The sequence below is a fragment of the Hemitrygon akajei genome, chromosome 11, assembly GCF_048418815.1.
Source record: "Hemitrygon akajei chromosome 11, sHemAka1.3, whole genome shotgun sequence".
Classification (NCBI taxonomy): Eukaryota; Metazoa; Chordata; class Chondrichthyes; order Myliobatiformes; family Dasyatidae; genus Hemitrygon; species Hemitrygon akajei.
The window spans coordinates 40,586,903-41,621,525 of NC_133134.1; the positions used below are offsets into that span (position 1 = coordinate 40,586,903).

The 1,034,623-nt window shown below is 41.6% G+C and overlaps 5 protein-coding genes and 2 long non-coding RNA genes across 27 annotated transcripts; 4 read left to right on the forward strand and 3 right to left on the reverse strand.

The window, feature by feature from the left end:
- Positions 1 to 34,682: 34,682 nt before the first annotated feature.
- LOC140735516 (uncharacterized) lies at positions 34,683 to 49,032 on the reverse strand. Its single transcript, XR_012100761.1, has 5 exons — positions 48,784 to 49,032; positions 48,582 to 48,699; positions 47,757 to 47,810; positions 45,388 to 45,572; positions 34,683 to 35,494 (listed from the first exon to the last, which is right to left on the reverse strand). It is a non-coding gene; the product is annotated as an uncharacterized lncRNA (long non-coding RNA).
- Positions 49,033 to 49,133: 101 nt separating this feature from the next.
- Positions 49,134 to 52,816, forward strand: LOC140735515 (actin, cytoplasmic 2). Its single transcript, XM_073060676.1, has 6 exons — positions 49,134 to 49,267; positions 50,422 to 50,557; positions 50,638 to 50,877; positions 51,356 to 51,794; positions 51,899 to 52,080; positions 52,187 to 52,816. The coding sequence occupies exons 2-6, from the start codon at positions 50,435 to 50,437 to the stop codon at positions 52,328 to 52,330; spliced, it is 1,128 nt and encodes a 375-aa protein (XP_072916777.1). The 5' UTR covers positions 49,134 to 49,267; positions 50,422 to 50,434; the 3' UTR covers positions 52,331 to 52,816.
- Positions 52,817 to 105,826: 53,010 nt separating this feature from the next.
- fbxl18 (F-box and leucine-rich repeat protein 18) lies at positions 105,827 to 151,287 on the forward strand. The gene is made up of 4 exons (XM_073060677.1): positions 105,827 to 106,326; positions 118,141 to 119,720; positions 128,410 to 128,628; positions 150,483 to 151,287. Exons 1-4 carry the CDS (start codon positions 106,024 to 106,026, stop codon positions 150,637 to 150,639), a joined length of 2,259 nt encoding a protein of 752 aa, XP_072916778.1. The 5' UTR covers positions 105,827 to 106,023; the 3' UTR covers positions 150,640 to 151,287.
- A 105,331-nt stretch (positions 151,288 to 256,618) lies between these two features.
- On the reverse strand, positions 256,619 to 429,957 carry tnrc18 (trinucleotide repeat containing 18). Of its 13 annotated transcripts, none has more exons than XM_073060680.1 (30): positions 429,897 to 429,957; positions 414,994 to 415,131; positions 413,224 to 413,554; positions 364,667 to 364,843; positions 347,327 to 347,452; positions 340,955 to 342,769; positions 332,903 to 332,993; positions 325,355 to 325,560; positions 324,098 to 324,244; positions 322,927 to 323,111; positions 321,367 to 321,781; positions 319,636 to 320,589; positions 316,614 to 316,810; positions 314,914 to 315,050; positions 314,350 to 314,478; positions 313,748 to 313,922; positions 309,562 to 309,937; positions 307,254 to 307,559; positions 302,887 to 303,090; positions 294,734 to 295,131; positions 293,624 to 293,773; positions 291,906 to 292,047; positions 289,706 to 289,823; positions 284,730 to 284,805; positions 280,961 to 281,069; positions 274,979 to 275,095; positions 272,737 to 272,922; positions 270,603 to 271,825; positions 262,419 to 262,655; positions 256,619 to 260,384 (listed from the first exon to the last, which is right to left on the reverse strand). In XM_073060680.1, exons 3-30 carry the CDS (start codon positions 413,423 to 413,425, stop codon positions 260,178 to 260,180), a joined length of 8,805 nt encoding a protein of 2,934 aa, XP_072916781.1. In that variant the 5' UTR covers positions 413,426 to 413,554; positions 414,994 to 415,131; positions 429,897 to 429,957; the 3' UTR covers positions 256,619 to 260,177. The 13 variants fall into 13 exon arrangements, with proteins under 13 accessions (XP_072916781.1, XP_072916782.1, XP_072916780.1 ...); XM_073060681.1 differs by lacking the exon at positions 429,897 to 429,957 and adding an exon at positions 415,461 to 415,595; XM_073060679.1 differs by lacking the exon at positions 429,897 to 429,957 and adding an exon at positions 415,289 to 415,356.
- A 19-nt stretch (positions 429,958 to 429,976) lies between these two features.
- On the forward strand, positions 429,977 to 690,306 carry LOC140735520 (putative sodium-coupled neutral amino acid transporter 10). Of its 4 annotated transcripts, XM_073060693.1 has the most exons (13): positions 437,445 to 437,648; positions 513,862 to 513,944; positions 648,658 to 648,775; positions 650,475 to 650,520; positions 654,347 to 654,440; positions 656,405 to 656,545; positions 660,203 to 660,327; positions 661,009 to 661,111; positions 670,081 to 670,263; positions 676,896 to 677,007; positions 678,896 to 679,002; positions 684,206 to 684,353; positions 688,015 to 690,306. In XM_073060693.1, exons 2-13 carry the CDS (start codon positions 513,867 to 513,869, stop codon positions 688,020 to 688,022), a joined length of 1,263 nt encoding a protein of 420 aa, XP_072916794.1. In that variant the 5' UTR covers positions 437,445 to 437,648; positions 513,862 to 513,866; the 3' UTR covers positions 688,023 to 690,306. The 4 variants fall into 4 exon arrangements, 2 of the variants coding, with proteins under 2 accessions (XP_072916794.1, XP_072916793.1); XM_073060692.1 differs by lacking the exons at positions 437,445 to 437,648; positions 513,862 to 513,944 and adding an exon at positions 633,803 to 633,972; XR_012100763.1 differs by lacking the exons at positions 437,445 to 437,648; positions 513,862 to 513,944; positions 648,658 to 648,775; ... (8 more) ...; positions 684,206 to 684,353; positions 688,015 to 690,306 and adding exons at positions 429,977 to 430,508; positions 431,756 to 431,947; positions 454,970 to 456,012.
- An 11,963-nt stretch (positions 690,307 to 702,269) lies between these two features.
- Positions 702,270 to 705,993, forward strand: LOC140735522 (uncharacterized). Its single transcript, XR_012100765.1, has 3 exons — positions 702,270 to 702,341; positions 702,579 to 702,650; positions 702,793 to 705,993. It is a non-coding gene; the product is annotated as an uncharacterized lncRNA (long non-coding RNA).
- A 1,397-nt stretch (positions 705,994 to 707,390) lies between these two features.
- Positions 707,391 to 937,243, reverse strand: slc29a4a (solute carrier family 29 member 4a). 6 transcript variants are annotated; one of them, XM_073060696.1, is made up of 13 exons: positions 937,120 to 937,243; positions 930,911 to 931,032; positions 766,657 to 766,858; positions 749,964 to 750,092; positions 748,396 to 748,509; positions 747,009 to 747,137; positions 743,154 to 743,228; positions 739,001 to 739,272; positions 735,752 to 735,875; positions 722,757 to 722,944; positions 719,179 to 719,419; positions 713,578 to 713,750; positions 707,391 to 709,112 (listed from the first exon to the last, which is right to left on the reverse strand). In XM_073060696.1, the coding sequence occupies exons 3-12, from the start codon at positions 766,823 to 766,825 to the stop codon at positions 713,608 to 713,610; spliced, it is 1,584 nt and encodes a 527-aa protein (XP_072916797.1). In that variant the 5' UTR covers positions 766,826 to 766,858; positions 930,911 to 931,032; positions 937,120 to 937,243; the 3' UTR covers positions 707,391 to 709,112; positions 713,578 to 713,607. The 6 variants fall into 6 exon arrangements, with proteins under 6 accessions (XP_072916797.1, XP_072916796.1, XP_072916798.1 ...); XM_073060695.1 differs by lacking the exons at positions 930,911 to 931,032; positions 937,120 to 937,243 and adding an exon at positions 845,602 to 845,702; XM_073060697.1 differs by lacking the exons at positions 930,911 to 931,032; positions 937,120 to 937,243 and adding an exon at positions 845,484 to 845,577.
- Positions 937,244 to 1,034,623: the final 97,380 nt, after the last annotated feature.

The following is a 1,034,623-nucleotide window of genomic DNA, read 5'->3' on the forward strand; positions in this document are numbered from 1 at the left end:
TTTCTTAGATTGTTCAGCTAATGGGCAGGTAGACAATCCAGAACCAAGTATGTGATGTATTTCCAAAGGTGCTCCTTTTTAAACCAAGAGTCCAACCTCTTAGGTAAACAGTAAGCATTTTTAAAAGTGCCGAGTATTCTCCCTGGGTCATGGCCAATACTTACCTCTCATTCAACATTTCTTTTTGTAGGATCTTGCTGAGCATAATTTGCCACTTCATCTCCAACCTTTCAACATTCTGTAGCTATGACAAGTAGTAAATAATTCTCTTCAATTAATCACTGTGGTCTCTCTTATTATATGCTTTCAAAGTAATTAATCGTAAAATTGCTATTGGATGAAATTTTCATCAATACATAGAAATGATGTGGTAGCTCATGCTAATAATTATTTCCAATGCTACTATTGACTGAGGATGAAGCAATTAACTTTTCTCCAAATTTGAATAAATGTTGATTGCTCAAATTTAAATATTCATCTTTCCAATCAGCAGGAGTGGCAGCAGCTGAACTCTGTGTTTTGAGTTGTGTTCAGGAGGAAGTTTACTGATTTTGTGTTCCCAGCATATTGAAGTGCTATAAGAGAGACCGTCTGAGTAGGGAGAGAACATCATGGCATTAATTCACTGATCCATGCTCCCTTACAGACCAGAATAGCAATGCTTGCAAGTAGAAAATTGAATCATAGAGTTGCAGATTGGTACAACAGTCCATTCAGCTTAGTTTGCTTGTGGTGACTCTTTGAAGGTACTATCGATTAAATCCTATAATAGTAAATACTTTCCTGTCAATTCCCTTTTGAAAGTTACTTTAAACCTTCATCCCAAGATCGCAAAAACACACTGAACTATTATCTTGTCAAAAATTTAATGATCCAATTTGCCAATTTGTCAGTAGGCATGCCTAACAGTATCCTTTATTCCTGCTGATTCTGGTGCCTTCATGACATTAACAGAAAAGCAAAATAAATTCTCACTTAAAATATCAAAACACAGTAAAACCTTTCAAGGTTAATTTCCTATTATATTCTTTAAAAATTTAGATTTTTACAGTGTAGTATCCTCGTATTTCATCTCACAGCAGCTTCATTTCTCCTCCTTCCCCCTCCACCATGATGTCAACAAACACTGAGTCTTTGCAGAAGAAATGTTTCGATGGCTGGGATCAATTGCGCCTTGCGCATTAGCAGTGGCTAAATCCATTTACTCTATCCTAGCTAGGAACATCCTGCTCTCCACACCCTGATATTGCACTGTATACAAACTGAGCACAACTGATTCATTTTCAACCAAACTACATATTGGCAGAAACGCAAATACGAACTGGAGAAATGCTATCCTGAGGAAGTAGATCTTGAATGAGTCAAAATGGTTTGCAAGTTGAACAGCTTTCCTAGTATGTTATTCACAACGCTTCCTCTTTGCAATGCACCCTAGTCACTGGATTCTTTTCAGAAATTATTTAAGAAATAATAGATAAAACCTTTACATGCAAGTTGTGCCAAAATACAATGAATTGCAATCATTGTGCCAAAAAGTAAATCAGCAGAATGGTTTCTGTAGTTTACTCCGGCACTCAGTTGATGCAGCTGGTCTTCATCAATGGAAATTTCAACATCTCATTACTTCCCCACTGGAATTGATACAAATACACTTTTTGGCAACGGTGACAATCAATGCAAGGGGGAGGGGAAACATCTGCCATAGTTGAGCTATAATCCACCTCCTTCAATTACATTGGACAACAAAGATTTCACTCTTGGGTGTACCTTATGGATTTTGGACTGCTGATTATGAAAATCACCATGAAATTTCCCTATCACACATCATTTTTAAAAATCTAATTAAATATTTGTTTTTAATTTAAATTATTATTTGTTATTTCTATTCATAATTCAAGTCAATTAAAATATTGCCTACAATGTAAACTGGAAAGTTTTCTATCTTGTTCAGGCATGCCTCGGCATGCTTAAGCAGGGTGGATGCTGCATGATAGGAAAGGTTTTAGAAAGGCTATAAAAGCATCACTCACACACCGTTCTATGCATTGCATTTACATATATATTGGTTTGCGATCACATTGATGTGCACGCTCCACCTGCACAGCATACTGTGTGTACTCATTATAATAAAGCAATTGTATTTTCAGGAGTATTTGTAATAGCAAAACATCTCACCAGTGTTGCAACAGCCATGATGTTTTCTGTTGTACTTGTGGTGAGTATACACTTAAATCTCAAAGATAGAGCATGACTTCTCTTACTAAGAAGCCAATCAGCTCTACTTTTGGTGTAAAATTGGTGACCAAGACATAGCCTGGGCTTCTCACTTTTGTTGTGCAACATGCGCTGTCAGTCTTACAGCTTGGCTCAGAGGTACTCGAAAGTCAATCCCATTGCTGTCCTAGTGATACGACGAGAGCAGAAGGATGACGTGACAGACTGCTACTTCTGTCTGACCAGTGTGTCTAGGTTGTCTGCTAAAAACAAGAAATCCATTGAATACCCCAGTCTCTCTTCAGCCATGAAACCTGTGCCACATGATGATCATCTTGCAGTATCAAAGCCACTGGAGACATGAAGTTTACAAGAGACAAAGATACCATGATGCACAAGCCAGGAATGGAAAACAACACTGTACAGGTTTTCAACCCTTTACGTCCTATAAGCCTCATCTAATAGCTTAATCTGAGTTAAATTACCTGCTCAGAGAATTGGGTTTGTCAAAGGCAAAAGCAGAATTACAGGGTTCAAGACTGCAATGATGGAATCTGCTGTCACCAGGCAGAACATCTTTCTGTAAATGATTTCAATATTTGAGACAGATGTTTCCCAGAATAACTGATGCCAAGATTAAGGAAGGCATTTTTGTTGGTCCACAAATCAAACAGGTCATCAATGACAGGCAATTCAAAGAACTTCTAGCGGGACCAAAGAAAATCACATAGACGTCTTCAAGGATGTTGCTAGAAAATCTCTTGGCAATCTCAGAGTACCAGATTATGTGCAGCTGGTTGACAACATGTTTCAAGCATACAAAACCATGAAGTGCAACATGTCACTAAAGATACATTTTCTGCATTCCCATTTAGACGTCTTCCCTATAAATCTTGGCGCTGTCAGTGACGAGCATGGTGAAAGGTTTCACCCGGGCATTGTGATCATAGAGAAACAATATCAGGACAACTGGAATCCATCAATGCTGATTGTTTATTGTTGGATATTGTTGGAGAATCAGACACCAAGTAAAAACAAAAGTCATGAACAAAACATTTTAGTTTTGTTGAACTATTGCAAAGCATCAGTACTGTTATGCAATTAAACACATTATATTTAATAAAAAATAATTTTCTTGTTTCTCCAAATTCCTACATGATACAAGTAGGCTGAAATAATATCTGTGTTCAGCTTCAAGTGGTCTATAATTTTTAAAAATCTGAGTAAGTAACACTTTCCCAAAAAAAACTGCTGTCCAGTGTTATGTTAACTGAACCTTCCCACTTCACTTCACACCTACCCTGTGTCTGTCCACCATTAAGCACTACTGGGTATAGGTCATATCTTTCTTTTGAATGTGATGTTAAACAGAAGTTGCATCTATTCTTTCAGATGGATGTAAAGGAAAATCCCATGGCCCTATTTTGAAAGAGAACAGGGGTACGCTCCCTAGTAACCTGGCCCTATTTGTTCTTCAGACAACATCTTTAAAAAGCAGATTTTCTAGTCATTATTATTTTGCTGTTCATGGGTTTGTGCGGCATGCATATTAGCTGCTATAATTCCTAAACTAGAAACGGGATTGCAGTGCAAATATACTTAATTGGTTGTAGGAACTTCAGGGTTTCCTGTGTTTGTGAAAGATATAACAGAACAACTTGGCTGTCTTTTGTTCATTCAGTACAAAATTATACAGCACAAAAGGAGATCAAATCTCATCTATTGCCTCCCAGTTTCTCACTTCATCTCCCCTCCCCACCCATTTCCCCCTCATCTGGTTTCACCTATCACCTACCCATTTATACTCCTTCACCTCCCTCCATCTTCTTATTCTGGCTTCTTTCCTCATCCTTTCTACTTCTGATGAGGGGTCTCAGCCCAAAACATCACCTACTTACTCTTCTCCATAGATGCTGCCGAGTTCCTCCAGTATCCTGTGCGTATGCCCTAGATTTCCAGCACCCACAGAATCTTGTGTTTACACACACTTCCCTACTTTCCCTACAGTTCTGTTAATCACACCTTTTAAATTCTAAATCCCTTTCCAAAAATTCTATAGAATTAGCTTCCATCCCCCTTTTCATTCAGGTTCTAATCATTCACTTCATTGGCAGGACTGTTTTTTCTAAATCTATGCTTCATTCTTAGAGTTTGCAAACATATAGTACATTCATAAGCCACAATTCATAGTATAATTTCTATTACTGCACTCATAATCAGCATGACATCAATTTTTCCTTTATATATGTTCTAGGACCAAACAGTAGAAGAGGTGTTTATTCTGGTTCCATCTTCTCAGCATGCTACAGCCGGAGGACCTTTCCCCATTTCTGCAATAGCTGCTTCAGGCATCAGTATGGCCTCATTTCTTGGAAAGTGGCAGAATGTAACATTCATTCGTGAACAGCTCCTTGCATTATAAGTTGAGCAATTTTCAGTCAGATTGAAGGGCATCTTCTGCCCACTTGGTGACCTTACAGCAGCTGTCAGTGCTTACTATTCATCACCAGGAATAGCTCATTGAACATAAAGTTATGTGTTACTGTGGTGAACTACATTTACCTGTCTGGACACGCCCCTCTGCTGACTGCTCCTGTGGCTCCTCCCACAGACCCCTGTATAAAGGCGATTGAGGCACTGCTCCTCCCTCAGTCTCCAGGATGTGGTGTGGTGGTCTCTTGCTGCTGACGGTGCTTTCTTCCAGCTAATAAAAGCCTATCTCAACTCACGTCTCCGAGAGTTATTGATGGTGCATCAGTTACATAGCTGTATGTCCGGACCTCTGTAAAGATCACAGCTTTTCTTTCTGGATATTCCTGGCAAATGAACAGTCCAGAAGGAAATATTGACAGTTTCATCCCCTGTTCAATCACTTCAAAGTGGTACTGAGACTCCAAATACAAGAAGTATCTGACAGCATTTTGCCTGTCGTCACAATAGGCCTACAGTGGATGCAATCTCACTGGCTCTCCATTCAGTCTTGGATCACCTGGACAATAGTAATACCTACATCAGGCTGCTGTTTATTGATTTCAGATCAGCATTCAACACCATCAAACCCTCAGTACTATTCAATAAGCTTCAAAACCTGGGCCTCTGTTCTTCCCTCTGCAACTGGATTTTTGACTTCTTCATTGGGAGACCATAATTAAAGCAAAACAGAAATAAAAACTCTACCTGACAAACAACAAAGGCGCACCTCAAGGATGCGTGTTTTTCCCACTATTCTACTCTCTCTACACCCATGACTGTGTAACTGGGCACAACTCAACGCCATCTACAAATCTGCCACAACACATGTATTTCAGATGGTGATGAGGAGCCATACAGGAGTGAGATAGATTAACTGGTTGAGGCAACAACAACCTTGCCTCAGTGTCAGTAAAACTAAGAAATTGATTGTGGACTTTAGGAGGGGGAAGTTGAAGGAACACACACCAATCCTCACTGAGGGATCAGCAATGGAAACAGTGAGCAGTTTCGGTTCCTCGGTGTTACCATATCTGAAGATCTATGCTGGGCCCAACATATTGACACAATTACAAAGAAGGCACAACCGCAGCTATATTTCATTCGGAGTTTGAGCAGACTTGGTATATCACCAAAGACTCCAGCAAATCTCTACAGAAGTATTGTGGAGAGCATTCAGACTGGTTGTGTCACTGTCTGGTATGGAGGGGCCACTGCAGAGAATCAGAAAAAGCTGCAAGATTAGCCATCTCTATCATGGACACTAGTCCATGCATTGGGAACATCTTCAAAAGGCGATGGTTCAAAAAGGCGGCATCCATCTTTAAGCACCACCTTCACCCAGGACATGCCCTCTTCTCATTGCTACAATGAAGTAGACGGTACAAGAGCCTGAAGATACACAGTCAACAGTTTAGGAACAGTTCTTCCTCTCCGCCACCAGATTTCTGAATGGACAATGAACTCTATACCTCACTATTTTTTATTTAAAATCTCTGTGCATTGTAATAACCTAATGCAACATGCACAAAATGAAACTGCTGGTACTGACTGAAGTGGTTACATTCCTGAAATAACTCTACTGTGGCATCTACAGGCAATAAGCTGCTATTACATCAAAACGCACAAAATAAAATTCAACCCAACACTGATCTGAAAAAAAATGCGCCTTTTAAAATCAGATAAATATGCAGCATTCTTTCTGAGTAGCTTGACAGGACAGATGTGAAAATTTTCCTTAATTACTTCAGACCATTGATCAAAAACTAAAGTTAGACTTGGGAAGTGTACCATTTTCCTCCCAAAACAAATGCCTTATAATAAATACCCTCGTCATTTTGGCTTAATTTCAAAGACTCTTTTTTTTCAGCAAGCTGAGTGTTTTTCTTTACACCAGCCACAAAGAAAGCAAGGAACAAGCTAACTGTCCATTCTGCAAAATCCAGCTGTCCACAAAATCTGAAACAAAGCCAAGTAGCATCTGGAAAGAATGAACTTAATGTTTTAGGCTAATGACCTTTCATAAAAGACCATGACCTGTGAACTATTTCCAATATTATTGTTTTTATTTCAGATTTTCAAAATCACTGTTACTTTGTTTTTGGATGGCGACATATAATTTCATAGTTGGACAGTACCCAGACTCCCCACATTAGAGTCTTAGGAGATTTGGTATGTCACCAAAGACTCTTGCAGATTTCTACAGATGAAGGGCAGCCTGGTATGGAGGCTCCAAACAGGATCATCAGAGACTGCAGAGGGTTGTACCACTGTCATAACCCTCCCCACCATCAAAGACATCTTAAAGTAGTGTGGTGAACTACATATACCTGTCTGGACACCTCCCCCCCCCCCCCCCCGCTGACTGCTCCAGTGGCTCCTCCCACTGACCCCGGTATAAAGGCGATTGGAGCCACAGGCCCTTCCTTAGTCTCCAGGATGTTGTGTGATAGTCACTTGCTGCTGACGGTGCTTTCTTCCAGCCAATAAAAGCCTACCTTAACCCACGTCTCAGAGTTATTGATGGTGCATCAAGTAGCACTGATGCAGGGTCTCAGCCTGAACCATCGATTGTTTATTACCCTCCGTATATGTGCCTAGCCTGCTGAGTTCCTTCAGCATTTTGTGTGTGTTGCTCAGTAACTTAAAAAAGCATTGCCTCAAGAAGGCAGCATCCACTATTAAGGACCCTCACGATCCAGGGCATGTTCTTTCTCATTACTACCATTGAGGAGGTACATGAGCTTGAAAACCCACACTCAGTGTTTTAGGATAGCTTCTTTCCTTCTGCATTCAGATTTCTGAATGGTTCAAGAACCCTTGAATACTACCTTGATATTCCTCTTATGCACAGTTTATTTATTTCTGTAACATATAGCAAATTTTATGTCTTACACTGTACTGCTGCTGTAAAACAATAAATTTTATGACATGGCAGTGATAATAAACCTGACTCTAATCGTGAAATATATTTCCTGTTTTACAGATGCTGATTGGCCTGCTGAGCATTTGCAGTATTTATTGATTTTATTTCAAATTTCCTGTATCAGTGTTTTTATTTTTTCATTTTTCCTACACCAAGTCAACTGAGATCAGGAAGCCTGCACCTAAACCAATCAACTCTTTGTCTCTCACTTGGAAAATGAAAATCAAAGAAACATTCACTTTGTAAAGACACTATCTTAATTTAGAATATTACTATTAACTTCACCTCTCTGTTCTACAGAGAACAACCCTGAAGCCCTTCACTGTTGGTACCATTATTGCAGATCATCTTTGATCCCAAGGGACAGCTTAAGAAGAACGCACCATTCTGATAAATATCTACGGCATTCTGCCCAAGCAACTTTCCTTAAGTGTATGATTCAGATTTGAACATAATATTCCAGCCAAGGCCATAGCAATAATTAATATAAAAATAGCAAAGTTGTAGCTAGTTCTCTGGATATTAACAAAGTGATCAATGTCATTTGTGACAGACAACCGAAGCATACCAAGTTATTAGCTTGACACAGCTTGATTCTCTTCGTCCTGACGAAGGGTCTCGGCCCGAAACGTCGACAGCGCTTCTCCCTATAGATGCTGCCTGGCCTGCTGTGTTCCACCAGCATTTTGTGTGTGTTGTTGTTTGAATTTCCAGCGTCTGCAGATTTCCTCGTGTTTGATTCTCTTCTCACCTTTTTCTGGTAAAGTTTATTCTCCAATGTGTGTTACTGCCCTTTATGCCGTTGCATTTCGGGCAGTGATGAAGGTCCTCCATCTCTAGTGGTGTTCAGGGCTTTCTTCATCATGTCAGTAGCCTCCTCTTAGTTTTCACTACTGTCAGTCATGCTAGTCCCGGGTGGAGACTCAGGAATACCATTGCATTCAGAAGTAGAAAGATTCTTTATTGCTGTTTTCGTAACAATTTTGTTTTGCCAGTCAGGGTTGTTAACCGTGAGTTGAAGCTTCAAACCTGGAGAACTAGTGGACCACTCTTAGTCTGGCCTCTACCCTTTGACCTGTTTGGCATGAGTAACCCTACCAAGAGCCAAAGCATAAACCCCCGACTCCAGCCAACATACTGTAGCTCTCTGGATCATTGAGGCACGCAAGCCTCAAGGTTGTGGTCCTCTTGGAGGTCATTCTCCAACAGGAATCATTAAATAACAGTTGAGATTGACAGCAGCAATCATAGTTTGCTCTTCCTAACCAGCACCAAGACCTACTTTGGCAGCCTATTTACTCAACTGTTTGACTGACCTATAGTGGAACAATACAAAGCAACTAGGAAACTGCTTGGAGTAGGTCTTATCTCCTGAGGAGCAGTAGGATCCTGCTTTACATATATAACAGAGACTCCAATACACTAGTAGTGGAGTAGGAATAACTGTACATATATACCAGGTCAAGAATAATTTTCAGCACAAATGTCTGATTTAGTGGCAGCTTTTCCAGGATGAATTTTGTCAGCTTGCTTACAGATTGAGAAAATTGACTAACATTCTATGCCATCCAAGCATACCTCTGGTTGCAAAGATGAGCAATTTTCTACAATGTTTTGCTAACTGGTAAATGTACTTAATCAGTTGTGAATTGTTCAGTTTTTATGGTAGACACCACATAACAAAAAGAGATTGCCAGGTAGCCCTTCACAATTCCTCCAGCATCAAGGTCATGGTTAATATGTGACATGATTCCAATATACCTACCTTTGCCTCATAGTCCTTAGTACTTTTGGTTAAGGAAGATCTATTAGTCTTAGATTTAAAATCAACATTTGATCTAGTGCAACTGAACTATATAAGTAAAAAATAATAAAACTGTAGATGACAAGGTGTTGGCAAGGAGAGGCAGTGACTAAGATAAGTTTCTGGTAATTTTTTTTTTCTTTGTGTATTCATACCTAGATAAAGTAGTAAGAACAGCTCCAAGGTCAGTGGTGTGTTCTTCTTCCCAGATGTGGGAGATCTGGAACACCACCAGTTTCCCTGATAACTAAATCTGCATGAAGAGCATTTAGCTACAGCCCCTTACAGACGACGTTAGGGAACTGGAGCTACAGCTAGTTGACCTATGGCTTATTCAGAAGCATGAGGAGATGGTAAATAAGAGCTATAGGAAGGTGGTCACCCATAAATTTCAGGAGCAGGTAGTGGGTGAGTGTCAGGAGAGAGAAAGGAAATAGGCAGACAGTGCAGAGTATCCCATGGCCGTTCCTCTCAATAACAGGTATACCATTTTGGATACTGTTGGGGAGAGGGTGAATGACCTACCAGGGGAAAGTCTCAGTGATTAGGTCACTGAATCTGGCTCTGTGGCTCAGAAGAAAAGGTGGGAGAAGAGAAGTGCAGTTGTGATAGGGGAATCAATAGTTAAGGGAGACCAAGATGGTATGTTGTCTCTGAAGTGCTAGGGTCAGGGACATTTCAGATTGGGTCCAAGGTATTCTAAAGGGGAAGGTGGGGGGGCTGAGCAACCAGAAATACATATCGGTACCAATGACATAGATAGGAAAATGGGCTAAGTCTTGAAGAGAGAACATAGGAAGGTAGATAAGAAGCTGAATAGCAGGAGCTCAAGGATAGTAATCTCTGGACTTCTGACTGTGCCACGCGCTAGTGAGAGTAAGAGTAGGATGATTTGGCAGATGAATGTGTGGCTGAGGATTTGGTACAGGGGACAGAGTGAATCATTGTGATCTTTTCTGGGGTAAGTATCACCTGTACAAAAAGAATGGGTTACACCTGAACTTGAGGGGTACCCATGTCCTTGTGAGTAGATTTGCTAGAACTATTGGGGAGGGCTTAAACTAGTTTGGCAGGGGCATGGCAACCAGAGTGATAGGTCAGAGGATGGGGCTATGCAGATATTTGCAGCATGTAGAGAGACGAAGAATAGGCATTTGACAGGGCAAAATTTCAGTCAGTGGGATGGGTTGAAGTATGTTTATTTTAATACAACAAGTATCAGGAACAAAGGTGATGAATTTAGAGCATGGGTCAGTACAATGAACCACTATGTTGTGGCCATTATGGAAACTTGTCTGTTCCAAGAGCAGGAATGATTACTGAATGTTCAGGGGTTTAGATGTTTCAAAACTGACAGGGAGGGAGGTAAAAGTGATATGGAATGGCATTGCATGTCAGGGTTAGTATCATAGCAGCAGAAAAGGAGGACTTCATGAAGGGATTCTCTACTGAGTCAGATACAGATACAATCACTTTATTAGGAGTATTCTATCAGTCCCCCAATAGCAACAGAGACGCCGAGAAACAAATGGGAGGAAGATTTCAGAAAGCTACAAAACTTACAGGGTTGTTGTCATGGGGGACTTCAACTTTCATAATACGGATTGGCACCTTCTTAGTGCAAAAGGTTTAAACAGGGTGGAATTTGTTAGGTGTGTCCAGGAAGGATTCCTGGCATAGTATGTAGACAGACCAACTTGAGAAGCCATCACAAATCTGGTGCCAAGCAATGAACCAAGTCAGCTGTCAGATCTCTCAGTGGGTGGGCATTTCTGAGAAGTTACCACTACTTCCTGACCTTCCGCATAGCCTTGGGCAGGAATAGAAGCAGACAGTATGGTAAAGTACTTAAATGGGGGAGAGGGAATTATGATACTGTTAGGCAGGAACTTGGAAGCATAAGTTGGGAATGGGTATACTCAGGGAAATGCACAATGGAAATGTGGACATTGTTTAGGGAGCACTTGTATGGAGTATTGGATAGGTTTGTCCCATGGAGGCAGAGAAAGGATGGTAAGGTATAGGAACCATGGTTGACAAGAGATGCAGAGCATCCAGTCTAAAGAAAAAAGCTTACTTAAGGTTTAGAAAGCAAGGATCAGACAGAGTTCTGAAGAGTTTCAAGGTAGCCAGGAAAGAGCTGAAGAATAGACTTAGGGGAGCCATAAAGAGCATCTTGGCAAGTAGGTTTAAGGAAAACCCCACATGTGTTCTACAATATGTGAAGAACAGGAGAATGACTAGAGTGAGGATAGGACCAATCAGGGATAGAAAAGAAAGCATGTAGTTGGAGTTGGAGGAGGTAAGGGAGGTCCTTAATGAATCCTTTCCTTCAGTATTCACCAGAGAGAGGGTCCTTGACAGTTGTGAGGACAGCATAAAATAGACTGATATTCTGGAACATGTTGGCGTAAAGAAAGAGAATGTACTGGAACTTTTGAAAAACATTAGACCAGATAAATCTCAGGGGCCAGATATGATATACTCCAGGTTACTACAGGAAATGAGGGAAGAGATTGTTGTGCCTTTGGCAATCACTTTTGTGTCCCCATTAACCACAGGGGTAGTACCAGATGATTGGAGGGTCGTAGATGTTATTCCTTTGTTCAAGGGATTGTTGCTCGCTGCCACTTACGCGCGGGAGGGAGGGGAGCTGGGGGGGACTTTGAGGTTCTTATGTTAATCTGCCATTCATTCTTTGGGGTACTTTTCTGTTTTTGTGGACGTTTGCAAAGAAAAAGCATTTCAGGATGTAAATTGTATACATCTTTCTGACATTAAATTGGACCTTTGAACCTTTGAAGAAGGGGAATAGGGATAACACTGGGAATTATATAGGTGAGTCCTACTTCAGAGATGAGCAAATTATTTGAGAAGATTCTTAGACACAGGATTTACAACACTAGGAGAAGCATAGTCTGATTAGGGATAGTCGGCATGGCTTTGGGAGGGGTAGGTCATGCCTCTTCAAGGTTGTGAAAAAGCACATTGATGAAGGTAGAGCAGTGAATGTAGTGCATATGGATTTTAGTAAGGCATTAGACAAGGTTCCCCATGGTAGACTCATTCAGGAAGTCAGGATGCATGAGATTCAGAGAAACTTGGCTGTGGGGATACAGAGAAGGCAGTAGTTGGAGTGTATACTGCCCAGAGGTCTGTGACCAGTAGTGTTTCACAGGTGTCTGTTCTGGGACCCCTGCTCTATGATTTTTATAAATGACTTGGATGAGGAAATGGAAGGGCAGGTTAATAGGTTTGCAGATTACATGAAAATTGTTAGAGTTGTAGATAGTGTAGATAAATAGAGTGGGCATTTTCACAGGATGGAAGTGGCTAACATGAGAAGGCATAATGTTAAGGTGATTTGAAGAATTAGAGAGGGGATGTCAGAGGTAGGTTTTTTTTTTACATAGAGAGTGGCTGGCTTGTGGAATGCACTGCCAGAGGTGGTAGTCGAGGTAAATACATCAGTGACATAGAGAGAGGCACCTGGATGAAAGAAAATGGAATGGTTAGATTATGATCTTAGAGTAGCTTAAAATGTTGGCACATTATATGCCAAAGGGCCTGTACTGTACTGTTCTATGGTTTATGTTCAATTAAATTTGAGGGCAAGGTGGATCTTCCACCACATCCCCACATGGCACTTACCAAGCACACACCTCTGTTTAAAATAAATGCCCTGCATATCTCCTTTAAACTTATTCCCTCACACTGGAAATATATGCCCTCTGCTATAAGGTATTACAACGTTGGGGAAAAGATACCAGCTGTCTATCTATGCCTCTTGTGATTTTGTGAACCTCTATCAGATCTCTGTGCTAAACTCCATCTGCCATTTCACCACCCAGATCTGCAATCTGAATTGGAGATGGCTGGAATTGGTTCATTATTGTCATATGTACCAAGGTATAATGGGTTCCATGTTGTGCATACAGATCAAAACATTGTACAGTGCATTGAGCTAGAACAAGGTAAAAACAGTAACAGAATACAGAATGAAATGTAGCCACAACAGGGAAAGAGTGTAGTGCAGGTAAACAATAAGGGGCAAGATCATAAATAAGTTTTTGTGAGGTCAAGAATCTTATCTTATCATAAGGAACTGTTTCATAACAGCAGGGAAAAAAATGTCCTTGGGGCCTGGTGGTACATGCTTTTAGGCTTTTGTGTCTTTTTCCTGATGGTATAGGGGAGAGGAGAAAATGTTCAGTGTAGGTGGGGTTTTTGATTATGTTGGCTGCTTTACTGCGGCAGTAAGAATTGTAGACAGAGAACACTGAGGGAAAGCTGGTTTCTGTGATGTTCTGAGCTGTGTCCACAACTTTCTGCAGTTTCTTGCAGCCCTGTGCAGAGCAGTTGCCATACCAAGCTGTTATGCATCCAGACATGGTGCTTTGATAAAATTTGGTAAAGGTCAACACGGACATGCCAAATTGCTTTAGCTTCCTTAGGAAGTAAAGGTGATGGTAAGCTTTCTTGGTGGAGGCTTCTAAGTGATTGGACCAGGAGAGGTTATTGATGATGTTTGCTCATAGGGATTTGAAGCTCTCAACCCTCTCAACCTCAAACATCATTGATCTACATCCTGCTGCACCCTTTGCCAGTGTACTGTGCTATCCACAATACCACCAATCTTCATATTGTCTGCAAATTTACTAACCCGCCCATGTACATTTTCATTCAGGTCATTTATATACTGTATATCACAAACAGCATCAACTCCCAATATGGATTCCTGTGGCATGCCACTAGTTTAAAAAACTCCAGCCAGAATAAATCCCATTTACCACTGCCCTCTGTTCGATGGCAAGCCAATTCTCAACCAAAACTGTGAATTCTCCATGATTCCCATGCATCTCAATCTTCTGGATGAGTCTTCCATGAGGGCCTTTTCAAATATTTTACTAAAATCCATGTAGATACTATCTACATCTCTATTTTCATTAATCAGCTGTCATCTCTTCAAAAAACTCAACCAAAATCACAAAATAAATTTATTATAGTAGTTATATGTACTATTAAAACCCTCCCACCATTGACTACACTTACATGGAGTGCTGCCACAAGAAAGCAACATCAATCATCAAAGTCATCATCACTATATACTATTTTGCAATTCATTTTCTTGCACATATTTAAGGAAAAAAAGAAATACCATAGAATTTATGAAAAACTATATAATCAAAGACTGACGTTGTGCAAAAGAAGACAGTGTAAATAATATAAAATACTGAGAAGGTGAGATGCAAAGAGTCTTTGAAAGTCTGTAGGTTGTAAAATCAGTTCAGAGTAGTAGTAACTGAAGTTATCCACAACAGTTCAGGAGCCTGATGGTTGTAGGGTGATAAATGTCCCTGAACCTGGTGGTGTGGGACCTAAGGCTGCCTCTTACCCGATGGTAATAGTGATGATGACTTTGATGATTGATGTTGCTTTCTTGTGGCAGCGCTCCATGTAAATGTACTCAATGGTGGGAGGGTTTTTACTGTGACGGACTGGGCTGTGTCCACCACTTTCTCTAGCCTTTTCCATTCCTGGATATTGGTGTTTCCATTCCAGACCATAATCTATGAATCAACTAGTTAGTATACTCTCGAATGTGCATTTATAGAAGGTGGTCAAAGTTTTTGCTGACTGCAACTTCTAAGAAGGTAGAGGCACTGTCCTCCCTTCTTTGTAGTGACACTTAACATGCTTGTCCCAGGACAGATCCTGATATGTTAATGCCAAGAAATTTAAAGTTACTGAACTTCTCACCTTCATTCACCCATTGACTTCTTCTTCCTGTAGTCAGCAGTCTGTAAGACACAACTTGTTTCCCCTCCACCTCCACCAAGCTATGCTGAATGTCTTAACTAGGCCATGGTTTTCTAATTGTTCATGAAACCTATCCATCAGAATCCTCTCCAGTAACTTCTCTATCACCAACACGAGATTCACCGGTCAATAATTTCCAGGAATAACCCCATTTCCTTTCTTAAATATTTGAAACAACATTAGCTACAGGCCACTCTTCCAGAACCTGGCCTGTCCCTGTGATCTTCTTGAGGGTTTGATTCCAGATGTGCTTTTGTGTGTTGCTTATGAATCTTCACATCTAAGATGAATTTCATTTTCATTTCGAAGGAAGTCTCTCTTGGTTTGAAAGCCACGGTGTGGTCAAAAGAAGAAGAGAAATCATTCTGCCACCTAGTGGTGCTATAGCAATTATAAAGCAGTGGCATCGTGCTTATTCTGAACCAAAGCAGCTGTGATAAAGGCACCTTTCAGCAGATCTGATTTCTACTAGTACCTTCAGCCAATGTGCTACTGCACTAGTATTTGAGCAGAATACCAACTGTATTCCCAACTATTAATATCAAGACTACAGTGAAAACAATTCCAGTGGACACACAAAAAGAGAGCAGGAAAATTAAAGGTTCTCTCAGCACTTGCTCTGATACACATAATCAAACTCTTTCAGTTAATCATATTATTGTGAGGATGGTATCAGAGTGGGCTGATGAGGCATCTGTACTTCAAACTCCACAAGGCCACCAAAGTGTTTTGTGTGTCAAGTAATAAAGGAAAACAAAAGAATTGGGGACTTACCACATGAAGCTCGAAGTCCCTGTTTTTTTTTAATTGCATGTGTTTGGTAAGTAATGAATGGGGATAATGGCTCTGGTTATGAACTGTGGTCACCATTAATATAGAACACATATTGAACATCACTGTACACTACAGGGTTTTCAGTACCACCATACTTGATCTCCTGACAATATCCCCCCCCCAACCAATCCACCGATATCCTAACTAGATCAGATCCACCATCACATCAATCGACCTCCAGCTATAGCCAACTAACACATTGCTTTCCCACCGTGACAGATTATTGATATAATTATACCAGTTCTAACATTACATTTTTCACTCTTGTGCAGAGGTTGCAGCCCTCCACCACCAATCCGTAACTGTAGATCTCTCCTCTATCACCAACGCTCTCACTCTTATCACCAGCATTACCAATTCCTGATACAGAGGTGTAGGATGGTGGGGACGGATGGGGTAGAAGGGTGAAGTGTTATCATAAGTGGACTCAATGAAATGCCATGTTAGTGAAAGCTCGTTGTTATACAGGTGACCAGCAATGGTCACTTCTCAGAATGATGTTGTCTAACTTCCCCAGTTATGTTCCATATATGTCTGAAGTGATGCAAAACAAGCCTTGAAAGGTTGTTATCACAACTCACTGAAGAATATATCATTTTAAAACACATGACAGTGAACTATGTATACTACTGTAACACAGTCAAAATTTCAGGCTATGCAATCAATAAGCACTCCCCAAATTCAAATTATATTGTTAGATTTTGAACACAAGTGGTTTTAACTCAGAAAAGGCACAGCTTTTATCTGCTTGTAGTTAATTGATATATACATGCATTAATATGCATATGCACAGGTTTGCTCACTTGTGCCCTCATCAAAATCTTTTGACAATAACTGAGAAATCAACTTTGTAGATTTTCAGTGTGCATGAACTTAGAATTGTGGCAATTCTGTTTCTATTGGAACACTAGCAAGTTTTTTAAAAAAAACTTTACCTGCACACCAAATGCTGGCTGATTCTAGAAATCATATATTCCAATAAATCTTGTAATTGATTACAAATGACTTAAACTGCTACACCTGTAATGCTGACCAGATTGAACCAAATTGACAAATTAGAATTCTGCTCTCACGTAAATGGTTCCAATGAGTGGAATTATCTGTAGGATCCTCAGCAATATAAACTTTGCCATGTGCCTATTTCCACCAATAGCAGTGTCCTTCTTTCATACTATGGTTATTGATAAAGCACAAAGTTATAATGGAACCACTCAAAGGCAATAACTGCTCTGATTCCTTGTTCTAGATGCTATTTCCAGAATCCAGGAAGAACAATTAACTTAAATCTATCTGCTACATATTTGATGGCTATCAGAATTTGATACAAAATCCCTCTAGAGTTTGTAAGGCTCTTCCTCAGCTGCTGTCATAAATTGTGTGTGTTTTGACAGTGTGGCACAATATTGAATAAACATAATCAATGAATGAAGCATGGAAAAGATATCAGAGTACAGGCTTCATTGTGGGTATTCATTCATATCATGATCTGATCTTCAAACTTTCATTTCTTTTACCCGTTACACCGCTGGAATTTAGGGCAGCAAATCTTCCATCTCTGGCGGATTTCACGGCTTCTTTCATCATGACAGTAGGTTCCTCTTGATTTACTGTCAGTTATGCAAGTCCCAGGTGGAGACTCAGGAATACTATCGCACAGAGATGTAGAAGGGTTCTTCATTGCTGTTTCTGTAACAGTATTGTTTGACCAATTAGGATTGTTAGCCCTGAGCTGAACCCCTGAACTTGGAGAATCAGTGGACCACTCTTAGTCTAGCCTCTACCCTTTGACCTGTTTGGTATGGTGACCCTACCAAGAACCAAGGCTTAAAGTCCTGACTCCAGCCAACATAGCCCTCTAAGTCATTAAGGCATGCAAGCCTCCAAACCACAACAAGGTTGTGGTCCTTGTGGAGAGACCTTCTAACTGAAGTTCAAATAGTGAGAGAAAGGAGAAAAAAAAATCAAAATTCATTAATGATTATTTGAATTAGAGACATGGCAGAAATTCAAACATACGGAGTGAATGCATTTAGTTTCTGAATAGATTCTGAATCAATAGGCACTGGCTTAAAGTCAGGTACACAAAGGATACTGTTAAAATGTTGTCAAGGTGTATGCTTTCACAAGTTTCCTGGAAGCTCTCCTGTAAAATTCAGGAAGAACTTGCATGTTTATTGCACCTTAAAGCAGTTCCATTCCATGTCACTTCAGTGGAAATGTGGTGTAAACATGCAAACTGAGTTGCCACGGAATCAGTAGTATGGAAAAGGAACAGTAGAAATTATTGGAAATTCATCCCATGTTACACTCATGGTGTACTAATCCTCCAGTGGCTCAGATGATTATACCATTAGTGTTACCAAAACAAAAGTGTATTTTTTTGTAACATTTCATAACTATTGAGGATCTCAATGGCTTCTAAAGCAAGTCCACTATTTATGTCACACCAATGCTTTCAAGCAAAATGTGACACATTATTGCACAGCAATATCCCATAATACCAAACACGAGGAAATCTGCAGATGCTGGAAATTCAAACAACAACACACACAAAATGCTGGTGGAACACAGCAGCCCAGGCAGCATCTATAGGAGAAGAACTGTCGAGGTTTCAGGCCGAGACCATTTGTTACTCCTAATGAAGGGTCTCAGCCCGAAACTTCGACAGTGCTTCTCCTATTGATGCTGCCTGGGCTGCTGTGTTCCACCAGCATTTTGTGTGTGTTGTTGTTCCCATAATACCATATGCTATAAAAGATCTTTGACAATCAATTGAGATTCTTTTACGATTAATAGAGATATGAACATTGACTTAAAACACTGGGAGAGATAAGTGCTTTCCTTCAAATAACGTCCATTTGTGTAGACAGGAAGGGCCTTGACTTAAATTAAAAATAATCTCCTGTAATGCAATAGGACTACATAACTTTCCCCATTAACCTTTTTCCCGTCATCAGAAAAGCAATGATTAAGATCATCAATAATGGAACAGCACTTATTTCCTACTTCTTAAGAAGGCACTGTTCAGATTCAACAAAACCACTCAGCTTCAATTCTTATAGTGCAATGATTTAGACATAAGCACAAGGGCTAATCATCAGAATTGAAATTTCTTGTCTTCAACATCAGCATGGTAGCCAACAAAGAACCCTAGAAATACCAAGCTCTCTGGGTTTCAAAGGGTAAAAGCCTCTGGTGGCTCAAAATATAACTGAAACAATGTATTGGTTGTTTTGAAGCAGTTGAAACACATCAGTCACTAAAAGATTAATATTGAGAGGTTGGTTGACAATTCTGTTCAATGCTCCAGACAATTCATAAACTCTGCAATACGTAATGGAACCATCAAAATAAAGTTAGCAAGTATCAGGAAAGGTCAGAATGCACAAGTATCTGGAATGATTATCTCCAAAAAGAAAATAACATGCTATCTCCTTAAAACACTACCACCAAATTCTCAATGTAGGAATTTTGGGGAATTACCACGATGAAGTTTATGTTAGCCAATATTATCAATATGCATTGCTACATAACAGGATACCTCCAGCAATTCCAATTCAAGCTTGAGTCTAATGCTATCCACGTGGAGTTTGCTCTTCCCTTTGTGATTAGACGGACTTCCCTGGGTGCTCTAGTTCCCTCCTACATCTCAAAAAAGTGAAAGTTGATAGGTTAATTGATCATTGTCAGTTGCCCCTAGTGTGCGAGTGAATAGTCAAATCTAAGAGAAGTTGATGGGAATGTGGGGAAGACAAAGTGCTGATGGTTAGAGTGGACAGTGGCTTAAAGGGCCTGTTTCTCCATTAATCTAAGACAAATTAGAACTCTAATAAGAAGCTCACTTTCTGACTCCCTCAGTCTGTTTATCATTCTGCGGTGCATTAAAACTTTAATGAAATATGCATAATTTCAATGAAATTATAGTTATTTTAACATTTAAGAGGTAACTTAAATTGAAGTTCAACCATGCATGAATACAGTTAAACCAAACAGCAATACTCTGGGGCCAAGATATGAAACATTTTACTAGCAGTCATACACAGCACAAGGCACATATAGCACATATAAAGTAGCAAGCACATATAAGAATGGAGTAAAATACAGTCACACAAAAATAATATATAGCCTAAGACCCTGAGTCCATGAATGTTGCAGCAGTCTGCAGTGGAACACATTATAGCTTGTATTCTGCCCAGTGAACACTGGGGGCAGCACTGACTCCAGCCTGGATGCTGCGCCACATCTCCTTTGGAGAACGCACTGACCTTGATGCCTCTCTCTTGATTGGCTATAAAGAGGCGACACTGAGACATGAGGTCCTGTTCTCGCTACAATTGGGGCCACACAGCTCCCCCGCTGTCTGCTCCTATGTCCACAAATAAATCAGTGAATTGGACTTGTAGCATTCCACATTAACAATGTTGAACAGGATGTTGTGATCACAAGAAAAGCAAGCAAGACAATCACTTGCTGCTAGATGGCACGCCACCTTTGCGCACCAATTCTCCTATGTCTTTCTGACGCAGGCAGCATCATGATCTGCACCAAGTCCAGCTTCTTGGCTTTCTCTGCCAACAAGCAATTCACTGATGGGGTAGACCTGCAGTACTAAGTCTTAATGGCCAGCAGGGTCTTACAATTGAAAAAAAAATACATTTAAAAAGGCCAATAACACCATTGGTTGACCTGTAGAAGCCGCTGTGATCGAGCATGCCACCATTGTACTGAGGCAGAGGTCCCAGGCAACTATTGGTCTCTACCTAAAGTATGATACTTGTCAGTGGATTTGATACTCTACTCTCTACCAGCTTGCTGTAGCTGCAAAATGTACTGAAAGTTGGTTCCAATACACTTCCCATTTCAACTACAATTACCACTAAGAACAAAATCATGGGAACAAGTTTCTTCTGAGACACACAGTATCCTGACTTCAGATATTCATGGTCTGTTGCTGGTTCAGAATGAGTAGAACATAATCAATACACACAAAGCAGAAGTTCACACAGAGGGATAGTCATTATGCACTGCAGCAGCTGGAAACAAGCTATAAAAATTGCAACTTCATGCTTAATGAATCACTGTGAATGTTTGAGATATGAGTAACAAATATGACTTCTCCTTTTTTTCCTTCTGATCTACATGGAGCCTGAATTCATTTTGCTAAAAGGGGGTACTTACCCAAGGCAGAACTTCAAGCAAATGTTAAGGGAATATGTTTTGAAATTGAGCCCTATGCCCAAAACTTCTAATATACCCTAATGATGGCCCCACAGCCTACAGCTGTTGCATTTTATATTAGTGGAAAATGAGGTATCCAAGACTGAGGCCAGATTTAGTGGCCTACAAGGGAGAATAAAGCGGTTGATGTGGGTAAAGGCTGCTAGCTACAGTCCAAGGATTATGATCTGTGGGTTTGGTCAGCAAGAAGGTATATAGCTGGGAAGGGATGAAGGAGGGGAGTCTAACATAAGAAGTAAGAGTTTGAGCCTTAATGGAATTATTACTAGCGTAGTTGATGGGACAGCACCATTGTTGTGTTAGAAGCTCTAAGAATTGTGGTTTGGCCCTTGTGGAACTAAAAAGAGTGCTGCTTGTGGTGAGTGACTGAGGGAAACTAATAGATCAAAGTTAAGTATCAGGCTTATTTTAGAGAGGTCCCAATCTATCACCAAGTAGGCAACAGTGGGAATTCTAATCTCCCTCACACTGCTGCAAATTTTTAAGCTTTTTCTAAGCTAGCACTCTCAAACATTAGGCTCCACTGATATTGATCTTAACTGAGAAGAGGCAGTGAGTGCTACAATTAGTCTAAAACATGTTGGCCATGATAAATGAAAATACTGTCCTTTCCAGAACGCATTTTACAATCTCAGAACATCCCAAAGCACTTTTCAGTCAATTAAATACTTCGAACATTAAGTCATTCTTCTAATGTCAGAAATTTCAGATTGTGATCATATAAAATGGAAAGTGACAATGATTTATGGATAGATAAACAGTGGGAATGACAATGGGAATAGCTGCCTAACTCTTCATTGAGATAATGCAGCAGGATCTTCTCCCTCTGTCTGACAAGGCTGAAGAGGCCATGTTTCAATTAGAAATATTACATCCCATTTAGAACTATAGTATGTTCTTGTAATAATCCTTTACTCCTTAAGGCCCAAGCATGAAGCCTGACCAGTTGAACAATGTAAATAAGTTCAGTTTAGAAACAATACTTAGCAAAAAAAAAACAGGAAATGGGAGAAAATAGAAAAAAAATGCCAGCTTTGTTGAATTGCAAACCCACTCCATTTTGTGGAATGCCAATAAGTCACTTCAGTTTAGCTATTTCAGAATTCTCAGCTGAGGAAGTAGTTAAGGGTAGATCCTTTGATCACCAAGCTTCAGGAGCTTACCTGTACTTTTCTTTCTTTTATGGTTATCATCTTGGATCTTGACAGAGTAATGACTTTAAGACTCTCTTAACCTCATCTTTTACAGGCCTGTGAAGACTCAAGTTAATGACAGTTTGTTAAAAAAGAACATTTTCCGAAAGGGTAGATACGGCTATGATGCCATAAAACAAGGCACAAACAATCCCTGAACTAGATGCATAGTCAAGAGTTTGTTGTCAGTTCATTCCTATTAACATATGGACTCCTTCTCAGTATATATTTTCCCATTATAGGAAAAAGCAGAGTTTAGTATCAGGCACCATGAGCAGTTAAGGCTCCATTGCAACAATCAGGTAGATTTAAGTCCACAGCTTGCATTGCAGGGAATGTTTGCAAGCCATGATGGTCAGAAGTGTGCTACACACAATGTCAGAAAAGGGAAAATAAATCAATATACAATGTCCATTTTTGAAATATGTAACAAAGAGCATTAGCACTTACTTGAGGTGGATTACCTTAAAGATGTTTTTAGAACCTCATCGATATAATAATGTTTCAAAATATGCATATCTGTATGTGGAACCGGGAGAAGCAGCAGCAATCTTCCTGACACCGTATTTGAAGAAAGTAGGTCCCTGGACCTTCCTGACTGGGTTTTTGATTACCCCAACCCTCAACTTCCACTATATCTCATGTTTATGTCTTATCTCTTCCCATTGTCAGAAATCATCCGTCCTCCACTGCACCCCCTCCCCCCCACCTTTGGCTTCTTTATTGTTCTTAACCACATCAGCAGCGTGATTTCTCTTTGATCTTTACTGACAGGTTCTTCACATGGCCTACCAGCTTGATGCTAATGAGTCTCATTCATGGGCATCTCCTGTCTGACTATTCCATTCAGGCATAGGGAATGTATCCTGCAAGGAACAGAAAGTCAAGGATCCAATCCTTTTCAATGCCCTGTAATTTCTGGAGACTCCACAAAGGGCAAGGTGAATTGAATACTGAGGCAGGAAGGAGGGTTCCAACTACCTCTGCACTTTTCTGGGCTGCTATGAACAAAACACACATTTTGAAAGTTATCTATACAGAGAGCCTAAGACCCCGCACTTAGTTCCTCCCCAATTACTGATCTGGACAGTCAAGACTCAAGAGAATGATTCCCTAATCTTAAATCAGATATTGAAGGCATTTTGGCTAATGCTTTCGACAACATTACACCTTAAGTTATCTTTCAGGACTGTAGCAGCTACGGTACTTATTTTCTTCTTCACACACCAAGCCATTAAAATAAAATGAATTTATGAACCCAGGACACTTCATACTTAAAGTCAGGAAAATCAGGAAACATTTAGGATAGACAACATCTGTTGAAAGAGAAACCATTAATGTTTCAAGTAAATGATCCTTTGTCAATGCAGTCTAATGAAGGGTTATCGACCTGAAACATTAACTCTGTTCAACCAACACATACAAAATGCTGGAGGAACTCAGCAGGCCAGGCAGCATCTATGGAAAAGAGTAAACAGTCTTTTCAGGTCAAAACCCTTCAATGTTATTAACTCTGTTTCTCGTTCCACAAATTCGATTTGACCAGCAGAGTGATTTCAGCATTTTATTTTCTTTTTTAAGTTTCAGATTTACAGCATCTGCAGATTTTTTTAAAACTTTCATCTCATACTTTATATTGCCATTTGCTTAAATTGCAGTCCAATTATTTGTTTTGTTAATCCCTCTGTGCTAACTGCTCACCAGTTTGGAATGTAAATTTTCATGCATCTTGGTATTTCCATGATTGTCAGATGATGGATTGTCCAAAGGGGAATTATTTATTAAATATTTTATGCAGCATGCTTTGGTCCATGAGAGTATGGCTCAATTGCTGCCTAGTGCCCAATTACGTGATCTCTGTACATTCAAGCAACAAAAAATTATGATTGACCTCAGATCTGCTTGTGTGCATTGATATGAAAACCCTCAGACACAGTAATTAAGTTCCCACATTTGTCAGCCACTGGATTGCCAAATCAACTATTTTGGAGTACAGTATAAGATATATTATTTGTCATACATTCAGATTCATGAAGACACAGTGCTATGCACTAACTAGTGCCCTTCTACCTCCTAGAAACACAATAACATTGATCTAATTAATCCCTTGTTTAGTGGGATTAGATTTTCCTTCTCTCTAAATGTAATGGGAAGTGTTTAACAAGGAAACTAAAGAGCAAAATGTCATTTGTCTGTTCACTTTGTTATTGCAGCATCATCACCACAACAGGAGCCAAGGGACTGAACAAATACTTATGACAGTTCTGAAGGTGTAGATCTGTGGAAATAATGACAGTCCCTTGACATCACAAATAAAACACCATCTTGAATAAAAACAAATAGGAGTCCATTGTAATTTTCCATATGTACATGCCTCGTGTAATAAAGTTTTTAAATCAAGAATTATTTTATTTTTCTTGCCAATTTTCTGTAGCCCTCCAACCAGCACAAAATAACTGACTTCTTGTACCTGGATCCTAGAGAAATACAATCTTTGGATTTGAGCAATACTGCTTAATTAAATGCAATGTGAATGGAAATGATTGAATGAAACGAGAAACATGATAACAATATCTGACTAATTTCCCAGCAATCTGGATTATTGGACTGATTACTTTTACAGTGAATTTAGGTGATTTTAAAGTCTGATAGACAGTATATCATCATGCAAAATTCTATTTGAAGCGTATTATTATTTCACATTATCTTGGGAGTGGCCATCATCAGTTACTTCTGAGACAACTGTGCTTTACTGGTGCAGCACAGGTCTAGTTCTTAGTGTCATACTCACTGATTGTCCTTTAAGCTTTCCCATCCTCCCATCCCCTCAGAAGTCAGTCGTTGATCAGCCCAAGCACAGACCCTGCTGACTTAGCCTTTTGATCTGCCAAGTCCTGAACCCCAATGTTCCGATTGCTGAGTACTAATAGCTCTTTCCAAACATCAGAAATCTCAGGCCCTCAGTTTCTCCTGTGTAATGCTTTACCCTTCCTGAACTAACTCCCATATTAAATGCAATTTACCCATATCAATGCTTTTATATATTAACTTAGAGATAAAATGCGAACAGGCTCTTCAGGCCTAAGAAACTGCACCGCCCAGCAACCCACCTATTTAACACTAGCCTAATCACAGGACAATTTACAATGACCAATTAACCTATTAACCGATATGTCTTTGGACTGTGGGAGGAAACTAGAGAACCCGTAGGAAATTCACATGGTCAGGGGGAGAATGTACAAGTGGTGCCACAATTAAATTCTGAACTCTGGAACGCACCAAGCTACAACAACATCATGCTAACTGTCTTCTATTCTCACCAAAATTCTATTACATTTATAATACCCAAATACTAGCCATTTTAATTAAGCACTTTTCTGCAATTCTTCTAAAATTTATGCACAGCCCAATCCTCTAGTTCACCTAAACCGTTTATGTTTGAATCCCTTTACATTGTCTGCTGATACACCTTATACTTTTTTACATTATCTTCTTATACCATGATGTGCACAGGAATTTAATGTCTCCTTTCTGAACATCTTCCAAAATTTGGGGTACACTCAGTGGCCACTTTATTAAGTAGATCTGTACACCTGCTCAGTACTGCAAATATCTAATTAGCTCAAAATGTGGCAGTAACTCAGGAATGGACAGTCGTTTTTCAGACCAGAACGGGGAGAAAGTGTGATCTAAGGGACTTTGACCATGGAATGATTGTCGGGGCCAGATGAGGTGGTTTTGTATCTCAGAAACTGCTAATCTCCTGGGATTTTCATGCACAACAATCTCTAGAGTCTACAGAGAATGGTGCGAACATCAAAAAACATCCAGTAAATGGCAGTTCTATGGCAAAAACACCTTGTTCATATGGCTAGACTGGGTACAAGCTGACAGGAAGGCGGCAGTATCTCAAATAACTGTGTGCTATAACAGTGATGTGCAGAAGAGCATCTGAAATGCACCACATGTCGAGCCTTGAAGGGGGTAGCCTGCAACAGCAGGAGACCACGAAAATATAGAAATATTCAGTGGCCACTTTATTAGGTACCTCTTGTACTTACTAAAATAGGCACAGAGTGTATCTATTCCATTGGTCTATTATTTTCAAGAACTGCTACTCTACATAAGGAAATATATCTAAATAATCCATGTTTTATTTTAATGCAGTTCCCAAAGACATTTTTTTTCCATTCATTTAGTGCACTGGTTCCCAAATATTTCAAAGGTTCAAAGGTTCATTTTATTATCAAAATATGTATGCAGAATACAACTATTGAGATTTGTCTTCTCCAGATAGCTATAAAATACAGAAAAGCATAGTAGTGAAAGAAAAACCTCAATCCACTCCTGCATGAAAAGAAAAAGAAACAAAAACTCGCAAACCTCAAAGCCCCCCCCCAACCATTCCCTTGTACAAAAACTAACAGATCACCCAAACCTCCCACCCAATCAGCAACAAGAAAGAATGGGTGAGAACATGGGAAAAAAACATAGAATTGAAAGAGGCCAAAATGAACGACAGTCCAATCCATAAATCTTAGTATTTCGATAACATCCCTGACAGCATTGGGACCCTACGGCCTCTCCAAGGGTAACGACTGAACCAGAGGTCTCTCTGAGAGCAGTGACACAGCACACCAGTGTACAAATGTCAGATGACATTGTGGGCTGTTCCTTTAAAAAAACCTGGAACTGCCCTGGAATTCCCAGGGTAAGATGGCAACTCTAAAATTAGTACGATTAACAGGGCAGGTATCTATTTTAACATTTATTGTGAACTTTATGTTTAAATTATCTCAATATTATTAAAGCCTCTTGTAATCTTTGCTGTCCTCTTTGTGGGGCTAGCACATTACTGGGTTGGAACGACGAGCTTTTATATTGAGGACAGTATTTATTACTGATCCACGTAGCCTTGAGGTGGTGGTACTGAGCTAACTTCCTGAATCCTTGCAATCCATCTGTTGAAGATACATGTACTCCAATTATTCTGGTTGGAAGGATTCTAGGATTTAGGAATTAGATCAAGGAACATCAAGAGAATGTCAATATATTTCAATGTCAGCCAAATAGCAGCAGTAGTAATTGGAAGGGAGAATGTGCAAGTAACATTTTTGCAGACTTCTTGTTCCTGTCCTTGTAGACAATTGTAGTGCTGTTGAGATGTTGCTGTTCTACTTTTTCTCCATTTATCAAGGATAGTTGGTTCCCAAATATTTTGATTCAAAGTTCCACTTATCAACATCTTGTAGAATTATGTGCATCCACCCCAAAAATGCCAGGAAACTAGGCAAATGATTTTACAACACCTTAGATGCCTGTAGTGGAGGAAATGTTTGCTGTATGTTGCTGGATTGGGTGCCAATTAAAGATACTGTTTGGCTTAGGTGATGTCCAACTACTTTGGAATTGTTGGAGTTACATTCAACCAGGTGAATTCAGGATATTCCATCACAGCCTTGAATTGCTCTTTGTAGATGGAAGAAAGACATGAGAATCAGGATATAAATTAACTAGACAGCCTGTGATATTATTTTACAGCTATGGGTATTCCATTTCAGTTTCTGTCAATGCTAATCCCTCCGTACCTGCATCATCCTCCCATTCTGCAACCCCCATCCTTCCCTCAACCCCCAGGATATTGATAGTGGACATGTGACAAAGATGAGGCCCTTGAATATCAAACTAAGGGGTTTCTTTTTTATTCAATTGAAGGTGATCATTATTATAGCACACGTGTGGTGTAAATGTTTTTTGCCACTTATCAGTCCACGATGAAAATATCATCCAATTCTTGCTGCATGTAGGCATGGATTGCTTCACTATATGATAAGTTGTGAATGGAATTGAAATCAGTAAACATTGCTACTTCCTATTTTATTAACAAGGCTTGTGGAGTTGGTTGGGCCTAGAACACTGCACCATCTCTTTAATGACCTCCAAAAACCATGAATTATCTTAATTTATGCAAAAGAAGGACATCACCAAGTGCAAACTTTTGATTCTCAAATTCTGTTTTGCTAGGGCTTCTTGAAGCTGCATGGTAAATACTGTCTTGAAGTTAGGTTTAGTCACTCTCACCTCAACTCTGAAACTCAGTATTTTTTGTTCAAAATCTAAAATTTAGCTCTTAACTTTTATTGTAAATTTAGCCATCTTATGTCTCTTGCAGATGTATTTTGGTCTCTTATCCTAACGTACATTCTTACTGAAGCATTTGTGGTATCTAAAAGAATGGTGCCTCATTTGTTTTTTCTGTAAAACTTCCCCTAATTATTTCAAATGCTATGGAGAATTCCAAAACTTTTTTTTTCTGGAAGAAGATACTTCCCTTAATCTCAGTCTTATATGACTTACTCTCTATCCTTAAGTCTGCAGAGTATGGTACTGGAATTCCCCAATATTGGGACCATCCTTCCTGTATCTAGTCCTGTTAGAATTTTGTAGGAATTAATGTGATTTGTTCTCATTCTTGTGAACTCCATTGACTATAAGCCTAATTCCCCCATCTTTCTGCATACATCAATCATATTATCCCAAGAAATAGCCATGTGTGCATTGACTGAACTTCCTTCATAGTAAGAATATCCTTCTTTATGTAAGACCAAAACTACACACAAAACTTAAGGTGCAATCTCACTAAGGCCCTGTACAATTACAGTAAGACAACTCCGTTCTTGTACTTGAAATCTATAGCTATGAAGACCAACATATTATTTGCCCTCTTCATTGTACACATTTAACTTCAGTGACTGGTGCACAGGGACACCGAGGTCTTGTTGCAATATACCCTTTCCCAATCTATTACCATGCATATGATAATCTGCCTCCCTATTATTGACACTGAAGTGGTTAACCTCTCATTTATCCATGTTCTTCTGCATCTGCCATATATCTGCCCTTTCACTTAATCTGTCCCAATCAATCTGGAGCTTCTCTGCATCCACCTCAAGGCTCGCTCTCCCTCCAACATTGTGCCCTTCACAAACCTGGAGTTATTACATTTAATTCCCTCATCTGCATATTGTAAGTAGCTTGACTCCCACTGTAATACGCCATTAGCCACTGCCTGCCACTCCAAAATTTTATAAAAATGTTTATTCCTATTGTGTCCTTCCTGTTAGCCACCCAGGTCTCTACAAAAGTGCCTAATCCCATTTGCTTTAATTTGGCATGCTAATCTGCACAAGGACTCTTTTCAAAAGCCTTCAGAGTGTTCAAATACACTACATCTACCAGTTCTCCCTCTTCTATTCTGGTTACATCTTCAGAAAATCCCTAATTTTGCATATCCATGTCAGTTTTCAAAGGTTCAAAGTACATTTACTATCAAACTATGTACGTAGTATACAACCCTGAGATTCGTCTTCCAGGATTTGTCTAATCCTGCTACTCTTCTCCAAGTGCTCTACTATTATATCTTATTATAAAAGGACGCTAGCATTTTCCCCACCACTGATGACTATAATTAACTGTTTTCTCTTAATTTCTTTTTTTTTAATATTGGGCTTACACTAGCTACCACCCAATCAGTGGAACTACTCCAGACTGAAAGAATTTTGGAAAATGACCACAAAACATCCACTATTTACAGAGACACTTTCTCAAATACTCTCAGATGTAGACTATTAGACCTTGGGGATTTATTGATCTTTAATCCCTTTAATATCTCTAACATAATTCCCCTTCTAATTGTGATTTCTCTTAGTTTATTTCTCACATGACTCTGTATTCCCCAACATTAATCTTGATCAGTTAGGGATGTAGGCTGAGGAATAGCAAATGGATTTCAATACAGATTAAGTGTGAAGCGATGCATTTTGTAAAGTCAAACCCACTTAGGATATACTACAAATGGCAGGACACTAGGGAGTGTAATGGAACAAAAGGACCGAGGTGTACAAGTACAAAGTTTATTGAAAGCAATGTCACAGATAGAAAGGCCAGTGCAAAAGGTGTTTAGTATGCCAGCTAGGTAAGTCCTTCCCTTGGGGTGAGGGAGATCAAAACTAGGGCCATAGATTTAATGTGAGAAGCAAAAAGTTTAGAAGGAACCCAAGGTGCAACTTCTTCATGCAGAAGATATTGAATGTATGAAACAAGAAGTGGTTGAGGCAAGTGTAATAGTATATTTAAGAAGCACTTGGATGGGTAGAGGGGCTGGGCTTGGAGGGATATAGGCTATACATGAAAAATTGGTACCAGACAGGTGGGCATCAAGGTCACAAACACAAGTTCTTCAGATGTTGCAAATCCAGGTTAACACACATAAAATGCTGGAGGAACTCAGCAGTTCAGGCAGCAACTTCTGAGACCCCTTTGGGCAGGGGTTGGAATCCCAATGAATAGCAGAAATCGATACAGTTTGGCACCAGTGGCATCACAGGTGTTGCCAGTGAGCATTGAATTCAACATACAACTGGATTAGGGACTCCAGCTTAGGATTTTTCCCCTTGGGGTTTACTCTTGAAGCCTCCTTCATGAGCGGGTATAGCCGCAAGGCAGATCATATTTTCCCTTCTCCTAGATGACCTGCCAGCCATGACTGATGAGCCTCACGTGCCCAGTGCAACTGATTTTAAGGCCAGTAATCTGCCTTTGCCCATTCTCCTGTCAGTAGAAATGGTTCTGCTGGGCTTACTAACTAAGCCACATGTGAAGGCCAGGAAATGGACGGTTGTCAGAGGCTATTTCAGACTTGTCATTGGGAGCATTTAATAGATAGTGGGAGCTTACCCCCACCAACCACCACCCTCCCCACACCCCAGCTATGACAACTTTAAGAAACTAAGGCAGGCAGCATCTAAGAAGAGGAATAAATAGTTGACTTTACGAGACAAGACCTTATATCAAGGCCAGCATGGACTCATTGGTCCGAAGGACCTGTATCCATGCTGAACTGCTCTGTGACTTGAACATTTTTGGAACATTATTTCTATAGTGCTTTGTGAAAAGTAAACTAAAGTATGTATTTCATTGATCTACATTTCTTTGTTCCCAATTAAACTTCTGTTTCTGACTTACAGGACATGCATTTGTCTAATGTTTTTTTCTCTTCATACATCTAGTTTTCATGATTTCAGTAATTTTACTTTTATGCTTTACATTCCTGTTCCTATTCAATCATATAGCCCTCCTTTGTTGAATCCTAAACTGCTCCTAAGCCTCAGGTTTACTACTTGTCCTAGCCTTTTTGTTCTTCTCCTCTTGGAACTAATGTTATTACTAATTTATTTTTAAATCAAAGGCGTAGCTAGTACAGGTGCTGCCTCACAAAACTCTAGCGATTTGGGTTCAATCCTAACCTCTGGTTGGACTGGACTTCCTGTGACCATCTGGGTTTCTCCTGGGTGCTAATATTTCCTCCTGAATCCCAAAGACTAGTCAGTAGATGGGTTAATTGGCCTCCATAATTTCCTTGGTATAGATAGATCGATGATAAAATTGATAGGAAAATGGGGAAGTATGGGTTAATTAGTGGGGCATAGGATTTTTCTGTGAGCCAGAATTGGCTTGATGGACTGAATAGCTTCCTTGCATGTCAAATAAAATATGGAAAAATAGTTGAGCTACGCTTTATTTTTATGCCGGACAGCAATGAACAATTTTAATTCATCTGTGCATACCTTTGTGCATCTCTACTTGCCATTGGCCATCTAGTGTTAATCTTTTATGTAACATTTCCCAGATGATCATAGGGAATTCCACCTGATACTTTCAGTTTTCTTTTAGATTCAGATCCCTAGTCTCACTCTCCATCATACTGAAGAAATACATCATTTTTCTATTGCTCTTCCCCAAAGGACATTACACAATAAGTCTGTTTATTAATCTTTTTCTCTTCCAGAGTACCTACTCTTGGAAGGCCTTTTATCTGGCTGATTTTTCAATATATTGGTTCAAAAGGCCATTACAAATACAAATCAGAAATTCTTTACCTACAGTATTATTGCTAAATTTAGTTTGCATAACATTTATGTAGATTGTAGTCACTGATAATTACAATTGTACACTTATCTTGTTTAATGCCATCTCCATTACGGCAACTGTTCCAGGATCAATATACAAACTAACATTTTCTGTCCCCCTGGTGTTCCTAAGCTCCACCCAAACAGATTCTACACCAGAGTTCTTGGAGCTAATATCCTTTGTCACTGTTGTGTTTTTGAATCTATGTAACATATGCATGAGTGCAGCTATGGAAAAATAACATACTTTCTTCGTGGAAAAAAAGTTGAAAACATGTTTATAGTTAAAATACCATATACTGCTTTGCTTCCAGATGAGCTTAATGTCTTCTATGCTTGCTTTGACTGTCAAAACATGGAGGAACCTTCATAAATTCCCCGATCACCCTGTTAGTTCAGTCTCTGAGGCCGACATGGCAGCTCCCTTCAGGAGGGTGAACCCACAGAAAGCATCTGGCCAAACACTAAAGGAGTCAACTGGCTGGAGTGTTCACCAACATCTTTTAACCTCTTGCTTTGGCAGTCTGAGGTACCTACCTGCTTCAAGCAGGCTTCAATTATACCAGTGCCTAAGAAGAATGTGGTAACCTGTCTCAATAATTATCATCCAGTAGCACTTATATCTGCTGTAATGAGGTGTTTTGAGAGGTTGGTGATGAAACATAGCAACCCTGCCTGAGAAACATCTTGGATCCACTCCAATTTGCCTACTGGCACAGAAGGCCTACAGCAGATGCTAGTTTATCACTTCTTCACTCAAACCTGAAACATCAGGACAGCAAAGAATGCTACATCAGGATATTCTTTGTCGACTACAGATCTGCATTCAACACTATCATCCCCTCAAAAAAAAATGAACAAGGTTCAAGGCCTTGGCTTCAATAAGTGCAATTGGATCCTTGATTTCCTGACTTGATGACCCCAATCAGTTTGGATTTGCAGCAACATCTCCTCCACAACCTCCAACAGCACAGGTGTGTACTTAGCATCCGGCTCTGCTCACTTTACACTTATGACTTTGTGGCACGACATAACTCCAATGCCATATTTGAATGCTGACATCACCACTGTAATAGGCAAATCAAATGTGGTGACAAATCAGCATATAGAAGGTTGGTTGAAAATCTGGCTGAGTGGTGCTGCAATGACAATCTCTCATTCAATGTCAGCAAGACCGAAGAGCTGATTATTGAATTTATGTGATGGAAATTGGAGGTTCTATGAGCCAGTCCTCATTGGAGGAATCAAAGGTGGAGAGGGTCAGCAATTTTAAATTCCACTGTGTTAGTTTTTTCTCAGAGGACCTATCCTGGGCTTGGCACGTAAGGAGAATTATGAACAGTGCATCACAGTGTCTCTACTTCCTTAGAACTTTGCAAAGATTCAGCATGACATCAAAAACTGGGTGCATCATGGCCCACTATGGAAACACTAATGCCCTTGAATGGAAAATCCTACAAGTAGTGGATAGGACTCAGTCTATCACTAGTACATGCAGCACTGTTGCAGGAAAGCAGCCTCCATTATCAGAGACCCCACCACTCAGGTCATGCTCTTTTCTCACTGCTGCCAATTAAGTAAAAGGTACAGGAGCCTCAGGACTCACACCACTAGGTTCAGGAACAGTTATTACCTCTCAACTATCAGGCTCTTGAACCAGTAGGATAAATTCACTCAATTTCATATGTGCTATCACTGAACTGTTCCCACAGCTTATGGACTCACTTTCAAGAACACTTCACCTCAAGATCTCAATATTTATTGCGTACCTATTTATTAAAGACAACAGACTGCAAATACAAAATAATTAGAAATAATAATGATTGTCTTTTGTATTTACAGTGTGTTGACTTTTGTATAGTAGTTGCTTATCTGTCGAGTGCCATCTTTCATTGGTTCTATTATAGTTCTTGGATTTACTAAGTATTCCTGCAAGAAAACAAATCTCTCCTCTGCCTGTTCTGTTCTAACACGTTTTAACACGTTGGTCCATGGCCTCCTCTTGTGCCAAGATGACACCACCCTCAGAATGGAGGAGCAACACTTCATATTTTGTCTGGATGACCTCCAATCCGATGGAATGAATATCCATTTCTCCTTCCAGTAAAAAAAAATTCCCTCACCCTCCCCTCTTCTTCTATTCCCCAATCTGGCATGTTACATCTTCTCACCTGCCTGTCACCTCCTTCTGGATTCTTTCTTTCTTCCCTTTCTCCTATGGTCCACTCTCCTCCCGTATCAGATTCGGGAAGGGTTTTGGCCTGAAATGTCAATTGTTTATTAATTCCATAGATGATGTGTGACTTGCTGAGTTCCTCCAGTATTTTGAGTGTGTTGAAACAAATCTTAGGGTTGTATATGGTAATATGCATGTACTTGGACAATAAATTTACTTCGAACTTTGTTCTTTTAACACAAATACAAAGGAAGCAGCTGAACTGCGCAATGTAAAAAGCATTAAAGTACTAACCTATTAAATACAGTGGAAGTAGTTTAAACATGCATAACCTTATTAGACATTTGTAAAATTCATGCAAAGGATTGCAATTTTACAAGGCAAATTTTGCAAATATAAAATTATAGAAAATCAAAATAGTTTATTTCGTAAGTTTAAAAGAGCTGGAATGCTTTATGAAATAGGTCTAAATAACAGCACTTTCCAGTTATTATTTATAGTTACTTTCAATGTTGATTACTTTTAAATTAATTGCCCTTTGAACAATTTGTGAGTATTGGTATTTATATGCCCCTGCAACAAGACTGAGTGATTCTACCATTTTATAGGCTATTTCTAGTAACGTGCAATATTTTAAAAAGCCCAACTCTTATAAAGCTGTAATTAAAACAAAATTTATAAATAACAGGCACAGTAACAAGTTAAGGTTTCCATTCTCCAAGAGATCATGAAGGATATTGTATCCCTGTCTGAGCTGAAAATTTCATTACCACAGGATGTGAGTTTCTGCTTGAAAGAACTTCTGGTTCTTTGATGATATTGATTGGCCGACGTACTTCACACCACCGCCTCCTTTTCAAAAGAAAACAACTTAAAAAAAAGTCCATATAAAGAAAGATTTTCACCAGTGTCTCCAGTTCATATCCTGTATTTGTCCATTTCCATGTTAGGGCTTTGATGTCAATTAGTTTAAATTCCTGAGCAACATGAAGCCAGTTTTGAATTACTTTGAAAAAGAGACAGATGAATTTTATTGACTTTATATATTAAATGTTTTTTGATCACTCACTGAACACTCACTTCTCTTACAGTTGTAGTATGCATCTAGGGAACATTCAAATCTTGCTGCAATTTTTCTATTATTGTATTAGTAAAACTGAGCACTGGAAACCTGTAAGCAAATTAGTTTATTTCCAGTACTGACACTGTAGATTGTGGAATACAGTTCTGCTAGTAGTTTTAGTACTCTTGCAGAATTAACAGAAATCACATTGTCCATGTGATCTTCTAAACTAATTTTGATCGCCTAGGGGAATTTTTCCAGAGTATTATTTCCCTTGGTACTTGCTTTTTCTTTGGATTTGGCCTTAGCCAGGGAGGTCACATGGGTGGGAGGGTTTAAGATTGGGGGTGGGAGGAATTGTCAAGTCATAATGCTCTGGCTACCATGAATGCTTAGTGATCATCTGTCCTTTCCTGCTTTCTCCTCTGTCTTGCAACATACAGTAGTTTCAATTCTCAAAGTGTACACATCAATGCTTGCTTTTCATTTTGCTGAGGCTGCCACATGGAACGACCATGAGCGAGGAAGAATTGTTGTCAGTCACTCATTTTGATGTTTAGCAACAAAAGCTTTAGAAATGGTGCATTCATTTACCCGCCAGAATCAGTTTGCAATTATTTTGCTGTCAGCTGACCAGCAAACACACACAGAATACCCAAGAGGCTTTTGAATGTGTACTTCATGGGTGTTGTGCATATCATTCACTTTAAAAGAACTGCTGGAAATCTTTCCCCAAAATTTTGTGGTTTTTATTAAGTTTTGGCAAGAAGAGTGCTTTTCTTGGAATTTGCTGGAATGTGTTTCTGTTCATTATTCAGGTTGCAGCTATGTTGGCAAGACTATTTACCCCTCCCTGATTGCCCTTACAGTAGTGGTGAGCCAACTTCTTGAAGTAATGCAGCCATTCCTTGGGCATGTTTAGAATGATGATAGAAATTCCAATGTTTAGACCAGTAATGATGAATAAGTAGCGATCTATTTCCGATTCAGGATGATGTGTGACATGTAAGGAATTTAGTAGATGACTCTGTTCCCATGTGCCTGTGTTCTTGGATGGTAGACATTGGGGATTTGATTGGTGCTTTGGAGCTTTTATTCACTTTGCACACCTTTTTGCAAATAACTAAAGCAGCTAATAGGCATATGCAACCACTGAAAGGGTTTATTACTCTTTCCAGTTGCATTTCTTCTTAATGCCAGATTGTGAACTTGACTGCAATGAGGAACTGGAGTTGCCTCTCTCTGAAGGTGTTACAGCCAAAGGTGAGAAAAAAGGAGAGGCCTTCCTTATACATAGAAAGCTGTTACTGGTTTCTTTAAATGTGCATAACTTCACATGGATTAAGAAACCAGTGAAAAGGGCATCAATTCCACGGAAGATCTGGATCCTAAGTATAAAGCCTCAATGACCTCACATCATTCAGAATATTTTGGCCAAATTAAGTAGCTGCTCCAATTTGCTGAAGTTTCATGGAAATAGTTTAAAAAGTATTTTAAAAAAGTCAAACTGCCATTTACCTGAGGAAAAACAATTAAGTATTTAAATGAAATACAGGACAAATTAGAACACCATCAATACTGTTACAGTACTATAAGACTGTATTAGTTCCTAGTAGTTATTGATGGAGGGATTCATCCAGCGTGCACTGGCGCATACTTTTGATTGACTGTAAATGAACAAAATCAGTGCAGACACTTAGTACAGATAACAGACTGCCTTCAGACAATGCTTTCGACAATTATATCCTCCAAATCTTCATTTTCATTGTAATATTCAAGGTAATTATCAATAACTTCAAATTCTTCATAGTTCCTAACTTGTTGAAGTAGTGAGATCATTTCATTTTCACTCCAGGCCGTTTTTGGCAGCTACAAACTTGAATGCTTGAAATCGCAGTGAGCAAAACATTTCTGAATTGTCTTACTGCTTATTTCTCACGACTAACAATGATTTTAAAAAATCATTGTTTTTTTGAACACAAGCACACACAACTGACACTATTTTAAACACTGTTCGCTCAAAGTACTGTGTAGTGTCTATTGGCCACACAAGTGCATTTGTCTGATGCTAGTTAGAAATTGTTTGGTAACAGTCTCTTGCCCCAATTAAGCAGCAAAATGGCCCAATTAAATAAAGGGAATTCTGGCTATTTTCATGATTAACTTTTGTTCTTTAAGAGTTGTCCCAAATAAGTGGTTGCCCTAATTAAGCGATGACTCAATCAATCAGAATCCACTGTACACACTATCTATCTGTTCACTACCTTCACTGTTTCTTATAGCACTTTCTTTACACTTGCTCTTTTAATTACCACTTATCTACTTAATATCACTTCTTCAAATAATACTTGTGATTAACATTTTTCATACACATTGCATGTAGAAGCTGCAAATATAAACTCACCTCTTTGCCACCTAAAACTCTCTACGTTGCAAAGGGAAGCACCAACATTGTGGCCTACATATGTATGGTGATGGAAATAATTGGGAAATTAAAAAACAGGCAATTTAGATATAGAGAAACTGGAGATTCATTAGAACAGAATAACTGTTTTTCACTTGTACCTCTTAGTGAACCACAGGCAATTACGAGTCGAGGCAACTTCAGAACACAGCCACTTTAGTCAATTACATATGGGTAAACTCACGTCGTCATTCCGACTGTTATTACTTTTTAAAATTATTTTTATGGGTCTGTTTCAGTATCACTATTTTGTGGCAGAAAATCAAAATGAAGTTACCTTTGATGATGACATCCCTCTGGAAGATATATCCCATGAGATGGGATTGGTAGTGAACTAAACTTGCCATTTAAAAGGCCAGACTGCAATCAGCAGCATTCTACACTGAGTTGCCAGCTACTGGTGTTTCATCTTCACTGTTGCCACTCATTAAAAATCAAAATGACTCCTCAGAATGATCCCTCTTGGTAAGCTTCCATATTGCTGACTGCATGATATAAGCTTTCTAGAATTGCACCCTGGGATGTTTCAGGGGTAAAATAATGATTATTACCTTAACAGCCACCAAAAAGCATGGTTTTGCTGTTCTAGAAGGAAGTTGCAAGGGCCAAAAATAAGTTAGGTCCTCGGGCACTGCTCTACAGGTCACTTTGGGCCCTAATGAGTGGATAGTCTTGTGTGAAAAACTCTCTTCTCAGAGTCAAAACTCTGCACAGTGACAGCAATGGATGGTTTCCAATTAAGACGGCATTGAGTTGTGATGTCAATGGAGGTAGTGACTCAGACTTAATTGTTTTTTAGATTTGTAAGAATGATTTTGGGTACAGCACAGGTGTTAGGTTAGGGTTTAGAGACAGGGATGAGAGAAAGTTAGAGGTCAGGAGCAGTAAATGAAGAGTTAGGGGCAGGTGCTTGAGGTCAGAATGTTCCACGTTTGAAGGCCAGCAGTCCCCAAGGGTGGAGGTTTGGTCGGGCAGGTGCTGAGGATGAAGAGCAATGATTCACGTGGTCAAGGAGTGAGGTCGGTAGGTCCCGAAGTCAAGAGCCGGTGACCCCCTCAGGTCAGCAAGTCCTGGAGTTGGAGATCCGTGCAAGCAGATGGCACGAGACCTGAACGTCCCGCAGATCGGTGAATTCCAGGGTCTAAGGGTCGCATGAATCTGGTGGTTGAGGCTCGAAGGTCAAAGTCCCGTGATCAGTAGTCCTGGAGTCAATATCCAGAGGATCACCAAGTCCAGTGGTCTCAAGTATGGAAGTTGAAGCCCAAATGTTAATTTCTCTGCGTCGGCTTCAGATATCAGGGGTCTGATGGCTGCAAATTCAAGCCAGCAACTGGAGGTCAGAGGTCTAGAGGCAGCCTGTCCAGGGTTGGAAGCCCGTCAATGTGTGCAAGTGGGGGTGGGGGTGGGGAAAGGAGCTTGTTCGGCTGTTGTTGGTGTTGCTTATGTTGTTCTGCTGAATACTGTGGGCACGTTATGTTGGTGCCGGTATGTGTACTGACATTTGCAGACTGATCCCATCTACATCCTTAAGTTGTGTTGGCTGTTAATGCAAGAGGCGCATTTCACTGTTTGTTTTGATGTACATGTGATAAATAAATCTGAAATATAAATGTGAATCTGCAGTTGTTGATATTCTCCCTGTTTGATCCAACACAATGCTGAGCAACAAATTAATATTTCAACTCCTTATTGAGTACAACTAACAAACACAATTTACCAAAAATAACCTATTTATTAAATAACTCAATTCAACTGTAACAAGATGGCAAAAGATAGATCCTACAAATATTAATTGATACATAACATAGTGGTTAAAATATTTGAGTGTATTCATCTTAAGGCGCAAGTCTGTGTTCCACTGTGGAAGCGGAAACTTACAACTCAACTCTTTAATAGAATGTGTAATTAAATTTCTAACCAGGCTTATAGCTTTTCGAGCAGGTTACCAGGAAAGTTGCTAAATTAAAGGCTACATGCACATGGGAGCAAAGTCCCATGGGAGACTGGTCAAGTTCACTAGCTTGACATTATGGATGAAGTAGTATATTGGATTCAACATTGACTTAGCAGTAGAAGCCAAAGAATGGTAGTACATGGTTGTCTCTCTGCCTGGAGATCTGTTATTAGGGATCTGTTCTGGGTCCATTGCTGCCTGCCACCTATGTCAATGATCTGCATGATAATGTAGTAAACAGGATCAGCAAATTTTTGGATAATACCAAGATTGGAGCTACAGTAAGTAGCAAGGGAGGCTATCAAGGCTTGCAGCAGGATCTGCATGAGCTGCTAAAATGGCAGAGGCATTTAATGCACATAAGTGTGAGGTGTTGTACTTTGAGAGGACAAACCAGAATAGGAAATTCACAGTGAATGGCAGAGCGCTGAGGAATGTGGTGGAACAAAGATCAGGAAATACAGATCCATAATTCCTTGAAAGTGGTTTCACGGGTAGATAGGGTCGTAAGCAGAGCTTTTGGCACATTGGCCTTCATAAATCTTAAATGTTGAGTGCAGCAGTTAGGACATTATGTTAAAGTTGTAAAAGACAAATTTGGCTTCAAAGAAAATATGAAGTGAGGAAGAAAAAAGTAAAAAGAAAATAATGGATTGGCAAAGAGTAAATAGAAAATTAAAGTATCAAGGAACAGAACACAAAAAGTAAATGGTTTTATTGACACATCAAAAATTAGGTTGGGATGGAAAAAGAAACAAGGCCATACCACAGATATTAGATAGGGAGATGGGAGAAATATTAAGTCATTATTTAGTTTTGGTATTTATTTTATTGTGGGGTGGCATGGTAGTGTAGTGGTTAATGTGATCATTTTATAGAGCTAGCAATCACCAAACGAGGTTTAATTCCTACCCTGAGTATAAGTTTATATGTTCTCTCCGTAACTACGTGGGTTTCTTCCAGGTACTTGTTTCCTCCCACATTTCAAAGACAGATGGTTAGGGTTAGTAAGTTGTGGGCATGCTGTGTTAGGGCCAGAACCATGTCAACACCAGCAGGCTGTTTCCAGCACAATCCTTGCTAACTTGAATTGTTGCAAATTATGCATTTCACTGTATGTTTCGATGTGCATGTGACAAGTAATGCTAACTTTATCTCTTCTCTCTTTATGGAGAAAGAACAGGTGGGCATGATGTTGGATGAAGAAATGAGTTCCTTCCTAATAGGAAGAGGGGATATATTAAATAATTAGGCACAGATTACTGGTCAAAATCAAAGATGATAAAATCCCTGAATTAAATAGATTACATCTATGTATTTACAAAAAAATCTAGATTAGAGATAAACAATGAACTACAGCAAATATTTAATAATTTGTCTAAGGGGTCATGCCTGATGACTGAGGGATAGCTAATGCAATACCTTTAATGAATAAGATGATTAATGTTCAAGGAATTATAAATAAGTCAGTTTAACTTCAGTAGTAGTATAAGTAATAGAATCCTTACTAGAATAAAACAATTTGCAGAGAGGTTTAATAATGAGTAATGAACATGGATAAAAAGGACTTTCGATAAGGTACTCCATAATAGATAAAGATCACAGAATGCTGAATCAAGAGACAAGTAGCAGAATGGAGTTCTCAAAGGAGTAACTGATAGCTAACCACAATAGATGGTAGTTCACAACTTACCTTGAAGCTTTAGATTGTGGAATCAAAACTATAATTTCTAAATTGCAGATGATATCAAATTGAGGTGATATAATCAATAATGAGGAGGTAAATGAAAATCAGGTGCAAAAAGGATTGGAAGAGATAATTAGGAATTATAAATCAGTCAGTTTAACTTCAGTAGTAGTATAAGTAATAGAATCCTTACTAAAATAAAACAATTGGCAGAAACGTTTAATAATGAGTAATTGGATCAGATAATAAGGATACAAGAAAATCAAAGATGATTTATGTACATATACTCCAAACCCAAGAAGCATACTGAACCTGACTGGTGAGTTGCAGGCAAAATTTACCAGATGGGATCACAATTCCATGCCAACAACAGGCTGGCAAAAAAAAAGTACAGTGAATATTCTTAGTTACAGGGTATTTGGGAAGGGGGGAGAGAAAGTGGCAGTAATGATTAAGAAGAATACTGCAGGACATAAGTAATCAATTTAGAGTTAAGGTAGAGATATGGTTGAGATCCTGGAATTGATAAACGATAAGGAGGATATATCAGAAAGTCCAGCTGTACTTAGACCTGGTTCTTATGGGATGCTATATCAGTTGTTGTGAATGGTGTGGCATGGCTTGCAGGGGTGAGGGCGGAGGGGAATGGAACTGCAAAAACCCTGGCTGCAATTTGCCAAACTTCTGGAGATTCAGATAGTAGTACTCAAACTACAAATGTTAAGACCCTTGTTCAAAAAAATACAGGGAACAAACTGCAGGCCAATCAATTAACCACAACAATGGAGAAGTTCTAACAACAATAATCAAGGCAGAATTACCCAACTGTGGTTTGTTTAAAGGCTAATCAAATCTAAATTTTTAATGAAGTAGCAAAGAGGATTAGTGAATGAAATTTGTTATATCAGTTTGTCAAAAAGGAGTTGGTTAATGTGCCACAAAATAAGCTGTAATCATAACTAAAGGTCATACAACAAGAGGTGTTATGGCAGGTGGAACAGCTATGTAAGAGTACTGAAGGTTATTTTTCATGCTGGACAAAATAATAAATTGGAGTTTCCTAGGACCACTGGTCTTCTTAATACAAATTAATGATTTATACATTAATAATAGTTATTATAAATTAATAACAGAGCAGAATTTCCAAATTTGCAGAATTTGGAGGTAAATTGAGTGCACTATGAGCAGAACAGCAATGGAACTTGAGAAGTAACCAAACTGGTGGTTTTAGCTGAAAAGTAATAGATGAAATTTAGTGTTAAGAAATATGAAGAGGACAGAAGAGATTAAGGATAATGATTCTGGAGATAGGGTACTATAGTTCTATGGATAGATTCACGGAACAGAGTAAGTTATTTTGTCTGTACTCTTCATGCCTTTAAATTGGAAGTAGGAATAGTGCTTCATTTGGTGAAGGGATCAAAAATCAAGGAAAGTATAATGAAGGTGTTGACAAAGATCCAAACCTGATACATATAATTTTATGCATGCATGCATGCACATATGGTTAAAGGTCTGAATACACTGCCTAGACTGGTAGAAATGGCTGATTTGATTGCAGTGCTTAATAGGGAGCTGGACAAGTATTTGAAAGAAAAGAAATTGCAGGGACATATGGTGACAGGGTAGGGAAATGATCAACATGTATCCAGTATAATCTGATAGGATAGATTGCCCCCTTCCATGCTGCAATAGTTTTGTGATTCAGTGCAATTTACAAAGATAATACCAGAAATGCAAGGATAAGCATATCAGGAAGGGATGGATACACTGGATCTCTCCTCAATGGAAAAGACCAAAGAATGACCCAGTGAAGGTGTTCAAAATTATGAATGGTTTCAGAGAAGGGATGCAGAGAAAGCATTTCTGCTTTTGAAAAGAGACAAATAGAGAACATTGATTTATGACAGTCAACAAGAAATCTGGTAGGAAATTCAGTCAGAAGAAACATGTTTACCTAAAGAGTGCTGAGAAGTAAGGTATGGTTGAAGTAAACACTATTTAAATGCAGGCTGCATAAGCATGCAAGGGAAAATGAGATTAGAGGTCTAGGCTGATAAACTTAAATGAGAAAATTAAATGGATACAAAACAGTGACATGGATCCACCTCTATTGATGCCTATTATCCTATAAAATGCTATATAAATGGCCAAATTGCTTTAAAACTGCTGTTAAAAAAAGAATGAAGGTGAGACTGGATGGTCCACCCAGCACCAACACAAGATTGAATTTCTGACTTTATCAGGTATTTCATTAGCATCTCCCCATGAAACTCTCCAAAACGGAAGGCAACAAAAATCAAAAATCAACTCCTGTCCAGATAACCTTCCAAAGTGCTCCTCATATACATCAGCACACTGCTGTCTAAATTAGTTACATTAGAGATTAGATCAACAACAGAATGATATCCGTTACTTTCAAACCAGAGACAAATCCTTTTTCTATGATGTATGCAGAAGAGCATGCTGGGAGCAGAGCCAAATATATTTACAATTGAGATGCCAACAGGTGAAACTGGAACACAAGACAACACACATGCTCAATAACAAATATTGCATGCAACAGACATAGTTAAATAACGCGCAAACAGATTAGACAGAAATTCTGTGGCCTTTCCAAATCTAGTCATCAATGGTAGTGAACAGCTAAATAGCTTATGACTTAAGGAGATTCCATAACATCTAAATCCTCAATGGTAGAGGGTCTCAGCACATGATCTATGAAAAATGCTGAACTGTTTTCAATCTTCTTCAACTACAAGTACCAATCAATGATCCATTGCAAACATATATAGATGTGCAGTGGAAAGTGTGTTAACTGGCAGCATTATGGCCTGGTATGGGAACACCAATGCCTTTGAGTAGAAAATCCTACAAAAGGTAGTGGATTTGGCCCAGTACATCCATCAAAGATCACCACCACCGAGGCCATGTAATTTTCTCGCTGTTGCCATCAGGTAGAAGGTACAGGTGCCTCAGGAAAAAAACCACCAGGTTCAAGGACAGCTACTCCCACTCAACCATCAGGCTCTTGAACAAAAGGGGACAGCTACACTTATTTATGGATTCATTTAAGGACCCGGTTATATTGTTATTTCATGCTCATTATTTATTGCTATTTATTAATATCTGCATTTGCAGTTTGTTTACAGTTCCTGACGTTTACAGTTTCTGTTCTATAGATTTACTAGGGATGCCCATAGAAAAAGTATCCCAGGTTTGTATGTGGTGACATGTATGTACTCTTGATAATAAATTTTATGTTGAACACTGAACATCTTCAGCTTCCTTGCGAAATTATCACCATCACAGAAACCAGCCTTCAATCAATTAATTTCTCTTCAAGTGATAGAAATCACTATGCCCAGAATATTGCACATACTATGTGACCATATATACAACATCCAGTTTTCTGTCCAGCACTCTGTCTAAGCTGCCAGTCATTACAACACTGGCATCTCCCTAACAATATGGAAAATTATCCAGCATGTCCTGTCCATAAAATGTGCAACAAATCCAATCCAGCTAATTACTCTCAATCATCAAAGTGATAAACTATATAATGTGTAGTACTTACTTCCGATAACTTGCACACCTCTGCTTAGCTAGGAACTGGAAGGACCACTTGACTCTAGACTTCAATCCAATCCAAACATGGACCAAAGAGCCAAGTTCCTCAGGAGAAATTACATGGCCATCCTTACCATCAGAGTAGAAAATGACTGAGTGTGTCATCATGGAGATCTAGTAAAACTGTAGTTACTGGGCAATGAGAAAACATTTCAGTGGTTAGAATCATTCCTCAACCAAAGGAATGTGGTTGTCTTATTGAAGTGAAACATTCTAGCCTCAAGACATTAATGCAAAGTACCAAGTATTGTGTTCTAGATGTAATAATCTTTCAAATACATGAATAACATTTATTTATCAGTTAGACCTGTGAACTTGTGAGGAAGGTTGGGGACAAATGTTCACTATTGCACTATTGTTGACTTCATTTGTGGGAGTTTTATAGGAGATGTTTCTAATGCTAATGAAAATTCTGATTGAAGAAACAAATTTCATATTTCCCATCAGGCACTGAGGCTGGGAAATCTACACAATATGACATTACCACTGGAAGGTCTTCTGAAAAATAACTGTTTTTGTTTGCCCACAAAACAATTAGCTTTCACCAAACTTGTTTCTCCACAATCATGCTGAAGGGCCAGTGTTAAAAACTGCATTGTTTATCCATCCTGAGATCTGTAGCCCCATAAATCTGAAATGCAGGCTCACACATGGATCTGAAATGCTTTTCCTATGGAGGTCAATGTTTTGTTACTCTCAGCTTTTGACCTTAAGAATCATTCCAAACCACTGTGTTGATCTCTATCATATCTGACAGATGGCTTCTTATTTCTGCATCAGAGAGATCACCTGAACTACATACCTAAGCAAAGGAGACTTAGTCTACGTTTCTTTTTGCACACAGCAGCATAGGGATTTATTAGAATTGCAGGCAGCCATCGACTGTAATTATCTAAAATGGTTGAGTGCCTGGCAACTCTCTGTGCCTCTGCACTGTTTTATCAGCCTGTCCAGGTTATTCTAAGCATTAGGAGCACTCTCTCAGACTTCTGTCTCCCATTAGTGCATCATCATTCTTTATGCAGAAGCCTGTCCCAGTAGCTGAAAGTATGCTGATTGTAGAGTGGAAGCTACTATAGAAGCGTGTCTGTTGATGTTGCAAGTTCTAGTCTAAGTGCCAGAAGCTGCAAGATCTAGCGACAGATTAACAAAGAATGAAAAATAACACAGGATAGTATCGCACAGGGAAGCAAGACTGGTGTGGAACACTTGCAACTGAAGATCATTGTCTTTGTGGGATTTTAGAAAACAACACTTATGTAATAAATGATACCATTTAAACATCACTAAAATAGAGTAAGACGTTGCTTAAGCCAACAATTCCTGGATCTAAACACTTCAGGGAGAAGAAACACAGTCTCTCAACATTTACCAGTCAGTCCCTAACAGTATCTCATGCTTCAGTAAGACCATCACTTATTCCTTTATTTTAATTGACTTATCTCATTCAATTTACCCTTACAGAAGCACCCCTTCTCTTCAGGAATGAACCTGGTGTATCTACCCTTCTTTGCCTCAGATGTAATAGCTTTCTTTGGCCACATAAAATATCAGTCCAATTATAATCTCAATAAATTCCTTTATAATTTCACCATGGTTTATTTACACTAATATTTCAATACCCTTACAATAAGACCTAATATTATCATTTGTCTTCCTAATCATTTGCTGTACCTGGATGCCGACTTTCTACATTTTATATACCTGCAAACCCAGATCTCTTTGTACACCAACATTTACTAGTTTATTATCTATTCTTCACCTTTCCCTATCTACGCTCCATCTACTATGGTATTGACCACTTTCAACTTCTCTGTAAACTGTGTCTTTTTTTAGCTCTTTCCAATAATTGGCAGTGCCTCAGATCTGGGTATAGTGGTTCAATTTTTTCTGCACATTGTTTGCAAGTTCTCTCTGTGGCCATGTGGGTTTCCTTTTGGTGCTTTGGTTTCCTCTGATATGTTAAACTGGCTCAAGTAAATCACTTACTTGTGAACCTAATGGCAAAATGAAGCATATGGGAAGCTAAAGCACATGTTTGAGAGAGAATCATTTGTAGGGGTGCAGGGAAATTAGAAGCAAGATGCAACTAATGGAATGCCTCCTCTTGATGCAAGCAAGGGCTAAATGGCTTCTCTCTGAATTATTATGAGATAAAATTACAGGCCAAAAACATGAAATATTAACTCTGTTCTTCTCCCCATGGATGCTCCATGACCTTCTAAATATTTCTAGCATTCTATTTCATTTTCCCAACAAGCTTTGCATTGTCGACAAATGTGAATACACTAAAAACCTGCGCTTTATGTACCGTACATGGATTGCAAATGACTTTGGTATGGTGATCTTTCTGCACTCCACTGGAACATCCTGAGGACAAAAAAGATGCTTCAGATTACACAACTGTCTTTAACATACTTCCTTGTTGAGAAACCTAAGCCCATAGTGAGTGTAGAAGTGAAAATGGTCCATCCTGGTATTGATAAATCAAGTGGTTCTCTTAGTTGACACAATTAATTCAACTGACTTTTCTATAATTATTGGAGATAGAACCCAAGCCAATGTTGGATTTGATGTTTTAGGTTGCTCTAATGTTGTAAATACTAGATAGTACCAGCTTGTTGACAAATCTTTGTGCATACTGGCTTACAAGTAGTTTAAATAATCGGGCAGCTATCTCACAAATGATTTTTAATCTAAATATTGATAGTAGCACTTATCTATTTGAATAATAAAGTATTTTTTAAAAAGTTCACACCCACTATTTTGATGTGACAACGAACAATTCCCAAGGTATTTTTGGTTACACTTCAGGTGAAATTTGAGGTTCTCTTGCTGATCAGATACTCAGCAAAAATATATTTAATGTATTATGTCTAACGTTTTACCGTTACCAAAATTATCCTTAATTTCCTCTTTTGCAACACAAGTGGTTAACAGATTCACTAGAGTGCATAAAGTAGTGGCTTATCTTCCCCACAGAAACATTTAAGAATTATTAGTTTAATATTAAATATATATAATGGTGGATTAATCTTATCCTGTTACACTGATTATAAACCATCTTTAGATAAATCATGTTAAAAGTCTAAACAGTAATATTTTACTACGTATTGCCGGTTTCCCATTTCAGTAAACTACCATGTTTTACAATAAGCCCCGATTGTTCAGTTCCTCAAGTGCGGCGCAGTGATCTGTGATTAATAAACGTGGAATCGGAGAGCTGCACCGTAAGATTTGGCCCATCGTGTCTGCAATACTGAAAGAAAAACAGTTCAGTTTCACACCGCCCTTTCTTTGGGATTCCTTTGTTTTTACATCCTTCAATTATTTATGCACTGACCTTCGCTAAAACTCTTAACGCATCCTGCTTCCACCTATTTGCATATTAGGCAACTACATGACAATAAAGGCACTAACAAAACGGGGGCAAAACCAACCTTCCCCATTTCACATGTATTAGGAATGGAGATCTATTGGATGGCAACGGGAGCCTTGGACATCGCAGGCGGGTGGCCACGAGGAAGGGCAATGGTCCTGGCCCGGTTACTGGTGGGAAGGAGTGGGGGTGGAGGGAAGGAGTTTGAGTGGGGGGAGTTGCCGGTGGGGAGGGGGGAAAGGGGAGGAGAGAAGGTGGTGACGCTCAGCCAATAGATGCCGAGCTTTCGCAAACCTTCCCTTTTATGGTTACAGAAGGGTGTGGGCGGGACCAGTTCACGGGGCCGGTATAAGAGAGACAGACACGCCGGCTTGCAGCACTCTGAGGCTTGATTGAACTCACCGGCTGATCGCCAAGCCAGACTTGCACCTGTGAAGGGAAACCAACGGTAAGGATTCAAAATGCAACGGAAAGATCCCATCAATGAGATCAGTTTTTTAAAAGTATAATTTGTGGCGTCGCAGGAACATAGTGGGGAGGGGACAATGAGAGATTCCATGGGAGCATCATGGAGTTTTTCATTCCCGGGAGGGGTTATTGGAGGTGGGTGTTAACTAAGCGTTACGTTAACGGGGACGAATTAAAGCTGGGAGTCTGAGAATAACAAAAGTAACGAGAGGAAAAAAAATTGACAATGGCGTTGAAGTGTGGATTATATGGGATGGTGGGACGGGCGGATGGAGGGGCGGGATGATGGTGGATCTTTCTGGAAGCGCCAGCCGGTGGGAGTCTTTATGTGCCACGGAGCGAGTGACCGACTGGTGACGGTATCCGGCCTGCTGTGCGCCGGAGAGGAGGTGATTGTGTGGGGGTGGGGTGTTGAACTACCCGCTGCCGGTCGGCCCATCCAGTGGTGCCTGCCACCGGGATGGGCGTTAATGCCGGTCGGTGAGGGGCATCTGCCGGCTGGATAATGGTCCCCACTCGGAGCACTTCGGGGCGTGGTTCTCCCTCAGGACTTTCAGCGGGGTGGTTGGACTGCCGACCGGGTCGGAGCGTCAGCACCCCGGATCGCGTCCCGTCGCCGGGCGGGTAGTGGAGCGCAGATCCCGATCCCCCTCCGCTTCGCGGCACGGCGCATGCGTCACGCCGGTAAAGCTCCACACCCGGGCGGGGGCGGGGGCGGGGTTGGCGTGGAACCTTCTAGCTCGATGTGGCTGGCTGGCTGTATCCCTCTTTCCTTGGGCGTTGAGTATCGGCAGCGTGCTCTGTGGTGCGAGGACTTTGTTCCGTTTAGGGAGTGGCAGAAGGTTGTGTTGGATCTGGCCCATTGCCTGCTAGTGGTACAAGCATTGCCTTTTATGGCAACAGGAGGGGCGGTCGGCGGCGTTCCTTTGTCTGCCGGCTGAACGCGGGCGCTGCAGTGCTAGCGCCCTCTGGCGTCCGGGCGGAGACATTCCGGAGAGGGAAAAGAACTTCAATCAATGTCAGATGGAATGGTTATCCAGCAACAATTAGACATTTTTCATAATTTCTCCCTGCATATTTCCCGTGATCATTTATATGAATTGGAACGCTGATCATTGTGCATTTCTTCTATAGGTAATAAACAGCCATGGATGATGAAATTGCAGCACTGGTCGTTGATAATGGCTCTGGTATGTGCAAGGCTGGTTTTGCTGGAGATGATGCCCCACGTGCTGTCTTTCCTTCCATTGTTGGTCGCCCAAGACATCAGGTACAGGAATGACTGCTTACATTCTAGTTACGATTACTGGTTACAACTGGTTACTAATAGATGCCCCTATGTTCTTTTAGGGTGTGATGGTTGGAATGGGACAGAAAGATAGCTATGTTGGTGATGAAGCCCAGAGCAAAAGAGGAATCCTGACTTTGAAGTACCCCATTGAACATGGCATTGTAACCAATTGGGATGACATGGAGAAGATCTGGCATCATACTTTCTACAATGAATTGAGAGTTGCACCTGAAGAACACCCAGTCCTGCTTACAGAAGCTCCCCTGAATCCCAAAGCCAACAGAGAAAAGATGACACAGGTACCGAAATTGAAAATGACCACATTATACCACCTTGTTGCCCTCTACCTTTCTTTCTGAAAACTCCCTTTCATTCTTTCCTATCCTTGTTCACAGGGAATCTTTCAAAGATGACATTCTTTCCTGGAAATTGCAAGGTTTCATTTGCTTTCTCACTTTTGAGTTCCATTAACTTATGCATGTTTTGTGTGCTATTCTAATCTTCAATTGTATACTGTTGGTATAACAGGTTGAGTTTGGGTATTGACTTTAATTAGTTTCCATCATTTCAGGAGTTCAGGGAGGAGGGATTTAAGTCCTTGTAAATAATTGCAAGAGTCTGACTAGCTTTTTACCTAGTGGTAATTTTGCTGTAAGTCATTGCATGCTTAACTGATTCTGCTCTACCACTGTGGCTCAAAGTTTAGCATGTTGATGCCCCTAATTCCTTGGCATTTAATTTGAAATTTTGGCCAATAACCATCACTGTCTTTTACAGATCATGTTTGAGACCTTCAATACCCCTGCAATGTATGTTGCCATCCAGGCTGTGCTGTCTCTGTATGCCTCTGGTAGAACCACTGGTATCGTGATGGACTCTGGTGATGGTGTAACCCACACAGTGCCCATCTATGAAGGTTACGCCCTGCCCCACGCTATTTTGCGTCTGGATTTGGCTGGTCGTGATTTGACAGACTACCTCATGAAGATTCTGACAGAAAGAGGCTATTCTTTCACCACTACAGCTGAGAGAGAAATTGTCCGTGACATCAAGGAGAAACTCTGCTATGTTGCACTGGACTTTGAACAAGAGATGGCCACTGCTGCTTCATCTTCTTCTCTGGAGAAGAGCTATGAGTTGCCTGATGGTCAGGTGATCACCATTGGCAATGAGCGATTCAGATGCCCTGAGGCACTCTTTCAACCATCTTTCTTGGGTATGTGAATGAACTGACACGTAGTAAATGTTCTAGTGGTTGAGTGCTGCTGATTAAGATACTGGCAGTTTAATTTGCTAATTAAAAATTATTTGTTCCAACAGGTATGGAATCCTGTGGTATTCATGAGACCACTTTTAACTCCATCATGAAATGTGATGTAGATATCAGGAAGGACCTGTATGCCAATACTGTCCTGTCTGGTGGTACCACCATGTACCCTGGCATTGCAGACAGAATGCAGAAGGAAATCACTGCTCTAGCCCCAAGCACCATGAAAATCAAGGTAATTACAGGCTTGTGAATCTTGTGTTGGTTAAAATTTATGGCTTTGTAGTTTATCTGATGTAAGCCATTTACATAAAGTGTACTAATAAATCTTTTGTTTCTAGATCATTGCCCCACCTGAGCGCAAATACTCGGTCTGGATTGGAGGTTCTATCTTGGCTTCCCTGTCTACCTTCCAGCAGATGTGGATTAGCAAACAAGAGTATGATGAGTCTGGACCTTCCATTGTCCACCGTAAATGCTTTTAAATGGACTGTAACTGTCACAAATGATTGCGCGAGATGAATTGGCATGGCTTTAGTGCTTGTCTCAGGAATAAAAACTGGAACAGTGAAAGTGTTGGTGGTATTTTTGGCAACAAGCATCCCAGAAGTTCCGCGATGAGTTTCAAGGACTGATTTGTACATTAGGCATTCCAAATATTGATGTAAAGGATTGCATTGTCTTAAGGTTATAAAGCCTCTGTGAAGGCTGCCCAAAAGTGGGAGCAAATACTTAACCTTGTGTGTAGTATTGCTTATATGTAAATTATGTAACCGAGAAAATGTCCCGTTTTGTACTCTTCCGCCTTAAATTTTCGGTCCTCTTTGATTTTGGTATGCAAAAGCTTTACCTTTATACAACACAAGTGAGGTTTACATCCCTGGGCACAAAACAAACCATTTAAAACTTGATGCCAGATTGTGGGACCTACACTGACTAATACAATAAAGTGCACATGTTTAAATGGAAAATTGAGTTTTGTACAGTTTTTTTAAGACAGTTGTCTATTGTGCTGACAAATTACTTATTCAGGTTTGTTTACAGGGTGGTTTAATCAATCTACTTCGTATCCATATTGCTGTGCCCTTGCCTGGCAATGTGGAGTAGGAGATGCATCATCCTTCACTTCAGGCATTATTCCAAGGGGGCAACTTTAGTACTAATGGTCAAAGAGTGGAGAGACAATGTCTTAATATTTAGATTTCACAGTAATAGTTCCCACTTCAGTGCTCAGTGGGAATGAGCTTGCCTTTACCACTTGTTGGCAGAAAGAAAGGTCCTTCTTGGGCTTGTTTCTGTAACAATTGCTTTTTGACCAGTCAGCGTTGTTAGCCAAACTGAACCTGGAAGACTGAGGGACCACTTGTAATCCATTCTCTGACCATGACCTGTTAGGCATAGGTGCCCCTACCAAGAGCCAAAATGGGGCCCTGACTCACTGTGTCATTGAGTTACACAGGCCTCCAAGCCCTATGACAGGGTTGTGGCCCTCTTGAAAGGGGAATGAGCTCAGCCTGCTTAATTGACCAACTTCTCCAGGCATTAGAAGCTTGGTGTTTTCTTCCCCCACCTGAAAATCTAGGCAAGTTTGGGCCTTTCTATTTTTGCTGCTCATTCAGGGATTAAGAAGAATTCTAACTGATTAATAGACTGTCACAGTAAACTTGACCTAGTTACAGAATATATGCCAATTGCTATTAATTCAGAAAAGTTAGCATTTGTTTGGGGGGGGTGGAGAGAAATCTCTGCACAGTGTAAATGTCAAGAATTAGATTAATACATGGGTTATTTTTTCCCAGTAAAGCTTTTTAAAACCTTCACCCGTTAGGAATGTGACACACTCTTAAATTGCCCATTTAATAGGGTGGTAAGTTGTGGGGAAAACTGCAAGAGCATATTAAAACTAAACAATGATTTAAAAACCAAGTAAAAGGATCAAGGTGCACTTGGGTATAGTTTAATAGTGATGTTTTCAGTTATTGCACTAGTTTTAGCTGGATTTTTAGTACCTTACCCTTCAGATTTGTGAAATTTGATCATATGTTCTACAGCCCAGAAAAAGGCCCTTCTAGTCTATTGCCATTGACTTACACCTGAACCATACTCCTCCATGCACTCACATCCATGTACTTAATCCAAACTTATGTTTAAATGTTGAAATCAAACCTGTGTCCACCAAATCTGTTGGCAGCCTGTGTATTCACCACCCTCAAAGTGAAGTTCATCCTCAGCTCTCACCTTTCACCCTTAGCCTATGACCTCTAGTTCCAGTCCCACCCAACCTCTTTTGGGGGGGGGGGGGGGGGACTTACTGTATTTGCACTATCCATGCCCCTACATAATTTTGTATATTAAATCTCCCATATTCTGTTTTGAAGCTTTCCTACAACTTGGGTCCTCCAGTCCCAGAAACATCCTTGGAATTTTCTCTGCTCTTTCCTGTAGGTGGGTGGCCTCATCAATAACTTGTACTACTATAGCATCCCAACTCTTGTACTCCCTCAAGGAAAGCCAATGTGCCAGCAGCCCTTTTTATGACACTATCTGCATGTGATGGCTCGCAGGGAATTACTGATCTGCAGTCCCAGATCACCCTACCACTCACAGTTCTTCCAAAGTGCAACACCTTGTCTATTAAATTTCAGCTGGCCTATATCCCACTGCAAGCTTCGATTGTCTTTTCCACTCTACTACACTCCCAATCTTGGTGTCATACACAAATTTTCTGATTCATGTTCATATTACAGACCTATGGAAATGTCATTTTCATTTTTAAATCTTTATTGAAGATTAACAAAAAATAGATTAAGTCAATATGTCATTATGTACAATAAGGAATTAAATTAGCAAATAACAGATTAATAAAGCTGAGCAATATATCAATAATAATAAGAGAAAATGAAGTGTTAAGAAAATTTTTTGAAAGAAAAAGGGGAAAAAAGCAACAAAAAAAATCCATTGGGACCACAACCCCGGAGCTATACATCATACGAGCTTTCATTAAAAAAAACATCAATCGGCCAACTCAAATCCATTTAAAGAAAAATCGGAAGGAAACCATATTAATTAACTCAAAACAGATGATAGTAGCGGGCGAATAAACACCACCTTTTCTCAAAATGAAATCGAGGATCAAAAGTTTGACTTCTGATTTTCTCCAAACTAAGACATAACATCACCTGAGAGAACTATTGTATCAAAGTAGGAGCAGAAACATCTTTCCATTTCAACAAAATAGCCCATCTGGCCAATAATGCAACGAATGCAATTAGATGTTGGTCTGATGGAGAAATACCATGAATATATTGAGGGATTATACCAAATAAAACTCAATTTATTAGGTTGAAAATTAATTTTTTAAACTTTAGAAATTGTAGAGAAAATTGACCAAAAAAAAGTTTCAGTACAGAACACGACCAAAACATGTGTCAGTGTGGCTGTCTGGGTTTTACATCTGTCACAGTGACTATCAACATTAGGAAACATTTTAGACAGTCTCTCCTTTGTCAAATAGTAACGATATACAATTTTAAATTGAATTAAAGAGTGATTGGCACAAACTGAAGAAGAGTTAACCAACTTCAAATCTGCGGGGTCACGTTAAGCTCTCTCTCCCAATCTTGCTTACTCTTAATTAAGGGTAATTGTGCTGTTGTAACAATAAGTTATAAATTTCCCCAATAAAACCCTTCACTAAAGGATTCATTTTAAAAATAATATCTAACAGGTCAGAATCTTGTATATATGAAAAATTACATAAATATTTTAAATATGGAAATGTAAGAACTAATAAATTATGGGAAAAAAGTTTGGCTACTCAGATCTGTCTTTGGGTATTTAAACCATTGACAAGCTAAAGAGATGTTCTGTTACATCTCCTTTACCTGCTATTTTGTATGGCAAAGTTCGGTTTCATGGGGCTTGGGATAATACTATATTTCTACAGGTGTAAAATTACAGCTGCTTTCAGTTCCCATTATTCAGCTATAGTGAAATTCTACACTGAAACTAATAATTGTATATGAAAACTACTGGAATATCAGAATAGTGCATCTACAGATAGCCATTAAAAAAGATAAAGAGTTACAAAGATTTTGTGCTTAGGTTTTGCAGTTTAACCTGATTCCATGTTCATTTTAATAGTACAAAGTTAAAATGATGCACAGACATTGATCATTAGAGGAGCAAGTTATGTCTTGTAAGACAAAAAGCAAGAGCAATTCTTGCAGATTTGAGCATGTTGCAATATTCAGAAAGTCATACCTGATGTATTATTGGACTTAAATTCCATTTTCCTGTGCCCCTAACCTTTTCCCTATTAACCAAAACCCATGTATCTTATCAAACCTCAGACTATTATGTTTAAAGAACATCAGTTCTCATTTTAAAGAAATAATTGAGTAGCAGTGCTCAACTGTTCATCATAAAGTTGCTTCATCTCAGGAATTCCACACTTTGAACTGCTTCCAAAGTAACTACATCACATATAGGTGATCACATCTTTACAAATTATATATCAGATTTATTGTGAAATTTCTTATTTTGTAGCAGCAGAACAGTGCGAAGTCACTTCAAAAGTAAATGTGCAAATAAAAGGGTTAACAAGGTGAGGTTCACAACTTTTCTGAAATAATGAAGGTGGATAGAAAAAGCTGCTTCTGTCAAGTCAAGACACTTTTTATTGTCATTTCGACCATAACTGCTGGTACAGTACACAGTAAAAACGAGACAACATTTTTCAGGACCATGGTGCTACATGAAACAGTACAAAAACTACACTGAACTAGGTGAAAACAACATAGAGAAAAAACTACACTAGACTACAGACCTACCCAGGACTGCATAAAGTGCACAAAACAGTGCAGGCATTACAACAAATAATAAACAAGACAATAGGCACAGTAGAGGGCAGCAAGTTGGTGTCAGTCCAGGCTCTGGATATTGAGGAGTCTGATAGCTTGGGGGAAGAAACTGTTACATAGTCTAGTCGTGAGAGCCCGAATGCTTCGATGCCTTTTCCCAAATGGCAGAAGAGAAAGGAGTTTGTATGAGGGGTGCGTGGGGTCCTTCATAATGCTGTTTGCTTTGCGGATGCAGCATGTAGTGTAAATGTCTGTAATGGCGGAAAGATAGACCCCGATGATCTTCTCAGCTGACCTCACTATCCGCTGCAGGGTCTTGCGATCCAAGATGGTGCAATTTCCAAACCAGGCAGTGATGCAGCTGCTCAGGATACTCTCAATACAACCCCTGCAGAATGTGATGAGGATGGGGGGGTGGGAGATGGACTTTCCTCAGCCTTCGCAGAAAGTAGAGACACTGCTGGGCTTTCTTTGCTATGGAGCTGGTGTTGAGGGACCAGGTAAGATTCTCCACCAGGTGAACACCAAGAAATTTGGTGCTCTTAGCGATCTCTACTGAGGAGCCGTCGATGTTCAGCGGGTGTCATTACGTGTGGGTCTTTAGGCGCCTGTAGTAACTCCCTGATGAGAAGAGGGAACATCCTGGATAGTGAAGGTCCTTAGTGATGGATGTCATATTCTTGAAGATCCTTTAGTTGATAGAGAGGTTGGAGCCTGTGATGGAGTTGGCTGAGTCTATAACCCTCTGAAGTCTCTTGTCCCCCATACCAGTACTCAAAACTACTGTTTGTAGAAAGTCTTTGGTACTATATCAACATTCCACTTACTATTATGTGCTGTGTCTGCTAAAATTTTGTTTCATATACAAAGATAATTAGAACATTGTGCAACATTCTGCAATAACTCTCACTTAAAGATTTTTAAGTTTTTGTTGACCAAAGTAGATCACATCAAGTAATTTGCTACCTGTGTGCAGCTACTTTATTTTATTTATTTAGCATTACAGCATGGAGTAGACCCTTCAAGCCACACCGCCCCATCAACTCCACAACCCGATTAACCCTAACGAAATCGCAGGTGAATTTACAATGACTAAGTAACCCACCCGGTACATCTTTGGATTCAGAGGAAACTGGAGCATCTGGGGAAAACCTGTGCATTTCATGGGGAGGACATACAGAGACTTCTTACAGAGCGGCGCCAGAATTGAACTCCGAACTCTGCAATGTCCCAAGTTGTAATAGTGGGATGACTAGGAAAAGAGTAAGTCCCTCTAGAGATCAGCAGGGCCACCTAAGTCTTCAGCTGCAGGAGAGGGCAGGGATTTTTTATTGAATATTCTTCCTCGGTGGTTACTGAGGAGAAAACCCTGGTTACTGAAGAGATAAGGGAAGCAAGTGGAGACGTTTGGGAGGACACTCATATTACCAGAGAAGGGATTTATAGCCTTACAAAATAAAACCCCAGGGCCTGACAGAATGCATCCTTGGACTTTGTAGGACACTCTTGCAGAGAGATTTGCTTCATCATTAGCCAGTGCTGAAGTTCCAGAAGACTGTTGGCTCATGGTTTCAAAGGATAGCAAGGATAAGCCAGGAACTACTGGCCAATGGGCTTGACATCAGTGGTGGGGAAATTACTGCAAAGAATACTAAGGGTCCAGGATCTACCAGCATTTGAATAGACAGAGCATGATTAGGAGGAGTCTGCATTAGGAAAGTCTCGGCCAAAACATAGGCTGTTCATTTTCCTTTATAGATGCTCTCTGACCTGTTGAGTTCCTGCAGAATTTTCTGTGCACTACTTGGAGTATTATGTCATTTTGGCCACCCTATTGTAAGAAAAATGTGGTTAACCTGGAAAGAGTGCAGAAAAGGTTTATGAGGATATTGCCAGGACTGGAGGGCCTGATATATAGGGAGAAATTGGCCAGGCTAGGTGTTTATTCCTTGGAACTTAGGAGAATGAGAATACTTATAGAAATATTTAAAATTATGAGGGGCATACCAGATAATTGGAGGGGGCAAATGTTATTCCTTTAGTTAGACCACACTTGAATTATTGTATTCAGTTCTGGTCACCTCATTACAGGAAAGATGTGGAAGTATTAGAGAGAGTGCAGAGGAGATTTACAAGGATGCTGCCCAGACTGGAGGGCATGTCTTTTGAAAATAGTTTGAGCAAGCTAGTGCTTTTCTTTTTGGAACAAAGGAGGATGACAGAGAACTGATTGAGGTAAACAAGATGATAAGAGATATACAGTAGATAGAGTGGATACCATACTTTTCCCTGGATGGAAATAGCTAATACAAGGGGACATAATTTTTTTTTGTAATTTATTTTTTTATTGAAGTTCATCATCAAACAAACATTTCCATAAGATGTATTTCAGACATTGTACATATATATCATATAATCATATATATCACAAATCTCCACGAAGAATTTATCTGGGGTATATACATTTATAGAAAAGAGTGGAAAGAAAAAACAAGCAAAAGGAAAGAACTATGTACAAATAGGGAGTGATTTTTTTTACAACAGATTCACTGATTTGTGAGAATAAAATCAGGCCTATGAGGCATTATGTAGTTAAACCATTTTTCCCAGTATAAATCAAATTGTTCCAGCTTATGGTTAACAGATGCTGTTACCTTCTCCATTTTGTAAATGTCCATTGTAATTTCCATCCATGTATTTAAAGTTGGGCTCTCCTGTGATAACCATTTCCTAGTAAGAGTCTTTTTTACCAGTCACCAACAGTATATTCATTAAATAATAATCTCTTTTCAACCATTCTTGAGGTATATATCCAAAAAGAGGAAGGTATGGGGGGGGGGGATGTCAGAGAGAGTTTTTTACTCAGAAAGTGGTGGGTTCATAGAATGCTTTGCTAGGGGTGTTAGTAAAGGCAGATACATTAAGGGCATTTAAGAAATTCTTAGATAGGCACATAGATGATAGAAAAATAGAGGGTTATGTAGGACAGAAGGGTTAGATTGATCTAGAGTGGGTCAAAAGGTCGGCACAATATCATGCGCCAAAGGGCCTGTACTGTGCTATGTTTTATGATTAAGGTGGATGATAACAGACTTTTCCCCAGGTTAGGGGAGATCAAATTTAGGGGCATAGAAGGACCTGTGGTGAAACTTTTCCACAGAGGGTGATGAATACAAAGATCTGCCACAGGAAGTGGTTGAGGCAGGTACAATAGCGTGTCTTAAAGAAAGACATAAGAGGGACATGGGCCAAATGCAGGCAATTGGGACCAGCAGATGAGCGCTATGGTCAGCATGGACTCGTTGGGATAAAGGGCCGATATCTGTGCTGTATTGCTCGATGATTCACAATACAGTAAAAGCTGGAAATACTCAGCAAATATAGCAGCCTCTATGGAGTGTAAAGTATTGTTAATAATTTCAGGTTAATGAGTTTTCTTCATGCATCAACCTGAAAACTCTGTTTCTTTCGTTACACATACTGCCTGATTTATGACATTACTGTAGTTTGGGATTTCCAGCATCTTCAGCTTTTGTTTTGCAACAATATGTTTGGGCCTTTCATCTAAGTCCTTAATGTAGACTGAATTGTTCAAGTCCAAGGTTGTATCATACTGATGTAAGAATGGAAATTGGTTTTAGACAGACTATATGCACTACAATCAGTAGCTTGTGTAAAAGATTGCTATTAAAATTCATACTTAATGGCAGGTGATCATTGTCAGTTTATCAAACCCTTGGACTCTTAGGAAGAGACCATACAGGATGATGTCACTGGCATTGGGCACTTCACTCACCTTCAGTGTTCTTCCATTAAGATAATTATCTGCCTTGTGATTTCCCTTACTGAAGTGTATGATTTAACATTTCCCCACATTAATTTTCATTTGACAGTCTTTTGCCACTCAGTCAATCCATATCCCTTCGTAAATCTACTATCCTTCTGGCTGTGACCCTAGACCTAACGTAATTAAATCAAATCGTCGAGCAAGTCCTTCCAACGTGAGGATTGGTAACAGCATCTTCTCTTTGCTGATCAACAACACAACTTGTACCCTGCTCTACTCTCTGAATACACATGAACGTATGGCTAAGCATAGCTGCAATGGCATCTTCAGATTTACCAGCAACACTACTGTTGTTGGACGACTCACAAGTGATGAGGAGTAGCACACTGGGGTGAGATAGGTCATCTGTATGAGTGGTGCTGCAACAACAATCTCTCACACAATGCCAGTAAAACAAAGAGCTGATTGCTGACTTCAGGAAGGGAAGGAGGGTAAGCATGCACTAATGTACATTGGGGTATCTACAATGGAGAGAGCTAGCAGATTTAAATTCCTGGGTGTTAACATAATAGATGACCCGTCCTGGGCCCAACACATAGATGCAATCATAAGGAAAGCACATTGGCATCTTTATTTTCTTAGGAGGTTAAAAAGGTTCAGCTTATCATCAAACACTCTAAAGAACCACAGATGCACTGTTGAACTAACCTTATTGGTTGTATCATGGGATGATATATTGAAGTTGTATAAGATGTTGGTGAGTCCTAATGTGGAGTATTGTGTGCAGTTCTGGTCACCTACCTACAGGAAAGACATCAATAAGATCGAAAAAGTGCAGAGAGGATTTCCAGGCATGTTGCTGGGACTTGAGGACCTGAGTTACATGGAAAGGTTGAATAGGTTAGACCTTATTCCCTTATTCCCTGTTGTTGTTGTTGTTGTTGTTGGTAGAATCTCAGGTGGGGATGAGAGGGTGTACAGGAGTGAGATATACCAACTAGTGGAGTGGTGCCACAGCAACAACCTGGCACTCAACGTCAGTAAGATGAAAGGGCTGATTGTGGACTTCAGGAAGGTTAAGACGAAGAAACACATACCAATCCTCATAGAGGGATCAGAAGTGGAGAGAGTGATCAGCTTCAAATTCCTGGGTGTCAAGATCTCTGAGGATCTAACCTGGTCCCAACATATCGATGTAGTTATAAAGAAGGCAAGACAGCGGCTATACTTTATTAGGAGTTTGAAGAGATTTGGCATGTCAACAAATACACTCAAAAACTTCTACAATTGTACTGTGGAGAGCATTCTGACAGGCTACATCACTGTCTGGTATGGAGGAACTACTGCACAAAACCAAAAGAAGCTGCAGAAGGTTGTAAATCTAGTCAGCTCCATCTTGGGTACTAGCCTAGAAAGTACCCAGGACATCTTTAGGGAGCAGTGTCTCAGAAAGGCAGCGTCCATTATTGAGGACCTCCTGCACCCAGGGCATGCCCTTTTCTCACTGTTACCATCAGGTAGGAGGTACAGAAGCCAGAAGGCACACACTCAGTGATTCAGAAACAGCTTCTTCCCCTCTGCCATCCGATTCCTGAATGGGCATTGAATCTTTGGACACAATCTCACTTTTTTCTTCAATATACAGTATTTCTGTTTTTGCACTTTTTTGGTAATCTATTCAATATATGTAATTGATTTACTTGTTTATTTATTATTATTATCATCATTTCTTTTTCTCTGCTAGATTACATATTGCATTGAACTGCTGCTGCTAAGTTAACAAATTTCATGTTACATGCTGGTGATAATAAACCTGATTCTGATTCTGAAATTTCACATCACAAAGGAGCACGTGGGAGATTTAATCAAGGTCTACTAAATTATGAAGGGGTACAGATAGGGTAAGTGCAAGCAGGCTTTTTCCACTGAGATAGGGTGAGACTAGAACTAGAAGGCATGAGTTAAGGGTGAATGGTGAAATGTTTAACTGGAACTTCTTCACTCAGAAGGCGTTGAGAGTGTGGAATGAGCTGCCAATGGAAGTGGTGGATGTGGGTTCAATTTCAACACTTAAGAGACATATGGAGAAGTATATGAATAGAAGGGGTATGAAGGGCTATGGTCTGGGTGTAAGCTGATGGGACTAGCCAGAATAATAGTTTGACATGGACTAGTTGGGCCGATGGGCCTGTTTCTGTGTTGAAGTGTTCTATGACTCTATGGTCTGGTATGGCAATTGGAATGTACAGGAGTGTAAGAACATGCAGAGAGTAATGAACTCTGCCCAATACATCACAGGAATATCCTTTCCCACCATTGGCATTATCTGTAGAAGGTGCTGCTTCAAGAAGGCAACATCTAGCATCAAAGATCTCCATCATCTGGACCATGCCATCTAATCATAGCTACCAACAGGTAAGAGTAATAAAAGCCTGTAGTCCCACACTATGAGATTCAAAAACAGTAACTTGCCTTTACTGTTACCAACCTGGTATCTAACCTGGTTCTTGAACCAACCAGCAAAGCCCTAATCACTACAGTTTTGCAACATTATGACATCTTTGACCATTTTGCACTAAAATGGACTTTTTTTGGTTCTTCTTTGTTTTCATGTAAAATTTTACATAGTTCATGATTAATTTTTGTTTGTCTTGTGAATGCTACTTATAAGATGCTATATATCCAAACAGTAACAAGCATGTAGGCTACAAGTTACAAAGAGAGATAGAAAAGCTTGTAAAAAGTGCAAAGTTGCAATACTTATGGGGAATTTCTATATATAGGTAGACTGGAAAAATCAGTTTGGTGCTGGATCCCAAGACAGGGAATTTGTAGAATGTTTATTATATGGCATTTTAAGAGCAGTTTGTGGTTGAGCCCATTAGGGGAACAACAGTTCTGGATTGGGTGTTATGTAATGGCCCAGATTTGATTAGGGAGCTTAAGGTAAAGGAACCATTAAGAAGCAGTAATCATAAAATGTTAGAGTTCACCCTGCAGTTTAAGAAGGTGAAGCTAAAATTTGATATATCAGTGTTTCAGTGGAGTAAAGATATTTGGGAAGCTGAAAAACCATGAGAGAGGAGCTGGCCAAAGTTGATTGGAAGGGGACACTAGCAGGGATTGCAGCAGAATAGCAATGGCTGATGTTTCTGGGGGAAAGTTGGAAGGTGCAGGGAAGATACATCCCAAAGAAGAAGTGGTATTCTGAAGGGAGATGAGGCAACCTTCCCTGACAATTGAAGTCAATGATAGCATTAGGGCAAAAGAGAGAACAAATAATATAGTGACAATTAGTGGAGATGTAGAGGATTGGGAAGCTTTTAAAAACCAACAGAAGGCAACTAAAAAAACCATAAAGGGAGAAAAGATGAAATATGAAGGTAAGCTAGCCAATAGTATAAAAGAAGATATGAAAATTATTTCAGATACATAAAGAATAAAAGAGAGATGAGAGGGGATATCAGACCACTGGAAAATTACACTGGAGAGGTAGTAATGAGTCACAAAGAAATGACGGATTAACTTAGTAAGTATTTTGTGTCAGTTATCACTGTGGGAAACACTAACAGAATGCCAGAAATGTGAGAGTGTCAGGGGGCAGAAGGAAGTGTTGTTGCTATTGCTGAGAAGAAGATACTTGGAAAGCTGTAAGGTCTGAAGGTAGGTCAGTCATCTGGATCAGATGGACTACACCCCAGGGTTCTGGAAGAGGTAGCTGAAGACATCCAGAAGACTGGAAAATTGCAAATGTCACTCCGCTATTTAAGAAGGGAAGGAGGCAGAAGAAAGGAAATGATATACCACTTAGCCTGTCTTCCAGTCATTGGAAAGATGTTGGAGTCCATTATTAAGGATGAGGTTTCAGAGTCCCTGGAGGCACATGATAAAATAGGCCAAAGTCAACACGGTTTTCATAAAGGGAAATCTTGCCTGACATATCTGTTGGAATTCTTTGAGGAAATAACAAGCAGGATAGAGAAAGGAGAGTCAGTGGACATTGCTTATTTGGATTTTTAGCAAGCCTTCGACGAGGTGCTGCACATGAGGCTGCTTAACAAGATAAGAGCTCATGTTATTACAGTAAAGGTACTAGCATGGATAGAAGTTAGGCTGACTGGCAGGGGGCAAAAAGTGGGAATAAAGGCAGCCTTTTCTAGTTGGCTGCCAGTGACTAGTGGTATGCAGCGGGGGTCAGTGTTGGGACTGCTTCTTTCAACTTATATGCCAATGATTTGGACGATGGAATTAATGGCTTTGTGGCCAAGTTTGCGGATGATACAAAAATAGGTGGAGGGACAGGTAGTGTTGAGCAAGCAGGGAGTCTGCAGAAAGACTTAGATAGAATGGGGAAATAGGCAAAGAAGTGGCAGATGGAATATAGTGTAGGGAAGTCATGGTCATGCACTTTTGCAGAAGGAATAAAGACATGGATTATTTTCCATGGGGAGACAGTTCAAAAATCAGAGGTGCAAAGGGACTTGGGAATCATCGTGCAGGATTTCCTAAAGGTTAACTTGTATGTTGAGCCTTTGGTAAGGAAGGAAAATGCAATGGTAGCATTCATTTGGAAAGGACAAGATTATAAGAGCAAAGATGTGATACATCCTTGGTCAGGCCACACTTGGAGTACTGTGAGCAGCTTTGGGCCCCTTATCTAAGAAAAGATGTGCTGGCATTGGAGAGGATCCAGAGGAGGTTCATGAGAATGATGCCAGGCATTAATGTCATGGTCTCAATTGTTAATTCCCTATCTTTCTCCTAATTTCCTTTGATTGTACCACAGTTCTGACTGTTAATTTCCCATTTGCTTCTAATTCTCTTTGATGACAGCACACCTGGTTTCCATCAAGACCTGCAGCATAAGAACCCAGGCATTACAACCACTAGTCGCCAGATTGCTGGTTTTGCCTGTGTGGTGATTAACGTTTCCTGGCCGCTTAGGACCATGTGTTCTAAGTTTTGCTCCAGTTTCAAGGTTTACCTATGAAACGTCTCTCTGAGTCAAGGCTCGGTGTCAAGATCCCTCCTGTTTGCTGTTCAATGTTCACATCCGTGTCAGCATCCTAACTCAATCTCTGTGCCTGTGTCCTGCACTTGGGTTCACTTCATTCGCTCATTGCAACAGAATGATCTGGCAACAAGCCCTCGCCAGCCAGGGCTCCCTACTGGGTCTGCACGATCAACTTCTCCGGGATGTCATGGAGAACCTCCATTCCCTGTCTGCTAACGTAATGAAGATCGGCGACCAGGTGCACCATGTATCCACTCCTGGAGCTCTGTTTAACCAGCCCAGACAGCCTGTAGCGACAACCCCCTACGTGTCAGCAACACCCCGGCCAAGACAGCCGCACGTACCTGAACCAGAGCGCTATGCTGAGGATTTGGGGAAGTGCCAAGCCTTCCTTCTGCAATGCTCCTTGGTGTTCAAACAGCAGTCATCCACGTACTCCACCGATAAGTCAAAGATAGCTTATATCATGGGGTTGTTTCAGGGAAGTGCCTTAGCGTGGGCTACAGCTATTTGGGATAATCAACTGGAGATCTGCTCTTCTTTCCCCACCTTTATCGCGGAAATGAGAAAGAACTTTGACTACACCATCCGTGGTAAAGATGCCGCTACACGTCTACTCACTCTCCGTCAGGGCTCACGCGGTGTTGCCAAATACTCTGTGGAATTCTGGACGTTAGCGGCTGACTCGGGATGGAACGATCAAGCACTCTAAGGGGTATTTTGGAATTATCTCAGCCACATGGTGAAAGATGAGTTGGTGGTAAGAGATGACACTGACAGCCTGGATTCCTTGATCTCCCTAGCCACCAGGTTGGACAATCGTCTTCAAGAAAGCCATAGGGAAAGAACTCGTCGTCCGCCACTTTTGGCCATTCCACAGCACTCTTTACCGTCTCCCACCAGCACAAACCTCTCTTCTCCTCCTGCTCCTAGAGTAACTCCCAGCCCGGCCATTTCCATCACCCCGGGAGAGGAACTCATACAGCTGGGATGGAACCGTCTTTCTCCCACAGAGTGACTCCGGAGACTGAGAATGGCGAAATGTCTCTATTGTAGCCTGTCCGGCCACTTTCGTGCTACCTGTTCCCTTCGGCCAAAAGGTAGGGCTCACCAGTAGAGAGGGGGACTCTGGTGAGCCAGACAACATTCCCTTCTGTCCTCCGAACCTGGATGTCGATCCAAGCTACTTTATGTTACAACCAACAGTCCCTGCCTCTGTCAGCTCTAGTGGACTCCGGCATTGAGGGAAACCTTTTGGATGAGAACATAGCTTCCCGGGACAGAATTCCTCAGGAGGCGTTGAGTACCCCTCTGGGAGCCCGGGCACTGGACGGTAGACTTCTGGCCCGAGTCACACATGGTACACCACCCCTGTCTCTTATTCTCTCCGGGAACCATTGGGAACAGGTACAATTTAACCTAATTTCCTCTCCTCAAGCTCCTATAGTTCTTGGGTACCCCTGGTTAAGCCGCCATAATCCCCACATTGACTGGTCCACCTGGAAGAAAGCCAGCTGGAGTCCGTTCTGTCACTTCAATTGTCTACAATCAGCCCTTTCCCCTGTGAAAGTCACCGCAACCTCGTCTGCCTCTGAAACCCCCGGCTTGTCCAAGGTTCCAGCAGAGTATCACGATCTGTGAGAACTGTTAGCAAACAATGGACTCTTTCCCTGCCTCCACACTGCCCTTACGATTGCACAATTGACCTTCTCCCCGGAGCCCCTCTACCCACCAGTCGGCTGTATAACCTGTCCCGGCCAGAAAGAGAAGCAATGGAAGCTTACATAAATAAATCTCTCATGGCGGGCATTATCCGACCCTCATCTTCCCCTGTAAGCGCAGGTTTTTTTCTTTGTGGGGAAGAAAGACGGCTCACTGCGCCCCTGCATTGACTACTGGGGCCTGAATAGCATAACCATAAAGATTAAGTATCCACTGCCCCGTATCAACTCTGCTTTCGAACCCCTTCATGGAGCCACCATCTTCTCTAAGTTGGACCTACGAAGTGCCTACCACCTGTTCAGGATAAGGGAGGGTGATGAGTGGAAAGCAGCCTTTAACACACCTCTTGGTCACTTTGAATACCTGGTCATGCCATTCGGTCTCACCAATGCCCCCGCCATCTTCCAAGCCCTGATAAACGATGTCCTTAGGGACTTAATTAACTGTTACATTTTTTCATTTCATTAAGATGGACAACATCTTAATCTTCTCCCGCAGTCTTCAAAAACACATCTACCATGTCCGTCAGGTTCTGCAGAGGCTTTGGGAGAACAAACTTCGTGAAGGCTGAGAAGTATGAGTTTCATGTCCTTTCTGTCAATTTCTTAGGTTACATCATCGAGACCGGGCAAGTGAGGTCAGATCCCGAAAAGATCCGGGCAGTGGCGGAGTGGAGGGCCTTCCCAATCCCGAGACCATCTTTCCACCATCCTGTGTAGTGGCTGCCCTCGCCTGGGAGATCAAGGCCATAGTCAAAGAGGCCCAATGGACTCAACCTGACATTGGACTCTCCGATCGCCTCTTCGTGCCTGACTTGGATCGGTCTCAGGTTCTCCAGTGATGGCGCACTCCTCATTTCACCTGCCATCCTGGAATCGATCAAACTCTGTCCCTTCTAAAGAGACATTTCTAGTGGCCCTCCATGGACGCTGACACCTGATCCTTTGTCTCTGCCTGTTCTGTTTGTGCCTGTGGAAAAGCCTCCCACCGACCACCTGCAGGGTTGCTTTGTCCCCTACCTGTCCATAGCCACCCTTGGTCTCACATTGCACTGGATTTCGTTACAGGACTACCCCCTTCACATGGGAACACTGCCGTACTCACTGTGGTGGACCGCTTCTCCAAAGCTGTGCACTTCGTAGCCCTTCCCAAACTCCCTACAGCCCGTGAGGCAGCCGACCTCCTTGTTCATCACGTCTTCCACCTTCATGGAATTCCCTCTGACATTATTTCTGACTGGGGCACCCAACTCATCTCTCAAGTCTGGAGATCCTTTTGTCAAGCCCTTGGAGCCTCAGTAAGCCTGTCTTCCGGCTTCCATCCGCAGACTAATGGTCAAACAGAACAAGCAAACCAGGATTTGGAAGCAGCACTGCGCTGCTTAACTGCCAACAACCCGTCATCCTGGAGTGCCCATCTCATTTGGGTCGAGTACACCCACAGCTCCCTGGTCAGCACCACCACCAGAATGTCTTCCTTCGGATGCTCCCTTGGTTACCAACCCCCTGTTTCCTGCACATGAAGAGGACATCGCTGTGCCTTCTGTTCAGGCCCATCTCCGCCGGTGCCACAAGATCTGGAAGGATGCATGCGCGGCCCTGCTCTGCTCAACCGACCACAACTGGAGGATTGCCCATCGCCATCGAATTCTTGCACCAAGTTATCGACCTGGGCAGAAGGTTTGGCTCTTGTCAAAAGACATCCCCCTCAATAAAGAACCCAAGAAACTCGCCCCTTACTAACTGGGACCATTTGAGATTGAGAGTGTCATCAACTCCTTGGTGGTCGGACTCAAACTGCCCGGATCCATGTATATTCATCCCACATTCCACATCTCCGAATTGAAACCTGTATCTGTCAGCCATTTGTGCCCTCCTGCCGAATCCCCTCCACCCGCCCGGATCATTGACGACCATCCGGCATACACCGTCCAGCAATTACTAGATGTGCGCTGTCGAGACAGGGGCCTCCAGTACTTGGTCAATTGGGAGGAATACGGCCCGGAGGAACGCTCCTGGATTCCCCGCTCCTTCATCCTGGACCCTTCCCTCATCTGTGATTTCCATTGAGACAATCCGGACAAGCCTGGTGGTTCACCTGGAGGCTCCCGTTGAGGGAGGGGGGTGATATTGTCATGGTCCCGAACGTTAATTCCTTATCTTCCTGCTAATTTCCTTTGACTGTGCCACGAGTTCTGCCCATTACTTTCCCATTCGCTTCTAATTCACTTTGATGACATCATGCCTGGTTTCCATCAAGACCTACAGCATAAGAACCCTGGCGTTGCTTACAACCACTAGTGGCCAGATCGTTGGTTTTGCCCGTGTGGTAATTAACGTTTCTCAGCCACTTAGGACCGTGTGTTCTAAGTTCTGCTCCAGTTTCGAGGTTTACCTATGAAACTCCGTCTCTCTGTGTCAAGACCCTCCTGTTTGCTGTTCAAAATTCACGTCTGCGTAAGCACCCTAACTCAATCTCCATGCCTGTGTCCTGCACTTGGGTTCGCTTTATTCGCTCATTGCAACAACTAAAGGGTTAACATATGAGGAGTGTTTGATAGCTCTGGGCCTTTACGCACTGGAGTTTAGCAGAATGAGGGAGGGATTCTTATTGAAATCTATTGAATACTTAGAGACTTAAATAGAGTGGATGTGGAGAGGATGTTTCCTATAGTGTGGGAATTCAGGACCAGATGGCACAGCCATAGAATTGAGGGATTGTGGCAACCCACTTTCTGCACAGGCGAACCGGCTCACAAATAGCCAGCGCACAGGGAGAGACTTTGGTAATGCACCTCTGACGTCATTTCTGCCTGGAGAGGGCAGGCGCTAGGGATTAAATGCCAGCGCCGCGAAGTTTGAATCAACTAGTCTCGAAACGACTTACTGACTGCGTGTCGTTGTCTCTAGCTCTGTATGTAGTACATCGCTACATTGGTGACCCCGATGGTGCAAACGGGATTTGGACCAAAGATGACCGACTCTTCATCTGTTCACGCAGTTTCGCTAAAACTGCTGACTTTCTGGACGCTGCGACCACGCGTGTGGTTTAGCCAAGCAGAAGCCCAGTTCCAGATTCGGCAGATATCTTCTGATTCCACGCGTTACTATCACGTGGTGAGCGCCCTTGACCAGGAGATGGCCGCTCAGGTTGCGGATTTCATACAGTTGCCCCCGGAAGAAGGCAAATATGAAGCATTCAAAGCGCTGCTCATTGGGACCTTTGGCCTCTCACAGCGTGAGCAGGGTGCCTGCCTGCTTCACCTGGACGGTTTGGAAGACAGGCTGCCGTCAGCACTGATGAACGAGATGCTGTCCCTGGCTGACAGACACAAGCCCTGCCTCATGTTCGAGCAAGCGTTCCTAGAGCAACTGCCCGAGGACATACATCTGCTGCTGGCCGACGCAGATTTCAGTGACCCCCGGAAGGTGGCGGCCCGGGCAGACGTGCTGTGGAAAGCCAAGAGGGAGAGCGTGGCGTCCGTCGGTCAGATTACCAGGCCACGCTCCCAGCAGCGGACCAGACCAGGCCCAGCAGGGGGGTGCACACAACACAGAGGCAATAGTGAGGAGGACAGTGAACAGTGGTGTTTCTACCACCAGCGGTGGGGCACAGAAGCCCGCCGTTGTCGCCCGCCCTGCAAGGGCCAGGGCCAGCTGCCGCTAATAACTATGGCGGCTGGCCACCAGGACAGCCTCTTGTACGTCTGGGACAAACAGTCGGGACGCCGCTTCTTGGTCAACACCATAGCGGAGATCAGCATCTTGCCCCCGACGGGGTACGACACCCGCAACAGGAAGCCAGGACCCACCCTGAGGGCCACAAACGGCAGCACGATACGGACCTACGGCACCCGCACAGTGCAGCTGCAGTTCGGCGCCAGCCGGTTCATGTGGGACTTCACACTGGCCGCGGTGGCCCAACCACTGCTGGGGGCAGACTTCTTGCGAGCTCACAGCCTGCTGGTCGACTTGCAAGGGAAAAGACTGGTACATGCCAAGACTTTCCAGACGTTCTCCCTGGGTGAAGCCAAGTTGCCGGCCCAACACCTGGACTCCATCACGCTGTCGGACAACGAATTCACCAGAATCCTGGTGGACTTTCCATCGATTCTGGCACCGCAGTTCACGGCAGCCATGCCCAGACACAGGGTGCAGCACCACATCCTGACCAGGGACCACCCCTCCACACCAGCGCACGAAGGCTCCCCCGGAAAAGCTCTGCCTGGCGAAGGAGGAGTTCAAGAGGATGGAGGAATTGGGGATCATACGGAGGTCCAACAGCCCATGGGCTTCCCCCTTGCACATGGTGCCCAAAGCAGCCAGAGGTTGGAGACCATGTGGCGACTACCGCAGACTGAACGAGGCTACAACTCCAGACCGCTACCCCGTGCCGCACATACAGGATTTTGCAGCAAACCTGCACGGGGCAAGAATCTTTTCCAAAGTAGACCTCGTCCGGGGATACCATCAAATTCCGGTGCACCCTGAAGACATCCCCAAAACAGCACTCATCACCCCGTTTGGCCTGTTAGAGTTCCTCTAAATGCCGTTTGGCCTGAAGAATGCCGCACAGACGTTCCAGCGGCTAATGGATGTGGTGGGACGCGACCTGGACTTTGCGTTCATCTATTTGGATGACAGTGGTCGTCAGGAGCATCTGTCCCACCTCCGCCAGCTCTACTCCCGCCTGAGTGATTTCGGCCTCACGATCAACCCGGCCAAATGCCAGTTTGGTCTCGATACCATCGACTTCCTGGGCCACAGGATTACCAAGGACGGGGCAACACCTCTGCCCGCCAAGGTAGACGCGATCCGCTACTTTGCCCGGCCCAACACGGTCAAAGGCCTGCAGGAGTTCATTGGTATGGTGAACTTCTACCACCGTTTCCTCCCCTCAGCAGCCCATATCATGTGCCCTTTGTACATCCTGATGTTGGGTAAAGGCAAAGACATTACTTGGGACGAGGAGGCTGCGGCCACTTTCGTTAAAGCCAAGGAAGCCTTGGCAGATGCCGCGATGCTGGTGCACCCCAGAATGGACGTTCCGACCGCACTCATGGTGGACGCATCCGACACAGCAGTCGGTGGGGTGCTGGAGTAGCTCATCGAGGGGCGCTGGCAACCCCTGGCGTTCTTCAGCAAGCACCTACGACCACCCGAACTCAAGTACAGAGCTTTCGACTGGGAGCTGTTGGCACTGTATCTGGCAATCCGGCATTTCAGGTACTTCTTAGAAGGCAGGCCGTTCGCCGCGTTCACGGACCACAAACCGTTGACCTTCACGTTCACGAAGGTGTCCAATCCCTGGTCGGCTCGCCAGCAGTGACATCTGTCCTACATCTCCGAGTACACGATGGACATCCAGCATGTCTCGGGAAAGGACAACGTTGTGGCGGACACACTCTCCAGACCAGCTATCCAGGCCCTGTCCTGGGGGTGGACTATGCAGCACTGGCGGAGGCGCAGCAGGCAGACGATGAGATGCCCAGATACAGGACCACAGTCTCGGGTTTGCAGCTGCAGGACTTTCTCATAGGCCCAGGTGAGAGGACCCTCCTGTGTGATGTGGCTACCTGCCAACCTCGCCCCATCGTCCCGGCAGCCTGGATGCGGCGGGTTTTCGACTCCATACATGGTTTGGCGCACCCATCTACCAGGACAACCATCCGGCTGGTCTCCAGCAAGTTCGCGTGGCACGGACTTCGCAAGCAGGTCAGTGAGTGGGCCAGACTGTGCGCGCAGTGCCAAACAGCCAAGGTGCAGCAGCACACTAAAGCCCCGCTGCAGCAGTTCGAACCCACCCACCGGAGGTTCGACCACATTCATGTGGATATCATGGGCCCCCTACCAGTGTCCCAAGGAGCGCGGTACCTCCTAACTATGGTAGACCGGTTCACGAGGTGGCCAGAGGCGGTCCCGCTCACCGACACATCTGCCGATTCCTGCGCCCGAGCACTGATCGCAACCTGGGTAGCACGCTTCGGGGTACCGGCCCACATTACCTCTGACAGAGGCGCCCAGTTCACCTCCAGCCTGTGGTCAGCTGTGGCCAGCCTGTTGGGAACGCAGCTACACCACACTACTGCCTACCACCCACAGTCGAACAGACTAGTGGAACGCTTCCACCGTCACTTGAAGTCGGCTCTCATGGCCCGCCTGAGCAGACCTAACTGGGTGGACGAGCTTCCCTGGGTCCTGCTTGGAATTCGCACAGCGCCCAAAGAGGATCTGCACGTCTCATCGGCCGAGTTGGTATACAGTGCACCCCTGGCTGTCCCAGGAGAGCTCATACCAGCCCCAAGGGGGCAAGAGGAAGAACCTGCAGCAGTCCTGGACAGACAGGCTTGGCAACCCGGCCCCTGTACCGACTTCACAGCATGGACGGACCCCGACCCATGTACCCAAACACCTGCAGAACTGTAAGTTTGTATTTGTACGAAGGGGCGGACACCGGGCACCGCTACAGCAGCCGTACGAGGGGCCGTTCAAGGTGATCAACAACAACGGGTCCACGTATGTTCTGGACATTGGGGGAAAAGAGGAGGTTTTCACGGTGGACCGACTCAAACCAGCCCATGTGGACTTGGCGTAGCCGGTCGAGGTTCAGGCACCGCGGCGCAGAGGCAGACCTCCCAAACAGAGGCTGATCCAGACTGTGGACATTGGGGGGTATATCGCCGGTTCTGGGGGGTGGGGTTATGTGGCGACCCACTTTCTGCGCAGGCGAACCGGCTCACAAATAGCCAGCGCGCGGGGAGAGACTTTGGTAATGCACCTCTGATATCATTTCCACCCAGAGAGGGCGGGCGCTAGGGATTAAATGCCAGCACCGCGAATTTTGAATAAACTAGTCTCGAAACAACTTACCGACTGCGTGTTGTTGTCTCTAGCTCTGTAAGTAGTACATTGCTACAGGATATCCATTTAGAACAGAGATACAGTACATTTCTTTAGCCAGGGAATGGGGAATCTGTGAAATTCGTTGCCACAGACAGCTGTGCAGGTCATGTAATTGGATATATTTAAGGTGGAGGTTGATAGGTTCTTGATTAATCAGGGTGTCAAAGGTTACGGGAGAAGGCTGGAGAATGGGGTTGACAGGGAAAATAAATCAGCTATTCCAAAGTGGTGGAGGCGACTCAATAAATTGAATGGCCTAATTCTGCTCCTGTACTATTTGGACTTATGTTGCTGCCAGTTCCTAATCCTAACCCTAACCTTGACATCAACAGCCCTAACTGCACCCCCAGATGTTAACCACATCCCCAACCCAGAGCAACCCTATTAATCTTGGGCAATGCTCCCATTAACACTGGGCATCCCTACCAAAACCCACTGACTCTCAAGACCCTCCACCTCCACACAAACACAATTTGAATCAAGAGCCCCCCACCCCAATCCTCCTGCCCAGTTCACCCCACCCCAACCTTGTACTCATAAACATATGACAATACCTAGCATTCCCTCCCACTCTAAATAAGATAAATGGTTAACAAAGACAGATTCCAAGAAAGGAAAGTGGAGTAGAACCAGATTCATGAAGGTTTGGATAATTCCAGAGGCAGGATCCAGAGACACTGAATCTTCACTATTGAGATTGACAAACACAAGAGGGGTAGTTTTCCCACTGACCACATACTAACACAGGGTTTTCATTGCATCTATGTTTACCTGTACTTGTGCATATGATAATAAACTTGATGTTGACTTTGATTTTGAAGATGGCTCACTATCATCATTTTAAGAGAACTTGGGGATGGGCAATAAATGCTGGCCTTACACACAAATCATGATATTACTTCTGCAGTAATGAATTGTCCCAGTGACACATGTTAGACTAACTCTCAGTTTTATACTTCCTCTGTCCTTTTTTTAACAGTGGTGTTGAGTGCAATTCTCCAGTCTGCTGGGATCTTTCCTGAATTTAGCTTTAGAAACATAGAAGCATAGAAAACCAACAGCACAATATAGGCCCTTCGGCCCACAAAGTTGTGCCGAACATGTCCCTACCTTAGAAATTACTAGGCTAAGCTATAGCCCTCTATTTTTCTAAGCTCCATGTACCTATCCAAAAGTCTCTTAAAACACCCTATCGTATCCACCTCCACCTCAAACTGCACACTACTTTGTGTAAACTTTTGGTATTTCATTGTAGGGGAGGAGTATAGAAAGGGCAAAACCTTTTTAGTACACAATCCATTTTCATTAGAAGTTACTGGATATATAAGGACTTTGTCCACAGCACAGACCAAATCTGGCAATATGGTGGTCTCTATAGCTCAGATACTCACTATATAAAATTGTTGAATTGCTTAAGTAGACACGTTTGATTCAACAAAAGTAAACAAGGTTTTAATGCTGTGAACACTACCTTAGACATCACACAGTGATATAATAAGACATTCGACTTCCCCTAAAAGTGTCTTTGTAGAAGGAAGAGGTAAATTTGTTCCACTCCCAGGCAATGGCAATAGCACCATGTACAAATTTAAGAAATATAACAGAGGTAAGACACATGCCTGTTCTGCCCTTCAACAGGATCTCAGCATTGAAGTACAGCAAAAGGAAAATATCTTCAGAATAGGCCACTTAGTCTAATCCACCACACTATATCACCCTTTGTTTCAGTGATGCCCTCCACCGACTTTCAAACATTAGACTCCCCCAATCTCCCTGTTTGTCCAGCTCTGTCATATCTGCTTTGATAAAGTACCTTTTCCACCAGTGTTTTGAGATGTTTTACTTTTCCTTATTGAGGTTTTCTCTATGCTGCTGTTAGTAAGTTCTACTTGTCCCCACTTTCATCTTACCAAGCTCCACATTCAATCTTCTATAATATCTGCCCCCTTCAACCTTTGCTGCCATCAAACACAAATTCCCTTCCTCGCACTTACAGCATTCCAGATAGACTTTTCCCATCATGACCTCCTGGCTTACTTTTCCTTTTCCACCAACTCCCAAACCTCCTCAGAGCACCATCCCAAACAAATGCAACAAACGTAACCCCTGCACTTTTATCTCATCCCTGCCCACTAAATAAGGAACCAAACTCTGATTCCGGATGAAACAGTGATTCACTTGTTAATCTTTAACATTTTAGTGCAATACATTTGGGGCAACTGCTTTCCAGAACACTTCCATCTGGTGCCCAAGAATGATCCTGAACTTTCAGTTACATGGTACTTCAATCCTCCATCTCAGGGTGTTGTTGGTGTAGAACTCTGCAAAGGACTTTATTAAAGGTCAAGAATTCATTGAGAACAGATATTTGTCACTAATAAACAGGATGATTAGAACCGGTTAAAGTAAAACAATGCATTCTGGACATTGAGTGAATACGTGGTTATGTTGACACAGTGATTCTGAGATGCTCAGGATTAACCGTAGCAAATTTGAGATGCAGCATGAGGTTAAAAGAAGCAGCACATAAAGAGACTGAGTGTTGACTAAAAGCCACTTTTACAGTGGAGTATCATTGTTAACGAAACGCATCTGACTGTGCTAGCTTCCGGGGTTTAGACACTCTGACTCTCCAGAATATGGATAGCTGGCAGCCATTAATTGGCAGACATGTTTTGGCACCAGTATTTTAATATTTAAAGAGCACCTGAACTAAAGTTTGGTCCTCAATCATCAGCTCTACTTTGGATTCTCACCTAGTGTCTAGTTTAGAACCTTGTCCTCGTTTCAGTCTCATATCGTGTCTCAATTCTAGTCTTGGATACGCCAACACTTGGGTCCTTGGGTCACAGTACAATTAAGCCTAACATGGGCCCAACATGACATTAGAGCCTCGTGTCAGCTATGGCCTTCCACAGCAAGAATATTTCTCAACAGAGCCTGGAGATACACAACCTCCAGGTCACCATGCACCAACTATGCAAGGAGGAAGCCAGAGTCACTTGGGTGATGTTGTAGGTCACTGCAGAGTCAGTCCATCTTCCAAACCTGGAGAGATTCGGCAGTGACCTAGGCTCTTGCCATGGCTTCCTCACTCTGTGTTCATTGGTGATTGAACTCCAGCCATCCTGGTTCCCTACGGAGCATGGAAAGGTGGGCTTCATGATCTCTCTCCTGACTGGAAGAGCCCTAGCCTGGGCCACCACGCATTGGTAACAGAGGTTGGAGATTTGCTTGGATTTGGAGGAATTCAGGAATGGCATGAAGAAGCTGTTCCATTATCCCGCCAGAGCAAACAGCGCCTTAGACCATTTAATGAAGGTGCATCAAGGTTGTCAGTCAGTAGCTGACTTTGCTGTTGAGTTACAGACTTTGGCCGAGGAGCGCGGCTGGAACAGGGAAGCCTTGGCCACTCCGTACTGCCACAGACTCCAGGGTGAACTAAAGAATGTCCTTGCCTTGGGAAAGCTGGGAGAAGTCTTAAAAGTCCATCTGCTTTGATAATCACCTGGCAGAGCCAAAGTAGGACTGTCTCAAGAGGTCGAAGGGGGCTAGCCCAAACCCAGCCTCAATACATCGCACTTCCACTTCCCAACCTCAGACAATGATCAGCCCATTTCTGGCACAAAATCCTATCGAGCCAATGCAATCGACTGCACAAGACTCTCTGCCAATGAGAGATCCGACCGTTGGAGTCAAGGTTGCTACTATTACTATGAGGGAGCATGAATCTGCAGCTGTCAAGTGGACTGTGGCTGTAACTCCCAACCCTACTGATTCTGGGGTTGTGCTATAGGAGGAGATCTCCTGAGGAAAGAACTGACAGGAGATGAATGCCCTTGTGGACTCTGGGGAAGCCAGAAATTTCCTGGACTTGGGATAGCCCATCAACACAATGTCCCTCTGCAGGAGTCGAGCCAGCATGTGACTGCAACTGTGCTGGACGGTTGTCATCTTCGGTCTGAGCAGATGCTGCAGCATACATCAGTTTTGTGAATGAGGACAGGGGTACATGTGGAGGACATCTATTTCCATGTCATCAATTCTCCTCACATACCCCTGATCCTCAGACACCCTTGGCAAAGCCTTCAGGAGACCCAATCCTGCCTCCAAGGCCAGACAAGCCAGCTCTGTTTAACAAGATTTGTGAGTCCCTGTCTAGTCGGGGATGCGCTGGAACTGGAGAGAGAGGGTCTCTAGTTCAGGAGCATGTCATTCTATCTCTGGTGTTGCCACAAACAGTGATCTCACTCTAAGAACTTGTTATTTCATGCTCTCATTATTTATTGCTTAATATTTATTTTTGCATTTGGACAGTTTATTGTTCATTGATTCTGTTTACAGTTACTGTTCTATAGATTTTCTGAGTGTGCCCACAGGAAAAAGAATCTCAGGGTTGTCTGATAATAAACTTTACTCTGAAGCCAAGAACGGAGAGGGCACGGAGCGACCACTCCCCGCTGAACATCGACGGCTCCTCGGTAGAGATCGTAAAGAGCATCAAATTTCTTGGTGTTCACCTGACGGAGAATCTCACCTGGTCCCACAACGTCAGCTCCATAGCAAAGAAAGCCCAGCAGCGTCTCTACTTTCTGCGAAGTCTGAGGAAAGTCCATCTCCCACCCCCAATCCTCATCACATTCTACAGGGGTTGTATCGAGAGCATCCTGAGCAACTGCATCACTGCCTGGTTCGGAAATTGCACCATCTCAGATCGCAAGACCCTGCAGCAGATAGTGAGGTCAGCTGAGAAGATCATTGGGGTCTCTCTTCCTGCCATCACGGGCATTTACACTACACGCTGTATCCACAAAGGAAACAGCATTATGAAGGACCCCATGCACCCCTCATACAATCTCTTCTCCCTCCTGCCGTTTGGGAAAAGGCTGAAGCATTTGGGCTCTCACGACTAGACTATGTAACAGTTTCTTCCCCCAAGCTATTAGACTCCTCAATATCTGAAGCCTGGACTGACACCTTGCCCTACTGTCCTGTTTATTGTAATGCCTGCACTGTTTTTGTGCACTTTATACAGTCCAGTGTAGGTCTGTGGTCTAGTGTAGCTTTCTCTGTGTTGTTTTTTTATTATTACGTAGTTCAGTCTCGTTTTTTGTACTGTGTCATGTAAACCATGGTCCTGAAAAACATTGTCTCATTTTTTCTATGCACTGTACCAGTAGTTATGGTCGAAATGACAATAATAGTTGACTTGACTTGACTTGACTTGAAGAAGCCCACCAAGGAGGTGGCCATTCAGTCTGGACCTCTAGAAGCTAAGGCCAAAGAAATCAGTTGCCAGGTCCCATTTAAGGTAAAAGGTCTCTGTTTACATAGACCCTTGGAGCCTAGTCCCAGGAGTACGAAGACCATTTGTAGCACCTCACCATCATCAAATGAGGATTTGGACTCTCATTAGGTCTCTATTGCAACAAAAGATTCACGTGAACCTATTGAAGAAACTCTGAGGTCTGCCAAGTTACCCCCACTACTCAAGGAGTCTCTTGAATCATCCTCGGACGGATGTTTGGGAGTAGTTGCAATACCCAAGCTGGTTGAAATCCCTTCTGTCTACAAGGATTTGGAAGATGTCTTCAGCAAGGGAAAGGCCCTTTCATCACACCTACCCTACGACTGTGCAAAATATCCACTGCCTAGTACTTGTCCTCTACGGGGGTGATTATACACGCTCTCAAGCCCAGAGAGAAACTCTATAGAGCAGTATGTAAAGGAAGCTCTTGCCATGGGATTTATTCGGCCCTCCACCTCACCAGCCTATGCAGGCTTCTTCTTCGTACAGAAGGACGGGAGCCTGCGGCTATGCATTGATTATAGAGGGGTGAATCATATAACAACCAAGAATTGTTGCCCCCTTCCACTCAGAAACACTGTCTTCGAGATTTTCCAATGGGCAAGAGTATTCTCGAAGCTAGACTTGTGGAATGGGTATAATCTGGCCCACATAAAGGAGGGTGACAAGTGGAAGACTGCGTTGAACACACCAGCAGGGCACTATGAGTACCTGGTCATGCGCTGTGGCCTTGTGAACATGCCAGCAGTTTTCCAAGCCTTTATAAATGATGGATTCTCTTCATAAGTATGCCTTTGTCTACTTGGAAGACATCTTAGTTTTCACGAAGTCCACGGAACAGCACATCATTCACATCAGAGATATCTTAAGGAGGTTTCTAGATCACGTACTTTACGTCAAGCTGGAGAAATCTGAATTTCATGTAACCACCATTTCATTTTCAGGTTTTGTCACATCTAATAGCAGTCTCAAGATGAACCCTACTAAGACACTGGCCACCGGAGATTGGCCACCACCATTCAATTTGAAACAAGTCCATCGATTCCCGGGATTTGCCAACTTTTACAGAAAGTTCATCAGGAAATTCAGCTCAGTGGCAGCTCTGCCTACAAGCACTAAGAGATCCACAGGCCCTTTTGTTTGCACTACCGAAGCGGAGGTTGCTTTTGTACAGCTCAAACAGTGGTTCACGACAGCTCCCATTTTGGTTTCACCTAACCCAGACCTTCACTTCATTGTGGAGATGGATGACTCGGACATTGGAGTGGGTGCAGTGTTGTCTCGATGGACACCTCCAGACAATAAACTGCACCCATGTGTGTTCTTCTCTAGGTGGCTATCCCTGGCAGAAGTGAAATACAACATCGGAAAGAGGGAGCTACTTGCAGTCAGGTTGGCTTTGGAGGAATGGCATCACTGGCTTAAGGAGGACAAGAACCCTTTTACTGTATGGACAGACTATAAAAGCCTGTCTGATACTCAGGAGGCCAAAAGGCTGAATTCCAGGCATGCCAGGTGGTCTCTTTTCTCTAGCTAGTTCAATTTTTTTCTGACCTAGCGATCGGGGTCCAATATCAAAAAACTTATGCTTTGTCTTGTCAGTTCGATGAACCCAAAAGAGAGGAGCAGCCTACCATCATTTTGCCCCAAGCTAAGGTGACAGAGCCCATTCATTGGGAAATCAATGCACTTGTTCGCAAGGCCCAGACGCAAGGGGAGATTCTCAAGAATGGCTTTCCGTGTCGCCTGTTTGTCCGAAGTTCTGCCAGGTCTAAGGTACTCCAATGCATCTAGAATGAGCCTCACCCAGGGGTTGCCAGGACCCTCGAGTTCATCAAGAGAAGATACCGGTGGCCTGAAATGGCTTAAGTGTCTGACAATACATGCGGGTAATATGTGCAAAACGTGCCAGATGTGTTCCCGGAGCAAGGAGCCCCACACTCAACCTCAAGAGTTCTTTTACTCTCTACTTGTTCCGGACAGATCATAGGTGCACTCCTCCATGGACTTTGTCACAGGTCTTCCACCTTCCAAGGGGAAGACTGTCAATCATGGAAATTGTAGATTGTTAGTCAGAAGCCTGCAAATCCATTGCAATGGACAAACTACCTTCAGTGGCTGAGATTTCCTGCATCAAGTCTTCAGGATCCACAGTGGACATTGTGTCAGATCGGGGTCCACAATTCACATCACATCTGTGGAGGGTGATCTACACGCTGATCAGGGCCACAGTGAGATTTTCCTTTGGGTTCCATTTGCAGTCCAATGGCCAGACCGAGCAAGTGTACCAGGATGTTGAACTAACACTGAGATACCTGGCCTCAGAAAAACTAGATGAGTGGTGCAACCATGTGATGTGAGCAGATGTCGCCCATAACACTTTACAGAATTCTGCGCTTGAAATGTTGCCATTCAAATGCCAATTTGGGTATTCTCTGCCACTCTTTCCTGAGCAAGAGGGCAAGGTTGGGGTACCTGTGGCTGAAGATCTTGTCTGACGTTGCAAGGAAAAATGGCAAAGGAGATTTTGTTGGCCTCTTCACGGAAGGCTGAAATGAAGGCGAACCACATGAGGTGACAGGGACCAGCTTTCCAGCCTGGGCAACAGGTCTAGCTGTCTACTCAGGATTTGCCTCTCCAGGTGGAGTCTAGGAAATTGGTGCCCAAGTTCATTGGATCCTTCAAAGTTCTCAAGAAAGTAAACTCAGTGGCTTACACCTTGTAGCTCCCCAAGGCTCTCAAAATCTATCCCACTTTCCACATTTCCAAATTAAAACCTGTAAGCACCAGTCTTTTGGCCACACCATCATCATCCCCACTGCCACCTAGGTTTGTCAATAGGGAACAGGTCTTCACTGTAAAAAAATTCTGAATTCACAAACTGTTTGGGGTGTTTGGCAGTTCCTTGTCGACTGGAACGGATTTGGACCTGAGGAATGATAGATAGATAGATAGATAGATAGATAGATAGATAGATAGATAGATAGATAGATAGATACTTTATTCATCCCCATGGGGAAATTCAACTTTTTTCCAATGTCCCATACACTTGTTGTAGCAAAACTAATTACATACAATACTTAACTCAGTAAAAAATATGATATGCATCTAAATCACTATCTCAAAAAGCATTAATAATAGCTTTTAAAAAGTTCTTAAGTCCTGGCGGTAGAATTGTAAAGCCTAATGGCATTGGGGAGTATTGACCTCTTCATCCTGTCTGAGGAGCATTGCATCGATAGTAACCTGTCGCTGAAACTGCTTCTCTGTCTCTGGATGGTGCTATGTAGAGGATGTTCAGAGTTTTCCATAATTGACCGTAGCCTACTCAGCACCCTTCGCTCAGCTACCGATGTTAAACTCTCCAGTACTTTGCCCACGACAGAGCCCGCCTTCCTTACCAGCTTATTAAGACGTGAGGCGTCCCTCTTCTTAATGCTTCCTCCCCAACACGCCACCACAAAGAAGAGGGTGCTCTCCACAACTGACCTATAGAACATCTTCAGCATCTCACTACAGACATTGAATGACGCCAACCTTCTAAGGAAGTACAGTCGACTCTGTGCCTTCCTGCACAAGGCATCTGTGTTGGCAGTCCAGTCTAGCTTCTCATCTAACTGTACTCCCAGATACTTGTAGGTCTTAACCTGCTCCACACATTCTCCATTAATGATCACTGGCTCCATATGAGGCCTAGATCTCCTAAAGTCCACCACCATCTTGGTCTTGGTGATATTGAGACGCAGGTAGTTTGAGTTGCACCATATCACAAAGTCCTGTATCAGTTTCCTATACTCCTCCTCCTGTCCATTCCTGACACACCCCACTATGGCCGTGTCATCAGCGAACTTCTGCACATGGCAGGACTCCGAGTTATAATGGTGATGGGATCCTGAAAGAGATATCTTGAATCTGGCTTTTATCCTTGACCAAGCAGCCAGGGCTATCAGGTGTCAGCCATAGGGGAGGGGTCCTGTTACAATATGCACCCGACTATGCCAGCTTCTGGGGTTTAGACACTCTGACTCTCCGGAATATGGATAGTTGGTGCAGCCCCTTTAAAAATTCAGGCCTACCCCACTAATTGGGGGGCATGTCTTGGCACTAGGATTTTAATATTTAAAGAGCACCTGAGCATAGATTTGGTGCTCAGTTGTCAGCTCTACTTTGGATTCTTATCCAGTGTCTAATTTAGAACCCTGTCCTTGCTTCAGTCTCAAGTTGTGTCTCGATTCTCGTCTCGGATACTCCAGCATTTGGGTCCTAACCACCCTCGCCTGGATCTCTCATCACAATCATTTCATCTCCATCTTAATAACATCATCTCACACCAATATTCATTGCAAACATCACATGTTTGTGCCTCTCAAACAGTTAGACTCATTTGAGAAATCTTTGATTTTATGTCCTTCCTTGTTATTCTCAGATTAAATAGTCAGCATAGATTTAATGGTATATCTTTCTAATTTTACAAAATTATTTTTATTGATGTACGTTAGATACCATCCTGTCTGGATGCATCATAGCTTGGTATGGCTCGGTCCAAGACTGTAAGAAACTGCAGAGAGTTGTGGACACTGCTCAGTACATCACAAAACCAGCCCCTCTTCATGGACGCTTTCTACATTCTTGCAGCCTCAATAAAGCTGACAGCATAATCAAAGACCCCACTCACCCCAGATACTCTTTCTTCTCCTCTCTCTTCCATTGGGCCTGAATACATGTACCACCTGTCTCAAGGACAGCTTCTGTCCTAATGTTATAAAACTACTGAATAGTCCCTATAATAACATGGACTCTTGACCACACAATCTACCTTGTTATGGCCCTGCACCTTCTTGTCTGCCTGCACTAACTTTCTCTGATTTCCCCTTATACAACCTCAATGCACTAATGTGATCAAATGATCTATATGGATTGCACATAAAGTAATATTTTTCTCTATACTTCATTACGGTTAACACCAAATCACTTTGTCCCACAAAGTGTCAGCTATAAGGTGGCATCTAAATACAAAATGACTGGAGATTATAAGGTAACTCTTAAAAAAGTGGTAGGTAATGAACAATGTTCCCTGCCCATATCTTAAAAGTTCTCAAACCATCAGTTCTGCAAAGATCATTCTGAGTGCAAAAACTGGTGCATGGTAGTGCAACAGCTAAATGAACACCTTACAGTACCAGTTATTTCCCACGGCTGTCTGTAAGGAGTTAGTATGTTCTCCCCATAATCGTGTGGGTTTCTTCCAGATGCTCCAATTTCCTCCCACATTCCAAAGACTTACGAGTTAGTAAATTGTGGGCATGCTATGTTTGCGCGGAAGCATGATGACACTTGTGGACTGCCCCCAGCACATCTTCAGACTGTGTTGGTGTTTCGATGAACATGTGATGAATAAAGTTACTCTAATCTTTAAGTATGTAAAATTTGTATATTTTAATTTTAGTTATCATTTCAAAAATTAACAATTAAGCAAAGTAATGTTGGCTGAGAACAATGATGTTATTTTAAAGTTACCATCCTTTTAAGCACTGTTTAATATAACTATCTTCTTTCTAAGTTGCAACATATTTTGTAAATGTTTCAGACAGCAGTCTGTGAAGGGGACTTGAATAAAAATGCACACTTCAAGTTCTTCATGTCTCACATATGTAAGCTTGCACTTTATGCAATGAATGTTCAGACATTAGGAATCAACTAAGCATATATAATTTTTTCCCACTTTTGTACTAAGGCTGTAATGAGGGCAAGAATCAAGATTTCTAGCAGAAACAAGAGCTTTAGTCAGCAGGTTATTGCTAAGTGCCACATTATAGCACTCTCCATCACAATACTGATGGCTAAGCTTAGAATAATTGACAGATGACATTTGTCTAAGTTTTTTTCAGATAGTTTTCCATTTTGTCAGTTAGATGTCAGTATTGTAACAATGGAAATTGGCTAGAGAAAATCCAGTGACTTCAGTTGTTTATTGATATGACATGGAGTAATCCATGGAGAAGGCAAATTGGATCACAGGATGTGACTGGCATGGATCATCCATTGAGTTGATAGCTGAATATTTGTCATTTGCTCCTCCTGCTGCATTCAACCATCATTGAGGATGGGGTGGTCTTGGAACCTTCTCGTCTCCTTGCTGGTTAATTGTCCACTTCATATAGGATTGGATGTTACGGGACTACTGCTCTTTAATTTCAATCCTTTCTTGTTCAATTAACTAGCTATCCAGAATATATGTGTATCTGTGTGGTAGCTTCGAAAGACTGGCAGCTCAGTTGTAGGTAATGCTCCTGAAATTGAACCAGAATTGTTCCCCTGTCATGATGATAATGTGGTGAAATGAGACAACCTTATTCAACTACTTTCATAACCCATTTTATAGATGCCAGCTTGAGTTGCTGGATGTGTTTTGAATTTGTCCTATTTAATACAGTGAAAGCAGACTACAATAGTGACCTAACTGTGAAGATTGGAATTCCATTTCCACAAGAACTGCATGATTGTCAATCTTACCAATATATTGTCATGCACAGTTTCACAGCTGCATTTACAACAGGTAAATTGGCCATTAAAAAAAAGTGAAACAAGTTCTTTTTCCATATTGATTTTCCCAGAATCTGCTGAAAGCACTTTTGATAGCCTGTCTTGATGATTCTGCTCGTGCAGTCTATGGTGATGCTCCCTTTGGTGATGGACATCATATTTCCCATCCAGAGTAATTTTGAGTCCTTGTCCTAAATATTTGTTCCCAGTTGTGTTCTAAATGACAGAGTATTGATACATCAGCTGAAGAGGCGAACCTGCCCAAGTTTGATGCAAGGCCATTAGATTCAATGAGGTCTGGATTTAGTTTTGGGAGCTCAAAAACAAAACTGCTGCCTTTGGTGGGTCTGTCATGCTAGGACAGGTCAAATCAAGGAATGTCAAGTCAAATTGAGTTTATTGTCATATGATTGTCACATGTGTGCACAGGTGCAATGAAAATCTTACCTGCAGCAGTATCGCAGACACATAGCATCATGTAAGTAGCATTTATACAAAATTATACAATTAGATCACAAAGAGTCCATTTTAGTACAAAGTGATGGAAGTGATCACTTTGCAGTGTGACTAGGTCACTATAGTGATAATGGTTTTGCTAGCTGGTTTAAGAACCAAGTAGCTGTTCTTGAATCTGGTAGTGTGGGACTTAAAGCTTCCGTATCTCCTGCCTAATTGCAGCTGCATAATGATTGCATAGCTTAGATGGTGGGCGTCTTTGATGATGTTGCCTTCTAGAGGCAATGCCTCCTGTAGATTCTACCAATGGTGGGGAGGTATGTGCCCATGATATACAAGGCAGAGTCCATTACACTGTGCAGTTTCTTACCTTCTTGTGCATTTAAATTGCTGTATCAGCCCATGATGCAATCAGTCAGGATACTGTCAACAGTACATTTATAGATGTTCATTAGAGTGTTTGGTCACAAGCTGAACCTCGTTAATCTCCTAACATCTCCTAAAGATGTTGCCATGCTTTCCTTATGACCACATCTATGCCCAGGACAGGTCATCCTTTATGTTAACCCCATGAATTTAAACCTTCTGACTCTCACCACTGCCAATCCCCTAATGTAGATTGGTGCATGCTTGCTCTCCTTCATCTTCCTGAAGTGAACAATCAGTTCTTTGGTTTTGCCAATGTTGAGTGAGAGTTAATTTTTGCGGCACTCAAACAGGTGACCTATCTAACTCCAGTAAACCGACTCATCACCACTTTGGATTCATCCAACAAAAGTATTCATAGAAAAGGCTGAATGTTAGCTGAAAGTTATAATTCTGCAAGTGTGACTATGGCAAGATATTCCTCGATTAGTTGGTGGGACAGCTCTCCCAATATTTTGATAAAATCGCAGATGTTTGTGAGAAAAACTCTGCAATGTCAACTAAACAGATCATATGATGCCTGAATATGATGCCGGATGATCTGTGTACAGTATTTTTATTTTTACTAATTTTGTTTTAACCAACTTGATAACCATTACCAATTTAGAGTTAAGTACATGACCAAATGTCAGGAAGCACATATAGGGGATATACTGTAAGGAATCCCTTAATGACATTGGTAAACCAGGTGAGTTTTTACAACTGGCTGATTTTATGTTCAGTATTATGGATACCAGCTTTCAGTTTCAAATTACCATAGGCATAGACGGTCACAATGGAGAAGTTTTCTCTTTCCCAGGTCTTCTTCATTTTAGCCTGTCCCCCAGAGGTGAAGAATGACTTGGCCCCACTAAACTGCACACAGGCTACCACTTTATCCTGAGAGAATAAAAATATTGGCTCAGAGATCCAGTGGTTAGGAGGCTTAATACAACTGGAGATGAGGCTCTAGTGCATGAATGGAACACATACAGATGCTTACTCATACTCTAACCATAAACAGACACACTTTGCACACGTACCCAGACCAACACAGGTATACACACACAAAGTGCTGGAGGAACTCAGCAGGCCAAGCAGCATCTATGGAAAAGAGTAAACAGTCAATGTTTCAGGTCCTGATGAAGTGTCTCGGCCTGAAACGTCAACTATTTACTCTTTTCTATAGTTGCTGCCTGGCCTGCTGAGTTCCGCCAACATTTTGTGTGTGTTGCTTGGATTTCCAACAACTGCAGATCTTCTTGTCTTTGAGAAACTTTCTTGTCTCACAGGTACGCATATTTCTGACTGCCCCCTGTTCCTTAGCTCCTTTACTGAACTGCTAATTTCCTAAACCTGTCTGAAGCATTTTCCTCTTTTATACACACGTCCTTCTCACTCTCCACCACACACCAGTCCATCAGTTTCCCTCTCCTTAAATATTTTCCACCCTTAATTCTTGCATTAGTTTGCACATAGCAAGGTCAGATAATTTGCTCATATATTTGGAAAAGGCAGAGTGATCTTTTGTTTCCACCCAAGACACTTGGGTTGTTAGGGTCACAAGGTCACATCACTAGTGATTCTCACTCCTGTCTCCTTTAAGGAAACTATCATTTATCTTTATTTTTACTCAAATCAATAGAATCAGAGGTTATGGTTTGAAACCCAGGTTAGCAATGAGATTAGTTATCACAGCTGTGATTGTAGATTGTGATAAAACCTACTCTCACCCTCCAATCCCAAACTGCCCACAAATAATTTTTATCACCTGTATGTTTCTGGCAATTTTTGGTGTATGCATTTTGAAATCATTCAAATGCTGTCCAGGAGTTTGAATAGCTCTGTGCTTAAGGGTGTGGGGGAGAATAGTCATCTTGAATTTTAATAGTAATGAAGTGAGGCTGATGGGAAAGGGGGGAAAGTGACAAAATTATTCTGTTTTCACTTTATGATTTTAGGAACAGGTGCTTGGAGATTCTTCCAGAGGCAGTCTCATTCCTTTTTGAAGAACCAGATTGGTATGGTGCAGGGGGGGTTTCCAACCTGGGGTCCACAGATCCCTTGCTTACTGGTGTTGGTCCCTGGCATAAAAAAGGTTGGGAAGCTATGTGTATTGTACATGGAAGCACATGTCAGCATAATTAGGAAGAATAAACATGGTTTAATTTGGAAATGAAGTCTGTATCATACTCCTAGGCATATTCAGAGGACTATGTTGGTTGCATTCTTATAGAGTTAGAGATGTTGATATATTTTTAATAACCAATTACATACCTATATTTAGATTTTTTTGTATCTCTTATTGATAACTAGGTGCTGAAAGACCAAAGACCATAAGACAAAGGAGCAAAATTAGGCTGTTCGGCCCATCCATCAAGTCTGCTCCACCATGGCTGATATTTTCTCCCTCCCGACCTCATTCTCCTGTCTTCTCCCCATAACCTTTGATGCCTAATCAAGAACCTATCAAGCTCCGCTTTAAATATACCCAATGACTTGGCCTCCATAGCCATCTGTAGCAATGTAGTTCACAGATTCATCACCCTCAGGCTAAATAAATTCCTCCTCTTCTCTGTTCTAAAGGGATGTCATCTGGTCCTACTGTAGGAAACATCCTCTCTGCATCCATTCTATCTAGGCCTTTCAATATTCAATAGGTTTCAATGAGATCCCTCCACTCCCCATTCTTCTAAACTCCAACAAGTACAGACCCAGAACCATCAAACGCTACTCATATGATAACCTTGTCATTCCTGGAATCATTCTTGTGAACCTCCTTTGCACCCTCTCCAATGCCAGCACATATTTTCTTAGATAAGGGGCCGAAAATGCAAAAATAGAAATAGTGTGAATATTATAAGCACCTTGTCATCTTTGCAAGTTTGGAAAGTATTACAATAAAAATATTTACTTACAACATTGACCAGAATAAAGAAGATAGAAGAAAGAAAATCAGTTATACTTTTATTGTTAGTAATGCTATTACATTTTGTGAAACCATGATTGATTCCTTTGATTAACCTAATAACAACAGGACCACTGATTTTATTGTGGCATTTCCACATTTTATTTTGTAGATAGAAATATATCTACTGTATCTAATAACTGTTACATGACAAGAAAAGTACCTTAGATTTCCAGAGAGTTTTTTCTAATTGTTCTGAGTTTTGATAGCCCAGGGATGGGTTTATGGATCTGGACAAGTTTAAAGCAAGCATCATCTTTAAAAACATACTGAGTAATTTCTGGCAAAGAATAATAAAATTCTACCATCTAATAACAGGATCTATAGCTTCATAATTTTTATTTAAGGGATGCTAACAATATTGAATTACTCCTGTTACTACATGTCAGGGGTAAGTTTTTTAACACAGAATGGTGAGTGTGTGGAATGGGCAGCCGGCAAAGGTGGTGGAGGCGGATACGATAGGGTCTTTTAAGAGACTCCTGTATAGGTACATGGACCTTAGAAAACTAGAGGGCTGTGGGTAACCCTAGGTAATTTCTATGGTAAGGACATGTTTGGCACAGCTTTGTGGGCTGAAGGGCCTGTATTGTGTTGTAGGTTTTCTATGTTCTATGTTCTACTTTTGAGTAGGAAAAATGGATGGTACAGATGAATATACAAGATGGTGAGATGGCTTTTGATTTTTGAGATATCAGGGTCAGTTTCAGTCAGGTGATGTTGGTACAGACCTGACATGTTGTATATCAACAGAGCTAGGATAATATTCTTGTGAAGAGATTTGCTTGTGCTGTTGCTGGGGGTATTTAAACCAGATTAGAACACTGAAAAGGAGAAAAAGTTGCATTGTGGACTGAAAGATAGCTAATGCTAGCGCAATAAATAGTAAATGTTGACATTTTTAAATGATGACAGGTTTTTGGGCTTGTGGGATTTTCATATGAGGAGAGATATAAGTAAGCTCGGCCTCTGTTCTCTCGCATTTAGAAGAATGAGGTAACCTTGTTGAGATGAATAAAATACTTAAAGAGAACTCAGAAGGAGGAAAGCAGGGAGGATATTTCCCCTTGCCAAGGAATCTAGAACTGGTCTAAAGTAGGGTTATTTTGAAATAAGATGAGAAAATGTGCTTAAATTATACAAATCACCAGATCTAGATAGAAACCATCATAAGTTGTGTACAGCACTAAAAGAGGAAAGTGTAAACACGTTGTTCATAGTCTTCTGACCATAAGGAGAAATAGCATCTATAGAGAAGGCAGCAACTATGGATAGAAAATTTGTAAAGTAACTGAAAACAGAGAGATGCAGTGACAGGTCTTTTTTCAAACTGCAGGGAAGTGTTCAGTGGTGTTGTCTGAGGATCAGAAAAGTTTCCAAGTTTGTAGAGGACATGAACGAGGAAGAGCAATGAACCAGAGAACTTCAAGGAAGATAGTAAGAGCTTTGAAGAGTTACAGATCAGTTGAAAGAACGAATGTGTGTGTGTATATACATAAATATATATATATATATATATATATATATATATATATATATATATATATAAAATAAGTGGTAGGTAAATCTTAATGAAAAAAGATGTATAGCACCAGGACCTTGTCCAATATAGGTGGATCAGAATAAAGACAACTTACAAAACTCCTCTGGAAGGACTGATAGATACAGAAATTCTCCAGCTCTGTCCATTATATTCAGAAATATAAAAATATATTCTAAATAAAATAAGCAATTTAAAACATAATAGTATAAGAAAGGCCTAAGAAAAATAAGCATTTTAAAATAATTAGAAAAAATATATATTGCAAGCACTAGCTTTTTAAAAATACATACCATTCCTTTTTTCCACAGCCATTAAAGCTCTATTAAAACGAATGGGATTGTTAACCAGCACTGTCTAATATGGTCCATGTTTTGAGATCAGGTTTGCCAATGTAATTGCTGGAGAATTTTAGCACAAATTTGTTAGACTATTGCACCTCATCCAAGGACCAGCCAGGAGTAGTGAATTTCTGATAGAGAATTACCAGTAAAGTTCAACCAATAAGTCTGGGATTCTGCAGAGATTAAGGGAGCTAAGGGATACCTGGATAAACTTTACCCAAATAAGGAGTTTTCTTTATCCAAAGGATTACAGAGACTCACCAGGCCTAGAACCGCACTAACTGATGGCAGTCCCTGGAAGCCTACCCAATGGAGAAGCCTACAATTCTAGCAAAGCCCTATGCTGTGGCCTAAAGGAAAAGTGGACAAACTCATCTCAACTTCAGTATAGAGTTCGAACAGTCTCCAAAATGCAGCAAAGAGCAATCTGAAAAAGCATAGCAGGATTCAATTGCAGCAATCTGGAATAATCCAAAGGCTAGGAAGCTGATAGTGACGTTACCTTGACCTCCATAGAATAAATAATTCAGATGCATATACAGTATGAGCTTGTGTTTCCACATTTCAGTGAGAGTAGAGAATATGCTTTCAATATTGGTTCTTTAAGAAGCACGATTTTAAGGGAAATAGGCTTAGCAAAAGCAAATTGTTTTGTGAGTAAGTAAGAACTATCAGAATCAGAATGAGAATCAGGTTTATTATCACTTGACACATGATGAAATTTGTTATTTTCAGGCAGCACAAGCCATAAAAAATTACAATAAAAAATAAAAAGAGTAAACTGTGCGAAAGGCCGACAGTGAGGTAGTGTTCATGGACCATTCAAAACTCTGATGGCAGAGGGGAACAAGATGTTCCTAAAAGATTGAGTGTGTGTCTTCAAGCTCCTGTACCTCCTCCTTGATGGCAGTAATGAGAAGATTACATGTCCCGAGCGGTGAGGGGCCTCAATGATGGGTGCCGCACTCTTGAGGCACTGCACTTGAAGATGTCCTTGATGTTGGGAAGGCTTGTGCCTACAATTTTTCAGAAAATAATCCAGTGTTTGGAGTCACACCTCATACAAAGAAAGATAGGCATGGGTGCTGAAGGACAAGCACCCCAGCCTTAAAACACAGGATAGAATTCCAAAGATTCTATATTCTTCAGTACTTTCTCAACTCATTCCGACATAGCCAACTCTGACTATAGCCTAAAAATTCCTCTGCAAAGCTCTGGCTAAAATAATGATGGACTGGTAAAAGACTTAACTGGAATAGAACAATTGTAGAGGCTTTCTGACTTCTTTGTGCCTAGTGGGAAATTTTAACCTTGAATTTCTGTCATGATTTCCATTAGTACTAGAAACTTGATTGTCATAATTCTCTCCCAAATGAAATCAATAATGCTGCAATTGCCAAAATTTGGCTCTAATCTCACTTACTGCCTCCTTAGTCACACTGATGATATACAGTAGTTGAACATGATTGGGCATCGGACAATACTAACAACTCCTACTATGATGCCCTGGGGCTGTGATGTTTGCTCTTTGGCAACCACAATCACTTTCTTATGCAAAGAATAACTCAAAATTCAGCTCATTCATCCATGTCTGGATCAAGCAGTGATGAGGACTGGAGCCAAGAGGTCCTGGCAAAAACTCAAACTGAGCATCATAGAATCTTGGACACATAGATATACAGCATGGAAACAGGCCCTACGGCCTACTCAGTCTGTGCCAACATACAACCAGCCATCCGTTTACAGCAATTCCACATTAATCCCCATTTTTTACTATTTCCCACATTATCTTCAGTTCTTGGATTTGGCAGTCCTTACACACTAGGCGCAACTTACTGTGACCAATTAATCTACCAACCCACATATCTTTAGGATTTTGGATGACAATAAAACCATAGGACTATAAGACATAGGAGCAGATTTAGGCCATTCAGCCCATTGAGTTTGCGCCAATATTCCATCACAGCTGATATATTATCCCTCTCAACCCCAATCTCCTGCCTTCTCCCCATAACCTTTGATGTCCTTACTAATCAAGAACCTAGCAACCTCTGCTTTAAAAAAATGACTTTGTCTCCATAGCTGTCAGTGGCAATGAACTCCACTGATTCACCACCTTCTGGCTAAAGAAATTCCTCCTCATCTCTGTTCTAAGAGGCCATCCCTCTATTCTGAGGTCATGCCCTCTAGTCCTAGACTCCTCTACTATAGGAGATATCCGCTCCACATACACTCTATCTAGGGCTTTCTATATTCAATAGTTTTCAATGAGATCACACCCCAGCAAGTACAGGCCCAGAGCCATCAAACACTCCTCATATATTATCCCTTTCATTCCTGAAATCATTCTCATGAACCTTTTCTGGCTCTCCAATGCCAGCACATGTTTTCTTACATATGGGACCCAGACTTTTCACAATACTCCAAGTGCGGTCTAAACAATGCTTTATAAAGCCTCAACTTTACATCCTTGTTTTTATATTGTAGTCCATTGCTTTTGTTATCCTTACCACTGACTCAACTTGCAAGTTAACCTTTAGAGAATCCTGCACGAGGACTTCTGAGTCCTTTTGCACCTCCAATTTCCGAATTTTCTCACCATTTAGAAAATAGTATATGCCTTTATTCCTTCTAGCAAAGTGCATGACCATACAGCTTCCCAACACTATATTCCACCTGCCACCTCTTTGCCCATTCTCCTAATCTGTCTAAGCCTTTCTGCAGAATCCCTGCTTCCTCAACACTACCTGTCCTTCCACCTATCTTCGTATCATTTGCAAACTTGGCCACAAAGCCATCAACTACATCATTTAAATCATTGACATATAATGTGAAAAGAGCAGTCCCAACACTGACCCCTGCAGAACACCACTAGTCACCAGCAGCCAAACAGAAAAGACCCACTTTATTCCCACTCTTTGCCACCAGCCAGTCAGACGATCTCCTATCTAGTATTTTTCCTGTAATATCGTGGGCTCTTACCTTGGCACCTTTTCAAAGGCCTTTGTAAAATCCAAGTAGACAACATTCACTGATTCTCCTTTGTCTATCCTACTTGTTACGTTCTTAAAGAATTCTCACAGGTTTGTCAGGCAAGATTTCCCCTTATTGCTTTTATTTGTTTGCCTTCTGTTGGCTTTTAAAAGCTTCATAAACAGTTAATTTTTGATTTGTTATTTGCCCTCTCTTTTCTTTTATGCTGTGTTTGATTTCCCTTATCATCATGGTTGCCTCATCCTCCCACTAGAATACTTCTTCCTCTTTGGGATGTAGCTATCCTGCATTTTCTGAATTGCTTCAAAAAACTCCAACCATTGTGTTCTGCTGTCATCCCTGCTAGTGACCCCTTCCATCAGCTTTGGCCAGCTCCTATCTCATGCCTCTAATTCCCTTTACTCCACTCTAATACTGATTCATCCGATTTTACCTTCTCCCTCTCAAAATGCAATACAATCTCTGCCTCCTATGGGTTACTTTACCTTAAGTTCCTGAATCAAATATGGATCATTACATAACACCAATTCAGAATTGCCTTTCCCCTAGTGGGGTCAACCACAAGCTGTTCTAAAAAAACATATTGTAAGTGTAATGCTCTGGTTAAGATTTTTACTCCGAATGTTGTAGGGTATTTCATTTAGTAGCTTTCTGTAGAAGCAGTGTGTCTTGCAGGTGGCATGTTGGGGTTTCAGGTAAAGATAAGGGCTATGATATTCAACTTAGGAATGTTGTGTCAGTCAATTAGGATGGTGGAATTGGGAGAAGGTTCTCGAGAAAGCTGGATGGAAAGAGATTTGTGGCAGACACTGATGGGGTTTGTGGTCTTTTTGGTGGGAGCTGCAGAAAGGTCAGGAGGGAAGATGGCTGAGGATGCTGTGGGAAGGAGCATCCTCATTGCACAAGGTGCTTTGTGCAGACGAGAGGCCTCAAGGAAGAAGGGCCAATACTCCAGAGAGAGTACCCATTTGTTCGAGATGGATTTCAGGATGTGGTGTGTGCTTTTACACAGACCATGGGTCCAGATCGTGAGTAAAAGACAACTTCAAAATGAGCTCCACCAATGTGCATATTTAGACTGGTTTAATTGTAAAGGGCCCTTTTATTTTTTCTGTAAATATACTTCCTTTATAACCTTAGACGGTGTATGACTTTTTATTTCTTGCCGACCAACAATTGTGTATGGGCTGTATTTACGTAGCATTTGCTCAAATTGAGGTTTCTTTAATCAGAACATCACAACGTTCATGCTTGGTTGAACCCCAAATCATACCAACCCTAAGCGTCTATTGTTTATGAAAGGTGGCTTTCTCACCACTGAGTCCCATGGCTGTCAGTGGGGCTGGCAATGAGCCAAGTTTCCATATGAACCGGTAAGGAGGCTACATTGTGGGGGCTTGTCCGGGATTCGCTGAATGCTGTTTAATTGCTGTTAAGAATTGATTATGTGGTTTGTTTGTTTAAGCCTGTGTGTAAGCTAATGTCAGGAAAGTGACTAAGGTACTTCATTATGGGTGCCACAGGAATTAAGGGTTGGTACAATTCAAAGAGATTATCCACAAATAATGCTTGTGTTTTGAGCAGGATGGATGGCTGAATTTCCAATGAAGCAGTGCTAAATTCTATAAATATTTTGGGGAAAGTTACACTGACTAAACGGCATTTTGACCAATTGGCTGGTGAGGATGTCATGTTAATCCAGACCAGCAATGACTGAAGTCATGCCGCATGATAGGTTGGGAGACCCTAGAGAGGCGGGACCATAGGCAGTCCATATTTTTAGAAAAGTGGGGCACGTAATTGAGGGGCAAAAACTTTAAAGACAAATTGTTCTCATTTCTGTGAAGTGAGGGAAAAGAGTTGGCTGATGTGAGAAGTCTAATGGGTCCTTCAGCAGTTGATTTAAATGCTGAGCTGGTTTTGGCTATTACATCACTGGTTGATAAATGCATAAGTGTATTTGAGGAGAGCCAAAGTTATTGTCAGCTTGGAGTGTTCTCTGGGGTCAAGCCCACACTTGATGGGGAAGAAGAACATGGGGCTTGGGCTAAGCAGACATCTCAGTTACTGCATGGATGGCAGTGCTCAGATAATATGAAAAAAACAATTTCTGGTAGAGAGCTTAAAGGGTTCAGCAGCTGATATAGTGAGGTTCCTAAAAGCAGAAAATCCGTTAGCCATGTTAGCTAATTTCCTGCAAACTCTGGAAGATGTTTTTGGCACTGCTGAAAGTGCAGCCAATCTTAGGATGAAGTTTAGGCACATATTCCAGGAGGAAGGAGAGAAGTTGTCTGCCTACCTTTTCAGGTTGGAGAAACTGCTGTACAATTTGTGCCACAAAGGGGACATTCTGAGAGAAATTGCTTGAGGATTGAGCAAGTTGTGAAGGGTGTGCAGACTCGTGACTTGATTGCTCTACATATTCAAATGACCTGCAAGGTGCACCCTCCTCCATCTTTTACCGAGTTACTCAGAGAAGTTAGAAAGGAGGAAAACACGATTGAGAAGTGGGACATTTCCAAAATCCGCGTAGTCTCTTCAATGCTACTTGTTGCCTCTGTTGCTAAAGTGGCTCTTGATGCCAAAGATTTAGAACTTCTGAGGAATGAGGTGGAAAACCTTTGAACTGAGCTGATTTGATGGATGTTTGCTAATGTTTCAACTAAACATGATACATCCGCTGGGAAACCTGCCCCTTCTGTAGGATTAATGATGAAGCAGACTGCTGCTGGAAAGGGTCTCTTGTCTAGAGAGGTGACAGGTATTTTCTGTTACATCTGTGAAGATGGGCATTTCAAGTGAAACTATGAGGGACAGGAAAATCCTTTAAAAGTAAGGTAGTGGTTAATCAAACAGAGAAGAAAAGAAGCAAAACTACGGACAAACCCAGTAAAGGAATGGGCTGGCGTTTTGGAGAGGATATTTTCTTATCAGTGTAGCAAGGGAAATTCTAAAGTACAAAACACTAATCCTGAAGGTTTAGTGGGATCAAGCTCTGATCAATCCATATGGATTGAAGGTGCTAGAGTCATACTTGTCACAGGTTCTCAAGTTACTTTGCTTTATAGATCCTTTTACAACTGGTATTTGGCACATTTACCATTGACGCCACTCAGTTTCTTTGAGATTTGGGGGCTTAGTACTGATGAGTACCCATATAATGGTTACTTGTCGTTGAAACTGGAGTTTTCAGGAATAGATGTTGGAGTAACTGAGACTATTGATCCATCAGTGTTGGTCTGCCTGGATCCAGTCAAAAAGGGTGGAGCATCCATTCTTGTGAGAACAAATACTTCCGTTATGACAGGGCTCATGGGAGCATGCAAGAAGAGTAATGGAGAGAACTTTTGGAAAACCTTGTCCATTCATCCTGTGTTCAGAGGACCTGTGTGATAAACCCAGTCAAACCCTGTCATGTCGTGTCCTGGATGAGTGGCTAGAGTGATAGGAATCCCCAAATTCCAGAATGCCTGATGCCTTTGGCCATCCGGGTGGATGCTCCTGTTAATCCGGAAGAAGAATCACGCTTACCTGAAGGAGTGCTGTTGAGACCTGAACTGCAGAGATCTTCAGCTGTCTACACAGACAGGATGACAGTGATTATCAGGAACACATCAGGGAGAGAGGGCACCCTCAGACATGGGGTGTTGACTGTCCCTCTTTTTCCTGTGATGGTAGTGTCTAGCTTTCCTGGGGAAATAAAAGTAAGTCGACATGCAACTTTGATGACTCGCTGATGCCTGAAGAATGGAAAAGGAGATTAACTGAGAAGATGATGGAATATGGAAACACCTTTTCTACTGACAAGTCTCTTGGTTGCTCCAAAAGTATTTGCCACACTATTAGATTGACCGAGGACAACCCTTTCTGAGAGAGGTCTTGACAGTTAGCATCAGTGGAGGTTGAAGATGTTTTGCAGCACCTGCTTAATCTGAAGGAAGCTTAATTCAGTCCTGGAGCAGGGGGACCTCAGCCGCCAGAAGGGTATGAGTGAAAGACAGGGTCAGGCAGCATCTAGCAGACAGAAAGGGTCACAAGGAGTTGTTGAAGCTGGAGAAGCTGAAGATGAGATAAGGAGGTGTCACAGAGTCATGAAACCTCCAGATAGGCTGGTATATGGTGCACCAAGGAAACAATTTTGTGCCTATCCCCATAGTGAGATAGGTTACTACCATTTATAAATGGGATGGGTGGTCCTGAAATCAACGAAATTCCTTTGAATACTGTGTTACTAATGATGGTTTGATAAATTTCAACGTCATGAGGACATGACTATTTTTGGTGGGCAGGGGTGGGGGAAGAATGGAATGCCCTGGTAAAGATTTTTTCTGCTAATGTTGTAGGTTGTTTCATTTAGTAGCTTTCTGTAGAAGCAGTGTGTCTTGCTGATAGCATGTATAGGTTTTGGGTAAAGGTAAGGGGGTGTGATATTCAACTTAGGAATGTCGTGCCAGCCAGTCAGGATGGTGGAATTGGGAGAAGGTTCTAGAGAAAGCTGGATGGAGAGAGATTTGTGACGGACACTGATGGGGTTTGTGGTCTTTTTGGTGGGAGCTGCAGGGAGGACAGGAGGGAAGATGGCTGAGGATGCTGTGGGAAGGACCATCCTCATTGCACAAGGTGCTTTGTGCAGATGAGAGGCCTCAAGGAGGAAGGGCCAATACTGCAGAGAGATTTCGAGTGATGTTCGGGATGTGGTGTGTGCTTTCACATAGTCCATGGGTCCAGATCATGAGTGAAAGACGACTTCAAAATGAGCTCCACCAATGTGCACATTTAAACTGGTTTAATTGCAATAGGCCTTTTTATTGTTTTCCCCCTTTTTTTCCTACTAAAGCTGATATTTGTAAGTATTCTTTCTTTATAACTTCATGTGGTGTACATTTTGTTATTTCTTGCCAACTGACCATTGTGTATGGGCTGTATTTATGCAGCATTCGTTCAAATTGAGGTTTCTTTAATCGAACATCACATAGATACCTATTGTTTATGAAAGATAGCCTTCTCACTGCTGAGACCTATGGTTGTTAACGGGGCTGGCAACAAGCCAAGTTTCCAAACAAGCCCGGTGAGGGGGCTTCATAGGCATCCTACTAATTCCCTCTTTGGGGATCCAGGACCAACCTGATTTTTCCAAACTATATGTATATTGATATCATAACATTGTTCTTTTAAAATCCCTTTTCTATCTCCTATTGTAATTAGTACTCCACTTCCAGGATACTGTTTGGAGGCCTGTATGTAACTCTCATCAGGGTCTTTTTTTTTACCCCTTTTATTCAAAAGGATTCAACATCTTTGATTCTATGTCACCACTTTCCAAGGATTTGATTCCATTTTTTTACCTACAGAGCCACCTCACACCTTCTGCCTACCTGCCAGTCCTTTTGATAGAATGTGTATCCCTGGATGTTAAGCTACCAATTATGATCTTCTTTCAGCCATGACTCAGATATGCCCACAATGTCATACCTGCCATCTCAAACTGCAATACAATATCATCTACTTTATTCTGTATATTCCAATATAACACCTTCAGTCCTGTATTCATCACCGTTTTTGATTTTGCCCCCATGTTACACTTCAATTCATCCCTCTGAATGCCACTTTGCCCAATCCTTTGTCTGTCCTTCCTCACAGTCTCACTACATACTGCATCAACTTGCATGCCAACTGCCCCATCCTCAGACATTACACTCAAGTTCCCACCCCCCTGCCAAATTAATTTAAACCCTCCCCAACAGCTCTAGTAAACCTGCCCACATGGACATTGGTCCCCATCCTTTTTGTACACGTCATACCTTCCTCAGAAGAGATCCCAATGATCCAGAAATCTTAAACCCTGCCCTCTGCACTAATTCTTCAACCACACAGAGAGGAAACTGGAACGCACGGAGGAAATCAAAGCAGTCACAGGGATAACAGAAACACAAGAGGTGCTGCAGATGCTGGAAACCTGATGATGCTACAGGTCTTGAAGGTCCTGATGAAGGGTGTTGGCCTGAAACGTTGATTATTTATTCATTTCCATTATGCTGCCTGACCAGTTGAGTTCCTCCAGCATTTTGTGTTGCGTTGCACAGGGATAACATGCAAACTGCACACAAACAACAAACAAGGTCAGTATTGAACCTGGGTCTCTGGTGCTTTGAGGCAGCAGCTCTAGTAGTTGTGCCAATGTGGCACCAGCAGCTAGATCATTTGTAAGTGCAACTTGAGAGCACTGTCAGTGACACATTCTGTTACTTTGCTAATGACTGAGAGTAGAGTGATAAGTGGTAATTATGCCTGTTTGGTATTGTCCTGCTTTTTGTAAATAGGTATACCTGGGCAATTTTCCACATTGTTGAGTCTAACTGTGCTGTAACAACTGTATTAGATTGCAGATAATTTTGGAGTACAAGTTGTCAGTGTACAATTGACACATTATCTAGTACAATAGCCTTTGAATCTGGACTAGATCACATAAAATGACACTGAGCTCAACTATTTCTTGATACCACATGGAACTGGCTTCTGTGATGGTGGGGATCTTGGGAAGAGACTTGCAGATCTGCAGATGATATGAAGGTAGGTGGAGGGGTAGATAGTGCTGAGGAAGCAATGCGATTGCAGCAGAACTTAGACAAATTGGAATAACAGGTTAAAAAGTGGCAGATGGAATACAGTGGGGAAATATACGATAATGCATTTTGGTAAAAAGAACAATAGTGCGAACTATTATCTAAATAGGGAGAAAGTTCAAATGTCAGAGGTGCAAAGGGACTTAGGAGTCCTCGTGCAAGAATCAGAATCAGAATCAGGTTTATTATCACCAGCAAGTGACGTGACATTTGTTAACTTAGCAGCAGCAGTTCAATGCAATATGTAATTTAGCAGAGAGAAAAAAAAATAAGATTAAAATAATAATAAATAAAAAAGTAAATCAATTACATATATTGAATTGCTTTCCACAGTACAACTATAGAAGTTTTTGAGTGTATTTGTTAACATGCCAGATCTCTTCAAACTCCTAATAATGTATAGCTACTGTCTTGCCTTCTTCATAACTACATCGATATGTTGGGACCAGGTTAGATCCTCAGAGATCTTGACACCCAGGAAATTGAAGCTGCTCACTCTCTCCACTTCTGATGGCATGTGTTCCTTCGTCTTACCCTTCCTGAAGTCCACAATCAGCTCTTTCGCCTTACTGATGTTGAGTGCCAGGTTGTTGCTGCGGCACGACTCCACTAGTTGGCATATCTCACTCCTGTACGCCTTCTCATCACCACCTGAGATTCTACCAACAATGGTTGTGTTGTCAGCAAATTTATAGATGGTATTTGAGCTATGCCTGGTCACACAATCAGGTGTATATAGAGAGTAGAGCCCAGAAGATTAATTTGCAGGTTGAGTCTGTGGTAGAGAAGGCCAATGCAATGTTGGCATTCATTTCAAGGGGAATAGAATGTAAAAAAGGAGATAATACTGAGCCTTTGTAAGACACTAGTCAGGCCAGACTTAGAGTATTGTCAACAGTTTTGGGCCCCGTAACTCAGAAAGGATGTGTTGTCATTGGAGGGTGTTCAGCGGAGGTTCATGATGATGATTCGGAGAGTGAAGGGATTAACATTTCAGAAGCATTTGGCAGCTTTGGGCCTGTACTCACTGGTATTTAGAAGAATATTGGTGGGGGGGGGGGGGGGGAGGCGGGCGGTGGATCTCATTGAAACCTACCGAATGTTGAAAAGACTAGATAGGGTGGATGTGGAGAGGATGTTTCCTATGGTAGGGTGTCCAGCCTCAAAATTGAGTGGTGACACTTCACAGCAAGGGTAAGGAGGAATTTTTTTAGCCAGAGAGTAGTAAATATGTGGAATGCACTGCCACAGACTGTGGTAGAGGCCAAGTCTGTGTGCATATTTAAGGTGGAAGTTGATAGTTTCCTGATCGGTCAGGGGAATCAAAGGATATGGCAAGAAGGGGTAGAGTGGGATCCAAGATCAGCCATGATGGAACGGTGGAGCAGACTCGATGGGCTAAATGGCCTAATTCTGCTCCTATCTCTTATGATCTTATGGTCTAAGAAGCAGAGATATACATCCATTAATGACATCCTCCTGCCTTTATACCACTATCTGCCCCTTTTGATGGATTTATCTAGACCTTTGATGAAGGAGTCTGTCATATTGCTTATAGGGTAAGCTAATGGGAGTATGGCTATTTCAGCCACTATATGACTAGTTTTTGTGAAATGTCTCCCAACTTAGTATAATTCTCTGGATATTTTGGAGAAATACTTTGTAATACTTTGTTGGCAAGGAAAATCAGTAATTAATCAAAGTCAAAGTAAAACTGGAAGTTCAATTTCATTATGCTTATATGGAGTTGAACATTAATTTTAAAATTCAAGTATTGAAAAAATGTGTGAGTTGTCACTTGATGGGCATTGGGGAAGAGATGGCATAGGAATGCGTAACAAGTGATATTTTATAATGAAATTCCAGATTTGAAAGAGATTGAATGACTTAAAATACAGAGAACAGAACTGTTTAAATTCTAACCATATGAAGTATGTAAATATTTATACCATAAGATATACATATATGATGCCCAACAACAGTTGAATACTTAGCATTCAAGAAAAGCTATTGATCCATGAACAATAGATAAAACATCTAATCATAACTAAAACATTCTCTCACAATTCAATTTTAAACTTTCAATGCCAATCTATAATCCTATGGACAATTCTAGTATGATAGTTTTGATGAACGATCAGACAGCTGAAACACTATCTGCTCAGTATTCCCAGCATTATTTATATTTCTTTTTCCCAGTTTTATAACTATATTTATGTAACTATATATTTATATAAACACATAACTATATTTATATTTCTGATTTCCCAGTTTTGTTTCTTGGTGAAAGTGTTTGTATTTTCTCTGACACCTGTAGGTGGCGCTGTGACACAGTCTTTAAAGTTCGGCTCTGCGGACATTAGCGACGTTATTATACTTAACTCTCACCGGAAAAAAAATCAATACCTGTTCAGAAATCAAGAAATCTTGCAGACACAAATAAGAATATTTTGTTTTAAATACAAAAGTTGGAGACCGTTAAAAAATATCAATGATAATGAGAAGGAACTCTGACCTCCTGACACATAATACAGATATTCATGGAAGTTCTCCTACCACCACCTTGTCTGAACTCATTTAACGCACCACCACTTGACTGTGGCGTTATGGATCGTCCCTAGTAGGTCATTCAGCATTGCCATTAGGAAAATTGCAGATTTCAATTTTGGTACAAGTCAAAGATCCTGATAAAGTAAAATGGATTGGCCTATCATTTATATAGCATTTTTCACATCCACTAGACACACAAAATGCAATTTAATGTCAGTGGAATACAATGCTGTAATGTAGAAATACTGCAGTCAATTGCACATAACATAATCTTCTGAAAAACAACCCAATAATAGTGACATAGCTTGAGGGATAAATTTTGGACATAATACTGGAGAGAATCTCTCATGCTTTTTTAAACTAATGCTTTTATAAAAATCTGAATGGACAGATGGAACTTAAGTTTAACACTGCAATTATGAGTTGTTAATTCTAACAGTACTCAGCACTCATTCCCAGACTGGGTGTCTGTAGTGGAGCTTGCGTTTGACCCTTTTAACTTTAATGGTTGTTATGATCTTGGAATCCATTGACTAAGTCAAAGATGGTGTCGAATCAGCATAAAGAAGGGAGACTGAAAATCTGGCTGAGCGGTGCCAGGACAACCTCTCACTCAATGTCAGCAAAACCAAGGATCAGAAGGAGGAAACTGGAAGTCCTCATTGGGGGAATCGGAGGTACTAAGGGTCAGCAACTTCAGATCCCTGTGTTATCATTTCAGGGGATCTGTCCTGGATCCAGCACATAAGTGATCTTATGAAGAAAGCATGGCAGCACCTCTACTTCCTCAGAAGTTTGCAAAGATTCAGCATGTCTTCTAAAACTTTGCCAAACTTCTATAGATGTGTAGTGGAGAGTATATTGACTGGTTGCATCATGGCTTGGTTTGGAAACACAAATAGCCTGGTAGAGAAAGCTGACAAAAAGTTGTGGATATGGCCCAGTCCATGGTGGGTAAAACTCTCCACACCACGGAGCACAAGTATACAGAGTACTGTTGCAAGAAAGCAGCAACCATCATCAAAGAACCCACTGTCCAGACTATGCTCTCTTCTCATTGCTGCCATCAGGAAGACATACAGAAGCCTCAGGACCCACACCACCAGGTTCAGGAATAGTTATTACCCCTCAACCATCAGGCTCTTGAACCAGAGGGGATAACTTCACTCACCCCATCACTGAATTGTTCCACAATCTATTGATTCACTTTCAAGGATTCCTCATCTCATGCTGTTGGTATTTATTGCTTGCTTATTTGTATGTTTGTTAATTAATCAATTCTTTTTTTTTGTATTTGCATGGTTGATTATCTTTTTGCACGTTGGTTGTAGTCCATCGTATTGGGTGAGGTCTTTCACGGATTCTTTTGTGTTTCTTGTACTTACTGCGGCAGCCCACAAGAAAATGAATCTCAGGGTTGTGTGTGGTGACTTTTATAATAAATTTATTTGAATTTGAGATAGTATGCTGGAAATAACTTCGATAGAAACTTCAAATGCAAATATTCACAGGTTGAATTGAGTATGACCAGCTTTAGCACGAAAGGCTGGATGTTCATTTACTGTGCTTTAGTATTCTATGAAAGTGAATCGGGCAACGGGACTACCTGACACCGATAAGGTGACACATGGTTCCTAACAGATGGCATGATTGTTGGACATCTCACAGACTGGAGTCCATCCTCAGTCGGAGACGAAGCCATATCGCAGGTATACTTTTAATTCAGTGAAACAAATTCCTACATAAGAGTGGAATATATCTCTAACCTGGGCTGATGAGTGCGCTCCTTTATTATTTTGCAGGCTTTCGTAATTTACTCTGCGCCTCACAAGAGGGAGGGAGGGAGGGCTGTCGAAGGAAGGGCGGCGCTGCGGCCTCGGTTCAAGGAGACGGGCTGAACAGCCTCGGACGGCGGCGCTGTCTCCGCGCTCGGCCGGGCTGCGTTCACCGGAAACAGGGCTGCGTGGGCGCCCATCAAGTTCCGGAGCGACGCCGTTAGTTTCTCCGTGCCGGGACAGTGCACCCGACGCTATTGTGGGTGTTATTTCCAAAGCCGTTCTAAAATATAAGCAAGCATAATTTGTTGTTTTTGAACATTTGCTTGGCTGGGGGAGGTCGCCCATCCCCGGCCTGCAGGTGCAGAGTGAGTGTTGAAGGGTGATGGAGAGCGGGGAGGACCCGGAGCAGGATTTGGAGCTAGATCTGGAGTTGCACCTGGATCCGGATCCGGACCCGGACCCAGAGCAAAGGCAGAAACCGACAGAGCAGGGACAAGAGCCCGAGCAGAAGCCAGGAGGATCCCTTAACCTGACCGAGTTTTCGGACGAGATCCTACTGAACATACTGGGTTTCGTGCCCAGCTGTGACCTGCTGTTGAATGTCAGGAAAGTGTGCAGAAAGTTAGCGGCCCTCTGTGTGGATAAGAGCCTGGTCAACTATATCTCTCTGCACAAAGAGTACCAGGTAAACACTCGTCCTTACCAGGCTGGGATCACGGTTCACTGCGACATAATTAGAACCCTGTGGCACCAGTAATGCAATTCTAGCTATTACATTCTAACAACTGCTTTAAATCAGGAAAATAGTCCAAGTGTTTTTGTTTCGGGGGTGATTACACAAAATCTGATATTTGTCTACATAATAATTATTTTACGACAATTGGCAAAAGTTGTATAAGTAAATTAGATTTTTAGATGCTTACAGAGAATAGGGGGGGGAAAAGACCAAAGGGTTTAGCGAGGGATTTTCTGAGTTGAGGGTCTTGGCAGCTGATGGCATATGTGGCATTGGTGAGTTACGACATCTAAAGATAAACAGAGGAGCATTGGTATCTTGGAGGGTTATAGCCAGGAGAATATAGACATGGGGATGGGTGTGACTAAGCTTTAGACAAGACAATAGGAATTTAAATAGTGTGGCATTGTTTACAGAAGCAATTCAGGTCAGAGGCAGCAGGGCGAAGTGTGAATAGGAAAATGTAATTAGGGCAGAGACAATGGAACATTGGTCCCCAAGTGTTGGATGAGAAGAATGAAGCAAGTCAGCCAGAAAGCTGTAATAATCAAGTGTGGGCAACACAAAAACAAGGATGGTTGTTTTGACAACAGGTAAATTAAGAGAACCACACAGAGGTTCAAATTGGCCGATTTTGATGCTAAGGTGTGCTGATGCTTACCGTGGCAAAGAGTCTGATGTTGCTCAATGAAAATGTCAGCATAACGAAGGGAGATGAGAACGAAAGAACTGTAGATATTGGGAACCTAAAGTAAAAACAGAAAACACTGAGCACTCAGCAGGTCAGGCAGCATCTGTGGAAGGAGAAATAAAATGAACTTTTTAGGTCAAGTGTGTTTCTTTGTCGAGGTAAATTAGGAACCAAAAAAGATAGCTTTGGAAATGAAAATAGTTGAAAAGTATTTCTATTTTTCTATTCCTGATTAGTAGGCTAATATTTGGACAGGTAGGAGTCAGTGTAGAAATTAAGTGAAGTAGTTGTGACATGGAACTTGGTGCTGCCAGTGTGAGGAAATTAACAGATTGTGACTGGGGGTAATGACTGTGATGAGGTTCTCTGAAATGCAAAGAGCAGATGCTGGAAGTGCTTGTTGGTCTGACAAGCCCTTCCTCCTGTGGAGGAAAAGTAGTTACTAACTAATTGCAACTTCTTGTCAGAAGTTAACTTCACCTTGTTTGCTTTTCATGCTGTTGGATAATCTAATTTTAATACAAAAATTGGAATGATCTGAAGAAAAACCAATTACTGTACTTAATGTCCATATTTCACATTCAGGAAAACAATTACTTGGGAGGGGGGGGGGTTTGAGGTTGGACACTTGTTTTCATTGTTTATTTCAAGGATTTTAAGGTCAAGGTCAGTTGTGCTGTCGAGATCATGTTGAGGTCCTTCATTTTGATTTTTAAAAACCTACAATTTTTTCCTTCTACGTTTCTATATTGTACCTGCTTCTCTATCTAGGCAACATCAAAAATATTGCCTATTATTCTTTATTTTGAATTGTTAATTATAAAAATCTAAAATTTGTCTTATGTAATATTGTTTCATTGCAGTTGACTTTAAAATCCACCAAACAGTTCCAATTAATTGCCAATTTTGCTTGTGATACCTAAATCATAGTAACCAACAATATGCTGTTTAAATTGAATGTGCTTTTTAAACAAAAATCTTTTGCTAACCTTGCAACTCATTTGTAAGCACAATGGATAGTATAAAATTATGCATACAAGTCTGGACACTTGGATGATGAGGTGCATCAAGCTTTTTATGATTTTGGGAAAGTGTTACTAGCTAACATGATTGTAGTATTAATAATATGGTCGTGAATGGGGAAAATGAATTCCTGATTCTTTACCCTACCTTAGGGAGGGGTAGGGGATGAAGTCAGGAGTGTAGGGTTATCAGTTTACAGGGACAGAAAGTACCTGCCCCATTGAGGGTTAGGAGGACTGGGCTTATCAATTACCTAGGATAGGGGGAGCAGCTGCCCTCCCAGCCTGTCTGGTGGAATGGCTGTACAGAAGCAAGGAAACTGCAGGCCAGTGAGCCTTGCCTCTCTGGTGGGAAAAGTTACTGCAATAGTTAGGGATGGGATCCATTTGCATTTGGAAAGACGAGGACTGATTAAGAATAATTAATGTGGCTTTGTGCAAGGGGAATTGTGTCTCATGAATTTGATTGAGTTTTTTTTTAAGAGGTGACCAAGAAAATTGAGGTTAGGGTGGTAGATGTTGTGGCTTTAGTAAGGCTTTTGACAAGTTTCTGTATGATGTGGAAGGTTAGAGAACATGGAATCCATGGTGAGTTTAGCAGACCACACTATAAGAAGGACATGATCAGACAGAGCGAGTACAGAAAAGATTCACAAGGATGTTGCCTGGAACAGCAGAAGAACATTGTTTGACTGTATATATGTACAGTTAGATGGCAATAAACTGGCACTTGATTAGAGGACTTGTGATATTAGGAGAGATTGGTTGGGTGGGTCTGTTTCCCTGGAGTGAAGTCGGCTAAGAGGCGACATGATGGAGGTATATAAAATGATAGATGTAATTGATAAGGTTGATGGCCATCTGTTTCCCATGATTGCTGTGTCTCAAATTAGTGGTCCAAGGGTTAAGGTGGAAGAGAGGTGCTTTAAAGGGAATCTGAGGGATAAATGTTTAACACAAAGAGTAATTGGTATTTGAAATAATCTGCCAGAGGAGATTCAGGTGAGGTGGTAGAGGCAGAAACAGTAATGACATTTTTTTTAAACGACATTTAAGAGGCACCTTGATATTTACAGGCCACCTCCAAGCTAAGAACGGGCTCCATTTTTATTGACATCGATAGGTTGATATTGTTAATAAATCTGAAAATGCACAACATCACTTAATATGGAAACCATGTCTCTTTGGATATGAATGCTGTTGATGAGAGCTAATTCACATTACAGGGGTACAGAATTGGAATGCCCCATGCTCAGTTTCAATAGGTTAATGGGTACATTTAATGTCAGAGAAATGTATACAATATACAGTGGCATGCAGAAGTTTGGGCACCCCGGTCAAAATTTCTGTTACTGTGAATAGCTAAGTGAGTAAAAGATTACCTGATTTCCAAAAGGCATAAAGTTAAAGATGACACATTTCTTTAATATTTTAAGCAAAATTACTTTATTTTACAGTTTCAAAATAACAAAAAAAGGAAAAGGGCCCGAAGCAAAAGTTTGGGCATCCTGCATGGTCAGTACTTAGTAGCACCCCCTTTGGCAAGTATCACAGCTCATAAATGCTTTCTGTAGCCAGCTAAGAGTCTTTCAGTTCTTTATTGGGGGATTTTCACCCATTCTTCCTTGCAAAAGGCTAGTTCTGTGAGATTCTTGGGCCGTATTGCATGCACTGCTCTTTTGAGGTCTATCCACAGATTTTCAATGATGTTTAGGTCGGAGGACTGTGAGGGCCATGGCAAAACCTTCAGCTTGTGCCTCTTGAGGTAGTCCATTGTGGATTTTGAGGTGTGTTTAGGATCATTATCCTGTTGTAGAAGCTATCCTCTTTTCATCTTCAGCTTTTTTACAGATGGTGTGATGTTTGCTTCCAGAATTTGCTGGTATTTAATTGAATTCATTCTTCGCTCTACCAGTGAAATGTTCCCTGTGCCACTGGCTGCAACACAAGCCCAAAGCATGATCGATCCACCCCCCTTGCTTAACAGTTGGAGAGGTGTTCTTTTCATGAAATTCTGCACCCTTTTTTCTCCAAACATACCTTTGCTCATTGCAGCCAAAAAGTTCTATTTTAACTTCATCAGTCCACAGGATTTGTTCCAAAATGCATCAGGCTTGTTTAGATGTTCCTTTGCAAACTTCTGATGCTGAATTTTATGGTGAGGATGCAGGAAAGGTTTTCTTCTGATGACTCTTCCATGAAGGTCATATTTGTGCAGGTGTTGCTGCACAGTAGAACAGTGCACTACCACTCCAGAGTCTGCTAAATCTTCCTGAAGGTCTTTTGCAGTCAAACGGTGGTTTTGATTTGCCTCTCTAACAATCCTACGAGCAGTTCTCTCGGAAAGTTTTCTTGGTCTTCCAGACCTCAACTTGACCTCCACCATTCCTGTTAACTGCCATTTCTTAATTACATTTCAAACTGAGGAAACGGCTACCTGAAAACTATCTTCTTATAGCCTTCTCCTGCTTTGTGGGCATCATTTATTTTAATTTTCGGAGTTCTAGGCAGCTGATTGTTGGGACAAGGTTTGAGGAGTCAGGGTATTTATAAAGCTTTGAATTTGCATCACCTGGCCTTTCCTAACGATGACTGTGAACAAGCCATAGCTCTAACAAGCCAATTAAGGTCTGAGACCTTGGTAAAGGTTACCTGAGAGCTCAAATCTCTTGGGGTGCCCAAACTTTTGCATGCCACTGTACATCCTGAAATTCTTTTTGATGGGCTTGAAGTATAAAAAGGAGGGCCGGAATGGCCTGTTTCTGTGCTGTGATTGTTATATGGTTATAAGTGATGTTATGTTGTTTAATAGAGCATCCTTGCACAAATATTAGTGGAAGTGATTGCTTGTCAATTTCCAAAGCAACTCTCCTAACTAAAAAGCCTTACCAAAAATGGTATCCAGTTATTGTGAGGAGGTCACATGTATACTTTTTTCAAAGCTCTCTGCTTCTTTCTCAATCAAAGAACCAGCCAGTTCCCCTCCACCACCACCCACCTCCATCTGCCAGAACTGGTCCTCACCCTTAACAATTTTTTCTTCAGCTCTTCCCACATTTTCTAGACTCACGAGGTAGCCATGGGCATGTGCGTAGGCCTCAGCCATGCCTGCCCTTTCCTAAAACAGTCCATGTTCCAAGCGTTCACTGATAATGATCTCCAACTCTTCCTCCACTATGTTAATGACTGCATTGGTGTTGCTTCATGCACCCATGATGAGCTGATCAATTTAAACAACTTTGCCTCCATCTTCCACCCTGCCCTTAAATTCACTTGGTCCATTTCTGACACCTCCCTCCCCTTATTTGACACCTCTGTCTCCATCTCAGGAGAAGCTGTCAACTGATATATTTTATAAACCTACTGATTCCTAGGGGTATCTTAACTATACCTCTTCCCACCCTGTCTCCTGTAAAAATGCTATTTCCTTTTCTCAGTTCCTTTGTTTCCTCTGCATCTGTTACCACAATGCGACTTTCTAGGACATCACAGATATCCTCCTTCAAAGAACGGGGTTTCCCTTCCTCCACCATTGCTGCTGCCCTCACCCACAAATCTTTCCATTTCCCAAACATCCATGCTCACCCCATCTTCTCGCCGCCTTAACAGTGATAGAGTTCATCTTTTCTTTACCTATCACTCCACGAGCCTTTGCATCCAACACATCATCCTCCGCAATGTCCAACGTCTCCAAAGGGATCCTACCACCAAACTTATCTTTACCTTCTCCCCCACCTATCTGCTTTCTTTTTTTATTAATTTTTTTGAGTTTCTACAACTACAAAAAAACCCAATAACAAAATGGAAATTTAAACAGTGTAAAACAAATGTCTAATATATAATTCATAATAATAAGGCAAAAGCACCCAAAATAATATCATATAAAGTTAGTATCCTCCCTAGCCTCCCACTACAAAACTTCAGGCCAACCACTTCAATGTGTAAAAGAAAAATTAATCGGAGCGTTCAACCCCACAGAGCTGTAATAAAAAAAGAGTTACATTAAAAAAAAAGAAAATATAAAGCCTACTACCGAAACTATAATGTAATTCACATTAAAAAAAACCATAAAACTTACAAAATAATCTGAAAGTAAGGGATTATAGTGCAAAAAAAGGGTAAACTTTATCTAAAGAGGAGTTACGAAAGTATTCAAGAAAAGGTCCCCACACCTTATGAAACTTTATGTCTGAATTGAGAAGTGAATAATGAATCTTTTCAAGGTCAAAACAGGACATAATATCACTAAGCCATTGAGTATGGGTGGGTGGGGCAACATCTCTCCACCTGAGAAGAACCAACTGTCAAGCCAAAAGAGAGGCAAAAGATAATGTTCGACGTTCAGTCGGACTCAAATGCACGTCTACTTCACCCAAGATGCCAAAAAGAGCAATCAGAGGGTTAGGTTCTGAGTGACAATTAAGAATATGGGATAAAGTTTTAAAAAAACTTCTCTCCAGAATTTCTCTAGACTAGGACAAGCCCAGTACATATGAATAAGAGAAGCCTCGCCCCCTTTACACTTGTCACAAACGGGACTAATGTCAGGATAAAACTGCGATAATTTAGTTTTAGACTTATGAGCCCCATGTACAACCTTAAACTGCAAAAGGCAGTGGCAAGCACATGAAGAGGTTGAGTTAACAGACTTAAGAATTGAATCGATAAAGAAATACTTAAATCATGCTCCCAGGCAGTTCTAATTTTATCGAAGGGGGCATGCCTCAAGATTACTAACTTATCACGAATAGTAGATATTAAACCTATCTGCTTTCTTCAGGGATCGGTCCCTCCATGGTTCCCTTGTCCATTCACCCCTCCCCACTTATCTCCCTCCTGGCTCTTATCCCTGCATGTGGCCAAAGTGCTACACCTGCCCATTCACCTTTTCTTTCACCTCCATTCAGGGCCCCAAACAGTGCTTCCAGGTATGGCAACACTTCACCTGTGATTCTGCTAGGGTTGTCTATTGTGTCTGATGTGGCTTCCTCTACATTGGTGAGACCTGTTCTAAATTGGAGGACCGCTTTTTCAAGCACCTCCACCAAAAGCAGAACTTTCCAATGGTCAAGCATTTTAATTCGGATTTCCATTCTGCCATGTCAGTCCATGGCCTCCTATTGTGCCATGATAAAGCCACACTCAGGGTGGAGGAGCAACACATTATATTCTGTCTAGGCAGTTTCTAACCTGATGACATGAATGTAGATTTTTTTTCCCAGTAAAAAATCAGTTTCCCTTCCCACTCCCCTCTTCTTCTATTTTCCACTCTGGCCCTTTAACCTCTTTTCACCTCCCCTTGGGTTCCCTCCTCATTGCCTTTCTCCTGCGGTCTCCTCTTGTCTCCGATCAGTATTCTTCCTCTCCAGCCCTTAATCTTTCCTACCCACCTGACTTCATCTATCACCTTCCAGCTATCCTTCTTCCCTTTCTCCCACCTTTTTTTCCAGTTGTCTTCCCCCTTCCTTTCCAGTCCTGACAAAGGGCCTCAGTTGGAAACGTTGATTCTTCATCCATTTCCGTAGATGCTGCCTGACCTGCTGAGTTCCTCCAGCAGTTTGTGTGTTGCCTTAGATTTCCAGCATCTGCAGAATTTCTTGTGTTTATGATTCTTTGACTAGTTCTCATTGGAATTTAATAATAATTATGGGAGTTTGTTTGTATGTCTGGGTGATCATAACCCAGGGAGGGTCTAACAATGACCTGCTTTAAATGATGGATTTAGCATTTTCTCAATGACAGATGTGAGGCTGACTGACCTTTAGTTTACTGCTTTCTGTTTCTTTCATTTCTTGAATTAAATTTATTGTTTAAATTTTCTTCACATCCAGAATCTAGAGAATTTTACAGAGTCAGAACTATTTGCATTGATCTTTCTCTTTTTGTACCCTGGGATGCAGGCTATTGGTTCTGGAGCTCTTCTCAGCCTTTAGGTCTGTTTGAATACTTCTTTTCTGGTTTGGCCTTTATTCTGTTTGCTTCCACTTCCTTTCTTCCCTCGATTTTCCACTTTTATTGTATTGCTTTTAATCTTCTAGTTAAACAGATTCAAAGTATATGTTCAAGGTCTTGCCCTTTCTCTTTCCCATTATTAATTCCCTTATCTCATCCTGCAAAGCTGCTTTCTTTTATGTATTTGTAGTAGCTCTTATTGTTGGATTTTATATTTCTTGGTACTTTAGACTTATCATTGATTTTCTCCTTTTAGTTATCCTTTGCTGAGCTCTAATATTTTTCCCAATTTTCTGAATTGCCACTAATCTTTGTAATATTATTTGCTGTTCCTTTCAATCTGACACTATCCTTCGATAGCTGTAGATGGATTGCTCCTCTTTTAATCTTTATTTCTCAATGGAATATATATTTATTCAAAACTGAAATATCTCAATGATAATGCCACTACTTATCTGCACTCTTATCTGTTAATTTATCTTCTCAGACCACTTTAGCTGACTCTGCCTTTGTACCTGGGAAGCTGCTTTTATTAAAGGTCAAGACGCAAGTTTCAGTCCTAAGTTCTTCACTTTCAAAGTGAATATGCAGTTCCATCATGTTGTGATCACTCTTACCCAGATGATCGTTTATTCTGAAGTCAATAATCCATGTCATTGCCTATAAAATGGCCTGTTCCCTGGATGATTCCAGAGCATATTCTTCAAAGGAACTGTCCTGAATATATTCTTTAGGCTACCTTTGCCACTTTGATTTGTATGATTTTTATCAAGGCTAAGTTGCCCACAGTAGTTGATAGAGCTTTCTTGCAGCTCCACCTTTACTTTTCTTGCTATCCCTCAGTGTGGCTGCCCTGCTGGTGATGCACCTGTAAATTCTTTCCTTGCTCATCTAAACTTATTCTACATCTTCATTTATCTGAGCTATGATAACGTCTCCTTGTTTTGTGTCCTCCTCCAAAGCGCTTAATGACAGCAGGGGCAGATCATCCAGTTTGTGATTTTGCTCACTTTCTCTTTGGGGTCATCGTCTATCCACTCATCACTTCCAATCTTAACGAAACATGCTGGCTATCTTTTCTACCAAGGTCAAAGGCTTGGAAGTGATCTTGTTAATATGAACTTGAAGATTAACATTGAGAACTAATATTTATGTAGTAACACCAATTCTATTCTGTTGCTTTCTTACTTAATGCAGGAACGGAGGATTTTGTCTATTCTGTTTAACTGGATAGATCTCTTGCAATAGTTCCATTTATTCAAAGCTAATCATCAAAAATGTGAATATAAAATACCCTCTGTTATCCCAATGTTTGTTACTGTATTTTGCATTATTGTACTTGCCTATGGCTGTGAATGGTGCAGGCAAAGATAATGATTACATATTGTTTGTGACCTTTGCAAGCCTGGAAAATGGAAGTGCTATTATTGGTGCTTTTGAATTTTGTCAGAATGAATAACTATTTGCAATGAATCCTAGAATATGGCATTGAAAGTTATGTTTTCAGTTGTCTTTGTAGACTATATTTGTGGGAAAGCTTCAGAAAATTCAGTTGCCATCTCACAGTGATGAACAACTGTGCACACGTCACTAAGTATGTGTTCTGTTGCATCTGTGTCTATGTGTGGGCCTTAAACCAAAATTAATCTGCTGGGATTCAGATGTCTGAATCCTCCTTATCCTTGTGTAATGAGGAAACATCGGACAATCCAAGCCTGAATCTGCTTAGGAGAGTGAGTATTGGGGCTGGGGAGCAAAATTGAGGGAATTGATTGAAATATTTAAGATCCTAAGCAGTTTTGGTGAGGAGAATTCAAAAAAGATATTTCTGTTATGGTAGAATCTGAAACTAGGTGTCTCTTTAAAAATAAGAGGTTGCCATTTAAGACAGACTGAATGCTCTTTTTTTTGCAAAGATAAATATTAAAGTTCAAAGTAAATTTATTATCAAAATACATGTATGTCACCATTTACAAGCCTGAGATTCATTTTCTTAATTACAATAAATTGCAAGATAAATGAAAAAGAAGAGAAATAAGAAGGTAATGTTCATCAGTTTATGGACTATTCAGAAATCTGATGGCAGAGGGGAAGAAGCTGTTCCTAAGTAAATGAATGTGGGTCTTTAGGCTCTTATACCACCTACCTAATGGTAGGAACATGAGGGGGGCATTGCTCAGTTGGTGAAGGTCTCTAGTGATGGATATTGCTGTCTTGAGGCACTGCCTCTTGAAGATGTCCTTGATGGCAGAAGGTTTGTATCTTCTTGTCCTTGATGTCCTTGATGGAGCCTCTTGTAATTCTGTGCATTGGAACATGTGATGCAACCTGTCAGACTGTGCTCCATCATACACCTGTAGAAGTTTGCAAGAGTGGTGACATACCCAATCTCCTCAAATACGTAATGAGATAGAGCTGCTGGCGTGCCATCTTCATGATTGCATTAAGTGTTTTGGCCTAGGATAAATTCTCTGAAGTGCTGACGTCAAGAGCTTTTTATTTTGTCCCTCAAAGGCATTGGCAGCAGTGAGTATTTTTAAAGAACAGGCAGATAGATCCCTTATTAACAAGAGCTTATTATGGGTTGATAGGAATTAACAGTTGAGTTTACATAAGAAAAGAGAGCAGGAGTAGATCATCTGGCCCGTCGAGCCTGCTCCGCCATTCAGTAAGATATCTGACCATGGACTCACCTCCACCTATGTGCCTTTTCCTCATAACCCTTAATTCCCCTATGCAAAAATCTATCCAACCTTGTCTTAAATATATGTACTGAGGTAGCCTCCACTGCTTCATTGGACAGAAAATTGCACAGGTTCAACACTCTTTGGGAAAAGAAGTTCCTTCACATCTCTGTCCTAGATTTACTCCCCCGAATCTTGAGACTATATCCCTTAGTTCTAACCTCACCTACCAGTGGAAACAACTTTCCTGCCTCTATCTATCCCTTTCATAATTTTATATATTTCTATAAGATCTTCTCTCATCCTTCTGAATTCCAGTGAGTACTGTCCCAGGTTACTCATAGTCTAACCCCCTCATCTCTGGAATTAACCTGGTGAACCTCCTCTGCATCACCTCCAAAGCCAGTATATTCTTCCTCAAGTAAGGAGATCAGATCCGCACGTGGTACTCCAGATGCAGCCTCACCAGTACCCTGTACAGTTGTAGCATAACCTCCCCTCTCTTAAATTCAATCCCTTTAGCACTAAAGGCCAACATTCCTTTTGCCTTCTTGATAGCCTGCTGCACCTACAAACTAACCTTTTGTGATTCATGCACAAGCACTCCCAAGTCCTGCACAGGAGCATGCTGCAGTCTCTTACCATTTAAATGATAATCTGATCTTCCATGTTTCCTTCCAAAGTGGTTGACCTTGCATTTACCAACATTGTACTCTGTCTGCCAGACCCTTGCCCACTCACTTAACCTATCTATATCTCTCTGCAGACTCTCCGTGTTCTGCTCAGTTTGCTTTTCCACTCAATTTAGTGTCATCAGCAAACTTAGAAACACTATAATTGGTCTCCTCTTCCGGATCATTAATGTATATCATCAACAATTGCGAGCCCAGCTGACCACCGATTGCCAACCAGAGAAGCACGCAGAATTAGCTGTAATCTTACTGAATGGCATTGCAGGCTAAAGAGGCTAAGTGTTCCTAAACTTGCTTTTAATTCATTTGTTTGTTTGACAGGGCATGCAAATAATATTCTTTATCCATTATTTGTGTTTCTACTCCCTAACCCAAAGATGCAGTGCTTTCAATAGTGGCTTGAACTATAATCCATGCTCTGAACTTGGATTTTCTGGATACAATTACAAACCTTTGTTACAATAAATGACCTTTGAACGAAGTTGCCAAGTTTTCACCTATTGGCAAGTTTTTTTTTGATGGCTGAGGAGTTGCATTTGTGAGGTAGTTAAGATAAAATGAATGCAGAAGTTTGGAACACAGCACAGACAATAATCAAATTGACAAAGTGTTACCTTGACCCATAAGGAAATAGTGATTTTTGTGATAAATGAGTTTCTTCTTAAAATATTTCTTGTTTTCATAGTACAGTACTAAACTAAACTCTTACTTTTCTTTCCTAGGAAAATGATGCAAAGGTGACCTCACTACTGAAAGAAATCGCCAGTAACATTCAGTTGTTGAAACTGAGTGGCTGCTATTGGTTGTCTGGCTCAACCATCGATCTGGTGGCAAAGTGCAAAAACATCCTGAAACTTGATCTGACGGGATGCCCCATGACATCGCTGCGACTCTCTAGGATGCTGTCTGTACTACGGAATCTCCGCTCGCTTGCTTTAGATGTCAACAAAGGATTTGATGTTGGCCAGCTTAGCAGTGAATGTAAGGCAACTCTTGGCAAAGTGACTGAGCTCAAGCAGACGTTGTTCACCCCTTCCTACGGCATTGTCCCCTGTTGTACCAATTTGGAGCGGCTGTTGCTTTACTTTGAAATCCCTGACCGGACTCGGGAGGGTGAAATGCTCTCGGGCCAGCTGATGGTTGGACAAAGCAACATCCCCCACTATCAAAACCTCAAGGTATTCTATGCAAGGTTATCGCCAGGCTACGTTAACCAAGAAGTTGGGAGGTTTTACCTGTCGGTCCTGAGCATTCGGACTCCTGAGAATCTGCATGCCTTTATCCTGTCTGTCCCTGGGATATTTGTTGACACTGGATGCTCCACGCGAAATTTCCTAGATTGCATGACCAAAAACTTCAGTCTGGAAGCGTTGCAACTCCCTCGTTCTTGGTTGAATGGGTCATCACTTCTGCACTCCTCACTTCTGCATACCATTACCTTGAGTAACCCAGTGTATTTAAACTTCAGCCACTGCATACTCTCTGGCTGCCAGCTGAGCCATCAAATAATTAATGGTGGCAAAAATGTTCAGTCGTTGGTTAGTTTGAATCTCAGTGGCTGTGTCCACTGCTTACTGTCAGACTGCTCTGTCTTTCGCAAGGCCAAAGATGATATTGATTTTGATGTGGTGGAAGCACTGGTAAACTGTTGTCCTAACCTGAAGCACCTGAATCTTTCTGCAGCTCACCACCACAGTCCCGAGGGGTCAGGTAAACACTTGTGCCTGCTGTTAGCGAGATTGAAACAGTTGCGTTCATTATCACTCCCTGTGTGCTGCATTGTGCAAAGTGCCAAAAATGTTGATAAGCTGCCAAATCACACAGTGTCTGCTCTGGGTACACAGTCAGTGCGGCGGGGTCTGGGGAAGAAGGTTCGAATTGGCATTCCGACCTATCCAAAGAATATTCAGGAGCAGCAGTTACTGAATGTACCTTCAACTGTTTTTGGAACTTTGGTAGAAAACCTTGCCTTTTTAGAAGAGCTTGAACTGATTGGGTCCAGTTTTTCCTCTAATGTGCCTCGCAATGAGCCTGCCATTAGGAATATGCAACCACCCTGTGAGCGAGCCCAGCGAATTCGAGATGAAGAATTGATGCTCATTGGAAAATTGCAGTACTTGCGCATTCTAACTTTAGCTCAGCTTCCTGGCATTGTCACTGGGTCAGGTCTGATCGCCATAGGATTGAAGTGTCAGCAGCTGCAGACGCTGTCTCTAGCAAACCTTGGTCTCTTGGGGAATGTTGCCTACATGCCAGCCTTGTGTGAAATGTTGAAACACTGCAAACAGTTGAAGGACTTGAGGTGAGCATATACAGTGTATTTACAGAAATCTGATTTGGAGATGTACTACAGAAATGATGGGTGAATTTTATATCTTATTGTTAAATAATTTGTAATCCTTCGTATGAAATGGAGAGCTCCCATTTTCATAACAATTGTTACTAAATACTAGGGTTGCTGCAAAGATATTAGAGCCTGTGATTTTAAGTTGTTTTCTGCATTGACAAGTGTGGCAGTAAAATGCATGTAAAGTCCCACATGTAGCACTGTGGTAAATAAAAAATATAATTGTGTTGTCATTACGATAGTGGTTTTGTGATCCAGAAGTTTGGATTAATCTGGAGAAACTAGGTTCAAATCTTTTCTATAGTGGCTGAAGAAATTAAATTTGAATTTAAATTTATGGGGAAAGGAGGTGATTTCATTAAAGCTGAATATATTTATGTTTTCGTAAAAAGGTATCGGTGAACTAATTGCTTACAGCAATTCTAAACAGGCCGCAAGTAGCCAAGTGCCCAGGCATTCCTATGAATCATTTCAAAAAGCCAGTTCATCTTTTGGTCAGGTCAGAAGCTTCCTTAGCTGTCAGCAGTCCACATGTTCAGTCAAAAATTTGGGTGAAGGAAAATTAGATGTAGAATTATTGTTACTGCCCATGTATTACATTCATTGTTTGACACGTTATGTCTTGGTCTTCCTTGTATGTCGGTCGCATTCAAAACTCTGTTCATCAGCCGTATCTAATTTTTGTGGCATGTTCTGTTTATGTTAAAAGAATGGAAAATGATATGACTGCAATCAAAGGGGGAGTTACTTTTTTTTCCTACTGCGTCTTAACTGTTCTGCTCTTGAGCAGTTTTGTTCAGTGCTGCTGTGTTCAATTTTGAAGGTTAATTTTACTTCACATACTTGGACCCCCAGGAGTAATATTTTTGTCCCAATAAATGCTTATTCATCTGGTGTCCAATTAACATAAGTTATACTGCACATTTAAATAATGTTTATGTGATCAGACTAGAGTTGTGGCTATGGGGAATTTTGCATCACAATCTGTAGGTTTTAATTGCCACAAATTATTAACTAACTGACCAGGTGGCTGTAGCCTTACTGCTACTGCTGCATGCTTTTTTAATTTATATAATGCAAGAGTCTGTTTTATTTGTTATGTGTTGCTATTTTTCTCTGTTTCCTCCCTGGCAGAAGAAAGCATTGCCAAAGGCCCGTTTTCTGCAATCTCTCCCCATTTAGGTTGTGTTTCAGTCTTGTCTTTGTCAGAATGTGGTTTCTCTTTGCCACGTTCTGATCACTTTCCCTCTCCTCATCCTCAAGATTTTTCCTTTACTTAGTTATGTCATTGCTTCCTCATTTTCTCCACACAACCACCCCACCCACATATTCTTTCTCCCTCTCTGAAGGAGTGAAATAGATGTTGTTTTTTGATAATCCTTTAGTTTCAGTTTACTAAGTGCTCGTCCATTAACAACCACCACTATACATTATATTGCCCCTAAAATGCCTTCTCCACTCTTTGTTGACCCTGTTGTTTTCCCTTTTTTAAGTACTCCCGGGCCTTGCATTTCTCTCCTCTCAGTGACTCAATTAAGTTTACAAACAGAAATTTAAATGCTGTCTTTGCATGTCTATCCATTGCTTGTACCTGATCTATCAGTAAGAAAATTCTGGAAGCACTGTTATCATGTTACAGGGATGGAGGGGGGGTTGGCTGTGCAGGTGGGAGAGAAAATTATGGGTTTAATCATTCAAGCTGTTGACAGCAGTCCCAACTGCTACCACGGAAACCAACTGCTACAGATTCAGGGTTCTGACAGGCACGGGATTAACAAAGCTGGGGAAGCTGCCTCTCCGATCCTGAACCTGCCACACCTAACCTCTTGTCAGTCCCTATTCACTGGAAAAGAGATTTCTAGACCGCAGATTAGGAGGAAAACAGTAAGTTTAAAAAATAAAAAATAAAAATTTGTTTTCATTTCAACTTAATTTTTAATTATTTCATACTGGCTTAATAAACATTTAATATTACTTTTAATTTATTCACAGCAATTTTAAAGTTTTAAAAATATTCTGCATGTCATAGTCATTTGATTTCAGATAATATTCCACCTATCTTTTACTTCCGTGAAAGGCTGATCTAGGTTAATTTTGGAGTGCAGGGAGGGAGAATGTTTGAGCCCTGGCTATAAATCCCGAGATCTTGCTGTGCCACGCTGCTCACCTCTCGGGTGCAGAGGCTGAGTTTGCTTGGTGCTCCACATCTGGACCAGGTAAGTGTGGGCAGGCAGCTGGTGATTCCAGATAGTGGCCTGGATCCAGTTTCAGCTGGACCAGCTTTTTAATTAAAATACTTGTAAACTGATACTCATGGTGCCGCTCGCTGCATCAAAGGGAATGTGGACAGTTGGGTTACACTGTTATATGAAATACTGTATACCAATGGGATGATGTAGGAGGAGAAGTAGCCAGTTATAGTAGGGAGAGAAAGAAAGAGATCATCTTAGATTGGTTTCTTTGAAGGTTAAGATAATTATGATTTTTGTGTTTGTGTGTATGAGACGCCCAATTGTAATAGGTGTTTTCTATCCAGCATTGTATCTTGTGTTGAATAACAGACTTAAGCAGAAGCAAGCAGGGACATTCGAGACATTCTGCACATTACAGATTGCAGGGTAATTAGGCACCTTGCAAGGGCCAATAAAGAGAAGATAGGTTTAAGCAGAGAGGCCATTGTTGGAGTGGGTCAGTGTTAGTGTGGGGAGTTGAGGCTTTGGCTCCTAGAAGCTCAGGAGGCTGTAAATAGATTTCAGGCAAGTTCCTTTCATTCTCATTGCACAATTAGAGCAGTGCGGGAATGCCAAGTTGGATAGTGGAATGCTCCTCTTGTGGGATGTGGGGAAGAAGGGAGACCTCTGGTGTCCCCGATGACTACACCTGCATGATGTGCATGCAGCAGCAGAGTCTTACAGGCTGTGTAAAGGAATTGGATCTGGAACTGGATAAACAAGAATCATTTGGAAAGCTGAAGGGTTGATAGGTGATACAGGGAGACAGTGACATCTAAGGCACAGGACACAGATGATTGTCAGGAGAGGAAAAAGGGTGGCAGCCATTGCAGGGTACCTCTGTGGCTGTTCCCCTCAATAACAAGCATACTGCTTTGGATACTGTTTGGAGGTGAGATGACCTAACATAGGAAAGCCACAATGGTTAGGAGTCTGGCTCTGTGGCTTAAAAGGGAATGGGGTAGGGTTGAGAGAGGGGACTCAGTGGTTAGGGGAGCAGACATGAGGTTCTATGGATGAAAATGAGAATCCTAGATGCTATGTTTATTTCCAGGTGACGGAGTTAGGGACATCTCAGATTGAGTCCACAGAGTGTTTAAGTAGGAGGGTGAGCAGAGGTCATAGTCCACGTCGATATTGATGACAAAGGTATGAAGGGTGACAAGGTCCTACCAAGTTAGTTCAAGGAGTCAGTTGCTAAGGTAAAGGACAAGACCTCCAGGGTTGTGATTTCAGTATTGGTATCCATGCCATTTGCTAGTGAGGCCAGAAATAGGAAAATTATACTATCTAATATGCAGTTAAGGAGATGGTGCAGGAGAGAGGGCTTCAGATTTTTGAATTAATTGGGCTCTGTTTCAGGAAGGTGGGTCCTGTACAGCGGGGCAATTTACACCTAAACCAGAGGGGGACTAATATCCTTGCAAGAAGGTTTGCTCGTGCTGTACTTGGGCGGGGGGGGGGGGGTGGAAGGAGTGGTCAGTTAGGGTCGCAGGAGTATGGGAACCAGAGTGCCAAAACAGATAGTGAGTTGGTTGTGACAGGTGGGCTGTTACTAGTGGTGTGCTGCAGGGACCATTGTTGTTTGTCATCTATGTCAATGATCTGGATGATAAATTGGTAAACTGGATCAGCAGATTTGCCGATAACATCAAGATAAGGCCTTAGTGGACAGAAAAGAAGGCTATCAAAGCTTGCAGTGGGATCTGGATTTTTCCATCTGAAAAAATGGGAAGATGAAATTTAATGTAGTCAAATGTGAAGTGTTGCATTTTGGGAAGAAAAACCAGGGTAGAATTTCCACAGTGAATGATAGGGCACTGTGGATTGTGGAAAAGCAGAGGGATCTGGAATTACAGATCTATAATTCCTTCATAGTGGTGTCAGAGCTAGATATGGTCCTAAAGATTTGATAGAGCTGTACAGAATTATAAGGGGTATAGATAGGGTAAATGCAAGCTGGCTTTTTCCACTGAGGTTGGATCAGACTAGAACTGGAGGTCATAGGTTAAGGGTGAAAGGTGAAATATTTGAGGAACATGAGCTTCACTTAGAGGGTAGTGAGAGTGTGGAACAAGCTGCCAGTGGAAGTGGTGGATGTGGGCTTGATTTCAACATTTAAAAGAAAGTTGGATAGTTACATGGATAAGAAGGGTATTGAAGGCTATGGTCCAGGTGCAGGTCAATGGGATTAGGTAGAATAGTAGGTCAGCACAGACTAGATGGGCCAAAGGGCCTGTTTCTATGTCGTAGTGATCTGTGACTCTATTTAAAAACAGTAGATTTTGCATTGCACAATACAAGCTGCTCTGTGATGTTCCAAGGAGAAGAGTGAGAAGAAAATCCTCTTACTGTTTCAGGTCTCCACTGTGTTCACTGTACTAATCCTTCACAGTTTTCAGAGTTTGGTTATCAGTGTCATTGTGGGCTTCGTTTTTTTTTCTTGTAATTATGTAAGTCTCTTTCTAATTTAATTTTTTCTGTACCTTTCTCGGTCGTTCCAATGTTCAGATTGTGCACAATTCGCTTAGTTTAAAACCCAGGATGCATAGCACAATGGCAACAGATTAAGTCAGATTTGAGGCGTGTTCTTAAAAAGTAGCTGCAATTGGTAATGAAATAAGTGAATTGTAAGTAAGGGAAGAAAGGACTTGGAGAAAAGCTGCTAGTACTGTGACTTAATTTGTGCATTGGAGTCAATGATAATGAAAATAATAGCTTTTGGAAAACCAGAATCACACAGTGTGATCATGTAAGTGTAAGTGTTGTTATGAAGATGTTTGTATCTGAACTACTTGTAAGGTTATCATTGCGCTATCTGTATCAAGGAAATTGGAGAACGTACAACACAGGCACAGACCCTTCAACAACACTATCTATGCCAACCATGATACCAGAGACAAGATTAAATGATGTTTACTACTACGTGGGAAGGTTATATAGGAGAGTTCAGGTGAACATTTGGGCAGCAGAAGTGGATATACGTGCCCTGGGAAAATCTGGAAGAGTCAATGTTGGTGTGGGAACATTGGAAGAAATCTAGTTTCATAATACCTATTTGCATATGTGAGCCTTGTCAAAGCCAATGTTAATTTTTATTCTTTAACTTCCCTGGGCAGAATGATTATCCATTTTTTTGAACTATTGCAGAGTGTGTAGTGAAGTCTTTCTGTAGTACAGTTGGGTAGGATGTTCTGAAATTTTAACTCATTTGTAGTGAAGAAACTGCCAGCAGTTCCGATAGCCAATTTGAAGAGTATCACTTACATCTCTTGGAGCCCTATATTTCAGGATAGTTGAGGAGCTAGGTTTGAAATGTACTTTCAAAGAAGCTGTAAGTTGCATTGAAATTTGTAAATGGAGCATAAGCAGGTACTGTGTAATAGTGGTGGACATAGTGAATGTTGATTTGCAAGTTTCCTGAGCTGTTGGTGCTATGATAATTCAAACAGGTTTACTTTTAGATGACAGAGAGGCTATGGTGAGTTTGGGTAAGGAGTCACTTGCCACTGTATATTCAGTCTCTAACTTGCTGTTGCTGCCATTGTGATGATAATCCAAGTTTAATTAAACTGGTCAATAGGAGCAGCATTGACCCCGACTGCTCCCCCAACCTCCTGTCAGGTGGCCAGTGGACTTGATGACAGCAAAGCCTGTGAACATAAAGAGGGAATGATTTAACTTGTTTGAGTTAAGTTGCTTTTCAGTAACCTAGGGGGCATAAACAAATATTATGTGTTAAGCATGAATTTGTGCAGACCTTGCTTCATGAAATATCCACTCCTCATGTTATGAGGAAGAAAATATCTTTGGAGTAACTAAAGACTCTTGGAGGAAAATATAGTCCTTGGGAAATTGTACATTGATATTCTGAGGTGAGTAGGTGACTCTCCAACAGGGAATACTTGCATTTGTGTAATATCTTTCATATCTATTTAGGTGTATCATAAAGTTCCAATGAAGAGCAATAACTCACACTTGTGGAGGGGGGTGGTGGTGGGAAACATTGCAGCCAATTTGTGCACAGGCTATTATCACAAGCAGCAATGTGATAAAATTATATAATCTCTTAATGATATTGCTTGAGAAATAAACATTGGTCCACTGGTCCTTTTCAAAATTGTGCCGTAGAACCTTTTCTCTATCCAAGAGTGGAGAAAGGGTTTTGTTTTAAAACCCTACCGTTGATTGCAGCAGTTCCTTGAAAGTGTATCTAGATTTGTGTGCTCCAGTTTCAAGACTGGATTTTAAATGGGCAGCCTTCTGAGGATACTGGTCATCTACGGAACAATAGCTGATATGTCTCTCATTATGTTCGGTATGATTTCAATCACATTGACTTCATTTTTACTTAGGCTCAATGCTGCCTTAATATCAAGGGGTGTCTCTCTTGGCTCTCCTCTGTAATTCAGATGTTTTTGCCTGTGTTTGAACCAAGGTAGGTGATATTTCAAATCTAGTAATCCTGAGAGATCCCAGATGGAGCAAAGAGTCCACGTTTTCAACTACTTCCTTTGTAGATTGTTGAGAGCAGCAGTTAAGTTAATAATTGTTTGGATTGGATTTGTACTACCATTGTGGGCATGGCACCACTGAATGGTCTCAATTTTGTAGGGTAAATGTTTGTGTTGTAGTTGCTTGGCGAAGCTTGGCTAGAGGTGTGGAGAGCAAGGCTCCAATAGATGGGATGTTATTGGAATTTATTGTTTTTGTAGTATTTGGGTTTTTGAATTTGGAATCTGTTTAGTGAAAGAGGCTAACTGCAGGCATGGTTTCAAAATTGTTCCTTCTCTGGTCTTTCTTTATAGGAAATGATTTAATGAAGAGTTCCACAGAAGCCAGAACCCTCTAACTTTTAAGGTCACATCCATCATCACTTTTACACTGTTTATTTATTTTTTTTGTAACTTGTGATTTTATGTTTTCCACTGTATTGCTGCCGCAAAACAACAAATTTCACAAAGTATGTCAATGATAATCAACCTGATTCTGATTGCATCCCTTTCACCTTTATTGCAGAGCATGTTGTATGTGAGGCACCTCACACGACTGTGCATGTTTACACTGCACTTCTGCTATGCTCTGGTTAATGGTCTTTGGATCCCTGTTTAACAGTAAAGTACTTCAAAACCATATCCATGTATGTTTTGAAATGGATTAACTGGACTGATGAGGTGAACAGAACAAGTTTCCCTTAAGTATAACAGCGTAACACCAAAAGTAGAAATAACAGTAGGACATTCTGCCCCTTTTACCTGCTTTGTAATTCAATAAATTGATGGTTTATCAATTACCTCAGTGCCACTTTCTAATTCTAGCTCCATACCCCTTGATTCTATTAACATCCAAAGTATGCTGATCTTTGTCTTAATGACTAAGCATCCATAGCCAACTTGCATCGAGAAATCCAGAGATTTATAACAGTTACAATTTCTTATCATCTCAGTCTTGAATGGCTGACCACATGTTTTGAAATTATGATCACTGGTTTTTAATATTGTAGCCATGGGAAACAATGCATCTGCCCAGTCAAATCCTTTAAGAATTTTGAGTAGTGCAATGACATTGTGTCTTTTTGTCGAAACTGTGGAGGTTAGATCCTGCCTATTTAATCCCTTCTTATAGGACAATCCTCTCATCCCCAGAAATCAATATATTATACCTTTTTGTCATAAGTGTATTCTTCCACAAGTAACACGACCAGACCTGTATATGGTATTCCATGTGCAGTCCTACCATGTTGCCAATATGATGCCTTTACTCTTGTATTTAAATCTTCTTGAAATAAAAACCAGCATTTTATGATAATGGGAGTGCTTTAAAAACAAGATCACAAAAATGAATGTTTTATCTGGGTCTATAAGATCTGAGGCATGCATAGTTTCATCCTCCTTCCAGAATTCTCCAAACATCATCTGAAGATTTTGACAGAAGCTGAGAAGGTGTATACCTGCAAGGCCCTTCCTTGCTCAAGAGGTTGGTCTTGCGGTATTCAGTAAGTTTTACCAGACTATTTCAGAGGCAATGCAACACAGTTGTGGATTATTCTCAATGGCTATTTACTCTTGGATTCAGGATGATAAAGTAGGAGAGGCAATTTTGAAGTACTGTTGCCTAATGAATTTCCATCAAAGATGCTAAAACTTTGGGTATTGGGGATAAGATTTAATTTGGGGTAACTGATGGAGATGTAAGATTTTTCTGAATCTCAATATGGTTTCTTTAGTCAGTTGGTACTTCGTTTCTGTACTATGGATGGCTCAAGATGCACATTTATTATTTTTCATTATTATTAGCCAAATTTTATGTGGGGTAGATCAGTGTAGATTTTTTTTATACTTAGCACTTGATAAATCTGTAGAATACTTCTGTAAGATTTAGATTTAATTGTTTGCTTTTCATTTCTCCTGCAGACTGGAACAGCCATACCTGTCAGCCTGTGCACAATTCTTCCAGGCGCTGAGCCACTGCTCATCACTGAAACGATTATGCATAGTTTCTCGTCATGGAACTTTCCAACATGATGCAGTTATCTCATTTATGACCAACTGCCCGGATGTCATCATGTGCCACATGTTTACAGGAGAAACCCTAGTGGCTTGCAAAAAGCTCCAGCAGGCACTGATTCGAGGGTAAGTGAAAGAGATGGCTCGTGTTCACCAGCAGTAAATTACCAATGAGATGCAAAAAGAAGCAATGAAGTAAGAATTCTTGATACCCAGAGGGTGGTATGTCCATTAAATGATAAACAAATTGCACTGATTAGCCAGCAGCTTATTTTTATATCTCATTATACATTTTATGGATTTCAAAATGCTTGCTAAAGGAATGAACCATTATTTTAAAATTCATAATTAGCACATTTTATAAATTTGCCACATGGTGGAAGTCTCCTATTCTAGTTTTTAGTTTTTCTGAGACTTGGTACTTTGACCAGGTTGTAGGCACCTGTACTTCCTGATATATCTAGGTTGTAGGCACCTGTACTTCCTGATATAGGAAGTATATATCTAACGAATTTAATATTAAACACAGTGCATATTTTCCTCGCATGAACATATAAAATGATTGCAACACACCAGTGAGAGGTCAAGGTAAGGGCTGGAGGTCCCCGTGCCGGGGCCGCAGCGGTCACAATCTGGAGAGAGCGATCGACTGAGCGAGCGAGGAGTGCAACAGGGCGCAAGCCTGCCCCCCTTGTAGGTAGGTAGGATCTATCGGCTGACAAAAGTTTGGCTCGAGGGATGACTTTCAGTAGATCGCAGCGAGGTAGCTGCTCTGCTACTTATGAAACCCTGAGCCTGAATTAGGTCGTCTGCAAATATTTTAGCACCAAGTTCCCCATGAACTTTCAATGTGGTAAACAATAGAGGTGCCGCCCATCTGTCCGCACTCCGAGCCAGTAGCATCGGCACTTCTCGCCGGCCACCTGAGGCGGCTGGTTACCTGACACCAACCAGCGATCCCTGGCACAAGGGTATCACTGCTTTTAGACGACTGATGACCTCGCGTGGGTAATGACTTTGCATGTGTAATGACCTCGCGTGCGTTCAAGTTCAACAGTGGGCGTGCCAGGGAATGAGGAAAGGTGCAACTGACTCATATCGTTTCATATCGCCAAATCATATCATTTCCTCGTGGCCTGGTAGCACTGTGTTTAGATTTGCATTGGTGAATTGTTTGGTTTCCAACTGCCCTACCCTTGTATTCATCCCGGTCATGTATCCTGTTATCACTGTTCAATTCCCATGAGTGAAGGTCACAGGCGATTCTAGCAGAGTACAGGTAGACCCCGAGTTACGAATGTCTGACTTATGGACAACTCGTACTTACGAACCAAGGAAGGAGAACACCATCCACCATTCTTAAGTCGGATTGCGATGCTGTCCGCCATTTTAAGTTGTTGCCGTTGACACTGTGTTGAGTGTTTAACTTTGTAATTGGCCTAAATTTTTCTTAGTAAGATTCACCCTGACCCTGCCCCACTCCCCGTTCCGGTCGGCTGGTGGCGCAGTCAGATCAGCACTGGGCTAGAGAACGGAGGTTCCCGAGTTCGATTTAGTGACAGACCGCTCCCGTGCTGGGTTGATGTTGATCCAGTGACTCCCGTACCATCCGTGCTAGGTTGATGTCGAGCTCGCAACTTGACCTCGTAAAAAAAACACTGCCACCTCCAGTTTAAATTCCCACATGGAATATTGTGAAGGATCAAATACTCAAACCCAGCACAGCCGCCATTTGTCCCATTTAGCCTGTCTCAGTGCGGTGGAGTTTAGGACCTGGGCAATTCAGTGCTGTGGTCCTTAGGACCCAGCGGACCTCGGGACTCACCGCCCGCAGTGTTTCTGTTCCATTGACGGGAAACGATCGCGATTGAAAATAAAGTGGAAATAATAAAGCGGTTGGAAAGAGGTGAAACGCCATCGGTCATTGGAAAAGCGTTAGGCTACAGTCGGTCAACGATCAGAACAATTTTAAAGGATAACAGATAAAGTGAGAATAATGGAGCATGTGAAAGATAGAAAGGTAAAATATATACTATATACTAAGACAAACGTTTGACTAACTGACACTAAATAATTACCAGATGTATTTGTTCCGACTTACGTACAAATCTGACTTAAAGACGGAACTCGTACTTAACCCGGGGACTACCTGTATAGCATATTCTTCAGCCTTAAAAACAGTGATGATGGAGCTTGACTTGCATGAGAAATTTTAATTTGAGGTCCAAAACAATTTTCTTTTGGAAATAAGTGGGTTGTGTTAATGCAATTGGCTCCTACTATTTGGATCTTGTACAGTCTATATCAACACTGTACGGTCATTACTGTGGGTGATGTGCATGTTCTATAGTTGGAAAAGATTTCTTGAAGCATGAGTGAGTGTATTAGGCTGTGTTTGACTTTTGTCGAGCCATTCTGGAAAATAATACCAGGCCAAAATGTTCTGAATTTCTGATCTTTCTGTTCTGCATTTTTAATTTGAACAAAAGTGATTTCCCTCCTTGAACCCAAGTCAAATTGGTAAATACATTGAGATTTATTTGCTTTGACAGCAGGGGGCAGCATTGTTAGAGGCATTTGTAGTTGCATTTCCATTTTCCATACATGGCTGTCAGTCAGTTGGAGCCTGTTTTTCAATCTCAATTCTAACTGAATATGAATGGGTCTAAAGTGTTTAACTGCAGCATACTGACATGTTGAACATATTCTGTAAGTGATGTTTCAGCAGAAAGGCTGCAAATAGCACGGAATTTTTCCCTTTACTATCTTGCTCTTGTACTGCATCACCCAGGCACATTTTTGTGTGAATAAAAGAGCAGCAGTGCTGCAAAGTTATTAGTGGATTGTTTGATTTATATGGTCGATGTGGACTCATAAATGATTCATGTGTACATTATCCTTTTCATAATGGATAGAGGTACTTAATCCCTCTGGATTTCCTGAAAATGTTATCTGTAATCTACATTCCTATGTGTGATGTATGTGCGTTTGAGGTAACTGCACTCTGCAAGGAGAAATAGGAGGGAAAGCAGAAATTAATGGCTTCAGACCAAGGAATAGTAAAATGCAGAAAGGAGGGGGAAAGGCTACAGTCAGAGAAGTGTTGGGTGAAAATTAACAGCTATGACCAGAGGTGCAGAGAATATATATTGTGTAGCAGCATGGTAAATTGCTTTCTTCTATAGTACTTAATTCAAGCCCTTAATTCAAAGTGCTTGAATTAGGTACGTTTTCCTCCTTAAGAAACATAAGGCTTGTAAGGCCAGCTTTTGAGTTCCTTGAGGTTTCATTGGAATAAAGATCTGTTTGGTGAATGTCTTTAGATTTTAATTCGTGTTGCCTTTGGAGAATCAATCACTGATTCAGTTATGGATGTCTTTTTGAAAAGATAGCCTGAAGCTGATTTTTATTTTATTTTCTTAAAATTGCATTCACCCTCTTTTTCCTCCCCCTCTGCATGCTATACTTTCATTGCAGTACAGCCGGTCACAAGAGGAACAGTGGGATTAATGAGCATCATAGGAAAAGGTATCTCTGTGCTGGCTTTAAGTCCAGTTGCATTCTTAGTTCACACTTTCTTCTGCATTGAAATTCACACCAAATACAGTAATGGGATTGTTATTTGACATAAAGCATGCTTTGCAATAGTTCTATTTGTGGCAATCCTCCTGCCAAGGCAAAATGTACTGATTACTGTCTTCTAGGGGAAATAAAATTGTGGAGGGGGTAATTCTTTTAAAAATAGAGCGCATTAGACTTTATTTTGAGTTTGATTGATCTTATTAGTTTATGGTGAATGTCGGGATGTAGCTTCGAATTCTTGAACATCTTACCATCGGCCCCTTGTGATTTTAATTTGCAGTAACTTCATGATACATGGTTTATTTCCTGTAATTTCACAGATCATTTGGTGGGAGTATGCATAGGAGCTAGTCAGGCAGGCTTGCCACATTTATCGGTGCATCCACGAGATGGGTTATCAGTCATGCTGTGTAGATCTGGCAGATAATTTTAATATGATGGTTGGCTTGGTACATTAAGCATGACATCTATTTATGTGAGAGCTTCTGCTTCAATAGAATTATAAAGGGTTAATGTAGAAAATAGATAAGAATTAAAAATTAATATGTAGCTTCACTGGCAAAAGAGAAAAATCCAATTCAGAAATTATGAATCAGATTTGTAATTCTTCCTCAGGCTTGAGATGAGCACTGCTGTTATTGCTCAGTAATTGCCAAGTTTTTTTTTAATTGTTTCCTCCCACTCAACAATCATGATTTAATTCAGTAATCTGTACCCAATTGGCACTCCTGTCTGTCGTTCATTTCCACCCTTGATATTTGATTGCTTTCTTTTCTAATGTTTTAGTCAGGGACAACTCTGATTTACCAACCAGATTCGTGTCAACAACAGATTCAGAAGAATAATGTCTTTTCCTCACCTTCCCAGCAATTTCAAACTAACCCATTTCCTCTTTCTCTCTCCTAGTTCTAATGAAGGTTATTCAATCTGAAATATTACCTCTATTTCCCTTTCTATAGATGCTGCCTGATGTACACATTTTCAGCAGTTGCTGTTTTATATTTTTCAACACAATCTGCATTTTTGTTTGGATCTTAACGTCCATACAGGGATTGATCAGTGTGACGTATTTTGAACACGTATAGTAGGCAATGATGATCAATCATGCTTCATGATTCTCCATAAAGACACGACAGCTGCGTCTTTTAAAGGCAGAGCAGGTGGAGTATGTTTTATGATTAACTCTTCGTGTTGCACAAACATGGTGGTTGTTTCTGGGTCCTGCTCACCCGACCTGGAACATCTAGCAGTCAGATGTCCATTTTATCTGCCGAGGGCGTTTTCCGCCATTATCCTGATAGCAGTGTGCATTCTACCTCAGGCCAACGTCAGGCAGGCACTGGAGGAGATGAGCAATGCCATCAGTAGGTGCGAAACTGCACATCCTGATGCCTTCCCAGTCATAGTGGGAGATTTCAACCAGGCCAGCTTGAAGAAATCTCTAACCAACATATCACCCAGAGAAGCCCATAGGCCACTGTTATACCACCATCAAGAACATTTGCAGTGCCATCCCTTGGCTGCACTTTGGAAAGTCTGATCATCTGGCTGTTCTCCTACCCCCAGAGTATAGGCAGAGACCGAAGACCACAGCATCAGTGGTGAGCACCAAGAGGTATGATCGAGGGAGGCGGAGGAGCACTTACAGTACTGTGTTGAGTCGGTGGAGCGGACAATGTTCAGGGAATCATCTTCAAGTCTGAATAAATATGCCACAGTTGTCAACGACTTCATTAAGACGTGTAGATGAGTGTGTGCTTTCGAAAACATACCAGCCATACCCAAACCAAAAGCTGTGGATGAACCAGGAGATTTGTAGTCTGCTGAGGGCTAGTTTTCTGGCATTCAAGACTGGTGATCCAGAACTATACAAGAAGTCCAGGTTTGACCTATGGAAGGCTATTTTAAGGGCTAAAAAGCAATTCTGATTGAAGTTAAGAGATGGATTTGGATGGCAGAGTTTGCAGGTCATTACTTCCTACAAAGCGAAACCTAACTTCATAAATGGCTGTGATGCTTCACTCCCAGATGAGCTCATTGCCTTTTTATGCACATTTTGAAATGGATAATAAAACTACACCTGGGCAAATCCCTGCAGCATCTGGTGACCCTGTGCTCTGTCCCAGAGGCTGTCAACACTGGCACCCCTTAAGGATGTGTGCTTGGCCCACTCCTCTACCCTCTCTATACCCACAATTGTGCTGATCAAGCATCATTTATAAATTTGCTGGCAACACAACTGTTGTCAGAATTTCAGATGGTGATGAGGAGGCATACATGGGTGAGATAGATCAGCTGGTTGAGTGGTGTCATAGCAACAAACTTGCACTCAGTGTCAGTAAGACCAAGGAATTGATTGTGGACTTCAGAAAAGGGAAATCAAGGAAACTCTCACCAGTCTTCATCAAGGGATCCGAAAGGGAAATGGTGAGCTGTCTCAAGCTTAGGTGTCAATATCTGAGGATCTATCCTGGGCCTAACATTGATGCAATTACAAAGAAGGCATGATAGCGGCTATATTTCATTAGGGGTTTGAGGAGAATTGGTATGTCACCAAAGACATTCACAAAGTTCTACAAATTTACTGTGGAAAACATTCTAACTAGTTGCATCACTGTCTATATGGGGGGGACTCTGCACAGGATCATGAAAAGCTGCAGAAAGTTGTAAACTGTGCCAGCTCCATCATGGGCACTAGCCTCCCCAGCATCCAGCTTGCCTTCAAAAGGCAATGTATCAAAAAGTTGGTATCCATCATTAACGTCTCCCATCACCCAGGATATGCCCTCTTCTCATTACTACCATCAAGGAGGAGATACAGGAGCCTGAAGACACACACTCAACATTTCAGGAACATCTCTTTCTCTGCCCTTTCTGAATGGACAATGAATCCATGAACATTACCTCAGTATTTTTTTTCCTCTTTTTGTGCTACTTATTTAATTAATTTTGTGTTTTTATTGTCATTTATAGCTTTTATTATTATGTATTGTAATGTACTGCTCCCATAAAACACCAAATTTCATGACATATGCCAGTGATATTAAACTTGATTCTGATTCTGCTTGTTTTAAGTTGAAGGTGATAGAAATGGAATACTCTGAAATAGGTTGGAAGGTGTGCTCGTTGAAGTCCTCTGCAGTGACTTTGGAATGTACTTGGTGATGGGCAGGTATGGAAAGGCCAGTCCATTAAATGATCAGTGATAGAAGTCAGTGCCATTTGACTGATTGATGAACAAGTACGCCACCTAGAGGATCAGCAGAACCTGACCAGTTAGAAATTTGCCGAACTGCATTAAGCAGTTTCGAAGATTCACTGATCTGCTGAGGTATCGACTTCTTAATGGAATTGGCTTTTATTATGATTAAGTTTTTAAAAATATCATGCAGTACTACCAGCATTACCTCTGTCTCTTAAGTTTCTCTTCTTCTAGTGCCATTTATTCACTAAGTGGGTATAAGCTTTCAACAGTGTTTCCTTCTTTAGTCACAATACAAAATGGACTCCTATCAAGTCATCAGGAAGTCCAATATAAATATCTTGTGGTGCTCTGAACCTATTTTGAACGTCTTGGGACTGTTGCCAGATAATCATTCTCTGGTGTCTCTATCAGTAACCTGCTGAGTGGGATCTGTTCCATTCAAATCAATCACATTGTATTCAAACAATCAGCTGAAATGGCTTCTTTTCCTGTGCCTGTGCATTTACCCTTGTGTTTACAAAGTTATGTCCTCAACCTCATAGAATTTTACAACATTCAAGCAAGCAGTGTCACTGTCTATATTTATATTGATGATACTTCCTCTCAACCCCACCAATAAGTCTCCAAGCTCTGAAGTTGTATTTAACATGAAAGTTTCCATTGTTTAATGGCTAAGTGTGGTACTTTTTCGTATTGATCAAGATCATGGAGTTAGATGATTATTGGGAGATGTGGAAGGTAGCAGTGGTGAAAGGCTGAGGTATATCTACTCACACAGGAGTTGGTATGAATGACAAAAATCTACGTACTTTGCTATTTCGTTATCCTGGCTGGAGATTGGCCACTGGAAAGAGACGAGGCTGCTAGTTCAGCAGTAATCCATACTGTGTTGAAGTTGCAGCCTCCAGAAGAGGAAGAAAGATGAGGAAGAGAAAGAAACTCCTGCCTTGACTATTATTAAAGTTGTAAATGCATTGTTCACATTCTTGTTTATTTCTGTTTTTTCTTTTCACTACAAATGATTAAGACTTATCTCAAATCCTGAAATATTTTTAGACACCTAGAATTTTGCATTCAAGATAAAGCTTCAATTTTGAACTGCTTGTTTACTATAGATTGGTATTAAGGACTACAAACTTTTATCTTGTAATTCTAATGTATATTTTTTTATTACAAAATGTCTGGAGCTATATCTCGTGTTACGATGTTAAACTTTTTAAGGTAGTTTTCCTTGGAAATTATATGTATATAAAATCAACAAGATTGTGAACCCAAGAGCGTTTAGCCGTACTGAAGAATTATAACACAAATACAGCATGCCCTGACACATGAGAAAAGCACAGATGTGCTCCTCAGTCATTAGCCATGCATTACGCCTCATTGGAGACCAGATTTCTAGGCCCAGCTAGCGGTGTCTGTCAACTACAATCTCGGCAGCAAGATGAGAATAAGCAAGAAAATAAGGCAGCCTTTGTTCTGCAGCATGAGCATCACTGGCAACTAAGTAAGTTAGATGGATTTACCAGTGGCGTACAAGCATTCATTTACTTGGGAAGTGGGGAGACACCTTCAACTGTCTGTGGACAACAGCGTGATTCTTGATTTTTCTAATTTAGAAATTGTTTTTTAAGTATTTAAGTATCTAAGTATTTTTAGCCCAGGCAAATCGGATATGGTAATGTTTAATACACCTTTTATGGGATTTTAATATGGTTATTGCTTCAGATTGTAAGGAGTTGGAAACGTGTCTTGTAATGTATCTTTTAAAATGTGACTCTAGACCAAAAGACCATTTTAGCTACAAATAATGGAGACCTTGTGCTCTTAAGACAAGCACAATCTTGAAAGTAGAGTTTAATTGTGAGACTCTTTAAATATGTGAAAGTAAATAAGTTTTTCAGGAGGATGTTAACTTCAAACAAAATGTTATAGAGGTGTAATAATTTTTATAACTTTGTGTTTAAAATCCTTCAATTGATGAATTTATTTAAATATAGTCTGTTTCATTTAGCAAGGATTTTAGCCACCTTTCCTCTGAATCTCTAAGTAACAAACAAAAGCTTACAGAGCAAAATAAAAGTCTCATGTTAGAATTTGGGAGGGTTGTTAAATAGTGGAATTTGAGTCCAAAAGGATTGCTTGGACAGTTTTAGAGAAACGGGAGCCTTGGGTGGTTTTGTTTTTCCGTCACCACCAAATGGATGCAGGGTGAAACATACAGTGGGAATTGGAAAATGGGATTATTTTAGTTTGCGCAGCTCAATGTTCATTTATCCATTGAACCACAGGAAGAGGCATCCTACAGTAGAATTCATAAAATGCAAATACCTTTAACAACTTCCAGCTGCTCCAGAGTGCTTTCTCCACTCTAAGCTCTCTTAAGCAGGTGTTGTGAGCAAGTAATTTGTGTTTTGGTTCTGGTTGAGGAATAATTATTGGCCTAGATACCAAGAGGAAAATTCCCCTGATCTTCAAGATAGCACTATGGAAAGTTTTATATCTACCTGAGGGATAGATGGTCCCCTCACCTTTTCTGCTGGAGGTGAGTGTGCTGCCATTAAGCCATAACTGACTGTTCTAAAAGCTCCTTATTGAAAGATAAGCAAGCCAGTGAGGGATTGAATTGTTTTTCATCTTCACTGTTGATGTGTGATAATAACCTGGTTAATGCTGACACTGACCGTTACCTCAAATCGTGTATTTTAATGCAGACTGCCAGTAAGTACTAATATAATTTATACTGACTTTAGAGAAACCAAACTAACTCATGTCTTCAGCCCTGCAATTGTAAAATATATCTTGACATGAATCTATTTGATCAACAGTGCAAATAGGAATGGATGGTTTTGACCTTATTTTGGAAAATCATATCGCACCAATTCTTCTAGGTAATGCATAATAAATTGAATGACCAGTATGTAATCTATTCAGTTGGCAATCAAATGCATAAATTAAAATCAAATTAAGTAACAGAAAAACAAGGCATCAGTATATAGTTCACTATAATTATTATTTGAATACTGGCAAAAGCAGCTGCTTAAGCAACTTGAGCTTGCTTGACCAATTTAGTATCAAGGTACAAATACCACGGACTGAAGCTCAGTAAGATTTCCATTTATTTAAACAATGATTCCTTTGTTGAAGTAGCTTGGCTGGATTGCTATGCTCATGGTGAGAGTGTACAATGTTGAATATGAATTTTGGCTTGCAGTATTTTGATGTTTCAATGCTAATACTTTAATGATGTCTAGTGCATGGTCTGGTCTAGACATCTTGACTGTTATCAATGGTCCTGGTTTGGACAAAATTTCAAATCAAGACATGTCAGTCCTGATGATGAATAAACTACCAATGATGGTTGTTACTGATAATATTATTGGAAACTAAAGATACATTGCCCAATCTTAAAATTGGGAAATTCCATCTGTGCATCATTCCATTAGTCAAATCTTGTAGTTCAGGGCAAGTCAAAGTTATGATCAACTGTATAAAACAAAGGCTTAGCAAGCTCAATATTTCAAACCAATATCACAAGGTTTATCGGGTCATCATAACATTGAAGTTTATGTAACCACACTATAGGCAATTCAGCTGCTGAAATTCTACATTATAGCAGTGAAGCACTTCTGAAGTGCTTAAATTGGCTGTAAAGACCAAAGGCAGGGGAAAATTAAATGCAAGTCTTCTTTATTGCCCACTGGTGAATTTTTCATTGTTTTTGTTTGTGAGCCAGTAGGATGTGTGATAAATCTGCTAATTCAAAAATTTTAAGAAGTTAAACTTCTTTGCATTAAGTGTACTGTTGGTGCTCAATTAAAATAATCATCTAAAAATACTAAATGTATGTGCTTTGTTTGATCTGCATTGAACATTAACTTAACAATAAATTCTTCCGGGTTATCCTGACATATACTATTTGATGTTTAGGTAGAAGATCTAAGGAGCTTGCAGCAAGTGAGGGAACTGGGAAAACTGTAATCAAACCCAGTAGTGTGTAACTGCATAAATTACAAGGATGTTTCATGTCTATTTTAAAGGTGAAAAACGCTAAGACTCAATATTTCAGTAGTTCTAGTCTAACGTTGGTTGTTATGCCAACACCTTTACCTTAGTAATTGGGCATGTAAGGTGTCTACCACAGAAGCCAGTTTAGTCCCAGCAATTTGTAACAGTAAGTATCCCTTTAAATACCAGTGAGTGGCATGGTTTAATATGTAGAATTTGATACTTTATACTCCAGTAGTGTAGTATGTGTTGTATACTTAACATAGTTGAATGAAATGATATTTCAGCAATTTTCTTTACCCCTGGTTTTATATGGATTTATTTAAAAGCTTGACAGCTAGTATAAAATGGATGTTCATGTACAGACTTTAACAGTAGAGAAAATAAGAATTTTCTGTTTTCAAGCAATAGTGGAAAATGTAATATTAGAAGGGAAATTCTGGTCAAACCCAAGAAAAGTTTGAATAACAATTTAAATCTTGTATGGAATTTTATGTTCAATTCAGATCTTGCATCTTATCAAGTCTTCATCCAAACGAGTGGCCAGATGGCTTGCTGCCAGAACACTGCCAGTGGCAGTCTGTAATTACTCACTAGGAGGTTGGTGAGATGAGCCAGGAAGACTTTCCATCGCTTCCTATGGGATGCACCATTAACAGTACTCTAGCCATGGTTAGCAATATATTGAATTAAATTATGTGCTGTGTTTCATACTTACCTCAAAAAAAGACCAATCCCTTTTGTGTTTGCTCCTTAACTAGTAAATAATTTTACAACCAGTTTGAGGCTAATTTACAGGAAGACTTACCTAAGCAGTTTAATGGTGTGTACAGTTTGAATTATATTTTAATATTTCATTACCCTTTGTCTTTTGTTCCACCCATCTCTCCTCTGCCAATCTTCTGTCTATTGTTTTTTTTCCTTTGGTTCTGAGGTGGACATAATTTGATTGGATGACATTGTCCACTCACATTTTTGGCACACTGGAACCCTCCCCTTGTGACCATTTGTTGTGTGTGTGAGTCAGACTATTGAGTGTCGGTTGGTTGTTTGAGCAGCTTCCAACTTGTTTTATTGCACAAGAGGTTCATTTTGAAGAGACTTGGCCTTTCAGCTGGACAAAGCAGGTCTAGCTATTGGTCACTGAGCAATTATGAAAGATTTGGAGCAATAATTTAACCTGTTGGAGCACAGGTACACTCTGTAAACAGAAGTGAGGAACGGTAGGCAGCTTTTTCATTTCACAATGTCAGTGTAATTAAAGCCTATTTTGAATAAGCATTTTTCAGCCTTTTTGCTATGTTTGAATTCCTTCTGTGGGGGTTTGCATTTCTTTTCAATCATAGGTTGGACCATGTATCCTGCAGACATTTGTGCACTCTCAATTGTAGGAATCATCACCTTTCTACAAGGCTTTCTCTCCACTTTATGTTTCATGAGGTAAGCTTTTTGGAGGAGGAGAGAACAAGAAAAAGCTGGTGTCCAAAAGTTGCTTCCTGTGACCCTGCTTTAGTTAGTTTCATTGATTTTTGAGCATTGCTGGTGAATACCAGTGGAAAAATTCCAACCTGAAATGTCATCCTTTCTTCTTCTGTCAGTGCAGTGAAGAAGTGAGAAAAAGAATGCTGGTCTCTTTGAACACAGATTAAAAGAGAGATGGTTTTTGTACTTCTAAATGATGCACACCCATGGGTGGGGCATAGTTCTTGAGTCCTGCATTCTTTTGCCTGATTCTGCACGTACTTTTCTAAATTTAAAAAATGAGCTAAAGATAGTAGAGAGAGAGAGAGAGAGAGAGAGAAAGCAAATGAGCTCAGAAAATCAAATGATGGCATAACTTTGGGTAGAAGTCAGAAACAGCAAGAGAGAGGAGACATTGGTAGTTGTATATAGGCTCCCAAGCAATCATGCATGCCATAAATATAATTCAGGAAATTAAAATTTCCTCTAACAAAGGCAATACAATAAATGCCTACATATAGACAAGCCAATCTAAATAATCAGTAATGTGAGGAGCACAAGTTCATTGATAGTATAAGATATGATTCTCTATATTAGTATATTAAGGCAATGAAGGATAGGCTACTTTGGTTCTAGTGTTATGTAATAAGAAAGGGTTAATTGACTACAGTTAAAGAGCCTTCAGCAAACCATTACAAATTCTATTTAAAGATTAAAAGTGATTCTAGTTCATTCTGAAATCAATCTTAAATATAATTAAAACAAACTACAAAAGCATGAGCTGGCTATATGGTAGGTTAAGAGGTATAGCAGTAGCAAAACAAAGTTCATATTTACTAAATATAGCTTAGCAGTAAAATGTATTAGACAAAAAAATCATTGGGGGACGTGATCCAGCTGTGGTTATCAAGAAAAGTTAAAAATAGTTAATGATGAAAGGAAAAAATGTATGATTTTGCCAGAAACAGCAATAAATCTCTGGATTGGGAAAAGCTCAGAATCCAACAATGCATCATCAAGACAGTGACAAAGAAGGAAGAAGTAGAATAGAAGGGTAGGATAGTGGGACAAAATAAAACAAACTAGAACATTTAAGGATCAATAAAAACAAAAAGATTAGCTAAAGTTAAAATGGTTCCCTCACAAAGTGAAAGAACACAGCTTGCGTTAAACAAAATTGGACTGCACTGAATCCTCACAGGCTGAAGATTGATAAATGGACAGACACCAGAGAAGGGTTTCTGTGACTATCAGGTGCGGCAGGGATTGATGCTGGGGGCCTGTATGCTCACCATCTATATTAATGACTTGGAGAAAGGTAAAAGGTTTGCTGATGATACAAAGCTAGATGGCACTGTGGACTATGGAGAGGATGCAGTGATTTTTTTTTGGAGATGTACAGAAGTAAGAAGAAGGACATGGCAGATGAAATACAATGTTGAAAAATATGAGGTCATCCACTTTGGTTTAAAAAAAGGCAGAACATTTTTTGAAAGTGTTGGAGTTACATACATAGAATCATAGAAATGCATAGCACAGAAACAGGCCTTTACACTTCATCTTGTCCATAACAACTGATGTCTAGATATACTAATCCCGTTTGCTAGCATTAGGCATATAACCCTCTACTTATTTTCTATCTAAGTGCCTGTCCAAGTATCTTTTAAATATTGTAATAACATCTTCCTCTACCACTTCCTCTAGCTGTTCGATCCAGATATTCACCATTCCCTGAATGGAAAAACTTAACCCCACATCAGTCTGTACTCTTTGGTTGTAGACTCTCCTGCTCTGAGAAAAAGATTCTATCTGTGCCCCTCGTAGGAATACATCTAGCCTATTCATTCTCTATAAGTACAGCCCATTCTCTATTGCTACCTCATCTTTCCTGTAGCGTAGTGACTAGAACTGAACACAGTACTCTAGGTGCAGGTTAACCAATGATACATTTGCAACATGGCGTCACTATGAAACCAAGTGTACCAAATGCCCTTTTTGCTACCTTGTCCGCCTGTGTCATCATCTTCAGAGAGCTATGAAATACACCCCAAGTACTGTACATAAATGCTCTGAAGGTCCCTGCCATTTATTCGCTATATGTTTAACAGAATTTAACCCCCAAAGTTCATCTTGTCACACTTGTCTAGATTAAATTTGATCTGTCACTGCATTTTAACCATATAACAATTACAGCACGATAACATGCCACCTCGGCCCTTCTAGTCCGTGCCGAACGCTTACTCTCACCTAGTCCCACCTACCTGCACTCAGCCCGTAACCCTTCATTTCTTTCCTGTCCATATACCTATCCAATTTTTAAAAAAAAAAACAAACTCGAACCTACCTCTACCACTTCTACTGGAAGCTCGTTCCACACAGCTACCTCTCTGAGTAAAGAAGTTCCCCCTCGTGTTACCCCTAAACTTTTGCCCCTTAACTCTCAACTTATTGACCTACTTTCCAGCTGAATGATATTCCATTGTATCTTTAAACAGCCTTCATTATTTACAATTACACCAATTTTTGTGTTGCCTATAAACTTATGAATCATACCCATGATATTCTCATCCAATCATTTATATATACGAAGGCCCCAGCATCATTCCCTATGGTACATGATATATTAGATTTCTAGTCAAAAAAAACCATCCATTCACTATCTCTCTCTGCCTTCTATCACCTAGCCAGTTTTGGATCCAGTACACCAATATGCATTAGATCTCTTGTCCCTTTCAGACTTTGTTGAAATCTTTACTAAGGTCCATGTAGACAACGTGTGCTGCCCTGCCTTCATCAGTCTTATTGGTTACTTCAAGTAAAATCTCAATCAAATTTGAGAGATATGATCTCTCCTGTCCAAAACTCTGCTGACTTCTAATCAGTGAACATAGATCTTGTCCACAACAGATTTCCTATTGCAGATGTGAGGCTCACTGGCCTGTAGTTTCCTGGGTTATCTTGTACTGTAAACAACTGAATATAAACAAAAATGTACAGCAAGCACTTTAGAAGCCAACTGATATATTGGTCTTCATTGCAGCAGGATTTGAGTACAAGAGGAAGGATGTCTGCAGTTATATAGAAACCCCAGTGAAGCAGCATCTGGAATATTGTGTACAAGTCTGGTATCGCTACCCAAGCAAAGTTATATTTTGCAAAAGAAGGAATGCAATGAATTTTCACCAGATAGATCCCAGAGATGGCAGGATTATCATGCAGGAGAAATTTAACCAACTAGTCATATACTTGAGGTTAGAAGAAATGTGGTGATCTTACTGAAACAAGCAAAATTCTTCTGGAGCTTGATGGGTTAGATGTGGAGTTGATATTTCTCTGACTGGGGTATGGTCTCAGAATGGCAGCTGGTGTTTACCAAAAGAGTTGAAAGAAATGGTGCAGAAATTGGAGTTGAGGTAAAAGGTTAATCATGATCTTGAATAGCAGAACATGAATGAAGGACTGAATAGCCTCCTCCTATTTCCTATTCTTAACCTCTTTTAGTCAAAGGTTGCTAAATAATGAAGTGGGCTATTTATACTATTTGAACTCATTCCGAGTTGAATTAGCACTGTGCTGTAAGGAATATTGCCACAGCAGGCTAGGGACCGCCAAGCAAAACAACTTCACTGGACCAAGGTGTACAACACAGTACATGTACCTCACACACATAACTCAAAATAAATAAATGAATACCACAAATAAATTAACAAAATATAACATGCATGTACAATACAAGTTAAAAAAGTAAACAGTATAACACTACTGGCACTTCATACTTGATGAGGTCTGTGTGGTAGCAGAGAGTTCAATAGTCTTACAGCCTTTGAGGAAGAAGCTGTTTCCCATCCTAACAGTTCTTTCCTGATGTTAAAGTACCTCCTGGCTATTGGTGGGTGTCAAAAAGATTGTTCAAGGTTACATCCCTGCTCTTAGCAGACTTCAAACTTCTAACCTCTCTACATACAGACAACAGTCTGATAAAACATTGCAAGTTTCTGAGGAATAAATGAGGTGGCCGAGTTGTTCTTTTCTCCTTTATGCAGGGGATATCTGTATAAAAACTTCAGTTGCTAAGGTTCTGAGAAAACCTTGAGGCTTTTGAACAAATTTTAAAAGCTTTTGATCAGCAACATGCAGTTGCTATCAAAGACTTTTAAGATTCACATATGGAATAATAAAAAAACAACTTAATTACAATTGCCTTAATAACTCATTTTAAGTTAATAAAAATGTAATTCCCCTCTGTTATAATAAATTCCACAATTTGCACAGGCGGGAACTATGCATTCCACACTTCTCGAAGTGGCGGAGAAAGGTCAAACTTGGGGATTGGTGGAGCTTGGCATTTTCATGGAGAGTACTGCTTTCAGTGAAACTTTGAACATCAAAGCTATTTCTCACAAAAGCTTTAAAGCATGAAACACTTTCGTCTAACCCTATTATATAAATACTCAAATTTTTATCGATCATTTCCTTCAGATTGATGTCCTTCATGTTGGTTTTTGTCCTCCTTAACACTTTGATGTTTCACAGTTAATCAGAATTTCTTTTTACTTTCTGGTGGTAGAGGTTAGAGTCCCAAAATTGCACAGTAACTCTGATCTTAAATACAATATCCTTAAGACTTGGTTTACTCAGAGTCAAGATAACAGCCAGAAAATTGTTAAACAAATCATCGTGTGGTGGCTGGAGAATGTTACTGACCAGAGAATTTTTAATTGTTGTTCTTGTAGTAACTGCTTGCTGTCTGATAATGCATTATGCAAGCGCAAGTTATGTTAATGGTGAAAAAAATTCATGATGTGTAAGGGAGCTTCAAAAAACAACTGGTAATATGGAATATCTTGGTTGACATTTTTTTTCATTGATGGCCCTGGCGGGTCTGGTAAATGTGAGATACTTGCCTAATGTATATTGTCTTATTCTGATCTCTGCAAAGTAAATCACCCAAACTTGTTATCAAGGCTGAATCCTGTGACCTCAGTAGGTAAAAATAAATTACTGAACTTTATGAACTTGCACTGAAACATATGGTACATTTCTAATGATGGGTCTTCAACTTGAACCATTAGGTGTTTCTCTTTCTATTGGTGCTACCTAATCTGCTCTGTTTATGGCATTTACTATTTTATTTCAGATTTCCAGCACTTTAAGTTTAAAAAAAATAGTACGGTAAAGATAGTTTATTCATCTCTAACCTGCTTGCTGGAAATGCATGTGTGCCCTTGGGTAGGTAGCCAGGATTTTGCATGTCTCTACAAAGTTGGCTCATGAATTAGTTAACCTTTAAAGAGAGTAAACTAAAAACTTCAAATGTCTGTTTACATTAATCACATTAAGGATTTTTAAAAAGTATGGCACTAAAGATGTTACAAATCTGAAATCAAGTCAAAATTATTCAACTACTCGGGTAGATTGTGGACCTGTATCATTAAGTTTTTTTTCTCTCTGTCTTCCACAGATTATACTTGATCTGGTCATTCTAAGATTTATGTTGATTCTTGGATTTGTTTGGTTCAGTGCCACTTCCCCTTCAGGAAGTTCTGCTGTTATTTCTGATAGGATTTTGCTGTGTTTCCATTTGCCATCCCACCTTTCCAGGACTCCTTTGCTGAAAGCTTGTCAATTTTCTAGCTTACTCAAGTTACGATGAAATGTTCATTCTTTTTCTCTCCCCACAGATGCTGCCTGACTAACATGTTTGCGCTATTTCTTACTTTAAGTAATTATGTTGTTAGTTGACATACTCACCATCTAGTTTGTTTATTTGAGTTGGTAAAATGATTCTCCATTTGGTCTCCAGCTTCTTTGAGTTTGCAGTGTGTGCTTCCTGTCACATGCCCCTCCTCTGCCGAATATAAAGTTCGCATGAATGTAGTTGGCTTGTCGTGTCATGCAGTCAGGACGTATTGAAGAAGATGCGCTGTGCATGATGTACTATGAAGTATTTGCATACTGCTTCAACACGTACTGTCAGTATTTCTGGGTTTTTTTCATCCTTAAATGTCAAATGAAAAACCAAAGTGGTCCTACTTGTGGAATGTTGGAGGTGTTTTGGGCTGTAAGCTGAACAATACTTGATTGATTCCAGGCCTTTGGTTGAAGCAAAAAAAGAATATCATCATGTTGTCCTAGATTTTAAAATGGGAACAATGGATAATTTCAGTGTTGCAAGTAAATGCCAAAACCATTAAACAGTTTTGCTATACAGTATTGAATGAAATACTAGCCTTAATATAGAGCAGAAAAATAGATTGCAAAATTGTTTTAATTGGTCTTAAATGTGAATTTCTATTCCAAAATAGCTTGGAAATAATTAATACTCTGCCTCGCTTATGATAAATTGGGCATACTTTGTACATCTGCAGGTATTTTTTTAATCCAGTATCTCCACAGGTGCACTATAATTTTGATATTTCATGTGATTGGGTTCTATAATTATTTGATGCTTTATGGCTTCTTCCATCTCTAGCAGTTTGATGTTCTTTGGTTACTACTGTCTCTATCTCTCATACTTTTTATGAAGGAAAAATACAGAATCTTTGCCAAACAAAATATATAACTCTGCACAAAATTTGGAACTCTGCTGGCCTGGCCTAAAAACAAACCCCACATGTAACTGATCCAGATTCTTAAAAAAAGTCCTGCTTTTCATGAAATAAGCCCTTATCTTGATTGAAAAGCTTTCTCAAATGTAATCTACAAAGAAAAGCAGCAATACTTTGGCCAGCAAAGGCACATAGTTTATCTAGTTCCTGTAAATAACTCCTGTAGTTAGAATCTAGTCAAGTCAAGTCACTTTTTATTGTCATTACGACCATAACTGTTGGTACAGTACACAGTAAAAATGAGACAACGTTTTTCAGGACCATGGTGTTACATGAAACAGTACAAAAACTACACTGAACTATGTAAAAACAACACAGAAAAAAAAACTACACTAGAATACAGACCTACCCAGGACTGCATAAAGTGCACAAAACAGTGCAGGCATTACAATAAATAATAAACAGGACAGTAGGGCAAGGTGTCAGTCCAGGCTTCGAGTATTGAGGAGTCTGATAGCTTGGGGGAAGAAACTGCTACATATTCTGGTCGTGAGAGCCGGAATGCTTTGGAGCCTTTTCCCAGACGGCTGGAGGGAGAAGAGATTGTATGAGGGGTGCGTGGGGTCCTTCATAATGCTGTTTGCTTTGCGGATGCAGCGTGTAGTGTAAATGTCCGTAATGGCAGGAAGAGAGACCCTGATGATCTTCTCAGCTGACCTCACTATCCACTGCAGGGTCTTGCGACCTGGTTGGTTCCAAATTCTCTAGATTTTTTTCCCCTTTCCATTGAAAGACTGCTTTCAATTTCTGTTCCTCCACTCAAGTTTGTAAACTTTCACAATTCCTTAATGTTTCTTGTTAAATTTTGCATTTTCCTTGAAGGAACCTTTATTTTAAACTCTAACTCTTATCCAAAAGGTGTACCTAACACATTGTTCTTCTGGATCCAAATCTAAATTTAAGATTGGAGTGCTGGCTTTTCATAGGCATCGTAAAAAATCTATTTGCATCATCAAATTAATTTCTGTGAAAGAGAATGTGCTCTCCTTGCCTGTAACACTCACTGCAATGTGGTTGACTCTAAACTGCCCACTAAAATGGTCAAACAATCAACGAGCCTGCTGAACTGCATATCAGAAGAAATTAAAAACAAGCAGTAATACACATCACATCTACTGTTGCAAGAAGTACGGTAGTTTGTGAATCCTTTGCAGTTACCTGGTTTTCTGCAGTAATTACTTATAAAATGTTGTTTGATCTTCACCTAAGTCACAATAATAGACAAACACAATCTGCCTAAACTAATAACACAAACAATTGCACTTTTCATTCCTTTGTTGAACACATTATTTAATCACTCACAGTCCAGGCAAGGAAAGTGTGTGAACCTTTGTATTTAATATTTGGTAGAACCTCCTTTAGCATCAATAATCTCCACCAAACATTTTCTGTAGCTGCTGATCAGACTTGCACAATGGCAAGGAAGAATTTGACCATTCCTTCAGTTTTGGTTCATCAATATTTCTGGAATACGTAGCATGAACAGTCCTCTAAAGGTCATGCCTCAGCATCTCAATTATGTTAAGGTCTGGACTGTGAATTGGCCATTCCTAAACATGAATATTCTTTTAAAACCATTCTGTTGATTTACTCTTGTGTTTCAGATCATTGTCTTGTTGCATCTTCGAGCCACAACTAAGCTTCAGGTGATGGACTGCTACCCTGATATTCTCCTGTAAAATGATACAATTTTGAACTCATTGTTCCCTCAAAGATTACAAGCTGTCTAGGCCCTGAGGCAGCAATGCAGCCCCAAACCATGATGCTCCTTCCACTATGCTTCACATTTGGAATGAGGTTTTGGTTTTGGTGTGCAGTGCCCTTTTTCCTCCAAACATTGTGGTTTGCATTTCTGCCAAAAAGTTCAACTTTGTCCCAGAAGCATCGTGGAACATCAAGGTTGTCTTTTGCAAACTTGAGACATGCAGTAATGTTTTGTTTTGGAGAGCAGTGGTTTCCTCAGTGGTGTCCTTCCACAAACACCAATTCAGTGTTTTTCTTATAGTGGACACGTGAACAGAGACTTTAGCGAGTTCCAGAGATTTCTGCAGGTCTTTTGCCATTACCCTTGGGTTATTTCTCACTTCCTTCAGCATTACATGTTGTGCTCTTGGTGTGATCTTTGCAGGATGCCCACTCCTAGAGAGAGTAGCAACAGTACTGAATTTCCTCCATTTGTAGACAGTTTCTCGTACTGTGCACTGATGAACACTCAGGTCTTTAGAAGTGCTTTTGTAACCTTTTCCAGCTTTATGCATCTCTGCAATTCTTCTAAGGTCCTCTGAAAGTTATTTTGATTGAGCATAGTGCACATAAACAGATCTTTCTTGAGAAGAGCAGGCTTTGTCAGTAACCTGACTTAACCTCTACAACCTACACTTCCAGTCTTACCTCATTGATTGGAACACATGCTCCTCCAAATAGCTTTTGTGGAAGGCATTACCTCAGAGGTTCACATCTTTTTTTGAAAAGATGATTGTTTAAATGGTGTGCTCAGTATTGATAATTACAATTGTTTGTGTGTTACTAGTTTGAGCAGATCGTGTTTGTCTATTATTGTGACTTAGATAAAGATCAGACCACATGTTATGAGTAATTAATGCTGAAAACCAGGTAATTGCGAAGGGCTCACAACTTTTTCTTGCACCTGTATGTGTAGTACAATAAACTAGTTGACTTTGTCCTGTTCTTTACATTTGTGAAAGACCATTTTTTTTAACCGGAACTTTCTGATGTTGATGAATATGTTAATGATCATAAGCAATGACCAGTATTTAAACATTGGATCAGTGCTGGGACCTTTGCCGGTCATGGTGTATATATAACAACTGAGATTTGAAGGTACAATTAGTAAGTGTGTAAGTGACATGAAAATTTCTGATAGCGAAGGAAGTCATAGACTACAAAATTATATTGATCAGTAGCAAATTGAAGCTAGTAATGTCCCCTCCAGACGTCTTGGGAGGCCATTATCCCACAGAATGTAAAAAAACAATCCCATTTCCTTGTACTCTGGCCTGTTAAGGATTTACCTCCACCATCAGCAATGCCATTAAATATTTAAAGGAGATAAATATCACTTTGCCACTGCTAACATGTTGCCTTATGTTTCCCTCCAGATTTCAGTCTGAGAGGCCAGCATTGAATGTGGCCATATTCCCACTACTACATGAAGGACTTGCTGATGTCATCCGGGATGTTCCAATGATGCATTTGGATGAAATAACTTTGTTTAAAAGTCGTGTTGCAGAAGATCCTCAGCATCTCTGGTGGTGAAGGAAGAGGAATTGTATCTATTGGTGTTGTGTAATCCTGTGTGTGATTATCTTCATGCATCTCCCCTGCCTGTTGATGATGCTGTCATTTTAAAATAAAAACGCACAATGTTTTCTGTCTTGTGAAAACTGTAAAAGTGTCAAAAGTTTGGAAAACTGCATAAATGTTTTGTGGTTTTTTTTTCCATTGCCACATTTTCCTGAAAAACTTTACAAAATTTGGGTCAGCACCAATAGTGATGGATTTTGTGAGGTATTTTTTTTTTGTTGTGCCTGCTGTAGCCTTCACAATATTAAGATTAAGAAGTCGTAGCCAAGGACAAGTAATAATCCATCAGCTGTCATCGCCCTTGTGCTGTAACTCTCCCAGAATAGCATTCCATTCTGTTTTAAGGGTAACTAATGTTTCAGTAGATAATATCCTCTGGTTCTACTTTTCTTGGCTGATCTTGTAAAAATCTAGATGAAGCCAAATTTGGCATGTGTCCCCATTAACTTTTCTAGACTGTGCATGAACTGCAGCCATTCTTCTGCTGAGATACTTTATATGAGGATCATTTTAGTTCTTTGCACACTCTTCAATATTTGTGTGTGTTCTTTGTGATTTGGTAACCAAATTAAATACACTTCAAGTGTGTTTTGATCAGTGTGTTGAAGTCTCTCTCTATTGTTCTGGCTAAATATCTTATTCTGTTTGGCAATTAAAATGCTTTTAATTTCATTGTCAATGTTATAAGTGATGATTCCTTCAATTCTCTTTTCAGGTCCCTCAGTACAACTTGCTACATAGTTATGCACATTGCTGGCAGTTTAGAACACAGCAAAAGCCATTTCTTCCAACCAGCACATCCCAGCATTCTATCCACATGACCTTCTTCCCACCTGCTTCTCATCAAACCTGAGTATTTCTTTTATTCCATTTTTCTTAAATGATTATATGGCTTATTCTTCAACATAGCTGATTAATCTATATTTCATACTTCGTTGTGCAGAATGCATTTTCTGTTTGTATGTGCAGAACTGATACAGTTTATTGCAGCATTTTTCTGTTAGTCAGCACTAGTGAATAGTGTTTTACTGACCATATTATTTCTAGTGTGGTGAGGCTCAGTTTGCAAATTGTTTATTGGATTCTGCGTTTTCTGCTCCTGAGATTTATAAAAGTTGAAATACTCAAAGTTCAAAGTAAACTTATTATCAAGGTGCACACATGCCATCATTTACAATCTTTTGAGATTCATTTTCTTGTAGGCATACTCAGTAAATCCAAGAACCGTAATAGAATCAATGCAAGACCGCATGCAGCAGGGTGGACAAACAATCGATGTGCAAAAAATGACAAACTCTGCAAACAAAAAGAGAATAATAAATAAGCAATAAATACAGAGAACATGAGATGAAGAGTTCTTGATAGTCCTTAGGTTAGGGACGGGATGAAGCTGAATGATGTTATCCCACTGATTCAAGAGTCTGATGATTGAGGGGTAGTAACTGTTTCTGAACCTGGTGGTATGAGTCCTGAGGCTCCTGTACCACCTTCCTGATGGTGGTGACGCAGCAGCGAGAAGAGAGCATGACCTGTGTAGTGGGGGTGTCTGATGATGGATGCTGCTTTCCTGCAACAGTGCTCCATGTAGATGTGTTCAGTGGTGGGGAGGACTTTATTTGTGATGGACTGGGCCGTATTCACTATTATTTTGTAGGATATTTCATTCAAGAGCACTGGTGCTTCCGTACCAGGATGTGATGCAGCCAGTCAATACACTCTCCACTACAAGTTTGGAGAAGTTTGTCAAAGTTTTAGATGTCATGCCTAATCCCCGCAAATTCATAAGGAAGTAGAGGTGCTGCTGTGCTTTCTTCGTATTTGCACTTGAATGTTGGGCGCAGGACAGATCCTCTGAAATGATAACAATGAGGAATCTAAAGGTGCAGACCCTCTCTGTCTTTGTTCCCCCTACTGGACTGACTCATGGACCTTCAGTTTCCTACTCCTGAAGTCAATAATCAGCTCCTTGGTCTTGCTGGCATTGAGTTGAGAGGTGGTTGTTGCAGCACCACTCAGCCAGGATTTCAGTATCCCTCGTATGTGCTGGTTCGTCACCATCTTTGAAATGGTGTAACTGCATTTCATTGTGGTAGTGGTAGTGTGTGGTCATTCAAGTCGAGTATGATTCAGATTCAGTTTATTGTCATTTAGAAACCACAAATGCAATGCAGTTAAAAAATGAGACAACGTTCCCCCAGAATGATATCACAAAAGCATATGACAAAACAGACTACATTAGAAAACCCACGTAACGTTTGGCAATCCCCAATCCAGAGTCCGGAGAGGCTGCTGCGTATTAATATCGCGCTACCGTCTAGCGTGTTCCCCGGAAAGGAGCTCTAAATCCACCAGACAAAAACAAGACCAAAAACTAAAGCTACAAGACCTGCACAAGACCACATAATTACAACATATAGTTACAACAGTGCAAACAACAGCATAATTGATAAAAAAAACAGACTATGGGCACAGTAAAAATAGTCCAAGATGTTAAAGGACTAAGTTCAAAAGAAATCACCACAGTTTCCACAAGTCCCCAGGGTCCTGACAGACTCGTCATCCCACGCCAGCGGCAGAAGGGAGTGCTCCCGCTATGGACTTCCAAGGCGCCGCCTGACTCAGCCTCGCAGACACAGCACAGACCGAAAGCAACCTGAGTCCGTCAAACCTCCGAGCTGACAACCATCCCCTCCGGCACAGCTTCTCCGAGCACCATCCTCTGCTGAGCGTATTAAGACGGCCCCGCCAACGGGCATCGGCAACGTGACCCCGAGGATGTGCAGGACTTCTTTTTAAATGTGTGGAGGTTGATGCATGGGCAGTCACATCATTGTCCTTGACAGATCAGGGTCAGGGTGCAGTGTCATGGAATGCCAGATGAATGGCGATCCTTCATTGCTGCAGCTTTCCTCTGCCTTCACTGCTATTGTAATATCATCATCTGCCAGTTCTGCTGTTGAGGTCTTGGTTGGATCACTCTTTGTCTGAAGCCTCCCCCTTGACTTTAACACCATGGTTGACCCTACCAAGTGCTAAGCTCCAGTTGGCATCGCTCTCATGACCTCAGGAACTTACAAGCCTCTCCACCTCAAAAAGGTAACGATCCTCAGAACAGAAATTCATTGTATGATGTGTGTGAATGGAGTTACTTGACTAATAACGAAACCATTTTCAGGTTTCCAGTGATAGACAAAATTCCCATGCATACGGACCAGCCAGTTTCCAGGTTCCACACAAGGTCATGCAAGGGCAGCCGGTCTTGGGGCCATTACCCGTGGTTACAGCTGGCTTCCTTGATCAGGGGTGGGGGGCACAATGCTGAAGTACAGAAATCCTGATTTGTATCCCAAATACTGAGATGTAAACATGTAGAAATTATTTGTGGTGATGGGAGCTGTCTCTTGACATGATTTAGTATATTTTGGATGCTTGTAGGAAGAAATTTCACAGGATGCTGAGATACATCCTAAGATGTGCTGGGACACATCATCAGTGATGTAACCCATGGTTATTGGGTGTTTGGATCTTTCAACATGTTTCACCCTTGCCCAGGCAACCCAGCTAGGTATGATCAGGCTCTGGCTTGTGTCTCAGCAACTTCGGTCCATGGGTCCACCTCTTAATCCACAGCCACCTGGAGGCTTGCACTGCAGCCTCTGTGATAGCCCTGATGGCTCTTTTTTTTTTGCAGCCCCTATAATGTCAAGGAGGGAGTACGTTTTGCACAGCGAGCAGCCAACAAAACTTCTACCCCCCCCCCCCCCCACCTCTATCAGCTCCCATCATGCCCACCACCTCTGTCTGTGGTACTGCTCTACCTGCTCCGGGTATTTGACTTTCTTACTTTCAAACACCTCCTCATTCTTATCTTCCCAAGGCACTGCCAGTTCCACAGGGGCACCTGTTAATGAGATTTGTGACAGAATGTCCATGTCAGGCCTCAGGGATGACGATGTGATGTAGTTAGGGAACTTTAATTGCTTGCCAATATTGACTTTCAGTTGCCAGTCAGACGCCATTTTGAGCAAGCCTGCTGGTGATTGGACTGAACTGTTGACAAAGGCTCTGGGCTTTCTGGGTTGGCGGAGGTGCTTATTGTTGTTAATGGCCAAGGAGGTACTTTCTGCCACTGCCTTTAGCACCTGGTCATGACACCAGCAGTGGTGTCCTTCTCTCAAGGCTTTTGGGTAGTTGCTAAGGATGTGTTTCAGGGTCCTTCTGTCAGAGCAGAGAGGACATGATGGTGCCTCACTTTTGCCCCAAGCAAAATGGTTCGATGGACTAGGCAGGAAGTCGTACACAGCCTGGATTATGAACTTAATGCATTGGAGTTCTGCCTGTCTGATATAGGACCAGGAGATCTTCTGCTTCAGCACACCCTCTCACTTTGTCCAATCTCCATGCTTGCCCCATTCCTACCATCCTGGTGGTAGGCACTTCCTCAATAGCTGCTTGAGCCTCTTCCTGGACCAGTTTGTGCCTGTCCCTGCTCTGGGCCCTGTCAAAGCAGGTTGAAGGAGAGCTGACCAGATGTCACTATCCTTACCAGATTCCTGTGCATCAGACATAACACAGCCATCTGCACTGTGTCCTAGGCCTTCCATTTCCTCTCTGCCTAGACCTCAATGCCTGCTGATGAGACCTTGGGGTTGCTGGAATCTCTGTACAGGAGCAATTCTCTTGTATGGGAAACCATGATCTCCTCATTCATACTGCTGAAGAGAAGCTCAGTTTATTCCTCTTCCTGTACAGAGCAATGCTGCTCAGCCTATGTGAGAGGGCCAGCCATCTTCAAATGTACCATGGATTTTTCTTTCAAGAGTCTTAACTGTTGTCATGGGTACCTCATATACCAGCATGGGCCAGAGGATTCGGGGGAGAACGTCATGCTGGTAGATCTAGGCCTTAAACTTGCCAGGTAAGCCTGGGTTGTCCACACTAGTGAGCCAAACATTAATATTAATCCAAATTTATTTTGGATTGGTAGCTCAACCTGTTGCAGGACTGTTGAGCACCCGAGCCATTAAATATCTGTGGTGTCACAGCAACATCACCTTGAATGTAATGGTATTGTAGTCAGTCAAAACCATTTACATTTTACATACTGCCTGTTTTATGGTCCTATTATTTTTCTGATGTATAGAATTAATTACATTATAAAAGGAAGCCATTTGGCTTATGGCTTATGTATCAGTACTAGCATTTCAGCTTCATAGATTTATTTTGCCCATTCTCTTTCTTAATTGTTTTATTAATTCCTTCAATTAGCTGTTCAGTGCAGATCCTGGATCAAACATTATCTGAAAATGGGTGAACCTTTTTTGCCTCTGTTCTGTCAATGTTCAGTCGTGATTGTAAACGTATGAAAATCACATTGAACTGACTACCATCTTGTATTAGATATGGAGCAACTACTACTAAATAGATCTGTATAATCCTTAACCATATAAAAGGGCAGAAAGAAAAGACCTTTAGCATAGCCATGGACAAGGATAAGAGCAGATGGTATGGGAAAGTATTTAATTGAAGGGCTAATTACAAGGGTATTGGGCAGGAACTTGGGAGCGTAAATTGGGGCAGATGTTCGCAGGGACACAGCAGGAGGTTGTTTAAGGAGCACGCGTGGGGTTCTGGATAGGTTTGTCCCATTGAGACAGGGAAAGGATGGTAGAGTAAACTTCACATTCATGATTGATTTCAATGCAGCATTTAATAATGCCCCCTCTCCTAGAGTAACTGGAAAACTTTTTTTGTCCCTAAGTGATGAATCTATGGAATTCTCTGCCCAATGAAGCAGTGGAGGCTATCTCAGTAAATATATTGAAGACAAGGTTGGATAGATTTTTGCATTGCAGGGGAATTGAGGGTTGTGGGGAAAAGGCAGGTAGGTGGAGATGAGTCCATGATCAGATCAACCATGATCTTATTGGATGGCGGAGCAGGCGGACAGGCCAGATGACCTACTCCTGCTCCTATTTCTTATGCTCTTATGAGTGGTGGATGTGGTGTATATGGACTTTACTAAAGTGTTTGACAAGGTCTCCCATGGTAGAGACATCCAGAAAATAATGAGACATAGGATACATGGAAACTTAGTAATGTAGATTTGGAATTGGTTGGTCCACAGAAAGTTCAGGGTGGTAGTAGATAGAGCATGTTCTCGCTGAAGGTCAGTGACTAGTCGTGTTCCACAGGAATCTGTTCTAAGTCTCCTGGTCTTTGTGATATTTATAAGTGACTTTGATGAAGAAATAGAAGGGTGGGTTAGTAAGTTTGCCAATGGCACAAAGGTTGTGGTGTTGTGCATAGTATGGAAGGTTATTGTAGGTTACAATGGGACATGGACAAGATGCAGAGCTGGGCTGAGAAGTCACAGGTGAACTCAGTTTGCAAAAGTGTGAGGTGTTACACTTTAGAAGGTTGAATTTTGAAGGATTAATGGTATGATTTTTAGCAGTGTGGAGGTATAGAGGCATCTTGGGGTCCAAGTCCTTAAGTCCCACGAAGTTGCCAAGTTGTTCAGGTGGTTAAGATGGTGTATGGTGTGTTGGCCTTTGTTTGTCAGGGGGTTGCGTTGAAGAGCCATGACGTAATGTTGCAGCTCTTTATATCTCTGCTTAGACCACACTTGGAATATTGTGTTCAGTTCTGGTTGCCTCATTATAGGAAGGCAATGGGAGCTTTAGAGAGGGTGTAGAAGAGATTTACCAGAATGCTGCCTGGATTAGAGAATTTTCTTATGAGGAAAGGTTGAACAATCTATGGCTTTTCACTTTGGAGCAAAGGAGGATGTGGGAGACCAGACTGAGGTATATAAGGTGATAACAGGCAGAGCTAGATTGGATAGCCAGCATCTTTTCCCCAGATGGCAATGTGTAATAACAGAGGACATCCTTTTAAGGCAGGGGTTCTCAACCTTTTTAATGCCATGCAACTCTACCGTTAACCGAGGGGTCTGTGGACCTCAGGTTGGGAACCCCTGTTTTAAGGTGAGTGGAGGGAAGATTAGGGGAGATATCAAAGGTAGGTTTTTATTACACAGAGAGTGGTTAGTGACTGGAACGCACAGCTGGGGGTGGTGGTAAGAGGCTGATACATTAGGAACATTTAATAGGCTCATAGATGTACACCTAGATGAAAGAAAAATGGAGGGTTATGGACTATGTAGGAGGGGAGGGTTATTTTGATTGTGGAGTACGTTTTTATATGTGGGCACAACATTGGGCCAAAAGGCACATAATATGCTATACTGTTCTATGTTATAGTCTCAGGCAGCAAGAATAATTCCTCTTCAACTCCCCTATTTCACCTCAATATCCTAATCTTAAAACAAATCAAAATTCCCAGAAATGTACCTCCAGTTTGGTATTTCCAACATTTTATTATTTCAGTCCTAGTTTATGTAGCATGTCCAGTTAATTGGTATCAGTTATTTCTAGCCCCAAGACATCCTTGCAGAGTGTCACTGGTAGGGCACTACTTTAGAGAAATATAGTGAATGTGTCAACCAAATACATTCTGGTTCCAATCTGTGCCAACTAAGTTGTATTATTAGGATTTATCTTCACACTTTACTGAGTTTTTAAAGATGCCATCCACAGCCAATATCTCAAACCACCTAGAGCCTACCAATCTCTTCCTTCTTTAAGATACAGTTAGACTGCAAATAATTTCACCTGTATTAAATCTGCATGTTAATGTGATAGCCCTTTTATCATACTTAGAATATTTGACATACTGGCTTATGTGTGTGGAGACCAAAACTGACTGACATGTACTGGATGAAGTGTGCATGTAAGAAGTCTTTGTATAGCCTGTAATTTTCAAAAAAACTTTCCAAATAATTATTTGATCTCCCTTTAGCTAACCTACAGCGCCTGTTCTTTTTGATGGAGCTGTCAACTAACCCTAAGTATTTCATACTGTTGCATGTTAATTAGTACCCCTCAAGGTGTAGACATACCTGAAGCTTTCACTTACCAAGTCATTGCTGTATTTTTCTTTATGGAAAGTTATCTGTCACACCTGGGGCTGATTTTCCTAAATTATTTTGAAGCATTCATCTATTTTGTGATTTCCACCCTCCAGCTCCCCCACATCCCAATATTACACAGAAAATAGGAGCATGAATAAGCACCATATCATTCAAGCCTGTCCCACCTTTCAAACTGAAAATGACTGACGTATGCTGATCTCAGCACTTGTACCAGTAGCCAGTTTTTCATCACTCTCAATTCTGTGATCCTTCAAATATTTAAGTACTGTAGCTTCTAATGATCTGGCCTTCACTATCATAATAGGAAAAAGATTTCAGAGATTCACTACCACTGAGTGAAGAAATTTCTCTGTGTTCAAATATTTAAATATCTTCATCTTCTATCGATCTGGCCTCCACTATCATTATGAGAAGAGGATTTCTGAGATTTACTACCCTCTTGAGAAGAAATTTCTATGTGCTCAGTTTTAAATGACTGACTTACAATATTCTGCTGCTCTGTCCCACTATGACTCCATTGAGTCTTCCTAGGATTGTGTATGTTTTAATAAGATCACTCTTCACTCATCTAAGTTCAAAAGCATACAGACGCAAAGTGTCCAGCCTCTCTTGACAGGACAGTCCTTTCTTTGCAGGAGTTAGGCTGGTGAATCATTTATACCTAAATGGATCAAAACTATACAGTGTTCCATGGGTAGCCTCACAAACACAATTAAACCTCAATATTCTTAAACTCCAACCCTTGCAATGAAGCCCTATGTGCTGTTTGTCTTTTTAACTGTGTTGGAACTGCATGCAAACTTTTTGCGATCCATGCACGTGAGTATTTTGATCTGTCTAAAATTCTCTCATTTTAATTCTCCTTTCAGATAATCTGCCTTTTGATTCTTACTGCAGTGCATGATCTCTCATTGCTTGCATTAAACCTCATGTTCCAGGTTCTTGCACATTCACTGAATCTATTGTGGGATCACAATGTGCCTTTCCTCTTTTTTTATATTATCAGCAAACTTGGAAGCCTTACATTTCATTCTCTCCTCCAAGTTAATTAATGTAAATAATTAAAGACCAAGAATCAATCCCTGGGGTACTCCACTAATTGCATCCATCCAGTTCGAAAAGAACCCTTTTATCCCCATTCTATGTTTTAATGTGACAGCCAGCTTTCAATATATGTTAAAACATTTCCTCCAATACTTGGGCTCTTAATTTATGCACCAGCCTTTTGTATGATACCTAAGTACACTACATCTACATAGTCACCTCTTTCAGATCTCCCTGTCACATCCTCAAAGAATTTGAGCAAAGTGTCGAAAACATGATTTACCTTTCAAAAAACACTGACTAGCTTTGACTATATTCAGCTTTTGTATCTGATTAGTTACTTCCTCTTTGATTATTGACTCTTCAGCTTGCCAATGAGTAATCTTAAACTGCTGGGCTTATAGTTTGCTGATATTTGTATTTTTTGAGCAAGGGAGTAGCCTTCTTTAAAAATTTGCTGAGTTCTAGAGCTGCAGTCTGGGTACAGTCCATCATGTCCTGGTGATGGTCTGCCTTTACACCCATGCGTTTTTCTAAGCCTTCTGTTTCTTGTGGTTGGGATGATTACAAGTTCTCCCTGTTGTTTGAAATAAGTCCATCTGCTAACTGAATAATAGCTTCAGTGTCCTCCACGGTGAAAATTAATGCAAAAGATTTATTTAGCATATCAGCCATTTCATTGTTTCCTATTATCAATTCACCAGCCTTGTTCTCTAAAGGGCCCACATCTACCTTAGTTACCCTATTTATATATCTATAGAAACACTTGCTGTTTGTTATTGCAAACAACTTTTCTCTCAAAATCAATTTTTGTTTTCACTTGAGCTTTTTTTTTGTTTTTTTGGTGCTTGATCCTGAAAGCCTCCAGTCCTCAGGTGTACCACCTGCCCTTGCCACTTTGTGTACCCTACTTTTTGAATTAATATTATCCTTGTCCTCCTCTGTTAACCAAAGATCATGCCAGTTATGTCATTGAATCTCTCTTTCTAACTAGAATAAATCCCTGCTGAATATTTTGGGTTAGCTATTTGAATTTATGCCCCCGTTCATTTGCTGACCTGTCTGTTAGCTTATTTACCCAGTTCAGCGTACATAACTCCACCTTTGTGCCATTATAATTGTTCTTATTTAAGTTGAAAACAGTACAGTAGTTTAGATTCTGTGATGTTTACCTTCAAACTGCATCTGGAATTCTTTCATATTGTGGTCATAGCCTCAGGATTTTTAACCAGATCTCTTTTCAATCCTTTCTCATTACTCATGACCAAATCTAATATGGCCTATTTCTGGGTTGGTTGTATAAAAGACTGTTCTATGAATCAATTATGATACACTCTACAAATTCTTCTATATACCCTTGCTAGTTTAGTTTGTCCAGTCAATAAGTAAATCTCCCTGGACATTGCAACACACACAAAATGCTGGAGGTAATCAACAGGCCAGGCAGCATCTGTGGGGAAAAAAAGTACAGTTAACGTTTCAGACCAGGACCCTTTGGCAGGACAATTGCAGTTCCCTTCAAGCGTAACCCAGATATTTCAACATTTATGTTCCATACTATAAAGAAGTCACATTTCATAGCTTTATAAACTACACCCACCTGTGTTTGCTGTGCTATTCATATTTCATAGTAAAACGTGATTGCAACTAAAATAGTGTAGATCTCTTTGACCCAGGCCATATGCTAAGAAGAACAAAGAAATACTGATATCTGCTCTTAAATAATGGAATCGTTCATGACTCCTGGAAATTTGTTGGGACCAGTCTAGATTATCAAATGATTGTGCCAATAGTTCACATATGATCTTCTGTATGTACTTTTGGATAAATGGAAAAATTGCAATCAGCTTTAGTTGCCTTAATTCTACCTAAGAAAGTTACAGTAATTCTTCCCATTGAAACAATTAGCATCTGGACTGGACTTCAAGTTCAAAGGATGAAGCAATCTTCCCAGTACTTGCTTCAGTTATCTTTGATTCTTTTTGCTTTTATTTTTTTGGTATATACAAACTTGGGCAGTTGTGTTAAGTTAATTTTTTTCATATTTACATATTTTAGCTGAATTTCCCCCAAAAGCCTGCTTAGCTATTTATCCACAAGTTCCAGATATTTACAAGTTTTCCTTGACATTTCACTGCTTTAAAAATGTATATTCTGCATTACTGCAAATACTTAAGACTAGCAGCATTTTGGTGTTCCTTATTTCTGCTGAAAAATAGCACAGGAATATTTTAGGATATGTCTATCCAAATGAAATGGAAAGATGAATTGTTGCTAGAAGATATTTTCCCATATGGAGATTGGTTATCCAGTTAAATCTCATTTGATGGCCATGCCACATGGTTCTGCTGTCTTTCTAATTTGACTACTGTAATGGAAATCAAGTTTCAAGGGAGCTTCTGTTTAGGTAAAGACCTTTGCAACCCACAAGGCATTTACAACCCACAAGGCATACCTTAGTTGTTTACCAATTGTTGCCTAATATGACACAAAACTGCAGGGATGTTTATTTTGGAGCAGATGAATCACTTGTGAATAAAAAGCAACATGGGTACATCTAAAAGTGCACATCTTGCTACACAGCATTTTTTGACTTATTTTAACAGGTTTAAAAACTATTATGCTTGTTTTATTGACAAATCGCAACCTGTATTATATAGACAAGCTACTAAGGAATGCACAGAGCTAAAAAGAAAGTCTAGGGCCCTTAAAAGCCTCATAGTTAAAATGCTCAAAGTTCAATTGAGTCCCCATTTGGTTTACTTAAATTTCTCACCTAATGTACAGAGCTTATCTTAAAGTTCCTAATGCTGTCTATCTCTTCCACTTTTCTGAATGGTCCAGTCCAAATCTTCACCACCCTCTTTCCCGAGTTGCTGTCTATGTCCTATCAGAGCCAGGGTGAGTCATTTCCCAGAGGGTTCAATTTAACATCGTGAAATGCTTCAATAAGCTCCATTCTCAATCTTCCATTATTTGAATGACTTCAGCACTTCTGGTCTTTTAACTCAATTGATTTATTACCCATATCCTTTGGTATGTTAAAAAACTGAAGTAGAAACTGTTTCCATTGGCAGAACAATTGGTAATCACAAAATGTAGGACTGAAGGTGATTTTGCCAAAAGAAACAGATGTGAGAGAAAAATAAATTTACTGAGTTATGATCTGGAATGCATTTCCTTACCTGAAAGGACAATGGGAACAACTTCAGAAATAAGTTTTAAAAGTGAATTGGATAAGTACTTGAGAAGGAGAATGTGACAGGGCATAGGAAAAGGCTAGAAAGTGGGACAAATTTTATAGCCTATTCTTGGATTGGGCATAAGCAGAATAGCTCAGGAACTCCTGTTTAGCATCAATGTATGATGTTATTTTTCCCTAGAGAAGGGTACATGTCCTTTAATTTGACAATTTAAGATGGGCTAAATTACATTAATATTTATTATTATGATCACACAAACCAACATCCTACTTCCTTTACCTATTGTTTCACCACAGATCTGATTCTGATCATCCATTAATTAACCCAATTAGAGATAAAATTAAAGATTAGCTTTATCTGTCACATGTACAATCCACAGATAATCTCAACTTCCATTCTCTACCTAGAGCTCCTCATTTTTTCCCATCTATGCCTCAGGAAGGTTGTCTGCTGCACCTTGTGATGCGTAAATCCTTATCCTTTTAGATTTTACATAATGCTGAAAAGTAGTCCTTGAAACTCAGAAATCTTCCAATTTATGTTGAATTCTTGAGGTTCAAATGTAGGCAGAAGACCTCCAGAATACCCACAACCTGTACTACACAGACTGAGAGCCTTTGTCCTACAGTTTCTAGGTTTGTACACTTGATGAAAAAAATAAACCAATTCTTTCAATGATCCCTCAGTTCACTATCTGTGCTGGGCCAATTTCAGAGCAGATAAACTTATAGCTTTCTTTTCCTGTAGCTGTAGCTTCAGCTTCTTTGTGATGTTTAAGATGACAATATTTTCCACAAAACGTACATGTACTGTGTAATGTTTCGTTAAAGTAACTTCAAACTCGACCTTTCTAGATAGTGCCAGCCTGAACTTTCACCATGATCACCAAAGGATAGTAAGGGATAAAATTGGTCCTCTTGAAGATTAGAGTGGTCGGCTATGTATGCAATCAAAAGAAATGGGGGAGATCTTAAATGGGTTTTTTGCATCTGTATTTACTAAGGAAACTGGCATGGAGTCTATGGAAATAAGGCAAACAAGTAGTGAGGTCATGGAACCTATACAGATTGAAGAGGAGGAGGTGCTTGCTGTCTTGAGGCAAATCAGAGTAGATAAATCCCCAGGACCTGACAGGGTATTCCCTCAGACCTGGAAGGAGACTAGTGTTGAAATTGCAGGGGCCTTGGCAGATATATTTTAAAAGTCAGTATCTACGGGTGAGGTGCCGGAGGATTGGAGGATAGCTCATGTTGTTCCATTGTTTAAAAAAGGCTCTATAAGTAATCCAGGAAATTATAGGCTGGTAAGTTTGATGTCAGTAGTAGGTAAGTTATTGGAAGGAGTACTAAGAGATAGGATCTATAAGTCTTTGGATAGACAGGGACTTATTAGGGAGAGTCAACATGACTTTGTGCGTGGTAGGTCATGTTTAACCAATCTATTAGAGTTTTTCAAGGAGGTTACCAGGAAAGTGGATGAAGGGAAGGCAGTGGATGTTGCCTACATGGACTTGAGTAAGGCCTTTGACAAGGTCCCGAGTGGGAGGTTGGTTAGGAAGATTCAGTCGCTAGGTATACATGGTGAGGTAGTAAATTGGATTAGACATTGGCTCAATGGGAGAAGCCAGAGAGTGGTAGTGGAGGATTGCTTCTCTGAGTGGAGGCCTGTGATTAGTGGTGTGCCACAGGGATCGATGCTGGGTCCATTGTTACTTGTCATCTATATCAATCATCTGGATGATAATGTGGTAAATTGGATCAGCAAATTTGCTGATGATACAAAGATTGGAGGTGTAGTGGAGAGTGAGGAAGGTTTTCAAAGCTTGCAGTGGGATTTGGACCAGCTGGAAAAATGGGCTGAAAATTGGCAGATGGAGTTTAATGCAGACAAGTGTGAAGTATTGCACTTTGGAAGGACAAACCAAGGTAGAACATACAAAGTAAATGGTAGGACACTGAGGAGTGCTGTAGAACAGAGGGATCTGGGGATACAGATACAAAATTCCCTAAAAGTGGCATCACGGGTAGATAGGGTCATAAAGAGAGCTTTTGCTACATTGGCCTTTATAAATCAAAGTATTGAGTATACGAGTTGAAATGTTATGGTGAGGTTGTATAAGACATTGGTGAGGCCGAATTTGGAGTATTGTGAACAGTTTTGGTCACCTAATTACAGGAAGGATATTAATAAGGTTGAAAGAGTGCAGAGAAGATTTACAAGAATGTTGCCGGGACTGAGTTACAGAGAAAGGTTGAATAGGTTAGGACTTTATTCCCTGGAGCGTAGAAGAATAAGGGGAGATTTAATAGAGGTATATAAAATTATGATGGATATAGATAGAGTGAATGCAAGCAGGCTTTTTCCACTGAAGCTAGGGGAGAAAAAAACCAGAGGACATGGGTTAAGGGTGAAGGGGGAAAAGTTTAAAGGGAGCATTAGCAGAGGCTTCTTCACACAGAGAGTGGTAGGAGTGTGGAATGAGCTGCCAGATGAAGTGGTAAATGCGGGCTCACTTTTAACATTTAAGAAAATCTTGGACAGGTACAGGATGAGAGGGGTATGGAGGGATATGGTCCAGGTGCAGGTCAGTGGGACTAGGCAGAAAAATGGTTTGGCACCCCCAAAAAGGGCCGAAGGGCCTGTTTCTGTGCTGTAATGTTCTATGGTTCTATCAAACATCTACCCATAATGGTTCTTTTTTTTTTGCTCACTCTTCCCTTGCATTTCACAGATGTTAAGAGATGCTATTTTTATAATTGAAACCAATCTTGCTGTGGAAACTTCACAGTAAATATCTTGAACTAATTTGTGCAAAGCATCTTCCAGTACATTTTTGGTCTTGCCTCCCAATTCCCTCACCCCCAGAAGATTCAAAAATTACATGCCCTGTTTTTTTTAGAGTTTGTGTTTTTATAAGATAAATGAGGAGAAAAGAGGTTCACTGGTAAAGCTGTTGCTAACCAAAGGATATGGCTTTAGGATAGTTAACAAAAGAGCCAGGAAAGGTGAAGATAATATCTGCAAATCATTATAATTTGGAGTGGCCTGAAAGTGAGGTGAAGTAGATTCAGGCACAGCTTTCTATAAGGAAATTGATGAAAACTGAAAAGCAAAGATTTGTTAGGAGTACTAGTGAAGAGAAAGGGAGTAGGACTAAAGGTTGTGTCATTCAAAGTGATGGGAACAGGCATGAAGAACAAATATCTATGCTGTTGCTTTTTATCTGTTAGTTGGACAAAGCAGTATGTGAAGTTTTAGAATTTTCAATAGGCTACTTACCTGCCATTCCCATCTGTTCACAACTAATACTTAATTGCAAAGTATTAGGGAGAAATCTCACCACTTATTGGCAGTTCGTACTCCCTAATTTACAAGAGTTCCTGATAGATATTTGAACCTCAATGTCTTTTATAATCCAACCTTTCAACTGCAAAGTTTTGTCATTTCATTATTTTCTATCTTGGAACCACATTTTTTTCATTATCAGGATTGGTCCAATTATTCCTACGATAGTTATATCTCACAACTCTTGTCTTTTGCAGTCCTGTACCTGCTCAGAAAATGGAGTCTTCAATATTTGGCCATGTATGAGAGAATTACAGCCTTTAAGTAAAGTTATGCAGAATGTCACTCATTGCTGTGTGAATTATTTTTTTTTTAATTAATCAAATTTCACTGCTAGTTTGGATCCTTAGGAAGGGGATCCTTTAAAAATGGTTGCTGTGAGTATTTTCTTCAAAATAAATAGCTGATATTTTTCAAGACACAGCTTTGATAATTTGGTCACTATTCCAAGCTGTTTGTATTAAAAGTAGTTCCATATTGATGAAATATTTTACATTAGATTTGTGTACTGTGTATGTATAAGGCTTTAATTCATTGGGCATTACTTTCTTAGATTTGTTTTTATTTATGCCTTCCTTACAAGCTGCATGTTAAAATGTTATTAAGGTACCGTAATTTAGTCTCTATGTCAGCTGAACCTCAAGCAGGTAAATTCTTTTCTTGACCTTTAAAAGCTCGACGACGGTCAATTCTGCAACAATTCACATTATAGTTGATTATTATTCAATGAATTTAGTATAGGGAAACCTTTGCCTTAATGCGCATATATTGCTATTTTTAATTTGTAATTACAACACACCTAGGTTGTGGTATATAGGTTCCTAATTCTACAATTAATTTGTATTGGTTTATTATTGTCCCATGTACCATGATACAATGAAAGGTTTGCCTTGCATACCATTTATACAGATCAAATCATTATGCAATGCTTTGAGGTAGAATAAGGCAAAACAATAACAAAGCAGATAAAGTTTAAGATTCAGATTTATTTATCACAGGCACTACCGAAGTTCTGCAACAGCTTACCGGTAGCTCAGAAGGTAAGAAATGTGACTAAAAACATTACTAGTAACACTTCTGAAGTAAATTGCTGGTGAGCCGTGCTGGTCTATCGCAAAGCCGAAACACATGCTCAAGACGGGGTTGCAGACGGAGTCCGTATCGCTGTCGCTGTTGGAGTGAACGATTTGGAGAGGAGTCGATGCAGAAGAGTTTCGATGCCCATCCACCTAACCTGGGTGTGAGGTTAGATTGCTCCAAACTGAGCTGATTTGGTGAGATCAAGAATGGCTACGGGCCATGTGGCCCGGGTGAGTCACTGTGCCGGGGCCTGGGTCCTAGAGCAAGGCACTACCTGGACAACTTAACTGCCAGCCCAGATAGACCGGAAAGCCTGAGTGTCAGGACTGAAGGCAAGGGTCGGACTGATTTTGCTTGCTCTTTTGCGATATGTATTCCTCTCTCCAGCAGCTGTCGTCTCTGTGAGTTTCACGGCATTTTTGCCCCACTAATATGTTGAACTGAGATCGAGGTTTGGGCCGACTCTGGCTCCTCCGGGGAGAAGATCTAAGGACTCAGTCTGGTTTGGAACACTGCTTCTTTTGTTTGTGTGATGTGTCTCTTTTTCCCTTCTTTTATGGTCTTTTTTTAAATTTGGTTCTTCATGTTTCTTGCTTTGTTGCTCTCTGTAAGCAAACAAATTTCAAGGTGAAAGATTTCTACATTCTTTGATAATAAATGTACTTGAATCTTGAATCAAAACACAGTGAAATGCACTGTTTGCATTAACAACCATTACAACCGAGGGGTGTGCTGAGGGCATCCTGCAATTGTTGCACACATTTCAGTGCCAACATAACATGCCCACAGTGCTTGACACAACAGCACAGAACACAACAAGCAAGAAAACAACAACAGAAAACAAGCCCATTTCCCGTCCCACCCACCCACACAATTGGACAGTCCTCCAGCCTCCAGGCTTCAGTCATCAGACTTCAACTTCCAGACTTTGGATTGTCCTTTACACTCCAATCTTCAGTATCAACTGATGATGAGGTGCCGAATTCCAGGCTCAAGATCGGAAACATCAACTGACCAACTCTCATGCCTTCTGCTCGCGTGGTCTTCAAGCACAGCTTGGTGACCTGGACTGAGGATGTCCTTTGTCACCCGCCCATGTTGCTGGACTGTATAAAAGCTACATAGAAAGCACAATGCAGGTAAACAATAAAGTGCATGATCATAATGACGTATATTGTGAGATCAAGTCCATCTTATCATATAAGAGGTCCTTTGAAGAGTGATAATAGCAGGATAGAAGCTACTATGAGCCTGGTAATAAGTGTTTTCAGGGTTTTGTATCTTTTTCCCAGTGGGACATGTCTGGATTGGGTGGGGTCTTTGATTATGCTGACTGCCTTGAGTCAGAAGTATAGACAGAATCCACAGATGGGGGTCTAAGCTTCGTCCTCAACTCCCTGCAGTTTCTTGTGGTCATGTGCAGAGTAGTTGCAATACCAAATCAGGCAAAGCATCAATGAACTTTCTGTTGATGCAACCATTGATTATCAGTAATAAGAAGTGAAATACACAGGAGACCAAGTGGAATATGTCGGGAAAGGAAACAAATTAACTTTTTTTTATAAGACATCATACAAAATGCAGCAACTTAATGGCTCTTGGGTTTAGAAGTAATAGATAGCGAATTAGTTAAAGACAGAAAACTGAATATGAATGTATGAATGAATTGTCTTTTAAGTTGTCAGACTTCTGTTAATGGACTGCCAGAGGATAGATATTGGCTCCTCAGCTGTTCACAATTTATATTAATGACATATGTGAAAAGTTGGGGAGTAATGTATTCCAGTTTGCTAATGAAACAATGCAAAGAAGGAAATTAAATAGTGAAAGAGGGAGCAATAAGTCTTCAGGGGAGCTTGTCAAATTTGGCAAGGGGGTGTCAAATGGAGTATAATGTGGAAAAATGCGAGGGTATTTTATTATGGTTCTTCTCATCATTAAGTAAATATTGGTATATAGAGGGATCTGGGTGTGTTGGTTCATGAAATGCAGAAAGTAATATTTATGTATAGCAAGCAATAAAGAGGACAAATAGTCTTTTGATATTTACTGCAAAGAAGACTTGCTGAGATTTTATAAGGCGATGGTGCAAGCAAATCTGAAGTAATGTATAGGGGCTTCACAATGGCACAGCATATACAGTTCCTGCTTCACAGCTTCATTCCTGACCTTCAGTGCTGTCTGTGTGGAGTCTGCACATTCTCCCTGTGGCCATGTGGGCATCCTCTGGGAGCTCACCATACCTCCTAGATCTCAAAGTATGCTGATTGTTGGCCACTTCAGTGTGAAGATGAGTGGTGCAATCTGGAGAAAATTGACGGAAATTTAGGCAGAATAAAATGGGACTGGTGTCGGTGGTTGGCGTAGACTTGGTTTGCCAAAGGGTCATTTTTGAGTTCAGGTTTATTGTCGTTCAACCACACACATATAGACATGAAACAAAATGTCATTCCTCTGGGGCCAAGGTGCATAACACAGATCGTATAGTCACATACAACACATATACAGTAGTTACAATCCAGCACATACAGTCAAAAAATAATAATAGCACAAGTCCCTGAGTGGTGTGGCCTGAAAACTGACTGGTTGACATAAAGCATGCTGTGTGGCACTATGACTCCATATTCAATTTTAGTCTGCACTGGAATAATGTGCGCAGTTCTGGTCACTGTGTAATTGGATGTGATGAAACGAGAGAAGATGCAGAACAGTTAGACAAAAATGTTGCTGGGATTGGAAGGCGTGAGTTATAATGGGAGACTGGAAAGTTGTGCCTACTTTCCATGGATCAAAGGAGGCTGAGGGGTTACATTACAGAGGTTTATAAAATCATAAGGCGCTTAGATAAAATGAATGGTCATAGACATTTTTTCTCCAGTGTAGAGGAGTCTAAAACTAGATGGCACAATTTAAAATGATAGGGGAAAGCTTTAAAGGGAAACTGAGTGGCAAGATTTTCACAGAGGGTGGATGGTATATGAAATGAGCAGAGGAAAGTGGTGGGCGTGGGTACAATAAGGATGCCTAAAGGACATTTGGGTAGGTTTCAAAGGATATGGGCCTAATGCAGGTAAATGGGGGATAGCTCAAGAAGGCACTTCGGTCTGTATAGACAAGATGAGCTGAGGGCTCATTTCTGTGCTGTAAAATTGAGGGTCCAACTAAGAGTCACCATGTTAGAAAAAGGATTTTAGGTTTGAACTTATGTTGTGTGGGGGTCTGTTAACCCTTAGATTTCAGAGATGTTATGATACCTGCCAATTGGAATATAGGGATTGGACCTGAGGCAGAGGACCAGTCCAATCTCACTGAATCTCAATTTCCTTCTACTTCTTAATTATACAGATCAATGGCCTTTCATCAGTACTGGAAAACCTTGAAGACTAAAGAGCACAAATTGGTAAAGAGAGTTGATTGACGTGGAAGCATCTGGACAATTGAAATCAGAATGATAGCTACTGTAAACCCAAAAAAATGATTTGGATTTAACTAAAACCTCCCTACAAACTTTTATAGTGTGTACATAATATCTATGGAGATCTGGGAATAATTACCAAGCAGTAGTCTAATTGAAGGGTTGATGTGATGTTCATGAACTGCATGAGGTTTGCACTTAGGCTTAATGACATCAATTTAACCCCATAATTAGATTATAGTCTTATAATCATTCCCAGGTATCCATTATTTTGAAATTATTTTGCCAGAGTTGGGTTTCTGTTGGAAGTGAGTTTTGGACACTGAATGCAGCTGTGCTTTAATCAGAACATATGTAGGCTGCAAAGGCTGTGTGCAGCCTGTTCGATCTATAAATAGTATTTTTCTTGGTTCAATCCATTAAGGGTTTGCATGTAGGAATTTCAGTTACTATAGGTGTAACATGAACCGGGTTCCCATTTACTCGTCTTCAATGAAGATATTGCCTTAGTACGTGCATGGATACCAGTCTTTTTACATCATCATTAGACCAATATTTTTACATTTACAACCTATTGGAGTGGAAAGACTCATAGTTGAGTCCCTCTCTGTTTAATGTAGAGTGAAGAGTATCTGAACTGGATGTATCACAGCCTGGTATGGAAACACCAAAGCCCTTACATGGAAAAGACGAAGTGGGGGAGTCAGCCAGTCCATCACAAGAAAAGCCCTCCCCACCATTGAACACATCTACAAGGAAACAGTCTGCATTATCGAGGACACCCCACCATCAAGGCCATGCTCTCCTCTTGCTGCCGCCATAGGGAAGGAGGTACAGGAGCGTTAGGTCCCAAGCCACCAGGTTGAAGAACAGTTATTACTCTTCAACCATCAGGCTCCCGAACCAGCATGGATAACTTCACTCACCTCAACACTGAACTGATTCCTCAACCTATGGACTGACTTTCAAGGACTTTACAACCCATGTTTTCAATATTATTTACTTATTTATTATTTATTATTGGTGGTTGTATTTGCAGTTTGTCTTTTGCATGTTGGTTGTGTGTGTGTGTAGTTTTTCATTGGTTCTATTGTATTTCTTTGTTCTACTATGAATGCCCACAAGAAGATGGATCTCAAGGTAGTAAATATATAGTGGCATCGGCGTACTTTGATAATAAATTTACTTTAAACTTTTCAACTTTGAAAACTCAGTACAGTGACAGCCATGGTTCGGTATTAACACACTCTGTCTGAGTCTACAAGTTTGTGGGGTAAGGTCCCACTGACTTTGTGGAGCAATGGGAATTAGTTTGCTAGATTAGCATAGTATTGCCAGACTCATGGGTTTGATCTCTCTTGTGCAAGTTCAGAAATTCAAATTCAGTAAATAAATATTCATTTTAAAACCTATATGTCTCTCTAATCACCCGAGGGAAAAAATCTGCTATTCTTAGCTGGCTGGCATACATATAACTCTATAACCACAGCCAAACAGTTGACCCTTAATTCCCTTCTGAAAAGTCATATCAAGCAGAAGTACAAAAAAATAAAATGCTATAGTAAGAACAAAATCAGATGAAACATTTAGAAAAATCTCACAACTCAATCTTGTGCATATTGGAGATGTGATATACACTTGTCAAAAGCTGTCATATGTAAGAGTACTGCTTTTCAGCTAATGCACAGGTCACAATTGCTGAGTATCAAGTCTCAGCAAAGGAGAGATTCATCAGAAATTGTCATTAAGAGCCCGGGAAGACTTCAGTCATGATTCAGGATGCCATGCTGTTATGCCTGCAGCCCCCTCCTTTGTGAGAATCGCAAGGGCACTAGTGGGTTGGGTCAGTGGACCCAGGAAATGGGAGAGAGACGTGCCGAATGCCTCGTTCCCCGGCGATGCAAAATAACGCGACATTGGCCATTGTCTCTTGGAGACACATTTGTGGATTGGGGACTATGCTACGTGCAAGCCCTCGGGCAAAGTGGGCTGGTTGAGAGAGAGATTGCATCACCCCCAACCTGATTGACATCTACTACCCTGTGAGTCAAGATAAAAGAGGGGCTGTAGAGACGGTCCCTCAGACGCACCAGAAGAAACGCTAGTGATCCCATAATAGCGGGAAGCCATTTGAAGGAAGCCACGTGCGTTCGGTTCCCTTGCCTGGGAACTAGTGGCTGGTACCACGGACAATGATTTTTGAAGTAACAACGGGGAACCAACTCCCCCGACTCAACGGATTGGCCTCATAAAAGACACGGGCAAGTTTAAGACTGTCTCTCTCTACAACCCCAAAAAAGCTGCACCTTTAATGACAATTGACTTTTATTTCTTCATCGGACAATACAGTATCCCCTAGACAAACGATAGAGTTATTTCTTATTGATGATTATGATTATACCCGCGCTTTTAGATTGAGTATTGACGACGTATATTATCTGAATGTTTGTATTAATCTTATTTTTGTGCCCCTTTATAAATAAAGACTTTTAAAAATAGTACCATCAGACTTCAACGGACCTCTCTATCTTTGCTGGTAAGTGACCCAGTTACAGGGTACGTAACAATGCAACCTCATAGCATCAAGTGAGATGTGGACAGGGAAGAATCAGCCCTTCTTCATGCTAAAGGCCATATGGAACAAGCCCTGATGGTAGTTAATAGAATCTGCATGCCGGTTATGCTGCAGCAAGCAAGATGTTCATTGTACCTGTACCTCACTGTACTTGTACATAGGACAACAAACTCAATTTGACTTGTCCTTTGGGTGGTGAACCTCAATGGCCACCAATGACCAAATTGATTGAGTGTTCTAGGACATTGTTGCCATGCTGAGCATGTGAAAGCTAAAGAGTCCATATATTTGAACTTAATCTTGATTAAGGATGCTAATATTCAATTCAAAATGTTTGTGCTGAATGCAAGTAGAAGAATTGTTCAATTTGATTGGTCGATTGGTTCAATGAAGTATTATCATCCAATGGCTTTGAGTGATCTATTTAGGTTTTGAATTTGTCATCTGTTGGCTGTTCATCTTGAGAACAGCTAAATAGATAAAACAGTAAATAATCTATACATACCATTTGAGATCAGGTCTCTTGGCTGTTTGATGCGTTTTAGCCCATACAGTAAAAAGGACTGGGTGGAACAAATTTTGCCAAATGTATTCAGGAAAGTTTCCTTTATCAATATGAGAAGGTCCTAACTAGAGAGAGCGTGAAACTGGATCTTCTCATAGGGAACTAGACAGGGAAATTGACAGAAGGTGTATTGGGGAACACTTTGGATCTAATGATCATAATGCCATTAGTTTCCATATAATTATGGAAAAGAATGGGTCTGGTCCGTAGGTTTCGATTTTAAACCTGATGCTAATTTTGATGGTATTAGAAGGGATCTGGCAGACATGGATTAAGATTGTTTCTGGCTTGGTAAGTGGGAGGCCTTCAAAAGTGAAATATTGAGAGTACAGAATCTTTATGTTCCTGTGAAAGTAACAGGTGAGGCTAACAGGTATAAGGAACTTTGGTTAATTGAGGGATATTGAGACTTTGATAAAGAAAAATGAGGAACATAAGCAGTTAAGACCAAGTGATGTACCTGAAAAATGCAAGAGATCACTTGGGAAAAAAATCAGGAGGGCTAAAAGAAAACATGACATTGCTCTTACCGACTATGTGAAGTGAAGCCCAAAGGCTTCTATAGTTATATTACATCAAAATAATAGCAAGGGACAAAATTGGCCCTCTTGAAGAGCAGCATAGTCATCTATGCATGGGGTCGAAAGAGATGCAGGGGATCTTAAATACATTTTGAGCATCTGTATTTACTTGGGAGATAGACACAGAATCTACTGAATTGAAGAATAAGAGTTGTGAAGGCATGGACCATATCTGGACTATGCAAAAGGATGTGCTTGCTATCTTGAGGCAAATTAGCATGGATAAATCTTCAGGGCCTGACAGGGTATTCCCTCGGATCTTGTGGGAGCCTAGTGAAGAAATCTTGTGAAGGGGCCTTGATAGAAATATTTTAAAAGTCCTTAACCACAGAGAAGTGCCAGAGGACTGGAAGATAGCTAATGTTGTTTGGTTGTTTAAGAAAGGGTCTAAGAATCAGCAAGGAAATTATAGGCTGGTGAACCAGATATCAGTCATGAGTAAATTATTGGAAGGTAATTTAAGGGACAGTATATATAAGTATTTGGATAGATAAAGATCGATTAGGGTGATCAACATGGCTTTGTGTGTGCCAGGTCATGTCTAACCAATTTTATAGAAATTTTCCAAGTGGTTGCCAAGAAGATTGATAAGGGAAGGAGGTGGATGTTGTTTACATGGACTTTAGCAGGGCTCTGACAAACACCTGCACAGTAGGCTGATCCAGAAAGTTAGTTGCTTAGCATTCAGGATGAAGAAGTCAATTGGATTCAAGGTTGGTTTAGTGGAAGAAACTAGAGAATGGTATTAAATAATTGTCACTCTGACAGGAGGTCTCTGACTAGTGGTGTAGTGCAGGGATTGTTGTTGTTTATCATCTATATAAATAATTTGGATGATAATGAGAATGACATGAAGACTGGGGGTGTAGTAGACAGTGAGGAAGGCCGTCAAAGCTTGTAGCCGCATCTGGACCAGCTGGGGAAATGGGCTGATAAATGGCAGGTGGAATTTAATGCAGATAAGTGCAAGGTGTTGCATTTAGGGAGAACAAACAGAATGAGACTTATGCAGTAAATGGTAGGAGACTGAGGTGTGCAGAAGAAGAGGGACTTAGGAATATAGATCCATGATTCCTTGAAAATGGCATCACAGATAGATAGGATCATAGAGCTTTAGGCATATGGCCCTTAGTAAATCAGAGTACATACAAGCATTGGGATGTTATGTTGAAGAAGATGGTGTAGTTTAATTTAGACTATTGTGTGCAGTTCTGGTTACCTACCTACAAGAAACATATCAATAGACTTGAAAGAGCGCAGAGAATACTTTCATGGGTATTGCTGGGACTTGAGGACCTGAGTTACAGAGATATGTTAATTAGTTAGATTTTTATTCCCTGGAGCACAGGATAATGAGGGGAGATCTTATCGAGGTGTGCATAATAATGAGAGGTATAGGTAGGTTGAAAGTACATAGGCTTTTTCCCTTCAGGCTGGGTGAGCCTAGAACTAGAGGTCATAGGTTTAGTGTGAAAGGGAAATCTGAGGGGGATCTTCAATCAGAGGTTGGTGCAAATATGGAATGAGATGCCAGTGAAAATGGTAGATGAGGTTCAACTGTAACATTTAAGAAGAATTTGGATAGGTACATGGATGAAAGAGGTATGGAGAGCTATGTTGGTCTACCTTATCTGTACATATGTTACATATCTCTTCCAGTTATTTCTCAGCCTTCTTTGCTCCAGAGAAAATAAGCTCAGCCTGTCCAAAGAGTTAAAAGTTTTTGCAACATTTTAATGTGGCTTTGGCTGGAGTATTGTGCCCAATTCTGCTTCCCACCTTCTATGAAGAATGTGAGGTATTAGAAAGGGTCCAGTAAAGATTTATGAAGATGGCTCCCAGGATGATGAAGGATAGATTAGAGAGAAAATACTGATAAGAGATTTGATAGAATTACATAAAGTGATGAGGGATCTAGATAGAGAGCAGAATAAAGAATTAGAGATCACATATAAAACAAAGAGGAAAAGGATTAAGAGTGACATGAGGATTTTTTTTTGTGTGCAGATTGTATTTGGAATCTGAATTGAGTTGCCTGCAGCTGTGGCAGAGGCTGGTTTCACTGTAACCTTTAATAAGGAAATAGATAAGTATATTATGAGAGAATGCTTGCCAGGCTACAGAGAAGGAGCTAGTGAGTGGAACTGGACTGTTAGTTTAATAGAGGATTCACATCAATTTGGACCATATGGTCTTTTTCTGTGCCATAACCATTCTATAATTCCACAATATGATGAACCTGACCCCAGGGGTTCAATGAGAGACAAATCATAAACACAAGAAATTCTGCCAATGCTGGGAATCCAAGGCAACACACACACAAACTGCTGGAGGAACTCAGCAGGTCAGGCAGCGTCCACAGAAATGAATGAACAGTTAATGTTTTGGACTGTGATTCTTCTTCTGGACTGAGAAGGAAAGGGGAAGATGCCAGAATAAAGAGGTGAGGGGAGGGGAAGGAGGATAGCTGGAAGCTGATAGGTGAAGTCAGGAGGGCCGGAATGGTAGAGGAATGAAACTGATAGGAGAGGAGAATGGACCATAGGACCAAGGAAAGGAAGAGGAGGCCCAGGGGGTGACAATGAAAGACAACAAGTTTGAGCAAAAATATTATTATTTGGTTTCCAATATGAGAAAAGAAGCAGCTTCTTCCTCTCTGCCATTCAATTCCTAAATGCACATTGAATCTTTGGCTAGTACCTCACTTTTTTTTTAATATACAGTATTTCTGTTTTTGCACTTTGAAAAAATCTATTCAGTATATGTAATTGATTTACTTGTTTATTTATTATTATTACTTTGTTTTTTTATTATTTTATTTATTATTATTTTTCCCTCTCTGCTAGATTATGTATTGCGTTGAACTGTTGCTGCTAAGTTAACAAATTTCACATCCCATGCCGGTGTTAATAAACCTGATTCTGATTCTGATACTTTAAAAACTCTTATCTTGTAAGTATCTGCTGGGGCCTGACTTACTGTGGTAATATAAAATCATAGCAAAAGTGCAAACAACATCACCAGCCAATTCTATAAAGATGAGAATGTGAGCAATAGTTATAGAAAAGAATACAAAATTGCATTAACAGATAGACCTTGGACGAATAAATTTGAGACCAATGACCACAATTCATCCAATAATGGATGGTCCTGCACAGTTTAACATCTGGTGAGAGGAATAGCCTCTCTTCAGTGATACTGAAGCTCAGTACCTGAATGATAAATACAAGACTGACTCATTTACGTTTTCAACTAGTACCTTATTATCCATCTCATTCTTACCATTGTAAAAAGTCAGTTTTGAGTAAATTCACATTATTTCTGCATGATCCTAAAAAGTTCCAAGAGCAGTGGATACGGCATGGCTGTGGGACCACATAACATTAGGCTGTAGTGTTGAAGACTTCCACTAAAGAATTATCTGCATCTCCAGTTATTCCATAACTGGAGATAACAATACATAGGAGTCTATCTTACTGTGCAGGATACTGTCCAATATGTCCAGTCCATAAGAGCAAGCAAAGCTCTGTATATTTACCCTCAATCAATAGTAGGTTGATGGACAAATCTATCATCACATCCTGGACATTAATTTGATCACCAATGATCAGCTTAGGTTTAATCAGATCCAGTCAGTTGCAGACCTCAGTTTTTATATGAGGGGAAAAAAGGCAAGTAAAGAGTGATTGTTAGTGACAGCAAGCCAGCATTTGTTTGATCATGGTATCAAGGAGCTTCAATGGAATTGAATTTAATGCGAGGCATGGTTGTTGGACATGATTACTCTCAGCTCTAGAATCTTGATGCAGAGTTCCATAGGGCAGTGTTGCTATGCTTAGCCATCCTCAGCTGCTTCATCAGTAATCCTTCCTGCGTCATATCACAAACAGAGGTATCACGTCACTTCAACCTACTCATTACTCCTCAGCAATCGGAGCAGTCCATGCCAGATAAATCCCAGAGAGATGCAATCTCTTTCAAGAGAAAATTGACCAGTTATTCAATATCCTTTACCATTAACATTTCAGGATCAGAAGCATAACTAAATCAGTTGCTTAAATATTGTGACAATAGAAGCAGGTCAGATGTTACAAGTGACTCACCTCCTGACTCCCCAAGGCCTTTTGACCATCTAAGGTGCACAACTTACGAGAATGTTACAATGCCAACAATCTTCAAGAAGTGCAACAACATCCCAGTGAAAGCAGATGAGTGGACTGACTCCAGTCTGAGCACTCTAAACATTTACACTCTCCTTGAAGTGAGCCATCTGATAGCATGGACCATCTATAAAATTTATTGGAATTTACAAGGGATCTTCAATGGTACCTTAAAAATCAAAACCATCTAGGATTATGGCAGTAGGTGAATAGAAATGCAGCCTGGAACAAAGTTCCCTTCCAAGTCATATACTGTATATGATAATATTTTGTCTTTCTTCTTTGCCATTGAGTCTAACTTAATGCCTGCCATGGGAACATTTTACACAGCACTACAAGGAGGGGATTCAGCACTATCCGTTCAAGGGGAACAAGATATGAAGAATATATTCTAACCTTGCCAATGATCACAGCATTTCTTAAATGTAAGATTTTTTTTATTACCAATGTAATCCCAGTGTAAACATGTAAAAAAAAGTCCCATACATGATGCACCAGCATAGTGGTTAATGTAACACTATTACAGAGCCAGTGACCTAGGTTCAATTCCACCATTGTATGTTCTCCCCATGACTGTGATGGCTTCCTTCACAAGCTTGGGTTTTGTTCCACATTCCAAAGGTGCATGGTTTAGTACTTCAGTTGGTCACATGGGTGTAATTGGTGGCATATGCTTCTTGGGCTGGAAAGGCCTGTTACTATGAACTATGTCTAAAAACAATTTTTTTTTAAATGACACATATTCATTTTGAGCCAATAACTTATGTATTTACCAGAAATGGTCAGCCTAAAGTCTAGGAAAACACCATGACAGGAAACCAAAGGAAAGTGTTTTATTCATACACAGAGCAATAAAGCTATGCCACGTGTTAGACTGACAGCTGGGAGAGAATATAAAATCACAAATACTTGGAATCCAAAGTGGAAACTGATGGAATTGTTAACCACGGCAAGGAAAACAGCAGGATGGTTGTTCCTGATCATGGCTCAGATGGTGAATTGTTTTCTTCCTACAGTCTCTGTCTTTTGTTTTATTTATTGATAGTAAAATTCATTACATCGGAATGTGAAATAACAAGAATTCTTTTTTTAAGCTCAGATTGTTGCACTACAAGACTGCAATGATGTACAATAGCACAGTGATTAAATTACTGGACTATTCATCTGGAAACTGGAGTTTGGAACCTATTTAACAGCAGGGGAATTCCAATTCAATTATCCAAATTGGAAATTAATAAGTTAGTATCAGTAACCATGAAACTACCAAAGTGTCATAAAATTTTAATTGAATGACTGCTGTTCTTCAGAGAAGGAAATCACTACGTTTACCCACTTTGGTTTACATGCAAGCCCAGGGCACATCAATGTTCACCTTTTCTTCTTTGGCAGTTCATTGGCACAACTGGCATCATCTCCAGTTCTGGGACTGTAAGGTGACTGATAACACAGATTTGATCATAGGTAGGCAGGAGCTGCTTGGTGGGGTGGATTGTGTATGCAATAGGGTGGGTGATCTGCTCCTACAGCTATTTTTAGTGGGTTTCTATCAGCTCCTGACAAAGATGCTCGAGGTTCTTAATGCATCTTCTCCATTTTCAGTGCTCATAGGTTTGGGATTTTCACAACTGCTGAGAATGCTATATTTTTTCCTCTGTCTTCCTTGTATTCTCATGGTTTGATTGAGGTCAAATGATCATACAATATGGTTGTCTCTTAGTTTCCCCCAGAAATAGCTGAGCAAGCAGTTAGGATTGGGTAATAATGCTGGGCTAACCAGTGATGACATCCAATGAATGACTAAATAAAAGAAAAGCAAGCGGCCATTGTAGCTATTGAGGAAGGTAGTTTGATTCTCATCATAACAACAGCCTATTTCACAACAGTTCTTAAAGAACAAGTAATGGTAGAAGCTCTTGGCATCCTGATAGTTAATAAATGCATTAAACCCTTATCTCCTGATGAATACATTCCTTTTCTTTCCAATGGGCAAGCTTTTAGATAAATTCAGGAAACAAGCTCCTGTTAGTTTCACATTTGACAAACTCCCACATGGGTTTAGTGAAGCAAACTGGCATTTGTTATCTGTAGCACATTCCATTTCTATACTTACTTTCACTTAAAAAATGAGAATTGGTTGTACTTTTCTGTTATAATCCAATAACCAGAGGTTCTTTCATTATAAAGTTATATTACTCTATGAAGGCTGTTCAAAAACTAGATTTAACTTTGGAAGTACTTATTGACAACATAATGCTTTATTATTAATATGTATTTTTTCCTCAGCTCAAGCTGGTTAAAGCTGAGGTATGGGCATAGCCAAACACACTCATTTCTCAATTACTAGGAAAATGTCAGACTATTCTAGTAGTCAGTATTGTGGCTTTCTGAAGATTTACATACATATTTCTGTGTAGCCCTAATTGTTTAATGCTATTGTGTAGTGCCTTTGGGATGGTACCAGTTGAAGATATTACTATCAGAATAATGCATACCCTGTTCATGTTCCAAAGTCTTTCAATTTCCTGTTTTGATGCAGCATATTTCTGGTGTTTTTCACTTACTGATTTCTGTATGTTTGGAATGGCTAAATCTATTAAGTAAATTGTTCTTATTTATTTATCCTGTATTATTATATACGGAAGGGTAGTGTGATTTGTCCTATCTGTAATTACAGATCAGTTATAATATAATTTGTGGGATTCTGACTCTAAAACTGGATCAGGCCTGTATTTATAGTAAGGTATGGTTTCTTTTATGAGTTTTTATTTTAAAGCAAGATTTTAGTGAATGATGTTTGCTACTTTATTGTACCTGTGTAGGTAATCAGATTGAGTTAAATTGCTGGAGGATCCTGTAATGTGTTGGATTGTTTCTGTTTTTTCTTGTCATTTTCTACATCTATCCACTTGAATTTGTTGGTTTTTTATTATATATTTTTGATAATTTTTGTGTTAATCACCTGGTCCTGTATTGCCAGAAGGAACCCTTCTGTTTCTTGAAAGAGGTCTCCAACATTGAGCTAGGCATTCAACACTTCCTTGGCAACATTTAGTCTGCTCAGATCGTGGGGATGTCTTCCATGGAGGGTCATGTTATTTCATTGGTCAACTTTTTCTTCAATAGTGATAATTCCTTCACTTTTTTGGGTTGTGCTCTCGTTTAAGTTTAGCGTGTAAGCTTGTTATCAGAATTGCATATTCTCGAGTGGAATGGTGAATCCAGTTTTCATTGATGAAAGTATATCCTTAAGAAGTTTTATCTGACCATTGTGTAGATTTTTAATGTCTGTTATTCCTCTCCCCCTTTCTGTCTTAGGTAGTGTTAATCTAAGCACATTTGAGTGTACATAATGTTTTCTGAAATTTGTAATTTCAGTTCTTATTTTTCTGTGTAAATTTTCCAGGTCGTTTTCAGACTAAGATATCATGGCAAATGAATACGCTTATATAAATATAGTGAAAATGTTTATTGCCTTCATTATATTTTTACTGTTGAGCTCTGTTTGGTAGATTTTCTTAAGCCTTGAAGTAAATTCTGTCAAAAGTTTTTCCTTTACTACACTATGATCTATTTTCTTGTTGATATCCCAGATATTTATATGTTTCATATTCATCAATCAGTTTTATTGTATTCTGCTGTTCTGTTGTGTATTCTATTAGCTCCTTTCTTTATATTTAATGTTCAGCACTTATCCAGTCCAAAGTTCATGTTTATATCTTTTGAAAATAGTTCCACTATTTGAATTAATTGCTTTTGCTTTCCTGATGAAGGAGCATATAATTTCAAATCATCCATATATAGAGGGTGTGTCAAGGTATAATTCATTTCATTGCCTCTAATTTGGTACTTAATTTTCATCTGATTCACTAAATTGGAGAGCAAGGTAAAGCTAGACAGAACCATAGTGGACTTAGAGGGTCACCCTGGAAAATGCCTCAGTTTATTTTGGTAATGGTGGTTGTTCTTTTCTGATGTTAATAGACAGGGTGATTATAGATGTAGAATGAATTTCACAAGTAGTACTATTATTATTATTTTCCCATAATAAACTAAAAATGTTCAAACTATTACTTCTGTATAGGACCATGAGTGGAACATCTTCACAGAGAAGGACATCAATCTGTCTGAGCAGCGTTTATTTAACTACCTTCACACACTCACAGTAAACCATAAACTAAAATATACATCCCAGCAAGCCAGTTACTAGAGAACTGTTTCTTTGTATCCTTAGTTTGGCAAAAGATTAATGGTAGAAAAGGGATACGAATAGTTCAAATGAGAATTTAGCCTTCAGTAAAATAAATAAAAGCCTTTGGATGTTAAGTCGAACATAAAATTTTATTGCCAAAATATTATTGCTTCCTTTTTTGTTTGGAACACTTTGCAATTGAATACAAGTTTAATAATGTGGGGGAATATGAGAAGGAAGGGTGAATCAGCTGTTGATTCTGCAAATTGGTTCAAACCGAGTTTAGATCAATGAGGTGCTCAGGATTGAATCTCTGTCAGTTCTGTGAGTATTATACCTGTAATTAGATTCAGTGCTGCTAGAAGACAACTATTCTTTGCTGCCCGTGTGCGCGTGCGTGTGTGCGCACCCACTTGTATGGATGTATACATGCATCTGTTTGTGGCTGCTTGCATGTAGGTGGCGATGGATCTGTGGAATTTGTGAAAACAGCTGTGGAAGCCAAGTCTTTAAGAAAATATACTCAAGTGGAGGATGATATGTTCTTGATTAGTCAAGGCATCAAAGATTACGGGGAAAAGGCAGGAGAATGGGATAATAAATCAGCCATGATGGAATGGCAGACCAGACTCAATGGGCTGAATGGCCTAATTCTGCTCCTATGTCTTATGTTTTTATGTCTACTAGTATGTGTCCATATATAGATGCCAGCCTCTGTGTGTGTGTGTGTGTGTGTGTGTGTGTGTGTGCAATAGCCTCCTCACTATCAAAGGCACCTTCAAAAAGTGAGGGTCATCTTGTTTGGATGGACCAGCCTCACAGTCAAGTGATCCTGAAGAACATCCATTTAGGCTGGACTATGCCAGCACCTACCAACTCAAACATTGGTCATGAGCTTCAAGGAGAGAAGGCAGCAAATTAGTCTGAGTCATGCTAACAGTGAATGACTAACTTTAAGAAGATGCTTATTTGCTCCAAGATAACATCATCCTGCAGGCAGCAAATGGTGGGTGAATTCTTCAACTTAACCTTTCTATAAACTCAGTCCGTCGTGGAATGGAATTCAATTTCAATCATTTGGAGATCTTTGACATACAGATAACATTTTAATCTTGCATCTATGAAGCATTCTTTTTCCATATTTTGCACATTACACAGACTCCTTTATCTATATTTAGAAAAAAACTTTCCCTATGTATGATGCATAATTACTCAATCTATCTAGCAGAGTCTAAATGTGCAAAATCAGAAATGAAAGAAAATCTATTTTTTTCCCTCAAGAGTAAATAAGTTGGTATTCAACCATGATTTTAAATATAATTCCAAAATGAAAGAACATATAAATTGGAGCCAGAGTAGCCATTTGGCCTTTTGAGCCTGGCGCTATTTCCCTGGATTATCCCCATGCCTGCTAATCTCTCTTTTGAACAAACTCAATCTACAAGCAAGTAAAACTTGCCATGACCTGTAAAACGGAGGGGGGGTAATGTTCTGTTTCTATTCATTCACAATATTAGTAAATGACATTCCTAAAATCAATTGTTGCACTCTGCAGCCGAGATGGACAGAGGATTTAACCATTCAGCTCCACCTTGACCAGAAATAATGTCTGTATGTATAGCCTTCCCTATGCTGTTTCAAATCTCCTGTGGTACAAAACCTCGTGTGTGTAAATCTCAGAGCTACATGAATCTGCAAAGCTGTGTTTACAGCAAGCAAGATCAGGTTTGTTTTAATTGTTGCTCCCCCGCCCCCATCTTAAACTTAATGAAATCAGAACCTTTTATCTCAAGAGCCACTCTTCAACACAAAGGGCAGCAAACAAACACTCCACTTAAGTTGAAAATGGTAATTTTTTCTGGTAATGCGTACAACATCTGCACCTCACATCAGACTCTATTTAAAAAACTTTGATCAGTTTCTTCTGACTCTTGTGTGATCAAAAGAAAGTTAACAGGAAATACAAACAGCATAATCAGGTTTCTGTTTTCTTAAAAATGCAAGTAACTCTGTTTGAGTAAATTTTTAACTTCAAAGCGGAGAAGTGGGATTTTTATCACCTACATTCTGCACAATCTGTTTTATAATTTTCCAAAACCACAGGCTCAGCTGAACACAATAAAGCGCATTTAGCTTATTGTGCAGAGCATGCTACTGATGTTTTGGATTATAAATGTGGAGAAAAACTTGGTTAGTGTAACATCAGATCCAATCCAATCAGAGAGTATGCACCAATTCACCAGACAGGGTAGGCAACTGTATTAATGAGGCCAGAGGTGAAAACAACTTGCGGGCAACTCCTAAGTGGATGCTAAGTTATAAGCTTTGTTTAAATCACAATTACAATACAGGGAGTTTCTAGGTGAAGGCAGATGGTGCAACTGTCAGATGTGGATGGACCACTAGTTTGTGATCACAATGGCAAAATATGTTCCTAACAAGACTCCTAGATCTGGCCGCAGGTTACACTCATTGTCATTTGCACATTGGGCTGTGGGTTTCCCAGTCATTACCAGGTTTTCTTCCTTGTCAATTGGCTCTGAATTCATATGGGCATTTCCCAGGTGAAAATTGCTCAGGTTGTCATTCCCCCAGCGGACATTGCACAGGTAGGCATTGTTCAGCTAGGCAAGGTTTAAATGGACATACCTCAAGCAAATATTGAACAGGTAGTCCTTATTCAAGTGGACATTCTCCAGGTAGGCATTGCTCAGGTGTAATCCTTGGCCCTCCATGCCCACAATCTATTAATTGCAGGGTTCACAATGTTCACAATTTACTCTGAATTCCACTCACTTTTTCTTTTCCGCTAAGATAGTGGCGTGCATAATCACTGTGGTCTCTCTGGGTCCAATAAATGGTGCAAATGTTTAGCTTAAATATTTTTCTTATGATCGCAGGTCCCTGTTGGACATTGCTAATATAAAACACTGCAAGTCCGGTTCATTGGTACATTGGTGAGACTGGTGGTGAGGGAGCTGCGTGGCCTTGGTTTTTGCACAGAAAGGCTATTGTGCTGCGCTGTCACCTGTTGTAGCCACCCAGAGGAGTAGGCACCAGAGGCGGGCTGGGAGAGAACAGAAGTGTGGCTGGCTTGCTTTCCAGTGTCAGCTCTTCTGAAGACAAGCTAGATTGCCTTCATCTGCAGCTATCCAGATGTTTTGGCTTGACCTGCACCCGACCCACAATGAGACAACCTTCTTCTGTGGCTGATCCAGTGTGAGACAAGCCTTCATCTGTGAGATGAGGAACTGCTGCAAACTTGTGCTTGCAGAAATGTGGCTTCAGGACGATATCCCATGCACCATCAATTTTCAGGCCATGACACTCAGCAACTTGTGCTCACACTATTTTGTGGCACTGTATGTATTATCATAACTATGTGTGATGTGTGTGATTTTATGTACTGTGCTTTACATCTTGGCCCCAGAGGAATGCTGTTTCATTTAACTGTATACATGTGTATAGTTGAATGACATTAAACTAGAACTTGAACTTTACTGTTCTTGCCGACCTTTTAATCTGCTCTTGGCAGCCTCAGTAATAACCAGGGATCAAGCCTGAAACTTTTCAACTTTGGATTGGCCACACCATGTGAGCCAAGTACCTGTTCTCTATTTGCATTGTATTCTGTGTTGTGTGTTTATTATTTTATTATGGTAATTAGTCACATGAGTGGGGGGGGGGTGGTAAAAGCAAAGTTACATATTGTTGCTTATTTTGTGGCAGTTTGTACTCGGGACTGGCGGAGGTCTATCTTTGCTGATCACTTAATATCGCTTCAAGATTGTGTGTTTGCTAATTGCTAATCAAGGATTGAACAAAGGGTCTGACTCTTGAGAACAATCATTTCATTAGAGTTGAGGGTGCATCATACAATTATAGCAGCCCCATGACGGTCGCAGGATAGCGGCAATCGCTTTGACTAGATTTTGGACTGGTTTTGCTGTTACATTTTGTCAGCAAAGATTTCAGCACTTATACTTATACCAAATGAACATCAGGACTCGGATGTGTCTGAGAAATTGGAAGCACCGGCCTGGAGCAGCTTATGGCGAGTAACAATCTCTTTTGTCATTTCCTGCTCTGTGTTTGGATTTGAAACACAGAGCATGAAATGACACAGTTTTGAGTGGTCAAACATTGTTGTAGCCAACTGGGTTGAGAAATGTTCGAACCTTGGTTCTGTTGAAAAGGAACCAACCCATTAGTTTTATTTCATTTGACAAAATGAAATATTGCTTCCATTGTTGAAAAGAAGAATTGAAACTGCCATTGTTTTGTCTGGTTTATGCACTTGGAAGGCAAAATGAGTTCAGCTGGAAGCAGTGACCTTGAAGCCAAGACTCAGAGTGAAATTAAACAATCATGTGATGCTGAAGGTCAGTTCTCTGGGGAAATGAAAATATTTAGAAACACAAAGAACAGACTGTGACTACATATAAAGTTGAAGACATGTGCGCAGCCAGTTCTGTTGCCAGCAGAACATCCCATGCATTTGATATCACATCGGTATGCATTAGAATGCAGACTGATTTAGCTGAGTTATACACAAGAGAACAGGTGCTGAAGGACATCCACGCTTTGGAAGAAAAATTGTAACAACTTCAATGAAGCCAAAATGCAACTTCGGAAGAAAATGGAATAGCTTGTTACAGGAAGAAATTGCAGCCAAGATTGCAAGAGTTAAAGTGGTGAGGGCTTTAGGACCTGTGAGTACTAAACATGCTCCAGTAGAGCAGTTCTCTCGTGAGAGTTCCTTTGTTGACATGGAACAGAGAAAATCCAACATACTCGATATCAAGGTGGATACGTTAGAGGATCAAATATCTATGAGCAACAAGTTTGAACCGCAAGGGGTAGTTCACTTTCAGCCTGTACCAAGGAAGCACACTGAACCTATGCCGTATCCAATAGCGCAAGATGCTGCTGAGGACATTGATTTACGGTATGATTATACTCGAGTTTCAGATGATAATGATTTAAATGCTGCATTGAAGGCAATAGGACACGAAAGGAAATAACAAGCACAGTGCTGCAGCATCAATGCATTGCATCCCTGTCCGAAAGAGAGATTCAAATCTGCAATGCAATCCATTGCAGTATCATTCATTTATGAGGGCTTTCAAGAATAGCATTGAAAGTAAGACGAAAGATTATGGTGACTATCCCTATTTTCTCAGACAGCACACTGGAGATTACTCTAAAGAGCTTGTCAAAATTTGCAATCAAGCCAGCCTAGAAGAAGGATATCTGAGGCCCAGAGCTTTACTACAGGAACGTTTTGGTGATGAGTAGATAATTGCTGTGGCCTACATGGTAAAGGCTATTTCCTGGTGGAATATTAAACCAGAAGACGCAAGAGCTCTTCAAAACTACAGTCTTTTTCTTAGAAGTTGTTGCAATGCCATTGAAGACGTGCAGGACATGCATGAGTTGAATATGCCTGCTAATACGAAGATCGTTGTAACTATGGGTACAATAGGATCTTTTAAGAGGCTCCTGGATAGGTACATGAAGCTTAGAAAAATAGAGGGCTATGCGTATCCCTAGGTAATTTCTAAAGTAAGTACCGGTACATGTTCGGCACAGCATTGTGGACTGAAGGTCCTGTATTGTGCCTATAGGTTTTCTATGTTCTAAATTGCCTTATGAACATAGAAAAGAATGGAGATTGGCGGGTAATAAACTGTAAAAAAAAAGCACAACCATCAGGTTACTTTCACTGGCATTGCTGATTTTATTGAAAGGCAAAGAAAGATTGTTATGCACCCAGTGTTTGGGAAAGTATACAAGAAGTGAACAATACTGGATCTCAGATGCATTCTCAAGCTAAAAGAAGCAGTTTTGCATCAACTGTGGAAAGTGAAGCTGAATGAGCTGGAGCTGATGAAAAAGATGCAGATTCAAAACAAGCCATGACTGAAGCAAACACAGCAGTGAGTACCGCCCTGGTATCTAAAGGTCTTATGAGGGCTGGTGATCATGTTTGGAGACTTCCTATCATTCCGGTTCAGGTGAAGTCTAAGAAAAGTAACAAGACAATGGTTACTTATGCTTTCATAGATCAAGGAAGTATAGCAGTGTTCTGCACAGTGAGCCTCAGGAACAAGTTCAACTTGACAGGAAAGGGAAGACGCATAGGGTCTTATGCACCATGTGTCAAGAGAAGGCTGTGAGTGGCTACATCATTTCAGGATTGGAAGTGGCTTGCTTGCATAGTGAAAACTATTGTGAACTGTCTAACGTCTATACTTGGGAATATATGCCTGTCTACAAAGGGAACAGTCCTCATCAGTGAGATTTTTAGGAATGATCTCATCTGCAGCATATTTATTTGACAGAAATTGAGCTGCTGATGGGGCAAATGTGCCTAAGGTATTGGAGCTGTTGCAAGTGATTCACAATGTTAATGATGGACCCTAAGCAACCAGAACGATGTTGGGTTGGACCGTTAATAGGTTATTGAAAGGAGACTGTGGTGGTGGAAGTGACTACCCTTGGCTAGAGCTGACAGTTAATGGGATTTCAGTTTGGCAATTCAATGAGCTTTGGCAGTGGCAATTTCCTCAATGCAGTCAAGAAGGACAACCTGGTTTGGCAGGAGAAGAGCACAATGCAGGATAGACTGCTTACCAAAAGCGGACATTTGTGTAAGCATTGAGATTTCATGTCTCTTGTGTCATAGTAATATGTAGTTGTAATTATTGTGGTATAATAATTAGGGGGCTGGAATGCAAGAGCCTTGTAACTGATCTCAATTTGCTTTGTATTCTGTGTTGCACATTTACAATGTTTATTTTGGTAACTAGTCATATGAGTGTGGTAACATCAAAGGGAATAAATTACGTATTGTTGCTTATTTCATGGCATTTTGTAGCTTGCGACCGGCGGAGGTCATATCTTTGCTGACCACTTAATATTGCTTCAAGGCCTTATGTTTGCTAATTGCTAATAAAGGATTGAACAAAGGATTTGACTCTTTGGAACAGCCATTTGATTGCAGCTGAGGATGCCTCGTGCAAGTATAATAGGTGGTCGCAGGTTAGCGGCAATTGTTTTGATTTCGGATTTGTTTCGCCATGACACATATGGTTCTCAATTTTATTGTTAATTAAATGTATATATGTTTTATATAAGTGCTTATCGGCTTAATTTACAAATTCTAACCTTGTTTTGAAATCACTTCTTGCCCTTACCCATCATTGCTTTGTCCAGCTTATCAACACTCTGAGGTCTCTGCATTCGTGGAGCTTCTTCAGTCCATCATTTGTAGGCATGCGTGCAGCTGCCTCAGCCCAGTGCTCTGGAATTCCTCCCCTAGACATTTCTAACTCAGCATCTTCTTTCAGATGAAAATCAGAGACCCCAAATCTCCAGCTAATCAGAAAACATCTGTAGAAAGAGGTCCCTTCATCAGAGCTGGGAAAGAGAGCAGGCAAGTTGGTTTTAAGTTCAAAGTGAAATTTGTTATCAGAGTACCTAAATGTCACCACGTAGATTCTTTTTCCTGCGGGCGTACTTAGCAACTCTATAGAATAGTAACTGTAAACAGGATCAATGAAAAACTAATGGTGCAAATGCAAATATAAATAAATAGTAATAATGAGAGCATGAAATAACAAGATAAAGAATCCTTAAAGTGATTTCACTGTGGGTGGGAACACCTGAAATAGAATGAGTGTTGTTATCCTCTTTTGTTCAAGAGCCTAATGGTTGAAGAGAGGATGGAGTCAAGAATAGTCAAATGGATTTACATATCTAAAAAGGTGAGGTGGAGGCTGTTTTTAAATGAAGTCAACTAGCTGATGGGTTAATGTGGGGTGGTTGAAGAGAGAGAATCTGAACAAAAGGGCATAAATGCCGAGAAATGCAGAACTGACAGAAATATTCAGCGGGTCATTGAATTCAGTATTGAATTGTGATGGCTACACTGTGTACAGACATGCAGAGTGCTGTTCCTCATCTTGTTATAACACTGCAGGAGGTCACAGACAGGTAGGTAATACTAGGAGTGAGATCAAGTATTAAAGTTGGAGGCATTAGACTCTATGGAATGAGTGCAGATGCATCAAAAAGCAGTCCCTCAATCTATGTTTGCTTTCTTCAGTGTAGTGCTAAAGAAACCCCAGGTGAATTGCTTCTTCACCCGGAAGGATTGGATCCTTGGATGGTGGGAAGGGATGAGGTTAAATGGCAGGCGTTGCATGGGGAAGTGCCACGCGGAATGACAGCTGGAGATGGAAGAATAGACCAGGGTATGATCCTTCTGAAATGCTACAGGGGATGAGAAGGAAAGGTGTGTCTGGAGTCTCTTTGATGGTGGCAGAAATGACAAAGGCTGATCCATTGAATGGCATAACTAGCAAAGAGGATTTCACTAAAATTAAACATTTTCCATTTTATGTGTGGAATATGTAATTTTGTATTTGTTCAAGCAATGGGATAAACCCAAACAGCATGCAGGAAGCTACTTCTCCCAAACTCTGGCCATAAATTCAAAATCCTAATTTAGCTGGATATTTGACATGGGTCTCGGCCAACAATTTGTATCCCTTAAGAAATCAAAATGTTGTAAATGAGCCAATCCTTTTTTGTTCTTAAATGACAGATGCATATAAATAATGACTGCCCCATAGCAGATTAAACAATCTAACGAGTTCTTTCTTGTTTAGATGTATTTAACGCAGGAATGCAATTGACTGTTCTCCTGTACTTGGCTGCACTCCTAAGTACGAACAGGCCAGGGAGAAGAAAGAACACAGATGGCTGGAAGCAGAATAAATCTATTCTGCCTTCAGACTAAAAGTGAATTTCAAAAGATAACTGGAAACGGAGCAGGTCATTCAGCCATTTGAGACTCCCTCCTCATTATCAATGAGTAGCCATTCAGCACAGCTCTCTGTTTCAGTAAGTTTTAATACTCTACCCTAGCAAAATTCTATCATTACCTGTTTTGACATTTTTAAAAATTTCCTGTGGAAGAGAATTGTTGGTTTGCCCATTTAGTGTAGGAACTAATGTCCTTAGATATCTATGGATCTTACGCAGCCTTAGCAATGTGATTGGTTCTTAACATTGACTGGTCATTGTCTGAAATAATTGAGAAAGGTACTCAGTTCAAGGAGAACTGAGAGATGCATATCGTTACTCATGGCCAGATTGTCACATATCTTGTTTTCTGGTTGCTACATAGTGTGTGCTGTACAGTCCAATAAATTCCTAGCTTAGGGAATGGGAGTAATGGAGTGAGAGTGAAGGAAGATTTCCCACCACATGAACAAATCAGAAACTTTCCAACGCCCTCTACGTGAAGCAATGCTTCCTCACTTCAAACTTGAACGGCTCTCAATTTATTCGGCCCCTTAGTCTGGAATTTCTCTCCATCTAATCAATTCAACAATTTAATAACGTTCTGCATTCAACACACATACATCCCCTGACTATCCAGAATGTGGGTTATAAACATGAGATTTCTGTGCAGGTAATTCTCACTGCTACAACCAGACAGGAGGTATAGAAGGCGGAAGTCCCACATCACCAGGTTCAAGAATAGCTACTTCCCTCGAGCAACCAGGTTCTTGAATGGACTTGCACAACACTAATCCTTCACCAGCAAAGGAATATCACAGACCACTACTATGGATGTCTCTGATAGTGAGTTTTTTTGCACTATTGTGCACAATCTTTTTCTCTCTTCAGTGCCTTGTTTAATTTATGTACGACTTACGTTTTATGTGTTATATGAACCTACATGCCTGTGATACTGCTGCAAGCAAGGTTTTTATTGTACTTCTACTTCACTGTCTTTGTAGTCATGGCAATAGACTTGACTTCACTTCACTCTCTTATCTACTTCATCCCCTACAAGCAAAAGAGAGAATAGGTTTGCTGCCACAAGCTTTGTGTTCTTTGTTCTGCAATGAGAATGGAGGGATCCAGGCCAAAAACCCTCTCTCATGCAGATTTACTTGCCCCACAGTGTGAGCATGAAGGACTGGACCAACTACTTTCCGCCTCACTCTTGCATAAATCTCTTTGAAATATTCCATTCAGTCAAAGTCCAAACATGCAGTCCTTTTGCGGATGTTTGGATTTGGTTGGGTTTCTAGATTGATCTTAACAAACTTATCTGTTCATCTCTTACATTCCAATTGAAGGCCAGTTATTATTAACTTAGCAGGGAGTGGGGGAATGAATGATGACATTTTGTCCTGCCACTGAGCCAGGTGTTCCAGATGCTTACCTCTAGTTCTTCCAAAACCTTCCATAACCTCTGTAAAAGATAGCAATATTCCTTCTGTACTGCTTTTGTGAAAATAGGAATGAACAGGCATTTGAATTTGCACTGCAAATATTTCAGAAAGGCATATACTCCAATAAAATAGAATAGTTCTTTTGTTTTTTGTAAAAAGAAATATGGACCTGTTCTTGGAGTCTTGTCCATAACATTCCTAGAAGAAGAAAGCAGATCAGCAGCAGAGAATTTAGTGCAGATTGATTAGAGCACCAATTCATCCTCCCAAACTCAACTGAAGAGTCCACTAATATACAAGGTTACTTCTCATCAGGCCTCAGTTAAACGCTGAGTATGCAGAACAAATTGCTTCAATTCAAAGATCAAAAGGCTCATAGTAAATTTATTATCAAAGTATATTTTCGCCACCATATACTGTAATACCATGAGATTCATTTTCTTGCAGGCATTTACAGAAGCACAATAGAATCAATGAAAATCTGCAAATAACCAATGTGCAAAAGACAACAAACTGTGAAAATAGAAAAAAAGGGAAAAAACAGCAAAAATTATAACAATAATAAATAGTGAGAAGATGAGTTCAGTGTTAGGATGAGTGAAGCTATCCACTCTGGTTGGAGAGCCTAGTGGATAAGGGGTAATAAATGTTTCTGAAGCTGGTGGTTTGGGTCCTGAGGCTTCCTGATGGCAGCAGTGAGAAGTGAGGATAACCAGGATGGTGGGTGCCTTTGATTATGGATCAACAGAACTCTTTGTAGTTGTACTCAATGTTGGGGAGGGCTTTATCTGTGATAGACTTGGCTGCATCTACTAATTTCTGCAGGATTTTCCATTCGAAGGCATTGGCATTTCCATACCAGGCTGTGATGCAACCAGTCAGTGTATTCTCCACCACTCATTTATAGAAATTTGTCAAAGTTTTAGAAGACAGATCTTCTCAAAACTTCTAGGGAAGTAGAGGCACTGCCGTGCCTTCTTTGTAATGGCACTTACGTGCTGGACCCAGGACTGATCTTCTGAAATGAGAAATCCAAGGAATTTACAGTTGCTGACTCGCTCCATCTCTTACCCCAATGAGACTCAAGGACCTCTGATTTTTTTTCCTCCTATTAGTCAATAATCAGCTCTTTGGTTTCGCTGACGTTGAATGAGAGGTTACTGTAGTGGCATCATTCAGCCAGACATTCAGTCTCCCGCCTATGATTCATCACCACCTATGACAGTAGTGTCATCAGCAAACTCAAGCTGTACTTTGCCTCACAGTCATAAATATAAAGAGAGCAGATCAGGCTCCTGTGAGGCACCTGCTTTGCACCAATTCATGTACTCATCAATATCGCCATCATTTATATCTCCAAATCAGAAATTTGCTGGTTCAAGTATCACTCCAGAGATCTGAGCAAAAAAAATAGGCTGCCATTACAGTACAGAACAGAGGGAGTATTTTAGTTTGGCGGCCTGTTGTATTTCAGATAGAAGGCTAAGCTGCAGACCTATTGTCTCTCAGAGCTGGATGCAAAAATATAACCAGGAATTATTCTGAAGTGCAGGGAAGCTACCTTGGTGAATGTTTAAGTCTTGATCAACAAAACTGCAATGGGTTAACAGCTCTCATAACACTGATTTTGGTTAGAATCAGAATCAGGTTTATTATCACTGACATATCTATGAAATTTATTGTTTCATGACAGCAGTACAGTGCAATACAAAAGAATCATAAGAAATATAAAAAGAAGATGTGCAAAAGAAAGCAAAATAGTGTTCACAGATTCGTGGAACATTCGGAAATTTGATGGTGGTGGGGAAGGAGGTGTTCCTAAATCTTGAGTGTGTAACTTCAGGCTCCTGTACCTCCTCCCTGTTTGTAGTAATGAGATGAGGGCATGTCCTGGGTGGTGAAGGTTCCTAACGTTGGATACCACCTTTTTAAATCATCACTTTCAATAACTCTCCTCAATGGGTGGAGGCTGGTGCCCATGATGCACCTAGCTGGGGTAACAACCTTCTGCAGCTTTTTCCGATCCTGTTCGTTGGCACCTCCCCCCACACCAGGCGGTTATGCAGCCAGTCAGAATGCTCTCCAAGATACATCTGTAGAAATTTGCTAGAATCTTTGGTAACATGCCAAATCTCCTCAAACTGCAAATGAAATATTGCCACTGGTGTGTCATCTTCATAACTGGGCCCAAGATAGACTGTCAGAGATGTTGACACCCAGGAACTTGAAACCACTCAGCTTTTCCATTGATGACCTCTCATTAAGGGTGTGTGTGTGTGTGTGTGTGTGTGTGTGTGTGTGTGTGTGTGTGTGTGTGTGTGTGTGTGTGTGTGTGTGTGTGTGTGTGTGTGTGTGTGTGTGTGTGTGTGTGTGTGTGTGTGTGTGTGTGTGTAACTTATTCAGATTACTAACCTTCCTATTTTCCACCTTTATTTTCCCTTTAATAAATATTTAATTTGTTTCAAGGGCCTTTGTGATGCTCTGAGATTGTGAAGTTGTGATATAAATACTAGACTTTTTATCTCTTTCCAGAAAGATGTAACTGTACTGAAACCTTAATGTATACCTACTGTACACTGCTCCTTGGTAGAATTCTCACTCTCTGGGTGCGAATGGTTCAGGTCACTGCAAACACCTGTATACACATTCACTCAGCACAAGTTAAAAATCCCTTATTTGAAAAAGAGTAAGGAAGTTGCTCCTGTGGTGCTGATGAGTATTTTATCCTGCAGTAAAGAGATTATTTGGTTATATAAAGCTACTGATTCATACTAGCTGTCTGCTGCTTGACTGTTGTGTGTCCTACAACAATGACCAAGCTCATTTCCGTTGCCTTTAAGTCATGAAATTTGCTTTAAATGTCTGTTATTTTCTTGGTCCTGTGCAGTCAGAATGTACAAAAACTGAAAATTTGTGTTCAGACAAATACCCTTGTAAAGTGCTCAGAATAGTCCAGCAGGTTCTATAATAAGTATCCAAACCTCCCTATTGGATTACCACCAGCCCTCAAAGATGAAAATCAGCTTCCATATCTTGTGTGCGATGAGTTATGAAATGTTGGAAGTATCCTGTAGTAGGTCACAATGCAAGTGACCTTCTCTTTTTCATTTTGTAAATTTCTGTTGCTTCTGCCCCCACATGAGATAGAATGAGTGGGAAGAATAACGAATATTTGCAATGACAGATGATGTGTGCACCACCAGAACTCACTGCACTAGACGCTTCACAGCAGCGAGAGAGGACAGGAGTACCATTGTGCATTTCTGCCCTGCTCCTGACAGATGTAGATGAGGGAAACTCAATTTGTTTAAGCGATAAGGGTGGTTTTTTTAAATGGTGAATTGAATGTTAGCCTTCCAGTGCAGACCCTGACACTATGCAAATGACATAACTCAATTGCAAACCCTCCAGGATTGTCTTGGAGTAAATATTAATCTCGAATACATTGTGGCAAGCAGCTAGGAGAAAAATTATTGATGAAATAAAAAGACATGCTTTTGTCATGTGCTTCAGTGCAGATGAAGGATCTTGACGCATAACATTGACTGTCCATTACCATCCACAGATACTACCTGACACATAGGTTCCTTTGCAGCTTGTTATATGTTTTTAATGTCACTGTTTACCAGCTTCATAAGTAATGCGATATTGTAACAATCAGCTTTGATGGCAGTCAAGCAGAACGAAAGTCGGTTGGTTCAACTTGTAAGTACTGTAATAGAGTTGGTTGTATTGGTTGATCGGTTGGAAATCTTGCTCTGAAACCTCCAGGAATATATTCCTTTAGTGTCAGTAACCTGAGCTATAGCTCATGCCAACTAGCCGAGATCACACAGCAGGGAATGTGACAGATTTGACCTGAACTACTTCACCTCAGCTGGAAGTTTCTTGTACAAAAACCCAGGTGTACATAGCTCAGAGTCGCAGGTTCTTGCAGCACAGAACTTTACACTCTGTGTACCTCCTGTGCCTAATAAAATGGCCATTGAGTGTTTTTCTCTATGTTTATGGTCTTCTGCTGCTGTAGCCCATCCACTTCAAGGTTTCAACATGTTGTACATTCAGAGATGCTCCTCTGCACACCACTGTTGTAATTTGAGTTACTGTTGCCTTCCTGTCGGCTTGAACCAGTCTGGCTATTATTCTCTGACCTCTCTCATTTTCAAGGAATTTTGGCCCACAGAACTGCCATTCACTCGATATTGTATGTTTTTTTACCACCAGCCTCTCTAGAGACTATTGTGTGTAAATAAGTAAGTAAAAAAAAATTTAAATCCCAAAAGAGATCAGCAGTTTCTGAGATACTCCAACCATTCCATCTGTCACCAACGATCATTCCACAATCAAAGTCACTTAGGTCGCATTTCTTCCCCATTTGAATGTTTGGGCTGAACAAAAACTGAACCTCCTGACCATGCCTGCATGCTTTTATCCATTGAGTTGCTGCCACGTGATTGGCTGATCAGATGTATGCATTAACAAGCAGATGTTAATGCTAATATTAACATAATAAAGTGGCCATTGAGTGTAAAAGTACATGCACAGTCACTGTTCCAAACTCTAGTTTTCTCCACAAAAACCAATTCATCTAACCTTTTTTCCCCTCTCTTTTAATAATTTTCAAATGGACATCTAATTTTCTTTTAAACCAACTGGTGGATTTTCCACAAATATTTGTTTGTAGTTTTAAAAATACTGTGAAAAGCAAATAATTGCAAGCCAGTTGATCTATTTTGTTGGTGCTCATCTCAAATATATTCCATCTTGCTACTGTCACAGTGACCACTGAAAACATTTAACACTATTAATTTTGTTGTGACATTTTGTAATCTGAAAATATCCAATATGTAGCCTTTAACCCTTGCAGCTAGAGTGCAAAGAGTTTTGCTTTGTAAGTCTCTCTACATAACTGTATCTGTTTGCTCATGATAACACTGGGAAATTGCCATCACTTTCATACTCTTCTAAAATGGGCTGATCAAAGCAGTGCTCAGTATTTCAACTGCAGGCTGCTTTGCACAAGTTTATATTAAAACCTGTGTCTACCATTAGTTTTAAATAGATTTAAATTTGCTTTCACTACAATCACTAGCATTCTGCAGATTTGAACACAAAGGTCGCTCAGTCCTTGAAACTCTTACTGATTCCTCTCTTTATACACATTTCCAAATTGTACTCCCAGAATACTACAGCACAGAAGGTCGTTGAACTTATCATGTTTAAAAGAGCTAGCCAACTAATCTGACATCCCCTGCTCTTTCTCCAGTTCCTAAATTAAATTGGCTTTTAATGACCACTCACTGAGTAAATTCGCACGTAACAGACAAAGAATAAACTGCTAAATTCATTCGCAATGCTGCAGTTTTTCACGTTAACAGTTCCCCGTACCTCCCAATTTTCTGCGAGGAGTATATTTCACATGGGTCTGGTTTTCAGATGAAAATCAGGTTTGACTGTGACAGTCAGCATTGTCCGTGAAATGCTGCTCCTTCACCTCTTCTGTGGGCAATGAGAGGAAAGCTGTATGTTGTTGGCTGCCATTGTTTTGAGTGTCATTGGTGGAAGTACAGAGCATGGGGCAATGCATTGTCGGCGGGACGATGAAAGCAAGTCATGGCATTGGGAGGAACAAAACAATCATCAATTCAATCAATCAGTCAGGTCATTTGTTACGTAGCTCTAACTGGGGGCTCAGGAAGCAAGTTATCCCCACTCTCTTTCAGTTGTGAGGAGGGCACAGAGAGGAAGAAGGAAAGACATACTTTATTCATAAAGAAACTGATTGTAAAGATAACGTTAATACTCACTGATAGCAAAGACATATCTCTGTTCACAGTTTTTTCCCTGATTTTATGGTAAGCAACAATTTGACTTCAGGCTGGCTTTAGAGGCAGAAATGTTGCCAAGGACCATTTCAGGGTGAGCCCCAGGCGGGATCTCTCACAGATTAATGTGATTTATGAATTTCATGGTGGAGTGAAAACAGATTGTAAGATTATATTTGGACTGTATACATCGCAACAGGTCAATGCCGAGTTTTGTTATTTCATATGTAACATGAATTGTAATAAGACTGAGTGCCTTAGCACCCTGAGCCAAATATTTCATTATGTAATTGAAGCCAGCATAGAATGACATTCTTTATCTTTGCTTCCCCAAGTATGTAAATGCAGGATAATAATGAGAGGGGATGAGTTACCAAGCTGTAATTCAATCAAACCTTTCAGATGACTTCATAAACTGAGTCATCATAAGCCATCAGCTGACTATACAGAATGAATTACTCACAAACTGTGTTCATATAACAAACCTTCTTTGTTAAATTAATCCAATTATTTTAATGTTTGTTAGGTTTGGGTGTTCCTTGAGAACTTTTCTGGGGGAAGGGTGTTAGACTCTGCTAAATCTGAAGCATTCTTTCAATGAATAATGTAAAATTGATTTCAAAAAACAGCTCTTGCTGTTTGGCTAACTTAAGCAGGTGGGCAGGATGGCAAGGTCAACAGCATGTGGATTCCTTCTACAGGAAATACAATTGATACCATCTGGGTAAAGGTACATCTGGGTAAAGGTACATCTGGTACATTGCTCTCACAAAAGTAACGCATGCAGGAAGTGTGTATGACCATGACCTTTAAGAACTGAATCTATCATGTGGTAAGATTCCCGATACATTGTTGTACCAGCCATTGCTATTGGCTTAGCATTGACGGTCTTCAATTAAGGATGGTGTCTCTACTTCTGTCACCTTCAATTCAATAGTGTCTCTACTTCTGTCATCTGTCTTGATAAGGAAAAATAACAGAAACCTAGTGACACCATACAAGCAACAAGATTCAAAATTAAAGTAAATATATTATCAAAATAGTAATATGTTATTATATAATACCTTGAGATTAATTTTCTTGCAGGCATTTTCAGGAGAATAATGAAGCATGTTGTGTATTTAATATTTCAGTAATATTTGAGTAATATTGTAAATGTATTGTTTGATTAAGCATTATTTGTTTAAATAATTCACTATGTGAAAGTACATGTTAGACATACATCATAAGTGTATGCCTTGCTAAAAGCAAGAAAAATGAAATAAAGAGTAGATGGGTTCTTCTGGGCTCCCAGCTTTTTTCAATTAGTTTTATGTTTTGGGATTAAAAATAGCAGTGGTGATGAGAAAGTTCTAAATGGACATGAGACGACTAGCTACCTGCTGAAGTGCAGTGAGATGATCAAGTTTTAAAAGGAACGCAGACATTCGAGTTAAAAAAAATAGCAACTCCTGTTCAGTGGAAGGATAGAGACAGTCCATTTTAAAAACAAGGCAGAAAAAGGAAGAATTCATGGGTACATAAATGATGAGAACCAAGTAATAGAAATAATAAATAAACGAAACCGGAAATGGCTGGCTACATCAGAAAGGTAAAAACATTTGATTGCCCAAGAGATAATGTCTTGATGTACATTGAATGAATTACGCAGTATTTTGAAGCAAATGAAATAACCAATGAAAAGTGAGTGCCAATTTTGCTAAGTGCATTGGGTGGAAAAGCATAAGTTTGCTTAGAAGTTTGACCGCTCCAACCAAACCAGCTGAAATGAGTTTTGCTGATATTGTGAAAATAATGTAGGAACTTTTAAAAACTGAAACCATTGTTGATTGCAGAATAATTTAGATTTCATAAATGGAATAAAAATGAAGGGGACTCCTTCATTTCCTCTATAACTTCTATAAATGTATTGTGGAAAGTGTGCTGACTGGTTGCATTATGGCCTGGTATGGGAACACCAATGCCTTTGCGCGGAAAATCCTAAAAAAGGGAATGGATTCAACCCAGTACATTATGGGTAAAGTCCTCTCAACTACTGAGCATATCTACATGAAATATTGACGAAGAAGAGCAGCATCCATCTTCAACGATCCTCGCCACCCAGGCCATGTTTTTTTCTCGCTGTTGCCATCAGGTAGAAAGTACAAGTGCCTGAGGACTTGCACCACCAGGTTCAAAAATAATTATTACCCCTCAACCATCAGGCTCTTGAACAAAACAGGATAACTACGCTCATTCTATTTCTGGTGTTCCCACAACCGATGGTCTCACTTTAAGGACTTGTTATCTTGTTATTTCATGCTCTTGTTATTTATTGCTATTTATTCATATTTGCATTTGCACAGTTTGTTATTCATTGATCCTGTTTACAGCTAATTTTCTATAGATTTGCTAAGTATGCCCACAGGAAACAGAATCTCAGGATTGTATGTGGTGACATGTATGTACTCTGATAATAAATTTTACTTTGCAATTTGAATTTCAGCATATGTGGCTGAATTGAAGAGACTGGCTGGGCATTGTCAGTTCAATGATGGGTTAATGATGCAATTAGTTTACGGAATCTTAGAAGAAAACATTCAAAAATGCCCCCTAACTGAAGCACAACAGACATTTAAAAGAAATTGCTGTATCAATGGAAACCACAACCAGAGATACAATTGAGTTGCAGTCAGGAATGAAAGTGAGTGTGAACAGAATTGAACATCTAAACAGCAGCCTGCCTGGCTGAACGAGTTGTGTTACTGTTGCGGCAGGGGCTCACATACACTAGAATGCAGGTGTAAAAGCAAAACTTGTAGGAAATGCGACAAAGAAGGACACATACAAAGGGCATGTCAGGCAGTCAAAAATAAATGGACTGCACAAGGTAGACAAAAAGATAAAAGGTTAAGTTGCATTTTCCAAAGAGGCATTAATCTGCACGCTGTTGAAGAAAAATCTGATAATGATGAGAGTGACACAGGTCGGTGTAGCCTTGAGATTTACAAACTGAAAACTAACAATAGACAAGCAACATGGCTTACTCCAGAAGTGAGTGGCAAATTAAATAAAATGGAATTGGTCACTGGCTCAGCTGCTCCTGTCATTCCACAAAATGAGTGTGAATAGCATTTCAAAGATCTCAAAAATATCCAGCTAAGAATATATAATGGAGAAAAGATAATTCCTGTGGGAATGATGTTTGTAACGGTGAAATACACCCATCAACAAGTCACATTGAGCTTGTATGTGGTTAAAATCAGGAGGGCCGGCATTGGGGGCCATGATTGGTTGTGAATTACAACTTGATTGGAAATCCATCATTACTTGCATGCCACATCCCCTGCAAAAGAGTCAACAGAAAGTGAATTAAGAAAGGTACTGGATGATGTCACAGGAGTGTTCAAGGATAGCATTGGAAAATTCAAACATATCAGGGGTAAAATAGAGTTAAATGAAAATGCCACACCCAAGTTTTGCAAAGCCTGTCCAGTTCCTTATACAGTACCATCCATGATAATGTAGCCAGGGAACTAGATCACATGAAGGTTGAAAGGGTTCTTTCCAAGGCTGAGTGGAGCCCATGAGGAATGCCAGTGGTCTAGAAGAACGGGTCTGTCTGGATCTGTGGTGACTTTAAGGTCACCATCTACCCAGAACAGAAAGTAGTTCAATACCCTCTGCCCAGCATAGAGGATATTTTTTCAAATCTTTGCAGAACAATTTATTGTGGAATAGTTCAGTCATTCCTGGAAATGAATGGAATAAGGTATATTCCATCTGAACCATACCACTCAGCTACAAATGGCTTGGCGGAAAGGTTTGTCCAGATTCTAAAGAGCAAGCTGTGAGCAAAGTCAGTAGAACACACTACTCTGACACTGAACCAGAAACTCGCCAATTTCCTCCTTGACTATTGCAATGAGCACACTTTACAACCAACAACTGCTGTTCCTGGGTCGTCCTTTGCATTCACATTTGGATCTCTTCAAACCCAACCAGCCTGCAGGACAAACAGCTGAAACAGATTGAGGGCTCCTCAAACAAGGAAGTTCGATGTTCTACTCCTGGATAAGAAGTCTTGGTGTGAGGCTACAGAGATGTTTAAAAGTAGGTACTTGAAAATTAAGGACTGGACCACTCTCCTATGGAGTGTGTGTGTGTGTGTGTGTGTGTATATATATGAGAGAGATGCATTCAATATTGAGTTGGAGCTTATACCTAAATAGGGAAGAGCATTGTCTATATTGTCTATTTAATATTTCATTAATATTTGAGTATCATTGTAAATATATTGTTTGATTAAGCATTCTTTGTGTAAATAATTCTTTATGGGTTATACAGTATGTAAAAGTACGTGAATGGCATATGTTATCACATCACCACATCATAAGTGTGCACCTTGCTAAAAGTAAAAAAGGTAAAACTGCAGGGCTACTTCATCAGTGAACTCCTCGTTGATCGGAGTAGCTGTACTGGTGTTGGCGGTGGAGTCGGGTGAGGTGTCAAAGGAGCTGGTTGGGATATCGGAGGAACCCATCCATATGTTGGAGCAACTAGGAGCTGACCTAGCTGCAGACCATGTTGCTGCCTGCTACTCAGAAGCATTGAAGTCGGTGCAAAATAACCGTGGGGGATGCTCTTGGATATTTCACTTGTGATTGCAAGACTCTGCTGGACAGTGATAATGTAAGTTGCCACAGACCTGTTACCCCTGCCTGGTGGAGGGACAGTCGACTTTGTAGCTGTGTAGCCTCCGTTGTAATGAGAACTAGGCCTCAAGGCTCACGCTTGCCTGCTGCTGCTGACCAGGTGAGAGATGCGCAAAGCTACAGTGTGGTTGAGCTTGCATAGCCTTACCCATCAGTGTTTGAGCAGTGGAATGACATGCTGGATTGTGTGCATCTGTACACTGCCGGGAGACTGTGCCATCAATTGCTGGACATTGTTGCTCAGGGTATTGGACTACATATGTTTTCTTTTTGAGTCAGTATGCTTCTTTGATCGATATTTTGAATTATGTTACTCGCTATTTTTGAATGTTTTGCACCTTGGCCCCAGAGGAATGCTGTCTTGTTCGGCTGTGTCTATATATGGTTTGAATGATAATTAAACTTGATTTGATTTAAAAACTAAGGGTAGACATGTTTTCCTAGGTTTCCATCTTTTTCTTTCAATTAATTTTATGTTTTGGAGTTACAAAACATAACAAAATACAATGGAATTTATGAAAAACTGTACATAACCAAAGACTAACAAACATCCAATGTGCAAAATTGTGCAAATAAAAAAGTAATACTCAGAATATAAGTTGGAGAGTGCCTAAACATGTTCAAGTTCAGAGATGTGGTGAAAGAAGTTATCCACACTGATTCAGAGGTCTGATGGTCGAAGGTTAATAACTGTTCCTGAACCTGGTGGTGTGGGACGGAAGGCTGTGGTACCTCTTGCCTGATGGTAGCAATGAGAAGAGTTGCATGGACTGGATTGTGATGGGGGGTCTTTAATGATGGATGCTGCTTTCTTGTGGCAGCACTCTATGTAACTGGTCCCACCATTTTCTGTAGACGTTGCTGTTCCTGGGCACTGGGAGCTGTCCCATACCAGGCCATGATGCAACCAGTTAGGATACTTTTTACTTTGCATCTGAGAAGGTTGTCAAAGTTTTAGGTGATGTGCTGAATCTACGCCACCTTCTAAGAACACAGATTGCTGCTGTGCTGTCTTTGTGAAGTTTGGGTCGTTGTTACTTGAGGGAAAATGAGGACCATAATCAAGTGTGAACGTAGCAGAGAACAGGATCCTATAGATCAGGGGTGTCAAACTCATTTTAGGTCACGGGCCGGATTGAGCAAAATGCAGCTTCATGCGGGCCGGATCAGTCGGACGCGTGCGAACGCAGCTTTCGTTGCCTCCGTTTTTTCAGCCTGCTCTCATGTGTCTCAGTCTCTGCTATAACTACAAAGTGTTTCACTTTACAAATTCCGTTTCTTATGAAGAAGACTGCCGAATAAACACTGAAAACCTGGTACCTGAATAAACTCAGCATTAGCCATATCATACGCCATAGGCACTTCGATTACTGGGGCCAGCTTTAATAGTAATTAGATATTATCTCGCGGGCCAAAGATAATTCCACCGCGGGCCGGATTTGGCCCGCGGGCCTTGAGTTTGACATATATGCTATAGATGGAATAGTGATGAATACAGATACTCAAAATGATGGACATGTTGGTGAGTTTGAGAACTACAGTTGGTTACAACCAATTGCCTGGTACTTGGAATGAGTGGCAATGTTCCTGAGTGTGAGTAAAGTGTTGCTCAGATACTGAGGGAGGACGCAGGCAGAGGAATGTGCTCATACCTAAGCAGAGAAGGTAATGTTAGCAGTGAGGTGGAAACAGTTAAAACACTGATGAGTCTATCAACAGCAAAAACTGTGCATGGAGTGCAGTAAAAGCCCTAAAATAATATTTTAATTCAGCACTGTCAGAAACTTTCAAGAACAATGCATCAGACACATGTGAAATGCAGTAACTGGAGAAAATAATTGGTAAACACATGGTTAAAGAGCACCCCATCACATGAAATCTGATACATAAAATGGCAGAGCACAGATTTGGGTGCTACAAGCTCACAAAGCAGACCTAAACTTCCAGGGTAAGTTCACTGCCATGGGTGAAGTCCTACAGATTACTGAAGTATAGTTACGATAAATGGTCATCCAGTGAAGGAAGCCATTAGCATGACTCCAGATTTGTTAAAGGGCCACAACATGAATATGAAGCTGATACGAGCGACTCCAGTAATGACCTGCAGTGCCATCATGTGGTTGTACTCTGGGAGGTCTTGCAAACTCTCAGAGAAATATCATGTAGAGAGTCTGGTACAAAAGCATGAGAGGAAGCAGAAATTGTGGCCAACATCACACCATGGCCAGTTCTAATGACCACAGGTTCTATATTTTGACAGGATATTAATCTATAGAGGTGGCAATGTAACCAGAACAAAATGAAATAACTTCTCACCAATTTGAACACCAGTTAATGTTACACCCACATTTGAATTTGTCCAGTAGCCAAGCCCATTATTATCCCTGTGCTTGTAAATGTAGCTTGAAGAGTAGGCAAATGAGTTAATGAGACTGGGTTTTTAGTGAAGGTCTGGCATGCATATGGTACTGAACGCAAGGCAGGCAAAATTATGCAATAATATAGGGGCTGCAAAGTTACCTCAGTAGAACTGATGACGGTGTACATAGTTTCCTACATTGTCCAATTTATTCATGGAGTCTTGGGATCCTGATACTCAAGGATAGTATTTTAGACTGAAGGAGAAGACTTATGCCCCCAGAGGAATGTTCTCTCATTCGGCTGTATCCATGTATGGTTTGAATGACAATTATACTTGATTTGATAATGTCACTAAAGAAGCTGGGTCGCCTATTTTGCAAAATTTTCAGAATTCAGCGAAGGAACAAGAAATCAGTGAGGAAAAGAAAACAGAATTCAAGTCTATCGAAAAACATAAAGATACAGGCAAAAATTTCTAGAGATATTAAAAAGGAAATTAAGAGAAATTATCAGAATCAGAATCAGACTTTAATCGCCAAGTACCTATGCAAATACAAGGAATTTACTTCCGGCAGATGTTGTCTCTCTGCTCATAACAATAATAATGATAAATATAAATGAAAATATAGATTATACATACAGGTAGTGCACTCCAAGTAATAGTTAGCCGACAGTTAACCAGCAGTTAACTGTTCAGCAAAGTGACCGCAGTAGGGAAAAAACTTCTCCAGTGCCTATTAGTCTTAGTCTGGAGGGATCTGAAGCGCCTACCAGACGGAAGCAGATCAAACAGTCCGTGCGCAGGATGGGAGGAGTCCTTTATGATGTTCCCCGCCCTCTTATTTTAATTCAGCGCTGTCAGAAACTTTCAAGAACAATGCATCAGACACATGTGAAATGCCTCTTATGTAATCATGTAATTCCTCTTATATTAAGAGGAATAGACAGAGTGGACAGCCAGCGCCTCTTCCCCAGGGCACCACTGCTCAGTACAAGAGGACGTGATTTTAAGGTAAGGGGAGGGAAGTTCAAGGGGGATATTAGAGGAAGGTTTTTTACTCAGAGAGTGGTTGGTGCGTGGAATGCACTGCCTGAGTCAGTGGTGGAGGCAGATACACTAGTGAAATTTAAGAGACTACTAGACAGGTATATGGAGGAATTTAAGGTGGGGGGTTATATGGGAGGCAGGGTTTGAGGGTCGGCACAACTTTGTGGGCCGAAGGGCCTGTAATATGCTGTACTATTCTATGTTCAATGAATATAGTACTAAAACCTGGTATAGATAGTCAAAATGATGGACATGTTGGTGAGCTTGAGAATTACATTTGGCTCCTCATAGTCTTTGCCCTATCATAGATCTCCCCCTCCCTCATCCTCCCTGTAGCTTATCCAGTATCTTTACTCAGATATAGTTCTGAGAAAAGACAATTGGATTGGAGTGCTGATTGTTGTTATTATTCTGTTTTTTTTAGTTTTAGCTTTCTTTACACTTGCCGATATGTTTGTATAATCACCTGTTTGTCTGTAAACTTTTAGTAACGTAGTATACCTTGTTCTATAGTTCTGTAGTTTCTTTATCAGCAAAGCTGAATTGACTCAGTTGGTACCTGTTTGCAGGTTTCTTACCCAAACCGGTTCAGATCTGTTTGCAGTATGAGAGGAAAGCATATGCTCAAGTTCTTTACCTGCCTTGCCTGCTGATACAGGCTGACCCTGTTGTGGTGAACTACATTTACCTGCCTGGACACGCCCCCCCTGCTGACTGCTCCTGTGGCTCCTCCCACAGACCCCTGTCTGGACTGCTCCTGTGGCTCCTCCCACAGACCCCCTGCTGACTGTTCCTGTGGCTCCTCCCACAGACCCCCTGCTGACTGCTCCTGTGGCTCCTCCCACAGACTGCTCCTGTGGCTCCTCCCACAGACCCCCTGCTGACTGCTCCTGTGGCTCCTCCCACAGACCCCCGCTGACTGCTCCTGTGGCTCCTCCCACAGACCCCTGCTGACTGCTCCTGTGGCTCCTCCCACAGACCCCCTGCTGACTCCTCCTGTGCCTCCTCCCACAGACCCCCTGCTGACTGCTCCTGTGGCTCCTCCCACAGACCCCTGCTGACTGCTCCTGTGGCTCCTCCCACAGACCCCGGTATAAAGGCGATTGGAGCCACAGACCCTTCCTCAGTCTCCAGGATGTCGTGTGATAGTCGCTTGCTGCTTGTGCTTTCTTCCAGCCAATAAAAGCCTACCTTAACCCACGTCTCAGAGTTATTGATGGTGCATCACCTGTACTTTGGTGAACATCTAACAAAGCAGCTGCAACCATAAGATTTTGTCTCATTCTTGGGTTCTGAAGATTCTTCAGGACACTATCAACTCTGGATTTAACGGGGTCTTTGACCTGAAACCTTAGCTCTGAATCCTGTTTTCCTTCCCAGCAACCCACCTATTTAAACTAGCCTAATCACAGGACAATTTAAAATGACTAATTAACCTACTGACCAGTACGTCTTTGGACTGTGGGAGGAAACTGGAGCACCCAGAGGAAACCCACAGGGTCATGGAGAGAACATAAAACTCCTTACAGACAGCACTGGAATTGAACTGTGAACTCCAACTCCCTGAGCATTAATAGCATTGCACTAACTGCTACGCTACTATGTCCTCCAACCTGTTGAATAACTCCAGCGTTTTCTGTTTTTGTATTATTAAAGGTTAGCAAAAGATCCTGTGGATTCTTTTAAGACTGAGACAGGAGAAAATATATTGTGCAGTAAGGGAGAAATTAAGTCAATATTTAGTGTCTATCTCCATGGAAGAAAAGAGAAAACTTTCTGGAAGTAGTGGAGAATAATGTCTCCAAAGTGAACGAAGATCTGATGAATGGATGCTGCTTATCGTCTTGGCCAGGTACTAGACATAAAAGAGATTTTAGTTCTACTGTCCTGTTTATTATTTATTGTAATGCCTGCACTGTTTGTGTGCACTTTATGCAGTCCAGTGTAGGTCTGTACTCTAGTGTAGCTTTCTCTGTGTTTTTTTTTATTATGTAGATCAGTCATGTTTTTTGTACTGTGTCATGTAACACCATGGTCCTGAAAAACGTTGTCTCATTTTTACTATGCACTGTACCAGCAATTATGGTCGAAATGACAATAAAAGTTGACTTGACTTGACTTGACTTAACTGGTGAGCAGCCAGTTGTCAATGCCTGATAGCCTGACATAATGCATTCATTCTGTGTCTGCCTGTGCACCAGCTATATTTGCACCACACTGGGAAACCAAATGTTGGCCGCTGGAAGACGATGATGATGACAATGGCAATGGGTGGATGCAGCAGACTACAAGCATTTCTATGCAAGCACGTTTGTCTGTCTTATTACAGTTAAGTATGGCCTTGGTGAGATCACAACTGGGATACCCTGAGTAATGAATCTAATTTTGATCTCATGACCGTTTTTCATATAAAGAATATAGAGGAGATATAGTGAAGACCCATCAGAATGGTAACCATTCTCAAACATTTGATCTGATTTTTAGGAGATACACAACTGTTTTTCCTGTTCCATCAGGTCTTGGATGCCCTATTTCCTTCAAAGTTCTGTTATCAACTTGCACTTTCAGCACCAGGCTTCTCAAAAACTTAAACGTTCAAGGCCAGCCCACCAACAGCACAATCTGCGAGATTTCCTTTGTAAATCCATGGCACAAAGAAGGAAGCAGCATGCATCCTCATATCTCCTTTCACAATGTCGGCTGATCTGAACTGCTTTTCGTGAGAGATGGACTTGGTTGCATCCTATAGGAAATACAGCGATCCATTTGTACACGGCAAAGCCCACAATTCACAATGGGTTAACTGATCAAATCAGGGAATCTGTTGCATTGATATTAGTTAAAGTACAAATATTAGCCAGAGCCCCAGTGTGGTTGGATCTTTTAGATCTATCCCAAACAGCAGGTGAGACCTGAATTTAATATAAGGCGACACTCTCCTTGCAAGGCAGTCCCCTATTTTTGCACTGGTGCGCAAACCTCGTATGCATGGTCGCGTTTTTGCAGTACACCTGAGCTTCTGACTCTGACAGGTGGCATCTGCGCAAACTGAAAATTATGCTGGTTTGAGGTTAGTATAAAATCAAATCCCACTTTCTCAGATGCCACTTGTTCCCAATCCTGTTAGAGGTGTGAAAATACATTGTTGTAACTTGTATTGACACCATTCTGGAGCTTTTGTTTCCAACCTGAAATAGTTTGTAATCCTTAAAGATGATATGTAAAACACATGTCTCTGGGCTGGGCAATGATGGTAGTGAATGATTTAAATTAAGTGTCCTTCTATCTGTTCCCCATTTTTGAAGGCTGATGTGTGAGATGCAAATAATTTCCAGTCTTGCCTGCTTCAACATGTATTATGTCAATGTGAGAGTGTCACTTATACATTCTTCACCCCTTGAAGGTTGTCTTTTGCTGTCAGTAACATGGCAAATCTCCGCTGCATTAACCAAATGAGATGCACTGCTCAGATCAGTCTACAAAATGGTGACATGAACGAGCTTCCATCCCTGCCTACTCCTCCTACCTGATAGCAGCATACTGTCATAATAATCATGGATAAACTGCTTTGGCCATTTCAATTACTGTCCCAGCTGCCCATTAACTCAATTGACAAGTAGCTTTTAAAAAGCACTATGTTTTTCAGATGCAACAAATGTTCTTTGACCTTTTCATCCATATTCAGTAAGGTGATCCATTTTCACTGGGATGTTTTTTAATGCCTATATTCAAATAAGGTTGGATACAAGGACTTTGTTGGATTTGCATGGTTGGTAAGTTTAGAACTGTTCTGAGCTTGGCAGATTGATTGTTACTCAGATCAGGGCTTGGAAAAGGTAACCAGGACACCATCTCTGTCCCCTCTCACATAAATTCAGATAACGAGGCACCATACTAAGCTGGTTTTGCTCATTAGGCACAGATACTTTCTTGTCTTCTGTTCTCTTTGTTCCGATCCTCTCCTGCTATTCTCTGAATCCATGGTGTTCGTGAATCCACCTGAGGATTTCATCCATGCTAACACTCAGGCCCAGCAGTGAGGGAATGTTTCAGTGTCTGAGATGCTTTCTTGCTAATGAAATGTCAAATCTTGCTTCTTTTGGTGTTCTGGAATATTCAGCCTTCAACTTACAATTGTAAATAGATTCTAGGTTTTTGTAATCTATCCAAAATAAACAAAGCCCCATTTCTATTAATTTTAGGCCATAACACCATAAGATATAGGAGCAGAGGTAGGCCATTCGACCCATTGAGTCTGCTCTGCCATTCAATCATGGGCTGATCCAATTCTTTCAGTCATCCCCACTCCCCTGCCTTCACCCCATATCCTTTAATGCCCTGGCTAATCAAGAACCTATCTATCTCTGCCTTAAACGCATCCAATGACTTGGCCTCCACAGCAGCTTGTAGCAACGAATTCCACAGATTTGCCACTCTCTGACTAAAGTAATTTCTCCACATCTTTGTTCTAAATGGACGTCCTTCAATCCTGAAGTCGTGCCCTCTTGTCCTGGACTACCCTACCATGGGAAATAACTTTGCCATATCTAATCTGTTCAGGCCTTTTTTATTCATTTTTTAGTTCTCTATTCATTCCTCGAAGTAAGGTTTCACATTGAGATCCAATTCTAACTCAGTGATACTCTTCAATATAAGATCAAGTGGCAATTCTTGCTATGTGAAATGGAACAACAGGTATTCACAGATCATTTGGTTTTGGAGGCATCAGCTGTGGATGATCATTCCAGTAATACAGTCCTGTGACTCTCACTGCCATGGGATGTCTTTATTGTGCATTTCAGTGCTTTATTTGAATTTTGTACAAGTGAATCTGAGGTTTTAGTAAAGCTTTCAAAAATATCTCACACCTCTGCATTCACCAAATGTCACTCTGGTTGCTAACTTACCTTGGCTCCCGATCACCTAGCAGCTTAAAGTCTTATCCTTCCATTCAAACTGCTTCTAGCCTTACAGATTCCTCCATTCCCCCACCCTCACACCCACACACTGTGTCCCACCATTTTCAGCCATGGTTTCAAATGTCAAGGCCATAGTTCTGAAATTCCCTCCCTACACTGCTTCCTTTCTCTCCTGCCTTAAAGCCCTCATTAAAACATCAGGTTAGCTACAGGTCTGGAGTAAAGGCCACAGTGCCTGACTCCAGCGATACTGAATTTGTAAGCAAGCACAGAAAGGCACTTCAAAAAGTACTGATGAGGTAAACTAATCCCAAATTTCAGACTGCCAAACAAACAAAAGCTCTGAAGCTTATATCTGAAGAGGAACAGATATAAAATGACTTGCTGCAAAGTCTGAGATGATTATTCTTGCTTTATGGATGAAAGCAACTTCGTTTTTTGTTCATTTGGTCACCATGCTAATGTTGCTCATTTAACACATTTATACTGATTTGTATGACACTATTAATCACATACAGTTTAATAATACTCCACTCCCTTGCCTCATCAGAACTGATAGAAATCACTGAGTTGGTTGAAAATTTAGCCCTTCTTACCAGTATTGGTGCTATCCCATAATAGCTGCTTCTATCAATGTCTTTAAGGGTTTTGTAAAGCTGTATTCCAAGTGGCAGGTGCACTTCAGGGTTCATGAGTTGTATGAGCCTTTGTTCAACAGGACAGCCTATGAATCAACCTCTCTTTTGCTTCTCTTTTCCATTTTACTGTTTGGACTCCATTTATTTTGCTTCAATTTGAAGCTAGTTAGGAACAAGTTTTAGAAATTTTCTTTACAACAAAAGTAGCTAGCTACATTTCCCTGTGAAGTGATATGGCTTTTGAGGGACACTGAATGAGATTCAGCTCTAATGACAGGGATTGGAACCTCAAATAAAAATGAACTTTATTCTGTTAACAAATGAGGTAAAGTTAGCAGATGTCCTTCCTCAAAGTTCATTAATGTACCAATTTGGTAGCTTCATAGTTATCTTTACTGATACTTGGCTGTACTTCAACACTTATTCCATTTTTTATTTAAACCCCCACTTGAAGAACTTTAGCACAGACCTCAGATGTTAGTTGCTGGGGTGCAGAACTATTAATTTAATGGGAGAGGCACGAGGAGTTAAATTAAATTGACTTTGTCTACTGTTGTTATTTTAAACCCATGATATTGTATTGTTATAAATACATTAACCAAAAACAAACCAATGTTTAATACATGTTTGACTTCCCAAATGAAGGTCAGATGTGGTGATGTCCATCTTCAAAGTTCAAAGTTTATAGTACATTTATTGTCAAAGTATATATACTACCTACAACCTTGCGTTTCATCTTCTTGCAGGCAGCCACAAAACAAAGAAACACAATTGAACCCGTTTAGAAAATTCACATATCAAAGACCGTCAAACCCCCAATGTGCAGAAAAAAGAACAAATTGTGCAAATAATAAATAAGTAAACAAATAACTCATTGAACATTAACTGCAGAATCCCCGAAAGTGAGTGCACAGCCACGGAGCCAGTTCAGTGCTGGGTGAAGCCCGTCCAGGAGCCTGAAGGCTGCAGGCCACAGCCACGGAGCCAGTTCAGTGCTGGGTGAAGCCCGTCCAGGAGCCTGAAGGCTGCAGGCCACAGCCACGGAGCCAGTTCAGTGCTGGGTGAAGCCCGTCCAGGAGCCTGAAGGCTGCAGGCCACAGCCACGGAGCCAGTTCAGTGCTGGGTGAAGCCCATCCAGGAGCCTGAAGGCTGCAGGCCACAGCCATGGAGCCAGTTCAGTGCTGGAGTGAGTGCCAATGGTTGCAGGCCACAGCTGCAGAGTCAGTTCAGCGCTGAGGTGAGTAAATCTCAAGGAGTAATGAGCTGAACACCAGTTCGTCCTTCACCCTCGCCCTTGACGCCTTGCTCTTTCTACTCTGGCTCTGCACTTAAATTGGCCAAACATTGGTTCGTTTTTGCTCTCGGGCCCAGACCCTGGTGTTTCGATACAGTCCAAGTCCACCAGCAATGGTCAAACATTGATTGTGGGTATTTGTTATGCCCTTGGTAATAGTTTTGGCCTCTCTTTCTCAAGGATGCAGTAATCTTCTGAGAATTAGTTTGCACGATGCATCCAAGTGTTTCCAAGTAGAAGGACCATTACTCTGACCTGCATGGGAATGAAAATGAGAGTGGATATGAGGAGTGAGTATGGTGGTGAATGGGAATACAGACACTGGGAGAAGTCATGCAGAGATATATAGAAGGCATGAAGTGTTATACACTTTGAGGCCTACAGAGGAATTTAAAGGCCTGGCAGAGAGGTAATTCTGTTCTGTTATTTTGAGGAATGCAAATGAGAGCTGAAATCAATTGCAGTGAGACTTTCATTTGACTAAGATGCAAGAAATTCTTGTAGGGCTAGGTACTTTTGTCGGACCTGGGTGCAGGCAGAAAACACATTAATATGTTATAAATGGTGAGGTCACTATCCTTCCTTCATCTGTGCCTGTTCATTACAGGAGAAATCCACCAGCCCTGCAGAGATTTCTGTGTAATCCCTGGTCAGCACTGACTTTAAGGGAGAGGGTTTTTGGATTTATAAGTGGCCTTTGCAGGTAGGGCCGAGGGGAGAAAAGGCAGAGTGCAAATCTGCATTATAAGAGAGGAGAGGATGTTGTTCAATAGCCTTCTCGCTAGTGTCAGTTGAAGCTCCGGGTGAGATGTTATCAGACAGAACTAGTATTGTAATAAACAGCTTTCAGCATTCCCTTATAAAGGTGACCTCAGTATCCCAGGTTTTAAGAAGCATCTTCAAAGGAGAAGGAAAAGGCAAAGTCTGAGAGGGAAATTATAGAAAGTACAGCAGCATTTAGGGTGGCACTGTGGAGCAGTGGTTATTTAACACTATTACAGTGAGATCTGGGTTCAATTCCTGTAGCTGTTTATAAGGAGTTTGCATGTTCTCTCCATTACCATGTAGGTTTCCTCCCAGTGCTCTGATTTCCTCCTAGATTCCAAAGACGTACAGTTAGGGTTAGTAAGTTGTAGGGATGCTATGTTGGTGCAAGTAACATGGTGATATTTGCAGCTGCCCAGCACATGTGATGTGATGTGATACAAAAATGACAAGTTTTTCTGTATGTTTTGAAGTACATGTGACATGTAAAGCTAATCTCTCTTACTGCCCAGAGCAAGGTCTACAGACAAGGGGCCAGGATTGTGAGTAGGAGGGGGTTGCACAGGTGGGACTGTGGTGGGATCTGGATGCACATGTGAGAATTTGGAAATTGAGACAACAGAGGCACAAAGTGAAAGCAGCTCAAGATGTGAATATAAACAAAGTTGTTGTGTTCCCGGACATTAGGGAGATAATCCTCTACTTCTCAAGTTTCTTTTGAAAAGGCAACAATTCAGAAATTTACCAGAATGTTTTTGGGCTCTCAGAATCAGCAAAAAAAAAGCTTTGCCCTTCCTCAGGTAATTTCATGATATCTTGCGTTGCTTGGTGGCCTTGTTAGTCACTGACTCGTGTGCAGGGCACGGACTGGCAGATAGAATTGGAAGGCTAGTACTGGAGAGCAGCTTGGTTAATGAAAACAATGAGAATCAGAATCAGGTTTATTATCACTGGCATGCGATGTGAAATTTGTTAACTTAGCAGCAGCAGTTCAATGCAATACGTAATATAGAGGAAAAAATAATAATAAGTAAAATTTCAAAATAATAGTAAATAAGTAAATCAATTACAGTATACATATATTGAATAGATTTTTTTAAATGTGCAAAAACAGAAATACTGTATATTTTTTTTAAAGTGAGGTAGTGTCCAAGGGTTCAATGTCCATTTAGGAATTGGATGGCAGAGGGGAAGAAGCTGTTCCTGAATCACTGAGTGTATGCCTTCAGGCTTCTGTACCTCCTACCTGATGGTGACAGTGAGAAAAGGGCATGGAGGTCCTTAATAATGGACGCTGCCTTTCTGAGACACCACTCCCTGAAGATGACCTGGGTACTTTGTAAGCTAGTGCCCAAGATGGAGCTGACTAGATTTACAACTTTCTGCAGCTTCTTTCAGTCCTGTGCAGTAGCACCTCCATACCAGACAATGATGCAGCCTGTCAGAATGCTCTCCACAGTACAATATAGAAGTTTTTGAGTGTATTTGTTAACATGCCAAATCTCTTCAAACTCCTAATGAAGTATAGCCACTGTCTTGCCTTCTTTATAACTACATCATTAAGTTGGGGCCAGATTAGATCCTCAGAGATCTTGACACCCAGGAACTTGAAACTGCTCACTCTCCCCACTTCAGATCCCTCTATGAGGATTGGTATGTGTTCCTTCGTCTTACCCTTCCTGAAGTCTACAATCAGCTCTTTCGTCTTACTGATGTTGAGGGCCAGGTTGTTGCTACAGCACCAGTCCACTTGTTGGCACATCTCACTCCTGTACGCCCTCTTATCTCCATCTGAGATTCTACCAACAATGGTTGTATCATCAGCAAATTTATAGATGGTATCTGAGCTATGCCTAGCCACACAGTCATGTGTATATAGACAGTAGAGCAGTGGGCTAAACACACACCACTGAGGTGCACCAGTGTTCGTTGTCAGCAAGGAGGATATGTTATCATCAATCCGCACAGATTGTGGTCTTCCGGTTAGGAAGTCGAGGATCCAATTGCAGAGAGAGGTACAGAGGCCCAAGTTCTGCAGCTTCTCAATCAGGACTGTGAGTATGATAGTATTAAATGCTGAGCTATAGTCGATGAACAACATCTTGACATAGGCGTTTGTGTTGTTCAGGTGGTCCAAAGCCGTGCAGAGAGCCATTGAGATTGTGTCTGCCATTGACCTATTGTGTCGATAGGCAAATTGCAATGGGCCCAGATCCTTACTGAGGCAGGAGTTCCATCTAGTCATGACCAACCTCTCAAAGCATTTCATCACTGTCGATTTGAGTGCTACTGGGCGATAGTCATTAAGGCAGCCCACATTATTCTTCTCAGGCACTGGTATGATTGTTGCCTTTTTGAAGCAAGTGGAAACTTCTGCCTGTAGCAGTGAGAGGTTGAAAATGTCTTGAATGCTCTAGCTCCAGCTCCTAACCCTAACCCTAATCCATCAGGACCTTCCTCCTTGCGAGGGTTCTCTCTCTTTAAAGGCGGCCTATCATCGGCCTCTGAGATGGAGATCACAGGGTCATCAGGTGTAGCAGGGATCTTCACAGCGTCCATAGAAGGTGTTGAGTTCATCTGGTAGTGAAGCATCGCTGCCATTCATACTATTGGGTTTCGCTTTGTAGGAAGTAATGTCTTGCAAACCCTGCCAGAGTTGCCATGCATCTGATGTCGCCTCTAACCTCGTTCGAAATTGTCTCTTCACCCTTGAAATAGCCCTCTGCAAATCATACCTGGTTTTCTGGTACAGACCTGGGTTGCCGAACTTGAATGCCACAGATCTAGCCTTCAGCAGACAACGTACCTCTTGGTTCATCCACGGCTTTTGGTTTGGGAATGTACAGCAAGTCTTTGTGGGCACAAACTCATCCACACAGGTTTTACTGAAGTCAGTAACAAATGCAGCATACTCATCCAGGTTCGAAGATGAATCCCTGCATACAGTCCAGTCCACCCATTCAAAGCAGTCCTGTCGGCGCTCCTGTGCTTCCCTTGTCCAAACCTTCTTGGTCCTCTCTACTGGTGTTGCAGTCTTCAATCTCTGCCTATACTCAGCGAGTAGAAATACAGCCCGGTGATCAGACTTCCTGAAGTGAGGGTGTGGAATAACACAGCAGGCATTCTTGATGGTGTTGTAGCAATGGTACAGTGTGTTGTTTCCTCTGGCATTGCAAGTGATCTGTTGATGGTAATAGCTTAGTGAGTTTTTCAGACTGACCTGGTTAAAATCTCCCAAAATGATGGTATGCTGTTTCGTGCATGTCGATCCCATTGCACAGATCATCTAAAGTCTGCTTGACATTGGCCTGACGTGGAATGTAAACTACTGCCAAAATGACCCCAGAGAACTCCCATGGTGGGTAAAAAGGATGACACTTAACTGCGAGATATTCCAGGTCTGGTGAGCAAAATTGGGACTGCATTGATATATTTGTGCAGCAAGAAGAGTTGATCATGAGGCGTACTCCTCCACCTCTGCTTTTGAGAAGACTCTATAGATCTATCCTGACGGTGTGTAGTAAACCCGTCGATCTGAATCGCTGCATCCGGTACGGAAGGGGTTAACCAGGATTCTGTGAAACAAAGGACACACGTGGTCCTAATGTCCCTCTGATTCAGCACCCTGGCTCTGAGATCATCGATTTTATTCACCAGAGACTGAACGTTTGCCAGCAAGATAGTCGGTATAGGGAGTTCAAAACCCCATTTCCTCCAACGCACTTGTAACCCTCCTCTACACCGGCGCTTCCACCGAGGTGTTCTACGTCGGCGTTCCCGACCACAATCGGTGTTGCTTCCATTGGTTTTAAGCAGCGATAGTTCGTTTAAACGCATTAAGACATCTTTGTTGACTGCACCGACCTTGGAAGCAGTTGTGCTTTTTAGCTGTATCAGGCTGAAACGGGAATATTTAATCGTTTCCATTGAGAGAATAGCTGAAGGTATATTCGATTTGGATAAATAATAACAAGCTTCCAACACTGTTGTAGATTTATAACTAAGATATAATGTATGTTTAGACAGTCGAAGGCAAATACAGCGACAAACTTTATGTGAAAACTTCCATAAAAATGAAAGAACTTGCTTTCAAATCCTCTTCTTTTATTCTCAGGCAGCCTCTTAGGGCTGAAGATGACTTGCTTTCACTCCACTTGTTCTGAAGCGACTGAAAGGCGATGCGGGTCCCGCAGACTGCGCCACAGATGGGAGGGGCTTGGGTGGTTAGCACGATGGGAGCTGGTGAACAGTGCTGTCACTGTGCCACCTTCTCTGGGTTGAGCGGTCGTGGGCCCGGGGTGCCCAAACATAAATGAAAATGTTATATATGTTCGTGGAGGTTTTGAGGACTGTCTTTGAAGTGTCTGTTTTCTCTTCCTGGTAACCTCTTACTGGGTCACAGATCAGAATGGGGGGGGGGGGGGTGTTCGGGTCTATTTTGGGAGCCTGGTAGATCGATGCGGTCTGCCTATCGAAGCTGAGCAAGAGTAATTAGATCTGGAGGCATGAGCCTGGGCAAGCACACTGACCTTATTTCCCTGTCCAGTCCATGGATTTGATGGGTTTTATAATAATGGTCCTCTATTTCATGACTCTGAATTGTGTAGGAGAGTGGGGATCACCGTTGCCCAGCAGGCCATGAGCTTGGTAGCAGTGCTGTGTCTTGGTCCTATGCCACAGGCTGAGCTGTTAGTCATCCTAAGGGCTAAAGGACCAGGCCTCTCCTCCCTTTGGTCAGCTTCTCAGCTCTAGTTTCCAGACTTCCATACCCCCTCAATATCCTGACCCAAAGAAAAAGTAACAAATTAATAGAAATTGTTTATGTAAGCAACCAACTCATTATTGTGGTGCCAGGCCTGATCGGTTTCATCATACAGGTAGAGGATTTGAGATCTTAGCAGATGAGTGATAGGTACATTGATAGAAAGGGTTTAGAGAACATGGGCCAAACACAGGCAAATTGGACTAACTACAATAGACAACCTGGTTGGCGTGAATGAATTGGGCTGAAGGGTCTGTTTCCATTTGTAGATCTACAACTCAATTTTGCAACCATAATGATGGAATTGGGCTCCCTGTCTGCCAAACCTCAAACTCAAAAGAAGATGTTAAGCCCTATCGGGTACCTTCACAGGAGGTTATACTGTATCCAGCTACTTTTCAAAGATGAGCTTACTTCCGTTTTTAGCCTCTGCAGTGAGGTTTAACTGCCAATATCCACTACTTTAGCAGTGGGTCGCTCTTCCCTACCAAAGTATAGATACTTCCAGCTAACAAGGTAGATTAAATACAGTTACGTAATTTATTTCAAATGATACACATTTGAATTTAGACAAATAGTTCTTAACACGCATTTAATGTTCACACAGGATTTCTACTTTATAAAAGATTTTCAAACTACAAAGGATTTCCATACACAATTCATGCGAACTCCAAGAAGAGTTGCAGAAAAATGAGCCATCTGTCGCAGAAACAATTGAATTCTAGACGAGGGAAATCCGAGCAACACACACAAAATCCTGGAGGAACTCAGCAGACCGGGCAGCATCTATGGGAAAGAGTACAGTTGACGTTCAGCAGGACTGGAGAAAGAAAGCTAAGGAGTAGATTTAAAAGATGAGGGAAGGGAGAGAGAAACACAAGGTGATAGGTGAAAGTGGGAGGGGGAGAGATGAGGTCATGAGCTGGAAAGTTGATTGGTGAAAGAGATACAGGGCTGGAGAAGGGGGAATCTGATAGGAGAGGACAGAATGCCATGGAAGAAAGAAAAGGGGGAGGAGCACCAGAGGGAGGCGATGGGCAGGTAAGGAGATATGATGAGAGAGGGAGAACAGGATGGGAAATGGTGAAGAGGAGGGCGGGGGGCCATTACTGGAAGTTCGAGAAATCGATGTTCATGCATCAGGTTGGAGGCTGCCCAGATGGAATATAAGGTGTTGTTCCTCCGGACTGAGTGTAGTCTCATTGCTATAGTAGGCCATACTCAGTTTGGAGGAACAACACCTTATATTCTATCTTGGTAACCTCCAACCTGCTGGTACAAACATTGATTTCTCGAACTTCTGGTAATTCCACCCGCACCCTTCTCCATTCCCCATCCCCTTTTCCCTCTCTTATCATATCTCCTTACCTGCCCATCACCTCCCTCTGGTGCTCCTCCCCCCTTTTCTTTCTTCCATGGCATTCTGTTTTCTCCCGTCTCTTTCACCGATCAACTTCCCAGCTCTTTACTTCATCTCTCCCCCTCCTGGTTTCACCTATCACCTCGTGTTTCTCTCTCCCCTCCCCCACCTTTTAAATCTACTCTTCCTCTTTTTCTCCCCAGTCCTGCCAAAGGGAATGAATTCTAGTTCTTCTTTCTGTAACCCCCATCTTTTTGTCATTCTCCGAGTCATTCCTAACAATCTGCAATGCTGCTGATATTTATACTGCTTTCTACTAAATGACATCATCTGCATGTGATGTTTTCCAGATACCTTGGAACCTGGATACCTGTGATGGAGATCTCAATCTTTTACATTTGAAGGATGACCCCTTGAGTACACAAACATCCCAACGTGTAACCATGTTTGACATAACCCCGTTGTCTTGCATTTGACTAATGCAGACAAAAAGTTTCTTGGTCACTTCCCTTTGTAAAGCAGATCTGCTGTGGGCTAGCAGCCTGTATTCTGTAACACTGTTTGCAAAGCTATACCTCCAACTTCAAACTGATCGCTGCTTGCAATTTACATTAAGAACTGGAGACCAGTTCTTCTTTCCATCAAAAAGCTGAGCAAGGAATATTTGTTAGAAGTTTAACTTCATCACAGGCAACTCTGACCCTTTGGAAAGGTTGTACTACTGTGCTCGAAAGCTGAGTTTAGGAATAAGCCTCTCAGGGCTTGGAAAATGAACATCCATCACACATTGAACTGACCTCCGTACTCAGCAACTTTGTGGGGAGAAAAACAATGCCTCTGTACTTGTAGTGAAGCAGTAATTACCTGGGTTTCGTACCCCAGATCAAGCAGCAGCAGCCTGGATTTAATCATAAATCCTGACTCACCAACACACTGAAAGCTTCTTTCTAACTGCCTTATCTAATCCCTTAATCATTTAATTAGATCATCTCTTAATCTTTTATACTCAAGAGCACAGTCTGCACAAGAGCAACCCTTCCTCATTATTTAACCCATTTTAGCCTTAGCGGCCTTATCTTGTTGCATCCCATCTAAGGATAAAGCACATTTCAATGTTACCTCAAAGTCTGAAGGAAAATTTATTATCAAAGCACATCCATGACATCACACACAGCCCCTGAGATTCTTTTTCCTGCGGGCACACCCAGCAAATCTATGGAATAGTAACTGTAAAGAGGATCAATGAACAACGAATGGTGCAAATGCAAATATAAATAAATAGCAATAAGTAATGAGAGCATGAAATAACAAGATAAAGAGTCCTTAAAGTGAGATCATTGGTTGTGGGAACATCAGAATAGAATGAGTGTAGTTATCTTCTTTTTGCAAGAGCCTAATAGTTGAGGGGTAGTAACTGTTCTTGAACCTGGTGTGCAAGTCCTGAGGCTCTTGCACCTTCTACCTGATGGTACAGTGAGAAAAGAGAATGGTCTGGGCAATGAGAATCTTTGATGATAGATGCTGCTTTTCTACAGCAGTATTTGATGTAGATGTGCTCAATGTTTGGGACCAACCCTAAATCTGGAGAGTCATAAAGAGTCTGATTGGAAATACACATACATAACATAATTTCTTTGATGCTTGTCAGCACAGTGGCAGATCTGGGAGGGCCTCATCGTGCTCTGCCTCATCACCACATCACACTCACCCCCAACTGCTCCACCTCATTGCACCAGAGATCCAGGTCCAGTCCTGATCTCAGGTTCTCTCTGTGTGGAGTCTGCACATCTGCCAACATGGGATTTCCTCTGGGTGCTCCAATCTCCCATTGCATCCTAACGAACTGTGAGTCAGCAGGTTAAAAGGCCACTGTAAAATGTCCTTTGCGTGTGGGTGAGTGGTAGAAACTGGGAGGAGTTGAATTAATGTAAGATTAGAGTAAATGAATGGTTGATGGTCAATCACACCTAGTGGGCTGGAGGGCCTAATCCCATGCCATGTGACTCTATGACCTGTAGAGTAACATTCTATTAGGCTGCTAAATTACTGTTCAAGGGATCTGTAAATGAAGAGTCACCTCAGGTACAGAAGAATCCTTGCTCGAAAAGAAAGGGGACATTTGCAATGAAATGACTCATTTCTCTGGAAGCTATGTCTAAGTAGCCTGGGAACAATAGCCAGGCTCTTGAGATACCAGGCCAGAAAAGTCATGTCACCGACTTTAGCGCCAGCCAAAAAGGAAGCATTGAGAAGTGTTTAGTGCTGAGCTGGCCCTCAGCTAAATGAGGCTGGATGGAGATCATGGTTGAGTCAAAGTTCAGGAACTTGGAGTCACTGTGGGTTGGGACTAGAGGTAAGGCGGGCAGAGCTACTGGAGTTTATAAAGGGAGACAGATTGTCACTAGTCAGTGATTGGTGGAGAGGACCTGGGTCTGAGTGTTGGTGATGCAGTTTGGACATGTGAGATCCATTATCCTTGACCTAATGGGGTAGAGAGTGGAGGTTGTGTTGGGTTTGTAAACACAAGGGGTCACTGTTACATGATAAGAAATCACAGTGGATAACATCATGATGAATGGGTGGGGTTGATCGTAGGATGGGTGTGTTGTAGAGTGAGCCTAAGAGACTGTTTAGAAGGCTGAGAGAGCCATTTTTCAGCCAGCACATTTGTTTGTAGACTATTAACAACATATATTGAGGAATGAGTGATAGACTGAATGTTTTACTGCATTCAAAGTGATGGGAGCTCTGGCACATCTGGTTAATTTTACTTAGCTCCTCACCATATGTTTTAAGTTTCTTTGAATAAATTCACTTCAATAAAATGAAAACTGCTGTGAGTGTGGCTACGATGCTTTATTGTTTACTGAGTGCTCAGTGTGTGGTGGTGCTGCAGCTCCTCAATTAATGGAGAAAAATGCAGTGGCCTGGACCAGCAAATCCAAAGACTCAGTTTAAAACCTATTATGGTAGATGGCAGATTTTAAACTCAGCTACGAATCACAGCTGGTCATTGGTAGTAATAAACTCAAAACTGAAAAAACCATAAGCAAATAAGACATAGGAGGAGAATTGGGCCATGCGGCCTGTCGAGTCTGTTCCAGCATTCCAGTATGGCTGATTTATTATCCCTCTCAACCCAGCTCTCCTGCCTTCCCCAGTAGCTTTTGACATAAACCAATTTGGTGGCTATTACTCTTCAGGGGAGGAAGTATACCATCCTTATGTAGGTCTACAGTGTGGTTGCTTTTATAATGGCCGGTAAACCTTCAGTTGTACCATTCCTGCTATGTTGAAAGTAGCCAACTATCATTGACCAAGACAGAGAAATCAGATCCAGTGAAATCCCTCCCAAGCAAACCTCTGGGGACTGGTCTCGGCAGAGCTGTCCCAATCAACAAGCTAGACAGGATCATAGTCATAAAATTATACTTACTTCCCAATTTCTGTTGACATCCCATTCTATTGGCAAGGCAGACCTACCTGTTGGAGGGTTTTACCCTGGAAATCCTTAACCAAACCCTGGACTGAAGAGAATCTGCAGAAAATTTTGCAAAGCTACAGACAAAGGATCAAGGGGCTGAACTAGTGAGCTGCTCTGGTAGTGAACTACAGTGATTTGGTCCAATTGGCCTCTTCTTCTGTAACCATACTCTGATCCTTGATTCTTCACCATTTACCCTCCTCTTTCAACTGATAAGTCAGTGGTTTTCCACATTGAACTACACTTGGAAGAAGCACTGAGAGTGAACGTAGTCTGGGTGGTGGACTTTGATCCATCATGAAAGGTAGATTGGAAAGGCCTGTTAGGAGCAGCACTAGGCAAATTTAAAAATGTGAAGTTGAGACACAGGACTTCTTGCGTGTTATGCAACATAAACTCTATGTAAAAGAGCTATGCAACCTCACAACTAATGGACAAGAATTTTGCAATCCGATCACAATCCTATAGTCACTGTGACAAGAACTGAGAAGAGCATTCTCATCCTTAAGAAGGATAGAGTCCAGCACATGAATGCTAAAGAAGACATTGAAGCATTCGCAGCCAGATTTCGCCAGATGTGAGTGATCTAGCTTGGCTCATGGCTCAAGTTTTCAGCCAGTTTGATTCCCTCGTGATATCAAGAACCCGTTGTGAGCACATGGCTATTGGACAGGACAACATCCCAGCTACGGTACTGAAGACTTGGACTCTAGAACAAGCTACACTTCTTGCCAGTCATCTCCAGTACATTTACAACACTGGCCTCGATCCAACAGTGTGGAAAACCTTTTCTTCAAAAACAGCACAAATCCAATCTGATTAATGACTACCAACCAGGCTACTCTCAATCATCAGGAAAATGTTGGAAGCTGTCATGGACCTTCCTGTCCAGTGGCATGTTGTTCCCTGATGCCTAATTTGGATTTCATCCAAAACACTTAACTCCAGAGCTCATCACAGCCTCAGTCAAAACATGGAACAAAAGGCTGAATTTCATATACGAGATGAGAGTGTCAAAATCAAAGTTGAAGTCAAATTTATTGTCTTATGCACAAGTACACATATGCAATGAAAAACTTAATTGCAGCAGTATCACAGGCACATAGCATCAAATAAGCAAAGGCCATACAAAAAAACATAAATTAAGCAAATGATACACCATTTTTACAAGAAAGAACACAATTAGAAAAACAAATGCAAAGTCCATTTAGCCGCAAAATGATTGAAGAGGTCGTAGTGAGGATGAACTGTAACTGTGAGGCAGAATCTCTACTAGCGGCACCATTGTGCCTCCCAAGTATTTGACTCAATGTGACATCAAGGAGACTTTGTTAAGAACATCACTGCCGGAGTTTGTCAGGGCAACGTGCCAGCCCAATAACCTCTAGCTCTCTCAGCACTGAGCCTCTTTCTATCATGAAGTTATATTTGTAGATGTAAGGTATTCAATTCCATTCTCAGTAAATTAAGCAGCCCATGTCCACATGCAGAAAGACGTAGATAATATTCACGCTTAGGCTGATGATTGACAAATAACATTTGGACCATAAGGTACCAGGCAATAGCCACTTCAACAAGAGAGACTCTAACCACCTTCCCTTGACATTCAATGGTATTCCCACTATTGGGTTCCCAGCATCAATATTCTGCAATCGTTACTAAATAGATACACAGCTGGACCAGCTACATAAGTTTAGAGGTTCCAGAAATATGTCATTTCACTAACCCCAGAGAATAAAAGTTCATTTGTAGATTTATCAATGAGATGAAATGGCCGAATACAGAATGTTGAAGGAAACTTGGCTCAACAATGTCTTTAAATAACTCTGACAAAATGAGAGGATCCAAATGTTGTCCTATGATGTTTGACTCTCTGTCTTTACTGACCTGCTTCTCTCTTGTATCAGTAATGTCTCCATTTTTAATTTTTCAGAGTTATATCCAAATCCCTCCTTGATCTCATTCTCAATGCAAGAAATTGCTTTGTCCCTTTAATCTCCTCCAGCCCTTCTTCTGTCTGTTCCTGCCGGAATCATCCAATTGTAGCTGCTGGCACACCCTTTGTAAACACCCGGCATCCCTGACAGTTGTGCCTTTAGCTGCCAAGACTTGAAGATGTGGAATTCCCTCCCGAATCCTCTGCTTACCTTGTTGCTAAGTCTACCCCCTTGACCAAGATTTTGGAGCCTGATTAGCATATTGCAGACAAGGCAGGACATGCAGGGGTGAGTCAGATCATTGTCTTCCTGCTATAATTTCAGTGTCCAAAGGTTCCCCTCTGTAACTTGAATTAAGGAACTCAGAGTGTGTGCTACATATGAAGGACTTGGAGTGTATGACATTTGGTCTACATACTGGAGACTGGCGTTTCAGTGGACCAGTGAATTACAGCAACAGTAGGGAAGAAAATTTGACTGTTGTGGTTGTAATAATACAAAAAAAATATGAACTTCAGTAAGCTTGGTACCTCAAACTGATGAAGATATAAAGTTGAAAGAATTGATTACGACACTTGCTTTGAATTTCAAACTTCTGATTATTAAAAAAGTTGTTATACAGGTCACTTCTAATTGTTAATTCATCAAAGGATTCAGAATTATAAGGCAACAGCCATAATTATAAGGCACTGCTGGTTTTGAACTCCATGTAGTGTGGTATAGTAAGGAATGGAATGTATGTGGAGAGTGTCTAAATGCTCCCGCACTCCGGATCTTTTGATGCCTGTAGCACTACTTTGCTTTAGGAGAGTGGAGCATTTCCTGTGCTGGCTGCTGAGAGACAGCAGATGTTTCCTACCTCTCTGTGGGGGACACCGTGTTGGCTGCAGACTTCTCCAGGTGGGGAGCTTTTCACTTTTGCTCCAATAGCTAATTTATACCAAGGAAAAGGAACAAGTAACAAACCTCCTTTAATAGTCCATATTATTTCCCTTGAGAGTACTCCAGGATTCTAAGTGTCATTTTGAATTTTCACTTCACAAGGATATTAAGAGATACTTTCACCTGTGGTCAATTTTTTTAAAAACAGAGCACAGAAATTCATCTACAGTTGCTAAACATGCAAGATATCAGTATGTGTGCATTCTGCTCTCATTCTGAAATTCAATTCCACTGACTTCAGCTGTTAAATCCTGTCTCTCTGCACAAACAACCAAGGACAATTTTCCACCCTTATTTATTAAAGGCATGTTTGCAATACATAAATTCTTATGTTTCATTTTGTTATTCAAAACTCAAAAATAACTCACCACACCTAAAAATCTACCATGTGAATAATAGTCTATCATTTACTGTGGGAGTAATCTTGATTTAAGGGCATGAGAGCATAATGGTCATGTTTCAGACCAGTAATCCAAAGGATGGGATTAATTATTATTTTTCTCCTTCACCCATTTTTTTTCAGAACTAGGGTGTGACTGGCACATCAGTGATTGACCTTGAACTGAGCTTTTAAAGAACACTTCAGAGTTAACTGCAAATGCACCTCGATGGCTGAACATTTAAGTTTGTTTGCTTGGCTGAATATAAATCATAGATAAAAATCGATAATGTGCCCATGAGACTGCCATTTTGTTGCGAAGAACCCATCTGCTTCAGCAGAATAGGAAGCCAGTCGTTGTTCTCCACAGGTCTGGCAAACAATGTGGCTTCATTGCCACTGTGATGTGGTTACACCCATGGTGATATGGGTGATTGTTAACTGACCTCTGAAATGTCCAAAACAATGATTCAGCTGGCAGTAAATTCTTGCGTTGCCACCAGCGACCACATCCTTTCAATGAATTAAAAATAAACCTTGCTCTCAGTCTGTCAGAGTTGTTGTTTCATGCTTAGGCATTTACATATATTTTCATGTCAAGTTGCCAAAGGTGTGAACTGGTAGCTTCACAGCAAGGAAAGTCAGGCATCTGGGACTGAGCAAAGAAGACAAGGAAGCATGCTCCATCTTAAGCAGTTCGGCTGAAATGCTGAGAAGTAAGTAGCGCAGGTGAACTTAAGTTAACGTCAATTCATCCAATACAAGTGAAATAGTAGGAATAAGAAATATATAATCAAAAATAAGAACTAAGGCTTGTAAGAAAAAGAAACAAGAGTAGGTTACATGACTCCTTGGGCCTGCTCCAAAATCTAATAAGATTCTGGTTATTTGTATGAGAAGGTGATTTGTATGCTCGCCTTTGTGAGGGTATATAGCATTTACCTCAATACCACTCTTCTTCATGAACCTCTTTCCTCTTGCTTCCATAAGACTATAAAATATAGGAGCGGAACTAGATCATTCAGCCCATCAATTCTGCTCTGCTATTCCATCAGGTCTGATTTATTAACACTCTCAATCCCATTGCATAAGACCCTAAGATATAGGAGCAGAATTAGGCCATTTGGCCCATTAATTCTGCTCTGCCACTTAACCATGGCTGATTCAATTTTCCTCTCAGCCCCAATCTTCTGACTTCTCCCTGTAAGCCTTCATGCCCTGACCAATCAAGAATCTATCAACTTCTACCTTAAATATACATAAAGCTACCTGTGTCAAAGAATTTCACAGACTTACCACTCTCTGGCTAAGGAAATTCTTCCTCATCTCCATTCTAAAATTATGCTCCTCTATTCTGAGGTTGTGTCCTCCATAGGAAACATCCTCTCCAAATCCACTCTGTCAGGGCCTTTTACCATTCAATAGGTTTCAATGAGGTCGCTCCTCATTATTCTGATTTCTAGTGAATACAGGCCCAGAGCCTTCTTCATATGATAAGACATTAAATATTGGAACAATTTTCATGAACCTCCTTTGAACCCTCTCCAGTTTCAACACATCCTTTCTAAAATAAGAGACCTAAAACTGTTTACAATACTCCGGCATATAAGGACTCACCAGTGCTTTATAAAGTCTCAACAATACATCTTTACTTTTATATTCTAGTCCTCTTGAAATGAATGCTAACATCACATTTGCCTTCCTCACCATTGACTCAATATGTAAATTAACCTTTCGAGAATCCTGTACAAGGACTCCCAAGTCCCTTTGCATTTCAGTTTTTTGTATTTTCTCTCCATATGCACAATAGACAAAACTTTAGTTTCTTCTACCAGAGTGCATGACCATACATTTCTAGAGACTGTATTCCATCTGCCATTTCTATGCCTATTCTCTTAATCTGTCTAATCCTTCTGTAGCCTCTCTCTTTCCTCAAAACTTCCTGCCCCTCCACCTATCTTCATGTCATCTGCAAACTTTGCAACAAAGCTATCAATTCTATTGTCCAAATCATTGACATAGAACGTAAAAAGAATTGGTCCCAACACAGACCGCTGTGGAACACCACTAGTCACCAGCAGCCAACCAGAAAAGGTTCCCTTTATTCCCACTCTTTGCCTCATGCCAATCAGCCATTGCTTTGTCCAAGCTAGAATCTTTTGTAACTTGTTAAGCAGCCTCATGTGTGGCACCTTCTCAAAGATCTTCTGAAAATCCAAGTACAAAGCATCAAGAAATTTTTCTTTGTCTATCCTGCTTGTTAGTTCTTCAAAGAATTCCAACAGATTTGTCAGGCAAGATTTTCCCTTGAGGAAACCATGCTGGCTATGTGGTACCAAGTACCTTGAGAACTCATCGTTAATATTATCAACTCCAACATCTTCCCAGCCACTGAAGTCAGACTAACTGGCCTGTATTCTTCTGCCTCTCTTCTTTCTTGAAGAGTGGAGTGACATTTGCAATTTTCCAGTCTTCTGGAACCATTCCAGAATCTAGAGATTCCTTAAAGATCATTTCTAATGCCTCCACTGCTGTATTCCCATGATTTCTCCCTGTAACCTTTGACACACTTACTAATCAAGAACCTATCAACCGCGGTTTTAAATACACCCAAAGACTTGGCCTGTACAGCTGTCTGTGGTAATCATTCCACAGATTTACCATCCTCTGGCTAAACAAATTCCTCCTCATATCTTTTCTAAGGGGATATCCTATTTTGAGGCTGTGCCCGCTGGTCTTAGACTCCCCCATTATAGGAAACATCCTCTTTACGTCCACTCTATCTCGTCCTTTCAATATTCAATAGGTTTCAATGAAATTCCCCGCTCATTCTTCTAAATTCCAGCAAGTACAGGCCCTTAATATCCAAAACCTTATTAATCTCTGCATAGAATACAGTTAGTAACTAAGCATATTATATAGAGAATTCCAAAAAAAAACCTTCATCTCAACTGTGACTGGCTAATAACCTATTTGGAAAAGATGGACCCATGGTTCCAAGGGAAAGGCCATCCTGTTACTAGTCTGCCAAGCCACCTGTGAATTTTCAGAACTCCAGTAAGATCTCCTCCCTCTCTTCAAAGCTCGTGAGGATATAGTTCCTGCCTATTTAATTAACTCTTCTTCTAGGAAAAACCACCCGTTCCAGAAATAACCCAGTGAACCTTTATTGCTCTCTCTCACTATTGTAAGAATATCCTTCCTTAGATAGGGAGACTGGACTCCAGTTGCCATCCCACAAATGTCCTGTGTAAATTGCAGTAAGACGTCTTTATATCTTAGCTAACTTCTGCTGCTATAATAGCAAACCTGTCCAATGAGACATAGAAACAGGCCTTTCAACCCACCAACTTCACACAACTGTAACATCTCATTTCCACTAATCTGACATGAACGCCATTTTATTCTCCATTATTCTGATTATCTTGTCTACTACATCGACATATTAACATAGTGATTGGTATACAAAGATACCCCAGTTCCCCTGAACACCAACACTTCTCAATCTCTCATATTTTAAAAAATACTCCATCTTTATTTTTTACTAAAGTGTGTGACAAAGTACCCAGGACCTCTTCTGGGAGCGGTGTCTCAGAAAGGCAGTGTCCATTATTAAGGACCTCCAGCACCCAGGGCATGCCTTTTTCTCACTGTTACCATCAGGCAGGAGGTACAGAAGCCTGAAGGCACACACTCAGTGATTCAGGAGCAGTTTCTTCCCCTCTGCCATCTGATTCCTAAATGGACATTGAACCCTTGGACACTACCTCACTTTAAAAAAAATATACAGCATTTCTGTTTTTGCACATTTAAAAAAATCTATTCAATATGTGTAATTTACTTGTTTATTTATTATTATGATTTATTTTATTTATTATTACTATTTTTGTTCTGTCTCTGCTAGATTACATATTGCATTGAACTGCTGCTGCTAAGTTAACAAATTTCACGTCACATGCGGGTGACAATAAACCTGATTCTGATTCTGATTCATATTTTCCCACATTATATTCTCTTGGCCATGTTCTTGTCCACTCACCTAATCTATTTACTTTGCTTTAAAGCCGTTCCTACAATTTGCTCTGTTTATCATCAACAATTTCAGAACCATGATATTTCATTCAGATCATTGATATAGATTGTGAATGGCTGAATCACATGCACTAACTTCCATTACCCCAGTAGTCATAGCTTCCCAGAACTGAAACAGCAGTCTACTCCAGTATATTACCCCAATCCCATGTACTCTCATTTTGTTCCTTCTTATCTAAAAGTCCAAATATATTCACTGACCCCACTCTCTTATTCTACTAGTAGCAACCACAAAAAGCTCTAATGTGTGTCAAACAACATTTGTGTCTCATAAATTAGTGTTGACTATAGCCAATTCTGTTATTCTCTAAATGCTGTGTCCTGAAATGAGGGAAATGGTGACAGATGGAGTTTAACCTAGCCAAATGTGAAGTGTCGCCCCATAGTTGGTCAAACGTAAAGTGACGGTACACTGTTGAGGACAAGACTCCTAACAGTGTTGGTGGATGTAGTGACCTTAGGTAACAGGTTCATACTCCCTGGAAGTAGCTACGTGGGTTGATATGGTGATGCGACTTGCCTTTACTTGTTGAGGCATTGAGTTCAAACTCAACCTGCAAGTTATGTTGCAGCTTTATAAAACTTTAGTTAGGCCACATCTGGAATATTACAAACAGTTCTGATTGCCCCATTGTAGGTAGGATGTTGAGCCTTTGGAGAGGGTGCAATTGCTTCTTCAGCAGTTTGAACGGGGTACGACTGCGCGAGCGCGTGGATGTCGGCCAGTGAGAACAGTGGGACGAGTTTAAAAAGAAGACAGCAGACCGGGCGTCAGAGGAGCGGGCGACGGAGTAGTGGGAGACAGAGTAGGAAGACTTTGGCTCAAAGGGGCTTAGTCAATAAGGGGTCGAGGCCAGGTAGGTTCTCTGTTTAAAATAAAGACAGTGAGTATGTGTGTGAGGCCGGTTTTCTGTGCTCGGTGTCAGATGTGGGAGGTCCTGGAGACTCCTGGCCTCCTGAACGACCACATCTGCACCAGGTGCGTCAAACTGCAGCTCCTTAGAGACTATGTTAGGGAACTGGAGGTGCAGCTCGATGACCTTCGTCTGGTCAGGGAGAGTGAGGAGGTGATAGAGAGGAGCTATAGGCAGATAGTCACCCCGGGACCCCAGGAGACTGAGAAGTGGGTAACAGTCAGGAGAAGGAAGGGCAAGAAGGAGGTACTAGAGAGTACCCCAATGGCTGAACCCTTAACAATAAGCATTCCTGCTTGAGTACTGTTGGGGGGGACGGCCTACCTGGGGGAAGCAACAGTGGGCGTACCTCCGGCACTGAGTCTGGCCCTGTGGCTCAGATGGGTAGGGAAAGGAAGAGGATGGCAGCAGTGATAGGGGACTGTATAGTTAGGGGGTCAGATAGACGATTCGGTGGTCGCAGGAAAGAAACGCAGATGGTAGTTTGCCTCCCAGGTGCCAGGGTCCAGGATGTTTCTGATCGCGTCCACGATATCTTGAAGTGGGAAGGAGAACAGCCTGAGGTCGTGGTACATATTGGTACCAATGACATGGGGGAGTTCCTTAAAAAAGACTACAGGAAGTTAGGAAAGAAGTTGAGAAGCAGTACCTCAAAGGTAGTAATCTCAGGATTACTGCCTGTGCCATGCGACAGTGAGTATAGGAATAGAATGAGGTGGAGGATAAATGCGTGGCTGAGGGATTGGAGCAGGGGCAAGGATTCAGTTTTCTGGATCATTGGGACCTCTTTTGGGGCAGGCATGACTTGTACAAAAAGGACGGGTTGCACTTTAATCCAAGGGGAACCAATATCCTGGCAGGGAGGTTTGCTAAGGCTGTTGGGGAGAGTTTGACCTAGAATTGCTGGGGGGTAGGAACCGAACTGAATTGATGGAGGAAAGGGAGTTTGGCTCACAAATAGAGAAAGTTTGGAGACAGTGCGAGAGGGAGGATAGGCAGGTGATAGAGAAGGGATATGCTCAGTCCGATGGTTTGAGATGTGTCTATTTTAAGGCAAAAGAGTGTGGCACTGTTGGTCAGAGATAGTGTCATGGCTGCAGAAAAGGAGGAAGTCATGGAGGGATTGTCTACGGAGTCTCTGTGGGTGGAAGTTAGGAATAGGAAGGGGTCAATAACTCTACTGGGTGTTTTTTATAGACCACCCAATAGTAACAAGGACATCGAGGAGCAGATAGGGAGACAGATTCTGGAAAGGAGTAATAATAAGTGTTGCTGTGATGGGAGATTTTGATTTCCCAAATATTGATTGGCATCTCCCTAGAGTGAGGGATTTAGATGGGGTGGAGATTATTAGGTGTGTTCAAGAAGGTTTCTTGACACAATATGTAGATAAGCCTACAAAAGGAGAGGCTGTACTTGATCTGGTATTGGGAAATGAACCTGGTCAGGTTTCAGGTCTCTCAGTGGGAGAGCATTTTGGAGATAGTGATCACAATTCTATCTCCTTTACCATAACATTGGAGAGGAATAGGAACAGACAAGTTAGGGAAACGTTTAATTTGAGTAAGGGGAAATATGGAGCTATCAGGCAAGAACTTGGAAGCATAAATTGGAAACAGATGTTCTCAGGGAAATATACCGAAGAAATGCGGCAAATGTTCAGGGGATACTTGCGTGGGGTTCTGAGTAGGTACATTCCAATGAGACAGGGAAAGGATGGTGGGGTTCAAGATCAGTGGTGCACAAAGGCTGTTGTAAGTCTAGTTAAGAAGAAAAGAAGAGCTTACGAAAGGTTCAAAAAGCTAGGTAATGATATTAATCTAGAAGATAATAAGGCTAGCAGGAAGGAGCTTAAGAATGAAATTAGAAGAGCCAGAAGGGGCCATGAGAAGGCCTTGGTGGACAGGATTAAGGAAAACCCTAAGGCATTCTACAAGTATGTGAAGAGCAAGAGGATAAAACGTGAGAGAATAGGACCAACAAAAATGTGACAATGGAAAAGTATGCATGGAACCGGAGGAAATAGCAGAGGTACTTAATGAATACTTTGTTTCAGTATCCACTTCAGAAAAGGATCTTGGGATGACTTGCAACTGACTGAAAAGTTTGAAAATGTATATATTAAGGAAGAGGATGTGCTGAAGCTTTTGGAAAGCATCAAGTTGGATAAGTCACCGGGACTGGATGGGATGTACCCCAGGCTACTGTGGGAGGCGAGGGAGGAGATTGCTGAGCCTCTGGCGATGATCTTTGCATCATCAATGAGATGGGAAAGGTTCCGGAGGATTGGGGGGTTGCGGATGTTGATCCCTTATTCAAGAAAGAGAGTAGAGATAGCCCAGGAAATTATAGGCCAGTGAGTCTTACTTCAGTGGTTGGTAAGTTGATGGAGAAGATCCTGAGAGGCAAGATTTATGAACATTTGGAGAGGCATAATATGATTAGGAATAGTCAGCATGGCTTTGTCAAAGGCAGGTCGTGCCTTACGAGCCTGATTAAATTTATTGAGGATGTGACTAAGCACATTGACGAAGGTAGAGCCATAGATGTAGTGTATATGGATTTTAGCAAGACATTTGATATGGTACCCCATGCAAGGCTTATTGAGAAAGTAAGGAGGCATGGGATCCAAGGGGACATTGCTTTGTGGATCCAGAACTGGTTTGCCCACAGAAGGCAAAGAGTGGTTGTAGATGAGTCATATTCTGCATGGAGGCCAGTGACCAGTGGTGTACCTCAGGGATCTGTTCTGGGACCCCTAGTCTTTGTGATTTTTATAAATGACCTGGATGAGGAAGTGGAGGGATGGGTTAATAAATTTGCTGATGACACAAAGGTTGGAGGTGTTGTGGATAGTGTGGAGGGCTGTCAGAGGTTACAGCGGGCCATTGATAGGATGCAAAACTGGGCTGAGAAGTGGCAGAGTTCAACCCAGATAAGTGTGAGGTGGTTCATTTTGGTAGGTCAAATATGATGGCAGAATATAGTATTAATGGTAAGACTCTTGGCAGTGTGGAGGATCAGAGGGATCTTGGGGTCTGAGTCCATAGGATGCTCAAAGCAGCTACGCAGGTTGACTCTGTGGATAAGAAGGCGTGAGGTGTATCAGCCTTCATCAATTGTGGGATTGAGTTTAAGAGCTGAGAGGTAATGTTGCAGCTATATAGGACCCTGCTCAGACCCCACTTGGAGTACTGTGCTCAGTTCTGGTTGCCTCACAACAGGAAGGATGTGGAAACCATAGAAAGGGTGCAGAGGAGATTTACAAGGATGTTGCCTGGATTGGGGAGCATGCCTTATGAGAACAGGTTGAGTGAATTCGGCCTTTTCTCCTTGGAGTGACAGAGGATGAGAGGTGACCTGATAGAGGTGTACAAGATAATGAGAGGCATTAATCGTGTGGATAGTCAGATGCTTTTCCCCAGGGCTGAAGTGGCTAGCATGAGAGAGCACACTTTTAAGGTGCTTGGAAGTAGGTACAGAGGAGGTGTCAGGGGTAAGTTTTTTACGCAGAGAGTGGTGAGTGCGTGGAATGGGCTTCCGGCGGTGGTGGTACAGGTGGATACGATAGAGTCTTTTAAGAGACTCCTGAATGGCTACATGGAGCTTAGAAAAATAGAGGGCTATGGGTAAAGACTAGGTAGTTCTAAGGTAGGGACATGTTCGGCACAGCTTTGTGGGTCGAAGGGCCTGTATTGTGCTGTAGGTTTTCTATGTTTCTAGAAGAGATCTACAAAAATGCTGTGTGGATTGGAGAGCGCGCAGTGGTGTATCTAAGGTGTATCTAAGGCATATATGTCAAACTCAAGGCCCGCGGGCCAAATCCGGCCCGCGGTGGAATTATCTTTGGCCCGCGAGATAATATCTAATTACTATTAAGGCTGGCCCCAGTAAGCGAAGCGCCTATGGTGTATGATATGGCTAATGCTGAGTTTATTCAGGTACCAGGTTTTCAGGGTTTTTAGTGTTTATTCGGCAGTCTTCTTCATAAGAAACGGAATTTGTAAAGTGCAACACTTTGTAGTTATAGTAGAGACTGAGACACATGAGAGCAGGCTGAAAAAACAGAGGCAACGAAAGCTGCGTTTGCACGCGTCCGACTGATCCGGCCCGCATGAAGCTGCATTTTGCTCAATCCGGCCCATGACCTAAAATGAGTTTGACACCCCTGATCTAAGGTAAGGTATCCACTGAGGAAAAGCAGGTATGGCACATGCCCTGGGCGCCACTTGAAGGGGGGTGCCACTGAGCAGCTTCTATTAAAGTCAGACAAGCCACCCTCGGATAGTGAAAAAAGAATTTTCTTCAGATGTATAATCTGTCTGATTATCATGGGTGAGAAGCACTAGGATGGCCTTATTTCAGAGCATTGTGTAAGAAGACCATGAAACGTTTCTTCACGAAGAAGAAGGAAAGTAGAGCTGAAAGACAGAAGAGACGAAAGTTGGAGGCGGAGGAAGCCAAGAAGTCGAGCAAGTTCTTCATGCCCTTCTTTTAAAAGCCCGGAATAAGTAGTTCAACACGTTCCATGGAGTCACCTGCACCTGCTACAAGTTTGTTAGAATCCGAAGGTGGATCAAGTACAAATGCATCAAATGCCGAGGAGGAAGTCAAGTCAGATAAATCCGAGTATGACAAGATTAAGAGTGACACAGAGAACATGGACATGGCAAGAGGGGAAGACGATAGTGGTGGTGGTGATGTTGAGTTTATTGACGAGATTTTATCTGACAAGATTGAACCTGATGACACTGGACCTAATGAACTGGATGGTGTCAAAGAGCCCGGAACTGTCATACCAGAAGTGATTGAACAGCATGACATTAGACTTCTGAAGTTCAACAAGGATACTGGAAAAGCAATTCTGCCCGACGTGTTGAGAACAGAAATAATAAAGCTGGTTCGATGTATTTCCAGAACAGTGAGGGGCCTTTCCTATCAACAAATAACCGCTCAATGAACAAAACTTGGTTCAAGAGGAAATTGGAAAATGGTTGTGGTGAGGAAGTGACTCAATCATGGCTGGTCTATTCCCCTTCTAAAAAATCTGCATTTTGTATCTGTTGTCTTCTCTGTTCCCAGTCAGACCATCAATCCTCACTGGAGCAGGAAAATGGACTCAACCAGTGGAAAGCACCTGAAAGGATTAGAGTTCATGAAAATGCCAAGAATCATCGGGAATGCTTCACACAGTGGAAAGAAATGGAAAGAAATTTAGCTGGAAACAGAGGAGTTATTGACATGGTATTTCAGTCACAGATTGAGGAGGAAAATCAGAAGTGGCGTGATATCTTGACGAGAATCCTTCACTGCATAAAATCCCTGCGAATCAGAACCTGGCTTTGCGAGGACACAGGGAGTCACTTCAGCTAGACGACTCCAATGTGGGAAATTTCCTTGGCTTACTGAAACTACTGGCCATCTTTGATGCTGGCATAAAAGAGCACCTCACTCATTTGGAAAGTCATCCTGGATCCACGTCTTATCTTTCACCAGGTATCCAGAATGAATTGATCCACATGATGGCATCCACTGTTCGCCAGAGTTTTACTGAGAAGTATTCATAGAGCCAAGTACTATGGTCTCATGTTTGACTCGACTCCTGATCAGGCACACCATGAGCAGATGTCAGAAGTAGTGAGGTATATGGAAGCTGATTTTGAGAGGAAAACAGTCTGTGTTAGAGAGTCCTTCCTGGTTTTATCCAGATAAGCCAGAAGGATGTTGAGAGCTTGGTTGAAGACATCTTGAAATAGCTAGTGAAGGACGAAATGGAGCTACAAGATTGTCGGTCACAGTGCTATGACAACACTTCTGTGATGGCTGAACACAGAAGTGGTGTTCATCAAAGAATAAGTGTGAAAAACAACCTGGCAGTGTTTGTGAATTGCGACAATCACTCACTCAACTTGGTGGGTGTACATGCAGCCAAGCAGGATACAATGATGGTCCCGTTTTTTGGATCCATTGAAGCTCTCTATGTGTTTTTCTCTCGTTCAACACAGTGCTGGGAAAAACTCAAAAACGTCATGCCTGTGGTTGTTAATTTGGAGTCTGAAACCAGGCGGGGTGCAAGGACAGAAGCAGTGAAGCCCATCAACAAGTACCTTGAGAAGATACTTCAAGTTCTCTAGGACATGATAGACAATGAAAACGAGACCAGTGAAACAAGAAGTGACACAAGGCAGCTGTACAACCGCATGTTGAGTTGTGATTTTCTGATTTTGCTAGTATTTTGGAACAAAGTACTCATTTGCATTGACCGTATTCGGAAGAGGCTGCAGGATCCTAGCATGAATTCCTCAATGCTTCCCTGGATGTGAAAGCCCTCCAAGATCATTTTTATGATGAAAGAGAAGTGTTGGTCAGTGAGTCACTCGAAGAAGGAGTCGGTCTCTGTCAAAAACGGAATATTCAAGTTGAAAGACGTCAGAGACGAAAGAAATGAGTGGCTGATGAGAACTCGAGAGACGCTGGGTTAACAGCGAAGGAGGAAATGGAAAGAGTCATGAAGGAAACACTCGACCGTCTTCACAGAGAAATAGACGAAAGGTTCGCTCGGTTGCACAACACTGACACCAAGTTTGGGTTCCTTCTCGATGTCGAGGGACTGTGTTACAGTGCCGACAATAACGACTTGAAGAAGTGCGAAAATTTGGGTGAATTGTACAGCTCTGATGTTGATGGACAGCAGCTACATGAAATTTTGGATTGCAGAATGTTGCTATCAAGGCGGGTCAACATGAAAATATCAAGACCTGAAGAGCTTCTTGAATTTATTATTCTGTATGGAGATGAGAGTGTCTTCCCCAATCTTCGCATTGCTATTCAGATAATGCTAACCATCGCAGTTTCCATCGCCAGCTGTGAGAGATCATTTAGCAAGTTAAAACTAATACTTTCATATTTGAGAGCCTCCATGGGTCAAGGCAGACTCTGATCTTGCTCTGCTGAGTGTAAAGAAACTGAAAAAACTAGACTTTGATCACATAATAGACCAATTTGCATCAGTGAAAGCAAGCAAGGTGCAGTTATAATTTTCATGTAGTGCCATAATTAGTTAATTAAAAGATTAACGAGCTTGACTTGTATTTTTGAGCTGATATTATGGTAAAGTTATCTAAAAGATGGGTGTCAGATGTTTGGAGAGGGGCGCAATTTCAGTGCTTGCCATTGGCGCTATTTTCTGTAGATACGCCCCTGAGAGCGCGAGCTATTAGGAGAGGTTGGTCAAACTTATAGTAATGGTTTCTTTTCTCTAGAGTGGCGGAGGCGAAGGGGACATTTGATAGAGGTTTATAAGATTATGGAAGGCATAGATAGAGGGTAGACTATACCAGAGGGTGTGCGAGTGTGAGGGGCAAGTGTTTTACACAGAGAGTGGTAGGTGCCTGGAATGTGCTGCCTGGGGTGATGGTAGAGGCTGATACATCCGGCATTTTTCAGAGGAGATGAGATAGCCACATGAACGTGAGAAAAATGGAAGGAGATGGACATTGTGTAGGAAGAAGAGATTAGTTTAGTTAGCCATTTGATTACTAATTTAATTGATTTGGCACCACATTTTGGGCTGAAGGGCCTGTTCCTATGCTGTACATTTCTATGTTCTATAATAGATTCCAGCATTTTGCCTACTACTGTCAAACTAACCGAAATGTGGTTACCTGTCTTCTCAATCCAGGTAAGACAGAAACATTAAAACGTTTCATTTTGAAAATCTCTTTTCTAGAAGGGTACAACCACAAAACTAAGTCTGGAAAGAAATATCTATTTCCATTTTATTTGCTGTATTTCAGGATATCTGAATGAGACATGCCTGCACACTGTTCCTCTCTTACTTGGCCGTGCATGGGAACTGTGACATATGAAAGTTTCTGCACTTTAAAAGTCCACTCATGCTCAGTCAGGTGTGAGGCAGCACTGTGCTGTCTCAAAGAGTCCAGTCCCGACTTCAGGTTCAGTCTGTGACTCCATGGGTTTCCTCTGGACACTCTGCTTTCATCCCACAGGTGCAGGTTGTGTGGGTCAATTGGCCGTTCATCTGTAGGGGTATGGTAGGATCTAGGGAGGACCTTGGTGTGAATGTGGGGAGAATAAACAACTGAGATTAATGAAGGATTACCATAAATGGATGGTTGACGGGTGGAGTGGGTTCAGTGGGCTGTCAGGCTTGGTTTCACACTCTAACTCTCTCTGTGCCAACCAGCCGGCGGGAGTGTTCAAGGACATTTGCAACCTCTCACTGCTACGGGTGGAAGTTCAAAAAGGCAACAATTATACCAGTGCCTAAGAAGAATAATGCGAGCTGCCTTAACGACTATCGCCCAGTAGCACTCACATCGACAGAGTTGAAATGTTTTGAGAGGTTGGTCATGACTAGACTGAACTCCTGCCTCAGCAAGGACCTGGACCCACTGCAATTTGCCTATCGACACAATAGGTCAATGGCAGACGCAATCTCAATGGCTCTTCACATGGCTTTAGACCACCTGGACAACACAAACACCTATGTCAGGATGCTGTTCATTGACTATAGCTCAGCATTTAATACCATCATTCCCACAATCCTGATTGAGAAGTTGCAGAACCTGGGCCTCTGTACCTCCCTCTGCAATTGAATCCTCGACGTCCTAACCAGAAGGTCACAATCTGTGCGGATTGATGATAACATATCCTCCTCGCTGACAACGAACACTGGTGCACCTCAGGGTTGTGTACTACACCCACTGCTCCACTCACTATATACACATGACTGTGTGACTAGGCATAGTTCAAATACCATCTATAAATTTGCTGACAATACAACCATTGTTGGCAGAATCTCAGATGGTGTCGAGAGGATGTACAGGAGTGAGATATGCCAAGTAGTGGAGTGATGCTGCAGCAATGACCTGGCCTTCAATGTCAGAAAGACGAAAGAGCTGGTTGTAGTCTTCAGGAAGGGTAGGATGAAGGAACACATACCAATCCTCATAGAGGGATCAGAAGTGGAGAGAGTGATGTAGTTATAAAGAAGGCAAGACAGCAGCTATACTTCATTAGGAGTTTGAAGAGGTTTGGTATGTCAACAAATATACTCAAAAACTTCTATAGTTGTACCATGAAGAGCATTCTGACAGGCTGCATTTCTATCTGGTATGGTGGGGGGAGCTACTGCACAGGACCGAAAGAAGCTGCAGAAGGGGTTGTTAATCTAGTCAGCTCCATCTTGGGTACTAGCCTGCAAAATACCCAGGACACCTTTAGGCAGCATCCATTATTAAGGACCTCCAGCACCCAGGGCATGCCCTTTTCTCACTGTTACCATCAGGTAGGAGGTACAGAAGCCTAAAGGCACACACTCAGTGATTCAGGAACAGCTTCTTCCCCTCTGCCATCGGATTCCTAAATGGACATTGAATCCTTGGACACTACCTCACTTTTTAAAATATACAGTATTACTGTTCTTTGCACTTTCTAAAAAAAATCTAGTCAATATTGTTACGAACCCCGTAACTGGGTTACTTACCAGTAAAGATAGAGGCGTCTGTTGGAGTCTGGTGATACTATTTTTAACAATATTTATTAGCAAAAATACACAAAAATAATATCAATGCAAATATACAGATAATATATGTCATCAATACTAAACCTAAAAGTGTGGGTATAATGATCATCAATAAGAAATAAGCTCTATCGTTGTCTAGGGGATAATGAATTGTCCGATGGAAATCTAAAGTTCATTTCAGTTCATACAGGCTGCGGCAGTTGTTGATCGCTGTGTTGCAATTGTTGGAGAGAGAGAGAGAAAGAGAAAAACTTGCCAACTTTCCTTGTTACGATCTTGATCCGTATCCGTCCTTTAGCTAGACCATTCCATGGAGGACTCGCCACCCAGGCAAGGATGGACACACACACAAGCCCCCCACCGGTCTCGTACGTTTCTCCTGGTGTGTCTGAGGGGTGTTCCCCAGACCCTCCTTTTATCCTCACTCACGGGGTCTCAGATGTCAATCAGGTTGGGATGATGCAATCCCTCAACCAGACCACTCTGGTTGTCCCTGAGGGGTTTCGATGAATAGTACAGTACTCAATACACAATTCCTTCTCCAAGAGACAATAGCAGTAATCTCTCTTTTTGTCAATAGGAGACAGTCCACCTTGTGTATTCTGCGTTGTCTATAACAACTGCCTTTGCTGTGATCCTGCGTCTCTCTCTCTCTCTCTCATTTCTGACATGATGTGTATCTCTCTCATTTCCTGGGTCTCAGACCCGAAATAATAGCGATCCTGCAATTCTCAAAAGGGGGGGGGGGGGCGGGCATTGACGATTCTGGACCCTTCTGTCCATCAGATTTGCTCCTCATTCGTAACAATATACGTATACTATAATTGATTTACTTGTATATTCATTATTATTATTATTTTTATTTTATTTATTATTTTTTCCTCTGCTAGATTATGTATCGCATTGAACTGCTGCTGCTAAGTTAACAAATTTCACGTCACATGTCGGTGTTGATAAACCTGATTCAGATTCTGATTCCGTGACAAGAACAGGAGGAAGTCTTCAGTCATTTCAACTTGCTCCATCTTTTAATTAAGTTCTGGCTGATCATTATCATAACTGCATTTACCCACGAATCACATAACTCTCTGTACTCTCACCCAGTTAACTCAGCCTTGAATGTTCTGATTATTTTGAGCCTCAGCACTGATTTTCAGGAGAACTCAAGATTTCCCCTGCACCACCCCGTGTGTGGAAGTGTTTGCTGATTCACTGCTGGCCTGCCTAGTTGTGATTTTAAAATACTGCACCTTTGTTCTGAATTCACCTCTATCAGAGGAAATTGCTTCTCCCAATCTGAACACTTTTAATCATCACAAACCTCCCGCTCAAATCACCCTATAATCATCTATATATAAGGGAACACGTCTAGACTATGCAATCTCTTCTCATAATTTCACTCTGTTTGCTCATGAAGAAAGGCTCTGGTTCAATGTGTTGTCTTGCTGTAGGAGTGGGTTGTTTTCATGTCAGGGCTGAATAGTTAGGCTGGTGGATATATTCAGTCATCGTCTTTAACAGCAACAGGCGATGGGATTGATTCTTGCCATAACTTGCTCAATCTACAAATTGTGGAAGGATTGATCCTTTGTTTATAGCCTTCAGTACATACAAAGACATGTCAGCTTTAATTAACCCTTTCCCTTCACCAGAAAAGCAGTTAATGGGTAGAATGCCTAGAGGCTTAAGGATGCTGCAGCTTATTATGGTAAATAACATACATTGACATAAACATCCTTTATCAAAGGCAGTCAGCTTCCATGTACCAGCTGTGGCTACTGAAAGAATGAACAGAAAGTCATAATGTATGGAATTTCCAGTTCTGAAAGGTACAGTGACCCTTTTGCATGTTTCAATGTGAATGGCATTTACTCTCAGTGTGTCTCATAGCACAGGAGCAGTCTTTTAACTCTCGCACCCCTGCCACTTCTTTGTAAGAATTACCCAATGAGCCAAACTCATCTACTTCATTGTTGGAGTCCAGCAAATCCCTCTTCCTCAAGAATTTTTTCTGTTGTATTATAATGGTTACAGGTCAGTCTTTCAGTCTGTGCATTGCAGATCATAACAGCCTTATGAATAAAAACGAAAGCTTGAAATTCAGTATCTTTCTTTCAGGGCCCAAGTGAATGACCGGACATTTGACTGGGCACTCCCTGGCAGGTTTTGCAAATCTGGAATGAAAGGTTAGCTTTACTTGTCACATGAAAGGTCGCAGAAGAGATTTACAAGGATGTTGCCTGGGTTGGGGAGCATGCCTTATGGAATAGGTCGAGTGAACTCGGCCTTTTCTCCTTCGAGCGACGGAGGATGAGAGGTGACCTGATAGAGGTGTATAAGATGATGAGAGGCATAGATCATGTGGATAGTCAGAGGCTTTTTCCCAGGGCTGAAGTGGCTAGCATGAGAGGGAACAGTTTTAAGGTGCTTGGAAGTAGGTACAGAGGAGATTTCAGGGGTAAGTTTTTTACGCAGAGAGTGGTGAGTGTGTGGAATGGGCTGCCAGCGGCGGTGGTGGGGACAGAAACGATAGGGTCTTTTAAGAGACTCCTGGACAGGTACATGGAGCTTAGAAAAATAGAGGGCTATGGGTGAGCCTAGGTAGTTTTAAGGTAAGGACATGTTCAGCACAGCTTTGTGGGCCAAAGGGCCTGTATTGCGCTGTAGGTTTTCTATGTTTCTATGTACTTCAAAGCAACAAAGCATATAGTGAAATGCGTTATTTGCATTAAATCAGTGAGGATTGTCCTGGGGTCAGCTCACAAATGTCGCCATGCTTCCGTTGCCAACATAGCATGCCCATAGCTTCCTAACCGTAACCCGTATGTCTTTGGAATGTGGAAGGACTCTAAGCACCTGCAGTCATGGGGAGAATGTACTAACTCCTTACAGTGGTGGTAATCAAACCCTGTTCGGTGATCACTAGCACTGTAAAGTGATTGCGCTAACCGCTGCCCATAAACACCATGAAGTGTTGCAGAAAGAATTGCCATTGTGATTCTGGAATCACTTTACTGGGTAGGGGGGGATGTCCTTGGACAACAGTACTTTCATTGCACAAAGCTGGATTGGAACCACATCAAATATCTATTACTGATGAAGAACAGGAGCTTTTCTCCTTCATGGGACTGCTGACCTTGACTCTAACAAACCTGCCTCCTTCTTGATTGCCTCTGGCAGTGACCTCAGATTGTTGCTGGTGTGAACCCCTCGTCCCACATTCTGATGTCCCATTTCTCCAATCACCATCACTGTTGTAAGCCCCAGCTCTAGATTGCTCAATCAGTAGGAAAATTGTCCCTATGTCCAAACTGTTTGGAATTTTGCAAACTAATTAAATCCCTCTCCAAAATACGTGTTTAATTTGTGTGTTACAGCCTGTATATGTTGTGCGGTGGCAGAATCATAGGGAGATGCCACACAAAAGCAGGCCTGATTCTGATTCTTCCAGCTCACAGAGTCGGTGCTAACCATCAATCACCCATTGACATTAGTTCTACATTCCCTCAATTCAGAGCCTAACAAGGGATTTTGTTAACATCCCTAAACTACAAAGGTTGGTTATCAGACTGTCTAAATCTACAAATTGGAACACATCATCCATCTAGACTGAGATCAGTAGTTGCCTGCATTTCTCCTGTTACCGTGGTCCTAAATGCAGTTTTTCACTGGCAGAGAGGGCAGGAAGCCCAGCTCATTGATTGGCCATGGCTCTGCTTCCTTGGCCTTCTGCCTTATCAGCAGTCAGAGCTGTCAGTGAAGTGGCAAGTTTGTCATTCAGAGCACCTGAAAGGGCTCATCATTATTAAAAACAAAATACTAGTATTAAAAAGACACTTATCAGAAAAAGAACTCAAAATAAAGATATTTAAACCTAATGGGAAATGAAATAAGTAGACAAAGACTCCATGACCTTAAATGCTAATGTTATGTTTTGTAATTTCAAAATATTAAACTAATTCAAAAGAAAACACGGGAGACCGGGAATGTAGGTTTAACTTTGACTTTATTTTAAGCGAGGTGACATACACAATTAAAGTATTTTACATATAACCCATAATTAATTATTTAAACGAACAGGAAAGCTTAATCAACCAATGTATATACAAGATTACTCAGATATAACTGAAATATTAAATACACAACACTCCTACCTGCTTAGACATAAACTCCAACTCAATAGAGAGTGTATCAACCATATACACAGTATGTCATACAGAACAACTACGATACAGACATCCACAGTGTAGTAAACTTTAAGTAGTTCAATTCATTTCAAAAGATTTAATCACAGTGGAGGATTTCTTACTCGTGGGATAACCTTTTTCCTGACAAAGGAGATCACTCTGCTTGGCAGGTGAGACTTGTGGCCGTGAAACAATCTCAAGTTCTGGGGCCTCCTCTGTGGTGTTTGTAGGAGTTGACTCTGAGACTGCAGGAAGTGGTTCTGATAGCAGTAGCCAACTTTCCGCTCTATTAATTATCTCTGCTCTCCTCAACTGATTGATGTGTTGTCTCCAAGTGATATCAGACTCAATCTCCACTGTGTAGGAGAACGGTCCAGTTCTCTCTTTCATCTTTCCAAGTACCCACTTTTGATCACCAGGAGTATTTGTTCAGGAGTGAAACATTGACACTCCTTGTTTGAGGAGCCTGCCATTTGTCTCGGCTGTTGGTCCTGCATCCTCCTTCTGAGGCTGGGTTTGAGGAGATCCAAGCGTGAATACAAGGGATGGCGCAGGACCAGCGAAGCTGGTGAGTTGTCGGTTGTGGTATGCGTCGCATTGTGACATGCAAGGAGGAAATTGGCGAGCTTCTGATTCAGTGTCAGTGTAGCGTGTTCTGCTCGCGTTGCTCGCAGTGCGTTCTTTAGACTCCAGACAAATCTTTCCAGTAAGTTATTTGTAGCTGAGCGGCATGGTGCAGATGTAATATGTCTTATTCGATTCTTCTTTAGGTATGATTGAAACCGTTCTGCTGAAAACTGTGGTCCATTGTCACAGATTAGTGTTCTGGAACGCCGGTCCTTGAGAAAAGGCTTCTCAACATATCAGCAGTGTGCGAGGTTGTAGTGGAGGCTATTGAGAACATTGCTGGCCACTTTGTAGTTGCAATAATTTGTGCCCATGAACTGTCTGGCAAAATCCACATACACTCTAAATCATCTGCTAGGGCAATGCAGGCCATTCCCAGGGATGGAGAGGTGCTGTTCTTGGCATCTTCTGGACATGTTGAACAGTGCATGACAAGCTGATCAATCCATCATTATGGGCCTGCATCACTCCCATCATTATCAGATTTTTCATTAACAGCAAGCAGACTAGTGCTCTTTTTGAAACTGCACCCTGACTTCTTATCTTTTTTCTCTTCTCTGTGCAGTCCATTTATTTTTATCTGCCCAGCATGATCTTTTTATGTGCGCTACTTAATTGTATCTCTTTTGCGAGTTTCACCTTTAAGTCTGCATTGATCTGGTGTATGTGAGCCCCTGCCACAATGGTAACACCATTTGTTCAGAAAGGCTGATCTCTGTTTAGACATTGCAATTTTACTTACGTTCACTTTTATTCCTGACTAACTCAATTGCATCTCCGTCTGCGGTCTCCATTGAAACTGTAGTTTTCACTACTCTTTTAAATATAAGCTGTACATCAGTCGGGACTGTTTTTGAATACTTTCTTGTAATATTCCACAAACTAAACAATCTCTCAGTGCATCATTAAGCCCATCACTGAACTGACAATGTTCAGACAATCTCTTCAATTCAGCCACATTTGTTGGAATGGACTCTCCTTTTGACCGCGCTTATAAAACCTGAGGTATTCTAAAATCAACAATGGCTTTGGCTCTAAGTGTTCTGGCATTAAATGTGTACAATAGTAGCAAAGCTCATTTCTGCAGGTTTAGTTAGAGTAGTCAAACTTAGAAGCAAACTGTGTGCTTTTAAACCTAATGCACTCAGCAAAATTGACCCACACTTCTCGTTGGTTATTTCGTTTGCTTCAAAATACTGTTCCAAAAGCTCAGTATACATGAGCCAATTACCAATCGTGTAATCAAACTTGTCAATCTTTGTCTGGTACTCATGGTTTACGAACCCATAAGTTCTTCTGTTCTCTTTATGAACCTGTGTATTCTTCTAGTTACAGCTTTTTTTTGAAACTTGATCGTGTCTTCCCTTCCAAAGAGCATGAGCTGGCTGTTTTTGTTTTAAACTTGTGGGGCCGTATCTTTTAGGCTCAGCCATCCCTCGTCGCATTTTTTTTAGTTCAAGCACCTCGCTCCGCTTTAGCAGGTCAATAGCAGACTTGAGTTTGTTTTAAAAATACCTCATCGCCCATGTTATGTTTTGTAACTTCAAAATATTCAGGTAATTCAAAGGAAAACACGTAACCCTGTCAATGTGGCTCGTTAACTAACCCTGGCTAACAGCCATGTGACTCCGCATTGCATGGGTAACGGTGAGAAGGCCACCTTCAATAAGCAGCGCATGTCTAGGATCAGTTTGATTCGGGTTCGACCCAACAGGAAAGTTCCCGATAAGGGAACGGAAATTATGGTGAGTGCTGTGTAAATGTAGCCCCATGCAAAGTTATCATTCACCAAAGAAATAAGACCTTACACCAGTATAAAATTAAAGTGGAAGTTTATTTACAGATTTTTCAACTTTAACAAACAGTTAACATAAAAAGGAACGAAAAAGGACCCATTACAGTTAAACCAGTGCACGTAACATTGGAGCTCGTTTCTGAAGTAGTTGGGTGTATCGCTTTACTCATGGCACTGTACAAACTTCCCTTGAAGAACATTGCAAATAAACCGGCTAACTCAGAAACATGGGCACTCCCTCCTTGGAACCATTCCTCTGCACCAAGCATAGGGTCTTCCCTGGTGCTCTTCTCACACCTCCCAACAAAAGACCCAAAACCAGATCAACGTCCCTCCGAAATCTCTTGCAAGTCCCATAGCATCCCACTGGACAGAAGGTTACAACAACGCTACCAAGCGAAACCTGATTGGCTGACACGACATTCCTAAGTCGGGCAAATGGCTCCTTATCTCAGCTGAAGCCAAAACATTAGTCTATGAAGCTTAATAACAGAAAATGCTGCATTTGCAGAAAACTGCTAAAATAAGATGCCTAACAGCATAGCAGTAGAAATACAATTTTAACCAGGGCCTTACATGCGGGAGTCCAGGAATGCAGGTTTAACTTTGGCTTTACTTTAAGCGAGGTACGCACGTATCAAGTGGTAGCGTGGTGATGTATGCAATTAACATATTTTTATATATAATCCATAATTAATTATTTAAATGGACAGGAAAGCTTAATCAATCAATACAGGATTACTCAAATATAATTGCAATATTAAATACACAACAGCTAACTGTTTTCCCATATATGCTGACCGGTTGAGTGTTTCTAGGATTTTCTGTGTATGTTATACGATATTAAACACAAAGGTGTTCTGGTCACACCCATTTGGCCCCTTCCATTTCCATGTGACCACTGTATGCAGCAGGTCTCATCTGGTGTGGACGTAGCAGGCACGTTACCTGCAAACCTACATTCAGTGCCCCTCCTGTACCTCATAGACTGAGCACTGAGTGTACGTTCATGATCTTTTGTTGCTGTAGCCCATCCACTTCAAGGTTCAATGTGCTGCGTGTTCACAGACGCTGTTCTACACGCCACTGTTGTAACGCGTGGTTCTTGGAGTTATTGATGTCTTTCTGTCACCTTCGACCAGCCTGGGCATTCTCCTCTGACCTTTCTCATTAACAAGGCATTTTCACCCACAAAACTGCAACTCACAAGATGCTTTTTTTGTTTTTCACACCATTCTCTGCAAACTCTTGAAACAGTTGAGTGTGAAAATCCAAGAGAACAGCAGCTTCTGAGATACTCAAACCCACCCTGTCTGGCACCAACAATCATTCCACAGTCAAAGTCACTTAGATCACACTTCTTCCCCTTTCTGATGTTTGAACAACAACTGAACTTCTTGTCTGTGTTTGCGTGCTTTTATGCATTGAGTTGCGGCCACATAATTGGCTGAATAGATATTTGCATTAGCGAACAGGTGTACCTAATAAACTGGCCACTGAGTGTATGTGAGTCTGTGCTGCCTCGTTGGACTCTGATATGAGTTTTCCAGGCAGCTCATGGGGCCAGGGTTCTGGTTCAGCTGAGAGGAAGCCTGCTCTTCTACTCAGTGGAGTACTTGTCAGATGACGTTTCACTGTAGTGCCAAAATCCTGTTGCACAGGGGGTCCTACCTTTCACATGAAATGTAAACTGATGTCCCATCATCTCCGAAAAGCAACCAGCTAGAATAGGGTGGGCAGAATGAACCTGATAGACCTAGTGTTTAACCTTTAACTCACATCAATAAAGCCTATCATTGTTATATTACTGATGGTGGAAGATTGGAGCATGCTATATGAAAGTTAGTTGTCATGTGTCCTATGTTAACCTCCTGGCTACATATCAAAATTCATTGGACGCATAGGACTTGGCCCTGCTCAGGGTTGTGAAAGGTGCCATGGAAATATAACTTATAAATAATTAATTTTAACCAAAATTTATTAAGCTATCAATTGTTCCACATCAAATCTCATGCACAGAAAATCCCTAAGAATCATATTGCAGGGTTGGACTTTATTTATAATATTTTGCAGATATGTGGCACATTTTGCATGTGTCGTTAAGCTATAAAACAATCAAGGTGTCTGTTTGATGTGATAAATCAGTCATGTGTATCTTGACAGATTTATGAGCACCACCTGGCCCCAATTTGTCACTGAATTTCACTTCTTGTAGGGATATACTATTTTATATAACCCAAATGTTTTTAAGGAGAAGTATTATGTGACTGGAGTAAAATAGTGACTGCCTCTCCCAGTAGTTCAGTTAAGCATGGCCCGAATGCGAAGGAGCATATTCCAGTGAGAGATAATACAGCCCTTCAGTGGTGCACTCCTCCCAGTGAGACTGAGTGAAAGTTATGTCCCTGGTAAGGTAGTGGTGTTGGGAGGAACCAAGCCACTGGATCTAGGAGGCTCAATGTGAAATGGATATCTGAGCAAAGTTACTTTACCTGAAATGTTCCTAGACAGGCACCAGTCTTGCAGTGGCAGTGAAACCGAAGGGAGCCAAAGAGATGCGAGAACATAGAGTCTGCCATACGTCTGCAGCTACGTAAGGGCCAAATTAGCCCGTTATTCATCCCTAAGCATCATTATTAAAACAGGTGAGTTTTACAATAGTATAGCTTCGTAGTCAGGGATGTTTATCATCCCGGAATTAATCTAATTAACTAATTTACAGTCCCTGGCTGTTCCGATAGGATTTCAACCTTTGCATCCACATCATTAATGCAGGTGTCTGGATAGCAAGTCGAGTAACACAGCCGTAGCATTCTGTAGTCCTAATGCCGAGAATGTAGTCCATCTGTGCGAAAGTGGTGAACTGAGTGCATAGTGCTCGATTTTTACCCATCACCAAAATACGGTCAGGCATGAAGGTGGTGAGGTTCCAGTCCCAGAGCAGGCTGACATCAGGCTTCAACAGCAAAAATAGTGAGTTACATCATCTCACGAGCCGATTACCTCAATGCGCTGGGACCGCTGAACCTTGGAAAGCTGATATCATCGCCTCGCCCTAAATCTTTAGCCAGGTGAACCGCTTGCCTTGTGAAGCCTCTGCCTATGGGAGCAGGGCGAGTCTAACGAGATAGGCAGAAGGCCAGGAATTAGACCCATTTGTAAGACTATTAGACCCAATTTTATCTCTTCATTCACTTTCCAGCATTTGGAGGTTGCTGGCAAGACCAGCATTAATTGATGTTGCATTTTGACCCTGAGCGGTGGGAGCAAGCCTGAACTATTGGATTCTGAGAAGAGTTCCAGGACTAAACCTCAGTGACAATGAATTACTTCAAGTTGTGGTGTTGTACACCTTGGTGTCCCACTGGGCTGCTGCCCTTCCTCTCCGCGTTAGAGCTTGCAAAATTGGGAGATGCTGCTGGACTAACCTGGGCGAGTGTGGATGAGACGTACTGCAGGCACTTGTACCGGAGGTGAATGGAATGAATGTTCACGGCTGAGGATGGGTTACCAAACAACAGGGATGCTTCGTTCGATTTGGCCAGGGCTTCGTAGTGCCACACTTGATCAAACTCTGTCTTGATGTTTTTGCCTTCCAGTGGTGGTGGGGTGGTAAAGATATCACAGTAATAATCCAGAGGTTTGCACTAACAATCTGAATTCAGATCACACCACCTGTGAACTCTGCATTCAGTTAATATCGAATGTGAATAAATCATCTCACTAAAGTGAGCATAAAAAGTACAAAATTGTCAATAAAATTCCATCTGGTTCATCAACGTCCTTCAGGGGAGGGACTTTGCCTCCTTACTCCTCCTGGTCAATATGTGACCTCCCCCAGCCCATGCTCAGATCCATTCTCCTTAGTTAGCTCTTGCATGTCTTCCACTCAGTGCCATTGCTACTATGTTAAAACTCAGAAAGAAAAAAAATAAGCAGATCACCTGACTTCAAATTCATTCCCACCCCAGTTTGACCTTGCAAAGTCCTCTCCATGAACATCTGGGATCTGTTGTCTGAATTGGGATAGCTGTCATGCAGAATATTTGAACAGCAGCCTGGCATAGTTGCACTGACAGATTCACATTTATGGATAATATGCCAGATTTGTTCGTCAAAAGCCTTGGCATTAAGTCTAATATGGACAAAGAAACCTTTTCTTAATTACCAACGCAGCGATTCTTTGACCATATTAGAGCTGATATCACAAGAGTTCATGGAGCTGGAGTCAATGTCAAAGATGTCCAATGCTACTCCTTCCACTCCATCTAGATGACATCTGTGGGGCAGGACATACCAAAAGGACGGGTGACCCCACCTCACACCACTTGCTTCTGGGCAGAGATCTAGGTTAAAATGTACAGAGAGCTGTCAGAGCGGGGGAATGAAGACATCTGACTGTGGGGGGAGACCAGAAACTTGTGACGGGTCTAGAAGGTAGAGAAGCTCTGTGTTTGGAAGCTGGCAGTGGAGAAACTTTGGAAAACTCCCTCTTGCATGTGATGCACATATAAACATTGGCTGCAACAATCCCATTTCTAGACAAGTTACAGTGCCTATAAAAAGTATTCACTCCCCTTGGAAGGTTTCAAGTTTTATTGTATTATAACACTGATTAACAGTGATTTAATTTGTTTATTTTGACACTGATCAACAGAAAAAGACTCATTTGTGTCGAAGTGAAAACAGATCTCTACTAAGTGATCTAAATACAAATACAAAACATAAAATAATTGATTGCATACATGTTCACCCCTTCAAATCAGTATTTAGTAGATGCACCTTTGGCAGCAATTACAGCCTTGAGTCTGTGTGGATAGGTCTCTATCAGCTTTGCACATCCGGACACTGCAATTTTTCCCCATTCTTCTCTACAAAACTGCTCAAGCTCTGTCAGATTGCATGGGGGTCGTGAGCCCTTTTCAAGTCCAGCCACGAATTCTCAGTTGGTTTGAGGTCTGGACTCTGACTTGCCACTCCAGGGAATTAACTTTGTTTTTAAGCCATTCCTGTGTAGCTTTGGCTTTATCTTGGGGTCATTGTCTTGTTAAAAAACAAATCTTCTCCCAGGTCGCAGTTCTCTTGCAGACTGCATCAGGTTTTCCTCCAGGATTTCCCTGTGTTTTGCTGCATTCATTTTACCCTCTATCTTCACAAGCCTTTGAGGGCCTGCTGCAGTGAAGCATCCCCACAGCATGATGCAGCCACCACCATGCTTCACGGTAGGGATGGTGACTTTTTGATGATGTGTGGTGCTTAGTCTGATGACTAGAAAGCTCAATTTTCATCAGACGTTCTTCCAGCTGACTTCAGAATCTCCCATATGTCTTCTAGCAAACTCTAGCTGAGATTTCATGTGAGTTTTTTTTCAACAGTGGCTTTCTCTTTGCCACTCTCCCATGAAGCTGTGACTGGTGAAGCATCTGGGCAACAGTTGTTGTATGCGCAGTCTCTTCCATCTCTGCCACTGAAGCTTGTAACTCCTCTAGAGTTGTCACAGGTCTCTTAGTTGCCTCCCTCACTAGTCCCCTTCTTGCACGGTCACTCAGTTTTTGAGGACAGCTTGCTCTGGGCAGATTTACGCTGTGCCATAATCTTTCCATTTCTTGATGATTGACTTAACTGTATTCCAAGGGATATTCAATGATGGAAATTTTCTTGTATCTGTCTCCTGACTTGTGCTTTTCAATAATCTTTTTGCGGAGTTACTTGGAGTATTCTTTTGTCTTCATGCCTGTCAGGTGGTAAGAGTGGACTCCCTCACCTCTGTCCCTCTGACCCTCAACACAGGTGCCCCTCAGTGCTGTCCTAGGCCCCCTCCTTTACTCTCTGTATACCTATGACTGTGTCGCCACCCTCAGCTCCAATCTGCTAATTAAATTTGCTGATGATACTACAGCAAATAGTAGCATTTAATTGAATTATTTTTTGGATTTTAATCTCAAATAATAACAAGGCAGTCTACAGAGAAGAAGTCATCACCCTGACACAGTGATGTCAAGAAAACCACATCTCCCTCGATTTCGCAAAAACAAAGGTGCTGGTTGTGGACTACAGGAGGAATGGAGACAGGCTAATCTCTATTGACATCAATGGATCTGGGGTTGAGAGAGTGAACAGTTTTAAGTTCCTTGGCATACACATCATTGAGGATCTCATGTGGTCTGTACATATTGACTGTGCGGTGAAAAAAGCACAAGAATGACTCTTTCACCTCAAGACGGTTGAAGAAATTTGGTATGGGCCCCCAGATCCTTTCTACAGGGGCACAATTGAGAGCATCCTGACTGGCTGCATCACTGCCTGGTATGGGAACTGTACTTCAATGAATCGCAGGACTCTGCAGAGAGTGGTGCAGACAGTCCAGTGCATATCTAGATGTGAACTTCCCGCTATTCGGGACATTTACAAAGACAGGTGTGTAAAAAGGGCCCGAGGGATCATTGGGGACCCGAGTCACCCCAACCACGAACTGTTCCAGCTGCTACCATCCGGGAAATGGTACCACAGCATAAAAGCCAGGACCAACAGGCTCCGGGACAGCTTCTTCCACCAGGCCATCAGACTGATTAAATCATGCTGATACAATTGTAATTCTATGTTATATTGACTGTACTGTTGTACATACAGTTTATTACAAATTGCACATTGTACCTTTATACAGAGATGTAACGTAAAGATTTTTACTACTCATGCATATGAAAAGATGTAATAATGTCAATTGGATTTAATTCAATGTAGTTTTTGCCAGGATACTGACTCACCAGCAGTTGAACCTTCCAGATACAGGTGTATTTTTACTACAATCAATTGAAACACCTTGACTGCACATAGGTCTTCAAAAACAGATCTCCAAATGACTAATTATATGATTCCTAAAACCAATTGGCTGCACCAGTGATGATTTGATGTGTCACTATAATGGGTGGGGGGGGGGTGTGAATACTTAAGCAATCAATTATTTTGTGCTTTATATTTGTAATTACTTTAGATCACTTTGTAGAGATTTGTTTTCATTTTGACATGAGTTTTTTTCTGTTGATCAGTGACAAAAAAGTCAAATTAAAACACTGTTGTAAAACAATAAAACATGAAAACGTCCAAGGAGGGATAAATACTTTTTCAAGGGAACCGAAGTTACTAAAACTTAGTTAGTATATCCATTTGAAATTCTCCCATGTCACTAATAATAGGGATTTTAATAACCTGTTGCTTTGCTTTTCAATTGAAGTGGAAACATCACAAGAGTGGGTGACCAATAGTAGGAATGACAGAGTTGGGGGACGGGGGTAGGTTAGGTCAGTTGGTGGTTATGTGGCGATTCTCCCTTTCAAAACCTAGAGCAGACAGATTGTATCAAAGGCAAGAAAATAGAAAAGGACACGGTTCTTTCTAGCCACAGAGACCAAATTTACATGTGTATCTCATATTTTCACTTTTGGAAGTTAAGGGAAGGACATTGATAGATTTTCGCAAGTGGTTTTAAAGGAAGTAAAGCAAGGCTGCTAAGGCCCAGTCTAGATACACTGTGATTGAGATTCTCAAGTCCTCGTTCTGTCCCTATCTATTTTACCTTGTTAACTGCCTGCCCTGCTAACAATAATAAGCTTGCCACTGTGGGGTTCAAAGACCATTGACTGATTTAACCACTCACTATAAATGTACATGAACACTCATATCCAAAATACATCAGGTTAAAGTCCTTTGGTTAACGCATTCACCTGAAATTCTCCAGACTCCATTTTCAAGCACACACAAACCTGCCTTAAGCTAGATAGGATCAAAGAATGCTTAGAGAAAACTCACCTCAAGCCCTTCTATTCAAGACCTGTAGTGGAAATAAATTGCCCAAGATATATTGGGTGATTTCCTCTCGTGCCTTTCTTCATGAACACAATATTCCAAAGATCAAACAGACATGCTCACACAGACACGTACACGTACCAAACATGTTTATTTTTATATTCTGTTTATTGATGAATAAAGTATAAAAATCTGAGTTACTAAAATGCTTCAAAAGGAACACTTTGTAAAACTCTGACGTTTCAATAAAAAGTTCCACATGAGTTTTATACACTATCAGTGTTTCCCCCTTTCAAACGCAAGATTAAATGTTTATACAAACAGAATCAAACATGATGTGCCCACCACTGCCCACCCCCACCCCCCCACAGCTCATTTACAAAATGGTTTGATGCTTTTTTTTTAATTTCCAAAATAATTTTTTAAACCCCTTAACTGTTCTTAAACTGTTTTACACATAACAGGAACACACTGACTGTTGAAGGAAATCCACAAAGCAAGGACTCATGGTGGACCAGCCTCCTGCCTGCTTATGTCTGTCTATTTTCATGGTAATCAAAATTACAAAAAATCTTTTATCGTCCACTAGCAGCTACTTTGGAGAATCCGGTCAGTCAACAGTATTGCACGTTTAGAACCGAGGAGCTTGTTTTCTTTAATAAGGGGTATGTGTGGACCAGGATAAGCAAAATTAGGAACAGGTAGTGATTTCATTGTTACAATCCTCTTTTTAAAAAATTAGTGGCTTTTTACAAACATGAATACAATCCTCCATATTATAGCAGGAATTCATTACAGATTACTTACTGATTAACAGGAGGGAGTTAAAGTGTCATCGTTTTTAAACTATTTTCTTGAAGTACGCTACCCTAGACATTACTGAGACTGAAGTTACCTTAGAATAGCTCAATCATCACAAAAATGCGTGTAAGCGTCATCGGATCTGAATTCAGCTGAAGGTATTTTGTCTCCTTACCACCAACCAAGTATTTCTCCGGTTGAATGTGCCATTGGCAGATCCAGTGGGAAGACCCCACCCTCTGTACCCCTGAGCACTTCTGACCACATTGGTGGGCATTTCCATCTCCAGTTCTACAGTGCTCTTTACCCGCTTTAGGGTAATCCATTTATGGTCACTTATCTCAGGCAATCTGCCCAGTGATGTCAATAAAATAACAAACTGTGTGGTGATTTAAAGCTTATAAAGAAGACCAGATGAAATTTTAAAAATATAGACATTCAATATTTGCTGTAAGACCTTTGCAAAATGGTCTTTGAAATCATGATGTCATTGTATGCACAATGACATCACAAAACACTGAACTTTTAGTTTCCCTTAGTATTTCTACTTCTTTTTAATAAAAAAAAACATGTGATTATTTTTTTATAAGGTGAACCGGGGAGCTCAAATTTAAACAGACTATTCACTGACTAATGAAGTAGATACCAGCATATGCTTTGAAGCAATCCTCATCGATCCCTCCAGTGACCAATAAAGTCTTTAATTAGGTATTGGGTCAGGAATTCAACATGGGTGACTTTGTATCTGCTGTCTGTTTTACACTGGCTCCACAGACAGTGTTTTTGACTTTATGATGCTGCCAAAGTCAAATTTCAATCACAGTTCTTCTTTTGTTTCTTTGTGACTCTGTCTGACCAATATTTTTATTAATTATTTCCCCCAATTTAAAAATAAACTTTTCTGAAGTCTTTGCTAATTTTATACATTCTATGTGCATTTCTTTTCTACAATCCCACTTGAGGTGCAAACCGTTGACGAGCTCAAACAAAAAGAAGGGCTATGCCGCAAAGGAGCTGCGGCGGGACTCCAACCCGGCAGTGTTAATTAACATTGTAATTGCAGCTTCTGGGGAATCCAGAGGTTAATTAAAATGCGGTTAAGCATGATGACAATCTCACTACACAAACCGGTCGCTATAGTGACAAGTGTGCACTACATTCAGTGAAAATTGTCTGCCTCAAACAATATGATTGAAAACCCTTCATGTTCCAGCACCTTTGACACAGTCTGCTCTTCTTTGACAGGTGGAAAGTGCAGAGGCTCAAGCACACTTTGCCTGTTTGCTGCCGCCTGCCATTGTCACTTCCAACATTTTTTTACATTAAAAGAGCATCACACTAAATTTTTGCTTCAAGGTAGCATCACAACTGAACGTTCAGTTCAAAAAACAATGTATTTTTGAAGAAGTAATTTAGAGAACTTATTGGTAAAATGAAAAGGAATGGTAAAATCACTTGATTTGTTTTAAACAAAGGGCTAAAATGTTTTATTTGTTAAAACAATCTTCACTGTAAATTTCTTTAAAACTTATTTTTAATGCACTTAGAAGCCCAGAAAAATAAAACACAATTAATTTATAGTCAAACTCGAGTGACTTTTAAATGTAACTCCCGACATGGAGTAATTTGTTCAACAGGCATACTTTCGGTGCATTTGATATTTGCTGATGTTATTTGATACAAGCTCCCATAATATTTTGTTTCAGATGTATCTGTTTTAAAAGGTAATTAGCTATGAGCCAAAGATAAATCTCCACGAGAGATCTGATGAATTTTCAATTGGTGCTGGGCTTTAATATCAGCTGTGTCTATTAAACATGCTCAGTAGCATGGTGCATTGTGGGAAACACATGCCTTGGGCTCCATTGCAACAAAGAGTGTATACTGTCGTTCCACTGACGTGGGTTCAAGTGCAAGTGGTTCGCATTTTCGCTGCGTAAGAGGCCTTACATGAATCTCTGCAGTTGATACCAATATGGAGTGAACTGCAAGTGGCATTCAAAGGTTTGTTGTAATTGACTGTACAACACATATAAGTATCTATGTACATAAAAACAATGTGAAAATCTCCCTCCTCATTCTCGATTGTCAGCAATCAGCTCTCCATAGAAGGCATTCGGCAGTGAATAAGTGCTTTCCATCAACACTATAGTTTTCTTATTTAGTTGCCATCTAGGCAAAATACTGCTCGAGTTCACTGTGAATTTACATTAGTCCATCTAGAAGAGTTCATTGATCTCACAAGCTATAAATAGAGCTTAACCCCCTCCTATCTCTTTGATAGGTCATATTTCACAGTCCTTAGAAAAGACTTCAATTGGATATTTGATACACGACATTCGTAGAACAATTTGAAACTGTACATTAAAGTACTTCCCTTGTCCCAACTGAACACAGTTAGGTTTGAGAGGAAGCAATCTGTGCTGTAGAAAAATACACTAATATAGTATCTCTTCTAAAACTTTTGTTTCACTTTTATCGACATGCTCAACATCCATCTCTGGCCTGATTTGAAACAGAGTTTATTGGCCTTTCTTATATGGGCATGGTGCTGATCAGTATGGAGTAGCCATTAGCATGCCACCCAGACAGCACTGACCAAAGATAATGCAGACCACACACAGAAATAATGCCATCCTCTTCATACATATTAAGTGCATAAAGCATGCTTTGCCCGTGCCTTTGGGGAGTCTGGCTGGTTCTGATTGCAGGTCAGCTAACTTCCTCTGAACTGGTAGGAACTGCAGAAGTCCTGCTCTTGAGAAACAAAAGCTACCCAAGGAAAGTGAGAAGGCCATTTTAGCCAAATATTTCCTGGTTTAGTTCAACGCTTTGTTCTCTCTACACTTAGACTCTTGTCTTTGAAAGGCCTTAGACCCCAGTTGGCATTTCACCATTGTTACTAGTCTAGCAAATGATGGGCACGCCATCCGTGTTGAAGATCATGCCTGTTGTTGGTTCATAGGTTCCTGCCAAGTGGTACAAGTCTTCACTGTCTTGGTATTTCTTGGTCTTGACCATCTGCTCGTACTGGTCAAGGTTGACCACCTGGCACTTGTGAGAGATCGTCTGCACATCATTTTCATCAATATGTGAAGACTGGTACAAGGCGCGCTACAGGGGACAAAAAGGAGGAACAAGATTACAGAATCTGAAAGCACAGAAGGAGGCCATTTAGAACACAGTACCTATAAAGTTCCTTTTTCTCCTTCTCCAACCCAAAACGTTCTTTATTTTTTTCTTAGCTGGTTAAGATCTGTTGCACTAGCTCAGATCTATCTTCAGGGCTGTGGATTATGGTTCTTACCCCTCTTGCTAAAAATAATCAACACTTTTATATTAGGAGAACACAATGACTGTGACATTCCGTTCCATAGACTGAACACAATGAGTCCATCTGAAATCTTGTCTTGGCTATGGATTTGCGTAAACCTGCAAAGGGCTTGTAAAACCTAGCCGGCTCAAAAAAAAAGTAGTAGACAAATCTTAGAAACATTACAGCGTGGAAGGGGGTCATGCAGTCCACTTGTCCAGTCTAGCTGCCCCAGCAAGAGGAATCCAGTTCCCTCCCCAACTCCCATTCATTCAAAGTTTCCTGCAGTTCCTTTTGCAGCAGATTGAACTTGACTTCACTATCTTCCCTGGCAATGGAAACATTTTCATCATGTTCACCTTGGTGTTTTTTTTTACACGAATCCCTCTGATTCTGTGGCTCTTGATCCTTCTGCCAAAGCAAGAGGTTTCTAATATCATTTCCAAAGTGCTTTACCCAGAATTGGACAAATATTCCATTTATGGCTGAACCATGATCAGGTTCCAAGGGCTTCCTTATTTTTGCTCTCTACACTTTGTATATTAAGCCCAAATCCTGCAGGTGTTTTGAAACGCTTTCTTAAGACTGCCTTGCCATTTTAAAATGTCTCCGATTGTTTTGTTCCTGTAGTCCTTTGAGAATTGTGCCTGTAGTTTATGCTGTCTCTCCTTATTCTTCCAATTGAGATGTAGCTGTCTGTAATTTCCGTGTTAAATTTCACCTGCTACTTGCGTGCTCGATCTACCAACTTGTATATTTTCCCTTGAACTGTAATCATAAGTTTTACTTTTAAAATGGATGAAATGTTTATTTTGCTAGCTTTTCTGGTTTAAGGATCATAATTTAGTGATAACATTAAATCCAAACTACAGCAAAAGATATGTATCCTATGGTGATGCCCTTAACTCCTGTGATGATGGGGCTCAAAGCTCACTGGCACAACAGCCTTTAGTGAGAACTGGAGGCTGCACAGTGTCATAACTAGAAGAGCCGATATCTCACAGCACCAGGTACGCAGTTTCAGTTCTGACCTCTGCTGCTGTCTGTGTCTACACATTCTCTTTGTGACCACACTGAGTTTCCTTGCACGTCCCGAAGGGTGTATATTGGTAGACCCTTCAGCCGTATTCACTGGCGTAAAGCCGAGTGGAGAATCTGGGGGAGTTGATGGGAATGCGGGGAGATGAAAGGGGATTAGTGTCGGTTCGAGATGAGACCAGCCTCATGTTTAACTGGAGCAGTAAGGATGCCACTGGCATTCTTGACTTGGGGAGGTGGAAATTTACCTACAATTCCTGGTGCCCTGAAATGTACTCGAACTACATATGTGAATGTAGAGGGAGAGGAAAGACCCACATTCAGCTCATTGATGGCTAAAAATATCCAATTTCATATGATGCAGATGTAGACGGGGAATTAGTAGTTTATGTGGAGCCATGCTGAAGGCAAGTATAGGCTTTCGGGAAAATAACAAAGGAAAGATAGTGTGGGAGGAAGGAAAGGGGGAGAAAAAGAAATGTCAATAGGTAAGTATCTAATTATATTGAGATGTTAAATTATTTAATACATTTTTTGCATGGTTTTCTGTTAAGGTGTTGCAGTTAGCAGTGCGATGACTGAAGAAACAGGTATAAATCCACAAGTCCTTAATCATAACTTGTGGATACATTATATGGAAAGAGGCTCCTGAAAACTACACCCCTCAAATTCAAACTCCAGAGTCAATGAGTCAGCTAGAAAGCATTGCCGACAGAGAATACCTGGACTTCACTGAACGGTATGAATGGGTGAAGACCCATTTCTGAGACAAGTCAAGATTTGTATTCCAAGCTCACCTTCCCATCGTTAAGTTTCTTGCCAAGGTTGGTCTCTTCTGGGTGGTAGAACCATTTCACTCGTACCACCATGTTGTTACCCCAGGACTCCCACATACTCTGAATTCTACCGATATAAGGCAAGTTGGGGCGTCCAGCAGAGAGAAAGACAGCGCAGTCTCCAAGACGAATTATTTCTTTGCCCCTGACAATAGCCTTGTAGAAGAGCTTCTTGGCTTTTCCCTTCATTCCTCTCCTCTGCAGAAAGATGAGATGTTAGTCATTCCCTGCAAATATCTGGCAGTGTCACATCTGATTCAATCGCAAGCTGATGTTTCACTAATATAAAATTTAAAGCTAGCTTAAATAAACTCATTTTATCTGTACTTTAAGGTATCAGGACACTACAGGATTGATATTTTTCAGACCTTTCATTTAAGAATTGGAAATACAAATGCAAACATTGCAAGGCCGTTCAATAACCTTCCTTCTCAGACTCTGATTTTCGGTGTAAGGTGGTATTGTAATTTGTACTGGTGAGGGAATTTCCATTACTAAATGCAGAACATTTTCCATAGAACGATTTCATAATCATTGGACTGAAACAGATCCCCATGGTTCATCTCATCCTCCTCCGATGTCCATCTAAACCAATCCAATTTGGATGCATTAGATCTGTATCCCTCTACACCTTTACTGTCTAAGTACCTGTTCAAACGCTTTTAAAGTGTTGTAATTGCATCTGCAACTTCCCAAAGGGTCACACAGCATGGAGATTACTTTTCAGCAGCTATCACTCAATTCTGTTGCCTGCTGAAGCAGGTCAACATGGCCAGCTAAATAACTACAAAGCCTACAAGAGCACACTGGAGTCTGGGTTTGTCCCACAGTGCACTACTGACTTCCGGTCTCCCGAGGCATTTCCATCATCGACAAGGCACAAACCATGACAGGATGAAATGCTCCTCACTTGTCTGGATGAGGGCAGCTCCAGCAATTATAAGAAGCTCAGTATTACCCAAGACAAAGCTGTTCACTTGGCTGGCATGCTACCAACCACCAGCAGTGCACAGTGGTCGTGCTATGTATAATCTGCAGAACTGACGGCAACTACTCAACCAGGCTACTCTAACAGCATCTTCCAAACCCCCAGCTTTCAACAGCAGAAGGGACAAAGATGACAGGAGCATGGAAACATGGAACCTGCAGGTTCTCCTCCAAATCCTACATCATCCTGACTTGCCGGTCCTTTATTGTCACTGGGTCTCAATCCCAAAATACACTCCCACCAGTGCTGTGGCTGCTCCTTCATCTGAACATCAACGATTCAAGAAAATGGCTTACCACCACCATGGCAAAGGCAGTTAGCCTTACTGCGCATGTCTAGATCCCCAAAAAATGTATTTGAAAGAACTTGTATGATCAGATTAGATACAAAAATTTGAGTTTTAAAAAAAGTCAATTTGTCACTTAAGTAAATTTTAAGATTTTTTTCCTCCTGCATTTACATTAATTTTCCTCAAACCCTGCCATTAGTTAGTAAGTAGCCACTGTTGATACGGAGGCTGACGTTAAGAAAAGAGAAGATGGAACTGTTCTGGGTCAGAAATCGATATTGCCCTGTCACAGGGTAAGGCTAGTTCCAAACGAGAACATCGTTTGTACATCAGGCTTCCGAGCTTGGATTACTTGGCTCCTTTTACTGGGATTCATTTGAGTGTTAAGGATATTTTTTTAAATTTCCCATAACTGTTTAGTATGGCTTCTCATTTGTGAGCTGAAGTTCTGAGCACTTTGCCTGAATGATTAAGGGAATGATAGGCTAAGTACAATACAGGACTATGATCCAAAGACATGGACTAATGATCTAAAAGCAAAGGCTGTAATTGAAGAACTCTTCTCAGGCTTCCAGCCGGGTACAGGTATCAATTTCAACTAATGTTTTGATGACAAACTCTGCCATCTTCATCAGGGATGATGCCTGAACATGTCTAGTCTGGGGGTATATATACCCCCATCATCCATCCCTCCTGATTGGTTAGTCCTCATCCAATCCGTTTTCAGCTGTCCCATCTTGTTTTCAGCCGAATTCTAGTTCTCACGTAGAGCGAGATCTTCCTCTTCTTAAAAATTATCTTTCTCCAGTTTTATTTCAATGGCTTCCTTCACTAGGCGGTCGCAAAAGCCACTGGCGTGGCACAGTAATTTTGTGCCGCCGTCGATCCCTAGCCATTGCAAATGCAATGTTCTGTTACTGCCAGTTCCGCCAAGTAACTCAAAAGGATACACCTCCTGTGCCCCTTTATGTGAGTTTCCGCCGTTTCTGGCCAATATACACTGCTCCACCAGACTAGACGTGCCTATGCATAATTCCTGATGAGGAATGGCAGAGTTTGTCAACAATATATCGATTAAAATCAATACCTGTACCCGGCTGGAAGCCTGAGAAGAGACGATTCATCATATCAAAAGTAGATTAAGGATTGAAATTCATTTTGAACTAGAGACTGAAATTTCACCCTTTATTTTGTGTGCTACGTTGCTCCTGCATATGGGGCTAAAGCACAATCAGGCCTCCTCATATGTCCTGAAATAGCTTAAAGACGCATCAAAGAAAGCACAAGGATGTGAGGGTGGTTTACACCAAAGAACGTGCACTAAAACAAGACTCCTGACTGGACTCCAGCTTTTGTCATTTCTCTGTACAGCAATCAGAGGCCATCAGTCCTTAAAGGCAACTCCAAATGGCAGAAATACATGCTATGGCTACCACAGAGGATGACAGCTCCCCCACTCACTCCAGAGAATACGGCAAGAGGACATTCCAACTGCTTCCTCTGGCTGTGAGAATTTATTTTTTTTAAAATTGAGCTCTAAGCTATTGAAAGCAGTTATGCAAAGGTATTTTACTACATGGATCAAGGATTCATTCACTGAGTTATGATCAAGTTAGGTAAGAGTGAATACAAGGGATAAGTTTGTATCACACGGAATCTCTCAGCTGTTTTATTAGAATTAAAGATTGGGCATGGAGCAGGGCACTTTTTCTGGATTTGAGACTGTGGTTTATGAAAAGTATCGACCTATCTGGGCCCCTTCCTTCACACCGCTGTGAGATAAGGTATTGGCTGAGATAGCTCCCAGGTAACCTTGCTCATTCTGTCACTTCCTGCTGCTCCTCTCACAATGCTTTGTGTCCCTCATGCTCTGCTCTTCCTTCAGCATGAGCAGACAGGCTAGGTTGTGTAGTGATGGAAGTCTCCACACTCAGTGCACATACACAACATGACAGCCCTAAGCTGGCGCAGGCACTGGATATGTAACTTTTGAAGACACTTGATCCTGGTACCAGGGTGGCTCAGTTCCTCTGGTAACTGGTGTGAGGGATCAGTCAAACAGACTGTTCCCCTTGTCCTGCAAGTCAAGTGCCCAAACCAATTCTGTTGAGTAAATTATCACCCACAAATGGTGGCTAAGGTGATCTAGTCTGAACTGCATGATTTAAAAGCAATTTTCTCATGAAAATGGACAACAGCCTCTGCCTGTTCTGGTCTAGGACCAATAACTGTGGCCACAAAGCCACTGGATTATCATAAAAACCCACCTAATATAACAGACTGGTCTCCATAGCAACACGGCTGGCTATTAACTACTGTCTGAGGTGCTCCACAAGCCTCTAACAAGCTTTATCAAACCACTTTCAATAAGATACCATATCAGTACCTTTGAAAGGCATCTAGGGAAATGCTGAAACAGAGGGTGTTGCCCACATCCCATGAAAAGACTAATAATAATCAGTCTACCCCATTTCTACAAACTGATCTATATGCAGAGTTAGAAGAAGATGGTTAAAGTATCTTTAAGGAGCTTTCAAGGGTTCACACAACATACTGGACATCTGTAAGGCCAGGCTGGGTCCCAAAGGCTGACAGTGCAGCATTCCCTCAGCACTACAATGGAGTGCCGTTGCATTTGTGTTCAACTCACAACTCAGAACTGATTGTAGGGTGTGACTGAGGCTGACAGGAAGCATGTGTTAACCACTAAAGACAGTATTGGTAGGAAGAGAAATAAATGAAAATAATTGTGGTCACAATGTAAGTATGTTTGCTTGTTGTGACTTGATTCAATTTTAATGAGTTTTAGACCCAAAAGAAGTCAGTGAAGAGCTGCACAGAGAAGGAGCTTCAGCAATTATTTGTACTGAATAACCCAAACAGGCCTGGTGAGGACAGCCAGTTCAGGCCAGACCAAACATAGGAAAAGGAGGTTAATTAACCCCTGGGTGTGAGTAAGTTCCACGTTTTGTTCTCCATATCTATTAATATCTTTTTGGTCAATAAGAATCTATCTGTGTTAGATTTACAATGACAATTTATCCAGGATTAAATGCTTGGATGAGGAGAGTTCCTAAGTGCTAGCACCATCTGTATGCAGAAGTGTTTCTGAAACTTAACTAAAAATTCAAGAATGAAGGCTCTCAGTTCCAAGTGCCTGAACAAGCAGCAATAATTTCCTCTCGGTTCACTCTTATAATCCCCTTAGTAAATATTTTGTAAACTTCAGTCGAATCACCTCAAACTTACCAAATTCTAAGCAAATTAAGAATCTATTTGTGAATCCTAGCAAGTCCAAGTAATTTCATGGTTATTGAAGAATAACAGTGAGACACACTCACATTGGCCAATATATACTTTGTAAATATATGGTGTCCGGACTTAATCTCAGTAAACCGCTTGCTGTCTGGATAATAATAGTGAGTATATCATTAGTCACTTTTTGTTCCTATCCATAGCATATTCTTAAAGTACATAGATTGAATCTTCACTTTTATTGAACTTCTCTTCATCTGGACAGAATTTTGTTTTATGCGTTTTATGTCCAAATAAAATGTTTTCATATATAACCACATCACAGTATATCTACCACGGTTTTGCTTACGCACTTCATGTATGTGTAGGGTACGCTAATGCTTCCACCTACACAGTTTACAAAGGCACCTGTCTTTGTGTTATAGTGAAGTGATTCTATGTGTCTTTCTATCCAATCATCTGGTTGTTTATAAAAATGGTGGATAGCTTCACACCCAACACGGATTCTTAGCTGCACTCACCACTTGCCAACTTGGCCATTTTCCCTTAACTCCTATTTTCTGCCATTCACCCAATCAGGCTTTAAACTGGCTTCAATTCTGTCAACTTCAACCTTAGCTAACAGGATCTCATGAGGGTCTTGTGTCTCTGGAAGCCCAAGGAAGAAGCATCTGGAAATATTGCCCTATCCACTGCTTCTAACACTCTGATCAGATGTGTCAGGCAAGATCTATAACTCTATGCTGGCTCTGTATAATCAATTACCAGTCATAAGTTAGAGACAGTAATTTAATGTAAGTCAATCAATTAACAGAATTCCTAATTCTCCAAAGACTGAAACTTGGACTTACACACTTAGTTTGAACTTGGTTCATTACATGTTCAGCCAGGGTTCAGCAAAATCTAGAATAGTTTTACAGTAAGTCTGGCAATATTTATCTTGATCTGGCGGTGTAAAAAGATATGGTGAGGATCAGCAGAGGCTCATTAAGAGTGCACGTGTTTGTGTATACTTTTCTGAGTGACCTGATTGAAGCATAGCGACTGGTTTTGAGTCGGATTACAGTTCGGTAAAGCTTTTACATTTCACATTACAGATACAAGTAAATCTTTTACATTTTGGGCCACAAGGCAATTCCGCTCACAGTCTATCCAAATGCTCTGTTCTTTTCATTAAACCCTGCAGACTTTCCCCTTCAATTATTTATTCAATTTCCTGTTAAGTGTTCTATCAGCCTCTCTAGCAGATCCTAACAAGTGATTACACAAAGAAAATACATCCTCCTTCATCTGACCTCATTCTTTTGCCTTGCGTTTGATTGGAGACTTAAATTGCGTCTTGATCAATTATGTTTTCTGAGATAAACTCAGTTTGCAGATTGGAAACATGTTACAATTTTGAATCAGTCTGAATCTAACACCCTATAGCTGTTCTGGACTGGGATTATTATTGGGACAGTGTATCTTGGATGCATTGTCGCCTGTGTTGCTGCAGGCAGCAGGCCGATCTGGACTACATGATCTATACTTCAGCTTGATGTTTCTGGCAGCTCCTGCTTCTGGTGCTCTGATCAGACACACACTTGGGAGCATTCTCTGCTTACGTCTTGTGTGCACTGGCCATGCATGGAAATGGAGAAAAGAATCCTGATAGACAAGGACAGGATGCCGTCACGGTCCAAAAGACATTGCCAGCAATCGATAAGAAAGAGCACTTAGACAAGAATCTACCAGGAAGAAGATGGAAACCCTGGGCTCTCCAGCAGCTGTCTATGTGACATAAAGACATTTTCTGCCAGGAGCACTCAGCAGGTCAGGCAGCATCTGTGGAAAAAGAAGCAAGAGTTAACGTTTCAGATTGTAGACACTTCATCAGAACCAGGGAAGAGTTAAAAAGACTTTAAGTTGCATAGCAGGAGATGGTTTTAATTTGCAACTTAAAATCAATAATTTATCTCATTCCCAGTTCTGATGGAGGGTCTCCAACTTGAAGTGTAACCATTGCTTAACTGCCCATGGACACTTCCAAATCTGTTGAGTGTCTGTACAATTTAATTATTTTTAGTTCAGATTTGTAACCTTACAGTTTATATGACTTTCATAGCCTACATGAAGTTGGGTCTCCCCCTAAGTAAGGGTCGCACTTTAACCTTCTAACTATGGTTTCTCATTGCAAAGCCAATAATCCTCACAAATCTCACGCACAGTGTTTTATTTTGCATTAATCACACCAAAATGAGCAAAGTGGGCGAGCAGATTGCTTGACGTTGCTGTGTATTTGTAGCAGCTTCTGTGTATAAATGCATGGTGCACAGAAAGGATCTGAAATGAAAGTAAGAAAGCGTGGTTCTGATGCATTAAATACACAACAGTGCTCAGTGATCTGGCTGCACAGCACAGCTTCCAGCCCAATATTCTGTCATCCGGATGAAAGCACATTGCACCTCAGTGTTCGCAACCCATCCAGCCCTCACAATTTCATACTCCTCAAGTCCGTGATGTCCAACGCTGTGAATGTATTCCATTTTCTTGGCAGGTCCATCACTCTCTACCTTGTACACACCCAGATATTCCAACAGCTCAGCCCCTCCCTCACCTCCATAACTATGCAAACTCCAATGCACCAAATATGCCAAAGAAATATAAATGCCTTATTAAAGTCTGAACCTCATGAAAACTTTTCAGTTTTTATAATCTCTACCTTGCTTTAACTGGTGGTCCAGGAATTAAATTCGTTATGATATTAGGGTGGAGCTTAGGAGGGTTAATGGCGCCTAATGGCGACTCCTTTGCTTACAGTTTTGGAACCAGCTCTATTTCCATCTTTAATATCTCTATTTTTCCCATTTAGGGTTCTTTGGCAGACCCTGACCTGGAGTTATACACTGACTATGGTTCTTTGCATGAAGGGGACCCACTCTCGGGGTTCCAAAGCCGGTCATTGTTCGGCACACCAAAGGCGTGACTTAAGAATTCAGCTCGAATTCGGAAGCCTAGGACCTCGGAACTCTGGAGACGGGCGGATCAACGGTCAGTGTCAAGACAGGAGACCCGTGTGTCGTCGGGGGAGTCAGGATATCTGCTGTGTGCCTGGAGACCCGGGATCTTTGGGATCTTCAGGCACAGAGCTCGAGAAAGGCAACGTAATGGACTTTTAACATCGTAAACCAGCGAGTGGTTTGTTATGTCAACCCTCTTGCTGGGAAAATGGAGATACCTCTTTCTCCCTTATTAGGGAGAGAGAGAACCTGTGGTATGTCGAATGCCGGGTGAAACGGCAAGTCTTTGGGGTACTGCAAGTCTGTGTCTTTCCCGTTGCTTTGCTCACGCTGAGTGCTCGGTGGCAGTGTCGATGCTTTTTTTTGGCCGGTGGGGGGAGGGGGAGGGGGGGGTTGTTGCTCGCTGCCACCTATGCATGGGAGGGAAGGGAGCTGGGGGGGACTTTGGGGTTCCAACATTTAACTGTCATTCATTCTTTGGGGGCACACCTCTGGTTTGGTGGATGGTTGCAAAGAAAAAGCATTTCAGGATGTATATTGTATTCATTTCTCTGACATTAAATTGTACCGTTGAACTTTTGATACTAAATTTGTGTAATATGAAAAGCACTTACTTGAGTAGGCTTCCCAAACCACTTCCAGAGCTGTCTGGCTGGCAGGAAGGCAGCGATCTTGGGCCGGTTTTCCACTGACGGCAACCGCTGGCGCTTGGCGAGCTCCTTCGTTGTGGGCAGGTGGATGCCATCTCGCTTCTTGGCCTTGCTCTTGCTGTTGCTCTGTTGCTTCTTCTGCTTCTGGGCCGGCTGCTGGGGAGTGCACTGGGCCTGAGGCTCTGGCACTGGACTGGCCTGCTGACCGGAGGGGACGCTGGGCGCCACGGTGGACTGATAGCTGAGCTCCTCGTCTGAGCTGCAGGAGGAGTCTTCGTCGGTGGTTGAGGAGGAGGAGGAGGAGCTGGAGGAGGAAGAGGAAGAGGAGGAAGAACTGGAAGATGAGGACTGAGACGACGAAGACACAGGCGATGATGCTCTGGAGCTTGTTGTGCTGCTGTTTCCCTGAGCCTCTCCTGTATTGTTCTGTTGATCGTCCTCACCATCAGATTCTAGGCTGCTGCTGCTGCTACTGCTGCTGCTGCTCGCACTGCTTTCACCGTCTTCCTTCTCTTTGCTCTTCATCTTGGTTATAACATCAGAACTGCTGCCGTACGTCCCACCAGAGTAAGCAGCTGCGATGCTTGCCTCTTTCTTTGCAGCCTTAGTCTTTGAGGGTTTCTGCTTGGCGTCGCTGCTCACTGTTGCTGCTGGATAAGGTAAGTTCAGCAAAGCTTTGCTGTCCACCTTACCTGTTAAGTGTTGGTCTTCCATCATCATTGCTTTGGTCTTCTTTGTCTTCGGTGACATCACCCCTTCGTGGTCAAGTTTAATGAGAATCTCGGCCTCCAACTGCTTCCTCAGTCCCTTCCCAACAGTCCCAGACTCCTGAGTTTCCTCGTCTGCCTTCTTCCCCTTCTTTGTCTTCACTTTCACTCCAGCAGTCTCGGAAGTGATGAATGAGTCTGACGAAGCGGGCGGGTCGCCGTACGTTTCTGTGCCAAGAGCATTCCCGAAAACCGGAGAGGGTAAAGCGGAAGGCTGCTGTGTGCCTTGCTTTGGATTGGCCTTTCCTTTGCTCACTTTCTTCTTCTTCTCCCTCATGCTTTTGCGTGACACTCCACTGGCACTCCTCTTCTGGAGGCACTTCCTCGATGGTTTGCCAACCTGCTTACTTTGGCTCTCTGTGCTGCCCTGACTTTCTGTCAGACCAGTAATCTCAGCCTGGTCTGAAACCGAGTCTGCTCCTGAGGGAATAGAAGAAAGGGGGAAAAAATCTCTCGTTACTTAATGGTATTTTACCTTTATTCCCCCCACCTCCCCCACCGTGCCAGACCTTTCAGATGGACTTAAAAAACTCTGTAGTTGACACACAGTGGTCAATAAGTTCTTCTGGCGCCAATAATGACCTCATCAGCATCATAGAACATAGAATATCACAGCACAGTACGGGCCCTTCGGCCCACAATGTTGTGCTGACCCTTAAACCCTGCCTCCCATATATCCCCCCCACCTTAAATTCCTCCATATACCTGTCTAGTAGTCTCTTAAATTTCATTAACCATAAATTAGACATCATACATTAGAGACGTTTGGATAAGCACATGGATATACGGAGGATGGGGGGGGATATGGACATGGTGTAGGTAGGAGGGATTAGTGTTTGGGTGTTTTTGATTTGCTAGCTGGTTTGGCACAACATTGTGGGCCGAATGGCCCATTCCTGTGCTGTACTCTTCTCTGTTCTATGCTCTAAAATGATAATAAATCCATCGTGTCACTGCTATGAGTGAATTGACTGCCATGTTTTCTATATTATTACAGTGTCCACAGATTGAGATAATTTCCTAACAGAACTGAGAACAACATGTAGCTTCTTGGACACTTCAATAAATACTAAATAAGCTAAGTGAGGCACATATGGATAGAAGCTATTTAATCCCTGCTGCTCCTGTTAGCTGGACCTTGGGTATATCTGTACCATTCCTCATGTCTTTGTCCCGTCGCCAGGTTTTATCAATCTCAGATTTTTCTCCTGCTGTGACAACCATCCAGATTCACAACACTCCATGACAGGAAATGCTTCTTTCCACAGGCATGCGTACAAGATCTCGGCCAAGCTGTACATCGAGGGAAGCCTAATTAATAACCCTCTTACCGGTTTTGCCTTTGGTGGAGGTTTTCCGCCCACGCCCTTTGTTTTTGGATGCAGTGGCGTTGCCGGTCTCCTTGCTCTCTGTGGAATCCTTGACGGACTTCCTGCTCTGCCGTTTGGTGTTGGGCACCAGCAGGGCAGGAGACGGCTCGGCACCTGTTAAGAGGAAGCCAGTCTCTGAATCAGACACTGACAAACATCGCACTTTTAACATTTGTGCTACTCATGACAGTAAAAGACGCAACGAAAGAAGGAAAATAAAAAAAAATCTAGGGTGAGGGAGGATGTTTTGCACCTGAAGGAGGTCACTAGTTCACCTCTCAAGGGAATTAGTTACCTGAATTCACTGGAGAAAGCTGCAAACTTTCTGGTCCATTATGAAGACCAGGCCATATACAGAATGGTCGCAGTCTTGTGTGCTGAAATCTTACATGAGGCTTCTTTTAGTAACCCCAAAACATAAATGGGAATCCAAGATAGATTGGAACTAGCTCAGCTAGACCTAAATAAATATACTGAAAACCTTTATTTGGGGGTGAATCTTGCTGGCTAAAGTCAGCAACAAAGGCAGTTTGAATTTTAGTCAGTCTCAGTTTGATCTCTACACTCTACCTTTGGACAAAAGCAGAAGCCTGGATTGAAAGGGTCCTCTATCATTGTGCTTGGGAACTGCTTCTCTGGTCAAAGCTGGTGGTGAATCAGACACCCAAATGAATTCAATGGAAATTCAAGGCAAGCAGATTAAGTAAAGGGACAGTGGAGATTAAAATAAAATAATCAAGAGAAAATCTGCAGATGCTGGAAATCATAGCAACACACACAAAATGCTGGAGGAGCTCAGCAGGCCAGGCAGCATCTAGGAAAAGAGTACAGTCGACATTTTGGACCGAAACCCTTCGGCAGGACTGGAGAAAAAGGCTGAGGAATAGATTTAAAAGGTGGGGGGGGGGGGGGGGGGGTAGAAGAGAAACACCAGAACACCGGGTGATAGGTGAAACCTGGAGGGATGAAGTGAGGCTCCAGGTGAGGAGCAAGTGGAACAAGTGCTACACCTGCCCCTACACCTCCTCCCTCACTACCATTCAGGGCCCTAAACAGTCCTTCCAGGTGAGGCAACACTTCACCTGTGAGTCTGCTGGGGTCATATTCCGTATTCGGAGCTCCCGGTGCGGCCTCCTGTATATTGGCGAGACCCGATGTACATTGGGTGGCTGCTTCGCCAAGCATCTACAGTCCATCCACCAGAAAAAGCGGGATCTCCCGGTGGCCACATATCTTAATTCCACTTCCCATTCCGATATGTCCATCCATGGCCTCCTCCATTGTCGTTATGAGGCCACACTTAGGCTGGAGGAATAACACCTTATATTCCATTTGGGGAGCCTCCAACCTGATGACATTAAAATTGATTTTTTGAACTTCTGGTAATGCCCCCCCATCCTCCCCACCTCGCCTTCACTATTTGCCATCCCCTTTTCCCTCTCTCACCTTATCTCCTTGCCCACCCATCACTTCCCTCTGGTGCTCCTCCCCCTAATCTTTCTTCCATGGCCTTCTGTCTCTTTCATCAATCAACTTCCCAGCTCTTTACTTCATCCCTCTCCCTCCCGGTTTCACCTGTCATCCAGTGTTTCTCTCCTTTTAAATATACTCCTCATCTTTTTTTTCTCCAGTCCTGCCAAAGGGTTGCAGCCCAAAACATTGACTGTATTCATTTCCTCCAGCATTTTGTGTGTCTTGCATTAAAAAAGTTATTTCATTAATAAACAATTTTAAGCATTTTTAATATTTATCTCAATTTTAATGACTTTTAAAAATGGCTTTGAAAGCCAGAGACATTTACACAATTGTTCAAATCATTTCTAGACATTGGCAAAAGACAAACTCCAGTCCCTTCTTTGCTTTCAGATGTAGCCTTCCAGGGCATTTTAGGAGCAGGGCCTCCAAATGTTTCACCTGAGTTCCTGAGACCTCACTCTCAACTCGAAGGTGCACAACCAGTGTGAGTTCAGCCTTCTGCCTCTGAACTTTGTGTGACTCTGTGGGGACTGCAGCCAGCAACACTGGGTGGCAAACATGTCCGCTGTGCCTGCTTTTAAAGTAACTCTGCTCTTTTTCTGTTACAATTCTGAAGCTACCTTTTCACATCCAGCCAACATACTTTGGCGTTCTATCACTATCCGTCCATATGGGTCCTCAAATGTGAATGGGCGCAGCCTGAACAGAGGCCATCGGATTTACGTACATTGAATCTTATAATCTGGAGGGAGGAGGCGGATGTGAGAAATGGGGATCCGACCAGTGTCCCCATCATCAAACTCCACTGTAATCAAATCCTCGTCTTCATCTGGGTCTGGACTGCCTACGGAAAGCAGAAAAGCAGAAGGGTTAGGAGCAAATTAAGAGAAGGAATGGAGACTGGGGTTGTGGCTAGAAGGGGGCATGTGTTCAGTTGGATACAGCAGTGTTTGCTAAGGAACGTGTATTGGTAGAAAACACTCTTGAGGAAGTGCTTTAACTTATTTGAAGATGGTATAATACACAGGTAAGATCTGAGACTGAGATCATTTGTCGGAAAAAGTCCAAAAGTGAGGTACTCAAGCAATGGAGGCACTTCCATGCTGATGTGAACTGTACTAATGGAGGGCTGTATAATCAGTGGGGCTATTTATTGAGTAAACTGTTAATCTAAAGTCACACCTAACTTTTCAGCAGGTTGCAAAAGTTCTCACATCACTATGGTAAAAGACAAGACGAGTGAATCTGCAGATGCTGGAAATAAATAAAAACACAAAATGCTGACAGAACTCAGCAGGCCAGGCAGCATCTATGGGAGGAGGTAGTGACGACGTTTCAGAGGTAAGTGGGAGCAGTGCAGATTAATTTGCAGCTCAATGGCTTTTTTTCTTTATTAAGATAAAATTCATGATATAAAAAGAAGACCACAGTGTCTCTTTGAAAAAAACTAAATCATTCCATCCCTCTGTTGGTTCTCTATAGACCCTTGATTGGACATTCCCCCACTTCAGGCCCCTATCTTAGAACACCTCAAAGTTAATTTTACTGAAGACAGGAGCAAAAAAATGTAAACAGCAACTATAGAAAAGAAAACATACTGAATGGAAACTAGGAAAAGATGAAAAGAAACATTCTGAATCCTGTGTTGCTCATGGGTGGTGGAAATTTGAATAGGCCATCTGCACTTAGGTTGAACTTTTGGTGATTATTGCTTTATCATCCAATTCTGGACTTTAATGAATCCCTAAAACCAGTTCAAAATATAAACCACATGGAACCAAGGTCAGGTGACAAAGCCTAATGGAATTTCTGTTAACTCTAAAATATTCTCTCAGTTAAATCAAGGAAGCAGGCGATCAATGACCTGAACAAAGTGCAGATGCAACATTTCGGAAAAGTCCTTTTTTGTCATTTTTAATGCAAGGACTTGTTCTAATTTTCTACCATTGCTCAGAGATCAAAATATACAATTTTGATTTTCATTTTGGGTCGGTTCCAATCTTCCCAATGTGAGATTTCGCTGTAATGAAACTGAAAACTGCTATTGCATTTAATGTGAAAGCTTTTCCCTTCGGCAACTTTATGGAATCGCTCTGAAACATGGATTGCTACTCAGCTACCAATGCTACATACCCTGTTCCTGCTCTGTGTTGAGGTAATTGTTTCTCAGAGGTGTGGAATGGACATAATGGCCGTTTATATGCTGGGACTAAGCAAAAAGCAGGGTTTGTTCTTAATCCTGACTGTTCAAGATATCTTCAGTTGATCTTACACATAGAATGAGGAGAGGTTATAAGGATCATCTGGTCAAATAGCACATTAATATTCAAAGCTCACAAATACTTAAGAATACCAACTCAGAAGAACATCTTTAAGTTCTGGAATGCTTTAAGCACCTTCAAAACTTAAAACCTAATATTTTTGTCACTGATCATAGTATGGGGTCAAATGTTGCTCCCATGAAGGGCTGTAAGTACATTCTAGCTGTTTTGGATCCAATATTGTTAGGATGTTGGTGCTGAGGAAAGCTGTCTCCGGCACAAGAAATGAAGACTAGGCTGAGCAAAAGCCACATTACATGCCGCAGTACTTGAACCCCCCGCTTGTTAAGAAAATCGTAAATAATGCAAATGGAAAATGGAAACTGATAACAGGGCACCGGTTTCTGGGTGATATATCCATTTCCAGTCAGTGTTTATGCTGCATCTTCTCATTCTAACCCTGGAGATTCATTGTGGCTGGCTGATCTCTGGAACTGACGGTTTCTTGAATTTGAATAAGAGACGCCAAGGATTTCATCCTTTTCCTCTTGCTTATTAAAACAGCCGCAGGGATAATTCTCCTTAAAGTCATATCCTGATTTGAATTCCGTTCTTTATGGAAATGATTACAGCTAAAGCTGATGCTTAAACACTCTACTGTCTAGGATGTTTCTCACCTCTCTCTTGCTATGATTATGAGAATTACCAGGCAGAGGTGGAGTACAAGATCCTGTACAGATTTCTGTGCTTTTTATAGACTTGTAAGCTACTCAATTCCGAGGGAGAATTTCTATATGTAGGAAATGTGCCAGATAGGTTTTTGGCGAAGGTACAGAAAGTGAACATAGTCTGGCTGATTCCATTCCATGTAGCCAACTGCAAGCATTGGTTTTGCCACCATAAAGGGAGCTGAGTTCAGCAGATTTATGAGAATAATTAGAGAATAGCAGTTAGCACAATGTCAGTGAGCTATGTGATAAATTTCTGCATCACATTCAAGAGGAGAGCAATAAATCTGTCTTGAAAGCAAATGGCTCAAGACGTTTGAAAAACTTACAAGCTTCGAAGACCTCCCTTGTCAGTTTTAGGGATCACTTAACCGTTTTCGTTACTGCATTAAGTGCTAGTTCCTTAATGCTGATTTATTACAATCAATGGGTAGGAGCAAAGGTTATAGAGCAAATGGGAAAAAAGAGAAAGGGAAACCCCCTCAAAAGAAGAACTATTCTAATGTGGGATTCATTATAATACAAATAAATGATTCGACAGGTTAAGTAAGTGCTGAACACAGTGAGATTAAAATTAATGCTAATTTTTGTATCTTACAACAACCTCAATGAATCAAGCCAACGTAATTCAGTATCTCCTCCAAGTGGCCATTTCTGAAGGATAGGCAGAGTTTATTTTTGGTTGAAGCATATTATCTATCTAGTTTGCTGATGAGATGTTAAAGCGAGACCCCTCTTGTCCTTTCTGCCTGCAAAATGTTTGCATGAAATTGTTTAAAACAGAAAAGCAAGGGTTATTTTTCCTGGACACCAGTTATTCCTCAACACCGACCATTTATTTTTCTAATTACTTTGTAGGTGTTTCTGGACACACATTGACTGGAGCATGTCCCACATTACTAGTCACTGCCTTCAGTAGTACTCATTTGACGTAGAGTAGCATTTTGGAACATCCTGAAATGCTGAAAGGCATAATACAGATTGATTTATTTATTGAGATGCAGCACAGAATAGGACCATCTGACCCCTCCGGCCTCACAGCCCTGCAACCTCCCAATTTAATCCTAGCTTAATCACAGGACAATTTACAATGACCAATTAACTTACCAACGGATGTGTCTTTGGACTGTGGGAGGAAACCCACGTAGCCACAGGCAGAATGAACAAGCTCCTTCAGGCAGCGGTGGGAATTGAACCTGGGTCGTCTCTACTGTAGAGTGTTGTGCTAACCACTACGTTACTGTGCTGCCCTTTGTCTGATTCCTATGTAACTTTTAGTCATACCTCCATTTTCCAGCAGGGTAAATTGATTGTGACCCAGAGCAAAACTTATAATCCCCTGTTTTCCCACATGGCTTAGTGATACAGAGATTCACTGACAGGCCTGTGCAGGCCAGGTGACAAAGCGAGCCCTGGAGAGGGGTTGAATCACAAAGCACTGTAAGGATAACAGGATTGTATTAGTGGGAGATTTTAATTTCTCTGGTATTGACTTGGCCACACAGTGTTAAGAGACTGGACATGGTGCAATTTGTGAAACATGCCCAGGCAAGTTTCCTGAGTCAGTATATAGAAGGCCCTTTTTGGGAGATGCGATACTGGAACTTCCCTTGGGGAATGAAGTAGGGCAAGAAACTGAAGAAGCAGTCAAGAAACATTTTGACTTTAGCGACCTTAATTCTATTAGCTTTAAGATGGTGATGGAAAAGGATAGGGCAGGTCCAGAGGCTGGGGTCCTACTAGAGTAGGGCTAACTTTGAGGGAATTAGGTGGAGGCTGAAATGAACAAATAGCGATTGGCAGACTTTTACGAGTGATATAGGAAGAATCTGGACGCAGCATATAGGGTGAAGGGTAAACCTGGCAAGCTTAGGGGACCCTGGCTGATGAGATATGTTGAGGCGCTGGTCAAGAAAAAGAAGGAAACTTACATGGGTTTAGGAGGTCAGGGATGATTGTAAGAGTGTAACTACAAATATATGAAGATTAGGAATGCAGTTAAGAGGGAAATCAGGAGGATAAAGACTGTTTCCCCCCCTAAGTGTATTCTTATGGCCATTGGCAAAGTTCCTGAAGCCTGGAACTGATGTTCCATTGTTTAAGAAAGGTAGCAAGCACAAGCCAGGGAACTACAGCCCAGTCAACCAGACACCAGTAATAATAATAGGCATCCGTTAGTCTCGAGAGACCATGGATTTGTGCCTTGGAAAGTTTCCAGGGCGCAGGCCTGGGCAGGGTTGTATGGGAGACCGGCAGTTGCCCAAGCTGCAAGTCTCCTCTCTCCACACCACCGATGTTGTCCAAGGGAAGGGCAAGGGCCGATACAGCTTGGCACCAGTTAAGTGCCTTGCTCAAGGACACAACACGCTGCCTTAGTTGAGTCTCGAAGTAGCAACCTTCAGATCACTAGACCAACGCCTTAACCACTTGGCCACGTGCCAGACGCCAGTAGTGCGGAAGTTATTGGAGGGAATTCTGAGGGTCAGGATCCAGCAGCATTTGGATAGAGAGAGTCTGATTAGGAGGAGTCAGCATGTAAGTTGTGTTTGACAAATCTGGAACAGAGAGTCTTAAGGGTACAAGTGCATGCTTCATTGAAAATGGCGTTACCAGTAAATATTGTTGTGAAAAGGGGATTTAGCACACTAAAGGCACAAAAGATTCTGCAGGTACTGGAGATCTTGAGCATCATACACAAGATGCTGAAGGAACTCAGCAAATCAGGCAGCATCTATGAAGGGGAATAAATTGTCAATATTTCGGGTGTGTTGACTGGTTATTCCTCTCCATAGATGCTACCTGACCTGCTGTGTTCCTCCAGCATTTTTGTGCGCTCAGACCTTATGTCACAGTTATATATAGTAAGCTGTTGCTAAGTTCCCATTTGGAATACTGTGTACAATTTTAGTCGCCCTGTTACATGAAAGATGTAGTTAATCCAGAGGAAGTACAGAAAAATTTATGAGGACTTTGCCAAGACTAGAGGGCTCAAGTTGCAGGGAAAGATTGGCCAGGTCTTTATTCCTTGGGTGATCTTATAGAAGTGTTTAAATCTGTGAGAGGCATAGTTAAGGTGGAGCAACAGGCTTTTCAAAATCTAGAGGGCATAGATTTAGGGCGAGAGGGGAGAAATTTTAAAGGGAGCTGAAGGGAAACTTTTCCACACAGATAGTGATGAGTATATGGAGTTAGCTGCAAAAGGAAGAGGTTGAGCCAGTTACGACATTTAGGAAGCTCTTGAACAGGTACATGGAGGGGATGTGGCGAATGCTGGGAATTGGGACTATCCAGATGGACATTGGCCTGTATCCATGCTGTATTGCTCTATGACCTACTCTGCCTATTGGCCTTGTACACATATTACAGAAATAGGCCATTAATGATATTCTAACTGGCCAAAATTTCACATTCTCCAAGCCACTAAATGATCGAGATTGGAGTTTCCTCCCACTCCTTTTACTTTTCTCTAACTACAATTGTTATACTACACTGAAAAAAAGTATTACAGGCAAACTGGGGGGATACTGTGACTTCTATACTTCAAGGCAAACCCACTCGAGTCCCTACAGCTGAATCACCATTAAATTTGAATTCCTCACACTTCCTGCATGCCGGGGAGGGTTTGATGTGACTCTGTAGGATATTTTTTCTTTAATGACAGCCTGACAAGGTAGCCCAATCTACATTTCCTCTGGCTCACAAATTGATAGTGACAGGTACCTCTGACAACAGTTCCTGGGTAGAGACAGCGATATTGTTGACTCCAATATGCAGCGATGCGAGTACCTTCAGGCAGTAGCCTCACAGAGGAGGGTTTAACATCAATGATCTGCATTAAAGACACATTAGAAAGAGAACAAGATGCAAAATTAAAGTTGGAATTTCAGATTATTTCAGTTCTGACAAACAAAATGCTCTCTTTGGGAGCCAATGCCCTTGGGTTCAACTTACTCAGAATGTGAAAAAATTGCACTTTTGAAGATCTGAACAAAATATATAAAACACCTAGTTGCATTCAACAGCTTTAATGTCAGAACTCAAACCATATCCCCCCTCCCCGTGTGCTTCACAGAAGAGTTACCAAATGAAAAGAAATTGACTGAGCATCAATTGGAGATATGGCAGATCCCCCTAAAACTGAGAAAAGTTAAGTTTAAGACCATTTGAAAAGATATAAAGTGAGGTGGAGAGGTGGAGACATACATGGAGGCAAATTCTAAAACTCGGGACTTAGGGAGATGAAAGCATGGTTATAAATGATAAAGAGATTAAATGTGGGGGCAAATGAGGACACGGTTGTAGATACCTTAAAGGACTGTAGAACTGGAGAAGAAAAGAGAGCAATGAACGGATTTGAAAATAAAGTGTGTTGGTGCTTAACTGGGAAACACTGTACATTTGCAGGTACGGCGGTGAGAGCTGACTGGGGCATTGTGCAGGTTCCATGTTAAATGGTATCTCAATGGACAGGCCTTCTGTGCTGTGGAACTCATCACGTCTATGTTCTGAGACAAATCTCAGAAATGCAAAAGAGGAACAAGCCACGATGATGTACACATACATATTGATTTTGCACATCCTTACAACACAGCAATGCTATTTCTAAATTGTGTGAAATGAACCTGCTGGTAATTTAGCAAAGTCTTTGCAAACCCCATACAAAGTCTTGAGAAATTTCTCCTGAAACAGCACAGAATCTTAAATACAACCACTTAACAATAAAATCCTAACAAATTAATATAAAAATCAAAACCATAGACCATAAAACCATAAGATACAGCTGCAGAATTAGGCCATTCGGCCCAACGAGTCTGCACTGCCATTTCATCATGGCTGAGCCAATTTTTCCCTTCGGCCCCAATCTCCTGCTTTCTCCCCTATCCCTTCATGCCCTGACTAATCAAGAACCTATCAACCTCTGCTTTAAATATACATGAAGACCTGGCTTTCGCAACTGCCCGTGGCAATGAATTCCACAGATTCACCGCTCTCTGGCTAAAGAATTCCTCCTCATCTCCATTCTGAAAGGGCACCCTTCTAATCATGGCCATGTCCTCTGGACTCTCCCACCACAGGAAACATCCTCTCCACATCCACCCCACCATGACCTTTAACCATTCGTTAGGTTTCAATGAGGTCACGTCTCATTCTTCTGAATTCTAGTAAGTACGGGTCCAGAGCCATCAACTGTTCTTCATATGACAAACTATTCAATTCCGGAATTATTTTTGGGAACCTCCTTTGAACCCTCTCCAGTTTTAGCACATCCTTCCTAAGATAAGCAGTCCAAACCTGCCCACAATACTCCTAGTGAGACCTCACCAGTGCATTATAAAGTTTCAACATTACATCACAAACAAGAGAAAATCTGCAGATGCTGGAAATCTAAGCAACACTCACAAAATGCTGGGACACCTCAACAGGCCAGGCAGCATCCATGGAAAAGAGTACAGTTGACGTTTTGGGCCATGACCCTGCATCAGGCAGCCAACCAGAAAAGGCTGCCTTTATTGCCCCTTTTTACCTCCCACTAATCAGCCACTGCTTTATCCATGCTAGAATCTTTCCTGATATACCATGGGCTCACAGTCTCATGTGTGGTGCCTTGTCAATGGCCTACTGAAAATCCAATACACAGCATCAACTGATACCTGTTCCTCTGTCCTGCTTGTTGTTTCTTCAAAGAATTCCAACAGATTTGTCAGACAAGATTTCCCTTGAGGATTTCCCATGCTGACTATGGCCTGTTTTATCATGTGCCTCCAAGTACCCTGTGACCTCATCCTTAATAATCAACTCCATCATCTTCCCAACCACTGAAGTCAGACTAACTGCTTTATCCATATTTCCTTTCTTCTGCCTCTCTCCCTTCTTGAAGAGTGGAGAGACATTTACAACTTCCCAGTCTTCCCAAACCATTCCAGGATCTAGTGATACTTGAAAGATCATTACTAATGCCTCCACAATCTCTTCAGCCACCTCTTTTAGAACCCAGGGGTGAACACCATCTGGTCCAGTTCACCTATCTACCTTCAGACCTTTCAGTTTCCCAAGAACCTTCTCTCTAATCTCTAGTTATGGTAACTTCATACAGTTCATGACCCCTGACACCTGGAACTTTCACCATTCAGCCAGTGTCTTCCACAGTGAAGGCTGATGGAAAATACTTATTCAGTTCATCTGCTACCTTATTGTCCCCCATTACTACCTCTCCAGCATCATTTTCCAACAGTCTGATATCCACTCGCTCCTCTCTTTTACACTTTATGTATCTGAAGAAATTTTTGGTATCTTCTTTAATACTAGCTTGCTTTCGTATTCTATCTTTACCTTCTTAGTGACTTTTTAGCTGCCTTCTGTTGGTATTTGAAAGCTTCCCAATCCTCTAACTTCTCACTAATTTTTGCTCTATTATTTGCCCTCTCTTTAGCTTTCCTGTTGGCTTTGACTTCTCTTGTTAGCCATGGTTGTGTTAGCTTTCCTTTAGAATGCTTCTTCCTCTTCAGGATGTATATATCCTGTGCCTGAGTTGCTTCCACAAATTCCAGCCATTGCTGCTTTGCCACCATCCCTGCCAATGTCCTTTTGCAATGAATTCTGGCCAACTCCTCTCTCATGTCTCTGTAATTCTCTTTACTCCACTGTAATGCTAATACAGCTGACTTTAGCTTCTCCTTCCCAATATCAGGGTGAATTTGATCATATTACGATCACTTGCTCCTAAGGGTTCTTTTACCTTAATCAATTCTGGTTCATTGCACAACACCCAATCCAGAATAGCTGATCCCCTCGTGGGCTCAACCATGAGCTGCTCTAAAAAGCCATCTCATAGACACTCTAGAAATTCCCCTCCTGTAATCAAGCACCAAACTGATATTCCCAATCTACCTCCATATTGAAGGTTCCCATGATTATTGTAACATTGCTCTTTAACATGCATTTTCTATCTCGCATTGTAATTTGTAGGCCACATCTTTACTACTGTTTGGGGGTCTGTATATAACTCCCATCAGGATCTTTTTACCCTTGCAGTTCCTTAGCTCTATCAACAAAAATTCAACACCTTCCGACCTTATGTATCCTCTTTCTAATGATTTGATTTCATTTTTTAAAAAACAATCATTCGGAAATATCAGTGAAATAAATGATTTCATTGGGTACATTTCCAATAGAAAATCTAACTATTTTGTGTGGGGAAGAAAAATCTATTAGCATACTGGGTTGTACAAAGAGATTCATTCCTATTCTCCAGTTTCAGTGCATTTTGAAAGAGTGTTTGTGAAGTTAAGTGTGATCAGGACATCAGGCACAAACATGGGTTTTCTGTGGTGGTCTGGTCATTGTTTGACTTGCCTCAGTCTGAGCACTTCGACTTTGTACAAAATTCAAGCTTGAAAGAAAGCTCATGCAAAATCACTTCTAAATTGAACAGAGTGCAGAACGTGACTAACACAACAGAGGAATTTTATTAGCATAACAGGCCACTCACCGCTTCCTGTAAAAGTTGTTCCAATGAATAGATGTGAGGACGATTTCCCCTCTCTCCCTCTACAACCACACGGTATCTAGAATAGGAATTGAAGTATCCAGATATGAACTCCAGCATTTTTACAAGGTCCAAACTTCTAATTGTATTTCATGGTGTATACAACATAGCAGCAGAAAGCTACGTGTGAAAAAAGAACTGTTGATTACTTAACAAATGTAGATGAGAATTTGAAATAAAAGGGACCAGACTTAAATCAGCTCAGTACTTGTGACTTCAAGAAAATAGGACATGAGAAATAGGCGCAGGAGTCAGCCATATCACCAGTTTGACTCTGCTCAGCTGTTCAATAAGATCTGATCTGTTCTGCCCTCATTCCATTTTCCTGCCCATTGTTGATACCTGAATTCCCTTATAGTCAAAAAATCTACCTCACCCTTGAATATATTCAACTACTTCACCTCCTGGGCTCCCGATATACAGCTCTTCTGAGGGAAAAAATTCTTATCATTTCCAATTTGGAAAGGTGGCCGCTATTCTGAAACGATGTCACCCCGCTCTGGGTTTCCCCTAAACAGGAAACATGATGGCGAAGATAGAGTTTAGTTTCATTTGGTCGCATATAGCGAAATGCATCAATGGCCAATACAACCTGAAGGTGTGCTGGGAGAAACCCCGTAGGTGTCACCATGCCTCCGTCACCAACATAGCATGCCCACAACCTACCAACCCTAACCTGTTCGCCTTTGGACTGTGGGAGGAAACCGGAGTTACAGGGGAAACCCAGGCAGTCCCAGGGAGAGAGTACAAACTCCTTACACACAGCAGCGGGAACTGAACCCCGATCTTACAGCAGGCACTGTGAAGTGGTACGCTACTGGTTTGCCCATGATTTCAATGGAAGATCAGCTGTTGCTGCCGCAGCAAAATCAGTACAATTTGCTGGTTGTCTTTGTTCAGTGGAGTTATGTGCTTTTTATACAGATAAAAGGAAAGACTTTCTGATGGTTATTGCACTGCGCTCCAGCACAGGACCTCAGCTGAGCAGAAAAATCAGCAAGCACTAAAAAAAAAGTTGCATTTATTGAAAGTCAGTAAGGCACATCATAGTCAATGTCATATGTATGGTGTTGTTTAGAGTTGCATTTTATGACACAGAGCAACTGGTTTGTGCATAGCAATCTGCCATAAATAAAAATCTGATCTTGATCAAATCCGTTTGTTTCAGTGATATTGATGGAGGGGTGAATGCTTGTGAAGTTCTTTGGCACAGCTGCCTGGATTGTTACTGAAATGGTGCCATGGGATCTTTAACAAATGAGGAGCAAGCAAGACTTTGGTTTAGTGTTTTATCTGTAGCTGCTGCACACCCTTGATACTGCTCTGTGATAGTGGTCCAACCTGCCTTAAGTCCTTGGAATGGGACTTACACCACAGCCTTGTAACTGAGGTGAAAGAGCTAAGCTTCTACTGAACCACAGCTGATACCTCATTCTGGGCACCCTATGTGTTCTATTGGCTCAAATTTGTTACTCGCATGCTTGTAGGAACAAATTGTGGCCTTCCTACAAAATTCTCTCTTTTTTTAAATTATCCCTTGAGGTTAAAAGTTAACCATTTGGAATGAAGAGAGGAACAATATTTTTTGGTTACTACAGACCATCCGTTGTTTATGTTGAGTCAGCTACAGTGTGCGACAGACATGTGATTACAGCTACCTCTGAATAAAGTTTCTGAAATTGAGGAGACACTTCACATAGCAAAGAGGCACTCCCAAACTCACTCTCAACTTGACAGTTCTTTGCTTGGCTCAGAAAAGGGGGTATGGTAGATGAAAAGTGGGGTGTTTTTCTCAGCAAAATAAAAACTCTACAGAAAAGGGCTTTTGTTTGTTTCGTACACTAACAATAGATGTTGGCTCGATGATCCATTAGCGGTCCCTCACTCTCTGTCTGTAGATTACAGAATACTCCCAGCTGGGAGTACCGATCACTCAGCTCAGAGTCCGAGCCACAGGGGGCAGGCTTGAGCAGAACCTACTCCACTGCCACACGCTGCCCTTCTTTCAGATGAAATGTTCAGTGGATAGATGAGATCAGAAGGACATTAAAGATACATTAATTTATTCAAACAAGGACAGGATATTCTCCCCAACGTCCTGCCCATTGCTTATCCTTCAAAAGTAAAGCAAACAAAAAGCAGCAGATGAAGCCATTATCACAAGGCCGTTTGGCAACTGGCATTTCCTATGACTGGGGCTGCCTTGGCCAAGATTGCAAAAAAAATGATGAAGAAATATCTCCGTTTACCAGACTATTTTTTTTATATTTCTACTTCTGAAATGTTGAAATGCTTCACCACTCTTACCCCAGATGCCTTGGAACACTCTGCTTACAGATCCTGAGTGGATCCAGTGGACAATGTGTTAAATATATAAATGAATGCCAGTACTCCTTAATTGCCTAAGGTACAACAGCAGTGTTTCTTTGAAGCATTTCGGCCATCTTTATTCGATGCAGCGAGGCTTCTGCTAATGCTGAGCAGCTTGATCTTGACATAGTGGGAACAGATGTGCTCAGATCGGGCTGTGCCCTGGGGCAAGGAGAAAGTCCGACCAACTGCTTGACTCATCATCATGACACGCTGATTTGTAATGGAAGGGCAAAAGATGTGGACATGACTGGAGGACACAAGGTACAGATTCGAGCAGACCTTTCTGTCACATGATATTCACATCGGTGATTACCTCCTTTAGGTTCCTTAGAACAGGACCTCACCACAAATGGATTTACAGTGTGCTTAGAGTAGAACAGTTCATTCCTAGAACTGATATATAACGGGTGCTGTTTTTCATTGATATCAATCCTATTTCCACATCTCAGTTGGGTGTCTGAAATAAGCATTGAAGATTCAGAATTTGCAAGCTCAAGGCTTTTTGAAGAGTCATTTTCAAGCACTTGAGGCCAAGGTAAGCAGCATAAGCAATTCACCACAAAATTCTGCAGACACTACAACCTTGAACAATAAAAAAGAGAATGCTGGAAAATCAGTTAGCATCTGCGGCGAGGGGAACGGTCAATCTCAAATCTGTTGTTCTCTCCAAAAATGCTGTGTGATCTGATGAACTTTTCCAGCACAGGCCTACTCTATTCAGCACTCTTCGGTAGCCCCATGGCCACTGAAGTAATTATTATTGTCTACTTCTGAAATATACTAACCAAAGTTCCTTTCTGCAGATCAGGAATGGCCTCCCTCCCACTAATGGCCCTGCAGTTGCCCAGTTTCACCCTAACTGCCACCTCTTGCGGGGGATTTATCCAGCTGCTGAGCCATTCCACGCTCAGTTGTTTGTTCCCATTGGGTGAGGCGCCTGCCTTCAGAAAAAGGTCTGAGGCCTAATTTTTAGCGATCCTCAAGCCTTGCAACAGATGGATGTTCTCCCTGCCTCGTCAAATCTGGCCCAGAGCACGTGGATTTTGGCTCCTTTCTGTGGATTATAATCTGGAGAGTGAGTAGTAGTTCTGGCTGGGCCTGCAGTGTGAGGGTGTGTTGTTGAGTCATCAGACTGCAGATTTGTTTGGTCATTATTTCTGCGGTAGAAGTCACAGCATAACAGGAGATGGAGCGAGATAATTGAGAGGTATCTCTCTTCTCTTACCCACAACTTCACAGACATGTTTTTGCTAGCCGACTTTTTGTCTAACAGGAAACATGGAGCGCAAGTCAGGAGAAAACTACTCTACAGCAGGCACCATCTCCCTGGCCCAATGCCCATTCCTGGAGCAGTGAAGGCACCTACATCAGACTATTGCTTATTGACAATATTTCTGCCTTCAATAATACTAGTCCAAGCAAACTCTGGATCCTGGGACTTAATGTCTCCAGCTGCAACTGGATACTTGACTTCATGACCAGCAGACCGATCAGTGAGAAAAGGCAACACCACCTCCACCACGATTATTCTAAAAATTGGTGCATCCTCAGCCCACCGATCTACGTTTGCAGATGACACCCGCCTCCCGCCCCCCCCCCCCCCCCAGTAATAGTCCGCATCTCAAATAACAATGAGTCGGAGTACAGGAAGGGAATCGAGAGGTGAGCGACATGGGTGTCATAACAGTAACCTTTCCCTCAATGACAACAGAAGAGCTGGTTGGGAGGGCAACCAAGCCCAAGCCAACTGTCATGGCCCCATCTATTTCAATTCCATTTGGCCCGTTGTATTCTATGCTGGTTGATTCAAGAATTCATCTAGATTAGGGGTTCCCAACCCAGGGTCCACAGACCCCTTGCTTAATGTCCATAGCATAAAAAAAAGGTTGGGAACCCCTGGCCTAGATACTTCTTAAATGCTGTAAGTGTCTGTTTCTCTCAACCCCCTCAGGCAATGCATTTCATAATCAAATCATCCACAGAGTGAAAAACTTCTTCCTCGTATCTTCAGATGCAGAGGAGATTTACACAGATGTTGCCTGGATTGGGGAGCATGCCTTATGAGAATAGGCTGAGTGAACTCAGCCCTTTTCTCCTTGGAGCGACAGAGGATGAGAGGTGACCTAATAGAGGTGTACAAGATAATGAGAGGCATTGATCGTGTGGATAGTCAGAGGGTTTTCCCCAGGGCTGAAATAGTTAGCACGAGGGGGCACGGTTTTAAGGTGCTTGGAAGTAGGTACAGAGGAGTTGTCAGGGGTAAGTTTTTACACAGAGAGTGGTGAGTGCGTGGAATGGGCTGCCAGCGGTGGTGTTGGAGGCAGAAATGATACGGTCCTTTAAAAGACTCCTGGATAGGTACATGGAGCTTAGAAAAATAGAGGGCTATGGGTAAGCCTAGATAGTTCTAAGGTAAAGACATGTTCGGCACAGCTTTGTAGGCCGAAGGGCCTGTATTGTGCTGTAGGTTTTCTATGTTCCTATGTTTCCTCTAGAGCTCCTACCCTAACCTTAAACCTATGCCCTCTGCTTTGGGGAAAACTTACATATCAGGAGAATGGACAGTTTTCACATAGCCGGCATAAAGCAGCTTGTCGTCCATTGGAATCAGCACGCGAAGGCCATCCTTGAGCTCCTCCTTGTCAATCACACATGAGCGAGGGGCTGTGGAAAGTGAAGGAAATCTCTTGTTAACTCCTTGGTGATGAATCTCTGTATCTAACCCTGATGGAATGTAATCCCATAAGTAATAACGTCTATTAACACTGTGTCATTAATTAACTTTTCCTAGAAGCTTGACAAAGACTTACCGTACACAAAATGTAGCAAAAATTACAGGTGATAATCAAAAGAGAGAAGAGAGACAAAGGGTCAAAGTTACAATAAAATCTGCAGATACTGGAATTCTAAAGTAAAAACTGAAAATGGTGGAATTGCAGTAACCCAACAGAATCTGTAGAAAGTAAGATGCTGTGTTATCTGCTGAGAAGCAGACGGCATAAGTGTGTAGAGAACTCACGGAATCAGACTTCATAAAACCACAGAGATAAGGAAAGACAAAGGCTCTGGCAATTTAATTATAGTTTGGACAATTGCACAAATCCCAATCAGGCCCATATTTAAGGTGTCTTTATTCAGATTCATTATCCACAGGACTTATAATGTGTGTGGCTAGGCTGCAAGCAAAATTTTTGTTTCCCAACGAGTAAAGCAGACGTAAGCATGCACGCATGCTTTTCTCCCCAAGTATGTCCAGAGAAGAAAAATGGAAAGAACAGCAAATAGCAAGGAGGACAGAGGTTCTTGTAGAGCATAAATGCTGGAATAGACCATATAAGCAGAATGGACTGTTTCTCTGCTACACAAGCATAATTAAAAAAAAATGTTTTCTTTATAACCAAAACAGCTGTGGTGTTTATAGAAAAAGGAAATATCAAACTTATAGTCATTGTACTGAAGGACTATGCATTGTCTAGTCACCATTTGTAAATAAAAAAATGAGGCTTTTAACAGATTGGTATTAATTCACCCTGTCAGGTAAAATAAAAAGGAATAAAAGGAGGGCATTTAATATTTTGAGAATAACTAGCCCATAATGTAGTCAATTTCTCTTGCAAAAGACTTGCTTATATCTGTGACTGTACCACATGTGTAGAGTGGAGAGTTGCTAGCCCAATACGGAATGAAGGGTACAGGAAACACAGATGAGATGCAGAGTAGAAGGGAAAGCTTTCAGCTTGATCAGAGAACCAGGGCACAGAAGAAAAAAAGTGATCATGCATACAGACCCCAGTATTGGCAGAAAGGCCTCACAAGCGTTACTCCTGATATCTTTAGAGAAATATCATAGGCCAATAATTCTGCTTTTGTTTTACAGATGACAAAAAAAATCACCATAAAATTAATTTTATAATAGAGAAGTCACTGGAGGGATGAACACAAGAGATACGATAGATGTTGGAAAGCAGAGCAACACACAGAAAATACCGGAGGCACTCAGTCGCTCAGGCAGTACCTATGGAAAGGAATAAACAGTCAACAGTTTGAGCTGAGAATCTTCATCAGGACTGGAAAGAAAGGGGGAGGAAGGCAGAATAAGAAGAAGGTGGTGGTGGGGGGAGGTGCAGAAGGAGTACAAGCTAGAAGACGGGTGAAGCCAGATGGGTGGGGGAGGGGGGATGAAGTGAGAAGCTGGGAGATGATGGGTGGAAAGGGTAAAGGGCTGAAGAAGAAGGAATCTGATAGGGGATGAGAGTGGACCATGGAAGAAAGGGCAGGAGGAGAGGCGTTAGGAAAGTGCGAAAAGGTTAGAGGGGAGCCAGAATGGGGAATAGAAGAAGAGAGAAGAGGGGAGTGGAGAAATTACCACGTCCAAGAAATCAGTGACAATTCCATCAGAGTTGGAAGCTGCCCAGGTGGAATATGAGGTGTTCCTCCTCCAACTTGAGAGGAGCCTCGGCGTGACAGTATAGGAGTCATGAACTGATGTGTCGGAATGGGAATGTGGATTAGAATTAAAATGATAGGCCACTAGGAAACCCTGCTTGTCACAGACAAGCTAGAAGGACGTTATTTTTAAAATATCAGAACATTATGCTTGAGAAACCTCTACATTGATGAACACAACACATCTAGAACTGGGCCTAATCAACTCTGCAGACTTACATGATTTGAACTCTACTATCCCTGGCACAGAAATCTCAGCAAATACACAATGGAAAAGTTTACCACCAGGGCTCAACAGACCTGGTGTTGTGGGCCTTTCAATGAGCATGCTCAGCGGTAGGTTCTCATCTTCAGAGAAGCTGCTGTCTTGGTTCTGCTCGAAGTCCTCATCAGCTGCCATGCTCTCCATGAGTTTGCTGACAGCACCTCCCTTGGAGCGCACCTGTTGGGAAGGGGAAGCAGTAAGTCAGTGTAGAGCCAATCATCAACACCAAGAACAAAAAGCTTCAGCTTCCAGAAAGCAACCATGACCTACTACAAACAAAAGTTCTCAAACCTTCCAAAAGGAGCAGGTTACATGCAGGAAGAGTATTTCCCCAGACAGCACCAATGGTCACGCTGGCTGCTGCATGCCTGGCACTGTCTGAGGTTGAGAACATGTGACGTAAATGTACAGACTGACATGAACATTCATGAAGCAACATTGTTCGGAGAAGGGAATGTGGGAAGAGAATTGAAAGTATCAGACTGCCGTGTTTCTCTGCATGAGAGAAACACAGGGGGTAAGGAAATCATTAAAACGGGCTCCTGAAAAGTTCAATGCTAATAGAGATACCTAGAAGGAACCACAGATGTGCAGTTATTTTAATTCCTGCTTTGACAGTACAGTAAAATATGTAAATCTACAGTTATTATAATTAGGAAACATAATTATATGGAGGAAGCTTATTATGGAAAGAGAGAAGGAAAACCAGTGTCAAATTGGTTGTTAGGATCAGGTGTTCGCTGACTTTCTTCGTATCATTCAGCACATCGACAACGCGTGAGGAGCCAATCTTAGGTGTCAAAATATTCTAGATTCATTTAGAACTGCAATACAGTCTATAATTCCACTAGACAATAGGGAATACAGGTACTAAAATCTAATCCCCTCAATGTCGGCCATGACTCACTCGGAAACATTCTTGATTTCAAATCGGAAGGGTGAAGCTTTGACAACACAAGTAGCACCTGTGCTTAAAGATATAAACCGAAACACCAGTGCCATAGTGACGGAACGTTCCATTGATGGAGGTGCCATCTTTTGAATGAGGAATTACATTTCTATCCTGCTGTAAGGGATATTGTGGTACGCACCAAGAAGAGTGGTGGAGTTATCCTAACTGGCCTGAATAAAGCAGTGTGCTTGGTCACTGATCACCGTGTGCGGAGGCTTGTCAAATGTAAGCTGATGGGTGTTCCTAGAGTGATAGCACTTCTAAAACGTTGAATCAATATTTCAACCATAGAAAGTGCTTTGGAACATCCTGAAAGAGAGATGAAAGGTACCACATCGAATGGAAAACTTCCTTTGGTTTACACCACATTCTCCTTTGCTGTGGGGCACATTAGTTATTGAATGAGTATGCAAGCAGCTAGATTAATGATTGGGAAGCACGGGATTGGAGTCCTACCATTCAAATTCAGTTAATTAAATAAATTTGGAATAAAAACTTAGTATCAATAATCAATAACTACAAAAGAAGCTGAGTGTCATTAAAAACCCAAACGGTTTTCTAATATCCTTATTAGTGTGAACTATATTTCTCGTTTTTCTTGTAAATGGCAGGAACACTATTGGAATTTTACAAGACACACTTAAATGGGCAAGGTGTATAAGAAGACAGGCATGGTGGGGCAAATGAATTTAGTGTACAAGGGGAAATGGTTTGGCAAGGACATGGTGGGTGGATGGACCCATTTCTGTGCTACACAACTCTATGACAAAAGACATACAATATTATCACAGTGTAGGTTACCTCTTTTTTCCCATCCTTTCCTTTCACTTTGCCTTTGCTCTTTTTGCAGGGGCTTGTGGTGCGGAGGAGGCCGACCCTGGGTTCAGGCAGGTTACTGGCCATCTGGGCTGAGGCTAAGTCAGGGGACTGTGGTTCTTTACCCTTCTTTTTCTGAAAGTGGGAAATACAGTATTGAATCAATAAACTCTCCTCCTCACCACGCCCAGGTACACTTTAGTTCATGGCTTGTGCCTACTTCCAAGCTCCTTTTCCAGTGAAGTGCGGCACAGAGAACATTACGTTCGGAACGCCTGATTCTATCTTCCAAAAGAGCGAGGCCGACCTCAGCTTCATGCAGACATCTCCAAGGAGTTTAGAACTGGGAAGATCTTGGCCGTGAGGTGCCAGTATCAAGCGCTCCTGGACAGAAACCAACTGACTGACCTGACTCTCTGGTAGGGACCTTGCTAGGGAGGCATGGTGTGCTTCTCTGGAGACGGTTGTGACTCAGCACCTTCAGAATACACAGGAAGAATTTAAACTGCCTTTTTCTAGAACATATCTTTTGTGGGCAGCCACAGGAAACACCTTAAATATCCTGAGCTAGATAGGTCCAATGCTTGCTGTATCTATCATGATGAAATTTTGAATAAGAGCTCTTTAAAATACATTAGGCCCCAAAACTGATTACTTAGCTGGCCTTTAATTTGTTTTAGATGTCTACAAGTAAACCCAAAAGGAAGACTTTAGCTGTGTAGCCCACCTGAGCACTAAGGAGTCACTCTGTGTTCCTGTTATATTCATCCAAGTTTTATACTACAACATTCAAGGCTTTGGAATTATTAATATTTTCCTTTCGAACCATCTCACGTTTGCCTGTGGAGGGATTGGAAAGCTAAGAAACAGCAATGATAGTCTTGCTTCTGTGAGGAGAGTGCCAGAAAAATAAAATGAGAAAGTGGTTGAAGCAGGTACAATAACAAAGTTTTAAAAGATAGTTGGGCAGGTACATGAATAGGAAAGGGTTAGAAGGTTGTGGGCCAAATGCAAGCAGAAGGCCTGAGGATATGTTTCTATGCTGCATAACTTTATGACTCTATCAATGAAACTCTCTTCAGCAGAAATCACTACCTTGTCCTTTGCTTTGGATGCATCCTTCTTCGGACTCACCGCTGAGCTCTTAACGCATCGACTGGTTTTAATAGTGGGGGCAGTGCTCAAAGGGGTTGTCGGTGAGAGAACAGCGCAGGCAGAAGCATCGTTGAGGAAAATTCTCTCGCTCCGCCGCCTGTTCCACAAGTCGTCATCACTGGCTTCAGGGCCAAAGTCAAAAGTGAACTCCCGGGGCGATTTCTGCTTGGCTTTCTTTTCCTTTTTCCCTTTCTCAACCCCCCGCTGCTTGTCCTGACTTTGCTGTTCGCTCATGCTGCTCCCCTGCTCCTGAAAAGATTTCTTTGCCCGTGGCAAAGCAGCAGACTTCTGTTTAATTTTGATGTCACTTTCAGAGTCTGTGTATTCAAATTCTGTGCCTAGACATATAAAAAAAAAACTTAATATTAGTGCCTTATGATTTTTTAAAACTGCTTTTAAAGAGAACAATAATGCACGGTAAGAGGTTATAAAATGCACGGGGTGAATCATTCAGAATTCTCAATTGTATTGAAATTCACATAACCGTACAACTTTGATGGTCCCATTTCACATGCAGGTCCTCCCCAGGATATGAACCCATGACTTAAGGAAGAAGGGTGGATTTGCCAGCTGCTGCAGACATCTTCTGCCAGGTAGGAACAGGGCACTTGCGCACACTTTCTCTCCCCAACCCCCAGCCCTAAGCAGCAAGAGTCAGGGGGTGTGCTGAGCGGAGCTGAGCCAGGAGCTTTGTAGACAATCACTTGCTGAGCCAGTGAGGCTGATTGACTGCCACGCCTCCCGTACCTGGTTACTCTCTCTCTGATCCTCGCCCACACACTGGTTTGTTCTTTTCCACGGTATGAACAGTTCAGGTTGTGCTCAGGAACAGAACCCTCTTGTAACCTGCAGGCTGCCTGTGTACCTACTGGAACATCATTTCTAATGGGCACAACATGTGAAATGGAACGACCAAAATAAAGACAATTGTATGATTCTGCTGTTCCAAACGAGAAATACAACCTTTCAAAAGCTCTGATTCCAGATGGGTGAATATATTCTGGTGTCTCTTATCGCAATTATTTCACATTCACATCATTATATCTAACTTATCGTTGAGGTAAACACTTACAACGCACAATTTTGGGTCCAGCACATGAGTATTGTACCCTATTTACTAAATAATTTCAGGTTATTCCTGCTACAGCTCATTAAAAGTTTCATCTTTTCTGCCTTGCTTGATTCCAGCTTTTTTGACAACAGTCTGATGTTTGGTGACATGAAGCTCATCTTCACAATTCTACATTGGGCTACGCTCTCAAGTTTCTTCCCTTGCTCCCCACAAGCAAACTGAACAAAGCAGAGATATATTAAAACTGGTTTCCTAAACCTTTAGCAAACTGTTACATTGAATTTCCAACAGTATATTACACAGAATCCTGCATTAAAAGTGGCAGTGCACATCACTAATTTTACTTACAAGACATTATTACATGTATATCTCCGCATGGCATCACCGGGAATTGCAGTATTATCCCCAGTGTTCATAGACCACACTTTAAACTAATCTTGATTTCATAGTTTTAGAAAAAGTTCTGAGAGGTAACTTGTTTCTGGTATCCGCATGTTGGCTGATATGCCTTGTGGGAATTGCAGACTGGATCAGGCACAGGATCAGTCACAATCTCATTAAAAGGTGGTGGAAAGCCAAGGGGACTGTTGGCCTATTCCTGTTTCCATTTCTTATGTGCCATCTTTTCCCTCATGATTAACTGTAATCTCACTGTAGCAAACTACTGTTATGAAACATAAAATGAAAAATTTAAATATTAGTATTTAAACAAATAAGAATTTTAATGAAGTGGATAGGTGGAGATGTTCCCTTACCATTTATTAGTGATAGGTGGAGATGTTCCCTTAGCATTTATTAGTGGATAGTTGGAGATATTCCCTTAGCATTTATTAGTGGATAGGTGGGGATGTTCCCTTACCATTTATTAGTGATAGGTGGAGATGTTCCCTTAGCATTTATTAGTGGATAGTTGGAGATGTTCCCTTAGCATTTATTAGTGGATAGTTGGAGATGTTCCCTTAGCATTTATTAGTGGATAGGTGGAGATGTTCCCTTAGCATTTATCAGTGGATAGTTGGAGATGTTCCCTTAGCATTTATTAGTGGATAGTTGGAGATGTTCCCTTAGCATTTATTAGTGGATAGGTGGAGATTTTCCCTTAGCATTTATTAGTGGATAGGTGGAGATGTTCCCTTACCATTTATTAGTGGATAGTTGGAGATGTTCCCTTACCATTTATTAGTGGATAGTTGGAGATGTTCCCTTAGCATTTATTAGTGGATAGGTGGAGATGTTCCCTTAGCATTTATTTATTAGTGGATAGTTAGAGATGTTCCCTTAGCATTTATTAGTGGATAGTTGGAGATGTTCCCTTAGCATTTATTAGTGGATAGGTGGAGATGTTCCCTTCAGTGGAGGGGGTCAAGAACTAGAGATCACAGGTATAAAATAAAGGGGTAGAGAATAAAGAATGACACGAGGAAGAAATTTGTTAAGCAGTTGTGGTTGGAATGTGGAAAGAGTTGCTTGCAGATGTGGAGCCAGTTTCACTGTGGCTTTCAAAGGGGAATTGGATGAATAGGCGATGAAATAAAAATGCAAAGCCATGAAGGAATTGCTGGGGGTTGCAGGTGGAACTGGTGAGTGGCTCTGATGGACAGCTGGTACGGACACGATGGGATGAGTGGCCTCCTGTGATGCAGCTGGTCTATGATTCCACAGCTTAGCAATGATCAGGACAATCTTGGATTATTGCCCACTTCAACCTAGCTTCATTAAAATAAAAGACTTTAGACTCAAGCCAGTCTGGATGAGGTTACATTTCTTTGGACCTGACAGGTTTCCATTCAACTCATTTGCACAAGCATTGCACCAGCCAGAAGAATGCACGGCATTGCTCTATAGATTTTGGAGCCCTTCTTCCTTCACTCAACACATCCCTTACATTTCTAATGTGGTTTTGCAAAGGAGCCTTGAAGTGCCATCAGGTGTTTCAGTCACATCAACCCTGTTCCATGTAAAGTAGCTTCCAAAAATGAAAAATTCTAACTTTCAAAATCTGAACTATATTGGGTGCCTGAGTCAGATAAGGAATAATTCAGAAAGCTCTCCACTTGGTGGCAGGACTGTCAGGATCACAGCTTGGGGCATTCTTTGTGCCTGACTGCATCAATATCACTTGAATGTTCCTTTTAATATGAAAACACTGACATTATTTATTCCTAATCTGGAAATATGTTGTTGGGAGATCATTTTCTGCAGAGCATTTGGAGAAAGTCACCTTCATGCGAAGCCCGTCTTCCTTCAGTGGAGCATAAAACAAATGAGATGAGATCTGAAACAGGCACCGATCTGAAAAGGTCCTGGTCAGGACTAAGTGTCGGTACAGTTGTTAAAGTGACATCACAGCTGAAGATTGGCCTTAAGAAACAAGGTGACTTCTGAATCGATTAAAAACAGCAGGATCCATCTGGTCTTCAACATCCACACAGAGGAGATTTTTGATCAAAAGTGTCAAATATAAAAACTAAAGAAACATCCCTTCAGCTTGTGTCTGTTCCTAAACCTGAAGGGACCTTTTGTACTTGGTCGTACTTAGCTTCATTAAAGTAGTTACTTGGTCTATGTGTATCTGACCTTACTGAAGTAGAAAGGCCAAGAATAACAGCTTCCTACAGCTCTCACAAGTGAAGGTCAATGTCAATTAATTAATCAAACCCATTGCACAAAAGGCTGGACAATTTATGTGCTGAACTATTCTCCCACAATGAAACTTCATGGAAAGACAAACATTCTGTTGCCTTTAGTGTTTTTTTTCCCACATTTCATTGGAATAAAGCAAAAAGGAATCCTTGGAAGTTAAGGTTTTTGAAATGCGGCCAGACTCATGGGGATAGTGCTCTGCATTTAAAGCAAGTGTTGAGCTGGCACAGCACAGGGAACCGGCAGCTGTTTCTCCCAGTGCCACTGTTGGCCAATTTGATGTTGCGCTCCATATACAGTACTGCACATTAAACTCCTGTTAACAGACCGATACTGCGAAGTTAAGCAATTGACAGTGTATTAATTGACTTCGCCGTTCCGGCTCTTAAACGGAACCTGTCCACCAAAGCACAGCACTGCCAGAAGTCATGGTGAGACTTTGCACTGAGCTGGCAAAATGGGTCCTCGTGCTGCACTGGAGTGAGCCCTGAGGCTCAGTGACGCTGATTCAAGATGATTTATCGACATTATTCAGTGTACGAGTGTAAAGGAGAACAAAATTATTGTTTCTCCGGATCCAATGCAGCATAAAAAAAATTCAATAAGCATAAAGAACACAACAAAGAAACAAAAAATAAACACAGCAAACTCCTTGCACAAAGGGTGGACAATTTATGTGCTGAACAGTTATTTCACAATGAAAAGTCAGGGTAAAACAAATGTTCCATTGTCTTTTGTTTTTTCACATGTTCCAGCAGTTCACTGGAATAAGACAAATATAAAAGCAATCCTATAAAACACAGAGCAGAAGTAATTGTTACGTACATAGACTGATGGTATGTACCCTAGGTGATGAGTATATAGTGGTGGTGGGGTGGGTTAACGGGTGGAGGTGTTGATCAGCCTGACGGTTTGGGGGAGGTAACTGTTATTGAGTCTAGCAGTCCTGGCGTAGATGCTGCGTAGCCTCTTCATTGATGGGAATGGGACAAACAGCCCAGAAGCAGGGTGGGTGCGACCCATCATGATACTGCTGGCACAAGCAAGAGAAAATCTGCAGTTGCTGGAAATCCGAGCAACACACACAAAGTGCTGGTGGAACACAGCAGGCCAGGCAGCATCTATAGGAAAAGCACTGTTGACGTTTCGGGCCGAGACCCTTCGTCAGGACTTGAGTGCTTCTCCTATAGATGCTGCCTGGTCTGCTGCATTCCACCAGCACTTAGTGTGTGTTGCTTGAATTTCCAGCATCTGCAGATCTCCTCGTGTTAACACACACTAACTGCTGGAGGAACTCAGCAGGCCAGGCAATATCTATGGAAAAAAGTACAGTCAACACTTCAGGCCGAGACCCTTCCCTAGGACTGGAGAAAAAAAAAGCTGAGGAGAAGCTTTAAAAGGTGGTGGGGAGGGGGAGAGAGAGAACCACCGGCTGATAGGTGAAACCTGGAGGGTGAGGGATGAAGTAAAGAGCTGGGAAGTTGATTAGTGAGATGAGATGAGAGAGGGAAAAGGGGATGGGAAATGGCGAAGGGGGTGTTGGGTTCATTACCATAAGTTTAAGAAATCAATGTTCATGCCATCAGGTTGGAGGCTACCCAAATGGAATATAAGGTGTTGTTCCTCATCATAACAGTGGAGGAGGCCATGGAGGGACATATCGGAGGCTGGGGAAGTTTTGAAGAATTATGTGCTGGACACAGAGGCTAGTGGATTGTAGGTGAGGACAAGAGAAACCCTATCCCTGGTAGGGTGGTGGGAGGATGGGGTAAGAGCAGACGTGCATGAATGGAAGAGATATGATTGAGGGCAGCATAGATGGTGGAGGAAAGGAAGTCCCTGTCTTTGAAAAAGGAGGACATCTCCTTCATTCTGGAATGAAAAGCCACAGTGGCCACCCATTTTAATTCCACTTCCCAGATACAGTAACCCATTACAGGTGCAAAAAAGTGAAATCACATTTTTGCCAGGCAAAGTCTAATGATCTGATTGTTAGTTTGGAGATGACGTGGTGATATAGTTTACGGCCCGTGGTGATCATTCAACACGGCATTAAGGCAAAGTTATGGGTTTTGGAAAGGATGGAGCATAACAGACACAATGAGGGAACAAAGAAGCTTCTAATTCAAGTGCCTCCCAGTTCACTAGCAATCTTGACTGCTCATAGTAATGGTATCTGAAAGATGCAGGGCAGCAAAGTTACAGAAAACTAAATGGTAGTGACATTTGCCTTTCACAAACTGCACTGTACCAGTCAGTCTTGCATCTGTTAATATAAAGAGCATTTTATGCAGTCATACAAGGGCTGATTTACATATCGTGAGGGCAGACAAATGCAGATGACAGCCAATGGAGTTTCAAGTGAAGCCCCAACATTTGGCAAGGAAATGATTCCATGGCTTATTAATCCAGTTTTAGATCTGCTCAATGGTAACTCCAAGCTAAACAGCCTACTTTCTGATTCTGAGGGGGGTTTTCTGAGGGTGACAGAGGCATAACGGTGAGTGTCAGCAATAAACACCCGAGACACCCACTCAATATTTGAGAAACCACATCCGCCAGGATTCTGACATTAATTTCCCATACTAAGTCACAACTTGGTGTTTTAGAGGTGCAAAGACACAAGAATTTCCAAAGTTTCCTGATAGAGTTTTTGTTCACTTTGAAAAGGGGTGACAATACCACTAATACCTGGAAGAGGCCCCTGGGGTCACCAGTGGTTCTGTGACACGACTCCTGTCACCCCTGCAGCTTCGAGAGTAATACGGATTCCCTAGTAGAGTAGGCAGGAGCTGGCAAGCTATGGAAAAGCTGCTTCCTTTGGCTGGCTCATGCAGGACAATACTAGGCGAGGAGGTTCAGAGAGAGGACAGTCCTTGCATTGGTGTCAGCCATACATACCTATGAATGGAAGCGCTGGTTACAATGCCTTGTGCACAAGAACTTTACTTTGAACAATAGAATTTCTAGTCTACACACTTATCCAGGAGCCATGCCAATCAAACAAAGATCTTGCTCTGTTTTTTTTTCTGGTTATATTATAATAATTAAAAAAACAGATTAGAATTACAACCAGAACTTATTTTGTCTTACATGATCATCATGAACTGATGAAACAGCATTGAACTGAACTGCTAACACTTCATTCGCTGCAAAAGATGCCTCACTCAGAAAATGACACGGAATAATGCTACACCATCGAAAATAAACTTCACCCAAAGCAGAACAACACTGTATCTATTTCTAGGCATCTTAGCACCGCATGAAAATGTCATCCTCTCGCATTTCATTCAGAGCTTTGTTAACACTAGAATTCGTTTTCCTAGTGTACAACTGTTTCTGAACGATATCAATTAAATAATTACATAAGAGCCAAAATTTGTCTCCAGTGTTATTTTCAACCCTACTGATTTAATACACTGTATAACTGTTCTTAGCTACTCATGCAACAACCAGGACAATAATGTGTCCTCCGAAACTAAGCTATTTGAAGGAGCACAAACAACATTCTTTGTCCACCATATTTTTCAATCCTTAATATTGTTTTCTTTCTCTTTTGAGATGCTGTAAGTGTTACTTACTTCGATGTACTCTTGTATTTTGGATAATAATAATAATAATAATAATAAAAAGATCTGAAAAGAAAAGAACAACTTTCTTTGTCTTCAGTGAGATCTGTGACCTTCTGCAACCTCGAATACAGACGCAGAAACTGCTTTGATCAGAGTCATCAGGGCCACAGTCCCTCTTAGCCCCCTTCTGTTAAAGGATTATTACAGGCCGCTGCCACTGTTCTATGGCACAGCTCTCAGCTGGTTGCTCACTGTGGCACTTGGGAGGTTGTTCAAGCTCAGGGATACCTTATCTACTTCATTATCCGCCCACAGGCAGAATGGTCGCTGGGGATTTGTTGGATTTGAAGCCTCCCCCATTGATTATACTCGGTGGCATTACTCTCTGTATAAACATCCAGGTGGCTCGCCTCAGCTCCCTTAACGAAGAGCATTGATTTTGCAATCTAGGCACAATCTTGCAATCCCCCCCTTCATCACATTATCCATTCCATAAGTAGAAGCACTCCCCAGAACCTTTCAGAGTGCTGCTTGTATCTGCTGACGTCACAGCTGAAAGCTTATGCAAAAGTGCATGACAGGTCAATAGAATATGCATGCTGAAACTGACACAATGCAGTGTTCCTCAGGTAAATCTGAAAACAGGTTTCTGGGAACCTTCCAACTGATGAACACCACCTATATGGAATCATTACCAACAACATTAGGGTGACATACAATGCTGCTTTAGAGCAATTAAAATGTAATAAAGTGATGCTTCAGTCTTCCCGCCACCAACCTTCTTGAAGCAAAAGAGATTTACTTACCCATTAAACTTTGCCTTTCTTCTTTCTTTTTAGCTTTTTGTTTTGCCTCCAGCTGTACAATGGATAATGGTGGCGTCATTATCGGGCTTGGCATGGCACTAGCTGCAAACCTGGCTAGTAAACCAAGGCCACTCTCGTCCAAGGTAGGCGAGGAAAGACCATCACTGCAGTCATTCCTGTAATCCTCTTCTTCAGAGGTGTAATCTACGTTGAAAAAAGTGGGAAGTTACTAGTAGTAAAACCATGAAAGCTAGAGAGTGGGTTGAAAGTACTGGAGAATGAATCCGATTTGTGCTTCGGGTCTCTTTGTCATCAGTTATGCAACTTTCATGAGACTGGAGTAGAAATGTTAAAGTATGGACAATAAGGCTAAAGTTCTTCGGATTTTTTGCAAAATACTAAGACATCTTAATTCTCCTATCATCTGTAGGTTATATGACATTGGAACTTAAACATAATTAGGCTATTGGCACTTTAAGGTAAAGGCAGACATAATATTAACAAGGATTCTGAGTGGGTGAAAGATTATCCATTCCTCAGTCAAACAGGTGGTTAGAATGGACGGTAACCTTTCTACCTCACGAAATCCAATTGATGGAAACAGATTAAAATCCATCTGCCTCCATGGACCAGCATTCTCCACTCCTTCAACCCACATTTCTGACAGCACACAGATATAAAACAGATAAGAAATTAAATAACTTTGTGTGAAGGAATTCCATAATGCAAATCTTATTTAGTCCTTTGACTGTTGGTAGCTGTCAGATGGGCACCTTTTAGTCCAAGGATTAAATTTACAGATGTGTTTTACATTCATGTTCCATCTCACAGAGACATCAACATTCATTTTCTTTTCTTTGACTTACATTCTATGCGTATTTCAAAATATTTGCACCACTCGATGAAATTTTACTGGTTAACAGCAATTTTTGGTGATTTTGCTTTGAAATGTTACAGACAGTTTAGACCTACTAAACAGTGCAAAATTGGTTAGGGAAAAGTAATGTTAAGAAAGCCGGCTGTTAGCAGCATCTTTATTATTTAAGGAAATATCGAGCAGCGTAAGTATGTTAAGCAAAGAAAGCTTTCTTCTGAGCATGTAGTTCTCAGAAAAAAAACACATCACAGCTCATTGGTAAAAGCAAGCAAGCCTACTGCGCACAAAGGAGGCTGTGTGTAGGCAGACTTCGAACAGTTTTGGGTCTTTTGTTGTCATGGTAACAATTTATATATTTTATCACAACAATGTCTTTAATTGCAACAGCAAAATGGATATTTGCTTTCCCAAAACATTAAAATTTAAATATGCTTGTATAGGTACAACTTATTAAACAAAAAAAATGACAAGTCAGAGTTCATAGGTCACATGAAAAAAAAGTGATTGTCCTACCTACATAACAAAGTGCAAGCTTCTGCTGCCATGGAAAGTGACCCCACTGCGTGGTGTCTGCCCTACTCCCAGCCAATCACTTTGCTTCTTAGTGCAGCACGAGTGCAATGCAAGATACCGATAGACATTCAAGCATCATGGATAGGGGGTCAAAGGTGAAGGGGTGTCAAGCAGCTGCAAGGAGAAAGCAAGCAATCTAGAAAAGCCAGTTATTGTTTTAGTACTGACATTAGGGGACAGCCATAAAGAACCCTATTACCCAAATATCCCTTAAGGCAATTAGTAACATATTTTGCCCTTTAATAACAATACCAGGCAACCCTTTTCTGACCTTTTGTAGGCAACATTTTCAAAAAAAAATTCAAGAAAGCAACTTTGCTATTGATGTACCATTGCCAATTATATGACAAGCCAGTGATCCTACTTCTCCCTTGCTCGTTCTGTTGAGCGTACATTTTGCTACACTCCAGCAGAATACCTTAACCCCTAAATCCGTTATGGGTGCATTGCTTGATCTCAGAGCACTCAAGAAATCCACATGCACATATTGTTGTTTTCTAGCAGAAATGATCAATTCATTGCCATGGCAAGGATACTGTCTGGTACAGAGACTATTGACTCAAGATGTGTTAATGCAACCATGCATTTATGGATTTTGGCACAATGTTGACTGCAAAACAGGAGTAGGAATGAAGGAAGACCACTGGATTATTTACAACTGGCATTGTTTCCTTTGTAAAAGGTCAAGAATAGTTCACATTCCAAATATGTTTTTTTTTAAAAAATGAATACCCAAAAGATTCAGGTTCAGTGAACCTCAGCCATTCTCACAGAACTGTATCATCCAGGTGCATACAATTTTGTTCAAATGGATGAGCAAAAGATTCGGATTTGACTTGCTTCTTTAATGAGAAATGTTGTCTCTATTTAATATACCATTAATTCCAGTTCAGTTTGTTCTTAACCTAGTTCAAATTGATATTCTGGTATGCTTATGATTTATGCTTAACTAAAAATAATCTGCCCTTTTCTTCTACATTGAACTAGCATTACAAATCGTAACCTTTTGCTCAGCCGAGTTCAAGTATCTAGCCAACAGTGTTAACCATTGCCAGTTCAAAAAAAACAAAATGGATTCCGGCAATGGGTTCTAGCCTTCTGAAGATTTCATGTGGTTGCTTGCTGTTATGTCTCCACCTAGTCCTAATGCAAGTCCAGTTCTGTGAATTTGGGTATTTGCAGCAACCATGTTGATACAAAAGATGCACCTTGCTCAACAAAATACCCTCCTGTTCCCATTCAATTGGATTTGGCTCATTACACAGAAGGGACTTGCCTCTGAAAACATAAAAAAAATGATTCAACAAACTCAGTGTATAAATGAGTTGGAATATCTACACTGGAACAGAATAGAGGTGCAAAAATACTGATACGTAGTGGGCAGTTTAATTTAGATTCACCATTTTTATATAAAAAAGGGGCATTCAACCCCAAATCTTCCTTGGAATGATACTATTTAAACAACAGTTTTAAGATATTGATACAGTTTACACATTTTTTTTAAAATTACCATGTACAGAATTTTTTTATTTCAAAAAAAACAGTACACATCAACTTTCAACCTCTCCAAGCTTATCGGGGATAAGGTGAATATCAGGCAGCTGCTTTTCAAACTGTGACATGATTTTACAACTGGTGTGACAGTTGTCTCAAAATACATCATCGGCCCAACAAATGAATCAAACTGTCAGATTTCTAAAAGTCTGTGAGATCCCATGTTAAATTAAAAAGTGACATCTTTTTCAGTTTTAACTAAAATTTAACATGATTACAGAACTGCTGTTAAATGGCCTTTTTATTGTACTGGAAAGCCAGTCAGCTATACCAAAGCTTAGAAAATATCTGGGAAACAAGCTCATGGAAGCCTAGTGTCTCCAGATACTCCGTTACAAAGGACAATGACAATTTAAAACTGGGAATACAGGGATGTACAGTTACTCTGCATATTTAACATATTTTGGCAGCATTACACTACACTCAGGCTGAACGCAAACCAATAATTAAAATTCCACAATGTCACTATTGACTTGAAACTTTCTAAATCCTTCAAATTGGTTAAATATATTAATTAGATCTTTCATAGGGTTTTTTTACAAAATGACATGCTAATAATTATTCCTGCATACGAGTCCCCACCCAATGCTACATAATATCCTGGTTTTCATTGGGGGCGTTTGCTGAGTGCTTCAGTAAATGCAGATGCAGCCTTATTTAATCAGCCCAAGCAGAAAATGCCAATCAACTCCAGAGGAGAATATTCAAGCTCTGATGCTGTCACAGACATCTTTCATTTTGTGGCTTTGGGGAAAAGTTTGAACCGATAAAACAGAAAACGAAGAAACAAAAAAAGGAATACTGAAATTATTGGGTATTCAAGGATGTATTAGAAACTAGAGGAGGCGATACCAGCAAGCTTCTAAGAAATAAAGACAAAGAAAACCAACGTTGCTGCTTTTCCTACAAACAGCCTGACATGAAAGGGATATCTGAATAATAGAGTGTTCTATTGCAAGTGGGAATGAAGTGAAATGCCCTTTCATCTATTAGAAGGAGACTATATTTAAAAAAAATTAAAAGCAGATGCAAAGCAAGAGAGACAAAGCACACTCATTTAGTTAAAAAAGAAATTAACATGTTTAATTAAGCTTCAGCACCAAATTGCAGTACAAACATTGGGAAAACACACACACACACACAAAGTATTCAATTTACAATTCCAGTGGTTCATTGTAGCCTCTCAAGAGGCCAATGCCAAGGAAAAAAAGGACTTAGGAAATAACCTATTGGATACAGGCTCCAAAAGAGCCAATATTTAATACATCACAGTTAGAAAAGGGCAGCCTACACTGCCAAATTCCAGATGGTCACGACTTTGTGCCATCTTTGTTTTCAACACCTGAGGTTTACTTCTATTAACCTTGATTGAATGAGTCCTCCGAACTGTCAGTGAAGGAGGATCCAGCCTCGGCTTCCTCCAGCAGCAAGGCAAAGTGCTTCACTTTTTTCTTGTCTGTCGCTCGCTGTGATCGCACAGTTCCGGTGGCAGAAGCAAGTCTTTTGGCCTGCTTTGTGCCCAGTGAAGCCTTGCTTTTCTTTGATATTATGCCATAGAAAGCGGGTGCCTTCTGCTTGGAGACCGATCTCTCAGACATACTTGAAGTGGATTGCAGTGGCCATTCATTCTTTCCCAACTCCTCCTCATCCTCATCCTCTGTGTCAGTATCTGCAGTGGTAAAGGTAGCACTCAGTGTCACCACTTACAGCCTCAGCATACCACAGTATTGTGAGAGAAACATAAATGTCAAATGACCAGGTTTCCTTAAGTTGCCAAAGGTATGACATTGAGATTGCAGTAGGATACAATGCCAACACTCACTACTTATTACTTATAATTTGTTGCATCAATTTTTAAATTCTCAAGCTTGCATTCAAATCCCTCCCTGACCTCATCCTACCCTACCTCCAAAATGTCCTCCAACGCTTTGAACTTATGTACGGGAAATGACATTAAATGATCTTGAAGATCAGCACCATACGCTCAAACACTCCTCCCAAATATCTCCATACCTGAACCTTGAAGGATACTTTAAAATTCACCTAACCTTTGGCCAAGCTTTTAATCATAAGTGTTAACATCTCCTTTTGTAGCTTGAAGTCCAATTTTGCTTGTTAATATGTTGGGTAAATTGTTGGGGTATACTGCTTTGAGAAATTTGCAATAGAAATGCAACTCATTGCAATGATGGGCAGAAGACAGATTAGTAGAATTAATATATTACAATTATTTTTATATGTGCAAATGTGGTACTGAAAAAACTAATCTTGTGCACTAATACATTGAGAAAATTATTATACTCTAAAGTTATTCAGCAATTTTCTTCCAGTTAAAGCTACCAATTAATTTAAACCAATGAAAACCAACAGGAATAATGGGTGATTCATATTTTCCCTAATTTGCTTATAGTCCTCTCCAAGTGCAAGTTCATTTCAAAGTAACACTGGGGTAGTATTTTTCTCCCATTTAAATCTATCACAAAAATGGCTTTCATCTTTTGTCAATCTGGAAAGTTAGTCTGGCTAAGATTATCCACTGTGGTGTACATTACAATTGCAGCCACTCCTGTCCTCACCATGAAGTCCATTCACACATTGTTCCTGTTAAGGTCACTAAACAGAGACTAGAAGCAGGGCAGGAGTGGATTTGCTTTTTCCTTCTCAGCACAGAAAGAATAAAGCCAACCTGCTAACTTGTCCAGCACACCAACCAATACATTTATTCCCCAAAGTCACCAGGTCAGTCAAGTGCTACTAAAAATGACAGCGCTTACACTGTAACCACTACAAGTAAAAGCACAAGTAGATGGATGTAACATTCAAGGCATTCAACTGCAGTAGCTAAACCTTATTGGGATCATTCTCAGGATTTTGGTTAGTTTGGCTTTTTAACTATTAAACAGCAGTGATTTTAAAAAAACCTCAGTGATTACTCAAACCTACAACTGTACACATTGGCACCACATTATCTGTTCAGATACAAAAATGACACAAGCAGCCCCCTGACGCTTGGGATCGATTTTCAACTCGCCGATCGGCTCATGTAGAAGCCAATTAACTTTTCATTCACAAAGATTTTAAAGGAAATTAAAATCTTCTATCCCCTTAAAGGTTGTCTGATTAGCAACAGTAACTTGGCTGCCAGTGCAGAGAGTCTCAAATTGATCACAAAGTTAAACCAGAATGGGTGGGGTGGAGGGGTGTGGTTGTAAGCTACTTTCTGCATCTGGCCAGAATCATACCAAGCTTTTGGAATGTTAACACTCACTGCAAAACAGGAAAGTATGTCATTTCCCAGTGCTGGCATCCATTAACTTGAAATTTTACACACACACACAGAATCACCGCAATCAAATCAGCAATATAATTATTTTAAGGAATTTCCAAAAAGCAGTGCCAATTTCAAGGATACATTTTGCAGTAAAAGGCACCCATAATCTAACCTCATCTGAGACTCTCCAGCAGTCCAGATGGAAGCAAAACTTGGAACTTCATCTAAGTGTGCAGGATGCTTTTCTCTACATCAGAAAGGCATTGAATTTTTTTTTAACTCTGCATTTCCACACATAGTAATCAAATCTCTTTTCAGATAATAACTGGTTTCATTCTAGACCCTTCTAACACAGAAAAACAGAAATACACTTCAAGTAATTGAGAAAAATGGAACTTACTGTAGGAGTAACTGCTGACCTCAGATCTCGCTGGAGAATGGGATGCCTTCAGCCTACCCTTGATCTTTGAACTTGACTCCAACTTCCTGCCTTTGGCCGCCATTTTGTTTTTACTTTCTTTGGAAGAGAGCATGCTCGGTGAGCCGCCAAGGCTCTTATGCAATGTCTTCCTTCCATCCTTCCCCAAAAAGTCTTCATGAGATACCAGGTGCCTACAGCTGTCTGTTGTGCTGCATTTCTGTTTCCCTGTCGAGCCATCTGCAAACTTAAAGGGTGACTTTAATTTAGTTAGCGAGAGGGTTTGGTGCAGCTTGGTTGCCAGTTGATCCTGTTCACTGACCTTCCTCTTCTTCTTGAACTTAATCTGGCCGTGACTCTGTTGGGTTTAAAGTAACAGGAAATTACAAGTTAATTCATTTCAACATAACTGGTGTCCTCAATAACAGCAGGACCATGAGAATACACTTGAGGAGAAGAGGACTTTGAATTGTTATTTCTACGTAATTAGTTGGAAGCTGGTGACATCAGCAGTCAATGTTCTTATAGAAGACTGGGTTTAGAACTTCTGCGCATTATTATTATTAATAGTTTTGAGTTTCAAATCTCAATTGTTAGAAACCTGGGCTTTCTCTTAAAGCAGCAAAGGATATTGAGGAGATACTGAACTGAGATGTTCTACATATTAGGAGAGTATTACGATTTCTTTCATGGGGGTTGGTGGAGGGGGCATGGTGGCATAGTGGAAGCGTTATGCTTTACAGCACCAGTGATCGGAAGATCGGGGTTCAATTCCTGCCGCCGTCCATAAGGAGTTTGTACGTTCTTCCCGTGAACGCATGGGTTTCCTCCTTGTGCTCTGGTTTCCTCCCATGTTCCTAAAAATGTATGGGACAGGGATAAAAAGCTGTCGGCATGTTGTACTGACTCTGGAAGCTTCCAGAGTCCATATAGCATGCCAACAGCTTTTAAAAAAGAAAACAGAAGTTACAATGGCTAATCACAAATAAGAGAAGATCTGCAGATGCTGGAAATCCAAGCAACACACACAAAATGCTGGAGGAACTCAGCAGGCCAGGCAGCATCTGTGGAAAAGAGTACAGTCGATGTTTCGGGCTGACACCCTTCGTCAGGACTGGACAGAGAAAGATGAGGAGTCAGAGTTAGAAGGTGGGGAGGAGGGGAGGGAGAAACACGAGGTGACAGATGAAGCGGGGATTGGGGGAGGGGTGAAGTAAAATGCTGGGAAGTTGATTGGTGAAAGAGATACAGGGCTGGAGAAGGGGGCGATCTGATAGGAGAGAACATGGAATAAAGAAAAGGGGGAGGAGCACCAGAGGGAGGTGATGGGCAGGCAAGGAGATAAGGTGAGAGAGGGAAGGGGGAATGTGGAATAGTGAAGGTAATTCCATTTCTCATTCCCATTCCAACATGTCAGTCCAAGGCCTCCTATACTGTCGCAATGAGGCCTCACACAGGTTGGCGGAGCAACACCTTATATTCCGCCTGGGTAGCCTCCAACTTGATGGCATGAACAGAGTTCTTGAACTTCCAGTCATGCCTCTCCCTCTCCTTCACCATTCCCCGTTCCCTTTTCCCTCTCTCACCCTATCTCCTTACTCGCCCATCACCTCTCTCTGGTGTTCCTCCCCCCTTTTCTTTATTCCATAGCTTTCTGTCCTCTCCTATCAGATTCCTCCTTCTCCAGCCCAGTATTTCTTTTACCAATCAATACCGAGCTCTTTACTGCACCCCTCCCCCACCTCCTGGTTTCATCTATCACCGTGTGCATCTTCCCCCCCCTCCTCCCCACCTTCTAACTCTTGACTCCTCGTCATTTTTTCTCCAGCTCTGATGAAGGGTCTCAGCTTAAAACGTCGACTATACTCTTTTCTGTAGATGCTGCCTAGCCTGCTAAGTTCCTCCAGCATTTTGTGTGTGTTACAATGGCTAAAGGTTGGCGACAGAATACGTGAAGTCTGATTGAAATATTCTGGAGTCTTTAACAATTTAGATGACAGTAGTTATCAATGGATTTAAATTTCCACGGCAGTTAGCATGGGATCAAAGAGACCCAGTGTTATGTACTCACTCTGTACACTTTGGTTCTGTTGTAGCAAATACCAACCAAGTGAAGGTCAATCTTTTAACTGCCGGCAAAGGCTCAGTTGTTTAATATCTTTCAGTTGTTGAAGATACCAATACAACCTGACAAACTTTAAAAAGTACACCAGGCTGATATTCCAGTGCAACATTAAGGTGGTGCTGCATTGCCAAATGAGGTATTCACAGGAGATGGAAAATTGACTGTCTGGTAATAAGGGAAAGGTAGGCTAGCTTTCTCGTTGACCTTACGCCACACTCCTGTATGACATCATTTTTGCTGAGACAACCAAACAAAAATACATGTAATTTTATTGTTCTTATGGGACCCGAATACACTGTCTAGTGAGCCTCCTACAGTGACTGCACAGAGGGACATCACTGGCTGAAAAGCCCTTTGGGATACTCTGAGATCTTCAAAGGTGCAATGTACATACAACTTTCTTCTTCATTCAGAAACTGGAATGTAATAGTTGTCATTTGTGAGATAGTCCCATTGGCATGTGGCATAGTGTGCCCATGTAAGAGAGAGAATATGCTCCTTTTTCACTGCTACACTGATCATCTTCACAGCACTCAGAAACTGCATCACATTTCTTTGAGAAAATTGCTGATATTACTTTTTAAAAATTTTTTAGGAAGAGTGCCAAATAATAAAAACATTGCTGAAACATTCATTCTGCTTGCTATCGGCTGACAAATCAGAAATGTAAGCTTCAAACTTGCACTCAGGATTTTCTTACAGATAAAAAAATGAGAAATTCTTTCCAGTCTGCCAGCAGTAAGCAGAGGAACTGCATCAGAGAAAATGTTCATACCTGGAGTCATCTCCACTCTGCAAACAACATTAGAAAATGAAAATTTTATCAAATTCATCCTTCTGACTTAAGCAGCTCGACCAATATATGCCATCCAATATGAGAATTACATGTAGGAGAGCGATAAGGATATGAAGGTGACCATTATTAAGATCTATAAGCTCAAATGAGTGATGATATCTGTGCAATCACTCTCATTGTTACATGCTGATTATTTTAAATATTCATTGGTTTGGAGCAGCTCAAAGACAATTTAGATGTAATTTTAACATGGCATTGTGGTGCAAATGACTTTGAAAGTAAAGAGTATCGCATGAGATATATAATGGGCAACCAGTTAGATGAATATTTTAGACTGTTAATGCAAAGTAAACACAAGCCAATTTGAATCGAGATTTTCTTGACAAAGTTCATATAGATGAAGCAATGAATAAAAGTACTGAATTATGATGAGATCAATACTGTATATGAACAGGCATAACTTCATACAACATTGTTTCATAGATGCCCAACCTCGATAACCTCCAAGAGGACCACAACCTTGTCGTAGTTTGGAGGCTTGCATGCCTCAATGACCTGGAGAGCCATGTTGGGGCTGGAGTAGGGGCTTTATGCTGTGGCTCTCGGCGGGGTCACCCATGCCAAACAGGTCAAAGGGTAGAGGACAGACTAAGGGTAGTCCACTGGTCCTCCAGCTTGGGGATTCAGTTCATGACTAACAACCCTGACTAGTAAAACAAAACTGTCATGGAAACAGCAATGAAGAATCCTTCTACAACTGAGTGCGACAGCATTCCTGCGTCTCCACCTGGGACTTGCACGGCTGACAGTAGGAAGCTACTGACACGATAAAGGAAACCCTGAGCAACGCTAGAGATGGAGGACCTTCAACGCTGCCCAAAACGCCAGTGGCATTACAGGCAGTAAGTCAGTATCCTTGAAAAGATATTCTTAAAAATGAGGGTGGGGTGGGGATTTCTGAAAATGGGTAGTTACAAAATAGTGTCTCTGTTTCTTTCTGGTATGCATTTACACAGGCTGCATTTGCATCACACACTTCCATCTGATCGTAATCAAATTAATTGAAAAGCAACTTAAATGATTTATCATTTCAGAAATGACGTTAACTGAACTGGCTGAACAAATGACCAGGATTACTGAACTATTACTGTAAAACATGGGAAAACCAAACGAGTCAATAGCTTAACAATGGATCATCAGGTTCATCAAAGGACATTCCTGAAGTTTTCTCCCTTCCAGTGGCTCACCTCATGCGAAAAGCTTGAAGATGCATCCTGTTCGTCCCACATTCGGTTTCTCCTTTTCACTTTCACACTCACACTTTCCGTCTCATCCTCTTCATCCTGGTTCACAGTCCTCGCCTTCTTTTTGGCTCCATCGCCCATCTCCAGCTCATCTGACAGCAAGAAGCCCTTGCCGTGCCTGGTAATCGAGAACAGGCCATCAAGGGGTGAAAAGGGGCAAACCTCGCCGAATGGACACACCATTTAGTAACGGGGAAACTGAAACACGGCTGCAAAGAGAAAGGTGGCCTGGTGCCGGCTGGTCCTGAATTCTCTAAGGCTCACACTCCGGTAGAGTGCTGGCTTTGTATTTGCTTCCCTGTCTTGCTTGTCTATCCCCACTCCACCAGCCCTCTACCACACCAGAGTGATTAGGATTTTTTTCCCCAAGAGGTAGCTTGAGAGGTGGAAGTGATTAGGCGCTGATTGCTGGTGCTTTCGGTAGGGGCATAGTGGGCTAAATTGCCATACTGCTCAAGCCATTTGGCACTCTCTGATCGTTCAGACAACAGAGGCCAATTCGCAGCTAACCAACAATGAACCATTTCTCTCACGCATTAACTTACTTCCCACTCTTGCTGTCACTTCTCCCTCTATCAACATGCGGTGATGGAGCACTTGAGCCATGCTTTCTCTTTCGCGGCCTTCCGGGTCCTCTCCGTGATAAACTCCTACTTTTCTCATCCCGTTTTTCTCTACAGAAATACAATAAGGATTATTTTGAATGTGACTTAGTAACTAAGCTGTTTGTAGAGGCAAACTATTTCTAGGCCTAGTATTAATTTAGTGAATAAATTCACCCTGCCTCCACTTCATGTCACATTACCGACCAGTCCTGTCTTGAAACTTTTCCCGGTTCATGTTGTCTAGGCTACAGTCATTTTGAAACTATTAATTTAGATGTTAATTATTGTTGCCAGGAAGATGGCTTAAACTGGGAGTACGCCTTTTATTCTTGCTTGACTGTCAGTGCTGTAGCTGCCTTTATTGTGATTGAAAGGGCGACTCGCTAGGGTTTCACATTTCTCAGTTAGTTGGGAGGATTTTAGTGAGGTGACAGTAAGGCAACACCAGCCTGGCAGTGATCTGCACGCTTCTGAATGGGATGTTTGTGAAGCTAAGTCACTTACTCAGAGTCCCTCCTCTTCTGGAGCTTGGCCAGTTCCCTTTGTTTCTCCTTGTATCTCCTCTGAAGTTCTGCCAGCTTCATCCTGTAATCCAGCTCCATAGCATCCATTCCCTCAATGGCAGACTTAATGGAGAACATCTAAATTTGAAAACACATTGTTTTAGGGTAAGTCCTGAAAGATGCCATGACTGTTTGAAGTGAAATTTATACTTGCAAAACAAGGAATTGGATCTCCCCCTTATTTGGTGTGCTAAACATGTTTTGTGCATTATTTTAATATCAATTTGGGGGCCACAGAAAATCTATCACAAAGCTGGGTCACTCTATCTTTAAGAAATCACAGCCTTAATTCTCTCCAACTTAGAAGTCATGGAATTTGAGATGCATATTTGTGGCTCCAGACTCAGCAGTTGCTGGGTCAGCTGTACCTACGTTGAAAGGGTTCAGTTCTGTTGAGGCCCATCCTCCATGACAGGCACACCTGTTGCCATGGAAATGTGGGAAAACGGAAGGTGGGGGTAAGGGTGGGTGAAACCGGCTCCAGCTTCTTCTCATGGAGACCCATTACACTGAGCAATGGAAATATTCTGCGCCTCCTGAGCCACAATAGGCAGCAAGGCCACTGTTTTCTGATCCTCAAGCACAGAGATGTGCAATGCAGGCACACTGCAATCTGAGACAGGACTGGCTGCAGACTGCAAATCTTTGATGCCACTCCTGTCACATGGTGGCAATGAGTGCTATGCACACTGAAAGGCACAAGTGGCGATGTAGAAATGATACCTGTGCTGGGATTGTAAATGATACCTCAATCGTGACAGGAAATGTCTGGAGCCATTTCCTCACAGGTGGGGCTTCAACAGGAAATGCAAATACTTCAAAACAGGTGAGAAAACGATGTAGATATAAAAACAGGCAGGTCTAATTTCCACATAAATATCTCCACAGATGAGAAATGAAAATACTACAAAGGAAATTTGTATTCTATACATAAAAATATTTTACAAGCAGTTAAGAGTAAAGGTTCATTCTGACACCTACAGTTTGTGTTCTATAGTTAAATGACCCAACAGTTTAAAACTTTCTCCACCAAACGGTGATAATTGAATGTATTCTAAATACTGTAAATATGTTAGCATAGCAGCGTGCTTCATGTCACGCAGATGTGCATGTAATTTAGATAAAATTCTTTTACCTACATTTACCAACAAAAGGAATAAACAGCAAAGTGGGGTAAAATGTGTATGGCCTGCAAATATTGAAAGCTGATATAAAAATATTTAAATAAACTGTGTTCTTTATGTGAAAGAAGGTGTTAACTGAGCTTAGTGGAAGAACTGTTGAATATTATATGGTTCCAGTTTTAAGTTCCACATCAGAAATGAGCATAAAATTTAAGGAAATGGTTCTTTGCATTACTGAGGGATTGGTGCACTGCTGGCAAACTGCCTTTTAAATATATTAACTAATCTCTATCAAGGTACAGTCTTTGCAGTGCACAAATTGGTTATGGTATTTCATGTGTCTACTCTTAAGCAAAATGTGGCAATGGCTAAAAGGGCAATGAGATCTCCTGAGGTTGTGAAAATGGCATATAAATGTAAAACTTTATCCTTTCGATAATTTCAGAAAGATAATACTGGTGTGCCAGGTGTTACTGTGTGGCTCAATTCGGTTTTAGTTTTGTTATAATTAACTCACAGGTTCATCCTTCTTCTGCATCCAGCTGTATCTTTTGTTTGGATTGAGCTCCCGGGGGAGCCTGATGGTCACTGGCCCGCTCTTGGTATCTTCAAGAACTTCGATTCCAAGCAAAGGCATGGAATCCATCAACAATGCCTGGGTGCTAGCAGCGAGAAGGCTTTCTAAGTCTGAGTGGGTCCCTCCTCCTTCAGAGCCTTCAAGTAAACCAGAAGTGAAAACTTAATTTCTTAAAAGGCTTCTTCTTCCTCAGTATTAGACACAATACCTTTCTTTCAAAAGGAATAACAACATATCCAATTTATGTGTAATAGTCATAGTGTGTTTCCACGAAGGCTATGCTACTGAACCAGTAGTCCAGAGACTTGGTGAAATACACCAGAGAATTTCAGTTCAAATCCTGGTGAGGCAGCATGTGAATTTTTAAAAAAAGTTATAAAAATGTTTAAGTAAAATCCTGGTATCACGACTAAGTGACCCCCATGAGGTTCTGGACCATTGTAAAAACCCATCTGTGTTCACTGAAGTATTCCAGGAAAATAAGCCTGCTACTTTTGGGTCCCATGCTTGACCCCAGTCCCAAACGCATGTGCCAGTGGCCTTACAAGCCACTCAGTTCCACGAGACTGAAGGCAACCAGAGACAGGCTCTAAATGTCAACTGTACCCATAATGCCTGTGTCCAAAGCCAAATGCTTCTGGACATCACTCTTTTGTATGTTGAACTAAAATAGCACCTGATACTGAATGTAGCTTATAAAACAAAATGCGGTATAGTGAGGCAGAAAGATTTTCCTTTCTCTTTAACATTCAGCCAGTACCTATTTCATCCACCCTGCTCCAACTCTCAGCCCCTGCACCTTCTACTCACCCTACACCAACCCCCAACCACCCCCCCCCCGCCAACATCAGACCTTTGGGCCACTTGAAGTCTTTGCAACTAAACTCCCGTCAAGTGATGTTGACATCCTGATGTTCAGCCTGACAGTGGAATCGGAGTGTTTGTAATTGGCATGCATTCACTCCAAGTTTTTTGAGTTGTTTCCTGTCCATTTTTTTAACGTGTTAACTATACACTTGGGAAAATAAGCATCCCCAGCCCATTTTAGCAGAGTGTGACCATACATCAAATATCAGAGATTTATTTTGAAGCACACCACTAGCAATCCAATTTATTTAATGTCCTGTCTCTTGATTTTGTATTACGACAAATCAAATCAGTTGAAAGGAGGCTCAGGCAGAAAGAAATTCTACGCTAACAGACTCTATATCATGGAATTAAGAAACAGCAACGCGGGACGTACAGAAATGTGAGCAAACAAAAATATTTATTAATTTACTGCATTTAAAATTTCAAATTTTAGAAGATTCTCTGTTTATCTCAATTAAACCATGCAATACTCTACAGGCATTACAATAACCCTTACGCTGGTGACAGAATCAGAGCATTCTGATTCTCTGCATTGACAATGGTGTACTGCATGGTGCTCATTTAACACCACAAAAGGGGACTGCAGTGGTTCTTCCCAGCAAAAATATAAAACATTGAGAATAATTATCAAAATAGGTCTAAACTTTATTGACTGAGAGTCAAGAGAGTTTACAATCATTTGTGTCATGTTGTCTTCAAAAGTGACATTTTCAATATTGGAAGATAGTAGATTTGATTCTTAAGGTTGAAGAAAAGATTCAACAACTTATGTCCCATCATTTCTGGATGGACAATGTATAATTAGTTGGCATTAGATGTTGTGCATATTATAATGTATATATTATATTATATTAATGTGTTGTTCTCGATTAACTGTATTTAGGGCAGGGATAGATAGGTTCTTGATTAGCCAGGGCATCAAAGGGTATAGAGAGAAGGCAGGGGAGTGCAAATGACTGGAAGAATTGGATCAGCCCATAATTGAATGGCGGGGCAGACTCGATGGGCCAAATGGCCTATTTCTACTCCTATATGGTCTTTTTTTTATACACACACACACACATACAGTCGGCCCTGCTTATCCGCTAATTCCGCATGCGCGAATTCAACCAACTGAGAATCGCGAAAACCCGGAAGTTGTTTGAGCATGTACAGACTTTTTTCTCTTGTCATTATTCCCTAAACAATGCAGTATAACAACTATTTTACATAGCATTTACATTGTATTAGGTATTATAAGAAATCTAGTGATGATTTAAAGTATACGGGAGGATGTGCGTGGGTTATCGAGGATCGGGATTGAAAAAAATCGAAAGTTCTCTTACTGAGTAAGTCGGAACAGGTACATCAGGTATTATTTAGCGTCAGTTAGTCAAACGTTCATCTTAGTATATATTTTACCTTTCTATGCATATAAAACACTTAAGAACGTATGTTTCAGCGCCTGGCTTGGGAACGGAATTTCTCGAGTTTGATCGAGTGACAGACCGCTCTCGAGTGCACTCTCTACCGTGCTGGGTTGATGTGGAGGATCAAAACCCAAAAATTAAACCACTGTGTTGCTTAGTAATAATTGTAGCTTTCATCGGGACACAGCCTTTCTTTCTCACTTTATCCTTTAAAATTGTTCCAATCGTTGACCGACATAGCCTAACGCTTTTCCAATGACCAATGGCATTTCACCTCTTTCCGATCGTTTTATTATTTCCACTTTATTTTCAATCGTGATCGTGATTATTTTGGTGAACAGAAACACTGTGGATTCAGATCTCTGCCGCTGGGTCCTAATGTCCACTGCACTGAGACAGGTTGAATAAGGGACTTGAGCATCTGCGAATTTTGCTATCCGCGAGGGGTCCCGGAACCAATCCCTCGCAGATAAGGAGGGCCGACTGTATATATAAAATATATACACACACACACACGCACACACAAAGTGTGTGTGTGTGTGTGTGTGTGTGTGTGTATGTCATCTGTTAACTGCAAAGTTTTTTTCTACCTGACCCTCATTTAGCGCTGATTCAATTCCTCATAATACAATATAGAATCCCCAAGGGCGGGGGAAGAAAAGGCAAAAACAGAGGTTACTTACGTCTACTGATCTCACTTGTTTTGCGCCGTTCCAGTTCAAGTTCAGCGATTTCACTCAGCAAGGCGATGCCAATGAGGGACGAGCTGTCAGCCACACTGAAGTCAGAAGGCATTGGGAGAACACCAGGCTGGACTGCCATCGAACATGCCTGGGGAAGCTCGGCAGCAGCCACCAGAGCATTCATTCCGGCCATGGGATCATCCGGTTTTATTTCTGGGGTATGATTATCAGGGATCTGAAAACACAGCAATCCCTGCTTCATCTCAAAGTGCTCGAAGTCAGACTCCGTTGTGTTGGAGGGAGCGCTCGGGAGCACCTCTTCACCCGTGCCCTCAATGTCCGCCTTCACGGTTTTAAAGTAACAGTCGTCATGTTCCGGCAGTTCCTCTGCTTTTGAGTCGTCCGCCTCAGAATGTGTCGTAGTGCTTTGATAGTCACCAAGAGGAGAGCTGGCCGGCACTTGCTGCAGCTCAGTCTTGGCCTCCACCTCGGTAGTGCAAGCTATTGTCCGGTAAGGTGACTGGCAGCTTTGATGATCCTCTTGGCTCTCTAGAACAGGTGAGGCTTTGGGTTCGGTGGTCAGGTCTGTCGGTTCACCGTCCACATCTCCCGCGAACAGCATGGGCTTGTTTTGCAGCTCAAGGTGTCGGTCACACTGAGTCTTGTTGTCCTCGAGGTCAATCAAATCTTCACATTGCACTTTGATCTGAATTGGCTCTGCGTGTATGCTGGGCGGCAAGTCTTCCTGTGCTGCTGGGGAATGTAAGTGTAAGGGCTTGACGTCGGGTGAGGATGGAGTATCGGAACAAGGTATGGGCTCCGAGGATTCAGCTGGCAATGGTACATCTGGTGCCAAGCCATCAGCATCAGCGGCAGCCGTAGGCTGTAGGAGGTAGGGGTAATGGCTGCTGAAAGATGTTGGGAGGGACCGATAAGAATATCCTTGAGGAATTTCTATAAAATGCAGAAAAAGAAACGTGAGTTACCCGATAAATAAACTTGTTAACTCACTTGAAAGTTGACATATATTGCAAAAGTTTCTGCATCCAATGCTCAAAGTTCGTTCTACATAAACACACACATAAATCAACAGTATTCCCTAAAGCTAATCAAACCTCCACAGTTATCATACATGGAATTAGTAAGAGAATCCTCTGAAGGGCCAAGTGACCTTAAGAGAAACATTGATCTTGAAATTATCTCCAAAGTTATTTTGTGACATTGGATATGGAAGGTAGAACTGTCAGCATCAGAGCTGGTTTCCATGAGACCAATTCTGAAACCTGGGGTAGCACAAACAGCTTGGGCCCTTTTCAAATGGATGCATTCATGTTGAGATCCGAAAATGAAAGATGGACACCAAAGGGGTCTGGACAATGTAATAGATAGTCAACATACATTATTCATGTTAAGCTGACTGAAGACCGTTGTGTGAACTCAGATAAAGACCTGACTTCTGACACATGAACTCCATTTATGGAAAGGAAGAAGCCTCAACATTAATGAACGGACATTATACAGGTCAAAGTGTCCCTGGCCAGAAGATAAGAATCTGCAGAGACTATACAATATAGGATGTATTTGATGTAATAATCGATATCCATAAATTGCACGGCCTGGGTAAGATTTTCCACATTTCCATGCGATATTATAATTATTTCACATGATGATAAAAACCAACAGGATTTCCTTACCAGGAAATAAGGCTTGGAGAAAACAGGATTTCCTTACCAGGAAATAAGGCTTGGAAAGCAGCTGAACCTTCCTTCTCCAAGCCTTTCTTCTCCGACTCTTCAGATACTTCCACCTTCTGGGACAGTGCTGGGGTTGGAGGTGGTGACCCATGTGGAGGGCTGACAGGATGGGAGGCTGGAGGTGGTGAAGGGTAAGGTTGTGGGGGCAAGGCCTCCCCCATGTCAGCTCTTACATCAGACTTCAGTTTTAACCTAGGGGATGAGTTGTGTGATGAGGGGGGCGGGGTATCTGTCTTGTGATAGGAGGTGGATGGCACCGGGGAGTGCGATGGGTGCCTCTTCTGTAATATTCCTGAAGAGGAGGTCACAATGCCAGGTTTGCTTCCCTCAGCACTCCTCTTGCACACTTTCTCCTCCACCTCACTCCTGTGCTCATTTGCTTTCAGTCTTTCCTGTTGTAAAGATGAAAATCCGGTATGTAGTGAGTGCATTATTTTGATGGTAAACTAAGATTTAAAAAAATAAGGATTATACAAGTACTTCAAAAATATATTAACCCTTTTGGATTAGACCTGGCAAATGGACAAAGGATTAGGAATCAAAATTTTACAGTATTTACAAGTTACAAGAGCTACATCTGCTACTGTGAAAATGCAGATCTTCCTTGGACGATGCAAGTGGCACATGGAAGCCACTAGGAAAATTGCATTGACCATAAGACAGGAACAGAATTAGGCTAGTCAGCCCATTGAGTTTGCTATGCCATTCCATCATGGCTGATCCCAGATTCCACTCGGCCCCTTCTTGCCATATCCTTTGACTGATCAGGAAATAATCAACTTCCGCCTTAAATACACACACGGACTTGGCCTCCACCGCAGTCTGTGGCAGAGCATTCTACAGATTTAATACTCTCTGGGCTAAAAAAAATTCCTCCTTACTTCTGTTCTAAAGTGTGCCCTCTAGTTCTGGATGACCCCACCACAGGAAACATCCTCTCCAAAACCACCCGATCTAGTCCTGTCAGCATTTGGGGTGCTTCGTCTATTTGCTGCTTCCTTGTTCAATTCACTCAGTTTATCTCTTGCTCCTCCACCTCTCTGACGCCACGGTCCCAATTTATCCATTCCAACTTAGCCCCGCCCAGTTACTCGCGGTCACGGAGTCACAGCATGGAAACAGGGCCACCAAGTCCGTGTCAACCGTCAACCCACCTGCTTGGTGTATTTCTAAATAATCCCATTTATCCTTCCCATGTTCCAATCTACCATTTACGGGGCAGCTATGGTGGTCAATAATCCTACCAATCTGCATGCATTTCAGATGTGGAGGAAAACTGGATCACCTGCATCTCAGGTAGAGGAGGAGCGGTCAGGACTGAAACTGGGTCACTGGAGATGTGAGGCAGGTGACACTACTCACTATTCCTTCGCAGCATCAACGTTTGCCACCAGCAAGCAGATATTTGGTTGTATGTTTAAGTCCTGACACAATACCATGGACAGGGCTGTACTGCCCAGATATTTACCACGCTTGGCACTAAAGAATCTGCCAGTCCACTTAATGAAAGACGGGAGAGGTTACCGAGTGAACTTACGACAAGCTGTGCGCTGCGCTGGAGTTCCATGGCGTGGGCTGCCTGCTGCTGAAGCACGTACAGCTCGTGCTGGCGGAGGAGCTGCTGGTGAGACAGTAACTGGAGCTGGTGGGCGTGCTGCAGGGAGCTTCCTGTCGGCGGGTACATCGAAGGCCACAGGGGAGGGGCTCTTTCCATTAATTCAGCTAGAAAGCGTACAAGGTGATCACCATCAGGACAATGAGGTAACAAGCCGAGCAGAATACAGCGGGTGCAGTGGCACAACTGAAGCAGGGAAGAACAAACCCACTAAAGACCAAAAGCCTTTATATCTGTTTGTTTTCCGCTCCCAATATACACACATAAAATCCTTCCCCACCACACCCCCATCCCGTACTCTACTTGGCTTTAGCCAACAAACATCATATAGTGAAATGTTCCCATTCCAGAAAGTTCCCTACTCTTCTGAACTGCACTGATATCCCGAAGATGTCAGCTACTGTTTACTCAAAATCAGATGCGCAACAATGAATTAAATCCTTTACAGAAGGATGAATTGGTTTCCAGGTACGTCACCTCCGTCCCACATACGTATATCCCAGTTACTGTCCTTCAACAAGTGAGCTAGTCTTTAATTAGAAACTGTGGGTGGACGTAGACCTTACTTGGCAGGCAGCAGAACCAGGAGCAATGCAAATGAAACAATCACCATTTCCACTGCATATCCAGCGAAAAGGGCTCACACAGCTGAAGGTGCTAAAGTCCACCCCTACCCAGAACCTTACAACAGCACTGCCCTAAGCCTCATAGATACCTCGTGGCTGTAGGAAGCTTATTGTAAATTGCCCCATTATTAGGTTAGGGGTAAATCGGAGGGTGCTGGGCAGCGCAGATTAAAGGGCCATAGAGGCCTGTTCCACGCTGTTTCTCAAAATAAAAACAAAATCAAATAAATCTGTTTCAAACTTGGTAGTGAGGTCAAAATCCAATTACTGGTTCTACACCCACTCTCCTAATGTTCAATGTTGTATTTCCCACCTTAGGCATACATTTAAACACACTGTGCTGCCTGTTATCTCCAGTATCAGTTCTCAGCTCGGTTTTTAAAGATGAACTTCTCCCTTCCAATTTAGTATATGTGGACAAAAGTAAATCTGACCCTTTCTCTAGAACACCTTTCTTTTTAACGTACCAAAGTGCGGTAAATGTTCTGTTGGAATTACAACCAACTGCCCTGACTGTGGGTCTCTTGCAAACTGGTACGTGGATGGCACAGAGCTGGGTATGCTGGGGGGGAATCCTGGTGGCACTCCCTGGTGTAATGATGGATGACCCAGTCCTGCCCAAAGCAAGAGAAAAAAAAGCCCATGTGAAGGCGGTCCACAAAATATATACTTCATACTTAGAAATCAAATATTATACAGATAACATTTATCAAGTATAAAATTCACCAGAATAAGAAACATATACAAAGAATTATTCAGGTTCATTATGAGCTCATTTCAGATTCAATGTCAGCCAAAACTAGATGATTTAAACATGACAAATGGCAATTGGTGACTCTGCCTTATGACAATTACTGAATTGCACTCATCTATTGTCATCAGAACCACCAGAATTAAAGGACAGATTTCTTCTGAACCAGGAGTTGTTTAGCCTTTAACCTAAAGTGGATTGAAACGCACTTGGGGATCTGGGCTGTGTGTACAGAACTGAGGTGACCCTCAATGCCACTGGTCCTAGGACAGGGAAAGCAAGGAAGAGATCCCACCCCTTCTTTTAGGATACTCCGAGTACTGAGAGCCACTCCATTTGGATGATACTTGCAATGAAAAATATAAATCACACACAGTATGCAGTCTGGATATAAATTTAAAGACTGACCAGATGACAAGGGTACTGGACTGTAGCATGTTCCAGCTCAATGAGCCAAGATGCGTCAGTGAAATGGTGACCAGCGAAGCCTTGAGATTTACTTTGACATCTCCAGAAGATGCAGCACTATGATGCTGAGAAAGGTTTGATCCAGACTAGAACAAAATTGCAACCCATTCTGGCTGTGTTAGTACTAACAAGGAAATTCAACTGTTCTGTGACAGGATTCTCATAAGCTCAGCTGCTTCCCTGACATGAAGCTCCCCTAAACGATGCAACATTTCAAACCCAGGGATTGTAAATGTAAGAGTTGCTGGTATATACAATTTCTGGAGAAGCTTATTTAATTCATTGTGCGTCGTGAAAGTAGGACTTTCTAACTCCTGGAGACTTTACTAAAATTTAGATCTGTTTAAGAGATAACTTGAGTAAGAAATGCCAAATGGGAAGTAGAACCAGTGTGAAATGTGCACACCAGCACAGGCTAATAGGTGTAATGGTTTGATTCTGTGATTTAAATCTCCAAAACGTACTAAGTTAATACAGACAATGCCATATATGGTGGAGTACTGACCGTAGGGATGTCCTGTCAGCCACATGGAGGGACTACCTGTGCGTGGAAGCCAGGGGTGAGATGCTAGGTGTGAGGTAGGATCGGTAGGCCAGCGCCCAGATCCAGCCAGAGCTGGGCCTCCCATCACCATCAGATTTGAGTTCAGACCACCGCTGCTGCAACCCACAGGATGTAACCGGGCAAAATCTGCCAGCTCTTTACTCTCTCTGCAGGTGGACGTGGAAAGAGCAAAGATTAGATGCAATCAAAAGTAAAACAGAATCTCACCTTATAATCTAAATCATACCTTGCACAAAGAAACTCTACACTCAGTAGCCACTTTATTTGGTACTGCTCATTAATGTAACTATCTAATCAATCAATCATATGACAGCAATTCAACGCATTCAATGCGGACATGGTCAAAAGGTTCAGTTGTTGTCAGACCAAACATCAGAATGGGGAAGAAATGTGATATAAGTGACTTTGAGCGTGGAGTAATTATTGGTGCCAGAGGGGTGGTTTGAGTATCTCAGAAACCATTGATTTCCTGGGATTTTCACACACAACAGCCTCTAAACTTTACAGGGAATGGAGCAAAAAACAAAAAAAAAATCTAGTGAGTGGCAATTCTGTGGGTGAAAATGACTTGTTAATCAGAGAGGTCAGAGGAGAATGGCCAAACTGGTTGAAGCTGACAGAAAGGCAACAGTAACTCAAATAACCCCACGTTACAGAGGTGTGCAGAAGAGCATCTCTGAATGCACAACACATCAAATCACCCACAGGAACAGAAAACTACAAACAAACACTCGATAGCCATTTTAACAGGTACAGTAGGTATCGAATAAAGTGGCCACTAACTGTACGTGCATTTAACATTTATTTTGAAACAATAGAGAGTGTTAAATGAAAACTATTACAAAACTAATTTCTGAATGCACTCAAATAAATAATTTCTAATCAGAATCAGGTTTGATATCACTGGCATATGCCATGAAATTTGTTGACTTTGTGGCAGCAGTACAATGTAATACCTAATAGAGGGGAAAAAACTGTAAATTGCAGTATAAACATATATTATATAGTTAAATTAAATAAGTTGTGCAAAAAACAAGTAGTGAGGTAGTGTTCATGAATTCAAGGCTCATTCAGAAATTGGACGACAGAGAGTAAGAAGCTGTTCCTGGCTTGTTGAGTGTGTGCCTTCAGGCTTCTGTATCTCCTTCCTGATGGTGGCAATGAGAAGAGGGCTTGCCCTGGACGATGGGGGTCCTTAATGAAGGATGCCACCTTTTTGAGACATCAGACCTTGAAGATGTCCTGGCTACTACTGAGAAAACTTTGCGTGAAATACATTTTTAAATCCCTGAAGAAATAAAAATCCATCTGCACCAATAATCTAACGTATTTTCCTTATTTTCCTTTTTTCATTTGGGGAAAAATTCGTGAGGTGTGTCAATGGGGTAACATTATGCAGCCACATCAGAGTGGGCTGTGGGTGGGCAAGGAGCTGCTTCTAGCCTCTAGCTTTTCAACATAGGAAAGGAACTGGATATTTAAATCCTCCAGCATGAAACACCTTCCACTGGGATTCTGGCTGATCTGGGAGCAAATTTAATTTGGGAAATCAGCAGCGCAAATCATTTTTTCTACTGGATAAATTTGAGGAATCTGAATAGATTTCATAACCATTCATTCAAATACAATGGGAAAAAAAAAGACATAATTAAGCTGCTATTTCAGGAAGACTATTTTTCAGTGGTCTGAAAGGAAAGTCAAGTAAAGATTATTGTTATGTGCACAAACACAGTAAAGTACTGGCACAATGTAAAACTTGCTTGTATGCATGTATGTTCAGAACACACACAAAACATAAATTTTAAAAATATGCAGAAGAAACATACAAAATTAGACATTAGTCCCATAAAAAGCACGGTCAGAAACATATCCATAATAGTGCAAGAAGTGATCCACATTGTTCTGTTCCTAAGGTAGAATTTGGGTTGTTCATGATGGATTTCAAAAAGCTGATTTTTTTTGGAAAATAATTGTTCAGAAAGAAAATGACCAAGAACCTCAGGGACTATATCCAGAAATCAATAGCCTGGCGTGTGAATGTGAGCTTTTGTCTTTTGCCATCACCGCACATAAATATGCTTTACAGCTTTCTAGGTGTTGTGGAAAAAGAACTGATGACAGTTGATTTGAGGGGTGAAGCAATTTGCTTAACAATGACACATTAACCTGTGTGGATTGGTTTATTTAAAATCAAACCAAACAATGCTTAAGGTGAAATTGCAGGACGTCAGTATATTGCCAGACAAGGACCATTGATGAACATTCACTCGTAGTGGATGTTAAATTCACAGAAGAGTGGGAGAGTGAAAGGATGTGGAGGGGCAGATTTCTGTAAGGCTCTGACCTAAAAGCAGTAACTCACAAACTTCCTGAAGTTGAAGTACAAATGGTCAAATTTGTATTTTGCAAAACCTTACAGTGTTATCTTTTATGTACATGCATGTAGTATTGTGAGAGAGCTGGGAAAGTGAAGTTTGAAAGCACTTTATAATACGAACATCTTAAACTTTCATCTTTGACTTATCTGTGCAAGCAGAGAGACAGGAAAGCATAAATCACTCAACAGTCTAACGGCACTGCACCTTGGTGTAAAGCAGTGAATGGTCTCTCCCTCCCTGTGCACACACACACAGCATCGCTAACAAAAGGCAAACAACTTCTGAGGAAATCAGCCAATGCCACCAGCCTCCAGTCGGCTGTTTCAAAAACCTTTCATCCCCGACAAATAAAAGGAGGGCCATAAAAAAAAGATATTTTTAAGAAAAAACATTGTTTTCTCTCCAAAGACAAATTCTCCGCCATTGTTCTGCTTTCTTAAGTGGAGGCTAAAAGCTTTTCTGTCACTTATGTGGGGCCAAGCAAGCTGCTTTCTTTCACTGTAACACCATTGGTTAGTTTTCATCAGCATTAAGGTCAAGTTTGAGACAATGTAATCTGCCACAAAATGCGATCATGACCAGTTGTCTTATCCCCTCAACCAAAATGGCTTGAGGAGTTGTTATTTGAAGTTAAATGCCAGATTCAAGAATTGTGTACAGGGAAGGTAAAGCAGACTTAGACCATAAAACCATATGACATGGGAGCAGGTTTAGGCCATTCAGCCCATCAAGTCTGCTCCACCATTCCACCATGGCTGATTTATTATCCCTCTCAAACCCATTATCCTGCCTTCTCCCTGTAATCTTTGATGTCCTTACTAATCAAGAACATATCAACCCCTTCTTTAAATATGACTTGGCCTCCACAGCCACCTGTGACAATAGTTTCCGCAGATTTGCCACCCTCTGGTCCTAGACTGCCCCACTACAGGAAACATCTTCTCCATGTCCACTCTATTTAAACCTATCAATATTTGATGGGTTCCAATGGGATCACTCTCTCATTCTTCTAAACTCTAGTGAGAACAGGTCCAAAGCCAAGCACCCACTCATAGTTTAACCCTTTCATTACTAGGATCATTCTTGTGAGCTTCCCTCTGGATCTTCTCCAACCCCAGCACATCTTTTCTTAGATAAGGGGCCCAAAAGAACTGTTCACAATACTCCAAATGCTGTCTGACCAATGCCTTATAAAGCCTCAGCATTACATTCTTAAGCCAAGAATGCCCAAATGCGATCCATATATAAGAGTTCAGCTGGCAGAACAAGTTATTTCTGAACAAGGCGGATATCTATTGGAAGTCCATCCTGTGCTTGCTCATCTTCAATGCAGTCTCAATGGAACGTGAACACAAAAACGAGTGGCTGTCCCATTATTTATACTTCACACACAAACACAACACACACGTACTGAAGCACAGATAGTCTCCCCCTACACACGCGCAAGCACCCCGTGCAGATACACAGGCGTACAGTCACAGACACATACAAACACACATGCTTGTACAAACTCCAAGTAAAGTTTAAAGTCGAGTCAAAGTCAAATTTAATTACCAAAGTATGTTTCTGTCACCATATACTACCTTGAGGTTCATTGTCTTGCAGGCTTTACAGGAAGAATTTTGGAAAACAATACACAAACAAAGACTGACAAATAGACAATGTGCAAAAAGAGGACACACGGTGCAAATGAAAATAAAATTCTGACAACATGAGTTGGAAAGAGTCCTCGAAAGTGAGTCTGCAGGTTGTAGATACAAGGGGATGTAGGCACATCCTGATAGGGAGATAAGCAGTTACCGACACATGCTGAGAGACACCATTGCAGGTACATGTGCATGCACACACAGATACAAGCATATATATGAATAGAAAAGCAGGCAGGGATACATGGGCGTACTCATATAGATGCACACATGAGATAGCAGGTGAAGAAGACAGTTTACTTTCCTGCTGCAACAGATCTCTGCTTTAGATAAGCCAAGTCGTGATGTGACACCAACATTAGCTGAGGACTAGCCTCTCGTCAACATTTGCTCAAAGTAAGCTTTTACTGGTGACATAAAGCAGCGCCCTACATTTTGGGAGGGAGAACTTTCAAGTGTACAGAAAAAATACTCAAAATAAAGAAGTGCTTCTTTGCCCTTACTATTATTTCCAAAGAACTTTAGAAGTCTTCCTATACTGCATTACTATTCATCTATAATCTGTAAGGACTGCACCATCCACCCCTTGTGTATCGCCAGCTGGTTGGAGCTGATAACTTTGTACATCTATCCTGTATTAACAATAGCCAAGAGACTGGACTTCACCTTTATTATGTTCTGCTAAGCCATCAGTAGGCATATAGCACACTGACCCACAAATTCCCCCCCCCCCCCCCCAGCCCATCCCTGTGCGAGTGTACTTCGAGTCAGTGGGTTTGGGTTCATATCAGTGCAATGCTGTGGGAATATTGATGGGGCATTCAACCAAGGCCTCATTAGCGCTCTCTGGGGCAAAAGATCACTGTGGTATTATTCCAAAGCCCTGACACATATTTATCCGGCCGGCACCAATAAGGTACATCACCTAACTATTGTCTCATTGTTATTCGTGACAACTTGTTATCCCATCTCCTACAATACAGAAGTGTCTACATTGCTAAAAGTACACATTGCATGTCAGGTTATTTGGAAGTTATAAAGGCACAGTAAAAAATCGCAATCCTTTCTAATTCAGCAGCATGTGATAATTATTGATATCTCCATGTACCCAGGGATTACAGATCATATAGGGAGATTCTCTGTTGCCATTCACCACATTTCCACCACACTTAAAAACAAGCCTGGTCTCTTATCTATAGATAATATTTATGTAAATTTTGGAACACACGGTTAATATTTTCATAAAGAAACAAAACGACCTTAAGGGGAAGATAGTAGGCTGAAGTTGATACACAGTGATATTTTTTGGGTGAGTCCCAATCAGTAACCATATAACAAAAGAGAAAAACCAACTGTTGGGAATCAGGATTATTTAACAACATTAAGACAAATAAACTAATAAAGGATCGCTTTGTGCTCAGCCATCAGCTCTTTCATCTTGGATTCATGCCAGCTCACGAAACACAGCTGTACCCCAGTCACTCTGTGCAGTTTGACCCTGTCTTGTTGACTCGGGTTGGTGGCGCAGCAGACGATGTTGTGTCTTGCAGCTGTACCTGGAGGCCTTGAGGGAGCAGGCTCGTGGGCAGTGGAGTACAACTAAAGCAAAAGATAAATCTAATACATCGCCTTCAGGGAACATCGGTAAAAAAAATTATTCCTCATGGTACTGCTTTTAAAAATTGTTTGTCTTGGATTGACTGATTGTAATAACACACTGTAGAGGTTGAAGTTAGTGAGATGGAATTAATTTGGCCACTTGTCATTTCCTACATTTTTGTATGGAGTGAATGGGTCTGATTGTTGTCCTTTTCATGGAAAGAGTTTGTTTTATAAATGGTTTAAACTGAGGTCACTGTTATCCTCATCACAATCCCTTCAAGACATTACTCAACCTCACCCACTGATGATATTTTCCTCTACAAGTTACTTTCTCCTTTGTAAGTTGGTTAAGCCAGGGGTACCCAACCTGGGGCCCAGGGACCACTCAGCTAATAGTAGGGGGCCCATGGCACTAAAAAGGTTGGGAAGTCCTGTTCTAAGCAGATATGCTGTGACTCTACTTAGTGTGGAAATATAATCAATGCTCTGAACTTGCACTTGCAGTATCTTCCATAGTTTGAGGACACGCTGAAGCATTTCAGTCACTGAAATGAAACATGAAAAGCAGTTCCATAAAAGGTAAGAACGTAGACTGAACAAATTAAGCAAAAAAATAACTGACCAGCAAGATGCATATAAAAACCTGTTTCCCAGAATACAATTCATGGGTTGAATTAAACCAATTCAGAATCTCAAGTGGGCACAGGGACATTGAATCCATTTGTGTGTCCATTGCCTTTTCCTGTACTGGGCTTCATTGGATCATACTGATCTCATATACATCAGACATTGGGCTCTTGTAACTCACGTAACTTTGATTTCTAGAGCCATGCTTATTTGGGAGCTAGGCTATTTCAAGGGGCCTCTCTGAGTTGGTACCAGCCTGGAATGGTGAACAGGACTCAGAAAGGCTATCTGTTTATAGGCTTCCATCCGCCATCGTACTGACTGCACCCACCCGTTCCCCACAAGCTCAGAATACTCACCTTCACACAATCAGTCAACAACCATTCTCTCATCCATCACCAGACACCACCCCTTCATCAGCAACATCATCCATTAAATGCCAAGCACAGTTTCTTGAGTCTGACTCCCCAACATCAGCTAACTCAGTCAGCCCCTGCCCCGTCACCAGTTCCACCCACCACAATTGTAGGGAGCTGCCCACCTCCTCCAACCCCGTTCTGATTCGGGAGTTTGATCCTGATTTCTTCATGTTACTTACACTGAAACAGGTTTTACTAGAATAACATCAATTCAGTAGTGGTTAAATTTGATCAATTAAGCAACACGTTTGATGCCACAGAAAAAATTATTTTCAGAACATAGGGAACTTAATGGAACAGGGCTATTGGCAACAAGGTAGGTTCAAAGGGATATTACAATGATGTGTACCTGTCTTATGAGGACTGCTGCATGGAAAGTATTTTTAATATATAACTGCCACCAATAACAACAAGAACCCTACTAGACATGTTGTAGTGATGGGCTATATTTCTGATTTTACCAATTGTCAAGACTGACTCAATTGTACACATTGAAATTCCAAAAAAAATCTGCAGATGCTAAAATCTAAAATAAAAACAGAAAATACTTGAAACACTCATCTGATTAGGTAACATATGTGGAGACAAAAGCAGAGATACTTTTTCAGGTCAATGACTCTTCATCAGAGTCTTATGAAAAGTTATTGACCTATAAAATTAACTTTGTCTCTCTCTCCACAGATGCTGAGTATCTCCAGCATTTTCTGTTTGTATTCTAAATTGCACATATGTTGAGCCAACATGGCCAATGCTGTGATAGTCCTGAGCTGGTAAGACACAACAGTCAGAATACTTTGGTGACTCAGGATCTCTCACCTCAGTAACTTCTCCTGTTCTCGGGCAATGAGGCGCTCCTCCCGATGGCGATGCCGATCGTCACTTCGTTCTTCGTCTGTCCGCCCATGTCCTTGAAGCGAAAAGGAGACCAACTGTCATCTCTCAAAAGGGCTCCATAATCTCAGCAATAAAACAGCAAATGTACTTGTGTATCTCTTTTAATGCAGCAAAACCATCCAAAGATGTGGTGCAGAATTGTCATCAAACAAACCTCTGACTCAAATAAAAGAGATGTTGGAATAGATATTGAAATATTTGAGCTTAAAGAAGATCTCAAAGGAGAAAGGGAGATGAAGAAAGGGGTCTTAGGGAGGGAAATCCAGATCTTCAGGACGTGGGAAGTGAAAGCAGTGAAATTCAATAAGAATCTAGAATTGGACAGCAAATGGCAAGTGAGGATGCAAGATGCACAAATTGTGTAAGAATGGGCAACATGAGTGAAAGTCTTAAGGTTGAAGTTCTGCTTAACTGAAACCAATGAAGTCAGTAAGTACAGGCAAGCAGGACGTAGAGAGAGCTAGGACATGCGCAGAAGAATTTATAGAGGAAGTGGGAGAGACCATTTATATTCTGGAATATTTAAATTCAAGTTAAAATTGGGAGGGGAGGAATGTTAAGTCACCAGGTGAACCTGAAGCAGAGATGGGGTCAGGAGAAGGAGGAAGACTTTATCATGGTGCAGATACATGGCCCAAAATTCCTCAATCATGTAATTCACATGTTTGCAGACATTTAAATTTGAAGAGTTTTAAGTGCTGCAAAAAAGAATGAAATATCACTCATAATGGCAAATGACACAATAATTTCAAGTGCACAATTTTGTGCAGTTTTCAAACTAAGAAATGTAGAAATGATCATACCATTACAAATGCCCTGAAAATATTTTCAACTAAAAATGCAACTTGATTTATCTAAGTGAAAAGATTTAATTCTAAGCATCGAAAACTATCATATCAATTTATAGGACATGCAGGTGGGGGGAAAAAATGAAGAGTTCATGGGACATTTGTTTAATCAATTGTAGTCAATCGATGTGTTGTAATTTCATAGCACACTTTTTTCAGTCACACCGGGATAATTACTGCATTCGGGGACAAAACACACAAAATGCTGGAGGAACTCAGCAGGTCAGGCAGTTCCTATGGAAATGAATAAACAGTCGACATTTCAGGCCGACTGCATTCAGTCATTATGTGCAACTCTCACTGACATAGTGATGTTAAAACAAATCATACTTGTACTTTGCACTGAGACAACAAAAACCAGAAGAACCAAACAGATTTCAGTTGAAGATCCTATTAACATCAAATTAATCAACTATTCAACAAGACATCACTGACAACTTTCAAAGCCAAACCAAAATCCTTTCAAAAACAGGTTCACCCAAGATTCACAAAAGCCTTCTAGGCAAATCAATTTTATTTAAATAAATATGCAGTAAATGGGGTTAAGTAAACATTGTTCTAAATGTTAAATCACAGCACGTGAATCGCCTAGTCTCATCTTCAACCATCAATGCACCTAGTATTCCTGGTTTTCAGGGATAAATCTCAATTGCTTTTTAGGAAGAAGCTGCTTCAACAGTGATATAGACAGGGACTTCAACAGCAACACACACAAAATGCTACAGGATGTCAGCAGGTCAGGCAGCATCTAAGGAAATTAATAAACAGTTGACGTTTTGGGCTGAGACACTTCTTCAGGACTGGAAAGGAAGTGGGGAATAAAAAAGGTGAGAATTCTACATTTATGCCACGTGATTTTCCTTCCCTTTTGTTTCTTTTGTGACTGATTAGTTTATGCGCCTGCTTCAGAGTTCTGGTAACTGGTGAAAACAATCAGCGCAAAGAATATCTAACATTCCTGAATACAGGGCAGGTCAGCTTGTGTTCAGGTCTGTGCCTTCTGTGCCTCTATCTCCAATACTACAACCCATCCATGGCTAAATTCACTTGCAATTCACCCCTCAGCAAACACCAGGGACATAACAGAAAAACTTTCATATATGCTGCTGGAATCTTCTTTTCACTGCTTTCAAATTTCCACAGAGAATCAGATATTTGTGAAGTGAGCAGTGCCTGTCAAGACTTGTCTGGGGAATGGGAGATTGTTTTGGTTATCAGTAAGTCAGCAAGGGCCAATAAAAAGAAGTTAGGTTTAGGCCGAGTGGCCATTGTGTGAATGGGCCAGTGTTAGAGTGGTCAGGCTTCTGCAAGAACAGTCAGAGGCTAAGGGTGCTGAGTCTTTTGGAGTCATTTATTTGATTGTAGCACTTGAGCTCGAGAAGTTAGAGCCAAAGGTATTACAAGTGTAGGCAGAATGGTAGCTAATGCAGTGGAATGCTCTTCCTGTAAGGCATAGCATTACAGGTTACCTGCCAGTCTCCTTGATGACTACACCTGCAGGGTGCACCCAACCTCAGCTCCTGGCTGACAAGGCCAAGGAAACTGGAGCTGGAGCTGGATTCACTCAGGATCAGCTGGGAGGCTGTAAACCTCATAGATGAGACCTTTACCGAGGTGGTTACACCCAGAGTGCAGGGTTCAGAAAGTAGATAGGTGACTACCAGAAGTAAGGGGAGTATGTTATCAGTTCAGGGTTGTCCTGTGGCCATTCCCCTCAGCAACAACTATACCCCTCTGGATACTGCTGGGGTGCGATGTGTTAACCGTGAGAGGGGGTAATTTCAGAGGAGATGTGATGGACAAGCTTTTTTACACAAAAAGTGTGTGGGTATGCCTGGGGTGGTGGTAGAGGTAGAAACATTATGGACTTGTAAGAGTCATTTAGATAGGCACATGAATGAGAAGAAATGGAAGGATATGGACATTGTGTGGGCAGAAAAGATTAGCTTAGTTAGCCATTTGATTACTAATGTAATTGGTTCAGCACGACATTGTGGGCTGAAGGGCCTGTTCCTGGGCTGTATTGTTCTACCTTTTATGATATCCCAACATATCAAAAAACAAGATTTCTCCACACTTCTAAATTCTCATAGCTTAAAATAGTAAACATTTAATTTTAAGTTAACTTGAATCATAAATAAAGCATTGCTGATCCCTGTGTGAAGTGGAACGAGTCAGAGTGTTGGGACAGGCAGGCCTTTTAAAGAACAATTCATCTCAGAAAGGAGTATTCAGTGTGCAGTGTGCTGGACATTCAGAGTTTCCATTACAACTACTACTTATTCTGGACCTGTTCCAGCTATTATTGGTGGGAATTAACATCACAGCCTTGGTATTTAAATCATGACGCATGAAAACTGACACAAAAGGTTAATTTATTTATGGTAGTTGCCTACTTCGCTGTAGCTTTCACACTGAATCCGCTCTCTGATACCCACCATACGTTGGCTAAAATAAGGTCCATATAAACATGAGCTTAGACATTGGGTTGTCCAGTACTACCATTTAATGCACTGTTGATTCTATTTTAACTATGTCAGTTGCCAAGGAAAACTTGGGAATTAGCTGTCTCGGATCTGGAACTGTTGAGAGGCTTGGTGATCAGGGAGCTGACATATAACAAATATGTTTTCATTGTGCTTGTGGGGCCTCTTTTAGTATAACTTATAAGGAACCTACCTGAGGGAATGATCTGGTGGAATAGTAAGCGTGTAATGGTGATTCTCTCACCAGCCGATGATTAACTGCATTTGCACAGTGACAGAGGTCAGCCAATAGTGGGCAGGCCAGGAAATCAGAGCAAGTCCCATCTTCTGTTACCATCGCACTGCTTACTTGGGATTGCAGTTTGAACCTGAGACACTCCCACTTTGAAATGACAACTTACATCGCATATTTACCCCCTGACACTTTGGGCACATTTCCTAAACTCGGCACTTCGACCCAGTGGCCAGAAACAAAATTTCCACTTATTTTTTAGATTGGTTTTCTGCTCTCTGTCTAATCAATGGCATGTCTGATTTATCAAATGTCTATCAGCACATTCACTGTACAAAACTAAGCCTCTTCACATCAATTCAGAACAGTGCCCCACTAATCTCCAATATCACCAGTTCCCCCACCCTACACTACCTCAGCCCCACCATTCTTTCTCAATGTCCTCTGATCCGAGTAGTGTACTCCACTGAACAAAGAGAATGTTAACGCTTATTGAGTAACTTAGAGTTGAAAGTTTTAGTTTCAGTAGAAACAACTCCTCCACCCATTAACACGCTTTGCAAAATTGCTACTCCTACACTATCGTTTAATCTTTTTTAAATGCTTTCTTAAAACTTCCTGCTTGCATCACAGTGATTCACATGTTAAAATTACATAAAAGGAAGATGTTGTTACTGTACATAAAATGACTTCTTTAAAAATTCCAATGATGTTGTGATGTAATAGTTGAATAAGCAATAAGAAGCTTCCTTTGGATAGTAGAACAGTATCTTATCCTTAATGAGACATACTTTAAACTTTGATCAACATGTTGGCACTTAGTTAATTTCTTAAGGATTAATTGGTCCACTGTTACTTCTCTTCAGATGTCACAGTTATGCAGGGGACAAAAAATAAATAAAAGATCATATGAAAAATAAAAATCTGGACTCAAGATGTGGAAGAAAGATTCTTCTGATGCCTGAACTTAACAGTTCGAATTATTTCTTTAGATAGATAGATACTTTATTCATCCCCATGGGGAAATTCAACTTTTTTCCAATGTCCCATACACTTGTTGTAGCAAAACTAATTACATACAATACTTAACTCAGTAAAAAATATGATATGCATCTTTATGGTTCAGACCCTCTGCAGGCAGTTTATAATCAGTGCTGTTTAGAAGAGTGAGAGGTGAATTTATTGAAAGACATAAAGTGGCTTGTCAGAGTAGATGCAGACAGAATGTTAATTCTTAGAGGAAAATCTAGAGTCACAAATTTAGTTTCAGAATTATTCACATTTGGGAATGTGGATGTATTTATTTCAGAAGAGCACGAGTCTTTGGTATTCTGCATCATTTTCCAGGCCGATGGGAAATTTAGACTATCAGGGAGACAAAGGTTATGGCGAACAGGTAGTAAAGTTTGATTTCAGTTCCGTATCAGATCAGATATGGTCCAATGAATAACGCAGTGGGCCTGAGGAGCTACCTCTTCACTAATTTCCTCAGTTCCAGCAGTATAAAGTCAATCGAGGTAACTGTATGCTTTGTATTTTTTGAAGCAGGGCTGATAAAGTGTTCTGGTAGTCAGAAGTAGCAAGTCGAGACTGTTGTGATTAGAAAAACCTCTGTTTTTCTGCATCTATTCAGAAGACCAAATAGACAGGAAGACAGATAAAACTTGGAAACTCATCTTCAGTTTGTTGGTGTTACATGCATGATGAAGTAACTGTATTATAAATTCCAAAGATGACATCAGTAGAACTGAATTCCAAAGCAGACAGAATGCACTGTTGCTTTGTAACACTCACGTGTGACTGAAGATGAATTTCTGTGTTTGGAGAACCATCTAGGATTATGAAATACTGTACTTAGTCCAATTGATTTCAATTGCTTAGAGGGCTGGAAAAGAAATTTCCAGAAATCTTGTTTCCCCTGCTTTATTTTCGGTTTGTTTCCTTCTCTTGGGAGACTGAACTCCTGCAGAGGGTAAGCATCTAACCATTATGAGTGTGGAGCAGATTCAAATTACCACTGGTCTCTTTCGGAGTCTCATTTTTATGTATCTGGATGAATTGTAGTTAAACCCTGCCGTGTGAGTGCAGCAGGGTGTGAGTCTGGTCCACGTTTCATTTGCTTTAGCCATTCCCCCTAATGGTAAACTCATCTTCTACTGAAGCACAACCTACTAGGCGTTTGTCTTTGAAGGTTCAATTTTTGTGAGGCTTGAGGAGCAAAAACACCGTGTGAGGTCAGGGAGGACGAGCGCTTTGCATAACACATTATATTCTGATGATGACAAATGCTTCCTGAGCATTATAACAAACGTGTTAAGGCCATTTAGGAGAATTGTGATTATGGTATTCTGGCTAGAGATAAGGGGAGAGTTAGGTGGTGTGATTAACAGGGCTCCTTCTGCTTCAACTGTACTTATAAGTAGCCAGAATAGTGCGATTTTATGCAACATTTATTAAAATAATTGCTTTTAATTCCCCGTTCCACTTCTTCCTACAGGTGGTTCTGGAATGAGATAATTCCGCCTTTTACAGAGAGCTGCTGTTGATATCCATGAATAGAAGACTTGACTTTAAGGGGGGGAAAAATGAGTGTGTACAGGCCCCATACTGGACGTACTCATGTAAAGGCTTAGACTGTGTCTAGGCAACCCTGCCCTAAATATCAGCATTTCTTTCTTACAATACATCAGATTAGTCATCTAAACTGTGCTTTTACCTCTCTGTAAAGCTCTGTAGGTTCAGAGCCTTCTCTTATCACCAGCAGACTAATGTTATTACCAGGCTTTCCATGTGGAAGATAAAACAAAATTAATACTTTTTCTCCCAAGGCTTGTCCTGTATTGCCTAGCAACAGACTGGAAAACTGGTTAGAATTCCGTTCTTGTTTGCAGCTTTTAGTTCTGCTCAGTAAATTACACTTAATGTTAGCTGCCTGTATTCTAGTCATTGAAATGCTTTACAAACAGCTCCCTGTGATGCCACTGCAGACTGTTGGGCCTTGGCAACAGCCAGAGAAACTGCTTCATAGACAAAGATTTCCATTGCAGACCGCATGATGTCTAGCCAAAAGAATTTCTATACAACAACATGCAAAAGAGAGGGAAGTGTTCCACGTTATTGTCTCCCACTGTGCCACCAATCAATTTTTACATTAAAAACACATCATATTATTGATGATAGACAGGACAAGGTCATGTGAGCTGCACACAGACGAGCTGGGTTGAATGGTATAGTGTTGTTTCATTCTTTGCCTCCTGCATGTAAATAAAAGAAGAGACTGCTATAGATCAGTTTAAACGTGAAGCTACATTCCAGCCAGCTAGTGAGTTGAAGGTAAACATTGAAGACAAACTTCAGTAGTCTCAACAAGCAATCGTTATACAATACTTTAGCTACAGGCACTTTGAATTTTATCATTGCTAACACAAAATAGATTATGAGTTTCTTCACCAGCTTCCAATAACTAAAGAAAATATATATTTTCTGCCTTTTGATTATAATCCAACTTAAACCTGTGTACCCAAAATTTAGTTTATATTTTGGGGCGTTCAATTTCACTCTTGGATCTATAAACTATCTAGCTGCTTATAAAGCAAAATCAATATTTCAGTTCAGTAACATTCAGAGCAAATACTTCTATTTGTTTCAATATTCCATTTTTGATTGCCAGTGTTCTCTGTAAGAATAAAACTAAAAGCTTTCTGCACACGCAGCCCATGTTAGCTTAACCTTGCTGACTATGTGTTGATATTTCCCCTCCTGGTGTTTGAAATTCCACTATTTAATGTTTGCTTCATGCGCAGATCTCAAACCAGATGAGACGCATTATCTTAAAAGTTCCTACTGTGTCCATGAATAGCCCATTCAGTTCCATCTATTACACTGCTTATTTTATTGGTGCAAATTCATTTATTTAAAAACATATTTCCAACCTGCTAAAAAAAAGACCACCAAGAGATAAAGTTGCGCAAGAAAAATTATAAAGCGAGAGATAATTTTATCATTCATGTTTCCCCGTATAATTATTAACTCGAATGAAACAGGCGATCCTTTTCGTAAGAACACAATAAATAAAAGGAGCTGATGAACTAAAGTAATAATGCTATTATATTTGTCGATGAAGCCTTTCCATTCCTGTGGTACCCATCAATCTTTGAAGGTCACAAGAGACTATGTGCTATGTTTGGTTCTCCAGTGTTACCCAGCTGCCAACCAGGCCACCGAATAGAGACAGACAACGAGGCTACCAAACTACATGGGATATACAATACTAGCCACCCACAGGAACAGCCCCATGGAGATCCCTATTCTTCATCTCACAAGAGCTAAGAGCATTCAAGACCCAGCATAAAAAAGCGCGGTCCTGTTCTGCAAAGCACGTCCCAAACCATGCTGACCGTTTGCTTACCTTTCACACTGCTCATGGAAAGCGAGCGATCTCTGTCCATCACACTGGCACTGGGTTTGCCGCTGTTGTCCTTCTGGCGGGCCACTGCCACCGCAATGCCCACGGGTGGATGCCTCACTTCCACCTCGCCCTGTGCTCCGCTGCCCTCTCTCCCGAATGACTTTGCACTCTCTGGCCTTTCTGGGTCTCTCTTGAGTTGTTTGTTCAGCTGCTGGAGTGGCAGGTGCTGCACCTTGGAAACGCTGTGCTGGCTGGAATCAGTCTTCATGTTTCCCAGCCCGCCGAATGGGCTCTTCTTGCCACTGCCAACGCGCCCCGCTGTCTCCTTAGCAAAGCTACCGCTGTACTTTATTAAGCTTTGCATGGCTGACACCTCACTGGGGTTTCCCACAACAGCCGATCTTTGAAGGCTGGCTGGGTCCAGGAAAGCCTTTTTTTGTTCCTCCTCAGCTCTGCTCACGTGGTTATGCTGGGCTGCTAAGGCCGCCATTTGAGTGGTAGCATAAGTCGCCATTTCAAAGGGCTTCCACTTTGGCTCTGGAGTGCCAGAACGCTTCAGCTGGGCTTGCTCCAAATGCAGCCTTGCAACATCCACCCCATTATAAACTTTACAGGAGTCCTTCAAGACAGACCTTTGGAATCTATCTCTCTCTTGGGTTCTGTGATCGACTTCAAAACCTGATCTCACCAAGTCTTTTGATGCGGCATTGCTCGTGTGCAAGTCTCTGCTCTCCAAAGGACTAAGGCCTGGCTTGTTCAAAAACAGTTCTGAAGCTATGGACCTCTTTATTGCTAAAGAGTTGGATCTAATGACAGATCCTTCCTCCCTTGTGTTTTCTACCCTTTTGATATCTGCATGCACAGGCAAGTCCTGTGCCAGCATTAACCGGGAAGATTCCACCAGCGTCCTTTCTGAAGAGGCTTGCAAAGAGCTTGCTCTGTCCCCAGAAGTTCTGTTGATATCTTTCTCTTTATTTTTGTCACTTTTATTGTCTCTGGCCTGAGAGGCTATCTGAATGGGCCCATTTCTGTCCTCATAAAACCCAACTGAAGGCACAAAGGTAGGTGCAATCACTTTATGTTCCTTTCCTGGCTCCCTGGCAGAGGGGTATATCGTGTAGATACTGGAATGAACAGGAAGAGGGGGGAATGTGCTGGAAGGTGGCATCCGGGCTGTTTGAGAAGAATGGGGTGACGGACAGCCACACGAGACATGCAAAGTGCCAACTGAAGTCACAACTGAGTCACACTTCCGGCTCTTTTCCGTGTGAGTCTGCAGCACAGGCCTCATGTTCTCATCATGTTTCATAGAGTCTTTGGAGCATCTGTCCTGTTCATTGCCCACAAGCCTTAATGAAGAACTGGAATCATTATTACAATTACTGAGAGATAAGGCCTGTAGGGGGTTTTTAGACTTTGGTTCTCCATTGCGGTTGGGAGACTGATTGCTAAGAACTGTGGAGAGATGGTCACCAATCTTGATAGGTTTATCAAGAAGGTGTATCCTCCTATCGTTTTCAGTCCGAACATCTTGTGTGAGGTCCACCACACTCCTGGGCCTTGATTCTTCCCTGGGCTTGTCCTTCTCTTTTTTGGCCACATTTACATTTACCTCAGTTCTGTAGATTTTCTCTTTAGAATCTTTCCCAAGATACCTTTCAGACTCCTTTGCATTCTTGTGAGGGTGGCATATTTCCTTCTCTCGTAGGATGGAACCTGGTGTGTGACTGGAGGAGGTCCTTGGGATGGTAGTTTGAGGGTTTGCAGTGCCATGGAGGGATGACTGTCCTGCATGGCTATGAAAATAGTATCCATCTGGAACAAAAGAGAAATAAATACACTAGGATTAATCCAACAGACACAGCAACAGTTCCGCTGCTACATGTGGGATCAAACTAAGGATGGTGGAATTCCTCGACAGATTGGAGCACACCTGTGGAAAGAGGATTGGAGTCCTTCAGGCCAATTCTGATTTTTAGTTAGCGATACAGCCAGTAACAGGCCCTTCCAACCCAATGAGCCTGCACCACCCAATTACACCCGTGTGACCAATTAATCTAACCCGTACGTCTTTAGAATGTGGGAGGAAACCAGAGCACCTGGAGAAAATCCACATGGTCACAGGGAGAACGTACAAACTCCTAAGACAGTAGCGAAAATTGAACCCAGGTTGCTATTGCTGTAACTAACCACTACTCGACCGTGACGTTTCATTAATGAACTGAGGTGATCTGAAGCATAACTCAGATTCCCTCTCCATTGATACTGACACTGAAGAAATTACTAAGATTGTTTTGATAATGGTCACAAGAAAAGACTGAAGAATCAGGGTGCATCTCCTTACAACAACGAAGTTGACTAAGTATGTTTAGCGGATGCGACTTATTTAGGTTCACAAGTTGGCAAGTTTAGTTAGGGTAAAACAAGGAAAGTTCCCATCAATAGATTCAATAAACAGGGGCAGAAATGACACATTTTGTGAAAAGTATGGGGCTGTTTGGAAAACTGTTTAATGCAGAAAGTATGAATGATCCGGAACTCACAGCCTGTATGGATCAATCAAGCATTTTAAGAGGGAGTTGAACAGGTGTTTGAGGGGAATTAATTTAGAGAGTTAATGAAGTGAAAGAGGGAATTGCAGTGATTGAGTTGCTCTACCATCAGTGGCACAGACTTGATGGGCGAGTGGACCTTCCTTCTATGATTCTACAGAGCATCTTTCACAGTGGTGATAACATCCACAGGTGTTTCACTAAACTAATGATCAAATGAGAATGATGAGAGTCAGCAGTGTCCACAGAGGAAGCTGTCTCATTGATTAAGAACCTCAAGGTTAGTCAACTTATTGATTTCCTCCGATCTCTGCAAAACCAGTCTGGCCCTATGAGACTGGGATTCCCTTCCACCCTGTTCCAACTTAGAACTCTTATTAGTCAAACTAATTCATCTTGGAGCCTGATGATTACCTCCAGGGTACTTGTTTTCCAATGTGATCACCCTTGGCTGAATGTTAGTGAGCTTCAGCCCAAAAATTATGTGTGGTAAAAACTGTTAAGAACACACACAACTTTGCAATTTATTATCTATATTATTGTTAAACAAAAGGGTACAATTTTAAAGATGAATTGATTTCATGTAAGCGCAAAGCAGATTAAGGATTTGCTTAAAAATGATCTGAAATCATCAAGAATCAGACTGCCACACCTAAAGACAACATTTGAAACCGGTGATCGTTTGGCATCAATGCTGATTACATTAATTGCGAGGAATGGTATTCATGTTCAGCTGGGCCATTCAGTAGATTGATGCACTCCTCCTCAGTAAAAAAAAATCGGCCCAGTTATCATTGCATGGCATTGATTAATGTGTGTGGGTAAAGTTCACAGCCCAGATAATCCTATTCTCCTTGCTGAAATATGGGAGGCAGATACAAACTCTAATCATTAAAACCAGCTCCTGAGTTTGAATCTAATGTAACACAGATAACTGGATTTCCATCTCCCCCTTGTCAGATTTACCAGGAAGGCTCACACTTAGTACATGCTTGTACCCTGGGATAGTGTGTAACAAATAATGAATCAAGGATAACGCCTGTCTTTAAGCTGCCTGACCAACACTAAGTCAGTGATGGATGTGGTGCATTTGCTTTCATACCAGCAGTTAGGCTTCCAATAAATCTCTTGCCAAATTGGGATTCTTCAGAAGGAGAGGTACGGTCAGTTCTGGGAAAAAATGATACTTGATGGAAATGCACAGACCCACTGTGTGAATTCCCAATCACACTTCATTACATTTATCTAAGCATGGACTGTAGGACTTGGTAGGAATTGTGCTTGTTTGTTGGGACCAATATCGATCATAAATCTCTTGAATTTAATAGTCGGACATTTTGCAGCCAATCTGTATAGGTTCTAGGTCCATTTGGGGTTGGGGGGGAGGGGGGCTTTGTTTAGGCATTTTGGCAGATACCTGTGGTGGGTTGCTGGAAACTGTAAATTTAAGGGCATGTTTCAGCAATTATTCAGCAATTACACTGTCAGGATTCTTCAAACGCCAACAAAATGTTTTTTTTCAATTTGAAAAGTGTGGGTTCTTTTCGGAAAATCGAAGAAAGGGGAAATGTTCCCATAATCCAGTGCCATCTGCTGAATGACCAGGCCCCATCCTATCCCAACAAAAGGAACTGGACAACTGCTTCTAGCACAGGATTAATTTAAAATTCAGGTCACTTTGCTTCTCAGCTGTTTGGTCTGCAGCAGGCAACCAAAGCTTGCCGGCCTAGTTTGGTTGGAGTCTAAGGTCCAAGTTTAGTCAGGCCTCAAGGCTTGCCTGTTCCAATACATACATTGTTTCATGATCGCAGTTCATGGCTGCAAAAAACTGTGCAATTCCCTAATTTGTAATGCTCACATTCTAATGATGCAAAACTGCCATTTAGATTCAATTATCGGCTGCTTCAATATGTCTGGTGTATAAGTGACATGGTTTTCAGCCTGTCACTTAAGGAGACCTACACAACCTGTTCTAATTCAAAATGAAAATAGAAAGTGCTGGAAATCTACATGTCTATGAGAAAGGTAAATTAATCTACAGAAGTGCCAGCTGAAACGTTAACCGATCTTTCTCCTGCTGACGCACGAGCTTTGTCTTCAGCAATTTTCTCACCTTCTGCAGAGAAAAACTCAAAAAGTGCATTTTCATTCAGTAAAGTAGGAGAGAATAGTGAATGTCAACTAATTTCAGTGGCATTAGCTACAACGTCTTGTTTTTTGAAGAGGAAAAAAATGCGAAAGAGAACATTTTAAGGCAAGCATATTACTACACGGTAGCATCATCCAAGAGATATTAGTTTCGTTCATTGGATCATGTTTTACAAAGTCAAGTTTATGAAATACTCTGAAGCAGGATATCGTAACAGATCTTGGCATGTGCTCCCCGTGAGAATCAAAATGACTTTATTCTTGGGCAGAATTAAGTAGTAAGGTGCCATTGCTACCCGTGGAGGGAGATCACAACTGGCCCATGTTAAACAGATTTCATCATAAAAGCATTCCATTTTTTTTTTCAAAATAACAAACAGTACAAGTAAAAGTTTTGCCTAGTTTGATTAGCTTTAAAATGGTCCTGAAACTATATATCAAACACGGAGTATCAGATAAGCCCTTCTTTAAGTAGAAGCTTCAAAATCTGTCACTAATAAAATCACTTTCCAATACGCTTAAGTTCCTGGCAAGATATCTCTGATCATAGGATCGGCTTCCAAGATATTGATGCCCTGCTAAATTTCATTGTGATTTCTATTCCCCAAAGTCATTCAGTAGGATCCCATGACATTTACATTGCAATCCCTATTAATTGACCCTTACCAATTACATTACCAATCACCTCAACGGACCGGAGCAACAATGTCCCAAGTGATCCACTTAATTATTTTTCATACAGACCCAATGTGACCCTGTGTGTTCCTCAATTCAATTCAAAACCAGTTATATATTAAAATCCTTTGCAAATGAATTAAATTAGCTTAGTGTTAAAAGAATAACTACATGGGGTGCATTGTTCTTTCATATACCTACGGATCCTTGCCAGGCATTATCTTTAGCTATATGTAAAACTTGCTTAAAACTTTTATCCAAGTATATATAGTGAAATGATCTGCTTCCATCAACAGACTGAACCCCATTATATGAAACATTTCAAACTTAGACCATTTTCTCTATCCAATCAAAACAGAATAAGAACTATTATTGCCTTATGTTAATATTTCTTCACTTTGCTCTATGAACCAAGACTTCGTAGACACAATGTCAGTTCCATTACGTCAAATTTGTAAAATCACAATCATTGTGTTGGGCTTATGAGCTAAGAATGGAAGAAGCTATTTCTCAAAGCAGAATCAGAATAAGAATCAGGTTTATTATCACTGATATGTTATGAAATTTGTTGCTTTGCAGCTGTAGCACAGTGCAAGGCATGCAAATTGCCATCAGTTCTAAAAATAAATAAATAATGTAAATATAGAGTAACGAGGGTGTTCATGGGTTGATGGACCATTCAGAAATCTGATGGCAGGAGGGGTGGAAAATGTTTCTAACACATTATGGGTCTTCAGGCTTCTACACCTCCTCCCTGACGGTAGTAATGAAAAGAGGGAATGTTCCAGATGGTGGGGGCCGCTGGCGACAAAAACATGTAACCATTGCAAATACTAACCTCTGACATTATGTTAGAAGCTTTGGTCCATTATTCCTTTTCAGAACAATTCATAAATTGTATACTGTCTGATCAAAGTACCAGTGAATTACTCCCCAATATTATACAGCTTGACGTACAAAAAAGACAAACATTAAAATGAAGATAGTTGGCACTGACCTTTCTGAGTGTCAAACAGGCTGTGTTGGCTGAGTTGGGCTAGAATGGGGCTGCCAGTGCTTGGGTGCTCGAGATGACTGATGGGAATATATGGAGGATAAAGGCTACTTGGCAAGTGTGAATAACCTGTGAAAATAAAGAATACAATATTACTATATTACAGTAATACAATATTACAGTATTAAATAGTATATACCATTCAAATTTAACATTAATACATTTCAGTTTCACGTTACGCAGGAAAGAGAATTTATTTTAAAGAACAAGGCTGGATTAAGTTATTTTGCTTTATTAGCAAAGGAAATAACTTGTATTTTGCTGTGCCTTTCACAGCTTCAGAACATTTAAATGGTTTAACACCCAGTGGAATACTTCTGAAATGCAGTTACTGATGCAATGTAGAAAATACACCAGGCAACTTACAAATAACTTCCATGAACAGCAACGTGAAAATCACAAGAGAAACTTTTAATAAATTTGTGCTGAGGGACAAACTTTAACCAGGGTACTGGTGCTCGGGTGAGAGAGGGTGGTGGATCCAATAGTGGTAGTAATTGATCCTCTGTTGTCTGTGCTAAAAGAATGGTGTTGAATTATGCCATTGAAATTTGGTTCTATTCCAGCCAGTTATGTCTCATTAAATATTTACTGCATGCAACAGAACTAAGTTCTACAGCGAATCCCCAATATTCGCCTGAGGAAGATGGGCCGTGGATTTAACGAATGCTCCAAATGGCAGCACTTGCAACAATCCAGCAACTCCTAAGACTGCACAGGAGTGTCAGCCTGGATTTTATACTCAAGTTTCAGAAGTGTAATTTCAGAGATTTACAAGCTGCATTTAAGCACTCATAGCTGAACTCGCAACAAAAGAAAAGCTTCAGCTAAAAATGGCAGATATTAAACACTAGATGCAGTCAAAAACATACAAGTTTGCTGGGTCACTTCTTAAAACAGGGAAATGGAAACCAACTCCCGCAAGGTAAAGTTAGCAATTGCAAATGCAAAATCTAGTACGCTTTCTGACAAAAAGCATTTCCCTCATGCTTGACTTCTTCAGTTTCTTCAACAATCTGTAAAAATTTGTCTTGTAAAGGCTAAACTGATAAATGGAGATATTTTTGGCAGGGGGGTGGTGGATGTGGGTTAGTAAGGAAGAAGGTAGGTGTATCCACAAAGCAGGCAATTCACAAACTGTATTTCTGTGATTTCTCCCCGTGCACATGGCAATCTCGTTAACACAAAGCTTTTCAGTAATTAGGCACTTCGTCAAACCTGCCAACAGAGTGATATCTGCAGTGGAGCCAAGATAATGGAAGCAGGAGTGCATAAAGGCCACAAGTTCAAAGGTTAGGTCCCAAGGCTTAAAAATGTATTTAGTAAGAGTCAGAGCAAATGTTTAGCATCAGCCATTTCGAAGCCACACACAAGACTCAGCGGAGACTTCCTTTCATTGCAATGGTATTACTTGCAGGGGTTTACAAGATCATCTTACCAATTCATTGAGGTGTATCTTATACAAGAATTAGAGAGAGATTTTTTAATATTCATTTATTAAGATCTATTAAAAAGACCTGGATTATCAACCATTCCCTCATTCCCTAAAGATCTAAGGATGGTAAGCTATCTCCTTGAGCCACTGCAGACCTTCTAGTCATGGTTTTGTCACAGTGCTGTTCGACTGAACAATGAAGGAAATATATTTCTGAATTGGAGTTGCTGAGTGATTGGAATGAAATGTCGGTGTGGTGGTGCTCTAGCATGCCTTCTGCCCCTGTCCTACTTGGGTATGGGAAATGCTGTCAGAACAGCCTGGCTGAGAAAGAGTAGTGAGCCATCTTCATTTGTTCTTCAAAGATAAATTCAGTGATGGGCTCACGTCCACCAGCAAATCCTGCCATGCTCATTAACATCTCCACACAATAAAAAGCCACAGAGTTCTGCTCCACATTATCAGTTCCTGACTCATTTGGTCTATACAATCTCCCCAGTTCTTGGTGATGGCATCACTCCTCCGCCAAATTCCCAGCACCTTCAGATACTTACGCCTGATTGTGAAGGGAACAAAGGGTCATTCAGGCCACTTGCCAAAGCACATGGCCTTGCCTTTGTTAGGACTGACTCTGGGCCCTGACTGCTTTATCAGTCAGTGAACGAACACTGCTTATCCAAACCAGACTTGCTCAGGAACCTCTTGGGGCCCTGGGGGGGGGGTTCTTGTTCTGAAAATCAGACTTCGAAGTTCAAAGTAAATTTATTGTCAAAATACATATGTGCCACCATATACAACCCACAATGGAGTCAAAGAAAGATGGCACCCAACAGGACGGCCAACAATATGTAAAAAAAAAACAACCTGCGCAATTACAAAAAGGAAAAGAAAAAAAGAAATGATAATAATAAATAAATAAGCAATAATTATTGAGAAAATGAGATGAAGAATCCCTGAAAATAAGTCTACAGGTTATGGGAACAGTTCAGTGATGGGACGTGGAGTTGAGTGAAGTTATCCCCTCTGGTTTCTGATGTACAGAGTGCTCAACACTGAATGTTAATTACAAAGGTATCAAATCTTTGGCAAGACTGCAGAAATGTACTTGAATATTTCAAGGAACGATGAACAAATTAAATTGGTATAAATCTTCTTGGAATGCAGAGGACTATAGGTAAATTTAAATGGGGTATCCAAATGTATGAACTGAAGGGTTTGGTTGGATGAAGCCACATTTGCAGGTAAGACAGCCATAGATGACAGGGATTAGCAACAAAAATCACACAGAAGATGAGAAATTCTTTCACAGAATAAATTACTATGACCTGGAATATGCTGCAGAAGGGAGTGGAAGCAGATTTAAAAGGAAATTATAGGAAGTTTAAAAATGGCCTAACCATAGGTGAAAAGTATGAGTATGAAAAGAAAAACAAAACAGCTCTTTCAAGGAAACTGCAACATGATTCCATCAGGTTTTTTTGAGCAAGTTTATCAGATATTTGTTTCAAAAACTGGCACACTGTACCCTGTGCGTTGAACATCTTGGCAGATAATGAATAGCATAAATGAGGTACAGTACCTTATCCAAAACTAAGTTAATAATTAATCTATGGACAAAAAGCAGAGGGGAAGGTGATATTCACCTGGGGATAGTGGCTGACAGAGGATCAGAATCAGGTTTAATATCACTGGCATATGTCGTGAAATTTCTTAACTTTACATTAACAGTACAATGAAATACTTGAGCATCTTTCTTAAATTCTTCATCATCTAAACTGGAGTATAAACTAAGATCCTATTAGGACCCCAGAGTTTTCTAGAACAAAAGTCAAAAATCTACAAATATACTGGAAATCAGGAAGGTTATTCAACCTTCCACAAATGCACCCTGGCCTGTTAAGTTTTACCAGCACTTGCTGTTTTTATTTTATGTGAAATTACTTGGGAATTTTATCTTACTTGCTTCAAGATTGAGCCCTTTTTTTAATGAAAGCAGAGTGCTTAAAGTTATCAGCCTCTCTGCTAAGTCTGCATTCTTTCTCCAGGCCCTATAGGCACATCCCTCTTTACATCAGGGCTAGAAGATACACCTGCTCGGAGAACCAGAGCAGCTTTAGTATATACATCTGGTGATCAGATTAATACTTTTAAAAATAGCTTTTATACATTTATTTATAAAGAACATTAGGTTTACAAGTTAGCTTGTGCATCTTTTTAAAAGAGATTAGAAGGCAGTCAGCAGTCACATAAAGGTTCCCAAAAAGGAGGACTGTTTCTCTGAGAATATTAGCAAAGACTCCAAGTGCAGGTAATAAATCTTAGTGTGTCAGATGTTTCAGATCATGCGATAAAATGACGCATGAATCAGCAGCTCAGGGAGACAAGCTGAGGTTTAGGGTTTCAGGAATCATTTTAAATCTTCACTGATTAAATACCAATTTAGGGAGATTTGATCATCTGTGGGAGTGCTTTGCAAATACACACTATTTTCTTGTGCTAACATATCAGGTGAGGCTCAAGCAACACATCAGATTTTCTCAATGTTTTTCCAGTTGGTGGGGGGGAGGGGGGCGTCAACTGCGAATAGAGCACAAAATTAACCATTCAGCCTGTTATGCCTATTTAAGCTCTTTGAAAGAACATTCAGATTTCCAATTTCACTGCTCTTTTGCCAGAAACCATTTCCTTTTCAACACAATCACAGCCAGGTGGCATAACTCAGGTGAACAACGTGATGCATCAAAGTGGAAAATGGGTCCTTTGTATGTGTGTAATTCTCCTCTGAAAGTTGCCGAGTAACCTGGTTACGATAATCCTTCAGGCGATGTATTCTAGGTTATGACTACTTGTCGCAGAAGGAAAGCATATTATTTCTCCTGCATTTAAAGTTGGCCATTCCCATCAATGGAAAGAGGGGAAGTCAATTGGAACTTGTTACTCTTCCACACACTAACTGAGTATCGTGGGAATTCGGGTTTTTGATCTGAGCAGATCAATCCCATTGCTTGGTTTCCCCATGAATGGATGAAGGCCTTTATCCATTCTTTCATCATTGTTTGGACAAAATCATCAAACTTCTTAAATATTGTGGCAAAAGAGGTCTATTTGGGTCTAAAGCTACATCCTAACCCAAATTTAACAATGACCAGTCTTGCTCTGAATACTTGCATATGCAACCCAACCATCACTCTATGTCAATTTCAAGCATACCATTGTTTTGCTTGAGGATGAAATCCAAACCTTATCAAGTATAGAAGAGATATGATAATCATGTAGCACTGGATATAATAATGATCCAAGCCAACATACGACGGCTTAACTTGACCTGACCTGCCAGCAGCCTGGGTCACCTGGCCACATTCGACATTGAAGAATGTTCACTAGATCAAAAGGAGCCTCAGCATTGTCCTTTCAAGGGAGGTGAAGCGAGGACTGCAATGTCCATGTCTCAGAAATGAATTTTAAAAACATCTCTGCTTCTGCACCACCTCCAAAGTCTAGTTTGAAAAACACCACTTTAATTCTGTTGCCTGACCTCTAAACCTGAGAAAGACTGCAAAGAGGCCAGGTGAATATATAGAATATATCATGAGATCATGGATGGGGAACATGGGAGCCTGCAGAGTAGAAACTATGAAATACACCCACTGATTCTGCTCAAACTACTCAATTTTCTCAAAATCTCCACAATGATAAATTCCGATAAAATAAGCAACCTTTTCCTATTATTTCCTCCTACAACAAACAGTTTGTTATTTATAAAAATGATCTGATGATCAACTGACTAACTAGATCATGGGCTGTTTTCAGCTTTGCACAATTATACATGCCAGTAACCAAGAAACTGTAATTCGCTGAAAGCCACCGGACATTCAGTGACATTTTTAATCCAATTTATTTAGAGGAGTATTGTCGAAATGCACTTAGTGCCCATTATTGACACTGAATGGAAGTTCCCTTTTACAAGGGGTATAGGTGCATTTTATTTCTGGTTCTCTTCAGTTGTCTGTGCTGGCCACAGGCTGTGGTGGTGGTGGTGCTTGCCTTACCCACCTCAGCTTCTGTCTGCTGGCCTGCTCTTGAACCATTAATGCCATACATACTACACGTCACTAACAAGCCTTCCTGGGTAAACGGGTGAATAACAATTAGAAGCAGGGCGATTTCCTGCTCCACTGCCAATAGGTATTGAAATGTCATATCCCCAAAGAGAGGTGGGGTAACTTGATGTGACTTGATTGACTCCACCCCACCCCACCTTGCAAGCAACTCAGTTAGTTGTCCACATTCTTTTTGTCCACGCAGGCAAGAAAATAAAAATAAACAATAATATTTTGTCCTGATGAAGGGTCTCAGCCAGAAACATCAACTGTTTACACTTTTCTGCAGCCTGGCCTGCTGAATTCCTCCAGCATGTTGTGTGTGTTGCAATGATATTCACATTAAGGGCACTACTATCCGAAATATTACAATGGTGTTTGTTAAAACTTCAGCCAAGTAAATCACCAGGGACTCCAAATGAATGAAAGCATTTATTAGCAGTAGGAAACATCTGAACCTTCTTTAAAAAGGCTGGGTGTGTGTTCTCATATTTTTTTGATCATGAACAGGTGCTTTCATTTCATTTAGACCCTGGATCATGAAGGCCATTATGTACAATGGAAGCTCAATCCCTTGGTCTCATGTGGTCGAGAAAGGGGCAAAAGCAATGAACAAAACACCCTGCAGCTGGCATGGGTAAAATAAAAAAAGGCCACAGGGTCTAACTTTTAAATATAAATATAAATTCCGCTCAGCTAAGATCTTTCCTCTGTTTATCTGTTTTGCCAAGCTGAAGAACATAATCATTTTTAATCCCAAGGGGGCAAACTTAAAACTCAGGATCACAGCGCAATTTCCTACTTCCCTGTGTTTACTTTAGCGCAGAGGATATTTATGTCAACTCCTCTGTGCAGCGTACCATTCATGAACCAGCCCCATCCACAGCCCAGGTAAGATCAGCATTTCAATTTAAACTTGAAGACGGCAAATAAAACTCAGGAGGCTCAAGGAGAAGAGGCGGTGCCTCCTTGGTCTCATTTCAGAACTGTATGACACACCTTCTAAACCAATTACACGCCGCCTGCTCTCTATAGCCCTGTCATCACTCTTCACAGTCAATCTGTATGTCAGGGAGGTGGGGTAGGAGGGGGTGAGGGTGGGGGTGGGGAGAAGGTAAAAGATAAACTGCTGGAGTCAAAATGTAAATGTCAACGTACTCTCTGTTGTTTCTGTTACTGAAGGAGGCAGAAAAGCATTTTAGTTGTCCATGCTTCAAGTCCATTACTTAGTTCCAGACAATCATAAAGTTGTGTATTGTGGTTGGGGAAGCCTGGTGCCATTTTATAGGTTCAAATTAGTTCTGCCTGGAGTGCCACAATCTCACAAGAGGCTGATATTCAAAGTGAATTCTGATTCCAGAGGCCCTTGTTTTACTTTCTGCCATACTCCACTAATTAAAAGCACAAGTTTCAAAGAAAGCCACAACGCTGAATATACACCTCAGCTGCTTGCCAGGTTCAACGGTTCTGATGACATTAGCTTAAAGAGTAACATTGGAAAGAGCGAAGTAGATCATTGCCAACAATTGAGCATTCTAATACAGCTGACAATCAGTAAACATTAAAAATTTCTCAACTATTCCTCAAATAAAGCATTGCAGTGGGCACATTTAATTTTCAATGCTCTCATTACATTTCAGACAAATTCTTCGGTACATTTCCCACAGGTTGAGTGGTCTATAAAATTCATGGCTATGTTTAAGAAATAAATTTAAAGAAGCAGATAGAACAGCAATAAGGAAGTTCTAGTGGGGCAGTTCAGAACATAAAGGGTATAAAGCAAGATATTGATTTCTCCTTCTGGTTTAAAAAATCCCTTTCTCCTTTTGATATAAAAAATTCCCTCCACCCTCCCCCCACTTCTCTGTTCCCTACTCTGGCCTCTTACCTCTTCCCACTTGCCTAGCACCTCCCCAGATCCCCTCCCCCCTCCCTTTCTCCCATAGTCCACTCTCCTCTCCTTTCAGATTTCTCCTCCAGCCCTTTACCTTTCCAACCCACCTGGCTTCATCTATCACCTTCTAGCTATCCTCCTTCCCCTCCCCTGACCTTTTCATTCTGGCAGCTTCCCTGTTCCTTTAGGAAGGGCCCTGTAACGAAACATTGCCTGTTGATTTGTTGCCATAAACCTGTTTGAGTTCCTCCAGCACTTTTGTGTGTGTGCTTCATCTGCAGATTTCCTCGTGTTTATAAAACAATATGTTTGAGATTTAATGGCAGTAAGCACGTCATCATACAAATTCAAGTGTCATGTCAGGGATTTCTCCAGATCAGTTCTAAAACCTCCAGTAATTTATGAAAATGACCATTCATTTGGGAGTGAACTCCAAGTCACTTCAGAGAGAATATCCCTTCCCACACTCTCACCAAGCCACACCCTAAGAAGATATGTGGCCTGCAAGGCATCAGGAAAGTTAAAGTTCCCAGGCATGCACAAGAGAATCAGAAACATGGAGTTCTCTCCTTAAACACTAATGGGGCTGCAAGACGTAAACCTGCCGATGCTAAAATCTTAAATAGAACCAGAAAATGCAGGTCTGGCATCTGTAGAAAGGGAACCATAATTAACATTTCAAGCCAATGACCCTTCACCAGAATGAGGAAAACGTATAAATCAAAGTTAAAAATCAAATCAAAAATCTTTGATTTGAATTGCAGAGAAAGAGTGAGGTTGTAGAGAACAAAGGGAATAGTAAGACTTGAAGAGGCGGCTGATCGGGCAAAATTGCAGTCAACGGAATGAGTTGCAATGTAAGGAAATGGTAGATGAACTGAATAAATATTTTGCATCAGTCTTCACTGTGGAAGACACTGGCTGTATGGTGGAAGTTCCAGGTGTCAGGGGTCATGAAGTGTATGAAGTTACCATTACGAGGGAGAAGGTTCTTGGGAAACTGAAAGGTCTAAAGGTAAATAAGTCACCTGGACAAGATGGTGTAACCCCAGGGTTCTGGATGAGGAGGCTGAAGAGATTGTAGAGGCATTAGTAATGATCTTGCAAGAATCAATAGATTCTGCAATGGTTCTGGAAGACTGGACAATTGCAAATGTCATTCCACTCTTCAAGAAGGAGAGAAGCAGAAGAAAGGAAGTTATAAGGCAGTTAGTCTGACCTCAGAGGTTAGGAAGATGTTGGGAATCTATTGTTAAGGATGTGGTTTTGGTGAATTTGGAGGCACATTATAGAATAGGGCATAGTCAGCATGATTTCCTCAAGGGAAAACCTTGCCTGACAAATCTGTTGGAATTCCTTGAAGAAATAACAAGCCAGATAGACAAAGGAGAATCAGTTGAACTTGGATTTTCAGAAGGCCTCTATCGAGGTGTCACACATGAGGCTGGTTAACGAGTTACAAGCCCATGGTATTACAGGAAAGTTTCCACCATGGATAAAGCAGGGGCTGAGTGGCAGGTGGCAAAGAGTGGGAATAAAGGGAGCCTCTTCTGGTTGGCAGCCGATGACTAATGGTGTTCCATGGGGTTCTGTGTTGGGATCGATTATTCTTACATTATATGTCAATGACTTGAATGATGGAAATGATGGCTTTGTTGCAAAGTTTACAGACAGTATGAAAATAGATGGAGGAGTAGGTAGTTTTGAGGAAGTAGAGAGGCTATATAAGGATTTAGACAGATTAGGAGAGTGGGCAAAGAAGTGGCAGATGGAATACAGTCAGGAACTGTATGGTCATGCACTTAGGTAGAAAAAATGGAAGGGTTGACTGTTTTTAAATTGGAGAGAAAATAAAAAAATCTGAGGTGGAAAGGGATTTGAGGGTCCTTGTGCACGATTCCCTCAAGGTTAGTTTGCAGGTTGAGATTGTGGTGAGCAAGGCAAATTGATGTTAGCATTCATTTCAAGAGGACTAGATTATAAAAGCAAGGAAGTAATGTTGAGACTTTATAAAGCACTGGTGAGTCATTACTTGGGGAATTGTGAGCAGTTTTGGGCCCCTTATCTTAAAAGTATGTGCTGAAACCAAAAGGGATTCAAAGGAGGCTCACATAAATTATTCCAAGATTAAGAATTGAAACCTATCGAATTGTGAAAGGCCTTGATAGAGTGGACTAGGAAAGAATGTTTTAATATGGTGGGAGTATCTAAGATCAGAGGACACAACCTCAAAATAGAGGAGTGTCCTTTTAGAATGGAGATGAGGAGGAATTTCTTTAGCCAGAGGGTGGTGAATCTGTGGAATTCTTTGCCACAGGCAGCTGTGGAGGCCAAGTCTTTGTGTATATTTAGGGCAGAGGTTGACAGATTTGCGGTTGATCAGGACACGAAGGGATATGGGGGTGGGGGGGGGGGACACAAGACTGAGTCTGAAAGGGAAAATGGATCAGCTATGATAAAATGGCAGAGCAGACTCAATGGACAACTGGCCTAATTCTGCTCTTATATCTAATCTGTAACAGGTGCTAGTGGTTAGAGGATAAGGGATGTTGAGGAATCAGAGAAATCTGAGGCCTGAATCCAGAAGTGATTAGGAGATGTTTTTAGTGAATATTGGGAGTGTGGTCTGGTGTGGAAGTGGTGAGGAATGAACATATGGGGGGGGTGACCTGGAAGATTCTAACTGTGTTACTTAATTTATCACTCATAAAAGCAACTTGTTATGGGAGTGGTGGGATACTGGATGTGGAAATCACATCAGACAAGACAGCATGATTCAAGCCAGGGAGTGCCTGACCCTGAAATATTTGTTGCAAGACTTCACTACAAGCAAAGTACAATTTCAATCATACAGCACTGAAGTAAACAGTGCGACCAAATGTCCACGTTTGCCTAAACTCTGTTGTGGAAATTATATTTTAGATGATCTGGATGAGACTTATTGAAAATGCAGATAATAAAGGCAACTTATAAAGTTGAGGCACACGTGTGCTGAAGGGCAGAGTTGCTCAGGTGATGGATTTAGGTTTGTTTGTGATGGATTTAGGTTGGGATGGAATGGTAACAAGCATGCAGACAACGTTTTGCTCTGGCACCCAACTGGATGAATTATCAGCTCATTCAGATTGGCGGATAAATTAACAATATGGAAATTGGCAGTATAATTTAGATGAGTAACAGTAAACTTTTGGAGGACCTCAAAAGGTCAAACAGCATCTGTCGAGGCAAAGGTATGGTCAATGTCAGTCCTGACGAAGGGTCTCGGCCCAAAATGTCGATTGTGCTTCTTCCTATAGAATCTGCCTGGCTTGCTGCGTTCCACCAGCATTTTGTGTGTATTGGTCAATGTTTTGGGTTGGGACTCTGAATCAGGATCCTATAAAAGTTTTGTCCAGTCAGGATTTGAGGTCTGAACTCAAAATATTGACAATGCTTTTGCCTCCACAGATGTTGCCTGATCTTGCAAGTTCTTCTAACAGTTTACTTTGTTCCAGATTCTAGCATCTGCAGTCTCTTGCGTCTCCATGCCTTGGATGAGGGGCATATCAGTGAAGAAAAGGAGGGGAACAAAGAGTGTATCTTTTGCCAATCCAAAGAGAATAAATAGGGGCTGGTAGGTGCGCTGACAGAAATGGATATGATCTTGATAGATCAGGATGGAATAATTGGCAACAAGGGGAAACTAGAGAGACTTTTGAAGTTAGTGAAATGATGTAAAGAGTTCAAGATAGCTGAGAGGGAAAGCATATATAAATTTCCTGATTACCACCTCTCCTAGAAAGGGCAATGATAAACAAAGAGTGAGGTAGAATTGTTTAACCGCATAACTATACACACGGCCAACAACCCTCGCTGCCTCAGCTGGCAACTTAAATGAGCTATTGGGTAACAGTGAGCAACAGAAGTGGTTGATAAAATTGAGCTTTGGCATGAGTCAGTGCCTTCAGAAAAGTCATAACAGAAGAAGGAACTGTAATTCTGACGACATCACATATTTTTCCAGTGAAGTTGCATAAAAATTAGCTTCTGGTCTTGGTGCTGGGGCATTTCTGTCTTACAGGGTTTTAACTCTGAAATGTGGCTTAGAGTTCTAATGCATTTACAATAAAATCACAATGGATGAACATTGCTTGGTTTATTTAGCACTGTTTACAGCCAATATGTAGCCCGAGTGCCAAGCTAATATAAAGCAAAGCCTAAGCTCTAGCTCTCTCAATTGGCACTGACTTCCTATAAAATAGGCCCCAAATAGCCAAAGGGAACTGAATAGATGGCTGTGACTGAGCTCACAGTGGCTTGTTGGGAACTTCAGACTCTCGTTATCCAAAAAAAACATCTTGTTCAAATGTGTTATAGAAGCACAACCCTGTAATCTCTGAGCAATAGCTGAATGATTCGGCAACCAGTTCTTTCAGATACTCTTCCTTTTAGAAATCAGTCCTAAAATTCCAGGGTCAATGCAGCTTCTATGTATCCACATATTTGAGCTGAAATTTATTAAATGTAAAATTAGCACACTAAAATATAATTTATTCTGTGAAGTTATTAATGGCAAGACAACATAAAACATGTTTCTTAGATACACCAACATTGTCACAATAACACGTATAACCGCAATTGCAACTCACTGTTTAAAATGCAATGTGATTTGTAGAATTGATCAAATGGAATCCGGTACATTAGAATCCTTAAATGAATGGGTTAATCATATTTTAGGAGGAGGGACAACTTCATTAGATGGATAAAGAGGATCTGAACATAGTGCGATTCTTTCGAATAACAATCTGAATTGCTGCTGGAAATGGATTTATATGATTCACTTGCAAGCCAACCTTTTCTTTCAACTTAAATAGCCACGTGTGCCTAAAAAACCAGGGGAACACAAGAACTTGCTGGTGATCACGACTTTTATTAACCCTTCAATGGCTTTTCTTAACTCCTCCTCCAACAGTAGTCCATGTTGATCTAATTAGCTAGGTCTAGAGTAGGAGATTTATTAATGAGATAATTATTATGTTATTTTAAATGTTATACAGTGGGGTAGGGGATTAAAAGAGGAAGGGTGGCATGTCATGGCAGTACTCAGTCAGGAAGGGTTGGAGAGCTCACCTAGTGAGGCTTTATGAGTAGAACTGAGGAATAAGAAAGGTATGACCACATTAATGGGTTTAACATGGTCATATCTTGGTATAGACCACCCAACAGTCTGCGGGATTTAAGAAGCAAATTTGTAGGAAGAATACAGACTGTTGTAAGAAACATAAAATTGCGATAGTAGGTGATTTCAACTTTCCACATATTAACTGGAACTCCCATACAGTAAAAGGGCTGGATGGGAGAGATCATGTCAAATATGTGCAGAATCAATGCATAGAAGTCCAAACTAGACAGTGTGTGTGAAACTAGATAGGGAATGAGACAGGATAGGTGACAGAAGTTTGTGTAGGGGAACGCTTTGCACTTAGTGATCACAGTTTCAAAGTAAGTATGCAAAAAGATAGCTCTGGTCTGTGGGTTGATACTCCAAATTGGAGTAAGGCCAATTTTGATGGTATCAGAAGGATTTGGCAAGTGTGGATTGGGACAGGCTGTTTTCTGACATTTAGTAAGTGGGAGGCCCTTCAAAAGTGAAATTTCGAGAGTACAAAGCTTGTTGTGCCTGACAAAATAAAAGACAAGGTTTAGCGAAGCTTAGTTTTCGAGAGATATTGAGGCCCCAGTTAAGATAACAGAAGGAGGTACATAGCAGGTGGAGGTAGTAGACGCAGGATCAAGTTTCAACTTTTGAAAGAAATTTGGAAAGGTAAATGGATGGGAGCAGCACGGAAGGCTATGGTCTGGGTGCTGGTCCGTGAGGCTCAGCAGATAAATGGTACAACACTGACTAGGTTGGCCGAATGGCCTGTGTCTATGCTGTAGTGTTCTGTGACTCTATTGATGTAATTTTTAATATTGCAATATGAGACTGAATTCGCTTTCTTATTTTGCAAGATCAACTCAACCAATAGAAGTAAATTCAGTGTTCACTACAATAGGATCAATAAGAGACTCCCAAAGATCCTATAAGTTTTGTGGCAAACATAAAATCTATTCCTGTGGTAGTACTGTCACTCCTCCTTGGATGCAACGCTGCCAGCCTCTTCTGTGAGGAATTAGTGAAAGGGAATCTGTGAACGGGGAAAATGAAACTGAGAGGAGAAAGAATCTTTTTACAGCGATTATTATACACAGGACAGAAATAAATGATTCAATCGTACAATCAGTGCTATTCTATGCCCACGCTTTCTTCCAGCCCACTTTGTTCCACTCTGTCAGCAATACTGCTTCTGTTTTTCCTCATGTGATATTGTTTCCCTTTAAAAATATCTACTTGAAGGGAAACTGGACAAGCACCACAACCACTTCAAGCCATTGCCAGCTCTGGTTTCTCATCACCTCATGGGTAAAGAAGCTTCTCCTGGTGATTAAATTTATTGCCGCTAAGGTTCCGCAAATAGGTATATCTTTCACACTATTACTGGACTTTTCTTAGAACAGATATTATCATCTGTTGATTCCACAAAGCCTACCCTACCACTTACAAAACACAACCTGAAGTCTGAAGGCCTCCCATTTGTGCGGATAAGTAAAGCCCCATCAACCATCTCAAGAAGAACAAGGTCAGAGCAGCTGACTTCGATGGCATCCGTCTACCAGTGTAGGCACTCCCTCTCCCGTGCACCCGTTATGTAACATCCTACAGGGCACACCGCAGCAAGTTGCCCTCATCTTTTTGGTATCATCTTTGGAATTTCAGACTCCCATTATCAATCAGCTGGTGTGGAATAATGAAAGAAACAAAGATGAGTTTTAAATATAACACCAAATTTAAAACCCAAGATTTTAATCTCCGACCAGCTGAAGAACAAGGTAACAAGTATATTAGAGAGGAGCTTCTGGGTCATTAATAGACCTGGAGTGGGCACACTGTTAACTGCCTGTTTTACATCAGCAGTGTTCTCTGCGGGTGGGGAATGCAAAAAGATTGCGTGGTGTCATCTGGGTGAATTGGAGTGATCAATAAACTCCATGATTTGTAACTTTTAATTGTCTTAAGTTGGGAGTTTTATGTTCATACTAATTCTTCTTTCACATTCTTGACGCAAGGGCAATCCATTGTCTTTTTTTTGATAAGATTATAATATTGTAAGACACAAAGAGGGAAAGAGTAACTTGGTAGCTTTTGGCCAGGGTGAAGCTCTGGGTAAATCAAGGATAAACCAAAGGGAAATCTCCACTCAGCTGTCCAAGATTTGCAGAAATTGGTGAGTTCCTGCTGCTGGAAGGCCATCAATCAGCTCCGGCCTCAAGCTCTGAAATGTGTTGACTTCCAAAATAGCAGAGGCCACCCCAAGTAGGGGAACTGATTTGCTGTCGCTAATCATCGCCCTCGGTACTCATCTTAGTACAACAAAGTTATATTTCGCCAGCATCTTTAACACAGCAAGAAGTCCCAAGATGCTGCACAGGAGCGTAATGGGGCAAGGAGCTCTGACACTGAGCCAAAGAAACCAGGTGGCTGGGCCTCAGAGAGAGGTTCAAAGCAGAAATGCCTGAACTAGACAATTATCATCCGAGGAAATGCACTACTTCAATTACAGTACCTAGTTCACATGGAAGAGAACATCCAGTATCCTCTAGAATGGATTTAGGACTCCCTGGTGGATGGAGCATTTGCAGATATAATGTGTGCAGGGGAGGGGAGGAGGTAGCACAAACAGTGTAATCTTTAGAAGATGACAAATGTTTACTGATGCCTGCATGGTACATCAATGGAGCCAGCAGCTTCCACTTCTACATGGCAACTTCACATCATTTTCATGGGTGCACAGGCACCTTTACTGCATAATATACAATATTGCCTGGAGCTCAGGCAGGTCTTTGCTATAACCATGGATTGCCGTCAGTAGCACAGGGAAGGTTCCCAACTCAGACTGGCAGCGTTGCATTATGTGACCTCCACCCCAAGCCAGTCCACACAGTCCCACAACCTTCTACGTTATCCCACATTTTTTCAACACAAGGTAAAAGCAAGATACGCTTTTTATACCCTCAATGTTTTTTTTTTCTTTCCTAGCATTGTAGTGACTAGAAAATTAATTGCAACTTCCAAAAGTCTCCAGGGCAATTTTGGAGGTGCTTGGACAATGCGAAATAGAACAATGATCTCTGGTGGGGGAAAAAAGAATTTCTTCTACAGAACAGGGAGCCAGCGTGTATAAAGGTACAAGCAAGTTAAACCTATATATCCAAAGAATTATTTTTAAGAGTATGGATGGGGAAAGGTGAGTGAGCACATTAAGAAGTCATAAATAAATTTTTTTCTCTATGCTGAGGTTTAGAAATGCAGGAACTATTCATTCATCACCTAAATGGTAGCCCTCAACTTCACTCCCATGCTAATCTGAAGTTACAAAAGCTAATCCCAGTCCATTTCTCTGATGCAGTGCCATCCCATTTTAAAATTTTTATCACAGAACTTTATAGACCGTAAGTCATAGGAGCAGAACTTGTGGTCGAGAAGGTATTGTACAGCCTATCTCCTATGAATTAGACTGTTGTAAGATGATCCAGTTCATCCTTCACCCCCCCCCCCCCAACCCTTTCACCATTGCTCAGCCAATTATTTCTTGTTCAAGGCTATATTCAACTCCAATTTGAAGATATCAATTGGATGTGTTGCTTTTATTCAACACACTGCAGTCCGTAGTGCCTTGCTGAACAAAAAACAACTCCTGCTTTCTCCCTTGACCTTCCACTGATGACAATTTATTTGCTGTTTTCTGCTAATCACCTTAAATTAACTACAAGACACTAGAGACTGCAGATGCTGGAATCTGGAGCAAAAATAGAAGCTACAGGAAGGAATCAGCAAGCAAGCTGCATCTATGGAGGCAAAGGAATAAAGAACATTTCAGATTGATGCCAAGCATCAAGACTGGAAGTATCAGGAAAATATAGCCAGTGAGAGGGAGAGATGAGGCAGAGGATAGTAGATGGACATAAAAGGGGGAAAAAATCAGATGGAACCAGATGGTGGAGGGGAGAGACAGATGCTGGTAGGTGATAGGTGGAACTAGATAAGGGAGGGATGATGGGCAGGTGGAATGGGTGGAGGAATGGATAGGTAAAGTGAACCAAGAATAGATACTGGTATTTGGGTGATGGGCAGATAGAACTGGTAGGGGTGGGTGATGAGTCCAGGTTTCGAGGAGAGTGGGGACAGGAAGGAAAATATAGACTGGTTACTGTCCCCTTGCCTTCCCTACTCCAACATTCATGAATTTTCACACCTCAGTGGAATAATCCATTACCCTTCTCTGAGCTATTGGGAAACACTTGCTGTTGACTCTTCACACAATACTAACCTAAGGAAGAAAGTGTGGATATGATCCAAGACCTTTTACACCCTGGAACAAAGTTACAGATAATAGGAAAGGAGATTGCAAGATTGTCTCTCCAATTGGCTACACAGTTAGAGGCTGCAAACGCACAAAATGCTGAAGCAGGGAGAAGACGTCATGATTGTTAAACCAACGCATGTCATTCTTTATTTGTCAGGTGATAGGTTAAGCAGCAGATGATTATTCATAGGGAAAATAACAAAGTCACAATTGGGTCTGGCCAGTTCCAAAAGCTTTGTGTGAGAGAACTAACATTCAAGTCCCTCAGAAGTTGCCACTTACTTGCTGTTTTCCAGACCATTTCACCAAAGGCTTTGCAACACACGAAACTGCTGACAAATAAGCCCGTTGTTCAGTTCAACAGCAGACCTAAACCGCAAAGACGGAGTGCAGTTGAGAATTTATTTTTACCTTCGTGAGGGTGTGCCACCCAGAGTTGTGCCATCTGGATATTTGTGGGGTTGGGTCCACGGAAGGAAGGGTCAGAGGGCAAAGGAGCGGGGGTTCCGTGAGGTGCAGTCGAGGTCCCTAGGCCACTGGCGACGAAACCCCCAAGAAAAGGAGTTGAGCCACCGGGGTAGGCATCACCTGATTTGGGGAGAGGGATGGGAAGGGTAGGGAGAGACAGTACAGTCAGGATCTACTTGAATATGGTCCACAGTATTAACCAATCGACAATGTGAAAAAAAAATCATTCTAGATTTAATTTGAATTTAAAATACAATAAAGTGAACAGTATAACATTTACTGCACATTAATGAAGGGTTAAACCTCACGTCTTTGCAATGCCTTTTCAAAACCACCTTTGGAGCTAATAGATTGAGTTGGACTCAAAAACAGTGTCTGTTCCAATCTCTGTCCTTAGATTGAAGATCAGCACTGCAGTTCATTGGACTGTAATTTGACCAGGTTTAATGTAAAAAAATGCTCAGAGGCTACAACACATTCGCAACACTGGGGGGAGAAGGGTTTGTCCAAAACCCTTTTTTAAAAGTCTGTTTAAGTTCAAAGGAGTCATTGGGTACAGAGATCAAAGGACATGCACAAACATCCAAAACAACTTTCTGCACAGAAATCAAATGAAGCTGACAGCAAAGTTACAAGTGTATTAATCCATGCTTACTAAAATGCACATTTTTTCTCCTATTCCTCATTTTCGTTAGTGTAACTAAAGCAATGCCTATTTACTTTTCATCTAGTCATGATTGCAATAACGTGGCATTTGCTTACAGTGAATGAATGTTACAAAATCCACCTTTATTACCCTGTACTTTGGATCCATAATAGTCCGCAATTTTTCTTTGCAGTGGAAGTTACAGACTAACGGCCTTGCCCAGATCAGATAAATGTTCTGTGGACCTATTGAAGCTGTAAAGAGAGGAAGATTTCAGGAAGTGGACAGGACCCACAGCAATAACCTGAGGGAGCTAGATACAGAATTACGACAGTATACAGTCATTACTGATGCAGAAAATAATCCAGTTACAATGCATCTTACTGTTGGAAACATTATTCAGCGTTACTGCTAACCCCGTGTTGATCTGAGAAAAGGCAAAATGAACAATAAGTCAAACAGATGGGTCAGCTGCATATACAAAGAAGCTGTCTGCAAAATGAGGTGCTCTCACCACTGAGAGAAAATATTCCAGACTCAAGACAGACTGTGGGGACCTGAGGACAGAATATAAAACAAATATCAGGGAAACGCAACGATGTCTATAAACTGACTTCGCTCACCCTGGTCAATTTTACTCATCAACTCTTGTTACTAAAAATGTTAAAAATGGTCACTATATTTGGGATCTTGCTGTGTACAAGGCAACCAAAAAGTTTTCCAATTTAAAAAAGGGTGACTATAACTGCAGAAATATTCCTCCAATGGTTATACGGTGATTTGGTAAATTCTGGGCTGGAATATAAAGACAAGTTTCTTTTTGCTGAACAACATTTGATGCTGTAGATATTTTACGCTTTAACATGGGTATCACATTCAACATTACAGGTAAAAGAAAAGGCAGTATCAAAGGGTGGGGGGGGGGGGGTGAGCTGGTTCAGACAAGGTCAATAAAGCAGAAAAACAGGTTATTGTGCAAATATGGTCCAAGAAAACTGCTGTGCACAATACGTCCCAAGTGAATGGAAGGTCGTGACTTCACAGCAGGCACTCAGATACAAAGAAGGCCAGGTTAAACCCAATGGCACACGATGCTTTGTTTTAGCCAGGCTGTTTCTTGCTGCTTTCTATCCCAAGCTCTTTAATTGCAAGCGCATCTAAATTGACTTGTCTTAAGCTTGCTTGTGTATCGTGTTTTACGAAAGGAACTATGAGGCAACCTGTAGCGCCTCCGGTGCAGTGAGTCTAGGTATGGAGTTTGACCACAGAAAAAAAAGGGAAACCAGTGGCATTGCATGAAATCTACATCATCTCATAAAAAGCAGGGATCTGTTTAGTATTTTACATACTGTGTTGAGATTGAATACTTTAGTTGAAGAAGTTTGGCTCTGCCAGTACCATTCTTATACCTGTATTGTTCACTGGCTCGATAAAAAGAGTTTTATGCTGCAAAATCTGAGATCCCTACACCTTTTACCAGCTACTTTATTGGTGGTAAATAAAATCCCATTTTTAATGTAGGAATATAGCAAACTCTAGGTAAACATGCCTGATTCATTCAGCAGTTTTCGGAGAAGTCACTTCAGCTTTTGCAGGGCCTCACTTTGCAAAGTCTACACTGATTGTGGAAGCTAACTTTGTAAGCAAAGAAGAGCCAAGCTCCCATCAGTGCTGCTTTGGGGACTGCCTGGTCGAGAGGTCTTACTTGGGAGGGCCATTAGGTTTGGCATCTATGCCTATAAATAGAAAGTAACTCCTCTCTCAAATAGGTCTGCAGGTGGCACATCTGATTTTATGCCCTTGATTTGAGGAATATAACTCCTCCAGTCACTGCTGTTTACTGGAGAAATCACCCTGCTATCATCAGGGGTTTTGGTGTATTTTCATTCAGGAGTATTCTTGCTATAGTTTTGGAGATATTCATTCTCAATAGACCATTATCGAACATTGTTTCATAATCTGATGATTAAATTCACTTTGCTGTAAAATGGACTGTTCCTGCCCAACTTTAACTTGACTGGCATCTGCGGGGGGCGGGGGGGGGGGGAGAACCATGCCTTGGCTTCTCATTTCAGCTCCTTCTCCTGAAGAGAGTCACTCATTCAGTGACTGCTGTGCAACTGTGCCCCTTGCAGTTGTACTGTTTAATGATTTACGCCCATACTTGAGGTAAGGTCGCACTTCATATGGGGTGCCAGGAGTCATAGAATTTGACAGCACTGTAAGTAGGGCAAGCATGCTGGGGTGGGGAGTGGTCATATGGTTTTGGGGAATGGGGGGGGGGGGTTACCATCTTTGAATTTATGGATGGAAGGAGAGAGGCTGATTATCACAATTAGTGTAAGATATCTGACCAGGTGCCCTATATTTTTCTGACCCTCTATCAACAGGAGGAAAAGAAAACGTTCTGCTGTTTGTGGGAGCTTCCTGAGCATACAATAGCTGTGACCACAGATATTCGGCTGGCCCAGGGCCACCTTTATATATTCTTAATTGCTTTAACAAAGACACGTGTAAATGCAAATTATTTAAATTTATTTCTTCTACTTAAGAGCCAAATGCCATGTTGAGAGGCTTTTCTTTCAGACAAAAATAAATTCGCACTACTTGTATGGAGCGCTGAAATCAAATATTTATCAATTGTTTAGGTAACAACCACAGTTGTCTGCTGTTGTTCAATTAAATCTGATTATCACGAGTTAAATATTAGACCAGTATGACTGTGGTTGCTTATTAATGGACAATGTACAAAATGAAACACAAATATTCACATTCATTTTGCTTTAACAAGGCAGTGCAAGTTCTTCTAAAGATGAAGTTTTCCAAACAAAAACCCGCATTTAAAGAAAGAGCCTCCCTTAAAAAAACAAAAGAAATGTTGCGCTTTTTTACACAGTGGGATTAAATATAAACCTCTTGTTCCCTCATTCGCTCCCCTCCCAAGCCATCTGCTGACCTCTACGAAAAGCTATTTTGTTGAAATACACTATTGGCTCGTTAGCAGTTGTATAAAAAATCTCCAGCCAGATGCCTAGGTTTTCATGTAGGTACCTCTGACTCATTACTCCATCATTGGACTCAACATGAAGTCTAGGTACATGATCAACCAAGCAGGTGATTACACTTCTTATCTGGCCCCTCATCTTTATATTGGCATAGGTACTCGATGCCAACATAATTTAAGTACTCTTGTTTAATAATAACTCTTAATAACTCTTAATAATAATACTCTTGTTGTTAATAACAATAATAATAATTGTTTCATCTATCTTTTTAATTAATAAACATGTGTTTAATATATGTATTGTTTTTAATACTCTTAAAAGCTTTATTTAAGCAACTTCCACCAGATTTTAAATTATTCACTCAGAAGTGCAATATTATACTTCTGTGCAGTTCAAAGCAATGTTTACTGTGAAATATTTAAAGATTTTGTGAAGATACAATGTAAGTGCTAGTTCATTTTACAACAGGGATTTTAAAATATAGACATTACTAAACAACAAAACCAGAACATCAATCTGTATATTTTTGAAGTAGGCCATTCTTTCCCTCAACATGCATGCGCGCCCACACACACACACACACACACACACACACACACACACACACACACACACACACACACACACACACACACACACACACACACACACACACACACACACACACACACACACACACACACTCCCCCCCCCCCCAAATTATTGGATGACATCCACAACAACTTTAATAGATTTTAAAGAAATATGGGTGGGGGAGGCCAGTGGGAAGTTGATTACCAGGGAAAGTTTCTTTGTAATGCCAATTAAAAAATTATAGTGTCGGCGTTCCCTATCCAGGACTGGTCTAAATGTGACTACACTGGCCTCCATGATCAACTTTTAACCTGAGGTGTCCTACCAAGTTGCTAAATTGTACCAAAGCCCAGGCAATACTGCCTTTATCAGTGATACCTGTACTTCAAGGATAATTAATTATAAAGTAAACTGTGGCCTTGGCATTGAACCAGACATTCAGTCACAGTGGAAGACAAGGATAATCTCCACTACAGTAATCCAAACATGAATTGTGCTCCTCCGCTTCTGGGAAGTAGTCGCTATCCCAACCTCACTTGGTGCAGTCTAACACACTCAAAACATTACTGTGCAAACTATTTTAAAAACCGCACCTTGTTCAATTGTGGGTGTTCTAAATTCAGGCCAGTATTAAAGGAGTGTGTGTGATCTTGCAGGTGAAAAGCGGTGCTGTCAAACATGGAACAACTAAAAATACAAATTCCACTTTTGCTTAACTCCAGGGGTTTAATTTTCCATTTACATTTCTCTCTTAAAATAATGCTGCAGTACAGCTGGAGACTTCCCACACCTCACAAACAATATAAATTATGTCTGGCATGTTAAGTGTACCGGTGACAATTGCCTAAGACCGAAAATAAATGTTTTTAAAAAACGTACTTGTGCAATCATTTATCTGAGGAGAGTAACCTTTGGCAAAGCTCTGCTAGTTGTCCCCTTGCAGATATTCTGCAGACAGTTCTGAGTATGATAGAACTGAAAGGAATCCGGTCTCTAATGAGGAAGGAACTTAAGCTTGGTTAACATCTTGAAATTGTGAAGTGTTTATCAACAAAAGGCTGGGGTGAGTTATAAAATGCGAAAAGGGCAGAATAACAGCTGGCCAAGTGCATTTAGTCCTCAATTTCTATCAACATCCTTGTAGTATTTATACACTTTCATAAAGGGAACTGGATTGGGACCTGGCTAGGGCAAAGATCAGACCTCATAAAAGGTGGGTGGTTAACAATCACATATGCATTATCAATGTGGTCTCCTGGACTGCTTTCAATTGCCTAAGGAGGTCAGAGAGGAATTTTCCAGGTTCCCTGCCCTCCCCCATTCCTCATTCCAACCCAGGATTTATCTTTCTGCTTCTCATCACTGTCATGTGACTGCGGGGGCAGGGAGGTGAAGGAAGCATCTGGTCACTGTTGCCCAAGGCATCGTCAGTGCAGGGGCAATGGCGAACAAGTTGGTGTCTAGCAGCCTATCAATAATATTTATATGTATGCACAATATGTGGCAAATTCCAAGCATTCTTCTCTTGCCTCCACTGTCCAACTCCATCAAGCAGCTTCATTGAGGATGGATCTTACATTAAATGTCTGTTAGGCAAAGATCCTTTACCATCCTATCCCCACCAAACATGACTGCCATTCCCCGAAATCAAAATCCACGATGGGTCCCTGGAACACATGTATCACTTTTCATATCTTGGGAGTGACCTCCAGCAACACTCCCTCTCCAGCGTTCCAGGTAGTCATCAGACAACTAAGGACAAGTGTGTTCGAAATACAACCCAATGTCTACTGAAGAGTGGTGATCATAGTCATACAGAGCCAGGCTCTTTGGCCCATCTGGTTCATTCTGCCAGGATTCCCATTTTAATTAGTCCCATTTGCCTGTCTGTGACCTGTATCCCTCTAAATATTCCCACTCCATTTACCTGTCCAAGTGCCCTTAAAATCCCTCCCCCCTGCAGCTTACTGTATGCAGCTCAAAGCACCCTACACAATAAATATTTTTATTGTATTAAAAAATAGCACTGATGCAGTCTCCAAAAAAATCCTCAAAAGTCATGAAGACAGGCCAACAACCCCAGTTCCAAGGCTCTGATCACACTTACCCAGACTTCAGCAGGTAAGGCCACACTGTCCACATACCAGGCTCTACTCAGACATTGGGTTTCCAGAAGAGCGAAGGAAAATGCTGAGGGACGACCTTAAAGTCTCCATGAACAAATATAACATCCCAGTCGATGCTTCCATCCTTGGCTCAACATGAAGGAATGAACACCTCAGAGCTACATCAGCGGCACTCGAAGGTCAAGAGCAAACAGCAGAAGTAGATCACAATATCCCTAACTACCCTAACAAGCACTCCTTGCCCTGTCTATGGCACAGTCTACACGGGACCCACATCAGAATCCACAATTTTTCTTGCTCCTGGAAATACCAAGAAAAGGAAGCAATAACTCTGTGTTCTCTGTCTGTCTTTCTAACACCTTGTCAAAGTAGTTCTTCCTCATGTGATATTTGTACTGTCAGCTTTGGCACCGAGAGGGATATTCCAGTCAAGCCCTGTCCCAGCCTGATGACTAAACTTATGTATTCTTCACCAGGGGTCACTGATTTTATTTTCCTACATAACCTAGACTGCTATGTCAAGCATCAGAAGCCAGTCAGTGCAGAATAAGCCAGGAACTGACCAAGACATCTCTGAAACATAGAAACTTGAAGTTTGGAGACAATCTGTCCTGTCTTCCTCTGTTATCTCTTTGAACCAGCTATTCAATTAGTCCCACTCCCCACTCTCATCCACCGATCTTCACATATTTCCATTCAAGCACTTATCCAAATCCCCAGAACAATACAATTTCACTTCCTTCTGCTTATCATTCAGGCAGTGAGTTCCAGATCAGATCAGCATGACCAAAAAAAAGTGATTCCTTTGTCCTTTCACCAATCTTTTTAAAATTATGTTGGCCAATCTCCCTGCAAGACGAGAACCTTCTCCTTATTTAGCTTTGAAAAACCCCTTTAATTATTGAACACCTCTATTAAATCTCCTTCTCTAATCTCCAGTGAATATTTTTGGCATCTCTAGTCTTTCCCTGTAGCTGAAGACCCTGAGGCCTGAGCCTGTCACCACTTGCAGCCACTGAAGGATCTGCTTCTCAAACAGTGGCACTGATAGGCAGGACTCCAAAATAGCCAGGCCTAAACAGTTACTTGTGGATGCTATGCCTCTTTTTATAAAACCCAGTGCCTGCAGATTTCTTGGTAATTTAATACCCACTGACCAATGAAATTACAACATTAGAAGTTATTTTGATTTAATAAACTGTTTCCATTCTCCATCATTAATGCAGATGAGCAACTCATTCATGGATGCATGAGACATAACCCCACAAATGGGGAGAGCTGTGCGTTTATACATAATATTAAGTGTAAGGGATAACTTCATTTGCCCCGTCACTGAACTGTACACTTGCTGGTCAGAAACCAACTACGTGCACTTTTCGTGTCACGTGCACAGAACGAATGGATAGTCTCTACCCCTATCGGGGAACGGGTCTTGCCGATGGAATGGGCACTTGCCGGTGTAGTGGGCAAATTGTCTCTCACTGTTAGGGCATTGTCCAAATGATGTCCCAAGGAACTTGATTCAGTCTTCCAATCCCTTTTCAGGAAGGTGGCAAAGAGGGATGTGAAGCGTTGGTTGTTACTTGTAACTGAGAACGTGAGCTATGATCAGACCAATGACATTCACCATGACTAAGAACACGGGAATGTGCCATCGTTGTGAATTTTACTCTACGTGCCTATCTTCTCTGGATAGACCCGGGCGTATTGGATAGGCCAGGAAGTTGTGGCCACCAGCATTTTGTGTGTGTTATTGTTTGAATTTCCAGGATTTGCAGATTTCCTCGTGTTCCCAGTACTTATGGATTTACTCTCAAGGACTCTTCATCCCATGTTCTTGATATTCATTTATTATATTTGTCTTTTTCTAAGCTCAAGCTTGTAAAGCCTGAGGTACGGGCATGGCCAAGCACACTCATTTCTCAGTTACTGGTAACTTTTGGTCTACTTCTAGAGGTGTTTAGCATTGTGGCTTCCTGGAGAATTACATACATATTGCTGTGTAGCAATATTTGTTTAATGCTATTATATAGTGACTTTGGGATGATACCTGTTGTAGATATTACTATCGGGGCAATGCATACCCTGTTCCTGTTCCATAGTTTTTCAATCTCCTCTTTTAATTCAGCATATTTTTGGTGGTTTTTGCTTATTTATTTCCGTATGTTATTATGTGTGATTGGAATACCCATATCTATTAAGTAAGTTGTTCTTGCTTGTTTATTATATCCAGAAGGTTATTATGGATTGTCCTATCTGTTGAAATGGACTGGTTGTAATATTATTTGTAGGTCATATTATTATCATTATCATCATCAGCATAATCTTCTTTCTTTTTTTGCATTTGCACAGTTTGTTGTGTTTTTTTAGCATACTGGTTGTTTGTCCATCCTGTTGGGTGTGGTATTTCATTGATTCTGTTGTGATTCTTGGATTTAATGCGATTGCCCACAAGAAAATGAATCTCAGGGTAATAATATATGGTGACATCATACACTTTGATAATAAATCTACCTTGAACTTTGTACTTTGTTACTACTGCTACCAAAACCACAAGCCAATTTGTTTATGTATATAAAGAGCAGCATTTAAGCTAGTTTCCGCAGTTATTAATACGTATTCCCCACATGAGGAAATAAATAGATGGGGCAGTGGGGGAGGAAGAAGAGATCCTTTCCTAATGGCTCATTTTTGCATAACGTCCTGTGCAGAAGCTGAGTAATGTGCCTTTCTGCAATTTCCTCTGCCACACCAAGTAATATGCAGAAGCATCATTTAAGAAGAAACAGAAGCTTGCTGGACAAACAATATTCATGGACACACATATACATTAGTTCTAGTTTTCAACTGTAATAAGCAGGCAATCTTCTACAGGAATCAGAACAAAATGAGGATGTTTTCAGCTCAACGGCTCTGCTGTCAGTCGGAACACAAAATGCCTGCTTCAGTGCTTGGGATACACTTTGGTGGAAGAGGGACATTGTGTCCAGGTGCTTTGCTCCTTGTTATTTTCCAATGAGTTGTCCTGGGAATGAGGAGGTGAGGTCGGGGCTAAGCTTCAGTTGCCAAGCTCACCGTTCACTGTACTTCCCACGTTGGTGAGACAGGAGAGGGCCACGCTGAATGTGGTACAGCAGAAGTTGTTGCCTTTAGGCAGGGAATCAGTATGCTAACAGATCGGTGGGGTTGATGAGGTAAGGGGAAATTTGAAGCATGTAAAATGCTGCAGACGCACCCTCACAGGATTGCTCTCTACAAAGATCAAGGTCACATGAATTCCAACATCCTCGCTGTGGTATCACTCCAAGCAGCTGTAGCAGACTTCTGGTATGTCTCCATATTTCCTGTTCTCTGCTGCTTCGGTGAGGTCACTTGGGCATTGCAAGTGCTAAGAAACTATTTCTTCTAGTTTGATCGAAGGGAGGAACAGGCAGCATCTCAGACACAGACCATCTCGCTTTGCCAGCTGTCCACAAGGTTAGGAAGACACTGAATGCACACGTGTGCCCCTATGACCTCCCAGTAAGAAGTAATATCTCTTCACCAACAAAAACAATTTACACCATCTCAAAGTACAAATGGCCACAGATCATTGTAAATTCTCTGTGATGACAACCAAGTTTCCACGAAGCATACACAACACCGTGTTCCTCATGGAAACTACAATACCAAGATCTCCTCAGTGACCTACCCTCCCTGGAGGAATGGATCATCGGGGTAAAAAATACAGCCACAGCAGCTGAGCCCTACCACAAGTATCAATACCAGGAGTGGAAAACGGTGGTGGCATCGTGAAACAGGGACTTGGTTGCCTGCATCAGTCTAAGTGCACACCAAGCAGATAGGGAGACTTCATCATCCTTCGCTGCATAATCTAGCAAACTAAAGATAACAGGGAAAAACACAAGGAGATCCACAGGGACTGGGGACATGAGAAGAGATGGAAAAATAGAGGGGTCCTCACTCTGTATTATGGCATGAACTCTTAGTGGAGCAGAGGGTACAAACTCAGCTCTAAGGAATTCTCTGAGATGCTTCTTCACGTTCAATCACCCCCACGAGCATATAGCATTGTTAGTCAGGTTGGAGGGCCTCAAGGATGGATAACAATCTCTCACATCCTACTTGTCAAGTCCACCTCTACTGAAAGTAGACCATCAATGAATGGGCTTCTACTGCAATTACTTCAATAGCCTGATGCAATACCTTTGTGTTTCTTGGAGCCACAGAAATGGTCCATGCATCAGAGTTCTGTACTTCTTGCTGAGTTGCACCACATAGAAATAAGCCTGACCCTCAAGTGAAATAACTGTGAGGAGTTCCACTCTGAAGCTGCAAAGAGTGATGAGTGCATCACCTTGATGTATCTTATGAGAACATGAAATTTCTTTCTGCCTCGCTCTAGTGTGTGGGGATCCCATTGATAGCCATCACTGCAGCTGCTCCCCAGCCCACAGACCCTCACTCCTGGCATGCATTCTGTTGACCAGTATTTGTATGAGCCTTTGAATCAATACAGGAGCTCTCACTCTCTTCCCCATGCAGCCTCTGACTCCTCTTGCTTCAACTGCATGTTGCTGCTGTGCATTCAAGAAATGTAGCACATTGAACAAGTTCCCATCTGAAATCACGTGGCTCGCACTTTAGTACTTACTCATCTGGGTGTAAACCACCCCGACTGCTTCATGTTGGGTTTTGGTCAATTTCATGACTTTTTACAACTCTCAGTGGATATGGTTCAAAAAGTCCCCAAATCCGTGCTCAGATGAGAAAATGCGAAAAGGAATAAAGTGTCCCATGTGTCCTGGACACCATTGTTCATTCATCCTCCACCAGAATGGCTTGCCTTCGAAATAACTTAAACACGCAGGGCACATAATGTACACATGCTTGCTAGGGCCACGAATCAAGTGTTCAGTTACTCTGTATGTGGCCTGGGCAGCCTGCACATCACATCTGAACTGTAAATGGCAGGAATGTGAAAAGGGAAAGATCTCTTCAGAAATACAAGCTTACACTGTGACTACAACGCATGATACAGATGTTAAATTTTCAATGCTGCTAAATGTGAACATGGTTTATATCATCCTGTTTAATAGCCACAGATCAAAAACTAAAACCTTGTAAATTTTCTCAATCTTAATTCCTTCATGTGATCAATTGCTCATGGTTTGAATTAGTATCACAAACTATGCTTTAAAAAAAAAGGCTAGATTGAAATTGCTTTAATTGGTTTAAAATGAGGAACATTGAGAAACAGATGGTCTATATTTTCCTCTCCATTCCTTGCCAACACCAACAAAGAGGTAGCATTGGGATATATTGTTCAAACCCACTGATAAAATCTAGCAGACTTTTATCCATGACTGATTATTGGTCCAATGACAATAAAAGGTGCTTGGATGGAAAGAAAAAAAGACCCCGTTTTAGACAAGTTCAAGTTTAGAACCTGGGAGATTCTTTGACACTAATTCGGTACAAAGTGTTCTACTGCAAAATCTGTACTGCACAAATTATTTCTTGTCATAAGACGAGCAGCACAGAGGATGGTCTTTCATTTACCTGTAGCCATACAAAGATAAGACATACATTCAGAGACTTTACACTATTCTTGTCCATTGTCCACATTTTCCTACTTCAACCCATAATGTCTATGGTATGAAGCTATTGAGTAGTAGGTCGTATCAGCAGTAATTCTTGTCCTCATCATTTGAGGCTTTTTGGTTGCATCACAATCAATGTAACGAAGCTCCACAATCTAGGTATCCCGATGTCTCTTAGCACTCTGGTGTGCCCAGAGCAATCACAACACCTAGGTAGGAACAAAGAGCAAGCACAGAACTGCTCCCAAGAGCCATACTCCAAACGGTGTGAGAAAAGCAGAAATGCTTTGTCATCTTGGCAAAGCATCGAAAACAAAGGTATTCACCTGCAATCCTTACAGCAGCCAACAGATTCCATTAAACTGGTAAACCCAGTGGGTCACAGTATATTTGTTTCATCGGTCCGTCCCCCCCACCCCAACACACACACACACACACACACACACACACACACACACACACACACACACACACACACACACACACACACACACACACACACACACACACACACACACACACACACACACACACTAAATGTATGTACATATCAGTTGCATGCATGCATGCATTTCTTCGTATTTATTTCACCTATATATTCAAGATACTACACAAATAAATGAGATCATTTGTATATAATATACTTTTGGTGGCAGTTTCATACAAATCATTACCTTTGAAAAAGGGACTGCATTTATTAAGCATTTTGATGTGTTTATTGAGAACAGCCCCCAGTATTTCACTCAGAGCATGTTACTCTGCAGTGATTTAATGTGGATAGATAGGTTACCCATAATGTGGGCAAGCATTATTCCCTTGAACGGTTAAATCCAAACATGTGAAAAAGAAGCAGTACCAATACGTTTAAGATCAAATTAATACACTCTGACACAACAGGGCTGGTGTTAGCTAAATTCAGCTATGAACTGTCAGTATTACAAGGCCCAAATCTGGCCTTAATGTGCTTATTTATATGCTTTCAAATGACTGCAGCCCAAAATGCCTGGGGAGAGGGGAGTGCCAGGATTATCTGTCCACACCCTCCACTGGTAAGATTGGCATGGGTCTGGCATGCCCACCCAGCACCCTTTTAGGTGACCCTTTCGAACTGTAAAGTGGAATTGGTTCATTATTGTCACATGTACCAAAATGCAGTGAAAAGCCTTTGTTTGTGCACTGTCCAGGCAGATCATTCCATACATACTCTCTTCATAACTCCAGGCGCTGACCCTAGTCTGGGCCCCTGGATGCATTGCAGCCCTCCCTCAATTCTATTTTGCAGCTAGAGTGATATGTATTCAGGCCTTGTGAGTAAAACTTCAATCTGGAAATTCTTACACAGAAGTGAAGGTGTATCTGGATGAACATGGCTAACAACCTTCTCGAAAAGGGCAATGTTGCCAGGCTGAAAGTAATTGACAAAACTAAGACTTCACATTGTTTTTGAGGGTTGGGTTTTGAATTGGAACGGCTCCCTAGCTCCCAACAGCTACAGCATCTGCAGTTAAGTTTAACTGGAAGCAGACACGTTGCTGTTTGGAAATTCTTCTGAGGCCTTTATTTTTTTTTCAGCTGAACCACATGACGGTCACAGGAAGCTGTTGGCCTCAGGGCTTGAGAAAGACGTGCTTTCCCCCCCAAAAAAACAAAGTTCAGATGTTTCTGGTTGGGCTAGCATTGTGCAAGGCAGCTGACCGCTGTTGGGAGGGCTGGACTCCTTCAAACACAGACCGGAAACACAGGAACCAAAGTGGAAAATGCAGCACCGCATAATTTCCAGACAAACACTCATCGCCCGTTAGCTTTTTGTTATAATTTTTGAAAGTTTATTTTTCACAGAATTTTTGGAGTTGCTCTGAACTTCTACTCTGAAATCAATTCTTTCACCCCTTATTTATAACTGCAGGAGAGCACTCCAGGAACAAAAAGGGGCTCTCCATGATTAATGAAAACCATATTTGTTCTGGGGCTAGTTCTCTCTCTCTTTGACTCACCTTGAGTGGAATTATAGTCTGCAATGGCCAGAATTATATTGCACAAGGAGTCAGGAGGCAGTTATTCTATTTAAATGGAGAAAACTCCACGCATTGCAGGATTGATTTCAAGGCATTAATCTGAATCTATTTATATTAGTACTGACATTTTACACATAAGCTAGATAGCTTAAGAACTTTAGCACACCTACCAAGTAGTATAGGTGCCCTATGGTACCTACTGCAGAATAATGGTTGAGAAATTCTCACAATACACCAACTAGGCCTCTGCTACCCACATCCCACCCTAAGGTTAAGTATTGCTGGGACCCTGAGCCTGGACATCCATCCCACTTCTGGCCTGATTAAACATCCCACTCTGAACTGAACTTTGGGAATGACCATAGAACCTACATGAGCCTGACCTGTGCTACAGGGAAAGGGGCTGGGCTCCAACTCCTACTGCTGTAAGCGCAGGACAATGTGACAGTAGGCAAGATGGAGGGCGGGGAGAGGAGATGCATGGAGAGATTGAGATGGGATATAGAGGCGGTGAAGGGATGGGACAGGATGTGGAGATTTTGGGGAAGGTAGAGAGATTGAGAGGGGAATGGGTGGGGGAAGTGGGGAATCATAGAGGTGAGGGAGATGAAGAATGAGTAGTTGCATTTGGAGGAGGGGAGGGAGAGAGAGAGTGAGGGGGAGAGAGAGGGAATGACTAAGAACAATACCCTCACTTTCTTTGTTTTCCATCCTTCTGCTTCATCCTCTTTCCAACCCATACTCTCTCCCCTCATTTACACTGAAGATATTACTGCTCCTCGACACATTTAAAATCGTGATTAATTCATGATATATTTGTAACCACGCTGATACTTTTATTTTTCATTGACACAACAGTCCACACTATAGTCATTGTTAAAGACGTTGATAATATTATGCTTTCACTGTTCTAATGCTACTAATGAAGAGTAAGAGGTAAAACTTAACTTCTGCAGGTTACACTTAATAAAAGTTTTGTCTTTGTATGCTTCATATTAGTTGGTGCCATACTGAACACTATTGCTGTATTTCAAAATTTGCTTTTTGCTTTTTAGCCAAGCTTCTTAAAAGTTGGAAGTTATTTCTGCAAGGGTTGAAAGCTCTTGGTCTCAAGGTTGGCTCACAAATGGTTTGGCGGGTATGCCTGAGCACTGCATCGCACTCTCGTTGACATTCCTGCAGCATATCTGATGATAACCATGTAGTTCCACAGTACAGACTTGCAGCTTGTGACAAGGTGCTATCGAGCAGGGCTATTTATTAGGACATTTTCAAAGGTAGAGTGGGACTGTCCAGTTTAAAGTGATAAACATGACAAAGGCACTGATGAGATGAAAATGTTAAACCAGGAACGAAAGTACTGTTAGTTGGGCTAAGGCCGGGGCTCTGAGGCGGATGTAATTACAAACTGGGGGCTTCAGGGCAGAGTGTAAACCAGGGAGGAGTAGGAAGGAGGGCACTGCTTCAGAAAGATTACATCAGATGTGAACTTTCTAGCCAAAGAGTGATGAATCTGTGGAATGCTCGGCCACAAACTGCAATTGAGGCCAAGTCCATGGATATATTTAAAGCAGATTCCTGACTGGTCGGGGCATTGAGGGATAATGGTGAGAGGACAGGTGTGTGGGATTGAATGGGATCCATAATTAGTCATGATGAAATAGTAGAGTGGACTTGATGGGCTGAATGGCCTGATTCTGCTCTTACATCTTGTGATCTCCTTCATTTGATTGTGAAAGCTTATTGGTTGGCGAGTGCAACAATGTTGTCCAGGACAATAGGATTGCCAACGTCCTCTGAAACCATTGCTGTAATGTTGAAAATGGTCCAAGATTCCTCTCTCCTCAGATAACTCGGTCAAATTCTGAATCATTTTTTTTAACATGAGGAAATATTCAGTTTTCAGACTCACAGGGTTGCAAAGCATATTTCTGTTCAGTTTCTGACTTTATTGTAGTAGTATTACTATCCTAGTTAAAGTTTTAAAAGGTATCTATTCTCAAAGGTTTCTCTCTAGAAATGGTTATAAATTCAATTGTCATTCAGAATGTAAAACTCATTGGCCAAAATAAACATGGAAGTATTTATGCTTGCAATTCCCATAAAATGGAGAACAGGATTGTATTCCTTTTTTCTCAGGCCCTTCCCAAGATTACTGTTGGTCCTCCACAGCCACGAAGCAATTATCTACCTCTTAGCCTTCGGAGAACCTTCTTTTCAAGACTGTACGATAATCTGCCTGGCTGCAACAGAAAAGACTGTTTCTGCCCGGACACACTAGTAGAGGTGACCAATGGTCAAATGAAAGCAAATTACCTTCAGGGCAACAGAGGGGTGGGTGATCGGAGTGGCCATTCTATCAAAATGTCCAAATTTGCAGCTGTCGGTTCTTATCTGACAGATTGTCATCTTGAAGGCTGAAATGGCAGCCTGTCTCTGCGTGACAGCTCGGTAAGATTTGAAGTGGGGTAGGCTGCTGTGTGAAGGTGACATCATTGGAATTCACCGCCAGTGCTGCGAATTAGTATTCCAAACAACAGGCATCTGAAGGACAGCATCAAATCAAATATAATTTGCTATCCGCCCTAAAGAGCAGCACGCATTCATTTCCAAACTGGGAAGAGATTAATATGAACCTGCCGCAAACAATAAAGTTGGGAGTCAAAACTAAAAAATCTAGGGGTGTGGTCTGCATATATAAAATACACTCCATCAGCACAAGATTACAGATGCAGTGTGTTTATATGTTTGCGTCAACAGGCTATGTTTAAAAAGTACTGGATGGCCCAGGGACCACGGGGCAAAGGAGCTGCATTTTCTATTCTCCAGACTATAATTAAGTGACTGCACCTAATGATTTTCCACACAATCAGTGCGAACATCTGCTGAAGGCAAATCTCAGTTGGACACTTACAATATTAAATGTCACAAAATGCAGCAATTACTAATAATCAAGGGGGAGATGGCTTCTCACAGTATTTCAAGAAATCAGTAAGATGCTGAGCAGAAGTAGGGGAGTAGGTTTGAATTTGGCTCAGCACAAGCCTGAAAGCTTTAAATCTAGAGACGCAACAAGAAGGATTAGAACCCTGAAGCATCAGGCAAAATGCTTCAGTAATCCACAGTCTGATTCTTTAGGAAATCCCGGTGCTGAGCCAGATGCCTGATTGCCACGCTCCATTGTACACACCAGGGCTCCAGTTTTTGCAGTCCCTAGAAACTCACCTGATACTGTTTCTAGGCTTCTCTGCACAAAACTGAACTATGAGTATGCTGGTGTAGTAACAGGCTAGCATCCCATAGTTTGGAATACCTGTTCTTCTGGCACCTCTGAGTGTGTCTGATTAGCATCCAAACTCATCCAAAGTTCAAAGAAAATTTTATTATCAAAGTTCATACATGTCGCCATACACAACCCTGAGATTCATTTTCTTGTGGGCATGCTTAGCAAATCTATAGAATAGTAACTATAACCAGATCAATGAAAGATCAACCAGAGTGCAGCAGGCAACACAAACTGTGCAAATGCAACTATAAATAATTAGTGATAAATAACGAGGACATGAGGTAATGAGATAAAGATGTTTGGGCCAAATGTTGGGGCAAGTGAGCGTAGTTATCCCCTTCTATTCAAGAGCCTGATGGTTGAGGGGTAGTAACTGTTCCTGAGTGTGGTGGGGTGAGTCATGAGGCTCTCGTATCTTCTACCTGATGGCAGCAGTGAGAAGAGAGCATTGCCTGGATGGTGGGGGATCTCTGAAGATGGTTGCTGCTTTCCTACAACAGCATTTCATGTAGATGTGCTCAATGGTTGAGGTGTCATAATAAGTTTAGTGGTGTAAGACCATAATAAGTTTTAACCTTAAAACTCACAACTGTTTTAAAGAGACCAATTTGAAATACTGGCATACAATGCAATGCAAGCTTGACCTAGTCCTCACCTCAGAGCCTTAGGCTCCGGCGATGATAAGGGTTGGTAAGGGTGATCAGCTTTACCTTCTCCCTATTTCAAGAAGATGATTTCAGAGCTCAAAGTGCTGTCAGCACAAGACTAGCTCGGCATTTCCACATCCTTGGTATCAGTTCCACATCCACTGCGTTGGTCACTTGCTGACTGAGCAATTTACTATACATGTCGTAAGTGCAGAGTGAAAAGACCATAGGCAGAGACTCTTTGTAAATTTGACAGATTTCACACTGAAAGAACATTTGTGGTAATGCAAAATGTTCTCTTGGCTCCCAGTGCTTTACTACATTGTTGTGCAGAATAGGTTCACATGACCACAAGCCAGTGCATAAGCAACAGCAAGTTTTCCAATTTGGCATCTTTCTAATTTGCTCTCTTTTCCAGGGTCTTTGTGAATAATGCCGCCATTTTGTGCTTGGAAGCAAGACCCAATTATAAAGCACAGTAAGGACAATGTGCCTAATTTAATATTAACATTTATCGCAAAATACAATTTCCTTAATTATCACGCAATGGAATTGCTCGACTCCAGGCAATAGGTCGGTTTTATCATTTGCCTTAACTTGACAGAGCATGGTCAAATATTGGCAAGCTGGGGCTCAGTTTTACTCTACAATGAGGAAGCAAAGACTGTTTCCGTGCAGGGCACTATTGGCTTGGAAGGGAGTTTTTAGGCTCCCTTGCAGGCTCTGGACAAATCAGATCAACAGAAAGCAGCACTTTGATTATTTTTTTAAAAATTCTTATTTTATATAAAGGGGAAATCCATAGGAGTAATGATGTCATGTTATTCAGCTTTTTGATGTTCATGGTGCTGTTCTTAGCAGCTGAAGCTTAACTGTGTTTACTGTATGCAGTCAGAACAACTCCATTATGAAGGTCTGAAATGAACATACTGAGAACCACTGTACTGAGGCGTTTGATTTATAATGAAACCAATGGAAACACATAAGACTTGCACTTCTCCACCATCTTGACCCAAAGCACTCAAAATAATAAATTACTGTTGTTACTCTCACTTTAAATGTGCAGAGTATTATTACAATGTGATAATGACCAAGTAACTGGTCTGTGACAATTCCACTGACTGCAGAATACAAACGTAAATTGCTGGAAACATTTATCAAGACAAGCGATACTACTGATGCTGCCAGTTCTGCTGAGTGTTTCCAGCCTTTCTGTTTTTATTTCAGATTTCCAGCATCTGCAGTTTGTTTTGATTTCCACTGTGTACGTTATTGCTGTCAATTCCAGATTATATATTTCCTCCAGAAATGATGTTGGCTGCCAAGAAATTATTCAAAATTATAACATACTTTTTTTGGATAAGAGACGCAGTATCAGGGATGTTATCTTTTGGAGAAGAAATTAAACAAAGACTTCATCCTATCTATATCAGGGAAGTCAGCACTATTTTAAAGAGAAGGGTGAGGTTTTCCCTGGTGTCTTGACCATGTTTGTCCTTACCCATTTCACTTCAAAGGAGGATGAGCTGGTCAAGACCCCTGCCCCCACCTAGGCCATGCATTCTTCTGACAACTACCATCAGGCAAGAGGCACAGGACATTGGATAATGCTATTAAGGGAATACCATTAACTCTATACTTTCTCTTTTCATATGACCTCCCAAAGTGCAATGTCTCTCACTCTCCCAGGTTAAACTCCATCTGCCACTTCTCTGCCCACCTCTGTAACTGATCTATATCCCCTGTATTCTTTGATAGTCCTTTACATTGTCCACAACTCCATCAATTTTTCCAGTTATTTACAAATTTGCTCATTCACCATCTACATTTTCATCCAAAAATCATTGCTCTATATCACAAACAACATATGTCATAGCACCAATCCTGTGAAAGAGCACTGGTCACGGATCTCCAGCTAGTACAGCCTTTCACCCCTATTCTCCGTCTTCTATGGGCAGATCTGATCTGAACCCAAACTTGTAATTCACTCTGCATCCCATGCATCTTTATCAACCTACCTTGGGGGAGCTTATCAAATACCTTTCTAATGTCCATATAGTTAACATCCAATACCTTATCATTATCAAGCTCCTTTGTTGCCTCCTAAAAAAACTTGATCAAGTTTATAAGATGTGATCTGCTCTGCAGAAAGCCATGCTGACTTGACTCTAAACAGGCCATGTCTTATCAAATTTGCACTAACTCTATCCCTCAGTATTCTCTCCAACAGCTTCCCTATGACTGATGTGAGGCTCACTGGACTGTAATTACCTGGATAATCCCAGCTTCCTTTCTTGAATAAAGTCACAATATTTGCTACTCTCCATTCCTCCAGGACCTCACCTGCTGCTGGTGAGGGCACGAAGATCTTTGTCTGAGAGCTTTGTATATGTCATAGGAAGATAATGTGGTTGCATGAGGTCAAAATGCAAAGTTATGCCAGCACAAGTATTCACAACTGTTTAATATCAAACAATTGCCAATTTTTTAAAAAATTCTAAGATTGAACAAATTGCAATGTTCTGGATTCAGTGATAATCAATCGGTCTGCAATTCTGATAGCAGCTTTCACATCGTACAAAACCAAATCAGTAAATAATCATTGTGACTTTGCAACATACTAAACTGTGAACAGGACCAAGAACATTGGCTGATTTCCTTTTGTCCCCTTCCTCATCCGCTCCTCACTAATTGCAACAACTCTACCTTGGGCCTGGCAAAGTCACTTTGGATACCTCATTCCTATCATGAAAAGATCCCCCTCAGCAATCAGGGAACCTTTTAATTGCGAAGAGAATCCCAAAAAACAAAACTCTGTGATAAGCTACTAGAATCACGTGATCAGGTATGAACAAAAAAGAAAATTTAAAAGCAATCGTCTTTGGTGCTCATACTGAAAAAGAGCCTGACACATCAACTACACATAACTAAGTCTTTGCATACCTACCTTTGAGCAGTAACATCTCATTTTAAGCTGCAGACCTTGCCAAAAGGCAAGCTTGAACATGTATCACGGGTAGATAGACTAAAAATCTAGACCAAATTCCATTTGTCAGCGGATGTCACAAAGTCTTCTTTGACCCAACTGGTTTCTCTGACAATCATGACAAGCTCCTCCACCTGCTCTGTTCCTGTAACGGTATCACTTTCCATCAATTATCATATCTTTAAACATTGACATGGTCTGTACCCATATTAAGAACTCTGCAAGTGTTTTACAATTCTTTTGAATTTAGTTTCTCCTACCTATGTTGAAGCCTACATTTATCCATATCTTTGAAAATATATTGTGAAATGTGCCAACGACATGACTGTTGTTGGTAAAATCTCGCAACAAGGAGGCATCCACGAATGAGTTCAAGATGTCAGGGAACTGCAGTCTCCATCAAGATCGGGGCTCAGACTTAGTTGTCTATTAAGTTCATAGGGATGGTTTTGGAGACAGAAAGTTAGATGTTAGATTAGGGTTTAAGCACAGGGATGTGGAGAAGTTAGAGGTCAGGCCTCAGCTCTATGCTCAAAGGTCAGTGACGTTGACATCCAGAATCAAGACCTCCGCTCTGGACTCAAAAGGCCAACAATGAAAGACAACTGGTGACCAGACCTCCACTTCGCACTCAAATGCCAGAGATGGGGACATGGGGACATTGGACATCCATGGTTATCAGTCTATCCCAGGTCAGTGCATCTCTGTGCAAACGAGAAGCACAAGGGCCAGTCAGTCAGCTTGCTCAAAGTTCAAGCCATGGGGGTCCCCTCATCGGCTAGACTGGGGTCAAAACCAAAGAAGGCCAATTGGATGTCCGCAAGTTGTAGTGCAATAACCGAGACCTAAGGGCCTGGAGCGGTCCATGTATGTGAGTGGGAAGGAGGGTGGTCTTTTGCTTGTTGGTTCCATTTTGGTGTGTTTCATTGTGCTCTGTTCTGTGTTCTTCTGCCAAAGATAGGGAACGTATTGCTGGCACTGGACTGTGTGGTGACACTTGCATGCACTAGGTACACCTGTGCACCTGCTCATTATGGCAAATATCTAATCAGCCAATCGTGTTGCAGCAACTCAATGCATAAAAGCATGTGACTTTGAATGGGAAATGATTGTTGGTGCCAGATAGGGTGGGTTGAGTATCTCAGAAACTGCTGACCTTCTGGGATTTTCACACAGCATTCACTAGGGTTTACAGTTATCGGTGCAAAAAACAAAAACGTTCAGTGAGTGGTAGTTCTGTGTGCGAAAACCACCTTGGCAGAGGAGAATGGCCAGTGTGGTTCAAACTGACAGGAAGGTGACAGTGACTCAAATAACCACATATTGCAACAGTGGTGCGCAGATGAATTTCCCTGAATGCACGAAACGTTGAACCTTGGAGTGGATGGGCTACAACAGCAGAAGACTACAAAAATACACTCAAGTGGCCATTTGTATTAGGTACAGGAGGTACCTAATAATGTGGCCACTGTGTGTGTTTCATTATATATGTGATAAGTAAATTTGAATCTGAATGAGATAGATTGGCTTGTCACATCAACAACCTCATGCTCACTGTCAGCAAGATCAAGCAATTCATTGTGGACGTCAGGAAGGGGAAGTTGGGAGAACACGTGCAAGTCCTCACTGAGGGACCAGTACCGGAAAGGGTAAGCAGCATCAAGTTCCAACATCTCAGGGGATCTGTCCTGGGCCTAACACACTGATTCATTCATGAAGACGGCTCTCCAGTGGCTTTACTTCATCAGGAAATCGGGGAGATTTGGTATATCGGCAAAGACGCTTCCAAATTTCTATAGATGTACGGTGCAGGGCATTCTGACTTGTCGCATCATGGCATACTGTGGAGGCTGCAGAGGTTTGTAGATGCATCCAGCCCCATCACAAGCACAATCCTCTCCACCACTAAAGGCATCTTCAAGAGGTGGTACCTGAAGAAGGTGGCATCATTAAGGACCTCACCAGTCAGAACATACCCTCTTCTTGTTGCTACCATCAGACAGGATGTACAGGAGCCTGAAGGCCCACACTGGAAGATTCAGAAACAGCTCCTTTCCTATTGCCATCCGATTTCCATGAACACTACCTCATTATGCCTTTCTTTGCACTATTTATTTAATTTGTAATTTATAATAATTTTACATCCTTGCACGGTACTGCTGACACAAGACAACAAATCTCACATCATAGAAGACAGTGATAATAAACCTGATTCTGACTCTGAGGCTAGACAAGCAGGTCAGAGGTTATATGTTCTGGGGTCAGTGACTCACCAAACACTTTCCATCCTCTACAAGTCACAAGTCAAGACCATGATGTAACATACTTGGCCGAGTGTAATGCCAACAATACTCAAGAACTATAGACAATCTAAGTCTGAGCTGCCTGTGCGCCATTGACGCCTTATCTACCATAGAAGACTCATCCGACCAGCTACAAAATCCACTGCCACCACTTAAAAGTCTGTAGTAGCACACTTCAAACCTTTAACCTTTACCATTTACGGAGACAAGCATGGAACCAGCAGTAACTCCTTTCTCCGTTCAAATCAATACCTGCCCTGACTTGGAAATATATCCCTGTACTTCCACCATTGCTATCTTAAAATCCCAGAACTGTACCATCAGAAGGAAGACATTGTCTCTGTTGGTTGTTGCAATGTTGTCCTGACACTTAAAGTTTTCAATTAACATTGTCTACTTCTGTATATTCCAGGCCATCTATAAAATGCCACAGCTTCTACAATAAAGAAATTATTGGTCGAGGCTATAAAGTGATTTTTAATTAACAGTAAAATTAACATTAATGCACAGATTTTTAAATAATGCTGTTTATTATAAAACAATAATATTCCAAGGATTGGCATAAAATCTTGCATGGCCTTGCATCCATTTTATACACAGAATACCCTGCAATGTGCTGACACTGAATATCTAGCAACCAGACAAATGTTGCCACCATTAATTTACAACTTCCAAACAACCTTGAAAGCAAGGACACATGCTTGTTTATGAGGACAGTTAGTTCAGTGGAAAACTAAGAGGGGTTGCAGTTTGAAATATTGTCATGGTCACTTTCAAATTATTAACTATGGTGGGCACCACCTTTGAAACTTTAAAAAAGAAATCAAATACAATAGTGTTCTGATTCCTAATGCCTCACAAGAACTGATCCAAGGTGATTCTTTGTCAGAAGTAAATTTTCATTTTGATGGAAATGCCAGCATTCAAACTCAACACTTCAATTAGGAACAGAATGCATTGGAGATACGAGTGTGGACATATTACTAAGTTGTGCCAACTCTGAATGTGCATTGTAAAGCTGAGTCATGAATGTTTTGTAACACTTGAAAGAAAGAATGGTGATCTTTCTAGTATACCAACCTGGGCTGGGCTTTGTTCTAGAACAACCTTCAAGCAAGACAGCAAAGCGATTCTTCTCATTACAAATGAGAAGAATTTTAAAAGTCTCAATACAAATGAAACTCATTTTAAATGAGCTACATGGTTGTTCCTAAAGCCTTTTATGACACCTCAAAATACTTTACAGCCAATGGGAATGGAGTCACAACTATCATGGAGAAAATGTCAAAACTCATTTGAGGCCTGTCTTGCAAACAAACACAAAGTCAAAGACACCCTTCCCCCCCCCCCCTCAGAATCTTTGCCTCAGGATCCATGCATGTGTCTCTGTTGGGAACGCCAGAAGCGACCTGGAAGAATCATTTCTTGTACAATTCCTTTTGGTATTCCTTGCCGCTTTATTTTAAGGGAAAAGTTGTTTTACTTGCAATTTGCTTTGCAGAGAGCTTCAAGTATTCTCTCCTAATGACAGTGGAAGATTTGTGTTCTATCTTCAATTAATGCTCAAATGGAGCCTTCTGTTTTAGTCCACACTGTCAATGGTACAGGCTAATATGACTGACAACAAAGCCAAATGTCAATATTGGCCATTACCCTGCTTTTTGTCATCAGAACCCAAACTTCTCACACAAAAACAAAATCCCCACCTTATTAAAGGCTTAGAAACATGAAAAATTGGTTTAAGCAATGTTAGGGTGTTTTACATCCACCAAGACTCTAAGTTAAATTGTCATTCAACAGGCAGCCTGATTGAACTTACATTTTAAGATCAAGAACTGATTCATGCTGAGTTTGCATTGAAAGTTTTGCTCTTATGGTAATCAATTTCAGCAACACAACACAAACTACATCTAGTTCTTAATCTTGCAGAAATCGGCCTGAATCTGCAAAATGCAAGTCGTTATTGCCCATTAAATTGGACTCACTAGCACACTGTTTCTTGTGTTCCTGTCATTTTGCTCCTGGTGAGTTCCCTCTTATGCATAAAAAATGCAGAGATAAATCTGGTTGAAATGTGTCTGATTTAATTGCAGGAATTCCTACAGCACATTGTTCACTTCCTTGCTCTGCCCTTACTTGCTCTGCTCCTTGCTCATGATTAATCAGCCACAGAGATGTAAATATTGTAATTGCCTTGCCTGAAACTCTGGCGCTTTGTGCTCTGGAGATCAGGCACCAGCCAATGAGGTACAGAGTCGAGGTACGACTTTGGAATCACATCTGTTATGGTTTGGGGAAGGCACCTAAGCCTGAGGGGTTTTTCCAAAAATTACCTTATGCATGGGGGGAACAGACTCCTTTTTACACCTCCCCAGAGTCAAACCTCAGAATGGGTCTTAAATCAATCAAAGGTCTGCTTCCTAATCATTGCCTTCTTCTTCCTTGTTGGATTATTGCTTGAGTTTGAAGTTCCCAACACAGCTCAGCGACAAATTTCGTTTATCATTCCTGAGGATGGTTTTACTACATGAAAGCTGCTAAATCAATGCAAGCTGTCTTTTCTGATGAGGCATTCCTTGTTGCTGTTTTCTCAATGGGGAGGGCTTTAACAAAAAGAGGAGCCACTGGCAGTCAGACAGGGCACCATCTATGCCCCTACCCTTCCATTTTACTCTTCCCTTCTGCCAATATAAGACTGTTTTTATATCAACATTTTCAAAGTGTGCACATGAGCACTTCTTAAAATACTTTGTTTTCAGGCTTATTTTAAGCAAGGATAAGGCCATGATGTCAAACTTTGTAAAGTGAAAACAGAAGATGTTTCTGCCATGACCTGCAGAGTTTGAGCCTGGCAGTTTACTATGCTGGTGACACCTCCACATCCATTCAGTAGCAGTTGCATTTTACTCCAAATGAGTGAAGTATCTGTGACCCTGTGATTGCTAATGAGAGCTGAATGGTTCTCTTTGCATCAGTCCAGCTCAGTTGTGATTGTAAGAAAGATGTTTGGAATGCCTCTGTACAAATCAGGCTGGTAAGATTGGGAGCAGGAAAGCAAGAGCTAAAAAGCTCAATCAAATAAGAGATATTAACCAGTCTAACCAGGGGTGCAGGAACAACTAATACTGTACGCAAAGTGGAGGGGAGGGGGAGAAGAGAAATGGAGCTTATTCTCAAGACAGACATTTTGGCTCATTTTCGACCCTAGAGCTCCCACAGGAAACAAGAAGAATGATACATCTGGCATATGGAAAGGAAACAGATTCTGGATTTAAAAAACTTTCAAAACTTCATGGCTCTCACATTGCCTCCTGAACCTTGGTCATTCACTGAGTCTTTTCCCCTACCTCGTCCCTTAAGCCTTAATTCTGTATCTGTGCCTATTTTTAAGCATTCCTCAATTTTGTGATACAAGCCCTAATACATTCACAGACCTAAATAAAATGTCAGCGTCACTATAAAAAACCACGCTCAGGAACTCAAAGGAAATTCAAATTCATTCTCAATCACTCCAAATATTCTCCAGCGTATCTCACTATCACAATGCTCATTAGGAGTTCACCTCGTCCACAATTGTTACTGTATGCCACACTCATGAAGTACAGTGAAATAAAATGAATATCCATAAAACATCTAGATACCAACTTGTACAATATAATAAGGCTGGAAACTGGTTTAATACGTAATTCTGTTTTCAAAGTTTTGAAATAATGACTTATAAAATTCTGCCGGGCATCATTAGGCCTGAAATAAAATACCATTATATTGGCTTCCACTCCAGGCCCTTATTCGTGCTATTTTAGATTTCATTATGGGAAGATCTAACTAAGTGAATTTTAAAAATTGCTTTAATTCCTACATTAATCAGAGAGGCTAACATATGTTCCATTTCTAATCAGGTCAAATAATTTGTTACATTTATTGTCAGACCGTACAATATGATTTCTGAATTCCACTCCTTTTCCTCTTGATCAGACCCACCCAGGCATCTGTCTGCTGGAAAACATTTACAAACGTGGTACACTGCATTCAAATCTAGGACTTCTCTGGGGTTCAAACTGTTCACTAAATGGATACCAGTTGCTTATCTACTGTATATTCAACAGGAAATGGATTCAAACACTATTTTTTTGTTTTTTTCCCCCTGCACATGTGTGTGTTTCTTCTGGTAGTTAAGATGATGAAGATCGTAAATGTAACAGCAATATCCAGACCAACAAGTTACAATGACACACTAATAAACTCTTATAATTATATGATGAGTTGTAATTAAAAATGCATCTCTGGCCTTTATTTTACATTAGCATTTAACCTTTTGACTGTGATTTTCCATTTGTCATCCAATTAGCAAACTCTAAACTGAACCTGATATGGAACTAGAGAAAAAAATAAAAAGAAGCAATGGTCTGTAAGAGGAACATCTCAGTTAGCTGCTTTTAATAAAGCAGCCTAAAGCTTATCAACATGCTGCTGTGTGCTAGAATGTTCCAACGAAGTGGCTCATATGTGTTACACCAACACAGCGAACACAAGATTATTACAATATGTGCAATGGTAAATGTCCCCTTACATTTAAAAGGTGTGAAACATACCTGTCATACATGTGCTTGAGAGGTGAACCCTGTGTACATGCATATGGATATTCGATGATATGGTAAAAATTCTGTGTGGGTTTCCAATGAATTCTTTTATTTAAGACTTTAAACTGCACTTGTCTGGGCAAATTCATCTCCAGTTGTATAACTTGAACTGCAGATGGACAGTATATTATCTAAATATTAAATGTCTAAACTCTTGAAATGGCAAGGAGACTGGGATAGCTTTCAGCTAAGAAAATATTAAACATAGTCAACAACCTTTGGTTGAAATGGCCATAGTTTCTTCATCACTCAGGGATTTTATACTTGTAAAGTTGAACAGCAGATTCAATATGAGAAATGGAAAACTTATTATGCCAAGCAGACTGGAAAACCCTTCCAGCTTTTTCCACCACTACTGGTACTGTCAGTTACATCAGCTGCCCAGGCTGGGAACCCGGTGATGGTCTTATATACTTATACCACAAACTGCCTCCTGCTTTTTTATTTTAATTAACTCCTTTTAGAAGTTGTGAAAATGTCACCACACTTAGCCGCAGCTCTTGATATAAAGAAGCTCGCTTAGAAACTTGATATTTTAATTCTATATGTGGAATTGTGCATTGACCAATAAGGTTGTTCTTAGCGACTCACAAATCTAAACTAAAACACTTCATTCCCTCCACTCGTTTTGGTCAGATTCCGTTGACTGGTATCTATGACTCACTTGAAATGTTGCATGGGTACATCTGCCTCTCAAGTCAGGACACTTGCAGATCTATAGAAAACTGTGAGAATCTGCCAAGATCTGGTGCCAATATCGCACTGTCCCTCTTAAAGTCATGGGGCTCTAAGCATTTAAGCACCACATCACCCACCCATCCATCACTTACACTCTAATCCGTGGCTTTATTTTCGGAGTACTCTCCTGGTCAAGTCACCACCTTCCAACTGATAAAAATTGCCACTTAGAATGTCTTACTGCCCATATTCTATATCACAAGTCCCACATAAACATCATGTCAATCTGTGATGACTATGTTGATGTTTGTTCCTAAATGTAAATTCAAAATGCAGAGTTATGTATTTGAATAATCTCATAGCTTTGCCTATCCCTTTATCAGTAATGTCCTCAACCTACAGCTTTATATCGCCCCCCCCCCCCCCCGGAACCTTTTCCCCTCTGCAGAGCCCTTGCTGGTCCCCTTCATTCCCCTCATAACTGATAGTCCTTCAACTATGCTCTGAGAACACATCTGTATAGCCTTCTACTCTCAACAACCTTCTTCAAAATCTTTCTTAAAGCTCTAGCGTGTGACCAAGCATTAGGGCATTTCTCTTAATCTTTCCTCTATTGGCTCAATGGCCATTTAGTCTGCTCACATCTCTGTGGATACTTGGGGATTATTTTTCATAGGTGCTAGAAACGTCAGATGAGAAAACAGAGAAATGCCATAACTGGTGAGGTTGAAGTAGGATTGTCAGAAATAAGCAAACAAGCAGCACTATGTTCCACTGAATTTAAAGCAGCTTAACTATTCTACTAACAATGCTAAGTCCCATTTTCACACATGCCTCCTCCCATCATCAACTAATAAGCATAACCTTTTAATGCTTTCTCTCAAATGGACTCATCTTAAATGTACCAACAGTGTATCCCATGTTCAGAGTTTCAGTATCAATCATACCTTCATACCTGTTTTTCAAGAGTTAATTGTAATACCAGGACCTAGCCATTATCACTAATGCCCAACATGATGGGCCTATTTATTCCCTTCTCCTTCCTCAGCAATGTCACTTTGCAGGTGCCACTTGTGGTTGCCATTGCTTTAGCACACTCAGTTTGAGGTTTATAATTTGAGAAATCAGAGACCCCTGCATTCAATGCAAGAATTTCTCCAAAAATGGCCCCCGGCAAAAGGCTCTGAAACCACAATCAGATCACCAGGGTGCGTCTGCACACAGCCTCTTGCTGGATCCATTTTTAGTGCCTGGAAGCCACAGTCACAAAACCACAAATACCATTTTATAAACAATCTGTTTGATTCCTTTAAGAACTGATGGATTATGGTGAGCATCAGACAAATATTGTTTCTTTAAAAACAAAAGCATTTAACAGACGGTGCACAGTACGCATCTGTCATTACCAGAAAAGGAATAACCCCTTTTAGACAGTTCAGAGTCCATTAAAGATCACCCACCTCTCTCCAGCCAGCTTCCCCCCTACCCTCTCCCACAAATTCTCTACATATTCAAAAATTGTAGCTTTCACCCATGGGTAGATCAGCAGCAAGTTATTGAGCTGTACGGGGTGAGATGGTCCAAAATTTAATCTTTGCTTGACATTGAAGTGACGGCAACATGATACAATAGTCATCAGGACAGATCGGTTAGACATCTGTCTCCTGCCTTTTGTAATTCTGGATGCATGAAGCTACATCATCAAGGACTCTGTATCATCGGAAGAGTCATTGTCTCCAGACAAAAGTGCTGATACCTTGGGTTTTCACAATCTTCATTGCTTCTATGAATGTAACTTGTTTTATTTGTCATCACCAGTGCCATATAAAAGCACTGTAACTTCACTGAGCTCCATTTATACTCGCTCATCCTTAGAACAACTATAAAAGGAGGAATGGGAGGATCTTAATTGGAGATATGCCTGCCAGAGATGGGACCTCACTATCACATGTGCAACTCAGAGTAATTTACAGTCGTCAATCTACCAACCAGCTGGGAGGAAAGCGGACTATGAGTACTTTGAGTCCAGGTCACTGGGGCAGTAGCTTTATCTGCTGCACAATTACACCACCTCATTGTATATTTGGGTTCATGAAGAATCAGTGACCTAATTCATTAAACCATATGATCCCAAATCTGTGCTGAGCCAGATGATCTCAGCCAAGTATTGGTTTTAGTACCTTTGGAATTTAGAATGTACCTTATCAGGGGACTTTCCTAGGTTATTGAAATGCCTGCTCGAATAGGGTACTGTGGTTACACCACAGTTTTCAAGCAATTTTATGTTTTTTTAAAGCAAGGCCAAGCATATTTTAAAGTTGGCTGAAAACCACCAGAGGAAGAAATCAAAAAAATTGGTAATAAGATTGAAAATGCAAAATAATTTTAACCTTGTTACAAAATAGTTGAATATTGCTGTTTTAAGTCATGTTTTAAAAATACATGCTTAAAACAGAAACTTCTGAACATATGTTCTTGAAATCCACAATTTCCATTGTACCACCAGTTCCTGCCCTGCTTTAATTGGAATTCTCTCCCTGAACCTCTTCCTGTCCTAATATTAGGATCAACATCAATTTTTCCCTGATAGTTCTCCTAAGAGGCACCGTTGAAACATTCTGCTATGTGAAATGTGCCAGGTTAATGTAAAGTGCCTGGATAATGAGATCTGAGGATACTGACAATCTACTGCTGAAGTTTAAACAGAAGGTAACAATTTATAAAGAAGGATTTGGACCGTATGATTGGGGATAACCAAATTTCAATATATTTTACAGGAGTTTCTATTATCCTCTACGTAATTATTGAAAATTTAACACATCAGATATTCGACACATCAAACTGCTGTCGGCAAACATTTAAAACCTGACATATTGACATGAAGACCATTCCACCCCTCCGTGTTGCTTGCATTCTTCAGTGAGAACTTGTCAGAGGCAAACTGTCCAGAGCATAGAAGCTGACTTGTTAATCCAAAAACACAGGATACCTGGCAGATTTATCCACTAGCCACGGGTGACTGAGCTCTTCAGCTTATGAAAGCCCATCCCTTTGTACCCTAATGCCAAAGTTTCACTATGTTTAAAGACAGTAGGGGTTTCCAGCAACCTGGATAAACCAGTACCTTTCAAACACTGGGGAATTAAACTGGGAAGAGGCGATGGGAATGTTTTTTAAGCATCGAACAGCAGAAGTCCCTGTGCTTACAAGAAAGATGTAAGCAATCATATGCATATATCATTGGAACATTCTAAATGTTGTGCTATATTTGTCTTCTCAATTTCCAGAACTCTTGCCTCTGATTGTAGGTTCATGTCCAGAGGCCTGATGCAGAGTGGGATGGACACTCCAGTGTGGTACTGAGGGAGCACCACAATGCTGAAAGTTCCATCTTTCGGATGAGACATTGCCTGCCATTAAGTAAAAACTGGAACTGCAAGAAACGCCAACAAGTCAGGAAGCAAGTGGGGAAAGAAACAGAGTCACTATCTCAGTTCAATTACCTTTCAGAACCTGATTTGGATAAAAAGCCTCCAAACTGATTAAGTCAGTTTTTCTCTCCATCGGCGCTACTGTACAATCATATGGTCTTTTACATCCAATTTGCAATGTCTACAGTTCTTCACTTTTGAGCTTGCCTGACACTTAATTAGATGTAAAGGATACTGTGACGTTATTTTGAAGTGGACTATAGAGCTCTTCTAGGATACCTGGCCAACAGTCAACCTTCAGTCAAGATTAGTAGCCATCTAGTTACCATCACAATGCCACAGGTGGGAGTTTACAGTGAGCAAATTAGCTGCCATAATTTCTACTTTGTAACTCTGCCTACACATCAAACATACTTCTTTGGCTGATCAACACTTTGGAACTTTTTGAGGTCATGGAAAGTAGTACAGAAATGTAACAATATCTGACTTGGAGTCTTTTCCTTTCAACATGTAATAAGAACACATTAGTGGCAGCTTTCTACTAAAATCCATCTTCAATTTGACCAAGAAGTCCTCCTCTTTATCCCACAGAATCCTCGCACACTTGGTTTTTAGTGCTGCTTTAAAATTCTCAACTTTCGATTGAAATGTTTGGCATGTGCATCGCATTCACTTGAAAGAATTTGTATTGAAACCGTATAATCGGCCAGCATTTAACCTTTTGCCTTTGTCAAGTTTAGGTTTCAATGAAAAAAAAGTTCTGGGGCTAAAGGTTTAAAGGCACGCCTGCACAAAGCTGGACCTCTGATTCAGTAAATTTGAACAACATGTTGAAACTCTCTCAGGTCCGGGACATGTTAAAAAAAAGTTCTTGGGCAGTGCAACAGCTATGTCCCACCAGCATTCTTCTTAGCAACTTCACATTAGCAGAGAATTTGGAGCAAAAGGGCAGCACTTAACTTTTCTACATCAACCGACTAAATTTATTAAATTACACTGAAATTACAACATAGAAACAGGCCATTTGGCCCCCAGTGGTATGTTCCAATGTGTACTCCACACTTGCTTTCTCCCATCATAGTTTCTCTGACCCTACCTTCTATTCCTTTGTCTGGAATTTCATTCCCCCTTTACACTTGCTTTGTCCTTTCTTCCCATTCTATTGCAAATGATTTAAATTAGCTTGGAGATTCATGCAAGGTGTATCTTTTGTCACACAATGACCAACAATTTTCTAGAAAATTAGTGGTTCATGTGGAACCATCATAGTCACTTAAAATACTCAGTTTTCTTTGACTACTGAGCTCAAACTGGAATTCAATGCAGATATTTCATTATTAAATGTCTCGTTATCCTTTAAAATATGTTTCTTTATGTCACTATGTAAATCAAAACAGATATATAGAACTTTTTTCCTGGACCCCTTTCATAGTCAGTACAACAGCTGAACGCAACCTGCTCCCTGGGTTTTCTGGCTGTGTTAGTCGCAATATGAGGATGGGATAAAGTGGTTTCACTACCATTTAGGCCAGTGGGGAGAATACCAATCACCCCCAGTGATCCTCACTCATCACACATAGGTGAGTGTAGGGCAGCAAGAATACACTGTTTGCAGTGGCCAGCCAGCCAAATTTCCACATGAAAAGCAGTGACTTAGCCAAATTACAGGAAGAATGGGGCATTAATGTGTGTCTATGAGGATTGGGATAATGGGTTAATGAGGCTTAATACCCCAGCCAAATTTCCGATGACTCTTTAGAAAATAAAGGCATGGATATCAAAAATTATATTAATTCTGACTCACATACACCAGTGAAAATCTGTTAATTCTACATATGCATATGTAAAAAGAAGTAAGATATTATAAGCATTAAAACCTCACATTTTGTAAGGCCTGTCATTATTGTTCAATTTTCCTTTATTCTAAGCTTTGGGACTTCAGAAACCATGGAAAATAAAGCTCGAACAAGTACTTTCTTCAAATGATAGCTGTAATGGTGTTGAATATTAAAAGTCTAACTAACAAACTTCTTAAGGTCAAAGGATATGTTTTTTACAGGCCTCTCTGAATTAAATATCAGTAGGCAGGATAGAGAAGTGGGAAGGTATAAAGAAACCATCTTGTAAAGTTCAATATTGTTACAGATCGTAAGACATTCACTATCTTGCATGATCCAAATTCCAGCTGAAACATAATTTGGTAATTGATGCCATGTTAAAAAGTCAAAGATTCCTTCACTAAGGGGATAAAGGTCACAGCTTTCATTAGAATAACAGATACAGATTTATTACCTGCAGATGAATTGCGAAATAAATCATCGTTACCTCTTGTTAAGACACAACACCTTTATTTTTTGGGGGGTAACTCATAAATCTGTATTAGGGTATGGCAGCCAATTATTTTTGCAATCGAATACTCAATCCATTACTGATTAAATCAAGAATTTGGACTACAGTGTACTAAATATATTGGCAGGTAAACAGATAAAAACAAGCATCAGTAAGCATCACCGTGCACAGAATTTGAGATTAGCTTCTGTGCGCGAGTAGCTTGTGTATTTTTTTCCATTAGCACGTTTGTCAATTTCTCAGTTAATAAACTGAAAGGCTATAAATATATTGCACTGTTTTCTGTGCTGCCCAGCTAGTTGATCTCTGTATATCAACTTAACAATACGTGGGCACTGTAGTACTTTACCCATATCCATTCAAGGACAAAGTGATTAGTTAAGTATCTATTTCGATCTTAATGCTGTTCCCTTCTTGCCAATGTACTACATGACACACTACAGCATAGCTCAAGCCAAGCCAAAAGCCCAAAAATAAGTCATAAATGATTATTTAAGTCACAAAATATCATATTTCACATTATTTCACTTCAACTATTATTCTTTAAGGCTCCATAAATGGTGATGGTATCATTTTAAAGCCATTATGTGCATTTTTTTAAAAATTTGCACTCTTTCTTGAAATGGTCAAACCATTATACAGTATATCGTATGTACTAAATTTTACAAAGCAGAATTTAAGCAGGGCACAATTCAACTGAACAGATTTTTAAAAGCATATCATTCGAGGTGAAACAAAACACCTCCAGTGCTCAAAAGATTAAAATCATTCAGGAATATTCTTCCTCTAAATAGCCTATGTTTGGGGTTCTTTTTAAGAAAATAGATGCAGACACATGCCCGGAAACAAAGACACATTTAGTCACGTAAATACAGACACACAAACACTTCTGTCCTCTAGTTGCTTTATAATGTTAACATTAAGACTGACTTGCATAATCTTGTACATGACTAGTGATGAGAAACAGATTCAGCCTCTGCACAATGTAAGGGACCATTCATTGGAGTTAGTGCAGGCATTAAAAACATTATGCATCTCGTGCTGTTGTGCATTATGCAATCTCCCAAGGGTTACAGAAAATCCAAGATGAGGCGATTAAACCTTTGCCAAGAAAAAGATTGCCTTTTAAAGCTATAACATAACACAAACACCATAAAGGAGCTGAAGTCCCTGTCAAGGCTGAAAAGGGACAGAATTCACAATTTCACAAACATGCAGATAGAACTGATAAATGATCATACACAATCTGGGCAGCACCAAGAACCAAAGCAATTAATACTCAGCTAGTTTTTTTTTCCAACCTCTTGTCAAAACATACCCAAGTAGTCTTCAGCAGCTAGCAAATAAAAAAAGCATTTAAAATCATTTTATATATGTTCTGACTAACTTTCCATTTCATTTTCTAAGAAAAAGTCTTTAGCTTACTTGCCTTTAAATGGAAACAAATTGGAAGACAGGTCCTACAATAAGTGCACACAATTTATTATGGCTTTTTGATTGTGTAAAAGGATTTCTAGGCTGCGTTCATAGTGTTTGAAGACAGCAGATCCTATCTGTTCACAGCCTCAACTGCAGCAATAATTTTGCCTTTTAAGCTACTTTGGGGACCATCAAAGTGTCATTTCACACATGTGAGTCACCATTCTGGATTTGTACACATTTCAATATTAATCCCAAAAGAAATGAGATGATCACACCCACAGACATAAAATTGCATGGTGCTAACAGCAAAAAAAAATTAAATTGTGAGGCCTTGATGATTTTGAAGAAAATATTCCATTACGTGCATTTGTTTTAATGTTTAAAAATACAGTTATTAAATTAGAAAATAAAAAGAGCTCCTCCGGTGCTGAATTGCTTATTATCAGCATTAAAGGAGTTAATGCATCTGCTGTCATGATCAACCAGAAAAGGCAGGACTTCTAACCGGTTTCTCCTTCAAATTTTGCACATGGCTTACAGCACAGAAAACCATGTAAAACCTCCTCTGTAGATAAAATTGGTCCGTTTTTAAAGAACCTTTTTATTAATATTTCTTGATGAGAATATGAACAGCTTCTTTGAGCTATCAAAAGGTATAAAGTAAAACTATATAAGACGAGGATTCAGGAAGTCGATACAGTTTTACTTAAGCAAGGTGGTTGGAAGCTGGACCCTCAAGGTTCATATTATTGGTTTAGCATAGATCATCATCCATGTGATGAAAGGAAACCAGTCAGATCTAATTAGTGAAGTAAATTATTCCAAATATTGCATTTGTCAATACATCTACTCCTAACCAATTAAATACAATTATCAATATATTCAGATCTTCTCAATACTTGTGACTGTAAAGCTAGTAAAAATAGATCTAGACTTAGTTATTCTCGTAACACTGCTAGCTTTCCTAGGCAGTTCCTTTTTTTTGGTCTTGTTTCAGAGGTTTATAAATATATCTACTTTTTGTATCTATCAGATAGTGATATAAAATATCTGATAAAATGAATAATCTCTAGCAGGCAACATTAGAAAGAAATAACATAGAAACCAGTTTCATTGTCACCCATGACCAAGGAGTTTTTTTTTGGAGGCTATGATTGCTTTTGTGTCATGGGGTGTTAGAGAGATGTCACAGACACTTGGTGCTGACAGACACACCCTACTAACTGTTAATAAAACACATCAGTCTTCACTTTCAAGCTACCCTCTTCTAGAAAGGATCCACAAGCCTAAAGGCTTTTACAGCGATAGCTCCCTAGATACCAATTATACCATTACCAAGGTAACCTCTAATTTGGGCTGAGACAGAAATATTTAGGGCCTATTGAAGCAGTTTTCTTAACCATGATTTTTACCATGATTGCAATATTTATCACTGATAATCTTCAACGATGTTTTTAAATTTGCACTGCTTCCAAACCACCAGCCAAACCCCGACCATGCAACACCTGGAACTAGGAGACCAGGAAACTCTTTGTTCCCCTCTAAGTACGCCCTATCCTCATTTGGAAATTCAACACCACCTATTTCTTGCCACTGGTCAATCCTCATAGTCTTTTCCTAAGATCACTGCCTGCAGCACCATGGGAGAATTGTGGGAGCAATGCAGGGACTCACGACCATCTTTTCAGGGACAACTAGAGGTACCCTTACCTTGAAAACTGATTCTTAAACATCCAGATATTTTTATTACCAATGTAGGCATCAAAAATGTAACCATAATGTTAATTGCCCTTATGTTAGAAAAATTTAATGTGCATCAAAATAAAAGTGACAGTATCAGTTAAGAACCTAGCCCAGCCTGATTCTCATCAGCACCTAAAGCAGACTGCTGTGAGGATCCCAGTGGGAGATCACCCCAGATGCAATGTAACTCCAACCCACTAAAGATTACCTAACCATCCCTTTGGGCAATTTTTCTGCTGCCTTCTAAAAGGTAGATTTTTGTGCGTACAAAGCAACATTATAAAGTAGCTGGGTAGGGTGAAGGGTTTTGAATACAGATAAATATATGACCCACCAAATTAACTCCTGCGTACATTCTAAGATCGATATGAACAATAACTGGATGTAAGTAACTAGGTAGCTAGATAAGTAACATTGCTTTGACTGTCCCTTCCCAAAAAAAATTTACAAATATTACGAATATGGAATTTGAATTCGGAAGCATTCCAGGTAGTTGGTAGTTAGCAATGATCAGCTCAACCTCAGTAGAATCTCCAGCACATTAAACTTTAAGACATTCTGCTGATTTTAGCTCAAGCTGTGAAGATAACACATTAAAAATAAAAAAAACCTCATCCAACGTGTCTCCTAATGACTTACTTCTAAATGACTATGATGTCCCCAGGAAGAGTTTTCATTAAGTTTGGTGCAGAATGGATAAAACTTCCAGGACCAATACTGTGCTAGTGAAGATGGGCAGAGATAGACATATAATGCATTGATTCCTAATTAATCTGGGTTGATGGCTAAAATGAGTAGGAATCTATATTAGTGGACCTTATACCATGGAGCTCATCGGATAAAAAATGAACGCTCCTCCACTTAAATGACTCACCACATTCAAAGTGACAGGGAGAGGGGGCTGTCTATCACCCACTCCCAAAGCAATACAGCAAAGGAGTGTAGCAATTTGCTGATTCCTAGCAAATGAAAGGCAAAAGAAAGAACAGTCGGCGTTTCTGCCTTTCCAAGTTATGGATTGGCACGCATTTCAAACAGATTTATGCATTATTCAGTCTTTCCTCCCTCTTATGTAACTCTAGGCAAAAGAGCAGAGTTGGTTTGTGGAGGTGGGGGGCTGTTAAATGGGGCGAACAGAAAGACTTAAAGAAATAGCAACTAGAGATCTGAGCACAGGGGACTTTGGACTGTAATTAAGTGATGGGCTGTCCTGTTGAAATCTGTCTTCTGTCTCCTTAAAAGCAAGCCTGGACCAAGGGGAGTGCTGCTAGCACTCAGCCAGACTCAAGTCACTTCAGCTGATAGCACAAAAACCTAGAGTAGGCTGCTGAGGAGGTGGCTCCATGGTGGAGACTCCCAGAAAGATGTTACAAAATCATTTAATTCCTGCCTGTCATTGCTAATTTATGTAAACAAAATGTATAAATTTCCACTGCTGGCAAAATGCTTTAGAATATGTATCTAGATATTCTAAGGTCTACATACATCAGTACAATGAATGTTTCTATGATTGTGTTCTGAGCAGGTCTGTTCCTTAGTTCCACACAAGCAAGCGGATGAAAGAGAACGGGAACACTTTGCTCAACAATATGGCACCTTAAGCAAAAGCTATTCAACAAAGATACAGTGTTCTGACTTTGGAATGTTGTATGCACCCCATGGTAGGCAACTGATGACTGGATTAAAAATACACACTTAGAACGGTACAGAGGTGTACCTGCAGGGCAATTGCAGTGTTGTGTTGTGCTTGGGCATCTCCAATATGGTGTTTTTCACTACCTTAAGCACCCTGGTCTCTGCACATCTGTATCCTTCTCGGTCACACCGCCATCCCCTCCCCTCAGCATTCAAATACACACACCCCTTACTTAGTTGCCCTCAGTTACCCAAACACACGCAACTACCTTTCTTGGTCCCCACCCCAATCCCTCCCGCAAAGGCTTTAGTTATTCTACCGTTCTTGGTTTTAAAAAAAACTATGTAAATTTGTCATGGCCATTTCGGTGTTAAACCATTGCAGCTTTTTTTTTGAAAATGCAACGTGCAAAAGAAGATTAAAGCAAAAAAAAAGAGCAGAGAACTTAGTCTCTCCCATCTGTGCAAGTCGGTGTGGGCGATTACACATACGTTTTGTTTATAGGGCTCTAGAGATGTCGCTTCCCTAGATTAAAATTACAATATCGCCAATTTGATCATTAAAAATTGCTCTTCTGCCCAGACATGCTTCCACATAATCCATTATGTCTGTAGGGCAAATCTCAGCAACAATCTTCTTAATAATGAAGCATCCAATATGAAACTAAACACGTAATTTTGTTTGCATTTAAATAAGCTGTTTAACTAACTGTTCTTATAAACTCAAAGATTTAAGTGTATCCGCCAAAATGGGGCGAATCCAACGGAAAAAAAGACGCAAATGTCTCAAAAAGGGTGATAGAAGCTAAGTATTAAATATATATTAAGAGCAAACGCACAGTCTGCAAATAACCAAAAGGCCATCACTGCAAAACACCTTAGGTAACTACGTATGCTGCCTTAATTAAAGTTGTGGGTACCCAACGTAAATGACACTAATGCACTAAGATACTGTCAACCACGTCTTTACTGCTCGCAGTACAGGCAGCCTGTATTAACTTACTTGCAGCATGGTGAAGTGAGTCAGTGCTCCGCATCTTACTGAAACAGACATTGCCTTTTAAGTCAATACAAAGATTATTAATATCTGATGAAGTGCAGGAAAGTTTGCCAAGTTTGGACTTGGCATCCGAAAATGTAGAATCTCCCCTCCCAAAATGTTTCAGTGCTGTGTTTAAAATGGAACCTCCCTTTAGCCCTGATCAAGGGAACAACTTCCATTAAAATTGAAACAGGCAAGCCCCACCCTCTGACAAATCACACTTCTCTGAGGCACCCCGTTCACGGAAGCTCAAGCGTATAGGGGAATGGGTTCGCTTCACGTTGAAACCTTCACAACCTTTGGTTAATCAACAATGACATCGCGAAAGGGTCGCACAAAAAGTCGCCTTTGTTTCGAGCGGTGGCTTGGGTTTATTTTGACTTTAAAAGGCACGTGTTACTTATTATAATTCCGAACAGACATACAAGGCTTCTGAGTAGTGGCGTTTCGCAAGCAATTCTCCAAATGTGGAAAGAAGTTCAGTTTACATTTAATCCAAGCCAATGACACTTCCTCTCCCTTTTTTGTTAACAGATCCCTATTTGATGCACTTTTGCATCGCCAGATCGCCCGAGAGCACAAACAGCATTCCCTCTGGCTCTGAGAAGATGGATAAATTACATTGCTTCTTATTTTTTAACACGTCCGAACAAAATTCTTCATTATTGACATGGGTCTCCCAATGTTCTTCCAATTCGCACTCTACTAATATCAGCATGAAATGCACGACTGTGTTCTTCACTGTAAATTGTGTATAACTATTTAACAGGACATTCAATTCCTCTTCTCCTGGCACCTTGCATTAATGGGTAGAACAGTACAAAACTTGGCTTATCCACGCGCCATAATCGAGAACAGTGAAGCAGTGTCCTAATAAAGCGGGAAGGAGACAAGGAAAGCTGTGACTTCTTCGCCATATTTTTCCATTCAGACTAACAAGAGATCCTTAGACCAGTCCAGCGTATATAGCTGCTTCAATGTGCTACACTCGTGTTTTACAAGAGCAGATATTCAGATGTTAGTTTTTAGTCTGAGTATTATTGTCCGAGCAAATAAGTTTGTTCAGGAAGATAGTCTGTAAGGAAATCGTTTAAGAGTTTGGAGAGGGATTTCCAGGGCCAAAAGTTGGGCCCATAAATCGGGTATTGACATCGGAGGATTGTGAACACGAGTAAATTCGCTTGATTTGTGGACTCTCTCACCCGCTCACCCCCCCCCCCCTTTTTGCGCCTGAGTCCCGCCGTCTACACAGATACAATGATGGAGGCATTCTTCTTAATCTAGAATGCGACCGAAAATCGGAAACTCCCAGACATGGTGCCCTTGCAAAGTTAAGACTTGACCGCTGATTGGGGGCACATAAAAAACTGCCATGATGCAACTTGTACAATAAAACCCGAGCTTCATGCCCAGGTACAAATAAAGGAGGGGTGGGGGGGGGGGCGGTAATGTGCTAGTGCTATTTTCCCGTATCAACGCCTGCCAAATAATTATCCGGGAACTAAGCGCAGGCCCGCTTAGATCTTCCAAATGAATAGCAATTTTGCAAATGTTGCAGAATAGACGGGTAAGATTCATTCCATGCCTCCTTCTCATGTAGTCACCACTGCGCTGAGACTATATTCTGGACTCTTGGTAATCGCTTCAAACCACAACTCGTTGAGAAATTGCCAGTAATAATTGCCCCATATTCTTAAGGAAATTAGAGCTAAATCTATTTGTGTTTGGGGGTTGGGGCGGAGGAAATAGCGGTGTTAACCTGGAAAGACTGCATGTGAAAATCGACAAAACTGCAGCAAATGCTCAAGCGACCAGAACATTTTTGCCCGAATATTTTAAAGAACTGCGTCTCCCATCCCTGACACAGCCCAGAAGGGGGTTTGTTCTCCAATCCTCCCAGATTCGGCTCTTGCAAAGACCCACTCTACAAAACTGAGAAGTTCTGTAACATTTTCCCTTAAATATTTCCACGATTCCCCGTTGGAAGTTGCTGTTGGTTCAGCTCTCAGCATCTTTCCAGACGCTGCAGTCCAGATCAGCACGTCTCTCTTTTTGTTGTAAAATGTACAAAACCCTCCATTTGGTGAGAGGAGATTAAACATTAAAAGCCTGGATAAAATAAACACTGAGTTTTCCTCCTGGATCTTGGAACTCTATTATCACCTTCCACATAATTATTTTAACATACAAACGCGTTTTCTGGCTTTTAAAACCCCCAAGTTTGGAACCACCTCATTGTTGATTCAAATCGATTTCAACTGGGTGTTGTTGTCTTGCACTGGATTCTACCTTCATCGCGAATTCTCTATCCTGTGTTGGCATAATCAAAAAAAAACGCGTAGCCTTTTTTTAAAATGTCCCTTAACGCGAATCTGTGAAAGTAATTTGCATTTTGGAGCTTCTTGGGTTTCTCTGGCACAATGCTTCAAACTTATGCGCAGTGACCTATTTGCTTACTCCACCGTATAAGTAGCCCAGTGCAAGGATTGGCCGATGGAAATATCCAGGACGACACTGACGCGAAACTGACAGAGGCACTCCGCTACAAATGTGGCACGTTGCCAATTATTTTCAATGGTTGTAAACTGTGCTTTAGGAGAATAAAATCTTCAATTATACATTCCCTCTCAGCTTCAAAGTGCCTAGCTAATCTGCTGCAATCGGTGTACCTGAAATTGCCAGTGAGTTTAGCGAATACCAGACACATCTGAGGACAAATAATACTTCGAGATTATAGTCCAACCGCAGTTTATTTAAAATGGAGTAACCCCTGCTCTTTCTTCCCAACTCCTTGCCACATCTAAACAATTTCGGCGAGGAGTGGGTTATAAGCTGCCAAACGATTTTAAAAAACAGAACGTGGAATGTGTGCGTTTTCTCCAGCTGCCCCGGTTTCCACTCACAGACCAAAGGCGTACCGGTTAGTAGGTAAATTGATCATTGTAAAGTGTCCCGTGATTAGGCCAGGGTTAAATTGGAGTTGCTGGGCGGCAACTGGAAGGGGCGGCAATTGGAAGGGCCGGGATAGCTTCAGCGGCGCATCTTAACATATTGTTTTAAAAACAAAAGGAAAAACAGTGCTCCACACCCACCCTCAGTGCGATTCAGATGCTGCCAGACTTGTGGAGCATTTTCCGTTTTAATTATGAGAGATGGAACGAGCCTGCACATCAGTGATAAATCAGTAAGGCAGAGCCCGTTCAAAATGGGAACACATCTATTTACTGAGCATGTGTATATCAGTTGTATAAACTGAAAATTCAGTGCAAGCAAATAAAATGTAAATGCAGTTTCCTTAAAAGACCTGGTATCTTCGTGCGTGGGTGTACCAGTGCGTGCGGGAAGTGGACCTGAAGACTATTTAGAAACTGGTATTGTGGTACTGAATGTCAGACAGCATCCACGGGGAGAAAAGCCCAGAATGACCTTCCATATTTTTTCTTCTTCCACTTGCGCCTGACTCACTGTGTTTCCAGTGTGTTTTCCCCCCCTATTTTTGAGATCCAGTGTCCTCATTTTTTTTTGTTTCTGCTTTTGGATTGCAACGCCGAACACCAGGATTAATTTCTGCGGGAGTTGAGGCTGCCTGGTGTTTCAGATGCCTTTAGGTTGAAGCGCTTGAAACCAGGTCGCTTTTATCCTTCGCTCAGCCCCAATCAGTGGAGTGCTGATCGAGTTCTGCCCCCTGTCCAGAGATCGGTATTCCTCCGAGATCTCTTCAAATCCCGCTCGCCTTCACGGTGAGACCTGTCTGCACATTGCTCATGCAACACTTACAAAATCTGCAGTTCGGCCCGACTAGTCTGTACTGGCTGTTGCCACACTACCTCACCCTGTCAGTAGTTACCTTATATTCTTTCCAGCCATTGAATACATGCATTTTAATGTACTCGTGAGACTGGAACAGCCTTTGAAATATTTATCTAAAAATGTGTTGGGCAGATGCTTTGATGTTCATAGAGTTTGGCAGCCTCAAGAACAGGACTTTGTATCCTACCAGTATGATTTCTGATTGCAGAAGAGGTGGGATAATGAATGAAACATATCTCTTCCACTTCCTGGATTAAAACACTGACTACTCTTCAGGGTTAAACCAGCGCTGGGCAAATTCCATTTTTTTGAAATGGTTGGGACATAATTTACGATAATCTCATTCATCTATCATGCCAATCTTCCGCCTAAGAAACTCTTTTTTTAATTCTGGGCACTTGATCAGTCGGTGCTAAGTTCAGGCTAGTGATCAGAGACTGGGCCACGCTGTCTTGTGTCCCAATAAATCACAGAGAAAATAAGGCGCAGTCTTTGTTTTCAGTGTGGGGGAACAAAACTAAATCAGAGCAAACTAAGAGGTGATACTGGCAATATGCCTTGGCTCAACCAGGTGGATGAGTCATTCAAATCCTCTTCTTTCTGCAGACGAAAACCTCGACCCCAGATTTGCAATGCTCTTAAAGAATCCTCCGCCTGGCCGACAAGGGTTAAAATAGATCTCTGGGGTCCTTCTTGGCATTCGGATCCACTTTTGCCTAGGGAACCAGAGAGATGATTTTACTTGACTCCAGCACCCTCGTTGACCAAACGGCACATCCTTAAAAACGCCAGAAGAAGACCGTGCATTAAACCTCCTCGTTCCTAATTACGGTAAAATGTATTAAAGGTACAGAACCGGTCCATGCAGTCACGGCTGGTATCGCAGTTCGAACCTTTAAATCCAGAACTGATGAGAATTTGATCTTGTTAAAAGGGCAGGGAACTAAAAAGAGGAACCCGCTGTTTAATTTTTAAAACGTCTAGAGCTCATTGCCGAGAAATAAGACACGAAAAAAGAATACAGTGCCTTCAGACACCGGGAATTGCAACGCATTGACTTTGCAGCGCTCTCTATTAATATAGTAATGACATGCTAGATAGGTTGATTCGGTTACCAGCTTATATGAACTTACAGTATTGCAGACTAAAAGCGCAGTTTAGGAAAGCGAGGTTCAGTTTTAGTATTGTACTTTCCAAGGTCAGAGGCGAGGCCCAGGGGTGCATGTCCGCTAAAGGCTTCCTTCAAGCGCTGAAATGTCCTACCAGAAGTTTTAAGCTTTAAAAACTCTTTTTAAAAATAGAATTTTTCTGGCAATAGTAAGATTGCCAACACATCTACAAAAAGCCATTCCCAGTCTAAACAGTCTGCTAGAATGTTTGACATTACCCTACCCCCCCCTTCATCTCACAGAAATTAGTTACACAGATTTTAATGTATTGAGCTCTGAGCTCACAGCATATATGTCTTTAATTATTTACCATTTTTCCATTTCTACCTTTTGCATGTGCTACAAGAGAATTATGACTCGGAGCTACCTATTCCAACTCTGATGTCGCCTAAAATAAATTTGACCAAGTATTCTTAATTTTGGTGCACAGCCACCTTCCAATGGTAAAGTCATCGAAGTCCTTAACCTAAATCTGAAACCACTCTCCATAATTTAATATTTTAAAACTCATTAAGATAAATGCGGTGGGACATAATGACAGTGAAACCTGCCGCTCCGAGTAATTATTAAACTGAAAACTTAAGTCACTTGCATTTAGCTGGAATTTTTTTTTAAACCGTCGAAATTAACATTTCCTATGAGACAGTCGGACCATTTCATATTACACCAAAAAAAACAATATTAACACTATGACTGCCAGGTGCATTATCTGAGGTGAATTTGTGCAGATTCAGATTAATCTTTAAATCATCATGCATATGCCTCACATCTCAGCTTGCCCGAGTGAAATTTTTAAGTCCCCTTATAAGTCTCAGTATCGCCGAAGAGCCTGTCAAACGCTTAAATAGCTCGGTAGTCTTACTTTCTCGCAGCCCCGTGTACCACCCAGGGAAGTCCCAAGTAGCTGTGCACCCAATAGAATATTTTTTTAGCTGTAATCGTCGTGATGTTTCAGCGCTGGTTATACGTGTACATGAACTAAATCCTCATTCCTTCCAGAGTACAGCAGACGCTGATAAAGTGAACTTTCTGCTGTTTGCAGAATGGTTAAGGGAGCACACTCGCTTACGCGTGCACACACACACACACACACACACACACACAACAGGGAAGCTGAGAAACCAGGAGAATCGGGGGAACTGAACTATTTGCTAAATGGTCAGTGGGTTTGAAAAGGAGACAGCTGCTTCAGAATATGAACAGTTAACCAGTCACACAGCAGCGAAGTTCTGATTGTAAACAGCTAACAATACAGACCTTAGTAACTGTTGAAATGAAGGACCGCACTTAAATGTAATGCAGTTTTTAGGTGAACGCGTGGTAGCTTTTTGGACTTCAGAGAATCACCACAGCCTACAAATCATTTTGCCATGTTAGCCAGACATACTTATACCAATAAATGAATGTAATTTCACAAATGTCATGGTTGGCGATTTCTGCTCGCTGCTCCACCGGCCTTTTTTTCACACAAAGGTGCACTTTCAATCTGCGCAATTCTAATCATCCCTAACAAGCGTGAATGTCAGACAATTTGCATGCTTGAGGGAAAAAGTAGTCAGTGAGGCGCAGCTTCCTCGAGAAACATTTACAATTCATTTAACCAGTTGGCATGGACTCTTAACAACACCTTCAAAGCACCCCCCCCCCACACACACACACACACACACACCACCACCACCACCACCACCACCACCACCCATCACCTTTCATCTTACGTCGCAATGTCAAGATTTCCGTCGGTTTATGTTTGACGGTTTTTTGGGATGCCACGGCGTTTTGCTGTATGTTACCAGGTATAAACTTTCTAAACTAAATAAATCAATTGAAAATTGTCAATATGTGATAGGTCACAAACTCTGAACAGAATTCCTGTCCCTGTAAACAATAGCCTAAAGTTTCCATCTAAAATATCTTTCTAACGAAGCGATAAAATCCACCGGCAGGAATGTTGTATGCATTTATTTCTGAGGATTTACATACCAAAGGAACCTATTTAAGGAGAATTAGAACTACGCCATCGGACAAAGGTGTGAATATTTGTTCGAATTCTCCATAAAAATAGTTGTTTGTACTTTAATCAGATTGGAAATTCCTAGCCATCCAGATTACATTCAATGTTTCTGCAACCTCCTCTCTCTATATGTTTATATCTTCAACCTGGATTCGTCCATGACATTTGCTCTCTGCTTTGAACCGCCCTGTATTTTTAAGAGTACCTAAACGCTAAATTGGCTCGTACTGAAAGCTCTGAAAAGGACGTGTATCAACCCCAGAAACAAATTCTCAAATGTTTTTCTTCCGAAACACAGTCTTAGGGTAGTTTACATAGCAGAACCAGGGAGCATGTTTACCGTTTCTGAAGAGGTAAAATTTAAAAACAGAAAACCAAATCCGTCCCAGCGAAGCTATAACCTCAGCCCCCAGATGTAATGTTTTTGATAGTATGCATTGTCTCCCTTCTAAAATGCTAACTTAAATGGATTTGAAATTTAGGCATCTAGTTACACAACACACATACGTACGCGCGTATATATGTAATGTATATACTCGAACATTTTCCAACGGCATCGCTCGATTTCATTAAAGCTTAGCACGCCAACAAAATGACCACAAGTAACCACGGTGTTCTCGGTTAGCGCTACGCAACAGTAAGCTCCAAGCGAGCGGCCGTTCCTTCGTTGTATTCTACACAGTTGTGTGGTTTTTTTTTGTAAACACTTGAGATTCCGCAGACGCTGAAAATCCAGAGCAACACACACTAAATGCTAGAGGAACTCAGCGATCATGCCGCATCTATGGAAATGAATAAACAGTCGACTTTTCGGGCCGAGACCCTTTTAATACCCGACCTGCTGAGTTCCTCCAGCGTTTTGTGATTGCTTCTTGTCTGCCTATCCTGTGCTGATTCCAAGCACAAGAGAAAAAATCCACCAACTCACGAGAAGAAAAACCATTTCGAATGCGCTTAACACTTAGAAAAGGGGAAACTACTTAGGAACACCTGATTGCAGTCAATGAGATCTGGATAGGGGACTTTTGACCCGAACTATTATTATAAAGAACTATATCCATAATGTGCTGGCATAATTTACGCATTAAATCGGTGCATCACATCATTTGATTTAAAAAAGGAAGTTTACAGAACTTTTACGCAAACTTTTTCTACCCTTGTAATCTCCCACACAGTTCCGTTCTCCCCTCGTCAATAAAAAGACTCCCGTCTACTGGGCAAATCCTCGTGGTTTTGAAAAATCATTGTTTTTTTTCCCTCTTAGAAAATACAAAGCACAATTCCTTCAGGTCTAAGGCGGCTCAGACATAACACAGATTCACCTTTTCAAAGCACACAAAAACCACATTGAGAATTGTTGGAGGAGAAGGCTCCACTTACCCGAATGCCCGTGGACCGAAACCGGCGAGGAGAGGTACTTCCCCGGGGGAAGGTGAGACCCGAGCGCTGAGCTGAGGTGGCCGGCTGAGGAGACGATCCTTCCGCTTGCAGCGCCGACTCTATGCGGCTCCATGCTCAGGCCGGTGAGCAGAGGAGACGGGACGTGTACTGTTCGGTGATGGCCGAAATCTCTCCCATCCATAATAATTCAACGCGATTCCTATCAACTCTGCTTTCGGAACAAATCCCTCTTGTTTAATTCAGGATACTAGATAGTCCCAAGATTTACAACCCTATTATCAGGTTTCCTTTGAGCCATTCTGAACCGCATCTGTGGAGAAAAGCACTACTTTAGTATGTTCAATGCAAGTTAAAATATTAAATCCACGTTTCAGACGCATCTTCTTACAATAACTCAAATGAATCGGAAAATGTGGCTTTTATTGGCATAAAAAAAAACAGAGAAAATTACATGTGTGTTTCAAGTTACACTCAAAACCTTTCCTCTTCAAGGATCGGCGTCATTTACAGATCATGCTTCGTCGCTATTAAATAGATTTCTAATATATGCTGGAGCTCGGACGATACAGTTTACATCTTGCACCGAGAGTTCTGCTGCTCTGTCGCTCAGTTCAAATTCTGCCTGATATTTCATGTGAGCATTGCTAATGCAGGACAGCGAATACCCCACACAACTAGATATCGCTTTTGGTACGATTCATAATTATGCCACCGCCACCGTGCATTCGACAGCAGAAAGCAGGCAAAAAGAATTTTTACTAAAACTGCCGATTAGCAAGTATATTGTTGGTACGTACTTCTTTAAAAACTGCCTAGAGCAGCGGGTGATTATGAAACAAAACCAGCAACCGCATTGCTTCTTAAAATTATAGATGATAACCCCTGAAACCAATAGCTTTTTAAAACATAACACTAAAAGATAGTCTTTTAAGATGTTTAAAGCATTTGTGCATATTCAGGCTCAATAATTCAAATGAAATGCATAAAGTAGGCAATCCAGAAGTGCTGATAGAATGCGAGCTTATTTTTGCTCTACTACTGCAACCCTGATACGGGAGTAAAGTTCCCTCCACCTTCGTTGTCTAATTAAACAAATTCTAAGTTCCATTCAATGCAATCGACAGATTCCTTTCCTTAACACTCGTTCTATCACTGTGATTTTTTGCAGTTTCTAAAATCCCAAGTTCATTCCCACCAGTCACTGTTCTTTCGTAAGACGCGATGCTGAAACAAGCCGAAACCAGCAAATATAGAACGCAAAGACTCCTTAAACTCAGCAGTTGGGCGTTTTGAGACATCTACTGCAAGGGCAGCTCACATTAATAACATCTCCAGATAGAGTGGAAGATTTTTTCTCTCTCTCTCTCTGTCGAGAACTTTTCGCTACATTTGCCAACCTAATCCTTTAGGAGCTTTGTTTCCGTATCCAGGCTTTGGCCAATGTTTCGTGAGATGGTTTAAATCTTGATTTTAATTAAAAACAGGCATTTGTTCAAAAGAGTACAATGAATTGCAATCCCTGTCTCCCGTGGAACATAAAAAAAACTAATTCTGTTTTTTAGGGAAAAAGGCTTAATATACGTGTAAATATGGTTATTTTCACTTAACTTTTTAGCAATAAAATGAAAATTGATCTTTTTTAAGCGGATAGCAGTGAACGTCTTGCTCTTACAGAAAATCCGGTCTAACTTCAGTAGAGACTTAGACAGCCCACTCGACAACAGTAAAATATATAAGAAACAATCCCACCTCTATTCCAGTAACGTCTAGTGTTCTGGAGAATCTCACTTCCCAGTCCAAACTTGTGCGAATACGCCCAGAATAAATGTTTTTCACGGTTTGCGCGCCTTCCCATTACTTCACGTCTTACAAGCACGGTTGATTACCCTGTACAATAGTTAAAGAGTACGTTAGATGTGAAACTTTACTCACGTTTATGGACGATTCAGACAGCTAAGTAGGTTTTCCCCCCAGTTTATTTTAATCCAAGATAGAGGTGAACGCAAATTCTGGAATCGCCATACAGAAAACAAAATACAAAAACCTCTTTCAACTCTAGCCAGTCTTCCAAACTCTCTTTTTGCAATGAAGCACACATTGTTTCACCATCGCCTGCCTCCTGTCAATCACACCGTGTCAATAACTCTACGATTGGCTGAAGAAGCTGCCAATCAATCAATGTAAACACGCCTCTGATTGGCCCGGGGCCAACTCACCCTCGCGACGTCCCTGAAAAACCAATTAGAGAGCACGGGAGGTTTCAAGGCGATCCTTTGTACGGCATTGAACGATCACAATAGTACTCAGTATAGTACGGTTTCGAGGTTGCCCATTCTCTCGTGAATGATCAAAATAGTAATAAGAATCTGGCGAGGAGTTTCAAGTTCCCCAACTACTCAGCCTCGCCGTGTTGTCTCATGTTTTTTTCAGGCGGTTTCAAGTTCCTCAAGTTCCCTAACACAAGGAAAGGGACTAAAATAGTAATGAGCTCCCCGAGCGCCAGGGGAACAACCGTCTGAATGTTTGGAAGAGCTCATCTGAATATCTCCCAGGCACAATCGCGCCTCGAATGAAAGAAAAGCAACTTCTGAAGGACTCATCAGCGTTGTGTTTGTCTCAAATTGGCGACAGGATCGAGATAGAAAGCGAGAGAGGGAGAGACGCCCAGAGAGGGGGAGGGGAGGGGCAATTAATGCGGATTGACTGATGGCAGCAGCAGAATGCAGAAGATTGTGAATGATCAATGGAGCAGTAATGACTGACAGCTTCCTTCCAATTTATTTTCCCCCTTCCTTTCTGTTCTAATAGAAAAAAAACGCTGCTATATTTTAAAATGTAGAAAATCAATGTATTGCATCCCATCATGTTATAATTAAATGCAATGCTTGGTCCGTGGATTCTTTGTGTACCAAGGAATCTTAAGACAACTGATTACATTTAGCACGGCGTGTATTTTTCCCCTGGTTTTGTTCAGTGTGTGACTCAATGTTTAATATACTGGGATGCAACAGAAGCTGTAATGTGATTAGGTATGTATAACAATAAATCATCCGGTTAATAACGAGTTGTAGATATCCATGTGTCTTTGTGTGTTGGTGGTGGTCATGATTGGATCGACAAACGGGATTGCAATTTATTTTTTTAATTTTCTGTTCAATAATCGAGATACGGCTGTCTATATGATGCTTTAATTGATCTTTTAAGTGCGTCATGTGTGTGTGGATGACAAATTGAACCGCGGCTGTGCGATTTCACGTTTTTAATACATATAAAATAATACTCTCGGTCAGTTGGGAGCCATGTTTGAGGAATGGGTAATGAAGGGCGAACAGCAGCCTGCAAGGTTACCCGGCTATATTTATTGTGCTGTGTTTTCTATACAGTGATTTGGTTGAGAGTTCGACCTTGAGTTGAAGGCTTTTTTAATACTTGTTAAACGAAGCCCCAGTAAATAGCACTGCTTACGTGACAAACGTTCGGTGGCGAGTTACAGTTTGCTGGCAAATGTATTCTCTGCTTGTCTGGCAGACACATTAATAACACGTGGCAGGGTGCTGGAGTTAGAAAGATATGCGGCGATTGCAAAAGTGAAAAAAGCTCCCTCTTCCCGCTTTCTACAATGTTCATTTCTATTTCTCACTGTTCCACGCTCTACAAATAACTCACGTTTAATTATTTTTAACAGAAAATTAAACCCTACAGGCAAATACAAAGTCGTTGCTTGGCCAAGATTGCAGATAGAACAAAATTGTTAGAGGGTGGAAAGTGCTGGAATCCAGGGTGGGCCGGCAGTCGAAATTCTCTCCCTCTGCCCCCATCCCCCCCCACCCCAGGACCTAGAAAAAGCTGTTAGGAGGATTAACGCAATTGAATCAATATTTGGAAGAGCAGCTGAGGCGGCGAGAGGAAGGGCCCCATTTCGAGTTTTTTTTTACAGCGCCTTGAGGGTTTTTACAAAGGGGGAATGCGGATACTTTGCCAAACGAACTGATGCGACTTTCTCTGCTCGCAATATACCACCGCCTTCCCTCGCCCCGTCTCCAAACAGATAAATCGCTCTAAAACTGTACCGGGTGACCTGAAAGAGAAAACTCAGAGGGACTTAGGTCTTTGCCATTCCTTTGCCCCCAAATGTCTCAAACGGACATTTGTAATCGGGCTGAAATGGGACGTCTTGGTTCTAATATGAAATGCTTAGCATTCAGATTTTAATTAGTTGGGGTAAATTCTTTGCGGATTGGGTATAAGCTGTACATTTTACAACTGGGTCTTGTTCTTTTGAGTCATAAATGCTGGCTGGAGTGGCTCTCACAGCTTGATGTGAAAAGGTCACTCTCAGAAAACAAATGTGTATTATGGTCCAGAAAAGGAGTGCAAGGTCATTTTGAAGTTTTTATTCCATCCAGACCAAGTTCTGCCGTGGTTGAAACTATCAGAGGAACGCAATTACTGACAGTCCTCGTATAGATCTTGAGTTAGCTGATGAATTTTTAAACGCCAACAAAAAAAAATTGCATAGCTTATAATAACAGCATTGGCAACTTTAGCAAACCTTTACCTGATGCGAGGGTGATTTAAAAATAAACACAGATTCCGGTATTTTCCTTTTTAAGAAGTAAAACATTGATTCTCAGACTTGAGCAACGCCAGTGTCCTTGGCGCCAGTAAGTCAGAAATAAAAATAAGTCATAAATAAAAATATGTACCTAATACTTTCGATTAAGCTGATATGGCCGTGTCGCTTCAAATGCCCTGTGTAAACAGCACTACTGACTCCCGAGTTATTGCCCGCAAGGTCTGAACCTCAAACCAATATATTGTTTGATTCGAATCGTTGATGCTTGCTATAAAACATCGTGGGGGAAAATGGCATTAATTTAGAGAAGGTGAGCTTGATACCACCGTATATGTTGTTCCAGAAGGTTGGAAATGGATGTAATAAAACGTTCAAAGTTTAAAGTCTATTTTAAAGACTGTCGCCTACCTGGCATGCTACTTTAGGTCCCTATATGTCAATCAACATAGTTTTTGATAATCCAACTATAGTATGTTCTGATTTCTCTGCTGTTCCTATAGCATAAGTCCTGTGAGGCATTCTGATATTAATTTTAAAGTCTTATAATTATGATCCACAATGGACAGTGAAATGCCGTTCTCAGTCAGAGCTGGATTCCCAATCCCAATTCCCAGCACATACATTTCAGCTTTTAAAGCGCGACTGTCAGTTTTCTGAAGAACTTTGTTGGTTTATTGATGAACATGTCGGTTCAGCTTCTGATTTGAGCAGCTGAAAACTGAGTTCACAAGAGTAAAATTCTCCCCGAACTTTGCAGCAAAATTTAATCTGTTTGTGTAATTTGTACGAATGGAGGTTGGGGTATGTGTATTCAGTAACCTTGGGCCGCAATCGATAATGTCTACTTTGCACCGTTTATATTTGCCAGGGTAAACGTAATATGTTCTCCCTGTGTGCGAGTGTGTGCATGCTCATTGATTTAAATCAGTTAATTTCCCCGGATATTTGCATTGCAAACAGTTCTTCACCAAGCTCGAGATCAGAGGTGCAGTGGCGGCAATAAATCTCACCGGACTGACCACAGTAAATTATGTTAGGGCGTTGCTTTTTTTTCAACCCATTTATTTGTCACCGTCCAGATCCTGTACAATCGATCTGAATTAAAACACTGACCGCGTGCTTACATGCTTCAGCATATTTGGAGGAAAGGCGCGATTAGACGAATGCGCATTATAAATACAATGTCAGCGTTTCGGTTGCTAAGATAAATCTTAACACTGCCTAACAATAATGTTGTTGTACAATAATTAACCAAGCGCCTGCTCCATAATACGCGGCGGTATCATTTCAGAGCGGACTGCAAAATATATAGCATTTCTGTTTCATATTCTTGGCAAACTTAATGTCCCGAGACTAAGTCATGAGTTACAACATGACCACATTGTAAAACACAGTACACATACCACTGTAACGTTACTTCGCTACATTGCGATATCAGAAACGGCCTATCTGCAGCTCACAGAGTAACCGGAATGAACTGGTTGAAGCTATCTGCAGATAAGGATGCTATTGTGGCTGTCCTTTCACATTCAACTGAAGGGGGTGGGGTTGACAAAACGAGGCGTGTTTTAAACCTTACTTCTTTTAAGTCAATAAAACGAACCGGCGCGTTGAGATAATGAAATGATTCAGCGGTCAACAAATCAGCCTTTGACACAATTCTTTCTGTATCTTGTTTAGACGTTTCTGTAACTTCGGTTTCTCTAAGGTAGGGTGGAACGTTGGTGGTAGCTGCGGATTTAGCGATTTTACCCGAACTTCGGTAAACCGGAAAAAGTCTGCTTCTATTTTTATGCTTTTGTGCGTTTTTATAAACAAAACTATGTTGGTTTTATTATACGATGACTCTGGCACGTAGATCTTCGAACATTTCTCATTTCTTTACTTGTTATAGGCTCTTTAATAAACGCGTGCGATCGCTGATTCCCCTTCTGGCTTCAGGTGTGTTAGACTTATTTGTTGTACTGGTCAACAGTCAAGTAATTGGAAAACATCGGCGACAGCAATTAAAAAAAAAACAAAAATACTTACGGCAAAGTAACTAGGTTATAATTTGTGTTCTCTCCGGTGCGCCTGGACGTTGGCAAACTAGTGATATCCCTCGGTTCAAATAATGAAAACAATGTGATCACAAAATTTAAAAAATCTCAATTAAACAGACCATTTGTTTCAGGAGTGGCGTGCTGGGTATAATGCGGTCACTTTAGTTTCGAGTATTATGGGCTATGAGTGGAATTTAAGCTTGTCTTTTTATTAAGTAATCGGCAACAATGAAATAAACTTTACTGGTTTGCCATGTCGCGCCCAACGAAAATGCTCTTTAACCCTTAAGATTTTAGAACTGTCGGCAATATTTGATGTAGGAAATATTTTTTCAGAACAATTGCATACAGATTTATAAAGAACTGGAAAAGGCATATCTCAAAGTCTAATATACGTGGCGACGCGTCGAATGAAATTCTCTCCAAGGAGACCCAGTAAGGGACGCTTTACGTTAGAACAGCATGGTTTTTCAAACAAACACGCTGAAAACCGAAAGAACTTGTATCAATATGGCTCTGCCTTAGAACCGCAGAATAGAAAAACGTGAAGTCACAGTCATTAGATATGAGGTCTTGACAGCTAACTTATCTCATGAATCACCATTGAATTCTTTGGTCTGCCAGTGGAGCCAAGTAAACAGCGAGATAAACAAAATGCACACTGTTCGCCGTTTCTTTTCCCACTGGATACAACTGGTGCTAGTTTCTTATTAGATCAGGACTGTGATTAGCACTTCCTTGTGTGGGAATATGCCTCATCGGAGAGTACGCGTGGACTGCTGTTGTTCTCAAGTATTTTCATTAATTCCGTCGCAAATTTGGATTTCCAGAATCTCTTTTGTGCAAACAAAAATGGTTGTTTGCTTGTGTGTGTGTATGTATGTGTGTGCGCGTGTGTGTATGTGTGTGTGTGTGCGCGCGCGCGTGTGTGTTTGTGTGTGCACGCGCGCTTGTGTTTGTAATGGGGGAAGGGGTGGAGTGGTTAAAATGGGAGGCTGAAGATTAGAGGGGATTTAAGAGCAGGCTTTGCACAACAAAACAAAATTCCTTTCTGCCACGAAATTAAACTTGGCTGTCCTGTAAAATGAACTGATAAATGATACAAACACAATTCAATACCATGATACACCTTGATATTCTCGTCTTGTCCTTCGCGTTAAAGTTGGCGATCCAACCAAATCAATCTCCAAGGAGAGCTTGCAGATTTCCTTCCTAGCTCTTCCAGTAAACGAGATTTTCTAAGCCAATGCTCCATTATCCTTGCTTATATAAAGTTTTTGAACACTTCATCACAAATTCTAACTATGATTTTCCATATTATAAAGTATCTTCTCCAAAATCATTAGACAATGATTGCAAGATAGCTGGACGGTGCAGGATTTTAACTACTGCTGTTGCAAATATATCGCTGGTTGGCTAAACCTTTTACTTGTACAATAGCTATTGATTTCCACATAACGCTCTCACCCTTTTTATACTACTTTGTAAAGTCTTGTGGAATATTATGTAAATAAAACACAAGTTAATTAAAACAATTTAAATATACGTTTCTTAATAAGTTCCACCATTAAAGGTATGAGTGAAGATCCTTACTGGGGTCCAGTTTGTTTAGAGGGGCAATTTATTTTGTCTCTGAGTCGGTCGCCAGTACATGCTAATTACTAAATGCTTACTGTACTTTTTGACAAAAACTACACTAAGAAAGTCCAAATACAACCGCACAGCCACAGACGAGGCACCGATTCAATGCCGGACGGTGCACATTGACTACGCTGATAGATTCCAGGTCCACACACGGTACATTATTATTTGGAGCTGGTGCAACATATCATAAAAGCCTCAATTCACTCGGATCTGGTCATTTTCTGCCATTTCAAATTTCAATTGCCTTGCCCAATCGTTAACGGAACGCAACTCCATACGCTCGCCTTTTTATTAATGTGGTAACTTAAGCGACCCCATTCTATCAGTTTGCTAACGCCCACAATAAACCAAACCGAGAAGTTACTAAAAATTCCCAGTGGTCTATATTAGCCTTGTAAGATTTTTTTTTAATGGTAGCAGTTTGCTTCCTTTTCTACTGCACAGTCGCGTTTACTTCCACACATGCAACGTAGTTTCTTTAGTAGTTTTCGTCTTTTTTTCTGTGTTAGGATAGCGATGAAGCAGCTGTCAAATACACAGAATACCCTTTAAACCCGGGGTCATAAATCAGAGCATCCAACTAGAGAACCGGGAAGGAGTGTTTCACAAACAATTTTGGAAAGTGATTCAAGGTTGGTGCTTGATAGTTGCGGAGGAGGAAAAAGAGGGTGAAGCTAGAAAAGCTAATCTTGATAAGCACCTGAGGTTTTCAATAAACCTGATCTGTGTGTGGCAGGGACCTGGTTGAGGGAGAGTTATACCTCACATACTTCCTTCCATAAATAGAAATGCAAGCCAACATGTGAAATCGGAAATTAAGCAAGCTATCCTGGAGTCACTGGCTTCCTATAAATGAACTTCTTGTGAGCTTACAAAGAACGGTAGATAACGGATATTTTTCAGTGCCTGCCTTTAGTACAAATCCTGACTTGAGTAATAAGGCTTGTTGGAACATGCAGGCGAGAACCTTAAGCGTTTTATATTCGAAGTACAGGGTCTCTTCTATATCTCCTTTTGGATTCAAAGAGCTCTTCTTTCTGGATTTGCTTCTTTATAACTCACTCACCTAATCAAACGGAACATTGCGATCATTTCAAACAGGGTCGCATTTTTTAAGGTCACTTACACGTGAGCGCTGCAGCGACGGTGCATTTTGTTACAGCCACCAGTTGATTCGGAAACCCGAGAAACTGACGCGAAATTGACGAAGTAAATTTTTGTGACTGGCGAACTATGCGCCTCTTTTACATAATCACAAAATTCACAGGTAATCTCCGGGCGACCGGTTTCTTTTACTTAAACTCCTATCACAGTAACCTAATGGTTTGAACATACATAGAAAAGTGAATAATCTGAATGGCTATATTTCCCATGACATGTGAGGAGAATGAATCTATGAGAACAGGACATGACATTTAATAAAGTTGCAAAATTTGCGAATGGCAAATATTGTCTTTGTTTCTTCTGACAATATGCTAAGCATTGGACGATGCTTAAAAAGAAAAAAAAAGGCTCTTAAAATATTATTTAACCTAAGGCTATGCTATGTATAAATTTAAAAATAAGACATGGGTATTGAAATGGCACATCCCGATAAAGTTATAACAAAAAAGATCCAAACGCGAATTCTTGCGTATTTATTTTGTCCACGCTGTCTCTGTCTGCGTCGTTTGATTTATTATAGGGACTTTGCATGCTGGTACAAAACTGTGCCTCATCTGTTTCCTAATGAGTGTCCGATATCAGCTGCTCTGTGCGAATGAATCATGTGGAAGAGGGAAAAACCGAGTGTGGAGGGAATAGGAGGGAAGGACAGAGATAACAAGATAGGAGACGGTAATCAACCAGCTCTGGAGAATAAATAGTGCGGGGGAATTAAAATGGGAACGTGGAGAGAGAGAAAGACTAATTGAATGGCGCAGAGGAAGAGAAGCAAAATGAACTAAAGAGAGAATGGGGCGATGTTACAAGACACGGGATCAGTCCAAGTTATATCACTCAACACATGGAAAGCGACTGAAGCCAGAAAGACGAGTTTATCAGCACTTTCCATCATGTTCGTTTTTCCTGAGAGACGTGTATTAACGCTTTGACGACTTCAGTAATCTCAAACTCTTCGAGCTCCTTTTCAGGTTGTATAAACCTGCTCAAAAATCTCAAAGAGAACAAATTCGGCAGTAAAATGCAGATGATCTTTTTTTTTAAGAAGTCTCTAGTAAAATATAGCAGTTTACATGAAATGTTTCTACCGAAGGAGGAAAAGGACATCTGTCTCGAGTGACTGCCCCTCCCCCATCGCTGCCTGAAATCCGCATAAGCACATTCTGACATTTAGAATGCCATTCTTTTCTGTATACTGTATATAGACCGGAGTATGGGATTCCTAATGTATGGATTACCAAACAATCTGTAGATAAAATGTAGCCAGCATATCCGACACAAATACATTTTCTCAGGGAAAAAATAACTTTACTTATTACTTGATCTCTCCGGCACGAAGTACAGCAGTCCGGTTACCTGGTGAAGCATTTAATTGTACTTAATATCTACACGTATACTGAAGGCCAATATGGTAGTGACATCGATGACCCGAGGTGATCCTCGGTCTTTTCATGTCACGAAAATCGATCTATATTTAAATTAATCCCCTAAAAGGAAAAGTACAGATGTGAAGAATTCAAGTCACCATACAAGAATGTAGGACGCTTATAAATATTATTTCGCATTTGATTAATTTAGATTTTTACTTCTTTCTTTAATTCATTTCTCCCCCCCCCCCTCCCACCCCACTTCCATTTCGTAAAAGGTTTCATGAGGAGAAGGCAAACAGTTCCAGTAAATGTGAACTGATGGTTGTATTATAGAGCACTATTTGGAGAGTTTTTCAGCTAAAAGGCTATTCTCGAGAAGAGGAAAAACGCATTTAATAGCTATTCACTTTGTTGGACTGGGTTTATATTACCCTGTACAGATATCAGACAGGAAAATGCCACAGTTGTGCGTCTGGTCTCTGTTAGGATTTCAGACTTGGCTGTTCTAAATGCTGTATGTATTTAATTACTTGAAATGTGAAGATACGTTTGCACTTCAGACTAACACTCTCTAAATTTACGTTTCTTGCCCCCCCAAAAAAAGTCAATAACTAATTTATTTAAACAGCAATGGCAATCACAGGGAACCAAGAGAAAGGAAAGGAATGGCTCTGAAAGGCAAACGAAGCAATTTCCATCCAGGTAGCTTGCTGCAATTAGTCTCCATTATCATTTTACCAGTGGCATTAAGTCTTTAGACCAACCCAGTGATATAAGTATGGAACAAACAGTTCTAAAGTAAGTAACAGAAATTGATGCTAATAACGTTTATGTGAAACATCTAATCTGATTTTAACCCAAAGGTTCTGACGTAAAGCGGTTTATTATTTAGGTTTTATACTTTCAGACGAATAACACAGAAGGGATTAATGATCAGAATGCATTAGAGATTAACTATGATTGGAACTATTGGTGACATAAGATTCCAGATTTATATATTTAATAGCATTGCTATTCTGAATGCAGATGATGGTTTTTTTTTTCCGGAATATCAACAATGCAAATACCAACATAAAGCTCTTTCTGTTCTAAAAAATTAAGTGAAATTAAGGTAGTAAATATATTTCCCGACATATACCAATGAAATCAAATCTGATTATGATTCTGAAGATGACATTGTCGACGCTAAAAGATTCCCCGTAAATCGAGGAGACTTCTGGTTTTATAAGGATTGTCTGCGATGTAATAGGATATGAACGGGGGCTGTGGGATCTTAACTAAATTTTCTGAAAGTGGTAAGATAGCGATATAAGAATGTTATTCCTGAATATACCATAACAACGTGCCAATGCAGAATATATAATAATAAAGCGTTAATATAATTACATAGCAACAAGATACCAATCTTGACTACGTGGTATCGAAGTGAATGAGACACCCATCGTTACTGTACATAAAGGCTGACACTATTTTTTCGGTTGAGAAAAATAAGTAAAGATACACAAAGGGAATAAAGTAGTAATTTACAACGTTTATCCACAGTTACTTTAATAATGCCAATTGCTGGCAAGGAAACGTACATTTTAAATAATTTAAGAATGTGAAGTTTTAGTATGGATAGAAAATTGATTCATGGAGTGCCCTGGGACGTGGCAAAGATCTAGAAATCTAGAGCGGCTACTGTCAGCTCCGTGTTAAGAACAGTTCGTTCAGTCTGTCCCAGAGCGCAAGTCAAACGTAGAGACCCAGAAGTAGAGAGGTACAGAGGCAAAGGAGAGGAGTCATAGGTTCTCCACTTGGAACTCAGTTGAGAATATTTGACAAGGGCTGAAGGGAAGAATTATGAAAGATCAAAAAATAACTGGCAAGTGTATGTTTCTGTAATAAGCGTATAACGCAAGACAAATCGTGTAGTACGAATTTGAATAAGTTTCGCAAATACCTGTCGAATTTTTCTAGATTAAAAATATTATGCGCTAGAATTTTTGGATTCCAATTCTTTTACGTTGATAAAGTATAAATGTTGTATTTTGAATCCTTTATTTTCAACAATCTTTGATAAGTTAGCAAAGAACTCAAATAGAAAAGCAGGCCTGAGAACGTTCACCATCATGTCAACTTGCAATTTTTCTTTCTAAACTTTAGCTTATTTTTTAAAAGCGTTCTATTTACCGGCCGTTTCCCAGCAGATGGGCTGAATTTAAATACAAGGTTTGGCCTGACATTGACAGCCCACAATTGGAAATGAGCCTATATCAGAATCAGGTTTAATATCAGCCGCATGTGTCGTGAAATTTGTTAATTTAGCGGCAGCAGTTCAATGCAATACATAATATAGATAAGTAAATCAATTACAATGAATATACAAGTTAAATTTAAAATAATGCAAAAACAGAAATAATAAAAAGTGAGGTAGTGTTCATGGGCTCAATGTCCATTTAGGAATCGGATGGCAGAAGGGAAGAAGCTGTTCCTGAATCGCTGAGTGTGTGCCTTCATGCTTCTGTATGTTACCGACCCCTCCCACGTCCTTTTACGCGCACATCTCTCTCTCTCACACACACACACACACACGTACACAAATGTGCAACTTATACTGGCATTGTGAATGAATACCTGCACCGTGCCAACTGTCCAGTGTTTGGAAGTTTTAAACACGTCTGTGAATCTTCGTCATTCTCTTTTCAAAGAATGAAAATGAATTTAAATATAAATAGCTCCATTAACAGGCAGTCTGGGAAGTCTACAAAGAGAATAATTCGGCTGGGTCAAACGGTGCCGGATGCCAACAGTCCCGTCTTTATTTCCGGAGGGGGGGGGGGGTAGGGTAGCAGACCAGTGGAGGAGGGCGGTGGTTACAAAAGTCGTTAGTTAATGTGTACTGAGTCAGAAGTTTACCTAACGTGCTTACCGAGTCAGCAGCTTACAATTCCATAACAGTATTTTAAACAAAACGCTCCTAATTCAGTCGGTGGCACAGTTAACGTGCACCGAAAATCGAAAAAAAAAGATGCTGAAAATCTGAAATAAAAGTTTACAATGCAGAAAACACCCAGCAAGTTAAGCGGTATTTGTGGGATAAGAAGTAGAGGTAAGATTTCAGATCGAAGGCCTTTTGTCAGAACGTACTCGGTGACAGTTTAGTAAGCGTATACCGAATCAGTAGATCGGTTTACGAGGTGAGAAAGTTTTTTTCAAATTAAAAAAACTAGGAATTGATATTTTTTCTGGCGTTTTGATTTTCTCGTCCTCTAAGAGGAACGCTTAGAGGGAGGAAATCGTTATGGAGAATTCACCGCCACAGTAAACTGCACCACACATAACCTTGCAAAACACGCGATGCTGGGAATGCAGCAGATTACAGAGACGCTTTGAACGACAGATGTGAAGACTTTATTACAGGCCACGGGATCGAGGTCACAATCGACTTGTAAATACATGCTGCATTCATTTCGTCCCATCCCCCACCCTCTCACCCTTTCTTAAAACTATCTGCCTTGGCGAGTCTAACGAGATGAAGGAAGAAGCGGAGGAGTTTGGGATTTAATTTCCATTACAGAATTGCAACGCTCAATCAAGCTTCAGTGAGTTTTGGCCCGATTCCAACCTCTGCAAAATCCAGACAGGGGATGGCTGGGTGGGGGGTGGTGAAGGCAAAGGGTAAACTATCCGCAACAGCCGAAGCGGATCTCACATCTACAAAACCATCTTACACCAAGGTTCTCAAACGCTGCTCGATTCTCAACAACTTACCAACGTTTGCGCGGGTAGTTATGTTACACGAAACTACACGATAGTGTTTTTGAAACAAAACCTCTTTTTTTCTGCCTCTTAGTCCTCCGAGACATTTTTTTTTTTGCAAACCTAAAACCCATTTTGTGTCACGTTGACTTATGCATTGATCAGAGCGGAATGCCCTCTAGGATTCGGCTCCAACAAACGTGCACAAATGGTTTTCTTTCCGGCAGCGTCGAAAGAATGGAGCGCCTGTGGAAACACAGCAACAGTCATTCTCCCCGCGAAACACATACACAGTACTCACTGGGGAACATGCAGTTTAGTTCGAGGCCGATAGAAGGGAGAAAAGGAGATTAACGTTTCACTGAGGAACACAGTGGCGATTTTATGAAACAACTGCTCTGTTGCTTTTGTTTTTTTGTTTGATTTTTTTCCCCCTACGAAATGCACAAGATCGGAGCAGCGATAACTGAAAGAGAAATGGAGCTCAAAGCAGACGGAGAGCATGTGGCTGGTGACGGCGTTAGGGACTGTTCGCCGTCTGAATCCCCATTGCCCCTGATAGGAGGCCCCGGCCTCTCTGGTGTCGCTCCCAGCCGAGTCTGGAGCGCCGCGGCACGAAAATCAATGGAATCACCAGCCCGTGGTCACATGTCCCCGGAGAGGCCCGCCCCCCCGAATCCACTCACTGAACAACATTCCTCTTCCCTTCAAACGGCCGGCTCGCTCTCACTCTCTGAACCCGACATTGATTTGTAATTGACTTATGGCGCAATTTATTTCGATTCCGAATAATAAAGAGGCCTTCTAATGACCAACTTTTCCGATTCTTGCTTTACACAACACATCTAACCAGTGATAAACCAAATGCCGTTTTTGTATTACTGTCTCATATTGATAGACAGTATCAGTATCTGATGTTGCTAAGAAATAAAGATATTCTAGTCGGGAGTTGTATCTGGCCGAGATTAAACTAAATGTTTTGTGAATGCTCCACTTGAATCGGACCGGGCTTCGTTGGGTCCGCACACCGCATACGTCGAGCTTTTAAAAAACTGAGCGGAGTGTCGCAAATCTATTGTTCCCACATTTAAAGTATTGTAATGTGCGATTGGACCAAATGGACTTCAATAAGTGTCTTTATTTTCCATCAAACAACCAGTTAAAAAAATGAGAAACAAACAAGGATACAACTCGCACGCTGTCACAGGGTGCTGGTAACTGGGACCCCTGTTGTTTCCCCCAGAACATCGAAAATGAAATGAATTGCAAGCACCCCTCCGGGTCTTCCGCGGTTTTAGTCCCGGTTGCATTGTAATTCGGAATACTTAGACCCAGTCCTTTAGTAAAGCTGTTCGAATCTTTCGTCGATGAGTATGTTGCTAAATCAAGACAAGTCAGAGGGTTATAAAAAACGACTGAAGAGACGCTTCTTTGTGTGAAGCCGTTGTCCTTGGATTATTAAAGCTGTCATGTCACCCACGCGTAATCGAGAGGAACAGGTCGAATTAAATGTCCGTGTCCCTCTTCCCCAGATCGTTAATAGCCAAACATTGAGATCTGGAAAGACGCTGGTGCGTGATGTCTGCGTATCTTATATAATGTTACCCAATAGTTTTACTCGCGTAATTTTGTTAGCGCAATTTCCTTGCTGTTATATTTCCTGGTGTAAGCACATTGCTGGTCTGCTGATTTCAAGCATGTAAAATTGACTTGAAACTGCTATTCCACGCTAAAGTTCTCATTACGCGTATTTCATTCGAGTCCCGAAGCACTACCCCAATTCCCAATGTTTTCTCTGCTGTTTACCCTTGCACAGAAATAACGTCTAACATCCAACTATGCATTAACGGTACTGCATTAATCTCTAGTTTGTTAAATTAGCTCAATAAATTACCACTGTAATCTCAGAGTTTTCGATGGAGTCAACGTGTCCACACGGCTCCATAAAGTATCAAACCATCTACACTGTTTCGGCTCGCGAACCTAAAACCAGTTCATTTTTGGTTGCGCAACATTTATTTTTGAAGTGGAAATGAAAACGCAGGACTAAATTTTCAGGTGAACAAAACGACTACACTATCAACCGACGCAAATAAAAGAAAAATGGTAATAACTGACCAGTCGGACCCGTTTCAATTGTGCGTACCCGCTTTAAGAGGGGGGGACTATTCTCTGCAATAGTGGGTGTCGTGTGAATGTGCCTGAAACCTCTGTAGCTGTTCATCCCGTCTCAAAACCCTCCCTCCGGAAAGCATGGATCAGAAGGGTGGAGGACATGATTTTGCACCGTCATATATCTCTCTATTATTAACCGATTCGACGATTTATAGATTTCTCGGATTCCTGTTTAGCAAAGGCGCAACTGCATTTTAACATCTTGGAAACTCATTTACCGTAACAAAGATCTCGATTCCTTTTGTTTATTGGAGTCCGGAGCAGGGGGAGGGGTGGTTGCTTTTTTTGTCTACAACCGCCCAAACTGCGGTGGTCAGATTAAATGTGACATTTTCTTTCTAGCTGGGTTCAAATATCGCATAAACAAATTCTGTCACTGTTACCGGCTTGTTGTTTTCCAGGTAGACCGAGTCGCTGCAATGGAGAATTTGCTGAGAAGTTACTCAAGGGCATTCTGAAGATTTATTTTTCAATCTCACCGTGAAGTCCCGAGCAAGACAGATCAAGTTAATCTCCACCCAACCCTTTCGTACCCTGTTATTTATTTGCAAGAAGGTGAGTCGTCTTTCTTGGGAAATGGGAAGGGCAATTGTGAGAAAGATTTTTTTTTGTGTTTTTTTTTAAAGAGTGTGGGACATGAAGGGAATTTAACCAACGTTAATACGATCGGAACACGCAATGTATGCATTTTTTTAATAACCCGTCATCTAATCGATCAGCCTGTCCGCATTGAAGATACATGTGGGACTCGTTTAATATTTTACCTCATCTCATTCTGCTTTCTATTCTCCGACTCAAACACATTGATGGATAACATTATATTGTCCTTTCCCCATTTTCCCATGCGGTTACGAGACTTGCTTTGGAGCTGTAGCGTAGTTCTTCGGTGTCTCCGAACCCTTTATTTTACCCCAACCCCCACCCCTAACAATTTATAGAGCTGCAGATTTAGTGAAGGAAGAAGTCGCCCACAGCTGTATATATCTAAAAGCTGATTGACACTGACGTCTGGGGAATTAGGAATAGAGTTGCGTTTGGCATTTTGTTAATCAGCCCGATGGAGCGTACAGAGAGATGAGATGAGAGAGGAGGTAGAGGCAAAAGCTGTTTGTCCTCCGGGGAGCCTGCGAGGATAGGTGGGGGGAACGTAGATCTGGGGGTCCGTCGTAAGCTTTCTCGCTCTCTCCAGACACACACACACACACACACACACACACACACACACACACACACACACACACACACACACACTCTCTCTCTCTCTCTCTCTCTTTCTCTCTCTCACACACACACACACACACACACACACTTGTTCCATTTAGCTACTAGTCACTGAAAACTCAGCGTTGAATGAAAATGCATCTGGATCCTTGCACAGGGATACGTGGCAAATAATGTAACTTCGAAGCGCAGTGTCCTGACGTCCTCGAGGCAAACGCAAAACCACATAAAGATTGCAAAATAATGTAATTTCAGTAAATAGTTATTGAAACCATTAAAATGAAGTTGTTTAGCGAAAATACATTGTAATAACATGGTCACGACAGGACCGTGGATTGCATAAAGGACTCGCTACGTACAGTCACCGATAGTTTTACACGTGCAATCAGGACATTTTAACATTTTTCTCTCTTTAATCGAGCAGGCACTGCTGCACCAGTTACATCTGTTCAAATCCAACAAATAATTCTCACGAAGTGTTCCTGCGCCACTGTGCCCTCATGAAATTTATATTTGTTTAAACGCGGATGACTTTTAAGACTGGCAGTTTAGGATTAAAGCCAGTGTGTTTCTCTCTGTAGGTTGCAAACTGTCGAGGAAAATACGATGCAGGCTGAAGAATTCACGTTTGCTGAAATAAAACCGTGAACTTTTTTGTATTTTTTTTAAACTGAAAGGCAGTGAGGAGCCGCGAGTTTGAGCCGTAATGGGGCTCGTTATTCTGTTGCCTCCACTGACGTGCTGAACAAATGAGGCACTCTGCTCATTAAAAGGTAGGCGCGATGAAAGGTCTCTCAAGAATGAAAGATCTGTATGACTATTGTGTGTTTTATGGGAGAAGCAGAATGATATAAGGAAATCGGAAATAAAAGGTAAAAGAACTAAGGTTGTGATCAATATCCAACTCAGAATTTGATACATAAAATGTATAATATATTTTACACAGACAGCAATATAATTAACAAATCAAATGAACATTACTTGCAATGTAGACATTTATAATGAGTAAAGGACTGATACCACTTCGAATGGACAATGGAAATAAAACAGCTATCAGGGCCATTCTTATATCACTGGATGTAAAATGACCAAACATCTTTACCTCAATAGTTCCGAAGGAAATAAGATGGATAATGCAACAGATATCACTCGAATGTTGTTCGATTGTCGAAAGGTCAATAGTATTCCTATTCAGCTCCTGGTCGTGTGCAGTTTAATAAATTACAGCAATCCTTTTCTTTAAAAAAAAGAACGCGAGTGTATCCCGATGTACAGCAATCATTGCTGTATGCAATAAATTCCCTCAATCATTCCGTACAGGTACATGATAGTCTCCTTTTTCATTCTTCCCGTCCCCTCACTCAAATAATCTCTTTAACATCCCCCGTCTATTGTAGCGCGCCCCCCCCCCCAATCCAAACATATCCTGCAGTGCCTTGCTTTGTGTCCTCTAGCCATCTTCAGTATCCTAATCAATGCGGTAACGACCAACCCGGTGGTTCCTACCTTCGAAGCTGTGCAACAGACTGCCTGGAATGAAAATGTACACTTAAACTGATTCAGATCCTGCTGACACTTTTTGGGGAAAATCGGACTGAAAAGAAAGTACACCATTGATGACAAATATGTTCGAGAAAACACAACTGTCAATACCACCTCGGTATTAATTAACTGCTATTGCGCAGAACTTTTTTTCCAATATAAATGAGTATCTTTTACCTACAGTAACAGCTCAGTTTTTCATTGGCTATCTGAATCATTCTATCACCGTCCCTGTGTGCTCTACATATTTGTAATGCTGTTGGGTTTCTTGTCCCTCTTTTTCTGTTCCATCGTGTAATTACATACATTTTCCCAGCCCCCTCCGTAATGTGGAGTACTCACTCTCCCCACACTGCATGTGTGTTAAATGTTGAATTCTACTTTCGCACCGTAATCCTTCCAGTCCGCCTTTTTCCACATAAGGTTACCCGTCAGCAATTTAGGGAAACATAACGTTTAATTCTGAGTGACCCTTTTAAAAATCTAAATATTTAAAAAAAAACATTGCTTTCTGAAAGAATTACATCAGATTTAAAAAAAGAACCAGTTAAGACTACCAGCTTTTCGAGACAACGTGCCCGGGGGCAGAGACCGGGCATTAACCTGTCTCCGACTCAGCCGAAGAATGATACTTACACAAGAGGCTCTTACAGTGTGAGTCAACAAGAAACCCCGAAAACGGAAAGTTCGTGGGTTCACCTTGAAGCGTTTGGGGATATCTCAACAACCAAGCACAGTGACAGAGAAAGGGATCCCATGCATAGAATGACTTCGCCAAAGGTGAACGTGCAGCGAAATATAGATAAATACTGGCAAAAGTGTGAGTGTATCAAATCTTAAGATCTGTAATGTTTAGAAAAACAAGGAAGTCAAATTAAAAAATGTAATGGGCACAATGGAATTCAGATGCAGATTTCTCCTAATATGTCACGAATCAAGCTAAAATAACACATATCTTAAATGGCATAAGCGATAAAAATGAGTGTAAGATCTACGGATATAAATGTGTGAATAGACATACATCAATTGGTAAAGGTGATTGAAAAGCAGATGAATAGCCTGTTAAATAATGAACATACTGTGTGAGGGAGAGAGAGAATGAAGCATGACAATATCAGCATAAATAAAAAAAATGCTGGGGAATTCATCTCTGGTTTTCCCATATGTGCAGACAGGGAAGTTCAAGGTAAACTTGGAGCCTTTGTTATTGCATTTGACCTTCATTTCATGCAGTCAGCAAGCAGTTGATGCAGACCGTTGTGTTTCTAACCGATCTGCCCCGGCTCGACGAAACAGACCCGCACCCTTAATGAATGCAGTCCTGTATAATTAAATAATTGACCGTTCCCCAGAGGAGACCTCCGCCGCATCTGTCCCATGACTCCACACAGTATCCTAGACAATGCAGACCAGGCAGATATTGAAGGAGGAATCCCTTTTCTTATGCTCTTTGGGAAAACGCCTTATGTGAAATACGGGAAAACTAAACTGTTTAATAAAATGTATGTTATTGAAATAGGAATATTAAAACATTCTGCATCTTGACGCCATTAATATAAACATTTATCTTTTCAAGTCATGCTCCCTAATATTTCCCTTTGACTGTTACACAGTAGGGGGAAGTTAGTCTCAGTAACTCAAACAGCCCAGTGACCTATCTACTGAATCTGAACTAAAACCCATTTTGAATATAGAGGAATTAACGTATTGCCCATAAAAGACAAACAGGCAGTACACGTGGATCCGTTTGCGTGGAGTATGTTTTGATAGTTTCGTGTACAAAGCTGTATTTCCGGCACCTTACAACGGTTTGGAAAGTTGAAGCATTTTTGGTGAATTCATTGGTCCGGGGATTGGCCGCACGGAGCTGCACGGAGCTGGGGTTTTGTGTGCATGTTTCTATATTGCTTCAGACTTTCGCAAAATCGCATAAATAAAAAAAAATTAAATTGGTCCTTTTCCTGTATTTGTCTTATTTTGCTTTCCGGTCAATAAATAAACTTACACCTTCCTCTTGTTGAATGCGATCCACCCAAGTTTCCGAACGGTCAGTGATTTTCCAAAGGCAAGTGCCAACAGAAGCAAACAGAACCAGACTATGAATCTTTTATACTCTCACTAATGCCAGTGTGAAATCCATGTACATTGCACTATACCTCCTGAAAAGAACTCAATCAAGTAACGTAAACCAGTACGCAATAACTCGATTACTGGATGTAGGACGTGAGGATTCCTCTAACTACCAATAATTCGGTTTGGCTCAGTTCGGTTACTTTGCAGGCCCCAAGAAACGTTCGCGAAAATATATTTAAAGAACAATCTTATAATAGGAAGATCAAGGTAATCTAAGTGGTGAAGTGGCCGGTGCATTTCGGGGGGAATTGCGGAATATTTGACGTACGAAGAGTTAAATGAATAGCAAAACGCGAGTTTTAATCTTTAGCGCCGGTTCGAGCAGTTAGACTCTTAGCAGGATTTTTTTTCCGAGAGATCTTTAAGAACTGGGCGATCGATTTTGCATGATTTATCCTGCGCGGCGACAACGCCTACAGGTAATGGGAATGATTCCGTAGCAGCAACGCCGCCGGACACCTTAAATGTCACTCGGGCTGTTGAAGCGGCCAGTTCCCACTGGCAATTGAACGGTACAAGTCGTGCCTCAGCAGAGCTGCACACACTCAGAAACCGGAATCCTAATGCACCGTCGCAGTTGGCCAGAACGCCTGTTTTTTTTTTCGGGTTACATTCACTGAAGACGTAAGAGAAAGGAATGAGTTTAGCTTCGGACAGAAGCTCTGACTGCAGCGAAATGATCCTCCACATCCTCTACTTCCCTAACCCCCTCCGCCCCAACACACATACACTTATAAATAAAGGCACAACACGATACCCCAAATTGTTTTAGGAGTCGACGGATCCAGTTTTTTTATGGAATAATTATAATTACATATATTGAAAGGAAGCGGGATTGCGAGGATCAGTGACCCGAGGGGGGATTTTATATAACTAATACCGTTATAAAACTGCTTCATTTTACCATCCACTCCAACTAGCTCCAAATGCAGAATCATTGTATCAAATCATGAGACTGCCCCGCAAATTTTCCTATGAATAAACCGACCGAACTGCTTAATCTGTGGCCAGACCAATATGCAGCAGCTAAATAAGAGCGACGGTTGGATGTAATGAAAAGTCGAACATTAGGAAAATTATCTCAGCTTCTCCGAGTTGCTAAGAATTCTGAGCATTTGCTGATTTTCAGCATCCGCATAACTTTGCGTATACTCACTCCGTGCGGAGCTTCGCGGTGACCTTGCCTTGTTTACAGTTTGCTGGTGTAAACAAACGTTACTCACAAGAGACCGAGCTGCCTGCTATTCGCCCATCTCCCCCTCCCCTCTCTCAGCCGGACACAGAGTCTCCACTGTGGGTGAAATACAGGGGGTCCACATTGTTTATTTTGTTAATCGATCAGAGCCGATGGAAAATTCCAGCAAGGAAAAATAATCAAAACCGCGTCCAAGTCGAGTTATTCAGTGAAATGCTCATCGTTTACATTATCAATTTAACCTACTGCTCAAAAAAGGCAAAACAAACCGGTCCCAATGCTTCCTCCTTGGGGGATAATGGAGCGCAAAATGAATCGGTGCGTTAATAAATGGACCCTTTAGACCCAGACTTGTTCAATAACATAGATCTTAAAAAGTTACTGGTTACCGAGCGACAGTCTTAGAGCCTCTGTTAGGGGCGTCTCCAAATAAGTTTGGAAATATTGTCTGGATTAAATATCATTCAATAATACAATTCTATGTTATTGATTACCAGTGATCATAATCTATTTGAAATTTTGAATCAAACAGTTATGAAATGCAAATAGTTAAAGGCCTTCTATTCCGCATCTATGAGGTTTCTCTACTAGGTAAGCAAATCATGACCTATCCATTGAAGCCATCTGGCTGGTTGGAGTATTATAGGCAGCTCTTAACCCTCCGTGGTCTGGTGGCCGTTGGCTGGAGTCCCGGGCGCTGGCCTCGATTCGTGACGCGCGGTCTCGCATCTTGGGGTCGATAGCTGTCAGTTTGTCTGGAAGGAAAAGTTACCCAAGGAGCATCCAGGTTCACTCCTGGGAGATGTGGATGAGATAGTCTGCAGCCCTCCTCCCCAGAATACTAGGACGGTGCCTGTCATGGAGTGTTTCAGTTATGAGGGGAGACTGGATACGATGGGGCTGCACGCCTTGGAGCGAAGCTGGTTGAGGAGGACCTGACACAATTATGAGGGGCATAGAAGTGGTAAAGAGTAAATTTCCCTCTGTTGCAATGGTGTCGAGAACTAGAGGGCATAAACTTGAGGTAAAAGGTAACAGGTATGGAAGGGGAATCTGGGTCACTACCTGAATGGGTGGTGAAGGGAGGTATTCTTACAATATTCAGTCAGTAGCTGGATGAGCATTTAAATGATTATCATGGCACAGCAGGCTACGGGATTAGAATAGACAAGTACACGATATGTACATGGAAGGCCGTAGAGCCTGTTTGACCCTAGGATTCCAGCACGAAGCCATCTCTAATGTCCCACGTACGAAAGAACATTTTATGGCAAGTACTATGTCCAGCAAAGGCAGAGGCGCGCTGGATAAGAACAAAGTCAAATAATCGGTTAAGCTATTGATCGCCATGTCATCATTTATCATCATTTTACGCAATCATCTGACTCCAAGGCGAAAGCATTGCCGGAGCCTATTGATTCCCAGTTCCTCCACGGGCCCGGTTCACTTGCCTTGACTTTGAATGAATGAAATTCTTAAAACGACGGGAGATGGAACAGGCAGAGGAGCCGGGGCATGGCTGCAGATTCAACAGAGAAATAGAAAGCAATCTGAGCCTGTACACTGACGGCTTCACTGAACCCGCTCTGAGTCCGATCACCTGAGTAAGTACACACACATGGGTCAGAGGAGTCACGAACAGTTAAAAGATAATAGAGTTCCTGACCTTCTCTTAACTAAAGTGATTGAAGTCCAAGTTAAATCGCCAGTGTGACACTGACGGCGTGAACACAGCTTAACACCCCCAGCCCCCACTCGCACCCGGCCCTCGTCTTTCTAACCACTTCTGGCAACTGTTATCACCAGAGTTTGACTATTACTAATCAGAGTTGCCCCCCGCTGTAACCCGAACGTGTTTTCTAAAGCACGTAAAATGCACGGCAAAAGAAAAGGTTAGCTTTATTTTACTTGCACGTTTCAATAAATTCTGCATTCTGCTCGAAAGTAGGACGAGTGGAAATGATTTAATTGCATTTATGCAAATGAGCAAAACAGTCAATAAAAGGAGGAAAAAAAAGACCCATTCAGCATTTTTTATGCAAGGGCAGTAATGTATAAACAAAATGGTTGTGTTGAACAGGCTGGGGGAGGTGATTGAAGGGGTCCCCTGAGGCACGTGAATGTCATAGGATCTTGCAATATCACTTACGTGAAATTTAATATGAGCCAATGCTTCAGCATCCAAATGGGATTTAGCTTATGAAAGCGGGGTCTGTGTACAATACCAGCCAACCCTGTTATGTGCGTGGATGGTTTGATTGCAGTTCTGTCATAGCTAGAAGGAGGTTTCTATGCACTGAGGGTTATTTAGAATCAGCTAGACCAAATTAACCCATAGTGCATTGAAAGTAATTTGCAGTTAACAGCAAAAAGGCATCGTGTCGCAATCATACTACATCAACAAAATTGAATTTCTATAAAGTTCTCACACTGATTATTTGAAAGTTAAATTACATAACTATGAAGGACAGAACTTGAGTCACAATCTTCCTTAAAATAGAATTTTTACAAATCTTATACAGGATAGGTTTCGCACAAGAAAAAACTTAAATTGCTGAACTCTTACTAACTGAGAGGAAGTCTGACAAAAGGAACAAGGAGAGGTCCAAAATTGATGTTTTGGTGCACTTTGAAACGCCAGGAAAAGGAAAGCTATGAGAGAAAAATATGCAAAGAAGCACAAGAATCAGAAACCAAAAAGAAAGTCCAACTCTGGAAATTGAATTGTTAACACATACCATCGAGATGGTCGATGATTACATCTTAAATAGGATCATTATGCCAGTGTGGGCTGTTGGCGGATTTGAAGTCTGTTTGACAATGAGAAAACTGAAGTTGTGAAAAATAGTCATTCATATATACTTTTTGTTTATTCCTCAATATTGTCATTTCTTCTACACCCTTGTATTTTTAATTTTTTCCTTGCTTTTATATCAAAAATTGATACACTCATTTATACACATTGTAGAATTTCTGACTATCTCTTTTGGAATCACTAACAGGCTCAGATACAAAACTTACAGGGCACAAGAGTTTGAATGAATGTATCGTTTAGAGGTGAAGCTTGAAAGTGCGGCAGCTTAACAATGTCAAGCAAGCATCTATGACAAAGTTGAATTAATTAAGGATCTGTAATTCGACAAATATTGTAGATATAACTGGAGGGATTTCACCATATTATTTCAAACTTAAAATGTACAAAATTTTATGGGCCATAGATTTTTGATTCTTCTCTTAGGAAGAATTGTCACAGAACTAAACCGCAGTGAGACCACCACCTTGTGGAGGAACAACCTGGAGAAATAGTAGCCACACCTTTGAATTTTGTAGACCTATCCAGTGAGACTAAGAATAAAAAGGTCTCAGAACAGTAGTAAGGTTATATGTAAATGTGACTGTGGTACTTTGAATTAATAAATGGTAAAATAGTAAGATATTTCTATCATGTAAAAAGGAACTGTATTTACAGAGCACCTTTCACAACCTCAAGACATCTCAAAGTAATTTAAATGCAATGATATATTTCTGAAACAGCAGGCCATTTGAAGTCAGCAAACTCTGTGTAACAGCAATCAGACATACTATCTCTTCTTCCTCTGAAATGAGGATGACCTCCAGTACAGTTTTGTAGGTTCTGAAGTTACTGAGGCAGCCAATGGGGCAGAACATTTGTTGGTAAACGGTATGGGAGGTGATATATTCCCTCTATCATCTCACTGATCTTCTATGTACTCCAGCAAAAAATTCTGGTTTGTCCACTGCCTTCCAGGATTTTCTCCATTTGGATCAATTACAGCTGACGATTCAGGTAAGTTGGTAAGAAGGCTTCAAGGAAGCTCTTGAGACATCCTTCAAACAATATCTCAGTGCTCTTTATAATGTATTGGATGATCTACTGTTGATACCTATAAATCATGGTCAGGCCATTGGCTAAACTCTCTTGCTGGTGTCTGAATGAATTTAATGGCAACTCTAGTTGATCAAAGGAGTTCTTAATTTAAGACAAAGATAAAGACTAGTTTTACTTGTCGCATGTACATCAAAGCATATTGTGAAGCACATCCTTTGGCATCAAATCAAATCATCGAGGATTGTCATCACACTTCCATTGCCAACAAAGCATGCCCACAGTTTACTAACCCTAACCTGTATGTCTCTGGAATGCAAGAGGAAACTGGAGCACGCTGAACAAACCTGTGCGGTCATGGAGAGAACATGAACTCCTTACAGACTGCAGTAGGAATTCAACCCCTATTTTAGAACCAGCATTGTAAGAGCATTACACTAACTGGCATGTTACTGTGCTGTATGACCTGATGCCTTGTATTCTTTTGACATAGAGAATCAATTACACAACTGGAGACACAGCTAGGCAAAACTAGGCCAGGGAACTAGTGAGTCATTAAGAACTTTAAAATAGTCCAGCATCTGAGCAATCTTTTATCTTGTTGATACCAGCTTTATTTTTTTTAAACTGATCTCAAATTTAGAAATTGCTAAGGCAGAATTTGAACATCAGATTATGAATCCCAATCTTCAGAATCTGAATTCAGGTACGAGTTGCGTCTACTGGATATTATTGATTGACATGAGTCCTTGATTTGACATTCCATAGAAGGACAGCACCTCTGAAAAAGCTATACTTTCTCATTACTGATCCGAAGTGTGAGCCTAAATTACATAGTTAAATCTCTGGAGTGAGGGCTGAATCCATGACCTTCTGACTCAGTGGCAGGAGAACTACTACTGAGCCAAGACTGACATTTGATAAGATGCATTATTGTGTAATCAATGAATGGGAAGTCGGTTTGAGTTTTGGAATTCTGTGATGTCAAGCCAATTGTCATATAAAATGGCAGGGTCATATATACAGTAATGGATATCTTTCAATGATTCAGATGATGTCATGAAGCTTGAGAGGAAAACTTGAGTGCTTTGTCAATGTTGTTGGAAAACAGATTTGGTTACAGGCTCTAATTCAATCGATTATTTATTATGCAGGATGGTATTTTCCATACGTCTAACATAAAATATACCGGTTAGGCAGCCTGACTATTTTCAGTTATGGTATTTATACTGAAACTGTGCAAGGTAAATAAATTGGTGGGCATGTTTTGTGTTGGTAGCTGTCATTGAAAAGTGTATCTTTAGCGTGGGTGGATAAAGATGCCTTTCCTTTAGTCAACAATTATGTGACAAAGAGATGCAAGCCCAGTTTTAAATGTCTTTGGAATTGTTTGTGCTACCTTTGTCTCCAAGGTTTTATTTTATCTCCAATGGGCGTTAACCATCTGCTACCATTGAGTCCAGGCTCCAATCTCTTGACTTTTGGCAGCATTTTTCACTACGGGACGTATCAGCCCTGATATTCCCTAGAAACGTGAACAGAAAATCGAGGCCGAGACTTGAGTGTGGCACTGACCACGTGCTGTGCTGCTGCATGCACCACCCTTCTGATTATAGAAAATTTCACGACCGAACCAGGCCATTTAGCTCACTGTGTCCACATCAGCTCTTCAGTGGCAGATTTGTAGGTGATCTCATCTTGATGCCTTTAAATGTAGCAAGTCACTGTCTCGCTCACACTTTTGGATAGTGAGTTCCGTAGCCCTATCACTATTTGGTCATTTCATTTCATAGCTTGTCACACCAGACGGTCAGCCATTCTTGTCTGGCGCGTGGTGTCAGGATTGGTCTCCTTTCGGATTAACCGGGTCACGGTATGAACGTTCCTGACTTGACCCTTATATTTTACGAGGCCGAGAGGCCAGCTCGACGCTCAACCCGGCACGGATGGAAAGCGTGCCCGGGAGGGGCCAACTGGGTTCGAACTTGAGAGCCTTCACTTCCGAAGTCCGGTGCTGATGCCACTGTGCCACCAGCCAGCTCAACTATTTGGCTAAAAATAAGTTTTCCTTAATTCCTCTCTAATCCTTCCTCTAAGAGCCATAAATCCATAATTTGTAGCTATTAGCACTCAGCCAAGGGAGAAATAAATGATCCTTCTAATTCTTCTTATCTACATCTCCCATTGTCTTATACAATGGTACATCTTCTGCCGTTAGTCTCCTCTCTCAAAGAGAGCAATTCCAGCCTTGCTTCCTCTCCTCACACTAAATGTCTCCATCATCAGTAAAGGCCTTGAAGTCTCTTCTGCGTTGTCCTGGAGTCACCACATCCCAGGTTGGGGGAAGGTGGTAGATAGAAAATATGATTGAAGAGGCATATATGATATCTTTCCTTATTGTGCAAGGAATAGAATACAAGAGTAGGTTGGAAGTTATGCTAGAAGTGTATAAAACACTAGTTAATTAATGTATTGTGTATGGTTCTAATCACTATTAGGATGCAATAGCATTAGAATGCAGAGGTTTACTAGGAAATTGCCTAGAATGGAGACATTTTGTTATGAGGAATGATTAGCAAGCTGGACTTTTGAGGACAGATAAGATTGAGGTTCCACTGCTACACTAAATTTGTCAGTAAATGGCAATTTATTATATATTTCATTGGTTTGTTTGCTCTTTCCAAATGTATTTCTTCACATTTTCCCCAGACTCAGTTACATTTTCTGCCCATTTTTCTCACCATCTACTGTGCTTCTCCTTACTAATGAGTCACAACCAGCTTTTGTATCGTTTGCAAAAGCTCCAATGGATGCCTTCTGTTGAGATGTTAAGTCTGGCTTGTTTGTTTTGTTTTCAGTTTGACATAGCTGATCCCACTTTGAGGAAGAACTAGGAAATTTTTCCTGGCATCCAGGCAAAATTTCTATTCCCTCAAACAATACCATGGGCCTTCAGACACTGCTGTTTGTGGGATCGTGCCGTGCACAGATTTTAACAATGACTGTTGCTTTGGTTTGGGATTTTCTGAGGCTGTGTAAATATCTGTAGAAAATCAGATCAGTCATTTGTGGATTTTACACACCCAAAACATTCAGAAAAGGGAACTGTGAGGAATGTTTCCCGGTTTAGACTCTATAATAGTTAACCCCATGTCGTCTGGTGCTAGAATGCAACCAGGACGGGTGAACTCTGTGCAAAGTGTAAAATGCATGATAGTGATTCAGCTGCACATTTCACATCCAATTTTTACCTCTGTTCACTTAATTGGAAATAGTATTCAGGAGAGATGTAGTACAACCATCACTCTTTTTCGCACTGTCGCACAGAGTAAAGATCTAACCCCAAAGGGTGTGACAGTCTGATGATTTTTGGTTTATGCAAGGCAAACTAGCAGATGGCAGGATGACATTCACAGAAGGGTATTAAAAGGTGTTTGTGACATATTTACTGCAGCATTACAAAGAAATAATCTACAGTTGATTACAAGGAACTTTCATGCCTACATTTTATTACAAGCAGGTTTCACTGAGTTATTTTCACTGATGGGGAAATGGCACTACGGTCGATCGATGAATTTCAAATTTCTAGGTCATCAAGGCAAAGTAGTCAGTGGGAATCATGACCAGAACACATACTTTGAAAATTACTCTCTTTAAAAATTACAGCCTTTGAATTGTCCACATAATAATAAAATCTATTACTGCAGTCATTCTATCTTTGCCCCCTAAATCCATGATGTTAACACTTATAAAAACCAGTGCTAAATCACATTGTACAGAAAAATTGATAATCTACTCATCTCCTATTTTGGGAGATGTATTATTTTGTGACAGAAGTTTTAGTGCTAGACCCTCTGTTACTACCAAGGACTGTCCTATACTATGTTTTACTAAATGTAAATAAAATTTATTATTCAGATACTGCAGAATCACTTAAAAAATATCAATTTAGGTAAATTGACTGTGGAGCCATTTTGCCAGAAAATGTTCTTCTGGTAGAAACAAAAGGCAATAAACATTTAGAAATATGAAAAATGATTTCTGTCTCACACTCCCCTTGGTTTTAATAGAATATTAACAGATGTGTTATAAAACTATATCCTGTTACAACGCTCTTAAAGTTCAATAAATACCAAGACTGTAACACAATTAATTATCTTTGAAAGGTTATATGAATTCCACATATACTACAATGGGCTTGGATATGTTTACATGCTCAGGCTTGAACATTTAATCTTTTTCCTCTTTAACAGGTTACACCCAGGTTTAGAAGAGGGAAAAGAAAAGCATACAGTGGAGAACGAGTGAGAGAGAGAGAGAAATTAATCTCTTATTGTTCAGAGTACTGAGAGTTGCACTCAACTGTATGAATTTTGTTTCCTCTTTACCTCTTTTTAAAGAGTTATGAGTAAATTTTCCCAAGATATTTTGACTCGCAGTCTCAAACCTCCTTCAGCCTTTATTTTTGCTGAGTTTGTAAAGAGCTAAAAACTCCAAGGCAGCAAGTCAAAATATCCTGAAGGAATTTTCACACACAGCACTTAAGACAGGAATAAGGTGGAAATCTTGTTTGCAATGTTTATGTTTGCATTTTTATGTCCTTTTACATTTTCCACACAGCCTGTCACTGTACTATAGATCTAGTCTAGACTGCAACAAAAAAGGCATTTTCACTTGCTTATTTCTTTGCTGATCTGGAAGACGTAAACACGCTGGTGAATTGGGGAGGAACAAGGACGAGACACCATAAGGCCAAAAGACATAGGAGCAGAATTAGGCCATTTGGCCCATCAAGTCTCTTCTGCCATTCTATCATGGCTGATTTACTATGCTCCTCAACCGCATCCTCAACCTGCCTTCACCTCGTAACTTAACTAATTAAGAACCCATCAACCTCCGCTTAAAATATACTCAATGAGTTGGTCTCCAAGGCTATCTGTGCCAAACAGTTCTACAGATTCCAATATCTGGCTAAAGAAATTTCTCTTCATTTCTGTTCTAAAGGGATGTATTCTGAGTCTGTGCCTTCTGGTACTGTACTTCCCCAGTATAGGAAACATTTGCTATTAGTTATCAACACAATTGTTATCTCTCCTTCATTGGTGATGTGTCTCATTGCCACATATTGAAAACCAACAAAACCCCCTGTAAAATCTTTGGATGGATTCAAGTTTCAGGCATTGCCAGGAAGACATGGTGGACTGGTAACTCCAGAGGTCCGAATTCTACTGTTACAGCTGGGGAATTTAAAATCAATTACTTTAAAAATAAAATCTGGAGTAATAAGCTGCTATCAGCGATTGCGACTATAAAACTAGAGTTGCTGTAAAAACCCATCTGGTTCACTCATGTCCTTTAGGGATAGAAATCCGTAGACTTACTCAGTTTGCTTTATTTGTGATTCCAGACCCACCAATATGATTAATTCTTCAACTGCCCCCTGAAACAGCCTGGCAAGTCATTCAGCTGAAAGGAAACTGGGGAAGGAAAATCAGCTGCATTATCCATGGGCTGTGACTGACGAATAAAAGGAACAAACCTTGCGGAAGCAGAGGCATAAATTATTTATCTTGGATAAACCATTGTGCTTGGCATAGTAAAAAAATGCTAGTAAGCACTTTATTTTGTGCTTTTTTCTGTAGCCGCTGTCATTCAATTGCAAACAGTACCAAGATTGCCTGTCCAAGCTTCCTCGGAGCCAGTCTCTCCTGAAATCACCATCAGGACAGTGCAATGTGACCTTTGCATTTCCTTTATGAGCCAATGAGATATACTGTATTAAACTGAGAAAATTAATTTAGGGTTTTTATTGAAAAAGAATGGGTTAGTTCTGGCCTGGATAGAGATTGCCCAAAGTCACTGAAGACATTTAGATAATTAGTTATACTGTTAAAATAGCTGTAAGGCTGGGGCTCATTTGGAATCATTCTTGTCTCTAATTGAGCCAGTTGTGGGTTAAAGTTCCACTCCAACTCCTTCGATACTTAATTTAGGCTGAAACTTGAGTGCAATGCTGAGGGACTGCTGCAGTGGAGGATGATGCTGCCTTTCCAATGAGACGTTAAACGAAGGTCTAATTTGCTCACTCATATGTGCATAACCGATCTTGTGGGACTATTAGGTGGAGCCAGGGCCACCTCCATGCAAACCGGCAAATATTTATTCCTCAACCAGCGCAACTGCAACGGATTATCAGGTCACACCGGAGTATGGAGAAACCTGTAAATTGGCTTCCATGTTTCCTACGTTGTGACGGGGACGGCACTTCAAAAATGCTCATTGGCTGTGATGTTCTTTTGGTTGTTCTGGGCTTGAAAAAGGTGCAACCTTTCTGCAATCTTTATATAGCTTGAAGGGTAACTGTAAGCTGCCACCTCACTCGCAGCTGCTGTGTTGAAATTACTTCTAGCTCTAGTTTTGTTTCTGATACTTTACATTGCATGTAGGCACACCTGTGCACATACAGTGACATAAGAGCTCTCAGTGGGTTTAATTTGCTTCACTGAATTACAACTCAACTAATAGTACCAGTATACTGCTCAGACAGTTGTCTGACATGCTCCGATAACTTGGATGACAGGAGTTCATTTATCTTGTGCCAGGTCTAAGTTTTTTCTTCTTGTTCGCTGAAGGCTTGCTCCCGTTGCTGGAATATTGTCTGATGGACAGCATTCAGACACCAGCCCCTTGACCAAGCTGTCATTATCCGAGGGTGGGTTATGCAACCAAGTACACAAGGTCTGCTCGGGACTGCAGTAGTTATCCCAGCCGAACCTAATCCTGATTTTCACTCAGTGTTGATTTGCAATTACTTCTAGCAATCAGGAACAGGAGCTTCTCAGATGTTCCTCAAGGCTACCAAACAAGATCAAATTGCCAAGGAGAATGCTGAATGAACCAGAGGCCTTAATTCTACTTGGCCCACAGCCAATGACCACAATATTAGACTATAAGACCATAAGGCAGGGGTGGCCAACCTTTTACATTCCATGCATCAATTTTTTCACACACGAGTTCAGATGCGCCGTACAACTCTTGTACCCCCATTCAATTCTTATAAAAATACATTAGTATAGACATATTTAGCATTTTATATGATATATTGATTTAATATAAAACAAGATAAACATTACTTGCCTTAATGAGACTTTTAATATATTTTGTCTTCTTTTGATTTCTTCCTTTTTCTTAATCACATATTCTTTCCGTAACTCAGACCCAAGCACTAGCTTCAGTTTTCCTTCTATTTCAGTCTGATGTTGTATTTTATAGTGTCTATTAAGCTCATGTCTTCGATTATGTGAGAAAGTGTTTTCACAAACAATGCACAACGGTTTTCCTGACGGACCCGCTATAAATAAGAACTCATATTCCCACTGTTCATTGAATTTACGCTTACTATCACTTTCTGCTTTTCTTTTGCACTGTGATGGGTAACTGAATGTAAAAACAAGGCTTAATTTTCGAAGAAGTACAAAACTGCAAATGTTCACAAAGGACGAACAAAGCACAACTCCGTAGCACACGAGTGTCAATTGTAAACTGACTGGCAAAAACCTGCGACGCACCGCTGGTGCAGACACCTGGCACCCCAGGATAAAACAAGTATTAAATGCGTATTGAACAGTTATGGAACGACTGCAGAACAGAAGTCCTTCTTTCCTAGTTTGACTCATTGAACATTTTTTAAAAATTGAAAACAGATCAATGTGAAAGAAGATAACATTCGCCAAAAGATGTGCACGAAATAATAAGATCGCTAAAATAATTGTTAAGTTTTAGATTTATTCTCAGTAAAACCCATTTCTAGCTCTAAGCTACTTGAATTCCTGTTATAGATTTTTTTTTACAAATCGGTTTTTGGTTCATACTTTTTGCATGAGTAGGCTTACTTTTTTATTATCATCACTGGGGTGCAATGTGGCACTTCTAATCATCCAATGCACCACTTTTGGCACATGCGCCATAGGTTGGCCATCCCTGCCATAAGGCATAGGAGCTGAATTCAGTTATTCAGCCCATCAAGTCTGTTCTACCATTCCATCATCGCTGATCCCGGATCCTACTGTACCACATACACCTGTCTTCTTGCCATATCCTTTGATGCCCTGACTCATTAGGAAACTATCAACTTCCACCTTGAAAATCCCCACGGACTTGGCCTCCACTGCAGTCAGTGGCAGAGCATGCCACAGATTCACTACTCTCTGGTTAAAAACATTCCTCCTTACCTCTGTTCAAAAAGGTCACCCCTCAATTTTTAGGCTGTGCCCTCTAGTTCTGGATACCCTCATCATAAGAAACATCCTCTCACATCCACCCTATCTTGTCCTTTCAATGGTAGATTTCAATGAGATCACCATTCATTCTTCCCAAAGCTGCCAAATGGTCTTCATATGTTAACTCCTTCATTCCTGGAATCACCATCATGAACCTCCTCTGGACTCTCTCCAATGACAACACATCCTTTCTGAGATATGGGGCCCAAAACTGTTGATAATACTCCAAGTGTGGCTTGACTAGTGTCTTATAAAGGCTCAGCATTATTTCTTTGCTTTTACATTCTATTCCCCTTGAAATGAATGCCAACATTGCATTTGCCTTCTTTACCATAAACTCAACCTGTAAATTAACCTTCTGGGAGTCTTGTACAAGGTCTCTTCAGTCCCTCTGCACCTCTGATGTTTGAACTTTCTCCCCATTTAAAAAATAGTCCACACTATTGCTCCTTTTACCAAAATGCATTATCATACATTTCCCAACAATGTATTCCATCTGCTATTTTTTTGCTCATCCTTCCAATTTGTCTAAGTCCTACTGCAATCGCATTGCTTCCTCAGCACTACCTACCCCTCCAGTTATCTTTGTATCATCCACAAACTTTGCCACAGTGCCTTCAATTAAAGTAGCAGTCCCAGTATTGACCCCTGAGGAACACCACTAGTCACTGGCAGCCAAACCGGAAAAGGTCCTTTTTATTCCCACTTGCTGCCTCCTGCCTGTCAGCCACTCCTCTATCCATGCCAGTATTTTTTCTTTAGCACCATAGGATTTTATCTTGTTAAGCAGCTTCATATGTGGCACCTTATCAAATGCCTTCTGAACATCTAAGTAAATGACATCCACAGACTCTCCATTGTCCACCCTGCTTGTTACTTCCTCGAAGAACTCTAACAGATTTGTGAGGCAAGATTTCCCTTCTCAGAAACCATGCTGACTTTGAATTATTTTATCATTAGTCTCCAGGTACCCCGAAACCTCATCCTTAGTAATAGACTGCAACACTTTACCAAACACTGAGGTTAGGCTAACTGGTCCATAATTTACTTTCTTTTGCCTTCCTCCCTTCTTAAAGAACAGAGTGACATTTGCAATCTTTCAGTCCTCTGGGACAATGCCAGAATCAAGTGATTCTTGAAAAAGCACAACCAATGCATCCGTTATCCCTTCAGCAACATCTCTCAAGTCTCTAGGATGTAATCCATCTGGTCTAGGATCCACCTTAAGACCTTTGAGTTTGCCTACCATGCTTTCCTTTGTAATAGAAATGGCACTCATTCCTGCTCCCTGGCACTCATGGCTACTGTCTTCCACAGTGAAGACCGATGCAAAGTACTCATTATGTTCACCATTTCTTTGTTCCCTATTACTACCTCACCAGCATCATTTTCCAGTGGTCCAATATCAACTCTCATCTCCCTTTTACTCTTTATATAATGGAAAAAATTTTGGTTTCCTGCTTTATATTATTGGCTAATTTCATCTTTTCCTTTCTTAGAGCTTTTTTTAGTTGCATTTTGTTGGATTTTAAATGCTTCCCAATCATCCAACTTCCCCACACACTTTTGCTGTCTTATATACCCTATCCTTGGGTTTTATGCAGTCCTTAACTTCCTTTGTCAGATACGGTTGCCTACCCCTGCAATTTGAGAACTTCTCCTGTGGAACATACCTATCCTGTGCCCTGTGAACTATTCCCAGAAACTTTAGCCATCTCTGCACTACTGTCATCCCCACCAGTATCCTCCTCCGATCCATATTCGTCCATTAGGTAATGCTGACAGAGAGGCGAGAACTTGTGAAAAAATTGGAAAGTAGAACCATAGGTGTCGGAGTCAGCCATTCAAATTCCTAAGCTTCTTCTACATGAATATTCTGTACCTTAATTCCATTTACCCCAAGCACTTTCATCAGATTTATTGTATTAACTGATCTAAACCAAGCAATTTTCAGGTCAATAATTAAATTGTCTTGAATACAACCAGAGTTTAGCTGGCCATAGTTCAAGATTTATACTACCCTACTGAAGAATAACCCCACCTCCAGAATCACCCGATTCTAACATTTAAAGTTCTAACACCTTGTTCCAAGCTCACCCATCCAATTACATAGTTTCCCTCTATCTGCACTATCATATCCTTTAATTGTCTTAAGTTTCCAGACCAGATCATCCTTTAATCTTCTGTAATCAAGGGAAAACAAGTCTGGCCAATGCCTTCATCTTAAAGCAAATCAGGAAGCTTATCATTGTCCTATCTTCATCATGCATTTGACATATAATAAATACACAGCACCTTGTTTAGAGTGCCCATAAAAATGTGAGAGTAATCACCTTGAAGCAAGCTTTATACCTTATTATTTTGTTAACAACTTACACCAAGCTCAGCATTTCCAGTGTGTCAGCAGCATTAGAGTTATTGTTGTGCATCTTTCCAACGAAATGTTCAAGCATGGATCTTCTTGAGTGGACGTGAAGGATTCCACAATGCATTTCAATGCAGTACAGTTGTGAAAGACACTATATGAAAACAGTTTTGTGCCTTTCATTTCTGGGCTCCATGGAAACCACAATTTGAAAATGAAAAGCAAAGTATAATGGCCATCGTCATCGATACAGAAAGGTAATTCAACATCAACAAAAGCTTGGAAATACAATTTTCACCTTTAATGTAGCCGAATAGCCGAACAGGGGTGCCACCTAGCGTAGCGGTTAGCGCGACGGTGCTGCAACTTTGGGCGCCATAGTTCGAAATTCAGATCCAGTGCCTTCTGTAAGGAGTTGGTAAGTTCTCCACATGACTGCATGGGTTTCCTCCGGGTGCTCTGCTTTCCTCCCGCAGTCTAAAGATGTACTTGTTAGCAGGTTAATTGGCCATCGTAAAATGTCCTGTGATCAGGCTAGGGTTAAGTGCAGCATAGATGGGTTGCTGGGTGGCAAGGCTTGTTAGGCCGGAAGGGCCTGTTCCATGCTGTAAACTAAACAAATCTCACAGGAGTCCTATCAAGCAAGGTTTGACATCAGTCCATATTACGAGATGACCCAAGGCTTGATCGGTATATCAGATATTAAGACTTGCTGTAAAGAAGGGCAGAAGGAGAGAGAGATACTCTCCCACCACTGACTGTAAGGAGTTTGTGCGCTCTGCCTGTGATCGCGAAGGTTTCCTCCAGGTGCTCCAGTTTCCTCCCACAGTCCAAAGACGTACATACCGCTTGGTGGGTTGATTGGTCATTGTAAATTGCCTCTTGATTAGACTGGGATTAAAATGGAGGGGTTGCTTGGCAGCCTGGCTCAAAGGGCTGGAAGGACCTATTCTGCGCTGTATCTCAAAAGAAAAATATATAGGTTCAGGGACCTCCCCCCCCCCCCCCCGAGCTTAGGGGATGAATTCAGTTCTTGAATGAGAGAGTGGGAGTGAACAAATCTGGAGGAGGTCAGAGAAGTCGAATCATAAGGGAAAATGAGAGAAAAGCAGAATGAGAATTTTAAAAATAGGATGACTAGATTGAGCTGATTTCCAGCTCCACTGGGACCTGATGCCTTCTGGTACCTTGCTGAAGCTTTTTGTCTTTGCCTGACATCCACACGTGTCAACAAGGCAGAGAGGTCGGTGAACTCTGACCTTTACCTGATGCTTCTCATATCTAATTCTGGGGGACTAAGACCAACGACTAGGCCCTATAAATAGCCCAGATGAGAGTGGCTTATTCAGCACAGACCAGGGACTGGATGTGAAATATCCCCTTTTCCATTATAGACTCGGTTATCAAGGATCAGCATGCCTGATTTCCTAATAGGGAGAGACGAGGGGGATTGTTATTCACGGTCTAGAATGCTCTGCCTGAAAGGCTGATGGAAGTAGATTAGTACATTTCAAAAGGGAATTGGATAAATACTTGAAAAGGGAAAAAAATTGCATGGCTATGGGGAAAGGGCATTGGGACTAATTGGATAGCAGTTTCAAAGAGCCAGCACAGGCTTGATGGGACTCCTTTTGTACTCTATGCTTCTCTGAATCTAGGCAGTAAAGCAAGTTCACTTAAAAGCAGTTACAGGAATTGCAGGAATATTACAGGAAGTAGTGGGCCAGTTGTTTCCCGAACATCAATGATCTGGCTTCATTTATATCCACTGTAGCTCTGGAGCTGGACCATATGAAACAAACAATAGTCAACAGAGCAGTTCTGTTTATTCCAACAGAATCAAGTTTGCAATATTAAGCATGTTACAAACCTGATTTATTTAGTGACTCCATTTTGGTTTCTATCTACAGACAAAGTATGATGTGCTGAACATTACTGCAATGGTTGTTTTATATTATTAACTTTTAAAAAATAATTTCTTCTACTAAGGATTAAAAAAAAATCAAAGTGTGCGCCTTCCTCTGGCTAAGAGCAGCTGTTGATTGCTGTGGGAAGCTCATTAGCAGGCTTTTAAAAGCAAATTGTCACGTCCCACTGCTTGCTGCTGGCTACTCCGCACAGCATCCTTTCAGTATCTGGTTCCCAGAGCTGGCTTCCTGTTCATCATTTCTTGTACTTAGCATTAGTCATCATCATTGAAATATTCATCTACATTGTGAATTAATCCAAAGAAACCAAATGGTGTGACAGCATCGATTGGCAACAAAGGGCTGCTTCTAATGAGCCCTCAGTGGCTGACAGTTAGGCTGGGCATCTAAGTACAGAACATGTCCTTAGGAAAGTGTTCTCACTGTGGATGAAATTATAAAACCAAATTATGGAAGTAACCGGACACCAGCGAATGTTCTGTGTTTCACACTGAGGAGGTTTCCTTCATAAACAATTATTTATTTACGTTAGCACATACAAAATGCTGGAGGAACTCAGCAGGTCAGGCAGCATCTATGGAAATGAAAACAGTCGACGTTTTAGGCTGAGAGTTTCTGGTGAAGGGTCTCAGGCCGAGTCGTCGACTGCTTTCATTTCATAGCAGAGCTGGGACTTTTCTCTTTGGAGCGTAGAAGAATGAGAGGGGACTTGATAGAGGTCTACAAGATTATGAGAGGCATAGATAGGGTGGATAGTCAGTACCTGTTTCCCAGAGCACCAATAGCAAACACCGGAGGGCATATGTACAAAATTAAGGGAGGGAAGTTTAGGGGAGACATCAGGGTTAAGTTTTTTACACAGAGGGTTGTGAGTGCCTGGAATGACTTGCCAGGGATGGTGGTGGAGGCTAAATCATTAGGGGTATTTAAGAGCCTCTTGGACAGGCACATGGATGAAAGAAAAATAGAGGGTTATGGGGTAGTGTGGGTTTAGTACTTTTTTTTAAAGGATTATATGGGTGGGCAGAACATGGAGGGTTGAAGGGCCTGTACTGTGCTGTAGTGTTCTATGGTTCTATGGTTGTATAGTTCAATTGATGCTGCCTGGCCTGCTGAGTTCCTCCAGCATTTTGTATGCATTACTCTGGATTTCAAGCATGTGCAGAACCTCTTGTGTTTATTTGTTTACAGCTTTTGATTTCATTTTCTTGATTTTAAACTCCCGCCCTAATTTATATTTCCCAAAAAAAATTCTTAGGGGAGCAGGGAACAGTGACTTACCCAGTAACCACACAACAATACCAATTTACATTTATGTTGTCCCATTAATATGGTATCAGTTTTCAGTGCCCTAGTACTTGGTTTAATGATGTGAGTGTGACCACACTGTTTGCCTAGGTGGCAGAGAGTGGTAGTAGATGATCTCAAGCAAATGCATCTTGCTTGGTAGACATCTGTGATCGCTGTTGCAAAGAGTGAGCTCAAACCCTGGTTCAAGGGCCTCCATTCCTAATGAAACATTGGACCACAGATAAACGGTAGGGTAGTCAAAGGTTCAAGATCTACAGCAAGGTATCTCAATGAGGTCGATAGAAGACAGAAAGACTTTCTATATCGGCTTTCACAACAAACTTTTTTTCCAGCTAATCAAGTGTGCTTGTGATGCAACTCAGCAGGTCAGACAGTGACCGTGGGTGGAAATGAACTGTCAATGGTACAGGTTGAAACCCTGTATCACGACTGTTTTGTGCTTACAGTGTAGTCATTATGTAACTGTAGGAAACACTGCAGATAAATTGTACGCAGCAACCTCCCATAAACGTCAAAGTGATAACTTACAGATAGTATGCTTGTGCTTAGAGGTGCTACCTGACCGATAGTGTTGAGAGATCCTCCACTTAACTTCAAATAGTGCTGGAATATCTTTCAAAGTCGCCCATCAGAGTGAAGGTGCGCCTGGGCATCCCTTGGTAACACCTTCAGCAGGGTACTACCTCCAACAACGCGCCACCCCCACAGCATAAACTGAAAGATTGAAGCCACAGCCAGTGGGCTGTTCGATAGGCAGGGTTTTGTGCTGACTGCTATCCAGTACAGTTAAGTTAAATTTAGACAAGGCAGTGGATTGTCCACAGTAATTCTAATACAGAAGACTTTCATCCAAGAAGGGTTCCAGGATCTTTGCAAAGGATTTAAACACCCACACACACTAGAAACTGTCCATACATACCCCGAGGTTGAATTAATCTCTGTAGCAAATTGCCGCTAAATGCTCCATTTACAGGTCTTCAGGAGGGCTTCTTTCAGATGCAAGGGCACCTTTAAATGCATTAAACTATTTTTGTTCTCTCCTAAGAAGTTTTCCACTGTGAATTAACTGATTTGGCAATCATGCTGTGTAGTTTCGTAAAGCACTGTTCAGTCAATTATCATCGCAGGTGGTGAAAGGCTTGTTTGTTTTTGAGATTTTCAGTTGTATTAATCAAATCTCATTTTTTTAATTTAGAGGTACTGTGGCCCTTCCAGTCCTTTGAGCTACACCGCCAGCAACCGATTTAACCCGAGCCTAGTCACAAGACAATTGACAGTCACCAATTAACCCATTAACCAGTATGTCTTGGAACTGTGGGAGGAAACTGGACCACATGGAGGAAACCGATGCATTTCACGGGGAGGATGTGAAAACTCTTACAGAGGAAGCTGGGACTGAACTCCTAACTCTGACACTGTAATAGCATCGTGCTAACCATGGCACCCCAGAATCTGGCCGTCCAGAAACATCCACTGAAGCAAATTAAAAAGTTAATTGTGTCTGATTGCACTGATCAGTGAAAGATATTGCCTTCACTGATACGCAAACCATTTCAAATGGACACTGGACCAAAACAAGGCACCTCTTAACTCATGCACCCAGTGGGTGCATTATGTGTATCCCACTCAATTGTGTGGCCCAATGAAATCCAGAGTTTTAATTTGTTGGTAAGAAATAATTGGAGACCCAAGAGAATGTAGGACCTAGAAACTGAGCAAGAAAAAAAAGAAACTGCTGGAGGAACTGAGCAGGTCAGGCAGCATCTGTGGAGGCAGTGGGATCGCTGATGTTTTGGGCACCATTGGGACTCAAAATAATTAGTATTGGACTGTGTACCTGAGTTTAGAATAAAGAATGAGGAATGCTTAAATCAGTATACTTGGAACTCAAAGGCATAAGACTGGGAAGTTAAGGAGATCAATGGTCATTACTAAATTAATAATGAAGAGGTGAAAATGCAGTTTAGTAGATTGCCAGAGGTTTAGTTTAAATTTTCGCCCTGGAAGATTACAAAAATCTCGTGTGCATCATAGGCAGTTACCGTGCAGCCACTATCAGTCTGCTGGCAGTGCTTGCTGCTCGCGTTGCAGAGTCTCAGATCCCACTGTGAAACATGGCAGGTTTTGCATTAGAGCAGTTAGGAAGATCACATGCCTCTGACAGCATGCTGCTTTATACGTGGACCGTTAATAAACAAACCCCCAATGCCTGCACTTGCATTGTGGGATCTCACTCAATACTATTATATATAATCCCTTTGTACCAAAATTAAATATTGCATTTTATATACTGGACGTACTAGCATTAGACAAATGTAAATTCTAGCCAATAAGTACAGTTCTGTCATAAATGTTAGGAACTTTCTTAGCTGCACACATGCAAGTAACCATTATAAAGGATTAGACAGTGGCCTTATATGATATTTCTTCCTTGTTGGTCCTTTATATAAAATGCAGTTCATTTAAGATTGACTAGCAGCATGCAATCCTGGATCTTTGAGTACATTAATTTGCAACAATTGGTTGTGGACAGTCAGAAACCCTACGGATTAGAACAACACAGAGTCTAGCTACGCCACTCTCATTTGATCCATATGCTTTATGTTAGCATTCATGCTCCATATAAGCCTCCTGCAACCGCCTTTGACCCCCATCAAATCAACATTAAAAGGTAATATAAATACTTCAAGATACTTCATTAATATAAATCTGCAAGCTGAATTGGTTCTGTTGTTTAAATTCCTGTGGGAGAGCTCTTTCAAAACTTTGCTTGAATTGCAACAAACAAATAGCTGTTTCAAAAAAAAATTAAAAGATCAGTTGGCCAATGGGGAAGGGCTTGTGCTGGTATTGAGATGGAGCCGGCCCAATGAGGATCCTGTAGATAAATCACACAGTAATATTAATCCAGCTATTAATAGTCTGGCCAAAGATAAATTGGATGAATTAAGATCATCCAGACACAGATTGATATGTGTGCTAAAAACTGAAGCACAGATCTCTCATCATTTAAAGGGGAGGATTGGCCATCAGTAGAGCGAATGATAAGATGGCTCCCTTGTCATTAAGTAGACATTCAAATGTGAAATGTGCTTGACTTGTTTTATAAGGGCATAGTTCTCGTACCTTTTTTACTATCTTCCTATTTTCCTTTTCATAAGTTGAATTGCTGTGATTTAAGAGCCGCAGTGTATCTCTAATTATCCCAGCAGTGTTGGGGTGTGTGTCAGGCTAGCAAATGAGACAAGTAGTTCTCTTTTCTTTCTCACACTGTCTAAGTACCTCAGAGACTGTAATGTTTTCCTGGGTATGGTAAGGTCACGGAAGGTGGTATGTGAATACAAGTCTACTCTTTCACTATAGTTGTCCAGTGATATTTCATGTATCTGTTTCACTGCATACTGGCTGTATTCTGGTACTGAGACCTCATTGACCATTTCCTATGAGTGAATTTAGGCAGGTTCCAGTTTAAGATGGCGCTGGTGAACCTCAGCGACTTTGCTAGCGAAACAAAGATAGCATCTAAATACTTTGTTAACCACACGTTTTCTGGCAAACGATCATTACAAGTAATAGTCTATATCTTCCCTTTGGATATGGAGGCAATTTGATGTGGCAGAGCCAAGGCAAGGCGAAGTGGTGGGCCCATCGCCGAGAGTGTGAGAAGTTGGGCTCAGGTGAAACTGAAGCTGCTGGGTCCAGGCCCCAGAGCATATTTATGTGACTGAACACGATGTTCAGACAGAGATTTACAGGCCGAATTGAGCCAGCAAAGTCTGGCATATCCAAACAGCAGAACCTGTGGTTCGGATAGAGATTTAAGCACTGGGCCAGATTGAAAAGGTTAGTTAGGGTGGTCGGAGCCTGAGGTGAGGTATGAGCTAGTTCAGATCTCTGCTCCATGAGGTTTACTTGACTCTGCACTGAACCAAGGAACTCTCTTTACAGACTTCAATTATGATTATTTGCTTGCAGTTACAGTTTGCATGATGTTTTTTTCATTGCACGTTGGGTGTTCAACGGTCTTCATTTTTATGGGTTATTTTATTCCTTTTTTATGGGCATCATGTGTTTTTTATTTTCTGCACTTTGGGTGTTAGACAGACTTCTTATATATATATGGTATTTGGGGGGTTTCTTTGTTTGTGGCTGTCTGTAAGGAGACAAATTTCAAGGTTGTATAATGATAATGTACTTTGAATTTTGAGTGTCTATGAGCTATTGCTCTTCAGTTCTTCAGTGTTAACCTCATCTGCATTTGCATGTTCCAACATAAGCCAACAGATAGTGTTCAGAAACATGGTGAGAGAAAAAAAGAGTTTGGGGTGAGAACAGAGGGTGTTGGAAGGGATGAAACAGACTAGACTTTAGAGAATCAGGTTGGAGACTGATGGCATCAGCAATGATTTCTCTAACTTCTGGTAACTTCATTTCTCTGTTCACCCCCCCCCCCACCCCACTATTTTGTTTATCCCTTCTCTTGTCCTCCCCCCACTCTTATGACCTGCCCATCACCTCCCTCTGGTTCTGCGCATCCTTCCCTTTAATTCAATGGTCCAATTTTCTCTCCTATAAGATATCTTCTTCTTTAGTGCTTTACCTCTTCCAATTATCACCTCTCCCCCACCCATCCTTCTTCCTCTCACTTGGCCTCACCTCACCTTGAACACCCCCTCACCACCTTCCCAATCCTTCCTGGCACAAAATGTCAACTGTTTATTTCCCTCCATAGATGCTGCCTGACCTGCCGAGCTCCACCAGTATTCTGTGTGTGAAGCAGCGGAATAGTGCCTTTAACAGAAAGACCACAGTGAGGGGCATCTTGCTTTTCACATGGCCTTAACAACAGGTTTTAAAGTTGCCTCAATATTTAAAAGATAAAATGAAATTCTTCACTCATTTAGTAGCATTCTTGGTTCTGAATCAAAAGGTTTTACATTGAAATCTCTTCAAGGATCTGTTCACAATGTCAAGGTTGGGCCTGCAGTACAGTACTGAATGGGCCCTGTGCTGTGTGAGGTAGTTTTTTTTTCAAATAGGATGTTAGGCTAAATTTTACTTATCCAGTTCTGCTGTCAACAATCATCACACATGGTCTCACACCTGTACTTTACTAGTCTGAGTTCAGAGGCCCCACTGTGGTGGCTTGAAATGTTTAAGATTCCAGAAATGGGGCCTGAACAGGGGCAGGCCTTCCATGAAGCACTGAAGAAATCCTGGCCCAAAAACACCCTTGATAAGCTTTGCCACTTGGCAAAGCCCCCGCTCCAGTTTTATCAGTAATGAAGGATTTTTACTTTTTAAATATTTCTGGTATTCAGAAGCATTTATTATCAATTAAAATGAAGTAAATTTTTACAAAAATAGAACTTATTAACAATTTAGAATATTAAACAGACATGTTTTACAAATATTTTCCCTCTGCATGGTGTACACACTCCCATAATCTTCCTTAAACTCAATGGGACCTTAGATTTGGTACAATAAGAAATCTCACAAAGAAGTAATATATTGATTGGTGTGACATGTGAGGTAACATTTTTCAAATGGGCTGTTAGGCCAATTTTTGTGACTGCGTTTTCTTGCCAATTGTCAATGGCTCTGTTCAGAACTCTTCACATTTGTAAGCAAGATCCAGCATAGATCTGTTTGCTATTCTAGATTGGTGCACTTTGATGGACCAGTGTAGCGACTGATACTTATCTCTTTACTGAAGGGATACTTATCCCTGAACTGAAGTTCCAGTGGGGAGCATTCTGGGAACAGTGACCATAATTATGTAAGTTTTTGGATAGTTATAGATAAAGATAAGACTGGCCCATCAGTGAATGGATAATTACAACAGCATTAGACAGGAACTGTAGAAAGTAGTTTGGCTGTTTCAGGGTTAATTCACATTTAATCTGTGGGAGCTAATTAGAGTTCAGGACTAACATCCTTCTGTGATGATAAAAGATAAGGATGGAAATGTGAGGGTATTTTAGGTGACAAGAGGTGTTGTAAGTTCAGTGAAAATAAAAAAAATTAAGTATACTGTATGTAAGATTTAAGAAGCTGAAATCAGGCAAGACCCTTGAGGAATATAAATGAAGCAGGAAAGAAGATAGACAACCAATTAAGGAGAGCTAAATGGGGGGATGAAATCTCTTTGCTAAAGAGGATTAAGTGAATTCCAGAGCATTTTATACAATGCCCTGTAAAAATTTTCAGCCCCAAACCTTTGTTCACATAAATGAGTATGACAACCAAGGAGAATTTTTATTTGTGAATCACGTGCTCCTTTTTTTTTTACAGTAGACCACAAAAACAGGGAAAATTGTAAAAACTAAAAATGAAAAACTAAATATTCAAAAACTGAAATGTCAGCAGCTCAAAAGTATTCATCCCTCTTTGCTCAGTACTTAGCTGAACCACCTCTCACAGCTATTACAGCCAGAAATATATTTGTATAAGTCCCTATTTGCAAAATGTGATGGAGTAAGATTTGCCCGTTCACCCTTGCAAAATTACTCAAGCTGTGCCAGGCGGCAGTGGACAGCAATCTTGAGGTCTTGCCAGAGATATCCAATCGGGTTAAGGTCAGGACTCCGACTGGGCCACTCAGGGACATAAATTTTCTTCATTTGAAGCCACTCCATGGTTGCTTTAGCAGTGTGGAAAATGTTCCTGCTGAAAGAGGAACATCCTCCCCGGTTTAAACTTTCTGGCAGGGGCTAACAGGTTTTTATCCAGGATCTCTCTGTATTTAGTAGCATTCATCTTCCCACCAATCCTGACCAGATTTCCAGCCTGTGCTGCTGAAACGTAACCCCATGGCATGATGCTACCTCCACCATATTTTACAGTAGAGATGGTGTTTACTGGCCAATGAGCAGTATTAGTTTTACATCATATGTACCGCTAAGTCTTGAGGCCAAAAAGTTCCACTTCAGTCCCAGCTGACTACATGACCTTCTTCCACGTCTTTACAGTATCTTCTAAGTGATGCTTTGCAAAGTCTTCATGGGCAAGGATATGTTTTTTATAGCCAGGGCTTCTTCCTTGCCACTCTTCCAAAAATACCCTTTTGTGCAAGTCCTTAGAGATTGTGGAGCCATAAACTTCATCTGCAGTTGCAGCCACTGACTCCTGCAGCACACTTGGAGTGACTGTTGGCATCACAGTAGCCTCCCTTACAAGTTTTGTTCTTTTCTGGGGACTAAGTTTAGGAGGGCAGCTTGACCTGAGCAGCGTGGCTGTTCTTTCCACTTCTCACGATGGACCGCACTGAACTCTGAGGTATGTTCAGTGCCTTTGAGATGGTTTTGTACCCTTCCCCAGATCTGAGCTTCTCTATTGTCATTTCCTCCACTTGTCTTGAATGCTCTTTTGTCTTAATTTATGTTTGTTCTATTGAAAATCTACCATACTGTTGGAGCTTACCAGAAAAGGGGCTATTTATTCTTATGAATTAATTGAAAACAGGTGATCCTCCAATTTTCTGCATCAACAAATTGGGTGAGTTGGTAAGGTAATATATAGTATTGCACATGAGAAAATTTAACGTGGTTATTATAAAGAGGGTGGATACTTTTTCAGCCTCACAATTTTGGTTTTTAATTTTTAACAAATTGTTGACAGGTTTTGGAATTTTTCTTTTGATTTGAAGTGATGCACAATGTTTTGTAGGTCAGCTCAAAAAACCTACTTCAATATATTTTAAGTTTAGAAAGTGAGAGTAAAATGTGAAAATAGTTGTGAGGGCTGAAAACTTTTTCAGGGCACTGTGCATATATGAGCAGCAAGAAGGTAGTTAGGTAAAGGGTAGGTCTACCCAAGGACACATGAAGTGTTTTATGCATAGAGCCAGAGGAATGGGTGAGATCCTTAATGTGCACTTTTCATCAACACTAAACATGGATGATGGTGAGATTAGCTTGGGGTAGATTCATGATCAATGTCAATATTAAGAAGAAGGAGTTGTTGGACAGCTTAAAAACATTTAGTGGATAAGTGTTGAGGCCCCAGATCAGATAAAGTGTTTCGACCTGAAATGTCGACTGTACATTCCCCGCCATAGATGCGGTCTGACCCTCTGAGTTCTCCAGCTTTTGTGAGTTGCTACGGATTCCAGCATCCACAGTCATTTGTGTCTTAACACTAAAGCAGATGATAGCGATGACCATGTAGGTGTCGGTGAGGTTGCTGGGTGAATGTTTGGTGTGTTTCTCATGTTGTAAACATTTCTTTAATGACTGTAAAGCCCTTCAGTCCCGGGCCCCAAAGGCCAGTCTTCTAATGTGACTTGTAACACTAAAAGCTGGGAGAAAACCCTTACCCACACGTTAATGCTTTTGAAGGTCATAGATTACTACGCGAGTGGGTATTAATGGAGAAGAGAATATTGCCCTGGACACATGCAGGATATCTACTCTTCTCCCGAGGGAATTTCAATTTGGTGTTGACAATGAACTATGACACCTCAGAACATACAACGCCCATACACTGCTTTGCACGGCCAGGCATAAGACACATTCCACTCCTGGTGCTGAAAGCAGCAGCTTCCCAATGTAAGAATAAGACAGATCAAAGGTGACGTGACTGAACTGATTGTCTGGGTGCTCTCATTCATAGGAGAGAATGAAAAAAAAAGAAACAGATGTTCAAAAATATATTTTAAATGTTCATATTGTTTCAGGATTCCCGGTGAATTTCATAGATTATGCAAAAGATCAGACATATGGTTTGGAGAGGATCCAAATATTTGCCAAATTAATCATTGCAACTTTAGTAGGAAGAAGTTGGCAACATAAGGTTTTGTCAGAGAAAAAAGATGGCCATGTTCACATTCCTGATGCAGCTAGTATTTTTGAATTTTGTGTGGACATTGGCTAGGTGATATGTATTCTCTTTAGCTGTCTTCTCTGATCATATAACCTATTCATAGTCACTGACTAGGGTCAAAGATAAAACAGGCAGTTAGGTGAAGTATCCTGGATTACCCAGATACTGTAATCTTACCTCAGTGAGCATACTGAAAATGATACTGGTATTTTTAGGATAGCAAGTACAGTATGTTATTATCCATGGAAGTGCTATTTCTGGGGGGGGGGGGGGGGGGAGGAGAGGATTTTTCAGATTATAACGTCGATGGTCGATGTCAAATTTGTTCATTTAGATTGTGGTGCCCATACCTGCAGACACTGGAGTCAGAGAATCAGGTGAACAAAGTAAGCAAATGGCAAACATTGTATCATTGAATCAGACAGAAAAGAGGAGACTTTATGCACACCTCCACCTATGAATGGAGTATGGGAATACCTTTGAATTGATTATGTATCTTCTCATTATCCAATTGGCCTTGGAAATCAGAGTGAGGAAGTCTTAAAAGTGCTAGTTTGACAGATACTGTCTATCTCTTTTAGAATAAAAAACTAGTTTGTCCTTCTTTGTTTTTCCACAACAACCTGGTCTATTGCTGCTCTGTCCCCTTCCTTAGCCATAACAATAACCCACTAAATTCCCACAACCTCTTTTCTCAGGCTCAAATCCATTCTCTTCTATCCTTAGCTAAGTAGCTCTTAGTTACTAAGGGCCTGGACTCACTGGATCTGCCATTAGACACTCGTCCTCTGTATGGGCCATTTCAGGGGGAGTCTGAGATGCATCTTCAAGAATGATGCTACGAGATAAGTCTATCATAAGGAATGGGGTTTGATAAGAAGATCAGTATTGTAGGTAGACGTTAAGAAAAAAGAATGACTTGTGTGTTTAAAAATCTTTCCATTCTTCTGAAAATACCTATGTTTTAAATGGAGAAAAATAACCCCATCTTGCTGTATATATATTTTTACTAATAATTGCATGATGTACTCAATTATTTGGGACTACAATAAGTTTGTTCAGAATATCACTGAGACAGAAAACTTTAAAGCTGTACTCACTGATGGTGAACGCATCCCTTGGACAGACAGGGAGGGTAAAAGGGAGGGAGGAAAAAATGGAAACACAAAAACGAAATATTCGTGTAGGATTTCCAAAATTTCCAGTAAGATTTTCAGAAACCTACATGAGGGAGTTTGGCTTAAAGGCGACTCTCAGGGGTGTGAACCTTTGGCTTGAAATGCCTCATTGGACAGGATGTTGAGGTATGCAGGTCGTAAATATATCCCATGACAACTTAATGAAGAAAAGTATATAATTCTTCCAGTAGCAGGCTGACATGATAATATCACCAATAAACGTAACTGGTGTTCATCAGAATGCTCTTTGTCGGTTCTTGCAGTGTGGATAATTGACTGCTGGATTTCTGCTAAAACAACAAAGTTAAAGTAATTGACTGGCTGTGGAGAACTTTCCATTGTTATGAAGAGTAGTTTATAAATACGAGTCTTTTCTTGTAATAAGCACAACTTGTATCCTAATGGATTCAGACCATGGGGAGAAAATGTGCATCCCTTAGTCAGGCAGATATGAGTGTTAATTTTATAGATACAGCATGGAGTAGGCCGTCCTGGGACCAGTGAGCTGAGCCACCTAACAACCCACCTGTTTAACCCTATCCTAATCACAGGACAGTTTACAACCACTGATTAACCAACTGACCATACGTCTTTGGACTGTGGGAGAAAACCGGAGCTCCCAGAGGAAACCCACACTTGGAAGAAGACACATTTCGTACGGGGGATGCTGGAATTGAACTCTGTGGTATAACAGCGCCGAACCAATCGCTAATCTACCATGACACCTCCCCACCCCACAAAAATTTGAAGTGTTAGTGGACCGTTCGGTCCTGTTGTTTATAGTGTGAGCTCTTAGAGGGGGGTTTGAACCTGCACGAGGAATCCCCGTTGGATTTCAGGAAGAACCCTTTAACCACACGGTCATCAGAGCTTTGGCTTTGTTTTAGCAGTTTTGCTTAAGTTGGTTTTATTTATAGTGGTGACTTACGCTTGCAGAGAGAAAAAAAATCAGACTTACCCAAAACACAGTATGCACAGATAGACTGATACATTTGTGGGCATTTTGTGTGGTAACGATTACCAGACATAGATGTGGAAAAACCGATAGAAGATGAAGTGGGCAGAATTTCCTTCGGTGGACACTTAATGAATGGAATTATGTAGGGAATAATCAAATTAGTGTTTGCTACAGCAATGTACGCTGTGCTATGGGTTTTGTGATGCTCATTTTGCCACTTAATCCCTCTTGATAGAATCTTGCCCTCTTATTAAATATTTTATGATGTGAATTGCGTAATTATATAAATGCTTTCATACGTTATTGCTATGACATAATCACGAGTTCGTCAGCATCTCAGAACCAATCCCTTTGACTATGACTGATCTATGATTCTCACCAATATGCAACATTCAATCTTGGCCTACAAAATGAGTCGTGGGTTAAATTGCTTTTATTTTGTTGGGGCTTGAGTGTGTGACTGGCAAAGGCAGCATTTATTACCAAGGCTTAATTGTACTTGGGAGAGTCATTGGTAGCGACAGGTTACTATCGATGCAATGCTCCTCAGACAGGATGAAGAGGTCAATACTCCCCAATGCCATTAGGCTTTACAATTCTACCGCCAGGACTTAAGAACTTTTTAAAAGCTATTATTAATGCTTTTTGAGATAGTGATTTAGATGCATATCATATTTTTTACTGAGTTAAGTACTGTATGTAATTAGTTTTGCTACAACAAGTGTATGGGACATTGGAAAAAAGTTGAATTTCCCCATGGGGATGAATAAAGTATCTATCTATCTATCTATCTAGTTATCAATTGCTATCATACTTTGGCTGAAGCTTGTCTTATGGACTTTCAGGATTTGGGGCCAAGGACTGCAAAGAACAGCAAGATATAACGAAAGCAAAATAGTACGTGACCTAGACATTAATTTAATCATTCAAAATGTGACAGGGATCATTGGTAGAGAAGGTGGTGTCAAGGAAGCAAGTTGCTGTAGTGTATTTTGTTGAAGTTTTGCACTGTGGTGGTTTCGGAGGAGTGCATGTTTGAGATGGTGGATGGGATGTCAATCAAGCAAACTGCTTTCATAACCATCATTACCATTAATGTTGAAGCTCCCCTGTGTATCAGAGCTACACAAGCACCACAATCCATCATAGAAATGATGCAGGTTTTCAGTGTCAGTCTGAAGGAGGTGAGGATATACTGATTTCAAGTAGCTTTTGTGTCGTTTCCCAGAGTGGTTTTAAATATCTCCAGTGATGTAAATGCATATATTTCTATTGTGGATTGCAATATTTTATTTAACATACTACTGCTTTATGTTATCATAGAACTGTTTGGGAATGAGTGGCAGGAGAGAGGACGGTTGGTATTGCAGCTTTGGTTTGAAACGTAACTATTTCTTGCTGGTACTTCAAGTTTTCATATTACAAGTCATTATTACAAAAACTGTGTGCAATAAACATTTATTTAAATTAATATCTAGGTATTTATATGGTTGCACGAGCATCCCCCTATGAATTGTTGAATGTAATAAATTAGCATAATGGCAATCAAGATTATCTCTAATATTAACTCCAGCAACAGGAGTCAGGGTATGTGTGACACTTAACTGCTTAAATGTACAATCCAAATGTAGGCTTTCAGATAGTAACTTTAGGTTTTATTAAACACAAGACTGTTTATTATCTAGCACATTCTCAACAAAACAGAAGTTATTGCTTAATGAACCATCACACAATTACTCAACACTTTTGGGAATATGACATCACAGCAATATGTGTGGGAGCAAACAAATAATCTGTCACAAAATGTGAGAGAGCTGTGTTTTAGTAAGGGAAGCATGCCTGCGTGATCCTGGTCACCAGTGAATGCCATAGGTTTTGAAACAGTCACGTAATTATGAAATGGTTCAATAAATCCCTCTCTTCCATGAGTTTTAATCAAGCACATTACCCAAAACTAGATAGCAACTTGTCAGTTGAGGGGAAAATTTATTATGCGTCCTCATTGTGTTATCAGTTTTCCAATGTTCTTTGCTAATAGAAAACAGCTGCCTGTCTTGAAATGACCAAAGACACCGTTAATTTATTTAGACATAGACCACTCATGGACCACCTTGTGATATTCAGCTGGGTCTTTGCATTTTGCTTCAGGTTTAGATTTGCTCACTATTGCAAAGATAAGAATAAAGTCCCCTATACTATGTCTTAAATCTTTTTTGTACTTGGCTGTTGAAATTAAGGTGATATCATTCATAAATTATCAGTGTCACTTGTAACTATCAGTCCTAGTTACTATTGTGAAGATTGTGTCTTGGACAACAACAGTTAATTTAATGCTGTTCAATGGGGAGTTTTTGGACATTGATCTAGCAATGATGAGGGAATTATGGATATAATGGTCCAAGTCAGGATAATGTGTGAGTTGAAAGGGAATATATAGTTGATGGTATTGCAAGAAACCTTCTGCCCTTGTTCTTTTTGACATCAAAGCTTGTGTACTTGGTATGTTTTGAGCTTGAAGACAAAGCATCATATAGATAGATCAGGATTAGGATTATTTTGCTAAATTGTCCTGATAATAATCTAGAAATCTGAGAGTGTTGGGGGCAGAAGTGAGAGTGGTTGCTATTACTAAGGAGAAGGTGATTGTTGAGCTAAAATGTCTGAAGGTGGATAAGTCACCTGGACCAGATGGACTGTACCCCAGGATTCTGAAAAAGGTAGCTGAAGAGAAGGGACTTCTTTAAGAAGGGAAGGAGGGAGAAGAAAGGAAACTATAGGCCAGTTAGCCTGACCTCAGTGGTTGGGAAGATGTTGGAGTCAGTTATTAAGGATTAGGATTCGGGGTAGTTGAAAGCATATGATAAAATAGGCCGAAGTCAGCATGCTATGCTACTGACGTTGGTTGTCCGTCATGGTTAACTGGCCATTGTAAATTGTTCCATGATTAAGCTAGGGTTGATTTGTGAGGAGGGGACAGGGGTGTTGCTCAACAGAGTGGATCGAAGGGCTGGAAGGGCCTATTCCATATTGAATCTTAATAATAATAAGAAGAAAGAGATTGGCTGGCTGGCAGGAAGCAAAGGGTGGCAATAAAGACAGCTTACTCTGACTGGCTGCCAGTGACTAGTGGCGTTCCGCAGGGGCTGATGTTGGCGCTGCTTCTTTTTACGTTATACTTCAATGATTTGGATTATGGAATTAATGGCTTAATGGCCATTTGTGAATGATATGAAAATAAGTGGAGAGCCATGTGGTGTTGAGGAATCAGGGATTTAGACATCGAAAGAATGGGCAAGGATGTGGCAGAAGAGATGCTTATGTGAGAATGCTGTTCTTGGACTACAGTTCAGTATTCAGCACCATAATTCCCTCCAGGCTCAGAGACCTCGGCCTTCACACTGCCTTGTGTAGTTGGATCCTGGACTTTGTGTCAGATTGCCGGCAGGTGGTAAGAATGGGCTCCCTCATCTCTGCCCTCTGCCTCAACATAGGAGCCCCTAAGGGTTGTGTCCTAAGTCCACTCCTTTACTCTCCATATACCCATGACTGTGTCATCACCCACAGCTCTAATCTGCTAATTAAATTTGCTGACAACACTACAATGATTGGTCTGATCCCAAATAATAATGAGGCAATTTACAGAGACGAAGTTATCACCCTGACACAGTGGTGTCAAGAAAACAACCTCTCCTTCAATGTCACAAAAACAAAGGAGCTGGTTGTGGATTACAGGAGGAATGGAGACAGTCTAACCCCTATTGACATCAATGGATCTGGGGTTGAGAGGGTAAACAGCTTTAAGTTCCTTGGCATCCACATCACCAAGGGCCTCACGTGGTCTGTACATACCGGCTATGTGGTGAAAAAGGCACAACATCGCCTCTTTCCCCTCAGACAGTTTAAGAAGTTTGGTATGGGCCCCCAAATCCTAAGAACTTTCTACAAGGGCACAATTGAGAGCATCCTGACTGGCTGTATCACTGTCTGGTATGGGAACTGTACTTCCCTCAATCGCAGGACTCTGCAGAGAGTGATATAGACAGCCCAACGCATCCGTAGTTGTGAACTTCCCATGATTCAGGACATTTAGAAGGACTGGTGTATAAAAAAGGCCCAAAGGATTATTGTGGACTGAAATCACCCCAACCACAAACTGTTCCAGCTGCTACCATCTGGGAAATGGTACCACAGCATAAAAGCCAGGACCAACAGTCTCTGGGACAGCTTCTTCCACCAGGCCATCAGACTGATTAATTCATGTTGATACAATTGCATTTCTATGTTATATTGACTGTCCTGTTGTAAATATTATTTATTACAAATTACTATAAATCGTACTTTGCACATTTAGACGGAGATGTAATGTAAAGATATTTTACTCCTCATGTATGTGAAGGATATATGTAATAAAGTCAATTCAATTTGATCACCTGATGGCAAAGTGTACAGAATGGGCATCATAAGACTATCCTGTTGTACATAATATTTATGATAAATTATTATAATTGCACATTGCACATTTAGGCAGAGATGTAACGTAAAGATTTTTACTCGTCATGTATATGAAGGATGTAAGTAATAAAGTCAATTCAATTCAACTTAAGTGTGTAATCGTGCACTTTGGTAGAAGGAATAAAGGCATCGACTATCTTCTAAACAGGGCAAAAAATTCAAAAATCATAGGTGCAAAAGGACTTGGGAGTCCTCTGCAGGATTCCCTAAATGTTAACTTGTAGGTTGAGTTGGTGGCAAGGAAGATTAATGCAATGTTAGCATTCATTTTGAGAGGATTAGAACATATTTCTAAGGATGTAATGCTGAAGCTTCATAAAGCATTGGTCAGATGGCTCTTGGAGTATCGTGAGCAGTTTTGGGCCCCTTTTCTAAGAATAGATCTACTGATAGTGGAGAGAGTCCAGAGAAGGTTCTTTGTAGTTCCTAACTTGTAGAAGTAGTGAAATTGTTTCATTTTCATTCCTGGCCACTTCTGCATCTCCAAAACTGAAAGCTTGAAACTGCAGTGAGCAAAACAGTTCTGAATTGTCTTACTGCTTATTTCTTACCAACTATCAGTAATGAAAGTCACTGTGTTTTGAACACATTGCTAATGCCATCTTAAAACTGCTTGGTCTAAGCAGAGTGTAGTGTATAATGGCCACATGTGACTGCACGTGACTGATGTTGGATAGAAACTGTTTGGCAACGTTCTTTTATTTCAATTAAGGGGCATTGTGTCCCAAATAAATGAAAGGAATCCCAGCCATTTTCTTGATCAGATTTTGTTTTTTAAGTGTTGTCCCAAATAACCTCAATTAACCAGAATCCTCTGCATTTAAAGTAGAAGTAGATAGGTTCTTGATTAGTCAGGGCATCAAATGTTATGGGGAGAAGGTAGGAGAATGGGGTAGAGAGGGATAATAAATCAGCCATGATGGAATGGCAGAGCAGACTCGATGGACTGAATGGCCTAATTCTGCTCCTGTGCATGCCTTATGATGATCGGTCTTTCACCTGATTTCTAATAATATCAGTGTGAGTGCTGTTATCATTTTTGATAGGGGTTCCCCCACGTTTTACCCTGAAGTATGAGAACTGAAACATAATTGCTAGGATTGGATCAACAAAAGTATCGAAACCTTGGGCAATGATGAAAGAACATATAGGTTTCCTCTGCAGTAACCTGGGGATAAGAGTGGCAGTCAGGGGTATTATCAAGCAAGGTATTTAAAATCTATTATCCAATATCTGTAAGTCAATCGAATAAATCAATACAAAACTTCCCTGCTTTACAAACTCAATATCTACAGCAATATGGGAAAAATATCAATAAAGAAAATGAGCACTTCATTCACTTTCTTTAAGAAACAGGATGAAGCTTATGGCAGGTGAGCATCTTTAGGGTAACACCAATCAGCAATATTTCTGGAGGACAAAACATCTTGTGACTTAGCAGAAATCTTTCAACAAAAGATGACCACAAGAACTCAAGAGAGTGAAAGAATGTTTGATTTATTTGTTTTGGAGGCTTTCGAATGGAAACCACTGAGAAGCTTCTGGCTGATTACAGCTATCCCCTCCCCTGCCTCTGCAAATTAAAGGTGCAAAAAGGATCTTTGGTGCTGAAGTTGAGCTGACTAGAATGAACACGAGCTTTGCTTTTTGAGGATCTGCCACTTCAAAATGCTGGAAGGATAATAGAATCCAAACCATAGTGGACTGACTATTACTGGGGAAAGTCTGAAGCAATTCCAAGGTTTTAGGAAGTTCTTTATTCTCACCTTTGAATGTATAGTGTCTGACAAAGACTCCAACTCTCCTCTTTCAATGGTTTAAATCTCCCCGGTCTCTTGGTAGAACAGAAGACTCTGTTGGTGGAAAGAAAGCTAAAGTTAAAGAAATAATTATAGCTGTTCATTCATTTCATCCTTGAAAGGTGCAGTGTTGATGACTGCAGCAGACTGTTCTATAGAAAATACTTAAATCCTGACCCTATTGTTCCTTCACTCACACACAAACACATATGCACACAACCATGTTTAACTGGCTATATTTTTGTTAGGAACAAGGAAACTTGCCAAAGTTGTTATGAAACCCAAGAATAACAATAATATTGCATATTATTCAAGATCAACTTGGCTTAACTAAAAAAAAGTTTAAAACAAGCAATATCATTACTTTTTTATTGATTATAGAATGAATGGGACCTTAAATGAATTATCAATTGGTGCAATCAACGATGTACTGATATTTCATTTAATGTACAGAGCTTGTCAGTTTATGTTTGTACCAACCGAACAATAACAATGTTGAGAAAAATCCCTTGATTCAGTTATCTGATTGCACCAGGGATGATTTTAATGGTTTCCTGATCCCCAGATTAGTCCAAGCTCTTGTTTCAGTTAAAATTGGCTGGGTCTGAGCGACTTACAAAAATAAGTGACCACCCACTCTGGATGTATAGATAGGATATACTATAGGGAATATTTTCCATATCAGAGGTGGATTACACTAGAGGTTTAGGATAAGGGGCAGGAGATTTAAGGAAAGATAAGGGACCTTCTTAACCCAGTGGGTATAGGTACGTGGAATGCACTGCCTGAGAGAGGATTGGCAAGATTTAGGTTTAGAGGGCTTGTACAGTGTGGATGAGTTGGGGCTATTTCCATACAATACTCTGTAGTTGTACAGTCAGATATAAGGATTGCCTTTAAAGACACAGAATTAGTGAGGTAGTTTATTGACTAATTCTAGTGGACATGTAGGTAACGCTTAAAATAACTTATGAACTGGACAGGTTTACTGGTGAAAACAATCACAACCACACTGAGAAACTTCAGTTCCATTGTGAGTGCATTGTCACAGGAATTACACCATTGGAGTTATTCAGGCAAACTTGATTGCTTCTCAGAGCCAATGTGATTCTTAGTAAAGATTTTAAAAAAGCATCTAATTTTTTTTGTACTTTTGGAACTATGGATCAAGAGAGAGAGAGAGAGATACAAACCATTTGAATGAAAAGGATTGGCCAGAAGTTTGCAACTGAAACAGAAAATGTGTGGAACATGCAGCAGGTCAGTCGGTATTCTCTAGCAAGGTCCGACAAATTATGAGCCTTCAGAAGTGAAGTCCTTGTCAGAAAAATAGTCTATCACCCAAGACCCGTCCCCTTTAAGTATTTTTCATAGCTGTGTATTCTGTTTCCAATTTTCTGTTTTTATTTCCTCACCCACCTGTACCTACTTTGTTCAAAGCCTGACTGATGTCTAAACATTTTTTGAATGGATAACCTGTCTCTTTGGATTCCGGCTGCTTCTTCCTTTGTGCAGGAAAATGTCTTGGTGTTTACTGTCAGTAATACAGTCCTTTAATTCAAAATTGATGTGGCTCAATCCAAAATGACTAAAGACACAGTACAAATATAATTTCTTGCATAGCTGCATGAAAAGGTATTTATCAGAACAGTTAAAGTGAAGCTGACATTGTTATACTTGTTCAACATTTGTTGAATCAGTTCATGTGACAAATATGTTCAGACCTCCCTGTAAATGTGAGCAGAGATGAACTGCAGGCAGGCAATGTATTTATAGTGAGTTAGTAATTCAACGTCTGGACAGCAGCCCTACTCCTTTATGCTGGCCTTGGGAACCATTCAAATTTTATACACATAACACATTTGGCAAAATAAGGAGACATGATATAAAAAATTTAAAAAAGAAAACCTCCAACGTAGCACTTTTGAATGTGGAAGGAAGCTGAATAAGTAAATAAAGGAGTGTGAAGTTGGAAGATATGCTGACAGAGTGAGAAGAACGAGGGTGGGAGGTTTGTCTATAGTATCAACACACCATTTGGATCAAATTGCCTGTTTCTGCATTGAAAGTGCTATGTATTTTTATTTTCCTTAACTTTGTTTAAAAACCAAAACTGCCGTTTAGGATTATAAATGTTTTCATACACAAATAGCTCTCTTTGGATTAGCACTTGTTTATGCAAATACCCAGCTGCTTCTTCCATTACATTCAGTGACCTGGTTGAGAAATAAATGCCTGCAAACCTATGCGAATGCTAAACGCCTCGCTCGTCGTTACAAAGCCAAACATTGACATGTTTCTCAAACACGAGGAAATCTGCAGACGCTGGAAATCCACACAGAGGAACTCAGCGGGCCAGGCAGCATCTATGGAAAAGAGTGAACGGTCGATGTTTCGGGCCGAGATGTCCTAATGAAGGGTTTCAGGCCGAAACGTTGACTGGATTCTGCCTGGCTTGCCGAGTTCCTTTAGCACTTTGTGTGGGCTGCTTAGCATGTTTCTGTTTACTTCTCAGCTGTTGGTTTCCATCATGTGTCTTCTTCACATGAAAAAACAATATCCTTATCAGCTATTTTCACTTACTTGTTTCAATACTAATTACAAGATTACACTAATTCCTCTTTTTGCAAGCCAAGAACATCCAAAATCCTAATCAGTCCAGATGAAGTTTTTAATTCAAAGCATTCTCCATTTCTCTCCACACATTTTACCTGACTCATTCAATCCCTTCAGCAGCTTATTGTTTGATAGTCATCTGTGTCTTTTTCAGCGCTGGACGTCAATGGTCTTCCGGGGGTGGCGGGGTGCATCAAATGAAATGTACACAGAACAACTTTTAAGTTGTCCTTTACCTTACCAGTTTCACTTGCTAACAGTCCAGGTTTGGCAGTGTTTTGTCAGTGGTAAGCTGATTCAGAGACTGGATGAGAATCTGGAGCTTATTGTCTTCTAAAACCATTAATTTAAAGGTGAACACCATGCCTATTAAAGAATAACAGTGTTGTCCAACCAGGCAAAGTTGAAGTTTTGGATTTGTGTTGTAAAAATATTGAATCAGGAACAGTATCAGGTTTTAATATCACCTGCATATGACATGAAATTTGTTAACTTAGTGGCAGCAGTTCAATGCAATACCTGATAATATAGAAAGAATAAATGAATTAATTACAGTAAGTATATATGTATATTAAATAGTTACAATAAAAATACTGCAAAACAAATAATATATTTTAAAAAGTGAGGTAGTGTTCATGGGTTCAATGTCCATTTAGGAATCAGATGGCAGAGGGGAAGAAGTTGTTCCTGAATCACTGAGTGTGTGCCTTCAGGCTTCTGTATCTCCTACCTGATGGTAAGAGTCCATGATATATTGGGACCAGGAAGAAGTTGTTCCTAAATCACTGAGTGTGTGTCTTCAGGCTTCTGTATCTCCTACCTGATGGTAACAGTGAGAAGAGTGCATGATATATTGAGACCAGGTTAGGTCCTCAGAGAGCTTGACACCCTGGAATTTGAAACAGCTCACTCTCTCCACTTCTGATCCTTCTGGGAGGACTGGTTTGTGTTCCCCTGTCTTACCCTTCCGGGAGTCCACAACTAGCTCTTCGTCTTACTGAGGTTGAATTCAAGGTTGTTTGTGTGACACCACTCAACTAGCTGGTATACCTCACTCCTGAGGTGCGCCAGTGTTGATTGCCAGCGAGGAGGGGATTGTGGTCTTCTGGTTAGGAGGTCGAGGATCCAGTGGTAGAGAGAGGTAGAGAGGCCCAGGTTCTGTAGCTTATTGATCAGAACTGTGAGAATGATGGTGCTAAATTCTGAGTTATAGTCAACGAACAACATCCTGATATAGGTGTTTGTATTGTCCAGGTAAACTAAGGCTGTGTGAAGACCCATTGATATTGCATCTGCCGAAGACCTATTGTGGTGATAGGCAAATTTCAGTGGGTCCAGATCCTTGCTGAGACAGGAGTTGATTCTAGCCATGACCAACCTCTCAAAGCCTTTTATGTGAGTGCTTCAGGACGATTGTCATTAAGGCAGCTCATATTGTCCTTCATAGGCACTGGTATAATTGTTACCTTTTTGAAACAGGTGGGAACTTCTGACCGTAGCAGTGAGAGGTTGAAAATGTCCTTGAATACTTCTGCCAGTTGGTTGGCACAGGTTTTCAGAGCCTTATCAGGTACTCCATCAGGACCCTCCGCCTTACGAGGGTTCACCCTCCTGAAAGACAGCCTGACATCTGCCTCCGAAACAAAGATCAGAGTGTCACCAGGTGCTGCAGGGATCTTCACAGCTGCAGTTATATTCTCCCTTTCAAAGTGGGCACAGAAGGCGCTGAGCTCATCTGGTAGTGAAGCATCACTGCCATTCACGGTGTTGGGTTTTGCTTTGTAGGAAGTAATGTCCTGCAGACCCTGCCAGAGTTATTGTGCTTCCGATGTTGCCTCCAACCTCACTCGAAAATGTCATCCAAAGCTGGCAGCAGCAGGTGACGTAAGGGAAAAAAAAGATCTGGAATGAAGTTTCAGGGGAAAAAAATAGATGGAAACAAATTTCAAATATTGTAAGAGAAAAAATGTGGTCTATAGGGGGATAAAAACCAGAAGAATACATCTCCAATGAGGCCCTTTGGACAATCCTCTTCATTTGAAGCATTTAGTAATTCTACAAATGGGGAACTTTTTTCAAAAAACAGAGGACGTGTTGTTTATCTGTTTCAGTTCAGTAAGTTCCCTCTGAATCATGGGGGAATTAAAATTGGGTAACGCTGGACAACACTCCTGCACCTGATGTGATGCATCCCCAGATACTGAAAGAAAAGGTGAAAGTTACATCAGACACACTTGTAATAATTTACCAACATTTCCTGGAATCTGGGAAAGTCCTGTTAGATTAGATAACAGCGAATGTCACACCACTGTTTAAAGAAAGGATGAGGGCAAAAACGAGTAACTATAGGCCAGTAAGCTTGAAATCTGTAGTCAGAAAAATGTTTAAAGTATCATTAAGAAAGAAATAGCAAGACATCTTTATAGAAGTCATTCCATCAGGTAAACACAGCATGTCCTGTTTGACAAACTTACTGGAGTTCTTTGAGGATATAATGAGTTCAGTGCATAAAAGGGAAGAGATGGATGTTGTATACTTGGATTTTCAAAAGGTGTTTGATATGGTCTTTTTTTTGCTATCTTTTTGCAATACGTATTTAATTATATATATATATTCTTATTGCAATTTATCGTTTTTTGAAAAATCTATTACAATGTACTGCTGCAGCAAAACAAGATATTTCATGACAGATGCCAGCAATAATAAATCTGATTCTGAGGTGCTGCATAAGACTGATTTATAAGATAAGGATGTATGGAACTGAGGGTAATGTTTTGGCATAGATAGAGGATGGTTAACCAATAGAAGGCAGAGAGTCAGGATAAATCGTTGTTTCTTTGTTTGGCAGTCAGCAGTGTGTGGAGTGCCACAGAGGATGGTGCTGGGTCCACAACTGTTCATGAAATACATTAACGATTTAGAAGAGGGACCAAGTGAAGCGCATCTAAATTTGCTGATAACACTAAAATTGAGTGGAATAACAAATTGTGCGGAGGAAGTAGAGAGTCTGCAGAGAGATATAGATAGGTTAAGTGAGTGGGCGATGGTCTGGTCGACGGAGTACAGCATTGGGAAATACAATGTCATCCACTTTGGAAAGAAGATCAGAAGATCGAATTATTATTGAAATTGTGTAAGATTGAAACTTGCTCTAGTGCGGAGGGACTTTGGAGTGCTTGTGCATGAATCACAAAAGGTTGGTTTGCAGGTGCAATAGGTTATCAAGAAATCAAATGGAATGTTGACCTTCATTGCCAGAGGGATTGAATTTACAAGCAGGGAGGTTATGCTGTAACTGCACGGGGTACTGATGAGACTCAGATTTGGGGGCAGGTATAGATTTAGGATAGAGATGTGGAGAAACTGCTTTTCCCAGAGAGTAGTGAATCTGTGGAATTTTTTGCTCAGGGAAACTGTGGAGGCTACATCATTAAATATCTTTAAGACACAGTTAGATTTTTTTTGGCATACAGGGGAATTAAGAGTTATGGGAAAAGGCAGGCCAGTGGAGCTGAGTCCACAGCTGATCACTCATGATCTCCTTAAGTGTTAGGACAAGTTTGATGGTCCAGATGGCCTATTCCTACTTCAATTTCTTATGTTTTTATGTTCCTCCTTATCTAGGTTGTATACTGCTTCCTTCCTGCAGCATAGACTGCGATGATTTAAGATGACAGCTCACAAGCAGCTTCACAAGGATTATTGGGAATGGGAGTAAATATTGGTCCAGATACCTTCACAAGTAAAATAGGATCCCATGCTTCATGAATAGGTTTGGGTAATCTTCAAGGATTTTTGGCTTTCTTGTCTCTGAATAAGGTAATTCAACATCAACCTCAAGTTCAACTTCATGTGTGTGCATGTGAAGAAATTGGACCTTTTGGTATCATTTTTAAGGTGTGTCAGTTTTAGAGATGACTTTCAATTGTCTCCACCTTGGAGGGACAAATAGAGTGGCAGAGTACAGCTCAATATGGAATGCTTACAGAATGCTGTGTTCAGAAGCTCCTGCTTCATGAATCACTGGAAAATAGCATTTGGCACAGGAATTTATTTATCTTTTAGTGACACATCCCTTCTGTCCCTTCAAGACATGCCAACCCAGCAACCCCTGACAAATCCTATTCACCCTAACCCAACCACAGGACAATTTACAATGACCAGTTATCCTACCTGGTACATGTTTGGACTGTAGGAGGAAATCAGAGGACCCAGAGAAAACCCATGCATTAAGTGAAGATTTATCTCTTATTTCAAGGAGACTGAGCATAAAAGTAGGTATGTCTTGCTATAACTGCACAGGGTATTGGTGCTTTCACTATTTTTTAAACAAAGGCAGCATCTGTCCTGCCAAAGGGTTTTGGCCCAAAACGTCGACTGTACTTTTTTCTATAGATGCTGCCTGGCCTGCTGCGTTCCACCAGCACTTTGTGTGTGTTGCTTGGATTTCCTGCGTCTGCAGATTTTCTCAGCTCAAGCAAAGGTTTATTGGGTTAATAAAAACAGAAGCTGTTATAAAATCACAGCAGGTCAGGGAGCATCTATGGAAAGAGAAAGGAGGTTTGCGCTACCACATTCCTTGTATTAGAAGAGAGATTTCACTTCTAAGGAGTTTCCCCATCTGTAGACTTTGTCAGAACAAGATGTGATCATGAACAGTGCTGAAAGGTTAACATCTCCAATGAAGAACCAGACTGCTGAGAACGCAGTGCCCCTCTTTGCAGACCATAAAGAACTAACAACAGATTGTTAGAATGCACACGAACACAAGCATCCAAACACAGCAGCAGTACCGAGCCTCGAATTAATTTATTTTTATCTTGAAGAGTGTCCAAACGTTGTTGGTGCATATTTGTTAATTTAGTGGCTATTACTGGGTATTTTCACTATTTTGTCACCCGCTCTTATACCTGACAGAAAAAATAAATCGGAGAACAGTTTTATGCATGTTAGTAGGGTTGCTGATTCATTTCTGCAAAGTTAAAATGGGAGATAGGGAACAGGTTCGAGGAAATTCCAGACCCACTCAGTTTTTCCTAGTCTTATGCCAAAGGCACCGAAAAGGACTGCCTGACTACATAGCAGCCCATTGTAAAATGACTCAGCCCAGTCACAGGAGTAATTCTGCTGCTGGACAGATTGGTGTGTACATTGCATCATACAGTGTACTTCAGTGAGCTGCAGAGAAAACGTAGCAATATGTGTGATGTTAGAGCTTAGATATGTGAAGCATTTAAAACCAATATTTAAAACGATAAGAGGGTAACAGGAAACATTTCTGTGGCACCGACAGATCTTAGGATAACTCGGCATACTTCAGACCCTGGTAAATATCTTGGAAGAGTTGTGAAGTGGGCATAGATAGGACAGGGAGTCAGAATCCTTTTTCCCAGGGTAGAGGCCCAGAGTGCACACGTTTAAGGTGAGAGGGGGAAATTTAAAGGAGATTTGAGGAGTAAGTTGTTCACACAGAGGTTGGTAATGATCTGAATTGAGCTGCCAGATGAAGTGGTGGCGGAAGGAACAATCACAACACTAAAAAGGAATTTGAACAGGTATTTGGATAGGAAAGACAGGGGGTTATGGGCCTAATGCAGCCTAATGCAAACAGATAGACAGCATAGTCGGCATGGAAGAGGTGAGCCAAAAGGGTCTTTTTCTATGCTGACAGACTCAATGATTATATGATTCACTGTAATACCGAAAATAGGGCATTGAATTCTTACAGAGATGGACAAGTTCCTGTCAGAAATACAGCACATCCAGTGATGACAGTCATAACCCTAATGAATTCACAAATTGGAATAGCCTGCAGCAGATTACAGGCAGTCTTTGGAATTCGTACTGAAAGTGTTTTGTTTTGTAAGCCAGTTTTTTCCTGAATCAGAAACACCCATTTTCTGTAGCTATCCATATCATGTTGCTCTACAAACACTTGCTTTAATTCTTTCTTCGTTGAATAATCATCCTAAAACTACACATTATTGAAGTATGTAATATATACTGCATCTAGTCAGTAATGAGTACCATGAAAAATTTTATTATTACTATTTCTAGATAGAAAAATACTTAAAAATGTATGGGAGAATTTGTGTGATACTAATCACTAGATAACTGGGTGACATGGTAAATGTATGATTATTTATTCACATCAGGAAACAAATTAGGAAATGGGCAACTCGCTATATGGCCTTAGACAATGTAAATAGATACCATGGAAAATGAGATATCAGGCTCTTTCCCTATCCATCAGTAGTATCTTCTGCAGTGTGAAATAAAGCATTGAAGTCATAATACAAGATGCTATCACAAATGATTTAATAATTGTTCATGGGTTTGGTGGGCACTATTTTAAAACATGCAAGTGTTTGCAAACAACTGTTAGATTTGGAAATGGGTCAGCTCGACTTATCGATCTAAGCTTTCATCTTGGAGTCTCAGCCACTCACTTCATTCTGCTTCTTCTGTGATGGTTATCTGAGGTCTGCAATATTAGCAATCTACTGCTGCAGAGGGGCAAACTTTCCTATTGTCCGTTAGCCTGGTCCATCGGATTCCAGTCTCTTCCCTTTGCTCTGCCATTGGCAGCTGCGCTTTCATCCTTTCATTCCCCTGAAGTCACTTTGCGAAACCCAGCTCTTTAGCAAAACTCTTGGTGACCCAGAATGAAATCGGTGTTTGCCCAGCTTGGCAATTAGCTCGCAGACGTTTCATTACCAGTCAGGATGACATCCTCAGTGCACAGATGTTGGGAGTGCTCGTGTTTATATAGGTTCCCATTCCCATGCCTGGGTCCTGATTGGCTACCCCTTCAGTTGACCTTTGAATTCTATTGGATTGTGTTTCTTTGGCTCTTAGGGGTTCCTAGATGATGTCTATTTTGATATATTTGCTTATGGAGTTATCAGAGGAGAACCACACCTCTAAAAGTTCTTGTGCCTGCTTTGTGTTTGTCAGTGCCAGAACCTCCGCAGTGCCTCAGTTAAAGTGCTGTTGCTCTCAGTTTTAAATTTTAGTCAAGATTGAGCCTTTGTGTTCTGCAGTTCGCTGCAGTGGATGCATTTTGATACTGGACTGGTAACACAAAGATTTAAGTTCAAATCCCATCATTGCAAGTTGTAAAACAAGTGATAATGAAGATAGATAGATAGATACTTTATTGATCCCAAAGGAAATTACAGTGTCACAGTAGCATTACAAGTGCACAGATATACAAATATTAGAAGAGAAGTAGAAAGAATGAAAAATAAGTTACCTCAGGAGGGGTCATCACTTCTCTGGCTATATATTGACTCACTATAGAGTTTAATGGCGGAGAGTGAGAATGACTTCATATAGCGTTCTTTGGAGTGGCACAGTTGTCTTAGTCTATTACTAAAAGTGCTCCTCAGTTCAGCCAAGGTGGCATGCAGAGGGTGAGAAACATTGTCCAGAATTGTCAGGATTTTCCAGAGGGTCCATTGTTCTATCTGAGCCACCAGTGCAACCAGTTTCACTCCTATAACACAGCCAGCCTTTCTAATCAGTTTATTAGCTTGTTGGCATCACCCATGTTGATGTCATTGCCCCAGAACACCACCACGTGAAGATTGTACTGGTGACAACAGACTGGTAAAACATGTGAAGGAGGGGCCTGCATACTCCAAAGGGCCTCAGTCTCCTCAGGAAGTAGAGGCAACTCTGGCCCTTCTTGTACTCCACCTCTGTGTTGGTCTGTCATCCAGATGCAACCCAGTTACTTGCAGGTTGTCACCATATTCACATCCTCCATATTAATAGTAACAGGGAACAGTGCAGGCTTAGTCTTCCTAAAATCCATCACCATCTGCTTTGTCTTGCTGATGTTGAGCTGCAGGTGGATCAGCTTGCACCATTTGACCAAGTCCTCTACCAGGGCCGTGTATCCATCCTCCTGTCTTCACTATATACACCCAACTATTGCTAAGTAGTCAGAGAATTTCTGCAGATGACATAACTCATCCAAAGACCAGGGTGTACGGGCTAAACAAGAGGAGCCAATACAGTCCGCTGTGGGGTCCCCGTCTGCTCATAGCCATGACTGACACACAGCTCTGAAGCTACACAAACTGTGGTGTGCCAGTCAGGTAGTCCGTTATCCAGAAAACAATGGAAGTGCCAACCTGCATTGAACAGCTTTTGCCCCAGCAATGAGGGCTGTATGGTATTGAAGGCACTTGAGGAATCAAAAAAACACGATCCTCACAGTGCTGTCCTGCTTATCCGAATGGGAGTCGACTGTTCAGCAGGTAGATGACAGCATCGTCGACTCCAATGTGCTCCTGGTAGGCAAACTGCAGGGGATCGAGGGCTGATCCGACCAGGGTCAGAGGTGAGCCAGGACCAACCTCATGATATAAGAGATCAGGGCCACTGGACGGTAGTCATTCAAGACTTTTGGTTGGCCCTTCTTGGCTACTGGGACCACACATGATGTTCTCCACACAGTCAAGGCTCTTTCCAGACTGAGACTCATTTTGAAAACGTGCTGGAGAACTCCACACAGCTGCCCAGCTCCTTCAGGACCTCGGGGCTCACACCATCCGGTCCCAATGCTTTGCCATGTCTGAGTTCCCCTTCTCACCTGCTCAGAAGTGAAGGTGAGTCATGATGACTGGGGGAGGTGAAGATTGGGACGGTAGCAGTTGCTATGCGGAGGTGTGGATGGTAGCTGCAGGGCAAGGAGGGGGTGTAGACAGTGGTAGCCTGTGTTGTTCACCCAGGCGTTGAACTGGAGAGGGTGCTGAGGGACATTGGGAGCCTCAGCACCGGGACTGGTGTGCTGAGGGGGATGTGAGCAGGGGGGCAATTGTCAAACCTATTGAAACATAGGTTTAACTCAATAACCCATTCCCGGCTGCATTCCAATGCGCTACAGCTAACAATGAAGCTGGCAATACATGGCTTGGGAACAGGAAAAACGACCACTGAATACTTGTGAAGGTCCTATCGGCTCACTTATCAGTGTCTGGAAAGGGGAGGCACTTGTCCTGGCTTCCAACGGACTCCACTCCCAATCTCCATGAAGGACCTCCTAAAAACATTCCTTTGGGAAATTTGGATGAGTGAGCTGGGAGGGGGTAGGGGTTGTCAGTGAAAATAAATACTTCCCATGTCATAGTTCTAACTGGTTTTTACAATGTACCTCCAGGTACTATAGAATGATAATGGATACTGTTTAAATACTATTTATCTCAGCAATGGATGAAGGTCACAAGCCTTGGTTTATCTTATCCTCTCTATTCTAAGGATTTTAAAGTTAACATTAAGATATCCACCACAAAATTGCATTGCTTAGTGAGCTTGTCACAAACTAGAGATCAAACCGAGAACGTCCTTGGCTTGTGTAGCTCTTCCATCAGAATGTCACAAAGGAAACTAGTGATGGGAAACAAATGCTAGACTTGTCTGCGACACCCAGACCTAAGAACGTAGAAAAGCTTTTCTGGCTTTTCTTATTATACCATTCCTACCTCAGTTCATGATTATATGGTCTAAGATTGTGAAATGTTCAGTGATCTCATACTCCCCTATAAAACATGTTATCACAGCTCCTGTGCAATATCAAAGATTCAAAGTACATTTATTATCGAAGAATGTATAAATTATACACCTTGCGATTTGTTTGCTCACAGGCAGCCACAAAGCAAGAAACCCGAAGAACCCAATTTAAAAAAAAAGAAAGAGCAAGTAGCCGGAGTAGGCCCGGGCCTCACTCTCAGTTCATCATCTTAGCAGGGTGTAAACGTTGTGAAACTCACAGGAACGACAGCTGGCAAAGCAGTTCACAGCCTCGGCACCGCAGCAAACACCCCACCGATATAAATGCAGCAGACTCGTTTAATCTGCCAGCTCTACGGGTAGTCCAGTGACAGGGATCCACACATACTGTGTGAGAGCTTTGAATTAATCATTGTGCTTAAAAGGTTTCTGCAGGCTTTTTTCAACTACTTATGGGATCTGTTCGCAGAAACTCTCCTCTCGTCTTCTAGGTTTTATTTTTATTTCAGCTCCTTATTGGCTTTCTTCACAATTCCTTTTTCTCTCATTGGTTGTTCTCACATCTCACATGGAGGGTTTCACTTCTTTTTGAACTGTGGTGGCCTGCATGCCAGCTCTCTTCTGCTGCCTCGCTACTCACTTACCAGTGGATCAGCTGATTCTGGTCCTGATTTTTGCCTGTCAATCACTTTAGCACCCTCCCTGCAGGGGACGTTGCACTTTGATTATCAGTGAGAAGCTTTGACTCATTCTCTCTTCCACCGGAGATGCTGATTACTGTAGCACGCAATGCAAACACCAGGACGTGACCGTTTACCAGAACGCTGTCTAGTCTTTGGATAAACTGGTAACATAAACATCACTAAATGCACCTAACGTATGGGAAATGGTAATACTTTCGTGAGGTTTTCATTAACGGCTGTCGAAAAGTTGCAGGTTCGATTGCACTGCAGATTCTTGGCCAACTCTCCCTTACAGTCCTGAGGGAAGATGCAAACATAAAACTCCAGATGCTCCCTCAGATGGACAGAAAAGACCCCAAGACTGAGTTTCAAAGACATGACTATTAGACCATAAGACATAGGAGCAGAATTAGGCCATTCAGCCCATCAAGTCTGCTTCGCCATTCCATCATGGCTGATCCAGGATCCTACTCAACCCCATACACCTGGCTTCTCGCCATAACCTTTGATAAGCTGACCAATCAGGAAACTACAAATTTCTACCTTAAGTATATCCATGGATTTGGCCTCCACTGGAGTCTATGGCAGTGCATTCCACAGATTTACTACTCTCTGGCTAAAAAAAAAATTCCTCCTTACCGCCATTCTAAAAGGTCACCTCTCAATTTTGAGGCTATACCCTCTAGTTCTGGATACCCTCACCAGAGGGAACATCCCCTCACATCCCCTATCTAGTCCTTTCAACATGCAGTAGGTTTCAATGAGATCCCCCCGCATTCCTCTAAATTCCAGTGAGTACAGGCCCCAAGCTGCCAAACACGCCTCGTGTGTTAACCCCTTCATTCCTGGAATCATCCTCCTCTGGACTCTCTCCAATAACAACACATCCTTTCTGAGACATGGAGCCCATAACTTGACAATACTCTCAGTGCAGCCTGACTAGTGTCTTATAAAATCTCAGCATTATCTCATTGCTTTTATAATCTATTCCCCTTGAAATAAATGCCAACCTTGCATCTGCCTTCTTTACCACAGTCTCATCCTGTAAATTAACCTCCTGGGAGTCTTGCACGAGGACTCCAAAGTCCCTCTGCACCTCTGATGCTTGAACCTTCTCCCCATTTAGATAATGGTCCGCACTATTTTTCTTTTTACGAAAATGAATTGTCATACATTTCCCAACACTGTATTCCATCTGCCACTTCATTGCCCATTCTTCCAATTTGTCTAAGTCCTGCTGTAATCACATTGCTTCCTCAGCATTAACTACCCCTCCACCTATCTTCGTATCATCCACAAACTTTGCCACAAAGCCTTCAATTCCATTATCCAAATCAAGCAGAGGATTCATTTGATTATTCTGGCTGTCAGTATCTATTAAAATCACCAAAACAGATTCCTTGCTGCTAACCTGCTGTGCTCTTCCACTACGCTATAATAGAGAACTGCACTTCTGCAGCTCCTCACCTCACCTGGGGTCAGGTAATCTAAGTTTTGTTTTCTTTTATTTTATTTGGCTCCATTTCCAGATACTTTTAAAATTACTGTTTGGTATTGGTTACACATTTCTGCTTGCTTGACACTCCACAATTACCCGTTCTCAGCAGAAAAGAAATTTAAACGACTCTGCAAAGTAGTTTTGAAGATCGCTGGTGTAATGTATATTCCTTATGCTAATAAAGGTTTCTCAAAATTGATCTCTGTCGGGCTTTCCTTCTTGTAATTCGAACGCAATGAGCTTCCAGATCTTTGCAGAGCTAAGCAAACTGCATCCTTTAAAGTGGGCCTCACAGCACCTCTGAGATTAATTACTGGGAGCAGCTTGCTGTTTTAACTGAATCAGTCACTCCTAATTTTCTAGCACAAACATTGCTTTTAATCGAGCAACAAATGTTATCTCATTTCGGAGCAGTCAGAAAGCTTGCGTTATTTTCTAGGTTTTCATCCTCTAAAGTAAATACTCTAAGCATCATAGTGCAAGGCCTCAGGTTCGGTTCTGACTTCGGCTGGTGTAACTGCTTAGGTTTCCTTCGGGTGCTCCCGTTTTTTCCTATACCCTAGTGATATGTTGTTAAATTAATTGTCAATTGCACATTACCACAGTGTAATTTAATAACTAACAGAATGAAGGAGGAACTGATGAAAGAGTAAAGGGAAATAAGGAGAGGAGGAATGGGAGCAATAGGATTGCTAGCCTGTGAGCTAGCATGGATCTGATGGGCTGAATGGCCTCATTCTGTGTTGTTGTAATTATAAGATACTTCAAGAGCCATGGGCCCAGCTCCCTCTGCCAAAACTGTTCACTATTCACGGAAAATCCCGACTCCCTTTCCCTGGTTCAAACCCTTTTCAGTCCCGCAGTAGGCCGCAGCGGAGGCCTGGAAGTTCACTAGAATGGATGAAGACTCAGAAGTGCACCAAGGGGAGCAGGGCCTTGAGGAGTAATGGATGAAAGGTGACAACTTGGGATGCAAAGCCCAGAGTTGGTGGCAGCAGGAGAGGGGGGGTCTTGCCAAAGGAAGCGAGGAGACAGAATGGCACCCTAGCAGGGAGAAAGGAGCTGGCTGTGGCAACATCTGTGAGGATGGGGTCCTGGTATTAAGAGCATCTTGAAACAGGATCCCAACAGGGCACTGGGAAGTGAGAAGTAGGGCAGAGTACAATCCCAGTGGGGGAGCCAGGGTCATGGAAACAGCACCGTACTGGCAAGAACCCAGCTGCTGGTCTTAGTCATCTGGTGGGTGGAACTAGACTAGGTAATACTGCAATTAAACTATAGGAAGTGCTTTTGAGGGAAATTTGGAACCACCGTATTACAGTGGACACAGCTGCTTTGAAAGCCATCTCAGTGTTGGTTCCAGGACCCTTTGGGGGGGCTAAAGGACTTGACCACCGTTGTCATTTTAGATCCAGTCTGAGTCCTGCATGGAATGGCTGTGGCGTCGGATTTTACGGGTGAGCGGGGAGGCCAGCAGCGGGTCTGCAGAATGCCTGGGTGAAGGTATGAGCTACTGAAGACAGCCATGGATCTAGCAGACATAATGGGAGCAGGGCATAGGATCCCTCACCTCATTCTCCCCCGCCTGCACACCTCAGGGAGGACCACACCCACTCTGCCGATGAGCAGTAATGCCAGTCCAGTCACTCAGAGACACGAATCACTCACGGCCAGCATGAGGAGCCTGGCCATGGGCAATGCAACTACCTGCTTCTACCAGACCAGCTTCAGAGAAATGCTGGTAAGGTTTCAGGGAAAGAACCATAATTTGCAAAAATGGAAGAGAACTGATTGGAATTTGCAGCCTGCAGTATGCTCGGTCGCTTCAATGTACATGTGACATATAAAGCTAATCTAACCTTTAAGCTCGATCTGTCACCGAGTGTTGACAAGACCGCTGGCACTGTCAGCTCTTACACGGCAGACCAAAACAAGTCTCACTCCTAAAACTGCCAGAACACTCTCCCTGATACTGAAATGCAGCCAGTTTAAACATTGCCTTGTTTTCCTTTGTTGTGCTATTGAGAAGCTTTGTGCTTGCTTAAGGGCTCCTCCCTATTCTTGATCGTACACCTAAATCAGCGTGTTGTGCTTTGACTCTGTGGTCCATCCCTCTCACTTGCCTCCCCCAGTGGGATGTACTGATCCGAAGGAAAGTGAAGAGCTGCTTCAAGTAGCCCTGTGTCAGCAGTTGGCAGGAGTCATTCAGAAGAGGCTCGAGACCCAACTTCAAAAGAACCTTTGGTTCTTATCAACACAGAGAGTGCAGAGGAGATTTACAAGGATGTTGCCTGGATTGGAGGGCGTACCTTATGAGAATATGTTGAGTGAACTTGCTCTTTTCTCCTTGGAGTAACGGAGGATGAGAGGTGACCTGATAGAGGTGTATAAGATGATGAGGGGCATTGATCGTGTGGCTAGCCAGAGGCTTTTTCCCAGGGCTGAAGTGACTAACGTGAGGGGGTATAGTTTTAAGGTACTTGGGAATAGCTTCCGAGGGGATGTCAAGGGTAAATTTTTCACACAGCGAGTGGTGGGTGCATGGAATGTACTGCTGGTGGTGGTGGAAGCGGATACAATAGGACCTTTTAAGAGTCTTTTAGATAGGTACATGGAGCTTAGGAAAATAGAGGGCTATGTACTAGGGAAATTCTAGGCAGTCTCTAGAGCAGGTAACATGGTCGGCAGAACATTGTGGGCCGAAGGGCCTGTAATGTGCTGTAAATTTCTATGTTCCTTGTTCGTACTAATGTTGGAGGCTCTCAACAGGTCAGGCAGAAGCTATGGAGAGGAGCAAACAGTTGAAGTTTCAGGTTGACACCCTGCATCAGGACTGGGAAGAAGCTGGAATAAGAAAGTGGGTGGGAGGGGTGAGGGGAAGGAGTACGAATTGGCAGGTGAAAGGTGAGAGCAGGTGAGGGGGAAGGTAGGTGGGTGGGGGAGGGGTGATGAAGTAAGAAGCTGGGAGGTAAAGGGCTAAAAAAGAAGGAATCTGATAGGAGAGGAGAGAGGACTATGGGAGAAAGGCAAGGAGGAGGCGAAGAGAAGAGAGGGTAGACAGAATGGGGAATGGGAAAAGCGAGATGGGGGAGAGGAGACAAATTGCTGGAAGTTCGAGAAATCCATGTTTATGCCAGCAGGTTGGTTTCTTCTGCACAGATGTCGCTGAGAGCAGATCAAAACAAATTTTTACTACTCTCTCCGTTACACTGCTGCTAACCTGCACAAAAAGATGGCCGAAGATTCCAGCCATGCTTTCGTGTGAATGCTGAAGCCCCACAAAGTTCATTCACCTCCAAGCCACGGCGCTAATAAAATGTACTGGTCATCCCAACCACCTGATCAAATTAATTCTGTTAAGCATTCAAAATGCTGGAGGAACTCAGTATCCGTCGTCAGGATGAAGGGTCTCGGCCCGAAACGTCAACTGTCCTCGTTCCCATAGATGCTGCCTGGCCTGCTGAGCTCCTCCAGCATTTTGTGTGTGTTGCTTGGATTTCCAGCATCTGCAGATTTTCTCTTGTTTGAAATTAATTCTCTTGTATTGTTATTACTGCATTCAGCATGTGTCATTTCAACTGCTGATTACCCTAATTCCACTTGACTTCCTATGCAATTGGAAGAGTAAATTAATACATACATGTTACACATCCTGTCAATAGCCACAACAGATCAATACTCCAATCAACAAAATATACATCACTAAAGAAATGTTCTCCTCTGTCAATGACTTGCTTGAGGATACAGATCATTTGCTGGAGGTGCCTTGTGCTTGATGTTGTGGTGATCACCGCGCCTGGTAACTAGCCTGCAGACATTTCATCACCAGTCGCGACACCCTCAGCGTGCAGTTGCCGGTGTTTCTCTCCGGGAGGGCTTGTGTTTATATAGGCCTCAGTCCTGACTGGCTGCCTCTTCAGCTGACCTTTGAATTCAGTTGGCTGGTGTTTCAGGAGAAAGGATTTCAAAAGCAGGGTTTCCCAACCGGGTACATGGACTGCTTGGTTAATGGTAGGGTTCCATGGCATAAAAAAGGTTGGGGTCCCTTAATTTAGAGGATTTCCATTGAAATAATAAAGAAATGAAGCCAAAAGGTTTATAACCAATACTTTCATACATTTCAGACATACAAGCAACCTAATTAACTTCAGAATGTTTCATGTGGTCTCCATCTACTCATGTCTTTTGTACAAAGGAATCTTAGTGAGATCAACAATGAATGGCCAGCTTCTCCCTAAATCTCCCTTGCCTGGGTGGCATTTTATTTGAATAAGCTTGCGAAACTCAATCTGGATCTTGCAACGCACCAGGCTGCAACTCATGGCCATGGAAAATATTTTAAACATATATTTTATTCATAAGAATTGGTAAATATATAATTCAATACATTCACAGGTTGCTATTCATTGCAATATTTGGTTTGCCTCGGCATGACATAAGTTATTTCCTTAACCTACTCTCCAACAAACTTTGCAGGGGTTTAATATCACAGTGCCCCTCAGTGTGCACTGGGGAGAGGTCTTTTAATTTTTGTCTTTGCCCATTAATCCTCTGTGGCAACTGCTCCGAGTTTCAGTGGTCAATCAACACATTAGACTAGATTTATTCTTAGTCACAGATGCATTGAAACATTCATTGAAATGTGTTGCTTGTGTCAAGAACCAACACTGTCTGAGAATATGCTGGGGAAAACCTGCAAGTCTTACAATGGTTCTGGCCCCAACACAGCACGCCCTCAACGTCCAATCCTTTCTGCTGGAACTTGTCAGACTACAATGTTCGTTAAGTACAGGTCTATAGACATGAAGACCAGAAACTTTAAGCCAGACAAAAGGGTGTTCTTAAAAAAGAATTGAGTGTCTTCCAGCAGGAGTTGTTGCTTATCTCAATAGTATCCCCTGGGAGCAGTGTGCCACTGCAGAAATATTTCCCTTTCATTTCCAAATAAAGCAGGAGATGGTTTCGGTGACTGCTGAATCTCAGGAGGTTACGAGCCTCATGCATCAGAGAGATGCATGAGAGATCCTCTCACTTAATGACTAACACCCTTCCCAAAATCAAGAAGGGGCGATTGAATGGTAACCTGAATACTCTAAACATACATTTTATTGGTAAATATATAATTTACAGGTTGCTATTCACTTACCAATTCTTATGAGTAATATATATGTCTGGAATATTTTCCGTGCATTAGTTGCAGCCTGGTGCACTGCAAGATCCGGATATTGTGCTATAGACACGTTCAAATAAGGTGCCACCTGAGCAAAGGATCCGGGAAGTAGGTAGTTGCTCATTGCTTTAACTTCCATTAATGTAATCTATGCTTCTCCCTGTCTTTGTGCTCTACCCAGTTCTTGGTGAACCAGTTAACAGCAAAAACTGTGGACGAAGCTTGGAATCTTCTCAGCTGGAATGGTACAGTTCTACTCTGAGTAATGACCTTAGTATATCTGGTGACCATGAAACTACTTGTGTTCTCATAGAAGTTCATCTGGTTCAGTAAAACATTTGCTCTCTGAGAATCTAACCTGGTCCCAACATATCGGAAATTTGGAAGAGTCTTTGGTGACATACCAAATCTTCTCAAACTCCTAATGAAGTTGACCTACTTCATAATTGCGTGTCCTCTTCATAATTGCATCAGTATGATGGGCCTATGCCTCTGAGATGTTAACACCCAGGAACTTACTTTTCCACTGCTGACCCATCAGTGAGGACTGGTGTGTCTTCTTGATTCTCCTTCCTGAAGTCAAACAGCAGTTCCCTGGTCTTGCTGACTTTGAGTGCAAGGTTGTCATTGTGACGCCTCTCAACCTGCTGATCTAGTTCACTCCTGCCTACCTCCTTATCGCCACCTAAGATTCTGCTGGCAACAGTGCTGGTGTTGGTGAATTTATTGATGGTATTTGAGCTGTGCTTAACCGCACAGTCATGCGTGTGGGGAGAGTAGAGTGGTGGGCTGTGCATGCATCCCTGAGAGGTGCCTGTTTTGATTGGTAGCAAGAAGATGTTATCCCTTACTGTACTGGGTCTGGTTTCCTGATGGGGAACTTGAGAATCCAGTTGCAGAGGGATGTACAGAACTCCAAGTTTAGAAGTTTGGTGATTAATATTGAGGGGATCCTGAATCTTGGCCTACCTAATATGTACCCCAATAAACATTTTATTCAGGATCATTAAAAAACATCAAAAATGTCAGCATATCCATACCCTGTGAATGAATAAATTAAAAACAGAATTTCTTCACCAGGTGTGGCTTCGTTAATGAGGCATCACCATCATTTGATTAATTTACTTGTTCAAGGAGTAGGGACATTACTGGCTTAGCTAATCTCCAAATTAATTTCTCTGTGCTGAAACGAGGGGCTTGCCAGACCAATTCAGAAAGCAGCTCAAAGCCAATCACATTGATAGATTTGGCTCACAAGTAGGTCAGATTGGCTGAAGATGACAGATTTTCAAACCCATTTCTATGTCAATTCGGTAGTTACTTTTCATTCATGTATTGAAATTTGTGTCTTAATTAGTTTCACGAGTTTAAATTCCCTTGCTGCTCTGGTGGATTTGAATTTACGATGGAAGATAAATAGTTCAGGTGTCAAGGAACTGGTTCAGCAACTTAACCATTAAACTACAAGTTTAGGCAATTCTGGATCATTTTTTTCACATGACTGTGACTTTCCCATTGATTTCTTCTGACCCGGGGACACAAGGTAGGTCTTCATAGGTGGCCAAACTCAAAGGAGGGTTCCTAGCAACAACAATCACCAATCCATAAGTCTATAAATCTACTTAATTAGAGTAATTACACCTGCACACACTTGCCAATAATTTTCATATCTGTAATCGGCAGATATTGAAAGGTGGCTTTAAAATAATAAAGTGAAATCTAATATTTTCTGACAGTGCACATAAAGGTAAGAAGATTTGTGGAGGTACAAGAGTCTGAAGACCCACACTCAACATTATAAGAACAGTTTCTTCCCCCTGACCTTCAAATTTCTGACCGATCCATGGACTCATGAACACTACCTCGTTATTTGTCCTCTGCGCTATTTAATTATTTTGTAACTTATAGGAATTTTTATGTCTTGCACTGTACTGCTGCTGCAAAAATACAAATCTCACAACATATGTCAGTAATAAATCTGATTCTAATTCTGATTCCAGTTCACTCTGAGTGACCGTACCCCATTCTATGTAATATCCATTTATTTCCTATACTGGCTTTTAAGGAACATCTATATACATTTTGATATTTTTTCTAATCAATTTTTTTTTACTGAATAATCAAGCCTATGGAATGAGGCCCATAGTCTAAGCCTCTTTTTTCTTTTGGTGGACCATGAAACCAATGCTATTGGAAGTTGAAACACTTCAGTGTTTAGAGTTGGAGGTGATTAATGGACCCTTTGGGAACCCAACTTTTCCCATGGATAGTAATTTCCCAAGCAACTCCATGCAGTGACGATTTAAGCCGCCCTCAATGAAACTTGGAAGATCACAAGCATGTTTCCTGGGATTTTACTGCTGACTGTGCTGTCATGGGAAAGCTCTTCTTTTTAATTGTCAATCTCTCCAAAGTCCACCAGCCATCTGTATCACTGCATGGTATGAAAACTGCGCTGCGGCAGATCAGAACGCTCTACAACTGGTCATCAAAACTGTACCCAGCACATCACTGGCACCAGCCTACCAGCCATCAAGGACATACGTATATACAGAAAGCTGCTGGAAAAGGGCCAGTAACATCATGAAGGACCCCACCCACCTTGCTCCTGGACTGTTTATCCAACTCCCATCAGGAGTTGTACTATCCATGCAAGGACCACCAGACTCAAAACCAGTTACTTTCCCCAAGTAGTAAGGCTGATCAACAACTTCACCCACTAACCCACCCCACCACATCCAGCACCAACACTACGCTAACATTGCCTGTCAGCGTCACCTTATGTAGAGACACTCCTGTGCTTTGTGTAACTTTATGGACATGTAACCAGTCTATGTATATAAGCTATCGTACGTATTTATATTTATTGTGTTTTTTATCTTATTGTGTTTTTTTTTGTGTGTTGCATCAAATCCAGAGTAACAATCATTTTGCTTTCCTTTACACTTACACTAAACAAACTTGAATCTAGAATCTTGACTTCCAAATCTTGAATCTGGAAGGCTCTACTTCGGAATGAGTTGTATCTCTTCTTAGAAATGATGGATTGGAGTATAGCATAAACTTATCAGAATGATTCAGTGGGTAAAATGGGTAAGTTAGGAAGGCAGATTGAATACATGATATATACAGCTCTAACACATTGAGGGTCATTATTGATGCTATTGATGCTTTAATCAAAAGAGGATAATGTATTATACTAGTTTTCACCTTTGGGTGGGACTAATATTGAGATTTTACATGTCTAAATGGGAAATCCCCTCGTGGATCGAAAATTAAGTGCTAATTCGACTGAGGGGTTAGGATAACATATAAATGAGTGAGCTAAATAATGAAGGAAACTATTTATTCAGGTGGAGAAAACCAGGACACCAGCAATACATTTGAAACAATATCTAGGCAGTATAGAAGTGTTGTCAGGAAGATTGTGTACATAGAAGGGGGGAAATACAGAACAAATCCACTAAATAGTTGTGCTGGAGATTGATTTTTTAAAAATTGAGGTGAATTTGAGTGATTAATGTTTGTCAAATAGATTTAAGATACACCGCAGTATTGATCTAAATAAATGGTTAAGGGCATAATGGTTTAGTCTTGTTTCCCTGTTACCCTATTCCCCTGAAGGGCAGAGGGTTCTTGCAGACCCTGGCTATATTCAGCCTTCCCCAGCAAAAACAGCTTATCTGTTCATTCATCTTCTGTTGTGAGAGCTTGCTTCATCCAAACTGGCTATTGAGTTTGCCCAGAAAACAACAGTGTCTGCACTTCAGCATTAATCCTTCAGCGGTAAAGCACTTCGCTCTGTCCTGAGGATACGCTGTATAGATTTGGTAAATTCTTTCTTCCCTGTTTTCTTTTAACAGGAGAGGTTTTTAACTAGCAGTTTCCTTTGCTATTCGATTTGTACAAAAGCAGTTCAAGAATGAGAGGTCTCTAATGCTGTCTTTAGCCAGTGGGTGCACTTAAAGGATAAACTCATTCGAGCTGGGAACAAGACCCACAACAGGCCACCCACCAAGCTGGCTTTAAATTTCACACTCTGGAATGTAAGACTATATTTTCAATCCCGTCAGGTGGGAATCAGTATTAAACATATTCAAGTTATAACGTTTTTATTAAACAACGAAAAGTGCATTGATTTTGCATTAATAACATGGAGAATGTCCCGCATATTACTGAGAGGTAACTAGACTAAAACTGTGTATTAAAAGGAACAGAGGGATGTCAGAAATTGTGACCAAAAATTTCATGGAAGAGGTGCTTTAAAAGGGAAGAGAAATGTCCAGTTATTGAGCTGTTTAAAATGGAAATCCCTTGCCTAGTCCTGGGCAACTGAAGGGCTGATTGTTATTAATGGGTGAAGAGATTTACTTTTAATTTTTAATTTTAGTTTTACTTGATAGAATGAGGACCCATGAGGAGATCTTGGGCCTCTGTTAAACCTAGGTTTCCTCGGTTTCTCTCTTAACGCTTCTAACACTGCTAACCATCACGATTGATGGAACTGGATGCATGTCATCTTCGGCAAGATCCGCAAGCTTTTACTTCCTACAAAGCGAAACTTAACATCACAAATCGCTACAATGCTTCGCTCCTGGATGCGCTCAGTACCCTTTATGTGTGCTTTGAAAGGGAGATCCGGTGATGTCCCTCTAGGAGGTTGATGTTAGAACGTCTTTCAAAAGGGTGAACCCCTACAAGGCATCAGGCCTTGATGATGTACCTGGTAGGGCTCTGAAAACCTGTGCCAACCAACTGGCGGGAGTGTTTAAGGACATCTTCAATATCACACTGCTACTGTCGGAGGTTCCTACCTGCTTCAAAAGGGTAACAATCATACCAGTGCTCACGAAGAACAGAGTGAGCTGCCCCAATGACTATCACCCAATGGCACTCACATCAACTGTGATGAAGTGCTTTGAGAGGTTGGTCATGGCCAGAATCAAATCTTGCCCAAGCAAGCAGCTGGATCTGCTGCGACTTGCTATCACTACAATAGGTCTACAGTAGATACAATCTCTTTGGTTCTTTACTTAGCCTTGGATCACCTGGACAATAGCAATACCTATGTCAAGCTTCTGTTTATTGATTACAGCTCAGCGTTCAACACAATAATACCGTCAGTTGTAATCAACAAGCTCCAAGTCCTGGGCCTCGTATCTGTCTCTGCAACTGGATCCTTGACTTTTTCACTGGGAGGCCACAGTCAGTGTGGATCGGAAATAACATCTCTTCCTCCCTGACAGTCAACACTGATGCAGCTGAAGGATGTGTCTTAGGTACTGCTTTACTCTCTCTAGACCCACAATTTTGTAGCTAGGCACAGCTCCAATGCCACCTATAAGTTTGCCAATGACACAACTATTGTTGGCAGAACTTCAGATGGTGACAGGAAGGCAAATGAGAGCGAGAAAGATCAGCTGGGCGAGCGGCGTCACAGCAACAACCTTGTCAGTAAGACCAAGGAATTTGTTGTGGACTTCAGGAAGGGCAAGTCGAGGGAACACACACCAGTCCTCATTGAGGGATCGAAAGTGGAAAGGGTGAACAGTTTCAAGTTCCTGGGCGTCAACACCTCTGAAGATCTGTCCTGGGCCCAACATATCGATGCAATTACAAAGATGGAATGACAGTGGCTATTTTTCATTAGGAGTTTGAGGAGAAATGTCACGAAAGATACTCGCAAATTTCTACAGAGACACCATGGAGAGCATTCTAACTGGTTTCACATTCCTTTCATTTCACTCTACTTATTTAATTTAATTATATATATTATAATTTTTAGCTTTTATTATAATGTATTGCACTGTACTGCTGCAAAACAACAGATGTATGCCAATGATATTAAATCTGATTCCGACTGTTATCCCTTTACCATTGTTGGCATACACAAACCCCAGTATGCAGCATCATATCCACAATGCTCTGCTTGAACTCATCAATAAAGTAGACCAGGCTGATTGTGACTTCATTGAAAATTATAGTATAGCATCTTCTTATCCAGAGCACCAAATGAAGAGTGGCAGGTCCAGTCTAATAACTGGATTTAAGATAAAGATGATCCAGCCCTTGGAGTGTTAACCCCTAAATGGATCAGACCTCATAGTGTAGACTCAGAATGAAAGGCAGCAAACCTTTAATGTTCTTGGGTCTTTAGAAGGCTCCTTGAGTTCAGGAAGAGAAGGAAGGAAAATCAGTCTGTGGAGTACTGAAAGATCGGTACGGTTAGGGTCAAAACATAGGGAGCACTTACTGTTCTTAAAAAGTGACAGCGATATAGACAGTGATTGCATTGAAATGAATGAGCTATTGTTCGTAAAGTGGAACACGGTGAAAGATTACTGAGTAACTCATAATAACTACCACCAGCCCGAGTGGCTGCTTAGCTTTAAAATGAATCTAGTCTTCAATTCAGGATCAAGATTGTGGTCGTTGCCCTTCATCTGTATCCCTAATGGTACTAACAAACAGTTTGGAAGCAAGAAAGAAGAGTCTAAATAATCACGCATAAGACAAACAAAAGTGTGTTGAAATGTTATCTCAAACCTTAATTTCCTCAGTGGTCAGAGATAAAGACTGAAATCTGGCTGAAACCTTTGGTCAGCGTAGAAGTAAGGCCCGTAGAACACAAGGGCACAGTATGATTTATGGTCTAGTCTGTGTTTAGTATTTTAACCAAAGCGGAAGGAGTGCTGCACTATTGGAGATGCCATCCTGTGGATGAGATATTAAACCGAGACTTCGCCAGCTCTTTCAGTGGAATGTAAAAGATCTTGTGTCATTATTTCAAATAACAGCAAATAAACACTTCTTTTTGTTCTTGGCCAATCTATACCCTCTAAACAAACCTCAAAGTGTATAGTTTTAATCATTTATCATTGTTGTGTTTGTGGAGTTGAGGTGCATAAATGGCCTACTTTCTGTTCCACATAACGCTATGATTATATTCCCAAAGTACTTCATTGGCTATAAAGCACTTCAGAATTCCCTGAAGCTATGAAAAATGAAATAGAAGTACCATTTCGTTCACAGCTGTAGCCTCTACTGCAGATATGTTTGGACTTTGTACAAAGATTTTTTTGCAGCCTGTCTCTGCCTCGAGGACATCTGTATGTTCAATGGCACCACCTTCTTGACAGAATTAACATTCCAACATCTGTAAGCACCAGATTTCATATTTGTTGTGTTGGGTTCGAGCCTGGGGTTCACGGATCTCCCGGTTAATGGTAAGGCTCCATGGCATACAAAAGGTTGGGAACCCCTGGGTGAGAGAAACAACGTTCCAGGAAGAAGAGAAAATGGGAGAAAAGGAGGAAGCGGCAAAGCTCAGCTTCTCACGTGCTCAATGTTCTGGACCACAATAGAAAGAAAACAGCAAAAGACATCGAAATTTTGATCAGAGTAATGGATTCACAGAAAGAGAGGTGGATTTGTTATCACGAGAAATCACTTCATGTAATCAAGGATTATGAAGAGACATGTAAGGCAAAACCTTTACGTAAATGCCCTGAGATCACATCCTCTTTTGGATGGCTCTGTGGACTGAAGGATGTGTCACCATACTAGAGTGCATAATAATATGTAGCATGTTTATATTCATTTTGTGCTTCCTAGCTGTGGAGCAAGCTTTTCATACCAGGGCGTGGGATAAAGTTTACTTACTTATTTCCTTATTTCAACAGAGAAGGAAGTCAGTTGACTCATCAGGCCCATGCCAGCTCCAGGCTGTGGATCTCAGTCTCATTCTGTCTTTACTTACATCCCTGTAACCCTGCAACGTTTCTCTGTCATAATACTTATCAACCAGCCTTTGATTCCTTTGCACTCTCTTTGAGGGGTCTGGTGTGCTGGACAATTAGAAAGGCCCGTCACCTTACTTTTAGGATTGGGGTTGGGGTGATTGTCCCTCTCTTACTCCTTCTCAAATCCCATCCTGGGGTAGGCATGTGATATTTACATTACTTTTCACAGTACCAAATGTGCTTCTCAGTCAGATAGAAAGGAGACCATACAAAGAATGACAGTTCAAAGTTATTATCGACGTACACACATGTCACCATATACAACCTCGAGACTCATTATCTTGCTGGCATTCACAGAAACAGAATAGAATCAATGAAAGACTGCACCTACCAGGACAGACAAACAACTAACGTACAAAGGACAGCAGGCTGTGCAAATATAAAAGAAAAAAGTAATAATAATAATAAGTAAGCAATAAATATCGAGAACGTGAGAGGAAGAGTTGTTGAAAGTGAGCGCCCGAGTTTGTGGGAACAGTTCAGTAACGGGGAGAGTGAAGTTATCCCCTCTGGTTCAAGAGCCTGATGGTTGAGGGGTAATAACTGTTCCTGAACCTGGTGGTGTGAGTCTTCAGGCTCTTGTACCTTCTTCCTGGTGGCAGCTGCGAGGAGAGAGCATGGCCTGGATGGTGGGGGGTTCTTGATGATGGATGCTGATTTCCTGCGATAGCACTCTGTGTAGATGTTCTCAATAGTGGGGAGGACTTTACCCATTATGGACTGGGCCGTATCCACTACTTTTTGTAGGCTTTTCTATTCAAGGGTATCGGTGTTTCCTTACCAGGCCGTGATGCAACTAGCCAGTATACTTTCCACCACACATCTAAAGAGGTTTGTCGAAGTTTTAGATGACATGCCAAATCTTTCACAAACTTCTAAGAAAGTAGAGGCGCTGCCTTGCTTTATTCATCACTTACGTGCTCGACCCTCTCCACCTCTGACCCCCGATGAGGACTGGCTCATGGATCTCCAGTTTCCTCCTCCTGAAGTCAATAACCAGCTCCTTGGTCTTCCTGAGAGGTTGCTGTTGTGGCACCCCTCAGCCAGGTTCTCGGTCTCCCTCCTATATTCTGATTTGTTGCTATCTTTGGTTCAGCTGCTGTCAGTGACGTCATCAGCAAATTTAAATATGACATTGGATCTGTACTTAGCCTCACGTTGGTAAGTAAACCAGGTAGAGCAGGGGATTTGAGAATTAGCAGTTAACCAGGTGTCCCCTGCTTTACAAAGGTAGAGCGTTCCTATGAAACCTTTCTTAAGCCAAAATGACGTAAAGCCAAGAACCATTAATTTATATGGGAAAAATTTTCATAAAAGCGAAAACCCTCTTTGTAATGTGAAAACAGGTTACTAATGTAGGTCTCTTGTAAAAGCAAAGTGGTGTAAAGTGAACATTCGTGAAGCAGGGGACCCCTGTACCTGCATTTACAAGAAGATTAAAGCAAGGCTGCATGTATTTGTTGAAGACAAATTGCATCATATTTACAATACTATTTTAGATATAGATAACAGGCACTGATGAGAAAAGTATTGTTGAATTAATATGTTTGGACTTCCAAAAGGCACTTAATGATGTGCCACACAGTGGGCTTGTCATGATAGCTGAGGGTAATGCAAGGTAACTGCTTGCAAGTGTGGTGGCAGTCAGATCATTAGAAACATTTAAAGTGGGGATGGATAAATACCTAAAGGTTCAAAGAATCGAGCGCTATGGGAACCTGGCACTGATGAGTATTTGAGACCAGCATAGTTGATCCATTATAATACTGAATGGAGGGGTGGGTAGCCTAATATTGCTCCTACTTTCTTGAGTTCTTGTGTTTTTAGGGGCCATGGAATAGAAAGAAGAGTAGTAATATGGGTAACAACAAAGAGAGGGCAATAGTGAAGGGTTGTTTATGAGACAGGAGTGAAGTGTACACTGGAGGTACCATAGGGTTGGTGCAAAGACTGCTGCTTCTCCTAATAATTTGGACTTAAGTGCAAAGGCACCGTTTCCAAATTTGCACCACATTTCATGGCTTCATGTAGACTCCATGAAGATACAGACAAGTTGTTGCAATGGGGGGAGAGGTGGCAGGTGACAGTCAATGCAGAGAAATGGCAAGAATTACCAGGAAAAGATTAGTGGTCATATTTCTAAAAGGGCATATTAACAGAAAAATCTGGCAGTAAATGTACCTAGTTCATTGAAAGTGGTTTGGCAGGTTGAGAAAATGGTTTAAAAACATGTTTGGAAACATGGATTTTATTAACAGAATACAAAGGCAAGGATAATAGTTCGGCAACAGCTGGAATATTATATCCATTTCTCCATATAATACTTTGGGGGACTTGTGAAAGATTTGGAGATGGTACAAAAGAGATTTACTAAACAATTCCTAGAGTGATGAACTTTGGTTATTCAGCATAGACTGGAGAAGTTAGGGTTGTGTTTCTTTGAAAAGAGAATACTGTGAAGAGATCTGATGAAAGTAAACAAAATGCTCAAAGACTGGGTAGATAGAGAAAATCTATTCACATTGGCAGAGGGGTCAAAAATGCAGGGGCAGGGAATGGAGGTGACTGGAACAATAATCAAAAGAGATGTGAGAAGAAGTGCTGTTACATAGTGAGTGGTTACGGCCTGGAGTGTACTGCCAGGGCTAGTAGTGGAAGCAGAGGCACCTGGAGTATTCAAGATGTAGCGACATAAGTATGGGGACAGAAAGAGAGTAAAAGAGGGTAGGGGTGGATGTTTTTACCCAGAGTAATGGTCATTAGATGGGCCCAGGTTTGATGTGGTGTCTCTGAAAACTCTCTGTGACATGGATCTTCCCAAATAGACATTAATGTGTCTCCTCACCCATGGCTCTAGACTCTTCCTCAGTCACATACAATGATTATTCTGAGGCTTTGTGGTGATGCAGTGTCACCATCAAACGAATAGCTCAGCTATTAAATACTTCAGCAAGCACTCCTTTGTAGTTGTACTTCTGTAGACTTTAACCATCCTTCAGTAAGTTCAAAGGTTGCCCTTTCATGTATCCCGATGTCAGGAAAGTATTCCTTTAAGTTAAATGCAAAGCAAGAACATAGCACACTGGGTTCCTAGTACCCTTGAGGCTGTTCCATGGCAATTGCAGTGTTTGGATTTGAAAAGTTAAAGTCTATCCCGAGCCTTATAGGCTCATCAGGCCAGTGTTTATGTCAGTTTCCATGGCATGAAGCAACTGAGAGTACGAGACTCCCCCTCCCGGATAGGACGCCAGTCTATCGCGAGGATAACCCGCAGCATTTTGCCAGTACCCATTTTCAGCTGGGTGGATTGGAGCAATGTGTGGTTAAGTGCCTTGCTCATGGACTCAACACGCTACCTCGGCTGGGGCACGAACTCACGACCTTCAGATTGCTAGTCCAACGCCTTAGCCACTTGGCCACGCGCCACATATATACAACTTAATTTGGATAAAACCAATTTTTTGAATCCATGGCATTGAAATTAGCACCACCATATGATCTAGTTTCTTGGTGGCAGGCATCAGATATGAGGTGAAATTGTGGAGGGGTTTAAAACCACGTTGGAGAACCTTGTGTCAAATATCCGTTTTAGACAGTAAGATGTATGAGTCTAATTAGGCCATTTGGTCATTGAGTCGGCTCCACAATACAGTTTTACTGCATATTTCAGCCCATGCTGAATTCAAATCCTATTGTTCTGAATTTTAGGTTTACAAGCTACAAGAATTCTAGGATGGTTTAACATTGACGTGGAATGTCTCAGATTCAAACAGGAATCTGAGTGGATCCGCTCAACCAGGGCATTGCTTTGTCACAACAACCCAGCAAGGAAGGAAAAATTACTCAGCAAACTCCAATCCTGATATTCACTCTGGAACCTAAAAGCAAACAGATGACGTTTAAAGGGACATTGGGTCTGACACAACAAATTATGGATGGCGGGTGAGTAGTAGAGGGCTGCTGGTGTACTTCAGAGTGTGATGCACCATCAATAACTCACGCTGAGACGTAAGAAGCGAGGTATCGGCTTTCATTGACTGGAAGAATGAACAACACTACATCCTGGGGAATGAGGCAGAGCAACAGGCCACAGATGCCTTTATACAGGGGTCTGTGGGAGGAGCCACAGGAGCAGTCAGCAGGGGTCTGTGGGAGGAGCCACAGGAGCAGTCCAGACAGGTATATCTAGTTCACCACAGAGTGTGAGAACACCATTCAATCCTCAAGCCTATTCCATCATTTAGTAAGTTCAGAGGTATATGACTTTTTGCCTGTTTTTCCTATTTCCCTCAAGGTATTTGATTGTATCAATGCCCTTATCCACTTACCATCAATCAGCAAGCCACCTCCCCTTTAAGAAGCAACAGGACTGATCCCACTCTTTGCACCCAGGAGTCATATAATTGAGCAGTCAGTGTGATTGGATAGAGGTGTATCACTATGCCCTTCCACTGGCCTATCACCCTCACCAGTTGACACTTGCCCACTGCTCCATTCCTCACTCCTCCACAGAATTCTCCACCTCTCCCATCTGTTCTTCCTCCCTTTCACCACCACGATCTCCACTTGTTGCTCTCTTCAGTCCTCCTGTCCTGTTCTGCACTCTGTCCACTCCCCACCAAAATGCAGCATGAACAGGAACTGATAACCCATGAGTCTAGAGAGAAGGAGAATACTTGGATGGGGGTGGATCAAAAATAAATATACTTCGCACTGGAGCATGCTAGCTTTAATCGTGTGCCAGAACTAAAAGGGCAGATTTGGTGAATTTAAAACAGATACAGGCACACACGGGCACCCACACACAGTTCAAACACATGCAGAAACTAATCCAAACAGTCATGCTCAGATCCTCATGCAGAACCAGTGCTAAGCTTTGTAATACTAATCAGGCTGTTTAAATTGCTTTACTTCACTGACCACAAAGAATTCCAGCTTGGATTTCTGGAACTGGAGTCCTATCTCTGTCGTAAATCATATGAATAACTTAGCCACCTGGTATATGACAAAAGTGTGGGGTTTCAAAGCTCATTCAATATCAGTAAACCATCAGATAATACAGAAGGATTAAGAGGCTGTTTAAGTTATACAACCCACAGCATGGAAAGGAATTTGTAGCTTCGATAACTTACATCAGGCTCAGAACCCTGATAAAGAGAACAACTTGTTTGCCACAGTAGTAATCATTTATTTGCTTTACTAAGTAATAATGCTAAGCAGAAATGCACAATGATCTATTAAGTCCTGTGTGATGCAAAAAATACATTATTTGAAGAATTCAGTGGATCAAGCAGTACCTGTGGAAGCAAAGGGGATCCTGGTTAAGACCCCTCCTCGCAACCGATACAGGATCCCGGCCTGAAATACTGACAGTCCTTTTGCCTCCACAGATGCTGCCTGACCTGCAGTATTCTTCCAGCACTTTACTTCTTGCTCCAGGTTCCAGAATCTGCATTCTCTTGTTTCTTCAAGTGGAGTGTGATGTTTACCGACTTTATGAGCCCTGCCAGGCCATCCCGCAGATTAACTTGCTAGTTTATGGCTTAATTGGTTTTAGTCATTGGAGGTTATTCAGTGGAAAATAGAACAAATGCTTAAAAGTACAGGACCATAAATCATCACCTCCACTGCCTTCCTTCATAGTTGACTGAAGAAGTGGGAGCAGTTACCTCAGTAAATTACAAAACCTGCTTGAGTGATATGGACAGGTGCTGAGGCTACAGACAGCAATTGGCGCAGTTGCCACGTCATGTGGAGATTACAGGATAATTAACCTTGTCGGCTAGTCTACTTTGGCTCGTCGTGAAATATTTCAGAAGAAGCCACACTGCAAAAGGTACAAAAAAAGTCTGCAAGGAAGAGCAACAGGTTTTTGTGCCATGTACAGAAAGATTACTCTGCTATATCAAGAGCTGGGAGAGTACCCAGAATAAGCATGGCAGGAACAAAAACTGCACACAATTCTGTAGGTATGTTTTTATCTAGCCCCTGTACAATTGTTTTAAGTCTTCCTTATTCTCATTATTATATATTCATATCCTCTTGTAATAATGGTTAACATAATATTTGCCCTCTTAGTTGCTTGATTAATCTGCATATTGGATTCGGTAATCTGTGCACAAGTACACCTAGATCTCTTTAAGCATCAACACTACCTAGTCTGTCAAGATTTAACAAGTACTCTGCTCTTTAGTGATGTGTATTTTCACTAATGTCACATTTTTTCGTATTTTCCTCCATATGCTATGTCCCTGGCCACTCAGTCAGCTTGTCCACATGTCCTTAAAGCCACTTTATATCCTTCTCCACATTTACAGTCCTACCTGGTTTTGTATTATCTGTAAACTTGGAAACATGACATTCAGTCTTTTCAACCTAGTTGCTGATTTAAATTGCCCAATGCTGGGCCCCAAGCACCGATCTCTGCCGTACCCAATTCCTATCCAGCTCAGGATTTACTGCCAGGTCTAATCTTGTGGATCAACCTCCTGTGCAAGAATTTTTGTATATCTTCTGAAAATTCAAATACATCATATTTCTCCTTTATAAGACCATAACTATAAGACATAGGAGCAGAATTAGGCTATTCGGCCAATGAATCTTCTCCACCATTCTATCATGGCTGCTTTGCTATCCCTCTCAACCCCATTCTGCTGTCTTCTCCCTGTAACCTTTGCCACCCTTCCTAATCAAGTATCTATCAACTTCTGCTTTAAGCATACCCAATGATTTGGCCTCCACAGCTGACTGTAGCAATGAATTCCCCCAATTCACCATCATTTGGCTAAAGAAATTGCTCCTCATCTCTGTTCTAATGGGATGTCCTTGTGTTCTGAACCTGTGCCCCCTGGTCCTGGACTCACCCACTATAGAAAACATCCTCTTCATGCTCACTCAATTGAGATTGGTTTCAATGAGATCCCTCCTGATTCTTCTAACTCCAGCAAGTACAGGCCCAAAGCCATCAAACATTCCTCATGCGTTAACCCTGTCATTCCCAGGACATTCTCATGAACCTCCTCCAGATCCTCTCCAATGACAGTACATCCTTTCATAGATTAGGGGCTCAAACTGTTCCCAATACTCCAAATGTGGGCTGACTAACGCCTTATAAAGCTTCAGCATTATATCCTTTTGGCCCGAAATGTCGTCACTACCTCCTCCCATAGATGCTGTCTGGCCTGCTGAGTTCTGCCAGCATTTTGTGTTTTTATTTTTAGCATTATATCCTTGTTATGATATTCTAGTCCTCTTGAAATGAATGCTAACATTACATTTGCCTTCCTTATCACTGACTCAACCTGAAAGTTAACCGTTAGGGAATTCTTCACTAGGACTTCCAAAACACATTGCACCACGATTTCTGAATTTGCAACCTGTGTAGAAAATAGTCTGCACTTATACTCCTTCTGCCAAGGTGTGTGACTCTATTGTACACTTCCCTACACCGTATTCCACCTGCAACTTCTTCGCCCATTCTCCTATGTGGCTAAGTCCTTCTGCAGATTCCCTGGTTGTTCAAAATTTCCTGCATCTCCACCTATCTTTGTGGCATCTGCAAACTTGGCCACAAAGCCAACAATTCTGTCACCCAGATCCTTCAGATATAATGAAAAAAGAAGCAGTCCCAACACTGACCAGCAGCCAATTGGAATACACCCCCTTTATTCCTAATCTTTGCCTCATGCCAGTCAGCCAATCTTCTATCCATGCTAGTTTGTTTCCTGTAATACCATGGGCTGTTATCTTGTTTAGCAGTTTCATTTGTGGAATCTTTTCAAAGGCCTTCTTGAAGTCCAAATAAACAACATCCACTGATTCTCTTTTGTCCATCTTGTCTGTTAATCCCTCAAAGAATTCCAACAGATCTGTCAGGCAAGATTCCCCTTTAAGGAAACCATGCTGACTTCAGCCTATTTTATCATGTACCTTTAAGTACTCCAAATACTGACCTTTAATAATGGACTCCACCATCTTATCAACCACCAAATCCACACTAAATTGGCCTATAATTCTCTGACTTTTGTCTCCCTCCGTCCTTAAAGAGTGGAATGACATTTGCAAACTATTCCACTAAACACATCCTCAGCCTCCAACAAATTAGTCAAATATAATTTTCCAATCATAATTCCAGGATGGTTCTACTCAATTTTATTTTTTTCTCCCAAGAGGTTGTTACTGTATCACATCCTTCTTTAGGGTGCAACCATTTTCCCTTCCACTGACAAAGGGCTCTTATTTTCTCCTTTCCTCCTTTATAGTGGGTCACATTTGTTGTCCTTCAGCCCACTGGAACAATTCTAGAATCTAAAAGATCAAAAACAGAGTCACCTCTTTCAAGACTCTTTGAAAATATCATTGTCCTTGTGATTTATGAGCTTTAAACCTCACCAACTCTCTCGTGCTATTTTTTGACTATTACTTAATTCTTTCAGTTCCTCATTCCCATGAGATAATGTTATCCAATATATCTGGCAGTTTTTGTGTGTCTTCTTTCATGAAGGCAGACGTTGAACTGATGCGGCTTCCTCTACATTGGTGAGACCCGTCATAAATTGGGGATGGCTGTGTCGAGCACCTGCACTCCATCCGGGCAAAAGCAGAACTAAGCGATGCCTAAACATTTTAATTCCAATTCCCATTTCCATTCCGACATGTTGTCCTTGGCTTCTTCTTGCGCCAATGTGAGGCCACCCTCAGGGTGGAGGAGAACCACTTTATATTCTGTCTGAGAAGCTTCTAATCTGTTGGCATGAATATCGATTTCTTCTTCTAGGAAAGTAAACAGACACCCCACCCGCCACTGTGTGTGAGCATGCAGCATTTTCACTCAGGTGTATTGTGCTTAAGACCAAAAGTTTAAAAAAATCGCTCACCCTCCCCTCTTCTTCTATTCCCCACTCTGGCCTCTTCTCACCTGCCTATCGTCTCCACCTTGGTCTCCTCCTCCTTCCCTTTCTCCTGTGGTCCACTGTCTACTCCTATCAGATTCCTTCCTCTCCAGCCCTTTACCTTTCCTACCTCCTGACTTCACCTATCACCTTCCAGTGATCCTCCTTCCCCTCCCCCAACTTCTTTATTCTGGTGTCTTCACCCTTCCTCTCCTGTCCTGAAGAAGGGTCTTGGCCAGAAACGTTGACTCTTTATTCATTTCCATAGATGCTGCCTGGCCTGCTGAGTTCCTGCAGCATTTTGTGTGTGTCGCTGAAGTAATCACTTAAGTCCTCTGCCATTTCCTTGCTCCCTGTTATAAAATCTCCAGTCTCTGTCTGTAAGAAGCCCACACTTGCCCTCACCAATTTCTTCATAAGGTCATAGAATCATTCAGCCTTTCCATTCATAGAGTCCATGCTGACTATTCAATTTATATACCAATGAACTATATTACAGTTCAGTTTTATGCTTCTTTTTAGTCTATGCTCATATTATATCGTGTTTAATGGTACCATTGTAAGACCAAGTACCATCATTGAATCCAAGAGTGATGCAGCACAGAGGCATTGTTCAGCCCAATGTGTCTGTGCAATAAAATTCTAAAGGAAGCAAAAGGATGTCTCCTAAATAAACCACAATGCACTTACATGCGGTTGTAGCAAACCTTAATTGCACAAATGGAATCTGAGGTTACCTGCATGTGGCAAAACTCACGTACAAGAAGAATGAAAATAGATAGAGTAGCTCTCTACTACGAGAGGACGAAAATAGATAGAGTAACTCTCTACTTACACCTCACTGTGTGGCCTTTGAAGAAAGTTTTCAACAGAGATTGACAATGGGAGCTGTATGACATGTTGTAATATCAAAATATGACAGCCAACAGCACTGAAAGCTGTAGAGAGCTGTGTGACTGTTTGGAGAGCCTGCAAAAGTCAACAAAATCTTCTTTCAAGCTGCTTCACTTTCCTTTGTTTGAAATTTCTCTCCATTGAGCTGATGAATGTTGGTCCGAGGAAAGTAAACAGACACCCCACCCGCCACCGTGTGTGAGCATGCAGCGTTTTCCCTCAGGTGTATCGTGCTTAAGAGCAAAAGTTCACCTAACAGCAAGCTCCAATCAAACATTCAAAGGGCAGCCCGGTTTTCATTTCACACACCAGCATTTTGTGACCACTCTTGAGTGACGTTACTAACTTGGTGTCTGCCAATGTCGATTTAAAGGTAGCTTTGTTTGAAAGGTCTTGGTGTAAGTCATATAAATCACAGATATCCTTCTCTATCCCTGGCCTGTTTCTTCTTAATTCTTTGATGTGTGCATTATGTTTTTAACTACATTACCATCAGTCAGGGCATTGAATAATAGAACTTGGTAGGTCATGGTGGAGTTGTACAAGACTTCCATGAGATAAGCCCTGAAATACTGTGTTCAGTTTTGGTCAACCGTCTGTAGGAAAGATGTTATCAAACCGCAAAGAGTACAAAGAAGTTTTAAAGGAGGAAGGGAGGGAAATATTTTTGACATATCCTTGACCTTGTTACTTTTAGCCTACTAGCCGAAGAGTGATCTTAAAGGATTTTAGGTGTCATTGGCATGCAATTGCCTCAGACAAACATTCAATGCAAAGCACTTTGTAATAAAAATGACTGTTAAATAATTCTGCCCTTATTTGCTGTGATTGCTTCTGCTTAGGTTTTGATTACATTCCCCATTTCGAAGGAGCCACAAACACTTATGCCTGTCGAGTTTGACAAGAAAATTATAATTCATATTGCAATGAAGTGAGGAAAATATCCTGTGCTGAGCAATAAAAATTGCAGCATTAATAGAGAAAGGGAAATTATTGAAGATGTAATGTATAGAACAGGAGCGGAAGGTAGAAAGGATAGGAACACCCAGTGGCATCTCACCTCAGGATAACATTTATGTAATCTCTTGCCTTCAAATCTTCCAGCATCACTGCTTTCTTCATATAAACCAAATATTGAGCACTGAAAATGTACTCCAGTCACTCCATCTTCTACCTTCATTTCCTTGCCAAAGGGAAGGAACATATTATTAATTCATATTCATCTTGCCAACCAAAAGGTGATTGCTTGAGTCCCTCCAATCAGGTTTCATTGATGCCACTGTTTCAGATTTGCTCTTATAAAACTCATAATTGACTTGTTTGTGACTTTGATGTTTTATTTGATTCTAACATTGGATTTTCACCACATGTCCATATGATATATGCTTCCATAATCATCAGATCCCATCTGCCCCAGTTTATCTGCAGCTGAAATCCACAACTTCAGACCTCATCCCAACAGTGTAATTTCCCCTCACTCTGTAACTCACTTTCATAGCCTCTCGGCCTTCTCAGTATTTCACCATTCTGCCTCTGGTTGGCCTCCGTTCAGCTATCAAGGTCTGAAATTCCATGTAAGATGTTTTGTAAAGCTGCTGGTCATCTAATACAGTTATGATGAATTATACTTTTTCTTCTATTATGGATCACCGTCAATATTCAGCATCAATATCAATATTCCATTTTGCTATCTATAAATTTAAGCCGCTGCTGGGTGGTTGAGACAAATTAAAAATGTATCTTCATAACTTGGTCATCTATCTTGAATTTGGAATATAGAACATGGGACAGTACATCATAGTTCAGACTCTTTGGGCCATGATGTTGGGTTGACGTTTTTAACCTACGGCAAGATCAATCTAACCCTTCCCTCGCACAGAGCTCTCCATTTTCCCTTCATCCATGTGCCTATCTAACAGTCTCTTACAGTGAATATCCCTAATTCATCTGTTTCTGTCACCACCAACCATGCATTTACCACTCTATATACCCCTGACATCCCCCAGTGCTTTTCTCCAATCACCTCAAAAGTATATCCTCTTGTATTGTCTGTTCCCACCCCGGGAAAAAGTGCTGGGAAGAAGGAATTCCTTTGTTTTCCTGCATAGGTAAAGATTTAAACAAACCTTGTTTGCTGTTCATTTTCTCTTAGTCTTCTTTTCTCTTTTCTCCCACCATGTCGCTCTTTCTTCTCTCATACAATGTTCTCTCATCGCTTTCCTTCCCTCCTCACCCACACTGCCCATCCCTTTTCCTCATTCTAATGTGCTCTGTTCATTTCCTCCTCCTCCCCCATTACCCTCTCTCTGATTTGAACATAATGTAGAATCACAAGTTCATTTTAGAGTTGAGATCAGCAACGACACCCAACCACCCAACTACCTTTGCAATGTACAGCGGAATACAGGGCTATAGTAGTTATTGGGTAGCCTTGCCATTAATAACTTAATAGATGGTCTAGTCATACTGATAACTGAAGACCCGGCTCTGATTCATACCTGCATAGAACTCATCATCCCCAAGCTCAGGTATGAGTAAAGCCACATTTTAATTTCAACCAGAAGTGCACATGTATAGATATTGAAGCATGATCAAGTTTGCTGTTAAATAAAATCAGAATCAGGTTTAATATCACCTGCACATGTCATGGAATTTGTTAACCTTGCTGCAGCAGTACAATGCAATACATGATAAATATAGAAAAAAACTGGATTACAGTAAGTATATATGTATATTAAATAGTTAAATTCAAATACATAGTGTAAAAACAGAAAGTATTGAGGCAGTGTTCATGGGTTCACTGTCCATTTAGAAATCAGATGGCAGAAGGGGAGAAGCAGTTTCTGAATTGCTGAGTGTGTGTCTTCAGGCTTCTGTACCTCTTTCCTGATGGTAGCAATGAAAAGAGTGCATGTCTTGGATGGTGGGGTCCTTAATGATGGACGCTGCCTTTCTCAGGCACTGTTCCTTGAAGATATCCTGGATACTATGGAGGCTAGTACCTTTGATGGAGCTGACTAACTTCGCATCTACCAACCTGCTAACTCTCACAGTCTAGGCACAAAAACCAAGAAAAGTTAATTAGGTAATACACTGGAGGATGTTTAATGGCTGTCAGTCCAGAATCAGAATCAGAATCAGGTTTATTATCACCGGCATGTGACGTGAAATTTGTTAACTTAGCAACAGCAGTTCAATGCAATACGTAATATAGAAGAAAAAAACAAAATAAAATAATAATAATAATAAATAAATAAATAAACCAATTACAGTACACGTATATTGAATAGATTAAAAATTGTGCAAAAAACAGAAATACTGTATATTAAAAAAAAGTGAGGTAGTGTCCAAGGGTTCAATGTCTATTTGGGAATTGAATGGCAGAGAGGAAGAAGCTGTGCCTGAATTGCTGAGTGTGTGCCTTCAGGCTTCTGTACCTCCTTCCTGATGGTAACAGTGAGAAATCGACATGCCCTGGGTGCTGGAGGTCCTTAATGCCTTTCTGCCTTTCTGAGACACCGCTCCTTGAAGATGTCCTGGGTACTTTGTAGGCTAGTACCCAAGATGGGGCCAGCTAAATTTATAACCTTCTGCAGCTTCTTTCGATCCTGTGCAGTAGCCCCCTCCCTCCACCCCTCCACACCAGACAGGATGCAGCCTGTCAGAATGCTCTCCACGGTACATCTATAGATGTTTTTGAGTGTATCCGTGCTAGGATAAAGCACCTGCAGATAAGGCAGGTGCAAAACAGGCACCATGAGAGAGGGACAGCTAACATGTGTTATCCTTTAACTCGACTAGTAGCAGCAGCACGTGCCTGAGCCAGATACCGGAAAGTAGGTGTTTTCCTGTTTCTAAAAGAGATCTCCTATCTCATACCTTCTAAATAGTATTGAGGACCTTAAATATAACCACTGCTGTAATGCAGGAAACTCAAAAAGCAATTCGTGCTCAGAAAGCTCCTACAAACAAAAAGGAATATACTAATGAGCAGGTAATCTGTTTTCTCAAAGAGTTGTTGATGGAGGTGGAACTAATGTCCAGGATACAGGGGGTAACACTCCTGCACTTCTTCACACCAGCACCTTGTAATGTTCAAGTCAGATTGGACCTCAATGTAATGCTTCATTGAAAAGCTGACTGCCCAGGTATTCACCCTGAGATAGGAGTCCTACACAGTAGGAAGTGGATTGCACTCCGCTGTGAAAGGACTATCATCCACTCTGTGCAGGTAGGATGCCGGGGCTTTCATCGTGCATCGATGACAAGGTTACTCCGTGATAGGGCAGTGACTGGGGCGAGGCTCAGGAGGGCCAGCAGACAGTTGGCTGAAGAGGCAGAAAAGGGCAGCTTTCGGCTGTGGCTGAGGAGGAAGGGCAGAAATTGGGGGGCCGACAGCCCCGATTGGAAGCTGCAGGGGGTGGCAGGGAGATGTTTCTGCCACTGTTCTGTCATCAGGGCTAAGGGAGCAAACCATCAATGAGTGGTGGTCCCTGGCTGATGAAGTGGGGGAAGGAAATGGAGAAGGAGAAAGAACCGGAGGAGTGTGAAGATTACAACGAGCTTCCAGACAGGCGGTGGTAATAGAGATAGGGTGGGGAGAGATGATTGAGGGATGCGAATCTGAGGACGAGAATGTATGGAGTCCTTTGTTGGTGGAGGACTTTAGACCAGTAAACTTTGGGCTGATGAGTGAAACAACGCTTTGGTTTTCAACGGTGATTCAAAATCACTTTATAATATGATTCAATTGTTTTGGATCCTTGTTAGGTAGTAACAACACAGATGTTACCTGTTTCCCATAATCCCAGAATACTGTCTTCTAATTTTAGATTTTGTCAAATCCTAATATTTTTATCAAATATCTGATAAGTTATAATTGATCAACAGATTGCTTTATTTGCGATTTATAGCTGCACTCGTGTGAACCTGTCACCTTTTCTCCCCATGTGCTACAGGTGATACCCAACCATTTTCTGCACTTACAGTCAGGTGATATCCTATAGGCTTATCGTTGACATGCTGCTTCTGTTTGGCTGTTGCAGTCACCTATGGGATAGCACTTCCCCCAGGCAACAAATGAGAGCAACTTCCCTTTCGTCCAAGTGACTGGCCTCTTTGGTCTTAAATGTAGCAATTTTTTTGAACCACCCAAAACTTATGCATTTGGTTCCTGTCTCACAAGCAATGGCAGGGAGAACAAATATCTGCAGGTTCAAATAAAGTTTGAGGAAGTCAATGCTGACATGTTTAGACATTTTGAAAATCTGCATTTTAACCCTTGGCCTGCTGCATACCATTGCGTGTATGCTGAGACAGGGCACTTTAAGCATTAACTCTGTACAAATAAACATTTTCTTTTGGACATGAAAGACTAAATATTTGAACTGTTTTAATCACAAATGTATCTTACCCCACCATCTGTTGCTGTTCTTCTACTCAGCAAGACCTTCTTCTTTGGAGCTCCTTTGTTAAAGCCCTTGCAGCTTCCTTCCTTCCCTGCTTTTTCTCAGTCTCATTCCCACATTAACTTCCTCAAACTTTTGCCACCCTATTCCCATTTCTACTTCCTTTGATTTACAGCCTCGTCTTTACCATTTTCCTCAGGCCTGTTGAATACATAGAGATTTTTTTTCTCTCTATATTAATGTCTCGTCAATAATGTAAGCTGGCATTGTATTGGTGACATATCAAAGGTAATAATTAATTCTGACTGATTTTGAAAACCATTAATCTTATTCCAGGTTATATGATGGTTTCAAGAGGAAATCGATTCAGTCGACAGCCGAAATGTTGGCCCATTATGACATTCTACTCTGTAATGCTGGTGAGTCATACTCCTTTCATGTCAACTCCACAATCTAAATTGGATGCAAAGTCCACATTTCAATTGATCTACAACAAGCCTGGACAGTGAATTGCAATCTATTTTCTTCCAGTTTAGAATCGCTCTAGGCTTTGGTATCTATGCCCCGACACCTACTCACACCAAAGCATGTCTAGTCTTTGGTAATTTGCATCTTATATTTCTTAATATCTTCAAGAATTGCAGGAATAAGGTCTCCTCAGTGTTACTTCAGAAAAATCTGACATTTTTCTCCACTCCCTCCGGTGTTGACTGCATCAGTGGTTGTGCTTCAGAAGTAAATTCTTTTGGACATCTGGAGATGATGAAAGGGTCTGTATAAACACAACTTTATTTGTTTTTATTATTTTCTATCATAGTGAGTAAAATTGGGCTTCGTACTTGAGATGTAGTTTGATCAAAACAAATGTCTGAGTGCCTTCCTTTGCCTGGCACTCTATTCATTGGCTATCCCCACCATCCTGAGAATATTTTGGTATTGCCAGTCCTGCCACTTTCTGTGAATGATGGAGAAAATGCAATTGTTTTCAGATCCTGATAAGTCAATGCTTTGCTTCAGTTTTTCCAAAATTGCAGTGCTTTTAGAGTCATATAAACGTACAGCACAGAAACAGGCCTTTCAGCCCATCTAGTCAGTGCTGAACCATTTAAACTGTCTAGTCTGATTGACCTGCACTGGGACCATAGCTCTCCGTACCCCTACCATCTACGTATCTATCCAAACTTCACTTAAACATTGAAATCGAGCTTGCCTGCACCACCTGCTGGCAGCTTGTTCTACACTCTCACTGCCCTCTCAGTGAAGAAGTTTCCCCTCATGTTCCCCTTAAACTTTTCACCTTTCACTAAACCTGTGACCTCTGGTTGTAGTCCAACCTCAGTGGGAAAAGCCTGCTTGCCTTTACCCTTTCTATACCTCTCATAATTTTGTATACCTCCTTTCTATACCTCCTCTCAATCTTCAAAGTTCCAAGGAATAGAGTCCTAACCTATTCAATCTTTCCTTATAACTCAACATCCTTGTAAGTTTTCTCTGTACTACTTAAACCTTATTTACATATTTCCTGTAAGCAGGTGACCAAAAACTGCACACAATACTCCAAATTGTCAATACAATTGTCAATGTATTGAATCAATGTCAATACAAAATCAACATAACATCCATCTTCTCTACTCAGTACTTTAATTTATGGCCAATGTGACAAAGGCTTTCTTTACAGCCCTATTTACCTGTGCCAGAACTTTCAATAAATTATAGGCTTGTATTCCCAGATCCCTTTGTTCTACCCCACTCCTCAATGCCCTACTGTTCACTGAGAAAGACCTACCCTGGTTTGTCCTACTGAAGTGCAACAACTCACATTTGTCTGCATTAAATTCCATCTGCCATTTCTCAGCCCTTTTTTCTGGTTGGCCCAGAACCTTCTGTAAGCCAAGATAGCTTTCCTTACCGTGCACTACGCCCTCAACCTTGGTATCATCCACAATTATTAAATAATGTGGTGAAATAATTAACCACATTATCGTCCAGATTGTTGACTTAGATGACAGACAACAACAGGCCCTGCACTGATCCTTGCAGCACACCACTAGTCACAGGCTTCCAGTCAGCAAGGCAACCATCTGCTACCACTCTTTGGTTTCTCCCACAAAGCTAGTGTCTAATTCAATTTACTACCTCACCTTGAATGCCAAATGACTGAACCTTCTTGACCAACTCCCATGTGGGACCTTGTCAAATCCCTTGCTAAAGTCCATGTAGACAACATTCACTGCCTTGCCTTCATTCCCTTTCCTGGTAACTTCCTTGAAAAGCTCTATAAGATTGGTTAGACATGACCCACCACTCACAAAACCATGCAGACTATCCTTAATCAGTCCATGTCTATCCAAATACTTATGTAACCGGTCCTTCAGAATACCTTCCAATAACCTTCCTAATGAATGATTTGTTCGCTTTGTAACATTGCTAAGTCAATGATTAAAGAATAGAAAGTACTCAAAAAACCAGTGAAAGGTGTCAGTTAGAAAGTGAAAACATTGACTGAACAACACAGACAACAGAATGGAGGTGTTTGAAATGCAAAGCAGAAAGACGTGCCCAGCAAGTTTGACTAGATATGTTCTCCAATTCAGGAGACAAAAAACAACAACTTAGCTGAACCAATATGGATGACTGATACAGACAGAAAGATCTGAGTACCTGAAGTTGTACAATTCAATATATAATGGCAGCAAAATGCCCAGAAAGGAGATTAGGTGCTGTTTCTCAGGCTCTGTTGGACCTCATTGGAATAATGCAGGGGGATTCAGACTGAGAGTGGGATGGAGGATCCTCCATTCACTCATTGACCAGATAGTTTTGTTCCCATCTTATCCCCATGGTCCAATCAGAAACATCTCCTCTCTCCTGCCCTTCTTCCCTGCAGTTCAACAATTTAGGTTTTTTTTCTCCTTCTGACAAAGGTTCTTTGATCTAAACAATTTAATCGGTTTCTCTTCCGATGCATTCTGCTGGGTATTTCAAGCATTTTCAGTTCTTCCTTGAGATTTCCAGCATCTGCAGGATTTTTGACTTTCATGCTGAATTCACGACTTGCCACAGAGATTTACAAAAGGATTTCAGTTTGCAAGGGGTAGGAAAGTGGTTTTCATTTTAGTTTAGACTTGGGCTTCCCTTTTATAGTCACTCAGAATATCATAGAATACAACATTTTCGTCATTGAGCAATACTGGGTGCTCTTTCTTGATTTCCAGTTTTACATTTCAGAAGTATATCAGAAGTCTTCAAGCTCTTTGGGTACTGAAGACATGAAAGAGCCTGTTCTTCCTTATAAAGACAAAATCTGCAGGTGCTGGAAATCCAAGCGACATACACAAAATGCCGGAGGAGCTCAGCAGGCCAGGCGGTATCTATGGAAACAAGTACAGTCGACTTTTCGGGCAGAGGCCTGCCGAAGGGTTTTTGTGTGTGTTGCTTGTCCTTCCATATTCTACCTTTTACAGAATCAGTGTCAGTTTCAGGGCTTGCCTGTTTTGGACATTTAAGCAGCCATATGCATGTAATAACAGTAGTTTGATGCTGCAATATAGAATCAATAGAAATCGGAAAGTGGATGTGACATTTTTTGGTTGAACCTGATTGTATCAAATGTAATAATGAAGATGATTCAGTGATTAGCTCCCTTGATGGTACTGTTGACTATTGTGGTACCCAGGGAGAACAGAGTCTTAATAGCCAGGAGAAATGGAAGAAGAGGGTGCTTTCCTGTCTGCACATAAAATGTTCTTCTCTTCCAAGTGCCAGAAGCAATATTACAAATGGTCTTAGCCCCCTAGCAAGGGAAGGAACTCCTGCTAATGGTATAAATAGCAAATGACAACAGGAGAAGTCAGCACCTGGGAGAATGGAGAAGAGAAATAGATTGCAGGGAGAATGAGTCTTCTGAGTCACGGTACTGTTTAGTGAAGAAAATGCTACCTTTTATGAAGTCCACAGTAAAGTTACAAGAATGGGCTGTTTTGAAGGAACACACTTGTTAAGGAGGTAAAAGCAAGAGCCATTTTACACACAGTAAAATTCCTCAGTAGTGCTGCAGAGGCTCGCCTAGACTGAATTAATAAAACTTCAGCCAAAAGTCAGGAGGTCACTGGTCAGCCCTGGAACACCCAGATTTTTATTAGTGCTGCAACAAAAGGATTTGTTTCCATCATAACCACGGACCGCAATATGGCCTCGACAGCCTACTATAACATTCAAGTGCCTTGGCTAAGTGTGTCATTAAATCGTGACTTTCCCTTTTTAATTGGGGGTTCCTGCCTTTAGCAGGGGCCAGGTGAATGGCCAGATTTGGTTCGTAAAAATTTAAATGACTAAAAATGTGGTTGGATTTGTGTAATTTTTTTTGTATGCAGACAACTTCCCATCCTGTTCCTCTCCAGTCATGCTGCTAGCTCATTGCTAACATTGAGGTCTAGAAATCCAAGCAGGAATATCCTAATATGATTAGTATCAGCAACCAAAGGTTAAGAGCGTCATTCTGTATCACATCCCCCAACAAATGCCTTGGGTGCATTAGCCGAGGTGTAAGGATGGATGTTACTTGACATTCAAGCTGGTGCTGGATGCGGGGGACTGTGGGTCCTGGGGAAGGAATCTCAGACAACAAATTAAAAGCCTGCTACACCACACATTGCTGAGTTGATATTATACCGCAGACTGCAGGGGAAATTAAAGCACCCGCATGGAAAAGTGGCACTGTGCTGGGAGAAGGGCTTGCGAGGCAGGAAAGGGAGAGGTTGTGGAGCAAGCTTTTATTGTTTAATTAGGATGACTTTGCAATAAATCACGATGATTTGTTAGGCCAGGCCAGCAGAACCCTTTCTGGAACTTGTACTATAGTGCAGAAAAGCAATTCTAATTTATCCGTAGATAAATAATACAATACCGAGAGCCTCTTTTTATATTGAAATTCCCAGCTCCAGTGCAGAAGCCAAACATTCAGAATGTATTTGTTTATCTACATTAAATTTCCTCAGAGGTCTGCGTTGCCCAACTAGTACCAATTCAACATAATAAAAGATATGCACAAAATATCCAATTATGCAGTATGCAAATGTTCCATTGTATTCCAATGCTTTTCCACATTATCCCGCCCACAGAACTGAGAATGGAGAGAGTACTTGATAATTGAATGCTGCTGTTAAGTGAGCAGATATTGGAAGAAGCCTCGCTGCATACATTACCGTTAATGTAATTACCTTTGCTTTTAAGTTTGTGTAAAATGAATATTTTAGTGCCTGGATCAGGTATGAGGACAGTGTTATAGTCAAAACTCACGGCACACTCTCATAACATAAACCACAAACAGTGAATCCACTCTGAAGCTCATTAACGACAAACATAGCAACCACAATCACAGTTCCCACATTCCAACAGAATCAAAATGTACACTACACAGTTCCCACACTCACACATCACCCCTTCATGCACACAAGATATTTACAGTGCATTTGCATTGGTGCTGCTTCATGCACCCATGCTGAGCTCGTCAGATTCATCAACTTTGCCTTTAATTTCTGTCCTGCCCTTAGGTTCGCTTGGTCCATTTATGACACATCTCTCCCCTTTCTCGATCTCTCTGTCTCCATTTCAGGAGACAAGCTGTCGACAGACATCTTTATGAACCTACCGATTCCCGTGGTTATCTTGATTATACCTCTTCTCACCCTGTCTCCTGTAAAAATGCGATTACATTTTATCAGTTCCTTCATCTCCACCGCATCTGCTCCCAGGATGAGGCTTTCCTTCCCGGGACATTAGAGATGTCCTCCTTCCTCAAAGGATGGGGTTTCCCTTCCTCCACCATTGGTGCTGCCCTCACCCACATCTCCTCCATTTCCCAAACATCCACTCACATCCCATCTTCCCGCCACCTGAACAATGATAGTTCCTCTTGTCCTTATCCACTTCACCATGAGCCTCTGCATCCAACAAATCACCCTCTGCAACTTCAGAAATCTCCAAAGAAATCCTACTACCTCCCCCCATCTCTCCGCTTTCTGCAGGGAATGCTCCTTCTGTGATCCCGTTGTCCATTTGTCCCTCCCCACTAATCCACCTCCTGGCACTTATCCCTACAAGCAGCCAAAGAGCTACACCTGCCCATTCATCTCCTTCACCTCCAATGCGGGCCCCAAACAGTCCTTGCAGGTAAGGTAACACTTCACCCGTGAATGCTGGGGTTGTCCATTGTGTATGGTGCTTTCAATTTGGCCTCCTCTACATTGGTGAGACCCGTCGTAAATCGGGGGGACCATTTTGGCGAGCACCTTCGCTCCATCCACAAAAAATGGAACTTCCCTCTGGCCAAATATTTTAATTCCAATTCCCATTCCCATTCTGAGATGAGGTCAACCTCAGGATGAAGGAGCAATGTCTTAAACTCCATCTGGGTAGTTTCCAACCTGCTAGCATGATTATCGATTTTTCCTTCCATTAAAAAAAATGTTTCCCTTTCCCACCTCTCTTCTTTTCCCCACTCTGGCCTCATACATCTTCTCACCTGCCTATCACCTCCCCCTGGGTCCCCTCCTCCTTCTCTTTCTCCTATTAGTCCACTCTCCTCTCCTATCAGAATCCTTCCTCTCCAGCCCTTTATCTTTCCTGCCCATCTGACTTCACCTAGCACCTTCTAGCTATCCCCCCCACCCCCCCCCCCCGCCCAACATTTTATTCTGGGGTCTTGCCGCTTCTCTTCCAATCCTGAAAAGGGGGGAGGGGTTTCTTGGCCGAAAACATCGACTGCTTATTCACCCCATAGATGCTGCCTGACCTGCTGAGTTCCTGCAGCATTTTGTGCGTGTTGCTTTGGCATTTGCAATGAATACTGTTGCAGCTCTCACACAACAGCTATGCGTATACCCGCGCTGTATCCACAGTACACACTCACGCTGCCCTGATGATGCACTCACACATTACCCACGTTTCCCTGCAGCAGATACTGAAACACAATAGCCACATTAAATACAATGACCACAGTCCCCTGCCTAAACACACATACTATACTCCTATGTTTAAAAAAATTCCACATGCAAAACTCATTCCAACTGCTTCTCACCCGCACACATCTTAAGATTTCCACACACGTGCACGTCCATTGCACTAATTTCTCAAGCAGGTTCACCATGCAATGAGATTCTGAGGTATCACCAGAATCCAGTGAATTCATGTTATCTCTGGAGGTATTTTTAAAAAAAAGATGTAGCGATATACTGTATATAGCAGAGAACATGATGTACTGTTGCCCTACAGTGTGGCTTTTATGGTGTGCAGATATGGAGTGTAAGGAAAGAGAAAGCAATTGAATAATGGTTTTGAGTACAAGCACTGTGTGTGGGATCTTAGTGAATTATGTCATTGCATTATTGTATTTGGCGCACACTCTACTGAGATCGCATTGCAGCAACAAAAAATCTGGTTGCATGATGCCATATTTTTAGTCACGAGATGATCTAACTTCAATGCACTATGAAACATTATTTTGAATTGGATACTTTGGGCATGTTGCATTGAGTCCATATGACTTTCATTCCATGCACATCCCACACACTAACATATGGAGCGTTAACAGGCGTGGCCCATCGACAGGTAACGTATGGTGTGATTCCATATTCGCAGTTTCAAATGAACGTTTGTGGCCCACACATCATTTACACAGAAGCTGGCTTCCGGAGCCCCTGTGAGGTCTGTTTCAGTCTAAGCAGCTCTCAGCTTCCCACTTGAAGCCTCACTCAGATAGGTCCCCTTTGAAGTATCGACAGAGCTTTCCTTCTGAACTTCAAACCCTGAACCCCACTGAGCCAGCCCTGCATTCCCTAAACCTACAACACCCAGCTCACCTGTTCCCCTCCTGCCTACTAGCTAATAGTAATATACACAAAATGCTGGAGGAACTCAGCAGGGGAGGCAGCATCTGTGGAGAGGAACATAGTTGGCGTTGTGGGCTGAGACCCTTCATCTGTATTTCCAGTATCTGCAGAATCTCTTGTGTTTGTCACTAATCAACAGAGAGGTCAGGTCCATTGATTACATGGCCCTTCTAGCAATGCTCCCTGATCAGCCACACCTCCATTGATTACCTGCTGTACACTGATCACAGCCGCAACTATTGATCATACCTCTCCCTCACCAAGCCCACTGGCTCGACACCTCACTAATTTCCAGACAGGCATCTAGTCATCAATTGGCCCCAATCCTTGACGTTGCACCAAGCTCCCCTACCTGTGGCTCAGAAGATTGAAGCTCAACTCCTGACATCTGTCCAGGTAATCCAGACTGTGCTTTAGTGTAGAGTGTTTGATGAATAGATTCCATGTCTCTCAGCTGCATGCTCCTTCTGCGATATCAGATAAACATAAAACCATCCTGTAGCACACTTTGAAAAAGTAGAGAATTCTCTGATTTTGCAAGCAGCTCTCAACCAGCTCTAAAATACATTAACAGCCTGTGGGAGCTTGCAATGATAAAATGGCCGCTGTGTCAGAAATTAATGTCCATAAAATGCTTTGGGAAGCTTTGAAGTTATCAAAGAAGTTTTTATAAATGCCCTTAAGAAGTTGTCTAAGCTCTACCTCAATGCAAAGCTTTTAATCACCTGTTCCAATATCTTGTCATGCGATTCATTAGGAAATTTAGTTAATAGCATTTCTGTGAAATGCCTTCAGCTGTTTTACCATATTGAAGCTGCTACATAAATGATGTCAATGATGATGTATTTTCTGGGCCGATGACCTTTCAGAGAGTGCCTCTTTCGCTGATGCCGCGTGACCTGTTGAGCTCTCCGAGCATATATATGAGGGCCTCTGATAGCTCTCCTATTAATCATGGCTTTGGGTATCAGCAAAGTTATTGGGCAGTTTGTTCTTTGACATTACAAAACTGGCTACATTTCAAAAGCGCTTAACTGGCCGGCCTTGAAGGTGCTATGTGACTGCAGCTTTCCTTCTCACTCCCTACCTGCAATGGTTTCGTTTGCGAGGAAAGTGAAAACTATATTCCGCTACAGCGGCCAACTATTTTGACGAACTCATCCGCATGAAATGAAAAATATAACATCTTGTTTAAACTGATTATAGATGGAGAATTAAAAATATGCACCATGGTTCAGTAATAGACATTGAAAATAAACAAGCAGCTGTGCCACAGATTGCACTGGTTTAGTCACACTGTCTGAATGTTGAGGTAGTGTTTAGTCAGTGTTAGATAATAAGTAAGGAACGTATTTACCCATCAAATTTCCCATATGTTTTTTCTTAACGCTGCTTCATTGGTTCAATAATTCTGCTGCAAGACATTTCTAATTTATTTTTCTTTCTAAAATAAAAACTTTGGTCTAGGCAGCATAGGTGTTTTATTTGACAGTATGACATCAGGGTAGTATTCAGCCGGAGATTTGAAAGGGATCAAGAAGACTACCACAGGGGAAAGGATTGCATTATCATTGACGTTCCACTTGGTCTGACTTTCACTATAATAATCTTAGGAAAACATCAACTTTGGTCCAATTCTGTACTTAGCTCGACCAATTTTTCTGTGGTCTGTGCTGACTGTGGGAGAGCGAACAGTCTCACCCTGTTTAAAGGCAGAAATTGCTGGTCAGGCAGAATCTGTGGAGGGAAGACAATAAAGCTACCCAGTCCCTGGAGACGGCCTGACCTGCCAAGCCTTTAGCTAGTGTATATTTTAAAATTTCAGATTGTTAGTGAATGTGGATTGTGGTTCTTGCCTTTCTTGGAGTACTTGGACGTCTCAAATGAAGAAAGGGGAAGAGAGGAGAGGGAGAAAAAGGAAGGGAATGTCTGGGAGAAATGGAAGAGGGGCAGGGGAGGGAAGAGGAGGGAAACAGAGGAAGATTTGGATGGAGTATTGGAAGGAACTGGAGGAAATTGTTGGGGAGGGAAGATGAGTTGGGTGAGAGAGATGAGGAAGGTGACAGATTGGGAGGAAGGTGATAGGGAAAGACGATGTGTAGAGGAAGGTTTGGGATGTGGTCGGGGTGGAAGAAAAAGGGGGAGAAGATGAGCAAAGGGAAGGAGCAGAGATTCAAGATTGTCGTTTCCAGCACACGAGTGTAAAGGAGAATGAAATAATTGTTACTCTGGATCTGATGAATCACAAAATAAACACAATAAGATAAAGCACAACAACAAAAAAAACCCACAGTATAAATACATAAGATAGCGTCTATATGTAGATTGATTGAATGTCCTTAAAGTGATGCTGGGCACAGGAGTGTCTGTATAGAAGGTGACTCTGACAGGAGATGATAAAGTAGTGGTGGTGGGTTAGTGGGTGAAGTTGTTGATCAGCCTTACTGCTTGGGGAAAGTAACTGACGTTGAGTCTGGTGGTCCTGGCGTGAATGCTACATAGCCTCCTCTCCGATGGGAGTGGGACAAACAGTCCATGAGCAGGGTGGGTGGGATCCCTCATAACATTGCTGGTCTGTCTTCCGGCACCTTTCTGTACACAGGCCCTTGGTGGTGGGTAGGCTGGTGTCGGTGATGCATTGAGCAGCTTTGACTCCCCGTGGTTGAGCCTCCCTCTCTGCTGCAATGAAATTTCCGTACCAAGCAATGACGCATCACTGCAACTCTACTGCACTTCTGAAGAAGGATGTGAGTATAGATGTGCGTAGTCCAGCTCTCTTCAGCCTCTTCAGAACGCAGAGGCTTTGGTGAGCTTTCCTGACTGTGCAGGATGTGTTCTGGGACCTCGAGAGGTTGTGTGAGATGTGCTCTCCCAAGAGTTTGAAACTGCTTGCAGTTTCCCTTGCTGTGCTCCAAATGCAAAGGCGACTTCTCCTGAAGTTGATAATCATATTTATCTTGTTGACACTGAGGAAGAGGTTATTTGCCCGGCACCAAGCCTCGAGCTCTTCCACCTCCTCTCTGTAGGCCATCTCATCGTTGCTGGTGATGCCCCGCCACTGTGGTGTCATCGGCAAACCTGACACTGCGATTGCTCGGGTGCTTGGCTGTGTCGTCACGTGTGAGCAGAGTGTTCAGCAAGGGGCTCAGCACACAGCCCTGGGGGCCACCGGTGTTGAGCATGACGGGGAGGAAAACCTGTGGGCCGTTGGTCAGGAAGTCCAACACCCAGTTGCCGAGTGGTGTATTTAGGCCGAGGAGGCTCACCAAGGTCTGTGGGATAATAGTGCTGAATGCCAAAGTGAAATCTAGAAACATCATACTGACACGAGTCCTTGTTTTCTAGGTGCGTCAGGGCCAGGTGCATGACAGATGCTATGGTATCTGTCGTAGAGCATTTCTGTTGGTAGGCATATCAGTGAGTGTCTAGATTGGCAGCAATGGAGACTTTGATAGGTGCCATTACCAGCTGTTCAAAGCACTTCATGATGAGGGGTGTCAGTGCCTCCGGATGGTAGTCATTTCGCTCTGAAGGTGTACAGTTCTTTGGCACAGGGGTGATGGTGGCTGATTTGAAGCACGTGGACACAGTAGCCTGGACGAGTGAAGATGGAAGATGTCCGTGAGCTTGTGTACACTCCCTGAGTACTTAGCCTGGGGTGTTGTCTGACCTGGCTGCCTTACGGGGATTGAGCCTCTGCAGAGTCCTTCTCACGACTGCTGTCATCACAGACAGTGGCTAATCGCCTGGGTGGGGGGTGGCTTTCGTGGCTGGCATTGTGTTGGAAGAAAAATAATCCACAATAAGGGGAGGGACGGGAAGGGAGAGAAATGAAGGAAAGGAAAGGGAAGAGGAGTGATGAGGAACAGATACCCATCTATGTTGTATATCTCTATTTACAGGGAAATTCAAAGGACTGGCAGGACATGAATTATTTGCCAGTTCTGCTATCAATTTCTTCTCCTTTTCCACTGCATGCAAGTCCAGACAAGCCACTCATCGTGAGCTATGTCAGGCCTCTGTCATGACCAACCCATTTATTTCACCATCCTGAAAAATAAAAGCAAGCCTGCACAAAGACACACCTTAAACAAAAGTGCATTCATACCTACATTTTCCCTAAAACCCGTAGAAAGAGGAATTCCACTGAATAACTGGCTTAAAGGCAGAAGGAATTTCCAAGTCCAAGGCATCTTTCAAAGAACTCACAACACGTTCAAGTGCTTACTGCCAGTGAATGCTTTGGAGTTGCAGTCACTCTGCTAATGTGACAGCAAGTTTATCCAGAGCAGCTTCCACAGACCATCTGGTTTTTTTGTTGCTAGCAGATAGATATGAGCTAGACAGTGGAACAAACAACCCTGCTCTTGTTTAAAATAAAAGTCATGGAATCAGTGGCATCCACTCAAGACAGCAGGCAAGACTTTATTTTCACAACTCGTCTGAAAATAGTAACTCCAACACAGTAACTTACTCAGGATCACCTTGAGTTGTCAGTTAAGAATATATGCTTGAGATGGTTCAGAGATTAAAGATACACAGTGAGTGTAGATTCCTCCAACATCCGAGCAGAGTTTGCCTCAGATATACCAAAGGTGGAAACTGAATGTATAGAAATGATCACAGAACAAGACCAGGTAGTCCATCATGTTTGCCCACTCTCCTGGTGGCAGGTACATTACCACTTATCACTTCCTGTTAAGTTTCTCTGCTTGCCCTCATTTCCTTTCCTTTCTACATCAATATAATCTCCCTAAAATGAAACAGAACAAGACTAATAAAGTATGGAAGATTTCCCTTTGATTCTCCCAAATGTGTGAAACCTTTCTAGACCATCACATCTTCATAAGGATATTAGCATTCTTATTTATTTTAAATATTTCGTCTTTTCTTATGACATTGACAGAGAGACTTTTGGTTCATCGAGTCTTTGTTGGTGTTCAGAGCAAATGCATCAGTCCCATTCCCTCTGTGATCATCTTCTCACACATATCCATCAAACTTTGTGATTCTCCTGCAACCCTTCCACACCAGGGAAGACTTACAGAAGCCAACACAACTATAAGTACGTCTTTGAACTGGAGTAGTCAGGGAAAACTCAGATGATAAATGGAAAATATGGGAACACAAACAGATAACATCCAAGGTCAGAATCCCATCAATATTATTGAATCTCTTCCCAAAGCAAAGCAAGGAAATCAATTCTATCCTTTCACCATTTAAAGTTATACCTATTAAACCTTCTGAGATCTCATGGTTATGAGACCCACATTTTCAAATTCTCCCCCTAGGTCTCCCTGTTTCTCTTTTAAGATGCCTCTTAAAATGATGGTTGCAAGAAGATTATCTGGTTGCTCGATCTGACACCTCTTCATGTTTTGCAGTGTCAGATTTTGCTTGATAATGCTTGTGTGAATCAGAATCAGGTTTAATTTCACTGGCATATGTCATGAAATGAAGCACCTTGGGACTCTTTTACACCATTACATGCACCACATAAATGTAAATTGTTGCTGTTGCCCTCGTCTTGCGCTCCATTTTAAAAGAAGACAAAACTGGATATTTCAAGGGTCTCTGTAGAAATGACAAAACATTTAACATTTTGTTGGTAATGCACAAACCAAGCGGCACTCAGCAAGAACTCCAACAAAATATGAAAATGCATGAGATGATCTCATGAATTTTCATGGTACTCTTAAACTTATAACTTCTCACTGGGTACTTGATATTTAGCACGTTGCCAAGGACCTTACAAAATTCTCATGGGAAGGTTTAGTCTACTGAATGGATGTAAATGGAGCCTGTATGAGATTCTGGTCAACAGCCCCACTTGGTTTGCAAATGAAGATGCATGTTTGTATAATCTCTCGTGGGAGGTAGGAATTGTTGGCAAGGCGATCATTTAATGTCCACCCCAGATTGCCCTTGAACAGATTGGCTTTGCCAGGACATCTAGAGGGCAGTTGAAAATTGACCAAAATGCTATGGGCTTAAAGTCAAATATATGCTAGGCCAGTTAAGAAGGGTAGCTCACCTTCTTGCAAGAAATTTAATAAACTAGATGTGAGTTTATGAAAATCTCTCAGTTTCATGGCCACTTGTAGATTTTTATTCCAGACTTGTTTATTTACTTGAATTTAAATCTTTCAGCTGCAAGATTTCAACTTAAATAAAAATCTACACTTATAAATTGGATATCTCTCAAAAATGAAATGCTCAGTGGCTGCTGTGTGTATCACTGACATGTAGATGGGGAATCCCTGCAAAAAATGGTGAAACTTACCTTTAAAAATGAGCGGATTATTTTATTTTTCTCTCACGTCTCGTTGCACTGAAATGTGACCGGCACAATTCCCATGGCAACTGCTTGCAGAGATCACATCTGCTGCATCGTTGCCCTTAGGGATCATGGGAAATGGGTCAGAGTCTTAAAGTGCACTCCGCAGGGCATCCGCAGCAACTGTACAAAAGCCTGCGAGGGAGAATGAGGAATACATGTGGAAGGAAGGACATGTGTTTTTGCTCCATCTGGTTGCACAGTCTCCTCCCACCACGACCAGTAATCACACCCACGCACCCATTCCCACATCCAAAATTACCCCAAGCCACTGTAGGGCAAGGGATCATAATTAGAGCAGAGATCCCCGTGGTGAAAAGGTGCATCAGACACTCAGACACATGGAACTCATCTGCTGCTGTTGAACAGAAACAATGCAGCACTTAAATTTGCCATTGGTGACTTGGTCCAGGGTTTGCTCTGATTAATGCTGATCATTCGTCTTGCAATCTTGTATTGGTTTGAAATGTTAATGATGATTGATGTGAAAGACTCCCAGAAGGTTGCACACAGAAAAGTCCAGTCCAGTTTCCTGACAAGTGGAACTTCAATGTGAAATAGGCATCATCGTAGTCAAACAGCTTACACGTGAGAAAGAGGCATAAGTTGGTCTAATAACAGAACTAATATTCTGAGACAGGGAATCGTTGTATGTGTTTGGATGTGAGGAGAGGATATGTTCAGACTCAGTTATGGTAAAAGTGAGATACTGAGAGTTCATGTTCCTTATTGAGTGAAGGGCGAGCTTGGCAAGAGTAGGGAACTTTGGATATCAAGGCTTTGATCAAGAAAAAGGAGGCATGGGTCAGATATAGGCAAGTGGGACGCGGGAGTATACAGTACTTAAGAAATTCAGAAGGGCAAGAAGGAGGCGTATGATAAAAGGAACAAGAGTGCGGACTATTATCTAAATAGGGAGAAGGTTCAAACATCAGAGGTGCAGAGAGTCTTAGGAATCCTCATGCAAGATTCCTAAAAGGTTAATTTACAGGTTGAGTCTGTGTTAAAGAAGGCAATTGCAATGTTGGCTGTTATTTCAAGGGGAATAGAAATGAAAGCAAGGAGATAATGTTGAGACTTTACAAATCACTAGTTAGGCTGCACTTGGAGTATTGTCAACAGTTTTTGGCCCGTTTTCTCAGAAAGGATGTATTGTCACTGGAGAGAGTCCAGAGGAGGTTCACGAGGATGATTCCGGGAATAAGGGGGTTAACATATGAGGAGCGTTTGGCAGCTTTGGGCCTGTACTCACTGGAATTTAGAAGAATGCGGGGGCGGGGGGGGGGGGGGGGGATTTCATTGAAACCTACTGAAGGGACTAGATAGGGTGGATGTGCAGAGGATGTTTCTTATGGTGCAAGCATCCAGAACACAGTCTCAAAATTGAGGGATGACCTTTTAGAACAAAGGAGTTTTCTTTAGAGAGAGAGTAGTGAATCTGTGGAATGCTGTGCCACAGACTGCAGTGGAGGCCAAGCCCGTGGATATACTTAAGGCGGAAATTCATCGTTTCCTGATCAGTCAGGGCATCAAAGGATATGGCGAGAAGGCAGATGTGTGGTGTTGAGTGGGATCTGGGATCATCCATGATGGAATGGTGAAGCTGACTCGATGGGCTAAGTGGTCTAGTTCTGCTCCTATGTCTTATGGTCTTATGATGCCCATTCCGAATAGTTTGCCATCAGGTGATCGAATTGAATTGACTTTATTGCATACATCCATCACAATAATGAGGAGTAAAAAATCTTTATGTTACGTCTCCGTCTAAATGTGCAAAGTACAATTTATAATAATTTGTAATAAACAGTCTTTACAACAGGACGGTCAATATAACATAGAAATACAATTGTATCAACATGACTAATCAGTCTGATAGCCTGATGGAAGAAGCTTTCCCGGAGCCTGTTGGTCCTGGCTTTTATGCTACTGTACCATTTCCCAGATGGTAGCAGCTGGAACAGTTTGTGGTTAGTTAGGGTGACTCAGGTCCCCAGTGATCCCTTAGGCCCATTTTACACACCTGTCTTTGTAAATATCCTGAATAATGGGAAGTTCACATCTACAGATGTGCTGGGCTGTCCGTACCACTCTCTGCAGAGTCCTGCGATTGAGGGAAGTACAGTTCCCGTACCAGGCAGTGATGCAGCCAGTCAGGATGCTTTCAATTGTGCCCCTGTAGAAAGTTCTTAGAATTTGGGGACTCATACCAAACTTGTTAAACCATCTGAAGTGAAAGAGGCGCTGTTCACCATACAGGCGGTATGTACAGACCACGTGAGATCCTCGGTGATGTCTATGCCGAGGAACTTAAAGCTTCCATTTTGTGGAAGTGGTTTCCACAGGTTCACCACCATCTGGAACAAGGAATTCTGCCTCATCTCTGTTCTAATGGGAATCCTTCAATTCTGAGTCTGTGCCCTCTGCTCATAGACTCTCCCTCTATTGAAAACATCCTCTCCATTCTACCAGACTTTCAATAATTAGTGGGATTCAATGAGCTTCCCTCTCATTCTTCTAGACTCCAGTGAGTACAGGCCCAGGGCCACCAAGCATTCATTCGTGGATCACTCTTGTAAACCTTCTCTGGACCCTCTCTAATGCCAGTGTACCCTTTCCTAATATGAGGCCTAAAACTGCTTACTATACTCCAAATATGGTCTGATAAATACTTTAAAAAGCCTCAGCATTACACCCTTGCTTTTATATTTCAGTCCTCTAGAAATGAATGTTAACATTGCATTTGCCTTCCTCACTCCTGACTCAACATGCAAGTTAACTTTTAGAGAATCCTGCACTAGAACTTCTAAGTCACTTTCCACCTCCAATTTCTGAACTTGCTCCCTGTTAGAAAGTAGTCTACACTTTATTCCTTCTACCAGAGTACATGACCATATACTTCCCTACACTGTAATCCATCTTCCACTTGTTTGCCATTTTTCTCTTCCCACATTCCTAATCTGTCCAATCCTTCTGCAGACTCCCTGCTTCTTCAATGTTACCTTTCCTTCCACGTATCTTTGTATCATCTGCAAACTTGGTCACAAGCTAATCAATTTTATGATCCACATATAACATATTAATAGATAGTGTGAAAAGTAGTAGTCCAAACTAGTCACTGGCAGCCAGACAGAAAGGACTGTCTTTATTCCCATTTTTTGCCTCTTACCAATTAGCCAATCTTCTGTCCGTGCTAGTATCTTTCCTGTAATGCCTCATGTACAGCAGTTCGTCAAAGGCCTTCTGTGCAAGTGAAAATGTAAATAAATAGCAATAAATTACAAGCATGAAGTAACGAGTTAAAGAGTCCTTAAAGTGAGACTATCAGTTCTGGGAACACCAGAGGTAGAATGAGTGTAGTTATCCCCTTTTGTTCAAGAGCCAGATGGTTGAGGGGTAGTAGCTGTTCCTGAACCTGGTGGTGCGAGTCCTGAGGCTCTTCTACCTTCTACCTGATGGCGGCAGTGAGTTTAGTCCGGATCGGAAGCAGCATCTCCAACACCGTCACACTGAGCACGGGGGCCCCCCGGGGCTGTGTGCTCAGTCCACTGCTGTTCACTCTGCTGACCCACAACTGTGCTGCAACACACAGCTCGAACCACATCATCAAGTTCGCCGATGACACGACCGTGGTGGGTTTCATCAGCAAGAACAACGAGTCAGCTTACAGAGAGGAGGTGCAGTGGCTAACGGACTGGTGCAAAGCCAACAACCTGCCTCTGAATGTGAACAAAACAAAAGAGATGGTTGTTGCCTTCAGGAGGGCACAGAGCGACCACTCCCCGCTGAATATCAACGACTCCTCGGTAGAGATCGTTAAGAGCACCAAATTTCTTGGTGTTCACCTGGCAGAGAATCTCACCTGGTCCCTCAACACCAGCTCCATAACAAAGAAAGCCCAGCAGCATCTCTACTTTCTGCAAAGACTGAGGAAAGTCCAGCTCCCACCCCACATCTTTATCACATTCTACAGAGAATGTATCAAGAGTATCCTGAGCAGCTGCATCACTGCCTGGGCGGAAATTGCACCATCTCAGATTGCAAGACCCTGCAGTGGATAGTGAGGTCAGCTGAGAAGATCACTGGGGTCTGTCTTCCCGCCATCATGGATATTTACACTACACACTGCATCCGTAAAGCAAACAGCATTATGAAGGACCCCATGCACCCCTCATACAAACTCTTCTCCCTCCTGCCATCTGGGAAAAGGCTCCAAAGCATTCGGGCTCTCACGGCCAGACTATGTAACAGTTTCTTCTCCCAAGCTATCAGACTCCTCAATACCTAGAGCCTGGACTGACACCTTCCCCTATTATCCTGTTTATTATTTATTGTAATGCCTGCACTGTTTTGTGCACTTTATGCAGTCCTGGGTAGGTCTGTAGTCGTGTTCTTTAATCTCTGTGTTGTTTTTTATGTAGTTCAGTCTGGTTTTTGTATTGTGTCATGTAACACCATGGTCCTGAAAAACATTGTCTCATTTTTACTATGTACTGTACATAGAAGTTATGGTCGAAATGACGTTAAAAGTGACTTCACTTGACTTGAAAAGAACATGGCCTGGGTGGTGAGGATCTTTGACGGTGAATGCCGCTTTTCTATGCCAACGTTTCATGTAGACGTGCTCAATGTTTGGGAGGGATTTACCTGTGATGTATTGGACTAAATCCATTATCTTTTGTAGGATATTCTGCTCAAAGGCATTGGTGTTCCAATACCAGGCTGTAATGCAGCACGTCAGTACACTTTCCACCACTCATCTATAGAAGCTTGCCAAAGTTTTCGATGACATGCCAAATCTCCGCAGACTCCTGAGGAAGAAGAGGCGCTGTTGTGCTTTCTTCTCAATTATATTAATATGATGGGTCCAGGACAGACCCTCTGAGATAGTGACACCCAGGAATTTAAAGTTACTGACCCTCTCCACCTCTGATCCTCTGATGAGTACTGGCTCATGAACCTCTGGTTCCTTCTCCTGAAGTCTACTATCAGTTCCTTGGTCTTATTGATATTGAATGAGAGGTTATTGTTATGACACCAATCAGCCAAGTTTTCAATCACCCTCCTGTATTTCATCACTGCCTTTGATACAGCCCACAACAGTGGTGTGATCAGCAAAATTGTACATGGTGTTGGAGCTGTACTTAGCCTCACAGTCATAGATGTAAAATGAGTAGAGCAGGGGGCTAAGCACGCATCCCTGTGATGTTTCTCCAGTAGTAGCAGTACAGAACACTTATAATCCACTAAACAAGCTCTCTCTCTCTCTCTCTCTCTCTCTCTCTCTCACAGTCTGCGTGCTTAGCCCCCTGCTCTACTCGTTTTTCATCTATGACTGTGAGAGAGGGAGAGAGAGAGAGAGAGAGAGAGAGAGAGAGAGAGCTTGTTTAGTGGATTATAAGTGTTCTGTACTGCTACTACTGGAGACTTTTGTTTTCCTTTCTGTATTGCATTTGTGCTACTTCTAATGCAATGTTTCCTTGTGGCCTTAAGCACATGTGCAGCATCTCCTTTGTTAGCAAATACATATGTGAATACTCTGAGCTGGATGAAAAAAGGACACACAACAAATTTTAAAATAACTTGTATTGCATCCTCTCAAACTGCAGGGGAAATTCTATCATATGATCACTGCTTCCTAAGGGTTCCTCTACCTTAAGCTCCCTAATCAAATCTGGTTCATTGAATGACACTAAATCCAGAATTACCTTTTCTCTAGTGGGCTTGATCGCAAGCTGCTCTAAAAAGTTGCTTTCATTCTACTAATTCCTTCTCTTGGGATTCAGTAGCAACATGATTTTCCCAATCTACTTGCATATTCAAATCCCCTTTGACCATTGTAGCATTGCTCTTTTTACATTCCTTTTCTTACCCCATTCCTTCTGATTTCCCGGAGTATTCTCCAGTCCTCATTCCATTCATTCTATAGCAACGCTGACCTGTAGCTGGAAGAATGCTGTTTGCATCTTAGAGAATCCTTTTGAGAACTTTGTGCAGAGATCAGACGAGCTGGACTTAGTACTGACAGTGAAAAATCCCTTCAATAGATCAATTGACGATGTCACATTGCATAGGCAGCAGGGAAACGTAAAAATGCCATTTCAATGAATGCTGCCATCGAAGATACTGACCTTAGTCGGAGATGCACAAGCAAGTTGTTAAAAGGCATAATGCTCAAGGGGGGGATATAGGCATTTCTTGGCAGTGGTCTTTTGGTGTTAATAGCCCTGGAGCCAATTTTGACGAGTAAAACTCCTGTGAAAGGTGGTGGGATGTTACCTCACATTCAATCTGATATTTAAATGCGGGTTGTTATGTTGTATATTTGTTGCATGATTGAGGATCAAGGTTTTTGGTTAGTTATATTATTGAACCTGATTTTAGGTTTTGTTTAACACAGGAACCACTGAGGTTATCTTGCCCAACAAGAAAATGTAACATCAACAACACTGACAACATTTTGCATTTGTACTTTATCTATAATTTAGAAACAAGCCTCAAAGGTTTTCACAGGTGCCATTGCCAAACATCGATACAGATTCATATAAAATCAGTTGACAAAAGAGTTGGGCAGACAGTTAGAATAATAAAGTCATAGAGCACTACAGTGCAGAAACAGGCCCTTTGGTCCATCTAGTCTATGTCAGCCTTGTTTTCGGCCGAGTCCTATCTACCTGCGCTGGACCATATCCCCCTGTACCTTTCTCACCCACGTACCTATTCAAACTTCTCTTAAATGTTACCCAACCACAAAATGTTCCAGCTGCTACCATCCGGGAAATGGTACCGCAGCATTAAAGCCAGGACCAACAGGCCACAGGACAACTTCTTCCACCAGGCCATCCTACCGATTAATTCACACTGATACAATTGTATTTCTAAGCTATATTGACTGTTCTGTTGTAAATCTTACTATATTTTATAGTCATTTATTACAAATTGCTATAAATTGCACATTCAGACGGAGATGTAACAGAAAGGTTTTTACTCCTCATGTATGTGAAGGATGTAAGAAATAAAGTCAATTCAATTCATCGTACCTGCATGCAGCACTTCCGCTGGCAGCTCATTTTACACCTGTACCACCCACTGAGTGAAGTAGTTGCCCCTCAGATTTCTCTTAAATATTTCACATTTCATCCTAAACCTTTTAACTCTATTCTAGTTTCAACCAACTCGGGGTGAAAAAGCCTGCAGGCATTCACCCGATCTTGTACTGCATGATCACTATCATGTTCTTTATAATACCTTCCAATAATTTATCCGTGACTGATGTCAGGCTCATTGGCCTATGAGTTCCCAGTTTATTTTTAGAGCCTTTCTTAAATGACGGAACAACATTATCTATTCCCTAGTCCTCCAGCGCTTCACCAATGGCTAAAGGTGTTTTAAATATCTTTTCCAGGGCCACTGCACTCGTTATTTTTCAAAAGATGTCTGAAGAGGCCTAGAGAAGTGAAAGGATTTAGGAAGTGAATTCCAGGAGACACTTTGGATTAGGACCAGCGGAGTGCAGGGATCCTGGAAGGCTGTCGAGCTGAATAAGGGGTGGGCAACGTGACACCATAGAAGAATGGCGAAAGGAGGATGAGAATTTTTAAAATTTTACTCACTCTTGTTGCTTATACAAGAAGAGTGGCCATTTGGGAGATGCAGCTTTAAATGAAGTCAATAGAAGTAGGTTTCAAAGTGGGGGAGGGGGAGATAAAGGAATGGTAACATGGACCATAATAGTGTCATCATGAGCAGCCACCGCCACCAGATAAAAATGCTTTCTTTTGTAAGTGCTGATCTCAGCTGTTCAGAAGTTGCTGATAATTTTTCCAATCAGTCAGTCCCAATCTCCTACATCAGTGAATGTGTGGAGAGATAGCACAATCTGGCCTGACTGGCAGTAGCATATCAGGGCTTATCGGGACTATCACTGAGACAAAGGCTTTCTCCTTACTATAAAGGTTAGCTCCAGTCAAGCTTCTAGAGCCGAACTTGAAAGCAAAAAAAAATATTTAAGGAAGTACTCCAGTCTTTTTACTCCTGCTGCTTCTGTTCAAATCCTTTGAGGATTTGTAAACCCATTTGAAAGCAAAGTTTTATTTTGAGTTTCTCACACACTGAATGGAAGTTTGGCTCTGTGAAAGGGTTTTGTTGAACCCAATTTGAAAAATAGTTCTCACCTTTTAATTCTACTCGACAAGTTCACAGTTCTAAGCTATGCCTTCACCGTCCCATTTCTCCTCTTAAATCCATAGCAGTTTCATCCACATTATTATGTGTGAGTACCGTCTGAGATAATGGGCAGGTTATTCAAATGGCAATGTGTCCATAAACAAAGCAGATCCTCTTAATCATTTGCCACCCATATACAGATTTCCATTAAGTACTCTGTAAATGCAATTATACTTCAGTGCCTCTTTGCGAAGCTGCCAGTATGAAAAGAAAACTTTAACCCATGGGTATGCTATTTAATGTTGGTTATGTATTTGGGCCAAACATGGGCAGATGGGACTAATGTAAATAGGTGGTACCTTGGTTGCCATGGATAAGTTGAAATGAATTGGACCAAAGTGTCAGTCTCTGTGCTGTGTTATTTCATGATTCTGTGACATGTCTTGTTCATATTAACAAACAACACACACACACACACACACACACACACACACACACACACACACACACACACACACACACACACACACACACACACACACACACACACACACACACACACACACTTACTTACTTACTTACTTCCCGTTGGCTTTCCTGATTCCAAAACTGAGGCATTGTGGACAATTATCCTCACTCTGTCTGGGATCAACTAACACGTTTCACCTGGGCACTTTGCTGACCAGGGAGGAGAGTTGGCACGCCAATATCACGAGGCCCGTGACTCCTTTTGCAGGATTGAACAGGTGAAATTATGACAAATTCCGTACAATGGTTGCCTGTGCACCGACTGTAATTTGGTCAGATAGTCTGCCGTTTGGCTGAAACAGGCACCTGCACATCCTAATAAGGGTCTAACACTGGAACTGGAGCAAGGTGCTCAGCCTCTTCAAGCTGTTCCACCATTCAGTTAGGTCATGGCTGGTCACTGCCTTTGTTTCATCTGCCTCAATGAGGCTCAACGCACAGCCTATGTTACACCTTGAGCCTTTTGATTTTAATTCATTTTTCTGATGATTCACATGGTAATCAATTGCTGACTCCTCCTGACCGACAGTTTTGAGCACTGGGAATGGATTTTAGAATCCCAGTGTTTTATACAACTCATAAACTCTCGATCTATAATCAATTACAGATTGCAAAGTAGAAGCCACAGATGAGGTACACATCAGAATTCCTGACCAAGGATAAATAAGCAGCCCATGTCTGGTCACTGTGTGTGATTGTCTTCCACGATGTTTCGTTCTTGCTTTGGACACTGGTCTCACTGGCGACCTCATGCTGTGGCTCCCTCATGTAAACCGAGTGAACAACTCACACTGCTGTGTGATACTGCACAACTCTAGTTAACGTCAGCAATCTCTTTTGTCACTTGACACCCCGAAGCATTTCCTATTATTTAGGCTGATCACAGCTTCGTTAAATTTGCCGGTTTTCTCCCTCCCAGTGGCCGAATTTCCCCTGTGGATCACTGTTAGTGCAAGAGTTAGCCCGATACAATGAAATCCCTGGGCTCTCTATTTAAAAAAAACATATTATCCCTGGGGTTAATAACAAAAGCACCCAAAGGAATTTCATCTAAATGGTTCCTTTCTATTGTGAAAGGAAGCCAATCTCTCACATTTCACTTCCAATATGTCACTGCTGCCACGCATTTTACAGCTTCCCTTACAAACAGCAGTTTGAGCATTTAATGCATGTGACAACAGCCATCAACTGTTGCTTGGCAGCAATCATATATCCCAGGTGATGATATGCTGCTGGGAACCGTAAAAGAAATCATAACATTTGATCTAGGAATGGACATTTCTTCGTCAGCAGAGAGCTAGGGAGTGGATACCATTCAGGCCCTTAGTGTTGTGTTTAAGCCCACTTTCATAAATTCATAGAACCATAGAGTCACAGCAGAGATATAGGCCCTTCAGCCCATCAAATCCATGCTAAACGTGGTGCTCAGCCAGCTACACCCAATTTCTTGCGTTTGGACCGCATCCCCCTAAGCATCACCCCGCCAAGTACCTTTGTCGGTTCTTCTTAAAGTGATACTGTTGTACCTGCTTCAACCACTTTCTATGGCCGCTCATTCCATATACTCACCACAACCCCCTGCCCCCGATAACAAGATACCTTGAGGGGTGGCAAGGTAGCATGGTGGTTAGCGCATTCAGTTTACAGTGCCAGCTGTAAGATCGGGGTTTGAATCCTGTTGCTGCCTCTAAGGAGTTTGTACATTCTCCCTGTGACTGCCTGGAGTTTCCTCCGGGTGCTCTGGTTTCCTTCAATGTCGACATGCATAGGTTAGGGTTAGTGAATTGGTGGCACTCGCGGGCTGCTCAGCATAATCCCCGCTGATTTGATTTGACGCAAATGATGCATTTCACTGTATGCTGTGACAAATAAAGCTAGTCGTATCGTTATAACCTATGTACTGCCGGTGCAGAAACGTTCACCTGCACATTCCTTTTAAATCTTACTCCTCTCGTCCTAAACTTATGCCTCCCAGTTTTGGACTCTTCTACCTTTAATGGTGCTTTGAAGAGGGAAACACAAAGTTTGATGATGGTCAGGATATTGTCTATTTGGACTTTAGCAAGGTCATCTACAAGGTCCTGCTTGGTACATTCATCTGAAAGGTAAAATGCTATGAAATCAAGGGAGAGCTAGTTAGTTGGATTGGAGGTAGGAAGCAAAGGGTGCTGGTTGAAGATTGTTTCTTGGTGTGGAGGCTGATGACTTATGGTGAGTTGCAGGGGTCAATGTAGGGACCCCTACTATATAAATTATTTGGTTGCAACTGCACAAGGCTTAATCAGTAAATTTGCTAATGACACAAAATTAAGAGGATTTATTGATAGTGAAAAAGGTTCTTATAGAAGGTTATCATAGGAAAAAAAATTACCATTCATCCTAACTTTGACTCTAATAATTTCAATCATTTCTGTAAGGTCACCCTCATTCTCCTATATTTCAGAGTAAAGACCTAGCTGTCCAGCCTCTCCCTGTAACTAAGGCCTTCTGGTAATACCTTCGTAGCATTTTTTTCTGCAGTCTTTCCAGTTTAACCACAGGGTGAGTAAAACTGTTCGCTGGTCTCCAACTGTGCCTCACCAACAACTTAAACAACTGCAATGATGTCCCATCTCCTACACTCAGTGACCCAACTGATGATGGTCAGCGCGCTAAACGCCTTTTTCATCACCTTGTCTATCTATGCACTGTATTCTTAGTTTGTGCTGCTCCATTACACTCTCTTGTGCCCTACCATTCATGGGATAAGTCCTATACATTTCAAAATGCATCACCTCAGACTTACCTGTATTGAAATCCATTTGCAACTCCTCAGCCCACTTCCCTCACTGATCAGGATTCCCTATGATAACCTTCTTCACTATCAATAATGCTTCCTAGTTTTACGTCACTAGTACTGATCAAGCATTGTGCATTTGCATCCAAGTAATTAATATAAACAATGAATAAATAACAAGGGTCCCTACACTGACCCCTGTAGCTCACCATAATTCACTGGCCTCCATACTGACAAACCATCTTCAATCTACCTCCAATTCAACTAACTAGCTCTCCTTCAATTTCATAGCATTTTACCTGTAACACCCTGGGAAGGGTTTCACTGCTAATGTAATGGTCTTTCTGTAGAAGCAGTGTTTGCGTTATGGTTAGAGATAACGGGAGCTTTGGAATGTGAGCCGTCCAATGACGGGAGGGTGTTCTCGTGCTGTGGGCCTGACACCAGGGTGATCTGCATCTTTTTTTTTTGGTGGGTGATGAAGAGAGAAAATGCCAGAGCAGGGGCCACGACCTGACAAAGGCCGGGGAGTCCAAAGGGGAAACTGTGAGCTCATTTCAATAAAATGGGCTCTTTTCTTTTTTTTTTCTTTTTTATTCACTAACCCTGTAGTCAAATTAAGAATTATAAAGCTAAATCATTTAATTGCATGCAGTGTACTGTCTGCTATTTTGTGGTACTGATTTGTAACAGGGTAAAGGATCACGCAGCACCCCGCAAACAAGGGGGTTTCGGGGTGGACTCACATCTCGATCTCACCCGTTTGGCAGGGCCAGAGACTGTCTTCCCTAGACTTACGCAGTTGACAGAACCTGAGGGTTACATACCTTTCAGATGAATATACCATGCAAGACCTTGTAGATGACCTTGCTAAAGTCCAAAATACACAACATCCCGACCATCATCAAACTTTTTGTTTCCCTCTTCAAAGCACCATTAAAGGTCTGTCAAACCTGACTTTCCACACACAAAGCAAAGCTGACACGTCATAATCAGACTCTGACTATTCAAATCCTGGTAGATCCTGTCCTTCAAAATTCCCTCTAGTAATTTCCTCATCACAAATCTCAGGCTGACTGACCTGGAGTTCCCTGGCTTATCCTTGCTACCCTTTTTAAACAATAGAACAACATTAGCCACCTTGCAGTCTTTAGGAAATTGGCCAGCGGCTAATGATAAAGCAATTTTCTCTGCAAATTCCTCCTCTAATCTCCCATAAAGACTAAGGATGCACTGGCCAGGCCGTGGGGATTTATTCATCTCAATGCACCATGGGGTTGCAAATATCTCCTCCATGGTAATATGAATGTCCTCCAAAACATCACCACTTGTTTGGCTTATCTGTTGAGCAATCATAATTTTCTCCTCAGTAAACACTGATGAGGAACAGGCAGTGTACATTGTCTTTTTAGATACCTATGTATGTCCCTGATTTCATTTCATTGCACCTTTTGTATTCCTTTGTCCTTCATGGACTCATTGAACTCCTGCTACTTGCCTCGATCAGGTCTTTCTGCTCCCAATTCTTGCGCGTGTTGAAGTTTAGAGATCGTTTGTGTGTTCCGTTGCTCTGCAGTCTCCGAGAGGATTCCGGTAGCCAGGTGTTGTGTGCACGAACCTAGCAGCTGTTTGGCTCCATTTCACCTATTAAAGTTCCCGTTGTTCACCAATTGAAGCGATGAGGGAAATTGAAGCTTCGAAGCGAATGCAGAGTGTGAGTGCTGGCTGCTTGTCTTTTGATTGGTTGCTCTGTACCAAAGAGCAGAGGGCCTGCCACTGTGCCCAGAAAATGTTGTCCAGGTTTTTTTCTGCATTTTGGATTTGGACTTTGGACTATAGATTCTTTCTTTCAGTCTTCTAGTTTTTATATTCTATGTTTTTATCGCCTGATCTTCTCATTTTTTTTTGCGCGTGGAGGAGGATTTGGAGGTCGATGTGCTCAATCCATTTTGTTCGTTTCTTTTTGTGCAGAAGGAGGGATTTGGGAATTTCAGGGTTGTATATTTTGATAATAAATGAACCTTTGAACTTTCAAACAAGAGAAAATCTGCAGATGTTGCAAATCCGAGCAACACACACAAAACGCTGGAGGAACTTAGCAGTCCAGGCAGCATCTATGAAAAAAAGTACAGTCAATGTTTCAGGCCAAAACCCTTTGGTAGGACTTTTGAACCTCTTTTCTCACCTCTCTTTTGGTAAAGATAATTCTTTTGAAATCCCTACTGGATTTATTGGTGATGTATTTGTAGCTCTCGCTTCAGCTAGTGGCTTAATATAAGGAGTAATAGCCCCCAGCCCGGCCAAACTTAAGAAATCTCATTTGGGTGGATGCTGCGCGATGTGTCCCCTGTTAAAATCAGTACCCCGAAATAACAAACAGTATACAATGTGCGATTAAATGATTGAACTTTATAATTCTTATTTGACAATATGGTTAGTAAAGAAAACAACAAAAAAGAAAAAGGGCCCATTCTCATGAAACAGTCCGGCGGTCTACACAACGGTGGAGCTCCCTGATAAGCCGGTTGTCCACCATCGACCTCCTCCAATCGTTGCCGACCTTCGGATCCTTGCTCCAAGTCTACCAAGTCCGGCAGTCTACCAACTCTCTCCATTCGCGTCTTCTCTCCTCATCCTATTGTGGCAAAAGACCACAAAAATCTCTCTTCCAGACTCACAAGAAAGAACAACATTTCTCTCATTGGATAGCCCCCGCATTCCAAAACCCTGTTATCTCTAGTCATAACCCAAATGTTGCTGCTACAGAGAAACCATTACATTAGCAGTGAAATCTTACAGCATGTTACACATTTATAAATGGCAACATCTTTCCGTCTACCTTATTGAACTCTTTCAGAATCTTGAGAACCTGTGCTTGATAACCTCTCAACCTCCCATGCCAGCAAAGGAACTGCTGCAGGCTTAATTTAAAACCTACTATTTACTAAGAACATTTTTATCCCTCTTATTTTCTCAGAAAAGTTAGCGAGGGATTCAGCAGCCAACTACACCTTCTCTGTGCCTATGGAAGGATGATGTCACCATTTATCAGTGAGCTTATCCACAAATGGCCTAAAGAAGTTGAACCATTGAACCATTGAATGTTGAACCATTCCAGTTCTGTTTATGAAGGTCCTCCCATGTAATTGTTGAGCATGGTGTTCCTGGAGACAACAATAGATACAATATGCCTTACAAGGTGGGGCGTTTCTACTATACACTGTGTTTCCTGTGAAGCAGGCTAGTTGATAGACAATATACTGTTTGCAGTCTATGCTTGTTCCTTTCCCTTTTGTTATTTACCTCGGCTTTTCTCTCTCATAGGCACTTCCATCTTCTCTCAGGAGCTTTGGACAATCAGTGCATCTGACACAAAGGGTTTATCCTGTCATCTTTTCTTTTCTCCCTAACTCTGCTGTAGAGCTAGCCCCGGAATGACCCACTGACGGACCTGCCTGATAATCAGCGAGTCTTTCCTGATGTGATACGAGGTCATTTATGGCCGAGACATTTGCTTTTGGAAGTCCTGCTTGTTGGCCTGCCTCCCCCAAAGCATATGAAGGCATAACAACTGGTAGACACAGCCTTCAAAGACCCGATGAGGCATCTGTCTAAAACATTGGCTCAAAGGCACATTCTAATCTGATCAGGTCATGTAATTAATGCTTGTGAAATCCTTGCATTAGTCATTTAATAAAATAATCCCTACACCCTTTACTTTCCCAGAAATTACATCAAAATATCATCTGGCTCTGTGATGGGCTCAGTGATGATTTTCCATCTGTGTTCTGGGTGCTGCCAGAACAGAACCATCGCTGACCCTGAAGCAGTTATCACAAGGGATGCAGATGCAAGCCTGGCTGAAAGAGAGAGAGAGAGAGAGAGAAAGGGAAAAGGACAATATTTAAACCAGCTGTGTACAGACTGGCAGTCTCGCATCCAGCTGCCAACAAACAAAGCAAACTTGTACTGGTAGTTTTTTTCTATTAACGGCAAAGTATTTTTAAATAATGCATTCATTTTCAATCCAGCTGCCAATGGATTAACCAGGACAGAAAACTGGCACTTTCCAGGCAGTTTTCAATGAGCCCACTCTTCCTGAAAACACTCAAACAAAAAGAAATGCCGGAAAACGTTGCTGTTGGGCCAATGTTCCAAAGGTCACAGCTGGATGTTTTAGTCCTCAGTTTCTCTCTATTTCACTCTGAAGCTTCCTGGGATATGTTCCACAGGGACCAAGGGGCCAAGTAGGCACCCTGGAGGCCCATCCTGGCTGACTACTCAAAGTGCTGGCATTACTTAGCCCTAATCACACACACACACACACACTCCATAAGCAGGCCCAGGTCTCAATACAACACCTCCACACCCCTTTTCACTCCAACCCTCCTCATCACTTCATCTTTTCCTGAAGGCATCACAGTCACATGGAGGTACAGTCCCAAAGCCAACCCTCTCTGCAACCAACTGCAAAACCTGCTCAGCAAAAATACTGGTAGTCCTCTGCTGTCTGTAGTCGATACTGTTATCGCACGTCAGCAGGGACAATGTGGGGACTTCACAATCAGTCCCAGTACTTTTGGAGTTCAGTGGGAATGGCCGACGATTGTAAAAAGAACCTGATTTGATATATTGACTTTATCACAATAAAAAACCTGACAGCACTTGGGATCAAACAAGATTCCTGAATTCAGTCATTATGAAATGAATTCTGTCATGCGCAGCGCGTGTGTGTGTGTGTGTGTGTGTGTGCACGCGCACACATGTGCCTGTATGTGAGCATGTGTTTTTGTGTGTGCATGTTTGTGCTTGCGTGTGGTCTGTTAACCTTGTATGTGTCAGTTAAGAGAGGAAAAACTAGTTGGGTTTGTCTGCAGTGCCTCCTGTAGTCAAATAGCCTGTTAGTATCCACAAAATGCCTCAGGAACTTAACAGGCCAGGCAGCATCTATGGAAAAGAGTAAACAGTTGATGTTTCGGGCTGAGACCCTTCATCAGGACTGGGAAAAAAAGATGAAAATTCAGAGTAAGAAGGTGGGGGAAGAGGTAGAAGAAGTACAAGATGGTAGGCGATAGGTGAAACCGGGAGAGGGGGAGGGGTGAAGTAAAGAGCTGGGAAACACAAGTGAATCTGCAGATGCTGGAAATAAATAAAAACACAAAATGCTGGCAGAACTCAGCAGGCCAGACAGCATCTATGGGAGGAGGTAGTGACGACGTTTCGGGCTGAGACCCTTCATCAGGAGTGAAGTAACATGGGATGGTCGAGGGGGGATAAGAAGTGGGGGGAGGGATGAAGTAGAGAGCTGGGAAGTGATAGGCTGGAGGGAAATGGGCTGGGGGAAGGTGGAGAATTATGGGAAATAAAAGAGAAAGAAAGGTAGGGCTGGGGGGAGATTATAGTGAGGGGGGAAAAGAGAGAGAAAGAGAACCAGACTAAAATAATAGATAGGGATGGGGGTGGGGGGGGGGGGCAGAGGTATCAACGGAGGTCTGTGAGTTGAATGTTCATGCCGGCAGGTAGGAGGCTACCTAGGCGGGAGATAAGGTATTGCTCCATCGACCTGCATGTGGCCTCATCTTGACGGTAGAGGAGGCCATGGACAGACATGTCAGAGTGGGAGTGGTCTGGCGCACCGACCTGTACATAGCGGAGGCACAACGACAACTCGCTGACACCTCCTCTTATCTACCCCTGGACAATGACCCCACTAGGGAGCACCAGTCCATTGTCTCCCAAACCATTTCCGATCTCATCAGCTCGGGAGATCTCCCATCCACGGCCACCAAACTTATAGTTCCCACACCCCGCACTTTCCGTTTCTACCTCCTACCTAAGATTCACAAACCTGCCTGTCCAGGCAGACCCATTCCTGACGAAGGGTCTCGGCCCGAAACGTCGACAGTGCTTCTCCCTATAGATGCTGCCTGGCCTGCTGTGTTCCACCAGCATTTTGTGTGTGTTGTTGTTTGAATTTCCAGCATCTGCAGATTTCCTCTTGTTTGCCCATTGTCTCTGCTTGCTCCTGCCCCACTGAACTCATTTCTGCCTATCTCGACTCTGTTTTATCTCCCCTTGTTCAATCCCTCCCCACCTATGTCCGTGATACTTCCCATGCTTTACATCTCTTCAAAGATTTCAAGTTCCCTGGCCCCCACCACCTCATTTTCACCATGGACGTCCAGTCCCTATATACCTCTATCCCCCACCATGAAGGTCTCCAAGCTTTCCGTTTCTTCCTGGATTCCAGACCCAGCCAGTCACCTTCTACCACCTCTCTTCTCCGCCTCGCGGAATTAGTCCTCACCCTTAACAATTTCTCCTTTGGCTCCTCCCACTTCCTCCAAACTAAAGGTGTAGCCATGGGCACCCGCATGGGTCCTAGCTATGCCTGCCTTCTTGTCGGCCATGTGGAGCAATCTATGTTCCAAGCCGACACCGGTATCTGTCCTCCTCTTTTCTTGCGTTATATCGACGACTGCATCGGCGCTGCTTCCTGCACACATGCTGAGCTCGTCGACTTCATTAACTTCACCTCCAACTTTCACCCCACCCTCAAATTCGCCTGGTCTATTTCCGACACCTCCCTCCCCTTTCTAGATCTTTCTGTTTCTATCTCTGGAGACAGCCTATCCACTGATGTCTACTACAAACCTACAGACTCCCAAAGCTACCTAGACTATTCCTCCTCTCACCCTGTCTCCTGCAAAAATGTTATCCCTTTCTCTCAATTCCTCCGCCTCCACCGCATCTGCTCTCAGGATGAGGCCTTTCATTCTAATGGAATGAAGTGCTACACCTGCCCCCACACTTCTTCCCTCACCACCATCCTAGGCCCCAGACTGTCCTTTCAGGTGAGGCATTGGGGTGATACACTGTATCCGGTGCTCCCGATGTGGCCAATTATACATTGGGGAGACTCACCGCAGACTGGGAGACCGTTTCGCCGAACACCGGCGCTCAGTCCTCCAGCAGTGGCAGGATCTCCTTGTGGCCACACACTTCAATTCCACAGACCACTCCCACTCCGAGAAGTCTGTCCATGGCCGCCTCTACCGTCAAGATGAGGCCACATGCAGGTCGATGGAGCAATACCTTCCACCTAGGTGGCCTCCTACCTGCTGGCATGAACATTCAACTCACAGACCTCCGTTGATACCCCTGCACCCCCTTACCCCCATCCCTATCTATTAGTTTAGTCTGGTTCTCTTTCTCTCTCTTTTCCCCCCTCACTATAATCTCCCCCCAGCCCTACCTTTCTTTCTCTTTTATTTCCCATAATTCTCCACCTTCCCCCTAGCCCATTTCCCTCCAGCCTATCACTTCCCAGCTCTCTACTTTATCCACCACCTCCCCCCACCTCTTATACCCCCTCGACCATCCCGTGTTACTTCACTCCTGATGAAGGGTTTCAGCCCGAAATGTCGTCACTACCTCCTCCCATAGATGCTGTCTGGCCTGCTGAGTTCTGCCAGCATTTTGTGTTTTTAAAGAGCTGGGAAGTTGATCAGTGAAGGTGAGAAAGGTCTGGAGAAGGAGGAATCTGACAGGAGAGGGTAGAAGACTGTGGAGGAAAGGGAAGGGGGAGGAGCACCAGAGGGAGGTGACAGGCAGGTAAGGGGATAGTGTGAGAGAGACAATTGGGAATGGGGAATGATGAAGAGGGGGCAATTATCGGAAGTTTGAGGAATCAATGTTCATGCCATCAGGTTGGAGGCTACCTAGATGGAATAAAGGCTGTTACTCCTCCAGCCTGAGTGTGGCCTGATGGCTGCAGTTTAAAAGGCCATGGACTGACATATTGGAACGGGAACGGGAAGTGGAACTGAAATGGGCGGCCACCGGTAGATCCCGTTTTTCCTGGTGCTGTAGACGGGGCCATGGACTGACATATTGGAACGGGAACGGGAAGTGGAACTGAAATGGGCGGCCACCGGTAGATCCCGTTTTTCCTGGCGCTGTAGACGGGGCCATGGACTGACATATTGGAACGGGAACGGGATGTGGAACTGAAATGGGCGGCCACCGGTAGATCCCGTTTTTCCTGGCGCTGTGTGTTGCTTTGGACTTCCAGCATTTGCAGATCTCCTCGTGCTTGTATTTATATCAGCTGCCTGGGTCTACGTGAGTGGGAGATCTGTAAGCCATTAGTGTTCATGGATGGCCTTTCTCAGGAGATGGAGTACCTGTCTGAAACCAAGCAGCTCCAAGAAGACAGAGTGCATGGGTGAAGAGTAAGGTCACGAGCAGTGCAAGAAGAGACTAAGTTGAAGGCAGCTGGTAAGTGAGCAGGGTGACTGAGATTACAATATGTGCACCAGAAGCTGCTGTTCACTCCCTTTGCTATGCTAAACATCCTGTGTTCTGCCTTAATGACTACTCTGATCAGCTGCAAAAATTTGTCGAACTGGGTACAGACACTTTAAAAGCAGCATCAAGATAGCACTGGGAGTAAAGAGCTTGGAGTTGTCGCATTATTGCTGCCCGGAGGCTTCGAGATGAGTCGGTGCTTAAAGACCCCTTCCCTAGCCAGTCACGGTACAGAGGCAGAAAAGGCCTTCGTGGAGATTAGGGAAAATGTAGGGGAGGGGCATCTAATGGGCTCTCATGTGTCTGGGCACTACCATGGTGACGGACCGGCCTGTCGACTCCCCCACCATGCACTGGCAGTGCAAGAAACAAGCGGCGCCCAAGCTACGATAGACGTAGTCAGCCCCACTCACATCGACTTCTTGATGGGATTTTCAGGAAGTGACCATTCCTGCAATCTACCCTGGGTAAAAGAGCTTTCGTGTGACCTAGAAAACAGACACCAGTAGATGGAATTCATAAACATTTAAGACCCCGAAGGTCCGAGCACAGGTAGAAAGAGAACAATTTAATTTGAATTTCTATGTAAGTAGCCAAGGGTATCAGAGGAGGAAACAAAAGCTGTAGCTAATAGTCTCAGGTGGCCCATGGCCAAACAATTTAATGACAGAATCCATTCGTGTTCACAGGCAGAGGTGAGAATTAATTAGAGGAATCGGATATAGTAACTGGTATTAAATGTGAGGCAGAGATCTTAAACAGATAGCAGTGACCTGCCTTAGACTAGTGTGTGGTATTAGATGTCATCAGTTCATGACTGGCAGCCACCAGATATTGTTAAATTCTTACATGCCCATTATATTACATAAACATGCAGCTGGGGCTTCAGCTGCAAACACTGATGAATGTACCTGTTGTTTCGTGTGTACACATGGCTTCGTTCCAACAGTGCTGTGTGGCAGAGAACTTAGCACAGTTGTCACGCCTAGAAATCCTACCATGCAGTGCAGTGTGTTTTTGTATGTTACACAATGGAAGTTTTAGAAACTGCGACGTTCCGGACACACACACACACACACACACACACACACACACACACACACACACACACACACACACACACACACACACACACACACACACACACACACACACACACACACACACACACACACACACACTGTAAGATGTGAACAGTGAGATCAAACGAGTGCAGCACATGGTTTGGTTCATTGACAATGAACTCAACTTTGATGTTATGTCAATCAAGCAAAGTTGATATAGCAGTGAATTCTGCAAACCCTGCAGCCTGCAACCACAGTAGGCACGCTTAGCAGGAAGGTTGAGGCCTATTTGTCATTATTTAATGGGACTGGCATACTATGGAATGAAACTGAGGAATCCAAAGCATTTTCTTTATCTAGTCTAGTTCTTCTTTAAATTTTCTTTCCTCACACTCTTCCCACAGTTTCCCTTACTGCAATGTCCTCAGTTAATCTCCCAATCATCCCTTTGTGTATATCTCTTCTTCCTCAGCCTCCCTACCCATCTATGTCCCCAACCAATCCCTACAAATTTCTCCCTGCCCTTCCAGCTCTGTAGCATAGTGGTTAGCTCAACGTTTTACAGCATCTGCTGTAAGATCGGGGTTCGATTCCTGCCACTGTCCATAAGGAGCTTGTACAGTTCTCCCAGTGAACGCTTGATTTTCCTCTAGGTACTGCGATGTCCTCCCATATTCCAAAGACATATGGGTTAGGGTTAGTGAGTTGTGGGCATGCTACTTTGTTGACGGAAGCATGATGACATTTGTGGGCTGCCCAGCGCAAACCTCTCTGATTTGATTTGATGCAAATGATGCGTTGCACCGTATGTTTTGACGTACATGTGACGAATAAAGCTAATCTTCATTAGCTCCTTGACCAGCATCTCCCAACCTCCCAAAAATTCTCCCAACCCAATCCCCAAGAGTTGCCCAACGATCTTCTCATTCAGTGATCCCCTCTCCACACCTACAGTCCTGTTCTCTGGGACCTCTTCCCAACCACCCTGCTTCTGCATTCCAGCTCTTTCCTCTTTTATTCTCCATCACTCCTTTTACCATCCACAATGGTGGACACTTTGTGGAGGAAAGCCCTTTGAATTTCTATTTGTGAGACCTAGTCTATTACTAGTTGGAGACCTCACAATCTCTGGGCCTCAGTTGCACAATCTTTGGAACTGACTCAGTTCTACTTCCTGCCTGTTGAGTTCCTGAGGGGTGTTGACAGGGGCTTGAGGAGAAGATATTTCCTCTCGCAAGATAAGGTAGGGCTGCTTAAAAATAAAGGTTGCTAATTTAAGACAGCACTGAAGTGAAATTATTTCTCATGGAGAAATGAGAGCAGAATTGTTGAATATTTAGAATATAGAGGTAGATAGATTTTTGATAAGCAACAAGCTGAAAGGTTACCAGGAGCAGGTGGAGGGGCGAAATTGAAGTTACAATTGGATCCACCATATTATTGACTGGCAGAACAGAATTGAAAGGCTGACTGGCCTTCTCCCACTTCGGATTCATATGTAGTCCTGACTCAAACATAGGTGGCCAAGAAAACATGAGGGTGAGACCGATAGGCCAGTCTTTTTAATTCCCAGCTTGTTTTAGTTTTGGAAGGTTGGACATTGGCCCTGGGCTAGCCTTGGAAAACAAAAGCCTTCAGTTCCTGAATCCTATGCCATATCCCAACCTAATGGGTACATCGATCAGCGCTCTTTGAGACAGGATCAGACTTCCCTTGGCACTCATCACAGCCGAGTGGTCTGCTAACACTCAAGTTCAAGCTGTGTCAGAAGAAGTAATGGTTGAAGACAGCCATTTACGTTATGGCAGAGATAGCAGCTTCACCTCATTTACTTTGTAGCACTGACATCGTGGCCAGGCCTTTGCAGAAAAGTAACAGTGATTAGATTGATGAGGTGGCATTCATGGCTGTCTGGTATTTGAGGTGAAGGCTCTATTCTTCCCCCAGCATAGGGAGACAAAAACAGAGCCCAGACAGCCTTTACTGTAGAAGAAGTTTACAGAAGGTTTCAAAATAATGGACAGGAACTCCCCTTATCTTTTTTTTTGTTACCACAGAAGCAGTCCATTTCCAGGTGTCCTCCTTACATAAAGGAGAGACAATGTATTATGTCGACATTCATCGTTCTTGCTCAGCAAATACAACGCTCTTGTTAGCTGGCATACATTTCTAGCAAATTAACCAATATTTCAAATGCATTAGTGACTCGATGTTGTACTGCTCCACACGGGCTGTTAAAGCAACCATAACAAGATTATTTCTCCTTGTGTTTTTATTGGAATCAGAATGTTATTTCTAACTGGAGGAACATGGCACAGATATTATTGACGCCAGCTTTTGGGATTTGTTGCTTGTAGCTTCGATGCACTCACAATTTAGTGAACTTGCACACAGTGGCCACTTTATCAGGTACACCCAAACACCTGCTTATTAATGCAAATATCTAATCAACCAATCACGTGGCAGCAACTCAGAGCTTAAAAGTATATAGACCTGATCAAGAGGTTCAGTTGATGTTCAGACCAAACATCAGAATGGGGAAGAAATGTGATCTGAGTGACTTTGACCGTGGAATGATAGTCGGTGCCAGATGGGGTGGTTTGCGTATCTCAGAAACTGCTGGTCTCCTGGGATTTTCACACTCAATAGTCTTTAGAGTTTACAGCGAATGGTGTGATAAACAACAAAAAAATATCCAGTGAGCGGCAGTTCTGTGGGCAAAAATGCCTTGTTGATGAAGGAAGTCAGAGGAGGATGGCCTGACTGGTTCAAGCTGACAGGAAGGTGACGGTATCTCAAATGACCATGGTTTACAGCTGTGGTGTGCAGAAGATTATCTCTGAATGTACAACACATCAAACCTTGAAAAGGATGGGCGACAGCGGCAGAAGACCACAAACGTACACTCACTGGCCAGTTTATTTGGTAAGGAGCTACCTGAAGAAGTGGCTACTGAGCTTATTTTTCAGAATTTTAGGCTTCCCAGACCTCTTGATTCACACTAAAAATTCCTCCCCTCCACTTCCCAGAGCTTCTGACACATACTGGTACAATCCCACTGATGCAAAAGGCTCCTCTGAATTGGTGTTTAAGATGAAAGCTCTGTTTCAAGCCAAGTATAGGGAGCCGTAAACAGCAACCAACCAGCAACAAGATGTTTTTTTTTTACACCAGTTTCAACATGGTAAATATTCCAAAGCACTTCAGAAGAAGTGTTTTGACTCTGAGCCACATATAGAGCTAAGAGGGCGGCTGACATAATCCAACCTCCATTACAGAGAGGGAGGCGTGGAGAGACAGAAGTGTTCAGGAGCGAATGCCTAGGCAGGAGGAATGCACCTACTAATTGTGGAGGAGTTAAGATCAGGTATGACTGAAGTGGCCTGTGTGGGGAGGAACAATTCACCTTTGTGTGGTGGCGCGTCTGGAGGATGTGACTAAGTCTAGGATGGGTGCGACCATGGAAGGATTTGCTAAAAAGTCACAAATTTGAAACTCACAATGCTTTGCCATCAGGACATAGTGTAATGGGTTATGAGTAAATGGGGCCTGATGCAAGTTAGGGACCGGGCAGTGGGTTTGCTTGGGGTGTCAACCTGGAATGGGTGATCATTCGGGGATTCTGTGTTTGTATTTTCAGTTACCGTGGGGCTGATTTCAGCCAATTTCCAGACTCACAGTTTCCATCACATAGTGGTCACAATTTCCAAGCCCTCTTGCTCCCAGGTTAAGGAGGTGTGGATCTGAGAGTTCAGAAACTGGTGCACAATCCTTGGCTGCAACTTCTGAGTAAATACCTCCCGTACCTAATAAATTGGCCACTGTGTATATGTTAGTGATCTTCTGCTGATGTAGCCCATCCACTTCAAGCTTTAACGTGTCGTGCGTTCTGCACATAACTGTGGTAATGTGTTGTTATTTGAGTTACTGTCATCTTCCTGTTCAACTTGAACCAGTCTGGGCATTGTTCTCTGACCTCTCTCATTAACAAAGTGTTTTCACCCACAGAACTGCCACTCACTGGATTTCTTTTTTGCTTTTCACACCATTCTCTGTAAACTCTAGAGAATATCGTGTGTGAAAATCCCTGGAGATCAGCAGACTCTGAGATAGTCAAACCAGCTCATCTGTCTCCAACAATCATTCCACAGTCAAATCCACTCAGCTCATATTTCTCCCCCATTCTGATGTTCGGGCTGAATAACATCAGAACCTCTTGACCATGGTGTGCATGCTCTCATGCATCGAGTTCAGTTGCATTAGGACATGATTGGCTGATTAGATACTTGCATTAATGAGCAGAGGTACCTAATAAAGTAGCCACTGAGTGTATATTTCTATGTCTATCTTGGCGAAGACCAGGAGACTTGGTGTTCTGTCCCACAGCTAACTTCACCGAGAAAAGCATAACTTGATCATGAATTGCATCTCTGTTTGTGCAGCCTGGAATGGACAAATCGACTGCCAGATCTCCCACATTGCCACAGTAGGTATACACAGCACAGGCCGTAACTGGGTGTAAATACTTTAGGATATCCAAAAGATGTGAATGGCTCTATGGAAATGCAAGTTCTTTTCCTTTTCCTTTTGGATATCCTTACTGAATGCTGCATTGGTTTCAAAGTGATTGGATTGATGAAGTCTAAAAGAGCAGTGGGGTTTGAGGATGAGATTGTGAGTCTGAGGCTGAGTAGTTTGAGCTTCATTCACAAATGAGAGTACTCAACAACAGGCCGGTGAGGAGAAGGCGTCGTCAAGATCGGTTAATGGAAGAGTGAATTCCCATTGCTCCAACGTGGCCTCCTGTTTCCTGCTCCAGACTCAGTCTTCAGAGCTAAAAAGCAAAGGGGCCACAGATTCTGTTGGTGGCAGAAGCTGCGCTCAGCTTCTGCGTGGGAAAGCTCCGTGTGAGGCTTGTGGGAAACATGTTTCAATGCAATGCGACCTCCACAGATCGACAAAAGCCCTGAGTGTGTGAGTGGATTTAAAAATCATTCTGCGGCTCTCAAAGTCAACAACAATCTGTTCAAAACGGAAAGGATAACACAAGCAACCTCTCATTTGAACCAGTGCTACCTTCTGAAGAAAGCTGCATAAAGCCAATATGACCCCCTGTGCCCTTTGATTTCAGCCGGAGAGCTGCCTTGTTTTTCATTTTATTGAACATATGAAGAGGGTGAGCAGAAATATGATTTCAATAAAGCAAATATTTCAAATCAAGAGAACTGTCGGCTCCAGAGTCATCAGGAATCTGTCTAATATCCACATGAAACGAATATGGCTGATGCCATTGATCCTCTGGGCTTTCCAGTTATACGTTTCCCTCATTTCCTTTACTGGGGGGACCAAGAGGCAGGGCAGCTGAGGTCTGGTTCAATCTCGCAAGGAAAGGGCACATTATAAGGAGATAAGTTTTAAATGTATTCCAGACATTACTAAATTGCATTTGAGGTTATTGGTGAAGAAATAGGAGGCTTTAAAATGATGGTGAAAGCCACAATTTCCTTCAAGTTCCTGAAAGTCTTTGGTGTTCTGCATCAGTTACTGTTCTGCAGTCCAGACATCACAGAGAGAAACTGAAAATCTTTTTTTTAAAGCCACATATCTGTAGTCTGTGTGGTACCATAATTAACCAGAAAGGACTCAGCTTCATTTCATGGTCTGTGTTGAGTTAGCTGATGTCAGCCAGAAAGGTTGAATCAAATCAGAAGGTCAGAGTGTGCCCACAGAGGAGCAGAGCTCTGTTACAAATGAAAGAACCTGACTACAGAAAGTGGGAAGAAGAGAGGGTAGGAGTAGGCAGACAAACAGACAGACAGGCAAACGGACACATACACACACAAACGCACGCATACAGGAAGAGAGCTCGAATAGGTTGCAAAATACCGAGTGGGAAACAAGAGATGGTCATATAGAAGGAGTAATAGAAACCATTGGACCATAAGATATAGGAGCAGAGTTAGGCCATTTGGCCCATCAAGTCTGCTCCGTCATTTCATCATAGCCGATCCATTTCCCCTCTCAGCCCCGGTCTCCTGCCTTCTCCTTGTATCCCTTCATGCCCTGACTAGCCAATAATCTATCAACCTCTGCCTTAAATATACCCGATGACTTGGCCTTCACAGCTGCCCGTGGCAACGAATTTCACAGACTCACCACTTTCTGGCTAAAGAAATTCTTCCTCATCTCCGTTCTAAAAGGGCCTCCCTCTATTCTGAGGCTGTGCCCTCTGGTCTTAGCTTCCCCCATGAGAGACATAGGAGGCATATGAGAGAAAACATCAGAAAGAGTTTAAGTTTACCCGGTAACATTCACAACCACAGGACACCTCGGGTTATTAAATAGCCATTAAAGTACATTGAAGTGTGGTCACTGTTGTAATGTAGGAATCACAGCAGTCCATTTACACCAGCAAGCTCCCACAAGCTACAATGAAATAATTGAATTCATCATGTTTCAGTCATACTGGTTGAGAGATACTGGGAATACCTCCCCAGAATGGAGTCAGTGGAATTTTTTAAATTTGTGATCATTTGTTTTTTTTTGTCGAGTAAGCTTATCAAGGAATCTGAGTTGACTAGAAACATAGAAACTACTTAAATCAAGTTGGTGCGCAGCCATGATCAAACTGGATGGTAAAAGATGCCTGTGGGACTGAATGAGCAACTCCAGTTCCTGTGTGAGCACACTGCTTTGGCACCTCCATCATTAACTCTTTAAGATGCTGGAAATTATCCAGAAATTAAATTATCAACCAAGGCTTCTTGGAAGAGTTTATGAACTGGCAGGCAAGAACACAGTTGTTATTTTTTTCAAATTACCCCTCCTTTTGCAGTCTTCTTCCCAATCACTATACTCAAGCAAAAGTCATTATCATTGGGGGGGGCAAGATGTACATTTGATTGAATCAAATCATTGAATATGGCAATTTTTAAGAGCACTTCTATAGAGGCCACGATAATAAGCAATTTGCATTGCACACAGTGAAAACTCTTGGTTCATGAAGCAAAATTGCAGAAACACCTTCTTGATTTGCATCAACCCAGTTAAAGAGAACAATATTTTCGGCCCATTTGTAACTGCAGTGGAGAAGAGGTGTCGTATAACACATATTATTACATCTTAAGGTATAAATATCTTCCATTACTTTTATTATAATAATTTAGTTTCAATTCATAGATGCGCTCTCAGTCAGAGACATCGACTATTTATTCACTTCAATTGATGCTGCCTGACCTGCTGAGTTCTTCTCACATTTTCTGTGTGTTACTCTGGATTTCCAGTATTTGCAGAATCTCTTGTGTTTATACCATCCTACAGAACCGTTTCTCATTAGCAGAAACACGATCTCATTTATTTCCCTTCATTCAGCTTCTCCCACTGTTAATATTAACGCTACCCTTGCATCTAAAGCAGTTGTTATTCTAGCAGGAAGCATTCTATTTAAGGGAGCACTCCTCACACCTGGTCGAACTTCAATAATCTAATCAAAGAAGGTGTAAAATGAGTGGTGCCAAATGTAGATTACACAATGGGAGCAGCAACTCGTGTAATTTGATCTCCGCAATGAGATTTAAGGAGACATGGTCAGCTGAAGGTGACTGCATAATGAGTAGAGCTACCTGGGACAATGAGCTGCCTGTCACCGTGTGTAATTTGGGGCATGCCACCTTACCACACACTGGAGTCCTGCCTCGTCTGGAGAAGAGTGAAAGCAGCAAGCAAAAGGTTATCAGTTGAACAATTAACCTGGTTGTTTACCGTAGGGTTAGTCTGGTGTGTGGCTGAACACTAAAGAAATCAGCAGCAGCAGATACAGAGCTGCCAACATTGGTTATTGAGGTTACACTACGAACAGACCAATTTAGCTAAGCATATTCCTTAAATGCTGGGAATTTTCTCCTTAAACATCTACCCTCTTTCCCCCTTTAATACTCGCCAGCTCTTTAACCAAGCTTTTGGTTAGCTTTACCTAGGTCAGCCTCAATTTTTCTCTTAGAGTGCACCTGTGAAGCACTGAGGATATTTTATTACAATAAACAACCAGAATCAGAATCAGAATCAGGTTTATTGTCACCAGCATGTGTCGTGAAATTTGTTAACCTTAGCTGCAGCTGTGCAACGCAATACATGATAATGTAGAAGGAAAAGAAATAATTAGCAAATTAATTACAGTGAGTGTATATATTTATATTAAATAGCTGGATTAAAAATAGTGCAAAACAGAAATAATATAAAAAAGTGAGGTCATGTTCATGAGTTCAATGTCCATTTAGGAATCGGGTGGCAGAGGGAAAAAGCTGTTCCTGAATCGCTGAGTGTGTGCCTTCAGGCTTCTGTACCTCCTTCCTGATGATAACAATGAGAAGAGGGCATGTCCTAAGTGATGGGGGTCCTTAGTGATGGGGTTCCCTAATGATGGACACTCCTTGAAGATATCTTGGATACTACAGAGGCCAGTACCCAAGATGCAGCTGACTAATTTTACAACTTTCTGTATTTTCTTTTCGTCCTGTGCAGCAGTCCTCACATGCCAGACAGCGATGTAGTCACAGTATAAATATTTATACATTTTGTGAGAAGCAATTTTTATGATATATTTTAAATGCAATGCTAAACTTTGTTTAACACCGATTTTTAGAATAATGTACTTTAAAATATGTTGCATTTTCTTTATTCCTCTCTCTGAAGTTTTGTGTCTGAGATTCCGGATGTCACCTCAACTGGCATATCAGAGTAGCCAAGGAGTTTGCTCAAGATTATAGGTTACATGTCAACTAACAGGGTGGGGTCTTTCACATGCAACAAGTGCCGCCATTTGTATGGCATCTGTAAAGCAGCAAAACCCCTGGGCATGCTATCAAACAAAAATCGACAGCAAGCTGAGAAAAATATATCATTGAGGCATGGTTTATGGACTACCTTAATGGAGAAAAGTGAATTGAAGAGGTTTTGTTCGGAAATTGCAAAGGTTAAGGTCCTGTTAATTGAAGGGATTGGAGCTGATGGTAGAGCGTTTAGATATTGGAGATAATTAACAGACAAGAAATAGAGGAACTCCAGTATGTGGGAGGGTTAGGAGACAGTAGTAGATAACAAAGACTGGGAGAGTTGAGTTAATGAATAGATATGAAAATAGGACTGACATTTTTAAATAAATAAAGGTGGAGTAGCTCAGTGTATCAATAGACAATAGTCAATAGACAATATGTGCAGAAGTAGACCATTCAGCCCTTCGAGCCTGCACCGCCATTTTGAGATCATGGCTGATCAATTCCTATCAATACCCGGTTCCTGCCTTGTCCCCATATCCCTTGATTCCCTTATCCATAAGATACCTATCTAGCTCCTTCTTGAAAGCATCCAGAGAATTGGCCTCCACTACCTTCCGAGGCAGTGCATTCCAGACCCCCACAACTCTGGGAGAAGAAGTTTTTCCTTAACTCTGTCCTAAATGACCTACCCCTTATTCTCAAACCATGCCCTCTGGTACTGGACTCTCCCAGTATCTGGAACATATTTCCTGCCTCTATCTTGTCCAATCCCTTAATAATCTTATATGTTTCAATCAGATCCCCTCTCAATCTCCTTAATTCCAGTGTGTACAAGCCCAGTCTCTCTAACCTCTCTGCGTAAGACAGTCCAGACATCCCAGGAATTAACCTCGTGAATCTACGCTGCACTTCCTCTATAGCCAGGATGTCCTTCCTTAACCCTGGAAACCAAAACTGTACACAATACTCCAGGTGTGGTCTCACCAGGGCTCTGTACAAATGCAAGAGGATTTCCTTGCTCTTGTACTCAATTCCCTTTGTAATAAAGGCCAACATTCCATTAGCCTTCTTCACTGCCTGCTGCACTTGCTCATTCACCTTCAGTGACTGATGAACAAGAACTCCGAGATCTCTTTGTATTACTCCCTTACCCAACTCTATACCGTTCAGATAATAATCTGCCTTCCTGTTCTTACTGCCAAAGTGGATAACCTCACACTTATTCACATTAAACGTCATCTGCCAAGTATCTGCCCACTCACCCAGCCTATCCAAGTCACCCTGAATTCTCCTAACATCCTCATCACATGTCACACTGCCACCCAGCTTAGTATCATCAGCAAATTTGCTGATGTTATTTTCTGTGCCTTCATCCAAATCGTTAACGTAAATGGTAAACAGCTGTGGTCCCAATACCGAGCCCTGTGGCACCCCACTAGTCACCACCTGCCATTCTGAGAAACACCCATTCACCGCTACCCTTTGCTTTCTATCTGCCAACCAGTTTTCTACCCATGTCAATGCCTTCCCCCCGATGCCCTGAGCTTTGATTTTACCCACCAATCTTCTATGTTGGACCTTATCAAATGCCTTCTGAAAATCGAGGTACACTACATCCACTGGATCTCCCCCGTCTAACTTCCTGGTTACATCAGGCAGCATCTGTGGAGAGAAGTGGACACGCAATGTTTTGAGTTGAGACCTTTCCCCTGGATTGAAACATTGAGTGTCCATTTCCCTCCACAGATGCCCCCTGACCCGCTGAGTTCCACCTTTTTGTTCTTTGCTCCAGATTCCAGTGTCACTTGTGTCTCCACTGAGATTTAGAAAAATGAGGTGTTAGGAAATTGGCGGGCAAAGGGTCAGGGGTAAATGGGATTTGGTTCAAGTTAGGAAAAAATCAGGAGTGTTCTGGATGACTACAAGTTTACAAAGAGCACAACATGGGAGGAGAGTGAGTATGTACTGATGGGCTGAGGACTGGAAGGCGGCTCAGTGAAAATGGGAATAAGTTGCCTGAGTGTTACCATAATAGGTAGATCTGAATGTAACCTCAAGAACACATTTGACACCAAAGCTGTGAATGGTCTGGTTAAATTTCAGATAGTTGTTAAGGACTGATGAAGTTGGTTGTTGTGAAACAGGATCTGTGATGAACTCTGAAGGTAGTATGTGTGATCTTCTCAGGCTGGAGAAAATGTTGGATGGTATGTGGGACAACCATTAGCGTTGATATTATTGGTCCAGTTGTGTCCTCGGGTGCCATCTCTGTAGAGTTTGCATGTTCCCTGTTATTGGATAGTGATTCCCTAGGCACACCAGTTTCCTTGTACACCCTAAAGACTTGCTAGCTGTGAGCTTAATTGGTAAATGTAAATGTCCTCTAGTGTAGTGGGTTATAAAGAATCAGTGTGGAGTTGAGGTGGGATCAAATAAGAGAGAATAGGCTTTTGTGAAATAAATGGCATGGATGAGATTGGACCAGGAGCTGGCATAATGTCAATGCACTGAATGGTCTCCTTATGTTGCATGAAATCTAAAAAATGTAATGTATATTCACCCACTGCTGGGTGTTGAGCAGATTAACAATTTATAGCATAGAGAAAGAGTCAAAAGAGATGTTGACTCTGGGTATTTTCAGTTTGCCTCCAGAAATGAAGAGGCATAGTGCTTTTGAATAATGAGAAGCATTGAGTCAATAAGGAATGAGGGGAGTCAAAGGTAGATCCACAGTGCCTAAGCTAGGGAGAGAAACTGGATTTACTGGCAGTGTACTGTGATCTCACTCAGCTGGACAATGTTGGAGAAGAAAGAAGAGTCTGTGAGGGAGAGGTTCTATGATCTATTCAGATCTGTTAGGTCAGATAGGGTTTTTTTTAAACATATCTGAGGCGTACTGTTGCATATTGAAGGCCACTGAAGTGGAGAAACTCTGGTCTTCTTCCTTTGGGGACAGCTGCATTAAATGGAATTGATGTTTAATCTTGTCCAGGATTAAGTGCCACAGCTATCACAGCATTTCCAACCCTTCCTTAATGCAATTGATGAAAAATAAAACTACAGATACTGGAGTTCTGAAGCAAAAGCAGAAAATGCTGCAAACCCTCAGCATATCAGGCAGCACCTGTGGGGAGAGAAATAGTTAATGTTTCATGTCAATGGCTCTATCAGAACTGACAAGAAATAAAGATAAGAACTTTGTTTTAAGTTGCAGAGAGGACATGGGAGAGATGGATAGGACAAAGGGATTGTCTTAAACAGGGCGAGGCTAAAATTGTCTTAGTAATAAACTGTAGGTAAATATTGACTACAATTTCAGATTACTCATTTCCTTTGATTATGTTAGAACTAGCCAGTTCTCAACCTGAGGAAAAACTAACCTGGATTTTCTTTCTTTGCTAATACTCTTTATCAAGTGAGCATTTCACAATCTTTACATATCCCTTTGTTTGTGTTCTTTCTCTTTGTTTTCTCTCATTAACTACCCTCAAATTGTTGGTGGGAAGTTTGGCCAGGTGAGCAACAAAAGAGCAGGAGGAATTTATCCAATCTGTCAAACACATTTAATTAATTATGCCACTTGGTACTGAATTCTACTTACTCACCTTCACACCTTACCCTACCAATCAGATTTGAAAGCTCCAATTGGCTCATTACCCATTACCTTTTATGAATGTTGTAAAATTTCCATTAACTTTTAATAGCACCGATAGCAACAAATACACTTACTAAAGGCTATTAAAAATATTGACTTAATGTTTTGTTGACTTTTTTATAAAAGATAAAATACTATAGGTGTGCAGCATTTACATAACTATATTTAGTTACAATGAGTTATATCATAAGTTTACAACAAGTGAGGAGGTTCATTAATAGTCCATTGAATAAACAGTTCACCTGGTGTGGCACTGTTCACAGAACAGAATATACCAAGTCCACTGTCCAGTTTATCTTGAAAAGGAAATAAAAACTGCTGATGCTGGAAGTTTGAAATCATTTTTAAAAAACTCAGAAATACTGGAGATCCTCAGCAGATTTGGCAGCATCTGTGGAGGAGGAAACAAAGTTAATATTTCAAGTTCAAAAGCTTTTGTTGAAGCTGGGAAAAAGAGAAAATAAATTGGTTTTGAGATGCAGAGAGCATGAGGAGATGAGATGGATAGAATTAAGGGAATATCCCTGATAGGGTGGGGCCAGGGTTGCCATGGATATAAGCTATAGATGAGATCATATGGCTGATGAGTTATGGGGTGTAGTTAGAGACAATTTAAATAGAGGAACATAAAAATCAATAATGGAAACAGCAAAAGTTGTGAAATCTGGGTCTGTAGGATACGCCCAGCCTGTTAGGCTGTGCTATCAGAGATAGAAAATTTAAGGCAGTTCTGTTACAGGCAGAGTTAACGAGTTACCTGAAATGGTAGAATTTGGCACTGTTTAGAGGGCTGCACCATGTGCTGATAGAAGATGGGGTGTTGTTCCCCAAAGCCTTTGTTGAGCTAATCGTAATATTGCACGAGGCCACATTCAGAAGCACCAGAAAACTCAGGTCTGGATGTAGGAGCTTCACAGAGGAGTAACATCACCTGCAGTTTGTTTTGCCATTGCAAAGGACTGTGAACACTGAATGCAGTGCACTAGTTTGGAAGAGGTCCAAGTGAATCACTGCTTTACCTGGAGAGGCTGTTTGGGTCGCTAAATATGGAAGTAAAAGGACGGCCATTTCACCTTCTCTGGCTGTATGGAAAATTGTGGCAAGAAGCTAGAAGTAGAAGAGTGGATCAGGGAGCCACTAAGCTCTTGAGCTGACTCACTTCTGGACCAAGGGTGGCAAAGACAGTGAAAATAATTGTTAATTTCAGACACTTGCCACATCATTTATATACAATTTGGAACAAAATACCTGCCATCCATCTAACCATGGGTGATTAGTCCAACTATCAAAGCTCAAAGAACAAGCAAATGGATGCGAAATCAGGGTGTGTTTGACTGCTCTTCAACATGACAGTGTTTTTGGAGTGGTAAAGGTCTGAAAGATCCTATAAGGAAAACAGGAGTGATCAGAGTAGGAGGAGGAATATAAGGATCGATCATTAGTAATTAGTATTTCAATGATAACATTTCATTGACATCTATTTGTTATAATTTGTTGTCTAAAATATCACAACAGATACTGATGGAACAAGCCAACTTCACTTACTTCATTCTGTAGTTTTTGGACAAAGAGGGATGAGCGTTGACTTGTGAAGGTGTATAAAATGGCCAGATTTTATTGGCTATCTATTGCATGTACTGCAGATTTGCAGTTTCACTGAATGTTTTAGATGTCTCTTTTTCAGCTTCAGTGAATCTCCTTTAACTCAGGGTTCCTGAGCCCGACAGCAAACTGTGGCTCTTGTTACACAATGCTTCCATTTTAAGATTCTCATTGTTAAGTTTGAATCCCTTCTTAGTCTTCCCCTAATCTAGAAACATCAAAGACAAAACAAAATAGGAGCAAGAATCATAGAATCTTACATTGAGAATTGTACATCAGGGAGAAAGGCCATTTGGCCCATATTCTGTCCTCTTGTCCTGGCAATCTTCTTGAAAATCTTTTTTCACTCTTTCCAGCTTAAATCACATTTTCCTTATAAGAGGTGATGAAAACTGAGCACAATATTCAGGGTTCAACAGGACGGACGATGAGAGGCTTGTTTCTTCTCGATGGAGAGTATAACACTGGGGGTGACATTCCCAGAATAAGGGACAGCTACTTAGGTTTCAAAGGAAGATCTTCTTCAGGCAGAAGATTGTGAAAGCTTAGAATTTTTATTTTCAACAAGCGTTGGATGCTGAGTCATGAAAGACAGAGAGTAGCAGGTATTTGGGCAAAAATAGAACAAAGGGAAATAGGAATAGAATGGGAAAGTGAAGTTGAACATTTCAACCGGGACCGTATTGAATGACAGAGCAGGATCGGGGTGGGGTGGGAGGGCAGGGCACAAAAAACCTAATCCTGCTCCTAATCCTTTGGTTATTTTTACAGATGATTATCGTGGTGTAGACTAGTTAAGTGCCTACAAAAAAAAACCTTACATTTACAGTATATAGTCCCTTTAAAGCAGGAAACATCCCAAGACATGCAAAACCCTGGACAAAGGAGCAGGTAACAGATGGCAAACTGATAGGTTTGAGGAACATCGAAAAGGGCAAGAGGGTTCAACAGGGTTAGATTCCTAAACATAAAACACATCAGGGAGTGTGGAAAGAGGGCAAGAGTGTGCTATAGACATAGAAAAGGGGGTAGTATTTTGCTCTTCAAGCCTGCCCCACTATTCAATATGATTACTGCTGATTCTCTGTCTCTATAGGAGATAGAGGAGACCGAAGGGGGAGATCAGAAAAGAAAAGTGTATTGCAGTGTGAAGATGTGTAAGTGGGCTGGGGAGACATACATATGGCATGGGGAGTTTGCAGGGCAGGGAAGGAGTGAATGTGTGAGGGCCATGTGGAAGGAGGAGTGACAGTGGTGGGGGACGAAGTTGGTTTTGGTTGTGTTAGGGATGAGTTGAGAAGGTGTACTGGGATGGATGGATTTGGGGGAGGGAGGGGACCACAGGACAGGGGTGGTGAAGCTAGGCCATATAAAATCAGAAGCAGATGTATAATATTCAAGCTGTAGAAAACTACGACTTGGCTCTTTTCTTGAATTTGAGCAAGAGGGTTTTTTCTGTGGAAATTTTAAAAGTAATTCTTGCTCCCAATATAAACACCGTGGCAAATGAAGTGAATTAATCCTGAACAAATGGATTATTTATCAGCTGGGTGACAAATCAGTCACAAGGTTTCTGTGTGGTTTAAGAGGTGGGAGAGGATTAGTCCCAGCTGTACAGTAAAGCCTGCTCTTATTATTACAATACAACCCATTTCTCTTAATACTTCAGTTCTCTTGTATTAAGTTTTGAACCTGAATGAACCATTCCCAGAAATATCTATTATTAACTGGCAGTATGAATCCAATTGCTTACCTGCCCGATGCATCTGATTCCGGGAATGACCACTTTTTTGCCATAGCCTCTGCTCTCCTGCATTTTCTGATCCACAAAGGTGTATGGATTGAGGGCATCACCAGTCTCCTGATCTCCAAATGGCTGGTTGAATTTTTATTATCTGCTTCCCTGGTAGCTGCACAAGGCTTTCCTCATCCCACAGTCCCACCCCAAGGAGCCACTGGCTTACTTTTAATGAGGAAGCATGCACACATCATGGCTGCCATGGCCAGCGGCCGTAGTGGGGATAAGCTTCCACTATCTATGAAGTGCTCCAAATGGCGTGCGACTTTAACAGCCTCTGACAACCAAGTCCGACTCTTGGCCTTTACATGTGACTTAGCTACTTGGCCCAGCGGAGCTGTTTCCCCTGACAAGAGAAGGGGCAAATGCGGACCACTGGTGCCTCAAAACTAGTTGCTTTGGGAATTTGGGGCTCATCAGCCTTCGACGGCAGCCCGCCTAGGAGAAGGAAAACTCGGATTTTAAACCTCTGCTGCCTTGCGGACATACCCACCCATGGGAAAGACTTCAGGAGTAAACCCTGAGGAAGAAATCCGGAGCAGGGGTCCCCAAGGCAGTTTGATGTTGTTCACAACTTCACTCTGGCAACCTCTGTGATGACGCTGGTGCCAAGCTGTATTGACACTTGCCCTTCCTTTGCACTACATCAGTGACGTGGAAAGGGGGAGCCCTCTGCAGGGGCAAAAGCCTGTTCTACAAATCTTCCTGCCCAGGCTTGCGTCACTGGAGAGGACACAGTCCACCAGAGGTGCAAACCCATATGATCCCCTGGGATCGACGGTTGCTTACGTTCTGATAGGACACACGTGTATATGGAGAGCAAGTGTGAGATCTTTCAGTATTTTACACGTGTTGCTCGAGATTTCCAGCATCTGCAGATTCTCTTGTGTTTGCACATGAAGAGAACAAGGCCTAGCCGATTCTCATCATGAACTCTTCCCTATTTTTCAGCTCTGGAAGAGTAAGGCTGCACTTGAACTTCATGGTGGCAGAGCTGGAATTGGCAGGAAAGTATGCCACATCCCACTATCAATAAAGTCAGGGGTGCAAATGAAAGTCGGATGATAATAAACTGAGGTTTTTGCCATAAACCTTTTGTATTCTATCTGATTCCACCATACTCCTCTGTTGGCCTTGGGATATAGAATTAGAACTAGCATGTGATGCTTGAGTTGCCACCTGAATCAAAACCTTTCCTCCCAGCCCCAGGTGGCACAGAATCAGCATCTTCTGAGGGGGAGAGAGAGCAGGAAAGAGTGAGTGATATAGGTTCTATGCTTCCCAGATGACATAAAGGAAAGCAGTTGCTTGGGGCTGTACACATGCTCCTGTTTATATCAGTGAGCTGAGGTGAGAAGTTTGAGAGATTCAAGTTCCTAGGAGTCAACATCATTAATTTCCCATCCTGATCCAAGCATGGCCCAGAAAGTTCACCAGTGCCTCTACTTCCTCAGAAGGCTAAATAAATTTGGCATGTCCCTCTGATGTTAACCAATATTTTATCAATGCACCATAGAATGTATCACAGCCTGGTATGACAACTGCTCTGCCCATCACCGCAAGAAAATTCTGGACACAGCTCAGCACATCATGAAAACCAGCCTCCACTCCATGGACTCTGTCTATACTGCCTCGGTAAAGCATCAGGAGAAAATACAAAAGCCTGGAAGGACGTACCACCAGGCTCAAGGACAGCTACTATCCTGCTGTTTTAAGACTATTGAATGTTTTCCTAGTACAATAAGATGAACTGTTGACTTCACAACTTACCTCACTATGACCTTGCACCTTCTTGTCTATCTGCACTATCTCTGTAACACTTAATTCTGCACTCTGTTGTTGTTTTTACTGTCTTCCTCCTCGATGTACTATTGTAATTAATTGACTGTATGAACGGTATGCAAGACAAGTTTTTCCCTATTCCTCAGTAAAACAACTTACCAGTCTGGGTGATAAAGAAACTTGAAACGCAGGAGTGTAGATAGCTTCAGGTTTAAGATGGCATTGGTGAAGCCCAGTGTCTGCTTTTCGGTGGCCACCAAAACAAAAAATACAACAAAGTGCTTTATTAATAACACTGTTAAATAATCACTGCAAACAATGGATATGCGATTAGAGGTGAGGCAGAGTCAAGGGTTGGGATGACGTCGAGGTAGAGTCGGGGAGAGTGGAGGTGAGGCCCCTCTACCAAAACTGAGTGCACCTAAAGACCTGAGGTGTGATCAACCTGAGCACCAGGCCAATTTGGAAAGGTTGAGTCTGGGCCAAAACATGGCAGCAAGGTTGAGGCCCAGAGTGTATGGAAGCAACAGGACCCTGGTTTGAGTGGAGAAGAACCTGATGCTTGGACGTTTTCAAAGGCAGGCCAGATTGTAAAGGAATGGTGTCAGGACCAGAGGCAAGGGTCAGACTGGTTTTGCTTTATGTTCCATGATGTTTACGTGGCTCTGCGCTGAACTGAGGCTGGGGCCTACTCTGGTTGCTTCAGGCTTTGTGTCTATGGACCCACTTTTCTTCTGAATGCAATTTGCTTCCTTTTATTGTTTGCACGATTTGTTTTTTCTCTCTCTCTGCACATTGGGTGATTGGCGGTCTTTCCTATGCATCCTTTTGGGTTCCTTTGTTTTGTGGCTGCCCGTGAGGAGACAAATCTCAGGGTTTTGTAGTGTACTTTAATGAAGGTACTTTGAACTTTGAATCTCAGGAGTGCAGAAAGCCTGGAAGTGCAGAAGTTTTAATAACATGCAACAAGAGTTGCCAGGAAACAAAACTACTTATCTGAAAGAAATGACCAATTACTGGTGAATTTCAAAGACCACTGCACAGATTGTAAAGTACTTTGGGCCACCTGAGGCCACAAAAGAGATGATAGAAACGTAGCTCTTCCTTTACTTTCCAATACATCCAATTTTGATGGTGTCTAACAATCTGGTATCAACAAGGCATTAAGGCAGTGACAGAAGCAGGTAATTTCTTTATTTAAATCTTCGGCCTTGTGTCGCTGATCTGAGCAATGCATTCCAATGCAGGATCTCACATCCAGTTACAGAATCTTTAGATCTAGGGGCATGTAATCCTGATCAAAGCCTGAAATCCTCCTTGATGATTTGTATTTCTTTGCTGGAGTGCTCCTGTCATGGTCAACAATGCATGTTTTGTGCCATTAGACTGTTCAAGTATGATTGGTGAAAGGACAAGATTCACAATGGGTTGATCATTGTTTATAGAGAGATTGATAATATAGGTCACGGCTCAACCTTAGCCCTTCATGGCAGGCAACTGTTTTCTTAATCATACAGCAACCGAATTGTCCAACCCAATTGGAATCTTCATTCTGTTAGGTGAAAAATAAAGAAATTTTGAGTGATTTTAGTCAGCTTCAGACCATTTGTTACCCTAGATGGCTTGATTCTCTCCAACCCTAAGAGCAATTACGGTCCACAGTAGGTAGTTGGCATTTAGTGCCTTGTCTAGATGCTAATTATTCAGGAATGAGTGTTTGGAGGTTTAATGAACCACAATGGGGAGGAGTTTGGCAAAGACAGATGCTGTGTAATGTGGACAGAGAAGGAAAGACTAGCACCTCTACAGCTTGTCTGTGGGGATATAAAATGCCACATCCCCAAACATGTCAAAAGTAATGAAGTACTCCTAATATTTGCCACTGTTGTAATGTGGTAAATCAGGAGTCAATGGTGCTCAGAAAAGTCCAATTACAGCAGTATGATAATCCATTTATTTCGTGGGTTGATATTGACCAGTTGAGTAGAGAGATCTCCACTGTTGCTTGAAGTTGTGCCATAGGAATCTTTACAGCCATCCCAGTCTGAGGTGTCATCTGGAAGACAATACACCTGACAATGCAGTAGCACTGTCAGCCCAATTCAATCGCTCAAATTTGTGGTAGGTCTCAAATCTAAACCGAGAGTCACGGCCAGCAGCAAGAACAAGAACCCCAGCTCATGCTTGGTTCCCTTTTCCATGCTTGGACCAAGTATGGCATCTGTACAACCACCACAGCTGAGACCTTCTCTGCCGAAGGTGTCAGTGAACTCCAGAGAGAAACAAGTATTGGAAAAGTTCGCCACTGTTCTAATAATAACACAGTACAAGTGGAACTAAATTTTCACCAGACTCCCATGCAAAGCTGCTAATAGAGAACAATTGTCCTCTGATGATCTTCTAAGCTCTGATTTCCCAGGAACTCTTTTAGCAAACTGAACAGGAGAGGCTGCAGAGGGGAATTCCGGGTGAGAATGAATTACTGTAAGAGCTGTAAGAGCTTTTCTTTATTCATCATCCAAAAGTCTTGGTATAGTCAAGACAGTGTTATACTGGAATCAACACAAACTAAATGTACATTTTCTATGATATCTGCCACAATACTAGATTCAGGGAAAAATGATCAGGTAGTGATGGAAACAGAAAGGCAAGAACGTTATTCTGTGACGATCCTGCCCTGTACCTTCCCTCTATGGCTACTCTTTAAGTTCTCTCCTTATTGATTCTTTGCCTTCCAAAGCCTAGGACAAAGCAAACCTTCATGTTATCGTCATGTGCAAGTACCATTCATGTAGATTAACATATAGGACTGAGTGACATTGCAATAATAACAAAACAGTACATATACCAGGAGCTTATGAGAATGTTTGCCCTCAGAAAAGAAATTAATCTGAAAGTAATGGATTTACATATTGCATGGCAGTTCATTTTGAAACATTCACAAACAAATATGCAAAGTGGAAGAAGAAAATTATAATTCCACTATCAAATAACATCACTGTTTGGTTACTAAAATAGAAACTATATTCATTCATATCTGCAAAACATATTAATGCAGATAAACCTTATATTGGTTCAAAGAGGCCCAGGAATGCAGGTCTGTGGTTCACTGGGTGTGACTTTCTTTTAAGATCATAAAACTGTAAGCTATAGGAGCATAATTAAGCCATTTGGCCCATCGACTCTGCTCCGCAATTTGATCACAGCTGATTTATTATCCCTCTGAAACTCATTTTCCTGCCTAATCCCCACAACCTTTGATGCTCTTCCTAATCAAGAACCAATCAAACTCCATTTTAAATATACCCAATGATTTGGCCTCCACAGCCGTCAATGGCAATGATTACCCAGCCTCAGGCTGAAGAAATTTCTCCTCATCTCATTTCTGAAGGATGTCCCTGTATTCTGAGGCTGATCAGACCATGGCCTCTGGTTTAGACTCTCGCAGTATTGGAAACATCCTGTCCACTCTGTAAAGGCCTTTCAATATTTGATAGGCTTCAAAGAAATCCCCCCACCCTTATTCTTCTAAACTCCAGTGAGTTCAAAACCCAGAGCTACCAAACGCTTCTCATATGATAACCTTTCCATTCCCTTAATCTTGGGACAGTTAAGTGTGTCATTTCAGCAAAGTATCAAGTCTGTTGGCTGTAAAAGAACTTTTAGAAATCCTGTGGTAATGAAAGATACTACATAAATGCAATATAGCTTCTCCCTCTCTTTCCCTATCGTACCATTTTCTGATAATGATAACAATAACAATAATAATAATAATGATAATGATAATGATGATGATACTGATTTATATGAATGCTCCGAAGCACAGGATCAAAAGAGGCTGCAGAATGTTAGACTCAGCCTGCTCCATCTTGGCCACTGGGCTTTCCACCATTGAGGACGTCTTCAAATGACGGTGCGTCAAGAAGGCAACATCCATCACTAAAGACCTTAACTATCCAATACTCGGCCTCATTTCATGACTACCATCAGGCAGTAGGAACCTGAAGCTGCACACTCAATGTTTTAGGAATAACTTCTTCCCTTCCATCACCACATTTCTGATCAGACCGCGAACAGTGACTCACTATCTTGCTCTCTGTTTGCACCATTTATTTATTTGCTTTATTTCTTTTCGTAGCGTGTAGTAGTTTTATGTATTGCATTGTCCTGCTGCCGCAAAACGGCCAATTTCATAACGTATGTTAGTGATAATAAACCTGATTCTGAGTCTGAAGATCCCTGAAAGTCGAATGAACCCATACTAATTCAGTGTAAATGTGGCAATACTATTGAAATCTGCTATTGTGTCTGATTTAAGTCGGATTTTAAGACTTCCAATAATACATGTTTAAGTGGGGCAATACAGAAAATGCATAAGAGCACTCCATACAAATATGGAAATCCCATGAGCAGAAGGTTATTCCTCTAAATGCTGCAGTTTAGTCAGGAACAAATTATAGACCTTTGGGTAAAGAAAATACCAAAGGCAAATCAAATCAATTACATAAAATTCACAGTACGGGGACAGCTGTTCAGCCCACTGGACTCTGCTGGTACTTGTGGTCCATGACTACCTCTTTACATCAACACATTCATTTCTTCCTCCCTCCCTCACGTACCTAGCTAGTTTCCCTTTAAATATATCCCTCCCAATGGATTCGACGACGGCATGATTTCTGGGACTAAGGGCCCTGCCTAGTGCTTGAATGAAAATCAGTGCTGCACAGTGTAGAGCAACGTCTGCATAATATCACAGTGGGGTCTTGTTCCTGCAGATCTTCACCGTACGGTGATTTAGGAGCTGTGGGAGCAATTGGGCAGGAGGCAGGCACATTTGGAATAAAGAAACATTTGAAACTCAAATGTCAACAAAGTGTGCTTTATCTCTACAACTGCTGCTCGTGGCCCAGGGGAAGCGATGCTAGAGGTACAATAAATACTACAGGATGCATTTGGAATATAGACAATCTGCTTCTCCGGTGCAACCCGGGGGCAAAGATGTCCAGTCACTTGACAACAGTTGAGATATTTTGCAACCAAAGTCAATGTCAGCCACCAATCACATCACTGCTTTGAGCAGGGAACAGCTGGCTGTACAGGCAAAGAAAGAGATTCTCCAACTGAGCTGTTGGACTCCTGCATCTGCTACTTGCACAAGCAGTAGGCTTCAGTCTGCCAGGTTATTCCCCGTGGAGGGTGGGGGTGGTGGTTAGAGGAAGAGATGGGGGATAGCTCTGCAATAGTAAATGCCTAAGGCCATGATTTACTTCAACAGCACTGTTTACTTCAATGTTGTAGTTTGACAAATCTCGAATATCTGTACTACTCACAGGTTTTACTTTGTAAAAGATGCCACACTTGTGGATTGAAAGAAACACGAGAAAATGTTTGTGCTGTGTCAAACATCTTGAAAGTGCACATCTTCTCCAATGTGACAGATTAGATAGGCCTCTTTTCCCCTCCCAGGTTCTTCCCTTATTCTCTGATCTTTTGTCGTTTGCCTCCTCCAGGCTTCAGTTGCTTCCCCAGCTCAAATCAGCAACATAGTGAAAATGTTGACTTTTTCCAGGTTGTATTTTTCGTATTTGTCAGCTCACAGAACAATGCCAGTTTTTATTGTCGATCTCTAATTGCCTCCTACTCGGAAGGAGTAGTGTTAGTGTGCAGGTTTTCTCCAGGTGCTCTGGTTTCCTCCCACAGACCAAAGGAGTACTGATTGATAGGTTAATTGGTCATTAACCTAAATTAACTAGGTTAATTGGTCATTGTAAATTGTCCCGTGACTAGACTCGATTAAACTGTGAGTTTGCTGGGCGGTGCGGCGCGAAAGGGCCTATTCCGCACTTTCTGTCAATATTGTTTGAATGTTATGGAGATAATGAGAGGCATTGATTGTGTGGATAGTCAGAAGCTTTTTCCCAGGGCTGAAATAGCTAGCACGAGAGGGCATAGTTTTAAGGTGCTGGGGAGTAGGTACAGAGGAGATGTCAGGTGTAAGTTTTTTTTACGCAGAGAGTGGTGAGTGCGTGGAATGGGCTGCCGGTGGGTGGTGGTGGAGGTGTAAATGATAGGGTCTTTTAAGAGACTCCTGGATGGATACATGGAGCTTAGAAAAATAGAGGGCTATGGGTAAGCCTAGATAGCTCTAAGGTAAGGACATGGTCGGCTCAGCTTTGTGGGCCAAAGGGCCTGTTTTGTGCTGTGGGTTTTCTATGTTTCTATGTATCAGTTAGACACATGAGTGCTTGCAAGAATAATTTGTGCATACCACTAATCATTCTCAGTCTCAGTTCTGAGGAACCACCTCCAAAGAGCACCATTTTATGAGATTTATTTCACCATTTGAATTTCTCATTTGCCAGTTGGACTTGAGCCAATGTCTTTGGATCAATGATCCGAGCTCTCAATACTTCCCCAAAACAACCAGTATGCTGTTGTACCTACCTGTGAGCAATGAAGCTTGTAAGTGATCACTGGTGTCTTCTACCCTTACCTATGGCAGTCTGATGCTAGTAAGCTCCAGGGAGCAGGACGTGGACATTCCAGGGCTTGCCCCAGCAAGGGGCAATAATTCAATGAAACAAAGCCACAGGCATAAAAGCTATGGACAAAGCCTAGGATCTCCAGGGTCACTTTCTTCCATTTGGTGGGCTAAAGTTCCACGTTAAGTCATAGGCTGGGCCAAGGCCTGACAAAAGGCTGCACGCTTTCCTCCCAGGCCACCAACCACCTGCTCCATCAGAGACCGGGAACAGAAAGCTCCTCTCCTGGGAGTCTCTCTGGTTCTTGGCCACAGTCCCATCTGATGTGTATCACATTAGCTGGAGTTGAACTGCAGAGCGTCTGAGCTAGATGGACTGCAGACTTTTCCGCCATGCTATCTCCATTATCGTATGGAGAAGGACTTAAATATGAGAATTGAAACAGTAAATTACTTTGAATTCCTGGAATTTGGAATGATAGCAAACAGAAACACACAGGAATTGAGTCATCTGCTTCTCTTCTTTAGTTGGTGGAATCGCCTCAAACTGAATTGGTTCCAGATTCTGGTTCAGCCCGTGTTGCTATAAGAATCTGCTATATTTACATTCAGGAGCATCAATAGCTGCACGTGCACAATGCCAAGAGAATTATCTGTAACTGGCCAGCAATACTTCAAAAAAACATATGCAAAATCCGTCGTACCAGCTGTGCAGTCAGTCTAATGGGATAATAATGAGAAGTAGGAGCTGGAACGGATTGTTCCACAGGCTGTGACAGAGGAAAGAGGATAAAAAGGTAGTCGTTGCATCTTCTGTGATTGTAACTGGAATGCATCATGAAAGGGCAGTGGAAAGCTGGAGGTAAAAGGGCAGACGTTACTTATCCTGTACTTCCTTGGCAAGATTACATCAGATCAAGCATGGAAGCAGGAGAAAATCTGTTTTCCCCTGCTCAACTAAGATCTGTGTTTGTACAAATCAGAGCATTACTTACACTCAGCGGCCATTTTATTAGGTACCTCCTGCACCTCTGAAAATGGCCACTAAGTGTAAGCTCTTGGCCTCCTACTGCAGGAGTCCATTCATTTCAAGGCTCAACATGTTGTGCATTCAGAGATGCTCTACTGCACATCACTGTTGTAACGCTTGAGTTATTGTCACCTTGAACCTGTCTGGCCATTCTCCTCAGACCTTTCTCATTTCCGTGGCATTTTTGCTGCTCGCTGGATGATTTTTTTTTTGTTTTTCCTCAGCATTCTCTGTAATCTGTTGTCCATTGTAACCCCAGGAGATCGGCAGATTCTGAGATACTGAAACCACCCCGTCTGGCATTGTCTATCATTCCTTAGCCAGTCACCTAGATAGCATTACCTCCCATACTGATGTTTGGTCTGAGCAGCAACTGGACTCTTGACCATATTTGCATATGTAGCCCCCCGGCTAGCCTCAGACTCACACAGCTCGCTTCCGTCTAGGGGGAGCAGCCTTCGGCCCCACCAAACTGAGTAATCAGATTGTGTAGATGCTGTGTGATGTCCCCACCCCGCCGAATAACAGACAGTACACCACATGCGATTAAATGATTACACTTAATAGAGATACAATATAAAAGGAAAAGTAAAAGGCGCCAAACTTATCAAAGTCCAAACCACTTTGTGCACAACCGTTGGAGCTCAGTCAACGAAGTCTTCTTGCCACCATTCAATCCCCTCCGAACTTCTCGACCCGCTGCCTGGGACCAACAACGGTGGTCGACCAGACACTCCACACGAATTTGATCTCGTCTCCTCTCCTCACCAAAAGCCCTGGGCCTGGGATCTCCGCTCGGGGTCCGTTCCGTCGCTCAGCTTACAACATCGCGTCTTCTCCCTCTAACCCCCTCACGCCGTCTCTACCAAAGCCCCGCTCAACACTAGCTTAACAAACCCACAAGAAGAATAACTTCGATCCCAATTGGTTAACAAACGAATACAATTCTCGTAATCAGTAGTTATAACCCAAACAAGCCGCGAGAGAAAGCACTCTCTCACCAGTGAGCATATAAAGAAGCATTTTTACTTTTAACAAACAAAGAAGCCATTTTAATTACATACGCAGTAACATAAAAAGAAGAAACCCCTTACACATACTTCTGTACATTGAGTTGCTGCCACATGATTGGATGATTAGATGTTTGCATTAATGAACAGGTGTACCTGATAAAGTAATCGATGAGTGTACAAGTTACAGCACAGAAATAAACTAGAAATGAGGTGCCAGAATTGTATTTACTTCCTCTCTCCTTATCAAGATATCCTTTTGTTTTTCACCTCTTAAAATAAACCATTTTCTCCTTGGGCCCCTAATGGCATTTGCTCTGAAAGCAGTGACTTTCATATTCACTGCACACACAAAATAAGATGCTTCTGCTGAATTCCTTATTGGATTTATTATGATCCTTAGTCCTGGCTCTTCCACAACTGGAGATAACTTTCTAATAACTACCCTATTAAATTGCTTCTTAATTTTTTTGGATCGCCCCTAGTCAGTCGGACTCAAACCCTCCCAGCATTTCTTTGCAGCTGTTTCTTTTCAGTTAACAAAAAGAAAAAGATTTCTTGACTGTATGGCTTAAACTTTCAGTTTGTCCTCATACAGTTTGGAATGTCCTATGGAGGGGATTTATAGAAAGCTTTCACTGAGATTCTGAATGAAAGGCTGCTTCATAAGCTGATTGCATCTCATGGACTCTCCATTCCCCTGATTTTCATGTCCCAGTCATTACTCTCTAAAGGCTCAGCCGCCTTTAAAAAACATCCATCAAAGTTAGCTCCAACTATGCTGGTAGTTATGATACAAGGCTTTTGAATTGTTCACTAATTAACCTTTTTCAATAAGCCTACAATCCTCACAGAAGTGTCATGTGAACAGGCATCCCAATACCATTTTTTACCCAAGAATTCAACCCTTTCCTCAACATGTCTCCACATATATACTCAGTGCAGGTACCTCTCATATCTGGTCTGCTGGTCATTACTGTTCCCACTGCAGTATCTACTGCCATCTCGTCCATCCATGGCTGTTCTCTCCAGTCCCCATTGCAATACCCGTTCCCTAATCTGTTCTGCCTAACAACTCTCTGAAGCTCCGCAAGACCGCTTTTAACCCGTCTTATCATATTCTGTCCTAGGTTAACCTTTGAAATTCAGATCTGTGCTAACACTAAACTATCTTTCTTTCTGCAGCCTCGGTCTCCCCTGGCCTTGCATCAGCACCATCGACTGCTGAAGCTCTCATAGTTGTTTTGTAATCTTTAGACTTAATTATTCTAAAGCTCTTCTGGTTCTACCATCCAAACATCTCAGGTCATCCAAATAATCTGCTGCAAGTATCCTGATTGGATAGAGTCTATTAAGTGCCCTGCACTTGACTTGTCCTGGGCTTCATTATGATATGCATACTTTCAAAATTTCATCATTAATTTCAGCACCCCTACAACCCATTTCAAAACTCTCCATCCCTGAAAAATCTTCTAGCTCCACAGCCCTCTGAGTGTTTCTAACTCTGATCACTGAATTTTAAATAGTTTGCATGTGACAGCCTTGAATTCTGTTTTTATTTCTGTGATCTTAGCTTCTGAAGTCCTCTTCCTAAATCTCCACATCTATTTTATTACTTAAGATGCTTCATAAAAAATCTAATCCTTTGAGCATGTTCTCAGACATCTGCCCTAATGCTATTTTAGAAGTTTTGACATTACTTTCTATTAATAACCTCCTATGAAGTACCTTGAGATATCATGTTAATTATGGTGTCATATAAAGGAAAAATGTTATTGTTTTAGTTATCCTCCCATCCCATCCTTTGCTCTTTCTCTCTGGAGAAAGAAAATCATTTCCACTTCAAGTGACTTTCTTTTGGTTCTGAGGTCATTATCTCTAAGACTCGTTTGGTTGCTACTGGCTGACAGAGTTCAAGTTCGAGTTTAATTGTCGTTCAACCACACCTGAAAACAGCCAAATGAAACAGTGTTCCACTAGGGCCAAGGTGCAAAACATAGTACTCACAGTCATACTCAGCACAAAGCACATATAGCAAGCACATATAAGATATCAGTAAACTACAGTCACACAAAAAATATTCCAAATCCCTGAGTCCATGAATGTGGCAGAAGTCTGCAGCTGAACACAATACTTTTGCGGGTCGAACACTGGGGAGGGTGGGGGCAGGACTGACCTTAGCTCGGATGTCACACCACACTGCCTCAGGTGGAGAGCACCGTCACCGATGCCTGTCTCCTGGGTGGCTGTAAACAGGCAACACTGTGGCTTGAGGCCTACTGATGCCACGCAGCTCCCCCATTATCTGCCAATAAATCAGTGAACCAGACTTGCAGCATTCCACATTAACAGTGTTCAACAGGATCTTGCGAACACAAGGAAAGCAGTTAAGACGATCACTTGCTGTTGGACTGCACACCTCCTTCGCTCACTGACTCCTCAATGCCTCCCTGATGCAGGCAGTGGCTTAATCCACACCAAGCCCTGCTCCTTCAGTTTCTTCACCAACGAGCTGATGGGGTAGACCTGCAGTACTTCAATGTCCAGCAGGGTCTTGCGATAATATAAAATACATTTTAATAACACCTTTGGTTGACCGCGTAGGAGCCGTAGCGACTGAGTGCCACAGCTGTCTTATTGGAAGTCCTGGTGTCCTCCAGGATACCAGTGTACTGGTGTCTTGCTGTCACAGAGGTCCCTGCAATATGATCTGGCAAAGCTGAAAGGATACTCCCCAGCTCCAGAATCCTGAGCTGAGTGGTATAATGTCTTCAGCTATCTGCTGGGATTCTCCTCATACTGTGAAGCATGGCCCAGGTCATTCAATTTGCTTTTGTTGCACCAAGTTGCACCTTGACGAAAAGTTTGCACAGATTAGCTTTGCAGGTCGTGGATAACTCAGAACTGGAAGGGGTTAATGTTCATAGCACTGGTTTCTCTGAGGATTCATTACTATCTGCTGAAGTGAATGGAACTGCTGAATCGGAGTCCAAGGCTATCCTAGCGCACAGTCAGCACTCACACTGCAAAACTGTAGCAAGGCGATGCTTCAATTTTTCCCTCCATTAGCAATCCATCATCAGAGCAGAGTCTGAGTGTGTTTAGCAGGACTTCTTGGGATAGTTTGCGATTTTCCTGTCCGCGAAAGTAGCTTTCAAAACCATTTTGAATTGTCATCCCTGTCTACCCTGCAGTAAAGTTATGCTCCACTGCTCAAGGACCCTGCTGCTGGGGATGACTGATTGGCAGCTCACAGTTGCCTAATCTGGCTGAATGGTGAGGTTTCACTGACCTTCCTAATCTGTATCATTCAGCAATTCATGGCCAACATACTGACAATTAAGGGAACATACTGTGTGTACTCAAACTATAATTGCACTTTTGTGCATCATAAAATCGTAGAATAAACTTGCATTATACTGCACTTTTAATGTAGTAGACTGCATCGAACTACTCGAGAATAAGATATGACACCAAGCCACTTAAGGCTATTTTGGGTTTAACTAGGTGCTGTAAAGGCTATGCCAGCAAAAGTATTATGCATATTTAAAAATGAGGTACCAAACTGTGAGAACTTAGAACATGCATGCTAAACAACAGTCTGCCGTTGACAAAGTTATGTGAGCCCCCAATCAACAGAATAGATTCAAAGATTCAAAGTGCATTTATTATTAACAAATATATAAATTAAACAACCTTGAGATTTGCTTGCTTAACAAGGAAGGAACCTGAAAGAACCCAATTAAAAAAAAGACCAACCCCCATACCCACGGAGAGAGAAAAAAACAAATCATGCAAGCAATAGAACGGAGATACAACAACAACATCCCAAGCCGAAATGAATAGAGCAAAGCTCTGCAGCTCTGCTGGATCTAGTCATGACAGGTGGCGGAGTTAAACACTTGATAAGAGGAGGAGTTCCTTCGGACATGCCCAGTCCCAATCTCAGTGACAACAGAGGCCAGGATATGAGTGACAATGACACAGAGGAAGCATTTGAGACCATTGTTAGTCAAAGTGCCTAGGGTGCGGCATGCAACAAAAAACAGCAACAATCGACAACTCTGAAGAATGAAGAATTATACAAATATATTTAAATGGAATATGGAATATTAAATACATAAATACCAGTATGTAATTAATATTAAACAGTATTATAAAAAGTGGTTTGAAGTGTTTACAGTGCAATGCGGTGATAGGGATAGTAGATAGACAGGGGTGTGGGGGCAGTCCAACAAGAATGGCTGATCAGATTAACTGGCTGGGGAAGAAACTTCTAAGATGGTGTGCAGATTTTATTTCAATAGCCCTACAGAAGGGACCTTTTGGAAAGGGCAGCTTGCAGGGAGGGTAGTGTCCGAGGTGCCCGGTCAGTTTGATTCGCTGTGTATTAAGCTGAGAGTCCTGGATAAAACTAGGTAAATGGGACTGGTCAACCGTAGACAGGGTGCTCCAGAACCAGCTCTGTGTTGTGCTGAACCGGTCCGTACAGGACCTACTGCAGGTACTTACTCATTTTTCAGCATCTGGACGGTGCTGACATGTCCAGTATTTAACAGCCCCTGAGAAGGTGTGAGTAAACCATTATCTTGAACCTCGTGAATTCCTCTCCACCTTGCCCTCATGAGGGTTTAGAACCAGAAAAATAAAGGAATGTTAATATATTTTCTTGTCAGGATTTTGTGTGACTGGAAGGGGAATGGTCAGATGGTGGTGTTCCCATGTGTCTGCAACCCTTATCCTTAATAATGATTTGGCTGTTTTGCTGGGTCTATCAAAGAATGCAATAGACCCAACTAATGAGCCAAATGCCTTTCTTTAATGAAATATTGGTACAGTTCGTTCTGCATTGGTATCTGATGCCTTGCTTTCAGATGACTGGTCTTCTGTCATTAGAATTTATTTGGAACTGAGGTACTGGGATGACATGGCTGGGACTGCAGGAAAGAAACAAGTCAAAGTTTTGTAGCAGACACTGAAATCTGATGTCTGAAGCTGACGTGGAAGCACTTAAAGTTGCTGGCTCATTAACAAAACCTGGGAAATTCTTCCCAGTAAGCTGCAGAAACTTGTAAAATTAAGTCCTAACAAGCGGTGTGGTTCGAACTAAATCAGCTGCATGAATCTGACACTGCCCTCTGAGCCCCACTTCTTCAGGCTCATGATTAGTCAACGAAACAAACATGGGTTGTTTACAGTGGAGGTTTATAGGTTCTTGATTAGTCAGGGCATCAAAGGTTACAGGAATAAGGCAAGAGAATGGGGTTGAGAGGGAAAATAAATCAGCCCAGATAAAAAGGCAGAGCAGACGATGGGCCAAATGGCCTAATTCTGCTCCTATATCTTATAGTCTTATCTCTTCATTTCATGACTTGAATGAGAGCTCCAGCAGAAAGAAGACCAGGTTATATAAATTTTTTTAGTCAATGTAACTTTGGACGTGCAGTGGAACCAGGATTGGCATTACTTTGACCCACTTATGCAGTTTCCACATGCCTTCATGATAGACTATGGAGGCTCAGCGTCATCTCTTAAGCTTCCTCTCAAGACTAATGTTCAGAATAATGAGACCCAAGTAGTGTTATTGCCTACATTCAAAATTGTTTAAATCTATTAATAGTGAAGTGCACACTTCATATCAGACAACCATGCACTCTAAATGAATAGTTTGGTTTGGAGACTCACATGGAAATAGGTTTTTGCAAACATGGGTAAACAGACCAAATAATATGCTGTTCAATACTAAGCCCAAACTTGAAGCTGTACTTTTCAAATCTTAGGGATGTTGTAAACCTACAACGTAGTGGGGACAGAATTGTTTGCTAATAAGAAGCTGGTTGCAAACCACCCCCAGCATGTTAGCAAGTCTGGTGCTAAAAGTTGTTGGGCTTTACTTTAGGATGCAAAGATCAGGAAGTAAAACCTGATGTCTAAGGGGGCATCACAGTGATGCAGCTTGCAGGGCTGCTACCTCTCTGCCCCTGTGACCCTGGACTCAATCCTGATCTTTAGTGCAATCTGTTTAGAGTTTACATGTTATGCCCATGACTAATACAAGGGGCTTCCTCTGCGTGCTCCAGTTTCCCCCCACTTCCAAGTGATGTACTTTTTAGTAGGTTAATCGGTGGCTGTAAATGATCCCTTGTGTATAAATGAGTAAAGTTCATGGGAATTGGGGAGAATATGGAGGTTACAGGGAAAATTTGTCAGGAATGGACGATGAAATAAATGGCCTCCTTTTATGGCAAATGCAAATTTGGGAAAACAAATACAAATATCTGGAGAGAAAATAATACATCAGTATAAAACAAAATCTTCTTACAGTTTATACAGTTGAGAATAAAGAGTTGGAAACAGAAGGCTTTGTGAGATAGCTCTGTGATGAAGCCAATGACTGCTGGCAGTCTTAATTTGCATATGTTAAGATATTTATCCTATGCATGATAGAATCCAAGGTCCCCTAAAAGCCAATGTCCAACAAGCCTGCAGGGCATCTGAGACAAAACCAACTATAAAAAGAGGCAAGCAACCCAAGGAAATCCTGCTGCTGTTCCTGGGTCCTCTGTCCCATCAAGTACATGAAGGAATATAAAAGGATCTTCCCCACTTGCACTTAAATTGATACCTGCATGAGTTCATGCCACAACTCGATTCTAAATATTATAACTCCATGGCCTGGTTGAGAGATTCTGTACAAAGACGGTTAATTTTAGTGCTGATCTAACCTTACATAAGCAATATATACAGTTCTTTAACTGACATTCCTTCCCCTCTCTGTCCTACTTACTCACACTAATTTGATATTTTTAGCAAAGGTGGGCTCGTTCATCATAATACTTGACTTGTCAAGGTCATCTGCAAATATTGTGAACAGCTGGATTCCAAGCGCCTATCCTGTTGGGACTCCAATAGCTATTGTAGCTCATTCACAGCCATCCTTTGCCTTCTCTTGTGAGCTAATTTCCCATCCACTTTGTCACTTCACCATTGATTTCATTGAGCCTTCATTTTCGCTCTGAATCCTTTGTGAAATATCTTGTCAAAAGCCTTCAGAAAATCACGATATAGAATATTGACCCACATTTACCTTCATCTACTAAAGTATCCTCATTCCAAAAAGCCAGCAATGAGCTTGATGCTGACCTTCATTCAATAAAGCCATCATGGGTTCTTAATGATCACCTTCTAACAATCAGATGGACCTGAGTTGTTTCTTTGATAATAGAGCTCACTCTCCAGCCCATTGTCAATTCTGCCTTTCACATTTCTGCCTTTTCTTAAAGATTGAAGTTACGCTATTGAATCCTAAAAATCAGAATCAGGTTTAAATCACTGGCATACATTGTGAAATTTGTCGTCTTTGCAGCAGCTGTACAATGCAATACATAATAAGAGATAAAAACTTGAATTACAGGAAGTATAATACTGTGTAACTATCTATCTATCTATCAATATATGTAATTGTTAGATTAAATAAGTAGTGCAGAAATAGAAATAAAAAAGTAGTGAGGTAATGTCCATAGGTTCAGTGTCCATTCAGAAATCGGATGGCAGAGGGAAGAAGCTGTTCCTGAATCATTGAGTCTGTGTCTTCAGGCTTCTGTACCTCCTTCTGGTGGCAGCAATGAGAACAAGGCATGACCTGAGTGATGTGGGTCCTTAATGATGGATGCTGTCCTTTTTAGGCATTGCTCCTTGGAGATGTCCTGGATACCATGGGGGCTAGTGCCCATAATGGAGCTGATTAAGTTTACAACTCTGCAGCTTATTTTGATCCTGTGTGGGTAGCCCACAGCCCCCCCCCCCATACCAGATGATGATGCAGCAATTAGAATGCTTTCCACCGTACATCTGTAGAAATTTGTGTCTTTGATGACATACCAAATCTCCTAATGAAATATAACCACTGTCATTCCTTCTTTTAGCTGCTTTGATATGTTAATTCTAGGATAGATCCTCAGATCTATTGACATCCAGAAACTTGAAATTGCTCACTTTTTCCACTTTTAATCCCTCTATGAGGATTGGTGTGTGTTCCCTCATCTTACTTTTTCGGAAGTCTACAATCAGTTCTTTGGTCTTACTGACGTTGAGTGCAAGGTTGTTGCTGCGACACCACTCAACCAGCTGGCATATCTCGCTCCTGTATGCTGTCACTATCTGAAACTCTGCCAACACTAGCAAATTTATAGATGGCATTTGAGCTATGCCTAGCCATGAATGTAGATAGAGTGGGGTAGTAGGCTAAGCACACATCCCTGAGGTGTCCCAGTGTTGATTTTCAGCGATGTGGAGACCTTATTTCCGATCTATACAGATTGTGGTCTTTTGGTAAGGAAGTCAAGGATCCAGTTGCAGAGGGAGGTACTGGAGCTTTTCAATCAGAATTGTAGGAGTGTTTGTGTTAAACACTGAGCTCTGATCAATAAGTAGAATCCTGACTAAGTATCTGTGTTGTCTAGGCCACATGAAGAGCCAATGTGATTGCACCTGCTGCAGACCTACTGAGACAATAGGCAAATTGCAGTGGTCATTCCAAATATTTTCTCCATTTCCAGCCAAATGGGAACTTTTAGCCAAAGCATGGTTCTCCAAACTAAAACACACCTTTCGGTTCCTTAAGTAAAAAGAATAGATTTTCCACCAGTTTCTGCTTTTTTTTCCTTTCAGATTTCCAAAGCTGAAGAAAATATTTTTATTCTCAGGACATCACAAATACTTTACAGCCAGCAAAAGAAGTTTTGAATGTGGCAATCACTATCATAATGAAGCAAGTGTGACAGCTGATTCATGAACTCCAAACAAGATCGTGGCCGGATCGTCTGCGCTGTAGAAATGATAAATTAGTTGACTCCAGGGTGAACTCACCTATTCTTCACCAATAAACTCTTCTCGGGCTTCAGATATCGATTATAACCGATGTGACAAACTCTGCCTTGTTCTTCAGGGTTGATGCCCTGAAGAAGATGGCAGGGTTTGATATCGAAATATCGGTTATAATTGATACCCGTACCCAGCTGGAAGCCTGATCCTTCTTCACTCACCTATTCTTAGAAATCATTCCATGTGATCTCTGGGCTGAAAGGGACTAGTTACCGGAGGGGACAGATAAGAAGTGATCACATTTGGACTATACCATCTAAGGATGGCAGCTTTCCACAGATAGTTAACCAGATAGATCTTAAAAGAAAATAAAAATGCAGATTTATTTAACTGCTCAAATTTAAGATCGCCAGATGGCATTGTGGGATTCAAACTCATATCTCTGGATCGATGGTCCAGAACTCTATTTGCTAACCTAGTAACTTACCCACCGCAATGCTCTATACCTTGAGGAGTACACGTAGCTAATAGTTGAAATATCTTTGAACTGCCTCAGATAAATCCCGTCAGAGCGCTTCACTTCACAACTGGATTAATAGTAAACAGTGAGGGTCACACAAATCCAAATGAACATGGTTAGTAAACCAGGTGTTAGGTCATTTGTCCCCGCAGAGGTTATTTGTGTATGACTATATTAGTATATCAGAGTCTCTGCTAAATTAATAACCTGATTCAAGTTATTTTTGACTTCCTTAAATATCTGAATGAAAAGAATCTGATAAGTATATCAGTAAATAAATCTAACTCCTAGTGTCCTGGCTGATATTTATTCTTTAAGCAATGTGAAAAAAAAACCAAAATATCTTTTCATTATCTTCAAGCTATTTATGGATACTGGCGTACACAAGTTGCCCGCAAATTAATTCTTTTAACATGGAATGACTGTACCAACAGGGAAACGATTTGGTCCAATTGAAAGGGCGTCCAAGACAATTGGAAGCCAGGTACTCTTCCACAGATTTACACTGGTCGCACGCTCACAGACGCTCTTCCTGAATCCCAACTTTGGTCTGTTCTTGCCTTTCCTCCATGCCTTGATCTCACTATTTCCTCTAACTGCCTCCTCTCACTCTTTCAGCACTCCTCCCACACAGCTTACACCCCTTCCTTTTGGTTTCCCCCACCCAGCCCTGCTGCCTGATTGAGGCACGTCATAGCCTCCAGTGCTCATCAGGTGAGGCCCACTGTGCATGTGGCTGGCATTTCCCACACGACCACAACAGCCACACTGCAAAACAATCTTGAGATACTGAACGAAAGCTTGGCTCAGACACTCACCATTTTTAAGACTATTTGTTTTCATTTTCTTCAGGACATTTTAAAATGTTTCTTTTTTAGGTTGATTGGCCTTACTGGAAGCCAGTTTCTCATAAACACCAGCAAATATTTGCTAACTCTACTGGACTCCCTGCAGAGAGAGTTTTGCCAGTGAATATAGAGGGAGCCTGAATGGAGTCCTGTTCTTTTAGTGAATAGTCAAGTTCAGGCAGATTTGGGAGCATTTCTGATGCAGCTTTACCAACATGTTGACATTGTGGAATTCCCCCTGGATGATTTAGTAATATGACATCGGTATCAAGAACACACTGTGGATGAGAGGTCAGGAAAGATGTGACCCTCCAATACCACGGGAATGAAAACGGATACACTCAGACGTTCCGTTTTTGGTAAACACGAAATAAGTTTATTTTTAAGGTTCTGCATTGAACAGAATCTTTTTGCTTAATGACAGCCCCAAGGACTTGCTCACTCATAGGATCTCTCTTCCAGGAAGGGGAGGATATACAGAATCCATTGTCTCGTCGGTGGACGATTACCAGGCATCGAATCAGTGCCTGGTTACCCTCACTCAAAAGGATTTGACAATATTGATCGTTATCCTCCTGATGCAGAATGAATGGCTGCTTTTCTGAGATGCCTGCTCTACCCTTACACGGGCAACTGCAGCCCTATAAAGCATCCAAATCGTGACCTGAAATCATGGGTATAAATAAGTAACATTCATTAGCTTTTGTCTATACCTCATTGAGACAGAGGAGCAGAAGAGATGAAGAATGGAAGCCTCCTACCTGCTCCAGAGTGACACCTGGTCTGCTATCCTCTCTCTCTTACTTCTTCCATTCCAGAACCTCTGCTCTCTCCTTCAGACAAGCTTGAGAATATCCCAGCAGCTGCACCAGCTTTGTGGAAGTGAAGCCTGAGGCCTATTTTGGAACTTGAGACCTTCCGTCATGTATTCCAGACAAGGATCAATGCAAAATTAAAGTTTTCAAAGGTTTCTTGGCCATTGTCTTTCATTCTCTGCCTTTCTGGAATTTTGTATGCAGTTACTGGTTTATGGCCCCCAGTGCAGGAATTTTCAACCAGATGAAATGAAAGACAGAGAACAGAAGAAGCAAATAAAATTACAAAAACCCCAGAATATGATTGATCTGGTGAATCTTAGCGTGCTTAGCCATTTTCCATTGAGAAAGTTAAGTTAAGATGTGGTATGGATTTAGTGGAATATGTATAAACACATTGATACCATGTGTCCATTTTATTGTGTTGTAATTATATTCACAGATATCCAAGTTGTTATTGTACATTAGGTAAACCCCAGAGTATAGGAGGTCTGAAATTATGGTCAGTTTGAGAAAGCCCTGTGAAGGGAATTAAAGATTAACATAACACAATTATCTCCTAGGTCTTTTATTGCAAGGTACTGACATACAGTATTAAAGAAGATACTGACTCATTGCGTGTAAAAAGCGGAAGGGCGTTGTGACCAAACCATTTAATTGGCGAAGGGAAAATATTTCCCTTCAGCTGAAATAACAGGGGGGAAAATCTTACTGTTTCTTGAGGAACTGGGCAAACTGCTCCGCTAGCCTCTGAGATCTCTCTTGTAACTGCAGTCCGATGGACTGCGCATTCCAGGTTTCCTGAGAGTCACCACTCCATCTTTGATGGCTGGGGTCCTGTTGGAGCCTGTGATCTACAGCTGCACTCAGGCTATGTTCTTCACAGGTGGCGGGTTCCCGCTTTTGGGATTCGCCGAGCAGCTCAGCATTTCAGTATCTCCAGGAGCGGCTTGGAAGACGAGTGCCTTCCACTGTTGTACTGTGGACAATCCAATTCCTCGCCGATGTCGCAGACTGCAGCGTCATGGGAGGTCAAAACATTGAGACCACAGGCGCAACTGTTGGAGGTCTCTGCACTTAAAAGACCATAAGACATAGGCGGAGAAAATTAGGCCATTCAGCCCATCGATTCTGCTTCGCCATTCCATCATGGCTGATCCCGGATCCCACTCAACCCCATACACCTTCCTTCTTGGCATATCCTTTGATGCCTGACCAATTAGGAAATGATCAACTTCTGCCTTAAATGTACCCATGGGCTTAACCTCCACTGCAGTCTGTGGCAGAGCATTCCACAGATTCACTACTCTCTGACAAAAAAAATTAACCTTCACCTTTGTTCTAAAAGGTCATCCCTCTATTTAGAGGCTGTGCCCTTTAGTTCTGGATATCCCCATCATAGGAAACATCCTCTCCACATCCACCCTATCCACCTTTCAACTTTCGATAGGTTTCAATGAGAACCCCGCATTCTTCTAAATTCCAGTGAGTACAGGCCCAAAGCTGGAAATGCTCCTCATATGTTAACCCCTTCATTCCCGGAATCATCCTCGTGAACCTCCTCTGAACTCTCTCTGATGACAACACATCCTTTCTGAGATACGGGGCCCAAAACAGTTGACAACACGCCAAGTGCAGCCTGTCTAGTGTCTGATAAAGCCTCAGCATTATCTCTTTGCTTCTATTCCCCTTGAAATAAATGCATTTGCCTTCTTTACCACAGACTTAACCTGTAAATTAACCTTCTGGGAGTCTTGCACGAGGACTCCTAAATCTCTCTGCACCTCTGAAGTTTGAATCTTCTCCCCATTTAGATAATAAACCACACAATTGTTCCTTTTACCAAAATGTATTATCATACATTTCCCAACACTGTTCCATCCACCACTTTTTTGCCCTTTCTTCCAATTAGTCTAAGTCCTGCTGCATTGTCTTCTCAGCACTACCTACCGCTCCACCTATCTCTCTCTCTCTCTCTCTCTCTCTCTCGACGGTGAGAGAGAGTCTGTCTCAGATGTCGAGGTGTTGGGATGGACAGTGGTTTTGATGGGCTCTCGATCCTGGTCTCTTTGGAGGCTTGCTATTGCTTGCATGGTGGGTGGTGGGGGGTGGGGGGAAGTTGCCTTTGCTGGAGCGAGTGGTGGGAAGGGTTAAATCTTGCTGCTGCTTGTATGGGCAGTGGGCATGGGGTTCTAACATTTCTCCCTTATTCATTCTTTGGGTGTTTTCTTTCTCTGCTTTGTGGATGATTGCAAAGTGTAAGGATTCCAGGTTGTATACTATTCTTGATATTAAATTGTACCATCCCTAGATCCTAAGCTTTAGGGTCTAAAACTTTAGTGCCCTGGATTACCAGCAGCAAGCACCTTAGGGCACTGGGGAAAACTAACACCAAAAAACTGCATCTGCAAATTCTCTGGAAGGATAAGAGAATCAACAGGGTAGAATCCTCTTCCAGGATGACGTGCCAGTATCGAGGCCCTTCCTGCACACTGTCAGCTCCACTGGGCAGACCACATCATTTGCCTGACACCAGACTCCTGAAACATCTGCTCGATTCCAAGCTTTGTCATGGGAAGCGGTTACCAAGTGAAAAGATTCAAACTCCAATGAATAATGTAACATCTCCACCGACACCTGAGAACTTTTGGCCCAAGACCAAATGGAGAAGGAACATTTAGGATGGCATTAAGAAACCTGAGGTCATACCTCAGAAACACTCAGAAGCCCTTAAGTGGTAGAAACAGCACATCACCTCATAAATTACCCAGCAGCCCTCACTATAGGCACCCCCTGCCTATCAGAGGATAAGTCTGCAGTTTCCATGCTGGCTTCGATTGTCACACACATCACAAACTGGACTGGAAGCAAATCAACTTTATTCCCGAAAGGTTTGTCAGGGACACATAGATAGTGAGTGAGAAAGAGAGTAATTGAGAGAAAGACAGAGTGTGAGTGAGAGACAGTGTGTGTGAGAGAGTGAAAGAGAATGTGTGTGTATGTGTGTGTGTGTGTGTGTGTGAGAGAGAGTGTGTGATAGTGTGTGTGAGAGAGTGAGTGAGAGTGTGACAGTGTGTGTGTGTGAGAGAGAATGTGATAGTGTGTGTGTGAGAGAGAGTGAGAGAGTGTGACAGTGTGCGTGTGTGAGAGAGAGTGTGAGTGTGTGTGTGTGAGAGAGAGAGTGAGTGAGAGTGTGACAGTGTGTGTGAGAGAGAGAGAGAGAGAGAGTGAGAGTGTGACTGTGTGTGAGAGAGTGAGTGAGTGACAGTGTGTGTGTGGGCATATGTGTGAGAGAGAGAGAGTGAGTGAGAGTGTGACAGTGTGTGCGTGAGAGAGAGAGTGAGTGTGATATTGTGTGTGTGAGAGAGAAAGAGAGTGAGTGAGAGTGTGACAGTGTGTGTGTGTGAGAGAGAGAGAGAGAGAGAGAGTGAGAGTGTGACTGTGTGTGTGAGAGAGAGAGAGAGTGAGAGTGTGACTGTGTGTGTGAGAGAGTGAGTGAGTGACAGTGTGTGTGTGGGCATATGTGTGAGAGAGAGTGAGAGACAGAGACACAGAGAAAGAGTGTGTGTGAGGGAGAGTGAATGAAAGAGAGAGAGTGCGTGTGTATGAAAGAGTGAGTGTGTGTGAGGTGAGTGTTGGAGTGTGACACATGGAGGAGTATGTGTGTGGTTCAGCTGTTGAATTGGTTGAGAAGTTCATTGACTATGAGGCCATTAAGCACACTGTAATACTGTAGTACTGGAACCGGCTCCTTGGGGCTTTGCCCCTTTTAAAACAACCACCTCTCATTCCTGCTGATCGTTCTCTAGGATGTCATCTCATGTCACAGAGCACACAGGATCTCTGTTCTTGTGCCAGCCCTCTTCACGGTGATTTTAAGGGGAGCGTCTGCAAAATGTGTGCTTCTATGCCTGCATCACCACGTTTGTGCTCTGCTGTCCCAGGCTGTGCCAGTGACATTCCTACCTCGAAGAAGTGAAAGCTTGGCTTTAGTCAGTGCACAATCAACATACAAGTTCAAGTTTATTGTCAGTCAACCAAAAACATGTATACAGCCAAACAGACCCACATTCCACCACGCCAAGGAGCACAATAGAGCACATGGAACTCATGAATGGCTCATGAAGTAATATTACCACAAGTAAATCAACAAATAATGAAAAGTATTCCAGAAGACTGACGCAAGTGAAAAGGTAAACAGCGTAACACTGCTGGCACTTCATTCTGTATGTGATGAGACCAGGGTGGTGGCAGGAAGTTCAGCATTCTCATGGCCTCCCATCCCAGCAGCCCTTGTTCTAAAGCTACGGCACCCTGTGCCTGATGGTAAGGGGTCAAAGATTGTGGGACGGATGGGGGGGGGGGGGGGGGGAGTAATCCTTGAGAATGCCAAATGCCCTCCAGATAAAATATATCGGATGGACGGATGGACTCCGATGACCCTCTCAGAAGTCCACTTAGTAGGAGCTTGTGGTCGGCTGTCTTGCAGTTCCCATACCAGACGATGATGCAGCTGGCAGGGACAGTCCTGTAAAGGTTGGTTGTGGGGTTGGGGGTGGGAAATGGAGACACTGCTATGCACTGAGGAATGGTTGGCTTTCGCCTTCCTAAAGTCTACAATCATCTCTTTGGTCCTGTCCACACTGAGGCTCAGGTTGAGCTCGCGCCACTCTACACACTGCTTGACCTCCTGTAGTCGTAGCCGTGGATGAGGCAGACCACTGTCGTGCCATCAGCAAGCTGGATGCTGCGGTTGGAGCTGGGTCGAGCAGTACAGCAGCCGGCTGAGCACACGGCCCTGTGCTCAGCGTGATGGAGCTCAAGATGTCGCTGCCAACGTGAACGTTTCTGTCAAGAAGTCCGAGAGCCAGTCACAGAGAGAGTGGTGTTAGGATCCAGTGAGGAACAGTTTACCCACCAGGTTCTGAGGGATGATGGCATTAAATGCCAAGATGAAGGCAATAAACAGCATCCTGGTGTAGAAGGCACCATTTTCCAGATGGGACAGGATGGAGGACAGAGGATGTGGCATAGTCAGTGGTCCGATTTGAGCGATCGGTGAACTGGAAATGGTCCAATGTAGCAGGAAGATGCGATTTAATGTGATCCTTAACCAGCTACTCAAAGCACCTCATGATTGTTGAGATCTGTGCCACTGGACAGTAGTCATTAAGGAAGGCTACTGTCACCCTCTTGGGCATTGGGATGAGTGTGCCTTGAAGCCTGTAGGGACATTGGACTGTTCCACAGAGATGTTGAAGATGACCGAGTGTGCTCTGAGCTGGTGATCAGAAGGCCTGAGATTAACCCCTTATAATACATTTTGAGAAAACCAATCAATTGCTTCTTAAGAATAAAGTGCATGTTCAAACTTCATGAATAGCTTCAGAACTAGTCTACTTCCCAATCTAAGGCAAGTTTTCCACCATGAATGTATTTTTAGTTCATGAATCTTGACAAAAGAAGGCACCCTCTTTGAGAGCAAGAGGTTAAGGGGAGAAATTGGAAATGAATAATGAGATTTGAAGTCCTAGGCCATAATATAATGTAACAAATGCACTTTTGGGTTGAAAGTTCATTGTCCTCCCATAAAACAGCTTGCATAAAAGTTCACTACATTTGAAAAAAAACTGTGAGGGGACAACATATCACAGATTGTGTTCAACAACCCTATTAAACCCCGATGTCAAAATGATTCACTTCAGGAACAGATTCATCATCTGATGCAAAGTTCAACAGTTCAACCCTTCAGGAATTTCTATCACAGAACATTACAATATGACTGAACAAAACTCAAGCGGTGAATTATTCCGCAGAACTGAGATCATTCTGTACCTTTTCCTTAGTTTATTTATTTACCCATTTCTAACTCCTCTGCCTTCCACATGCTCTGCGTTCTCTGCTTGCTGACTTAATTCAGTTAGTGGCTGGGTTGTGTTGCTAATCGATCTTGGCAATTTACTTGCAAATGTGTCGTCACCATATGAGGAGACATCACCAGTGCGCTGTTAATTGTGGTGTCTCTTATGAACACTTGGCCTCAGCCTATTGGTCATCATTACAGAAACTCATTTGTGATGTAAGGAGGAAATCTCGTCGCTGATTGGGTGAACACCGTGAATTTTAGTCTGGAATTTTGCCCGCATTGGCTCATAAATGGGATTGAGGCCTACATGTCTGTTTACAGCATTGACAGCGGAAAGCCATGCTGCTAGGAATTTTCTTGGATGCCGTGTGCTTGCTTGCGCCATGACTTTCACTGATGCCCAGTCAAATTTAATTCAGTTAATAAAAATCATGCTAATCACTGATATTAATTCATGTTTGAAATTAGCAACTTGTGGGCTGGTTCATTTCTGATATTTCTACTTCAGTCATGAGGGTACTGCAAAAGGTGGGAACCAAATATTCCTTGTTATGTCAAACTCAGCAGGAATCAATGCCTATGGAATACAGGGGAGTTGCTGAGTCCAAGATCACGCTGGATTTCCAGAAAACTCATTCAGTAAATTCAGGATGAAATTGAAGTGGCAGCAAAGAGCACTTTTGAAAAAAACATTTCAGGTAATGATGAGCCTATTGACATTCTCATTGGCTGTTGGAAGATGGGACATGATGGATTGGGGCATTTGGAGATCAGATGCCATATACTGAAATCTATAGAAATATGATACGTAAAGTTGGTAATTGTGTGTCGTGCATATTGGAACTTTTTGGCATTGAGCAACAATATCCATTGAATGTTTTCTGGAAAGAGAAATGAGAACTTAGTGTAAGAAATGTCAAGACTTTGTCATGGGCTTTAAATGCTCCATAAGAAAATCTTAACTGTCATACTTCACACACGCCTATGAATTATCTAACAAGAAGACGAAGTAATGCAAAAAGAATAAATATCTACTATAGGTAGTATTGTACAATACCCACATTCAAGTATTCCTGCAAACTGGAATTCAGTTGTGGCACTCCAGCTTCTGAGGCAAATGAACGAGCCCATTCCAAAAAACTAAGCTTGAAAACCCAACCTGTCCTGTCAAGTGAGGTGGTCCTTTTTGGCTGAGGCCTAAACCTGGTCATAGATCTCAGCAGACCTTCTCTCGATGTCCTGGTCAATGTTTAAACCTTCTGTCCATCCATAGGATGTTAGCAGTATAACCAGCTGTCTATCTCTTAACTGCCCTTGAATGGTCTTCAAACTCCTCTTTCACCTGCTATCGTTGCTCATTTGCTGTAGGTGCTCCTACAGCACAATTAAGTAGTGTTCTAGGATTTAATCTCAGTGATGGCATAAGAGCTGGGCCTGAAACTTCAAGAAGAGCATAAATGTGCTGGTATGGCTATGTACCAGTTGCCTTTATCCCTCTGCTTGGAAAGGCTGCAGGCTTACAACATGCAAGCAAAGATACTCAAGTTGCTTCAGTGAATTTTGTAGATGGCACAAATTGCCGCTGCGTTCTGCGAGTGACAGGAGGATGGAATGTTTATGATGTTAATTGAATGCCAGGCAGCCTGGCTACTTTATACTGGTTACTGTCAAGCATCTTGAGTATTGGAATTACATTCATTCAGGCAAGCAGAGAGCATTCTATCACCCTTCTGATAAGACCATAAGGCATAGAAGCAGAAAGAGGCCAGTTGGCCCATCAAGTCTGCTCCACCGTGGCTGATTTTTTTTTTGCTCAATGTCATTTTCCAGCTTTCTCCCTGAAACCTTTGATGAGCTTCCTAATCAAGAACCTCTGTTTAAATGCACCCAATGACCTGGCCTCCATAGCTGTCCGTGGCAATGAATTCCACAGATTCACCACCCTCTGGCTAAAGAAATTCCTGCTCATCTCTATTCTGAGGCTATGCCCTCTGCTCCTAGACTACCCCACTATTGGAAATATCCTCCTCATGCCCACTCTATCTAGGCCCCTCAATATTCAGTAGGTTTTCATGAGCTCCCTCCTCATGTTGGAAAGGCTTTGAGAAGTCAGGTGATTGCTGTAGAATTGTGCTCACGAAGATAATGTTAAAATGCATTTTATAACATGTTAAACAAATAAACTAGAAGAGGACTGCATGTTAGAATTGTAATAGACTATAGGCGAGGACAAAAAAAGCACTGTAAAGAACTCATTGAAGCACGCTGGTCCTATTCCTGTTGAAAATTGCCGTCTGGGCAGCAGCTGCACTGGACTGAGTTACACAGGGGCCAGTGATAGCAGATGAATTCAAGGAGAGACTTGACAAAGGTTTATAATTTTTCTACATATTTTTTGATTACACTGGACTGCTCAGCTAACAAGGTCAAATGCAATCTTGCTATAGGCCAGCGTTCACCCCACAAACACTCTGTAGTCAATGAGCATCAGTCAGTGGTCAGGAGCATGACAGCAGGCTTTTGCAACTTCCCTAACACCAGGACCATAACACAGATGCTTTATCTGTGATAAATATTTGAAGTAGTCTGCCTCTTTGTTTAGAAGAGGTGTACACAGCTCTCTCTACAAACTGACCCGGGGCTGAATCAGAGTGGATTTTAGCAGTGGAGACTAAATAGCAAAGAACTGGGTGGGGCTAGTTGATCAGGAAGTGGTTCCACTTTTGTCAACAAGAGGCACGAGATACCTCTCCTGATTCCAGAGAATTTGAATGCTATCCAAAGACTCTCCAGAAATTGACTGCCCCCTCCCCTACAGTGATAGAAAGGATACCATGTGAACATTATGGTTGTCATGACCTTGAGGTTGCTCAACCAGTTCATACAGGTTGATGAGGTAATCTTTACATTTTTGGCCTTTGTTAATCAAAAGGGAAGGTGTGGGTCCAGAAAGAAATAATTTATTAGACGTTCCTGTTCCTGGGACAATAGTCTTCTTTGTTGTTGTGCCGCTTACTTCAGAATCCATCTCCTGACATAAAGTAGGAGGTTTCCTTAGCACTAGATACCTTGGGGCAATGTTACTGGCTTGGTCATGCAATTACTGACTCTTACAGGTTGAGGTAGGAATATTGACACTTGAGCTTGACCTTTGCAACGAACCATCAATTGGTATCCATGGGGTACATGACCATTGCAGCCGCTCTCTAATCAGAAGCAGAGATAGGTGGCAACTGAAAACCGGAGAAATAAGACTGTCTTGGTGTTCTGAAAGGTCGCACTTACTTTTGACCACACAAGAGGCAGACACTAACGTTTAGCCATCCTTATAATATGGTCCTGACTGCGTTGGGTTGATGCAGCAACACAGAAGGAACGCAGTCTCTTTATCAGCCACTTTCCACACAAACCCCCAATTACACAGAAAGTGCCCTTTGCCTCAAGGGCCTTACTCAGACATGTTATCTGCAATTCTACTGTGTTTAAAGCCACAGTAAGCAGTATGACTTCATATACAGGGTCAACAGAAGAGTCTCTGTTGCCTTCTCTTCCACCAAGTATCATTATTTGGACAAAGGGAATGGAGGACATCCTACAACCCTTGAGACGAGTAGGATTCTCCAACTATAAGGTCGATGTGATGCCGGCTTTTTCTGATCCTTTCTGTAGCTGTTGCTGGAGGGGTGGGGTGTTAGCTAACTGCTGAGTTTTTGCAGCCTTGAATGAGTAATCACAACAAACAAGAGACTTCTGTACTGTTGGATAAAATAATCAGTGCGTCATGTTGCCAATAACTAACTTCTTGGAGAACTGCTCAAAGGGCTCAGCAGAGGTTGTTTGATGAGTGGACTTTGAATTTGCAGAAAGCTTCAAACTTGGCGAAAGCATACAAAATGTTTCAGGGTCTTATATACACCACCCACTTTGTTATTAAATGACGTCCAACTCTATATTAGTGGTAAATCCTACCTAAATATACTTCCAAGAAGCTTTGAGCAGATAAAAAGAGTGGTGCTGAGCCACACAACATAACAAAGAGCCTTTGATAAATTACCACATGTGGGATAAACGTTGACCAGCACACCAGAGCAATGTCTCTGAGATCAATCTTCAGCTTGTGGTATTAGATTCTTCATTTACGCCCGAAAGGGAAAATGTGGCTTTGGTCAAAACCTTGAGCCGAAGGCCAGCATTTGCAACCAATGGGAGTGTCCGTCTGGATAATCTGTTCGAAAGGCCGGAGTGGGGCCGGCAGTCAGAGTCCTTGATGCAGGCTAAGCCAATAAAATGAACAGGCGGTTGTGTCAGTAACTGCAAAGAGGCTGATGACGGTTAAGCGCAGATACTTCATTAGAACTGTGTGGATATGAACCTAATGGCAAATTCTATGGGCCAATGTCAGGAGTTGGAAATAGGATAAAAATGCAAGGATAGAAACTGACAAGAAAGATGGTTATTAGTTCAAAGTTCAAAATAGATTTATTATCAAAGTACATATACTGTAGTGCTCTTGCGGTTGGTTCATCCTTACTCACGGTCAGACTGTGTGTGGTGGCAAGCAGCAGGATTCTCGACTGCATTGCAAAAAGGGACAAGGCCAACTTCCAGACCCATGCTGGAGATGCCCAAATCTCTGGCACACCACATACTGTGGCTGTTTCCAAGGGAATATCATCATTATATCACAGATGGGAAGAGGGAGCTTTGAGGATGTGACCAAGCAGACACCAGGAGCCGTTTTAAGGAGTCAATTGGATCTTTAATGACTCAATATCAAAGGAACTACTTACATGTCATGGGGGTGGGGGTGGGGGTTGAAAAAATATGGTATACAGACATCAGGCATTGTTCTCTGTCCCTGAATTGCTCCCTGGGGTCTCTGAGCAGAACTTCCATAAAGCCAACACCACAAGGCATTTCAGTCTACAGGCCAAGCTGTTTGACGTGTTCAGGAATACAGCAAAATCATCACATTAACTAAAACCACATTTACCCTTATTTCACTCTGCTTAAATAGTGTTCCATAAATAAAACGAGGTAAGGCCAACTTCCAGACACCAACCGGAGATGTCCAAATCTCTGGCACAGCTGCTTACTGTAGCTGTTTCTAAGGGCATATAGCCATTGTATTACAGGTGGGAAGAGGAAGCTATAAAGGCTGTTTCTTATCTAGTGAAATGGTCCACGGGGAATTCTGATATAAATCTGTATAGTGTCATAGAGTCATTCAACGTGGATAAAATCCCTTTAGCCCATTGAATCTGCCCTGACCACCAAGCACCCATTCTTTTTACAAGGAATGTCTTAGAATACACAGGATACCTAAAGGGACACTAGCAGTAGACAGGTATATGGTAGGATGATGGTTTGAATAGCAAGCTTCGATAGCCATCGGTGGACATTTGTTCTTTATACAGTGAGATTTAAATACACTGGAATAGTGGTTGCAGAGAAGACATGAGATCCAGTTAGTGAGGACAACAATGCTTCAATGGGCAGCACTCTCCTATCCAGGTGAGAAGGTTCAGTTGCCACTCCAGACCAGAACGCATTATCAAGGCTTGTTCTCCCATGTGCTTGGGAGTCCTGCTCTGTTTGGTGCTGTCGGTTGGGGAGATGATAAACTGAAGCCCATTTACTCTTCGGTGGAAAATAAATCCCACTGAACTACTAGAAGGAAAACAGTCCTTCACATTATTCTAGCAAATGTTTATCCCTTAAGTACTATCACTAAAGCAGATAATCTGATAGTTCTGAATGTGAAAACTTGCCATAGAGCAAATTGGCAGCCATTGTTCTTGCATTACAGCAATGACTGATAAAGAACTGCTTAGCGGGTTTGAACACCCTGAGATGGGAAAGGTTTTATAAGTGAAATTTCTTCATTGATTTTTCATTTTAATTGATGTTGCATTGGGGAATTTGCAAGATCATATTCTAAAAAGAGGAAATCATAATTGGCCAGAATCCCATCAGGACATATCATGGGACCACTGAGGAGGAGATTTCCTCTTGAACACAGGGCCAGTTTGAGGTTGAATAATGCCTCAAATAAACCCATATACAAATCTATGATTTCTTGTGTCATGGATGCCTCAAGGCCCATCCTTAAGTGATTGAATAAAATAGTCCTTAAGGGCAAAGAAGAGGGGAGTTGAATGATGGACCAGGGGAAATAAAGGGTTTAAACTAGTTTATGTTGCATATGCATATGAGATAAATCAATTAGTCCATGCCATTGGGGCCAATAGCATATAACTGGAACAGAAGCAAAAATTTTTGGAAATACTCAGAAGACCAGGCAGCAACCAGAGTTAATATCTTAGGAATGGACAAAAATGTGAAACCTCTCTTCAGACACTGCTTGACATGCTGTTTTCATCATTCTGTGCTTTTCTTTCAGATCCCCAGCATATGTGGAACTTTGGCTCGGCAGATATCTAACAGCTTGCTGTGGGTTTTAAGAGCATAAATACCAGTTTTCTTATTGTATTTCCTATTGCATACGTGAGGTGGGGACAGATAGACCTAGTGCACCATCTGATGGTTAGAGGCAGTAGCACATCCAGGAGTGGAGGCAAAAATTAATTTTGTTGCATTCTTCACTTAAGTGGATCAACTTTTGATTTTGTATAATATTAACAAATATTGCTATTTCTCAGAAATCTTATTAACTGAGGAAAGAAAGATGAGGCTCCTAAGGTGCTGATAGGATTTGGTAATTTTTCTTTGGAGAAGTGACAGTTCTTTTACATTCTGAACAACAAAAAAATCATTTTCAACAGGGCTTCTGCATGAAAGGCTCATCAAGCAAGAAGTGACTCCCTTCACAAACTTTGTCTGACCACATCCTGAAAGCTGGCAATTAAATCTGAACATTTTTGTTTGCATCCTAGATGTTAGTAACAAGGTCTAACTTTGATTCCTTCACACATATTTGCCAGGAACCAGCAAACCACTATGGTTTATTTGTGATTATTATGTGACTGGCTGTAAAAATAAAGTGTCCGTGATTTATGACATCTGTCCTCTCAGTGAATCCAGCCAAACAGAGCCCAGAGTGCAGTGACGTTGCTATATTGGGTTGGCATGAGGAGTTGAATATAAACACCTCATCCTTTTTCATTTTCCATTCTCAACCTTCCGGCAGCACCAGGCCAAACCAAGTCTCCTTGGAACAGCTGTTCAGTCTGCACTGAACTCACATTACCAATCTCAATATTCTGAAATTAGTTCCACATCAACACTAGCCTGTTGGAACATCAACGGCAGATAACAAATAGAAAGCATTCAGGCATGCCAAACATGGCTTCAGCTTAAAATACAGCCAATGTGAAATATTAACTACCTCCACAGGTACTGCCTGACCACATTTGAGATTAAAGTATTAAGTCAGGTTTTTGTATTCTGAGAGAATTTTAAAATAAGTTCTGAAGACATAGAAACATAGAAAACCTACAGCACAATCCCTATTGAAAATAATGTGCATTGGTACTAAACTAAGTACTTGTTTACCCTGCTCTAAGGATGTAAGGTGTGTTCTGCAGGTGTATAGGGTTGAGAGGGATCCGGGATCAGCTACGATGGAATGGTGGAGCAGACTTAATGGGCTGAATGGCCTAATTCTGCTCCTATGTCTTATGGTCTTATGGGCCATAAACAATGAGGATAGATGACACAAAGCTAGAACTTTAAATAGGAATGAAGATTGGATTTAACAATCCCAACATCCAATTGATGTGGCTCTTGACAGGAAGAGTCTGAACTCCTTCTATCTGTATATGAATTGCACCTTATTTGTTGACTTCCTCTGAGGCGATTGAAAACAAACTGGAATAGGTTATCCCTGTCTGCCGAAGAGAGTACCAGGAAATGTTACACGATATTGTTAGACCATTTTGGGATAAGGAAAGCAGATTGTGTTGCAGGGTGTTGTTTCACGAATGAAGTCACTGGAGAAAATTACTAATAAATATAAAGCAGCTTCTTTATTCGACAAAACAAGGTGCAACAAGTATCATACAGAGACGCTTTCAGCCGTAAGGTCTGCTGACCCAAAGTGGGGCTCGATATTTTATGTGGCAAACATCAAAGGACAACTCCATATTTACAATGTATGGGCAGTGCTTTCTTTGAAACTACATACAACCTTCACACCTCCTGATTCACATCCCCACACACAGACATCCAAATGAATTTTAATCAGCATTGTCTGATCAGGGATTCAGAGCCTTTAGGAACCCATTCATCAGAGCTGCACGCCAAATTACGTCCACAATACATATTCAGATGTGAAGACTGGTAGCCAATGTCAATTGCTAAATAACTCTAACGCAGGGGTCAAGATGGTGAAGTTTTACCGTCAGATGTCACTCATGTCTTCTTATTTCTCAGTGCCACCAACACTGTCCTTCTACCTTCCTGACCTCAGAAAGAGGAGTCTCTCAAAGTTGGAGCTTGGCATTTTATTCAGAAACTTCTGTTCTCAGCCAGTTGAAGAGCTGGAGATACTCTAGCATAGGGGTATGGCAGGATTGAAAGACAAGCTCACCCTGGACCTTGGGTCTTTCTGGAGAAAGTCCCAAGCCACTCTAACAGTTCACTCCTCTTGCAAAGATGTGCCTCCCGTAAGCATTACCGGGTGGTGGGTGGGAATGGGGCTCTTGACTAGAAAAGGCTATGATGAGGAGAAACTGCCCTGTCCTATCAGTTATAAGATCTGTGGGGGCTGGTGGGGGAGGAGGTAAAGGAAGGGGTTGGTAGAGGGAGATGCAGGAGGCCAGGGGGCTAACGAAAGCATGGGGTAAAGAGGAGAGCAAGGGGACCATTCCAAAGGAGCGCTCCCAAATAGGAACTGAAAAATTATTCCAATTTGAGCTCTTTTAAGGACTGACTTCCTCTGGGGATCTGGGCACTCAGTTTTGCATGCACAGATGCGGGTTGAAAATCCCATGAGGTCCTAAAAGATCTTGACTGCTGTATATTTATGAGGCATTTACCAGCAGATGGCAAAGGTTTTCAACAGACTACCTAGAACGAAGTGTTAAACTGACAGTGGGTGCAAAGGCACTATCACTCCTTAAGGCAAACCCCATTTTATCCTCCCACTCGTGCCCCCCCCCCCCCAAACCTTGTATCCTGGCTCTATTGAGCATAGGAAAAAATGCAAAGTGGGCATCAAAATCTGGTCCTGGGAGCTCACAAGTACATTTAGAAAACATGTTGCTATATGCCAAGTCTTCAGATGCTGGAAATCCAGGGTTTCAAAATTAAAGGTTGTTATATGTGTCTGAATTTACATATAAACGTGCCGTTTGTACTGGATCGCAATAATCTGATCGCAGAACCAGATTCTCTGTTCTCATTTTGTTTAACACAGCAGCTTTTGTTTCAGGATTTGAATGCTGTGTGTCTGTAAAAAGAACAGGGGGCTTCTGCAAGTTGAGCTTGAAGTGTATGAGAAAGCTAAAAACCTGAAGCCATTGCAGTCAGTTGTTTTGACAACTACCACCAGTGGCAGCCATTAAGTTCAGCCACTGCAGCTGGACAGCTTTTTTTTCACACACTCAGTCTGTGGTATCAGATCTTTCTGTTTAAATGAGTACTGTCATCAAGTTACAGAATCACTCAATAAAGTTTTTTTTGCAGATGGGATGCAGCTGAATAACTGGTCAGTCATTTTAGTTTCTGTGACGGGCTTCATGAGTACAGGCCTTGTCCTCACACTGATTCCCTTCACCCCTTCAACTGTCTATGCCCCAATGTCTGGAATTTCTTCTCACAACCTTTCCTTCTGCTGTTCTGCTCCAATATAGCATTTCAGTAGTATTTCACTAGCTATAAGAGAGAGATACATATGCTAGACTATACTAGAGAGAGTACAGAGAAGGTTTACTAGAATGTTACCTAGGTTTCAGCACCTAATTTACAGGGAAAAGTTGAATAAGTTAGGTCTTTATTATTTGGAGCGTAGAAGGTTGAGGGGGGACTTGGTAGAGGTATTTAAAATTATGAGGGGGATAGATAGAGTTGACGTGGATAGGCTTTTTCCATTGAGAGTAGGGGAGATTCAAACAAGAGGACATGAGTTGAGAGTTAGGGGGCAAAAGTTTAAAGGTAACACAAGGGGGAATTTCTTTACTCAAAGAGCGGAATCTATGTGGAACGAGCTTCCTGCAGAAGTGGTAGAGGCAGGTTCGGTATTTGTCATTTAAAGTAAAATTGGATAGGTATATGGACAGGAAAGGAATGGAGGGTTACGGGCTGAGTGCGGGTCAGTGGGACTAGGTGAGTGTAAGTGTTCAGCACGGACTAGAAGGGCTGAGATGGCCTGTTTCCGTGCTGTAATCGTTATATGGTTATATGTGTTTCTCTTGATACTCGGGCAATGAAAAGCTCAAATTACAGCAACATTTTCTTTTCTTAACACTCCTCTAAGATGTTACCTCTCTGACTAAGCTTGCTGCACCAATGCCTTCTTCTCTGACTGACCAGTCATTCGTTACTTTGTAGGTTACACCCCTGTGATGCTCAGTGCCGTTCTAACCACATTCAAAGTGCAAAGCAAAGTGTAAGCTTTCATTAGGAAAGATTTAAGAGGTCTGCCAAACTTGGAGACACTGACTGTCAGCACCTTACAGATCTTGGTCAGAATTCTGGCCATCTCTTTGGCAGGAACCAGACGAGTCATGGGAAAGTGACGGCAACTGCTAGAAATGCTCACTTAAGATTCAAATGTATATATCGTGTGTACATTGAAACATACAGTGAAACATGCCATTTGTGTTAAAACTAACTAAATAACCCAAGGGTGTGCTGGAGGTAGTCCGCAAATGTCACTACACATTCCATGCCCACAATGCTTAACAGAATAACACAGAACACAACAAGCAACAACTTCACTCTTTATTCAGAAACTTTCCTTATCTCCCTCCAAAATAATGAGAGGACAACTGAAGCACATCAAGGCCGAAGTTTCAATTTACAGAATTGGACATGCCAACATCATGGAAGGAGGCTTTTAGTCCTATTGGGTTATCCATTGTATCCACTGTCATCTATATTGCCGAGTATTCCGCTGGTCCAAGTATTTGTTTAATATTCCTGTAAGTAAGTTACTGCTCTACCCACATTCTGCCCAAAATCATTGCAACTTCCCACAAAATGATGAATGAAATTCTTTAGCACCTCACCCCTCTCTGTCATTGAAAATTTAAACTGATCTTTTCTGTAGATGACTTCACAAGCAAGGAACTGCAAAAAAAAGGAAATTTGACTCCTGAGGAAAGAATGAGAAACTTCAGCAGCAGAATGGGGGGAAAGAGAAGGAGGGAAATAAATTGAATCAAAAGCAGGTCTTTGAAGATGGATCATGCTTAAAATAAAACACCCGGGCACTTGACCCGAAACAACAATGTCTGCTCCAAACCTGGGGAAGCCTCAATGAACCCTGAGACCTCCGGCATTGCTTATCATACCTTGAACCAGAGTTAGGGATACCCAGACAATACGTAACTTTTAAAGAAGACCATGTTTAAGGCGCCCGTGAACATTCCCACAATCTGTGTACAAGGAAAATGTTTTGAACAGCATTTATTTGAAAAGGATGCATTAAATCAATCAATACTGATCTTGATATCTTTTATTTATTTTTTAATAAGACATACAGCACAGAATCAGGCTCATCCAGCCAAACAAGCCCATACAGCCCAATTATGCCTATGTCATAATTAACCTACTAACCTGTACACCTTTGGAAGGTAGGAGGAAAACCTCATGGTCATAGGCAGAACATACAACTTCCATTCAGGCACCAGCAGGAATTGAACCTGTGTTGCTGGTAGTGTCATCCAGAGGACATGGCCACAATCATCATGAGGAAAAGTTGGAGATGAATTGGGCACGTGATCAGGAGAAAGGTCAAGTCCACCAACAAGGCAGACCCCGGAAGGGTGGAGGAAACATGGGAGACCAAAGACTACAGGGTGCTGTACCGCAGAGGCTGAAATGACCCTGAACCACACCTGGGGCACAATAGAGAGGATGGCCAATGACAGACAGAGATGGAGAACCTCCATTGCTGCCCCAAATGCCAGCAGCTTAATGGGCAGTAAGTAAATACCGGCGCTGTAAAGCATTGTACCAACCCCGACGCTACTGTGCCACCATTCTCAGTGGGTGTGGTAGGAGTATTGTTTGGATGAACTGTGGATTAGATTTGTGGATGGGTAAACACATATGTTCTTGCGCCCTCCAGGGTATTATTTTATATAGAATGACATAGTATTTATAGTACAGACATTTGATGTAGCTACTCCATGCTGAAGCACCACACAAGCTTCCTTCCAACCTTTCTCACCTTCGTCCATAATATCCCTATCTTCTCTCCCTTATGTATCTCCCTAGCTTTCCTTTAAAACCATCCATGCTATTTACTTCCACTTCACCTAGTAGGAGTGAGTTTCACAATCTAACCAGGCTCAGCGGGAAAGAAGTTTCTCTTGAATCCCCCAGTGGATTTATTTATGGTAACTCTGTGGGAAAAAGTCCAGGGAGAACTAGAACTTTAAAGGTTTGGAACTAATATCTACAATTCAGGGAAAAGACCAGAAATTTCATTGCACCCTGACCCATCACCGGAATTATACCTCTCTAAGTTTCTTCTTGAGGCACTGCTGGCATGATTTTAGTCATTATAGATTTAGATAGATAGATATTTTATTGATCCTAAAAGAAGTACAGTGTCACAGTAGCATTACATGTACACACATATACACATATTAGAAGAGAAGTAAGAAAGAATTAAAAATAAGTTACTTCAAACAGTCTAACAGGAGGGGGTCATCACTTCCCTGGCTATAGGTTGACACATTATAGAGTCTAATGGCAGAGGGTAAGAATGACCTCATATAGCGCTCTTTGAAGCAGTGCAATTGTCTTAGTCTATTATGAAATGTGCTCCTCTGTTCAGTTAAGGTGACATGCAGAGGGTGAGAAGCATTGTCCAGAATTATCAGCATTTTCCGTAGGGTCCTTTGTTCTACCACAGCCTCCAATGTGTCCAGTTTAACTCCTATAACAGAGCCAGCCTTTCTAATCAGTTTATTGAGCATGTTGGTATCACTCGTGTTGATGCCATTGCCCCAGCACACCACCACATGAAGATTGTACTAGCAACAACAGACTGGTAGAACATGTGAATAAGAGGCTTGCGTACTTCAAAAGACCTCAGTTCTCCTCAGGAAGCAGAGATGACTGTGGCCCTTCTTTGTACACAGCCTTTATGTTGGTGCTTCACTCAAGTCTGTCATCCAGGTGCCCCCCCCAGGTACTTGTAAATCCTCACCACATCCACATCCTCACCATCAATAGTAACAGAGAGCAGTGCAGGCTTAGTCTTCTAAATGTCCATCACAACCTCTTTTGTCTTGCTGATGTTGAGCTGCAGATGAGTCAGCTTGCACCATTTGACAAAGTCCTCCACCAGGGCCCTGTGTCCATCCTCTCGCCCTCCCCTTATACACCCTACTATTGCTGAGTCATCAGAGAATTTCTGCAGGTGACGTAACTCAGTGTTGTATCTAAAGTCCGAGGTTATCAAGGTAAACAGGACTTTTGCATACACGTTTACATTCTAATTTATTCCACTGAACATGCAGCAGTCTAGTCTTACATATCAAATTCCAACATTAGCATTAAACCTGCTGGCCAGGTTTCACAATTGGCAAACTGACTTTCTCTGCCCTTCTCCCTTCTCTCTATTTCCATTCCTCACTCTCGCTCCCTTCTTTCCCCTTTTCTTCCCTTCACCTGCACATTACCTCTCTCTGCTGCCTTTCCTCCTTCCCTTTCTCCATGGTTCACTGTCCTCTGTCAGATTCCTTCTTCTTCAGCCCTTTACTTCTTCCACCTGTCACCTCCCAGCTTCCTACTTTACAACCCCTCCCTCAGCCACCTACCTTCTCCTCATCCAGTTTCACCTAGCAACTGCCAGCTAGGACTCCTTCCCCCCCTTCTTTTCTGGCTTTTCCCCCTTTCCCGTCCAGTTCAGATGAAGTTTCAGCCCAAAATGTCAACCGCTTATTCCCCTCCATAGATGCTGCCTGACTTGCTGAGTTCCTCCAGCATTATGTGTGTGTTGCTCTGGATGTCCAGCATCTGCAGCACTGTAGTTATAAACAGGGTGGATGCCTGTTTCTCTGAGTGCCTCCCTCACTATCCCTCCAGATAATAATTCTTCAACTTGACATCAAATATCATTTTCTGCTCCTTAACTGATATTGTCTCCTTTGGAGATTTTACTTCCATGGTCACCCATTAATCACAAAATTTGCTCAGATCTTGTTCCAAGACCTTCAAGGATGTCTGCCTTCTTCCAATGTTACCCAACGGAACTGACGTCATCTTATTTCAAACCCTTCTCTCTCCTTGCCTAGACTTTACTGTTGTCCTTCAATACTTCTGACACTTTCCTTCATTGTAAGTAATCTCTGTTTCCCAGCCCCAACAACCTCATTGCCAACATCACCAAAACTTCTGACTTTTCTGAGGACAGGGCAGTGTGAGGATCATCTTTACCCTCCTGGAATGACTTACACTCAGCCAGCCCCAACGAAGTGCAACCACCATCATACCTTTCCCTCACTCCCCCCCTTTCAGATTTCCAGAGGGGCTATTTGCCTCTTGGCAAGTAGGTGCAGTATTCAATCGCTTCAACACTCCTTCCTCTTCTTCCAGCACCATTGTATCCCTTCCCACACAGGAAAAACATTACCTACCTTCACTTTCTCCCTTCCACAAGAAGCAGAAAGATACCTGTACTTCTTTCACTTCAGTAGACTGTATTTGGTCTTCTCAATGCATCTCATCTACACTGTGGAGTCTAAATGTTGACTGAGTGACCACTTCTCACATTATTTCTGTTCAGTTGAGAAAACATAACCCTGAACTTCTGGCCTGCTGCCATTTTGAGCAAGTACAGGAAAATGGGCCGACTCCTTGTCCTTACACTGTTATATTGGATTCTGTTCACAGTTAAGTTGAAGAATACTTAACTTTTTGACTGGACACCTACTTACTTCTGGACTCATGAATGAATTCAACAATTTCAGTTCTTATCTTCTGCAGCTTTTTTTTTGAGAAATAATTATTAATAATGGCTGTGCTGTTATTGGAGGAACCTCCACTATTACCACTTTTATTTTCCTTATCCCATAACCATTCTATTCTGCAGTCTACAATTTCCTTCATTAAATCACTACTCCATTGCACCTCTTTGCAGATATTTCTTTCTTTCTTCTCTGCCGCACTTTATATTCTTCTGTACTTGCCTCAAGCTTGTTGCTACTTTTGAGAGTTAGGATGAAAGATTATTGCTCTCCTGTGTTAACTCGGTTTCCCTCTCCACGGATGCTGCAAGACCTGCTGAGTATTTCCAATGTTCTAGTTGCATTTCATTGTTATGATCCCTATTTCCTTTTTGCCCACAAATGACAAATCATTTTTTCATACTTTCTTGAGTAGCAGGTAGGCAGGCTGGCTAAATAAACAATAGTCTAAGGTAACTTTCAGAGGAATGGTATACATAGCATTTTTATATGGTTAAAGTTTTCTTCTTGCATTGGATGGCCAGAAACAGGGACAGTTGTTGTGAGATCTAGCAGCTATTTTGACAATCACTCATCAAGTGGTGTTTTACACTACAGACACTTCAGCCTTGCGTGGAACTACTTTGAAACCAAACTGATTCTACTTGGATTTCCATAAAACTGTGACAGACCATAAATAGTTACCAAGCAGTCTCTCATTCAAATGTGAGAATAACAGGAAGAGGAGTTGATAGAATTTCAATGAAATATTACAAGAAACACAATAATTTATGACTAATGAATGAAACATCATTTAAGCTGGTGAGGATATTCCTTGTACCACCCTGCATTTTGGTATCCTTTCCCTTGCTAATCATAAAGATCTAGCAGGCCACTTTTCTACCAAAAGTAATTTAGGGTTCACAATTCTTACTTAATCCTGAAACTCCAGTTAGAAACTTTTAAAGATTTTGCTGGCTTGCCTAATGTTCACTTTTGAAGTAGCTGAAGCTGTCATTGTCTCAAGCTTCTGTCACTGATCCAGAGGCAGCTCTGATTCCACCCTCTTCAATATTCATCATAATTTATAATAACATCATAATTTATCATCTTTGGCAGTTCATCCCCATCCACCTGCTGTAAGCCCTAGACAAATACTGATCTTGCTTTTAAAGTACTTTGTTTTCATTTACCTTTATCACCCGACCTTGAATCAAACTTTCCTAGGGTGCACAAAGCCAATAGCTACATGCAAGGCCTCAATGAGTGAGTGGGTCACCTGGTTCCAATTTATAACTCAGTAGGTTGTCAGGACATTGTTTTTAAAGATCTGTTGTGCTTGGCAATATAGAATTTCCAATGACACTAGCTAATTCAGACATTGGGCTTCTTTTGGCTAAATTACAACATATTCATTGATCATTCACTTGCTTGGCAGACTCTATGTTGAAGAATTTGCAGCAATATTCATCAGGGGTGTATAGAGTGTCCAGTGAGGGGTAGCACCTCCCGTTTAGGGGCTTGTTGTTTCTGTTCTGGGGCTGTTCACTCGCATTTGGTCCCCACCAGACACTCAGCGATCACCGGCGACTCCAAGACCTGCAACAGTGGCCATATTCTCATACATTACTTTAACAGGAAGGCTAAAACATGTAAAGATAGCTGGTGGACACCATATCTTGGTGACACAGGGATATACCTGTCCTAGTGCGTGAAGTCAGCTCCAGCAGACTGGGTGGATATAACCAAAGGCAAGACCCAACAGCCAGGAAGGCCGTCCTGCAATGCTTCATAGAGAGCAGAGGCATGACAAGGTACAGAAGAAGTTATGATCATCTGCTGAAAGTAAGGACTTCTGCTGTGATGACTATTTGTACCACTGGAAGTGGACTTCCTTCCTACAAAGACACTACTTCCTACAAAGCAAAACCCAATAGCATGAATGGCAGTGATGCTTCACTACCAGATGAACTCAATGCCTTCTATGCCCGCCTTGAAAGGGAGAACACAACTACAGCTGTGGAGATCCCTGCTGCAGCTGTTGACCCTGTGATCTCTGTCTCAGAGGTTGATGTTAGGCTGTCTTTAAAGAGAGTGAACCCTCGCAAGCCGGAACGTCCAGACGGAGTACCTGGTAAGGCTCTGAAAACCTGTGCCAACCAACTAGCAGGAGTATTTAAGGACATTTTCAACCTCTCACTGCTACGGGCAGAAGTTCCCACTTGCTTCAAAAAGGCAACAATAATACTAGTGCCTAAATAGAATAATGTGAACTGCCTTAATGACTATCACCCAGTAGCACTCACATCGACAGTGTTGAAATGCTTTGAGAGGTTGGTCTTGACTAGACTGAACTCCTGCCTTAGTAAGGACCTGGACCCATTGCAATTTGACTATCGCCATAATAGGTTAACGGCAGACACAACCTCAATGGCTCTTCACACGGCTTTAGACCACCCAGACACCTACGTCAGGATGCTGTTCGTTGACTATAGCTCAGCATTTAATACCACCATTCCCACAATCCTGATTGAGAAGTTGCAGAACCTGGGCCTCTGTACCTCCCTCTGCAATTGGATCCTTGACTTCCTAACCAGAAGATCATAATCTGTGCGGATTGGTGATAACATATCCTCCTTGCTGACGATCAACACTGGCGCACCTCAGGGGTGTGTGCTTAGCCCACTGCTCTACTCTCTCTATACCCATGACTGTGTGGCTAGGCATAGCTCAAATACCATCTATAAATTTGCTGATGATACAACCATTGTTGGTAGAATCTCAGGTGGTGATGAGGGGGGCGTACAGGAGCAAGATATGCCAACTAGTGGAGTGGTGTCACAGCAACAACCTGGCGCTCAACATCAGTAAGATGAAAGAGCTGATTGTGGACTTCAGGAAGGGTAAGATGAAGGAACACATGCCAATCCTCATAGAGGAATCGGAAATGGAGAGAGTGAGCAGTTTCAAGTTCCTGGGTGTCAAGATCTCTGAGGATCTAACCTGGTCCCAACATACCGATGTAGTTATAAAGAAGGCAAGACAGCAGCTATACTTCATTAGGAGTTTGAAGAGATTTGGCATGACAACAAATACACTCAAAAACTTCTATAGTTGTACCGTGGAGAGCATTCTGACAGGCTGCATCCTGTCTAGTATGGGGGAGAGGGGTGGCTACTGCATGGGACTGAACGAAGTTGCAGAGGGTTGTAAATTTAGTCAGCTCCATCTTGGGCACTAGCCTACAAAGTACCCAGGACACCTTCAGGGAGCAGTGTCTCAGAAAGGTAGTGTCCATTATTAAGGACCTCCAGCACCCAGGGCATGCCCTTTTCTCACTGTTACCATCAGGTAGGAGATACAGAAGCCTGAAGGCACACACTCAGCGATTCAGGAACAGCTTCTTCTCCTCTGCCATCTGATTCCTAAATGGATGTTGAACCCTTGGAAACTAACTCACTTTTTTAATACACAGTATTTCTGTTTTTTGTACATTTTTAATCTATTCAATATATATACTGTAATTGATTTACTTATTTATTATTATTACCATTTTTTTCCTTTATTTATTTTTTCTCTTCTATATTATGTATTCCATTGGCCTGCTGCTACTAAGCTAACAAATTTCATGACACATGCCAATGATAATAAACCTGATTTTGATTCTGATTTTGACTCCTGAGGATGAGAGAGGAGATCTGCCCGAGTGCTTTGCATTTTCCACTTTAACAAGTCTCCCAGGTAGGTTTAACTCTCCTTGACAGATACAGTGGACAACCAATCAATCTTGGTCCAGAGTGGGTCATCAGAGATTATCTTGATTGTAGGTCTTCACAATGAAGTATACATTCTTCTTCTGGCTATATGGTGCAATGCTCCCTGAAAAATTTCTTCACTGAGACATTTACTAAATCCCCAAGTTGAGTAATTTATTAAAGATTACCAACGTGATTAAATATATATGCTCTGAAGATAAAATTATTGGTTATTTGGGGAAATAAATAAATATATATACTAAAGCTATTATGAACTCCGTGGAGCATGTGGGGATCTTCCGATATCCAGGCATTCTTTCTTTCTTTCTTTCTTCTTCTCTTTCTTTTTCTTTCTTTCTATAGGGATATGTTAGGGGGGGAGGGGTTGATAATTTTTTTTTCTTTCTGTAATCATTTGAAAATTTAATAAAAAAATTTTAAAAAAAGATTACCAATGTTCACTCACCACCTTTTTCTCCATCCAATTTTGTTGGGATGTTGCATTTTTGAACAATTTTTTGGGAGGTGGCCTTGCTGGTGAGCCACACGTGTATTGACTATAATGTGACTGGAAAAATGGGAAGTTCTGTTGTTTTCAGAAAGGGTTTCAAGTATGTAGCAGAAACTACTTGGAGTTTGGGCTTATTCAGAAAGTGTAGAGGTCATAAGATCTCTGAAAGACTGAGTTGATGGATCTGCTTTATCTATTACAATTAGCTACAATGCCCACGGCTAACAAAACACTCAAACAAGATCCTAATGTAGGGCCCTGAACCTGAAAAGTAATTCTGCTTCCCTCTCCACTAAAGCATATCTAGCATTTTCTAGATTTATTTCAGATTTCTAGCATCTGCAGTTCATTTGATTGTCAGTCAAATCATGTTTGTTTGTATTGGATACAACCCAGCTGCTCCCGGAAAGTGTGAACACGTGAAATTTAAGGAAGTAAAGGCTTCTTTTTATAGAGTGTGCAGAATCTCAGGGCATATGAAAGTTTTTTTTCCCTTAAACCAATGAAGTTCGTATGAAATGCAGGCACTGTTGTAATATCAGCAAATAAAAGATCCAGTTTAAAGAAGCAGGCTGTAATGAGACAATTGTTTTAAGCCAGTGTTATTCCTGCATGCATGGTGCCACAGGAGCATTTACATCCATTTCAATGGGCAGGCAGAGCCTTCAACCAGAACACTGCAGCACTCATACCGCCGAGCTCCCTCAACATTCTCCTGGGATGTTTGTCTAGATTGAGCTGTTTACCTTAAGACCATAAGGACATTTGGACCATCAGGTTTGCTCCTCCATTTCCTCATGGCTGATCCATTTTCCCTCTCATCCCCAATCTCCTACCTTGCCCTGTGTCCCTTCATGCCCTGACTAATCAAGAATCTATTAACCGCTCCTTAAATATACAGAAAGACTTGGCCGGCCTCCACAGCTGCCTGTGGCAAGAATTCCACAGATTAATCACTGAATTCCACAGATTTATCGCTCTCTGAATAAAGATACTCCTCCTCATCTCTGTTCTGAAATGGTAGTTATGTGGGTGAAAACACCTTGTTGATCAGCGAGGTCAGAGGAGAATGGTTTAAGCTGACGGGAAGGTGACAGTAACTCAAACAACCATGCTTTACAAAGTGGTGTAGCAGAAAAGCATCTCTGAATACTCAATACATCAAAGCTTCAAGGGAATGGGCCATGAACATACACTCTGTGGCCACTTTATTAGGTATATCCCATTCCTGTACAAAATATTCTGTACCTACTAAAGCGGTCATGAGTGTAGAGCTGTGTATTATGTTGAGTGGTGATATGGGCAGACAGGGCTGAACGCCATCTGCTTTAAGTAGGTTCCTATGTGTGTTCATACATACATCTCTGTATGTATACACCTCCTATGTGTGTTCATACATACATCTCTGTATATATGCATCTCCTATGTATGTTCATACATACATCTATGTATGTATACACCTCCTATGTGTGTTCATACATATATCTCTGTATGTATACATCTCCTATGTGTGTTCATACATACATCTCTGGAGAAGCTTCGCCAAAATCTGAGGGGAGTAACCTTGAAGAAATAACCTTTGATTGTGTGTTTGTCATTAACATAATTATAAGCAGAACATCTAGAGATTGCATAAAAACACACCTTTAGTCTTGCTTTCCTGCTCCATGGCGATGAATTTCAGTACATGATTCGTTCTGTTCTATGTACACTGAGAATACACTATATGGCTCCCAGCTACTGGCCTTTTGAAGCATCCTATCCAAACTAGTCAAAACAAATCCTTTCCCTTAAATATTTACCCGATGTCTTGTATTCAAAGTGTTGAGGATGGATAAGAGTGTGAGAACGTGGCAATACGTCAAAAGGTCAAAGCCACCCATGCTTTGCAGATTCAGTCGTTCTGGATTTCATGTATAATGGTCATTTCTCTGTTCTGTTGGTAATGTGAACTGACATAAAAACCCTTAGAGCTGAGCTAAATTCTTCCTCCTCTAATTGTCTGACAGAAAGCTCAGTCATGCACATGAGCATTTTTGAAGGGATGCACTCACACATCCAAGGCCAGCACACACACACACACACACACACAGACACACACACACACACACAGACACACACACACACACACACACAGACACACACAGACACACACACACACAGACACACACACACACACACACACACAGACACACACAGACACACACACACACACACACACACACACACACACAGACACACACACACACACACACACACAGACACACACAGACACACACACACACACACAGACACACACACACACACACACACACACACAGACACACACAGACACACACACACACACACACACACACACAGACACACACACACACACACACGCACACACGCACGCACGCACGCACGCACACACACATGCGTACACACACGCACACACACACACACAAATGCACACACAGACACAGATACACACACACACACACACACATGTGTACACACACACGCACAAACACACACAAATGCACACACACAGATACACACACACACACACACATGTGTACACACACACGCACAAACACACACAAATGCACACACACAGATACACACACACACGCACAAACACACACACACACGCACACACACACAAATGCACACACACAGACACAGATACACACACGCACACATGCAGACACACACACACACGCACACACACACAAGCACACACACACACAAATGCACACACACACACACACACACACACACACACACAATTAATTACACACAAAAGGTCTTGCCTATAGATAGGCACAGAGACTTGTATAGTTATCAAACTTGATTATAGGGCTTGCTTTGCTTAACCTTACTGCTTCAATTTCTGTATTGCCTCAGTCACTATACTCTAAAAGCATTTCATTCTCTGTGGAGCTAAGACTTCTTGTGAGTGGGGAAGGAGTTATAAAAGTCTAAATCTTTCTTTCTGTTTCTTGCTTACACACACACACACACACACACACACACACACACACACACACACACACACACACACACACACACACACACACACACACACACACACACACACACACACTTGGATTTGCACATAAGAATTTGCATACACATTTACATCTGTCTAGATGTAAACATGCAAGACTCCTAAGCATACACAAATAAAAGCAGAAAACCATGGACCAAAATGAACCTACCTTCTGGATCACCTGCTTTTTCTGATGTGCCCAACTGCTGCAAGGGCCCATCATAGCATTAGCTGGCTTGATCATGGGTAGTATACCCATGAGCATTACCTCACACTTCCTTATTTTTATTTTTACACTACTTAGTTAATTCTATTAGTATGTATTGCATTATACTGCTGCCACAAAGACAACAAATTTTACAACATATGCTGGTGATATTAAACCTGATTCTGTCGGTTAAATTTACCTCTTAAGTTCTGTCCTGGGTTTAAACTCCACTTTGGAATTAGACAGACTGATCTCATGGAAGGTCGGTTCTGTCAACTCATTTTTGCATAAATTCAAACACTAACCACACATGCTGTGCACATCAGTCAGGCTAACATTTAGCTGCAACAGTAACTGAATGTTGTATTGGCAAATTTGTCCTATAAATACCAAAAAGAGATGCTGCTTGTTCAGGAGCATTTGGAAAATCCTATGGCAGTATTTTAAGAGTCCTGCCCATGTTCTGACTGACATTCTTCAAACGCTCCAGCAAAACAAATTCCGAGGTCATTCATTGTACTGCAGTTTGGGGAAACGAGCTGTGGCTGTCTTTGTTTATGTATGGGACATTTGCTGAGTTCTAGAAATATATTATTGTACAGTTGGAGATGTTCTGTACAATAGCAAGTCTTTCTTCCTGTACGTTAACTTTTCTGAAGATCATTTGCATAAGAAAGCATAAAACCATAATTGGTTTACCCTCTTGGCATCCCAATAAGCTGCTCTAAAGTGGGGCTTTCATGGAGTCAATATTAAGGGATAATTTACTGTGTGAAGTAGGAGATAAATTTATTGTGTGAACTCTGCAACAGTAGCTCCAAAAATTAAAAGAAAATCCCATCCTACCAGGTTTCCCTACTACAGAGATACAAAAAGGCTCCAGTCCATTACCTGCATTACTTTCAGATGAATGGAATTGGGCTGCACTGGGACTGGTCTCTGGAGAGTGACTTTAAAGCAGGAGCCTCATTCATTACCAAGCTTGTCAATTCCTCTGCTCTGACTGTTCCTAATGGATTAAGAGTCTGTGGTGATAAATATCCTCCTGGGACTGTTCTATCAAGGTAAGCAAGTCCCTGGTTGCAGGGCCATTAACTTTCATACATTACCATGGGATTTGATGAAAAAGCTAATACTGTAAATAGAACCAACTTACTTTACGTTGTACATGGAATCAATTTGCCTAATTATATATTTTCTCTAATTTTCCTTCCATCCCTCACCCTGCTCTAAATGTTTCACTGAGGCAATCACACTGTGGTATGGCTAATAAACACCAGGCATGCTCTCATTCATTATAGATGGAGAGTTTCAATTGGCTATCCGAACGGGACAGCCATCACTCTTTCTTCCTCCTTTCCCTCCTCCAAATAAAACCCACGCTTGCTGGCCGGGATCTCTGGATACCAACCAAGACTGGATGCTTAACCATTTTTCAATTCCATGGAAACCTGAAGTCCTCAATTATTATCCTGAGATATGAATTTCATCAGCACAGCTCACTGTCAAACAAAATGTAGAGGTCTGAAGTAGCGAAGTCCTTGGGTAGTTAGCCAGACATGACACCAATTTAGAGTGGACTTTTCTACTTTGCTTTGCCTGTCACCCTCCCAACATACTCCGCAAGGACATCAGGAGTCTCAGGAGTTGGTTATGAGGTGCAGGACATAGCATTACATATCAGTTATATGACTTACACTACATACCTACTGTAACTATAGCCACAACACTAGCCTGAGAGTGTTTGTGTGTACATTAACAATGGTTCACGGTCTTTCCAATGGATTTTGAGGATTTAAAGAGGAAATTTTAGTGCTATTTTTCTGGTGTCTTGAGATACTTGCTGTAGTATGGCTAGGACTCAGAAGTATGCAAAGTGGCAGGGATCGCACATTACATCATAAGGTTTGTACCAGGGCTGGAATCCTTTTATTAAATCGACCAGTGAGACTGCTGCCACATTGAAGGTAGTGCTGAACTTTATTGTCAATGTCCTTTGTTGCGGGGTGGGTTCTTAGATATGGGAAGTGTTTCCCACTTCCGGGTTGCTCAGGTGAGCTTCCTTCGTTGGGGGGTGGTGCATTGACACATGTGCAAGTTGATAGGTGGCCCATTTTGTCGTGAAGTTGCTGAGTTTAAGGCGAGCTTCAGTCATTGATGGCTTAGAGCTCAGCTTCTGGTTAGGTACAGAGAGTTTATCGTAGTCTTAAAAGTAATCAGAAGCTGTGTGTGCAAACTCACACACACACACACATACACACAGATACACAGAATTCTGTAAGTGCAAAGGATATGTGCACTGTGATGGCTGGCAGTATAATATTGAAATTTGTGGCTTTGAATCTAAAAGCCTGGAATATTAATGTAGGGAAATCTTACTATGGCAGCTTTGAAATTTAGGTCTGAATTATTAAATTTGAGTTATTAAATGAATCTGTAACTTAAAAAGTTTATCATCATTAATCATGACCAATGAAATTATTAAAAAAATCTGTTTTACTGAAGTTCTTCAACGAAGGAAGAATGAAGGAAATTTTACAGTAACACACTTCTAAAGCAAAACCTTTGACTCTTAACTGCCTCAGTAAGGCACTCCATTTGAAAGAGGGTCAATCATTGCTGACCCATTCAGTGATGCCTGCATCTGTGAATAAATAAATAAAATTAACTCAGATTGCTTCCTAATTTGGCAATTCCTCAGTGTTAAAATTCAAATCCTTTTTTTTCAGATCCATCTATAGTCTTGCCCCGTCTCAGCTCCCGCATTCATGACCTGTCATCATACCGGACAGAGATTAAAAATCTGGCTGAGTGGAGCCACAACAACAAACATTCACTCAATGGCAGCAAGATTAATGAGCCAATCATGGACTTCCAGAGGAGGAAACTGGAGATCCATAAGCCAGTTCTCATTGGGGGACCACAGGTGGAGAGTGTCAGCAACTTTAAATTGCCTGGGTTGTCATTTCAGAGGACCTGTCCTGGGTCTATCACGGAAGTGCCATCATGAAGAAAGCTTGACAGTGCCTCTACTTTTTCAGAAGTTTGCGAGGATATGGCAAGTCACCTAAAGCTTTGACAAACTTCTATATGTTTGTAGTGGAGAGTACGTTGCCCGGTTGCATCGTGGCCTGGTATGGAAACACTAATGCTCCTTACCAGAATAGCCTACAAAAAGCCCACCCCATCATTGAGCACATCTATAAGCAATGCTGTTGCAGAAAAGCGGCATCCATCATCAAGGACCCCCACCATCCAGGCCATGCTCCATTCTTGCCTTCAGGAAAATGTAAAGGACCCTCAGCACCCACACCACCACGATGAGGAACAGTTGTTAACACTCAACCACCTGGCTCTTGAACCAAAGGGAATAACTTCACTTGAATTGACTCTCCCCATTACTGAACTGTTCACACAACCTATGGACTCACTTTCAAGGGCCGTTTCTTCTCATGTTCTCAATACTTATTGCTTGCCTCCTTATTTATTTCTTTATTATTATTATTATTATTATTACTCTTACCTTTCATTTTATATTTGCAGTTAGTTGTCTTCTGCACTTTGATTGCCCATCTTTCATTGACTCTATTATATTTTTGTATTTACTGTGAATGCCTGCAAGAAAATGAATCTCAGAGTCATATTTGGTGACATATATGCACTTTGATAATAAATTTACTTTGAACTTTGGACATCTTTGTGCTTCTCCAGTGCAGCCTTCTTGAGTATTGCCTCCATTACTAATGGCTGTGCCTTCAATGGTTCAAAGAGGTTCAAAGGTTCACTTTGTTGTCAAATTATGTGCACAGAATACAACTCTGAGATTCATCTTCTCCAGATAGTCATGAAATACAGAAACAGCATGGAAGTCATTGAAAGAAAAGACATTGACCAACCCCCACGAGAAAGAAGAAGAAACAACACTCGCCACCCCCTCCCTCGCATAAAAAAACTAACAGATCTCCCACCTGGAAAACAGCCGCTAGAACATCAAATCCCTAACTCCCCAAGCCTCTTCCACACAAAAAACAGCAACAATAACATCAAACCCCCAAACTCCTCTCTTGCACACAAAAAAAACCTAACAGATCGCCCACACAGCAAAACACCAACAAAAACATCAGACCCCAAATCCTCAACTCCCCCCTCTCACAAAAACTAATATCGCACTCCCCCCAGAAAACAGCAACAAGAAACAAAACACAGACGACTGGAGGAGACCATATAAGCTCCAGTTACCTAGGTTCCAATGGTCCTTCCAACTGGGTTCATAACTCATAATAACAACTCTGAGAAGCAGCTTAGAAAATTCTACTTCATACCACCCTGGGATTAAGAATTCCTGACTTCGGGCATTCCTACATATGAATAAACTTCCATAACATTGGTAAATTCAAAAGCCACACATACAGTATTTACAAACGTTCATTTCTATGAATTGTAGAACTAGTTTCGTCTCTCTCCCTGCTTTTAGTAAATGGTCTTTCTTATCAGCCTTATGCCCCTTTGATCCCATTCATTTAAATACTATGGAAGAATGGTCTTTATTGAGTGACGTGTATATTTTCTGAATTTTGGACAAAAAATTGACAAATGGATGTCGGTAAAAAAGGAAGCCATTTATTACCCAGGGATAACCTGTACAATGGTTTAAAAAAAACAAGTGCTGTTAATGTCTGCATGCATTATAGTTTTGAAACCTAAACTCTGAATCTAGCAGGTGGATTCCAATAAAAAGGGCAGCAGATGAACAAATAATGGGCAAGTAAAACACTGGTGTTTTATGAAGTATTTATGAAAGAGTGTTTGGGCCCCAGCTGCAGTGTTGTGTCCAATTTTGTGCTTAATAATTTAGAACGGATTGGCAAAATTGCAGAGGGAGTTTACTGCTCAGCATCAGGGTCGAGGGACTTCAGTTTTCTTAGGATGTGTTGGAGAAGCTGATTTTGTTTATTGGTGACTTAAAAGAGATGTCTGATGTTGGGAAGGGTTTTAACAAAAGATTTGAAACTGTTTCCACAAGTAGAAGACTGAGTAGTTGAAAGGCACTGATTTAAGACAATCAGCAAGATCCTGCAGGTGCTGGACACCTTGAGCAGCATGCTCAGAAACGCTGGATTATGTCAGCAAGTCAGGCAGCTTCTGTGGAAGGGAATAAATAGTTGACGTTTCAGGCTGAAACCCTTCATCAGGACTGGAAAGGAAGGGGGCAGATGTCAGAATAAGAAGGTGGAGGGTGTGGAAAGAGTATAAACTGGCAGGTGATAAGAGACCAGATGAACGCAAAGGTGGGTATGGGGGACGGTGGGGACAGAGGATGAATTAAGAAGCTGAGAGTGAATAGGTGGAGGAGTCAAAGAGCTGAAGAAGAAGAAAAAACCTAACAGGAGAGGACAATGGACCATGGAAGAAAAGGAAGGAAAGGGGAACCAGAGAGGGGTGATGGGCAGGTGAAGAGAAGATAAGGGGATGAGAGGGTAGCCAGAACAGGGAATGGAAAAAGAGAGAGGGGGAATAGAGGGGGAAGTAATTACTGGAAGCTCAAGAAATCAGTGTTCATGCTATCAGGTTGGAGGCTATTCAGATGGAATATAAGGTGTTGCTCCTCCATCATGGTGGCATGAACATCGATTTCACAAATTCCAGTCATCCAATTTCCAAATTGTAAAGTTGTTTGCATAGCGCATTATAACAGTCAGAAATTCAATGTTTCGATAAGTGATAAAATTGATTCCCCCGTATATTCTACAAACTATGACACTTGAGAAGGTAATGTATGCAGGACCACAATGTTAGAGCGGTGGTGTGGACTAATTAGTTTTAGTTTACAAAGAGGCAGCAGCACCATAGACTGAATGATATCAATTTACACAGCGATAACCTATGGGACAGAAGCTCAGTCTTGCTTGCTTGTAATCAGTGTGCAACCTTGTAGAACCCACTCACTGCTATCAGCTTCTGAAGTCTGAATTTTGGAAGCGCAATAGAACTCAGATCTTCCACTTAGCATAAGCAATCAACTACGAGCCTCTGTCTTGAGGACTTTAAAGCACTCACATCTGTCCCTGCAGAGCCTTTTCCATTTCTTGGCTACAGTGGGCTTAAATATTTCCTGTCCGTAAACTAACAAGCATTCTCAACACGTGGACTTCATTTAAAGTAAACGTTTGATACCACAAGTATGTCACATATCTTAGATTCTTTTTCTTTAGCAGACCAATGCCTCCATAATATTGACCACACACATAGAACATGTTAATTATTTGGACATAATTTTGCTAGTTGAAAATTGACTCCATGCGGGCAAAATATTCCTCTGCATCCTCCTCCCAGGAATGCCTTAGTGTCTATTGATGTCCCGTTTCCCAGAGGTGCTTGTTCAAACAACCCAACTGAAGTTCTATCAAAGCTGTTCATCATAAATTCACTGAGTATTCCACTGAAGGGAAGGGTGAAAATGTTTGAGCTTCAGCTATGAGATACAGACTTCACAAGCTTACAGGCAAGTTTCCCTCAGACCCTTACCTGTTCAGTATTGGAACTTCACTGAATTGCAAGGGTGCACTCTCAGGCCCCACACCAGAGATTTGAACTAGGAATCTGAACCCGACTTGCACTTACAAGATTATGGATGTAAATAATGTCACATATAGTGGTGCTGATTGTAACTCCATCTGTCTGCTGCGCATGAAAAAGAGGAATGTCTATCGATAAAGATTTCCCAGGCCAGTCATTCCCTCAGTAAGTAGCAGGAAATAACTTGAAGGGATTCTCAAGACAAGCAAAGCAGATACCCAAATAAAGCAAAAATGATAGCCAAATAAAGCTAGAAAGTCTTTCCTAGCGCATGCATGCTGGATGATATCATTGCTTGCTGACTCGTGCAGCTGCTGACATCATTAAAACCAACTATCGCTCCTCCCCAGGCTATGGCTGGGTTCTGTTCCTGACGTCTTGCAAATCAGAGATGCAGCCCTGAGCCCAGTCCCCGGACGGCGGAAGGCACCTGCACCCCAGGGTGTCAGGCAAGCCCATCCCACTGGTCTTCCAAGCAGACCTTCACATCAGTTTGGCATTCATAACCCCAGGAAGACCTGCAAGATATTTAACAATGCATTGGGGCACCTTGAAGAAAGAAAGGCAAAATGACATAAATGGTAACATCATATAAAATAGACAAGAATTGATCTTTGGAGATGTTTGGGTGAATTCAAGAGTCTTCAGTATGACTCACAGGAGCCTTGGCTTTATAGGTAAAAAGCAAACACAAAGTACACTGCAGATGCTGGGGTCAAAGCAACACGTGCAACACGCTGGAGGAACTCAGCAGGTCAGACAATATCCATGGAAACGAGCAGTCAACGTTTCGGGCTGAGACCCTTCATTAGAGTCCTGCCGAAGGGTCTCGGCCTGGAACGTTGACTGCTCGTTTCCATGGATGCTGTCCAACCTGCTGAGTTCCTCCAGCGTGTCGTACATGTAGGTATAAAGCAAGCAAGTTGTGCTTAAGTAACACACACCAATTGCTGGAGGAACTTAGTAACTCAGGGAGAATCTATGGTGGGAATAAACAGTTGATATTTCAGGCTGAGATCCTTCATTATGACTGGAAGAGAAGGGGGAAGAATCCAGAATAAGAAAGTGTGTGGGGGTGAGGGAAGTACAAGCTGGTAGGTGATAGATGAAACCAGCTTGGGGTGGGTGGGGGAGGGTGTGTGAAGAAGGAAGCAGGAAAATGATAGGTGGAAGAGGTGAAAAGCTGAAGAAGGAAGAATCTGATAGAAGAGGACAGTGGACCATGGAAGGAAGGGAAGGAGGAAGGGGCACCAGAGGGAGGTGATGCTCAGGTGATGAGAAGAGGAGGACTGAGAGGGGAACCAGAATGGGGAATTAAAAAAATTGAGCAGGAGGAGGGAGTAGAAATTACTGGAAGTTAGAAATTCATTCAACTGAAATCTTAAGCAGACTTATTGATGGATGTAGGTGAGTTCATTGCATCCTTTTAATGAATAGCAGGGGCCATTACCTACTTTCAGCCAGTGTTAGTCCTCAATCAACTTCAATGGCTGGAGTGTTCACTAAGATCTTTAATCTCTCACTCTGGCAGTGCGTGAAACCGAACTGCTTCTAGCAGGCTTCAATTATAACTGGTATTCAAGAAGAGCATGGTAACCTGCCTCAATGACAATCACCCAATAGCATTTACATCCACGATGATTAAGTGTTTTGGGAGGCTGGTGATGAAACCTATCAGCTCTTGCCTGAGAAGTGACTTAGATCCGCTCCAATTTGCCTAGTGGAGCAACAGGTCTACAGCAGATGCCATCTCCTTAGCTCTTCACTCAACGCTGGAACAAAGATGCATACATCAGGATGCTCCTTATCGGCTACAGCTGAGCATCCACTGCCATGATCCCCTCAAGACTAATCAATAAGCTCCAAGGTCTTGACCACAATACCCGGTTTTCCTCCCAGTCAGTTTGGATTAACAACAACATCTCCATCAGCACAGGTGCACCACAAGGCTGTGTGCTTAGCCCCCTGCTCTACTCGCTTCACACTTATGATTCTGAGGCTAAACACATTTCCAATGCCACCTGCAAGCTTGCTGATGACACCACTGTTGTAGGCCTAATCTAAGGTGGTGATGAATCTGCATATGGGGGAGATTGAAAACCTGGCTGAGTGGTGCCAGAACAACAACTTTCTACTCAATGTCAGCAAGACCAAGGAGCTGATTTTAGGCTTCAGGAAAAGGAAATCAGAGGTCCATGAGCCAGTCCTCGTTGGAAATGGTTGTAAATGGTATCATATATGTACTTTGATAATAACATTTACTTTGAACTATATAGCATTGGTCATTGTCAGGAAGGAGGCCTGAATGGAACTTAAATATAACATAGAATGTTTGGGCTGAATGGCCTGAGAGTCCACATACATTTCTGCAATAAATGACATATTTGCTGCTTCTGGGAGCTTCTTATGTGCATTTGACTGGCATGTTTCTTGAATTACTGGGAATTTGCATTTAAAGTGTCTCCTTGGCTAAAAAAAAATCATTGTATATCTGAAGATTCAAATCTTTCTTAAAGCACCCATGACTCTTTCACCTCAGACGGTTGAAGAAATTTGTATGGCCCCCTCCAAATTCTAAGAACTTTCTATAGGAGCACGATTGAGAGCAGCCTGACTGGCTGCATCACTGCCTGGTTTGGGAACTGTATTTCCATCAATCGCAGGACTCTGCAGAGAGTGGTGCGGACAGTCCAGCGCATCTGTAGGTGTGAACTTCCCACTATTCAGGATATTTACAAAGACAGGTGTGTAAAAAGGGCCCAAGGGATCATTGGAGACCTGAGTCACCCCAACCACAAACTGTTCCAGCTGCTACCATCTGGGAAACGGTACCACAGCATAAAAGCCAGAACCAACAGACTCCGGGACAGCTTCTTCCATCAGGCCATCAGGCTGCTTAGTTCATGCTGATGCAACTGTATTTCTGTTATATTGACTATCCCATTGTACATAATATTTATTATAAATTACTATAATTGCACATTGCACATCTAGATGGAGACGTAACGTAAAGATTTTTACTCCTCGTGTATGAAGGATGTAAGTAATAAAGTCAATTTAATTCAATGATTCTAGTTATGTGGCTAGTTCTAGATGCCACACTTCAACTGGTTGTCGAGGCCATAGAGATGAATGAAAAGGAGATATACTAGAATGGTAGCATTCTTGAAAGACTTTGGTTGTTTGGAGAAATTGACCTTCCTAGAACTGAGGAGGTTAAGCGTAAAGTGGGCCACGACATTGAAATTCATGGAGGGCTTTGATGAAGCAACAAAGAAGAGATTGTTTCCACCAGCAAGTTTAATAACATTGGCAACATCATTAAGGTGGCTACCGGAACAATCAAAAGTTGATAAATGCAAAAAAAAAGTTTCACACTGTGACAGAATTGAAATGAACAGTTTGAGTGGTTTGTGGAAGCAAATACCCTACTGATGCTCATTTCCCCAACTTCTGACTGAAACTAAATGCATTTATGGCACCTTTTATGATGTGATACACCTTTGAAGCACTTTATAGAAAATTAAATACATTGGACACAATTCTAATTAAGAAACTGCTCAGGAACGTCAGGTGATCTTTTTGTGCTTCAGGTTATGCAATAGCACATCTCCTAATATCTTGATACTTATTACATGTGTAAGGTAGGGGCAGACCAGAAAGATATTCTTAGAAGGTAAAATTAAAAAACTGAAGTGAAAATCATGTGCTGTGGCAGCTCCTTCAGAGATGATAGGTTCAGCATCTTCAAAATAGTATTTCAGGCATTTGATTGTGATTCTTAAAATACTTTGAATTTTACATATAATTCTGTCATCTCCCATTAAATCTCCCATTTAATCCTACGAGGTAGCATTAAATCTCCCATTTAATCCTACGAGGTAGGATTAAATCTGTGTTGTTTACATTTAATTATTCATTTCTACTGATTGAAATCAGCTTTGTTAACTGTTGGTGAAATATTTTTCTCTGAATGATTATTCCATTCTGGTTTCTTTTCCGAGAATCTGAAATCAAGAAGGTCATGACTGAATATGCTGCATCTCCTGAATGGATTGTGCTATTCCTGCAACTGGAAATGGACGTTGCTAAAGTCCCAGTAGGTTAGCAGATCAGGTTTATTTTTATCTCTGAAGTTCTCAATAGGTGGCTCCTCTGCACCTTACATATTGTGGGGCTGTGTGGTATTCAGATACCAAACACATCGTGCAGTTCAGTTGATTGTTGTATGCTTGTAACCTGCTGCCCAAAGCTGTGTTCAGTCTTCCACCTTTGAACTCACAGGGGACAAAACAGAAGTCTGGAAGATTTTAGCTGTTGCTTTCCAATTTGTGAGGGCTAATAATATCGCCTTTTTACTTGACTTTTGTAGCTACACTTTCTACTCATTGTTTGGGTCTACGTGAATGTTCCCACTGGTTTTCTTTATCTATCATTAACATGCTTTACGTTCAACACCAAGAAAGAATTACTCACGGTATTATTATTGATTAAGATCACTTCATTACCCTGAATCAAGCTAGATTGCTTATTAGGATTTAGTTTTGATTTCAACAAGTCCTAAAGACATACCTTATCTTATTACAACATGTTATTGGAAGAAGAATTCATTGGGACATGCTTAAGTGCTCCTTTGTAAGAATGGAAGAATAAACAGATGAAGGATTACCATGGCCTTCTCCTATTATCCAGCCTATAGCTAATTTCATATCTGCATTTCTAATTGCCTGTACTCTCATCCACAAAAGGGTAATGACTCTGATAAAGTTTGCCTTCAGCAGATAATCCTAATGGATAGTTGGAAAAACAGACAATTATAAACTCTGAAATTTAGCTGCTAGTTAACTGAGTCAACTAATCTTAAATTAGGGAGCAGTTATTGACTAAAATTACTCACAATGCCCTGTGGATTGGGAGATTAAAAGAAATTGCACAGAATATCAGTATGAATAAAATAAGCTTTCAAATACTGGCTGCAATCCAGAAACATATAAAATATGTGAATGTTAAATTGACAGGGGGAAAACACTCACATTTATTGGGCACAATTGTGGGATATTTCCTGTCATTACTTCAGAATATTTCTTTCCAACCAATGGCGTAGTTGTAAATAGTAGTCACTGTTGGAAGTTTAACAACCAGATTACAACCAAGAACCTCCAGCAATCAGCCTGTACTGTACAAAAGTCTCAGATACCCTACATTTTATATAAATGTTCATTTTTTGTCTACTGCATTAGTGTGTAGGTAGACATACTTTCATTTTCCAAAAAAATAAATGTCTGTATTTCATTAGATCTAGGTGTCCTTGTTCATCAGTCACTGAAAGTAAGCATGCAGGTACAGCAGGTAGTGAAGAAACCTAATGGCATGTTGGCCTTCATAACAAGGGGGGGGGGGGGTTGAGTATAGGAGCAAAGAGGTCCTTCTGCAGTTGTACAGGGCCCTGGTGAGACCACACCTGAAGTATTGTGTTCAGTTTTGGTCTCCAAATTTGAGGAAGGACATTCTTGCTATTGAGGGAGTGCAGCGTAGGTTCACAAGGTTGATTCCCAGGATGGCGGGACTGTCATATGTTGAAAGATTGGAGCGACTGGGCTTGTATACACTGGAATTTAGAAGGATGAGAGGGGATCTGATTGAAACATATAAGATTATTAAGGGATTGGACACGCTAGAGGCAGGAAACATGTTTCCGATGTTGGGGGTGTCCAGAACCAGAGGCCACAGTTTAAGAATAAGGGGTAAGTCATTTAGAACAGAGCTGAGGAAAAACTTTTTCACCCAGAGAGTTTTGGATCTATGGAATGCTCTGCCCCAGAAGGCAGTGGCGGCCAGTTCTCTGGATACTTTCAAGAAAGAGTTAGATAGGGCTCTTAGAGATACGGGATACGGGGAGAAGGCAGGAACGGGGTACTGATTCTGGATGATCAGCCATGATTACAGTGAATGGCGGTGCTGGCTCGAAGGGCCAAATGGCCTACTCCTGCACCTATTGTCTATTGTCTATTAAAGAAAGTAACATCTTTAAGTAATAGACCACTTTTCAAATAAAAACCTGATGACTTTGTAGATACAGTATATAGGCCAATGCATAAAAAAACAAGGATAATAAACAAATGCTAATAATCAATGATACGATGAGTCGAATGAACTAAAGTGATGAACTGAAATGGAAATGGGTGTAGAATGAATCAAACTGGATGAAGGACAACCAAACTAAAAGGTGAGGGTGTGGCAGATGTTGACATTTTAACCTTTAAATCATCAATCCTTACACCATGACAAGGGTGAGCATAGCAACAAGACGCAAGGTGCTGATCCTGCATCAGCAAGGTCTCTCCCAAGATGAAATTACGTGGCAGACAGGAGTTTCAGGATGTGCTGTCCAAGCTCTTCCGAAGAAGCATAAAGAAACGGGCAAGACTGAGGACCAGAAACGCAGTGGTCGGTCATAGAGACTGAGTGCAGCAGATGAGAGATACATTGTACTGAATCCAAAGTAGTCCAGTATTGCTATCAGCTCTGAACTCACAGAAACCACTGGAACCCAAGTACACCCCTCTATAGTCCAGAGAAATCTTCTCAGAAGTGGTCTTCATGAAAGAGCTGCTGTCAAAAATCCATTCCTCCAAAGAGGAAACAAAGCCAAGAGACTCAGCTACACATAAAAACACAAGGACTGGGTGCTGAACAATGGCAGCAAGTGCTCTGGACTGACGAGTCAAAGGTGAATTCTTTTGGCTCTAACAGGAGGCAGTTTGTTCACAGAAGAGCTGGGGAGTACTACATGGACGAGTGTCCGCAGCAACAGTGAAGTAAAGTGGAGGTTTTATTGCAGGTTTGAGGTTGCATTTCTGCAAATGGAGTTGGTGATCCAGAGAGGATTAATGAAATCCTCAATGGTGAGAAGTACAAGCAGATTCCATCAGAGAGGCGTTTGACTGGTCCCAGCTTAATTCTGCAGCAGGATACTTACCCCAAACACACGGACATGGTCATGAAGAACTATCTTCAGGGCAAAGAAGAACAAACAGTTCTGCAACAGATGGCATAGCCTGCACAGCGCCCTGATCTCAACATCAAGGCTGTCTGGGATTACTTGGAGAGACTGAAGCAAGTGAGAGGAACTTGGCAAGTTCTCCAAGATGCTTGGAACAACCTACCAGCCGATTTTCTTATAAAACTGCACAGCAGTGTAGCTGAGAGAATTGATGCAGTTTTAAAGGCAAACAGTGGTCACACTAAATATTAATTTGATTTAGTTTTTTTTACTGTTTACTGCTCTTTATAGTAATTTTCTGATACTTAGAAAATTCTTTTAAAATTATTTTGGGAGCATCTTCATGTTAAAGAGTATTTTCACATGTGCCTGACTTTTGCATAGCACTGTACTTGACCCAGTCCAGACTTCAAGTTTGCCCACATTGAAAGCTGTTCCCATGGCAGCACTGGTGTGGCAGCTCTGCAGCACCAATGAACCTCAAAGCCTCATGTCACAGTGGTCCCATGAAGCACAGCAGTCCTCGAATGGCAGCTAGGTCTAAGAGAGCACATCCCAGGACCCCGCTCCACCACCACGAGCCCTCCTGATGGCTTTGTAACAGCTTGATGCAGTCATTTCCATCTGCTCTGTCTTGGTTGTTCCAAAAATTTATAGTTTAAATAGATGGGAATAATTTTAAAGGGATTTGAACTGAATAGAATTGACTTTATTGCATCGTTCACATACATGAGGAGTAAAAATATTTACATTACGTCTCCGTCTAAATGTGCAATTTATAGTACTTTGTAATAAATAGCATACACAACAGGACAACTAATACAACATAGAAATACAGTTGTGTCAGCGTGAATTAATCAATCTGATGGCCTGGTGGAAGAAGCTGTCCCGGAGCCTGTTGGTCCTGGCTTTTATGCTGCGGTACCATTTCCCGGATGGTAGCAGCTGGAACAGTTTGTGGTTGGGGAAACTCCACTGATCCCGAATGATCCCTTGGGCTCTTTTTACTCACCTGTCTCTGTAAATGTCCTGAATAGTGGGAAGCTCACATTTCCAGGTGCGTTGGGCTGTCCGCACCAGTCTCTGCAGAGTCCTGCGATTGAGGGAAGTACAGTTCCCATACCAGGCAGTGATGCAGCCAGTCAGGCTGCTCTCAATTGTGCCTCTGGATAAAGTTCTTATGATTTAGGGACCCATACCAAACTTCTTCAACCATCTGAGGTGAAAGAGGCACTGTTGTGCTTTTTTAACCACACAGCTGGTACGTACAGACCATGTGAGTTCCTTGGTGATGTGTATGCCAAGGAACTTAAAGCTGTTCACCCTCTCAACCACAGATCCATTGACGGCAATAGGGGTTAGCCTGTCTCCATTCCTCCTGTAATCCACAACCAGCTCCTTTTGTTTTTGTGACTGTGGTGAACTACATATACCTGTCTGGACACGCCCCTCTGCTGACTGCTCCTGTGGCTCCTCCCACAGACCCCTGTATAAAGGCGATTGGAGGCACTGCTCCTCCCTCAGTCTCCAGGATGTTGTGTGGTGGGCTCTTGCTGCTAATCGTGGTCTCTTGCAGCTAATAAAAGCCTATTGTTCGGCTCCCGTCTCCGAGAGTTATTGATGGTGCATCAGTGACATTGAGGGAGCGGTTGTTTTCTTGACATCACTGTGTCAGGGTGATGACTTCCCTGTAGGCTGCCTCATTATTATTTGAGATTAGACCAATCAGTGTAGTGTCATCTGCAAATTTAATTACTGTAGCAGATTGGAGCTGTGGGTGGTGACACAGTCAAGGGTATACTGTGACTGCACCCTTGTACAGGAAGGGGTTAGTACACAGCCCTTAGGGGCTCCTGTGTTGAGGGTCAGAGGGGCAGAGGTGAGGGAGCCCACTCTTCCCACCTGCCAGCGATCTGACAGGAAATTTGAGACCGAGGTCTCTGAGCTTCTTGCTGAGCCTGGATAGAACTATGGTGTTGAATGCTGAACTGTAGTCCAAGAACAGCATTCTTATGTAAGCATCCTTCTTCTCCAGATGTGTAAGGAAGGTGTGTAGAGCAGTGACTATTGCATCATCTGTCAATTGGTTGTGTCGGTAGGCAAATTGTAGGGGGTCCAGTGTGGATGGCAGCAAGCTGCAGATGTAGTCCTTGACCAGCCTCTCAAAGCATTTGCTTATTATTAAGGTGAGTGCGACAGGACGCCAGTCGATCAAACATGTTGCTTGGGTCTTTTTAGGTACTGGGACAATGGTGGATAATTTGAAGTAGGAGGGCACTCTACATTGGGAGAGGGAGAGATTAAAAATATCAGTAAACACACCTGCCAGTTGTGCTGTGCACATCCTGAGTACTCACCCTGGGATGCTGTCCGGTCCCGCAGCCTTGCGACTGTCCACTCGTTGGAAACACCTGCGTACTTCAGCCTCAGAGGTGACCAAGCTGCTGGTTGCTTTGGCGGTTGTCCTCGGGGGCTCAACGTTGGCGACATCGAGCCGAGCATAAAAAAAAATTAAGCTCATCTGGGAGAGAGGCAGCAATGTTGGCAGCACCCCTGCGTTTAGCTTTGAAGTCTGTGACGGTGTGCTGACTTTGCCGTAAGCTGCGTGTGTTGTTGCTGGAGAACTGTGTCTGGACATTGTCCCTGTCTGTTGTTTCGCTGCCTTGATGACGTTGCACAGATCATAGCTGCACTTTGTGAGCTTCTGCTGATTACCGGTAGTGTAAGCTCTGTGTCGCACGGTAAGTGCTGCTTGCGTGGAACTGTTGATCCAGGGTTTCTGGTTCAGATTGACCCTGACCGACTTTTGGGGGACAACATCCTTGATGCACTTCCGAATGAAGCTCGTGACCCCTTCTGTGAACTCGGAGACATCCTCATTATGGAAGACATTCCAGTCGACGTCATCAAAGCAGTCCTGTAGCATGGAGACCGATTGGTCAGGCCAACAGTGGACAGTTTTAACTATGGCCGCCTCTTGTTTCAGCTTCTGCCTGTACCTCAGCAGAAGCAAGATGGAGGAGTGATCCGACTTTCCAAACGAGCGCTTTGTAAGCATTGCAGAAGGGAGAGTAGCAGTGGTCGAGTAGATAGATAGATAGATACTTTATTCATCCCCATGGGGAAATTCAGCATTTTTTTCCAATGTCCCATACACTTGTTGTAGCAAAAACTCATTACATACAATACTTAACTCAGTAATAATATGATATGCATCTAAATCACTAACTCAAAAAGCATTAATAATAGCTTTAAAAAAGTTCTTAAGTCCTGGCAGTTGAATTGTAAAGCCTAATGGCATTGGGGAGTATTGACCTCTTCATCCTGTCTGAGGAGCATTGCATCGACAGTAACCTGTCGCTGAAACTGCTTCTCTGTCTCTGGATGGTGCTATGTAGAGGATGTTCAGGGTTTTCCATAATTGACCGTAGCCTACTCAGCGCCCTTCGCTCAGCTACCGATGTTAAACTCTCCAGTACTTTGCCCACGACAGAGCCCGCCTTCCTTACCAGCTTATTAAGACGTGAGGCGTCCTTCTTCTTAATGCTTCCTCCCCAACACGCCACCACAAAGAAGAGGGCGCTCTCAACAACTGACCTATAGAACATCTTCAGCATCTCACTGCAGACATTGAATGACGCCAACCTTCTAAGGAAGTACAGTCGACTCTGTGCCTTCCTGCACAAGGCATCTGTGTTGGCAGTCCAGTCTAGCTTCTCGTCTAACTGTACTCCCAGATACTTGTAGGTCTTAACCTGCTCCACACATTCTCCATTAATGATCACTGGCTCCATATGAGGCCTAGATCTCCTAAAGTCCACCACCATCTCCTTGGTCTTGGTGACATTGAGACGCAGGTAGTTTGAGTTGCACCATATCACAAAGTCCTGTATCAGTTTCCTATACTCCTCCTCCTGTCCATTCCTGACACACCCCACTATGGCCGTGTCATCAGCGAACTTCTGCACATGGCAGGACTCCGAGTTATATTGGAAGTCAGATGTGTACAGGGTGAACAGGACCGGAGAGAGTACGGTTCCCTGTGGCGCTCCTATACTGCTGACCACCGTGTCAGACCTACAGTCTCCCAACCGCACATACTGAGGTCTATCTGTATGCTATCTCCCCTTGAGCTCAGCTGGATGTGTTGACAAAACTTCAGACAGTGATGCTCTATTAAGGTCACCAGTGAGAATGAAGGCAGCCCCCGGGTGTGCAGTCTCCAGGGAGCTGATGGTCTCGTACGGTTCCTTGGGAGGCAGGTCAGCATCAGACTGCGGTGGAATGTACTGTGATGATAACAGCCATGAACTCCCTAGGCAGCTAGAAAGATCTACACAGCAGCACAAGGTACTCCGGATTCGGGGAACAAAAGGATTTGAGGGCATGCACATTCCAGGGGTCACACCAAGCATTATTGACCTTGACGCATACCCCACCTCCTTTACTCTTCCCAGAGGGGGTTTTACGCCTGTCTGCCTGGAACAGGGAGAACCTGAAGGGTTCGATGGCACGATCTGGTATCTCCTCCATCAGCCATGTCTCCACGAGGCATAAAACGTTATATTTCTTTGTTTTCCGCTGGTAGGAGATTTTGGCTCTCATTTCGCACAGCTTGTTGTCCAGGGACTGAATGTTAGCCAGGAGTATGCTAGGGAATGGCGGCCAATTAGAACACCGTCTCAGCCTCACCGGGTTGCCGGCCCTTCTGCCTCACCTCTGGCGCCACTTCCGAGGTAGCAGTGGTGTAATAAATGAGCCTCCCATGGATCGCGTAAGCAGGGGTTCCCAGTGTAGAAACGGAGGCACGTTGTGGTTAAATGCCATCTTCCCGATGTTCAGAAGAGTCAGTCTATCATATCTGATGTGACTATCAGGATCTTGAACAAGAAAAGCGAAGGAAATTGCGGAAATTAACAGGACACGGTAAAATTGGTCAAGAGCTTGCAACATGGCTGCTGTACACGGCGCCATCTTGAGCAATATAAATTATTACTTTAATATACCACATTCATCAGAGATAAATTTAAATTAAAGCACTCATGTTAGTCAATTCAAAGCAGAAAAAGCTGCTTCTGTTTAGCTCAGCAAACCCTTTCAAACGGCTGCGTAAAGCTGTGGGACTGCTTACAGCGTATATCTAACCTCTCATACAGGACTGTCCTCATGATTCTGGGGGCATAGTGAGAGATCAGACAGGACTGCAATCCCATTTTTGTACTGCTCCAATGTACAGAAACTGATTCTGATCTGAATTATGGCAACATGACTAAGCTAATGAATAGATAATTTGGAGTTATTTAAGTGATACAGCACCTCCCTGCTTATAATTAAAGTAATGCTATTCTTTACTTCCATCTGATTTAATGACTCACCCATTGTGTTACTGACTCTGCAGCATTCCACTTGCACTGTGACGAGGGTGACAACCCGTAACATTCAACCTGTGCCTCTGAAGTAGGATAAGCTCAGTTTGTGGTTTAAAGGGAGGAGGCTTACGAGCAGATAAATGAGAGAGGAGGGAGGGCAGAGAAGGTAACTAAAAAGGGGAAAGGGTTAAGGAGTAAAGGTGACATTACCTCTTTCTGAGGGGGGACTAGCTGGTCTTCACAGTTGGAAAGATCTTTTTCCTTAAGTAGTATTTTTTGTAATTGATAGATTGGAACATTGTTTATCAAGTCTTTGGAAATGGGGTAGGGCGCACTTTCTCATCTATTTACTATGATACAGCAGATGACCATCCCTCAGAAATAATCCATTCTCTGTTAAGTGTCTTGGGATGACCAAAAGTTGTGAGGGTACCCATGTCATTCTTAAAGAGGAGGCAAAAATTTGGGAGTTGCCTAATAGGATTCGATCAGACATGGACAGATTCTGAAATAGCAAGGGCTGAATGTCATTTCTCATTCCCAACTAACCACTCTCACCTACACCAATTATTATTCATCTGAGGAGGAGTTTAACACAAACATGTAAGCAAGCAGGAAATGATGCTAAAACATGAGCAGCACTAAATAATGTCAGAGTACAGCATTAAGCTTCCATTAAGCAGTGGAAGAAGCCTTCGACCGAGTTCCTTCTCAACTTGTCACGGCTTAAAGGATCACATGCCAATGTACTGGAAGGGGATAAGTTCAACAATCACCGTTATGAACAGTATTCTTGGAGTCTCTGTACTGACTCTTCCATTCTGCTATCAACAGGTAAATTCTACTCTGATTAAATTGAAGCAGGCCAGCAGGTGTTTCCTGTAATTTCCATTTCTATTCCGATTAAACCTTGACTCTAGCAAGCCGAGACAATGCTATTAACTCCAGTAAGACATGCTAGAGGCAATACCTCTTTGGTTTTTGACTGTAGTTTTAATTTACTTTACTGCAGGCTTTCCTGTTTAATAACAGTTTTGTCTACATTATTTCCTACTTTGCAGAGGAGAAAATTTACGTGGGGGCATGATAATTGCTTGTGGAAAACCTGGAGTTCTGCATCTTGCACATGGGTTTTCACAGAGCTCTGTCTTCTGCATTGGTTTCCTTTCATCATTCTGCAGTGAAGCATTGAACAGATAACGTCCTGCTGTTATTCTGACTTGCATACACTCTAAATAATAGATTATATATGTTGAGAGGGGAAAAAACAAAAGTTCATTTAATCATATAGGAAGTGACCATAAGCAAATACTTTAATTTTTCTAACTTTAGTTACTTACTATAAATTACTAAATTAGCAGACAGTTTATCGGGCATTTTGAAAAGATCTATAAAAAGATTGGTTTAAGTGTTATGACCATTGTGGGAGCGGCCATAGTGTGAGTGGGTCACTCTTAGAGTGCAGAGATTGAGGCTTCGGCTCAAGAGAAGAGACAAAGGTAAGTTTCTGCTCAGTTTATTTCTTCCTTCGTCTATTTGTGCATAGCTCGAGTAGTGAGAATGGATCTGGGGTTAGTGGTGTGCTCTCCATTTTAGATATGGGAGTTCTGGGAAACCTCCGGTCTCCTTGATAACCACGTCTGTGCGAAGCGCGTCCAGCTGCAGGTTACAGATCATGTTAGGGAATTGGAACTACAGCTGGATGACCTCCAGCTCATTTGGGAGAATGAGACAGTGATACATAAGAGCTAAAGGGTTGTAGTCACCTCTAAACCGCAGGAGGCAGGTAGCTGGGTAACTCTGAGGGGAATCAGCAAATCATGCAGAGTACGTACTCCTATGGCCATTCCCCTCACTGTATTGTTTGGAATGACCTACCGGGGAGAGCCAGTGACCAGGTATCTAGCACTCTTTGGCTCAGAAAGGAAGGGGAGAGAAGGGGAGTGCGGTGGGGATAGGGGATTCAATGGTTAGGGGAGCAGACAAGAGATTCTGTGTATATTAGGGAGCCAGCTGGAGGGTATGTTGCCTCCCAGCTGTCAGGGTCAGGGATGTCTCAGACTGGGTCACAGCATTCTGAAGGGGGAGGGTGAGCAGCCAGAAGTCGTTGTTCATATTGGTCACAATGGTATAGGTAGGAAAAGAGATGAGATCCTAAGGAGAGAATATAAGGAGATAAGTATGAAGCTGAAAAGCAGGACCTCAAGGGTAGTAACCTTTGGGATTTCACCCTGTGTCACATGCCAAGAATAAGATGATTTGACACATGAGTGTGTGGCTGAGGAATTGGTGCAAGGGACAGGGTTTCAGATTTGTGGATCTGTGGGATCATCTTGTGCAGTCATATCTTCCGGGGAAGGTATGACACGTACACAAAGGACAAATTATATCTAAACTCAATGGGAACCACTATCCTTGTGGGCAAGAGTAGGCAGTTGATAGGGTAAAATTGTGATCAGTTAGATGGATTACAGTGTGAGTATTGTAATGCTCAGGTGATGAATTTAGAGCATGCATCAATATATGGAACTACAAAGTTGTGGCCATTATAGAGTCCTAGCTTTCACAAGGGCTGCTGGATGCTCTGGAGTTTAGATACTTCAAAAGGGACAGCAATCAAGGTAAGAGAGGTGGAGTGTGGCATTGCTAATCGGGGATAGTATCACTGGTGTAGAAAGGGAGGATGCCATGGAGGGAGATTGTCTACTGAGTCAGTGTGGTCTAAATTAGAAAGAGCAAGCTTTCAACTGGGAGTATTCTACAGACATTGAGGAACAGATTGGGAGGCAGATTTTGGAAAGGTGCAAAAGTAGCAGGGTTGTTGCTGTGGGTGACTTCAATTTTCCTAATATTGTTTGGCACTTCCTTATTGCAAGAAGTTTAGATAGGGCAAAATTTATTAGGTCTGTCCAGAAAGGGTTTCTGACACAGAGAAGAGGCTATGCTTCAAATAGTATTCAGGAATGAAACTGGTTAGGAGACAGATCTCTGGGTGGGTGAGCAATTTGGAGACAGTGACCACAACTCCCTTACCTTGACTATAGCTTTAGATAAGGTTAGCTGCATATTTAATTAGTGGAGGGCAAATTATGGTGCCCTTAAGGCAGGTGTAAATTGTCAACAGATGTGTTCAGACAAATGTACAACCGATATGTGGAGGTTGTTAATGGGACACTTGCATAGGGTTCTGGGTAGGTTTGTTCCACTGAGGCAAGAAAAGGATGGTATGGTGAAGGAACCATAGTTGACAAGAGATGTGGAACATCTTGTCAAGAGGAAGGAAGTATCTTACTTAAAGTTTAGGATGCAAAGATCAGAAAGAGCTCTAGAGAGTTACAAGATATGCCAGGAAGGAGCTGAAGAATGGACTTAGAGAGAGCTAGAAAGAGACATGAGAAGGCCTTGGGGAGTAGGATTAAGGAAAACCCCAAAGTGTTCTACATATATGTGAAGAACAGTAGAATGATTAGAGTGAAGGTAGGACTGATCAGGGATGAAGAGGGAACATATGTGTGGAGTTGGAGGGGATAGGGGAGATCCTTAATGAGTAATCCCCAGTGAGAGGGGCCTTGACAGCTGTGAGGACATCATAAAACAGGCTGCATTCAAACATGTTGACATAAAGAAAAAGAATATTACTTAAAGAATGGAACTTCTGAAAAACATTGAGAGAGATAAATCCCTGGGGCCAGGTGGGATATCTCCCAGGTTACACTGGGAAGTGTGGGAAGAGAATCTGTGTCTTTGGCAATGGTATTTGCATCCTCACTGGCTACAGAAGATTGGATGTTGGCAAATATTCTTCCTTTGTTTACGAAAGTGAGTTGGGATAATCTGGGAATTATAGACCATTGAGCCATACTTCAGTGTTGGGCAAGTTGTTAGAGAAGATCCTTAGAGACGGGATTTATGAGCATTTGGAGAAGCATAGTCTGATTAGGGATAATCAGCATGGCTCTGTGAGAGGCAGGTCATGCCTCATGAGGCTGACTGAATTCTTTGAGGATGTGACAAAGCACTTTGATGAATGTAGAGCAGTGGATGTGGTTTATATGGATTTTAGTAAGGCATTTGATAAGGTTCCCCATGGTGGGATCATTCAGAAAGTCGAGCGGCATGGGATCCAAAAAAAATTGGTTATATGAAAACGGAATTGGCTTGCCCATAGAGGCAGAAGGTGGTAGTAGAGGGAGCATATTCTGGCTGGAGGTCGATGACCAGTGACCAGTGGTGTTCCACAGGGATCTGTTCTGGGACTCCTGCTCTTTTCCTAATTTTAATTTCTCTGATTTTTCTAAACGACTTGGTTGAAGAAAGGGAAGTATGGGTTAGTAAGTTTGCAGATGACATGAGGGATGGTGGAGTTGTAGATAGTGTTGAAGTCTTTTGCAGTTTACAATGGGACATTGCTGAGGAGTGGCAGATGGAGTTCAATCTGAAATGATTTACTTTGGGAATATCGAATTTGAAGGAAGAATACAGGGTTAATGACAGGATTCTTAGCACAGGATTCTTAGATTCTTAGTGGAGGAACAGAGGGATCTTGGGGTCCACGTTTATCAATCCCTCAAGTTGATAGGGTTATGCGCTGGACTCAATTAATCGGGGGAATGAGTTTAAGAGCTGTGAGGTAATGTTGCAGCTCTATAAAACCCTGGCTAGGCTACACCTGGAATTTGTGTTCAGTTCTGGTCGCCTCATTAAAGGAAGGATGTGGAAGCTTTATAGGGGGTGCAGAGGTGATTTACCAGGATGCTGCCTGGATTACAGAGCATATTTTATGAAGGTAGGTTGAATGAGGTAGGGTTTTTCTCTTTGGAGCAAAAGAGAATGAGAGGCAAGTTGATTGAGGTGTATAAGATAAGTCAAGAAGATAGCTAGAGACTTTTTCCCAGAGTAGAAATGAATAACATGAGGGGACTTAGTTTTAAGGTGGTTGGAGGAAAGTATAGGGTGGGTGTCAGAGTTAAGTTTTACTCACAACATTGTGGGCTGAAGGGCCTGTAATGTGCTGTAGATTGTCTATGTTCTATGTCCACTCTGAGAGTGGTGTGTATGCAGAATGCTCTGCCAGGGCTGTGGTAGAGGCAGATAGATCAGGGAAATTTAAGAACCTCTTAGATAGGCATATGGATGATAGCAGAATTGAGAGCTATGTGGGAGGGAAGGCTTAGATTGATCTGAGAGTAGTTTATAAGTTCAGCACAACATTGTGGGCTGAAGGGTCTATACTGTGCTCTGGTGTTCTGTTTCTAAATATCCGTGGAATATTGTAATCATAGATTAATACAGCACAGGAACAGGCCTATCGGCTCAACAGGTCTATGCCGACCACAACATCTTCCCTGTCCACAACCCTCCAAGCCCTACCCCTCCATATATGTACCTACACAAGTGCCTCTCGAATATTACGATTGTATCCATCTCAGTTACATCCTCAAGCAGCCCATTTCAGATACTCACTCTGCTCTGTCTGAAGAAGTTACCTCTCAGCTCTTTTTCAAATCTCTACCCTCTAATCCTGAATCTGTGCCTTCTAGTTTTGGATTCCCCTGTAATGCAGAAAGACTCTGATCACTGACCTTCTCCATGTTCTCATGATTTTATAAACTTCAGTGAGGTGGCCTCTCATTCTCCTGTGCTCCAGGGAATAACGATCCAGCATTGCCAACCTCTGCCTATAACTCAGGTCGTCTGGACCAGGCACCATCCTCATAAAGCTCTCCTCCACCCTCTCGAGCTTGGCATTCCCTTTCCTATAATAGGGTGACCAAAACTCTACATGCTACTCCAAGTGCAAACTCACTAAAATGTCCTATATAAATGCAGCATAATATTCCTACTCCTAAATTCGATGCCGTGATGAAGGGCAGCATGCTAAATGCTTCCTTTCCCCACCCTGTCTTAGATGTACAGCCACTTTCAATGAACTATGCACCTGCAGTCCCACATTCCTCTGTTCCACAACACTCACTAGTGCCCTGCCATTCGATCTATAGGCCCTACCCTGACTTGAATGTCCAAAATGCATTGCCTCAAGCTGAGCTGAAATCCATTTGCCCCCATCCCCCCCAACTGAGTTTATAGTTCATTGTAACTGCTTCACTCTTAGCAAAACTCCTAATTTAGTATGATCAGCAAACTTGCTAATTGTACCATGTACATTCACATCCACATCATTTACATAAATAATGAAAAATAGAGGCTCCATCTCTGTCTCCTGAGGCACTTTACTAGTCACAGGCCTCCTGTAGGAGAGCTGACCTTCAAACATCGCCCCTTGTTTCCTATCATTGAGCAGATTCAGTATTACAATTTTGACACAGGCAGCATTTTCTGAAACCTTCTATCACCACCATGCCATGCATTAACTGCAAATGAATGAGCAGAATCAGAATCAGGTTTATTATCACCAGCATGTCTTGTGAAATTTGTTAACATAGCACCAGCAGTTCAATGCAATACTTGATAATATAGAAAGAATAAGTAAATTACTGTAAGTATATATATATGTATATTGAATAGATAAAAATATTGCAAAAACAGGGGTTTTCAAAAAAAGTGAGGTGGTGTTCATGGGTTCAATGTCCATTTAGGAATCAGATGGCAGAGGGGAATAGATAGATAGATAGATAGATAGATAGATAGATACTTTATTCATCCCCATGGGGAAATTCAACTTTTTTCCAATGTCCCATACACTTGTTGTAGCAAAACTAATTACATACAATACAACTCAGTAAAAAAAAATATGATATGCATCTAAATCACTATCTCAAAAAGCATTAATAATAGCTTTTAAAAAGTTCTTAAGTCCTGGCGGTAGAATTGTAAAGCCTAATGGCATTGGGGAGTATTGACCTCTTCATCCTGTCTGAGGAGCATTGCATCGATAGTAACCTGTAGCTGAAACTGCTTCTCTGTCTCTGGATGGTGCTATGTAGAGGATGTTCAGAGTTATCCATAATTGACCGTAGCCTACTCAGCGCCCTTCGCTCAGCTACCGATGTTAAACTCTCCAGTACTTTGCCCACGACAGAGCCCGCCTTCCTTACCAGCTTATTAAGACGTGAGGCGTCCCTCTTCTTAATGCTTCCTCCCCAACACGCCACCACAAAGAAGAGGGTGCTCTCCACAACTGACCTATAGAACATCTTCAGCATCTCACTACAGACATTGAATGACGCCAACCTTCTAAGGAAGTACAGTCGACTCTGTGCCTTCCTGCACAAGGCATCTGTGTTGGCAGTCCAGTCTAGCTTTTCGTCTAACTGTACTCCCAGATACTTGTAGGTCTTAACCTGCTCCACATTCTCCATTAATGATCACTGGCTCCATATGAGGCCTAGATCTCCTAAAGTCCACCACCATCTCCTTGGTCTTGGTGATATTGAGACGCAGGTAGTTTGAGTTGCACCATATCACAAAGTCCTGTATCAGTTTCCTATACTCCTCCTCCTGTCCATTCCTGACACACCCCACTATGGCTGAATAAGCTGTTCCTGAATCGCTGAGTGTGTGCTTTCAGGCCTCTGTACCTCCTACCTGACAGTAACAGTGAAAACAAGGCATAGCCTGGCTGATGAGGGTCTTTAATAATGGATGTCACCTTTTTGAGGCACCGCTCCTTGAAAATGTCTTGGACGCTACGAGTGCTGGAACCCAAGATGGAGCCGACTAATTTTACAACTTTCTGTTGCTTCCTTCGGTCCTGTGCAGTAGCTGCACCATTCTCCCACATACCAGACAGTGATGCAGCCTCTCAGAATCCTCTCCATGGTACATCTATAGAAGCTTCCGAGTGTTTTAGTTGACAAACCAAATCTCTTTAAACTCCTAATGAAATATAGCTGCTGTCTTGCCTCTTTATACCTGCATTGATACGTTGAGAGCCAGGAACCTGAAATCGCTCACTCTTTCCACTTCTGATCCCTCTATGAGGATTGGTTTGTGTTCCCTCGTCTTACCCTTCCTGAAGTCCACAATCAGCTCTTCCGTGCAAGGTTGTTGCTGCAACAGCACTCAACTAGCTGGTATATCTCGCTCCTGTACGCCCTCTCATCTCCATCTGAGATTCCACCAACAATGATTGTATCATCAGCAAATTTATAGATGGTATTTGAGATATGCCTAGCCACACAGTCATGGGTATATAGAGCAGTGGGCTAAGCACACACCTGAGGTGCACCAGTATTGATCGTCAGGCTAATGGAATGTTGGCCTTTATTACAAAGGGAATTGAGTACAAGAGCAAGGAAATCCTCTTGCATTTGTACAGGGCCCTGGTGAGACCACACCTAGAGTATTGTGTACAGTTTTGGTCTCCAGGGTTAAGGAAGGACATCCTAGCTGTAGAGGAAGTGCAGCGTAGATTCACAAGGTTAATTCCTGGGATGTCCGGACTGTCTTACGCAGAGAGGTTAGAGAGACTGGGCTTGAACACGCTGGAATTAAGGATATCTGATTGCAACATATAAGATTATTAAGGGATTGGACAAGATAGAGGAAGGAAATATGTTCCAGATGCTGGGAGAGTCCAGTACCAGAGGGCATGGTTTGAGAATAAGGGGTAGGTCATTTAGGACAGAGTTAAAGAAAAACTTCTTCTCCCAGAGAGTTGTGGGGGTCTGGAATGCACTGCCTCAGAAGGCAGTGGAGGCCAATTCTCTGGATGCTTTCAAGAAGGAGCTAGATAGGTATCTTATGGATAGGGGAATCAAGGGATATGGGGACAAGGCAGGAACCGGGTATTGATAGTAGATGATCAGCCATGATCTCAGAATGGCAGTGCAGGCTCAAAGGGCCGAATGGTCTACTTCTGCACCTATTGTCTATTGTCTATTGTCAGTGAGAAGGAGATGTTATCAACAATGCGCACAGATTGTGGTCTTCCGGTTAGGAAGTCGAGGATCCAATTGCAGAGGGAGGCACAGAGGCCCAGGTTCTGTGCTTATCGATCAGGACTGTGGGAATGATGGTGCTAAATGCTGAGCTATAGACAACAAACAGCATTCTGACAGAGTGTTTATATTGTCCAGGTGACCTAAGGCCATGTGAAGAGCCATTGAGATTGTGTCTGCCATAGACCTACTGTGGTGATTGGCAAATTGCAGTGGGTCCAGGTTCTTGCTGAGACAGGGGTTCATTCTAGCCATGACCAAGCTCTCAAAGCATTTCATCACTGTAGATGCGAGTGCTACTGGGCAATAGTCGTTAAGGCAGCTCACACTACTCTTCTTGGGCACTGGTATAATTGCTGCCCTTTTGAAGCAGGTAGGAACTTTCGACCATAGTAGTGAGAGGTGGAAAAAGAGTATTGATTATATCATGTGCTTTGACTGTCAGATATACAATTCTTACAAGATGTATTGTGTTCAACTGCAGACTGCTGCAACATTCAAGGACTCAGGGACTTGGACTATATTTTATTGTGTGTGACTGTATTTTACAGCTATCTTATGCGTGCTATGTGTGCCTTGTGCTGTGAATGACTGTTGGTACTGTGTTTTGCATCTTGGTCCTGGAGTAACGCTGTTTCATAAAGCTGTATTCATGGGTATTCATGGTTGGTTGAATGAAAATTGAACTTGAACTACAAGTTCAGGGACCACCACACATTTTAGTTAGAGCCAGGATAAAAACTGAGAACAATCCATACATCAAGCAACATTTTTTAAAAGGTTATCAAACTGCAGCACCTTTCCCACTCCTCCAGGGCTAATAGACTTGCTATGCATTTCAGTTCTTAATATATATATGTCTAGTTTGACTCCTTAGTAAATAATGCAAAGAGCTCTTCTGACAAGGTTGGTGATGAGACTGTTGCTCACATTCACATTAAGGTTCAGAAGTATATTTACAAAATATTTGGAGGTCATTTGATGTGTGATTACTGCAGAATATGGTGCATGTCTTTTAAACACTTGGAAGAATGTCACCTTATGGTTGAAAGGTTGCGACTATGCTCAGAGACTATCAATTGGTTGTTTCTTGTAACATGGTTAAAGGAGCTGAAGGCTGACAGTTACTAGTGTTAGCTTGATCATTCTTGTCTCAGTGAGTATACCAGTATCAACAATATTCAGCTCTGTGGTGGTGGCATCGGTTAGTCTTGCGAGATCATGGATCTGTGCATGGAATAGTTTCCAGAGCGCAGGCCTGGGCAAGGTTGTATGGGAGACCGGCAGTTGCCCAAGCAGCAAGTCTCCCCTCTCCATGCCACCAATGTTGTCCAAGGGAAGGGCCAGAGCCAATACAGCTTGGCACCAGTGTCGTCGCAGGAGTTGCCAGAATGAGGTTGAAGGTAATGTCGGACTGCCTTAGGGACTCCAGCTCCGGATTTGTCCTCAGGGTTTAGTCCCGAAGCCTTTCCCATAAGTGGGTATGGCCTCAAGGCAGCGGAGATTTGAAATCAGAGTCTCTTAGATGGACTGCCTATAGATTAATTAAAGAAGGAACCACAATGCACTAGAGCCAGTACATAAAGGATGCTGGTCACAAGGTTAGTGGGAAAAGGATAAGACCAGTGAGATTTATTGGAAGACATGAAGTAAACTTATTCCAGGGCTCCTGTCATACAGGTTATTTGTCAAATTGATCCAATCACTGCTTCTGAGCAAACTTCAGATCAAAAACATTCTGACTTAACAAGAAGCAGCAATCAAATTAAAGTCTGGGCTTTTTATTGATCAACAACTTCAGTGGATAACCTAGCCACAGGTACCAGCAAGACATGGTAGTAGATGACCTTCTGTCGCTTAAGAGCAGAAGAATTGGTTTGAAGGTCTCTGGAGCTGATAAACTCCCAGGGACAAGGCATCGGCTCCAATACGACAGGTGAATTCAAGCCTGTACACCCTCTAAAGGAGTGCACCTTGTCACCTGACTCTCAACTTGGTGAAACTCTTAAATTAAGTTAATCAAACACAGTTAAGTAGAGGAAATGTTACAGAGACAACTTCAGTCGTCAGCCAGTTACAAAAATAAGCACAGGCAGAGCAGTGATGCTTTCTGCTGGGTAAAGAGCATGTAGACAAGGTAGAGGCTGGTTATGCAATGTCCATGCTGAAGTGAAAGTCATAGCAGCAAGCCAAAACAGAAACGGCAGAGGAGGTGTGCACAGAAAGGATCCAAAAGTTAACAGAGAGGAGAGAGCATGTTTGTAGTTTGCTTTTGGGAGTCAGGCTCATATTGCACTGTATTTAAGGGATCAGTGCTCATAAGCAACACAGATAAAAAGCTGGAGGAGTTCAGCAGCTTAGGCAGCATCCATGGAAATGAGTAAACAGTCGATGTTTTGGGCCGGAACTCTTCTTCAGGACTCGAAAGAAAGGGGGAAGTTGCCAGAATAAAAAGGTTGGGGGGCAGAGGATGGAGGGTAGCTGGAAGGTGATAGGTGAAGCCAGGCGGTTAGGAAAGGTAAAGGGCTGGAGAGGAGAGTGAACCATAGGAGAAAGGGAAGGAGGAGGGGACTCAGGGAGACTAGATAGGCAGGTGAGAAGAGGTAAGGGGATAGAGTGGGGAATAAAAGAAGATGGGAGAGGGGAGGAAGTTTTTTTACCGGACAGAGAAGTTGATATTTATGCCTCCTACCTGATGGCATGAACATTAATTTCTCCTTTCTGGAAAAAAAAATTCCCATCCCCTCCACTCTTCTTCTACTCCCCACTTGCAACAACAACCTTGCACTCAGTGTCAGGAATTAATTGTGGACTTCTGGAAGGGGAGGTCAATGGGACACACACCAGGCCTCACTGAGGGATCACCAGTGGAAAGGGTGAGCAGTTTCAAATTCCTGGGTGTGAACATCTCTGGAGATCTATCCTGGGCCCAACATATTAATGTAGTTAAAGGAAGGCAAGATGGCAACTTTATTTCATGAGGAGTTTGAGGAGACTTGGTATGTCACCAAAGACATTTGCAATTTTTTACAGATCTATTGTGGTGAGCTTTCTAACTGGTTACATCACCGTCTGGTATGAAGGGAACACTGCACAGGATTAGTAAAAGTTGCAGAAAGTGGCAAACATAGCCAGCTCCATCATGGGCACTGGCCTCCCCAGCACTGAGGACATCTTGAACAGACTATGCCTCAAAATGGCTGCATCTATTATTAAGGATCTCCATCACCTAGGGCATGTCCTCGTTTCATTGCTGCCATCAAGGTGGAGGTACAGGAGCCTGAAGATACACACCCAACATTTCGGAAACAGCTTCTTCCCCTCTGCCATCAGATTTCTGAATGGGCAATGAACCCATGTACAGTACCTCACTTTTTAAATGTTTTTTGCTCTCTATTTGCACTACTTATTTAATTTATATATACATATATAATTCTTACTGTTATTTTTAGTTTTTTTATTGTTATGTATTGCAATGTACTGCTGGCTACAAAACAAAAATAAATCAAGACACATGCCCTTGATATTTCTGATCCCAATTCCTTAGAATTTACAGGGAATAGTGTGAAAAACCAATAAAAGTGCTAGGGGTGAAAATGCCTTGTCAGAGGGGAATAGCCAAATTGGTTCAAGCTGGCAGGAAGGCGACAGTAACTTAAATAACCTCACGTTACAACAGTGGTGTGCAGAAGAGCATCTCTGAATGCACAACACGTTGAACCTTGAAGTAGATCAGCTACAGCCCGGTCAGGTGCCGAATAAAGTGGAACCGAGCGCGTAATCTGACAGCCTTCCTCACTACTCTGCCAATGCTTGTGTCATCTACATACTTACTAAGCAGCTTACTACTGACCACAGACACCAAATCAGAATACACTTCTCCACCGTGTTCCTCTATGGCCAAATCTACCAAATCTCTGATCGCATGTGCCTTAACCTTTTTGATCAGTCTATTCAAAAAAAGCAGCTCAACACCTTCTTTGTGAGGGTAAAATGCACCTCATTGCTGTTGATATTTTGTTACAAACATGTAACAAAAAATAACTCAAAACCCAACAGTTCATTAATATGATCCCATATATTAGCATTAATACGATCCTATATCTGAGCATTATCAAATGAGACATAGAATATGAAATCAGGGAGTCAAGCTGAACTTTCAATAAACAAAATTACAGATACGACTGGCAAATAGTCTTTAATTCTGTTTGCTTCTTTATCACATGGATAAAGAAATACTGGGGAGAGTCCAGAGGAGATTTACGAGGTTAGTTAATTTTGCATATATATATTTTTTTTCTTTATATTACATATTATGAAATATCTAGATTTACCTTGTTCATATATATACTATATGGTTCATGTTTCGGGAAAACTTATTTATACTGTATTCATTGCTTATGTATTCTTTCATGTGTAATGGGAATTTGTATGTTTGTAATCCCTTTATTAATATATCAATTGTATTTTGTTCATAATATTATTAATACTAATAAAAAGATTGAAAAAGAAAGAAAAAAAGAGATTTACGAAATAGTTCCTGTGATGTAAGACTACAATTGTGGGAATAAGATGGGAGAAGCTCAGCAATTTTCTTTCGAGGAGAGGAGGCTGAGGGTGATAGATGGAAGCATACAAAGCAGCGAGAGGTCAGGACAGAGTGGACAGTAACGTGAAGGAAAGCTTTTTTTATAACGTAGTGTGATTGGAAAGTAGAATGCATCACCTGCTGATGTGGTGAAGGCAGACTACGTCGTGGATTTGTGGAGGAGACTAACTGTGATAAGGAACAATTTGCAAGGCTTTATAAAGAAAGTGGAGAATGGAAACAAAGACTGCAGGAGAGTTGACATGGAAATTAAGGGTAAAATTCCCTAGTTCTATTCTGTAACCTTTTCTATGATCCTGTAACATTCTAGATCATTGTTTAGGAGATAATCTTGTGTATAAGAGAGATTATGTTGCAGTATATTGTTTTTTATTTTGTTCACTACGCACCCAGTTTGACCGGTCTTACCAGTTCCTTTTGTTAAGCTGTATTTGTTAAATGATTGAGTCAACTATTTAGTTTGGCTGGTTTTACTGAAAGCGTCTCACCATTGGGTAAATTGTTTCAATATCTTGCTTACTAATGAGTTGGCTCAGTGTGTAAAGCCACAACAACTTGAGAGTCTGGTTTGGGAATACAAGGAGGTAAGGGAGAGTTGTTTACTTTTATTAGAAGCCTAATACTCAGGATCAGTGCTGACATCCTTAATGTTGCTTATATACATTGACAATTAGGATGTGAATGTAGGAGAGATGATTGGTAAGTTTGAAGGTGACACAAACTGGTGGCATCGTTGAGACTAAGGAAGTGTAGTTTTAGGCTGGAGGGCACTGTTTATGAATCACCAAGATAGCAACCCAAAATGCAAAAGGAGCATTTGGGATACTTCTGAGAACCTGGAGCTCATCCATTAGGAGCACACAGTACCCCGATTAAATAGTAAAAAGATTGCATTGCCTTTCCGACTGCTTATAATCATTCATCCTGCCAGGGAGCCTTTGTCCATCTGCGGAGGAGTCTGTGGTTTCCACATTCTTAATAAATAACACACTGAAAATAAGTCTGCCTGAGAAAAAGAAATACTAATGGAGATCTCAAGATGCAGGGATAGACACTCAGTGGCCACGTTATTACTTACATAGTAAAGTGGCCACTGAGTTTATGTCCATGGCCTTCTGCTACTGTAGCCCATCCATTTCAAGGTTCAACGTGTTGTGCATTCAGGTGGCCTTTTGCACACCACTGTTGGAACACATGGAGTTATTGTCACCTTCCTGTCATCTTGAACCAACCTGGCCATTCTCCTCTGATCTCTCTCGTTAGCAGGGCATTTATAGAGCTGCCTCTCACTGAATGATTTTTGTTTTGCTCATCATTCTCTGCAGACTCTAGAGGGTGTTGTGTGTGAAAATCCCAGGAGAGCAGCAGTTTCCGAGATACACAAACCACCCCATCTGGCACCAAGACCATTTCACAGTCAAAGTCACTTAATCACATTTCTTCCCCATCCTGATGTTTGTTTTGACCAACAACTGAATCTCTTGATCACAACTGCATGCCTTTATGCATTGATTTGCTGCACATAATTGGTTGATTAGTTATTTGCTCTAATGAGCAGGTGTACAGGCGTACCCAATAAAGTGGCCACTGAGTATACTGGTGTCATAAAGTGTTCAGTCAAGGTCTCTATTTTCTCAGTGCGTGGATTCCAATGGATTATTTCAAAGACGAACAAATAATTGATTTTGACAGCATGGACAAAATTTATCAGCCAATATCATGAAAAATTATCTAGTCATTTATCATTCTGCTCTTTGTGGGAATTTACATTGACTTCCCCCAGTTCCTACAATAAAGCAATGGCCTCACATCCAAAAATCCGTCACTGGCCACAAAATGCTTCTGAATGACCTAAGATCAGGAAAGCTGTTTTAAAAACATGAGCCATTCTCTATCATTTAATGATGTCTTGATTTTTTATAAAGTCTAGAGCGAAAATGATTTCACTACAGAGTAGTGCTGTAAAGTTAACATTGAAGGCTGATGTTTGTTTGTTTATTGTGTTTCTAGTGTGGCGTAGTCCTGGGATCATTCCTGCTGATCAGCAGCTCCTGGTTGGCACACAGCTCCAGTGTAATGCTGATTGAAGCGGCAATTTCAGCTAAATGCAAAACATACTTTGGTCTCGGTGAGTTCTCACTGTATAAAAATGCAGGATGTAAATTACCTCAAGCAAGGATTATGATAAATAGCTAAAGGATGTCAGGGCTGTGGTTTGAATTTTAAGTGTGCAGCCAACCATTCTAAATTAACTCCATCTTCAGCATTGTTCTTGCTGAAAGCACTACTTTGTTCTGGCATGGCACAATCCATCATTGGCTCATCAGAGGAGGCAGCTAAGGGCTGCTTCCGAGCTACTTAAAGAGAACCAGCTGACCAAGCCCATGACCATCAGTTTGGAAAATGAGTCCTCCAACAGGTAAGTCTCTGTTTAGCCTTTAGTTCCTAATCACTTTTTTTAGTTCCTTTAGTTCCGCCCTAATCACTGAGGGCATGCTTCAGGAATACTTGCTATCAAACCCCAGCCCAATCACGTTCCCAACCATCATGTTACCGTCTGACAATGCTCAAGCCTAATCCTGAATCCACATTCCTTTCGTTCACTCCATCCCCACTGATTCCCTCAATGTGAGTCTTGACGTTGATTTCCCCACTCAACTGAAGGCCCATCCTTCCTCCACAATAAATCACCGGCACATCCCCAAGTTCCGTGGCCTTTCACCTGCTTTGAATTAGATTTATGTTGCAAGAGCTCACATGTTGGCCATCTCTGGTTTAGTACACCTTCTGATATAATGTCCAGTTTCTTGGCCATAACCTGAAAATGAGAATGCATTCTTCCTGAAATGAAGTTATGAACATTGCCTCATGAAAAGCGTGGTAGACAATTAGAACTCTCTCCGGAAAATTTCAATTGTTGCTGAATCAATTTTTAATTGTAGTTCTGAGATTGCCAAACGTCTGATAATAAAAAGAATTTAAGGATGTTAGGTAGAAATACATTCTGAGTTGATTGTACTAATTATCTCTCCATAGTAGCAGCTGTGTACTCTGAAATTCAGATCCATTAACTTCAATGGAACGAAAATTAGAAAGCAGAGTCTGATGCACTGTAAATGATGATCAACAGAAGAACTAGAACCAGCATGCCACTTGGCTCCTTATTCCTATTACACCATTTAATAAATTAATGGATGGATGTTGACCACAGTGGCACCATCAATTTGCCACAAAGATCTTAGGATAACTATCAAGGGAGCTAGTCACATGTTAGTTGTGATGTCACTACCATGTGGATCTGGCCTGTGGCCACCTCCTGCTCTGTTCCTCCTCTGCTTTAGGGAATCTATCCAAGCTTTTGTAGAACCACTTCTGTCAAAGCCAAAAAGGAGAAGGCATGGAGAGATCTAAAAGAGAGCAAAAATATTGCTGTATTTCAATATTAGTGAATGCATGTACTCAACAAGCATTAATTATAAAACAAAATGCTGAAGGACCTATTGGGCCATGCAGCATCTGTGGAGGTAAGTGAAGAACCTTTATTATTGACACTCCACAGAAGCTACCTGACATGCTGAGTCTTTCCAGCATTTTGTTTGCTGCTCCAGGTTCCAGCACCTGGAGTCTGTTTCATCTTCATATCTGAGCCACCTGAGATGTTCTCATTAATTAAACCATTTCCCTGCTTAGCTCACAAAGCAGCACCCACCCGGAAAGCCGGTGGACTTCCACTCTCTTTCAGCTCCTCCGTTCCCCCTTTCCCAAAGATGTGCCACAGATGGGTATTTTCAATTAACATTGACCAAACTTAACAATTTCCATTTCAGCTCAAGCCTCGTATGGAACAGCTGGAAAATTGGTGGTGGAAATAAGGTAAGACCCCCTCAATAAATTCGGCTCTAGGAGATTTCTTGGCCTGAGGCTGGGGATTCTTATCATATCAAATGTTGTTTTCAACTTTAGTCTCCCTGCACATTTAAGGGGAAGGTGACTGAACAGTTATCAGGCACATCTAGTTCTTGGAAAAGGAATGCAGAGCAATGCATGTAGAATATATAGAACATAGAACATTATAGAGTTATAGTGTTTAGTTTACATTTTCTCTTCCTCTGTTTTACACTGATGTTTTCTGCTTTGCATTATCATAAAAATAAGACTGGAAACTGTGCTCTGTAGATATCGCATTACTTTGACTATATCCCTGGGGTAGAATTTGATTTTGTGCAAAAGCGTAAAGCATGTTTAAGAGGTATTTGGAGTCCACAAAAATAAAACCCAAGGGAGCTGTAAACTGGACTGCTGACTTGCTATTATCCATTTTACACTTCCACATAAAGTGAAAATCGATCTCCTTCCCATTGACTTTAACCACACCTACCAGGCTTTAAATTTTATCCTATACTAAGAAATCAGCTATCGATACTGATTTTATCCAAGATACCTCCTAGCATAAATATTTGGATTTTCTTTTTCAGTAGTCTATCTAACTTGGGTCTTAACAGAAGCAAAATCCACAGAAATATTGGGTGATTATGTAGGAAGTCAGCTGGATCTCATGTTTCTTGTTTGCAAACTAGTACTCATTTCCCCGGACTATCTTGAATTAGGTCCCTTACTGTAACTTGTGAAATTCCCCTCTGTTTGTTCCAACATTGATGTGTATTGTTACGTATCCCGTAACTGGATCACTTACCAGCAAAGATAGAGAGGTCCGTTGAAGTCTGATGGCACTATCTTTTAGAAGTTTTTATTTATAAAGGGGCATAAAAGTAAGGTTAATACAAACATTCAGATAACATACGTCGTCAATACTCAATCTAAAGCGCAGGTATAGTAATAATCAATAAGAAATAAGCTCAATCGTTGTCTAGGGGTAATATTTTGTCCAATGAAAATATAAAAGTTTCTCGAGGTCAGTGCAGTTCCACCAGCTGCAGTCTTTTGGGTGTCGTGGTGGTGCACTTTGTTGGAGAGAGAGAGAGATAGGTATAGAATGGAACAGTTACCCGGCGGGTTTTCCAACCTTCAGGAGTTCGATCCGTCGGAGTCTCGTTGGGGGGTGGCCGTTCACTTGTGGCCTCTCCCGTAGCTAAAGCCGTTCTTCCGTGGTGAGGTCGCCAATCCCAGGCAAGGAAAAGACGCACACGAACCCCCCCACCAGCTGTCGCTATTAAACGCTGTCACAGGATTTCTAGCGTGTCTTCTGGTGCGTCTGTGGAGGCCATCTTTACAACCCCTCTTTTATCTGAACTCACGGGGTCTCAGATGTCAATCAGGTGGGGATGATGCAATCTCTCTCCGTCTCTCCACCCACGTTGCCCTGAGGGTATACACGTAGTACAGTTCCCAATTCACAAAGGTGTCTCCACGAGACAATGACCACAGTCGCCAGCTTTTGCCTCGCCGTGAAACGAGGGACACCGCACGTATCTCTCTCTTCTCTTGGGTCATTGACCCCCCCCCCCCTTCACTAGGGCTCTTGCGATTCTCACAAAGGAGGGGGCTGGGATCATAACAGTATGCATTTAGCCAACAGAGCCCAACACATCTGAACATTCCCAATAAACTTTACTGAACCTCCACCTCTTTTATTCACACGAATGACTCTCCTTCACTGTAATCCTCATCCTAACCCTAACCGTAACCCTACTTATTGTTTGTTTCTGTTATCCCCTACTTGCTCATTTTATTTTCTCTGGCAGTACTCTGAAGCACTTCAGAACACCTTTGCTACAGTAAAGCTAATTGCTGTTGTTTTTTAGTACTACAAACATTTTCATTCCTAATTATTTGTGAAAAACATTGAAGCACTTCAATTGCTCTAAAATAGTGTGATTTAAAGATTCTATGGATTAGCTTTATTTGTCAGCTGTACATTGAAACATACAGTGAAATGCATCATTTGCGTCAAATCTAATCAGTAAGAAGTGTTGCCATGCTTCCAGCGCCAACATAGTATGCACACAGCTCATTAACCCTAACTTGCACACACTTGGAATGTGGGAGGAAACCAGAGCACCTGGAGGAAACCCACGCGGTCATGGGGAGAATGTACAAATGGAGGAAATCGAACTCCGATCTTGTAGCCGTTGCTGTAAAGCGTTGCGCTAACTGCTATGCTACAATGCCACCTCATAATGGAAGAAAAATAATCTTGTCAAAGTGTTTGAGTAAACAAAGAGGAGTAGATGAAAAAAAGCTTATACTTCCATGGTACCTTCTATGAATAACATTATAGAGCGGTGATCTCATTGGAACCCTGCTGACAAATGGGATTAGCTTAGAGGAGATCTTGGTCAGCATGGACCAGATGGACAGAAAGGCCTGGTTCCATGTGTTATGACCTTTACTTCGTTGGCCTTGGGTTTCAGCATCCCTCCCTCTGAGGAGGAACTCCACACATCTACAGGCCTCTGATGTCGGGATTCCTCGTCTCACTCAGAACTTCCTTCTAATCTCTTCAGTCTCTGGATCCTGAAAAGCCGACATCTGTTATGCGTTCCCAATTGGCCCTCGTGGGTCATTTCAGAGCAGGTACATGGGTTGGGACAGGAGAGACGGATGCGTGGTGAGAAGGGCAAAGTTCGTCATCAGATGGGGAGAACAAGATGAGCAAGGTGAAGGGCCTGCTCCTGCCCTGGCCCTACACCAGCGATGATGGGGAAGATGTGAACCATCAGTTGGTCCCTCTGTCTGTGGTCACAGTCAGTGACACTGAGACATCAGATGAGACAGGGTCCCAGGACAGAAGAGGCTCGAAGAAGCAGGCTCGCATTGCCTGAAATTAAGGTATCCTGCAGCCCCCAACTCAACCTCCCTCTGCAACCCCTCTCCCACTCAGGACATTAGACTGGTAGTGTAGCGGTTAGGATAACACTTAACGGTGCCAGCGATCAGGGTTCAAATCCCGCAGCCATCTGTACCGGGTTTCTACGTTCCCCTATTTGCTCTGGATGCTGCAGTTTCCTCCCGTATTCCTAGGATGTACACAGGTTAGGATTCATGAGTTGTGGGCACGATGTATTGGTGTCAGAAGCAGGGTGACACTTGCGGGCTGCCCCCAGCACATCCTCGGACTGTGTTGGTTGTTGATGCAAACTATGCATTTCACTGTATGTTTTGCTGTTTCGACGAATGTGGAACAAATAAAGCTAATCTTTATATTTACCTCTCTCAGGTTGATTCTGCTATCCTCCAAGGTGTTGAATGACTAGTCCCCAAGCTCCAGCCTTCGTCCTATTACCCCCCCCCCACCTGCTGTCAGCTGAGAATCCTAGAGTCCAGCAACCCCCTCCCCCCAGCTGAGGGGGAAGTTTCCTGACAATCCAGGAGCTTCAGGACTGCGCTGAGGTGATGGAGGGGATGTGGGAGGGGGCAGATTTGGAAACCTCCCCCAGGGTCCCACCTGAACTGTGAACGACAGGGATCTGGGCCATAGCATCCAAATCTGATTCACTATGGCAGAGGCACAATCTCACTCCCAGCCCTTCCCTCCATCTGGTCCCTTTCAGGGATCAAAAAGCAGAGGGCGTAGGTTTAAATAATATTTAAAAGGGTTAACTTTTTCACCAGAAGTTGGTGGGTATATGGAATGAACTGCCAGAGGAAATGGTAGAGGCGGGTACAGGTAAAACATTTAAAAGATAATTATATTGCAGTTCACTTTAATATAGCGGGTTGCTGATTTTCTGCTTTACAGTATGATCGGTTTATTGCTGGGGACCTGCATCGCTATCTTTGCTTCCTTGGAAGATCTGGTAGCCATCCTCTTCCTGAAGTTGACTGGATCCCCAGTAAGTCCACATGTTTTTTAAGGAAACCCATTGCTTGAGTTTGTTTTCTCTTTTCGTTGTTCCTTTCTCTGTAGTCTCTCCTCCACTCTACCTCAAGTAAGTTGCAGCCTCTGCACATTAAACACCCTTGGGCAAATGTGATGTTCTGGTAACTTGTCGAGTGGCCATTATTCACAGGCTCATTGATGGTAACTGCGAACAGTCACCTGGCTGCTAGACAGGTAACAACCAAGGCTCATTCTCGGAAACTGAAATCCACACACGATGAGTCGTGCTCAGTTGCTTCTGAGGGGGGGGGGGTCTGCATTTTGCCTTAACAGCGGTCTCGCCTCCACCACCGCTTTCAGAGCCGTTGGCCGCATCTCGTCTTAGTTCCCACTCAGAGAGACAACAGTGGAACGCCCTAGCGATCTCCACTCCACTAACCTCACTTGGATCTTGCTTTGCAATCTCAGCCACTAGCAACAAGATTCCACCATGAGGCACATCTTCCCTCCTTCCCAACCTTTCAGCATTCTGAATGGACTGTTCGTTTCGTGATCCCCCAGTCCCCTCTGACACCTCCACCAACCACTCCTCAGTTTATGTCACTTTACTGTGCAACTGCAGGTGATGGCAACACCTGCTCTTCTACCTTGCCCCTACCATCATCCGGGGACTGAAAAGTGAAGCAGTAATTCACGTGCACTTCTTCCGATTTTGTGTACTGCTTTGAGTGCTCGCAATAGGGCCTCCTCTAAAGTGGAGCAATCTAGCGACTGCTTTGTAGAACCCATTTGTTCAGTGTGTGGTGGCAAACCCGAGTTTATGGTTGCCTGTCACTTTTGTTCTTTGTCCACTCCTAATCTGACCAGTCAGTCTGCGACCTCCTCATTGTCCCAACCGAGTTCAACGTAAGCTTGAGGAATAACACCTCAACTTAAATTTGGGCACATCGCAGCCTTCTTACCCACTTACAGCCATTATGCCCCTGTTAATTAGGGCAGCAATGGAAGTCCTCCACCTCTGGTGGTGTCCAGGGTTTCCTTCATCATCTCAGTAGCTTCCTCTCAGTTTTCACCCCTATCAGTCGCACAAGTGGATGAAAGAAAAATGGAGGGTTATGGGGTAGTGTGGGTTTAGTACTTTTTTTAAAGGATTATATGGGTCGGCACAACATGGAGGGCTGAAGGGCCTGTACTGTGCTGTAATGTTCTATGGTTCTATGGTTCTATGGTTCTAAGTCCCGGGTGGAGTCCCAGGAATACCATCACACTCAGATGCAGAAGGATTCTTCATTGCTGTTTCTGGAACAATTTTGGTTTACCAGTCAGGGTTGTTAACCCTGAACTGAACCCCTGAACCTGGAGGACCATTCTCAGTCTGGCCTCTGCCCTTTGACCTGTTTAGCATGGGCAACCCCACTAAGAACATAAAGCCAACATAGCTCTCCAGGTCACTGAGGCACGCAAGCCTCCAGATCCAATGACAAGGCTGTAGTCCTCTTGGAGAACAGCCTTCTAGACTCGAAGTTAAATTCAAGAACTTCAGTCTAATCACTTCCTCGGTTTATATTGGAATTGGCCAGCTTTGCTTTAAGCTTGTCCAGTGGTAATAATATTAACTCAGTTTTTTTTCTGTCCACAAACAGAAATAATAAAAGTGAGGTAGTGTTCATGGGTTCAATATCCATTTAGAAATCAGATGGCAGAGGGGAAGAAGCTGTCCCTGAATCACTGGCCCTTCTTCAATATAATAGGTTTTATAACCCTTTGTGTGAGCACATTGGATCTCTGCTTAATGCAGCATCCATAAGGTAACAGTTGGCATTAAGCCAAGCAAAATTAGATTGGTTTGGACTTGTAGAGGTACAGGTGAAACAGTAAAAATTCAGTCGTGACTGCTGATAACGTGAGTGAAGGACGTGATGTTCTGTGGTCCTCTGCTTGTATCGTTTCACAACCTCCTCTGCTTTCTCCTGACAGATTACAACTTGGCAGCTTTTTTTATTACTAGTCGCCATCACCACAGTGTCAGTTCTCCCACTGAGCCTACAGAAAAAGGTGTTCAATTCAGCCTGGCAGTCACTGATCTCCATCGTATTTTACATTTTCTTAACTTTAGTGGTGAGTATTGTGAGCAGAAGGGGAGCTATTCTGGGATGCTAGAATTATTGATCGGAATGAGGGGTAAATAACTTCCGCGTGTATCACAGCCCATTACAAAGAAGGTATGTATTGGAGCATGATTGTGGTGATTGGATGCAAGGTTCTTTTTGTCCTCTCGTTGGAGGACCCAACTACCATCACCAAACTCAGATGATGAGGAACACACTCAAAATGTTTGAGGACCTCAGCAGTATGTATGGAGAGGAATAATGGAGGGTCTCAGCATGAAATATTGTCTATTTATTCCTCTCCAGAGATGCCGCCTGACCTGCTGAGGTTCTCCAGCATTTTGTGTGTGTTACTCTGGATTCCCAGGATCTGCAGAATCTCTTGTGTCAGATGCTGTGGACCCTGATGATGGGGATCCTGCATGGTGATGTTCCCCCAAGATGTGGAACTCACACAAGTCTTATAGTGACTGAAGAGACCGTTAAAGGGATCTACTCTTGTTACTTCAGTGTGTGTAGGTTTGCTGGGAACGTAACCGGATGGGACATCGGTAAGATCAGCTGGGACGAACTGATCAGGGGGCATTTTTTTTCTCTGTTGAACCATTGGCTGCTAAGCTTGTCTGTAACAATGGGGATGTGTTTGTAGTTGTACTACTGGAACTTGATCACAAATAGGAGCAGGAGGAGGGAGGATGAGGGCAAGCCCTCCTTCATTGTAGATGGAGACTGAGAACACTGTGACTAAGGAAACCTAGCTGTAAAATCATTACCCTGGCAACGGGGTCAGATCTTTAGAGCCTCACTGTGCAGTTTGACCTAGCTGACCACTGCCTCATGTGGCCGCCCTCAGACCTGATGGGGTTTCTGGGCTCTCGAAGCTCCCAGACTCTCTCCTGGTCAGAAGCAAAACTCTAGAGATGCCAGAAACTTGAAGCAAGGGCAGAAATGTAACACTCAGCAGAGCAGGCAGCACCTGTGGAGGGAGAAACAGTTCATACTTCGAGTGAATTTTCCACTGTTGCTGCCTGACTGCTGACTGTTTCCAGCAGTACCAGTTATCACATCTTGCCTTGGTGTCTGGCTTGTCCATTGCAATCTCAAGGTCAGCACTGGAGGAACAGGATGTCCATTACATTCAACACAAGCTGCACAATAATTTTCAACTGTGGGTACAATTGGTAGTAATTTTCTCCTTTAAAAGTGCAGCCATGATGTTTACCCGTGCAATTTAGGATGCAGAATCCTTAGGATTATTTTTGGTTACTGTGTGCTAATGCAAACCTGTCAGATATTCATGCCACCAAAGTGCACAGATCCTTACGTGAGATGAACTTCTAAACCTGTCAATTAAGAGTAGCAGTAGGACATTGTCTCTCAATTTAATAAGATCATGATTGCTCCTATAGGGATCACAGTGCTGTGATTTTGCCTACCTGTATTAACCTTCACTCCCTTTGTTATCAATTATCTATCTAAAAAACATTGAAGAACTCCATCCACTATCCTTGAGAAAGATTTCCAAAGACTCACATTTCTCCAAGACAAAGAAAAAGTCTTATCTCTGTTTTAAATATGTTGAATCTGATTTCTAAATAAAACACCTCTTGTTCAAGATTCTCCCACAAGGAAGTCTCCTTTCCACATTTGCGCAATAGGTCCCCTCAGGGTCCTACTGCTTCAAACAAGTCTCTCATTCTTCTAAATTCCAGCAGATCCAAGTTAAGCCTGTTCAGTATTTCTTCACAAAACCACTCACCCTCTTAAAATAAAGGGACAAATACCATAAAAACATAAGATATAGGAGCAGAATTAAGCCATTTGGCCCATCGTATCTGCTCTGTCATTTCATCATGGCTGATCCAAATTTCCTCTCAGCCCCCAGTCTCCTGCCTTCTCCCCATAGCCCTTCATGCCCTGACTAATCAAGAATCTATCAACCTCTGCCTTAAATATACATGAAGACTTAGCCTGCATAGCTGCCCGTGACAAAGAATTTCACAGAGTCGCCACTCTCTGGCTAAAGAAATTCCTCCTCATCTTCATTCTAAAAGGATGCCCCTCTATTCTGAGGCTGTGTCCTCTGGTCTTAGACTCTCCCAGCATAGGAAACATACTCACCACATCCACTCTATCAAGGCCTTTCACCAATTGATAGGTTTCAATGAGGTCACCCCTCATTCTCTGACTTCTAGTGAACACAGACTGAGAGCCATCAAACACTGTTCATATGTCAAGCCGTTCAATCCTGGAATAATTTTCGTGAGCATCCTTTGAACTTCCTCCAGTTTTAGCAAGTCCTTTCTAAGATAAGGGGCCCAAAACTGCTCACAATATGCCAACTGAGACCTCAACAGCCTCAACATCACAACCTTGCTTTTATATTCTGGTATTTTGTTTATACTGTATATTCCGGGCGTTGTCTCACCAATGTTCTGTAAAACTGAAACTTAATCTTTCCAGTTTTGTACAATAACCACTTCCCTTATTATTTTTTGAACTTGCTCACAGCTACACCTGTGCTATCTGCACTGGGACAAACAGCACAGGTCCTCTCTGCAATGCCTTGTTAGTGTGAGTTATCATGTGCAATTGAATTTCTAGGCTGCTGAATTTTACCTTAACTGAAACTAACAACGCAAAGACAAAGTAAAACATGCTGGGGATGAAATTAAATCTGTCAACCTTCTCTTAAAGGTAGTGTTATTAATATAAAAAATCATGTGTTATCTTGATCAGCCAATAATGAATACTATTTTGATGATGATCATGGTTTCAAATCATCGAAAAAGTGATTAGTTTCTGAATTTAAAGAGATTAGATTTTTTCAATTTGTTTAGACTTCATGAATATTAATAACCAATAACCATAAAAAGTTATGTGGCTCAAGTTAGACCAATCAAATTTAATAAAATTCAGTGTCCACTCAGAGCAACATGGCAGATTGTCTGTAATAAGGAGGATATGGTTTTGCATTTATTTTTCATTCATTATCACTCTCCTAGCCAGGACTGTTTCTCGGAGCAAATGATAGATAGTATTCGTCCTGCTCATGTAGGCATACCCCAGTCTCCACCCAGCTAATAGAGTCACCAGCCATTTGTTTCTAACTCGTCACCTGCAGCCTATTTAACCCCAGCTCTCATCCACAGTGTTTATTCACTCATCAAGGCAGCCGCACTCAACCAGTTGCTCCCAGCCTTCAGTTAACCTGTTACTGTTGTGCTTAGTATTTGTTCTCTCTGGCTTGTGGCCTCTCATGGCTTGTTATTTTGCAGTCCATTATTAAAATTATCACGCACCATAAATTGTCTCTGCTGCTCTGCTTTTGAGTTAAGCTTCCTTTACCTTCTCTGACAGATAGTGCTCATGATGGAGGCTGTTTATATGAGGGCTGGAGGTGAGGTGGGGGGTGTTGTTCAGATCAGCCATGATCTTATTACAGCTCCTAATTCATACATTCACATGACATGTTCTTAAATGAAGACTTGATTTCTCCTAATGGAAATCACCACAACAATTGAATGCTAAAGTCATAACTGTTGTACTGTTCTTGTCATTCTCTGGTAGAAGATGTTCAAAAATATGAAATGAAAACAGTTCATTCTCTAGTTTAGGTTGTACGTTTGAAATGTCAAATTGTCTGAGTGGTTTCCTTTGTCTCCAGCTGGTGATAAACTGCCTAATTTCAGCGCTCTCTGGTGGATTGATACTGGAGAAGGTCCACTTGTGGCACTGGTCTGGAATTCCTACGTGTCTGCCGATACTCACCACCTTGTTCTGCAGTCACCCGTAAGTGATACGGAGATATGGTACATCCATTTTGTTTCGTTTGGCCATTAAAATAAGATTAGCTCCAAAAGTAGTGTTGAATATGTGTGATAATATTACAATGTATTGAATTTCCAATGCATGCTTGAATATGTTCATTTTAATGAAAGTCATGAAGGGGGTCTGAGTTCATGCTACAGGGTCCTACTGATCAGAATTATAGTCCAGGCAGCTTGTTCAGCACTCTACTATCCTGCCTCTGACACTACTGTACCTATGGGGCTGTCCAGTCGAATTTCTGGACACCTCTGTTAACAACATTGAGTATCAGAGGAAAGTGGTTGAATCTTGTGTGGAAATGGTCATGCCTGGTGGTGGTAATGTAGAGGACTAAGTAAAGAGTAACGGACATATTATTCGAGATCAGGTAGCGCAGCCCAAAGGTTGTTGCACTTGTACCTTCATGGCTGCCGGGTGCAGTGACACCATTTTGCAGCAATAATGCGGCTCAAACGGAGAAGGCAGTTAATCAGTTGCACCAAAATCAGTAAATTGATGTAAGGTTGGACAGCTTATTATCTAGCTGATTGGGGGGGGGGGGGCTTAGACACATTGGTAATATCTGATGAGTGTGAAGCAGTAAATGACCATCAAGTCTAAGTATTGTTTGTATCACTTTACTCCTTAAAATTTCGTTTCAAGACTTGTGCTTCCAATATACTTCAACTTCCACGGGCAGACAGAGGATGAGGCGAATGCAGTATACAAGCAAGCAAGCATCACTGTTGTCGTTTTCTACATAATGGTAAGTTATGCTGCATTTGCACAGCAACTTCACTTTGGCTTTGGCACTGTACTCGTGCAGTATTGGTTCAGAGAATATCCCCAACCCAAATGGAGGGAAGCTCTCCAGGATGTCTTCCTGTAGGAACACTCTCTGCTTTGTGCCAGAACTGGGACAGGATCTAGCTCTGTACCTGAATTGTGAAAACATGCAATAAAAGAACAGAAGTTTCATCCGGTTGCAAGACAAATTCACAAGTTAAGATGATGCATTTCCGACCATAAAGAATATAACAGATCGCTTTATAGGCTGTCCTTCACATCCTTTGGTTGGCCCAGATGAACACAAAAGCAAAAGGTGGGGTCACAATCTGACCTCACATTCAGGGTGAGTTTTTATTTCCTCTTGGTGGATCATGATTAATATTGGCCAGGGGCTGGGGAGGTAACTTACATCCCTTTCTCTGAGCAAATGGTGCAGATCAGTTGCTCCCATCTTAACAGGAAAAGCACCATTTAGCATTTTGTCTGAAAAGCAGAACCTAAAACAAGGCAGCACTCCCTCAGTACTGGAACATTAACCTTTTTTTTTGTAGTTGGACCTGTAACTCGGCACTGGAACCCACACAGTTTACAACAATTAACAGAGCTATTGTGACTGAGTGATGGTGTAAAAGGAATAATCCTTTTACAAGAACGATGTTAAAAAACATCTTTCCCAAACCTTGCTTCTATAGGTGTGATTGGAGAGTACTGTAAAACTGGGGGTTAGCAGCTGCTTTAAGCTTTTGCCCAAAGTCAACCCCCCTGTCTATTTAATACCATTTAAAATGCTGCTAGAAAGCTGTCCTAAATTTAGAAAAAGGTGAAATAAGCTCATCATAAATTGCTTGCACTTTAATTAATTCAGGAGACTGAAGACATATCACCTCAGCCATTAAAAGGAAGGCAATATACACCCAAACCAGAATTATATGTATCTCATGGGAACTAGACCAGCTGCATTTCTTCCCATAAGACATATGAGCAGAATTAGGCCATTCAGCCCATCAAGCCTGCTCTACTATACTATCATGGCTGATCCCGGACCCCACTCAACCCCATACACCTGCCTTCTCACAATATCCTTTGATGCCCTGATCAGGAAACTATCAACTTCCACCTTAGATATGTGCATGGACTTGGCCTCCACTGCAGTCTGTGGCAAAGTATTCCACAGATTTACTGCTCTCTGGCTACAAAAAAATCCTCCTTACCTCTATTCTAAAGGGACACTCCTCAATTTTGAGGCTGTGCCCTCTGGTTCTGGATAGCTCCACCATAGGATACATCCTCTCCACATCCACCCTATCCAGTCCTTTCAACATTCAGTAGATTTCAGTGAGATCCCCCGCATTCTTCTAAATTCCAGTAAGTACAGGCCCAAAGCTGCCAAATGCTCCTCATATGTTAACCCCTTCATTCCCAGAATCATCCTTGTGAACCTCCTCTGGACTCTCTCCAATGACAACACATCCTCTCTGAGATATGGGGCCCAAAACTATTGACAACACTCCAGATGTGGCCTGTCTAGTTTTATAAAGGCTCAGCACTTTTTCCTTGCTATTATATTCTATTCCCCTTGAAATAAATGCCAACATTGCATTTGCTTTCTTTATCACAGACTCAACCTGTGAATTAATCCTCTGGGAGTCTTGTACGAGGACTCCTAAATCCCTCTGCACCTCTGATGTTTGAACTTTCTCTCCATTTAGATAATAGTCTGCACTATTTACCAAAATGCATTATCATACACTTCCTAACACTGTATTCCATCTGCCACTTTTTTGCCCATTCCTCCAATTTGCCTAAGTCCTGCTGGAATTGCATTGCTTCCTCAGCACTACCTACCCGTCCACCCATCTTCGTAGCATCCACAAACTTTGCCACACGGCCATTAGTTCCATTATCTAAATCATTGACAAATAATGTGAGAAGTAGCGGTCCCAATACTGACCCCTGAGGAGCACCACTAGTCAATGGCAGCCAAACCGGAAAGGCCCCCTTTATTCTCACTTGCTGCCTCCTGCCTGTCAACTATTCTGCTATCCGTGCCAGTATCTTTCCTGTAATGCCATAGGATTTTACCTTGTTAAGCAGCCTCATGTGTGGCACCTTATCAAACGCCTTCTGAAAGTTCAAGTAAATTACATCTATTGCCTCTCCTTTGTCCACCCTGCTTGTTACTTCCTCAAAGAACAGGCAAGGTTTCCCTTTAGAGAATCCATGCTGACTTTGACTTATTTTGTCATTAGTCTCCAAGTATTTCAAAACCTCATCCTAATAGACTCCAACATTTTCCCAACCATTGAGGTTAGGCTAACTGGCCTATAGTTTCCTTTCTTTTGCCTTCCACCCTTTTTAAAGAGTGGGCTGACATTTTCAATCTTCCAGTCCTTCAGAACCATGCCAGAATCAAAGTGATTCTTGAAAGATCATGACCAATGTATCTGTCGTCTCTTCAGCAACCTCTCTCGGGACTCTGGGATGTAGTCCATCTGGTCCAGGTGACTTCTCCACCTTAAGACCTTTGAGTTTGCCTAGCACTTTTTCCTTTGTAATAGCAATGGCACTCATTCCTGCTCATGGACCTCTGACACAATGCTAGTGTCTTCCACAGAGAAGACAGATGCAAATTACCCATTAAGTTCATCTGCCAGTTCTTTGTCCCTCATTAACTTACCAGCAACATTTTCCAGTGGTCTAATATCAACTCTCACTTCCCTTTTACTCTTTATATAACTGAAAAAAAAAACGTTTGCTATCCTGCTTTATATTATTGGCTAGGCTGCCCGCATCTTTCCCTTCTTATAATTGTTTTAGTTGCCTTTTGTGGGATTTTAAAAGCTTCCCAATCATCCAACTTCCCACTCATTTTTACTACCTTATATGCTCTTTCCTTGGCTTTTATGCAGTCCTTAATGTCCCTTGTCAGCCATGGTTGCCTACCCCTGCCATTTGAGAACTTTTTCCTCTGTGGGATATATCTATCCTGCGCCTAGTGAACTATTCCCAGAAACTTCAGCCATCTCTGCTCTGCTGTCATTCCTGCCAGTATCCTCCTCCAATCCACCTGGGCAAGCTCCTCTCCCATGCCTCCGTAATTCCCTTTATTCCATTGTGATACTGATCCATTTGAGTTTTGCTTCTCCCTCTCAAACTGCAGTATGATTTCAATCCTATTATGATCACTGTCTCCTAAGGGTTCCTTTACGTTAAGCTCCCTAATAAGATCTGGGTTATTACTGTTGGGCTCAAGTTATGCCCTGTGTTCGTTTGGAAGAGAAACAACCAACATTGGAATATAGCAAAACGTGGCTTTATTGGCAGAATCGTAACTGGCACAGCGAATCGACGGAGTCGCTGGAGAAGGCGCGCTTTTCCAACTTCCCCTTACAATCTGCTCTTATTTATATCCCTTTTTCCCCCCAGTACAACCCCCCGCTACATATTAGGTAATATCGGGCACTTGTGTCCATCTTATTGGCCCGCAGCCATATGCTCACGAGTTACCTGTTTCTTTTGTTTACTGAATCGCGTGACACTAGTAGTTTCGGTGTAGCGGGGTCCCCAGTTTCGCTCCCCCCTCCCTCGCATTCCGGCCTCCTACTATTACGTGAGCCACTCCTGACCTGTAATGGCGGTCTCGAATTAACCCTAACACTCCCTCCCTTGGCCTCCCAGAGGCCACAACCCTTACAAGCTTTTCTGCGGCTGTCGGGATCAGGCAGGGAGGTGAGCGCCCCCCGGCACTCTTTGGCATGTCCTCCCTCTTTGCATATCCTGATTTGTCCGACCTAGGGTCACAAAATATGGGTAGGGGTTCCTTAAACATACGCAATTTATACAAGTAGCATGCAACATTTCAGAAGACTTATTCAAAAGCAACTCTCAATTTCCTCCTTGGCATGGCCCATTCCAGTCCGTGTTCTCCCATAGTGCGTCCGCTTTCGGGAGGGCCTCGATCTCCCCTTCCACCGGGAACAAGGGTGCCTGGTACGCCGGTGGAGGTCCATCCTTTCCAGTCAAGGCTCGATCTATAGTTCGGACAACTAGGGTCCTGATACAGGGTATGCAACAACAACCACACGTGATAAAGATAGCAATTGAAATAGACAGTCCTAGAGCCAACTGTCCAAGTAGGACCCCCCATTTCCCACTCGTACGGTTCAACCAATCCAGCACTGGGTTATTGACTCCCGATTGTTGCTTTAGCTCATTGGCCAGGGACCGCAATTTAGTCAAACCCTTGGTCAGTGATCCGTCTGGGCCTGTATTGTTCGCTTTGGCCATCGGCGCCTTACCTAGGAGCATCACTCCTACCCATATCAGGGTTTTCCATGGCATCATCCTCCTCGGCTTCCTCCTCCTCTATGTCGGAGTCGGGATCAATCGGTCTTCCTTTCTTTGTCCTGGAGCAGTGCGAGAAATGGTGCCAGTTATTGTCCCCCTCCCTTCCCACCTTGAGTGTATTGTTTGAAATTTCTGTAACAGGGTACGGGCCATGCCATCGCTGCTCGCTCCAGGAGGAACGCCCTGGTTGCCGCAGGTAGACCTCATCTCCTATTTTTAGCGGCAGCTCGGGGGCTGCATCCTCAGGGTGGGCATTCCTGACTTGTTTAGCTATGAGCCTCACCATCTGGCCCAGGACTCTCATGTATTGGGTCATGTCCTGATTCATTGTCTCCCAGTTTTCCTCCCACCGTGGCGATGTGCGCGGTCCCGGCATGGAGCGCCCCGTTAGTATCTCGTGTGGTGTTAGAAAAGTTTCCTCATTCTTTTCTTGCCGCATGGACATCAGAGCCAGGGGGAGAGACTCCACCCAAGTGAGCTGGGTACCCGCCATTACTTTTGCAATTTTGTCTTTTATGGTTCGATTTGCTCTTTCCACTAGACCCTGGCTTTCTGGGTGGTAGACACTGCCGAACCGATGGGTTATCCCTAGAACGCCCTCTACTCTGGCCAAGTGTTCGTTTTTAAAGTGGGTGCCATTGTCTGTGCAGATTTTAGTGGGGATAGTGGGGAGATTTTAGGGAGGGAGTCCCAAAACCGGTTCCTAAACAGGTCAAATAGGGATGACTCATCTGCGCGGGTGCACTTTGCCAGCTTCTGTGCTCGGCTCAGTGCCTCTTCCGCCCGGACCTTCAGCCATATGGTACGTATATCGGCTAGGGCTAAGCGATCCTGGCAGGTCTCCCTTTCAAAGGTCCGTATCCACGCCGCCGCCCCATTTGTTAGTGGCGGCAGCTTTTTTATTAACGTGGGCCCAGGGGACATACTTTACTCCTCCCCCATGTGTGGCCAGTAAGGGGCCCTGTAGACCCGGCCAGGAGACACCATCCCCCGGCGTGCTAACCGCGTCCATGCTATCCCTATCCTCCGAGGGGTCGGGTTCGTTGGTCTGATCTATGGACGGGCTGCCTTTACCAGTGTGGCATGCAGTCCATACCCTGTGACTACTACCGTGTCCTCCTCTGGAGGCCCTTGAGGCTCGGTCTGTCGCCTCAGCTCAGGGTCTCCCTTGCCACCTAGAATCGTGAGGGCGGCATGTCGGCCAGCCTGGGCGACACGCTGGAATGACTCTGAGTGGGGAGGTTCGGAGGGCAGGCACCAGTCCGGCCAGTCCTCCCCTTCCCTCGGGAGGGCGACATGGGCCTTGAGAGTCCTCGCCTCCTCCTCTGTCAGGGCAGTGAGTTCTTTTAGTTGCTGGCTGTGCTGCGTCAGCAGGGTGAGCATATGTTCTCGGATGGGGTCCTTTACGTCAATAATACCACCTTTTATTTCCATCATAGGAGCTTGGACATTCTCCTGTGGGGCTGACGGGACTGATGGTGCTAGGTCTGCTTTGGGTGGCTGGGGGGGGCTCCGCATATGCTGGGATAATGTGATGCGGGGCGTGAGAGGCATTAGACCATCCGGAGGGAAACGGTGGGTAAAGAGGCTGGTGGTCTATGATCCACTCTGGGTCTGCGGGGTCAATCTCGGGGTCTGGACATGTGGCTGACTCCCTTGGGGTGGGGCGCGGGAGCTTGGAGTTCCCCGGCAGTTTGTCCGCATGCGCCTGGAACCGGGACAGGAATTCCTTGAGATACACATCCTCATCCTCTAATTTGGCTACGGACTTGGATTTTCCAAATAACTTTCATTTTGCCTCCCCTCGTCTGTTTTCCAGATAATCGAGGACACGAAGTTGAAATTCAGCCAGCAAGGAGAGGGTCAGAAATGGTTGGTCATCGGCTGGGAACCATCCTTTGTCTCTCCACGCCTGAAGGCTTTTTTCTAACATGTGTAATTTCTTTTCTCCCTCCTTTACTGTATTGTTATGGGAGATCGAGTGTCTGACGCTCTGGAGCACCTCTCCAGTGCGTGGTCTATTTGCAGCAACAGTGGCGGGGGCCACAGTCGCGGACTCCTTTTGGGTGAAGTCTGAATCGGGGATACGTGAGGTGGACCGCCACAAACCCCAGTTCCGCGGTTGTACTTGCCGGACGGGCGGTGCCCAATAGGGGCACGGTTTTTAAAGGTCCAATGCCACGCGGAAAGTTTGATTGCATTGATCCCTTCTCAGGCCAATCCCGCAACTCCCACTTTGGGGTCAGACTCATTGTGAGCTCCGTCTTCCATTTGTGTGGCGGGGCCTTAATTCCCTCCCAGGTAGGGGGCGGATTACCTAACTTTATCACTGTTCTGGCAGATGCTTGGGGATTCGCTGCCAGGTTATCCAAAATTTTAGTCATGTGAACGGGGTCTACAAGGGTGCGTCGAACCTCACTTAGAAGGTGGTCTTTCTGGTGGGGTGCCTTGTCTAGTACCTGAAGTACATTGTTGGGGTCCATAATGGCATTATCTAACAATAGCTGCGATGTAAGATTAGTGCCGTGGTTTAGGCTCAGTCGCCACCACGAGACACCGGGGTGTTCAACACGCAGGTGTCTGAGTTTTGGTAACTTAAAGTTGAAGTGTTCCATGGCTCCCTAGTGCACAGAGAGGATCAAATGTGGGACAGTCGCCTTTCAAAACCTGACCTTCGCGTGGGAGATTTCTCCTCTTAACAACCAGTCTAAGGTAGGCGCCGTCAATATCCCCGTGCACTAAGGTGTACCGCGGAACATTTTCTCCTCCTCACTTCTGAGACTTTTATGCCCTTTTGGGCGGCGGGTTTCTCAACTCCCCTCACTCAGAAGACTTTTCCACGGGCGGAGGATCCTGCTAAAATGGATAAGAAAAATAAGTACTTACCAGTCACGATTCCGCACCTGGAATGAACTTTCACGAGGTAATTTGGGGTTGGTGAGGTTCCGTCAGCAGACAAGATCTAACTCAGTAATTTAACTATCTAGTGGAAGTCTTAGATATAACAGGCACTTCCTTACCTTATTCAAGACGCGGCCGCAAGTTGTCTGCCGTCGGACTCGCCAGCCTGTGTTGTCTCTCCCTCCCCACGTCGGGGTCACCAAATGTTGGGCTCAAGTTATGCCCTGTGTTCGTTTGGAAGAGAGACAACCAACATCGGAATATAGCAAAACGTGGCTTTATTGGCAGAATCGTAACTGGCACAGCGTATCGACGGAGTCGCTGGAGAAGGCGCGCTTTTCCAACTTCCCCTTACAATCTGCTCTTATTTATATCCCTTTTTCCCCCCAGCACAACCCCCCGCTACATATTAGGTAATATCGGGCACTTGTGTCCATCTTATTGGCCCGCAGCCATATGCTCACGAGTTACCTGTTTCTTTTGTTTACTGAATCGTGTGACACTAGTAGTTTCGGTGTAGCGGGGTCCCCAGTTTCGCTCCCCCCTCCCTCGCATTCCGGCCTCCTACTATTACGTGAGCCACTCCTGACCTGTAATGGCGGTCTCGAATTAACCCTAACATTAACCCTAACATTACACAATACCCAATCTAAGATTGCCTTGCTCTGAGTAGGCTCAAGCACAGGCTGCACTAAAAAGGCCATCTCATAGGCATTCAACAAATTCCCTCCCTTGTGATCCGACGCCAGCCTGATTTTCCCAATCCCCTTGCATATAGAAGTCCCCCATTACAAATGTGTCATCACTCTTATAAGATGCCTTTTCCAGCTCCCTTTGCAATCTTAACTCCACATCTTGGCTACTATTTGGAGGCTTATATATGATTCCCATAATGGTTTTTTTACTCTTGCAGTTTCTTAACTCCACCCACAAAGATTCAACATTCTCTGACCCTACAGATGTAATTCCATATCTTACCAACAGAGCCACACTACTGCCTATGCCTTCTTGCCTGTCCTTTTGATACAAAGTATATCCTTTGATGTTAAGCTCCCAACTGAAGCTTTCCCTCAGCCACTACGCAGTGATGCCCACAACGTCTACTGACCAATCTCCAGTTGCGCCACAAGTTCGTCCACCTTAATCTGAATGCTACGCGCATTTAAATACAGCACCTTCAGTCCTACATCTTCGCCTTTTTGAATTTTGCTTCCGTGGTACAATTTAACTCTTTGCTCTATCTGCATTTGTACCCAGTCATTGGCTTGTCCTTCCTTACATTCATGTTACATCTATCATCTGCTTGTAAATCTACTGACTCACCCTCAGTTCTGTCATGCTGTTCCCATCTCCCTGCCATATTAGTTTAAACCACTCCCAGCAGCTCTGGTAAATCTGCCTGCAAGAATGTTGTCATAATCATCTGTTTGTCCAGCGGAGATCAAAGATTTGAAAGGTGTGCTGAATGAAATTTTAAAAATTAAGAAGCAGTAAAATCAATTAAGTTGTAAAAATAATTAAAAACAGGCTTACCTTTCAAGTTAAAGAAGAAAAACTTACTTGATAAACTTTGAGTATAGTATGAAACTTTGTTTCATGTATTCTCATTGTTCACTATAAAAAGCATTCGGGCTAAATCTTGAGACAAACTGAGGCTAGTTCTTCACATTACTTTATTCCCTATTTTAAAAATTTCAGGTTGGATTAAGCGGCTACCTGCCCTACGCTGGATCTGTACCAGGAAACATCCTTGCTGCTCTGTCTCCAAGTCTTGTAACAGATGGTATACGTGCCATTTTTTTGATGTCCCTCACATCGAACTTCCCACTGGTCATTTTACCGTGTCGTCAAGCCATAAACATGCTCCTTTTCGAAGATAAGGTCAGTGTTTTATTCAAATGGAAAAAGAATGAAAAAGATTAATACCGTAGATTAAAACTCAGGAGAAGAGTGAGGGGTGATCTTACAGAGCCCTTTATTCTAATGAAGGGGATAAATTAGATGTAAGGAATATTGGGCATAAGACAATTTTGATCTCAAGAATCCAGTATTAATCACCTAACCTTCTGTAATAAAGGGCAGGAGCTAGATGAACCTATTTGTCTATCCTGTTACTGCGGACTAATTCAAACAAAGGGTAAAGTGGCAGTCACCACCGCCCTGAAGTGCAATTTATTCACACATTCCTACCCAAGCACCTTGAGAGTGAACTGGAACAGTTCCAACCACAAATTGATTACATTCAACATTAGATTGCACTGCTTGATTGCACTGATTAATGGGAGATTTTATATTCAGGCTTATGCTAATGATATTATGCATAAATTTAAGCTATCATTTCATTTTGGGAAAACTGACTTAGCTTGGAGTAGAGTCATAGAGTGACACAGAAGAGAAACAGGCCCTTCAGCCCATCAAGTTTATGCTTACACAGTATTCCTACGTTCTACGAGACTACACCTTAGATTCTACTACCCACCAATTCATTAGGGGCAATTTACATTGGTCAGTTAATGTACCAATCTACATGTTTTCAGGTTGTGGAAGGAAACTGGAGTACCCAAAGGAAAAACTATAGGGTCACGGGAAGAATGCCTGCACACTCCTCACAGATAGCACCTGAGTTCAGGATCAAACTTGCGTCACTGGCTTTTATCCCATGCTACCCAGGCCTATTTCTGATGGAAGATATTGATTCTAAATAAATGAACGTACTTATAGCAGTATAGTGTAAGGTACTATAATGCTCATAAGATGCCCAAAGTATTTCCTCTCAATTCCAAAGTAGCAAAACCCCCACTGCCTGAACACAGTACTCAATATAAAGCTATTAGACCTCCCTGTCCCATGTGATACCCCATCCCAATTCCCCTAACCATTTAGAGCCACGCATCTCCCAAAAAACTTGAATCCGTGGTACACAGACGGTTCTAAAGAGGGAATTGGACCATGAGAGGGCACCAGCCCATTGATGGAAAAGTAAAATAATTTAATAAATTTATGTAGAACACAATTAACTTCTGGTAAGTAACTAGTATATGAATATTTATGAAAATCAAGTATTTAAAATGCTTTCTTTCAGTTGCCTTTTTAACAAAGGCCACCACTGTTATACAGATAAATGGGACTGTGCTAGATACACTAGTTGTGGTGGATGCAAGCTGAAGAATTAGATATAAAGTGTATTTGGAATGTGCTAGAGTTGGCTGATGAATCCAAACACCAACGCAATCTAGCTCATTAGTTTTTCTTACATCTCACTGATTTTCAGTTCCAATACACTGAAAGAAATTATCACCATTTCTATGTTTAGTAACTTCAAAGCATGAAAGTTACTTGAAAGCAAATAAAGGAGCTGGGACTGTAAGTCTAACTTAGTTTTTACTTTAAGCAAGTCTCATGCATATACTGTATATGATGTGGTGGTGTGATGACGTATGCCATTTACGTACTTTTACAAATAATCTATAATGAATTATTTAAATGAACAAGAATGCTTAAACAATATATTTACATTATTACTCTAATATTATTGAAATATGAAATACACAACATTCCTCCCTGCTTAGTTTATAAACACCAACACAATATAGAATGCATCTCAACAGATATATTGTACTATATAATGCAACTACTATCAAGACAATCATAGCATAGTAAATTTTAAATAGTCCCATTCAGACATAAAGGTTTGATTACACTGGAGAATTTCTTACTCTTGCAGGATAACATCTCTCCTGACAGGTGAGGTCACTCTGCTTGGCAGGTGAGACTTGTGGCTGTGAAAACAATCTCAGGTTCTGGGAGCTCTTCCATGGTGTTTGTAGGAGTTGACTCTAAGACTGCAGGAAATGGTTCTGACAGTGCTAGACATCTTCTCCTTTCCTCAGCTTTTCTCTCTGGATCTACTTTGATCCTTGTTTCTCACTTGTGTTGTGTATTTAGTATTTCAGTAACTTTTGAAAACCTTGTGTGTATATACATATATTGTTTGATTCAGCATTCTTGCTCATTGAAATAATTTATCATGGGTTATATATATATAAAGATGTGAATTACGTACGTCATCACATTGTGATGTGTGCATCTCACTTGAAGTAAACCCAAAGTTAGACCCGCACTCCCGGAGTCCTGTGACTTCCTTTGAATTAGTTCAACATTTTGAAGTTACAAAACATAATATTGGTGATGAGGATGCAATATTTTAAATGAATCTGAGATGGTTTACTGACCTGCTGAAGCACAGTGAGGCTTTTGAGTTCAAAGACCAAAAACAAAGGAGTCAATGGAGATCTGAAAACAGAGGATTTGTCAGATGATGTTGTGGATGAGGAAACCAAGAGGAGAGATCAGATTGTAAAGGGAGCAATAGAAGGATTAATCAGAGAATATTCCAGTGAACTAAATGCACCTTCTCGAGATCAGGATACACATACTCAATAGAGGAAAAGAGTGGTAATGAGAGAGAAAGAAGCCCAGACCATGTTGTTATATTTTGTAACTTCAAAACATTAAACTAATTCATTGAAGTCATGGGAGTCTGGGGAAGTGGGTCTAACTTCGGGTTTACTTTAAGCAAGGTGCACACGTGTCACGTAGCAGTGTTATGATGTATGCAATTCACATATTTATACATAATGAATTATTTAAATGACCAAGAATGCTTACTTGAAATAATATATATGCACAAAATTTCTCAAATATTACTGAAATATTAAGCCCACAACTTTCCTCCCTGCTTAGCTATAAACTCCAGCTCAGTACAGAATGCAGTATAGATTCCAGCGAGTACAGTCACAGTTGACTCAATCTCTCCTCATAGTCTAACCACGTCATCTCTGGAATCAACTTGGTGAACCTCCTCTGCACCACCTCCAAAGTCAGTATATCCTTCCTCAAGTAAGGAGACCAGAACAGCATGCTGTAATCTTATGTTCTTGTCTTCTATTCCTCCCTTTACAATCTGATCTCTCCTCTTGGTTTCCTCATCCACAACATCATCTAACAAATTCTGCATTTTCCATTGACTCTTTTCTTTTTGGCCTACTATTCATCCAGCTCGTTTTGCTCTTTGCATCTACTTTTTCAAGTAGCTCTTTGTCCCCACTTGCTGTTCATGCAGTAACTTTAATGCACACAGTGTAGATTTTGGTTCTTTATACTTAAAAAAAGCCAAATACTTACAACTTTCCTGAAGCTCCTCAAACTCTCTTCCAGCTTAAAACCAAGCTACATTTTGCAAGTTGCCTGATTAACATATCAGAAGCTTTCTCAGGTATTTTGCCTGAAAAAAACTGCTGTAGCCAGACCACTGCTTTCATCACTTTCATGCTTCCTCTGAGAAGCTTGGTCCTTCCTTGGTCCAATAAGCTTTCCAACTTGAGGCACAGAGGTTTGCACCAACACCTGTTTGCCCTCTGTTGGGGAATGGTTCACAGTGTACAGCATGGAGACAGTTGTGGCATCATCCAGTACCTTAATTAGCTTTCGGTTGACTCAATTGCAGGGGATGTGCATGCAGTTTGCGGATGGATCTCAAATCAATTTGTAGTTGTCTCATCCATTCGCAGCCCTTCTGTTTTCACCACAGACAACTCCATTGTGTCTTGTTGGTTGTTGTAGTTCACTGTTATGAATGTCATTCCCGCAGGAGTTATCTTTTCTCCAGTATAAGTTCTTAGATATCTACAGGTTTCAGTGTAGTATCTTTGACGTGCCATTCAAACTCATTTTGTGGAATGACAGAAACAGCTGAGCCAGTGTAGAAATTCCATTTTAATTAATCTACCGTTCACTTCTGGTGTAAACCATATTGCTTGACTATTGTTAATTTTTACATTGTAAATCTTAAGGCTACCCAGGCATTGCACTCACTTTCAGTCCTGGCTGCAACGCAACTGTGTCTCTGTCTGCTGTCTCCACTGATACAGCTATTTTAACTGCTCTTTTAAATGTAAGTTGTGCGTCATCTAAGAGCCATTTTTAATGTTTTTTTTGTGTGATTTCAGTGCACCATTAAGCCCCTTTTTGAACTAACTTCAGTTCAGCCACGTAAGCTGAAATTGGCCCCTCACTCTTTTGATTCTGTTTTTGAAACCTATAGTGTTTGGCAGTAAAGTATGGTTTTAGTTCTAAATCACAACCAAGAGAAAATCTGCAGATGTTGGAAATCCAAGCAACACACATAAGTTGCTGGAGGAACTCAGCAGACCAGGCAGCATCAAAGGAAAAATGTGCAGTCGACGTTTCAGGCCGAAACCTTTCAGCAGGACTCTGTTCTAAATGTTCCTGCATTACTTTCATGATAACAGCAAAGCTCATTTCAGCTGGTTTTCTTGGAACAGCCAAACTTCTGAGCAAACTGAATGCCTTTAAATCCAACGCAACCAGAAAAGTTGGTATTTGTTTCTCATTGGCTATTACATTTTTTTTAAAGTACTTCTCAATCAGTTCCATGTACAATTTCCAGTTATCTGTTGTGTGATCAAACACATCAATCTTTCCAATGTAGATAGCCTTTCCTGCTCTTTTTAGAAAGTGATTATTATCACCCAATGCTCACTGTTTATGAATCCATGAATTCTTCTGTTTTCTGCCTTTAAAAAAAATTGACTGTACCTCATGCCTCCTTCTGTAGAAACACATGCTGCACTGCATTTTTTTTAGCTTGAATGTCTCACTGTGCTTTTTTTTAAAACTCTAACATCTCACTGTGCTTCAATAGGTAGGGAGTCTTCTCGGGTATATTTAAAACTTTCTTGTCGCCACTGTTACACATAAAAACTTATTGAAAGGAAACATGAAGCTGGGAATGTGAGGCTAACTTTGTTTTTACTTTAAGTGATGCCCGTGCATATATAATACTTGGTGGCATGATAACATATGCCATTTACATACTTTTACATGCAACTCATAATGAATAATTTAAACAAGAATGCTTCATCCAACAATATATTTACAACATAACTCAAATATCACTGGAATATTAAATGCACAACCATTCTAACCTTAATCAGACTTAAGCCATCACAAACCAAAACATCATTACAATAGTCACAAATAACAAAAAGGCAATCCAATCAGACACTTTTTGAATAAACTATAACTTTGACTTAATTGATGCTACCTTGTAGCTGAAAAACAAAGCCAGTGCTTTCACTGAAATTAGTCAAATGGCTGAATTTGTAAAAAATATTTTATAAATGTGGAGCTTGACCAGACTTATCGGACCTGCCTTATTCAGGACTGATTGACTTCCAGGTGGAAATAGCACAACGTGCTTCTGTGTCTGGAAGAAATATGAAGTATAGAGCAATTATGCCTGCTCCTGACTCTGTGTGTGTGTGTGTGTGTGTGTGTGTGTGTGTGTGTGTGTGTGTGTGTGTGTGTGTGTGTGCACGCGCGCGCTTGCTTGCCACTGGGCTCTGATACCCTACACTCAAACCTACTTATGCTGAAAGTTCTCACAAACCAAAAGAGGATTGCTTCAAGAAGGTGCTCTGGGGTATCAGTATAAGTGGAAATAGACCTTCAGTAATCTGGTACAAAAATGAAGGCAAGCAAATATTCCCACTAATTAACTCTCCTTGACATGTCAGCATGGATATGGATAGAGATTGCACTGGAAATCATTTCAACTGCCAGGCTACACACTAAGTAGAAAAGAAAATGACAGTAATTCTGTGTAGATTAAAAACAATTCACATAAATATGTATTTTAAAAAATAACATTGAATATAAAATAATGATGAATTTGTTCAATGAGTTCAACAAAAGTTGTGGTTGCCTGAACTGATAGCTGAGAATCTCCAGGCTGTAGTGAGGCTCTTGCTTTCATCAGCTCCCTACTTGTTAGGTCCACACTCACCTCAATGGAAAATCTGTCTTGTAGAAACCATTAACCTGTCCTTCCAGGTATAAATTGCATCATGTGATGGGCCAGGATATGTTCCCCATGCAGAACTGCTGAAAAAAGACCTTGACAGAAACCAAAGCTGCACCTTCCTTCTTATCCTGTAGACACAAAACACAACTTCATCAAAACATTTCATTTCTTTTACAGATGATTAAAGAAGGTTAAAAATATTAAAATCTGCACGTCAATCCTGTGCAGTAGCCCTCCAATATCATATGGTGATATAGCCAGTTAGAATACTTTTCACAGAACATCTGTAGAAGTTTTCAAGTGTTTTAGGTGACAAACTAGATCTCCAAAAACTCATAACGGAATATAACCATTGTCTTGCTTTCTTTATTGCTGTATCAATATGTTGCAGTCAGGTTAGGTTCTAAGAGATATTGTATTGACAACCAGCAGTTTGAAATGGCTCACTCTCTCTGATTCTAATCCCTCTACGAGGATTGGGTTGTGAACAACGTCCCATGAGGAACACATGTCCTAGATATTATCTACATGTGTCGTGCTTTATTCAGCTTCTGAATGTGTTAGAAATTTTGCCAAATATTTTTGTTAACAAAGGTAATTATTAATGATATCTTTACATATTTTACAGAAGGAGGATGGCATATTTTCAGTGAGTGGTGAAATGACCTTTCATCGACATGTCATAATTACAGTGCTGATTATTTACTGCACAATGATAATGGGTGTCCTGGTGCCAAATGGTATGTATTGCAGTAGTGTGAAAGCTAAAGCCATTAGTAGAAGTAAGTTTTATGGTTTTTTTTCCCCCTTTTAAAGGCAATCTCTCTCCTCCTGTACATCTTTGCTTCTTGTCGTTAGCTATGGCTCACATGGTAATATTAACAGGTGTTTAGTTCAAAACTCACTTCAGAGGTTTTCACACACGGTTATAAGCTGGTGCTCCAGGAGGGTGCAGTGCTGTTGGGCACACTGTCTTTTGGATACAGTATTAAATTGAGTCATTTTAACTCTTTAGGTAAATGTAGATGAAAATCACATGGAATTATTTTGAAGAAGAGTAGAGGCGTTATCTCTGGAGTCCAGATCAATATTTATTACTCAATCAATACCACACAAACAAATGACCTTGTTATGATACCATTAAATTGATGTTTGTAATACTTGCTCTATGTACATTGACTGATACACTTCCTTTATTACACCAGTGACGGCATTCAAGAGAGCTGGGGCTATGGAGTACCAGAAAAAGCTTTGCAATGCCATTCCTTTCTACATTATTTTTGTGATTTCTTCTCTCAGGAATATTGAAGTACTGGAGGGGTTAGGGGTTTGTAAGGTCAGATTTAAAGGCAGAGCCAGCTGTATTGAAAAAAATATCAGACTAGAGTGTGGAGAGTGAACCAAACAAAAAAGGCAGCTACCAGATAATCTGTTTCCTGTAATGTTCATTGAGGGACTTAGCTGTAGGCAGGGAGACTAGGGATAATTCCTATACATTTCTTCTAAGGGATCTTTTGGATGTTTCTGATAGATCAGAGAGACTCTTGGTTCAATGCCTCAACAGAAAGGGCTCTGAGGGTGTTGCATTCCCTCACAACAGCACCGGAACATTAGAGTGATTAAGTGCGGTAATTGGTTGTAGAGGCTGAATTTTACTGCAGCTGGATTATTAGGAGCTGCAGATCCCCTGATAAACCTCATATATACATTTTGTCATAAGCACTGGTCCCAGTTGAGTGTGGCAGAGGATAAATAAGGGAGGTAGAGGTGGCTTTTCAAAATAAGGAAAAATGTTGCGTGCTTCATTGTCAAACAAGAGAAAATCTGCAGATGCTGGAAATCCAAGCAATGCACACAAAATGCAGGAGGAACTTCATGATGAAGGTTTTTGGCCCGAAACACTGACTATACTCTTTTCCACAAATGCTGTGTGGCCTGCTGAGTTCCTCCAGCATTTAGTGTGTGTTGCATGTTTCATTGTTATTGATTTACTGTGTCCTTTGGCAAATGATCTACCTCATGAGCTGCTGGTATGTGTTGTGTCACTTTTGAAAGTCACGGAGATCATGACTTAACTTGTGCCAAGTCTAGAACCTTGAAATGGCAAGGATTTATGTCTGTTCCTTAGGCTGCACTCCAATTGGCAATGCATATGTACAATAATAATTTGTTGTTCAAGGCCTCAGTGGTGGGAGTTGTCTTTGATCCTCAATGCAAGAGAAATATGACAAGGGGGGGGGATGAAATACTTTTGTTTTTTTCATCAAGTTATTTGCCATGGTCAGGAATGATTTGACTGAAAAAAACATAGGAAGCAAATAATAACTTTAAAAAGTGAAGTGGATAATTAAATAATGATAAAAGAGAAGAGCTGTGGGACTAACTGATTTCATCCAGCTGGCATTGGCACAATGGACTGTTTGTTATCCTTCCCTGTCTTCTGATTCTGTTGAAGTCCAACGTGTGATAACGGCCCTTCCTTTTCCGTCCTTGTGAAGCTGGGCCAACAAAGCTTGAAATTATATCACAGGCAGCAGGAAGGTCAGGAGCGAGAGTAATCTCCAGCCTGTTGGCTACTGATAGATTTCTGCGCATTCCCCTGATTATGGTTTCTGTTCGGTGTTTCAGTGCAGATTGTGCTGGCAGTAACGGGAACCACCATGGGGAGTATCATCTGTTTTATTTGTCCATCTGCGATTTATGCAAAACTACATAAAGACACCTTCAGAGGAAGAGTAAGTATGGTCTTTTTTCCTTCGGTAATAGTTCATATTTACTTTAGCAGAGCTTCTGTTGGAGGTCCATAGGTAGTCAGAGAGGCAAATTATGCCTAAAAAGGGAAAGGAAGAGGGGACATGCAGTTTATGTCCTTTAACAATTCACCCCATACATCTTCAGTGGCATAAAAATGGAACTTCCATATAAGGATGTGAATGATATTTAAATATAGGTTTATATATCATAAAGGTGAGTTCTTGCTTTTCCTATCTGTAAGCGCAACTATGCAACAGTTCTTCATGACTGGGGCATACTGACAGAAGATGGAAGGCAGATCAAGGAAGCCCCAATCCTTCCAGACCTCTTGGGAAGTGGAGGGAGTTTATGAGCATTAATCAGCTTTTGGCTAGGTTGCTTTGCCCACCTCTTAGTACACTTCACATCACTTATTGAGGTTCCAATGTAGGAACATTGAAGCTAGATTGCAAACGGCAGTTCCCATTGATAACAATGACCAAAGCATATGTTTTTTCATGTCTTAACCAAAACTCCACAGTTTCTCTGCATAATAGTGGCCTGGAATCTTTTATATTCACCTAAGCGAGCAGATCAACACTTCATTTCACATCTCATGCGGAGCACAACATCTTCAACAGCTCAGCATTCTCCAAGTTTCTTTATATTGAAGTGTATGGCACTTCATATCTCAGAGGCTCTGCTTGAAAACTCAGATTACCTCTAGAGTTCTAGGGGCTGGCCTTCAGACTTTCAGCAACTGTTCAGTAAAAATGTAATTACAGCTCTTTTCCAAGAAAACCATTTAAGACACGGCCATAACCTTTGGCAGTCCTACAATGTTCTCTATCACTTCTATTTTTCAATTTGTAGTAAGAAAGTTGCAAAGATTGAGAATGGAATCTAGTGAGCAGAGATAAAGAGAGTAAGATTGAAGGAGGGAGGGAGGGAGAGAAAGGATAAAGGAAAAGGAATTACCATTAAAGATTAGGGCAAGAGGATGAGGGATTGGAAGGAAGGTTGAGTGAGAGAGAGAGAAGAACAAGCTGGTAGGTGATGGGTGAGACCAGGTGAAGGGGGAGGTGGGATGAAGTAAGAAGCTGGAAGGGGATAGGTGGAAGAGGCTGAAGAAGAAAGAATCTAATAGAAAAGATCAATGGGCCACGGAAGCAAGGGAAAGGGGAGGGAAACCAGAGTGAGGTTACAGGAGGTAAGAAGAGAAGGAGTGAATGAAAATGGATCTTGGCTGAAGTCATGGATAATCCTAAGGTCAAGGAAATAAGCTTTAATTCAGCACCATCAGCTCACTGGGAACCTCTGTAGATCAGCAAAGCCTAGAATGATGGGTGAATGGGAGATTGCAGAATAGATATAAGAAAGAAACTTTCAGATGAGCTAAAGCTTGTGAATGATGCAAGATGGTAAGCTAGATAGGAAAGCTTGGAATAGAAATGTTGCACGGGGCGACTAAGGAGAACCCAAGTGTAGGACACCGGCACGTCGATTGAGTTGGGGATGCTGGTGTAGATGTGAATGTAGAACTGCAAACTGGAGGAATCTTGACAAGGAGACGGGATTTACAGGGACTATCTTGAAACTGGAGCTGAACTTAGAACTAACGATTCTAATCGGACAAGGGAATGAAGTATCACACGAGAATAGACCAACAAACTGGCAACCTGTGCTATCAACACCATCGTACTTATTTTGCAGTCTCTGATGAAAACTAGGTATACTGTAATTAAGTAAACTAGCAGCAATTGGAACTCTAATGACTGAAATTAGGGCATAATCAGGGAGAAAGGAGCGTTAAAGGGGAACAGCCAACCAGAACCATGGCAAGAAAGTCATATGTCTATTAGAGTAGAAAGGACATGGACTCAAAAGTACAGCTCATGGCCAAACAAATGTTCTGCAAGCATTGTTGCTGGGGCCTTTGCTGTTTGTAATGAATGTGAATGACCTGGTCTTGGAAATATGAGGCAAGATCAGTAAGTTTGTGGATGACATGAAGATTAGCCAAGTTGTAGATCATACAGAAAGCAGTCGTAGGCTGCAGAGATTTGTCAAGATGTTGGTAAAATGGGCTGAGAAAAGGTAAATGTAATGATGAAATTTAATCCAGACAAATCTGATGTATTTTGGGAATAATAATGAGGCTAGGAATAATGTATGGCAGAGTCCTTGGGAATATTAAGGAACAGAGGGACCTTGCAGTATAAGTGCATAGATCCTAGAAGATGGCAACATAAGTAAATAATCTGGTTGGAAAGGCATATAGGATACAGAAACAGGGAGGTTATGCTCCAAATTTATAAAACCTTGGTCAAGGCTCAGCTGGAGTACTAAGTGCATTGCAGTTTGAGTCACTACGTTATAGGAAGGACATTGTAACACTGGAAAGGGTTGAGAGGAGATTCTCCAGGACGTTACATGGATGGTGCAATTTAGTTCTGAAGAGAGAATGAAGTCTCTCGGACTGTTCCTGCTGGAATGTCGAAAGTTAAGGGAGGACCTGATCAATGTGTTACAGGGGTACTGTGTTTGTCAAGAACAGTCAGTATCATGATTTTCCATAACGTGAAGTGACATCATTTGCACATGCATCAAGAAATATGAGTTGAAAAACATTATTGGAGGCTACTTATTTAAATTCAGCTTCCCATTCCCATTCCGACATGTCAGTCCATGGCCTCCTCTACTGCCGTGATAAGGCTAAGCTCAGGTTGGAGGAGCAATGCCTCATATTTCAACTGGGAGCTTCCAACCTGATGGCATGAACATCGATTTCTGCAACTTCCGGCAATTTCTCCCCCTTCATTCCTTCTCTCTTTTTCTATTCCCCGTTCTGACTTCACTCTCGCCCCTTCTCTTCTCCTCACTTGCTCATCACCTCCCTTCCTCCTTCCTTTTCTTCCATGGTGAGCTTCTTCTTTAGCCCTTTGCCTCTTTCTTTGATTCTTTCTTCTTTAGCTCTTTGCCCCTTCTACCTATCACCTCCCAGCTTCTTATTTCATCCCCCCCCTCCCCTACCTACCCACCTTCCCCCTCACCTGGTCTGCCAGCTTGGATTCCTCTCCCTCTCCCCACCCTCTTACTCTGGCTTCTGCCCCCTTCAGTTCCAGTCCCGATGAAAGGTCTCAGCCCGAAATGTCAGCTGTTTATTCCCTTCCATAGATGCTGCATGATTTATTGAAGTTCCTCCAGCATTTCATGTATGTTACTCAAGATCTCCAACACCCGCAGAAGCTCTTGTATTTGTGTTGTTGAGTAATAATTAATATTGTTGCATTTATTTACTGTTTTTTCATGTAATTTCTGTGTTGGTGACTTTTATTCTCTATCCCAAATATTTTGGGAACGACTTGTGGATTATTTAGAGATACAGAGTGGAAAAGGGCTTACCAGTCCTATGAACTGCACCATCCCACCACCCACCTATTTAACTCTAGGCTCATCACAGGGTAATTTACAATGATCAATTGATCTGCTAACTGTTACGTGTGAGGAAACCAGAGAACCCAGAGAGATCAGCAGGAAGATCATCCAAACTTCTTCCAGAATTGAACTCCAATCTCTGATTATGCAAGCTGTAATACCGTAATGCTAACCTCTGTGCTGTCATGCGCCCTGTGTGAATTATGTAAGGGTGAAATTTTGTTACGCAAGTGCCTATAACACAGGAGTTGCCTGTGTGTAAAATTATGGGTAGTGTGTAGAAAACTTCCCCATATCAGAAGATAAAACCAGGGCTTGTGCATTTGGGTAAAGGGGAAGAGATTGAGATGAAATATAAAAGCACTTTCTACACCTAGAGAGTGGAAAAGTTTTGGAATGCACTGTCTGAGTGAGTGGTTAAATCGGGTCACTGGCACTGTTTGACAAGTGTCTAGATAAGTACTTGAATCGCTTAAGCTTGGAGTTGAAAGGGTCTCCACTGATCAGTGTTGGTACAAGATTCCTAACTCTGTAACTCTATGATAAGTGAAGTTGTAAGCAGTCTCACTCAACCAGGTTGGGTAATGAAGTTGAATTTAATGAATTCCAGACTCAAAACTGTTATATCAGACATTACGTTTTAAGACGAGATATTACAAAGGCATTTTGATAGAACAAAGATAGTGGAGAGTCTGAGAAGGCGAGCAAAGAGGCAAGGTGAAATTGTGCACTATGCTCAGTTCATGTTTCCCAGAGCTGACCTATGAGTGAAGATGAACACAGCAAATATACCATCTTTCAGCATTCCCGAAGTTATAACATGAAGGTAGCAAAAGAAGGCGGCAATGGAGATGTCTGACACTGAATGGACACAAAAGTGGAAGTTTCTGAGGGCAATCTACTGCTTGGACAATGGAAGATACCTTTTGAAGAGAACAACGTGTCATTCAAGGTGAAGATTGTGGATGTATCAAAGACAGTGGGATTCCTTACCGATTGTTTGTAAATGGAATGAAGAGAGATTTTCCCTTCAGTTATGTTCGTGGCAGTCAAATAATGACAAGTGCGGTAAATGTTAGTGTACTTGGTATTTGTTGTGAGGTTTATGTTCATTGGAAAAGAAAGTTCACACTGGGGAAAGGCCCTCATGTTTGCACCAGCTCAGATATTGCATGCAAAAAATATGGGGAAGATAGTTAACCCCAAACTCAAAGAACATACCCTGATGTCCCAGCATGATGATTCCTTCATGCAATCTCTCCAAATAGTAAAATGTATGCAATATTAGACTTTGAATAATCCTAGAATACTTCTAGCGTTGATAATATATATTGATAGGAGACTTTGCAGGGCATTACCAGTGGTGTAGACCTGATAGGCTGCGAGGTTAGAATCTGTGATGTGTGCATGTAATATAGTGCAGCATACTTATAGTGAAGTGTAACATGCTTCTCCAAAATCCTCTACTAGACAGGAAAACACAGCAGAATACTCAGGGGTGACTGGTGGGCTGAAAATTTCACTTGACAAGAAAATGCATCTCATTTAATATCCTAATATCCAGAGTAGAAATGTTTTAACTTGCCTCAGTAATGGCATAATCTGTTCAATGCTTCAATATTTACGGACTGTACTCTGAAACAATATCCTCAAGCTCAGTGCAGTGCATAGTTTTGAAAAGAAAAGTCATGGAAATCTGAAATCAATGTTCAGTTTGAAGTACTTGATCAGATATCAATGTGCCTTAATTATAACCTGGTCTTACAGATAATTTTGGGAGTGGGAATCGTGTTCCTGTTCATCCGTACATCCAGTATGTCTGATTTTACCACATCTGAATTGTTGCTGCAACCAGTTCGTAAATCCATTGTGGCTGAAGGAACGAGAGGTATAAAACTAACAAACATGACTGCAGGTAAGATAACTGTTCAGCTTTTCGTGGTGGTTCCATATGGAGGTTTTTCTGTAAAATCAATTAGTAAACACAAGTTTAAATGAAAAACTCCAGATGTTGAGAAGTTGTGACTTTTGGAAGCCCCATCACTATATACTGCAAAATAATCCAAACTGCTGCCTGACTCAAATTACAGAGCCATTTAAAAGAAAATTTTAGAAGTTGCAGATGAAAACAGAAAATGTTGGAAGTACTCAACAGTTTGGGCAGCATCTGTTGAAAGAGAATACTTGAAATGATCTTCGGGCATTACTAGCAAAGCTGTATTTATTGGAGACACAAGAAATTGCAGATGCTCGAGTCTGGAGCAACAAGCAATGTACTAGAGAAACTCAGCTGGTCATGCAGCATCTATTGGATGACAGAAGTCGTCGGCATTTTGAGTTGAAACCTGATAAGTTCTTCCAGCACATTGTGTGATGTTGAATTTATTGTGCACCCATGTGTGCTCTACTGACATTTATATCCAATCACACAGCTTCAAATTGTATTTATATCTCAGCCAGACTTCGTAGTGACTGAACTAATGTTTAAGTTCTACAACTTTCAAAGTAATTTTCCACTGCTGATGACCAATAGCAAAATTTCATTTGCAACCAGCCACAGTTGGGCTCATGGCCTCTGGCTTGTGGTTCCACATTATAATCATTAGGATTTTATAACCATACACAAGATCAGCTCCTTCCCAAGTCATTACACACCTTCCAGTTTGAAGAGTCAAGGTGCTCAGTGAATAGACAATGAGGCTAGACCCCACAAAGATTAGCTCCAATTAACGCTTAACTACTCCAGTGGGTCCATGCCCACAGCTCAGAATAGGATGGCCAAAGAGATAAATAATGGAAAATGAAACAGATCTGGAGAAAAAAGGGACAACCTATTTTTCCTGAAGGCACTGAACCTCATGGGCAATTAGTTCTCCAGACTCCTGTTGCTGACAATGCCTTTATATTACTTATATTAGGTGACCTCCCAACCTTACTGTCTTAGAGCAATCATCTAATTATTGATGAACTTGATGACATAATGAGGACTTCTATAGAGAATGGTCCCAGCTTGTTTATCTCTAGATTCCATCTGCCAAAGACTAAAATTATTATTTATCATTGGAGTGCTCAATCAATGTTACAAATTATTGGATCAGGTATTATTTATAAAATAACATTAAAGTGCTTATGTTCCATAATATATTTCAATTGTAATATGAGAATTTCTATGATAAAAATTAATAGAACTTTATTGAGTAGAACTTTGAAGTGGTTATGGAGTTCAGATGTGTACAGAGGTTTGACTATTAGACCACATAGAAGTCTGGAACATTCAGTTCCTGTCCTACGTCCATTCACCAAAACATTCCCATTTTAATTTAAAAACAAGTACAATTTTCTTGTTAATCCATTTTCCAAATGACCAGTTAATGTTTCCAGCTGGGACATTCAACCATGGTCTGAAAACTGGGGTAGAGTTTCTCAGCCAGGTAAATTATATATATTATGAAGACTGAGCTGCCCCTGAACTTACGTTTTGCCACTACAGCAGAGATTCAGGAGGATTTTTACAAAAGCTGTAATGCTGTACCTCAGACAAGATATATTCTCCAGGTGTTTAAAGTTCTGAATTAACTATGGTACATAAACAGTGTCAAATGGATGAGATTATGTTACAGAGCTGTAACTTGCTCGAGCAATTTAGATGAAATGAATCAGGGCCAAAGTGCAAGTGTGGATTTCAGTCTAAATGGATGGCAGATGTTTGTTTGAATACACCAGTTATCATGTGTTAAGGAAAGTAAAGTTTGCCACCTGCTCCATGGACTGCTCAGGTCATAGTTGCAATTGAACCATAAAGTTTGCACTGCACAATAACAAACTGGTGTTCAGTCAGAATTGCTTGACAATGTTCTTCAAACCTGCACAGTATAACCCATCACCTGCTTCCTATCTTCATCTCCAGTGGTTCTGCCTGATTTGCTGAGTTCCTCAGCATTCTGTGGGTGTTGCACTTGATTCCCAAAGTTTTTTTCAATCCTTTCTAAAAGCCAAAATGACATCAGTTGGTCAACATCTGTCTGTGCTCACCCTCCTGTCAGCCTCCACCGGAATCCGATATCCAGAGGTTTGGCGTATTGTGAGCAGTTTTGGGCCCTATACCTAAGAAAGGATGGGCTGGCATGGGAATGGATTGAGAAGAGGTTTACAAGAATGATCCTGAGAATAAAAGGGTAACACATGAGTTTGATGGCTCTGGGCCTGTACTCGCTGCAGTTTAGAAGAATGAGGGGGGATGTCATTGAAACCTACCAAATATTGAAAGGCCCGGATAGAGTGGACATGGAGAGGATGTTTCCAATAGCAGAAGACTCTAGGACTAGAGAAATCCAGCCTCAAAATAGAAGAATGTCCCTTTAGAACAGAGATGAGGCTGGTGAATTTGTGGAATTATTTGCCACAGATAACCGTGGAGGCCAAGTCAATGAGTATATTTACTGTAAAGCAAAGGTTTATAGGTTCTTGATTAAAAAGGGAATCAAAAGTTATGGGGGGATGGCAAGAGAGTGGGGTTGAGAGGGAAGATAGATCAGCCATAAGCAAATGATAGAATGGACTCAGGGCAAAATGGCCAAATTCTTCTCCTATTCCTTATGGTCTAATGGCTTCTCAAAGATAATCAAATTCATTGTCTAACTTCCATGGGTTAGGTGCATCATGGAAACTTGTCTTCCTTATCCAGTTTGCTGCATTTCCTCAATTATGTAGATGTACTAAAATGTCCAATCGAATGACCAGACTGGTTCCCGTGTACAGCTCCCTAGTTACCAAGTGCCCTTTAGTCAATCACTGTTATTCATATGTGAGACATCATTATCACTAAAAACACAGGGTAATCAATGCCATAGTGGACTGCCACTACTACTGGGTTAGGGTTAACTTATGTACATAAAAGTAATTTATCCCTGAAAAATTTTAAGAAGAAAAGAATGACAGAATAATTTGCTATAAGTGCAGTACGCATTTTGTGCGGATAAATAGGAGCTTAATCATCAGTGAGGAGCTTGTACTATTTCTATTCTTGTTAACCTATCTACCCTCAAGAGTCTGTTCTTATTAATAAGCTTTTCTAGCAGTCACAGTCCAAGGATAAGAGGAAAGCCATTTAACGCTGGAATGGGGAGAAACTTCTTCTTCCATAGAGGGGTGAACCTATGGAATTCTCTGCTGCAGAAAGTGATTGAGGCCAAATTGCTCAAGAGGGAGTCAGGACATTTTAGTTAGGACAAGAGTGATCAAGGGATTTGGGGGGAAAGCTGGAACAGAGTATTGAATCTGGACAATCATACTGAATAGTCATGCAGGGTATAGGTCCTCTATTGCTCCTATATTCCTATGATTAAAAAAAAACTCAAGAAACCCAATTATGTAATCTTTCTTTGGAAGTGTTGATTGAAGCTCTGTAAGGAATATTCCATATTACTCTTGACCGGATTAGATTTAATTTTGAGGAAGCATCCCCTTGTTCTGCACTCTCTACTATACATCCAGGCGAGTGAAGTCTGGAATTTGGCAAGCCACCTCTGACAGTAACCTAACATTCTCGTATCTTTCCTGCCCGCCCCCATGCACAGGACCTTAATCAATCTCTTCAAGTGGAGTGGAGAGTGCAAACAAACCTGCATTCAAGGGGTTGAAAAATGTACAACAACGACATCAACAAAGAAGATCCGAGCATGAGGAATTGCCTGTTTAGATATTGAGTACCCCTTCATCATGGGGAAGAGAACTTTGTGAAAGGACCGGAATGAAGGTATTTATGTTTTAGCAGACAAAGGATGAAAACAACAAAGGCAAAGTACACACACAGAGAATTGGGACCCAGATATGAAGAAGTTTCCCAACACATTGAAATGAAATTGGAAAACCCCAGATTGAATTTGAATGACGGCGACTGACACTATTCTTCTTATCAGCAAAACATGAATCAAGAGGTACCGTAAGTGAAAGTGTGCATTAGAGAAGCTCAGGCTACCACACAGTGCAGAGTTGATGAACAGCAGCTAGGCACCGTGGAGCAGATACCACTTGTACTTCATGTATTAAACACGCACAAGAAGTTTTTTTGCACATGTTGCAATGTGATAGCAACAATTTCCGTTGGAAGTGCCACCCATTGAGAGCTTTGTTCAACGCTCACTCCAGTGATGTTGGCTTTTCTTCCAGCATCATTTATGCACTTGCACCCAACTCTCATTTCTGTCTTGCCGCAGAAATTGGAGCAATAGTGTGATCTTAATTCCTAGCACAACATAGAGTAAGTCATGGACAATATGAATGAAAAGATCTTGACTGGGACATCGATGAGTTGCTGTCCGTCTGTTTCTGTTAAAGAGTTCAATTTTTGTGAAATGTGTGTCATGGTGCTTATTGCAAACTTGAGGTCATGTACATAACAGATATAGTTCAATAGTTCAATCATTCCATTTAATATTAGAGAATGTATACTATATACAACCTGAAATTCTTGTTCTTCACGGACATCCACAGAAACAGAGGAGTGCCCAAAGAATGAATGACAGTATAAACATTAGAACAAGGCCCCCCCCACTTCCACCTCCCACACACAAGCAGTAGCTGAGCACTGACCTTCCCCCTCCCCCAGTTACTTCAACAAAAAGCATCAGCATACTCCACCTATTAAGCAAGCAATAGCCAAGCCCCCGAGAAAGACCATGATCTTCAGAACAACAAAGACGAATCCTTCGCCCAACAATTGGATATGCCACGGGCTCTCTCTATCCCTCATAAGGGGAGAGGGAGGTGTCTCTGAGGTGTCACTCTACGAGAGGGGAGACATAGACAAAACAGCTCGCTGATTTAAAGTGTTAGAGTCTGCCATGTCTCTGTTTTCTGTTCTGAGACGAGAATCAGCAACCAGTGAGAGAGGAAGAGAGAGGCGATCTGAGTACAGAGGCCCGACAGCTGACCTGCTATTCCCGATATTCTGTTTTCTCCTGCGACGCTTCACTCAGCGGTACCAGCATAGAATTGGCTCAACCTCAGGGCCGTGAAGCCTCAGAACTTTGAAGGCGCACTCCAGGGTGTCAATAAAAAAATGGCCGGTCGGTGAGCCCCCAGCAGCGGGAACCATCGTCATAAAGAACAGAAGTTTGAGTGCAGGGCTAGGTCAGGGTCTTCGACAGAACCCCATCCACCTTAAAAAGGAAAAAGAGAGACACTAAAGGTAGAAATAAGCTGTTTCTGCAGAGGAGCTCGAAGAAGTCGCTGTCTAGCGCTGTCTATGTTGTGTTTTCTGGCTAAATGGCGAGGCATGTGTGACACAGGTCTCTATAAAGATGATTATAATGGAGTTTGGGGTGGGGTTGCCCTACGCCTACAGAGTTCACATGTCTGCATTTTCCCGTGTGACCTTTTTACGCCACTACACTGTCAAAACCATGGATCGAGTTCACGTAGTCTGTAACCTGTGCTCGATGAATCCAAGTAGCAGCTGCAATCTCTACAGGCATCTGTGAGAGTCACAATTTAATGCATCAGCCACTGATTTTTATTTAAAGGTAGATTTCTTAATTTTTGTATTTTTTGTATGTCCCTCATCTGGTGTAAGCATCGGTTTAGTGGAGCAAATATGAGTAAAATCCCATTTTATGTGGAAAATCTACAATGAGACCCAATGATTTTTCCTCAAAATGCACTTTTGAAATAATAAGCTTATTTACATTATTATCCAAAAATCGATGCACAGGCAATGGTGCAAGTTATACCACATCTGAGTACGATGCTAATAACTCATTCTCAGTTTCAGGTAGTGTCTTTAAAGTTGTGTCATATATTAAACAAAAACTCTCAACCAACTGTTTTGTACATGTCTCAAATGGTAATCAGAGATGTGGCTATCATTTACTGAGCATTTTAGCCAGGATTTTATGGATACAATTTACAGTCCATTGGCTCTTTGGTACTGCCATCCACTAAAGCAAGTAACAAAGATAAATCTATTAACGAAACATCCTTTATTGAGTGTCGTCAACAGCAGTGTCTGCTACAGCAGTATATCAAAAGCTGTATCACGAAACACACAGTTATTAAGGGCATATATTCATGCATACTGCACACACAAAATTCTGCAGGACCTCAACAGGTCAGGCAGCATCAATGGAAATGAATAAAGAGTCAGCATTTTGGGCCGAGACTCTTCATTAGGGATTGTTGAGGGTCCAGTCACAACGGCCGGTCCTAATAAAGGATTGTGGCCTGAAATGTTGACTCCATTCCTTTGTATAGATGCTGCCTGACCTGCTGAGTTCCTGCAGCATTTTGAGCGTGTTACTCTGGATTTCAGCATCCGTAAAATCCCTTGTGCTTATTACATACTGGACAACCATTATAAATATTTATTGAAATTTGTAAGCACAGAAAATAACTGTTAAACAAAATGCCAAGGTTTGCTGGCCTAAGGCTTATTTTCAGTTGCTAACCAGCCCACTAAACCAGTAACATTGCGGGTGAGAAGCCGAGGCTGCGGTTTTGGAACGGAGAGCTGCACTGGCAGCAACAGCACACTGCAGCAGCATTTAAAGAGGTAAGTCATTTATTTAAGTAATAATCAATGCAGGGCTGGCTCCTGATTGTCACTTTCCTTCCAGTCCTTTATTTGTCACTTGCTGACTCTTCATTGCACAAAGCTCTGCCATCCAGCCAGAAGGCCCCTGCCGTTACTTACATGATGACTGGGTTCCCTCTCCTACTTTGGCTCTCTGCCTATCAACCTTCTTAAAACATTCTCCTCCTCACACTAAGTTCCCAGCAAATTATTTTTTTTCTGAAACCTCCTCCAGCCATACAATTCTTCAAGAAGTATGCATGACTTCAATCCATATGTAAACACCCCCTTCCTCCATTCCACCATTAATTATTGTACCTTCTGCCATCAGGGACAGAATCCTGGACAATCTTCCCTAAACTCCAGTTTTGTAGAATTCTTATTTAATGTTCTTGACACATGTCCATGATCAGAGCTTCTTGGTATCAGTGTTGTACAACACATCTTGAGATATGTATAAAATGCAACTTATCATAAATATGTTGAAAATACCGTATGTCAGCAGTCTCTATTTTAGACCATAAAATCACGAGCAGAATTCGGCCATTTGGTCCAGCAAGTCTTTTCTGCCATTTCATCATTGCTGACCCAATATTCCTCTCAACCCCAATCTCATGCCTTCTCCCTGTATCCCTTCATGCCCTGACTAATCAAGAATCTATCAACCTCTGCCTTAAATATCCACTTGGCCTCCACAGCTGCCTGTGGCAAAGAATTCCACAGATTCAACACTCTCTGGCTAAAGAAATTCCTCCTCATCTCCATTCTAAAAGGTTGGCCCTCTATCCTGAGGCTGTGACCGCTGGTCTTAAACTCTCCCACCATAAGAAACATCCTCTCCACATTCACTCCACTGAGGCCTTTCAGCATTCAATAGGTTTCAATGAGGTCACCCCTCATTCTTCTGTATTCCAGTGAATACAGGTCCAGAGCCATCAAACGCTCTTCATATGACAAGCCATTCAATCCTGGAATCATTTTCGTGAACATTCTTTGAACCTTCTCCAATTTCAGCACATCCCTTCTAAGATAAAGGGACCAAAACTGCTCACAATACTCCAAGTGAGGGCTCACCAGTGCCTTATTAAGTCTCAACATTATATCCTTGCTTTTACATCTAGTCCTCTTGAAATGTATGCTAACATTGCATTTTCCTACCTTACCACAGACTCAACCTGCAAATGAACCTTTAGGGAATCCTGCACAAGGACTCCCAAGTCCCTATGCACCTCAACATTTTGTATTTTCATTCCACTTAGAAAATAGTCAATCCTTTCATTTCTTCTACCAAAGTGCATGATTAAACATTTCCTAACACTATATTCCATCTGCCATTTCTTTTACCATTTTCCTAATCTGTATGTCCTTCTGTAGCCTCTCTACTTCCTCAAAACTACCAGCCACTCTACATATCTTCTGCAAACTTTGCAACAAAGCCATCGATTCCATCATCCAAATCATTGACATATAATGTAAAACGAATCAGTCCCAACACAGCCCTCTGTGGAACACCACTGGTCACCGGCAACCAGCCAGAAAAGGCTCCATTTATTCCCACTCTCTGCCTCCTACAAATCAGCCACTGGCTTATCCATGCTAGAATCTTTCCTGTAATACCATGGGCTTGTAGCTTGTTAAACAGTCTCATGTGTGGCACCTTTTCAAAGGCCTTCTGAAAATCCAAGTGCACAGTATCAACTGATTCTCTTTTGTCTGTCCTACTTGTTATTTATTCAAAGAAATTTTATGTTATGGTGTTAGTAAGGAAACCTCAAAAACATTACTTAATGTATTTAAACTCCTCAATGACACAATGATCACAATCAATGGTATGTTCTGTGTCAGTTTCATTCTTCCATCAATGCCGAATGGAGCTGCCAACTTTTTGTCCTGAGAATGATCAGAACTTGATACTGGAACAGCCTTTCATCAAATCTTGGCTCTATGTTGACCCTATTGGCATACAGAGCCATTTTACAAACATCTTTCACAAGAACAGCCCTAAGCTTCAAAAGGGAAAGGGCTGATGTTCTTCCCGTACATGCAGGCAAATGCATAAGATTCCTAAAGAGCCTGTTTTTGGAGTGGTATGTTTTTGTTTCCTTGATGTTGTGCACCTATGCATAAGCTCACCAAGTTACAGGTGAACTGACGCCACTGCCTGACCCCCTTTCCATGCACCCCATGCAGAAAATGTACCTCCATATTAGACTTGATGAAATTAAGTTGGCTTCTCGGTTCAGTAGCTGAGAGAGGGAATTTTTGGTAGACATTCTACAAATAACCAAGCTTTAGAAAAAGAAAGCATAAAATGAATGTTTTTCTGTTTTTATAGCTTCTTTCCTGTCTGTTACAGATCAATTTAAAACCATCAACTCTCTGCCAACCCATCAGGCACAGCAAGCTCCCATAAATAGCAAGATGATCTTTTCTTATTAGTCATATTGGTTGAGAGATACATTTTAACCAGAACATTAAAATACTTCTGCATTTCTTTGATAGTGAGGCGGGCTATTTTACAATAAACTTATTAGACTGAAAGAACCGAGATTTAATGTTCGAAGTACAAAGTACAAAATAAGTTTATTATCAAAGTACATACATGTCACCATATACAACGCTGAGATCAATTTTTTTTGCAGGCGTTCCCAATAAATCCAATAACCATAATAGAATCAATGAAAGACTGCACCAACAGGGTAGAGTACAAACAACAACAAACTGCAAATACAAAAAGAAATAATAATAATAAATAAACAATAAAGACCAAGACCATGAGATCAATTGAGTCCGTACGTTGAGGGAACAGTTCAGTGATAGGACCAGTGAAGTTGAGTGAAGTTATCCCCTCTGGTTCAAGAGCCTGATGTTTCAGGAGTAATAACCATTCCTGAGCCTGTTGACATGAGTCCTGAGGCTCTCGTACCTTCTCCTCGATGGCAGCAGTGAGAAGAGAGCATGACCTGGGTGTTGGGGGTCCCTGATGTTGGACGCTGCCTTCTTGCATCAACATTCCATGCAGGTATGGTCAGCAGTGGGGAGGGCTCTAGCTACGTTGAATTAGGCCATATCCACTACTCTTTGCAGCGACAGTATCTGACATTAACATCTATAAATGTGTAGCAGGTTGACACTGATGAGTCATCTGGATTATATGATCAAATGTCTGTATTAGGAAAAGGAGCTGTCTGGATTCCCCAACCTGGCTGCTATTTAGGAATATCTCTAGGTAACTGTGAAGTTCCGTAACTGAATATCCTGCCTTGCAGCTTCATGAATGACTAAAGATTACTTCAGCACATTACAAGATAATACCTGGCATTCTTCAGCCTTCACCATGCTACTACCACCTGGAGAAATGGTGAGGGGTTTTACCCTGAGGTCATTATATTTATGATCAGAAATTTTTCCAATGTTGAGTGAAGGCAGCTGAAGGAAGTGAACTGGAACAAATTATGTCCAGGATTGGCTCAAATGTCTGCTGAGAAATATAAGGGGATGAAATTAATTTTGCTCTCCAGTGGTGAGCAATAGTTGTGCACGTCAAGACCGGCTGCTGGCCAACTACAATATTCAGGTTTAGATGTGAGCACACTCGTGTTTATATTCTTCCCACAGCCTGGGCGTTTCCACTAATGGCTTCTCTCTCGGCATCTGCATGGTACTGGTGCTTTCCCCCTCGTCTCCCCTCCAGCATTTCCCCCACCCCCTCATTCCTACCTCCTCCATATCTCCTCTTCTTTTTGGGTCTCAGTAATATCATCTGCAAACACAGCATCAGCTTCCCAGATGAACTTCTGACAACGACTTCATGGACTCTGGCACTGAGAGTTAATAAAACCCAGGGCATCACCCCAATTGAACACAGACACAAGAGGTGCTGCAGATGCTGGAAATCTGAAGCAAAACACACAATGTGCTGGAGGAGATTAGCAGGTCAGGCTGAACCCATGGATGGGAATAAACAATCAATGTTTGGGGCCGAGACCCTTCATCCACTGTCCTGATGAAAAGTCTCGGCCGAAACATCGACTGTTCATTTCCATCCATTGGTGCTACCTGACCTGCTGAGTTCCTTGTGCTTATTACAGCAATTGAACAGGCCTGATATGCATAAGAATATGGCACGCCTGCCTTTATAGACCAAGGCATTGGGATGTCAATGTCACACCTGCACAAAACATTGATCAGGGTACAACTGGGGTGTCGTGTACTCTTCTAGTTGCTACGTTACAGGAAGATGTGGTAGCATTAGACAGACTGCAGAAGATTCATCGGGATGTTTCTTTGTACAGGTATTTGATTAGGAGATTACTGAAAGAATAAGGACCGAATGAGGGCAGATGGCATTAACATCGATAGGCATCGTGGTCAGCAGGAAAGGCTGGGCGGAACAGATGACGGCACAGTGTTATTAGAGAAGATCACAAAACGGGTGATGTTAATAGAGATTAATTGAATTAGAATGGAGGAGTGGGGAGAGGATTGGAGTTGTTGGTATGGTTGGTATTTCATTTGGAGTTTGAGGAGAGTCAGTACGTCACCAAAGACACTTGCAAATTTCTACAGATGTACCATGTCAAATATTCTAACTGGCTGCATCACCATCTGGGACGGGGGGTGGGGTGGGGGGCGTCGGGGTGGGGGTGCACTGCAGGGGATCAAAATAAGTTGCAGAAAGTTGTAAACTCAGTCGGCTCCATCGTGGGCACAAGTCTCCTCAACAGCCAGGGCACCTCCAAGGAGCGAAAGCTCAAAAAGGAGGCATCCATTGTGAAGGACCCCATCACCCAGTCCATGCCCTCTTCTCATTGCTACCATCAGGGAGGAGGTACAGGAGCCTGAAGATGCACACTCAGTGATTCAGGAATGGATTCTCCTCCGCCATCAGATTTCTGAATGGACATTGAACCCATGAACACTACCTCACCACTTTTTTTCCCTCTCTTTTTGCACTGCTTATTTAATTTAACCATATATAAGCTCTGATTTCAAACCTCCGCTGCCTTGCGGCCATACCCACTTACGGGAAAGGCTTTGGAGGAGAAATCCAGAGCTGGAGTCCCTAAGGCAGTCCGATGTTACCTTCAACCTCGTTCTGGCAACTCCTGCGACGTCACTGGTGCCAAATTGTATCGGCTCTTGCCCTTCCCTTGGACAACATCGGTGTCGTGGAGAGGGGAGACTTGCAGCTTGGGCAACTGCTGGTCTCCTATACAACCCTGCCCAGGCCTGCGCCCTGGAGAAAATCCAGGCACAGATCCATGGTCTTGCGAGACTAACGGATGCCATCAATCAAATACCCCTTACTGTAATTTACATTTGCTGTTGTTATGTATTGCAATCTAGTGCTGCCATATAACAATTTTCATGACATATGCCAGTGATAGTAAATCAAATTCTGATTCTGGTATAAGTCAGGAAGAGGAATAGAGCGAATGGTGGGGTTTCATTTGGGGAGAGGATGGAGGGGGCTAAGGTAAGGTCTATGGTGAAAATATCAACATAAATCAGGCACACAGTCAAGGAACTAAAGGACATTGACTTTGAGCGAAAGGTTTGTGGGAGTGAACACCAGTAAAAATATTCAAAGCAGAAGCTAGTTGAAAGGAAGTGAGTATTTGGGGCTCCACGATAGCAGGTCGGAGAGGTCTGCATCCCTTTAATTATTGCCAGTGCATCTCTCTGCCTCTCTGTTGTGGCCTCCTTCACCGTGGAAACCTTAGTTGTTCATGTGCGTCAGCAATATCAAAATACGTTACTCAGTGTTTGGCATTAATTTATATGCCTGGTGGTCCATGTGTGTGTATCTGACAGTGAGGTTTTTGCCAAGATTCTAGCAGGGGACACACAGAAAATTATGTTCCATGGAACAGAACTTTCAGGATCTTTATTAACTGAGCCCAGCAGCTTCAAATCACGTCAGTGGGGATAAAGTTAGTAGGATGGTGTCAATTCATGACATCCAGTTAAAACAACTTAGTAGTTTTCTGGAAGCTTGTGTGGTTTTAATGAGCCAATATATTTTCCAACCAAAAAAGTGGATGAATGTAAATATGTTTTAAACAGACATTTCTGGATTTATCAGATTGTGACTATAAGACACTTGAAAGCAATCTACAAAATATGTTGTCTGAAAGGTATCTTGATAAAAATGGAAAGCAACTTTGGGCAAGCACACAAACCAGTTTCTCTTGGAGACATAGTAGAACAAGCTCCACTGGGGGACTGTTCTTTTTCAACAGAAAATTATAATTCTCACAATATTTCAGTCTTTGTAATAGATTCTGTTAATCAGCGTGTGGCATCAGCAGAGGGTCCTGGCAAAACTCGAGAAGGAACTGTAACAATAAGATCATCTGGGAACATCGAGGAGCTGCCTTACATACATTGTACATTGGTATTACAAACTTACATTCCAATTTTAAGTATTAAATAGAAATTGAGGAAAACATACCTCGAGAATAGGGGAAACTGAACTGTGAAGCTGGTGAAGTAAGTTTGTTCTTCTGAACTTGGAGTTTGGATACATTTTCGGACATCAGAACAACCCGCTTGTGCAATACCAAACTAAACGATGTCAAACATTGAACTTTGGCTGGAGAAACAGTCCATTCTATATTACTAACATCCTCACCCTATTCAATAAGAAGGACAGTGCACAGACAATGCCAGGTAAATTCGTGCATTAGTAGTAGATTCTCAATTTGGTTTCAAATGAATTATGCAGGAGCAGCAAGAAAAAGCTGAAAGCATTACTTGCTTGTTAGAACTTTGCAAACACAGTCTGTGTTTGTCCTTTCATCTCTACTATTGCAGCTGCTTCACACACCAATCAATGCCTGTTCTCCTGAAGGCACAAACACACTTTTGTTTTAAGATGACGTGGCTTAGATCAGTATGAAGATCTATCAAAGATTTAGTAAAGGAATCAGCCTTTTTTTTGCTAAGGTATTGGAAGCTGGCAGTAGAAAAAAAAAGAACAGATTGGGAGTAAAACTTATTAATTCATTCATCAAATATTATTGTAATTATTATTATTATTATTATTATTATTATTGACTTTAGTGGAACCGAATTTCAGAAGTGGAGTAGAATTCAGCATGGCCACAAAATGGTACATTTATTTCGAATGACTGGAATTGAAATTCTGCCCATATGTAATTCTAAGAGTCTTTCTGATCGATGATTTGAATGCCACATTTCACCGCGTAAACCAATTGTATTGTGCATGCCAATAGAAGAATTTGCAACCTTGGAAGATCCACATCAGAAAAAGAAGAATCCTTGTATGACCAGATCGCTCCTTAACTCTGTAATCTCTTCCTTCACTATGGTACTATTAGACCAAAGGAAGGAGCTGATTAAGTTTGGTGGATGAGGTGGGATGGGAAAGGAGCAAGTAAAAGCATATGTGTAACACTACGTGTGTGTGGGAGGCACGGGCATATCTAGGCATGTGCATGTATGATATAAAAGAGACAAGGCGAGGGGGAGGTGAGGCAGAGGAGGATGGGAATGAGGGAGGGGGATGGGGAGGGAAGAGGGAGGATGTGTGTGTGTGTGTGTGTGAGTGAGTGAGAGAGAGAGAGAGCCATCCACCTGCGGAGTGTCTCCAGCCTTTCTGTTCTACCTCCTTGACCAGGTTTTGGCAAGTTAATATCTCTTTATGTGACTCCTGTGAAATGAACTATTTTATTTTTGTTGAGATACAGCCTGTGCCTTCAAGCTGTATCGCCCAGCAATCCCACCAATTAACCCAAGCCTAATCACAGGACAACTTACAATGACCAATTAACCTACTAACCGGTAAATCTTTGAACTGCGGGAGGAAAGCAGAGCACCCAGAGGAAACCCACGTAGTCACGGGGAGAACGTGCAAACTCCTTACAGGCAGCAGTGGGAATTGAACCTGGGTCACCTGTACTGTTAAGTATTGTGCTAACCGTTATGCTTTTGTGACGCCCCTGTTATTAAAAATTATAATATTGTACTGTGTTAAAGGTATTCTGTAAATTTGAGGTGTTTCAGTTGTCTTCAGAGTTCTACATCCTGTCAAGAGGCACCGAGACTCGCCTTAGTTAAAATGTTGGATGTGAATAAAAGAGTCTATACATGGAATGAGTGTGAGAAAGGCAAATAATCTTGAACCACAGTGGAATGTATTGAAGAGACACCATGTTCTTTATGAATGATCAAGCTGTGGGCTCCATGGATTTATTCATTTATAACAAGTCTTTTAAATTAGCAATACTTCTGAAATTCACAGCTTCATTCAAAGAAGACAGCAATGATTAAAAGGAAAAAAAGAAAAGCACTGTAAAGAGAGAAAACAACCTGTGATCTAGCTCAGATCATTAGCCAAAGAAACCCAACCCTGATGCAATGCCTGGACTCATTCAGTAACTGGCCAGAAAGCCCCAGATTGCCAGGCTGTGACATTCTTTCTGTATTATTAGATCATTGCTCATCTCTAAACATTAATTAATGTAGCTACCTTAGTCCCATGACTGTCAATGTCATTTCCCAATGCAAATGTTAATCTTGAAAATTCTGTTTGACTCAGCATCCACAGCAGGTCGAACCTCTCACTGCCTCTTCTACAGAGGATGCTGGGCTCCAATTTTTAAGATTTGACCTATGAAAGAAGATCATAGTTGGGAGCTTAACATCCAAGGACATTTAAAAGACTCTTAGATATGCACATGGATAAATACAAATGGAGGGCTATGGGTTATGAGGCAGGGAAGAGCTAGACTGAGCGTGGACCAGGTTCATATAGATCGGCACAACATCATGGGCCGAAGAGCCCATTAATGTGCTGTATCATTCTATGTTCTGAACCAGAATACATTCTGTTCCTTTGCTACGTTCGGTCTTTCTTCCAATTCTCACTCAATATGAAGGATTGAGGGAAAGGTTAATCAGGAGAAAGTTTTGTTGTCCATGTATGCCCTGATGTGACAAGACTTCAAAGGGTTTGAGGAATTGGTGCAGGGGCGAGGGTTTCAGATTTCTGGATTATTGGGATCTCTTCTGGGGAAGAAAAGGACAGATAACACCGGAACTCGAGGGGAACCAACTTCTATGTGGACAGGTTTGCTAGAGTTGTTGGGGGGGATGGTGGGGAGGGGTGAAGAGTTTAAACTAATTTGCCAGGGGCATGTGAACCAGGGCAATAGGGCAGAGCATAGCACAGTTTCTATATACAGGTAGATGCAATGTGTAGTTTAGAAAGGGATAAGAATTTGAAATTAAAAAGTTGATGAATACAGTACTGAAGATGTTATATTTGAATGCACACAGTATACAAAATAAGGTAGATGATCTTTAATGCAGTTAGAGATTAGCAGGTAGGACATTGTGGGTATCATTGAGTCATGGCTGAAGGAAGATCACAGTTGGGAACTTCATGTTCAGGGATACGCATTGTATTGAAAGGACTGGCAGGTAGGTAGAGGAAGTGGGGTGGCTCTGTTGGTAAAAAATGAAATTAAATCCCTAGAAAGAAGAGCCATAGGATCAGAAGAGAGGGAGAAACTAAGATCAGATATATCAGTATTACAGTGCAGTAAAGGGGCATGAGAGAGGAGTTGGCCGAAGTTGATTGGAAGCGTACACTAAGAGGGATGATTTGCTTCACCGTGGAAGTCACCAGCAGTATGCCAAAAATTCAAGCGTGTCAGGGGGCAGATGTGAGTGTAGTTGCTCTTACCAAGGAGAAAGATTTTGGGAAACTGCAAGATCTGAAGGCAGATCAGTCACCTGGACCAGATGGACTACACCCCAGTGTTCTGAAGGAGGTAGCTGAAGAAACTGTGCAGGCGTTAGTAGAGATCTTTCACGAATCACTAGATGTCTCATGGTCTTATGGTCTTTTGGCTTAAATTTAGTGGATTTAATTTCCTTCGGCCCATGCCTCAGTCTGGCATAGCCTCTGGTTGACCTGTCATGGTAAGAAGACAGGGCATGTCTGGGAGTTATGATTGGTAAGTCTGGTATGTTATTTGCCAACTTGGATTCTATGAGAATGACTGTCAGGAACTTTCTTGACTAATCTGTGGAAGATCTCTCGTGATTTAAATACCAGTCCCTATGCATTAGTAAGGGTGACTGGACTGTAGGAAGAGCATTACAGGCAGCTGCAGTAAGGAGAGAGCGTAAATAGAAGAGATGTAGAAGGAATGTATTCTGTACAAAACTGATTGCAGTTGGGGTTCATCATCCCAGCATCACATTTATTGTGCAAAAAGAGCAAATCATCCAGTTAAGATGGTGCTAGCAAATGCCAAAAAGCAAAGAAATATGACTAAAAACATTACTAAAATATCTTTTCTGAGGTAAATTGTGTTAAGTTATTGCCACAAACAGTGAAGAGGTGAGCGATGACGAGGCAAGTTCGGGGCATGAGCCAAGATGGTGTGCTGCAGCTGGAGTTCCAATGCCTGTACCGCTGGCCCGGGAGTGAGGCTGGATCGTTCTGGGCACCGAGAGAAGAAGTGGGGGCCTGGGCTGAGGATATTCAGTGCCTGTACAAGGGGCCCGGCTGCAAGGTTGGATAGCCCTGGGAGCCGATTTTGCTCATTCTCCTCCATGGTCATCTCCATGGCATGAGGCTATGACGACTGGCCCCAGATGCTATGCTCTGTGCCCGCTAATATGATGAACAGATCACCGAGGCCTTGAACCTATTCCGGGCTGTTCCAGGAATTAGATCGGAGGAATCAATTTTGGTTCGGAATGCTGTTGTTCACTTCAATTGTTCGCATGACTTTCATTTTTTTTTCTTTCTCTCTTGTATCGAGTGTTGGTCTTCTATTTTTATTCTTTTATTTAATTGGGTTCTTTCAGGTTGCTTGCTTTGTGGCTACCTGTGAGCAAGCAACTCTCAAGGTTGTATAATTTACACATTTTTTGATAATAAATGTACTTGAATCTTGAACCTGGCATGCCAAGCATCTGAACTGGTTGACTGGGTAACCAATCACCACACACACAACCATTAACCAGCGGTACAGCTGTAATGAAGTTCAATACTTCTCAAGAACTCTTTAAAACTTCTTCTCCATATTATTTTTATTTGCACAGTTTGTCCTTTGCACATTGGTGTTTGTCAGTTTTTGCTTATGTATTGTATTGTAATTCTATTGTACTTCATTTTTCCTGTAAATGTTTGAAAGAAAATGAATCTCAGGGTAGTGTCTGGTAACATATACATACTTTGATAATAGATTTACTTTGAACTTCACATTGAACATTGAACTTTGAAATACTTCGATGCGACAGCCAGTATACTCGAACAGGGTCAGCAGACCGTCACTGTGAAAATAGAAGGTAAATCCTTTCTTTCCCTACCAGAAAAGAGGGAGTTAAAAATCAACAGACTGATTGAGAATGTGTACCCTGAATTTTAAAACGCTGTAGACACAGCTGTTTATTGTGAAACCCCTTTAAAAAAGCAATTTAATTTGTAGTTTCCAATATCATATGATAGGAAGCCAGTTTTAGTCAATCCCTTTATTTTTCAGCTTGCTTTTGCAAGATAATAGAATCAGCTTTGTGTTGCATTAGATGACGTCATCCTTCAGACATGAAATGGAGCTGTCACGAGAGTGCTCCAGCCTGCAAGTTGACAGCAATGAGGTAGGAGTGACATTTAATTTGATGAAATGAAATTGTATTACCTCGTCCATTTGTCACTTCTAATTGGTTCTCGTACACTTCATAATGTTCCAGCAAGCTTCCTTCTCATTTCATTATCTTGCCTGTGCTCTTACTTCCTTAGATTTCATCTCCGAACAGCTTCTGCATTTGCAATGGAGAGACTAAATGGCCTGGACTTTCCCCCCACTTTAGCTCAGACGCTTAGTGTTTGGTTTTTAACATTATTTTAAGAAAGGTTTTAGCACGTTTATATTTTGGAACATCTGACATTTAATATTCTTGTCAATATTTAGTCCTCCAAGATGACCATGAACTTGGAGGCTTGTGTGCCTCGATGATCCGGAGAGCTATGTTGGCTGGAGTCAGGACTTTATGCTTTGGCTCTTGGGAGGGTCATCCATGCCAAGCAGGTCAAAGGTTAGAGGCCAGACTAAGAGTTGTCCACAGGTCCTCCAGGTTTTGGGGAGTTCAGCTCAGGGCTAACAACCCCGACAGGTAAAACAAAATTGTTATGGAAACAGCAATGGGGAATCCTCCTACATCTGAGTGCCCACCCAGGACTTACACGACTGACAATAGTGAAAACTGAGGAAGCTACTGACACAGTGAAGGAAGCCCTGAACTCCACCAGAGTTGGAGGACCTTCATCGCTACCCTAAACGCCAGCAGCGCACCAGGAAATCAGTACTTAGTGGGATCGAAAGATGTTGCCATGGGAAAGCAACTTGATTATTGTGGCAACAAATCTGTTTCAATCTGTCCTGATGAAGGATCTTGGCCCGAAACAACAGCTGTTTAGTCCTTTCACTGGATGCTGCATGACATGCTGAGTCCCTCCAACATTTTGTGTGTGTTACTCTGTTTTCGCTTGGTGCTGGGTGATTGCCTGGTATAAAACTTTGCAAGTAAACTGAAGTTCAAATGAGAACAGTACATGGGCTTTTTATTTCTTAGATGGCAAGCAATTGAATTACTCTTGTGGCTTAATAATGCACATGCACTGGTTGCTATGACAATAGACAGAAAAGCCACAAACGTCAAAGGATTGCAACAGTCATTAAGACAATTAGTTTCAATCAACCTTCATCAATTAACAGTGTTTGTAGGCCAGTACAGTGATGAGATCATTTCCTGTAGAACCAAAATTGTGATTGTAATATGACAATTAAGCTGCAAGTAAATCTAGTTTTTCCAACATTGCTCTGTGTTTATTATCAGGAAAAGAATGCACAGAAGTACAGAAACAAATCTCACAAATTCAACAGCACTGTTGGGTTCCTATTAACCCCTTTAGCACTGTAGGTTTGAATTGTTTTTTTAAATATCCTAAACTGAATAAATTTCAACCTGAAGAAATTCCACTCACCAGGCATTAGCTTACTGGAGCAAAACAACTATTATATACTTCTTTGAAATACAACTGGCTTTGGAATATGTAATATGTTTGTTGTTGGTGTTTTTATTGGAGCCACTAGGTGTCGCTGGCGTTCTTTCCCAGTGTAAGCCAGGAAGAAGTATTGAAAAATACTGGAGTCACAGGAGACTGAAGATGCTGGAAACTGGCCAGAAGAAAAGATAAACCAGAGGGAGAAATAGCAGGCCACACAACATCTGTGAAAGCAAAGGGATGATTGACAATTTGGATCAAAATCTTTTTATCAGTCCTGATGCAAGTTCTTGACCCAAAACATCCCTTTGCCTTTACAGATGTTGCTTAAAGTGTTGAGTCCTTCCACCAGTTTACTTTTCGCTCATTAAGAAAATATTGCCATTTTGAACAGAATGAACATTAACAAAGGGACAATGTTTCTCTACAAAAACCTGCCTCCATCTTCACATAAACCTCCATTGACCCCACTTTTCCATTCCATCATACATTAACAAAAGTAAATAACATCAATAAAGTTTATTCAAACATGAAAAGTTCTCCAACACGTTTCACTCAATAAGAATACAACACCATGAAGGTGCCTATTGGTATAGAGGCTGAAAGAATTACTGATACAATTCTTCTATTTGCATAGAAACTATGGATTTGATTGCAAGGCCAGGAGATCCTGTCAGGTAAGCAGGGATCATAGGGAGAAAAAACACCAAGACACTTTTTAATGGTCGCATAATATACTGATAGTACTGTGGCTGTCTGATCTCAATCATTTTGTCCACAACAGATACAGACTTGAAGCTTAGAAACCCAGTGAGTTCCAGACACACAAGTTCTTTTCCAAACACAAGCGATTGCATATTACAGATGCTTCTCAATAAGAACATTTTATTCGTCTTTTGTCCTGTTAGCACTGTCTCTCACAGCAAGGAGGAGGCGCCCAAAAAAACCCAAATAGATTGTGTCAATTTCTTAACAAGGTTGCCAAGAAAAATTTTACATAAATCAGAAAAAGGGTTGCCTCTGAACTTCTGTGGATTTAATACTCCCTAGAAAAATAGTGAGTAACACTTCGTTCAAATTCCCACTTTCTTAATTATTCAAATCTGAAGTAAAACTACAAAAGGATCTCTGAAAACATGAAAACAAAGCAAAACGATTATTAGATTTGTAGGAAAGTTCTATAGGGTTGAAGATAATTAATTGAATATAATTACATTTTTGGTTGATGCATTCAAGCAGTTTGGAAACCAATCGGCAAGATATAGTCATCCAGAGAAGTTCTTGCTCATTCTGACACAAATTCAAGAGGCCAGGAATTGGGAAGTGTCAGCAGGTAGCAAAGGGTGTAATAACAACATGATGTACAAATGAATTTGAATGTCTGGAAATAAGAATATGTAATAGATTCTGTTCTACTTGATGTTGTAATGTATACCTTGTAGACTGTAAAGCAAATTCAAATAAAAGTAAACTGTGTGACCTACTTTGGTTACAAGCTTTGGTCATCTCTAGAAACGTTAAGGTATAACTTGCGTATTTCATCAGTCATAGAGCCAAACTGATATTCTGCCTAGTACCATCGAACCACACCTGGACCGTCGCCCTCCATGCCGTTCCCATTCATGTATTTATCCAAACCTCTCTTAAATTTCTTCTCATTGTTGCATAAAACTAAAATGAAAATCAGCTGGTGCAATTTGGATTCAGAACACTGGCTTCACAATTAGCCTGAAGAATGCAAAACCGAGGCATAAACTGACTGCTGGGAAAATGCATGTGGAAATACTGATTGTTAGTGGTCAAATTGAATTGAACTTTATCAGGGAGAGAGAGAGAGAGAGAGCCCGTGGTATATCGAATTATCAGATGAACAATTAATTTTTGTGGAACTGCAGATCGTGGTCTTTCTTGGAGGCTTTGCAATTGCTTGTTTGGTGGGTGAAGGCTGATGCTTTTTGCTGAAGTAAATGGGGGTGGGGGAGGTTTGTTACTTTGCTGCTGCTTGTGTGTGGGGGGGAGTAGGGAGGCTTTGGGGTTCTAACATTTTTACTGTCACTCATTCTTTGGGGCACTCTTCAGTTTTTGTGGATGTCTGCGAAGAATAAAAAAATTCAGGTTGTATATTGTATACATTCGCTGATATTAAATGGAACTACTGAACTATTGAATATGTAAGTGTTTTCTTTCAGAGGCCTTTAGTGGTTTGCCATTAGACTGAAGGGTCACCAATCTTTGCAAGTGCAATATGGATATTAACCATTGGAAAGATTTCAATGCTGCCTTTGCATCGCACTTAATTTTAAATGGCAGGGCAAAGTCAATGATCCCAAAACACTTGGGGTTGGTGACAATAGCAACATGGAGCTCTGATGCTCAGCTCTCATGAACTGGACATTTTGTTAGTACTGGTGTGGAGACAAAGTGTGAAAGACAAAGGATTGGAAACGTGAGAAGTCTCACCAGGAAGGGTACCAGGGACATGGGCATCTGAGACCTGCAAGAGGCATAATAGGAGCATTTTATTGACTGGGGTATATATCCGGGTGTTCTATGCAGCCTAGTATCTACTCAGTAGCAAAGCAGCATAAGCATCAACAACCATCTCCTCTAAACTCCCCCTTTTGTTAATACTTCATAATAAAGTACAAGGCACACTTATTCTAAAGACAGCAACAATCACTCACTACTACTAACTAATAAACGTAACTCGAATTACCTCAGTAGTAGAATCAGCTAGAATACCACTACTAAGTTTTTCAAATGTCAAATAAATATTGATGCTAGTATCACAGAAGATTAATCTAATGTTTTCTGCCTGTGTTAGTTTTAAGTGTATCTACGAATAATTTAACAACGAGAAGAAAAAGTCATTTTGGCTTCATCTCCAGTAAAACTGAACATCCAGGCCCAGGCAGTAGATGGATTCTCTGTCCCCTTAAATATTTCAAAGGGTACAGGAGAATGGGGTTGAGAGGGATAGTAAATCAGCCATGATGGAATGGCGGAGCAGACTGGATGGGCCGAATGGCCTAATTCTGCTCCTATGTGCTACAGTGACTTTGCTGTGGTGATCACTACGTGCTTAGTCAAGGGCAAGCACTTACATTTCATGATCCAGTCACAAGTAGATGGCCTCTTTTGCTCACAATGGAACTGTATAATCAGAATTGGCGAATACTTAGCTGAAACTAAAATCAATATAACACAGTACTTCTATATTTATTGTAAACACAAATACTATTAGCTTGCAGCATAGAAAAAGGCCAATTGGCACAAGTGGTCTATGCTGGTGTTCATGCTCTGCAAGAGCATACTTCACTTCACTCTATTGCATTCACATTTCCCTCATGTAACCCTCAAATGCCCCAATGCCATTTTCCCCCATACGTAAAATCTGAAACCCATATCAACACTAGTATGTTAAATGTCACTCCAATTCTGGCACTATATATTATGTCTTTTACCTCAAGGCACAAGGCAAGATGACACACAACAAGATTTGACACAGAATAGTAACCCCCCCCCATGTACTAACAATTTTAAAGGGGGTACAAATTTATCTTGGTCATTGGCGCCATTAAAGTTAATGGAGTTAAACACAAGTGAGGGAGGACAGTAGGCGGCTGGTACTTCCGCACCCATTTGAAAATGCAACCAATGATTATACCAAGGCCCCTCCAGTGGTCTCCTTACACAAGGCAATTGTTGCTGTGAGGAGCCCCCCTTGTGCAATGCAGCACTATCTAAGGGACAAAATCTCTTACTCATTATGACACAGAAAGAGGCCATTTAGTCCATCAGGCCCATAATAGGCTCCTGGCAGAGCAATCCCATCATTCCCATCCAAGTCCCTTCTTATTTCCCAGGATTCCTGCAACTTGCTCCCACCAACTATGCTTTGATTCTTTCTGTCACTTTCCTACATGCAGAGGTGAATCTACCAACATGTTTGGGATGTGAGAGAACACCAAAACACCGAAGGAACACTCATCTGGCCACAGGGTGAATGAGCAAACTCCATACAGACAACGTCTGGGGTCAGGACTGATCCCAGCTTACTGGTTCTGGAGCTGTAAGGGAGCATCACTGACTGGTGTAGTCTTAATTTATCTTTCTCACAGCATAAGCTGCATTTTCTTTCATGCATGCATTTAGCTTCAATGAAAGAAGGTAGGACTTTAATGTGACGTTGTGGTCTTCAAAGCTTACTAACCTGGGACCGAACTCCTTGAGGATGAATTGTCTTTAAAAGTCTTTAAATAAGTATATTTAATGGGCTGAGAAAGAATGACAGGTATTCCTCCTGTTTCATATGGGGGTATACCCCATCATTCATTGAATAATGAAGCATTAAAACTTGTATGTTTACTGTTACCAGGTAAGAGTTTAGCTACACTGTAAAGGAAAATGAACAATGGGAGTCTCACTATGTCCATAATCATGATTGGCAATCTCCACTCAGATATTATAGAACAAAATAAAACCATATGTAAATGCATCTGATGAATATACAGAGCTTAATTTTGGTGATTTTTTTTTTAGAAATACTGTGCAAATATACTAACACAGTCATCAAAAAATCACAATGGATCAAAAGACTTGCTGTTTAAGCCAATTAACCTCCTATGGAAAATACCATCGAATATTATATCGCAAAATTACAACTTTCTCTCTCACTTCTTCCAGGCTAGTCACAAAAGCTGCATTCAGTTACCAAGAAGAAGAGTTCTTCCATAGGTGGACATACAAACTGTAAAATAATTGATGCTTACAGACAAAAAAGATGGTAAAGTGGTAACAATCAGGCACTCTAAGATAAAGTTTTAGGATGCTGAAAAGACTATCCGTGATTTCAATGAGTGACCTTTCTTCCTGAGGCATCTTCAAACTCTTCTTGTCCTCGCTGAAGATCCCATCTAATGCTAGAGGACAAGCACACCCGAAACGAAGTTCCAGACAGATTGGGGAAAGCAGTCTATGTGTCTGAGATGGCACGCAACAAGCAATGTTTCTGTAGGATGAATTAAATACCCCGTAGTATTTCTTCATTTACCCTGCAAGGGAAAATAACGACACCTTAATTCACACCAGTCACAGGAGAATCCTTGCACATAAATTATTATAATTTCTTTCTGGTTGAATCTACACATCATTTTCATTATGGACAATTCCATCATTTACTGAATACACAATAAGATATCATGGCATAGTTTTAATAAATGAAGGGATGGTCATATATCTTTTTAGGTTATGCTCAGTCAGAAATACAATATGGAAGGTAGCCATTTAGCATATCGTGCCAGTCTTGGACATTCCTAAAGCTTTCTAATAGAATATGGAAGAGTTCGGCACTGGAACAGGCCCACAATCCCTGTGCTATTATGCCAACCATTTAAATGTATCCCTTATCCTCTTCCAAATTTTTCTTCACATTTTGATCAAATTACCTTTTGAAAGTAAGAGTTGAATTTGCATCTAAATATCAGATGAACAAACACACATCTAGTAGCTGGGACAGTACATGTGGAACTTCCCAGCACAAAAAAAGTTTAATTTTTTTTAAATCAATAAAAAAAAGATTGAGAATGAAAATGAAACTTTCCAACACACACCCTGATTTAGAAAGAATTCTGTACCTGTTGTTTGTAGACACACTATTTAAATTGTCACTGTTTTATCTATAAAACAGTTTGGCATATGTCTTGCTCTGCCTTGTGTTCAACTTATTAGCTTGTTATTTAAACGGCATATGTCTTTGGGTATTGAGTTTAACGGGTAGTACAATAGATTCATTAAAGACCCCTGAGTAAATACATTATGATTTTGATAATCAAGAATCATAACATCAGGAAAGGAGTCGAGTATCTTACAACTAGCTGACATGATGCTATCTGATGATGGCGGTTTAGATATCCAATATGGAGAATGTGGGTGGGCAGAGATGATTTTTAAACAGGAGGTCTTGTGATAAAACCTCCTGAAAGGCATTCAAAACAGATTGACAACTCTCAGGAGAGTGTTGGCGCGTGGCCTAGTGGATAAGGCATCAGTCTAGCGATCTGAAGGTCACTAGTTCGAGCATCAGCTGAGGCAGCGTGTTTGTGTCCTTGAGCAAGGCACTTAACAACACATTGCTCTGCGATGACACCGGTGCCAAGCTGCTTGGGTCCTAGTGCCCTTCCCTTGGACAACATCGGTGGCGTGGAGAGGGGAGACTTGCAGCATGGGCAACTGCCGGTCTCCCGTACAACCCTGCCCAGGCCTGCGCCCTGGAAACCTTCCAAGGCGCAAATCCATGGTCTCTCGAGACTAACAGATACCTATTTCTCAGGAGAATGGAGCTGCCCACCAGCACCTTCAGGGGAGAAGGAGTGGGAGAGAGAGAAAGGATTTCAGAGACATTTCTCTTCAGAGAATATGATTTTGCATATCTGGATGGACTATGGGAAGACACACTGAATAATTGATAAAAGTATATTGTTTGTTGAAGTGACATAACAGATAATTTTAAGTTAGTAAAGTTCTAAATCATGAATATTTTAGAATGGTTTTGCACTAATCTCTGAAATCTAAAGACATAAAAGCACAAAATGAAATGGAACAGAAGGCAGAGAGGCATTGTGCTGGTGTCGGCTCTTTATAAGAACAATCCAATGTGTCTGACTCTCCCTCCCTTTCCCCAATGGTGCTGCAAATCTTATCTTTCATGAATTCCTCTAATTCCCCCTGGCATGTTATGAGTTAATTTGCTTCTGCACCGTAACAGGCAGTGAACACCAGATTGTAACACCTCACTGTGTCACTGCTTTTCCTCATGCCATCTCTGCTTCGTTGGACAACTATCCTAATGCTGTGGGAAGTAGTTTCTGCTAATTGACTTTTCCAAAGTCTTTCATAGTTTTGAACCTAGATAGCTACATTTATTGTGGTCAATGCTGAATCTCAGATTAGGACTGAAACTGGCCTGAGTGATATGAAGACCATAAGACCTTAGGACATAGGAGAAGAATTAAGCCATTCAGCCCATCAAGTCTGCTCTGCCATTTGATCATGGCTGATTTATTTTCCTAAGCAACTCCATTCTCCTACCTCCTCCCCACAAACTTTGATGCTCTTTCTAATTAAAAACTTGTCAACCTCCGTTTTCAGTATGACTTGGCTTCCACAACCATCTGTGGCAGTGAATCCCACAGGTTTACCACCCTCTGGCTAAAGCGATCCCTCCCCATCTCTGTTCACCACAGATTGCTTGATAGCACCAGTGATTACCGATCGGGGTTCGATTTCCACCATTGTCTGCAAGGAGCCCACGTGCTCCCTTTGTTGGCAGCAAACACTGCTCTCCCTTACTTTGCCTTAAATGTTATGTAAGAACAAATCAACATAATTAGCATGAACATAAACCTTGTGGAAACAGTGAACTGGAGGGTTTTTTGCATTCAGTCTCGTGGCTCAACTGGAAAGTCTTAATCAGAGGTCGGAAGACCAAGTATTGAGCTGATCAGTGAAACCCAAGAAATAACTGAGCAGGAAAGCACAAAGTCAGACACCAAGGCTGCAAAAGCTCATGTTGCACAGGAAGTGACATTGCAAAAGCCTCTCCAAGGTGGAGGGGATCAGCTTGGTTTGGGCTGGGTAAGGACTTCAAAGCTTTATAGCCAATAATATTAAAGAAGAGAATGAAAGTTTCCTCTGATACATAAAGTGTAAAAGAGAGGTGAGAGTAGATATCAGATGGCTGGAAAATGATGCTGGAGAGGTAGTAATGGGGGGACAAGGAAATGGTTGCATCAGTCTTCACTGTGGAAGACACTAGCAGTATGCGAGAAGTTTGAGAGTGTAAAGGGACAGAAGTGGGTGAAATTGCCATAACTAGAGTGAAATTTCTTGGGAAACTGAAAGGTCTGAAGGCAGATAAGTCACCTGGACCAGACAGTATACATCTAGGGTTATGAAAGAGGAGGCTGAAGAGATTGTGGCGGCATTAGTAATGATCTTTCAAGAATCAGTTGACTCTGGCATGGTTCTGGTGGAATGAAAAACCACAATTGTCACTCCACTCTTCAAGAAGGGAGAGAGGCAGAAGAAAGGAAATTATAGGCCAGTTAGTCTGACCTCGATGTCTGGGAAGATGTTGGAGTCAATTGTAAAGGATGTGGTTTCAGGGTACTTAGAAGCACATAATAAAATAGGCCATAGTCAGCATGGTTTCCTTAAGGGAAAATCTTGCTTGATAAAACGGTTGAAATTCTTTGAAGAAATAACAAGCAGGACAGACAAAAGAGAATCTGTGGATATTATGTATGTAGATTTTCAGAAACCTTTGACAAGGTGCTACACATGAGGCTGCTAAACAAGTTAATAGCCCATGATATTACTGGAGAGATATTAGCATGGATAGCACACTGTCTGATTGGCAGGAGGCAAGAAGTGGGAATGAAGGAAGCACTTTCTGGTTGGCAGCCAGTGACCAGTGCTGTTCTACAGGGAATTGTGTTGGGACTGCTTCTTTTAAGCGGTCAATTACTTGGATGACAGAATTGATGGTTTTGTGGCCAAGTTTGCAGACAATACGAAGATAGGTGGAGGGGCAAATAGTTTTAAGGAAGTAGAGAGGCTACAAAAGGACTTAGATAGAATAGGAGATTGAGAAAAGAAGTGGCAAATGGAATATAGTGTTGGGAAGTGTTGGGTCATGCACTTTGGCAGAAGAAATGAAAGAGTAAACTAAATTCTAAATGGAGAGAAAATTCAAAAGTCTGAGGTGCAAAGGGACTTGGGAATCCTTGCACAGGATTCCCTAACGGTTAAATTGCAGTTTGAGTCGGTAGTGAGGAAGGCAAGACCAATGTTCACTCGAAGAGGACTAGAATATAAAAACAAGGATGTAATGTTCAGGCTTTATAAAGCACTGGTGAGGCCTCACTTGGAGCATTGTGAGCAGTTCTGGGCGCCTTATCTAAGAAAAGATGTGCTGACATTGGCGGGGGGTTCAAAGGAGGTTTCTGGGATTAAAAGGCTTGTCATATGAGGAGCATTTGATGGCTCTGGGCCTGTATTCACTGGAATTCAGAAGAATGATGGGTGACCTCATAGAAATCTATTGAATGTTGAAAGGACTCAATAGAGTGGATGTGGAGAGGATGGTGGGTGAGTCTAAGACCAGAGGAGACAGCCTCAGAATCGAGGGGTGTCCTTTCAGAATGAAGATGAGGAGAAATTTCTTTAGCCAGAGGGTGGTGCATCTGCGGAATTTGTTGCCACCGGTGGCTGTGGAGGCCAAGTCATTGGGTATATGTAATGCAGAGGTTGATAAGATTCTTGATTGGTCAGGGCATGAAGTGATACAGGGAGAAGGCAGGAGATTTAGGCTGAGATGGAAAACGGATCAGCCATGACGAAATGGCAGAGCAGACTCGATGGACCAAATGGTCAAACTCTGCTCCTATACCTTATGGTCTTATGGTCTTTATCCAAGCCACACAGCCAATGGAACTGAAATTCTATACATTTGCTCACCCCTATTCAGATTGTGAAGAGAGCCTTTGTTTAGAGTCTTGTGGTGAAAGAACTGTTGATTGTTTCAGTGTGAATACATGAAGTGTGAGACATACTGGTCAAGCTGAACGTGACGTAGGCCACTGCCGATCCTAGAGTTAGTCCAGACATGTAGGACACAGTCATGGTGTTACCTGTAAAAAATGGAAGGGACAATGAATGTTTTCCAGCAGGTCACTACAGCACACAAACCTGATCTCATTCAATATCCTTCACTAGTCTCATCCAGCTCAGAACATTCTGTTTTGGTTAACCTACCACACCTCTGGTTCAGCATTGTATTCACTTTTTAAAATTCATAGCAACACACACAAAATGCTGGAGGAACTCAGCAGGTCAGGAATCATGCATGAAAATGAATAAATAGTCAGGCAGAGTCATTTCTTCAGGACTAAGAAGGAAGGGGGAAGGCACCAGAATAGAAGGTGGGGGGAGAGGAAGGAAGCTAGGTGGAAGGTGATAGGTGAAGGCCAGGTGGGTGGGAAAGGTCAAAGGCTGGAGAAGAAAGGATCTGATAGGAAAGGAGAGTGGACCATAGGAGAAAGGACAGGAGGAGGGGACCCAGGGGTAAGTAATAGACACGTGAGACGAGGCAAAAGGTCAGACTGGGAATAGAGGAAAGATGAGGGGAGGAACTTATTCTTGGTTTCTGGTCAATTTCTGGCATTACTTTCCCTACAGCTAACAGAGATCTCTGGGTGCCTGCAGTTCTGAAGCTGCACTCAAGCACACAATTGCCAATCCCATTAGATGAATGTGCCCAGAGTTTAAAATGTTTGGCACTTTAGTTGACTATGACAAAAGATTCTGGGATGGAACCTGAATGGCCAACACGAGTTGGAGCTCATTAGTCCTGAAGAAGCATTATCTCTGTATCAGACGCTGGTGTGGGTTGGGAGACACCTCTAGAAATATTCAAGGTACTTCACACTGTGGAGGCAGTCACCCCAAGGTACAAGATAGCCACCCATACTGGTTTGTTGTAGCCCATTTAAAATATTTATCAACTGCAGAATAGATTAAACTGAAGTGCCTGGGTCTCTGGGCTTCAAGAAATCACAGTATAAGTGTTTGAAACACTGCTTTCTTGCATTCACAATAAAATGGTAGAATGGCTAAGAAAATAAGTGAAACTGCAAACTTAAGAATGTCTGTTTTGGATTCTTTTTGGATGAAATCCATCAAACCGGTCTTGTCTAAGCTTCCAGAAAAGAGAACAGCTATCAGTTAAACTTCAGTTAAAGTCAGTTTTTCACTCCCCATATCAATCCCACCTGGAGAGTGTCACTCAACCATCACTCATGCTGATGTAATTATTTCATGGAAATCATTCTCAGAATAAGCTTGGTCTGAATATTTATGTACAGCTTTGCAATCTGCTTCATGCTAGCTGAACATAAATGACAATTCTGACAACATGCCAATCTTTGCATCACTGGAATTTGCAACACAAATCTTCTGCAGGCATATGATCCACTTGGAGGCAGGTGCTTAGGTTAGGTTTACTCTGCACTGGACACTCTGGAGCTATTGCTACAGCCACAAGTCTAAGGGATAGAAGAGAATCACGGAATATTATACCACAGAAAGAGACCATTAGGCTTATTAATCTAATTTCAACTCCTTTTTTTACACAGAGGTAACTTAACCTTTAACTACCTCTTATTTTTGTTTATTCTGTCTTGGAAACAGATATTCTGCTTAACCTGTCAATGCTTCTATTGCATTTCTCAGATGAAAAGTTCAAAGTAGATTTTATTATCAAAGTACAAGCATGTGACCATGTACAACCCCGAGATTCATTTTCTTGTGGGCATAGTCAGCAAATCTGTAGAAAAGTAGCCATAAAGGACCAATGAAAGACCAACCAGAGTGCAGAAGACAACAAACTGAGCAAATGTCAGTATAAATAATTAGTAATAAAAAATGAGAACATGAGATAATGAGATAAAGTCCTTGAAAGTGAGATCATTTGTTGCGGGAACATTTCAACGTTGGAGCAAGTGAAGTTGAGTGCAGTTATCCCCTTGTACTCGAGGGCCTGTTGGTTGAGGGGTAGTAACCATTCTTGAATCTGGTGGCATGAGTCTTGAGGATCTTGTACCTTCTACCTGATGGCAGCAGCGAGAAGACAGCATGGCTTGGGTGGTGCGGATCTCTGATGATGAATGCTGCTTTCCTATGACAGTGTTACATGTCGATGTGTTCAGTGGTTGGGTGGGCTTTACTCGTGATGTACTGGGCCAAATCCACTATTCTTTTGTAGGATTTTCCAGTCAAAGACATTGGTGTTTCCATGCAGCCAGTCAGGACACTCTCCACCACACACCTATAGATGATGTTTGTCAAGGTTTTAGATGTCATGCTGAATCTTCAAAGCACGTTAATGCGGCTGAAGGAAAGTTGGGTATCTGACCAAGGGTTTCCACTGCTTTGAGTGGTGTTGACCTGCAGTTGTTATTGCCCAAGCACAGAGCTCTGACCCTGAAAGAACTGTGGGCTCAGATTTAGATGGAACTTGAGAGCTATCAAAATAGATGGCCTACTAAATGAAAATATGTTTTTTCTTTGTAAGCCTTGAGAATGAATGGTGAGGGGTTCTTTGACTCCTAGAAGTATCAAACACAAACTAAATGCTTTCAAATCACCCACACTCAACAACAGCATGCTTTTAGCTGAGGGTCAATGGGTGGGACAAATCAGGAAGAACCCTGCCTGATGCCGCAGATTCACTAAGTGAGAGAGTTGGCAAAAGTGAGTGACAAGGGGATGGGAAAATCCAATTCACTAGAGCTCCACCGAAGCTTTGTAGAAAGCAATATTTTCTCAATACTGATCACAACATCCAGGCCACTAGGATTAACACACAGAACAGACTGTGTGAACTTACAAAGGAAGGAAATTGAAGGGAAGACTTGAGTTTCTTTGGCGTCTTGTATGAGCTCTATATATGTCCCAAATCATGCTTTAAGTGTAGACATTATTGTAATGCTGTAAACGCAACAATCGATTGAACACAGCAAACTCCCCAAACCAGAATTGCAATAGATGACCAGCCAGTCTGTGATAATTCATGGGGTTGGGTCTGCTACCTTTTGCATACCCTATTCCATCCAAAAATATATTTCTTTAAAAGTGCAAAGAGTGTTGCACACTGCCATTGAGTTTCTAGTTTGGTGTAGATACGTTACCTACAATTCTTTAGCCACATCAAATCATTTCATCATTAACAACATCGTGATGGAGGACCTTGCATTGGGAGTACTTAATCTGGGACTCAGCGGTCTCTGACTCTTCAGATATGAGTATCTCAATAATAAGTTTTGAGAGCATGTGCCTCTTTACCATCAATGGAACAACACTGGGGGATCAGCAATGGAGAGAATCAGCTGATTTAAATTCCTGGGGTTTATTGCATTGGATGACCTGTCCTAGATCCAGCGCATAGATCCAATCCGAAGGAAAAGCACATTAGTGTCTTCACTTTCTCTGGAGGTTTGGCTTGTCTGTGAAAACTCCAACAACCTTCACAACATGTGTACTGTTAAAAATATCCCTACTGGTTGTGTCATGGTCTGGTATGACAACTCAAGTACACAGCTGAGGGAGTTGTGGATTCTGTTGGAGCGGATTTTTGGGATTAGCATATTTACATTTAGCAAATGACTTTGGCCACTAGTCTTCACATCTGAATATGTATTAGGGACTTAAGTTGGAGTGCAGCTCTGAACAATGGGTTCCGAAAAGCTGTCAATCCCAGGACAGACAATGCTGATTAAAATTCACTTGGATGTCTGTGGTGTACGTGCGAATCGGGAAATGTGATGTGTGTGTGTAATTTCAAAGAAAGTGTGGTCCATATATTGTAAATATGGAGTTGCTCTTTGATGTTCACCACATCAAATATCAAGCCCCACGTTGGGCCAGCAGACCATTTGACCAAAAGCTTCTCCAAAAGATGTCCACTGTACCTTGTTTCATCGAATAAAGAAGCTGCTTTCTATCTCCCGGTACTTTCCTCCGATGATTTCATTCAAGCAACAACAGACTCAGCCCAAAACATCACGACCACATCCTAGTGGTCTAGCGCTAGTGGTAATATCTATAGGAGATGCTGCCTCAAGAAGATAGCATCCATCATCAAATATCCCTACCATCCAGGCCATGTCATTTTTTTACAGCTACTGTTGGTCGGGAGGTACAAAAGCCTGAGGTCCAACAACAACAGGTTCAAGAGCATCTACTGAACTTCTCTTCGCTCATTTGGTTCTTGAACCAACTGACAAAAACTTAACCAATGTAGTTTAGCAACACTATCATCACTTTACACTAAAACTGACTTTCTTTTTCTGCTAATTATGTTTTTTTCTTGAAAAAATGTGTACAGGTTATGCTTAATTTATGTTTTCTTGAGAATGCTGGTTGTATGATGCAATGTGCTTTTGAAGCTGTGTTACAAGTAAGATTTTCATTGGGCCTGTGCATATGACAATAAACTTGACGAGAGATGGGAACTGCAACAGCTCAACTAGGTCAGACAACAGATTTGAAAGGTTTTTATTCTGGTCAAACTTATAAACACATAACTAACTACAAAATCTTCGAGTGGATGTTTAATGATGCTGCAAATGGAAATGTTCCTTCAACTCTTCCTTCCACTGTGAGGAGCATGGCAGCCCATGAAACATAACCCAACTCTACCTCTACCACAAGTCATCTGTAATTCAGCAGCTGTCTGTAGATAGGACTCCTCAAGTGAGCTGCTGGCTGTTTACTCTTGTCCCTCCCTCGATAAACTTGAGATAATCTAAATCATTGTTCAGCTTGTCCTAGCTCACACTGTTCCATTCATCTATAGCCCTTATTAAAACAGATCTACTTTGGCTTCTAGTCAAGCTGTACATCAATTTTTAATTTGTTATCATTCTTATAAAATTCTTCCATGGTCTTCTCTTCCTCTGTAATCTCCATACCATTGATCCTCCAAGAATCCATGCTCCTCTATATCTGTGTTTTTAGCTAATCCCTGGATTTAACAGCTCCACCATGGACTGCAGGGCTTTCAGCTGCTATACCCTTAAGTCCTGGAATTACTTTCCTAAACTTCTCTGCCTCTCTGAAGTATCTTTTTCCTCGTATAAGACCACCTCTTTGACCAGGCTTTTGGTTTTCTGTCCTAATACATTTTTGAATATTATACCATAACAGCAATGTTTGTTTGAAATGTTCTAAGATGTGCTTGCAACTTTAATTTCACTCTATAGTTGAGCCTTGTTGTAATGGTGGTCCTGTATATGAAACAGAGGAAATGAGCAGGCTGGTTCTGGACCAAGCAGAACAGAGTGAATCATTTAAGATTGCCAGGAACAACAATCAATAAATTGATGACCTTTCAAGTTTAGAGCAGCACAAATCCACCTGAGATCCAATTGTAATAGTGTTTTTCTTCTACATTGAAGTGGCTGCTTCTAATAGCAGGCATGGTGGTTGCCATGGTAAAATCGATTTTCTTTTATCAGTGACTCTGAGAAAGCAGAGGCAAGTGAAACAGCTACAGCTTACCTGCCAGCTCTCTCTGCTCCGGGCTGACTTTGCCAGCTGCCAAGATCATGGGCACACTCCCAAAATAGCCGTTTGAAATCCCCATTAGCAAAGAAAAGACACACGGCCAGGCTGGGTGGCTGAAAACCGGCCGGTCACTTGGGAGCACACACAGCAAAAAGAGTGGGATGTATATAACTCGGGTGCAGGAGCAGGCCAGGAGGTGAAGTCCTTTCCAGTCGTATGGTAAAGCTGCAAGGATCTGTAAGAGAAACCAACGGGCTAATGAAAAAGGGTTAGAACATAACGATGTGGAAGCATTGGAAAGGGTACAGAGGAGATTTACCAGGATGCTGCCTGGTTTAGAGAGTATGGATTATGATCAGAGATTAAGGGAGCTAGGGCTTTACTCTTTGGAGAGAAGGAGGATGAGAGGAGACATGATAGAGGTGTACAAGATATTAAGAGGAATAGACAGAGTGGACAGCCAGCACCTCTTCCCCAGGGCACCACTGCTCAGTACAAGAGGACATGGCTTTAAGGTAAGGGGAGGCAAGTTCAAGGGGGATATTACAGGAAGGTTTTTCACTCAGAGAGTGGTTGGTGCGTGGAATGCACTGCCTGAGTCAGTGGTGGAGGCAGATACACTAGTGAAGTTTAAGAGACTCCTAGACAGGTATATGGAAGAATTTAAGGTGGGGGGTTATATGGGAGGCAGGGTTTGAGGGTCGGCACAACATTGTGGGCTGAAGGGCCTGTAATGTGCTGTACTATTCTATGTTCTATGTTCTATGTAACTTCACCCTCTGATGCAAAGGAAGACTCCTTTCATCCGAACTTCATAATGCTCAAGAGACGGTAAAAGGACGCATCAGTACTGACTAATCCAGGCCTTTATTAAGTCAATTACAATCTCATTCACAACAGTGTACAGAATATATACAGATGGGGCAGGGTGGCAGTGGAGGAGAGGGGTTTGAGGTTTTTTTTTAATTGAGCAAAATAAACTATACATAATTTTAAAAAGATTACAAGAATAAATGGTTCAATGCCTTTTCATCCTTTACATGCATGGTCAATGTTTTCCATATTGATCTATACACATTAATAACACTGCTGCCACTCATGTGTCTCTCTGGGCTGGTATTCTAACTATTACAATAATTCTCCTTCCATCTATCCCCTCTCTCCCCGGTAGGGGAAGATCCCTACACCATGGTCCATCCGCAGTGAGCTGCACCAAGCTTCAGTGCATCCCTCGGCACGTGCTCCAGCAGCCCGAGAAGTGCCAGTCTTCCACGGACAGCTCGACATGCTGGTGGACCAACAAGACTCAGGCAGGCCACAGAGCACCTTGCACCGAGCTGATGATCTGCCAGCAGCGTGCAGTGTTTGTCTCCGTGTGTGTCCCTAGGACCAGCCCGCAGAGCAGGTAGTCTTCTGTTACACAGCTGCTCAAGATGAAACTCGATGCAGGCCTTCTGCATCTTGCCCCAGACCCTCTTTGCAAACCCACAGTCCACAAAGAGGCGAGCTGCTGTCTCTTGGCAGCTATGGTCTTCCCGTGATCAGCGGGAGGAGAGAGTGATGCTCCAGTTATGCTGAAAGGATCTGACTGGGAGGGCCCTTCTCCACAGACTGCCAGGCAAGGTCTTGGTGCTTATTGGTGAGGCCTGGCAATGAGGCATTTTGTCAGAGAGTCTGGACAGTCTGCCCCAGGAACCACCCCACTGAGTCCTTCTCCAGCAGTGTCTGCAGGACACGTGGTCAAAGGTGTTGGTCTGGAAGAACTTTTCAATGAAGGACAGGTATTCTGAGAATGTCCAGCTGAGGGCAGACCCATCCTTCGCAACACCATGGGCAGATAGAACCTTGGCACATGGTGGCACTTGGTGCCCACGTATTTAGGTTCCACACACATGGCCTGATGCAGCCACACACAAAAGTGGTCATCAGGGTGGGGGCAACTTTGCTCCCGTTGTCCAGGGACTTGTGCGTTGTGATTCGTATGACCTGCTCCATCCTGGATCTCCAGATGGACCTGAAGACAACTCAGGCGATCCCCAAACTGGAGGAGTGGGGGCTGGGCCATTCAGCAGCCCTGAGGGCACCTCACACCTGAAGACTAGGCTCTGCCCAGTTATCGATAGGGAGTGCCCTCCCCACTGTCCCGATTTCTGTTTTAGCTTCCCAGTCTGCTCCAGCCAATTCTTGTTGTACGCCTCGGCCCCTCTGAACCAGATCCCAGCACCTTTAGATAATCATTTCTGATAGGGACACTGGATCGGCCAGGTCAGTTGCTGAAGAGTATATGGCCTCGCTCTACGTGCAGTTAACCCTGACCCCTTATGCTGGTTGCAGACGCTGATCAATAGTGGCAAACTGAGCTGAAGATGGTGGCATTGTTCATGCACGGTTGGGATAGGGAGGCGTGGGTTTCACTTGGGTCCCTCCACTCCCCGGCAGCATCACCCCTCTAATGCTCTCATCCTTCCTGATGGTTTTGGCAGAGGGGTCTATACAGCACACAAACAAGACAGACGAAACTGGGACACTCTCCCAGACTCCAGACTTGATGGGGAAGCTACCTATTGACTCGGACAGATGTCTGTGTAAAGCTGTTGGATCCAATTCTGGGTGAGTTCCCATAATCATTTCATTTGGATTCTAACACTGCCAACTCTGCTTGAATGTACCCCTGCCTCCAACTGCCCTGTTCCCACTTTTCAATCGAGGATATTGATCCTTGCACACAACTGGAAAGGAAAGTGCCTCTTGTTAGCCAGTTGGATGATACTGAGTGCTAATTGTGTATCGTGTAGAAAACACGTTTTATCCCCATCTCCATGTTCTCCAGGCTTCTTAGAATATATCAAGTTTCACTCTCAGAAAGACATTGTCAAAGTGCAATCACTAGTGCACTGAAGGCACAGTAAACAGATGAATAATTAAAATATATTGGAAACACTGAGAATAAATCTCCAGAGGCTTATCAATAGCCTTTAAATCCTGAAATCTTTACATCTGTGTTCACGTAAAATTTTGCGCATATTTCCAACCATGTAAAATATTTACAGCATTCTAATTGAGTGGAAGTTCATGGACTCCAAGGTAATCAATGGGAATTGCACTGTTAGGCATTAAGGATTTCATTGCTTTGGAAAGAGTCGACAGATTGATTATCAGAACTACCTATGATCAATAAAGAATAATAAGCTGTAATTTTCAAAGAGGTGAAATCACATATGAGGGCATGCAAAGCTTCAGTGGCTAATGGATGTTTTTAAAATGACATTGACTGAAAATTTAGAGCCATTACTCTGTTAATATTTGCACTGAAGAGGTTGCCTTCTCAGGGCAGTGAAAAAGAATGACAAAAAGACTTTCACTTAGAACATTTCACAACCTTGAGATGAGCAAACACACTTCACATTCAAAATACAGTCACTGGTGCAATATTATAAATCCAGGAGGTGCATGAAGAGGAACTCAGCCATCTCTAATGTATTATGTATTATACCGGCCAATAGTGGTGTTAACTGATTAATATTAATGGAAAATAGTTACTGTGAGGCTTAGGGTTAGGGTTAGGGCCTTACCTTTCCCACAAAATCAGAGAGGTTAAAGATGGCCATGATGAGAATTGGCAGCCATTCTCCTAGAGTGCAGTTCCGAATTTCAGACTCCAGGCCAGGAAAGAGGCAGAGAGTGATGAAATACGTTAGAGCGATGGAAAGCATGTACGGCCATATCACGCCAGCCACGATATACCGGTGTAGAATGATGTCTGCAAAAGGACAGATGGCAAAACAACACCCTTTTAGAAAAATGCTGCCACGATAGGAAACACTTCAATGCCCTTAAGTGGTAAGTTTGCCATTTATAATCGATACACAACCAAAGTCCAAGTCCAGGACTGCCAGATTACAGCCAAGATGAATGAATTTAAAAATATTCATGTGGATTACTTCTGGTTGTAAATATCTATGCATCTCCAGTAGAGCTACTATGCATACAGATTTGGAGAAGCCACTGTAGTTAATTCATTCTGGCCATTGGTAATCACATTGCTAATCATGCTGGAGGTTTACAGATTCGGCATTGCTTGGCTCTCTCAGTAGGTGAGCATTATGACGGCACTGATCAAGAAGATCCCATGTACAAGCACTGATGGAGGCAGCAACAATAAAATAAATTAGATGCTACATTTGACTGGAGCATGCATGCGGTTCTTCCGCTCATTGCGTTACGTGTTGTTTGATGTAGGCGATCATGGTCTTTCCCTCTCCATGGTTGTTCATGGCAAATTTATCTACAAAAGTTGTTTGCCTTTGCCTTCTTCTGGGCAGTGTCTTAACAATGACAGGCGACCCCAGCCATTATCAATACTCTGCAGAGAATGTCTGCCTGGCGTCAGTGGTCGCATAACCAGGACTTGTGATATGCACCAGCTGCTCACACAGCCATCCACCACCTGCTCCTATCACTTCACGTGACCCTGATCAGGGGCTAAGCAGGAGCTACACTTTGCCCAAGGGTGCCCTGCAGGCTACAGGAAGGAAGGAGGGCCTCACACTTCCTTTGGTAGAGACATATCACTGCCCCTCCACCCTCCATGGAGTAAGGGGTAAATTTAGTTTTAATTCCTGATATCGAACCATTAATTTCTGTGCTTGAACTGATATCAGAATAGATTAAAACTCAGAAGTAGTCCCCTCCAGCCAAATGTCCTTGTGATACACATGGTTGAGCAAGATAAAAAAAAGAATCATTTGGTACCAGTAGAGGTGAACCCCTGCAGGAGGGATAAGTCAGATGCATGACTGTAAGAGCGGAAACTATTGCATCCAATGTTCATGGTTGAAATGTAGGTCAACTCTGTGATAATCTAGTATTGATCTAGCATCAGTTCCTTGACAACCTTTGAACAGAGCGAGATAGATCTGCAAATAATGCTTACTGTTTCTGAACAATTAGCATTGAAAGATTAAATCAGAATTCACCATGACTATTTATGAATATGCATGGCCACCCAAACTTCTCAAAGCTAGTGGAAAACCGTCACTCTGCCTTAAGTCTCCTAATCCTTCAAAGCAAATCTGCAAGTTGATCAGAATGCTTATACTTCCGGATTCTTTTGCCTCACATTTCCTTATTCCAAAGTAATTAATGTAAGTCAATACTGAATTGCTGCACTTATCACAGAGCAAGCAACTAACAACAAGAACACGAGTGATGATTCTTGTAAGAAGAGGATCTTCAGCGGAGTGGGATTCCATAATTAACAGGGACTGATTGCGTGATTTGGAGCGCTGTCTCTCTGGTGCCAGGGTGATGGAAAGCACTTGTTAAAATGAAGTAAATAAAAGCCTATAAATAATGCAGAAGTTGATTCCTTCAATTAATCCACTAATGAAGGAATGAGTAGTTCAAAGTGCCTGCAAACGGAGTTTGCTTCAAGACTGAAAATCAAAATCACGTCAGCAAATTAAGTCAGGATGGCTCACACTGATGCAGTCAGGAAGAAACAAGTTAGATGTGTGAAGACATGGCTGGTGGAATCACATAATGATGGGCCAAGACTGTTCATCAGGACTGGATGAAGAGTCTCATCCCAAAATGACGACTGTCTATTCATTTCCCTAGGTGCTGCCTGACCTGCTGAATTCCTCCAGCATTTTGAGCATATTTCTCTGGATTTCCAGCACCTGCAGAATCTCTTGAGTTAATTATGGGAGAGATGTTTTGGATTTCTGGAAGAACAGAAAATCAAATGCTATACAGTGGAAGTTGCTCAAATAGGTAGGTTTCTCCTAACATAGACTCTATTGATAGTCTATACCGCATTGGAGGACGCAAAGGAAGAATTGAGGTATTTGCATGGATTTCAAAGATTCAAAGTTAAGTTTTTTGCTCTGAAAAAATATGGCCATATGGTAAAAGAAATGGAGGAGATGTATATGTCAGAGACACCAGAAAGTGAAAAATGACTACCAACTGGATTTCCAATGATAGGGTCTGTCTTGGTGTGAGTAATATTGACCATTGAATCCAAGTGAGCTGAAATGTGGGTTACTCTACAAAGAATTTTAGTGTAAACACGAGGATGACATGTGAGGGACTTTCAGTGAAATATTGTAAGAAGGGAATTAGTGAATATATTTGACATCCACCTTCTGATCTTTGGAAAGCTACAAAAGGTAACCCACATTTCGGCCTGATGATCCTAAGTAGCCTAAATAGAAGACGGAATGAAATTAACAGAAGGCTTTACTAAAACTGACAAAATAACAGCTGAAAAAGAAATGAATGCTTAGAAATTCAGTCATATAGCAAGACCTTTATCATAGCTATGTGCTTGGAAATCTGAATATTTCAGCCGAATATGAATAGAATATGTTTTCCTGAGCCTAATTATCCCATTTTGCAAATTCAGTGGGGTTATTCTCATTGCAAATCATGCTTGTGCTGATAAGGCATTTCTCTGCCAAGCATACATAACTTCACTCCTGTCCTGGTGGAATGATTGCTGCAATGCTGCAGGAAGAAATTAGATTTTGTTCATCAAAAATGCCTTTTGTTGATTGCTCCTAACAAATACGTGCTGTGAGCTCTGCAGAGTTAAGAGGCCTTCTCCAGAATGTCCCTGCTTGGCATTGGGGACCCAATTCAAGAGGTTCCCTTTAAATTATTTACCTCACTGTGCCACAGGTGTGCTAATAACACCTGTATTTTCACTGTACTAACCTCCGCACTTAGCTCACAACCCTCAGCTGGACCTTCCCACCCACCAACTCTCTTGATCATCTCAGCCTATCAATCATTCAACTAAGCCCCCTTTACTGATTACCTGATCGAATGTTCCCCCCCATTAACAACTGAGCACCCATCCCTGCCCCCAATCTGACTGTGCCTTCCACAAAAAGAGAAACACCACCCTCAGGCTTTCATGACCCAATAATATTCTAGACAGAGACCTAAAGGTCTTCTTGCAGAACCAGTAATAATAATAGTGTAGAGTAGTAATTGCAGGATTTCAAGGCCCTAAAAGGATTAAGATAATGCAAAGAAAAATCAATGAAATATAAAGTTGACAAAGTCTTAGGGGAGAAAAATGAAGGACATTGCTAAGGTGTGAAATGGCAATCAGAAGGGCAAAAGGGAAGCATAGTTACAAAGGCTAGATGCAAAACCTTCTTAACAAATTTCATGACACATGCCGGTGATAATAAACCTGATTCTGATTATATAAGAGGATATGAATGAAGGGAGAATTGGGACCCCATCCGTGCGCAGATGCAGTCCAAGAACTGAGTGTAGAAACTATGTGAACAACCAACACTAATTAGAGATTAGACTGGGGAAAGGGGGGTTAATCCTGGTCAAAGTCGAAGACCTGCATTCGATCCTTTATTAAGAAACTAGCAAAACCAACGACCTTGAAGTGATAATGAAACTAAAACTAGCAATATTAAATGTACTTAAGTGGAATTAAGTGGAGTTAAATGAAGTTAAATGCAAGTGGTTAAACAATTGCCAACAAAAACATATCACCTGACCTACCTCCTCGTTTGAAACTAACCAGAATTACTCTAAGAAACAAGAACAGGTAAATAAAACTCTTCACTTCTACCACACCCCACCCATGTGACTAACTACCATAATAAACAAAATAGACACACAACACAGAATACAAAGCAGATAGAAAACATGGAGGATAAACAGAAGTAGCTCGTATTTCATTCAATGGTTGGCTCTCATTCAAAAACAGAGAAGCCTACAAAAGATGGTGGATACAGCCCAGTCCATCCCAGGAAAAGCCCTGCCCGCCATTGATAACATCTACAAGGAGGGCTGCCAAAGGAAAGCAGCATCCACCTTCAAGGATCCCCCATCAACCAGACCATGCTGTAGGAAAGGAGGTACAGGAGCCTGACACATGACTGTACAGCCAAACATCAGAGTAATGACATCACCAAGTTTAACAGTGGTGGGGCTCATCACCAACAATGATGAGGCTGCCTACAGAGTGGAGGTGGAAGAGCTTGAGGCCTGGTGCTGGGCAAATAACCTCTTCCTCAATGTCAGCAAGACAAAGGAGATGGTTATTGACTTCAGGAGACCTCACACCACTCCCGTCCCTTTACAACAGCGGCACAACAGTGGAAACTGCAAGCAGTTTCAAACTCCTGGGAGTGCACACCACACCCAAAGTCTCATGGTCCCAGAACACATCCTACACGGACAAGAAAGCTCAACAATGCCTCTGCTTTCTGAGGAGGCTGAAGAGAGCTGGACTTCACACATCCATACTCACGTCATCCTACAGATGCACAGTAGAGAGCATCCTAACAAGCTGCATCATTGCTTGGTACGGAAACTGCACTGCAGTGGACAGGAAGGCTCTGCAACGGATAGTCAAAACTGCCCAACACATCACCGACACCGGCCTACCCGCCATCAAGGACATTTATACAGAAAGGTGCCAGAAAAGGGCCAGTAATATCACGAAAGATCTCACACACTCTGCTCATGGACTGTTAGTCCCACTCTTATCCAGGAGGAGGCTACATAGCATCAACACCAAGACCAATAGACTCCAAAACAGTTACTTTCCCAAGTAGTAAGGCTCATCAACACCTCCACCCACTAACTCCACCACTACTTTATTATTTCCCATCAGTCACTGAGGCTGGTATGTTCACTGATAACTTTAACTTCTTGCTTAGCAGTGTGTGGGACCCACCTCCTCCAGCAAGCTTCAATTATACCGGTGCCCAAGAACAGTGTAGTGACCTGCCTCAATGATTATCATCCAGTAACACTTAGGTCCATAGTTATGTGTTTTGAGAGGTTGTTGATGAAATATATCAACTCCTGCCTGAGAAGTGACATGGATCTGCTCCAACTGCCTACAGGTCTACAGCAGATGCCATCTCATTAACTCTTCACACAACCCTGGAACATCCGGACAGTAAAGATGTATATATCAGGATGCTCTTCATCGACTACAGCTCAGCATTCAATATCATCATCCCCTCAAAACTAATCAATAAGCTCCAAGACCTGGGCCTGAACACCTCCTTGTGCAATTGGATCCTGCATTTCCTCATTGAGAGACCCCAGTCAGTTCGAATTGGCAACAACAGCTCCTCCACAATCACCATCAGCACAGGTGCACCACAAGGCTGTGTGCTTAGCCCCCTGCTCTACTCGCGTAACACTTACGACTCCGTGGCTAAGCACAGCTCCACTGTCATGTTCAAGTTTGCTGATGACATCACTGTTGTAGACCAGATCAAAGGTGGTGATAACTCGGCATGAAGGGGGGGGGGGGGGGGGAGGTTGAAACTCCAGTTGAGTGTTGTCATAACAACAACCTCTTACTCAATGTCAGCAAGACTAATGAGCTGATTATAGACCTCAGGAGAAGGAAACCAGAGGTCCATGAGTCAGTCCTCATCAGAGGTGGAGGGGAATAGCAACTTTAAATTCTTAGGTGTTATTATTTCAGGGGACCTGTCCAGGGCCCAGCACACTAATGCAATTATGAAGAAAGCATGGCAGTGCCTCTACTTCCTTAGGAGTTTGCAGAGATTCAGCATGACATCTAAAACTTTGACAAACTTCTATATATGTACAGTGGAGATTGTATTGACTGGCTGCATCAAAGCCTGGTATGGAAACACCAATGCCCTTGAATGGAAAATCCTACCAAAAATGGTACTTTTTCTCAGCTCAAGCCGGTAAAACCAGAGGTACAAGCTTAGTCAAGCACACTCATTTGCCAATTGCTAGGAACCTACAGACTATTCTAGTGGTGTTTAGTATTGTGGCTTTCTGAAGATTTACATAGATGTCACTGTGTAGCCCTAATTGTTTAATGCTATTGTGTAGTGCCTTTGGGATGATACCAGTTGTAGAAATTACCATTGGGACAATGCATACCCTGTTCATGTTCCAAAGTCTTTCAATTTCCTCTTTTACTTCAGCAATATTTCCGGTGTTTTTCACTTACTGATTTCGGTAAGTTATGTGTGTTTGGAATGGCTGTATCTATTGAATAAGTTGTTGTTGCTTGTTTATCCTGTAGTATTATATCCAGACGGTTATTATGGTCCTATCTGTAACAACTGATTGGTCATAGTATAATTTGTGGTATTCTGACTCTAAAACTGGATCTGGCTTGTAGTTACAGTAAAGTGTGATTTCATTTATGAGTTTGTATTGTTATTATTATCGTTTGGGGTGGCGTGGTAGCATAGTGGTTAGTATAATGCTTTACAGCTCTAGCCACCTGGGCTTCAATCCCAGCACCGTCTGTAAGGGGTTTTTACAGTTTCCCTGTGGCTTCCACCCACATCCCAAAGATCTCCAGGTTAGTGGGTTACTTGGCTGCAGAGGTGCAATAGGGCAGGTCGGACTTGTTGGGCTGGAAGGGCGAGTTACTGTGCTGTATCTCCAAAATGAAATAAATAATAATTTTTTTTTTTTTGGCATTGGTTGTTTGTCAGTCTTTGTGTGTAGTTTTTCATTGCTTCCATTGCAGTTCTTTGTTCTACCATGGATACCCACAAGAAGGCAAATTTCAGGGTAGTATACAGTGACATTTACGTACTTTGATAATAAGATTACTTTGAACTTTGAGCTGACAAGTTAGGCTCAATCATAAAACTCACTGGGCAGAATTTACTACTTTGTACTTGACTGCTCAGCATTTTACTATCAACAAATTGTTATGTTCTGGTATCTTCAGGTCAAGGCTCAGACCTTACAAAGGTTATTTGCATATGTGGAGGTTGATAAGTAACATGAGGGCTAAAATCCATATTATTGGACGGTTATGACAGAAGGGAGGTCTCCCTGGTTTGACAGAGGGAAGATTCCCTGGATTCACAGACAGGAGGTGTCCTTAGATTGGAATCCAGGCTTTACGATATTAAATTTTGCGAGAAAGGATATAAATCAAATTCCAGCAATCTCAAGCCTATTAACTTTATATTAGTAACCAAAGAACAAAATATATCACCAAACACTCATTTCAACATTACCTCCCCGAACTCAGTGTAGACAAATTTCATTTCAGAAGAGACAGTTCTGATAATAGCTTGTCAAACTAAAATGAATCTCTCTTCATAATTTCCAGCAATTTTTGTTTGTATCTCAATGCCTTTGATGTTTTGAAGAGCGGCACCCTAAGTGGAGTCCGGAAAGCTCCGCGCTGTATTTAATGGGGAAGAAATTTGTACATTCATGAAAATATAAGAAGATGGTACATGAAATACTTCACATGTTTATGCCACCATTATTACAGAAAGATTTTTGTACACAGTGTTGTGGTTTTGAGCAGAGAAATGGCGTGATTTGCTATCTTTTCTCACAGCCATATACATTAATTGCAGGTAATCTCAAGTACTGGACACAGTAGGGCATATAGCATACACACAGCATTGACATAATAATGGTGTCAAAATTGTGGTGGTGAACTATAGAGGCTGTGGTAGGGCTTTGGACAGCTTAAGATGAACTGGTTGATGAGACGGACATAACAGAGGGCACCTCATTTCTTCAGGAATCACCTTAGCTGAGGTAGAGATCCTGAGTGAGGGTGGAATTCACCGAGGTCATTTCTCAACAAGAGGTGGATTTATCCTTGCAATTCAGCAGACCACATCAGTGTCTGCTCTAATGGAATTCCCAGCAAATGGGGGAAAGAGCTTAAGGGAGATGTTTCCTTCTGTTAGGGTTTGATATTTGGTACATTGCCCCACTGTCTCTTTGTTGTAACATGGTAGCAGCATTGTCAAACATGTGCTCAAAGCAACATGCACAAAACGCTGGAGGAAATCAACATCTATGGAAAAGAGGAAGCAGCCGATGTTTCCGGCCAAGACTCTTCTTCAAGACTGAGAAGGAAGGAGGAAGATATCAGAATGAAAGAGGTGGGGGGGGGGAGGGGAAAGAGGCTAGCTGGAAAGTGATAGGTGAAGACAGGTGGGTGGGAAAGGTCAAGGGCTGGAGAAGGAAGAATCTACTGGGAGAAGAGAGTGGACAATAGGAAAAAGGGCGGAAGGAGAGGATCTGGGGGAAGTAATATGCAGGTGAGAAGACTTGAAAGGTGGGGGGGGGGGAGGAATTTATTCTCCAGAAGGAGAAATCAATATTCATGCCATTAGGTTGGAGGGTACCCAGATAGAATATAAGCTGTTGCTCCTCCACTCTGAGGGTGGCCTCATCTTGGCCTGTTTCAGGTACATCTCTCAGACAATCACATACTGTATTCCAGTTGCATTAGGCACTTTGCATTCTGCTTGGCATCGATCGTGTTTAGTGCTGAATCTCATGTTACTGTTACATGTCATTGTATCTAAACTGCGCTTCTAGGCCAGGATGTCCAAAATTCCAGGAAAAGTAATGTGAAAGATTGCAGCCAACCTGAAGATAAGTAAAACCTGGAGGCGAGTGAGAACGTACCTGGCGGTGGACAAGAAATTGGTTTCATATCAACTTAGGGAGTTATACAGTATAAGACTGGAGCTTTCCCTGGAATATTCAGAATTGGAGCTACTGCTATTTCTGGTCAAAATAAAATGGGTCAGATTCTGAGTGCAATATAAAGTAGTCAAAATAGCAGTCAATACTAATTGCAGATGGGAGAGCTGCACTTGATCTGACATTACAGTACGTGGCTCCTGAACAACCAGACAAAATAGTAGAAGATCAATTTCAAAGCAAATCACGTCTGAAATACTCTGGCCTGCTATGGAATGCTACAATGCTGATCTTAACTCCTTGCACTTCTTCATTCTTTGCCACCTCCCATGAGGTTGGGATTTGACGATAATCTCCCTCTTGGCAACAGACATACCTCCAGTTCAAGTGCATAATAGCAAATCCCAAACTATGAAACTGAGCTGAGGTTCCAACAGTAACATAAGGTCAAGCAGGAATCTTACTCTGGGAGAAAAACGTTTACCATAAATTTCTGCGAGGGAATGAGCTAAACGTCCTTTCTCAGCTCGCTCGCCAATAAATTGCCAAAGGCAGCAGGTCAATTTGTCCTTATTCCAAGACACTTACAGAGGAAAGGAATGATGTATAGCAATAAATGAAACCCAGAAATTGTTGCTGTGCTTCATTAAATCAACAGGTAAACCATGATCCAGATTCACATTCAGCCCCAAGTCTTTGACAATGATTAAAGGTAAAGCAGAAGTAAAAGTAGTTGGTTTCCAAATTTTCCATAACAATTTAATTAAACTAATGCTCATTTATAATGCAATTCCCACTCTAACATATTCCAAAATGTTTAATCACTCATCTTTATAGATATGCGGACTCTATAATTTCATGTTATCCTTGGTTCTGATTCTGTATTACATTTTATAGCCTCATGATTTCTTCTGAATTGCACAAGTGAGACCCAAAATGATGTTAGTCACTTTAATCATTCATAACTCATCGAGGCAAGGACAGGTGTTGATCCTTGTAGGTGACTTACATTTCCGCAATTTGTTTTGTTCATTTATTTATTAGATGCTACTGTTCCATTTTTCAAAATACCTGCATGGACTTCTGAAAACAGGCTGTAAATCTCAATCCTCACTGCACTTTATCATTTATGAACTGCTTTGCAACCTGGTGCCCTGGAGAACTGGGGCCGCTAGCAACCAGGTTAAATTGCTTTTTTTCAGTCCATTGATCTCTGTTAAAGCATCATTGGCAACAATTTCCATTTGATCAGGTGCATTTTGAATTCCACTCCCCAATAACTTGAAATTACTCAAATAATTGTTAAAATGCGTCTAAATCGACAGATGCAAACAATGAAAAGGTGGCAACAAGATGGATTGCACTCTACGTGTAAACTGATGATTGTAGTTCATGGGTCCTATTCTCGCTAAATTAAATATCTGGATGGCCACCGTGATATTTAGATCAAAAACATTGAAGGTAATATTTTTCTTAGCAATGACCAAAATATTACCTGCTGGCGTTGTTGATTCATCTCTCGAGGACTGGCTTATGGTAGGGCGTGGTGGAGTGTGAGAGCACAGCATTAACAGTAACGTAAACAAATACCTGTCCTATAAATCCTGTGTTATTTTATTTCATGCATTTCCCGACAGAATTCTCATAAATCGGAAACTGGAAGATAAACCTCTGCTTTTTTATTAGCTTCTCACTTCTGGAATTTGGGTAACATTACCTTTACAAGTCTGCAGCTAATTAAATCATGAGGGGCATTTCCAATAGACAACAAAGAATGGAAATCCCACCTGAAGATGTCTTTAATGGAAAGAAGGAGGCATAAAAGTAAGCTGCACCTCATAGTTTTGGTAAAAGGATCAATTACCTCACAAGAGTGGCCAATCAAATTGAAGGTACTCATACCAACACAAACATTCTGGCACCAGAGGAGCCTCCATATATGGCAGTATCCCAATAGTACAGTATACTTAGATGTCCAAAGAACACTTCATACAATAACATATAATTGGCTAGTGAACAGGGAAAATCACCCAGAGTTAGAGAACACTACCAGAAAGAGCACTCGGCTGGCTTCAGGACGGAAAGCAAATGCAATCAAAGTGGCAGGAGATTAAAATGGAGTTCCACAAAGATCAATATTGCAACCACTGCTGTCAGCAATATAAGTTATTGAATTTTGGTATAAAAAACACATTTTATATGGTGAGATGGGAGGAGAAGGGATGATGAATATTGAAGATGATGGCAGTGAACTAGACGTAATTGGGAAATGAATTTCAACAAAGTTAAGTTTGAGATATTTTGTTAAGAGAAACAAGGAGGTCAGATATTGCTTGGAAAGTAAGTGAGTTAGGGAAGCAAAAGGATTTGATGCACAAATGTATAAATCACTAAAAGTAGCAGCACAGTGAGGCCACTTAAAACAAAACAACCAAACACAAGGAAATAAATACAGCGCTTCAGAACAGGGAGATATAAGGGTTCATTAAACTCACATCAGACTGTGGTTAGGCCACATTTGCAGAACAGTATTGTGTTCAGCCTGCTACATTCTTAAGGGATACAAAACGAATGGATCAGGTGCAAATTGGACTTTATGTGGATGGTGGTGAAAGAGGAACAGACTGGGCTGTTAACATTATGAAAACACTAATAGATTTGACTAAAAAAGATCTAGAAATTCAAACACTTGTTTTTCTTTTCAATTTGACTTTAATGAAGATACCATTTTTTTCTCTAGAATGAAATGTAGTTGTGATGATCTCTGGGTTAAATTTTGTCCCTTCAGAAACTCCCAAATGATGTCTGAATTTGGCCTAAACACTCCTCACCTTGGCTGACTCCCAAGTTTCCAAGTGGCCCATACTATTAGGTCCAACTCTCATCTCTAAGACCCACATCTCTAAGATAAACTCCATTCTGCCTGACCAAGGCCCTGATCCAACCAACGACCCTCTCTGTCCTGTAAGTCTCCAGATCCTGCTCCGGTCCTGGACTTAGCTGATACCTTGCTTCATACACTTCATATTAGCGCAGCAAGTGCAAGCGGTTAGGGCCTTGGGCATTGCTAAATTTGAGGCAACCCCCGTGAAAACATTCAATGGTGTGCTGGCACCGATAAATCTCTACATCGGAGACATAAGAGGTTATGCACATGCTGGAAATCTTGAGCAACACACGAAATTCTGGAGGAGCACAAGCCAGCAGGTATCCTATCAGATTCCTTCTTCTTCAGCCCCTTGCCTCTCCCAGATTCTCCTCTTGCCCACCGACCTTCCTTCCCCTTCTCTCCTGAACTCACGTATTATCTCCCAGCTTGTGCTCCTCCCTCTCCCCCTATCTTTTTATTCTGCCTTCCACCTTCTTTCTTACCAGTCCTGATGAAGGGGCTCGTATCGAAAGATCAACTGTTCTTTTCCCTTCAAGGATGCTGCCCGACCTGCTGATGAATCTCTACCCCACTCATGAGAATGGGCAAGCTAAAGGCGATATAAGGTAAGTGAGCAGAAACCAAACTGGCAATGAAGAACAACATTAGAGAGTGCTGTAAAAGATGGAACTCGCACCACAAACAATAGTGAGGCAAAGAACATACACACATTTAAGGAGAGCAGGCAACATGCAATTCCAAAGGACAGCCAATATACAGACAGCCTACAATGTCAAAGGATGGTAGGAGCAAACTCAATGGGCCAAATGGCCTAAATTTGCTCTTATGTCTTACAGACATAGCTGGCTATAGTTAGTGAAGGGGGTTGGTAGAGGCTTGTGGATCAGTCATGATGCACCATCAATAACTCACGCCGAGACTTAGGAGGTGAGTTATCGGCTTTTATTGACTGAAGAACAACACTACATCCTGGGGAAATGAGGGAGAGCAGCAGGCCACAGTCGCCTTTATACAGGGGTCTGTGGGAGGAGCCACAGGGGTAGTCAGCAGGGTCTTGGGAGGAGCCACAGGAGCAGTCAGACAGGTATATCTAGTTCACCACAAGTCACTCTTTCTCTCGCTTGATATTAATACATGAACGCAAATGGGAGAGGAATAATTAAATAGTGTATTCCTGGAACGTAGCTTTATACGACACAATTTTAGGCCTACCTCTGAAACCTGGCCAGTTTCTCCTCAGCTTTGACCTTGGTGCATCAAACCTCATGTAGGCTGCAGTCGCTGGGACATCTTGCTCCAGCCCGTCTGACTGCGGACTCTCCATTGTACCATTTTCCTAGAGGAGCAAAGGCGGGAAATGCAGCTGTCATTCTGAAAGCTAAGGAGGAATACTGATCTCACTTACTACATAATTCAACTAATTATCACTGGTAGTGAGACAGCAGAGGTTGCACCAATATCAAAACAAAATCTCACACACTTACAGAAAAATTTGTATTAATTAACAGAAAGCCACAGGGAATTGGTCCTTAACTCACCAATAGTCTATTTATTTTTAAATGACTCCCTGGATGTTTATTGCAACAATAGAACATAGAACAGTACAGCACGGAACAGGCTATTCAGCCCATGATGTGCCTATCTCAATGCCAAGTTATACTCTTCTAATGTGTCATCTATATCCCTCCATTTCATATTCATGTGTTTATCTAAAATCCTCTTAAACTCCAGCAAACTGCCTGCTTCCACTACCCAGGCACCTACCACCCTCTGTGTAAAAAACTTGCCCCTCATGCCACCTTTCAATTTCCCCCTTCTAACCTTAAAAGCGCATCCTCTGGTGCTTGACATTTCTACCCAGGGGAAAAGATTCAGTCTACCCCTCTCATCATTTTGAAAATCTCCATTAAGTCTCTCCTCTATGGCCATGGTGAGACTAATAGCCTTTGGCTTTTCTTGAAGAGAGGTGGAATATTCCCTGTTCTCCAGCTCCTCGGCCCAATTCCACAAGCCAAGGAACGCTAGGTATTCCCAATTTAGCAGCCCATTTTCCACCTTTTCTGATTTTTTTACATCTCTTAACTCTCACTAGAAATAAAAACTCAGGGAAGCTGTGACATTGCGAGTATCTATTCTGCACTATAGCAACAAGCTGAAATGCCCCCCGTGGAGTTCTGGACATTTCTGCTGACTATCAGCAGTTCAGCTTTCCAACTTCTGTCCATGTTCTGATTCAGTAATTTCTCGTTTTTAGCCATATTACGCTTTTTAAACACCATGTCCAATCGCAAATTTATTTCCATTAGTGATTCTTTTACATCCCAGGTGTTCCTACATCAGTACTTGTAAAAATGGAACAAGATTACGTGCTAATTATCTCTACTATTCCCTCCCCCTCAAGCACAAGTTGAGCTCTTTCATCTCTCAGAGTCCCATGTCTTCTTTGAATACACTTTTATTTCGAGGGACAATTTTGAGGCCTTACTCCCAGCATGAAGCTTCACTGTCAGAGAGTATAACAGTTAAAGGCATGACTACAAAGCCCCAGCACTGGTTTGCTGATATGTTGTGCACTGTGAGAATTTTAACCATTGCTTTTTCAGAGAGAATGAGCAGAGAATTTCAAATGCTTTCATGCTACATTGAATTCACAAGGATTTGAAAATCCTTCTCACAGATAAACACTAGCGGTGTTGGGACGTTACTTTGCTCTGCTGGTAAGAATGATCAGGAGATAACTAGTAGCATTATGTCCATTCGCAATATACTGAGGCACCAGGTGAGCAGACAGGGGATATTCAGCTGCGAGAATAAATGCTGGCTTTCCCTGGATCAAAAATAAAACACAATAGAGTAGTTCTTATTTTCATTTTTCTCTCTCTCCACAAGTACTGCTTGAATTTCAGTACTCCAGTATTTTCTATTTACAGTTCCTAGCTTTAGCATCTTAAGAACAGTACTTTGACTCAGCAGGGAATTCCATGTGCTATTCCAGCCATTTCCAGAAGATCTCTACACATTTGCTTTAGATGACCTGACGTCAGATATTTATGGACTGAGGTTGTCTGTCTAAATCAGGACCTGGAGTGAGCCAGAGTCAAGTTGAAAACAAAGTGCAGGTCAGGTAACATCCGTGGAGTAGGAAATTTAGCTGCTAAATTGGTGATTTTGAACCTTAACAGTGGTAGTGCCATTAGTCAAAGTTGCCCCCTATTCTCATGAAAGCATAATGAATGCAAGAAATATCAAAATGGATAAAGTGTTTCCAGCATTTTGTACTTGTATTGAAGGGATGGTAGAGTCATTTCAGCCAAGGTTAAGCAGGGAATTGATACTTCCCCTTAAAGAAGAAAGCCGAATTGATGCTTTAGTTGGAAGGCTTACCTGATCAGATTTTACAGAAAAACATTCAATAACCATAGGATCATTGAGTGCAATAGAAGGTCATTCAGCCCACGGTTAGATTTTGCATTGTTTTTTCTCCTTAAAGTGTTTTACTAATTCCACTAACATACTGGGCAGTAAACTCCTGATCCTAAGCACTGTTTGCATTGATATTTCCTCTGGATCACTTGCCAGTCATCCCAGAGTGTGCCTTCTATTGTCAACCATTAGTTTTTCTTAACTTTATCTATACACAACCTGCAAAAGAGGGCCATTTAGCAGTAAGTGAGACCCTGCAGTTAAACCGGCCCTGACTCTTGTACCTGTGAAAATCACTCATACTAAGGCAAACATGAAAAGTAGTATTAGTATTTCTACATAACATGATGAAAGATGAAATTCTGACTAAGAACAATAAATTTTCTCCATCAAAGTCCAGTCACACTACATCTGTCGCATGTTAACCAGAGGCCCTGTAATACCATGTTACTGGCACTACAAGAACATTCCACTTGTGCTTTCCCTGAGTGATTTATTTGCAAATGCTGTTGCTCGAATCCCAGCCAAATCTTCTTAGGGTAAGCAATTTGAATGGGTCATTCATTTTACAAAACTAAATGTCACAACTTCTATTAATGTTTCCTATTAAAAATACACATTCCATTAAAGCGAGAGGAGAACCACAGGATCAAATATGAAATGTTTCTCTCTTCCATCCACAAAACAAAGACAGGTTTGTCAGAATCCAATCACAATGTCAGAAGCCTAAAAGGGAAGACTCGATAGAGAAAGAATACTTCTTCATATTTAAGAAGTATCTGGATGACCATTTGAAGACCCATAACCCACAGGGCTGTCAACCAAGAGCTGGGAAGTGGAATTTATATAGACAGCACAGTAATGGCTAGCAGGGACAGATAAATTGACTGCTTTCATTCTGTGCCATAAACTCTCACTTCCTATGACAAAAAAACCCTGGGATCCAATTACAGAAACCAATCTTCAAGTTGTGGGATACCCTTTGAGATATCCTGTCTATCATCATTTTCACTCTCGCAATCTGAAGTAAAAACTTACAAATCTTACTTCCTCTGTATTGACATTATGATGGACCCGGTAACCAGGGCCCTGATCCACATGACCTTTGCCCTTTAGACGTTCATGGCCTTTGCTACTATGAGCAGTGTAATATCGCACAAACTTCGTTCTTTTCACCAGCAAGTGCAAGATGAAACACATAAACTCCATTCCAATTGAAATGAAGAAGAAGATAATGGTGTTTTTTCTTTCATCTGGAAGCAGGAGTTTGGTAAAAATTCTGCTGAGGGATATGATGACACCAGCAGTGCCTATAATAGAGAAAAAAATAATCTCTCAGTGTTATAAATCAGAAACAAAAATCCTACACCCATAAAACTGTAATGAGTCTTTTTCCAACTCATAACATGTTCAGTGACATTGCAATGGTTTGCCACTTCTTTGCAAGCAGTAGACATCCGTCACTCAAAATATTCCATTACTTTGGAGAAAATATACTGTTCACAAACAAATGTCTGTGGCAGAACCAACAAAAGGTCTGTGTTACCTCCTTAAAAAACCTGCAACATCCCACAGAAAACTTCCTATGTTTCCCATTCCCAAAGAATGCAGAGCTTGACCTCAACCGAGTGAAGCATGGTACTGGCCCTACTTTGTTGCATAATTGTCTCGCCATACATCAGTGTGAGCATGCAAAAGTATGTCCCATATAAACTAAAGCAGAGAATGATCCAAAAACTCAGCAAGTCCGATAACTGCTGAGGAAAGAGGAACAGTTGAAACTTCGCTCGGTAATCCTGCATTGCGTTTTGGATCCGCAACTGTTCAGACCCAAAACTTTGACTATTTTTTCCCCACTGAAGCTGCCCAACTTGCTGAGATTTTTCACCATTTTCTTTTTCTGCTTCAAATCTCTAGCACTACAGTTTTAATGACTTACACGTTGTGTAAAGTTGTACTTAATTGTATCGTGCTCATTAATTTTGAATGTGTAACGTTAAAACTGGAAGTACAGTATCACTGGCCATGGTGGAGGAGGAGCACTTCTTTAATCACTCCTCCATCAATTGAACTCTACATCAAAGGGCGAGTACAAGCAGCTGCTGAAGGCTTTGTGCTCATTTAGTGCTAGCAGCCAAAAGCAACTTTCCCTCCCTAACTTCTGTCCCATGCTTAATCTTTCACACCTTGGAATCAGATCAGAGAAGAATCTCAGAATGAAACAGAACCAACTGATCGATGAGCTGAGAAGAAGAAACACAGAAAAAAACAATTTTATGGAAATATCATCATACTCATAATAATTTCATTGATGTTGGTGACGCACTTGGACTAGGGAGATACTGTATGTATTAACAGCTTTAGAATTTAGTTTAATTTTGTACATATTTGAATAGAATGAGTTCATTCTTCAAAGCCTGATTGAAACCAGGACTATAACTGGTCAGTAAGACTCAGCAACACACATAGAATATGAACATTGTACAGCACGGGAAGAGGCTCTTCAGCTCTCCATGTCTGCGCTGATCCCATCTGCCTGCTCATGATCCATATATTTCCAGCTTGGACATGTACAGTATTTGCCTAAATACTTTATATTATATCTTCTTCTACTATCGTCACCTGGCAGCACATTCCAGGTAACTACCATTCTCTGTGTAACTCACAAATCCCCTTTTGACTTTCCCACTTCTCATCTGAAACCAGTGACCCCTGGTAGTTGACATTGTCCACCCTCAGAAAAAGATTCTGAAAAAGAGGCAGGATTTAGGAACATTTGGAGAGGCATAATATGACTAGGAATAGTCAGCATGGCTTTGTGAAAAGCAGGTCGTGCCGTACGAGCCTGATTGAATTTTTTGAGGATGTGACTAAACACATTGATGAAGGTAGAGCAGTAGATGTAGTGTATATGGATTTCAGCAAGGTACCTTTTGACAAGGTACCTCATGCAAGGCTTATTGAGAAAGCGAGGAGGCATGGAATCCAAGGGGACGTTGCTTTGTGGATCCAGAACTGGCTTGCCCACAGAAGGCAAAGTGGTTGTAGATTGGTCATATTCTGCATGGAGGTCGGTGACCAGTGGTGTGCCTCAGGGATCTGTTCTGGGACCCCTGCTCTTCATGATTTTTATAAATGACCTGGATGAAGAAGTGGAGGGATGGGTTAGTAAATTTTCTGATGACACAAAGGTTGGGTGTGTTGTGGATGGTGTGGAGAGCTATCAAAGGTTACAGCGGGACATTGATAGGATGCAAAACTGGGCTGAGAAGTGGCAGATGGAGTTCAACCCAAATAAGTGTGAGGTGGTTCATTTTGGTAAGTCAAATATGATGGCAGAATATAGTATTAATGGTAAGACTCTTGGTAGTGTGGGGGATCAGAGGGATCTTGGGGTCTGAGTCCATAGGACACTCAAAGCAGCTGCGCAGGTTGACTCTGTGGCTAAGAACGCATACGGTGCATTCGCCTTCATCAATCGTGGGATTGAGTTTAGGAGCTGAGAGGTAATGTTGCATCTATATAGGACCCTGGTCAGACCCCACTTGGAGTACTGTGCTCAGTTCTGGTCACCTCACTACAGGAAGTATGTGGAAGCCATAGAAAGGGTGCAGAGGAGATTTACAAGGATGTTGCCGGGATTGGGGAGCATGCCTTATGAGAATAGGTTGAGTGAACTCGGCCTTTTATCCTTGGAGCGATGGAGGATGAGATGAGACCTGATACAGATGTACAAGACGATGAGAGACATTGATCATGTGGATAGTCAGAGGCTTTTTCCCAGTGTTGAAATAGCTAGCACGAGAGGGCACAGTTTTAAGGTGCTTAGAAGTAGGTACAGAGGAGATGTCAGGGTTAAGTTTTTTTACGCAGAGAGTGGTGAGTGCTTGGAATGGGCTGCCAGCAACGGTGGTGGAGGCGGATACGATAGGGTGTTTTAAGAGACTCCTGGATAGGTACATGGAGCTCAGAAAAATAGAGGGCTATGGGAAATGCTATGTAATTTCTAAGGTAAGGACATGTTCAACAGGGCATTGTGGGCTGAAGGGCCTGTATTGTGCTGTAGTTTTTCTATGTTTCTATCTATCTTTTCATTATTTTATATACTTCTAACAGATCACCCCTCAGCCTCTGACACTCCTGAGAAAACAATCCAACTCAGTCCAATGCAGTCCAGTCCAGGCAAGATTCTGATGAACCTCTCCTGCATCTTCTCTAAAACCTCCACATGCTTCCTATAGTGTGGTGACCAAAATACTCCAACATTTTATACGGCTACAATATGACTTCCTATCTTTTATACCCAATACCATGGACATTGAGGGCCAAGAACGCCATGCACCTTTTCCCCCCACTTGTGTTGCCACTCAGAGAGCTATGTCATTTAGAGATCCTTCCATATATTAATGCTCCAAATTGTCCTGTATTTTCCCTTGCACTTGACATCCCAAAATATATCACCACACACTTGTCTAGATTAAACTCTATTTGTGATTTTTGCTCCAAAATTTCTAACTATATCCTTCTGTATTCTTTGACAACCTTCCTTGCTAAAGAAATAATTAATTTATCCAAAGAACTTTAAAAAGAATTCTTCACAAATGCAAGCCACTGTATGTGAAGATGTTCACAGTGAACAGGGAAATTTTGGTTTGGCCATGGATAGCACAAAGCCAACCTCTCCATCTGGCTGGTCATTGTCATTCCTATTGATGCAATTTTACAGCCAGAACAGAACCTGATGGATTTACTGTCAAAGACTGCCAACCCTCCGGGAACACTGTGGAGAATTCAGGATTTAAAGGTTCAACTCCTTGACATGTGACCCACAAGTAAAGCTGGAAATATGTGAAAACCCGTGCTCTGTGCTTTCATTTCCTTTGACCAGTTATATTTATTCTGTATCAAAGGACAGGAGGCATGTGTTGGATTGCTGCAACGGGATTGGAGGCAAATGGTCATGTGGAGATAACACCAGGGATACATCTCACCAGTGTTAGCGTTCCTAACAGATGGTGATAGAACCTTATTAATTCTGAGTACACTATATTAAAATAGGAATGACAGTATTAGAAATAGAAAAAGTAATCTGCTTTACTTTAAAATAAGTATTGTTCCTAGTAATATGTTTAACATCCGCAAATGGTGGGGGTCCCTTTCAAAACTGAAAACAGGAGATTCAATTACTCACTTTCACCAGTCATCACCCCTTGGGTGTATCGTTTGGGTAGCATCCCCGTGTAGCCATAGAAACTCGATTGCTGCACTTCATGCAAAAGAAAGGAAACATATAACATTAAAAACACAAAATGTTGGCAGAACTCAGCAGGCCAGACAGCATCTATGGGAGGAGGTAGTGACGACATTTCGGGCCGAAACCCTTCATCAGGAGTGAAGTAACATGGGATGGTCTAGGGGGGATAAGAAGTGGGGGGAGGGATGAAGTAGAGAGCTGGGAAGTGATAGGCTGAAGGGAAATGGGCTAGGGGAAGGTGGAGAATTATGGGAAATAAAAGAGAAAGAAAGGTAGGGCTGGGGGATTATAGTGAGGGGGGAAAAGAGAGAGAAAGAGAACCAGACTAAAATTATAGATAGAGCTGGGGTAAGGGGGGGGGGGCAGGGATATCAACGGAGGTCTGTGAGTTGAATGTTCATGCCGGCAGGTAGGAGGCTACCTAGGCGGGAGATAAGGTATTGCTCCATATCAGAATGGGAGTGGTCTGTGGAATTGAAGTGTGTGGCCACAGGGAGATCCCGCCACTGCTGGAGGACTGAGTGCCGGTGTTCAGCGAAACGGTCTCCCAGTCTGCGGCGGGTCTCCCCAATGTATAAGTGGCCACATCGGGAGCACCGGATACAGTGTATCACCCCAGTTGACTCGCAGGTGAAGTGGTGCCTCACCTGAAAGGACTTTCTGGGGCCTAGGGTGGTGGTGAGGGAAGAAGTGTGGGGGCAGGTGTAGCACTTCTTCCACTTGCAGGGATAAGTGCCCGGAGGGGGGTCGGTGGGGAGGGATGGGGGGGGGGATGAATGGACAAGGGAGTCGCGTAGGGAGCGATCCCTACGGAAAGCCGAGAGTGGGGGGGGAAGAGAAGATGTGTCTGCTGGTGGGATCCCGTAGGAGGTGGCGGAAGTTACGGAGGATTATATGTTGGATCTGTAGGCTGGTAGGGTGATGGGTGAGGACCAGGGGGACTCTATCCCTGGTGGGCTGGCGGGGGGATGGGGTGAGGGCAGAGGTGTGTGAAATACGGGAGGTGCGATGGAGGGCAAAGTTGATAGTGGATGAAGGGAAGCCCCTTTCTTTAAAAATGGAAGACATCTCCTTTGTCCTAGAATGAAAGGCTTCATCCTGATATATATATATAACATAAATATATAACATTAGTTGCCAAACAAAGTAATCTGTTTGCTCACAAGCCGTGTTGTCAGTGCTGGGGTGCTTCTTGCTGGGGCAGTGGATTAAATAGAGAAAGAGCTACTCCAGCCAGTCTTCTATATCCTACAGACTGGGTTCCAAAGCACCACATATGGAAGATTAGAAATGCAGCCCAAATCTTTCACCTAATCTGGGATACTCAGGGGAGAATTTAAACTCAAGTCAAAAGGTGATAGCATATTCACAATGTGATCTCCCTTACAATGGAGAAAGCAAACACAGATTGGTTCCAGCCAGCATTCCTAGTTTCCAGTAGTCTGCCACTTTATTTCCCTCTCACACCAACCTATCTGTGTCCTCTTCACTGCTATGATCAGACCCAATGCAAGGCTGAGGAAAAACCTTGCGAAGAAAAAGAATTTCAGGATGTATATTGTATACATTTCTCTGACATTAAATGTACCTACTGAAGCCTATTGAAAAACACCACATTTTGTTTATGGATGTATTGCAGCCTTTTGGACTCAATCTCAAATACTTCATCATCAGATTGCTCATTTTTCTTTTGCCTCTCCCAGAGCTGGATATTTCTGTAATGTTGGCTCTGCTTTTTTCTCTGTGCATGTCCCAGAGCTCTGAGATTAGCAACACACTATTTGTACCACTGGTCCCAGACTCCTGCGGTCGAGAGAGTGCAATCGCTTTTCCACTTTAAAAACGCTCCCGCGCAGGTTTCTTATCATCGTCGGATATGACCGACAGGTAAGAAAACATAAATCTGACTCTATCTCCTTCAGTATCACCCTATAAGAGATCTCTTGTCCTCTTGTCCCACCCAAGCCTGTCACTTTCTCTCTCTTCCGATTGGTTTTCTCACTTTCCAATTCTGACAAAGGTTCTCGGGCCTGGAACGCTAACTCTGTTTCTCTTTCCACTAATGATGCTTTACCTGATTTCAGCATTTTCCATTTTTTGTCTCAGGTTTATGGTATCTGCAGCCTCTTTTTTGTTTTTATAATGTCACTGAGAGCATTAAGCACCAATTTACACTAATCCTATACCCACTCCATTTTATTCTCCATACATTCCCCTCAACTCTCCCGAAACCCTAGTACTCACTGGTGACAAATAACCTAACAAACTGCAATCTTTGGAATATCAAAAATTTCAATTTCAAAAATTAGAAGGCACAGATTTAATAGGAAGGAGTCTTAAAGGGTATCTGAGGAGTGCTTAATACACAGTTAATGGTTGATAACAGAGGAGGCGATGGAACCAGATGCATTTACTATGTTTACGAGATATTAGACAGATACTTAAAAAGGCAAGGCATGAAGGGAAATGGTCCCTATATGGATGAATGTGGTTAGTGTAGGTGGGTAAAAAGGTTACTCTGTCTCCCTCATTTTCCTGTTGACACATCTGCTCATCTGCCTCCCTGCTTCCAAGAATCCAATAAAAGATCTTCTGACAGCTGAGTTGTGACCCCACCACACATCTTTTGCCTTGCCCCTCAGCTTCTGTTCTCGGCACTGAGTACAAGTAGAAATACAGATCAATGTTGTCCAGCCATTGATCTGTTCTTCTTCTAATTTTTCCATTTTTCCACAATGATGTCCCTGAAGAACAAAACTCTCCCGTGCAAGGTTGTCGGAGGTTTGTTTAGTGGCACATGAATCGCACTGCACAAATATTGTGGAAGTTGTAGTGAAGGCAACGATAACCTGGGGCAGTTTTAGTCAAACGAGGCCTTTGAGGTGAAACTGCACAAGAAACCTCTGCTTGCTACAGATGACCGCAGCGGTATGTACTCAAGCCAAATGAGTAAAGTCTCTGTACTGAGACCTTTCCAGAAATGGCTTCCTAAAACACAACACACCATGGGGTGCCAGAGACAGACGAGATAACAAAAGGATATGAAAGATACCCAAAAACTAAGGCTCTATTGTCTTTGCTAATTTCAAAATATCATCAGCTGTCTGCTTGAAGTTTCGATTGACTTTAACACCTCTATTGTGAACAGCCATTGATGCTGCGAGTAATTAAACATGAACAATTTACAGTAATTAGTATCCGTAACTGACAAGCCAATTCTGTATAAAAATAGCAGTTTTCTGTTCGGACTAAAGAACAGTGTGGGTGACAGGGGTCTATGCTGTTCTCCTTGTGCACAAATAAGTAAAAGGTATGCTTGAGAATTATACTACATGTGTTCAGGGCCCCATTTTTTTAGTTATTTTATTATTGGTGACAACAATTACTTTGACAATATCATATCTCTTTGTCACAACATTGTAAAGGTTACGATGATTGACAAGCACAGAGCCGCCCACGCACATAAACCATGATGTCTCAGCCAAAACTGAAATGAAAGCACTCATAAATAAAGAAAAGGAAGAGGAATAATATTGCAAGAAATAATTCAATGTGGTTTTAACCTTGGCGAGTTATTGTACAGTGTCCATTGCTTCTCTGCTAAGGCCAGGAGAGGAGGAACAATGCCTTGGTGATGAATGGCGGTAATGATTGGGGAAGAGAAGGTCAGGATGCAGAGGAGGGTGGAGGAAGAGTTTGAAAGAGAAAAAAGGAGAATTTTTCCATGCATGGGAAGGATGATGAAGAAATGTTGTGTATGACTCTCAAACAGGGGCTGGAAGGAACGCTTACCTGTACAGCCAAAAGCAACAATGCCCACTGCTGCCAAGTTGATGCCATATGCCTGCTGTATAGTGAACAGTTCCAGCCAAACATCAAAGACGCTCACGAACATAAGAGGACCCAAAGCAAACAGGTAACCTGTCATCAACAAGACAATTGAAGCTCTGATTAAGCCAGAGTTCTGTAAGGACAACAGCAGCTTGACAGAATACCACTCAGAGCTGTTTCTAGCTTTATTTTTGGCTTCCGTAGCATGAGCTGATTACAGCATTCTGCCTGCTCTGGTTCCTACCCAAGCAAGGATACACGAGCAACGGAGGAAAAGGAACAGAGGTTCACAAAGTTGATTCTTGGAATACTGGATCTGACATCAGAAGATAAATTAAGCCCAAAGGTTCTGGAGAATCAGCTTGTATTCAAAAATGTTTTGATACTTAGGATATTAAAGGTTATGGGGTTAGTACAAGAAAGTGTTGTTGAATGTTGGACCATATACAATAGGCCTACGTTATAATGGCCTACTTATGGTTCTATTTGGGCATTCTAACATTCTGAAGCAATTTCCAGGCCTGGGATGCATATGGTGAAGTCATTTCCTGAGGTTCAGTCCAACTGGAGCACTGCACATTGATGTATATGGAATCTAGCTTTGTGCAAAAAATTACTACCATATATAGCTGAACCTATACTTAAATCATTGTACTGTTAACAGTTCATTGTCATTGTACTGTTATGGGACATCTTCAAAGGGACGGGAAGTGGATAATGTAATTTTTAAAAAAAATATTGGGACCAATATCATTAAAACTCTAAAAATGTTTGTGCTTCAGCATTGCATTACCATCAAACACAGCTCCTCAAAACAACAAAGTGTCTCAAGGCAATTTCAAGGCCAATCAATCTGGCTGAGAGAGTATCAGAGAATTACTCTGTTATGCAGCAAGCTAAAGGCACAATGGCACACTAGCCCTGAAAGCTTTGAACTTATCTACACCTATAAACTCTCTGTTCTACCCAGCAGCTTTACTTAAATGACTTAGGAAGGGGTTAATATAAAGTGTGTCAATTAACCATTTAATAGTAATTTCTTCATTGTCTGGGTTAGTTATTCAGTGTATCTTACAAACCTCTGCATTCTAGTTTAAGACATAAGAAACAACTTATCCTTGACAGACAAAAAAGCTGGATGAACTCAGCAGCTCGGGCAGCATCCGTTGAAAGGAGCAGTCAACGTTTCGGGCCGAGACCCAAAGACTGCTCCTTTCAACGGATGCTGCCCGACCTGCTGAGTTCATCCAGCTTGTTTGTGTGTGTTGATTTGACCACAGCATCAGCAGTATACTTTGTGTTTGTTATCCTTGACAGGCTGTGATGTTCTTTAAACCCCTGCACTTACCAACAGTAATGCGGGTATGCAAACTGAGTAGCTCCACCAATGCATTGTTCAAAATCACAGCGATCAGAGCAACAAGGATGTAGGTGAGACTCATGTCAAATACAATGGATGTTCCTGCAAGACAAAAAATATATAGTTGTAAAATGTCCACCTGCAGCTCAGGGCATCACAAAGCATAGCGGTTAGTATGATGCTACTACAGCTTGGGGTGTCAGGGTTCAGAGTTCAATTCCGATGTTGTCTGTAAGGAGCTTGTATGCCCTCCCCAGGATAGCATGGGTTTCCTCCAGGTGCTCCAGTTTCCTCCTACAATCTAAAGATTGACAGGTTAATTGGACGTTGTAAATTGATTAGGCTTGGATTAAATCGGTTGGTTGCTGGTGGCTTGCCTCCAAGGACCGGAAGGGCCTATTCTGTGCTGTAACTCCAAAATAAATGTCCCAAAAACAAAAAGCACAGGCAGCAACTACGGAGTTTCCCTTGTGTGGAAACTTCATTATTCATAATACTTCAGAAAAACATTTGATAATTTGGATTAAACGGAGAAAAATAAAGACTAAGATTTCAAAGAGAGTAAGGAAGAAAGGCAGAGAAAGAGAGAGAGAGGGAGATGTTTATTTCTCCCTGGCATCAAAAACATTACACCATGAGTGTCTTAAATTAAAACTAGTCTATTAAATGAGCCATACCTTGCAGGATCTGGGCTGTCAGATTAACTACTGCCCAAGCTCCCCTCACCTCTTGCGTTAAGCTGGTACAGGTGTGTACTTGACTGGGCCCATGGAGGCTAGCGGTGTCTGGCTGAGACAAGAGAGGCTAGGCACAAGGCCTCAAGTGTGGGTACACCTTCAACAGAGTAGGCTCGAGGATCCAGCCTAGAACACCTCAACAGCTTTGATAGAAGACAAAGCTGGAAGTGGAACTTCACCCCCGTCAAGAAATTTAACTTCTTAATTAAACCTGATGTAATTAATTTAAGTTTGTAAAATATACATACTAAGATGCTTTGAAATCACTTACAAAATGCTAAAAAAAAATTAAGCAATAAAAATAATTGGTCATTATTGTGGGGACCCACAGCAGAAGAGGCAGCAGTATTAGATTTCACAGAGTGAAGCAACAGAATGTAATGACAGGAGTTACTCAATAAACTCTGGACTAATGGTAGCTCCACATAACCCTTGGAGTTAGCTCAATGCAAATGGGTATATAGCTGCAACAACTGGCCATTTCTGGCTGTTTTAAGAGGCTCTTAAGAGGTTTCAATCTTTCACATGCTTCTACGCATGCAGTTAATTTCACTGTTTGCTTCTGCATCTTCAATAGTGTTTTTAAAGGTGCATAGGGACAGACCATCCTTCCTTTATCCCCACCCATAAATCTGTACCCCCAATTTCCACAGGAGATACTAAGAGCAGGAATCCTTAGGAATGATGTTATTGGAAATCCACTGGCTGAGATCAAACGAGATCCAAGCATCTGCCTTCCTGATATCTGGCGACTTTACACCTAGGGTTAATTGCGCTAATCATCTTAATGTTTCACCCATTCCCTCGTAAGAACTGTACCTGGATATTTTTGGTGTAGATAATCTACATCCGTGATGAAGCTGTTGTAAGGCAGTAGGAATCCGACTCCAGCCAGAAGCATTGCAAAGTAGATGCTGTGATAGCTATCCTTGGGATGTGACTCAACATCTGTGTTGTAAAGACAACAATAAAAAGTAATTAAAATACAATGCAAACTCTAGTCTGATTAAGATTAAGGCTGGGGCATTGGGGGTTGTCAACTGTAAATATGGACATTATTCTCTGCACAATCTTCACACTCTTTCACCCTGATTTGGACTGGTAGGAATTTGGTAGTTGGCCCTTGGGCAACTAGTGGAATTAAATGATCCATTTAAATCAGACCAGGATTGTTCTGGGATCTTCCAGATCTGTGCGGATTGGCAACCTAGTTCCTGGGACATTCTTCCATAGATGCAGCAGTTGCAGCCTGAAGAGGCAGGCTGGATGAGAGATTCATTTCAGTGTTATTAGTTAGAGCAAGCTCCACGTTCTAAGTGGGAAGCTAAGTTAGCAGGGAGCACATCACAGAATGGTGATGGGTCACTTAAGCAGACAGTTATACAATGAGTCTGGTGATGCACTCTCTGAAGGTGCCTCACATTACAGTGAAAGTCTTATCATCCAGCCGGCACTAGAGAATTTTCCTTGCGATTTCCAAGCCGAGAAATGGGTTTCTATCCTCTATTGGACTGTTCAAAATGTGCTTATACACAGTTAGAGCTCCCCAGGAAATCTGCACAACTTTATAAAAATCAATAAAGTGCAGCACAATGGCACTCTACACCCCCATTCAAGTCTGATTTCCATCGTGTACTGCTCACAGAGCTTCCACCACACAAATCATTGCCATAGTGACTGCTGGGAACAGAGTCGGCACTTAGAGAACATTCCCCAGGGCAATCACAGTATAGTGGTGGTAGTAGCTGCCGTAGTGGTGAGGGACTGCCTATGGACCTGTGCACAGTGCTCTCCTTTGTGTCTGAGCCCAGTCAGTGGACTGGCTGATCGACTGTTCAGTGTGACTTGCTGCACCGGGGTGATTCATTTGCGAAAGCAATGGGCAAATTTACTAACAATTGCTGTTTGGCCTGGAAATGATCTAACCTGGAAGCAGGTGGGGTGTGGTGAACTACATATACCTGTCTGGACACGCCCCTGATGACTGCTCCTGTGGCTCCTCCCACAGACCCCTGTATAAAGGTGATGGAGGTCTGAGCCCGGGCTCTCTGTCTCCAGGATGTAGTATAGTGGTCACTCACTGCTTGTTCCTTCTTCCAGTCAATAAAAGCCGATATCTCGCCTTTACGTCTCAGAGTGAGTTATTTGATGGTGCATCATGGGGTAAATTACTTTTCCGGCAAGTTGCTTAAAATAAGTGTGAACTAAGGTTCCCATTTGAAAGCCTCAGACTGTGGTGCTTCTATGCCACCAGCTGAGAACATGTTCTGAAGCCTCTGAATTCTCTATACTGTGCAGACTGGTGCGCTATTGTAGCTCTGTGCAAAGTGCTGCACTTCCATCACCACTGTTGAGGTAAACTACAAACCTCCCAGCACCACAACCCACGCTGTCGCAGTTGGTGAAGGTGAGAATTCCAGACAGTCTGGCATCCATCTGTGACAACAGCCAGCCAGCCACACAGCAGCCAGCTAAATTTCAAAGGACATGGAAGGCAAGACATAAACAAATAAATTCCTATTATTGTGACACAGCTGATAAAATTCCAACCCACAAGGAGTCGATGGCTAATCAATATTTTGTCATGAAGTGAAACTCAGGGATTTTCATCAATCTGCTGCAAATGATACTAAGCTATCGCATTCAATACTCACAGAGTCATGTAGAATCACAGCTGTGCGCTGGTTCCATCTGAGTGATAGATTATAGGATGGGATCTTACAGAATCTAGTGGTACACTGCCTGAGGAGGCCCTGCACCATTACATATGCCCTGTCAACCCTGCTAGCACTGGAGAATCTTCCTTGAGACTTTCAAGCCAAGAAATGGATATTCATCTTAATCAAAACTCAAGAAAGAGTAAAGGTTGACCATTATTTGGATGCTACAAGAACTCTTAAATTGTATCCAGGCTAACGTGCAAATTAATGAAATGAATTGTGCCAGATGCCATGTTGCTGATGGTGTTGGCATATTGTCATTGAATGCTCTCTGGAACTATACAGAGCAAGCATCTCCCATTCTGTTGAAGGCATATGGTTGGCTACACCTGCAGGAAGAACTCACCCACAGATCTTTTTCTAAGGATTTATAAATAGATTGGCGGTTGTGTTTTTATCTTTCTGTTGCTGATTTAAGCATTAATTCCTTTCCAGCTTGTTGAAGTTGTGAAAGAACACAGGAGCTTGGTGAGTATGGAAGAACGTTTTGCTCACTAAAGGCCTATGAACAAACTGGTTGTCCCACACGTGAGCCATTCACTTTAAAATATAACACGTTTGAAGAAGTGGCAGAGGGAATGCAAAGGAGAACAAGCTACTGGAAAAAGGAGAGAAAGTCAAATCTGCTTAGGGTGGTCAATCTAAATGACATTTTTCATGTTTTTAAAAAAATATACAATAATGTACATTCATCTTCTGGCTTTCACTGTATAAAATATATTACACAATTTTACAATATTTACTGCATCAATTTTCCATTCCCAAATGTTCCATCAGTGATAAATTGAACGGTTATTACAAAGGGCTTAGTTCCTTGTGTCAGCGGAAGAAAGACCACAAACTGTTCAAGGTGTAATTTTCCAATTTGAACCTAGCAAGGAATAGTCTTTTGAGAAGTCATTCTTTTAAAAGGGCATTCCCACTGTTATCTGAGGTCTATGACAATTTCCACTGAAAGCTTAGAGCAGGGCTAGGACCTCATTGGTAGGAGCTTCTAAAATCACCTTACTCATGAACTTTAAAATGCTTGATCTCTCCCAGGCTGGAACTGATTTGTAGCCAGCTGTCCATTGGTGTCCAAGGAAGTCACTAATGTTCCCTATTCAGAGAGAGCCAAATATATTTTATTTTTGTTTTCCAGGGGATGATGGTTGAAGAGATTATATGATCACGTAAGGTCTGAAGGCTTCCTCCTGCCACAGACTGCCATTACTTGCACACGTCACTTCACAAGCAATGCATGTTGGCTCTGCTGTGTGCACCCCTTCAATGTCCAGCTGACTTGTGTCCAAATCCAATGGCTTTGGTAGTTTGATCGGCAGTAAACCACCAGAAGCTATAATGCCCCCGCCTTGCAACTGTTTTCTGTACCAGCTACACTGGAGTCACCACAGCTCATGACAGACATGACCAACAACGCAGCTGACGTCTTTAGTGCACATCCCATACACAAGTGAGCAGCATGCACACAAAATTCTAGTGATAGTAAACACTGCTGTTCTACGACATTGCCTCAGTGCCCTGAGCAGTCCTGGAAGAGCCCTGCCGCAGAATTGGTGCCAAGGTTTGGGAAGAACATAAATATGGGAATTGTCTAACAGGTCGGTGAACACTTGGCTAATACTCCACGTTAATGACGCGTTCGGCAGCTTTCAAATGTAAAGTCACTAACCCGAGACATTACCTCGGTTCCTCTTTCCACAATTGCTGCCTGACCTGCTGCGCGTTTCGAGCAATTGCTGTTTTTGTTAGAGATTTCCAGCTCGGTAGCAGTTTGCTTTAAGGTTCGTGGTGCTTGCAGTGTACGGTCCAATCTCACTCTCCTGAGAGCAAAGACCTTGCCAGCAGTCACGGTGTGAGTGGATGCTGAGGTGGCAGCGGTGAAGGAAGTGGCAAATTAGACATTGCCTTTCCTGCTTGGTTTATATCTGAGGTGATCGTTTCCGATTCCGATTCAGAGTTATAACATGTGCATCAAAACGCACAGAGAAAGGTGCCCTTGGCATTAACAATCAACACACCCAAGGGTGTGCTGGGCGCAGCCCGCACATGTGGTCACACATTCTGGCATAGCAAGTCTACAAAGCTTGGCAGAACAAGATAGAAGACAGCAAAACAGAACACACCAAGCAACAAAGTACTAATAATGAAACCAGACCCGTTCTTCCCTCACGCCCAAAGCACATACAGAATCCTCTAACGCCAGGACAAGTTGTCTTTAGCCTCCATCCTCCTGCAGACTTATGGACTCACAGACACTGGGCCCCAACTTCCTGAGCAGATTTGCAAAAATTCACAGACTTAGGGTTCTGGCCATCAGGCCTCAAAGGGACGTCTAGTCGATCTGGACCTCCACATATCATGACCTTGTTTTCCCATCCACCAGTGGCAGACAGCTGTCTCTTAGTGGCTGCAGATGGCCATAGAGGAGAACCTCTGAGAGAACCCAGGTACCATCCTACTGCAGATTGCAGTGGCTGAGGACAACAGGGAACTGGTTGAGCTCAGCACACAAGAGAAGAGGTAGGGGCAGCAGGCAATGGGTGCGGGCTCCGTGGCATGTTACTTGTAGCCTGCTGAAATGTCAGCCAATGAACAACTGATCCAGTGCGGCTCTAATCTTGGATTAGAGCAGACAGCACAAAGTTGATAGACTCACTACATTCAGTGGAAGTTAATTACTTGAGGGTCATGAGTCCTGATCTTATTTTTGGGGCCAATCAAATTGAGCTCCATTCTTACAGGGATGTATATAATAAATGTTCAATGCCTCAGTCATTAGGTAGTTTGCACTAGAATGCATAGCATTTGTGAATACTGTTTACTATATAGAAAATAAAATAGAACTATATGAGATAGTGGTTTTAGAAGCAGATTCCAACCTTTTATCCTGAGCCTAATGGAATAATGCAGTGCTATTGACTGACTGCTGAGAAAGCTCTCAGACAATTCACTGCTGGAGAACTAGGGCTTCTGTCCGTCAAATAGACAGTTAACTGAAGCATTGGCCTCCCTCGTAGCAGCGGTGAATCAAGTCAATAATTCAGAAAGGTCAGCAAGAAGCAAAGAGTAGAATGTGCTGAATCGAGTGATCACAGGGGAGCTGCTGGGCTCCATTCTGAGGGTGCCCTTTAAATAAAGTTTAAAAGATTAATAAAAGGAACATTTCATTAACATCTAGGCCAGGTTGCGATCTGACCACCATCTGGTAGGGAAGGAAAAATATGCCTCTAATGTCACCCTAGGCCCCAAAATGCCTGTGGCTTTGTAGCTAAATGCACCATATGGAGCAGCAGCAAGCACACAGTTAAGAAGGTCCCACAACTGATCCTTATCCATTTTGTTTTCAGGAAACTCTCAGGCTCAGTAGAATGAAAGAAACAAACAGTGACCTCCACTGGCAAGTATAATTGAACAAAAATTGGGCTCAGCTGCCGCACAACTTATCCTGATAGAAGAACTGCGTGAATATAATATGGCTCCATAAGAGTGATTTTGAAAACGCCAGCACAGCAGACACAATCCATTTAAATCATATTCTCAGAAAGCCTGTCTGCAGCCCTTCAGTGACCCTAATAATATTGGAGAAGGATACACCGAAGCACATTGCCTGGGGAAGATGGGCGCGCTGGCTTAAAGAAATATAGAAATAAAGATTGAAGTATCTGGACCTGGAATTTCAATCCCACTTAAAAATGCATAAAGTGGTGCTGTTGGAGGACTGGGCCTGTTTGTCTCAATGCTGCAGGTCTTCCATCAGAATGAGCAACAGCTGAGCCCAACTCTTTTGTTCAAGCAGCACAATTAATGGGCTATTTGTACAACTCCATGCGGCAACGAGGTGTAATTTTAGGAGTTGTATGTTAACTGCAAACTAATCTGAGCAAAGTCTCTTCTTGGGCAAAACACTGTTGAAGAGGTGAAGGCAAGTCTTGTGAGATTAGGCATTGTACAGTAGAGTAGGGGTTCATTCACTCATTGTGTGCCGTGTTAGGACGTAGGCGATCACAGTCTTCCCATGACCATGACAGTTTCTGGCAGATTTTTTCTACAGAAGTGGTTTGCCAATGCCTTCTTCTGGGCAGCGTCTTTACAAGACGGGCGGCCCCACTCTTCAGAGACTGTCTAGCAAGCAATCAGTGGTCACATAACCGGGACTTGTGATATGCACCAACTGCTCAAACCACCATTCACCACCTGCTCCCATGGCTTCATGTAACCCTGATCGGGGGGGGCTAATTAGGTGCTATACCTTACCCAAGGATGACCTGCAGGCTAGCAGAAGGAAGGAGCGCCTTACACCTCCTTTGGTATAGACATATCTCCACCCCGCCACCCAGGAGTACACATCCCAATAGACTGAATGAACCAAGATTTCACCCCATCAAAAAGAACAGAAGCTTCACATTAGTAATGACTAGAGGTCTGGTCTTTTACTCTGTCTGGGTTTCTTCTGAACGGACTCTGCCACAGCAGTCATGTAAGCTCTACTCTTGGACATTTTCTGATTTTCGTCTGCTTTTCTGCCTTGTTCTTTCATTAAGTATACACAGTGTATTTTTGCAAGACAATTGACACTGCTGTTGTCCACACAGCGCCTTCTCAGGCACCGCCTGTACACAGTCAATGCTGTCTGCATGCTGCAAAGTCCGCATCACATTCAACTGTTGATTTTGAAATTGTGTCCCACTACAGAATGTGCTCTGCAATCGAATTTCTGGGCCATGGGCTTCAGGCCTTTTACTGAAGCGGTTACAAATCAAGGAGAAGGAGAATGGTGCAGCAAACGTGCGATGGAGCAACACTGAACTAATCTGGAGCAGACTGAGAACTAGCGAAGGAATCAGGACACACAGTTCAGTTGTAAACACTGCTTGCAAGGTAGGTGGAATACTAACATGGCCGCCCCGAAAATTCACTCTTATTAGAAACTCTGGATAGCAGAATGCCCATTTCACTTTTGCAACACAGTTTCAGTGCAGTAAAGATGCACATGTAAGCCAAATGAAAATGGAAGATTTCTCATGCTGTGTATTTAATATTTCAGTATTATTTGAGCAATATTGTAAATATATTGTTTGATTAAACATTCTTGTTCATTTAAATGATTAATTATGGGTTATATGTAAAAAACGTGAATGGCATAAGTCACGGAACGACCATGTCATACGTGTGAAACACTCGGGTTTCCTCGGCTGCGTAAGCCTAGGGAAGACAACCTCCACCCCAGAGATTGAGGCACGAGCCCCTCCCACTCAAACCCCTGTTTGTGTGGACACTGTCATTCACTACCATTTAATGCCATGAAATAACAGACAGTACACTGCATACGATTAAAGGAATTATATTTATCAATCTTAACTGAAGGGTTAGTAAAGAATATCAAAAAGAAAAGTGCGCATTACAATTAAACATTCAAATGTGCACAAGTTGGAGTTCATCTTGAACTTCTCTATCACTCGCGTGCTGAGCCCTCGGTCCGTGTGAAAGCCCACACCACCTTCAGAACATTGCTCACAATCCACCTCCACCAAATGGGTCTCCCACCAGATCATATGCTACGATGGGTTCTCCTCAGTGTCTTCCCTCTTCATCTCCTCTCGAACAAAAGCCCTAGATCAACCTTATTGTCCCTCACCAAGAAAAACCTCCCACTAATTGGATGACACACATTCCACACCACCCCTCATCTTCAACAATAACCCAAACAGGCTGAAAGCAGAACAGCTGCTCTTACAGAGCTGCTAAATGAAATTCATACAGTATAACAGTAAAGATATGAACCAGGGCGCTACGCGTGTGTGCCTCGCTAAAGTAAAAACAAAACAAAGACGTGCATTCCTGGCTTCGTGTTTCCTTTCAATTACTATTATCTTTTGGAATTCCAAAACATAACAGAGGCACCAAAAATGTTTTTAACAAACCTGAGACAACTGCTAACCTGTTCAAGTGCAGTGAGATGTTCAAGTTGAAAAGAAGCACAACACATTTTTTTCATAGCAGCACATGTTCTTTGGAAAAGGAGAAAATGAACAAAAATCATGTGTTCATGAACAGTGAATACCAGATGATAATGATTATAAATTTAAAACAAGCAGAAATGGCTGACTACATCTGAAAGATAGATGTGTTTGATTGTACAAGAAATAACTGGATTTTGTATACAGAGCAAATTAAGCAGTACGTTGAAGCAAATGAAATAACCAATGAGAAGTGAGTGCCAGTTTTGCTGAGTATATTGGGTGGAAGAGCATACAGTTTGCTTGGAAGTTCGACTGCTCCAACCAAACCAGCCGAAATAAGCTTTGCTGATATCATGACAGTGATGCAGGAACATTTAGAACCAAAACCATTGTTGATTGCAGAATGCTTTAGGTCTCAAAGCAGAATTAAAAGGAAGGGGAGTCCATTTTAGTGTTTGTGGCTGAATTGACGAGATTGTCTGAGCATTATCAGATCAGTAATGGGCTTAATGATGCACTGAGAGATCATTTAGTTTGTAGAATGTAACAAGAAAGCACTCAAAAACAGCCATTAACTGAAGCACTACTCACATTTAAAAGAGCAGTTGAAATAACTGTATCAATGGAAATCACAGTCAGAGAGTTTCAGACAGAAAGGAAAGTAAGCAATGACAAAATTGCAACATTTAAACCGAAACCTGCCCGGCTGAACAAACTGTGCTACCATTGTGGCAGATGTTCACTTACACCAGACCACAGCAGGTTTAAAGATGAAACCTGCAGAAAATGCAACAAAGTAGGACTCATACAAAGGGCAGACAAAAATAAATGGACTGCACAGGGAAGAGAAAAAAGAAAAAAAAGTCAAGTTGTAGTTTCAAATAGAGCACTAATCCGCATGTTGTTGATGAAAAATCTGATAATGATGAGTGTGACACAGGACTGAGTAGCCTTGAGATTTACAATATGGAAATTAACAACAGATAAGCGACATTGCTTAGATCAGAAGAGAACAGCAAATTGATTAAAATGGAATTGGACACTGGCTCGGTTGTTTTAGTCTGTTTCTTCTTGAAGAGTACCTAACTACCTCGACAGCCACATCCTGGATGGCAGTCTTCAGGAGCTTCCATTTCTTTCCCGTGTCGGAGTCTGCATTTGGAGTGCCTTTGCTGTCCAGTTTCTCCCTTAGCTTTATCTGGAGTACATCTCAGAGGCCAAAGAGCTTATCCACCTGGAGACTCTTCGACCCTGGTCCCCTTTTCCTTATTGCTGGCTTGATAGCCAGTCTGACTTTTGCCCTGACGAGCATGTGATCCATATAATAGTCTGCACTCAGCATGACCCTGGTGTGTAGAACATCTGACACATCCTTTTGGAGCTCAAGGATGTAGTCCAGGAGGTGCCAGTGTTCATATCGAGCGTGTCTTCAGGTCATCTTGAATCTGGCTTTCTGTTAAAACAGCATATTTGTAATGTGCCAGGTGACCGTTGAATTTTTTATTGTTAAAGTGCACTTGTGTATTCACCCTGGTAATGCTAAAATAGCAGCCTGTGCCTTTAAGAGAAAATGGTGACATCATTATGCATGTGCGGAGTAGAAAGAAGGGTTGCCACGTTCTAGAAAGAACATTGAATACTGATCGTATGGTGAGGATGGGTCAATAATATTTGATAATATTCATCTAGATTCCTTCATACTTGTTTGTAAATCTAGAATATTGGTAATTTGACATGTTTTACATGTGGATGCTTTAGATTTTCGCAAGTAAGGTATCGGCGCTGGATAGCGTGGTTGTGTGAAGTTCCTTATCCGCCTAGTAGCGTGAGTGAGGAGAATTTGTTTCAGGGTCTAGCCTGTACGTGTCTGGAAGTTAAGCACATGTGTGGCAAAGTGAGTATACATCTTAGTTAAGATGAGGTGCATTTATTTATATTTTTGATGTTCTGTATAAGGTACAGGGTTGGTGGGATTCTAATATTGTTTGTATTGTGTTTTTTTTAAGAATTGCCACTAACATATTGGTTTTGTGTATCTTGTTTATTTTCGTCCTGCATTCGTAACTAGTTGATGCAAGGGTGTGGACCAATACTAAACTGAGATTATAACAGCAGGAACCGCATTTCTTTTTAAAATTCATTTTGTTGTTTTTATTTTGATACCCTCTTTCTGCATTAAAACACCTAAAATGGATAAAGGAATTAAAGACCCAAAAAAGTATTTTTAGTCCTGAGTGTGTATTTTCCCCAGGGTACAAAAGTTCTAACCAGGTCTAATTCTGTGCTGAGCTCCAGGAGCATCCTCCTATTGTCGTTGCAGTTTCTGACACCATGATGACAGAAGATTCCCAGCCATACCTTGCCATCTCTACCCACCCTGGCAATGAAGTTGCCTGGACGATGATCTTGTCTGCCTTACATATTTCCAATAGGAGGGACTTCAGCTCCCAATAGAACATCTCTTTGACAGCTGGGTCTGCTTGCAGTGTCAGGGCGTAGATGTTTACAAGGGTGACTAATTGGTTGTCTTGCAGCGGGAGTTGCAGGGACATAAATTGATCTGAGTGTCGGATCAGTAGGCTTTGAAGCTTATTGATGATGGTGTTTTTGATCACCAAGGCCACCCCAAAGAATCTGTTCTCGTTGCTGCTTCTGCCTGACCTAAGTGAGTGTAGTCTGCACCATGCTCTATTAAAGATCCTTGATCTTCAAAATGTACTTTGCTTATAGCAGCAATGATATTGTCCACCAAGCTAGTTCTTGTGTCACAAGCACTGAGCATCTATGGGGTCAGTCACCTTCTGTAGAGTCCTGCATTGTGCGTACATTCCAGCACATGATGTTGAGATATATTGACGTTGTTTGATTTATTTTGCTTTTTCGTACTGCTTGAGTAAGATGCCCATTGGGCACGGTGAACAAACCAGGTGGAGGTGAGGAAGGATTTTTTTGGGCCACCTTTTCTAGGTCCGTCTCCATCAGGAACAGGCAGTCTATCCCTGAGGAGGGGCTGCTGGGTGACTCAGAGGCTGCCGAAGGCTGTTGTTGCCTCAGTTCAACAGACAGAGACCCCTGGGTCTGAGCTGCCTACATACAGAATTGAGACTGTGACTCCCAGTGTCATCTAACACCTGTCGTTTCTCCCCTTTTCCATCGCTGTAGGACTTTTCTTCCCGCCTGCCCAGTGTAGATTTATAGTGAGGATCAGTGTGCGTGGACTGATTCCAATCTTCAGGTCGAGGGACGTTCCACAATGGCACAGCAAGCTGCGATAACTGCAAGGCTGTAGGTTGAGTATTGGAGTTTTCCTTCTCCTACACAGACCGGCTGGCAAGGCCAATGAGTCCCATCTACCGGGGTTTGGAATCGGAGTTGTCCTTCTCCTAGGCTGGTAACCAGCCAAGGCTGATGAGCCCAGCCTGCCTGCCCAATTATACCGCTGGACACTCGGTCATGCCATGACATAGCAAACTAGCAAACTCAGTAAGAATTACATATGTGTGTACACACACACACACACACACACACACACACACACACACACACACACACACACACACACACACACACACACACACACACACACACACACACACACACACACACACACACACACACACACACACACACACACACACACACACACACACACACACACACACACACACACACACACGTGCACCCCCTCCTATGGAAAAAAGTACAGTTGACATTTCAGCCCAAAACATTGACTGTTCTTTTTTCCATAGATGTTGCCTGGCCTGCTGAGCTCCTCCAGGATTTTGTGTGAGTTGCTCGGATTTCCAGCATCGGCAGATTTTCTCTTGCTTGTCATTCATGACCCCTCTGTGTTTTCATTCAATTAGTTTTATGTTTTGGATTTACTAAACAGAACACGCCACCGTGATGGGTGTTTTAACAATCCATAGTTTTATTATTATATTAACCCCAAACTGTGAACTGCCCAGCTCCTGTGGTAGGGTTTATCCTATCCTATCTGATCAATAGTCCTGCTCAATACAGTAATTCAATGGCACATGGAAGAATGGAGCATCGTAATGTTTAGAAGCTGAATTGGAGTCTTGGTGGGGAGTGTGATGAGCAAGAGAGGCATGTTCACTCTACAGAGGCCGGTGACCCGTCAGATAAACAAATAGAAGTCAAGCCCCAGGTATATGACAAAAAGAGAAAATCTGTACATTCTGGAAATTCAAGCCACACACACAAAATTCTGAAGGAACTCACCCTTCAGATGATGAAATGTTGATTGCTTACTCTTTTCTATAGATGCTGCTTGGCCTGCTGATCCCCTCCACCATTTTGTGTGTGTTGCCCAGATATACGAACACAGTCAATGACCAAGCCTGCGCATGCATCTTCAAAAGCTCTACCCACCAACTACATTCTAGCCTCGGACACTGATCAATTCACCACAGCTCCAACACTCACCTACTAATAATTTTCCCACATCCTTTCTTGGACAGCCTAAGAGTTGATTCTGTTACCACATGGCATCCAAATGTCAGTTTGTGAATACAGCAGCCACGTTACTCAAACGCCTTGATCATCTCTCACAGTCACACTGCACTTGTCTTGCTTTGATAGATTAATGTAATGCACAAGTAGAGATAGCAGCAGCAACCCAAATGGTGGGGGGGGGGGGGGTGGTGTCAGTCATACCAAAGGCAGTGGTCTCCATCCGTGCGGTGGCTATTGTTTAGCCAATCGTGGGCATGGAACGGTAGACGACAGCAGCACTTCATTTTGAGTCCTTCCTCCTCATCCAGCAATTGTTTCTGATTCAATTAGCCAATGGGGCAGGCCCTTAATCTACACCACACCCCCTCACTGAAAACAAACCTTCCCTCCAACAAACTCATCACTGAGCCTCTCTCCTTTCAGACAGTCACACCCTGGAACCTGGCCTGGCAGTGGTGGAATAAGCTTTGATATGTAGGGTGAAGTGGCTAAAATGAGTGGATTAGCAGTCAGCTTTCTAGGCTGTTGATCTACAAGTCCCACATTGGCCACTGGCAAGTTTAAATTTAAACAATTAAATGAATGTTAATTTGTTTAGAAATAGTCTCAGTGGCAGATTGTTGTTTAAAATCCCACCTGGTTCACTAAATGTCCTTCAGAGAAAGAAATCTGCCACCGTTACCAAATCTTGGCCAATGGCTCGACTTAGGAGCTAAGTAAGGGCAGCATGGTAGCATAGTGGTTAGCACAACGCTTTACGGTACCAGTGACCCGGGTTCAATTCCCGCAGCTGCCTGTAAGGCGTTTATACGTTCTCCCTGTGAATCCGTGGGCTTCCTCCAGGGGCTCTGGTTCCTCCCCACAGTCCAAAGACATACCAGGGGCTTGGTAGGTCATTGTAAATTGTAAATTGTCCCGTGATTAGGCTAGGCTGGTGGCGTGGGCTGGAACAGCCTACTGCATGATGTATCTCAATAAAATAAAAAAATAATAAATATTCAGAAGGTGACACATTTCATGTTAGTTCATTGGATATTGCCTCTTACTGAGGTTCCCTTAAGAGTATTGCTCTTCGGTCACCCTTGGCAGATATGCCCTTCTTCCTTGTTCAACACTTCTCGAGAGTGTACCAAGAACTACCCTTAAAGATAATTGTTGATTCTGCTGGGGGCTTTGCAGGACCATCCAGTCACACTTCCACACTCACTGTCATCAAAAATGTGTGCATTAGCTGGGAATACTCACACATCATCAGCAGCCACAAGCATGGAGGCTTACACAGGTGCTATATTTGTGCAAGTAAATAACCTCCAACAAAACCTCAGCCTTGTCGTAGGGTTTGGAATCTTGTGTACCCCAATGACCTGGAGAGCTACATTGGCTGGAGTCAGAGCCTTGTGCTTTAGCTCTTGGTAGGGTCACGCAGGCCAAACAGGGCAAAGAGTGGTTCACCGGTCCTCCAGGTTGAGGGTCCAGCTCAGGGCTAATGACCCCGATTGGTCAAACGTAATTGTAACGGAAACAGCAATGAAGAATCCTTCTTTATTTGTGTGCAATGTTACGGCCATGCAGAGGTGGAGAAGCTTCATTGTCCCCCGAAACGCCTGTGGCTAACGAGCAGTAACTATAATGGCAGCACCTAAATAACACATGGTCTGGAAAGAAATCTCATGCCTGATATTTATTGAAAATATTGATGCAAAAAAATCATTAGCTTGAGAAAAGCAATGATGGTAAATAGCACAAAGGTGTGAAAAGAAGTCAGTTCTCTCACTTTTCTGGTAATCCTCAGCTGAATGGTCCCAAAATGTCAGAAGGTGTTGCATATGGAAAATATATCTTTATGTATTTAGAAAGGAAGATCGGTTTGCTTCTTTCAAGACCTCAGTGGTGTGAACAAGCTTGATGAAACCACTTTCCTAATTAAATCTATGCAAATGAGTGATTAGACACAAGGCTAATTTATTTGTATGAGTATTAAAGATTAATGTTTTGTCGTTAATTTTCAAACATATTTTTGCCTCTAGCTTTTCAAATCTGCTCTGTTAAATTAACAAATCCAGGAGCAGCGATGACATTACATGAATTCCAGGTTCCTCTCATCAGGAGAAAGAGGAGACAACTGAAGGGGATTGATCAAAGAGGTGGGTTTTTGACAAAGCTTTTCCGACCGGGGTAAGATTTGAAAAGATACAGAACCTTAGGAAGAGAGAGAGAGAGAGAGAGACGAAGGTAAAAGTAGCTAGGCCCCATTCTTGAACAAGCCAACACGTGAAAGGTGAAACTAGAGATGCAATTGGCCAACTTGATCTGGGAATCAGTTCTTGGGGTGATTGTGTAGATATAATGTAAAGCCATGGTAAGGAGGCTGTGAGGTGATGGAGTGAAGGGAGGTTAGTTTGTGAGTGTGATCACACAGAGCTGTAGTGAAAGGTCCTGGGCTGAGACTTTCCCAATAATCAGCATTAGCAGGATGAATATTTGTCCTGTCACTGGCATTTAACATAAGCATTGCTATTGGCTGACACTTGTATTCACTTCCTGAAGATTTGACTTCATTCTTCCCAATATCAGAAAGAGAATCTCACATGCCGAGACTAATTGTTACGATTTGCACCTGACCGCGCCGGCTTCTGGGATTTAGATGCTCCGACTCTCCAGAACATGGATAGTTGGCGCAGCCTCTTTAAAAATTCGGGCCCATCTCACTAATTGGAGGCCATATTTTGGCGACAGGATTCTAATTTTAAAGAGTACCTGAACTGAGGTTTGCTGCTGAACCGTCAGCTCTACTTTGATTTCCCGTCTAGCGGCTAGTTTAGAACCATCAATTCTAGTTTTGGATACTCCATCATAGGCATCCTCGCCTAGGTCCCCACCACACTAAGGTTGGAAGAGAGATTTCACCCCAGTATCATCAAAGCTTGCACCTGAAGCACAACCACTGGCATGAGTGCAGCAAATCTGCTGGTACATTGTTATGTACCGCCAAGGTTCATTTTATCTGCGGATTGTCACTTTAAAACGCCGGGAGAATGAGGCTGACTTTTGGACACATGGATTTCTACTGATTACAAAGTTGCTTTGGTTACTATGATGGGGAGAGTGGAGTTATTTGATGGACAATCAATGTTACGGTTTCTCTGCAGCTCGTTTACTTTTTGCAAGGACACAGACACACACAGTTAGAGTCAAGATGGATTTGGTCAATGGAAGATACCAGTGAGTCGGTTGCTGGTTTAAACTTTCCGTAGCCCAAAAGGGGTGAGTTGAGATTGATCCAGAGTATTGATAAATGACTCTCACAAGTTTTCTGCAACTAGAAGAAGTTTTGCGGAGCGGAGAGGAGAGGGGAGGGGTGGGGAGGAAGGTTTGAAACAGAAGAAACCTAGTGACAAAGTGATCAAATACTTGGACTTTCTCTCTAAGTAGCCCATAAGGGTGAGTTTGTTTCCATTCAGCTACCAAAGTGTGATTGTCACATAGTTAATCCACAGGAGTGGGTTCTCTGGAGAGGGGAAAACTTCTGTGAATACCATGTGTGTGTTTACCCTTTGTCTCGGTGTGGTAGTTCTCTGAAGAAAGGCACCCCTGTGGCAAATCACTGTTGGAGTTATTTCGTATGTTGTGGAACTGGATAAGTGGCGATCACGTTGTGTGATTCCGGTAACCTTGTGGAATCTACTGGTGTGTCGACCCTTGCCTGGGTGGTGGTTCCCTTGTAGATGGTCCCCTTTGTGATAAGCTACTGTTAGTGATAATCCATTCGTGGATTCTGTTTGAGTATCTTGTGGCCACCACTTTGGGATGTCCCATAGCTGAATTTGGGTGTGGTACCACTTGTGTTGAAAGGATATTTGTTGAAGATCACTGTTGGTGATATTTTGTGTGAGGAGTGGAACAACTTCGGAGATAAAACCTACTGCTATTGTCATTTTGTATTGCTGTCGTGAAATTTGTGGAATATCGATGTAATTGCCTTCTCACAACATTCACCTTTGGATTACAAACATCTCGCATTAATTAACCTGAGCATTTTGAACTGAACTTTTCTTACATGCTATCGTAAGACTGTAACTCTTACCACCTAAGCTTAAAGAAGTTTTGGTATTTATAATTTTACACTTATATATGCATAACACCGTTAACTCTTGATTTACCTGGTTTAAGTGACTATATTACGTCGTTACTAATGAAATAGTGTTTTGTTAACAGCAAAACCAGACTCCGGGTGTGTTCTGTTGCTGCTGAAACTTTTACAAGGCTGCATGTACGTGACAATGTAAAGGAGTGAAGTGGGGTAAGCAAAGGAACTAACGTGCAAATACACATTTACAGATGCCACATCACCTGGTTCATTGACTATGGACATCCTGCTGCCTTGCCTCTTCCTCTCCTTGATCTGAATTTCATCCTCTTCCAGTGGATATCCATCAAAACTGAAGTTCATCACCACATTCCCTTCTGGTGTCTGAGTTGGAGTCCCACTCCTGAAACTCTCTGTGCCCAGAGTAGCCATCCTCGATCTCCTTCACCAGAAAGGGGAAACTTTCTAAATTCAAAACAGAAACAGTTGTTCAGTCATCTTTTCAACATGTTATTAAAAGCAGGCTACTACTTTGTATAAAAAAATTGGGAAGCCAGTGTGTGGTAAATCTGGTGCAAATGAGGCAGATCATGGAAGCAACTTTGCACATCAGTCTGCTGGTTTCTAAGCTTTTAACTGTTCCTGAATTTGACGTCTAACTGTTGGCTGACATCAGCCGGCAGTAAACTGAAGTTTCTTAGAGTTAATATTGAACTTGCAATTTGATATAAAACTCAGATTTCATTAGAAATTCAGTAACCAACAACATTCAGTGAGCTCAAAAATAGGAGCAAAGGCAGTGAAGTTGTCGAGTTGTGCGCGAGTACAGGAGGCTGCACTTCGAGTCATTGACGTCTCAGTGGAAGAGTCAAGGGAGCCTGAGCGAGAAGGGAAAAAAGACTGCACCACATATCCCATAAAAAGATAATCATAGATTAGACGCATGAAAGTGTCCATAACTCTGCCTTTAAATTGGAAAAAGTGAATGGAGCAGTTTTTCAATGTGAGAACAAGTTTACCAGGCAAGCAAGTGTGTTATTTGAAGGGAAACATGCTCATATATTACATTATTGGAAAGGTCATCCTATCAAAGCAATTTTATATGTTTTACCAGGGAACCAATATTGTGTTTGGGAATGGGCTCTTAGCCAATACGTTAACAAGCTAACAGATAAACTAGGCAGGATGTCCCTCATCCGCCATGAGTCATTTGACTCCATTGGGATAAACGATGGAGGAGATGCAATGACATTGGAAAGACAACATGGAATCAACCATTCTGAGCTGGTGTGTATTCCTCACAATGATCAGTAGTTGTGATCCTGTTCTTTACCCAGATTCACAACCCACTTTCAACTAACCTTTTCTTAAATGGTGAAGTACTCTGGGAAATTCTGTGAGCTCCCCCCATCCCTATCCACTCAGTGACAGCTGAGGCTCAGTTGGGGTAAACACATTTCTGAATCGCAACAAGGTGGTGGTGGTGGGTCAAGATTTGCCCCAGAAACGTCATCGCCTAAACTAGGCAGCATGTTCAGTGCAAGACTGAGAGAATGCCACACTGTCTTCAGGTCCATTTCTCAGATAGGATGTTAAAATGAGTATAAGATTTAAGGACAGAAGTCCTGATCAATATTCATCACTCAAGCACAATTTAGAGTTAAATTTCAATTTTAATCAGATTGAGATGGTGGTAATAGAGTAACAGTTTCTTCAGCTTGCTTCTTTTTACTTTGAATCATAAAGGACGGAACAGTACAGTACTGGCCTTTAAGCTACTCAAAGATCAATCTAACCCTTCCTTCCATTTTTTATCATCCGTCTCTAACTAAGAGTCTCTTATATGTCCCTAACGTATCTGCCTCCACCACCACCCCTTGCAGGCGTTCCACACAGCAACCACACCCTGTCATCACCCCCCAACCCTATTCTTCCCTTCAATCACCTTAAAATTATGCCATCTTGTATTAGCCATTGCCACCCTGGGGGAGAAAGTCTCTGGCTGTCCAGTCAATCGTTGACTCTTATCATCTTGTACATCTCTTTCAAGTCACCTCTCATCTTCCTTTGGTCCACAGAGAAAAGCCCTAGTTCGCTCAACTTATCTTCATAAACCATGCCCTCTAGTCCAGGCGGCATCCTGGTAAATCTCCTGTGTGCCCTCTCTAAAATTTCTACAACCTTCCTATAATGAGGTGACCAGAGCTGAACACACTATTCCAAGTGTGACCTCAACAAAGCTTTATACAGATGCAACATTATCTTGTGGCGTCTGAATGCGATCCATTGATTAATGAAGCCCAAATAACCATATGTCTTCTTAACAACCTTATCAACTTACATGGCAACTTTGAGAGATCTATTTCCAAAAAATGCTATGTGCAGTATTTATGATAATATATAAACATGCATGTTGTTACGTATTCGGGCAACAATAATATAGATGAGTTAGGCAAAGGGTTTTATAACGAATAACACGTTTATTAAACACTGATAACAAACCCCCTTCAAATGTAAACAAACCCAAACAATGATCCGAGCTCAGCTGCTGACAGCTGGTCAGACAGTCCTTAATAGCTTTGCAGTCTCAAACAGTCTTTAAAGTAGTATTGAAAAAAACCAGTTCTCCAAAGCGATATGCCGAATGAAAGCAGTATTTTAAAACGATATGCCGACAGTTCAAAAGCTCACGGTACTTTTAAAAGGAGAGACTTTTTAAAGCGATTTACATTCTCTTCCACGTCGATGTCCTTCGATTCCCAGCGTCGAACTCCCACGTCGAATTTTATTAAATATAACAACTTAAAGTGACTGACCTCTCTTCCACACTATTCTCAAACCCTTTCTGGTCATCCCAGGGGTCAACAGCGAGAATAGTCAACGAAATCCTTCCGAATGAGGATCAAACAAGGTCGAAGTCAATCCATCGAAAATCGATTCTTCTCGATCTCCAGTTCCCAAACTTTTCTTCACTCTCCCTTAGCAAAGAAACCGTTGGCTCTGACCTTTTAAACTTTAGGCATTATATAAAACTTCATTTTTAACTAAACTGCGTCATCCTTTTAAATCACGCAGTGACATGAAGTCATCTTGGCAAATCCAGCCACGAACTGCCCCACCTGACAGGGTGGGTCTTCCTTTTATACCCTGTAGAAAAAAACCTGTCACATGACCTCTACTGGCGGGAAAATGACATCACTCCACCATTACCTCATGTCCAGTATAACTTCAACCCCAGTCACGTGACAAGGGTACCACTGTCACGTGTCACGGGTACGTAACACCTCCCTCCAAAAAAAACATTTTTGGTCTATCAAGAACAAAAATTTTTAACAATTACTTACAAAAAAAACAAATGTATAAATCATATAACATACACAATATACAATACAGTAGGAGTGTTACAATAAAAAAAAAACCACTCCAAAAAAAAACATTGTACATTCAACATCGAGATAGACAATCAGCAACCACATTATCTTTACCTTTAATATGAGTTATCACAATATTGTACTCTTGTAACATCAAACTCCAATTTAACAATCTTCTGTTTTTGTTTTTCATCTTACTCAGAAAAACTAACGGATTATGATCAGTGTAAACAATAAGTGGTTTTTGAGTTGTACCAACATATACCTCAAAATATTCCAAAGCTAAAACAAGAGATAACAATTCTTTCTCTATTGTTGAATAGTTTCTTTGATGCTTATTAAATTTCTTAGAAAAGTATGCTACCGGATGATCAACCTCATCACCCTCATTCTTTTGCATCAATACTGCTCCCGCAGCTTCATCACTAGCATCTACAGCTAATGAAAAAGGTTTTTCAAAGTCAGGTGCCTTAAGCACAGGTTGTTCACATATCATTGTTTTCAATTTTTCAAATGCTTCCTGACAAAACACTGTCCATACAAACTTTACATTCTTCTGCAGAAGATTAGTTAATGGAAGGGCAACATTAGCAAAATTCTTACAAAATTTTCGATAATATCCTACCATTCCCAAAAACCTTCTGAGAGTGTTTTTCCCCGTCGGAGTGGGAATTTCCAAAATTGCCTGAACTTTTGCCTGAACAGGAGCTACCTTACCTTGACCCACAACATAACCAAGGTAAGTCACAGTAGCATGTCCAAATTCACTCTTGGCTAAATTAATAGTCAAGTTAGCTTTTGAAAGCTTTTCAAACAATTTCTCCACCGCAATTATGTGTGCTTCCCAAGTATCATTTCCTGTCACTAAATCATCAATATAAGCATCAGTATCTTTCAATCCCTGAATCACAGAATTAATCATCCTCTGGAAAGTACCTGGGGCATTCTTCATCCCAAATGGAAGAACATTATACTCATATAACCCAGATGGAGTTACAAATGCAGAAATCTCTCTACCTCTGTCCGTTAATGGAACACACCAATACCCTTTCAATAAATCAATCTTTGTAAGGAACTTTGCTTTTCCAACCTTATCTACACAATCATCTACTCTAGGAATTGGATATGCATCTGTTTTCGTTACAGCATTCACCTTCCTATAGTCCGTACAAAACCTAATACTACCATCAGGTTTTGGCACCATAACACATGGTGAACTCCAATTCGAGTTAGAATGTCTAATAATATCATTCCCTAACATGTATTCAATTTCTTTCTCAGCAAGTTCACATTTTTCCATGTTCATTCTATATGCATGTTGTTTAATAGGTTTGGCATCTCCAACATCTACATCATGTGAAGCTATAGTAGTCCTTCTCGGAACATCTGGAAACAAATCCTTATACTTAAAAATCAATTCCTTCATCTGTTGTTTCTGCTCTAGCTGTAAATGTGCTAATTTCTCATCCATATTTTCCAAAATAGTCGAATTAGGTAACCTAACAGAAACAATGTTAGATTTAGAATGAAAGTCAGATGAATCATCTATCATGTTCCCAGTTAAATCCAACTCATTCTCACTAACCACAACAGTCACAGTATCAGATTGTTTCCCAAAATATGGTTTAATCATATTTATGTGGCAAAGTTGTGTTGACCTTCTACGATCTGGAGTTTTTATTACATAATCCACATCATTAACTCTAGACACAATTTCATAAGGTCCATGAAATCTAGCTTGTAAAGGATTTGTCTGCACTGGGAAAAGAACCAACACCTTATCTCCAGGCTTAAACATCCTCATCCTAGCTTCCCTATCATACCAAGTCTTCATTTTCTCCTGAGCCAACTTCAAATTTTCCTTGGCTAAGCTACAAGCTTTATGTAACCTGTCCTTAAATTTCAAAACATAGTCCAACAAATTAGTATGCACTTCCTTACTAATCCACTGTTCCTTCAATAAAGCTAAAGGTCCTCTAACTCTATGCCCAAACACAAGTTCAAATGGACTAAAACCTAAAGATTCCTGTACCGATTCCCTTACTGCAAATAAAAGTAAGCTTATACTCTCATCCCAGTCACTTTCATTCTCCACACAATATGTCCTAATCATATTCTTGAGAGTAGAATGAAACCTCTCCAAAGCACCTTGCGATTCTGGATGGTACGCAGACGAAGTAATTTGCTTAGCTCCCAATTTATAAACTATCTGTTGAAACAATCCAGACATAAAATTACTACCTTGATCAGTTTGTATTTCCTTAGGCAATCCAAAATAAGTAAAGAATTTTATAAGAGCCTTCGTCACAGTTTTAGCTTTTATATTCCTAAGTGGTACTGCCTCTGGAAACCTAGACGAAGTACACATGATAGTCAACAAATACTGATAACCAGTTTTTGTCTTTGGTAATGGACCAACACAATCTACAATAACTTTAGAAAACGGTTCACCGAATGCTGGAATAGGTTGTAATGGAGCTACTGGTGTAACCTGATTTGGTTTACCCACAATCTGACAAGTATGGCACGTCTTACAAAACATCGCCACATCTTTTCTTAAACCAGGCCAGTAAAAATGTTTTAAAATCTTGTCCACAGTTTTCCTTATCCCTTGATGTCCACCTAAAGGCACACTATGAGCTAAAGTCAAAATCTCATTCCGATAAACTTTAGGAACAACTACCTGGTAAACAACATTCCATTCCTCACTTGCAGGAATTGTAGGCGACCTCCACTTTCTCATCAACACTCCTTTTTCCAAGTAATATCCTACTGACACCTTCTCAATTTCACTACCTAGTAAAGCTTGTTCCCTTAATTTTATAATCTCAGGATCTCTATTCTGCTCTGCTATCATCTCCTTCCGAGACAGAGATAAATCTTCATAGTCAGACTTACTCCCAGAATCTTGTTCAAACAACGAAGGTAAGAAAGTTTCTGACACATCCTCAAAACTCAAATCCTGAGTTGAACAGTCATGAGTAACAACCTCATTCTGCACATCAATTTTTTTAGCCATAGCTCTAGTCACAACACAGGAAAAATCTGTGTTAGAATTCACCTCTGGTACCTCTGACTCCATTGTCAAATGCACTTCAGGAAAAACTTGTCCACCTGCCAAGTCATTACCTAACAATAAAGAAATACCCTTCACAGGTAAGCTATGCTGTAGTCCTACTTTAACAAATCCTGTAACTAACCCTGACTTTAAATTTACTTCATGTAAATGTACAGGCATAAAATCACTTCCAACACCTCTTATGTAATTTACCTCACCAGTATCACTCTCTTCATTAAACTTCAACACACTATCTAACATCAGTGATTGAGAAGCTCCAGTATCCCTAAGAATTTTTATTGGCACCAGAGTAGATCCTTCTTTCAAGGATACAAACCCTTCAGTTATAAAATGATCATATCCCTTTCTAACTTTGTCAGACTCTAACAAATCCTCATTTGTGTTTACCAAACCCTGTAACTTTACAGGTGCTTTAGTATGTTGCACACAAACATCTGGAACTGCTTCCTTCTCTTTCTTTTTCAATTTGAAACAGTTAGCTATTACATGGCCAGGCTTCTTACAATAGTTACAAATAAGACCAAACTGTCTTTCCTTCACAGGTTTTCCTTCCTCCTTACCTCTCTCATTAACCTCTAATTTAATTTCTGATTTACCTTGAGTCTCCATATTATTTCTCCTCTTAAAAATTCTACCCTGAGGAAATTTATTCTTATGGATTAAAACATACTCATCAGCTAATCTAGCACAGTCCTGCAATTTATCAGTATCCCTCTCATTTAAGTAGGTCCTTACTTCAACAGGAATGCTTCTTTTAAATTCCTCCATCAAAATCAGCTCTCTCAATGTATCATAGTCCTCATTTACATTTTTAGAAGAAACCCATCTCTCAAAACACATAGCTTTATCATAGGCAAATTCCACATAAGTCTTTTCCACAGACTTTTTCAAACTCCTGAATTTTTCCCTGTACGCTTCTGGGACCAACTCATATGATTTGAGAATATTTTCTTTCACAATATCATAATCTAATGCTTGCGCAGCAGTTAAAGCTGTGTAAACGTGTCGTGCCTTGCCTTTGATTACACTCTGTAATAACACTGACCATTTATCTTTCGGCCACTCTGACATCCGAGCAATAGTTTCAAAATGTTGAAAATATCTCTCCACTTCTGTTTCACTAAATGGAGGGACCAATTTAATTTCCTGGCTAGCAACAAACGGTTTTTTAGAATCAGCAGACTGTTCTACAGACCTTAATTTCTCCATTGCATATTCAAAATCCCTTTGCTTTTGCTCAATTTCCAATTTACACCTTTCTAACATCATTTGTTCAATTTGCAACTGCATCTCCAGATTACTTATTGGAAACGATTCTAAAATCGATTCTTCAAAATGACCCGAAGCCACAAAATGTGATGCGATCTTTCTCTGTATTACAGCTTTTGAAGTAGTTGGCAAGATCCCTTTAAGATGCAACCGATTAGCAAGTTCAGAGACTTCAGTTTTTTTCGCCTTCGCTAACAAATCCGCGTCTGGCGAATCCAGAAACTCATCAATATTCATCGTTGCCGAATACCACTCACAAGCCAAACAAACAAAAAAAAATCGAGCAATCCCCGTTACCAAAACACCGATTCAAAATTCAAAAAACTTTTTAAAATCAAATAATTCAATTCCGAACGAAGCCCCCATAATTATGTTACGTATTCGGGCAACAATAATATAGATGAGTTAGGCAAAGGGTTTTATAACGAATAACACGTTTATTAAACACTGATAACAAACCCCCTTCAAATGTAAACAAACCCAAACAATGATCCGAGCTCAGCTGCTGACAGCTGGTCAGACAGTCCTTAATAGCTTTGCAGTCTCAAACAGTCTTTAAAGTAGTATTGAAAAAAACCAGTTCTCCAAAGCGATATGCCGAATGAAAGCAGTATTTTAAAACGATATGCCGACAGTTCAAAAGCTCACGGTACTTTTAAAAGGAGAGACTTTTTAAAGCGATTTACATTCTCTTCCACGTCGATGTCCTTCGATTCCCAGCGTCGAACTCCCACGTCGAATTTTATTAAATATAACAACTTAAAGTGACTGACCTCTCTTCCACACTATTCTCAAACCCTTTCTGGTCATCCCAGGGGTCAACAGCGAGAATAGTCAACGAAATCCTTCCGAATGAGGATCAAACAAGGTCGAAGTCAATCCATCGAAAATCGATTCTTCTCGATCTCCAGTTCCCAAACTTTTCTTCACTCTCCCTTAGCAAAGAAACCGTTGGCTCTGACCTTTTAAACTTTAGGCATTATATAAAACTTCATTTTTAACTAAACTGCGTCATCCTTTTAAATCACGCAGTGACATGAAGTCATCTTGGCAAATCCAGCCACGAACTGCCCCACCTGACAGGGTGGGTCTTCCTTTTATACCCTGTAGAAAAAAACCTGTCACATGACCTCTACTGGCGGGAAAATGACATCACTCCACCATTACCTCATGTCCAGTATAACTTCAACCCCAGTCACGTGACAAGGGTACCACTGTCACGTGTCACGGGTACGTAACAATGTAAACTAATTAATAGAGGGAGTGGCAAACAAGAGAAAACTCAGTCCTTTCGATGGGCCTCGGCCTGAACCATTGACGGTACTCTTTTCCATAGATGCTGCCTGGCCTGCAAGTTCCTCCAGCTTTTCAGGTGTGTTGAATAGAGGGAATGGTATGTCTATATAGGCAATGGGGTAGAAATGTAATATAGTCCTACATGCTTTATCAAAATTTAATTTTGGAATATATACACTTCGTAAAAAGAGCAGAGCTTCAGGCAAACAAAAAGTAAACCTTTGAGTATTCCGTGTAATATACTCTTTAAACTCAAACTTTTATTTTTATATAATTGAAATGAGACATAGATGCTTTTGCTAATTATGACATCAAATATGTATGCAGGACAGCTGTTTCCAATGACTTCACCGATCATTAATTAGCAAATAGGTATATTTTATTAATCTTAATGAACTTTTCAAGTTCCTGATATTTAGTTTAAATAATCATTTATTGATGTGCTGCACAGAAGGCATATCAAATTATCTCATGCTTTGAGTATGAGAAAATCAAATTTTTTCATATTTTTCCATGTGCAACAGAAATACCTCGTAAGTTCTAAGATCTTTAAACTGAAGCATTAAAAGTTATTGAATAAATACTGGGTTGCATTCTTCAATGTAAGAAACAATGGATTTACTTAAAAAAATAATGGGAAATTTAGCTATTTGAAACTAAACGACAAAATTTTATAAAAAGTACTTCCAACGGAGTGTTTCTCAAGTATAAACCTACACGAGAACTTATAGCACCGTGTATACTGATCACAGTATAGAAAAACATCCAAAAGGCAAATAGAGAAGTGTTTATATAGCAGCATTTCCCATTTAAATTTTAATTGAAGAAGACTCATTTTCAACAGGTTGTATTTAATTATATCAATCTTTTTCATATGATGCAGAGAAAGCATCCAGGGCAAATAGCCTTCCTGATTGGTACCCCGTGTAACACACAAAACACTAGATGAACTCAGCAGCTCAGGCAGCATTTATGGAGATAAACAAACAGTTGATGTCCCGGGCTGAGCTCTTTCCTCATGGCTGGAAAGGAAGGTGGTTGAAACCAGAATAAGAAGGTGGGAAGAGGGGGGAAGGAGGGGCAAGAGATATGATCAGCAGGTGAGGGGAAAGGTGAGCAGTATAAAGAGAGAAGCAGGGAGGTGATAGGTGGAAAAGGTAAAGGGCTGAAAAAGAAGAAGAGGCAGGTGGATCATGGGAGAAAAGAAAGGATGAGGGAGCCCAGAGACAGGTGATAGGCACGTGAAGAGAAGGGGTAAGAGGGGATCTAGAATGGGGAATGGCAAAAGAGAAAAGGGAGAGGTGGGAGACATTATTGGAAGTGAAGAGTTCAATGTTCGTGCCATCGGGCTGGAGGCTACTCAGACGGAATAGGGGGTGCTGCCCCTTCAACCTGAGTGGCCTCATTATGGCAGCAGAGGGGGCCATGGATCGGCATGTCGGAATAGGAATGGGTAGTAGAATTAAAATGATTGGCCACTGGGAAAACCCACCTATTGTGGCAGACTGAGCGAAAGTGCCCCATGGGTGATCCTAAACATTCAGTCCCTACGCTACAAGTTTTACTTCATTTACTTCCCAGGTTATTCCAATATTACCACCCACATCCGCAATATTCAAGGACAAGCATAGTAGGTAAGTGGGAAAACACTGCCACCTGTAGGTTTCCCTGGGTTGTGCACCATCCTGACGTGGAAATATATCATGGGCCCTTCATCATAGTTCAGCTTAAATCCTAAAACTCCCTCGCTGACAGTGTGAGTACCTTCACCACAACGACCACAGCAGTTCAAGAAGGGAACTCAGCACCACTTTCTTAAGAGCATCTAGGGATGGCTATCAGTGCAGGCTAGCTAGTGATGTCCAGATCATTAAAATCAATAAATGAAACATATATAAATGCAAGTTATTTTGATCCTTGATCTATTCCGCTGAACCTGGTGTTCATGAGCCAGATCAGTGGTCACAACTTCATGGCAGAGAATAGCAGGGTTCCTTTTGAATTTTCCATATGTAAGGAAGATAAAATTTACAAAACCTGGCTGTGGGCTGTGTCATTACTGGTCTGGTTCAAGGTCAAAAGATATCTACTTTCTGATGTTATTTATATTTGCTAAGGCCTTTTCCTGGATTAGAAAGTTTTTGTTAATTATTTATATAATATAGCTGCCTCACTGGACTAGTGTAAGATTTCCCTTTGTTTTCTGCCTTTGACAAGCAGCCTGGTTTATACGTTTCTGGGCATACCACCAACCAGTGTGGTGATCATCTCTGGGATCTTTCATTACACTGCAACATCTTTCTCCATTAATAGTTCTTTTCACACATTGATAACTCAGAAGCCACTATTGTGATATTTCAGAAGTGACCGTGTATCTATGCTAATGAATGGACTGCATATCTCCTGTTAGATTCAACAGGAAATAATTGTGCTGAGAAATCTTAAAGTCAGAGTTACAAGTGGATTGGATCTGGGCACTTAAGATACTAATTGCAGTCCAAGATCTACAAGGAGGGATTTTTCCTATATTCAGCGATGTGAAAGAATCAGTGGAGTGAAGGGGCTGCTTAGAATTGCCAAGCTAAACACAGGCTGGGACAAAGGAAGATGACTCAGCCCCTCAAACTATTCTCAATTTCAGTGAAATAATGGCCAATCTAATTTCCCTATTGTTTACTGTCTTCATTTATCAAAAATAAGAATTTCAGATTTGAATTTCAAGACCGATTCAGCAAGAAATATTTGAGAAAGAGAGTTGCAGGCTGCTGTCACTCGCTCACTGTGACTAGGTCTCCCAACTTCACTTCTGCAAGGCCCATAGTTAATTTTTAGGCTCAGGCTCTAGACTTGCCATCTACTGAAAAACTTCCTTGCAATGTACCTTAACAGCTTGAAAACCTGAATCAAATTACCCTTAGCCTTCGAAATTGCAATAAAATATTAATTTGCATAATCTCATTTATAATTTAACTCTCATTTCTCAAACTATATTCTAATAAATTTACAAAACACTCCGAGAACGATGTATCTCCATAAGATTGTTATCACTATTTTCATACAGGGGTCACTTTGGTATAAAAGTCACATTAATTACTAAATTTGCATATTGTTTAAAACTCTTTCATCAATTATTCTCTTTCTTTCTTCCTCCCTCTCTTTTTTATTTCACACTTCATCTTACTTTATTTAATTTTGTCTTGCTCCTCTATTAATTTATCATTTCTTCCTTTCTCTCCCTATACATTCTGAACTTCATAACCTTTCTTTCTCTTCCTCTTCACTCACTCTCTCGCTCTCTCTCTACCTACCTTTCTCTTACACCCTCTTCCTCTCCCTATCTCTCTCCCTCTCCCTCCCTTCCTCACTCTCTCTCTCTGTACATTCTGATATTCATAGTCTTTCTCTTCCTCATCACTCTCTCTACCTCTTCTTCCTCTCCCCCCTCTTTTTTCCCCCTCACTCTCTCCCCATTTCCCTCTCACTCTCCCCCTCACTCTGTACATTCTGATCTTCATAGCCTTTCTTTCTCTTCTTCATCTCTCACTCTGTCTCTCCCTCTCTCTCTCCCTCCTTCCCCCACTCCCTCCCTCGCTCTCCTTCTCTCTGTACATTCTCATCTTCATAACCTTTCTTTCTCTTCTTCATCACTCAGTCTCTCTTTCCTTCCCCCTTTCTCTCTCCCTCTTTCTCTCCCTCCCTCTCCTTCTCCCTCTCTCTCTTTCTCACTCTCTATCTCTGTACCTTCTCAATTTCAGAAGTTTTCTTTCTGTTCTTCATCACTCACTCTCTCTACCTCTCTCTCCCTCTCCCCCTCTCTGTACCTTCTCATCTTCATAACCTTTCTTTCTCTTCCTCATCACTTTCTCCATTCCTTTTTGCACCCCTCTCTCAGCTGTCTTGGTCACACTGATTTTATCTCCCAAACCTTTCCTTTTCCCCAGTTAATCCTTTCTATTTCCTTCTCTTGTCCTTCCCCTCCCTCATCTGTCTTTTTCCCACCCTGTCTCTCCTTGATAACTCTCACACCATTATTACTTCCCCAATATCAATCTCTGCCATAAATGCTCATTCAGCCATTTTATAAAATCTCTCTAAAGTGCTATCTACCACGATGCCACATTCAGGCAGTCGGTTCCAGATTCCATCACCATTTGAGTGATAGAATCAACATCAAGTTTGTTTTATTCAGTCACAAAATGTGGATATCAAAGGCTAGACCAGTATTTGGTGCCTATCAAGTCAAGTCAAGTCACTTTTATTGTCATTTCGACCATAACTGCTGGTACAGTACATAGCAAAAATGAGACAACTTTTTTGAGGACCACGGTGTTACATGACACAGTACAAAAACTAGACTGAACTACGTAAAAAAAAACACAGAGAAAACTACACTAGACTACAGACCTACACAGGACTGCGTAAAGTGCACAAAAACAGTGCAGGTATTGCAATAAATAATAAACAGGACAATAGGGCAATGTGTCAGTCCAGACTCTGGGTATTGAGGAGTCTGATAGCTTGGGGGAAGAAACTGTTACATAGTCTGGTCATGAGAGCCCGAATGCTTCAGCCTTTTCCCAAACGGCAGGAGGGAGAAGAGATTGTATGAGGGGTGCATGGGGTCCTTCATAATGCTGTTTCCTTTGCAGATACAGTGTGTAGTGTAAATGTCCGTGATGGCGGGAAGAGAGACCCTGATGATCTTCTCAGCTGACCTCACTATCCGCTGCAGGGTCTGGCGATCTGAGATGGTGCAATTTCCGAAGCAGGCAGTGATGCAGCTGCTCAGGATGCTGTCAATGCAACCCCTGTAGAATGTGATGAGGATGGGGGGGGGGTGGGAGATGGACTTTCCTCAGCCTTCGCAGAAAGGCTTCACTGAGGATGTGATGATAAAACACCATTTTGAGCCACTGAAGCCCTTCTGATGTAGATTAGCAGCTTGCAAAGTCACTTCAGAGGGCAGCAAAGTCACTTCAGAGGGCAGCAAAGAGTCAACATCTTTGTTCTGGGTCGGAAGTTTCAAGTAGGCACAACAGGTTAAGATGGAAGACATTCTTCTCGAAACCCTCCGGTGAGCTTGCTGAATGCTTTAAATGACCATGAAGATTGTTTCATTCACCGTATTAATATTTCCCAGCTCCTGGATTTAAGCTCATGGGCTCAAGTTGTATATCCAGGGTCTGAATTACAAATACGGCAAAATAAAGACTTACGATAGCACTCCTGCTTTAACAATCCTAGACTATGTAAATGAGGCTAGTTTTGCTAATATAACCCAGAAATCTCTCTAAAATCCTTCTAAATATTACCTGTCCATCATAACAACGATCTTAACATGTGCATATTGAGTAAACGCTCTTTGCTGGAGCACCAACATTTTATCCTGGCAGCTGAAGATCGTAGTTGATATCGCTTGGTGACATTCCACTCATACAGAGAAGGTTCAGTTGCCAGAGTTGGAGGCCGATGTCAATAAGTTGGATTTATCAGCAACCATGCAGATCATTTTTTAAAATATATTTTTTATTCAATTTTTTAAGATAATTACATAGAATGAAGTGTAATAGAATAGTAGAGTATAATATCAGCCGTCCCCCCTCCCCTTAACCCTTCCCCCCTTAACATCCCCATCTGAAAAAAAAGGAGAAAAGAAAAAGAAAGAAGAAAGAAAGAAAGATTGCCTGGATATCGGAAGATCCCCACATGCTCCATGGAGTTGAAAATAACTTTAATATATATATTTATTTCTTTCCCCAAATGGCTAATAACTTTATCCTATCTTTTGTAAATAAGGATGCCAAATTTTCAGAAATATGTCATATTCATTTCTTAAATTATAAGTAATTTTTTCAAGTGGAATGCAGCTAAAAATTTCATTATTCCAATGGTCCATAGTTAAGTATGAATCTGATTTCCAAGTAACTGCAATAACCTTTTTGGCTACTGCCAATGCAATTTTTATAAATTTTTTCTGATATTTGTTCAATTTAAGTTTTGGTTTTATCCCTTCAATATCACCTAGTAAAAATAATATTGGATTATGTGGAAGTTGTATTCCAATGATTTGTTCCAATAAAACTCTTAAATTTATCCAAAAAGGTTGAATTTTAAAACAAGACCAAGTAGAATGTAAAAAAGTGCCAATTTCTTGATTACATCGAAAACATTGATCAGATAAATTTGGGTTTAACCATGCAGATCATTGATAATGAATGCAAATATGACCAAGGGAATATTACAGATTCATGGACGTGGACCCAGCTCTGGGGGAAAGAAAGGCCCAATCAAACCAAATGATTTCCCCTTAAATAAAGCTGGGAATTTTTTCCCGGCTGTAAAGTTAATTAATGTTATCAGCCAAGGCTTAAGTAAAGGCAACCTTAGAACGAGGAAACAAGAACTGGCTTTGAAATTGAAGCATCACCATAGCAGGAAATAGTGTGGCATAGTTAGACTGAGGGAATATAAGATGACTTAAATAGCAACAGTTATTACCGCCGCTGTCTGTAAGGAGTTTGTACATTCTCCATGTGACCGCGTGGGTTTCCTCCAGGTGCTCCGGTTTCCTCCCACAGTCCAAAGACGTAGCAGTTGGTAGGTTAATTGTTCATTGTAAATTGTCCTGTGATTAGGCTAGGGTTAAATTGCAGGTTTGCTGGGTGGCACAGCTCAATGGGCTGGAAGGGCCTAATTCACATTGTGAATTATTTATTTAAATAAGTAAATAGATAAATGAATGAACGAATAGATTTTACTGCATTTGTCTAAATATATAAAACAAAAATAAATTAAAGTTTGTAAATTACAGGCAATAACAGAAATTTCACTCAAAACGGGGTATTAAATATTTCTGAAAATGATCTGCAGGGATACCCCGTGAATTCAAGTGCACAAACATTTGAAGCGGGAGGGATTATTTGAAAGTGCAAATACAGGACCTGGGCTTTACTTACTATACACGCTGGAGACAGGTTTTAATGTGAAGGGTTGGTTGATGATGCTTGAGATAACCTTCAGGTTGGGGGGAGATTTAAGTCAGTACCCATAAAGATTTAATCACCAACAAGAGAAAATCTGCAGATGCTTGAAATCCAAGCAACACACTCAAAATGCTGGAGGAACTCAGCAGGCCAGGCAGCATCTCTGGAGAAGAGTAAACAGTTGATGTTTTGGAGGGTCTCATCTCGTAACGTCGACAGTACCCTTTTTCATAGATGTTGCCTGTCCTGCTGAGTTCCTCCAGCATTTTGTGTGTGTTGCCCATAAAGATTTATCTGCCCTCCTTAGCTCCATAGCTTCATTTAAGATTGTTGATATGGAGTGAGAGCAAAGTAATTAAATTGCTCGCCAGGTACTTCAGAGGTTTGGGCTCAGAATTTGGCGGCATCAGTAGCTGAATAATTTAAGTTTTGTTAATTAGACAAATAAGGAGATGACGCGGAACCTCTTAAAAAGAAATGGTTCGTTTTCAAGCAGCACTGCATTTTAGGAAAGGTGTGAAGGCATCAGGTAAAAACATAGAAAAGTTTTAGTAAAATAATTCCTCAAATGCAATTACACTGACAGGCTGGGAAAGAAAAGGTTTTGTCCCTTGGAACAGAGAAGGTTGAGAAGAGATTTGATAGTGTTGAAGATCAATGAAGGGTTTAACCAACAAAAAGAAGAGGATACTAACCTAAAGTTTTTGATAAAAGCACCAAAGTAAACACAGGAATTACTAGGAATAGTTAGCTAATTGCAGACACAGAAGCAGATTCAAATCTGACTTTTATAAAAGACTTGATAAGCACTTAAAGGAAAAGTCCTGAAGAAGGGCCTTGGTCCGAAACGTCGATTGTTTATTCTTATCCACAGATGCTGCCCGACCTGCTGAGCTCCTCCAGCATTTGGTGTTTGTTGCGAGGCCAAAGAGAATGAGCAGGACAATGAGATCAATTATCTTACATGAAGATGGCTTGGGTTTAAAAGGCCTTCTCTCTCTTTTTTGGTGTAACAATACAAAAATTCTTTGTCAAGGTGATTATAGCAAGCCTAAGAAAACAGTAGTCTTAGATTCATCCAGATGGAAACAGGGCCTTCGGACAGCTCGTCCAATGCCGACAGCCTTCCTAGTGGGCTAGTCCATCCACCTGCATTTGGTCCATAGTTCTCCAAACTCCTCCTATGGTTGTTATAGCCAACAGTGGTAATGGGGTTAAGCGTCCACTACCTATTAAAAAGCTCCCAATGGTGTGAGCTCAAATAGCCTCTGACAACCAAGTCCAGCTCCTGGCCTTCACATGTGGCTTCGCTAAGTCCGGTGGAACTGTTTCTACCGGACTGGAGAAGGGGCAAAGGCGGGTTACTGGTGCCTTAAAACCAGTCATTTCGGGCAGATGGGGCTCATCAGCTGTGGTTGGCAGCTCATCTAGGAAAAGGAAAACTCTGATCTCAAACCTCTGCTGCCTTAGAAGGCTGCAGGAGTAAATCCCGAGGGGAAAAATCTGCAGCTGGAGTCCTTAAGGCAGTCCTACGTTGAGTTCACTGCTGACTGGCAACTCTGGCAGTGCTGCTGGTGCCAAACTGTATCGGTCTCTGCCGTTCCTTTGGGTTCATCAGGTGCGTGGAGAGGGGAGCTTGCTACATGGGCAACAGCTTGCTCTCTATATTGTACTGCCCTGGCTTGTGTATCTAGACAGCTAGGATGCAACTTCCATGGTCAACCCCAATGGAGAGGCCTCATAAAATACTGTTGTTGGTAGCTCATTCTGACTATGCACCATCCTCTGTGTAAAGAAGCTGCCCCAATAATCCTTTTACATCACTTGCCTCTGATCTTAAAATGTATGCCCCTTTGTTTTAGTCACCCCTTCCTGGGAAAAAGACTTTGTGTTTTCACCCTGTCTATACCCCTCATGAGCTTGTATTCCTCTAACAGGTTATCCCCACATCTCCTACTTCCTAGTCCATGTAACCTCTCTTTGTAACTCAGGCCCCCAAATCCTGGTAAATCTTCTCTATGCTCTTTTAGTGTTTAGTGTCTTTCCTATAACGAGATGACTAAAACTGTACACAATTTTCCAAGTGAGGCCTCTCCAGCATTTTAAAACTTCCAGCTCCTATATTCATCGTCCAGATTGATGAAGGCCAGCATGCTACACACTTTATCTATGTGAGATGCCTCTTTCTGAGATCTATGCACTTGCAATCAGAGATCCCTCTGATGCATAATACCCCGCAGTGTCCTATCATTCACTGTATAAGTCTTACCCTGATGTCATCTTCTCTGGATCAAAAGCAAATTTGCCAATCCTTATCCCACATGCCCAGTTGATCAATATGCCCCAGCCATTTTTCATCTGATTAAGTGAACACAAGAGGTTGACTTGCTATCAGACTACTAAATCCTGCCCACTGTAACAGGTCTTAAATTCATATAAAACAAGAGATTAAAATGTGCATTGGTGGTAACTCAGGTGCTAAGATGTCAAAGAGATGGTACACGTAGAAGCAGAGAGACACCCAGCCTGACCTCAGTACACCGCCCCCACCATATGTACCAGGCCCCAGTACACCTGGTGCTCCTCACCAAACACCCCAACTAACCTGTCTGGCCTCAGTACACCAGGTCTCAGCCAACCTCTGTACCACCCCGCCAGGCCTTGATATAACACGATCCTACCTGACTTCCACACACCCAGCACCCCTGCCAGGCTCGGTCCCGGAGAGCCAATGATAGAACTCGAATCGAGTGAAAATGGTTTCTCTCTGTCAGCTTCATGAACGCTTCATTCAAATCACCCCTGAGCTATGTACATTTGAGGAGATGACATCTATTCATGCAACCTCCCCTCGTAAATAAACCCTCAGACATCAATTAAGTAATCTGTACAACACATACAAACATGCTGGAGGAATTCAGCAGGTCGGGCAGCATCCGTGGAAACGAGCAGTCAACGTTTCGGACCAAGACCCTTCGTCAGGACACAGCATCTGCAGTGTACTTTGTGTTTAAGTAATCCGTACTCCTTCCATAGCCAAGCTATCCTTTAAAGCAAGGTGCTAAAACTGCTCATAACACTCCGGTGAGATCTGGTAGGGCCTGCCCAATGCTGCAGACTGGTCCAACTGCCTGGTATCGAGTGCTTTGTTCATCACTACATCAAGGTATGGGAGTAAATGAAGCTGAATACTCGAGCTTTGAGTTCATGTCCCTCGATCCGTATCACCCAGATGGCAATGTGGATCTCAACAATAAACATGTTCTACTGTTCTGAAGGTTGCTTTGGTTGGGGGACTCTGGGAAGCATTCCATTTCTGACTCTGTCTTCCTGAAGCCGACTCCGGATCTGCTGTGCAGTCTGCCGGGAAACTGCAGGACCAGCTCATAGTCTAGCTCTCGAATGCTCCAACCTTCGAAGCAGGGCGAGGCCAGAGTGGCTGGTGCCGCTGCCTCTCAATTCCAACAGCCAGCGTTCGACGTTGATCTCCAGTGTTCTCTGTGAGGAGTCCGCAGGAACTTCATCGTGTGCATTTCCACAGGGTGTTCTGGTTTCCTCCCAATCACAAAGCTGAGCCGGTTGGTGGCTGATTAACCACAGTGAATTACCCCTGCGGCAGGTGGGTAGTAGTAGGAGAGAGAATAGGCTGTAGAGAAATTTGTGGGAGATGGGATCACTTAATGGTCAAATAACCTCTCATAGGGAAATATAGAGAGCCTTGTTGAATCCCTCGGCTTCCAGAAAGCCACACCACAGCACCACGTATCTCATCAAGTCTCAGTGAATTTTAACTCTGAATCTTAAGGCCTGGAAGTGTTGCCGTCAAGAATGCAGGAGGTGAAAGGGAGATCCGGAACATAGGTAGATGTGCGGCGGAGACTCTATTGGACTAGTTGCGTCATGGCCTGGTATGAAAGCATCAGGGCTTTGAATGGAAAAGTCCCCTAAAAGAAGTGGTTCATCCCTATCCACGGATTAACCGCCTCCACCATTGAGAACATCTACATGAAGCTCAGCTGAAGGCAAGCAGCATCCTTCAGCAAGGGTTCCCGCCATCCAGACCACGCCCTCTTCTCACTGCCACCATCGGGGAGGAGGTGCAGGGGCCTCAGGACCCACACCACCACGTGGCTGGAGACTGAAGACCTAGAGGCCTGGTGTTGGAAGATTGTCCGTGTGTATCAGTGGGCAGGAGGGACGAATGGGAGCTTGTTTCAATGTTACTGATTTGTTGCTTGCTGTTTTCTATTTTGGTGTCCTCTGGCTTGCTCTGCCGAGCATTGTGGGTGTGTTATGTTGGCACCAGAACGTGTGGCTTCGGTTGTGGGCTGCCCACAGCATGCCCTTGGGCAGTACTGGTCGTTAACACAAACGGCGCACTTCACACTATGTTTCGATGTACACGGGATAAATAAGTGAATCTGAAATCTGAAATGCTGAATACACTCAGCAGGTTAGGAGCACTTGTGAGGAAAGAAACAGAGGTGACTCTAATAAGATGCATGCAGCATTTTCTGTTTCTAATTCAGCATCAATATTAATTGCCTTAATATTAGTCAAGGGCATCTGACGATCAGTCAGAGAAACACCCAGACTACAAATAGCCAGATGCAAAGTGACCTTAGAATAATCAAACACATTATTTCAAAATGCAGCACCAGAACCGCAACATCACTGGCTTTCGCACAATTACAGGAACAAAAGCATCCAATTCCTTTTCAACAACGGATCAAAGGTTCTTTCTAAATTACCGAACCTGTCAGTCCTTTCCCTAAAAATTTCAACTCACTTAGCACTGCTGCCATTTAGTTCTTATTCATAAAAAGAGCTGACAGTTCCTCCTTTTATATAGTCAAGAGTGCACCACAGCACAGAAACAGGCCCTTCAACCCATCTAGTTCATGCCACACTGATATTTTGCCTCGTCCCATCAATGCATACCTGCACCTTAGACCCCACACCCCTCTCAACTGTAGCCCCCCACACCCCTCTCAACCATAGCCCCCCACATCCCTCTCAACTGTAGCCCCCCACACCCCTCTCAACCATAGTCCCCCACATCCCTCTCAACTGTAGCCCCCACACCCCTCTCAACTGTGTCCCTATCCAAACTTCTATTAACAATTGCAATCCACATTCACATCTATTTGGCAGCTCGTTCCACACTCTAACCCCTTGAGTGAAGAAGTTTCCCCTCAGGTTTCCTTTAAACATTTCACCTTTCACTCTTAACCTATGACCTCCAGTTCTAGTTTCACTCATCCTCAGTGGTAAAAGCCTGCTTGCATTTACCCTATCTATACCCCTTATAATTTGGTATAGCTCTATCAAATCTTCCCTCATTTTCCTATCCCGCAGTGAATAAAGTTCTAACCTATTCAACTGTTTCTCAAGCCCAGCAACATCTTTGTAAATTTTCTCAGTACTCTTTCAATCTTATTAATACCTTTCCTGTTGGTATATGACCAGAACTGCACACAATACTCCAAATTTGGCCTCACCAATGTCTTATACAACTTCAGCATAACATCTCAACACTTACACTCAATACTTTGATTAATGAAGGCCAATGTGCCAAGAGCTCTCTTTACAAGCCTATCTACCTGTACTCCACTTTCAAGGAATATGAATCTGTTCTACCTCAATCCTCAGTACTTTACCATTAACTGTGTACTGTAAGCCCTATCCTGGCTTGTCCTCCCAAAGTGCAACACCTCACACTTGACTGCATTAAATGCTTGTTCTGTGCTTATGACTGTGAGACTAACTCCAAAACCATATTGAAGTTTGCTGACGTCACCATCATCATTGGCCAAATCAAAGGTGGTGACAAGTCAGCATATAGGGGAGAATTTGAAAGATTAGTGCCACAATAAAAACCTCTCACTCATTGTCAGCAAGACCAAGGAGCTGATTATTGACTGCAAGCAGAAACCAAAAGTTCTCCTCCAGGGGTCAGAGGTGGAGAGGGTCAGCAAATTTAAATTCCTTGCGCTATCAGTTCCGAGGATCGGACTTAGGTCCAGCATGGAAGTGCCATTACACAGAGAGAAGTGTACCATCTCTACTTTCTTGGAGGTTTGTGAAGATTCGGCATGTCATCTAAAATAAACTGATGAGCTGCTATAGATGAGCAGTGGAGAGTATACTGAGTGGTTGCAACACAGCCTGGTATGGAGACAGCACCACAGCCTGGTATGGAGACAGCAATGCCCTTGAATGGGAAATTCTACAAAAAGGAATAGATCTGGCCCAGTCCATCACACATCAACCCCTCCCCACCACAGAGCACATCTACAAGGAGTGATGTTGCAGGAAAGAAATATCCATCATCAAGGACCCTTACCATCCGGGTCATGCTCTCTTCTCACTGCTGCCAACAAGAAGGAGACACAGGAGCCTCAGGACCCACACCACCAGGTTCAGGAGCAGTTATTACCCCTCAACCATCAGGCCCTTGAAGTAGAGGGGATAACTTCACTCTCCTCAACACTAACTGTTCCCACACTCTATGGACTCACTTTCATCGCATTTTGTCAATATTTATTTCCTATGAAGAAGAAGAATAGCCCTTAAGTCGGCAGTGGAGTTTTGACAGTGTTTCCGTAGCAAGTTATTCTTGTTTTGACGAGGCCGAGTTGCTAGCTCAACGCTCAACCCAACTTGGATTCGAACTCGGGAACCTCCGCTCTGGAGTCCGGCGTTGATATTATTGTGCCACCAAGTGGGACAATTATTTCTTATGTACGGTATTTATTAATATTATTTTGGGTTTTTTTGTATTTGCACAGTGTGTTGTCTTTTGCATGTTAGTTGTTTGTCCATCTTGTGGACAGTTTTTTCATTGATTTTGTGCTGCTTCTTTGTAGTTAATGTGAATGCCCACAAGAAAATGAATCTTGGGTGATTTATAGGTACTTTGATAATAAATTTATATTGGACTTTGAACTTTTGGATCCCAGAGGCCAATATCTATGATATACTCCATTAAAAGTTGGTCCTGTATTCAAATTATTTGGTGATCATCACACCTTTTCAGGGAATTGTCACTCCAGAAGTGAATCGGGAGCGTCACTTTTTCACATCAGGGCAGTGCAGGTTCAAGCTTGCTGAGAGAGGAACGGGTCAGTGGAATGTCCGCTAACTTTCCCTGCAAGTCCCTGCCATCCTGATTCTCCATTCTTTCAGTAAAGGAAATTGACATAAAGCCCCAAGGAAGGGGCCTTTTTTAAAAGTTTAAATGCAAGTTCTCTAATATTAAGCAAAAGGTCTGCATTGTTACCTCTGGATTCCGCTTTTCAAAGCGATATAAGGCCTGGATGCCTACACTCTGAATCTCCATAGATGAATCAGAACCAGAATCACTGGCACATGTCATAAAATTTGTTGTTTTCTGGCAGCAGTACATTGCAGGACATTAAAAAAATCTAAGTTACAAAAATAAAGTAAGTTAAATGCATAGGGCTAAATAAATAGAGCTGATTGTGGACTTCCAGAAGGGTAAGATGAAAGAACACATACCAATCCTCATAGAGGGATCCGAAGTGGAGAGAGTGAGCAGCTTCAAGTTCCTGGGTGTCAAGATCTCCGAGGATCTAACCTGTTGATGTAGTTATAAAGAAGGCAAGACAGCGGCTATACTTTATTAGGAGTTTGAAGAGATATGGCATGTCAACAAATACACTCAAAAACTTCTATAGTTGTACCATGGAGAGCATTCTGACAGGCTGCATCACTGTCTGGTATGGAGGGGCTACTGCACAGGACTGAAAGAAGCTGCAGAAGGTTGTAAATCTAGTCAGCTCCATCTTGGGTACTAGCCTACAAAGTACCCAGGACATCTTCAGGGAGCAGTGTCTCAGAAAGGCAGCATCCATTATTAAGGACCTCCAGCACCCAGGGCATGCCCTTTTCTCATTGTTACCATCAGGTAGGAGGTACAGAAGCCTGAAAGCACACACTCAGCGATTCAGGAACAGCTTCTTCCCCTCTGCCATCCAATTCCTAAATGGACATTGAACCCTTGGACACTACCTCACTTTTTTTTAATATATAGTATTTCTGTTTTTGCATGTTTAAAAAAATCTATTCAATATATGTAATTGATTTATTATTATTATTTTATTGTATTTATTGTTATTATTAATTTTCCCTGCTAAATTATGTATTGCATTGAACTGCTGCTGCTAAGTTAACAGATTACACATCACATGCCGGTGATAATGAATTTGATTCTGATTTTGATTCTGAAATCAGTAATCTGATATCTGGTCCTAAAATGATAAGAGTGGGCCTTCAGGTGCCTACACCTCTACCCTGATGGCAGTAATAAGAAGAGGGCATGTCCTTGGTGAGGGCCCCTAATGATGGACGCTGCCTTTTTGAGGCATCGCCTTTTGCAGACGTCATCGACAGTGGGAAGCTTGTACCGATGATGCAGCTGGCTGAGTTGACAACCGCCTGCAGCCGCCTCTTTCATCCTGCACATTGAAGCCTCCGTACCAGATGGTGATGCAGCTAACCAGAATACTCTCTATCGTACTTCTGTAGAAATTTGCAAGGTTCTTTGGTTGCAGGGCAGATCTCCTCAAACTGCCCATGAAGTGTAGCAGCTGGTGTGCCTTCACCATGATTGCATCAGTATGTTGGGCCCAGGACAGAGGCACTGAGATATTGATGCTCAGGAACTTGAAGCTGCTCACCCTTTCCACTGCTGGTCTGACTGCCTGCAATGTAAGCATCCCAAAGCCAAGTGCTAGCTTTAAAACTTACTGAGCAACAATGGAACATCTAGCGTGTTAGCAGAGAGGTCTTGCCAGAACAATTTGGCACTTAGCCAACAAACTCAAGCTGCAATTCTGTGGCATTTTAACAATTTTGACTGGTTTCATTGCCCAGTGACATCCAGTGATAAAGACAGTGAGTATTATATAACAGCATCTTGCAGCTTGGGCGTGGAGTAGGAGTAATGAAGGTCTTCAGCCCCAGCTCATAGAACAGCAGCAACAATTGTACATAAGGGATAATAGTTGGTTGCCAGTAAACGGTAGAGATCCAATTTAGTCTCCCATTTATCACAGTTCTTCCTTCCTGGTTTCACTCCTGCCCCTCCCACATCACAACACTGGGCAGTAACTTATAGAAACCCAGAAACATTTGATTTGTACAGATCAAAAGGGAGTACAGGTACTGGGGAGAATGGGCCTGATTCTCCTACTCTTGCCTTCCAACAAGTCCTAAACCCCACACACAATCTGGCCCAGGTCCAGTGCTTCATACACTATAGAGAGTATCGTCAAAGGTTTGGATCTTTGCACTTTGAGAGGTCTTACCTCTTCTTCAACGAAAAGACCCAACATAGTCGGAGGCCAACACACGGAATCAGATTGATTAGGATAATGTCGGGAAAGATGTAAGGAGGTGGAGTGAAATATAGCTGTTGGTATGTCCTCGTTGTGACTGCATTAATATGTGGGGCCCCGGATAGATTTTCTGAGATGTTGAAACCAGGAATAAACCATTCCTGTTAATGTGCTAATAAACCTTTGGTCTTGAGGACACTATTAGACTCTGACCCTCTTGTTAGCAGCTCCACACCTCTGAAGGCTCACCTGATAATAAGGCAGATATGTCACTTAAAAAAAAATTATGGAGACCAATGCCACAAGAGTTCCACTTGTAGGCAAGTAAAAATTAGTGGCCATAAGTAGATAATGTTATCTACAATCTAAAGTAAATAGTGAATGATGCTCTCAGGCCATTATCTACATGACTCACATCTTCAAAGTAAACGACATCAAAAAAACCTGATAGAGCAGCAGCGGAAATGAAATTTGTCAGAACACTTCACCTCCCAAATCCTGCATTATGATTTACAATGGGTGGTCACTGGAGGATTTAAGATCCAAATATAGTGCAAGGGATTTATCTTTAATAGTATTTTCCTCCCATTTCACAGGATGCATATTGCCATGCACAATATCAGAATCAGAATTAGATTTAATATCAACGGTATACGTCATGAAATTTTTTGCTATGCGGCAGAAGTAACTGCAATACATAATAATAAAAACTATGAAGTATAGTACATATAAAGTTAAATTAAGTAAGTAGTGCAAAAAAAAGTAGTGAGGTAGTGTTCATGGGGAGGGGAAGAAGCTGTTCCTGAATCACTGAGTATGTGCATTCAGGCTCCTGTACCTCCTTCCTGCTGGTAGCAATGAGAACGAGGCATGACCTGGGTGATGGGGCTCCTGAATGATGGTGCTGCCTGTTGAGGCATCGCTCCTTAAAGATGTTCTGGATACTGGGGAGGCTAGTGTCCGTAATGGAGCTGACTGAGTTTACAGCTTGTTTGGATCCTGTGCAGCGCACCTTCCCCCATACCTGCCAGTGATGCAGCCAGTTAGAATGCTCTCCACAGTACATCTGTAGAAATCTGTGAGTGTCTTTGGTGACGTACCAAAACTCTTCAAACTCCTAATGAAACATAGCCACTGTTGAGCCTTCTTTGTAACTGCATCGATATGTCGGGCTCTGGATAGATCCTCAGAGATGTTGGCACCCAGAAACTTGAAATTGCTCACTCTTTCCATTTTTGATCCCTCAATGAGGGATGTGTGTGTTCCCTCATCTTACCCTTTCTGAAGTCCACTGTCAATTCTTTAGTTAATTCTAAGTGCAAGGTTGTCAACCAGCTGATCAATCTCACTCCTGCACACCTTCTTGTCACCATTAAAAATTCTGCCAACTATAGTTGTGTCATCAGCAAATTTATAGATGGAATTTGCGCTGTGCCTAGCCACGAAGTCATGGGTGTAGAGAGAGTAGAGCAGTGGGCTAAGCATGCATCCTTGAGGTGAACCACTGAGGTGGAGATGTTATTTCTGATCCTCACAGAGGGTGGTCTTCCAGCGAGGAAGTTGAAGATCCAGTTGCAGATGCAGAAAAAGAAATAATTAGATCCATTTCTTTTTTCACTCTCTAGCAGATTTATATCAGCAACAGCTTGAATTCTCTGTTCAAAGCCCTGAGCATGGACTGCAGATTGGATTTGTCTTGAAACCACAAACTTTGTATTTTACAGTGGAAATGTAACTGGAATTAACAATACAAAAGATAAATGAACCACTGGAAAAGAGGGCGTGTTTATTATGGTACACAATTAAATCTGCACCTCCAATATACCACTGTAAAAGGGGGTGTGGGGATATGACACACAATTAAATCTGAACCGCCAGTGTACTGCAGGCAGCACTTTGATTGGCTTCACCTGCACTGCTCATTGGCTGGTGGCATTAAAAAGTGCCATGTCTAAGGGTGAGGAGCGAAGTGTCCACACAAAGCAGTGGGAATCTTTTGTGAGCTGAATCCATGTTTCAATATGTTGTATAACAGCTGCACCTTAGAAGCAAGAACCTTAGAAGGAAAGCTACAACTACACCAGAAACCATAAAAATATAACACAGTAACTAATCTATTTGTTCATTAACTAGCACAAGACCGTTCCTTGTGATGCGTCGGATTGTTGCATTGCATGAACACGCCCGTCTTGTTGGTTTGTTTACACTTCAGCGTGTTAAATACAAAGGCTGTGGGATCAAGATCGAATCCAGGCTGGTGCTGCTGTGTGTCAGTGATGGGGCAATGGAAGAAATTATTATCGTATCATTAACCTTGCTGCTCTCTCTGGGATCTTGCTGTGTGCACCCACAGGTACTTAACTTAAGTTGACAATGGAACACACAATCAATCCTAAATTACTACTAAATTTCCATATTAAATCCACCAGCAGCCATTTGTTGAATATAGAATATAGATTTCTTTTATCTGTAGTTGCCTCAGGCTTATTTTGTGGGGAAAAGCCACGGGCTAGGCTCCTTCTGCTATTGCACGTGGAGGCTTGGGTCAATGTTGGGTGATTGAATACAAAAAAATATATACATCAATTACTGAATCACTATAGATCTGTTCATTCCAAGATCTCATTTCTAATTCACTATGTGTCAATTAATTTCTATTAATAGTGACAGTAGTGTAATAATGGTGCAGATTTTAAGTAATTAGGATCGATTTCTGAATGCTTAACAATAAAATTTTACTGTTAACACTTCCTTTTCAAATAGCTTTCAGAATCACTCTGAACAATGCAATTATAATCACAGAACTCCTCCCAACCTTTGGTCGTTGCTTTCTACTGAAGAAAAATCCTGTAGATGACCATCGGAGGGCAGCAGATACATCACAATTTGATAAAGGCCAAAGCACTAAACGTGAAGAAAAATCAAAACATTGCAGAGACTGGGGGCTAAGATGAAAACGTAAGGAATGGAACTACACAGCCTATGAAGGAATGTAATAGTTGGATGACTGTTTTGGACACCACTCCCACTACTTCCCTATGTTCCCTGTTATTTTATTTTTCTCCAACACTTTCTCTTTCAACTCCAACAGTATCCCAATGAGTTCTGCATGAACTCACTGTTGCAGACATGGGCTATGACCAAAGAAACAATGGCTGAGCTCGCTTCCCACTTTAGAGCAAGGGTGTTCAGTAGGTGCATCAAGAATCAAACTTACAAAAATTAATGAATATCGTGAAAAGAAAAATGCCGATATTTACAAAATGACATCTACAAGTAAACACAATAATAGCTCATACTTATTATTGTCTAACGTGAACTCCTGATAGCCCCAATCTCTCTCCCTTACTGAGAGTGAAGAGCTCCTTTATCTGGGCACAGGGATATACCATCTTTAATTACCAAAACATTTAACTTAAGGCTACACATGAATCAGAATATGATGCACCCCACAATGTAGTTACAATCATATTACAAAATAAACAGAAGTACCTCCTTTAAATGCAATATACAAACAACATATCCACGTTTACATGTCCCCATTTTGCCGTGATTGGCGGGAAAGGCACTGTAAAGCTAACCCGAGTGCATCAGCTCAGTTTAGAGTCAAACTAAACTTTGGTGTCTGACTCTGAATGTGCGTAGCAATGCAGAGGGAAAACAGTGGGTACATCGGGGAAGACAACGAAGTGTGCACACTCACTGCAACCTCGGCAGAATGACAAGGCAACGCTTGTGTGTGAGTGAATGCACGTGTGTAAGGAGTGCGTTTACCGACTGCTCTCTATCACACTCACTGAGCAGCACTGCATCTTCTGACCAGACAATAGCCCTGTGGACATTGAATTCAACAGACTCAGATAGAGTCTTCTTGACCCAACAATCCACTGAGTTTTTCTTTAATAAGTAAAGCTATGGAATTCCTAGTTCTATATGCATTTTGAACAGAGGATGCAAGGTTGAATTGTGTTGCCTTTAATAGTTAGTGAGTTCAAGACATCTTTAAATAACAGAAATGTTGATAATTGATTTATAGATTTTGCATAATGATGCAGCTATTTGATTAATTCATATTAATTAACAGCCTGGAGGTCCAAACAGAAGCAGATTTGTCAGCAGATTCTCTTCATTCAATGTTTTTAGTTAACAAATGTACCTCAGGCTCATCACTTCTTCAACCTCCTTCACCTTTACGGTGTGTTCCTTTACACTACAGCGTGGTGCTGAAGCTTGGGCCGCTGTGTGCTACAGGCTTCCACCACGGTGTACTGCATTCCTTGTGCTGCAGTGGGATGCAGACAGATTTCAGGATGATTTGGGAATGGTCAGCAGGACAGCCTGGGTTCTCAGTGTGTCACTAATGATCTGGCACTGAGGATCCAGGAGGATATCCATTTCCTGTCATGGGGAAAGGAGCTGGCCCTTTTCTCTTGCAGCAGCCAGTATCTCTCTGCTTGGCCTCAGATCCACTTCCTACTTCTCTCCCAGACCAAGGAGCCCATACAAGATGCAGATATCTGTTGTGTCCATGCACAACTACATATCAATTAAATAAAAGCATACACACGGGAGATGGCTTTAACTGGCGTATTCATATTGCAGCGAGAGAGAGAGAGAACAATGTGCATGCGTAGACAGTAGATCAATACGTAGAGCTAAGGGGGGTGGGGTCATTGCTCTAAAAGAAATAGATCCATACATTACACTTCTCCCCCCTTTAGATTAATGCAACATGAAACTGTATATTGTTATGATATGGCAACAATGAATATAGAATTGAGACAGGTTTTTTAATAAACAAGTAAAACATTTATTAAACACTGCTCAATGAAAAAAAATGAAAAGTAAACAAACGACTAACTTAACCGGAAGTTAATGGCTATACGGCAACTCAAACAGATCTTAAAGCGATAAATGTGAACACAGTTCTTAAAAGTGGTAAATGCAGAAGTCCAAATGATTTACACAGTCATTTAGGAGAGACTTTCCTGAAGTAACAAATTCCTCGACGACGTGATGTTACTGCTGATCCCAGCCGAAATATGACTTGCCCGAAGGAATTACAATGAAGGAAATAAAATGGCTTAAAGGCACTGGCCTTTCCTTGGCAAATACAGCTGCGTCCAGCTCTTTCTGCTTTCACAATGCAGGAGCTATCTTGGATGCAGGCCAGTACCCTCTGAATGAGGATTCAACAAGGTCAATCCTGTATTACCGATGACGAAACCAACTTTACTCCATCTTTCGGGTCTCCGCACTTCAATAAATTCTTCACTCTCTGACTGGATTGCAAAGGTAGAAACCAATACTGGCTGCATTTGGCAAGACTGCCGGCAATAACCTTTCAGACTTAAGACAGAAAGTAAAACTCCACTTTAAAACAAAACTATATCATGAGACAAATACGCAGCATAATGGAGTCACTGACGAATTAAACAACAAACTACCCTGCGTCACAGCAAGGCTTTCCCATTTTATACCTGTTGAAACAGGCCATCACATGACCTCTCACTGGTGGGAAAATTACATCATGTGACCTCACACTGGCGGGAAATTACGTCACCCCACCATCACAAGACCATTACATCATGCTCACCAGATACTCAATTACATCATGGTCATGTGACAGTGACAAGATACCCATGGGCATGTAACAATATGTACAAACGGTCAATTTCCCTTTCATAAACCCATATTCCAAATAAACATGCTTTCACAATAACAGTCTATAACCAACTTCACAGTTCTAAAGATTCAGTCCTTTGGGTGGTGCTCTGTTTCTTTCAGGATAGCACCTCTGGACCTGTGGGGTGGCATCAGGTATGGCGGGTGTCTTGTCAACAATAATGCTCTTGTTGTGCCTCTGGACCTGTGGGGTGGGATCAGGTATGGCAGGTGTCTTGTCAACAATAATGCTCTTATTGTGCCTCTGGATCTGTGGGGTGGCATCAGGTTTGGCAGGTGTCTTGTCAACAATAATGCTCTTGTTGTGCCTCTGGACCTGTGGGGTGGCATCAGGTTTGGCGGGTGTCTTGTCTAAGACAATGTTCTCGAGTTCTGGTGTCACATTGCTGTCAGTGACATGATCATCACTGAGAGGTAAGTCCGGTGACTGTATTGTATCCATTTTGTTGGATGCAGTTGACTCAGATGTGTTCTTCGGCTGAGCATCCAGTACCTGGGCCACATAATGCCTCCGTGTCTGATCTCCAAAATTCACTATGTACATCAGTTATCTAGTTCTTGTAGCTATCCTACTGGATATCCACTTGTCTTCTCAATAATCACATGCTAGAAATTACTATCCAATCTCAAAACTACTTGCTGCTTCACTTGGAAACCAGCTGAACTGTTTATTCTGTACTTCCCTCCGTAGATCTGGTTTCAGGAGACCTATGCGAGATCTCAGATTCCTGGTGTTTGATCTGTTGTCACATGAACAGAGTTCTGATACACAAAAAGGAAGTTGTCCACCTTGTGCTGTTGAGAAACGTCCTCCCTGTCCATTGCTTTAATGAGCTTCTTGAAGGTTTGGGCAAACCTTTCAGCTAACCTGGATAGTGAGGAGCTGACTTGAAGTGCCTGATGCCATTTTACTTCATGAACGGTTGGAAGAGTCCATTGTCACTCACAATTTGTTCTGGCAAGCTATTTCTGGCGAAGGTAGTCCTCAGAGCAGAGACGGTCTTTGCTGAGATGGTTGACTTCATTGGCATAACCTCTGGCCACTTCATCTGAGGATCCATAGCAATCAGGAACATGGAGTCCATGAATGGCCCAGTAAAGTCAATATGCACTCTTTGCCATGGTGACAATGGCCACTCCCATGGGTGTAATGGTGCCTGTGGGAGTGCATTCCAAAATTTTTGGCAAATCAAACAGCTTTTTGTCAAGTCTTCGATCTGTTTATCTATTCAGTTCTCAAACACCTTCTCATTAGCATTAAGCAGCTGTGACAGTCTCTGGTTAGTGCTACCATTTGGGCTGCAGTTGCCTGTTGATGTCACACTGAGATCTTTGATTGAGTATCAGTCTAGTTGGATTTTCCTCCACCATTCATGTCTGAAAAGTGCTGGCCCTCCACCTTTCAATACATAATGCTCTAACTTTTGTGTTTGGCCTCCATATGTCACATTTACTTTCAGTTTGCATTTAGGAGACACTTTTTTGCCACTTTAGCATCACTGAGATCTTCTCTAATGGTATCTTAGGAAACAATCTGTTCTAGTCAGCCTCTGGAATTATACACAGCACCGACCCTGTATCCAGCTCCATTTTCCAGACACACCTATTGTTATCCAAGTTATTTTGTGATCCGCTTCAGTTATACTATGCAGTTCTAGGGATAACAGTTCACCTTTGTCTGACTCTATGTTGTCTGAATCTGTTTTACATTTGGTAACTTTACACGTTTGGTTAGTTTTGTGTTTGAAACTTTTTACTTGGTTGTGCTTTTTGTCTGCACTTTCTGCAAACTCTTTCTTTGAACCACCAGTCTTTTGCATCAATTAACACATTGATAACATTTTTGGCTTTTTGCACCATTCAGGGACATTTTGTGCATTTCACATTCTAACCTCTTTTTCTGTAGGTCTGCTGCATCCTTTGCTGCAGTCTGTAACAATATTGCAATGATCAATGGGACATGTAAGGCTCAGTCCCTTTTGGATAGTAGCCTCTTTAGAGTGCTTTGACTATGCATACCAGATACAAGATGATGATGATGACATCAACTCAGGCCTGAAAGGTTAGCATCAGCCATTTTCATGCCTTACAAGGCACAGAACAAAAGACTGTGTGGTGTGCCACTCCTCACACAGATACAAACCTGTACCTTAATTCATCAGAAAGTCCTTCTCCAAAGTCACAGTACTGGGAAAGTTTGCACAGTTCTGCAGTGTATTCAAAATCGCTTTCATCTTTTGATTGGTTCCTTTTGTAAAATCTAAATCTCTCAGCTATTACTAGCAGCTTAGGGCTCAAGTGATTTTGTAAAATGGTAACAATTTCGTCAACATCTTGCTTGCTGCACTTTCAGGGATTACTAGGTTGCATAAGAGACTCTGCGTCCTTGCACCCATTAAGCTAAGAAGTGTAGGGGCGTTCTTTTCCTCCTCCACGTTATTCACATTACTATACAGTTCAACCCTCGCGATATATGACTTCCAGCCTTCATCAGCACTATCAGATTTGTCAACTTCCCCAACCGAAGCCATTGCCACGTTATTTTTATTTTAAATTCAGCGCATCTTTCACCGTTACTCATATGTCCTTCAGCTTTCCTGTGCTGGTTAACTTTTGCTGTCTCCTCCCATAACTGTCGGTGCAGTCATGATATTTATTGACATTCAGGTTCATACTCGTCACCAATTTGTTGTGTCCATGCACAATAGATATCAAGTAAATAAAAGCACGCATCCAGGAGATGGCTTTAACTGGTGTATTCACATTACAACGAGAGAGAGAGAGAACAATGCGCATATGCGGACAACGGATCAATACATAGTGCTAAGGGGGTGTGTGGTGGTCATTGCTCTAAAAGAAATAGATCCATACATTGCAATGACCACACAAGTCCTTGTCATTAAGAGTAGCCATCCTATTTAAACTCCATCAGCAGCCTTAGTGCAATGCTTACCTGTCCGTTGCAGTAGAGTTTCCCTCCAGAGGAGTAATTGGGGGTTTGCTCTGTGGAACACAAAGTCTGCTGTTTTCCTTCAGCTCCTCCACATTTCTTCTTTTTGAGACAAGGACATAGTGGTCAGCACTGACCCCCAGAACCCGCCGATCACTAGGCCTCAAACTCTGAACATGTCAATGACAGGACCCCAAACACTAGGCATGGAACTCTTTTCTCATCGATTTGCGAATCTAGGAGATCATCAGAGCTCGTTACTCCTGTCCGCATGGAACTGCAATTCTGGAAACTGCTGACAACTCACTGATGCAGTGGTGGGGGGGTCCAGCCTGACATCCGGTGGGCTTCCCAGCCCAGTCCGCAGACGCCCCATGTCCGCATTGCTGGCCTTTGAACACAGAATGGAAACCATCTTGGGAACTTAGTGGGCCAAAGGTCCTAAGGTCCTATTTCAGTGCGATATGACTCTATGATTATAGTGACCAGGTGTTAAAAGTATTTCAATGGCTGTAAAGGACATCCCAAAATCATAGAGGGAGCTTTCGAAGTGCTTAACTTTTTCTTTTCTGTATTACAGACCTTTGGCCTTGAAATTGGTTTCACAAAGGAACAATAAATTCAATCAAGTTGTTATGTGTTAATTAAAGAAAAAAATAATTTAATGTCAGGTGTTGCCAATTGTATTTTGCATTGTATGTAAGTAGCCTTCTTGGAAAAGTAACACTCAGATATTACTGTGTTTATATACAATTATACTGTATATAATGTAAGGGTAGCAAGAATGGTAAGATGTACTCTCCACTGCAAATATGAACATTAGGATGAAAACAACACAAATTGCAATAGTCAGTTCTGTAAAAAGAACAATATTTTTAATCTCCTCTATTTGAAATCATTACTTACCTGATGAGTGCATTTAGTTTACTGGGCAGGATTGCTCTCCTGAAAGCTGTATCTTTGTACTGTCAGTTATCAGTGTGATTTATAGTGCCAGCCAGCAAAGGGCACCTTGTGACACATTTATTCATTCCTGAGCACTGTAGGGGCCAATGTGTTAGCAGATGGAATTTGAAAAATGATGGCTTATGTTTGGACAGACTGCCTTCACAGAGAAGGAGGTGAATTTGCCAAAACAAAAACACTCACTGTCTGTTAATTGGTGATAAAATAATTCAATCAAATGAAGGAATTAAGACAATGAAAATTAGATATTTTGATTAAATGAACATTATTGTTTCTATTTCCTTCAGGCACTCCCAGTTAAAGACCCGCATAACACTTTCTAAAAAAAGTACAAGAAATTTTGAGCAAACTTTATTAATTCTTTCTCCACCTGAAGACGGGATTAACTCCTGGAATAACCACTGGGTTATGAGTACAATTAATAGAGGTGAAATAAACCATCGTCGTCAGCTTTTAACTAAGAGTTTGGAGGGGTCGTGTAGGGTTGTCCTTTGGGTAAGGGAAGTCTGCAGCCTAAAAGGAGTTTCAGAAGAACAGCAGCTTGAGAAGCTCCTTGGGATAGACTCTATGGGGCAGGTGCATTGTGGGTGACAATGTCCAGCAAGGAATCTTCCCTATTTCCTTCAACGGAAGAAAGTAAAGACAGAGTTAGGACAGTCAGTGAAGCATCCCAGCATAGTTGGCCACTCAGTCCGCTGAACCTGTGCCAGTGTCTTGTAATTCCCTTTGATTCATATTAAATCTGTAACTTCATTGTTCGCCGTTCCTCTGCCAAGGGGTGCAGTTTCCATGTATTTACTTTCTCTATGCTCTTCCTCAAATTATTAATGAAGCAGCCCATCTTCAGTTGCTTCATTAAGAATCTTCCTTCCTTCATAAGGGCAGGCGTGGGGATGTTCCCCGATGACTGTAAGGGCATGACATAATAGAATTAGGCCATTCAGCCCATCAAGTCTGCTGTGCAATTCCACCATGTCTGATTTATAAGACCTCTCAACCCCATTCTTCTGCCTTCTCCCAGTAGCCTTTGATGCCCTGACTAATTAAGAACCTATCAACCTTTGCTTTAAATATACTTAATCACTTGGCTACAAAGCCATCAATTCTGTCATTCAAATCATTGACACATGGTGTATAAAGAAGCATTCACAACCACAGATTCAGCAGCGCAGTAGATATGCCAATTGCGCTTGTGAATTTGCACATGTCAGCTAATTATTATTTCATTGTGATAGTATTTAACTCCATTCATTCCATCGTAGTGCTTGTCAACACTTGGACAGAGCACAGCAATGCTTTGCTGCTGTTTTGCATTTGGCCTTCCCTGAGATATTGGACTTTGAAGTAAACTGACTCTGAAGACTAGCGGTATTTGTTTAATGTTTAGATGTTCTTTTCAGCTGCAGTGTAGGCTTCATTTTCCATTTGAGAGTTTTAGTTAACGGCTCTGTTTGGCCTAGCGTTTATTGTTTTATTTTCCCTTTAACACTGTTTGAATTAAAGTCTGTGAACTATCGACCTGCTTCAGTGTCTCTCACTCCGCACTTGGGCCATGTCCGAACCTGGTAACAGCAAGTCTCGAATGACAAAGATGGGCCCAGCAGAGAGAGCGAGAGCAGCTGACCTTGGCTGTGAGATTCATTGGTCAGGTAGGAGACAAGATACAGGCAATGGAATCTGTTCTCAGTGAAGTTACGGAGACAATGGTGCAGATAACCTCGTGCCGACATGCCCAGTCTCACTTGGAGGAACAGGTATCGTCTCTAGCCGCAACTGTTCAACAGCTCACCACAGACGATCGGACTCAGGTGTCTGCGATTTCTGCACTCCTGGCTGCTGTCCACAAACTTATTGTCTCAGGAGGAACGAAAGCGGCACTGGAGAACAGTTCCTGCCTCTGTTGTGACGATCCGGGCAGCATGTTCCAAGCGTCCAGTAGAAGAGAACACCCGTCAGGGAGGAGAATCCCGACGGGTCGGTTCTCTCTTCAGTCAGCTTCCCCTGATTCTGCAATGCTCACAGCTTCCTTGTCGTAGAAGTCTCAGACCCATGAACTTATGGCGTTTATTGACTCCAGTGCAGCTGGGAATCTTATGGACATCTCTCCTGCTCAAAGATGGGGAGTTCCAACTCAGGAATTGAGAGAAAAGATCAGCATCAAGGAGCTGGACGGTCGACCTCTGGGAACCGGCCAGCTCCACCTTTCCACCTAACGCCTCCAACTGGTGCTCGAAGGCAACCATCATGAAGAAATATCTTTCTGTCTGGTTAATTCACCTGAACTGCCACTGGTACTCGGTCTCCCCTGGTTATACCGACATAACCCACGGATCGATTGGTCTCTGAAGGTACTCCAAGAGTGGGGTCTGGCATGCCTGTCTACCTGTCAGGGTCCAGGTCAAGCTCCACCCCATGAATCCCCTCCTGTGTCAGCTGAGGATATGGACCTGTCTGGGATTCCGGCTAAATATGCGGATCCCCTTGCGGTTTTCAGTAAAAGAAAGGCCCCCCCCCCCCCCCCCCCCACCGGCCATACGACTGTGCCATAGACCTCCTACCTGGCACTAGTCCTTCCCAGGGCCGACTCTTCTCCCTCCCTCGTCCTGAAATGGTGGACTGAAACATTAAGGAGGCATTGAGCATGGGGTTTATCCGTCCGTCAACCTCGCCAGCAGGAGCGGGCTTCTTTTTTGTGAGCCAGGAAGATGGCAAGCTCTGTCCCTGCATCGATTATTGGTCCCTGAACAACATCACTGCCCTCTTCCCTTACTGGCATCTGCGTTTTAACACCTCCAGGGAGCAACCATATTTTCTGAAATTGATCTCTGCACAATGCTTCCAATCTGATTCACATAAGAGAAGGGGGTGAGTGGAAATCGGCTTTTAACACCTCTAATGGCCACTATGAACACCTGGTGATGCCTTTTGGTCCAGGCCTCGGTTAACGATGTGCTCAGGGACACGTTGAAGCAGTTTGTGTTTGTGTATTTAGACGACATCCTTATCTATTCCTGCTCTCACCAGGAGCACGGCCAGCATGTCCGGAGAGGACTCAGACGCCTTCTTGAAAATAACCTGTATGCCAAGCCTGAAAAGTGTGAATTCCACAAAGACCAGGTGTCGTTTTTGGGCTATATACTTACCCCATCCAGTGTTCAAATGGACCCTAGTAGAGTTCAGGCAGTTGCAGAATGGCCCAAGCTGTCTACAGTCAAACAGGTATGGCACTTCATGGGGTTTGCGAACTTTTATCACTGCTTCATCCAGAATTTCAGTTCTCTCGCTGCTCCAATTAATGCACTCACCATGAAGACCTCGGCAGGATTCCATTGGACGGACGATGCTGACCAAGCATTTTCCAAGCTGAAGCGCCGTTTCACCACTGCCCCGCTGTTGCAACACCCAGACCCGTCTCAGCCATTCATCGTCAAGGTGGATGCATGGATGTAGGCATGGAGCTGTCCTCTCTCAGCGCTCGTCTGCGGATAGCCAGCTGCACCCTTGTGCCTTTCTTTCCCGTCGCTTGACTCCGGCCGTGAGGAATTACGATGTTGGGAACCAGGAGCTTCTGGCTGTCAAGGAAGTGCTGGAGGAATGGTGACACTGGCTGGAGGGGGCAGAGCATCCATTCTTGGTCTGGACAGATCACAAGAACCTCTCCTATATTCACGATGCTAAGAGACTCAAATGTCGGCAAGCCTGGTGGGCTCTCTTCTTCACACGGTTCAATTTCATCCTCACTTATCACCCTGGCAGCAAGATACAAAGGCTGGCGCTCTCTCCCGATAGTTCGACAGATCTGAGGACAATGCCAATCCAAAGCCCATTTTTATAGACAACTTTGGTGGCCGTCTATGTCCCAGGATGTCCATGACTTTGCATCTGCCTGTCCCACCTGTGCTCGGAACAAGACATCACACCAGCGTCCTGGGGGTCTGTTATGTCCGCTGCCCACTTCATTGCCCTCCCCAAGCTCCCATCAGCTTGTGAGACTGCCACACTCATGGTTCAACATGTGTTTAGGCTCAAACATGAGGAAATCTGCAGATGTTGGAAATTCAAGCAACACACACAAAATGCCGGTGGAATGCAGCAAGCCAGGCAGCATCTATAGGAAGAAGCATTTATCGTCAGGACTCGAAGGGTCTCGGCCTGAAACATCAACTGTACTTCTTCCTATAGATGCTCCCTGGCCTGCTGCGTTCCACCAGCATTTTGTGTGTGTTGCGTATGTTCAGGCTCCATGGCTTTCCTCAAGACTCCATGGCTTCCACCCCCGAATCTAATGGCCAGACTGAGAGAGTGAACCAGGAGTTGGAGACAACCCTGAGCTGCCTTGCCTCTTCCAACCCCACGTCCTGGAGCTCCAATTGGTTTGGGCAGAGATCGCCCACAATAACCTCCAGTCGTCCTCCACTGGCATGTCTCCCTTTGAATGTCAGTAGGGATTCCAGCTCCTGCTCTTCCCTGATCAGGAGATCGACGTAGGAGTTCCTGCTGCTGAACAGCTGATCCAGCACTACAAGCGCACCTGGAGACGAGCCTGGACGACTCTGCTGCCCGCCCAGAAACACCATTCCCGGCAGGCTGATCAGCTCCATCGACAGGCAAGGCCAGTCAAACCAGGAGAGGAGGTCTGGTTCACTCAAGGGATCTTCCCCTGAAAGTCGAGAACCGGAAACTGGCACCGATCTACGTGGGACTGTTTGTAGTGGAAAAGGCCGTCAGCAAGGTGTCCTATAGATCACGTCTACCAGCATCACTGAAGATCCACCCAGTATTCCATGTTTCCCAGCTCAAGCTGGTTACTACCTCTCCCCTAGCCCCAGTCACCCCACCTCCCCCTCCTCCCCACCTTGTAGATGGTTCCCTTGTCTATACTGTGCGGTGCCAGCTGGCATCTCACTGGGTACATGGTAAGGTCCAGTACCTTGTGGACTGGGAAGGTGTATCCTGTCATGTGACAGCACTGCCCTCACCTGGTCGGAGGGCACACCACATGCCAGTCAACATTTCAGCCCTCCTAACTAATCAATGCACACTTAACCATTGGCCACCTTAACTGGATTAACACGTCTAGCACCAAGCCGTTGGCCCCCTGGTGAATCACCTGGGCTGGACCCTCCGGCCCCCTGACCTATAAAGGGTGCTACATATGCTTGGCTCGCTCTCCTTTTGCCATCCTCGAGGGACCACCCTGCTTCACCCCAGGCTGAAGACTGCAGTACAGCGCTGGAGAAATCTGGTGAGCTGTAGGGTTGTGGGAGCGTTTATTGTTGTCCCTGTAGCAGAGAGCCATGGCTGCCCATAGTCAAGGGTTGGCAGGTATCATAGTTACTTTTCCCTTGCTTCTATGTGTACCTGTACTCTGTCCCCCCACCATTTTCCCGTGTATTGTACTGCCGACCTGACTTTTCCCATGCTCGTCTATTCTAAGCGTGTTTGTGCGAATATTGTAGCCGCTTGTGTTGTTCCCAAGCTCTTCTCGCCTTGTAATTAAACTTATTATTAGAACTGTGTGTCCAGAGCCCTTGCCTTTGAGACCCAAGGAATCTGTCTCATTTCCATCACAACAGAAGGGTATGGTCCAGAAGAACGTACTTGGATCCTAATGAAGGACATCTTGGACAAGTCGCTGATCTGGGACTTCCAGTGGACACAGGTCCGTGGCGCCTCAGGGGCTGCGCCTAGAGAGGGGGGCCCTGTCACAACCATGGATTCAGCAGCGCAGTAAATACGGCAATTACGCTTGTGAATATGTACGTGTCAGCTAATTATTATTTAATCGTGGTAGTATTTAACTCCATACTTGTCGTCGTAGTGCTTGTCGAGACTTGGACAGGGCGTAGCAACGCTTCACTGCTGTTTTGCATTCGGCCTTCCCTGAGATATTGGACTTTGAAGTAAACTGACTCTGAGACTAGTGGTATTCATTTAATGTTTAGATGTTCTTTTCAGCTGCAGTGTAGGCTTCATTTCCCTTTTGAGAGTTTTAGTTAATGGCCCTGTTTGGCCTAGCGTTTATTGTTTTATTTCCCTTTAATACTGTTCGCATTAAAATCTATGTACTATCGACCTGCTTCAGTGTGTCTCTCTCTCCGTACTTGGGCCATATCTGAACCTGGTAACAGAAGCGGTCCCAGCATCACTGGTCACTGGCTGCCAACCAGAATAGGCCCCTTTTATTCCCGCTCTTTGCCTCTTGCCAGTCAGCCCATCTTCTATCCATGCTGGTATCTTTCCTGTAATACCATGGGTTCTTTAAGCAACCTGATGTACATCACCTTGTCCAAGGCCTTCTGAAAATCCAAGTAAACAACATCCATTGCCTCTCCTTTAAATTCCATTTGCAACTACTCAACACATGAAGCATTCCATGAGTGCCTTCTGCAAGGCCCAGACGTGATTGTGGTCTGACAAATGGCAAGTAACATTATATCACAAAAGTGCTATCCAATAGCCATCTCCAACAGAAAGTGTCTCCTTTGGCATTCAATGTCATCAATACTCTGGCTGTGTATCAGAAGTGATTAACTCACATTCAGGCACCTCAAAGCCATTTACAAGGCACAAGTTAGGAGTGAAATGGCATACTCCCTCCACTAATCTGGATGAGCAGTGACTTCACAACACTCGAGGAACTCAGCCATAGGACACTGCTGTGAGATCCCGGGAACGTAGCAGTAATTAACCAAGACTAATCCAAAAGCACATCCCAACCCACCAATTCTACCACCAAGAAGCAAAAGGGCACCAGGACTAACACTGTAATCTTCAGGGTTATCTCCAGGCCAAAATGAGTTCTAGTCTGCAACAAGGTCATGGCTCACACTTAGATGTTTTTTAAAATTTGTAGGGATGACTTTGGGGACAGAGAGGGTCTGATTAGGGTTTAGGAGCAGGAATGTGGGTTAAGTAGAAGACAGATTAACTCTTAGGGACAGGGGTAGGGAGATGTTACAGGTCAGATCGGCTTCGCATTCAAAGGCCGGCGATGTGCACATGTGGTGAAGGGCATCCACAGTCCAGGTGTCCAGTCTGTGCTCCAGGCTCGAGGGATAGCGACGTGGACATCCGCGGATCTCGTGCTAGCAAACGCTGTGGACAAGGACCAGCGAGGAGAGTGCTGCTGGCGCGCCCCCCCCCACCCCACAGCCCCCAGCTCAGCACGCCTCTGGATCAGTGTCTATGCAGGCATTAGGACCGGTGATCCCCTAGGTACACGAGCCAGCCAGTTCAGTGCGAGTGTGAGAGGACACAGGGAGGTCAGAGGCCTGTTGTCTGTGAGTCCACTGGAGCGCTCTCCTGGGTCTGAAAACCTGTCTGTGTTTCGTGAATGAGTGGGTGGGAGGGAAGAAAAGGGCTTGTTTTTGGTGTTGTGTTTGTTGTTTGTTGTGTTCTGCTTTATTGTGTTCTCTGTAGTTCTGCTGTACATTGTGGGCTGGCTATGTTGGCATTGAAATGAGCGGCTGTTCCTGTGGGCCGCCCTTAGCACATCCTGAGGTTGTGCTGGTTGCAAATGCAGATGGTGCATTCCACTGTATGTCTATATCTTAGAACTCACTGCTCGTGAGCAATATGGGAGCACCTTCACCAAAAGTTAAAGAAGGTAGTTTATCCTCACACCTCTCGAGCATAATACATACTGGCCTTGCCAGCAGAATCTCAAAAAAAATGAGTGCAACAGTAGCGTAGTGGTTATTGTGACGTAATTACAGCTCGGAGCATCAGAGTTCAAAGTTCAATTCCAGGAGTCTGTAAGGAGTTTGTGTGTGTCCCCCCCCCCCCGTGGAATGCTTGGGTTTTCTCCGGGTGCTCCAGTTTCCTCCCACAATCCAAAGACGTACCGGGCAGGTTAATTGGTCATTGTAAATTGTCCCATGATTAGACTAGGGTTAAATCGAGGGCTTCTGGCAGTGCAGCTTTAAGGGTCGGAAGGGCCCATTCAAAATAAATACAATTTTAGAAGCTGATTTTCAACATTTCTACCAATCTGTAAGTTAATTTACAGCCTGTTCTGTTCAAGTGCTCAAGCCACAGATTTTCCAGATTTGCTAAGGACATCTACATTGCTGATGTCCTTCATAATTGGTGTTCCCTCCTTTCAAGACCTTAACATCCTCCCTAAAGTTCTGCTATCCAAAAGGATTTGTATGCAGATACACACAGTTTCCCTGCTTCTTCACCTCCTTCAACATTGCACCTTTAAAATCTAATTAGGACTGTTATTTTTATTTCATTTTTATTTTGCAATTTCTATCATATTATTGATTTTCCCTCTCATCAAAATATATCACGATAATAGATTAATTAAATTTAGTATTTGAAAATTAATTTGAATTCACTTTTTGAAAAACAAACCTATATCCTCTTGAAGTTTCTTGCTGTGCTCACAGTTCACATGTCCAAGATTTGTTACATATGCATATTTTCAAATTGTTCCCACATGTCCAATCCCATTTTTCTAATATAAAATCTGAGAATAATAAAATAATCTTTTCTAAATTCCTTTACTCAACAGTCTCCAATTAGTTAGTGAGAAAGTGGCTGACTTGATCTGCTATTTGGAAATCGAAGAACCAGAGATAAGAGATATGAGAAAAGGAGGATCAGATTATCCCACTGAATGAAGATAATGAAGATAAAGTAAAATGTACCAGTGAACCTCTATTTCACAGGTAAAGTCAATAGGCTTTAATAGACGGGTTGGTAATTGGATTTAAAATGGCACTAACATTTTTGTTGATTCCTTTGCTCCAGAATTTAACATTTAAAGCAGGCTGCCGGTGATGTGGTTTCATTGACCGCTTGAGCAATGGTCTGACAGCCATGTGATAGATTAATCTTATGTGTCTCTGCTCAAGTTCATCTGTAGCTCAGATAGTCAACCTGTGGCAGCAAACTTTGTGTGGATGTTTGAAATATTTTGCCTCCAGGGAACAACAGAGAGTATACATCGAAAAATCATCATTGACAAGCCCCTGATGTCTATATGTTACAATATAGAGAAAACTCCAGGCATTTTGTAAACAGTAAGTTCTCACAAACAAGGTAATAAAATACCATTTCAAATACATTTCAGTAGTGCTTGTTATGTGATAAAAACTGGACAGGACAATAGGATTGGAGAATTTGTCTACTTCTAAGTAGTATTGTAAAGGGGGGTTTCTTCTTTTTCTTTGTTACTGTGTATGTTAATCAAAATGGCTTCTTTGTTTTGTTAAAAGTAGGAATGCTTCTTTGTTGCGAGAGAGTGCTGGAAGCTTGTTTGGGTTAAAATTTACTGATAACGAGAATTGTATTCTTTTGTTAACCAATTGGGATTAATGTTGTTCTTTCTTCTGAGTCTGTAAGCTATTGTTGGCGGGCTTTTGGGGAGATCGGCGCGAGGGGTTGAGCGAGAGAGGACGCAATGCTGTAAACTGGGTGAGGAACGGACCCCAAGCGGGGGTCCAAGACCAGGAGGTACCCCGAGGAGAGGAGACGAAGATAGATGTGCTTGGTTGATCACTTCCGGTGGTCCTGAGCTGCGAGTCGAGGAGTTCGGAGGGGATCGAATGGTGGCCAGAAGACTTCAGTAATTGAGCTCCAACGGTTGTGCACAAAGCGGTTTGGACTTTGATAAGTTTGGCGCCTTTTCTTTATTTTCTTTTCCTTCATGTATACTGTATCGTTATTAATTACTTAGTTATAGTAATCTTTATAAACTGTAATCATTTAATCGCATATGGTGTCCTGTTTGTTCTTTGGCGAGGTGGGGACATCACACAGCATCCACACAAGCTGATTACCCAGTTTGGCGGGGCCGAAGGCTGCTCCCCCTAGATGAGAACGAGCTGAGCGAGCCTGAGGTGACCCAGGGAGTTACAGTATCAAGATATATTTTTATATCCACCTGAGAGGATAGGTAGAAACCTCACCAATGAGCAGAAAGAGCATTGAGGAGACAGAGAGAAAAAGAAGAGATGGGTGACAAGAGTGAGGTAAAGCAAAGTAAAGGGATTTTGTTCTATATTTAATATTTCAGTAATATTGTAAATATTGAGCAATCTTGTACATATATTGTTTGATTAAGCATTCTTGTTCATTTAAATAATCCATTACTGATTATGTGTATAAATACATGAATTGCATATCTCAACACGCTACCACATTTGGTCCATGTTTTAGACCCGCAGTTTGGATTCCTGTGTCTTTCTTTGAATTAGTTTAATGTTTTGAAGTTACAAAACATATCACAAAGATCAATTTACATGCAGGCCTTGAGGTGGAGCAAGGAATTAGGCGTGAACAATGGCCCATAAACCTCTAAACATCTGCAAATATAAATAGATGATTTTCATATGACTATTTATCAGAGGATCTTCTACGGTAGCCTGCAATTCTGTTGATGATATCTGAATAACCTCTGTGCAAAACATTCTTTTCACAAACCTTTGACAGCATACTTAGCCAGGCTCAGAGTAAGAATAAAATGTGTGCGTGACCATTTTCCACTCCCTGCCTCGTTAGCCAGGATATTAAGAGCAGGGAGGTCATGGCACCATTGTATAAAACATAGGTTACGCTACAGCAGGAATATAGTGTTACCACTACTTAGAAAGAATGAGGTTGAGGAAACTCACCAGGATATTGCCAGGGGTGGAATGTTTCATTTATGAGGAAAGACAGGATAGATTGTGTTTATTTTCTGTGGAGCAAGAGAAGCTTAAGAGATATACAGAAGTATAAGAGGTATAAATGGGACAAATATGGAAAATCCCCATGGCAGGAATGTCTAAGGTGAGAAATAAGAGGTTCAGAGAGAATCTGACAAAGATTTTATTTTTACCCAGGTGGTGACTGAAATCTGGAAAACGCAGTGTTTGAGAAGGTGATGGAAGCAACTATGATCACAACACTTTAAAAGCATCTTGAGCTACCAAGACTAGAGGCAAAGCATTGCTAAATGGGATTAGCACTAATGACTGCCATGGAAATGATGGTCCAAGGGACTGTTTCTGTACAATATGGCTCTATGACTCATTAAATAAAACAAAGAAAAAAAGTATCACCATTTATAAGTTCATTGTCCATTCAAAAATCTGATGGCAGAAGGGAAGAAGCTGTTCCTGAAATGTTGAGTGTGCGTCTTCAGGCTTCTGTACCTCCTTGATGGGTGCAATGTGAGGAGGGCATGTCCTGGGTGATTGGGGTCCTTAATGATGGATGTGCCTTTTTGAGACATCACCTTTTGAAGGTGTTCTGATTGCTGGGGAGACTAGTGCCCATGATGGAGCTGACTGCGTTAACAATTCTCTGCACCTCATTCTGATCCTGTGCAGTGGCCCCTCCATACCAGATGGTGATGCAACCAGTTAGAATCCTCTTCATGGTACATCTATGGAAATTTGTGAGTGTCTTTAGTGACATACCAAACCTCCTCAAACTCCTAATGAAATGTAGCCACTGTCAGGCCTTCTTTGTAATTGCATCAATATGTTGGGCCCAGGACAGATCCTCAGAGACATTGGCTCACATCTTGAAACTTGAAACTGCTCACCCTTTCCACTTCTGATCCCTCTATAAGGACTGGTGTATGTTTCCTTGTCTTACCCATTCTGAAGTCCACAATCAATTCCTTGGTTTTACTGACATTGGTGCAAGGTTGTTGCCACGACACCATTCAATTAGCTGATCTATATCACCTCTGTATGCCTCCTCATCACTATCTGAAATCCTGCCAAAGGCAGGTTTGCGCTGTTCCTAGCCACACAGTCATTGGTGTAGAGAGAGTAGAGCAGTGGGCTAGGCTTGCATCCTTGAGGTGTGCCAGTATTGATTGCCAGTGAGGAGGAGATGTTATTTCTGATCCACACAGACTGTGGTCTCCCAGTGAGGAAGTCAAGGATCCAGTTGCAGAGGGAGGTACAAGAGGTCCAGGTTTTAGAGCCTGTTGATTAGAACTGAGGGTATGATTGTGTTGAACGCTGAGCTGTCAGCAGCCTGACAAGAGTATTATTATTGTCGAAGGCTGAGTGGAGAGCCAGTGAGATTGCACCTGCTGTAAACCAAATGTGGCAAGAGGCAAATTGCCATGGGTCCAGGTCCTTGCTTAGGCAGGACTTGATTCTAGCCATGTCCAACCTCTCAAAGCATTCCATCAGAGTAGATATGAGAGCCACTGGACAATGGTCAATGCGGCAGCTCATCCTGCTCTTCTCCTTGGGCACGGGTATGATTGTCACCCGATGCATAGCATATACCGGCAATGCCAATGTGGGTTCTGCACGAGTAAATTGGGAAAACATCCATTGAAATTTGCAGCTCAAATGTACTGATCCTGCACATGTCAGAATATAACAGTGGAGACAAGGAAATTTTAATCAAACCCAAGACGACTACTTACCTGTAGAAGCGCAGTGAGATGTTCGAGTTTAAAAAATGCAGTGAGGAACAGTCAACTAAAGAAATTACAACACAGCTCACGTTTCTTTTGAAAGGATATACAGAGTCAGGAAAGAGGACAAATTCATGGGTTCATAAACAGTGAGTACTGGGTGATAATAATCATAAATTACAGAAAGGAGAAATGGCTAGCTACATCAAAAAAATTGAAGAGCTTGGTTGCACAAGAGATAACTGGGCATTGCATACTGAGCAAATTGAGCAGTATTCTGAAGCAAACGAAATAGCCAATGCGAGGTGAGTACAAATTGAATTTAAAGGCATACAGTTTGCTTAAAAGTTTAACTGCTCCATCCAAACCAGCCAAAAGGAGCTTTGCTGATATCCTGAAAATAATGCAGGAACATTTAGAACTGAAGATATTCTTGATTGCTGAATGTTTTAGGGTTCATGAGCAGAATCAGAAGGAAGGGGAATCCATTTCAGCCTACATAGCTGAATTGAAGAGATTGTCTGAGCATTGTCAGTTCAGTGATGTGGCTTAATGATGCACTGAGAGATTGTTTCATTTGTGGAATCTTACAAGATCTTACAAAACCAGCTCCTAACTGAAGCACAACTTACATTTAAAAGAACAGTTGAAATTGCTGTATCAATGGAAACAGCAGACAGAGGTGCAATTGAATTGCAGTCAGGAATGAATGTGTATGTGAACAAAATTGCAATGTCGAAATAGAAACCTGCCTGGCCAAACAAATTGTGTTACTGTTGTGGTAGGAGTTTACACATCAGACCAATGCAGGATTGAAAGTGGAACTTGCTGAAAATGCAACAAAGTAGAACACATACAAAGAGCATGTCAGGCGGACAAAAATAAATAGACTGCACAGGGAAGAGAAAAAGGAAGAAACTCAAGTTGTAGTTTCAAAAAGAGTGCAAATCTGCATGCTGTTCATGAAAAATCTAATAATGATGAGAATGACACAGGACTGAGTAGCCTTGAGATTTATACTGTGAAAACTAACAATCAACAGGAAATATGGCTTACACTAGCAGTGAATGGCAAATTAATTGAAATGGAATTTCTACACTGGCTCAGCTGTTTCAGTCATTCCGCAAAATGAGTTTGAACAGCATTTCAAAGATACTAAACTGAAGCCTGTAGATATCCAACTAAGAACTTACACTGGAGAAAAGATAACTCTTGAGGATCAATATTAATTGGCTGGAACAACTACAATTTGATTGGATCCAGCCCCTGTTTGCATGCCACATCTCTTGGAATAGAGTCAACTTAAAGCAAATTAAGAAAGGTACTAGATAAAGCCACAGCAGTGTTCAAGGGAAACTTTAACATATCAAGGATGAAATAGTGTTAAGTGAAAATGCCACACCCATCGCTCCCTATGCGACTCCCTTGTCCATTCGTCCCCCCCATCCCTTCCCACCGATCTCCCTCCTGGCACTTGTCCTTGTAAGCGGAACAAGTGCTACACCTGCCCTTACATTTCTTCCCTCACCACCATTCAGGGCCCCAGACAGTCCTTCCAGGTGAGGTGACACTTCACCTGTGAGTCGGCTGGTTTGGTATACTGTGTCTGGTGTTCCCAGTGTGGCCTTTTATATATTGATGAGACCCGACGCAGATTGGGAGACCATTTTGCTGAACACCTACGCTCTGTCCACCAGAGTAAACAGGATCTCCCAGTGGCCACACATTTTAATTCCGCGTCCCATTCCCATTCTGATATGTCTATCCATGGCCTCCTCTGTGGTCAAGATGAAGCCACACTCAGGTTAGAGGAACAACACCTTATATGCCTGCTGGGTAGCCTCCAACCTGATGGCATGAACATTGACTTCTCTGACTTCCGTTAATGCCCCTCCTCCCCTTCTTACCCCATCTCTGATATAATTAGATTTTTCCCCCTCCTCTTTTTTTCTCTCTCTCTGCCCATCACTCTGCCTGTTCTCCATCTCCCTCTGGTGCTCCCCTCCCCCTTTCTTTCTCCCCAGGCTTCCCGTCCCATGATCCTTTCCCTTCTCCAGCTCTGTATCCCTTTTGCCAATCACCTTTCCAGCTCTTAGCTTCACCCCACCCCCTCCGGTCTTCTCCTATCATTTCACATTTCCCCCTCCCCCCACTACTTTCAAATCTCTTACTATCTTTCCTTTCGGTTAGTCCTGATGAAGGGTCTCGGCCCGAAACGTCAACATTGCTTCTCCCTATAGATGCTGCCTGGCCTGCTGCGTTCCATCAGCATTTTGTGTGTGTTGCTTTTACAAAGCCTGTTTAGTTCTTTGTACCATCCGTGATAAAGCAGCCAGTGTACTGCAGTAGTGTGCAAAAGTCTACGGCACATATATAAAGCTAGGGTGCCTAAGACTTTTGTATGGTGCTATAGTAATTTTATGTATTGCATTATACTGTGACTGCAAAAAAAAAACAAATTTCATGACATATGTGAGTGATGATAAACCTGATATTGATATGGGTCTCTATTGTGGACTGAGAGTGGGAAGAGGGCAGGGAGAGGGAAATCATGGTTGGGAAAAGGGGAAGGGAGAGAGGAGGGAGCAGGAAGCACCAGAGAGATATTCTATAAAGATAAATAAACCAAGTGTTTCGAATCAAATGAGCTTGCCTGGTGTCTCAGGGCTGAGCATGTTACACCCGCGCCACCCCCTGCCCCTGGCAGTCCTTCTCTGCCACCTGTTCCACACTTCCCTTATGGCACTCTACCCCCCTCCCCCCAATATCATTTGCTCCCGCCAGATTTACAAGCTCATTCTCCACTCCACATTGACAAATGCAGTACCGTGCAAAGGATTTAGGCATCCCAGCTATGTCTATGTGCCATAGACTTTTGCACAGTCCTGTGGATCGTATGGACGCTGAAGGAATTTCTTCCAAGGTTGAGAGGAGCTGATGGTCAATGCCAGTGGTCCTAGCAGTCAAGGAGAATGGATCTGTGGCGATTTTAGGGTAACCATCAACCCAGTATGGAAATTAGATCAATATCTTCTGCCCAGGATAGAGGATATTCTTCCAAACCTTTCAGGAGGAAAATGCTTCAGCAGAGTGGACTTTGCTGAGGCCTACCCACAGATGGAGATGGAAGAAGAGTCCAAAGTGCCTCTAACCATAAACACTCACAAAGGACTTGGTCAAATGCAAGGTTATATCTGGAGTAGCATCTGCACCTGCGTTCCAGCAGAAAGCTATGGACCAGGTGCTGCAAGGCTGTCCAGGAATCATTGTTACCAGGTTGACATTATTGTTACCATAAAGGATGACAAGGGAGATCTCCAGAATCTCAACACAGTGTTAAAAAGATTAGAAGATTCTGGGCTCAGAGCACAATGTGACAAATATGAATTCTTTAAACCAAGTATCACCTACTGTGCTCACCCCATCAATGCACCAGGATTACACAAATATGCTGAGAAAATTTAAGCAGTTGGATGCTTTAAGGCCAAAAGATGTGTCACAGCTGAGGTCCTTTTTAGGATTGGTCGATTATTGTAAAAGGTTCCTGTCAACCTTGCTACTTGAACCTATTACTACAGATTACGAAGAAGTGGTAATGGACATAGCAATGTGAGGCGGCGTTCAAAGAGGTAAAGTAAATGGTGACATCAGACACAGTACCGATACACGGTGATCCACATCAGCCACTGAAGCTCAGCTGTGGTGCCTCACCTTATGGTATAGGGGCAGTCATGTCACATATTAGCAGAGAAAAGTTACACACAGATTGACAGAGGGGCCTTGAGTCCAGTTTGGGGTGTAAAACATTTCGACGATTACTTGTATGGGAGAGGGTTTACCCTCATTACTTGTTGTAACCACCAGTGTCCATTTTCACTCCACAGAAGATTGTTCCACTAACAGCAGCAGCATGAATGCAGAGATGGGCTCAGATCCTTGGAGGACACAATTACAAGATCAAATTCAGGAGGACAACTAATCATGGAAATGTCGTATTTATCCTTGGAAAAGGAAATACCTGAAGAATTTACAAAAAAGGTTACTGCTCTTGATGTATTCACTGTAATGCAAATTGAAAGTCTCCCTATTAAGGCAGAGATAATCCAGAAACCAGAAAAGACCCCACACTGTCTCAGGTCTACGTGGCCACACAAAATGGTTGGAATGTGAAGAAGAAACTCCAGTTCCCCCCATTTTTATCAGCACTGGGATGAACTTGCCCTTGACGGGGCTGCATTATGTGGGGATTGAGAGTTGTTGTACCATCCAAGCTGAGGTGTACAGTGTAGGAGGAGCTACATGCCAGTCATCTAGGCATTGTCAAAATGAAAGCACCAGCTCGAAGCTTTGTCTGGTGTCCTGGGGTAGATCAGCAGTTCAAGCAGCCCGCCATGCACTGTGCGGGATGCCAACACATAAAGAAGATGCCAAGAGCAGTGCCTCTCCATCCCTGGGAATGGCTTGCAATACCCTGGCAGAGGATTCCTGTGGATTTTGCCGGACTTTTCATGGGCACAAATTTCTTGGTGGTAGTGGATGCAGATACAAAGCGGCCAGAAGAGTTCCCGATGGCCTCCACTACAGCCTCGCACTCTGTTGACGTGATGAGAAGCCCCTTCTGAAGGCCTGATGTTCCAGAACACTTAGTCAATGACAATGGACCACAGTTTGTTGTGGAACAGTTTCAGTCATTCCTGAAAATGAATGGAATAAGACATATTACATCTGTACCTACCACCCAGCCACAAATAGCTTGGTGGAAAGAATGCTCTGTGAGTAATGTCAGCAGAACACACTACACTAACACTGAATCAGAAACTCGCCAATTTCCTCCTTGTAGATCACAATGTAGCCACAACTCCACAACTCACAACTCACCCGCTATGCTCTTCCTGGGTCATCCCTTGCGTTTATGCTTGGATCTCCTCAAACCCAACCTCAGAACAAGTATGCAAAACAAACAGCTGAGACAAGTTGCTGGCTGCTCAGACAAGGAGGTTTAATGTTTCACTCTTAGACAAGCAGGCTGGTGAGAGACTGCCAAGGTGATTAAAAGTGGGTACCCAGAAAGATTAAGGACAGAATTGAATCGCTCCCCTACACAGTGGAGATTGCATCTGAAGCCATCTGAAGACAACATATCAACCAGTTGAGGAGAGCAGAGTCAATTATTAGAGAAGAAAGGTGGGCAGAGCTGTCAGAACCTCTTCTTGCAGCCCCCGAGTCAACTTCTACAACTACCATGGAGGAGGCCTCAGAACTTCAGGTTGTTTCACAGCCACAAGTCTGGGAGTGCTGTGTCTTTACTATTTATCAATTACTATAAGATGTCTTACTCCTCATCCTCCCCAGTGATTAAATCTTTAGGCCTGAATGGGACAACTTAAAAATTACCTTGCTGTGGATGTCCATTTAGTATATTATGTAGCATACTGTATATATAATGTAGTAAGTTGAGACGCATTCTATATTGAGCTGGAGCAGGGAAGTGTGTGTTGTGTTTTCAGTATTTCAGCAGTATTTGAGTAATATTGTAAATATGTTGCTTGATTAAGCATTCTTGTTCATTTAAATATTTCATAATGTGCTATATGTAAAATAAGTGAATTATAAACATCACATCATATGCGCGCGCCTCGCTAAAAATAAAAATGAAATTAGACTTGCGTTCCAGACCCTCTGTGCTTTCCTTTCAATTAATTTTATGTTTTGGAGTTTCAAACCATAACAACATCCCCATCATTGCATCTGGGGAGTGACCATTGACCAAACGCTCAACCAGACTAGCCAATTGAATATCGCAGATCAAAGGCTAGGGATCCTTCAGTAGGCAACTTATCACTCTGACATCCCGAATCCTTTCCACTATTTGCAAGGCAGCTTGATGAGGACTTTCCAGTTGCCTGGATGAGCGCAGATCAAGCAACACTCAAGAAGCTCAGTGTGTCCAAACTGCACCCAGCAGCAACTGAACAGAGATCAGAGGCAGTGCAACAAACCTGGCACACAGCAGAGAACAAAACTTAGTCTCCTGACTTGTGTAGCCCATTACCACACAAGGACAATCATTTCTAAAAAGCCCATGCGTTCAGATTCACATGTACATTGAAGCATATATTCAATCATAAATTTAACTGAAATATGATATCTATCTTATAATATATACAAACAGGAATGAGAGATGTAAAGACATTATACTAAATAATGTAGAAAACGTTTAAAAAACAGTAAAAAAAAAGACTATTCAGCCCAACTGTTACCTACGCTTGTACAAGGATTCTCCAAACCCTTTGTCATTTAACCCTTCAGTGCACCAATGAGAATCTCACATTAAAATAGAATTTTTAAAATGCTGGATGCTCAACCTGCATCTTAGATAATCCACCAATTATCCAATTAGCTCCTTGTGACCAGTCTATGATTTTACCATCAATCAGTACCTAACCAGGTCCCAGAACATCGTGCCCTGATAGGTTTTCATCTCTGGTAATCACTGCATCTGTCAGGCTGCTGAATTGAATCCCACAAGGACTCTTGAAATAAAAATGGAGGTTGACAGAGAGCAGCTCAACTCCAGTACCACCAGCTGAATAAGCTATGGTGCTGCCTAGCAACGGCAGGGGTCTGAAGAGCCACACTAATATTGTGCTTGCTGATTGAAAAAAGGGAAATGAATAGCCAGAGGCTAGCTTAAAGAAATAAAATTCAATTTAAAAAAGACAAGCATGTATCTAGTACTAACCTCTGGGGCTTTTTTTTTCTGATTACAGCCACAGACTGGCTGGAAGGAGCAGAGAGGAAAGAATGGAACTACATGAAAGAGCAGAAGAAAACAATTTGTGGGCAAAGGCAGCATGGCTGCCAAATGTTTGATTCAAAGGAGGAGGACATGAGGGAGAGAGAGAGAGAGAGCGCCAACCAGCAAGGAATTGGCACCATGCCTGTTGAGTGTGGAGCTGATCCTTTTCACCATTCCCTGAAGATAATGCCAAATCCTGGAAAGCACTGCACAGTCATAGTCTTCTCACACTCTCCCACAGCTTCCTGCACAACCAAAGGCCTGGCAGTCATTTTATCCAATAATGGGAAGATTGTACAAATCTATCGCTACTGAAAGATGGTTGTCCAGTTGCCGACTAAAGTCCTAATCTTCAAAGGTAGAAGAGTGACACCTCTCAGCAGTTGTTATCACAGTGGGAAACAGAACGTGTGACAGCACGGGTCAGAAACCAGGCGCCATTCCACAGGAAGACAGTGAGCAGCAATGGGAGGATTAATATGTATGATTCTTTCATCAGGTCCAGCAGCTCGTATGATAATTGCAACTGCTTGGACATGGAATTGTGTCTACTGGCTGTTTCTTCTTATCGGTCTTCATTCCCTCTCTTTCCCTCTCTCCTCTAACCTTCACCGGACTCAAAAGTCTTTCAGGCTCTTTTTCTTTTTTGTTTCTTCATTCTCTAAGCCATCTCTCTCTACCCCATTTGTGCCCCTTTTCCTCTCCCTACCTCCATCTCTCTCAGTTTACTCTCTCTTTCTTTCCCTGTCTCAGCCTCTTTACCTCCTTCTCTCCTACTCAGCCTCCTTCTTTTCCTGTGTCAGTCTCTCTACTTACCTCTCTCCCAATTTCAGTCACCCCCCCTTTCCTGACAGTCTCTGCTTCCCTGATCAGCTCCTTCCTATTCATTCAATTTTTGTCTCCTTTTGCCCTTATCATCCATGCCTCCCTATCTCCACCATCCCCTAAAACACCCCATTCCTAACCTGTCCGTTTATTGCTTACGGAATATTTCTCAGAAAGAGAAATGCAATTTAAAGCAATAACGTAGAAATAGAAACATTCCAAAGATGTACAATTCGGGCTAGTGAGTTGTGGGCATGCTATGTTGGCACTGGAAGCATGGCGACATTTGTGGGCTGCCCCCAGCAGAATCCTTTCTGGTTTGATTTAACGCAAATGATCTATTTCACGGTACGTTTCAGTATTTCAATGTACATGTGACAAATAAAGCAATTCTTTCATCTGTCAGAAGGAAGCAAAATTTTAAAAAGTCAGCGCAACAAAATGACAAGCTCCGGAGGGTATTGACCTGAGTAGTAGAACTGCTTGCAGAAGGCCACACAATGCTTGGTATGAAGTTGGACAACACCTTTACAATCCAGCGCTTATAGGGATGTAGACAAAGAGATGAAGGCCTGATGAGTTTAATGACCTTCCTTTGTAATTTAGAATTCTGTTGACCTCCAGTTATTCAAAGGAATATTGCAGACAAAATGTAGGCTCATCAGGTGAGGCAAAGGAAATTAGTGTGCACCTCAATGGAAGTGCTCAGGTATATTATTAAGATGGAAAGGTGAGGCCACGGAAGGACTGAAACACTGAGATTACAGTAGGGAAATCAAGGCAATGGTGACCAATGTAATTCTGCAACTGGATCCTCGACTTCCTCACCTGAAGAGCACAGTTTGTGTGGATCGGAAATAACGTCTCCACCCCACCGACAATCAACACCAGCGCACCTCAAGGATGTGTGCTTTGCCCACTGCTCTACTCTCTCTGCACCCATGAGTGTGTGGTTAGGCAAAGCTCAAACCCCATCTGTAAATTTGCTGACCACACTCGGTTTTTGGCAGAATTTCAGATGGTGATGAAGAGGCGTACAGGAGCAAGCTATATCAGCTGGCTGAGTGGCGTTGCACCAGCAACCTTTCACTCAATGTCAGTATGACCAAGGAATTGATTGTAAACTTCAGAAAGGGTAAGATAAGGGAACACACAACAGTCCTCATAGTGATCAGAAGCAGAAAGGGTGAGCAATTTCAAGTTCCTGCGTGTCAACATCTCTGAGGACCTATCCAGGGCCCAACATATCGATGCAGTTACAAAGAAGGCACAACAGCAGCTACATTTCATTGGGAGTTTGAGGAGATTTGGTATGTCACCAAAGACGATCACAAATTTCTACAGATGTACAATGAGGAGCATTCTAACTGGCTGCACCAGTCTGGTATGGTGGGGTGGGGGGGGGGGGGGTCACTGCATAGGATCAGAATAAGCTACAGCAAGTTGCAAACTCAGTCAGCTCCATCATGGGCACTAGCATCCCTAGCATCCAGGGTATCTACAAGGAGTGATGCCTCAAAAAAGGTGGCATCCATCATTAAGGAACCCCCCCCCCCCATCACCCAGGACATGCCCTCTTCTCATTGTTACCATCAGGGAAGAAGTACAGGAGCCTGAAGGCACACGCACACTCAACGATTCAGGAACAGCTTCTTCCTCTTCTGCCATCAGATTTTTGAAAGGATTGAACCCACGAACACTGTCTTGTTACTAAACTGCAGATGCTGGAAATCCAAGCAATACACACAAAATCTGGAGGAAATCAGCAGGCCAGGCAGCATCTATGGAAAGGACTACAGTCGACGTTTTGGGCCGAGACTCTTCATCAGAACACTTCTTCTCTTACTTTTTTTTACTACTTTTTAAATTTAATCTTTTTTAAATATGAGAAAAAGAAAGAAAAACTTATTTGGTCCCCACCTTCCAGGCTTCTATCCACTTGATCTGAGAAACGCTTCCAGTCTCTGGACACCAACTCAAAGCTGTATGAATTCACCACTCATCTAAAAACCAGATTTGGGGTTTGAGTAATCTAAAAGGCAAATCTCAAATGGTGGAATGCAAAGGGGAAGGTGTTACGTCTCCGTTGAATGTTACTTCTGCCAGATCCCAGTTGAACTGCCATTTTTGGTTCGGACATTGTTCAGGCCAAAGTGGTTTTGCCTGGCCATTACTTCATAGAGACAAGTTTTCCAACACCTACCCCCTGCGGTTGAGCCTGATGAATGGCTACTTGGGAAAGGTCAGGCAAATGTTGATGTCTGTAGGACCTTATGCAACAGGAGCCAAAGTCAGAAAAGGGAAGGGAGGGAAAAGAAGTGGATGTTCTAGCCAATATTACATCACTTGTGCATTAAGTTGTGTGACAAAAGTTGTTACTTGCCCTCACTCTGCTGGTTTGAGCTTATGTTGAGTAAATGTCTGATCTGTGCTCTTTTTTACTAACACATGTTTAATGAAGGAAGACATTCAGTCATTTTTTACCTTTATTTATCAATGGTAATCATTCTGCTGTGCTCTGCAGCTATTAAATATTTACTTGTCCAATCTTCTTGTATTTGCATCCTGATAAACTTAAGCGCTTTGCTTTACTTCGAAGCATTGGGTAAATTAATGTTTTATTGATGCACTGAACTCTCTACATATTTTTGTTATTAAAACTCTCATTGATTCTTTAAACTGACAAGAAGGAAATTTTGAAAGATATGAGGCCGATGTTGACCTCCAAATTTAGGATTAACTTAAATTTTAAAATCAATTTGTTCTGTAGAAATAACCAAGCAGTGTTCATTCAACAGTGTTTGGTGAACGTAAAAATGAAATCATACAGCCGTTTTGCACACAGTTCAATGTATGGGAAAAATCCCCTTTTCATTCTGAAATACACTGTTAAGCTTAAGTCCAGTATATGCTGTCTTCAACAGCAAAAAAAGTGATAATGTTTGAAGATGTTTGGATTAGGAATCGATTGAAAATTGGAAGAAAAGGAAATAAACAAAGATTTAGCAGCATGGACACTGGCTGGAGATCTCAACACAGAATTACGAAGGAAGATCGTTTCTCAGGCTGGAGGAACATATGCAGTGGCGCCACCTTGAGGCTGGTGTTAGTACAGGCACTCTTCTTAACAGATTAATGGGCCGGTGCATTGGGAACCATTTCAACATTTGCAATTGAAATATGAAAATACAGAGCTGAAATACAGTAAACAGTGACTAGGAGAGTGATGGAAGTTAAAGACAGGCTGGTGAAATGGGTGCACACATGAAAGATGAAACTTAATGCAGAAAGACTGAGGTGATACACATGGGTTCCTCAGCTTCATAATAAAGACAGTGTTCAAAAACAGTAAATTTATGTTGAATCTCAATGAAACACTTGAACATAGTATCCACTTCTGCTCACTGTTGGAGGATGGGAAGACCCTAGAAAGAACGTAGAATGTATAAGAGTTCAGCACAGAAGTAGGCCATTCAGCCCACTATTTCTGCACTGAACATGGTCCTGGAAGCTTTTTATATTTCTTTGTACAGAAGATATAAATTAAGAATAATATTTCTTAATATAGAATTAATATTGGAGCAGACAGCCCCTCAGATGTGTTAATGCATGGGATCAGTTGCAGTAGCTGCAACTGATGATCGGAGACATGAGGGCACAGTTGAACTCCATTTAATTATCCAAATCATATAAATAATTAGAAAGCAATTGCCTGAAAACACTGAAATTGAAATATATAAACTGAAATAAAGAACAATGAAGAAAATCATAATCCTCACTAATTTTAAATAAAAGTTGGTAACTTCATTCAAATAACTGGTGCAAAGCAGAGAAGCCTGTCATGGTCTATCAGGCACCTTTGCTCAGGTTGATCAAGAACTGCTCCAGGACTCAAATGTTAAGTCCAGGAGTGGAACGAGTGATCAAATGTGCCAGTATCTGACCTCCAGCATATTCAAAACTTCAATACTCCAAAGTGCTAGCTAGCAAAGTAAGATCCGCCCAGTAAACTTTCTCAACAATAAAACTTTATTCTACTTCTGGGACCTTCTTGCAGTCCAACAGGTTTCCAAGTTTAAGCATGAAGCAAGAAATATTGGAGAACAAAAACAATTAATTGAAGATAAAACACGATACAATGCTTCACACAATGTTAGCAAGGGTTAAAAAATGTCAGGTCATCTTTAAAAAAGTACAAAATAACATAAGTATATTGACCTACCCTGTAGCTAAGAGACAAATTATTTTTAAACTACATTAAAGAGTTCAGACGACAAACCTTTAGAAAACCTCTTCTCCCTGGTGTACAGTAAAAACTTCTAGTTATTTGAGTTTGAGTCACCCAATCCACAGCCCCAGGCAGCATGTACAATATAAAACTGCATGATGTATTAACAGATTTATTAGGACCTCTAAAGAATGTAACAAATTAATACCAATCAACAATGTATTTGATATTGTACAATACAATTTTTGAGGAGTATTATGTTAGGGCTCAAGGAAAAAGTAAAATATTTTGGGTAAAGGAGAAGGGATTAAATGACTCAATGGCAGGAACTAAAATACAAAGCAGTTCGACTGTACAATTTTCAAAATCATCCCCATGATCGGACTCAGACTCCAGTCTGTCAGCTACTTAATAAATCTTGATGAAGGCATAGAAGTCATTTGCGAAAGCAGGAAGCTGGGAGAATTCAAAGTACATATACAGTACGCCACCATATACAGCCCAGAGATTTGATTTCTTGTGGGCATGATCAGTAAATCCAACAGCCATAACAGAATCAATGAAAGACTGCAGCCAACAGGGCAGACAAACACAGTGGAAAAGACAATAAAGTGTGCAAATACAAACTAAAATAAATAAATAATAAAATCGAGAACATGAGATGAAGAGTCCTTAAAAGTGAGTCCATTGTTTGTGGGAACAGTTCAGTGATGGGGCAAGTGAAGCTGAGTGAAATTATCCCCTCTAGTTCAACAGCCTGATGATTGAGGGGTAATAACTGCTCCTGAACCTGGTGGCATGACTCCAGTGGCTCCTGTACCTTCTTTCTGATGGCAACAGTGAGAAGAAAATATGATCTGGGTGGTGGGAGTCCCTAATGATGGTTGCTGCTTTCCTGTGACAACGTTCCATATAGATGTGCTCAACGCTGGGGAGGGCTTTACCAGTGATGGAGTGGGCATATCCACTACCTTTTTGTAGTATTTTCCATTTAAGGGCATTGGTGTTTCCATACCAGGCTTGGATGCAGCCAGTCAATGTACTCTCCAATACACATCTGTAGAAGTGTGTCAAAGTTTTAGATGTCATGCCGAATCTTCGCAAACTTCTAAGGAAGTAAAAGCACTGCTGAGCTTTCCTCGAAATGGCACTTACATGCTGAGCCCAAGACAGATCCTCTGAAGTGATAATACTGAGTAATTTAAAGTTGCTGACTCTCTCCTCATCTTATCTGTCGATGAGTGCTGGCTCATGGCCCTCTGGTTCCCTGCATCTAAGGTCAATAATCAGCTCTTAGGTCTTGCTAACAATGAGTGAGAGGTTGCTGTTTTCAACCTTCCTCCTATACACTGATTCATCACCACCTTCCATTCGACCTATTACGGAGGTGTCATTGGCAAACTTGAGAGTGGCAGTGAAGCTGTGTTTAGCCACAGAGAAATAAGTGTAAAGCACGCAGCCTTGGGGTGCACCTGTGTTGATGGAGATTGTGGAGGAGATGCTGTTCCCAATCCGAACTGACTGGAGTCTGCAAGTGAAGAAATTGAGGATCCAATTGCACAGGGAGGTATTGAGGCCAAGGTCTTGAAGCTTATTGACCAGTTTTGAGGGGATGATTGTATTGAATACCAAGCTGTCCAGATGTTCCAGGATTGAGTGAAGTGCCAATGAAATGGCATCTGCTGTAGGCCCGTTGCCCCGGTAGGCAAATTGGAGTGGATTCAAGTCACTTTTCAAGCAGAAGTTGATATGTTTCATCACCAACCTCTCAAAACACTCTTCATCACCATGGATGTAAGTGCTTCTGGGTGATCGTCACTGCGACAGGTTATCATGTTTTTCTTAGGCACCGGTAGAATTGAAACCTATTTGAAGCAGGTGATACTTCAGACTGCTGAAGCAAGAAATTAAAGATAATTTAAAGATTGGAGAACACTCCAGCCTGTTGATCAGCACAGGTCTTTCGTACTTGGCCTGGTATCCTATCTGGGCCAGATGTGTTTTCCATGGGTTCACCTTCCTGAAGGATGCTCTCACGTTAAAGAACAATGTAAGCTTTCACGTTAAACTGGGGATGATACATGGATATAATTCTTATGAATGGAAAACATGAGTGGGTGACTTAATAATATTTACATCCAAATAAAATCTGTCATGCGACAATTGCTGGTTAGATACCATGACCCAAACCCATGTATGGAACAACAAAATCTGCTCGAGGAACACAGTGAGATGTGCAACAACAGGAGAAAGATTTGGGGCAAGTGCTTTTCCATGCAGCCAGTGGAGAGAAAGCCAATGGGAATGCCGATGGCTATACCTTTGATTTTTAGGAAGAGAGTGAAGTCAAAAGAGAAGTTGTTCAGACTAAGCACTAGTTCAGCCAGTTGTACAAGAGTGCTTTTGGAAGGCAACTGGTTAGACCTTCATTGCAGAGAGAAGCAGAGGGCTACAAGACCTTCTTCATGACAGATAGAGGTATATAAAGACTGGAATCCATAGTGAATTGATGCTTAACCCATTGATGGTCTATTGGTTCAGATTACAACATCAGCAGTCTTGAGCCTCCAGTGTTCCCAAACTACTTTATGCCACGGACCCCTAGCATTCACTGACCAGTTTCATGAACCCCAGGTTGGGAACCCCTGATTTATGCAACATCTGTCAAAACAGACACCCATGAAGAGCTAAACAATGACTTGGAAAAGTTGGCAAGATTTTTTCCATCTTCTCAAATACTTGTCAACTTAAAAAGTGGACCTGTATGAAATTAATTAATTGCACTGAAAATGTAGTGGAACATAAATTTTGCTATAAATAAATCCTTGAATGAACAAATTCAGAGTTACGCCCATTCATCCTTAATTCAAGTTGACATAGGTCTCCCCTTCACTTCAATCCAATCCAACACTACTTCCTTTTCAAAGCCAGAGCATCATATCAAACCTCCTGTTCACAGAGCGGAAGAATTCTTTATTCACATCACTGATATTCATGCAGGTTTTTCATCAAATTGCAGTTCATACCAGCAATACTCAAGCTCACCATCAAATCCACTTCCATTCTTCCTGGTATTCACCACATTACAACTTCAGCTGGGGCCTCCCCCACTCTTCATCCCTGCGAAAGTTGCAAGAAATGCCTGGACATCCAAAATACAAAAATGGCCTGAATTTGAACTCCTTGCTCTGAATTACAGTTATATTTTTGGGATTCCCTAAAGAATTCATTGTTTAATTATTTTTTCTTGTTTTATTGAACAGAACTGACAGTGAACTGCACCTATTTCATCTGAGCTTGTCACTGGACTAAATAAATCAAGGAAGATTTTAGAGTGGAAGTTCTTTAGCACAGCAATAAATTCCCATCACAAAAGGCACACTCACACACCTCAGGTTTAAGTTCAAGTTTATTGTCATCCAATCGTACTTCGTATACTGCCAAACGAAACAACGTCCCTCTGGACCAAGGTGCACAAGACGGTACATATACATAACTGACAGACTGTCTTCAAATTAGTAAATTAACAAATAATAAAAAATATTCTAGAAGATTGACATTTAGCACAAGGTGCACTTAAGACACAAGTTAAAAAGCAAACAGTGTAATACTAGTGACATTTCATATGTAGTGAGATCTGAGTGGTGGCAAGTCTCATGGCCTGGGGGAAGGCTGTTTCCCATTGTTATAGTCCTTGTCCTACTGCCTGACGGTTTGGGGGGGGAGGGGGTCAAAGTGATTGTTGGATGGATGTGAGGGATCCTTGACAATGCTAAAGGCCCTATGTATGCAGTGCCCTGTATATCAAAAATAATACATTAATTCTGCATTTCCTGCTAAACATACTTCAACTAAGTATATCTAAAGGACCTATCAGATCTCTCACGGCACTCCTCATAGCAAGCCAGAAAACATCAGGACAGATGAAGGGTCTTGGCCCGAAATGTCAAGTGTTTACTCTTTACCATAGATGCTGGCTGGTCTGCTGAGTTCCTCCAGCAGTTTGTGTGTGCAGCTTCAAATTGAAGATTTTTCTTTCCTCATTTCCATTTTATCGAGAGACAGTGCCCTCTAATTCTAGAGTCCTCAACCAGAGGAAGCAACCCCTCAGCAGCTACATTGCCAAATTGGGTGGAAGGGTAACCTAGGAGATAGCACAACACTATTAAAGTGTCATCGATCGGGGTTCAATTCCCACCACCGTCTGTAAGGAGTTTGTACATTCTCCTTGTGACAACTCAGGTTTCTTCCCACATTCCAAAGGCTTAGGGTTAGTAAGTTGTGGGCATAATATGTTTGAGCCTTAAGCATGGTGGCACTTGTGGGCTGACCCCAGCACATACTCACATTGTGTTGGCTGTATATATGTTTCAAAGTACAGGTAACCAATAAAGCTAATTTCTTTATCGCTCCCTCCAGAGCCTGTATCAGTTTGCTTGAAATATGATATATCTTGGAACAAAGCCATAATAAAAGACTCATTCTATAGATAAATGTTTCAAAAGTTTCAAAACAAAATCAGCCCAGGGAATAGAGCTAGAGGTCATACACTCAATGGCCAATTTATTAGCTATCTCCTGTACCTAATAAAGTGGTCACTGAATGTACGTTCATGGCCTTCTGCTGTTGTAGATCATCCACTTCAAAGTTTAAGGTGTTGTGCATTCATAGATGCTCTTCTGCACACCCACTCTTGTAATATATGGTTATTTGAGTTATTGTTGTGATCCTGTCAGATTAAACCCGTCTGGCCATTCTCCTCTGCCCTCTCCCAGTACAAGGCATTTTCACCCACATAACTACCATTCACTATATATTTTCCGCTTTTTGCACCAGTCTCTGTAAACTCTAGAGACAGCTGTGTATGCAAAACCCAGGAGATCAGCTGTTTCTGAAATACTCAAACCACCCCATCTGGCACCAACAACCATTCCACAGTCAAAGTCACTTAGATCATGTTTGGTCTGATTACAGCTGAACCTCTTCACCATGTCCACATGTTTTTAGGCATTGAGTTGCTGCCACATGATTGAATGATTAGATGTTTCTAATAATGAGCAAACGTACGGGTGTACCTAATAAAATGTAAAATGAGTGTATACCAAGTATTCATCCAATAGTACGGAAAAAGAAGAATTTGAAAAGAAGTAAAAGAGGATTTGAGCGGAAATATGAAGAGATGGTAAACCTTATGTGAAACAAGTGACAAAGGCACACTAAATGTCGGGAAGCAGAAAATAAGAATGCATTAATTCTGGTGAGTTAGTGACCATGCGCTCATGTGCTGTCTCTAGACTAACAAATCAGGCATGGAAGGAATTCTGCTTACAAATATCAGTGGCATTTTGCATGGCAATGTTAGATGCCACAGTGTCCTGTGGTTCCCATCTTGCATTTTAGTGCATTACCTCTATCAGATCGATGAGTGTTTGGATTCTTCTATCGTTTAAGTTAATGAGCCGCTGTTGTCCTGCTACTGCAGGTCACTCTGCAGGGATTCCGTGTGTTCCATTGTTTCTTTGAATTGATCTGCTAAATCAGAACAACTTCATTGCAGAGGCCGGATCATAAGGAACTGATTTGATTTACTGGGATGTGGTTGCCAGGTTGAGTTGGGAAAACTTGGGAGCTGGCTCAGTCTTAGCAACTATCGTAGTCCAATCTAAAAACACAACATTTTAAACTTGTGTGTTGAAGGCCGTTCAGCCTAGGGTAAAGACTTTTCCTTTCTTAACTGTACATATTTCACAATTGGTCATGAACAAGTCTTTCTGAAAATACAATTATTTCTCCAGTTGAGGTTAGAGATGGAATTGGATACATGTTAGCTCTGGCAGGGTTTGCAGGCCACTACTCCAACAAGGTGATGCTTCACTCCCAGATGAGCTCAATGCCTTTTATACACACTTTGAAAGGGAGAATAAAACTACACCAGTGCAAATCCCTGCAGCATCTGGTGACCTGAGATCTCTGTTTTGGAGGCCGACTTCACAGCATTTTTCAGGAAGGTGAACCTTCACCAGGTGTCAGGCCCTGATGAAGTACCTGGTAGGGCTCTGAAAACCTGTGCCAACTAACAGGTGAGAGTGTTCAAGAACATCTTCAATCTCTCACTGTTGCAGTCAGAGATTCTCGTCAGCTTCAAAAGAGTGTCAATCATATCAGTGGCCAAAAAGTGCAGGGTGATCTGCCTCAACTATTATAATCCAGTAGCACTCACATCTACTGTGATGAAGTGCTTTGAGAGGTTAGTCATGGCCAGAATCAGCTCCTGCCTATGGATCCTGTGGATGTGATTTCACTGACTCTCCACCTGGCCTTGGATCATCCAGACATTAGTAATACCTACGACAGGTTGATGTTTATTGATTACAGCTCAGCATTCAACATAATCATATATCCTCAGTTCTAAACAACAAGCTCCAAAACCTGGGCTCCTCTACCTCCCTCTGCAGCTAGATCCTTGACTTCCTCACGGGAGACCACAGTCTGTACTGATTGGCAATAACACCTCCTCCTTGCTGACAATCAACACTCGCACTTACAAGGATGTGTGCTTAGCCCACTGCTCTGCACCCACGATTGTGTGGCTAGGCACTGCTTAAACGCCATAACAACACAACTATTGTTGGCAGAAATTCAGATGGTGATGAGGAGGCGTACACAAGCAAGATAGATAGTCTGTTTGAAGGGTGCCACAGCAACACCTTGCACTCAATGTCAGTAAGACCAAGGAAATGATAGTGAACTTGAGAAAGGGCAAGACTTGGGAACACAGGGCAGAAGTGGAAAGGGTAAGCAGTTTTAAGTTCCTGGGAGTCAACTTCTCTGAGGATCTGGGCCCAACATGTTTATGCAATTACAAAGAAGGCATGTCACCAGCTATATTTCGCTGGCAGTTCGAGGAGAATTGGTATGCCACCAAGGACACTCGCAAATTTATACGGATGTACTGCGGAGAGTATTTTAACTGGTGGAGGCCAGTCTGGTGCTACCTGATTTGGAGGGACCCCTGCACAGGGTCGGAAAAAGCTGCAGAAAGTTGTGAACTCAGCCAGCTCCATCATGGACAATAGCCTCCCCAGCATCGAGGACACTTTCAAAAGCCGATGCCTCAAAGAGGTAGCATCCATCGTTAAGGACCCCAATCATCTAGGACATTTCCTCATCTCATTGCTACCATCAAGGAGGAGGTACAGGAGCCTGAAGGCACACACTCAATATTTCAGGAACGACTTTTGCCCCTCAGCAACCAGATTTTTGAATGGAACACTACCACAGTAATTATTTCCCTTCCCTCTCTTTTTGCACTACCTGTTTAATTTATTTGTGTGTATAGGTATACTTATTGTAGTGTATAATTTTTATTATTATGTATTGCAATGCACTGCTGCCACTAAAAAACTGATTTCATGACATATGACAGAGATATTAAATCAGATTCTGATTCTCATTTAGACTCTCTCCCTTTTGTCCCTTCTTATGAAGCAGGTGTTGGACAGAATTCCTCAGAGCACCTTGGAGAAATAGTTAGTCTGTTCCTCTGCCAATGATGAGACAAACTGTGGGCATTCCTACTTTGTCACTAAAATTAGCAAACAGAAACACAGTACCTCAGGTCACTTGACCAACACATTATCTATTATTTGTTCTAAGAATGTTTTCAGATTTTTCCATGTCCTCTCCTTCCATCTCACTAGTCTTCCCATTCACCATATCATTAGCACACCTCCAGTGTGACTGATTGTCAAATCACATTTCCTTACCCCATTTCCCTTCAATCCCTCTTTTCTAGGACACCACAATCCTTCCAGACATCTCTTATCACTCTTGCACCAAAATCACTTCTACTGGCACTTTCAGAACACAAATCAGTTTCTCCACTCTTCATTTTTAACCTCTTGCTTAGCAACAGCCTTCCAGCACTTCACCTAAGGCAGCAGCTTAGGTGTATTGTTTTCAATTCAGGCACCATTTGCTTGGTGTGGCCTGTTTTACTCCGATGAGCCCAAATATTGACACAGGATCCCCTCCTGCTAGCATCTTCATCCTTTTTAAACTTGAATTCTCCTCACTCCAATTACAGAGAGTCCATCTTTGGCCTGTTACAGATGCCAATATGCTTACATTTTAAAGGTGACATCTTTAGCCACTTTTCAGCCTTCAAAACTCAAGCACAGTTAAACAAACCCAGCTTTTCCTGACTGATGCACACCTAGTTTCCCCCATTATTTTGATGATTACTTATGGCAATGCTTTAATGCCATTTTGTTCTTTCAAAGTCTCCCGCTGATGGTCTTTTTAGCCCCAGCATCTCTCATGCGTTGGTGAGAGGACAGACTATGCAATCAGATTGTCCCACCTACTGGATTCAGCAGCGATAACCCGTCCACTTTGATGAAGTGGCTCTACCCAAAACATGAACCACACTCTCATTTTTGCAGACATAATCAGACTCTGTGGTTCAAGTAATTTTCCCCCCAGTTGTTAGCTTGGAAGCAACTAATTTCAGCTTGCATTTACTCAGCTGGGATGCGAACAGTTTCCCCCTTCAGGGAACTTCACTTAGCTTATCGCATCTTTTTCAGGCAGAAGTGCAGTCAAGAAAATTCCCCTCCACCACCCATTGCTTCACAAGATTTCTTTTCTTCTTTTGGTTAGCTGAAGATGCTCCAAACACAGTGAACCAAACATCACACCACAGTGATGATGTTTGTGGCCAAATCAAAGCACTGATGCTTTCCTAAGGAGATTCCTACCAGTAAGACTAGATATCTGTGTTGAGCAACTGGCTGGGGTGTTCACTGAGCTCTTTAACCTCTTGCTTCAGCAGTCTGAGGAATCTACCTGCTTCAAACAGGCTTCATCTATACCAGTGCTCAAGAAGGAAGTAGTAACCTGCCTCAGTAATTATCAACCAACAGCACTTACATCCACAGAGGTTGGTGATGAAACATATCAACTGCTGCCTGGGAAGTGACTTGCATTTGCTCCAATTTGCCCACTGGAGCACCAGGTCCACAGCAGATGCCATTTCATTCAACCCTGGAACATCTGGACAGCAAAGATGCATACATCAGGATGCTCTTTACCAGCTACAGCTTGCATTCAACACCATCATCCCCTCAAAACTAATCAATAAGTTTCAAGACCTTGGACTCAATATCTCCTTGCGCAATTGGATTCTTGATTTGCTCACTTGTAGACCCCAGTAAGTTTGAATTGACAACAACATCTCCTCCACAATCTTTACCATAAGGCTGTGTCCTTAGCCCCCTGCTTTAGTCACTTTATGCTTATAACTGTGAGACTAAGCACAGCTCCAATGCCATATTCAAGTTTGCTGATGATACCACTGTCGTAGGCTGAATCAAAGGTGGTGACAAATCAGCATGTAGGAGGGAGAGTATTAATCTGGTTGAGTCGTGCCATAATAACAACCTCTTACTCAATGTCAGCAAGACAAAGAAACTGATTATTGACTTCAGGAATGGGAAACCAGATGTCCATGAGCTGTCCTCATTGGAGAATCGGAGGCAGAGAGGATCAGCAACTTTAAATTCCTTAGTGTTATTATTTTGGAGTACCTGTCCTGGGTCCAGCATGTACCCTAAGTGCAATTAAGAAGAAAGCACAGCAGTGCCTCTACTTCCACCACTGAGCGCATCTACTACCACCCAAGACATGCTCACTTCTCACTGCTGCTATCAGGTAGAAGGTACAGGAACCACAGGACTCATACCACCAGGTTCAGGAACAGTTATTACCCATCAAGCATCAGGCGCTTGAACAAAAGGGTTGAACATCCATATCTATAACTTTAGATAATATTCCAAACACATCCCTCCAAAATTTATTTAAACTTACACATGACCAAAACATTTGAGGATTTTTGGGATTACAATGTTATAATATCATCAAATTAATAATATAATATCAATTAATAACAATGATATCAAATGTTTGGGATACAAACATTTTTGGGATTATTCCAGAGGAAGCAAGCAAAGTGTCTGCTTCCACCCAACATGTGATAGCTTTTTCAACTTTACTGGCTAGGAGAGCTATTTTGTTACATTGGAAAGAATCTAACCCACCTACTGTTTTCTATTGGCTCTCCTCCATTATGTCATGTCTAAGCTTGGAGAAAATTAGAAGACGGACATTTGATACATCCTATAATTTTGAACAAGTCTGGCGACCTTTTATACAATATTTTCACATGATTTAATTTATTTTTATTTTTTTAAATTCTCTTTGGGGAAAATCCTTAACCATGAAGGTTCGGACATGACTGGAAGGATGTGTCTTTTTTTCTCTCTCTCTGTTTTTTCTAATTTTATCCTCAATTGGACTGCCCAATCTTTCTTTTTCTTTCCTTTTTTTTCTCTTTCTTTTTTTTGATTTTTGTTTCAGTTTATTTAGTGGGGTTTTTTTTTCCTTATCAATAAAATTTCCAATTTTTTAAATGATTGTTATGAGGAGTTGTAGTTTTTTTGACCATTGTATATATAACAGCATAATATTTTACTTATTTGACTTTGATATTATATACGTTTTGTTTTTACTATTGCTGTTTATATGTCTTTTATATTATCTACTTGTTAAACTCCAATTTGCATATTCTTTATTTGGACATCAATAAAAAAGATTGAAAAATGAAAAATGAAAATGAACAAAAGGGTAATAACTTCACTCAGTTTCACTTGTCCCATCATTGAAATTGTTCCTGCAGCCTATGGGCTCACTTTCAAGGTCTCTTCATCTCACATTCTTGATATTTATTGCTTATTTATTATGATTATTTCTTCCTTTTTGTATTTGCACAGTTTGTTGTCTTTTGCACACTGATTGAATGCCCAAGTTGGTGAGGTCTTTCATTGATTCTATTATGGTTATTATTCTATTATGGATTTATTGAGTATGCCTGGAAGAAAACGAATCTCAGGGTTGTATATGGTAACATATATGTACTTCGATAATAATTTTACTTTGAACTTCTACCTCTGTGGAGCACAGGTTCCCAACTGGGAGTCAGGTTACTCTCTCTCATCATAATTCCTAATTATTCTCTACTTATTGTCTTATGCTGATGCTAGAATTTACAGAAATACTATTTTTTCCAATAGCTGCAGCATTTAGTAGAGTCCTAGACTAATACAGCATGGAAACAGATGCTTCAGCCCCACTTATTCATGATGTCTATCAAGCTGGATGTATTTTCCCATATTTGGCACATATTGCTCTAAACTCCTCCTAGCCACACATACTTATCCAAATGTCTTTTAAATATTGCTATTGTACCTGCCTCAACCACTTACTCATATGCCCACCACTCTCTGTGTGAAGTTGCCCCCACCCAGGTCCCTTGTAATTCTGCCACCTTCTGATGCCCTCTAGTGTTTCGTTCCCCCTCCCTGGAGGGAATACTGTGTGCATTCATCCTATCTGTATCTGCTACTGTATTTCCGGAGTTTGATCTGGAGCCCCTGCAAATGTCTCAAGATGAACATATGGCAATTATTATAACTGGACAGCATTAAATGAGTAAAATATGCTCTGAGACTGGTGATACACTGGGATTAGATCTGTTGTGTACCCAGCGGGAAGAACTCTGATGGCTTTGTACAATCAGGGACCCTCTGACTGCGTGTGGGCCAGTGAGTGGGCATTTATTTAACCATCTTGGATCAGGCTAATCCATATGATGGATAATCCATGGAGGTGTGCTTCTCATGACAAGGCTTGGGGAGGGAATGTACAAATGGATGCAGCCACTCTATACAGATACCAATAATTAATAAATAGCAAGCAGGTCTACCCATTAAATCAGGAGCGTGGCAAGGCTGCCTTCCCTACCTTGCTTTGTTCAAGCCTTTTACCAAATCCATCAGGGTTGATGTGAGCACTAGAAGGGTGACAATCCAAGCAAGAAAGGTTAAAGCCTCCCTATACTTGGAAAATATCTGCCCATATGACTAAGGATAAGTTGTCTCGTTTTTATATATATCTCCATATAGTGATAAATGGAATAATGGAGAAGCTTCACTCATTCATATGTTTTGGACAGTCCGAGTCTTGGAGAATATTGGAAAGAAGTATTTCAAACCTTTTCGATACTTTTTAAAGTAAATTTCAAGCCTAATCCTTTGACTGCTTTATTTGGTACTGTTGGAGGAAAGGATATTATTTTGGAGCCATCTGATTTGCACATTTTGACTTTTATGTCTCCTATGGCCAGTAGGACGCTATTGCTTAAATGGAAAGATGTGGCCCCTCCTATTCATGCCCAATGGTTACGTGATGTGATGTCATGTTTAAATTTCGTGAAGGTTCGTTGTTCAATCTTTGAATCTAATCAAGACTTTCAAACATTGTGGGGACCTTTTCTGAATTATTTTCAAAACCTCTGATTTGCTGTTAAAGCACAGATGATGACTAACGATCTTTTTTCTTTTTTTCTACTAATCAGCTTCGGTCTTGGTAGTGTGCTAGAATTTTTTATATAATAAAATTATTATTTTTCAATGTTACAAACTAATTGACTTGTATGAATATAGGGTAAGGAATCTTTATATGCGATTTAATTTGATGTATTGATGTATATACTTTTTTCCTGTACTCTGTATTCATAGATATATATATTAATAAAAATATTGGAAAGAGAGAAAATGTCTTCTGCTTGGACTTGCTGCCGGTCTGCAGATTGATGAGCATCTGTAAATAGTTCAAACTGGCCTCAAGGGCTTGAGTTAGTCAGAGGAAATATGAGACCATGTTTTTAGCATCTCCCTGACGTCTCTCTTGTTCCCTTCACTGCAGAGGTAAACATAAGCTGATGTGGGCCAGTAACAATTCAAGCTACTTTTAACTTTGCATTACCATCAAGCCTAATCATTTGAATATGTTGAAGGCGAGGAGCAGTAGCATGCCTCAAAGTCTCCATGGAGCAGATAGCCAAGGTGAAACAAATACTGCAAATCTGGCAATGGATTCGCTCTCCATTGAGGAAAACACCTTGTCACCATGTGGGAGTGCAACTGGACTTGCATTATATGCTTTGCAGCAACCAAGCCACCGTTCATTTCATTTAAATATTGAAATGTAAAAACCTCCAGCAAAAGTTGAGAGAAAAGAAAATGGAAGGCCGCAGAGCTGAATCACTGATTGTGTTTCTCACCCCACAAGATTCTGTCTGTCCTGTTGAGTGTTTCTAGCATTTCCTATTTTTATGTGAGATTTCCAACACCTGCAATTGTTTTTGCTTGATTATCTGGCCATCTCCTGATGGCCATCTTCGTGTGTGGCTGCATCCAACTATGAGCAGACTCTAAATATGCAGTACACCTAGAGACACTATGTACTGAGGTACCATCTGCCCTGGGTGTTACATTCAGTCAGGCCTTGTAATACCAGGCATTTGTGCAGATCGTATCTGACCACTGTCAATCTGCATGAGGCCTTGTGATGGTGGACCCTGCTGGATGGTTCTGCATTAGACTCATTATCGGAACTTTCAAACAAGCGACAAGACTTTGCGGGACTGATGATGAGAAGGCTGTTTCATGCAGAGATGGAGGTTTGGTGTAGCTGTGGTGAGGATCTGTCATCTATCTTCTTCTGGAGTATTTATTTGCCAAGAAGTTCTGAAAACTTCTTGAAAACATTGGTCTTTTGGAAGTTCATCCCAAGGAGCCGCATAACACAGGACTCTGTGGTCCACGAAGAACATGTGCCAATACAAATGTCAGCTGTTGCTGGAAGATTGCCAACTCAGTAAAAGATACACCATGGTCTGTTCAAGACATGCTGAACATCCAGTGCAAGGATCACTCACAACTGAATTTCACAGTCATATTCCAAGGCTTGCAACTATGTGCTGAGGGATGCACTTCTTTGTCCTGGACATACACAAGTCCTGCAGTGATGGTAGATTACACCCAACAACCTTTTCTGCTCACCTACTGTTGGCTCTAGCCCTCGTATATTGAGAGAGGATGCTGCACCAAACCAGACAGTAATGGCGGATGTGAAGATGCTCTCTATGATGGCAGTAAAGAATTGGTCCAATATGTTCTGGAGAAGATGGAATTTTACCAGCTGTTGCAAGAAGTAGATCCTCTGCCAAGCCTTTTTGTTAATGAAAGAGATATGGGTCTCCCATGAGGCGCTGCAAAATAATAATGCCCACAAACCTGAATGTTGAAATGGTGCTAACTGCAGAGTTGTTAAAGATGAGTGGGTGGAGAGGAGAGGACTTCATTTTACATTTCATTTCACCTTTCTTGCAGTTGAGGAAACAAAAAGACAAAGGGCTTTGGAAGGATGGAATAAGTTGGACATATTGAGTAGAGCAGAGACTGTTGCACATGTACATGATGCATCTCCAGAGAAATGTTGGTGGATGGAATATGTCCCAAAGGGCCAGCTCTATCAAGTTACCACAAAGAACAAATAAAGTACGCTCCAGGGCACAAACCTTTGAAACTCACTGATGCACTGCCTGTGCCCACAATGCACACTGGCACACCAAGAGCATTCTGAAAGTTTGGCAACAAAATCATTCTTCCTTCTGAATTGTGAAGCTGCTTTCAAATGTGGTTTGTAAGTTAAAGTCCTGTCCTGAGTGACTGCAAGATAAATAAATGGGTTTGTCTGATCATTGAGGTGATATTAAGCTCATGATCAGTATTGGCATCATGCAGATGGAAAATATGTGGGATAATCCTAACGTAACGCATGCACAATGGTGGAGGAACTCAGCAGGTCCGGCACTTTCTATGAAAATGAATAAACAGTCGATTTTTCAGGCCAAGACTCTTCATCGGGACTGAAAGGAAGGGGGAAGAAGCCAGAATAAGAAGATGGGGGAGGGGAAGGAGTATTGGCTGAAAGGTGGTAGATGAGGTTTCTTGTCCACATCATCAGCCCAGAGGTTACCCACACGGTATTTGAGGTGTTGCTCCTTCAACCTGAGAGTGCCTTCATCATGGCCATGATTTCTCTAACCTGGTCAATTTCCCTCTCCCCTTTCCCTCTTCTTCTATTCCCACTCTGACTTCCCTCTTAATTTTTTTGTCTCCTCACCTGCCCATCACCTTCCCCTGGTGACCTTCCCCCTTCCTTTTCTCCCCTGATCCACTCTTCTCTCCTATCAGATTTCTTCTTCTCCAGCTCTGCGCCTCTTCTACCTATCACCTCCCAGCTTCTTACTTCAACCCACCTGGCTTCACCTAACTCCATTGTTTTGTATGTGTTACACTGGATTTCCAGCATTTGCAGAATCTTTAGTGTTTGGGACGATCTTAGAGGTGTGTGATTTTAAAATGGCAAAAAGAGAGGTTTGAAAACTTCTACTTTAATGACATACTTAAAACACCCAAAGGTGTGTTTGTTTGTGTGCATGTGTGTATTTATATTTGCAGTTGTATGTGTATAACTGCACTTGTGTATGAGTAGCTGAGGTGTATATGTTTCAGCCGTGTGCTTGTAACTATACAATATATGCATATGAGTTTGTAGTTGTGCATGTGTGTGTCTGTGAGAGAGAGAGAGAGAGAGAGTGAGTGTGTGTATGTGTGTGTGTGTGTATGTGTGTGTCTGTGAGAGAGAGAGAGAGTGAGTGTGTGTATGTGTGTGTGTGTGTGTGAGAGAGAGAGAGAGAGAGAGAGTGTGTGTATGTGTGTGTGTGTGTATGTGTGTCTGTGAGAGAGAGAGAGAGTGAGTGTGTGTGTGTGTGAGAGAGAGAGAGAGAGAGAGAGAGAGAGAGAGAGAGAGAGAGAGAGAGAGAGAGAGAGAGAGAGAGAGAGAGAGAGAGAGAGAGAGAGAGAGAGAGAGTGTGTGTGTCTAAAACTGCCCTTGCATGTTAACCTGTGTATGCACAGATGTAGACATGTGCCTACAGATGTAAGTCAAGCAAAAGTTCAGTTTGTCACAAAACAATTGCCCAGTTAAAATTACTCATCTGTATGATACACCCTGGTGAGATTTGGAACTGATTGATAAGAATCTCATGTTAACAGCTAAACTTTGGCAACCACGTCAATGTGTTAAGTTGCAAATTTTGTTTTTATCTCAGTTAGGCACAGGTGAGGTAGCCTGGAACGATGAAGATTGTTTCTAATTAGTTCACCTCTGCTGAATTTAGATAGCAGATATCCAATCTACCACAGGTGGTCATAAAGCCCACTTGCAAATAATTACAATCAGAATCACATTTAGTATCACTGGCATATATCGTGAAATTTGTTGTTTTACAGCAGCAGCACATTGTAAACATTATAATAAAATCAATGAATTACAATAAGAAATATATATAAAAATTAAATCAGAACTTGGAACATAGCACACCACAAGAACAGGTCCTTTGGCCTACAATGTTGTGCTGAACTAATTAAATTAGCAATTGAATAGCTAACTAAACTAATCCCTTCTGCCGTCACAATGGCCATATCTTTCCATTTTCCTCTTATTCATGTCTGTTTTTCTAGTGATCACGACATCCTGCTGGACGTTGTCAATGGGGAATGCAGCAAGTGCAATTCACTGATTTATTGGCAGACAGTGGGGGTGAACAGCAAGGGAGCTGTGTGGCCTCAGTCATAGCCAGGATTAGGTCTCAAGCCGCAGGGCTGCCTGTTTACAACCACCCAGGGGAGAGTCAGCGTGCTCCACTGGAGGCAGTACAGCACAGTGTCCCAGCTGGAGTCGTTGCTGCTCCCCCAGTGTTCGCTTGGCAGAAGACAAGCTGTATTGTGTTCGATTGCAGACCGCTGCAACATTCATGGACTCAGCGTCCTGGACTATATTTTTTTATCTCCCCTTTACTGATAACTTATATGTGCTGCTGTCTTATATGTGCTATCTGTGTTCTGTGACATGAGTAACTGGTGGTACTGCGATTTGCATCTTGGCCCCGGAGCAGCTCTGTTTATTTGGCTGGATTTATGGGTAGTCCTGTCTGGTTGAATGACAATTGAACTTGAACTTGCCTATCTAAACACCTCTCAAAAGTTCCAAATGTTTCTGCCTTTACCACTGCCCAGGCAGCATATTCCAGGCAGCTACCATTCTCTGGGTTAAAAACCTTTCCCCTCACATGTCCTTTGAAATGACCCCCTCTCACATTAAATGCATGCCCTCTGGTATTAGACATTTCACCCTGGGAAAAAGATACTGTCTGAAATTCTGCCAGCGATAGTTGTGCCATCAGCAAATTTATAGCTGGTGGGTGTTTGAGCTGTGCCTCGCCACATACTCATGGGTACAGAGAGAGTAGAACAGTGGGCTCAGCGTGCATCCCCGAGGAGCGCCAGTGTTGGTGGCCAGCAAGGAGGAGGCGGTATTTCCAAACTGCACTGACTGGTCTCCCAGAGAAGATGCACTGATCCAGTTGCAGATGGAGGTACAGAGGCTCAGGTTTTGAAGCTTGTTGATTAAAACTGAGGGTATGATTGTGTTGAATGCTGAGCTGTAATCTATAAACAGCAGCCTGACGTAGGTATTGCTTTTGTCCAGATGATCCAAGGCCAAGTGAGATTGCATCCACTGTAGACCTATTGTGGCAATAGGCAAATTGCAGTGGGTCCAGGTCCTTGCTTAAGCGGGACTTGATTCTGGCCGTAACCAACATCTCAAAGCACTTCATCATAGTAGATGTGAGTACCACTGGGTGATAGTTGTTGGGGCAGCTCACCCTGCTCTTCTTGGGCACTGGTATGATTGTCACCCTTTTGAAGCAGGTAGGAACCTTCAACTGCAGCAGTACGAGATTGAAGATGCCACTAAACACACTCCTGCCAGTTGGTTGGCATAGGTTTTCAGTGTCTACACCAGGGCCTAACGTCTTGTAAGGGCTCACACTCTTGAAAGATGTTCCGACGTTGGCCTCCGAGACAGAGATGACAGAATCACCAATGCTGCAGGGATTTGCACCAGGTGTTGCTTTATTCTCCCTTTCAAAGTGTGTTTAAGAGGTGTTGAGCTCATGTAGAGTGAAGCATCACAACCATTCACATGTTACGTTTCATCTTGCAACTTGACACTAAGGATTTCTGCCTCTTGTCCTGAGGAGAAAACAACTCAATTTTCCTGGATTCAAGAAATAGCAAAATTCTTTAAAGCCCAGGAAGCAATTTATGTTCAGCAATGCCTCAAAAACAGTAATGGGTTAGTCATTAGATTATCAATTGATGCTGGTGAGGACTGGATAGATCAGGCAGACAGCTTTGTAGTGATACAGTGCAAAATACGTAAATCTTGAAAAATACAAGAGATTAAACCTGACATTGTAAAAAAAAAGACAAGGATTTTGCAATCAAATCTGCTGGAAAGCGTCACTCTTGTTAATAACAGCAATTTTGATTGTCAACTCACAATTTTACTAATTGTCTCAAGAGGCTGACCAAAGGGACTTAATCTCATGAACAATGACCTTCGCTGCTCGACCTAGCCCAGTCTTCATCTAGGAAACCCGGCCTCACTAGCTTTAATACTTCATTGCCAATTTAAAAGAGAAAAAACACACAAGCCTTCAACATTTTTTGCCATGATTATTAGAAGAGGCTAGAGGGCGTCTATAACAGCATCAATGTTGTCAAGTCTTATTTACGGCTGTTTTAAACAATAACCTATTTACAATCACGGCGTTAGTTCTCTGCAGTCATTTCGGCCTGGTAGCCTCCGACAAATTATTTGTGTTCTTTGATGTCTGAAGAAGCTAATCTGAGCTCCTGGCGAATGATCCTGACCGATCCGCTGGCCAAATCCTTCCGAATATGAAACAACCTAATACCCTTCAGTCACATTTTTCCTCAACCTGCTCGCCGTTAACATTCTGGGCGGCAGCGTGCACCTTCTCGGTGAGATAGTCAGGGGCACTGCTCTGTAATCATCAGGGAAGGGGTAAGGAGACTTCCGCTCTCTCCTCGTTTTTCTTAAAACGCCCATCCTATGAAACTCTCCACATTTGGTCCCCCCCCCCAGTTGAAAAACTGTACTTTCAATTTCATTTCAGGGAAGCTTTACGCGACTTTTTTTTCCAATCTTCTCACACTGGTATTAACTTTAGTCACTAGAATTCTGAGGGATTTTCCCTTCGTAAAATGGAAGGGGGTTCGAGGATGGTTGAAATGGAAAACTTGCGGCTTTAAACAACTGAGGGAAACGATAAAAGCGCCAGGATGATGTCCCAGTAACAAGCGGCAGGGGTCAGTGTTACAAGGTCTTCAGGACCTTTTGCATGTAACTAATGTTGCCAAAGATTCCGCAAAATACAGATATAATCAGTCATGTTTGACAATTAGTACACGAAACAGTAATAATATACCACGTTTGTACTCAGAAGTAGGTAATTTAAAGAGGATTTGATTTTTGAAAAATGTCTCCCCGTTCGTTTGTTTGAAAGTAAATTGCCGTCAATCTGCTCGCGGCTCAATGAAATTGTTGTTAAATTGTGTCACACGGAGAAACCCTCTTCCGGATATTTATTCGATATATAAAATAGAAATGTTTTAGTTCGACAAGCAATGCACAAAATTAATGAAAAACACTCCGTTAAATACTACACGCTGACTGATAACTGAAAGAACAGTTTGCTGTGTTCCCACCGATTATAAATCAACACGGAGAAACAAAATGTCAGCGTTTCTATTTATCAGTGTATCTGCCTCCGGATCCCCACTTCGGCTCATGGATCGTCAGATGGGTCCTTCTATCACCCAGCCTCCTAGCTTGTATAACCTCCCTCGCCTGGGACATCTCATTCGGATAAAACCTTACCTTTTCACTCGGTCCGTCCATCTGACCCTTCCTCCTGTCCTGTGTGAATGTCTCTCTCTCTCTCTCTCTCTGCCTGTATCTTTATCTAGTCAGCCGGTCTAATACAACAGGTTGCTCACCTCACTCAGCGGCATTGACACAAAACAGCAACAAAAAAGGGGGGACTTCCCTTTTAGATTCCGGCTTTTTTCCCCTCCCTTCTTCTCTCTCCTCACAAGACACCGCGCTAAAACTCACATTGCGGTCTCATCTTCAAAGCGGATTCCAGTTCTTCCAGAATGGGAACTAAACACGGATCAACACTCTCCCTTCAACCCCTCACCAACCTTGTTCCTTTCTAATAAAGCAGGGATTATGTGTGCCAGCAGGCGGCTGCAGACAAAATAAAGTCCTAAACTCACTTGCCTCTTAAAGCAAATATTGATACATTAAATTGAATATAGAATATTAATTATAACAGAACTGGGAGTTCCCTTAACGTGTCCTGCTCACGATGTGCATGTCTGTTCAAGTGAGGGGTTGCTGGACTTCGAGTGTTGAAGGGAGAGTGGTCTTCAAAATAAAGGACACTAATTTCCAGGGAGACAAGTGGATAGCTTTTAACAGCAGCAGGCTGAAAGAAGCAGCACTTACTTATCAAAGTACTGTGCATTTACTTGCTCACGTTTCAGAATGAGGTCCTAAGGCATTAACAATAATCTCAAAGTCCTATTGATGATAAAATTCATCCTGCTAAAATGGATTCGCTTTTAACTCTCACAAATATATGGCAATAAAACGTGTAAGAAATATCCAAGGCATCGTGAAGGAAGGAGCAGGAGAAACTAATGAAATATTCAGGACAATATGTATCAAAGCAAAAAATTACAGTTGCTGGAGAGCTGAAACAAAAATAGAAAATGCTGGAAATATTCAGCAGATCAGACAGAATCTATGGAGTGAGAAACAAGAGCCAACATTCCCACTAGAACTGGGGAAAAAATTGCATATCACCATTGTTCTGACCAAAGGGGAGACGTATCACCATAATTCTCCTTCCCATTCCACCCTCTCCTCCTCTTTGGATTTCTCTTCTGTTCCAATGATAAGCTCAGTGAAAAGGATCTCATTTTCCATTGAGGCAATATCTGTCTGTGTCCAGTTCTGATGTTCCCAACATTTGGCTTTTCTCTCTCCACAGTTGCTGTACAATCGGCTGAATTTCTTCAGCATTCTCCTCTCAGATGTTCAGCAGCAGCTGTGTTCAGCCCCTCACAACTCCAACGTGTTATTATGTATTTTCCTCTCCTAATTGCCACAGTGAAATCAATTACTCTGCCCGGATAATTTTGGTCTCCACCTACCGCAGATGCTCTCTCTCCAGCCTCCCTCTGCATCATAAAACACACTTGTACTCTCAGCTTTCCAGTTCTTTCCGAAGCTGACTGACCAGACGCACTGACTCTCTTTCACTCTCCGCAGATGCCGGTTGACCTGTTGGTCTGGCACTTACCGGTCTTGCTTCAGGGCAACACTCACACTTAGAGCTTCATGAAAGAAAATAGGCAGAACAGTTCACAACAGATCTATTTCTGGCTGAGACCCTTCTGCAGGACTGGGAGGGAAGTGGGGAAACAGCAGAATAAAATGGGTGGGGAGAGGGAAGGAGGACTAGCTAGAAGGTGATAGGTGAGGCCAGGTGGGTGGGAAAGGTAAAGAGCTGGAGAAGAATAGGTTACATGGTTGGCACAATATTGTTAAGTGCAATCGTGAACAATAGCCAGATCAGAAATGCTGATCAAGTCAGCTAGTTCCCAAAGAGAACTTTGATAGGCCAATCGGAAGGGCCTGTAGTGTGCTGCAAACTTCTATGCTCTTATGTTTTAAGAAGGAATCTGATAGGAGAGGAGGGTGGACCATGGAAGAAAGGGGAAAAGGAAGGGCACTGAGGGGAGGTGATGGGCAGTTGAGGAGAGAATGTAAGAGGCCAGAATGGGGAATAGAAGAAGAAGGAAGGGGAAAGGAACTTCTCAGAAAAGTCCTATTCTTCACCAAATTTCTCTTCCTCTTCCTCAATGTTTTCCAGGGTCCTACCACCCATCTACCCACTAGGGGCAACTTACTGTGGCCAAATAATCCACCAACCCCGACTATAATTAGGATGGGGTTAGGAAATCACGTCATGGAAGAATGGCGGTGAGCACAATGCCATTACAGCTGAGGCAGTTGGAGTTCAGAATTAAATTCCTGCGCCATTCCTTCTCCCCGTGACCGCATGGGTTCCCTCCGGGTGCTCCGGTTTCCTCCCACAGTCCAAAGGCACACTGGTGAGTAGGTTAATTGGTCATTGTAACTTGTCACGTGACCAGGCTAGTGTTAATTAGGTGGGTTGCTCTTTGGGAAGGGCCTGTTCCACACTGTGTCCCTAAAATAAAAACGGAAAATAGGAAAAGAGACGGAGCTGCAAGGGTAAGCCCATACGGGGCAACCCACAAACCGTACAGACGATACCAGAGGTCAGGACTGAACCCGGTCCCTGAAGCTATGAGACACCAGCTCCACCAACTGCACAACTGTGCCAATTATTAAACCAGACCACACTAAAGTGTCAAATAATTTTGACACTGAATAAACATGTAAGAGTTATTACAGTACAGTGACATGATTATTTGTATGTGGAGATTGTGAGTGGCAGCTTGGATCTTCCTCTGATTTATTGTCCTTGTCCTTCTCACACAACTGTGACTTGCGCTGAGAAATGGTTTAGCAGCCGCCCAGCAGGCCTCCAGCATGTCTTCCTAACTAATAAGGTCAGAGGTGCTATTCGCTACTTAGGCTCGACAGTGCAACATGACCCTGCTGTGCACATACCTTTCCCTGCAAGACTTATAGGACTGTAATCAGAAATTGGAATCCAAATTGATTTTCCGTCTATCGCGCTCTGCTACCGCATCCCAAACCTTATCTGAAGACAGCAGAGCTAGGGTTGATCAGGGGCAAAATGGTTTGCCTTAGAGACCGGGAATATCAGTCGGCCTCGCTGATCAGTGAAACATCGAATTGCATCATTGTACACAAAATGAGAATCACATGAGCATAGACCTGCCTTTTGTCGGGTGCAAGAGAAAACAGTAATGTAATTATCTAGTGACAACAACCTCAGAATAATCGAATAAAGTGAATGTGAATTATGAGTTGGGGACATACTGAATGGAGCTTTATTAATAAAACTGTCCATGGATAGTCTAAGGTCTGCAGATTGTGATCTGCTGGACTTGTCTATAATGTTCAGTTATTAACCAGCAGATTCATTTTATGCTAATGCCAAGAGTAGGACAGGCATTCAGAAAAATAAAACATGATTACTAAGCAGTAGATTTACTCCCAGAGGCCGCTTTATTAGGTGTATGTTTGTGGTCTTCTGCTGCTGCAGCCCATCCACTTCAAGATTCACAGTGTTACACATTCAGCAGGGCTCTTCTGCACACTACTGTTGTAATGCGTGGTTATTTGAGTTATTGTCACCTTCCTGTCAGTTTGAATTGAATTGACTTTATTACTGATATCCTTCATATACATGAGGAGTAAAAATCTTTACGTTACCTCTCTGTTCAAATGTGCAATGTGCAACTATAATAATTTATAATAAATATTATGTACAACAGGATACTCAACATAACATAGAAATACAGTTGTGTCAGCATGAATTAATCAGTCTGATGGCCTGGTGGAAGAAGCTGTCCCGAAGCCTGTTGATCCTGGCTTTTATGCTGCGGTACTGTTTCCCGGATGGTAGCAGCTGGAACAGTTTGTGGTTGGGGTGAATCGGGCCCTTTTTACACACCTGTCTTTGTAAATGTCCTGAATAGTGGGAAGTTTACACCTACAGATGCACTGGGCTGTCCACACCACTCTCTGCAGAGTCTTGCAATTGAGGGAAGTACAGTTTTCATACCAGGCAGTGATGCAGCCAGTTAGGATGCTCTCAATTGTGCCCCTGTAGAAAGTTCTTAGAATCTGGGGGGGGGGGGGGGGGGGGCATACCAAACTTCTTCAACCATCTGAGGTGAAAGAGGTACTGCTGTGCTTTTTTCATTACACAGCCGGTAAGTACAGACCACATGAGATCCTCGGTGATGTTTATGCCAAGGAACTTAAATCTGTTCACCCTCTCAACCACAGATCCATTGATGTCTATAGGGGTTAGCCTGTCTCCATTCTTCCTGTAGTCCACAACCAGCTCCTTTGCTTTTGCGACGTTGAGGGAGAGGTTGTTGTCTTGACACCACTGTGTCAACGAGTGATGACTTCCTCTCTATAGGCTGACTCATTATTGTTTGAAATTAGGCCAATCAGTGTAGTGTCGTCATCAAATTTAATTAGCAGATTGGAGCTATGGGTGGAGACATGGTCATGATTATACAGAGAGTAAAGGAGGGGGCTCAGTACACAGCCCTGAGGGGCACCTATGTTGAGGGTCAGTGGGGCAGAGGCAAGGGAGCCCACTCTTACCACTTGTTGGTGATCTGACAGAAAGTCCAGGATCCAGCTACACATAGCTGGGTGAAGGCCAAAATCTCTGAGCTTCTTGTCAAGCCTGGAGGGAATTATGGTGTTGAATGCTGAACTGTAGTCCAAGAACAGCATTCTCACATATGCATCACTCTTCTCCAGATGTGTAAAGACAGTGTGTAGAGCTGTGGCTATTGCACTATCTGTCAATTGGTTGTGTCGGTAGGCAAATTGTAGGGGGTCCAGTGTGGGTGGTAGCAAGCTGCAGATGTAGTCCTTGACCATCCTCTCAAAGCATTTGCTTATTATTAATGTGAATGCAACAGGACACCAGTCATTCAGACATGTTATCTTGGTCTTTTTAGGTACTGGGAAAATGGCGGATGTTTTGAAGCAGGAGGGCACTCCACATTGGGAGAGGGAGAGATGAAAAAAGTCTGTAAACATACCTGCCAGTTGTGCTGCGCACATCCTGAGTATCCGCCCTGGGATGCCGTCCGGTCCCACAGCCTTGCGACTGCCCATTTGTTGGAAACACCTGCTTACTTCGGCCTCAGAGATGACCAAGGCGCCAGTCACATCATCAACAGGTCTCCCCAGGGGCTCAGTATTGGTGACATTGAGTTGAGTGTAAAAATGATTTAGCTCATCTGGGAGAGAGGCATTGATGTTGGAAACTCCGTTGCGTTTAGCTTTGAAGTCTGCAATGGTGTGCAGACCTTGCCATAAGCTGCGTGTAGTGTTGGTGGAAAGCTGAGTCTGAGTCTTGTCTCTGTATTGTTGTTTCGCTGCCTTGATGACAGCTTGAACCAGTCTGGCCATTCTCCACTGATCTCTCTTATTAACAAGGTGTTTTCACCAACAGAACTGCTGCTCACTGGATGCTTTTTGTTTTTCACACCATTCTCTGTAAACTTTAGAGAGTGTTGTGCATGAAAATCCCAGGAGATCAGCAATTTCTGAGATACTTAAAGCACTCTGTCTGGCACCAACAATCATTCCATGGTCAAAGTCACTTAGATCACATTTCTTCATCAATCTGATGTTTAGTCTAAACAACAACTGAACCTCTTGATCATGTCTGTGAGTTTTTATGTATTGACTTGCTGCCACATGATTGGCTGATTAGATATTTGCATTAATGAGCAGGTGTACAAGTGTACCTAATAAAGTGGCCACTGAGTGTATTTAACCACACAGGTGTAAAAATACATACAGTAGGTAATACAAACATGGAGGAAACATTAACTTATAATAGTCTGCAATATCAGCGTATCTTCAGGGCTACAGAGTTTGGAGTAACATGGAGTTTGACAAACTCTTATTGCATGACTTTCTGGAATCCTTGCCAATGTTTTGCAGATAAATTTCAGTAGTTATATCCATTTTTTTGGTTTAATTTGTAAATCAGAGTATTTGATTATTACTGATATTGATTATCTACAGAAAGAGAGGATTTGTGCTTCTCATTATTCCTGGTGTGCTCCACATCCAATGATTAACTTTAGAAATACAATTACTGTTGTTATGTAAGAAAGCACGACAACAAACTTGCATTCAGTGAGGGCTAAAGTAAGGAGGTTAGTATATTTTAGGAATGATGCATATGAGAGGTAGTTTTTTCAAGTCAACATATAAGCCTCCTACAAAGGTACCGTGAAACCACCAACAAGGTGGATAGTTCAAAATGTTATTAAGTGACACCTCCAACACCCAAACAAAGTTCCTCAGTTGTGAAGAAGGATCTCGGCCTGAAACTTCAACTCTTTATTCCTTTCCATAGATAACTACCTGACCTGCTGAGTTCCTCCAGCGCTTTGTCTTTTTAACGTTCCTCAGTCCTGCAATGAAGTAGCAGCCTCATTAAATTCCGAAGCTGGTCTTGCAACCAGAGCATACTGACTCAGAGGCTAAATTGCTACTGTTTGAACAAAAGCATTTAACTCGTCTCACTTGGCCTTCCTAAAAAGCTAAGTGAAATTCAAAATGCACTGGGCAGTACCCAAGTGCCATGATCATGCAGAGAGGCGATTCAGCAGGTGCTTGAAGCAACAGAACAGAGAATCACCATTGGTATTCAGAAGAAACTGAAGAAACAAAAACTAAGGTGGACTCTAAAGAAGCTTTTCTAAGGAGTATTTGGGTTTCACAAGAGGAGCAGAGATGCAGATCTCTTATGAAGGTATTTGAAAAGAAGTTCACAGGAACAAAAAAAAACTATTTGAATTGCTCATAAGAAGTAATAAATCAAACCTAGAAATCCAGAACTGCTGCCTTATCAGTGCATGAGTAGAACTCCAAGATCTGCATTTAAAACATACCTTGAATATTAAGATGGGATAATTAATATATTAATACACCAGAGGTTTGTCCCAGTTCAAGCTGCATGTAAAACAAAGACAATAGTGGGTTATGGATCTTGATAAATATGAGCTGAAGAATGAGGCAACATTCTTAACACGTCTTGCAGTTTAAATACTAGGATGGGAATACATATGAATTATGCTTGAATCAGGTGAACAAAGATCCTTACATTAACTGGTTTGGACTAAATTTAAACTATTACTTAAATTCTTAGATACGAAACAGTCATGATGTGAAGTGCGAACACGAGGAAATCTGCAGATGCTGGAAATTCAAACAACAACACACACAAAATGCTGGTGGAACACAGCAGGCCAGGCAGCATCTATAGGGAGAAGCGCTGTCGACGTTTCGGGCCGAGACCCTTCGTCAGGACTTTCGGTTAGTCCTGACGAAGGGTCTCGGCCTGAAACACCGACGGCGCTTCTCCCTATAGATGCTGCCTGGCCTGCTGTGTTCTACCAGCATTATGATGTGGAGTGAATGGATTTAACATTCATTGCCAATACACTGCAATTAGTTCGAAACTCCACTGGTTACAAATTTGTAACTTACATTGAAGTTGAATATATAAGGATTTAATAGCTATGAGTTGATATATTAGCTTAAATAGTAAATCATTAAAGTATAATTACTGTACAAAATAAGTAGTCAATCTGCAGCTGGTGTCGTATAAATTGGATTTTGAAAATCAAAGATACGCAGGTGCTGGGAATCCGAAATAAAAATAGGAAGTCCTGCTAAAGCAAACTGATATGCCCGCGGAGTGCTGCTATTTCCATATAAACTTGATCTGTGTCAACAGTGACTGTTACAACTAGTGAGGGCATTTGGATTCTATTGTGAACTCAAAATGTACAAAAGGAGAGAAGTTCTGCAGGAGCACAGAACTTCTGAACAGGGCATAACCAATAACCACAGCTTGCAATAGTAATTGAGTCCAGTGAGAGAGTGGGATGGTAAGAATTTAGTGAGAACTGATGCAGAAAAAAGGGTCAAGTTGCCCATTTTCTCGTAATGTTTGTATAAACTTGAGGCAACATATTTAAAATGTTGTCCGTGTTCCAGCCGGTGTCAATTAGTATACGGGAAGGAAGATCAAAACAGGAAGTAATTATCCATATATAAATATAAATTAAGGTAAGGTAAAAGAGGGCTTGAAGTGTGTGAGTTTTCTGGTAGTTTGCATGTTAATGGAGTAAGCAGCTCCTTGACTTGTCCATGTCACAAAGCAGCTGGTTGGTGAGGAATACAACTTGTTTGCTCTCTACACTCAGGGAATCTGGGAGCCTGTCAGTAATACCTAATTAAATTATTCATGTGGGAAAGTTGAAGCTGAGATAGAAGGTCAGTCTTGATTTAACCGAACGTCAGAGTAGACTCAAAGGACTAAGTGGATTGCACCTGCTTTTTTTCCTAATTTACTTAAACTATTTAAATTAATTGCCTTTTAAAATATACGTAAATAATCTGTGACATTATTTTAAAATTTGTTTTCAAGTGCTTGGCAATAAGTACCCACATTTATTGTCCATCTCTAATTGCCACTTGTGGTGAGCCACAAACTTGTACCAATTTAATCCTTCAACTGAAGATCATCCCACAATGCTGTTGGATGGGGCTCTCCACCACATAAAGCTGTATGAGTTAACAATGTAAACAAGGTTAAATGGAAGTAGCTTATGTATGCAATGAGTATAATTTACGAACATAAGAAATAGAAGTAGGAGTAGACCATTCAGCCCCTTGTACCTGCTCGAACACTCAACAACAGCAACCTTTTTGTGAGGAGCCAATTAATTGCACAGACCTCATACTGCTTGATCTAATAATCCAGTGATCCTCATCTTGCATATACTTATCGGCAGACCCTCCAAAGCCAAGTGGAGAATACCAAAGGTATTTCTTCTCCATCCTGAATGTCCAGCTCCTTAATTTAAGACCATAAGGCATAGGAGCAGGAATTTGGCCATTTGTCCCAAAGAGTCCGCTCCACCATTCCATCATGGTTGATTTATTCTCCCTTTCAACTGCATTCTCCTGCCTTCTCCCCACAACCTTTGGTGTCTTTACTAATGAAAATCCTATCAACCTCTGCTTTAGATATACCCAATGGTCTCCACAGCCGTTCATTGCACAGATTCCACAGATGAATTCCACAATGAATTCCACAGATTTTCCACCCTCTGGCTAAAGAAATTGCCCCTCATTTCTGTTCTAAATGGATGTCCTTGTATTCCAAGGCTGTGCCCTTTTGAGATAGTGTAGCCCTTTATTCTTGGTATTCCAACCAGGAGAAACTTTGATTCGGAATCTATCCTGTAAAACCCAATAAGAATTTTGCATATTTCAGTGAGATTACTTCTCTCTATTCTAAATTCAAATGAGTAAAAGCCCAGGAATTTGCAAGGAGCAGCATGGCCACAGATAACCCCATCTGTAATTAGTCAAACTTGCAACTTATGGAACCATGGATTGGTCATTGAGCTGAAGGCAGTGGACTGCATATAGTGAATCCAGATTGCCTCCTGTGCTAGACGTACAGCTGCCCTAAACTTTTGGTTCAATACTGGCTCTTTCAGTCCTTACTTCTGAAGCAGGCCATGAGTGGCGACTAAGCTCTACTGAGATCTTGCCTCCAGTATTGACTGAAAGCTTTTAATAGTGGTTGCCACTCTGTGACCTATTGAAATTGGTTAAAAACTAAATAAATACTATTAAAGCTAAGATAAAGAAAATGAAGAGATAACTTACTTTGAATACCTTGAAGTATTATCATTTAAAACATAAGCATGCTAAGAATATTTTTAAAAGCTTATCCAAAATAATCAACTACAAAGCCATATTCAGCAACATCTAGGCTTAGCCACTGGAACTAGTAGAATCGCTGCTTCACAGTTTTAAAGACACAGGTTCAATCCTGATTGGAGGTGCTGACTATATGGAGTTTGCACGTTGTTCCACTTGGATGCCCTGGCTTCCTTCTACATCTCAAGGAGGTGCAGGTTAGTAGTTTAATTGGGTACTACAAATTGCCCCTAGTGGGCAAGGGGGTGGCAGAATCTGGCAAGAGTTGCCGAGAATGTGGTGAGAGTAAAAATGGAGAGTGAATGTAGTGTCGGTCAAATGAGTGGTCATTGCAGGCTCACTGTCCAAAGAGACTCTTTTGGTGCTGTATGACACCCTTAGGGGATTTCACGTTATCTCTAGACTCAGTGTGAGCTCAAGGAAAATTCAACGGATATGAAAGTAATCAGGCAGACAATATGGTAGTCGAGATGATGCTGATATGTACACTGCAGTTAGTAGCGGCTTCCATGGACATGCCTGCTGTTAGACTTTGGCCCAATACAATATATCAGGAAGAGAGAATCATCATTCCAGTTTGATTTGGTTGATAGCGAGGGGCAAGAGGCTAGGGAAGCCCTTAGGCAGTTGAAGGCTCTATAACAACAAGAGAAAATCTGCAGAGGCTAGAAACCCAAGCAGGAGTGTCTTGGGATGAAATATCAACTACACTCTTTTCCAGAGACGCTGCCTACCCTGCTGAGCTCCTCCAGCAATGTGTTGAAGGCTCTATAAATGTGGTTGTGGAGATGCCTCAGTCTTTTCTGTACACGAACCTTGCACTGTAGGGCAATGAATGTACTGCTGAGGGAAGAAGGGCCGATATAGCTGAGAACCACAATGCAGGAGTTTATTCAAGTTGAAGGAATGAAAAGTGGGGCCACACATGTTGCATACTGATGAATAAGATGCCTCGCATAAGGTTGCTAAACAAGATAAGAGCCTATGGTATTACAGGACAGAAGATTGACTAACTGGCTAAAGGCAAAGAGCAGGCAAAGAGCAGGAATGAAGGGGACCTTTTCTGGTTGGCTGCCAGTGACTAGTGGTGTTCCACAAGGGTCAATGTTGTGTCCAGTACTTTTCATATTATATTTTATTGATCTGGATGATGGAATTGATGGCTTTGTAGCCAACTTTGTGGACAAACCATCAGTGAAGGTGCAGGTAGTGTTGAGGAAGCAGGGAGTTTGCAGAAGGACATATTAGGCAAATGGGCAAAGTGGCAGATGGAATACAGTGTAGGGAGGTGTATGGTCATGAACTTAGGTAGAAGGAAGAAAGGTGTATACTATTTTCTAAACTGGGAGCAAATTTAGAAACTGCTGGTGCAAAGAGACTGGGGAGTCCTCATGCAGGATTCCTTAAGATGGAGTCAGTGGTGATGAAGGCAAATGCAATATTAGCATTCATTCTGAAAGGACTAGAATATAAAAGCAACTGTAGTGCTGAATATCGACCAGACATACGTAAAGAGTTGTGAGCAGTTTTAGAAAGGACGAGCTGGCATTGGAGAGAGTCCAAAGGAGGTGTATGAGAATGAAAAGATTAGTGTACAATAGCTCTGTGCCTGTAATCGCTGGAATTTAGAAGAATGAGGAGGGAAGGATTTCATTGAAACCTACTATAAAATGAACATGCAGAGGGTGTTTCAGTAGTGATAGAGTCTAGAATCAGAGGACACAGCCTCAGAATAGAAGCATGGTCCCTTTAGAGCAGAGATGAGGGGTAATTTCTTTAGCCAGAGGGTGGTGAAGCTGTGGAATTCATTGCCACAGACAGCTATGGAAACCAAGTCATTGGGCATATTTAAAGTGGAGGCTGAAGATACTTAATTAGTAAAAGCATCAAAGGTTGTGGAGAGAAATAGGAGAATGGGATTGAGATGGATAAGACAGTTAATGGACACTTTAGTAGATATTCCTGCTTGTTAATATAAATACATAATCAGCCAATCATGTGGCAGCAACTCAATGCATAAGAGCATGCAGACATGGTCAAGAAGTTCAACTGTTGCTCACACCAAACATCAAAACTGGGAAGAAATGTGATCTAAGTGATTTTGACCGTGGAATGATTGTTGGTGCCAGATAGGGTGGCTTGAGTATCTCAGACTCTGCTGGTCTCCTGGGATGCACAGCAGTCTCTAGAGTTCACAGAGAATGGTGTGTCAAACAAAACCCATCCAGCTTGCGCAGTTCTGTGGGTGAAAACACGGCGCTAATGAGAGAGGTCCAAGGCCAGACAGGTTCAAGCTGACAGCAACTCAAATAATCATGCACACAATGTCGAACCTTGAAGTGGATGGACTACAGCAGCAGCAGATCACAAGCATACACGCAACTGCCATTTTATTAGGTACACAAGGGTGAATGAAATGGCCACTGAGGGTAAATCAGCCAAGAGTGTATTGCAGAGCAGAGTCAGACTGAATAGCCTGATCTTGCTCCTGTGTCTTATAGTCTTATTGTCTAAAAGGAATGTGATATTTACATATAGATAGCAGGTAGGTTGGGTTAATATTCTCTGCACCTGACGGTTTAAAGTTCAAGGTAAATTTATTATTAAAGTGCATACCTGTTGCCATATCCTATCTTGAGATTCATTTACTTGCAGGCATATACAGGAAAATAAATAAATACAGTAGGCTGTGAAGTCAATTCAGTGTTGAGGAGAGAAGATATCTATGCTGGTTCAGAAGTCTGATGCTTGTAGAGTAATAACTTCCTGAACCTGATGCTGTGGGACCTAAGGCTGCTTTCTTGTGCTCCATGTAAAATGTATTCAGTAGTGAGGAGGGCTTTGCCCGTAATGGAATGGGCTGTATTGATCACAAGATTTGCAATCTACTAAGGTCTAAGTTGGCGGCGTTCAGGTCTGGTGATCCAGGGAAGTACAAGAGCTCTGGGTATGACCTCTAGAAATCTATTTCACATGCAAAATGGCAATTCTGGATGAAAAGTGAATCACAGAAAGATGCTCGACAGCTGTGGCAGCACTTGAATGCCATTACTCATACAAATCAAACTAAGCAACATAAATGACAACAAGCTCTTGCTCTCAGTTGAGCTCAATGCCTTTCATGCTCACTTTGACTGACAGAACATGGAAGTACCTTTATAAACACCCACAGGCCCTGACAACCCTATGATTTCAGTCTCTGAATCCAGTGTGAGAATCAGCCTCAGAGACTGAAATCAACGTGTAAGAGGGAGATTGAAAATCTGGTTGAGCGGTGCCACGGCAACAGCTTCTCACTCAATGTCAGAAAAACCAAAGAGCTGATTATAGCTACAGAAGGAATAAGCTGGTGATCCATGAACCAGTCCTCATTAGGGGATTGAAGGTGGAGAGAGTCAGTACTGTTAAATTCTTTGTCATTATCATTTCAGAGGAACTGTCCTGGGATCAGCAGGTAAGTGCTATCATGAGGAAAGCACACCCTTCACCACTTTTCCATTTGTGGGCAGTGGTGCTTCCACACCAGGCCATGATGCTGATGTTAGGATACTCTCCACGGTACATCTACAGGAGTTTCATAACATGCCGAATCTACACATCTTCTAGAAAAGTAGAGCCACTATCGGTCCTCTTTACAAATTCTCGGATATCTTAACTCCGAGAAATTTAAAGCTGCTATCACTCTCCATTTCTAATCCCCTAATGAGGACTAGTTCATATGGTTTATGAACTTTCAGAGTGAAGTGATGCATTTGCCCAAATAATGAGCATATTTAAGACAGAGATCTGTTGAAATTTTGACGATAGGACCATAAGACCATAACATATAGGAGCAGAAATAGGCCATTAGGCCCATCAAGTCTGCTCCGCCATTCTATCATGGGCTGATCCAATTCTTCCAGTCATCCCCACTCCCCTGTTTTCACTGCATACCCTTTGATGCCCTGGCTAATCAAGAACCTATCTATCTCTGCCTTAAATACACCCAATGACTTGGCCTCCACAGCCACTCGTGGCAAAAAATTCCACAGATTTACCGTTCTCTGACTAAAGTAATTTATCCGCATCTCAGTTCTAACAGGATATCCTTTCATCCTGAAGTCATGCACTCTTGTCCCAGAATTCCCTACCATGGGAAATAAATTTGCCATATCTTACCTGTTCTGGCCTTTTAACATCGAGAATGTTTCTATGAGATCCCCCCTCATTCTCCTGAAATCCAGGGAATATAGCCCAGGAACTCCCAGACGTTCCTCATACAGTAACCCTTTCATTCCTGGAATCATTCTCGTGAATATTCTCTGAAACTTCTTCAATGTCAGTATATTGTTACGTATTCAGGCAACAATAAATATATGTGAGTTAGGCAAAGGTTTTTATAACAAATAACACGTTTATTAAACACTGAAAACAAACCCCCCAAAAGTAAACAAACACTAACGTAACCGGAAAACAGCTGCTGTGCAGCAGCTTCACAGTTCTTAAAGCGATGCAGCAAAAACAGTTCTTAAAGTGATGCAGCAAAAACAGTTCTTTAAAGCGATATTGCCAAAAGTTCAAAATGCTCAGTCCATTTAAAAGGAGAGACTTTTTAAGGCGATTTAAATTCTCTTCCACGTAGGTTTCCTTCGATCCCCGGCGTCGAACTCTTCCCATGAAGAATTTTATGAAACATAACGGTTTAAAGGCACTGACCTCTTCTTCCACACTGTCCTCAATCTCCTGCTATCCCGCAGAGATTAACACGAGAACAGTCAACGAAATCCTTCCGAATGAGGATCACACAAGGTTGAACCCAATCCACCGTCGAAAATCGATTCTCCTCGATCTTTAACTCCCAAACTGTTATCTTCACTCTCCACAGTAAAGAAACTGCTGGCAATGACCTTTTAAACTTTAGGCAATAGATAAAACTTCATTTTCCAACTAAACTGCGTCATCACATTAAATCAAGCAGTGGCATGAAGTCAACTTGGCAAATCCAGCCACGAACTGCCCCTCCCCACAGGGTGGGGTCCTCCTCTTATACCCTGTAAAAAAAACCTGTCACATGATCTCTACTGGCGGGAAAATGACATCACTCCACCATCACAAGACCATTACCTCAAGTCCAGTATAGCTTCAACCCCAGTCACGTGACAAGGGTACCACTGTCACGTGTCACGAGTACGTAACAATATCCTTTCTAAAATAAGGAGCCCAAAACTGCACACAATACTCCAAGTGTGGTCTCACGAGAGCCTTATAGAGCCTCAACATCACATTCCTGCTCTTATATTCTATACCTCTAGAAACGAATGTCAACATTGCATTCGCCTTCTTCACAACTGACTCAACTTGGAGGTTAACCTTAAGGGTACCTTGCACAAGGACTCCAAAGTCCCTTTGCATCTCTGCATTTTGAATTCTCTCCCCATCTAAATAATAGTCTGCCCGTTTATTTCTTCTACCAAAGTGCATGACCATACACTTTTCAACATTGTATTTCATTTGCCACTTTGCCCAATCCCCTAAACTATCTAAGTCTCTCTGCAGGCTCTCTGTTTCCTCAACACTACCCACTCCTCCACCTATCTTTGTATCATCGGCAAACTTAGCCACAAATCCATTAATAGCATAGTCCAAATCATTGACATACAGCGTAAAAAGCAGCTGTTCCAACACTGACCCCTGTGGAACCCCACTGGTAACCGGCAGCCAGCCAGAATAGGATCCCTTTATTCCCACTATGTTTTCTGCTGACCAGCCAATGCTCCACCCATGCTAGTAACTTCCCTGTAGTTCCATGGGCTCTTACCTTGCTAAGCAGCCTCATGTGTGGCACCTTGTCAAACGTATTCTGAAAATCACATCTACTGCATCTCCTTTGTCTACCCTGCTTGTAATTTCCTCAAAGAATTACAGTTGGTTTGTCAGGCAGGATTTTCCTTTCAGGAAACCATGCTGGCTTTGGCCTATCTTGTCACGTGCCTCCAGGTACTCCATAATCTCATCCCTAACAATTGATTCCAACAACTTCCCAACCACTGATATCAGACTAACAGGTCTATAGCTTACTTCCTGCTGCCTCCCACCCTTCTTAAACAGTGGAGTAACATTTACAATTTTCCAGTCATCCAGTACAATGACAGAATCTATCAATTCTTGAAAGATCATTATTAATGCCTCTGCAACCTCTCCAGCTACTTCCTTCAGAACCCAAGGGTGCATTCCATCAGGTCCAGGAGATTTATTCACCCTCAGACTATTATGTTTCCTGAGCACCTTCTCAGTCGTAATTTTCACTGCACAAACTTCACTTCCCTGACACTCTTGAATGTCCGGTACACTGCAGACGTCTTCCACTGTGAAGACTGATGCAAAATACACATTCAGTTCCTCTGCCATCTCTGCATCTCTCATTACAATATTTCCAGCATCATTTTGTATTGGTCCTATATCTACCCTCAACTCTCTTTTACCGCTTATATACTTAAAAAGCTTTTAGTATCTTCTTTGATATTAGTCACTAGCTTCCTCTTATAATTCATCTTTTCCTTCTGAAGGACCTTCTTAGTTTCCTTCTGCAAGTTCTTAAAAGCTTCCCAATCCTCTGTCTCCCTACTAGCTCTGGCTTCCTTGTATGCCCTCTCTTTTGCTTTTACTTTGGCTCTGACTTCACTTGTCAACCACAGTAGTGTCCTTCTTCCCTTTGAAAAATTTCTTCTTATTTGGAATATACCTGTTTTGCACTTCCCTCATTTTTCACAGAAGCTCCAGCCATTGCTGCTCTGCTGTCTTTCCTGCAAATGTCCCTTTGCAGTCAACTTTGACTAGTTCCCCTCTCCTGCCTTTGTAATTTCCTTTATTCCACTGAAATACCTTCACATTGGATTTTATTTTTTCCCTCTCAAATTTCAATGTGAACTTGATCATATTGTGATCACTGTTCCCCAAGGGTTCCTTAACCTTAAGCTCTCTTATCATCTCTGGATCATTACACAACACCCAATCCAACACAGTCGATCCTCTAGAGGGCTCAACAACAAGCTGTTCTAAAAAGCCATCCCTTAGACATTCTACAAATTCTCTCTCTTGAGGTCCATTACTAAGGGTATCAATGGATATGGAAGTTTGTGGGATTTCAAAGTTCAGCCAAGGAAGCGCAGAATGTAAGAAAATAGTTGAGAGACACATTGTCTACTCTTTCTCTTGTTAAGCTTCTGAAGTGAAAATTTTTCATAATCTGAATGGATTGTTATTTCTGTACTATGTGTTTTGAATGCAATGTTTCTAATATCATGATATCTTGCATTAATGTGCAACATGACTGAATCGATCTTCTTAAACTGGAGGAGATTTGTTTGTCTCCTGGAAACTTGAGAGTCACAGACCAGGAAATATGTCCATGCATTTCCAAAGAAGTAACACTGTGCAGTTGAATATTGGCTGGAGTCAGAGTAGAGCAACTTTGCAAACCTTTCTGATCATTTAGCACCATTTGAAAACAGAACTTTACTTTTCAGCAAGATGTTCATTTACCCTCTAATGCCTAATTTCCAATGTAGAACAGCCCCATCTATGTCAACAAGCTCCAATGAGATTTTTTTTCTACCTCACTACTTTGAGTCTTATTTATTCACAGAACAGTCAGGTTCTACTAATTTTTTCCCCCGGAACTCTGTTATTTAAAGGGAGAACACTCAGACTGCATTTTTTGTCCTCCTGTGAACTGCTACAGCATTACACACACAGCTGGATTGCTTTTCTTATACGGGTCGGGGTGTCACTGCCACTCTTAGATTCTAGGCCTCACAATTGTTGCAGGCTGTTGGTGATTCCTCTTACATCTCTCACAATTCACTGGTCATGTAGGAGCCTCCCTGCCAACTAGCTGCTGGAGTTCTTGGGCTGTAACTCTGGGGAGTCTCTTGCAAAAAGTAGCATGTCTACTGAAGGAATTGCTCTTCGCCAGCTTGTCCAATTCCCTCAGACCCCTTGGGAGCCCTCCCCCATATCCTTGCCATAATTACAGCATCCGTTCATTCACTCATTCAAGAGCAAGTGTTCCTATGCTAAGAAGAGTGTTTCTTACATTGTTGATTGCCCTTTATGAGCTAGCATTAAAAATTGTCTCCACTGATTTACGTAGCAAATGTTGCAACCCATCAATTGTCGGTAAAATGCTGGAATATAGAATAAATAAAGTAATTACAGAACTCCTTAAAAAGAATAATGGGATTGAAAATCAACATGAATTTATTTCCTATTTCAATTCAACCCAGGAGGGTAGTGAATCTTTGGAACTATCTGCCCCAGATAGCTATGTAGGCTTAGTCATTTTAGTTGTTCAAAGCCAAGGATGACTGATTTCTCGACGTGAAGGGAATCAAACGATGTGTTGATAGTTCTGGAAAATAGTGCAGAAGTAGATGCTCAGCCATAATATTTATGAGTAGCAGAACGGGCAGAAGGTCAGGATGACATATTCCCGATCCTTCTCTTTATGTATTCACTTTGCAATGTTAAAAGGGAATGCTCTGCTCTAGAGGAGCTTTACTGAAGAAAACACAACGAACGGCCCTGAGTAATGAACTTGTGAAGATCTCACTCTTCTTTTAGCTTTCACGAAGATTAGAATTGCCCACAATGTTGTTTACCACCATTGATAATCCAACTTCTAATCCGTAGTGCCAGATGAAAAGTTGCCCCTGTTCCATTTGGATCTTTAATTCTTGCTAAAAATTGTCTTTTGTATATACAATACAAGGAAGAACTTCCCTCTTACTCCTCCCCCATCTTATACGTGGAACACTCGCATAATTTAACTTCCCACCTTGCCACCTGTCCGACTAAGCACAACCTCTGGACAAAGAGAGCTTCCGTTAACAGACAGTAACTTTTTAACTACTAAGTGACTGCTGAAAAAAAATATGCTTCCTATACCTCCTTTGGATCTTCTGATGACTGATGCCAGTTCTGTGAGAATTCTGAGAATCATTATATTTTTGTAACTTAAAGTCAAAGAAGTCCACTTCATACAAAGTTAACCAATCAGATTTGCATGTCCCAGAGGCATCATCCCCTTCTGTCACTCAAATATGACAACATGGGTTGTCAAATAATTATCTGGACAAGGCATTATTCCCAGCTTGACCAGTTTGTGGCTGCCATTTCACCTTCAAACTCATATCCTTAGAGACCTAGCAGTGAGACAAATGCCTGGAAATTGTATCTATTGTCAACAAGTTCGTCTTCTCCTTTCTCAAATCTCAGTCCTTAATAACTCTGTGACCCTTTTTAAAGGTTGATCAGCAACCCTTGCAATATTGTGCCAGGCTTTTCAGGGGCCTTCACTTGCTGCCAGATGTGCATTCATGACATTGTGGGTCACACAACACACCTTTCTTTTGCTGTCAGCAGAAAGGGGACCTTCAGAGATCAGTATCTCCCAAATTCACTTTATAATGGAAAGCTTAATATTAAAGAACTCATTCAACCTGTTTACAGATTGCCACCTTTTTGTGCGATCATTTGTGAGCTCTCTGCAGAAACCTTTGGCCCTGACGAGTCTGCAGCTCACTTGGATTGGAACCACTCCCACTGCGGAGTCACTAGGACTAATTCTTCACATTTGGATTGCCCAGATACACTGAACAAGGCAATGTTCCTTCTCCGTGTGTTTTTACTTCCCACCATTTTGTAAAAGTCAAGTTTACTTTCATATGCACAAGTACATGTATGTACAGATGCAATAAAAATAGTTGCAGCCCATATCACAGATGCCTAGCAGCATTCACAATAAAAAAAACATAAATTAACCGTAAATACAACATTGCGGCTGCCTTGGGAGAAATATTTAAAGATCGTAAATGAAAATCAAAAATCTGCAGACTCTGGTAGTCTGAGTTCACGCAGAGTCATGTAGTACAGAACCAGGTTCTTCAGCCACCATCAAACAGCCATTTACACAAATCCTACACTAAATCCATTTCATTTAGTTCTCCAAGATTCTACCATTCACCAACACAACAAGCAATTTCATCTACAAAGCGGCTCATCTCTGGGACGTGGAAGGAATCCAAAACAACCGGTGGAAACCCACATGGCTACAGGGAGAACATGCAAACTCACCACAAATGGCACCTGACATCAGCATTGAACTCGGGTCACTGGAGATGTGAGCCATGGTTCTACTAGATGTGCCACTGCACTACCCAAGCAAGAATCCTGATAAACGAAACAAGTCAGAGGATATTTGCGTGGAGTTCTCCATAGGTACATTCCAATGAGACAGGGAAAGGATGATAGGGTACAGAAACCATGGTGTACAAAGGCTGTTGTAAATCTGGCCAAGAAGAAAATAAGAGCTTACAAAAGGTTCAAAAGAAAATAGGTAATGATAGAGATCTAGAAGATAATAAGGCTAGCAGGAAGGAGCTTAAGAAAGAAATTAGGAGAGCCAGAAGGGGCCATGAGAAGGTCTTGGTGGACAGGATTAAGGGAAACCCCAAGGCATTCTACAAGTATGTGAAGAGCAAGAGGATAAGACGTGACAGAATAGGACCAATCAGGTGTGACAGTGGAAAAGTGTGCATGGAACTGGAAGAGATAGCAGAGGTACTTAATGAGTACTTTGCTTCAGTATTCACTATGGAAAAGGATCTTGGCGATTGTAGGGATGACTTACAGTGGACTGAAAAGCTTGAGCATGTAGATGTTAAGAAAGAGGATGTGCTGGAGCTTTTGGAAAGCATCAACTTGGGTAAGTCACCAGGACCGGATGAAATGTACCCCCAGGCTACTGTGGGAGGCAAAGGAGGAGGTTGCTGAGCCTCTGGTGATGGTTTTTGCATCATCAGTGGGGACGGGAAATGTTCTGGAGGATTGGAGGGTTGCGGATATTGTTCCATTATTCAAGAAAGGGGGTAGAGATAACCGAAAAAATTATAGGCCAGTGAGTCTTGCTTCGGTGGTTGGTAAGTTGATGGAGAAGATCCTGAGAGGAAGGATTTATGAACATTTGGAGAGGCATAAATATGATTAGGAATAGTCAGCATGGCTTTGAGAAAGGCAGGTCGTGCCTTACGAGTCTGATTGAATTTTTTGAGGATGTGCCTAAACACATTGATGAAGGTAGAGCAGTAGATGTAGTGTATATGGATTTCAGCAAGGCATTTGACAAAGTACCCCATGCAAGGCTTATTGAGGAAGCGAGGAGGCATGGGATCCAAGGAGACGTTGCTTTGTGGATCCAGAACTGGCTTGCTCACAGAAGGCAAAGAGTGGTTGTAGATGGGTCATATTCTGCATGGAGGTTGGTCACCAGTGGTGAGCCTCAGGGATCTGTTCTGGGACCCCTGTTCTTCGTGATTTTTATAAATGACCTGGATGAAGAAATGGAGGGATGGTTTAGTAAATTTGCTGATGACACAAAGGTTGGGTGTGTTGTGGATACTGTGGAGGGCTGTCAGAGGTTACAGCAAGACAGTTAATGGATGCAAAACTGGGCTGAGAAGTGGCAGATGGAGTTCAACCCAGGTATGTGTGAGGTGGTTAATTTTGGTAGATCAATTATGATGACAAAATATAGTATTAATGGAAATGTTTGTTTGATGAACTTCAATAAAAAATAAATTACAAAAAAAAAGACTCTTGGCAGTGTGGAGGATCAGAGGGATCTTGGGGTCCGAGTCCATAGGACATTCAAAGCAGCTGCACAGGTTGACTCTGTGGTTAAGAAATCATACGGCTTTCATCAACTGTGGGATTGAGTTTAAGAGGTAATGTTACAGCTTTATAGGACCCTGGTCAGACCCCACTTGGAGTACTGTGCTCAGTTCTGGTCACCTCACTACAGGAAGGATGTGGAAACCATAGAAAGTGTGCAGAGGAGATTTACAAGGATGTTGCCTGGATTGGGGAGTATGCCTTATGAGAATAGGTTGAGTGAACTTGGCCTTTTTTCCTTGGAGCGATGGAGGATGAGAGGCGACCTGATAGAGATGTATAAGACGATGAGAGGCATCGATCATGTGGATAGTCAGAGGCTTCTTCCCAGGGCTGAAATGGCTGACACGAGAGGGCACAGTGTTAAGGTGCTTAGAAGTCGGTACAGAGGAGATATTGGGGTAAGTTTTTTATGCAGAGAGTGGTGAGTGTGTGCAATGGACTGCTGGCAACGGTGATGGAGGTGGATACGATAGGATCTTTTAAGAGACTCCTGGACAGGTACATGGAGCTCAGAAAAATAGAGGGCTATGGGTAACCCTAGGTAATTTCTAAGGTAAGGACATATTCAGCACAGCTTTGTGGGCCGAAGGGCCTGTATTGTGCCGTAGGGTTTCTATGTTTCTAATATCACTGAAATAGAAACACAGATTCTGATCTGAAGTATTAACTTTTCTCTGTTCACAAATGCTTCCTGACCTACTGAGTGTTTCCAACATTTTATATTTAAGCACTAATCCACACTTCCCAGCACTGAGTTAATGGAGCTATTAACAGAAATGTTGAAGTTTCTGATAAGCACATGGATTTGGATGCAAAGCATTCCATTATTTTTCACATACATTTACCAATGTCACAAACTTATCAAGGAATGGATAGGGTCGCTAGAGATTGATGCAGCATATAATTAATCCAACAAGAGGATAAATTCTCATTTCTAATTTCTAAACAACCATGTCATTGGAATCAATAAGTGGCTTGAGTCAGGAGCAACAGCCTCTCATACGACTGAGGAATGTAAGTTTTATAAATTACATCTCTTCTGTATCGTTCAATAGACCTTTCAATCTGGTTATAATTATTCCATGGCTTGAATTAGCCCAAGAGTCTTTACTAGCATTCAATATTATGAACCGAGTCTATCTTGTGCAGATTACTTCCAAGCTAAAATACACTGAAATCTGGTTGAATGGTACGACAATGACCTCTCACCCAGCATCAGCAAAACCAAAGAGCTGATTATTGACCTCAGGAGGAAGAAACTAGAGGTCAATGAGAGGTGGAGAGGATCAGCAACTTTAAATTCCTTGGTGCTCCTGTATCATAGGATCTGTTCTGAAACCAGCACGTAAGTGACTTCACAAAGAACGCACAGCAGTGCTTCTACTCCCGTAGGTGTTTGCGTAGATTTGGAATGTCAACTAAAACTTTGACAAACTTTTACAGGTGCACAGTGGAGAGTTTTCTGACTGGTTGCATCATAGCCTGGTTAGGAAACACTTGCCCCAGAACGGAAAAGGTCAACAGAAAGTCTGGACACAGCCCAGTCCATTACAGGTAAAGCACTTCCCAACATTGCGCACATTTGCAAGAAGCACTGCCACATTAAAACAGCATTCATTATCAAGGACCCCCATCATCCAGGCCATGCTCTCTTCTCGCTATTATCATCAGGCAGTAGTTACAGGAGACTTAGGACCCACACCACCAGGTTCAAGAAGAGTTACTCCCCTACAATCATCAGGCTCCTGAACCAGCGTGCATAACTTCTCATCTTAACACTGAATTGACTTCATAACCTACAGATTCATTTCAATGATCTACAACTCAGGCTCTCCGTGTTATCAAATTACTTTTTTCATAATTATTTACATGATTTGTCATCTTTTGCACATTGTTTGCTTATCGGTCTTTGTTTATGTATAGCTTTTCATAAATTTTATTGCATTCCTTTATTTTCTTGTAAATGCCTGCAAGAAAATGAATCTCGAGGTAGTATTTGGTGACAGACATGAATTTTGATAATAAATTTCTACTGACTTCGGCTTTGAGGTGATTTTCCAATAAGATTTGAAAGGATTCTTGTGAACTCAACTAAACCATATGATAAGAGAGGGCAAACTTGATATCTCCTCCTCCTATAATACTGAGCACTTGGGAGTCTGGATTTAAGGGAAAAGATGAGTAGAGATTCAAATGCTTTCCACATACACTTACCTTACTGACCTGGCAGTACCTGTGGAGGGAGAGGTAAAATCATTGACTTAAAACCTCAAAACTGCTTCCATTTCTATTACTGCTGTCTGACCTGCTGAGATTTAGTACATTTTCAGATTTTTACTTCAGATTTCCAGTTTCCCATGACTTTTGTTTCTTTTGGTAGCTCACTTTCATAAATGGATGGACTCTGATCTCCGTGCTCCTATAAATTAACATGCCAGCTCTATGAGGTGGGCTCCTTCAAATTCACATCCTACCAGCTCCCAATTAAAGCACTCATTCCCATTGCTCTCTTGTACCTAGAATTTCAAAGATGTGGCAATTTTATAATCTGCCAGAACTGATTAAATAAAGGTGCACCACAGATGTAGTCACAAATGTATTCCCTGAACTATTATAGCCCATTCCCATGGATTTTGTCTTAGCCAAAGTATGATAAATATCTGCACAAGTGAAATTAACTTGTAAATCGAGAGACAGATTGCGGCTAGGTGTGATTTATTGCATCAATAACATACGGTGATGTTGGTCTGATCTAAGATATATTATTGATTCACCTGCTCCCTACGTACATCTATCCTTTATACTATGGAGTGGAAATTGGTTATTATTTTACAAGTTTATTGAAGCAACAATGGTCTATCCAAGTAGGAGGGCCGAGCATTGTCCCAGATTGATTCTTGAGTCATACCTGCTTGATTTGAGTGAACTTTGCAATGTATATCATAGATGCCCTGGAAGCCTGGCATTATTTAAACATGAATGTCAGCATGTGTATCTCTCGAGCAGTGTCCCAATGCCATGTTTCATGTGCTGGAGGAGTTACAATGAAGTGAAGAGGAATGGGGCAAATAATAACCAGAGACAAATATTTTTTTTAAAAATTGGAACATTTGGTGGCAAATGATTTTGACTCCAAATGGAGAAAACTCAGCTCCTACTCTGCCCAATTCCACAGTATATTTGCTAGGAGTTTAAAACAGGCAAATCCTCTAAGAGGACCATGAACTTGTCATGGTTTGGAGGCTTGCGTGCCTTAATGACCCGGAGAGCTATGTTGGCTGGAGTCAGGGCTTTACGCTTTGGCTCTTGGTAGGGTCACCCATGCCAAACAGGTCAAAAGGTAGAGGACAGACTAAGAGTGGTCCACCAGTCCTCCAGGTTCAGGGGTTCAGCTCAGGACTAACAATCCTGACTGGTAAAACAAAATTGTTATGAGAGATGTTCCTTCTACATCTGAGGGCAATGGCGTTCCTGGGTCTCCACCCAGGACTTGCATGACTGACAGTAGCAAAAACTGAGAAGAAGTCCCACCAGAGATGGAGGACCTTCATTGTTTCCCTAAATGCTTGTGGAGTAACAGGCTGTAGGTAAAACAGGCAATTGTTCCTCACTTACATTACGTGAGAATTTTGCATCAACTTTACTAGTTGGGCACCACTCATGCTCATTCAAGGAGTATAATGGGTAAAGAAGATGAGCTAAGGACCAAGATTAACACATGGAAATATGATGCTGTAGTCAATACAGAAACTAGACTGAGAGAAGGGCAAGGTTAGCAGCTCAACGTTCCAGGGTATATAGATGTTTCAGATATGATAACAAGGGATGGTTTAAAGTAAGTTGGGAGAGTTCAAAGGCAAAGTCAAAGTTGAGCTAATTGTCATATGCATAAGTACATGTGTTCATAGGTGCAATGAAAAACTGAAGCAGCATCATAGGCTCTTACAGATTGTAGTACTGATTAAGGTGAATGCCATAATTGCACTAAAAAGGAACCTATCTGGCAAGGCCAAATATGTCAGACTCATAACTAAGAAAGGTGTAATGCTGGGATTATACTATAGGGCTTCCAACAGCCAGGGAGTGTTTTCAGAACAGATATGCAGGTAGACAAGTGGATACAACAGGATTACAGAAGTGAGTGATTTTAATTTACCAATAGTAACTGCAACTTCCTTAATGCCAGGGGCCTAGATGAGTAGAATTTGTTAGGTGCATCCAGGAGAGTTTCTTGAATCTAGATATATACATACTCCAACTTGGGCGTCATATTGAGTCTGGCCAGCTGGTCAAAGTTTCAGTACAGAAATATTTTGGGAAAAGTGACCATAACTCCACAAGTTCTAAGCTAGTTATGAGTAAGGATAAGACCGGTTCTTGGGTATGAAATTGGAAGAAGGCTAATTACAACAGATTTACATGGGAATTGGAGAACATAAACCGTGAGCGGCTGCCTGAATCTAATGTGACATGTGACACACAGGAGTCTTTTGAAGGTCACTTGATTCAGTTTTAGCAGCAGTATGTCCTGTGCAGATGAAATACATGAATGGTGAGGTTCAGGAACATTGAATGACAAAAAGTACTGTAAGTTCAATCAAAAATAGGAAGTATATTTAATATTTAGGAAGCTGAAATCATACAAGGCCCTTGAGGAATATAAGGGAGGCAGGAATGAATTCAAGCAAGAAATTACAAGGGCTAAAAGTACCATGAAATGCCCTGGCAAATAGGATCAAGGAGAATCCCAAGGAAGTTAATGCAGAAGTGTAGGTCCACACAAGGAACCAGGGAGGGGTGTAGTGTGTAGATCCGGAAAAAAAATGGCTGAGCTCCTTAATGAGTATTTTGCATCGGCATTCACCGAAGAGAAGGACATGGATAATGGGGAGATGCGGTTGGGGGATATATTGATATTCTAGGGCATGTTGATATGCAGAATGAAGAGAAATTGAGCGTCTTGAAAAAAAAAGCAAAGAGGATAAGTCCCCAGGCCTGACGGCATTAGTCCCAGGGTACTGAGGGAATAAAGGGAGATCACTAGGACCTTGATGGACATCCTTGTATCCTCTTTAGCCACAGGTGAGGTGCCAGAAGACTGAAGTATAGCCAATGTTCTTCCTTTGTTTAAGAAGATCAACAGGGACAAACCAGGAAATATTATGCAGGTGAGTCTCACATTAGTGGTAAGGAAATTATTGGAGGAAGTTCTTATGGACAGGTTTTATTTGCATTTGGACTTCTTAGGGATAGTCAGCACGGCTTAGTCCTGTCTCACAAATTTGATAGAATTTTTCAATAAAGTAACAAATATAATATTTGAGGATAGCACAATGGATGTTTTCTATTTTGTCTTGAATAAAGCATTTGATAAAGTAGGCTGGGCCAGAAGATTAGCATGCATAGAATCCATGGTGTGTTGGTAAATTAGATTCACAAATGGAAACCAGAGTGTTTTTCTGACTGGAGATCTGTGAGCAATGTCCACAAACTGCAGTGCTAGGATCTCTGTTGTTTATAATGTACCTCAATGATTTGATGAAAATGTAGGTGGTCTAATTAATAAGCCCGCAGACAATACACAAATTTTCACAGATTGTTGCAATGGGTAAAGATGTCAAAGGATACATAAGGATTTGGATCAGTTACACTCTGCTCTGAGACAGTCTTTTAGCGCAAAGCTTTTTATGGTAGGCTTGACCCTACTATGTCAATGTAATATTTCTTCATCACCAATTTTACCCACTAAAGTAACACAGCAGAACCAGAATCAGGTTTATTATCACCGGCGTGTGACATGAAATTTGCTAACTTAGCAGCAGCAATTCAATGCAATACATAATATCGAAGAAAATAATGATAAATAAATAAATAAATTACAGTATACATATATTGAATAGATTAAAAATTGTGCAAAAAGCAGAAATACTGAATATTAAAAAAGTGAGGTAGTGTCCAGAGGTTCAATGTCCATTTAGGAGTTGGATGGCAGAGAGGAAGAAGCTGTCCCTGAATCTCTGAGCGTGTGCCTTCAGGCTTCTGTACCTCTTACCTGATGGTAACAGTGAGAAAAGGGCATGCCCTGGGTGCTGGAGGTCCTTAATAATGGACGCTGCCTTTCTGAAACACTGCTCTCTGAAGATGTCCTGTAGGCTAGTACCCAAGATGATGATCTTTTCTCTACCTAATTACCTTCAATCCTTGCATAAAACCTTAATTTGTTTTCTAAGGAACTGTCCCAGGAATGTCTACAATTGAACAGTTCTCCTGTATATCCGGTCTTAATGTTTAAACTAAGGCGATGAAAATGTAGGATTACATACTTGAATCTCGTTTTGAACTCACTGGACATTCATTCCTAGACACCTCCAGCAGAAGTCATTGTAAAGTATTCAGCCTGGCTTCTCTCTGTACCATATGCCTCAGTTTTACATTGATGAACAATAATCAATCACAAATACAGAACAATGTCCTGTCTTTAAATCCAATAAGCATCAATTTCATAGCTATTAATCATTAAACTTAAATTATGTTTTCTTTTCTGCTTTTCTGTAAGGAAGTGTCTACGGAACAGATTGGAAGGACAAAGTATTCCACCTTGCTTGTAGCAGATACTTCAGTGATACGTTCATCAAAACATCCAATTCAAACCTCAATGACTCCCCAACCACTTTGAATAAATTACTCTTACACAATTCCTTTGATAACAAGATTTAGGATGGATTGTTTGGGTTAGCATAGGGTGATGTTTCATAAATATTAAGCATTAATTTTCACTGCATCTGTGGAAATGTTGATTTTCTAAGAAAACATGTATACTCAGAATCCTGTATGTTTTGTTTAAAATGTGTGTTAATTTTTCTGTTGTGTCTGATCCATTTGAAGAATTAAATTCTTCATCCAGGAAGTCTTCCCTGCAGTCAAGATTTGCACTGTATAATACCACTGAAATACCGTTCCAATGGTATGGTACAGTACAAATCCTCACGACAGAGAAGAGTTGGCAACAAGCTGAAATAACATCTTATCCAGTGAATGACTAATTTAGTATTAAAATGTTAAACACAAATAAATCAAGTGCAATTCTGATGTACGATTTACATCAATAAGTAAAAGACAACCTACAGAAAACTAACAACTTGAGTACCCTTGTCCCCAAGACCGTTTGACAGCTGCAGCCAATCACATTGATAATTATTTCCTGATGCTACAGTTTGTCTGGCAGGAACCAATCAAACTATTTCTATCCTCCCGTTACTATAGATTTAGGATCAGCCAATCACATTATTCAGATGATATTCCCCCCCACCCCTCACACACACCCCTGGCTATCTTGGTCAATTTACTTTAGGGCATTTATATAAAAAAATACCTGCAATGGTGATTAATTAATTTCTTTTTTCACTTTAATCCAATGTGGCCCTAAATGTGCACCAGGTGTACTCATAGATGTTCAGGCTCGAGCTTCATGGAATCGTCAATGAGAATTTGCTTTTGATCTGCTATTGTGGCTAGAATTGGCCAGTTCTTCAAGACTCTTTGCATTGTCCTGGACTGTCGATGAATCAAAACCTTTCTCTAGGACTGATTCTATTTTTAGGTTTTAAGAATTGCAATTTATTAGTCACAAAAGTACCAAAGATCAGTGATGGTATAGAATGAAGAATCCTTTGCCATCAAGTAGTACAATCAGAAGATGGATGTTTTAGAGCCTTTTTAAATCTGTGAGGTAGAATACGTCAGCATCTTTACACTCACTCTCATCAATGAGTTACAATGTTTTTGAAAGTTTTAGAATTGGACTGTGGAACAAAAGAAAGTAATTTGAAGTGAAGTGAGGTTTAAACTGTTGGGCAACCCCAGCTTTAAAAAAAATTTAAATGTGCTGGTAGATCAATGGGAGGAGTGGATCAGCAGATGAAGCCTCCAGGAATACAATCAAGCAGAGCTGTCAATCTTTTGTTAGGCCCTGTACTTCTTCAATGTTTTCCTGCTGATTTGGGATGTACCAATGAAAAGGCAAAAATCTTGGCATAGCCTCATTATTGTTCCCATTGTTTTGCTGTGACTAATTTTTAATTTTCAACAGCAATGACTGGTGGTCACACTGTGAAATATTATATAAATCAAATTGATAGGCAGGTAATTGAAGACACAGATACACAATTCACTACTTCTACTTGTCGTCATACTACAAAATCTAGTTCAACTCTAATGTTCTATAAGACGATTTGTAATCCGTTCATAGATGTCATTGGCGTAAGTAAAGGTTATTTTGTTGTAATAAAACTTAATTGCCTAATAATTGTAATCAAGCGAAATATCTATAGGGAGAGTTTGAATTGAGCATGAATGTGCATTTGAATAAAATTTGAATTAAATGGTTCACAAAAGATAATCATTAATGTTCTGGCAGAACTATTAAAATTACTCATTTTTTCATGAATTTGAATTTCAAGCTTTTACCAAGTTAATTTTATACAACTAAGAGTTATGCTTGAACATAAGAACTAAGTGTCAGTGAGGTCAAAAGAGAACGGTCAGACTGAGTCCCCTTACTTTTTGATTTTCCAAATCCCAGCAGGTATTTTCTGAGTGTAATGAAACAGCTCATAAATTATATTGATTCAGGATCAAATAGCAGAGCTTTATCAATCACGCCACTGTTTTCTTTGAAAGCTGGAGTGCAGCCATTTTATGCTCATAATATTAATAGTTCCAGTTGGGAAGTGATCACTAGCAAGGGAGAATACATTTCATGCCATTTGTGTGGTCTTTAGTCATCAAAGCTACTACAATTTATAACTTGGTTCCAAGTGATGCTGCAAAGAATTTGCCTGATAGTCTAAAATGATGTTTCCTTTGACCATCTAAAGCATCTGCTTCTCCTTTTTAAGGTAGTGTTACGTGATCCTCAAACTCAACTCACCCACTTAATTTTACCTTGCAGCAGAGTGTAGTTTTTACTGTGCCTGATCTTAATTGAGCTCCCTTGTGAAAAAGAGTTGGACCTCACACCAGCCTCAGGTCCACCATTCAATACCCATGATGACATTCTTTCTGATATCACTTCCACCTCTCAAAGTCCAACCCTACATCCCAATGGTAAGAGGTGGAACTGAGTAAAGGCCAGCCAACAGGGCTCTGGTGAAGATGTATAGGCCAGTCCCTTGTACGGTGGTTACAATGGATTACAAAAACATTGATGAACTCCCACCATAACATCGACTTTGGACGATGAAGACGGGGGTCATCAATGGCTTATGCTCTGCTGGGAGCTAAGGGCCCAAGAAGAAGAAAATATCACTTCCAAAGGGTTTCAATTAGCTGTTCTCAGTCCCAGATATTGTTTTCTACAATCCTACAAAATCAATCACTCTGGAACATTCTCTAAAGAAGCAAATTTTTTTCAGGTTATTACAAAATGATGCTGTCATAGTGGCAAACTTTTCAGTCAACTCTCTTTTCAGGTGGTGTAGGTTATATTTTTAAAACACTACAACAGATAAGAAATTTGGATGCCTACTTTTTTTCCTAGCTCGTGAGTTAAAAATAATTATTTCTGAAGTGGAAGGCAATGGCAATGATTTCCAAGCAGAAGAGCATGGTGCAGGAAAGCAGAGTGGCCCTGGTCCATCTATGTGTGCCTGTAGAGCTTTTGATATCAGCCACACATGGTTTAACGTCGCTCCCCATGTAAAGCTCGGTTGGAGTATTGCCTGGGAAATTTGAGCATCTTATCTCAAGGAGGTGCCAATACCATTTAGAGATGCCCCTGGAGCAGAGCCCAGCTCAACACTTGGAGCCCATCCCAGCTTCTCATAATGTTACTGCTCCCTTCAGGTCCCTAACCAAGACACCCACCATCACTCCACCACCACATCTCTCATGTAATGTCCTCATAAACACCCAGTTTAGTGCATCAACACATATCAGAAGTAGGGCATTGCCATACTAGAATAACTAGTTAGAATAACTAACTAGTAGACTATCTCTTTTCACCAGGTAGAAGCTTCAAAAGTTCAGAAACAGAATCAGAATCAGGTTCATTATTGCTGAAATACAGTACTGAGCGAAAGTCTTGGGTTTTTCATATGGTTTCTGATGGTATGGCCTCCACAGAGCCCTGATCAAGGCTGTCTAGGGTTACCTGGAGAGACAGAAGGAAGCGAGACAACCAAATGTGTGTGGAATGCACTGCTGGTGATGGTGGTGGAGACGGATATAAATGGGTCTTTTAAGAGACTCATAGATAAGCACATGGAGTTTAGAAAAATAGAGGGCTATGCAGTAAGGTAATTCTAGGCAGTTTCTAGAGTAGGTTATATGGTTGGCACAACATTGTGGGCTGAAGGGCCTGTAATGAGCTGTAGATTTCCAGGTTCTATGTTCAAGATGCTAGGAAGAACCTACTAGCCAACTTTCTTATAAAACTGCACAACCACGTACCTAAGAGAATTGATGCAGTTTTAAAGGCTAAGGATGGTCACACCAAATTTCGATTGGATTTCATTTTTTACTGTTTACTGTTCTTTGTAATAATTTTTTTTGAAATTTAGAAACTTTTCCTTTCATTATTTTTGAAGGAATCTTCGGTTTACAGAATTTTTTACACGTGCCTTAGACTTTTTCACAGTACTGTATACTGTGAAATTTGTTGTTTTGCAGAAGCAGTTCAGAGCAAGACATAAAAATAGCTGTAAATTACAAGATAACAGATCATGAGAAAGAAGAACAATGAGGAAGTTCATGGACTGTTCAGAAATTTGATGATGGAGGGGAAGAAGCCACTCCTAAAACATTGAGTGTGGGTCTTCAGGCTCTTATACCTCCTCTCTGATGGTAGTAACGAGAAGAGGACATGTCCCCGATGTTGAGAGTTCATAATGATGGATACCACCTCGAGAAGATGTCTTCACTGATGGTAAGGATAGTGCCTGTGATGGAGCTGGTTGAGGATATAACCCTCTGCAGTTTCTTGCGATCCTGTGCATTGAGCCTCTAAACCAGGTGGTAATGCCACCAGTCAGGATGCTCTTCACCATACATCTGTAGAAATTTGCAAGTCTTTGGTGACAAATTTGCAAGTCTTACTCATTCCTAATGAAGTAGAAACACTGGCATGCCTCCTTCATGATTGCATCAATGTGTTGGGCCCTGGATAGATCCACTGAGATGTTGACACCCAGGAACTCAAAACTGTCCACCCTTTACACCCCTCAATGAAGACTGGTGTGTGTTCTCCTGACCTCCCCTTCCTGAAGCGCACAATCAGTCTTGTCAATGTTGAGTGTGAGACTGTTGTTACACCTCCTCGTCCCAATCTGCGATTCTGCCAAGAACAGTGGCATCATCGGCAAATTTAGAGATGGTGCATAAGCCATTCTTAACTTCACAGTCATGAGTGTAGAGCAGGAGTTCCCAACCTTTCTTATTCCATGGACTAATGTCATTAAGCAAGGGGCCCGTGGACCCCGGACTGGGAACCCCTGGTGTAGAGAGAATGGGCTGGTGAGCTAAGTTACATCCTTGATGTACATCTGTGTTGATTGTCAGCAACATCTCCAAATGAAGAAGCCAAGGCTCCAGCAGGAGAGGGAGGTGCAGAGGTTCAGATCCTGGAGGCTTGTTGAATAGTACTGAGGGGATTGTGGTGTTGAACACCCAGCTGTATTCAATAAATAGCAGCCTGATGTATGTATTGCTGATATCCAGGCCCTCCAAAGCTGAGTGGACAGCCAATTAGATTGCATCCGTTGCAGACCTGGTGTAATGGTCAGCGAATTGCAGTTCTTGCTCAAGCAGTATCTATTTCTAGCCATGTCCAACCTCTCAAAGCACTTCATCACAGTAAATGTGAATGTCACCGGCTGGATGTGAACATGTGAATGTTATTGAGACATCTCTTCCTGCTCCTCCCGGGCACCAGATTGATTGCTGCCCTTTTGAAGCAAGCTCCCACTGCAGCAGTGAGAGGTTGAAGATGTCCTTGAACATTCCAGCCTATTGGTTAGCACAGATTTTCAGTATCCCTTCAGCCAGTCCATCAACCAATGTTCATGAACTGAACCTCTGTCAATCTGCAGTTCACAAATCATATTTTTGGCTATGGTCACTTTTGTTTAGCAAAACTGTTAAAAGCTAGTTGAAAACATGATAGCCACCTTCCATTTCTAGCTTAAATCAATCTTTACTTCTAAACAGCTGGTATTCTTCATGCAGCGATTTTGACTGACAGTTGTGTCTGGGGTCTCATTGTGTGAAGGGTAAGCAAGAAGAAATTCAATCAGTCTTTTCTTTTTTTTTTATTAGTTTTTCAAAACATTTTACAAATTAAAAACCCCAAATCCCAATGAGGAACATTAATACAGTGCAAAATTAAGCATACAATAACAATATGCTACAAAGGAAGAGAATTTAACAAAAAAGCACCGAAATTAAAGACAAGTAAGCTTAGTGACCTCCCCAAGCCCCACAACACAAGAAAAAACAACAACTCCAGACCGACCACAACACAATATAGTGAGTATAAGTCAGGACAGTCAAACTCCCAGACTGTGAATACACTTAGCAACAGAGGATAATAATGCCTACTACCAGAAAAAAAGGAGCTGAAAGCAAGGGACCGAAAAGAAGAAAAAAAAAGAAAAAAAAACCCTAGTCAAGAGGAAGGTTATGAAAGTACTCGATAAAAGGTCCCCAGACCTTATGGAACTTTAGATCCGAATTAAGAACTGAATAATGAATTTTTTCGAGGTCCAAGCAGGCCATAATGTCATTAAGCCATTGCGCATGAGTGGGCGGGGCAACATCTCTCCATCTAAGGAGGATCAAGCGTCTAGCCAGGAGAGAGGCAAAGGATAGTATTCGGCATTTGGTCGGACCCAGACATAAATCTGTCTCGCCCCAAAAACCGAACAGAGCAATTAAGGGGTTTGGTTCTAGGTGCTGATTCAGAATACACGATAACGTAGTGAAGACATCTTTCCAGAATTTCTCCAAGCTAGGACAGAACCAGTACATATGGATGAGAGAGGCCACGCCCCTCTTGCATTAATCACAGAGCGGACTAATGCCAGGGTAGAATCGAGATAGTTTAGATTTAGACATATGGGCTCTATGAACAATCTTAAACTGTAAAAGGCAATGGCGAGCACAAAGAGAGGTTGAGTTAACCGATTTGAGAACTGAGTCCCAGCTCTCCTCGGATAAGGAGATATTTAAATCCTGTTCCCAGGCCATTTTAATTTTATCCACAGGGGCCCGTCGTAAGGCTGCTAGTTTATCTCGGATAATTGATATTAAACCTTTACCTAGTGGATTAATGGAAAGAAATAGGTCCATAGCATTTTTCGCAGGCATTTCAGGAAAGTTAGGAATTAAAGGAGCAATAAAGTGTCGGATTTGGAGATATCTGAAAAAGTGAGCGTTAGGCAGGTTGAACTTAACAGAGAGCTGCTGAAAAGAAGCGAAGCGATTATCAATGAAAAGATCTTCAAAATGTCTAATGCCCTTCCTATACCAAACATGGAATGCTGAATCGTACGTAGTAGGTAAAAAAAGGTGATTATGTGCGACAGGGCTAGAAACGGAAAACCCCTGGAAACCATAGCATTTCCTAAACTGAGCCCATATACGCAAAGTGTGTCTAACAAGAGGATTAGCTATTGATCTGGGCAGACTACTAGGGAGTGCAGAGCCAAGAAGTGCAGAGATAGATAATTCTTTAGTGGAGCTCAACTCCATTGCCACCCAGTTAGGGCACTCGGGTTGGCCGTGGAAGAAAGGCCAAAAGGTAGCACAACGTATATTAGCTGCCCAATAATATAAGCGAAAGTTAGGTAAAGCCATGCCACCCTCTTTTTTAGATTTTTGGAGATGGATTTTATTAATTCTAGAGCGCTTATTCTGTCACAGATATGACAAAATAATAGAGTCTAAGGAATCAAAAAAAGATTTAGGAATAAAAATTGGGATAGATTGAAATAAGTATAAAAATTTGGGGAGAACATACATTTTAACAACATTAATACGACCTACCAAAGACATAGATAGAGGTGACCATTGTACCAGACTCTGTTTTATAGCATATGAAAGATTGGCAAAGTTTTCACGAAAGAGATCTTTAAACTTCCTTGTGACTGTAATTCCAAGATAAGTAAATTGATTATGGACTACTTTAAAAGGGAGATCACGAGATGTTAGTTCTTGTGCTTCTTTATTAATTGGGAAAAGTTCACTTTTATGTAAATTAAGTTTATAGCCAGAGATCTGGCTAAACTGGTCAAGAAGTGAAAACATTAGAGGTAAGGATGTAGATGGATTTGAGAGAAAGAGTAATAAGTCATCAGCATAGAGAGAAACTTTATGCTCAACACCCCCTCTCCAAATCCCGGTCAATTCAGGACAGTTTCGAAATGCTATCGCCAGAGGTTCTATAGCCAAATCAAAGAGAAAGGGACTTAAGGGGCATCCCTGACGGGTGCCACGTTTGAGATTAAATACTTGGGATTTCTGAAAATTAGTTAAAACAGAAGCAGTAGGACACAGGTACAGCAATTGGATCCAAGAGATGAAACTTTGGCCGAGGTCAAATTTTTCTAAGACTGCAAAAAGGTAGTTCCACTCTATACGATCAAATGCTTTCTCTGCATCGAGGGAAATAACACATCCAGGAATCCCAGTTGGAGCTGAGTATAAGATATTAAATAGATGCCGAATGTTAAAAAAAGGGAGACGGTTTTTAATAAAGCCTGTTTGGTCATCAGAGATAATGGAGGGAATAACGGTTTCTAATCTATGAGCCAAAACTTTAGTTAAGATCTTTACATCAACATTGAGCAGAGAGATCGGCCTGTACGAGGAACACTCTGTTGGGTCTTTGCCCTTTTTAAAAAGAAGAATAATAGATGCCTCATTGAAAGAGGGTGGCAATTTGCCGTAATTAAACGAGTCAGATAATACTGAAAGTAACTGAGGAGAAAGAAGTGAAGAGAATGATTTATAAAATTCTACAGGGAACCCATCAGGTCCAGGAGATTTCCCTGAGGACAGTGCAGAAATTGCAAAAGATATTTCTTCTGATGATATAGGCGCATTGAGTTTGGCTTTGAAATCAGATGAGAGTGAGGGGATATTCAGATTCTGTAAAAATTGATCAACAGAGATATTGTCATTCAGAGATTCAGAGGAATAAAGCCGAGAATAAATTTTTTTAAACGCGTCATTAATTTCTAAATGATCCGATGTAAAGTCTCCGTTCTCCTTCCGGATCTTTGTAATATGTTGTTTGGCTTTGGAACGCCTCAGCTGATTGGCTAGAAATTTACCAGACTTATCCCCATGAATGTAAAAGCGACTCTTGCTTTCGAGAAGTTGGCGTTCGACAGGTTGAGTGGACAGAAGGTTAAATTTAGTTTGGAGCTCAACGTGCTTCTTGTATAATTCAGGGTTCTTAGTTTGGGCATATATTTGATCCAAATCTTTAATCTGGTTAATGAGGTCTGATCGATCTGCACGGGATCTTCTGTTGAGATTTGCTGTGTAAGAGATTATTTGACCCCTCAGATATGCTTTCATGGCATCCCAGACAATCTGGGATGGCACTTCAGGTGATGTATTAGTGTTAAAATAAAAGGTTATCTGATCCTTAATAAATTTTACAAAATCATCATCCGATAATAAAGTTGAATCAAACCGCCAGTGTTTATTCCTCTGAGGGAGACCAGGAAAGTTCAGAGAGAGGGTAATTGGGGCATGGTCAGAAATCCGTATACTCTGATAGTCACAAGAGTGGGCAAATGGAATAAGTTGGTTATCGAGTAAGAAATAGTCAATTCTAGTGAAGGTATGGTGAACATGTGAGAAAAAAGAATAATCTCTCTCTGTAGGATGGAGGAAACGCCATATATCAGAGATACCAAAATTAGAGAGAAACGATTGGATAGCTAAGGCAGATTTAGTAGGTGATCTGGTAACAGAGGACGATCGATCCAGTTTAGGATCCAACCAACAGTTGAAGTTACCACCCAGTATAAGAGAGTATGAGTTTAAGTCTGGTAGTGAGGAAAAAAAACGTTCAAAAAAGTTAACATCATCAAAGTTGGGGGCATACAGGTTTGCTAGTGCAACTTTAGTGTTATATAGTTTACCAGAAACAATAATAAAACGGCCATTTGTATCAGATATTTTATTATGGAGTTCAAAAGGAATATTTGAGTTAATAAGAATGGAGACTCCCCTAGCTTTAGCGGCAAAGGATGAATGAAAATGCTGACCCGCCCACTTTGACAGAAGCCAGGAGTTATCAAAACAATGAATATGAGTTTCTTTAAGGAAAGCAATGTCAGCTTTGAGTTGTTTGATATGTGAGAATACCTTCCTCCTTTTAAAAGGGTGATTCAATCCCTTTATATTCCAGCTCACGAATTTAAGTGCACTAGCCATTATCAATTACTAATGCATAAAAGGCAGCAGGCATATAAAAAGTCAAGCAGTACAATAGCAGTCTGGGAGCGAAGATGTAAACATAGATTCGTAAAATCAAAACATATACATGTCCTGAGCAATAAAGAGACACAATAAATACAGTGAGTGATGTTGGAACTGGAAAATCCACCTCGCCCACACAACCCAAAACTAGACGGCTACCAAAACAAGTAGCTAGCTCTACCAAAAAAATTAACCCAAATACAACTTCCAGATCTGTGTCATTAACAACAGTTCCGTATAAATACTATAGCAAATAGTAACTAGTTTATGCACTAGAAAACATAACTACAGATTAGAACACCTTCTGCAGAAATATAAAACTTAATACAGAGAAAATCGGAAGAAAACCAAAACTAACCTACCCGCGAAAAATTATAGAAGAATAAAGTAAGAGAAAGGGAAAAAAAAGGTAAAAAAAAAGGAGAGGAAGGGGAAAATTATAAATTCAAGACGAGTATTTATCAACCATTTACAGAGAGGAGAGAAAAAAATTCAGAGATTAGAAAAAAGGGTGAAGAAAAGAGAAAAAAAAATAAATAAATATTTAAAAAAAGGAAAAATAAATCAGCAATTAAACTGTGAACCAACAAACAGGGAGGCCTTCACTTAAGACTTCGTACCTCCAAACCAAGTTAGAGTCAGTTGTAGAACTCTGTAGATAAAGTTATACAAGAATAAAAATAGATTACACACACACCAAATCCAGGGAGAGATTGTCAACAGCCCTTAGAGTTTCAATGAATAATGTCTGAGTGATGCAAGTAAAGTCTGAGTCCAGAAAAAGTAATTTTACTACGAGGAGTACTTATCCACCATTTTAGGAGGTCCGATCGGATTCTGAAGATGACTGGATGGCCGGAAGACTTGCCACAAATGCTTCAGCTTCCTTCACTGATTTGAACCACTTGTATTTTCCAGTATTAAGCTTGATTCGTAGATCAGCAGGGTTATGAAGGGAAGGTTTGAAACCATGATCAAAAAGCACTTTCATTGCGCCTTTAAACTCAGTGCGCATCTTTAAGGTCTGGGGTGCAAAATCTTCCACAAAGCGAATGGTTGTATCCTGGAAAGTAAAAGACCCCCTGCGACGTGCCTCCACAATCAGACTGTGTTTTACCTGGTATTGATGGAAGCACAAGATTACTGGTCGCGGACGGGAGCCCAGAATTCCAGGGGGAACGTAGACTCTGTGTGCCCGTTCGAGCTCAGGCGGGTTCGGAAGCAAATCTTTCCCGAATATCTCACAGAGAAACTTGGCGAAAAACTTCACGGTTGGTCCCTGTTCGGTGGCCTCTGGCAATCCAAGAATTCTAAGATTGCAGCGTCTGCTGCGATTTTTGAGATCCACCATTTTGGAAAGGAGTTTGTTACATTTTTCCTCTAAGCTGGAACAGAGAGTCTCCAAGTATCGAACATGACTTTCTAAATCTTCAGAAGTCGAATCGATGCGAGATAAGTGTTCAGCATGCTTGTCCACTTTATCGTTGATCCGATCCAGTTTGTCTTCCAACTGTTTGAAAGCGGTTTTAAATTCCTTTAAAATTTTGTCTCGGAGCTGTCTGAGTGCAGCCAGAGTCTCGTCTGAGAGAGCCGGAACTTCCTTTCTCCCGGATTTAGAACTCTTGCTAGACATTGTAAGTTAGATATGTTCTCAGGCAAGTAAGAGATACTGAAAAAATTCCTAACTAAGGTTTAAAAAATGGAGACATTTAGTGCAAAGATAACGACAGTAACGGAACAAAAGTTCGGAGCAGCTAAACAATCGCCATCTTACCGGAAGTCCCTAATCAGTCTTTTCTTACGTGGGCAGCCTTGCACGAAGAAGACTCCATAAATGAGCTTACCTGTTGCAGCCTGTGACTGTTGTGATGGTTGGCTTTTAGCCACAAGAAAAAATCCTTATTGTATAACAAAATATTTTGGCGTGTATGAAGTGAGTGTTAGTGGTATAACTTTAAGAACCTCCCTGTCCACTACGTCACTAGAAGTGTCACAGCAACTCCTCTTCATATTACAAGAGTCTTAAATGTTCCTTTTGCATGTTAAAGATGAATGACTGACCTCACAGTCTACCTCATCAAGGCCCATGAACTTTAGTTTCTACCTGCACGTCACTTTCTCTCAAAGTGTAACATGGCATTCTGCATTCTGTTACTGCTTTCCCCCTTGCATTACCTCAATGCACTTACGTTTTGAAATTATCTGTACGGATGGCATTCAAAATCTAAGATTGCCATTGAATCATTGTACATCTGGCAATAATAAACAATACTAATTTAGTAAAATTTAGATTTTGTTTGAATCACTATGGATGAGAAGTCATTGGGTGTATGAGAACAGTCTCAGTGGAGCTTCAGAGTCAGTGCTCAATGATGATTTTAAGTTAGAAGTGGCAGGATTGGAGAGCAGGGACAGGAGAGGTTCTGCAGATGCTGGAGATCCTTAATAACACACACAAAATGCTAGAAGAACTCAGCAGGGTTGGCAGCCCCCATGTAGGGAGAGAACCAGCCAACATTTCAGGCTGAAACCTTCATCAGGACTGGAAAGGAAGTGGGGTGTAGAAGCAAGGATAAGAAGTTGGGGGGAGGAGGAGGAGGAGTACAAGTTGGCAGGTGATAGGTGAGGCCAGGTGGGTGGGGGGCAGGGATGATGTGAGAAGCCAGGTGGTGATAGGTGGAAGAGGCAAAAGGCTGAAGAAGTATGAATCTGTTAAGAGATGACAGTGGAATAAAAGAAAGGAGATGGGGAATAGAGCAAGGCAATTGACAGGTCATGAGGGTTATTACACCAGTAAAATGCCAGCCGTCACAAACACCGGTAGTAAAAATAGAAAAGTTGTGCCCATCCTTCACTCTGTTCCCACTCCCCACCGCAATAAACAGTCTGCAGTAAGAGATTTGTTTTATGTCCTGTAAATCACCATTATATGCATCTATTCCTCTTGCTTTCTTCGTGCCATTAAAGATTTCAGAGTAACTGTGCCTAGCAGAACAAAATCTGGCACATTGTGCACAGTTAAAGAATGCAGCCCCCGCCTTACATTACACAAACTATAGGCTAAGGATCTTATTATTAAAAGCCATTTAGTTAATAGGCTCCTTAGGGATGCACAGCATGTACTTGCTGTATTACAAATGCCAGCTTCAATCACTGTTCATTGTTTCATCAATGAAGTCTTTCACAATCCAATATGAAGTGCAGCATCAATCAGACTGGTGGAAACTGATAGCCCAGAAACGATCGCAACTGTCAAAGGACTTCAGTAGGTATCTCAGTTCACCATTCCATTAAATTACTCAAAACTCTGTGACTAGTTAACCAAATAAATTTGGGAAGGGCTGATTTGGCAGAGTGTCACTCTTGTGTTACACATAAATCTGACAGGTGTATCACACTCTAAATCACGCGAGTCAGATTGACCACACTTGTAACAATTTATGGTGGCTTTGTCCTGTTAATCCAGATTCACTCAGATGGAGGTCAGGATTGCTCAGCCTTTGCGCAGGAGAGAAATTACTTCCTTCATTTCTTCACCCACCTTCACATACTTCCAGTTTCTCCAATTTGCTTCATTTGAAGGTCATTCCATAAGGTTAACCACCCTGAAGCAGCCTGTCATAAAATTTCACTTTACATAATACATGTAATACATGGTTGGGAGGGGTATGGGGGCAATGGCCCAGGTGCAGGTCGAGGGTGCTAGGCAGAATAATAGTTCAGCATGGACTAGATGGACCAAAAGGCCTGTTTCTGTGCTGTAGACTCAGATATAGTTCATGAAAGATAATTATTAATAGCGGGCATCACAGTGATTCCTAATCCAAGCAACACATATTGTCCACGCATGCACATTTGCTCGCAGATTTCATTAGCCACAAGGTAGATGTCAAATGAAAACTTGGACTGTCCCCCTGCCCAGTTCAAGGCTGTTGAATTCCATTAATGCTCAGTGGAATACTTTCCCAGCTGAAGAACAATCAGACCTAGAGCTCCTCACCTCCCTAGACTGGCCATCTGGCACTTCCGACAAACGCCAAAGTGGCAGGTGTACCATGTAAACATTAAATAAAACAGAAAATGTAATCAATGTCAAATAACTAACGCTCTATTCACTCACTCCTTATTTTCATTATGATACTCTCTGATTTGAGTGTATTATTTATGATATTGCTGTTTCATTACATTACACAGAGCCTCATCTCTCAATGACTTCACTTTGGTTTCATTCTCTAAATGTTTATGGCTTACTCTCTGTCCAGCCATAGTTGCATCCCTGAATGTATGGTATTCTGCTGCACCAAGCCACCAACCTATATCGCCAGTAGATCGCGGGAGCTGGGGTGGGGGTGGAGATTTGTATTGGAGCAGGTGGGTATTTTGCCTTGAGCCTGTTCCAGCACATGATTAAACCAGACCTATTCATTGTCTTAACCCTTCAATAAAATGTGTTCCATAAATGTTATATTATTACTGAGATTGGTGGTCAATCTCTGTCCTGAAGTTTCCAGTTGACCTGGCCTCCTCAAATTCCAAAGGAAAAATTCATGTTTCTCGCTATCATTAACGTGAAAAGTGCATTTCAAGGCAGTTGTATGCCTCTGCTCTAATTCAGAGTTTCTTGCACATCTCTACTCCAATATATAACACTTATTGTGCCACCAGGCTTATAGGCTTACGCAGTTCTCTGTTTGTCCAAATAATTTGCCTTGGCATTACGGCGGCTGCAAAGGAAAGAGCCATCAGGACCGTCACAGAGGATGTTGAGCGAGCCTGCAGATGGCAGTGGGTCAAGAGGTGTGACCCATGGACCAATGTTGGGTCACCTGGGCAAGAGTGTCTGATGTTGAAAGACTTGAGACACCCAATGACACCAGGTCACATCGATGATGTGTCCCAGTGCATCCTACGATGAAACTCCACATCACAACACTGAAGTCATAGTGCAAATCCATGCTGGAGCCCCATTTGACTCCAGGGGAAGTAGTTTCAATGCAACAGCCCAATTAATTTACTTTGATCACCTTCAACACCTTAATTAGATCACTCTTTTATTTCTTACTTTTAAGGGAAAAGCCATGTCTGCACAATATAATCTTTTAGCTCAGTCATTTTAGTGAATCTGCCCTATACCAAAAAGATTAAGTTTTGTTTTAAATTCATTTTCCAGTATGTGAACTTCACCAGCACTTGTGGTCTAATCTTAACAGTTCTTGAGGGAGTGATGGTGAAGCACTTTCCTGCAATTCTTTCAAATGCTCCCACAATGCACTTGGGCAGTGTGCTCCGGGGTCGGGATCCAGCCAAGATGGAGGATCAGCAGTTTACTTCCAGCAGTGGGGCAATGCACAACCTAGAGCAAAACCTGCAGGGCATGGTGTTCCCTTGACATTGGCAGAGACAATACCATCTCCTGCAGGTTTTGTTCTAAAATGCACAGGCACAGGCAGAATTTGCAGGTAGTTGTACAGGCATAGGCAGGGTTTGTGAGTTTGGGACTTGCTGTCAGAATAGTCTAAACATGCGCTCAGTAGCTGTTGTATTAGGTACCTCCTGTACCTTTAAAAGTGGCCACTGATTATGCGTTTGTGATCTTCTGCTGCTGTGGCCCATCCACTTCAAGGTTCGGCGTATAGTGCATTGAGAGATGTCCTTCTGCACACCACTGTTGTAACAAGGGGTTACTTGAGTTACTGTTGCCTTCCTGTCAGCTTGAACTAGTCTGGCTATCCTCCTCTGACCTTTCTCATTAACAAAGTATTTTCACTCACAGAACCACTACTCCCTGGATATTTTTTTCTGTTCTTCACACCATTCTCTGTAAGCTCTATAAACCATTGTGTGTGAAAATCTTGGAGATCAGCGGTTTCTGAGATACTCAAACCACTCCATCCAGTACCAACAATTGCTCTACAGTGAAAATCACTTAGATCACATTTCTTCGCCTATTCTGATAACTGGTCTGATGTTTGGCTGATTAGATATTTGCATTAACAAGCATGCGTACAGGTGTACCTACAAGATATAACTAGTGCATTTTTCAATGGCATTCACTGCAGGTCCGTTTCTAACAATGGCAAAGGGAATGAATGGTTAGGGTTCCAACTGAGCTGGCTGTTTCATCCTGCATTTGGTTGAATTTCTTGAGCAACATTAAGACCATAAGATACAGAAGCAGGATTAGGCCATTTGGCCCAAGGAGTCTGCTCCACCATTACATCATGGCTGATCCATTTCCCCTTTCAACCCAATCCCTACATGCCCTGACTAAGCAAGAATCTATCAACCTCTGCCTTAAATATGACCAATCACTTGGCCTCAACAGCTGCCTGTGGCAACAAATTCTTCAGATTCACCACTCTCTGACTAAAGAAATTCCTCCTCATCTCCCTTCTAAAAGGACACCTCTCTATTCTGAGGTTGTGTCCTCTGGTCTTAGACTCCCCCGCAATAGGGATCATCCTCTCCACATCCACTCTGTCGAGACTTTTCACCATTCGATAGATTTCAATGAGGTCACCCCTCGTTCTTCTGAACTCCAGTGAATAGAGGCCCAAGAGCCATTTTAAATAAAAGTGCATTCATCCAGGCAACTGGAGAGTATTCCACCATGGCTTGCAGATGGTGGAATGACATGGTGTCAGGAGATGGGTCATTCACCAGGGTGTTAACCTGCTTTTGACTCATTCTTGTTTCCACTGTATTTATGTGGCTGGGCTGGGTGCAAGCAGTGGAACTCGACAATGGCAATACCAACAAGATACTACTATTGGCTATCTCCAATAAGAGAGAGTCTAACTGTGCCTGGCTCCTTTTTGACATGACTGTTAGTTTTCACTCAGCATCATTTGTCTGAAGGTTGTCTAGGTTTTCATCCTTACTCTACCAACACAATATTAAACAGAGTAGCGTCTGAGCTCTGCGCGGCTGCCAAAACCTCTTCAATCTCTTTGAATGGCAGTTCTTTCTGTTATGAAGCTCGGCATTCTTTTAGCTTTTTAAGTCAATTTTGGTACCTCTGCTCCTTCTCATGCTCAGACTCTGAAGCACTTCTGCTCATATGGTTTCACGCTTCGGACCATTTAGAAAAAGAAAACTTTGATTTATTATCCTGAGACACTAGTGAGAGGGCACGCTGCACTTTCCAGATGATTTTTTATCACTTGGTTAATCTATCAATGCCCCTTTGCATCTTTCTATTCCAATCCATACTGTTTACTGCTCTGCCTAGCTGAGAGGTGTCAGTAAACTTACGTACAGTTTTCCACTTATTATTTGTAAATGAGCCCAAGTTAAATCACAAGCCACATTGTGCCTTCTTGAACCAGACGACTATTATAACAGTTTTCTACCTCATATTTCAAAATGGATTTCCTTATAAAGTCAAAGCTTAATTCTAATTCTGCTCTCTCTTATTTCTGTTGATAATTTCACTTGTTCAGCCTCGCTGAATGGCTACTGATTGCCCCATATCTGAAGGAGTTACAACACCATTACAGTTGTAAGTCTCCGATCGGTTCAATGTAAAGCTGGACAACCACAATGCAGTGTTGAGAAACAGTCATAACATAAATCACCAAGAAATTAGTAAATATGACTAGGAGTACAGTATTTAAAGAATGAAAATACTGCACTATACAACATGGTGTCAGGAGACAACAAAGTTGAGCCTACTGGGCCTGAACACCTCCCTCTGCAACTGGATCCTAGACTTCCCGACTGGGAGACCTCAGTCAGTCCGGATCAGGAGCAGCATCTCCAACACCATCACACTGAGCATGGGGGGCCCCCAGGGCTGTGTGCTCAGTTCACTGCTGTTCACTCTGCTGACCCACAACTGTGCTGCAACACACAGCATCATCAAGTTCGTCGATGACACGACCGTGGTGGGTCTCATCAGCAAGAACGATGAGTCAGCTTACAGGGAAGAGGTGCAGTGGCTAACAGACTGGTGCAGAGCCAACAACTTGTCTCTGAATGTGAACAAAACAAAAGAGATGGTTGTTGACTTCAGGAGGGCACGGAGCGACCACTCTCTGCTGAACATCGACAGCTCATCGGTAGAGATTGTTAAGAGCACCAAATTTCTTGGTGTTCACCTGGTGGAGAATCTCACCTGGTCCATCAACACCAGCTCCGTAGCAAAGAAAGCCCAGCAACGTCTCTACTTTCTGCGATGGCTGAGGAAAGTCCATCTCCCAGCCCCCCATCCTCATCACATTCTGCAGGGGTTGTATTGAGAGTATCCTGAGCAGCTGCATAACTGCCTGGTTCAGAAATTGCACCATCTCTGATCGCAAGACCCTGCAGCGGATAGTGAAGTCAGCTGAGAAGATCATCGGGGTCTCTCTTCTCGCCATCATGGACATTTACACTACACACTGTATCTGCAAAGGAAACAGCATTATGAAGGACCCCATGCACCCCTCATACAATCTCTTCTCCCTCCTGCCGTCTGGGTCACAACCAGACTATATAACAGTTTCTTCCCCCAAGCTATCAGACTCCTCAGTACCCAGAGTCTGGACTGACACCTTGCCCTATTGTCCTGTTTATTATTTATTGTAATGCCTGCACTGTTTTTGTGCACTTTACGCAGTCCTGTGTAGGTCTGTAGTCTAGTGTATTTTTCTCTGTGTTGTTTTTTTACGTAGTTCAGTCTAGTTTTTGTACTGTGTCATGTAACACCATGATCCTGAAAAAACGTTGTCTCATTTTTACTATGTACTGTACGAGCAGTTATGGTCGAAATGACAATAAAAGTGACTTGACTTGACTTAAGCACGGTACATTTTGGTGTTATTTTATTCGGAACACAAACTTGCGTCTGAGAAAACCTAAACAGATTAGTGGAGGAAAAAGAGGGAGTGACGCTCAAAAGAGATGAATTTTGGGTTAGTTTTAGGTTGAAACAGCACATGGAGCCCAGTTGATATGAAATAGGGCAGTAGGGTTTCTATTGTTAAATAGTTCATCATCAAATTGTGCAAAGCCACAGACTGATGATGAACAGGAGAAGGATAGGACTTGTTCTTGGGTTGAGATTCTAAATCAGGGAAAGGACAATTTCAATGGCATCAGAAAGGATCTGGGGTGTCAATCATAATAGCTTGTTTTCTGACAAAAGGATACTCTGTAAGTGGGGAGAGTGCTTCAAAAGTGAAGTATTGTGAGTGCAGGGCTTATATGTTGCTGTTAGAATAAAGGGAAGGCTAGCAGGTTTAGGGAACGTTGGTTTTAGAGGGATATTGAGGGGCTGGTTCAGAAGAAGTGCCCAGCAGCCATAGGCAACAAGGAACAAATGAGGTGCTTGAGAAGAACAAGAAATGCAAGAGAACACATAAAAGGGAAATCCAAAAAGTGAAGGAGAATCCAAAGGGCTTCTACGGATAAAAAGATAAGAACAAAAGGATAGCAAAGGACAAAATTGGTCCACTTGAAGATCAGCATAGTCATCTATGCATGGAGCTAAAAGAGAAGGGCGAGATCCTACATGTTATTTTTTGTATCTGAGCTTATTTGGGAGATGGACACAGAGTAATTAGAACTGAGGCAAATCAGTAGTGAGGTCATGAGCCATATCTGGATTACAGAAGAGGAGATGCCTGCTGTCTTGAGGAAAATTAGGTTGGATAAGTCCCCAGTGCCTGGACCTCGTGGGAGACTTGTGCAGAATTTGGAGGGTTCCTGGCAGAGCTATTTAATATGTCCTTAACCATGGGTGAGGTGCCGGAGAACGTGAGAATGACTAATGTTGTCCCATTAATTAAAAAAGGCTCTATGAATAAGTCAGGAAAGAATAGATCTGTGAGCCTGTCATCAGTATTCTTGGAAGTTATTCTAAGGGACATGATATATGGATAGGCATGGCCTGATTAGGGCCAGTGAACATGGCTTTATGCATGGTAGGTCATGTCTAACCAATCTTATAGATTTTCAAGGAGATTACCAGAACAATCAATGAAGGAAATGCAGCAGACTTTGTGTACATGGATTTTAGTAAGGCCTTTGTCAAAGTCCCGCTGGGAGGTTGGTGAAGAAACTTCAATCGCTTGATTTTCAGCATGAAATAGCAAACTGGACTTGACATTAGCTTTGCAGGAGAAGCCAGAGAGTGGGATTAGACAGTTGCATCTCCTACTGAAGGTCTGTGACTAGTGGTGTGCCTCAGGGATCAGTGCTGGGTACCTTGTTGTTTGTCATCTATATCAATAATCTGGATGATAATGTGGTAAACTGGATCAGCAAATTTGCGGATGACACTAAGACTGGGTGCAGTCTACAGCAAGGAAGGCTATGAAAGTTTGCAGTGGGATCTGGATCAGCTGGAAGAAAATGGGCTGAAAAATAGCAGATGGAATTCAATACAGACAAGTGTAAGGTGTTATACTTTAAGAAAACAAACCAGGATAGGAATTACTGCTCAATTCACTCAGTATACAATATCCAGTTATCTTTTATGCAATCAAATTTATCTGTCTTTCTGATGTAGCCAGCCATTTCTGCTTTTTAAAAAAATTATGATTATTATCATCCGGTACACACTGTTTATGAACACATGGATTTGTATATTTTCTGCTTTTTTTAACTCAAACACCTCAGTCCTTCCTTTCAGAAGAAAGAATGAACTGCACTTCAACAAGTAGATAGTCATCTTGGGTTCATTTTGTAAAACATACTCATCGTCATTGTTATATTTCGTAACTCCAAAACATAAAACTAATTGAAAACAACAAGGGAGTCATGAGTTACACTCAAACTTTACTTTTACTTTAAGTGAGGAGCACTCATGTAACATGGTGGCATAATGACGTATACCATTCACATTCTTTTACATATAACCCACAATGCATTATGTATGCAACAAAGAATGCTTGATCAAACAATATATTTACAATATTACTCAAACATTATTGAACTATTAAATGCACAAGTAATGCCACCCATAGTCTTTTAATACCTCCACTCTATCATGTCTAAAACAATGGGACACCAGAATGTTAAGCTGACAGCCCTGCCCTCCCGCAAACAAGCCTCATTAATGACTACAATATCATAATTCCACGTGCTAATCCATGTTCTAAGCTCAACCACCTTACCTACAGTACTCCTTTCATTGAAATAGACAAAATTCAGAACATTATTCCCACCATGCACATCCTTTCAGTTCCTGTCCCATTTGTGTAGATCACACCTTCCCTGGAAGAGAGCCCAATGATCCAAAAATCTAAAGCCCACCCTCCTGCCCCATCTCATTAGCTACGTTTTAAACTACAGTATCTTCCCAATCCAGGCTTCACAGCACATGGCATAAGTAGCGATTCTTGGATCGCAACCTTGGACATTCTGTCCTTGAACTCCTTGAACTCAGATGGCATCACATCCGTCTGGTTTCAACTTTTAGGATTAATTGAAAGCAAACCCTGCCATAGCTGTCATACATTCAGTTCTGTCTCTAGCTTTACAGCATTTGGAGTTGCCTCTTCACTTCCACAATAGCCTTCCATGGATCATATCTCGATTTCTTACAGGATTCTGGTTAGTCAGTCTTGAACACCATAGCCCTCAGCAGAATGTGAATCTTCTAGTTCATTCAGGGCTTCCGGTTTGGGAAGACCTGGTATGTTTTCAAATGCATACATTGGTCCGAGCAGGTTTTAATGAAATCAGTGATAACTATGACATATTCATTCAAATCCCTGAGTATGGACAGGCCCACCAATTCAAAGGAGTCCTGAAGATGCTCCTCTGTCTCCCTAGACTGTAGCTTTGAGGTCCTCACCACTGGTACTGTGGTCCTCAGTCTTAAGCCTGATTTATACTTCTGTGTCGCATCTACGCCATAGGTACCGCGTACCCTATGCCGTACCCTACGCTATAGGGTGACATACACCTCCCTAAAAAAATAGCTCACACGTCGTGGCGACACAGACCGCAACAACTGTGATTGGTCCGCTTGGTAGCATCGGATGTCCGGTTGCTTCTTCTCCACCATCTCTGTACACCGATGCGAAATAGATGAACCAAATCATCAAATCTACCTGACAACATGCGAAAATGTTTGAAATGCATTTCCTCGTCCATGTCTCTCACAAAGAAACTCAACACGGTGGCATAGAAACCCCACCGCCAACTAGCGTTTTGGCGCACACCAACGCATGCTAGCTACGGCGTAGAGCCTACACAGAAGTGAAAATCAGGCCTACGCCGTAGCCCATATGCACAAGTATACATCAGCCTTTACATTCCCTCCCCCCCCCCACACACACACACACACATTACCATTAATGTCACCGAATCCCAATTCTACACTATCACTAAAAGTAGCAATTTACGATGTTCATTTAAGCATATCAACCCACACAGCTCTGAGCTCTGGGAGGAAACTCATGTGGTCACATGAAGGATATGCAAATTGCATGCACACAAGTCAGGACTGAACGTGGTGTCTGGTGTTGGAGGATAGGGCAGATCGAGCCAGCTCAGCAACTCAATATTAATAATGAATGAAGTAAATTGTTAATAAGAGGAAGCAATAAAACTTGAAATTGTCTTTCTTTATAGAGATGGAAATGGCTAATAAAGAGTGGAAAACAAGAGTAAATGCCTCAGGTGAATGACTCTTCATCAGGACTGGATAATGCTGTTGTATCTAGCTGATCACCCAAATAGAAATGAGGTAAGTCAATGAAATTCTGGAAGGGATTCAAAAGGCCTTTGAGAATCATTATTATCCACTAACCAATGAGAAGCGATTTTTAGGAGATGTCAGGTGAAAGTTCAACTTGCACTTGGCTGAACCAAAGTTGCCAGACGCAACTTGCAGCTCCAGAGATCTCAACCAGATTGTTGGCAGCATTTGCGAGGAAGAGTCTAGGAGAAACAAACTGAGACCTGTAAAGTGTGCCAGGTCCCAAGGTGTTAGGAGCTGTCCAAAGCCAGCATTGATGAGATGCTTGAGAAACAGCAAAAAAAAACATAGATGCCGGAATTTTTTTAAAAATTACTTATCAGGCCAGGCACTTTCTCCATACAAACAGAATTAACCTTTGGATTCAATGATCTTACATGAGAACTGGAAAAGTAAGAAAGAAAGAACAGTTTAAAATGTAAAGAGGGAAGACATAGTAAATGCCTGTAAAGTATTGGAGACCAAAGTTACCCAGGTGCCCAACCAAGAGAGGGTGTTGAATGCTTGTCAATCACACCTAATCTAAATATTGGAGCATATATAGAGGAGTTGAATGATGACTGATCTTAGAATGAATAACAAACTCTGGAGATTGCATACAAGTCTGGTCGCCCCACTAAAAGAAGGATGTTGAGGCTTTGGAGAGGGTGCAGAAGAGGTGTATCCGGATGCTGCCCGGTTTAGAGGGCAGGTACTATCACAAGAGGTTGGACTAACTTCAGCCGTTTTCTCTGGAGAGGCAGAGGCTGAGGAGAGACCTGATAGAGGCTTAAAAGATTATCAAAGGCAAAAATAAAGTAGACAAGGCGTATCTTTTTCTCAGGGTAGAAATGCCTAATACCAGAGGGCATGCATTGAAGGTGAGAAGGGGTAGGTTCAAAGGGGATGTGAGGGGCAAGTTTTTTACTCAGAGAGTGATGGATGCCTGGAATGAGTTGCCTGGAGTTGGTGGTAGAGGTAAATACATTTGAGGCTCTTAAGAGACATTTAGACAGGCACATGAATATGAGGAAGATGGAGGGATATGGACCCTGTCGGTAGTAGGGATTAGTTTTTTTTGAGTGTTCTTAAATTTACTTTTTAGCAGGTTTGGCCCAACATTGAGGACCGAAGGGCCTGTCCCTGAGCTAGACTGTTCTATCTTCAATGTGGATTGCGTCCCATTTTCCATCCAAAAACTTACTTGCTAAAATACAAATTGAATTGGAACCTCTGACTCTTAATTTCAGGCGCTTTTGCACCAAACTCCATGGACAGCCAGAATGCAAATCAAACATTCTAAAGGTTAAATGAAAAAGTGAACACAAAATGCAATGGATTTCAGACACTATATCAAAATTGGACTCAATATTCAATTTGACTACTTCAGCTAACTTGACTCTTTTATCCTCATCAGTCATCCATCTGCGACATTGGCTCAGCTTGTTTGTTTTTACTCCCTTTCTTTTCTCTGGAAGTGAGGGACATGTCCAAACTGAAACCATGTTATTTTGTTCTGCATTTTGGAACCTCTTGTGTCAATGTACTTTTGTTCGTGATCTCGCTCTCTAACTTCTCCCAATACCTGACTACAGACTTTGTTTACAGGTTATAAGACATGGGAGCAGAATTAGGCCATTCGGCCCATTCAGTGGTATCCCTATAGTCTCCCTAGTTTTATTCTAGCAGAGATATTATCCTCCCATACCCGCCCTACAGCTTAATGAGATTCTTTTCCCTTCTCAGTTCAACCTGAAACATTTTTCTGTGTTCACAGATGCAGCCTGACCTGCTGAGTAGTCCCAGCAACATCTGTTGTTATTTTACATTTCCAGTATTTGTAACTATTTTTGATTCTCTATTTGGCAAATGACTTGGACCTGTCTGTGAAGATGCAGATGTATTCCGCATGTCTCTAATGAATTGATCAGCTGAGAAAACAAACCACTTTGATCTTCAGACCAGAAGGAGAAAACAACAGCTTGTCCTTTGATTAAATTTAAATTAAGTAATTTCGGCTCGGTGACTTTAAGCAAAATAATTTGCTGGAAAGATCTTTTTTCCAGGTCAGCTAAAGCTACACTTCTTTCTTCCTGTAAAACAAGCAACAAGAGGATTCATCTGTCATTAGCTTAAACACTCTTTCTATGTAAATTAAATTTTCTTTGTATCTGTTCACTTCTGTGCAGCCAGGGAAATAATTTTACATCACAAGATTATTTTTGTCTTTTTGTACATTTATAGTTAGATTATAGCACGTAGAACATTACAGTACAGAGCCTTCGGCCCACAATGTTTGGCCACCCTCTTAAGCTACACAAAGAGCAATCTAACCCTTTCCTCCCGCATCACGCTCCATCTTCCTATCACCCTATCTAAGAGTTTCTTAAATGTCCCTAATGTATCTGCCTCTATCACCACCCCGGTAGGATATTTCACACACCCACCTCTCTATGTTAAGAATTTACCCTTGACATCCCCCCCATACTTTCCTCCACTAATCCTAAAATTATGCCAACTCATATTAGCCATTTCCACCCTGGGAAAATGTCTCTGGCTGTCCACTCTATCTGTGTGTCTTATCATCTTGTACATCTCTCATCCTCCAAAGAGAAAAGCCCCAGCTCACTAAACCTATCCTCAGAAGACGTGCTCTCAAATCCAAGCAGCATCCTTCCACCCTCTCTGAAGCTTCCACATCCTTCCCTTAACGAGGCGACCAGAACTGAATATAAGATTCCAAGTGTGGTCTAGCTAGGGTTTTATAGAACTGAAACATTACCTTGTAGCTCTAGAAAGAAACTGTGGGAACCACCTTTGCAGTACTTGGTGAACAGAAATAAAAATCATAAAACAAAGTCGAAAACCTGCAGACGTTGAGAATCTGCTTCCTCAAAGATTGCCCCTGGAGACATTCCTAGACACCCCAAACAGAATTTGGTTACCCATAATTGGATATCAGCTTAATTCATGATGATTCAGCGGTCACAAGAAGCATATCGTCCTCCTTCTTCATCAGACTGGAGGCAAAAACAACTGCATGGATCTGCAGTCTGAGTGGAATGTCTTTGCATTCATTAAAATCCATGCATAAACTTCTCCAGTTCTACAACTCTGTTCTTGTATAAACAGGGTTCTTCCTTGTCCTCATCACCGTATCAGAATCAGAATTATGTTTATTATCACAGGCATGTATCATGAAATTTGTTAACTTAGCAGCAGCTGTTCAATGCAATACATGATAACATAGAAAGGGAAAAAATAAGTCAATTACAGTAAGCACATATACGCATATTGAATAGATTAAAACATCGCAAAAACAGAATTAGTATATATTTTTTAAAAGTGGGATAGCATTCACAGGTTGAATGTCCATTTAGGAATCATAAAGCAGAGGGGAAGAAGCTGTTCCTGAATCACTGAGTGTGTGCCTTCAGGCTTCTGTACCTCCTACCTGATGGTAACAATGAGAAGAGGATGTACCCTGGGTGGTGGGGGTCCTTAATAATGGTCATTGCCTTTCTGAGGCACCGCTCCCTGAAGATATCTTGGATACCATGGAGGCAAGTATCCAAACTGGAGCTGACTAATTTTACAACTTCCTGTAGCTTCTTTCAGTCCTGCGCAGTAGCCCCAATACCAGACAGTGATGCAGCCTGTCAGAATGCTCTCCACAATACATCTACAGAAGTTTTTGAGTGTCTTAGGTGACAAACCAGACCTTTTCAAACTCTTAATAAAATATAGCCGCTGTATTGCCTTCTTAATAACTGCAGTTCTTCTTTATGGGTCTTACAACTTCTCTATAGCTGCGTCGCTATGTTGGGACCAGGTTAGATCCACTGGCGCTGCCTGGTCTACAAGTGCTGAAGCTCCCCAGCATCTCGTCTTCTGATGCCCATTACAGCATCTGCAGCCTCTTGTGCTTCCTCACTAAACCACCACCCAACTCCGGAGCAACCTCTTCAAATCTCTCTCAATTCCTATAAGATGCTTCTCAATAATTACTCCAGTTGTGCATTTGGCTATTTGGCCCCAAATCATGGGCATACCTGTATCAAATTTGCTTTCATAATAATTGTGGAGCACACCGAAACAAAAACAATCTGATGGAAATTTCCCCAAAGATTGTATGTTAATATAATAATAATGTAATTTCAAAAAAAACTTGCTGGAGACAAGGTGAAGGAGAGGGTTGGTAGAGGGTCAGTGGTCTTCTAACTCCTATGTCATGCAACAACAGGAGAACCTCCTGGATTAAAAAAAAGTTCAAGATGAAAAGCGATCAGACAAATAAAAATGAACAGACGTCCTCGGCAAACTCTCACAGTCAAAAACAAACCTACACAACCAAGCTGTCTTTTCATTCAATCAGATGGAGCATTATGTGAAGATAAATGATTGGGAAGAAATAAAACAAGCAACAAATAAAAGCGGTTGGACCTGCTAACCCAAACGACATCTCACCATTTCTCAGAAGACTATTAAATTCAAGTCAGAGATTTGGTTTTACATTGGTAACAGTAGAGAATTTAACTATCATTCATTTTTCATTTTCTGTAATGGCACTGCCTTAGGCATCACATGGACTCGCATGACAGGTCACATGCATTTACTTCACAGTAGATCCTATTTGAACCATTTAACCTGCTTGAAAACTGCTCCCTATAATAGAAAAATATTCTCATAAATAGTACGTAAATGCATTATCGACCATCTGCTGCTTTATGCCTTCAATACCAGACACAAGATGCTATCCATGAAGCAGTTTCACAATCTACTGCTTTACAGTTTAATAATGTGTTGTACATTTTTTTCTTTACAGTGAAACATTGATGTTTCCACCTCCAATTTCATAGCCTGTTGTAATGGAAAGTTTCTGAAAAGCTCGTTATTGGGCAAAAGGTTTCAGTTAGGTCCCAGTTATGAAAATTTGCCATCAGCCTGATTGCCTCTGAAGTCCGACTCCCATTTGCTGAAAAAGGCCTCAGCTGGAGCATAATAGCGTGCAAAAGGCATTGCAGTTTGGCCTTGCTATTACAATACTATTCATAAAGGAAGCACCTTTATGAAATGACCAAGCTTGTAGAGCTATCTGAGTCAATAACGACATCTACATGGTGAACGTACAACTCAAAAATTGGTATGAGGGAAAGGGTTCCAATTCAATTGGGACTGGTATTGTTGTGGGAAAGAAAGCTGTTCAGCTGGGAGGAACTTCACTTGAATTGGACCAAACTAGTGTTTCAGTAAGTCAGACAACATGAGCTGTACTTTGAAATAGACGGTGGGTTCAGGAAGCTTCAGGGAAGTGTGGCAGAGAGGGCTCAGGTGAGAGGAGATTTAGAAACAAAAAGCAAGGATGCATCGATGGAGCAGAATTGTAAAATGGGAAATGATAACCAGATGTGTGAGCGGAAGGAATAAAATAACACAAGAGTGCACCCATAAACGAGTCAGAGTAGAGATAAATTGTGAAGTCTTTATCTGAATGCAGGCAGTTAGATGTATTAATGACACAAATAGAAATAAGTGGGTATACAGAGACTAGATGACCGAGGCGGGAACTGGATATTCTTGGTACTTGTGGTACTTGACATTTCAGAAGTATAAACTGAAAGGGAAAGGATGCTGGCTAGCTCTGCTAATAAAGGATAAGATCAATATCGTAGTGAGAAATATCTTGGCTCAGAAGATCAAGATGTAGAATCAATTTGGGTAAAGATTGAAATGTAAAGGTAAAGATGTCATTGAAGTGAACAGCCTTTTAGGCCCCTAACAATAACTATGCCATAGGGCAGAATAAAGAACTAATTGAGGTTACTTAAGAAAGGTGCTACAATAACAATGGCCAACTTTAATCTTTTTACAGATTGAACAAATCAGACTGAGAAAACTTGCCTTTTGGACAACCTCAGAGAGAGCATTCAGGAGCATTTCTTAGAAAACAATACGTTGTAGAACCAAACAGTGAGCAGCTATTTTAGATACGGCCGTGTCTAATGAGACAGGATTATTTAATGAGCTCATTGCAAATGCTACTCTCAGGAAAAGTGATCAAAATGGGGGTAGAAACACACACAAAATGCTCAGATTTCCAGCATCTGCAGATTTTCTCCTGTCTATAATGGGCTAGAATTTGATATTGAGCTTGCAAGTGGGAAGCAGGTGTCTTGAATCTTAGAAACTTACAAAATTCCTGAAGGGTTTGACAGGCTTCTTATAGACAGGAAGTTTCCTCTGAGTCTAAGCCAAGGAGGCTGCTGAGAATAGGGAGAAAACTGTACAATACTGAGCTACAGGAAGGGTTCTTCACTCAGGGGAAGCCGAATCTTACGAATTCTAATTCTGGAGGGCTATGGAGGCATATTTATTGTGTTCATTCAAAACAGAGACTAGTACATCCCGTTGGGTTTTAAGGCAAGCAAGCACATGGTGATCGTGCTCCAAAATGGCACTTGAGATAAAAGACAAACAACGGCCTTAACAAAAGTACTCAATTACATTTATCATCAAAGGCAAAAAATACTTGGGAAAAAACGTCTGCTCATGTTCACAAACAATGCACTGCTTTCTCTTTTAAAAAGTAACAAACACAATCAAAACAATGACTACTTACATTGTCTGAACCATCCCATCTGCTAACTATTTCTGCCTGTAATGCTATACTATCAATTATTTATAAGGACATTATTATACATAGTTAAAATTTAACCAAATGCAAATTCGCTTATTTTATAGTCTTCTCAATTACAAACTCTACAGCATAAGATGCTCTTAACATCCCTTGATTACCCTCACTCAGTACTGATCACTTCTCCAAATATGCTCCCATCAAAACTAATCTCACATCCTGTGCTACAACTGTTAACTTAACTATGGAGAACTATAAATACTTTGCATTATATATTTTATAAATGTCAACAGTAAAACTAAACTTAATATTGACTAATTAAACTCAGGAACAGATCTGGTTAAACATTGCTTTTAATATTATATTAAACACCTTTGTGAATCTTATTTCCAGCTCCCCATCCTCATGCCTCTTCTCATTCTGTATTGCATCTTGACTTCCACATTCACTTTCTGAGGACAAGAACCTTTTCACTTCCCTACTCTCCTTGTTGAAGTTGGAAAGTTGTCAACTCTGATCTTCCCTCTCTGGAGTACTTTCAGTGCTCTTAACTCAGGCGTACTGTGCTGCCACACTCTGAGTACACGAGACTGAGCTGGCAGCAGTAAATCCATACCCGCTGCAACATCACTCATGGAACCTTTGGAACTTTCAAATCACCTTCACATCACAACATAGTTCTCCCTCATGGCATCAAGCTCAGTGTGAGCTTGGTTCAGTTCACTTATAATTCCACGAAGAGCACGCTCTGGTAGATGACATGCTGTTTTTCAAGGCTTGTGCAGTCTCATCCATTACAATCACATCATCTCATTTGATCATAAAGGCCTTGCTATAGCAACCTGTGCTGAACTTGCCAGCTTCCATCCAATGTATGGATTCTTGCAAAGGCTCAGCTGTCTTTCTGACATTCTGATACAATGGCTGTCTCTGAGTGTCCAGACTATAAAGATTTCCTCTGAACTGTTTGCTACTGAGGACTGTGAATATTCTGTGAAAATGCTAAATTGCCATCCAGATGAAACTCTGAACCTGGGGGCTCAGAACTAAATAGAACATAGAACCTGAAGCATATCACAGGCCCTTCGGCCCACAATGTTGTGCTGACCATGTAACCTACTCTAGAAACTGTCTAGAATTTCCCTAGTGCACAACCCTCTATATTTCTAAGCTCCATGCACCTATTTAAGAGGCTCTTAAAAGGTCCTATTGAATTCGTTTCCACAACCGTCAACGGCAGTGGATTCCACACACCCACCACTCTCTGTGTGAAAAACTTACCCCTGACATCCCCTCTGTACCCACTTCCAAGCACATTAAAACTATGCCCCTTGTGTTAGCCATTTCAGCCTTGGGAAAAAGCCTCTGACTATCCACACGATCAATGCCTCTCATCATCTTATACACCTCTATCAGGTCACCTCTCATCCTCCGTCGCTCCAAGGAGAAAAGGCTGAGTTCACTCAACCTATTCTCAGAAGGCACGCCCTCCAATCCGGGCAACATCCTTGTAAATCTCCTCTGCACTCTCTCTATGGTATCCTCTTTGAATGGCTTTCACTTTGAGACAGCTGACCATGATCTAACTTTCTTGCTTGCTTGTTGCTTTGTCTTACATATTTGCACTTGCAGCTCTGTATTTGCTTCAGTCGTGGGCATTCTCAGCCCAAGTATTTTACTGCTATTTGTAATGCGTAATGCTGCGTTTGCTTTGCTCACAGCACTCTTTTTAAAATAAACAAGCGTGCACTTTTTGGTGGCAGGCAGCCAAATAATCAACACTCCAAACACATGGCTTTTAAGAGATGCTCTTAATATTCCCTTTTGGTTCCAAAAGGTGTACACTTTATCGAAATTACTGTTCAACCCCACGCATGGGAAAATCATCTTTCCATTTGCCACCACACAGAATTTTATTAGCAGCCTTTGGCTCTATATCACTCAGTCTTTGATATCTTGCAACATTGGCCCGACTTCAGGCATAATTCCTCCAAGTATGATTGAACATTTTGTAGCTTATATTAGCTTTAAGCCCAAGTTTCATATTCATCACAAAGTGGGCCTTTCTTCTTCTTCCTAAGCCCATTGGGACATAGGCCACCAACAATGGCTCACCGAAGTCCTTTGGCCTGGGCCAGTCTTTCAAGTCCTCCCAGATGTAATCCATCTTCTTTGAGTATCATTCCTCTCCTCTGGATTAAGGATGGAGTTTCTGTAGCACTGGGATTTTATGGGATGCGGTTGCTAGTCCCATGCCCAACCCTCCTCCTTTGCAGCCAGGCTTGGGACCACCCAATGGCAGAATTAACATGGGGTGGTCACCAAAATACAGATCAGTTGCACTGGCACCGAAACCTTGGCTACCACATTTACTCCAATGGAGAGAAACACCTATTTTCACTGTACTTTCATTCCTTTACATTTTCTCTTGCCTTTCTAGAAGTGGAGTGAGAACTATCGGTCTCCCATTTTCCATTACCACACTTCTAGATCAGCAGCAGTTACCCAAGGGGTCAAGATACCCTGGCATCATATTGCTATATTTCTTCACTATTCTTGGTGGTGCAGCTGTAACGAAACCCAGTTTCCCTCGGGATCAATAAAGTATGTCTGTCTGTCTGTCTGTCTGTCATTTCTAAGCCTACCTAGTGGTGAATAGTTTAGGAAGCCCCAAACACCCTGTCAATCACCAGTGCAACAATGAGGGCGGAGAGAAGTCAGCTCCAGGTATTTGAGATTAAAGGAGAGCAGCTTCCCGTAGATTTCTGGGTGTGCCCAAACAATGAAGGTACTATCCTGGGAATAGACACTCTGAGTAAGGTAGGTGCAATCATTGACTTAGGAAAAGGAGAAATAATGTAGACAAGAACAGCAAACATGTATGACCCACAAAGCAGCTAACATGGCCCACAGAGAGACTGCAGCCCAAAGCAGGGAGGGGAGACAGGGCAATGTGTGGGAATCATGTCCGGAGGTCCCGAGGGGAGGGGTCAAACACAGGCAGGAGCTGTCAGAAGTTGTTCAGCTGCCTGAGGAGAGAGCAGTGACTAAAGTAAAGGCTCACCAGGAAGGGGACAGTAAGGAGCAGAGAGGGAACGAGTGGGCTGACATCAGTGTGAGGAGGGCAGCGGAAGAACAAGATGCATCAGAAATTACAAGTGTACTGGAAGAGACTACAAATGCTAAATTAGTGAGATTACATGAGGATGTGAAGGACCACTGTAACCACGGTAACACACTGAGGGACTGAGCAAAGCAGCAGCATCATATTGCGGCAACACACACAAAATGTTGGAGGGATTCAGCAGGCCCGGCAGCATCAATGGGAATGAATAAACAGCCAATGCTTCAGGCTGAGACCCTTCTTCCAGACTAATGTAATGTTATTATGATACCAATTTATTGCATTATACACAGAATGCTGGAGGAACTCAGCAGGCCAAGCAGCATCTATGCAAAAGAGTAAACACTCAATGTTTTGGGCTGAGACCCTTCAAGCAGCAACAACCAATCCTCATTACCATTTTAGTGTCTTTAGACTCGTGTTGCATTTTGCTACATCAAATAAGGACAAAGCTTACCAACAAAATATTCTTTACTGAATACAGTCAATATTCAACTAACATCAGTGGTTATATAATACACTATAAACTATACCACATTGTGCACACAGTTCTTGAAGGTGCATCCATATATGTCATAGTGGTGAGGGTGAACCACCTCCTTGAACTGTTCCAGTTCTCTGGTATTGACTGAAAGAACTGGAAACAGGGGAATGGGTAAATCCCTGCATTAAATTAATACAGAGAAGAAGCTTCAATTGATCCATGTGAAGGGTCAAAGGAAGTGGTCAACTAAATTGTCTGAAAGTATGTTTGCAACAGTTTGTGCAGCATTAAAACAGTTATAGAACAGTTTGATTGACATTATTTTTATTTGCTCTAACATCAGAATGCAAAATGGTTCTAGGTTAACCTTGTCTGTCCATTGAGATCATCCCTTGTGAGTAATGATATTTTTCCAAGTATCCAACTTTGCACAAAGTTAGCTCTCATGGTGAGCTCCAATGGCTTACACATTTCCAAATGTTTAATTTTTTACACAAAACTCACAGAAAATTTGACAGGGTAAATGGTCAGAGAATATCTCTCCTCATGACTGAATCTACAATTTGGCCATAAATTCAGAGCAACAGATCACAGATTTACTGTATGAAAGAGTTTGTTCTTTGAAAGATTGTGAATTTTGGGGATTGCCTACCTCAGGAAGCAGTGGAGGCTCAGTCTTTGAATATTCAAGGCTGAGACATGCAGACTTTAAGCTGACAAGGAAGACCTGGGTGATAGTTAATGGGCAGAAAAGTGGAGCTGAGGACAAAATCAGTTTATGTTCTATCTGAATGGTGGAAAAGGTTCATGGGACTAAATAGCTTGCATCTTCTCCTGTTTATTTTGTTCTATCAGGATCTGGGTTCACTGGTCCTTCTGTGACTGAATGTCAGTGAATGACCAAATTCTAGTTAACAGAATGGAATCTAATCCTAACTGATACATTATAATGAGCCACTTGGTCCATCCTCCTTATAGCAGCTCTCTACTAAAGACCTATCCCATCAATCCCATTCTGATTCTCTTTCCCCATAGCTCCACAATGCTTTACTTTTTAAAGTCACCAATGAATCTGCTTTTATCCACCTCTGAGGTGCCATATTCTGGGCTCAAACAACTCCTCACAACAAATCCTGCCACTCACTTCTGCTTTTTTGCCAGTTACTGTAAACTAGCATCCTTTACTTAATGTCCCACTTGTCCATGGAAATGGTTTTTCCTACTTAATCCAACAAAACACTTCATAATTAAGAAAGCTGCACGACAATTCAGTTGAATATACTTGGAGGAATCAAAGGGAAGGTATTGTTTCACAGCAGCTGACCACAAGGAACCAAGCTGCTATTTCATTATCAGGATTATACTGCTACTTATTGGTACAGTTGGCAAAGTCTCACAGGCAAACTCTGTTTGATCCTTTTCACTGAAAATAGGTCTGACCTCCATGGGACATGCCTGCTCTTTGTACATAATTGCTAGACTTACGTATGCTTGTTTAAGGCACTAAAGTTAAATTGCACCTGAGCCTGTTTCCCTATCTGTTGAATATGGGTTTGAATTACAGATCTGTCACTCAAATCTGTCAATCATGCTGCTAATGTGCTCCTGCAGTTCCTGGTTGGGTCATGAGATGAGGTCACTTGTTTATGAAACAATGTCACAGGTAAATTTGGATTCTCGGAAACTCAGTGCAAGTTAGGTTCTGAAAACATTTCTGTGGGTGTGAAGTAAGATAAATATTCCAATCTCACCTTTCTAGTGATGGAGGTCAAAATCTTTCTCTGCAACCTTTTTAGAAATAGAGCAGGGTGGCAACAGGACAGGGCAGTGAGAATGATTGCAACATCCTTTCCCTCATCTCAACTTCCTTGACATTGTTCCTACCATGACTATTATTGCCTGTTCCCACACAGCTTCCCATTGCTTGAGTGCAAGTGGTGGATGGAGTGCTAAATTCTGCATCTAAAATCTGTCCCATCCAGTTGCTAGCACTATCTAAGTTGGGGTAGAATAGGAGACAGACAGATAGTACCACATAGCAGCAGTGAAGGCCAGAACACTCCAATTCAACCTGGTCCCAATCCGGGCATTTCCCTTTCATACTTAGCACTGATTTTTCTTAAATTAACTCCTAAGACAGGGATGATGAAGCTTTTGAGAGTATGTGCCCAAATTGATGATAATCTTCTAAAATACTCTTTTGTGCATCATGGTAATTTTGAAGAGATTATCATTGATTAATGAATTAGTAACAATAATAACAGACTTTGTAAGGTAAAATTATGAGTCCGTTTGCTTATTTACATGCATTCAGTTTTCTTTATTATTAATAAAAGTATAACAGAGACAAGCTGAAATAAAGAAAGCATTTTAGAAAACCTTTTTAAAAATTAATATTAATCATTAAAGAAGACAATTGAAAAGTAACATTCCTAAATAATTTTGTTATTGTACCTCATATATAGCATAAGAAATGTAAATATGAAATTATAAGCTTTGGTGTATATTCATAAAAGATCAAGGAAAGTTCAAAGTAAATCTATTATCAAAGTACATAGATGTCACTATGTACAACCTTGAGATTCATTTACTTGTTGGTGCAGTTTTTCATGATTCTAGTACTGTTATTAGATTTATATTTAATAAATCCAATAACCAAAATAGAATCAATGAAAGACCACATCAATAGGGTGGACAAGCATTGTGTAAAAGACAACAAACTGTGAAAAAAAGGACGAGAAAAAAGATAATTAGATAGATAGATAGATAGACAGACAGACAAACAGGCAAGAACTATCAAGAACAGGAAATGAAGAGTCCTTGAAAGTGAGCTAATAGGTTCTGGGAACAGTTCAGTAATGGCACAAATGAAGTTCAGTGAAGTTATCTCCTTTGGTGCAAGAGCTTGATGGTTGAGGGGTAATAATTGTTCCTGAACCTGGTGGTGTGAGTTCTGAGTTTCCTATACCTTCTTCCTGACAGCAGCGGTGAGAAGAGAGCATGACCTGGGTGGTGGGGGTCCCCAATAATGGATGCTGCTTTCCTGCAACAACGCTCCATGTAGATTCAAGTACCTTTATTATTAAAGCATGTACAAGTTGTATAATGTCGAGATTTGCATGCTCACAGGTAACCACGAAGCAAGAAACCCAAAAGAACTCAACTTAAAGAAAAAAAAATACAAAATTGCACAAGAGAAAGAAAAAATACAAATCATGTAAGCAAGTGAACAACGGCATTCTGAATCAAAAATGAGCCCTTACTGAGGGTTTTTAATCATGATGGACTCTGCTGTATCCATTACTTTTTGTAGGATTTTCCATTCAAGGGCATTGGTGTTTCCATACTAGGCTGAGATACAGCCAGTTATACTCTCCACCATCTATCTACAGTATAGAATTTTGTCAAAGTTTTAAATGCCATGCCAAATCTTCACAAACTCCTAAGGAAGTAAAGGCACTCCCGTGCTTTCTTTGTAACTGCCCATCATGTGACATCCAACGTCACGTATTCATCCAGTTGGCAAGAGGCATTTCTTGTAAAAACATCTTACTGCTCTCAGGCTGTGAAAAATCATTCACTGCTTCATTTAGCAGTAAAGATAATCATTATGTATCTTTGGGCTGTTATGTATCTATTATGTATCTATGGGCTGGATTTAAAGAATCGACTGGTGGCACTGAATGCCACATCCCAACAAAATTTTTGTGCGCGCCATCTTGGGCACATGTGCCATAGGTTCACCACCTCTGCTCTAACCCATGAAGAGAAAAACTGAATTATTAAGCCTGCAATGTGTCATTTTTCATGTTGTTCCAGTTTCCTAGTGAAAGACTGGTCAACTAAATCCAGCACTAATCAATGCTCTCGCTGACCTTCCTATATATTCCCTGTACTATTTCACTTCAAAAAATTCAAAGTGCATTTATTATCAAAGAATGTATAAATTATACAACCTTGAGATTCGCTTGCTGACAGGCAGTCACAAAGCAAGGAACCCAGAAGAACCCAACTAAAAAATAAGACCAACCCCCAGTACCCACAGAAAAAGAGAAAAAAAACAAATCACACAAACAATAGGAGCGAGCAACAACAGCATTCCGAACCAAAGTGAGTCCTTAGATCCAAATTCCTGGCGCAGACCAGAGTAGGCCCAAAGCCTCAGCATTCAGTTCGTCACGTTAGTGGGGCAAATTGCTGCACAGTTCGCGGACATGAAGCACAGCGGCGGGGCAGTCTCCCAGCATTAGCACTGCAGAGAGAGGAGCTCCCAGACTATCTGGGCCAGTGAATAAATTTTTTGAAACTCACACCACTGTGAAAGAAACCCAATAGAACCCATTAAAAAGAGACCATCAAACACCCCTAGTGTTCCGAAAAGTAAACAAATCATGCAGATGAGAAAGGTAAGCAAGTTGCATTCAGAACTGAAGTTCATGAAAGTAAGTCCACAGACACGAAGCCAGCAGCCGATTCAGATCCGGTTAGTTACGGGCCACAGCTTCAGTTCAGTGCAGAGATGAGTAAACCTCACAGAGCTGTGAGCTGAACTGGCCCTTCCCCCATTTCCAACCCTGACACCTCAACCTTTTCAATCTGGCCTGGCAGTTGAACCCTCAAAACATTGGGTTGTTTCTTGGTCTCAGGTTCGGCCCCCGCTGCCTCAATTCAGACTGTACCCAACCTTTTCAATTCACCTGGTGCCTAAGTTGATCAAACCTTGGGTCCTTCCTTGCTCTCTAGCTGGGGCTCCACCTTGACCCTGTCTTGCCTCAGTTCTGCCACATCGAATTGCCTCCAAGTCCACTTCAGCAATGACCAAACGTGGGCTCATTCCCTGCTCTCGTACCCAGGCCGAGCATGCCATGCTGTAAGCGTCCTGCACCTACGAGTCTTCAATTTACACCACAATAATGCCAGTTTGTGCAGGCTGAACTCTGAATGGGAAGCTACAGGGTATTGATTGCAGTGATCATTTACCAGGAAAAGAGTGACTAATAAAGTAGTTTTCTTTGCTTCGTTTGAGCTGGAAAGTAGTCTCTGAGCTTCACCAGCATCATCTTAAAGTTTATACAGATTGGATGTTGGAAAAGTGCCAGCCCGGATAGACCGGTGTCGAGAATCAGGTGAGGTTGGAGCACTCTGGGCACCGAGCCGATTTGGAGAGATTGAGAATGGCTTCTCCTACAGCGAAATTTAGGCCTCTGTGAGGTTTTCTCATCTCTGCACTGAACTGAGGCTGTGATCTGTAACGAACCGGCTCTGAATTGGCTGCTGGCTTCGTGTCTGTGGACTCACTTTCGTGAACTTCAGTTCTGAATGCAACTTGCTTACCTTTCTCATCTGCATGATTTGTTCACTTTTTCGGAACATTAGGGGAGTTTGATGGTCTCTTTTTAATGGGTTCTATTGGGTTTCTTTGTTTTGTGGCTGCCTGTAAGGAGATGAATTTCAGGGTTGTATCATGTTATACATACATTGATAATAAATGTGCTTTAAACTTAGAACTTCAATGGGCTTCCAAATTTTCATGCATCTTCTAAGGGCTCCAATATCCATCCTGGACAATTTCATTGCTTTCAAATCCTACTTGTGTCATCTCAAGGCTTACGCTTCCTGCCTCCAGATTAATGTTCCCATATACCGCCTGCATCGCAGCGCTCCAATAACCTGCGCAAACATTCTCAGAGATCCCACATTCTGACAATAACAGCTCATTGTTCCTTTGCTGTACCCTTCTTGTACTATCCCCGTGCTCCAATGTCGTGTCAGTTCAGTCATTCTGCTTCCATATCCCACCTGCTTGTTTGCAATATCTCAGTGCTCCCACCTCTTGTCTGAACTATCTCAGTGCCCTGTTATCTTGCCAGTACTAATGTATTGCACCCACATCACCCACGCACATCTCTTCAACCACTTCTACATCCCAACCCACCATTACATCGGCAGTCAAGAGGTTTTGGATCCAGGGTCGCTGGTTCGAATCCGTAAACCACAGCTGGGGAATTTCAATTCAAACAATTAAATAAACATATGAGTAAAATGTAAATAGACTATGAGATTGATGTAGAAACAATCTAGCTTCATAAAATATACTTTACATTAAGAAAGCTGCTTTTTTAACCAGTCTGGTCTATATGTGACTATGAAAATTCACCAAATTGGGAATGTAGGGAACGAGAAATAAATAAATGTCAAATTCTCAGACTCTGAATTCTCTCTTACTCAGGACATTAATTCCTGCTGCGCTCTTCTGTGTTTTCCACTCAATAGTTCCCGCATCCTAAACCATCACCTGAAAACTGCTTGATCTACTGCCATTCAAAAAAAAAGTTCAAAAACTTCACACGTAAACTTACTATCAAAGTACATACTGTATATGTCACCATATACAGCCCTGAGATTTATTTTCTTGCGGACATACACAGTAAATCTAAGGGCCATAATAGAGTCAGTGAAAAACCACACCCAACTGGGCAGACAAACAACTATTGTGCAAAAGATAACAGACTGTGGAACTATAAAAATAATAATAAACAAATAAGCAATAAATCCGAGAACATGAGATGAAGAGTCCTCGAAAGTGAGTCCATAGGTTGAGGAAACAGTTCAGTGAAGGGGTGAGTGAAGTTATCCCCACTGGTTTAAGAGCCTGATGGTTGAGGGGTAATAATGGTTCCTGAGCCTGATATTGTGCCTCTGGAAGCGCCTGTACCTTTTTCCTGATGGTATCAATGAGACGAGAGCATGGCCTGTGTGATGAGGGTCTTTGATGATGGATGCTGCTTTCCTGTGATGGTAGGGAGGGCCTTACCCGCGATGGACTGGGCTCTGTACTCCTGCATACTTCCTGATTAGCTTCAGCCTTGCATAACATGTCTAACCATCTGCCCCTGGAGCTCAATTCAAAAAAGTCTAACTGGAGAGCTAGAAAACAAATTAATCAAGACTGCCAGGGTTTAATAATTTAGAGATACAGTAGGTCTGGTGTCTGAGTGCATTCTGTTCATTTTCAATCCCCAAACATTTTGTAAAAAAGCTGTTACTGTGCTCTTCTGTCGCCTAACAATAAACAGGAATTTTGTGGAATACAACGGGAACTCTAATTAACGGTGAGCAGAACAATGGAAGTATGAAATGGGCACCACGGTAGCTGAGCCACCAGCATGATGCTATTACAGCCCAGGATGTTGGAGTTTGCAGTTCAATCCCCCCCCCCCCCCCCCCCCATCTTCTCTAAGTCGTCTCTATACATCCTCCCAGTGGAGACGCACGGGTTTTCCCCAGATTCCCTGGTTTCCTCCCACAGTCGGAAGACATACCAGGTAAATTAATTGGTCAGCACGCACAAACTGCTGGAGGAACACAGCAGGCCAGGCAGCATCTATGGAAAAGAGTAAACAAGTTGATATTGCGGGCCGAGACCCAATAATTGGTCATGGTAAATTGTCCTGTGGTTGGGATAGCATTGAATTGGGGATGTTAGGGGTTCCTGGACAGTGTGGCTTGAAGGGCTGAGAGGGCCTATTCCATGCTGATCACTAAATAAATATAAAAGAACCATAGATTTTAAAATAAATGTGAGACTGCAAATGATAGTAATGAGAACATGTCTGGTTAAAGACAGTAAGGGAATCATATTGACATTCACACAGCAATGAACCACTTTTGCCTTGCAGTGTTGTGATAACCATTGCCTGTTATCTAGTGAAATGCATTTTTTATAAACAGACTGCTTTCATCTGTTTACTTCACTTTTGATTTTCAGAGGTTTCATCTGCCTGCTCTCCCCTAAAAGCCATAAATAAATCCATCGTTGTGATCAACAAATCACTTCTCCTGCTTCTCCTATTGAGATTTTTTCCCACTCCTATCCTCCTCATTTCCTCAGAGACATTTCTGAAATAAAAGCCCATTATTAATGGAAGTAGCTGTGCATCAGTATGGAACCAAACTGGAGACAAATAAGACTGCAGATACTGGAATCCGGAATAAACAAAAGACAAAACCGCTGGGAGCATCGGTACAGGGGAGCAGTCAATGTTTTGAGCTCAGTCCACTTATATGGAGTGAAAGGGCACAGGGAAATCGCCGGTGTAAAGACCTGAAGGGGATGGATGGAACCAGAGCTGGCAAACAATAGCTCTTTCCCATCCCTTTTCCTAAACCCCCTCTCTCCCAGTTTATTTTCCCTCCTCCATTTACTCCGTCTGCCCATTACCCACGCACGCCTCCCACTGGCTCTCCTCCCTTTACCCTTATTTAGTTCTATGCTCACCTTTTGCCATCAGATGCTTCCATTTGCAGCCCTTTGTTACCTCCAGCAATCACCCCCAGCCTCTGTTGCTCTTTCCACCTGCCATCTGCTATCTTCCACCTGCTAATCATCCCTCCTCACCTGGATCCACGTTTCACTTGTCAGCTCTTGCCCCACCCCTTCTTTTCATCTCTTCATCCTGGCCATCCCCTCTTCTTGTTCAGTCCTGATGAAGGGTCTTAATGCCCATTTCCCTTGCCAGATCCCTTCTGACTTCTCGAGTTCCTTCTACGGTTTGCTTTCTGAAGGAGACCAGATTGTTTTTCATTAGTAGATTTCTTAATCATCATAATTGCTATAAGCTAATCCAAATGTTTACGGTTGGTGCTCTAACTCACACAAATCCCAATTAATTATCTCATAATTTGAAATGATTATTAGTTTAGTTTTGCCTTAAAATCAAAACGTTCATCTTGAGAGAGGATCACTTTATGGCTCTTCTACTTTCCACCTTTCGTTTAATCTCAACCTCCGAGAACCATTATGTCATTTTTGGCTTTCTGCGCATCTTCAGTTACCCTCACCTTGCTCTTGGAGGCCTTGGCTTTAGCTGCCTCCATGCTGGGATTGGGAATTATTTCTGAGCTTCCTGATTTCCACCTGCCCCGATATCTCTTCTTGGGATTTGGGATCAATTCTTGTCTGCCATTGTTCCTATTAACTGCTATGGGTTGTTATATTTTGTAAAGCCGCAGGATATTGGTGCTTTTGCTGCAGTTCTGACTGAAACACAGATTTGCATAGAATAGAAAGAACGCCTTTCCCATGAGATTACATTGCAATGTGATTGCAATCATTCGTGAATTTAAAAATAACACCCTCAACTATGAAGCCTCTGTTCAGCTGGTCTTCCTTGGCCCTCCAACTTAATCTGTTCATGATATAATTATAAACAAGCAGTTGCTTTTTAAACGAGATTCTGTTCTAGAATTCGGGATTATTCACTTACTATGTTTAAAGTCTGTGAATAATTTTCTGCAGACTTTACATTCGCATATAATGAAAAATAGGACAGAACATCAAGTTTTCCTGCTCGAACCACAGGGTGAAATATAGTCTTTGATTTCAAAACTGGAGGATTGTCATAGTCAAGTTAAAAATGAAAGAGATATGAAAAATATTATCAGAAAAGTAACAAGGCAATATAGCTGTGCTTTCTATCCTATCTTCTCAGGTAGTCCCTCGGGTTTGAGGATGATTCCATTCTCATTCTGTGGGTTCTCAGGTGATTGATTAAACAAAATCCCATTCAATTGCCATCTCTCAGTAAAGTGAAGTCATGGTTCAAGAGTCAATCATGTCCTATTAGATCTTCACTTTGATGAGCTAAACAAAACATTTAAAAATCTAATGGCATGAATATGTATTTCTGTTACTTGTAAGAAGGAGCACCATTAAGGGCTGCCTGCAGCTAAAAAAGAGCAGATGGAGCATTTGGTTAGACAACATGTTTGCACAACAAGTCTCTAATGAGACTCTGGAGGCAATTCAATTCCAAGCCTACAAAGTGCACTTCAATTGTCACAAAATTCTTCCTTTTGCAACCCTGCAGATGGAAGTGGTTCAAACCCAGTGGAAGCCATGGTCAACGCAGAAAACAACTTCTCACCTTCACAGTTCCACTCAGACCAAGCAAAGGGAAAAGCCTGGTGCTGAAATGAAAGGCGTTGCCAGAGAGTGAAGTGAATTTTCCCATGGTCCTGAGCTGTGTTAAATCATGAAAAATAAAAGTGAACACAGTGAGTCATAAAAGTACTGTCTGAGATGAACATCCAGTACCCAAGAGTATTTTAGTGCTCCTCTGCCTAAAAACATCTAAAATAATGATCATACTGATTTATAATGTTTCAGTCTCTTTTAGGAAGAAATGATTTTTAATTGCCATGTATTAAATGTTGACCAGTCATGTCCCCAATTTGAACTGTAGTCTGTAGTTCATGGGTCCTGGGCCCAACATATTGATGCAACTATGAAGAGTTGCAACTGTGCAACTATGCAACTATCAGTAGCTACATTTCATCAGGAGTTTGGTATGTCACCAAAGACCCGAGCTAATTTCTACAGATGGTTCATAGAGAGTGTTCTAACTGGTTGCCATCACCAGCTAGTATGGATGGGCCACTGCACAAGATCAAAAATAGTGAGGGGGCTGCAAACTCAGCCACCTCCACCATGTGCTAGCCACCCAGCAATGAGGACATCTTCAAAAGTTTCAAAAAGGTGGCATCCATCATTAAGGTCCCCCATCACCCAGGACATGTTCTCTTCTTATTAGAACCATCATGGAGAAGGTACAAGAGCCTGACGGTAGATAGATACTTCATTGATCCCAAAGGAAATTGCAGTGTCACAGTAGCATTACAAATGCACAGATATAGATATTTGAAGAGAAGTAGAAAGAATAAAAAGTAAGTTACCACAAACAGTCTAATAGAAGTTCCCTGGCTATAGGTTGACCCATTATAGAGCCCAATGGCTGAGGTTAAGTATGACCTCATATAGCACTCTCTGAAGCAGTACAGTTGTCTTAGTCTACTACTAGAAGTGTTCCTCTGTTCAGCCAAGGTGGCATGCAGAGAGTGAGAAACATTGTCTGGAATTGCCAGGATTTTCCAGGATTGGCAGGAAGACAAACATTCGACATCTTAGAAGGAGCTTCTTTCCCTCGGCCATCAGATTTCTGAACAGACAATGAACCCAGGAACACAACCTCACTATTTTTGCTCTTGTTTTGCACTACTTAATTAACTTGTACATGCTGTGTGTATATTTTTATAGTTTATGTATATTGTACTGCTACTACGAAGCAACAAATTTCAGGACCTATTTCAGTGATATTAACCTGATTCTGATTCTGATTCTGTATTAATATTGCTCATCTTAGAGCAACTTTCAGGATTAGTACCAAGCTCTGAAGGCAACAGTTAGCCTTGGCTGATTGTTATCCTACTGGAGGCTAGTCAAGCTTGATTGCAATGTCTGTCTGATTCTACCACCTACCAATGATCATTACCTTGCCTTACTATGGAAAAAGTTAATTTGCAGAAAGCAACAGGGCTCGTTTTGCCAAGCTGAGGGGAGAAGGGTGCAAGAAAAGAATCATCCAAGTGCAGCTCTCAGCCAAATTTCCATTAAGTGGAAAGTAGATGTTAGCTGGAGTGCCAGCCGTGGTATGACGCAGCCTAATTCATTGTAAAAATAAACCTAAGCCCTAAGGAATAATAAGTTTGGAGAACAGGACTGGCCAGCACAAACAGCAAGAGTGTGCCCTCAAATCTCACTCAGTTCTCCATTGTGGCTGAGGTCTGGCTTTTGTCATAATAACTCAAGTCTGCCTAAAGGTGGAAATTGAGTCTGAGGAGCTGCAATGCTAAGATGTTTAAATCAAATTATGAAGATAGATGGTGTGGGGAAGTACTATCTTTCCATTAAAGAATGGCCTTCATTTGTATCTTACTGTATAAATACTGGAAAGTTTCAAACTGGCAATGAGTGTGTTGTATTTACATTCTGATTACCTGGTGTTGAAACAATAACCTCTACTAGAGGGCGAGGCTAACTTACACATCGCCAGCAGCCACTTCAAAAAAATTAGAAGCAATTACACATCTAATATGCACAGAGAAAATTAGTCCCTAAAGATCTCATCTAGTCTATCTGGCAATGTATTTCATGATATGATTACCAATCAACTAGCAGGGAGCCCTGGACTACACAGAGGATGCTTGACGCAAAAGCAGCTATAATGAAAGAGGCTAGGCGAAATTTAAGCATTTTGTTTGGTATCTAAAACCATAAAAAAATTAGTGCTTGAACTTCTATTAAATATCCCATTAATGCTATCTCTAGTTACCAGGCTAACAACACACAATGGATGGACAACAGAAGTTACATGTGACCTTACAGTAAATCAGGGTCATTCACCAGTTGGGTCACTGTACAAAGTTCTTCACAATTTAAGGTAGTTCTATTAATCATTTGTAGGTTAAAATGTGCAGAAACTCTTAATTGCAATTGCAATACCTTTCATTTAACAATTTCCCAACAAGTATTGGAGGCTTCTGGGAGCCTCCTCTCATATGGCCAAACAGCAATGCACCAAAGATGCTGACTATTCGGCCCAACAAGTACATGCTTACCACCACAACCACCCAGCTATTCCCAGTCTCCTGCATTCGGCTCGTATCTCTCAAACCTAGCCCTCCATATACCTATTCAAGTGCTTCTTCAATGATACTATTGTACCTGCCTCAGCCACTTCTGGCAGCTTGCTCCATGTATTCCCCACCTTCTGCAGAAAAAAAAACGTTGCCCCTTAGGACATTTTTATATCATTTCCATCTCACCCTAAATCAATATCCCTTAGTTTTTGATCCCCCAGTCCTAGGGAAAAGACTGCAAATGTCTATCTTATACATGCCTCAGTATAAGTCTGTCCTTATTCTCCTTCATACCAAAGAATAAAAGCCAGTCTGGCCAGCCTCTCACTATAACTCAAACCCTGGTGTCTTGGCAAAATCCTTGTAAACCTTTTCTGTATTTTTTCCTCTAACAGGGCACCAAAACTGCAGATAAATTTTCCAGTGAAGTCTCAGCATCAACTTATACAACTGTAACATAGAGTCCCAACTCATAACCTCAATGCCCTGACTGATGAGGTCAGCGTACTAAGCATCTTTTACACCGGCGTCTTTACCTGTGGTGCTACTTTTAATAAGGTATGTACTCATACCCCAGATTCTTCCATTCCATTGCACTCCCTCGTACCCTAGGCTGGTTTGACTTCCAAAGTGCATCACATTCACACTAATTTGAATTGAAATCTGTTTGCCAATCCTCGGCCCACCTCCCTAACTGTTAAGATCCCTCTATGATCTATAAAACCTTGTTCACTATCAACACCTCCCAATTTCATGTCATCCATAAACTTACTGACCAAGCCTTGTGCATTTGCATCTAAATTATTTACATGACTAGCAAATAATAAAGGTCCCAACGCCAGCCCTAGTGGCATAGCACTAGTCACCGGCCTCCGTTCTGAGAAACAAGCCTTAAACACTATCCTCTGCTTCCTACCTCCAAGCCAATTTTGCATTTGCCCAACTAATTCTACCTGGATTCCATGGAAACTAACCTTCCAGATCAGGTCACTCTGTGAGACTTGTCAAGGACCTTGCTAAGGTTGAAAGAGAGAACATCTACAGCCCTACCCTCATCTATCTTGTTGGTTACTTCTTCAAAGAACTTCAGAAGGTTTGCCAAGCACAGTACAAGATGGTAACAATCTGACAATGAGAAAATTGTCTCGGTATCAGCCTAGACCTATGCTCTGGAGCAGGACTTCAATACCCAACCCTCTGACTCAGTTGCTTCCCACTGAGCCACAGTGACATTATAGCACTTTGCAGGGAAGAATGGAAAGCATATTATAAATAGAGGCACCAATAAATGAGGAAGAGAGTTTGCCTTGTAAAAAACATGAAAGGTGACACTGTCCTACAAAACAGAATGAATACACTAATGGAGCTCCTCAGTTTTGAAAAGAGTAATCAGCGTTTCTTTTAACAACATCTGACAGTTGTAAACAATGTCTATGTACACAATTATTATGCACGTACTCTCCTCCATATTGTGTTGTGTCAGTGTCTGTGGAAACTGGGAGATAAGCTGCCCACTGCCTAGCAACAGCAGGCTAGAGACGAGAATCACAAAAGTGTCCTTTTATTTCCTTCACAATAGCAGTGATTCTGCAATGTCTACATATTTATCGCTAAAATAATTTTCAAATAATTATAACAAGGTTTTAACTGGGAGATTTTCTGTATTGCTAGAGTAATTTGCACAAGGTACAATGTACCTTGAAGCAAAACACTAAAACAGAAAAACATCCATTATGAAAACAATAATTTTCACGAGCATTTTTGTAAGACAAGTTTGCTCATATCTCGTTCTTTGTGTGATCTTGTCAGTATGGAACTGATTTAAAAATGCAACAGCCTCATCCTTTTATACCCATAATAAGTAGACTACACATTCCCTACTTCTAAACATTGCATATCATGATCATGTTATCTATTAATACATGGAATAATAATGCATGCTGAATCTTTCATATGCATTTATACTTGAGTGTTTGTTTCTAACCAATGTCCAAGGTGTGTGTGTTTTAGTTAGTTCCGTCAGCAAGACTTCAACAGTGCTATGAGAAGACTTTGGGTTTAAACTCCACTCCAGGTCTTGAGTTCATAATTTGCCCTCTTTAAATCCTTAACCTAGCTATCTTCTATTACATGAAAAAGTGGGGTGCTGGAATCATCAACATTTTTTGAATTCCAACAGCAAAATATGTCTTTAATTATAACTCAACAAAAATATTTTTTCTCTTTGTCCCACAGGTAATAAATACAGCAGCTTGAAGTGTATATATATTCTTTATTGGTATTTTTATCATTTTTGAAATGATTGGTGTCAAAATTGTGATGTGTCTAGTGTGCTAGTGTAGTGGGTAGTGCATATCGCTCTCACTTTCAGCTTCCACTGCTGGCTAGCAGTCTTGTGACAAGGAAAGCTGAATGTGCAAGTCTCTCCCCTCCAGTACATACTCCGACAGCAAGCCTCTTGTAGTGCCTCCTCACTGGCGACACACGGAAAATGAACTCCTTTCGGACTTAGGCTGAATTACAGAGGACGGAGAGGAGGTCTGGCCCCTGCACACATAGCACGCAAGCCCACCAGTGTGTGGACATGCCCTGGTGCTCATGAACCAGATCCGCAGCTATGGTAAATAGCCCCACTGCCTTGTGGGAGAGACAAAAGCTACAGGAGTAAACCCAGACAGCGAATCCGGAGTGGAGCCCCTAAGGCGGCTGGACGTCATTGAACATCCTTCTGCAGCTCCTGCAGCCGAGCTGGTGCCAAACATATTGCTTCACAAGCTTTCCTTTGGACTATGCTAGTGAGGCCGAGAGGGGGATCTTGATGACTGGGCATCTCAGGATCTCCATACCATCCAGCAAGACTTGAGATGATGATCATCATCACCCGTTGTCCTTCAAGACAGATGGATGCCAACCACCACATTTAATAAATTAAATATTTGGTTAACTATGGGAACCCTATAGCTTAGCTGGAAGCACGTGAAGCCCCAGAATTTAAATTTGACGCCTTTAGGTGGGATATCTCTAACATCATAAATCTTTATGCAACAAACTTGTAAGTGCAACATAACCTTGTGTCTTTTTGACATGATTATTGGACACACCCATGCAACTGAATGTCATGATTGCAGGTGCCTCTGGCTCGTAGCACTCGGATGGCTCCAGCATAAAATTGTTGATCAAAGATTCATTCTAGAGCAGAGGTTCCCAACCGTCTTTATGCCATGGAGCCTTACCAGCAACCGAGGGGTCTGTGGACTCCAGGAGGGGATTGCCTGGTCTAGAGACTTATTCAGAAAATTATACCTGATATTCTACTGTATTTAGGGAGAGTGCTATGCAATTAGAGATGCTACCTTCTGGGTGAAATGTTAAACTAAAGCACAGCAATGCTCTCAGGTAAAAATAAAATAATTCATAGCATTATTTCAAAAGAGCATTATCTCTGGCACCGTGGCTAATGTTTGTTCATTGATGAAGATTGCTGAGGAAGATTATTATCCAATCACTTCATTATGCCAGTGATTACAAGTCAAAGTACATCACTGTCTGCAAAGTGTTTTGAGATGTCCTGAAGGGGAACGCAAAGAGTTCTGTAAAAACTTCCCCAATTACCATTCGATTTAGATAGTTTTTACAGAAAACTTATGCAGAATTTGATGCTCTGGAGTATGACGCCCAGAATTTTGACACTTTGAAAAATGATCAAACTCACCGGTGTACAATTTAAAATGATATTTCTTTTATTATTTGCATATTAACATTAAATCATCCCCAACAGAATAATTGGCAATAACTGGAGATGCTGGAAATCTGAAATAAGATTAGAAAATGCCGGAAGCACCCAAAGGTTCAAAAGGCACACGAGGAGAGAAATAGAATCAAGATCTAAGATGAAGGGCCGTTTCTCCCTTTGGAGACTAACCTGAAACTTTACAAAAAAATTAGATGTTGGAAGTAGGAAATAAAAACAGAAGTTGCTGAAAGCACTCAGCAGATTGGGCACATTCTGAGGAAAGAGAAGAAGAGTTTGTGTTACAGGCTATTGAAGAGCCTTGAACTTGAGACATTACTGAGTAGCACAGTGGTGTAGCTATTAGTGTATCACTTTACAGTGCCAGTAATCGATGTTCAATTCTTACTGCTGTCTGTAAGGAGTTTGTATGTTCTTAAACATCGCAGCTGATAGAAATGTGAAATCAGAATTGTCAGAAATCTGTGGAAAGTCATGGAGCAACTGTGGAAAGAGAAAATGAGTTAACATTTCAGTTTGAAGACCTATTAAAATCACCTCAAAAAACTATCAAAACTATTAAGGCTAGCAAAGCTTGCAGAAGGATCTGGAGCAGCTGGAAAAATGGCTGAAAAGTGCCAGATGGAATTTAATGCGGACAAGTGTTGCACTTCAGTTGGACCAACCAGGCAGGACTTACACAGTGAACGGTGGGGTACTAGGAAGTGTGGTGGAACAAAGGGATCTGGGAATACAGATCCGTAATTCCTTGAAAATTGTTTCACAGGAAGATAGGGTCATAAAGAGAACTTTTGAAACATTGGCCTTCATAAATCAGAGTATTGAGTCCAGGAGTTGCGATGTTATGTTGAAGTTATTTAAGACAGGGGTGAGTCCAAATTTTAAATATAGTGTGCAGTTCTGGTCACATAGCTACAGGAAAGACATCAATAAGATTGAAAGAGTAGAGAGAAAAAGTTATGGGGATGTTGGTGGGATTTGAAGACCTGAGCTATAGGAAAATGTTGAATAGGTTAGGACTTTACTGCTGCAGGGTAGGGGAATGAGGGAAGATTTGATAGAGGTATACAAAATTATGAGGAGTATAGATAGGGTAAATGCAGGCAGGCTTTTTCCACCGAGCTTGGGTAAGACTACAACTAGAGACCATGGGTTAAGGGGGAAAGGTGAAATGTTTAAGGGAACTTCTTCACTCAGAGGGTGGTGAGAGTGTGGAACGAGCTGCCCACAGAAGATATGAATGTGGATTGCAACTGTTAATAGAAATTTGGACAGGTACATGGATAAGAGGGTATGGAGGGCTATGGTCCAGGTACAGGTTGGTGGGACTAGGCAGAGTAACAGTTCAGCATAGACTGGGCGTGTCAAAGGATCGGGTACTCTTCTGGAGTGTTCTGTGACTCTGAAACAATATATGTTATTAATTCTATTGTTTAAGTATGAATGCTGTCATGTAATTTCTATGCTGCATTTTAACTCTTTGAATCTTCCTTTGCAAAGGCAACTGTGACAGTATTAGGCACTAACTACATGAGTTTCAACTACAAACGTATATTGTCCTCCACGTCATTCAATATCTGATATCACACACAAGAAATTTGCTTGAGTCTGTGTAACTCTATCTGTTTAGTATCAACGCCTTCAGGAAAGGAGGCCGGTATTTTCAGTTAACACTAAACCAAATGCAGCAGAAAAAAGTAAGTTATTGTTGCAAGTCAATGACCTTTTGTCAAAAGTCATCACCCAGAAATTTAAATTCTGGTTCTCACTCTACAGCTGCTGCCTGACCTGCTGAGTGTTTGCAATGCTTTTCATTTTCACTATCGACAACGTTCAGATATCTATATTGCCTACTGTTACATGTCCTGGGTATGTAGTTATGTTGCTATCAATATTGTTAGTGTGTATTTGTTAGAATAAATAATGTTTAGCAGCTGGAGGCTTTTTTAATTGGATTACTTATTCATCGCCAGCTTGCTGGTTTGCCAAGTTTATGAATGCCAACTGGTCTGTAACCTACAGGGTCTCAGCAACTAAATCTCCACAGAAGAATTACCGGTAAATATTTTATGATGTAGCTATCGGTGAACATGTACTGTCAAAAAAAAATACAATTCTCTAAATTCTACACTGCTTAAATATTGTGGTGAACTTATTCCATATAGAGACTCGTCAGTGCTGTTTATTTCTTATTTGTTGTAACTTACAGTAATTTTCATTTCTTGGACTGTTCCGTTACCACAAAACAGACACTCAGTCGCCATTCTGTACCTAATAAAGTGGCCATTGTGTATATGTTAGTAGTTGTGCATTCAGTGATGCTCTTCTGAACACCATTGTTGTAATGCTTGGGTAATCAAGTTGCTGTCTCCTTTCTGTCAAGTTTGAATCAGCCTGGCCATTCTCAGTTACAAGCCATTTTCGCCCATAGAACTGCCACTCACTGGATGATTCTTTTTTCGTACCATTCTCTGTAAACGCCAGAGATGGTGGAGCATGAAAATCTCAAGAGATCAGCAGTTTCTGAGATACTCAAACCACCCGGTCTGGCACCAAGTTTCAGTTCAAGTTCAAGTTTATTGTCATCTGACTGCACATATATACAACCAAACAAAACAAGGTACCTCTGGACCATGGTGTACCCACAAAACAGGTAACATATATCACTCACAGCAAATATTACCACAAAGAGGTTCATAAAATATCATTCAAAATGCAAGTAGGCATTAGACAGTAGACAGTACAGTAAACAGTAAGAGCTCGCTGTCCTAGTGACGAGACCTCAATGGTGGCAGAGCATTCATTACACTCACAGTCTGAGGGAAGAAGCTGTTACCCAGTCTGGCAGTCCTAGTCCTGATGCTTTTGTACCTCTGTCCTGAAGGTAGTGGATCAAAGAGATTATGGGATGGGTGGTAGGGTTCCTCAACAATACCCTTTGTATTTGTGTGTGTAGGCCTCCGTTAGTCTCAATAGACCATGGATTTGCACCTTGGAAAGTTTCCAGGGCGCAAGCCTGGGCAAGGTTTTCTTTATGGAAGACTGGCAGTTGTCCAAGCTGCAAGTCTCCCCTCTCCACGCCACCAATGTTGTCCAAGGGAAGGGCATTAGGATCCATACAGCTTGGCATCGGTGTCATCGCAAAGCAATGTGTGGTTAAGCGCCTTGCTCAAGTACACACATGCAAGCCTCAGCCAAGGCTTGAACTAGTGACCTTCAGATAATTAGACGAACGCCTTAACCACTTGGCCACGTGCCAACACCCTTTGTATATAACACCCTCAGTAAATGTCACAAATAAGGGGGAGAGAGACTCTGGTGATCTTCCCAGCAGTTTTTACTGTCCTCTGTAGGGTCAGTCATTCCATGGTCATAGGCATTTAGATCACATTTCCTCCCCATTCTCATGTTTGATCTGAACGACAACTGAAGCTCTTGACCACATCTGCATGTTTTAATGCATTGAGTTACTGCCACGCGATTGGCTGATTAGATATTTGCATTAATGAGCAGGTGTACAAATGTAGCCACTGAGTGAATGTCAGTGATAATGAAACCTTTTCCATGTTTTGGGGTTGCTCAAGATTTTTTTTACTTAAAATCTGCGCCAACAGGATTGGGTGCAGGGTCCTTCCCGTAGTGAGGAGAGGAAAGGGTAGGTGGGGGCAGGAGCATGCTTTAAAGCTCAGGCAATGAAAGTGTTATGAAAGTGTTTTTTAATGATTTACATGACATGCAGACTGCAGCTCAGCTCAATGATAAATAAGATAGCAACAACGCAAACACTTTTCCACGGTCTGTTTAAGAAGTCAATTTTTACACATCAAAGGCACTGAAACTGATCCCATGATGGGTGATAACGTAGCTGTCTCAGATAAGGGGCAGGATGTCCATCAAGAAAAAGTAGTACAGAAATGTATGCATGTTCAGCATAGAAGGAGACAGCAGAAGGGTGCACTCTACTTGTAAGGGAAAAGGTGGGGTGGTTCTGTGTGTGTTGCTTATGTTCAAAAAGGACCTGGTGCTTTCTGGGTGTAAATGACGAATAAGCTTTTCATAGGCTTCTAGCCAGATACAGGTATAGATTTTAAACAACGTTTTGATGACCAGCTCTGCCATCTTCATCAGGCATGTCTAGTCTGGTGGTATTTATACCCCGTAGTCCGTCCCTCCTGATTGGTTAGTCCTCATCCAATCAGGCTTCCATTCTCCCACCTTGTTTACAATCAAATCCCAGTTCTTACTTAGAGCGAGACCTTTGCTTTTGTTAAAATTCTTTTCCTCCAGTTTTATTTCAATGGCTTCCTTTACCAGGCGATCCCAAGAGACACTGGCTTGGAAACTAGAAGAAAAGAATTTTAACAAAGAAAAAGGTCTCGCTCCAAGTAAGAAGTGGAATTTGATTGTAAACAAGCTGGGAGAGTAGAAACCTGATGGGAAAAGTAAAGAACTGTAAGTGATACCCATATGACTGGAAACTTGACAACATTACACTGTGTCAAGCATTCAAATGCATATAGCTTAACTATAAAACTTTACTCTTTCTATACCCACACGTGCTGTTTTGTAATTTCTAAGTAAGAATATTTCACTGTCTTGAATGCTGTAAATAGATAGTTTCACCTATACAGGGGCTATTTAGAGAACAGTTATAGGCCAATAAAATGGCTACTGACACAAGTGAGACATAAGTGTTCTATGAATGATATTTCTCATTCCAGGCACCTTTTCACCAATTTTGCTCCTACCCCAATGCGGAATGGCTTGGTGCATAGAACACAGAACAGTACAGCACTGGACAGGCTATGTAGCCCATGATGTTGTGCCAGTCTTGATGCCAATTTATAATTAAATGTTCTCCTTCTGTTTATCATTCATCTCCCACCATTACCTTCATATTCCATGTGTCTATACTGAAAAGCCTCTTAAACTCCACCAAACTGCCTGATACCACCATTTCTATACGCTTCCTGTAATGGGATGACCAATACTGCACACAATAGTCCAATTGTGGTCTGACTAAAGTTTTATATAGCTGCAATGTGACTTCCTTACTCTTATATTCAACATCCTTACCAATGAGGCAAGTATTTCATATGCTTTTTTGTCAGCTTATCTACCAGTGTAGACACTTAAAGTGAACTATAGAGTTTTTTTGACTTCAAGATCCCTTATTAAGGGGCCTGCCATTAATTGTGTGTTTTCTCCTTCCTTTGCTCTTCCAAAGCGCACAGCTCACACTCACCCAGAATGAACTCCATTTGCCATACCTCTGCCCATATCTGCAACTGATGTATAATCACACTGCTTTTTTTGATGGTCCTTTACAACACCCCTAGTCTTGGTGTCATCTGCAAAGTTGCTAATCCAGCCATCCACATTTTCATCCAAATCATTGATATATATATCACAAACAGCAAAGGTCCCAACTGATTCTTGTGGAACATCAGTGGTAAAGGATCTCAAGCCAGAATAATAATCTTCCACCTCTATTTTCTGCCTTCTAAAGGCAAGCCAATTCCAAATCCAAACTTGTAATTTAACATGGATCTCTTGCAGCTTTATCTCCTGAAACAACCTGCTATGAGAGACCTTGTCAAATGTCTTACTAAAATCCATGTAAATAATTTCTACTGCTTTACTTCATCAGCCATCTTTGTCAGCTCCTCAAAAAGCTCAATCAAGTTTATAAGACATGACATACCCTGCACAAAGCCATGCTGGTTATCCCTAATCAGGGCCTGTCATTCCAAATGTGCATAAATCCTATTCCTCAGTATCCTCTCCAATAGCTTCTTTACCACTGATATGAACATCTGTAATTATCTGGATTATCTCTATTTCCGTTCTTGAACGAAAACACAAAATTTGCTACTTTCTGGTCCTCAGGCAATCTTCACCTATTGCTAGTGAGGACATAATGATCTTTGTCATAGTCCTAGTGATCTTCTCACTTGCTTCTTTCAATATTCTGGCACATCTGCCATCAAGCCCTGGGAACTTAACAGCCTTAATGCTTTTCAGAGGACCCAGCATTACCTCCCCCTTAACCTCAAAATGTACCAGCACAAAATGCCCCACCCTGCCTTCACTGCCCTCCAAATCTTTCTCTTCAGTAAATACTGATGAAAGGTATTCATTTAGTATCCCAGCCACTTGCTCTAACTCTAAGCACAAAGTCCCCACTTTATCCTTGAGTGGATCTACCTTCTCCCTAGTTATCCTCTTTCTCTTAATAAAGTATAAAAACCGTGGGATTCTCCTTGACCCTGCTTGCCAAGGACATTTCTTGGTCTTTTATGGTCTTCAGGGTGTATGGGGTGTCCAGTGAAGGGTAGCACCTCTGGTGAAGGAGCTTATCGATCCCATTCTGGGGCAGCTCACTCACCACCAGACACTCAGCTCTAAGTTGTGGCTCCAAGTAGCTGTTTGCATGCAATAGTGGCCACACCCTGGTACATCGCAAAGATACGAGGCATCCTATTTAAATTTGCCTTTCAGCATAAGATGCTGGATGTGATAGCATAGAGCTTTCATGAGAGTGGTCAAGGCATACATGTACTCATTTGATTCAGTCATTCTAAAAAATATTGTTTTTTTAAACAAAATAATTTTCACAACGTATAGCCTTCCTGAGTAAAGGCATCTATTGTTCCTGGCATACACTGCCCAATGTCTATATGTGAATAATCTTGGAAATAAAATATAGAGGCCTAATTAAAATGATGTATTTTTAAAATGAAAATTATATATTCTACAGGTGTTTGAACAATAAAGGCGCCTTTGAAAAAAATTGCACTATGTGTGTATTCAAGAGCTTCTCTTTCCCTCTGCCTCATTGAAGATCAGACAGTGCAGGTTAAGGTTTAAAAGGCGGTAGTGAAATTAAATCTACATACGTGTGAAAGAAAGGGTTAAATAAAAATATAAAGCTGAAGTTGCATAAAAGGAATAACTCATTATTGGGAAGCACCATGTTACCCGATAGAGTAATTGGCATGGAAGCAAACTCCTGATTCCTGTTGAGCTGTTTCTGGTTACCAAAGGTCACTGCTCCAATCCTAATGAAGCTTCTGGATCAATTTTCTAGAGTTCTGCCGTGACTCCTGGAGGTGAATTCTGTGAAATTCTTCACACATACTGCCGTCTCTAACTCTATGTCCCACCTCATTCCACCCTGTAGCTTTCTCTCACTCCCCAGCTCACTCACATGCTGTGACCTCATCCAGGTCCATGATTCACCTAAGACCTTCTCATCTTCCTGTCCCACTTCACCCATCCTGTGACTTTTTTAGGAGATACACAATGGCAACAGGCCCTTCCAGCCCAATGATTTCACACGATTGCCAATTGCACCCATGTGACTAATTAACCGACTAACCCATACATCTTTGGAATGTGGGAGGAACTGAAGCAGCTGGAGGAAACCCATGCTGTCACAGGGAGAATGTACCCCCATAACTCAGGTCATGCCTTGCTCTCATTGCTACCATCAGGGAGGAAGTCTAGAAGTGTGAAGACCCACGCTCAATGATTCAGGAACAACTTCTTCCCCTCTGCCATCTGATTTCTGAATGGACATTGAACCCATGAATACTACCTCAACACTTTTTAAATTTCTATCTTTCCACTACTTATTTAACTACCTAATACCTATATTCACTGCAATTCACATATTTCCTATTATTATGATCGCATTGTACTGCTGCTGCAAAGACAACAAATTTCACGATGTACGTTGGTGATATGATATATATAACATATATATATATATCATATCACCTGATTCTCAGTATAGAGGTGGAATCGAACCTCGATTGTTGGCCTGTAATAGCGTTACGCTAACTGCTATGCTACTGTGTTGCCCCTCCCCCCCAATCCTGGGATCTCTTCAAGCTCCACTTTTGGTCTGATCTGAAATCCCGAACATCCTAATCAGGTTTTCTCCGTGAGAGTTATGATCCAACAAATAAACCTCATAAGAAAATCTAAAATAGGAACTGTTCTGTCCCTCACAGCAGCTCCTATGTTCAATAAAATCTTTGCTGATATATTATCTCACACCCTGTGATTCCTTTCAAATCCTTAAATCCTTGATGTATGTTTCATCAAGAATATCCCTCATTCTTCTAGATTCAAGAGAGTATGGTACGTAACTTCTCTTCACAGAGCAAATCTGCAGCCCAGGAATCAACCTGATGAATATTGACTGCAGATACTCTGGTGTAAGTATAATCTTCCTTGGATATGGAGACTGGACTTGTACACAGTGTTACAGATGCAATCTCAACAGGGCTCTTTTGCAGAGGCTGCAATATGATTCGGTAGAATTTATTGCAGAGGCAGGTCATTTTGTCTATGCTCCACATGAGCCTCCTTTCAGTCTACTTGCTTCATCGTAGCCACTGAACACAATCTTCTTTTCCATTCACCTTCATCCACTTATCTATGATTCCCTTAATGTACTGCCTACCCTTTACAGGCAGACAGCTGGGATTACATTTAATAAGACTGGAAAGCGCGGATTCGCCAAATCTTACCTTATGTCCTCGTCAAGAAATTTTCATGAGCCTTTAGCATTTCCACCGACACAGCAGGCACAGGCAGAGAAATAGTGGAGACACATTCATCTGTAGCTTTCAGAGGTGAGTTGACAAAGTACCTGAAAGGGAAACAAGTCATGGGAAAAGGCAGGAGAGTGGGACTAGTTGCATTGTCCTTACATAGAACTAGTTCAGACTTGAATCTTGCTGAAATTTAATCTGACTTCATCACTGATCTTAAAACTAAGAGCCTACTCTTTTAAAATCATTTTTCCTCTTACCCTTCTCCTCACCTACCCATCAACTCCCCTTAGTACCCCTCCACCTTCCCTTTCTCCCACTCTCCTCTTCTATTAGATTCCTTCTCCTCCAACCCTTTACCTCTTCTACCTATCACCTAGCTTCTTACTTCACCCTCCCCCCCCACATCCATCTGGCTTCACCTATCACCTTCTAGATTGTACTCGTTCTGCTCCCCCCCCCCGCCCCACCACCTTCTTATTCTGCCATTTTCCCTCTGTCAGCCCTGAAGAAGGGTTTCGGCCCAAGATGTCTGCAGCTTATTCATTGCCATAGATGCTGAGTTCCTCCAGCATTTTATGTGTGTTGCTCTGGATTTCCAGCATCTGCAGAATCTCTTGTGATTATCATCTTGATACTCTGTCTTCCCAAATGTAACTGCTGGTGTCAAATCAGGTCTGCAGGTATAGTATCAGCATGCTCTGTCCATGCACTTCTTCACATCCCTCTATCCACCTCCATCTGACATATCGTTATGCAATCACATTGGTCCTTCAAAACCACATCAAACACATTTTCTCCACCCACCATGGCTGAATATGTCAACTACTCTCATACTCATAGATCTTGTCTTTCCTTCCTTATGTAACATGCTGTAAGGTTTCACTGATGGTGTAATGGTCTCTCTGTAGCAGCAATGTTTGGGTTATGACTAGAGATTACGGGGTTAGGAATGCTGTTGTTCTTTCTTGTGAGCTGGAAGAGAGATTTTCGTGGTCTTTTGCCAGGGAGGAACGAGGAGGGAAGACGTGAATGGAGAGAGCTGGTAGACCGCCGGATGGGGTGGATTTGGAGTGAGGTCGATGGTGAACAATTGGCTGATCAGTGAGCTCCAACATTGTGCAATAGACTGTTTAATAAGATTGGGCCCTTTTTTTCATTTCTTTACTAACCATATAGTCAAAGTAAGAATCATAAAGCTTAATCCCTTAATCGCATATTGTGTACTGTTTGTTATTTCAGGGTAACAGGGGACACATTGCACAGCATCCACCTAAACGAAATTTCTTAAGTTTGGCCGGGCCGGAGGCTATCACCCCCTATATTAAGCCACTATCCGAAGTGAGAGGGTAAGATCATTAGGGTGGCCTTTCAGCCAGCTCACAAATACTACCTACAGCAAGGGTGCTTCTGAAGATCAGTCATGTTTTAGCATGCTTGCTTTTGCGGGGGGCACATGGGGACAAAATTAATTATTAACTAGACACATGGAAACAAACCTCAGCCACATTGACTTGGATGAAATCTAGTTATGTATATTATGCATGTAATAACTTCATTCCTAATCTCACTGCACTTATTTATGCCTTTTTTCTCTCTCAGAACCAGCAGAACGTGGACTCGGTTATCCATGCCAACAACTGCTCAAATGGACTCTTGGAAAGTGTATGATCCAGGGACTTGAACATACCATGCACCTGTTTGGACTTCTTTATCAAATAAAGTGTTCTTTTAAATTTTTATTTTTATTGACATACAGTATGGAATGGTCCCTTCCGGCCCTTTGAGCCACAACGCCCTGTAACCCCGACTTAACCCAAGCCTATTCACAGGGCAATTTACAATGACCAATTACCCCACCAACCAGTACATCTTTGGACTGTGGGAGGAAACTGGAGCACCCAGAGGAAACCCACGCAGTCTCGGGGGGAACATACAAACTCCTTACAGGCAGCTGTGGGAATTGAACCCAGGTCGCTGGAAGTGTAAAGCATTGTGCTAACCATTACGCTACAGTGCTTCCAGTCTACTTGCTTCATCGTATCCACTGAAAACAATCTTCTCTTCCATTCACCTTCATGCACTTATCTATGATTCTCTTAATGTACTGCCTGCCCTTTACACGCAGACAGCTGGGATTACATTTAATAAGACTGGAAAGCAAGGATTCGCCAAATCTTACCTTATAGAAGCATAGAAAACCTACTGCACAATACAGGCCCTTTGGCCCACAAAGTTGTGCCAAACATGTCCCTACCTTAGAAATTACTAGGATTACCCATAGCCCTCTATTACTCAAAGCACCATGTACCTGTCCAAAAATCTCTTAAAAGACCCGATCGTATCCGCCTCCACCACCGTTTCTGCTCCTATCTCAGTAAATAAATAAAAGCTATAGCTGATAGTGGAGCTGGAGGGAGCACTGGAATTCAGAGCAGAGATCTCTACATGACTAGAGATTCCAAGTCGTGCTCAACTGGATGCAAGCACTCAGTCTAGGAACCATTGACTTCTCTTCTCCACTGATGAATGACCTCCAGATGATCTTTCCACGGCATAATTTAGTGGTAGTATTTAGCATGGTAAGTGGTCATCAACATTATGAATGACATTCTCAGTCAGGACATGGATGGTCCTGTTGTTTCTCCTGGGCCATTAACAAAGGGTGATGTATTCATTATTTAGCTACAATGGCAAGACAATGCAAACACATAGTGCACAATTTCGGCGAGAAGTGACTCAATCTCAACGAGAGTTCTGTAATATGAGAAACACAGATTGTGTGCAAGATGTTCCCACAAACAAAAATGTGAGAGTGACCAGTAAGTCTGTTTTTCTGATGTTGACTGAGTGAATATTGCTCAGGGCACTAGCACTTTCCTAATCTTCTTCATAATAATGTTAAAGCATCTCTTAAACCTAAGTCAGGTGGCTGAAGGCATATAATAGAGCAAAAATTAGTGTGAAGTTAGAAGATTGGGAAGCTTTTAAACTCCAACAGAAGGCAATTTAAAAAGTTACTAAGAAGTTAAAGATAGACTATGAAAGTAAGCTAGCCAATAATATTAAAGAGGATACCAAAGGTTTCTTCAGATTCTGTCTAAAAGAGAGGCCAGAGTGGATATCAGACTGTTGGAAAACGATGCTGGAGTGGTAGTAATGGAGGACAAGGAACTGGCGGATGAAATGAAGAAGCATTTTGCATCAGCCTTCACTGTGGAAAACACCAGCTGTGTGGTGGAAGTTCCAGGTATCAGAGGTCATGAAGTGTGTGAAGTTACCATAGCTAGAGAGAAGGTTCTTGAGAAACTAAAATGTATTAAGTTAGATAACTCACCTGGACTATATGGAGTACACCCCAGAGTTCTGAAAAAAGGTGGTAGAAGAGATTGTGCTGGCATTAGTAATGATCTTTCAAGAATCACTAGATTCTGGTATGGTTCCAGAAAACTGAAAAATTGCAAATGTCACTCCACTCTTCAAGAAGGGAGAGAGGCAGAATAAAGGAAACTATAGGCCAGTTAGTCTGACCTCAATAATTGGGAAGATGTTGGAGTTGATTATTAAGGATGAGGTCACAGGGTACCTGGAGGCATAAGATATTATCAGGCCGTAGTCAGCATAGTTTCCTCAAGGGAAAATCTTGACTGACAAATCTGTTGGAGTACTTTGAAGAAATAACAAGCAAGGCAGACAAATGAGAATTGGTTGACGTTTTGTACTTGGATTTTCTGAAGGCCTTTGACAAGGTGCCACACATGAGGCTGCTTAACAAGCTATGAGCCCATGGTATTATAGTTAAAATCCTAGCATGGCTGCTTGGTAGGATTTTTCTCTGCTTGGCTGCCAGTGACTAGTGGTGTTCCACAGGGGTCAGTGTTGGGACCCATTCTTTTACTGTTATATGTCAATGATTTTGATGATGCAATTGATGGTTTTGTTGCAAAGTTTGCAGACGATATGAAGATAGGTGGAGAGGCAGGTAGTTCTGAGGAAATAGAGAGGCTGCAGAAGGACTTAGACAGATTAGGAGAATGGGCAAAAAATGACAGATGGAATACAGTATCAGGAAGTGTATGGTTGTGCACTTTGATAGAAGAAATGAGAGGGTTGACTATTTTCTAAATAGAGAGAAAATACAAAAAATATGAGGGGCAAGAGGACTTAGGAGTCCTTGTATAGGATTTCCTAAAGGTTTATTTGCAGGTAAATTTTGTGGTGAGGAAGGTAAATGCAATGTTTACATTCTTTTCAAGAAGACTAGAATATAAACTCAAGGATGTAATGTTGAGACTTTATAAAGCATTGATGAGGCCTCATGTGGAGTACTGTGAGCAGTTTTGGGCCCCTTGCCTTAGAAAGGATGTGCTGAAACTGGAGAGGGTTCAAAGGAGGTTTGCAAAAATGATTCCAGGATTGAATGGCTTGAAGGATGTTTGATGTCTCAGGGCCTGTATTCACTGGAATTCGGAAGAGGGAGGGGTGACCTAATCAAAACCTATTGAATGAAGAAATATCTTGATAGAGTGGATGTGGAGAGGATGTTTCCTATGATGGTAGAGTCTAAGGTCAGAGGACGCAACCTCAGAATAGAGGGGCATCCTTTTAGAACAGAGATGAAGAGGAATTTATTTAGACAGAAAGTGGTGAATCTGTGGAATTCTTTGCTACAGGCAGCTATGGTGGCCAAATCTTTTTGTATATCTAAGGCAGAGGTAGGTAGATTCTTGATTGGAGGGATATGGGGAGAAGGCAGGAGATTGGGGCTGAGAGGAAAATTGGATCAGCCATGATTGCACTTCTCCTGGGAAACACTGTCTCATTCTGCCCTGCAGAGCTGATGTACGGTTAGAATGACAATAAAATTTTTGAATGTTGAATCTTGAAATGGCTGAGCAGACTCAATGGGCCAAATGGCCTAATTCTGTTCTTATATCCTATGGTCTGATGATCTGATTGGAAAGACACGGCCTTTGTTTCTGACACTTCACGATGCTGCAATCATCTAGTACAATGATGGAGTTTCTAGAGAGTTTATATCTTTGCACTCACTGCAGTTAAATCCTCAACTATTCTGCAGACACATGAGCTAACCTAGAGAAGGCTTTTATATTCAGATCATTAGATGTTGACTTACATAAGGTACTCCAGTTATACGGGTCAAGTTACACCCTCAAGCACTTTAAGTACACAACTCATCCACAGAGCAAAAAAAACACTTCCATTCTTTTACCTGTTCCATAATCATTCCTCTTCATCTCTCAGAGCTTAGCTTTGGTATGTGAATGCTTATAATACTGCACAAAACATTAAAAAAAATCAACATGAGAAGGTTATAAGCATCTATAGATAGATACCTTAATCACAATTGCCATTTGCTTCATGACAATCCTGTCGAGCATTCTGGGAATTTTAATTTTGTTTAAGGTTCCATGTAAATATGTACAAATGGCTAAGAATTCCTTACCTCCTTAAACAGAGTACCAATCAATCTTGCAATGGAGTCCCTATTTAAGACTGAGACACAAGTCTTAATCTTAAGAGATTGTACAAGTGCGGGTATACAGTATATTCACTGGCCAACCTCAAAGGTCAAGTTAAATGAAGTTTATTGTCATTTAACTACATAGATGTATATAATGTATATTACCATATAATGTATATAGAAATGAGACAGTGTTTCTTCGAACCAGGGTGTAAATCACTTAACACACATACTATAACACACAATAATTTATGAAGGTAAGGGTAAAAGCTACAGATGAATCACAGATAAATAACAAACTAAAGTGCTTTAATATTAAATATTGTAAGGTACGGTACAGATTAACCAGTGACACGTCAAATACAATGCAGCAGGGAGTTCAGAAGCCTAATGGCCTGGGGGGAGAAATTGTTTCTCATTCTGACCGTTCTTGTTTTTATGCATCGTAGTCTCCTACCTGATGGTAGGAAATCAAAGAGGATGCTGGATGGATGGGTAAGATACAATAAAGGAAATAATGCATAAATTATGTATTCAATGCAGCTGGAAGGTATTTTACTGTGCTAAATCACATCAATGGGCATTCTCCCCTGAACCACAGCTCTGCTACAACTGCTGTGGGCTTGTGCTGGATTGAAATGGGAGACAGAGGAATAGAGGAGGATGGATCTACACTGTAAACAACCCCTCCCCTACTCACCCATGATCCTTTCAACACCCTTCTGGAGTAAGTCCCTGGTGTGAGGGGACAAGACGGCCATTCAGGAGCACAGCAGGAGACCCTGGCAGATGGCAGCCACTGAGCTGTCCGTTCACATTAACAGAACCCATATGGAGCAGCGGTGAAAGGAATCCCACCGTCTCCCGAATTACGTTCAGGTGAGAGCTCTTATACTTGGAACTGCTCTCTGCACATGCTATATTTGGCTGCAATACCGAGACAGCAAATCACACACACCCACACTTGGAGACTGGCAGGCAAAGTCTCACAAAACAAATGACGCAGCCATATTATCACTGAATTCAGAATAATGCTTCCCATTTTGTCTGCCAAGCTAAAATTGCAAGCAGCAGGAGATTGTCTCAGCAAGGAGCAGGAAGGATCAGATCTACTCAGGTTGCAAGAAGGGGACCCTGCTCTTAAAGTGCATCAGGACAACTCACGCCTGCGTCACCAACACCAAAGTGGAAGCATTGAGTTTGCTTTCTGGTGCTGTCACTAACTTGGTTTTTATCTCAGATGTTCTGCGAATAATGTAAATGCAAACGTGGAAATCCAAAAAAAAACACTTCTGGGCAGCACAAGGCCTCTCAGCTCAGTGTTCTATCAGATGATTACATAAACAGTAGCTACTCTAGATGGCATCCAATTAGATGGGTAAACAGCTGACCCACATGATCAGAAATGTGTATGATTCAAGCAGATACAATGAAGTAATCCTCATGTGATTGCTACTGCCAATTACTTTGGTATGGAGATTTCAAATATTGGCATATCAATCATGGTATATGTCTGAAAGGATCCTTCATGAATTAATCTGTTAGAATTTGTATGGATGTTACATCTTGCGTTCAAAGCTCTCTCATTAAATCTACTAAATGATTCAAATCTACTTATATTATATTTATTTTTAGACTACAGGCCATGCACTTCCAAGAAATATATTTTATGTTTCCCCAAAGATAATATTATTAAACTGCTGAATAATAGAGTATGAGATTATATCTTCTTTGTTAAAACTGTTAATCTGGATGATCCATTCTAAAACAGAAACACACTTGTTCAATATCACGTACAACTATAATTCAGACAGCAAGATGTTGAGAGGGTGCAAATACCTCCCTCTGCAGTGAGTTGCAGCTTTATTTGGTGAGGTACACCTTTTGCTTGTCGTAGGTTACATTCAATGTTGCTGGTATTAATCCTGGTATTGTTTGTGTTCAATGAATTGCTCTTTGTAGATTTGTTCCCATGATGAGTGGTAATTTTCTACAGGGCATTTCCATCCATAGAGATAGAACAGGAGCTTCTTTCATCAATCTGTGGTTGTTGATAAAGGTCTCATTTATCAGGCTCCATGTTCCACAGCTGCTGGGGGCACCAAGCCTGCTGCAAACTTTGGCTTTTACCAAAGCTGTCACAATTTCTTCCATAGCTGGCAGTAGGTGGGACAATCTTGATTATCTTCTTTGCCTTTATGGTTGAAGTGTAATGTTAGCTATCCGGTTGATGCTCCCTTCTCAGCACAATAAAGTTTCAGCTGTAACATCTTTCTGCTCTTGGATTTCCTTTTAAGTTTTCTCAAATCATCATAAGCTTCCAAACATTTTATCAAACATCTTGAATATATTTGATTTAGGACCCTTTCACTTAGTATTGTGCACTTTTGATCAGCAAGTTGCTATCAATTCTTCATGTGTCATCTTCCAGTACACTGATCTCAGTCCTGCATAATTTTTCTAACCCAGGGTGGCATAGTCTTCTATTTCTATGGCAGGAGCATGCCCCTGTTTTCCTTTTGTGTGTCTCTCTTTCAAGTTGTGGGCATTTATCTCCTCCACACACCATCAAAAGGGCAGTATTTTGCATCCAGACATTTTCCATCAGATACCTATGATCTTCAGGTCCTCATGGAACATCTTCTGGTGTAGCCCATCACGGTTCATGTCCACTTTCAGATTGTGGTTGAAGATTGCATGCTCTTACTCAACTTTGGATTGTTGTCTGGATCTCTTTTCTCTGAGAACTGCCAAACTCATTTGATCTCCACCATTATGCTTTGCTGTTCCTGTCTTACAGCCTCAGATCTATGATTTGCTTCATGTTTACTTTCAGACCATGAGTCACGTGCTGAGATACAATGTATGATTTCTATATGGTATACCTGTATAGCACTCTATTTAATGATGTGGTACAGTACTTACAAATCCCACGATTAGCCCACTCTCAGGTTGGAGGAGAAACACTTCCATCTAGGTAGCCTCCAAACTGATGGCATGACATTGATTTCTCCAACTTCTGGTAACTTCTCCCTTCCCCTCTTTGTCATTTTGCCATTAACCTCTTCTCCTCATCTGCATTTCACCTCTCCCTGGTGCCCTCTTACTTCGCTTTCTCCCAATATCCACTCTCTTCTACTATCAGATTTCTTCTTCACCAGCCGTTTGCCTCTTCCACTTATCATGTGCCAGCGTTTTACTCCACCCCCTCTCCCCACCCACCAGGCTTCATCCATCACCTATGGCTTGTCCTCCTCCCCCTCCCCCCACCTTCTTATTCTAGCTTCTTCCCCTTTCCTCTCCAGTCCTAAATTAGTGTCTCAGCTCATAACACCGACTGTTTCTTCATTTCCATAGATGCTGCCTGACCTGCTGAGTTGCACCAGCATTTCGTGTGTGTTATTCTGGGTTTTCAGCCTCTGCAGGGTCCCTTGTGTGTAATATTCCTGTATATCCCAGTTCATTGCTGCAGCAGTCTAAACAAACTAAATGAATGAATGTTCTTTTATTGCTAAGATGTCACTACGACCACACCTGTAATGATTGAGAATAATTATGGTCTTGTCCTTAAAGTGAATTAAGAACCATCACTGAAAGCTAAAAGAAAACACTGCAAAATCCCCTTTCCTTTTCCCTTCTCATTACATCAGGAGCCTACTATTGCCACATCCAAACTCTAGTTATATCCAACCTTGCAACGATCGTTCTGAACACAGAAAGACAAGCCTAAAGCCTCTTGACATGGAATGGAACAGAAGAATAACCATGCTCAGAAGACTTCTCATCATAAACTCTTGCTGAATGATGGGGGATGACTGTGATAGGATATGCAATCCCTTAATAAACCTCTACTGGTATGGGTATTGGTTTATTATTGTCATATGTACCAAGATACAGTGAAAAGCTTGTCTAGTATATTGTTCATACAGATCAAAATCATTACACGGTGCTTTGAGGTAGAACAAGTTAGAACAATAACAATGCAGAATAAGGTGTAAAAGCTACCGATAAATGATAAAGTGCATGATCATAACGAGATAGATGGTGAAATCAGGAATCTTATCATACAACAGGTCCACTCAAGAGTCTTATAACAACGGTATAGAAGCTGCCCTTGAGCTGGTAGTACATACTTTCTGGCTTTTGTATCTTCTGCTTGATGGGAGAGGGTAGAAGAGATAGAAGTCTATGATGTGTGAGGTCTTTGATTATGCTGGCTGCTTTACTGAGGTAGGGACAAGAATAAACAGAGTCCATTGAGGGGAAGCTAGTTTCTGTGATGTGCTGAGCTGTGACCACATCTTCCTGCTTTTTGTTGTGGTTACAAGCAGGACATTTTGCATACAAAGCCATTGTGCACTAGGATAGGTGTATCGATAAAGGTCCTGGTCAGCTTTCTTGTCCATGACATCTATGTGGTTGGTCTAGGATGAGCTATTGGTGATATCCACTTCTAGGAACTCAACCCTCAGCACGATTGGAGCGTATGCGCTGTCCCCCTTCCTGAAGTTACGACTGCTCCTTTGTTTGCTGATACTGAGAGAAATGTTAGAAAACTTGATCATTGTACAAAACAGTGACTGATCTGTGTCATGTCTCAAAGGATTCAGATCACTGCAGCTTTAGAGAGATTTCTCAATTTTCCTTTCAGCAGAGAATGTGAAGCTAGTGAACATTTGGACTTGTTATTTCTGCAGCGTCCCTGAATCGAGCTGAGTGCTTTCTATGCATATTTTGAACATAATGGAATGGCTACATTACCAGCCATCCCAAGAGCCTCCAGTACACCTGAATCTACAGTCACCATCGTGGATGCGAGAGCAGTTTTCTAGAGGATGATCCCTTGGAAAACATTGGGCCATGTCCTGATATCCTGCGCAGATCAGCTGACAGAAGTCAGCTGTACAGTCTCTCTTCTCCTCCCTCCAACTGGGAGCACAAACCACCAGACTCAAGGACAGCTTCTACTCTACTGTTGCAAGCCTACTGAATGGCCTGGCAGATATGCTCTCGACCTTACATTCTACCTGGCTATGAGCTTGAACCTTGAGGTCGATCGGCACTGCACTTTCGGTGTAACCGTAACACTTTATTCTGCATTCTGTTATTGTTTTCTCGTTTACAAGTCAATTTGTTATTGTAGTGAAATGATCTGTATGGGCAAAATGCAAAACAAGCTTTTCACTGTACCTTGATACATGATAAACCAAATTACCAATTTCAGGGGGGGAATGATCAAAGACAGAGATGTTCAGTCACGGTGCTCGGCAGGTGTTGTGTACACTAAGGATTTCAGGTTCCTGATTCAGAAAAGGCAGTTATAGGAATTTGGCTTCCAGCACGATTGCTGAAAGCAAGGTCTGAAAATGAGAGCCATTCTAACCTTCCTGGCTCAGGGGCCTTAGCTACGCTTAATACACTTGCAGATCCAGTTTATACAGCACATCCAAATACCATAAGCACCCTAGGACAGCAGGAGGCAAGGAAAGTTAAACTCACCCAATGGCCAGAAGAAACAAGGTTCAGAACCAGCAGTCAGCTTCTGCAGCAGAGTGCAGCAGTTTGCCTAAAAACATAGGGGTGGCCTTTTAAATGGCACAGCTGAACAGAGTACGATGCCATAAAAGCATGGTTCTGTTGTGATTGACTAATGACTAATCAGATATGGAACAACATGATTCTATTTCTCTAAAAGGATTGCTATCTTTCTGTGTGCAGGCAAAGGTTCACTGGTGCAAGCACTCTGTACAACTGGATGTGTGCTGTCTAATTTCCAGAATGATGTGATGCTGATGTATGTTGGTGTTTGGCAAATCTGTTGCAGTAAGGTACAAAAATGCAGCACGTAGATATTCTTAAAAAGCAGGGGAGTTTCAAATGGTACCCTCTGATCCATTATGGTATAGTTTAAGGGTCAGTCTTTAATCAAGTTCATGTTTAATAATCATTCAACCATTCACATGAAAACAGCATTACTCCAGGCCAAGGAGCAAATCATAGCGCCAACAGCTCATGGCACACATCACAAATCACATACAGTGATGATAGCAGAAAAACAGAGTCACAAAAAAATTAATATAGCTCAAGTCCCCGAGTGGGATGGTCTGTAGATCAGTGGGTCCAAAAATGGCAATGTCAACCCCGAGGGCAGTGGGGGTTTCTAAGGGGACAATATACATAAAGGGAGTGGTACGGGGCGCTCAGTGGCAAGAGGGCAGTTGAGGGATTACAGACTTAATTTAAGAAACGAATTACTTATTATAAGCATTTCATTGCAATGATCACTTAATCACCTCATCTCTTGCTAACTTACTATTCTCTTAGACTTTGACTAAGACTAGTCAAAGTCTCTTAGCCGAGAGCATTATAATTGCTGAAAAGCATTATGATACTTCTGCATTTGCATACCATGAGAAATATGGACTGAAGAAATTGTGTTATTTCTGGGACTGGCCCACACATTATTGCCATTCACTACAGTTGTAGTGTTAGCTAATATGATTTCCATACTCTAATCACACAGTGATGCAATTCCTGTGAAGTAGGGTATGGTGTTCAATGTGGTGAAGTCCAGAATCTGCCCCTTCAAATGGTCTTGTTCGCATTTCTCTAGCCCATTGCCCAACCGAGAGATCACTGCCCCACCTTTTGCATCTAAAAGCAGAGAATCTGCTTTTGTCTGTGCTACGATGACATCATAACTTCCCTCTTTATTGCTCACAGCACTTCAGGTTGGACTGAAATAATAGGTGATGGGCAATGTTTTTAATCCATAAAAAAAGCAGAAGGTGAAACAAAAAAAAAACAGTACAGGGTGGAGTACCTGAAATATGGATTTATACCAGCACCAAGCAAGCATCAACAGCCAATGTGTCAGTTACATGAAAAAGTTTTTTTTTAAATGAGGCAATGAAATTATCCAGGCTCATTGAACATTTGAAGTGAAAACACTCTGATAAAGCAAACAAGAACTTGGTATATTATCAGTCACTTTGTGAAAATCTTCAGAGGGAGAACACTTCAAAACATGTTTAGCAACACTTCACAACGAAACAGTGATGGTTTGCGTGCTTCATACAACATTTCATTGCTCATTGCTAGATCTGGAAAGCCCCATACAATTGGTGAAGAACTGGTTCTGCCAGCAGTAAGGGAGGTTCTGAGTATGGCTCTGTATAAGTCACCAGACCAAATAATTAAAGTGATTCTGCTCAGCAACAACTCTGTTGAAAAACGTATAGATGAAATGTTTGAGAGTGTGAAAGACATATTGTGCAAAATACTTAGGACAACAGAATTTGCTCTGCAGTTGAATGAATCGACTTTGCCAGGCAATGAATCTTTGCTTATGTTTGCTTCATAGAAGGTGAAAGTGTGGTTCAAGAGTTGTTACTTGCAAGGAGACTAGAAACAGATAGAAATTTGGAGTTAATATTTCAGGCTGTTGAGCAATTTTTCAAAGAGAAGGACATTCCATTCACCAACAGTCCTGCTTGTGCAACAGATGAGGCACCATCAATGACAGGACATCATTGTGGGGTTATTACTTTCTTAAAAAAAATCTGTACCTAACATACTTAGCATTCACAGGCAACATCTTGTCGCAAAAATCCCAAGAGATCGGCGAATCATCAAATACTGTTATCACAGTGGTGAGTAAAGTCACGGCCCATGCATTCAATTCTCGACTGTTTTGAGAACTTTGTATTGAGAATGATCAACAGCTTGAATGATGGCTGTTGCACAAAATCAGATGGCTCTAAAAATAAAACTGCCCGAGACACTTTTATGCATTTTTTTAAAAAACTGTGATAAAATCTTTTGAAGATGCAAATGCTTCATTCAGTAATTAGCTCAAGAATATCAAGCATGGCATTGATTATTTGTCAGAATTATTCACAAAGTTTAATTAACAGGAAGGATGGAGGAAGAACTGATCTCACTACAAAATGACTTTGAGCGAAGCCGAGGTTCAAAAAACCATTTCAAGACTTTTAGCTGCAGAACAAAATCTCTGAAATATCTGCAGTGTGGAAAAGGGTTAAGATGTTCTTTATTGCCTTTCTAACATCATATTCAGTGGAGTGCAGTTTCAGTGCAGTCGCCCAAGTTCTTCAAAACAACAAAACAGACTGCAAATTACTGAACATGGGATTTGAGACTCCTGAGTGACATTGAGCTTGATGTGGAGAAGCTGATGTCACTGCACCAAGTGCATCCATTTCACTGAAAGGTGAAAAAGTAATGAAGTAGTCAATAGTTGGACTACGAATGTAGGCACTAAGATTGTTGATGAAACTTGCTTTTGCTGTAATTAAAGAAATAATTTTATTTGTAGCTTTAAATTGATTTGAATTAATTTTGCAATTATTTGTCACTGTTTTAATTTTAGTGTCCTATTTTCTTTCACTGTGCATCATAAAAGGTTTTAATATAACGTGCAGAAAGGGAGAGGTGGGTGGCACTGGGGATGTGTTCTGGGATCCGAGAGGGCGGTAACCCAGAGAGGTTTGGGAACCAAACTTGTGTCAATTGATGATGCACGGTATGTTGTCCCGGTCCAGCTAGTCTTTCACTGAGCGAACACTGGAGAGCAGCAGCCAGCAAACACTGGGATGCAGCACAGATGGGAGGGGCCAGCCCCCGACATGGCCAAGTGGTTAAGGCTTTGGGCTAGCGATCTGAAGGTCGTTAGTCTGAGCCTCAGCCAAAGCAGCGTGTGTGTCCTTGAGAAAGGCCCTTAACCACACACTGCTCCTGCACATTTATAGCCCAGTAGCAGCAGTTGGTGCAGTATGGACAAGACAAGACAACCCAGTATGCCTCCGAAGGCCTCTGCTCTCTGCCACACTACCTCCAGTGTCAGCTGCACCAGGTGACCCTATGGCAGGAGGTCCTGGTCCACGCAATAACCGAGACAATACAGCTCCCCTGCTGCCTGTCTCACCGATTTGTAGTATTCTGCAACCAGTGAACCGGACTTGCAGTGCTCTTCATTACCAGGGTCTTGCGATAACGATATAAATGACTTAATGGTTAGCGTTATTGTCCATTGTCCATGAGCTATACCACTTGAAATCATCTTGAAAAAAAATCACTCAGAGTCTCTGTGTTTTAATGCTGTATAGCTGGTGTGAGGCATGCAGTAAGCATGTATCATGGTTGGTTAGGCAGGAATGGATCAGGTTAAGATCGCGTGGTCTTCGGCAATCAGAAAGCTTACCAATAATCAGAGTTAAGGATAGAAGCTCATTTACACAGGGTGCAGGAGAGCTCGCATCAGCCACTGGATTGGACTGACATCAAGCAGGTAAGAATCTCAGAAAATATATACAATGAGAATTTTTAAAATGGGAACATTAGCAGCTCAATCCTCAAAAATTTTGTAACGTCATTTCATCTGCCACTAGCTGGTGTTTGCACTGCCAAAGTGACAACACCTATCGGGTTCCAATTCAAAATTCTCCAAGGCTATTTTTCAGAAACAAAGGTACTGGTTCCCCACACCTTATGAATACCTGATTCAAATATAATCTTCCTGTATTTTTGAGTACTTGGGAGACCAGCAGGCTGGATTTGCCAGCTGTTGCAGTGCTGCAGGCACCGGTGGGAATTCGGTTTGCAGCAACACTTCCAACATTTCACAGTAACAGAGTCCTGCTGTAGTCTGGAAACAACCTGCAATTCATGAGCTGCAGCAGTACAACACCCTAATGCTCTGGTCAGCGAAACAAATGTGAACGCAGAATGCTGGGAACGGTTGCCAGCTCAGGTAGAATCTGTAGATTACCATCTCTGGCCGTGTGCAAAAACCTCTCTGTCCTTGGCCTCCTATCCTTCACAAGGAAACTCACAGGAAGCCCAAGGAGCAGACAGCTCCTCTTTGATTAGGCAGGTTGCACACATTCACATGTAGCATCAAGTTTTCAACAATTTTGGAGGCTAATTACCGTGTATAGTTTAGATTTATGTGCAGAAGGCAATATCACATCAGCAAAATAACGATTCCTCGCAGGCCAGTAATATTTCTGTTTTGCATTTTGTGTTTCCTGTCTTGCCATTCATCATGCATCATCCCCATTGGACGATTCCACCAGCCCCAAAACTCTCCCACATCATTCTCTGTGCCTCCACTTGCTTAAAGTTGTTACCTCTCCCACATTTTCAATTTCTGATGAATGATCATCAAACTATTTTGCTTTTCACCCAAGCTGCTATTTCTAAAATATTTATATTAAAAGATTTTCAGTGTCTGCGGTATATTGCATTTCTGTTTATTCTGGTTCCTGCTCTGCATTATGCCAAGCGATTCAGGCAAAAATCAGTGCGGTTTCCTATATTCCAGGAAAGTAGATTTCTTCAAGAAGGTCGAGGCTCTCATGTGCGGAATACTAATAGTGGCCTCCTGGAGGTTTTGACAAGAGCCTTTGACATTCATTGCCAACTAAGTCTTCATAGGACCTTCATACATTTAAATTAACATGATTACTATAGTAGACAAATCCATGTCCCTTTAAGTGTCTTAGTGCCAAGAATTTAAAGAATCTGTGACATCTTTCTCATTAAGGTCTTCCAATGCATTAGAAATAAAGATTAAAGTAATTATTTAACACTGTAATGCAGGAGAGACGGTTTCATTCATTTCCCCTGGGAGTAACTCAAAACAAGGAAAGAATTATTAAAACATACCAATTCTTAGATTTACATGCAGAACAAAAAGTGTAGGTGGCCTCTGCTTTCATAACAGAAATCAAGTAATGGCTTTACTCTCCAGCTGCCACTTAAACCTACAGTCTTTTAATGTGCATCTGTGTGTATCTTCATCAATATGGTACATATCACTGGCTGGCATGCTCTTAGCAAGAAAATACAAAAAAAAACCTTAAGTGCAAAGGGCCTTGGGTGTCCTGGTGCAAGATTCCTTAAAGCTTCATTTGCAGGTTGAGTCTGTGGTGAGGAAGGCAAATGCGATGTTAGCATTCATTTCAAGAGGGCAAGAATATAGGTAAAAGCAAGGATGTAATGTTTTGGGCCCCTTAGAAATGATGTGCAGAAACTGGAGAGGGTTCAAAGGAGTTCCACGAAAATGATTCCAGAATTGAACGGCTTGTCATATGAAGAGCATTGAGGCTCTGGGCCCGTTTTCACTAGAAGACAGAGAATGAGGGGGGTGACATCATTGAAACCTATCGAATGGTGAAAGGCCTTGAGTGGATGTGGAGAGGATGCTTTCTATGATGGAAGAGTCTAAGACCAGAGGACACAACCTCAGAATAGAGGAGCGTCCTTTTTGAACGGAGATGAGGAGGAGCACACACAAAACGCTGGAGGAACTCAGCAGGCCAGGCAGCATCAATGGAAAAGACTACAGTTGAATGGCCTGAAACGTCCGCTGTGTAGTCTTTTCCATAGATGCTGCCTGGCCTGCTGAGTTCCTCCAGCATTTTGTGTGTGTTACTTGGATTCCCAGCATCTGCAGATTTTCTCTTGTTGGAGATAAGAAGGGATTTCTTGAGCCAGAGAGTGGTGAATCTGTGGAGCTCTTTGCCACAGGCAATTGTATAGGCCACGTCTTTATGTTATTTAAGGTAGAGGTTGATAGATTCTTGACTGGTCAGGGCATGAAGAGATACAGGGAGAAGGCAGGAGATTGGAGTGGAGAGGAAAATTGGATCAGCCAAGTTGAAATGGTGGAGCAGATATGATGGGCCACATGCCTTAATTCTACTCCTGTAATTTATGGTCTTATAGCCCATAGCAGCAATCAACAAGTTATGTATTCACTCAAGAAACCTATGCTCGAATTCAAGGACACGCACACGCACACGCACACGCACACGCACACGCACACACACACGCACACACACACGCACACACACACACACACACACACACAATGGTGGTAGAGGCAAATACATTAGTGGCCCTTAAGAGACATCCAGATAGGCATATGGATGTGAGGAAGATGGAGGGATATGGACATTGTGTAGGTAGGAGGGATTAGTGTTTGGGTGTTTGTAATTCGTTTATTAGCTGGTTCGGCACAACATGTGGGCTGAATGGCCTGTTCCTGTACTGTTCTAAAGTTTATTCTGTAACTACACCAGAACACAGAAGGAGGAAATGAAAAATATATCAGTTGCTGGTGATCTAACAACAGAACAGAAGATGCTTTCTTTGCCTTTGGCCCAAATCATTCAACCCGTTTCTCTTTTGAATAGATGTTGTCTAAAACAGAAATTGGTTACTCAGCCCCTTGAGCCCAAAGCCCATCCCTTAATTCACTGAGACCAACGACTAAAATATTGGACTTCATCCTTCTGCCTTCCTTGTATGGGGATGAAATTGCTCTATGGTCACTAGACCTAAATGAGGAAAGACTATTAATGACCAACTAAACTCACCTTTACACATGCTGCACATGCAACACAAGTGACCAAAAGCATTAACTGCTCCAATAGAAGACCGCTGGATACACACATCTATTTTCCCTCTTTCGGTGGTCCAACAGCAGACCTTACAACCATAGATTGGTATGTTGCAAAGGTGATCCATTCAGAAGTAGAATGAAGAGATGTCTAATCTCTTGATTTAGTGATCAGGTCTTGGTTAGAACGTCATTTTCCCAGGTATCTAGTAAAAATAGGATGCTGCTGAATTGTGTTTTCTGCAGTCAAAACAAAATTGAAATTCAGTGAAATTCAGTGCATTTGGATTTCTGGATTAAACATTGTTCAAATCTGATCCTTAAATTCAAGTTGATTGATGGTCCAATATTTCTCTATTATTCCTAAAAGACTGTATTTCCATTGGTGTTCCTGAATGTGGCATCATTATCTAGTTACAATAAAAAAAAGCTTTACAAAAAAAGACTATGTTACAAGACCCTGGTGATATTTAATAAATTGCTATACCATTGTCACATGTACCAAGGTAAAATGAAAAAAATTGTTTTGACTGCCATCCATAGGGATCATTTCATTACAACAGTGTACTGATGTAGTGAAAGAAAAGACAACAGAATGTAGAAAAACTTTACAGAGCAAGTTAAGTCCACATAGATGTGGTGCAAGAACATCACAAGGTAGACTGTGATGCCATAACCATATAACAATTACAGCACGGAAATAGGCCATCTCGGCCCTTCTAGTCCATGCCGACGCTGACACTCACTTAGTCCCACTTGCCCGCACTCAGCCCATAACCCTCCATTCCTTTCCTATCCATATACTGATCCAATTTTACTTTAAATGACAATACCGAACCTGCCTCTACCACTTCTATTGGAAGCTCGTTCCACACAGCTACCACTCTCTGAGTAAAGAAATTTCCCCTCGTGATACCCTTAAACTTTTGCCCCCTAACTCTCAAATCATGTCCTCTTGTTTGAATCTCCCCTACTCTCAAAGGAAAAAGCCTATTCACGTCAACTCGATCTATCCCCCTCATTATTTTAAATACCTCTATCAAGTCCCCCCTCAACCTTCTACGCTCCAAAGAATAAAGACCTAACTTGTTCAACCTTTCCCTGTAACTTAGGTGCTGAAACCCAGGTAACATTCTAGTAAATCTTCTCTGTACTCTCTCTATTTTGTTGATATCTTTCCTATAATTCGGTGACCAGAACTGTACACAATACTCCAAATTCGGCCTTACCAATGCCTTGTACAATTTCAACATTACATCCCAACTCCTATACTCAATGCTCTGATTTATAAAGGCCAGCGTACCAAAAGCTTTCTTCACCGCCCTATCCACATGAGATTCCACCTTCAGGGAACCATGCACCATTACTCCTAGATCAAATAAGATCTAGGTCAGATAAGTCCAGTTTATCTTCCTAGAGAGCTATTAAATAATCCTATAACAATGGGATAAAAGCTGTCCTTGACCTAGAAGGTATGTGCTAACAAGGCTTTTGTATTTTCTGCCTGTTGGGAGGGGAGAGAATAGCCAGTCTATTCCCTTCGTTGAGTGTTATATGACACACCAACAATTAATGAGTGAGACTCAGATGGTTGGATGGTAATTGTTGCTGCACCATCAGAAGGGGAAGAAGCCGCAATGAATTGATTCAAACAAAATTGGCAACTGAAATTAAAATGAAATGAGGATTATGTGCATAATTGTCCTACAACACTTTTTGTTTGATCACAAATATAGACATTACTGTCTAGTTTGGCATTGATTGCTCATCCGGAGCATCTAGCTTCTAATGAAGAGTCAACTGCCTGGAATCACAAGCAAGCCAGAGTAGATATGGATGTCATGATTAGCAATGCCCAACTGTTGCTTCCAACAACATCAGCATCATTTTAATGGAAATTGCAGAGCTTGGATAAGAGGCAGGAAGGGAGAGGAGGGGAAATGTGAAGAAAAGAGCTCTCCTTCTCTTGAATACTGGAGTCTTGTAATGAGTAGAACCCAAAATATCATCAGAATCAGAGTCAGGATTATCGTCACGGTCATTAAATTTGTTATTTTGCTGCAGCAGTTGAGTGCAAGGCATAAAATTACCATGTTACATAACTAACTAAATAAATAGTGTGAAAGACAAATAATGAGATAATGTTCATGAGTTCATAAACCATTCCAAAATCTGATAACAAAGAGGAAGATGTTGTTCTTAAAATGTTGAGTGTGGGTCTTCAGACTTCTGTACCTCCTCCCCAATGGTAGTAAGACACAGAAAGCATGTCCTGGATGATGAAGGTTTAATGATGGATGCCACATTCTCGCCCTTAGTGAAAGAAAGCTGGTGGTCTATATGAATAAAAGAAGAATGGTGATGGGGAGGGCTATGCCTGTGATGGAACTAGCTGAATGTAGCCTCTTGCTATCCTGTGCATTGGAGCCTCCAAACCAAGCTGTGATGCAGCCAGTCAGTATGTTCTCCACAGAAGAAATCTGCAAGAGTTTTTGGCGACATACCAAATCTCCTCAAACTTCAACTGAAGTAGAGATGCTGGTGCGACTTCTTCATTTTGGTTTCAATAGGATGGATAATCTAAATGTTGGCACGCAGGAACTTGAAGCTGTTCACTATTTTCACCATGACCCCTCAGTGAGGACAGGTGTTCCTGACTTCCTCTTCCTGAAGTCAACAATCAGCTCCTTGGTCTTGCTGATGTTGAGAGCAAGTTCGTTGTTGCGACACCACTCAACCAGCTGATCTATCTCACTCCCGTACGCCTCCTCGTCGCCATCTGAGATTCTGTCAACAATAATGGTGAATTTATAGATGGTATATGAGCAGTGAGGAGGAGATGCTATTACCAATCCACATTGACTGTAGTCTTCTGATCTAGTTGCAGAGGGAGGTACCGACAACCATGTTTTCAAACTTGCTAATTAGTAGTCAGGGGATGATGGTGTTCACCTTCCAGCTGTAATCAATAAGCAGCTGCCTGACATACGCTTTGTTGTCTAGATCCTTCAAAGCTAGATGAAGAACCACTGAGATCCACTGTAGGTCTATTGTGGTAGGCAAATTGCAATGGGTCCAGGTCCTTGCTCAGGCAGGAATTAACTCTAGCCACATCTAACCTCTCAAAGCACACATCTGGCCTCTCATTGAGGCTACTCACCCTGCTCTTCTTGGGCACTGCTGTGACTGATGCCCTTCTGAAGCAGTTGGGAACACCCAACTGCACCGGTGAGAGGTTGAAGATGTCCTTGAACACTTCAGCCAGTTTGTCAGCACAGATTTCCATTACCTTGCCAGGTACATCATTGGGGCCAAACACATTGCGAGGGTTCGCCTTCTTGTAGGATGTATTGACATTGACCTCTGAGATAGAGATCACAGAGTTGCCAGATGCAGTGGGGATTCACATAGGAGACTCACTGGAGCTTTGGTTCCCATTTTCCCATTAAAGTCACAAGGGCCCTTGATTCCTTGTTCCTTAGAAACTCAAAGAGAATCTGATTCCATGCTCTATGGAAACATCTCAAACTTCTGGCTCCTGCATTCCTTTGGAAATCAACAGGGCTCCAGGATTCATTCACCCTTCAAACTCACCAGTGCCACATTAAACAGTGGGGCCTCAGTTTTCACGCTCCCATTATACTTACTGGGGCTCTGATTCTTCAGTTCCCTTTAAGCTTAACTGACCCACTGCTAAATTTGTGATTATATCGTGTAACACCTACAAAAAGTGCACCAAGCAACATCGATGAATCTGATCTTGCAAGTTCAGCCATATGCTATATGTTACATATCCTTATATGTTCACCTTTTGAAATATAATAGAATTTATAATGTTGGTATAAAACTAGAGTTCAGCTGTTCCTTGATCATTCCTGGCATTTTGAAAGCACAGGCAGCAATCAGATCACCATTCTTTCCTGTCAAAGCATAATGGTACTTTGTTTAAAATGTGCCCATTCTGAATCCCAGGCTTTTACATAATGATTCCAGCTTCTGCCAAACTCTGATTCATCCTACGATAAATTTGCTTCAGGAACTAATCACGAAATTGAATTGGCTGCAAAATGTCAAAAGCTATGGGGAATGAAGAAAGAAGCTTGTCTTATTAAAAGGTTCGATTTATGAGTTTTAATAGGAGAGCCAATTTGGATCTGAGCTATTACCAGCAACCTAGAAAGAGAATAGATCAGTTTTCAAAAATCCGGCCAACAGTTTAAAATCTGAAACAACAGTTTAGTATAAAAATTGCTTTAAGATTATAGGATTTTCCCAAAATGTTAGATTTAAATTTGGAACTCCTGTATTTGTTGGGTTGAGTTATTGCAACTTTTCAAAAGTTATTTTGATAAAGAGATTCATATGAAAGCTGTAAAGAATATTTAACAATCAACGAATTAATGTCAATTTCCAAATCTTGACAAAAATAATTTATGCAATCAAGTTAAACCCCATTAACTATATTACGCCAGTAAATAACACAGATTGGCATGTGTATTATGTAAGGGCACAAGGACTTATTTCCTTGGTCCTTTCCCATAGCTGCCCTTCACTTTAGAAAAAAAAGCTTCCTACCAGTTATTACTATTTAATACCAGTTAAATCCAAGATGTTTTTGCACTGGAGGTAATTCAGAACTTTAGCCAGGGCTTATCAGATTCCATAAAGCAATCAGTATAGCTAATGCATTACCATAACAAACTGACAGACAGGAAGAAAAAATCCATCTCTTGCCTGTGATGATCAAGAAACGATGTGGCAGAGATTAATTCCATTTTCTACCTGATCTGTGAATGCCCAAGGCTTGGGAGAGGGGGGTACCTGTGAATTGTATGACTTAATATGCAAATTTTAAGCTGTCATACATGGATTCTAAACATGAACAATCAACTAAAAGGCTTACTATGAAATAGACTCTCTCACAGCTCCATAAAAACAGAACACATTTCTCTCCTATTTGCCTCACTTAATTCAAAGTGTAACTTGACAAAATCAAATCAAAAATATTTTTAACACGGGCTAACTTAACACAGAGGGCTTTCCTTCAGACTTAGTTCCAAGATATGGGCAACATTAAAACACAACTATTGGCTGTCCCTTCCAGTTAGGTGCTTTTGGGCATTGGATATTGGAGCAAGGAGGTCATGGTATAAATTTATAAAATTTTGGTTAGGCAAAAGCTGAAATATAATGTGCAATTCTGAATGCCAGTTATAGTAAGGACATAATTGTGGGGAGATACATCAGGATGTTACCTGAGATGGGATGTATCAGTTAGGATGAGAACCTAGATTGGCTTACATTACACGTATTTTCCATCTGACCAGAAACAAGCCTTTCCTGCACAAGAAGATACTTGCAACTTATATTTTGCAAATTTACTGCAATTTTGAACTATTAATTCCTTTGATGTCCCTTCCCACAGCTGTCCATCATCTTGCATGTAAGCATCCCACCAGTTATTACCAGAGGGGGAAATCTTACTGAGGTATAAAAATATTGTAAGGCATAGACTTAGTGGTTAGTGATTTTTTTCTCCCCATAGTAGACAAAACGAAAGCTTTTGAAAGGCTAGTCCTGCTATTTCGTAAATCCATGACTCAAAGTTTTCTAGATCCGCTGCAGTTTGCCTACAGATCTATAGAAGATCCAGTTAACATCAGTCTTAACTTCATACTACAGCTCATTGACTTTCCTGGTGCATAACTCAGGATTCTCTTCATTGATTTCAGTTCAGCTTTCAATACCATCATCCCTGAGCATCTGCAAGCTGAATTCTCCAAACTTAATGTACTAACACCTATCTGCAGGTGGATCACAAATTTACTCTCTGATGGGAGGCAGTATGTGAGATGAGGCAAGCTCATCTTTACATCCCACTCACTCCGTGTTGGTGCGCCACAGGGGTGCATTCTCTCCCCTCTCCTATTTTCTCTATTCACCAGCGTCTGTGTCTCCACTAAGCCATTAGTTAAACTGATAAAGTTTGTGGACGACACCACTACCACTGGATTAATCACCAGAGGAAATTAATCCAGGTACCACCAGGAAGTTAACAAGGTTGTGCCCTGGTGCAATCACAACAACTTGAGCTGAATGCCCTCACAACCATGGAGATGCACATCGAACTCAGGAAAAAATGTGTCTCCTCTCCAACTGCTCATCATCAACATCTCTACAGTGGGCACCATTTCAACACTGAGCATCCTGGGCATTATTATCATGCAGGGCCTCATTAGAGAGAACCTTATCTCCTTCATTAACAAAAAGGCTCGACAGTAGATACACTTCTTGTGGCAGTTGGTGAAATTCCATCTTCCTCAGAACATGCCGGTGCAATTCTACACTGCCATCATAGAGAGGATCCTCATATTAGCTATTACTGTCTGGTTTCGTGAAGCATCCTCTCGCATTATATGAAAAATACAGGGAACTGTCAGGTCAACAGGAAAGGTCATTGGCTGCAGCCACCATCACTGCAGGACCCATATGTGCCTAGGACAAAGAAGCAGGCAAGGGACAGTATTGCAGACATTACCCGTGCTGCAAACTGCCTTTTCCAAAAGCTTCCTTCTGGAAAGCGCAATAGGGCTACTGAAACAAAAAATTCAAATCATCTTACAAGTTTCTTCCCCAGGCAGTTAATGTAATCAACCATTCTAGTTAGCACCCCACCCCCAATTACCACCTCTATCTGTTACTCCTGTCACTGCATTGAATTGTAATCCTTCTACACCACTTTTCATAATGCTGTTTACATGATGGTATTTGCATATTTGTGCACATTTTATTCCATGTCTGTACTTTAATCTCTAGCTTTATTTTTATACAACTCTTTGTTCTGTGTAATTGTTGGATGTTGTTGCACGTTGCGCCCTAACCAACACACCACAGCAAATTCCTAATACACATAACTGTATATGGTGAATAACATTGATCCTCGATCTGGAGTCTAAAACCAGAGGATGCAGATTATAGGAGAGAAGAAAACTCAGAGTGGATTGGAGGAATCTTTTTATCCAGAAGGTGGAACGCATGGTCTAAGAGATAACATTTCAAAACTACCTAGACAAGTTCTCAAATTGCCAATGCATAGACCAAACTCTGGTAGAAGGATTTGGTGTTTGATGGTCAATATGGACACAGTCGCTGAAGGGCTTGTGTCTTTGTCATGTGACTATGACTTATGACATGAAGCAATTTGGACTGAAAACACAGAACATAATTAGCAAATTCATTTGAAAAAGCTATAAGTAGCCAGAGTGAAAATGACTAAGTAATTCCTTCACCAAAGATCAGTAGCTGCACTGATGTAAGTGACTAAGGTTGATTAGGCATTCTTGATGTGTGAACTAGTTGATAGGCCCCAGTCATCTATTTTATTGAGATATGGATCCAAGTATGGTGATTAGGATATGAATCAAATATACTGAGAGCAAATGTAAAACAGACTCATCCAGTGATTGCACATCTTCCAGCAGCAATCACTATAATCAGAAGAACCCAGACTCTTCAACTCCTTGCCTAAGGATATGGAGGACAATTGTCTTTCCTGTCATAATGCTTTAAGATCTGCAAATTCAGCAAAGATTAGGGATCAAGTCAAGGACTGTCTCAGTTAACAGTGGACAACAAGCCTGCTAATTGAACTATAAGTAAAGTATATCTGAAACTATTTGTAATGTTGCTAGAACATGGAACATGATGAAAATGCATAATATTAATTACGGCACATAATTAGTGCAATGCCATCATTGTAACAGTAATTTCTCCAATCCATTAATGGACTGAAGGAGATTTTTCAGGACCCAGGGCTAATCAAATTTGAACTGAGCAATATAACCAGCCAAACCAAACATTTCTCCATCTACGCTTATTCATTATTCTTGACTTTTTTTGTTCTGATGACAAAAATGGAAGTGTGGGAGCAGTGCCAAATTTCCACTCTGCCACTGAGCAGAAGAATAAAAAAGTGTCATGAGTGAGATGCACCTTACAGAGACTGACATCAGACTCAGCAGAGAACCCATCCATACTGACTTTGCCATCTCCAATGTGAACCCCAAGTTTGTAATTAATGACTGTCACTGAGCTGTGAATCACAGAGAATGCACAACTAAGTAACACATTTGCTAAAAGTTTTAGTAATTACATGGTAATCTTTTGTTGTGCCGGTGAGCTGATCTGTGGCAGAAGGGTTCCAAAAATCACAAGGAAATTTTTTTTTTTGTAAATATGGGTTTTTGAATCCAAGGTTTCTATTAATTAACCAAAATCTATAATGCAAATGCAATGAGAGGAAAATAAAGGATCTCACGTGGTCTGTACATACCAGCTGTGTGGTGAAAAAGGCACAACAGCACCTCTTTCACCTCAGATGTTTGAAGAAGTTTGGTATGGGCCCCCCAGATTCTAAGAACTTTCTACGGGGGCACAATTGAGAGCATCCTGACTGGCTGCATCACTGCCTGGTATGGGAACTGTAACTCCCTCAATCGTAGGACTCTGCAGAGAGCGGTGCGGACAGCCCAGTGCATCTGCAGATGTGAACTTCCCACTATTCAGGACATTTACAAAGACAGGTGTGTAAAAAGGGCCCAAAGGATCATTGGGGACTTGAGTCACCCCAAACACAAACTGTTCCAACTGCTACCATCTGGGAGACTGGACCACAACGTAAAAGCCAGGACCAATTGGCTTCGGGACAGCTTCTTCCACCAGGCCATCAGACTGATTAATTTACACTGATACAATTGTATTTCTATGTTATATTGACTGTTCTGTTGTACATAATATTTATTATAAATTACTATGGTTGCACATTTGAATGGAGACAGAACGTAAAGATTTTTACTCATGTATGTGAAGGATGCAAGTAAAAAGTCAATGCAAAAGAAATTAGAAGAGAAATTGTAAACTCAGATAAAGAACAAACTCTATTCAAGTGAAATGGTTGAAGTGAATAGACAATTTCTGTACAGATACTTAATGTAATATAGAAATAAATTGATTTCAGCTTGACATTGAACAGCATCATCCCCTCGGTACTAATCAATAAGCCTCAAAACCTGGACCTCTGCAACTGGATCGTTGACTTCCTTATCAGGAGATCACAATCAGTGTGGACCAGTAATAACATCTCTTCCTCTCTGACTATCAACGCCGGCACACCTTAAGGATGTGAGCTTGGTCCACTGTTCTACCCTCTACACTTGTGACTGGGTGACTAAGCACAGGTCAAACGGCAGCCCTACGTTCGCCAGTGACACGACTGTCGTTGCTAGAATTTCAGATGACGATGAAAAGGCGTAGAGAAGTGAGATGGATCAGTCGGTTGAGTGGTATCCTGACAACAACCTTGCACTCAGCGTCATCAAGACCGAAGAATTGGTTGCGGATTTCAGGAAGGGGGAATTGGAAGGACACTCACCTGTCCTCATCTCAGGGTCAGCTCTGGAAATAAGAGCAACTTCTAGCTCCTGGGCGTCAGCATCGCAGAGGATCTATCCCAGGCCAAATGCATTGATGCCACCATGAAGAAGGCACACCAGTGGCTATATGCTTCAGTAAGAGTTTGAAGAGATTTGGTATGTCACCAAAGACACTGTGAAATTTCTGCAGATGTACAGTGGAGAGCATCACTTCCTGGTATGGAGGCTTCAGTGTTCAAAATGAAAGAAGCTGCAGAAACTCCATTGTGGACACAACCATCAAGGAAACCTTCAAAAGACAGTGCCTCAAGGACCCTTACCCTCCAGATCATGCCCTGTTCTCATTACTATCATTAGGGAGGAGATACAGGAACCTGAAGGACACCATCAAGGACACCTTCAAAAGACAGAGCCTCAAGGACCCTCACCCTCCACATCATGCCCTGTTCTCATTACTACCATCAGGGAGAAGATACAGGAACCTGAAGGGACACACTCATCATTGTTTTAAGACCATCTTCTTCCCCTCTTCCATCAGATTTCTGAACAGTCCACAAGCACGTTAATGAACACTAGCTCACTATTTTGCTCTTTTTCTTCTACACTATTTATTTTCAATTTTTATTGTAACATAGTATTTTTTATGTCTTGTACTGTACTGCCAACACAAACAAGTTTCACAACAGAAGTCGGTAATAATAAACCTGATTATGATTCCAGAAGTAAACAGAAAACACTTTTGAATGTAAGGTGACATTGCTGGAAACATTCAGCAGAAATGGCTGCATCTGTGGAGAGAGAGTAAATCAGTGAATCTTTCCAGTTGACGACATCTCCTCGGAGCAAACAGAGCTTAGACAACTGGAGTGTTTACTTTTAAAATATAGTTTTGTTTTCAAGCTTCAAACACACAGCAGAGAGTGTGGCAGACCCCCATGTGAACAAAGGCTAGAAACTTGCTTTACACTGACTAGAGGAACAGCTCCCTCTGTCTCATAGCTCTGTAGGTCTAAAGCCAAGATGTTGCCAGGTTCATGGTTAATGTGAAAGGACGTCCATTCATCAGTTGAAGGATCAATGGATGGAGCTTTCTTTAGTTATGTTGGTCATAAGCTATGAGAGATATTAAGTCTGGCTCAACTATCGAAACCCATGGGCTCACAGCTGTCGGCCTATACACACTGTGCTTCGTTGCAATGCATTTTCTTTCACAGGACATGTGAAACCCAGGGATGTAAATGGGAGAAACTGGATTTGCTGGTTGCAGTGATAGTGGCCACTTCTAGTTCCTGGTTGACTGGCCAGTGGGACAGCTTTCCCTACATGAATACTAATCCTCAGATCCATCCCATAAGATGTGCTTACTCTCATCATTCATTTTGATGCAAAATTAGTATATTTGAATATATTTTTTCAAAGTTAACAACATTGGAGGTTGAATATTAGTTTCATTTTTTCCCACTGTATCCCACCAAAAAATGTGGATGCCAGCTCAAATAAATACTTTAAAACTGCAGTCAATTATTTTTGCTAGATAAGTGATTTAAGGCTGTTGAACAATGTTAGCATCGGTATCAGCCAAATAGGCAACAAATGGAAGAGTAGGCCCAAGGACTGAATAGCTCATTTTCATGTTTGTATTCCAAGACTTTGACTTAATTTTCTTCTAAAACCTCCTAATAATTATTCATAATGGTCTGGTTGTTAGATCAGTTGGCACTAAAGATCAACTATGAAGTGTAGAATCAGACTCACATGTGGGTCTGACAGGCCTGCAGACCACACAGAACATACAAGCATGTGAGATGGGTACAAACAGTGTCAATCAACCTGGCATTGATTATGCTATTCATGGACCACACACTGAAAAGCAAGTCTTAACAACAGAGATAGTATGTCTTTCAACAGGGTGCTTAAAGGAATCGCCAGTCAGTTGCAAGCTTTCTGGGAGTTTGCATCTTAGCACGCTTCATTACATGGGCCAGAAGACTTCATGTTAAACCTGAGCAGGGTCATGCTGATCCCCAAGTTCCAGTTTGCTTCTTTACCTACCAAAAATGGGTGCTTTGATGGAGATTCTCCTGGGCCGTCCCACATGCTGATGAGCAGGAGAAATCAGGCCAATTTGACAGAGGAGTTCAAAGGAGGTGGGTGCAGCAACTCAGGCTGAGGAGGCATATACCCCTGGAACCCACTCTTCTACCTCAGCTCTCTAAAAAGCACATCCAGGGGCCAACGTTTTCTATGTTAATCTTGACTGTAATCTGTAACCTTCCACAGGAAGCGCTCTAGCAATATATCCAGATCTGTACTGCTGAAAAAATGCAGAACATGGCTACCTGAATTTCCTAACCCACAGGTCACACTAGACGGCAATTGGCAATACTACCACGTAGCTTAGTTTATCAATTACTGTTCAATAAAGTGTAGTGGCGATGTGCATTTGCCTGTAAGCTAGCTATTAGCCTATTTGCTTGCAGACCTGAGGATACCCCTGTTTTTTTTCTCTTCTTCAGGAATACAGATATGATTGGACTACAACAAAATCTATAGAAAACTGAAGACTGGGAAAAATTTTGTGCTTGATTCGTTGAAAGGTGACCTGACTATACAGAGGAATGGTCGGCATTGTTAGTAAATGCAGATCCAACATACAGAACATTCTGCCTGTTTGTCTTAACGGATGCAGTCCTGACCCAACATTGGAAAATTCAGAATGCAGGCTCTACCAGAGGAAGGCCTGTCCTCTTTAGGGATGGAGATGATGGCAGCCATGCCAAACCCATGATCTCTCTTTAAGTACCAGTGCAGTCTAATATTACTGCAGTGTGTCTTCAGCACCCTTTGATAAACTGACAAAGGTTCCCAGTGCAGCTTCCTTGTGGCAGATTTTTTGCTCCACTGGAATACAATTTCTAGTCCAATGGGTTTACCCAGTTTAAATCACCAGAATATACAATACACAACACTGAAGGAGATCTCTATGATTTTGGGTGAAGCTGCAATCAGCCCAGAATGGGCAGACTGGGAAGTTTCCTTTGCCTGGATTGAGAACAAGCAGAAAGTGATTGGCAAAGAATATTTAATGAAACTGAAGTCCACTATTTTTGCTGACAAACAGCTATTGGGCTTACAAGCAAAATAAAAAAAAAAATACTTCAGTGAATTAGTATGGCATCCTCTTGATTTGAATTTGCTTACTTCAACTTAGCCACAACTCATTTTTATTGTATATTAAATCCCCCTTTGCTATGTTGCTAATGCCATCTGATTCTAATCATGAGATTTTAAACTTCCAGTACAAAATACCATTATCTGAAGTGGCTGGAAGTCAAAACAGTCTGTGGGTGCCAGAAAGTACAACAAAATACAGGAAGATCTCAGAGAGAGAGAGGCATTAGGTGCAAGTCGACATTTTGGGTCCAGATCCTGAACCAGGACTGAGAGGGCAGAGGAAAGATTGCCAGTGTGTAGCAGAATGAGAGAGGCAGGGTAGAGGCTGGAGGCTGGTTGGTGGGGCCAAATGGGGAGGGGGTAATGAGTAGCTGGAAATCGATAGGGAGAGGTGATGGCAGAAATGAGTGCAGAAGTAGTTGAATGTGCGTTTGAGGAGAGCACCGGAGATTGGATTAACTAGAATTGCAGAATTCACATTGTAATCCCACACGTGCTTCCTCCATTTCTCATATGTCTACCCTGATGAGCCCTTGCTCCAGAATACCTTCTTGGGCTATACAGTACCTCTGTAGAGAGTAATTTGTCTAATTTCCTTGAGGATAGTGGATTCACAGCATGAATTATTTTGATTAAGTATCCTTACAGCAAACACTTGATAAATTATACATGCTAGAGTGTGTTTAAAATAACATTTGATCTTCAGGAGGTGTTCAGTGTTGCTCTGTGATATGCACAATCAGCTCCCTACATCTTAAGAGTACTAGAAAATGGAGTCATCAATTAAAAAAATATTGATAAGTTCACATAGATATTTAAAGCCTAAAGAGAAAAAAATTGCTGAGGGTTAGGAAAGAGGCAAACAGAATGTAGATGGACTACAGAGAAGAGTTTGGCCAAGGAAAACACAAAGAGTAGGTGAGAAGTCAGTAAGAGAAGCAAAAGGAACATTAAAAGTAAGTTACCAACAAACATGAAATAAAATATTCTAGGCACATAAACTAATGAAGTCGAGTTTGGATGGAAGCAGAGCCAGTAATGGGTAGGCAGAATACAGATAGCCCAAGCAATAATGCTGGAAAGTGAGTTTAGATATGATATAACTGAATTTAAAGTTAAAGGAGGCGAAATAGTGAAAGGACTAATCTAATCCGAAGGCCCTGGCACAATCTCAATGCATTTGTGCATTCTAAAAGAATCTAGGGAAGAGATACCAAGGTATTTTTATGTGTATTTACAAATTTGTTGAAAAAAATTAGTGCTCAAAGACCAGCAGATAGGTAGCTTTATTCCAGTACTTAAGAATGGAAAAGATTACATCAAGGAAACTGGATGGCACAAGTGCAGACTCATTACAAAGGTGAAGTGGAGGAACTAAATATGGCGCCAGAGGATTTTGCGGACCTGGGCAACTTCTTCGCGAAAAAGAAGAACCTTCTGTTCTCATGTCTTGTTTTTCCTCTTCGAGGTGGCTGGGATCCTGTCAGCATACATGATCTACAGCTGCACTGAAACTACATTCTTCACGTGCGGTTGGCTCTTACTTTTTGGAACTCACCGAGTGGCCCGCACTTCAATATCTCCAGGAACAGCTTGGAAGACGCGCACTGAAGCATCATGGGAGACTGGAACATTGAGACAGTGGGTGCAACTGTCAGAGTCCTCTTCAATCTCCCTCTCCCTCTCCTTGTTATTGCTGGCATGCTGGGTGGGGTGGGGGTGTGGGTTGATGCCTTTTGCTGGAACAAGTAGGGTGAGGGCTTATGCTTTGCTGCTGCTTGAACATGGTATTCTAACATTTTCTGTCATTCATTCTTTGGGGTCCTTTCTCTCTCTTTCATGGATGTCTGCAAAGAATAAGGATATCAGGTTGTATTCTGTATACACTCTCTGACATTAAATTGAACCATTGAACCATTGAAAGAGTGCTAGGAAAAAACATTTAGGAATCAAAAGTATGGTAGGAAAACCAAAAGTGGAATGGTGAAAGGTCTGAAATCTAAAATTAAAACAGAAAGTCCTTGAAATGCTCAGCTGGATGGTCAGCAATGAGAAAAGGGGTTTTAAAAATTCTGTTGTAAAGAGAAAAAATTATCATTTCAGCTCATTTACCCTTCTCTTTTTCCACAGGTACAGCCTACATTGATAAAAGTTCACAGGAAGTACACAAAAATGGTTAATAACCAAATTTATACACTTCTTTGAAGTGCAAATAAGATTGATAGGGTCAATGTAATTTACTATTTCCATAGGCTTCCATAAGTTATCACAAGATAGACTAATAAAGGAGAGTAGAACACATGGAGTCAGAGGACAAACAGTAGAATGGACTGATATCTAACTACAAAGTTTGTACAAGGCAAGAGAGAATAGGAAGTATTTATTCAGCAGAGGAAACGTGGGTCCCACATGAGATAGCGGCCCATTCCTGATCACAAATAATAATAAATTAGACTTTGCAGTGAAGAAAAGGATTTGTAACTTTGAAGATACTGGCAAATGAGGTGAATGGCCATTACTGGGGAAGTTCATAACAAATAATAAGAAAACAAAATAATCTACCAGAAGAATAAATAATTGGGCAATGAATTTCAACATAGAATAAATGTTGCCATGAAATGTAAAACTCACATATTGACGCAATATTTGGGTTCATTGTGGCTCACTCACCCATGAACCTGTTCAGTTATAGAGTCTCCTGTGGCATGGAGGGACAGCAGTAACAGGCCACCCACCCACACAAAATGATGGAAACACTGACAGCTGAATAAGCCCCTTTACTTGGATGCATGTCAAATTTATCTAAGACATTGATTGTTTTTAATCATTATCAAAAGCTGTTGTTAATTCCTCACCGAGAGATCAGAAGTGAGCAGTTTCATGTTCCTGGGTGTCAAGATCTCTGAGGACCTAACCTAGTCCCAACATATCGATGTAGTTATAATGAAGGCAAGACAGCGGCTATACTTCATTAGGAGTTTGAAGAGATTCAGTATGTCAATAAAAACACTCAAAAACTTCTATAGTTGTACCATAGAGAGCATTCTGACAGGTTGCATCACTGTCTGGTATGGAGCGGGGGGCTGTTGCACAGGACCAAAAGAAGATGCAGGGGTTTGTAAATTTAGTTGGCTCCATCTTGGGTACTAGCCTACAAAGTACCCAGGACATCTTCAGGGAGCGGTGTCTCAGAAAGGCAGCATCCATTATTAAGGACCTCCAGCTCTCAGGGCATGCCCTTTCCTCACTGTTACCATCAGGTAGGAGGTACAGAAGCTTGAAGGCACACACTCAGCGATTCAGGAACAACTTCTTCCCCTCTGCCATCTGATTCCCTTGAACCCTTGGACAGTACCTCACTTTTTTAATATACAGTATTTCTGTTTTTTGCATGATTTTAATCTATTCAATACATGTATACTGTAATTAATTTACTTATTTATTATTTTATTCTATTTTTTCTATATTAAGTATTGCATTGAACTGCTGCCGCTAAGTTAACAAATTTCACGTCACATGCTGGTGATAATAAACCTGATTCTGATCAAACAAATCAAAAACTGGCTGTTTTAAAAACACTTAATGACAATCAAAACAATTATAATGATTCAAATACCTGAAAAAGCTGGAAAATAATTAGTGCATTGGAACTAGTCCTCTCCATCGAAATGAATAGAGACACTGCTCCTGCGCAGAAAGATTCCTTAGGACTATAATTTGCCAGAACTTCACTCTGCACACTTGTACAGAGATCTAGAACTTGTCACTTCTGCAGGGTACAGTCTATGTACGGTATCTACACAGAATTGCTGGCAATTCTCTGCAAATTCCAGATTGCTACTTAGAAGGAAAATAGACTTAAATGTGATAGACATACAGTATAAAAGGCTCTGGAAGCACATATACTGTACTCAGAAGACTACAACTAGCAATGTAGCAAAATGCTGTAAGTGAAATACAAATCAAGTTTTAGGATTTATTTCTAGCAGTAAAGGTTTGTCAGAGATAGACAACATCTCCCTGCCCCTAAGTTGGTCTCCAAATTTGAGGAAGGACATTCTTATTATTGAGGGAGTGCAGCGTAGGTTCACAAGGTTAATTCCTGGGATGGCAGGACTGTCATATGTTGAAAGATTGGAGCGACTGGGCTTGTATACCCTGGAATTTAGAAGGATGAGAGGGGATCTGATTGAAACATATAAGATTATTAAGGGATTGGACATGCTAGAGGCAGGAAACATGTTCCTGATGTTTGGCGAGCCCAGAACCAGAGGCCACAGTTTAAGAATAAAGGGTAGGCCATTTAGAACGGAGTTGAAGAAAAACTTTTTCACCCAGTGAGTTGTGGATCTATGGAAAGCTCTGCCTCAGAAGGCAGTGGAGGCCAATTCTCCGGATGCTTTCAAGAAAGAGTTAGATAGATCTCTTAAAGATAGTGGAGTCAAGGGATATGGGGAGAAGGCAGGAACGGGGTACTGATTGTGGATGATCAGCCATGATCACATTGAGTGGTGGTGCTGGCTCGAAGGGCCAAATGGCCCACTCCTGCACCTATTGTCTATTGTCTCTGGAACATCTGGATAATGAAGAAACCTATCTCAGACTACTATTTATTGACTACAGCGTCATATTCAATACCAGAGCTCCATGAAAGTTCATCACTAAGTCTCTAGATCTGGGACTCAACAGCTCTTTTTGCAACTGGATCCTTGACTTCCTGATCCACAGACTGCATTCAGTAAGTATAGGCAGCAACACCACCACCATGACTATCCTCAACACAGCTACTCACAAGGCTATGTCCTCAGCCCCCTTCTTTACTCCATACACTCATGACTGCGTGGCCAGGTTCTGCTCCAACTTCATCTGCAAGGATGCAGATGACACCACTGTATTGGGACAAATCTCAAATAATGATGTTGGGTACAGGCAGGAGATAAAGATCTAATGGCATTTTACCATGATAACAACCTGTTCCTTAATGTCAGCAAAACTAAAGAGTGAGCCATTGAGTTCAAGGAAGCGGGACAATGCGTATACCTCTATCTATATCAAAGATGCTGAGGTCAAGATGGTTGAGAACTTCAAGGTCCTAGGAGTAAACATTACCAATAGCCTGTCCTAGTCTAGAAAATGCATCAGTGCCCCTACCTCCTCAGGAGACTGAAGAAACTCAGAATGTCCTCATTGACCCTCAGTTTTTACAGATGCATCACAGAGGGCATCCTATCCAATGCATCATTGCTTGGGTGTGGCAACTGCTCTGCCTGAGAGAAGAGACTGCAGATAGTTGTGTCCAGAGCCCAATACTGTATATCACAAAAACCAGCCTTACCTCCATGGACTGTCTACCCTTCCCATTACCCTGGCGAAGCAGATAAAGAGTCTTTCCATCCCAGACCTCCTCTCATATTTCCCCGTCCACCCCCGCATGGGGCAGAAAATACAAAAGCATTAAAAGATACATCACCAGGCTCAAGGACTACCTCTATCCCGCCATCTGAAGACTACTGAACAACCTGACTTTACCATCTGACTTTATTGTCTGCCTGCATTGCACTTTCCCTGTAGCAGTAACACTATTCTGCATTCTGTTACTGCTAATCCTTTGATGTATTGATGCGATTAAATGATCTATATGCATGTCTTGCCAACTAAAGCAATTCACTATGCCTCAGTAGATGTGACAATAATAAACAATTTATCAATTTAATTTTACCAATTAAATGTTAGGGTGAAGTTGTATTTTGGTTAGACTACACTTGGAGTACTAAATGCAATTGTGGTCACTGCATTATAGAAGGATTTAAAGGCGATGGAGAGCAAAAGCAACTTACAATCATTATACCACACTACAAGATTACACGTATAATGAAAGTGTGAATAAAATGGAATCTTTCTACCACGGAGGGGTTTGGATGCCGAGAACTGAATTTTTAAAAGGTTTTGATAAAGTGAACACAAAGAGTTTAACTGAAAAGGTAGAACAAAATTAGACATTGGCAATCTAGGTTGGTCACCAAGAAATCAAACAGAATACTTGGAGGTAACTCATTTATCTAGAGTAATAAGATTAAGAAACTCACTGTCTACCACAGAGAGTAATTAAAATAAATTGCATAAATGTGTTCCTCGGGAGCTGCATATGCAAATAATTTAGAAAGAAGCAAAGGATTATGCTGATGAATTAAGAACAGCAGGAAGTTTGAGTGGAGTGTTGAGCAGTCTCTGTGTTGTAGATTTTACGTATTTCTGTGTTAGACTCTGATACCCCTGAACATCTGTCTTGTCCCACTGATACTTCTGTAAGTTTCTTCCTCGTTTTACAAAAGTTATGACATCTGGCTTAATGGCTTCATGTACAAGAAAAGGAATGAAGCAAGAAATAGTGGAAAACAAAAAGACAGTGGAAGGGACTCAATGTTTTCTCTCAGCACTCACTCCAATGCCCCTGAAATTACTCTCACATTTGTTCTGCTTTTTATTTAATCCTTTACTATCATTCCTGTGTCATTGCTTCTAAACCCTCTCCAGCACTTCAAAATCCAATTTACTGTCTAATGACTATTGAAATGAGAATAGATTGGTTTCTATTGCTGTGAGGTAGCACTAACAGAAGACTTTTTATTGCAACATTAGGCCAATTAAGTGGTCAGAAACAAGCAGGGTTGGGTAACATTCCTCCAAATAGGGGGTGTCCCCAAATGACAACAGCCAAATGTACATTTACTAATATCAAATTTTGCTTGACTTTAAATTATTGAGTCACATGATAGATTATTAAATATCCTGGCAACGTTGTAGTTTTAATAAGTTTGACATGTTTGCATCTCAGGGATTACAATATTTACATATCATACACCACAACTTTTAATTCTCACCAGGCAATTATGGTTGCCTTGCAATTAAAATTTCACTCACAGAGCTATCACAACTTCCTCGGTCATTTTATTAGCACCTTATTGTGGTTGCTAGGCAATAACCTAGCAACCTCAGATAATGCTTGAAAAGCACCAATCACTGTTGCTGCAGAATGCTGTTCCGCAGCATCTATTAAAGCAGATCAAACTTGACTAATCCTATATAAGGACATTTTGGGATGTGCATTTGCAAATGAATGCATACTTTTTTACACATTGAATTCTGTGCTTGGGTGGGTGGGGGAGGGAAAACACTGATCAGAAAACCCCAACTGAAGTAATCCAAACAAGGGAAAATGATCTGTTTCAAAGAAATCTCTTCAACAATGAAAAACAAGTATTGTTTTTTTGGATTGACTTTACACAGTAAAAGATGAACCATTAACTAATTAGCATTAACAGTGAGCAAAAGAATGGTGTACACTCTGAATATGTCCGAGAAAATTACCTTTAGTATGTACTGGAGTGAATAATAGCATTGGCTTTTGAGGGGAGTACTCTCTAGAGAGGTATAAATTTAAATACAATTCATAAGGCCTTAGCTTTCTTACTTCTGGTGTACAAGTGGCAGATTTAGTCGTGGGATGCTGCAGTTACGATGGCATAGCTTCTTTAACTTTGATAATCAAACAAACTGGATCAATTTATCATTTAAAACAGAACATTCTGAAAGGAATATATTAGACCTCAGGCAACTCACAACACTGGCTTCCTATATGGTGTTATGTTAGCTATTATTAGTAAAGGTTGCATCTTTATAACTCTTCATAAAAAAAGGATATGAATCAATCAGGGTTTCCATTCCCAATTTCTAACGAGTTAATAGAAAGTGTGCACATCGGCTGAGGGTGGCATCAAGATAAGCTATGATGGCCTCACACGACCAAGTAACTTGCCAAGACTGTTACAAACTGGCATAAAAAGGACACCTGCACAGTGAATTTTGGCAAATTACTTGGATTGATCTCTGTGTGAGCAAAGGAGTTCTCACCCCCAAGTCTTCTAAGGTCATAACTCCTAAAATGTGTGAGAAAGCATGAGAGCCAGACAGTCACACTGTTCTGTGCATTAAGCAGGGAATGGATGCCAATGACTGGAGATTGATGATGGAAGATTAAAGCAAGAAGAATAACAATACAGGAAATGAAAGGTAAAGAGAAGGGTGAAGGCTGGAATGAGGGAAAAGGGAAAGGCAGTTAGTTAATTGGGAAAGGAGGAGGGAAATGATGCTGTAGGAAGGAACCAGGCAGCTGGGGACAGAAGAGTGAAGCAAGAAGTGATTGGGAAAACTGTCAGCACAAACTGACAGCGACAGCAGAGAACTGGATCAACATGAATTGGTACAGGGTCAATGCCAGCAGAGGGGGATAAAATATGGGACGGGGAAAGGAGTCAGCATGAAGAGATGCTGAGGAGAAGATTACCTGGGGGGGGGGGGGGGGGGGGGGGGGGAAGGGAGCAAAAAAAAAGAAAGGCAGGTTTCAATACAAACTGCCAAAGATTATCTGAAAAGGATTTGAACTTCTGATCCAAATATCATGCTCAGATAAGGACACTGAGTCACTTCAATATCAACACCAGAAAAAAAGCTCTCCTACCCTGATGAAGTTCAATTCCATTCTCAGTGACGAGCTGCTAGCACCATTACACCAATGCAAAATTGAAGACAAAGCTTAGGGTGCATTTGTATTCACTCTCTTGCCAAGTACAAACTTGCCACTAACACAGAACAAACCTGAAACTAGTACCCAAAAGCAGTAGCAAATCAAGGCAACTAGACTTGCTGTGTTGTCTAAAAGACAATTCACCACCCATCCAAGAGGTTTCCTCCATTCTGATCCATGGTGGGTAGTTTTCTGGTTTATAAACTCTGTGAGTTGTTTAAAGATATAGCGATCACATGAGGGTCATTAAGAGTCGTGGAGGAAATGAGAGGGTCATTAGTCTTCTCTTTTCAGGAATGGAGGTGTGAACTGTTGTGGAGCTGTTAGGACTGCATTGTAAGTACTGTAGCTGATAAGTGGTGTCATACCCCATCTCCTCTGTCCAGGAATGGGTTTTCCAGTTCGACAAAGATGGCTCATTTAACCCCTCTTTCAAACCATCTGTCACCACGTCGAGAATTTGCTCACCAACATTACAGCTAAAGACGAGAAGCACAAGTATTTGAGAGAAGCCTTGAAAGCTTGCAGCTACCCTGACTGGGTCTTCATCGAGACAGCAGGGACATCAGCCCAACAGACAGAGGTAAGGATCAAAGAGATGAAAAAGCATTGTCATCCCATATGTTCAATAGGTACATTTAATGTCAGAGAAATGTATACAATATACATCCTGAAATGCCTTTTCTTCGCAAACAGAGGAGTACCTCCAAAGAATGAATGACATTTAAACGTTAGAAATCCAAAGTACCCCCCCCCCCCAGCTCTCCCCTCCCATGCACAAACTGGAGTTTCAGAGAAACTCAAGATTTCTCAACAAACACCACATCCCTGTGTTTTTGGAACCTACAAACTCACTCAGACAGAAACTCGTCCACCCCAAGGATCCTACACCCAAACATAAACAGAGCAATATGGTATATGCTTTCCAATGCAATGAGAACTACACCAATCTGTACATCAGCGAGACAAAACAACCACTTCATAAACGGATGGCCCAACATAGGAGGGCTAACACCTCAGGTCAAGACTCAGCTGTACATCTAGACCTAAAGGACAAGGGACACTCCATTGATGATAACAATGTGCATATTTTGGACAGGGTGAACGGGTGGTTTGAAAAAGGGGTTAAAAAAGCCATCTTTGTCAAACTGGAAAACCCACCCCTGAACAGAGGGGGTGGGGTATGACACCACCTATCAGCTACTTACAATGTAGTCCTAACATCTCTACCCCGGCATCTCCACAACATTTAAAACCTCCATTCCTGAAAAGATAAGACTAACGTCCTTCTCATTAACTCTACGACTCTTAATGACCCTCGTGTGATTGCTACACCTTTAAACAGCCCTTCCAAATTCATAAACCAGAAAACTACCCACCATGGATCAGAACTGAAGAAGCCTCTCAGTGAGCGATGAAACATCTTCTAGACAACACAGGAAGTCCAGTTGCCTTGATTCACAACTGCTTGATACACAATGACCTGGAGGACTGAGAACCTTCATAGACCTAATACCCAAAAGATCACATCTTACATCTATTTCCTTGTCCACGAGCCCATGAATGACTGGAAGATGTCAGAATGTTACAGTAAATAATTTTTTTAAAAAAACAACCACAGATAACGAACCGGGTCAGGTCACAGATCTCTCAGTGGGTGAGCATCTGGGGGACAATGACCACCGCTCCCTGGCCTTTAGCATTATGATGGAAAAGGATAGAGTCAGAGAGGACAGGAAAATTTTTAACTGGGGAAGGGCAAATTCTGAGGCTATAAGGCTAGAACTTGTGGGTGTGAACTGGGATGATGTTTTTGCAGGGAAATGTACTATGGACATGTGGCCGATGTTTAGGGATCTCTTGCAGGATATTAGGGATAAATTTGTCCCGGTGAGGAAGATAAAGAAAGGTAGGGTGAAGAAACCATGGGTGACAAGTGAGGTGGAAAATCTAGTCAGGTGGCAGAAGGCAGCATACATGAGGTTTAGGAAGCAAGGAACAGATGGGTCAATTGAGGAATATAGGGTAGCAAGAAAGGAGCTTAAGAAGGGGCTGAGGAGAGCAAGAAGGGGGCATGAGAAGGCCTTGGCGAGTAGAGTAAAGGAAAACCCCAAGGCATTCTTCAATCATGTGAACAACAAAAGGATAACAGGAGTGAAGGTAGAACCGATTGGAGATAAAGGTGGGAAGATGTGCCTGGAGGCTGTGGAAGTGAGCGAGGTCCTCAATGAATACTTCTCATCGGTATTCACCAATAAGAGGGAACTTGATGACGGTGAGGACGATATGAGTGAGGTTGATGTTCTGGAGCATGTTGGTACTAAGGGAGAGGAGGTGTTGGAATTGTTAAAATACATTAGGATGGATAAGTCCCCGGGGCCTGGCAGAATATTCCCCAGGCTGCTCTATGAGGCAAGGGAAGAGATTGCTAAGCCTTTGGCTAGGATCTTTATGTCCTCGTTGTCCATGGGAATGGTACCGGATGATTGGAGGGAGGCGAATATTGTCCCTTTGTTCTAAAAAGGTAGTAGGGATAGTCCAGGTATTTAAAGACCAGTGAGCCTTATGACTGTGGTGGGAAAGCTGTTGGAAAAGATTCTTAGAGATAGGATCTATGGGCATTTAGAGAATCAAGGTTTGATCAGGGACAGTCAGCATGGCTTTGTGAAGGGCAGATCGTGTCTAACAAGCCTGATAGAGTTCTTTGAGGAGGTGACCAGGTATATAGATGAGGGTAGTGATCTACATGGATTTTAGTAAGGCATTTTACAAGGTTCCACACGGTAAGCTTATTCAGAAAGTTAGAATGAATGGGATCCAGGAAGGTTTGGCCAGGTGGATTCAGAGTTGGCTTGCCTGCAGAAAGCAGAGGGTCTTGGTGAAGGGAGTACTTTCGGATTGGAGGGTTGTGACTAGTGGTGTCCCACAAGGATCGGTTCTGGGACCTCTACTTTTCGTAATTTTTATTAACGACCTGGATGTTGGGGTAGAAGGGTAGGTTGGCAAGTTTGCAGACGACGCAAAGGTTGGTGATGTCGTGGATAGTGTAGAGGATTGTCAAAGGTTACAGAGAGACATTGATAGGATGTAGAAGTGGGCTGAGAAGTGGCAGATGGAGTTCAACCTGGAGAAGTGAGAGGTGGTACACTTTGGAAGGACAAACTCCAAGATAGAGTACAAAGTAAATGACAGGATACTTGGCAGTGTGGAGGAGCAAAGGGATCTGGGGGTACATGTCCACAGATCCCTGGAAGTTGCCTCACAGCTAGATAGGGTAGTTAAGAAAGCCTATGGGGTGTTAGCTTTCATAAGTTGAGGGATAGAGTTTAAGAGTCGTGAGATAATGATGCAGCTCTATAAAACTCAGGTTAGGCCACACTTGGAGTACTGTGTCCAGTTCTGGTCGCCTCACTATAGGAAGGATGTGGAAGCATTGGAAAGGGTACAGAGGCGATTTACCAGGATGCTGCCTGGTTTAGAGAGTATGCATTATGATCAGAGATTAAGGGAGCTAGGGCTTTACTCTTTGAAGAAAAGGAGGATGAGAGGAGACATGATAGAGGAATACAAGATATTAAGAGGAATAGATAGAGTGGACAGCCAGCGCCTCTTCCCCAGGGCACCACTGCTCAGTACAAGAGGACATGGCTTTAAGGTAAGGGGTGGGAAGTTCAAGGAGGATATTAGAGGAAGGTTTTTTACTCAGAGAGTAGTTGGTGCATGGAATGCACTGCCTGAGTCAGTGGTGGAGGCAGATACACTAGTGAAATTTAAGATACTACTGGACAGGTATATGGAGGAATTTAAGGTGGGGGTTATATGGGAGGCAGGGTTTAAGGGTCGGCACAACATTGTGGGCTGAAGGGCCTGTACTGTGCTGTACTATTCTATGTTCTATTAGATTCTGGGAAACAAAAATAAAGAGTGCCTGTCTAATGCAGCTGTTAGACAAGTGCCTATCCATCACAGCTGCTGCCCATTGACACCTGGTCAAACTGACCTTGAAGAACTACCAAAGTGAGAAGCACAACACTGTCTCTGAATGGGATTCAAAGAAGGAACTGTCTGTACGTGAATGGGAACAGCTATTGCTGTTGATAAACCTTTTCAGATTGTAACTCTTTCTTCCTTGAGTCAGAAGTTTATATTCTACACACTTAAGCACAAAAGTCCAGGCTGATACTTCAGAGCAGTTTCGTTGGACTGGTGCCCATCAGATGTGCTGTCTTTCCAATGAAGCATTAAATAGACCTGTCTATCTTCTGAAATGGATGTAAAAGATCCCAGAGATCTTTGCTGGGGAAGAGTAGTGAGAAAATCCCTCATATCCTTATAACTCAAGACATTAAAACTGATTCTGTGGAATTATATTGTCAGATCTTGCTATGTGTAGAGATTCGGTTGTGTTACTTACAATATGACAATAACTGCATGTCACAATAAAAATAATTTGTCAGCGGTTTCAGCAGCCAGAGGCCATAACAGCTGGTTTATGATTGGAATCTGCATTTTCTTTCAAAATATCCAAATATTAATAATCTATCAGGAAATATGCCTAGGAAACATTTTATAGCAAAGAATGCCCCTAGGTGTGGAAAACCAGTCATAAGACAATTGTTCCATTTAATGATCCTACAATGATCACTAAAGATCCGTTTTGAAAGAAATAAGACATGGTAATATCATGGTTTACACAGATGATATTTTGTATCTAGTCAGCACTGCCTCTGTGAATCTCGATGCAATCCATGGATAGGTTTCACAAATAAAAATGGAAAATTCTGAAACTAGGGAGAAAAAAACTGCTCACATTTAAGATCAATTATCTCTCACTGAAACCTGAAAACATTGAAGATGCAACTTTAGAGTGAAAGCTGGGTGAAATTAAGTGACAAAAGAGGGGATTTTTACAAGGTTCAAGATAAAGAAACAAAACATTTGGTCCAGAAGAGGCATAAATTTCCAAAATCTCTGTAAAATCTTGAAGACTCTATGGATCTCAATCAAAAGATGTGGCTCAGTGTGATGATAGATTGGTGCTTCATTGGAACTCTTAAAGATAGCGGAGTCAAGGGAAATGGAGAGAAGGCAGGAACGGGGTACTGATTGTGGATGATCAGCCATGATCACATTGAATGGCGGTACGGGCTCGAAGGGCTGAATGGCCTACTCCTGCATCTATTGTCTATTGAATAATGTAAGAGACAGAGGACATACTGTAGGTTAGATTGGGAGTGGAACAGAATCTGCTAAATGACTTTAACACAGGTTACTCTTAGGGATAAATGGAGGTGCTTCATAAAGCAAAAATAAATTGCTTCAGCACAGTGGTTAGCGTGATGCTGTTACAGCTCAGGGTGTCGGAATTCAGAGTTCAACCTCTGTAAATCCTCTCCATGGGGCTCGCCACATCCTCCACTTTCCTCCCACAGTCCAAACGCATACTGGTTAATCAGTCATTGCAAACTGTCCCGAGACTGGGTTAGGGTTAAATCAGGGTTGTCCGGGGTTATGAGGCAGTGCAGCTCAAAGAGTCAAAAGGGCCTAGGCCGCACTGTATTGCTAAATTAAATAAATGATGAAGGAGACCATCTGGTGAGTGAAAATGGATATGGCCTTTAATATCTTTTTTATTTAGAGATTTCATGCGGAACAGACCCTTCCAGGCCATTGAGCCAAGCTGCCTAACCACCCATTGATTTAACGCTAGCCCAATCACAGGACGATTTACTGTGACCAATTAACCTACCACTCAGTATGTCTCTTTGGACTGTGGGAGGAGCCTAGAGCATCCAGGTGAAACCCATGTGCAAACAGGTAGAACGTACAAACTTTCTTACAGAGGCCGCTGGGATTGACCTCCGAACTCCGACTCCCTAAGCGTTGTGCTATCTGCTAAGCTACCATTGTCTACTCTAAATTGTTCTCATATGTTTTCGTTTTTTTTTGGATTTTTATTGTAATGGAAGAGTGTTGTAAAATCCGTTAAAGCAAATACAACATGTATTAACATAGCGTGAGGTCAAGCAGGGAAGCAAGGGAGTCATTTCAGTCACATGGCCATGCTAATTGCAAAGTATATATGAAATGGGGCTAATTTTAAAATTAGCACATTGTGAAGGACAAATCATTAAGTTAGACTGGGGCTACTTTGGAAGCCCACACATAACCTGGAAGCGAACGAATAATTTAAATTTACTGAGAAGATGCCAATGAAGTATGGTACTTAAATCAAGTAAATTTGGGACATAATGACAACCAAAAGATGGAGAAGGCAAAGCAGGGTGGGGGGGGGGGGGTGTGGTTGAAGCATTCAAAGGACTATGTTACTGAAACAAAGAACATTTGTGACAGAGTACTAGGCAATTAGTCCATGAGCCCCACGTAATCAGCGAGAAGCTCAGTTTGCAAGAATGATAAGGAATAGCTCATTCTGCAAACGTAGAAACAGAGCTACTACCAAGTGAAACAGAAAATACACACACAAAACTTTTCCCTCTGTTGCGGCTAGTACATCTATTGCCTGTACCTGAGGCCAGGGTTCGATCCTGACCTTTGATGCTGCTTGCGTGAAGTCTGCATATTCTCCCCGTGACTACGTGGGCTTCTTCCCAGTGCTTTGGTTTCTTCCCAAATCCCAGAGGTGTGCAGTTTGGAAAAATCAACAAAATTGTCCTTCATGTTTAGGTAAGTCTGAGAATCCAGGGGTGGTTTTTTGGGAAAGTGAAGAGAATAAGTTGGGATGAATGTAGGATTAGTGCAATTGGGTGGTTGATGGTTTTGGTGGGGCAAAGAGTCTGATCCTGTGCTGTAAGACTATATGATTCTACATTTGGAAAGCTCCATAACGGTCTCTATAAAGGATCTATTTTATTGCACATATTACCATGTGCCTGATGAGCAACAGATTGCTCAGAAGGCCCAAGCGCTTGGTTGCTCTTGATCCCCATAAATGTAAGTGAGAATTTCATGCAAAGTTGGTATCTTCATCCATCTTCAAGTTATCCCAGATTGACCCCAGTATGGGTCAGCTGCAGTAGAAAGGAAAAATCAAGATTATTGTGTACAGTGTATCTTCTAATAATGACTTGTGTTTTGACTGGACTCCAGGAAGTGGAGGAGAGGAGTGCGAGTCTGCCTTTCCTTTCATTATCATCATCAATCTTTGAGCACTGAAATCTTTTCCTTTAATTACAGATTGATGACGTGACCGTAACACCCTCAAAAGAGCATCCTTGAGCACTGTTTTAATCAGAGGTCAAAAACGTAAAACATGTTGTCATGTTGCTGAACTTTCAGACTAAAATGCAAAAATATAACATCAAAAATAGAATTTTTTAACATTACACTAATATTTTCTATAATGATGAAAACTTTATAGAAAATTCATAAAACTTTCCACTAAATAGTTCAATGGTTGACTTATTTTAAAAATTCAATTACCTTCTGGAGATCTAACAGCAAATATTAACAGGTCACTTTTCTTCCATGTACAGTTTTCTCTGGCAGTTTTTCTCCATTTCACACTTTGTTGGGAACCAGTTTTACAGACGGGGATAATTAGAAGACCTATAGTAAAGGATCCGTTGGGAATCAGTGATCATAATAGAATTTCGTATTAAGCCTGTGAGTAATATTTTTAAACACAAAACAAGGATCGTAAATCTAAATAAAGTCATTTCAAGAGATATCAGCTGCACAATGGCTGTGCTAGTTTAGGAAATTAGATTTTGAAATATGGTGGCAGATAAGCAATAGCAAATATTTATCGAATAATTCTTAATTCTCATCAATATAAATTCCTTAAGCAATAAAAACTCCACTGGGAAAGTGTTACAATACTTTATACAAAAGTGTAATTATTGTAAAAAAAACTTACAATACTGTCTAAAAAGTAATAACTGTGGGAAGTGAGAGGATTAGCACAGACTGACTACAGACTCCTGCAGACTGATAAAATAATAAATTATCTTTTAGCAATAAGTGAGATTTTAGGCGAGTGAATATACAGGGCAGTCAGCCTAACATCTGTTGTAGAAGATTGCTAGAATCTGAAATTAAAAACATTTTGAAAATAATGAAATAGAGCATAATCATCACTACTTATTGAAAGTGAAATAATACTTAACAAATTAAGGGATTTTTTATGAAAGCATATTTAGAAGAATAGATAACGGGGATTGCGAGAATATACTGTAATTTAAATGAATGTTCAAAAGTGGCTGACATTAGATTGTTACATTAGATTAGGATGTGAGAAAGGAGAGATACTATCACATAAAGTGAAGATCAGTTTAAAGGAGATAAAGCATACTGATGTTGTCTTTGAGATAACAGCATGCTTTCTAGAGAAATGCCACCATGGTAAGCTTTTGGTCTTCAACAAATTACAACTCATGACCATAAGATAGCTAAGAGGACCAAGTGTAAATCATTTAGTGCCCACTTTATTAGACACCTTCTGTACCACTGCGTTATGGTCATGGTCTTTTGCTGCCTTGGCCCATTCACTTCAAGGTTTTATGTGTTGTGCATTCAGAGATGCTCTTCTGCACACCACTGTCGTAATGTGTGGTTATTTGTGTTACTGTCAGCCTGAACCAGTCTGGCCATTCTTCTCGGACCTCTTCATTAACACTGCATTTCCTCCCACAAAACCACCACTCACTGCATGTTTTTTTGTCCTTTACACCATTCTCTGTAAACTTTAGGGATTGTTGTGTTTGAATATCCCAGGAGACAAGCAGTTTTTGAGTTACTCCTGGCACAATCAAAGTCAGTTCGATTAAATTTCTTTCCTATTTTGATGTTTGGTCTGCACAACAAATGGATCTCTTGACCGTGTCTGTGTAACCAGGTGACCATTGAATATAATTTTTTTATTATTAAAGTGCACTTATGTATTCACCTTGGTGATGCTAAAATAGCTACCTGTGCCTTTAAGAGAAAACAGTGACGTTATTTGCACTGTGGAGTAGAATGAAGAGTTGCCATGTTCTAGAGAGAACAACTTTCGAATGCTTTTCCCAGGTTTGGTGAGGAAAGGTGAATAATATTTGATAATATCCATGCAAATTTGTTTATACTTGTTTGTAGATCTAGAATATCAGTAAATTGACATGTTTGACATGTGGATGGTTTAGATTTTCACAAGTAAAAGTGATCAATGCTGGAACAGTGTGATTGCGAAGTTCCTTAATCAGCCTACTAGGTTAGTCTATTTAGTAATTCAACTACAAGGCAACATATTGTGAAAGTTTATTTGTCTTTCTTTATTGTTTCATGACTGAATGTGAATGTAACAGAGTAACGTGAATGTGTTAATCTCTGTTCACATAGCATGAGCAAGGAGAACTCATTTCAAGGTCTAGCCTATATGTGTTTGGAAGTTAAGCATCTGTGTGCCAATGTCAGTATATCTTAGTTAAGATGAGATGTATTTATTCATATTTTCGATGTGTATAAGGTACAGGATTGGTAGGATTCTAACGTTGTTTGTATTGTTTTTCTTAAAATTACCACTACCGTATTGGTTTTGTATATTTTAGTTGTTTTCATACTGCATAACTAATAAGAGTGTGGTCCAAAGTTAAGCTGAGATAGTAACAGTGGGAACTGATTTTTCTTTTCTTTTTCAATATTTTTATTGATTTCTTACAAAAAAGAATACAGAGTACAGGAGGATGTATATCATACATCAGTTACAATATATTGTGATATGAATCACATTTATAGTCTCATTACCCCATATTCATGTAAATGAAATTGAATCGTAATACTGAAAAGTAATAATTTTATTATACAAAAAAAATCTAAACCCACTACCAAGAAAAGCTGTTTGGTAAAGAAAGAAAAAGGAAAAAAAATCCTTATCATATCGTAAAACATATTATTAGCCAACATCTGTATTTGATAACAAATCAAAGACTTTGAAAGTAATTCAAAAAAGGTCCCCACAATGTTAGAAAGTCTCGGCTTGATTCAGAAATTGAACAATGAATCTTCTCTAAATTTAAGCATGACATAACATTGCTTAGCCATTGAGCATGAGTAGGCGGAGCAACATCCTTCCACCTAAGCAACAGTGCCCTCCTAGCTATAAGAGAAATAAAAGCCAAAATGTGAAAATCAGGTGTCTCCAAGATAATATCTTTTCCTCCAACAATACCGAATAAGACAGTCAAAGGGTTTTTTAAAAATTAATTTTGTCGTTTTTATTTCGATACCCTCTTTCTGTGACAAAACATCTCAAACAGATAAAAGTAACAGATACAGACCCAAAAAAGTATTTGTTGTCTTGCATGTTTATTCCCCACCCCCCAGGCTACATCTTTATGCTTTTATTCAATAAGTTGTGGCCACACGATTGGCTGATTAGATATTTGCATTAATGAGCAGGTGTACAGGCATTCCTAATAAAGTGGCCACTGACTTTATGTCCACACTTCCAAATAATGCAAACCTAGGTGTGAAGGTAAGAGTTTACACCTTTCATGTGACTAACAAGAAAGTGATATATAGAGTCTAATAAACATGATGTTTTTCTCTTTTGATGACAAACTTAAAAACATAACATTTTTCAGAAGATGAGAGTGTAGCAGAGATTGTTAAGGGGTCATTGCATGCCAATCACAGAAAATTAACATGTAGATACAGGAAAGCAAATAATAGGCTCACCTTTACACAGGGGTTTTGTAGTACATGGGTAAAGAGGTTTGTTGCAAGTACACAATGATTTGATGAGTAAAACAGATCGTTGAGGAACAGCACCATCCATAGCAAAATAATCAGGTACCAATTTGGTGAAATCTGGTGAAAATACAGTGCAGATTGCTAAACAATCCCACAATCGAAAGCTCAAAGTGAAGCTTTATGGTACTGCCACATACATTTACAAATAATGGTGAATTATTTTTTAAAAAACTATCAGGGGGAAGGTGAATGTTCACATAAGCCATGTACTCTATGACTGTTCACATACAAAATGAAAGCAGACAACAAGGCTAAGGTCCAGGTTTGGGTCGATGGTCTAGGCAAAATAGTGGGTTGGCATGGCCTAGATGGGCTGAAGGGCCTGTTTCTGTGCTCTATGATTTTATAGGCATGTATTTTCAGTCAAAGTTTCCAACTTTGTGATCCATCTTGGTCTCTTCTTGAAAATCTCATGTTACAGATACCATTCAATTAATGTCAACTTAAGAAAAGGATTAAGTGGCCCAGATACACATATTTATAGGTGAGGACTTGTGATTTTAAATAGCCACTTACCTAAATTTTTCTGGTTTGACAACACTGCATCTAGTTGAAGAAGTGGGAAACTGTCAAATTAAATCCAACTAATTATTGGTCATTAGACTGATGCTAGTCATCACCAAAGCAATGGAAGGAGTCAAACAAGGTGGAACAAGCAACACTTACACAACAATAACTTTTAACATTCACTTATTTTGGGTTCTACAGCATCACTAGGCTCCAAAACAGACAACAGTGTTGGTCTAAACCTGGACAGAAGAGCTGAGTTCCAGAGGTGAGAGAAAGTGACAGGAAAGAGATTGACAAAGGGCCTTTATCAGATTAAGACCAATAGGAATGTGGTAGACATCTATCCATTAGGCAGCAGACAAAGAAAGATGGTTGCAGTTGTCAAACGATAATCATTTTAGCATTGAGAATCCTTAACCTTGGGCCCTCCGGTGCCAGTCTACGTACTGCTGACCCTTGACTATCAAGGATCTGTCAACTTGTGTTCTCGATATTTATTGCTCATTTATTTATGATTGATTTTTTTCTCTCTTCTTTAGCATTTTCACAGTTTGTTGTCATTTGCACATGGGTTGTTTGTACGCCTTTGTTGTGTGTGGTTTCTCACTGATACTATTGTGTGGCTTCATATTTACTGTGATTGCCCACAAGGAAATGAATCTCAGGGTTGTTTACAGTGACAAAATGTACTTTGGTAATAAATTTACTTTGAACTTTTCAATGAGACTTTAAATTGACTTCAGTAGGCCTCCTGGTATCACATTCATGCCCCAGTGTTTATTAGCATTTGTGGGTGGGGATGGGCTTGTGGGTAATGTATCAGAAAGAAGGAGGTAGACATGAGATGAGATGAGATGGCTAAGCTGGAGGGAAGTACCTGATGCAGGGGAAACTAGAAGAATTAAAAATTTAAAAAGAAATTCCTGCCACCATTCAAGATAAAGATGTGGTGAAATGTCTTTAACCAGAAGGTAGTGAATCTCTGACATTCTCTACCCGATAATGTTGTGGAGTTTTAGCCATTGAGTGTAGGATACCTAATGGTTGACTCCTGCTTCTATTTTTGCATTCTTATGGAAATGAAAAACTCTACCAAAACGTAAGTCCTAATGAAGGGTCTCTGCCCAAAACGTCAACTGTATTCTTTTCCATAGATGCTGCCTGGGCTACTGAGTTCCTCCAGCATGTTGTGTGTGTTGCCATAATGTAAGTACAGTATAATTTCTTGAGATCTATACTCCTGCATCACACATTTGAATCTTCTTTTGTCATTTAGTAAAGTTGGATCGGCGTTCCCTACATCCAGTGGTACCAAGGACTGTGAAGTATGAGTTCAGCATCACCAAGCATTGGGATATATTAGGAGATTGGTGATCTGGGATGTATTGGGAGACTTGAAGCTGAAAGGCATGGGCTTCTCAGTTTCTTAATCATTGTCACAGTTTATAAAACCAAGAGTTTATGTGGAATCTCCTTATTAAACATTACTTGTGTCATAAATGGGGTTTTCTGCACAGTTCTTGGCACCATCTCTTCGAAAGTGTATGAAGGTGCTCGAGGAAAAAAAAACAATGGGCAGGGATGAGATATTTCAGCATAAAAGTTGAGACAGAATACGCTAGAAATTCATTTGTACATTGCTGGCCAAAAAAGGTGTAGTGATGTTGCAAATTAACCAGAGCTGAGGGTCACAGAGTTGTAGGTGTCTCAGTCCCCATTAGGAAATTTCCCTTTCCTTTTATAAGCAGGAACTTTCTTTCTTTTTTCTGGCATTTTTAAAATTACAGCAAGTAATAGAACAAAAGCACAGCTTGCAAAATTCATCTGTAGTGAAACTTTCAACCTCAATGGTCAATTATCACTTAATCATGGAGAACCTGGTTTACTAAACCCCTTTTCATAAAAACCATGCCATTTGAAAGGCCAATTTACCACATCTATGATGCTCTGCAACCTCAAATATAAACTCACAGGTATGTCTTGCCTACCTTGCCCAGCTGAGTTAAGTCTTGACTCTGGTCAACATGGCACCAAGCTGTGGTCTCCATCAAGCCTGAGGCTCAGACTTAGCTGTATTTTTAGTTGTTTTATTTTTAGGTGCATGGATGGTTTTGGGATAGAGAGGGGAGATAAGGGTCATGTTAAGATTTAGGGACAGGGATGTGGGGGAATTAGAGATGAGGCCAGTCTAAGCCTCTACTCCATGTTCGAAGGCCAGCAACATGGATGTGAGATGTCTGTGGTTGGATGTCAGATCAGCAGACCAGTGAGGATAAGAGTTGGTGGCCCACCAGGTCAGCAAGTTTATTTATTGAGATACAACCCGAAATAGGCCCCTCAAGCCACGGTGCCCAGTAATCCCACGACTTAATCTGAGCCTAATCACAGGACAATTTACAGTGACCAATTAACCAATCAACTGGTACGTCTTTGGACTGTGGGAGGAAATGGGAGCACCCAGAGGAAACCCACACGGTCATGGGGAGAATGTGCAAACTCCTTACAGGCAGTGGCAGGAATTGAACCCAGGTTGCTGGTACTGTAAAGCGTTGTGTTAATTACTAGGCTACCATGCCACCCCAACTGAGTTGTCAGCAGATTCCAAGATTGGAGTTCTGTGCGGCCAGTAAGAACAAGGGCCAGTAATCACCTCAGTATGGGAGTCAGTGAGACCCAGAGTTCGAGGCCTAGTGTTCAGGCTCCTTATTCATCATCATTGGTGAGCCCTGGGGTCAATACCAAATATTGAAGCCTGAAGGTTGATCGGAAATCCAGAGGTTGAGGCTTGATGGCCAGAGCTCTGAGTCTGCGGACCCCTGTAAGTCTGCTGCGGAAGTTGAAGTCTGCAAGTCTGAAGGCTGGAGATTAAAGAGTTAGGGTTGGAGGACTGTGTATGAGCATGGGTGGGTGGGAGTGGGGAATGGGGCTTAATCTGTTGCTATTGTCTTGCAGCTTGTTGTGTTCTGTGTTGTTCCGCTAAGCATTGTGTGCTTGCTACGTTGGCATCGGAATGTGTGGTGACGTTTGCAGGCTGCCCCCCCGTACATAGAATAGTTTAGCTCATGATGGAGTGGCGGAGCGGACTCAATGGGCCAAATGGCCTACTTCTGCTCCTTTGTCTTGTGATCTTGTGATCCTTGGGTGTGTTGGTTGTTAACACAAATTTCGCATTTTACTCTATGTTTCGAAGTACATGTGATAAATAAATCTGAATCTGAGGTCAAGAATGACTGCAAATCCAGTTTCTTAGAGCTTTGGGATCCTTCCTGTCTGCTGCTCGCTGCATCTGGGACATCACAAAGCACTGCAATTGAGAGGAGGCGCCAGCTCACATGAGCGGGGATTTGCCTGCATCGCAGCCTTTCCCGGTGCATTCAAGGGACGAACACATGGCAGCTTCCTGACACCTCTCCAGATGCACAGGGGCTGCATCCCTGTAACATCTCAGACACAAAGGGCATACATCCTGCAGATACTGTCCTTCACCAGTCTGATACCTCTCTGAGCACTCCCCTCCCCGTCTCATCGTTGCAACATCGAACCATTCAGTTCTAAAACCTTCCTTGTAGCAAGACAAGTTTCAATTGCACTGTGGTGTATCCCTTTAAGGCCTGATTGCAAAGGTCGTAGCACCTGCCCTACATGTTGTAAGCTTTCAATATATCAAAAGCGAACGTTGCTCTGAAACCAACACAGGGAACTCCATCCACACTATTCTGTGAGCCTCATAATTGGCATAGCTGTTTATTGTGCAACGTTATAGTTCCTTAATTCCCAAGATATCCTCTGGGTGACTTCGGGGCTAAGCTGTTCCCTTTGAATGGTCAAGCTCCTGGCACTTAATCAGTATTAGGTACAGGGAGGCTGTAATAACCAAAAGGTATCACACAGAGACTAAAATTCATGGAGGCTGGAAACAGAATAAGAGTCAAGCAGGGCTTTCAAAAGAAAATTGGATCAGTGCTTTAGGGAAACTAATTTGCAGGTAAGGGCAAAGTGGAAGAGCATGAGATTGATAAGGTTGTTGTTCACAGAGCCGGTACAAACACTTCTATTGATGATCTTCACCATCTGGGATATGTGCTCTTCTCATTGCTTCCATCACGGAGCAGGTACAAGAGCCCGAAGAAGCCACATTCAGTTTCCTAGAAACAGATTCTTCCCCTCTATCAGATTTCTGAATTGTTCATGAACACTACCTTGTTGTTTCCCGTTGGCACTATCTATTTATTTAATTGTAACTTGAAGTAACAGTTATGCCTGCGTTGTTCTACCACTACAAAAGAAATTTCACAGCTAATGTCTGTGACAATAGACCTGCTTCTCATTCAGTTCCATTACACCTGATCTCACCTCCTAAAGATGGTGCCTGCGTACGACACTCCTTCAGCCGACATCTTCCGGATAGATCATGGAACCATCTTTTTCACTTCTTTTATGTCTCTTACATTTGTTTCTAGTCTTGGGTGTGATTCTGGAACTGTTGGAGGCTGTGTTTTGCTGTTTGGAGGTTGTTTGGGTGCTTCAGTGGTCTGCATTCTCCGAGATACCAGCGTGAGCGAACCTCGTGGCAAGAACCCTGCAGGATGGCATGTGAGCCAATGTTTGACCCCATTTCACCAATTATAGCCTCCATTGTTCGCCGATTAAAGCAACGAGGAAGATTGAAACATCAAGGCGAGTGCAGAAGTTTGGAGATTTTTTGGGTGTCCCAGCAGTCTGCGGTCTCCAAGAGGATTCCAGGGGATAGAGACACCGTGCGTGAACCTCATAGCGGGACAGGGCCAAGCTGATGTTTGGCTCCATTTCACCGACTAAAGCTTCCATTTTTCACTGACTGAAGCAACGAGGGTGATTTGAAACATCGAAGCGAGTGTTGTGGGTGAACACCAGGTGCCTGTCTTTTGATCACTCTGCTATGCTACCAGAGAGGTGAGAGCCTGCCACTGCGGAAGTGTTGCCCAGGTTTTTTCTGTGTTTTCTGTTCTGTGGACTTGGACTACAAAATCTTTTTTCAATATAATAGTTACTAAATTCTGTGTTTTTTCACACAACCTTCTCATTTTTTTGAGGGATTTGGAGGTCAATGTGCCTGATCCGTTTTGCTTGTTTTTTGAGCAGGAGGAGGGATTTGGTGGTTAATATGCCTTTTCTGTTTTTGTTAGGTTTTATTCAACGAGGAAGTGAGATTTGGGGGTTAATGATCATGCTGCCATTCTTTTCCTTCTTGGTTTCATGGCAACCCATAGAATTTAAGAATTTCAGAGTTGTATACTTTGATAATAAAATTAACCTTTGAACTTTTGAAATAAATGAAACAACCATTCAGCCCACTGAGTCCATTTCAGCCCCACTAGATCAATCCCATTTCTCTTCCCTTTCCCCTGTAACTTATTCCATTTCATATCCCTACCAACTCCCCTTTGTGTTTATTTTGTCTCTTATCCGTATGAAGGAATAATTAACTAATTAATCTTCCAGTACATATTCAGATATGGAAGGAAACTAGATCACCATGTGAAATTCACTCTGTCACAGGGATAACATTCAGATTCTACAATGACAGCACCCAATTGTAGGATCAAACCTGGGTCCCTGAGCCTCTGAGGCAGCAGCAGCAGCAGCAGCAAATGCTGTGCCATCTGTTTCCCTAACGATTCTGGGATTCTATTCCATTTTCCAAAGAAAAATTGCCCATTGAATGTTTCCAAAGTCTATCATTTGATGTCTCTGGGCAGCATTCCCACACAAGTCAGGAAGTTTGATAACCAAGTTCAGAGAACCAAAGAAATAACCTCAGCTGACATGCCACTGGAGTACTAAACCATCAGAAGTGCCAGCTAACTTTCAGGTGTAGCATCATTAAAACGGGTTGCCTGACCATTACTATAATGCTGGTTGTGGGATCATGCACAATGTAATTTGGCTACATTTCTTACTTGATTTCAGAAACAACACAATTCAATAACTAATTTATTGTTAGGCCCTGTGCCAATCTTAATTTGTGGAAGATGTTATGCAAATGGGTTCCTTAAGACGGTCAGAGCAGGGGCGGTGATGTCGTGGGGCTAAGCTCCCCACTCTGATAAGCTTAGGAATTCATTTACATAACACCTTTCTCAAATAGCCTCCTACAACCCAGTCCAGCTCCTGGCCTTCACGTGTGGTTCAGCTACTAAGCCTGGCAGATCCGTCTCTACAGACAGGAGAAGGGGCAAAAGCAGGGTACTGGCACCTTAAAACCAGTCACTCCGGGCAGAAGGGGCTTGTCAGCCATGGTTGGCAGCTCATATAGGAGAAAGAAAACTCTGATTTCAAACCTCCACTGCTTTGCGGCTATACCCACTCGTGGAGTAAACCACAGGGGAAAAATTCGGAGCTAGAGTCTCTAAGGCTTAATTGAGTTCAATGCTGACTGGCAACTCCTGCGCCGCTGCTGGTGCCCAACCGTATCGGTCTCTGCCATTCCTTTGGATTAATCAGCAGCGTGGAGCAGGGGAGCCTGCTGCACGGGAAACGGCTTGCACTCCCCAGCGTACTGCCCTGGCTTGCATTCTGGCTAGACAGCTAGCAGGCAGCTTCCATGATCAACCCCAAACATCACAGGGCCTCAATTCGAATGAAAGCCTTTATTCCTTCTTCGGCTATTGTAACATTTGCTAGGGCCACATCAATAGCTCTCTGTTCTAATGGAGTGACATGTCACTCCATTCGGGGAAAAAAAACATCAGAATATACAGCTGACACTCAAAATATCATGGCATTAATTCAGTAATACAGAACTGAGAGAAGGTATTAGATGGAGCACTGAGCTGTAACCTGCCGTGCAAAAGATTCCACGGGCAATGTGGATGGGTGACCATAGTTTGTCTATTAGGAATAATCACTAAGGGAAAATACTTAAAGAATCTTACTGATTAAAAATGGGTGACTTGGATTTCTTGCCATTAGTCCAAGTAATGTCCATGCTCTTTAAATAACACCAAAACAGGCAACAAACACCAGTTCAGGTCTGTGTTAGTATACAAGGCCCACGCCATTTGCAAGCCTCGCACATGCAATAAGGTTTTGCAAAAAAATGTAAGAGTGATTGTTCACTGCGTAACCAGCACCTTTGTGTCTCATATCCACGGGGAAGTTCATCAAAAATCCAGAAGAGGACGACCAATGCACTGAGCAGCCAGGGATACTTAAGCCAACGAGTTTTCGTTGAAATTCACTCAACAAAGGAGCATCTGAGATGAAATCTCCAGTCATAATAACTTCGCTGACATCTGAATTCTTATCCACACCCATCTCTAGTGCATCCATCATACTCGTAACGCAAGATGATGAACCAGCAGTTGGGATTTTGTCTGAAAGATATGATTTGGTAGTCGTGATCATTTCAGGCCTTTGCTTAACAACCCTTGATACCACTAGTCATTCATGAAGAGGACATGGCAGGCTTGCCAGATAAAGACTGAAGAAGGATTGCTAATAAGGTCTGTCTGCTTTCTCTGTCCTTATTGGATTTTGCAACATTTGCTTTTACAATTGAATAGCTTGCTGGCTCAAAGGAAATTAAACGTCAACCCAAGAGTGACACCAGAAATATGTGTAAGGCAGAACAATTAGAGATCCCTATATATTGAAAGTGACTCAGCACCACCCTTATTGCAAGTGGTTTTTTTCTTAGGCTAAAGTTACCAGTTTTATTCAATCTATAATTTAAAGTTGCTGGTCCTTCCACTTAGCAAATCGGAAGCAAAGCGGTTGGTGGGGTTAAGAATTGGGGGATTTCGGCAAGACATGGGATAATGGACATCAGGAGAAGCACTTTTTCAGAATACATCAAGGTGTTAGGTTGATGGGAGAAGGGGATAAAACAAGAAGGGAAGGAATTATATTAGAGAGAGAGTACAGAGATTTACCGGAATGTTACCTGGGTTTCAGCACCTAAGTTACCGAGAAAGGTTGAATAAGTTAGGTCTTTATTCTTTGGAGCGTAGAAGGTTGAGGGGGGACTTGATAGAGGTATTTAAAATTATGAGGGGGATAGATAGAGTTGACGTGGATAGGCTTTTTCCATTGAGAGTAGAGGAGATTCAAATAAGAAGACATGAGTTGAGAGTTCGGGGGGGCAAAAGTTTAGGGGTAACACGAGGGGGAACTTCTTTACTCAGAGAGTGGTAGCTGTGTGGAAGGAGCTTCCAGTAGAAGTGGTAGAGGCAGGTTTGATTTTGTCATTTAAAAAAAAAATTGGATAGGCAAATGGACAGGAAAGGAATGGAGGGTTATGGGCTGAGTGCAGGTCGGTGGGACTAGGTGAGAGTAAGCGTTCAGCATGGACTAGAAGGGCCAAGATGACCTGTTTCTGAACTGTAATTGTTATATGTTATAGATATTGACTCTGCTTAGAATTGGGCATACTATGCTTAATTATTCCTTATATCTTGTTGGAAAACATCACCCTGGGGCATGTAGGTTTTGTCATCATTATGAAACAGTTGAACACATTCTATTACAATGTGAAACATACAAGGGTGAAAGAAATCAAATACAGGCTTCACTACTATCTTTGAGGGTTGATAGTTTTCATTTTAAAACTCTTAAGTTATGGAAGTGACTTTAATTCACAATATTGTCTTACATTATTTACAATCTATAGGGATTTTGGGGTAATTTAGTTTTCATTTAAAAAAGAACTAGTAGGGGTTTTATTTCCCAACTCTCTACACCACACTCCAGTCCAGTTGGTGGCAGTAATGCACATTTAAGTTTGACTGTCGACTGCCATTAAAAATCAAAAGTTGTTGCTGGTTCCCAGTTGTAATCATTACAATAATATGCCCATATACTATGGCAGACTGAGCAATAATAATGTGGGTAGCACTGACAGCATGTGTTTGGAAATTTCTAGTGTACAAAACTTTGTGTGACTTCACTTTTAAAGGTATGCAGAGTTGAATGGCTTTCCTTTGAGAGTTATAATGAGGTGCTAGAGAACTTAACAATCGCAGGAAATGCAAAAAGTTTCTTACCAATTATCAATCTAAGGGGAAATCACAAATAAAAGTTTCCTTTGGAGCATCTGGGGTATCATTCTGGAGAAAATATTGCTTAGGATTCAAATAATGATTGGGAAACCAAACAGGATCAACTGTGAGCATGCAATTCTCTCTACTCACGTTTGACACAATGTGATCCAAAGGGTCAAAGACCTGGAGGAAATTCTGCCACTTCTCCGGCACACCCTGAATGCAACACCTGAGCAGAGACTTTTCTGATAACTGGTTTTCATCAGTTTCTTACATCGTCGGTCAAGTAATTATTTCATAGGAATCTTACCTAAACTGATAGAGTTCAGCAAGAGTCATAGTTAGCTAATTAAACGAGAAGTTATTGTTGTTCAAAGGAGCTTCTGGAAATGTGTTGTATTAATTTCTGATTATTCCTGGTAAAACTAATAAAGGGTTGGAGGCTCAGATTGTAAGCTCACTTTGACGTATCAGATTCTGGAAAGCAGGAAATGAATAACTCTCCTGTAAGTTTCTTGTTCAAGATAAAAGTAATAAAAAAAAAGACCCTGCTCCCATCAGAATGACTGTCAGTTTGAAAGAATTCCTGCAGGTTTCATCACATGTTCATGTCCCAGACACTCAAACACACTTATCTCCATAAGGCCATAAGACATAGGAGCAGAATTAGACATTCGGCCCATCAAGTCTGCTCCGCCATTTCATCTTTACCTCACTGCTTTTTATTTTTGATTTTTGTATTATTTATTTAATTTACCTGTTTCATTTTTATATATATATATACCTACTGTAATTCACAAGCTTTTTTCTCCATTATTGTGTATTCCATTGTACTGCTGCCACAAAGACCACAAATTTCACAACATAGGCTGGTGATATTAAACCTGATTCCGAATCCATTTTCCTCTCAGCCCAAAACCCCTGCCTTCTCCCCATTCCCTGACCAATCTATCAACCTCGGCCTTAAATATACATAAAGACTTGGCCTCCACAGCCACCTGTGGCAACGAATTCCACAGATTCACCACCCTCTGGGCTAAAGAAAACCCTCCTCATCTCCATTCCCATTCCCTCTTTTCTGAGGCTATGTCCCCTGGTCTTGGACTCCCCCACCATTGGAAACAGCCTCTCCACATCCAGTCTATCGAGGCCTTTCAAAATTCAATAGGGTTCAATGAGATTCCCCTTCATTCTTCTGAGTTCCAGTGAGTACAGTTCCAGAGCCATCAAGTGTTCCTTGTATGACAAGCCTTTCAATCCAGGAATGATTTTCATGAACCTCCTTTGAACCCTCTCCAACATCAGCATATCCTTTCTTAGATAAAGGGCCTAAAACTGCTCACAATACTCTATGTGAGGGTTCACCAGTGCCTTATAAAGCCTCAACATTACATCCTTGCTTTTATATTCTAGTCCTCTCAAAATGAATGCTAACATTACATTTGCCTTCCTCACCAGCAACTCTCAAAAAACTGAGGTGCAAAGGGACTTGGGAGACCATGAACAGGATTCCCTAAAGGTTAATTTGTAGGCTGAGCTTCTCCATTTAGAAAACTGACAATGCTTTTATTTCTTCTACCAAAGTGCATGACAATACACTTTCCAAAACTGTATTCCATCTGCCACTTCTTTGCCCATTCTTCTAATCTATCTAAGTCATTCTATAGCTTCTCTGCTTCCTCAAAGCTACTGCCCCTCCTTCTATCTTTGTGTTGTCCAGAAACTTGGCCACAAAGCCATCAATTCTGTCAACCAAATCATTGGCATACAACGTGAAAAGAATCAGTCCCAACACAGACCCCTGTGGAACACCACTAATTACTGGCAGCCAACTAGAAACAGTTCCCTTTATTCCCACTGTTTGCCCCTACCAATCAACCAATACTCTATCCATGCTAGTATCTTTCCTGTAATACCAAGGGCTCTTAACTTGTAAGCAGCCTCATGAGTGGCATCTTGTCAAAGGCTTCTGAAAATCCAAGTAAGCAACATCAGCCGATTTTCCTTTGTCTATCCTGCGTATTATTTCTTCAAAGAATTCCAACAGATTTGTCAGGCAAGATTTTCTCATAAGGATACCATGCTGACTTTGGCTCATTTTATCATGTGTCTCCAAATGTTCCAAATCCCCTTCCTTAACAATTGACTCCAACATCTTCCCAAACACTAAGGTCAGTCTAACTAATTTCCTTTCTTCTGCCTTTCACCCTTCTTGAAGAGTGGAGTGACATTTTCAATTTTCCCATCCTCAGGAACCATTCCCAAATCTATTGATTCTTGAAAGATCATTACTAATGCCTCCACAATTTCTTCAACCACCTCTTTCAGAATCCAGGGGTGTAGACAATCTGATCCAGATGACTTATCTATCTTCAGAGCTTTCAGTTCCCAAGAATCTTCTATCTACCGGTAGTTATGGCAGCTTCACTCACTTCTGCCTCCTTACACTCCTGTACTTCCAACATACTGCTAGTGTCTTCCACAGTGAAGACTGATGCAAAATAGTTATTCAGTCTGTCTGCCATATCCTTGTCCCCAATTACTACCTCTCCAGGATCATTTTCCAGCAGTCTGATACCTACTCTCTCCTCTTTTACACTTTATATTTATGAAGAATCTTTTGGTATCATCTTTAATATATATCGTCTTCATATTCCATCTTTTCCTTCTTAATGACTTTTCTAGTTGCCTTCTGTTGGCTTTTAGAAGCTTCCCAGTCCTCTAACTTCCCATTAATTCTGGCTCTACTATATGCCCTTTCTTTGGCTTTTATGTTGGCTTTGACTTGTCAGCCACAGTTGTGTCATCCTACCTTTAGAATGCTTCTTCTTTGGAATGTATCTATCCTTTACCTTCCAAATATCTCCTAGAAACTCCAGCCATTGCTGCTCAGCCATTGTCCCTGCTAGTGTTCTCTTCCAAACAATTTTGGCCAGCTCCTCTCTCATGCCTCTGTAATTTCCTTTATTCCACTGTAAGGTTGATACATCTGACCTCAGCTTCTCCTTCTCAAATTGCAAGGTAAATTCTATCATGACGAATAAACTCTTCTTGGGCTTCATGCCGGTACAGGTATCAATTATAACCTGCTTTAATGACAAACTCTGACATCTTCAGGGATGATTCCTGGGCAAAGATGAACTTGTAGCACAGTTACATAATGGCATGTACCGATGATTCCTGAAGAAGGTGTCAGAGCTGGTCAGCGAAACATTGGTTATAATCAATACCTGTACCTGGCTTGAAGCCTGAGAACAGTTTATTTGTCACATACACTGGGAAAGCACAAGATCCTTTTCTTTGAATTCAACCATACTATGATCATTGGATGTTAAGCTCCCAGCTATGACCATCTTTCAGCCATGATTCAGTGATCCCTACAACATCATACCTGCCAATCTGTAACTGTGCTACAAGTTCATCTACCTTATTCAGTATACTGTGTGCATTCAAATATACCACCTTCAGTCCTGTATTCATCACCCTTTTTGATTTTGTCCCCCTTTTACATTGCAACTCATCCCATTGCCTGCAATTTTGCCCGATCATCAGCCTGTCCTTGCTAGCAGTTTCACTACAAGCTGCCTCTGTTTGTAAACCAACTGCCCCATCCTCAGCCCTATCACTCAGCTCCTGTCCCCCTGCCAAATTAGTTCAAATCCTCCTGAAGTGCTCTAGCAAACCTGCCTGCAAGAATATTGGTCCCCCTTGGGCAGAGGTGTAACCCAGCACTTTTGTACAGGTTGTACCTTCCCCAGAAGAGTTCCCAATGATCCATAAATCTGAACCCCTGCATCCTGCTTCAGTTCCTCAGCCACGCATTTATCTGCCAAATACTCCTAATCTTAATTCTACCCCACCCCCCTCCACCTCAGTGTGTGGCACAGGCAGCAATCCAGAGATTACTAGCATGGATGTCCTGTTTTTCAGTTTTCTACCTAACTCCCTACAATCTCTCTTCAGGACCTCCTCACTTTTCCTAGCTACGTTATTGGTGCCAACGTGTACCAAAACTTCTGGCAGCTCATCTACCCCTTTAGAATGCCATGCACCCGATCCTAATCCTGGCAGCTAGGAGGCAACATATCATCCTGGAGTCTCTATCATGTCCACAGAATCTTGTCTCTGTTCCTCTAACTGTGGAATCTCCTATCACTACTGCAGTCCTCTTCACCTCTCTTCCCTTCTGAGCCACTGAGTAAGACTCAGTGCCAGAGACTCAGTTGCTGTGGCTCCCCACCGCCCTGGTAGGTCATCTCCCCAACAGTATCCAAAGTGGTATAGACACACAAAATGTGTCTATATGTTGAAATGAACCTGAAGCGTCAACTGTACTCTTTTCCATAGATGCTGCCTGGCCTGCTGAGTTCCTCCAGCATTTTGTGTGTGTTGCTTTGATTTCCAGCATCTGCAGGTTTTCTCTTATTTGTCCAAGGGGTATACTTATTATTGAGGAGAACGGCCACAGGGGTACTCTACACTGGCTGCCCATTGCCATTCCTTTTCCTAACAGTGACCCAGTTACTCAGTTACCAACCTCCTGCAACCTAGGAGTGAGCACTCCCTGTAACCCCTCTCTACCAGTTCCTCATTCTCCTGTATGAGCCAAAGGTCATCGAACTTTTCCAAAACATCTCCTCTCCAAAGTACTCACTCCATCTCCAGTAGTGGATATAAATCTGTAGGTTGTCGAATTAGTTTGGAGTTGAGGTCAGTTAAGTTACCCACTCCAGTTCAGGAGCCCGATGGTTGTAGGGTAATTACTGTTCTTGAACCTGGTGGTGTGGAACCTAAGGATCCTGTACTTCCTGTCCACTGGTAGTAATGAGAAGAGAACATGGCCGGGATGGTGAGGGTCTTTGATGATGGAATGTGCTCAGTGGTGGGGAGGAATTTGCCTGAGATGGACTGGGCTGTATCCACCACTACGTAAGGGACCAGCTAAAGGTGCAGGTCAGTGTACTCTTAGCTGGCCTCCCTCACTCCATAAAGTCAAGGCTATCAAAAGCTCTGCTCCTAACTGGCACCGTCTACTTTACAACAGTCACAATCTATACCGCTACCTTGGCTAGATCAGACATGATCTTATTGAACAACAGAGCATGCTCGATTGGCCAGGTGGCCGACTCCTGCCCCTACTTCTCATGTTCTTACGTACTAACTCTGTGCTCACTGACTTTCAAGCTTCCAGTTATGCAAAATGTCTCTTTCAAAATTCTCATCCTTGCTTTCAGATTCCTCCTTGGCCTCATCCCTCCAGCCCAGAAACCCCTCCAAGACATTTGCACTATTCTAATCCTGGATCTTAATCAACTCCAACTGTAATCAATCTATCACTGGAACTAATTAACACTGGAATCCTCTTTTTAAACCTCTCCACACCGCATTCCTCCTTTATGATACTTAATAAGACTTGCCTAGTTAAGTGTTTGGTTACTTATTCTTGTCAGTCTGTATTTGAGAATGCACCTGCAATATTACTTGGACATTTGGCCCTATTAAAAACACTATATAAATTAACTCACTGTTTTTGGTGGAGTAAGGGGTTCAGATGAATGCATTTCCAGTTTTTATGAATGTTTTTAACATCCAGAGCCATGTTATAAACACGAGAGGGCCTGTCTGAGGATCCCCAAATAATGCACTATTTACACAGGACTACCTTGAAAGTGGTTTTTAAAGAGGCAGTTGTGCACTTACCTGAAACAGGGATCTAGTGCTCATATTTTGTATACAGTACCCACTAAATTGTGCTTTAACATCTCTGCCACAGATACAGTGTCAGTGTTTTACCAGACATATAAATATTTTTGTTGCTGTTCTCAGGTGAAGTAAAGCAAAAGGAGCCTTGCATTTAGCATAAAATCCTGCAATAGTCAGTTGGATCAAATAGCCCGTTCCTCTGATTTAGAATTCTGTTGTCTTATGTCGTTATACAAAACAGAGCAATTGATGGATTCAAAAATATAGAGTCAGAACGGGGAAAGGTAAATCATGCCAGAGCATCCTGGCCAAATCAAGTCATGACTTTAAACAACTGGTCGAGTTTTTATGGACATTCCAGGGCTGTGGATCATTTTGCATTTGTGCACACAATTGTGCATATTTGCCTACAGACAAATTTCTATCCAGTTAAGTTTACAACCTACAGATTCACTTTCAAGGTCTCTTTGCAACTCACCTTCTCTGTATTAATTTTTGTTTTCACAGTTTGTTTTCTTTTGCACACTGGTTGTCAGTCTTTGTTTATGTATAGTTTATTGTAAATTCTATTGGATTTCAGTTTTTGCAAGAAAATATATTCAAGATAGTATATGGTAACTTACGTTTTTTTGATTATTACTTTGAACTTTTGAAGCTGGCTTGAGTGAGATCTCAAATGGCAGATTGTCTTATGGGAAAAGGTCAGACAAGCTGGAATTTAGAAAAGTAAGGTATATTTGATTGAAACATATAAGATCCAGGGGGATCTTGATTGATAGGTATGAAGAGAAGGTTTCCTTTCTTGGAAGAACTATGAAGTTGCGGTTTAAAAATAAGAAGTCATCCCATAGGAAAGTAAAGAGACAATTATTTTTTCTCTCTCAAAGGATTTTGAGTCTTTGGAACTCTTCCTCAAAGGTGTTAGAAACAAACTCTGAATATTTTTAAGGAAGAGGTAGATAGTACTTGAAATGAAAGATTAAAGATAATTAAAGAAGATTAAATATAATCATGTTAAGTGAAGTTTATTGTTATATGTAAGTACAGAGAGCCACAGGTACAATAAGTATTTGCTCATCCGGCATCATAGGCATGTAGATTCAGCTAGCATACAGAACACAAATTACACATAAATTATACAAGACGGTGAAGAAAAGGACTGTGCAAAACAAGACATTAGCACAACAAAGAAAAAAATCAGAAACAAGTTCACAAGCACAAGAAAATCCGCAGATGCTGAAAATCCAAAGCAACACACACAAAATGCTGGAGGAACTCCACAGGGCATCTATGGAAAAGAGTAAACAGTTGACATTTCGGGCCAAGACCCTTCATTAGAACTTGATGAAGGGTCTCGGCCAAAAACATCGACTGTTTACTCTTTTCTATTGATGTTGCCTGTGTTACGTACCCCGTAACTGGGTCACTTACCAGCAAAGATAGAGAGGTCTGTTGAAGTCTGATGGTACTATTTTTAACAGTATTTATTGATAAAAATACACAAAATAATATCAATGCAAACATACAGATAATATACGTCGTCAATACTAAATCTAAAAGCGCGGGTATAATAATAATCAATAAGAAATAGCTCTATCGTTGTCTAGGGGATAATGTATTGTCCGATGGAAATATAAAAGTCACTCAGTTCACTCAAGCTGCAGCTTTTGGGTTGGAGAGAAAGACGGGTTTAAAACTTGCTCATTCCTTTTATGATGTCAATCCTTCGAGAGTCGTTGGGAGTTGATTTCCCTGTTGTTAGCTAAAAACCATTCTGCCGTGGTAAAGGGCCCACTGATTCTGGGGCAAATGGAAAAGGACGCACGTGGCCTTTCCACCGGTTCTTGCTATTATGGGATCGCTAGCGTTTCTTCTGGTGTGTCTAAAGGGGCTGTTCCCACAGACCCTCTTTTTATCCTGACTCACAGGGTCTCAGATGTCAATCAGGTTGGGATGATGCAATCCCTCCACCAACCTCCCCCTGGTTCATTGCCCGGGGCTTCGATGCATCGTACAGGATGCAATACACAAGTCCGTCTCCAAGAGACAATAGCCAGTATCAATGGGTCCGCCTTTCGGAGGCCAGGACACATTCCAACGACTTGTGGATTCTGCATGTCTTTCTCTCATTTCCTGGGTCTCCTGAACTGACTTAACAGTGATCTTGCGATTCTCACAAAGGAGGGGGCTACCCCACACCCTTGGGCCCCTCAGAGCTGTGGCACATTTGTAACACCTGACCTGCTAAGCTCCTCCAGCATTTTGTGTGTGTTGCTTCAAAAACAAGCTCCATTGTAGCGCAAGAGCTCCTTTGCCGAGGTAGGACTAGGGCTGTGCAGCTTAACTCAAGAACTCAAGAATTGTTGTAAGAAAGTAGCTGTTCTTGAATCTGATGGTAGTGGGACTTCAGGCTTTTTACCACCTTCCTGATGGTAGCAGCAAGAGAGCATGACCCAGATGGTGGAGGTCCTTGATGAAAGATGTCACCTTCTTAAGGCAGTGCCTCCTGTAGATTCTGTCAAAGGTTTGGAGGGCTGTGCCTGTGATGGACCAGGCTGTGTCCACTTCCCTCTGCAGGAATGTGTAGTTAAGTTTACAATTATATGAACCAAGATCTTAATGAATAATGGAGCAGGCTTGAGCGGCACTAATTTAGATATTTATGTTGCCTGACAAACTGTGAGCATAGTTTTCAAAAGTCAGGATCTTTTACATTGAAGGATTGATCTACATTACAAAATACCTTTGCTGCTGTGTGCTAAACAATGCATACATTGCCTCACTCATCCCTTTTTAAGAATTGGGACAATTTCAAAGTGGTTCATAACTATTTTTAATTTCTGATAAGGTTGTTGACGTTGTTTATATCTCATCAGATGATGACTGAACTGCCAAATATTTCCCCTATTTTCTGCTGTAATATCAAAACGTGAGGCATTGAATGGTCTCTTGACTCCACTCCTCTCAGGAAACATTATTTTAAGTTTTGGTTAATACAAATTAAAAGCCTTCAGTAATTTAGTTACTGAAGTCTGAGACCTGACGCAGACTGGGAGACCATTTCACTGAACACCTACGCTCTGTCCATCAGCGAAAGCGGGATCTCCCAGTGGCCACACATTTTAATTCCACGTCCCATTCCCATTCTGATATGTCTATCCATGGCCTCCTCTACTGTCAAGATGAAGCCAACTCGGGTTGGAGGAACAACACCTTATATACTGTCTGGGTAGTCTCCAACCTGATGGCATGAACATTGACTTCTCTAACTTCCATTAATGCCCCTCCTCCCCTTTTTACACCATGCCTGATCTATTTATTTTTTCCCCCTCCCCTTTTTATTCTCTCTCTGCCCTTCATTCTGTCTGTTCTCCATCTCCCACTGGTGCTCCCGTCCCATGATCCTTTCCCTTCTCCAGCCCTGTATCCCTTTTACCAATCACTTTTCCAACTCTTAGCTTCACCCCACCCCCTCCTGTCTTCTCCTATCATTTCGCATTCCCCCCTCCCCTCCTACATTCAAATCTCTTACTATATTTCCTTTCAGTCAGTCCTGACGAAGGGTCTCAGCCCGAAACATCGACAGTGCCTCTTCCTATAGATACTGCCTGGCCTGCTGTGTTCCACCAGCATTTTGTGTGTGTTGCAGTAATTTAGTTTCTTGAAGCTCTGTTCTTGGAGAGGCTTATTTTCACAACAATGTCCTGTGTTAAACCATTCAGCCTTCAGGAGGCTGCAGTACATTGCCACGCCTCTAATTTATTTCCACTGAAACAGTGCAAGAACAGATGGCTTCGCTCCACAGTAGTAAAGTTAACTGGCTATCTGATATTCAAGCACATTCTTTGCAATTAATTGCAGATTATGTCAAAGCTGTCAGCCCTAAATAATGAAGAACGGCTGCCAGTGTTTTAAGGGAATTGGTTGCCATCCATACCAGACTACATCAGAATGGCAACACGTCAGTCCTATCTGATTCAAATTCCACACTGCACAGGGATACATGACAAAGCCCGAAGACTCCCATTATGAAACAACATGCACAACCCTTAAAATTACTAAACAGTTAATGCAGGGTACAAGTAACATGAATTAGGTCAGAAAGAATAAGGAGATAAAAGGCAGCAAACAATTTGTCACAAACGGGAAGAGCTAAATAATTACCAACATTCATTTTTTGCGATTGTAGAATCATCGCCTGTTCTTTTTCTCAATGCCACAGCTGCTACTGCAAAGGCAAAGGCAAATCTATTACCTCCCAATAAAATGATGGTAGTACTGGTACTGGTCAGTTGCTGGTTCTTACTTCAAGTTTATCTGCCAAGGAATATTTCAGTTTTTGAGCATTATTACTTTTATATGTTCTATTAATGAATTTTCTTTGGTGTAAGAATGAGGATCCATGTAAAGTATACTATAACACTCTGCTGATAAACTGGAGATGTACTGTAGTCCTTCCTTTGAGGCCAAAAAATCTCATTGCCACAAAACATGCTCAAGTCATATTCTGTGGCAAAGGGAATCTTGCAGACGGCCAGCTGCTAGAGCAAGATAACAAAGTGTAGACATGATGCTGCAAGAGTGAGCTGGTGGGAATTAATGGCTTCTCGTCACTTCTCACTGCTGCCATCAGGAATGAGGTACAGGAGCTTCAGCTCCCACACTACCAGTTTCAGTTAATTCCCCTCAACCACCAGACTCTTGAACCAGAGGGGATAATTTCACTCATTCCAGCACTGAAATGTTCCCTCAACCTATGCAGTCACTTTCAAGGATATATATTCTTGATATTTATTGCTTATTTATTTAGTTTTATTATTACCTTGTTTTATTTTCCTCATTTTTGTCAGGCACAGTTTGTTGCCGCTGAGCACTGGTTGTTTGTGGTTTTCCCTTGATTCTACTGTGTTTCTTTGTAGTTACCGTGAATGCCCACAAGGAAATGCTTGGGGTTGTATATGGTGACAAGTATGTACTTTGATAATAAATTTAGTTTGAACTTTGTGAAAGTTAAGGAGGGAAATCAGGATTGTGAATAAGAACACAGTCTACGAGATTGTGCAGGAGCATGTAGAAAATGCATGCACACAGAGCACAGAATTCTTCTTCATCTGACTATAATAGCAATGAACCGTGTTTGTGATTCCAGAGCTTACAGTATGAAATAACTCCACTTATAAAATTCTCTCATCGTTATGCCTGCAAATGATCAAATCTGTTACTGCAACACATTGGGATAGCCTGGGAATTGCATTAATTAGTTCAACTAATTTATGATATGCCGAATTTAATGAGAGGTACAAGGGACTGCCTTCTTAAGCACTAAAAAAAATCTTAAGAGGAATCCTTGCATAAACTCCTGATATACTAAATGAGACTGCACTTGTTATATATACCAGCAATGAATTGTGTACCAGTGAATATTTTAAATGTCATTGAGGGCAATAGATTTTAAAAGAAAAATACAAAACATTCAATGAGTTAATATTAGAATTTTAAAACTGTATGAATTGAAGTCTTAATTAATTCAATCTACTCGGAGCTGCCCAAAGCAATGCCTGCTTGATGGCATACAAATTATTTGAGATTTGTGGCGGGGGAGCTGTCTCTCCTCTCCCTCACCAATTTCAATATCAATAAGGAAATTAACTCTCAAGTAAAGACATGACGGGAATCTGCTAAGTGTTGCTATTCTAATTCCAAGGTTTTCTGCTCGCATCTCTAGATTAGGACTTGAATCCGCAGCCTGCTCTCTCATTACCCACTGAGCCACAGCTGACACAGAGTATTAGGAATGTCAACCTCGATTCAATGGTCAAACCCACAATCATCTAGTGTGAGATCACAAAATAACAAATCCACAATGCGAATTCATGATACAGAGATATTGGCTCAATTTGCTTACTTTAAGCAATTTCATAATCTCTGATTTGTCTTTATCGATGCCACTAAAACAGAATTGCTTCAAATATGTGCAGAGATATGAACATTGGAATTATAATGTACAAGGAACTCATGGATACAAGGATAGTTGGAGGAGCAGGTAGTGTTGAGGAAGCAGGGAGTCTGCAGAAGGACTTGGACAGATTGGGAGAATGGGCAAAGAAGTGGCAGACAGAATCAAGAGTTAGCAAGTGTTCGGTCATGCACTTTGGTAAAGGAATAAGAGCGTAGACTGTTTTCTAAATGGGGGAGGGAATTTCAAAACTCTGAGGTGCAATGGGACTTAAAGTCATCGAGAATAATTCCCTAAAGGTTAACTTGCAAGATAGAGTCACTAGTAATGAAGGCAAATGTAGTGTTAACATTCATTTTGAGATGATTGGAACATACGAGTAAGGATGTGACGCTGAGGCTTTAATAAGGCATTGGTCAGACGCAACTTGGAACATTGTGAGCAGCTTTGTGCCCCTTATCTAAGAAAAGATGTGCTGGCATTGGAGAGGGTCCAGAGAAGGTTTGCAAGAATGAATCTGGGAATGAAAGAGTTAATGTATGAGACACGTTTGATGGCTCTGGGCCTATGCTCACTGGAGTTTAGAAGAATGGGGGGGGGGGGGAAATCTCATTGAAACCTATCAGATATTGGAAGCCTAGACAGAGTGAAAGTGGGCAGGATGTTTCCTTTAGTGGGTGAGTCTGAGACTAGAGGGCACAGCCTCAGAGTAGAGGGAAGGCATTTATAACAGAGGTAAGATGGAATTCTTTAGCCCGAGGGTGGTGAATCTATGGAATTCTATGCCATGGAAGTCAAGTCAGTGTGTATATTTAAAGCAGAGGTTGATAGGTTCTTGGTTAGCTAAGGCATCAAAGGTTACAGGGAGAAGGCAGGAGAATGGGGTTGAGAGGGATAATAAATAAGCTATGATGGAATGGCAGTGAAGACTCGATGGGCTGAGTGGCCTAATTCTGCTCCTATGTCATATAGTTTTATGGTCCTCCAACACGTTATAGCGTAGGTCAAAAGTGAAATTTATACAGGCATGTTTTAAACATAAGGGTAGTGTCCAAACCAGCTGCAAATATGCTGCTTGGCCTCTTGGGGCATATTTAATAGTTGCTGGCAGCTCTTGAATCTAACTGATGCATCCTGAATGAGGAACTGCCCATTGTCTCTAACCACATCTTCACATCTTGGGAAGTGTGGGGGAAGTGAGGATCAGAATATTTACTGAGCAACCACACAAAAAAACAGATCAGAGTCCGGGAATGCTGTAGCAAGCAGCTCAGTTCTTAAATTCCTATCTGCTTCCCTTCATCTGCTAAGGTTCGGAAGGATGGACACCTTGTCTGGACGAATGTAGTTCCTACGAACTCAAGAAGCTCAAACCATCTGGACTAATCAGACACCTTGTTACCTTGTCACCATCATAAAATCCCTACCCCTCCACCACTCTTGCTCTGCATAAGTGCACTGTCCACAAAATGAACTGCAGACATTGCCTAATCTACTCCAACAGCTCTTCCCAAACCCACAGGCCCTACCAACAAAGAATACAAGGGTAGCAAACACGTAGGAAGACCAGCACCTATGGCAGGGGCAGCATGGTAGCGTAGTGATTAGCACAACGCTCTACAGTTCCAGTGAGCTGGTTTCAATTCCCACTGCTGCCTGTAAGGAGTTTGTATGTTCTCCCCATGACCGCATGGGTTTCCTTTGGGTGCTCCAGTTACCTCCCACAGTCCAAAGACGTACTAGCTGGTGGGTTAATTGGTCATTAGCCTCGGGTTAAATTGAGGATCGCTGGCTGGTGCAGCTCGAAAGGCCAGAAGGGCCTACTCTGCACTGTATGTCAGTAAATAAATATTTTCCTCCAAACCACACAAACATTCTGGCCTGGACATACATTCCTGAGCTGTAGAAATAAATACTTTCAGCAAAAAAAACCTGTAGCTGTTCAAGATGGCACTCATGGGCAACAAACACATTTTTAAAATTAAGCCTATAATGATCAGTGGATCTTTGGTGCACATCTCCGAGACTGACTGACCTGCTTGTGTGACCAGCTAAAAAGCAAAGGACTTTATTTCAGATTATCTATGAGTACTTGAACATATTCCTTCAAAACTTACAGAACATTTGGCTTCAGGTTCTAAATGAAAGTCGAACAGGTGCAAACATCTGACAAACAAAGACTGCCAAATCTTGTATCTTTGAGATTTGGGCTATGTCTTGGACCAAGCATTGAAAACTGCATTTACCAAGGAGGCAAAATGAATACAAGATTCTTAGATAACACACTGTCACTGACAATAGTCAGATAGCTAATATTTGGATCAAGGCAGATAAAAAATATATTAAAAAAAATGAAAGAGCATGTGGAAGATGCAGTCTGGAATTTATACTTCAGGATTTTTTCGGACAGTCTGATAAATGGAAATAAAAGAGGAAAGAGATAAAAGTGAAAGTGAGAATTGAGTAGCAATGTGATCGACTATCCCTCAACTCAACATTTCACCTTCTGCATGAGCACAATCATAATTAAGGTATCTGAAATCTTGAAGTGGTTGTCAGCTACCTCAGTGTGACAACTTTTGCCAAGTAAAATTAGTATTTTATATAATCTTTCCATTGAAATTAGGGCTGGAAGAAATACAGCTCTTTGATTGTCTGACTTGGCACTTGCATCATATGTCTTCCATTGACCTTCGTGGGTTAAACTAAGCCATCTTGAATAAATTGTGATAATTCAAGGTAACAAGCCAAGTACAGCAATCTCTTACAGTCCAGGAGGATTTGTGCAATGCATCATGGTCAGAGTTATACACAATTCGTTCCAATGAAAAATAGCTTTGTTAATAAAATATATGTATCCAAAAGAGTCAATGACACCATAGTGAATATCCATAAATCAAACATTTGTAAATTGAGGAATTACTGTATTCTGAGTCAAGCTGTTCGTGAACAAGTTCTGTAAATTAAAATATTAAGATTTCACTACAAACACTGTTTCACTCTACCCAATTACCCTGTACATTACCCAGGTCAATTAATCATTCCAGTTTTGAAAGTTACATTAGTATTTAGTATATTTTTATTTAATTCTGTTCCCTATCGCAAAATTCCACCCAGGTTGAACATATTCTGTGGGAGACAGAGTATAGCCATCAGACCTCGTGTGCCCAGCGTGCAGTAAAATATTGCTGGTTTGTGCTCTGAGGTGACTCTGCACATTTCTATCACGAACAGGAGACTGGATTTTGCCTGTTGGGCCAGATTTCCTGTCATATTTCCATCATCCTGAACATTCTGTCATAATAAGCCTATCCCATGAGGAGGCATCTTTCCTCAGCTCACAGCTGATATTACGATATCTAGCTGTTTTGACCGTACAAAAGACTTCGATATCAACAGTGGGGCTGTAAAGAATCCTTGTCAAGTATTACTGCCTTCAGAAACTATTCTCCATCCATACTTGCTACATTATAGCATGAAAGCTATAAGTCTATTCAATGTGTCCATCACATATCTAATTCCAGTGTATATTGAGTAAAATAAATTTACAGGACAATGTCAAACAATTTAAATTCAGTTACCTCTGGTCAAGGATCACTGTGATTCCACCTTCAGTCATCAAGCTCCAGTGCACAACACACTCAGAACTCATATTGAAATCATATTGAGAACTAGGGGGACAATCTCAGCAAAGAGAGAGATCGGTAATGAAATTCACCTTCTCTTTAAGTCGGAGGAACATAGTATTGAAAGGTCAAGACCTCCAATTTGACACAGAGTTATTGGCCAGTTGAAGGGGGTGTTGGAACTGGGTACCCAGTGCGTTTAAAGAAAGTGTGGGAACTAGGGCCTCAGTAAATGAAAGGCAGCAGGGGAGATCAGAACCCAGTGAGCAAGACAGATAGCAACTTGTTTGAGTTTCACTGGTGCCTCGGTTGAGGACCTCACCTAAAGGAGGGCAATAATTGATGGCAGGACTCTCCCTTAGTACTACTCCAGGGTCAAATTTTATGTGTTTCTCATGTCTCTAGTGTGAGACTTGGACCCACAAGCTTGTGATTCAAGCCGGAGTATAAACCTCAGTGAACACTTCAGTTCATTAACTTTTGTTTCCCCTGTGCCCATCTCAATATAGGAAAATAAGCCATTTTATTATTATTCTCCAAGACATGTGTTCAAAGACTCGACACCTGCATCTCAGAAGACTAATTATCAAAATGCGAATATGCTGAATGGACAACAGTGATAACAAGGAAGTTGAACCTGTCAATGGGTTTTGCCTTTGTTAATACCAAGAGCTAACCATGGGAGAAGAACCAAGTCCTTGCAGCTCGTAGACTTCAAAAAAAAAAAAAAAATTCCTGTCTTTCTGGCAACTATGATGATTTTCCCTGCAAATCTTGTTCAAAGTGGCCCATATGCTGTAGGGTCTCGATAGGGTGGATATGGAGAGTACGTTTCCTCTTGTGGTAGAATCAGGAGATAAGATGTCACTGGGGAAGAAATGTGATCTAAGTGACTGACTCTAGTGGTTGTTGGTGCCAGATTGAGTGGTTTGAGTATATCAGAAACTATTTGTCTCCTGGGATTTTCATGCACAAAAGTTTCTAGAGTTTACAGATAATGGTGTGCAAATCAAAAAACATCTGATAAGTGACAATAATGCCTTGTTAATGAGAGATGTCAGAGGACAATAGCCAGACTGACTCAGGCTGACAAGAAGATAACAATAATTGAAATAACCATGTGTTACAACAGTAGTGTGTAGAAGAACATCTCTGAATGCACAACACATCAAACCTTGAAGTGGATGGGCTACGGTAGCAGAAGACTACACCTGGTTCCACTGCTGTAGTTAATAAACTGAGTGTATATACTTTGAAATTTGAACTTTAAACATTTCTGTTTCCATTGCAAGATTTCCAGCAGCTAATGCATTTTATTTCTGGATTTCTAGCAAATGGCCAGTTTTATCAAATTATGAAATGTATGTTAACTTAAGTTTACATGATCAATTTTCATCACTTTTTAAATGTACTGTTCTGTGGGAAAAAAAACTCATTTTCATGGAAAAGCGTGCCCTTGACAATAATCTTGAACTTGAACTTGAGATTAGTAAGAGCAGCAATGGCATTTTATGTGGAATCATCACTTCCAAGATTAATTTTGGAAGAGAAGGAAAAGTTCTTTGCAGACAGGGGGCTTGACTTTATACTTGCTGTGATTATTTTCAGGTTATGATGGTAACATTGAAGAATAATTGAAAATGTGTATCGTGCTTCAGTTTAGCATTCGTACAGTCAAACTGCTTAGATATTAGCGAATGAATCTCTCAGGTGCATTACAGCACAGCTTAAGACAGTAAGTGGCATTTGGCATTTAGCCTAGAAGAAAAACATTTCCCTGGAATGTGATTAAATAGTCACATCCGACATGTATTATGCAAACAGACATCCCAGAGATTATGTGCATGAAGATACTTCAAGAAAACCAAAATCAATGAACTATCTTTCATGAAATCACAAGGGAGAGACCCAAATGTATATTTAAATAAAAGTCCTTGAAATTAAATCTTTAACCGTTTAACTGTAAATTTTAAAATCTGCACATGAAAGCAGAAGCACAGAGAAACAAGAATTTAAACACATTGTAGAAAAGAACAGACAATGCAGAAGCTATTTAACATGATCTGTCTATTATATCTCATCAAATTAGTTCCACCTCCCTAGTTCTTTTGAAAACATAGTGCTACAAATATTTTATTTTGCAAATTATACTCAGGTTACTTTGAAGGTGGCTACTGAACGTATTTGCAGTGCTTTCTAGCATTTGCTTTTAGGAACTGATGATCATGGTAAAAGGAAGCTCACAAAATTTAAGGCTTGAATACTCATTTACCTTCCCAGGGTTTGGGTGTTCCACAGTTCCCCTGATCAATTGAAACTAGTTTGAGCGAGGAAGCAGGGAATCCAATTTAACTTCAAAGGCTAAGCACTGACTGCTCAAATGATGCTCACAAATGATGAGGTAAATGGTCACTTTACAGATAAGGAGGAAAAGAGAAATGAAGATAGATCCTCAGAGGACACTGTAGGTCATTATTTAGTCATAGCGTCATAGAACACCACAGCACAAAAACAGTCCCTTCGGCCCATTAATCTGCATAGCCCCATCAACCTGCAACCAGACTACAGCCCTCCATACCCCTCCCATCCATGTACCTATTCAAATTTCTCAAATGTTGAAATCCCACCTGCATCCACCATTTCCACTATCAATACCTATGCATACCTCTTTCAAATCTCCCCTCAATCTTCTGCGCCCTAGGCCCTAGAGTCTGGGGAATAAAGTCCTAACCTATCCATCCTTTCCCCATAACTTCCCTGAAGGTCATTGGTGAATCAAATGTATTTTACAATAACCTCATAATTTTGTGATCATTATTACTAACAAATGTCCTTTGTTAAATTTACATCCACATTAATAACTGAATTTAAATTTCATGGGTACCGTGGTCAGATTTGAACCAAAGGTCTCTGAACTGTTGATTAAGACTTCTAGGTTACTAGATCACAATTTCACTGTCATGTCCTTTCAATGTTATGAATATAATATTATGCATGTTTTCAAACCACTTCACTTCTGAAAAGCTCAGAATGGAATTGAAGTTGTTCAATCATCACCAAACAGCCCCACTGACCACTTTTGACTTCACACTGGAAGGAAGGTCATCAATAAAACAGAAGGTCTGAAAGGATAGCACAGCAGTAACAAAGGATTTTACTTGTCTCACTAGCTAAAAGTTTAAGTATTACACTGGCGATATGATTTAAATAGAGCTATTTTACTTGGTTACAATTTTGGGGTTGGCCAGAGACATGGATACCGAAGATGGGGCAATATATTTGAAAGGCAGAACGTTGTCATGTGCTTGATTGATAGCAATACATTTAAAAGCTAATTGGTAAGAGAATTAATTGCAGACACAACTAGTCTGAAATAAAACAAGTGGATTTCCTGGGAGCAATAGCTGGGAGCAAAATAGAATACTTGGAATAAAAAGACAGTATGTGTTATTTAGAATGAAAAGAACAAAATAAACAACTTAATATTTTTGTATCAGTGCATCACTATTGGCCAGTATACCTCTTATACACATTACATCTATTAATTCAAAGCTTTCTTTGCCTTGAAACATACCTCTATATATATATACTATGCTACAATATATATCACTGTATATACACAAGTCAGACTATATATATATATATATATATATATTAATTCCATGTTGTCCAGTCTCATCCATTTATGGTTTGTTCCAGTCTATCACACCAGACACGACCCAAGACGCAGACTGTGTAAGGAATCCGCTGAAACCATTCAGCACATAAGAACAGGGTGCAAGATGCAGGTAGGGACAGCTTACATTTAATGGCACAACCAAATTGCAGGAAATGTGTTCAGGAACATCTGTGTGGATTGGACACTCTCAAGTCCAAATGGGAAACACCCGAGAAGGTAGTGGAGAATGTTCATGCTGGGCTTGAAGTACCTATATAAATCCCATTTTCCAGATCAACCCATAGCCCTTGAGGAAGATTTGAAGTAGAAGTAGGCATTTACAAGTTTGTGAAGATTCAGCATGTCACCTAAAACTTCAACAAAATTCTATGGATATGAAGTGGAGAGTATATTGACTGGTTGCATCACAGCCTGGTATGGAAACACCAATGCCCTTGAATAGAAAATCCTACAAAGAGTAGCATATACAGCTCTGTCCATCAGCTGTAAAGCCCTCCCCACCACTGAGCACATCTACATGAAACGCCATCTCAGGAAAGCAGCATCAGGGAACCTTTCCATGCAGGCCATGCTCTCTGCTCACTGCTGCCATCAGGAAGGAGCCTCAGAACTCCACCACCAGGTTCAGGAACAGTTATTACCCTCAACCATCAGGCTCTTGAATCAGAGGGGATAACTTCTCTCAACCCAACACTGCACTGTTCCCACAACCTATGGACTAATTTTCAAGGTCTCTTCAGTTCACGTTCTCAATATTTATTGTTTGTTTGTTTGTTTGTTTGTTTATTTATTTATTTATTATTTTGCTTGTTTTTAAAATTCCTTTCCATTTACTCTGAATGCCCACAAGAAAATTAATCTCAGGGTTATATATGGTTGCATATATGTGCTTTGATAATAAATTTACTTTGAACTTTGAACAAACCTGGACCAAATCAAAGTGTGAGATAAAGCCTCTTTGGAAAAAGTTGTATAGATCACGTTGTGGTAATTACAAATGTACTAACAAGTACATACACTAAAAGATGTCTCTGCCCAGCTGAATGAAATCATTACAGGAAGGCAGTGGCAATTGGCTATGTGCTGCCTTGGGATTAATCAGGATATTGTACAGTTCATCTAGTGAAGCCCTGTTCAAAGAGTTGGAATATGGTCTACAGCTTCCCAGAGCTCCACTACAAATGTAGAGGTTGCTGGCTCCTCTCTTCTGTCAGGTGTATTCAGGCTTCCTTCAGTTGGGAACAGATCATCCCCTTCCCCTAGCTGGTAGTTATGAGGTAGTTGCAGATCAGACCATATGCCTCTGCAGAACAGATCTTAGATTCCACTAAGTTAGTTTTTGCCATACACATGTTCTCTAAGGAACTGGCATAAGGTATTGGTTCAACAGTTCAGACATACATAGTTTGCCACAGTTGGCATGGCTCAATGTTTCTGCGTCTTTCAGCATCTAATAATCCAAATCAAAATCAGGTTTATTATAGACACAAAATATTCTTCAGGCACTTCAAATCTTGGGCAACACGTATAAATACTAGAGGAACTCAGCAAGTCAGGCAAAGACTTTGCAGGGCATATTTCGAAGCCCAAAATGTCAACTGACTTTGTGTGTGTGTGTGTGTGTGTGTGTGTGTGTGTGTGTGTGTGTGTGTGTGTGTGTGTGTGTGTGTGTGTGTGTGTGTGTGTGTGTGTGTGTGTGTGTGTGTGTGTGTGTGTGTGTGTGCGTGTGTGTTGCTCAGGGTTATTATCACTGTCTTATGTGACGTGAAATTTGTTGTTCTGTGACAACAAATACGCAGAGTAAAGAGATACACTCAGCAGCTACTTTATTAGGTACACCTATACACCTGCTCATTAATGCAAATATCTAATCAGCCAATCATGTGGCCGCAACTCAATGCATAAAAGCATGCAGACATGGTCAAGAGGGTCAATTGTTCAGACTAAAAATCAGAATGAGGAAGAAATGTGATCAAAGTGACTTTGACAGTGGGATAATTGTTGGTGCCAGACAGAATGGTTTGGGTATCTCAGAAACTGCTGATCTCCTGGATTTTTACACACAACAGTCTGTAGAATTTACAGAGAATGGTGTGAGAAACCAAAAAAAACTAGGGAGTGTCAGCTCTGTGGGCGAAAACACCTTGTTAAGCCTCATACATGGAGTGAGGCATCAAGGGGGCTGACAGTACTCTGGCTGTCCACATACCATCACAGAACACGTGAGGGAACCCCAGAGAGAGGTCAAAGGTCAGAGGAGAATGGCCCGACTGGTTCAAGCTGACAGGAAGATGACAGTAACTCAAATGACCACGTGTTACAACAGTGGTGTGCAGAGGGGCATCTCCAAGTGCGCAACATGTTGAACCTTGAAATGGATGGGCTACAACAGCAGAAGACCACAAACATACTCTCAGTGGCCACTTTATTAGATACAGGAGCTACCTAATAAAGTGGCCACTGAGCATAAAATTACTATAAATTATGAAATAAATAAAAAGGGCAAAAAAGGAGTAATGAGGCAGTGTTCAGAGAATATCCAGAAAATTGGAGGCGGAGGGGAAGAAGTAGTTTCTGAAGTTTTGTGTGTGGGTCTTCAGACTTTCTGTACCTCCTTCCTGATGATGGTAACAAGTACAGGACAGGTCCCGGAAAGACAGGATCCTCGGTGGTGGATGCTGCCTTCTTGTGGCAATGTCATTTGATAACTTGGGGAGGGTTGTGCCCATGGTCTACAACCCTTTGCACCATTGTACTGCATGGCAAAGGGAACAATGAAGCTGCAGCTATTGGACAATGTGTCACTAAGTTCGGATATGGCCCAAGTGCGGAGCAAGAGACACTGAAGAGGGTCATAGTTCACAGACTTTAATGTAAACAGAGTTAGGCGAAAAAGAAAACAACAAATGCTAGGCCAAACAGGGCTGTTAACTAAAACCCTCAAATGGAAAACAAAGCCAACTCTGTGGCTGAAAGGAATAATTAAATATAAAATGAATATTGCTAGTCTTCAGAGTAGGTTGACTCAACATTCCAATTTCTCAGGCGAGGCCGAATGCAAACAGGCAGCAAAATGTTGCTGTGCTCTGCTCAAGTCTCGACAAGTGCTATGACGAAAAGAATGGAGTTAAATACTGTCACGATGAAATAATAACTAGCTGACACATGCATATTCAAATGCGCATTTGCCGTATCTGCTGCACTGCTGAATCCATGGTGGTAACACAATGGGCTCAAAGCAGTCTACGAGATCCCAAATAAAATGTACAGGACACCTCGCATTCTACCATGGAATCACTCCATCAAACATCTTAGCTAGTATGACCCAGCTTGCGTGTTAGGTGCAGCCAGACTTAGAAGAACAAGCGGAGGAAATGAGGAATCAGGGGAGTGGGTGGCCACAAGTCACAACGTCAAGAGAATAGGTTTCATGTGGGAGCCACTGCAACAGTATTCCAGCCACCCATTGAAGAATGTTAGGATCGATCATGGGGATATTATAAAACTGACAGGAAGTAGAAACTACATGGTGAAGGTTGCCAACAGGGCTCAAAACATCGATGTAAACCGGTCGGCTTAGGCATATATACTATGGTAATTGGAAACATAATAAATGGGACAAACATGGATCTGAGCTTTGGTTCTACAATGCAACTGTCATTGGGTGGGATGTGGCTTCAGGAGGAGCAGGAAGATCAAAACACTCTGCTGGTAGAAGAAATTGTCCAACGTTGAGAAACCTTGAGTGGGCACTTCAGGGATAACACATGCCAACTTAGCACCTGAGATCAACAAGACCAATTGATCAATTGCACTTAAAAGTGATTGATTCAATAACTGTATATTTAAATATTCATTTTAACCTATTGCACAAATTTGCGTACAAAGTACTTATTCTTTTTTACAGGGAAAGCAGTAGAGTTTACAAAGTTACCTTTACAAACCATGTGTGCCATGTGTTAAGACATTGATATGGTGCTGTGCTAGACTCGAGCATATTCTGATTGACGGCTCTATCTATTATTTTGCAGCACGAAATAATCTACAGACACTAGAAACAGTTAACTTGTTTAAGGATGATGTAGCTAGAAGCTTTTGTTTTACTGTTGGGGCTTCAACTGACCGTGTGGCTCCCTCTGGTGTTGAGGACAAAACCAGAGACCTATTTTGAACAGTACCAGGTAAAAAGATTCTGCATCCTGCTGGCGGGTTCATAAAATATAATTCTGCAATACTTCAGTTTACCAGAAATAAATTTAAAATAGGAAAGAAATTTCAAAATAAAATGTTCCAGGATATAGATGCTACAGGCATGACAGGTGCATGTTAGCATAGTCTTTTTGAGAAGGGAGGATGTAACAGCTGGGGGATCATACACCGTTTACAGAACCCCCAAGTGTCAGTAGGAACTTGAGGAGCAGATGAAATTGCTCATAGTTGTAAGAATAACAACTATTAGTGAAAGATTCAAGATTCAAGTTTGTTTATCACACGTGCATAGAAACCTACAGTGGAATGCGTCATTTGCATTAACAATTAACACACCTCAGGGTGTGCTGGGTCACACATGTTCCAGCAATGGTGTAGCATGCCCACTATGGCAGAACAACGCAGGACACAACAGGCAACAAAACAACAGAAAAACAAACAAAAAAAATCTTAATATCCCCAATATTAACTGGCCACCCACGGTGTTAAAGGAGAGGACAGGGTGGAATTTGTGAAATGTGCCCAGGAATGTTTCCTGAGTCTATATACAGAGGGCCCTACTGGAGTGTTGGCACGTGGCCAAGTGGTTAAGGCGGTCATCTAGTGATCTGAAGGTCACTAGTTCGAGCCTTGGCTGAGGCTGCGTGTGTGTCCTTGAGCAAGGCACTTAACCACACATTGCTCTGTGACGACACTGGTGCCAAGCTGTATGGGTCCTAATGCCCTTCCCTTGGACAACATTGGTGGCGTGGAGAGGGGAGCCGGTCTTCCATAAAAAAAAAACCTTGCCCAGGTTTGCGCCCTGGAAACTTTCCAAGGAGTTTCCAATATTTCATTCCCATTCTTAGGGAATGAAACAGGCAAGAAACTAAAGTAGAAATCAAGGGGCAATTTGCCTCTTGTGACCATAATACTATTAATTTTAAAATAGTGGATCGGACAGGTCCACAGGTTAGAGTCTTAATCTTGGGGGAATTGGAAAGCATCTAGCAGAGGTTGATTGGGTGAGCACATTTTAAAGGAAAGGATCGGGTAGCAAGTTGGAGGCTTTTAAGAATGTGATTATCAAGCATCAGGAGCAACATGTTCCTGTTAGGGTGAAGAGTAAATCCAACAAGTTTAGGGAACATTGGCTGCAAAGAGATATTGAGGCTCTGGTCAAGAAAAAGAAGGAAGCAATATTGGGTCTGGGTGGCTAGGGATGAGTGAATATCTTGATTGCTATAAGAGATTAAGAATATTATAAGTGGAAAATCAGGAGGTTATGAAATGGATCTGGCAGGTAAGGTTAAGAAAAATCCAAGTAGTTCTATAGCTATATATACAGTATATGGAGGTAGGGAGTGAGTGAGAGAGGGAGAGGGGAGAGAGGGAGAGGGGGAGAGGGAGAGAGAATGAGAAAGAATGAGAATTTTAAAAATTGGTTACCATAAATTATTGAATTCAATGCTGAGTCCTAAAGTCTGCAACAAGGTGAGTTGTTATTTCTGAACCTTAGATGGAAGGGATTTTAAAAATTTATATCTCCTCAGTGTTTATTGAGGAGAAAATAGTGGTTGCTCAACAGATAAGGGAAACAAGTGAAGGACGTATCTTGGAATGGAGGCCAATGAATAGTGGGGTGTTGCAGGGGTCAGTGTTGGAACCTTCATTATTTGTTAATTATATAAATAATTTGGATGTGAAGGAAGGAGGCTTGATCAGCAAGTCGATGGATTATACGAAATTAAGTGAACGTTGATGGTGAGGAAGGGGTTTGCATATTACAAGAGGATCCTGATCAGTTAGGCAAATGGCAAATAGATTTCAATACAGCTAAGTCTGAGGAGATGCACCTTGGAAAATCAAACTAGTGTAGGACTTCTACTATAAACGGTAGGACATTATGGGGTATAGCGGAACAACAGCCTAAATGATTTTAAGATGCTGTACTGCATCCTTAGTGGAAGAACTGCAGTTAGATGTTTCTTGTGCCATAGAGAAGCAGCAGTCCATTAGAACCAGCTCTTCACCCTTCTTCATGATCCTGTCCACCTCTGTGCTTTCACTACAACTCAAAACTTTTCTTTATCTGTAATTTTCCCCACTTCTGCCTCTCTCCCCACAGGTACGACCTGATTAGCACATTTCTTTAAGACATAGAAGGAGGCCACCTCAGCCCATGAGGTCTACGCTGGCTTTCGGAGCAATTCCATTTCTGACTAATTTTCCCCGTAACCCATCCTCCCCACATTCTATTGATCACCTATGCACAAGAGGCAATTTTACAGTGGTCAATGAACCTAGCAACTGGGAGGTAAGAGGAAACAGGAGCAGCCAGAGAAAATGCACACAGCCACAGGAACAACGTGCAGCCTCCACACAGACAGCATCAGAAGTCAGGATTTAAACTGGATCAGTAGAGCTTCAAGGCAGCAGCAGGACGAGCTGCACTACTGCACCTCATTTTCTTGTTCATACCAGAGTCTCCACTCTGGAGTCCTGGATGCAGCAATGCAAGAATAACTAGACCGCACATGAGGCTCAAGATGTGCCTTGAAATGCTTTACCCTATTAATGCAGTGCCTGCCCCAAACTCAGCTCTGTTCACCACATGTCCATCACCCAAATTCTCAAGATCTGCTGCCTGAACAGACTGGGAAGGAAGTCACAGCATTTGTTTACAGGCTTGCAGTGACTAGTTCCGATAGTGACAGTTGACAAAAAATAACTAAAAGTAGCTTGCTCCCTTACAGAATCAGATCCAAGCTTATTTGATTTTCCAGCTTTAATCTTATTTATGTTGAGAGGATCGGAGTTGACGACACTGATGATTATGTATTCTTGTGAGATATTATAAACAGCCCTTTTTTTTCTTTTTCTAGTTTTTCTTTCTTATTTTTGCTTCTTTTTTCTTCTTTATTAGCTATTAGATTAGTAGTTTAGCTAATTTTGCAAACATTTTTTTTCTCTTTTTTTGTTTTTTTATATCATATATTATGAAATACCTAGATTTACCTTGTTCATACATATACTGTATGGTTCATGTTTTGGGAAAACTCATTTATACTGTAATCATTGCTTATGTATTCTTCCATGTGCAATGGGAATTTGTATGTTTGTAATCCCTTTATTAATATATCAATTGTATTTTGTTCATATTATTAATATTAATAAAAAGATTGAAAGAGAGAGAGAATCAGAATCTGGTTTAACATCACTGATATGTCATGAAAGTTGTTATTCTGTGGCAGCAGTATGGTGTAATACATTAAAAATTACTCTAAGTGACAATAAGAAATTTAAAAAGGATAAACTTTGCAAAAAGAGAGTAAAGTAGTGAGGTGGTCTTCATGGACCGTTCAGGAATCTGATGGTGGAGGGGAAGAAACTATTCATAAACAATTGAGTGTGCATCTTCAGGCCCCTATACCTCCTCTCTGGTTGTAGGAATGAGAAGAGGGTATGTCCTAGATGGTGAGGGTCCTTAGTCATGAATGCCACCTTATTGAGGCAGTGTCTTTTGAAGAAGTCCATGATGGTGCGGAGGCTAATGCCTATGGTGGTGCTGGGAGAGTCTACAACCATCTGCAGTTTTTTTTCGATCTGGTGCATTGGAGCCTCCACACCAGGCAGTGATGCAACCAGTCAGAATGCTCTCTGTGGTACAGCTGTAGAAATTTGCTCATCTTTGGTGACATACCAAATGTCTTCACACTTGAAATGAAGTGTAGCCACTGGCATGCCTTCTTCATGATTGCATCAATATGTTGGGCCCAAGATAAATCCTGAAAGAAGTTGACACCCATGAACTCGAGACTGCTCACACTTTTCACAGCGGACCCCCTTGATGAGGACAGCTCAGTATTCTCCTGATTTCCACTTCCTGAAGTCCACAATCAATTTCTTGGTCTTACTGACATTGAGTGCAAGGTTGTTGTTGCAACGCCACTCAAGCAGCTGATCTATCTCACTCCTGTATGCCTCCTCGTCATTAACTGAGGTTCTCCCAGGAACAACTGTGAACAGACAGACAGATATACTTTATTGATCCCGAGGGAAATCGGGTAGAGATCTTCAGTGATCTTCCTTGCATTACAGTGAATTTCAAACTGTTAAATGTTGGTGAGTTTTCTTCCTCCTGATCACCGTCAAATCATCATGACATCATAATCTGCCTGTTGTGTACATTCCTGGCAGGCATTCTCTACATATAAACTAGAACTCTTATCATTATGACATTAGATACATCCCATAATCCTAAACATAATATTGTGTACTGTTCCCTCTGAACTGTGGAGTACACAGCCACAGAGTGACTGAAATGCTCCCGCGCACATAGCCTTTGTTGCTGCACAGCTGGAATTTTCTTTTACATAATGCTTTATTAAAGTGCTGCACAGTTTTCAGACCATGTAATAATTTCCTGCTCAGAACAATGGTTGGTCTGTGCAGCAGTAAAAAAAATTAGAGGGAACGCTGATACTGCGTCATTTTAGCATCTGTTCTTGTTACCTTCAAAAGAATGAATATTACTGTGGAATTAATTAGACCAGTAGGGATCCTGGTCTCTGGAATAAAGTTATGTAAGGAGAAAAGATCATGACATCTTACCTCAAAAACTTAGGTCCAAATCACAGGCTTTGAGATGTTGGCAGATGACATTGGTGCCCAATATGCTACACACCCTATTTCCCATTTAAAAACCCCCATTCTTATACAAGTATATATTCACATAAAATAGATGCAAACAATCATGTTGGAAATCTGACACAACATTTCAAATAAAAATCACTGCTGAGAAATTACAGATAATCATATCTATAATTGTGCTTAGGGTTCAGATTCTAACCAGTTGGTTGATGCTGGCTTATCTCTCCCGCTTTCATTTAATGCACATATTTACAACAAAAACAAAGTTGTGGAGCATCTTTACCCCTGTAAAACAGCCCAAATTACTTTGCAAAGTTAATGCAAGAGTCACTTATGGAGATTTTACGGTAGTCATCCAAAAAGCATGGTTAAAGAGATTTGACTCAAGGTAAAGAGTCACTGGTTTAGGGAGAGAACTGTAGATCTTAAGACATAGGTTGCTGAAGGCACAACTAGCAATACTAAAGTAAATAAAATCAGGGACATGTCAGAGGGTAAAACTGAAAAGTACAGAGGTACAAAAGATTTGACAGGTTACAAAGAAAGATGGTTCAGTCCAAAAGTGAATCAACAGACTAATTCCTAAAATGAGATTATTGTCCTATCTAGATTAAAAACAGCTTGGTTTGAACTTTTTGGAGTTAAGGGATGATCTTATAGAAATGTGGCAAGTGGAATAATAAGGCAGCACAGGAACAGTCCCTTCAGCCCACAATGTTGTGCTGGACTAATTAAGCTAGTAATTAAATTACTAAACTAATTGCTACTGCCTACACAGTGTGCATCTCTGTCCAGTCTCTGCACATTCATGCCTGCCTTACAGCTTCTTGAACACCACTATCCTATTTACACTTACCACCATCGCGGAGAGCACCCACCAGTCAGTGTAAAATATTTGCCCCATACATCACCTTTGAACCTCTCACCTTAAATGAATGTCCTCTAGTATTAGATAATCTGACCCTGGGTAAAAGATACCTGCTGTCTACTCAATCTGTGCTTCTGATAATCTTAGAAACCTCAACCAGATCCCACATCAGCCATCACCACTCCAGAGAAAACAATCCGGGTTTGTCCAACCTCTCCTCATAGCACATGCCCTCTAATTCAAGCTGCATCCTGGTGAACCTCTCCTGCATTCTCTCTAAACCCTCCACATCCTTCCTATAATGGGCAATCAGAACTGTATGTAATACTTCAGATGTGGCCTAACTAGAGTTTTATAAAGCTGCAACATAACTTCCCAACTATTGAACCTGATGCCTGGTCTAATTAATCCATGGTTTTCTAAACGCTCATAAATCCTCTCCCTCACACCTTCTCCAGGAGCTTCCCTACCACTGATAATGAGATTTGCCGAGCTATAGCTTCCAAGATTATCCCAATTTTCCTTCTCGAATAATAGAACAATGTTAGCTACTTTTCAGTTCCCCAGACCTCACCTGTGACTAGATAGGACATGAAGATCTTAAGTCAATTTTCTCTCTCACTCTCTCTACAACCTATGGTTTAGTCCATCCAGCCATGAGGACTTACGCAACTTAATGTTCTTTAGAAGATCCAACACTATGTTCTTCTTTATTTGCAAATGGCCCAGCATATTAGCATTCTCCCCACTGATATCCCTATCAGGAGAGATACTCGTAGAGCAATACAGTGTGAATTCAGGCCCTTTTGCCCATTGAGTTGATGCCAGCCATGGTGCTCACCCAGCAAGTCCCAATCTTCTGCATTCAGCCTATAACCCTTTAACCCCACTCCTCCATTTACCTAAACAAATGTTTCTTAAATGTTACTAGGTACTTGTATCTTCTGGCAGCTCTTTCCATATACTCAAAAAACTGCATGAAAAAACTGCTGCTCAGGTCTCTTTTGCATCTATACCCTCACCATAAATCTATGCCCCCCCTAGTTTTGATCTCCCTTACACTGAGAAAAAGATTGTTACCCTCTACCTCATCTAAGCCTGTCATAACTATTTCTGTAAGACCACCCCTCATTCCCCTACAAACTGAGATATGTCGAAATTTCTTCCCACAGATCCCTGGCATAGTGTCATTTAAAGTGGAAGTAGATACATTTTTAAATATCATGGGATGGGGACTCTAGGGGGAGTTGAAGCCTTGGCTAGGTTATATTTAAATGCCAGGAAAAGGTTGAAAGGCCTAGATGCCCTACTCCATCTCCTAATTTCTTATACGGTCTACGCCTTCTTGAAGGTGATTTGTGAAAGTTAAACCTCAGATGCTGCAAGATCAGGAATCAGTGTAAGTTGTTGAGGTGTACAGGATGGGACCAGTTGGGACACAGGCAGAAGGGCTCATGTACACAGGAGATATTGCTGGAAGGCCAGATGGGACCACAGTAGAATATTAATGCTTGAATCTTTTGCAGATGACAGGTTTTGGAACATTTTAGATAACAACATGCCATTAGGCATCATTCATGTAAGAAGACTGCACAAGTGGTTCAGCCAGGTGTGTCAAAATTCACACAAAAGGTGGAGAAGCCCATATAATTTTCATAAATCACCAGAAACCCCAGATCAGGTCCAGAGAGGCCCCAAAAAGAATGAAAATATGGGACCAGCACAGGCACCTGAGAAAAGCAACTATTTCTTATATGTTACATACCAATTCTTGTTAAACTTTTATTTTCATTTTGTAATTAGTAGGTAATTGCAGGTGTGTACGTGCTATTTAAAAATATTGTAGTGAGATGGAAGTTGCATGTCACAAGAAGCAAGATTGGCAAATAGAGTATGCAAGTCACGTGGCCAGATCTAAATGGCTTCTGCCTGTCATATTTGATGCCAATTCATGTGGCTAGTGAAGGCTGGTGACAAATTTGAGTGCACATTCTTACAGCTTTTGTTCCTACCTGTGCTCCTTTCTGCATGGCATCAGGTTATCTTAAGACAAAATTAGATTAACTTCATAAAAATCTCTTTAACCCATGGACTTGGGCTCAAAGAATCCCTTGCTTAATGGCATTGGTCCATGGTATAATAAAGCCTGGGAACTCCGCTTTAATCAGGAAATAGTTAGGGTACTTTCAACCAAGTCAGAATTTTTGTGAGGATGAGTTATATTTTAAATTACTGTATGACATATACTAAAAATTCCCATATTAAAATACAAACTACATTCTAGCAATTTCAATATGAGTAGAAAATATCCAAAGGACATTATCATTCAATAATGTGAGAAAAATATTTTAGCTCTTATTACTACATCCCTTAAAAAAGGTTCTGTTTTCAGAGAAGAGAATATATAAATGAGTTTTTTTGCCTCTTAGCAATAAAATATGCTCTTCAGCAATTTATCTAAAAAAAGACACCAAATTAATTAGTATTACAGCTTCAAATTTTAAATGCCATTCAAAGAAATGATTTTGTTAATTGAGCCCGATTCAATATGGAACAGGTTCCAATGAAGTTATCACTAAAACTATACATATATGTATTCAGAGCATTTAATAAGTCCTACAAATATTTAATGAAATCAGAATATCTATCTTTTATTCACAAATTCAGCATTTACTTTAGTAACAATAACTTTCATATCACATTTAAAAATCTAATGAAGTGTTTAAAACTTCTTAGACTTAAAAAGTGTCTGTATTTTTAACTATTTTTTCAGAGCATATGTATGTTTTTATTTTTGTTTTTTTAATGCTTTAAAGATTTTGCATTTTGAACAATTCCAAATGTCTCAGAAACATTGTGAAATGGTCAAAGGGTTGAAATGGTTTTATAAGTTTCATCATTCTACCATCCTTTATCAACTGGCCACCGATCCTTTTACCTTTTAATGATTACTGGGCTAGTTTTAGTCAACATGTGAGATTCCATAACGACAAGGAATGTTTTTTTGCTCTGCAGGACTTTAAGTCCTCCTGCAATTTTCAAAGTTCCAGTGAGTAGGATTGCCAGAGGAGCTGTGCATTTTCTTCGCAGTACCAATGGTGAACCAATAGGCCAAAGTGGTTAATCAATAATTCCCACTGACTGCAACATCAAAACAACTGATTCCAGTGAATGGAAAAGTGCAGCATTGTGTCCCCAACAGAGCATAGATGCCCTGACATGAGAAAGTAATTTCATTGTTTATCAGAGACTCAGATGCAATTCAACTGCCACACACAGGGACGGGAGGGGGCCATTTTACAATGTGTCCCAATTCCTCCATTCAATGATACTCTGGATCTGTGTCCTGATTCCATAGATTTGCCTTTGTTCGATATTCAGGAATGTGTTTGGTTAACAAAAATCTACTTTCCTCTGATTTCAACCTAATAATTATGGCTAGCAGAACACTGTTCCAAACTGCAACTGAAGGATAGAAATTTAGTCCTTATTAGTGCTAAATCTACAAGAATTTTCTTGTGTTGTTTTATTAATGATTTTCTCAAAGACTACAGGGACTGCCTGTCTTATCTTATTTCCTTTGGAGGTTCTAATCCATTACTCCCTTTCAGAAGCTCCAGATCAAACAGAGTAATTTGAAAAGAGCGAGACTGATAATCCCTCAGAGAGAGAGCAACTAGACTTCCTTGAATTTAAAACAACTGTTTAGTTCAAAAGAAATTGCAAATCAAAAACACATCTGAACAAATCACATGGCATGTTTATATTTGAATTGAGTGGCTTGGCTCTTCCGTAAAGCAATCTGCTGGAAACCAACCAAGGTATATTTGCAACACCATCATTTCACGCCAGGACATCATTTCAGTGAAGCATGTGGTAACCGTCCAATCACAGCAATCTCAGTAGCTAAGTCAGAGTTAAAATTAAGAGAAAATTACTTCAACCTTAGATAAATAACTACTTAAGTTAGTTCCTTCTAAGTGTTTCAAATTAAAATACAAGATAAAATATGCTGTGCAGTAAATGTTATGATTACCATTAAAGATGGTCTTGGAAGGGACCTCGAAAGGAAATACCTGTATTTTAAATTTAACGTTCAAAAGTTCAAAGTAAATTTATTATCAAAGTACCTGTATGTTGTAGGGTAATGTAATTGGTAGAAATGTAGATAATTCATAACCACCGACATTGAGCCGTGGTTCACTTTAAGGGGCCGGTCTGACGTGACAATGTAATTATTTGAAGCTTTGTGTTCCGATTTTGGAGTACAATAAATGAGTTGTCATGGTTTTTCTTTTAAAACATAAAATGCCTCACGTCATTTTATTTGCTAAAATCTACACTGGCGACCCCAATGCTCAAGGACGATTCCGATTTTATTGAACATGTCGGCCAATGCAATCGCTTTGAAACTGCCGGACTTTTGGGAGCAAAATGCTTGGTTTCTACAAGCTGAGGCCCAATTCGCGCTGCGAGAAATCTCCACTGATAACACCAAATATTTCTATGTAGTAGTGTTGCTCAGCTACTCTACTCTGTGAGAGCGGTGAGTCTACTAGAACACCGGCCAGAACACAATAAACACCAATCGCTGAAATCTCACCCATTACAGACTTCTGGACTATTGGAGTCTGATCACACCAAACAGTTGCTCTTCTTGCCTGGCTTCGGTGATGCTAAGCTGTCGGAGCTGATGAACCACATGCTGCCTCTCCTGGGAAATCACCATGCTTGTTTTATTTTTAAGGGATAATGCCTGATCAAGTTCAAATGTTCATTTATTACCAAAGCAGGTATCCATATACAACTCTGAAATTCATCTTCTCCAGATAACCACGAAACAAAGAAAGAACATGAAAGTTGCTTAGAGACAAGCAACAAATCTACCCCCACCTGCACAAAAAGGAATGGCATCCCAATCATCAACTCCCAAAAACCCCTTCCCCACACACACAAAACGGAACAGGAACATCAATGGCCAAAAAACAACCCCTCCCCTGCACAAAAAACTAAGAGAACACAATGGAATATCAACTCCCAAACAGCCTACCCTCACACAACAAAACAGAAAAGGAATGGGTGATAAAACCATAAGGCTGAAAACTGTCCAAAGTCCATAAACACAATAGTCCAATCCATAAACGCAGAACCACAATACCTTCCTATGATATCACCGACAATCATCGAAAGAGAGGGACGCTACACGAGACGGAGAGGCCTACCCGCATGCCACAGTGAGCCACATAGTGACAAGCCACTCATAGACTCCTTCTCGGCAGTGAATAAAAGGAAGGCACTCGCTCCTTTCTGCATTTGCCTTGATGTCTCAATCTTCCTCGACGATTTAATCAGCGATTAATGGACGCTCTAATCAGTGAAATGGAGTCATACATCAGCAAAACGGAGTTGTACATCGGTTTGCACCCCATCTCAAAGTTTCTTTGCATCGAGGCCGTCCAAGTACACGCACGCTTCCTGGAATCTTGTCAGAGACAGCAAAGCGCTGGATCACTCAAACGATCTCCAAGCTGTAAATTGTAGGCTCTAACAATCCCAGAAACACACTTAAGGTAAGAAACAAATATAAAAGAAGTAAAAAAAGACATTTTCATGAGCTATCTGGAAGATGCCGACCGAGGGAGTATTGTACACTGGCACCATCTTGACCGCAAGTTCTCATAGGTCTCGCTAATGCACCTGTGAAGGACTATAAGGAGCTTGCTAAAATAGTAGACAGTCTACGCTCAGCCAGCCTTCTCTTTTCCCTGCCTCAATAAGCCCGGTCAACAAGCCTACAAACAGAACATGTTTTCACCACGCTCACTTTGATACAAATGCTAGGAAGAGCCAACCATCTTGCAGCTTCAACAGTGCCAGCACGTCGGGACATCGGGGGTCTGTGAACACCGTGGGTTCCAGCTACCAGGGACGTCTACTGTTCATTACGGACACCCTTTCAGGGTGACGCTTCCTGTGTGACACGGGTGCTCAAGTGAGTGTGCTGCCAGCATCACCCATTGATCAGAAAGCAAAGAGTGATGAAACCTTGCTGTAGGCCGTCAACAGAAGCAGGATCAATGCTTATGTTACACGGTGGGTGACGCTCTGCTTCAGTGGGCAACGTTACACATGGAACTTTGTCCTGGCTAAAGTGGCTAGTCCTCTGCTCGGACTAGGTAAACCAGCTCACAGGTTTCCTGTGTGCCCAAGGACTGTTAGTCAATTTTAAGAACTGCCATCTTGTGTGGATGTCAAGGACTTTGGGTCATTACCTCTCCCCCAGTAAGTTCCTCACAACGTCCCTGTCAAGAGCATGCACCACTTCTTGTGAGTTTACGAAACTCACCAAGCCTCAAACCTCACCAAGCCCACATTCTCCACTACCAGTCGGAAAACATGGGGTCAAGCACCACATTTCCACAGTTGGCCCACTAGTCCATGTCCATGTGTGTAGACTGGACCCAGAAAAGCTGGCAAAAGCGAAAGCTGAGTTTGCCAACATGGAAAGACTTGGCATTGTATGCTGGTCGAATAGCCCCTGGGCTTCACCCCTCCATATGGTCCCTCAGTCTGATGGTAGTTGCCACCCACGTGGTGATTACCGATGCCTTAATGAGGTCACCATTCCCGATCACTACCCAGCTCCACACATACAAAACTTTTCGGCACCTTTAGCAGGAAAGTAATCTTTTTTCCAAGTCATCTTAGTTAGAGGTACCATCATGTGCCTGTGTACTTGGAGGACATTCCCAAAACAGCTGTGAAGACCCCATTTGGCATTTTTGACTTTCTGTGCATGCATTTGAACTGAAAAATGGAGCACAGACTTCCCAATGGCTGACGGACTATGTACTAAAAGACTTGGTTTTCTTTTTGTTTACCTGGATGACATATTTGTCACCAATGCATCCAAATCCGAACACGTATCTCATCTCTGCACTTTTTGAACACTTAAGCCAGCATGGGTTGATTATTAACCCTGCTAAGTGCTAGTTTGGCGTTTCAACTATTAACTTTTTCAACCATTGCATCTCCGCAGAAGGTGCAAAACCCCTCCCATCAAAAGTAGCCACTGTTATGGATTTCCCACTCCCCCCCCCCACACACAGGAGTTTTTAGGCATGGTGAATTTCTATCAACGCCTCATTCTGTGAGCTGCTGTACTTATGCTTCTCCTGTATAGTACGCTTAAAGACAAAACCTCCAATCACATGCTTGACTGGTCAGTGGACTTGACCAGGGCATTTGATGACACTAAACAAGCACTTTCTAACTCAACCCTACTGAGTTCAACTACAACTACAACAAATACAACACAGAGTCTTGCCATCTTCAATAGTTTTCTGATGACTCTGCCATAGTTGGATGCATCAGCAGGGGAGATGAGGCTGAGCACAGGGCTACGGTGGGAAACTTTGTCACATGGTGTGAGCAGATTCATCTGCAGCTTAATGTGAAAAAGACTAAGGAGCTGGTGGTGGACCTGTGGAGGGCTAAGGCACCAGTGACCCCTGTTTCCATCCAAGGAGTTAGTGTGGACATGGTGGAGGATTACAAATACCTGGGGATACGAATGGACAATAAACTGGACTGGACAAAGAACACTGAGGCTGTCTACAAGAAGGGTCAGAGCCGTCTCTATTTCCTGAGGAGACTGAGGTCCTTTAACATCTGCTGGACAATGCTGAGGATGTTCTATGAGGCTGTGGTGGCCAGTGCTATCATGTTTGCTGTTGTGTGCTGGGGCAGCGGGCTGAGGGTAGCAGACACCAACAGAATCAACAAACTCATTCGTAAGGCCAGTGATGTTGTGGGGGTGGAACTGGATTCTCTGACGGTGGTGTCTGAAAAGAGGATGCTGTCCAAGTTGCATGCCATCTTGGACAATGACTCCTGTCCACTCCATAATGTACTAGTTAGGCACAGGAGTACATTCAGCCAGAGACTCATTCCACCGAGATGTAACACTGTGCGTCATGAGAAGTCATTCCTACCTGTGGCCATCAAACTTTACAACTCCTCCCTAGAAGTGTCAGACACTCTGAGTCAATAGGCTGGTCCTGGACTTATTTCCACTTGGCATGATTAACTTATTATTATTTAATTATTTATGGTTTTATATTGCTATATTTCTTCACTATTCTTGGTTGATGCGGCTGTAACGAAACCCAATTTCCCTCGGGATCAATAAAGTATGTCTGTCTGTCTGTCTACTGGCACACCCACTCCCCTACACACCTATAGCCATTACAACTGATGCCTCAGAATATGCTTTAGGTGCTGTGCACGAACAGTTGGTCGGAGGCATGAGGCAGCCACTCACCTTCCTCACCCAGCAGTTCTGTCCCACCAAAAGGAAGGACAGCGCGTTTGACCGTGAGCTTCTCGGTTTCTATCTGGCTGTCTGCCATTTTCATTTTCTTCTAGAGGGTCATTTCACAGCGTTCGTTGACCACAAACCCCTCATGCACACGATGGCCAAAATATCAGACCCTTGGTCTGCACAACAGCAACACCACTTGGCCTACATATCTGATATACATGTGAAAGGTGAAAACTAATGCCGTGGCTGGTTTCCTCTCACGGACTGCCATTGAGGCCATACACAATGGGGTTGACTATACCAACATGGCAACTGACCTGGAGGTCCAGGCTTACTGAACAGCTGTCATAGGACTGCGGTTGGCTGATATTAAGTTTGGGAAAGCTGGGGTTTTTTTTCCTGTGTGATGTCTCAAGCCATCGTCCTTGCCCCATCATGCCTGCAAACAGAAATGGACTGTTTTTGACTTCATTCATGCCCTCTTGCATCCGGCCAGAAGGCCTCACAGAAACTGGTTACACTAAAGGAAGGACGTGCATGATTGGACTGTAGCCTGTGTGGAGTGCCAGTGGGCAAAAATTAACCATCACGTTCAGACACGATTGGTACCTTTTGAGGTCACTGAGAGATGGTCTGACCATGTCAATGTGGACCTAGTTGGTCCTCTTCCCCCCTCCCAGGGTTTCTTGCACCTCTTTACCATACCACCAGGTGGCCAGAGGTCGTTCCTCCAGTATTAACAATGACCGTAGGCATGACTCGGGCGTTCATCAGCTCCTGGGTTGCTCAGTGTGGCACCCCATCTGATATTTCCTCTGACCACTGTCCCCATGTCACTTCAGAACTCTGGGCTGTGATGGCCCAGAACCTCAGTGTTAGGCTAATCACACCACAGCGTATCATCCATAGTCCAAAGGCCTATGCAAGCGGTTTCACCGCTCTTTAAAGGCAGTTCTGCGGACCTCCCTGACCAATGAGTATTTCCATGATTGTCTCCCCTGGGCCCTGCTGGGGCTCAGAACAGCTCCAAAGGAGGATCTGCAGTCGCCTGCTGCTGGGTTAGTATATGGGCAGACATTACGAGTGCCAGGTGATTTTACTCCTGACACGATGACTGTTTGGTCGGCCTCTCAATAGCATTCCACCCTCTTCAGTAAATTCAATTCCTTTTCACCTATCCCCACTCCCACCACGTACAGCACTCTTGGGTTCCTGTTGACCTTGTTTGTTTTCATCTGCCATGATGTACATCGATAACCACTTAAACCCTCTTACGTTGACCCATTCCACATTTCAGAACTGAGAGAAAAGACTCTTATCATAGGTAATAAGGGGAAACCTGAATGTATTTTGGTAAATCGCCTTAAACCAACCCACCAGGACTCTGAGGATTCTGCTACTATGCCCCTGCTGTGACGACGTAACCACGAGCACGTCATTGGTAGGTGAGACTAGAACTAAGGGACTTTGCCTCAAGATTCAAGATTCGAGGAAGAAGATTTAGGACAGAGATGAGGAGAAACTGTTTTTCCAGAGAGTGGTGAATCTGTGGAATTCTCTGCCCAGGGAAGCAGTTGAGGCTTCTTCACTAAATACATTTAAGATACAGTTAGATAGATTTTTACATAGTAGGGGAATTAAGGGTTATGGGGAAAAGGCAGGTAGATGGAGCTGAGTTTACGGACAGATCAGCCATGATCTTATTGAATGGTGGGGAAGGCTCGATGGGACGGATGGACTACACCTGCTCCTATTTCTTATGTTCTAACACATCTCAGGACAAGCCAGAGACACCACCCACGGAACACAGGACCCGAGCCGGGTGGCTTATCCGAGCTCCAGACAGACTCACAATGCCGATTTTAGTGAATTCTGGGGGAGGTGGGGGGAGTCTGTGTAGGGTAATGTAATTGGTGGAAGCGTACATAGTTAATAGTCAGACTTTGAGTTGGGTGTCACTTTGAGAGGCAGTTCTGACGTGATGACATAATTACTGTACGTGAAGTTTGGTTACCACACTCTGTGTTCAGGTTTTGGAGTACAGTAAGTTTTGTTTAACCATAAAACACCTCACGTTCTTTTATTTGTGAAAACCTACAATATCACCACCTGCTACCTTGAGATTCATTTTCTTGCAGGCATTTACAGGAAAGTAAAGAAATATAATAGAATTTAGGAAAAACTATACATAACCATACTCTGCTTCTGGTTTAAGATGGCGTTGGTGAAGCACAGTGACGACCTGCTGGCAGCAAAAGCAGCTATTACTTACGGAATTAATCATGCTTTTTATCTAAAAAAAACAATCACTACAACCAACTTCCCTTTCGGAACTGAGCTTTTGAACTGCCTGTACGACCTGGCACTTTTGTGGTGTGAACTGAAGTCTCAAAGGTGCAGAACATTTGCAGCTTATCAACTTATTCCATTTTGACTCTGGATTTCATCTCCCCCCTCCATCTTCCTTCCCCACTGCTTGACCCTGCTCAGTGGATAAATAGAGATGGCGTGTTGACAATTAGGCTCAGGTGGCTCTTGGCATCCTTGCTCAGGACATGTTTTCTTAAAAGAAAGTGGTTTGGGCTTGAAAGTGGTCAGGAATGGACAGGAGGAGGAGTATAGGAAACTGATACAGGACTTTGTGATATGGTGCAACTCAAACTACCTGCGTCTCAATATCACTAAGACCAAGGAGATGGTGGTGGACTTTAGGAGATCTAGGCCTCATATGGAGCCAGTGATCATTAATGGAGAATGTGTGGAGCAGGTTAAGACCTACAAGTATCTGGGAGTACAGTTAGACGAGAAGCTAGACTGGACTGCCAACACAGATGCCTTGTGCAGGAAGGCACAGAGTCGACTGTACTTCCTTAGAAGGTTGACGTCATTCAATGTCTGTAGTGAGATGCTGAAGATGTTCTATAGGTCAGTTGTGGAGAGCGCCCTCTTCTTTGTGGTGGCATGTTGGGGAGGAAGCATTAAGAAGAGGGACGCCTCACGTCTTAATAAGCTGGTAAGGAAGGCGGGCTCTGTTGTGGGCAAAGTACTGTAGAGTTTAACATCGGTAGCTGAGCGAAGGGCGCTGAGTAGGCTACGGTCAATTATGGATAACTCTGAACATCCTCTACATAGCACCATCCAGAGACAGAGAAGCAGTTTCAGCGACAGGTTACTATCGATGCAATGCTCCTCAGACAGGATGAAGAGGTCAATACTCCCCAATGCCATTAGGCTTTACAATTCTACCGCCAGGACTTAAGAACTTTTTAAAAGCTATTATTAATGCTTTTTGAGATAGTGATTTAGATGCATATAATATTTTTTTACTGAGTTAAGTATTGTATGTAATTAGTTATGCTACAACAAGTGTATGGGACATTGGAAAAAAGTTGAATTTCCCCATGGGGATGAATAAAGTATCTATCTATCTTGTCACTGCCGTTCGCTGATCCATGCTGGTGGCAGAGTGATCATGAGAGAATGTTCACTGATGTGATAGCCTTCACTGTCAAATAAGTAGGGACGGAGGGGCGGACAGCAAAAGAGCTGCGTGGCCTCGGTCGTAGCAAGCACTAGCCCTCAAGTCCCAGTGTCCCATGTTTACAGCCGGCCAGGAGGGGCATCGGAGTTGGTGCACTCCGCCGGAAGCTGTGTAGCACAGAGTCCAAGCTGGAGTTGGCGCTGCCCCCCAGTGTTCACTCAGCAGAAGACAAGCAGTACTGTATTGTGTTCAGCTGCAGATTGCTGCAGCCTTCATGGATTCAGGATCTTGGACTGTATTCCTTTGTGTGACAGTCTCTTACTGATACCTCATATGTGCTTGCAACTGTGTGTGTGCTATATGTGCCTTGTGTGTGTGACAGTTTTATACCTTGTCCTGAGAGGATCACTGTTTCAATTGGCTGTATTCATATATGGTTGAATGACCTTTAAACTTGAACTGGACCTTGAAAAATCGATCTCATTTTAACCAAATTGTAATTTGTAGAAAGCACTATTGAGTTCTTTCATGTACTCCTTGATAGAAAGATAGAAATGTAAATTGACAAAATACCAACAGAAAATTATTAATCAAACATAAAATATTCTGTGCTTTTAAAATTCTTTAATATTATTGAATATCTAGATAATTTTCTATGCCATACTTTTTATTGTATTTTTATGTCAACACTACACTGGAAAAATGTCTGTAAATATTTAGAATTAAGCCCCTTCCATGTAGTTGCCGGTTTGAGCCATGGGTTGGCAGTGTGCACTGAATGTCCATTGGTTTCTGTTCACTTCATCAGCAAATAAAAATGCCTTCCACCTATCAACTGGCCACGAGCAATGACACAGATACTTTACTGTAGATTCACAAGATCTAAGAATGTGTTATTATGTTAGACTTAGTGGCTACAAAAAATTAATTAAAAACACAGGAAAATTAGCACAAACCCAGATTGTTGAGAATCCTTTGTTTAAAACCTCCAACCTCCCACTGAACTCACAGGACAGGCTGTAACATCACTTTGACCAGGGCTCTGGACATTACACAGAAGCATTCTTTCAGATATTGCTCCTTCCCTGTATGCACCGTTTGTGGATATGTCTGTATATTTACTGGGATTGCTTGAAGTCTGTGTATTTTCTACATCAGATGTGATGAATTAGGGTAATTTTAAGCAGAGCAGTGCCTCAAAATTAATACTTTTATCCTTTAAAAAAAGGTAATAAATCATTATTTTCCAATTAATGATACTGATTAATAGTAAAAAAAACACAAAATGCTAGCAGAACTCAGCAGGCCAGACAGCATCTATGGGAGGAGTAGTGACGACGTTTGGGGCCGAAACATCGTCACTACCTCCTCCTATAGATGCTGTCTGGCCTGCTGAGTTCTGCCAGCATTTTGTGTTTTTTATTTATTTCCAGCATCTGCAGATTCACTTGTGTTGCCTGCTGATTAATAGTAGCATCTTATGTTTACAAAATATTGCTTTCAACACAGCTAACACCACGTCAAACACATAAAAAATACTCAGGCAATGATCAATATGGGATATTAAAGAGGAAATATGTAGAGGCAGAAATGCTTAAAGTAAGAATTTCAGAGATTAAAGTCTTGACAACTAAAGGTACAGTAACCAGTACCTCCAAACCAGAAGCCCTGGATGAACCAGAAGATTTGTAGTCTGCTGAGGGCTTGACTTGCGGTGTTCAAGACATGCAATCCAAAGTGCTACAGAAAGTCCAAGTACGACCTATCATGAAAGTAGAAAAAAAACAATTCTGTGTGCAGTTAGGGACGCAATCGGATGCACGACAGCTATGGCAGGGTTCGCATGCCACTACTTCCTATAAAGCAAAACCTAGCAGCATAATGGCTGTGATGCTTCACTCCACAATGAGCTGATCGCCTTTTACGCACTCTTCTAAAGGTAAATGAAACAACCTGTGCAAATCCCCACAACATATGGCAACCATTTAATCTCCGTCTCAGAGGACAACGTTAGAACATCCTCCAAGATGAATCCTCACAAAGCTTCAGGCACTGATGGTGTACCTGGCAGGATACACAAAACCCATGCCAACCCATGCTGGAGTGTTCAAGGACATCTTCAGCTTCTCACTGCCGAATTCCGAAATTCCCATCTGCTTCAAAACAGCATTAATCAAACCGGTGCCTAAGAAGAGCAATGTGAGCTGCCTCAATAGCTATCACCCAGTAGCACTTACATCTACTGCGATTAACTGCTTTTGAGAGATTGGTCGTAGCTAGAATTAACCCCTGCCAGAGCAAATTTGCCTATTGCCATAACAAGTCTATAGCAGCTACAAACACAGAAAATCTATAGTTGTTGAAAATCCAAAGCAACACCCACAAAATGCCAGAGTAACTCCGCAGCATCTATGGAAAAGAGTGAACAGTTAACGTTTCAGGACAAGAACCTTTATCAGGGCTGGAAAGAGGAGAAGTCTGAGTAGGAAGAAGTACAAGGTGGTAGGTGATAGGTGAAACTGGGAGAGGAGGAGGGTGTGAAGTAAAGGGCTGGAAAGTTGAATGGTGAAAGAGATACAGGGCTGGAGAAGAGGGAATCTAATAGGAGAGGATGGAAGGCCATGGAAGGAAGGGAAGGAGGATGTGCACCAGAGGGAGGTGATGGGCAGGTAAGGAGATAGGGTGAGAGAGGGGAAACAAGAATAGGGAATGATGAAGTGGGGGGGGGGCAATTACTGGAAGTTTGAGAAATCGATGTTCATACCATTAGGTTGGAGGCTACCCGGATGGAATACAAAGTATTGCTCCTCCACCCTGAGTGTGGCTTCATCACGGCAGCAGAGGAGGCCACAGACTGACATATTGGAATGGGAATGGGAAGTAGAATTGAAATAGGCGTCTACTGGGAGATCACACTTTTTCTGAAGGATGTAGGTGCTCGGCAACACAGTCTCACAATGTACATCGTGTCTTACCAATATACAGCAGGCCACACCGGGAGCACCAGATACAGTAGGTGACCCCAACAGATTCACAAGTGATGTGTCGCCTCAACTGGAAGAATTGTTTGAGGCCCTGAATGGTAGTGAAGAATTACGTGCTGGATACGGAGGCCGGTGAGTAGGGTGATAGGTAAAGATAAGAGGAAGCCTATCCCTGGTGTGGTGATGGAGGGGATGGAGTGAGGACAGACGTGCGCAAAATGGAAGAGATGTGGGTGAGGCAGCATTGATGGTGGAGAAAGGGAAGCCCCTTTCTTTGAAGAAGGGGATCTCGGTAGTTCTGGAATGAAAGCAGATAGCAGGTACAATCTCGCTGGTTCTCCACTCAGCCACGGAACACCTGGATACAACAATACATACATCAGACTGTTTGGCATTCAACACCATTAGCCACTCAGTACTAATCAACAAGCTTCAAAACCTGGACCTTTGGACCTCCACCTGCAATTGGCTTCTTGACTTCTTCACTGGGAGACCAGTCAGTACGTATCAGAAATAACATCTCCTTGCTGATAATCAATACAGAATGTGCCTCGTTTGTTTATTCCACCGATCTACTCTTTCTATACACATACACTGTGTGACTAGGAACACCTCAACTACCTCTAAACTCTCTGTTGACACCACTATATTTGATGGAAATGAGAAGGCATACATGAGTGAGATAGGTCAAGTGGAGTCATAACCGCAGCCTTGCACTCGATGTCAGAAGGGCGAGGAATGATTATGGACTTTGGGAGAAGGGGAATTTGGGAGAACACAAGCAGTGGAACAAGGGAGCAGCCTCAATTTCCTGGGTGCCAATGTCTCAGAGAATCTATCCTGGG

Coding starts and splice junctions, on each gene's coding strand:
- LOC140735515 (XM_073060676.1), top strand. CDS start 50,435: ATGGATGATGAAATTGCAGCACTGGTCGTTGATAATGGCTCTGGTATG. Junction 50,558..50,637: donor TTGGTCGCCCAAGACATCAG/GTACAGGAATGA, acceptor ATGTTCTTTTAG/GGTGTGATGGTTGGAATGGG. Junction 50,878..51,355: donor ACAGAGAAAAGATGACACAG/GTACCGAAATTG, acceptor TGTCTTTTACAG/ATCATGTTTGAGACCTTCAA.
- fbxl18 (XM_073060677.1), top strand. CDS start 106,024: ATGGAGAGCGGGGAGGACCCGGAGCAGGATTTGGAGCTAGATCTGGAG. Junction 119,721..128,409: donor AAACAGTTGAAGGACTTGAG/GTGAGCATATAC, acceptor TTTCTCCTGCAG/ACTGGAACAGCCATACCTGT. Junction 128,629..150,482: donor CAGCAGGCACTGATTCGAGG/GTAAGTGAAAGA, acceptor GTTTCCCTCCAG/ATTTCAGTCTGAGAGGCCAG.
- tnrc18 (XM_073060680.1), bottom strand. CDS start 413,425: ATGGATGGGAGAGATTTCGGCCATCACCGAACAGTACACGTCCCGTCT. Junction 364,844..413,223: donor TTCGGTCCACGGGCATTCGG/GTAAGTGGAGCC, acceptor TCCCCAAATCAG/GTGATGCCTACCCCGGTGGC. Junction 324,245..325,354: donor GCTGACAGGACATCCCTACG/GTCAGTACTCCA, acceptor TGCTTTGGGCAG/GACTGGGTCATCCATCATTA.
- LOC140735520 (XM_073060692.1), top strand. CDS start 633,877: ATGCCAATGTACTGGAAGGGGATAAGTTCAACAATCACCGTTATGAAC. Junction 661,112..670,080: donor TTGTCGTTTTCTACATAATG/GTAAGTTATGCT, acceptor TAAAAATTTCAG/GTTGGATTAAGCGGCTACCT. Junction 677,008..678,895: donor GGGTGTCCTGGTGCCAAATG/GTATGTATTGCA, acceptor TCGGTGTTTCAG/TGCAGATTGTGCTGGCAGTA.
- slc29a4a (XM_073060696.1), bottom strand. CDS start 766,825: ATGGCTACTCTGGGCACAGAGAGTTTCAGGAGTGGGACTCCAACTCAG. Junction 739,273..743,153: donor AGGGGTGATGACTGGTGAAA/GTGAGTAATTGA, acceptor TCTCTATTATAG/GCACTGCTGGTGTCATCATA. Junction 735,876..739,000: donor ATACAGAGGAAGTAAGATTT/GTAAGTTTTTAC, acceptor TTGCTCCTCTAG/GAAAATGGTACAATGGAGAG.